Raw genomic sequence first — 1107679 nt, forward strand, 5'->3', positions numbered from 1 at the left:
TAGCTAAAACAAGCACACAGTATCAAAGCTGCTCAAGGATCACTCATTGCAAATTGACATCTTTCCATCTTGCTCAAGCACGCATTCAAGAAAAATTAAACCGAAATCGCCAAGATACGATTCGTGAAGTCCAAGAATTTCAAAGCCATATGAACATTAGTATCCGTGAAAGGAGATGTGACTCTTGTTGAAAACAGGATAGATAGGCTAATCCTGATTGTTTTGGCATCTGGCAACTTCACGTTCATTACCGCCCGACACGTTACAAAGCGATCAGCAGCCATTTCCAAAACGAAACGAGACGTCCAAAGATGGAATTAGAAGACCGTTCAGGTCCAGTAAACCACTTGTTGGATGTGAAATTTCATGTTGTTGCTCGAGAAAGGAAAATTGGGGCGTATCGGATTTTTTTTTGCCGTGTGATCCAAAGTCATTGCTCTAGAAAGAGAAGTCCAAAACTCAATACAACACATCCATTTCGTTCAAGGCACCAAAGTTTGGAAAACTGTTGCGTGGTCAACACAAAGCTTCTATATATCAAACCATCCAATAAATTATGTACTTGCAATATGGACAATATCTTTCTTGTCATCACCAACATCTTCTGCACGTTTCTCTTCACCAAACACCCTCTGCCTCACCACATCCAAGGTAATCCCAACGAGCACCATAACCCCCACCGTGGCATTCGACACAAACTTTTTAGCGCAATCTGTACCACTGTTCATATCCAGCGTCCGTATCTGCCAGATGAAGTGAGAACCTGCTCCCACAATCACAGTTAAGAAATATGGCCATCCTTGACCATTCATTACGCCGGCTAGCACTAGTAGAGAGATATTTGCTGTTGCAAATCCGGATAGCCATAGCTTCATATTGTCGTATAAGCGAATTGCTGTTGATTTTACGCCTACTAGGCGATCGTCTGGCATGTCCTAAGCACGACCAAAAAAATGGTTGATGAAGAGGCTTCATGAGCATGCGTTCTCCTTTTACATTTCGTACCTGTATAGCATATATAGTATCATAAAGCAACGTCCAAAACACACCGGCTCCATACAGAGGTAAACAGACAGACCAGTCACAGTGGCCCATCATTGCCGACCACCCCAACAGCGCACCCCAATTAAATGTCAATCCAAGTATAAATTGAGGCCAGAAAGTGATGCGTTTCATTAAAGGGTAGGAGACAACTAGCACTAGAGATGATGCGCCGAGTATGATGCTATGAATGGAGCATGTTGCGTTAGATCAAGTCTTTGTTTGCTTCCAACATTAAACGTCATGCACCAAAACACACCGAGAAAGACTTGCCTGTATGGATTTAGCTGTGTCAACACAACCAACCCCAGTGACAACTGAGCTCCCAAAAAGATGAGTGCGTTTCTAGGAGTAATAGCTCCTGACGCTAATGGTCTAGATCTCGTTCTTTCGACCTGTTACAAACAAATATGAGCCTAAAACTCAAGACCACAAGAAGCTATTCCACATAGTGCTCGTATAACATACCATCTTGTCAATATCACGATCCCACAAATCATTAATAGTACATCCAGCACCACGTAATAAAAAGGCACCAACACTGAATATTCCCAACATTTTAACAGTTTCCGTTATTGGCAAATGTCCAGCATATGAAGCCATCGTTATACTCCATGTACACGGTAAAAGTAGCAAATAAGTTCCAATGGGTCGATCTAGCCGAACTAGTTGGGCGTACGGCCGCCATAAAACAGGTAAAAAGGATAGGTTTGATGGCTGTATTGGCTGTTTGGGTGTCGCTGATTGTGTCTGAGATTGCGATGCTCTAAATTGTGTCAAATCGGTGATTATTGACGTTGGGCGATATCTAGAGGAGTGGATTGATAGTGTCTGCTTGCAATTTATAGGTAGCCGAGCACGTGAAAGATTGATTAGGACTCTCATCGCTACTGTCTTGAGCTTTTGTCACGAACGGAGATTGACGCAAAGTGAATATAAAGATGAGACCAAGGCCAGATTTCGTAGTGAAACACGTTGAAGACGATATTTTATCCAGTCCCCCACGTGAATTAACGTCCCTATTACCTCCATGGTCGCCGGCTAGAACTATCGGTAAAAGCGAGGCATCATTTGATGAAAATATTGGGCAGAAGCAAGCTAACACATCATGCTCCTATAACCAATAGAAGAGAAGAGATCTCTAACACCAACAAACCTAAAACTCCAAACAACCATCGAAACAAGACTAGATCAAGTCCAACGCCTCATCCGTCAAACCAAATCTCAATACGGTCCGGTTGACTCGCTACTATGGTCGCCAAGTGGGAATCGCACAAGACCATCAAGTCCAATGTCAAATTATTCAATGGCTATGGGGTTCGGCAGTCCCGGTAGACGATCAATGCGTGAGGGAAGTGTTGTTAGTGGAATGATGAAGGGACGATCGATGCGAGAAGGGAGTGTCGTGAGTGGAATACACGGAAATAACAAGGCGTGGAGTATTTCGAGATTGTCGTCACCAAGACCACCGACCCCGCTATCTGCTTCGTCGCCTAGGAGGCGGCGTGCAAGTTCGAGACCTTCCAGGTAAGCTATGGAGACAATGATAGTTCTTGCAGGTTGATGCCTAAGAAATATTTGAGACATTCGATACTCCTAAAACTTTCTTGCTTTGTTTCGTCAAGCCCCATAGTTTTTTCATCCCCTCACTCTCACATCCTCATTTATGTAGTCCATCGCGAGACCCATTCCAAGGTGAAGCATTCATCCCCTCCCTAATCGTCGACCACGTACAAAGGCCTGACGGCAACCCTTTCGACAATCTCCGACGTATACGTCTTGATGACAAACGTGAAGCAGCTATAACCGCAATCGCTAGATCTTACTTGTTGCCTTAACCCAACCACAATTTGCTACATAGAAAACATTGAAGTTATGCCAAAGAAAAATATGTTATTAATGAAAGAAAATAGATTGGGTATTTTTGTATACACTGTTCTTCAAAAATGCTTTGAGTGAATGTGAAAATGTTATATAGAGGAGTTTGGTAAAATGCAAGGAGGAGGTTGGATTCATCTTTCTACCGTTTTGTCGGTGATTGCGGCGGTAAACCCAACGATGATGAAGGCTCGGGCATAGGTGATAACGGTGATGTTGTTGCAGATGATGTTAACGAGCTCGTTGATGACTGAATGTGAGCGAGATTACTTGAAAATGTTGTCGTGGTGGTTACGTGTGGCAAGTTTCCGACGAAACTGGATGGAGATTTCATCTTGTCCACGTCGCGTCTTGTAGCTTCGAGATCGTGAATCCATTGATCTCTTTCGCGTTGTGATTGAGCCATAAAGTACTAGTTGTATGTGGTGAACGTTAGCAAAGTTAAAAACATTGCTCTCTGTGGTGGCAGGACAGCAACAACAAGAAAACTTGGCTGTCTATGGTGGGATGACTTACATATGGCGTCAAGTTCTTGGTGTTTGCTATATCCTGACAAGTTTGCTGCACACTATGTACACAGTGCGTATGCACAACCATTTTGCATGCTATTTGAAAACCAATAATATGTGTTAAGACATGCAAAAACAATAGATCGAGAACCTCGCAACATAATATAACCGGTATGTTTACCTGTACACTCATGACCAGTCGTCGACCCGAACTGTGGTCGATCTCCACACTGCATACAAGATATAGGCATATTATACTGCCGTAACTTGAACTTGTGGTTTTTAACCTCCTCAACACGATTCTTTTTCAAGAAAAGTTTCACTATTCTCATTTGAGCGTCCCTTGTTGCTGCCTAAGGATCGAAAAGAATGGGATATTGTTAGACATCACCCAACAAAAAAAGCCCGTCATTCAAGTCCGATCATTCAACTCACATTGTTGAGAATCCTTAAGTCCTCATTCAGTTTCTCCAACCTCTTCTCCACACTCTCAATTTGGGCTTGAGCTTCAGCAATTTGTGTTCCTGACTGCTTGTCTGTAGCACTGCTTCCAGTGCCAAAGAATCCTTGCTTTTTCGGTTTGGCGGCTGCAAGCAACGGTTGCATCATTTTGGTGTAGATTAGTTTCCTTCCCTCTTCTAATTGTATCTCCTTTTCGTATTCTCGTTTACATAATGCGAGGTCTTGTAGGAACTCATCCTCTTGCTACGAAAGCAAAAAAGATGAGATTGTTAGCAAGGCTAAAAATAGACTTCCAATTGGCGTCATAGTTGCAAACACTCGAACTTACAATGGTGGCTTCATCCAAATTGTCAGCCCCAACAAGCAATTGTTGTTGTGTTAATTCCTTTAATTCGGCTCTCAGGATTTGTAATTGGTCTTGTATGGTGATTAATTCACCTTCTACTTGTTTATGACTTGCTCCACTTGTAACAGCCAACATTTTTTCAGCAGAGGTAATCAGTTTTTCTTTTACTGTGATTTCTTGAGTCAGTTTGGATATCTTTTTGTGTAGGTCGACAGAGGTGGCAGTGTTTGATGAGGTTGCTGGGGATGGCATGGTTGCGGTGGATGCCTATGCAACAAAAGGAGAAACACAAGTCAGCCCTAATTCACATTGACGCGAGAAGCAGGGTCGGTATGAGACAATCCACATACAGAATTAGCCATGCCGTAAGCAAGTGATGAACTAGCAGGAACGCCAGACTTGTTACTGATTTGAATTTGGAAGATAAAGTCGATTAAAGCACCAGATGCATGGATGAGTTCTGTTTGTTTGACTGGTTTGACCACAAAGATTTCACCACTGCGAGCAGAGACAAAGTTAAAACCACCCTATTAGACACAAAAGGAAACGGGGATGCCTTGCACTTACGCAATATCGTAAAAGTCAACACCATCACTCATTCCAACATCCCTTTCACGATCATAGATAATCAACTTGTGGTCTTTCACGACAGCAAACTTGACTACCCAACCCTTCTTGACCTTGCCACCTTTAGGGACCTTGATGAAGCCTTTGATCTCATCGGACACATGAACTAAGAAAATGGAAATCAATATTTCAATGACTTCTAGGAGTGCTAATTTTTTCATTCACTTGCCAATTGGAGGAGCGTCAGAAAGTCGTGTGGTACTAGACTTGAGACTGCCTTGACTAGACGCAGTGCTCATGCGGCGATGACTTCCCATTTCACTAACAGTTTGACTGCCCAATGGACTTCCCTGTGATATAGTGCCACCATTGTCCTCCTCAGTCTCAAATATACGTTGCATGTCCTTGGTAGGTGATGGTCCACGTAAAAACAACTTGTTGAATCCCTTGCGACTAGATTTATCTGAAATAGTCGATATAGTGGTTTTGCCATCAGTATGTTTCAGCTTCTCAATGCTGGTTTCTGGCAATTCGACAAGTCGTGTACTGCGTTCTCGTTCACGCTGTTGAGCATTACTGTCACGTTCGTATTGCAGCATTTCTGAGAGTTGGGATACTTGCTCTTCGGTATCTATACGACCTTGGCGTTCGGTTTTGACACTTTCTTCCAATGTTGTTATGGATTTAGCCAGTCGAGCTACATCCTCTTCAAGTTTGGTTCTTAGTTTGGTTTCAGAATCATGGCGTTCTTCTAATGCTGAGTATTCTAATCGTAGTCTAGTCATGGATTCCTGGTATTCTCGTACTGATTTGCCGTGTTCTTCTTTGGTGCCAGCGTGTCGAGCTTGAAGTCTCTCAACTTCACGTTGCAATTCATCTCGTGCAGCTTCACTTCCTTGGAAGAGTGCTTCATAACCAAACTTGGCTTTTCGTTCTTTGCCAACTGCTGCTTCCACTTCTGCAAACCGAGCTTCTAATTTCTTGAGAGTTTCCTTGGTTTCCGATTCTCTCTTGGTTGCTTGTTCTAGATCGGCTTCTAACAACCTCTTGGTCTTTTCGACTTCGTCCATACGAGAAGCAGCTGCAGCAACACTATTCTTGAGTGATGTCAACTCAGATGAGTGCCGTATCGTCATTCCTTTGCTCTCTTCACTTGTAGATGACACTTGTTTGGAGAGGTGTTGGTTGGTATCATCCAATACAGCTAATTTGGTAGCCATTTCGGAAAGTTGGGTTTGTAATGAAACAGCCTTGGATTTGCTTTCGATCGTAGACTCTTCCTGAGTTCGTAATTTCTTGCGTAATTCAGCTACTTCAACTTCCAGCACTGCTTTGCGTTTGTTGACAATGGCCAATTCATCGGTTGCCTTGTTACGAGCAGCAACAGCAGCATCCAATTGTCGAGTCACGATATCGAGTTTGGCTGATGCTTGTTCGTCGGATCCAGCTTGAGCTTTACTTGACGACGCAATTAGTTGATCACGTTCAGATTCCAGAGCTTCACATTTCTTTTGTAGAGCATCTAATTCGACTTCTACTCCAGCTTTGGTTTGCTCTAATTGTAGACTACGTTGAGTGGCTTCTTCAACGGCTGCTTGTTCTTTGGTCAGTGACTCTTGCAACATTGAATTCTCGGCGGTAAGGGCTTGTACACGTTCAGATAACTGTACACGTTCTTGACCCAGTGTAGAAGCTCTTGACTGCTCATTCGATAACTCTTGGGATAGCTGAGATAGACGAGCCTCCACTGGGACCTTGGCATCAAGCTCGTCCTGCAATTTACGAGTAGCTTGCTGCAATTCTACATCTAATCCTGCCTTGGTGCGAGTCAACTCAGACAATATAGCTTCTCGAGTTTTAGAATTGGCCAGTTCTCGTTCTAAATCACTCTTGAATCCATTCAACTCGGACTCAAGTTTCGATTTGGCATCTTCTAATTCTTGAATCTCGGCTCTAGCCTTCAAATCGGCATCCAAAGATCGTTTCACTTGAGCTAGTTTAGCTTCCAGCTCAGCCTTCTCATGGCTGGCATCATTTTTCAGGAGCCGTAAATCGTTCAACTCGGATTGGGTTTTCATCTTTTCGGTTTCTAGTATGGAGTTACGTTCTTGTAGTTCTTGCCGTAATGTCACCTCCTTCGACAACTTGTTCTTGGCACTCTTGACTTCCTCTTCAGCTGCTCTAACAGCTGTCTGAGCAGCAGCGGCAGTCTTTACTTCAGCTTGTAGTCGATTCTTCAATGTTTCAATCTCTGTCTCTAGAGATTGTAGTCGAACATTATCGGCTGATCCGCCAGAAGCAACACCGTTTCCAACAGTCATGACTAGATCTCCACCGAATGAAATTATGGGGCGAGCGTTCTGAAGGTAGGTGTATCCAATGAAGTTTAAATTCTGGCCAGTAAATTCTCGATCCTTGGCCAACTTTTTCACTGCGAATTTCTTGCTTTCATCTTCTTCGTTTTCGAAATATTTGGTGTCTTCTGGGCCGTCGAGTTCGGGTACGAATGGTGGTTTGTCTGTTGATGAGAGTGTCAGCCAACTATTGTGCGAAAAAAAAGACAGACCGAAGATTGTTGTATGCGGATTTTGACATACGTGCTCGTATTTTCTCAAAATCAATGCCCTTAAACCAAGGATGAGCTTTGATTTCTGCAGGTCCATTTTTGCCCAATCTCTCTTCTTTGCTACATATCAACCTATAGTGGTAAAACAATGACATTTAAAAACATAGGATAATTGCCATGGAAATCTGCAAATCTTGTTTACTTTGATATGATATCCTTAGCATCAGCCGATATTTCACAATCCTCAGGAAAAGCGAATGTTGTCTAGAATTACATAACCACGTTACATCTGTGTCCTTTTTTGTCGGCATGTAGCCTCAAAACGTACCGCATGAGCCATGATCTTGCCGTAGGTCTCAGTCAACGATTCAGCATAGAATGGTGTTTCATCAAATAGTAATTCGAATAGGATGATACCCAATGACCACCTATTTTGAAATGAACACGTCAGCAAGAGAAAGCTAAAAATTCACCGGGGTAATGATCACCGTCTTACCAATCGCACTCCTTGCCATAACTGACACCGCCTTCTAAAGCGCGTAATATTTCAGGCGAAATGTAGTCTGAGGAAAGCCGAGGTTAATAAAGCCCAAACATCGATATTGCGCTATCACAAAATCGTACCTGGAGTCCCAACAGTTTCATGAGAGGTGATCTAAAAGCAAAGAAACTAGATGAAAATTTTGCCCAGTACCAATTTTTGCAATCAACTGTAATACCTTGTCAGCCTCATCCAACCTCATGCAGGACCCGAAATCTGCCAATTTAACATGTCCAGTCTCATCAATCAACATGTTTTCAGGTTTAACGTCCCTAGCAAAAAACAACGTGTAAGCCTCTCTGCGCAAGTCAAACAGACATCATTGACACCGTACCGATGAACGTAGTTATACGAATGCAATTCTTCCAACGACAACAGCATTTCGGCGACATAGAATTTAGCTTCTTCTTCAGGCATCGGGTCGTCTCTGCTCATTATGAGGGCTCGTAAACTCCCACCAGAGACATAATCCATCACTAGATATAGATTCTCTTCGTCTTGGAAGGCAGCGTAGAGGGTCGTCAACCAGTGAGATCGTTGAGCGAATACAAGGACGTTTCTCTCTTCCATGAAGAAGGCAGCCTAATTTGACAGAAATTGCATCAGACACCCGAAGCCGTGATGATACCAGGTTCACCTATAGATGCTTTTTGCTCACTTCACGGCGTGTCAACAAGTCCATCTTCTTCAACACCTTCATGGCATAGACTTTTCCATCTAATTTGCCCTTCACCAAGCAAACCTGTATAAAGAAAATAACCGTTTTGGCAAAAATGATTCATAATTTATAAATAAATAGGAATCTACCTTTCCAATAGCCCCGGTAGCCAACACTTTGACCACATCGAAATCCTGAGTATTTACACGCTGCTTCTGTAGTCGAGTTGCCACTTTATCATCTATCGATCAGAAAAAGCCAAAAGCATCAGCAAAGAGCATCAAATGATTCCATCGGTTCCGTTACTCCTCGTCTCCTATGTCCTCCACAACGCAATTTCATTCGACATACATTTCTGAACAAACTTGACTATATGTTCAGTCTGATTAGCAGCCCCTTTGCAGTCCGTATATAAAGCTAAAAAAGTATCCAACAATAATTCCAATGATATCGAAGTGGTGGAATTGCCATTGGAAATGTCGGATGACATCTCCAACAATCTCTTCTCAAAAACCGCGGGAGCAGTGCTGTTTGTAGCCATATTGCTCAGACAGCCCAGTCAGAATTGAGATCACTCTGGATCTAAATTGGTGACCTGTCGTCCCACTACGATACGCGGGCTTGATTTGATGGGAGGCTCGTTTGCGTGGTTTTGGGAACCTTGTTCAATGATGTGAAAAAATGTGGGGTTCACCGGTGCGAAGCAACAAAGAGTACTCAACAAAATCCATCATTATTTCTGACCTAATTCATCGCGGAAGGTTCGCCATTACACCATGGTACAGCAAAAAAGTAGAGCAGAGACAATCATTAAATGTGGCAACCTTACAACGTGTGTATACCTCTCGTTCCTTCTACCATCTCATCTAAACAAACCGGATCATACCGTGAAGCAGCGTCTTCCTTCCGTTCATATATGCCCCGAATTCAGAACCACCGTCTTGCAACAAGACACTGCTAGAATCTGCACAAGAGAAATGTAGCAAAAAACAGCGAGATAGTCGTTTCGCAAGATAGCAAAACTGCAAACAAATAGTTCCCGTACACGAAAGACAGACAGCACACAATCTCCACATATGTGTAACATTCTGTATTCTATTGGTTCTTTTTAGAATGTCTCCTCACCACACCTCCTTTTTTCATAACCATGTAAAAATCATGTATCATCATTCATCTCTAGTTCCGTTTCTTATCAACAGGAGCAACACTCGCCTTATTAACAAACTCTCTCGAGATATACTTTAATATCTCATCAACAATAATGACTGGGAATGAAATCATCAAGACCCATTGCCATTCTTCCAGGTTTAGTGGGACTATTGCGAATAGATTCTTTTGAAGGAGAATGTTAGCGGTTCGCTTAGTACATATATAATTTTTTTCGCATTGACCACGCTTACCGTGAAGAATGGAATGTACAGAATCATGAAATGCAACACCATGGACAGAGTTATAGCCAAAACGAGATAAATGTTATTCCATAGTGGGAATGTTAGGAGTGATTCATTCTCTGACAAACTATTGCAAACAACAGAGATACGTTTGTTAGCAGAAGGTCAAAATGCCTGGCTACGAAGAACTGTCAAGAATCACGGCTTCGTGTGTGTGTGTGTGTGTGTGTGTGGGGGGGGGGGTTCTGTACCTGTTGATAGCATTAAACATCTCAACAACAACCAAAATCGAGAGGGACATGGTAGTCGCCTTCTTGGACATGACATTTGTGAACATTTCACATCCAAGTTCAGGGAAGAGCGTTGAGCATTTGTGAAAGTTGGTCTAGGAGCAGAAACATGAGATGTTGAGTTGACAATTACTTTTTTGCATCCACGAAAGGGAGAGTTACAAAGACAACGTACCAATTGATGGAATGTAATATGTGGTCCACCAGAATAAAACATAAACCACCATGCATATCCGAATACTGTCGCCATTCCGACGTAGGTTCCTACTACCATGTACCTGTGACGTCGAGAGCAGAAGTTAGCAACAAAAAACACCCATATACAAGCAACATCAAGCATCAACACACCTGATAAACAGCCATGCAGTAACAATAGGCTCCTTAGAATCACGAGGTGGTCGTCTCATAATGTCATGATCAGCAGGATTAAATCCAAGTGCAGTAGCAGGTAATCCATCAGTAACTAGATTAACCCATAACAGCTGGACTGGAATCAAGGCTTCAGGCATTCCGAGAAGGACTGTTAAGAAGATACTAAACGAGAAGAAAATGTGAGCAAAAAAGTTGCTAATATCTGACAAAATCATGGACGCCTCTTTTACCTAACGACTTCACCAATATTAGAACTGATGAGATATCGAATGAACTGCTTGGTATTGGCATAAATGGAACGACCTTCTTCCACGGCAGCGACAATAGTGGCGAAGTTGTCATCGGCCAACACCATGTCTGACGCTAATTTGGCTACATCGGTACCTGATCCCATCGCTATACCGATGTCTGCCTTTTTGAGGGCAGGTGCATCTAGAGCGAAACACCGGAAGGTTAGCAAAAGAGCACACAAAAAAACCCAACAAAGGATGATAGAAAAGGACATGAATGTTACCATTAACTCCATCACCAGTCTACAAACATACACAAGGGTTAGCTTCATAATCTAACTAGATCTAACTCTAGGCACAACACATACCATAGCAACAACCCATCCCTCATTCTTCAACAAATCAACCAGCTCAGTCTTATGACTCGGCTCAGCTCTCGAAAACAGAGACGCACGTCTAATAGCCTCTCGTTTTTGATCAACAGACATCTCATCCCATTCTCGAGACGTGTATGATTTGCCTTCGAGGGATTCTCGGGCAGTGAAGATTCCAATTTGTCGACAGATAGATTCAGCAGTCTTCTTGTTATCTCCTGTGATACAGATCACTCGAATTCCTGCTGCACGACATTTAATGATGGAGGATTTTACTTCGGGACGTGGTGGATCGAGCATTCCGATTAAACCGACAAATGTTAGGTTGGTCTGGTTTAAAAGGGAGAAGTTGGTAGTCTGCATAAAAAAACTACTCGCCATATATCAAACTGCATCATGCTATCAATTACCTCAATCTTGATATACATGGAAGGATCCAGTTTGTTTGGTATGGATGGGTTTTCAGCCATTGCGAATGCCAGCACTCGAAGGGCATCCTTCTCTCCCCATTCAACCATCTATAGATAACCAAATGCGTAAGATTATAGCCCAGCAAAAGAAAATAATGTCAACGATTTATTTCAGCTATGAAGGTATCATCAACTCCAACCCAACCCAACACACCTTATTCAAAATCTTATCCCTCAAAGAATCACTCAGAGGGACTGCCTTATCCGAATTCGAAGTCAACCTAACATGACTGCACCTCTCCAAAACCTGCTCAGGAGCTCCCTTAATCATCAAAATTTTCCCTTTCTTACCACCACCATCAACCCTCTCAACAACAACAGACATACTCTTCCTCTCTCTCGAAAACTCTAACGTAGCAGTCTTGCGATATTTAGATTCGACATACTCACAAGCCTGTCCACTCCTCCACAATTTCTCACGTCCAGACAAACGCCCCAAATCAACAGGAGTGTTTATAATAGGGATTTGACGATTAAAATCAGGTGAATCTGTACCCAATTTTTCTACTAGGGCTCGTAAGGCGGCCTCAGTGGGTTCACCGACTTTTTGGAATTGGTCGAGTGATTCGTCGTATACGATTTTGGCATCGTTGCAGAGACATGCGATGTGTGCTAGTTCGTTTAGTACAGGTTGCGACGAGAGGACGTCTCGATCACATGGTTTGCCTGACTGGTAGTATACGCGACCTTCGGGACCGTAGGTGGTTCCTTCTACATCGAATTCGACGAGGTTTGAGGTGTCTACCAGCATTATCTACAAAAGAAATGTTAGATTTTCTGTAATGGATAGTACAGAGAAGGGATTACCCCATCAATCTATTTTTTTTTTTTTTTTTTTGCACTCAAACTGCACCCACTTAAGGAGCAAACCCAACCTGTTCATCAATAAGCTCTTACCTTACGAGCACTCATCTGATTCGTAGTCAGCGTCCCGGTCTTATCAGAACAAATAATACTCGTACATCCCAAAGTCTCTACACTCCTCAACTTCCTCACAATAGCACCCTGAGCAGCCATCTTCTTAGTACCCAGAGCCAGACAGGTAGTTATAACAACAGCCAGACCCTCAGGAATGGCAGCAACAGCCAAAGCAACTGCAATCTTGAAGTAGTATACTGCACCCTTCAACCAGTTACCATTAAAAGCCGCATCATTGAAATGCCTAACATTGATAATCCACACGAGAATACATATAATGGATATAATCCTAGCTAATTGATCACCGAAATCATCTAGTGCTTGTTTGAGTGGTGTCTTTTCATCAATTTGTGAACTAATAGATTTGTGAATGTCGCCAATAGCTGTTGATGTACCCGTTGCGACTACGACGGCGGTTGCTTTACCGATCGTGATTGTGGTACCGGAAAAGAGCATGTTGATTTGGTCTTGCCTTACGGCACGGGTGTCTTTTACAATGTATTCTGCTATTTTTTCGACGGATACGGATTCTCCTGTTAGGATTGCTTGGTCTATTCTGAAGGCCGAGGAGGTGACTACTAGGAGACGACAGTCAGCGGGGACTTTATCGCCGACAGAGAGGGAGACAATGTCACCGGGGACTAGATCTTTTGCGTGAATTTTATGTGGGACGCTGTCACGGATGACCACTGTGTCGTCTGGTGAGTATTCCATCAGGGCCTACAATACGTGTTTGTGAGTATGGAGACTTTGTGGTAAGGAAGGCGACAAAAAAGGCGTATGGAAGATTTTCATATTGACCACTCCTCGCATTGAGCTACACCGTCATATACCGACTTTCACTCATGGCATAACCGTACCTCAATAGCCTTCTCAGCGTTACTCTCCTGAACGACCCCAACAACAGCATTGGCAATCAGGATCAAGAGAATAACGATAGGTTCAACAAAGGCAGTTGATTTCTCCTTTTCGTCGGTTTCTAGAGCTGCCAACACAAAAGATATGACAGCGGCACCGAGTAAGATCAATACCAGCTGATCTTGGAATTGTTCTAGGATGAGTTGCCATAATGGTGTAGGTGGGTCTGATGGGAGTTCTGATTTAGGTTGTTGTGTTAGCATTTTGTTGTGTGGTGTTGGTGGAGCGGTAATGCTCAATGAATAGAGATATGGAATTCATTGCGGGCCAACAGAATAATGGGTAGGCCCGACTTCCAAACAAACATTTGACAACACGAAATGTTCATCAATTTTCAGTTCAAATGCATTACCATTCTTTCCATATTCCTCGGTTCTCGTTTCGACATCCGACTTTGAGAGGCCCTTCTTTGGATCTACAGATAACAGCTGGCAGACCTGTTCCGGAGTCTTTGTATATGTGGTTGACAATGGCGTCAACATCTTTCCATTTGATTCACTCATATCAATTTTACTGGTGGTTATCTTGTTATAAGAAGCCAGATTGGTGGAGCTCTAGACGTAAAAGAATTACGCGTATCTGTGATCTCCTTTGTTATATCCAACCAACTCAATGTTCCAGATGGAGGTGTTTTGTCTGAAATTCAAAAAATTTGATAATTCGAGGAACGAGATAGATAAAGGACAGATCGGCAGTTAAGAAGAGCATCATGTCAGGATTACGTGTATTAGGTACGTACCTGCTTTCAATCACGTCGCATTCGTCTCTCCTCACTAGCTCGCGACATTTGAAAAGTTTTGCATTTCATGTCTTATACAACCAACATGCGCTATATACTAACCACCTATGATGATAACAAATAGTGGGCGTCAAAAGAGTCGTAGACTATGCAGTCAAAATACGAGTCGTAGGAGGCAAAGTAGAAACAGCCAATGTCAAACATTCAATGAACCCATTCGACGAAATCGCTATTGAAGAAGCTGTGCGCTTAAAGGAGAAGAAGGTTGCTGACGAGGTTATTGCCGTTACCGTGGGACCCACTAAAGCTCAAGAAACTCTGAGGACTTCGTTGGCTATGGGTGTTGATAGGGCAATGCATGTCGAGGTTCCGGAGGGTACTGATGTCCAACCACTCCAAGTAAGGGTGGTGCTGATTATAGTGTATTCGGTTGATATTGGATTTTTATTGCCACATTGTGCTGTTATTCATACTCTCCCCCTATATACAGGTCGCAAAACTACTCAAAGCAATCGTCGACAAGGAAAAGGCAAACCTCGTCATCTTAGGCAAACAGGCCATTGATGACGATTCAAATCAAACTGGTCAAATGCTAGCTGGCCTACTAGGATGGCCACAAGTAATTCATATCATGTCATATGGTGTGGTATAACCCCTGACCCCTTTTTTTTGTTACTTGTAGGCCACATTCGCATCAAAGATTGAATTCTCAGAAGCCGGTAAAAAGATGACAGTTACACGTGAAGTCGACGGTGGACTGGAAACTATTTCTGTTCAGACTCCTGCTGTTGTTACTGCTGATCTGAGGTTTGTGTGGTTGATAAGATGACACTTCGGTCGGCAATAACACTCGATGTGTATGTAGGTTGAACGAACCACGATATGCCACACTACCAAACATCATGAAGGCCAAAAAGAAACCATTGGTCAAGACAACTGCCGCTGACTTGGGAGTAGATGTTACTCCTAGAATTGAAGTGTTGGAAGTATTCGAACCTGCCAAACGACAAGGTGGGAAGAAAGTGGAGACTGTTGACGAGGTGAGTGAACCTGAGACGGTTTTTAGTGGTTACTCCCATATGGTTACTCCATTTCATCTTTTTTTTTTTTAGCTCGTGGATAAGTTGAAGAATGAAGCCAAAGTGTTGTAATTCACAAATAATTAGATCTTTTCAATCTCTCTCATAATCAATATCGTGTATTTTTAGAGCGTGTTATGTTTGTCACGTCCCGGAGACTGAGTTTGAAATCTGAATTCGAACTTTGCATGCACATCCAACACCAACAAAACTCCAAACTCAACTGGCATATGATAGGAAGAGCATATCAGATCAATATCATTATATACAGAGACACCATTTGGAGCAAGGAACTACTCTCCATCTAGTCTTTATCAACTGGCATTCGCCACAACTTCAGTCTCTAAACCCTAACGAACGAACCATACGTAGCTACATAATACGGATATAACGATGACAAGAGACGACAAGGAAAACCAATTTCCATTCCTACCTGTATTGACTCCTCCACGAGACCCACTCAAAAGAACCGCATCAACACCATCATCAAATGCTAGCAAGAGAGTTCGTTCTGATCATCTTACAGAAGAAGCAGGAGTGCCATCTATATTATCAGTATTCAAGGAGAATGCATCTCCATTAAGACTGTTATTGAATGACAAGAAATCTACTGCAGTTACAACTGCTGCGACAACCAGACTTGGATCACATACACCATTATCACAAGCTCGATGGTCGAATGCATATGGACGTGATTCGAGAGTCTTGTGGGCTCTGCCTGTTAGAGAGATGACGGGACAACGTGTTGACTGTAAGTTGTATCGTGCTGTTGATGTGGATCTACATTTGGCTGATTTGGTGTACTTCACCTTTTTTTGCTACGTGTGCTCTAACAAACACGTCGCATCTTCTCACTAGTCTCATTACGAAAACTCATTAAACGATTCGTATCTACTGAACATGATCGTTATCAAATGGTGTCTCCTCAAGATCTGGTTATTCCTCCTTTTGCTTGTTCATTCTCCAATGGTGCGTATATGTAATTGAATGATCCATGTAAACATGCATATATTGTGTTGGTGTGTTCTTTTTTTGTCTAAATCTACCAATTTTTAGTTACAAATGATGGTAAACTCTTGGCTGTCGCTGACGAAGATGGTGTAGTAACGTTTCTTGATACTATGGTTGACACACGAGCACCTCTAGGTATGTCCATCACCTTGTGCAGCTTTTTTTGCTCACATCAATCATCATCTCCCTAACCATATTAGAGGAATCAATCAAAATGGAATGGACTGCACACGAAAACGCAATCTTTGAAGTAGCATGGTCGAGTGACGACACACGACTGATGACTGCTTCTGGTGATCAAACTGTCAAAGTTTGGGATGTGGCTACTCGAGCGTCGTTGGGTACTTTGGGTGTTCATCAATGTGGGATTACAGATCCGTTGAATGGACATCAGTGTAGTGTTAAGGCTGTTTCGAATCATCCTCAGAATCCAAGTGAGTGACATGCTGCTGGTGTTCTTTCTGCCTTTTTGGGTTGATGGTTGATGACGTGGAGGGATGGGTGTTATGATGATACACTAACCGCCTTTTTTTGAACATTCAGGCATGTATGTAACTGCATCACGAGATGGAAGGGTCTTGTTGTGGGACTTGAGAGTTCCAGGAAGGACGATTCATGATGGCAGTAAGTTGTCTCGACAGACAATCCTTATGTTGAATGTCTATTATTATTTTCAATTTTAAACGACAACTCTCTTGGTGTACACAAACTCATCCCATTCTACCCTATTGTAGCTACGGCATATAAGCCAGTATATATGATCAACGGAGCACATGTTCCTGAATCCACACCCAAACCCAAACGAACCAAACGAGCAACCAACAGCCTAAGCACAGCTCATGGTGTAACTGCAGCACTCTTCTTGCCAGGCACCTTACGAATAGCATCAGCCGGAGCAGCAGATGGACTAGTCAAGATATGGGACTTACGAATGGGCACTGACCATACCGATATATCACAACACTCTATTTCTCGATCACGACTTCCAGAAGGACTCAAACGACCACATGGATTGACATCATTGACTAGCGATTCCAATGGCAGCCGCCTCTTCGCATCATGTTCCGACCATTCAGTACATGTCTATAATACCATGAATCTGGGAGCTCCAGTGCAACAATTACGATCAGCAACTTTCAAAGTGACCTCGTTTTACATCAAGACTGCTATATCACCAGATGATCGATTCTTGGCTTCCGGGTCTTCGGATGGTGGATTGTATGTGTGGGATGTTGAAGAAGCGAGAAGTGACAAGAATGACTTTTATAGTAATGTTGCTGGTGGTGGTAGACCAAGAGTAGGACCAATTATATTGAAGGGACATGAATCCGAAGTTACAGCTGTATCATGGTCTCGTGGTCAAGATGTGACGCAGCAGTTTATTGCTAATGCTAGTGATGATATGACTGTGAGGGTATGGAAGTTTGATCATTCAAAAGAGGAAGATGTTGGGACTGGTAATTTGGATCGTCCTGTTCATCTATGGGGGAGAGCTGTTCAGGGAGAACCCTATGTTGGTGGAACGCCAGTGAAACCTGTTGAAGGTGAGCAGTTAATTTGTGGTTTTTTGGTTGATTCTCAAGAGACGTCACATATAAGTGTACTAATATGAATTTTATTATTACGATGATAGAAAATTCGCCTAGGCCGGTATTGAGTACTCGAACAAACCATCACTAAACTGGACACGATGTTTGTCATATATAATGTAGAATTAAAGCCCGGACATTTTTGCGATCTTCATATTAATTAGACTTGTACCGTACAATGACGCGTGGTCGCACTGTTTATGTGGGAGGCTTCGCCGATGCTTTGGTTCGATGTTCGATTGGCGTTCTTTGAGGTTGAAGGAAAGAGCCACGAGAAGGAAGCAAGTTTGAGCAGAGCACCCACTAACTCACTCTTGGCTCAAAGTTCCAACACTTCAGACTTGTCAATAAGGTAGCATAGTCCAATTAAAGGTACAGCTTCCTGAACTGAAGACATGACTTATTTTTGGTGACCAATCCAAACAAGGAGCGAGACGATTATTACTCCGTGAACCTCTAATGAAGAACACTCACTTTATAGACTTGTAGTGTACCTACTGATTCCGCTCTAGCCTCGCACTAGGCTGTTCTAGCTTTCACATATCCGCATCATTTGACCTCACCACAACATTTTACAAACTCGGGTCATCGAGGAAAGAAGAAGACTTGATGGCATCGACAAGTGTTGCTCCTCCTGCTACAAGAACTGTGAAATTGACTGGTATGTAGAGTAACCGTAGCATGGCTTGAAAGGAGACATTCGAAACTTGGCCGTCGTGGGGTTTCATTAATAACCTCGTCTTTGTTGGGAAACTATATAGTGGTCGCAGCCGATGGCCTAATGAAACGAGATCTATTACGTCTTCCGGATCCATTCGCTGTCGTTACCGTCGATGGAGAGCAGACGCATACCACGAGTGTTATTAAGAGGACGTTGAATCCGTATTGGAATGAGAGTTTTGATATGTGAGTGCTGGTTGCTGTTGGTGTGGTGTTTTAGGGCTGCATTTCGAAACAGAATCTATTCTTATGATTGTGATACTAACTTTTTTTGTTATGTAGTGATGTTCGAGCTAACAGTGTGATTACAGTCCAAATCTTTGATCAACGAAAGTTCAAAAAGACGAAAGATCAAGGTTTTTTGGGTGTTATTAATCAGCAAATGTCTGCTATTTTCGATATTTCGCATGGTGGTGATGGTACGCACGATTTAGATGTCTCTTCACGTAGCACAAACAATTGACACACTCTTATTCATAGAAATGCTGACACTCGAATTGAAGAAATCAAACAGTGGAGAAGTCGTATCCGGAAAAGTTATATTAAATGTCACCACGAACTATCAACCAGCTTCAATCCCACCTCCTCAAGCATCCCAAGACACAACCGCTACTCTAAACAGACGATTATCTACCTCATCGATTGGCTCTTCTGTAGTTGGTGGAAGCTCTGTAGCAGCAGCAGGAGCAAGTAACGCCGCATCATCATCCTCCTCATCAACAACACCAGTCAGCGCTGCTTCCAATGCCGATAATCTACGAAAAGAAGCACTACGACAAGCAACAGCTACTGGAGCAGCTAATAGTGGTACCAACGCTCAACGCCAATTGACAGCTTTTGAAGATCATTTGGGACCACTACCAGCAGGTTGGGAACGCAGAGTAGATCATTTACATCGAACATACTATGTAGATCATAATAATCGTATTACGACATGGCATCGACCACCTGTTGGTGCTACCGCTGCTTCGGTGGCTACTCAGCAAGCGAATCAGACTGAATTGGAAAGGCAACGGGCGTTTAATAGGTCGTTGCCTGGTGATAGTCAAGCACCACCTGCTATTGGATCATCTTCGATAGGATCTAACCCAGCTGCTGCTGCTTCGACTGTTAGTTTGGCTTCTACTACATTAGCGGCTGCGTCTCCAACGTCAGCTACTGCATCAACAACACCATCAGCGAATACATCTATATTGCCACTACCTCCAGGTTGGGAACAGCGTCATACACCTGAAGGGCGTCCATACTATGTCGATCATAATACTCGTACCACTACGTGGTTGGATCCTCGTCGTGTCTCCCAAGGAGGTAGAACAGGAACAACAACTGGAACTGGACCAATGACTGCAGTACAAGCCGAGCGACAATTACAGGCACATCAACAACAAACTCAACAGCAATTAGGGCCATTACCTAGTGGCTGGGAAATGAGGATGACGAATAACGGACGCATATATTTTGTTGATCATACCGCTAAAATCACCACATGGGATGATCCGCGACTACCATCGTCTGTCGATCAGAATGTGCCACAATATAAACGAGACTTTAGGAGGAAGCTCGTATATTTCCGATCTCAGCCTGCCATGAGACCACTACCGGGTCAATGTCACGTAACAGTCCGACGTAATAATATCTTTGAAGATGCATACTCTGAAATCATGAGGTATCAAGCCAATGATCTCAAGAAACGTCTAATGATTAAATTCCATGGTGAAGATGGTCTTGATTACGGAGGTCTATCACGAGAATTCTTCTTCTTACTATCCCATGAAATGTTTAATCCCTTCTACTGTCTCTTTGAATACTCTGCCCATGATAATTACACGCTACAAATCAACCCACATTCAGCAATCAACCCTGAACATTTGAATTATTTCAAATTTATAGGACGTGTAGTAGGTCTCGCCATCTTCCATCAACGATTCCTGGACGCATTCTTCATAACAGCCTTCTATAAAATGATCTTAAAAAAGAAGATTGTGCTGAAGGATATGGAATCCGTAGATGCCCAGCTATTCAACTCTTTGGAATGGATGCTTGAAAACCCAATCCAGGACGTCCTCGACCTGACCTTCTCAACCGAAGACGACAAATTCGGCGAAGTGCAAACCGTCGACCTCAAAGAAAATGGACGTAATATACCCGTAACTGATGAAAACAAGCGTGAATACGTGGATCTCATTACTGAATGGAGGATTTCTCGACGTGTTGATGAACAGTTCCGGGCATTTGCACAGGGCTTCCATGAATTGGTGCCTATTGATCTTGTGAATGTGTTTGATGAGAGGGAGTTGGAGTTGTTGATTGGTGGTATTGCGGATATTGATATTAATGATTGGAAGAAGAATACTGATTATCGTGGGTATAGTGAGACTGATGAGGTTGTGCAGTGGTTTTGGAAGGTGAGTTTTGTTGTTTGGGTTGTGTCTTGGTCAGCAGGAGTGGTCGTTGAGAAGATGAAGCTGAAACATTATTTGGACAAGTATTACGTTTGCTTTTGCCAACGACTATTTTTGCTCATATTAGTGTGTCAGCAGCTGGGATTCTGAAAAGAAGGCTCGACTCTTGCAATTCGTTACTGGAACATCTCGAATACCTGTCAATGGCTTCAAGGACTTGCAAGGATCTGATGGCCCAAGGTACGTTTAAAGCAACGGAGGAGAAAAATACTATTTATTTGAGCAATCCAACTCACCCTTTCCCTTTCTACTCCCCCGTTAGGCGCTTTACCATCGAGAAAGCAGGAGAAGTAGGAGGCTTACCGAAATCACATACGTGCTTCAATCGAATTGACTTGCCACAATACAAGACGTATGATGCTCTTGTCAGTAAATTGACACTGGCTGTTGAGGAGACGCTTGGATTTATGACGGAATAGGAGAAGAGGGGTTATCAGCGGTTGTTTATGATGATGAGGGTTGTAGTCTAGTCGTTTGTACTTTTCTCTGCTGAATGGCTTATTACTCTTTACTTTTCATTGACTGAATACAGAGTATTATATGCATTATAAAAACGAGGTGGTGTTTTGTTGGGGCTTTGATATTTTGTTTTGTAGTTTGCTCCTTTCCTACATATTTTACTCGGTTACAGTTTCACAGCACATCATCATAAATCTAATGCTAGCAGATGGGACCTTTATCCGCAACTGTCAGTTCGTTGCCTGTCACTCGCTTGTATAACGACTTCGCATCTTGACAAACCGTCTCAAAGTGTGATGTAGCGTCGTATGTGTTTGAGATGAAGAGGCCACTTGCTGTGCCATCAGCGATTGGTTGAAACATGTCTGATACTGAGACAAACCTAAAAAGAGGATGGTCACGGCGCCAATATGCTCATGAGGTACTTAGACTCGATATTACTACAAGACTATGTTCTGCTGATTTCTCTTAAAAGACTTTGGCAATGATTCACGGCTGAAGAGAGACGAAGCTCAAGCTAGAGAGTACTAGATCCACTACTATCTCACCAAAAAATCCTTTCGAATGAATCATGCGTACAGATAATTCAATTTTTTGGTTTAAAACAAGAGCTCTTGTAAACAAGAACAAAAAAGAAACGAGATGCAGGACAAGAGATATTTCAATTCAAGAATTCAAACGACTTAATCAAACACGAGTTACTTTGACATCTAGTCCATTTCGGAAGCCAAGAGTCACTCCGACCTAGTCAAAACACAAACGTTGTTGAATTTGCGTCCAGCACAACAAAAGGTGTGAAGCTCGATTCATACATTGTAACGACCAGCACGTTCAGCTACGTTTTCTGAGAAGTGGCCCCATTTGCGTGGCTCATCTAGATGTTATTGAAATGGTTTTATGGTTAGATTTAGGAAATGCATCGTTGGCAACAAGGAAGAGAGAAAAACGGCTGGACATAATCGAGGAATGGCAATTTTTCTACGCAGTACCTTCTCCAACAACTTCAAAGTGGAAGTTTCGATACATGTCAGACATTATAACCAAAGCTTCTTGAGTGGCCATGTTCATTCCAACTACAGAAAAAGCGACAATAAGCTGACAGCTTTGATGACTATGCGGATAATCAAACCCATATTGCAATTCTGTACTTACGACAGATACGAGGACCACAGTTGAACTAGAGTTCAAAACCATTGGTTAGTTTTGGGCAAACTCTGCTTCCAATTGTTAAAAAGATTCAAGGACCACACAGAAAAGCCTGCATATAAGAGCATCTCACATAGAAACACCTCGACAAGCAAAATCACTCACCACTGGCCAAGCCCATTGTGAAGCCTTCATAACAGACCCATCATCCTTCAACCATCGTTCTGGCTTGAATTCTGAAGCATCAGGACCCCATATCTTTTCTGATCTGCCCATGGCCCACGAACTCCATTGGACTGTTTCTCCCTTATAAACCTTGTAGCCAGATGGTAGTGTGATGTCTTGAGTAGCAACACGTGGAGCTTTTGAATAGAGGGCGGATTAGTTTGGGGTTTATTTCGCATGAGTGTGAGGGTGTTGAAACGTACCGGTTGGGACGTTACTGTTGATGAGTTCGAATGAGGTGATAGGCGTTAGTATCCTATTACATCAAATTCGTTCACCTTTTTTTGGCCTTACCAGTGAAGACGTAGAGTTTCATTCCAGACCTGAGTGTTCAATAAAAATAATGAGCGATTTGAAGTACCGAACGGAATCGCGATGTTCCCAGATGCTTACGCAAGTGGTGTATTTGAGGTTCTTGAGAAGCTCATAGTCAGCTAAACAACAAAAGATTGAGACATGTGCCATGGAAATATGACTTCATAATCAGCCCAAATGTTCTTGCTAACCTGGGCCGTCACCGAGGAATTGTTTCTATGCGGTTGAAGCTTTTGTCAGACCCAAAGACTCAACCAGTGGTACCTCACACAAACTATTACCATTTCTTCACGCATCTTCTTTTCGATTTCAGGGTTGCGAGCTAGTTCATATATCAACCATGAAGTAGTTTGAGCAGTTGTGCTAAAAGAGCGGGCAAGGAAGGTTAGAGGTTGGAAACGCATTCTCTTTCCTGGGATAGCTTACTCTCGCCCAGCAATAACTGATGAGAAGAAAAAGAATGCGTATTAGTATCAAAGCACGAACGCGGCGTCAATAAGAAGAACAACCCACTGTAATTCATAACGACATCACGAAGGAACTTGTCATCCGGTGGGTTTCCTAACAAAAAAAAACATCTTTCAATTAAACATCACGCTGAACACCCACAACCACAAACAACAACGTACCTTCAACTTCAACTTGCATAAAGAAATCCAACAAATCCATTCGACCCTTGTCCTTCAAGCCGCCAGATGCAACCAACTGTTGACGACGTTCGCGAATCACACTGTATGAGAAATCATCAATGACTTTTTGATGTTGCTTGATGGCCTTTCCGTTCGAGTCGCCAAAGAATTCATTCCATTTCCCTATGTTTAGATAGCGTTAGATCCCATACTTGATTCTGCGAGTTCCCGATGTTTTTGGTGAAACTGCTGAAGCCACATTTAGTCCAGACTTGTTTCTTACAGAAGGGGTTTGTAAATCGAATCACTTGATGGGCAAGAATTGCATCAAAGGATATCATGAAAGGCACATCAGGGAGCGTGTATCGGCCGTCCTTGTACACTGGCTTCATCTTCAATGCCCCGACATCGGTACCCATAGAGAGCAATCCAAAACTGTCAATAGTAGCTCTAAGCAACAAGTCTTGGATATCCAATTTGGTTCCAGTCTTAGCAACTTCGGCAAGATGATTGCACAGACGTTGACTTTCTGATATGAAGATTGGACCAAAGAAATCACCTAGACGGAATCCAAAAAAGGGTTTGAATATGAAAATGTTTAACAACAAACGCGAGAATAGGATCGTAATGCGTACGGAAATTCTTGACATTGAAGATGTTTGAAGCGGTTTTACGTTGGAGCCTCCACGGATCAGCATCAGATAAGAAGATACCGTGACCAAAGACTACGTAGAGTATGTGATATTGAGCATTTGTCGACGAGAAAAATATAATCTACTACTAATTTTCAAACATTCGAAAACTCACATTCGACAAATTGTTCCGCCTGCGCTGCTCCCTTCACAAAGATGTAAGGGTCCTTCATTACGCACTCAACGTCTTCAGGCAAGAATGTCTCGATCTGATTCTTCCATGGTATGGAAGTCATAAAGACATCGCCAAGCTGCTTTCGCATCTTTAGTGATTCTTCCAGTCGAACATTGACCCAGTTGCCGCCGAGTAATGGCAAGTGGCCTAATAAGTGACAAAGAGTGTTAAAGTATACGAGATATGTGCTCCGCACGTGGGATGTAGTCACGATTGGTGAGGAACGTGGTCGTGTGGCGGTGACCACATCCATCCCCATTGCCCTCAACAATGAAATGAACTTGAAACATGATGTAAGGGACGTACCAATAAGTGCTTTTGCACCAGCAGGTTGTGGAATTCCATCAGTGTGTCGTCGCGTGCCCTACAGATACAACATCTTCAGTGGAGTTGAACAAGCCATGCCGAATTCAGTTCTTAGGCTAGTGTAAAGTTCTTTTGCATGATAATTGGCATCCAGATGCTCCTTTTTGCAAATTTCACCGCCCCACATGTCCGCCACTTCCACGAGATCGATCTTCACGCAAACCGAGCAACGAGTTGAGCACAAAAGTTCCGCACTTACAAGAGCATGATCACTATACTCCCATCTAATAAAGTAGATCGTTGAGTCAAGGTTGCTACAAAGTTGCTTACTAGGCCAGAAACAAGAACTTACAACAAATAACCAATAGTAGCCAATCCAATCGCACTTGCTCCAGCCAAGGCAGTTAGAGCGTATTGTATTTGGACCTTTCTCTGATTGTCAGTCATTTTTTCTTCTGGTGTTTTGGAGATAAAAGAACAAGGAACTAAGAGCGTGCGTGACCTGTGTCTGTGTTGCACATAGAATTGCGGGGATTAGAGACTTGGGGAAGGTGGACAATTGATTACAGAGAAGGGACTATTAGAATCTTGGTGCATTTGGTACCGTTTGCTGGTTGCGACGACCACCGATCGTATAGGTACAACAGCGGACAATTCCGGATTAAACGCGTTCTTGGGATTTCATTCATGTTGAGGCTCAAACAACCTTGTAAAGGCTCACGAGAATAAAATCAAGGCATATCACGCCTTGATTTGAAAAGATAAAATTACTACTTGCTGACTACTGACTACGCTTGGTAATCCTGCCTCCCAAACTGTTTGCCCACGCTCCCGCATTCGACGTTGGTGCGATTTGAAATCAATCTACTGATAGTCCACCATCCAGAGAGTCTAAAAGTATCGAAAATGAGAGACGTTAACGGTCCAAACAAGGTGAGTTTGTACACGCTTTCACGCTCTCGCTGCATTCAAAGTCTTGCCGTGTCTGACCAATAAGACCTAACTTTACAGGTTGCTTTGATCTTGGGAGCAAACGGCATAACAGGCTCCTACCTCATCGAGCATCTGCTCGCTCAGCCCACCTCTTCCTGGAAGCAGATCATTGGCGTCTCGCGCAGATTTCCAAACAAGACTTGGGTATCACAATGTCAATGTTTGCAAAGTTGGTGTTGAAGTTGATCTGACAATGTATTTTTCTGCTTGAATTTGTAGCTCTCGGAGGACTTGAAGTTCATTCCAAGTCAAATCTCTGATGTCGAACAAGGCCGTGGACGCTTGACGTGGATTTCGACCGATCTTAACGAGGAAAGCTTGGACAGTATCGTTGCTAAATACCGAAAGGGTGGTGTCGAGAACGTTACCCATGTGTTTTACTGTGCATGTACGTGCTGAGGCTGACGCCTTTTTTTCGCCCTGTTTGGTTTTGTTGTGGACCAACTTCACCTATGTGATAGACGTGCTGATTGAAGGATGGCAAGGCGCTGAAGAACGAAAGGCAAACGCCAAGATATGCCATCAAGGAGTGCAAGCTGCTGATATCGTGTCAACAAGGTATTTCCGAGTGATGCCTAAAAAATCTGGTGCTCAACAGAACAATGTCAAACGTTGACGACATTCTGCCCGAATAGATTGGCTCGAGTCTTGCTCCAGACAGGTGGCAAATTCTATGGTGTACATCGAGTCAAACGAGACCAGCCTCTTATGGAATCAGACGAACCTCATCCAGCTGCTGACTTTTATCTCGATCAAATTGATTCAGTCAAGAGCTTGTCGCAGGGTAAACAATGGGATTGGGTGAGTGCAAGCACAATCCTTTGGTCAGAGGCACTACAGTGCTAACATGGCTCTTACGTCACAATCAGGCAATGACAATTCCAGGCGGAATCATGGGCTTCACACGCCAAAGTCAAATGAATCTTGCTACCACGATAATGCTGTACTGTGCTCTTAAAGCACATACTGGAGAGCCGTTGATTTGGCCCGGAAATGGGCGAGGTTAAAAAAATTGGGGAACAAAATCTCTATGATACACCTCTAAACATTCTCAACATACAGGGTTTGGTGCTCCGCGTGATGAAACAGATGTGGTGTATCTGGCAGCATTCAATGTTTGGGCTGCAACAACTCCCAAGTGTGGTGGTGAAGTACGAGAAAAAAAGGATCTATTATATCTACTTCAAGTTGCAATTGCTCAACATTTTCCAAAACCACTAGTACTTCAACGCTCTAAACTCTGACCCATTCTCGTACGAACGTCTCTGGCCCTTATTCGCCGCATACTTTGGAGCCAAACTGCCTACTGAAAAGCAAACGTACCCTGCCGAACCTGCGCATGTAATGGATTTGGAAGCTTATTATGGCAAATCTGGTCTGGCAAAAAGTATCTGGAAGGATATTGTTGCAAAGAATCCGGATGTGGATCCGACATCGATAGATTCAGCCACGTTCTGGTTTATGGATGTTTCGTTGCATGGGATGAGGATACCTCTTACCTTGTAAGTATTCATTCTTACTGTGAACTGTTTCTTTGCCTTTGGAACACCAGGGCTGAAAATAACTCAACAATTTTGGTCTCTTACAGCAACAACAGTAAGTTTTGTTCGATGTGCAAAAACACCTTGTCTTTTAACCACCTACATGGTCTTGACATGTCACACTCACACTCCGTGTCATTCCACCTATAAGACAAAGCCCGCAAGTTTGGCTGGACGGGCTACGCAGATACCACCGAGATGTTTCTACGTACATTTGAACGTGCACGAAAAGCTGGAGCAATTCAGAACGTTCCTGGGTTGAGAGCAATCAAGAACGTGCAGGCTCCAATTCGAGCTGTCATGTAAACTATTGTCGTGTACGGGATTTATACTATTTTGACCAAAACAAGGATCAACGTTGGCATTGGATAAGCTGTGACAAAGTAATTGTTTGAATGACTCGAAGGTACCAATAGAAAGTGCAGGTCTAGTGTTCTGAAATCGGGTCAATGATGGCTTCGAGAGCGATCGCATAGGTAAGACGCAGTACAATTCGTGAATGAATGGACGTGTCTTCAACTTCAATCGAGGTCAAGGCTGAGATGGGCTTGCGGAACTCAGACCTTCTACAAAGGCTCGCAACATACAGGAATTCCATACTCTGATTTTAAAAACGTTATCACGAACATTTGTCCGCGTCACGTTTCGTGTTCCAAAACTGCAAAAAGTGTACTTTGTATTCGAAATCGACCAAAGACCCTCAATAACCCTTGCGACAGCTTGGACAATGAGAGACGTTAACGGTCCGAACAAGGTAAGCATGCTATCGGGGTTCCCTGTAGCAAAATCGCTTGGATTCCCATAATTCCTGAACGTTACATTCAACATCTTACAGGTTGCTCTGATCTTGGGAGCCAACGGCATAACAGGCTCCTACCTCATCGAGCATCTTCTCGCTCAGCCCACCTCTTCCTGGAAGCAAATCATTGGGGTCTCGCGCAGATTTCCAAACAAGACTTGGGTATCACAACTTTCATTGCTCTCACAGAATTCGACCCTGACGCTATTATCTTTACAATATTTTTAAGCTCTCAGAAGACTTGAAATTCTCACCTTCTCAAATCTCTGACGTCGAACAAGGCCGCGGACGCTTAACGTGGGTTCAAGCGGATTTGAACGAGGAGAGTTTGGATAGTATTGTTGCAAAGTATAGGAAGGGTGGTGTTGAGGAGGTTACTCATGTGTTTTACTGTGCATGTACGTATCGGAGACCTTGCTTTTTTGCCAGTGCGAGCAAAACTCCAACACATTGCTTTTAGACGTCCTAATCGACGGATGGCAAGGCCCCGAAGAACGTCGAGCCAACGCCAAGATATGCCATCAAGGAGTACAGGCTGCGGATATTGTTTCAAAGAGGTTGGCTAGAGTGTTGCTGCAAACTGGAGGCAAGTACGCAAAAAAGTACCTCCTGTGTATAAAACGCTGACTAGAGCTTCAAACATCATAGCCAAGTGGTACGGCGTCCACAGAGTCGTGCGTCCAAACCCACTCATGGAATCAGACACTCCAGATCCATCCGCTGATTTCTATCTGGACCAAATGGAGTCGGTTAAGGCGTTGTCGCAGGGGAAGCAATGGGATTGGGTGAGCCAAAAATTCCTTCCACGATTATTGTATCATGAATTTTGTCTTTAAATTGCTCGTAACACATTACTGAATGGCTCTTTCTCCATCTCGATCAGACAATGACGATACCAGCCGGCATCATGGGCTTCACGCGACAAAGCCAAATGAATCTTGCTACGACGATCATGCTGTACTGTGCGTTGAAGGCACATACGGGTGAACCATTGATTTGGCCTGCGAATGGGCAAGGTAAAGCTGAAATTGATTCCTACATCATAGGGCTGTATTTTTGTGGTTGTTGCAATTTTTGCTCAAACGTATTTACATTTTCAGGATTCGATGCATCACACGATGAAACAGACGTCGTGTACCTCGCAGCGTTCAATGTATGGGCCATAACAACGCCTAAATGTGGTGGGGAAGTAAGTTGGTTGACCATATTGTTTAAGTCGGCAAAAAAACGCTTCGAGAAGAAAACCTCATTTGCCAGCGATTCGTCGACTCATATTCAAACCTTCCAACACCAAACAGTACTTTAACGTCCTAAACGCCGACCCATTCTCATACGCACGTCTATGGCCGCTCTTTGCAGCATACTTTGGAGCCAAGCTACCAACAGGCACACAGACATACCCTGCTGAACCAGCCCATGTATTGGAACTGGAGTCATACTACAACAAATCCGGACTAGGAAAGAAAATATGGACGGATGTCGTTGCAAAGAATCCTGGTGTGGATCCAACCAGTATTGATTCAGCAACGTTCTGGTTTATGGATGCATGCATACATGGGACTAATGTGCCACTTATCTTGTGAGCAATTCTTTGCTTTGATACCTAAGTTTTTGTCTGCCATTGGGGCGCAAAAAAGCACAGCACAAACTGATATAACGGCTTCATTTTAGCTCAACTGCCAAAGCACGTAAATTTGGATGGACGGGCGTTGCTGATACCACTGAGATGTTCTTGCGTACGTTTGAGCGTGCACGAAAGGCTGGAGCGATCCCCAAAAACCTTCCTGGGTTGAGTGCCCTTAAAAATGTCAAGACGCAAATTCGATCAGTCATGTAGTATGTCCGTGTAGTCTAGTAGTTTTCCAAAAACAAAGTTTAAATTGTTGTACGAAGGTACTGTGTTTTATTATCAAAAGTGACGGAACTACTATTGTAATTTGCGAGACAAGAAACGTATCCAAAATACAACCATTTGTTTCCATTTCAAAATCGTGGTATTATCTTCCCAGCATACTCTTCAACAACATCTCTAATATCATCAGACCGTTTCCACGCTACAGCAAACCCAAGACAAGTTATCGCCGAAGCAAGACCTAATCCCGCGTACCCAGCAATATTCAACCACCTTGTCTGTCTCTTCCACCTTCTCACAACATCACTATACGGTATACGCGTAAACGAGACCATGGTATATAAAGGTATAACGGTTACAGGCATGAGACGATGCAGCCACCCCTCCACCTTCTTTCTCAACAGATACGACCATTCAACTACCGATGCACTCATTTCAACAAAGTTGTGCATTGCCAGATCACATATAGCTTCAGCATCTGGTTGTCGTACGGATGTGAATTCAGCTAATGCTGCACTTAATGCTACGGGTGTTGGGTTTGTAGATCCTGATGATCCAGGTGTTCCTAGATGTTTGGACAGGATTGTATCTAGGACTAGACAGTCCTCAAATCCACAATTCAGACCCTGGCCGTAGAAGGGTACCATTGCGTGAGCTGCGTCGCCCATAATCACTACTCTATCTAGATGGTGCCATGGGTTTGCTTTTAGAGATATCAAGGAGCCTTTTGGATTACCAAAGTATTCCTGGACTAGTAATTCACGACCAATCAAGGCTAGAGCGTCAGGAAAGGTCTTTTCAAAGAAAGTCACTAGATCTAGTTCGGTTTTGATGGCGTCAAATCCAGACCATGGCATAAAGAGTGTTACTGTGAATGACTTGTCCTAATGTGTGAAGTATTTTAGTTACGTGGAGCACGAATAGCTGGATCGTTTTTGCTCACGATATTGGGAAGAGCAATCAACATGAATGTGTGTCTCGGCCATATATGAAGATGGTGTGAGTCCATCAGATATCCTCTTGGACCAGCAGGGATGGTCAATTCTACATAACCACAATCTATATATTTCTGAGCAAAGTCCACCCTACGTAAGAAAACGAGTGTTGGCATGGCAGAAAAAACCTCGTACACACTGTATAGCTTCACAGCAACATTTCATCTCTCACAATATATAACTTGCCTTGTAGCTCGCATGAGTTGAGTTCGCACACGTGAAAAAGCACCATCAGCTCCGACAACCAAATCAGCCTGTTTTGTGACCTGAGTTCCATCTCTAAGACCAAACAGGAGCGTCTTTCCATCAAAGTCGCTTTGAATTAGATTATAATGGAAGTACAGATTCACGTTTGGCATGCGCTCAACCTCATTCAACAAATGCTCGTTGATGAGTTTGCGATCCACAGAGTTGATGCACTAGTCGCATTGTACATAAAATGAGCAAAGAGAAATACGAGTTGATCAGAGATTATAGAAGCTTACTTCACCAAAGAGTCCATATGGTTGAGACATGAGCTCTCCCATGGTAGTATGTATCATTCGACCCTTCATAGGTATCATGTTTTCAAGGACTATGGAATCGACACCAGCACCCTTCAGACCAGCCAATCCTCTTACAGACAAGGCCAGATTGATGGATCGGCCTGAATAGGATGTGTCCAATCGGATATCTAGATTTTACGGGAAATGGTGTTTGGTCAATGTCATGATGTGTGGACTTTGAAGGGAGCAATTGAACCAGGAAGAATGCAAACGCTCAAATCGCCAAGTAGTAGGAATTACGACAAGAAACGTGTCTGTTCTGCTCACCTTCACGTCGTTCATAAATGTTGACATTCCAACCTCGCTTTGCAAAGTAGACTGCTGATAAGCATCCAACAAGACCTCCGCCGACTATAGCTACCGTGAAATTAGACGCAGCTACTGGCTCTTTAGTATTTCGTCGTGCCATATTAGACAAGTAAGTCTCGTGCAAAATTTATTTGTGAATGTTGAATCGTAATCGGAGATCCGACCAGTCAAGCTTCACATTCGTTTTTGATATTCTCAAATTCATTGCTTGGATTCAATTTGGACGTGTCTCGTGTCTCTATATCGCGTAACTGGCCCGGTGAACTCCATCATCATCAACCACTTCACAACTACGCGAGGCTCTGACACCGAGTCCGAACCTGACTCCGACACTGCCATCGCTGGTAAGATTCTTTCAAATCGTGACATTCTTCCTTTGGCAAAATTTGTTCACCGCCACAACGACGTAACACTTCACGATGTTTTGATCATCCTTACCATACGATGAACAATTTCTAATTGGGCGATATAATGTGGACGGACATTCGCCTGCCAAACGAAATCATGCTTAAAATCGTTGATTACCTCGCTGCAAAGGACGTCATACGAGAAGACTGTTACAGATGTTGCCTTCCCGAGTTATAGCGGCCCTGTCGGTTGGTAGTAGAGTCACCCTGAATACCGTCACATTGTATAGATGTCTTCTTGTAAACTGGACCGCTGCTGTAATGGCATCGTTTAGGTGCTTGAAGCGTGTAAAGTTGGGATATTTGGACAAGGAAGCTGACTTCATGAACGGCCATTCTCCAGGTTTGGAAGAGTTCAGTCTATGCAAAGCTGAAGATGGCGAAACAACGACAGTCGCAGCAAACGCGGAAGCCGCCTCGTGTTTACAAGACAAGAATAAAGATACATTACAAGCCATGGAGCTCTTTCAGCTGCCGGATATGGTCATGAATCAACCAGTATTGGCGAATGCTACTTCTCTAAATGAAATTGAAATTATGGGTCAATTTGCACAACCACTGGATCTTGCATCATATATAAGAACTCATGGTCGTCGTCTCGAGAAACAAATAAGGTTCCTATTAGCACAGTGAATCAACTGAACCTGCCTCTTATAAATCAGCACTGCCCAAACCTCACTAGTTTAGATCTTGTTTACTCGCAATCAAGAGCAGCCAAAGTTCCAAGGCAGATCGAACTTTCCAAGTTCCAAGTCCAAATGTAACGGAAGTCTACTACTTTGTATATCATTGGCTGAGAATCGATAGTATTGATGCCGAAGAGACTGTTTGTCAATGGAAAGGGGGTTGTGCCAACTTCCGTCAAATAGTAGCAAATGCGATACTCTGGCATAAAACCTGTACCGATCGCTCTGCGTTACAGTTCTCATTCCTTTTTATACACGCTGTTGTTACACGCTAAAGTATGTTTCAAGTCCTAGAACGTAGAAAATGTGCGAACAAGGTTGTAATCCAACACTCAAAAACTGGACGTTTGTTTTCCCACAGCATCCTTGAAATTGAGCAGATCTCCGACGCTTGTATGTCAACTAGGATATGATCGACATCGTTTAAACACGATTTCCGTTTGCGATTCAACGTCCTTCCCTCTCGGCGTGAACCATTTTCCCCGGGTCTGTAATTTTTGGCTTTTTTTGCATTTCGCTTCCGTGACCTTCACACTTCAAAACACCAATAACCCTCAACCAAAACAGAGAACCACACGAGATATCTATATCAGAATGTCTTACGCTACTCCAACTGAGACTCTCACCACTCCAGTAAGTCGGGCAATTAGTGCTGTTATGATGTAATGGTGCAGGATGGGTTCAAAGAGACAAGGCATCCCAACAACACCAATATTTTGTCTAAATTGCAATGCCTCCATAATTTGCTACTATTCCTGTGTCTATGCCCCGTTTTGAGACCCGTACACCTCCATATTAGCTTGAAAACCCACGTAATACGTGGCATGTCATTGAACCACATTTCTCTCTTGTAGTTGACCAAGATACTCGGTATCCGTCACCCAATTATCTTGGCTGGAATGAACCAAGCTGGTAAGTACATCCCCCATGTTCGATCGTTAAGAAACTGGCTGTTCTAACACCCTGAGGGTCAAGTTGACAATTTCTCACGTTTGAGCCTTCGTCCTTACACTATCGATTTTCTCCTTTCTTAGCCGGTGCTGAATTAGCCAGTGCAGTCTCCAACGCTGGAGGTTTGGGTGTTGTCGGTGGTTTATCCTTCACCCCAGAAACCTTGAAGAAGGAAATTGAAAAGCTCAAGGCTGCTTTGATCGACAAGAACCTACCATTCGGTATTGACTTGGCTCTTCCTCAAGTCGGAGGTAAGTACTACAAATACGAGGCATTTGAGCTCGAGTCTCACCCAAGTTTTGATTCAGGCAATGCACGAAAGACCAACCACGATTACACCCACGGTAAATTGCCTGAATTGATCGACGTCATTATCAACGGTGGTGCCAAGTTGTTCGTATCAGCTGTCGGTGTCCCACCCAAATGGGCTGTTGACAAGCTCCACGCTGCTGGAAGTAAGTTGAATCCATAATTTTATCGCTTCTTCAGTACTCATTTACGCTTTACTGACTTCCTATGTCCATTAGTCCACGTCATGGTTCGTTCTTTGTGTTTTTCTGACAACACCCTTGCATCCTGTACACCTCTTTTATTTCAGCTCCTTGACACGCATTGCCCCTATAGAACATGGTCGGTGCTCCAAAACACGCCCTCAAAGCCTTGGAAGTCGGTGTCGATCTCATCTGTTGTCAAGGATCCGAAGGTGGAGGACACACTGGAGAAATCGCAACCTCCATCCTTGTACCAAAGGTCGTAGATGTCGTCAAAGGCAGAAAATCACCTCTCACTGGCAACCCAATATACGTCGTTGCTGGTGGTGGAATCTACGATGGTCGTGGTTTGGCCATGGCCTTATCCATGGGTGCTCAAGCTGTCTGGGTTGGTACTCGTTTCGTTAACTCCAAGGAAGCCGGTGCACCTCCTCGTCACCAACAGGCTATCATCAAGGCTGGTGCCTCTGACACCGTAAGTTTGCTCTTGATGGCGATGACACATCTTCCATTATTTGACGATCGCCATTTTTCTGCGCTATAGATCCGTACTTTGATTGTATCTGGACGTCCTCTCCGTGTCTACAAGAGTGCCTACGTCATGGACTGGGAAAACAAGTACGAGAAGCAATGGATTCGATTATCGCAAGTGGAAGTATTGAACTAAGAATTATTCAACCTTTTCCCACCAGCCGTGCCGACGAAATCAAAAAGCTAACATCCGAAGGTATCCTACCTCTCTACCACGACATTCAAGAGAAGGAAAAGAAGGGAGACTTGGACCCCGAAGAAATGATGGAAATGTACCCATTATTGGTAAGTTTTCAAACTACAACAGGTACCTCAAAGTCAGCAGAAAACTCATTATGTACAACTCAACTAGATGGGACAAGTCGCTGGTAACATTGATGACGTACTCCCAGCTGCCGACATTGTAAACGAGATGGTTAACACTGCCGTCAAGACCATCCGTGGTCTTGCTTCTCAAGTTGCCGCTGTTTCCTCTGTCTCTGCCCGTTTGTAAGAGAGAGAGTATTAAACATTTACGTCTGAAACTACGTTGTTTTTTCATAACTTTTTCGATAAAATAAACAAAAGCCTCGATCTTGCAAATCTTTTGATGAAGATATGTTCAGAGAGTCAATGATAATAATGCTACTGGATGATATTCGAGTTTATTCTGCAGGCTTGATGGCCTTGGTATCTCTGTAAACAAAGTCAGAGAACGTGACAACCATCCCATCAGGATTTATAGGCAATGCAATGAACGGCCCAACCGCCAATGGCAGCGATTCATCAACGAACACGTTCACAGTTCGTATCATAGACCATTCAGTGTCGTTCCCAGCCCTATAATCCACTTGAATGAGTTTCCTAAGTGTCAAAGGCCGTCAGACAGTTAGAGTAACTTGAAGTCTTTAGAGTCCCATACCCTCGTCGTGCAACTTTGAGAGTCACAGGCCAATCTCCGACTGATCCACTTGGAGCGTCAAGTTTGCCGACCGACCAGTCGGAATAGTCGTTTGTCACGACACATGATATCAAGACTTTTTCGTGTACGAATTCAATGCCTGTTTTGATCCAATGTGTCGAGTCCAGTCGTACCATAAGTCCAGCTTGGTCATATTCCACTTTGTAGTCTGCTTTGAATGTGACTTCGACCTAGTTCCAAAAATGATTGGTTGACGTTGACGCATGGGGGGTTACAAAGAGCTTCGTACTTCAAAGTCACTGGCAAGATCCGTAAAATAAAAGTTTCCAGTATCCCAGTGAGTTCCAGGCTTCCTATAGGCATCAAAGGGTGTTAATTGCTGAACAAGGCAACGCAAGTTGCAAAAGTTGACAGACCTCCAAAAGTCAGTCCTTGGCGAAGCCTTCACTTCCAAAGTACCTTTCAAAAGGTCTCCAGTGAATGATTTTGGAGCATTAAACCATTCAAACTTCATCGTGTTGATTTTTGCGAGTTGAAGTCACTGAAGGTTTGTATTGGTTACGCAGGAGGGAACAGACAAAACAGGACCCGCGCAGCCAGCGAGCGAGAAGCATATACGACAACCCACAGCAAGATATATTTAGAAAAAGATTTATGTGCAAAAAATTTAGTGTGAAGATGAGGATGATGCTGCTGCCCCAGTAATGAGGTCAGCCCGACAGACAGGGCATGTTCGATTTCGTTCGAGCCAGGCTTTGGCACATTCAACATGGAACTGATGGGAACACTTCAACAGATTAACTTTGTCTCCATCCTTAAAGTCCTCCAAACTAACAAAAAAGCAAATCATGAGTACATAAGAGATCACCATCGATTCACAATCAAGCTTACCATATGGCACAGGCTTTGGCAGCATCAGCTTGACCTCCTGTAGACTTGTATGTAGTTGATGGTAGGCGACTGAGCTGCTCGGGTGTTGCACCTTGATTTCGAGCTGGCCCTACAAATATACAAGCTGTGTCAATGCTGATAACTGCAAACTTGAATCTTTTGATTTCGCACCTATACGTTCAGCCAAAGCCAACAACTCTTCATACGACATTGCTCCATGTCCTGCCTCACCAACACCACCCATTCCACCCCCAAACATTTGAGCCAACAAGCTTCCAAGTCCACCTGCCATTGCGTTTCCGTTTCCTGATGATGATCGGATTTCGATTCCATTGCCGCTTCGTATTATAGTGAATGTGCTCCCAGCTTGAGGCCGAGTTGGAGGTGCTGCTCTCAACAAGGCGAGGAAGGGATCTAGAAAACAGAGAGTCAGATTTGCGATGCATCGGAGAGCGATCGTCGAACATGTAGATCGATCGTTTGGCTAAAAACCATCAAAACGCTTACCGTCATTGGTTGGCATACTTCCAAAAAGTTGTGATTCAGCTGTTGTTCGTTGTCTTTGTTCTGCTAATGATCTAAACATTCTAGCCATGGGGTCTTCTATTGTACGGAATTCAGAGGCACTTGAGCCTGAAGACATTGGACCAGTTGGAAATCCTCCAGGCAACCTATCTACAGAGGGTCTAGGCATCCTGCTTGGTGAGAGTATGGATTCATCATCACCATCGTCCTCCATTTGCAGCTGCCTCGCGAGCTGTTCATCCAATTCCATACGAGATAGTGCAGCATGAGGAGGGGAAGCAGGCGCTACGGGCGGTGTTGGAGGTGCAGAGTATCGATCTTCTATATCTTGATTTGCATACTCTGAGGACAGTTGCCTAGCTAATCGTTCATCTTCTTCCTCCTGTTTTCGGCGAGCATCGTCTGCAGCGTGTAGCTCATTTTGTACTCGTTCGGCGTAAAGTCTGTCAGCCTCACTTTGAGTATTCTGACTGCGGGCGGGCATCGGACTTCGGGACTGGGGTGCTTGATTTGATGAAGGTTGTTGATTTGTGGCAGCTAATGATGAGAGTTGCTGGAGGCCAGACAAGACGGCAGAGGCGGTATTTCCTATGGAAGATAGACTCCATGGCATACTAGTGGAAGATGATCTAGGTGGAGGGGCGTCACTATATGATTGTGGAGATGAATTGCTACCGGATTGTGGAGTCGTCGATTGAGGAGCTGTTCCAGGTGGCGGATGTTGAGCAGCTCTCTGCATTCTATATTGACGCAGCTGGTCCTCATAATTTGCCATCTGTGTCGAGTGTTTGCCGTTTGTCGTATATTACAAAGTAGGAATTTGCTCGAAGATCTTTCTTGTTCCAGTTGGGGAAGGATCCAGCTGACGACAGGTTCTAAGTACGTGCAAATGTCTGTATACTGAGAAAGAAAACGCATAGGGAGCTCTCTGTAGCGAGAAATCACGTATACTATAACTATCACGTGTAGTTTTACATATTTACGTGATTTGAGATGAGTGTCAATATATCTTGGATCTTGAGCAGTTGGAGCAGGTTGATTTGCCTACTCACTCCTTCCTAGTTGCAACCGATATGACTGATAACTCGCTGTTTTGACTTTTATGAAGCCAACGGTCAGGCTGACTAAAGCCAAGGGTAAGGCTCATTGGAAGAATTTACATTGAAGTGTGGACGCGTATGGCTTGAAGTTTTTGTTGCTGTGACGAGCGTGGAAGCTGAGACGGAACTTTCGTTTGCAAAAGTCGTCTTATTCACCAAAAACCACGCACGAATCTACACCATCCAGCTCTTATCAAAGTTATCAAGCAGCATATCTCGTAGATACATCCCAACAACTGGTATAGATTCTCGCCTGAAGAGGCAGCTTTCGTCACTCAATACAAAAATGTCATCAACCCCGTCAAGGCTACCTACCACTACAATGTCACGTCAAAATACCCCTCCTTTTTCAAATCAAATCCCTGTTGATCCACCGGATTATGTCTTTCCAAAGAATCGGCTCAAGTCCCTCATGGAATGTAGGCCATCTTGACCCATTTGGGGGCTTTTGTTGTTTTGCTTTGCAAAGTTGCCAACCACCTCTGTTCTAGTTCCTGATCGAACGCCTGTAGTCCTGGTGGCTTGCGGCTCTTTCTCTCCTATTACATATCTCCATCTGAGGATGTTTGGTAACAAAAGTCCCACATTGTTGCACGGAAGTTTGTTTTTGCTGACAATCATAATCACAACTTAGAAATGGCAATGGACTACTTTGCTGATCAGTCGACATTTGAATTGATTGGAGGTACAATCAAACACGGATTACTCCACACAACAACCAATACTGACAACACACACAAAACACCTGTTAGGATACTTTTCACCAGTAGCTGACGGCTACGCGAAATCTGGACTGGCGAGCTGGTTTCACCGTGTCAGAATGTGTGATTTCGCTGTCATTGGCTCAAACTGGCTCATGGTCGATCCTTGGGAAGCTTCTCAGTCGTTCTACTTGCGAACTGCTCCTGTATTGGATCATTTCCACGAATGCCTGAATTTGGGGAATGAGGGTGGTATTGCTCTGCCAGATGGATCTAGAAAGAAGATTCGAATCATGTTGTTGGCTGGTGGTGATTTGATACAGTCGTTCGCATTGCCTAATGTTTGGGCTGAAAAGGATGTATGTCGTGATTGTGATGAGCTATGTTGGACAAGAGTATGAAGATTGGACTCTTATAACACAATACTTGATGCATAGCTGAATCACATTATTGGATACTATGGATGTGTCATTATAGAACGAACTGGTACTGATGTGGCAGAAGTGCTCTTGTCCAACGATCCATTACACAAACAACGGGTAATTGCGTGATACACCTTAACTAGACATTCATTGTTTGTACTAATCTCCCTTCGCCGTTACAGAAAAGCGTGTTTGTGGTCAAGCAATACATACACAACGACATTTCGTCAACCAAAATCAGGTACGCAGATTATTAAGACACCACTGTGTATTCAATGCTCATCCAAATGATCTTGATAGGCTATTTGTGAAGAGGGGCTTGTCGATAAAGTACTTGGTCCCTGACGAAGTGTTGCACTATATTCACGATCACAAATTGTATGCCAACCCTCCAGCCAACGTCGAGCCACAGGACGAATAATGAAACAATGCATTGTAATAAATGACAACAGATAGACGATATACTCTCCCTAACACAATCTGTCGATACTTCGCTTCTGCCTTTTGTCGCAACGTATGAAGCGCCGATAGATAGACACACGCGTCATAGTCTTGTTCGACGCTTACCTACAGCGTGAAGGTCCCAACGCCAACGCTACATATGGTGCAAACACCCTCATGAAATCATAAAAAAAGGATCGCTTATGTATTTAGTAGGTCATCAGAACCACAATATAGATATGCTCGAAATCATATACACTATGAGGTTGCATCATTTGCGACCCCGCTTCCAAACTTGACTTTGAGCAACTCGTAGCGCTTCAAATCCCTCTTCGAAACAGAAGCCATAGTCTTACTCAACGCCTCTTCAAAGTGCGAAGCAGTCACTTGAATGGCACCCGTACCAAACCCTTCTTCTCCATTCACCAACGTAGCACTCTCATTAACCCTCCTCAGCGTCTGTTTCAGCGCACATACAGAAGCCTCCCGCATCAGAGCAGCCAAATCAGCACCAGAGAATCCATCACACCGGTCATCAAGGCCTATAACACCTAAATCTACATCTGAGGCTATTGGTGTCTTCCCAGACACTGTTTTCAGGATTTCGACTCGTTCCGAAGGAGTCGGCAGGTCGACGTATAGGCATTTGTCTAGACGGCCGGGACGGAGCATGGCGGGGTCGATCATGTCTGGACGGTTTGTCGCTGCCAGGACGTATACTTGGCGACGTGAGTGCAAGCCGTCCAGCTCGGTTAGGAGGGTGTTTACGAGACGGGAGGCAGAGTGTGACTATTAAAGGGTTGACAGAGTGTGACAAAGATTAGACAACTAAAAAGCTCCAGCCCAAAAAAAAGCTAGCAACGCAGCGTGCATGTTGCACTTACATCAGAATCATTTGATCTCGCAGGAGTCAAGGCATCCAATTCATCAAAGAAGATTACACAAGGTGACGAGGCTTGAGCTCTAGCAAACACTTGTCTGACTGCACGTTCACTTTCACCAACGTACTACAGAAAAAACAAACATCAGGTTCGGCCAAAACAAAATCCGCCTCTACCATAGATGATACCTTGTTCAACAACTCTGGCCCTTTAACAGATATGAAATTACAACAGCTCTCATTAGCAACAGCCTTAGCCAACAGCGTCTTTCCACATCCAGGAGGACCATATAACAAGACACCCATGGGACTAGCAATACCAACTCGAGCAAACAAGTCTGGATGTCTGACAGGTTCTACTACCGCCATCCTCAATTCTTCTCGTACGTGAGTTAGAGCTCCGATATCCGCCCATGTTACATCAGGCATGGTTGCAAACCCTTCACGTTTGGACGATGGTTGGACTTTGGAGAGCGCAATGTGGAAATCATCCATTGTGATGGAGAGTGAGGCGATTGTGTCTTCGGAGAGCGTTGCGGCTGCTGAGAGGAAGGCTGTTATGGGGTTGTCGTGGTTTGCGGCATCGCTTATGGGTATGCTGGTTGTTGCTGGTGGTATGACTGTCGATTCCTATAAGAATGCGCGGGGAAAATCTCAGAAGAAGAAGCAAAAAAGTCAGAAAAGAAAGGAGCGCATATCGCTCAGCGACGTCAACTTACTGAAGTCGGTTCTGTCATGACTACATCAGCATCCACCTTTTCTTGGAGAGTGCCATCAATGTGATCACCATCATCATTCATCTGCTCTGTCCTATCTTCAATCGTAGCAGAAGCGGTCAAATTAATCTTTAGATCTCTAAAAATCCGTCTGATTGCCGACATGCCAGCCTCAGCAGTCAATGCCGACAAGTCTGCGCCAACATATCCAGGCGTCAGTTTAGCCAATGATTTCAAATCCATTTCACCAGATAGACGTAGTTTTCTAGACAACTTTTCGAGGATACGAGCTCGACCATTCTCATCTGGTACTCCCAACATGATTTCTCGATCAAAACGACCGGCACGACGTAATGCTGGGTCTAGTGAATCTGGACGGTTTGTGGCACCGATTATCATTACTGGTTTCGCGTTTGCGTCGAGCGTCAAGTCTACATTTAAGATTATTCAGTGAGTTCCAACAAATCATCCAAGCAAAAAAGACGGCTCGAAGCAATGGGGTCATGCGTAGCATTTCTACTGCCAACAGACTCACCATCCATACACGTGAGCAACTGAGCAACAATCCTCCTCTCCATTTCTCGTTGTGCTGTTTCTCGTTTAGGAGTAATAGCATCAATCTCATCAATAAACAAGAGACATGGAGCCAATTGTTTAGCTTCTTCAAAGACATCACGAATCTTCTTTTCTGATTCTCCAGACATGCCTGATACGACTGATGGAGCAGAGATGGTGATGAATGGTACACCTGCTTCACCGGCGATAGCATGAGCGAGCATAGTTTTACCGCAGCCTGGTGGACCGTGTAGGAGTATACCACGAGGAGGTTGTATGCCGAGGTGTGTATAGACTTCTGGATATTTGAGAGGCATTCCGATGAGTTGTAGTACCTCCTATTCAACGATTTAAGGGAAACGTATTTTAGAGAGCAAAAAGGCGCAAGACAGCCTACGAATGGTTGACTCTTTCGGACGTCAGATTCGCAACCATACCTCAATATGATTCTCAATCCCACCCAAATCACTCAACTTTACAGTAGGTGTTGGCCATTTATTAGTCTCGCCATGCGTCTCCTTGAGCTTCTTTTCAATGGCTGATTCAATTTCATCGCCTCTACTGCTACTTGTATGCCTCTTTCTCTTGCGTGAGCTTTTATGCTGCGACTTGTGATGCTCGTGACTGGTATGTAAAGGTTCGTCCAACATGGCTACAGGGAGAACGTGCTGAGGTTCGGATGGTGTTGTTGGTTGTGATGGTGTCTTGGATGCGAGTTCTATAGACGATTCAGGACCGAGTACTACTCCATTCTCGGCTGCCTGTTGCTGTTGCTGATTCTGTGACTGTTGTTGTTTGGCGTTATATACATTGACTAGCGACCGGTTGAGAAAGTTTGTGTCCTTGACTTCCATTAATTGAATTAAGGGATCATCTTCAAACTCAGAGTCCTCTGATGACACATCATTGTAGCTAATTCGAACGCGTGTTAGCTCGTTTGAACTGTTTGCCATTAAGAGCAAAAAAGGTCAAAATGGCTCCAGTCCATTGCACCTCACTTACAAGGCACCACCATCACCAGGTCTTCCAGCAGATTCCTTTTGTAAAGTAACAAGACAAGCCTCGATCGACTTCTTTAGTAGCCTTTGCTGCTTTCTAGCCAACGATGCATCGTTTTTTGTTACAAATGTCATGATGGCATCTACATCCGTTCTAGCGGCCTTGCCACGGGCGTCTCCGGGCAATTGAGCGTGGTATTGCGATACTAGAGTAAGCATACGTCTCTCCAATGACGCTTCTAGTGACCCTGACGACATGTTTGATCCTTTTTGTTTGCTGTCATGGCGAGCCATCCTTTCAGCCTTGAAGCGAGAATAAGCCTATTACAGGGAACAAGATCCCAGTTTCCTTCAAAATTTAGGGAGTATGTACTATTTGTTTCCTGCAATGGTTAGTGTGTTTGCAATGAAGCACCGAACTTTTCCTGTGTTGAAGAAAATGCAGCAATCACGTCAATGTCATATGCAATCGCTGGGCAAGCTAGGAGTAGATCGCGTTTTGCCAAGTATTTTCTAGTGCGAGGCCCGCTTTCAAGGTCAGATCTGCCCCATAACCGTTGCAATTCGTTGACGCTGCGAGGGCAACCAAACAATTACCACACAACTTCTACGTGTAGGGCAGTTGCGACGTGTCTACTATGCTTCCTCATCTTTGCGGCTGAATGATCGCGTGAAATCCCGCCTCAGTAGCGAGAGAGTGGGAGTTTTGTCTGTAACAACAAAACGTCGTAGATCGCGTCGAGAGTCGATGGAATTTGCGAAATGGCAACCTGTGAGTCTTGAACGTTCTCTTTTGAGAGCAGTTTTGAGCCGCGAGAACCTTGGTGGCGATTTGGTAGTGACGTGCTCGATCTTTTGACTTTAAATAAAGTTCAGTCTGCTCAACCACAGCTATTGCAACGTTTACAAACCAACAACAGCAATAACAGTAAAGAGACCAAGTGCAATGCCTACCACTGTGGTCAAGCCTAATGGCGTGCCCACTACGTCTGCTTCCGTGGCTGCTCCCTCATCGCAACAGCAAATTCCACTTCCGAAACCCAATAGGACAGTTCCTCAGTTGGTGCCAACTGTCAATCAGCAAATGGTCCCAACTTCTAGTGGTGTAGTCTCTGAAACAAGCCCTGGCTCCTCGTCCGCCGTAGCCTATATCATGCCCCAAAACTATCCACAAATGCCAACATCGCAGAACGAGTACCAGCAACAGTATGCTAGCACTCCAATGGGACCACCAATGGGAGCTGAATATCAGCAGCAGTATGCCACCACTCCAATGGGTGCTCAAATCGCTAGTAGGGCTCCAATAGGTGCACCCAGCTATCCCATGCAACCTGCTTACGCTGGAGATCCTATCGCTTACTATTCCGAGTTGCAACGGCAAGCCTCACAATACCAGTACATTCCTATACCTCTTCCCGAAGCCTACTCTGCTGATGCCGGAAATCGCTCGAGTATTCTGAGTACTGCTCCTGTTGGTGCCATTCAACCAGGTGGTGTCATCCAGCCAGGCCCAATGCCAATGTCATCATACACTCTAAGAAACGATCCGTGGAAGCTCCGAGTGGGCCAACTGGAAGCCGAGCTTCGAAGAGCACGGTATGATGACGCAAGTTGTGTGGCATTGACACCCCCCCGATTGACATCCTTTTATTCTTGTTCAAAAGGGACGAGATTGATGAAAAGACTGCCATGCTGGACTCTCTTCAAACTCATACTCACGAATCCATAGTTAGAGATGCAGATCAACAGGAAACGATAGATACCTTGAGACGGGAATTGACTACCGCGATGCTTGAATTCGCCAGAGAGAGCTCAGAAATGCGAGAAAGGACACGTGCTGCTGAAACCAATAAGGGTGATCCTGTTATAGTTAGGACATTGGAAGCCAAAGTAGTAGAGCTAGAAAGGAAATTGTCAGAGTCTCGGCGTGCTACTCTATCAAGGGCAGATCAGATTGGATTTGACACTATTGAAGATTTGCAGGCTAAAGTGGTAGATCTTGAAGGGGTCTTGTCAATCACTCAGGAAGAGGTAACGTAACTTTTGGTGAATTCCACGTCAATTCTGACATCAAACCCCCCCCCCCCCCTTAACCTAGCTCTCGAACTCGATACATCTCAAAGAAGCATATGATAGAAACGCCATGGGTCAAGCAATCCGGATACGGCAGCTCGAAGAGAGATGCAATCTTTTACAAAACCTATGCAAACAAATCGAAGACCGCGCCCAAGACGCCGATATGAATCGTATGAGAGCTAATGCACAACAAGCATTGGATGCAGCATCTCCAGCGCCTATTACCGACAAGTCGCATCTGGATTTAGACTCGGCCATTGTAGCTCTCACAGCCGCTGAAGCTCGTATTGCTGTACTTGATGAAGAAGTCAGTAAATTAACAACAAAGAGTCAAGAGCATGAATTAGCGCACTTGACTGCCAACCACGAATTGGAAGAACTACGAAACATATATGAATCCGAAAAGGTCATAAACGCCCGACACATTCAGGACCTCGAATCTACCAAATCATCAAAGGCTTATGATTTGAGAATAAAACAGCACACTGATGAAGCTGTCCGTTTGCAAGGTCGCCTAGACAGGCTCGAGAGTGATCTTAAGCGATCTGTTGATGAACTACAACGAGTACAAGATGAAAACTCTATATTGTCGAACGGATTCAATGCTACAAAATCAGAGCTTGACATGTTGAAATCGCTCATGACGAAGACTCCTGCATCAGCCCTCTCTGAAGGAGAGGTATCTCTTCTGAGATCTGATAACGCCAGACTTCGAAAGCATAAGATAGATCTCGAACAACATTCTCAGCAGGCATTCCAAGTGTACAATGAAGTGAGTGCTATTGACAGACAGGATATTGTTTTGTGTTCGCATTAATACTTTGCTCACCCGCAACATCAATTGTTTAGATGGTAGCATTGATTGAAGAACGAGATGGTCAAATAGAAAACCTCGAGTCTATATTGGATTCATATCAAAAATCGGGATTTACTCTCGAAGATGGTGGAACTATTGATGCTTCGGCAACTGAGAGAATTATATCAGTGAGTCTGAATGTATATTTTATTTTTATATCCGTTAGATCTGTCGGATTTACTGAACCTCAACTTCTAGGAACTGGCAGATTCCCGAAGCAAATTGACATCCCTCGAAGCTCAAAACTCTGTCTTGCACAGCATGTTATCGCAACAACGAACCCAAATGACAGACGAAATTCGAAAACTTCGAGTTGACCTTGATGTTGCCGAACGTGCTGCTTCAGAAGCCAATGCTCGACTATCATCACGTACCCTGAATGGATCTCAAGCTGCAGCGTCTCAGGAACAGGAGAATATAATAGCAAATCTACGAATCGCATTACAAAACAAGACGGAAGATTTCAGAGAATTGAAGCAGATGATGGATCAATTGACCGAAGAGTTATCGTCAAGAGAGAAGAGTGAGTTTTATATGGTCACATGTGCGATAATCATTACAAAAGTGACATGTTTTGGCTTTAGATATGACTGAGATGCAAAGGAGGTACAGCACATTACAGAAACGAAATATTGAATTGTTGGAACGAGGGCCTGGAGCACGTGTGGAACGAGGGCCTGGGGGTATGGCTGGGGAACGAGGCAAGTAGGTCGATCTGCTCCTGTAATCACGCTATCATCTTCGACCAAAGTATCATATTTGCTGCAAGACCAGATCTCTTATAATAAGAGATCAAGTTGATCAAGTTGTTTAGCGTCCACGTTGCGATTTTTCCTCCGTTTGGTCTGAAGTTTCGCTGCGAACCGTGAAGTGTGTTCATTCGTAACTTTCCATGAAAAACAAGCCTCTGCTTGATCTCGGACAGATCTCGCCAAAATGAGTCTGATTCTGTCTTCGTGGCTGAACGATGATGTCAAATTATCCCGTAAAGTATCTGCCACCGAGCTAGATTCGTCTTTTCGTACTGGATACCTGTTGGGTGAATTATTGTACAAGACAGGTGTCATTGTGGACTTTGCCGCAGTATATACTCCACTAGACGGTCCCGATGCCTGTATACGTAATTTCACGGTATTTAAGTAATTTTCAATTGTGCTCTCAATATACATGCTGCTTGAAAGACAACTCATCAAAATCACAAATTTCAGGCATTGGAGAGAACATTACGAGACAAGCTCGGAGTCAAACTATCATCAAAAGACGCTATTGATTTAATTAAAGCTCGACCAGGATGTGCTGCCAATTTATTACTGGCTATAAAGACTGCGTTGAACACGCAACGTACCCCTACACTTCCAAATGCACAATCATTGGGGTTGTCACAAACACGAAGTAGTTTGGGGTCGCTTGAAGGAGAGGGTTCACCGCAACAGCAGACAAGGTCGCTGGCTATTAAATTTGACTCGGATTTGAAGAGGAAATTTGCGGAAAAGGAGCATGGTTTGTGGGAGCGTGTTGTTTGGACTCTGCCAATACATTTTCTGACATGCAGCTTTTTCAGATTTTTTTGCCGAAATGCTGAGATCAAAGCTAAAACGTACTGATAGTGTACCTGCCAAACCGAAAAGCGCTGAAAGTACACCTGTAAAGCCAGTCGAGTCGCCTACCATTCGAGTCGCTAGACGGTTCTTGGACTCAACAACACCGCCATCCAAATCATCAAAACGAGATGAAGAAGATTTATTAGCTAGATCTATGCGTGGTGCTGCACCAGCTGTAGAACCGCCGCAGAAACTTGGGTTGGTGGCAACGCCTAATGATGCGGATGCTAGGAGGGCGAGACAGTCAGAGTTGGAGCAGGTTAGAAAAGTTCACCCTATGTATATTCGCTATCTACCTTTTTTCTGTCTGACAAATTTCACCCCCATACAGCGTAAACGAAAATCAGCCGCCAAAAGTTTTGAAACCCAAGTCGCTTCATTCGAAAAGCTTATCGGTGATGCACCATCCGTACCCTCTACTCTCGAACGTGGTGAATCAATGGAGATTGCACCATTCGATGACGCCAAGGAGATTAGGAGATTCATGACTGTGCGTGCGCCTATGGAAGCACAGAGTCATATCAAGATGCTCAAGAGTCAGATACCGCCTGAGCAGTTGCGGAAGGAGGAAAATCGAGAGTATTTGGAGAACTTGCGGGTATAGTGTGGGACTTTGCGTTCTATTTTGCATGGGTTGTTAACAATTGGAGTTTTAGACCAGGAAGAAGGAAGAAGATGCTGCACGTCGAGATCGTGAACTGAGACGTCGTCAGGAAGTTGTTGCTCAGAAGGTGGATATGGATAAAACGCAAGAGAATAAGCTTGATGAGGTTGTGTTGGCTAGACTTATGAGACAGTCAAAGCAGGAGCGGCGGATCGCTGAGCAGTGAGTTTTCGAACGATAGCAGTCTTTGTTTTGCGTTTCCTCACACTTTTAGAAAAATCCTAGACTGATGCAAGTACGACGTGAAAAAGAAGTCATGAGAGAAAACCGAGTGTTTCGAGAAATGCAATACGCTCAACAACGATACCGAGACAATGAAATGGAAACCAGTCGTGAATCAGAGATTGCCAGGAGAGCTCGTGAAGAATATGCTGCACTCAGTTCCTTTCAGATGCAACAACACAAGGAGATTCTGGCTCGGCGTACTTTAGAGAAACGGAAGAAGCATTCAGAGTTTTGCTCCTATCTTGTTTGGCAGTTTGTTGAGCTTGCTACGAAGGTATTGTTGTTGTGGTAGTTTGCCTTAAGGGAATTTGTTGTGAAACTGACAGTCCTTTTTTGCTTTGTAGATTTCGGAATATAGAACCCTGAATGAGGGTAAAGAAGTACCCATGAAGCTCGTTCGAGAATGGAAGACCTTGTTTTTGAATGGATATCCTTTACAAGCGAAATATGAACTTGAGTTGGAGAAGGATGCGGCCAAGAATCTTTCAGAGTTGGCCCAGCCTCAACTTCAACAACAGCCGACAGCGAGCATGCAAGTTCAACGAAGTGTCGGGCCAGACAGTTTCCGTAAACATGATGTCGTTCCGGGTATTGAGTTGCTGGATTCGACCGAGTTTAGTGATTATTTGAATGCGTCGGGAGATTGGGCTAGTGCTTCTGACTCGTAAGAATTTCTCGATGTTCTACGAGATGTGGGAGTTGCAATACTGTCTTTTTTTCTCATAAGTAGCTACTTACTAGGGATTTGGGAACCAAGAAGAATGAGCTGCTAGCAACTCTTGTAGACAATATTTTAGCTTTATCTCAACCCGCTGAGCTTGCAGAAGCTGCTAAATTACGGAATGTGAGATTACGGTTGTGTGTTGTTGGACGACGATACTCTGGCCAGCGTACTTTATGTGCTGCTCTAGCTTCAACATATGGAATTCAAGTTCTGCAAACTGAAGAGATTGTTAAAGATGCTATCAAGTAGGCCCCGACTGTGAAGTTACACATGTTAGCTCTTTGGTAATCTTTTCTTTTTGCCAGGCAAGCCAAGTCAAAGGATATAGCCAGACCAGCAACTGCTACTCAAGATGGTCTCCCATCAATAGCTGAGCTTGGAACGCGTCTAGAATTGAGCTTGTTGGAAGGATCTGCGCCTGATGATGCAACGCTGGTTGGAGCAGTTGCAACTGCCATCAAGAAATGTGAAGAAGCACGACTTGGTTGGGTGTTATGCAATTTCCCTAAATCGCGTTATGAGGCACAATTGCTCGAGCGATATCTGTCTGGGTGGGTATCATTATTTGTGGACGATGCAATTAGGTGTGCTCCAGTAACCTTTTTTGCGCTGTAGATACGAAGAGCCCAAAGCTGTCAAACCTGGCAATCTCAAACGTGGAGCAACCAATGCTGGTCCAGGGAGTGCCAGCACAGCTCCGCAATCCAAGCCCATCGTCGCTGAAATTCGCAAATCGTTAATTGCACCCATAAGCAACTCTGTAAATGATGCACCTCTCAAACCACTATGCAGTGCATTAGATGCTGTCTTCCTTTTAGATATCGACAATGACCTCGCCGTACGTCGATCAGCTGGTCGTCGGGTAGATCCCGTCACCGGAGTCATCTATCATTTAGAATTCAATCCACCCCCAACTGGACAACAGGGTGTTTTGGATCGCCTTGTTGCTCTACCCGATGTAGCGAACGAGACTGCGCAGATACAGAATCAGTTGGCGCTCTTTGATGAAGAGGAATTAGGACTGAAGGATTGGTTTGGACGATTCCAGAACCTCCATGTTGTTGACGGGAGTGCGCCACCGACAAGTGTGTTTAGTGTTGTTGAAGGGACGTTGAAGGTTATTGTTAAGAGTATTGATCAGAGTATTGAGGCTGCGAAGGCGGCTGCTTTGGCTAAGGAGGCTGAAGGTACTGTCGTTACCATAGTCCTTTTTTGCCCTTGCTAACAAAACCTGTGTTTGTTTTTTCTACTTAGCTGCAGCTAAAGCTGGAGGTCAACCTCAAGTGTCAACCACCACACATGGTGAAGAAGGAGTAGCAACAATAGCCGATGGATTACCACCCAAACCGAAAACACCAACAAGACCAGATTCTCGATCTGGAGCTCGACCTGTTTCTCCTGGCAAAGATGCAAAGCCCACGGCCAGAACGTCATCGCCTCCCAAAGATGCTAAATCTTCTGTCACCCCACCTGGAATCAATCAGACTGCAGTTCTTACCGATCCTCCACCAACAGTTCCCGGTACTAGTACGATAAACGTCCCTCCATCTGTGCCCCCCACGCTAGTTAGGTCTACTGGTCCAGATGGGAAGAAGATCCCTGATAAGGATCTTATTGATACGCTGAGTGATCGTGAGTGGTTGCGGAGTTTTCGTTGTTGTCGCACTGGATGACACTTTTTTTTGACACTTTAGAATGGACGACAGTCGAAACCTCATACACTGATGAAATCAAATTCATCCTGAGGAGTCTTCGTCGTGAGCGAGAATTCAATCTTCGACACTTTTTCGAATCCAAGGTTGCCTTCAAGCAGTTTTTGGAAAGGCCTGATCGTCGACAAGTAGTGATTGATTTGTTTCAGAAAGAGTTTAATGAAATTGAGGAAGATTTGAGGTTGGTCATTTTCATCAATCAATAGCTTCGAAGTCTGTAACTTTTTTTGCGTGTTAGATATGACAATGATGTAAAGGCCGAGCTTCATCAACGCGTAGAGGATTTACGTGAAAAGCTTTGGGACCTGTCTGATATGCGTCGAGAAGAAGCAGATGCAGAACGGGCCGGGTTGATTGAAGACCGTTGGGTTGAAGATCACATGTTAGTATTGACGAATTGTTATGTTGCTGCTGTACAGGCTGAAGTTGAGCGGTATACTGGTACTCGGCAAATAGTGTTGGATTATTATAGGGATGCTTACTCAGCTGTAAGTGTTCTTCGCTGGTCCATAGTTCTCTTTAGTCAAGACGCCTAATTTGTTCCATTTCGCCTTTTAATTAGTTACTACTTGAGCATGAAAAGATACAAGTCAGGGTACCAATCGCTACAGCGAGGCACTCAAATGCTGGTGACGTGAGCTTATCTGCTTATGATCTCCATCGAGACGCATCTACTCGCAAACGTGGAGAAACCCCATTGGATGCACCAAAACCAGCAACTGCTTCTTCACCTCCCAAGAGTGGTAGTAAAGTAAGTGCAGCTCCTACAACTCCCAGTGCCAAGGATGTCAAAAGACCAGCAACCAATGCCCGAAGTGCACCGTCTGCTCATGTAGTCGAGAATCCAACATATGCTGATTCTGAGTCTGCCATGTTGGCTGATTTACAACGCGCTATTGAAGCCGCGATTTCTATACCTGTCCCGACTGCTGAAGCTTTATGTGGTGGGAAAAAGGATGGACATGCTAAACGGGCTGAGACTGCTGGGCCTGCTGGGGAGGAGAAGATTACGTCTGGTATGTTGATGAATGGCTTGTTGAGAAAGATATCAGCAAAAAAACGAACTCCGCGATTTCCTTGCATAGAATACGATCCTGAGATTCCAATTGAATGCTTCAAGACCCTTGAACTGGAAGATCAAATGTATCGATGGCGTATTGAACGGCTACGACAGCGGGGAACTAATGATATCAAGGTGTGTAACATCCTTCTTCGTTTATTTGTGCATTTTTGTTGTTGCTAACATCAGTCCATTCAACCAGGAATTGCGAGCCAAAGCCATTGAAACCTTCTCAACTTTGTCAGATTGGACGAATCAACGCTTCCAAGCTGAAATGGATGGTGTCCGTGACATTTCCTTATACATTCGTGATAATATTGAAAACGAATCGAAATTGCCAGTGGCGCTTGTCTTGGAAGGACCAAAGTTCACCATTGAGAATGATGTTCTTACATTTGAGCCTGAGCCTGAACCGAGGCCTGGAAGTCCTGTTGAGAGGAACAGTAAGCGCTGTCCGTCATTGATGATTATGGGCAGTGGTTTGTTTTTGGTTTAAATGATGTATGATTTTCTTAGAGGCGGACCAGTTTACGATTGCTCAGATTGCTGCTCTTGCCCTGCAATATCGAGGAATTGCTCCCTCTGGAACGGTTTCTATTAAGGATTTTATTGGGGTTTTGGAACGGACTGCTCTGGTAAGAGGTCACGAACAAAAGAACACACATACATCCAGGCCCTTACAATCTAACATTGCAATAGAATGATCGAACACTCGTCCCCGAGAGTCTTGCAACTTCAGTAGTTCAAGAACAAGTGGCTGCATCCCTTGATTTGTTTGAGACTGGGTTTGTGAGCTGGAGACGGTTCTTGTTTACCGTGGCAAATGTTTTGCCTGTCGTTGGTGATGATACCTTGATCAATTTGGCTAAGCGATACAAGTCATGCCCATCGTATCAGGACGGTCAAGTGAGTTGCGAGTGAATACTGAGGATTGAATTTCCGTGAGACGCGGAGATTGACATAGCCTTGTGTGAATTAGGTCAGCCAACCCGATTTTTTGTCGGTACCACTTTGGTTTGAAAGTGGTTGGCAAGCTGATGCGCGTAAATTCAATCGACCGGCAAAGCTCAAACTTGCACTTTGTGGTATGTGTATTGATTGCTATACCAATGGATTTTTTGCTGAGCCTTCCTTTGGATAGTACTGTTTGGCGATGGTCCTCTACCAGCCTCCATTCCATTTGGTTTCGAAGTATCCGTGGATGAACTACAGGACTCTCGCTTTGTGATTAGTGGTGAAGACGAAGAGGACGGTGGAAATCCTGCTCCAGCTGATGCGAAAACTCCCGTGGGAATGGTCAATGTTCTGGAACTATTAATGTATTCTAGTGCAGACTTCTCTCCTAATGACGGACTTGTGAAGGCTTTGGGCGTCTCGAATGCTCTGACTAGCATGACTATTGATGATATCTACAAGGTACGATTGAAGTTATATTTGAAGCTGGATTCAGAGTTACTAGACTACTTTCTATTAGGTCTTCCATCTTGGACTTGAACGACTACCAGATTCTCAGCGTGTCGTTGACGATGAATTCATTTATGATCCATACCCGAAGGTATGATGAAGAACTGATGCTTCAGGCCTTTTTCGCCTTCTGACCGTTCATATATTCTTAGGCCTTGTTGTTACAGATCGCAGAGTCCATGTCGAAGGGAAATGATATGCCTAGCGCCTTCATCAAAAGTGCAAGAGGAGTTGAAACTACCGCATCTATCGTCGCTTGTCCATTATACGAACTGTCGGAAGTGATGCTGATTGCTACGAGGTCAAGACTCTCAACAGGACTTGATAAACCGTCTAAATCGCCATCTTTGTAGATATGTACGTTTAATATTTTTAAATCATTTGCCTTATGACATGTTTTAAATGTTTGCAGTGAAAGACGGACAAGATGTTGCAAGAAGATTCGTGATGCAACTATTCCATATTTCGCGTATCGATCGCCATATCGGACACTCATATACATAGAGTTAAGACTAATACAAAAGTAAATTTGGTTATCTTGTGTCCTCCTTTGCGATTTGCATGGTCACAAAGCTAAAGGGCATTTTTCTACCAATAGTACACAGCGGCAGAAATCGCATGCACGCCTTCCGTCAATACTTCGACAAGCATCCATCGACTTAGCCACGAAGGGCCTGACGATGCCGACGAGAGAGTAGGAAACCTGTCTTTGAGTGTTACTACTCCTGCCTACTAGGCAAACTTGTTGGGTGCTCGTGCCAACTCTACTCGCGTAACTCGCGTACTGAGTGGTTTCCTGGATTGACTTCTGAATCTGTCATTCCAGCAGGAAGTGGAAGAACTAGTCTTACAGTTTATTAATATGGTGCTGTCAAGCCTGAACTCCTTCCTTGCATGTGGTTCCTCAGATGTGGTTGGTCAGTTTCTGCGTTTGTTGGTTTTGAGTCTTTGTTTGCTTTCTTGCTTATGAGCATTTGGTATGTTCTCTGTTGCTGCTTGAGTAGATGATGCTCATATATCCCACTGCAATGATGTTTGCAAATGTTGGTCTGAACTTTGAGCCTTCGTCTTGAATATTTGTCTGGCTTCCGTAGCTTCGAAGAGGATGAACAGACTTGGAAATACGAATAGACGATTATTTGATTGCTCATATGCGCGTCATACACGTAAACTACCCCTGGCTTGAGGTGCGAGTAGTCGCTTACCTACACAGGTTTCCCGTCACATGTTCTGCGACACGGACTTTATCATAGAGCATACGAGCTATTGGTACATTGAGACCTCTGCAAACTAGAGCAAGCGGTGCGAGTCTGGCCAGCCGTTCTGCTCTTGCCTTGTGTGTCTCCCTTCGTGTTGATTCGATGAGTTCATCCTTTGCGGCCAGATGGTCTACGATTTTGATCATTATTTCGTTTGGCAGCCGAAGATCCTTTCATATTATATCGTCCATTCCTATTAATGCGACAGGGTGAATACATTTTGTCAAAAAAAATGCAGCAGAATATTATAGATGCGAAACGTTGGCGAATTGACCAAGTTTCTTACCGATACTACTATGCTTTGGAACCTTCATGATACTATTCGTACACCTTCTAGTGTTTATTTATCGTCCATCGCTGGAATTGCCTGCATATGTTGGTCGCGTTGCAAACAACTAACAGACCCTTGACCACTGTCCTATTGAAACACACTAAGCTCGACGAAGAAAGGAGCCTCACGCGTTTTTGTGGGATAAATGAATATTTAATTACCAATTACGCGAGACATGGTTCGCTCTTTTCTGGAAACGCATGTTGTCCGCAAGCTCTACATGTCCAAGCTCTCATTTGTTTCAACCTACTACCAACACAACTTGACTGCATCAGACCATGACTAGACTGGAATGTACTGCACTCAACTACATCAACATGATGACATTATGGAACTATGGATTCTTCATCCTATTGGCAAGCATCAGCATTGGAAATTGCCAGACCGTAGTTTCGACAAATATCTTCAAACAAGGCTTCCCGCCCATGGATGTCATTCCACCGGTGGATCCAGCTATACTCGCATTGTATGATCTCAGCAGGGTACGTCTTTGATCCTTCCCTTTGCTTTGTTGCATTTGCATCCATTGTTTCAGACATTCATTTCCGTGATGCATCATTTCACACTCAATCCTATTACACCGGATCTATCTCCGATTAGGTTCCGAACTATCCTCTCAAGACTCTCAACACTACAACAAACAACACAGTATGTTTCTGGATCTTTGAACCAAGATTTCTTAGGTGAGGTCCTGCGATTCACTCGCTGCATTCATTCACTTAGATCTGTCCTGCAAGCAATGTGTCCTGTGTATGTACACTGTCCCAAGGCTCCTACGCGTGAAAGGAAAAAGTCTCAACCTTACACGAATCTGCAGGATTTCAATTGCTTTGGATGTACCCGTTCAACAGATATAAGGATCTGTCCAAGTAGGTCTCTCAAGTTACTTTTCAAATTGACTCAGCTACTAAAGTGGATCTGACAAATAGCCAAGCGAATCTGGGGGTTGTCTTTTGGTAGAGAAACTGTGTGACTGACGATGACGTGTACAACACTACAACTGACATTGTTGAAACGTTCCTAAGATGACGGACCTGGTCCTTACACTACTGGGCTGCTCGATTTTCTAGATTCTGTGAACGTCAAGGTCAGTAATTTGACAGTTGGAAGCCGTTCCAACACGTTATCTAACATCGTCTTTTCATCTCCACAGACCATGTTTTTCGCTATCGGATCTCGTGTTAGTGAACGACCAGATATTACACTACGAGAGTTCCAAACGGGACATGTCCTAGCGTGAGTGATCCACTCACGTTAGATTGTTGGGTGTTGAAATTTGAATTTATCTGTGTTTGAACGAGATATCCTTTCAAATGTAACCTCACATGTCTAATGCGCATACCTGGTCGCTTTAGCGCACATACGTGGAGCCATCCTGGGAGTCTTTCACAACTTTCCAAAAGCACAATGGTTTGTTTTCTCATACGTGTTTCTACTTTAGATGCTCACTGGTGTACCAACTGAGCAAATTGTTATGGAGATGCATTATTCAGTGCTGGCCATTGAAAAGGTCACTGGTACACGACCAAAGTATGCTAGATTCCCTCTCGGTGATGCAGGTACTCTAGTGGTCTATTACCTATTGTCGTGGACTGTACGCAACTTTATTCAACCCCCCTCTCCTCTTTAAGACGACCGTGTCCGTGCCATCTTTATTGCTATGAATCTGACCTCGATCATGTGGGATCGTGACACATCTGACTGTCAGTATATGCCTGCAATCTTCACTCAACTGGTCCTTTTGTGCAAAACATGTAAGATCCACAGTGTTCATCAACCCCTTCAACAACAGGGACTTCCAACGATCCATCATACCATTTTCAACCTCAATGGATTCCAAACAACTTTACTGACTGGATTGCTGCCTCTGGCAATGATACCAATGGTCACATATCATTGGAACATGATTTGTAAGAATCTGCGAGAAGGAGATACTTCTGAGAAAGATTGGGCAATGGCGGATCCTGAAGTTGTCATTATACTGTTTATCACACTGCATTGCTTAGGTTTCCTATTTCAGCTACTGAGGCACCACAGTCACTCAACCTCTTGCTCAAGGCTGGTTTCCATGTTGAATCACCTGCTGAATGCATTGGTGACATGCGACCATACACCAACCAAAGCATTGTCATCCCTCAAAGTATGGTCAAGGGCTCTACGGGAGTTGGACTTGGTCAACCTGCAACAAGTGGTACTAGCAATCGTCGTTCTAGTAGTTTGGGTTCAGTGATGTCCATTATTTGTTACATCACTCTACCCTTGGCAAACCTCTGTTTTTTATTGTGATTGCATTGTATTTAAAGTCTCGTTTTATTGTACCAGAAGTACCGAAGAGAATACAGTTGTACATTTGAAAAGTTCTACAATCTTCTCTTGTGTGGACAAAGCGAAACAACGATGCACAATTCAATAGTTAGATGAAACTCCTGTTTGGTGCTGCTTGCTACAATACGTTATCACTATATGCTGTCGATTTAAAGTCTGCTTTTTCTCAAGCCTCCATCCTCTACAGCGATTGGCCACAACGATTTTCATCCAGAGACTTTTAATATTCTTCAGGAATTTGCTTGACGTATTCTATTATACATACAAGAAAATTTATGTTTTGTTGCGTTGGGAGGATTTCGCAATCAACCAAGTTATCGCCCATTAGAATCGCCGTGACAGAATAAGCAAGTATGTGGATTCGTGTGTACGTTACGCGATTCTTACGTCGATTTGCCTGGCCTATATCCTCCTATCGTGTAAATCACGGTCGTTCGAGCAGCAGTAGAAGGTGCCTTAAGCTTTGAGAATGAGATAGAAAGCATACCGAGAATGATATCCAGCTACTTGAATGTAATGTTTGACACGTGAATGGCTGTCGTTTACCTCACTCTCGGTATCAGTTTGATTTTGTTTCATCACAATCATCTGACTTTGAACTTCATTAAAACCATGGCTTCTTGACAGGTACAAGCATCCATCACGAAAAAGAAGGCGTCGTGCTCGCATATTGGATTGACCTCCATTACGTTGGGAGTCTCCCTTCTTTTGCTCTTTTATCTTCTCTATATTGGAATGGATGTTTTGTGTATGAAGAAACCGACATCAAGTAAGACCATCATCCATAGCCAAGTCTGCAGTGACACTTCAATCTCAATACGGATGTGAATCTGGTTGGATTTGAGGTACTTCATTTGCTGAATAGACGACTTTTTGATGGAACATTAAAGACCTCACAAAGGGAAATGGACTGTGGGGATTTGGATGCTGTGGAGGGTGTCTAGAGGGACGAGGGATGGATGTAGTCAGGGAAGTTTGGATGTATGCGTGGATATCGATTGGATGGTGAAGGAGAGGAGCTGTAATGTTGCAGGAAAGATTCGGATTATTTTTTTTTGCATGTGGAAATCGCTCCTTTTTTTGTGCACGATGGCATCCTATGCCTCGAAAGCAATGACATCGGTGTCTTTTGGCATACGGTGCTTGAAAGTACCCTAGGTTAGTGTATATGGAACGTTTGGCTCTGTGAACAGTGATGTATACCTGAACAGCCCATTGTTTTTATTTGGTTGTCTTCTTTGTTGTTGCTACTTTGAAAGTTAGAATGCACTCATTGCCTGGTGCTCTTCCTTCCAATGGAAGAGCTCCTTACTTAACTTAGTGCTACAGTGACTTGCTGAGGAGCTCCTGCTTGAGTTTGTCTTGAGCTCCATCTCAGAACGAAAGAGCACTTCGCAAACATTCTGTACGTATTCCAGTAATAGGATCCTGTAATAAACACTGGGTATCATCCACATCACGTCCAATACTGTTGCAAATGCGATTCTATTGACTCACTCATACTATGTAAATCATCTGTACACACGAGAATCCATGTAATGAGACAGAGGAAATGTTCCTTTTATGAAGTCCTCGATGGGAATTCAAAATGAACCACCGAGTCAGATGTAAACCATTGCAGCATTCCAACATGAGGGATGACATTGTAGTGTAATGATAGACGTGCCTTTTTGTGGCTAGATTGAGTGATGTGGTTGGTGTCAGTTCCACGTGTATCGTCAGGAATGATATTTTCAAGCGCATATGTACCTCAGTTTATTCAACATGTCGGTAACGACATACTCTCCTCGTTGTCGTTTCAATTTTATGACAGCTCGATCAGGAGTTTGTATAATGTCGTCCCATATGACAACAGCGTTCGTGTCCTAGTTGTGTATGCTGCTTAGTGAAGAACGATAGCCTCCACCGATGTTCTTAATACGTACATGTGATGGAGTCTCAAACTCTGCCAAAACATACACAAAGAGTTGCTTTGTATTCCAGTTGAATAAGGAGCTTAGATCTAATGCATGTAATATCGTTTTAGCAGTAAATAAGAGTATAATCAAGTGAGAGGATGACTTGCCAGCGTCGAGATTAAAGTCGATAAAGCCCAATTCAGACACAGGAGATGTCCTGTCATAAATTTGACCAACTCGACCCAATTTACTAGTAGAGAGGAGAGATATGATCAACAACGCGTATATATACGGTAGCCATCCTATCTGACACATCCAACAAACAAGATCAGACGACATACACGGAGACCTCTCCAACTTGAAGCGAAACAGTTGGTTTTCCATAGAGATAGAGCAGGACTGGTCCAGTGAGAGCCACGGCACTCAGCACGCACATCATCACCGATACAAACGTGGCAAAGATCGAGTTGGCTCGTTGAGAGAGTGAATACATTCTTATAGCTCTTTGGTGCGTTGAGTTTTTTGTGCTGTTTTGGAACATGAGAGATCAGAGGAACTGACCATAGAGTATATCATCATTAGACCCCAAATATGTCGACTGCACTACCGCCTACTCTAGGCCGTAGCCTATATAAACAACCAACGACGCCTGATTTGGCATCATCAACATCAACAATAAATTCAGTCGCATCCATAATACCCACTCCCAAACAACCAAACGAGGCAGCTTCTCTCAACAAGAAGAAAATGATTGCTCTCCATCTCCCAGATTCCCTCCCACCGACCAACATAACGCCAGAGCTATGGTCATGGATTCTCTCTACTGACTCGCCCAAACCGTCGTCAAGCACCCCTTCATTGGAAACTCACAGATCAACCTGCAAACTCATAGCTTCGAATGGATTCATACATGATATCCCAGACCACTTGCAGCCACAGGATGTCATGCCTTCCTTGGTCGCTCCTGCCGCTGAATTCGCCCAAATGATGGTTGCCAATGGCTATTCCAGCCTTCGAGAACCAACTACAAAGAGGAGACCTGTAGTAGGATTAGGCTTCAATGCTAGCAACAATGATACACAACAGAACGGCGCACCGTATGCTGGAAACTATGGAACGATTGGGAAGAACAATAGGTGTGTGTTGTTATTGAGAGGCATTGTTTCTCTTCGTTCTGACTAGATCTGATATGTTTTACTATGCTAGGAGGTCTATATTAACTGATGCTATACCAGCCTCTGTGCAAATGGCTCCACTCAAGGTTCCACTCATATACGTTCAACGTAAGTTTTGATCAAACGATCGTCCGCTTAAACAAACACAAGTGGCTGACGCGCCCTATTCAATTCTAGTCTTTGAGCTAAGATTGAAGGCGCCGAGTGACGTAACTCATCTATTTGCTGAAATCAAAAATGGAAGTCAATCCGTATACTCTTCCATCTTACCTGTCGAAAGAGAAAAGAAGAAGCATGACTTTGCAATCTTTAGCAGACAGAATGAGGGATTCCTGCTGTAAGTATTCGTGGTGGGTTCGTCACTAGTTTGTTTCGTCACTGGTGGCCACTTTTGAACTAACGATCATCAACATGTAGAGACCCAATGGCTAACGGCAACTGCAATCTGACAGTGACCATCTGGTCAACGGGTCAACCAACAACCAAAGCTATGCTAACCTCCCCGTCAATGGAATCAGTCGCCTCCATTTCAACCACCGCCTCAGTCCAATCCAAAAAATCACGCTTCCATCTCCCAGGTATCCTAAATCTCGGTCGTGGTAGCAACAATAGTATCAATAGCACCTTGAGTAGAATCGCCCCACATAGCAAGAAGAACAATAGCGTCAACAACTCATCCTTCAACAACACAAACACCAGTATCAACAATATCCCATACGCTCCAGTCATAAACAAACCAACAGATGCACAGTACATGGGATCCATGACGTGGGAATTAGTGCCAGATCACGTCAGTCATGGATTTCCCGTGATATCCGGTGGTTACCCAATGAGACAAGATATGACAAACGACTCACAAAATGCAAAAGCTATATTGAGTTTCGGAGCGTTTGGCAAATTTGGTGCACCACATAGTCGGGCTTGTGCTGCTATTGTTACGACTGGGATAGAGGGTGTTGAAGAGCAAGAGTTCCTAGCAGGACGTACAAGTCATGATGGTGAAGAGCTAGATGTGGCTGAACAGGAGAAAGTGGATGTTATTGAGCCCAAGGACGAAGTCTCATTGTCAGGATATCTGAATGTGCAAATGTTTGGTAATACTGGGCGACCTGTGAGTGCTTGCTGTGCTTTTGTGATGGATGCTCACACAAATCGCTGACATTTTTTTGCCTTACCATAGACCTGGAGAAAGTACTGGATTACATTGGACGGTGGCCAGATCAGCGTATATGATGTAGATAGAGAGGTATGTAGCAGGCGACGTTTGTGTTGCTCGAATCTTTGGATTCCTGCCCTGTGCAATAATGTTCGCACTTTTCAAATCATCTTTTGCTTCTGCTCAAACTTCTTAAGCTAACGAATTCTCGCTCTCTCTCTCTCTCTATAACAGACAAAAGCACCCATCACCCAATTCTCAACAAGACACATCCTACAATGTGGCCGAGCAGATGAAGAAGTAGTATACGTAAAATACGGTCTTGAACTCCACGTTGACTCTGGCTTCTCCCGTCTCGGATCATGGCAACGATCTACTCTTGGCCTGAAACCCTTGAAAGAACTCAAAACGACCGCTGCTAGAATATCAAACTACTTGGTTGAGCATTATGATGAGAGTGTCGTAACTCAAGATGAACACTACGAGGGAGACAAGGAGGAGGAAGTAGAAGAAGCTGAAGACGCGGGTGATGATGTAAATACCAAGGACGAGAGTGGTGCTATATATCTGGCGGCCGACTCGAAAGATCAGCTGAATTCATGGATGGATGCTCTCAAGGTCTGACATGGGTGTTATGATGGATAGGATAATTCAGTCTTGAAAGGGGTGTACGGTTAAATTATAATTAGGGATATCATTCTAGCAGTTTACTGGCTGGATTTTTTTATCATACTTTTTGCTTTTTGTATAACGACACACATGTTATTTAAAACGTTCTTTTTGATGCAACCTTGGCAAGGATAGCAATATATCAACCTCAAACCTGTACTTGAAGACCAAGCGTGGTTCCAGACACGACAAAGCGCAAGAAGGGACCAAGAAAAGCACACCGACGCAACAGCAGAACAACCAGCAAAAAGACAGACACCCAAGAAGATCATAGAGTGAAGATACTATATTTGCTATTCCTGTCCAACAACAATACATACAAAAAAGTAAACAAATGAATAGTAAATATCAACAAACACGAGTCCTAATCCTCTCTTCTCCTCTCTCCTATGATTTTCTACTCTTCCCCATGCACACGGATCCTATACAAACAGGTCCAATCCGTATTCCCCCAGTTGTCCACTATTCGTACAAGCACATGGCGCACTCGTAATTGGGAAGCCTTCAATGCTTCAACCATCTCTTGCGAGATTCCGAATGTCTGTGGACTGGGTTTTCGTGGTGTAAAGACTCCATTCGATAGCAATACAGCTGCTGGTGGCGATTGTTTGCTGTTGCTACTTATTAAAGATGATGGTGTTATAGAGCTTGCTTTTGCTAGATTCTTCTGGGATGGTGTAAATCCCGTTTGATATATAGCATACAGCTCGACAGATTTGGGTGCTGATTTCAAATCCGAGGCACCTGGACCAAAAGCTAGTTCTGGATGTAGATGGTCTATCGAAAAGGAGGTGGGATAGATGTCTCGTGCGAGGGCGACGCCAAGAGTACCACTACTGCCTACGTGATTAGAGGGAAAGGTTTTAGTTGCGTCTCAGGTTTCGTTGTAGTTGCAAGCAAAAAAAGACTACACTACTATGATGGAACTACCTTTGAAGGCAAAGCAAGCACCAGCATGAGTCTCTGGCATGAGAGCCATCCTCCTTGGTTTGCCTACATAGTTCTGTATTCCAAAGAGCTTTGACAAGACCCATGTAGGTACAGTACGAGGTGATAGAGCATACTCATCACTTGACAAATCTGAAATCACTCGTGCACCACTAGACAAGAGTGCATAATCAGGACGACCAATGACATCGGCGTGATGCTGAGACAACATGCGAGTGACGATTGAAGAGACAATATTCGGTATATCAGCATCATTACTTGCATCCGATGAGGTTATGGGTGTGGAAGTGATTCGACCGCTGGCTTTACTACCGCTAGCACTATTGTTGAGTCGTACATTTGATAGCTCTCGTTCAATCAAGTTCAAGACTTCGGATTTCGTTACAATGGCACCTGGTAATTTAGCATCTACTCGAGCATGAATCAATTCTTCCAATTCAGCTTGGTTGACCTTCAAAAAGTCTTCCAGAGATGGTATTACGTGTTCTACTACAATAGAGGGTGCTGTATTGATGTCCTTACTAGCAGCAGCTCGTTCTGTTTCCAATGCCGATTTCAAGGCAAACTTGGCTTCCATGGCTTGCCAGAACGCTGGAGCTATTTCGACTTGGCCCGTAGTTGGATTTATTTTAGCAGCCATCAGGGTCGGCAGATATTCGTTGATTGCTGCCAAGACCTGACTCTTGAGTTTATCGGGTACTTCTATTTGACTAGCTTCAACAGAAGATAAACGGTCCGACAAGACCTTCAAAGCTGCTTCTACGGACTTGATCCCTACGGTATACTCAGATTTAGAATCACTATTTATGGTAGACAATTGAGCTTGAATGGCAGCCAATGATGCTTCCACTCCATGCAATCGGCTGGCAGGAGGAGCACTATTTACGACATAAGACAAGTCCGCCAATGTAGTAGACAAGGCATCTACATCCTTCTTGATATCTGCAACACTTTTCTCAGAGTGTCGGACAGAATCTTTGACGAGCTGATGGAGTTGAGCAATAGAGTCCTTGTGTTGAGTAGCGAATGCATTCCAGTCAGCATTTTTGACTAGACCATCAAGTTCGACTTCGACTTTCTTCTGTAACGATTCTACATGTTGCGATACAGTAGTGACCTCTTTAGATACGGAATCCAATACACTTTCGAATTTAGATGATTTACGGGTATTGGCTTCTAGAGCTCGTTCTACTGCCGTCAACCTCTTATTGAGAGCAGCCGATGCGGCATCATTGGTATATAGCTTTGAGCTACCACCAGTGTAGCTAGATAGACTAGGAAGCCCGACCATGGTAAGGATGTTTGGTGCGGCATAGTAAAGGGCAGAACAAGACAATATGGTAGCGAGTGGAAGAATTATATAGATACGAGGTATTCTAATGGTGGATATATACGATAGTGCTGGTTTACCAAAGAAGGTTGCGGGCTTTATGAATCCCCAGTCGAGGAGAAACCAAGGTATCATGATCAATACTTTGACAAGAGCCCAAGCCTTTGATACAATTGGGGTGAGGAGTACGACCAGCCTTTGATCATGAAACCATTCAGACCATGTTGTGGTTTCTACAGAGGGAGAGCGATGTTAGAAGGACAGGTGAAGTAACACAAAACATTTGGAAGTTTAGTAATATATTTATTTATGCTTACCTATATGTCCAGTACTGTCAGCTCTCGTCTCAGCTTCCTTTTCGGCTTCCTTCTCAGGTTCATCGTCCTCTTCCTCATCCTGGATACGTCTGGATGCCCTAAGTTCTTGTGATTCATCATCTTCTTGTTGATCATCACTTGCAGCAAATCGTACACGCCGTAGTCCTTTGGCAGTACCACCATTCTGTTCTCCCTGCTGCTGTTGGCTGTCTGTTGGTGTTTGTGTACCATCTGTATCTTCCAAGTCCGTCACTCGACTAGCAGTATCATCAGCATTATCATCTGGATTATCCAAAAACTCGTCGAATGTTTTATGATTATGGTTGTGGTTTGTGATTTTGCCTAACAGTCCGCCGAGACTCCAGTCTTCACCACCAGTAGGAGTTGATGTTGCAGTTAGGTCTTCATCCTCATTACCGTCGTCATTGGCAGTAGAGGCACCTTCGTCTTCTTCACCTCCTTCTGGTAGTAGACCACCTTCATCATCTTCAAAGTCATCGGTGTCGACGAGTTTCATCATACTCTGGTCTGCAAGATTGGCATTGTTTGATCCTGAAAAGAGTTTGAAGGGCGATAGTATCAAGTCTTTTGCGCGATTATATATTGATTTTGGCTGTCCTAGATTCTCATCGTTACCATCTACATCATCATCATCGTCGCCCTGTTGGAAGTGATGTTCGCTATTGTTAAGTAGGTCTTGTTTTGTTGGATCTGGTGATGGTTGGAGAGTTTCAAAGTCGTCCGAAGCAGCCTTGCCTTGTAACCGAGCCCTGGGGTTGCGTAGAACACGTATAATTGTTAGTTCTTGTCAGTTTCGTTCGTCAACAATAAAATGATTGAAATGTTTTGATGTTGAGAAGATATGGGGCGATGTGTATACTTACGATCTCTTTTTAGCAGTAGTAGCGGGAGTGAAGAATGATTCATCATCGTTTGAAGTGCTCTTCTTCTTTTTACTAGCGGTGCTAGCCTCGCCGACATTCTTCCTTTGTTTTGGCTGTTTGGTAGGAGTTGCGTCGATGGGTAGTCCCTCATTGGCCTTCTTGTAATCGACATCTAAACGTTTCCTGTTCGACTTTCTAATGTTTGGATCATCCGACATGGTCTAGTTCTCTCGTATGTTCCAATATTGTCCAGATTGTAGGGATTTGGCACGTTGGATTGCGAGGTTAAAGCAGACTAGATGCGACACTTTGGACGTGATTAACTCGTACAAAACTATTAAATCTATTACATTCAATGAAAAAACACGCGCAAACCTACACAACTCCTTGCATGGACTGTCTAAATGTTCTCTCAAACACTTAAAGCATTCAAAGATCAACGAATAGATTAGTGGACGTGATGGCAGCAAGGCGGCTTACTACTGCCACTGAGGCATTACTACTGGTGTTACGCTCTACCAGAGCATCCTACCTCCAACACCCTTTGCAAGCCTGCTTTCAGCCAGTGAGGACTTTGATGACTACAAGGCTAGCACAAATACAGGCATCGATACCATCATCCGCACAATCTACTACTACTGCCACCACCACTGCCATAATACCGTATAATGTACCACTTCCTATATCTGATGGCATCAATCCATCACCCATCACTACCTGGACGGGAAAGAATCAACGAAGAACTGGTCTCATCGGAATCAAAATGGGAATGACCCAGATATGGGATGAATGGGGCCAACAGACCCCCGTCACTGTCATCAAAGTACGTGCTTGTTGAATTATGTGTGCCATATGTGGTAGAGTGTGTGCTGGTGCAAAAAAAGCCATACCTTGCAACCATCCATAGAGAGAGCTCTCTTCTCACCGCTCCATGCCTTCTTACTCGCTTTTCCAAATAGATCATAGACTGCCAAGTCGTCCAAAGCAGATTCGATCCACAATGTGAACGACACTTTGTACAAGTTGGAGCTGTAAACCATCCACGCCTTTACAAACTGACAAAGCCCGAACTATACCATTTCAGGCGGCATACTGTGCCTCCCAAAAGACGTATAGTAGAGTTTAGAGTGTCGCCAGATGCTTGTTTGCCTTCAGGTATGGCCAAGGAATGTCCATTTTTGGACATTCCTTTTTTGGCATCGTTCTTATCGTTCAACTCACGCCTATTGTATCTAGGAACTACATTGACTTGTGCTCATTTCGTGCCCGGACAATATATTGATTGCTCTGGTCCTTCGTACGTTTGACAAAGCTTGCGGATCCACCTACTTTTGTTTCGTTCACTATAACTGAACTCGCTAAATTCTGATAGGCTGGGTAAAGGATATCAAGGTGTCATGAAACGATGGGGATTTAAAGGAATGGGTGCATCGCATGGTGTCTCGTTGGCCCATCGATCTGGTGGTTCTACCGGTAATCGAACAGATCCAGCCAAAGTATGGAAGGGAAAGAAGATGGCTGGAAGAATGGGTGGTGAACAAATAACTGTGCAGAATCTTCATGTAAGTATCGCTGTCGCAAGATTCGTCGGAGCGACACTTGCCTTGGGGCAAATTGAACCTGCAGTTACAACCAACTTACATGTCTGTTTTTTGCTGTAGGTCGTAAAGATTGATCTGGTATACAACCTGGTTTATGTAAAAGGCGCTGTCCCCGGCCCCGATGGTGGATATATTCAATTACAGGACGCCATTCGTAAACTAGCACAAGGAAAAGTGTTTCCTCCTGGTGCTGTTGTGCCATTCCCTACATTCACTGGCTCGTTTGCTGGAATGCCTAGAGAAATCGCTGCTCCACCCGGATCGGATGGACGTGGAACTAGAGATCCATTCGAGAAGCCTCGCCGTGAGCGGGAATAGATGTTTTGATTTATAAAAGCACGCATATGATATAAGCACGAGTTTGAATACAGTTCATCAGAAATCGAGTTTGCAATATTGTCCTGAGATTCATTGTTCGTTATACTGCGAAATTCGATACTCCAACAATACGTGCAATAATGGAATGGTTTGAAGCATGTTATAGAGCGAAACTTCTGACGTCGTCCAGGCGTGGATTTAAAGATGTCAAGACAGGTACAGATTGGTCCGGGCTCTGTTATGGATAAACAAAGTAGTGAGTCCACCAAACCATCAAGTTATCAACTTTGGACGCAACTTCTGAAATCAAGCAAAAAGGCATATGAAGAGAAGCAATTAGAGTAGCCAGGTCGCTTTTTCTATCCGTTCATTGCGTTCTCGAGTATATGAGCTCACAGGGTTAGATGGATTTTGACTGCTTGTGAATAATATTACCAGTTGACATCTATCTCCGAGAAAGCCTTCAAAAGGGCAATACCAAGGTCATGTGTTCCTTTGACAAGAGCTCAAATCATTGCCTACGAAAACTTCAGTCGACTGTCGAAACAAACTCCAAATGAATTCGGTAAACACTGCACCCAAATTGTTGTTTTTTTGTAACAGTTTTAATATAACCGCTGGATAACTCCATCAGGATGAACAGTGATGAATATCGACACACTTATTGTGTTTTTTTGCTTGCTTCTTTTCTTGTCAGTTCTTTGATCTTACTCACGCACTCATTGCCCGGTGCCTTCCTCTCAATGGGAGAGCTCCTAACTTAAGTTAGTGCCAGATTGAAATTACCAAAGTGCTTCTGTTTAACTTTGTTCTGAGCTCTCAAATCAGAGTGGAAAGGCATCTTGCCAAACATTTTATGTACACATCGTTAAGAAAGTCTAGAAGTAGTATTTTCCTTTGTACAAGAAATATGAAGATCTAATTATTCACAAAGCAACAAACAAGGACTATCAAAGTTAAACTATGGTGCAATGCCCAAGTTCTGAAACAAGAAGCTCTTGAGTAATCCCATCAATTCATTATAGGCTTGTCCAGTGGACACACTATGATCCGAATCCGTAAACACTTGTGATGTGTACGTCACGACGTGTTCTTCAGTCAAGAGCCAGAGCAGTCTAAGGCTGTTTTGGAAGTGTACTAGATGGTATGCAACTTGTGTTAGATGCCGTCGCAAGCAATTTTCATTCTTGGGACACATTTAAGATTTGCAACGTTCTTTTAGCTCACCATTATCTACGTAAGAGTAACTTTAGGCACACTTTTTTCTTAAAAACATGATAGGAATGCAACTCTTACCATCAGCACTTCCATGAACCAACAAGAACTTGGCATTCTTGAACCCAGTCATATTCCTCACGGCACTCTTTTTGTATCCTACAGAAGTTTAACACAGAATATTGTATATTGTCAATTGTCAATTGTCAAGCAAAACGAAGTCTAAGAGTCGATAATACCTTCTGGGTTGATTGTCGGGGTCTTCATGTACCGTTCAGTATACACAGAATCTAATGGAATAGAAACAGATGAGTAACTACTGCCATATGCACATGGCTTTGCCATATGCAAAATCCATCTTGTGCCGTTCGTTTCAATACCATAAAGAAGCCAGTCAGTAACAGGTGCTACGGCCATTCCAACTTGGAAGACTCCTGAATTAGCTTCAATCACTTTTGAAGTCAAATAGCCGCCATATGACCATCCCCATATGGCTGTTTGATTGTCCGATATGTACGATAGATCTTTCAAGTACCTGTGAGATTTTCAAAATATTAGATTTGTTTTTGGTTACTTTTGTCCCGCTCAAAGTGATTCCTGTTACCTGCCAGCAACAATTTGATCAAAAGCTTCCAGCTCTCCAAGTTTTCCGGATACCGAATTTCGATAGTCACGACTAAAAAAGAAAAAATTGTTGCCTAACGATATTGTCTTCCAAAATCAACCGTTGCTCAAAAGCTTATTACCCCATGAAGTCAGTCCCTCGACCGTCAACAGAAGCAACAATGAAACCATGAGATGCAATCGTATTTGAAAAGTCAAGGGTGTATTTCATAGCGGCTAACTGTGATGCAGGGCCTCCATAGCATCGTACGAGGAGAGGATAGACTTGATTTGGATTGAAGTTTGGAGGGTATACCAGGACTGCGTTCATGTCTACGGAAAGCGATGGATTGGGATATTTTTGCTGAAAGTATCAAGACCAACTTTTGATGACATACCGATGCCAGCATCTTCATTCGGTATGGAAATGTAATCACGAGATGGCGTTGAATATTTTTCGTACGCTTCTCTTACGTTTTGGTTGTCTGTCAAGGCGCTGATGACCTCTACGGAAATTCTGAATGATGAGTAAAAAACGTATCCGTAGAGCACTAAATGAAATTATTTCTCACCTCCATCATTTCGCATCACTCTGGTCCAAGGCACATCAGGACCTTCATAGCTCAACACATAGTATCGACTACCAGGCGAAAACCTTGTACCATAATATCCAGCAGTGCTAGATATCGAATGTACATGTGTCATGACAGAAGCAGGCATATCGGATGGTGGATTAATCTTGACCTTTGTCTTTCCATCGATAGAAACACTATATAGGTGTCGTTGGGTTGGGCCTTCCTCTGTGCTGATAAAGTATCTAAGAGGAATTGACCAAGGGTGAGCAAAAAGGTGATCGTCAACGTTTCGAGATTGCTTCTTACACTATCCCAAGCTTCAAATCAACAGCTGAGATAGATACAACATCGAAAGATCCAGACGTCAACCAACTCTCAACAGCCCTTCCTGCACTCTTTGAGGAAACATTGTACAATCCTATATGCATCCACCCTGCATGATCTCTTAACTCTAAATAACACGAATAGTATGCAAAGGGGGTTCCATTTTTGGGGGATCCACTTTCGAGTATAGGCAACACTGTCGTAGGTTGCAATTGCGGAAACCAAGCACCATCAGGCGACTTATCGTCTCGTACAAGTGTCGCTTGCCAAGACCTTGATTTGGTGATGAATGAAGCGTTATACACTTGCATACGATCTTGTACGCGGTTCGTGACTCTGATTAGGAAGCATGAAGATGGACATGCCCAGTCGATTTCAGTAACTAGTAGATCGTCATCGGATGGTAATGAGCCTGGTTCAAAAGTCACTGGGATTGATTTGCTTAATGTTGAGTCAGCGACGTGGATTGTAACTGATGGATTTGGATATCCAGGCTAAAACCAATGGAACAAAGTTAGATTCAGCAAAACAAAGGTTCGTGCTCAGCAAGCCATTCTCAGCTTACTTTGGGATACTTCAATCTGACTTCATGTGGATAAGCACCCACTGGCTCTCCATTGTGATCTTGGACATTGTATAGCAATGGGTATTCTGGGACAAGGGTATCATTAAACTTGACATAAGCTACACGGAGTCCATCAGGAGAAAACCATATGGCATCTGCTGATCCATATACTTCCTCTAAACAACCAGAGTTGGTATCAGTGACGAGCAGGCGAATTGTAAACCGTCGAGTTTTTGTTTCGATGCTGCGGATGCTTTTTCACCTTCATACACCCAATCAGCAAAACCATTGAGGATGTTAGCTGATCCGTCAACAGTGAATCGCATTTCTTGAGTACCGTTTACCAACATGTAGATATCATTATCTCGCACGTATGCCTAGAAAGTTATGAGCTCTTGAGTATGTCATGCTTGTGCCTTCGTTTTTTGTTCTCATTACCAGATTATGACCAGTAGAGCTCCATTTGATTAATGGAACTTGACCCATTCCAGGCTCATCAGCTTGTCCTTCTTTACCAGTTTTAGATGTTGTCAATAAGAAGGTCTTGCGAGACCTTGTATTGAATAGCCAGTAATCAGCGAAAAAGGAGTGCCTCCAACCCTGAGACAACAAGGAGTTGGGTGGAAATATGAAAACCCAGTACGTTGGATTCCTCTTAATGTGCAGACAAACCTTGTGATAACGAGTTCCCAATAAGATCAGGGCCATATCAGGAGACACTGAATACGTGAAGTATGATAAGGAGGCTCCAGTTGACTACATCGAGTTAGATTAGCACAATGTCTTGTTTTGGTCAACGCCGGTCCAACCCACATCGATAAGATCTGCATTTCTTGCCAAAACGGTGGTGTTTGGAAACTCGACGTGTTTCAGCACTATATTGTTCTTTTCATCCTTTTCAATATAATTTCCATCTTCCCCTGTAACAGCAAAAATGGTGTCAGTGACTGGTGGATGGTTCTTTCCACCAGCGATGAACTACTCAACCCCCATGAAACCAGCTAATGGTAGGTGATGATGCGTAAAATAGACCCTCTGTATCTTCAGTGTAGGGTAGTCTAGAATCTGGTATCACTCCTTTATCACCTACTTCGGATCTGCGTGTAAGCTTCACAAACAGTGCCCAAGGGGTTCCAGTTACCGGTTGTCAGAGCAATTAAGCCCATAATGAAGATAACAAGACATATGAAGAATACAGCAGCTGCAGCAAACAATATTCTCCTTCTTCCTTGATTTCGAAGCCATGACTACGTGTTCAAGGAGTTTATATCGGTAAGATCTTTGCGAATTGTGAAGGTAAAAACACAGGGAGAGAGATGAGTACATCACTTACAAACCAAGTTTCATCAGATAGAATGGCAAATCCTTCTTCCTCATCGTCCAACATTTCAGGAGAATCTGGCTGCCGAAGTACAGCCTGTGACTTTGAAGGCTGTTGAAGGAAGGAAGAGGTGTCATCAGCTCCAGATATAGAGCTATAAGCTCCTGAGCGCATGACCGTTTTTGATCCCTCCATCTCTTCCTCCAGATCAAATAACAACCGTCAATACGTTGGAGTTCTTTGGAGCAATTAGATTAGAGATGACAGGTTTGGTTCCAAGACAGTTTAAGGACAGAATGACGTGTTATTACGCGTTATAGAATGATAAATGGATTTGTCGACAGTGATTGATTTGATCTTCGTTGTGGTCATCAGCACTTATCACTTGTCAACAAACAGCAGCTGGTTAAAAATTCGTCCTGCGTTTTGCAATAACCATCGGACGCAAAGGAGCTTTACGGCCCACAGTTCCATTCTTGAGGTACGAGACATACTGCGATTACATGTCTTCTGAACAAAGCGCTCCTTAATTGCAAATCATGGAGCTTACGCATTTATAAGTATTAGAGAAGTCACATCGTGGACTTGGAATTCATGATTCGAAGCAGCAGTAGTCGCTTACGTGCCATTCTATCTCAAATCGCTGCTCCTTCTACCTCTATTCAAGTCGCTGGCGTCAAAACAAACAGAATGTCATCATCTAATGTGTCAAACACTGTTGCTTGTCTAATCATTGGTGATGAGGCACGTAGTTATTTTTTCGCATTGAAGATGATCGAACAGTTATCTGCTGTCTCGCAGTGTGGAGGAACTGATAAGAACTAATCAACCTTCAACTATGTGTAGGTGTTAAACGGAAAAACTAAGGACACTAACAGTCACTACCTGGCTCAAAAGTGTTTTGAGCATGGGCTGGAGCTACGACGTATTGTTGTGGTTCCTGATATAGAAGAAGGTTGGTGCAAAGGTGGTGCAAAGACAGAACACGCAAACAGCTGTATTTACTAGAGGCTTTATTGTTTTGTCGTTTGTAGAAATCATTGAAAGCGTACGCATCCTTTCATCCAAATTCGGTCTCGTCTTCACTTCTGGTGGAATAGGTCCAACTCATGATGACATTACATACGAATCCATGGCAAAAGCATTCAACCTACAACTAGAATACCATCAAGAGACTCTAGAAAAGATGAACACTGTCGGTCTACAGACTCTAAAAGCTGCTCAAGAAGATGCTGAAAAGGCTGGCAAACCTGTAATAAAACGACCTGAACCTACTGCTGAGATGCTGGAAGCTCGAAAGAGGATGGCATTGTTGCCGCTGGGCAAAGATTGTGATTACGTGTATGCGGCACCACATTTGTGGGTGCCTATCGTCAGGTGTAACAAGAATGTGCACATACTGCCTGGTGTCCCTAGACTTTTCCAGACACTGGTGAGTTTTCAGTTTGATTGGGCCTCGTTCGAGTATATTTGAAATCGACGACAAAAAAACTCTCAGTAGCTTGATTCTCCGTGTCTCCATCGACTTGAACACTCACCGCGCTACACCTATTAACACATTTCTCCACAACTTAGCTCGACAACTTCTTCATAAATCATCTGTTACCTACTATTGATACAGTCCCATGGACTCGCAAACTAGTTGGAACATCGTTGTTTGAATCAGACATTGCACCAACCCTGACAGATGTCCAAAACAAGGTTAAGCCTCTAGGCATCAGTATAGGATCCTATCCTAAAATGAGACCCGTGGATGCTCCCATTGAAGAATGGAAGGTTAGAGTTGTGGTCTCTGTTATTGGCAAGGATTCGAAAGCCGTTCATGAGGTATGCAGCTGCGTCTTTGATTTTTTTGCTACCGTACTAACACATACTTAATTTAATGTAGTGGGCGGAAGTGCTCCGATCAAAGGTACAAGGATTCGACGTGGACAGTGAGGAAAGAGCCATCAACTAAAATATTGACAAGTGACGTGTAGCAACCACCAATCTAATATTCTTGTGAGTCAATAAAAAACCCATTGATTGAATTCATGAGCAAATCATGTTTATATATAACAGGTTTACAGGGCTTCATATCCTGACTAAAGTGTGTGTAAAATCTCTACTTTTCCAAGACAATACCCTCGAACTAGCAACAAAAAAAAGTTAGGCACTTTCACATACGATCAATGAGAGACCATCAAGTAAACGCTGAGACGACACGTACTCGCTTCTTGAACCACTTGATTGTTTCATCCTTGGTCACTCGGTGTGGGAAACCGACTCGACCAACCTTTGCCTTTTTCCTGGCAATTCGAAGACCTGGTCTTCCCATGCAAACGAAAAAGTCCATACCTAGTATGGATAGCGTGTCAGAAGCAGTTTGTGATAAGGGCTAGATCCTCGTCGAGGAGAGCAACAAAATCATAAGAAAAGCCGAGGAACGTGGTTTACATACCGTAGATACCAATGCTAGGATCGTACTTGATACCCAAATCAATGTGTTCTTGAATACCGAAACCAAAGTTGCCTACATGTTAATAGTGTGAGACCACTTTGCTAAGGCAGGCAAAAAGTATGGCATCAAATCACAAGGTAGTATTACACTCACCGGTACCAGAAAAGTTTGACTTTTTCAACTCGTATTCCTTAACCTTGAGACCCTTTTCCAAGATTTCTTCAGCCTTGGGACCTCGTACAGTGCAATGGACACTAATCTTTTCGTTTCTTCGGATACCAAAAGTACGAACAGTGTATCTTGCTTTTGAGAATACGGGGGTTTGACCAGTCAAGGATTCAAGCACTTTGGCAGCTCGAGTTAACCTATCACCAGATTCACCAACACAAATGTTGAGACATAATTTTTCCAGTTGCAGGTTTCGCATTGGGTTGTTCTTTTTCTTGTCTTCTTCGGCCTATTTGGATCAGAGAATGTGTTAGATCAGTGGATTTAGGGTGATGACGATGGTGGTGTCTTTGTAAGTCAAGTGTTTGATGTTGATGTTTCTTCAATGTTGATGCTGTGAGTTTTCCTAAGGGATTCAACGACCTGCTTCCGAATCCCGGTAGCAGCTGCAAAATGGAGCTATCAAATATATTGATCCACTATGTTCATTCATTCCTCTTGCATGACTTCCAGAGCTTTAGATTGGCAAGCATTCCAACATCTAACACCATCATAAAAGTTTCGTACGAGCAACACCAAAGTAGAGCGATAGAACAGGATTCCTGTACCACATATGTGCATACTAGACTGATTCTCTTTCTCTCATTACTTACCATCTTGAATAATTGGATGGATTGATAAGATGGGAACGTTATGTGTCGAGGTCAAAAATCAAAGTCACACATCTACAAAATCGCAATGAGATTGGGATTGCATTCAGGGGCCAAGAACAAGACAGGCTTATTCGCAGCCGATATTTTACGTGAACTTTGACTATGCGCTCCCTCTTTCGCCTGTTCTATTGGCCACAAATTCGACGCTCGCGAACCGAATCACTGAAACCGACTTTGTGCTTCGAAACGTGTATTGGTTGGTGCAGTTTCATGCAACCAAACTTAGTTTTGTATGAATCAAAGGGCGCTGATCCTTCTTATTGTGCTTTGAAGGGTCTCGTATCGTGATTTTTGAGGAAATCACGTTTCTGTAAAAGGTGACTGGATCTTCTTAGTCTAGGTACTGCTTTTTTTCTGTCTTATACGTCATACGACTATATTTCAGGAATCTAACGCTTTTCGCCCATTGGTGGTTTTCCAGGGCCTCATTCACCACTTTTCCATTACTGGCATCATTTGGGATTTGACATGTACACCCACACACGTCGCTTGAACAGGCATGTTCCTTGGTCACGCCTACGATTTCGGTGTTTTTTTTGGTTGGAGCTGAAGATAATCAAGTCAATCGCTCCTACTTCATCTTTTGAGAAGAGTCTTGTCAGCCCTGCCGTGTGGAAATGCTGTCTTGATTCGATGATCATAGCAAATGAAGGTAGACTCAAACTGACGTTCTCAATGGATAAGATACGAGGGCATCCATGATCTAGCTTGTAAGCACTTTTTCTGCTCTGGAAGTGTAACCCTTTATGCCAATGGAGTCAACGATAGCCTGATTTTGTATGACGTGGCAACTCTAGTACAATACAAGATGTCACATGAGACATGAATCTTGTTTGAGAACGGAAGAATCGTGTGCGGGGGACTCTTGTTCTTATGCTGATACTGTACTATACGGTCATTTTTTCGCTCTTGGAGCCGATTATTGTACTTGACTACAAGATCAAACCACATAGTCAGAGAGGCCAAGATTCACCATCGCTGAACTCGCGGAGCATGTCAGTTGATGCGGATCAAGAACTAGTTCTCGTACCGTACAACAAAAAAAAGGAAAAGTTTATGAAGCTAAATGCCCACACCTCAGAAACACTTTCAACTGTTCTTTTGCACATTGATATGCTTTTGCTATTTGATTTGGTCGTGAATATGAAGCATAGAACTGTTTCGATCCCATCTGCAAGCATTTTTGATCTTGGACTACCTAACTGATTTTTGGAGAACTTTTGCGATTAACGAGTAGCTTGTCGCGAAAGAATACGCGTTAAATATACAGAAATCAGAAATCTATGATCACCTTGTCTTCGCCTCACAACAGTCTGTCCTTACACATCGTCGAAACTCAATTTTTTTTTTTTGCACAAACTCAGCTTCAAAAAACAAAACATCAAATCCGAGCTTTTTAAGCAAACAGACATATAAATGGGTCAAGAGATGCTTGGCGCATCGACTGATTATACAATAGAACTAACAGAAATCCTCAAGGAGAGCTCTCAATGCATCCCACAAGCTCTTTTTGATCAACTTTCGAACCCGACATCAAACACATCCCAACGACTAGATATCCTGTCAGATCTCCTTCTCCATCCATGCCTTACACTCGTATTAACCCGAAACTGTCGTCCAATCCTCGTAGACCTGGTTGGACGAGCTAGACTACGCTTGAATCAACAAAGTGTGATTCCAGTTTGTTGCCCTTCTAGTGATGCAGTAGACGATCAGTCTGTTTCAAAAGACCCGGTCAAGTCTTTGAAACGTGATAGGAGAGGGCGCATGGTTATTCATGGTCAAAAGAGGGTGTTGGATGAGTGTGCTTGTGCAACGCCGTCAAATGAAAAGGATTGGGATTGGACACGATCTGAGCTCTTGTTGGGAGCTTTGGCTACTGTTTTGTCTGTTGCACCTCAATTATTAGGGTATGCGCGTGTCTTTTGAACTTCTTTAGTAGACACCATATGGAACTTTGGGTTGTTTGTCAAGAGTTGCCAACAAAAACGAGAGACGCTGACGCACTATGTACACAGGCACTCGGTCGGCTTCCTCATATCTTTCACGCCCGACTTTGAATCTCTGAATCCAATGTCAAATCATACCTCAAATCCTAGAAAGGCACGGTTTTTGGCTAGAGCCATGCTGAGGCTCCTAGTCCAATTACGAGGTGTTCATACTCCCAATTGGCCTATTCATCAACTTGTAAATTTGCTATCAGAAACCGATGAATACACTTGTGCATATATTGCTCATTGTATCGCCGAGCTACTCAACATGGTCCAACAAGAAAAGGATGAATTCTTGAAAAAACACGTTTTTGCTAGTTTGTTGATGCTGATGTAAGCTGTTTAGACTAATCGGGAGCGTAAGCTTTGTCAGGCGTGTTGCGCAGATCCATTTTCTTACCATATTTCTTCCTTTTCTTTGGCAGGAGCGTCGAAGAACATATAGATTCAATAGAAAGAAGTTATTTATTCCTGCCTTCGGATATAGAAAGCACACGGAATGATACTACGACTGCAGTATCTCAATCATCACCTCCAAATGGTATAATAGATCGTGGTATCACTAGTACGACCGTGATTGTCAAACCTACAGACTTGTGCTCCTGGACTGCCAATCTGGCTGGAGTCCTGTTGATGAAAGCAATACCGGAAGCTACGTCGACACCACCAAGTACATATAACCCTCTTACACCAACGTCGACTTTACAACGAAACTTGTTTCAGCTCGGTTTGGCCATATCGTTGAGAATGCCCACCTTACTCTCTGGTATAGCAGGTGCTGGCAAGACGTCACTTGTAGAAGAAGCAGCTAGGCTCATGGGTCAGAAAGGTGAATATGAGGCTTGGTGCAATCGAAATTCTCTGAATACAGTCTTTTTTCTTCCTCGCGATTCGCGAAACACTCAACAACCTTTCCTTTTTCTAATTTAGAGGTATTGAGAGTTCATTTGGGAGACCAAACAGATAGCAAGCTTCTCATAGGCACATATATATGTACAGCTCCAGGTGAATTCAAATGGCAGCCTGGAGTTCTGACTTGTGCCGTCCGCGATGGACGATGGATTGTATTCGAAGATGTCGACTTGGCACCTCTCGACGTCATATCTGTATTAAGACCTCTACTAGAAACTAGACAGCTATCTATACCATCTCGAAACGAAGTCATCAAAGCTGCTGAAACATTCCGTATATTCGGGACTAGACGAACCCATGAAACAATGAGTGGTGCATCTACGTCCAATCAGCATATAGACCAGCTATGGCATAAGGTTACAGTTGAACACATGCCAATGAATGAGATTCAAGAAGTCATCGTAGATTTATATCCTCGTCTTCAACCACTAGTCGCAGATATACTCCGAGCATTTGAAGCAGTCGCCGCGTATTCCCATAAATCATCCTTTCGAGGTCGTATATTGACTACACGAGATCTCCTCAAATGGTGCAAACGTATAAATCAAATCACGAGTAGTCGTAGGAACGAAATACCAACATTACAGTTATGGGAGGATATATTCTATGAAGGTGTTGTCTGTTTGGGTGAAATGTCTCCCAATATGGCTGTTAGATCCATCATTATGGATCTCCTTGGTGAGCAACTCAACTTGCCAGAACACCGTATCGCATTTTATCGTGATATGTATGCTCCAGAACCTATGGCCGTTAGTGAAGGAGTTGTCGTATGCGGTCGATACTCGTTGCCAATAACCATGTCCAACACTCCTTCCGTCTCACAAACCATGACGTTTGCCGAGACCACTCATGCTAGACGACTATTACAGATACTTGCTGGTGCTATAAGCCATCAAGAACCTATACTTTTAGTAGGAGAAACAGGAACTGGTAAAACCACTCTAGTCCAACACTTGGCCAACTCGATGGGTCAGAAACTCGTCAGTTTGAACTTGTCTCAACAATCGGATTCTGCTGATCTCTTGGGCGGCTTTCGTCCTGTTGAAGTCAATCAACTGATGCTGCCATTATATGATGATTTCCATGAATTGTTTGTAAAAACGTTCCCGACCAAATCCAATACTGCCTTTTTGGATTCCATTGATGGTTTACGACGCAAGAGACGATGGAAGCCATTACTCAATACTTTTGAAAGTGGTGTTACAAAGGCTCGTAGTATGTTGAATACTAGCGGTAATGGTGGTATAAATCAACCGTCGAAAAAAAGACGTTTGGATGCCACTATAGTTGAAGAGTGGGATTTGTTGAGTACGAGGATTGGCAAGCTGCGCGTAGAGCTTGAGAATGAGGTGAGAGACGTGTGTTCTGTCTGTCGTGGAAATTATTTGTGAACAGCATATGTTTTGCTCTCGTAGGGTCGCATGTCATTCACTTTTGAGGAAGGTCCGCTTGTAAAAGCCTTCAAACATGGCCATTACGTCTTGTTAGATGAAGTCAACTTGGCTCCAGCCGAAACTCTAGAGACTCTGTCTGGTCTCTTAGAAGGCAGCATCCTACTATTAGAACGTGGTGACACTCATCCCATAAAACCACATCCAAACTTTCGCATATTTGCCTGCATGAATCCATCTGGAGATGCGGGCAAACGTGAACTACCACCAGGCGTCAGGTCACGTTTCACCGAAGTATTTGTCGAATCACCCGATGTCAACCGTCGAGATCTACGTCTCATTGTCCAGAAATACTTGGTCAATGTATTAGCAATGTCTAAAAACTCTGAACAGTTGATTGAAGACGTGCTTGACTTTTATTATACTATAAAGGGTATGACAATGTATGATGGTGGAGGAGCTGTCTTGCATACTAGTATAAGGACATTGAGTCGGGCCCTGACTTTTGCACGAGATCAGGCTGTTAGTTTAGGTCTCCATAGAAGCTTGTTTGAAGGATTGGTTATGACGTTTGTTACTCAATGTGGCTCTGAAAGTGCTAAAGAGTGTTTGAGAACGATGACTTCTTTGATTACCTTTCGTCGACAAGGTATGTTGTGGTCGGTCTGGTCATCGTTTTTTGTTGCATATAAAGATGTTTTAGAGTGCTTAAGCAGAGTGCCAATTTTTCTCAAATCTGCAACATTCCATTAGGTCTCAAATATGAAGCAATCGACTCAAATGAGAATGGACCATCAATATCAGTTGGACCATTCAAAATCGACTCTGGCCCTCTGCAACATACTGTGGATCCCTACTATGTCATAACACCATCTGTATATACAAACATTGTCAATCTGATGAGATCTGTCGCTGCCCGAAAGTATCCTATTCTCATTCAAGGTCCAACGTCATCTGGAAAGACCAGTATTATAAACTACCTGGCCAAACGAACCGGTCATCAATTTGTCCGTGTAAATAACTCAGAGCATACAGATTTGCAAGAGTATATGGGTAGTTATGCTAGTGATACTACTGGTAAACTCGTCTTTCAAGATGGTGTACTGGTATCGGCATTACGACATGGTCATTGGATCGTCTTGGATGAACTGAATCTGGCACCAACGGATGTACTTGAAGCCTTGAATAGACTGCTGGATGATAATCGTGAACTACGTATTCCAGAAACCGATGAAATCATAAAGCCACATCCGAACTTTATGCTATTTGCTACTCAAAACCCGCCTGGTTTGTATGGTGGTCGTAAACCACTATCACGAGCATTCCGTAATCGATTCCTTGAACTTCATTTCGATGAAGTACCTAAAGATGAATTAGGTGTGATCTTGGAGAAAAGATGTAATATGGCTCCTAGTCATGCTAAAGCCATTGTATCAGTCTTTAACGAACTACACGCTAAGCGTGGTCGTGGACGTGTATTCGACCGTGATGGCTTCATCACTTTACGAGATCTCTTTCGTTGGGGTGATCGTGGTGGACTCAGCTATCAAGACTTGGCTGAAAACGGATATATGCTTCTAGCAGAACGTATTCGAGTCTCTGAAGATAAATTCGTAGTACAGGAAGCACTTGAGAAATGCATGAGATGTAAATTACAAGTCTCTGAAATGTATGAACGGCTCTTTGCATCCCTATTTACAGATCAAACACCAGAACAAACGACGCTACAAACGTATATAAACTGGACTGGTGAAGCTAAACGAGTCGTTGTACTCTTGTCTCGATGTATCCAACATTCAGAACCTGTCTTACTGGTTGGTGAAACTGGAACTGGTAAAACTACGCTTTGCCAATATGTAGCTAGTGCTTTGGCAAAGAAGTCTCTTGTTGTAGTCAATGCACATCAGTCTTCAGAATCATCGGATTTCTTGGGTAGTATGAGACCAGTCAGAAATGATGCCATGGAGGGAGTCGAGTCGACGAGTCATGATAAACCAGATACTGATATTGCTACAGCCACTACTACAGCAGCCAGTAATAGATTTGAATGGCGAGATGGTCCATTAACTCAAGCAGTCAAATCTGGAGACTTCTTCCTATTGGATGAATTATCACTTGCTGATGACTCAGTCCTAGAACGCCTCAATCCATTACTCGAAACGTCACGATCTATGGTATTAACAGAAAAGGGTGGTGGCAGCGGTGGTGCAGAAATGTTCCACGCACACCCGCAATTCCGATTCTTTGCAACCATGAATCCTGGTGGCGATTACGGGAAGCGTGAATTATCGCCTGCTCTCCGTAATCGATTCACTGAAATCTGGGTTTCAGTATTGAGTAATCCAGAAGAATTAAAAGAGGTTGTTAAAGCCCGGTTGACTATTATCGATGATGATAAAGAAGTTCTTGCTCAACGAATGGTGGAATTCGTACTTTGGTTTGCTAGTCTTTTGAAAAAGCCGTGGTATGAGGTTGTCAGTTTACGTGATATGGTGGGCTGGTCTGGGTTTATCAATCAAATGTCGATGGCCTTGTCTTTGGATGAAGGGTTTCTTCATGGTGCTATGATGGTGCTTGTGGATGGTATTGGTGTTAATCCATTGTATGGAATGATGTCTTCGTCGTGTAAGCCACAACAAAAAAAAAGACAGCTGCAGAGACGACTTTGCTTTTTTTGCTCGAATGAACTCACTTCTGTCCAACAACTTCTTTAGTGGCATGTAAAATTCGCCAAGAATGTATAGAAGCACTGCATTCATCCAGGGATGATTATACACTCGCAATTGATGATCCGTCACAATTGAGAATCGGTCCATTCTCACTTCCACGATATGACGCAACGTCGCCTGACAACAGGGATGCCATGAACGACTTTGATTTCTTGGCTCCAACTGTATCAAGAAACGCTCTTCGTGTAGTCAGAGCACTTCAAATCAACAAACCAGTCTTATTGGAAGGTCTTCCAGGAGTTGGCAAAACCAGTCTCATAACGGCTATGGGTCGCCTCGTAAATAAGACCGTAGTACGAATCAATCTCAGTGACCAAACCGATCTTATGGACCTGTTTGGCTCAGACTTGCCAGTAGAAGATGGCGAAGCTGGTGAATTCGCTTGGAGAGACGGTGCATTCTTGAGTGCTATGCGACTAGGTCATTGGGTATTACTAGACGAACTCAACTTGGCATCACAGTCTGTACTTGAAGGACTAAACGCATGTTTGGATTTCCGACGTACCGTATTCATACCAGAACTTAATCGAGAATTCCCATGCCATGAAGAATTCCGGGTGTTTGCAGCCCAGAATCCGCATATAGAAGGTGGCGGGCGTAAAGGTCTACCAAAGAGCTTTATGAATCGGTTCACGGCAGTGTATATGGAAGAGTTTGATAATCAGGATTTGAGATTGCTTGTCAAGTCTTTACATCCGAGTTTGTCACTGGATTTGTGTGAGAAGATGATCAAGTTGTTGTCTATATTCAAATGTGAGTTTGGAATACGACGATTCATCGTGTTTCTTTTTGCTGAGTAACTTTTTTTCGCTTATTTAGCCAAAGGACTCGATCACTTTAACCTTCGTGATATATTACGATGGGCTCAAGTGCTTCCATTTGTGTCCCTAGAAGATTCTTTGGATCTGATTTTTGTTGCTCGTCTGAGAACTGAAGACTCTAGGAATGAGGTCTGCTCAACTATTGAGAGTCTCTTTGGCTGCCAACCACATACTGATATTCATTGGAAGATGACGACCACTCATTTCCAGGTTTGTATACTACTTGTTGAATCATGTTTATTTTGTAATTATGTGAATGACTAAGCTAAAATTTTCCATTTTTTGCTGATGATTAGATTGGAAGTGCGACACTTGAACGATCCCAACATCCCGATTTCCAAGAACGGCATCTGAATTTGCCTATATTGCCATCACTATTACCAGCTCTGGCACACTTAATGATTGGAGTCAACATGAACTGGCCTGTGTTGCTCACAGGTCCAGCTGCATCTGGTAAAACCACATTGATTCGCCATATAGCTGCTGTGGCACAACAACCACTATCAGAATTCGCCATGAATCCTGGTGTGGACGCTCTTGAGCTCTTGGGTGGATTTGAACAGCAAAGTTTAGATCGACTATGGTCTCATATAGTACTCGAGCTGACTCAAGTTGACCAGAGACTCATGAGAGCCCTTGTCAAACACGATAATATAGCGGCTCTGCTAGAACGATTACAGTATTCTCAAGTCTCGGATGTCAACGTCGACAATATTATTAACGATTTGGAGGTCTTGACTAGTCAGGCTGGAATCACGAACGTCAATTTTGCTTCTATTCGTCGTAGCTTGCTGCGCTATCATCAAGCTCGTGATGGTGGTACATCAGGACGATTTGAATGGGTTGATGGAGCTCTTGTCCGAGCTGTGCAAAACGGTCATTGGCTGTTGATTGATAATGTAAACTTTTGTACAGCAAGTGTCTTGGACCGTCTGAATTCATTGTTGGAGCCTGGTGGTGTCCTTGTGTTGAATGAAAGAGGTCTAGTCAACGGAGAGGTAAGAACAAGAATCCTTTGTAGGAGTTGCGGAGATTTACCAAGTCTGTTTATTTACCATTCGTTTTTTTAGGTCATTATCGTCAACCCTCATCCAAACTTCCGCATATTCATGACAATGGATCCAGCTTATGGTGAGATTTCTCCAGCAATGAGGAATCGATCTATTGAAATTAGCCTAGCTCCGCCAGTCTGGGCTTCATCTCCCAAATCCATTGATGCTATTCGTGTTTTAAACCACAATGGTATAATTGGACGTGATATGTGTCATTCGGTAGATTGTACTCGAGACGCCAGGTCGTTGATTTCTTCTGCTCGGGTAACAATGGAATTGTTACAACGTGGCGAAAAGATTGGCACGACATTTTTCAATCTGCCATCGACTTTAAAGACCTCTACCACGACTGATATGGCATATCCAACAGTATGGCCTCACTCAATCAACCAGCATAGAGTTGTCTGGCAATCATCAGCTTTATATTATGCTTCCATAATCAACCCAGCCTCATTATCAGTCTTCGCTTCATCGGAATCTTTAGCAGACGAGATTGATAAATCCGACGTCAACCTCGCATCTTCTTGGCTTACAGGATTTGGTGCTCTAGCACAGGAGCTTTTAGAAGCAGTCGTTAACGTAAATGATGATTTTAGCTATCATGGCAGACGACGAGCCTACTTCCGACTTGTATATAGTAAGAAAGAGAATACGGAGGGAGGAAGTTCTATCATGCAACGAGCTATTGCTATGAATGAAGGAAGCATCGTTGCACAATCTTGGACTGATGAGATCTTGATGTGGTTGGGTAGAGCCAGCATTGAATTTGTGGGAGATATCTCTGACCTGCTTCCTGCGGTTCAAGTGAGGATCAATTTGTTAAATTGCATATTGCAAACAAACCAGCTAAAGACACCGATCCATCAATCTAGGATTGGAAGCAATTGCACTGCGCATGGGATTATCGAGATGACTTGGTCAATAGTCTACGTCAAGAAACTGTGGACATCATGCAACTCTATGTATTGTGCAGACGATTCCATAAAGCAGTTGGTGGAAACTTGCCAAAATCCTCGACTAGTCTATCGAGAGCCATGGCATTGTTCAGCAATCATCAATTCGGTAGTGTTAGCTCCCTATGGAAACAATGGAGAGGTAGCATGACCAGACGTCGTGACATATGGGACGTAGAATCCACGTTTCGTAAAATTGACAACACTCTTCAGCTTCCACATACATCGGAATCATGGCTGTTGCACCCACTATTGACTGTAAATGATGCATTCAAGTCGGATGTGTTACAGGCGTTGGCAACTTTGTCAAGTCTTGAATCAGTTGATAATACAGATTTGCTCACTGTGCTCCAATCAGTTGGTGAACAGCTCAGTAATCAGGATAATCAGTCGGCCTTGGCGTTGATACAAGCTGATAACCAACAGCTGATTCCACTTGGATCGCTTCAGACTTTGCATGACCGTCTGCAAGCGGTTGCTCAGTGGGTGGTAAACGACTCGGTTGCTTCCATATTCGAAGTGAACGTCTTGGCTTCTGTTTGTAACGCTCGAGATAGCACTAGTTTAGTCAAAAATGCTCTCGAATTTTGTAAAACCAAATCGTCACGAACTCCAGCAGCCATGGAGTATCTTCAACGTCTCCAGTGGATTGTTAACCAAGGAGACATAGCAGATTCACAAATGGAAGAAGTTGTGTCAGTCGGAATTTATAGATTCTTCAAAAGTCTTTGGTTCACTCCTCGTGTCGCCATTAGCGATGCAGTATTTTCTGCATCTCGATTCATGGAAGGAGTCAAGGTTGAATCATCTGCTGGAAGTGAAGTGCTCTATCAGGACTCACTTCCATTTGTTGTTTTGAATGCTTTGTAAGTTTGATGATGTTGCGCTAGTTGTCATTTGCAGGACGATCACCTTGGTCTAAACGATTTTTTTTTTGGCAGAACGAGTCTAGACAAGATAAATATTTCAGATATTGAGTCGTTCTCAAGTCAGCTTTCTAATATTGCGTTGGCTATTGAGAATCGACCGTTGCCGGACGTGAGAGAAGCCGACGATTGCATTCTGGAACGATTCACGAGCTTGGTAAATAGATTTGTTAGAATCCATTTTATCATTGCTCTTTTTTGCTCACCGGCCGTTTGGGGTTTTACAGATGTCCAAGTCTAGTCTTCAACCAATTGAAGTGCAACGAGAAGGTGTTTCGGCTGACCAAGCTAGAGGTCGAGCATACGTAGTGAACGCCATTGCTTTTATAAAGGCGTATGTACCCGAAACTCCCATGGATCCATCCATATCACCTGCAGTCAAACGTGGTGCAATAACTGAACACATACGTCTTCTTCAAGACGACATTACTGTGAGGTCAGAAATGGAATACTTGACGACCGGAAGTCGTGAGAATCCCAAAATAAATGAAAGGCAGTCAATCGTCGCTGAATATCAGAAACGCCTCGCTAAATACGAAAGACGGATGGCTTTACGACCAGAAACACCACAGCTTTCCGATATATTCCAGGATGTATTGATGCTCATGACCAATGTACTGCCTAACGTCTCTCATCTGGTCGATTTAGTGGAACCGAACACGGAGCGAGAGCATCATTTGCAAAGCATGCTATCTGCCTTCATAGTCAAGATGGAAACTAGCTACCCCATGTACCGAGACTTGTTGCAGCCAATCTGTCAAGTAGTGCTCTACATCAAACATGGTCTTCGTTTGCTTAATCTACCAAAATCACAAGAAACATCGCTAAAGGTGGTCTGTGGTCTTGATCAACCTTGTTGGCCTGTCGCAGACGCCCATACCCAGAAACTTCAATATTTGAACTTTGTCGCTTCGGTTTGTAATGATGTCGATATTTTAGATTTTGGAGATGTTGTCTCGACTTTAGCACTGAAATGGAAGGCTGACGTCCAAAAGGAATATGATGAGAAGATTGCTTCTACATCGCTTTTCAGATTTAAAATAGACTTGACGGATTATACGTTTGCTAATTATGATGAGGACTTTGCAGACATGATGGGTACGTATTGCGGCGAGTCATTTTATCGTTTTTATGCTGAAGCAACGTGGGTTTTAAACATAAATCTAACGCACTGGTTGATTAGCCAAAGACGATACAGTTATGGAGCCGCCAGTCAACGACGAGAAATCAAAATCGTCGCCAGCAGGATCTGGCCTCAGTCATCTCAACATACAGCTAGTCCGACTATTTAATTCCGTTCTGTCGCATATTCAGAAAACTTCGTCGGGATCCGTCAGTAGTATCTATATGGAGCACTTCACGTCTCTTTATATTGCTACACTAGCAAAATGTAGTAATATAACTAGAGAAGAACAGAGCAAGTTGGCATTGGGTGAAACTATGCTGATCAACGACATTCGCAAATCCCTAAAACAAACCTCAACTGACTTTTATCGAGATGCCAATCCTGATCAACTGTCACAACATTGTATGCCAGTTTTGATAAGGTTTCAACAACGAATTGTTGAACTCTTGGCACAGTGGCCTGAACATAATGGACTTCAAAGCTTGGCAATGATTTGCTCACGACTTGCAAACATGCCCATGAACACGCCGATTGCACGAGTCTTGAACGGACTGCAAGTATTGCTGATGAAGTCAAATGATTGGGAATCTTATGCTAGTCGAGAAGTCTCTCTGAAAGCTGAAATGAATGATTTGATCCAATTGATCATTCAATGGAGAAAGCTGGAATTGTCCTCTTGGATGCAGTTGCTACAAGTTGAAGAGCAACGTATGAGTGATGGAGTATCGGCTCTGTGGATACATCTTTATAGTATTTTAGTAGCCTCAAAGTCTTCAGCTAGTAATTTACTGGATGCATTGGATGAATTCTGTCTATCATCACCTTGCGGTGAATTCGAAGCTCGTCTAGGCATGATTTGGAACATTTACCAATTTCTGAAATTGTCACAGTGTGCCAGTAACCAACAGGGGCTTGACGACGAAGAAGAATCAACCATTGTCATTCATAATATTTATCGATTCTACCGTCTATTATCACCACATCTATCCAACACTATAAATCAGAAGAAAAAGCCCATCCAGTCTCAACTAGTTGACATTGTTAAGATCGCTAGCTGGAAGGACGTAAACGTATATGCCTTGGAAGCCAGTGCCAAAAAGAGTCACCATCAGTTGATGAAGTGGGTCAAAAAGTACAGAGATGTCTTGCAAGAGCCAATGCTGAATGTCCTAAAGACAGTGTCTGAGACCGGCCGACAAACCCATTTGATTCGACCTGGCACAGATAAAGCACGTGCTATAGAGCTAGATCGACAATGGGTCGCACGTCACAATCTGTATGGTTTTGGTCCAGAGTTGGTGGATATAGCTTGGGAAGCTTTGGAAAGCATCAAGGGCATTCAGGATACAAACTCTGACAGTCTAAACACAGCTGCTGACACCGATAAGAAGGATGATGATAAAAAGAAGAAGCCAAAACTAGCAATTCCAAAGGGTGTAGCAACCAAGGCTTTAGCTGATGTATTCCGTGAGCTTAAACGTCTTGGGTTGTCATCCTCACATCAGATCATGGATAAGAAAAGTTGGTTGTATGTTGATACCGAGAGAGTTGGATCTGTGCTGGAGGCCTTGCCTAGAATATCATCACAACCACAATTGCCAGAGTTTAGGTAATGGACAGTCGTTTTCCTGTTTTTACATTTAAACGGAATTTAACTGAATCATTCGTGACAATAGTGATGTCAAGTATTTCGAGGTGTTTGCTCAAGTATCAATATTGAACGAAGCTGTAGCAAATCCCATCACAACACTACCTTTAAATGATTCACAACGATGTGGGGCCCTCAGCAATCATGTTTTCCGAATAATCGTCGACGCCACCTCGTTGAATTCTACAATCGCAAGGGTCTCTCGATCTTTATTATCATTAATCCAGCCATTGGCTAAATCGACTCACCTCGTAAGAACGCAAGAGGCAACGGCCTTATTGTCTCAACATCATCATGTCGTGTGTAATATTTACGCCATGTTATGTCAAGCCGATATGATAGAGACAGCAGAGACGAAAACCAAGATTCAGCAAGCTCAGAACGACCTTACTCCCGTAAAGAACGATCTTCACCGCATCATTCAAGTATCAAAGTACCAGTCTTTCATTTCTCAAGAGGATGTAGATGAGCTTTGTAAACGAGCAGTAGATGCTGTTCAACGAGTCGAGCTACTCAATATTCCATCCGTGACTGCAAGTGCTTCCGTCTTAGTAAGTGCTATGGAAAGCAATGATAGTGTTTCCAACGAAGCAGAGAGTACGAACAAAATCATGGCATGTATCGCATCATTAGCATCGCCTTCTGCAAACATGGATAGTCCCCTAACAGAATCTTGTCGAGTATACCAACAATGGGTACCCATTATGAAACAACTCGATGAAGAGCTGATGTCGTATCTCTCATCTCATCACTCAAGTATCTCTCCAGCAACGCAACAAGGTCTGCTAGAATGTCTGCATAAACTATATCTCAAAGTAGTGGAATTCGCCATCTTTTACGACTCACTCTGTAAATTCGGTCATATTGTGACCAGTGTATTCATCAATCTTCTCACTCGTGGTTTCTGTTACGCTGAGAGTGAAAATGATGATACCGAACAGCCATCTGCTAGTGATATCGTAGATGGAACTGGTATTGGCGAAGGTGATGGGTTGAAGGATGTTACAGACGAGCTCGATAATCAAGAACAAGCTTTAGATACCAAGTAAGTCTCGTGTACACGTGCTGCAATTCCCTGGCCTGATTTAAATATGGGTCGTCAAAATAGTGATCAACCACAGCCTACCAAAAAGAACAAGGATCAAACGACAGACCAAGGAATGGAAATGGAAGATGATTTTGAAGGGGAGATGGAAGATGTTGAAGAAAGAGAGTCTGACCAGGAAGACCAAGAAGAAGACAGTGAAGAGCCTGATGAGGTATGTATTCATTCTAGAATTCTTTTTTCTTGCAGAAGCCATTTTGTCGTCAAGCCAACTAATCCTTTCAATGTAATAGGAAATGGGTGATTTGGGACACTCTGATGAAAACCGTGATAATAAAGTCAAGAACTCTGGTGATGGAGGCTCAGATCAAGATGAGCAAGAAGGTCCTCAAATCAATGACGAAAGTCAATTATCTGAGACTGTTGCCAAGAACGATCTAGACCCAACGCAACAAAACGAAAATCCAGCTACCGATAAACATGATAAAGCGCCAGAACAAGATCAAGGTGGTGACGAAAATGCTAAAGAGAATGAACCAGCCTCCATCGATCAGTCACATCCCGAAATATTAGAACACGATTTAGATCTAGAGCTACCATCAAACCCACCAGAGCCATCAGAAGCTGGTTCGGATATAGGATCGGACGCGTCAGAAATGGGATCAGAAGAAGGAGGTCTTGATGATAAGGACCACGATGATGGTACCAAAAACTCTGACGTTGAGAAATCAAACCTGGATGATCCTATGGATGTTGATGTCGACGAATTGGATATGCAAAATGAAGATCTGTCTAATGATGAGAATATGGATGAAAGTGGTGATGAGCCAGATGACGCCTCTGTTGGTGCCAAAGACGAAAATCATGTCGACGGAGAGAATGAAGAGACAAGAGATGTCGAGAAAGAAGACGGTGACGAAATTCAACCTCAGTCTTCCAAATCTCAAGGTATGATATCTGGTTTTTCTCAGCTAATTGTGGTTATTTGTTCATCGCTTTGTTGTTTGTTTAGGCGCTCAAGGGGAGTTTGGTGTCGAGTCTAAAGAAGATACCAAAGATGACAATAGAAATGATACTGGAAACAATGGTGCTAACGGCTCCAACAGTACAACCATCGAAGCTACTGATGCAGCAGGTTCCGACATGATGCAACAACAAAAGCCTACTGGGCAATCATCTCGCCCCAGACCACAAAATCGCAAACCAGATGTAAATCCACATCGTAGTCTTGGAGACGCATTAAAGAGTTGGCTTGATCGTTTGCATGAGATTCGAGAGGGCGAAATGGCTCCACAAGAATCTGGAGACTCGACTGATTTCGAGTATGTCCACGACGATCAAGATGCTTCTGATGCTCAAGCTGTTGGTGACGCAACAGCTGAACAAGCTAGTTTTGAGCTCAAAGAACTCGATAACAAAGGTGTAGATGAAAATAATGATAATAACACCATACCCCCACCCATAAAGGACTCGGATGACAGTCCTCCCACTGAATCTAAACCATTTAAATCTAACCCATTAGCTCAACGTAACGATAAATCGAACAAGAGGCAAGATGAAATGGGGATGGACGTTGAATCGGCAAATGTAGATGATGTTGATGACTCCCGTGAAGACCACGGAGACGGATTCAACAATGTAGCTGATATGATTGAAGATGAAAAAGAAGCACAAGATGATGTAAATCAAGATATGGTCAAGCTACGTGAAGAATTGGAGCAGGCGGTTGCGAATTGGATGGAGGATGGGGTAAGTGGTTGGATGTTTGACGAAGTACATGAGGACATGAATATCTAACACCTACTTTCTCATAGCACACCACATCAGCCACTCAACCCACCCAGCATGAGCTGTGGCAAAAATATACCCATCTTACTCGTCACCTTGCCATCCACCTGTACAATCAACTTCAGCTAATCTTGGCTCCAACACTACTATCCCATCTCAAGGGTGACTATAAAACTGGAAAACGACTCAATATGAGGAAAATCATACCATATATAGCCAGCAATTATAAAAAGGACAAGATTTGGTTACGTAGAACCAAACCAAACAAACGAGAATATAAAGTCTTGTTGGCTATCGACGACTCTAAATCTATGGCCGAGTCTCACTGTGTCCAATTAGCATACGAATCACTCGCTGTGGTTGCCAAAGCATTATCACAGCTTGAAGTAGGACAGCTCGCTATAGCCAGTTTTGGTGAATCAATGCAAGTTCTTCATCCATTTGAACGTGCGTTTGATGATACGAGTGGTGCCAATGTCATGAGTCGCTTCTCGTTTGCTCAAACAAGGACCAACGTTCGTGATTTGATGGTACAATCGCTGGCAATGTTTGACGCCAATAATAACAATCAATATAAGCAGAATGAGTTGTGGGGACTGCAGATTATTATCTCTGATGGTATTATGAATGATCATGAGGCAGTCAAGTCAATGGTACGGCTAGCTGCTGAGAAGCGAGTCATTTCTGTCTTTGTGATCATTGATAGTCTGAGAGGCAGTGAGTCTATAATGAAGATGACCAATGTGGTGTATGAACAAGATGCTTCTGGGACTAAGCTCAAAGTACGTTTGCGCGTATAGTCGAAATTTTTCCAGCCAGCATTCGAACTGATTTTGGTATTTTGTCAATAGTTGTCGAACTATATGGACACCTTCCCATTCGATTACTTTGTCCATGTCAAGTCTATTGACGACCTACCAAATATTCTATCTGACACTCTTCGTCAATTTTTCCAAGCTGTGAGCAGTCTCTAACTTGGAATTTGGCACCATTTGTTCAAACATGTTACAGTGATTGTATCATAATTTGAGCTTGTAAATTATTAAAAATTACATGATCGTTAAATTTTGCATTTGTGGGAAAGAAGCTCGGCTAGTCCATGGTGGCTGTTTTCGTCGAGAGTTCCGAAGACTGACTATTACGGTGAATGAGACTGAAAGGAAGCTTGGAACGGCGTCCCACTTCCTGCATAAAGTTTATATCACATGAATCGCTGTTTGAAGCACCAAAATCGATAGCTTGCGTGCCCTTGTGGCGTCCATTACTGTCATATTGGTCTGAACCCCGGCGTGATGGTTCACCGGCTTCGGCTGGTGCGTCACCCACCACAGTATACGAGAAGATTTGCTAGTCTTGGCAATTTATAAGCGAGCTTGTTTGGACGGTTGTTAGTGAGAAGTTCTAGTAGTTTCTCCTTTATGATTTGGTTTCCTAGTACGATTACATCAAATGTATGCAATACACATGTTTTAATATTTTATATTACTCTTTTGCTTTCATTGCTCATAGTACATAAAACGTTTTTATTCTCCTTTAAATTGATCTTTTGTCGAAAGGATGGTCTGGCCGTTGACTTGAAGTTTGCTATCCATGGAATGACTCGAAATTCTCTTACGGATGCTTGAAATGCTTAGAAATTTGATCCTTGACTCTCATCTTGGACCACAACCTCTATATTTCAAATAAACATTGACAATCTCAACTTTTCACGTCTTGGGTAACAGTCCAAATCAGTACACCTTTCTCAGCAGAGGTCTCATTAATCAGAGGAGAAGAATGTATATTTTGGAGTGATTCAAATACTTCGGCTGCCTCCAACATGTTTGCTCTTAATTCTCGAATTTGCGTCCAAAGTGGCACACTCGAAATATAGAGAGTGAACAAACATGATCAAGAGACACGAGTCTCAAGGACCTCCAACCACTAAGGGAAAAAAACGATCCTAATTCCACCAATCCAAAAAACCTGAGCCATTTGACGCCAAATTGTCAAAACACAAACTTCGAATTGGTTATCATGTTACTCTTTACAATACACAAGGGGGAAAATAACAAAAGACTACTAATGCTCTTAGAGAACTGCATCCTAGACTTTATCATAATCCATCTAGAAAGGATAACAGAAGTCACTAACTGATAAATCCAAACGTGTCGTAATAGTACACTTTTTAGCTGCTTTACCTTGGTCTCAAGTTTCTTGGTATCAGCAACCTTTCGAACAGCCTTCATAAAGTCTTCTTGCACTACATAGTCTCGCTCCTCTCGAATAGCATACATGCCTGCTTCTGTACAAACGTTTCTCAAATCAGCTCCGTTGAATGAGTCAGAGAGCTTGACGATGGCTTCATAATCTATACGTTGTGAGCAAATGAGGATGAGAAGGCATGTACTGGTCATGAAAAGCGTCGATGTTTTCCTTTTTTTGCCAAGACTTCCTCTTTCAGTAAGCAACACAATCACAAAGTCTTACCAATTTCACCATGCTTGGTAATTGGGCCAGCATGAATCTTGAGAATCTCCATTCGACCTTGTTCATTAGGTAATGGAATTTCAATCTTTCGATCTAATCGACCAGGTCGTAATAGTGCTGGGTCAAGAGTATCAGGACGATTTGTCGCCATAATCAATTTCGTTTGACCGAGATAATCAAATCCATCCATTTGATTCAATAACTAGGATGAGTATGAGATGTGAGCGGAGGACTTGCAACAGTTGAATAAATCTTGAAGGATAGCTTTTTTTTACCTCCATCAAAGTTCTTTGAATTTCACGATCTGCAGAGGTACCCTCTGAGAAACGTCTTCCACCAATAGCATCAATTTCATCCATAAAAATAATACATGGTTCGTGTTCCTTCGCGTATCCTAAACGAGACAACTTGGAATCAATCACTGAACAAAACGCAAAGCCCGGAGGAATGCTCATAGATTCCAGCCACGGTGTCTTACCAAACATTTCACGAATGAGACGAGCCGATTCTCCAATATACTTGTCAACAATAGCACTTGATACGACTTTTAAAAAGTTACATTCCAAGGTACTAGCCACAGCTCTAGCCAACAGAGTCTTTCCAGTGCCGGGAGGCCCATATAGCAAGACACCTTTTGGTGGTTTGATGCCAACACGAATAAAGAGTTCAGGATTCAGTAACGGCAGTTCAATGACCTATGCATTTTCGCGAGAAGGTTCTTTTAGGCAAAGCAGACCAAAAAAACGTACCCAGAAAATTAACGAATGGCTCCAAATGCCAAATGCCAAACCCCCAACACTTAACACTACTTCTATCCACAATGCATTACCTCTCTCAATTCCCGAATCTGTTCACCAAGCCCACCAATACCAGCAAACGTAATATCTCCAGGATCTTCAGTTGACATGTTGTATACAAGCGGATCAACTTCACGAGGTAGTATTCTCATAATTGTCAGTGTAGTCATGTCCAAGGCGACACGAGTACCCTGTTTGAGCTTGTCTTTGGCGACCTTGTTTCGACATCCTACTACATATCTTGGACCGCTTGATGCTTTGACAATGACTATTGGGTATAGCTGTTAGTGTTCAAGTTTGTGAAGGGTTTCGATGTTGAAGCACACGATGTTGAATAAAAGACAACGAGGGATTGTCAACCATACTATCGCACAACTGTTAAATATCACACGTACATCTCTCTTCATCCAATTGTTTGAGCACTTCGCCAATGATTTGGCCCACAGATTGCAATGCTTTAATGTCATCTTCTGTCTTGTCAAAGTCCTTTTCAAGGCTTCGTAGGCCTAATCGTACTAGATGCGATAGAGTAAATAATTTTAGACTTAATGCCTTCAATTGCTGACCCTCTCTCTTTTTGCATCAATCCATTCAGATTGAATCTATGAATGGTGACGCGTATACTTTCGTTGAATCCTAGTAATTTCTTACATTCTTTTACTTTTGCATCCAGTTCCCGATGCTCCAGTAGCCTCTTTCTGTAATTGGCAAGTGCCTGTGTCCTCCTGTCGTCCATCTTTGAGTCTGTCTCTGTTGCCAAATTTGGTAGGTGTTTTTGAGAGTGTTTGGTCAACTGAAGTGTCAAGTGCTGTGAATGAATGGAACCCTATATGGATAGTATCCTAGGATTATAATAATTATAATACGCGTAACAGGAGTTGCTCTCTTGGCATTGAAAATCACGTCCAACAAAACCAACATGCAAACCACACTTTTGATTGTAAACAAAGTTCTGTTTTTTACATTCTTGTGCTTCTTTTTCAATAGTTATACTCTCTCTCTCCTTCTCTAAGCAAAAACGTTTGGCCTGCAAGAAAATCCCCCCACTAGCATTCCCTTTTTTTTAGAATCCATATCCATTCACGTTCTGTGGTGGAGGTGCATATGCTACAGCGCTTGGAGTGAATCCTGCGGGTGGTGGTGCTCCTCCAGCATATGTAATCATTAGCGTTTGGTTGGGTAGTATGGCAGTTGTTTCTAATGTACAAAAGGAAAGTAAAAAAAAAGGTTCATAGTATGCTCAATCTTGAACTCTTTACCCTTCTCCTTCTCTTCTTCCTTGACAGTCCTCTCAGCATTAGCCTTCTCCAATACATCCACTTTGGCTGTATACTCTCGAAGCACTTGGATCAAATACGGCATGGCGAAATCTTGCCATTGATGCCTCCATGCTACTTCCAATACTACATCCGGTCGAAGCAGGTCGTAACATGTGTACAAACATGCGGCAAAGCACTCCTTCTTGTCACTCGTTATAAAGTATTGCAACAACTCTTCGGCAACTTCTACTTCTCGTGATTCGGCTGCAGTGTCCATGGCATCCTATATTATGCGTATATGTTAGAATGAGTGAGGGATTGAAGTAGCTCAGTGCATGATACTGGTGAGGGCAAGTCGGTCTTTTCTCTCTACCTTGTACAGTTGATCTGTCTTGGAAAGCGCAACAGATTGCTTCCATCGTTTGTTCCTCTAAATGAATCGAGAAAGAAGAAACTGGTAAGCACAAAAAAAAACATCATTACAACCGATGCATCTCAACACACCTTGTACAAGTGAGCAGCAATACGACGGAATTCCAACAATTCATGCTTCTCTAATCGTTGAGCCAATGCAATATTATCGAAATTGTCAAAGTGATCTATCGAATCTCTCAATGACTTGAAATCTTCTTCATCAATCAATAGTTCGTTGTATGCCATGTTCACTGCATTGTTGTTGGCCTAAAACATTGAACAAACAAAGGGAAATGGCTCAGAGTTCCAATGTACGGTAGAAATCCCATCACCTAATACAACACATTACCTGTTGTACAGCAACAAGATAAGGTCTAACCAATGGGAGATTGTTGGTCTTTTGGAAGAGTTGTACTACTCGATTGTGATCAATCTTGGGTGTCAAGACCACCAACAAGTCATTTATAAGCAGTGGGTTTTCATCAAGATAAAATCGAAGTGCCTATATATGAATTGTCTTAGTACAAGCCAAAAAATCCATGGTAAACCATTCCCACATACCTTGTAATAGATCTCCAAATTCGCAACCTTGACAATAATATCCTTGAAAGTAGCATGCTCCCACGCATCAGCAGAATGACTCATGATCGTCAATGCTGCATTATCATATTCATCATAGTGCGTGTACAAAAACACCAATTCTCCCCACAAATGTGCAGTTTCACAAGCTCGAATGGCTTTTGGTATGTTGATGCGCTGCCAGAAGAGTCGTAAATGCTCCATCAGTCGTTCTGGCTTATACTTGGAATACAGGATGGCCAATTCTGTAAACATGCCCATATGTGCTCGTTCTAATCCAAGACCGGCTTCAATCAAGGACATGAGCTCTTCAAATTTGCCTCCTCGTTCATACAGTCTGATCAAATCCTAAAAGCAAGAGTAGAGGGGTTTGTCAACGTTTTAAGACATGGCAAAAAAAAAATCAAAAGGAATGACCCATGGGTGTTTGAACACGAGACTCACTTCTAACTCCTCCGCATGAATGATTAAGTTCAATGCACAGATTTGAGCAAGACGGTACTCTCCAGATTCAATACAGGCAGCATTGACATCCTTCCAAACCCTTTTCACCACCAAAAAAAATCGTCAACGATGCTTACGGAACTCACAACCACACTTGAGAGACCACACTCACTTAGTAGAATTAGCCTTTCGAGCACAATCAACGGCAGCTTGAAATTCATTCAGATGCACCAAAGTAGGAGCCAATCGTGCCCAATTCGATACATTGTTAAACAAGATCTTGGCAGTCTCAAACATTCGTTCAGTATAACATCGTTCACCAACAGCTTGAATTTGAGCAATGTTGGGAGTAGAAATAAACTCTTCAACATCAGCCAATCGATTCACTTTGGCATATGCGAATAAGAGTTCGGATTCTACCACTGGGTCTCGAAGCTTTTTACGTGCCATTTGGAGGAATCGGACCAAGTCATCATATTTGTTGACTTTTTCTGACGCCTGGATCACTTCTCCAAAGTTGGCTGGATCGTCGGCCTTGACGTATGAATCTATTGTTGCAAAAGCAAAGACGATTAATTTGAGACGATGAATTTGCAGTTGAAACTACAACATTCAGTCAGCCAAAAAAAGGAATCTACTCCCCGAGATGTGTCTGACTCACCAATAGCTTCCTTAACCAACCCATTATCCAACTGAGCCTTGGCAAGCTTACTCCATACTTCAGGTTTATCAGCCTTATCGGCAAATTCATGTGCCCGATCGATAGAGTTGATGTTTTGGATTAGGACTTGGATAGCATTAGAATGCTGATTATACTTTTTGTATATGGTGAAGGCTTCTTCATATAATTCACTTCCAACGGCGATATTGGCAATATCAGGTGCATCGTAATTCTCTAATTTGGTCACGTAATCCATGACTCGTGTCTTGTCAGCCTATATCACAAAAGATATTGTGAGCAAGGACACACCAAAAAAGGCCTCTTCAATAAATGCAGATACCTTGATGGCAGTCAAAATCAACAAGTTCTGCAAATTACGGTTATCACTAAATGCGGATCCTTCAATAACCAACTTGTCCAACAACTCAATCAACTCGTTTGGCAAATCAGCAGCCATGAATGCTTTTACAGTAATAGATACATCTTCAGGATCTTGCGTTTCTGGTAAAGCAGTGCCTACTACTTGATCAATCAAGGCACGACGATGTGGATTATCTAGTCGAAGCACCGACATCCATAATTCAGGAGCACGGCGTTTTACCAAGTATCGAGATTGGTGTTTAAACATGGAGTTGGTGTTTGTTACATCGATTAACTCCATATCACATAATCCACGTTCGTAGGCAATGAATGCGAGGTATGGGTCTCTCTTTTCACAGTATTTGCCAACGACACGAGAGTCATAAAACTAGAAGAGTTGTGGATGGGTATCATGAGTGTCGAAGACTTAAATAAACCCAGCAATCCAGAAGTTCCGTACCTTGTTCTCTTTCAAGAAAGCCTCAGCATTCGTATTAGTATCAATGTAGATCTTGGCAATAGCATTATACACATGTGGATCGGTTGATCCTTCACGTAGTCGTGTTTCCAACCATGGCAACAGAAGCTTCAAACGGTTTCGTTTTTCAGCTTCTTCTACTAGCTGATCTACAGGCATTGCACCACGAACGGATGTAAGCAAGTTTTTGATGATGGACTCTTCACAATCTACATCTAACAAAGCACCAACTACAGCCGGTGTCCTTGCTGGGTTAACTTTTTGGACATAGATTTCAATGTACTGCGTGTTGATGAGTTGTGTGAGTTTGGTGATGGAAAAAAGTGGAGGAGTTAATGATATTATACCTTGAACAAAGCATTCTGATACAAGAACAACACCAAATCATGAACAAATCCAAATCGATCACAAACAATGATTAATGGTAGTTGATCACTGAGCTTGGCCTCCTGCAAAACACAGAGTGTTATCATCGGGCTGTATAACCGCTTCGCTTTTTTGTTTGGAGAAAATCATACCTTCAAAAAGTTCTTGACTTTCTCAGGATCATAGACATGACTCTCACGACAAATACGTTCCACTTCCTTCAATTGTCCAGTTCTACAAGCAGCTTGGATATACTTGAGATGCACTTCGGGATCTTGACTGAAGTTGACGATGGATCCAAGGAAGTAATACAACCCTGTAATGAATGGAACAAAAAACCATGGGTCATCTCCAAAATGAGCAAACCATAGGGTCTGATTTGCCCTCACCTTCAAAAGTCTTGTATGATTCAAACAAGGTAATCAAATTGCTAGCACCAAGTTGCTCAGAATATTTTGTAGCAACTTGAACAACGATTTGCAAGTTCTGACGGATATTGTTGGTCAACATTTCCTTCAAGCATTCTAGTGATTGTTCTACCGATAGTCGACCGAAAAAGTTCACAACCCATTCTTGATTGAGCAGATTAGTGTGAACAATCGTTCGTTTTATGTCATATATATCGGTGTAGTGCTCCAAGGCCTAAAAACGGGGAAAGAATGAGCTAGGATTCAAATAAAAAGAGCAAAAAAGATCCTAAAGAATCGTCAACGTACTCTCTGATACAATCCTGCCTGCTCACAAAGTTGAGCAATACGAGCTCGATCATAATGAGTAAACATCTCATTACCAAGAATAGCATCAGCAACTTGCGGAGCTTGCAACAAGTTCATTTCCAACAATCGAGTCTGTAAAGCTCCTTGCTCAGGTCGATTGCCCTTCAGAGCATCCAATAAGAATGCAGTGGCTTGTTGGACGTTATTCGTTTGAGCAAAGACATCAACAATGCCTTCAATGTTGACGAGAGGGCCTGCCTCATCATTTGCTAGTAGATTTGCGAATTCGGCACCCTTTGTTGGATCTAGTTTCATAATATATTCCATCAAGTACGCGTAATCGGGTTGATAGCCAACCTTCTTGGCATACAAGATGATTTTGTTGTATTGGCCTGTTTCAGCAAAGCAAGCAATCACCTGGTGTTGACAATCATTTTTAGCTGAATGAGCTTGGAACGATCAATGCAACAATTCCATTACCTTGCTTGGAACATTGGCACGAAGGTAAACTGACAAGGCCAAAGTCAAATCAACCTGTTTTACAATGTCACCGAGCTCTTCACTGCAGTCAAGCTACAATTTATTGAAATAATCAACAGTGAGACGTTTTTGTCCGACAGCGATGATGCGCATATCGTTTACCTTGTCTTCCTTGAGCCATTTCTCAAGCAATTGCTTTCGATTTTGTTGCAATACTGGTTTGGCCAACTCCAAGGACTCAAACTTGTTCAGACCACCCTTTTCCAACAATATTCCAAAGTATTGTAGAATAGGCGACAATTGACCCTGCGGAACTGGCACTTGCTTGAATCTTTCAATGGTAGCAGGAGTACGTAATACACCTCGAGGAGAGCTAGCAGCAATCTTTGCAGCTTCAGCAAAGTTACCAGTTTGTAGCATTACATTGAATCGATCGAATACAAGGTGGTCTGCACCGGGCAAGTTATTACGAGAAGCAAGACGGTATGCCAGTTCTGGGTTATTTAGAGTGCTTAATACGTATGGGATGATGTTTTCTTCATCTACAGAGACACTCAAGACTTGACCCTTTCGGTTGACACCAATGATACCGGACGTTGCTTCCAAGTCAGCAGTGACAAAGATGGTGTCACCAGAGATTCGATTCATATAGATGCATGTACCGGTCTCCAAGTCGTATAAATGAATGAAGCCGTATTTGGTTACCAGGTAGATTATATCGTATTTTCTGCTAACTTGCATTGCGACTGGGAAGTCATTTACTGCTTCGGGAGGGAAGAATACGTCTACTGCTCTTTTCTGGAAGGGTGGGTTTCCTTCTTTGTGATCCACTTCGACGATATGTAGCTAAATTAAGTGAGTTTCGCGGTAAGCACATAGGGAGACTCCTTCGTTGGCTTTTTTGCGTTTCAACTGACCTTGGCACCATTTGCAGACCTGACAGCAAAAGTGAATAGTTTGGTTGGAGCAGCAGCGGCATCCAACTTTAAATCAGCGAACGCAGCAGCATGACCTTCTAGAGGTTGACTAACACCTCTATCCTTGGCAAACAGTTGCATATTGCCTACAACTCGACCCTCCTATTCTCACAATCATGTTATAAACTAGTACTTTCGAGCAAAAGGGATCATTGAACACCCACCTGAGCAGAGATACCAATCAAAAGCAACCACTTTTCATCCGAGTTGACGCGATAGTTGATGATTTGAGAGCCAGCCAGAGAAGGATGTCGATCAAACACCTTGATTGGCTGAGAATCTCCTTCCATTGACCAATGATATACGGTGGATTCGGTGACAATACCTAATGCCTTTGTAGAAATCCACTTCCAAAACACTACGTCTTCATTCATGACATGGGACTTGACCTTGGACTTCATTTCCAAGTTGAAGATTTGTAGTGTACGTCCGGCTGAATATGCGAAAGAATTGGATCAACGTCAATGCTATGATCACAGAGCGAAAAGAGAGCATTGATCAAAAGAGTGTGCGGACAAGGCTTTGGTTTACCTTTCAGGGCAATGACTTTTGATACAGGATTCATGATTGCCGAGTCAGCAGTGATCGGACGTCTCATGATATCAGTGGGGTTGTTCATATCGATAATGACGACCTGGTTGACATCGCCGACTTTTTCACGCACACATATGAACTTGTCCGATTCCATAGTGAGTGTGTTAAATCCAATGTTGGCAGCATTGATGCCCAACGATTGTAACTAGAAACAGTGAAAATTAGCGATGATAGGTGGTGGTGGAATAATAAAAACGTCAAGAAGCGACTACAGCGACAAGATGAATGTGAAAAATGTTGACGAGATTTCAACGCGTTCGAGGAATGCGCAGGGTAAGAGAGAGTACCTGGACATGTTCCTGGAATCTAATTGACGAGTTTTATGAATATATATTGTTAGTTCCGTGTGCAAGATACTGAACAAGTTCTCCAATCTTTCGGTATGTTGAAAAGCAAGAATTTGAAGGGCGGTGCCTCTTTTTGGTGCCAAGGACTTACTTTATGGGCAGTCTCGCATCTGCAGCCATGATATCGCCTTTCTATTCTATTCAAGCTTACAACCTGCCTCTCTGAGTTGTACTCTGGGGGCAAGGTCCAGTGGTTTTCTGTGATAAAGCGAAGATTTGTGTCAAGACTCGCTTCTCCATGGAAGAGGCACGTGTCTTCGCTGATAAAATGCCTCTAAATTAATATTGTCTAGGGAAACACCGTGAATCTTTTGTCGTAAAAGGTCACTCAGGAACAAAGTCACGTCCATCAAGTCTGGAAACCAAAACTTGGTGAGAGAAACAGATATAAAGACTGACGACGAAGCTGCAGGAGCTGCCTCTGCGTATATTTCAGAGTGCAAAATCATATTTGGTAAGCCGTCTCTATCCTCCGTACTCTCAATTTGCAACATGGTCAACAACTGCGTCGGCTAAAGATTTCGCTTACATTTCATCCCTCATCAGACATATACGACCAATTACTTGATCCAGCTAAAGTCTCTACAATCTCGAAACCATGGAAGAAGTCAAGACTTTGAATGACCTTCCTCATGAACTACTCCTCCACATCTTGAAAAAGGTCCATGGTGTGAGAGCCAACCCAATGGTCGATGTGCTGCCCTCTGGCTGCAAATCCTTGAGCAGCATGTCGCAGACTTCCAAGAACTTTAATTCTAAAATCTTGCCGTTGCTCTATAAGGAGTGCAACATGACACAGTCTGTCAAGGGTATGCTGGGCACACAAGCCGACCAGCCCAAGATATGGAATAGGTGCCTTTTGGCCATCCGAGACCGCGATACTCCCAGTTGGGACAACAGCACATTCTACCATCAGCAAGCACTTGGACAAATTGTTACCCTCAACATCACCTCATTCCAGCTCGTCATCATCCGTGGTCTCACGCCATTTGTGAATCTGATCAGCCTCACCATCGAAGTCAACGATCCTAATGTAGTAGATTGGAGAAAGCTACCGGCAAAAGTAGAAAAGCTGACCTTGAGCTTCCGCGATTTGTTGGAACCCTATATAGAAGAAATTCCTTATGAGATCACACCACAGGTTGATATGCAGGACATGCTGTATCCATGGGAAAACACCAAATGGGAATTGATTCCTATAGTAGCCCCGAATATAAAAGCGCTAGAACTAAATTTCGCATGGGAGAAACTGACAATGCAAATGCTGGAAATGATTCGGGCCATGAAGCTCGACTCCTTCTCCTATGGAGGAATCGATGCAGATATATCTGCAGATATATTTCCCGACACGAATATAGCATGCTTAGTATATGTTATGGAGTCATTAGCAGCAGGAAGTGCCGAAACCTTGACTCGGCTCACTCTATCACATTGTGATACCCAACAATGTAACCAGGAGGATTTAAACCAATTCACCTCTCTAAGATATTTAAGTTTGTGGCAAGTATTAAATTGTGACGACTTAGTAGACGGGCTTCCATCTGGTATAGAAGAGTTTAGCATATCCGAACTGTCCCAGCACCTTTGCGAAAGCATGACGAGGTTTGTGGAGAGGAACCTTGCCACACTCCAAGTCTTAACTTACGGGTGTCAGTATGACATGCCACTGACACGCCCAGTATTGGGCAAAGCCCTCGCTCTTCGAAAACTCGTAGTATCGCCAGATCAAGCCATGGAGGGAGGTCTTCTGGACTACATAAAAGTAAAAGGTCATCTCCTAGAAGAATTAACTATCGACGGCCGAACTGAAAACCGACCACCGGACTTGTCTCTGATAGCTGACCATTGCCCAAACCTCACCAACGTTAGCATAAGCGTTGCCATAGATATGATACCACTCGATGACGAACCATACTATGAGATGCGACTCGATGATCAACCCCTCTATGATATGATCTCAACCCTAGTAAAGCTAAAGAAATTGCACTATTCAAGCACTAAAGCATCCGGTAGTAGCCTTTTGTCGGCAGTGGAAGCTAGGAAATCGTTGAACAAGGCTACTATACCTGTTATAAGTGGACCTGATGTTTACTTCTCTGGTAGTATTATAGAAGGACTTTTGTCCAAATCAGAACCGGAGCAGAAGAAAAAACAGAAGACGAAGAAAGGGAAGGGCAAGATGGCTGCCTCCACCTCGTCTAAGGTTGGAAGTCTAAAGTTTGACACAGCAGATGATTTGGGGGAAGCTCAGAAGGAGCTGGCTGCACGAGTAAAAAAGATAGTGGACGGTGTTATCATATTCAACATATTCAAATCCAATTACCACATCGAGGAATGATTGCTGGAAGGAGTCGCCTCGACCTTATAACCATGAATGCCTGCCTTGCTTGAACGAGTACCTGTGTGTAGAACGACGTACTGAGGCGCAAAATTCCAGAACCGATAAAGTAGAGACAATAAATCAATAGAATGCAATCAAGAAATCAAAATGAATTGTATGCTATGTTCGTAGAAGTTTGTGATGTTGCTTGTGATTGCTTTCAGGACGCAAAAGGGCTAAAGGAAACCGTGGGACTGGATCTTGCGTGTATCATTGGATTATATAGCATATTTTGTAAGCTTCTCGTTGATCCTCCTTGGCTGGGCTGGAATATCTCCAAACTCTGGCATTGTATCGCTCAAACATTTTACACTGTTGTCATTGAAAAGACCAGCCCAGTTTTATTCACTTTGAATCTCAATTGATTTCAACTATGGAAGTCACCGGTTTGCAGGACGTTCCGACTGAGCTCTTGCTCAACATCTTGAACTACATTTCGGGAGTTAGGCGTGTGGGGTCTGGAAAATAAGACAATGCACTGCTTCTGTGTTCCAAGTCCCTTGCTACAATCGGCCAGGCTTGCAAGTACTGGAATTCTCTAGTGGTGCCATGATTTATGAACAGGTCCACACGACTCCGATTCGAGAAACGGTCTGGGAGTCGTGTCTGTTAGCCATCAAGCATCGCACGAATCTCACGGAGCTCAGTCAGACGATGATGATCCTCAACCATATTTTCAGCTATCTCTCGAATCAATGACCTGTCTGAGCATCACCACAATCCAACTAGTATTGATAACCAGTCTCACTAGATTCGTAAATCTTCGCTACCTCAACATTGTTGTCAACGACTCCTACAAAGTAGACTGGAGGAAGATGCCGGCAGAGTTAGAAGAGCTGAATTTGAGCTTTCACCATTTGCCAACGCCTTGTCTCGAGGAGATGGACAGTGGAGCTGTACCAGCAGCCGTGACGGCGCCTTGGGAAAACGCGAACTGGAAGTTGATAACCGCTGCAGCTTTCAATATAAAAGTGCGCGAACTACAACTGATCTGGGATACTATAACTCTTTGTATGGTTGACATGATTCCACAAATGCACCTCGTCGCATTTTCATATACAGGGCTTGTGAGCAAGGTTGATGAATTACTATCCGACACGGACAACTTAAGCTTAGTAGATGCTATGGAGTCATGAATGGCCGTAAGTGCCGAAACTTTCACTGACTAAACTCACTCTTGTAAATTGCCACGCGGAGCAATGTAATCAGCCGGATTTAAACCGACTCGCCGCCCTGAAATAACTAGATTTGTCGGAAGTAAAGGGATGTGACGATTTACTAGACGGCCTTCCCACTGGCATAGAAGAAGAAGAACTCGACAGAGGCAGATGTTTGGATCGTCGAGCATCGTTGATATACTAGTCTCTCGAACCAGCTTGAGATAACTGAGCCAGATTGCATTTTGAACGGCGGGGCATTCGAGAGTGGCAGCCTCAACTGTTTCAAGATATTCGAAAAACTGTATATTTATAGACTTGACGGCAGCCTTGAGATGAAGATGGGACAGAAACGAGTGAGAAAAAGGAAGCTTGTAGGTGGTTCACTAAACATCAAGAGTTTGCAAATGTTTGAAGTATATACCCCGTCTCCATGTTCATTCACTGCCCTGTAGACCGGGCCACACGTCTTGTGAGTGCTTGAGAGTAGCAAGATTCAAAGCTTGGACTGCGCAAAAAATGCAGAAAGTCATAAGGGTCTTCTCTGTTCCACAAAATTGAGCGTCTTTTTTATTCAGCAACAGAAAGATACACATCTACAGGTTATAAGCAAAAACAAAGTAACCTAAAATAAGCATGAGACTCAAGTAGCGACATCAGCTTCAAAGGAACCACATGCAAGGAAGGAGTTCAGGCTTCACAGCACCGTACTCGTGAACAGCTTGACCATCGCCTCCTCCACTTCCTGCTGAGATGACAGACTCCGAATCCAAGAATCCAGTACGAGAGTGGAATTTGGCACGGGCTGCCAACAAGTTTGCATAGTAGGCTGGAGTAGTGACACTTACAGACTTGTTTGCTCGTGCAAATACACTTGCAAGTTGGTTTGTAGTGTTCTAAGAAGTGGAAAGAAACAGAGTGTGATGAGTAGACGTTCCAACCATAATGAAGTTCAGTACCCGCATGACTGACTTGGATGAGTTCAGCAGGAACAGCGTTCTCATCAAACAAGACAGTGTATCGACCAGGACGAGAAGTTCCTTGGAGACCAGCATGAGATTGAAGATAGAATTCAAAATCAGTTGCTATAGAACGAGGAAGATAAGGAGTAACTAATCAGAATCACAGTATAATGAAGTTTGAGAAGCTTACGATGGACGATGTCTTTGTCAACAACCGTTCCAGGAAGACAGTTTTGAGACTTGTCTGAATCACGAGATTCAACTGGGAAGAATCGAGTGTGGTGACGCTTTTGGACCACCACATAAGTAATCTATTTCATTGTGAAGATAACAGTTAGCGTGTTATCCAAGCCAGAAAGACACTTCGTGCACATATCGAGTTCGAGTAAGATGCTTGTTTTACCTTCATTTGGTATCCTTGTTCGATAGAAGTACAAGCAGTACGAATAGCGTTGAGTTCTTGTCCAAGTACTTCCGAGAATTGCCCTTCAGAGACACCATCACGATAGTAGATTACTCGAGTTGGCTTGATCTTTCCAGCATGAGCGTAGAACTACATACAAAAATAAGCATCGTTAGAATCGAATCATAAAGTGAAACGACGTACTGTTAGCTTGCATTTCGAATCAATTCAGCAATCATTTCAGACATACGACGAGTAGTCTCTTGAGCAGGTACACAAGCCAACTTGGCAGCAAACTTGCCCAACTTGGCATCAATAGAGCCAACAAGAGCGATGACAGCAGGTTTGCCCTTCTCATGAGGAGCAGCAACAGTGACATCAGCTCCAATGACGATAGTAGGCTCAGAGACTGCCCAGCCCAATTCTTCACGAGAGACGACAAAGTTGGTGCCTCCAAGCTTTACGTTGAGCTTCAAGGCAATGTTTTGGCAATATTGACGTTTCTTGGATTGGACGTGTTTGTTTTGGAGACATTGACTTGGAACACCAAGCACTGTGTCTGATACACGTTTGATCTCGGCATACAAGGGTACTCCTGGAATAATGATGAGAAGTTAGTTTATGAAGACTTTATGGTATTACATCAAGAAGATAACTTACCAACATTGGGAAGGACACACACGAGAAGTTGAGGTTGTTGTTGAACTTGATCACCTGCAGCCTTCCAAGCCCTCTTCATTGTGTCTTCGATATTACCAGATGGATTAACATGTCCAATCAAGGGTCTCTTGTTTTGGAATGTCATTCCAGTGGCTTCACAAGTAGAGTAGAGTTCATCCAAGAAGGCTCTGACCGCACTTTCAGGAGTCGTTGACTCACTGACAAATACCAATACTGCCCAAGAGTTGACTTTGCAAGGATCCAAGAAGCGTTTGTCGTGGAAACGCCATCCTCCTTGGACGACCTTTTCAGAAGCACCACGACCCGTACCTCCAAAGTGGATAGTAGGTGCATCCAAAATGCGAGCTCGAGACAAGAACAAGTCCTCCTCAACACCCAATTCAAAATGTCTGAGGTACTCGTTGTTTGCATATTCGAAGAGCTCGACACCTTCACGAATCTTTGATGCACGCTCGTGAGGTGGTTTGCACGTGAACTTGATCATTTCTGATGTTTGACGTTCGTTCAACTTGCGAATGTGACGTTGACCAGGAGTGATGTCACAGACTTCAATTGGCATCAAAGCCTTTTTTTGGTCACCGACCCATATCAGTGGACTATTTGTGTGTGACAAAAGTGTCTTAGTGATGTGCTCATACACGCACGAACACATTCAGGCACACAAAAGCACATGATACGTACAGGAGATCAAAGTGAATATCGACGTTGTATTGAGTCTTGAAGTATTCTTTGATAGAGACTTGACGACCATTTTGTTCAAATGTATATTGAACAGCATTTTGGTTGTGGACCTTAGATATCTTGAATCGTTTTTTGGATCCACGATGGGTTGTCTCGACTCGAAGACCCTTTAGTGTCTTCTCAAGTCGTTGACGATCTCGATCATTCATTTCACGGTTGTGTGCAGCGAGGGTGAGTTCGTTGACACCTGTGAAGAGGACTTTTCCAACCATCCTGAGTAGGGAACCTGCTTCATAGAAAGCAGAGGCAGTGACTACATAAGAAAATAACGATGTTGAGTATGAGGCCGAACTTAGAAAGCGCGAAGAAGGTCGAACAAAATAGAAACACGCAAAAAATTTAATAGCTCTTGAACAGCTTACCATCCACATTGATCTTGAGATTGTCAATGACAGGACGAAGAGCTTGATGATATCCAACCCTGTGTGAGGGTACGATGCACAGATATTTAGTATAAGATTCAGCACAATGGCCAAAAAAAAGGAAGCGCGAAGACCTTTGCAGAGGTATTTGAACAGAAAAACCCCTACCAGACTTCAGCCCCACCTCCAAGAGTAGATGCACCAGCACGAGTATAGAAGTTTCGACCAACAGTCACATACAAGAGTGATGGTTTGTGACGAAGGACGATATCCAAGCATTGAATGGCTTCTTGAGGAGTCGAACCATGCATATGGCCATGTGTAAAGCCATTCAAGACATTCAAAGGAATGACAGCGACTTTACGGACCTTCATCTTGAAGACTGCACGTTCTCTAGTGGTGCCACCTCGTCGAAGAATTTCTTCAGCGTCGGCATCCTAAAGAGATAGTGATATGATTGGCTTGATACTGTTTAAAATAGACCATTATTAAAAGTTGTCGAACGCTTCAAGTTTCATCATGCCAGTCTTCCATGTACATCAACTATAGGTTCATTCACATGCGAAAATCATCCAATCATCTTTTTCGATTTCGCTTTGTTCCCAATCATTATCAATAGATTGATCATGTCAACCTGTCACACCACCCTTTTTCTCGAATCCAACCAATCACTCTCCAAAACCCATCTTCATAAGATTCAAAAGCAATAAAACTTACTTCAGGTTCATTGACCATAAAAGTATGAGCAGTGGCTCCATCAGGGAATGAAAGATCACACCTGGAGTACATATTCTTTCGACCATCGAATACGACGTAGTTGCCACCCATAGCTTCACTTTGGCGATGTTGCCTTTCAAACGCGTGGAATACACGACGAATGAATGCAGGTGGGATTTCAGGTTCGAATGATACATCGTAGTGTATCATTGAGAAATTTGGAAGGTTATTGACCTTGAGATAGTTGACACGGATGGTAGTTTCTCGTGCCTTGGGAATACCACTTCCTATAACGAGAATGATAGAGGAATGAGTAACGGATGGTAATGAAAAGACTTCAAAATAAGCTTTGTAATGATTCTTATATAAGATCAGAACTTGATGTCAAATGTCCACATGCTGATAATTACCTGTCATTGGACCAGGACGACGAGCGAGTTGCATGGTATGGAGTTTCAATCCAGCTACTCCTTCACTGATATCTACCATAGTTGAAGCAGTCCTTTCTAATCAAAAGATGCATTTGAAGATGTCAGCTCAAATGATGACAGACTTGTTCAAAACAGCTTCATAATTTGAATGCAAGGCATGCAACAATCGATTCATAGCTTACCTGATATATAAGAGTACTGTATTGTTGTTTGAGACTATCGACTTTGTATGTTCTTGATATTTGGGACGATGTTCTGAGTTTGTTGGATGTTTGGAATTGAGAGTGCGCAAAAGTCTGACCATACTCTTAGTGGAGGGCGGAGCTGAATTTTTATTGGCTGTGGCTTGACAGGTCAAAAGTCACGCTAAAACCACTCGACTTGTTTTTGCTGTCGATTTTCGTAAAGTCATTCGCGATTTTCATGTGTAAAGTACCACATTGACGCGATTTAACAAGAGTAATATAAAGTATAATGTACTTCAAAATACAATATTCAATCATGTAGCACCGACCGATATTCAAAATGTTGAGCAACAGGTGTATGAACTAAAATGCCGGAACTGCGTGATTGGTTTCTACTCAAACAGACGTACGTGCTATGCCAAATGGCTGCTGATATGTAATGTATTAGTGTAGTTTCTATTTCATCATATGATAAAGTATAAGTACGGAAGTAAGCAGTCATCACCTCAAGTTATTTCAGTTGGTTGGTAAAGTTGTCAAAGTTCCAAATCCACGGGCAGGCGTCATCGTTGAATCCAGATTCATCCACCTCCGGACGTGCGATTTGAAAGTGCCCTTGGTATTCAAAAAGTTATTGTCAGACGCCAGACGTTTAGACGTTTGAGGTTTGAGAGCTTTTGGATACAATATACAATCAGGTGAGAGACAAAGGTTGCTGGACGAATCTAGGCATGCAAGGCATGAGCCATACCAAATGGAAAACGACTTTTGCTGAAGAATTTTGGCCTTGTGGCTGAAGCCAGCATGCATGACGGAAAACTCATCAGACGCTTGGATTGCAAGAACGTTAGAAAGATCCTTTTATCAAGGAATTAATGTAGCTGTAGCTCAAAAGCCGTACGATGGATGGATCGCTCGCTGAATACTCGTGATTGTAGATATCGCTCTGACAGGAGCAAGGGAGGCGTCATATTGAAAACATTGGAAACACGAAGGAAGTCGAAAGACGTAATTGCATTCACAATGAGTGACGCTTATAGCTTCTCAGCTTCGGCTCCTGTAATGGGCATTGGTGACAAAGTGGAAGGCAATTGTGAGAATGATAAACTTGTTGCTTGAGAAGGCTCGACGGCTCTATATATGTGGGCGAAGGCACGTCGTGCAAACATGTTGATTCCTTCAAAGCTGCAATTTGATTAGTGCTTCGTTGGTGCTGCTATAATCACGTTGTTTTGGATTTTGAATGGTAGCTTAGATCTTGATGGTGTTGGGTAGACAGCTCGGATGGATAAATTCGCAGGTGTTTCAGGTAGACAAACAGCTTGTAAAGTAAGTGGAATGGTGTGAAATTGGCAATTTGAAAAGTAGTGAATGTTGGTGGTTTGCGGCGACGATATGGCCAATGATATTGAAAGGCCAACGTAAAATTGGTAGGATAGTATACTATTCCCTCCCTCCTTGTTGTATTCGATGTTTTCGCGAACGACCGTTTCGCACGTTTTTGGACGAGTGGAATTTTCTCGGTTTGCAAATTTCTGATTACAAACGAGGCTGTTGAATCAAGGGAGGAGAGTGCAGATAGCGCATCAGCAGACATTGCTGCATTCGCAGAAGCAGCTGGAAGGTTATCGTCCGACGAGCACAACATATAATACCCACACATCAATTTCACCTGCACCGACCCAAAAAGCTTAATATCAACTTGTATTCCCCAACAGCTACCTAATAATGAGTACCTTTACTCCAGAACTATGGGAGCCTCAGCTTCTCAACAACCATTGCCGAGCTCCTCAGCGTCGGGCTGATTCAAGACGACCATCGGCATCAACATCAAATGCAAATGGTGGAAATACTAGTCCAACAAATCCAACCAACCCTACTAATACTACCAATGTCAACAACAGTAGCCACCAATCGTCTCGCTCCTCTTCCCCTGGTCCCGAACGTAAACCGTCAAAGAAGACTGCCTTGGGAAAAAACAATGAATTTGCATACTCAATGTCAAACATGTTTTCCGATCCAAAGTCCGTCGATGAAATGGACTTGGACGATGAACAAATAGGCTCCTTACTTGCTAAGCAGGGCTTCAAATGGACCATCCTCCATCTAGCTGATGGTATGAGTGTTTGAAACTCATGACTTGTCTGCACAACTTTTTGTTTGCTTTGATGTTTCAAACAGAATGTGGCGATTGCTGGAACATCCTGATGTTCTCAAACATCTCCTTCGTCTAAATCACTTCATTTGCAGCTCAAACACTTGAAACTAACCATTACCTTCTTCTATAGACGACGTCGAAAAGACTCAACCAATGGGACCACTCAAAGTCCACTCTGGTCGATTCTTTGCTCAAGACTCAGACGAATCAGAAGACGAAGACCATAAAGGCTCTGATGAACACGACAAGGAAGAAGCACCTCGTAGATCCACATCAACAAAGAAACCGAGCCCTCTAGTTCCAAAACCCGAATCCATCAATACTTCGTCGTCAATCCCAGTAGTAGATGAAGAACCCTACAAGGAAGTACGACGAGCGTCATCCAGTCATAGTTTATTTAGAGACTTTTTCCTACGTCACAAGGAATCAAAGCCTGATCTCGCAAACAACAACAAGGATGGCAGTGTCTCAAACAACGCCGATAAGACTAGTAGTGCCAATAGTAGCATGTACGGATCATTAGGTCGAACCAGCAAAACCTCGAAATCCACAGACCCATTAATAGAACGAGCCACCACTCCACTCAGTACTTCTCCGATCACAAACGGCAGCACGGGTGCTGTAGTTTCACCATCTGGAGTCACCATGGAACGTAAACTATCTTCAAAGGGTAGTTTACAAGATGAATATGGTGAAAAGAGACACCAATTGGGTCGTGGTGCCAACGCTGTCGTACGGTTGTGTTGTCCTGCCAATGGAGAGCCTGGTGAACGATATGCTATCAAAGAGTTTAGGAAGAGGAGAAGAGATGAGACGCCTGTAAGATTGATGACCTGACGTGCTGTAGTCATGATGCTGTTTTGGTACGACTTTTTGGTGGTACTGACAATATTTTTTTAAATCGCTTTTGTAGAAGGAGTATTTGAAGAAGGTGGTCTCTGAATTCTGTATCAGTTCCACTCTCAAGCATGAGAACATCATCAAGACCGTCGATCTCATTCAAGATGAGGTACGTTTTCGTCGTGATTCTGGTCTGTTTGCTGTGACCAGCCAACACTTCGTATTTTTTAGGGCAAGAACTGGTGCGAAGTCATGGAATACATGGAGGGTGGTGATTTGTATGCTCGTATCCACGCTGGTCTTGTAACAGACCATGCAGAAATCAACTGGTGAGTGTCAAGGTGCACATGTTGAATCTTTATTTTTTCTCTTTTTGCCTCTCCTGGTACAATCATACCTTCCTCTTTTGATGTTCTAACCTGTGTGCACTTTATTAGTTACTTCAAGCAAATTGTTAATGGAGTGAGGTATCTCCATTCAGAGATGGGTGTTGCCCATCGAGATCTCAAACCAGAAAACATCTTGTTGGACAAGTATTATCGAATAATCAAGATTACCGACTTTGGTGTCTCGGATGTGTTTAGAGCACCAATGGAGAAGAAGATTAGGAAGATGAAGGGTGTTTGTGGTTCCTCTCCTTACATTGCTCCAGAGGTATGTATACGGTTACTCGCCTTTATTGTGTTCTGTTTGAACCTGGTGTCAGTTCAACGCAACGTCAATGCCGATCAAAACTAAATCTTGATATTTGAAATAGGAATTTGGAGATGGTCCAGATAGTGAGAGTGTTGAATATGATCCAGAACCAGTGGATGTGTGGGCTACCGGTATCATTCTATACGTAATGTACTATAGTGCCATTCCATGGAAGATTGCAGTCAAAACGGATCCACGCTACAAGTACTATCTGGATCATAAGAATGGATCCTTCTGGCCCATAGATCGATTGAGGTATGTGTTGTCTGCCCATTGATAGTGTGCTAGAGCGCATTATGTACAGGAATCTTTTTTTTAGCTTAGCCTCTTCATGATCTCACAATTTTTCTTCCGTTTTTAACAGCCCTGGCCCAAGGAGGTTACTCTATCGAATGTTGGATCCAAATCCAGAAACACGAATCAAGATATCAGAGATTGTTGAGGATGATTGGTTCAAGACTGTTGAATGCTGTACCGACGCTGCTGCTGTACCTGGACAACAGGTCAAGCACAAACATGGTACTTCTCCGTCGCCACCCATTTCACAATCATAGTCAGTGGACTTTGGACTTGCTTTTGAGTATAGTTTTTCAAGTGTTAGTAGTCTTCCTTTTTACATAGAGATGCGTTTAAAATCATGCTTCAGAACGACAATCTGTCGTCTCTCATTACGAAAATGCTTAGAATTACGTGAATCATTCTTCTTTCGAGGTCTCTACAGTCCTGGTGATGATGCTCAAGTTGATATCGTGGATTTAGAGCACCTTTGGAGAAGAAGGGAAAGCGAAGGCTTCCTCTCTTTACATTGGACCAGAGGTATGGTAATATATTCGTTTATTTTTTTTGCAATTTGTTGTAACGGCAAGTTTGAACTTCACCCGTGCATCAATACTGCTGTATGTAAAACTAACTATTGCATTCAATTTAGAATTTGGTGATGTTCCAGATAGCGAGACTTGAGCATGATCCAGAACCAGTGGATGTGTGGGCTACAGGTATCGTTGCATGTGTGATCTATGTCTGTGCCATGGACGATTGCATTCCAAACGGATCCGCGCTACAGGTACCATCTGGATTTAAGAATGAATCTTTAGGCCCAATGGTCGATTGAGGCGCGTTGCTTGTTTTTTGGCCTGAATTTATCATCAACACGAAACTAATTGTCATCGCGTGGTTATAGTCCTGATCCACGGAGGCTACTTAATTGAATGTTAGATCCCAGCGGGGAGAGACAAATCAAGACAACAGAAATCCAGAGTCTGGAATGCTGTACCAAAGCTGCTGGAATGCTTTACCTCGACAACAGGTTAATCACAACACGGTACCTCCCGTTCACCACCGACAGGAGTGCTTGGGTGCATGTTTTCTAGTTCTACATACAAATGCCTACCGCACGATCACTCACTGTCGGTGTCTTGTTGAGCTTCCACTAGATCTGACGGAGGAACACGTGCGATCAGAGACTAGTTACGCGTTGAAAATTAAAAGTAAAATACAATATGTTATCAAGTTACGACTGTTTTTTTGCTGGTGGCTTTTCAACCGTTCGCTTATCGATTTGTTCAAAACCAGCATTAAGAGGATGGATGACAAGCTCAAGGCATCGCTCCAAGCGCCTGATATAGATCGTCAGAGTTCATGGGTATGTTCGCAGCTGAAATCTTTGACAGCTTTTGTCTGCTTACTTCGACCAATCCGTCAAAGAATCGTGCACATTTTTTACACATCTTTTTAACACTTTGCCCACTTGAAGCCTGGATGGGACATAGCCATGGAGAGCCAGAGCATCAAGATTCCTGCCAAAAATTCAGTCTATACTCCTGTGGATGAAAAACTGTCCCAACACGTAAGCACGTTTTTTCCAAAATTTTGAAGCTTGTTTGTTTTTTCTTGATCTGGCCTTGCACCCATTCCAAACGCTTCAACCTACTCATTTATATTATTTTATCATTCAATTAAACAGGAAGATGGCAAATTCTTTGCAATGAGACGTCCATCGCTTCCTAATCTCGAAGAAACCATCCAACAACAACAATCGCAAATGCAGACTCAAATCCAAACTCCTTTCGGGGCTCCACCACGAAAGGCAATCCTAGATCCACTTGCGAACAAACTGCCTCCTTCTCCTAATTCGATCCCTGCAGCTGTCAATGCTCCTCAGCTCCCTCTGTTAACACAAAACCCAGGTCTCAGTGCTAATGCTGGTAGTAGCAGTTCAGCAGGTCTAGTTGCTGGAAGCAGTAACATCAATAATGGATCTGTGGCAAGTTTAGGTCCTGGAGCTGGAAATGGGCCTGCAAGAGGGCGATCACTGTCAATGTCAAGATCCAATAATGCGTCTGCGTCTCTGGCTGAACAGTTGCATTCTGTTGCTAATCCTGGCAGTATGAATTTGGTTGATCAGCCTGGTGGGCAGGAGCGACCTGTTAGATCTGCTATGAGAGGTAAAGAGAGGAATTGAGGAGTTGGCAGATTAAAAGTTGCTCTTTGTCACGTTTACCGATACCTTGTTTGGTCCTCTTCAATCCACCAATTTCAGATGGCTCACAAAGGTTTTATTTCGCATAGACGACGAACTAGCATCCGAACTCCAATCCATCTTCTCATCATTACGAGAGTGTCTAGAACTACGTGAATCATTCTTACAAATGTCTTTACAAACTCCTGGTGATAACCCCAAAGATGATAACGACTGGGTCATCTATCCACCACCATTATCGCCATCCTATCCGCCTGAATATGCTGCTAATGGTGACTTTATACCACGAGAACCCGATTTGCGGGTCGAGTTTGATGCTAGTCAGGTGCCTATTCCTGAGATGCATGCTGTAAGTGATATGGCGACTGAAATCGAGCCTTTTTTGGCTTTGAGTTTGACTTTTTGTTTCATGTTTAGTTTTCGTATCAAATGGGTCCAAATGGTGTTTATGAAGTGTATGAGAGTGAAACAGGTATGTGAAATGTCAATCAAAGTTGAGATATCCTTTCATTCCTACAGTCGACATTTTTTTGTTCTTCCCGCACTCAACTATTGTTCGATCTTCATCATTAGCAAAGGCAACGCACTCAAAACGATACGTGGTACCAAGTGTCAAGGATTACTTTACGCACTTGGACTTTATCGTGAATGTGATTTCTGATGGACCAACAAAGAGTTTTGCGTTTCGCAGACTGAGATACCTAGAAGCCAAGTTTCAAATGTATACTTTGCTGAATGGATATCAAGAGTTGGCTGATACCAAGGTACGCGAAGAATTTTGGATATGGCATTATGGTAGCTCACCTTGTATATTTTTGCACGGTTTTGCTAGAGAGTTCCACATCGTGACTTCTACAATGTTCGTAAAGTCGATACCCACGTGCACCATTCGTCTTGTATGAATCAGAAACACTTGTTGAGATTCATCAAGTCCAAGTTGAGGAAGAGTGGAGATGTGAGTTGTTGAACTATACTAGCCGGTTTAATCTTTTTTTTTGGCTCACTCCGGTTCTTGTTCACCTTTTAAAGGAGGTTGTGATATTCAGAGATCAGCAGCACCTGACTCTGAAACAAGTCTTTCAAAGTTTGTCATTGACAGCTTATGATTTGAGTATTGATACTCTTGATATGCATGTGAGTGACACTGTGGAACACCATTCTCATTTTCAATTGTTCAATAATAATTTTTTTTGGCTTACTTTAGGCACATACAGATTCATTCCATCGATTCGACAAGTTCAATTTGAAGTACAATCCAATGGGCGAATCTCGATTACGTGAAATCTTTTTGAAGACGGATAACTATATTCAGGGACGCTTTTTGGCTGATTTGACAAAAGGTTTGTTGTTTATGAGTTACTAAACCGTATGATGTTACCATAATGAAGTTTTTTTGGTGTCCTTTATAGAGGTTATGTATGATTTGGAAGCTAGCAAGTATCAGATGATGGAGTACCGTATTTCGATCTATGGAAGGTATGCACTGATCTCCTTGACATTTTTTTTCTTTCGTTGTTCTCCATATGGTGCAGCTTCTTTCAACGATGAAAGTAACTTACTCCCAATGATTTGTGTGTAGGAACATGTCTGAGTGGGACAAGTTGGCTAAATGGGTGGTTGGAAGTAAACTCTTTTCCCACAATGTCCGATGGTTGATTCAAGTCCCTCGTCTTTACAATGTATATAAGGGAGCTGGTCAAGTCGCGTCCTTTGAGGATATCATCAAGAGTATGTTTGCTTTTGTGTGTTTTTTCATTGAGCTCAGGGAGCAAGAAAGTCTAACGTTGACAATTCCTGGTAGATATCTTCCAGCCCTTGTTTGAGGTCACTCAGAACCCAAGCTCTCATCCAGAATTATACATCTTTTTGCAACGAGTCATTGGATTTGATAGTGTCGACGATGAATCCAAAGCTGAGAAACGAACCTTCAAAAAGTATCCACCACCACGAGAATGGAATATCAATCTCAACCCTCCATACTCGTATTATCTGTATTATATGTTTGCTAATATGGCAGTGCTGAACTTGTGGAGGAAGGAGCGTGGATTCAGTAAGTCTTTGGCGTACTATTCTGTTGCTGCGAGGCTTTTTTTGCTAAATCCTATCTATTACAGACACGTTCGTGTTAAGACCACATGCGGGAGAGGCTGGTGATACAGATCACTTGGCATGTGCCTTCTTGACTTCACATTCCATCAGTCATGGTATCTTGTTACGAAAAGTTCCCGCATTACAATACCTCTTCTATCTTGATCAAATCGGTATTGCCATGTCGCCCCTATCCAATAATGCTCTCTTTTTGAACTATGAGAGAAACCCATTCTTGCAGTTTTTCCAACGAGGTCTTAATGTGTCATTGTCTACCGATGATCCATTACAGTTTCATTTTACAAAGGAACCACTTATTGAAGAGTATAGTGTTGCTGCTCAGGTAATAATTCCTTTTGACTGACTAGGGATCTTATTTTGGCTCGTGCGAGTATTGAAGTAACGTTTTTGTCGATGGATAGATATGGAAACTTACTGGTCCAGATATGTGTGAAATTGCTAGAAACTCTGTTATTCAGAGTGGCTGGGAAAGAAAGATCAAGAAGCACTGGCTTGGTGATCATTTTGAGCTTCCTGGACCTGCCGGAAATCGTACGTTTCCAAGAAACAAAACCCGCTTCCACAAAAGAGCTATAATGCGTGGATATCTGACTCTACAACTCACTCTGTAGATATTCAAAAGACTAATGTGCCAAATATACGTATGGCATATCGATATCAGACCTTGATGGAAGAGAGGCACATGGTCATTGGTAGTCTGACACCAGAACGTCCAAGGGATGAATCCTTAATGAATGCTTCATTCGAGAACTTGGACGTCTCACATGATGTAATGGCAAACCCAGTCGTCAACCAGCAATTCTGGAATCCAGGCATCATACCACCTCCGCCACACTCTTCAAACGCCAATCTATGGCCGCCCGGTGTCTTGACTGGAGCAATCAACCCTGTAAATGACGCAATTGCTACTAGTGTCGCTGAAGGATCATTAAAAGCTCCAATTGAACCAGATATATTTAGTGCAACCAGCCCATCACAATCAAACAGAGGAACCACAGAAGCGTCTACATCACCACATGAACTAGATCATCCAGCTATGAGTAAGAAATCATGGTCACCAGCCTTCCATAAAATGACTCGAGATCATGATGAAATGTCGGAAGAATATGACGAGCCTGTATTGGGAAGTCCTTCTGGACGAAATCAGAGTATTCCTATAGTTATGCAGAGGCGCCAAAGTAAAGTCAATCAGTGGATTGGGCAGGCCATGTCTATGCCTAACGCTGGATTGGGCTTGGGTATGGGCATCAGAGGGCATCCAGGAATGTCAAGTCCTACTTTTGCTGCTCCTGAGCCACTGTTGAGTCGATCTATAGGTGCTAGTCCTCCAATGAGCAGGGGTGAAGGATATGTGTCAGGTCCGAACTCAAGACCTATGTCACCTATTGGTATGAGTTGAGGTTCTCGTGCCTTTTTTTGTTGTTGGTTTAACAAACTCTTACTGTTCCTTTAGGAGGTGGTGATTCGGAATATGACCCATCTTTTCTTGATTTCGCGGCAGTGCCAACGATGCCGTATATACCTGTCGCAGGAAATAACACAATGTAAGACACCTGAGTCGCCGATTCGAATTTACGGCTCGCTTACAGACTCAACCTCAATACAGGTTCTCTGCCGCTCTCACAGCTGAAAAGGCTGCTAAACGTGCCAGCCAAAAGCCTGAATAATCAATCTCATCTTTCTTGTTCCAACACAGTTTTGATATATTGTAAAGATATTAGAAGCAACAATAGATCCCATTTCATCAGTCACGAAAATGTGATGGTCGGTCCGGCGTTCTGGTGTTGAACTGTCAGCATGGGCGCTTCTTCCTTCATTCAGACAAATCGCAAAACCATGACTAGGAAAAACGTTGACAGCTGCATCAATCCGCAAAGGCGAGAAAGTCATCGTTGCTAGGCATTCGAGACGATGAAATGGATAAATGTCGGCTCATGTCGTCATTCGTCCTTGTTTCTATCAAAGCAGACGCACCAATCTGTTGATTCCAAACCTAGACGCAGAGACGACAATGAAGTTTGGGCCACAAGTTTGCACGTTGCAGAATCTCCAACACACGAGCTCAAACTATTCGGATTCGCATCCAACGGAGGTCGTCTATCGCAGAAACAAGAAATCTCATCAACAGTGAAACCCAATATGACCAACAAACTACCGAAGAATTTGGCAAAACCAAAGGCGGCAATGCCCATTAGTAATGTCTCCCTCGCAACAATTACCTACGCTAGTGCCATATTGGTCGGAGCTATACTGATAGGCAAGTCACCATGTTTGTATCTTATTAGCTCCGATATCTTTGTTTGCGTGCTTTTTGTTCGAGTCATCAAAATGTTGAAACCTTGTTTTGATTTTTGAACATAGTGAATCTCGATCAAGCAGGAAAAGAACGTTTCGGAAGAGCTGTTTTGGATAAGAGAGCTGTCTCACCACCACCGATTATTCCAGCTCAGCCCGCTGCTGTAAGTTTTTCGTCGTTGGTGTTTCTTGACCATATGAACTCCGCAGCGAATCCAGCAGGATCTAATCATTTTCCTTTTATTCTAGTATCCATCTCCTGATGAAACGCTCATGATATCGGGGGCCTACTTGACTGACCCTATCGTCGCAAATTCTTTGGCATATGTTCAATCAGTTATCCCACCTGCACTTTTGAATATCACTCCTTCCACTTATATTCAATACTCAACTGTGACTTACACGGCTAATCCAGCTACTACGTGCTATTGGCCTAATAATCAGTGTATTCGAACTACAACTGGAGATTGGGGCCCGCCGGATGTTGTTTATTGTCCTCAGAATTATCAATGGGGTCTTACTGTAAGTCATTTGATTAAAAACTTTGATAGGCTGCAAATACCATGACTTGTACTGACACAAATTCCTTGCCATGTGGTTTAGTATGACGATGCACCAAGTGAAAATATCGTTAATGGCGTTCACAGCAACGACACCTTTACTCTCATGGATCAATTGGATTCTATGAACTTGAAGGCTTCATTCTTCGTTACTGGCTCACAATCATCGTATTACCCTGCCAGCTTGATAGCTATCGCCAACCGCAGCCACCATGTTGCCCATCATTCATGGTCGCATCATCCATTGACTAGTTTGACTAATGCTCAAGTAAGATGCAGTTGCATCATCTTATCTTCGCTCTCGTTGCTGACACAAATCATCGCCACTTTACTTAGATTGTCGCTGAAATGATGTATACTGCTGCCATCATTCACAAAAACACTGGTCTCAGTGTTCGTTACTTCCGTCCTCCATATGGTGATATTGATGACCGTGTTCGTGCCATTGTCAATGCATTGGGCTTCCGAATCATTATGTGGGATGGCAAGTAAGTCGCTGTGATATGTGAAAGCTCTGTAATTAAGTGTTTGTCATGTCTTTCGTACGTTTTCGTCAACGTTGGATCTGCTAGGTATGATTCTACTGATGCTGATGTCACCGCAAACGATGCAAACTTTGGAGTAGTTGAAAATCTCATAAGCTCATTTTTTAATACTGTACCAGGTGCGTAACGATACTGGTTAGCGTCTGGATTATAATGAAGACTCTCGTGTTCGAGTGACTATCCGAATTTAATTCGATGAAATTTGCCCCCCATCTTAGGTTTCATTTCTCTTCAACACACAATCTCCACCTTCACCTCGGGCACTTCTATCGCTGCTCTCAAGAAGATTCAGTCGTTGGGTGGCATCAAGAACCAGATGATGACTATTCCTCAAGTAAGACCACTTCTCGCCAAGCTTGGATCATTTTTTTGTGTACGTTTCTTTCGACATTGTCAGCCGCTAAAGAATACCAACAGTGCCTAGGCGACCCTCAGTGGTACAAGAACGCGCAAGTTACGACCATCTACAACTCTTGTACGATTCCTGGAGGTTGTGGTGCTGTTGTTTCGCCATACGCCGCTCCTTCCGCAGCTGCCATTCCATCACAATCAGTCGGCTATGCTGTCGCTTCTCCAGATGCCACTCCAACCACTTCTGCAGTCAACTTTTTGACTGTTTCAAGTGGAACTATTGTTGTTCTAAGCCAAACCATGTTGGTTTCGTTGGCCGTCCTTTATTATTTCATGTGGTAGGGAGGGTGTGTTACAAAATAGGAATTTAATTGAAGCCAGTGAGAGACAACATACAAATATATAATATCTTTGTGATTAGACACTCGAAATGTGCCACTTGGGGACTTTTCATACTATTGGAGTAACAGACATGCTAGAAAACGTACATAGGCCATCTCGCTAACAATCGCCACATTACTGGAAAATGAAATGGTACTTAAAGCGAAACTGTGGGGAAATGACCAAGGTGGGCTAGAATACTTACGCCATCACAAACGTCGTCATTTAACGTGGGACCCCAGCGTTAGTGAGCGGAGATCCGAAAGGGTTGAAAATATATCAAATAGTTTCAAGACGCGTAGAAACGCGTAAAGCTGGTCTCGCTCTCTGCTCGTAACAGTTTTTATCAACCCTTCTAAATTCACATCCCAAAAGCATGACATCCAAGCTGCTGCACCAAAAATTTCCAACAACATTGAAACCAAAGATTCAAAGGAAACTTTGAAAATATTGTATTAACTCATATCATAATTTTGTATATACACCCAGCAGCCTTCTTATTCATCACATCTAACCCTCACTAATGCCATTTACAAGCAAGATGAACGCCACCATCAAACTCTCTCTGGCTACTGTTTCATACGCTACTGTTATACTTATTGGAGCTCTTTTATTGGGCAAGTCATGTTAGTTTGTCTTGTTGATTTGAATATCTTCATCTGCGTAGTTTGCACTTTGATCAATGTGCTGACATGTCGTCTTGATTTTCTATTAGTGAATCATCAAGGACCGTGGGAACACTCTGGAAGCGCTGTATTGATCAAGAGACAAGTCTCACCACCTCCCATCATCCCGCAACAACCTATCGCTGTAAGTATCTCGACATTCCGGTTGTGTTTGCTCAATTGTTGATGATTTGGATCATTTGACTGTTCTGATGATATGCCTGATCATGTGAATGATCGTTTTGATTAGTATCCATCACCTGATGAAACTCTGTTCATTACCGACGACTTCTTGACTGATGAGATTGTCACGTCATCAATGGCATATGTTCAATCGGTGGTCCCAGCTGCCCTATTGAGTGTCACGCCTTCAAGTTATGTTCTGGAATCAAATGTCACCTATACCGCGGATCCAGCTGCCAATTGTTACTGGGCTGGCACCTTGTGCACACGAAACACATCAGGGGACTGGGGTCTTCCTGATGTCGTGTACTGCCCTCAGAACTATCAATGGGGACTCACTGTAAGGGTTTTCGGAACTATCGTGTGTCCTTCCGATTAAACTATGAAGCCATGATCTCATAATACTACTTTCGATTTCTTTAGTATGACGATGCTCCAAGTGAAAATATCGTTAATGGTGTTCATAGTAATGACACAATTGCTCTCATGGATCAATTGGACGCCATGAATATCAAGACTACATTTTTCGTCACTGGTTCACAATCATCGACTTCTCCTGCCAGTTTGGTTGCCATCGCAAACCGCAGTCATCACGTTGCTCATCACACTTGGTCTCATCACCCGCTTACAAGTTTGACAAATGAGCAAGTAAGATATTGGTTTCGTCAATCCGTTTCGTTTCTCAGCTATTTCTCAAGTGATTGGGTCTAACCAGTTTTTCATCACCTCGTATTAGGTTGTAGCTGAAATGATGTACACTGCTGCAATAATCTACAACGTAACGGGTATCAGTGTTCGTTACTTTCGTCCTCCTTATGGTGATATTGATGATCGTGTTCGTGCCATCGTCAATGCTCTTGGTTTCCGAGTCATCATGTGGGACACCATGTAAGTGACGTGTCAGATACTTTATTTCTGAAGTCAGTATTTTATAAGGAAATTTCAACTTTGCTAGATATGATGCTACTGATGCTGATGTCGTTGCGTCCCCTGAAAGCTTTGCAATAGTTGAATCCATTATTGCTTCATGGTTTAACAGTGTGCCAGGTCAGTGAAAGATTCGTTGATACTTTCATAGGCACCATTCGTTGTTGAATGAGCAGGAATAGCAATATCAACGAACGCATATCTTATTGTTTGTTCTTGTAGGCTTTATTGCACTTCAACACACCATCGATACCTTCACATCAGGCACTTCAATTGCTTCTCTCGTGAAAATTCAATCACTTGGTGGCATATTGAATCAAATGATGCCAGTTCCCCAGGTAAGACCTGATTTGACTTCGTGCTTCTTGTTCGTCGTTCGCATAGGGACGGAAAGGACCAGATAACTTAAAACAACTCTTTTAAAAATAGTGTCTTGGAGACACTCAATGGTACAAGAATGCAAATGTAACCACTATATACAATTCCTGCACAATCCCAGGAGGGTGCAATGGTGCAACTGCTTCTGCTCCAGTGACTGCTTCCGCTCCCAGTGCAACCGCAAGCTCCTGAAGGTGGTTATTCGTATATGCCAAGCTGAGGTTTGTGCTGAGAGAGGAGCTTGTTGGTTTCGTTTCGTTGTTTAAATTGCATATAGTAGTCAGTATTATATCGTTAGAGAATGTGTTTTAAATGAGAGCAAATACAGATTGTAAATTACCTTCATTTTAACAAGCGACAGGTGATGCCGCATGGGTAAGGAGTGTGAGAGTACTTAGAATTGCTGGGTATTTGGGTGCGGTGTGCCAACTGTTCTTGGGCACATTGTTTTTTGTTACATTTTCGGTCGTTGGTACTCATACCAATTACAGCAATCGGAAGAAAATGTTATGATGGGTCTCAGTTTCCTCAGTTTCCTGTGCTGGTGCCATACTGATCGGAGATACACTGATAGGCAAGCAGCAGATTTGAATCGTGTTGGTCGAGTAATCTCAGTTTGCGTGTTTTATAACTTGCACACGAATTTTTTTTGGTGAACACAGCAAATCTCGATCAAATAGGAAATTAACGACTCGGAAAAGCTGTTCTGAGTAGGAGAGGTGTCTCACCTCCACCTGCTATGCCTCAGCAACCTGCTGCCGTAAGATTTTATCTTATTTGCTTGGTGTTTGCCTTGTAATCTATATGAATGAACACATAGAGACTTCTCGAGATCATAAAAGCCATTTTGTAATAGTATCTATCTTTGAATGAGAGTCTCTTCAGCTCGAATGCCTTCTTGAAAAATCCCATCGTCACTTCAGCTCCAGCATATGTTGAATCTATCGTCTCGGCTGCACTCTTGAACGTACCAACTGCAAACCCTTGTCACGTATCAGGCAGATCCAGTCGCCAACTGCTACTGTGCCGGTGGCTCCCGCACTGGCAATACTAGTTGGAGGTCGTCCTGATATTGTCTACTGTCCTCAGAGCTATCAATGTGGTCTTACAGTATGTTTTTTGATGTGGGAGACCCTTACTAGGTATCACCCCGAAGTTCCTCTCAACTCTCAACACGACATGTTCGGCTCAAAATGGAGACTGAGACCTCAGAGGCATGCAATTATATTAAATAGTACTCAAGACGCGTAGCAACGCGTAAAACTGCTCTTTCTACTCCTTTTCAACAACTTTTCGTGATCAGGCGTTTTCACGCGCAAAAGCTAATGGGCAACCACATTTCTACTCCATTCGAGATAAAAAACCCAAAGGAAACTTTTGTATAGATTAACTTTCGAAATAATACCATACATAATAGACACTGATAAGCTTCTGATATTCTTCGAATCCAATCTCACCACCGAATTCAAAAAATGCCATTTACCAACAAGATGAACACTACCATCAAGCTCTCTATGGCAACTATCTCATATGCTACTGTGATTCTTATTGGAGCTCTATTGCTAGGCAAGTCATGGTTGCTTGTCTTGTCGTTTTGAATGTCTTCATCTGCGTAGTTTGCATCGCAACTCTGACCAATGTGCTGACTTGCCAATCCTTTTTTCTTTAGTGAATCATCAAGAACCTCTGGTACAATCAGGAAGCGCTGTATTGATCAAGAGACAAGTCTCACCACCACCCATCATCCCTCAACAACCTATCGCTGTAAGCATCGTGACATGCCGGTTGTGTTTGCTCAATTGTTGATGATTTGGAGGATGTGACTGCTCTGATCATATGTCTGATCATATAAAGGATCGTTTTGATTAGTATCCATCACCTGATGAAACTCTCTTCATTACCGACGACTTCTTGACTGATGCGATTGTCACGTCATCAATGGCATATGTTGAATCTGTTGTACCAGCAGCACTATTGAACGTCACACCTTCTACCTATATTCTTTATTCCAATGTCACTTATGTGGCTGACCCAGTTGCTAACTGTTACTGGGCTGGCACCTTGTGCACACGAAACACATCCGGGGGCTGGGGTCTTCCTGATGTCGTGTACTGCCCACAAAACTATCAATGGGGACTCACTGTAAGTTTTCTCGGAATTATTGTGTGTTCTTCCGATTAAAACTATGAAGCCATGATCTCATAATACAGTTTTCGATTTCTTTAGTATGACGATGCTCCAAGTGAGAACATCGTTAATGGTGTTCATAGTAATGACACAATTGCTCTCATGGATCAATTGGACGCCATGAATATCAAGACTACATTCTTCGTCACTGGTTCACAATCATCCTACTATCCTGCCAGTTTGATTGCCATCGCAAACCGCAGTCATCACGTTGCTCATCACACTTGGACACATCACCCTCTTACAAGTTTGACAAATGAGCAAGTAAGATATCGGTTTCGTCAGTCTGGTTTGTTTCTAAGCTATTTCTCAAGTGATTGGGTCTAACCAGTTTTTCATCATCTCATATTTAGGTTGTAGCTGAAATGATGTACACTGCCGCTATAATCTACAACGTAACGGGTATCAGTGTTCGTTACTTTCGTCCTCCTTATGGTGATATTGATGATCGTGTTCGTGCAATCGTCAATGCCCTTGGCTTCCGAGTCATCATGTGGGATACCAAGTAAGTGACGTGTCAGCATTTTGCAGCCTTGTTTTGATATACAGTCGTGAAGCTTTCGCAACTTGATTCGGCGTAATTACTCATAAACTTCATCGTTGACTAGATATGATGCTACTGATGCTGATGTCGTCGCCTCCGATGCAAGTTTCACAATAGTTGAAAACATCTTGGAATCATGGTTCAACACTGTACCAGGTGATTTGCTCGCAACGCTCACACCCTTCGGCTGCAAACCAGTGATCAAGGCCACTCAAATTCGTTTCCCGCGACGTAGGCTTCATTGCTCTTCAACACACAATCAGTACTTTCACGTCAGCCACTTCTATTGCTTCTCTGGTAAAGATCCAATCATTGGGTGGGATCAAAAACCAACTGATGGCAGTTCCTCAAGTAAGAATTGTGTTGAAATAATCCTTCCCTCATTTGTTTGTTCATTTTTCACACAAAGAGGAAAGCCCAACCTGATAGCTAACCCCCTTACAACTCTTCAAATTAGTGCCTTGGTGACACTCAATGGTACAAGAATGCAAATGTCACCACTCTATACAATACTTGCACAATTCCAGGAGGGTGCACTGGTGTAACTGCTCCTCCAGTGAAATAATACTGCTCCCAGTGCTTTTCGAAATTGATATTTCTGCCTCTGGAGAGATGATGTATATTGCATCTGGCTTTCATTGTTGGACAATACAAAAGACATGTACAAAGATGAATATAGATTGTAAAGTCAGTGAATTCTCATGTTGCTCAATGCGAAATATCATTTGCCTTGGTGAAACTTCTTGGCATCGCGGAAAATTGTTATAGAAGAACCACCATCGTCGATGAGATAAATCGTCGGTAGGATAGTTTTGGCCACCGAAATTCTCAGGGCTTCAACTAAAGCTCAGAGCAAGAAGAGATCGAACAGTCAACACTCATATCACTCCATCATTGGAACGGGTCAATTCGTTTTCGTTCCGTCGCTACTTTTTGAGATATTCGAAGTACAAAAACAGTGGGAGGTTTTGTCAGAAGCACGACCCTCGTTATCGCGAACGCTGGTAGAATATCACCATGAAGAATCATTTCACGTCACTGGTGCTTTATACCTCTACTGTTCTAATTTGAAACGAGGATCGGCCAATCTTGGTGATTTCAAAAATGCTCGAACTCAACCAAACCCAAAGAAACTGAGTTTGAGCCTTTCATCTCTTCTAAATATCGCAAGTGCTCCTCAGAATCATTTGTACTAGCATACAGTACATCTAGCTTATCAAACCAAGGCATATTCATCAACAACCCCATAATGGCTGAACCAATGTTGGCGTCACCAACAACGACAAAGCGAACTAGTAGTATCTCTTTGGCAACAATTACTTATGCTATTGCCATACTCATAGGAGCTATATTGATAAGCACGTCGACACTTTTGAGTTGTTTTGTTGGGATGTGCTCCTTTGCGTGTTTTTGCTGATTCTTGTCTTCTTTTACCTAGTGAATCTCGAAGTAGGAAAGGAACGATTTGGGCAAGCTGTATTGACTAGAAGAGACGTCTCACCACCTCCTATTATTCCTCAACAACCCGCTGCTGTAGGTTTCCAATTTCGGTTGCAGTTTTCACATGTTTGATTCAACAAGTTGGAAAATGAGTAGAACTAGGTTCTAATCAGCAACACCTCTTATCTAATAGTATCCATCACCTAATGAGAACTTCATGATTTCCGATGCTTATTTAAATGATGAGATTGTCACGTCATCATTGTCATATGTTCAATCTGTTGTCTCAGCTGCATTGTTGAACGTGGCCCCCTCTACCTATGTTCGATTGTCCAGAGTAACATATCGTGCTGATCCAGTTGCCAATTGCTACTGGGCTGCAAACCTTTGTACTCGCACTACATCTGGGAACTGGGGTCTGCCTGATATAGTTTATTGTCCTCAAAACTATCAGTGGGGGCTCACGGTAAAATTTCATTACCTTCTCAACAAATTAGCGATAGCGCTTATTTGAATTTCACCTAGTATGATGATGCTCCAAGTGAAAATTTCGTGAATGGAGTCCATTACAATGATACTGTTGCTCTCATGGATGAATTGGATGTGTTGAACTTGAAAGCCACATTCTTCATAACTGGTTCACAATCATCTTACTATCCTGTCAGTTTGATTGCTATCGCCAATCGTGGCCATCATGTTGCTCATCACAGTTGGTCACACCACCCATTTACAAGTTTGACAAACGAACAGGTAAGATGTTTGCTGTATAAATCCGGTTTGTGTCCTTCCAGGCGATTAGTGTTAACCTGCCTTTAATTGCCCTTTTCTTAGATTGTGGCTGAAATGATGTACACTGCTGCAATCATTTACAATAGCACTGGTCTAAGTCCTCGCTATTTCCGTCCGCCTTATGGTGACATTGATGATCGTGTCCGTGCCATTATCAATGCTCTGGGCTTCCGAATTGTTATGTGGGATAGCAAGTGAGTGGCCAAGCAGAGTATTTCTTTGAGCTCTCGCGTTTCTATTTCCAACAGAGACCTGATACAGCTTTCCACTAATGGTAACATTTCTAGGTATGACGCTACAGATGCTGATGTCACCGCCAATGCGGCAAATTTCGGCCTGGTCGAAAATATTATTACTTCGTGGTTCAACACCGTACCAGGTACCTGGTCCAATACCTGTATGCAAAGTGATCAATACCATCAAGAAATGTCTGTTTCGTCTAGGCTTCATTGCTCTTCAGCACACAATCAGTACCTTCACCTCCGGTACTTCGATTGCTTCTCTCAAGACGATTCAAGCTATGGGTGGTATTACAAACCAAATGATGCCAGTTCCTCAAGTGATAGATTTAGTTTTGATCTCCATTCTTTGTTGAATCCATCGCCTGATCACCGAAACTAATCAGCCACATCTCTCTCACGTAGTGCCTTGGAGACCCTCAATGGTACAAGAATGCAAGGGTCACGACCATTTACAACTCGTGCACAATTCCTACAGGTTGCAGTGCTGGTGGCATGCCACCTTCAGCGCAACCAGTCGGTTCAGGTTTTGCTTCGCCAGGTGTTTCGCCATCACCAGCAAGCCATCTTGTTAATACTTCCAGCGGTGCAAAGTTTGTATTAAGCAAGATCTTGCTGGTTTCCGTAGGACTCGTGTATTGTTGCCTATGGTAGGAATTCAAGTTATTGTAATTGAACGTTTTTAGAAACAGGCTGGGAAATGAGAACAAATACAGAAATACAGACAACATATTATCGATTACTCGTCCTGCGGAGATCCTTTGGTGATGACGTATAAGTTACGAGGGAGGTGAGCTGCACGAAGATGTATTTGGGCGGTTTCGCATACAAAGATTCTGCTCCGTATGCACACGAAGATTCCTTTTCTGGTTTTCTTGACACGAACCTCGTAGTCACAATAAATCCAACTATTGTCGCAATCTTTCATTACTTTGAAGTAGTTTCTTCGGTTTTCCCTTTCCGAACGTCCAAAGGAAGCACCAATCTGTTGAAAATCGTAGACCTGGACCTAAACACAACAATGAAGTTTAGCTCAAGCCACTTCGCTTTCGTGATTTCCTAAGAAATTCAAACAGAATTTCTTAGGATTCAAGAATTAACAGTTAGTTCATCAGTCAAACCAGGAATCCCATCAGTATCCTAACCAGCAAATGTCCCCAAAGAACACAAAGCCACCAGTGGTATCTCCTTTACAACAATTATTTAGGTTGGAGCTTTATCATTTGGAGCTGTATTGATAGGTCAGTCGGGAAGTTGATTCGTATTGGTTGAGATGTCTGTGTTTGCGTGCTTTTTGATTCAAATTGGTGAAACTTTATTTTTGGGAAACAGCGAATTTCAACTAGGGAGTCAAAGAACGATTCGGAAGAGCCGTATTGAGCAAGAGAACGGTATCTCCGCCTCCTGCAATTCCTCTTCAACCCGCTGCTGTAAGTTCAGATTTTACAGGATTAACTTGACCAGTTACAACCTTTGCGATCCAAGCAGACTGAATGTTAATAACATTATCACATTTTTCTTTTCTTTACCCAGTATGCATTGTCTGATGAGAATATCATGATATTTGGCGCCTTCGTGAATGACTCTATAGTGACATCAGCAATAGCACACGTTCAATCTATTGTTCCAGCTGCACTATTGACGCTGCTACCTACGTTTCAGTCTCGACAAGGACATATCATGCTGACCCTAATGCAAATTGTTATTAGGCTGGTAACTTATGTAATCGCATTACATCTGGGAACCGGGGTTCACCTGACCTTGTCAATTGTCCTCGGAATTATCAATGGTAAGTCGTCTCGTTTTGCAACAATGATCTAACCGAACTTTGACAGTGCCTTGGCGATACCCAATGGTACAAGAACGCACAGGTTACGACCGTCTACAATTCTTGCACGATTCCTGGAGGCTGTGGTTCCGTCCCACTGCCATATCCATCTGCGGCGCCTTCGGCTTTACATCCGCAGTCCTGTCTCCAGTTCAACAAGGCGGGTCACCTGCTGCCTCACCAAGCACTGCTTCAGAATCTGCAATCAAGATCTCAGATATCTCAAGTGGAACGATGTTTGCACTGAGCCAGACCTTGTGGGTTTTAATCGTAGGCGTTCATTATTGCATGTGGTAGACAAAAGTGGAGTCAGGGAAAAAAATAAAAGGAACGAAAACTTGCAGAAACAATATATCTTTATTCGTGATAAGTTCTGACCGAAACGAGTTTCACAGCAGCCTCGAGCACGGTAGGAAACAATCTCACTTGCCGTGTCCACATGTGGTGCAATGATAGGTAGAATTCCCGAGTCCGAAACCAGTGCTCATCAACATACTGTCTTCTGAAAGAGGGGACTGCGCCGAGAGAGGGGCTTTAACAGTTTTATTATAACCGCTGGATAACTGAAGTTCTCGTCACTTACTCCTTATTTTATTGCAATGTGATGCCTGAGAAGCATGGAATTATATAAATAGTACTCATAGCGCGTCGAAATGCGCGAAACGTCCGTGTTCCATTTTCCATTGTTGTTGACCACTTTCATGAACCGTAACATCATTTTCACATGTCAATCCCCGAACCAATGCTTTGAGAATTCTGACCTACATTCAACACAGTAATTGGAAGGAAAGATCATATAACACATAGTATACTATTGCTCTCTAGGCACAGCTATAGTATTCAATCACAACCTAGCTCCACGAATGCCATTTTCCAACAAGATGAACACCACCATCAAGGTCTCTCTGGCAACTATTTCATATGCTACTGTAATACTTATTGGAGCTCTGTTGCTAGGCAAGTCATGTTAGTTTGTCTTGTTGATTTGAATATCTTCATCTGCGTAGTTTGCACTTCGATCAATGTGCTGACATGTCGTCTTGATTTTCTATTAGTGAATCATCAAGGACCGCGGGAACACTCTGGAAGCGCTGTATTGATCAAGAGACAAGTCTCACCACCACCCATCATCCCTCAACAACCTATCGCTGTAAGAATCTCGACATTCCCGGTTGTGTTTGCTCAGTTGTGGAAGATTTGCGTGGTTTGAAGGTTACGATGGTCATATTTTGATATCTTCTATCATTGTCATTAGTATCCATCGGCTGATGAGACCCTCTTCATTGCAGATCCCTACTTGACTGATCCTATTGTCACGTCATCATGGGCATATGTTCAATCGGTGGTCCCAGCTGCTCTGTTGAATGTCACAAACTCCACTTACATTCTATTCGCCAATGTCTCGTATGTTGCTGATCCAGTTGCCAATTGTTACTGGCCAAATGATTTATGCATACGGAACACAACCGGAGTTTGGGGTCTTCCTGATATTGTCAGTTGCCCTCAAGATTATCAATGGGGACTCACTGTAAGTCTTGACAGATCGCAACGATCGTATCCTTTTCTTCCGGAGGACCAATCATGAAGTCAATATGACTTGTAAATTCCTTCCATTTTTTGCAGTATGATGATGCACCAAGTGAGAATTTTGTTAATGGGACACATTACAATGACACTGTTGCTCTCATGGATCAGTTGGAAGTGCTGAATGTGAAGACTACATTTTTCGTCACTGGTTCACAATCATCCTACTACCCTGTCAGTTTGGTTGCTATCGCGAAACGCAGTCATCACGTTGCTCATCACACCTGGACACATCACCCGCTCACAAGCTTGACAAATGAGCAAGTAAGGAACTGAATCCCATCATTTTCTTCATTTCTTGCTTCATCCTAACCAGACTTCTTTTTTATAATTGTCTAGATTGTGGCTGAAATGATGTATACTGCTGCCATAATCTACAACAAAACTGGTCTCAGTGTCCGTTACTTCCGTGCCCCTTATGGTGATATTGATGATCGTGTTCGCGCAATCGTCAATGCTTTGGGCTTCAGAATTGTAATGTGGGATAGCAAGTAAGTAACAATCAAGTTAGTACCATCCTTTCTCAGATGGTGTAGGAAGTACATTTCGTTTGTTGATGCCTTACATCTCCACATGTTACTAGGCATGATGCCACAGATGCCGATGTCGTCCCCTCCGCTGCAGGCTTCGCTGTAGTCGAAAACATCATTCAGTCATGGTTCAACACTGCACCCGGTGAGTATGAATTCTGTTCAGGTATCACCACTATACAAACTGATTAGGATTGTTGAAACACATCAATGTCTCACGTAGGCTTCATTGCTCTTCAACACACAATCAGTACATTTACCTCAGGTACTTCAATTGCTTCTCTCAAGGCGATTCAAGCAGTGGGTGGTATCAAGAACCAAATAATGCCAGTTCCTCAAGTAAGACTATATTTTGAAACTGTTTGGTTCCATCCTTGACAAAGTCACGGATACGACGAAACTAACCACTCACAACTTCTACAATTAGTGTTTCAGTGACACTCAATGGTACAAGAATGTAAATATCACCACCGTTTATAACGCTTGTACAATTCCAGGAGGATGCAATGGTGCAGCTGCTTCTGCTTCAGTGAAGGGAAATGATGCACCAAATGCATCTGCTGTAGTGCAACCACCAGCCAAGTCAGCTGTTGCTTCTCCAAACTCCTCAACAACTTCCCTGACAAATCTCGTTGCAGCTTCAAGTGGAGAGGTGTTTGTATTCAGCCAAAGTTTGTTGCCGATGTATGTCGTATTGGTACTTGTTTATTATTGTATATGATCATTTTTTATATCTTTACACGTTTCAGAAATTAGAGTTGTTTATAGATTCTTAATAAATTATCAATGTCGAATAAACAAAGTTTGCGGTTTGCGGGAGAGTAGCAGCAGACTATACACCAGTAGCAGTACGGAACGGATGGGCGTCATCACTCCGAAACTCTGTCTTTAGCTCACTGCGCCAATATAAACAAAAATTTGGATTTGGAATGAAATTAGTGGGTTTCTGTGTTTTCAACCCAAAATTCTGAAAATAACTCCTAACTGCCGCAAATTCAAACAGTGATTCTTTGACTTGAGTATTCACAAAAAGCAAGCTACATCAAGCATCGTGTAGTAGAAGATGAGTCGAAAATATTCTTTGACAAGCATCTTGTCTTCTGGAGCTGTGTTGGCAAGCACAGTCTTGCTAGCTACCTCTTTGGCTCCCAGCAATCAACGATTCGGACGGTCGGTGGTCGAAAAGAGACAAGTTGCAGCACCTCCTGCTGTTCCATTGCAGCCTGCCGCAGTAAGTCTCTTTATTCCGGCAATTCCGTGTCGCGTATTCATGTTGTTTACGGTGTTGCCTGAATGACTGACTATTGAATCACGAATAGTATCCATCCGCGGATGAGACTCTCTTCATCACTGGAAGCTATTTAAATGATCCAATCGTTACTTCGGCACTGGCTTATGTCAACTCTGTGGTTCCTGCTTCCTTGTTGAATATTCCAACGTCAACCTACATTCAGTATTCGGATGTCACTTATCACTCTGACCCGGTTGCCAATTGCTACTGGCCAAACGATCTGTGTACCCGGACGACGGCTGGAGCTTGGGGTGCCGCTGATATTGTTTATTGTCCTCAGAACTACCAATGGGGTCTCACTGTAAGTTTTTGTTTTGATCGACAACTTTTTTCAAGGCGATACAAGCTCGGACGATATTTGACACTCAGTCAATTTCTTAGTATGATGATGCGCCTAGTGAAAATATCGTCAATGGTGTTCACACCAATGACACTGTTGCACTCATGAATCAATTGGACACATTGAATCTAAAGGCCACATTTTTCATTACTGGTTCGCAATCTTCTTATTATCCTGCTAGCTTAGTTGCTATTGCTACTCGTAGCCATCACGTTGCTCATCATTCATGGTCTCACCATCCCTTCACAACTTTGACCAATGCTCAAGTATGTACAGATTTGGACTGAATTAGCATTTTGATCCCTCCGGACTTCTGTTTTGTTACTAATGTATCGAATTTTAGATTGTTGCCGAAATGATGTATACTGCTGCCATTATTTACAAGAACACTGGTCTCAATCCTCGTTATTTCCGTCCTCCCTATGGTGATATTGACGACCGAGTTCGTGCAGTTGTAAATGCTCTTGGTTATCGCATTGTTGTATGGGACTCTACGTAAGTGTCATCTCATGGCTATTCGAACACTTGCCTGACCCCTTCTTCTTGATCTAGATACGATTCTACTGATGCCGACCTTACTGGATCTGCTGCTGACTTCACCACTGTCGAAAACATTATTTCATCATGGTTTAATACTGCCAAAGGTGCGTACCGAGCATTGGTGTAAAATGCACTTCTTGTGCAACTAACTCGTGTTTTTTGCAGGTTTCATTTCACTCCAACACACCATCGATACTTTCACTTCAGGCACCTCAATTGCCGCGTTGAAGAAGATCCAGTCATTGGGTGGTATCAAAAACCAAATGATGCCTGTTCCTCAAGTGAGTTGGTGACATTTTGCTGTACTTTGAACAGATGGCAGATGACACCAAGTAGGAGGCTGACCGTATTTAAATCTTGTCAATTATAGTGTTTGGGTGATACTCAATGGTACAAAAACGCACAAGTCACAACCATTTACAATTCATGTACCATTCCGGGCGGCTGTGGTGCTGTCGCTTCTCCTGTTGCCGCATCACCAGTTGCTTCTCCAGTCCAGGCATCACCCGTTGTTGCTTCTCCTGTTGCCGCGTCACCAGTCGCTTCTCCTGTGCAACCATCTCCAGTACAAGCATCACCAGTAAAAGCCTCTCCTTCTGCTTCTGCTGTGCAAGCCTCGCCAGTACAAGCATCACCAGTAAAAGCTTCTCCATCTGCTTCTGCTGTCCAACCATCTCCTGTGCAAGCTTCTCCAGTAAAAGCCTCGCCATCAGCTTCCGCTCCGGCAGCCAGCCCATCAGCTGGTGGTCTCCCATTAACCAGTGACGGAACTTGTGGTGCTGGAATTGCTATTTGTGGAGATGGCACCAACATAGATGGTCCTTGCTGCTCCCAATATGGATGTAAGTCTCAAATCAAACACAGTTCCCAATTAGAAGCAGCAAGACAAAGACTTATCAACTGATTTCTTTTCAGGGTGTGGTACTGGAACGGCTTACTGTGGTACTGGTTGTCAAGCATCTTTCTCCAACAACGGTGTTTGTGGTACTTCAGTTGCTGCATCGCCCGTCGCTTCTCCAGTGAAGGCATCACCATCTGCTTCCGCTGTACAAGCCTCACCAGTAAAGGCTTCCCCCTCTGCTTCTGTCGTACAGGCCTCTCCAGTACAAGCCTCGCCAGTAAAAGCCTCGCCATCAGCTTCTGCTGTCCAACCATCTCCTGTGCAAGCTTCTCCAGTAAAAGCCTCGCCATCAGCTTCCGCTCCGGCAGCCAGCCCATCAGCTGGTGGTCTCCCATTAACCAGTGACGGAACTTGTGGTGCTGGAATTGCTATTTGCGGTGATGGAAACAACACTGATGGACCTTGTTGCTCCAGATATGGATGTAAGTATTGAGTACGTTTCGTCATTAGCAGCAAAACAAAAACCCATCCACTGCTTTCCTTTCAGGGTGTGGTAGCGGAAAGGCTTACTGTGGTACTGGCTGTCAAGCATCTTTCTCTAACAACGGTGTCTGTGCGTAATGAAGCGTACTTAATTTGGCTGATAGTATCAGAGTGCAGAACATTAGTCTGGGAAGCTCACTAATATGAACTAGAATGTAGTCGTTTTTTAATCAAACTCAATTGTCGTTATTTATTTCGGTCTGACTTCACTTGTAAACCGCGTATAAGACAGCTTTCAAAGGAATCGAAATGTTGTTTTTACCTCTACAAGGATTTAAAAGGTGCCTTTATTGCGATTTAGATTTAAATGATGGCTAGAAAATAGGAGAATGGTAGCTCTTTGGTCAAACACAGTACAGGTTCAAGCGTATGGTGTTCGCACAAGCCTGTTTATTACCCGAAGTGGCTCTTTAGATCTCTGAGTCTATGGAAGAAAAGACCTCACATCAGCGCAGTTTTTGTAATTTGTGCCAAAAATAGATTTTTTTGGACGCAAGTCTCGAAATCGTTACTGCAACAACTCCAATCTACGTACAAAGCCCAGTATCAGACGACAATGACTAAAATGACTCAAAAATTTTCTTTAGTCAGCATTCTATCGTCTGGTGCTGTGTTGGCTGGTACGGTCTTGCTGGCAACATCTTTTGGTCCAGCCAGTGACCGATTTGGACGATCAGTGGTTTCAAAGAGACAAGTTTCAGCACCTCCTGCTGTTCCATTGCAGCCTGCTGCTGTGAGTTTCCAAATGCTGTCGCTTGTCCATTATATGTTCGTGTTATTGTGGATGTTCATCATTGTTGGCTAACTATTTTTTGTTCTTTTCCAATAGTACCCTTCTGCAGACGAAACGCTCTTCATCAGTGGGACTTATTTGAATGATCCGATCGTTACATCAGCCTTGGCATATGTCAACTCTGTGGTTCCTGCTTCCTTGTTGAATCTTGCACCATCAACGTACATTCAGTATTCGGATGTCACTTATCACGCCAACACTGCCACCAGCTGCTATTGGCCAAACGATTTGTGCACCCGTACGACGGCTGGAGCTTGGGGTGCCGCTGATATTGTCTATTGTCCTCAAAACTACCAATGGGGTCTCACTGTAAGTGCTTTTGTTCTGAGCATTTTTTTCAAGCGGTTGTAAGATGTGTATGCTTATTAATTACTATCATTTTCTAGTACGATGATGCCCCAAGTGAAAACGTCGTCAAGAATGTTCACTCAAACGATACTGTCGCTATCATGGACCAATTGGACGCGATGAACATAAAGGCCACCTTCTTCGTGACTGGGTCACAATCAATCTACTACCCAACCAGTTTGATTGCCATCTCCAGCCGCAATCATCATGTTGCTCATCATTCATGGTCGCATCATCCATTCACTAGTTTGACCAATGCACAGGTAAAAGAATCGTTAAGACTGAGAGATGTGTTCGACGAATGAAAAAGCTGTAACTGAAATGCAAACATATCTAGATTGTCGCTGAAATGATGTACACTGCTGCCATCATTCACAAGAATACAGGCTTGAGTGTTCGGTACTTCCGCCCTCCTTATGGCGATATTGATGATCGCGTTCGTGGAATTGTCAATGCTTTGGGCTTCAGAATAGTTCTTTGGGACGGAAAGTAAGTGGCTCTTGGTGCTTCAAAAAGCTCTCATTATTTCCGATTTCCTACCAACGCAACTTATTAACTACGGTCTCCTCTACTAGGTACGATTCTACTGATGCTGACGTTACTGCCAACGCTGCCAACTTTGGAGTAGTCGAAAACATTATCAGCTCATGGTTTAACACTTTACCAGGTATGCGCGGACAGGAGTTCGTCAGCTGATTCCCAGACCTAATACGATTTTACCTATTTCTTTAGGTTTCATTTCCCTTCAACACACAATTAGTACCTTCACCTCAGGCACATCGATTGCTGCTCTCAAAAAGATTCAATCATTGGGTGGTATTAAAAACCAAATGATGCCAGTTCCTCAAGTGAGTCGATTGAAAATGACTTTGTGCATGGACTCAACCTTACCGTCCACATCAAATTTAGTGCTTGGGTGATACTCAATGGTACAAGAACGCTCAAGTCACGACCGTATGGAACTCTTGCACCATTCCAGGCGGTTGTGGTGGTGCCGTTGCATCCCCTGCTGCATCACCAGTTGCATCGCCAGTACAAGCATCTCCTGTAAAAGCTTCACCTTCGGCTTCACCAGTAAAAGCATCTCCAGTTGCTTCTCCAGTAAAGGCCTCACCTTCTGCTTCGCCAGTAAAAGCCTCTCCCGTTGCTTCCCCAGTAAAAGCCTCTCCAGCTGCATCAGCTCCAGCAGCCAGCCCATCAGCTGGTGGTCTCCCATTAACCAGTGACGGAACTTGTGGTGCTGGAATCGCTATTTGTGGTGATGGCACTAACACAGATGGTCCTTGCTGCTCTCAATATGGATGTAAGGGTCGAATCATATACGTTTTGCCATAAGTCACTTATTGCCAAAAACTCATCAATTCTTTTCATTTTGCAGGGTGTGGTACCGGCACAGCTTGGTGTGGTACTGGATGTCAACCATCGTTCTCTAACAATGGTGTCTGTGCGTAAAGACAAAGAAAATTTTGAGAAGACTCGTTTGGGTGGTAATAGTTTCCATACTTGAAGTTCATTAATATAAGTCTGGTTCCAATCTTTCAAAATCATTTTTGTAAATCGTATGCGATCGTGCATCGATCAGTGTGGTGGCGAATTACGCCAAGAACTACTGGTTAGTGTTTCTTGGAGCGAGTTTTCATTGGTCCAAGAGGCGTGCATAGTCGTAACTCTTGAAATATGCGATTTGAAAGGTCTCAGGTTAGCAACGGTAATTTCTCGTGGTTCTGTCTTCGCTTGTTGTTACGTTTTGTGTTTGCGGCAACGATAATTATAACAGAATGTAGTCGATGGTGTTCGAAGACGATGGTCGCAATTCAGTGTTTCGAAGCCAAAGGCATCTTTGAAACAGCGTATCCGAGCAGTTTCGGCTGAAGTATTCAGAAAAGAATATTCGTGATTCGCAGGATTCTGCCCCGAATTTGCCTGGCAACAAGCAACCTCAAGCCAAACCAGCCTGTCGCGCCAAGAAGAAAGGAAGCAGTGCTTACTTACGATCGCAACTAAATTATGGCGAAAAAAACTGCATCATGGAGTTACATTCTGTCGTCGGTTGCTGTCCTGGGTGCAGGTGTCCTGCTTGCAACAACTTCAACATCTCTTTCTAAAGAACGTGTAGGACGTGCGGTGCTACGAAGGCAAACTGTTGCTCCTCCACCAATAATTCCAATTCAACCTGCAGCCGTAAGCTGACAGATGTTGATTTTAATTCCACGAAAAACATTATTTTCGTGAAAAACCATTACGAGAAACCTTCTAACCCACCCGATCTTGTATAGTACCCCTCCGCTGATGAGAGTTTGATGATTACTGGTGCCTTTCTGACTGACCCCATCGTGACATCAGCACTGGCATATGTCCAATCGATTGTTCCAACTGCAATGTTGAACATTCCACCTGCGGCCTATGTTTCAGGCTCAAAAGTTAATTACACGGCTAATCCTATCGCTACGTGTTACTGGCCAGTCGGCTTGTGTACACGCACAACGGTTGGAGACTGGGGTGCCCCCGATATTGTCTATTGTCCTCAAGATTATCAATGGGGACTCACTGTAAGTTTAGTTTTGGGTATCTGATGTGTGTTTTCATCATAAATCAGTTTGATTTACCTGTACTTCGTATTCAGTATGACGACGCTCCAAGCGAAAAGAAGGTCAACGGAAGCCATTACAATGACACCATTGCGCTCATGGATCAACTGGATTCTATGAACATAAAGGCCACCTTTTTTGTTACAGGTTCACAATCCATCTACTTTCCGACTAGTGTAGCTGCTATCGCGACACGGCAGCACCATGTCGCACATCACACGTGGTCTCACCACCCGTTGACAAGCTTGACAAATGAACAAGTGAGGACCCTTTGATTTTTGTGAAACTAAACACAGTTTTTGAAACTGATACCGTGTTTTAGGTCGTTGCTGAAATGATGTATACTGCTGCCACCATCTTCAAGAATACTGGCCTCAGTGTTCGCTACTTTCGCCCAGCTTATGGTGATATTGATGATCGTGTGCGTGCCATTGCCAATGCTTTAGGCTTCCGAGTGGTTTTATGGGACGACAAGTAAGCATCTGCGTTGTCGCAATAGCATTTTTCTGGCTCTGGCTGTATTTGTAGCGACGTCCTTCTTACTAATGAGCATAATTTTGCTAGCTATGATTCTGTAGATGCCGTTAGTTCAAGTGCTGTAAATTACGGAAAAGTTCAAACCAAAATTGCCTCGTGGTTCAACACGGCCAAAGGTACGAACCGACGGCTAGTTCGAAGGCTTTCGCATCTAAAATAGTCCTGTTTCTAGGTTTTATTTCGCTTCAACACACAATCAATCCCTTCACATCGGGCACGTCCATTGCCGCACTCAAAACCATTCAATCTTTGGGTGGTATTAAGAACCGGATGATGCCTGTTCCCCAAGTAGGGCTATCTTTATAGCAACGTGGAGGTCATTCATTGAGAAGGAACTAACTCTCACATCACTCTCAAAACAGTGTCTAGGCGATATTCAATGGTATAAGAACGCACAAGTCACGACCATTTTCAACTCTTGCACAATGCCAGGTGGATATTGTGACAATGTGCCATCGCCCACTGTTTCTTCTGTGGCTAGTTCAACCACTACAACAGTTATCAATACAAGTCCCAGCCAGGCCTCATCTGTGGCCCCTTCTGCAGACCCGTCTTCAAGTGCCATGTCTCAGGCAGCAGTAACCTCCTCCGTTGTGCCTTCTGCAATCCCATCTGCAAGTTCGACCCAGGCTTCTTCGGTAGTTCCTTCGTCAGACCCATCTACAACTACTTCGAGCGCACTTTCTCAATCAACAGTGATTTCGCCCATCTCTACTGTAACAACCACCACTACAATTTATGTTATCTCGCCTGCTGTAACGCAATCCGTAGTTCCAGCTGCACCTGCATCTCCTTCTTCCACCCCTCAGACTCAGATCGGTGAAACTACAAGTGCTTTATCGACATCTGGTTCTTTAAGTGTGGCTTTGGGAAGGGTGGCAGCATTTTTTGTTGTGCCGTTGCTAGTAGTTGGGGCGCTGGTTTGTTAGTTGGACAAAGAATCATGCTACTTTAGTACAATTTTATATCGTAAACGATTCGAATAAACTTGAAAATAATAGAAGTACCTATTGCGAACCACGGGCCGAGTCGCACACGCGAGAATTTTGTTGGGACGCATGTATTTTACGAAATGCTATTTGTCCACACCATTCACTGCTTTGTAGGGAACAGCTGGCGCAAGTAACCGTAGTCAAGGTAACCATTTCGGGAAATATTGTGCTTTAAACTATTTGTGTCGCTTAGGGCTGCCTGATTCACCACAATGGAACTTCTACGCCGATTTTGCTCCTGCGGAAGAAACAACCTTAAAAAGTCAACGTAGCCAATCGATCGCTTGTAAGCAGAGAGGTGCGCCATAAGAATTTTTAATATGGAGAAAAGGGCGATCTCATGGAACTATCTCGTGTCGTCGGTTGTTCTGGGTGGGACCATTCTACTTGCAACCATTTCAACTTCCAACGAACGTTCAGGACGTTCAGTGTTAAAAAGACAAGTTGCTCCACCACCAGCAATTCCACTTCAGCCTGTAGCTGTAAGTTGTCGAAATTCATACTTAATAAGACGATTCTTTTAAGGGAAATAGCGAATACCGACAATACAAGCGAGTTTTTCTAACCCAATCGATCTTTCATAGTATCCTTCGGCAGATGAGAATCTCATGATATCTGGTGCCTTTTTGACAGATCCCATTGTCACGTCATCTCTGGCATATGTGCAATCTGTTGTTCCAGCTGCAACGTTGAACATAACGCCTGCGACCTATGTGTCAGGCTCAAAAGCAACATATCATGCTGATCCGGTCGCCACCTGTTATTGGCCAAGCAATCTATGCACGCGCACCACCACTGGAGACTGGGGTGCCCCAGATATTGTCTATTGTCCCAAAAACTATCAATGGGGTTTGACAGTGAGTGGTTTTGCGTGCTTGAGGTTTCTTTTGCGTTCTTAAGTTTTTGATTTATAACTTCTTTTTTCGTTTTGTAGTATGATGACGCTCCAAGCGAAAAGAAAGTCAACGGAAGTCATTACAATGACACCATTGCTCTCATGGACCAACTGGATTCTATGAAAATCAAAGCAACTTTTTTCGTCACAGGATCACAATCTGTCTACTATCCTGACAGTTTGGCTGCTATTGCTACTCGACAACATCATGTTGCCCATCATACATGGTCACATCACCCGATGACCAGTTTGACAAACGAGCAAGCAAGCGATTTGCTTAAAGTAGAGGGTAGTTTCTGGACATGATTTCTAACTTACAATTGTTAATTCAGGTGGTTGCTGAAATGATGTATACTGCTGCAATAATCCACAAGAATACTGGTCTCAGTGTTCGTTATTTTCGCCCTTCTTACGGTGATATTGATGATCGGGTTCGTGCCATTGTCAATGCTTTAGGCTTCCGAATTGTACTATGGGATAACAAGTGAGTGGCTACTGCGTCGTTTTTGACATGCTCTAGGCGTATTTCTTGCAATCTTTTATTGGTTCTAATGCACAAGTTTTGTCTAGATACGATTCTACAGATGCAGACGTTGGCGCCACTGCTGCGAATTTTGGAAAGGTACAAGACATCATTTCTTCTTGGTTTAACACCACCAAAGGTCAGACTTAAGAGTTTGTTTTGATGTACATGTTGAACGAAGGTTGACACAAAATGAGCCAACGGTGTTTGTAGGTTTCATTTCCCTTCAACATACGATCAGTCCTTTCACGTCGGGAACTTCCATTGCTGCACTCAAAAACATTCAATCTTTGGGTGGTATCAAAAACAGAATGATGACAGTCGCCCAAGTGAGGCATTATCGTTGTTATAAGTTTTTTCTGTGGGTGGTAACTGACGAATTCACCACACTCACACAGTGCCTAGGCGACGTTCAATGGTACAAGAACACACAAGTCACGACTATTTTCAACTCCTGCACAGTTCCAGGTGGAGACTGTGACGATGAACCATCTGCCACAATTTCATCCGTACATTCGACAAAATCCCCATCTAAATCAGCTACAGCCGCCTTACCAACCGCCTCACCGCATGTTGGTGAAGGCGTCTTTGCTTTTTCGACATCTGGCGCTGCCGGCATAACTTTGAGAAGTTATGAAACCGTACTTGCGGTACCGTTTCTACTCGCAGCTGGGTCACTCTTTTGCTAGTTCTTACCAAAGTTATTTTATCCCGATTAAATAAAAGTGATGTCGTGGATTAGCAATTAAACGATAGCAATTAAAGGATTTCCCTTTCGCGTTAAGCCAGGTCAAAATGTTGATTTCGAAAGGGATCGCAATCTTCTTTGGGGTGTTCGTATTTGGAGTTAGTGTTCCAATAGGTTTTGTAGCGAAATATCGTCAACACCATTGCAAACTATCCGCCAGGCTCAAACACGGTATTTTATGCAAAACTAACTGAACTGACGTAATGGTCTTGTCGAATTTCAGCGTGTCGCCTGAGGTGCCGAAATTTATCAACACAAATTAGCGCAGACAGTGCCAAAATAGATTTTTCGTTGCAGCTGTGAAATCCTCGAAATCGGATCTTCAAGACAATCACAGTATTGGACGTAGAAATTACTGAAATGAATCGACGAACTTCCTTAGTTAGCATTCTATCGTCTGGTGCTGTGTTGGTCGGTACAGTTTTGTTTGCAACGTCTTTGGAATCTACCAGTGAACGATTTGGACGATCAGTGATCGAAAGGAGACAATTATCAGCACCTCCTGCTATTCCGTTGCAGCCTACTGCTGTAAGCTTTGTGGTTCCGGCGATTTCGCGTCATTTCTCGCCTGTTTGGCAATGCTATTCGCTAACCAATAGCTTACTTCACTTTGTTCAATAGTACCCGTCTGCAGACGAAACGCTCTTCATCAGTGGGACTTATTTGAATGATCCGATCGTTACCTCGGCCTTGGCATATGTCAACTCTGTGGTTCCAGCTTCCTTGTTGAATCTTGCACCATCAACGTACATTCAGTATTCGGATGTCACTTATCACGCTGATCCTACCACAAGCTGTTATTGGCCAAATAATCTATGTACTCGTACTACAGACGGCCCTTGGGGAGCCGCCGATATTATCTATTGTCCTCAAAACTACCAATGGGGGCTCACTGTAAGTTGCTTCGCCTAGCGCGAGATTATGTCATGTAGAAACGTAAAATGTTTGCTCAAATTAATCGCAAAACATAGTATGATGATGCTCCTAGTGATAATATTGTCAAGACCGTACACACCAATGACACCGTTGCTATCATGGACCAATTGGACGCCATGAACATTAAAGCCACATTTTTCGTCACCGGATCGCAATCCACGTACTATCCTGCAAGCTTGGTTGCCATTGCCAACCGCAATCATCATGTTGCTCATCACACTTGGTCACATCATCCATTGACTAGTTTGACCAATGCTCAAGTAAGTGAAAGTTTTCAGGACAAGTTTGTCAACTTTTTTTTACCTATGCTTTCCTTTAGATTGTCGCTGAAATGATGTACACCGCTGCCATCATTCACAAGAACACTGGTCTTAGTGTTCGCTACTTTCGTCCTCCTTATGGTGATATGGATGATCGTGTTCGTGCTATTGTTAATGCTTTGGGCTTCCGGATAGTCATTTGGGACGGAAAGTACGTGACGTGTTGTATCTAAGCCTGCCTTTTGAGCTCCTGATTAAGTGTGTTCTATCTGCATGTGGGGTTTAATTAACATTGTTTTGCTAGGTATGATGCTACTGATGCTGATGTTACTGCCAATGCTGCTAACTACGGTGTTGTCGAAAACATCATCAGCTCATGGTTTAACACTGCACCAGGTATGCACGGACAGGAGTTCGTCACCTGATTCCCAGACCTAACACGATTTTACCTATTTCATTAGGTTTCATTTCCCTGCAACACACCATCAGTACCTTTACATCAGGCACATCCATCGCTGCGCTCAAAAAGATTCAATCGTTGGGAGGTATCAAAAATCAAATGATGCCAGTTCCTCAAGTGAGTCGCTTGGAACAAACTTGTTACTGAAATCAAGCTTACCGTAACCGTCAACTTTAGTGCTTGGGTGATACTCAATGGTACAAGAACGCACAAGTCACAACCGTTTGGAACTCTTGCACCATTCCTGGAGGATGTGGTGCCGTTGTTGCTTCACCAGCTGCATCGCCTGTGCAAGCCTCGCCGGTAGTACCATCGCCGGTACAAGCCTCGCCGGTAGTACCATCACCAGTGCAACCTTCGCCGATAGTACCATCACCGGTTGCCTCCACTGCGCAATCCCCCACAGCTCAGCTCTCTTCAGTAGTCGGTCCGACTTCTATCTCATCTGTCACAAACACGACTCCCAGCTCATCCCAAACGATAATGCCTTCCGTAATGGCATCTGTAGCCCCATCTGTGGCAGCATCTAGTGCACCTTCGAACTCGGCGGTGGTCTCTTCCGGGGCGGCCACAGCAAGCGACACCCCTCAAATTGGTGGAAACGCACTCTCGACGTCTGGTTCTGTTGGAAAAACTTTCGGAAGAGTTGAAACAGTGCTGATGGTGCCTTTGTTAGTAATAGCAGGGTCGCTTGTTTGTTAGTTAGTGTCAAAACAAAAGCAGCATAATTTTATATTAATCTAACAGTGGATGTAATAAATTTGTAATTGGGCGAGTCTTCATTTTCATATCTATTAAGCCAGTCAGAAAATGTAGGAACGAAGAACTCCTTTATGCGTGAAAATGTCTATAAAGTATTTCAAGGCATTTCGGAGTCCGTCGTGTCGGTAGTAAACTTTTTGATTCGCAACCCCCATTCCGAAAAGACAATAGAGTTTGTAAACACACACACAATCGATCACCATCAATTAACAAAATGAAGCAAGCCAAAAAGCAGACAACCAAGGCGCCAAAATCCAAATCATGGCCTTACGCCCTTGCATCGTGTGTGGTACTCGGTGGATCGATACTTTTTGCCTCAACTGACAAAAGTGAACGATTCGCGAGGGCTCTCGGACGCCGACAGACTGTGGCCGCTCCCCCAATAATTCCTGCTCAGCCAGCTGCCGTAAGTTTTCATTCTTGTCTCTCCTTTCGTCGCATTTTTGTTTTGCGTCCATTGTTTGATAATTTACCAAAAAAAAATTCTAGTACCCCAGCTCCGATGAAAGTCTTTTCATTACTGGATCTTATTTGAACGATCCTATTGTCACGTCAGCATTGGCCTACATCAACTCTGTTGTGCCAGCATCTCTTCTGAATATTGCACCTTCCAAGTATATTCAAGACTCATCAGTCACGTACTCTGCCAACGCTGCAACCAACTGCTACTGGCCAAGTGGCCTTTGTACTCGTACTGCAGCTGGAGCATGGGGTGCTGCTGATATTGTCTATTGTCCTCAAAGCTATCAATGGGGTCTTACTGTAAGTGTGTTTCTCGTCATAGTTTTTTTGAAAGTTGTAGACGCGAATTCTTGTATACATACTCCTTCAAATGTTCTAGTACGATGATGCTCCAAGTGAAAACATTGTCAACGGTGTTCACGTCAATGATACCGTCTCACTCATGAACCAACTGGACTCCATGAACATCAAGGCTACATTTTTCGTCACTGGATCCGAGTCATCCGACAGTCCAGCCAGTTTGTCCGCTATTGCTACTCGCAACCATCACGTTGCTCATCATTCTTGGTCCCACCATCCCTTCACTAGTTTGACTAACACTCAGGTACGAATTGTTTTTAGCATAATTTCGCCTCGCCATTGTGCATCCCACCAGTTATTTGACTTTCGTTATCTAATACATCTACTGTATGTGAATATTAGGTTGTCGCAGAAATGATGTATACTGCTGCCATCATTTACAAGAACACTGGCTTGAGTGTTCGCTACTTCCGCCCACCTTATGGCGACATTGATGACCGTATTCGTGGTATTGTCAATGCTCTTGGTTATCGAATTGTCATGTGGGATGGAAAGTAAGTGGTTGGGTGTCGAAACAGGCGTTGTCCTGCAACCCTTTATGCAATCCATGAGACTTAACAATCTACCAAACCCCTCAAATCTAGGTATGATTCTACTGATGCTGATGTAAGTGCAAATGCTGCGAACTTTGCAAAAGTCGAAGGCATTATTTCCGGATGGTTCAACACTATTCCAGGTGATTTGCCGTGAGTTTTCCTTATCAAGACATACTTTGAACTAACGAACATCCTCTAGGTTTTATCTCTTTACAACACACGATCGACACTTTCACCTCTGGAACGTCAATCGCTGCACTCAAGAAGATTCAGTCGTTGGGTGGAATCAAGAACCAAATGATGCCTGTGCCTCAAGTGAGTCAGCTAAAAATTGTTAAAAATTGTCTGAAAGCACGGCTTGCTGCATGGCTTGTTTGAAAAGATAAAAGAATCCGAATGAGAAACTAACAATTGTAATGAAAACAGTGTTTGGGTGATACTCAATGGTACAAGAATGCTCAAGTCACAACCGTTTGGAACTCTTGCACCATTCCTGGAGGTTGTGGTGGTGTGGTTGCATCCCCTGTTGCATCACCAGTCGCCTCGGCTGCTCCAAGTCCAGTAGCGTCCACAATTAAAGCATCTGCCGTAAGTTCGCTTGATTCTGTCAACATAACCACACGAGCAAAACTAACACTAGAATGTAATAGGCCCCAAGCCCCGTTGCTTCTACATTGACATCTGCTGCTCCAAGCCCTGTCGCTTCCACGTTGACCTCGGCTGCTCCAAGCCCTGTTGCTTCAACATTGACATCCGCTGCTCCAAGCCCAGTCGCTTCCACATTGACCTCGGCTGCTCCAAGCCCTGTTGCTTCCACATTGAAATCCGCGGCTCCAAGCCCAGTCGCTTCCACATTGACATCCGCTGCTCCAAGCCCAGTCGCTTCCACATTGACATCAGCTGCTCCTGCTAGCCCCAATCCTTCTACAGTACTTAGTTCAGCTGCTCCATCTGCTGCCCCAAGCACCGTTGTCGCTTCACCGGTATGTTGTCTTGAAAGACGAATCAGAGTTGAAGAAAGTTTGATAGCTGACCTGCTATTTTCTTACCAATAGGTTGCCTCAATCAAACCATCAACCACCGCACAATCACCAGTCGCATCAGCTGCTCCCTCAACTGCCGCTAGCCCAGTCGGTCTTCCAGTAACCAGCGATGGATCTTGTGGTGCCGGAACAGCTGTTTGTGGTAGTGGTGCTACCATTGACGGTCCTTGTTGTTCCCAATACGGATGTAAGTAGCTCAAATCTCTTAGGTTTTGTTGGCATAGGAATGAAACTAACAGATTCTTTTGCGGTTCTTCTACTAGGGTGTGGTACAGGCACTGCTTACTGTGGTAATGGTTGTCAAGCAGCCTTTTCATACCAAGGCACTTGCGGTGCTGCATCATCTCCTGTCGCTTCAGCCAAGGGATCTGCAGCTGCATCTCCAGTAAAAGCCTCGCCTTCTGCCTCTGCCGCACCAGCATCTCCATCCGCATCCACAGTTAAAGCTTCGCCAGTTGCTTCCCCAATCAAAGCTTCTCCATCGGCTTCAGCTCCCGCACCTAGCTCATCATCTGTCGGTCTGCCATTAACTAGTGATGGATCTTGCGGTGCTGGTCTAGCCATTTGTGGTGACGGCAACAACACTGACGGTCCTTGTTGCTCCAAATATGGATGTAAGTTCTTGAAAATTGAGTTATCCCTCCTACCTCCAATGAGCTTACCAATTGTTTCTCTTCAGGGTGTGGAAGCGGAACCGCTTATTGCGGTACCGGATGTCAAGCAGCTTTCTCCAACAACGGAGTTTGTGCTTAAAGATCGAGTGATATTGTGAGAATGTGGGGAGTCTGGGTGTGTTTGTTATTTCCCTTTCCTTAAATGATTGTTTTCGTAGTGAAAAAGAGAGAAAAATGAAAAGACGATTGAATTGAGATCACATTAAAGCGATTACAGTTTCATTTCATCAGCCTGTTGTATCCGTGTGTCCTTCTAAAAAACGTTCATCAGTCATGATCTACTGATTAAATTGTAGAGGGAGCTAAACGATGTTCAATAAAAGCGAAGGGCATACAAACATGAATGAGTGCCAATGGTTTAGATCGTCCGATGATCCATCTCATATGAAGATCAAGGTGAAATTGAGCAAGCTAATGGACGGAAAAGTTAATTCGACTAGTACGTGGTAGTTCTTGGAACGAAGAGGGGTCGAATGTATAGATCCTAATCTCAGATCTACTATTCAGGTCCATTATCACCGGATCGGAATACCGTTTCTATAGGGACGTTTGCTCCCATCACTGAAATCACTGTGGGATGGCAGTCAAAAGTATTCTCTCCCAGGTACATTCATTGAGAAAACAGAATGAAATTCTTATGATGGAATACTGATTTAAATTACCTTTCAATACAGTGAGATACTACAATATAGTCATTTGCGGCCCAATGCTACTCCCACAGAGCAAAGATACCATGCAGAGATTTCAAAGATGAGAACTGATGAGAACTCGGCCTACGCACGGCTTCTTGCATCAGGAACGACTGCAGATGGTGAGGAAATACTGATAAGAACCGGGATCTAGAAGTTTGTCTTAACAAAGCTCTTTTTGAATCAGCTCCAACCTGTCTCTTTACACACATTGACGAGGATCACTTTGTGGATGCAGACGATCTCGCAAAGGGCATGACTACTGCTCCTCGTGAAACCATGACTTCTATGGCTCATCATATACTAGCCAACCGGCTCAAGTCTCACGATATCGCTAGAGGTACCGTACTGACTTCTAGTACATCATTCATTGACCCAACACCTTCATGCTTGATATAGCGGCAGAACCTTCATCTGCATCGCATCCTATTGTAATGAGAAATCCCCGGGAGTCTATTGACATTCCTTACAAGGAGATGCACATTATGGCCTTCTTACGATTAGAACAGTAAACCTTTGCAATTGTGCGAACACCAACACAGACGCTAACCAAACGTTGTTTGTAATAGACCAGACATAAACAGCACGTCCAGACATATACTTTGGAACCGGCTAGGTCCAAACGGCCCACAGCCTGGTGACAATCTTCATACGGTGAAACGACTTTGCACAATTCGACTTTACAGGAACAATCTGATTAGTATACAGGTTCGGAGTTGGATTTGATGCAATTTCGAATACCCTGCTAACTGATCTCAAATAGCCCGGACTAGCATCTAAAATAACACACAAGTTTGAGGTTGATCGACGAACATACGAATACACGATAGAAAACGCATCCCAAGTGCTAACTCCTGCCGAGGAAGATGCTGAATATCGGCTGCATTACGAATATGATCGCAAGTGCGTATCCGGGTTGTGATCACCTATAGCGGTCCCCTCTTTAACTTTTTTTGCGTTAGACGATTAAAAACAAGATCAACAGTCATTGGAAATGATTTCGCGGATATTGTCAGCCCTCAAAACACACGAGTGACACTATTTGGCGAGATTGTCTCAGCTCTCGGTTTCGGGAACAAGGATTTGTTCATACAGTATCTCATCGAGTTTCCAAATCAATGGACCTGTGATGATCTGCCGGACCAAACCTTGACGGGATTCACTCAGGACTGTCGTCCAACATTTGATGCTACGAAAAAGATGTACAAGGCTGCGTTTTCGTTTCCTATGGAAGCTGTTTCGGTGTATCAAGGACTTGGTAAAACGTAATGAATCTGTAAAGTCCAATTGCTTACTAACAAGGCAATTCTTTAGAACCGTCCGATACAGCGGCACCGAGGCTGTTACTCCAAGTGACATCTACAGACTTTTGGGATCGCACAAACGTGGAAGGTTATGGTCTTGCGACGATTCCGTCTACTCCAGGCTGTTACGACATTGAGGTTCCTACATGGCGTCCAGTAGGAACATTCATAAGTGAAATGCGCCGCTTCTTTATTGGAGGTGGTGCAGAGTTTGAGGATATAGCAGATCAGTCCAAGATGACTCAGGATAAAGTACGAGACTCTTCCGAAGTGCTTGAGTTGGGTACTGATTCATTATTTACTCAATAGCGTCGAGTGAATCTGTACGGTCTACAAACACAATCTGCTGGAGTAGTTCAAGTGCGACTCAATGTCGTCTCTCAGACTAGTATTACGACGTCTCGAAGCATAGCACTTCCTCCAGAACCCGTAAGTGCTACTCGTGGAGACCTCAGAGCAATGTCTGGTAAGCACAAACCCCAAAATATTTCTTGGTTTTGTTTGGTTGGATGCAATTTTCATTGATTTATACACTATTTATACGATTCAGCCGCCCTCCAACGAGCAAGACAAAGGCTAGAGGCTTTGAGAAACAAGGAACTCTAAGCTACAACCCCTCAGGCTTTCTCTTTGCCCTTCTCGTCAGTGTCGTCATCTCCAAGTGGTTCGAAGTCAGGAATCTAATATAAGAGTTTTTAGTGTTGACCCATTGACGCATTGTAATTAAATAAAATTATGTATACTTCTATTTGTTCCCATTTCGCATCGGGTGCTAGATATGAAAGCGAGTTGTGAGCACAGTTGCATATGATTTGGTCCAAGTATTCGTTGTACCTTCCGTTCCAGAGAGAGGTAATGCCATGTACAGGACTCCATCATCAGCCTACAAAGTTCATAATAATTATCCTCTTGATCCACCTTACGCATGAAACTCATTCTCTGATAACTCACAACAGCAAGTTGATCCAATGTGGCAACATCGTCGACCAGATTGTATGTTCCAGGAGCCTTTCCAGCTACATGAAGACGAATATTTGCCACATTTGAGACGCCTATGATCTTGGCTAGCTCTTGTTTCAATTCGGCAATGGAGCTGGATGGAGCTGTTGATATAAAATATGTGGTTTTTTGACGCTTGACGCGGACAGCTGATGTTGTAGCCTACGAATATTATCATATCTGTAAGTAAAACGATAATGGGAATTTTGGTACTAGATTTTACCATTGTTTTTGAGCTGCCTGCTTCTCGACTTTGAACTTTTTTGGTCGACACAAAATGTTGGACGATTCACGTTGGAATTTATTGAAAAAATCTGAATGGTAGCAAATATCTCGAATGTCGGCAAACAGAGGCTACCCACCTAGAAAACGTGTAAGGATCGTGTTGAGTTTGCACTGACTGTGACTGGTGAAGCTGGAGGACTATTGAGTCATTGAACAGAGGAAAAGAAGTGCCCATATGTGTTTTGAATATATTATATTTGAACTGGTCGCGTCATTCTCGTCGCGGAACGACGTTCTGTTATGGCAGCATCTCGAGATACGCTATTTACTGACATGTGTTTCCTTTTGGGTCGGTTTCACGTTTCAAACGAGCATTGAAACAACGTTCTACGTTTCAACACATCAGCTTTGCTTCTGAGGGACTATATTCGAGCACAAATTATTACATTCAACTGCGTGCAGGTCTAGTAGATTAGGTTTATAAGATAGCAGGACAAATCGGTGCAGATCGCTTAACGACCAACCAATCGGAATTCAATTGGTCCTAAAGAAGCAAAAACACGAGTCAGGACACCAAACCAAGATGTTCACGATACGGTAATATGGAAACTTACGGAGGATGAAGTAGACGATAGCAGAGAATCCGAGAGCAAGTTCGAATCCAATGTCACCTCCGTACATGGGGTCGAGCTTGAGAGCCAACACACCAATGTAGTAAACCTGTGCCATACCAATGACACCTCCAATGATACCGGCAACCAAAGCGGCGTTAGCAGCCAAACCCAATGGGAGCTTGGCAACGGTGTCCCAGGCTATTTGGGTAGGTCATTGTCAGTTTCGTGATACAAGGAGTGCTAATGGAGAAGCGGGGGGAAGGCGTACCAGTCAAATCCCAGTTCGCAAAGTTGCCCTTTCGGATGTACAAGTGTTCAATGGCCATGATGACAGAGTATGGAGCCAACCAGTAGGCAATCAAGAGCAAGAATCCTTCAAGGTTGGAGTCGAACCTGAATTAAAGAAAATATCATTTAGAATTCTTGTTTCGTTGGCGATCAGCAAAAAAAAGAAGGTGTTGGCATCCATAAATGTACAATGTACTCACTTTCCGGCAATGGAAACAGCGATGACGATGTAGACAACGGCACCAACAACAGTCCATATGAATCGTGGTACTTTTTCGAAGAAGGGTCCAATAACTTGGACAGTCAAACCAAGAGTGTAGTCGTTAGGAATGTTGTTTCCGACGGTAGACAAGGCCAACAAGACCATGAGGAAGTATTTAGCGTTTCCGAGAGGGTCCAAGATGGCAGAGAAGAGTCCACCGTATGATGCAGCGTCCAAACCAGCGGCGTAGGCATCGTTAGCACCCAAAGCAGTTCCGACAGCCAAACCCAAAGTTTCAAGACACACGAGAGGGATGATCAAACCCAAGTAGGCCCACAAGAAGTTCTTTCGGGCCGAGGATTCAGCGGGCATGTTTACGTTGTAGTCGGCAGCGTATGAAGTCCAACCGGCAGCGAAACCGTAGACTGTACCACCGAACGACAAGACTAAAGTACAGTGGATGTGAGTTTGACGTAGAGGGTAGCTTGCAGTAAACACGTCATGGATTGAACTTACTTGGAGCAGGCGAGGTGGACATTGGGACGTAAGAGAAGTATGGTGCGGCTTCAGCCAACATGATGAAGAAGATAACCAAGATTGGAATCCAAGCGAATTTTTCGTATATGTGGATCCACTTGTAACCGAAGAGGGCAACAAGCTAGAATAAGAACGAGCCGTTAGTACTTGTTCCCTGGAAAGACACAGAATACCGCGTATAAATATGAAACGCACAGTGGTTATGACGGCAATGATGATGATTCCGACCCAGACTGGTACTTTGTCTGAGATAGCGTGAACTACGGTACCACCGACAACGACGTTTACAGCCGACCATCCGATACAAGCAAAGATGTTCTACATAGTTATATCGAGGTTAGTAAGGTTAAGGTTAATCGATTCAAAAATCTGGATAGAACCATCCCTAGAGACGGATTGCTGACTCACCAAAGCCAAAATAGTGTATGTACCAAAGTAACCGAAAGCGTAACGAGTCAAGACCATCTGTCTCATACCAGTCTTGGGACCCCATGTAGTGAAGTATGCTGGAGGGAGGAGAGCCAAAGCGTTGAAGAACAATATGATGCAGAATGAGTCCCAGAATCCGAGGTAGAAAATAGTTTGGGAAAGAACACCAATGACGAATGTGCTATTGAAATATGCATTTTGAGTCAACTTGTTTCGGTGGTTCAAAAACCTGAGTTGGTTCTGGAGCGATCGGTAATGCTTCGATTTTTTCTTTTACTGAGTGCCACCAAATTTTTAAACCCCACAGATAAGCGAAATTAACTTACGATATGCAACAGTTGGCACTAGATTGTGGTTTAAAAGGTCGTTAGTCTCGTAAAACGCAAGAATTACACGTTTTCACCGGTGGAACGGTTGAAAAAACCACATCGATGACATTACAACTTTAGACAAGCATTAAAGCTAGACTACAATCATGCTTACCTGAACCAGAGGGTGAATGATTCGTATGTGGCACTTTGAAAATCAAGAGAAAGTCAGTATTGTAGCTTTTCGTGCATGTTTGGATTCGTCACCCAAAGAAACATGATGACCAAAACGCAAACACAGATTGGAATGCTTACGTGTGATGTCTGGTTTCGAAAGGAACGGGTTGGATACCTAGTGCAAACGAATGTATCAGCTTCTGCTCTCTTTTCACGAATTCCAAACACTTCCACATCGTGCGTTCCCAAAACCAATTCAAACATGAGCGTACCTCGTCCTTCTATCTCTCCTACTCCAGCTTTAACATTGCTAACTTCAACGATGCCAGCGGCTTCTTCAGTCTTCTTGTCTAATTCCATCTCGATAAGCTTCTCTTCGTATGCTTGATATACTGTGGGTTTGCTGGTGGAGGGCGAAGCTTCTGAAAAAAATGGTCAAAAGACCCATCAATGGCTTTGCCTCACAATCAACTTCCGTATCGCAAAACCAGTTTTTGAAAAAGCGTTTGGCCGAATATAGCAAAACGAGTCAGTGATGCAAGGCCCACCGTCGAAGTTGAATCGTGTGGCGATCAAAGTCAAGATCTCTTTATTATAATTTATTGCTAGTAATTCTTGTACTGATTGGATTCAATCAATCTTATCTTATCTCCTTTCTGTCTTGTGGCGGCAGTTCGGATTTTGGTGGGGGTTATTTATCGTCATACAATTTTGCGAGAGAGGAAGTTCTGACGTCGGATAACGACCTCGTAGTTATCATAGCCAAGATCTGAACCATTCCTAGCATCCTGATCATTTCCTAGAAAGCGGAGCCATGCCAGCAACTGCCGATGATATCAAATATTTAAAAGTAGCCATTAGCGAAGCTCGTGTTGGTCTTAGCGAAGGTACGTTACACTTGGCGACGCCATTCTTTCTCGTACGGAAGCTCAAGTGCTTGATGCTGCTGAATATATCTGTTCCATCTGCTGCATTTGTCATCAGTGATCAGAAACCACACCTGTTGAATTTCGTTGTTCATCACATATTCTGTTATAGGAGGCGTGCCAATAGGTGCTTGTGTGGTAGATGGCAGTGGAAAGCTGCTCGGTGTAGGGCACAACAAGGTTTGTGCTCCAAAGGGCTTGCTGGCTGGAGGGTTGTCATTTACTTACACATTGCGCCCTGACAGAGAGTGCAGGAGAATTCTGCAATCAAACACGGAGAGACAGACTGTATGGAGAATATAGGGAGACTACCCGCATCGGTGTACAAGACTGTAAGTTCCTTGGACATCCACTGCGTTGATGTGAACACTTTTACTCGCTGCTTTTTACTTTGCTTCAAACTCAACACACATTCAACCACCAGTGTACCATGTACACGACCTTGTCTCCATGCGACATGTGTAGCGGCACGATCCTCCTGTACGGAATACCACGAGTCGTGATGGGAGAGAACCACACCTTCAAGGGGAATGAGGATTACCTGAGATCAAGAGGCGTGGAAGTCATCAACTTGGACGACGCAGAATGCAAACAGATCATGGCCGATTTCATAAAGGAGAAGCCTGAGCTGTGGAATGAAGACATAGGAGTCGAGAATCCTTGAAGGTTTTGGCAATGTGTTAAGTTTAAACAACACTACGAAAGAACAATAATCTGATTCCTGAATCACCAACAAATATACTCATAATTCGATATAATATTGGAGTTTGCTGCTGGGGGTTTGACACCAACTACTACTACATCCGTACTACATTTTACACTCCAGTGCCAGTAATGCTTCCTATGTTCATAAACTTGCGTTTGGCAAAGCACATCCACCATTTACTGGGCTTGTCACCATCGTAAACACGTTGTGGAAGCCGATTGGCGACTTCTTGACGTAGTTGACTCAAATATTGTCTCATGATATCTAAAGAAAGGGTGAACGTGAGTGTTGTGCGGGACACGAAATCAAATTGTGCTAAACGCAGGCCCTTAATGATCTACATTTCATATATACATGACAACATACCAGCATCAGTTCTAGAAGCAGGCTTCTCATACAATGCATTCAATGGGAAGTTTGCATCCCCAGGAATAGCAAAGTTTTGGTTCGCATGTGTAGATAGTACTCGACCAGCTTCAACGAGAGAAGGGTTTTTGGCCAGTTTACCAAGACATTCCGAGACAAACAGAATCATATAAATCAAGACCCGATCAGCGTTTCCCTTGATTTCAAAGTTACGAAAGAAGCTGTTTGCGCGGAAGAGTGAGATTGCTTCATCGACAATGTCTTCTGCTGTTGGGTCGCTGTTGGCTAATAACAGAAAGGAGAAGACGGTATAGGTCAGTTATTATGAAATACATCAAAGAAGAGGAATTTGACTCGATTGGCTAGTCTTTAGGACGTTCATTTACCCCAAGGTAGTGCTGGACCTCGAATCTTTGATTTCAGCGGCAGGACAGCCAGATTACCAACTGCCTTGTATGTTCCTTCATTATAAGAAGAGTGATAGGCCTATAATAAATTGGAAATTAACATTCAATACACAGCTCATCGCTTCCATTGTCTGATGCCTATTAGTTCCACCATTTTGAATGTTTCCAACATTATATCAAACCACTTACGGGCATTATTAGGACAAGAAGTCTTGATACCAACTCTTTCTCGCAAGGTACGTGTGCGGTTGATAAAGCGTATTCGTTTTCTTCCGTGTCTTTTGCTTCACTTGTCTACCAAACTATGAGCTTGGATTGGAAATGTTTGGATTGATTTCCTGGTATTGAAAATCACGAACAGGAGACTATTGATGTACAATTCATGCCATATGTTGATCTAAAAGCTATCTTCCATTACACTCTAGGACTTCTTTCCATCAATTGAACGCGTGCATCAACCAAAAGAGCTTGAACAACCAAATTACCACTTGTGAGTTGCGCTCTGTAACAAGTTTGCAAGGGATTCTTGGTCGTTTACTGAAGACATTCTTGGTCGCTTACTGAAGACCTAATGAAATCAATTGCTTCGTGAACAGAAACAGCTACATTCTCGTTTGGAAACGACAATCACCTCGGAAGCTAGCTCTTTGAAGATTCATCTCAGCTATGCAGACTACATCTCAACACTATATTCCACCATTGGTAAGCTTTATTGACCTATTGTTCTGGTTTTGATTCTTTTGGCGTCAACCTCTTTTGGTTCTCGTTGTTTTACCACTCAACTCTTTTTCGCAACAGAACTTTGGCATGATTGAAGAAGACTTGTATCGCTCTGGCCAACCAAATGAACTCAACTTCCCATTCTTGGAGAAACTGGGTTTACGGACTGTCGTGTTTCTTGCTCAAGAAGAACCAACCCCAAGATTGTATGGGCAAAAAACGGCGACACCAACAACGAATCATTTGTCCAGACAACCAACTAACAACGCACCATCACATAGTTTGAACTTTCTGGATGATCAAGAGATCCAACTACATCATCTTGGCCTGAATACATCGTCGAATGCATGGGATCCGATAACAGAAGAAGTGGTGTTGGAAGCTCTCGAATTGATATTGGATCCAAATAACTATCCAATGATGGTCATGTGTGGGCTTGGTCGACATCGAACAGGTAACGTCATAATTTGTAGTTCGTACGGCGTCCTTTTTCGCTCCCTCCTCAAGCCGTTCTTAATGCTTCGTATCACATAGGAACTGTTACTGGATGCCTACGCAAACTCCAAAAGTGGAATCTGACGTCTATATTTGAAGAATATCGACGATACGCTGGTCCCAAAGTCCGAGTATTGAATGAGCAATTCATTGAATTGTTTGATGCTGATCTCGTCAGGATACCGTCACCACGTCCCTCATGGCTGTAACGTTGCTTTCCCAAGTATCACACCGTTAGCTCGTTATGGATGCAACTTAGATTATTATTGAATTACATTTATACATATTGACCATCTATCTCTCTCATGTGGTATATGGTTTTTCTACGTGGCAATGCAAAGCACTTCACCACCGGCATTGAATTTCAGTGCAGCATTCAGCTCGACGATTCCAGCAGGAGTTGAGAGTATGGTAACCTGTCCAATCTGCATTGGTTTGATGAGAGTAGACGCCTTCCTCATTCCAGCCATCAGTTTGACTTCATCAGCAGTCAGCGACACCTTCCTCGATGGTTTTGATACGACTTTTAACGAGCTTAGAGCCGGTAATCCATCTCTATACTTTAAATCGAGCCATAGCCGTTGTTCAGCGACGTTATCGGGAGTTACAGATGCATTGTAAGCGTATGCGTATGGTCCTTTGGTGTTTCCAGTTGCTATTCCGGAGAGGAAGCCCTCATGGTATAGGATTTGGCAGATTGCTCGATTGGTTTTTGTTGATGGGACTGCGATTCTACGTAGTTTCCAGCGGAAGCTGTTTTCTATTTGTGAGCATAGGTAATGAAAGGGGGCCATGAACTTGACTCTTTTCTACTATCCTAGGACTGTATTGGCCTTAATGGTGATTGTTAAACTGTTTACGGGTTTGGACGAGACAGCCCATCGTTCCCATCCATCTGCTTCTGAATAAGTATATTGCAAAACAGAGAATTATTCTGGTGTATTGACGTGTATATACATTGATTAATCCTATTATATGTACGTGATTCGATACTTTACTCTCCCTATGTTCCCCTTGTGAGCAAGTTTGCAAGAGAGTGATAGTTGGAGTCAGGTTAATCAGACAGCTACTTCCAACGGGAACAAGTTTCAGTTTGGTTTCTTGCCCATCATGGTACGTGTTTGCATCTCCTTATCCTATTAGTTTGGTTACTGCGGGCGACTTTATACACGTCCAAAGCAACTTGAGCGAATGTGCGAATTCTAGCTCATAAACGCATAGGCCAACACTAACAAATTATATCACAATAGTCCATGCTAAGTAAAAACAGCAAAATGGTCACCCTACTCAACTACCGTCTCCGAATCGTCACATTGGATGGCCGAACATTAATAGGCCAAATGCTCGCATTCGACAAACACATGAACATGGTCCTAGCCGATTGTGAAGAATTCCGTAAAATCAAACAAAAGATCAAGGGCCAGCCTGAACGGGAAGAGAAACGGGTGTTGGGCCTTATTATCCTGAGGGGTGAAACTATTGTGTCTCTGAGTGTCGAGGCTCCTCCACCACCCTCTGATGAACAAAAGGCAAAGGCGGCCAGTATGCTTGCTGGGCCCGGTGTGGGAAGACCTATGGGGAGAGGATTGCCTGTTGCGCCGCCTATGGGTGCTCCTATTGGTATGTAATATAGTTGAGTGCACACCCGTTACAGCAATTACTCATGCATTCTTGAACTGCACAGGATTGGCTGGACCTGTGCGTGGTATTGGTGGACCAGGAGCTGGAATGATGGCACCACAAGCACCTTATGGACGAGGCGCACCTATGCCTGGACCACCATTCCTGGGTCGAGGAGGCCCGATGCCACCAATGGGGGCTATGCCGTTCCCTGGAATGCCGGTATGTCTGTAGCAAAGAAAGGGCCGAATTTTATCGTCGAGTGCTGGTATCAATAGCCAAAATAAAACCATATTCGCTGGTTACTGAATCTTGGTATCAAAGGCATAATCTCATCACCTCCTTCCTTGTGATTTTAGCCACCTGGTTTCCGTCCCAACATGCAGATGCCCGGCGCACCACCTGCACGTCCACCGTACGTTCGCGTGTGTTTGAATGTTGTCACGGTCCTTGTTTCTCACAGTTTTCTCTGTCCCTAGATTCCAACCACCTTCATTTAGACCGCCTCAATAGTCTGTAAGAAACCAAAAATGATCTGTACATAAGATATTATTGCTAAAAAAGAATACTAAACTCTTGCACAAACACCTTTGAACTCCGTCTTTAGTGTGATTCTGACATGACTAACGTTCGGCACTGCTTGTAGATTCATAAATTCACACAGAACTACATCTATTTGGAGCAGAACACTTCGAGCACATCCCCGTCTTACAAGAAACAGTCTACGTGGTTATTGATTGATGCGCGAAACATTCTGGCGGATTTCGACAGAGCACATCACACTATCCACACTTTCAATTCCTCTCAATGTCCTTCAAATCCACTCCTATTTGAATCGTTCCAATTTGCTTGTAAAGTACACGTACGAGTTGATTGAAGCCTTTAGAGAGTTCCTGCTTGTCTGCCTGCCAACGACCGTATTCTCACTTGACCTTTTTCACAATCTAGACGTCAATTCGCTGTTTTTGAACATCATTCTAAAAGGTGTTATCATCACGTTTCTGTAACGCAACTGACTTGTAATGCAAAAAAATTCCAGCATGTATTAAATGTCTTGATCAATATTTACATTTTACGAGGTCCGTGCCACACTCCAAAATCTTACCCTCCCTTCACCTATATATCACACAAACTTTTACTCCTCGGTCTCCCTATCCTTCTTGGCCTCATTCGGATCCGGATTCCACGCATGCCACCACTGCGGCAACCTCTTCCCCCTCGGTCCAAAATACCACTTCTTCATCCCCCTCGTCGGATCACTAACCCTCGCTCTCATCAATTCTAAATCTCGTGTGGCGATTGCTCGACACCGTGCGACGAATTCGTCCTGGTTTGGGATAGCGGCGAGGATGGATTGTGGGATTGAGGATGGGGTTAAGTATGCGAGGACAGAGTGTGTGTCTGTCCATGTGTCGATTGTTGTCTTTTTGGGTGTGGAGGGGGATATGTATGGTCTGAGCTATATTCATCAGTTAGAGTTAGTTGGATTGGTTTTTTTTTTGTTTTGGTGAAAGTTTAGGCGAACGAAGTGAAAGCAAATTACTTTAAAGTTGCCTAAATTCTCTGGCACGACGAATGTTCGTAGCCTCCATTCATCAATTACGTATTTTCCTATACAACAAAAAAACGTGAAGATGTCATTGGTAAACAGCTTCACGAGATACAAACCACTAGCAGCTATATATAGGCATTACCTCCTTTCACAAAATGACCCATACGACCACTTCCCGTGCCTACATGATTAGATGAATCGTCAGAATGCGAGTTCGTTCAAAACATTCAAAATCTACGAAAAAGCTGGTTTACGTACCCTTGTAAAAGTTCTTGTTTCCATCTTTGGGGGTCAGTACTCGCTTAGAGGCTCCTAGTAGTACGGCTGTTGCCCTCATCACTCACGTTTGTATGTGATGTCTTTTTCAACAAGAAAAAACACGACGATATTCACGTACAGGTGAAGGCTGCTAGAGCTTAAGAACGCGTCGATTACGTATGTAAGCCCCTCTCGCTGTACGTGTGGAACAAAAAAAATATCTATTGGAAATATGCAAGTGTTGCGCCCAGTTCACTGTCACCACATCAACACATCCCCCTCCGCTTCCCCCGTCTTACTAGCCTTACTCTTCATTTCTTCAGCAGTCAGCACTATAGCCTCATGTTCCTTATAAAACTCGGGTGCCTTCCTCCTGAAAAACCCTCCAATATGTCGATTCATTTGATCAAACTCGAGTAAGAAACCGTCATGGCCCTCAAACGAGTCGATAATAACGATTTCACTGTTTGGTAGGTGTTCTGCTAGTTCGTATTGTTCCGATGTTGTGAAGAGCCCGTCTGTTTCGACACCTGTTACGAGGATAGGTGAGTATTCTATGGGGGGTTATTTGGCCTTCCTTGCACACTAACACAAAACACAACCACGTTTACCTATAACAAGTGAAGGCTGCACTATAGAATTAAGAGCCTCCTCATACGACATGCCTCGATCTCTAGCCACATCATGGGTATCCATTTTACGAGTTATGGCAATATAACAGTTTGCATCAAACCGTTTCACAAACTTGTCTCCTTGATACCTCAGATAACTCTGAGCAGAGTATACTGCTGGTGGTGCAGTATCGTCCTTCTTGTTATTGCTAGTAGTACTATTATTTGTAGGTTTATCTGATGATAGTCCCGTAGCTTCGCCCTCTATGGCTTGTACGGTATCCATTCCAGCTGTACTATTGCCGTTACCGGTTGACGTTGTTGTTGCAGAAGCCGAAGAGTTGCTGGCTGAGGTTGTAGCAGGCCGACCTTTACCATTAGTATAATGCAGCCGGATCTTGTTGCCCTCATTATGATACATGGCAGCAGTTTCATACTGCGAAAGAGATTCAGCTCTCTGACCTAATTCCTCCGATAATGGTTTTGGCTGCATGGTCTTTCGGCCAAATCGAGATTCGAATGAATGCCGTGACCTATATGTTAAGAGGGCAGACATGCGAGCAGCTGCTAGGCCAGTATTCGGTGGCTTGTCATGTGAATAGTATCCATCACCTATGTAGAAAGAGAAGTTAGCCATTTATCATCACCCAGGATTGTATCTTGGTTTTTTTGCCTCTTACAGTAATTCGGATCACTGTAAATGGCTTGCCGCTGAGCTTCACCCCAACTAATACCCCAAGCAGAATGTCTTCCACATGTAGCAATGGGACAAATATTCTTCACATAGTCTGATCCAAACATTGCCCATTCTAATACAGCCATTCCACCCATGGAGCCACCTACAACAAACTGTATAGTCTTCACACCTAACGAGTCCAGTATCACTTTATGAGCCCTATGAAGGTTATTCACAATATGAGTGCTTTTCTTGGTTGCTGGATTCACATTATCTACGCACATAACATCGTCACGTATGGTAGTAGGAGGAAATGTTGGCCCGTATGGTTTTCCGACCTCGGGATTCATTGTGACTGGAGAAGCAGACCCATACGGCGATCCAAACATGTTTCCACAAAATATGAAGAATATCTCAGGATCAAAAGCCCTTCCTGGCCCTATGAGCGGGCCCCACCTAGGATAGACAAAGATGAATCAATGTCCGTATCGCGGATCCAATTGCGACGTGTATCGACCACAAAGACACTCTGTTCACAATAACATGTGTGTCATCGATATATGTGACAATCAGCACATACCAGTCTTCCACATCAGCAGAGCCCGACAGGGCATGACATATAACAAGGGCGTTATCTTTGGCTTGATTTAGTTGTCCCCAGGTCTTGTATGCGACGGGAGCCTGATGAATCTGGACACCGTTTTCGAGAGTGAATGTTGGGAGTATTGCAATCAACTGATTGTCTACGAATGCAGCGAATGGGTTCTCAGGTTGCGATTCCATATGTTCTATGAGCGAGGGCGAGATCCAAGGTTAGTGATTTGTGTGAAAAGGCCAGATGTTTGCATGTTCAACAAAAGTGGAGCTTACCAAGAGTATCTAAAGGAGAAGACATCTTGAGCCCGTAAGCGGTCGGCTACTAATTTAATGCGTCTGTTACGATGCCTAAGTTCTCCTGTACTGTTTTATAATCAAAGTTGGAATGTAGCTTCTTTCTTCACGTTTTTTGCAAACTGTCAACAATAATTGCGACATAGAAGATCGATCACAGATATATACGGACGATGAGTGGAAGAGACAATTCGAAGCATCGCCATAGGCCACATCCATACAAGGATACTCAGCACCAGTACAAGAAGAGACAACAGGCTGGAACTGGTTCAAACACAACTCCGTTGGGCAAAAACGACGAATACAAGGATTATAGAATAAGACGAGAGTATAAAAAGCTACTGGAACGTGAACCTGAGGCTGCTGGGCCCATACTGACTGAGCTGGATCACGAAGAGCCAATCACAATTCCTGCAAAGAGGTATTGACATCAACAGAGCTGTCCTTGTTTTTCGCTGTCACATACTGACATTATTTACTATAGCTCTACAACAAATAGACGAGTATCCTCATTCCAGCAAGTATTGGAAGAACGTGACCGCAGGCAAAAGGAGCGAGACGAAAAGATACTTGAATCTCAACGTGCAAGAGAAGTCAAGGAGAAGGGTAGAGCTGAATACTATGCCAAGAGAGAAAAGGAACGCCATAAGCAACTAAAGAGGACCAAAAAGACTGGACAGCCTGTTATGGCTAATGTGCTGGACAAGTTGTTGGAAAAGATCAAATGACGGAGGACCATAATGTCGGTTTTCTTGCTAACTTGCAATTGTACACACGCGCTGTTTGTAATGTAGATATTCAAGTAAACTGTTGCATAGATACGCTCATACACCCGTTTTATGTGTATTCGTGTGTTGGAACTAGGACGATCTAGTCTCAAACCCTCACTGCGTATTGCACTTCAAAAACGTTCAGAAAACTTGACCGAAGGACGCTGGGGTCTTGTTCTGGTAGAAAAAGTACGAAGAAGGATACTTTCTGGTAAATACAGGTATTTCAACTCAATGATTCGCCTTGTACTGGATGCTAACCACTTGCCGCCTTCAATCCAACAAACTTTGTACAAACTAGAAATGCTTCAACCAAGGCTTTCTCCTGCAAGGAGGTCACTTCAACTCCCGTCTCTACCAACATTACAGTCTCCAAAAGTCACTGCGCCCTCTCTATCTCCTACCAGACTTAAACCCGAGGCATTAACAGCTCGATATGCACGAGACGTGAATGATGCATCTGAACGTTTAACACGCTCATTCTTGACCCCCGCTCAACGAAGGCTGGCTATAACCGAGATCACTGCAGGTCTAGACTCGATACACGAACTGGATATCGACGAAGCACTGAAATTGGCCATTCACACTGGAGAACGTTTGCTGAAATCCAGTGACCGTGTACCAGATATCATTGTGGTTGCAAAAGAAATCTGTTTTATATGGGCTAGGGATAATGGATTGGCTTGTAGTATCGCTTCCGCTGCTGAAAAGGTTGTCACGAATCGGCCAACGTCTCCGGAATCTGTAAATTTGAGAACTGCATTGTTGCTGAGAGCACGATTAGGACTCGTCAAGTGTGATCTGTGGGGATTGTTACAGTTGGACTCAGATGGTAGAGATGTATCTAGTATAAAGGTTATTGAGGACGGGGTGCTTCCACAATTGCATTCCATGTTGCAGGATTTTTCTCAAGCGTCGTTACGCGGAGAGGCAGATATGGTGTTGGATGCTTGTGATGTGCTGTCTAGATGTGCTCTACTGTTTGAGAAAAGGCAGTTGTATCACCAGGTTTGTGTAGTTGGATGCAAAAAAAAAATTGTTGCATTCTCAGACAACAGCACCAATGCTCACAATTTGCTTCAACCTAGGCTAATAATACTTTGACCATGGCACTAAGCTATTTGGACACGACTCCTGCCCTACAAGGAGCAAGCTATGTATTACAAAGAACAGATCTGCGTCTTCGCTCCATTAAATGTCTACGCCGATTACGAGAATCGCCACCACAAGAAATCAAATCTATTACTTCCAAGGGCATTGAAGCTGCTGAACGTGCACTTCATTATGAGACATTAGCTGCTGGCGATGGGCCCATTTCAGAGGCATATAAAGCCAACATCAAAACCGCCATAAACCATCTGAAATTAGCGACATGGGCTAATGGGATTGCAGATGGCAGTAGCGGTGCTAAAGCATCAGCCGAAGAAAATAGCAATAGTAATACTTTAGGGCTGGAACATGTTGCAATACCCGTAATACCACCATCACAATTGAATCTACCTGTACTTCGAGAAGAGGAAGATGCCACAAGTTATACTGGATCTGTGTCGTCAATCCATGATTCACATGGAGCTTCCCACAAGTTGAGACAGCTGTCTGTTATGGCTTTACAGACTATTCCTGCTTCGACAATGGAAGATTCGCATACTCGAGCATCGTCAGTCCGTCACAATACCAACAACATCAAACGAATAGATGATGATAATGCATCTGTAATGTCGGGTAAATCTCGAGTCAGTTTTGATTTACGCCCGTCTGTGACTCTTAATACCAAGGACAAGGACAAGGAATCCATCCAACATCATAAATCAGTCGCTCCAGCATCACTAGCTGATTCAACCCGTCGTCATGAACGTGGCATGATCTCCATTACAACAGTGAGACGTAAAAAGGGAGAAGAAACAGAAGAGCAGAAAGAAGATCGTAAAGTCGTGTCTGAGGTAATGACGGCAATGAAATCATGCGTGACGGATTTCGAACGTATGAAGGTTATTTCGACTACCGTGCTGGCCTTTTTGGATTTAAATGAGCCAAATAGTCTTGTGCCTGATGTGTTGGATGAGAGTAAACTCATCGAGGACAATCGTGTGTTAGGACAATTATTGGATTCGGCATATGAACTTATTATATCTGAACCTGAAGCACCCTTTTCTGAAGAACGGGCGAACAGAATACTAGCTGGAGATGTGTATACTGGGACTGTAATGTCTAGAGACTCGTCTGCATCAGCAAGTGGAGAAGGAGCTGTTGCAGTCGGTACTCAAGCGCCACCGCCAACAGCCGCCCCTGGCCAAATAACCAGGTAATGACAAGTAGGCTGCCTGGTTTTTGCCATCAAGTTCTCATCAGATTCTTGCTTTACTAGATTCGATTTACCTGATATCTTGATTCTCTGTCGTGCGTTTTATTTGAAACGACAGTGGGCTAGAGTCAAGACTGTTGCTTCGTCTCTTGAAAGAGCTTTTCCATCACAGCAAAAGCTAGCTGTAGCTGGTTCTATGGAAGTAGTTGCTGAAATACGGTTACGGCAATGTGCGATATCGTTACTGGAATCTATGCATAACGAAGACCGAAGATCAGATAATGTGCATGATTCCGATGATTCGAATCTCTCGTATGGAAGTAGCAGGTCTAGTGAAATATCACCCCAAACACAAGAAGCTCTCGGCCACATAATAGCATCATGCTCTGAAGCCCTCGAAGTCCCCGGACTCAAAGAACGATATCCAGTTCTCTTCTCAGACGTGTCTCGTCTTCTATGGAAAGCAGTGGATTCACAAATCCTGGCTGGTCATCATATTGATATCACATCACCAGCAGCTATGGCGCTCCGTGCTGCATCTATTACGGCATCTGAAGCTGCCAAGACGAATCCATTGTTTGCTACTGATATGCAAATGAGACTGGCTGGTGCTTTTGAGGCGTCAGGAGAATTAGCTGCTGCTCAGGAAGCGTTAGAGAATGTTATTACGTTGGCGCAGCAGGCACGAGCTGCTACGGGGGAATCTGCTGGTGTGTTGGGTGCTTCGGTGAGTTGAGAGGATTGCTATAGATCGAGCTGGTTTAGCTTTTCTTTTCAGTTTTCCAATTTCCACATTCTTACTGTCAAATCAAAATTAACACCTCAACTCTCATAGACTATCAATCAAGATTTCATACTTGATTCATCTGTACGATCCTTGGCTGACGAGCTCGTGTTGACTTCACGTCGTGATTTGGCGGATGTACAAGTCATGGCCCACCGCAAATGGCAGAAACTACAAATCCGTAAAATTGAAACCTCGTATTTTTCACAAAAACGAGCACGAGAGGATGCTGATGCTCGTTTGAAACGTCGTACGTTGCCGATTCCGCTAAGCACAGGTAGAAAACCGACTGAAAAGGAATTGACTGATATGTGTGGTGATAATATGATTCTTCGTGCTATATTCTTGATATCACGAGCTACAGATGCTAAAGCGCCACCACCTCAAGAAAGAATAAATATGTTACGAGACGTAGTCACGTATTTAGAGTCAGCTACCGCGACTGAAAAGAGGTGGGCTGAAGAATCACAGTCTGCCATTGTCCGAAACAGGAGGGAGGATATAGCTAGATTGTCTGCACCCTTATTCGTGAGACGAACTCAAGACTCTGTGACCATTCGACCGATAATACCGCCACCAACACTTGGTGTCCCGTCGTTTTACCAAGTATTTTGTAAACCATGGCCACATTCACAACCACGCCCTCGCGTCTGTATATCAGATACAATGTATAGAGGCACCGGCGAATCTCGTAAAGCACAAGAATCTGCAACCACGTTGAGTATATGTGGTCTTGAATCCAACCGCCGATACTGTTTCAGTATCGCTGCATTCGATGATGCAGGTACCATGATTGGACGTGGTGTTAGTGATGTCAGCTGTGGAACATCTCCTGGATATAGTTTACCGATACCGCTCGTATGGTCGCAGTTGGCAGAGTCTGCTCGAGCGTTGGGTGTAACGGATGTTGCAGATCATGCTGTGAATGTGTTACGTGGGTATCTTGTCAAGAGTTTAGGAAGTGATGATTCCATGCTCGGTGCTTGGAATACGTCAACTGAGAATTTCTTTGAGTTGAGACTTGAGAACATCAAAAATGCTTCTGTACTAGTCAAGCAGGGGTTTGTGAGGGCTGATTTGGAAGCTATAGCTCGTGAATTTGATGCTTTCCCGACACTCGTGCACATACATGCAGATGCTAGAGGATATCGAGACGTGATACCTGCTCAACTGCTCAGGCTTCGATGTGCAAGACAGTGTATTGTAAGCTTGGAAATCGCTAAAGCGGCAGAAGACGGTGAACTGGTCGTACGAGTCATATCTGAATGTTTCGGATATATCGAGCCATTCATTGATGCTGGCATCGCTACACCGTTTATAACGCATGCTTTGGAGGCTTGTCAGGTCGCGCTAAATCAAATAATCAAACATCATGCTGTAGAAGACGAGGATGTCAAAGTGCTGGCAATCAAGCTATCAACTAGTGTTACGAAAAACTGGTTGTCTGGTGGACATGACCAACGAGCCAAGGCAACAGCTAAACGTGGTATCGCAATGCTGGAGGCCATATGTGATACTTCCTCACAAAACCGTATTATACTACCATCATCAGCACTCGAAACACTATGGTTTGGAGTACAGGTTGAACGACCAGTTAAAATCCGATACAGTAAACAGAAAGTTGGAGCGCTAAGTGAATTTCTCTACCACTCGTACATCGCCTCCACACACTCGGATGTCATGTTTGGGTATACGGTTGCATCGCTTGCGGAGAAAGCTTGTGAGGAGCTTGAAATTGTATTATGTAAAATGGTACCGCCTGTGACGGAGCCCGCTACGCAGCCACGACAACCGGACACGACATTGTCTGTTAGGGATTTGGTTGTCATGATACGTGACCAGGGTGCCGAGTATGCGTATAGTGACTCATCGAGGTTCCGTAAGCATCCGAGATATTTGGAATTGGTTTGTATGATTATTCAAGGTGCTATTGAGATGGGTAGTTGGGAGCTTGGTGTTCGGATTTCGAATGAGTGAGTGCCAAAAAAAAGCCCGTGGATGCCTGGCAAGTAAGGATAACTGAAATATCTCATTTCTCTACGCAGGCTGTTAGACTGGTGTGAAAAACGAGTCAAGAATATCATCGAAGTAGAACGCATGTCTGAACATACCTCTGATGAGAGGGCAAAAGACAAGAACGCAAACAAGAAGAGGAAGCGAAATGTGTTTAGTGATCGTCGACAAGCTATGGTTGCTGTGTTTCAGGATAAGACGTCCAGGTCCTCTAGAGGACGGTACGAATGACTTTGATGTGTTTTTCTTTTTTGAAAAGAGCGAATTTACAATCCAAAAAAACTCACATAAACTTGGGATGACTAAGGGCTCATGGATCACACGGCCATCTAACTACGAGAATTGTAGCTCAACTATCAGACTCTCAACCAGCCACCACATCACCTGAAGAACGAGCAGATCGTGATGACACAGCATCAATGAAAAGCAGCGCAACAAACCAACACCACAAGTCTCGCAACACATTTCTAGCTGCTCTCCCACTACAAAAACGAGAAGCATACGAGAAACTAGCTATAGCTCTTGACAAGTCACTAGTACCACTGTGGAAACAAAAGAGATGCGCAAGACGGTTACGTGGTATAGTCGCATTCGAACGACACGAGAGAGTAAAGTTATTGCTGCTAGCACAAGAATCTGCTTTACGAGCTATACAGAGCACTATGTTAGGGGTTTGCCAATGTCAGGCGTCTGTTGTTGAGGATTTGGAAATGGGTCTGAGTCCCCTTTTCGTTGAAGTTGTGTCTGTATCTGCAACTGGTGTAGTTCCTGCATCAACAGCACAAGGAACTAGTGCTAAACCGGTGACTATAATTGAAACACCAGCTCACAAACTTGCTCACGATGCTCTCGTGCCTGGCATACAAGCTGCTGTCTTAGCAGCACGGTATAAACAATGGCCCGATGTAGTCAAGGCATGTCAATCCATTATGCGTACCGGTGATTATTTAGCACAAGTAGGATCTTTATCAACCGACTTCTGGAAGACACATCTCTGGAGAGGATTATGGGTTGCCTCTGTATCAGTCTTGGAAATGTTGGAGGTTGTTAGGTTTTTACCTGCCGATGAATTTGATCCCGCCAGCACGTCAACACCCAATGACAATTTCACTACACGTCCAAACGGATCTGTACGGTCTGTCAGAACGCGAGATAGTAGTATGAGTCGGAAGAGTGTCCAACGGCAACGCTATACGGTTCCGACGGACTATAATGTTATTAGCTATGTTGCTACGTGGAGAGATGGAGACGCTGATGACGGTGTATTGCATCATGAGAGTATAGACATTTCATTCTGTGTGCAATTCTTGCTTTTGGTGTTCCATGCATGTAGAAATGCGAGGAAATTGAAGAGAATGGCCGAGTTGGTTAGGACGGCTGATATCGCTCTGGGTGGTATGCTTGATATGTGATGATTGCTTTTTTCTTAATTTCTTAACAACCCTTTTCAACACAGGCGCATTCTACCCACTAGTCGGATATACACTCTCACAAACAAGCATGCCCGATGAAATCCAGCAGATAATCCGTTTACGCGAACCAAATGATTCAGTCGAACGGCTTTCGTGGGCTCGTGATTGCCATACACTATATCTCGCATGCAAAAACAAGGCCGATGCCACCACCTATTTCGAATCAGCCATGCGCACATATCAAGCATGTATAAACGACGAAGATCCAGATGTCGAAGTCAGTTCCTCTGCAACTCAAAACCTGGGTGATTTGGCATTGAGTCGTGGAGATAAGATACTGGCTAGATCGTTATGGGCCAAGACGTTGGATACGCTTATTGGAGCTGGTGACGATATACCGGCTGGATCGTGGAGACCGTTATTAAATAGCTTGTCTGATCATCGTGCGATTGTGACGAGGCTAGGTGGTATTCGATCCGTGCTGGTTGCAGCTTGTGTTGCTGCTAAGCTGGCTTTTACGACTTATAATGGTGATTATGATCGCAAGCGAGAATTGTCGCATTTATCCGCCACCTTGCTCACCGCCGTAGTAAACATGACGACTCCGATGAATTTATGGACGATAACAGGTGTGAACCAACCGAAAATGAATAATTTGCAGCCAGGTCTAGACGTGTTTTTAGATTCTTGGAGATGTCAGCCGTCTACATTAGCTGCTGCTGTACTTTCAGTATCTGATTTACTGGTCAAGACAGATCACCTCTGGTTGGGACTTCGGATACTACCAATAGCTGACTTTGCAATGCCGAGTAGTCCGATTGTTGCTGCTAGGATGCTTGCTATTCGAGCTGTTGGAGCAGTGAAATTGGGAATGGTTGATGTGGGGATTAAGACGTTTGTCAGCCTTGGAGGAAGTGAGTTTTTGGATAGTGGTAGCGCATATAAGTGTATGGTTGAAAAGAGTAGTGCTCCGACAGTGTCGGATGAGGTTGCTCCTAGTTTTGATGACACATTACCATTGGATGATGAAGGAAACATTAAGGCGCTACAAGCTCTGGCTAATGTTACGATCAGTGATGATATTGTCAGGTTGTTGACGCCGTCAGCGATTCCGATGCTGATACTGCTTCGATGTACGGAACTGCATTTGTTTTGCTTAAAAATGACTATTCGCTAACTCATTATCACACAGGTGAAATGCTGATAGACTTGATTAATATGACAAACATCCAAGATCATCATAGTGTCAAACTTGGTGACACCTTACTACAACGACCATCATCAAAACACAAGGATTCGCATAAAATTGTACACCTCATCGTATCAAAAGTTGAATCACAATTGGCTTCTGTTGTGTCAAGTACGAGAACAACAAGTCATGCTATGTTTCCTCCCAAAACAAGAAAGGCTTCTCTGGAATTATTACTGCAAGCTCAAGATTGTCTAGCACGTCTCCGAAACAATATCTCCATCAGACTTAGCATTCCAGAAGCCATTACTGATGAAACTGGAGTTTCGACCGCTCTTTTTGCCTTATACGATACTTGGAACGAGCTATCATTACAAGGAAACGTCGTTAAAGCATCAGAAGTGTCACACCAAGGACTAGAACTAGCTCAACGTGTCTCATGTCGGATCTTTAAAGCTCTCTTCTTGGCTCAAGTCGATACGAAAAGCACAATACAACGATTGATGAGAGTTGCTGACTGGGAACAGTCGCTTGCTGCTAAAGCATGGGAGTCTTTAGGTGATTATATGACTACCACGAAAGACATTGAGCAAGCTGATCAAGCATATGGACATGCTATAGCATTGCTGATGGGACTAGCACAAACCGCCTCGCAAGCTCGAGGTGGGAAAGTTACTGGGTATTGTAGATGGAGTGCTGCTTGTACAGGTGTATATGTTAAACGGGCACAGTTGGTCAAATCTGTAGACGGCTTGGCGCTTCGTGAGGAAGCTAGAACTCTTGCTTTGACATCATATATGGTGCCTACAAGTCATTATCTTCCCATTACATTGGGTCTTGCTATGCATCAAGGGCTGACTGCACTGAACTGTAAAGAAAAAACCATGTTGCAGAAGGCTGCTACTCAATTAACGAGTCTGGTGGATACTCTTATGTCAGCTCAAGATGTGTTTGCAACTGCCGAAACACTGAAACTGTTGATTGCCATCAAGACGGCATTGCCGATAATTCCAGTCGAGATGGTTGCACTTGTATCGACCTACGTTTCTGTAAATAATAGTGTGCAAGGCTTGCTAGAACAAGATGTGTCGAAATGGCCTAGTATGAAAGTAAACGACATACCAGATACGTTTGAAGCTGAGTATTCAGTCTGGCTTAGTGACGGAACTAGTGTTAGTACATACGAAACAGTGAATCTGGTAAACCAAGATGTAGTCATTCGACACCCGAAATTCAAAAAGGATGATTTGAATGTAGCTACCCTTGTCACCTTCCTTCGACATGTTGAACGGGCAAGAAAAGTAGCTGATTTGCCTAATGATGCATCTTTACTGGAATTGTCTCGGGTATCACGGAATGTGAGAGCTTGTATAACGAAAGTGCATCCTGCTTTTGAGATCGAATGTGGTATCACGAAAGAAGTCATGGCAGGTTTCAAAGACCGTAGTAAATCAAGCAAGGTCGATACATCATGTATGCTTTACTCTGATCTAGTATCAAGCCTAATAGTATGCCAACAAAAAAAAGGGTCGACAGACGTCTTTGTCAAAGTCACACCTATAACACAAGACCAGGCTTCCAAGATCGTGACTGAAGCAACTACGCAACGAGATGGATTACTAAGTAACTTGGCTACATCGACTTTAATGTCTTCGACAATGTCACTTGTTGCTGAAGAGACTAGACCGTCTACTGCTGCGTCACAAACCACGTCAAAGGAACCAAGGAACTCGCTGGGAGCACCACCAGCTGCCCTTGGGAGACGGAAATCTACGCTGACTGGTGGTGGTAAACGAGGGTCTATTGTACCTCCGACTGCGTCGGCTGACGACACGGAAGCTAATGAGGCTCTAGATGCGAAGTACAGGGCAGTTTTCGCGCTCGTTGAAGCTGCTGTTGGATCTACACAGGTATCCAAAAAAACGCGTGTTTAAAATTGGAGGCAAGTTTGCTAACTCATTTTCACGTTCTTAGGAGGGTTTGGAACAACCTAAAAAGAAGGTCGAGACGATGAATGCCATAATTAGGGCATTCTCAGAGAATAAGGGACTGAATAATGATGACTCGTTCGTGTCTTGGATTGTCGCAATGCTTAAATTGTAGGACAAAATTGCACTAAACATAACATCAATTGTATTTAAAAGCCTCAATTACGCGCTTATTTATGAGAAAACACGTTTGCAATAATATCTGAGGCATTAAGAACCTATATGGTTTCCTCCTCTTCCAACTGCATGCATTCGTTAACAAATCAGAAATACAAAACACCATTTACGACACAAAATGTCCTTCCTAGGACGAGACAGACCGCCCCAACGGCCTCAACCGCCCAAGGCGAAACCAGTTCGATACTGGCCAGGCAAAGCTCCCGCTCCAGAAGCAGTCCAATCGGATTCAGACGACGAAAATGAAGAACAAGACAAACAACAAAGCCTCGAAGACAGAACATCCAGAACCAAGAATGCTGCTCTTATCGATCAAGTAGCTGTTACTAGTATAGGATCTGATGAGCTTGTAGATCGTCGATTACGGAGATTGCAGGCATCGAAAGCTCAGCAGGAAAACGAGGAAGTGGACGAAGACGAGGAGGAGGAAGAAATAGAGCAGCATAAAGAGGAGGAAAAAGAGGAAGATGAAGAGGCTGCTAGTAGTAGGAGGTTACAGGCGAGAGAGATTGCATTGGCTAGACGCAGGAAGGAGGAGGAAGAGGCTGAAAGGGCGCAGCAACAAGTGAGCGATGGTTCAATAGCAGTTTGGTGTATTTCAAGTAGAAAAACTCGACTTTTTTTGGATTTACTTTCACTCATTTTCTTTCTCTTTGAAAATAGGCTGACGAGGAAGAAGAATCAGGTGATGACTCGTCAGAATACACTGATGAAGAATCAGAAGAGGAGGAAGTCGCTCCTAAACCTCTCTTCAAACCTGTATTCGTGCCAAAGTGAGTGAATGACGTTCCTATAGGCAAAAAACGAGTCTAATATTGTTACATGTCTCGCTTTAGGACTTCTCGAGTCACAGTCACAGATGCAGATAAACTACTAGAAGAAGAAGAAGAGGCAGACAGGAAACGTGATCAAGAACGTGAAGATAGGAGACGAGAAGCTCATAACATGGTTGCTGAAGAGTTGAAGAGAGAGATAGCTGAAGGTATTGTTTACAACCTTCTATTATCCAGTCATGTTTGACATTTTTTTGCGCTAACAATTTTTGCCTTACAATTAGCTGCATCATCAATCAAAACCCTCATAACAGACATTGACGACACAGATGGTCTCGACGAAGAAGCCGAATTCGAATCATGGAAGCTGCGAGAACTCCTCCGCATAAAACGAGACCGTACCGAAGCCTCAGAACGTGAACTAGACGAAACAGAAAAAGAACGACGTCGTAATATGACTGATGCTGAAATCATGGCCGAAAACTCTGCCCTCAATCCAGACTCTCAAGGGAAATCAAAACAACGGTTTATGCAGAAATATTTCCATAAAGGTGTATTTTATCTCGATGAGCACAAGGACGTGCTTGAGAAACGTGATTTTGCGGAACCGACGCTGGATGATAGGTTTGATAAGAGTATATTGCCTGAGGTTATGCAGGTCAAGAATTTCGGGAGGGCTGGAAGGACGAAATGGAAGCATTTGGCTGCTGAAGATACGACGCAGTACGATGCTGGCTGGGCACAAAAAGATAATCCGGTGAATAAGAGAGGGGTGGAGAAGATGGGTGGGTTGCATCAGACGGGGTTTGATAGGCCGAATAAGAAGAGTCGTGGAGAATGAATGATACACAAAACAGCTACTTTTCTTGCTGTTGTCCAATGCATCAGATTGTATTAAGGTTGCAGAGAATTACTATTAACTTTACTGTAAATGTGCGAGTGTGATTTGTAGCATGCCCATCTCCTTGTCATTAAATTAAAATAATAAAGAAGAGAACAGCTATGAGGTTTATTATTACATTGTATATGTGCGTGTTGTATCAGTATTTAATTAAGTAACTAAGCAGCAGGAGCAACATGATCACCAAACACATCCATAAACTCTCCACCATGCGAACTCAACAGCACAATCAACCGCTCAGCAGCTCTCGTCTCTCCCCAACTAGCAGCCAACTCGTAATACTGGATACTCTTTTCAACATCCGGCATACCATGTGGCATCCCTTCACCCTTTTCACAGCATTGGCCTAATAGCAGTGCTGCAGATACTGAGCCAGCACGAGCAGCTCGTTCGAGGAGATGCACGGCTTCTGAAGCGTCCATTTGGCAGCCTTTGCCTGCAAGGAGCATGTGTGCTAGACGTAGCTGGGCTCGCGAGTGATTTGCGTCTGAGGCAAGACGAAGGAGCCGCACACATTCTTGAAGATTTTGGCGGACGCCCCGGCCTTCGGCGTGTAGAATCGACAGATTAGTAAGAGCCCTGTGAGGAAGCGAGGAGGTGGTTTAGCAAAGAATGATTGCATGGGTGAAGTGTAAGTAGGTCCTTTTTTGTTTGACATACCACACATTTCCTTGCGCGGCACTCAAATTATACCAATGAACTGCTTTACGAATGTCTTTTTTGATTCCAATTCCATCTGTTAAATCAAAACATGTCAGCAAAAAAACAAACAAACGGATCACAACCAAATCACAGCTAAATGTGCTTTCAAGCGCTCACCTTCATATAAATGCCCCAGTGTATTCTGCGCCAAATCATTACCGCCCAGTGCACTCAACCGAATCCATCGAAACGCCACCTGTTCGTCTTTGGGAACTCCAACTGCATTACGGTAGCAGCAGCCTAGTGATAGTTGAGCTGGTGCGTGGCCTAGTAGTGCTGATTCGTGGTAGAGGCGGACGGCGACTGCGTCGTCTGGTTCACAGCCAATACCATACTAGAGCGAGAGTTTTGTTTTGGGTTAGTGGATTTGGCACAAAGGCAAAAAAAGGAGCAGTCAGGAAGTGGATTGATACCTGGTAGCAATACCCAAGCGAATGCAACGCGAATGCGTTACGTGTAGCTGCACTGCGTCGATACCACTCAACAGCCATCTTCTCGTCTTTAAGAACGCCGATTCCGTATTGGTATGCATGTCCTGCAAAAAAATGGAAGTTGTGCAAGTCAGCATCGCCCATGATTTGTTTGCGTTTTTTGCGCTCAACATACCAAGGTTATGCATTGCCCTCGAATGCCCCTGCACGGCAGCCTGTTGGTACCAGTACGCGCCCAGCTCTTCATTCTTTTCAATACCGAGGCCATTCTGTAGACAGAATCCAAGATTACATGCTGCCCACGCATATCCTTGTTCTGCTGATTGTTTGTAGTGTCGGACGGATTGGACTTCGTCGCGGTCGACGCCGAGACCTTCTTCGTACATGTAGCCCAGGGAGTTTTGGGCGTAGCAGTTTCCTAGTGCGGCAGATTGTCTGTACCATCTTAACGCCTGTTGAAAACGGAAATTGTTTGAGGTTGGAGTGTCTTTAAGCAATAGTAAAAAAGCGGGATGTCGGAGATCGTCATACCTCTTTGAGATCCTTCGTAACACCCAGCCCCTCTTCGTAGCAATGCGCCGTATTATACATTGACACACTCTCCCCTAGATTCGCAGCCTTCAAATACAGCGCAAAAGCAGTCCTCTCATCTTTACCGACTCCAAACCCTTCTCCATAACAATATCCCAAAATTCCCATACTCCTCGGCTCACCAGCACCCGCACTCCTCAAATAGTATTGGAAGGCAATCGCAGGCGATTTCTCCACACCCACACCATCATGGTAGCATACACCTACAGCGTACTGTGCAGATGCGATATCGTCTGTATCTGCAATATGGCGAATCCAGTCTAGCGCGGTGGCGCCGTGCTCGTTGACGCGTTTCGTCCATGTTTCGGCTTCTAGTCTATCGATTTTGATCCCTGGGCGACCGTATCGTTTGAGAAAGGCCAGACGGGATTGTGCAAATGCGTTGTTGTCTAGTGCGGCACAGAGGTAGTAGCGTTCGGCGGATGCAAAGTCTTGGTGTGTGCCTAGACCGAATTCGTGACAGAAGCCCAGGAGTGCCTGTTTTCGTTGTGGTTGAAGATAGTTAGGTCATGTATCTACGCAAAAAACAGCGTCTAGGTTGCATGTACCTGAGCTTGCACATGTGCTTCATCAACACTCAAAATCTCCCTAACGAGTTCCACAGCATGCACCTCATCTTTCTCACACCCTCGTCCAAACAGACACGCCTCAGCCTGCACATACATCTGCTCAACAGCCACTACACTACCCGAGCTCGTCGTAACCTCACTAACTCCCCGACACTCATCACCACCATGAACAAACATCGTCTCCCGCAGCACGGATTCATGCTGATCCTTGCACTCAGACGCCACCGCGTCAGCAGATACATCGTCATCAAGCTTGAATGGCAGCGTTCCGTCCCTCCTTTTGAACCTTTTGAAGAGACGGATCATGGGCGATGAACGTGGACTGAAAGTGGGCGACACTGGTGATGATTGTTCTTCTGTTTTGCAGCTGCTGGTTGATGTAGATGAGGAAGAGGCTACTGATGTGGCAGATGGGCTCCGTGGGATGGTGTCGACGGCTGGTGGCTGCAGCGTCTGGATGGTCATCTTGGACGTCATGATATTGTTACTTTCTTGCTGGTGGGGTTTGCAACAAGTTCCCTGATTAGAGGCTTTACTTGTTAAGCGATCGTTCACGTTCTATACGGGGTGATGGTATAGACGTCAGAACGTTAACAACTTATAGGCTGCTTTTGGTGTGGTTGCTGGTGGAGATGGGATCTTCATTCATTACCACCAACAAGCGAAAAACAAAGCCCTCTCGGAGGGAATGAAAACCGGTGGATCTGCGAAAAGACGAACCCTTCCATTAGTAAAATATAGCGATCGAGGCTTACGGAACCCTCGCGAGCTATGGAACGTCCTTGACGATCTCTAGAACATATTTTAGAAAGTCACAAAAATGAAGACAATTAAACACGTCAACCGATGGGATAAGTTTGTTCTATAAAGCACATCTTGACAATTTGATTATGAAAAAACCACACATTTTGCTATTCGTGGAATGCTCAATTTATAGAGTTTCAAAGGGATCGACCACTTTCTTTGCAGCTGTTGTTGTTGTTGGTGCTGATACAGGTGCTGCTGTTGCTGCTGGCACTGATTTTGCTACAGGGGTCGGTGCTGTAGCAGCGACTACTGGTGTTGATGCGGCTGCCTTTGCGACTACTGGTGATACTGCGGCAGGTGGTGGTTTTGCTACTGCGGCAGGCACAACTGTTTGGGATGCGGCTTTGGCTGGTGCCGGAGGCGGAGGCGACGCAGATGCAGCGACAACAGGAGCAGCAGCTGGTTCGTCGTCCCGGTGGGGTAAAGCTGGAGGAGTCATATCACCCTTTCGTACTAGATAGATCATACAAGCATGTAAGCATACATGGAATGATCAACGTGATACGAAGTTATACCAAGTGGAGGTTCTTCAGCTTGAGTAGATTCACCCCATCCTTGACCAGGCCTGGATGCACCTCCAACAGCAGGCATGTTGACACCATGTTTGGAAGCTTCAGCCTTTATTTTGGTGTACAATTCCTTTCCACCTGCAAGAGCTGCCAAAAAGCCCTTTTTGACGGCATCACCAGCGACGAGTGCACCTGCTTCTATTTTATCAAGTATGGGAGTTTCTCCTTCGTCCATTGGACCTCTTTGAGGATGATGTTGTTCGCTTTCTTGTAGGTGACGAGCATAGTCTTCGTCCGCGAGGGCTCGAGCCAATCTCTCGTCCTGTGGGGAACGAGTCAAGGATGAGTTGGTGCATGTGACAGAGTAAGTTGCTGCTGCACAGCCGTTCAAGCACAATGTGTACCTCGCTAACGACACCTTGAGGAGCAGTAGGAGTTCGTACAGCTTCACGAGCTTGAGCTTCAGGATCGGTCAGTGCAAGTAACTTTTGTACAGCATTCTCTACATTGCCATGTTCATCATCTAATATTGATTGTGCTATTGCGAGTGGTTGTGTCAGAATGCTTGAATGTAGTGCAGGTACCAATGTTGGTGGTTATCAAACGTAGTGACCCAATGACTATCTTCCACCCTTGAGCAAAATGATGGAAAGTGCGTTTGATGTTGGGCACGTACCGACTTCCTCATCGACAGTTGGGAACATGGCTTTTAGTGTCTACATATAGAATGAAAAGCAATCTGTCAGATTAGGAACCTTTGGGTGTGAATCCACCAAGATTGCAAATGTTAAACTTACCTCCATTATGGGCAGTGTCTCGACTTGAAATGCGACGAAGAGAAAGTAATTATATCAGAGAGTACAAGTAATTGGAATGCTTTAGAGTGCTGTTGCTTCTTAAGTGGTTGTCTTGCTTAGTTGCCGCTTACACGTTTTCGCTGGACGAATAGCGAGGATGCCAACCAAATCGCCAAGACCTTGCATCTTAAACTCGGAGCCCCACTACGAACGTGTAGTCGATTGAAATCGACGTGATTAATGCGCTGCAGCTGCTTCGTAAAATCTGTTATCTACTTCTTTCGCTACAGAACAAACTCAACTTCCTCCATCGTATCTCGACTCTACTAGATAATCAGCGCTTCGTTCGCAGCAAAGCAAGCACTCTTATATTCTCGCAATGGAGTACGGGCAAGCGATCATATCAGTCCCATCAAGTCATCCCATATGTATATCTCATCTCCCATTAACCACATCCTTTGAATCCTTACAACTCGCCATATCAAACCATGAATCCTGGCTAGCCAATCTAGATTGGTATATATCTACCATAGGTGGCCGCATACTATCCCCTGATTCCCATATATTCACAGAATACGACAATGAAACACATCTGGCATTATGTTTTCGATTGCCTGGTGGGAAGGGTGGATTTGGTTCGCAGTTACGAGCTCAAGGTGGTCGCATGGCTTCCCAGAGATCCACAAACTTTGAGGCTTGTAGAGACTTGTCGGGGCGTAGGCTCAAAACGGTGAATGATGCTAAAAAGTAAGTTGGCGAGTGTGCAGTAGGATGAAGATCGAAGGCTGAATTGCTACATATACATTGTATTCGTTTGAACTAGCAACTAACTTCAAATTCTTTCCTCAGGCTCGCAGAGTACATGGAAAAGGAACCAGAACGTGAACGTGAAAAGCAGGACAAGATCAAGAAAAAGATTGCTGATGGCCTCAAAGTCAGAGAAGTACCCGTCAAAGGTCCTTCTCTGAGTAAGGAATATGTAGAAGCTTTGGAAAAGACTGCCGAGGATGTCAAGAGTGCTGTTGCCAAAGGTAAGAACGTTGGATTATTTCGTTTTTTGTTGTCTGTCCGTGAACCAACACATTCTCTCAAACTAGCCATGGCCAAATCATCAGATGGCAAACCGAAATCCACATCATCAGCACCAACAGTAGTGAAACCTGCTCCAGCCAAGAAAATATGGCAAGTTCCCAAACTCAGTTGAACCGCTTGGCAAAGCAACTAACCTTATTTCTATTCTTATAGGGGTATGGAAGATGATGATGAAGACAGCGACGAGGAGGAAGAGGAGCTACCACCTGTAGATCCCAAGGGGAAGGGTAAAGCTGTCCCAAAGAGAAAGGCCAAAGACGAGCATATTGATGCTCCCACAATCAAAAAGAATAAGAAATAGTAGGAATCGCATATTGTGTTGTTGGAAGATGGCTCCCAAATTCACTTTGTAATATAAAACTCAAACAATAGTATTTGATTAAGAATCGTGTTTAAAGCAAACGTTCCGCGATTTTCGTCGATATTACGCGACAAATGCGCTGGTGGAAGTGGAAGATGTTGTTCATTTGCCTCTTCTTCAAGCTCTTCTTTGACCTTCTCGACATTTACTCGTCCTTATTGAAAATCACATAATACAACATGTTAATTAGTCGACGCACTTCTTGAGGGACGAAACTCGACGGACGATATCTATAGAGGACCTAATGGATTCGGGACTTTTATGTTTCAACAGAGGTAATCAAAATAGTATTGCTACTGACACCAAGCATCTTTCTAAAATGGTTCATGGCTGTAGATCATTCTCTAGTAGGAGGCCTCTCTCTTCAATGGACATTGTCACTCTGCACACTCTATACAGACACGCACGTTTCAGCTATTCACGTGTTAAATACATACAAATATAGTCCTCACAACCCGAGTCTATTGTTTATGTTGTATTCGTTGTCTCTGTCTTGTCGATTCGCGTCAAGTGTGTTTTCCATCCACTACTTTCAAACGTTCGCTACTTTGGAGAGCTTCAGCCAGGAAGATGGCAGATGTGAGAATACTAGGAAGCGATACGGATCCACCGGTTTCAAGCAGTGATCCAGTCTGCGGCATGTAAGTGCTTTGAAAGCACTTAAGTTTAACACCGTTCCATCGAAAGCTCAATGACTTTATTTCCTTACAGTTGTGGAAAGCAAATATCTCGCTACACTTGTCCACGATGCAATCTGAGATACTGCACTTTGACCTGTTACAAGTCTGAAGTACGACTTTTCGTGGCCGACATTAAAACAGTTTTTTTGGTTTTCCACCAAAGCTCACAGATGTCGTCTTTTCTTACTATACAGAAACATGCTGATTGCACGGAAACATTCTATAAGGAATCATTTGTAGCAGAATTGGAAGGCAAACGAGCCGATGACGGTGAAAAGAAACACATGCTGGATATTTTGAAGAGATTTGAAGAAGAGCAGCAAGATCCTCTTGATCCAGGTTTGATTACGTTGCTACGCGATAATGAATTTTGCTCTGCTAAGATGCTTGATTGATAGGAATGTCACTGGAGGAGCGGCTAGCTGACGTTGACCTTGGTATGATGCCGAAATTGATCAATTTTTTTGTTTCGTTGTTAAAGCCTAGAGCTCTTTTCTCCCAATTAGATCAAGCTTCACCCGACGACATGCTGTCTCTTCTGACACCAGCAGAACGACAAGAATTCGAATTGGCGCTAAAGGCACAAGCATTGTCACATATAATACCTGTTTGGACACCATGGTGGATGGAAGCTCCTCCGAAAGTGGTTGCATTGGATACAGAGGCCCAGAAAACGGAAGTACCAGATATATTACAAGATATTAAACCATTGGAGAAGCTGACGAAACAAGTTCCTGCTGATTCTGTATTGTTGAATGTTGTGGACATTTTGTGAGTTGTCATTATTGAAGAATTAGATGCCATTTTTTTGCTGATTCTGAGTTTCGTTCTTTTTAGGTACTCGTATGTTGAAGCAAGTCGATACTTTAATGGAGATTGGTCGGTAGATCCTGAGGCCGCCTGTGCATACATTTGGGAGTCATCCGGAGTCCTCTCATCCGCAACACCTTCTGCAGTTGATACGGTTGATAGTGTTCTTGCTTCCGTGAGAAGTCATTCGTTGCAATTGGTATGTCGAAAGCATGTCATCACTTCATCGGTACACTCCATTTTTTTCGCATAGTTTGACAACACTATAAATCACTCGTTAGAGTCGCGAACGACAACCAAGCATGGAAGCCTTCCGTCTCTTTCTCAATGACATCTCGCTCATACTGACCTCGTTACGATATACGCTGGCGGCACTTTCAGACATGTATCGCCTGTTTGAATCTGTGTCTGTTGGTAAATCCAAGCTACGGAGACGTGCCTTCTTGACTTTCAAGAAGATTTACTTTTATGTTGCGTGGATACATGGTAGTCCAATGATGGAAGAAGGATTGTCACGTATTGCGCGGGGTGTTGGTCGAGAGGCTGAAGCTATACTGCAAGAATCGGAGAGACTGAGGCAGGAACTGGCTACAGTTGATAAATTGAGACGTGAAAGGAATTCGAAAGGTGCTCCTGGTCCAGGAATTGTGGAATTGTAGTAGTAATTGGGATAGTTGTGCTTTTGCAGCGTGATTTATTTTTGGCCTCACTTACAACGTAGATAGCAACTGTAAATACTGTAAAATAGCGTGATATATCATTTAAACATATATTTCAACGTCTTGCTCAACCTTGATTCGGAGCCTGTTCCTGTTATTATTCTCAGTTAATTAATCAACTCCGACACTTCGTTCAAAACCTCAAAACATTTGCAAACAACTTGTACAAGGGAGGGCTAGATTGAGTCAACGGACAAAGATCGACCGTTTGCATGGCCGAAAAACTATGTACACTCGCTGCGTCGGGGGATCTGGAAGGTTTACAAGCATATGTAGCTGCAGCAGACAAGGATGAACTCGAGTTAGAAAATGGCACATTATGGAATGCTTCACTTGGTCATGCAGCACAGGATACAGAATTTGATGATTCAGAAGATGCCTTGATCTACTATGCGGTGCCCATATGCCTTGCAGCACTGCACGGTCACATTTCAATTGTGCGATATCTAGTCGGGATGGGAGCATCTTGCAATATACGAGATGGCAGGGGAAGGTAATATTATGTCATTCATATGCATTTGCATGTCAGATCTGTGATGGAACTATGTGTTTCATCACTTGGATCTATCGGAACGGATGTCAACTTTTGACACACAATTTTCTTACACAATTGGGTTTTGGAATGTTTTTCAATAGATCACCACTAGTATGCGCTATAGTCGGACCACACGATGGAAGGAACAGGGAATCAACCAAACCGTCTCAAAAGCATGCTCAAATAGTCAGTCTGCTCTTACAAACATATGCTATGGAATCAGCCAAGAACAGTGCTGATGAGGCAAGTAGTCCCACTGGTCAAAAAAAGGATGTTTTCAGTGAATACGTCTTGGCTCCACAATTGGGACGAGAGTTACGAGGCATTACACCACTTTGTCTTGCAGCATATTACAGTCGTGTGGATTTAATTGAGGCGCTTCTTGATGCGGATGTGGATGTTGATGGGACTGATATTAAAGGATCGACACCGATTATGTTCGCTGGTATGCTCTCAGTGTTTTTGCCGATTTGGCATTAGACCCCTGGTACTGACTCGATAAGCAACTAGCTCGTGATGGACATGTGGAGACCGTTAGATGTTTACTCCGGCATGGTGCATCAACATTGCTCAAGGACAGCAATGGCTTCACGGCAGCGATGTACGCTGTGAGGTTTCCTAACTTGTGCCGTGAACTGGAAGCTGCAGCATTACGGGAATATGGAGTATTCGTAAGTCAGCAACGTCTGTTGAATTTTTTAAGCCTAAGGCGACTCATCGAAATGTGTTTAGAACCTCTTCCCATACGACGTCCTACAAGAAATCAACTCGAAATACCCAACATTTTACGATGCCTTCTCCAACTTTCTCAACGATTATAGCGTCGCAAGTTCAGAAGCATCGACACCAATCCTCACAGTCGAGGCACCATCTCAACCATCAACACCAGTGAAACGAGAACTACCATCTATTGATCTCATAACACCGGCAGAAAGTCCCAAAATGAATCAACGGAATCATCATACCTTATCGTCTGCTATTCGAAATCGGGATGTCACGACAGTGCGTGAGTTGCTGTTGATGATGACGCGAGAGGGAATCAATACTGCTGATCCAGTGAATAAGTTGACTCCGCTGCATATTGCTTGTCGGACTCGACCATTGAGTGAGGAGACCATTCGGTTGATTATTCATTCGGGTGGAGATGTGAATGCCAGGAATTCGAAAAGTGGGAGGGTAATTTGATTTGCTCCATTCATCAAGCGGCCGTGGTTGTTGTTTTGTTTGTCATTTGGCTGTTCGACTCACAACTTTTTTAATATTAGACATCCCTGCATTACGTTCTGCGTGATATGAACTCCTCCACAGCAACCGTCACACTGCTACTTTTATCATCCGGAGCAGATGCCAACCTCCCGGACTTCGACAACACGACACCACTACACCTAGCCTCACAACGAGGCGATGACTTTATAGTACGCATGCTACTAGAAGAAGGATCTGCAAACCCATACGTGACCGATGTACTCAACCGACAACCCTTGGACTTGGCAACCGACGTTAACGTACGCAACACGATAACAACATGGCAAGAACAAATCGACGCACTAGATCCAACCACCACGTCATGGATTTGGAGAGCTACAGGAGTTGAATCTGTGACTGATTCAACTAGTCCAGCTATTTCGAGGTCGAATTCTGTAGCATCGTTTGATTCAGCACGGTTGACATTGTTTGAGACTAGTTCGTTGGGGTTGTCGTTGACGGAGACGTATGCTGCTAATTTGAATGTGGTGGTGAATAATGGTGTTGCCAATAGTAGTAATAATAATGAAGTACCTCAGACAGAGAACTGGCAAGACTTTGCCATGCAGTTGCAAACGGCTTTGGATGAATCCGAAGCTCGATGTGAATCACTTAAGACTACGATAGATGAGCTATACGAACGGTTGGATGAGGTTATAGACAGGGAGGCCGAGTCAGACGATTGGTACTCTAGATATACATTGAATCTTGAATCCCAGGTATTGGATTCTCGAATGCAAAAAGATGAATTATCTGAGTTACTCGAAGCCCGCCAAGCCGATATACGCATCTTGAAGAATATCTTGAGCACCGTAACAAAATGGTCTCAGAATCTACTCAATGACCGTGACATCCACTCTCATAACCGTAATCACCTTCAATCACTCTCGGATGCTCGACAATCATATATTGCCGACGCTAGCCCTGAACACGCTCTCGTATTGAAAAAAGCGCTAGCCAACATGTGTGTTTCTGAATTGAAACAACTGCATCGCTTATCTGGATCAAAGGATTCCGATAAAGCTCGATTCGAGACTCAGATTGAGACATATGAGATGTATGCTCGTGGTCTTGAATCTTCTAAGGGTAGCGAAGAAGCTACTTTGTTTGACGGTGGATTCAGTGATTTGTTGAATTACTTGCATGTTACCATCACAAAAGAGTTTAGTGATGTTGTAATGTTGCAGCTGGGTCATGAGGACGATGAGGAAGGCACACGGGTTGTGCTGGATGATGAATTGGTGCAGTTGATTTTGGAGGCTGCTAAGGTATGCGTTTGGGTTTGACTGTGGTGCTTGATGAACAAAAAAGATCTAACGAAACGACTGGAATAGAGCTACTTGCAAACCCAAGCTCTTCACATCGACAGGCTATGTAATGAGAGAACCAAGTTACAGAGACGTCTAGAAAGCAATTCAATCCTTTTGAATGCTTGCAACTCGAAACTCGAACAAGCTGATTTACGTATCAAGTATAGTGAAGAACGTGAATGCAACACGGCCTCTCGGATAGAGAGTCTCAAACAGGAGACTTTGGAAACTCTGGCTTCATACAAGGCCACCATACTGGAACTCCAAACAGCAAGAGATAAATCCGATAGTAAACAAGCTGGTGCTGTAAACGCGCTACTCACTGACGTCGCAAGAAGTGTGCTTGAACTGTCTGAAGAGATTGGGGGAAGGAATTACGAGACTTCAAAGACGCTCTTATCGTATGGTAGTGGCGGTGCTCTTGATGCACAAGAGTATGTTACGAATCTCAAGCACTGTATCAAGAGCTTCAAGGCTGCGTTTATTGCTGAGAAGGGAGATCAGAAGGAGCTTGTGCAGCAGCTGTATTCTTTGAGAAAGGTATGTATCTTTAAGGGTCAATCTTTTGTTGTGTCAAAAATGTTTTCTCATTCTGCTCGTCATGACACAACAGATCGTGGACAATACAACCAAAGGATTGCCAATGTCGAAAGCATCCAGTGATCCAACGTCACCGGTATTCAAGTCATCTCGCCAAAACAGATCCGCACCACCTGCTGCGCTGCTAACGCCAGTCGGTATTGCACGAGAACTGTCTGTGGAGGATGTGAGATCGAAATCTGCTCCTGCCAGTATGACAGTGCCTAGTAAAACAAGTACACCAATAGTCGCAAAACCAACAATACAGACTACTGTGCCAGTCATAGACATTGCACCACGAGTATCTTCGACAAGTCCAATCACAAAGCCAATAATAGAAGCTCCTATTCCAGCCATTGCACCACGAGGATCGTCAAAGGGAGTTCTTGCTCACGTCGAAACCAATATAACAACAGAAACAATGCCCGATATTGCACCTGCACGTGAAGATCAATACGCAAACCCAAGCACGACAGCGCAGGGTTCGGATCGGTCTAGTGGTGGTAGCGGCAGCAGTAGTGAGGTGGGATCAGATGGTACGCGACAGTCTCGTCGTGAGAGGTTTGCTAATAGGAGGGTTGGAATATCATTGGAGGCCTTGTTCAAGACTTTGGATGAGGAGACGTCGAAGGTTGATATTGGTGGTGGGAAGACTGTGGTGGTTGGAGTTGATAGGGATGAAGAGTCTCCTGCGTCGCCTACATCGGCGGTTTTGTTTGATAAGCTTGATAGGGTATGTAGTGATGATGAGGATTAATCATTTTGTTGAGAAAAGGACTGATCATTTCTATTTTACATATTAGATCAATAGAAACATCTCGGACTTGAAAGCAAAGATGCGAAAGGAGGGACAACGACAAATTGATGTGTCCATGCAGTTGCCTCCAGAGCGTCATCCTCAGTTCTGAGGATGGAAGGGATGTCGATATAGTATCAGTTATATATGTTATCATTGTTCTCATTTCACACAGTTTTGGGTCACAAACCAGTAGTAAAAACCACACAAAAGTAGTTGAAAACCAGTTACAGAACCATTGTCAAATATCTTCAAAATATCAATATTTCTTATTTCGATTAAAAAGAGAGTGAAGATCGTCAAGTTACTACTTTGTGCGTGTGTGTGGGTGGTTATTACAAAGTAGATGTTTGGCGTTACCACTTCTTCTTTTTCTGCAAAAAGCTACTTGTACAGTGGCTTCTCCTTCAAGTGGATTTGTGTCTTTCCTTCAGGAGTTTCCGGTATCACCTTGGTCAAGCCCTATTGTAAAATTTTGATGAGTATGATGTTTGACTTCGTATTTCACAGTTGATGTTTGGTAAGGCATAAGGTGGTTCTAGCTTATATTCATAGCCTTCCAAATATCTTGTTATTGCATCTTGTTTTACTTTTGATGCAAAAAAACGAATGTGGTGCACCTGTATTATCAAGTCTTAACAAGACTGGTTCGACAACTTACTAGTTTTGCGAATACACAATCGTTGAATTCGCGTTCTTCCTTCCGACATTGCCAGTAATGATGATTATTGTAATCCAAGCAAGTCCAGTGTCGTTCCCACTGACTATCACAGTTCTCCTTTAGTTTGTTAATCCTATACCAGAATGAGGTTGGTTCGAATGCTTAAGCGATGAAATGTGCCAGCTGTCACTGTAAGGGTTGCATCGAGTATGCTAGAATCTGTCTCTTCGTCCAGCTGTCCAACAATGGATGCAACTGTGTCCGTCCTTCAAAGAATTGACACAAATCCAAATGTCCAACACGACGCACATATCTACACTTACAAGTCTATAGCACACCGAGTGACCTTTCTACCCTCCTTGAGACAGTGGGCCGGGTCGGTTGACTCGTTCTTGCATAGTACATAGTCCTCATTGTACACCTTGCAAAAGTTTGCAAAGTGGAAGCTCATTGATTCGAGTGGTGCTGACGTGCATCCAACTTCCTGGACTTCGGGGATGGTGGCGGGCAGTGGTGCCTTCTCCTTCCAGAGACCCTCTACAAATATGGCCTCTCTATGCGTTGCCATTGCTATAGCTGTCGAATGTCTTGAGGAAAAACAAGTCGTGTTGTGGAGTAGCAGATATGTGGTTGACAAGCCAGATACGTTTTATTACGTGTTTTGGAGCTTCTAGCGACCATTGGACACGGATAGACGCGTTGGTACTATGAGAATTGACGAGAAATGGACATTGTTGTCTTGTTTCTAAACGCGATATAATATTGCAGATAGTCATATTTCTCTCATCCTCTCATCATTCCTAGCTGATTCATACTATTCATACCTTGCTTGGAGAAGCCTTGGACGCGTCATTCCAATTCCGCTCTGCGCACACTCACAAACTTCAAAACTTGAAAGCTCCCAACTGACTTCTACTCGAGAATTAAACAGAAAGAAGAAAGCTGTGTTGACCAGCCTTGATATCATCGGAACCCTCTCAGCTCTTCCGCGCGAAAAGCTTGCAACAGTACGTGCATCGCCTAGCTATGTTTTGATGTGTTTTGATTACTTGCACTCAAAGGCTTGATCACATGATATTCACATAATTTCTCCTGTTTTCATTGATTTAGAAACGGATTATATTTATTCTCTTATCTTCTATTGGCCTGTCAATGCCAGCAGCAACATCAACCACGACAGGACCACCTCCACGTGCATCCCGTACAGTCTTCGTCCGAATACCACATAATGTCCCCTTTGCTGCCCTACGAGACTCATGGCTGCAAACTCCCTTTGAAAAACTCAACTTTAGCCGTGACACCGTATACGTTGTATTTCGTTCCCAGAAAGACGCCATTGCTGCTCAAAAGGAAATGGATGAAATGCACATCTATAACGACTGGGCCAAACATGAATATACAAGCAAGGAAGGCATTGATCATGATACGTAGGTACCGAGATGCAAGAGAGGGTCTTGGGTGAACGGTGACCTTTTTCTGTTGTTGAGGCACTGTAGCGTACGCTCTAGTCAACACACACCATTTTGTTATAGAATCGGAATCCAACCTTTCAAAGAATTATCTCTCAATGTTTTGGACTCGTTTCCAAAGTAAGCTACCAAAGCAATCGGAATGTTTCTCCCAGCGTTCGTTCCTTCTGAACACATCTCCGTTTCTTTGGTAGGAATCAATTACAAGGAATCGTAAGTGCCTACCCTGGCTTCAAGGCCTTAGAGATCGAATTACGCCGTCCAAGAGCTACATTTGGCGATGCAGTCGCAGCAATGAAGTGTAAAGATGATCTCAACTCTACCACAAACATCATTGCTTCATTCATCCCATGGGATCCTCAACCACCCATATTCTCCCAAATCGGTGGAACTCGCAAGTATCTAGATTGCAGCAAGCTATCGCCTGACGATAGTGTAGCGGATTTGAGACTACTCTTTGCTCAATACCATGGCTTTACTCGACTATACTTCAAAAGCAGAGACTCGTTATGTGTCTGGTTCCAATCGGAAAAGCAGGCACTCAATGCGGCTGCTCGAGTAGAAGCTACGACTTGCATGGTTACTGAAGTGACCGGCTATCAGCCTCCACTCGATGTACGACCACTCATAGAACCGAATCCGATCTTGTTTGTACAGACAGAACCTTGGTGTCCTCATACTGAAGTGATTAAATTGTTTAGCAGGTTCAACGGCTATACTGGAACTGGTGTCTTTGAGAGACATTGTCTTGTTGCGTTTGCAACAACTGAGCAAGCAACCATTGTAGCCAATGCTATCAGGAACACCACAAATATTGTAAGTGCTTTCCGCCTTTGCTTCTTTGCGACTCTGTCTTTAACATCTTGGTTTCTGAACTTGCTCATCTAACCTTATGATGTCTTTAGATATGCAATTATGGAAGAAACCTTATGACGATTGGAGAGTATGGTCCCACACTCGCTAATCAAGCTCGAGATGATATCAAATACCCATCCATCAAATTCGCTGAACCACTGCCCGAAGTATTAAGTTTGCGAGGAATCTTTGGTGGGGACTTTGGATTCCGCCAATTCGTCTTTCAAGAAGATGGTGCATTTGATGTCTTGTATGAAACTGAGAAAGATAGAGATAATTCCTTGATCAAATTCGAAACACTCACCACTCGACATATTCCCGCTACTGAATCTACTTGCAAACCATTTATACGCCATGAACTCGCGCTTCGTAAAATACCACCCTGCACTGTATTGTATGTTCATCATCATCCTGGCTGTACCGAAGGTCAGCTTTATGATTACGTACTCATGTATACAGGATTTACTGCAGCTGGCTTCCCTCGAAAGTCATCCGTCCGATGCTTGCTGGTCCAGTTTGACACTGAAGCACACGCCGCTGCAGCCATGGATCATCTCAATGCTACAACCTCTTGGAGCGTCAACTTCTCCAGGCACGGAAGTGACGCAGAGATGCGATTCACTGACGATCAGAAGCCAGAATCGAGTATAAGAATAGAACGAAGGAACTTTGATAATAGTCCGAGTTATGTGACTTTGAATGCAATTGGCTCTCGTCGTACTATTCTAAAGACACCAGCAAATGGAAAAGCAGTTGCTAGACCCGCTTTGAATGGTGTAGATGGACGATCTGCTATGAATGGTGGTAGTCATGCTGCTCCACGTAGCCCTACTGTAGGTGGAATGGTTGGTGACGCCAGTGTAAATAAACCCGCTGTTTCATCAACATTAGCCAATGGAAGCTCGTCTCATGCTCAAAATGGACGAACCTTAACGAACGCTGCAGCAGTAGCTTCATGGGGTCGACCATTGCAAGGAAAGACTGCGTATTTTGCTGATGATAAACTACCGACGTCCAAAGGTGGGCTTGCTATACGCCGTGGCAGCAGTAGTCCTGCTGTAAGTAGTGATAATACTCCTACCAATGGTACTCCAACTGAAACAGCTCCAGTCGTCACTGATGCAACAATTATGGTAGCATCACCTATCGTACCACCATTACCATTGATTGAGACCCATCAGTCGCCTACTCCTTCGTCAGCGTCTTCTCCAGTAGTGTCGTCTTCAGAAGTAGTCGCAGCTGATGCTATAGTTAGTACTGCCACTGGAAAGGATCCAGAAAGTGGTGACGCTGGAAAGGATAAGGTTGACACAGAAACATCTGTTTTGCCTTCAACTACTCAACCTAGTGAAGAATCCTTGACAGCAGATACTTTGTCGACAGATAGTAGCAGTGCTGTAGCAGTAATAGTTGGTAACTCTCCACGAGCTGACGAGACTATAGTTGGTGATAGTACTGGAAGAGACGCAGATGGGGCTGAACAGCAAGACAAGGTGGACAACGAATCATCTGCGTCATATTCAACCACTCAGCCAATGGAAGACGAATTATTAGAGCATGAAACGGCGAACGATGAGATTGACACTAGCAAAGATGTTGCTGCTGAATATGGTTTGCAGATTGAAGAGATGGCTACTGTATCGGAAGAAGCTGAAGAGCAGGCATCAGCATCTGAAGCTGCTTCTGCAAAAGTCAATGATAGTAAAGAAGTAGTCGAGACAGTAGAACCAGTGGAGGAAAAGGTCGCAACAGGAAAAGAAGAAGTGGAAAAAGATGTAGTCGATGATACAGAACATCACAAAAATGATGTATCAGACAATCAACAAGCACAAGAAGGCTCCGAAGACGTTACTGATGCTGCTGCCGAAAAAGGGGATGTAGTCGATAAAGTAGAAGAAGCCAAACACGATGTATCAGACAGTCACAATACACATGATGGCTCGTCGGAAGACATTGCTACTGATGCTGTTACTATATCTGCAGTTACTGAAACATCTGGCATTCAAGCTCAACATGAAACTCTTGACTCTGAATTTTTCAGAGTCAAGAGTTTCCCATTTGAATTGCCCAGTGACGCCACTCATCTTGTTGCTAATTATGCTCATATAATGAGCAGCAGTATCGTGTCGACCACAACAGCATCGGTAAATTCTACTGCATGGAATCTCTTGACTCCCAAGTTGGATGAATCAACTTCTCCCCAGTTGGTAGAGTCTCTTGCTTCAGTCAAGGTGCCAGAGACTGCTACTGAGTCAGTTGTTGACGATGCATCAGCTGGTGGATCTCATGAAGAGGTGGATGAGAGTCGTGAAGGAGTGCAGGTAACGGCAAGATCCAAATCTGATGCTGTTAATGTGTGTTGTTAGTTTTTTGCAGTTGATATTTGGTCTTATGCCTTCTTCTTCTGCCCATAGTCACCAACTCTACTTTCACCCTCTGCTGTACCTACTGAAGCGGTACAGGCAGTGTCACCATCCTTGCCAACTGGTGAAACAAAGTCTCCGTCCTTACCAGCTGATGAAATGAAGTCTCCATCTTGGCCAACGGAACAGATCAACACTGAAAACTTGCAAAACGATCAAATTGTCAGAGCCTCTGAACAGGTCGTCGTGTCTGAAGAAAATCATACAAAGAAATCATCAAAAGAAGGTAAAGGAAAGTTACTGTTTCAAGCGTGACACAAATTATTAACGTGTATTTTGGTAGAATGAATATTATTATTGTACAGATATCATTGCACAAACCTCATATGGAAAAAATGTATAAAACACTCCAAAAAAGGATTGTAGTATAAAATGGGTAGAAAGAGGAATATAGGAAGCAAGCACTCATCATAATAAATACGTAAATATGTTTCGCGCTTGTTGGATGGTTTGCTCCTCTCTGTCGCCTTACGCCTTTCATTTCCAACGTCCAGAAGCTTGACTGGCACAATAGAGAAGAAGGGCGAAGAATGACCGCCAAAGCTACAATCGCTGAAAAGGTCGTAAAGGGCATTGCATTAAAGGACAAGGGCAACGAATTCTTCAAACAAGCCTCCGTAAACCTGAATTTCAACTGTTTGGAAACCTGGCATTCAAGCTCATCTAAACTCACAATCAATCCCAAACTTTCTAGTATACTGACGCCGTAAGGTGCTATCATGAATCAATACTATATCTATCTGGTCTCGACCAGTCAAACTTCAAGATGTTTGCCAATGAATCGAACGGAAATCCCACTGAAAAGCTCAAATCCGACATCAAGTGCGTTTCTTCATGGAGACTGTTGGACGTGGGGGATTCATATGAATAATATTTCCGTCGTGTTTAGAGAGACTCTTACTGCTGTTTGGAATAACATGGCTGGTAAGACCCTAGCTTTTGGAGCTTGGAGCCTGTTAGCTTCTTGACGACGAGAATGTTTCAGGAAAAAGCACCATAATGAGACTGCAGTTTAATGCCTTTTTTGTTCTTAGCCGTACATATGAAGACTTCAAAGTTCGACAAGGCCGTGTTATATTGCAACAAAGTCTTGGCTGGTGATGAAAGCAATGTCAAGGTATGTTGTCTTTATAACCAATTGAAGATGCAAGTTGGTGATCAGACACTTCTACTTTCTCATGGAATTGTGCTCCTTCTCGCGCACACGCACATATCATTGATCTATAAAGCTGATGACCTGACACTCACCACCTTATCTCTTTCAACAACACAGGCACTATATCGTCGCGGAACATGCTATTCTGCACTAGGCGAACACGAAAAAGCCGACAAGGACCTACGGGCTGCCGCCAAGCTCAAACCAGATGATAGAGGTATTCGCGATGAACTGGCCAAGAACAAGGCTGCACAAAAGGAGCTCGCTGGTCGTTCTGACAAGGAACTTGCTGATCGGTTGGCTAAATCGTTGTGATGTGGTTGTCACTGTACATGTATATCAAAGAGGGGTGGTGGTCTTGGTGGAGATGAGTATTTTTAAGTTGTTGTGGAGGACGAGAGGAATGTGCAAATAAAGACCTGATTCATCAAATTCCACTTCGCGTTTTTTTGTTTGGAGAGATGTGTATTCATACCGAGACAAGGAATGATGAACAGGAGGGATGAGGAACCCATCGATACTTCAGGTTGTAAACACATAATGATATTCTTGTCCTCCTGAGGTCATTCCAGCCCCGCATTGCGCTTTTTTTTGTGCTCTTAGATATGGCATTTACGTATCTTTGCAGTAATATCGCTGCTATAGCAGTAGTCAGTCGTTCCCGGCACCTTGAGAATCTCTAACGATCCTCTTACTGATCGATATATGTGATTATTCGAATTTGTATTTTGCAGGGAATTCAATATTTGATTCATTGCCGGTTCCAGAGCACCCATTTGCTGAGTTGAACTCTCCAACTCCCGGCCTAGTGATCTTCAGCTGCAGTTGCCTGCTTCTAGTGTTTTCGCGTGGCGAGCATGCTGATTTTGCCTCATAAAATCGGCTCCATTTCGCAAGAACCCAGAACATACCGTATACAAGGAACGTTTCTTCGTACCTCTCGAGCTTGAGAAAAGCTTGAGACGAAAGTTGCCAAAGAGGAGATATTTGAAGGTGCAGAATAGTATGGAATCAACGTAGTCGTAATTGCGAGTAAAGGAGCGGAAATAATATGGAACACTGTTTCATGAAACACAACGGTGTGTATTTGAAAACGGTGTGGTTATGATAATGAGAAAAGAGAGGATGAGCGAAACATATTGTCCATCATGTTGGGGAAGATTGAGGAACTCGTCACGTCGATACCAGGGGTTGTGAATACTTGGTGATAGTCCAGTCCTAGTAGCTAAGCGAGACAGAAAGGATTATTGTCTATTTGGCCACTTCGGTTTTTTGCGCTACGCCAACAATATCCAATCGTTTACCTTTTCAGAAATATCCTTGGCTATCGCAGTGGTCTTATCATTCCCTGCGCCACCAAGACTACTCTCTAAAGAACCTCGAACAGATCGATTCAAGTCATTATTCGAGCAATTGTTGGCAAGAGCATTCACTGCTCGATCCATAGCACGTTCCAAAACACTCATTTGTTGAGTCGACCGCTCCAATTCTCGTTCAAGAGATCTCACTCGAGCTTCAGCTGATTTACGAGCTTCTAGTGCTGTAGCGTGGAGAGCGGGCTCAATCATGGCTGATTTTGTTTCGCGAAGTCGGCTGCATTCCTAGCGGATAACAAGACAGTCGTCAATAAATTACGCCAAACGAGCTAAGAATCCTTCATTGTACCTCTTGAGCTTCCTCAGCTCGTATCTTCCACCTATCAATCATGACCTCCTTTCTCTGAATCTCTTGTTTTAATTTCGTGACTTGATCACGTAATGCATCGTTTTCAACACCCATGTCACAAAGCTGGGTGTTTTCCATTTGAACTTTTTCAAGTTTGGATTTCATTTCTCTGCATTCTCGTTCCAGGCGGGATGCTGATGAGCTACGAGACAAAAGAAGTTGAAGTATCTACTGAGAATTCGAATCTAGACAGGCTTACGCTAGACCTTTACATCTTGTTTCCATAGCCTTCTTTGCGTCATCAACTTCTGATCTCGTCCTAGTGACTTCTTTGATGAGAGTATCCTATGTGCATTGTGTATGAGTTGGATTGTTTTGGTTGCATATTTGATACAATCAAATTGACTACCTTTCGTGACAGCTCTGCGCGACTTCGCTTGGAGGATTCTTTGAACACACAGATTTCATTCCGTTGGATTTCAATTTCATTGTTCTATGAGCCAAAAAACCAACCTACATAAGACCTAGAGGTACCACGAAATGTTCGACCTGATTGCTCACCAGATGTACGATTCTCTCATGAAGAAGGGAAATATTCTTTCCCTTTTGAGATGCCTCCTCCTTGTACTTTTTGAGCTCGTCTGCATTTATGGTAGATTGAGCCAAACTGTCAAGTGAGGGAGAACAAAGAAAATTGAGATGTGACATACGAACAAAGAATCCAACTTCACTGACTTACAGCTCACACCACTCGTTATGATCAACCATTGATTCACGAGTCAATCTTAATTGTAACTCGAGTCCTTCCTTTTCACTATTGAACGGACGAATAAATGGTTGTCACAACCAGCCAATAAACGGACTTCCTCTTGGTTTTTTTGCACTTGCATCGAAATACGTACTTTTTCAGACATGCAACTTCTTGCCTAAGCATCCCGATTTCACTGTCGATTCGATCATGATAGTAGCTAGCCTCTGCTTCCAATATTTCTTCCGCTGATGGATGGGTCGACGCGACTCGATGTGTATCTGACATTACATGGCCTGTGATCTAATAATGTGCCAAAATTTAGATTCGCAACCAATTCCGACACACAGCAAACCAAACGTCACCTTCTCAATCGCACTTCGCAAATGCTCTATATGTTTCTCATGCAGATTTGCCACAATTCGATGTGACTCCTCACCATCTTTGGCAGCTTCTCTTGCATCCCCTAAATCTGAAATGCAAATGTCCTAGTTTTACAGTCGTCAGACACACAAAATTGTCTTGCTGTATTTTTTGCCACCTACCAATTTCTGCTTTAGGTCCCAAACACGACTCAAAAGTCCCTGAGACCGTATATCTAGCACAGAATCAGATTGAATCCTCTCACGAAGCTGAGGACCATCAATAATGGTTTCTAATCGTCTGGTGAATTCTGCGAATCGTGTTTCTTGGTCTCCGAGTCTCTTTCTTGTCTTGCGATGTGCTTGTATTTCGAAACTGTGGGCGGTGCGTTCTGCTTCTAAGGTCACCTATATAATAAAAATGAGGAGGTAGGTAACTCCACAGCGAAAAAAAGGACATGTGAAACATTTGTCATTACCCGTATAGCAACAATTTCATTCTTCGTTGACGCATCGTCCGTTTGTACGGAATCTGATTTTGATTCCTTCTTCCTTAGCTGTGGTGCTCGTGAGGAAGCTATTGCCATCAGTCTAGATACACCCTCTGAATCGAGAATGAGGCGAAAAAAGTCAAACTATATGAAGAATTCTTACATGCGATGAAGCTTTTAAATTACCTGCTTCAGTGTCTGGAGTTGATTTGGCATAAGCAGCCCATGCAGAAATCAATTCCAAATCTGTCGTATGCAACATCGTCAACACCTCCAATACCAGATTAAACCCTACATCTACTCGCTTTCGAAGAATGGCATTTTCATGAAGTAATGTATTGTTCAATCGAGCTCTAAAAGGTGGGATACGTCAGACAGAATCGGCCTATGGCTCTTTTTTTTGGTGCATGTGATAAATCTTACTCGTGAAGGGATATGTCCTTATTAGACGACCTGGAAACCGTGTCTTCTAATAATTCTTCAATGCGTTTATTCTTTTCAGACAATTGATGCTTTAGCGCCTGTCCAAAACGATGGAATTGTTACTTTTTCAACTTCCTTTAATGTCTGAACGAGATCAAGAAAACGTCACATTACCTTGGCATACGAGGATGACTCGCGTAGCTGAGACTCCAGTGTTTTAATCTTGCGATCTTGGTCTTGATGCTTGGCATTGGCTTGTAAAGTGGTTTTCTCCAACTCCAATCTCAACAATTCTAGCTTTGACTCAAGATGCAGAGAGGAGGGATGCTCGTATTCTGCATAGTCGTCTCCCAAGATTACAGATTGTGCCGATTCAGATGGCATCTCAATCAAAACTATACACACAACGAGAACGACTTCACTTCTGCGGCAATTTTATCAATTGTTGGTGAACATGAACTAAAGCCTTATGACGCCAAGGGCAAGTTGACATGGAACACGCCATTAAATAATGGCGACACAAAAGATTTAATCACTATGCTAAAATAGTAGCTCGTCCAGTCGGTTGTGCCTCGCAAACCCCTCGAATTGAACAATAATAGTCTACCCACCAAGATCCGTAAAGAAACGCCCAGTCGGGACCCCCAAAAGCGTGACCCCAACGACCACAGTCCTTGAATCTCCTGAAAATCAATATTTGTGGCCTTGTTCAAGTTTAAATTTTCACCTTGTTCAAGGTGTCCCACTCCCCATTCACGTCTTTGTTTCCACAAGCTAAGACTTAACTTTTTCACGTCCGTCAACACCCCATTCCGCATCCACGTCTTTGTTACCAAAACCAGTATATACGCAAATGACTTCCCTACGAAGAGGTTCTTTGAAGAACGGCACTCTGGGCCATTCTAAAGGAGAAGATTTGACTCCGCAACAGAAACACTGTCGCTCGCTGTTGGCTTCGCTTCTAATTTTCCAAGATTGTAACTATATGGTGGATATGGTATTCGACATAAAGTGCTAACATCGCCATCGATTAGGCACGGATCCAGTCCTCGATAGAATCGCCAGAGTTTGTGAACTGTGCACCTTTGGTGATGGTATGTCAAAAGACTCGCAAAACTTCGTTGTCCTCTTGAAGGCTAACTGGATTTACCTGACTTTAGATGAGGAGCTTGTTACCGAACACGAACCTCTGATTGGACCTGCCCTTCACTTTTTGCTAAAGGGAACCTGTGAAGTCGAGTTCACAACAGACCAAGGGGTGGCGATTCAGTTCCCACGAATGACTATTGGAGAGCACTTCCCGGATCTGCCCATCAGTGCCGACGACACTCGTTCATCTGTGAAAGTTGTTACTATTGATCCAATCGACTGCCTTGCTTTTAGAAAGGTATGATCCTAGTTGACCATTGTGCTAAGATTCTCTGACTCTTCACGTTCAACACTTTTGACCTTGCCGTATACGAAAATAGACCGAATTCCTTGAGGTCTGTGGAGAGGCAGTCATATCCAAACTGCAAATGGTACAGCAACAACGAAAAGCTTTGATGGTTAACTTAAAGGAGAGAATGGATGATGCCACTCATCATAATCGTAAACAGGGCCACAGACATTCACATTCACAGGCTTTAGCAACATGAAAATCATAAACATGCCTTCCAAAGAAATCATATAAAGACTTGTATATTCTAAACGACATAAGCAACAACCCGATGAGCAATACATCAACCATCTCATCATCACAAATGGCCAGTGATTGGGTGGGGGACATATGGTTCTTCCAAGTACTTGACCTCTTCGGACGTCAATTTCAACTTTTGAGCGGCGAGCAAATCATCAAAGTATTGTGGTTTGTTTATACCAACAATAGGACTACAAACGCCATTTTTCGTGTATAGCCAGGCCAAGGCAACTTGAGAGGACGTGACCCTTTGTTCATGATTGTTAAATGAGTAAAATTTGTGACACCAGTAGAACAAGCGTCCTGTTTCAGACTCACCCCTTTTTTTCGGCAACCTCCTTGACACGGTTGATGATCTCGGTATCTCCAGCGTCCATTTTGCCAAACCATCTTTAAACAAACGAAAAAGTTGTAAGTCTAACGTCACAGATCTGGATTCCGTTCACAATCATCACCTCTTGAAAGCCACATCCGTATCTGAGCGAACTGTTTTGCCTTTACCAGTGAGCAACCCGCGTGCCAAAGGAGACCTAGAGAATATCAATTGCAGTGAGACACTCGAGGCGTTTTAGCACACTTCAGCCATTACCATGGAATGAGTCCGACAGATTGGTCAATACAAGTAGGTATCATTTCTCGTTCCTCTTCACGGTATAGTAAATTCTGAGGAAAGGAAAGGCCTAGTTAGTATCTGACATCTGTTCTCATTGGTATTCAAGAAATACTCACGTAAAAGTTCTGCATGGTAACAAACTGTGCCCAACCTCGAGATTTAGCGATGCTTTGGCACTTGGCGAACTGCCAAGCATACATTGAACTAGCTCCAATGTAACGGACTTTACCCATCCTTACGAGATCGTTTAATGCCTCCATAGTTTCTTCAACCGGAGTTGCATAATCAAATCTGTGGATTTGGTATAGATCAATGTAATCTACTCCCAATCTTCGAAGGGAATCATTGCAAGCATCAAAGATATGTTTGCGAGACAATCCAGCCTTGTTGACATAAGGAGGTTGATCAAAGGGTTTTCCTAACCATGAAATGTTTCACAGTGAGATTAAGTCAACGATAAAAACTAACTTCTATGCTTTGTTACCGATACTGTAAACCCCTGGTTGACCTTCCAAAGTCGGGGAGTAACATTTGGTAGCCAGCACAAGTTGATCCCTAGGAATGTTAAACTTCTTGATGGCCTTTCCAACCAAGATTTCACTCTCGCCGTTACTGTATACGTCCGCAGTATCCCAAACTAGCATCAAAGAGCTTGTTAAGAACAATCCACCATGGCCTTGATGCCAAAAAAAGCCATAAAACCCAAAACTCAGTTCTCACAGTTGATTCCTTTCTTCCAAGCCAGTTCAAGCAATGGAAGAGATTCATCCTCGTCTAGTACCCATGGACTCCATTTCGAGCTAGTTGGAGGCGTGTTAAGAGCAAGGCCACGATTTTCAAACCTTTGCAATCAGGATCTTTACCTTCCATATGACATGCACCCCAGACAGATACGCGAGACGAGCATACCGGTGTTTCCCAATCGAACATACTCTCCTGTCGGAGCATCAGTAGAGTTTACAGCCTACAAGACACGAAGATGAGCGATTAAAAGGAATCAAGTGAACAGTATCAAATTGTAGACGACAATCGTGCTGCATTGCTCGAGATGGTAGGATTTGGAAGGGCGAATTTTGCTTGAACAAGGTAGTTGTTCGTCGCAATATTGGGTTTGTTTTGATTTGTAAAATGTTGGTTGTTTCACAACTTTAATGTTGAGCTTAACGCAACCTTCCAGCCCTCCACAAGTCAGATGCAGCTTTACAACCGTCAGTTTCAAACACATCATCCAGATAATTTCACTTCCATGTCCACTCCACAATGCAAATTTAAAGCTTTCAGAATCCACGATCACTCAGGTCAAAGCAATCGCTCTCAAGGTTGTAGAGTGGCGATATAACAAAACTTACCATGATTTTGATCTCCTAGATTAAAGTGCTTTGGTTTGAGTGCTTCAACGGTTTGAGCTCTTCTCTCGCTTGAGTTTCAAGAATCGTGGGAGTTCGGATTTCGACGCGAAAGCAACATTGAAGCCAACGGATTACTGGATTTGAGAGCGAGAGCCCCTACTACTGTACATGTTACGCATTACCACGGACACAACATGCCAAACTATGACAGACTCAATCAAAACTGTTAAAAAAAACTTCGCGTCGCGCATCATTTCGAACAGACTAGGTTTATTAGATTTTGTGGTGACAGAGAATTATAGGTATCATCATGAGGCTAGTCACGCGGAATATTATAGTGTCTTTTCAGATGTTTCATCAGCTTCAGTTGTAGGCTTCTCGTCCACAGCGTCAGTTTCTGGAGGTTCAGCATTACTTTCCTCCGTTGCTTCTCCTTCTGCAGCCGTAGTTGTATCTCCTTCCTCGGTAGCAGCTGCCCCTCCTTCTTCAGGAGTAGCTTCTGCAGTTTCTTCTTCGGGAGCTGGAGGCGGTACAGTTCCGCCTAGAGCCAAGATCACGACTTCAACACCAGCTGCTTCAGCTTTAGACCTTGGGGTCTCTCCTGCTGTATTAGCTGCCAATGGATCAGCTCCAGCTTTCAAGAGCAGGTTGACAAGATCGATATTGGTGTTTTCCGCAGCGTAATGTAACGGCGTGTTGCCATTGACGTCCTTGGAGTCGAATTTGTTCCCGAGTGTCAGCAAGTAATCTGAAGTTCGGGTCTAGCATCCCAAAAAATACGTTTTAGCGTACAGACTCATCTACACGTAAGCGTAGACAGCTTACCATTGAAGATTGAGATGCTAAAATCAATGCAGTCTGATTATCCTTGTTTACGGAATCTACCGGTGGTGCCAGACCACGCTTGTTGATTTCATAGAGGTTGGCGATGTAACCCTTTTGAGCAGCATACAACCAAGCAGTCATTCCATTCGAATCCTTTCCATTAACATCAGCTCCAGCATCCAATAATTGCTGTAACCGACCTGCGTCACCATCACCATCAGCACACACCGCAATTAATGCAGTCTTGCCTTCCGTGTCAGCTGCATTTACATCAGCTTTATAGTTTATGATCAGTCGAGAAGTTATCTCCCATTGAGAAGGTGCGGCCATTATCAACGGGGTTTGCTCAGTTGTGCCATATCTGGCAGCCAGTAGTTCAGGGTATGTATCTGATAAGAAGCAGAAGGTCTCGACGTCACTATTTTGTATTGTCTGAGCATAGATTTCGAAGCCGCTGTTGTCCTTGGCGTGTACATTGGCACCCTTCTCCAAGAGTGTCTTGATGACGTCAAGCCTGCGAGTTACCGTACTACCACCTTTGATGACGCTCATTATTGGTGTTATTTCAGACTCAGGCTCGGCCTATGATAACGCGAAAATTAGTCGCAAACTCTCTGTAAAGAAAGCCATCTTCACATACTTGGTTGACATCGGCACCATGTTCCAAAAAGACAGGCAAAAGATCGTGTGCGTTTACAGTACCCATAACTTGATTGATCGGATAGTAATATCCATATCCAGTCGGAACCATTTGCTTGTTGATAATAGCCAAAACACGAGGATCCTTGAAGACACGCTTCACGACTGCCGGCGATGTAGCGGCAATTATATGAGTCAGCCCACTATAGACAGTTGGAGCGTCCTCGCCATCGGCTTGTATGGAGACGTCAGCAGATGGATCAGCACCGGCGTCCAATAGCCTCATCAGTACCGCCTCGTCAGGACTGGCATCTAGAAAAGACAAAAAAATTATCAGTTATCGAATAAAAGTCACGTTTGCGACACCAAAGGAATCATACCAATAGCATTGTAGAGAACTGTGCTTACAGACTTGTTCGTGACTAGCAAGGGGTCTGGAATCGTAGCACCGTGTTTTGCGAGGGTATCAATGATGTTATAGTTGCCTGCTTCGATGGCTAAAACTATTGGCGTTCGGCCCTTCAAGTCAGTCTTTGTAATCGAGGCCCCCTTTTGGATTAGCAATTCTACAGCTGTGGTGTTTCCTTTTGCTGAAGCAATCATCAATGCCGTGAATCTGTTGAGATTAAAGAGTGAGAAACTGGCGTTGAAGCAAAAAAAGGGTATCGAACACCGAAATGATGTTTTAACAAGTCGAAAACGCAGCCACACTACCCTAAGACAACTCACCCATCTTGACTTGTGGCATCAATAGCAGCACCATATTGCACAAGCACCAGAATTGCAGTTTCATTGCCGTGGAAGGCAGCCCAATGAATTGGTTGGAACCCAATAGTGGTACCTAGCGTCGTCAAGTCCCAAGTTGTCATTTCTCCAGTGATGGGCGTATCAACTTTAGCACCAGCCAAAACCAGCTGATAGACCACATCAGTTGTGTTTTCCATAGCCCTAAATATCGGTGTACAACCAAATCCATCTAGTGCGTTCACATCGGCACCAGCTTCAATCAGTTTAACGACGATATAAGGGGCGTTGGCTGCCTCTGATGTATCTCGTACAGCCAAATGAAGCGGGGTCGTGACTAGGTCTAGATCCTCAGAGACGGTCTTTATGTTTACGGTAGCTTTATGAGCGAGAAGCGTCTCGACACACTCAATGTAGCCTTGCTCGGCAGCACACATCAATGAGGTTTTGCCTTGTGGATCAGCTCCATCTACATTCGCGCCCCTGTTCAAGAGTGCGACTACAGCTAAATGACAACCAGCTTCGGCTGCTAGGTAAAGTGGTGGTTGTTTTGCTGTTCCACATGGCTTGTTGGGATCAGCATTCTTGATCAGAAGGAAGGATACTGTTTCGGCATCTCCACAAGCACTAGCTAGTCCAAGCGGCGTCTCGAGACTAGTTTCGTGTGCTTCGTCAGCTGGCACTCCTAAATCCAATAAGAACCTGGCTATGCGAGAGGTTGACAGAGATTCTCCAGACGATCCATCTTCGTTTGTTGTGTCCCTCATAGTTCGAACACACTCGAGCAGTACATCACTGTTTGCCAAAGAACGGTCTCTATATAGGATAAACCTTACCTGATCCTCCCAATCAGGCGCTGCCTTAGTCTTAACCACAGTCATTAATGCATTATCACCACTACTCTCATCGACTATAGTGACGTCTTGTCCCATATCCAATAATTTTCGCATGGCGAATGATCGGGGAGCGGCAGCAGCAGTAAACCAAGTATTGGCAGTCGGCTGCACACCATGGTCAATCAACATATTGAATATTTTACTACCGTCGTCACCTGCAAGACCGGCACTAGAGTTTAGAGCCGTAAGTCCGAAATACGAAGCAAAGTCATCTGACATTGGCCCAGCAGCTAAGCAAAAAATAGGAATTAGTTACGAAGGAAACACGGCCTAGACAAAGGAAGAAGCTACAAATTTACCAAACAAGGCATCCCATGCAGCCGGTGCATCGCTGTCACATATATTCTCCCAAGTTCGCTTGGTAGGTTTGGCTCCAACAGCAGGCGATAACAAGTACTTGAAGATTGCAACACTTGCAGCTTTTTTACCAGTATTCGTATTGCATTTCGACGCAGCTCGATCTAATGCACACTCTCCTACATATGAAAACCTGAAGTAAGCATCGTCCAATACGCCCAGACTCGGCGAGCAAATGATCATTACCATCATTATTCAGCTGCTTAATATCAGCACCAGCCTTCACAAGGGCTTGAACCACATCAAGATCAACCTGATCAATAGCAATTTCCAGAGCGCTATTGTTCAAGGAAGGCTTCATCTCCATAACCGGTTTCCAAGCTGAAGTGCTACGAGCGGTGTTGACGACAGCTGTTTCACCAGTATAGTCTCGTCGTTCAATATTTAGATCAGGAGCAGTCATGAGTGCTCGAACAGTCTTATCAGTGCCGTCGTTGGTAATGGCTGTGATCAGGGGTGTAAACCCATTTTGCGTGGCGAGCGCGGCATTCTTTGGATTCTTTTCCAATAGATATTTGATGACTTCGACGTTCGATTGACTGCAAGCGGCATGCAGTGGTGTCCTAAGAAAAGTGTTAATAATATAGCGAAATTTAAACCTCCTAAGCGCTTTTCATTTTTTTTGCAAACTTACATTCCATCAGTAGTGGTCAAGTCCACATCAGCACCACCTTCGACCAAGGCTTTAACAATATCAAAGTAACCAGCTTTTGCAGCATTCACCAGACACGTTTCACCATCATCATGTACAAGATTGATATCATCCTTCCCGCCATTCTCCAATACAGTCTTGACGGAATCTACATTTCCGCTGTTTGTAGCGATATCAATTGGCGATGACCCTCCCACTGGAATCAATTTAGCACCAGCCTTGAGCAAAACAGCAACTGTGTCGGTTCTTCCGTTGGCTAAGGCCGACATCAATGGCGTGTATCCATTAGTATTGGGCATGTTGATATCAGCTCCTGCATCAATGAGTAGTTGGACCACATCAGTATATCCATCGTCTGCTGCAGCATTTAGTGGCGACCAGCCTCCATCGGCACAGAGATCTGTACGAGCACCATTCTCTAGTAGTAGTTTGACAATCTGTACATATCCATTGTTGGAAGCCATGTAAAGAGCAGTCTGAGACGTATTCCATTCTACATAATTGACTTCGCACCGTCTTGCAACCAAAAGCTCAACAATCTAAACGCAGCAAACGACTGTTAGTAAATGATACACTTTGCAAAACACAAACTCATCATACCTCAGTATGTCCACCATAAGTTGCCCACGTGAGTGCCGTATCGCCAGTAGAATCACGGGCATTAATATTGGGTGACGGATTTTGTTCAAGAAGCTTCTCGATAATATCACGTTGTCCATAATTGGCTGCTCGTAAAAGCGGAGTAGCGCCACCGTTTGTTTGAGGGGCATCATAATCCGTATATCCATGAGACAAGAAGTAGTCGATAATGTTCTCGTGACCATCGTCAATGGCGACAAAGAATGAATCTGAACCGTCAAAGTTTCGGGCTTTGGTGTTGGCGCCCAGAGAAATGAGCCATTCGACGACGGTTAGTTGACCTGTGATTATTTGATTTGAGTGTTCAAGTGCGAGAGTGTACAAGGCCAACAAGTCTGATGTTTACCGTCTGATGCAGCGGCGAGGAGAGGCGTGAAACCACCCGTGTAGTTTCGACTTTCCAAATCAACTTGCTTCGTTGCGTACAATAATTGCGCAGTTTCCACACTGCCAGACCTGCAAGCAACCTAACCATGTATTGTTGTCAGCAAAACGAGAGTCTTCAATTCTCGAAACATTGCATTTTCTTACATAGAATGGGGTTCGTCCATCCTCATCCTTGACAGAAACATTAGCACCAGCAGTAACGAGGACTTCACAAGCAGCCAAAGATCCACGACTAGCGGCAGTAATCAGAGGTGTCTCCTTGTTATCATCCGTAGTTTTAACGTCAACAGATACACCCTTGTCGATAAGGAAGCGGCACAGATCTGCACGGTTGTATCCTGCAGCCGCATGCAAAGTAGTTGATCCAGCGGTATTTGTCGTCTCTATGTCGGCCCCGCGATCTATAAGGTATTCACACAAATCCAAATTGCCGGTTTGTGCAGCAAGGTAGAATGGAGTAGCGCCAGACGCATCTAGAGGTTTTGGGACAACGCGTTAAGAAAAACCACCCACCTCACAATAACACTCATGGCTCGTTGAAATATTTACCTTTGGTCTCGATTAGAGCTCCATTGTCTATGCACCATTTAGCGACATCAAGACGCCCATTCGCACAAGCTTCATGTAGCGGCGTTCGTGAACCGTCATTTACTTTGGCAAGCTCTTCAGTCAGATCTTTTCCATTTGTGATTCTGACTAAATCCTCAATGGAGCCATCGCCCGCCGCGTCAAAGAGGTTGCTGATAAGAGTCAAGTGCGATACAGGATCACCGGCCTTCTTGACTTTCTTGGGTACCTTGTACTTCTCAATTGCTCGTAGGATGCGCATTTGGACGTCCTTCATATCTGCCCCTTCTCGAGCGTCAATGTATAGAGTGTTTGCCTGGATCAAGATGGCGATTAGCCGTCGCTCACAAACTAGAGATATTTCAACCAGAGCTCAACAGGATCGTCATAGCGACATACCAGCTCAAACATTATCTCAGAGTACTCCCACTTAACCATCTTCGGTTTCTTATTGTCAGCACCAGCTCCTGCTTTAGCATTCTTTGGTCCCGGCGCAGCTTTGCCATCTTTAGCACCATCAGCACCTTTCACTTCTGCTGCTTTTGTAGCAGGAGGAGGAATAGATCGTTTCCCGACAATGACAGGAATCAATGGCAAGTCAAGTTGTCGAGAAAAGGCGAATTCAGCTTTACAGTTTTTACTGGTTGCGTAGGCATCAGATATGTGTGCAATGACTATAGCTGATTTCTGAGACAGAGCCTCTACTAGATCGCCATACAGGGGTTGGCCTGAAAAATCGAATAGTGTCAGTTGGTGTTGAAATCGCGGAGATCTAGAGCCTGGAAATCAAACCTTCTCCGAGTTCTTTCACGTCCTATCAAGACGCCACAAAGATACTGTCAGTATACCACAAAAACGTCGCAGTCACGGACCCAACGTCAAACACAAAACACATACCAGCCACGCTCTATAGTCGTGTTCTTCAACCCAATCTGCCACATCTCGGGGATCACATGGCCCACAGCCATCCAAAGCATCAAGCGATTTGACACCATTCTGAATATCCATATCAACTTGTTTCTTACTGTTTGCCCAACAATACGATATAAAAACCCTGGTCTTCAAATCTTCACCATCTACTTCAGAAGGTGCCTTGTCTACGGCGGTTTGAGTTGCATCACTTGTTTCAGGCTGAGCAACAACAACATCCTTGGGGGTCTGAGAAACTTGTGTGGTGGATGCGATTGTCGCAGCAGTAGCGGAGGCAATTACAATCTCGGGGAGCGATGGACCACTTCCAGCTGGCTTTATTTCTTTGGTCGAGGGGCTAATAATCGGTTCTGGTTGAGTAGCTGCAACTTTGGCGAGTAATTGTTCAAGTTGCTCTTGTTGTTTCTTCAACATGCCCAACATGTCCTGGATTTGTTGGGCATTATCCTCTGCGAACCCGCAGAGGATAAAAGGCATGCTGGAGCTGCCCTATCAAATACGAGGCTCACAAGCAGCGACTGATACGAGATGCTAGCTCGTTTGGAAGCAAGTTGGTACTACTTGTTTTCTTTTTCGAGGCTGTGGTGATCTCCGACACTACGATACTTGTCTTTGAATTAGTTCAATATTTCTTCTTTAATGTATGATAAGTGGCTGAGATGGCATAAATTGACTGTTCCAAGTCAAACCGTGTCGTAAAACGTTTTGGCGTCAAACAAAACGTTCGAAACACAAACCCCGTTTGTAGACGATCCGGGCAGCTGGAAAGACTTGTCAGCACTCATTCTTCTTGAAAGCAACGAGGAGTTCGAAGGCTTCCGGTATATTTGGGAAATGACTGAAAAGACTGAAATGCCCGAAGAATGTCTCCTTGATTTTATATCCGTTTTGAATAGGTATCCGTATTCTTAGACTGCCAATCTCCTCTTACTCAATGACTATCGACATGTTGCTAAAACTCAACACTGGGAGGACTGCATTATTCAGGAAATCCCAGTGTAGTGAATGATAAAACATCTCTCCATGCTGAAACGGAAGCTCTATTGCATAGTCTGTTCGATGATGCTTATGTCCCTGCAGTCAACCATTTAACGCAACTACAAGCATTTGTATTGAAGTCGCAGGGTCTTGATGCTGGAGTCTTTGCTCGTAATGTCCAAGAAGGTGGTAGGGCATTGGTACTCGAGTGGGCAGGGGAGAATAATCGTGTTGAGGAGATACTTGATGTCTGGAGTACAATGGACTCAAAGTCGCTTTCGAAATTACGCAGTTGGGAGGTAACTATTGGAGTAACAAAGAACTCTGAAGTCGCTAGGGTAAAGAAGGCACGATGTGTAGTAGCTTAGTTGGGGGTTGGTACAGATTGTATTCGGTAAAAGCACGTTATTATATCGCAAACATTAAAGTAGAACCTCTATTTCAATCGACTTCCTATCGAGCACCCATAGACGTCAAATGTTTAACGACGTCAGCATGACCTTCCTTCCGCGCGATAGTAAGAGGATTAGCACTGCCCCAATTCGAAAGCTTGATAGGAGCTCCCTTCTCGAGAATTGTTCAGTTCAAGCCAACGTAACGAGCCCAGAGCTTATGCTTACCTTTTCAACCAAGTATTTCACGACCTCTAAATGCCCATTTGCCGCTGCCATGTACATTGGAGTGAAGCCCTTTTTAGCCCGATTATTAATATCAGACCCCTGCTCGTCAGCTAGATGTTAGGATGCTGACAAGTCACAATGGAAGACAGGATCCTACCGTCCCAAATAAATATTTGACGACTTCCAAGTGCCCACTTTCAGCTGCCGCCTGTAGAGGAGTGCTTTTATCCCTGTTGGATATTCTGGCGTCACTTCCCTGTTTTACAGACAGATTGTGAGAAAAGGTGGGGAAAAAGAGCAGAGCAAAACCACTTAGAGTAGTTGCCTGGTCAACCAAGAATTTAATCACGTCAAGGTGGCCATTCTGTGACGCTGCCCACAAAGGCGTCCATCCATCAATATCAACTTGGTTGATGTTTCCTCCTTGTTGTTTAAGGAGTTTCAAAACTTCTAAGTGCCCATTTGCCGCAGCAACAGCAATCGGTGTCCGACCGTCCTTGGCGGCCAGTTTGACATCACCTCCCTGTTCGAGAAAGACGGAAAGTGAGATTCATGCAAGAAAGAAAGATTAAAAAATCTAACCTGTTCGATCAAGTACTTGACAATGTCTAGATGACCACCATTGGCAGCTGCCCATACTGGTGTATTCCCTTCATTATCTGCTTTCAGCACATCAGCTCCAGCCTGTTTCAGATACTTTATGACTTCCAGATGGCCACCATACGCTGCAGCCCTTAGCGGAGTCCGACCGTCTTTTGCGGCAAGTTTGACATCACCTCCCTGTTCGAGAAAGACGGAAAGTGAGATTCATGCAAGAAAGAAAGATTAAAAAATCAAACCTGTTCGATCAAGTACTTGACAATGTCTATATGGCCACCATTGGCAGCTGCCCATACTGGTGTTTCCCCTTCATTATCTGCTTTCAGCACATCAGCTCCAGCCTGTTTCAGATACTTTATGACTTCCAGATGGCCACCATACGCTGCAGCCCTTAGCGGAGTCCGACCGTCCTTTGCGGCAAGTTTGACATCACCTCCCTGTTCGAGAATAAGGTTACACAAACTTCACAAAAATACAAAAATTCGGCCTGAAAAAGCAAATCCTGACCTTCTCAACAAGATATTTAATAACTTCCAAGTGTCCATTCTGAGCTGCCATATGCAGAGGGGTGTCTCCATCGTTATCAGACTTTTTGACATCACCTCCCTGTTCGAGAATAGGTTACACAAAATGCTCAAAACGGAGACATTGGCGACATGCGCTGACCTTTTCAACCAAGAATTTGATGACTTCCAAGTGCCCATTTTGAGCTGCAACAAACACCGGTGTTCTTTCATCACTTGCGGCTCGTTTGACATCACCTCCCTGTTCGACTAGGTACTTGACAGTTTCTAAGTGTCCAGCATATGAGGCGCCCCAGACTGGACTTCTTCCTTCATTATCTGTCTGTTGAATATCGGCGTCATGCTGTTTCAGCAGTTTTACCACCTCTAAATGACCTCCAGCTGCTGCAACTCTCAGCGGAGTCCGACCGTCATTGGCGGCCTGTTTGACATCACCTCCCTGTTCGAGAAAGAAGAAAAGAGATTTTAACCAACAGAGATTTTAAGAAACAATTGCGCGAGGGAGAAAGCTTACGTTCTCAGCAATCCATTTCACTACGTTTGTATGCCCACCAAGTGCTGCAATCCAGAGTGGTGTCACCCCTGTCTGTTTGGCAATTTTGACATCACCTCCCTGTTCGAGAATGAAGAAAAGAGATTTAAACAAACAGCGATCTTATTAAACAAATGTGAGAGGGAGATAGCTTACGTTCTCAGCAATCCATTTCACTACGTTTATATGACCATTGTATGCTGCTGCAAAGAGGGGCGTCATTCCATTCTGATTGGCAATTTTGACATCACCTCCCTGTTCGAGAATGAAGGAAAGAGATTTAAACCGGACAGTCCGAAGTCAAACAGACAACAGAAGGAGATTCCTACATGCTCGAATAGATACTTGACAATATCAAGATGTCCTAATCCCGCTGCGACGAAGAGTGGTGTTTGCCCTTCGTGATTGGCAAGTTTGACGTCACCTCCCTGTTCGAGAATGGGTGATACAATGTAAACAAAAAAAGAGAAATTGGCATGAAAAAGCGCTCTGACCTTCTCAATCAAGTGTTTGACAACTTCCAGGTGTCCACTGTATGCTGCAGTCCAAATTGGAGTTCTCCCGTCGTTTGTCGGAGTTTTGACATCACCTCCCTGTTCCGGAAGGAAGAAAAGAGATTTAAACCAGGCACTCCGAAGTCAAACAGCCAGCAGAAGGAGATTCTTACATGGTCCATTAAATATTCGACGATATCACCATGTCCTTTTGCAGCAGCTGCCCAAACAGGTGTCTCGCCGTCCTGATTGGCAAATCCTACATCACCTCCTTGCTCAACCAGGCACTTGACAATATATAGACGTCCTTTGGAGGCTGCTACAAATAAAGGTGTCTCTCCACTATCATCCATCAAGTTCACAAGCACCCCTTGGTGAAGTAACCAGATTACCATCTCCATGTACCCTTGCCTCGCAGCAACGTGAAGCAACGTCCGTTTCTTGGGTGTGATTACAGCCAGGTCACCACCATCCGCCCGATACTTCTGCAGCACTGCGAGCTTATTTTCATTGCATGCCGTACCGACTGTACCCTAATAGATAGCATGTATGTCAGACTAAAGTTTTGCTTCAGAAACTGCGAAAGTAAAGTTACCAGAGCCTGGACATCAACATTGTAAGTCTCTTCTTGAATCCAATCATTCAGAATATTCCAGGTCTTCCCACTAGCCCAGCCCAGCGGTTGCTTTCGGTCTTCATCCAAGATTTTCCAGTCTGCATTGTGTTTGACCAACACCTCCACCACCTCCTGCTGATTGAAGTAGCAAGCAACATGGAGTGGCGTCCACTTATACTTGCCCATTGATCCTTTGGCATTGACTTTGGCACGACCGTAACGAAGCAACGCATCGCATACACTAGCAAAACCTCGTTTTGCAGCTTCGAAAAGTAGCGGATTTGGTAAATGCCTCCCAGTTTCAGCTTGGTTGAAGAGCTGTACCCCAATCTCAGGATTTACTGTATTCAGCAGCTGAGTACATATTCCTCCATTTCCCACGTCGATAGCAGCTAACAATGCTTCTACACCATGTACTTTCCTGAACTCATCAAGGATAGCGGAATCAACCGATACAGAGCCCAAATGGTCCATCCAATACCTGCATACATAGTCCAGATGACCGTTTGGCATGGAAATTTTCCCCAACATAGTCGCCACCTTATAATAGGGACTAGTTACAGATGTGAACACGAGTTCCTTGTTTAAAATGGTAATACAGCTTGCAGCAAGACCAATTTCAGCTCGATTGCGGTCAATGTAGAAACGCTTGTCGGTGCAGCGGTTCTCGTTGACCAAGAAGTCAGTAAAGGATTTATGAATGACCTGGATGGCGGTGTCAGAGATAACCAATAGAGAGCTGACCGAGCGCAAGAAGGTAAGGATCTGACCAGGACTGATGTTGGCCAGTTTTGCGATGGTGGTTGGACCAATCGGAGCTCGGGCTGTGACAATAGTACCAACTATTACTGGATACAGTTCAAGCGAGTTGGTGGAAATTCGTTCGAATGCTCGGCTCAAAGTGCTTTCGTAGACTTGATCCATAAGTTTATCGTGATCTAGGGTGGTCCCAGGTTTCGACATAGATTCCAGCGCCTGTAAAGGATCACTACTATCACGTATCTCGTCGCATCTAAAGGGAAAGGACATGTTTTCAGTCACTGTTTGAAACACGGCAGTACGAATGCGTGTACCTGAGCACCAGCCAAATGAACAGACCACCTGCATTCTTGGCCAAGGCAACTGCCATATCGGATACTTGAGTTGACGATGCACCCATTTGTTCTAGATGTAGGGCCGCCATTTGGTATTTGGCATACTGTTCGATATCTTCAAGGTTGTGTGCCTCTGATAATTCCAAGACTCGCGGTTCTAATGGAGTTAAAATTCTGACAATATCGGGGTCAGGTCGACTTGTAATAAAGAGCTTTATAAATGGGGGCAATTGGCTCCACTGGGCGAGCAGCTGTAGCAGTTCTCGACGGGGATCAGAATCTGCTCGTCCACATTCGTCTAATGCATCTACGACCACTACTACTGGCTGCTGCCACTCCACACTCAAAAGAGGTTTCCTGATGAGTTCATCGAAGAGTCGTGTCAGTTTGGCAGTTTTTAATACATCGGGATCTGCTTGCTGTAAAGACGCCAACGATTTGGCTATACTAGGATACGTCACAGCTAGCTGGTAGGCTAGAGTGAATAGTAATCGTTCTGGCTGGTTTCGCTGTTCGTCATTATGTTTACAAAAGAAGTAGCCGGCCAATAGATCATTATCTTCTAACTGACGTTTCATCGAGGCAGCAATCACCGATTTCCCAGCACCTGCTACCGCGGTCACCCAAAGAACCTGTTGATCGTTCCGGCCAATCCAACTAGAAATATCTTTAATCATCCAGTCACGAGTCCCTTTCAATCTCGTGGAATAAAGTGCCGTGATATCATCGTCCATTTTTCCCTGGACGGGCTGCAGCCATACGACCAGCTTCTGCAGCAACACCAAAACTGCCGAATCCGCAGTTCTACTGAGAGGGAATGGAATCTGGGGCAACGGAGTCCCTTGCGGTTGCACAAACACTGTAGCAGTTTTGAGGGCATTCATGATATCCTTCTTAAGCTCGCTGACCTTTTCATCCCAGTCATGTGCTACAGCTCGATAACTCGACAGATCGCAGTACTTGAGCCCTGCCGTAATCACTTCTGCCCATGTAAAGGGACCTGTATCAAATCGAACCGGCACGATATTCTTCCTCAAAACTTCAGCATAGGTGAGTTCATGGTTACAGTTTCGAGAACTCTGGTAGTAGATAGGTGTTTGGTCATTCGTAACTGGTTTGCAAGGGAGCATCCTGAAAGTCCTTACCACGTAAGATCTACTGAGGCAGCAGATAACCACTTTTGAGTTGCGGACCGCTTTCTCCATACTGTCAAATATAGAGCCTCTCATCCTGTCCTTGTCAATCCAAACTGTAAAACCTGCCTTCAACAGATCATCGTAGAGCCTGTCAGCTTCGGCCTTGTAATTCCATCTATATCTTTCTTTGTTAGGGTCGGCATGGCCAAAACACAATCCTGAGCTCACTCAACTGGTACGATATCATAACATCGAATTGGTCTTCAGCCAAAGCAACATTGGTGCTCTGTGACACTTGAATGAGAGGTCGTTCGGCAGCAGCAACGGGAACAGGAGTTGATTTTACTGTAGGGCATTGTTAGTCAACGAAACTCAATCTACATGAGACGTCAACGCTTACCTCCCACTGATGCTCGTTTCGTCGACGGAAAACTGGCCGGAGCAGGAGCGCTCGCTTGAGGCTTCTGGAATCGTGCCTCCTCATAGCGCCTTGGCTTGCTTTGAGATTCGCCCATCGCGCTCTGTTGTCACCATGGATTGAAAAATGTGACTGTGCTTCAAAAGTTGTGCGATGACCAGCCACAAAGTCGGCCCTTGCTTTTATAACTGACTTTAAAAGGAGTTTAATTCAAGAGTGAGCGCTCGTGAATCTTGCTGCAGATGCTAGAAATTTCAAGACATCTGTATATGTTGTGAGACAACTTGCGTCTTGGGGAAGTCTTCTCGTTGAGCGACTGTTGCGATAGTAGGTTCAGTTCATGATACACAGAATACGCTTATTGAGTCTCGAAACGTTAAGCAGCTGGCATCGGAGGTAGATCCCGACAGTTCTCATTCACGCTGTGCAATAATAATATGTAAGGCTGACTTGACCATCCGAATTCAACAAATGCTTTTTAACAGGTCATTGGATTGAAGAAACAGAAGCGTCAGGCGATTTTCACATCAAGTCACGAAAAAAAATTCGATCCGTATTTCATTCACCTGAAATTGTAAACCACTCTTTTCTCCAGTCTTTTCTATCGGTCTTTATGCCTTTCTCATCAGCGTACAAACCTGTCAAAACTCCAAAATCTCAAAAGTGTTGACGCCAAACAAACCAGCACTTATAATGTTCAGCTCTCCAGGCCCCCGCACACCACACCACACATCAGCAGACATAGCTCTCCTCCGTCTAGATTCTCAGAAGAAATTACAGTCCGCGTGGGATTCGATATTCGACAAGTACGCGCACGACTTCACTGACGAAGCTGATGAAATCGATATCAAGGAAGGAAATCTAGCTGTAGATAAAGGTCATGTAGTTTCATTAGGTGATAGAACTGTTTTCGGATGTGCTTTTTATGAAGATGATGATTTAATTGATGATGGTGAAGTGGATCGGGATGGGATAGTAGAAAGAGAAGAAGAAGAAGACGCATTGTCGACCCTTACTACGATACCGGATTTAGAACAACGTCCGTGGCTGAGACAGTTTTTGGTGGACGATGAAGACTTGGATGGTGATGATCAGCAGGATATACAGCATGAGTCTCATCAAGAGGATGGAGATGTACATGATGATACAATGGAAAATGTACATGATGATGTAATGGACAATGATGTGATACCGACATCTAATGCTACCGCAGGATCGACTACAGAGCATCAACCAACTCGTGTCGTTCGCCAGCCGACACCACCAATCTCGTACGAAGAGGATTCATTCGAAAACTTGTATTCTCTACCATCTCCTGTAGGTGCATCACGTAAAACAGCAACAGCAACACCAATAGACAATCAAAGTAATCACAACACGAGCCCATCACAACGTAAACGAGACTTAAACGCAGTCATAGCTAATCTCACAGCTACAACCACTACCCCATCAGCACCATCACCAAATAACATGTACGTTGCTCCATACTCGATAAAACGACACTATACAACCCCGAAACCACAATCCAAACCATCACTATCACGGCCACCAAGCACTGGTAAAGTACCTGACAATAAAGTATTAGAAGAACGAGCTATCCGTGATTCAACTATAAAGGGACTAGTCAATCAAGCTCATGCCAACCTATCTCGTCATAAACCGTCAACATCAGCAACAAGAGAGTCGTTAGAAGTTGTAGCATCACAACGTGTAGATGCGATATTGAAGAAACCTGCTGGAACTGGTGGGATTGAGAAACCACGTGTGCAATTACAGAGTCGGGTAGTTATGCCCGTGGCTTCTAGTAGTAGTAATACGCAGGTTGTCTTGTACAGCAAAAGGAAGCCTTTCAGTATACAAGTAGGCGATGAAGATCCTATAGTGTCTTATACGCCATCGCAGTATCGCGTAGTGCACAAACCTACGACGGATTTGAAGAAGGCAGCTAAGAGGGTGAATTTCAAGGAAGTACTAGTGGAGTTTGCTGAACCCGCTCATGATGATAGTGATGATGTGGAAGTCATTGTCTGACAATCATCAGGTATGGCGTTTTTGCTGATGGATCCTTTGGGGAGCAAAAAAGCTGAAGGCCAACCACTGTATATCGAATAGGATTTCGAACACCAAACCAGTACTCGCACTATACACAATAGTTTGGCCATATTAAAATGTATATTTAGAGAGAGAGACAATAACTTATTCAAACCTGCTGTTTTAAACGATGCAGAAGCCAAGACTTATTTAATGTGCACCTTCCACTAGATTCACCTCGGCACAGACGGCAGCATCGCCTTCACTTCCAGCGCTTTAGCCTTCTCCACCTTCCTCTTCTTTTCATTCTCACGTAAAAAGATAAATTGAGGTTTCAATGCGTATTTTTTCGGTCCCGTTGGTTTTGGTGGTTGTGGTGGTGTACTCGGTGCTGTGTCTGGTGTTTTGGTACCGCTAGCAGCAGCTGTCTTGTCGTCTTTGGAAGCTGCTTCTTTGGGAGGTGTTTCTTTCTTTTTGGAAGCTGGTTCAGGAAGTACCGGTTTAGGTGGCGGATCCAAGGGAGTGCAGAAACTAGGATATGAAGGGATTGCTTAGGTTCCACAATCATTTCAAATTATCGACTTCATCGTTTTTGTTGCGGTAAACATACCTGATATCAGATAAATGGCTCAAGCAAACAAAAAACCATTCGCCTTGCTCGTTAGTCTAATGATATTTGGGGGAAGAATATGAATATGTGAATGCGAACGTTTGGTTAAAACGGTAGATGTGCAAAAACGAAGTTATACAATGATGTTGCTGATTATAGCGTGGCACATCGAATAACACTCAAACGGCGTGATGAGGCGTAAGATTTTGCTTACAAGCACAGCATTAGAGTACTTTTGGCAGACCCAGCAACTGCCGTCTCTTCCATCGGCTAGTTGTAAAATTCAAAATGTGTGATTAGCGAAAAACGATGCTGGGGTAACAGTAGACCAAGCTACAAGGCTACAAGCTCGCCATACCTGTTTTATGGTAGTAAACGTTGTAGATCTTTGAAGCACTAGCACTCATCGTTCTGCAACAAACCTTGGTTGTAAATCAAATGTTTGGGTAGATGTTTTTGCGAATTCAAGAACGCCTTCCAAACACTTTGCAGGTATTCAACTTGCTCAAAGAGTACATAAAAAAATAAGGAAACTCTAAATTGTGCAGCAAAAATGTTACAAGACGCGCTGTACACCACCGCCAAAAAAAAAACCTGGCAATACTCCTCATACAACTCCTCGTTTACGACCTCTAACGAGGACCTATAGGCCTCCCACTCCCATCAACATCACCTCTAGATCCCTTCCTTGGTGGCAACGTCGGCGGCTCACTAACTCTCAAATCAGTGGACGACCCCGGGCGAGACATGTGCACCGGCACTCCAAATTCAGGATCATACGGATAGGTATTATGAGGTGGCAAATCAGGTCCTACATACATTCCTTGCCCCTGTTGCTGCTGCTGCATACTATTACTAAACTTTGACGGATCAAACCCCGTTCCACTATAACTTGACGGGACATGCGGCGTGCTATTTCGTTTCGGCAATGGTGATGGTGCTCTCGATGTTGATGGGCTGGTCGGTGCAATGTATTGGTTTGATGATGAGCTGCTACTGGTGCTATTTGTTGGTGATGCGGGGGCTTGTTGTTGTTGCGAGGGATACCATCCTCCCGTATAGTTTGTTGGCGGTTGATATCCATAGTTCTGCTCTCCTTCCGGTGTTGGTGCTTTTTCGATTGATACAGGTGGGATGCGATACGTCAGAGATCGTAACAGTTCGGCGGATGATCGTGATGGTTTACTACTACTACTATTGTCATTATTATAATTATTTCCACCAGACGACCCACTATTACTAGACGCAGGCCGTGGCGGTGAGTCTCTCGGCGCAGTATTCGGTTGTTGTGGTAGCGGTCTATACGGCCGTGCGACTCGGTTCGGTATTGAAGTCTGCTGCACATCGTCATAAATATCACTCATAGAATCCATACTCGAGATACTATCACGATTACCAGAATCCCTGAGAGCTTGAGCTGCTGCAACAAACGCTGGATCTCGAGGAGCTGCGACAGCAAATCCCGCATCTCGGCCCATACTATCACTCGAAAAACTAGATTGTAATGCTGACGGTCCGATATCTACAACACCACTTCGTCTATTCATCGAGTTTTCGTCTGTAGCTATCAATCCTAGAGCTGACCTAGGCGTACTGTCGGATTCCTGTTGTGTTTGGCCATTCGGTAATACGTATACGGGTTGCTTGTGATGCATCTCTACAGGGGCATCGAATTGTGCCGACATTCTTTTCTTGTTTCGATCAGGCTGATATGGTTCTGCTAGTTGTTGACTGGAAGGTTGTGGTGGTGTACTCAGCTGGGCACTAGGTTGACCAGGTGAATCGCCAGTGCTGCTTATATCATCTGCGTTTGGGAATTCTGTTCGTAGCGTGTATAGGAAGTCACGTACGATCTGACTGGTGATGGTTCCTCCTAGAATATGTAAGCAAAATGAGCATTCAGAAAATATAAGCGTGCAGCGCTCTAAACAATTCACAATTTTACCTTTGAATGGTGGCATATCATTACCCACACCGGGCGACCCTTGTGGAATCTGCTGGGCCAGATAGGATCCGCAGATACCAGCCAATTGCAGCTTTTTCCCGAGTATGGAGAAAGATTCAAAAAGAGCAGAATATGACTCTTGCATCTCCTTTCGTAGCTCCGCAACGTGGTTACTTTCTTGTTCCGCGATTAGCTGCCTCATATTCTGTAGCTCTTTGGTAGCCATGCTCTGTTGTACCACAGCCTTTAGTGGTGAATGGGTTTGTTAGTATGCAGTGAATGGGTTGACCTCTTTTCTTTAGCGTCAAACGTGAAACAGAGGTCGAAGAACACAGAATGACATTTTTTTAAACATTCATAGAAGCAAAGCATCATACCGATTGATCAGTTGGCTTTTTCTCAAGCTTTGAATTCGTGCCCTCCAATTTCCCAACAAGTTGCTGCTCACTCCTAACCAATTTAGCAAGTGCTTCATATCTAGCCCTCACAGCCTTCAAATGCGTTCTGTGCCCTTCATATGCTACTGAATACTCTCGTATAGCATGCGAGAATTGTTCAAACACATCATTGATACGTAGTGACACATCAGCGACATCGTCTCCTTCGAATTTACACCAAGCGGCATAGTTCTTTGAGGCTGATAGCTGGTCGTCTGCGACGAGTTTCCAGTCTTTGATGGCCTTCTTCTCATCGTCTATTGCGACGGCGAGGGCACGTTCTGCGTCGCCGCGACCGAGTGCGCGAGAGATGAAGTCCTTTCCGAATGACTATGTGATGGGAAGTTGAGGTCAATGCCTGTGTTTGAGATTAAAGACCACAACATTTGTGGGCTGTACACGGCGATGATGATCAGAATCATTGTATTGGAAGCCAAGCAATGTGTGTTTGAGCCCAAAGACAGCACATGGTCTCCGTTTGATGTTGCTGTCCAAATTAAACTCTCACGTACCAGCGGCTTCTTGAAGGCTGCCATTAGAGCGAGCGTCTAGTATGTGCAGACAGAGAGTATAGATTCCTTCTCTTAGTGCGAAAACAAGCGAGGAGGTCAATATTCATTAACACTGCCTTTGTTCACCACCACATAATACGTCTACGAACGCCAAGACAACTAAGAAATGCTAGCAGACCGAAACAAGCAAATAGAATTCAGCACATACTCACCACAACTCGCTGTTCTCAATGAGGCCGACGATACAAACAAGTATAATATCCACTGTCCTGTTTGCAACTCGTTTATACTTAAGAAGGGTGTAGGCGTCAAGAAGGACTCGGTTGAGGCTGTAAGTTTGGAACTATATACTCATATTTATTTATATCATGCTAATAAATCCCTTTCACGTTAGCTTCCACTTCCAGCATCACAAGCATTCAACCAAACATCAAACACACCAATAACAACAACACCATCTCTATACTTTTCCATATCAGACATGATGGCATTTGAAAACATTGGATTTACAAAGACAACTGATGGGGCGGGGCTGAGGTATCTAGCTTGTGCTGATTGTGATGTCGGGCCGTTGGGGTTTGCGCGAGATGTCCCTACTGATGTCACGCCTAATACTAGTACTAAGCAATTCATGATTGCGGCTGATCGTGTACGTTATCACATTTTATAGATATTTGAAAGGCTTAATGTATTATAAAGAAACTGTTTCTTAAAAAGATCTATATGATGCAAGTGTTGTAGCAGTTTGGTCTTAAAAATCATCATTCCATTCATCCCACCCATCAGTCTTCTTGGCGGCCGGCGCCCTACTGGGTTTGCTCGATGTCGTGCTAGGACTGTTCCTTGTACTGCCATACGACGTCGAGTTGTTATCACTAGATCGAATAGTACTAACACTAGGTTTATCATCAAAGCTGAGAAGATCAGGCTCTGGCGGCTGTTTTTGTTTCGTAATGGCTGGAGCTGGCGCTTGTGTCTGATTCCACTCGTCTTGATTGTCCCATCGACCAGCAGTAGTATTGCTGCCTCCATAGCTAGAAGAGTCATTATAGTCCTGCTGTTGTTGATATCCTTGGTCATAGTAATTGTCTGGTGAGCGTGTTGATTCTGGTGAGGTTGGTCCAAATATGCCACTCTGAGAGCAAAAATATTTACGGGAAATCAGCATACGAAATTCTCGAAACAGATCTCAAGACTCTCAAGTACACAATCACCTTCTGAGACCCAGAAACCAAGGTCTGAACATGGGAAGTGTATTTAGAACCCTCTTCAGTAACCTTCTTGGCCAATTTCGAGCCTTCAGTAAGAGCAATGTTTCCGTATTTGCTACCCTCGGTCATGGCTACCTTTGCTCCTTCTGAAACTTTAGCGCTAACAACCGTCGCTGCCACAGCAGCCGATGCGGCAAACATGGACCATCCTTTTGACAGTGTTGCTACTGGATCAGCTAACAAATCATCTACGTTCGGTGTTTTGGAGGCTGATGCTGATTGTGGTTGATCTACATTAATAATCAATTATTGCAGCTCGTTTTTTTTGGGGGGTGTTGATGACGTAGCTTTAATTGTACTCACATGCCTGACTTCCAAATCCAACATACTTGCCACCTTGACTTGGTGGCACATCATCTCGTCGCCTGTTTTTAGGAGTGGTCTGTTAATACTTTGACCGAATTGATAATCAACGAAACAAAAAAATCGATGATGGTAAAATGCCAAATGCTTACCCAGAATTAGCATTCCCCATCCTCTGGAAATAATCCTCATTCTGTTCTTTTGACGGCATCATACCACCACCACTATTATTGTTTCTAGGACTATCTCTACCTCCATTCCCACCGTAACTATTCCCACTACCACTATAACTATTCCCATTTCCATTATTCATAGAACCCTGACTGCCCGATCTACCCATCTCTCGACTGCTATTATTGTTTCGTGACAAATCATCACGCGAACGTGCCGGCGAACCAGTCCGTGCAGGGCTTGATCCAGCCATCGTTGTCCGAGGAGGCATACTCCATGGACGACCTTCACAAGCGGCTGTAAGTTTGTCCTTGTATATTTTGGCGAATTCTGTTTGGTATTTCTCCGATATGCTCATTTCGGGACGGTAATCTGATTGCGATCGAAAAAAGTCGAGGCATTTCTTGTTGCCTATGTGAAGGAAGAGTTTGTGTGATTGACGAAGACAAAAAAGAAAGTCGGTAAAGCTCAATAGGTTACCACCACTTCTCATTCTAGCAACTTGATCTTCACTCCATCGGTCCATAGTCACAGATCTGTAAAGGCCAGCCATTAGATCATAGAGTTGAGTAGCAATAGCGTTCTAGTATGGAGTGTACCTGACAAAAGATATATGTACTCCTAGACCACGATGCTGACCAGAGCAATCTAGACAGAAGAATATACCAAACGACGGAGACGCCCACTAAATGACCGTCAATAACACGAAAAACCATTGAGTTGCTTGGTTTTGATGTTGATGGTTTCCCGAAAACGCAAACCACACAGAGAGAGAGAGAAAATCCATTGCTTACAGCTGGATAATGGGCACCACAGTCGACACATGTCTAATACGAAAAAGGTAAGATTAAGTTCAGTGTAAAAATTGGCGGTTTCTCAAATCGCGAAAAGAGCGACAAGGAGGACGGATAAGGCAGTTGAGGGGTCACGTACCATGTTCCCTTCGACCTTTTGGAGGTCCAGTAAGCTTTTCTTTGACGTGTCCGTCATCGTTGGACTTTGAATGATTTGAAAGTTTGGAATCTCGAAACAGTGGAGCAAATCAAAACATTTACTCTACTTTCACATGAAACAGGTCAAGGGATATTCTCATGTATCTGACATATCTGACATTTATTCTACTCAAGCTTTTGACCTCCAGCGCAAGAAGAAACGCCGGCTGCATTCAACACATTCGGCCAACAAACAATGAAATATTCGTCAACGCGTCAAGCTTCAAGGAAATATGACCTACAAAGGGATTTACACGATTTACGTCACATTTCTCGTTCACAGCACGCCTTGCAGGCCTCGAAACTCCAAGATTCGGAGACCTCTCAATCTATACGAGCCCTTTCAAATTTCAAACCTGTCACTCCAACTCAAATTTGTTTAAATTTTCTATTTCCTCATTCGTAAAGCAATACTACCAACTCCCACACCAACTCCAGGTGTGAAAACTCAAATCCCCAACTTGTCTGTTCCTAAAATCGTACAGGATCGATTGCCGACAGAGTTCGATCGAAAACAGAATCTGACTCCAGAACAGCTTGAATTGTGTTGGAGGAACTGTGAGTAAAGACTTTGGTTTTCTTTCAGTTGGAATGTTGAAAACGAAAATTCTGCCCCTCTTTTTGGCAATCGAAGACCTCTTACAAAAAATCTCGTTCTCTGATCTAGTCGCGCTCAAGTACCAGAACTTTTGTTCTTTCGTGAACTCATTGACAATGGTGACCAGGAAGACGAGGCTATGGCTCATTTAAGTGCAGGAGAGATTGCTGAAATCAGAAAAGAAGAAGAAGAGTGGACGGATGGTGCTTGTTTATTGAGGTACTTGCGTGCTACTAAATGGCGCGGAACAGATAGAGTAGCTTGATATCTCTGTCGCGTCGCTATGAGACGATCCTGTCCGGGTGCACCTCACCCATGGTTTTATCCATCACACCTAGTTCGTGGTTGTCGTTGATTACGAAGACGTATGAGTAAGGACATCACCACCGCTCGCTTTTACGAAAACCTTGTCTAGACATTACCCTGAATGTATGGGTGTTGCATTGGTAGTGAATCCTAACTAGTATCTCTGGGTCGCGTTAGCCATTGCATCCACGTTTATGGATCCTGAAGAAGTTACCTCAGCTTCGGATTGCACTGCCGAATAAACGTTGGAATGTAGGCAAATCATGTAGGCTTTGACGTCATTGAGTAGCGATGCTGGCAGATGAGAGATGTATCCTAAGAGATTATCCGCTAGTGGTTGTCTTTCTGTGCTGTTTCCGCGCCTTTTAATGTATATGCTGAGTAGGAGTCTAGTCGTGAACCTTGTGACGTTTTGTTTGACAGTAATACGAGATGAAGGTTAGACGATCGGTGTCCTCGAAGAGCGTATGCTGAACGCTAAGTGACTATTCTTACCGCCTCAAAGAGCCGGAGGTACATTCGCATAATATGAAACTTAGAGTTACGTGTTTTCTCAAGGTTTTATAATTGTGTCGTTTACGATATAGTACGAACGGAATACGTGTACGATGAGGAAGCAGACGACTTGTTGTATGTGTTACCGTATTGTTTACTGTTGTTGTTGGTGGTTTGAGTGGTGGGTTTGCTTGCGCAGAAAACCAAGTCATCTAGACCTCGAGTCAGACGTCAGATATTAATGGCCAGAACGTTACCGCTGTTGCTGAATGATTACTGCAGACAGTAAGCCGCCTATTATTTGACGAAAAGTGACGAGTTAAACTTGTTCAAGCAGTTTGCGTACATTTGCGAGGCACTTGACAAGGCATCTTTACGCAGTCAGTGTACACGTGTACTCCCCGCTCGTTCGCACTGCGATTTCATATCAGGTGAATTAAAAATGAGCACGGTGTGCCTCAACGGACAAGCACGCGGCGTTCAACACTAATTTCCCAGGCAGCCACGCGAAACCTTGACGTGTCTGAATCTAGATAAAATCAATCGTCCATCAACACAGGTAATATATTTATACGATACATTCCAAATTCCAAGGCCTAACATCATCCTTTCAGAACTATCCTCACTGGCAGGCAATATATTGCAACAATCCACTACCCAGATCCACATGCTCTCAGAGGAGTTGCATCAAAAGATGGCCCGAGACAAACTGTCTAGCATCGTTGTATCCGTAGTCGCTACTCAATCAGACGGATCTGTAACAACCGGAACAGGGTTTCTACTCACCAAACCTCGATCACTCTTTATGACTTGCTGGCATGTAGTCAAGGATGCAACCCGTATCATTGTCTCTAACAAGAATATGCCACCTACTCTCGCAAACGTGATATCACCGTCGCCTTGGAGTGAGTCCTTTGATTTGGCGGTTATCGAGGTCAATTCGCACCACGACGTGGAGGACATACCAACGATCTCATCTGTTGAAGTTGGTCAAACCGTGTTTTCGGCAAGCGTTGACATCACGTCTGAATCTGGATTAAAACACTTTGCAAAAGGGGTCGTATCAGGATATGAGAATCCGAGCATGTAAGTAATCCTTTTTTTATGTATCAATTCATGCTTACTTCCACTCGCTATAGAATCACGATTGATATCACCACTGGTACGGGACTCTCTGGATCTCCTTTATTGGACGGAAGTCTAGGCTTCATCGTTGGTGTTGTCCGAAGGGATTCTGAAAATGTCCATCATCGAATGGAAGCTATGTCCCCAGCCTTAATCCACACCTTTCTCAATGGATGCCCAGGAGTACGTTTTGTTGCGGTAGGTCCTCCTTTGCCTACTTACTTGTGGTTTCTTTAGGTCAATTAAATGCTGTATATCTGTAAACCAAAATTTGGATGTCCGTAACGTATTTTTCACATACATTTGCTTTTATATACAAGAGTACCAACCCAATTCGTAGCAGTATTCTCCATGTATCCGAACCATCCGACGTCTTGGCTTCAGGTGCCTTACTGGGTTTACTCGATCTCATGCTGGGACTGTTTCGAGTACTGCCACACCACGCCGAACTGTTATCACTAGATAAAATAGTACTGACTCTAGGCTTATCATCAAACCTGAGTAAATCTGGTTCTGATGGTTCGTCATGGCGGAGCTGGCGCTTGTGTATGACTCCACTCGTCTTCATTATCCCATCGACCGGCAGTAGCATTGGAACCTCCGCAGCTCGACGAATCATTATAATCATATTGCTGTTGATATCCTTGTTCATAGTAATTGTCTGGCGAGCAGGTCAATTTTGATAAAGTTGGTCCAAATATACCACTCTGAGGACAAAAAAGAAAAAAGAAATCATTATACGGAGTCCCGAAACAGGTCTCAAGACTTTCAAGAACACACTCACCTTCTGAGACCCAGAAACCAAGGTCTGACCATGACAAGTGTAGTTAGAACCCTCTTCTGTAAAAAATATGGACCCTTCCGCAAGAGCAATATTTCCGTTATTGCTACCCTCGGCCATTGCTACTTTTGCTGCTTCTGCCACCTTACCGCTAACAACTTCCCCGTCCACAGCAGCTGATGCGGCAAACAACGTCCTTTCGACACTGCTGCTACTGGATCAGCTAACAAATCATCTACATTGCGTGCTTTGGCGGCTGATGCTGAATGTGGTGCTACATTTACAATCAATTGAGCAGAGTGTAAATTTCCACAAAACGAGAAAACACCAAGGACTATTCACAGCAACTCAAACATACCGTATTTGTGATGGAGACAGCTATAAAATTGATGCCGCATGGTGTGGAACAGGCAAGTGTAGCTTGACTTGTCACGAAGATCAAATGTCATGAGTTCCCATGTTACATCGGGTTTGACATCCAGTTCGTCATCGTCATTGACTATGAGGACGATTCAATAAGGACATCACCACCAGTCTCGATTACAAGACGATTCTTATAGACTATTTCTGGCCATTACCCAGAACGTATGGGTGTGGCCTTGACTGTGAATCCCAGTTGGTATCTTTGGGTTGCTCTCGCTATCGCTTCACCCTTTCTTGATCCTGTTACGAAAGCCAAGATTCATTTTATCTCGCTTTCTGACAAGGTATGTTAAGAGTGTTTGTTGCAAGTTGGGTGTCTTCTCGAGTCAAGTCGAGATACCTCTGATGTAACCGACATTTTTGCCTTTGGTTTCGACAATAGGTCAAGAAGAATGATTCGAAAGGATCTGGACATGGAACGTGGACGTCCGTCCAAAGGTACGTTGATGATGAGGTGCTTGATGCCATGTTTGGTGGAAGTTTCTGCTTTGAGTGGGATCATGCCACGTATTGGAGTTATATACGTGCGTTGAGGGAAGATGTGGTCAAGGAAGAGTAAAGGTTGGTACATGAGGAGTTATCGTGTGAAATTGGTCTGTGAATGTGAGGTGTTTGCAACATTGTGTACCTTGGTGAGAGTTAAATATAAAGGTCAGTTGAAACTTGAAAAGTTGTAAAAGTTCACAATCTTGATTCATTTCTACTGCTTGTTTTGTTGAATTTACCGATTGTCACATAACGCACATGGCACGAGGAGCCAAGTCACGGACGGTTCTGGTGCGGTTGATATCGACAGCGGGGACAGGATTTGCATATACGACGGTTCGACGACGAGCGTTGCCCAAGCTCCAGTTGAAGAAGTTTGATCCAATAGGTAAAGAGTTTGGATTTGATTGTATATAATGTATTAGCAACGGAAGTAACTCTCCTTTGTAGTGAATCAGCATGTACTCTTTACAGAAGGCAAGCTCAAATAGATAGATTCAGCGGGTTGATGGTGGACATCAAACACTGAGCGAAAAAATCAAACAGATGGCAGCTCAGCTGTTTTGGATGGATGCATTGTATAATAGTACTATAATCACGTAGTCAGTGTCACGAAATATACATATCCAGTAGTAATCCCATATTGGCATCACCTGGTTTACGTGTCAGAGCTCCTTCACAAAACTTGGAAAACTAACAAAACATAAGCTACCGACTTCATTCAATCATCCTATAAGGATATAGCTCGCTACAAAGTGCAGCTGTGCCTACAATCCATATCGTACTATTATTACTCTTATAGACCCCTTCTTCCCTGTAGAAACTCACCAAATAATTACAGACATGGCAGATGAGGACGATCCCTTTGGTCAACAGGAGGCTGCTCCTGTGCCCTCCTCCTATCCTCCTCCTGATGAAGACGATGATCCTTTCGGAATGTCATCAGCTCCTCAGCAACCACCTCCTTCTTCAACATCAACTACAGTCAATGGCAATGCTACCCCCAGTCCAAATGCAAGGCAACAAATGGTAATATTACATCATAATTTTGCACATTCTTGATATTATGTTCTATGTTGTTGTTGTTGTGGTCTATGCTGGTTGGAATCGCATGCCTTCATCATTCTTGCAGAAGTAGGCGTGTTGCAGCTTTACAAGCACGCGTTCTAACATCTTCCATTTACTCTTCAACTACTAGTCACCACAACAACAGCAACAACAGCAATCCATCAGAGTAGCCGCCCAGCTACAAGCCCAACAACAATTACAAACCCAACAGATGCAAGCTCAACGACTACTAGCAGTCCAACAAGCTGCAATCCAACAACAGCAACAACAATCCATCCAACAACAATCCATCCAACAACAGCAGCAACAAGCAATCCACCAGTTGCAGATACAGCAACAACAAGCTGCCATGCAACAAATGCATCTACAGCAATTACAGCAACGTCAAATGGGTATGGTACCATCTCCGCAACAGCAACAGCAATTGTCGCCACAGTCCGTCAGTCCTGCTTCACCTGCCACTAGTGGTGGTGACCAGCAACGATCAGGTCCAGCTTCAGAGAAATTCAAGGAGGAGTTGTCAAAGCTGCCTTCGGATAAGCAAGCAGAGTTTATGGCTTTGGCTCGGCAATATCAGGTATGTGTTTGTAAGAGTTGATTAATTGAGCTAGAAAGAGAAGGAAGGGGCTTGTGCGTGAAGTGGTTTGGAGCTGCCTACTCAGTTGTATATCCAAGAACGTTTTTTTTACTCATGCTCCCTATCTCTTTTTAAGGCAAAGACAATCTCTCCTGCTGAATTCAAGGAAGCTGCTGACAAGCTGATTTTCGAGATGCGTGCTTCTGTAAGATGTGATCGAGCACAGAATCAATGTCGATATATTTATTTTGTTTGAAAGCAAGCCCTTAAACACTTTAATATTGTTATACTTAGGCGGCTGCTGATGCTGCTCAACGACAACATCAACAACAACAGCAGCAACAGATACTTCAAGCTCCAAAGAGACCTCAGAATCCTCCTCCTCCTACCAATGCGTATGTACTTTGAATGCATTCGTCAAAGGAACTCCATTTCTGTTTGACTCAAACGTGTCGTGAACGTGTCTTAGGAAACGTGTCAAGACAGAACAATCAGTCATGTCTAGACAAGCCAGTAAGTTCGTGTCAACGACAAGTGCGGTTGTTTCGCTGCATAGAGCATTCCGGTTTTTTTTGTCGTCTCCAATACCTGGTTCTAAAGTATTATCAATCACCATATAGTCGCAAATCCATCATACGACAACCAACAGCAGCAACCCACATTCCAACCTCAGTATAATGAACCAGCTCCTCGAGCTCAACAATACATTGGCGAATCTTCTGCCTCTCGAAAGCCTTCAGCCGCTGAAAAATCAAAGAGTAATCTTGATAAAGAATTGGATGCTACTCATGCTGCTGGAATTGAAGAAGAGGTATGCTTGGAGAAGCTATGCCGTCAGCTCTATGAAGCATTTTTTTCGCCTGTTGAATTGACCATTCACGTATGAGAACATTCTTCGCTTACAATGTCGCCCTTGTATATGTATAGGAGGAGGAAGAGAGAATGAAGTCTGATATGGTAATGGGTGAAGGTCGTGGACCAGGTCATCCACTTCCAGGAGAAGATCGTATACGAAATCAAAGTTTTATGGGTACTCAGGCATTCCACAAGCTGGTTGAAGGGATTGGTAAGCTTGCATCCTTGGCATTCTGCCCATTCTCCTGTTGTTTTTGCCGAAACACATGTCATATGCTGTCAACCTCGATAAAACTTCCATTTCATTAACTCCATCCCCTTTCCAGCCAAAAACCACAAAGTGCCAAACGTGGATGAAGATTACTATGCATGGTTGGGTCTAGCTACCGAAGCTCGCGTCCGAGAATTACTAGAAGCCATGATCATTGTATCTAAGCATCGAACAGCAGGCCTTCACCAATTCCTGAAACGCCAATCCGAAGTAGAAGAAGGCAACATCAAACTCGAACCCATGGTAATAGATGAACCACAACGACTATTAGCACGAGCTGCCAAAGAAGAACGACAACGAGAAATGAAGGAACGAGAAAATCGTGGCACTGGAGTTGATGGCAAGCAGGATATTGATGATAGTATACGACCCATCGCACCTGCTCAGTCGGCCAAGAAGATGAAGAAGAAGGATTATACAGATAATTTTGTGGCTGGACAACAAAAGGTTACTCTTGCTCAAACGTTGGGGCTCAACAAATTCAGGTTGGTTTAAAAGGTTGTCTCGAAACATAGGGTTTCGATATAATGTTTTTCTGACAACGTTTTTCGATCCTAGTTGGATGAAGACAGATGCTGGCACAGTTGCACCATCAGGAGTAGGAGGATCAGCAACATCATCAGCAGCAACAACGGTAACCAGTGTCCAAAAACCAGTCATACAAGGAAGTAAGGCAGATGAAGAAAAGACGAATAGTGATTCAGTTCCACGAGATGGTCGAGGAGTACGTATATATCGACACTTCCCAGCACGAGAACGACGAATGATACATTTGCAAGACGGATTATTGGTTTTGAGTACCGAGGGAGCAAAGAACGTGAGGAAGGTGGTTCAGAAATACTCAGTCAAGGATGTAGTGAGGGGAAAGTAGAACTGGGTGGGCATCAATAGGTCATTCGACATGTGCTTTTCTACATTGTATAGAAAGTCGATTTGAAAAACACCAACAATGATTTCATTTGCAAATACGGTATTATTGGCTCGAGTGGGGTTGGTTTGTGAAACTATTAACCGTCTTCTTTTAGCTTCTTTTTTTGCATTGACGTATAGACGCAAAGAGAACTTCAAGTTGCCACAGCTGCCAAAAGAGAGCAGAATTTAGTTGCTTCATATTGAAAGTGTGTTTTGACTCGTATCTTGTCTACCTGGTAATCTCGAGCTAAAGAGTTTCGTGATGGTGTTTGACAATGTCTGACGCCTTTTCCGTAGCAGATCCTCGCAGTCCAACAAACCAAAAAAGGAGGTTAGCTAGGTGGATTAATGCAACTTCAAGAACTTGCTCTAAGGGTGCTTGATGAATTACCTGAAATGTATCCATCTGGGAGTGCTTTTCGTGAATATGGAGAAGGATACCTACTCTGTCTTCTCGGACACCTTCTTCAAACTGACAACACGAAATCATTAACAAGTACGCATCAAGGACTCAAAGACATAGGCTAGCGAACCTTACAGCTGGGTCTACTCTCATTGGAACAACTAGTTCCTTGAACGAGTCCGCCCATGCGCCATCATAAAACTCTTGTAAATCTTCCCAGTCTAAATTTACTGGCCATTCCATATTTTGATGCGCTACCATCCAATCCACTAGTACTCCGGTACTCATTACGGCTTCAGGACTAGCTAGTGTCAGGAACACATCAGTTTCACCCATGTAGTCCTTCATGTAGTCGATATAGACACGTCTCAGCCAGACTGGTCGATTTGCAGCATTTTGTCAATGAAGGTGGCTACGACATCATCCCAATCAGTTTCCACAACGTGCCTTGATAAATTTTGCTTTGGCTGCTGGGAGTGTGCTCAATTCTTCAACACTGGCTCCGCAGAGGACTCCTTGATCAGCTTCAGTCGACGGTTGGCACGGTCTGCTATAGCTGGATGAACCGAACTCTTGAGGAATTTAGTATAGTCTTGACGAGATTCCTCTCTAAGAGTCTGATGCTCGAACCGTTTCTTGGTTGTTTGAGCAGAGTACTTCAGAGCCATAGCCACATCATCAATACTGTAAAGAACCTGCCTCGTCTCATATACCCCAGGCCGAGGGGACTTTCGTGGAAGAACTCGTCTGGGACAGTGGAACGAAGATCGCATCCAGCCATTTCAGCCAACACTCCAAACTTGAGCAAATCCAGGACATGCTTTTTGTTAATAAATCTACAAAGAAATGATTGATCAAAAGTGTGAATGAATGATTCTCCAAGGAAATGTGGATTTGGTTTATGGCATACCTTTTGCTCGTGCAGCTTTTGCAAAGACGCGACAAAACCAACCAATCTCTTGACCCATTTGCCTCGCAGTCGACAGTGTCGCAGTTGCTACTCATCAAGATTCTATTTACTCGGGGGACTTCCAGACCAAACAAGACATTTTGTTGTGCAAATGAATCCGGAATTCTATTCCAAACATCAAAAGCAAGAACAGAGTCCTTGATTGTTTTGGAGCAGCGAGGCAGTTTGCCCAAGTCTGCATGATCAAGTTTACAAATTGTTGGAAATAATAGGAGGAGATTGTCAGTCAACAGATTCACAATGATGGTATTTTTCTTGTTTGAGTCATCCAACTTTTGATTTCCATGATATCATTCACAAAATAAAGAATTTCGTCAATAGAGACAATCATTAACTTCAAAAGTATGGACAATATGGTTTCAACAGGGAGAGAGGCCAAGATTCTGATGGGCTGCTCATTACAACACCATTTACACCATCACCAGCAACTTCCAATCCAGCTTCAACACCATCGCCCGTATTTTCATATCCATTCTCAGGTGGTATCAATGCCATCTAGTCAGCTCCAGTATCGTTGATTTCTTGATCGTCAGGAGTAGCATCAAATCCATTCTCTAATCCATCGACCAGTCATCGTCGAGCGTAAAGACAGCACGTAAACGGTCGTTTCCGAGCCTGAACATTATACTGAAATAATTGAAAGAGAAGTTTGTGCTTGTTTCCTCCGGCAAACTCCGTTTAATCGCTGAAAATGGTCAAAAAGTTAGAATTCTTTCAATGTGTCTAACAGGACTAATAGACCACCAACGAGAGCCAAACAATCTCTCGACATGATTTATATAAATACCTCGTAAAATTTCCTCTAAACTGCTTCCCTATTGGGTTCAAGTTGCACGCCGATTTTTAGAGTATGTTTGGAGGAAGAAAAGACAGACTTTTGGAGCGTTTCGACGTTAACAAGTGCTAATTCAGAGTCAACAGATGCTCAAGAACTGCATTTTGAAGATGAATTCAGAATTATCTTTGACGGTCTGCATCTGAAAAGGCATGTATTCTGCATCTGCGTGCTTTTTAAGAAACGAATGTTCCAACTTGTTTGACAAACCCAATGCTTGAAACAACGAGACAAGGAAACAGAAAGATGCAAAGCATAGACAGGCCTTTTTCGGCACTCTCTCCGATGTTTCGTGACCACGCAAAAAAATAAAAAAGTTCGAAAACGACATTCCATTAACACACCATCAGACCGAATTTCGAACATTAACATCGTTTAAAACCGAGCAAAATGCGAATATGTATATATACAACTAAGCTTTACAACAAACACAAATTATATTCAAATTTCCTGATCAGTACTGCTCCTGCCGCCGCCATTCTCTTTGTCTGACGGTGGTTGATCATTCTCAAGCTTCTTTTTCCTGGAGACGGCATCGACAACTTGCTGCCTGCTTGGGACAACAGGACCTATAAGTCAACAAAAATTTGTCAAAATGAATCGATTGAATAGTGCAGATGCTGAAAACCAGTGCCCAGTCCACCAAACGTACCACTGTAGATACAAAGAATCTTCATTCGCTCGTTGAATTCAAGGTCTGGCAAGAGTTTTGGTGTAATCAGAAAGTATCTAAAAGCGAAGACAAGTAGTTTGAGTATCAAACGTGGATTGAAGCAGAGAGGTATTTTTGCTCTGAACATATGAACTAACGTACTGCGCAGATCCTTCGCGGTTTGAACCTTCCACCATCAACTTGTGCATCATTCGTTCATTTAAAGCATCCATTCCTTGATTGATTTCGTCAACTACTCGGAAGGGAGCACGAGAGAATTCCTGTAGAGCAAGTAAATAGAGCATGGTTGAGACAGCTCGTTCTCCACCAGATTGTACTTTGGCTCTCAGTTCTTTGAGGTCTTGTCCGACTCTACGTGTTGTTACGTTGTGTGAGCAAGGCTTGTTTGCTGGCGACCAAAGGCAAAGGAAAGAGCAGCTATGATAAAGAGATGACGCAGTTTTTACCTGAAACACACAAGGATTTCAATTCCCCACTTGTCATAGTCTTCATTCTCAGACACTTTGACTTCTCCAGCACAGTCAATGCCTAAATACAAGATCAAACGCTCAGCTATTGCACAGTCAATCCACATTTTCCTAAAGCAGAACTCACGTTTAAACAAGAGGCTGAATTTTTCATTGATTTTAGCAGCAAGGGCAGTTATTTCCGGAACCCATAAATCCTATACCAATCCAAATTGTCAACGTACGATAAGTTGTACAGCCAAACGAAGATGAGTACCAAAACCCAAACGTCAGTACTCACACGAACAGCTTGCATCTCTTGTTTATGATTACTCAGAGCTTCTTGACTCTCTTCTAGGCGTACTTCAGCAGCTTCAATCTACCAAAGAAAAAAATGTCAGCCAACTTAACAAGCAACAAAGCAAACGGCGCAGATAGTGAAGGTAACTCACTCGAGCTTTTCGTTGCTCATATTCCTGAACCACATTGCCATCATTATTCAAATTCATTTCTACAGCTGCTCTAGCTTGCGTAACGAGATCATTGATTTCACTAGTGGGTACTTCAAGGAGTTTGGCTGACGCCTAGGGAAAACCGTAGAGAGTGTCAATGTTGCATTTAGATGCAAAACTGGAGCAACCCTCAAACGACAAACCTGAAGTCGTTCACCCAATGCGTTCTCTTCCGGACTCCATCGCGCTTGATGCTTGTCAACAAAGGCACCATCAGTACGTTTGACGTTAGCAAGAGCAGCCTTTCTCCTTTGTACCAGGTGCTGGTGCTGATTTTTCCCTGTTTTGCCGTCGAGATTTCAGTAAGATGGCGGAAAAACTCACGCTCTGTACCAAATGCATTATTGCACTGTACCTTGGTCGACAGCAATTTGCTTTTCTTGAATCGAAGCCTGAAGTTGTTGAAATTCTTCATCAGCAACCTGTCGATCAGCTTCAGCTTGATGCCAAGCTAATTGAGCAGGTATGTTCTCATTCACATGCATTTTAGTGCTGAGCGAACGCAAGTTTTGTAGTTCGATAGCGAGAGCGAAGCGCTCCTTTTCTATTGTTGAGAGATTGGTCTCCAATTTTGCGATTCGACCAGTTCGACCTTGCGCTTCTTTCTCTTTGTTCCTCAAACTGGTGTTTCCGGCATCTATTTGTTATACAGACAAAGCAAGCGTTACCCAACATATCCTAAGAAACATCAACTCACTGATACAAGCAACTTACCAAGCCTTCCATTGATAGCCCTATACTCTTTATGCTTGGCAAATATACCATTCCTCTCTTCACGAAGTGTTTGCTGAAAATGTGGTTAGAGATGTCATTCTTGTACATCGTCAACAATAAGAGCGGCAGTATTGTTGGAGCTTACCTCTTGGCCTCGTAGCTCCCGCAACTGCCCTTCAATCTGAGAAAGTCTGTCTCTAGTTGGCTGTCGTCTAGCTTGGTCATCTTTCAAGGAAGCATCGAGTCGACCAAGACTGCGTTGCAGATCAACTCGTTGATCAGCATTGACTGTACGAAAGAAAGAAAGCGTGAGAAACGTAGCGCGTCGTAATGCTAACATCAAATACAAAAGGCAATACCATCGAGAGTGAGAAACTGAGCAGGATGAATCCCAGTAGAAGTGGTATTTGATGAGCCATATGCCTTCCTGAAAATTACGGAGCTCTCAGCGGTGATCCACGAGTTGATTCCCATATTTTTAGCAATATCTGGTTTAACATCAGCATCTTTAAAAGCTATAGGCTGAAAAGGCAGTTGCATGGCATGAGAAACAGCGGAAGAAAAGCGATTCGAAACCGGTTTGAAACTTGCCTTTTGGTGGATATGGGCCTTCATGCATAGAACTCGAATTACATCTTCAGGTCCTTCAATGAAGTCTTTCGCATAGCCAATAAATCCAGCTCGTCTCAACTTTTGATGAGATGCAAATAAGAATATGTAAAATATGGCTCATACCGCTCGCAACATTCAGTCGCGCTTTACCTCTTCTTTGGTATATTGCGGCGCAAAGTTGGTTTCTCTGAGTCTCTGTGGAACATCAGAAATAGCGACTCTCAACTTTTGATTGTACACAAGTTCATTGACCAACAGATTCATATCTCCCGTATCAGTAGCCACAATTTGCTACAACAGCTCAGATAGTATGAGTATTCCTGCTCTCTCGGGTTGTTAAGCAGCAAACAAGCCAACTTCAAAGACACACTTACCATGCTAGGTAAGAATCCTATAGCAGATTCGACTTGATTTGCAACGTTAGGATCGGTAACCTTGATTTCGAGAATGGCGGGTTTATATACTCTTCCTTGGAATCGATTGGGATTATCTTGACACCATTTCATGGCACGTGCAAAAATTTGGGTATTTGGTCTATTGGATAACAGGTGTTCCTTTTGCAATTCAAGATTATCCAACTTGGCCAATTCGTCACGACATATGGCTTCTTGTTGCCTCGACTCCTGAATTCTATTGTGAATGGTGGCATCTTCTCTAGTAAGAGTATCCCGTTCCTGTTCTAAGGTATTTGTCCTGTTTCGGACAACTTCTGTTTCAGCAGATATTTGAGCTAGACGGCCACCAATCAGTTGGTTGGAGGTGACATCTAAACCCAATGCTGCCAATTCGTCACGCATTTGATCGCGTTGACGACTAGCATTGTCAATTTCTCTCTGAATCCTGGCCACCTCTGCGTCATGACGCTATCAGAAGAAATGGCCAAGTGGGAGTGAGTAAGCAATTAGACCACATGACAATGATAGTTTGGTGTGTTGGCTAAGACTACTAAAGTGGAACTTACTCGAGCGCCGTCAGCAGCAGCATTACGTTCAAGCTTCAGTTTATCTGCCTCTCCCTCCTTTCTATCAAATTCTTCACGTTTCTTATCAATATCGCCACATGCTTTCTCATACTGTTGAATGGCCTTATCTTTACTAGTTTTGGCAGCAGCGGCTTGGTTTTTGCAGAGTTCTAGTCGGAGCCTGGAAGGCTCATTACGTTCCTTGGCTTCTGCAAGTTGGGCTTTTAATATTTCCACTTCAGCGCTCTTGTCCAGTGCTTTCTGCTTTGCTTCATCATATAATATCCATTGGTAGATGAGTTCGAGCACGTCAAGTTGGCGGACTGCAGCTTCACGATTACGAAATCCTTGGACTCGAGCATATATGGCTTCGTTTCTACGTTTATCATCAGCTAGTGAATCACGTTCTCTTTGAACAGCCTAAACCACAGAAAGTTAGATGACTGCCAATGATGCATCTTGAGTTTTCAGCGTCTGATAATTTTCAGAAGAGAACCTCATTATACCTGTGCTAGGTCAGTCTCGGTACGTTTAGCTTCAATGAGTTGCTGATGCCATTTAGTCAAATCTGCTTCGCCAGCACATCGTTGAGTCTCTTTAAGTCGCTGTTGAGCATTCAACTCTGCAAACTCTCCGACCATTTCTTGTGGCAGACATTGACTAGAATATTTGATGACGATTTAGTTCCAGAGAATGAAGACATCTAATTTAGTGCTATTCAATCTAGCATACCATAAATTGTCCATTTGAATATTCATTTCAGCAACACGTCTCTTCACTTCGGCAAGAGTTGAAGGTTTGCCTACGCAAACAAATCAAGGTTTCAGATCGACGATTACCAGCAGGATACGCTTTAACTACCTTTAAAACACATACCATTGATTTTGAATTGAGAATCATTGGCTCCTTTAGTATAAATCCGATTGATGGTCAGATTGCCACGTGAATGCTTGATTTCGATTTCGACCTCGGCAGCTGTTTCGCCATTCTTGACCAAATCACCAGATCTGTCATGACGATCCAATAACTAGCAAGTATCGTGAGTAAAAAACTAGTATACCAGGTACCAAGCTCTCCAAAATTAATACCTTGAGCCTTCCACCGAGGGCAGTGACAATAGCAGCTACCACACTACTCTTTCCAGTTCCATTTGGCCCAATAATCATGTTCAAATGAGGACCAGGGAAGAACTCGGCTTGATTATAAGTCAAAAAGTCTAATCAAGGTAAAAGGGCATAAGAATGTCGAGTGTGCAAAGTGAGTGACTTGAGCTCGTCGTACTCTTCATTTTGATTCGTAGGATGGAGCCATCAGCATATCTAAAGTAGAGATCAGATCAAGTTAGAATGTATTAGATCACATTGGGTGTAGTAATGGGAAGAACCGTGCTGGTCAAGATCAAACAACAAACTCAAATGTTGATCAATGTCATGCAATAGAGGCGAAAGAAGGGGACGACAACATACCCGTCGTCATGAGCGACTCGAGTAGCATTCTTTGACTGTGCAGTTTTGGCCTTCTTCCTTGGTCGTTGAGAGTCTTCTTGCACTTCGTCGATATTTTCGATTATCGACGAGGTCATTGTCTGCCTCCGGACGCCTGGATTTACTGTGATGGGTTCCGTATCCGTATCTGTAATCCGGCGAGTCATCGATGGTTGTAGTCTCTTGTACGTCAGGTTGGATTCACCATTCTCTTTGAACAGTTTGAGGGAAGGCGTTGGTCGAGTAGTTAGTCGGAACAGTTCAAATACACGTGTCTATGATTTATTTTGTGATTATCATTCATTCTGAATTATCTTGACGCGTCGGTCGATCCAATTCTCACACAGCTTCGCCTACTCTTAGAAACTTTTCATCCAACTCAAAGCTGTTTAATGCTCCTTCCGAATCTAAGAAAACTCATGTCAGCCGCTACTGGATCTGTACCTGCAGCGGGCCCCATGTACACGTCCATCTTGCACAAGGTACGCACCAAACGTTTCTACATTTTGTCCTTCAATCGATCAAGAACGTACCAACACATTATAATATCTAGTTGACAACAGCATTGACACCAACCAACCTTGAAATCATTGACGATTCGCATCTTCATGCTTCACACGCCGCGATGAAGGCTCAAGGTGGCCTCAACAAGGAAACACATTTCAGAGTTAGTGTGGTATCGCCCTCGTTTGAAGGGAAACCCGTTGTTCAAAGGCATCGAATGATATACGATCTGCTATCTGAAGAACTCAAGGCAAGCTTCTCCCGACTTTTGGCACAGTTGGTGTCAACTGATATTATCACTATCGCTTGCTCGGATCATTTATTCGCAAGCACGTACAAGGACCATCGGCTGATTCGTAATTTCATTGTCAAAACTTTCATAGGTTGGAGGCCTGCACGCTCTAAGCTTGAATACAAAAACTCCAAAGGAAGTCGAGAAGCTTTCCAACAATCCATAGAAACATCCGTCTAAACAACCACATCCCTGCTCGCATGATCCTGTAATAAAATCTCATAGATAATGATCAAATGACATCTATTATTCTTACAAGAGTTTCATACTTGTGTGTCGGGTTGTGTATACGTGGTGGGCGGTGTCTAATGGTTGTTTAATCTATTGGGAATGTATCAAGTGTCGGGCGGGTACAGAATCAAGATTCAGCAAAAGCATCAGAGAAGGCGCTCATTGTTTGACAACATCACTTCTAAGGGCACTTATATAACTCCAGTACGTGGGATGATGCCACTCAAAGGCATAGTCTCCACCAAACATGGCATCGAGCAACTCATTATCGATGTATTTTTGAAGCGACGTCCACGATCCAGTGCCATCTGCTGTCGATTCCTTCGATTTGTTGGCCTATGCGAAAAAAGACCCCTCCAAAATTCATGAGTATTTGTATGTCAGCAAAATCTCAGGTACGGAACGACACCTTTCCAGAGAGAGAGACAAAGTTGATTTTGGCTTTAGTCACAGGATCCATAAATGGGGACGCAAGACCAAGTGCTATCCACAAGTACCAGCTCGGGTTGACTACAAAGCCAATGCCCATACGTTCGGGGTAGTGGGCTCCAATCGTATCAAGAAAGCGTCGAGTGATTGCGAGCGGTGGAGCAGTTCTCATTGAAACACCTTCATAGTCGATGGCAATAATAACCTGGGCGTAAAAGATGAGACACAATTCACTACTACTAATATCGTCTGTGATCAAGCTACGTTACCTGTTCTACGCCTTTTGACATCATTTTTATAGCGGTTTCCATCACAAACACTGTATGTTTCAGTTGCTGGTCATGGTTTTTAGTATTTTCACGTTTTGGGCAAAGATACACTGCATGGTCAAAAAACGAAAACAATATTCAGGAGCTAGAACCCATCGAGTTACAATTGGTCGACAAGCACTTACATATAGGCCTTCCAATCTGATCAAACCCATTCACGTATATCTTGCCAGTCAACGATTCCTCAACAATGTCATCTGGTGTGATCTTATGCGGTTTATATGTTCGCCGCCATTTTAGAGTTGCTTCTAGTCTGTCAACTAGAGTGTGTATGTGTGTGTGTCTTTGAGGTTAGCGAATGCCAAGCTCAACAGCAATAGCTGCATCAAAAACCATTCAAGCTCAACCACATCATGAGCACATGCCTGAATGCGTGAGCTTCCACTTAGTGGCTCTCAAGTATCGCAACAAACAGGCATCATCAGTCCACACTTCTTCCTCCTTTCTGATTTCAGCGATCTCTTCATCAGTCAATTGTGCCATATCCTCGTCGTCATCCTCAGCATTCTCGATCAGTTCACGAGATATCAACAGTTCTGGAAGCTGAGCTCGACTAGTAATAATGGGATGTGAGCTTCACTGATCGCTTGTAAAATGTGTAATGGTAGCAAAAACATCAACTGAGAAGCTCCACCAAACTTGATACGTACAATTCCTCGAGCATTGTCAGCTGTTCCGGTGTCAAATCCTTCTTTGGATCAAACTCAGTTGGTAATCGATTCTGCACGATATCAGGAACCGACAAGATTGGAATCTGAGTTTTTACTCCAGGAGTTGGTGTGGGAGTTGGTAGTGTTGCCATCATGATTCCTATACGAGCCAGATATGTACAAGCCTTCTGCCTGGTAGCCTTCAAGTATCTCTAATCGAAAAGCTTCAAAAACAAAATTTATGAAAAGTTGAAGTACGAGGATGAACAGTGCTGCAGAAACCATTTTTATTGCCGAGGCAAACCGCATGAGAATATACGCAATCAGACGATCAGTTACAATTGTTATACTGGCGCACATTCTCTGTTCTTCGTCCATTGACTGGGATCCAGCCTCGAACAGGGACTGGAACAGCAAAATACCAACCCAATACCAATAACATTTCTTCCTCATTAAATTGAAATATTTACAAACTAGTTTGCAATGCCAAAAGAGTATATACAAATCCAACCGATATTGTCCATGCGACACTACCTATTAGTAACTACAAATCGTCCTTATCATTCCAATTCCGAATCCCTCTAGTCCTCAAATCAGCTTTACGCAATGACTCCTTCTCCATAGGATCCATAGGAGATTCACCGATCCTCGTCCTTCCAGGCCGCGTTGAAATGGGAGCAGATCCAATTATCACCGCAGCAGCAGGTCTACTATTATGACTACCATTCATAGTGGCAGCAGGTGTGGTAGAAGTTACTACAACTACTCGTTTCGTACCCGTTTTGGTGGAACTTCCTAAAGGTTTCACACGAACTGCAGATCGTGTACGAGTTTTTACAGCTGCATCGTTCATATTGTTTACAGCTTCGATATCTTCATCTGTTGTTGCAGATTCTCGAAGCATTCGTAACTCGGCTCGTAGTGCATTGCTCATGTCCATGAGCTTGATGCGTTCACCAGCTAGCTTCTTGAGATCTGAAGCAGCAGATCGTAATTGAGCTCGTAGTTGAGCATTCTCGTGCTGCAAGGCATCCGGTGTTTTATTTGTAGATGATGGTTGGGTATCAGGTAGCACGGGTCTGACATTCTCCTTAAATACGAGGGAGGCACGAGTCCGCTCATGTAGGCGAGTTTGAGCCTCGAGCAAGTCATCAATCAATGCTTGCTTTTGTGCCAAAAGACGATGAAGAGGAGCCAGCTATGTGTTTTGTGTAGAATGAGAGTGCGGAGAAGGTCATTATTCCTGAGAAAATGCATTTTTTTACCTCATCTTCACTCGGTTTATGTGCGGCCATACTATTATTGTGATATAGCGAGGCCATGTCCTCCTTCATTTGATGCACGACTGTAGCAAGCTGGTCATTCTGGGAAGGAGCGATCAAATGAGCAAAATGGGCGATCAAAACGAGCACCTCACAATAGAACAAATCAGCTCATACTTGTATCATGAGCTCGTCAATACGACCCTTGAGCATTTGGTTTTCTCCCTCCATAGATTGAATCCATGCATCTGTTTCCGCTGCTAGACCTTGAGTATCAGCGTGATCCAAGCGAGATCTCAAAAGCTACAGAATAGCAAAACGTCTGAACACAAAAATCTCAGAAGTGTGCTGCAATGTCCTACTCACTTTGAGGTCGGCTTCAGCACGATCCTTAGAAGCAACTACAGAACGAATAAAGTCTTCTTGTTCCCAGTACCTCTTTCGCATCAGCTCATCATATCTCCTCTCCCATTCCATATTCTCTACAGAATTAGAGAATTGAATATTAGAAGACCAAACACCTGCGAACTCATACAGTACGCTTACGCTCAGTCATACTCCTATTCAGAGCACCCTCAACTTCCATCCTCTTGGAAATCTCCTGCTTGTACAAATTAATCTTTTGATGCAACTCTACATTCTCAGCTTCAGTACGTTGCAGCCGTTCTGTTAAATGATGTAAATCTGCATCACGTCTTGATATATGATGCTGTTGGGATGCCTGCGAGTCCTTGAGCTCCAACCTCAGCTTGGCCACTTCCGAGTCTAGAGCTTGCATTCGATCAGCTTGTTCTTCAATCGTTGCCTTCAACATTGTGATTGATGAGTGAGATTGGCTCGAGTTCGCTGTATTCAATGAGACGGCTTCATTCAGTTTGGCTGTTACATGAGACAGTCTGTCCGTCAAGACTATCTTTTCGTGCTCCAGGTTCTATGATGAGGCTGTGTAAGAATGTGATTGATTTAACATGCCAAATCAGCAAGTCACACCTTTTGACTACGATCCGACTCTGTTTGCAAACGAACACGCAACTCTTCATTCGCTCTCTTGTCATCCTCTTGCTTTGACAAGACCTAGATTTGATGAAAACAAGTCAGTCCCAAGAGTTGCTGATGAAATCGCACTCTCATGCGTACTTGATTTAAAGTCACTTCTAATTCAGCAACTTTCACAGCATGACTCTTGACTAGATCTGCCATCTCCCACTGAGACTGCCGTAATCTCTGATCTAGATTACGATTGTGTTCAAGCTGCTGTTGTAACTTGTCCTCAAGTGCATCTCGCGCCATTTTAGCAGCAGACAATTCACCCAAAGCTGTTGCGACTCCATGTTCAGCATCAAGCAACCGCTGATCTGAGTCTTGTTTGATGAGCCGTATATCTAGCTCATGGTCGCGACGTATTCTATCTAGATCGGCTGTATGTGTTTGCCTGGAAAAAAAATTGGGATCAGACGGAGAAATGCTACGAATGGCGTCTTGTGTGACTGTGATCATACTTGAGCAGATCGAAATCTTGCGCAGCTGTACGTAATTGCATGATTAGCTCTGTTTTCTCTTCGTCGGATCTATCGTCCCGAGCACGTTGAGCGTTTTCGTAACTCTGAACTGCGAGCTATACGAGAAAACCCCATCAGCAAAACATGAAATATAGATCTACAATTCCGCGAACTCACTTCATGTTCTCGGCGTAGTTTCCGGATGGCTTCAATCTCGTGCTGTTCTTGAGCCTGTACCAACGCACGTAAATTGGATATTTCTGAAGCCTTGTCGGCAATGACGATTTTGAGTTCACTGATTCGAGCCTCACTAAAATTCAAGATGCGAATATCAGTCCCGTGTGGAGAGATGCAACAGTGCGTGAAGTCTGTACCGATCATGTACATCAGTCTTGAATTGGTCCTCGGACGTCTCGAATCGTTCCAATTCTTTATCTCTTTCTTCCAATAAGTTCAAATTGTACAGAAAATCATCTTGAAGACTTTGGAATCGAGTTTTGAGTTGATTGATCTATGTATTTAATGGCAAAATTTGTATTCATTGTTTCAGCGTAGATCTTGACTTGTTCCGTTAACATACCTCAGCGTCCTTCTCATGGACGGCCTGTTCCAGCTTGGAAACATTCAGATCGTATACTTCGCGCAACTCCCTCTCCTATTATAGTTCGGCTGGGTTAGCACATCAAAACATTTGGTCAAGCGAAAACATGTCGTTTTCAAACAGCTCTAACCTTTTGACTGAGCAAGTTACGAAGTCCAGAACTCTCTAGCATAGATGAACTCGTCGGCAGCCCTGACGCTGCATCGACCGCTGCTAAGCTGAAAAGTGGTTGTAAACAGAGAATTGAGGAGGTCTTTATGTTCTTGGCGTGTTTTTAAACCTGTAGTTTACGTAATTGTAAGCATCAAAACGCGTTATCCGTATCGCAGGTGGTGGTATATATAGGAGAAATCACGAAAATTCGCTGTTGTTGTTGATTTCATGCCAGATTTGATTCATTTTAGATATGGTACGTGTTAAACGTTAGATGACGACGGAGGATGACTACAACTTTCACTTCGTAAACGAATAGCCGCGACGTGAACGTAAAAGGTATCACCCAAATTGCCGTTTAGTAGCCTCTCTTCCTTCATCTTCCTAAGAAACAAACAGACGAGAGCCAGACTCTATCAAGGCCATCAAAGCAAGTGCATAGACATCTTGTAGGGCAGCCGAATATAGATATGAGCCAGAAATATCTCGGTGTCACGCCCCCCATCTCGCTCTCCACGCCAGACAATAGAGACAAGGAACTCACAAAGTCGCTAATCAAGACATTGGCTGATTTAAACCAAATTGAAAGTCAAGATGAATCCATCAAAAGGTACCAGCTCGCTTCCATCCTCTCGCCATCATATCGCATATTACCATATCACCCACCCATCAACCCCATCAAAACATTGTATCTTGTTCGCTGACTCTTGTCCTTTCTCTTACTAGAGAAATGGTATTGGGAGAGATTTCTATATTGGTCAAGGCATTTGTCCGCAGAGTATCTTTAGAAAAGGGTCTGCCAGAGTCAATGGACGCGGGTGGCAAAATCTTCACCTTCGGTTCCTACCGATTGGGTGCTCATGCCAGTGGTAACTTGACGTCACCCTAGCATCCACTTATGACAACCAGTATTCATGTACATATCTTCGGTAGGTTCCGATATTGATACACTATGTGTGGCTCCGAAACACGTCAACAGAGATGACTTTTTCAGAGTGATGTTTGAAATGTTACAACAACGCCCAGAAGTCACAGAGTTGACGGTAAGACTTGCATCGAATCGGGCATCGCCGCATTCATATAAATGTCTCAACTGGGCCCTCAACTAGGCTGTGCATGAAGCATATGTGCCTGTAATTCAATTCGCCTTTTCTGGCATTCCTATCGATTTGCTATTTGCTCAATTGAACGTACCCGTTGTCAGGGACGATCTAGACTTGTCTAATGACGACTTGCTGAAAGGATTGGATGACCGCTGTATTAGAAGTCTGAACGGTACAATGACTTCGCGCAGGTTTTTTTTGGATCTCAACACTAACATCATTGATACAGGATCACGAGTTACGGATGAAATTCTTCGACTAGTACCCGATATCACTCAATTTCGACTCGCTCTTCGAGCTGTTAAGCTCTGGGCAAAGAAACGGCTCATATATTCAAACGTGCTGGGATTTCTTGGTGGTGTAGCATGGGCCATGTTGGTGGCTCGTGTTTGCCAGCTATATCCAAACGCCGCTGCAGGAAAAGTTTTGACTAGTTTCTTTAGGATTATGCAAAAGTGGTGAGTAGCAATCCTCGCAAGGCTCGAGTCTTAACGCATTATTTTTTCTACACACGTATTCAAACGTCTTCGTTTATAGGCCATGGCCTCAACCTGTAATGCTCAAGCAAATTGAAGATGGTCCTCTTCAAGTTCGCGTCTGGAATCCAAGGATTTATCCCTCAGACAGAGCTCACAAAATGCCTATTATAACACCGGCATATCCGTCTATGTGCTCGACCCATAACGTCACGGACTCCACGTTGAAAATCATGACAAAAGAGTTTGAACGAGCAGCTGATATTGCTGATCGTCTTGTCATTGCTAAAGCTGAATGGTCAGAGTTATTTGAACCAATGGACTTTTTCAATGAGTACAAGTATTACATACAAGTAGTAGCAGCTGCCACCTCCGAAGACCAATATCTGCTATGGTAAGCTGTGTTGCTGGCAAAAGCAGTCGACGATGACGTGCAATGGAAACTTCTCATTCTGCATTCTCGTGATCAATCTGCACCTGAAAGCTTGGCCATTCACAATGTTTTACACGTAGGGTTGGAATGGTAGAATCTAGACTTCGTCAACTACTTATGAAGATGGAAACTCTTGATACGATTGGAACGGTGCATCCTTGGGTCGACAAGGTGGAAAGCATCGTCACCTTCAATACCGAACAAGAAGCAATAGATGGCGATTACTATAAAGTCATCCCGGAAGCTCCCAATCAAACCCTTCCAAAGCCTTTTTATAAAGCAATATTCTATTTCGGATTTGTGGTCTCGCAGAAAGGTGGTCGCTTGGATATGTCATTTCCTATTGAAGCATTCAAAGACGCGACTAAAGGATGGGAGAAGTTTAATGAGTCGACTATGGGTGTTATCATTCACGTCATCAAGAGGTGGGTCCCTTGACAGGGTGTTCTTCGCCGTGGGTTTTTTTTTGGCCTTTGAACAACTGCACTCACTTCGATTCTCTTTAGTTCCAAGTTGCCCAAAGAACTTTTCAAAGGAGGGAGGAAAAATAAGAAAGATTCAAAGAAAAATACAGATCGGGTACCCCTTCATGCTGTTGAATCGCCAATGGTTATCTCACACGAATTATCAATCAAGGATTCTCTGGAAGGGAACCCAGCTTCGAAACAATTGTCAGCAACTGATGTAGTCAAGGAAGAGGTTGGTGCCAAGAGGAAGGCTTCGGAGGACTCTCCCCTTCCTCAGCCAGCTCCGCAAAGGCCCAAGTTGGAATCAGCGGCTCCTTTGCCTCAGCTTCCAGTGCCAACTAGCTCTGCTAGCAGACCTAGTCCCGTTGTAACTACTGCTCCAGTAGCTGCAGCTCTCAATGGAGATTCGGGAGGAAAGAAACGTAAAGTGTCTGATGATATGGAAAGTTTGCCCTCGTCAACTGGTATGCATCAAGACGTAATGAAGAAGGCCAAGATTGCGCATGTGGAAGAGGTCAAAGCGATCTCACGACCTGTGTCACGGCCAGTATCTCGACCAATGTCGCCAAAAATTGCTCCAGTCTCGATATTGCCGCAATCGGTCTTATCTAATGTAGTCGCTCCTGAAAGTATCAATGGGAATGCAGCCAATGCATTACTTTTATTGAACACATCCAAACCAGCAGTACCAATAATGACTCAACCTGCTGCATTCGCAATGGCACCTACAAACAATATGGTTTCTTCTATGATGTTGCCAACAATGATGGTACCGGCACCAGTATCTGATCCTTATTACCATTATGATGTAGCCATGACACTAGCTTCAGTGCCTCCATCTTTAGCGGTGGTTCCTCAACGAAGCTCGCCACATCCCGTCATCCCTCAATATGTGCCACCACCAGTGATGGTTCCAACGCAACGAAATTATTCACAGGCGCTACCAATGTCTTATACTACTTCTATTGTTGTTGCTCCGACGATACCACCACTACCAAGTAGTGCTCAAATCAATTCTCGCTTGTATGGAGCTACCACACCACCACCTGCTAGTAGAGGAGAGTCATCGAGTGTTGTCGTTAATCAAAAGGCCTCAACTCCTCCGCCTGCACGAAGTGTGTCGAATTCCCGTGCTGCAACTCCTCCACCTCCTCCTAGAGTTACAAGGAATACGAGCTACTCTGAAGTTATTGATCTGACATCAGATGATCAACATCCAGTAGCTTCTTCAAGGTGTGCATTTGCTGTATTATAAGTTTTGGTTGCTGTAACTGCTTGAATTTGTTGTGATATTGGAATTGTTTTATTAACAACTTTACTAGTCATTATAATCAATTACCGCCAGTGCAACATGTATCTTACAATGGATATGGAGCTGATTCGTATCGCGGTTCATCAATGAACAATCCCAGGGCAAGGAGTTGAGGGAGTTGGAGCCCAGAATGGATTTCTTTCAGGAATGGTATGTTTTGAATGGTGTTTTAGATGTTGTGTCGTCTGCCTTGTGGTGATTCCAAGGATTTATAGGGGCTTGCTAGAAATCTGGGGTGGTGGGTGGTATCGTCAAAGGTAAGGAAATCGGGACCCTTTTATAGAAACGAAAAGCTCAAAAACCAAACGTAGAGAGGAGAAAGGAGAGGGGGAGGAAGGAAGGGATAAACGGAAATATGGTTTTGCATTGTCGACGTATATAGATAAAGCCTCCTGTAAAATATAATATTTTTGTATTATATCAAAAACCAAAACAAGAACTGAAATTATTCTCACTGAAACTGTAATGGATGTTGGGTTTTGCTTTTGAAAAGGACAAACGGTAGAAAGTCGGTAGCAGAAAGGTCTGTTTTATTGGAGTTCATGTTGAATTGTATGCCTCTGACATGGATATTACATAATGCATGTTCAATTAGACGTCGCGACCTTTACGTTCTGGGAGGTACCTCTCTTAACATAGCAAGACACGTCTTGTCGAAGCGTAGCTACTCCAATCAACTTCTTTTCCACCCTCCTCTTGAGCTTCTCACTGGCGGACTGCTCATAAACTATTCCTTCTACTATCTCACCTGAAAACTCGACACGAGGGACGTCCGGATCAAGGATCGGTACCTTTTCAAACCTCGTCCAATCTCTTATTCTTTGAGTAGACTGTCACCGCAACTACGACGGTTGGATTATACGAGAATCTAGCTTGACCATTGCGACTATTATATCGTTTAGTATTTGACGGTTAGGATGGAGATAACACCTGATAGTTTGAGGAGTTTCAGATTGGGGAAGTTTACTATTACCGACGGCATATTAAACGGGTGTGGATAGGATATATCTGTGAATGCCAGCTTCTCCAGGCTAGATCCTCGTGATTTCAAGCTCTGTTCCACGTTAACTTGTGCCGCCAAGTCGGCGGAGAGACGTATATCTGTTAGATTCACCATTTATCAAGGACTGCTCGAGTGATTGCCATATCTTTACACAGCTGCAAATTTATCGAGTGCAGACTGGTACCATTCCTGCTAATAAAGTTGGTGATGGCCTCCCGTCCCTTTCGGAGCTCCAGTGCATCCAATAGCGCACTGCCACAAATACGTGAATCAAGTCTGTATCTCAGATCCCTGAACTTGGTCATTCTAACTGTAATATCGTGCATTGTCGGAGCGGTCAAAATGGAAGCAGTGCCTGAGAGAGTAGCATTGTAATATTCGGGCAGTTTTCGATTATATGGATTAGATTGAATGGCGTCACATCATTTAAAGAAGCGATGGCCAGCTTCTTGACACTAGACCCTCGTGATCTCAAGATACCTGCCTATTTGCATTTTCTAGGATTCCGCAATACGGAGGTCGCTTACTTTGGTTGCTTTATCAAGCGCTGATGGTGTGAGAACCACCTCTCTGGTATTCGACAAATCCAAATATTTGAGACTGGCACTATTTCGGAAGATACATTCTGAGATGGCCACATTGGTTTGCTCCGTGAGATGAGACTGTTCAACTACTAAGACGTGTTTGATGCCATTGCGTATACCATTTACGGGTGTCCGGTACCTGCCTAGTTTACGTAGATAAACCACTTGTAGAGATGCAAAGACTTGCACTTGCTCCTTTGTGCAATCGGTGATATGACAAGCTTGAATAATCTTCAGACTGTTGCTACTGCCTTGCCCAGAACCACCAAAATAGGGTGCAGCAAGGGACGTCTATCAAAGCGGCTGCCGCGCTCGTCGCAATTGATTTCAAACCGCGACGGGTGGAGAGACCTAACTAGTTCCTGAGCAATGACATTACTGAGGTCAGCCCATATGTTTCATAGCTTGAGTATTTTAATGTTTGGAGAATGCTGGGCTATCAGATCCCACCGGGCCTCTTGCCATTTCATTGTAGAAGCCTCAATGTTGCTACGTCCGTATCCCAAAGACAGCTGCCTAAAATCCAGAGTCAGGGCCTCCAAAGAGTTTGACAGTGTATTAAAGTCAAGATACACGGCGGCATTATCATCAATGTGCAATTTCAGATTGACCAGACTCGTGAAGGGAGAAAGCCCTTTACAGAATACGAGGTGCGAGGATGATATGGTGAGCTTGTTCGCGCTTTTAAGAGATGGTTGGTTATATTATATTGGTTTTGCGAAGTTCGTTGGCCTTCAATCTGCGATAGTTGATGCTGTAGTCCGTGGTATTGAGCTGCTTATATAATATAGGTATGACTGCTTCGTTGTATCCTTTGCAAACCAATCCTAGTTGAGTTAGCTCACGTCGTTTCTGTCGCTCCTCCTATGTCGTGGCGATAACAGCAAATATGAGCAGTAGAACCTCGTTGGGCAAACGGAGACCATTCCATCTTATATAATCCATGACACTAATAAGTCGCCATTGCGGTTAGATTTCAATGCGGAATGTTGCCATCCTTGAATAAATCAAACTTGCGAAGCAGAACATTGATGTCTTTGGTGATGGGCATTGCAACAGTTCGGCAAACTTACCTCTGGTGAATGAAGAGACGTCAAGTTCTCTTGTAAGTGATTCAAATTTTAACTAGATGCGTAGTGGGTCGCTCAGACTGAAGGTGTCTGAAAAAATGGTTGCTGTTAAATTATTAGTGCAAAGTACATAAAGTCCAGCACTGACGAGACGTCGAATGCGTACCTTGGCGTTATCCACAATACTGACGTGACGAAACGAGTCTGAATCTGGGCGACTGTGGCGGGATTCTTCGTTTGCGTCATCTTTCGAAAAATCAAACGATGCATGAATTGGTTAACCGAAACAAGAGCGTAGAGCGTAAATACAGAGGTGAGGTCGGACGCACTTTGAGAGATTACAGATCATTCATCAAACTGTGAGCTGTGACGATGTTGATCACCTTCGGTTTAAGCAGTATCCTGTCTCATGTCTGGTGGTAACGCTTGTGATGCCTCGGATTTAGCGACGATGGACACAGAGTATATTTGCCAACACATAGTCATATTCAAGATATTTATTTGATAGAGAAAAGCAAACCTTATATTTAGCACGTTACATGGTGTTCATACTTAAACAGATGATGATCCTAAAATACCTTAGGCAGGCTTAAAGTAGTTTGCAATTCCATTCTTTGGTATTGATTTAGACTTTGCCGGCGTGGCCTTTTTCGACGATGAGGGTGAAGGCATTACCTTCTTCGCTGGTGGTGGTGAAGATATTGTTTCAGTTTTATGTTCCTGGCTGTTGGCGGAAGGTACGCCCTTCTTTTCATGATCTACATCGTCCTCTCTCTTCCTCTTCTCTGGATGTACATCTGCAGTGACGGGTGATGTTGATGTTGGTGACGGTTGGGTACCACTGCTGGTAGATGCAGGAGCCTTGCCAAAGAAGCTTGAAAGGTTCCCTTGCTTTTTGTGATCTTTGAGCGGCGTTATACACTCGATAGAGTCGTTCCCAGTCTAGCATAGTGGTTTTTTAGCATCACATACAAGGAATGAAACCGCGTAAATCAAGAGCCGTTACCTTTGAGACAAACTTGCTAACAGCATGCCATTTCAACACATTCTCAGCAGGTCGTAACAAATCGCAAGGACCTTCCAAGAATTTTGTTCCAGGTGAAATCCATTTGTCGACTTCTGTCTCATTGTGTAGAATTACGGGCATTCGATTATGAAGCCATTCAAAGTCCTTCGAAGAGTGGGTAGTAACCTAAACAGAAATCCAACGAGGTCAGCCTCCAAGCTCCCTTGCCCAAAAAAAGCCTATTCCAGTCGGCACATACGATGCTGTACGAATAAATGGTGTTATCGTCAAGCGTACACTTGTCGTAGAGTCCTGCAAATAGAAGAGGTTGACCATCCTTGCGTGTTATATAGTATGGAGATCTTTCCTTCCCATCTTTTCCTTCCTTTAGCCATTCATAGAATCCTATTTAGTGTTGAAATAGCTGAGTTTTCGTGCTTTCGTACACAGATCTGCTTCCTAAGTGCTCCGTTACCGTCACAAATCACGACACATCGACCAGATTGCTTTGGAGCGTTCCACATTGGTTTATTCTCTATGAGCGAATCGTCCCTAGCATTGATTGTGGTCATGCTGTCGCCGTATGCAGGCATTTCCTTTGCCCAGTGAGGTATGAGTCCCCACCTCATTTCATGGACAACCTGTATAAAGTTACGGTGAGAGGATGCTTCAAAAAGCGATGGGCTTGCCTGGCATGATCAAGACCCCCCAAAGGCTTGAAAGCCCCCGACTGAACACCATCTCAGCGTTCAAAGACACGTTTCAAAGCCTCAAGTGAGGTTCGATTAACCATCATATCTTTAGAATATAATCTCCAATACAACCACATTGCGTCTCAAGTTCCAAATAGCACTCACGTATTCCTTTGCTGTTTGATCAAATCGAAGCACAGGCTGATAAGTGGTTGGGGCTACATTGTAACGCGGAGCTCTGTGTTTTTCTTGGTCGACATATCTTTGAGCTCTCGGGTAGTATCGTCTAACAGCTTGGCCATCTAGAAATGCGACGAGAGTGTGTTAAATCATCAAGTAAACAGTCTCAATGATAAAGTAAAAGTGACGATAGAATGCCTATAGCCGTTACCTAGAGTATTGACTGTTCGTCCACACATATCTGGCAGTATTGAAATTGATCTGCTTGAGTGATGATTCGATGTTTTGAACAAATAAGCTTTTGTATTTAAAGTTTTCGAGCTTCTACTGTCGTTTGGAGCAACTAGTATCGTGTCTTTACGCGTAAATGTAGCATCCCTACCCTCCAAATGTCCTCGAACATTGCAAACGTTCACGCTATCTTTGGATTTGCTTTTCAGTTCAAACCTTTTCGCAGGAAGGAGCACTTCGAACTAATTCTATATCGGTCAGCACGTAGAAATGGAGCGTCTGGATGCATTACGATCTCAAGAACTGGGTTCCAATAACTCGTTACGGAGAACTCGTCAAGATTTCATCGACAAAGGTATGATCGTGTAATGTGCTTTGCTGGTGATGGAAGTGTGATGAGGGGGATCAAAACATGAAGGAACATCATATTTCTAGTTCTATATCTGATCCGCCTCTAACATCATCTGTTCTTTTAACTCTTCAAACACATCAACATTGCAGAAAACGCGACAGATACCAAAACGAAACTACATCCTGCCGCTGCTAAAGACCCGGTCTACAAGAAGCTGGTCGTAAGCACGCTCTGGAATTTTGTACTCGCCGTTAAGGACCTGATGTTGCATGTCCAAATCAGCACTGTCATCGTCTGACGTATTGCTACCGTTATCGACCTCACGTTGCATGTTCAAATCATCACTGTCATCATCAGACGTGGTGCTAACAACGACTTCCTTGTTTTCGCTAGACAACTCTAACAGCTTGGGTCAACTCGTATGTAATCCAAGACCAGCTAGGCGTCCGAGACCTCATCTCCGACATGAGCGACGGATACATCCTCATAGCCTTCATCGAGAAACTCACAAACGAAAAGGTCCCATCTACCGTCGACGGAGCATCCGAAAAAGCTCGTCGCATAAACGTAACGGCATGTGTCAAGTTCTGTGAATACTCGCTCAACATCCCGTCAAAGGGCAGATTCACTATTGATGGGATACTAAACAAGGATTATACATCTATATTGTGTTTGCTGGTGGATTTGGTACATGCTGTCGGGTGTCCGTATGTGCTGCCATCAAATCTGAGTATCGCGGTTATGAATCCGGAGGATGTTGGTGGTGTCATCAAGAATAAGACTACGGTGCATCAGATTACGAAGGATGAGCAGCAGTATTCGCAGTCGAGGGGGATTTATGTTGAGGAGGAATTGTTTAGTATGGAAGGTAAGACTTTGCTTGTTGACCAAGACTTGCGACAGAAAGTCTTGGTCAACAAAAATCTCGCGCAGCGACTCAATGGAGCATTCAAACATTTTAGATCTCAGCCGCCCAGTCCCACTCCCAGACGCATTCGACAAACTATTCGATGATCGAAACAAGGTCACCCAAGTGACTACCCTTATACGCGGCTTTGTCAACCAGAAATTCGAGGGAATGGATATGGCAGTCGATGATCTCGCTCTTGAATTCCATGACGGTGTATATCTTATCTTGCTAGTGGGTACCATGGGCCACTTTTTCGTTCCACTCAACTTTTATCATTTGGCTCCAAAGACCGCTGCTGAGAAGGTATTAATTCCATCATGCGTCGAAAACTCCCCGGTTTTTTTGCTCCGAGTCACACAATCTATTTAACACCCCCTACCTTTGTTTTATCCTCTAGTTGGAAAATGTGAGAACGGCGTTTAAGCTGATGGGAGAAATGGGGATATCCACTACAAACTTTAATGCTGTTGATCTTGTTCGAAGGGATTTGAAAGGTACTCTAAGATGTCTGTATACAGTATTTACGCATTACTCAAACAAGAATAATGCTTGATGAGTGAGACGGAACCAACAGCTTGTATAATACGCACATATGTAAATAGTCGTATGTATCAAACCCGTGTAGTTTTTTTCGTCGTGTAATGATTAGATGTATTATAACTCAAAAACCTTCCTTGGCAAATGCAAAAAAACACAACACCCGTCCTTCAATATGGGGTCTACTTTTCTTTCAAGCAATTTACGTTTATGCAGCAATGCGATGATCTATTGGTACTATTGTACCGAGTGATGTTTCTTGGTTTCGCTGTTGATTCATTTCTTGCTCGACTGCTGCAGTCATGGACCGCACTCCCATTGGGAGACAGCAGCATACGCAGCAGAATAAGAATGATAGGACGATGAAGATGGGTATAAAGATCTATATAGATAATTTGTGAGTGGTTGTCGTTGGCAGTGAGGAAGCACAATCTGGATGAATAGGGACGATCCCTTCATAAGCATACTTACAACAGGTGTAGTAGGGAATGGATCTGGGTTCATTAACCTCTGTATCAGCAATCCAATGAACTGCAAAGAAGTTCAAGGAGTTAGCTACTAGCCTCAACATCCATACAAAAAAACACATGTGCAACAATATGATGCCAGCTTACAGTATAAAACAAGATGGCAAACACTGAAAAGAAGACAAGTTTAGCTCCTATAGCAGCTAATTTATCCTTGATGCCACCAGGAGCAGGTGCGCCATTTGGCATCATGGGTGGTGGACCTGTCATTGTGTCGTATATTATAGATCCGACTTGGAAGAAGGCGTATAAGAATGTTGGAATGAATACAGTCCTCCAGTCCATGGCTGCTACAACAGGTACTGCACTCAAGAGGTCGAATTGTACAATCAGTAATATGGCCTGTGCGACCTATAAGCGACAGTGAGTGAGTGTTAGATGAGGGATACGGACGATGATAATTGTGAATGGAGGATGTCAGACCAAATATCATTCATTAATGGAGAAATATGACTGTTGTTTTGCCGGCAAACAAAAACAGCCTCTTTGTGGGATATAACATAAAAAACCCTCGTAGACAAGGTCACCACTTACTCGTAAACCCCAAGGCCAAAACCCTTGAATAATCTGAGCAAATTTCTCACGCATCGACAAGGGCCTGGCAGTCATAGGACCCCCTTCCTCGTCCTGATTATGAGCAGCTCCGTTCGACAATGGTTCAAACATCCCAATAATAAACTTTTCCCTCACTTGTCGTAACCCTTCCAAGAAGTGTGCCGACTCCATCAAAAACCACGGTATGAATACTAACGCCCATGAGCAAGTAATAAACCCGTCCAGTCTGATGGCAATCAAGATATGAAATATCGTGAATAACAACCAGTATGATACACGAAGAGCTCTATCAGCAGCTCGTGCACGCTTCTTGCCCTTTTTAGCTTGATTTCGTTTTCGTTCTCGAGTATCTCTGTTTTCCTGGTAGGAGGCATTATCGGATTCGTGGTCGTTGTCAGAGTCTTCGTCGTCGCCGGATGACATGCCGTACAAGCAGAATAGTATTGAGGCATCGATAAAGAAGAGAGGTGTGAAGAGGGCCGTGTATGACCACGTATTTCGATTATCGGCTCGGACTGATATTAGGGCTGGGAATAGTATGAGGAGTGCTAATATAAAAGTTCCCAATGCGAAAAACCAACTATTTGAAGAAGAGGAGGCGGTAGTGTTAGTTGGCAAAACAAAACATCAAGATCAGAGTGCTCGTTTACTTTATGGCAATAAGTATGTCTGGATCCAAGAAGGGAGCCATTTCACCGAATTGATCCCACATTGTGATTCCTTGTTCGCCATACTTGTCATATATCTGCCTCTTCTTCTCATCGCTGAGTATCTCGTAAGCCTTGACTATTCGCTGAAACCTTTCAGCGGAATTGGGGTCAGAGCCCGTCTTGTCTGGATGATATCGCAATGCCATCTTTCGATAACCTAGTAGTTACCAAAGGGGACAGTCAGCCATAGCGTTGTTGTGTCTCGAGTTGTGTCAGGGTTTGTGCAGCAGCAACCCGTAGGCATCGAACTCTATCTAATGGAGCCGGAAAATATCTCCATGGCAATTTGAACCTCTCTCTAGTCTGTTTCTGCCCCTCTCTGAATAGCGATTGTCTGCCAGCAAATCAAGTCTTTTTCTTTGGAAGTGCCAGCAACAAATGTTTGGGGAGAGTTCAAGTGGACAAGACAAACAAGCAAGGTAAAGAAGGAGGCTAACCTTTCTTGATGGCATCTTGATTTGCGTCTCGTTCTATCCCGAGTATCTAGTGAATGAAAGCAACGTTAGCTGTGAAGCCTGAAAAAGATTGTGTTTGATAAACTCACAGTATAATAGTCAGCTTGAGGTGGTCCTCGTAATGGAGACGTTGGATCCGAACTTGACGATGCCATCTTTTGAGTCGTATTAGTTTCTCTATAGTGAATAATTTATTGCATTGGACATTTGGTGGTGGTGGTGATTCATGAGTCAAATTTCAAGCAAACGAACAGATGCACGGTCAAGGTTGCTAGTTTATCAAGACTGTTTATTTCCGTCAAGACTACATAAAAACGTGGCCTTTCTTTGTCGATGGTGGTGCTTTGTAAGCTTCCCCCATCTTGCCAGCTGGCGATCTGGTAGTAGTGATCGCGAAAACTCAAACGTCAGGATCGCATCACAGAGGGGCCGCTGAGAGAGCAGTTCCTAGATCCGAACATTGATGTATTTTGAGTGATCGCATAGAATGGTTGTAAGCAGAAAATAATGAGTCTTCAAGCATCAGAAATGCAAGGTGTGCGCAGAGGGTTGTAAGACATGTTGATGCGATAGATATAGTGGTATAATAGTTGAAATTCCACGTTTGCAGTACGTCATTTTGTTTACTTCGCGTGGTGAAGCATGTCCGAAGTTTTGTCGAAAATCAGGGAACTTGCCGGTTTTAAGTTCAGAAACACCACTCAATGTCCAACAAACCATACACGATCACACTCTCCAATTGCACCCAGTAAACATCGAAGAAGGTCTCGCTTTTTGCACACTGCCATCCTCTCACGCACAGCGCATTGCTTTGGTCGGCCGTCAACTCGTCAACTTCCATCTCCCACGCACAACTTGTTTGCAAAAAGTCAAGTAAATATTATAAAAACCTTCAATAATGATGAACTACCACCACTGGCAAATCCAAAGAGAGGTCTCAGCTCTATCAAAGCAGACCTCCTTCTTACAGCATGTCGACGACTTTCTGGGTGCTGAAACCTCAAACGACATCCTGAGCCTGATTCTCGAACCTGTTGACCAGCAGGACGATTCTGCATGGCTGTCAACTATAAAAGAGGCTCTGGGATCAACTGAACTATTTGAAGAGGTAAATATGCTATCACTTTGCTTGTTTCATACTGCATTTCGGTATCAAATGCGCACTGCCATCAAAAAAAGCCCAGTTTTCAAAAATGTGGAAAGCTTATGCTCCCCCGCGAGATCGCACATCTGGGAAGGATGGGTTGATGATGCATTATGATTATGTGAGCTGAATCGCCATGTCTGGCACCTGCATCTATCAGCGATCGATCATGTTGTTTCGTGGTATCTGTTGGGGTTGTGTTTTTCTGGTGGAGATGGTGTACGCTGATAGGATAAAGTGAGCAGGAGGAGTGGAGAGAGCTGTATGGGTCTCCAATGTATTATACGCTTACTTGACTTTATTTTTGGATGTACAATCATCCAATAGCGATGTTGTGTTTTGATTGTTGCGTTTTATCAAACTTAGCATTTAGTCGGTGTAGTTTATACTATTTAATCATTTCATCCTTCAACCAATGCTCACTAATCATCATTTTGATCTTTAAATCAATCTAGTTCAAGTACGCTTTTGATATACGTGATGATGATCGCCAGATCACCGAGCCAATGAGTGAAGTTGACACTGACTCCTCGGACAATCAGCCTCGTCACTCAATACGCAGAAAGGGTCATGACGACTCATCTGACGCAGGATCTCTCTCTCGCCCAATAAGACGTCGTAGGGTTACATTCAATCAAGGTGTCGTTGAAACCATCAACTTGAACAACACTGGTGATGCTGCTGCTGCTGTACCAACATTGGATGATGATGACATGTCACCATTGGATATAAAGAAGGAACGTAGTTGGAGCCCTGTACGTCCACCAACTCCAGTCGGCATTCACTTCTCTGTCATGCCCTTGATGGCATTCAAGCCCTTGAGTCCTACTACTACTGCTGGTAGTAACAATAATAAGAAAGGGTTGGACAAATCGTATCGTAGTAATTCCGATACTACTACCACTACTCCTTCAGCCACCTCCGATAGGATTGTTACGACCGCAACTAGAGCCACCGATAATCGTGTTGCAACTAGTGCTACTACAACTACCGATAAATTATCACAAGTATCTCCATATCACGATCAACCCTATAACTATAAGCCCGAAATCGCTCCGTCACCATCACCACGTCTTGATGCTCGACAATCACCAATGCAATCACCAACGCCATCAAAACCACCAACTAGTGTAGGATTGGTAGATCGTCCATCCGAAATGCAGAATCTTATGGCTACTCAACGGGATCTCTTTGCTCAAATTGATATGGTATTAGGTACGGATGGTGGTGACTCGGTCAAGGCCGAGAACTGGAAGTCTCTCTTGTTGGCTAGTCGTGAACGTCTTGATGACGATTCTTGGATGCGCGCCATCCAACACGTACTCGAAGATGAACCATCCTTGTTTGCAGCATTCAAGGATATGGTTGGGTATTTAGGTGAAGCTCACTCTCAATCTGATGATGACGATGAATATGAATTTAGCACTCGTCGACAATTCTATAATACGAAATCAGCACCAGGAGGATCTGGATTAGGAGTAGCCTCAGAAGACTTTGGATTGGGCTTGACTCAGCTTGCGTTTGAACAACCTGGTGGGTCATTCACATTGGATGATCCAGCTGTTGCTCAATCTACTCATGGACGACTTGAACGTCTTACTTTATCAACAGATACAGCATTGATTGTCGGTGCTAGACGCGACATTCAAAGTCTTATGGCTTTGGAAACCAATACTCCATTCTTCTTCAATCTCATGAGGTCGCACTTGAGCTCGCTCGCTGTATATAATGACTTTATGAGGCTCTTCCGTGCTCCAAGTGATGCACTCACTGATGCTGAATGGTATCATCTAATTGCTTCCAAGTATGCCAATACTCCTACCTTGAGGCGTATGTTTCGAGGTACGATTCTATTTGACTTTTTTGCCAATAACACATCTCATACCTGAATTTCTGACTGAATATTATTTGCATTTAGATGTATTGCAAGTGGTACAACAAGGCTCTCATGACTTGTATCTCGACAAGCAATTCTCGCCACCATCATCATCTGTGGAATCTCTACTTCCATTAGCTAGTCGTTCAACAGCACACTTTGTGGTAGAACGACGAGGCCCACAAGATTTGCTTTGTCTTGAAGAACAATGTAAGTGTTGTGTTGCTATTGAATTTTGATTGATATCAATTATCCCTTTGACTCGACGCATTGTCATAAGCTTTCCTCACACTTGTGTCTTTTGCCAACCAACTAGATCCATCACAATTCCATCTTCTCAAAGACTCTCTCAGCATCAGCCAATACGAATCCATGACTCTGGCATTGCAACAACCACGTGGTGAGCTACCAGATGACGAATGGGTCGACAACATCCTACGCCTATTATCAGACACACAGCAAGTAGACGGGATGTCTTGTATCGGAGCCATCTTCTCTATTGCCGGCGTACGGGTCGTCATGGTATCCGATCTCGCCGAAGACGATAACATAGTATCATCACCAACAGCAACAGATATTACCAACACGATGGTCACATCATCCGTCGCAGATGCAACCGATACAACGCCAGACACGTCAACGATCGTGACATCATCTACATGCCAATCTGTACGTGAAGAGCTGCCAATGCTTGTACCCACTATCAAGTTTTTGTATGATGTGAAACATGCGTTGAGTGATGAAAAGGTTTTTGGCAAGTTGTTGGGACGATATATTGTTGAAAAGCATTCTCGTCGTGGGAGTCTGTCTGGTGTTAGTTTGGTGAGTGCTTGGTTGTGAGATTTAACCTTTGTCGTCTTTTGTTTTCGGCTTCGCAGATCTAACATTTGAACTTCTTATAGTCGGAATCACCTGAATCTCCAAGCAAACTCGTCACACAACTACTTGATGAGATTGTAGGACCCAACTCTCCAGTCTTCAAAAGATTTACAAGCTTTGTCTCTTATGGTGGAATGCAAGATTATGAAGCTCGTAAGTTATTATGGCTCTTTATTTGTTGGTGTTTTTCTTTCTCTTAGGTCACGCTTTGTTCTCTTTTACTGACATCATGTTAACACACGGTAGTTGCACCACAAGCTTGATTTGGACTGGCACCAAGGACCTGATGAAATGCAACCAAAAAAAGAACCCGCACACGTACACCCAAAAAAAGATTATTTTATCACAGCTTCGTTTTTCTCACTGTTGTAGCAATATTACCCAAGTTGTTTGGAAAGTTATAGTTAAGCCTCCATTATCACATAGTTCCCATAGTTTGCTCCCAAACCAAAAAAAATACATTAGCAGTTTAGTAAACAGTATATGATTGTGTGTATGTGGGTGTTGGTTTGAGAGTTGTGTGCCTAGTCGTAGACGCTGGTTAGGTGTATTTTTACCAGTTTCGTGTAAAAGGCCTCGCTTTCTAAGTAAGTTGATTGTTGACCGATTGTATTTATTTGAAGGCCTTACACCTCGCACATTCACTTTTACCTAGGACAGCTTTTGAGCAAGGTTACCTTCGTTGGTAATGGTGACCTTCAAGATGATAGATCGTGTGAATCTGTATCAATGTCAATTTGATGTTGAATTGCTGGTGGTGAATCGTTAAACGAAAGCCAAGGATCTTTCATACCCTGCCATGATGTGCTGTTTTTTGCTGTAGAGATGGATGTGACATAGCCACCTGAGTCAAACCCAACTATAACAGACTGTAAATGCAAAGAAGCAAAGCAGTGTTGAAATGTTGAATACGTGCCGTGGTGCCTCATGAAGACCATTATTGCTTTATCGGGAGTTAATCATCGACGGCTTGTTATAAAGCAAATACTCGCAAAGTTTCGTGAAGATTGGTGATGATTCGAATGTTAAGAGTTATGCACTGGAGTACGGGTATTTGAGTTTAGCCCATGTTGATGTTGAAGAGAGCATAGGCTTTATACGGTCGTGTTGAGAGGACAGATACTCGAAGAATACTGTGCAGATTTCGTTTCTCTCTCTTTTTTGGCTCTAATGGGAAACAAGCATAAATAAATCGAGAGTTGTCTGTTTTCCTCACCTCATTCAGAGTTGCATTCAATCGAGCTCTTGTTGAAACTGGCAACTGACCCATCCGAGTGATATTCAATGCTCTGTTACGGTACCGATATTGAATGAGGATCGTGAATGTCATGATGACGATTCTGGGACGCTGGTCAATAAACAGGTACTCAATACATTTTTGGCAAGTTATTGGGACGATGTGTTGTTGAAGAGCATTCTCGTCGAGGAAGTTTGTCTGACGCCAGTTTGGTGAGTCTTGCTTTGAGATTGCTTGTCCCATACTGGACTTTTTTGGTTTGTCGAACTTCAACAAATTCAACGTGTTTAGCATATTCACAGTCACCTGCATTTCCAAACTTCCAAGAAAAAGCCTCACTCAATGCCTTGACATACTCAAACCTCTAGCCTTTCGATTCACAAACCTTACTTGTGACTGTAGAATACAAGATGGTGAAGCTCGCAAGCTATGAAGCTGTGGACGTTTTCAATTTTTTTTTGCTCCAAATTAATTGATTCTTTTTGCAAAGATGATCTTTGTAGTAATGCACCAGCATTATTTCTATTTGTTCAAGGACCTCAATGAAATCCTTCAGCAATATCGATTGCCAGTAAGATTTTGGGAAGTCTGGTAAATATCCCTATCGTCACATATTTCCCATGGTTCAAGAAAATACATTAGCAGTCAGTTAAATAAAATGTTGTATGTGGTTGTTGGTTAAAACGTCATTTGCGTCCAATCCATCGTTTTTTTCGCGTAACATAGGTTTTCGTAAAGACAGTGAGGAAGAGATGCCTTCTACGCGGGACGTTTTCAAAGTAATTTAATCGTTGAAAGAGCAATTGAACGCATTCTTTCATTGCAGCTCACCTTCTTTGCATTGGTTAGGACAATCTACTGGAAAACAAGGTCGCCTTTGTTGGTAAAGCTGACTTTCAAATTGGGAAGGTAATATTACATTTATTGATTTTACTTCCATGAATAGTCGGTGGTGGCTCTGGGATCTGTAAAGGAATAGCCAGAGCTCTTGCAGAGTAACATCAACGAAAACCGTGGATTTTCATCAGCCAGTTGAAACCGCTCTTTTTGCATTTAGACATGGATGCGACATTGTAATCTGCTCAAGACGCCAGAACCTCTTGGAGGAATCAGCCTCGGAAATCCAAGCAGCAACAGGCCGTAAATGCATTCCCATCGCCGCAGATATTCGCATCTACTCCCAAATCGAATCAGCATTGAACAAGGCTGCCTCCTTACTCGGCAAGATCGATTTCGTAATAGCAGGAGCAGCAGGAAACTTTCTATCCCCAGCCAACAAACTCTCTGCAAATGGATTTAAAGCTGTGATTGATATTGACGTGAATGGAACGTTTAATACGTGTCGAGCCGCGTTTGAGCATTTGGAGAAGAGTCGAGGTGTTATTATTGCGCTGTCAGGAGTCAACCATCGACGTGTTGCATCGAATCAAGTGCATGGCTCGGCAGGAAAGAATGGAGTTGATTCGATTGTCAAGAGTTGTGCTGTTGAGTGGGGAGAGTACGGAATTCGTGTAAATGGGATTGCACCGGGACCTATCTCGAATACGGAAGGGATGAAAAGGTGTGTTAGGATAGTGAGGAAGGGCTCGATCAAAAATCGGGAGTATGCTTATATTATCATTGTTTTTTGCCCGACTGCGACCACATCCAACGAGAAAATACGACGAAATTAAAACTACAAGAAACTTTCTTTCACAAAGGTTGGCTGGTAACAGACCTCTTGGAGACAGTGGGTTACCATTGGCTCATAATGGAGAGATACTTGATATTGAGTATGCGGCAGTCTTCTTGTGCTCTGAAGCTGCAAGGTGGATTACTGGAGCTACGTTCATTGTTGATGGAGGGTATATCATTTTGTTGTTTATTATGAGTTCATTCGACATGGATACTTATAAGACATCTTTTCCTTCCACCCAAAATCATCAAACAACAGTGCAAGTCTTTCTGGTGCAGGTAGAATCATACCTGCTGCTAAACTATGAACAACCATCAGTGAACGTACCCTGCCATCTTATATCCAACGAAAGCGGACATATCTTGAAGACATTGCTTAAGAGTAGTAAAAGAGAGTGTATTTTTTTGGACTTTAAATGTAGTGTAGTAGTACATGCAATAAAATTAAACTAGGAGTAATGTCTTTTGACGTGTGTGTGTGCGATAGGAGTGAGCCTTGAATAAACTCCCAAACCAAGGGAAAGATGAAGAAGTGAAGATGCAAATGAAGGTGTTTTTGTAGTGTTGTGTTTCTAAAACATGAGGGTCTTGGAAGATTCTTTCTAATTCTATACCACTAAGAGAGACGAGACAGAGAGATAGACCAAGCTTGAGCACTAATTTATAGACGACGTGCTGGTGCTGCAGCAATTGGCACTGCTCCGGCAGGGATGACTGGAGCTACTGGCACTAGAGTAGCTTGTGGAGCACCGGTGAGAGTAGCAGCTTGGGCAGTTATGGTGACAGTAGCGGTCATTGTTTGTGTCATTGTCTGTGTCAATGTATGAGTCAATGTTAATTGAGCAGGAGGGATGGCAGCCAGCGTAGCAGGTAGATATGTGGTGGTAGCAGTCATTCCAATAGTGGTGGTGGTAGCTTCCATGGTACGCGTCATTGGTAGACCAGTTCCGGTTACGGTAGCGACTTGAGGTAGAGTAGCGTTGACGACTGGAGCCACTGGAGCGACTGGAGCTGGGATGGGTACAGCTGGTACTGGAGCGATTATTGGGTCCACGGCTACTTGTCTCCTTGACTTTGATACAGGAGAGGCAGAAGAGAGCGCGACCAAGACGAAGATGACCAAGATGGAGAGTATAGATCGTTGCATGATTTGATTGTGTTGTGGTTGAGAGTTGACTTGAGTATGGGATTATATGTGATTTAGTCTTGACCTGATTGTAGATCTGGTGTTTTCGTGTTGGGAATGTTGTTAGGAGGACGCAGGTGGGAGTGGTCCAGTTTTATAGTCGAGATAAATCTCCTAGAGTCTTCTCGAATGTCCCGATCTACAGGTAATTTAAGCCAGTTGTTAAGCAACGCAAACTCTGCATCGCAGTAGCTTAAATCCCTAAAGCTGTTGCGAAGGACAGCTTGAAATTCCCGTCACCATGGGGAGATTGCCAAGGTAAACACGTGTCAGCCTATATGTGATAAAGATGAGAGTTTTGAAGGCTACCGACGGCCTGAAAACACGGTCAATGTTCCTTTTTAAGGCATTACATTTGATTGATGTCCAGATGTGCATGAGTCTCTATGGTTAAGGACGCGTCAGTAATAGTAACGATGTAATTTCACGTATAATAATCATTACTAACAAATCTATCACCTCATTCGACTTGGATTGTTTGATGTTCAGTCACGCTAGGAGATGAACGAGAGTTTTCTGTCACTTGCAAACAACAAGTCAGAGAGAAAACTAGCTATACATACTAGTAAAGGTAAGTACGCCAATATCACCATCGTGATCACAGGCATTCACTACATATATTCCACTATGTGGGCAGCTCTCTCTCTCTTCCAGAATGGCATTCAATTCAACATCAAATGAATTGTTTTGCAAAGACTGCAGAATGATTGCTACAAACGTCGTAGAAGACATGAAGCAAGGCGACATCATATGTGGAGACTGTGGCATGATCCTCTCCAAGGGCAGACTCATTGATGCTGGTTCGGAATGGAGGAATTTCGCTGACGACTCTGGCGATGCCGATCCATCTCGTGTCGGAGGTGCCATTGATCCAACTACGGGCCAGATGGAATCCACGACTATCTCCTTCCGTGATGGACGTACTGGTCAATCTGCCGCATTGTTGAAGTCTCACAAAATGGCTACCGACAATGATAAATCCTTGCAGGCAATCCGTGAAGGTTGGAGAAACATTCAGATATACTCGGAACGGGCTGCTCTCTCAAGAGCTATGATCGATATGGCAAAGGAACTCTACTTTTTATTATCAAAGTCATCTCCAACTAAGTCCGCTGATGAAGCTGGTGTCGCTGCTTGTATCATGGCTGCTGCAAAACTACGACAAGGTGAACGTACGTTTAAGGAAATATCGGCCCTAACTAGCATCCCCGTAAAGGCTATTGGTAAACGATATAAAGTCCTACTCAAAATCATTGAAGAACAACGTGCAAACCCCGCCAATGCATCATCCACAGTAGCAGAGGCCGCATCCGACATCACTCGTGAAGCAGTCAATGTAGCATCCATGATCCCTCGATTTGCCAATCTACTCGACTTGTCTCCAGAAGCTCGTACCTTTGCCAAACTATTGACCGAACGCGTAGAAGCTTCAGGTGTACTCGCAGCCAGACAACCAACTACTGTAGCAGGCACTTGTCTTCTCGTCGCCGTCGCTCTCTCACCAAAGGACTCTCATGTCAAGGCCAAGAAGATTGGTGACGTAGTAGGCATCCAACCATCTACATTGCAGAAATCACACAACACGGTAGTCAATAGTTGGGAGAAACTCATCAAACCTGAAGAAATGCCTGCTGGATTCAAAGCTATTGAAGCCCATCGAAGTGAAGGTCTTCATGGTATCTTGTAGAATGGTGTCGTCGCCAACCTCCAAAAGCAAGTAAGGATGGTCATAAAGACTTCGATTTTTTTGCGCACGATGTGGATTTAACTCTTCGTTTCGTTTCTAGTAGGTCCATCAATAGCTTCAAAATAGATATTATATCGTCTCTATGTACCATAGATATTTAGCATCATCTTGTATGTGTTTATAAAATAAAAGTAAACCAAAGGTTTTAGAACATAAAATTCCTGTGTCGCTTTCGTGATGAGAAGCAAGGGGTTTGAAGAGAGGAACTGACGGTGAAGGATAGCCGCACGCAAACACAAGATACAGATCTTACAACTTGAAAAGACTTTGTTTACTTGATGTTGATGTCACAAATCACACTATTCAACCACACAGATACAACCTATTTCAATTTAATCACCAAGATACAACCCCTACTTTTGACGCTATGTGTGATCGTGACAACAAAATTACTGGTTAAGCATCACACGACGTGAAACAATACAATTACGAAGTTACAGTAACGTAAGCCCGCCCAACCAGAAAAGAAGAAAAAGACACCAAGAACGAATTGCACACCAACGCAAAGGCTGTTTGGTGTTATTGATGGGTGATCAATATCGAATCCGCTGTTTCAGCCGTTGGGGTAGGTAGTGTACAACGCCTGGTTCAAGCTGCTCTGTATGTAGGCATCTTCGTCAGCGTAGAGCACACGTTGGCAGATGCCAACGGATTGGCCTATAGGAAATCGGCAAATCCTTTTGCTGAGACAGCCGTTACGGGTAAAGTTGCATTAATATACATACAGTAAGCGATGGCAGCAGAGCCAAAACCAGGCACCATGAGTTTAATAGCGAACCCTTCAGAATCCTTGGCCTCATGACCACCAACATTACGACCAAGATTGAAATATGCACCACCAAAGTACTATGCCACACCAATAGCGGCGTAGTGGACGTCTAAACAATTAGTATACTTGGACCGCCCCGGTTGCTTGTTGGAAGAAACCAAGTTTTTCCAGAAGTCAGCATCGTGTGCGTGGCAGGCGTCATAGGTGGCAATGAAACGCTGACCAGAGTGATGTCGTCAATACGATTTAAAGCTTCAGAGGATGCACGCCATGGTTCAATGAGGAAATCAGCACGAGCGGCCTGTTCATGAGCGTGAACCTCAGCTATAATAGATATCACGCGCCCAGGTTGTTCGAATAATGTTCGTGAAAACACTCATTTTCTTACCTGGGTTACCATTTACCGGAATTCCCAAGCGTTCAAAGTATGCGATGGCATCAGCTGTCTTGCCGAAATAACATGTTTTACCACCAGGACAGTAACAAAAAGGTTGTCAAATTGTGATAGGGTGGTATACGAGAATGGTGAATGGTGGCAACTACCGAGGAAATGAAGATGCAAAATCCGTATCTGATACTACTAAACAAGTTGTAATATCAAAAGCTTGAGACTTATGCAAGAAGGTTTTCGTAATTCGACGATTTCAATGACGTTTTCAATCATAGTGTTGGAATCCAAACCAGTGGTGGTTCATCCAAAAAGAGAACCGGGGCTGCTGATAGCAATTCAAAGGTTACGTTGACACGCTTTCGTTCACCAGTTGACAGACCACGGACCAGAGCGGAACCAATCCTGTTATACCCAACAGCGTTTAATCTCATGAGGGTGAGGACATCGTTGACCTAAGAGGGTTTAAGATGTTAAGAGCGTGCAAAAATTATAATGATAGACGTATCAGCACATACTCTGAATGTTTGTTCTTCGGTAGTCCATGAAGAAGGAAGATGCAATGCGGCAGGAATTCCAATGCTTGACGAGTAGAGTCAATTCGGGTGGCATAAATCATCAGACATCGGAAAAATAGGGACGTGCTGTTTTGGTAGATTTTTTTGGTACGTTTCTAGCGAGGCTATCAGCAGGACTTAAGCGATGGATCCGGCTACCTACACATACCCGACATACATTTAGAATTGTTATATCATTCATGCCCAAAAAAGATTTTATATAAACACAATTGACTGGACTATAGGCATATGCATTGTTGGGTGAACATTGATTCAAAGTTCCATTTCGGCCGAAATTTCTACACGGTCCCGTCATTAGAATTAAATCATATGAGAAGTCTACAACGGGTTGCCATCATCTCCTGCAATAGGTTTCACTTAATTTTCCTCTCCCAGTTCACGCACATCGAAACGTGTTGTAGAGCTGTGTCACCTCGACCAACGGCGACGCAAACTCGTTCTCGAAGCTAGAACACTATTAGATTAAGCATCACCAAGTAGTCTAACAGAAGCTCCATCATGCCCACTAACTTGGGAATCGTAAAGCCTTCCGCAAAAGCAGTTCAAGCACTGAAAGCTCTGTCATTCCCAATAATAGATAGTCATCATCACTTATGTGGGTAGCAAGACCATTTATTTATTACTTTACTGTATGTGATGCTAGAAATTTATTCAATAGGGGACGTTACTGGAACAACTCCCAGAATCCAGGGGGCATGGGCATCGTATGATTTCAAAAAACATGGATTTGAAGCACCAAAGACACCTCGAGTTCCCAAAGTTGCGGGAGCTGCCGAAGCCATGTCTGAAGAGGATCTGACTGCAATGACTGGTGTCATTCTCAACACCTTCGGCTCTACCCAGGTGCTTCATCACTTCGTGACTCAAGCACTCTAGCACCATCGTTTATTCATTCTGATACTTTCCTTAGGCCATTTTCAACAATTTCTTGAATGAAGACTTGATTGCTTTTGCTGAAGAGGAAGCTGGCGTCAAACTTGGAGCATCAGTCTATATTGAGTGTGGATGGGGAATTCATGAGCCAAATGCTCAAGCTCAAGAGACCAAATACATTGAAGATATGTCATACAAGACTACTGGTGGAAAGATCTCTACTGGCATTGTTGGACATACAGGTAAAACAAGTATCGAGCAATGACTTTGCCACTGAACTAAGGCTTACATCAACAGATCTGTTCAACAACACTTTGGAGGCCACTCGCGAAGAAATGAAGGCTCATGTAGCAGCATCTGCTCATTTCCGTGGTATTCGCTACCAACTTGCTCATCCTGGAGAACGACCTGGCATGATGCCATCCTGCCCGCAAGGTAGGTGTTTCGTTGTCGCACACTCTTGCTTCGTGTACAGAATCGCGGAACTAACAGCTTTGTCCTATCTAGAAAAAATTGTTCATAATGAAAACTTCTTGAAGGTATGGTCTCGAACCGTTTTTGTGGTAAACGCCGCGTAAGGTCTAATTGAAAATCTTCTCGTAGAACTTTGCCGTGCTAGAAGAATTCAATTCCACATTTGAAATCTGGTGCTACGGACATCAACTCCAAGACGCTATTTTCTTGGCCAATAAATTCCCCAAGACTCAATTTAGTAAGCAACAGGTTCTTGCATTCCTCTAGCATGTGACTCACGACAAATTTAGTTTTGGATCACTTCGGAACTCCTATCGATATCGCAACCAAGCAAGAAGTTTGGGACGCTTGGGTCAGAGATTTCACAGCCTTGTCCAAGTGCCCCAATGTTGTTGTAAAGCTCTCTGGCTTAATGGTTCAACTTGGATTTGACTTCCATAAACGATATCCATGTGGATCAAGTCCTGGACCCTCAGCACAAGAAATCGCTGCTTCGCGGTTTGGAGATATGACACGTCTTGCTGTAAGAGCCCTTCTGTTTCTAATCTTGTTAGCTGGCCAAACATGTTGACACTCGAATCTCTTAGATCAAGCTATTCAAAGCTGAGCGATGCATGTGGGGCTCCAACTTCAGTGTTGACTGGGCCTCGGCAAGGTTTGGAGAGCTACTAGCAGCGTTCGTGATATGTTGCCAAGAAGCAAACATGAGTCAAGCTGATTTGAAGAAGGTTTTCCGTGAAAATGCCATCCGAGTCTATAGGTATGTTAGAAGAGCGTTTAAGTTTTGAGTTTTCTATGGTAGAGACAACGGTTGACGCGTTTCATCCTCTTAGCCTCAAGCCAACAACGTCACCAAATCTATAAAACAATTAAGAATTGTAAGCGCAAAATTGACATATCATTCGTCCTTGGTCAAAATTGTTGGCGTTTTTCGCGTTTTTCTCCTCGTCGTTTCCAATGGTCTGTCCAGGTTTCCAAAATGACTGTTAGCTTAATGGAGACAGCCCAAGACGAGCTCCCAAAGATGGAAGTCGATTCAGTGCCCAGCAAAGTAGACAGCAGTGCCGCGACCATCCCAACCGAAGTCACTCCTCTTGCTCCGGTCGACGATCTTTTGGCCAACAACAATATGGACGTTACTACTACAGAGGTCAAAGTAGAGATAAAGGACGAACCAAATATTGAAGCCAACACTTCTGCAACAGCTCCGGACGCTGCTCCCGTTGCTACGTCTTCTTCTGGAAATGCCCTGGCTGGAACAAAACGTGAACGTGATGAAGATGGTGAAGAAGGCGACGATGCGTCGAATAAACAACAGAAGCTGGCCAAGCATCGATATGCAATCTTGTTTGGATACAATGGAAAGAAGTATCACGGTCTGCAAATGTAAGAATGATGTGTTTACCGTAGAATCATTCCTAGTTTTTTTTTGCTAAAGCGATCTGGTCCGAATTCTCGATAGGCATGATGTTTCTGCTGATGCCAAGGAGCTGAAAACTATTGAATCTGAGTTGTTGAAAGCCATGCATACTGCTCGACTTGTATCAGACGAAAACGCCGAGAGCATGAAAAAGGTATATCGGGTTTTGATCTTTGATTTTTTTGCTTGACTTAATGCCGTTTTATGCAATATCAGATTTCCATCTCTCGAAGTGCACGTACTGACAAGGGTGTTTCCGCTTGTCGAAATCTCATTGCTGTCAAGATAAGTACTCTTTGAACAAGGTCGACATGGAATGTGCTCTCTTTCTTGCGATGGAGCTAACCGTGTCCCTTTTCTTTCTTTACTTGGCTATGCCAGAGAGTGAAGAAGTTGCAATCAAGACAGTCAATGAGCTCCTACCACCGGAAATTAGAGTTTGGAGTACATACTGTTCTTTAGCAAAAAGCGACTTCAAAAGAAGTTTACACATCCTTTCCCCGTTATAGATCTGTTACGAGTAGTTGGCTCATTTGACGCTAGACGAACATGTGAACAACGATCCTATGAATACTTTATGCCTACATATGTCTTTGCAGCGCCTCATCCCTCGTCCAACTTTGAACTTCGAGGAGGACGCTGTGAGACTAAAATCGTCAATGAACTGGGCCACGTTATAGGAAAAGTAGACGGAAAGGGCAACTTTGTCGAAGATATTGTACCAGGAGCCGAAGGAATTTACAAACACCTAAACACCAAAACTCAAAAGACCCTCATGTATGAACCACTAGACATCACACCTAAAACACCCGAAGAGTTACTATTACACCGACAACGCCGTGCTGCGCCTGAAGAATTAGCTAAATTCAAGGAAATAATGAGAGCATATCTAGGAACAAGAAACTTTTGGAATTATACAGTTGGAACCAAGTTTGCGGATGCGTCAGCTACTCGTGTCATGATTGAGATTGAAGTGAACGACCCTGAGGTCATCAAGTCTCCCAAAGGAGTGGAAGTTGAATGGATTCGCATCAAGATTCATGGACAATCCTTCCAACTTCATCAAATCCGAAAGATGATGGGTAGTTGTTTCGAATTAGTTTTTTTGCTTCTGTACAGTCTGACATCATCTTTCTCATCTGTAGCTATGGCAATTCTCGCTGTGCGAACTGGTACTCCAACAGCTATAGTTTTACAGTCCTTCAGCAGGAAGCGAGTCACAATCCCCAAAGCTCCTGGTGTCGGTCTCTTGCTCAACAGTGTAAGTAACTGATTACGGTAGTGTCGTATGCTGGTTAAACTTACTCCCTCCTTTTTGAAACCTTGATAGCTCTTCTTCAATCGCTACAATGCTGATAGGGCAAACAGACGCAAACAAGGTATCGTATCCCAATAATCACCTTGCAGCGATCATGTCCGTTTACTTACTACAGTCAAATCTAGCTGGTTGGGCTGAAATCGACTATACACAATACGACGAGAAGATTGAAAGTTTCAAGAGGGAACATATTCATACAGCCATTCTTGCTGACGAGGAAGAGAAGAACACGTACGTACTACTGTTTTTAGAAATCCGACAATAGTTAGGATCTCATCGCCATTTTTATGATTAGATGGGAGGGATGGACTCGATTGATTGATCGTCATTCAGTGTGTTATCTTCACTACTTGAACAAAGAGGGAGAAGTGCTCAACAACAACACGACATGGTCTCCCCGCCATGTACGTGGGCAGGCTGATGAAGAAATGGCGGATAAAGAAGAAGATGAAGAAGACGAAAAGGTTGGTGACGGGGACGGTTGAAACTAATTGGAGCAAAACCTGTATAAAGTAAGAGCCTAGAGCCTATACAAATGTTTCTAGTTGTTTTGCATTTTCTTCAAAATATAAGGACACTCATTAGTTACATGACTGTTTGGAAAAAAGCAATAAAGTTGGTCAGTGTTTTCTCGACGAATGTTTTTGATGATCACATTATTTATTACGCTCAGCCATCCGTCTCCATAGCGTCTTTCACCATCAGCAAAGATCCAATACCAACAGCGACAAAGCTTCAGTTCAGAAAAGGAACATACCATAGAGAGTCTGGCCAATTAGTTCCTATTGTCCTTTTCCACGACACGTAAGCAAGGTAAGAAACCCCAAAAGTCCTTTACGTCTCTCTACAGTCGTAAAGTCTAGTTTCCTTCGTTTCTCTTTCCTTGTTTTTATTGCCGCTGGAAGACAAAGACTAGTTCGCAGCGTAGGAAAAGCCCAACGTTCTCGACCAGGTCAGATAGCTTGAAGCCGTAGCTGTAGGATAGCAGGACACAATTCGGACTCCATCCATTAGGGTGCCATCCATACAAGCCCAACCATCCAGCAACCTGCAAAAACACCACACACACGCAACCTCCGTTTTACGAAACAGCGATAGGTAGATAACCACGATGCTATCAAATAAACCATTACCAGCAATAGATAATGGACAAGAAACCCTCGGCAGAGGAGGAGAACGAAGTCTGAAAGTCAGAAGTGCCGTGATAATGTCTTACAGCGGTGTCGGGTACTCTGGATTTGAACGCTCTAAAGGAGATGCCACCATTGAAACTGATTTGCTGACTGCTATGGGCAGCCTGTCTGCCATCTCAAAATCCAAAAAGGTAGGTTTGCGACATTGTGTGGCTTCCATTGACACCACTACTCGCTCTTTTTTGGGTCTCTGCCAATCTTTGGAAACTAATGCGTCCATATCATGTTATTAGCATTTGAAGATTAGTCGAACTGCTAATACCGACCAAGGTGTTCATGCTGCTAGGCAGTTGATATCTCTGGAGATAAGTTACTGTTGCGTCAAAACTCAATCTAACCACGAATACTAACCGCTTCCCATTGCTATATCCACGTCAAACAAGATGCTCTCAATACTCCATACTTTTTGGAATCTGTGAATCAATTGTTGCCTGAACAGATCAGAGTCTGGGGTATGATAAGTTTGTCGAACTTTGCTTTTTTGCTCTTTGCTTTTTGGAGATAGGCTCAAATAACACCGGTTTCATATTGATATAGGCGTCATCAGGACAACCGCAGACTTCAGTGCCAGGCGAAACTGTGACTTGCAAACTTGGACATACTTACTCCCAACATACTGCTTCCAAGAACCGCCTCCTCAAACCCACTACTATAATCCTGTTCGAGAAGACGATGCAGACAGCACACTCGGCTACCAACCCGAACCTCAAACTGGTGTATTCCGATCATTGACTCGTCGCATGTCTCGTTCGGGCGTTAGCTTGGAACCTTACAACAGTAACGGATACCAACAATATAATGATGGAGACAAGAAGGCTATGAATGGTAGTTCCTATGCTCTGTCTGCACCCGTATCTCCCGTAGCTGTAGATGACGACTACCGTCCCAAACCACCACCAAAGAACCAAAACCAGGATCGTGGATTCATCTCTACATTGAAGCGAATGACTACTCGACGAGGCCGCTCAAGGTCTAATGAACGAATGAATGGTGGCGCACCCGCTGGTATCTCACGTTCTCACACACCATACGCTAATGGAGTACTAGGTGGTCAAGCAGCCGATCCACTGGACGAGATACCTGCCACTCTTCGTCGCAAGGATTCCATCGGTGGTGCTTTGGGAGGTGGTGGTGATTACGAAGATGGTATGATGGGAACATTACGTAGAACCTTATCTCGACGTGGTAGTGCATCCGGTGCTGGATCATCGTCGAATACTGGGACACGGTCACGATCTCAGCCACCTGTACGAACATACCGTGACGAAGATTATGAAAACAAATTCAATCAGACCTTGAAGAATATGATGACACCTGCTGAACCACTCATGTTGCCTGAACCTACCGAAGCTGAATTAAAGAATATTCGAACCTATCGGGCTACTGCTCAACAGTTTAGAGCTCTCAACCATATCATGGGGATATATCGTGGTACTCACAACTGGCATAGTAAGTGTTGAGTCGAGAGGGCATATGACAGCAACATTTATGGCCTTTTTGTTGGTTAACCATAACCTCCCTTTATTTATTTTTTCAGATTACACGAGAGGTGGTCAATACGATGAAATGCCATATGAACGAGTCATCAGCTGTGAAGCATCAGGTAAGCTGTCAATCGAAGAGTCATCATGATAAAAAAATCGAACACAATCACTTCATAACGTCTTGTACTGACTCGTTGCCCGCCTTATTTTCACTAGCCCCCGAATACCATCAAGGAATGGAATGGGTCCGTATCACTATATCTGCTCGATCATTTGAAAAGTATCAAATACTCAAAATGATTGCTCTCGCTGTCTTGGTCATACGAACCAACACACCTCGATCGGTGGTCGCCAACTCCTTCGGTCGTGCCAAGATTGATATCCCAGAACTACCTGGATATGGCCTCGTATTGGAAGATGCCTCGTATGAGAGCTATAACTCGGAGGTTGCTCGATTGGCTACTACTTCTCGTGCTTTTGGTGAATTGCAACCTGTTTCGTTCCGTCCCTACCAGGTACGTTACATTGTTGTCAATTGCTGGTCGTTTCATAAGACACTGTTGAAGGTTGAAGCTAACAGTGTTGAATCAAACACAGGACAACATTGAAGAATTCAAAAAGAAGCACATCTATGAAAGAATCTTCAGCAGTGAAGCTGAGCGTATGGTAAGACACAAAAAATCCCAACACATTTGAATTGATCCTGACATGCAATTTGTATGATAGGGTATGGCTGACTGGACACGAGCCATTGACCGATACTCTTTCCTCTACACCTCATATCTGAACCCACGTGGTATCATAGATTTGTCCGAGGTAAGCATCGACTAGCAAAAAAGGCTCTAAAGGCATTCGTCGCGTCAAAACCAGTGCAAAATCTGGTTTCTGAAACATTCCACGATACTCGCTTACTGACTCCTTTTTCTGATCCTAGTTCTGGGAACGTGCAGCTGAAACAGGAGCTCAATAATCCAGATTGTCATTTAGCTTGTTAATGAAGGAACCTCACAAAGTTTTGTCTCGTTGGACTTTTGTCCCTAAATTGTACCTACTCCAAATATTAAACTCGCATTATATGAGGGAAAATATAGAATAAAAGCCAGTTTTGCTACGCGTTCATATTTGCACGTACATTGTCTATGACCTCAAAAACTTGACGTTTCTGTTACATCTTTCACAAACCACCAAAAAACCATGCTTTCTACGATGAGGAGCTCGGCTGCCAGGTCGGCAAGCAAGGTAATGGCACCTACGTGTGCTATACAATCTTCAAGGAGAGGGAACGCTGCTCAGTAAGTCCAAACTTTGTTGTGCTTGACAAGAAAAAAAAGTTTGGTGGTATGGATTGTGGAGGATAGTCGATGTACGATCGGTCTGTTTGATCTGATGTTGATTGAAAATGGAAGCTACATGATCTATTGTGACTATCTTTGCTCCATTATCAGCTGTTCTAACGCAAGACATCAAATCTTCAAACCAAAAAAGGTTGTGTCATATACAATTGCAGACCCAACCATTGACCTTTTATTCTGGATTTAGTGCTCCATTGCAACAAAAGCAAGCTCCAAAAGCAGCTCCTGGAGAAGCTACAGCTGTCGATACGACTTTTGTAGGAATGACGGGAGGTGAAATCTTCCACGAAATGATGCTACGTCAAAATGTAAAAGTTGTGTTTGGATACCCAGGTGGTGCCATTCTGCCAGTATACGATGCTATATACAATTCAAAGCACTTTGATTTCGTACTGCCACGACACGAACAAGGTGGTGGACATATGGCACAAGGGTATGCCAGGGCTTGTGGGAAACCTGGTGTATTGCTAGTGACATCTGGCCCAGGTGCTACGAATACCATAACTCCCATGCAAGATGCATTGATGGACGGTACTCCCTTGGTTGTATTTACAGGTCAGGTTGCTACAGGAGCTATTGGAACAGATGCCTTCCAGGAAGCTGACACGATTGGTATCTCTCGATCATGCACGAAATGGAATGCCATGGTTATCGATATAGCAGATATGCCACGAAAAATAAATCAGGCCTTTGAGATCGCTACTACTGGACGTCCAGGTCCTGTCTTGGTCGACCTGCCAAAAGATGTCACGGCTGGTGTATTGAAGAAACCCATCACTGGTGGTATAAATGCTGCTCTACCTGGTCGACGACCACCTGCAGGAACATCATCTACTGAACCATCACCCGTTGTTATGGAAACTATACGTAGAGCTGCCAAAATGATTAATAATGCTAAGAAACCACTGTTGTATGTCGGCCAAGGTGTCTTGTCTCATCCAGATGGCCCCAAACTCTTGCGAGAGTTGGCTCATCGTGGAAACATCCCTGTCACAACAACTCTACAAGGATTAGGTGCATTCGATGAACTCGACCCACTCTCTCTATTGATGTTGGGTATGCACGGATCAGCATACGCCAATCTGGCCATGCAAACATCAGACTGTATCATCGCACTAGGAGCACGATTTGATGATCGTGTCACTGGCAACTTGCGTAAATTCGCACCAGCCGCCAAAAAAGCTGCTCGAGATGGTAAAGGTGGTATAATCCATTTCGAAATCATGCCCAAAAATATTGATAAAGTCGTCGAAGCTACTGAGGCTGTGGAAGGTGATGTCGTGACGAATATGAGACACTTGATACCACAAATCCAGATTGGTAAAGATCGAGCTGCATGGTTGGGACAGTTAAACACCTGGAAGTCGAAATACCCATTTTCGTACCGCGCTCCAGTCAATGGCGGTGCATTGAAACCGCAACGAGTAATTGAAGAATTAGATATTCAAACTCGTGATATAAAAGATAAAGTCATCATTACAACAGGTGTAGGGCAACATCAAATGTGGGCCGCTCAATACTATAGATGGAGATCACCACGAACATTTATCACTTCTGGTGGATTGGGTACTATGGGATTCGGACTACCTTCCGCTATTGGCGCCAAAGTCGCACACCCCGATAAAATAGTTATTGATATTGATGGTGATGCTTCCTTCTCCATGACTGGAATGGAATTGATGACGGCTAGACAATTTGATATCCCCGTGAAAGCCTTGATTCTCAATAACGATTTCCAGGGTATGGTCAAGCAATGGCAAGATCTCTTTTACGATCAACGATACTCTGGTACAAAGATGAGGAATCCGGACTTTGTCAAGTTTGCTGAGGTAAGAAAATGTGTCGTATATTTGGTGCCTTTGGACTTCCTGTGATAGTTCGATTTTGTGAACCCGACTGTCAAGCAACTTCATACGTCAACCGCACAACGCATGGACTAACTCTCACAACTCTCATTAGTCTATGGGCTGTGTCGGTCTACGAGTTCGTACCGAAGAAGAACTACCACGTGTCATGGCAGAGTTCTTGGCTTGTAAAGAACCCGTCCTCTTGGATGCAATGGTTGAAAAGAATGAACACGTCTTGCCTATGGTTCCAGCCGGCAAAGCTCTTCATGAAATGGTGAGCGGTGTAGCCTTGTATAAAAAATTGCTCTCTGATCAAACCTATAACACGTGTTTTTTTTGTCAATAGGAATTGGGCGATATTGTCTTGGAAGAAACCAATGTCATACCCAGTTGGTCTGAACCCATATACAGGCGGTAAAATGGATTGTGGGATGTGATGTGGTTGTGGTGGTGCTGACTTGAACGGTGTTTGGAAGAAGTTCCGCATTATTTGTTTCTTTTGATATAAGGTTCGAATATAAGAGAATTTGAGACAATGCCCGAGTGTATTGCTCAGACACCCTTTTTGGAAGTATTATTGTAGCTTGCTTTATTAGATTACGCCATGGAATTAACAGGCTGAACGAAACCAATGGCAATCAGATTTTATCTATGGCGCTTCCATCAGCGATTTCTCGGTTGGGGCAAGGGTTCCACCAATGATTATTATTTGGTGGCTGGCAGTAAAGACAACTGCCGACATTTTGCACGAGTCCTAAATTGAATGTGGGACATCCTCTTTGTTCCAGTAGACACACTCGTGGTCCTACGAACGAGCTGATGCACCATACGGTAGTTACGCTCACCAAGTTGAATCTTCTGTATTCCGATGGCAGTGAAGGTAGTTGTGGTGATACTCTACTACGGGCACTTGAAACTCGAAGGAATCTGCCAAACACGGTTCCAATACTTTATTTGAATGTCGGGAGACTTGATTTTGTAGGTGACATTGTAGGAGGAATTCTCGAAACAGATAGCCAAGTAAGTATTGTACTGAAGGAACGAGTTGAAAAGACGTAAGTGGGTGTTGCTATCTTTGAAGGAGGGGTGTGCTGCTCTGTAAGGTCATAGTGTAGGGTATACGTTGTATGGTGGGTTATGGATTGAGTCAAGGTCAAAACGTATGAAGCTAGAAGTCTAGTCTACTATAGGTGTGATGAAAAATGGACATATCCCTTGAGGGTAACATTCGTAAGAATCTGTATTAATGCATGTGATTTTCCTTACCTGCCTACTCAATCTTGTCATTTTTGGCCAAGTTCAACGAAATCACAAAAGCACACTACCAAAACGATCACTTTATCGAGTTTTTTGTTATAATTTCTTACTTTATGACAGTCGATATTTTATATGAGATCCGGCATTATGGCTGTTGTACAATCTATAGTTTGTGGTGATTTTTACACTGTTTTACATTTCTACTTTACTAGTCTCTTGCGCAAAAATGTCGAGATCCAATTCCACCTTTGTGAAGATGCTGCTGCTGGAGTAGTAGTAATATCCGTGGTAACCTTTTTACAAGCAGGTCCAGAGAAGGCGAAATATCGGGTCCTTGAAGATTTCCCTCTGGCAGATGCATTACGTTCGACTTTACGAGCGAGTAATCGCCTCCAGAGTGATTGTTCAACAGTAGATTCGAATCCAACGACTTCTTTTTCTTTTGTAGCAGTAGCTGTAGTAGATCTATCTGCAGTTCGATCGGCAGGTCGTTCCATGTCCATAATTTGACTCAATACTTCCACTTCCTCGAAGATTGACTTTCCCAAGATTTTGGCGATGAAGGTTTTGGATATGGTATGGTCGGCAGATGTAGGAGACGAGATTGGCGTGGCATCGCCAGCACACATCCAGGGGTCCTTCCATACAGCGGCGATGCTAATCCTTCGTCTACCGTATTTGCGTAGCATTTTACTAAGCAAGTCCTTCAAAGATGGGGAGGCATGTTTTGGGAAGACGACGCGACTGGATAGGATGGCTGTCACGGTGTCCTCAGGACATTTACCGTCAAATGGCAGCGTGCCAAAGTTGAGAGCATATAAACACACCTAAAAGTAAAGTAAGGATGGCGAGTGTTAGATCTTTAAGTTACTAGCCAGTGATCCAATGACCACAGATTATGACGATCCGCCTATACACTTACACCTAGCGACCACACATCTAGTTCTGGTCCGTAGTAGTATTCATCCTTGAGAACTTCGGGACTGGCGTACTTGAGACTCCCGACAGATCCACGAATCTTGATTCTTCCAGTTTGATCGTAAAATGAGGCAAACCCAAAGTCAATGAGAGTGGCGTGGCCAGTGGTTGGATTGAATCGTATATTCTCAAGTTTGAGATCTCGATGGACGACACCGTTACGGTGGGAGTAATCTATGTGTCGCGATGGACACAGTCAGGGTAAGCAAAGTGTTTTCAAATTGAAGATGATGGCAAGTTAAAACTCAAGCATACCGATGGCATCGAGTAGTTGCTTGAAGACAGCACGAGCATCATTTGGAGCAAAGCATCCTCTTTCAATGACATATTCGAGTAATTCGCATCCCGGTAGAAATTCAGAGAAGCTAAATATGACATATTAAGGTTAGAGCTATCCCCAAATATGAACCAAAGTATTGGATATGAAATGACAAGCGAGCAGAAACCAATGTGAACCACCACTCACCAATAAAGATTTTTGTCACCCCAAATAGTAGCAAATGTTCGGCAGATGTTGGGATGATCCAAGACCATTGAAATGCTAGCTTCCCGAATCATGGCAAGATAAATTGTCCAGAATTTTTTCAGTTCGGAAGGTTCTAGGACAGCATCCTCTGATTCAATAACTTCAAGATAAGGTATGGGTATAGCTTTTGCTACAACCTACATATGAAGAGAAACGAGTGAGAAAAAAGCGACCTTGATGGTTCAAAAAGAAGAAAGACCGGAGCGAATGGATATACCTCGGTCCCAGATTCGTTCTTTGCTCTGTAAACTTGGCCGAAGGCGCCCTATTGAGGATGTTGTTAGCACTGAGCACGGGTTCAACTGTGAGAAGGTTCAAGCTTTTGATTGCATCAAAGTAACGCCTTTCGATATTTACCTTTGTTATATAGTCTCGTGCTAACTTGAAAGTGCCGTTTGTTTCGGTAGTGATGCGGTTGCTTTTGGTGGGATATGGGCGACGACGGATTACGGGCAGGCGGGGAATGGATGCTGTCTCATAGCTTGATTTAGATGGTGGAAGTGCTGATGGTGCCATGGTTGATATTTGGTATGCAGTTGACTTGGTGGAGTGGTTGAGCAGTGCGAGTATTTGAGCCGAGCAGCTATAATATAAGTTGGCTAGACTAGCTAAGCCAGTATATATCAATCTATAGAGGTTATAAGGTCCTATGTGCTTGCTAGTGCTTCTTGCTATTCTCTCTTTTGCCCTTACTACTCTTGCACGTGAAAGTGTTTTGTTTGGAAATAGTGAACAGCGACAGCTCAACTCTTGACCATTTCACGTACACCATGCGTTAATTAATGGTCTTAGGAGTTTATCGCGGAGGATTTTACCGACTCTGTCGACCTGCCTTTCGTCGAAGATTTAAACCAATATGAATGCTGTAATGTCGTAATGTCTCGAAATATGTAGTGATGGGTCATAGCCATACAGACGGCGCCCGGGACAAGGGCGATGAAGAGATGTCAGAGTATTCAGAGAATACATCTACAAGGCTTGTCAGCCATTGTTTCTTTGTAGGCTAGCTAGCTAGCTAGCTTGCTCGTCAGTTCGTCCGGTTCTTCAGCATGCATGTTCTGTAGACAACGTCTAAATATGAGCTATAAAAGGCATAATAAGCGAAATAATATGTAATGTCTGTTGGTATTGGCGTCGTCTGGAAGTACTTTGGACATGATCCGTAGCTTATTGATTTTAGTGACTTTGATGGCTGTAATTACTATCATCTACTTCAAAGATCACGGTCAATACACATAATGACACGTAAAGAAATGAGTTGCCTGTTCAAACCACGTGCATGAGGTGTGCGTTTGATCTATAATAGAAACACTTCAATCAGATCGTTCCAAACATCGACCGTCGTTCAACTTGGCGTGAAGCCACGACGACGATGAATCCATTTACGCATTTGCTATTACTCTCTCTGTTAACTTTCATAGGCTCCTTCCTCGCTGGCAGCATCCCTTTGGCATTCTCTCTAACTCCTGAACGTTTACGATTTGTGTCGACATTCGGGGCTGGACTTCTAGTCGGGACGGCATTAAGTGTAATATTGCCAGAAGGTGTTGAGACGCTTTATAGTATCCAATTACAGGAAAGCAGCAAACACGATGTCAATGTTGTACCGACATCAGCCGGTGCTCACGATCAGCTAGCCGATGACAGCAGAGATCCTGCTGCTGAAGAGGATGAACATCACCATAATAAACGTGACAGATATAGTACTATCAAACCAAGGACTGTCGAACACAAGCACGGGTTTGAAGCACACAAATACATCGGACCATCGCTTTCACTCGGGTTTATCTTCATGTTTTTGCTGGAGCATCTAGGGCCTAGTCAACACCCCCATACTACTGATGCTGTTCTAGCCGATACGCCGAATCCAAACGAGAACAAACCTAAAAAAACAATGGCTGCTACAATTGGGTTGTTGGTTCATTGTGCTGCTGATGGGATTGCTCTTGGAGCCGCTGCTTCTGCTGGTAAGAGTGATTCCAAACCATTCTGAGAAATAACAGGCTGAGTGACACCGCATGTCTTGCAGATAGGTCGAATTTGGAGTTTATTGTGTTTCTAGCGATTATACTGCACAAGGCTCCGTCGGCCTTTGGATATGTCTCATTCTTGATGTCTGAAGGGTACATATCATATTCTTCGATTATTCCCCTCGCAGCCTTTCCTTCGACATTTTGAAGTGACAGCTCTGAGACAGTTTGTCATATAGGCACACACGAAGATCTGTGAGGCAACACTTACTTGCATTCTCTGCATCAGTTCCAGTATCCGCTGTATTGACTTATGGACTGTTGCACTCGGTATTCGCTGTAGACAATACATCGACACAACCGCCATCGACAACACCATCACTCGCATCCGCAACTGAAAGTAACGACATGTCGAAATGGACTGGAATATTGCTGCTCTTCTCAGCTGGAACATTCTTATATGTTGCTACTGTACATATCTTGCCCGAAATATATAGGCCTGTAGAGTTACATTCACATAGAGCTGGAGAGAATGGAATCCTGCTGACTACAAGGCCTACGGGAGATGATGATGGTGGTAGGATGCATGATCATCATTCTCATGGAGAGAAGAGCTTGTCACGAACACAAATTCTGGCATGGGTTTTGGGTGCACTGGCGCCTTTCGTGCTTGCTATCGAGGTGAGTAACCCCAGTTTCGTTAAGGTTTCGTTGCTGCCCGGACCTTGCTAACTATGTCTAATCTAGCACGCCCACTGAAAAGATGTCGACTGATGTAGCTTGGTCGAATTATGTGTATATATAATGTTGTATTAGCATGCACGTTGTACTTATTTTAGAAGTATACTATACAGTATGAGCATACTGGATGAGGGATCCCCCATCCATAATCTATTACAGGAGAGTCAAATCAACCAAATCCATCTTCCTCGTCCGATTCAGCAAGTGTTGCACAGCATTAGCCTTGACCGTCGCCTCATCCTGCTTTTTGATTTCCTCGACTTTATCCAGCACATATCGATACTTTGAAGCAGCATCCATACTCATATATTTGGGCACATTGATAGCATCTGCCAACATCTGTTTAGCTTCCTGCTGCGTCCTCATAACAACCGACAATGAATTCGACCCATCATCGATACTCACAATCCGTCGTCTACGAGCTAAATCATAGTGTATCTTGACTCTCCCTGCCACGAGAGCATGTAATGTATAGTCTTTGCTGGTAGTTACGTTGATGCCAGCATGGAATTGGTTTCCGCGTTGTCTTACGAGGATGTCGCATGGCTGGACGATGGCTCCATCACCACGTTTTATACCTAGATGCTTTGGTTGCGAGTCTCGTCCGTTTGCTGAACCTCCTGACGATTTTTTTGTAGCTGTTCTGACTTGTTGTAGGATGTAGGATGAGGATGGATTTATAGATAGAGGTTGCAGGCTAGTGCTGCATCTGGATCGGAGTGATGCTGAAGAGATGCTGGCAAACATGACGTTGATGCTTGAGTTGTGTTTGCCAAAAAAATTGTAAGAGTTTTGCGTCCAATTGGGAGCTAGCAAAGCTATGATGCAGACAGGTTTGACGTTTCAAGCGTGTGATATCTTTGAATAGTATAGCATATGCAAAGAAATTCCAGCAAGCAAACCACTTCCTCGACACGAAAAACGTGCAGCTGAATTGAAGTCGACATTTTGAGCAGTTTTGACCAGCAGTAGAACTCGTTTAAACTACACGAATATACGAATACGTGTCAACTACTCTAAATATTGCAATGATCGCGAAATCATACTCGACTTTTGCTAGGTATCGAAGCGACCGCTATGAGTGACGTAGTGCGAGGCAAAACACCGACCAAAAGCACAAACGTCTCAACACAAAGTAGCACCAACAAACTACTAAACAAGAAAAATGGTTCAACTCTCAGGATTCACTGACGTGAGTGCATATAGTTGCATGCGGTTATCCTTCGAGAGGAATTGTTACCATTTGACGTCCCAACTAAACTCCACGTTTTGCCAGGTCATCGTCACCAAAGAAGGTCCAATTGGGCAAATCAAGTAAGGAATGCTTAATTGTCCGTATCCAAATCTCATTCGCCTAACGCTTTGCTCTACTTTTAAAAAGGTTCAATCGCCCAAAGTGAGCTACAACATTGAACATCGCAAACAATCACAAACAGTGTTGTTCACACTTCCCGACCGTTTAATTTCTGACCTTTATTCGTTTTTTGCTATAAGGTCCTTGAACGCTTTCGGTGGCATGTTGGTGCTCGATACTCTGAAAGCCCTCCGTGACTTTGACAAGGATCCGTCAATCATCTTCACAGTAATCACTGGTGAAGGAAGATTCTTCAGTTCGGTACGTTACAGTCCTCAATCAAGTCTACATCCAGACCACTTTAAATTTACAGTGGTATCCTTTAGGGTGCTGATGTCCGAGGTACTGATTCAATGGACGAAGTTTGTGGAGTGACGTGGAGCCAGTTTTGACAATAACCTTTCATCTCTTTGTCAGCTTTTGGCAGCGCTCCACATACCCCTGCTGTACCAACGACCGAATTGGAAGGCAAGGTTGCCTACATCAACAACGGTGCTGTTCCAATTGAGTTGGTCCGAGCTATGGTAAGAATCTTCAGGTTGGCTAGTAAATGAGTTCACTTGTCGAATGAGCCAACGATTTGTGTGTAGATTGACCACAAGAAGGTCCTCATTATGGCTTTGAACGGTGGTGCTGTTGGTAAGTTATCTCGCTGTTGCAGGATTGTGTAATTTAATAGGCAAAACTAACCATAACCCAATCATTTTATAAGGTGGTGGATGTGCATGGTTCCTCGGAGCTGCTGACATCGTTTTGGCCACTCAGGTAATTTCTTCTTAACAGGTGTTGCTTCTCAGCGACAAAGTCGTAACTAATCTCATCCTATGGAACAGTCTGCCTACCTCCAAGTGCCATTCAGCGCATTGGCCTTGGTACCTGAAATGGGTTCCAGAATGTTTGCCGAACACGTAGGAGTTCGCAGGTAAGAACGAAGCGATTTTGCTGTCATCCTACCACGAATTCTCAAACAGAGTCTATTAGAACCACCGAATTCTTGATGTTTGGCCGAAAGATCAACACAACCGAAATGTTGGACTGGGGCATCGTCAATCAAGTCTTCCCAGATGCGACCTTCAAGTCTGACGTCGCCCAGTACTTGGCAACTCAACTCGAAGTTAACGATCACAAGTCCATGTTGGGTATGTTGATTGTGAGGTGTTCTTTGCACAGTGATTACCATTTTGACCACTTCCACCGTAGAAACCAAGCGATTGATTGTTGAACCACTCAGAGAAGGCAGAATAAACGCTCTCTTCAGAGCCCAAGATGGCCTCGCTGAAGCCATGGCAGTAAAGAGACCAATGAAGAGATTTGCTGAAAAGGCCGCCAAGATGGTTGCTAAATCCAAATCCGCTAAATTGTAAACGGTTTTTAGTATGAGTTTCCAACCAAAAAAGAGATATTAGTGTTTGAATTCTGGTTTTCTTTGCGCTTTCAAAGTTCCACGCAGTTGTCGCCTTGCTTTGCCAAAAGGCCTTGTTCACATTCTTCATGTTTTCGTCGATTCTTCAAACAATCTGAAAGCGAAGAAACTTACAATGGCTGCAGGGAGTGCGACCCCGTCCAGGCTTCATACTCTGTTAGTGACGGTCTATGAAGGTATGAAACTGCCCGCATCGGGCTGAGATCAAAAAGAAACGCCTGTGTAATATTCCAAACGGTTTTAACATTTTCACCAACATTTAATCTCGCAGGTCGTAACTTTACAAGGAAGCCCAACGCCAAATGTTACATCCAATGTCGATTCAATAATGAAATCCTTACTACGGATCCCACTGATCACGGTCCATCTCCTATCTGGGACACTGAATTAGAATGGGACATGGACATGAGAACATTAAGTCACCATCGGTCTCAACGCAACTCCCTGAAACTCATTTGCTACTCTATTGATACATCTGGAAATCGCGATAATCTTGGGTTTGTCATGCTAGAATTGAGGGCTGCTCATCAAGGATTCCCGGCACCCGAACAGTGGCATCTCTTAATCAATACAAAGACTCCTAGCGGTGCTTTCAAACCCGAAATCAAAGTCTCGTTTGGTGTAGGACCCAAGGCTGTAATAGTCCAGCCTTCTCGTATAATACAGCAATCTGCTACTGTGGCAGACACAAGCACGAATGTCGAGAACAATAGTAAACATAAAAAACCACCAGTAACAAAGTCTACAGATGGTACAGCAGTTGATGGACATGTAGGATCTCTTAGCTTTCATCTTATGGAAGGCGGATACTATCAGATCGGAGAAGGAACGACACGATGGACATTATCGTTAACAATTGCCTTTGTCGAACATCTAAATGTATTACTCGACCACGCAGCTCCTGCAGAATCTAAATTCTACTTTTATTACTCTGTGATGGGTAACGACATTGCTACCGAACCATTCTCAGACTTGTCTGCTCCATCATTCCCATACGAACGTGTAACAATGCATCTCAGCTGCACATTGCCGGATCTAGTCAAGCTGCTAGAAGAAATGGGTGTCATCGTTGTCAATTTATGTGGTGATAATCAGATATTGGGATTTGCGGACGTACCGCTGACCGGATTGTTGGATGATGACACTGGTGAAGGACGATTGATTGAACGAGTCTATAATTTATATAATCCGAAACTGGAACTGCCTATGAATGCAGAAGGAAAGATACCTAGTATTGGCCTGGCAATCAACTTGGAGCGAGATTCTGGTAATAGTAAACACACAGTCGTAGTTGGAGCACCGACCAAAGAGGCTAGTGGCATAGAAAGTAAAGAGCCGATGTCTGCACCCGCCCAACAACAGAACGAGACGCCAATGAGACAACAGACGGTATCTCCACCACCCGAAGTAGTGGTCCAGCAGCAGCAGCCGATTGCAGAAATAGTTAGACCACCTAGTCCACCAGTTCCGGCCTTACTGCACAAAATGCAACGAGTCACTCAATCCTCCCCTACTCGCACGCTGCCTTCAGCCAATTTGCCGTCTCTCTACCATAATATGAATCCAGCCCCCTCATCAAATCTTGTAGATACGTGGAATCAGTATCGCTTCTCTATAGAAGTGCGGTCGATTCGGGACTTTACTCTCAAGTCAGCAAGTATATTTTGTAGATACTCATATACACCATTTGGTACATCAGCACCGTTTGCCACACATCCACGCCTGGATTTACTCAAATCACCTGCTGAAGTATTACTACCTCACTCATTTTGTGCATATGAGTTTGTAATGGCACCGAATCGACTACAGACATATCTAGAAGCAGTGCCACTAGTGGTTGAAATGTGGAGTAAAGATCCATATGCTCGAGATGTCCTGATAGGTACAGCTAGTGTTGATATGGCTGAAGTATGGCAAGCGCATCCCCGACGCCACGATGGTGAAGTAGGTGGCGTAGTCTCTGTAAAAAGCTTTGACTCTTGGCAGGTTGTGGTTGGTACTGATGAGGATGGCCAAGTTAAACGAATATCAGATTTACGGGTGATCTTGGCTCTCGAAGACTTTGGGCCTTTAGAACAGCAAGAGTCTGGTGCTCCTCAATCGATGCCGTATAGTGACATGCTGCAACAACAGCAACAGAGTATTCCAACTCCTCGTGCACGCCCTCCACCAGCACAACCTTCAACGAATCAGCCACCAGATGTATCTATAAATTCTTCAATACACGAGACGGCCGAATACCGTGCAGCTCTAGATCTCGAAGTCTGGCGTATGGAGGAGGAACGTGACTTTAGAAATCATTTACTAGCTCGAGAACAGGACTTGATGAGGCAGCTAGCCGAAGAATGGAAGAAGCATGAACGAGAACGTGATGCTCTCTTGCAACGCCGTAGTGAAGATCTCAAGCAACTAGAATCTCAGGCTCAAAAGATGATTGCCGATCTAGAGACTCGAGAACGACGACTACTCACTGCCGAAGAAGACTTGTCGAAACGACGTGATGATATAGAACGAGAACATGAACGATTTGTAGGAGAAGTGAGAGATGCTTCTCGACGTCTGGGCGACGAACTAAACCATCGTCTCGAAGTAGAGAAGGAACGAGCTGCCCATTCCGAAGCTGGTCGTGAACGAGCAATTCGTGAACGTGATGAACTAGAATCTAGATATAAAGAATTAGAGTCTTCCGAACGTGCTCTACGGCCCGCATTGTCTGCTGGACCTGATGCACAGCTCAAGAGTGAGTTAGTAACCGCTGTAGCAGGTGTAACGAATCTCCAACGCCAAGTAGATAATTTGACTCGAGCAAAAAAACACTACAAGGCTAATTGGATGAGAGCCTTGAATGAGCTAGCCAAGGAACGTAAGGATAAACAGACCGAACTTGAAGAAAGAGTGCAACGTACTGAAGAAGGAAGAGCCAAAGAACGGGAACGAGAAGTCCTTGAACGTGATCGTCGAGATATTGAAGCTGTACGTAAAGAAGTTGAAAATCTAAGAGCTTCTATTGGCCCCAACGCTATTCATAATGTAGCCAGTGCTGCAGAGGTAGCGGAGAAACAACAGGACTTTGTTATATCTAAACGGGATTATGACGCATTAGACTCTAGACGCTTGGAGGAAGTTGATAGGCTTGCGTCTGAACGTGATCAGCTACTGGCTAGTGGTGTATATACACGAGAAGATCGACTAGTACGTGAATTGGAACGTCGTATTCGTGAAGTTCTTGCTGGACAATAGCTAAAACCTTCGTAGTGTGTTTATTGTATATACGATGACATGACGTGTGGAACTTGAGCAAATTACGTAAATTAATATATTCTTTCATGTAACTGGCTTAAAATGTCCCGTCTTGCTATGAATCAACCTCCCCAAGCGTTAATCGATCAATCGAAAGTCCAAACTTCAATAAACAGCTGCAATCACTGACAATCAGCTATTAAACACCTCTTGGAAGGACATCAGCCGCGTCAATGGACATTGTAAAACGCCATATCTCGCTCCTCGCTACGGCAATTGCTATATCATCCATCCCATTCTTTGGCCTGATATGGCTAACTCGCCCAAAAAACAAATCAGTCCCAGGCCCACAATTCTCCCTCCAATTCCTCAAGCAAGTTATGGCACACCGCAAAAACAACTCTATGCACGAGTATCTCGCCTCCGCATCCAAAGCATATGGTCCCATCGTCCGACTACCAGCTCCCATTTTCGGTTTAATGGAAGTCATCTTACTCAGTGACGCCCCCGAATCCAAAAGAATCCTAAGCTCGCAGACCGAATTTGATCGTACCACGTTAATGAAACGACTGTCATTGTCTCCTCATGCTCTGCCTGCTTTGGTTGGTGATGAACATAAACGACATCGCAAAATCTTGCAGCCTGCTTTTGCGCCAAAGACTTTTAGGCAGGTGCCTGCTGTTGTTGATAAGGCTATGCAGGAGCTGTTTGGGATTTGGGAGAGGAAACGCCTGAATGGGGATCGGATTGTTGATGCATCTGTGTATGTAGTATGAGTTCCATTCGGTGCAAGTTTTTCGCTGTACCCGTTCCCTCTCGCTCGCTAACAAATAATCGTTCCTTCAGACATATGAAGAGTCTCGTAGTCGAAGCACTTGGTGAAATTCTGTTTGGATATCGTTTCGGAGGTGTCGCGGCCTTGGAAGCAGGGACCATTGACAAGAAGTTTGAAAATGCAGTCTTCCAGTTTGGACTCTTGACTACACGAGTATGAAATTTTTCGTCTCCTTCACACCATATCAGCATCCTCTAACTGGAACCTCCAAATTTTAGAGAGCTCTCGTACCGAAGTTCTTGTGGGGAGTAGTTGGTTTGGCACCGTCACAAGTACAAAAACAAGTTGCTCCCTTATTGGACATGTTGGAATCAATGATTCAAAAGAAGAAGAAGGATCAATTGGAAGCTACCAGTGATTCAGACAAGCCAAAGGACTTTTTGGACTTTTTGTTGTCTATGAATACCGATGGTGATGGGGTATGCGAAGTTCTGTTGATTTCGATTTGCGGCAAAACGGTGGCTCAACCCCCTGTCATATCTCACTTGACTTAGAAATTCACTCACGATGAAATCATTGACGAGTGTGTCACCTTTGTAAGTTGTGCTAGTCTTGGTCAATTCTGATAGAAGTCTCGTGATGATAACACCACTGAGTATCCAGTACTTGGGAGCACAAGGAACAACACCCGGAACACTCGGCTTCTTGATCTACGAACTATCCCTCAATCCAGAACTGACTCAACGTCTCCAAGAAGAACTGGATGAAGAACTGGGTGCTGATGGAAACGGAGTTGTGACTACTGAACTCAGATCAAGGCAAACACTTACTCAGTCTAATGCATTCTTGTTCTCTTTATGTATGTTTTTGTTTCGGCCACTAACTCCGCCTTCCGATTTTTCCAGACTCTTACACAACATTGTCCAAGAATCTCTCCGTCTACATCCAAGTTTCAACCCCGCCACACGTATTGCCCTTGAAGATACAATGATTCTGGGCCACAAGATTGCCAAAGGGACAAACATACGAGTCTTTCCTATGGCGGTACACCAAAACAGTGCTTCGTGGAATGATCCAACTAGATTTGATCCTGATCGATGGAATCAGGGAGCACATATTGCGGGCAGTTTCTTGCCTTTTGGAGATGGGATTTATCATTGTGAGTGACGTTGCCTCGTCCTTCATAAATCTGATATTGTTATTTTTGCCTCTTCTTACAACGAATAATTTAGGTATCGGCAAAGGAATTGCACAATCTCTGTTAAAGACTATCGCTGCTGGATTGTTTTACAAGTACACGCCAAGACTCATGGATCCAAATATTCAAGTCAAGACCAACTTGAATTCTACATCTATTCATAACCTCATGGTTGAATTTGTGCCTCGTCGCTGATTTGCTGCTAGAGGTTGTCTTCTTCTGCTTTGCTCTTTTACTCATATGTTATCTCAAGACTGGAACTATTTTACAATATACTTGGTGTTGAGTGTCTACACAACATGAAGCATCAGCGAGCTGAACAGTCGCATGTACCACAAGGTGGACATTTTTTTGGAATCAAAACCCGACCATTCATTTTGACAACTTGGAGGAGTGGCATTTTCGGAGATCTTATATCGTGTTCATGAGGAAATTATACAATAATTCTAAACAAGTTTTATACATTCAACCATTGTGTTGAGAAACCATTCTTTCTCGTCACATTCCTACTGTCCCATTGGATATCTTACCCATAATTCAGTTTTGCAAAACCATCATGTTCCTTACTCCTTCAATACTCAACAGTTGGTTTGAAGAAATTGACGGGTAACGGCTTGAATTGGTAAATTGGTTAAGTTTTAGTCGTCTGGTTTGAGCTATTACATTCAAATGGTTGCAACAACTATTCAAGTACCTTTGATCTGCGAAACAAAGCTTTTGTGCCAACATTCCCCCAAGTTTTTGTATTCCTTGCCATTCTAACAAAGACATACAACCCAAACCCTGCCAGAGCAATAGCTACAAATGCAACAACACCATAGACGGGTACCATTGATATTGAAGGGGATGTTGCTTCCATTGACGTTCCGCTTCCATTGATTGCTGCATCACCAGCTGCTGTTGTAGTTGCTGCTGCTATGCCTCTGGAGACAGTTGCAGTGGTAGTGGTAGTTGATGATGATATAACAGTGCTATATGTTTGTGATTCAATGATGGGAGATACTTCATGTTGATCTACCTCTCCACCGACCTAATAATAGAAAGGTTATTACTCAATCAGGTATATGGTTTTTTGCCATGAGACCTTACATTCTGACTGGGTTGAGCAGCAGCAGGGCTAGGACCTTGTTGCACGACCGTGACGATTATCACTTTCGGTGAAGCCTGAACGACTGGTTTTGGAGAAGCTGCCACAACAACAGCAGATGGATTTGGCGAAGCTGCCACAACAACAACAGATGGATTTGGCGAAGCAACTACTGCCACCTGTGATGGATTTGGAGATGCGACTATAACTGCAGATGATGCAATGACTGGAGAAGCTGCCACTGCCGCGGAAGATGCTGCCACAGGTGATGGAGCTGCTGCGGATGGCTGTATGGCGGATGGCTGAACGATGACTGCAGAAGCCGCTGGAGTTTGTTTGGGTGCTGCGGAAGGTTGCACAACAGGAGCCTAGCAAATCACCAACGTTGAGATCAAGTACAAAAAACACAGTCACCCTCTAAACTCTTGAAAATTCACCTTGCTAGGTGCCTCTGCCTTTGGTGATGCTGCAGCAGCAGGCGGACCTTTGGCAGCTACGGGTGGAGCGGGTGACCTTTTCTCGACTTGGACTAGTAAATGTGTGAGTGAGTGCAAGGAGTCATTCTCGACACCTTCCATTGCCATTGTCAACTTACGAATTGCAGTAGGTTTAACTTGTTGCAACTGCGGAGACTCTTGAGCCTGAGCAACTGGTGATTCCTTGACCTGAGGAGCTGCAGACTCGTTGACCTGAGGAGCTAAAGATTCTTTGACCTGACTAACTGGGGCTTGAACTGGAGAACCAGGTGCATTTTTGCCACCTGATGGTGGTGCACGTGACCTTTTCTCGACATTGACTAATGTTGATTGCGAAATAACAAAAAGCCCATGTTTGTTCAAAAGTCATATTTGAATCTTGAGCTTACGTGACGAAGTAGGTTTCACTTCCTTCAGCTGTGGAGACTCTTGAGCCTGAGCAACTGCTACATCGTTGGGAGCCTGAGCAGGCGGAATCTCGTTGACTGGGGTCTGAGCTGCACCATACACTTGAGCACCTGGTGCTGCTGCGGAGCCAGGAGGCCTTTTGGCGGCGACTGGTGGTGTAGATGACCTTTTCTCAACATTGACTAAAGATAGTGAATCGTATTCAAAATCAAATTCGATAGTCTTCGCAAATTCTATTGAAAGCTTCAACACACGAGATGAAGTAGGTTTGACCTCTTGAGCCTGAGCAGCTGACAATTTGTTGACCTGAGGAGCAGGGGAGTTGACAACAGTTCGATTTTTAACTTGATCACCTGTTGGTCTATTCCCCTTGATGGGTGCCTCTGCTGCTAGAGAAGCAGGTGCGTTTTTGGCATCTGCAGGTGAACCCTTCTCAACAGTGCCTATAATAGCGAATGAGAGATATTTGTCAGTATGGAGTCTCTTCACAGAAGTAATGTCTATGCACCCTCAAACTTACGTGATGAAGTAGATTCGACCTCAGGGGATTTCTGAGCCTCAGCGACCTTAACCTCAGGAGCTTCAGACTGCTGGGCTTGAGCATTTTCTTTGGCCACATTTTCAAGTTTTGAAGGAGTCACTGCATTGTTATGACCTGGTGACGTGGCAGGTTTGACATCGGGTGCTTTTGCCACTTTTTGATTCTGAGGACGTCGTTTCCAGTGTTCTATGATCAAGAGACGCTCGTTTCAGTGGTGGTCTGTACGATCATTTATAGGTGGAAGCCCTTGACAAACCCTTGAATGTTTCCTTCAGGAATGGTTTGGGCAGCAAATGTCGCTTCTTATTCATCTTTTCATATTTCTAATAATCAAATGATCAGTATTATGTGCTGGAACGATCATGATGACGAATGGATTATACATTTGTTCATCGCCATTAACACGTGTGTTTGATGTTGATGAAGAACGACCCGTTCAATCAAATACAAGAAAGAATACATGACTCACTGCATCGTTGATTGTATGAGGTGATCCATCATCAGTAGCGTCATGATCTGCCTTCATTTTACTAGCCCAGCGCAGGCGAATCAAGGAGCGACCTCTAAGCTCGTCGACTTGATCATCATCATTACCGCCAGAGAGTGCCAGAATAGAAAGCAAGACGAGGATGATGCACATAAGTGCCGACCAGCTCGTTGGGTATCTCATTTTTGGTGTCAATCAGGAGTTTCAGCAATCATGAGTGTTTGAAAGAATCTAACACGAGGAAGGAGCGATTTAACGCGGTTTGCGGCGATCGCTGCGTGTTGTACGATATCGTAGTAAGACCAGAACAGGCAGCAAATGATGGATCACCAAGACAGCAAATGATGGATCACCAAGAAAGGTTGAGGACACTGGGAACATTTGTCTGTTTTTTACAATAGGAAGGACGCTACATTCCTTAAGACAACTTTTATACAAAGATCAGGCAATATTTGCAAGATAATCCTTGATTTCAGAAGCATCTAGCCTCCTGAATTCGCCAGTCTTGTACTTTTCACCCTCATGGTTGACCTTTTCGACCTGAATGGCGATACCAATTTCAATAGATGAGTCAGTCATTTGACCTTCAAAGCCTTCCTTCAATGTCAATATGGCTGTATGGACGGCATCTTCTAACTCCATTCCATCTGAAAATCTGATATGGTGTTGTGAGAGAGATGTTGTTAGTTATGACAAAACATACGGGTAGAAGACAATCTTGCTTTTTTCCGCACCTCTTTTCAAGGAATGTCTTGGCATTGATCATGTTCTTTCCAATAGCACTAGCCTTCCATGCCCAATATGAACCTGATGGATCTACTTGGTACAATGATGGTCCAGTTTCGTCGTAACCTGCAATCAGCAATGAGACTCCAAACGGCCTGACACCACTATTCAGATTGCGTACTGGAATGTGAGTAAAGTGGAAATGTTGTAATCGTTTGCTCAAACACTACACTTCGCAAGCCCATCTAAAGTATGCCAACCAATTCCTCTCAATCAACGATGTGCATACCCGCTCTGAGTAAACTCTTGCATGACAGAAGCGACTTCACGAACCAACATGACGACAGGTGGTTCTTCCATATATGTCCTCTTGTATTCCTGAGCAGATTTACGGGCCTTGTCAACCAGTACTCTTGCATCAGGACCCATTCCAGAATAGACCATTCCAATAGTTGAACAAATTTGCGATATTTTTTCGATGGTGGTATCATCAATCAAGGGTGATGTGACCTTCTTTTCTGTGCAAATGACTATTCCATTTTGACCTATGTTTGGTTTAAGTGTTTGATGAGTTTTGATGTTGCGAGTTTGTCGACCATGCAATGATATATAGATACAGGTGCTCTTTTGAAGGAATAAAATTCCAAATACATTGACGATTGTTACCTTTGATGCCAATGCTCGTCACTCCTTGAGATACAGCATTCAATGCGTATTCTATTTGCACCAACTTGCCAGACGGAGAGAAGGTTGTCAGGGAGAATGAGTATCGGTCTCCCATGGTTTACAATGTACTGGATATTACGGGATTACTATATGACACAGTTAGTCAAGCTACTACGACGAAAGGAATGTGCTATGGGTGACGCGTCAACGACAACTGACAATGAACGTAGAAGGGGAGAGCAGCCTCTAAGACGTGTTCGCCCTATTCTTTATTCGATATTTAATATTATTAATCGTAGGTAGCCGTTCCAAGCTTCTTGCTCTTCGACCAAAATCCAAACATCCGACCAAAGTGCTCCGTCTTGACAGACCGAAGCGTTTTAATCGGTTTCCGGACGTCCTTGACGCGATTTCGTCAGTATTACACGTATTAAAGACGTCAACTCTATCTCGTCATCATCAGGCAGCTCCTCTCAAATGACGCAGTTCATGTGAAAAAATCTCATACACATCGGACCACGTAGCTACTATAGAACCAGCTAGCAAAGATGTACACGCTACGATCCTTACTGACACGCGCCCTATCGCGTACATCGCCTCTGATACGATCCAATGAGCTCTCTGCAAGTACAATACAGCAACAATCGCATCCATACTCACTCATGGCTAAAAGGATTATGGGAAGACGGCCACGCCCTCAGATGACTAAGTCTGTGAGAAAACCAACCCCTCGACTTATTGCTTTGGTAACCAAAGGTGTGTGGTTTGCGGCATCATTTTTTTGGCAAAAAACATTGAAACTCAATTCGACTGCTAGACAACCTGCCGTATCTCGTCAAGAGGACAGCCATAGCTAAATGGTTGCCTGTATACAAGGATATCAAGAATCAGACCGGTATATGGACGGTCATTCGAAGGATTGAAGGAGATGTGAATGTATGTGATGTTGAGCACTACGGATTCCTTGCAAAGCGCTGACTCGCTCTTTTCAATATAGGCTCTGGCAAACGATCTGACGAGTTTCATACCCTCGCATCGAGTACACGTTAAAGAGGTCGCTCGCCATGTCAGAATTAAAGGCGACTATATCAAAGAGGTCAAGGACTGGCTAACAGCAAGACAGTTCTAAGACGCAAAAACAACTAGCGTTTTCTTCACAATCACTACATGTACATCTTTTTTGAAGCCACACTATAAACAATCACGTAATGCATTCCTCAACTATGACAAGATTTTTTTATGAGTTGTCCACGAGGACCTACGGAGTTTCAGACTTTTCGTCACCATTTTCATTGATCACGTTCCTATACTACAGGTTCACCACCTTCTTCCAGCGTCCACTGGTTCACTTGATTGATGAGTTCCCTCATCTCTGGGCAAGACTGTGAAGCAGTCTCCAAGACTTCATTTGTCGTGTTTTGTATCGTTTTGTTCTTAAATAGTATGGTTGTGATGGTGGTGAAGTGAAGGCACGGTCCCAATGCGTTCAGAGATCCATCTTTAGTGACGTTACAAGTCGATACCAAACTCAACACGGCTGTGAATGCAAGGCTGCATTGGTGATTCAGAAATCGTTAGTTTGAGTTGCTTGGTCCAGCAGGTTTAACTACTTACAAGTTCACAAAGCTCGGAAACATTTTGATAGGAACTTGATCTCTCGCTCGCAGTGCCATTGATGCCAAGTCTGCAATGTTGAGTGCCGCTCGATGATATCTAATAGCGGGAATTGCATGTTAGGTTCCAGTCGAGCTCTAAACGGCATCTTTGCTTCAACTCACTTGACAATATGCATGTTGTATCTGCAGGCTTCAAAGTCAGATCCATGCCGGCTCAATGCAGACAATGCTCCTGGTTGATGTAGCCAAAGGAGGCATAGGTGATACAGCATCAGCAGGTAACAGTTCATGGCACGGCAACCAGGATGCAGCTCGCTGGATGATATCATGTCTTCCACTGTCATTGTAACCGCATGTTGGGGTATTTGTTCCCAGTGTCTAGACACAGACGCTCGTCAGTCAAACAATCAATGAAGTTGCATGATGGTAACTCACTGTTGCCATTTCTTTTCAATCATATGAATTGATTCGATATAATCAATTCCAAGCATTGGATGAGATAACTTGATGTCTAGCACCACATCGTGAGCATCCAATAGCAGCCTACATATACCAAACAGAGAGCTGGCAGTGTCTTTACTCGTCTCTTCTTCTGTGCATATTGGTGGTTCTGGATTCAAAGGATTGCTCTTGACCCAAGTGTAGTCAGGACATGGATATTTTGTTGATACTAGCACTTCTTCATACATTCTACACATGCTTCGTAGACCAAGTAGAGCAACCTTCATTTCGCTCTCACTACAAACAGAGACTTTCTAGCAAATGAAGCTACAAAATACATCATTGAATGTGTTGACTTACAAGCAACTCCAAAAGAGCCTTCGCATACGTTCTTTCTCAAACCATGACAGAGCAGCAGGAAGTGGTGGATTACTCCCCAGTCCGAGGATGAAAGCATATGGCCGGAACAAATGTTGTTGCTGACAGTCCATTGGCGCGAGGTGCTCGTTTGCATCTTGCACCAACTCATCCGGATCTAGATACAATTTCAAACTCCAACACGCCCTTGACGTCCTCGTCACCCATCGCCATGTTTTCTCTATGACGCCTTTTTGCGCCGAGTATATCGTGCTCAGGTATAACACCTCTAAGGCGTCAACGTTGATATTATCGTATAAGGCAGGGAGTCGATTTATTATCTCTTGATGTAGCATTTCACCAGCTTCGGCACCTTTCAAGATGTAGGTCTGGTTTGAAACATCACGGAATGGCACGGGCATGGGATCTATCGTGGCTCCTAGAGCTGCGAGGGCAACCATATTCCAGTAATATGTCGGATCTTTCTCTCGAGACTTGACAATGGTTTTATGGAATGGAGAGGACTTGAATCGTGTCAAGACCTGCTGTACAGATACCATGGCTAGATATTCTAATGCAGCCTGTCTCTCTGATGTATAGGGGTTATCGGGTATCCCAGCGTTTTGTTCAGCCTCATTCTGTCCGTTTTTGGGCGATCCAGTTGACGACAACGGTGGTGTCGGAGGTAGCGCCGCTACTTTTACATCAGCAGCAGCGACAGAAGGATTGCCGTTCGAAGCAATGTATCGAGCAATCAGACTTTCAATTGTTTGGTATAATCGCTGACGTCGTTGTTTCACCGTCCTGGGCACTACCTCCTCCTTCTGGTACACTTTATATACACATTCGTGAGAGTTCTAGCGTGTTTCCAGGCGTCAGATGAGGTATCTGCCAAATGTCACCGATCAATTGAGCACTTACTTCCAAACACCGACCACATATAGGTCTCTCCTGAGAACATCGTATCTTTCTCCTTCGACATGCTTCACAGGCTTGAATCCTACGAAACCTTATGGCTCTAGCCAAACAACAGGGGGTCGGAATGGTCAATACCAAATGAACAATGCGAAAATAACCACTAGTAGCAACAACTCACTGCAGCTGTTCCCTAAACTCCAACAGTTGAGACAATACGTCTTTTTTCACTCCAGCCATTTATACATTCCAAGGACACCGTTCCAATATAGCTATTCACCAATAGAGAATTTGAGAAAAAAGACGCTGGTAGTGTTTTCACCCACTAGTACATTAGGGCGGAGGGAGGGAACAAAGAAAGATGTGACAGCCTGGAAGTCGTTTGGACGAACCTGTCGCTACTTCTCCCAGCAAATATTCTCAGCTGGGGAATTTCTTTAATTTGTTCTCTGTAATCGGTCCAGACCTCGGACGGACCCAGCAATGGACTCATCACGCTTTAGGGAGTGGTCTGTACATTCTTCCTACGCTGGTGCTGAACGCGTCTGCCAGAGCATGTCCTGAGGCTAGATCTGTAGTTAACCTGCTTCAGCAGATATACACCGACGTTTTGATTCTGTCGCCTCCGAGTCGCACATTTCAGTATGATCTCATACGGGCGACATCATACTGAAATGTGCGCACCATGTCTGCCCAGTGCATCCATTTACATTCAAGCTTCGATTTATATGGATTTACAGGAGCGATCGTCTAGAGTAGCCAAAGCTCGAAAAAACTCGACCTGAAGTATAGAAATCGAAAAAGAAGACGTAGATTAACAACTGATTCAGCACTAATTGTACCTTGAAGACACATTAATCGACGAGTGAGTCACGCATTTGACGTGTTGAAAACGCTTATCAAAATCCAGGCCACCGCTTGAATTCTGATTCAGATTTGGTTGACTACGCAACAAAGTGTCTGTAACAAAGAGCTTCATCGTAAACACGAGTAAAGATGGTTATTAAGGCATGCGTCTTTGATATCTTTGGAACGATCTCCAACTATAAGGCAACCGTACCAAATGCGTTGAGGGATAGTGCACCAGCTGCTTTGAAACATTCGGTAGATTGGGAAGAGTTTGCAACCAAGTAAGAGTTTGCTGGATCTCGAGAAAGAGCAGTTTGCTGCTTGCCTACTAGTGATATTTGTTTTCATCTCGCTCTTGTCACCAACATCAACATTCAACACAAAGCTTACATCACTGTTCTGTCTCATCACAATAGATGGCGACAAGGCTACTACAGATTCGTGCACGCCTTCGCAACAGGAAAGACAACAGAATGGATGAAAATCGACACTTACCACCGTCAAGAACTGGATAAACTGGCTGCAGAATACAACATTCCGTGGACTGAAGCGGAAAAAGATCACATTTCCAAGATCTGGCATCGTTTGATCCCTCATCCTGACTCCGCTCCAGGCATGAGTGCTCTGAGAAACGCTGGATTCATATGTACAACGCTGTCGAATGGCAACTTTAGCTTGTTGGTGAATTTGATGAAGTTCAGTGGGTCCGTAACGCTTGTTTGATCTCACTATGGAAGACACGTTACCTGAAATCAACCTTCTTTTCATAAGGGTTCAAATGGATGCAATTATCAGTGCAGAACTCTTTCAAAATTACAAAGCAAATGCCAAAGTATGGGTGTATCCGTCTCACGTTCGTGTTGTTGTTGATGTTTAACCGTTCCATCGAGTAGGTATACCTCGGTGCAGCAGCGCTCTTGGACCTTCAACCAGAGGAGGTCATGTTGGTAGCAGCTCACGTAGACGATCTCATTGGCGCAAGGAAGGCTGGTTTGAAAACTGCTTATCTTCGACGAGAAGGCGAAGATCCAGCTGAACCAAGAGCTGCTGGTGAGAGATTCGAATATTATGCTACTGACTTGGTGGAACTGGCTGCTCAGTTGGCCAAAGATCATGGTGCGAAACTATAAGAATAGAGATTCAAGTGACAAGAACACCCCTCATAACTTTGCTTATGCCCAGTATATTCATAACGAATGTGATTAAAACTAAGATTTGTTTACTGGTCACTATTATTGAGTTCGACTACAACCGAGCTGACGACGGTACGGAATTCTTTTCGACATCGGGTACTAGCAAATTGTTTACTCTCTTCACTCGCGCTCCTCTCACGGCAAGAACAACATCCTTAAATATCAAACTACCACCGTTTACAACAGAGTCCAACATCGCATCAATATCACGGCGTTGCACCTCACTGCACGACTCATACCAATCTACAGACCGTTGAATCATCCACAATTCATAGGGCATCACAGCACGTTTTCCACGAACGACTTGACCCGTCAGTGGGTCAGTTACATGATAATCTGCTATTGCTAACGATCTCGGTATCTCACCCCTGTGGTTTGGCTTTTGTTCAGACAACCATTTCTTTAAGACGTTGGCCGTCGTTATCATGAATGGCAGCATATCCTCAATTATCGGTCTAAGCAAAGGTAAGAGCGTTACTGGAATTTCGTCGTTGGGTTGTAGATTGTATTTTGCATCTGATGGTGACTCTCGTTTCCATGTTGTGATTCCATTGACGGTCGTTCCAGAGAGTATTCGATTGGGGTTGGCTTTACCATGGAGCTGGCAGACTAGAAACACCAAGTTTGTGGGAAACTGTTTGAGGAATAAACGACACTTTGTACATCACGTTTTTACCTCTTTCAATCCAATCTACAACTCGCGGATATTTAATCTTTAAAATAGGACCGGGTATCGGATCTCGCAGCAGGTGAGCATACATTCCACCAAAGAAGGAATAATCTGCTAGTGTTGGTGCATTTCCCTACAAAACAAAACAGAGCAGTTGGTTAAGAAGTCGATGCTGAGACGAAACTCATATCCTCATACCAATAAGTAAGGGTACTCATCCAAATGATTTGTCAACTTTTTCAAAAAGTCATGTAGTTGTAATTCAATCGTCTCTTTGGTTGCAGGAGTCACCCCAAGTGGAAGTGCCGCTTTCTGCAGCTTCACTGCACGTTCTCCACCCTTCTTGATTCGTTCTTCATACGACATTTTCCCAGGAAACATGCTTCCAAACTCATGATACATGTAATCTCTAGCATTCTCAAAGTTCCACCTGTAATGCATGGCCCAATTCTTCATCCACCTAACGATGCGCTTGACAGTCAGATCTTCACATTTACTTCAAGCTAATAACCCTTACTCATCGCCATAAGCTTCCAAAAAGTAGGTCAGGAATCTCTGCTTGGGATTAGACTTCGTAGGGTATGCAGGAAATGGCGTTGGAAATACTGATTCCAAGTAATCGACTATATCCGTCGTATCTTGAATAACCGTCTTGCCATCAGGCGATACCAGGACAGGTATAAACGTTGTTCCAGATCTAGGCACGATCACGTCCTGCATCAAGGTAGGATTAACGAGTACATCTTCGAATGGAATTCCTAAATTCAATGATGAGGTGAGTATTCGCAGCGAGCGTTTCGAAGGACTCGATGAAGTTTGATTGATCGTGGATTTTGATCAATGTTTGGTCAAGATCGCATTGTTTAACACTGAGCGATGCTCAGAGGGACATCGTCGGTTCAACTCTCCAAATTCTAGTTAGATGCATACCCTTCCATGTCAAATAAGCTCTGGCCTTCGCTGTGAAGTAACCTAACAATGAGAAGCAACCAGGATCAGGATCAAAGGTTTCACGAATTCCAGTGACGTTCAACGCTTACTGTTGATGTTACCAAGAAGCTTCCATGTCTTGTCGTCACTCATGTTGCTGATAACCGTGTGCTGCAAGGGTACTTCGGTTGATTGTTCAAAGCATTAGTTGTCGAGTGACGCAAAACGCAAAGACAACGGATGGAACATGATAAACACTTGGCATACAACTGCCATGTATATTTTTGACAGTCACGTATGTATTATGAATATATATGTAGCAGAGAAATCATCATGCCAAACTTTTGAAAAAGTTTTGAAGATAGAAAGCTGAGAATTTGATCATACGTTGCGACGTCGCAAAGTCAACATGCACAATACCAAATCGTTTGGAGTACCCATCAGCCCATTCTGTTACGAAAAGAGTATGGTGTCAAAAACAGAAACCATCATCCAACACAAAACAGATTTACCAAAATTGTCAAGGAATGACCAAGCCATGTATGTAGTGACTTTGACTCCATCAATACGTACAGCATCCATCATAGAGGCCAAGTATGATTGGTAAAAGTTTTGTCTGAATGTATCGTGGATGGAGACGTCCACATTGGTTTCATTGGGCACACTGACTCCATTCTCAGTGACCTGCATACCAAACTGTGAGGTGATTTGTTGAAATGAGACTTCAAATGCAATGAGGTTGTACTTACAACGATCTCAACCGATCCATATCGGTTCTTGATCCAAACCAACTGCTTGCGAAAGGCCCAAGGGACAACAAACAACCTGTCATGATTTATTTTTATGCGCAGACAAGGACACTGTGTAGTTAGTTGCGTGTCTTGATGAAAAATTGAGCTTCGAGGGTACGTACCAAGGAGAATCAGATACAGCTCCGATAGGTTGACCATCTCGATACTTCGTATTGACGGACGTGTTGTTGGGACCAGCTTGCTCATAACTGGCTGTATAAAAATTTAGTCCAAAGAAATCAGCAGAGCCCTTTAGTTGACGTTTCTGTTCATCGGTAAATATAGACAAACTAGGGTTGATTGCTTTCACTGACTCGGGGTAATCGCCAGTCAAGAAGATAGGATCAGCAAAAGTTCCTAAATGTGCAACCAAGGCATTCTCTGCAGCATTGACGTCTGCTGTAGAGTTTGAGTATGGCTCCGTCCATTCAGAATCCATTGTAATGCCAATACGGCCATTATTGAATCGAGTACGGAAAGTTTCCACCACTCGACAATGGGCCAATAGTACTAAACGGAAAATCACATCACTACTGTCAACAGACGCATTCAAACGACCTGAACGATATTGCTAAACATACTATTGTGATTGCACTGCTGTTGTTGACCCGTAACTCCAGGTGCAAAGATACCCATTTGGTATCCCATGTTGCAGAAGGTGTATGGTTCATTGATGGAAATCCAATTCTTAACACGGTCTCCAAATTTCGAGAAAGCGACTGTAGCGAATTCGTTGAAGTCGTCTACAACTTTCACACTCGTCCAGCCCCCATACTCTTCTTGGTGTGCTTGAGGCAAGTCCTAGATTGCCGTAGGGTGTCAATTCATAGTCAGGTGTCAGAATCAAAAAAAAAAAAAACGGGGAAGGTAACATACCCAATGATACAAGGTGACATAAGGAGTAATGCCATTCTGAATCAAAGCATCAATAAGACGATTATAGAAAGCAACTCCTTCTTCATTGACTTGTCCACGTTCAGGCATCATACGAGTCCATGACAAGCTGAAGCGATAAACTTGGAATCCAAGATCCTTCATAATCATAATGTCTTGTTCATACTTGTGATAGTGATCACATGCGACATCACCATTGCTTCCATCAGCAATCTTGCCAGGAATTCGAGTGAATGCTGTAATGTTGAGTGCGTCAAACATAAGAGTCCATGTAGGTTTGACATATGGAAAAAACGTCACATACCATCCCAGATTGAAGGAGTTCGACCAGAGACATTTGCAGCTCCTTCAACTTGGTATGCTGAGGTAGCAGCTCCATACAAGATCTTTGCCTTGGTGTCAGCCACAACAAGTGCGATGACCCAAACAAGGGCAAAGACGTAATTCACCATCCTTATTCCCAGAGCAGCGACTTTTTAGTTGGGAGTGATTTATGGTCGTTTACGTTTTAAGAAGCTTCCGTCGGGGAGTTGAGAGCTTATTTTTGGGAAATAGCACGACTCGACAGGATGTCACGTTCATGTAATGTCAAAAGACGGCGCAGACGTCACAGTCAGAAGACTTGAGATCACAATGACAGCAAATGGGTGACACCATTTCAGATCGAATCAGTCGAAGGCAGGCTGTTTCGAGCGATAATGTTGCAGCCCTTCTCCGCTGCCATGAACCACCGATATTTTCCATGATTCCGAGTGTAAATCCGGTCGGTAGACTGAAATCACTCCGCTTTATAGCGTCCATTCCTACACATAGGTCGAACGTCCAAAATGTGCAATAAAACAGCCATTTGAAGAATCAAAACACAACAGATGCTCTTACCAGATGTAATCATTATGAAAGTTTGATTCATACGGTGCAGCTCAATGCTTCCAATTTAAGATTTCAAAAGCACTCGTAAGTAAAGTGTTGGATGTTTGGCTGACTTTGCTTTTTTTTTCTGTGCACACGACATTACATACTTAAGAGTCCAAAGTTCACTTGGATCAGCGTGACATCTACTGAAACTCGTCAGAGACGCGTAAGAACTGTTTCTATCCAGTTGCATCGCTTTTTTCGTGGTCGTAATAAACAAAACGTTACATTTGATGACCAAGAGCGAGCAGAGGTGAGAATTTAAGGCACACTTACCAGCTGATCATTCAAACCTTTTTAAATCCGTTATTCTCACGTAGATTCTTCCGTTATGAGCACATCTCGACCACCATCTCGTTTGTTGCTAAGTGTCGAAGACCCGACTATAAAACAATGGTTACGGCAATTTCCTCCCGAGCGTCGCTCAATCATTTTAGCACGATCCGCGATCGTCGGGATAGCTGCCTTAAACGGAGACACACATGAAATCGACGACATTTGGGACGATAGAGAAAAGGAATTGTTTGGTGGAGAAAATGTACAAGAAGCTAGTCCGACGCTAGTGGAGATTCATGAAGATGATGAGAACTATGAGGAAGGGGGTCGTGCTGCTGGGATCAAGGTGGGAACAAAAAAAAAACCGAAGTCGTGTCGCTTTATACAGATAGGTACTTACAACTATCTCTGTTTACCCAGACCACCGTACGAATCGTCCCAAGACCTGGTGATCCAACGTCGTATTGGACATATCCATCGTGGTTGGGTCATCGTGAACATCTCCCTTCACAAGGACCACCACGTTCTCGCAAACCTATGCAGGCAATCACAAACAATCATCCCGTACCCACGAATGCAAACGATATTGGCCGAATCGTCAAACGAAAGAATCAGGGTACAAAGAATCTGATTGGGGATGCTGAGAGTGTCAATTGGACTTGTAAGTGAGGCAAAGTACCTTAATCGATAAGCTTTGTATACAGGCTGATTTTTCTTGTGAACTAGTTCCAAAACGCATGATTGACGAAGGAACTCAAACATTGACGGATGCGTTTACGAGACCTCGATCTCCTGTTCGAAAACCTGCCGGATGGGGCAAACAGGCATTGTGGTATGCTACAGGTGTAGAAGACGAGGTTGCTGAAACAGAAGAGGACCGGACAGCTCCTTCTACTGCAAGACCATCACATGATGATGTAAGAAGTGGTGGTGGTGTCATGTATGGATATGGAATTCCTGAGACGAGCAGGTATTGAATAATCGTGCTTGATGGGTTTGTTCGCCTACAGTTAACACCTAAAATCGCTTCAGAACGACAAATACAACTCGCCCTCCTCTTACTCGTATACCGAAAACTACAGCAACAGCAACAAGCACATATCACAACACAGAAGCAACCGCCACTACTCGAACAACCTCGCCAGAACGTAAATCTCGTATCCCAGCCATGACATCTCCAGAACGTCAATCCCGCAAACCGGCTGCGACCACAACTACTAGAGCATCATCACCACCAAGAAGGACGTCACCTGCTCGACCAGTTCTACCACCAGTTAGCTTTACCGTCACACCACCTAGACACAAGAAACGGACTGTGCGTGCTGAGAAGAGTAGTAGCGCTACTAGTAGTGGAGGTGGTCGTGCAGCGAGGACTATGAAAGATACGCCAACGTTTGTTCCACAAGTTATTAGTGCTGATGAGGACTTTGGAGGTGTGTCATCCCTTCGTATGTCGTGCAATCAGCTTTTTTTACTGTCACTGACTCTATGTACATTTATAGATGCAGAAGAAGCCTCTGCTGTAGAAATCGCTCTAAAGTTCATGGATAGCGACTTTTTAAAGTGCCTTGACATGAATCTTCTCGATGAATCTGAGGACGATGTTGAAAACGACTATCAAATGAATCAACAACACGACTCTACAGGTCTACATCCCCATTTGTGAAACATGTATCTGGCTGCATGCCTTGTATTTTTTTGTACATATGAAGATTATGTTTATGTCGTTTATATATGTATTAGTGCAACTTGTGAGGTCTCCACTTCATGTTTGTTGACGAGTTGTTGTTTGTGTTGTCATGATGGTTTGAGTGCGGCATGTTTCTAGCTTGACCTCTTCCAGCGTTTGTGTTGAGACCATACAAACTAGAAAGCTGCCATGATACCATCAATTCTTGCGAGTTTACATCGTCTGCAGAATCCGCATCAACACCTCCCTGACCGATATCATCCATATCCTCGTCAAGGTAGTTGTCATGAGTGTAACTAGGATTGCCTTGGTACGGAGCAGTAGTATCAAGCATGTCGTACTCTGGAGCATCGTTACCTGATTCATTCTGATATAGATGCTCTTCGTGACGTGGTTGCTCGTCGTACTCCTGTTCCTCAAACATGTCTTGATTGTATGCATCTGGAGCTGCATTGGCATATTCAAACATATCTTGATCCCTAAATTTGCCCATTGTTAACATTCACGAGCAAAAAAGTCGAGATTGCGATGTTTTTACATCCTGTCTCTGCTACGCTCATCCATGTCTCCTTCTTCATTATATTGGTTTACAAGACCATTCTTCTCTCGACAGCTCACAGGACGTGTTTCCTCTACAATAGCCTTCCACAAAACTTCTACATCCTGTGAGTCGTCTTGTCGTTTCCGCTTCTTTTTCACCACTTCGGGACTCGAAGTAGATGTATTGGCACGACTTGATATAGACAAGACAGCTCTCGATAATTTAGATTGGTTTCGAGGAGGAAGAGGAGGTGATGTTGTTGCGTTCCTGGGGTGAGCCTTCTTAAGACCTATATCTTAAAGGAGGTACAAATATGGCAAAAACAAATTGTTGCAGTCCCCTCAAATACTTACGATCTGTCTTTGTGGGTTCTCTCGCCGATTCACGATGCGATTTAAGTAACTGATCAATGTGAGTTACAGACACAATGTCATCACCATCATCGTCGTCGACATCATCAGCTGCTTCTTCCTTTTGAGCATGACGACGACCCTTTACGTTCTTTGACGAATCATGCCATTCGAACAAGTCCCGTTTCTTGTCTTCACACACTCTACGACGTCGACTAGCTTCACTACCATGTTCCTGTATCAACGAAGGAGATGATTGTACGGCATATTGAGAAGCAGCATTGTTATCATTGCTTCCACCGTCTACTGAGATACCAGCTTCTTTAATGGGTTTAGATTTTGATGGGAGGAAGTAGGAAGAGATCTGTGGAGGCGATTTAGAGAGTATAGCTTCTGGTTTCTTGTTGGTGGCCTTTGTATCCTTTGTAGTACGTGGCTCTGGATCTGGCTCAGATACGTCCTGATTAAAAAAGTGAAGCTCATCAAAAGCCAGATCTGGAACTATTTGTTATTAGAACGGTGAGCTTTTTGGGTGGCTGTGTGTGACGAGCAGACTCACTCTTTGACGATTTACGACCCTTGTTGAAGATGCCAGGTTGATTTGTAGTATTTGGATCTTTTTTAGTCTAAGTAAAGATGTGAGCAAAAAATAGATTTTGATCTAGACCACCACTTGCTAACCGGCACCGTGATTCTCTTGGAAGTGTTGATGTTGGATGGCTTGAATTTCTACGAATGAGCGAAATGTAAGTGTATGTCTTCAAATTGAACACGATTTCGCTTACATCCATGAGAGGCAGAGGAGGCCTACGAACTGGTTCTTGCTTCACTTTGGCAATAGGTGAGTCTAGGTTTCAGAGAGACTGTCAGAGCCTGCCACACGGCTTACATACAGACTTCAATAAGAACTACCAGGCTTGACTTTGATGGTGCTCTTCGTGGCCCTAATTGTAGACATGTGAAAGTTAGGTCACAGTAATGTAGTTCCTTCCAGATCCACTTGCCCCTTTGCTCGTTTTGGTCGAGGAGTACTTCCATCTCTCCTTTTCATAGCGTGAATTCGTCTCTCCTTCTTTGCACTGGTAGGTGGTGGAGGCATTTCTTCTTCATCGTGTTCTGCTGTTGGTTGATGTCGAGGATTTGGCTTATTTGCGACTACTTGTTTTGATTTATCTAGTAGCTCATCATCGTTATCTGGCTCGTATGTATGGAGATCTACGTCATTATCGTCTTCTTCTATCTGCGAATTGTCGACTGCTTTGACTGTTGATTGTTTTTTGGATGAAGAGGCCACTAATTGTCGTTGATCTTTTAGATATTTTTCCAGCAATGGTCCAGTAGGATTGAGTGATGCGACTTTGGCCAGATTGGCAGCTGTCAAAGGCAGTGGCTGGTCCATTCTCTAAAGCTTGTCTTACTTGCTCGTTTTTGAAAATCAACCAGTTCCAAGGTTACAAGAATTCTGGACGGAATCAAGCTCTGACGAAACCAGTATACTATCATTGACAGTAATCGACCATTTGCGCTCGCTTGGAACAACATGAAGCTTCCCTTTTTGCATAAAGTTTTGGTTTTATGTAAGGCTGGTCCAAGTTGCAGGAAAAAGGATTCCAAGGACGGATTGGCAGACAGGGTACGGCTATGTTGAAGCTATATATTGTATCGAGCTGCTTTATTTTTACTCCGACTGGTGGTTTGTGAAGCTTTGTCTCTCAACATTTTGCATCAGAACCCCTTTACACTTGCTAACACTCTCCCCAACAACGTCACAACAGGCTGACAAGAATGTATTTGTCGGTAATCTGGCTGTGTCGGCTCAGGATGATGGGAGCGACAAGTCGGCTCTGAGACGCAACGAGAGCAAGAAACGAGACAATTTGACTGGCCCTGTGCCTCTAAGGACTCAAAGTGCTGATAATAAGGTTGCCGGTACATCATCCCTGGTACCTGGCACAACGGAAGATCACCACGATTTGTCCATTCCACGTCCCATCACACAATATGTCGTCAAGACGGCATTTGTCCCTAGGAAACTTGATGAAATACCTCTAGCACTTGGTGACTTGGTGCTTGTAGATTCTGAATTTGCAGATTCGTGGGCCCGAGGATTCAATGTCAACACAGCGGTTGCCGGTGTCTTTCCCCTAACCGTGTTGCAAAAGTTGTCCTCAATCGGGAATAGTGATATACTGCGTAAGTAACCTTTGTTGCATACATGAATACGTTTCATATCTAACGCAATGTAACTTTTGCCCATGCAGTTGAGAAGTCTGAACAGTTACAACGTGAGATCAGCCCCGAGGACGGGTCGGTATTTGACGTCATGTTGAGTTACAATTGGATGAACTCTACGGAAGCAACTGCTGTCGCTGCAGGTGAGAGCAATAAGAAAATAGTTTGAAATCGTGAAAAAAAAAGACTAAATCATGTTTCTTTATAGAACTAGATTCGAAGTTGCTGAACGTATGGATTGACAAGAGTCAGCTCACATCGGACCTCTTTCACTTATTTGCCCAGGCCATCAATTCCTCAAGGGTTGTTCTTATTTACCTGTCTTCCAATTATGAGGTATGAGATGGTGCGTTTCGGCTAGAGCAACTCTCTCGTCCAGAATTTAACGTCCCAGCGCTATAGGCCTCCGAATTCTGCCTGAATCAACTACGCTACGCTGTCGCCAAGCAGAAGCGAATAATAATTGTGAAGCTCGATAATGGACCATTCTATCAATCGATGGAGATAGCCCCGGCTGCCAAATGCTTTGATTTATCGAGTGAAGGGCGTACCGATTCTATAGAACACACTCTGGACGCTATATATGTAGAGATCATAACAGAAATGGTTGGTACTTCCGCAGAACGATGGTCGGCCGCCTCCCCAGTCGCACCCGTGCCTTTGTCGGCTAGTAGTCAATTATCAACCGCAGCTGCAACACTTACCGAGGCTGATTTGGATGTGTTGTATAATCGTATTTTAAGTCCAGAGGGTGAGGCAGAACACGGCCCCCAAATGATTGCCATGTTAGCTTCTCTGAAGGAACCGTTACCTGTGCAAGGGTTAGCTAGCATGCTTCGCATTCCTCTCGCAACAGTCAAAACTATATTAATTAGCATTGCTCGAATTCTCAAAGTGACGGATGATAAAGTGGAACTCTTGCCAGAGATGTTGGAATACATAAAGTCTCACTATAACGACGACAGCCACAGTATCGATGTTGCATTCAGCAACATGAAGCTCGCAGAACAGTGTCTTGAGTTGATGAACTCCAGAGTCATGGTCTTGAATAGCACAAATGCTACTGCAGCATCCATTGCAGAACGCTTAGATGGAACTTTAGAAGGAGGTGCCTCTCACTTAAGATATTCATGCAAACATTGGTCCGATCACCTGAATGCAGTGCGTGCAATGAATGGTCATTTGGGCAGTGTCCTGTCGTCATTCTTGGGACTTTGGGGAGGGTCAACGCTAATAGCAGCTACACGCAAAGGTCATGCTTTTACTGTCAAGTATCTCTTAGACAATGGTGGTGCTGGTTTAATAGGATTTGAAGACGGAAATGGAGAAACCAGTCTTGATATTGCTTCTCGGTGTGTATTTCCCGAGGTGGTCGCTGTATTGGTTGAACGTGGTGCTACCTTCAGGAGCGTAAAAGCACGAGTAGGCTCTGGAGTAGATGCTCAACAGGCAGAATCGGCTGCTCAACAGGAAGTAGTCGCGCAAGTAGAGAGCCCAACGGAGACCTCTCGCGAAGCTGCTCAACAGGAAGTAGTCGCCCAAGTCGAGAGCCCAACAGAAACCTCTCGTGAAGCAGGTACCGAACCTTCGATTGTGACAGGAGTGTAGTAGGCAATTAGCAGCACGCACACAGGTAGAGTGACTATGCAAAAGAGACCTCAGTAAACTTTATAGCTGTAAATTCCGTTAGGCATAATGTTTGGAAGTATTTAATCAGAAAAACACTGTTTGTAAAAGACTGTCACGTTGTTTGATCTTATGTTACAATAAGGTTTTTTCAGTTTTCGGAGGCAATGTGTGTCTCGACGGATGATTTGTGAATTGCTATAGCGGCTTTACGCGTTCATTGATGACTTACTGTTTGGACGATGCAAGCCGGCAGATACTTCTAGCCACAAACAACAGTCCCACAACCATCGTGCAAACACTGACAACAGCGGCAAGTAAGTATGCAGGCCCTCAGCGCATTCAGCAGCTTCAGAAGGAAGGCCCATCATGCAGATGCCGATAGTCAGGATGACGGCGAACCTGCAGAAAGCCACCGAAATCCAAATGAGAAACAACAGCAAAGAACAACGTTCAAGGATAAGACGCTGGACAAGGCCAAACGCATGATTTCCAAGATGAAGAATGCTTTTCATCCTAATCAGGCCAAGGCCCAAGTGAATATAAAGTCTCCGGAGCCTAAAAGGAATACTCATCTGCCACCTGAACTACTTATTCAGATTGTGAAAAACATCAAGAGCACGAAGGACCTGGCCGCTGCAAGCGCTGTCAGCAGAGAATGGAATGCTGTTGCTACGGAACGAGTACGCACTCTTTGGCTTGAAACACTGCATATTTATTGAGTTATCTCCCAAACACCACATTTTTTGCTCATGAATTTTACACCTCCAACACCCAACTTAGTTATGGTCCAAAGTGAAGCCAGCGTCACTTAGAGCGCTCCATAAGCTCTATAGAACAGTTCTTGAAGAGCATCAAAAGGCCGAACAGGTGGCAAAGAAGAACGGGCGACTGCCTCCCAAAACTTCCAAATGGAACAAGGTTAGTGTGCACAACTAGATGTAAAAGTTGCATTCGTTACTCATAAAATTAATTATTACTCTTATTAAACAGGCGTTTATCTGGAGAACGCTCCGAAATCGCAAGAGTAATGACGATCTAGTATCCAACGCATCGTCTGCAACTTTACCAGATCTGGCAACGAATGTATCGTTTCCAGGATACTCTAGCCCAATATTGGAAATCCATACTATTGACATGAGTCATCTATCCATCAGACCGAAGAAACAACCCAAACCAGCTCGCCCATCGACACCTCAGGCGACACTTTTTGGTCTTCGACGACGCTTGCCACCACAGCAGCCCATAGGTCCAGCTCCCGCAGCACAAGTAGCAGCACCATTACCAATAGTAACAGCACAAGTACCAGATGAAATCATATTAATGCCATTGCGACCACCAACCAGGCCACAATCATATATCAGTATATTGGCCGAGACTATGCGCACAAATCTCCCCAAACTGGCTTCACCACCTCCGCCATCACTAGCCATGACTACATCTCGCCTCTTGGGTAAACTGCCATCATGTACATCCCTCATCTTGCCTCCTTGCACAATCACTCGGCCAAACCTTTTGCTAAAGTCGGCTCAGCACTTGAGTCATCTAGATTTGAGTCGTGCCGTCTTTAAGTCACACGTAGCATTAATAGAAGCCATGGTCGCCAACTGCACCAATCTGGAGAGCTTGTCGTTGTCATCTGTCATGTGTGCAGATCAACGTGTACAGGCTACTCACTGGGAGTCGTTGGGTGCAGCACTGGTAGCACTCAAGGAAGTCAGGATTGAGAGTAGGAAGCCATTCTTGCACTTGCATGGTAGTGAGTTGCCTAGCTTCTTTGAGGCTTGCTCTGGATCGCTCGAACGGGTCATTATTCGCCGTTTGTGTTGCCTTGAGTTCAGGTAAAGAAGAAGTCGCTTGCAAAATCAACATCTAGACTTATTTTCTGACATTCAACTTCTGTGTAGGACGATTGTACGAGCTATAGGTGGTAGCAACCCCAAGTTGCGTCGCTTGCACTTGGACTTTAAGTTCTCGGTTGGATCAACACCAGACTTAATGTTCTTGGCGGATCACTGTCCTTCTCTAAGGACACTGCATCTAGCCCCCGCAGGGTCATTCACGGATGAAGGTGTCAGTCATCTCGCCAGAAAGTGTACGAATCTACGACAACTCAGTCTATCTGGAGCTGTACATTTGACGGATTCTTCTATTGATGCTGTATGTGAAATTTGATTTTACCCGACTCTGTTTCATATGTCTAAAACATCTTCATCCCTCTTCTAGTTGGCAACACACTGTCCAAGTCTACGACGACTAGATTTGACACGCTGCAGTAGTTTAACTCCAGCTGCTCTAATCCATTTGGCTCGATTGCCCAGTCTTCATACTTTGAATATCGTGCATGCCTTTGCTGCATTGACTCCAGCTTCCGAAGTCTTAAACTATCTCAAACCTCTTATATTGGCATGTCCCCAGTTGCGATCACTCAGCTTAACACTCAACTCTGCCCGACTCTACCCTCCTCATATTGCTTCTGTAGAAAACTCTAAATTATGTGGATGTAGAAAGTATGGAGGTGGAGCTCATATAATGGCAAAGACACCGCGTGAAGTTCGAGCACTTTTATCGTTACGGGTTTTAGATGATACGGACTTTACAGATGTACTAGTCGGATCCACAGCTCATTCTATAGTAGATTTGGACTCTTCGCCCAGTGTTGATGCTATCACTCCTGTGGAAACACCCGCATTGAGTGCACTAAGTCTGATGAATGCAGAATTATTGCTCGATGAAGATTTGGGCATACCTGATGTAGAAGAAGGAGACGCCCGTGACATCAATAATACGAATATCGAAGATTATGATGAGGAGGATGAAGACTTGGAAGTCGTTATAGCATCAATGGGTGGAGTTGTGGGATATACGAAACGACAGGCTCAGCAAGCTAGCAATGAGGTGGGGGACAATCGAGTGAGTTTGTGCAGCAGTACGTCAGTTGATGAGGGTAACAGTGAAGTAGTTCAGTAGTTTAGTAGTAGTATTAGTTGCAGTATAGTAGTGGAGTTTTTTTCTTTCTTATTAGCAATATCCGCATGCAATGTACATACCAACGATAATAATAAAATATGACGTACTTATTTCAATTTTCTGGACAGTTTGTAAATCCTGACTTGTTCCTTTTCCAACGGATAAATCCATTTCTGTGCTTGATTGTCGACAGATACAAGAACAGATTGGAATTCGGATTGAGTAAGTCCATCCTCAAACACATTCCAAGTATCTTGATTGCGTATTGTTGATGCTATATATGCTTCATCTCCCATCAGCGCATCCAAGGTCGACAGCAAATGTGGAATCAACACAGGATCAAATACTATATCAGCTCCTAATACGAATGATGATGCCGGGACTTGTCCAATTGTACATTTATCCTCCCAGTCCACCACTTTGACTTTTACGTTACTGCACTGGTTTAGCTCAACGTTCTGAATCAAGTTATCCACCACCTGCGAATGACAATCCGTCGCATATACATCTCGTTTACATAATCTCGATGCTAGAATCGATACAAGTCCCGCACCAGCACCCAATTCCACAACACTACTACATTTGTCAAAGATGTTTGAATTTGCGAGTATGTATTCTGCGAGACGCAGGCTCGCCGTCCACGTTACTAGCCCCGTCGTACCACCAGATATCATTGCCATGCTTTCATGTAACTCTATCGGTTGCATGCTTGGTGGAAAATATGTTTTGACTGTCATCGTTTCTGTATTTGATGTCGAGATGCAAGCAGCGACAGCGTCATATATCGGTTCATACACTTCAAGGGCGTGTACTTCACATAAATGGATGAGATGCTTGAGGAATACGAGACGGTATGATGCATGTGGTTGGTGTCGTTTTGCTGATGTCGTCGTGTCAAGGATATGTTCTTGGAGGTCGAGAGATGGGACTATGGTATGGAAGTTGAAGAGACGGATTGGGATTTGTTGGAAGTATTGGTTTCGGATTTGACTTAGGAGGGTTTGGTCGGTGTTGGACATCTCCGATGATGGCTGGCTGCAGTTTATCGTGAAAGGAGTGTATTGTTTGTGGTAGATCGTTCCGAGTCCTCTTGAGTAATTCTCCACTCTTGGATCACGTGAATATGTGCTTATAGACGTGACTCTAACAGATGGATACTTTGTGAGAATCAGGAAAGTCAAATTCTGAGCTGCCCTACCCCAAATTGACGCAGCTGACAAAAACGAGGCCTGGACGCATAAAAACCGTGCAACGGCATCCGAATGTTCTTTCTGAGTGTTGTTTTGATTAGCTAAGCGAGTCTCTTGCACGAAAACAGCTGTCTTTTCTTCCTCCAAACATTCATAAACCATAAACCCCGATCGAACGAGGAAAGCTTAAAGAGGAAGACCTTATTAGCCTTTTCAGACAGGAAAGATTTATGCTATATATAGTTAGATCAAGCTTCCGGGTTCTTTGACCGTCTGTAATTGATCATCGTGTCTCCATCGTCACTTTCAAAAAAATTGAATCTTTTCAACGTTTCCGAGTCTTCTACACGTCGAAGCAAGTCTAGCCCGATATACAGCTCTTCTTCCGCTCTTGTATAGTCATGGATTACTCCTCAGCATGGTTGCGCACAACGGAAGATTTGGTGCGTTGTGAGTGGTTTACCTGTAATAAAATGGCTACGAAACAGTTTATAGTGCTCTGCAACGCTTACTTCATCTTTAAGTGATGACCTTAGCGTCACTGTTCAGTGAATAATCGAGTGTTGCGTCCATTAAGCAAATATCTGCAATACGATGCAAGCCAAAGTGAGTTGAAGAAGCAAGCTCTCAACAAATACAGATCTCGTTTGTTTGAAAATGGATGTTTATTTGGTACAAGAGCTTGTTCTCTTTCTGCATGTCGTCAACGCGATCGATTCATTGAATTCTGAATGACCTAATTTCAAAGTCATCAAACGCAAGAAGTGGAAGGCAACAAAATACGGGCAAATACTCATTGGAGCACACCTACTGTCGTATGATGTTCAGCAAGATTGTGTTTGGTTTGACGGAACCGTGACAAGCCAGAAGTTGATGTCACAAAAACGGACATTTGGGGCAATAGCGAGTTATGTAAATGTGGTAAGGAACTCAAGACTATGATTCTTATTACTTTTGGGCCTTACATAAGATTGGAAAGGTGGCTGTAGCGGCTCCAGTCAATGAATAATCGAATGTTGTCTCCATTTGCAGATTCAGGAACGACGATATGAAGTCAAGTTTGTGGATGAAACGTACTCTCAAACGATCCAAATATCGAATACGAGTTGATTTAAATCTGGTACATGAGCTGTGTTGTCACCCTATATTTCACTTCTTTGCGTCAACACAGCATGGACAAAAGTCATCCATCGAAAACATCCAAAGGCTTATACTGTTGACTAGAAGATCTCAAGCCGAAAACAGACAAACACGCATCGTTATGGCTTGATAGAGTCAAGATGAGAATGCCTTTGTCGAGTAGAGACACATTCCTTCACAGCACAACAACCGACAAGACGAACGATATGTAAATACACAGAAAAAGCAGCACATCTTGTATTAATACATGATACAAACCAGCGGCAACAACGTCTAAAGGAAAAAGACTTGTGGTTGGCAGTATCAACGATTTTCTTCCCAGCCTTTTGATGTCGATGCATCAAGATCAATCCCACGTCAAAGCGGTTGATGCGAGACTACCCAACAACATCCAACACTAATCGAATGACGATCCGACCCTCATTTTGAACTCTAAACCACCGCTATTCCCAAAGAACGAGAATTTAGGTCAGCGTTGAAAGTAAGAGGCTATAGTAGCCAATTCCACAAACCCTCGTCGACCTTGATTTGATCTTGGACCCTAGATAGATTCATGCTGGATAGAGTTCCATTGCTTGAATACAATATGGGTCCTTAGTGAATTTTGATACAATTTATGAAAGAAGAAAAAACTAGCATGATTCGAGCTTAACATTTCAAATTCCGTCTACACGATTTCTAGCTCTGTACAGTATATTCAACATATATACAAGCTATTGACACGTCTACGGGAAGAGATACCCAACATTCATGTGGTTGAGCGTCCGTTTTGAAGCTGGTATATGCACAGTAGCAGATTGGTCAAGAGTACTTAACAGCTCAAGACATTGAGCCGATGGGAAGGTGAGACGCTCCGCTGTCTTGGATGCCAACCATGTTGACGAAATCCTAAATGAAGAGTGGTTGGCCCTTGGCGAATCGGTACGAAGAAGAACAAACGACGACATACTTGGCACGATCTGGGTCGAGTGAGCCACGGCAGTCCATGTACAAGACTTTGAGAGCTAACGAAACGAGGATTGAAGTGAGATTCTCGGCCCTGAAGTCGCATCCTACCAACTTCACGTCCTTTCTTGTCCTTACCACGTCGAGATTTCAGGCTGGTCGATTTATCATTCGAATCGACAGAGTCATCAATTGCTTGGCTGGCTTGTGTTTCTAGACTAGCAACTCGAACGTCTGCATTCAACATCCAGAGCTAGTTGGAGAGCAAAAACATTCAACCTCCAGAGGGCACTATATGTGAGAATGCTAACTTACCAGCATGAACGGTTTAGCTTTCTCATCCTTTCCAAGTCCAAAAGACCAAACCACATAGCGATATGATGCAGTGGATGAAGCAGATTCTAGCAAGTCGTGCGCCAGATAAACGGGAAAGCTACGATATGGATCCGCCGAACTACATTTCAGAGTGCGATTAGACTCATATGATATATTCCTGAAGATCCAATGACGAGCTTACTCTGAATTCGTCCAAAAGTCTACAGAGTACTTGTAAATCTTGTATGAAACAGGAGAGTCCGGTTCATTTTCGACCTTGTTACTAACTTCTCCTAGTGGCGCTAAACACTCTTTACACAAGACCGAAGTCCAGCGCTCACGTTGAGATACCTCCTATGCAATAAACGCTGGTTAGTGTCTCTGCAAAAAAAAACGATTGAAAGGGTTGAGCAAAGTCTGTTTGTGACATATGTAGCCCTGAACACACAGAAACTCAGGCAGTTCAGAGGTGTCTTACATCCGTGATGTAGCTTTCTATTGAGTTCGTCACCACGGTGTCTCGAAAACCGAAAGCCTTCAATCTCAGACTTCCCTTGCGGTCCATCTGAAAGAGGCTTCACGATCTTCAAGCCAACAACATGGTTTCACTGCAAAAGAGAGATCATCGTTTGCTCTTGGAAGGTTGTATCGACAGTATAGCGTATTGACAACGCAACTGCCTTCTTAGATCTTCCGTAATTGAGAGCCAAAAAAAGCGGATCTGACATGCCGTGTATCCAGCGATGCGATAGTTGCTCAGTAGATTACACTAACTGCATGCATTTCGATATTGAGAAAGAAAACGGTACTCACCCCATGCAGCAGGTTTGCTATCTCCATATCCAGTGAATGCAAAACCACAAAAGCACCTCCAACCAGCAAGTCCCGAGGTTTAGGATGCAACCATCCATTTGGCGTAATCAGTTTACTATAATCCTCCATATGACACATCCAGCAATCCACCACTTCATGCCAATGCGAGGACGGCAAGTCCAAAACTCGGCGAAAAGTAGTCGTATCGTCCTCCTTTGAGTTTCTAACAATCAAGTCAGAATTACATCCATGACACGTTATTCGACTAAGTTTCTTTAGTGATGAGGCGGTATACGGTGAATCTACTGTGCAAGCCAGCTCGTCTGTGTCGGCAACGGATGCGGTGATGTCTACACCTTCGACCGAGGTTGATGTTCGTGATCTCTTGGATATAGAGACTGGGAGGAATATTTTGCATCCATCAATGGTTAATATGGTGTCTTGTATGCTTATTACGTCGGGATTTGGAGTTGATACGAAGAAGGTTGCTGTCCGCAGTCGAGGCAAGACTTCCAAATGAACATTTACAAGATTGGTAGTGGTTGGAAGGGACTTTGAGGACAGGTATACAGTCGATTTGATGACTGATGAGCTGGGTTCCGTCTCGGCTGCCACCGTCATTTATGGGAACCAAAGGCTAATACAATTTGACCAGTCCGGAATTTTGTAGTGACTGCCATCTTGGAGCCAAACATTGGAACGAAGATGATACACGCCTGCAAGCAGTCAATAATGAATTTTGTTTGATATTATTTCGCTTTCGGACGGAAGCTACGAGGATATGTAAATCGTAAAACTCCACCTCTCTTCCTCCGTTTTTTTCGTTTTCTTGCATCACGTTCGTTGCAACACCACCGTCATAAAACCTTCTTTGCCTCACGCTTAAAACTCGCAACATGGACACCGTAAAAGAAGCTTGGGCTCAGTTAAAGACCACTTGTAGAAGCGGGCCTGCCGGTGAAACCACTGCTCAACGAGGAACTCGCACTATGGATACACTAAAGTCCGTCGTTTCCAAGGTCTCGTCCTTGTCATTGACCAAGAAGGAAGCCAAGAAGGACGAAGTACAGCCTGAAGTTGCTGTTGTCGACTCTAAGATGACCGTCACTCCTCTCGCTGCTGCTGCTCCTGAAAATGCGTCGGCATCAAAAGATGTTGTAATTGCACCAGTAGCCCGACAACCCAAGATTGCTGTATGTCTGACATCGTACTACTGCTTACTGTCAACAAATTGCATGTTGACGCCCTTGCTAATGTAATAGATCGTCGGAGCCGGAATGTCTGGTATTCAATGTGGTATCGCTCTACGAAATCTTGGCTACACTGACTTTAAAATATATGAAAAGTTCAGGTATGTACAACATCTGTGACCCTTATTGTGGTTCTCCTCGATCTTTGTCAATGTGTCTATTACAAAATGACCATTCCTTCGTTTTCAGTGAAGTCGGCGGTACTTGGTATCAAAACAAGTACCCAAATCTGGCCTGTGATGTCCCCAGTTACCTCTACCAGTACTCATTTGAGCAAAACCCAGACTGGAGTTGCCCTTACCCCTTCAGAGACGAACTCTTGAAATACTGTATTGATGTCACTGGTGAGTTTAACACGGGCGTTTTTCGCCCTGAAATCTAGCTACTGTGTTTTTGCAACGACTCACCTTGTTTTTACGTTTCAGACAAGTATCACATCCGACCACACATTACCTTCAATGTTGACGTAAACAGTCTCGTTTGGAGTGACGAAAAGAACGAATGGACCCTCTCTCTCTCCAAAACCGATGGCAAGGATGGCATAGTTAGTGCTTTGCCTTCAGAAACGGCGGATATTGTATGGATGACTCGAAAGGGTGCATATCACGCCGTCTTCCCCAAGAGCATCAAAGGCGCTCGAGAGGGTGTATTCAAAGGACGCTCATGGCATTCTAGTAAGTTGGGAGCTTCGGATCTTGTAACACGTTGCTCATATCCTTGGCACCGTTTGTCTTTTAGTGGAATGGCCAGATGACGGCATGGAGTACCTTAAGAACAAAAGAGTAGCTGTCGTTGGTTGTGCCGCTGCTGCAGTACAGATTGTGCCAGCTATTGCTCCATTCGTCAAGGATTGTGAGTTTCAAGCGTGAATTTACGCAATTTACTCAATATTTGCAGCTTCTAACCGCTTTGTTTTCAGTGACGCTCTTCCACAAGACCCCTAACTGGGTGCATCCAAAGCCAAATACTCCGTGGTCTGAGGCCCAAAAGAAGGAGTGGAGAGAAAACCCACTAAAATACAAGTTGTGGTGTGCTAAGCAAGGCACTGAGTTCTTTGAAAGATGGACGGGCACTATGCTGCATCCAAACTCTCGAACTGCAGCTGAAGAAAAGGGTATGCGTCATAATATGTGTGTGCCTAGGAAAAAACCCCCTAACAGACGTTTCCCCAGCTCTGTGTCGACAACATTTGATTTCAAACATCAAAGACCCAGCCATGTTGAAGATCTTGACACCAACCTATGCACCATGGGCTCGCAGGATGTGTTACTCGGACGATTTCTACCCAGCCCTAAACCGTGAAAACGTTCATTTGGTCCAGGAAACACTTCTCCGAGTGGAGGCAGACGCTATCGTCTCCAACACCAACAACCCAATAGCACCCAAAGACCAACAGGACCCCAATGCTCCTGAAGTCCGTCGAGAAGTCGACGTAATTATCTACGCCACTGGATTCGATTACGAGAACCTGCCAGTACATACTGTTGGCTCAAAGGGAGAAAACATGTTGAACAGCATCTTGAAGAAGGGAGAGCTTATGCAGTATATGGCTGGTGTCCAAGATACTCTTCCCAACGTGAGTGCTTTACATTTATTCGGATTGTTTCATTCCACATCATTCTTACTTACAGACCCTCTTCCTTTAGTACATCAATGGATGCGCTCCTTGGTATTCTCAGTCGCCTACTAGTTTCATGTAAGTGCTTGCGCACGAAATCAAAGTCCGGTGCTTCGGGCTAACCAACGACTTTTTACATAGCATAAACATTGAAACTTGTATGAAGTGGGCCAGTCAGATTCTCAACGTGAGCAGCTGAAAATTAACTTGCTATCAAAATTGTGCTGTTGTACTAACCTTCAAATTTCCAGAAAATGGTACTTGAAAACCAGGCCAGTTTCGAAGTCAAGGAAGAAGCTGTACGAGCTTGGGACGCTCTTATGGAGGAAAATGAAATGGGAACATCGTTCCGAGAGCCTTGTCCTAACTCGTACTACAAGATATTCAGAGCTGATGGAACCTTGTAAGAATCAGATTGTAGCAGAGTTGAATGACTAGCATCTCACAAGCCATCCACTATTAGTAAGACACCAGTGTTCTTTCCTGGCACAGCTGAAGAGATGCAGAAGATGTTCGAATACATAAAATGGGACGACTTCACATTCAAGCCCAAGACTGACGGCAAATGGCGAACAGCCACATTTGAAGAGATCAAAGCAGATTGGGCAAAGTAGTGGTAAATGTATTGATCGGTCCCAGTTAGCATTTCAAATCTTTATGTCTGTCTCCTGCAACGTAATAAAAACAACATCATCATCTTGATCGTCATCATCATTCTTATTGTGGTCGTGATTTCGTTGCGACGAGGCTCTATCACGTTCTATCGACGTGGCCGAGTCGTCAATTCGATAAATAACGCGAATTGAGCTCTCGTTTGAGCGGAGCCCTTTGTCGTTTCGTCATTCTGAGCTTCCAATGACCGATTTCGTGACATATGTTGACGACATGCCGAAAAGCGACAAGTATTCCGTACTATTGCCAACATACAATGAGCGCCAGAACTTGCCTGTAATGATCTACTTGCTTCATCAAGCGTTTACCAAACAGTAAGAAACCAACTGCATTCAAAAATGTGATTTTTTGGATTTTTCAAGATTTAACATTTTGGTTTATTCAAACCTAGCGAGCTAAACTATGAAATAATTATAATCGATGATGCTTCACCGGATGGCACGCTGCAAGTCGCTAAACAGCTACAAGAAGTGTATGGAGAACAACAAATCGTGAGTTTCGTGTTCTTGTGAGATTTGTTGGGAGATCCGAGTTGTTGAATATGTTTTCCAATGTCTAGATATTACGGCCGAGGCCTGGGAAATTGGGATTAGGTATGTTGATCAGCTCAAAGTGATGGCACTGGTCAATCCTTGGTCATGATGTTGTTCTTACATCTGATTAACACAAGGGACGGCATACATTCATGGATCCAAAAGCGCTACTGGGAACTTTATCATTATCATGGATGCCGACTTCTCACATCATGTATGACATGTGTTGGACATTCGATGCCTTCAGGAAGTTGGCTCTTAACAGCAGCTTTTTCTCGCACAGCCCAAACACATACCCGAATTTGTGGAATTACAACAAATGCACAATTACGATATCGTCACTGGAACTCGATATGCTGCTGGTGGTAGCGTGTATGGTTGGGACTTGAAGCGAAAGTTGATTTCACGTGGTGCCAACTTTGTCGCTTCGCTTGTATTGGATCCACAAGTGTCTGATCTGACGGGTAGCTTCAGGTATGACCTGGACACTCTCATTGTCGTTGCTTGCAGCGTTAAACTCAACAGGTTTTGCTTCTTTCTCAGGTTATACAAACGACACGTATTCGATCGAATACTGGAATCATCTGAGCCCTCTAAAGGCTACGTGTTTCAAATGGAGATTATGGTACGCGCTAAAGCGTATGGATATCGAATTGGTGAAATTCCAATCACTTTTGTGGATCGTGTGTATGGTGCTTCGAAAATGGGAATGGACGAGTTGCCACAGTACTTATGGGGGATATGGAAACTGTGGACGAGTCTGTAAGGAACCGTATTCGAAGTGATAGGATTGCTATATTTGAACTTGCAGTGATAGGATTGATCGAGTATTGAGCCTAAGGTGTCATTGATTTGTATATTTGTCCAAAATGTATTTGAACTTGCAGTGATAGGATTGATCTAGTATTGAGTCTGTGAAGAAGTAGCCTTGAAAGGAAGAGCGAAGCGACTTGGTATTTCATGCAAGCTGTAACTGACGCTTGGTTGTCAAGCTTTTGTTTTGCGTCCAACAAAACCACAATAGATAAACAAGAGCCAGAAATGGATTTGAAGAGGGTGGCGATGTCGGATACGATCAAGCCAGAATTTGTGTCGACGTTGTTTGGTATGATCTTCACGTCGGTGTAGCAGAACGTTGCAAACAGCTAACAAACCAAAATCTAGAATGTCCTCCAAGCTACGTCCTAGTTGCGCAACTGGGCATGGTGAGAGGAATCACTGTCAGAAGTCGAAATGTCGTAGCAGCTATAGGTATTTCCATGCTCAACTTTGTCCTGCCTTGAAGAATCTCGCAACATCAACCTCAAATTGATCGACCAAAGAGTCCCTGGATTTTAACCACAGCGAATTCATTCTTGTAGGCGGAGTACTCAAAGCAGCTGTTGGAGGCTCCATAGAAACATTCAGGACGCTTTGCGAGGATGCCAGGCAAGAGGCTTATAATGTTATGGTGTAAGCAACCATGTTTTGCACGCATTTGCAACAGAATAACGTACTGAAACTTGGAATTATCGTAGGGATCACGCATTTGCCTTGGGAGCGAATGCAATACTTGGTGTCAGATACGGGAACACGGATATCTCACCTGGAATCGCGGAAAGTGAGTCAACATTGTTACGCTTGTTTGGTTCTTCAAGGATACTAAGGTGATGCTTGTGATAGTGTTATGCTACGGAACAGCGGTCCGTATCGAGCCACGCCCTACCTAACTTGTTGCATTGCATTCTATATCAATTCATTAAATCCGTATGATTTGGTGTCTTACCCTATTATATTCGACGTTTCACCTGAAAAATAATGAATGAAATGAATGTACTTGTGTATGGAATTGTCTTCCGTAGTCAAGTCCAGAAGAGGCTGTGTTATGAGTCAAGTAATCTGAAGTCACACAACCCAAAATCCAACCTTGTTCCAAACATCACCCGAATTATACCACTACGATGGATCTCAAGAGAGTCAAAGTATCGGAATCCATCCCAGTTCAATTTGTATCGACTCTGCTTGAACCTCCACCAGGTTACAAAGTCGTGAGTGAAGGAACCAAGTCAAATACGCAAACCTCAAGATTTCAATGATAGATTGCTTAAGTTCGAGGCATTCCAGCTCGTATATGAAATAATGTAACGGTGTAAACTCTTTACTAGGTTCAACAACTCGGACTGGTTCGAGGCATCACTGTCCGCTCGAGGAATGTCATCGCGAGCATTGGTGCTGGTCTCAGGTCATTGGTGGGAGGAAACATTGAGACATTCCGTGTACTGTGCGAAGACAGCAGGCAGGAAGCGTACAACATCATGGTAGACCATGCTTTTGCTTTGGGCGCCAATTGTGTGTTGTGTGCTCGATACGACAACAATGACATTGACGTCGGAATCACTGAAAGTACGCATGAAGGCATGAAGATCAAGATGCGCTTTGTCTCGTTGAATCTAACGAGCCTCTCTGAACTTCCTTCTAGTGTTGTGCTATGGCACCGCTGTTCGAATAGAACCAATAAAAGCTACTGCCTAAGCCGTGTCATGCTATTTGAAATTTCTGTTTGATCCCTTAATATAGTGTATCCATATCTCTTTATCTCATATGGGTAAATTTGTATGAGTTCGGCGCAGCGTGTTTCAAATGTGTCACACTTCTGAAATTGTTGAGCTAAATTCCAAGTGCACCGTCGAGATCCAATCTCTGCTAACCGCATAGCTACTGTCGTATATCTAAATTCAGGCATCGCTAGATCTCACTACAGAACTGTAGATTTGAAGCCATCATTTTGAAGCGTGAAACTCATTCATCGCAAATATGATGAGCTGGAAAAAGACCCCGTTGACTGATTTGATGAATTTAAAACTTCCACTGATCCAAGCTCCTATGGCTGGCGGCTCGTCGAGCGTGGAATTGGTTTCGGTAAGGTCTTCTGTTTCGTTGCATGCGCCAACATTTGTTTTTGGTCGTGTTGGGTTCGCTGTAGTTTGAAGAATTCATAATCCTTATTGTATATAACTTATTTAAACTCGCTTTGTATTAGGTTGCATCAAATGCTGGTTGTCTAGGCTCTCTCGCTGCTGGCCTCATGTCTTCACAACAACTAGCTGAATCAATAAAAGCTATAAAGGCTAAAACCAGCAACCCATTTTCAGTCAATGTCTTCCTTACTACTCCTGCACCACGTATACCTTCCACTACCCCAAATCCAACAGACGCTGAATGGACAAACTTGAAATCAAAGTATGTGACCAAGCTGGATTCGTATCGAAAACAGTTAGGGATGCCACCTAGTCCAGCAGCTGGAGCAGGTGAAGCTCCTCGAGTTGGCGCTGTCGTGTTGGATGAGATGCTGGACATATTGGTAAAGGAGAGAGTCAAGGTTGTGACGTATACGTTTGGAGTATTGGAGGCTGCTCAAGCTCATCGTCTTCGAAAGGTAGTCAATCCTGCTTATTAGTCGTGTGACTGCAAAGAGCATTAATGACTGAGGTTCTTTTCAATTAGCATGGTGGATGTTTGGCTGTATTCGGAACTGCAACATGTGCAGAGGAAGCTCGTATCCTCATTGAAGAAGGAGCTTGTGATGGAGTTGTAGCTCAAGGACTCGAAGCTGGAGGTGCGCTCGGTGTAGTGAAGGCTTTTTTGCATCGTCGCCATGAACTTACAATGCAGCAATTCTAATTTAGGTCATCGTGGCACATTCTTAGAATCCATTCCAACAGCAGCAACTCTGGTTGGCTTACAATCATTGTTGACTACAATACGTGCCTTGTTTGATGGAACTGTAGGCAGACCACCTCTACGAACTCATTCTGGAAAGAGACCATTATTGATTGCTGCAGGTGGAATCGCCGATGGTCGTGGTGTACTAGCAGCTCTTGCATTAGGTGCAGATGCCGCTGCATTAGGATCAGTTTTCATACCGACTGTTGAATCTGGAGCTTCAAAGTTCCACAAGGATGCGCTTGCAAATCCTACACAAGGTGCTCTCAGTTCGACCATGTTGAGTACCACATTTACAGGTACGTCCAGAAATCGATTTCAGCTTTTTTGTCCATAGTCATCTGCTATCTGCCTATTGCTTTTTAATCTGTTGCCAGATCGACACCTCAGCACATATTGATTTATACCCTCATTTACAGGTCGAATGGCACGAGGTTTGGCAAACGATTTCGCCAAAGACATGCAAGAGTTTGAACGGGTGCCTACTCACTTGCTCGGTATGTGCTTTGCAAGACGTTCACTGGCAATGTATGTGCAGTAATCAAAAGAAATTGACATAGGAATGGATGTCAGGAATCGTGATGCTCAATTGAATACACGAGTCATCTTTGCCGAAGCTGCGAAACTTCAAAGGCAGGATATTGCACCATTGTGGGCTGGTCAATCTGCTTCAACCTTGGCTGGCAAAGGAGGTCGAAAGGCTGTTGACATCATTAACGAAATCACTGCCGAGGTTGATGAACTTGTATCACGCTTTGCTAGCAAACTGTAAACATAAACAAACAACATCAGGATACATTGCTACGTCTCATTTGAGTCATGTTTTAAATATGATATAACGACAGATGACAATTTATAATTCATCATGTTTTGTCGCTCGGTCTACAGCATCTTCATATAACGATTCTGCCACATCCCAATCAACGATTGTAAACCATTGTTGCACGTACTCGATGCGTCGATTGTTGTACTTGAGGTAGTAGGCCTACATTAAAGACGTTTTAGTAAATCTATAGCAGGAAAAAATCTCAGAAACGAACTCTTACATGCTCCCAAACATCAAGTGCCAGAATCGCATCCAGCCGAGGTTCAGGTATAGACTGTTCAGGAATATCCTGGTTTCCCGTTTGCAGGATCTTGATAGCCGATGTAGCAGCTGAGAATGCTAAAAACACCCAACCAGATCCGAATACCGACATGGCAGCAGCTGCAAATTCGGATTTGAATGCATCAAATGTAGAATATTGCTTGATTATGGCTTCGCCCAATTTTGAGCTTGGGCTTGGGTTTTGAGGTTTGATTGGGTTTGGCGGGCGTAGTAGTTTGAAGTAGATGGCATGGTTCACTGGGTTTGAGAAGTTGAGTACATGGTTCAAGCAAAAAAAAACCTCTGTCGTTAACGAATTATACCATAGCCACCGGCGTTGTTCCTGATTGCCCATCGTGTGACTTCATCTGGCCAGCCCTACAACGATTCAAATGAGGTCAATTCAGCGATTCGTTGGTTTGGAAATGTCGTGTGTTCGTGTTGCCATGCTGACCACAGAACGTGAAACTTCTCCATTTTCTTCTCTAGCTATTCGACGAGCTAGCGATAACGCATCGAGATCCACCAAGTCATTAGAGAGCTTCTGTACCGCAGCATTCAGATTGTCTGGACGAGTGTGTGGTCGTTAGTACAAACGAGCCAACAAAGCTTGAGTCCTAGGAGATTGGGCTTGTACAAATGTGGCTGAGAGTAACATGCCTGTGTATGCTTGGAAGTGTTTGGTATGGTGTAATATCATGGTTTGGGTATCAATGACCTAGGGATGGTTGGAGCATCGTCAACAAGTACATCACGTCTTATTGCTGTCTCCAAAAAGCTTACAGGCTCGTATGAAGAATAGTTGTATGATAACGGTGGGACGGTGAACTTCTTTGCAAAGACACATGGCAGCAAGAATACAAGCAGAGCACCAACGATACAGATTTTGCCACTTGATTTCATGTTTTTCGACGTGATTTTGGAATCCAGGAGACCACTGAACTAGCAAATTAATATAGTTAGAACACGTGCGTACCTTCTCTGTACTTTTGGAGCAATCAATATTGGCCGCCAGGTCATTGCAAGACTTCGAAAACCTCAACACAGCTTATCACTTACTTTAGGCACCAGAAAAGCTAGAGGAGAGGAATTGTTCAACGTTTAAGGTATTAAATATGAAGTAAATGAGTCTGCGATTATTGCCCTTGTCGTTTTATTGTTGATTTGAGCTTGACTGACATGAAATTCCCCAAAATTCAAACTCAGAACGAGCATCATGGAATCTGATCCTTTTAACATTGATGAATTCTTGGTCCGTGTACGCTTGCCGCTCGATACAAAGTTGAGGAAGCCGGATTTGGCTCTGCTGGTATGTCATTATTCAACATCATCAAGGGTTCGCATTTGTGAGTTTGGGACCAACGGATTAACCCCTCTCTCACCCCCTCATTTCTTATTGAATGCAGGACGATATAATGTTTGCTGTGGTGCTCACAATACCATTCTCAACCATGTCGCTGCACTATCCAAAAAGGTGGCAAGTTGGCCAACCTTCTGTAACATCAGTCACACCATCAGCTGTATACAACAAGCTCATCAAACAATCGGGATTTGGATGGTGTTTTGAGCATAATTCAATTCTTTATCGAGCCCTGAAGGAGTTGGGATTTCGCGTACTTCCATATGTCGCTCGAGTCTGTTTAAATCTCGTGACTGGATATACACACATGTCGCTGCAAGTTCACCTGCCAGATGGAATCTATATCGCAGATACTGGTTTTGGTGGTTTAGGTGTGAAAGACGTCGTCTCCAATTGGTGTTTATTCAATTGGCGAACTGACCCCATTACGTTTAGGTCTGAGACATCCGCTCAAGCTGGTGCTGAATCAACCATGGACTGATCCAATTACCAAAGAGGTCTGGAGGTGAGACTTGCAAGGTCTGTTGTATCAAAATTGAAGGCTATCTCACATGACAGTACATATCAGATTTATGAAGGCTGGGGCAAGACTGAACGAGTCGTCTCTATGGGTGCCTGCAAACTTTGAGCCTGTGGTGCTCTCAAGTTCGAATGTGACTCCTGCTGAAGCAATACTCGGTATAGGTGAGTGCATCCACTAGTCATGCGCCTGTTGCTCTCAGTAGTAAACTTGCAATTCAATTTTAGGCTCGTTTTGGATGCTTCAACGGAAATCAAACGCTGACGCCGAGTTTCAAAACCTGTACTTTTTCGGTGCTACAACGCTGTGCTCTGGTGTTGATGTTGCTGTAAGTTGAACGGTTGAATGCGTTTGCAAGGGCTTGCAAGGGTTTTTAAGGCACTAATAGGGCCTTCGCTCTTAGATTGGTAATCTAGACATCTGTCAGAATCCACCTCCGCGGTTCCTGGAGGGCCCCATCATCCACCTTGGCACAAAGACGGGAATGAAGACCTTTTGGAGTAATGTGTATCGAGAGAGTTCAAATGGTGAAATGATAGTAGAGAGAAAGGTAGAGACCGAACAAGAACGCCTACGAATCTACAAAGAAGAGTTTGGGATGCAAGTGCCCGTTGAAAACGATGTTGGAATGTTGAAACCGGCATTGATTGTGGCTGGCATTGCTTTCGTTGTGATGCTACTGTCACCTCGCTCAACACGAGTCTAATAAATAGAAATAAACGGTACTGTCACGACCCTGTCGCTTTGATCAACACGAGTTAATAAGTTGAAAAAAGTATAGATCTTGACGATCTTGAAGTAGATCTGTAGAATATAACGACTCTAGAATGAATAACGCGTGAGTTTGCTTTGCTCCAGTTCTTGGTCTGAGTCTCACTTTGACAACCAAAAACTTTCCGTCTGCCGTCTGCGTTGCTTCACATTCTTCAACACACTCGACCAGAAGAGTCCTCTCACTTCACGATGGCGGCCGCACCGTCCAGCGTATGAATGCATATGCTTGAATTCTTAGCGTGCTTCCCTTACTAATCTATATCTACTTGTCTCTCAGGAAAAAGAAGCAGTGAAAGTAGTAGTTCGAGTACGTCCATTTTCAGAAAAGGAGAAGAATGCCGGCCATTCCAACATCGTATCCATCGACCATAAAGACGCGGTCGTTAGAGTCGTTGATCCTCGACCAGGGGGAGCCGCCGAACCTCCAAAATCATTCACATTTGACTCCGCTTTTGATTCAAATTGTTTGCAGATCGATGTATATAACATCACTGCTCGTCCCATCGTCGAATCTGTATTGGAGGGCTATAATGGAACCATTTTTGCGTATGGGCAAACCGGTACTGGAAAGGTGAGTACCGTCTTTCGATTAAACAATGCAATAACGACACCAGCTTCAGACCATGGTATGAGTGTCAGTCAACTCGTTTACTCAGTTTCATATGTATTCCTAGACGTTTTCCATGGAAGGTGTCCGTGACGTGCCAGAACTACGAGGAATAATCCCAAACTCCTTTGAACATATATTTAGCCACATCAAACATGCACCTCCCGGTGTGCAGTACCTAGTTCGTGCATCGTATCTAGAAATCTACAATGAGGACATTCGAGATCTGTTGAATCCCAAGGGCGACAAGTTGGATATCAAGGAGAGAACTGATACTGGAGTTTATGTCAAGGATTTATCCACCTTTGTGGTAGGGCATACCGATCTTTCTGGTAATTGTTTTTTGCTCATCACCCCTATTGTTCTAGGTCAAAGACGTGACAGAAATGGATAAACTTATGTCTGCCGGAAACAAGAACCGCTCTGTCGGAGCCACTGAAATGAATGCACATTCGTCGCGATCTCATTCAATATTCACAGTCACAGTCGAAAGATCAGAAGCAGGACAAGATGGCGATGAACACATTCGTGCTGGAAAATTACATCTAGTCGATTTAGCTGGATCTGAAAGACAAGCTAAGACAGGAGCAACCGGTGATCGATTAAAGGAAGCAACCAAAATCAACCTGTCGCTCTCAGCGTTGGGAAACGTCATATCCTCGCTGGTTGATGGCAAATCGTCACATATACCCTATCGAGATTCTAAATTGACGAGATTGTTGCAAGATTCGCTGGGTGGTAATGCTAGGACTTTGATGATTGCTACCATGTCGCCGGCATCGTATAATTATGATGAGACGGTGTCCACTTTGAGATATGCTAATCGTGCTAAGTGCATCAAGAATAAACCCAAGATCAATGAAGATCCCAAGGTATCGACATATTTCATCTATTGTCTGTTTTCTTCCACAATCAATTGTGCTAAATTCGACTGACTTAGGATGCTATGCTACGAGAGTTTCAAGATGAGATCAAACGTCTTAAAGCTCAGTTGGATAGTTTGGAGCATGGAGGAGAAGACAACATGGGAGAAGACGGAACACGAGACATGGCGCAACACGATGACAAGCACGGCAAACGTAAACAGAAGACGAAACGGAAGAAATCCTCGAACAAGGAAGACGGCCAACAACCTCACGCTGTTAATGACGAATCTCGACCACATTTGGGTATATCAGAATCTCAACTGGCAGATATGCAAGACAAGGTGGCTGCTGAGAAGAATGCCATTGTGGCAGCCAAAGATATGGAAGAATCTGAAAAGAATCGACTATTAGAAGAAGTTACAGCTCGTGCAGAAGAATTAGAACGAGAAAGGACTATACGAAACGATCTAGCTGCCAAAGTAGCTCAACTTCAAGAAAAGCTGCTAGTTGGAGGTGTCAATATTTTAGATAAGCATGAAGAACAGCAACTCTTGTTAGCCAAACGGGCCCAAGAGATTGAAGAACGTCGACGCAAGGAACGAGAACTGCAACGAGCACTGGAAAACCAGAAGGAAGCTGCTCTGCAAGTCGAAGAAGAGTATGCTACACTCAAAGAAGCAGCAGCTGGAACAACCCGTAAACTCAAACAAACATGGAATCTGCTCATGCAAACCAAGTCTGAAATCAAGGATTTACAAACTGAACACCAGCGAGAACGTGAATCCCTCCTCGAAACCATCCGTGGCCTCGCCCGAGACTTGAAACTAGAATCCCTCATTGTGGACTCGTATGTCCCTCCAGAGGAATTAGCACTCATAGAATCACACATGGAGTATGATGAACAAGCCGAGAAATGGAGGATTGCTCATGCTCAATATACTGGCAATCAAGTTAAATCACACCATCAAGAAGACGATGTCGCTTTACGACGAGACCATAATGAAGAATCGGATTCGACGTGGGATCCATATTGTATCTTTCCGGATGTGTACTTGTCGTATGAGGCTTTTGGAGTTGCTTCGCCTATTAGGAAGCCTTCACGTAAAGATGCTAGTAAGAGTGTGGTGAGGCGAATGTCGGCTGGTGGGTTGCTGAGTGGGAAAGGCAAACAAGAGAAACAGGCACCTATTGCTCGTGGGCTAGTGCAAGGAAATAAAAGATATGCGTAAAAAGTAAATATGACCTAATAGAGACGTTAACTCGTATTTAAGCTGCTCTTGCATCCATGATACGACCTTCGAGTTTTTTTTGTTCTTGAGCTTTGGTATTTACGCGAGTGTACGTGTAAAATGCACAACTTGATGGTCCGTTCGCTATTTCTCATTGAATTGACAACACTTGAATTCATGTTGCAGCTTTAACAAAATACTCATAGTACTAGCAAAAGCATCAAACATGTCGAAGAAGAAGTCAAAGACTACAGCATCATCTGCATCCGTCGTAGCCGCATCTCCAGCCTCATCAAATCCCTCAAAGGAAGCTCCTCCTACTCCAAGCTCTGAAGATGCCTCAAACGAAAAAGACGATGATGAACAAGAGGAAGTTCAGCAAGGATTTAGAGGTCAAGCTAGTAAAGATATGAAGGCTGTTACTGGATATCTTGGAGAAGAGGGGATAGGTGAATTGGACCAAAGTAAACTGAACCAGGTATAAAGCAACATCGACTACTTTTTTTGGCATTGCATGAGGAGCTTATTAGATGTTTTTGTGTAGGCTATGGCATCCATGTCTGATTTAAATCGGAAGCAAAAGGCGCAAAAGACTACAAGGTATGTCGTGTATGAGGTTGTTTGATTCGAATGATCTCTATTCAGGCTTGCTGATTTTATTTTGGTTCCTTAGAGACAAGGAGCTGGATAAAGTCGTAATCGCTGCCAAGGACGTTGAACTAATAGTATGTTGGATCGTCTCGTCGGAATTTCATCTTGTTTTGTTGTGCCAACACCATACCTCTGATCTAGATGTCTGAAATGGAAGTTACACGTCTTGTGGCTGAACGTTCATTACGTGAAAATAAAGGGAGCGTGGTGGAGACGCTGCGTAAGATGGTCAATGCATAGATCTTTTGATTGTAGATATATATAGATTGGACGGGTTTGCATTCGAACGCGTTTTTTGATATTAGAGCATGAGCAAGTGCTCCGAAGTGTGCTGTAGAAGATTATAGGTGAAGATTACACGACGAAAACAGGGTTGAACGCGTTTATTGGTGGTCTCTTAACTTTCGTGCATTAGAGGTGCATTACGTCACGAAAACCTGAGGAACTTTTTGTACTCACTCGTACTTCCCACGACCACTTTACGCTTAAAGCTTTTGAAGAAAGAGAGAAGCAAGTAAGTACTAGCATCGCTAATAGTTTCCTTGTTGGTGTCCGCCATTACTGTGGCTTCGTTCCAACGCTTCTTTACGAGCGAGCTTCACAAAACAATTCCAGTCTTGTATTCTGACAAACTGCACGCATTCCATTAGACATGAGTTCTGCACGAGACAGGAAGAAGGCTTACGTAGTCGGTGTCGGTGAGTTCCAGGGTTTGCTTTTCTTAAGGCTTTATGAAAAACGTGTGCTAACGAATGTTGCGTATGTTAGGCATGACCAAGTAAGTTTCACGACCAATACCGCTGCGAGTCTTGTTTGGATTGATATGTCAGTGGTGCTCGGCTGATGTATCGATTCATGAAATCGTGGAAACGTCGGTCTTCAAGCGAGAGTGTGGTCGTGGAAGCTGTGTACCATAGTTGGGATGACGTTGGAGATATTGTCGCCAAATTTTTCAATGGCATATGTCTTGACTGGGCAATTTGATCAGCTACCCCGGTTCCTATTGTGCTAACTCACGTACTTTCCTTGATCTACAGATTCGACAAGCCAGGTAAGATAACGCACAATTTCCAAACTCGTTCAATCGCAAACACTGACCCGTGCCATTTCCCACCAGGCAAACAAAACAAGAAGGATTACCCCGATTACGGTCTCGAAGCTGCCACCAAGGCACTCATTGATGCCGGTATCCGATTCGATGAGGTCGAGATGGCAACTGTTGGTTACGTCTTTGGTGATTCTTGCTTTGGACAACGTACTTTATACCAATTGGGTTTGACTCAAATCCCTATTCAAAACGTCAACAACAACGTACGTGGTGCAGTCATTTTAACGCCTTTCAACTGTTACGCTAATTCATCACACAAACATGCAAACAGTGCTCAACTGGTTCAACTGCCTTGTTCATGGCCCGTCAAGCCGTAGCTGGTGGAATCGTTGACTGTGCCATGGCACTTGGATTTGAAAAGATGAACACTGGAAGTCTTGGAGCTACAGTCTTCCCACATTTGAGACGTCCTGGTGAAGTTGCTGGCAAGCTCATGAACGAAATCTACCCCTTCGATCCAAAGGCCCCTGGTGCTCCACAGACGTTCGGCAAAGGCGCTATGGAGTATATGAAGGAACACCCAGACTCCCTTCCAGCACATTTGGATATGATTGCACACAAGAACCATCTTCAATCGTGAGTCACCACCTTTTCTTTTGTTTGTGGATGTATTGCAATCATCAGTTATGTTTGACAAACACTAAATATGTTTCCAAAATCTCTCCCAGCACCCTCAACCCATACTCGCAATTCCGAGACTCGTACACCATTGAACAAGTCCACGATGCCCGTAAAATCTTTGGCCCATTGACCTTGTTGCACTGCTCTCCAACATCCGATGGTGCTGGATGTGCCATTATCTGCAGCGAAGAATTCGTAAAGAAACACGGTCTTGAAGCTCAGGCTATTGAAATCGCTGCTCAAGTTATGGCTACTGATTCTGCTCTTGCTTTCGGTGTCAACAACCACCCAATTAGTGCTCAGCAACTTGCTGGTGTTGGTGAGTCTCGGGTCGTGGGGACATCTTCCAGATGTAATCGTCGGTTTTTTTCGGTTGCTTACGTTCTATATTGATTGTTTTCTAGACATGACTCGACGTGCCGCCAACGAGCTTTACAAGATTGGAAAGATCACTGCTCAAGATGTTGATATTGTTGAGCTCCATGGTATGTGTTTTGGAAAGGTAGCTTGTGAACAAAAAAAATCAAAATAGAGAAACTAACGAATGCATTCTGACCAGACTGTTTCTCTGCTAACGAGCTCATCACCTACGATGCTCTTGGAATCTGTCCTCCTGGAAAGGCTGGTCCATGGATTGCATCTGGTGCTCCATACCACCCCAAGTATGAATTCGAACGGTTTTCTCGCAGTGTTACACCTAGGAATTAGATTACCAATAAATATATTTCTTATTTGAACTTCTTTATAATTAGGTTTGCCCCACCAGGCTCCAACCCAGTTAAAAGAGTACCAGTCAACGTTTCTGGTGGATTAATCTCCAAGGTATTGTGACCTGATCCGCTCTCTTTTGTGTCAGGTTTTTCGTGCATCCGTTCAATAACATAATCTTCTTTTACATTCATCTAGGGTCATCCTCTAGGAGCTACCGGTCTCGCTCAATGCACTGAAATGACTTGGGTAAATGAACGGTTGGGACGAGCAACCCAAAAAACCCTTTATTCTGACCAGTAGTTTCGTTCTTTAGCAATTACGTGGATGGGCCGGTGAACGACAAGTCCCTGGCGTCAAATACGCCTTACAACACAATGTTGGTCTAGGTGGTGCCGTCGTGTGTACTCTGTGTAAGCAATTATTCATCTTTGATCTCTCCTTTTTTTGGCGAACACTTGCCGTGCTGCCCGTTTTTATCAACTTACGCATCATCACCGCAATATACAGACAAGAAGGGTTTCCCAGATGCCAAACCATCCGCCGTCGATGGAAGAACCAGATTGGGATACAATCCTGCTACTGAAGCTCGTCCAATCACTTTGGAACAATTCGATCAAGCCAAATCTGTCGCGGGATCTATTGGACCTCGTCCAGAATGGCCTTTGAAGAGTTCGTCTGAATCTGCTGCTCGTCTTTAAGTCTGTTGGTTGGGATAAAAAAGTGTTAACTCCAAAATTGAACAATAAACAAGATTTGAACTTACTCAAGTGGTTAGTTTGAGATTGGGACGTGTGCTGTCAATTTGTTTGGCGGCGTGGTTGAGGTACGTGATTCTGAAACTTGAAATGAGGACGTTAGGTGAACCTTGTGCGTAGTGGACAAAAGGAAGTACACCCCCAGAACAGAAAGTTCCGGTCAAAGCCCATATTCAATTTGAATTGAGAAAAACCAGGTTAACTCAGGGGTCTATGAAAAAGACAGTCTATATTTCGAAAATGCTTTGATTTATGCTTTTATAAAATGTGCGGTATGCGACAAGCTAAACAATATGACAACAAGAATTCCCATCTATGTATGCTAACGATGCCCCGAATCCACCCAGACGAAAGCCCATCAAGTACTTAATTTACTTGCTTGAGCCAATCTATCTATATAAACATAACCTATTGCTCAAAACGCACAGAAGGCCTGCAGAAGTGAGCAGAGTGACGTTTCGGGCTAATGATAAAATCATCACCTGCAATGTACTCTTCAAGCAAGAAATCATGGAAGGGCTCCAAGTTGTGAGACGGACTCAACAACATGGACCCATCATGAAGTAACCCACCACCACCATAGCTTTGACGACGAGACATGATACTTTCGCGTCTCGGGAATGACAGTACGTCACTTACACGACGAGGAAGAGCCAAGAATTCGTTGCCGTGTTGTACAGATAGGAAAGGTGTGGCATCAAATGTTGATTCACTGGTGAAGGCAAACGGGTTGAAGGAGAATGGTAGGCCGTTGCTATATGTTGATATTGGTGGGGGGAAGACCATGTTGTTGCCTTGATGGGATGGAGTGAACATGGTGTATGTTGATGGGCCACCTTGCATCATGGACGTTGGAATTATGGTGGAGAGGGGAGCCATGGGACTACCAAAGAGACCAGAAATCTCAAAGGAGGGAGATGTCTGGTAGTTTGACGAGTTTTCACGGTCCTTGGATTCATTGCTATGTTTTCTGTTTACGTGTCTAAGGGTTGATTGTTGTGCGAAAAAAAGTGAGAAAAAGTTACTAAAACGAAATTTGAAAAGTGTCAAAACTAACAGCGCCTCCGTTCGACCCAAACTTACTTTCGAAGCTCATGAGCAGACGAGAAAGACTTGGTACAACCAGTATTGTTACAATCAAACGACTCTTCATCAGAAGACTCCACGTCTTCAGAATCCTCACTATCCCAACCTCCGTTATCAGACTCATCGGAGTCCACGTCACGACTTTTGCGAGTCTTGTGAGACTTACGTAGACGTTTGTTGCTTTGCTTCTTTGATGGTGTAGGTTGTGCTGGAGAGTCTACTATACCTGGTGTGCGAACCACGAGGAGAGCTTCTTCGTGACTCGGTGGAGAGATGGCCAATAAAGCGTGAGCTCTCTTGATTGCTTCGGTAGTAGATTCATTCTTGACTTCAGTAGTGCTTGGTTGACCCATTTCAACGCGTTTCAAGTCACGACGAAGGGCCTCCAAGAAAAGTTTTTCGATTTTCACGGCTTGGAGCTTGAAGACCTAGAATTTGCGATAAAGACATTTACTTCGTGAAGGGAGAACTTGGAAATCTGTCGTTGCATAATACCTTCTGTTTCTTTTGCGTCCTTATTGCGCCTGCCTGGAATAAATATTGCAACAAACGAGACCTAGGCTGCTCTAGACTACAACCAGTAGGTACTTTGAGTTGTCTCAAGTCTGAGAAAAGCCCTACAACGGTCAAAGATTTGTGAGTCATTTCGAAACTGTCGTGCCTCTAGCAAAGGACAAGTATGCAATTCAACAGCTCACCTTCTTCCCACTTTTTCAAATGACCTTCACGAATAGGACGCCCTATGGTAAAGAAGCATTCAAACCAAACAACGAGAAACAACAATTCGAGAAAACACGACGTAAAACGTTTGCGCACAACACAGAAATACATACCCAGCTTCACAAGCAAGAACTCAACGATCTTCAAGACATCGGTACCACTGATAAAGACGTCACCATTTTCACCATTCCATAACACACAGGAGATGATATTGTCAGCTGCAAGATGATGCTGTACAACAGCTGGAGATTGTTGGTTGGCAATTAGCGAATGGATAGCAGTCTTTAAGAAGTTCTTCAAGGAGGCGACCGAAGTATCGACTTGATTGCTCTCTGCTGTAGATCCACTAGTAGGAGTCTCCAACGAGATGCTGGCTGTTGATTCAGAGGTGTGCAATGGTACTTGATTCGGCAAGGTCAGAGCGTCGTAGTACCTGCCTTGCAAGCTAGCCAAAAGCTGGCTGTTGTGATTTTCCATATCAGAAATCAGAAACTGTCTCGTGTACTTGACTTGTTTTGAAAGAAAATTTTGTGAGGTTTTGTAGCTAAAAGTTGTGCCTTTTGGTGAAATGCAAAAGTTGTGGCCTGAAGCAAAAGTTTGGAGTGAGGACGTTTCGACGACAAACGAGCGTCCTAAGAGTATCTAATTAGAGATAACAGTTAGTGAACGCGTGATATAATGTCACGTATGCCAAGTAGAGCGACCGATACAGCACCAGACTAAAAATACTAGAAACAAATCTTCAATGTTGATGTTAGGGAACTTAGCTTTGTTGGATGAAACAGAACTTGTTAATATCAAGACATCACGTCGAAAATATTGTTCAAACATGAAATAACACGCTTAAGATGTGCGTTGTTTGGTGAGTGTGCCAGTTTTCAATCTGCTGCACACTTGACAACAATTTCAGCAGAGATGGAGAGTGCTGGGTTGCCAAAGATGGCCAAGGATCCCAATGACACGCCATCGATGCCATCTACTCCAATCTACGTTAGCGATGCCGTTCAAAGCGTAAGTATAGAGCTTTTGATGTTGATGTTTTGAATTGGACAAAATACAAGTTGCTAAATCATGTTGAAGGCTGTTTACAAGAGTATGAACTGATGGGATTCATGTATTTTGTGCCGAAATTATTGGTTATTTGCTGTGTTTCATATCAGATCTACGTATCTGATCCAAACATTTGACATGTTGGATCCAACGCATCTGACCTAAACATTTGACATCCTAGGTCTTGTCAGAGGCCGTTGATGATATGGTATCAGCTCCACTGAGTCGTGTGCTCGTCATCTATGTCGGTGGAACGTAAGAATCGTCCAATACACGGAATACACCTCCTTTGAACTCTGATCTGATTCTGACTTGTACAGAATTGGAATGAAAAACACCCCAACTCACGGCTATATACCTGTACCTGGCTTTCTATCTCAAACTCTAGCAGCTATGACTCGTTTTCATGATCCAGCTGGGCTAGCTCAAGCACAAGGACTGCAGAGCTTGAATCAACCATTGACGAACGCTGTCAACATATCCCTTCGTTATCCAGATGGCGAAGTATCATCAGCTTGTCAAAAGCACGACAACCTTTCTCCTACTGGAACCATAAACGGTACTCCAGTCTTCAAGACTCGGATTCCTGCACTTGTGACGCCTGAAAGCTTGTATGGCAAGAGGACTAGATATTCGATATTGGAGTATGATCCGCTGCTAGATTCATCAAACATGACAATGACGGATTGGGTCAAGATTGCAACGGACATTGAAGTCAATTACAAGTTGTTTGACGCTTTTATCATTCTTCATGGTAGGTATCTTTGACATCTAACTGTTTGATGTGCTCAAGCTAAAGTCAATTTCGCTTATGAACTTTAGGCACTGACACTATGGCTTGTATGCACTTTTGACGTTTGACTGTTTGATGTGCCTATGCCCAAGAGAATTCGCTTCCGAACGTATCAAACAACTCTGATATTCCCGTAGATACTGCCTCGGCTTTGTCTTACATGTTGGAAGACCTAGGGAAGACAGTGATTCTCACTGGCTCTCAGATTCCATTGGCTGAAGTTCGAAACGATGCGGTTGAGAATCTCCTAGGAGCACTCACTATTGCTGGTACATAAGAAGGGTTTTTTGCCTGCTACGAAACTCATACTCACTATCCCTTAAACATAGGCCATTTCGTGATTCCCGAAGTGGGTCTTTTCTTCTCGCACAAGCTATTCCGTGGTAATAGATCATCGAAAGTCGATGCTGTAGATCTCAACGCATTCGATTCACCAAATCTACGACCTATCGTAACTGTTGGGGTCAATATTGACGTCAACTGGAATGAAGTATTTCGCCCCACCACGATTGCCAAATTCCGAGCTCACAAAGTCCTCAATCCATCAGTCGCAGCCTTGAGAATGTTTCCTGGTATTACTGTAGCCACTGTCAAGGCATTCTTGCAAGCTCCCATCGCTGGTGTGGTATTGGAAACTTATGGAGCTGGTAATGCTCCCAGCAATCGACCTGACTTGTTGGAAGCTATACGAGAAGCAATTGAGAGAAGGGTTGTCGTGGTCAACTGTACGCAGTGTCTAAGAGGGCTTGTGTCAGACATGTATGAGACTGGGAAGGCTCTTGTTCAAGTCGGTGTCGTTCCTGGATCAGATATGACTTCTGAGGTGTGAGAACTTGCGTGTTGGTGTGGTCATGCGAAGACGATCGAACGGTCCATTCGTCACCATCTTATCCGTACTTTGTTGCTCGATTATGTGCTGATTTTTTATTTTAGAGTGCCTTGACAAAGCTGTCTTACTTATTGGGTAAAGGATACGATCCAGAAACTATACGTGTCGAAATGCGTCGTAATCTAAGAGGTGAACTGACAATAACCTCTCGACGTCCACGATTCTCTTACGATCATCGTACGATTCAACTCACACAAGCTGTGCTGGGTTTGGTCGGTCAATCATACTCGTCGTCAACAAACTCGAATGGATTGTCACTCCTTCAAGCTGGAGGTAGATCTCCTTCAGAGAGTGCAGTAATTCAACCACAAATAGACAAGCAGCTATCAGTTATAGCTGATCAATTGAGTCCACCTTTGGGACCTAGGTACAATTGAAAGCCTGGCTTTGCCTCGTTTAATTTTGCCAAACAGCCAAACCCCAAACTAACACTGAAGTTTCCAGCGGTAGTTTCTTGCTGAAGGACGGTGATGATTCTGGTATGGAAAGGGCATTGATACCAATGTTGCTATGTCAAGCTGCAAGGTAAAGTAATCTTCTTGTCTTGTTCCTTCAAGAATTGGCTCTTGGTATTATCATTTTTTGGTTGCTCACTTGTTGACACCTTTGTCTTTTGCAGGATTGGCGACGCTGACGCCATTCAGACAGTCGCTCAGAACTTCCCAACTTTCATCAGCGTGGGGGATTATGATGGCAGAACACCCCTTCACATTGCTGCATCGGAGGGACAGCTGGCGGTTATTGAAACACTGCTTGTTCATGGTGCTAGTCTTCACTCTCGAGACAGATTTGGACATTGTCCACTTTTTGACAGCTGTAGATCCGGGAAGCCGGAGGCTTGCAAGCTACTGCTCAATGCGGGGGCCCACTTTTCAGAGGAGGAATTGGATGATATATCTGGAAAGCTCGTTGCGTAAGAGTCAACCGACAATCACAATGAAATGAATCTGACTTTGTTTTCCACAATAGGGCTGCCTCGAAAGGAGATCTTGAACGAATGGGTCTTTTCGTGGAGAACGGAGCTGACATTAACAGGCCTTATCTGGATGGTCGAACTCCACTTCACGCGGTATGGCCAAGAGAGCTTGAGTTGTGTGGATTATGTCTTTGCTGACTTGACAAATTGCTTTTAGGCTGTATCTCACAAACAGTTGTCGGTGCTCCAGTATTTGGTTGGGCTCTCTGCAACTAGCAGTCCATTCGTAAGGGCATCAACACCTATTGCAATCGAGAGTGCCAGAGATGGAGTGCCAATGACCAAGGGTCCATCATCAGCAACTTCCACAATCCTGGTGGTAAATCTCGAGCCAACCGATACTCTTGGCAATACTCCATTGAGTGAAGCAATCACTTCTGGATGGAGTGAAGGAGTTGTCGTATTGGAAGAAGCAATCAAACACAAAGGACTCATAAAGTAAGAATGATCGGTGGTCTATGATAATTTATCTAGCATGCATTTTTCTATACACAAACAATACAATTTTACACAGCAACATATCTCATAAGTTACCATAAATCAGGTGCCGTCCCAGATTTATCAGCGCGTTAATTCCACCAATTGTACCTCCCACAACGCCAACAGTCAGAATCGATATAGTCCATGCCCATTCCCTCCAACTTCTCCCGTCCCATCCATTAAGCTGATAATAAAACACGACTGGAAAAATAAAAACCAATGCCGTGTTTGCTATTGCACCCATAACTTCCACCCAATCCGTGAAATACGGCACTGAGACCGCCAAAGCGGATATACATGCAGCCAGCCCCATCCGCAAAGACACACGAGCTTTCAATGCACTCCATCCAACAGGCGACAACCACACCGGACACTTCCAAGACCGTTCGATATCGTTTGTTAGTGTGGATATCAGTACTGGACATGCTAGCAAGACATGTAGAGTTATGGATATGGTGGCGAGGATCTTGCCTGGTGAGTTTGGGGTTAGGTTATCAAGGATTGGCGAGCTTGAGGCTGTTCCCCATGCTGCGTATCCTGTTATGGCGATTAAGAGGTATATGGAGCAGACTATTATCATTGCTTTTCGGAGTACGGATGGGAATGTTGATGGTTCTTGCAGGGAGGCTTCGACGTCTGGGTACTAGAAGTTTATAATCTTGATTAAGGAGAAAAAAAAGAATAGAAGGATTGTATAGTGAAACCATTGTCTCATACTTGCACGCACACTTACTATGAAATTACCACCAAACGAAAAGGATACAGAAGCTAGAGCTGATGGGAAGCCGACTAGATTGACGATATTAGATTCAGCTCCACCAGTTTCTGCTATCTGTGAGATTCCAGCGAGTATGATTACGATGACTACGATAACAGATACCAGAGTTGCCAGCAAGCTGTCAGAAATGGTTGTGCTGTGAGTATAGAGTTCATGCCAAGCTAAGGAACACATGCCTCAACACCACTGACCTCACAACAGCAACCTCCTTGAGCGACTTGAGAATCAAGACGGGAACCATCACAATAATCGAAAACAAACAAATCCACACTCGTGTAGACATCCACCCGAGTCCATTGGCAGCATTAGTACCAGCTAATACTACATACAACGTCGTGATACCTCCCAGCGCAGATCTATAAAAGACGACCACCCACAATCTCCCCCTTTGCCCAAATGCAGCTTGTCCGATATCAGCATAGCTGGTGAGACGGTGGCCAGGCTGATGATATAGACATGATACGAGCATTCGACCTGTCGAGTCGTTGACGATGGCGCTAAAGAGAATTATGAAGAGGCCAATCCAGCCTGGATTTGGATTTAATTTTCAGTTTGAATCAATAAGATTTCAACTAGTTCAGGCAGTAGGGAGGATACGTACCGGATTGTCTCATTGCGTAGGGGAGAGCGAGGATTCCAGTTCCGATTATGACGCATCTGATATGCGAAAATGTGTTAGTTTCGTTGGATTTCATATATATCGTCGTGCTACATTGCCATAGAAAGCTTTACACTAGATGATAAAGTGCTTCCAGTGGAGTTGATTTGTGATGTTTTTCACCCAACTCGTCATCCAACTCCAGATCAAAGTCCTGTAAGCCGTTCTGAGTATATTCGTCATCGTCTAGGCTCGATGCTGATATCGTAGCTATCTGTGCAGGTGACTGCACAATGCCATTTTCTAGGTTTTGAATTTTGAGCAGTTAGCAACATTTACGTGACATCTAGGTATTGATCAATGCTAGATATGCAATCAACGATTACAATACCTCGACTGAGCAGAGGCTCCACACCATCCTCCTGAAGGGAGACCCTCTGGGACATACGAGATGAAGGCCTGACGATGAGGGTAGAATTCATTTTATTGCTTCCAACCAAGAAGCGACCCCTGAAGCACTACAAGCAAGTGTATTTCACGCGTTTTCCATCACGGATCTACCCTGGCAAGGCCTGTTGCAAGAGCTTCCAGAAGTTTTGAAAAACTTAAAAAAAGTTGTAGATCCACAGTTCAATTGATAGATGTAATTTGTTTAGAGCCAAAGGGACGTAAAAGCACGCTCTTTGGCACTTTGAGAACGTGCAAAATCTTTGCATTGCCGCATATCTACATGCCTACTGGTTTGAGGACAACCATTAGGCCGTGATTTCTTGGTGCGTCACTTTCGTCTAGTTTTTCGTATCGGTCGCTGCCCGCTGGCATATTCAGTAAGCTCTTTCTTTGATTCGGAACGTATCGGATGCTGATCCGTTTGTCCTTGGTGCTATAGAACGAGCATTGAACCAAGCATCAACTCGTGCATTTCCATGAAAATGGACGCTGATCATAACAATGCCATCTCAAATCCATCCAACAACAATATGGAACCAAAGTCAAGAACTCGCTCTTTTCTTCCTACAATTCCGAAGCTGATGAAGTCTCGGTGCAAGGCTGATCAAAGTGCACCACAAGTTTCTGGATTTGGAGGTCTGCAAAGATCAACCTTACCAAAGTGAAACCAGTTTTCTGACTCTCTGAAAACGTTATTAGGCATTCCTTGTCCTGAGCAAGAATCGAACTTGCTTGTGAAATTGTTTACATACTGGCTCGATCCTCTGATAAAAGTTGGCTTCAAACGCGACCTGAAACTCGAAGACTTTTGGCAACTGAATGAAAGAAATCAAGCCAAAGTGCTTGCTGCCCAAGTCAACGATGCCTGGGAACATGAAGTTGCGTCCAAAACCAAACGTGGAAAGCAACCTAGCCTCATAACAGCTGTGACACGAGCATTCGGACCTGCCATAGTGCAAAGTGCTATTTTCCGATTGATTGCAGACACGTGCACGGTTGTATCGCCACTGGTGGTTCAAAACATCATTATATACCTACAAAATGGACCGGCTACGGACTCTGGAGCACATGGCTACATACTGGCGCTCATATTGCTACTTCTACAATTGCTCAACTCTATTTGTAACAATGCAACTATGGCAAGTGGTTCTTGAGCTTGAAACCTGTGGAGTTCGTCTGACCTTTTCCCACCACTAGCAAATGTGCACAAAGACGGGCTTTCGTATGTGAGCCGCTCTTGTCACGGCACTCTTTAGCAAGAGCTTACAAATATCACCTCTTGCCAGACAACAGTTTTCCAGTGGAAAACTGGTAAATATAATGTCGTCGGATGCCAATCGAATCGACCTCATGTGCTTTAACATTCATTTGTATTGGGTGCGTGTGTGCTTTAGCACAGTTTCGATATCGAATCTAACTTGTCAAGTTGACGACAGGCTGGACCGTACATTGTCATATTAGCCATGAGTTTGTTGTTGTATTCTATTGGTCCTTCAGCCCTAGTAGGATTTGGACTGCTACTTTTATACATACCATTCCAGTCTTTCTGCTCTACCCTACTTTCCAAAAACCGCCGCAGTGCAAATTTGGTTGCAGATTCCAGAATCCGAGCTACTCAAGAGACACTGTCCGGAATTCGTGTCATCAAGGTGCGTGGCAATCCTTTTTCACCTCGCTACTTCATATTGAAACATCGCGTTTATATAGATGTACTCTTGGGAAAATCCGTACCTCAAGTCAATTGCCGACTTGAGGTTTTCCGAGACTGGATTTATAAGGAATATTCTACTTGTCAGAGCATCTGTGTCTGGAATGTCTCAAGTATGTGCATACTTGTAATAGAGGTCGTCATGTTTCTAGCATTAAGCTGTTTTTTTGTCTCTAGGCAATGCCAGTCTTCGCCACAATGCTGTCGTTTATCGTATACGTTCAGACCGGCAACACCTTGAATCCAGCCAATATCTTCACCGCGTTGGGACTATTCAATGTGTTGAGAATACCGTTGATTCAGTTACCTCTTATGTTGACTCAGGTAGGTGTCAGCTTCCTTTCTTGATAGGTTTGCCTTTTTTTGTCTAACTCACCGTCCGCATGCTCTAGACGGTGGACGGGTTCGCAGCACTTCGTCGTATAGAATCCGTATTATTATCACCTGAAATGGATTGTGCGCCGGGATTGTTGACTGATCCGAATTATGGTCTAGTGGTGAAATCATCCTCCTTCTCATGGGAGGCTACCGATGATGACGAGAGCGAACCCGATGCTGCAGTCACAGATGGTGCTGAATCATCGTCAGCTGCCATAGAAGCATCTGGAGCAGATCCTTCAACTGCTAGCAGCAACATAGACAGTGCCTTGGATCATAAAACTGTCGTAGTTGATTATCCAGTGCCACTACAGGAACCGTCGTCTCCACCAGGTTCCGATGTTTCAGAAAAGCTGTTGGCAGACGGTATTGTCTCCAAAGAACAATATAACGGAATTCGTGAACTTGGCGCTAGCCAAACCAAGCTTCAGACTGATTCTGTACCCCGACGAGTCTGTTTATCAATTAGTGCGGATGCAGGAGAGAATCGTGCTAACGACAATTTGGATGGTGCTGATGCGAACGCATTCAAGCTTCATGATATTGATGTTGCTATAGAGAAGGGATCGTTGGTTGCAATCATCGGAACTGTGGGTGCTGGCAAATCGAGTTTCTTGAATGCTATTATTGGAGAGATGAGGAAATCATCTGGCACTGGTGTATTTGTTGGAGGGACAATTTCATATTGTGCTCAACAGCCATGGATTCGAAATGATACCCTCCGAAACAATGGTAATGGTGAAATACTTGATATACTTCTTTTTGACGATTGTAATGGCAAAATCATTTATACGACTCTATTAGTCTTGTTTGGAAAGCCGATGGATGAGAAACGCTATGCCAATGTGCTGAGAGATTGCGCTCTGGAACGAGACTTGGAAATCTTGCAAGGCGGTGACATGGCCGAAATTGGAGAGAGAGGGTAATTCGATTTCGACAACAACTTTTTGGGAAGGCCCTACATTATTGAACGCTTCAATTCCCTCAAAATGCAGCATAAATCTTTCAGGAGGTCAGAAAGCTCGCGTCGGATTAGCGCGGGCTGTTTATCAAGACACTGATATCGTAAGTATAGCGCAAAAAAAAGCAGTCGACGGGCATGAATTTATAATCTTTCGCTTACTAACACATGCACCTTGTCTTAAAAGGTATTGATGGATGATGTGCTATCAGCAGTGGATAGCGGAGTTGGCAAATCCCTCTTTGACAATTGCATCCTTGGGGCATTGAAGGGCAAGACTAGAATATTGGTCACTCATGCATTACAGGTATGCCTAGGTGTTATATTACCATATCTGTGTATTAGTATTCAGTATTTTTTGGCCTTTAGTATTTGCCTCGAGTTGATAAAATCCTCGTCATGAGCGGTGGCACCATAGTCGAACAAGGTACATACAAGGAGCTAATGGCCGACAAATATTCGTATCTTTCGGCAAATCAAGATGCATGGAATAGTCCATCGCCATTGTCATCTGCTGAATCTGTTCAACGTCGAAGGTCTTCGGTAAAAGTTATTGAGACAGAGATAGCGACCAAAAAAGCCGCCGAGTCGCCAGCTGGAGAAAAGCTGATGAGCACGGAGGAAGAACATAAAGGGAAAATTACATGGTCTGCGTATGGAACGTATCTGAAAATGCTGGGTGGATTTTGGGTTACGTTTGCTGTTGTGCTTGGGTTGGTTATGGCTCAAGTGACCAGGATTGGCACTGATCAATGGTAAAGCTTTAAAAGAATTCTTTCGCCTCTTTTTGGTTCATTGTGCCATTATTTCTCACAACATACTCATGCAAAACCCTCTCTGGTCAGGCTGGTACAATGGACAAACAAGCGGTTCCCCCTTGACACTGGTTCATACGAAGGAATCTACGTTGCATTGGGCTTATCCCAGTGCCTGTTCATATTAGGACAATCTCTCGTTTTTGCATATGCGGGAGCTAATGCCTCACGACGAATCCACAATGCTGCTTTGGAAAAGATATTTAGGTCGCCAGCTACGTTTTTTGATACCACCCCATTGGGAAGGCAAGTGTATTGCTCACTACAGTACTTTTCAAAAGGGGCTTTTTTTGCTTGATTGTCAAATATGCATCTAACTTATGCTCTTGCTCTATGCAGGATTTTAAATCGCTTTTCCAAGGTATGAATATGCTGAAATTTGCGACGAAAGCATTATACTAATTTAAACTATTCCTCCACAAGGACGTTGATACGATTGACCTTCAGCTACCAGGTATGCAGTATTTATTGCTCACACTTTTCTTGCCGTCACCGAAGCTGATCAACCCCTTTTTGTAGAAAATTTTCGTACGATGCTCTACACTGCTGCCCTAACAATCGGCAACTTTGTCCTAATCTGCATCATATTCCCAATCATGCTGGCCCCACTCATTCCAGCACTTATATTCTATGGCTTTGTACAACAATACTACACGGCATCTTCTCGAGCCCTCAGACGATGGGACAGCATAACACGGTCCCCACTCCTAGCTCACTACTCTGAAGCGTTGACAGGGCTACCAACGATACGTGCATATGGCATTGAAGATCGTTTCAGGAAAGAGAATCTGAAGCTTCTTGATGACAATAATGCCGCGTATTATCTTTATGTCTGTATCCAACGGTGGTTGAATATCCGACTCGAGTTTGCGTCGAGTATGATCATATTCCTGACAGGTATATTCTGTATTACCGAGAGGTCTGTACTATCACCGGCATCTGCTGGTCTAGTGCTGTCTTATGCTTTGACTATTACCACGTCCTTAAACTGGGCGGTGAGGAATATTAGCCAAACTGAAAACAATATGGTATGCAAGTCTCTTGGATTTCAATTATAATCCTGCTCGCTAACTGTCGTTTCTTGTATCCTCATTTGTAGAATTCAATTGAACGATTAGTCCATTACTGCGAATCTCTGGAAAGTGAAAAGCCAGACATAATTCCAGAACACCGACCACCTGCATCCTGGCCATCAGAAGGAAAGATTGAGATTCGTAACTTGACGTTACGGTATCGTGATAATCTTCCAGATGTGATACATGAAATATCCTTCACAGTGGAGGCTGGACAGAAACTAGGCGTTGTGGGCCGTACAGGTGCTGGTAAATCATCCATTGTGGTTGCATTGTAAGAGAGAATATCTATGAAAACTATGTTGGAGTTGGATTGTTTTGTACAATGACACTTTTTTTCTGTTAGACTACGACTGGTTGAGAAAAAGAGTGGCGAAATCCTAATCGACAATTTAGATGTATCCATGATGGGCCTACATGATCTTCGAAAGTCAATCTCTACAATCCCACAGGGTAAAATTATCAAGACAAAGAACAAAGAATCTTGCTACTTAATTTCTCACTAATTGAATTTTTAGAGCCTGTCTTATTTTCAGGAACTATTCGCAGCAACCTTGATCCATTTGACCAATATTCTGACGAGGCCATATGGGCTGCACTAGGACAAAGTGATATGAAGGGCGTCGTGGCTAACACGCCTGGAGCACTTGAGGCCGCTGTTACAGAAAATGGCGAAAAGTGAGTGTTGTTTGAGTTTGAGTTGGTTGCTGAAAACAATTGTCGTTGACTTCGGTAATTTTTTTCCAGCTGGAGCCAGGGCCAAAGGCAGCTTCTGTGTCTTGCTCGTGCGCTTCTTCGAAAGTCCAAAATTGTCATGTATGCAATAATTTTGATTATTTCCACCATTACTTGTATTTCGTTAAATCTCTTTTTGCCCATTCTAGCCTTGATGAAGCTTCCGCCTCAGTCGATGGAGAAACAGATGAATTCATACGAGCAACCATTCGACGAGATTTCGCGGATTCAACAATTATTACTATTGCACATCGTCTCGACACAGTGTAAGACTTGATTAGCGCCAGTTGCACAGAACTGTCCTCTTTGACACGGTGTCCCATTTTTTAGTGTAGACTATGACAAGATCCTAGTCCTCTCACACGGAACCGTGTTGGAATTAGATACCCCACACAACTTGTTATCAAATCCAAACAGTGCGTTTAGTAAGATGGTGGATGAGACAGGCAAGACGAATGCACAGCATTTAAGGGATGTTGCTGCTGCCAAACATCTGAATAAAAGCTGATACGACTGTTGTGTCGTTTTGAAACCAAATGTAAAAAAAGTCAAATCTAAATACAAATTTGAATTCTCATAGTACGGTTGTTATGCAAAATTTATTTTGATATTGTGTGCAAACTACTGGTGTTGTGGACTTAAAAAAAGATGAAATATAAGATTTTTTTACAGATTAGGCATCACGTAACAGATTTCCTCTCCCAACCCCACTCTTTACAAAAGATCACGCAGCCTCCTTCTAGCCCGTAGCAACGTCCTCTCCTCCCTCCTCAATTGGGTCCCAAACTCACTCTCAAAAAAAGCTGAAATAGCTTTAATACTCTCCTCCACATCCTGCGACATACCCCAAACACGCGCCAAGAACGAATACTTAATTCCCCCCGACACATACCCACTATGTCCCCTCTCCAACAAATCCCGACATCGTTCCAACTCAGTCTCCAACCTCGCCATCCTAAACGTCTCCATTGCAGTACACAGTGTCTCGAATGCTGCGAGTGTATCGTGTATGTATGGACGTGTGCCAAGCACGATGGATTCGTCGATTATGCCGCCCGCTGTGCGGAGACATTTAGATAGGGTTGCTATATGTGAGTCGAGGTTGAAGGTGCGTGTCTTCATTATGGATTTCGAGAGGGCTGAGCCGAACTCGTCGAGCTGGACTACAGACCATGAGCTGTCTGATTTGTCGAATGTGGAGGCGCCACGGGCGCGCCGTATTAGGTTGGCGTAGTGTTCGTGGTATAGTTGCATGATGCATCCAAATAGGAAGCTAGTTGAGAAACGGGATTTAGTGATAAAACGCAATGGCGAAAAAATCGCATGACTTATGACTTCAATTGGACTCACCGTATCAGTTGCACAATACGCTGCCTTGGCATCGACGGCACCATATCTGGTCTGACCAGTTTAATCTGACTCATAGCATCAACCAAATCAGGATCCGATTCTAGCATTTTCGAAATGTTTGTGATTATCGGGTTTACACGAGACACCAGTCTCTCCAATTTCACAACTGGCGGTGATGTATCGTCAATTACTACAAGTGGTCTATCTAATGATCGACTGGCCTTCTTGGCAGGAGACTCCGTTGATTTGACACTATGTAACTCTGTCGTAGATGGCCGTACTTTTCTGCCTGGGAGTAGGCGTTGCCATGTAGATGTTTTCGTGTGGTCTACTTCGATTTCCGTGGGAAGGGACAGCATCCCGCCTGGTTTACGTGATGCGTCTGTTGGTGAGCCAACGACTACGGTGACAGGGTCGGTCAATAGTATAGAGCTGGGTTTAGAAGCTACAGATTGCGTGCCAAAATTATCTTGAGTTGGCGATGATGGCCTTCCGCCACTGCTAGCAGCACTAAATTGGCTGTTTCTATTATTGTTGTTACTGTTATGCGGAATTGCACTGGTTCCGGCGGTATTGCCATCAGTATCACTCAGCCTCTCTTCAAACACAATGTCGATTAAAGTGGCCAATTCGGTCAAGAGGGTTGCTGTCTTGTGCAAAAACTCTTGACGAGGGCGTGGTGGAAAGACGAGTAGACGGCCCAGGAAGGCTAGCACGATACCACCAACTATAGCACATGCTCGAGCGGTTGCTATTATGAATACATTGGTTTGCACGTTCAAGAGGCGATCTCGGTATGCGCATAGCATCATGATGAGGAGGGTCAACATGTTCATCTATTCGGGTTTGTTCATTTGGTTAGTCCCTTGGGAGAATTCTCTGACGCCGGGGAAGCGGATCAAGTCTCAAACATGCAACGGTGAAGAAAAGGATGAAATCTCATGGACCACGTACCCTCATGTACTTTTCAACTTCTGGATAGCGAACAGACCAATATGCCCAGAGAAACAAGGCTACGAATATGAATACGCCCACAATGTATGGCTTGTACCAGCAATATAAACATGACACTGGGTCGCTCAACACGTCCAAATACAGGATTAGACACACCGCCTGGAGTGAAAGCAAACGTCAAGTCAGTACAAACGACCTGAATCTCATACATTCTATTATTGAGCGCCAGCCTTGAAACAAGGTCTCCGTCACTGTTATGATGTCGTTCTTTTTTTTTTGCTCAAACTTACCCCGGCAGTGAGTATTGCACCCACAATCATAGCAAACAGACTCTTGAAAGTCATTTTGCTTGGCGACTGGATAGCAAACAATGTCGAAATAGGCACCCAGTAAGGCTCCAAATATCTCCACCGATACGTTATAGGCACAGCCAAAGTCAAACCACACCCCAAGAAGAGCAAGAATGCCAATCTCATAGCATCGTGATCCCAAGGCAAGACATACGCGAAAACCCCATCAGTCCACTTCCATATATCACCAAAACAGTTGTTGATTCCACTAGCTAGTTTAGCTGCCCTGTGTTTTCGAAGGGGCAGGATTACGTCGATTGTGTCGTTAGGATCAAATGTTACGGTTGGTGTACGAGACTTAGAACGGTGGAGAGTTGTTGTTCGAGGAGGTCGAATGAATGTTATTGTCGCTGGTTCCGGTTCTGATTCTTCTAGCGTAACAGTCGGGTTGCTCGCTCCAACTCCTTGTTCGGTGATCTAATTGTGGAAGAGTTAGTTTGGTTGTTCATCATTTCTGAAACAACGTATAGATCCACCTCTGCTTCATCTGGTTGTTCGGGAGTGAGAGTCGGTTCTGCTCTGAGCATTCTGTATTCCTCTTCAGATGAAAGACCCATCGCTACCTCTATTTCTTATAATGCGATTCATGTTAGATTTGTGTTCCAAGGCGTTTACATCGTGGAAGCAACCAGTAACAGTCCAATATTGCCAAATACAGCTAGATCAAAACCGTTCAATCAACCAACCTGGTGCAATGACATGTAATCTTCGTAATAACGCTAGGTGGCTGGCAGATCCATGGACGTGTCCGTCTATGAGCGTTTCCGGTGGGCTCGGGTGATCATTGGAACTAGCAGATCCATGCACACCGTCTGTGAGCGTTTCCGGTGGACTCTGGTGGTCATTTGAGTCTACTGCTTGAATGTTTCCGCCCTGCTGCGACATTGTTGAGTGGAGACGAGAGAGGCTCGGCCAGCTTTAACGACGTGGGGTACAGCCTTGTAAAATCTGGCCACTATGTAGTCTTGATCAAGGTCGTCGTAGTCAGGATTTTTTTGTTCTGTCCTCGACGGTCTTCTTTTCAACTTGGGTGAGCAAGGCAAAGAGAGAAGTTTCGGTCAGCGGAGGGGCGACTTGTCTTGCATGGAGATCGGCCTTCTACTCCGAACGAAGCTGGCCCTTACGTTTTGAAAACTTTTTGTAAAGCAATCTAAAATGAATGGAAGCATTTAAAGCCAATAGAACAATCAGCAGGGGGCTCAAACGATCACCAGCTTGAATCTATTGTTATATTGGATTTCTGCGTGATTTAGATTGGTAGCTTGCATTACTAGGGCTGAAGAGACCTACATAGCTGGCAACACGCAACACCAACAGACATGAATTTAAACTGAACAAGACGTGGCTGGTGCAGAAGTAAGTATTTGCTGCTAGCCGCAAGTAGGGATCTGTCATCATACGAGGAAAATCATCAAATTCGGCTTCTCGAAGCGATTAAGTTTTGAGTGCACGGATGAGAGCAAGGGTCTCGCAGTTCGCAACTTGAGAAGGTTGAATTTCTAGCAGTTTTCCGTAGTGATCGCTTTACCACCAATAAATCAAAGCGATCTAATGCTATCATATGAAGTGTGTTCTCCTACGGTCTTTGTTCCAAAGTCCATCATGAAACCTACCCATCGATCTCGACTTGGATACTCACTCTTGATGACGTGGAGTATAACGCGTAAAAATATTAGTTTACTGGCCACACATTTAACAAAGGCCTTACGCTCTTGAGCTGACGCCAATAGCAGAACTCAAAACCTTTTTTTTTTGCTACACTTTTCATTGAAACTCAAACCGTTCATTGGGCCGCCGACATTGGCAATAGAGTAATGAATCATACAACGAGCTTCACTCAAGCTCTATTAACGACTTCAACGTCAGATTTATCCCCTCTCGTGCCAAGACGAACTTCAACAGAATCGTCGAAAACACACCAGGCTGATAATAATGGAGACTTGTCTGGCCGTTCACAATTACCTCTGGAACAGCAACAAAAGCTACTAGATGTCATAGATCCTTCTCACTCAAGCTATCACGCTGCAATCGAACAATCATCAACATCTTCAGATATAGAATCTTTCCCAACTTCCGCCCAACAAGATCCATTATTTCTACGCAAGTCATTAAAGTCTGCTGCTGAGCTTGCTCAATTGAGAAAGACGGGGCCAAATGGTAGAAAACTATCGGCATTCTATGAAGCTCAAAACGAGCTTATTGAAGAACTCTTATCTCCCGTTGAAGACAAGAGTGATGCTGCTGTGGCTGCTGAGGAAGAGCGGTTATTGAAGGTATTAAGACAGAGTAAAGTGTCTGCATTCGAGGACACATCTCAAAGTTTTTTTTTTTTCGTCTAGCTCAAAATCGCAGTATATGGTTCACTAGGCGCAAACGTCTTCTTGTTTTGCTTACAACTTGCCGCTGCAATCCTATCCGGATCGCTCGCTCTATTCGCCACCATGGCTGATGCATTCATGGATCTGGCCAGCTCTATAGTCTTGGTATATGCAGGTCATGCTGCTGCAGGTTCAAACGAAATGAAATACCCGACTGGAAAGGCAAAGTTTGAGACTGCTGGCATCATTGTATTCTCATCCCTTATGGCTACTGTATCTGTTCAACTGATTGTGAGTGGCTTTTGTGTGTCGTTGCTATCGACGTGAGTTTCGATTACATCTCAACGCTGTTCACGATTAGGTCGAGAGTTGTAGAGCGCTTGCTTCTAATGAACATTCAGTTGATTTGAATTACCTGGCCATCGGTTGTGTTTGTATCGCCATTGGTACGTTCCACGTGTTTTACTACACCCTTTTTTTGCCACCAATCTCAAGCCCAACTTTTAATAGGAGTCAAATTCGTGTTATACCTGTATTGCCAAGCACTATCAAGCTATCCTTCCGCCAAGATCCTTGCTCAAGATCATCGGAATGACTTGGGTGTCAATTCCTTGGGTATCCTTATGGTCGTATTGGGTAGTAGGTTTGCTGCATGGCTTGATCCAGTTGGAGCCATTATCATTGCATTGATCATTCTTCGATCGTGGGTCAATACTGCTTATGGTATGTAACGTCCATTCATAACCTCGACGTGGGTGGTTTTTTTACGTACCACATCGCGGACTGACATTTTTAATGAAAACAGAGCACATACAGATGATTGTTGGAACGACAGCTTCTCCAGCCTTCCTCCAACGTCTTACATATCTCGCATTAACTCATGATCCAAGGGTCCAACAAGTCGACACATGTAGGGCTTATAATGCTGGCAGTGACTTCTGGGTCGAAGTCGACATTGTGCTTCCACCAGATATGGTATTGGCCGAAGCACATGACATAGGAGAAGCACTGCAAATGAAGTTGGAGCAGTTGCCAAATGTAGAACGTGCGTTTGTCCATTTGGATTTCGAGACCGAGCACAAACCAGAGCATCGTAAATCCAAGTAATAGTAGTAGCAGTAGTATAGTAGTAGCAGTGTCATCGCAGTGGTGTTATGTAAATTCGTATCTATATAGTTATAGGGAAGAAATAGAGTTCGTCCTCAGAAACGCAGAGAGGTATGCGCGAGTAATATGATTTGATCCATACAGTAGCCTTCCACGTGCTGTACGGTGCATCCATTCACTATTGCCTTGGAAACCCCTTAATCCACCTTCAATCACGAACGCCTTCCAAATCAAAATCATTGTTGCATTCAAACACCAAGTGAAATAACCGGAAAACTAGGAACAAAATGCACGACTTCTTACATTCACCTATCCCCGTCCGTTTGCCGGGAGCAAAAATATCACCTCCTTTGCCACGGCTGCCCGATTCACCAGAAATTCAACGTGAAGCTGCCGATTATTTTGAACGTAAACAAATTACTGCCATTCTAGAGGTACACGAAAATCCATCGAAATTGGATAATTTAATATTATATACATGCACTTGTACGCACGTGTTTCTAACACGTTTTACTACTACTAGGCAATCACGACAGGTCTCTCATTCGCAAAACCAGAAGACCCAATCACATTCATCCAAGAATGCTGTACCCAACTACGCAGCCTCCAACACGAAAAGAAAACTTTACATTGGGATTCGTTCGTACCCGGGGGGTCAGTTGCATTACCAGGAATTCGAGGTGGCAAGAAATATATTCGTAAAGTCAAGAAACCGTCTGCATGGGTTGAGAAACCGATTAGCATTATTAACTCGTCGATTCTTGTTGATGAGAGTGTTGTGTTGGAGATTCGCGGACGGGCCTCGCATGATGTTAGTGCTGCTGTGCTTCCACCTATTGGAGTTAAAGCTGTTGAGGTTAAGGAGGAGGTTAAAGAGGAGGCTACTGTGGAATCCAAGGAGGCTGTGATTAAGCCTGTGCCTACCGGCAGAGCGTGGCAGAATATTGTCTTTGTACTGGGTAAGTTTCTGGTCTTTTTGTCAACCTTTGGTTGATATGCAACATATAATTGTTGATATTACCCATCTAAAATCCCTTCTTTTTCAATGAACAGGTGGTCCAGGAAGTGGTAGGAGACATCATTATAACATGCCAAAAAAGCACAAAAAGACTCATAACCCACTGCTCTTAAAATAGGCAAAGGAACTCAATGCGATCGACTAGTAGCTGAATTCAAATATGTACACCTGTCATCTGGTGATTTGCTTAGAGCTGAAGTAGCTAGTGGATCACAGTTGGGACAACAACTGGACTCGATTATGAAGGAGGGGAAATTGGTTCCACTTGTAAGTGAACTGCGATCTTCTTTGGTTAGGTTTTTTTTTTGCTCAACCCCAAGCATTTAGGATATCACTCTACGATTGATTCGTGAGGCCATGGAACGTGCTGATCCTAACGCACCTGGATTCCTACTGTAAGCGTCATTGAAATCACTATGTGTTGAAACTATGGGCTAATTCTTCTCAATTTTTCGCTGTTACAGTGACGGATTCCCACGAGAACTAGACCAAGCTTATGCATTCGAGCAACAAATCGCTAAATGCAAACTCGCTCTAGTCTTTGAATGCCCCGAAGAAGTTCTCATTCAACGTCTACTGAAAAGAGGTGAAACATCGGGTCGTGCCGATGATAATATCGAAACCATCAAGAAACGCTTCCAAACCTTCCAAGATGCCTCCCGTCCAGCAATCGAATACTTCCAGAAGGAAAATCGATGTGTCAAGATTTCGTCTGATGTGACTCCCGACCAAGTATATGAGAAGGCTAGAGAATGTTTTATTGAAAAGCCCAAACCAAGAGGACGAGCATGGAATAATATTGTGTTTGTGCTGGGTGGTCCAGGCAGTGGTAAAGGAACTCAATGTGATCGATTGGTCGAGGAGTTCAAGTATGTACATCTGTCTTCGGGTGACTTGCTGAGGGCTGAAGTTGCTAGTGGAAGTGAGTTGGGACAGCAATTGGATGCTATTATGAAGGAGGGCAAGCTAGTTCCACTTGTAAGGAGTATTCAGACTTCCCGTAGCTTCTGTTTTGGTTCTCACTCACAATGATTTAGGATGTTACTCTACGACTGATTCGTGAAGCCATGGAACGCGCTGATCCCAATGCACCTGGATTCTTACTGTAAGCATCGTTGGCATCGCTATGTGTTGAATTCATTGTCTGATTCAAGTCAATGTTTTCGCTGTTACAGTGACGGATTCCCGCGAGAACTAGAACAAGCATATGCATTCGAACAACAAATCGCCAAATGCAAACTCGCTCTAGTCTTTGAATGCCCCGAAGAAGTCCTCGTTCAACGTCTACTCAAACGGGGTGAAACATCAGGACGTGCCGACGACAATATCGAAACCATCAAGAAGCGCTTCCAAACCTTCCAAGATGCCTCACGCCCAGCAATTGAATACTTCCAGAACGAAAACCGATGTGTCAAGATTTCGTCTGATGTAACTCCAGACCAAGTATACGAAAAGGCTAGAGAATGTTTTGTTGAGAAACCGAGAGGCCGCGCATGGAAGAACATTGTGTTTGTTTTGGGTGGTCCAGGAAGTGGTAAAGGAACTCAATGTGATCGATTGGTTGAAGAGTTCAAGTATGTTCATCTGTCGTCCGGTGACTTGTTGAGAGCTGAAGTTGCTAGTGGAAGTGAGTTGGGACAGCAGTTGGATGCTATTATGAAGGAGGGGAAGTTGGTTCCACTTGTAAGCGAATACGAAGCCATCATATTTTCTCTTTGTTTTATTGGATCCTTTGATCTTAATCACATGTTTTGCTTTAGGATGTTACACTACGATTGATTCGTGAAGCCATGGAACGTGCTGATCCTAATGCACCTGGATTCCTCCTGTAAGCATTGCTACGTAACGACGTTATGGTCAAGATTTGAATAGTGGAACGCTGACTGTGTTTTTTGGGCAATCGCAGTGATGGATTCCCACGAGAACTAGAACAGGCCTATGCCTTCGAGCAACAAATCGCCAAATGCAAACTCGCTCTAGTCTTTGAATGCCCCGAAGAAGTCCTCGTTGAACGTCTACTTAAACGAGGTGAAACATCAGGACGTGCCGACGACAATATCGAAACCATCAAGAAGCGCTTCCAAACCTTCCAAGATGCCTCCCGCCCAGCAATCGAATACTTCCAAAAGGAAAACCGATGTGTTAAGATCTCATCTGATGTTACTCCCGACCAAGTATACGAGAAGGCTCGGGAATGCTTTGTTGAAAAGTCAAGAGGCAAGGCTTGGGATAATATTGTGTTTGTTCTGGGTGGTCCTGGAAGTGGTAAAGGAACTCAGTGCGATCGACTTGTGGAAGAATTCAAGTATAATCACATCGCTGCGGGTGATTTGCTGAGAGCTGAAGTTGCTAAGGGAACTGAGCTTGGTCAGCAGTTGGATGCTATTATGAAGGAGGGCAAATTGGTTCCACAGGTAGGTGACATTGAGAACTGATTTTGAAGTTGTTCCTGCTCCTCCGCATGTTGATGTTTGCTTTCTATTTGTTCTATCCTAACAAGCATTCCCTACACCCCTATAGGAAATCACACTCCAACTCCTCCGTCTCGCAATGGAGCAAGCACCAGCTGATGCACCAGGGTTCCTTATCGATGGATTTCCAAGACAATTAGACCAAGCCCACGCATTTGAAGACCAAATCGCCAAATGCAAATTCGTGCTATGCTTTGAATGCCCTGAAGACGTCCTGGTTCAACGTCTACTGAAACGAGGAGAAACATCGGGACGTGCCGATGATAATATTGATACCATCAAGAAACGCTTCAAGACCTTCCAGGATGCTAGTAAACCTGCTATTGAGTTCTTTGAAAAGGAGAACAGATGTGTTATGATTTCATCTGATTCTAGTGTCGACGACGTGTATGAGAAGGCTCGTCAGCGATTCTTGTAGGAGAGGAGAGGTTGTAAACACTATTGTAAACATTTATTGACGTGATATAAAGCGTCAAAGTCTATTTAAATTATCAATTGTTTGTTAAACGAGAATGAAATCAGAGCGAAGGCAGTCAAACGATTGTGTTTCCAAGCTTCAAACCATAAGCCCAAGGAACCCCATAAACAGACAGACATGAGCGCATGGAGCAATTGCAAGTCTCCCTGGATACGGTTGGTTCATTTGAAAGAAGCGTACGGCTCTGTTTCTGTGAACCTTGTTTTCCAATCTTTCTTGTGCGTTTCAAAAACTGAAAACCTCGTGTTCGGACTGGTCCAAGCTCTTCATGTGCACAAGCCTCCAGTCTCCGCGCCCGTCCGCTCTCCGTGCAATAATTGTGGCCGTACCAACACACTTAGGTGCAATTATTGCGTAACTCGGTGCAGTAATGTGGCATGCCAACAAAAATGCTGCTATTATTGTGGTTACTAAACAGGCACACGAAGGCGTAAAGTAGCAAAAGTAGATTCCTAGTATAGTTGTAAGTTCAATGAGTAAATGCAAAACATCTAGTAACAAATATGCAAACCTCAAGTATATACCTGTATGCAAAACATCCAATATATTATAGCTCTGAAAGAATATTAACAAGTGCATTTTTGTCTTGGCGTACTTTACACAACAAAGTTGATGACTTTACCACCGCTAGCAACCACCACCCTTTTGACCTGCTGAGTAGGTTGAACCCATTTCTTGAATATCTCACTATCCCTTGCAGCAGCTTCCACAGCACCAGAGTTTTGAAGCAGTCCAGTGGAGATATTCATTATGCCTCGAGTCTTGCCATTGACCTAGCACGAAAGAAATTCAGAGTTGCCTTTCATTTTTCGTCAGTCTGAATCATCGAAATCTGAGACCCACCATTATGACAACATCAATAAGCTCAACTGCTTCCGATTCGGCAACTTGCATCACTTCAGGCCAATTAATTTCAGATATGCCCAATATCTGTTTCATTTCAGATCCAATACATGGTGCAAAAGGAGTCATCAGCCCGACTAGTGTGCGTATAGCAGCGTCAAATGCAGATGATGATTTCATGCCTTGCAGTTCGTGGGTAAATTTGATTAAGTTTGATATAGCAGTATGGAAGTGATATGTTTCCTTTAAACATGTGGTGACCTAACACATCGATGGCAAGCGGTAAGCACAAAAATACTCAAGATACTGATGGTATTACAGCAATGTGCAATTTACCTCTTTGATGACTTGGTTTGTCAATAGTTGTAAAGCTCGACCTTCTACCGTCTGATCACCCTGCTTTTCACTTTCAATTTGTTCATTTACAAGCGACCATACACGAACAAGCCATCTGGACATGCCTAAAACACCATTTTCCTCCCATAATAGTTCGTCAAATGGTGCAGCACGATAAAGGATATGTAGACGTGCTGCGTCAGATCCGTATTCTTTAATTATATCCTTTAGTGGCCAAACGTTAGAAGTTGTATTGTGTGGAGCGAAAAAAACGATCCTACGGATTTCGACTTCAAATGGAGATCATACCTCAGGATCAACACCATTGTGTTTAGACTTGGACATTTTTTCAAACGTAATCACGGGTTCTGCTCCAGTCGATTTTACTCGTACATTGGCAGCATCTAGTGTATGAAACGTCTCCTAAGTATCGCCAAGGATTTAGAATTAGTGAAGACTGTACCTGAAAAATCTAGCTCTTCTATTTTGAAATATCTGCCAGTCTCACGACATCGATATGTCTTGTTTTGGACCATACCCTTTGGGTTGAAAAATTCGAGTCAACTATGATGCAATAAAAAACAGCGACCGGGTTTTTGAATACCTGAACAAGAAGTTTCGTAAATGGCTCACCCTTAGCCATAGAATCGCCCAACATGCCTTGATCACGGAGAAACTTGGCCATGAATCTGGCATAAAGCAGATGCATTGTAGAATGCTCAACTCCACCCATATATAAATCAACTGGCAGGTTTTGGGATGCGAGAGATGTATCACATGCTCTATTGGCGTATTTTTAGACCTCAGTTTGTGCATATTTTGTGACGCACTTTTATTTCACTCACGTCTCAGAATTGTTGGGATCACAATATCGAAGCCAATACCACGATGAGTCGACAAATGTATCCATTGTGTCTGTTTCTCGTCGTGCAGGTTTCTTGCACCTGATGAAAGGTCGTACATCAGTTTTTTGGTTGCTCTGTGCATTCGACTAGTTTTACGTCATACTTTGGACACTTGCAATTCGACCACTCATGCGCCAATGGAGAGACACCTCGTTCAACATCATGCAAATCAGCAGGCAGCACCAGTGGAAGATTCGATTCGTTTAGAGGAACGACCTGCAAAAAAAGCCATTTACGACACTTGGATGGTCGATATCAAAAGCACAGAACTTACACCACACGAATCACAATGTACAAGCGGCATTGGTGTGCCCCAGTAACGCTGACGAGATACCAACCAGTCTCGCAATTGATACTACAGCAGCAAGCAAATGAGTAAGTAAAAAACCACACTCACTGATGTCAAATTCAAACCCAAAGCTTACACGAACTGCGACTCTACCTAGCCCACTTGCACTCAATTGATGTTCAACACTCTTCGTATCTAGCTGATCGTCAAGCGGCATGATACGATGCACTCTAGCGAACTTAGCATCAGCTGCTTCATGTGTTGGTGTTCCAATAACTGACTCCGCTGCATGGTTTGCCATGAGTGCCTCGGATACAAATATAGGAATTGGTTTGCCCGTTATTGGGTGCACTCCAAAGAGTCCAGTAAAGCAACCTAAATCATCGTCAACTGATTCAATTTTCGGTGCAGACTCTCTGGATTCACAAGACATGAAAACGTACCGTGAGAGGCTGATGGGCTATGCGGTATTTTTACCTTTATCGTTTTGGTATATTCCAACACTTGGGGCGCATTAGCTTTTGGTAGGTACCTAAAAAATCGAGGTTGAGATGCAGGAACTCAGAAAAAAATCGAAACAAGTATGTCAACATACCAATCGGAAAGGAACAAATGATCTGGTGATATAGCAAGATAATCAACGTCCATCAGTCTACTGATGTCTGGGCAAAAGACCGTCAAGTTTGGTGAAGGGGCCGGAGCTGGAGCCTACGAGAGACACGAGGACACTCAGTTCAAAAAAGGACGGGAAGGCAACGAGAAAACCTCCTCTTGCTTACAGAAGACACCCAAACTCGAAAGTCAACCTCCCATCCTTGACTCTTGCCAATCCAAGCTCTTTGTCGCTGCTTGACGTGGTTTGGCCAGTCAAGTGCATCGAGATCTGCCAATAGCTCCTACGCAGTAATATGAGCATTTCGGGTCCAGAAATCCTCGATTCAGTTTTTTTTTGCATACTTCAGCATAGTGGGTAGTTCGAAAAAACCATTGCCGAAGTTTCCTACGCTCTACAAGAGCACCTGAGCGATCTGCACGTCCTCTATCATCCACCTAGGCTAAAAAGTGTTAGTTTACGAGAAAAAAGGCTCAATGCTTGAAAACCAGACCTGTTCATTAGCCAACACAGTTTTATCAACAGGATCCCAATTCACCCATGCGTCAGCACGATAAGCTAATCCAGCTTTAAACATTTTAAGAAATATACTCTGCGTCCATCGATAATATGATGGATCTATGGTCGAAATCTCCTACGATCCAACGACTGTTAGATGGTTTATTTTCTGCACATATCAACGTGACAGAGACTTACGCGACTCCAATCAAAACTAGTGCCCATATCCTTCAACTGTATCTTCATATGCTCTATATTCTCTCGTGTCCAAGCAGCAGGATGTATCTTTCGATCGAAAGCTGCGTTTTCAGCAGGTAATCCAAACGCGTCCCAGCCCATGGGATGCAGCACCTAATCAAAATAAGATGGCATCAGTTCTTTGCAGAGTTTGAAAGCAATTCGTCACTCTGCTTTTCTGATTTGCGTACATTGTGTCCCAAAGCACGTCGAAAACGAGCAATTGTGTCTGCGATCGAGTAAATCCTGAAATGTCCCATATGTAGTCGTCCAGATGGATAGGGAAACATGGCAAGCACGTAAGATTTGGATTTGACGCGTGTATCTGATGTGATGTCTTGGGCAGCTGATTTCCAGGTTTTGATCCATTTTGCTTCAACTTTTTGGGCATCGTACTTGATGTGCTGCAGGCATCGAGCCGTGCATCTCATACTGATTCGAGCTGCAAAATGTGCAGGCTAGTGACCTTGTTACCCGTTTCACTGGTCTTGCAAGCCTTCTGTCCTGTGGTTGTCCTGTGATTTATGGCAGCAATGTCTGAGCAGAGCTTGGACGCAAGAGCCTTGAACTTTAAATAGCACATCTGCGCTAGATTTCGCGTCAAGTCTGCCAGCAATTTCTTGCGATCAGCTAGAACGCGTTAAACGCAACAGGCAACGAGTGGTTTTTGATTAAACACCTCCTTCCATCTCATTACATTCTGCATTCTACTCAATCTCTATATTGACATCACAACTTTCACAGCTTGACACCACGTTGAGTCAAGTACTTGACTACTTCAATTCCAACAGTGTCGAAGTCTTGAAGGTCAACATACACCTGCCCACTGCAGCGCAACCACCACTGTCCAGCATGTGGAAAAGGAACCGCAAACATGTTACGATCCAGCAAATAGTCCCCTAGCTTACTATAAACTTCGTCACTAGCTGGTGGCAGTCTGAGTGTTACCATGTTGGCGAATGAGCTCTCATCACCCAAGACCTCTGTTCCGAGCATCTTGGCTACTAGGGCGCCACCTTTCACGGCTAAAGCGTGTATGTGCTTTTGAATGGCAGGCAGTCCTCCTAATGACTCTATGTAGTCAAGTGCAGCGGGAAGGCACATAAAGGGGACAAAATCGTCCGTTCTAGTAATCGGCGTCAAGGTGTCAGTAATAAAATGCTCATGTTGTCACTCTCAACAGAGATACTTGCCCAACCCAATCAAATCTGGAGTGCAGAGTGCTTGTAGTCTCATAGAACGTGTATGCGAAGGTTGGAGGGAAGATGAACTCTTGTCGATCTTTGCGAACAAACAAGAAGGCAGTTCCCTTTGGCATATATAGCCATTTGTGCATCTAATCGTTAGCGGTTGCAAGTTAGCAAGGTTTCGTTCCAACATCACCATCATGACTTACGTTGCTCGTGTAATAGTCAGCACCCAGCTCCTTCAAGTCGATGTTCACCTGGCCAATTGCATGAGCAGCATCCACAAGAACCTGCACGCCTTCAGCGTGGAGAGCATCAATAATTCGCTTGACAGGTATAATTTGACCTGGAACAGAGCTGGCCAAAGAAAGGTTGAAGAAACATTAGCGCAATGCTTTTTCTCACGTTAGCTCCACTGCATTCAGCGTGAAGTTATGAGGAATCCTACCTGATATGGTCAATGACAGCAACCTTGACTTTTATACCCTTGGTTCGAGAGGCTCTCACTTTGCCAACCACCTGGGCCACATATTGATCATCACTTAATGGATATTGAATATCCACGATAACAGCATGTGGAACATGCTTTTGTTCCACTAGATGTTTTGACACTTCTGCGACCATTTTATAGGCAGTTGAAGCATGCAAGACAGCTTCATTTGGAGCAAACTTGAGAGACTTGAGGACCGAGTTCACGCCAGTACTTGCGTTTGCGACGAACACGAGGTCTTCCTCCTACAGTAGAGGTCCAAATGGTGTAAGACTCGTGCCAATTATTGGCTGAACCAAGAGTTCACAAGTCAAAAGTGTAACTGCTTAACACTTACATCAGCTCCAACGATATTGCTCAGCAATTTCCGACAATGGTTCATCTCTTCGATGACCTTCCTTCGAAAGAACTTGTCGGGATTCCTGAGCAACAAGAAGTAATGTCAAGCTTCCACTTTCATGTCAACGATCAACCACATCAATACCCTTCGCATTCACGTTCAAGCGCGAAAAGCCTTTCCAACACGACCTTAGGGACGCTGCCGAAGCTGCCATGGTTCAATGGCACATATTGGTGGTCCAAAAGAAACTGCGACCTGATTGTTTTTGCATCCATGTTTCTATTAACGAACAAGAGGAGATTAGATTGAAGTACTACCGATCTCGCAACCTCTCCATTTCGATGCATACCTGTGCTGCGAATGCAAGTCTATTTAAACAAGTTTAGCTTTGAAGGCGACAAAATGTCAATTCTGTCACGAAAAATTGTGAGCAATAAGAAACGCGTTGGCGCAGTTTGAAACAGAATGACTGCTGACTGCTTCTATAATACACGTAATAAAAGAGTAGACAAAGTATCAAGCATCAGTCTCAGAAGTCAGCGGCTGACTTCTCAGATTGATAAACGCGACTTTGACGCGAAAGCCCTAGGCTTGCACGTTTTTGGAGCTCTAAAAGTATTAGAATGTGTAAAGTATTGTGGTATAAATTCGCCACGATGGCCGTCTATTGTACACTCCAACGACGGGGTTCACTCTGCAGCTCCATACTCCATATTATAGCGATCGTGATCACCCCACAAAGCGATCAGAGGCGTATATTCGCCAGCGTTTACTTTGTCGAAGGAAACACATCCATTCCCACAATAATATGTCTTTCAACTCTCCAACTCCTCCTTCCTCTGCTCCACATGCTTGCCTGCTCTTGGATTCTTGTAGATCTGCTGATTGTTTTCACCAACCTGCTCGACCAAAAAGGCCATGTCAAAGCGAGCCAGTACTAGTATTTCAGAGGCTGAACAAGATCTGTCCTAAGATCTCTTACTTCGTATATTCAAATAGTGAGTGAGCTGAGCAAGATCAAACACACATTTTGGAACATTTACTGGCAACCACTCTGTGATGTAGTCTGGACGTCAGATCTCTAGCAAAAGTTGAAGCTTGCAATAAGAAATTCCGCAGTCTTATTGTCGAACAAAAGCTATATGATCTCGTTGGTCCACTACTCATCACAGACTCCCAAAACCTTGGATTGTCTCGTAAACGTGTCTTCTCTCTACTACTGAGATCTACGTGCATGAATTGTCACGGCCCGAATGCAAGAGTATGCTGGTCACTTGGTCGTCGCATTTGCAAGACTTGCTTTGATGCAATGTAAGTACATCCTTGGTTTGAACTTGTCTGCCTACTATGTCTCATATAATGTCTAAATAGTTGCCAGGATGAGCCATCTATCGCGAAACAAGGCGCTTCATATATAAAGGCACTTGAAGGCCTCATCCCTCACCACAACCCATACGAAACCAGAAGAGCAGCTCGATGGTTTCTCGTATCTGAAGTCGAAATACGGATTATAGCAGCTCAACAACCACAACAGCAACACTCGACTACAAGTGTACAAGTGTATTGGACCGTGACAGACGAAGAGATCCAACGTAGTGCTAATGCCACAGCCTATCGAGCCCGAGTCTTCGAACTCAACATGACACGCACAGTACGAATCACGGATTTGTATCGTGCCTTTCGAGTGGAATGCATTCGACGACATATGGTGCAACAATCGGCCAGTCTTCGTCCGAAGTGTTGCAATCGCACGAAGGAAGTCAAAATACTGCGTTCTGCAAGAAGATAAAGACGTACCAGTACCTGCTACATTGAACGGAGCTTGGTGTCAAAAATTTGAATCTATAGAAACCAAGTATGTTGACAAGATTCGACAACTACGAAAACATGTATAGAAAAGTCATGGTGTATCTGAAACGGCCGCATCAGTCATGATTTTCAGCTGTAAAATGCATCCGCAGATCATGAATCTCGAAGAAATCACAAGTCATATCGTTACAACTCATCATGGAAACTTGTGTTCTAAGAAACACAAGGGTCATGCAAACAATGTCGTTTATTATCTTGTTGTGGTAAACTTAGAAATTAGAGCGGGCGAGAATGAGTCCATGATCAAAGGCATTCTAGTATTCCAAAGTTTTCAATAGTGAAAACGAACCATCAGGCTGTTTCGTAGCCTTGAGGATATCAATAACATCGTGCACAAGACTGAATGTTCCATATATGTGAGGGAACTCGTTGCCAGCGTCTCCTTCCCATTTGACGGTAGGTTTTATGATCTCGTACGCCAACTAGTCGGTGTTCAAGGGTTAGCACCTTGGCGATAAATTCATTGGAATTGCCACATGCCTGCACAATCCAGAACTCTTCACAGTGAGAATAAAACCTCTTTGCAGTGTCAGTGACTTGTTTTGATGTCGACAAGTGGATGAACCCGTCCTTTTTGTCGTTTTCAGTTCCGGCATACCTAAAGGAAGACATTGTTAGTATGTGGATACGATGCATATGGAGCATGGAATCGTTACGGAGTTGATGGTGCACGAGCGAAAGCGAGATACTAGATCACAGTGGGTGGGTTAGCAGTTTGAGCTAGGAACGTCAAGTTTGACTGCAGGAACTTACTTCGCTCTTTTCTAGGATCTTGTATACGAATGTGGGGAGTGGGACTGGCTCGCTCATGATCGTAGATGTGGATACTGATGCACACTGTTGGAACGAGTGGTGTTGTGTTTTTGTCACGGATCGTCGCAAGTTTTATTTGACGAACGAAGCAGTTGGAAGGAGCACTCGGAGCGAGGCGTATACTATTTACAGGTACACATTCGACGCGATGCATACTGTTTCCCCTTGAAATCTAACATTGTTTTTAACATCGGCCGTTGTTTATATACTAGATTTGAAGGTAGCTCCACGACGGAAGCCGGTTGAAGTGAATAGAAACCCAAGCTCACTGTAAAGCTTCGAAAACATTACCCTTTTGAGAGTTTCAGCCATGGGAAACGAGCAGTCACGAAGTAGTGACCAAACATCACCAAGAAATTCAAGGAGAACACTAGTCACCATAACCCCTCCCACAGTTTCAGACACAAGGCCGCAACCTCCCGCAAATCAGTCTGCATCGTCGGTAGCTGTGTCTCGAAGAATGGCGCGTGGGCTTCCAACAACCACCGAACACGTATACATCAGTTCCAGTTGGGCAGACAAGTCGATCGCGACAGCCATTTCGGAGTATTTGAGTGGTAAAGGAATCAAAGTCTGGAAGAGTTCTGGCAAGAATCCCTTTGAGGATGCGAGGGCTGGAATCACGGGTGCATCGCATGTGATTTTGCTGTTGAGCAAGAATTTGGTAAAGTTTGTGTTGCAAGTTGGGAGATAACTTGATGCGGTTTATTCATGAAGTTTGTTTGTTTAGATCCGAGATACGGGTGGACGTGAAGCTGAGTACGCGTCTGCGCTGGGGAAACCGCTGATTCCTGTTAAACTGGACGACAAGATACCTGGACAGGTGTCTTTCATGCTTTCCGGACTCTTATGTACGGTAACTTGTCTAAAATCAGCGTATTCTGCTGTTTGATACTCACCTACATTGTCACCCTTAGATGTCGACTTGATCAATATATTCCCAGGCACAGAGCAATTCAAAGCTAAACTGGACCAGATATATCTTGCAATCAATCCAGCTAAACCAGAAACGACGAACAATATTGACATCTACGTCAGCTATGCATGGGTAGATCAAGCGATTGCCGTGGGCATCAACGATGCGTTAACGGCACGTGGATATTCCACGTTTATCGACGTTAAAGATCTGACACCTGGTGTGAATTGGGCTTCTGTATCCACCGAAGCGATAGAAAATGCGTCGGTGTTTTTGGCGATCATGAGTGATGAATATGAGGTAAACTGATCTGACTCGACCGACAAGGGAAACGCCAGCTAACGTTGTAACCCTTTAGACACGGGTGAACGTGATGCGAGATCTTGGTCTCGCTGTGGAGTTAAAGAAGCCGGTTGTGCCTATCAGTCTCGATGGTGCAACTTTGAAATCCTCGACACTGCTTGAAGGCGTTTCATGTAAGCTATAGTTTTAATAAGCATCTCGTGATGATGAGGCTAATGTATTCATAACGTAGATGTGAGCCTGGAAAAATCCACCTCTGGCACCCTCTTCACCACTGAAATCCAGAAACTGGTTTCAGTGATTGAATCCAAGTTAAACGTCGTCAATGCCGATCAGAATGTTGCTGACGAAGAAGAAGCAGAGACTGAGCAGGAAGATGATACATATGGCGAAGAGTCAAAGGCACAGGAAGAAGGTGAAGAGTCCAGACGACAGGGCATGATTCTACCACCACAACTCTCGGACAATGCACCATCCCACTCATCGCCGCCGCCACCACCACCGGCAGCCAGTAAGCCTCAGGCACCTCCGTCTCTCCAACCACAGGCAGCACCACCACCGCAATCAGCTGCACCACCGAGTTATGGAGCTCCATCACCTAAACCTCCAACACCGATATCAGCACCGATACCAGCACCGATACTAGCGCCACCGATATCAGAAGCTACATTTGGGCCACCTCCATTCAGAGCATCTGCTCCAGTTGCTGCTCCAGGTGCTGGTCCAAGACCCGCATTTTCTTCTCCAGCATATGCTTCTGCTGCACCATCACCGGCAGCGCCTACTGTAGCTGCGCCATCAGGCGGTCTTTCATCAACGACCAAGAAATCGAAAAAGAAACAACCGGCGTCGAAGAAACCCAAACCGCAACCTGTGCCATCTCCTGTTCTGGAAGAACCAGAGCGGGTAGTTAAAGCTGTCAAGAGATATCATTTCTTTATCTCGTATCGAAAGGTGAGAGGGTTTGATTAACATCTTCCGTCGTTCATGAGATCTAACGCTTTTTCTCTCGAAGTCTGCTTACATCAGAGAAGGAGGCATCTACACCGCAAACTCACAGTCCTTATCGTCGTTAAATGGATTCTATCACGAGTTGGCGAATAATGCCATGAGGACTGATACGCAGACAATTTCGTCAAGCGTGTTTTGGGATACGAAGGAATTGTTGGCTGGCGATGAGTGGGTGTATAGTGTGCTTGTTTTCCGCTTCAAACAAGTATGGGAGCTTACTTTCCCGTATTTTAATAGATGGGAATCCAAAATGCTTGACTCCTTAGACGAGTCTTGTGAAGTTTTGATTCTCCTGAATCAGGTAAAAAAAACAGGATATGAGTCATTGCTCAAGTTGGCTTGCAACGGACTGACAACATTTTTGTCAAAGGCTACGTTGGACACGTTGGTAGAAAGGCACACTCAAGATGGAGTGATTGACAACGTGCTCAAAGAATGGCAGAGAGCAATTGATCTCTATGAGCGTCGTGAGATCGTAAGTTGAAACTCCAACGGTTTTTTGGCCATACCAATCTCATTTCACTTCGCAATAGGTCATCGTCCCAATAATAATGGGCATACCCGACTTCGACAAAGTCAAGCTCACCCTCCCTCAATATACCCCAGCCGACTGCAAGCGAACCGTCCGAGGTCTCTTCGAAGCAGCCATCGAAGGGCAGCAAGGTCTCATAGTTCAAGACTTTTCTCAAATCCCTGTAACGCAGCTATTCGATACATTCGTGCGTAACCACTGGCATGAGTTCTCGCGGTATTGGAATGACGTTGTGCCACGTAACCGTGATGCGTTTGGTGTCGCGGCAAATATTGTATCGTCACAGATGCAGAAGGGTGTGTCGAGTGTTGGTGATACGTATGCAGTTGCATTAGCTAATTTATACGGATGGGGTGTGATTGTGAATGTAACAGAGGCCGTTAATCAGTTACGGAGGATCTCAGACAAGGGGTCTGTATCAGCACAGTATCTCCTTGGCGTGATATTCTTGAACGGGACAGGACCGATAAAGCCAGACATCGACACCGCAATCGACTGTTTTAGCAAAGGTGCATCGCAAAATCACGCTGCATCGAAATGTGGGCTCGGACATTGTATGCTACTACGAGAAAACAATGTTGATGAAGCCACGAAATGGTATGTAGAATCTGCAGCCGGAAAGAACAATACGGCGTTAGGTGTATGCTACGAGTATGGGTTTGGCAAGTTCCTGAAGGATCTAGATGTCGCATTTGATTATTACAAGAAGGGTGCTGAAGCAGATCATGATAATTTCGCACAACATCGGCTTGGAATGTTTTATCTAAATGGATGGGGGACGGATATGAGTGACAGGAAGGCTGTGGCCATGTTTTCGATGGCTATTACGCCGTTTAGGAATCCGTGGGCTCTGTTTGATTTAGGGAGATGTTACTTGAGTGGATGGTAAGTGTACTTACTTACCTTCAGTTGAAGCAAAAACACATAGTCATTCATCTCGCTTTATTAGGGGTGTATCTAGGTCGTCCTCAGTTGGTAAATCTTTGCTGAACGATTCGAGAGAAAAGGGAGTCAAAGAAGCAGAGAAGTTGTTAGCAGAGCTAATATTCTCATTACCGACCAACGTGTCGACTGGAGAAGCTGCAGAGTGAACTGTAAGACACCAAGTTCGTGTGATTGATGCGCCGTGATGTTGCAGGTCAACAAGACATGTAATATAGTAAGGATAGTGGGATGTGCTGTAGATATTGTAAATAGCACTTTCAAGTTCTTCTTGAAACGTAGCTTCTGTCCACATATCGACTTGAGCATTACAAAATAACTCGCAGAGTTAGCACCAACTATATTGCGCTACTTCGTTCCAGCTGTACTCCCACATGATTCAATCGAAGAACACAAGAAAAGCATGTAAAAGTCGGAAGATGATCTATTAGTACTGCTAAACCCCAAACTCTACTATGCTATACTCTCATGACTTTGCCGCATCCAACATCGCACGACTTATAATAAGTCGCTGCACTTGCGAGGTGCCTTCATAAATCATGAATATCTTGGCATCACGCATCAGCTTCTCCACTAAAAAACACCACATATTAGCGCATCGTATCCTTGGAATCCACCAAAGATGACATACCTGGGTATTCAGAATTAAACCCATTCCCACCAAAGATCTGAACTGCATCAGCCGCACTCTTGTTGGCGACTTCGGATGCGAGTGCCTTTGCAATGGATGCATAATACGTATTCTTTTGACCAGCATCTCGCAGCCATGCGGATTTCCACACCATCATGCGGGCTGATTCTATACCAATTGCCATGTCTGCTAGCATGAATGCGATAGCTTGGTGCTAGATGAAATGAGACGGAAAAAGTGGTTCGTTAGCGACGTATGGTAATTGAACTGTTCGTAGTGATCTCTACCTCAGCGATAGGTTTGCCCATTGTTTTGCGTTCAAGGGCGTACTTTGTGGCCTCATCCATGGCTCGACGACCCAAGCCCACCGCTGTTTATGAAGAGAATGTAAGAATCCAGAGATAAACTGATGTCACACACATTCTATATTCCAGGAAAACCAACCTGCTGCAGCGACCAACGGACGGGTCGTATCAAAAGCTCCCATAGCAATCTTGAAACCCTGGCCAACCTAAAATTCCAAAAAATATTAGCACGCCAAAAAAAACCACCAACCAAATCTAGAAGTATCACAATTCATGCCATTACTAACCTCGCCCAATCTGTTTTCATCCGGTACTTCTACATCTTCGAATGAGATTCCACGGGTATCTGATGCTCGTTGTCCCTAATTGAAAAATAAAAATATACGAGAAGTTTAGCAACGCGAAAAAGAGGTGAAATACAAATTAATGTTCTAACCATATTGAGTTCCTTCTTTCCAACAGTTATACCAGGTGAATTAGCATCAACAATAAACCCAGTAAATGCCTTTCCAGCAGATGCCTTCATATCTGTTTTGGCTAGGACGAAATACCAATTGGCTTTTCCACCCTAAGTTAATCAAGAATGATTTTTGAGAAAATGGCCTGCTGTAAACAAAAAAAACCCAATCAACAGCATCAAAATAGATGTCGAGTCCGCTTTCTCTCATCGTACATTGGTGATCCACATCTTGTTTCCCGTAATGGACCACGAGTTCCCCTTCTTCACAGCCTATATAACAAATGCTTGATGTTAGACAAACTCTTTGTTCCAGGGTAACGACATTTTTTCACCTTGGTCAGTGCACCAGCAACATCAGACCCAGCCTGTGGCTCTGTAACACAGTAAGCACACATAAGCGGCTCGTCAGTCATCCTTCCGAGATACTTCTTCTTTTGGAATTCATTGGCAGCTAGAATCACCGGTGCTTGCTACATACAACGAAAAAAAAAATCAATTGTCGCTATGCATAGCTGCACTACTTGAGCAACATACAGCAAGTCCATTAGCTTCAAAAGCAGTCTGTATAGCAGTACATCCATATGCCAACTCTTCTGAAACGAGCGAGCAATCAAATACACCAAGACCAGGTCCTCCGTATGCCTCTGGAATGTGAAGATTCAAGAGACCAACTTCGAATCCCTTTTTGATAATTTCGGTTGGGTATTCACCGGTGCGATCGTGGTGTGCTGCCTATTTGTTGGGGTGAGATCGTGTAAGAAGTGATAAAAAGACGTCGAGATTAAATTGAAAGGGATAGTTAGTATGATCCAAACTTCAAATCTAGTTCAATGCAGATACCCCACACGTTCAACACATGAAAAACATAACAAGATTGAATTTCAATGTTCACTTCGAGACTAAACCAATTGCGATTTTGTTCCAAATCGCGTGCCTCTCGAATAAAGCACAATCTCCAAATGTCCAACATTCATACTTGCCTTTGGAATGATTTCCTGAGCTGTAAACTTTCTCGCTAAATCTTGCAGTTCCTTTTGCTCTTCAGTCAGATTGAATCCGATTCCATTGACAACGGGAGCTCCTGCCTCATGTGCAAATGCTCGACGCTATGAAATGTGCATAAAATGTGAGAGTTAATTATATAGAAAGGGAATTAGAATCGCGCCCACGTACCAGTGGCTGACTAGTGATAGCCTTCTTCAACAGGGCGTTGGCAGCCCTCTTCATCTCGACTCTACGTTGTTGCGATTTGATTTTTGAAGGAATCGATCGAGATACGCAAAACACCACCACAATCCAGACCACAATCACATATACGCATTAAATTTATCTATTTTGACACATTATGCAAGTTAAATAATTATAGAGATCTTTTAACGCCGTGATCTTTTGTGACAGACACGTGTCAGCATTTTACAACAAGAATTCCACTCGGTCCGATAAAAAAATATTTAATTCTTCGGGCACAATTTTGACCACATGCTCAACAATCTTTCCTCCAGCTCGTCTCCTGATTTGCATGACTACAGGTTCACCAACTCCCAATCCAATAACTTTTAGTATTTCGCCCGAAGTCCTCACGCGAGAGCCATTGGCAGAGACGATGACATCGCCGATTCGGATGTTGGAGGTGTGGGCAGGCGAGTCTGGGTATATTGCGGTTATTAGGACACCACCTTGTCCAACAGAGTCATCGTTGAAGGGGAGCAGCTCGTTTCCACCTCGGGTCTTTAGTTGGCTCCATACAAGGGGAGTTAATGACAACATTCGAATACCTGAAAAGGTGATGGATGGTTAATCGGATGGTGACCAGAGATTATCTTAATCAATTCAAGGGTTATTCGATATCCTCATCAAACTTTTTTGGTGCCTACCTAGCCACGGCCTTATAACCCTTCCCTGATGCACCAACGCCTGAATAATCTCCATCGCATTATCAACCCTAATAGCAAACGATATCCCCTCACTCTCCGCTCTCGTAGTATTAATCCCCACAACTTCTCCATCCAAATTGATGAGGGGACCACCACTCGATCCAGAATGCACTACACAGTCAGTTTGGATGTATTCTAGTCTTGCGTCTTTGCCAGCGTTGATTTCAGAGGGTTTGCGACGGCGAGACGAGACGATTCCACAGGTGACGGTGCCTGTTAGACCGAACGGATTTCCGATGGCTACTACCCAGTCACCAGGTCTAATGAGGTGTGCGTGAGAATCCATGTGCGAGGCAGAAGCGTGATGTGTCGCATGCTTACCTCAGATCCTTGTTGGTAGCTAGAAACGTGAAAAGAATTGGCTTTAGAAAAAATACGCGAGAGCAAAAAAATTTGTTTCGTTGGATCAATTTTGGTGGCACTCACCAAACTTCACAGCAGGCCATTTCCGTGTCCCACCATGTCGAATCTTGACGACAGCCAAATCACTCAATGGATCCAGAGAATGGATTTCGCCATCCAATTCTTCACCATCTGATGTGCTGATGACCAACTAGGATTGCAAAAGAGGTCATTTCTCTATCTTATATTCGTTTCTTTTTGCTTCCAACCAAACATACAGTACCACCCTCGGCGAAATCAGACACAACGTGCGCATTCGTCAATATGGTGCCCTCGTCATCAATGAAGAATCCAGATCCAGTTGAAACCATTGATTTTCTCTGAAACAGATTCGACGTGTCTATATTTTGCTAAACATGAGTATACCACACTGTCACCTACATAGAAAGAGAAAGCACATACCGACTTCAACAGTAATATTAACAACAGAAGACAAGACATCCTGCACCGCATCGGCAATAAAATTCGTATGCAGGGTATCAAAATGTCTACCACTAGATCGTGACGAAGCTGACTTTGATACCGTAGGCTTGAATTCAGGGGTATTCCAGAACGTCGTATGCTCTGCATCATTCACCGTCCGTGTCTTCAATCGTTCATTCATCCTATTGTGAGAGGCCACATTTTCGAGGATGGCTTCTAATGTTGAGGATTCACGGCGTTTGAGGGTATAGTAGAGTGATAGCGACGCGAGGCCAGCGCCAGCTAGTCCAAATATGAAGCCATATATGAAGATGCGGCTTGTTCTCGTAGGAGCCGGTGCTAAATCTGCTGTGGTTTTGAATGTGGGCTCTGTGTGATTGTGCCGTATTCTAGATATAGGGCGACGGCTATAGTGTATCTGAAGTGGTTTCCATATCCTTGAACATTGCCTTGTTAGCATTTGATTACTTCTAGGGCCCGACCTCGATAATTCGAGAATTAGAAAACGTGAGTAAGTAAGTAGACAGTACCTGGTTGTTCAGGCAATTGGGCGCTATGATACTTCTTTTGTGCTGACTGAAGCTTCAAATAACACGTCTAGGGAGCATTGATGCGTCACAGTGGGGGCGAATGGAAGCAACATCACACATAACACGTAAAATTGACGCCATTCCAAGTTGTCATCGATGTAGTGGGAGAATGGGGCACTGGCAGCCTGCTACAATCACTTTTCGACAGAATCTACGGTTTCATTTGAATTCGCCCTCGATCTCTTTACACTTGCTAGCAATGCGATGCACCAAACACAACACACTTTTGTTGTTCAGTTAATGGTTATCTTATGTTCTCAAAAATTACAAAACAAAGGGTATGTGGCAGTTTAATATGTTTCCTAAATTGGCTGGGGCTAGTTCCTTCTTCTTTATATATCTAATTTCAATTCATTCCAATAATGAGGCTTGAGACGGGGGTGGTATAATACTAGATCATAATTGTTCGGATAGTTTCGGGGCTACACAAGTCTTTCCTGCTTGATGTCTTCGTAATGCATCTCCTGTTTAGAAGAAGGATAGTGTAAGAAAGGAGATTATACCTGGACCACATCTGTTGACACGTACCTCTATTAAAAGTCCTGTGACACGCCGGGCACGAGAATGGCTTGCCACCTTCTTCATGTAGAGCACGGATATGACGAGTGAGGTCTAGACATTCGAGGTGACTTGTTAGATTTGATTCTGAGGTGATTTTCACGAGATTCCAGTGATTTGCATCATGCGGTGAAACTTGCAAACGATCAAGTTCAGAATGCATGGATTGACACGTACCATGAGATCGTTTGAAGGTTGTTTCACACTTGGGGCATATAAACCTTTTACCATATTCCGTGTGTATCGGTTGATACATGCCTTTGCGTTTGGTCTTGGGCTTTTCAATACCGTTTAGCGATGCGCCTACATTTGGCAGTGCAAGTAATGGTCCATATATTGGTTTGATAGGGGTATTATTGGCGGTGCTAGTAGTAGTGCTTGCAATAGTAGAAGTATGTGATATAGATGATGGTGTGCGATGATGGCCCGTTGCCTTCTTGACTGGTGTAGAGTGAGTTGAAGATTCGACATATTCTTCATCACTAGTATCAATTTCTTCCTCGTCATCGCCCGATTCGTATGGAGCATCCGATTCTGATGGTTCTGATGGATCTTCACCAATTACAGTGGCTGCATCACTCATCAAGTCCTCTTCAATGGCTTCAATTATAAGTTCAGGAGGAGTGTTAGCGACTGGTGATGGCGATCTAATTACATTATTATAAGTATTGGGTTTGGAGCTGTTGGCAAACTCTCCTGGTACAGTAGCTTGTTCATCACCAGCCTGTAGGTTGCGTAGACTAGGGTAGCCGAGGATATCATTACGAGATAAGAATGGTGGATCGATACTCATGCTAGTTGGAGACGGGATGGAAGACGGTGTGTAGTCCATAGCATCGGTTTTGTCATCATAGTTGTTACTAGCCGGAGATATCGGATCCGATCCATAATCAAGAGCAGGCTGGGTATAGCTCAAGTTCTCTAGAATACTATAGAATGAGTCGTCGAATGAGTCTGTTAAGACTCCGTGTGGTGGTAAGCTTTCGTTTACAGTTTCGTTGGAAAAGACAGATGCAGCATCGTCATCAAACAGTTCCGGCCTGTCAGTGATATCTGGTATACTAGCTTCCGATACGAGTGAAGTGGACCTGGCGTGGCCACGCTTTGCTGGGGGCAATGATAAGAAGGTATTCATTATCGATAGTGGATTATAAAAATATGTGAAAGCAACAAGATCCGGGGTCGGTCTAGGGCGATTATTGGGTATAGCTCGTGGCCTTGATACAGAAGCTCCTTTCGTACAGCAGTGCTTGCAGCAATTGACTCTCTTTATCGTGTAGCTTTGGTAGTTTCGGTTGTCACGAGGAAACAGTACAGGCATTTTTTCTTGGCGCACGGATTTTAGGTGGACCAACCAGAAACGAGGGACTTTTATAGTGAGAGTTTCTGACCGCAAAAAGGAACAGCCTCAACTGCGGTTCACACGAAATTTGATGACCAGGACACCACCTTGTACAAGAACGGCGTACGTGACAAAACCAGACAATGTCCCGCTTGGCCGCATCGTTCTAGCCGGACTATCTTTTCACAATTCGCTATAATGGAGCTGATTTGTATTTTGTCTGGCCTGAGTGATGTTTCTTGATATTCCCTCACACTACCTAACACATCCTAACGGTTTTGACCCTACCATTCCAACCGGAATGTCTTGCTGCAGTATGCCATCAATTTGACGGGTCTGCACTTGTTTAGTTGAACACTGTTGTTTGATCCATTGCTGCAACGACCCAGTGATTGACAAAAACAGTTCAAACTTCGACCGATCGCTCACTTATTTGGCATTCTAGCCTCATTTCAATAATTGAACCGACGAGGCTATGGCTGTACTGTCTTACTAGTACCATTGTGTTGTAACAGTAGATGTTTTGATAACAATGGCAAACAATTTCATGAACAACTCCAATCTTGGGTCTTTTCAGGTGTTGCTTTATATTTTGTACACGCGTTTATAGGTATATGTTTGGTATGGATGCCGAGCACACAAACCCAAAAGACCAACCCCTCCCATGCATTATATACACCCTCACCCAACAATCGACCACTCGGACTCAGACTCCAGCGTCATTGCCTCCAGATGAGTCTCCACCGTCTCCATCTCTTGACCATTAGCAGCGTTCTGATCCGAGATCATCAACGATACCAACCCAAGCAGCTCGTCAAACTTGGACAAATCAGGCCTCTCCAGATCCAGCCTGAATTGTTTAGGCTCTACAATCCCCCGAAGCTGCTTGACCATGTGGCCTTGGTCGTTAGCCCTCAAGAAGGAACAGAAGAAGATCTTGGCGGATGGATTGACCTTGGCGAGATATTTTGCCATCATAGGAGCAAACATCATGCCTTGGCAAGCGGTACTAACGTGATGAGATGTGTGTTAGTTAACTGGAATTGAAAGCAATGTACAAAAGCCGAGTAGTTGGTGTACTTACTTCTCCTGCTCGTCGGTAACCATAACAAAGAGGTCGACATGAGTCTCCTTCTTGAGATATGGCCACAAGCAAGCAGCTGGAGAAGTGGCATTGGTGGCTCGGACAGCAGTAGCGACAGTCAAGACATCACTGGCAGTTTTGGGAATCATTGGCGGCAGCACAACCTTGTTGTTGAAGAACGACAATTCCGAGTTCTTCAATCTGGCAGTCAAGACAGAAGCTATGATGGTAGCCGTTTTCACAGCAACCTCCATAGAGCCCGAGCAATCACCAATCTATTTTGTAAAAGAAAACGAATAGTTTAGAATTTGTTGTGAATAAAGCCAAGGCTGAATTGAAAACTTGCGATGGCAATTTTAAGGTTATTATCTGGGAAGCGAATGGCCTGCAATCGCTCCTCAGCATAAACCAGCAAGGCCTCCTTCAGGGACGTCTTGTGCTCAACCGACAAAATGATTTCCATCAATTTGCAATAGTTGAGTCGACCACGCTCAAAGCCCAAGACTTCTCCAGATCGCAGACGAGTCTCCAAGACCTGTTGAAGAGGAAGCAAAAATGCACCTGTTAGTTTGTTTCAAAGGCATACACAACCTGAAATTGTGATATCTTGTTCAATGAGTGAAACTTACGGCATCAGCAGCAGAGCAGTGGCCAACCATCTCAGGATAAAACCACAACACATCCTCCAAAGGAGCCTTTCGAGTCAGTTCAACACGAGCAGCATCCGTCAACGTCAAGAAACCCTCGGAAATCCGTTGTCGAATGGTAGAGAAGGTTTCAGCCAAGAAGGAGTGTTCCATAACGAGTGTATGGAGGTTTTCGGTTCGCAGAGAGTGGTAGATGGTGACGGCAGAGCCTTCAGGAGCGGGCGTTCCTAAGTCAAGCGAGAGGTTGCGAATGAGTCAACGAAGCTGGCAGGCAGTCAATGTACAGCATGAGAAACAGTCTGATGCCACAAACTTACCAAAGACGAAGGGAAGGAACCATGGGACGGCAAAATCATCCTTATGTAGATGGCACAAGTCAGCAACCACCTTCCAGTTGTCGATGGGCTATAAAACTCACACGGTTAGTAATCAAGTTGGATGAATCACATTTAAAGGAACATCCAAACTCACGAAATTAACGGCATCAAACTCCAAGCCCTCCTTTGGAATGCTCTTGACGTATTTCCTCACACGTCGAGCGAACGATTCGGTCAAATTGGCACCATGAGCCTCAGCCTCCAAGTTCTTGATGGTGGATTCCAACTGAGATCTCTTTTTAGGGCGCATGGTCTGGCTCTTTTCGATCTTCTTTTTGATTTGGCGAGCCTGAGTGAGGTTCGATGTTGAGAGTCAGTTTCATCGCCACAATAAATAATGCAATCAGAAGTAGTCATTTTCATACCTTTCGAGGATTGTCAAGCAATGGAATAAGCTTGAACAGCTCCGACCGGGAAAAGAAACCAGTCACATCAAACAACAAAGTATCGACCTCATCACGGAGCCCGTTCTCCCAAAGGACAATGAGGATTCGAGCTTTCTGAGCTGGCGTTAGCGTAGCCCTCTAACGTGAAAAATGAATAGTTTTGAGTCAGTCATTTGTTTTAGATTTCATGTGAACAAAAAAAAAGTGGAGCAAAGCGACAACACGCACCTTCTCAATTAGATTATAGAGCTCAGAGACAAATACGTCTTTGGTATATTGATTGAAGCAAGCTTTGAACTGGTCAACGGTCGTACAGACCAGAATGGATTCACGGCACTCAGTAGCTATGGTCGTAACGTTTTGGCTGTCGTTAGAGGTTATCATTTTGAGTGTATCTTTGTAGAAGTCTAGCAAAGTAAGGGTTTAGCAGATTGAAAGTTAGGAATGTAAGAAACAACGGGGTTCTTCTTATAGCCTCTTCGACGTTCTGCTCAGTTTTCAAACGTGCGAAGTTTGTGGCACAGCCACTGTGAATGCAGGCGTACATAAACAAAGGTGGAGAATCTTGCTATACAATAACTGCCACATGGGAGTTATAGATGACTCTTTTTTTATGTGATTTATATATATGCATCAAGATGTCGCCACGTGATTCTACTTTTCTTACATGTGGGATTTTGCTTCCATTGGTATGTGGAAGAGTGTGCTCAATAGAAGAGCAACAAACTTTGAATTGCTGCCATCTGGACTCGATATACACACATCTCGGCCTGTACCATCACTCATGGCTCTTCCTTCAAGCACAAATGGTCGTTTGTCACATACACACATTCCTTTCGTAAACATTCCTTCTGGCTCGACCTAGTAACAGTTGATATGAATTCTGATTGAATTGAGATAAAACAATTCTGTTCTGTACCTCAAACGTCAAGGGCTTCCATGATAATATGCTCTCATCAACAATTGCTGCGATACACAATGGATCATGCACAGCAGTCCAAAGGACGAGTTCTCCGTCGTCCACAGCATTCTTATTGATTTTGGCATTCTTTTCTCTGACTCGAAAGGCATGTCCAAGTATATGTTTCAGGAATTCTGTTATGGGCGACATTGCGGTTTTGGGATAGCAGGCTTCTACATCATGTTTATACAATCTCCCAACCACCATAGTCGTATCTGTTTGCAAATATATATTAGCTTTTGAATGTATCAGAAAGCATCTGTTTAAACTCACCAAGAGGGACCAAACGCACAGGACAAGGACAGTTTGCAATCACCAAATGAGCAGCCAATGGATCAGCAAAGAAATTGAATTCGGCAAGAGCTGATACATTGCCTGGCAAATCGAATGTACCACCCATAATCACAAGAGCCTTCAACTTTGCGATTGTATGTGGATCGTGATCTATAGCCCTCCATACATTCGACAATGGCCCCACTGCAACCAATGTGATGGTGTCAGTGGCATTGTCAGATATACATTTCAATATCTCATCTTCTGCAGTACGTTGACACATTACTAGGATGTCATCGTCAGGTAATACATGTGCTGAAGCTATATCCTGAGCATTCAAGTCATCGTGGTCCGTAAATGTAGTGAGTTTGAAGTAGTTTCCAAGTCCATCGTTGCCGTGGAATGCGTGAGCATATACGGGTTCCTTGCCATCTACACGGATGCCTGTTCCAAGAGCTACTTTTGGTTTGTGGTATGGTCGTTTTATATAGTCGCAGTAGCGTTTAGCGACTGTGAGGATGGCACGCAAGTTTCGTAGTGTGTTTTGGAGATGGGTGTTGCCTGTCGGATTGTGGAGATGTTGTCAGACTGTCGGATGGTGGAATGTTACATTCTGCAAAGTATGCCCGAAACATTTTCGACACATGTCAGAGGTGTCAACATTCAGCACCTCGACCATGCAGCACCTCCACCAAGACCAACATAATGAATTCTCATGTACATGTTAGTGCTGACCTTGTACCAGTGTAATAAGCTCCACATCTACAGCTTCATTAAGAAGAGCAAATAGAATGGCTAGCGCATCATCAATTCCCTAACAGAATGGATAGTTAGTGAAATTGTGGCTATAAAATTGGCAAAGAACTCACTGGATCTGTATCTATGATTAACTTCTTTGGTGCCTCCATCTCGAACAACCTCTAGATGGTGTTGCAGGGTGCCAAACACCTTTGGACGAATTTTGGCTCGAGGGAACGCGACGATCGCTCTGCGCTGGTATCATTTTATACAATATTTTCATGAATCTACGCATCAATGGTAGGTGATAATACTATTTCAAAGCATCACTCAGTGACAGCACGACTTGTGTGACGCTGCTGGTTGGCTGACATTAAAACCAATCGAGAATATAGAACTTCCAAACTAGACGACAATGTCTACCACCATGCAGTACCGTTTCCTGGGCTCCAGTGGTCTAAAAGTCTCTGAAATATGTCTGGGTGCGTTAGCTTTGTCTTCGAACTTCTATTTCGTATTTGGTGGTTGGAAAACCGTGAGTTTCAAGACCTGGAATGATGGAGATATAGGTCAATACGATGACTTGATCTTTGAATTTGTTGTGACACGGAGATCTGACAGTGAAATTCCATTGCCAGCCGTTGAAGCACATCCCATTTCGTCGTAATGAATAATCTCTTCGCCAAACACATTATCTTACTGATCTATTCGATCTTTTGTCCCAATAGGCTCTACCTTCGTAATGCCAGCATCTTCGGATCAAGCTGCAAACATCAAGATTGCAATGACCACAATGTCTGAATTCGTCGCAGCCGGAGGTAACTTTATCGATACCGCGGATGCATACGGTAATGGTGCCGCAGAGAAGATGATTGGAGGCTGGTACGTGTTCCTTGTTGATGTGGTAGTCCTTGTGCAAGCCTCTCTCGCATTAACGCCCAACTTCCCGTAGGTTGAAAACCCAAAAGCGTGACGACATCGTGTTAGCCTCAAAAGCATTTATGGTTATGGGCAACGGTGTTAACGACCAGGGACTCTCTCGCAAGCACTTGACCAAATCCCTTGAAGGATCTCTCGCTCGTCTCGGCACAGATTATATTGATTTGTATCAGTGCCATTGTTGGGTATGCGCCTTCATGTTTTGAAGATGCCATTCCGCAACGTAAACGGCCAACAATCTATTTGTGTATTCACAGGACAAGGGAACTCCCATTCGAGAGACCCTGCTTACTCTTAATGATTTTGTCAGAGCTGGCAAAATCAGATACATTGGTGTATCCAATTTCACTGGACAACAACTACAAAAGACTGTTGATTTGGTTGCTTCCATGGGACTCGAAAAGGTCGTGTCTATTCAACAGGAATATTCGTTGTTGGAACGTAACTTTGAATACGACTTGACTGAATTGTGTGTTGAGGAAGAGGTTTCGTGTATTGCTTGGTCGCCACTTAAAGCCGGGTGGTTGAGTAAGTTCGAAATTGCGTATTTTTCGCATGGGCGGCTGATACTAAACCCCAGTGCTCTTCTCACAGGTGGAAAATACACTCGAGCAAACTCTGGCTATGCAGCAGGAAGTCGAGCTGAATCTGCTGCTTCTTACTCTCCTGAATACGCTGGGGTAATCGCCTTTGATTCAATAGCATGCAAGAATGATATCAACCGCCTCCTTTTCGTCAAATAGTTGGCAAACGAAAAGACCTTTGCTCTCATGGATGAAGTGACTGGTAAGATACCCGACCAATAGCTTTTGTAAGACATTTCACTAACTTGGGTCACTGTGTCTGTAAGCTATCGCCAAGGAAGTTGGCAAATCCGCAACAGCAGTGTCAATTAGATGGTTGCTACAAAAGCCAGGTGTAAGTTACCAAAAAAACACCATGTCAGAACTACGAACATTCTTCTGACATATGCATCTACTCTACGTTTTCAGGTTGCAGCTGCCATTATCGGTGCACGCAATCCTGAACAGTTAAAGGGCAATCTGGAAGCAACAACCTTCCAATTGACTAAAGCCCAAATGGATCGATTGGACTCCCTGTCGGCTGTGCCCCTTAACTACCCATGGAGATTCATCGATGACGCCGCACCCAATAAGACCCGTTCTAGATTCTAAATAATGTAAAATCGCTCAAGTATAGCGACAATATTACTTACAAACTACCAACATCTACTGGTGAAATTTGTGTGTTATCAAGTTGGGTTGTGAGCAACAGTGGAATGTTCAGAGATCGGCCAACGTACGCCCAGTGCCTAGAATCACCTTCTTCTTTCGTGGCGCATCTCTCTCTCTCTCTGTGCTACGTGTATTGCAAGCAAACTCCTCCAGTTCTTGATTTTTACAGGCTTCAACTGCGAAGAAACAGAGATTCACTGGACGGTCGCTCAGTGTTGGTGTTTTTTATGTATTTATATAATAGTTTTGGTGGAAAAATACGCGCCAACGTTTCGTGAACTAGTATTTCAAAGCAGTCTCGAGAACATTTGCTGCCAGCACGACCTGTGTGACACTACGGCAATACGGGTTGCGGACATTCGAATTCCTCGTCAAGTACAGAGAAGGCTCCCTAGGTGAAGAAGGAATGTCTACCACCATGCAGTACCGCTTCCTGGGCTCTAGTGGTCTAAAAGTCTCTGAGATCTGTCTTGGTGCGTCCGTGATGCACGAGCACTGGAGCCTACATGTTTCGTGTTTTTATTTTTATGAAAACCCACGAGTTTACAAAGTTGGACTTCTGGGGAGTTGATTCGATCTGTTTTGAATTCAATGTGTTATGAAGATCTGGCTGTGAAATCCCAGTTTCACCTGTTGATGCGCATCACATTTTGTCTCGATGAATAATCACACATTGACCAGCAAAACTTGTGAGACTGATCTATTTGTTTGTTTTCTCGAACTAGGCTCTACATTTGTTATGCCGGCATCTGCGGATCAAGCTGCAAACATCAAGAGCGCAATGACCACAATGTCTGAATTCGTCGCAGCTGGTGGCAACTTTATTGATACCGCGGATGCATACGGTGATGGTGCCGCAGAGAAGATGATTGGAGGCTGGTACGTGATCCCTCGCTCTTCTGGTCGTCCTTGTCCAAACGTCCTTCCGTATTGACACCCAACCTTTCTAGGTTGAAAACTCAACAACGTGACGACATTGTCTTGGCTTCCAAAGCATTCAACGTTATGGGCAAAGGTGTGAACGACAATGGACTCTCTCGCAAGCACTTGACCAAGGCTCTTGAAGGATCTCTTTCTCGTTTGGGAACAGACTATATTGATTTGTACCAGTGCCATTGCTGGGTAAACGCTTCTTGTTTTCAAAGATCTACAAGCTCCACTAATTAATTCTCGTTTTTCCATTCGCAGGATCGCGGAACACCCATCCGTGAAACCCTCCTCGCTTTAAATGATTTCGTCAGAGCTGGCAAAATTCGATACATTGGAGTCTCCAACTTCACTGGCCAACAATTACAAAAGACTGTTGATTTGGTCGCTTCCATGGGACTCGAGAAGGTCGTGTCTATTCAACAGGAATACTCGTTGTTGGAACGTAACTTTGAATATGACTTGACTGAATTGTGTGTTGAGGAAGAGGTTTCGTGTATTGCTTGGTCGCCTCTCAAAGCTGGATGGTTGAGTAAGTTGCAAAAACATGTTGTCTAAAATATATTGGATCGATGCTAACGAAACAACTATTTTCGTACAGGTGGAAAATACACACGGGCAAACTCTGGATATGCACCAGGAAGTCGAGCTGAATCCGCTGCTTCTTATTCTCCTGAATATGCTGGGGTAATTGTGATGGTTGATTAAACAACATTCAAGCAGAGATATCGACCTGCCTTTTTTTGTCAAATAGTTGGCAAACGAAAAGACGTTTGCTCTCATAGATGAAGTCACCGGTAAGATACCAATCCACTCTTTTCGGAAGATATGCACTAATTCGAGTCATTGCCTCCGTAGCTATCGCCAAGGAAGTAGGCAAATCAGCAACAGCCGTTTCAGTTCGATGGTTGCTACAAAAGCCCGGTGTAAGTTGAAGAAAACCCCAAGCATCAAAGATTTATGATATGCCAGCTAATGGCCCTTTCCTTTAGGTTGCAGCTGCTATCATCGGTGCACGAAACCCTGAACAGTTGAAGGGCAATTTGGAAGCAACAACCTTCCAATTGACTACAGCTCAAATGGAACGACTCGACTCCTTGTCGGCTGTGCCATTGAACTACCCTTGGAGATTTATAGATGACGCAACTCCTAACAAGACTCGTTCCAGACACTAGATACAAACTGCAATGCGACAGCATCACTGAAATGTACCAATATATTTGTCAGGTTACACCAATATTCCCTATGGATGTGGAATCATGTTGGTCTTGCGAAGAAACGCAAGCATTTTACTCGATGGTCGTTATGCGCTCTACGCGTCAAAGATGGCAGCTGGTATTTCGAAGCAATAATCAAAGCTAGTCTCAGTTTTGCGGACATCCATGGCTCGTCTGAACGACCTAGGCGTTTACTGGTCGTGCGTCTATTTCGTTTTTCTGGTCTCTCATAATCACTTGCATGGACAAATTGGTGTATACTTCCATTAAGGATGGCATCGCCTTACATCCGCCTAGCCACGAAACAAGATGAGCCCTTGATTCTTGATATTGCTCAACGTTGCGGCCTTTTCGATCCACCAGAGGAACTCGTCGACCTGGGCAAAATCTTGACCGCCTTCCTCAACAAGGAACTGTCTTCCGATCATAAATGGATTGTCGCCACGGCTACAGAGACTTCGGAGCCTTTAGCGGTGGCCTACTATGCACTGGACGAAAGCTGGGAGGGCATCAATGTGGCCAAAGTGAGAACAAGTACAGAGGTCGCAGAGGCCAAGACCAACGACAGCAGGAAGATGTGGAATTTATATTTTATCGCTACGGATAGTAATCATAAACGCAATGGATTTGGTAGTGCTCTCATACGTCACGTCGAGCAAGAATTAAACGGTAGTGGTGCTTTGGGATTGAATATTGACACAGAGCGAGGGATTTTGGAGGCGAGGAGATTTTATCTTAATTTGCAATATAGTGAAGTCGTGAACGGGGACGAGAAGGGCGAAGAGAGCAATTTGAACGCCAAGGTGACTTATCGTAAATTGTTTTGAAGAGGGTGTGATTGAAGTTACTCTTACTGACAGAATGGATTGTCGATGACATTGTGACTATAAAATTAGTAGAGAACTCACTGGATCTATATCCATTATTATCTTTTTTGGTGCATCCATCACCTACGAGCAACGTTCCAAAACATATTTGTTGGTCGAGTTTTGGCTCGACTGAACTCGACGATCGCTCTGCGCTGGTATCATTTTATACAATATTTTCATGAATCTACGCGTCAATGGTAGGTGATAACACTATTTCAAAGCATCACTCAGTGACAGCACGACTTGTGTGACGCTACTGGTTGGCTGACATTCAAAATCATATAGAATTCCCAAACTAGAAACAGAATGTCTACCACCATGCAGTACCGTTTTCTTGGCTCCAGTGGTCTAAAAGTCTCTGAGATCTGTCTTGGTGCGTTAGCTCTTCCTTCGATCTTCCATGTCGTTTTGGTTAGTTCTAGTTCTTTGAAAAACACGAGGTTTAAGGCTTGGACTGATGGAGATTTGGCTCAATGTGCTTTGAATTTATTGTATCGTGAAGATATGACCGTGAAATTCCAGTTTAACCAGTTGATGCACCTCACATTTTGTCGTCGTTTGGCCAAAACAAGTTGTCTGGCTGATCTAATTCTTCTTTTCTCCCAATAGGCTCTACATTTATTATACCAGCGTCTTCAGATCAGGCTGCAAATATCAAGACTGCAATGACCACAATGTCAGATTTCGTCGCAGCCGGAGGTAACTTTATCGACACTGCTGATTTCTACGGTGATGGCGCCGCAGAAAAGATTATTGGAGGCTGGTATGTGCTACCTCGTTATCTGTTAGTCCTTGTTGAAGCTGCTCTCTTACTGACGCCCACCTTTTAGGTTGAAAACCCAGAAACGAGACGACATTGTCTTGGCTTCAAAAGCATTCAACGTTATGGGCAAGGGTGTGAACGACAACGGGCTTTCTCGCAAGCACTTGACCAAGGCTCTTGAAGGATCTCTTTCGCGTCTGGGTACAGATTACATTGATTTGTATCAATGTCATTGTTGGGTATGCGCCTTGGTGTTTTAAGCTGCCACTCCAGACTGTAAAAGGTCAACAAATCCTCAATTTGTATATTCAAAGGACAAGGGAACTCCCATTCGAGAAACCCTGCTTACTCTCAATGATTTTGTCAGAGCTGGCAAAATCAGATACATTGGAGTATCCAATTTCACTGGCCAACAATTACAAAAGACTGTTGATTTGGTTGCTTCCATGGGACTCGAAAAGGTCGTGTCTATTCAACAGGAATACTCGTTGTTGGAACGTAACTTTGAATACGACTTAACTGAATTGTGTATTGAGGAAGAGGTTTCGTGTATTGCTTGGTCGCCTCTTAAAGCTGGCTGGTTGAGTAAGACGCAAAAGAAGAGTTTCCTAAAATGTTTTGGACCAATACGAAATCACGACTCTTTTCGTACAGGTGGAAAATACACTCGAGCAAAGTTTCAAATCGCGCCAGGAAGTCGTGCTGAATATGCTGCCTCTGACTCTTCTGAATATGCTGGAGTAAATAACTAACTTTGATTCAACGACGTTGTAGCGCCATATCAATCGATCTTGTTTTGTCAAATAGATTGCAAACGAAAAGACTTTTGCTCTCATAGATGAAGTCACGGGTAAGACTTTCAGCCAAACATCGCTCAAAGCAACTCACTGACAATTTAATTGTTTTTTAGCCATTGCCAAGGAAGTAGGCAAATCAGCAACAGCAGTTTCAGTTCGATGGTTACTACAAAGGCCGGGTGTAAGTTGCCAAAAACATAAATGCCAAAGCTCAGGATATTCCAGCTGATACAACCTTGCTTTAGGTTGCAGCTGCTATCATCGGTGCACGAAACCCTGAACAGTTGAAGGGCAATTTGGAAGCAACAACCTTCCAATTGACTGCAGCTCAAATGGAACGACTCGACTCCGTGTCAGCCGTGCCATTAAACTACCCATGGAGGTAATAATTCAGCTCTCAAGTTCCAGTATATTGGATGTCAAGGATGAATCACCATCTAGTCGAATCAACATCTACTCACTCCTTGAACTATACCTCATTATTAGATTTATCGGTGATGCCACGCCAAACAAGACTCGTGCCAGATACTAAATACAGAAAAATCGGTAAAACGACAATAAAATCAATAAAAGCTTATCAATTTATTTGTGGAGTTACACTAATCTAACTGGTATCATACTACAAAGTAACAGTCTTGTCCAATTCTACTACTGATATGGGCTGGTATCGCGCTTTTCGACGACTATTGATCCCCTTCAGCAAATACACTATTCCAATCCATACAATCAAGAGTCCAGCTGCTTTCAAGAACGACAATCCGAATTCGTTCAGGCTCTTGTCAGTGCTGTTGGTGTTAAAGTTCAACAACACTATGCCACGGTGTTTTTCAACATAATTCATAGCCTCTTTAACCATATTCAATCCCAAATCAGCCCTGGTGGTCTGACCAATAATGCGTTCGTATATCTCAACACTACTAATTATATACTGAGGGTCGACTTCTCCTAGTGCAGCATACGTTCGAGCCAATCCCAGCAAACTTCTCGTTCGATTCGGATGTATTGACAAGGTCTTTTCATAATAACCTAACGACAAAGCATACTCTCATTCAGCAAACAACATTCCAGCCAACGTCTCACTCGATGGGATTATTGGGTCTGCTGGCGGTCCAGCAGGAGGTGGACTAGCCTGCTCTTCAAGCGATGCAGAATCTCCTGCTAAAGAAAGGGCTAAACTTGGGTTTGGAGACTCGAATTTGGCAACAAATGCTCGGATCTGTTTAGCAGATGCCTTTAAAGTGAGCTTTGTGAATGGATTGCAGTTGACCTTTGAAGCTATTGTTGCCAACTTTTCAATTTCTTCAGCATTCGAGGCAGCTATAGTAAATCGTGATGTGTGTGCGGCAGCGATTCCACAGGCAAAATGGACTTGACTCTGATTGAATTTTGATATCAGTAAGAGCATTTCGAACGCATAAACAAGATTGCTCTCACTCCAGATAAGCAAGCAACTCACCAAATGAATCATCCTCCTCGTAACACTTCCACATGCTCGAGGCCCAGATATTGGTGGATTCTCTGTATGATTCTTTTTCGAGTCTTCAATAATATCATCAGACAATGCCACCATAGCAGACAACTCATTGCAAGTGTCTTCCTCAGCTTCACTATAAGACTCAGTTTCCAGAATGAATCTCGTCCAAGCAACTACATATGCCACTTTGGCCGTTTCTGATTGCGTAGAACCAGCTGGAGATAGATGTATCAGGTTTCCCAATGCTTCCATTTCAGACCTTTCGGAAAAAGGTTAGCCCAAAACAAAGCTTTGTCTATAACGTCAATCATCACTTGCCTAGCAAGAGACCACCTCCCAACTTGCAACAAGTAATAATGCAACCAGTCATTTTGATGGAAGTCTTTCAAATAATTTACAGGCAACACATCCAACTGAAGAGCCACAGTTTCAAGGGTTTCAGTTGAAACCCAGCTTCGAGATTCAGCTTCAGCCCATAATCCACATCGAAACAGGAGGTGAATGGGCATGTGTTGAGCGTGTGCACTAGAAGATTTGGAAACGGTGTAGAGGAAGCAACGAGTAAGAGGAATCCACCACCCGCATTCACTAGGACCAGCCGTCTTTTTTTTGTCACATACAACCAAACTGCATTTTTACCTGCTAATTGCAACAGCCTCGTATGACTTCCCGATAGTCATAGCATCACAAGCTTGTGGCAGCAAACCATCCTCATTATGCACAGTATAATGCATTGCTCCTGGATGTCGTGGGTTACGAGCCAATACGGCATCCAATAAATCCTAAAGCCCCAAAACTTGAGTGCCATGTATACCAAAAAAGAGGACAGTCGAAACCGTAAATAGCGACGTTTACCTTAGCTTCAACAGATGCCTTCTTCTTATCCGGCAAATCACGTCCACGAGACTCTGGCGTGCTTATATAAAACAGGCTTAAGGCATACATCGTCACGGCTTCATCATTCATCGAATACTGTTCAGCCACCTTCCGCATATCCTTGATATACGATATCGGATCCATGTCCATATGTTTGCCAGCTGGAAACAGAATCTGTGCAGCATCTAACAACCTCCTTTCAAAAGCAGTGACATTTGTCGGTAATGGATTTGGTAGCGCATCAAGAGCAGCTCGTCCAGCAGTATAATCAAATGACTCCCAGATTGGCTTGAAGTTGACCATTGCGAGACCCCACGTCGCTATGAAAGACACGAGTTGTGAGCATCAATGCCACGTGTCGTATCAAAAGTGATTCAGTTACCCATAACCATATTCTCATCATGCATCAGCGCACGTTCGAATTCAAGTTTGGCAAACGTGTACTCGAATGAATGCATAAACGCCAGCCCAACAATGAAATGGCCATGTGCTTTGACATTTGTGGTTGAAGTTTCAAAGAAGATGTGATTTTGGCCGAGTTCGACGTGAGGGACTTCTGGTAGATCTATTTTAAATCAATGGAAGCAAACAGTCCGGTTAGTCCTGTTATAAGTCAAACAAACTATACACAACTCCAAGCTTGAACGTCAATTCATGTGGTTTTGGCCAACTTTACCAGCTGATGCGAGAACATTTACAGACAGTAAAAGCAAAACTAGTATGGATTTGAGTAGCATGATGCAGGACAATACTATAGAGCCTTGGACCCGAGAGCTTCCCGTTTCTGCTCGTTGAACGTTTACAAGGGTGGGACGCAGGCAACAAGTGAATTCACGCCTGATATCTGGTCGGAACTTGACAAGAACTGCTGGAAATCGGATTATCAAGCCTTGGAACTATCAAATCACGTACAATCGTTTCAAACAAGGCGCATCGCGTCAACATCAAACAAAAACACACAAGAAAGCCAGTGTGAGAGCATATTGAAATGTTAGGGAACGAAATGCGCACACTTGAAAACTGAACACGAGCCAATGAAATATCTCACAGGGAGACGATCGAGCGGTAATCATACCCCATCGAAGTCAGTAAATCCAATGTCGTGTTGGATAACCCAACAGGCCTGTCAACGAAGCGTATTAGTTGAAGGTTGTTGCTATTGCATACAAAACAATGGCAAATAGCAAAGCTTACCCGCAAACGGCGATCACCATATCAATGGCTTGAACACCAGAAGGTAGGATAGAACTACTTTTCTTTCCATCATCACTTCCATCATCACTGAGATTCGAATCGTCGACCGCTTTATCTTCTACAATAAAAGCAAAGGTTTGAGAGTTTTAATACACACATGTCATCATATCATTTCAAAAATTATAGATTTCCATTGACAGAACTGCGACGCAAAAAAACCCTAGGCAATGAAGGCCAAACATACCGATATTGGCAGGAGAGCGTAAATTGGACGCTCTAGGCATAGTGCTACTATTCCGATTCACTTGTGATCCAGTGCGACGTCTGATATCCTCGCTGGTCTTTCTCCTGGGCCCGGTTACACTGTGAGTCCGTGATCTCAGCAGCAAGGTATTAGGTGGAGGAGGCATGGCAATTTTGATGATATCTGCCGAAATTCTTCCAACCAGACCTTCATATGTGCCTTCAGTAGGTGGTTGAGACAATAAATGTGTTATAGTCAACTGATCGCCGAATTGTTCTTGATAGTATGCTAGCCTGTCAAGCGCAAACATGTCGTTGGTAGTGTTGTTGCAATTGAGTAAATGGATTTTGGTGCTTGGTTGTGTTGTAAAGGGATCACGACGACCATTTCGAAGGTGAAAGTCAAGAAGCATGAGCATGGGTGTTAGACCTGAACCTCCAGCAATAAGACCCAGGACATCGAAACATCCAGACACTTGGTGCGGGTTGATCAATTCAGGATGGTATGTGATTGGTCCACGCATACGGATTGTAGAACTTGGGCCAGCCAAATAAGATGTCATCTCGCCACCATAGTTCTTGATATAAAAGTTGATCGATCCACGATTTTCTGTGTTAATGGGTGTGTACTCTCGAGACACTACGTTGCCGGTTGCATCCACGAACTGGAAAGTTATTGCTTCTCCTGGTTTACACCAAGTCACATCGTTGGCGTTCGGGAATCCCACAGTGATTTGCAATACTGGCTTTCGAGCTCCAACGTTGACAGTGGTCTTGCTTATAATACTATAAGTCTTGAAACGAGATGCCTGGATACATGTGCTTTTGGAGGCTGCAGCGTTCCCACTATCCATCATCTTTTGAGCTAGCTTGCCTGTTGGTTTCATTTCCGCAAGTGCGGTTTCAGAAACCGCTTCAAATCTGGCGAGTCTTCCGACAGCGTAACTAGCAAGCATGAAATGGGCAAGACGGGAATGCGCATGCAGCTTCTCGACACGATCCTCCATTTGCATCTTTTCAGTCTTGGTTTGTAAGCGTGCTCCAGCAACAGTTGACTTTCTGCCTTTGGGGTTGTTGTTGTCTTGACTATCGGCTCGTTCCGGTGGCGGTGGTGGTGAGATGGCGGCGCTTGCGAAAGTAGCATTTTTACCAGACACACTGTCTGTACGGTCATGTGAGGAGGTTTCGGAGTTAAGTGACATGGCATCAGATCGTTTACGACCAATTGTAGCTATATTTGGCGTGGCAGTGTTCCCAACAGTGTTTCCAGCAACACTGTTACGAACGCTCTGAGTTCTTGTGACACTGGCTCTCGTGCCTAAACAAACAACCAAAGAGATTATGAACAGCCAACCAAAAAAGTAGATTCACCAAATTACATGCCTTTCGCAACCTGTTGCAGCCTTTTCGCAACCTTTGGCGAAAAATTAGGGGCGGCGTCCATCATTGATGGGTCTCGAGATATCTCCTTGACAGAAGGTTGAGGGGATAAGGCTTTTCTCGTTGGTTGCTCCTTGTCCATTGCAGCAGTCTGTTGAATAGCTTTTGCGTTGACTTTGGTCACAATGTTGTAGTCCTTGTCCAATACTTGATTGGCACCAAGAACACCGTTGAAGTATTTAGTAGCGTCCAGACCAATCACATTCAATAGAACTTTGGATCCGCCTGGATGTCTTGGAATGAGTCCTTGAATGTCATCTAGGGAAGCCCGGGGCGTTTGAACGTTAATTGAAAGTCAAAAAGTAGAAATGGCCGCAGAGAGTGACGTACATATGATGCCAGCAATCACAGTCCACTTTGAACCACCTTCAACACGTTCGTTAATCTCTTCCCAAGTGAAAGATGGTAGGGTGTCGCCTCCCACGACACTGAGAGACCGATGAACCTTGGACTTGGCGAAACTGAACCTCTTTGATAATTCACCGTATGCCACCTAATGTTTGAAGAGATGAAAAATCCCTTGCAATCAACGGGTTGAAGCCAATGCAATGGAAATAGACATACCAGACACACAGGGACTGTGCTAACAGCCACTAAGTAGATTGTCGGGAGATACCACAAATCATCATTTCCTGCTGAGAGATCAGAGACTCCGAGATATCCTAAAGATCAATCAATGAAGCTTTTGAGCCATGGTGTCATCTCACAAACCCGAGCAAAAACTAACCATTGGCTAAGCCTAGAAGGTACGCGGTATACCCTCCGTAACGATGAAAGAAACGAAGTTGTTGAGAAAATCTCATAAAGAAGCCCCGGGCCCACGTTGATGACAAGTATCCCAACAATGCAATCAAAACAATGAGAACGACTTCACAGAGCCCAACTATGGAATGCGTCATGGATACGTCTGCGGAACTAACAGCGATAGCGACAATTGCAGTTTCGATGACGTTTGAAGTAACCATCCTATTTGCCAAAAACATGAGTCAGCGTGGTACCCTATGTCTCCCAAGACCACCGACATGCTTACATCATACAAGCTTGATGCATATCCAACCAGCGACCCAAGTTTTGATGATATCGAGCCACAAAAATACCAGTTGGGTATACAAAGGCAAATGAAACGAACATGATGGCTCCATGGAGACTGTGGAATTGAAATCGTGAATGAGTTTCCGTGGCTTGGACGGAAACCTATTCAAAACTCACTAGTGTATGTATACGATTGTGCTCGCCGACATGAAGGGTTGCTGCAGAGTAGTCGTTGTTGTCGTGTTTGTCGAGTTGGATGGACTAGTGTACAACGTGAGTGGTTGAGGAATGCGGTTGTTAGCACCATGGTATCCAAAGGAGCCCGAATCACTCCATGCGAAAATCATATTTTGTGGACCAGTGAGGGTAATGACTGCATCGTTTGGGTCACCAGTGGATAGGGCCCTTGAAAATCTAAAAGCGTGAATAGAGGTTGATAGACCGGCAGCATAGAGGTCTAAAAGCGAGGTTGTGAGTAATAAGTCAACAAAGTCAAAGCGACTCAAGAGGCGAGACTTCTTCACCTGTTACGCCAAATATATTCGTAGTGCCGTTTCTACTTGTATCCAGCGAGGGTCGTACGTGTCCGGTACCAACACAATCATTCACAGTCCAATTTCCGGTGTAGTAGGATGATACAATATAGATATCAGCCCCAGCCATACCAGTCCCAAATCCAAATGCGGTAAATTGCGTGTGGTTGGATTCAATCTAACAGAGTTAGAAAATATTGATCAGGATGCAGGTCGGTCGTGCGATTTGACGCTGTTGCAACAAAGATGAAACCCTACCTGAAATGTAGCGACATTCGTTGTAGCGTCTATATACCAAGAGAAGAGATATCCTGAGCTGATGGAGATAGAGGTGAACGTCGAGCACGTTTGAGCGAGCACATTGGAGATTGCGAGTGATGCTAATATCAGATACGATAACGTGTGACCCAGCCTCTTTGATTCCAACATGATGGTTGATTCTCCTAGACCACTTTAGGCTGGGGGATTTGAATGTTCTACAGCCAGAGTATTTTGTAAATCTAGAGAGCTCACATAGTCTGGTCGATAAAGAAACTGGTATACCCAGGGCTCCAAAGGTTGCTGTCTGTGAAAACCGTAGAAATGATGACTGTATGGGGTCGGAAATCATACCCCCGTCGTGGAATAAAGTTCCGACGAGCAGCGGTTCCAGATCAATGCGAGAACTGCGTACCTTCTTTTTGTGGTTGTCTGCTTTGTGAATTGGCCATTAAGGTGTTTACTGCATGGTAAAACACCTCCACCCCCACCATCTCATTCAAGACAAACCAGACGAAAGAAGACGAAAATCCCAGTTATTTCGTGCATCCTTCTTGACCCCCTCATGATGTCAACATTCGGAAACTTTTTTCGGGAGGGTCAGTTCCAAGTTGTGCTCTCAACGAGGTCCCTAATACTTCGCAGTTTTGCATCGGTTGTGGGCATTTTGCCTGATCGGCCGCTAGCTGCATTCACGTTGCTGGTTCTGGACAGAAATCCACCACACTGCATTGCTTCCGTTACTAGAAGAAGTTGCTCCGTGTCCACACGAGCAAGACTGAACATGAGATGGATGTTAGTTTCGCGTATTCAGCAGTAATAAAGAATACATAATACATAATAAAATAAACACGTGAATAAGCCTTACTCTGTTGCGATGATGTCGGTTTGATTGAATCACTGGTTGAGAGCAAAACGCATTAGGAGAGCAAAGGAGACAAAAGAAAGAGTTGGTGTCTCCGTTGACGGCAAATCACAGTAGCAAACCATTTCGTTCACTGGCAACAAGATATAAAAACAGACCATCCCAAACCTCGTCTCGATCAACATCATAGAATCCAATAAGCAAATGTTGGGAGGGCAGTTAAACCCAAACGGACCGCCTCCTGTTGATGGCCCACCGCAATCTCCCTCCAAATCATCCAGCATGGACGGTCTGCCCATCATTCCTCACCCCTCATCAACGTCGTCATCAAACAATCTTGACTTGATGATCAACAGACCGGTCGTCCTGCCATCTATAGGTGCCATACTACCTTCTACCGTATTGCCACCACAACAGCACATGCCTCCCAATCCCATGGCTGCTTCTCAGTCTCGACCCAGCACGAGCATCAACACAAATCCTCCAGTCATGATGAACAGACCACCTACTCTCCATATGAGCCAGCCGCCACCTGGCGGTCCTCCGCAACATATGGGTGCTGCTCAAGGACTACTCGCTCTACAAGGTCAACAACGTCCTCCTACCATGGTATGCTCTTACGCACATAGTCAAAACGCTATTCATCTCATATCCAATTCCATATCTAGAATCCTGCTGCCCTCAATGCTATCTTTGCTCAAATCAATGGTCTCTTTGCTCGTCTACATGCCTCTCCAAGCCAACAGACTGCCGGGGAGCTGGAACTGTTTGTCAAACAATCAATCATGCCTGATTTTGTAAGTTGTTGAACGCATTGTACTTGAACAAGTCTGTATTATAATTCTAATTGCCGTCTTTATAGGCTGTAGGTGATCAAGCCTCAATGGGTCGATTGGTCCAACTCGTACAACGACATCAACAGCAACAGCAGCAACAGCAACAACAACAACCTGTGATGCAACATGCAGCCCAACCACAACAATCTCCAGTGATGCTATCTCAAATGCCACCTCAACAACTTCAACAACATCAATTGCTTCAGATGGCTCAGCAACAACAACAGCAGCAGCAGCAGCAACAACAAGCTATGATGATTGCTGCTCAAAACATGCAATCTGCTGCCATCAGCAATAATACTTCCACAAGTCAGTACAAGAGTCGTACCACTGGCTCACGTGCTCAAAAGAATACTTTGAGTGCCAACGGCCATAGTAAGTTTTGCTTTTCGTCGACGGCGCATTAATTGCTTATATTCTTGTGTGTAATTGTACTCATCAACAATTCCTTGTAGGAATTGGACGACCTCCGCGTCGATCTGATGGAAGTCTGCTCAGTCAACCACCGTATGCTCAAAGTCCAGTAAACAACCAACGAAATGCATCTAACGGTGGAATGGCTCCTCCACCTCTACCAATTCAACAATCGCAAATAAACCAACAAGGGCCGACATCAGCATACATGCAAACTCAACCCAATCCCGACTTGCTAAACATGTATGCTGCTCGTATGAGGACTGGTGCTACTTCACTCATGTCTATATCATCAAGCAACATCATCTTGGGAAAACGTAAACGTACACAGACCACTATAGCTGCCGAAATCGACCAGGACCTGTCTGAAGAAGAATCTGAAGCTGATTCAGATAACGATGGTGGATATAGTAGGAGAAAGAGCAGGCGAACAGCTCAATCTACTCCTGTACCTGTTGCTCAACCTGTTCCTGTAGTCGATCCAGAAGCAGACAAGAAGAAGATATTGGAGGAAGTAGCTTTATACTTTCCACGTCCTGGTAGTCGTATGGCTGGCGAAGTTCCTGATGGTAAAAAGACTCAGCATCCTACCAAACATGGATATATCTCTCATGATGATATGAAGGATTTGGCTGATACAAAGGAAGTTTTGGTTCCAATCAAGATTGAATTCGAGTATGAAGGGTTTAAGGTTCGTGATAACTTTACCTGGAATCTTAATGGTGTGTATGTGGTGTTGGTGTAAATCGTTTTTTGTGCTTGTTAAATGGTGGTGATTATACGCAAAAACAACATTGGCCATAATACCGTATCTGAACCAAAGCTCACATCTCTCTCTTGTCCAAACAGAGAAACACACAACTCCATACAAGTTTGCCGAAATGCTATGTGAAGACTTGGATATCAAACCAGTCTCACAATATGCTTTACAGATGGCTCAAATGATCCAAAACCAATTATCAGAATATGCTGCCTTTTACAGTGATGTTGACTTGCCACCGGGAGAAGACGTCCGTGTCAAGATCCAACTCGACCTAAACTGTGGCAAACTACACTTGCAAGATCAATTCGAATGGGATTTGAATTCCGATTACTTGCCTGAAGACTTTGCACGTAATCTGGTAGCGGATTTGGGACTGGGAGGTGAATTCGTCAGTATGATTGCTTATAGTATTCGTGAGCAACTACATCGTCACCGAGTCACGCAGTTATTGGAGGATGCTGATGGTGGAGAACCACTTGTTACTATCTTGCGTGATGAACGTGAAGCTGGTGAATGGGAGCCTGTGGTTCATGTCTTGAATGATGAGGATATGGAAAAGCTTACTGCAGAACGTGAACGTGTTACTGCCAAGTAAGTTTCTTGTTTACGAGAATAGACAGATCTGGGCTCCCCTTTTTTGCTGGGGTCAACGAATAATATACTCGTATGAAATCTAATCTGATTTCTTCACTGTTTTTAGACGTCTCAAAAAGGAAGCCAAGTTCCCTCCTCGCTCACTCATCAATGCTAGGTCTCGAAGAATCGCAGCTGGTGCTGGAATCGATATACGTCACATGGATCAAGAACAAGAGGCCGTTACAAAGGTATTTTCAACATGATCTTGATTAGGAGTACATCATGATCCTTAGATTTTTTTCTCTCACCAGGGCACTGATGATACAAGTGCATTGAAATGTAATCATTGCGGTTTGACTCATGTCGTTTATCGTCGTGACGGACCTGATGGACCAAAGACTCTGTGCAACTCTTGTGGTAAGCAAATTGCATCGTTGATGATTGGCAGATTTTTTTTTGGTTTGGGAAACAGCACTTGGCTTAACTAGCATTGGCGTTACTTTCATTTTAGCTTCATACTATTACTATGATGGAACGTTGCCAGACCATCGTGATGGAATGTTCGTCGATCCAAAATCTGCTGCCAAGTTGCCCTTCGAGTAAAAAGGCTGAAAATATTAGAAATGTTGTAAAAACCCCGCAGAAGCCCTGTATTTTTTTGTTCGCTCGCTCCCTACAATATAAAAACGCAGTTTCTCCTTTTAATCCTTGTGTGATATTACTCCAAGTGTGTTGAGTTTGTTCGAAGACGGTACATACGGACGGGCAAACAACAGGTTTTAGTGTGAATACATTTGGCCACACAAAGTCAAACAAGTTTTATATAAAGACAATTAAGCGCCCAGCGCTTACAAGACAATAGTCTCAAAAGCAAGCCTCCTCAATATGAGGTCCATTTCACTGATACCCAATAGCAGAAGTCGACCCGACATTATCACCATACATCCTACCACCACTACCACTATTCCTATTACTATTACTACCAACCATAGGATACATATCACCGTCCTCACCCTCTCCAACCAAAGTCGTAACCTCACCATCTAAAATCCCCTCGGCAACCTCCTGTTTAGCAACCACTTCCTCGTCTTTTGCCAACAACAAATCATCACGGGACGCATCTCGCGCGACACGTAGACGTTTAATGTTTCGAGAATCTAGACCGGCGTCTTCTATTGTAGCCGCACCGTGAATTGATGATATCTTCTTTCGGAGGTCTAGTGAGTGTGTGAGAGAGAGGGGTGAGAAAAAAATCCAGTGTGGACCCTCGATTATGCTTCAACATCAACCACAACATGTACTTACAATCCGTAAAATCATCATACATGGCCGAATAGAACGATGCGAGATATGGCGCTTGTTTCCTATTCACCCATACGATCGGTAACGGGGCAGCCATAGCTAAAGTGCCAACAAAAATCAACGAAATCGAAATGAACGATGTACAATCCATAATATTATACCTGGATGAAACGCACGATCAGCCAGCGTAAGTTTCGTAGACGACCGTTCCAATTTATGTGAACGAGCAGCTTCTTGTTCCTCTGAGTGATGCAGTGTCATGTATTCGGATTTGGGCAGGTAGTATCGTTCTGTGATTATGTAGTAGATGATTGAGAGGAAGGGGAGGATTGCGAGCTAAAAACAAGCCATAGGAGTAAAGGGTAATGTTAGATTGGAGTAACAGCATTATTTGCAACACAACGGCCTTACGAAGATAGTACACGATCTTGCTGAATTGTTTCCAGAGTCAGCTTGTGCGGTTGTTAGCAAGTACACTGCGAATGTGAAGAATTGGAAGACTAGGTAAATTGGAGATATTAGTTTTCAAATCTATATGCACGTAGGTCCATTCTTTCTGTTAATTTAATAGAATTCTTGGGTTCATACCGAAAATTGAAATGACACATAGACGGAATATCTTGGGCCACCATGTTCCACCGGATTCGAAGCGGTTGCCGTATACCCAGTACATTTGGTATTTCATTACGATATATGCGATACCTAGCGACAAGAATGGCAACACCCAACATGAGAATCGCTGCATGCAACGGAATAAGAGAATGCGCTAATCGTACCATAGAAGATCAGGGCAAACGGCAATACTAATAGTAAAATGATAGGTGGAGCATAGAAGTTAGATCTGTGTTGCTTAAAAAAGGTGGGTAAACGAAAAATCATACCTAAGGGAGCGATAATCGAATATATCAAAGCTAGCAAGAATGTGATTAAGAGACCACCGTATTGAGTAGCTACCAAAAGATGATTAAAAAAGATGCCAATTACTAGTAGGAATCAAACCAACACAAGCATACCATATTGGAACGTTGGAGGAGAACTCAATTCAAACTCCTTCCTCGGCGTTAGCGACGCGAAAATTCTCGTATAAAGCACCTTTATCAGTTTAACTCCTTGGAAGATCTCGAATGCATATCCAGTCACACTTGCAATGATAACTGCTATGTAGAAAGTTGAGTTCTACGAGGTACAAAGAAACGACATCGGTTAGCAATTATTCGAATTTCAACGACATCGACTCGTGTTATCTCAGAAATACAACTGCTTTCGTACCGAACTCAGTCCAATAGCAGCCTGCCTCACGAGATACCCAGTTGGATCATTATTAGTAACGCTCAAGCACTCGTTATGCACCCAAGCGCTAATAATGGCCCAGAGTGCACTGAATGACACCACTGTTGTTGGTTTAAAAAAGCACTTCAGCCTTCAGCCGAGATCACTTTGATACTATTGACGTCATTTGGAACTCACCAAACACGGACTGGTACACCTGAAAAGCGAAAAACTTGTTCAGTGTAGATTTCGCTTGTCCAGACTTGGAAGCGACACCTTGAATGTTTGAGATAATGTCTAGAATGTTTGGGAGGATCCAGTTCGCGAGATAATATAGGAAGGGACTAAATTGGATAAGATTTATTCACCGAATGTGAGTTTTGCCAAACACAAAACACACCAGACGCTTACCTGAATACGGAGGTCACAAAGATAATTCCAGCTTCTGATGATCTGATAGAAGCCGCGACGGCTGGCAAGTACTTTTGGATATTATCCAGTGAAGTTATCCATGCGATGAAGACTCCAACGAAAAACCATGCGATTGTTAAGCCAAGAAGTAAAACAGTTGCTAGAATCTGACGTGAGTGCCTTATCGGTCGCGTAATACCGATGTTGTCCCTGTTTGTAAGAAACGAGAAATAAGAGTTTAATATGCTGTTGGTTTGTTCATGCCCAATAGAGATAGCAAAAAGCACCACTGACCATAAAATACTGTCAAATGATGGAGACAATGTTGCATCTGGCGGAGCAATCATTTTCGTCTTTTGTCTCACAGCGACTCCATTGCGTAAAGCTTTCGTGGCGACTTGTGCCGCATATGCGGTTTCGAATGATATGAAGCCCGATGCATTGGTAACATAACTATCATCTGATTTCGATCTCATTGCGTAGATTTCTTCTTCGAGCCTATGAGTCAGTAGTTAGGATTCCACTTTTGCCTAACAACAAAAACACTGTTCCGCTTTTGCTTGACAACCGAAAAACTGCTCCTGACTTCGAACGGTTCACAGACCTGTGCAATCGATTCCCCAAATGCGCTATAGCATCAACACGTCTTCCACCCTTTATCCTCATGGTCGGACGCGACTCAGAAGGCCGATCGGGCTGAGCAAGGTATTTAAACAAGACTTTTTCTAATTTGGCAGTTGTCTTTTGATGCAACTTGACCAGTTTAGCTAACGACGACACATTCCTGCCAACTAACGCTTGTGCTATTGGCACGCCCACATCTAAAGACTCTACATATCGTGCAAGTGCTGTGTCCGACTGCAACTTGTGTGGTATGTTGGTCAGCAATACTGTCCGGTTTGAATACGAGTCTGTAAACGTCGGTGAGTGGAAGTACAGTTGTCGGAGTGTCGTGTATCGGTGGTATTCGTAAGCGAGGGCCCCATATAATATAAATGAGAAAATCCATGCTGCAGCGGCTGGCAGCCATAAGAACGGAGAGTTTTGGTTCAGGTTGGCTAGTGTCAGCTGGTTTAGGGATGGTGGAATAAAGTTGATGCTGCCGAATGTTATGCCTCCTTGTCCGTTAACGTTCGAGTGTAGTGGTGCACCAGCAAAGTCTGGCGAGTGATAATAGCTAGCGAAAACTGCGGTTTAGAATCCGTCAGAGGCAACTTTGAATTACTAACAACTCACAAGCCCATGAGAGGTATCCCGAGAATAGTGAATGTCAAGAATACATGGGCGCAGAGTCGAACAAAACGTAAATACATGACGGCGTCCATGCCAATCTTGTTTACATCCTTGGTCTCATTATCCGTAAAGGCTCGCACTACCCATGCCAATGGAAATTTGCCCAGCTTTCGAGGTTTTTTCCTAAACAAGGCAACAATCAGAGAACTGGGTACGGCATCAATTCATAATCATGCCTTACTCATCGGGAGCAAGCAGCGCTCTGGTCTGGTAGGTGTACTTGTTGGTGAACCTCACGAACGAAAACGCAATCAAGAATCCTACAAGGAGCAAGTTAGCAAAAGCAGACATTCAATAGCAGTAGATCTGTATCATGACAGCGAAGCTCCATACACAGCCAAAAAACCGTCAATGTATAAACGATCGGTAAGAAAATGATGTTACATACCAGCACTAATAGCCAACTGCAAGAGGAATTGTACAAGGACTCCCTTAAAGTCAAGACTTGAGTTTGCGGTTACAGTTACATTGGCTACATATTGTGCACAGTAGGAATCATTTGTCGACATTCTCTTGTGGTGTTTGGTGGACCACAGCCGTTATACAACTAACGGGGTGAAGAAGAGCTAACCGCGACCGGCTCTACAGGTAGATAGGATCCCAACGAAAGTAATCCTCTGCTTTGTTCGCTATCTTTTGGCCCTGTGGAAGTTGAAATGATGACCGCTTGATAGAACTTCTTGGTGGCTTTGACATTGCACGGCACTTGATCTATGCGACCAGGCTATACAAGGTAGCGCCAAACGCATAAATCAAATCTCAGCTGCCATTTAAATAATGCAATTGCATTTCGTATTACTATAGCTCTAGCCATTTGCATTTTTTGAGAACTGTTGCAGTACAAATCAAATCAACCATACAAATCCTCATATCTCTCATAATCCTTCCCGTCATCATTGTAATACTCGTCCTCTTCGTCATCGTAAACACCTTCAGACTCATACGACTCGTAATCATGAGGAGAATTATAATCTGGTTCGCTATTCACGTCATGATCAGAAGCAATAATCGAGTGGTTGTGATCGTCTATCGAGTGTTGTTTAACTTTGCGAGCAAATCCAGGACCAGGAACTACAGAGCGTTCACGTCCAGTTCGTGTAGCTACTTGTTTGGACTTTTTGGTGGCAGCATAAGGTCTAGACAAGATAATATGTGACACTGCTTCAATCCAAGTAACACCCTTGTGATCTATAAAGAGCTTGTGTCCTGGCGACATGGTTCTGAAATGTCCGTTAGCAACCAAATCACCACTATAGATGTCATATACCCGTACCTAATGAAGGAGTGGAATGCCGATGAGACTAATCCAACAATCACAGGTCCACCTCACTTACTTTGGATGAAGGATCTTCAAATATAGCTCTTATCCAGTTTGATTGCCTTGCAGCTTGATGAAGTATTACATGCGTAGCCGTACATATCACGTCCTTCAATCGATCCTCCAAAAGATTACTCTTGATAATTTTGCGAAGGCGGAAGTGCGAAGTATAATCTGCCATGCTTCCTTCTCCAACTTGTGATGGATGCTGATGATCAAATAATATCTCCATACTGTTGTCGACACCACCAACAAATAGCAACATTCCGTTTGACTCAATACTGCCCCATGTTATATCTTGAGGCAAAAGTGAGAAAGTGACTCAGAGAATGCGAGGAAACAAGCTGCTCACCTCGAATAGTGGTCCTAGTTCGTCTTTCCTTCAAGATATTCAACGATGCATCCATATCATAAACCACAGCCTTAGAATTATGGGCTACAAGTAAAGCCAGTGATTCCAAGTCACGCTTAGCATTACGATTTACAGCAATATGGAAAAGGTATGCTTCAAAAGGCAACTCCACTTCCGCACGAGTCATTAGCGGGCGTGGATTTCCAGGCAGTGCTTCTTTAGGATTTAGATACTTGCGAATACTATGAAGGTCAAACAGCCATATGGAATGCTTCGAGTCTCCCATCTCGTCGTATTTTGCAATGATGACATCCTGGTTGATCCAAAAATGATCAATTGGCCTTGGCCGTCCGCGATCATCTACAACTGGGGCTGGGATATCCATATGCCACAATCTATGATGCGGATCTTTGCTATACACGTATATCGTATCGTCCGTCAAAGCACACACAAATGTATCTGAAATCCATACAGCCTCGAGCCCTTTTCTAGAAGGTATCTGGAATTCTAATATAGCGTCTTCCACGTTCGAATTTAATCTTGCCAGAGTAGCAAACGAAAAGCTAGGACTCAAGACGTTGCCCCATGCAAGCGAGTCGCCAGATACTGCGAGGATGTTTTGATTTTCGTAAGGAGTTGGGTCGCGCACAAGCACCTGGTCTTTAGCCTGACCTAAAGCTAGATTATTCCATTCACCAGCTTCGACAAAACACTTGTACTTGAGCAACCATTTATAAGACTTGTTCAAGTATTCGGTAGGATGCTGACTAGGCACAGTTCTATAATCAGTCAGTTGATTCCAAAGACATCTCCAGAGAGTGTGATTGTCTACATGTACAGAAAGGCATTATCAATGAATCGGATTGATAGGACCTTCTGAGGATCCAATTGATTTTGTTTATATTGGTTCCTGCAGATTGTTTTCGAGGCTTTTCGAGGCTTCCTGTTGAAGTTTTACCTTCTCTTCCAATTTGAGCAAAATGTCGACAGCAAGACACCAATCTCAACACGGTCTTGGGAGGCAAATACTCAAAAATCTGTACCAATATGTCCTATACACGTGCTATGTATCAATATTCATTTACAAACAGCCAATCATTGTGAGTTTGAAGATTCGAACAAAACCAATGACAAGACAGAAGGCCACCCGATACAACCATCATATAGGACATACCTCAACGAAAAGCGGGCTTGTTGGAGGCTCCATCTTCGGGTATCGCACTCGTTATATCGTAAATTAGTATCGAAATGTCTAAGAGCTCGTTGACGCAAATACCTATAATATCAGGTGTAAGTTGTAAGGCACAGCAATGAAGAACGACGCGTTCTGCATTCGATTGCGTATTATTTTGCATATATTAATGGAGTGTGAGTGTCAACAACAAACATAAATACACGTATTCTAAACAAAATTGACATTGTCGAGTCAGTTGGAGTACCCTCCCTCTATTTCATCCTCTATCTCCTCTTCCTGCTCATCCTGCTCATCATAGTAGTCGTCCAAGTGGTCTAATTCATCGTCATACTTTAAGCACAATTTCCTAGCCTTGCCTGAAGCCTTCGGAGACGAATAGGCACTGTTACTACTGCTAAGGCCGAGTGGCTTGTCATTGTTGCTACTGGCACGGGACCGACTATTACTGATAGCACGAGTTCTACCAGTTCCTCCAGACACGGCAGGTTGGCCAAGGGTAAGATACAAGTCTCCCAACTTGAGCTCTGTTGTTTTATGTGATATTGTGTATGGTCGAAACATAAACTTCCATGTAGCCCCATCCATTCGTACGACGCCACTATTGGTGAGGCGGAGCGCTAAGGCATATGTATGTGTTTTATAGTGTGTCGATGCGATGAGTTCCCCCTATTGAAAGAGGTCACAGTTGAGGCTCATGTATCAGTCAGTTCTTAATCTGAATCGTTTAAACTTACAGTAAAGAGATCAATAACTCGTACACGGGCATGGGGCCTATTAAATGAGCTTCCCGTACCATATTGGTGCAAGACTAGAGCAGATTCGGTAACAACACAATCTATAACCGTATCATCCAAGTAGTCAATCTTCATCTTCTTCCTGACTAGAAAATGTCCTGTACTACTATAATCGTTGGTTCGTATCGACCCAGATCCAGATCCTGAGCCCGATGAGACGGAAGCGGTCTCACTACTATCGTCCTTGACCATTTTCTTCTTCAGTTTCAATCCAAGACTTTTAGCAACCTTGTGTCTAGGTGGCGGCGGTGGTTCTATATCCCACAAAAACTCCATCTCTCGTTTATTTCGACTTATAAATAACACCAGTCCGGTTTCGTGTATGCTGCCCCAAGACAAATCTTTTAGGTTGGATTGAAGTTTGCGGAGGCCGACTACTTCCAGTTTACTGTTCAAATCTATGACCACTGACTGTCCATTCTGACCAGTGGCGAGTAATTCCATCTTTAACAACAATTCGCCTTTAGCATCACGATGGACGGCGGGATGCACGATTTGTGGATCAAAGGGTGTAGGTACTCTATAGGATGATGGGGTCAGAGAAAGAATTACACCGACAAATGGAATCTTGCTATTCACATACTCTGCAGATGTCATCAATGGCCTCAAATTTGGAATATCTCCATGGACATTTAGGTATTTAACAATGGATTTCAAGTCATATACGGAAATCGAGTTGAGCGGAATGTGGTTTGCAGACAGTTTGGCAAGCACAACGACGTCCTTGTGTACCCAATAGTTAAGCACGGGCTCAGGGCGTCCTGTAGTCTCATCTAAAAACGGGACATCCATCCTCCATCCACTAAGCTTCTGATCTTTGCTAAACACATGGAAGGCATTGGTAGTCACAGCTGTAATAAAGCTGTCCGATATCATGACTCTGACTATATGGGTTCCTTCGGGTGCGAAGAATTCAATTGGTCCATCAGGAGCATTGAGCAAGTTGTATTTTGAATACATGAACGAGTTGGTTGCTCGTTCTAGACTCCACGCGAAGGAATCCTCGTGCACATACCTTTGTTTGATGAATGTGGTCAGTTTCCCAAACATTTGACAAACCAAAAGTCTCATCTCACCAAATAAAACCATCCTTGTATGCATCAACATTCGAAGCTAAAACCGAGTCAAACTCTGGCAAATTCAACGCATTCCATGGTCCCTTCTCTTGAAAGACCTTGTACTTGCAGAGCTGCCTGTACGTCTTTCCCAGATATTGTGTAAGTCCTTGAATATCGTAGTCTTTATACAGGGTGTGATTGTTCCAAACTTGTCTCCAAAGCTGGGTATTCTCTACACAGAGTGAATTGTTGTAACGTGTCAATATTTCCTAAAGCTCGTTGCAAGATCACGGAACCACGTTCATACGACCCTCACCTTCTCTAGTCACGTATCGTAGCGTACGACATAGCTTTCCTATTGATAAATTCACGACCGTTAGCATATGACCAACGTTTGGCCGTTTGGTGGTTGATGTGCGTTGTTCTCACCAATTTGAAACAGTGTCCTCGCGGGGAGGTAGGACAGTATCTCGGTAGCTACATCCTATTTCACATGAATGAGTTATTGGTATACGCTTTGATGTGATAATGAATGAGAACGACAGCAACTTGCTCAAAAACACGAAACCATTTCAAAAAGCCTACCTCGACATATAACGGATTGCGTTGTACTGTATCATCCTGAACCGATGAATCGTCGGATTCCGACATGGAAGCTCGTAATTGTGTTTGAAAGGGCGCCTGTGAATTGTTGGAGGTGCTGACTCTAATCTGATTCGGCGCAGCCAGTCGCCAACAACATGAACTTTAAACGGTGGTACGCTATATATTGGCAATCACTACAAACAGAAATATCAATCTACTGTCTCTTGAATGACTTTCCACTACACGAAAGCAAAACGAGAAGTTAGTCTGAAGTGAACACAACCGCGTTCCCGTACAAAACTTCGTCCATTGCTCCAAACATTTACCTGGCCGTCTTCATATCACGATCTTTGGGTGCTTCTGGTTTGGCACGGTTTAGAACCTTGAGGAAGGAGTCTACTCGTGCTCTCATACGCGAATGCATATAGGCCTTTGAAGCCTTGATGTGATAGTGCAAGTAATCACGGAAGAGCTCAATTAAAGACACACACTTTTCACGGGCTTCTGGAGTAGCAAAGTGTCGTGGGAAGAGTACTAAAGGGTGATGGTGTCAAAGAAAGTCTTGGATATGAGCAAAGGTAGACAATGAATGCACTGATTCAGCGGCAATTCATAGTAATCCAACGCTACACTCACCAAAGGTAACATAACCCATCGAATCGGAATCCACTAAGCCCCTCACACCTCTCAACTCCATAGGTGGTTCACGATACGTATACAAGACTTGTGGAGCAGATTGAATAGCAGGTTGTCGTCTAGCATCTACAAATTCCTGTAAAAAGACTTTACCAAATATACGGTCCGTCTCTTCTTGAAACAGCGTCGAGAAGATGACTGTGACACGATCTGGTTGAGCTTGTACATAGATGGCTTCAGATTCACGGTAATGGACTACCATAAGACTCGATTGTTTGCCAGCCTGTTGTGAAGCGAAGGCTTGTTCGAATGGGGCAGCAAGGGCGTTTCTCTTTAGGAGAGCTGCTTTCTTGACGAGGGTATCTATGAGAGGGAGAACGGTGAGTGGTTGGCTAATAACAATAAATGTAGATTTGTAGAGAGTATAGCGAGCAGTTTCAGCTAGTTCATTCCTTATTCCACTGACTCAACAAACCAATCGACAAAACTCCAAACATCGTGAACCTACCCTTATCACTTCCCAATCTCGTCAAGTCAAACCTGAGGGACACATCATAACCAGATTCAGGCTGAGTGACATAGGAGCCATATTCGCGTTGAATGATATCGTTTGCACCATAGGCCGCTAATTCCGAATAACACTTCCATGCCATTGACAAGACCAATGTTGTCTTTGAATCCGGGGTTGATAGACGGTATGAAGCACCATCGAAATCAGATATCGTCATTAGAATTTTCTCTGGGTCTGGCCTACATGTTGTTGTTATGATTAAAAGGATTGTTTGATTAGAACTGTTTGGTGGGCCAAGAATTATCGATTAGAGTGCTTACGAGTTGAAGCATTCTTTGAGTGTTTCCTCTAATATTTTGTTGCCTGGCTCTAGTAAAATCATAATGTTCTCTTTGCTGCTCGTTGTTGGAAGTGGTTGTTGAATGTCACGAAAGTTCGATTTGACGATTTGACTCGAGTACGAATACCGGAGAGAACACAACGCGTTGTGATCATTAACGTTGAGCCTGCTACTTTTACAGCTTATTACTTACCACTTATGACTTACAATGATCGTAGAAGACGCGGAACACGAGGCTTGATTACAATCTGGCACCAACCAAGTCACGACATCTGCATTTTATTATGATTCTTATGTTTATATGATTTTCTTATTTGACTCCTTTACACCTTTACATCTTTTCATCATTCTCATGTACTTGCATCCACCAAAGCAGCTTCATCTAAGGCGTTTTCTTAGAGCAATTTCCTTTTCAGACATGTGTCTTTGCGTAGCATTCTACATTGTTGCTAAGCGTGGCAATCCCCTTCAATTGTCTTCTAACTCGTTTGTCGAGCTTCTCACCACGAGCAATTCTACAAGTTCACCTGAAAACTCTATCGACATCTTTGCCAACCATTGGCACTTTACGCTTTCCTCTTCGAGTCTCCAGTGCCTTCAAGATAGTATCTCCACAGATACGTTCACGGGTAGAGCATTCAAAATACTCGAGTTTTAGCATTCCAACGATTATATCATGGACCAACGGCGATTTTATATCCCAATAATCTTCCGCCAGTCTCAACCATGTCAGATTCGAGCAGTTGTATATCGGGTTTACAAGTTCGAATGGCCTTGAGACTTGATTTCAACTTTGATGATCTGTCAGAGTTTTCATAGGCGTCAACATCGTTATATAACTCGGGTACGACAGCAGCTTTGAATCCTTTACAGACGAGAGCTAGCTGATATAATCTGTGTAGTCTCTTCATCTCATTCTTCGTTTTCGCAATGACATCGAATATGAGAAGTAATATGTCATTGGGCAAGCGGAGACCCTTCCATTTATATCGTCCATGACTAGCAGAATAGATTGTAGTATGCTTTATTAGATAACTGAAGTGATATGCATTGAGCTTGAGACATCAAGATTTTGTCGACAGTTTACAATCTCAATTTGAAGCATGCGAGACATTTAAACACTCACCTATTGTGAATGGAATATCCTTGTATGTATCTCTATGAAGATTATTCAGTTAAGGCTCCCTTCCACTTTCAAATCTTTGATCTACTCTGTCTGATAATTTGCTGCAAGAATCAAGATCTCAGTCAGTGTCGATAAGGATCAACACTAGAGCTGGCAATTCTACGTGATTGGACGTGTATTTTACACTATTTTGAAAGAACAATGGGACTGCCAATGTCCATTCTCCATATGGGCCTGCACCAGGCAAAACCGTCGACCTTTGGCCACGTACATTGTCAACTTCGGCAGCACCTGCAAATGTTCTTTTCTTTTTCGGCCTTACAGTAATCCGAATGTAGGCTCGGCTCACAGCGTTTTAGAAATGATCGTTGGACTAACGTGGCAGACCCAGTAAAGGAGAAAAAGGAGCATTAGACAACCATCAAGCACCAGTTTCTACATCCCAAAACATCTCAAACTGTAATTACAACCCATTTCCTACCGCACAATCCCAGAAAACATGCCTGTAGAAGATGAGGCTACCACCCTAGCTCCTCTTGAGGAGAAAGGTCAAGAGCTCGCTCCAAAACAGATTGAGGAAGCACCTGCTGATGTCGCTGACGATCAAGGCGTCGTAAAAATGTCTCGTTTGTCCTTCTTCTTTGTCTTTATGGGGTACGTTGGCTACCAAACATCACAAAAATTGTGGGGGAGAGTGAGACGGAAGAACCTTCCTCTGCAAAGTGACGGTGGTTGTTGAGAAAAGGAATTTTGAAATATGATTATTCGTCCAAATGGATGTCTAACTTGCTTTCCTTGTCTTCCGATCGCAGGTTACTCTTGGGAGTTTTCTTGGTAGCTCTAGATCAACTTATTATTTCAGTTGCTGTGCCTGCAATTGCGCAGGAGTTTGACGCTTTATCGCAAATCTCCTGGTTGGGAACAGCGTAAGTATTGAATAGAGCGCCAGTTCCAACAATGCTGGTGCTATAACAACCCCATTCCACTGTTTGTACTAAACAACCCCACTACACTGTATTAGTTATATGCTTGTCGGAGCCTCCTCGACTCCACTCTACGGCAAGATCGCTGATATATTTGGTATGTATCGGAGGCAAACTGTACTTTTGAGCCTGGAGGGCATTCTCACACCTCCAACATCTGTAGGACGAAAACCTACATTCTTATTTGCAATCGTGACATTTGAGCTTGGATCGTTGGTCTGTGCATTAGCACCAAACATCATAACACTCATCCTGGGAAGAGCTATCGCTGGTCTCGGTCTTGGAGGATTGTTTACTCTCGTACTTGTACGCATTTTCTCACGATTGAGAGAGTCTTAGCCTTCGTCGTCTTGCAGGACGTCTTCGTTAAAAGCCTTCAACTATAGGTCATCATAGCCGACATCACCACTGTCAAAGAACGACCTCAGTACCAAGGAATGATTGGTGGTGTTTTCGGTTTATCTAGTGTCGTGTAAGTCTTTCGGTGCGCAATATTCAAATTTTGTGATAACTAAATCCTTCCATTTTCACAGGGGCCCGCTGGTCGGAGGAGCATTTGTAGATCATCTCACTTGGCGATGGTGTTTCTGGAGTACGCTGTTTTGGCAGTAGTTTCGCATTAAACACGATCATTGGGGTTCTAACACTTTTCTTCGCAGTCAATTTGCCATTTGGTCTCATTACCGTCCTAGTTGTCGTATTTTTACTCCACTTGCCATCCCCCACTGGTTCCATCGGTGCGAAATTGGCTAGAGTAGACTGGATTGGAGCCATTTTGACCGTCTTGGCCACCATTTGCTTGGTGTAAGTGTAGTTTTGCACGATTTTGTGAGCAAAATCAAACAAAGACGACGATTTAACATTCTGTTCCTGCGACTTGTAGAACTCCTATCATTGGAGGTGGTAGTCAGTTCGACTGGAACAGCCCTATATGTATTGCTTTATTCGTCTTGTCGGGTGTTTTCTTTGTCCTACTCGTCATCTGGGAAGCCAGAGTAGCAGAACGTAAGTGCTTTCGCCGGTTCTTCATGGGCTCCAAGTGTTCCTGCTCTATGTTTTCAACGTGCTCGAACCGAACCCAGGCGCTGAAATCGCTCGATCTCACATGCACATCTCCTTTTCATTCATATTAGCAATCATCGATGCTAAAATATTCAGCAACCGAAGTGTATTCGGTAGTTTGGGTGTCAGTGCCTTCGTTGGAATGACGTTCTTGTCTGTAATTTACTATGTCAGTACCTTCTTCATCGTTGTAAATAACGATTCGGCGGTATGTCTGTTTTGCTTACTTGTTGTTGTTCTTACCGGTTGTTGGAGGATTACACCCCTTTCAAACTTCATTTCGGGACTGGCCGGTGACTAAACTCTAATCACCCTTCTTCTACTAGACACTTTCCGGCCTTCACCAGTTGCCCGGAGTAGTCGGATTGGTTGGGTTTTCAATAATATCGGTGAGTTCTGAGACTGTCGAAGATCTGCGCATTGACCGTTCAGCAAAAACTCACACCACATTGTGTTTATAACAGGGTATTCTGATCTCTAGGACAGGATATTACATGCCCCTGAATGTTATCGGCGGCATTATTCTTACTGTGGGTGTTGGTTTAGTATCCACATGGAAGTACGATACCCCTCGTCCATATCAATACGGCACTATCTTCGTATTTGGAGTCGGAGTTGGCTGTAACATACAAACCAGGCAAGTCCTTAAGGCTGCTACTTTAGTTCATTGGTTCGTTAACCTCATTATTTTCGTTACAGAATCATCGCAATCCAAAACTCGGTTGAACCAAGGTTTATCGCCCCCGCTACAGCCTTGGCCAACTTTGCACAGATGCTGGGAGGAGCTATTGGTCTTGCTATAGAAGGTGCCCTCATCACTGGCCAACTGTCAACGAAACTTGGAGCATTCCTGCCTCCAGCCTTGGTTGATGTAGTAACGAAATACCCAACTTCGATTCGAGAGGTCGTGCCTGCTGTTTATTTAGATGAGACTTTACAAGCCTTTGCAGCGAGTATTGCATTCGCATATCAAGTAGCCATTGGATTTGCGGCACTGGTGTTTTTAAGTTCCTTGCTCATTAAGCAGCAGCCATTACGAAGTGGCCGATAATCTGGACGAGCCAGTGTATTGTAAAACATAATTTCTGTCTAGCATATAGCGTTTAACCACAAAAAAATAGTACAACTTTTGCAAAAATGTTAAGGAGTTTTTGATCGTTTCTCAATCGGGTGAACCAAAGCACGAGAGATCCCTTATTCCTCGTCGATAAAAATGCTTTTCCCGTTTGTAATGTGTCTTCCATGGCTGATCTTGAAATTCATGTGTTTGGTAATCCACCTGGCAGAACCAAACCTTGTATTTTGCCCCCTTTTTTAAAATTGACACACAGCAATCAAACAACCACTTTTCATTACACGATCGCTTCACGGTTTAGTACAAAGTCTACCATAAACCCGCATCGCAATTGAATCATGGCTCGACATCTAGATGAAGAAGCCGCAGTTGATCGAAAATTGCTTGTTGACGATGATGACCATTTTCAAATTCCTCCTCCCAAAGGACCAGCAATTACGATCATTGAGGACGGAAAGGTGGAAGAGGTGGTCAATCCTCCATTGTCCAAGTTTGGATTCTTTTTGGTCTTCATCGGGTTGTGTAAGTGCTTGTAAATGGCCTTCCGTTGTTGAAGTTTTGTGTTGTGAGTTCGTATCGGGATGCGACAGTGCATATTGAATTAGTTCATGATTTTCTTTTATTTGTTTAATATTGAGATCAAATCATCGTTCTCACCAATGACATCAAATTTCTACTTAGTGTTGGCTATCTTCCTCGCAGCACTTGACCAGTTGATTATTGGAACTGCTCTTCCTGCGCTTGCAGAAGAGTTCAATGGACTTTCTCAGATATCGTGGGTCGGTACGTCATATCTCATGACTGCCAGTGCAAGGTGTGTGGTTTGCTGATCTCAACGTTCCCCGTCGCTCGGACCAAAGTTAACACGTTTCACCATCAACAGTACACCAGTTTACGGCAAAATGAGTGATAGTGAGTTTGTGTGCTATTCTTAATATCTACCTTCATATTTGTGTGTATGGCATTCTCATCAGGTTCTACACTAGTTTTTGGCCGTAAACCTACATTCTTATTCGCTATCATTACGTTTGAAATCGGATCTCTTATTTGCGCAGTATCAGTCAATATGATAATGCTGATTGTTGGACGTGCAATCGCCGGCGTTGGGTAAAGTCAATTTTTGGTCTGTATGGATATGACCTTTCGCTCATACCGTTTTCTATTACAGCTTGGGAGGTGTCTTCACCATGGTCTTGCTCATTATTGCAGAACTTGTATCTATGCAAGAGAGATCCAAGGTAGGATCTAATTTGGAGCTTTATCTGTGATTCTTGGACCGCTTCCTAACTGTCGAACTTTCTTCAATCTAGTATCAAGGCTTGATTGGAGCCGTATATGGTCTCTCATCCGTGCTCGGCCCAATTGCTGGTGGTCTCTTTACCGAGCACGTTTCTTGGGTACGTGTCTTTTGTATACCATCACATCTACCTTCAAATGCTTATCCACTGTACTGCTCTAGAGATGGTGCTTTTATATCAACTTACCAATTGGCGCAATCACCGTCCTCGTAGTGTCTCTCTTCCTGCATCTCAAATCTCCAGAAGGATCCGTCATGGCCAAACTCAGACGTGTAGACTTTTTAGGAATCATCATCCTGATTCTAGCAGTTATAGCATTCGTAACAGCCGTGCAAGGTGGTGGAACCAGTTTCGCATGGAATTCCGCAACTTCAATTGCTCTGTTCGTGGTCTGTGGGCTACTTGTCATCCTCTTCTTCATAGTTGAGTTGAATGTTGCTCCAGAGCCTATTGTGCCAGCTGCCATGTTTTCAAACAGAAGTGTATATGCTGGACTCGCTCTTGCCTTCTTTTTGGGGTCTGCTTTCTTTGGATTGATTTACTATGTGTCTGTCTACTTCCAAGTCGTCAGGTAACCCAAGCATCAGTTATTGTGACAGGTGTAATGCACACTAATACTGTCTTGTTGCAGTGGTGATACTCCCTTAATGAGTGGTCTACATCAACTACCAGGTTCGGCTGGTGTCGTAGCATTCAGTATAATCTCTGGACTTGTCGTCTCGAAAACTGGTCAATATGTCCCCTTCTCGATCTTTGGAGGTTGTGTTGCTGTTATCGGCACCGTATTTTGTTCTCTCTGGACGCTTGATACTTCGACAACAGTCGAGTATGTGGGCCTATTTGTATTTGGTGTTGGAAGTAAGTCGAGAAAGTATGTCTTGAAATTTTCCAGATGATGCGAAGTGATTGTTTTTTTTCTCTAGTTGGATCAAACATTCAAGTAAGAGTAGTCGCAGTCCAAAATGCTGTGGAGCCAAGGTTTATTGGTGTTGCAACTGCATTGTCGACCTTCTTCCAAGTAAGTTTTTCAATGCTTCCAATTCATGCTATTGCGAAACCAATACTTACCACATCGCTCTGTTATTAGACGCTGGGAGGAGCCGTTGGTGTTGCCGTACTCGGAGCCGTATTTAACAACTCTCTGAGCTCCAACTTGGCAAACTTATTGCCATCGGCTATCGTCAGTCTGGTTATTGAACAGCCCACACTAATAAGAACGCTAGTGTCGGCTGATCTTCAGCCGGCTGCTCTACAGGCATTCAATTCTTCCATCACGCTTGCGTGGAAGGTTTCAATTGCATTTGCGTAAGTATTTTGGTTTATGTACGCAAACGTGATCTGTGACGTGACTAACTCGCTTTTGCATTGTCAATAGGGCTGGCACACTGCTATCTGCCGTCTTCATCAAGCAAACGTCTTTGAGTGCCAGACATTAATATCTCTGAGTCTTGGATCTCTTGGACTTGGGTTTGTGCACAAACAAGATGCAAATCAACTCACAAACAAGAATAACTGTAAACAACACGGAAACATGTATAACAACCTGTCTGCTTCCTCATCGTAATACTATTTTTTCTACTGGTAGTAGTACATCGTGAAATATAGAAATATAGAGCTTGCACCACGTATCTATCAACTTCATTATATTCGAATGATATTCTGAAGCGATACAGAATCGCGTCATGCTCAATATGAAGCGCTTTGAAGACACCGATCGTCCAAGCTCTAATGATGCTCGTCCTCGTCCAAAGTCCAAAAAAGCACACAATGATCATTAACAGACGCCTCCTCAGCATATACATTAAAGGACGAGGATACAGTACAATAGGAAACCCGCCATTAGATAATCTCCTCATTGATTTCACTCATCTCCCGGCATCGCTACTCAACCTGGTCAGAGCTGGCTTTACACTCATCCCAGATTTCATCAGCGAGGAAGAGCATCAGGAGCTAATAAAACAGTGTAATTCCAAATTAAGGTAGTTGCTATTCTTCTTGCTGCTGTGGTTTTGAAGTAATTTCAACATCAAACTGTCAACTTTCACGCAAAAGTGTACTCACTATACATTTTGCTGATTTTTAGACGCTTAGTAGGAAAAGATTATTCTAATCGACACTTTGATGGAGGTAAACGTCTTCTCGAGTCTTCTCCTGACAAAAAAATCTTGTTCTGCAACCCCCTCACACTATCGTCAAACATAGTAATCCATCAATACCGAGAATGCAGCGTCTCATCATGGTCACTCCCAACACCCCAAAACGACGGGCATGATGAAACACGAGGAATCTTAGCCCGAGCCCGTCACCACTTTCCACATATCACAAACTGGGACATTCCACATGTATTGGATTTGAAAGCGGGTGGTGAGAGTTACATTCGTGCGCATGTTGACAATATCCAGGTAAATGACTATTGTAACGTGTTCCCAGTTTGTTTTCTCGCTCATTGTTTTTTACTGTCCTAGGCATCAGGTAAAATAGTCGCAGGGATATGTCTCATGAGTCCAGCTACTGTAATATTCCGTCACAAGGATAACCCAGAACAGTTTTTCAAATGTTTATTGAATCCGAGGTGTCTATACGCTCAAGAAGGGGATTTGAGGTATCTTTTTACGCATGAGATACCCGAGGGGAAGATTGTGGATAAGACAGACGACTCGTATTTGGAGGGTGCTCCTCAGAGACTGGGACAGAGAATCAGTATCATGTTACGGGATAGGCCACCATCACCATTGTAAAAACTAGTACATAGCTGTTACGCGGAATATCATTATTTCGAATCTCAAATCATCAATCACTCAGATGTTTTACTTGCTGGAAACTCTTGATCTATTATCAGGAAAGAGATTTGTTCAATGCGTTTAACTATTAAAGTCACTACGTCACCACCATGTCTAGCTTCCCACCATTCACTGTCCATTCAATCCCCTACAAAGAAAATCACTAATCTCAAAATCTCAAAACATAGACATTTCTGGTATCTGTTACTTGAAAACTGTTGCTCTATTATCAAGACAAAGAAAATATTTGGTTGTTCAGCGAAAATGTCTCTCTATAAAATATCTAAAAACAGGATTTGAACTAGAAACGTCATTTGATTAGAGAGCCAAATAGAATTCGAGAGCGAGAATGGGAATCTAGAAGGGGCAAACAAACGTAAGTTCAAATTATTCTGCAAAATATTCGAGTAGTCGATAGAGACGTACCAGACAAAGAAATTGAGATAGGCTGATGACCTTTACGACCATACATCCTCTTGGTAACGCTTGGCTGATTTAAGATCCTTGACCCATTTATCAGCAGCCACTTGTTCCATCTTGCCAACCTCTGCAGCCAAGGTAGCCAGCATCTTGTTCACATCAGCAGCCATATTCTTAGCATCACTAGAAATTCAAAAGATGTTTTAGCATTGGCGTTGTGAGAAAACAAGTAAACAAAAAGAAGAGTTGAAATGACCCAGAATGTGTTCTACTCACCCACAAACATAAACATAACCACGTTTAGCACTCAACATATCCCACAACTCTGCCTTATATTCACTCATCTTGTTCTGTACATAGACTTTCGGTGCCCCCTTAACTCGTGAAAAGGCCGTAATCAATTTAAAGTTCGTCTTGCCAGACTTTTCAATCTCTTCAAATTCTTGTCGGTACAAGAAATCTTTATCCGGGTGTCGACATCCATAAAAGAGCCAAGTGGGTCCCACATCTTTACCATTCTCGGAATCTATTAGACGATCATGGACGAAACCTCGGAATGGTGCTACTCCTGTTCCTGGGCCAATCATTATGACGGGGACTCGTGAGTCCCGTGGTAACCTGAATGTAGAGGTACGGATATACAGGGGGACATGTACAGGTGGTAGTATGGTTGATTCAGTGCAGCTTTTGCCGGTTTCTTGGATTCGTTGCAACCATGATGTTGCTGATCCTTCCTTGATGACGACGGATGAAGACGTGTCTTCGGCGGCAGCAGCATGTGGCGAAGAAATGGCATATCGAACTACTACGGAAGTGACTCCAACTCGAGACGGTGACTTTTTGTTTGATGAGGATATGGAATAGTATCTGACTGCAGTCCTTGGTAATAATTCGGCCAATACGACAGCCAAGGGAACCTGTTACAAAGAAAAGGATGAGAACCAGCGGAAAAACTCAATTCATCGAGAGCAGAAGAGATAAAACAAACGGAGGACATTGCTGCTAATAAGCTTTGGAAAACACACCCTGACTGATGGGAACTCGATCAAAATCTCAGCCAATGTCTTTTGAGCTTTATCAATGACCACATTGTACTTTTCACGGTTGTCTGCAATCTCAAACAGAGCATTTCGCTCAGTTTCACTCTCAGCAAACTTGCCCAATATCTAACAATACAAAGTTTCATGGTTAGCAACTTTAAATAACAAACAATTCAAACCCATTCATCGTCACAGTCAAGCAAGAAAAAAGACATTCAGCGAACTTCGGGTTATGCTCATTGCTTTCTCACCTCAAAATAAAACTGCTTTGGCGAAGTCCTCAAATCCAAATAATACTTTAACGCAGCTCGTAGAGTACATGGCAATGGGAAGGGAGCTTTAGCCATTCCAGCAGTAGAATTCGCCGAATTTGGTTTCAAATTGACTACTTTGTCCAATTCAGCGTCCCCATTGATACCCAATACTTTGGCCAATTTCAAGACTTCTTCATCACTGTTCGCTGGGAAAACGCCAACGTGATCACCTGTTTCGTATTTGATTCCTGATCCTTCAATATCAAGTTCTAGATGGTAGCATTGTCGTTTGATGGAGACATCACCATCCTTGATGGTGGCTAATGCGGAATCTACGGATTTAGGCATCTTGTGGTTTGCGGGATCAAAGGAGAAGACATCGTCTACGTCTTTGTAGAGTGGACGACCGTTTACAAGACGACCATAGTATGGGTGTTTGATATCATAGGTAGTCCTCTTTGGCCTGGTTTGTTGAGGAGTGTGAGATCATCCTGCGGTGCCAACCAAAAGACGAAAGGTGAAAGTCATATGCCATTACTCACTTGACTTCAGAGTATTTGACTGGATCCTTAACACTTCCATTGGCATGACCATTAGCATGCCCGTTAGCGTCACCGTTAGCATGACCATTCGTTTCAGAATCAGCACTACCATTAGTGATTGCAGCTGGAGCCCATCGACGAGTAGCAGTGGCCGTAAGTTCACCCCAGTATATATGATCTGGTGAAAGACCTTCGGGTGCAGCGTCGACGGTAGCAATACCATATTCAGTTATTTCGAATAATGGGATGTGAGGATCTTCACGTTTGGTACCACTTCCACCACTACTTGTGACTCCAAAGAATTCAGCAATGGCTTCAAATGCTTTTGGTTTCCAGTTCAAAAAGTCTTCCTCGAGACTAGAATGGCACGAGATGTGTTTAAATAATAAGTCACGAAGGTTTAACAAACGTGTGATCAGTATAGCAAAAACACCCGTTTGCAGTCTGCATGTATTGACCACATACCTTCCATCATCATCGCCTTCACCACGTTCCCCAACCCTCGTAGCACCCCACCACTCAAACTTCAAATCCAATCGCCTCGCAGTAGCATTGAAATGCTCATACGTCTTATTCCCCAACCCAAACATGACATAACTCATATTAGGCAATTTCGGATCATCGCAAGTGGTATCCTCATCAACACCTAAATCCTCTCCTTTACCACGTCCTTCCAAAGCCCAATTATAGAATTCAACCGCATTATCAGTTGGCTCTCCTTCACCATATGTAGCCATGAAGAACCCTGTCAGCCATTTCTTGCCTTCCATCTCCAATTCATCCTTTGATGGTAGTTGGGAGAATTCTTCTGCATCGTATTCTTCGAGATCGCATACTATACAATTTATGCCGTATTCGGTTGTAGCTTCTTTTGCGACGCGGGTGGCGAGGTCTTCGGCGGTTCCTGTTTGTGAGCCATAGAAGAGGATGAATGTGTTTGGTGATTCTGCTCCTCGTAGTTCCTCGAGGAAGGATTTCTTTCCACTCTTCCTATTAAGGGAGTGTGGGATTAGGTCTGATGCATCGAGACGTTCATATGTTCATACTGAAGCATTGTGTGGGAAGTATGACTAAAATCATCCTTGAAATTCCCCCCACCACTCTCTCAAAACCAATTCAATATTGAAACATCCCAACGGAAAAGGATGCCATTGCAACAATCAAATCGGATGATTCCCAAATGACAATTCCAATACACATTGATCCCAAATGGACCTTTGGTTGATGATTGATTTGACAATACCAGCAACACACGTCACAAACACGTGGCGACCGAAATGGAATCGCGATGATAATAAATTTGGCAAGCAATGCAATTATTCACAATATAATGCATTAGCGACGATCACTTACTTTGCAGGGCCTTTACTCTTGTCGACTTCAGTGACAGACAGCTTTGCCGACGTTTTCGCAGTTGATTTGCTGCTACTTGACCATACGAGATAGGCTCCGGCTACAGCGACAACGACCCCGCCGAGTATGAGGAGGTCTTGCGTGTTCATGATGCTCTTCTTGGTGGCCGTCGTTGTTGATTCTGAATCACAGAGAATACCGAATCCTCCAAACTTTTGTTTAATGAATTTTCTTGATTGAGGAAGAGTTTGAGGGTTGCTTAAGAGCTACACCTTAGTTCGGACAAAGTTGAGGCCAAACCTTGCACTTTCACGATGTTCCTTTTTGGCTAAATGGTCGTGACCACACAAAAAAAAGAGTGGTCAATTATCTTCCACGAAATTGTGCCGCTTTTTTGGAACAGGACGTGTTTTCTGGCTGAACTTTGGACGAACGCGTTTCTATGTTTCTATCTATGCGACATATATAATTGCCTTATTTACATTTTACAGAGCCGTCAATGTTCTACAATCTTACTCTGCTCCCTTCTCTACATCAATTGCCCCAAACACATTACTGAACGCTTCATTCTTGAGTTGAAAGCCAGCATTCTTTTTCATTCTTTTACGTTCACGCTCTTGCTCTGCTTCTTCCTTTACTCGTTTAGATCTAGAGGTCGGTACGTGTAAGTGAGTGCACACCAAACAAGTCTCATGATCAAACTCATCAGAACACAACATCTCACGAGTAGCTATTCGCATCCAGCAACGGACTCAAATACGGTCTAATAGCCTTATTGGCTTCTGATGCAACTTTACGAAGTGCGGATATTGCATCCAGGTGTTTTGGGTGTGAGGGAGTGATGAGTGGTTCGACTTCTAGTATTTGATGTTCTGCATCCTTCATCAATTCCAAGAGCGCTTCTTGTTTCTGCGTCTGTTGTAATAGAGTTTGCTCTGGTGTCCTTTCTTCCTCTTCAATGGCCAGGCTTGCTAGTTCAATGTTTTGCATATACCTTGGGTTGCAAGAGTTGGAATCAGTATGTGTTGAGTAAACACACTCATACTTACACAGACTACCAATGACTGTTGACAAATCCATCAAATACTCACTGCTGCATAACATCCTCTAAAAAGTGACGTTTACAAGCAACTCGCAAGCAAATAAGAGCAATCTGTGCTGGCCAATGTGTAAAGTACAGATCCGTCAATGAAGAAGCCAAAACCAGGCGATGAGCTTCAGCATATGATTTCGATAGGTTTCCAAAGTGACTTGAATGAAGCATGGCTGGTGCTGTGGCTTGTATATACTCCTGTACAGGAATTATGATCAATGAGCAACCCATCGCAATTGACGTCTATACATATAACCCTACATGCAATTTGATATAAAACCCCTTCAATGGCCAGAATGGATGTCGAACACTCAATTCAAATCCGATTCCTTGCAAGATGCGTCCTTCGTAGTCGAGCAATTGTTCGGCTGAGGGTGCTGTTTTGCCTAGAGCGAGTAGGTATTCGTCACGAGCGATAGGTACATTTTCACATTTCAGAGCCAAGTATAAGCAGGTCGCCCTGTTGTGCGAGTCCAAGTTGAAATCAGCACTTTTTGTATGTAACGTCCGCACAATCCGTCAAGCTCTTACGGAAGTAGCTTCTGATCATGGTCGATCAACGAGTTGTATAGCGCCCATCGTTTGAGAAAGATGATCGCAGTGGCCTGTGATGTTGAACATGTCAGTACAACGACTGCATCAAACAACATTACACATATTAAGGCTTGCCTCGACGGTAAAGTCTACCCGGTCTGACCAATTCTTATTGGTTTCCTTGTTGAGGTTACGAAAGTGCTCACTAAAGTTGTGTGCTCCATGCTCGAAAAACTTGACGACATTGTGAATTTGCTGTGATGTGGGAGGAGATGGCAACTCATCAGCGGAAATAGAGTTCTTGTGTCTCTATTATGGTGAGAGTAAACATATTATATGTTAGTTTAAGTGATGATTTATTAAGCAAACGTCTAACATCATTGCACCTTACCAATTCATCTTTTAGCAACAATGTTACTCGCTCGACAGCTTGCAAGTGTGTATCTTGCCGGATCTGAAGTAACTCAGACGATGTCCTCCGCCAATGCCGATACTGGGTGGACTGCTCATACAGCTGCTTGTCCATTCTATTGATAGTTTGGGTGTTTGGATTGTGTGAAGTGCTGAGATATGTGAGTTACAAGCAGAATGTTTTGACAACTCGAATGATCACTAAATATTATTCATTGCAGATAGCATGACAGGGAATTTTTGTTGTCAGGGACACGTGATTTACGATATTGAAGTTTGTTGTGTCAAGGAGTGAAGCCAAGCTACGAGATCTATGGTCCATGGACATGCGCACGTTAGAGAGCTATCTATCAACGTTTACCTACTGTATCCATTATTGTCTGGAAGGAGAGAGTACAATGCATCACATGTCCGCATGCGAAGCACATCATCGAAACAAGGTATGTACGCCAACGAGGACTTCCGCATGGACGGTCTTGACTATAATACGATCATATGATTTATGGCCACATATCAGATACATTTCCTTTATTCAGACCAGGGCAAATTTACATAGATCTCCCACCGTTTTCGTTCCAGGCTTGTGTTGTGTCTTGTTTTTGGGAGTGGAAAAACATCGAAATTTCCATGTCATTTTTCAATAAAAGCGGAGCTCATCTTACAACAAATCGACTGCACCTGCTACCACTGGAGTGAATGAGCATCCAACATGTATCTGGGGGCTCTTCTTCTGCATCCACGAGGCCAAACCGTCGAAAACCACCCGTCTTCGGCAACAATTCAACGTCACTAAGAAAGGCATGCGAGAATTGTAGGAAACGAAAGGAGAAATGTGACTCCGTCAGACCATTTTGTACAAGTGAGTCCCTCTGTGGCTCACATTGATGCATCTCTCGTCGTCTTTTGATGCAAAATTAACATCAGCATTCAATTTTTTTGAAATAAAGTATAAGTTAGGCCGGTTTCGGCATATTTAAGCCCCTATAGCTAACCCCATTGCGATCTAGGATGTCTGGCCTTTGGTGAAGTCTGTGAATATAGTGGGCGCAAGCCCGGATCTGGTATAGGACGTGGAGCAAAAGCTTCTGCCTCTGCTTCGCCAACTTCGCCACGACACGAAACACCAACACCTAGCCCGGCCCTGTCGGCATCACCCACAACGACTCCAAGTCCTGTCAGAAGGAATTCATCGCAGTCTTACATACCGTTTCATCAACATCAACATTCCTCTGACAAACAATGGTTTATTTTGAAGGATGAGCCCATCCCACCAGAGTATCCATACAAGAGGGACCCATCGCCTGACGCTGTTGGTCGATCGGCTCTTGGAATAGCGGATCTCATTGATTTATTCTTCACTCACGGTATGTAGTGCGGTTTGAATTCTGTTTTGGTAGTACAATCTTGCAGTTTCCTAATTTGACAAATTGGGGTCGAGTTATGTCGGCTCACGCGGTATGTCTAACACCGCAGTTCATCCTGACGTTCCATATAACATACTACATTCTGTCGACTTTTGTGAGCCTTGGAAACCACATGCTCCTCTATTACTGGATGCAATGTGTGCTCTTGCGAAAGTCAGGTCGTCACAACCGCCTCCTCCCGGTCATCCTTCTTGGTATGCTTGGCTTACCTAAAACAACATTTGTTGAAAATAGTCACAGACGGCGCAAGTTGCGTTGCTTTGTCTGACGTGCTTGGGGCCCAATTATAGGCGAAGTGGGGACGAATACTTTATGAGAGCACAAGCAACCCTATCGCAGGCCCTTGAGGTGAACCTGACGTATGAAACGGTGCAAGGTTTATTGCTCTTGTGTATGTATGCTAGCATCAGTGATCGCCTGAATCTAGTATCCGAATACCTAGGTACCCGCGTTGTTATTGATGAAATGTCTTTGATCAAAGTCACTCATTCCACTATCAACTAGCAATGGCGGTACGGCTAGCTCAATTGCTAGGTCTAGACAAGGAACTGCCGATACCAGATATCGGTGATCAACGATTCTTGGTTGCCGAAGCAAAAAGACGGACTTGGTATGGTGTGGTGCTTTTGGACTTGTACCTGTCGTAAGTACATTTACCAGAAAAAAAAGAATGTCGATGTATCCGTATCTGTTTCCAGATAGCTAATCTTATTGTAGGTTTGTGCTCTTCCCAGGTCGGACACCGCAAATTCCCGACCATGTCAAGACCACTTTGGAACCTCCGGCTCCTGGTACGGTGTATGTGCAAGTCGCTCTCACAGCTGTACTAACGTTTCCGTCAACCAGAATTTATATGGGGATATGCCCATGGAGTCAACCCGACATTCATAAGTGATCAGTCCTGGAGACCAGCAGAAGCCCTACTAAGACTTGGATGTGTAGCACATCGCATAACACACCACTTTTATCATCTGTTTGGTCTCTCTCGAGCACCGAACGTGCCTTTACAATACCCAGAATTCTCTCCCATGCCATATCCACCAAATGCTGCATCTATACCCACCAATACTGGCAATACTAACAACACACAGCAGCTACCATCATTCGCAATTTTCCACCAAGTAACGCCACCAAATACGGCTGCGTCAGTTGCACCATCAAATGAACAGACACCATATTTTTTCGAGCTTGAAGGCCTCGACAGGGGACTCTTGCAGTGGTATTGGGACTTGCCGCAATGGGTACGAGACTCGGAGAAACGACAAGGAAGCTTTTCGTAAGTATGTTGTTTGGGCCTGTTTACATTGACATTTCCGTCACAACAGAAAAGCGACACTTTTGAACAAACACCAAAAAAGCGAAGCTCGTTTTCTTTTTTATGAACACCACCAACTTTTTCTCATCTATAAACACTATGTGTGTTTAGGTCTAGCCTGGAATCGTGTGACCCACCTACGGTACTCGCACCGTGTCTGTTGATAACCTTCCATGGACTCCGATGTGGTTTGCATGCTCCAGCGGTAGCTAAAGCTGTGCAAACACGAGAATCAACGTCATCTGTCGTTCCCACTGTGTCGTCACTTAAGGCAGCCGTGAATATTTTGGGCATATTGTTGGCTGAACGGCCAGGATATTCTGATGGTGCTTCTATCGTTACGCAGGTGTGTTTGACAATACAAAGAAACCCGTTTTTCGTTTACTCCTAACACCTTGTAATTACAAAATAGTTTGCCCTGTATCTGCTGGGTCTCAGTGCAGTAATCATCCGACGTCTCGCACCAGACTTGATTCAAGATTGTCCAGCTGAAACAATGGCACTCCGAGCACTAGATTCCATGACTCCTACCGTGCACAGTGCTGCGCATTGGAGTGATATGCTTCGAGATCTCATGTTGAGATTTCAGGCTGCAGGAGGAGGAAATCGTCAATTTGTAGGAGGTAATGGTAGTGTTGCTGCTGCAACGCTGCCGTTACCGATGCCACCGTCGTCGTCAATACCCGGGTCGAGTCTGCCACCCCTACAGCAGAGGTTTGAGCCGTTTAAATAGATAGGGTATATTTGGTGTAGTGTACAGGGTTGGAAGTTTGAAACGGAAATAGTAGCTGTAGTTGTGCTATGGTTTGTATTTCGTTTTGCTAACGGACTTTAAAGCAAAAAAAAGTCTAGTATCATCAGCATTTGTGATCTTGACAATTTGAGTTATCGATCTTTTGGAAAGCAGGTTCGCAATCTTGTTCTTTTCGCAGATTTCTGCTGTTGAGCTTAATGTCAGCCGCACCCTTCAGATACGTCCGCATTGATGCAGACAGATCTTTTCAATTACAGACGCCCTACGTGTAAAAAATCGTTATACTAACTGTGGACCAACCAACATCTCCCACACCGCGATTGGCTGTGTGTGTTCAACGTGTAAAAAAATCGTGATTAAAAGCAAGACCCGCAAAGCAAGCAATCCAACCATCAAAACCCACCAAAGAACAACTATCAACCTTCAAAGGCATGGCAGCATCAGCAGCACTACCAACCATTTTCGAGGACAAGACACCACACACGTTTTCGAACGGTGGTGGTCAAATCGTGTATGAAGACAGTGGCGAGACGGGAAACGACAAAGTCATTTTATGTCTCCCTGGAATCGGAGATATAAGGCAAAGTTACCGGTACGCACAATATGCGTTCTTTGTGTCTTGCTTTTGTGTACATCAAAACATGATTGTGACAATATTGGTCAAACTGTTAGATTCCTTGCACCAAAATTACGACAAGCTGGATACCGTGTGCTCGTTAGTGAGTTGCGAGCTAGTGGTGACTCGAAATCAGCTGGGTTTACGGATTTCAGGCCAGAGGATTCTGCGTCGTAAGTGTATTGCTCTCTGCACCACACCCCTTCTCTTACTTAATACATTCTTACTCGGCTTGCGTTTCTCTATAGTGACGCATTGGCTGTCCTGGCCGCAGCTGGCGTATCGCATGCAACCATTGTATGCAACTCGTTTACCGGTGCTTCCAGTTTTTATATTGCGGGTACTCATGCTGATAAGGTGGATGCGATCATATGTCTTGGTGGGATTGTGAGGGATCAGAGTGCTGGTATGTTAGCTGTTTCGAATGTCGTTTTTTGGTGCTTTGTGATAAAAGCAAGCCCTCACGACTCGTTTGGTTGTTAGACACATATTTCAGACCAATAAGTCACCTACTCTTCAACTCATTATGGGGAGCGTCTAGCTGGGTTGGTATGTTCGACGCTGTAGAAAAGAATCCTTACGAGCTGTGCAAACATTTTTTGTTTTTTTGCTAATTCCTGACGGCCTTTCATCCATAGGATACTGGAAGTCCCTATTCAAAAAGACTCCACCGTCAGACCTGGAAACACAAGCCAACGCCATCTTCCAAAACTTGAAAAAGGATGCAGGGCAGATTGCAGCGTTGGGCAAGATGGTGAGGGCGACAAAGAATAATTGTTTTGCGGTTGCGAGTAAGATTACCGGTATGTCTAGATTACTTCGCTTTGTGTTTGGATGGGGTCGCTCATGCTCACATATTTTGTTAATTTTAGCTCCAGTGTTGCTAGTGGTTGGCACAGCAGACCCCGATTTCGCGAATCCATTGAAAGAGATGGAAGATGTTTCTAAGTCGTTGACTTCGTCTCGGAAGGTTGAGATTAAGAGTATGGAAGGGCTAGGTAAAGAACCGTGTCTCGGGTTTAGTTGAGCTTTTTTTGATCGTCAATAACACTATATTTCAAAAAGGACATTACTGCCATGTAGAGGCTCCTGAAATAGTGGGAGAATTCATCCTCGGCTTCTTGAAAGACCTGCAGTAAAATTTATAAGGGCAATCATAATCCAATTCTTTTTGTGAAAGATTCGGAAGATCATCTGTTTTCAATATTTACCATGATTGTTTATTATTATTTACACCCAAAAAGAAGGACTCGTTCCCCATTTTGATACAACCCGTCTTACAACACCACACCAAACTCGCACCTCACATCTGCGCCTCATCAAGCGCCCGTTGCCTATTCCCCCTCTCATACTTCACATACAATGTCGTCCCAATACAAACTGACACGACGCTCGTCAGCAGTATTCGTAACCCGGGATACCACGTATTAACCAACCCTCTAGACCGTGCCCGTAAATCATATACCAATAAAGCGATAAAGCCACCCAATTGTGTAGCCAGTGTGTATTCGGGGAGCGTCATGAGCAACGACCCGAATGCGACGAGGGACGGCGCTGTTGAGAGGATGTAGCGGGATGTGTTTGATGGTGGGTTGCCATAGTTTGACATTGCGAGACCCCAGTGCACCGCGCCCATGAATGATAGGATGCATGCTCCTATAATCGGCGTAAGAGTGAGTTGGTTGTGGTGAACTGGAAATGTTCAGATGCTTGAATGCTTCAAACCTCAAAATGTCATACCGTACTGCCCCTGCACTTCAGCAAGCAGAGGACCAAGTTCCTGCATATAAACTCCTACTCCGGTTGTCGCCAGGTAGGGTATCAGTCCAGCATATCCAAGATACTTTGCAGCAGCTGGAGTCTGTTCCTTCTTGTCTGATGGGTTGTTGTCAACGACCAAGAATCGACGTGTAGATAATACGGATACTGGCTTTAAAATAGGCTGCCTTAGCGTGGTGACTGCGAGTCTAGTCAGTCTTAATGCTGCCATCCTTAGTTAAAGGGTCAAGTTGTTTGAATGGGCAAATGAAAAAGCGAGACGCTGCGACGTTCCATCTTAAAGTAGAACAAACAATCTCGCGTTTTAAAAAGCAAATTCCAGTTTTGGAAGCATTCTCCACGTCGGGATCTGACCACGTTCCCCAAATATGTACGAGGTGGTCGAGTCGAACCGTAATTTATGTTCCGTGCACAGTTTGCAGTAATTAGAACGACCTCCACCATCCCAAAAAAGGGCTCTTAATATAAATAATGTCACGTAGGATCTGCGACACATCTCTGACAAAATACGATATCGTCAAGGACGTGCTCAAATCTCGAAATTATGTTCAGTGTAAACCTGGTGCCGTTGACGCAAACTGGACTTTGCAGTGGATTGATACGAATGTATCTGTGGAGAGGATACTTGATATGACTGTTGGTCAAAAGATTAATCATTTTCCTGGAATGGAGTCCATTTGTGTGAGTCGTGGGGGGTTTTCATCAACACACATTTTGGATGCACTAGGTGTTTTATGTCTCTCAAGCACAATCTCATCTGCCGATATGATTTTAATCACATTTGTGAAGCAAGATCTGTCTCGTATTGTCTCTCAACCTCAAGCTCACAAGTTCCTTCTTCATTCTGTTAGAGAAAATCACGTCTCGCACGCAACCTCGCACGAATGCACCGCCTCTTCCCCGATGACTACTCCTTCACCCCACGCACATACCGCGTCCCATCAGATCTCGCATCTCTAACACTCGCAATCAAATCCAACACCACCAAAACCTTCATCGCCAAACCAGACGCAGGATGCCAGGGTAAAGGAATCCAACTCTTTTCAGACGAAGAAGGATTCAAACTCGCTATGGAACGTGCCAGTAGTTTCGTGTCGGCCAACATATCATTGGATGTGCCAGTGCCAAGAGGCCCTATACTCCCGAGTGAGGTTGTCGTGCAAGAGTATATTGCCAAACCGTGTTTGCTCGATGGCCACAAATTCGATCTGAGGGTGTATGCGCTCGTGCTGAGTGTGAATCCGTTGCTGATATATGTGCATAAGGATGGGCTTGCCAGGCTGGCAGCCAAGAAATACGTGCAGCCATCAAAGGAGAATTTCAGTCACGTCACGATGCACTTGACGAATTACGCAGTGAATAAAGACGACCCGACCTTTGTCGCCGCCTCAAAAGACGAGCTGGAAGGTGGCAAGAGGTCCATGTCGTCCGTCCTGGACTGGATACGCGAGCAAGATACAGACGCCAGCAGAGACGTATGGTCCCAAATCAAGAGTGTCATCGTCAAGACAATCGTAATCGCTCAACCTGCACTTGAAAAAACTATCGCAGCATGTCGCCAACGAATGGAAACATCCACAAAACAACACTCCTCCTCCCCATGTTTTGAAATCCTCGGCTTTGATATAATGCTAGACTCGAAACTCAAACCCTGGGTGCTTGAAGTAAACCACTCGCCATCATTCACGTGTGATTCGGAACTGGACACGAGAGTTAAATCTGCTGTTATTGGAGACACGCTTGATTTGCTGGACGTGCCGCTGCTTCGTCATGATTCTGGAACGGATTTATCAGCATCGTCGCCGAGTGCTTCTGGCTGGGAGGTCGCATATCCATCACACGATAAAGGAGTTTACGATACGTTTATATCTGCTGCGTCGAGTATACTGGGTAGTGATACGGAGCTGACAAAGTCAAGGAAGGCTTTTCGAGAGGCCAAGGAAATAGAACGGGTTGAGCAGGAAACAAAAGCTGCTCTCATACGGGAACGTGCGAAACTGTTAAGGGCAAGCTGTACATTGGGTGTTGCTCCAGCTAGGCTAGTCCCACTAGCACCTGTAGTTATTGTGAGAGAACCGCCTGTAAGGCAGGCTAGAGTTGCAATGAAGATGGCTTCGATTGATTTGGGTGATGCGTTCAAGTTTTGCTAAATAGTAGTTGAGGACAGCGTAGTGGACAATAATAATAGTAGCTTACAAAATAATTTGGCTTATAATTTTTGTCAATCGATATATTACTATACAATTAAAGTAAAACAAAAGACCATGCGAAAGAAACAAACCCCATATTTGTGTTGAGAAAAACATGCTACTTTATGATGTTGTGTTGTGTGTGTCTGTGTGAGTCATGAGTGAGTGCTTCCATTTAAGCGTATCTCCATTTCATTATCCCCCCACACTCGCCCCACATACCCACGTCTAATTATACGAAATCTTCAATACCACATCATACCACTACTCTTCAGACTCCAATCTCCCCACTTGAGCCTCTCTAATCTCATCCTGTTTACGTTGTTCTCGTGCTAGAGGGTGTATCTTGAATCCAAATATTCTTGGAACGTAGCGTTCAGTGGATTTCTGTGGGATGAGGTTTGGATAGACTTGTAGTAATAAATGTGGGAGAGATGTTCCAAAGTATGCACCGTCAATCATTGCGTGCCGCCGGTATGGGGGGTTGTAGACGTCTTCACAGCGTGGGCAGTATAACTATGTCAAAAGGATTGGTCGTTACAATCTATAGGTGAGAAAACATGAAGCAGTTGAGAACCACAAAATACCTTGACAGACTTTGTCCCTGGCAAATCCGACATGCCAACCGGCAAACTAGTCTGATTATGACACAGCACTCTAGGACACCTCCCAAACTCCCCCGTCCTAAACTTCTCAGCCATCTTTGCCAGCCCCCTAGCCGTAATTACATATCTGGCATGTATCAATCCATACAAGTGTCTAGCACTCTTTTCTACCTCGCTACGTAAATCTTCATCGATTTCCTCTTCGATTGAATCTGTAATCATATCGAAGGCCAGGTTGTAGTGGGATACTTCGGCATTGAGACCAGTGAGATTGAATCGATCTAGGATGTATTCTTCGTCCACCTCACAAAAGAATTCGTTGCCTTTTTGTTGCGAAAACCATTCGCTCCAGTCTGTGGAAGATTTTTTTTGAGGTTAGCTTCACATGTGGTTGATGTGGAGTTCATAATAGAGATAGGAGGTAGATGATGTGGTAGATAGCAGATCTGATACTGCCACACACATATAGCATGGATCTCACATACATTTGCCATATGACGAATCACTGCCTGAAGTGTTTTCGTTTTCGTCCAGATGGTCCATTGCGAGATCTTAAAGCATCCGATGTACGTCAATGCAAAGAAGGAGCAGCAGGAATCAAGTGCCTATTCATGTACCAAGCTATTCAAGTGACTCTCTCAGAAGACTAGCCCCAACATGCGAAGTTGAAGAGCTTTTGACCAAACGTCCTGCCAGGAGTATGATAGTTTGCATGAGGTAAGAACAGAACAACAAAGTAGAAGACGCGAGAAGAATCTGACGCATTTGGCATTTCATACGCGATTGGCACGTAAACAGTTGCGAACGAGGTGATGAATTGTTACCAAAAAACATCCTAGGCATTTAAGAGCCGCATAATCTACCGGCGATCGTTCTAAGAGGTCATCTACTACATTCACCAACCGCATCCTACTTCCTGTTAACCCTCTTCCGACTCTTACTCTTACTCTTATCAATTGATATAGCCCTTAAATCCGGCGTCGACACCAACTCAAAACTCTTCATCACTGGCGTCCCTCTAAACTTCTGTCTCAGCATACTCAATACAGCTCGTGTAGCTTTATCCTTGTCGTCCAGCTGTGGACATACTTCAAGCAACTGTTTGGCTAAATCCCAGTTGGCGTTGATTTCAGCCTCGTTACGGATGCGTTCGACTAGATTCCATACTGATTTGAAGTGGATTTGGGGCAGATAGTTGGGGACGTGTGGTCGGAAGGTTTTGGATTCTTTGAGTGTGATGAGGCCTTCTTGGAGTTCGTTAGCACTGGAAAATTTGTGTGAGTATAAAACGAGAGTACGTCCGTCTGATGCCAGAATTACGACGTTCTTTCACAACAACAGTTACATACCGAGCATAACCTTGAATCATCAACACAAAAGCCTGAAACATAGTCTCCCTTCCTCTTCCCTCCTTAACTCTAATCGCCTCCTTCTCAATCTTATCCAACACTCTCAAACTCAGCTTATCCTCTAGCACCTCATCCCACGCCATATACTGTTTCCACACATCCAAACGCTGCTCTTTGGACACTTTGGATGCTTTGGTAACGAGTCGAAGCATGGATTGGTATGTATACGAGCCAGGCGATATACCCCAGCGAGCGTATTCGGTGTTGTAGATGTCGAGAGCGTGCTCGGCGGATTTGCTATATGATGGTCGTTTGCAGAAGACACCGAGATAGGCGTCGAGGAGTGGGAGCGTGATGGGCATTGGGGTGTGTGGTGAGGCGGCGTTGGGATCTTGGGAGGATTCTGGCGTATTGGATAGTTGAAGATCGGTGCTAGAAGTGATAAAAAGGTGGTAATCCAAATCAGCATAACATCTTGTTTTTTGGCCCGAATGCAATCGCTGACATACCTCGACAAAACACCATCCTCATTCGTATCCGAGAGCGGCGATGCTGGCTCTTCAAGCAGATGTTTAACATAATTACTACTGCTGCTGCTGGTAGCCTCCGCAATATGCATATCAGCACCTTGTACGATGATGGGAGCTGGAGCTTGTGATGCAACCCACTGCCACATCTGTTTTGTATCTTCAAAACATGCGTTGGTATTCCATTCCGTACGACGGAATATGGGATATTCTGAATTGGTATCATCAAGTGGTGCTAGGGCTGTGGTTTCTGTATGGGAGTCAGTGGAGTTGGTATCAATGGTTTCACCTTCTTCATCTACAATGTCATTTAAGCCGTTCGAGTGGGTATCCGTTGATGATGAATTGTTATCTACAGAGTCAGATGCTGCTGCTTTGAGGAACTTGGCACCTGTAGCATTCCAAACCATTACACCTTGAGCAAAAGCATGCATCATACTAACTACACATGCCTCGTCAGGTCGATAAGCAGCATCTACAGCAGCTCTCGTAACCATATCATTCCATACAGATCGTGCTCGTCGTACATCACCATGCAGTGCAGCACCCTTTAGCAATATTTTATATGTAATGAGTTGTGGTATAAACCCTTCCACAATCATACGTTCTAATAACTCTAATGCTTGTGGCCAGTAATCAGCCCGTGATCCACACGCAGCGATGAGTGAATTAAAGGTATAGGCGTTTGGTCGTATTCCACGTTCAGTCATATCAGCTAATAAATCCAGCGCCCGTTCGGCGTCCTTGGTTTTCGAGCAAGCGTGAATCATTAACGAGTACGTGTATACATCCGGTGGAGCGACATTCATTCTCATATGCTCGTATGTCTTCCATGCTCGATCCATGTCCTTTGCACGTATACAGCCCTTGATAAGCGACGTGAATATCTCCTGTGTAGGCCCAATCTTATAATCCTTCATATACTCGTATACACCAAACGCCTCGGCCAATTTCCCACGATTTACATATGCGTTAATCAGAATTCCATATGCACGAACATCTGGCAGGTATCCTGCTTGTTCGGCCTTTACGATTTGGAGACGTGTGGCTTCGAGCATCCCGACTCGTGCATATGCTGATGCGAGATACAGGTGTGAATCTAGATCTGGTTTGAAACCTGCTTCTGATATGAGTTTGAAGGCTGCTTCAGCTTGCTTGACTCGTTTCTCAGATGCATTCCATCGTATGACCTTATTGAATTGATCTAGCGTCACAGGTGCGTTCTCCTCTTGTTCTGGATTCGTAGATGGTGCTGCGTCAGTGGCACTAGCTTCAGCATCGTAGAGGTGCAAGTTGAGTAGATCTGTTGAGATTTTGCTAACAAGCTGTGGCAGCGGGCCAGCCATAACAGATGATCGAACTGGTGCCTTTAATACACTATCTAGTAGATCTAATTCATCCTTGACTCCTGAAGATGATGATAGCTAATGGGTTGAAAGCTACGTCAATTTGATGTTTGGCTCATGAAAAAAAAAAGTTGATCCCAACCTGATTTGATCTACATTAAGGCCGAGATTAGTAAATGGATAGATCAATTCAGTACCAATAACACGAATAAATTCAACGCACATATCAGAATCCATGTTGTTCCTTTCTGAATTTCGACGATTTGCATTTGCGTAAAAACGAACTTGCTGATGACAGTGTCGAACTGGAGAGGTGGTTAGGTCCTGACCACGTATCAGGGCAGCTGCAATCCATAGTCTAGTGGCGGTCCAGATGCGGGCTTTACTACTAGTAGCGGCCATCTTAGCGTGACACTTGTGTTTATGGTTGAGGAATTGAATACGACCTCGTTACGTAGACAACAAAGGACATGAGCTGCCTATCTCCACTGATACTTGGAACTTTAATTTAAACGTGTTCTTCATGCCTATACGTAAAGGTTATCCCCAACATCAAAATGTTTGGATATTGAATTAACGTGAGGTACAAGACCTATTTTTTGGTAAGCCACGACACAACTGTTCCCTTCAAAATGTTTTTATGAACTCGTTTGCAATAACAATCGTTTCTATTCTTCATCTAGCTTTTGGTTGAACTTAGAACGTAGGCACTTAGCCGAAGGTGTCTACGACCAGATTGCCGAAAACACCCCTCTGGAACGTAAAACTAGACGGAAAGCATTCTGGATCATTTGGGGCTTGTCGAAGCGGCCCAACTCGTAACCAACCTTGGTGGTAGTAGTTAGCAACTTCGGACCTTTTCAATAGAATGTATGGTTCCAAGTTTGGAAATTAATGTTCCTGGCATTGACTCGACATTCTCTGTAGACATTCTTTAAATTGGTGGCCAAACTCCTACCGCCTGAAACCATCACAACTATCATTGACAATACAATTGACTTGACCCAAGATGACTAAACGGTCGAATTGTAGACGTCCATTCGCCATTAGATTTCCGACAGGCCCTCTGGTCTAAAGATGAATGGCATAAAGATATGTGTCATGCCTTGCAACACCACGAACACAAATGTAGTGACGAACGCAACCACATGGCAAGATCATACAATGTATGTATTCATCCTGACTGAATGGCCGCACTCGGTCTCAACTTAGGATTTAGAAGCAACATCTTCACGTGTCAAGGGTCTCACCATACGCATACGGTTGATCCGCTATCAGATCACGGGCTTAAAAGGAAACATTTATGTCTTAGACCAGGGGCAATTAGAGGATATCATGGTAAGTTGCAAACAGTTTGATTTTGATGATTTCTGCCAGCACCACTTTTAGAACCAACTCAAATCAACTTGCAACTAGTATCATTCTTTTATTAGATCTTGAAGGGACATGACCAGCCAGAGATCGATGTGGCCGTCTTCGAATCTCCCATCACACTAGAAGCAGGGCTTCTGAAACTAGATCGTCGGGAATTGAAGAGAATCATTGCAAAGATTGCCAGGAAAACGGCTCGTCTCCATCGTATTGGCTGTAGTATCATCAGTTAGATGGAATTGGATTGCTTGAGATATAATGAAGCTTCCGTATGTTACGAATTATTGGGCGACGCTATAAGTGCGGAAAAGTTGGCCACTAGACACCGCTGCAACTCGCAGCAGGCTTGGAAACTAAGTATAAAATGAAATACTATAAAAACGTATTTTCATTCATACTTTTGTACTTCCAGTCGGATATCAAGTTATAAAAAGTTCTATTACCCTACCTCTTGTGTTAACCATTGGTCCAAAAGCCTGTAACACGAAGCCTGCCTTGGAAAAATAGAATTGTGGATATATCTATTCGCTATTTTCACGATGGTTCATTCAACACAACGCGAGATATCACGTTATATTACGGTTCAATGCACCAACACGTCCAGCCCTGCCGTGAAGTTCCCAGTTCTTGGCCGTGTCAGAATCTAGACAGCTCGGAACTCGGAAATGTAATTATTTGATAATTAGCTGTGATTTGCCGTCCGTTATTCTGATTGTGGTTGTTGGACGCGTCACTGTTAGCCCTTCAAGCTCACACTCGACCATCTCGACGACACATCGTGATTCCGTCAGAAGATGGTGTCTCTACTTGAATTCCATCCACAGCTAGGCTTTGATTCAAAGCTGCTTGCCAACACGACGCTGCTACTTGTAATGCCTTTACTTAATTCAACTTGTTTTTGGATGTCAAAGCTTCCTTGATGTCCCTGATACTGACACCATTGTAAAATAGCCATCTTGCAATTCAATCGGAAACATTGGCCAGCTGTCTCTGGATCTGCTCATTTCGTCACTCAATGCTCAATTGGTTGGACATTTGGAGTCGCCCTTTGTTTTGCCTGTTGTTGGGAGCAATGCATTCAGTGACAAGGGTATCCATCCATTGACTACCTCATTTGAAGGTATGTCACTATTCTAATTAGATGTTGGTGGTGCTTCATCGTTTCTTATTGAATGCTAAAACAACGCACTTCGACATGATGCAACACTTGAACAAATAGTCTTCCAATCTCCCCAAACCCCAACAATAACCCTCCTCCAAATCCGCGGAACTATAATACCAAACCGATCACAACTATTCGCCTCATCAATCCACGCATGGGCTGAATCGATTCAAGTCGCTCGTGTCATTATCGTGTCTGGTGCAGACGCGACTGCACGTATAGATTCACAGATATCGAGGCCTGTTATTACGTTTTATACTCCTTTGTCGAATACCAGTACGATCAATAGTGTGTATGGCAAAGAGATGGATGTGATGCAGTGGACAAAGTTGGAGGAATTGACAGAGACTAATAGTGGTGGTGTTGGCCTAGTCAAGTTTCTGGTCAAAACGTTTGAGAAGCAGGATGCGGGGGGTATTCCATTGTTGTGCTTGTTGTGGTATACTGTTGAAGGAGGTGAGTGTGAAATTGTGACAGTGTTTGGGTTTTACTTTTCTTGGTGGTGATTTATTTGAACACGTAAAGAGATGTTCAAATTCTATGAAATCGCTCTCAGCAAAAAAACGCTCCATGACGGCCACCTCACACAGTTTTATGTTTTTTAAAGACAATATACCAGACTCTCAATATGTAGTATCAGGACTAAACCAACTCCTCAAATTAAGCATCAGTGACTACAAAATGCCTCCTTCGTGGAAGGGGTTGTTTGGTAATGCTCCACCATCATCATCCATCTTCTTGTAAAAAATCAGTATAGTAAATCATAAATATTCAAGCTCACAACCTCTTTTATTGTTTGCCTTCACGGAAAATGGAAGGAACGTTTGTATTGAATGAAGCTAATGGTGTCTGTATCGTAATTTCAAGGTTGTCTTCGAGTTTATTTTGGCCAATGGAACCAAAAAAAAAAACACTTACGGCCAAACAATCTATGCCGTCAGAAGGATGACAAGTGCATCAATTTCCTGAAATCCACTAGCCAGTGACCAATCGCATAAAGCTCGTTCTTTTCCACAAACGTCACCCGCACGTAGATTTTTGTTTGTGAGATTCGCTATGGATTCGACACCGAGTAGTTAGCAACCTTTGACCGCACAAATCATGCCATGGATGAAACACATACCAGTATCAGGTGTAATTACAGAATCATGTGTGAATTCCGTTCCAACAGTAGAGCATCGCTTGACGATATGAGGTCAGCGAATTTGAATTGGGAGGGATTCTATATTCAGCACCAAAAAGACGGGAGCCTCAAGGTGGAAAATGCCAGAGGGGACCACAACAAACATAATCACTCGATAAAGTCACCTTCTCCCTTGCCATTGTTTCAACTCGAAACTCCACCAACCGTCCTATCCAAATCAAAAGTGTCGTGTACTTGCGTCCATCTTCACGCTTCACGACCCTGTTTTAAATCACCCTTCCCTTCACCATCGTATTTCGTTCGCTTGCGTATGTGAACACACGCCTCTCCCACTACTCAGACCATTTACCCACCAACTCTCGTATCTGACCAAGAAATGCATCTGGAGATAACGTTTTGATTTGCAATGTGTCTGTGCCGAGGCCCGTTTGGTAGGCCGTCCTGTATTTTAGGGGATAAAAAATTTAAATAAATGTGTGAATTAATTCATTGGAATTCTCGATGAGCACGTCAAATTCGTTCTCGTCTAGACTAACGTATCCCATGACTGCGTGCTCTTCTTTTGCAGCAATCGTACCTGTCACGACCAGCATATCCTCTTTACAATTCAAACATTTCATTAGCTCCTCTTCGACATTTACAACCGTTCTACCATTCTCCTTGGTATATGTTTCCTTAATGGTACTTCATGGTACCGAATCCACGCCTCGACGTGTTTGTACGCCAATGTTTGAAAAAACTCTGTCTGGAAGACCAACAAAAACATAGAGACCAGAATGGTTGCTTGTATCACACCTTCCAGTCTCCTTCGAACTGACGACTGGACGACTGGTTTCAACTTCATAAAAAAAGTCATCATAATCGAGTTGGCCAATTTGTGTAAACTTGTGTCGTATTTTCTTGGAGAGTGTTGACTTGCATCGAAAACGATGCAAAAAATCCACAGCCCAATGCACTCAGTACGTGTCACTACGTCTTCCATGGGTCCGGTTACCAGAGTGTGTAGCAGGTTGATAATCAAGAATAAAGGGACGTATATATAAGCGTCCAGACGTTTCCGTCATATACACGTCCATCGGACATGTATAGTGGAATTGTGTGAATGATTTGAGACGTGAATTCAACAGCTTTCGCAGATGTTAGAGTACACATTCACGATGTGGTTTTGGTCCTTTCTTAGAAAGAGACATAAAAGCCCACAGTCAGAATCTCACCGCATGAAAATCTTACTCTTCCAATAAGGAATCTGTTTTGAGTGGCTCCACCATCATTATCCAGCATCTTGCAAAAGAACATTTCAACAATAAAAACCCCCAATGTCAAGTCACAAATTGTACAAGGTATATACAAACCTCTATTACCGTGGTGAGATGATTACAAAATTTGAACAAACCGAAACGTGCTTTACGTTACGACCCTGTCGAAAGCTCGTTCCGAATATGCTTACACCTCATATACTCTTCATGGGATTTGAAGAATGTAACGAATGCTTGTGTTATGTTCTGTCGTACCAGTGCCTTGCTTTCTTCCGGTGACTTGAATATTGGTGCTGCAAGTTGAGCTTGGAATGCTAAAATAATGAGAAGGCAGAAAAAAAGTCAACACATGTCCGTCGGGACGGTTTCACATCAACCACATCGATTTCCGCTTACCTTGACTACGACTCATAGCCACAGTAACGTCACCACGCGATCGTGTTACAGGCTCCTCTTCTCCATGAATAATCCCCTTACTACCACTCTCACCATCCTCACCCTTTACACCACCAAACAATGTCGGTCGCGACACAGACCCAGTCCTAGCTCTCATACCCTGCGATACTTTACTGGGCAAGTCCTTATTAATAGCATTGATAGCCCCGGTACTTGCTTTCACAGCACCAGCCGACTCGATTCCATTCCTTGATTTTAATTTACTTCGGTTTGCTGCATTGGCAGCAGCGGCTGCAGCAGCAACAGCCGCCGAATGATCAAGCCCATCATTCGACTGTGAATGTGATGCTCGTCGCTGTCTTGTTGCATTACCTAATGGTTTCATATGTGCGTTTGTTGCAGAAGACGAGTCCTTTGTGTTGTTTACGATACTCGAAGATGAGCGTCGTAACGTGCCTTCATCCATAGCTGTACCGGAACGATTGAATGCTTCGGTCGATGATATGGTTGGCATTGTTGTAAGACCTAGAGATCCATCGACTAGGTCCTTGTATCGTAACAGTAATGCCATCATGATTAGGTCAAAGAATTCTAATGACACAATCTAAAATCAAATATTAATTTGTTATGCGTGAGTATACGATGGCTCTTTGGGCTGCTTGTTGTGCAGGAGGGTTTTTCGTCACGAAGACATCTGAATGGATAATCTTTCCCTGGGCTCTCACCTCGTATTCAAGATTATAACTATCCCCATCATCAGTCGATATCGGAATCTTCTGACTAGCCTGCCTCAAGAATGCAGACATGAGAGCAATGCCTTCCTTCCCACATAAAATTTCATAATTCTGTGCAAAAATAGGTGTTAAGTGATAACTGTTGATTGAGACAAATAACCTCTCAAATACACTCACATTAATGGATAGCATCGCATCCCTCATCGTCATAGTTACATCACCCATCGAATTGGGCACAGAGTCTTTACGTGTTCGAGACAGGTTGCAATAGACTTTATACAAGGACTCTCGATATTTTGGTTCGTATTCCTACGAGTATACGAAAAAATCAGATAACGATACCGACAAAAAAATCAGAAGTCGCTATTGGAGCATGATCACGAATCACCTATTACCTGTGTCAGCTGCTGCAGAAACATTTCTCTCTTATCTGCCCTCCCAACACCAACAACAGCCGGAATACCAGTAAGCACACTACAGTTTGGCAAAACATCATCAACTAATAACCGATTGAGACTAGCAGCTGGTCCAGTTTCAAATGCTTCTGTTACTGGCTCTGAGCTGTTTCCATAAACCAGCCATGCGACTCTCAACAACAGTTCAATGAAATCTCGAAGGATGAAGGAAGCTGATGGTGTATGTGGATCCTACATGTCAGAAGCAGCGTTTGAGAAAAGTTTGATGAATGCAAAAAGTACGCAAGCAGTCAAAATACCGTGAAGAAGGGTGAAAACGCATCATTTCCTTGGAATCCTCTAGCCAATACACGATCTAGGTCAACTAGAAAAGTATACATGGTCAGTGTGGTGTGTGGATTTCGTCACTCAAATCGAACATTGAACAAAGAGAGACTGCACCTAATGTAACTCCCTTTGCAAGGAGTTTGCATTCTCTAAACAAGTGCCATAGTTGGACTCTTTCTAATCCACAAACGTCGTCTGCAGGTAGTGATTGTTTATCAGCAACCATGCATAGGCGATGATAGAGCTTCCTTAAAGTCGCTATATAAATTTGAACATGATCAATATATCGGTGGCAAACAAGGCGTCATGGGTACGTACCAGTATGGCGTGTAACCACCGAGTTGATCATCTTTGAATGCTGTTCTAATGATAGACCGTCATTTGCAGGTATCAAATCCGCAAATCTGAATTGGAATGGGCTCTCTATTCATAACCAAAAGCAAGTAATTGTTAGTCAAGTCCAATGAACCCACCATTCCCTGAACATGAATACGGTCATACACCTACCATTATTAAAGCTCGAGAAATCACCAACCATCCTATCCATTTCAAATGTACCCGTATACTTGCGTCCATCTTCAGAAGTAAATGTCCCACGACCGTGCTTCAAATTGTCTTTCCATTCACCATCGTATCTCGCACCACTAGCGTACGTGAAGACACCATTCCCACTACGCATACCGTTTACCCACCATCCTTCGTATCTGTTATGACCAGGGTATGTGTCTTGAGATGAGGTTTTGATGCGCCACGTGTATGCGCCGAGGCCGTTCGGTAGCCCGTCCTGTAGTCGGAAAGGTGGAATGAGTGTTAACTCATGCAAGCATGTATAACTGAGGCTCGCCGCCAGGAGCATTTTAAAAGTTTCAGATCGCGTTTTTTGGCTGTTGTAAGCACATTCACCTTCCATTCACCAACATATTCCTCGTTCCGATTCAACCATTTCATAGTCCCTCGTCCACATTTACACCCGTTACGCCATTCGCCTTCATATGAGTTTCCTGAATGGTATTTCATGGTACCGAACCCATGTCGTAGGCCGTTCTATTTTTTGAAGGAGCGTCTTAGGCAGAGCCAATACAAAACTAGAGCTCTGTGTGGTGAATGGCTGTTTCAGAACAAACCTTCCAGTCTCCTTCATACTGACATGTGTTTTCGTCATCATAAGACAAGACACCCTACGAAGAGTTAAATGGCTTCTGTAAAGTCTGTGTGTTTGGGTGTATGACCTGGGCGGAACACGTTGCAAAGAAATCGTTGAAGCCGTCCCATAAAACGATTGAATACGTACTTTTCCACTCCGTTTTCCATTAGTCCAGTTACCCGAGTATTTAGCAGGTCGATCATCAAAAGTAAGAGAACCCTTGCCGTGTCTGTAAGCGTCCTTGACATCACCGTCGTAAACACATCCACTGGGCCTGCATAGTGGAATTGTTTGAATGTATCGAGTTGTAAATGCAATATGCTTGGCTGTAATTCCATATGCATTGTAGAGTAGCAATTAATTACCATGTATATGTGCCTTTTCCAAGAATCTAGCAGAGTGATCAAATGTCAGGACACGGTACAGGAAAGGCTGGATCCAAATAATATTCCAAATTATACAACTTTTGCATCAATCTACATGCTACGCTTCACTTTCTATCGTACCTTTCCAGTGACGAAAGTGCCAGTGAATGCAGTTCCGTCCTTCCAAGTGTAGATGCCATCTCCATGTGGAAAGTTGTCCTTTAATCCACCCTCATAGTCCTGCCTCGTAGTAGTAGAACTACGTACTGACTCTATACTGTTAGACGCTTCCTTCACTTCTGCCAGCATCCTTGCCTGTTTTATGTGGTTTTCGAAAACGACGAAAATGTGGAAGAGCATAAAATAACAGTATCAACCACTAATTAATACCTGGATTTATGAGATTTGTACGCGTAAATACACGTGCTGGCCGTGTAGATCTACTCGGAACGATGCGGAACTGCCTTCTTCTTGCTTGTCATGCCAAAGTCATCTTGGGCGAATATTTCATGAACAGACACCAGCTATACGTAGAGAGACAGAAACGCAGATCCTTATTTCTTATCACTCACTGCCAATTTAGATCCCTACATTTTTATTCTACCCTGGTCTTGATACTGTTATATAATCCAAATGTTTGTTGATACTTGATCTAGACACGATGAGCACTGCTACTCCTTCTGCAAAGACTAAATCCGACGAATATCCCCTACCAGAAGGTATGACAGTCACTTGCTATATATCTGTGGTCATTGGGTCCGCATTCCATGCACACCACCAGTCATTTGACATTCCCATTGATCATCTACTCACTCTCACAATAGGCTGGCTAAAAGCTTTCTCGGACGAACACAAACGATACTACTTCATCCACAAACCAACTCGCTCGACCTCCTGGATTGACCCTCGTGAAGCAAATTGGAAACCAAAGTCATGGGAAGAATGTACCAAACCAGAAGACGTTCCCTACGGATGGGAAATCGCAACGGATCCACTAATTGGAACGTATTTTATCGACCACATAAACAAGCAGACATTGCTTGATGACCCACGTAGTGATAAACACAAACGACAGGTCGATGAGATAAAGTCGTTTGTAAAGAGTGGTGCTATTGATGCCGTGGAGAAGAATCTGACTAAGAAGCTGCAGCATTTGCAGATTGTCGAGGAGAACGTGTTGAAGAAGGAGGGGGATGGGGATGTCAGTGCGTCAGAGTTGGAGAATGGTAGGCAGAATATGCTGTAATTTGCTGATACGTGGCGGTCCTTTTTTTCTCGTTATGTCACCTCGAGTCAAGACCATTGACACTCCACTCCACATTAGCTGTAAGATTAAGAGCTGAAACAGAAGAACTGAAAACTGAAATGGAGGCGTTAAAAGCTGATATAGAATCAATGAAACGATTAGCAGAACGACTAGAAGAGACAGAGACATCCCAACTTGAAAGGCAACAGCAGATACAACGTGAAATTGAGACCGTACAGGCTGAACTTGCTAAAGAAGGTATGAACGTTTGCAGTGGGTGTACCGACAGTGTGACGCACATATTTCTGCGCCCAAGTCATTGGTTTTTTGGCTCAAGAGAAAATCTGACAATCTTAAAATCATAGTGGCTGCCAAAGAAGAACTACAAAAGGAACTCAAGACCATGCAACAAAAGTTTGATATACCTGAAGAGGCTCAAGCAGATTTTGGAACTTTCGACGATGACGTCTCTACAGTATCCTCTATCGAATCGTCACCAACAGAAAGCAGCATCAACAAGTACCTTCCATTATTTGATACTATACCAAGACGACGAACTGGTGATGAGGTGGCATCCGATTTCATATATCCGACTATTAAGGGTGAATCTGTTACGAGAGTTGAGCGTGAATTGACCTTGTTGACTTTAAAGGTAACAGCGATTGGCAGTATATATAGACCTCTTTTGCTCGGAACTTGTCCAAGCACTTTGTTTACATCTCGTCTCCTCCACTCAAAAAACAGAAAAAACTCAAGACAGAGAGAGATCTCGTCCAAGAACTAATTGACGTGAAAAAAATCGCCATTCAAGTTAATGACGAAACCTCCCTACACAGCAAACCGGAATGGATTGCACAAATAAATCAGTATGCTGCGAGATCCAAGACGATACGAGCAAAAATTAATAAGAAACGGGACAAGAATGTCGATGCGTTGACTTTCAGGGAGAAGATGCTGTTTTATACGACACAGGGTGTTGTTGATGGCGGTGGAGTTGAAGGTGGAGAGAATGGTGAGAATCAGCAACAAGGAGGTGAACGGTCGAGGAAGAGTAGTGCTGTACCGCCCGTATGAGATATAGTTTGGGTTGTAGTTGGTGCGAGACAGATTAATAGTGCAAATTAAAACAATGAATAATAATAACGTAAAGTGAAAACTTGATTGAGATTTCGTGAATGGAGTTAAGGTGTTATTAAACAAGCTGCCAAAAAACAATACCCCAAATCATCAGTCAAATTTTCAGAAAACTTTGTTTCGGAAAACACAACACTGTTAGGGTGAGGTATTCTTTTTCTAAATAGCTAGTATAAAATGGGATTCACTTGTATGTTTGAAGCCTTTGACGTACTATTCAACTGCTGCATTGAGGATTTTTTTAGTGTGTTCGAATATCTTGGCGTAACGAGCTGGCAGATGACCTTAGTCATCATGGGCGAAGACCGGCCTTTGTGGTTGATGGGTGCAACCGCCCCATCCTATTGGTAAGAGTTTCTTGAGGTGAAATGTGATGATACGTATGCCACTGCTGAAGCCACAACATGATTAAAGACGTATCCTGGGGGGTTTTTTTGGCTACATCCAATTGACTTGCTTTGTATCAAGCAGATGCGTAACGACAGCAGCACACATAGCATCATTTGGTCCAACCGAGAAGAGAGCTAGACCGTGTCTTTGCTAAGAGGAAGAAGACAGAAATTTAGCTACTTCGTTGTTTTCAATCTCAAAGTCCTCCAAAAAATGCTGATTGCCAGCTTGCATAATACATTGTCAAAAACACACAAGAAGTCTAAGTAAAATGCTCATCTTGTTATTAAAAAGGATCCCAAAAATGAAGAATATTACTAAACAAATCTATATTCTAGTGTTCCAGGCCACACATCGCAATAATTGCATTGTGTGCTCTTTTAAGATGTGTGTCTTACTATTACTGAACCAGGACGTGGAGGTATCCACTTGCTTGTTTGAGGCTCTTGATCTACTTCTCTGGATTGAATTTAAATACGAGGTCTTTGATTTTTTCGTATATTATGAATGTCACGATTGTATGGGGTCCTAACGAATTTGAAAGCGTGAGATGGTCGTTAGAGTGGAATAAATCTGTCACATAGTAAATGCTGCGAAATCGCAAACATGTAATGCATTCGTCAAATGGGCGGGCTTCTTTGCGCTACAAACCTAATCTAGCGAATGCAGGCACCCATCCTTTAAACAGAGCCATTGGACCTTCATTTTTTACAATCTTCACGAATGCGTCGGCCGTTGACTGAATTTGAGAAAGATCTTAGTTGGCATTTGTGTCGAGGCGGAGAAAATGACATAAGTAATTGACAATTACAAAGGAGAAGTCGTGTACCTTATACAATCCGGGTTTACCAGACATGACTCTGGTCTTGATAACATCTAAAATAAATTATTCGTTAAGACGAGCCCGCAAAATAGTCAAACAAGCTATTGAAGACGCAAAAAAGCTCCACATGCAAAAATTCATTCCCACTTCACAACATACCAATAGGAGACGTCACAGTCGTGGCAATCAGCCCAGCAAGCGTACTCGCCGTAAAATGCGTCACGATATTCTCCTTGAAATAAGGTGTAGCCAAGAGCCCTTGCTTTATAGCATCGTATGTAGCAACCTGTGAAGCAGTCATCAATACACCTCTCGTCACGTTAGGTCCTATACCCCTGAATAATCCTAACGGGCCTTCATCTTTGGCGATGCGGAATAGACCATCGATTGCGTTCTTGTAGTTTCGACGCTCGGCAGGTGGGAGACGACCATCGTTTTGCATCCGGACATTTGTGAGGTCTGCTGGGGAGCCTACTATTCCGCCTACGAAACCACCGGCTACGCCGGCCGTTAGCTGGGCAAGGAATGAGGAGTTGCCTATTGATGATGCATGAGTATACGGCAAAAACGGGTTTGTTCTGGAGCACCTATTACCTTTCTCGTCGGTACCCAGCATCGGCTTCAAGGTATCATATACGCCGAATCTTGCAGTACTAAAGCAACGAAGTTTGTAAGTTCAGGTCATTATTCGTTGAATGAGGTACTTGACTATGTGCGCTCTTACCTGTATGTAGCTTGACGTAACAAACTAGCGGTTAACCCAGCATATAGTGCTGTGAGTCCTTCTTGTTTGATTATTGTAGCCACCATTCTAACTAGTGATGCTTTGGTGGTTGATGTTTGTAATCGCACCTTCCTGCAACAAGTTGCGTTAGTTGACCGTTTTGTTATGACGATGATGCAGTTGCAAGTAAGGAGAGCAATACAGCTGTGGAAAGAGAGGTTCGCACTTTTTGCTGTACCTGAATACTTACATTGTGTCGAGTGGATGCGTAACTACAGCAGCACACGTAGCAGCTGCTCCTCCAACCCAAAAAGGAGCTTGTCTTGGCGTTTTCTAATACGTTGACGAGAGAGGATTCAGTTACTTTAATACTTTCGGGTTCAAATTCTCTCAAGATAAGCTGGTTGACAATCTGTCAAAATGATGGTTTGATGCATTTTGGATTTTGCTCACACAGAGCCGTCATTGAAGCTCCCCAACCCAAAAGCTTATCCGCAGCACCACCATATACACATATCCATCATATGCTACCCAATTTGAGGCTCATCACCTCAACAATCAACAATGGCAACCAAAAGAGCACAAAAATGCCCGCAAAGACGAAAACATCAAGACTCTACCTTGATAATGGGGGCAGGAGCAGCGACGATCGGCGTCACGGTGACAGGAGCTTGTATTGAAGCCATTGCGGTTGCTATCCTTTGGGCGATTGCTACAGAGAATGACGATTGTGACGAAATTGGAGCGAGCAAAAATTGAGTTCAAAAGTTTTCAGCAAGGAGAAACAGTTTGGAATTGGATGGAAGATAAGGCTGCACATGTGGAAATGAGTGTATTTCACGTTAGTGGACGCGCCATAAAGTCGTGACAACACCTTTACGTTCTGTCTTTGAATGTTGCACCAGCGATATGTGTTTCTTTTCAAAGAGTCTACCGGTTGTTTATGGAATTGTGGAATTGATCCAGAAGTAAATTGCATTGAGAGTAAGAATACGCGCTTTATGTATTGCTCTTCTTTGCCGTTCGTTGTGATCTTGCACGATTCACAATTCAACTGCCGCTCACTACGACGAGTTGCACAAGTGCCAAGCTCGAGTCTAATGAGACGTCCAACGCGATATTATTACAGGTGTATTCAGTTCATATACAGCGCGTTGCCCACAAACAGAACACGTCCTCCCTAGTTGTAACGTGATTTGTGCATAGAAAGAGGGAGACATTCGCTTCTAGATGTTGTAAGAGGACGAGACTCCATATAGACACTCATGGCAAGTAATCTCCATGCATTCACTCATATCCTCTTTAACTAACCTGATGATTCCTCTTGCACATGCATTCATAGTCCACCACCATTGTCCAGGAATTTCAACTCGTGCTAATAGGTGCTCATCGATGTGGAAAGACTGAACTCGTACGCAGCATAGACCCGGATTCCATATCTAGACCTACTCGCTCGGAATATGGTAATTGGACAACATTCGAGGACATCAACTTCAAGAATGTCTGGAAGTTTGGCCAGTACTCATACACATTATATCATATAGGACATGTGGTATACTCACTTACCTTTTCACTCAATGAAATCCCACATATCGTCACAATCACGGAAATGGATGAAGAAGCCATACAGCCGGATTCAACAAACTTCAAGTGGCCAGAGGTACAGACAGACATGTGCTTGCCGGGGATGTTACGATGAAGTGCTACCTGCGACTCATCCCATTACGAAAAGTCTCACCGTCCTTCTTTTTCTCTGCACAGGCCGTGACGAATGCACATGGAGTCCTCCTCTGCTACGACACTACAAACAGGATGACATTTATGACGATGCCTGAAATATTGGATGCCTTCGCTGAACACAAAGTGCCAATCGCTCTCGTAGGCTGTAAAGCTGAAGCGTCGAATCTACGTGATGTGGATGCCAAGCTGGGCTCAAAACTTGCACTCTTATTCGATTGTCAGTTTCGTGAGATATCTATGACTATGCCGGCTGCTACGAAGGAATTCTTTGGTGATTTCTTGAATGAGATATTGAGGAGAAGAGGTATTTGATTTGTTTGTGTGGAGCAAAAACAGGCGTCGTAGCCTATCATCCTATCATCCTACGCTTGGATGATAGCTTACATCTCTGCTCTTACACTTTATTACACTTTAGAAATCGTACAACAACGAAACGAATTACTGGGATCAAACAAGGATAAACTGGAAAGCAAATACGACTCATTAAGAATGCAACTACGACTATTAAGACAACAGAATCAAGCTGCTCTACTAGCTTCAACGGCAGCCGCAAACCCATCGAATAGTAATAACAATAATAGCAGTAGCAGTAGTAATACAGGTACTGGTAACACAACACCACCAAGATCACCAATACCAGACGAAACAGCCTCAACAACACCACCACCACTCCAAGTCCCAGTCAGACGAGAATCAACCATCGTCTACCCAATGCCGATAATGAGACACTCGTTCTCGTCACCTCCTCGTAAAACCACTTCACCGCCTACTTCACCCACTGCCACATCGTCACCCGCCATCAAACATGCTTCTGCACCTACCTTGCCTGTAGTACTCAGCAACGCCACTCGTAGTAGTGCTGTGGCACCAGAAACGCCAGAAATCAGACCAGTATCTATATCAACTTCGGATTCATTGGATGATGAATCGTCGAGTCGGGATGCATCGATTCTGGAACCTGTTGTTGAAGACGAGTCCACTCTGAAGAGTGCAGTCATTACTACTGATGATATCATGTGAGTGCTGATTTAGGCTTGTCACAAAAATGGCATATCATGAGTTGTCCTAACTTTACTTGTTTTTCTTAGGAATGCACCAGTAGATAGTGGCATTGATTCCATCTTGGACGACTATGCTGGTGAACAATCGAACCATACAACACCGCCTTCTGGTTCTGCTGTTACTGAAAATGAGAAACGAGATTCTGGTGGTGGTTCTGGGGCTGTGACCCCACCAAATGCCGAGTCGAGTGTTGTTAGGTTTGTTGAGGATATGTAGTCGACTTTCCGCCTGGTTTTTTGGCTGAGTTTCTTTCACGTTTGTTAGTAGTGCCAGGTCAACGTCATTGAGTTCAGCAAGAGGACCACATCTAGTGGCTCCAAATGGATTTACCATTGAAGAGTTGATCGATAGGTTGACCTCTCCAGAAGTGCATGGTGAGTTGTGTCACACGGAAAAGGATTTCTGTTGAAATACAGCGAATCACATGTTGAAGGTTTGGTTTCCCCTCGAGCTAACACAACGACTCATTCACCAACCAGACATGGAATTCACAAAAGTATTCCTCATGCTTTACCGTAAATTCCTCCGCCCATCCGAATTCCTAGACAAACTCATGGACCGATTCGACGCATTCGATAGTAAAGACGAAACAGTATATACTCGTGGGGCACCAATCCACCCAGTCCAACTACGAGTCTGCAATGTCCTCATCCACTGGTGTCAAGAATATTGGCCAGATTTCGCATCAGACAGAATGAGATTCACTCTCCACGTCTTTTTGGAAATCTGCTCTGTGCGCCCTGCTTTTGCTGCTGTGTGTCAAAAACTAGCTTCGCTAGCTTTTAGAGATCCACCCACACAAGCTGATCGAGAGGGCATGGATTGGGGACTTGTCGATATTGATGAGATGGAGAATGTGGTCACGTTAAAGACGAGTAGGGCTAATGGACTGAAGGCTGATAAAGCGTATTCGCAACGTAAACCGACTTTGGGTGGTATGACTGGAGTTGCTGCTTCATCATCGGATGCACACGGTGGTAAAGGACCAAGAGTAGGATCAGACGATTACAAGAGACTGAAATCGGAATCCACGTTATCACTGTCTTCTACGTCGTCTGGTGGATCAACTATAAGTAAAGAGCAGCAGAAGTTGTTGGATACTGCTAGATTGATTGAGGCGTCATTCTCACTGGGAGGGAAGGCGGCTTCTGGATTGGATGTCAGCGGTGGAGGAGATATACAGCATACATTCCTGAATGCGCCATTCCTGGATTTGGATAATGATGCTATTGCACAACAGTTGAATCTGTTGGAGTGGGAGACTTTCTCTAAGATCAAGGTATGCTCATCTTATGAGAGGGGGTTTTTCGTTCCTGGAAATTTCAAGCAAAACAAAACCGAGATTACGTTTCATCTATGGAGTAAGTCACTCACCAAACATTACATCTTCGTTATACTAGCCAAGAGATCTAGTACAACACATATGGAGCAAGAAACATAAAGGTCGTCATCCACCCACAATCACTGCCAGTATAGACCACTTCAACTTTATCTCGAAATGGGTCCAGACCAGAATCTTGTTGCAAAAGAAAATTAAGATGCGGGCCAAGACCATGATTAAATTTATGAAGATTGCTATGGTAGGTGCTCTCCGTCGCTTTGGCTTTAAAAGAAGGGCAAAACAATTCTACGGAAATGAAGCTCTACAGTCAAGGTGCTTGCATAGTCCAACTTTTGCTGATTCTTCCCAAATCTCTTTTTATTTACACAGGCCTTACGAAATGCAAACAACTTCAACAGTCTAATGGCAGTCTTGGCTGGTTTGAATTCAGCACCTATTGCTCGACTTCACAATACGAGAAAGCTACTAGTAGATCGAACAACTTTCCAAACATTCGAGGCTCTGGAGAAACTCATGTCGTCTGAGAAATCATTCTCTGCGTATCGGTTTGCCTTGAAGAGGAGTGAATTGCCTTGTATACCGTACTTGTGAGTTGTTGGGTCATGTCTGAAAAAGCAGTATTGGGAAGTGAAGTATTGATCCTATTTTCTCCTTCGTATGCTTGTAGGGGCCTATTCTTCAGAGACTTGTTATACATTGATGAGATGAACAAGGATAGGAGACCTGACGGGACTGTCAATTTGCCGAAATTTTTGTTGATGGGGGATACGATTATGATGATTCGGAACTTTCAGCAGAGGTATGAGTCCAGACTAGGTCGGATTCTTTTGTGACATCTCAGACTTACATTTTCATTTCTTGTTTTAAGGTCATATCAAGTGAGTAGAGATCCGTATATCACACGAGTCATTAGTGATACACCGCTCATGAATGATGATGTGAGTATTGGCCTTGGTTCCCTTGTCTCGTTTCGAGGTTCATGTCACTAACACGCCAAATCACTCCAAACTAGGATGCATACAACACGTCACTGGAAATGGAGCCTCGAGCTACATAAAAACATGCTTGTCTGGTTTAACGAATAAGAGTTTCTCTTGATGGGGACGACAACACCCATCTTGTACAGTCTGACAAAGAGGGTGTCTCTCCCTTTCGTCTGTCTTGTTTAATAATGTTATTTGACCGAAACCACCCACCATTTGCGAAAACCCGTTTGAACTGTGTGTAAGTATTTTTAGTAGAAGGCAAATAGTAAGATAGTATTAAGGATTTGTGGTAGGAATTTTTGTTTTACATCCTCATAAAAATCATTTATAAACCAAAAGAAATTGTTTCGTTGCGCATGGGACTGGTATGTGTGAATGCCACAACAAGTATTTTTTATGAGGATATATATTTATGCATATACAATGTTCCTCATCCAACTAGGAAAATCAGGAACGTCGCCTGGATTTGTACAGTTCTACAGCCGAATAGACCAACAAAAAAAACAAGAAGCTGCAAATAGTTTCAACATATATGTGTGAGGCAACCAACAAAATCCCTATTCTTGAAGTACATATAATACAACACCAACCACAGCGACACCCCCTCTGATTCTGAATCATTTGGCCTTCTTTTTCATAACAGCTCTCGTAGTAACTATATGAATAAACGTGAATATAAGCGTCAAAGCAACCAAAAGTATAGCAACTGGTATCCGTATCGCCCATTCTCGTGGCAGGAATAGTGATTGTGTTGGATGAGATGGATTTACGAATGGCTAGATTGATCGTGAGATTGCAGAAGAATGTAAGCATACGGTTTGACAAATGGTTGATGTTGATGGCAACCGAACAAGGTTCAATGAAAAGTACCATAATTAGAGCCCATGTCGTGTAATAAATAAAGACGAATAGGGCTACAAAGAGTAAGAGTCCTCCAACCAGTTGATCTGACACTGAAGCCTAGAAAATTCAATGTTTTGAGTCGATCTGATCATAGACGAGAAGCGAAGACAAAAGAGGAAATGAAGCAAACATATACCATTTTATGTTAGAAATTCATCCAAGCTGGCCCCTTTGCTCGCCACGGCTCCTTTGAGTAAAAGAAGTCTAGCCTGTTGTGACGCGCAGTTGAAACTTGCCAAATTAGCAGTCAAACACACGAAACTACCCAAATCACGCTCAATCTCTATAAACTGTGTTGGTGCTTTATGTTCTTGTCCTCCATTCCGTCCAGGCATTCCGTTTATTTCTCATATACACAACAAACTTTCGATATATCCAGCCCATATAATATACACGCGTTTTGCACCAGCAAACTACTATTTCTTCTTGCCCTTACTAGCACCAGACCCACCGGCTTTACTCTTTGAGGAGCCAGCTTTACCAAGACCCTTCGATAATGTGGTTTTACTAGCACCTTTACCAGTTCCTTTACCAGCAGCACTGCCTTTACCACTCTTTTGTTTAACCATCTTGTCAGCAGCTAAATCAGTAGCATCTTCATCCTCTGGACTGTCATCACTTCCTAATGTTACTCCTCCATCTGCTTCGTCACCACCATCTTCGTCATCTCCCGCGTCAACAAGATCTTCAAAGTCGGGTTGTGCTTCCTTGACTCGTTTCTTGGAGATGGGAATCTCAGCTGAGATTAATGCTGTTGGGTGGAGTCGTTTATTGTAGCTAAATGGATTGTTGAAAAGTCAATGAGAATGATTTCGGAAAAAGAAAGCAGAGTAGTGAGAGAGTAATAACCACAAGTGATCAGAAGTCTTACATTCTCGTAAAGGCTGACTTGGCTGAAGGATCAATAGATTTGAGCAGCTTGTCACCACCAATAGTTAAATCAAGAATGGTTTCCCAATCTTCCTTGTTCAGATAGTATTCGTCCATGACATCGATAACTTCATCAACACCATTCTAAGACAAAAAAAAGAATCTATCAGAAATGACAAATGTACTTCACTAGGCACTCATTCTTCGCCATACCGAACCATTATCCAGCAAGGGCTTGGTCAACCTTGGCACGAGAGCACCGAAATAAGACTGACGGATCTCCTTCTTGTCAGCAGAGACACGTGGTCTCATATGAATCTGCAACTCTTTCAATAATCTTGCATTCTTGGTTTGGGACGAGTTCTTACCCAACCATCTGTAAAAGAACAAATATTCGTTAGGGGACCCAAGAAAACCCGAGTACGAAACGCTTGAATGCCTACGAAGGAAACGAATATGAAGACCAACTGCCAGCAGCTTGAACAGCCTTCCCGTGTGTGAAAAACGCCGGTATAACACACGAATACACAGAATGAGCAGGCATTAAACTCCAATTCTGTCGTGAACGTATAGATGCACTAATGACATCTCCAAAGGCAATGGACTCGGCAGCCAGAGACATACAATCCATGGTTGCGCAGGCTCTATCATCAAAAGAGCTTCCGGCCATTTCGTTCACTAGGGCAGGCTCTTGTCGCAAGTAGTTTTCCTAAAAGGATAAAGAGTTACAATGTGTTTCTGATCGCCCACAGAAACCAGTGAGGGGAGGTGCCACAAGATCATTTGATCATATCATACCTGTACGAATAGCGGCAGCAAATCAAAGTCATTGTAATACAATTCAATCTTCTCTGGCACAGTCATACTACGGAATGCAGGACCGTGAAAATACTTGTCCATAACTTGCCATGGTCCCAAGACATAATTCTTCTCAGCACTAAATCACAAAATTGATTAAAGATTGATCAGCAAGACTTCGTTTCGCAACTAGGGCAGCCAAACCCAGCAAAACATCCGACTACAAGAAAGGATCTACACTCACAGAGTCTTGGTCTCATCATAACTCATGCTCTTATGGGACAATCTCCAAGTTTCCATTACGTTGAGAACTTGTCGAATATCACCATTGGTGCATTCCAATAACGACTTGAATGCATTTTGGTTGATGGACAGGCCTTCTGCCGTGGCAATGGCAGTAAGTCTCATCGTTGTTGGTCCATCCGCTGAAATCCTGGGGCAACCAGACAAATGGTTTAGACCTTCAATCTACTAACCTAGGTTACTGGCGATTCACAACTCACTTTCTAAATTTGAGATCCAAACAATAATTTGCCAAAGACTTGACCTTGGTCGATTGACGATCATTGCAAATGCAGACGATGGGAATCTATTCGAAAAATCAAAGTTAAAACAGCGATCTTGACTATTGGGACACACAACTTACATTCGTTGTCTTGATCAATTTGATGAGCTCTTGACTACCACCACGATCTCCACCAGACATTCCATCTACTTCGTCCATAATAATGAGTTGCTTTTGACGATTAGCCTGCTTGGACGCTCCTTTCTATGTGAATTGAATATTGATTTATATCATTTGTCCACTTTCCACGCGAATACTTCAAATACCAAACACAAGACTTACGCCCTTTCCATCGACAGTGAAGAAGTCGGTCATAGACTTGCCACCATCAGTCAACTCTGCCAGTAAATCCTAAAAATCTAGTGTTGTAAGCAAACCATGGCGAATTGTCGTTTGACCTTTTGTGCTCTTACGTGAATCTTCCTCTTGCTTCGGGTATCACTAGCATTGAATTCTAATGCTTCGTAGCCTTCCATGTTAGCAACGAGATGGGCAGCTGTGGTTTTACCTAGACCCGGAGGCCCAGACAACAACGCAGCCTTTGGTTCTTTGGCATTCTTAGTACTAGAATGCCAGTCTTTCAACCACTTGGCTAGTTTTTCGATGATGCCCTTGTTCCCGAGCACTTCAGAATATGATTTTGGCTTGTACTTGTCAGTCCATAATCCTGAAGGTGGTGGTCTACCAAGCGCGAAAAAAATCAACGACGGTAGAAGAAGTACATTCATTCGAACTCAACTTACGGTCGTGACACATTTCCTGATGCCGACGCAACAGGCGTCGAAGCTGCTTTCTGTGCTTCATTAACACTCTTGATAATCTCCTTTTCCTTCTTGATGGTAGCAGCAGATTTTTTCTTTTCAGGAGCACTACCATCCTTTCCAGGTCGAGTAGCAATCAACTCGAACAAACCATCCTCGTCAAGTATCTTGACTTTGAGCTCGGTTGCTTTTTTGGTCTTTGATTCGCCAGGCTCTTCACCGACGACCAAGTAGGTAGTTTTACCACTGACTGCTGATGTCACACGTGCACCATAACGTTCGACTAGTTGTTTGGCGTCATCTCGAGATATGGAGCTCAAATCTCCAGTAAATACAAATGTCAGGTTCTATATGATGTGTCTGTGAGCAATAGAGGTTTTTGTTTTTGCACTGCATTGGACATCTTCAACGCACTGAGATACCCACCAATAGACAATTCTCCGCACCCTCGGGTATGGGCTTTGATCCAGGTGCAGCAGGACCTTGAGCACGTCGATTTTGAATGGCCCAAAAGCTAAGAAAATAGATTAACGTCAGCAAAAAAAACGAAGTTGTGGGTAAAACAATCGACTCACTTAGCCTTCTTCTTTAGCTCCTTCTCCTCCTCATCTCCATCTTCATTATCTTCATCTTTTCCTTTACCCTTCTTGACAGATTCTTCCTTCTTGAGCGAATCTTCAGAGTTGACAACATTGTCCTTCTTGACAGCTGCTTCCTTTTTGGGAGATGCTACCTTCTTGAGAGGTGATTCAGCCTTGACCGAATCTACCTTCCTGACCGGAGATGCTTCAGCCGATGACGATGCACCAACCTGCTTATCAAGTGCTGCAGGATCTGGTTTCAACCACGGCAAAGGTCGTTTCGTTGCAGGTTTGGAATCAGCCACGGTGGCTGATTTGGAAGGACTAGATGGCAGCTTGCTACTATTACCAGCTTTAGATGGACTAGACGGTGCCTTTTGACTAGGAGGTGGACTAGATGGCAGTTTACTTTTAGCTAGTTTACTAGCGGGTTGTGAAGGTTCTTGGAAATCGTCATTGTCGTCAATGTCGTCCTTGACGGATGTAGATTGCGATTGAGATTTAGATTCGGCTTCCTTGAACATTTGTTCAATAGTCGCTTCGTCCAAGTCATCGTCTACAAAATCGTCTAAAGGTTTATCGGCTACAGGGGCTGGTTTTGGTTTGGGAGGTGCCTTCTTAACCAAAGTAGTATCGACCTGTTTGATTTCGGACTTTCCAAAGAAGGACGAAGTCGTTACTTCTTTAAGTGGGGGTGGTTCAACTTTTGGCTTCTTCACCACTAGAGCACTTTTAGATAAAGGAAAAGTGCGTCAGAAAACGCTTTAAATGACAAAAAACAACGATTCTCAGGAGATGCTTACGGAGCAGCTGTCGGTGGTTCATCGTCAGCTGGTCTCTTCTTCGGTCCCTTTGCAGCCTCTTTAGCAACCGGTTTCTTCGCTTCTTCAAAATCACTGTCATCATCTACGACGACTTTAGCGACCTTCTTCTTCTTTGATTTAGGCTTTTCAATGTCATCATCGTCATCGGAGGAGACAACAGCCTTTTTTGATTTCGAAGATCCAACAGATTTGCGCTTCTTCTTCTTGCGCCCACTATGAAATGTAGAGCTTCAGCAATTTGACATATTTCCAATGTAAAAGAATCGAATGAACGTATGCTTCAATGAGATCGTACTCGTCGCTGTCATCACTGTCGACGACTAGAATAGAAGTAAGAGTGTTAAAAGAACTGAACAAATTAGAAATGGATCATTTACTAACATACTTAATGGCTCGTCGTTCTTCTTCTTCTTGTTTGATTTTGGCTATATGCAGTACAATGAGCAAAACCAAGGTCCTCTCGAAACGTCAAATATCACTGCGCACACTCTACCTCGCTTTCCGTCATTTTAGTGCCATCACTCTTCGGAAAGAAATTAAAAATCGACTTTTGAGACTAAGTAGAATCATAAACCAAGTTAGAAAAGTCATAAAGCTCATAATGCAACAATTCAAAAGCACCCAACGATTTACAAGAATCTATACCATGATTTCGACCAAAATCAAGCTGGTCACGGCTCTAGATATGTTGAGATCGTCGAGGCCGATACGGTAATGGTGCTCCCGATGCTCCAAGCACGTTGCGTTTTCCTGGCTCGACAAGTGACTTGAGCGAAATGGATTGTTGGAATTTGACCACAGAGCTCACGACAGCCAGAAACCGAAACAGACGTGAACTGCAATGATTTGGAGCAAATGGCGCCAGAAACCTCAGGAAACACGTCGACACGTCATTGCGTGAAGGATCCGTCTATTTTTTGGTCCAATACATTCGACGCACTACAAGTTTTCATTCTTGATTATATAATTGACTGCTTCAAGTACGTCATGAACAACTGCACTGGCATTGTGGTTGTTTCCGTGTTCTTCACTTGACCAAACGCCTAAAAAACAAGTAACCGCGTTGACGATCAGCTCACAAACTCATCAAACCACGAGAGCGACACACGTTTCAACTTGCGTATTATCGTACCTGTCTCCACCAAGATGGAGTGCCACCCCATCATATTGGCACCAGCAATATCGCTAGCTGGGTTGTCGCCAATACCGTAGTACACCATTGGCTTCTTGCCAAGGCTTTCCATCACCATTTTAGCATGCTCGTAAGCTGGAAGATACGGTTTTCCAAACGAAGAGTGGATCAGATCAGTCTTGGTCAACTCCTAATGAAGTCGACAAAGAAGTATTTCAAGGGTTAAAAACGAGGGGGATGACAAACCAATACACCTGTCTTGCACCTCGAGTAAAAACCTCGATTTGTTACCTTATAGATCATCTTTAGTGTCATGGCGAATGCACCTTGAGAAAGTCGATCAGGTCCCCATTTGTTTGAAAATACAAAGTCTAGATGTTGAATTGAGTTGAGGAGGAGCACCCATTGTCCAAAGCTTGACTGCAGGTCGGCGGACGTACCTGGATTGGCAAAGTAGACTGGTATTTGCTGAGTGAAATCACTGGCAGATTGCCATGTCCCAAGCACACCATGCTTTGATCGTAAGATATCAACAATGAGTTGAATATCTCGTCCCCAGTCTTGTGAGTCATGAGCAACAAACTATCCAAACAATCACATAGAAGGTGTGTTAATGCCAAAGCCTGGCTGATCCTGGTCCGCTCCCCACAAACGACCATTTTACAACAAACGATTTGAGCCTACCACTGCACCAATACACTCCTTCGAGAAATCGATCGAACCATGAACTTCTTGAATTTGTCTGAATGGGTATATAGACTTATTCCATCGCATAATGTCATCGGAAAGAACGACACGATTGAAGCCATAGTGATGAGCGACATCTTTGATTTCATCGGGGCCGATCCACAGTACGAGATCATCTTGATATCGGGAAGCTAGTCGCTTCATCGGAGTGTGAGCCATGATGACTTGATCGCCTGAAATCTAGGTTGGATTCCGTACAAGTACAGTTAGAAAGATGTCAAAACGGCATTGCAAACGATGAGTACATATATACGTGCTAAGACAGGTTTGATGAAAGAGATAAAACATACCTCAAATCCAAGTTTCTTTGACACCTTTTTCGCTTTTTCTTCTTCAGTGACTCCTCCTCCATTGGTGAGAAGGACAAAGGGAATTTCAAGGTTCTTTATCAAGTTCAAGGCTCTAAAAATTCAAACGACATCCATCAATCTATCTCGTTCAGAAACACCTTTGTCAAATGTAAAAACACATCAATGCAATGACTCACTCTTTCGCAGACTCGACCTTGGCTTTTCCATGTAAGAGTACTCTAGATGTCGAAATGATAGGTCAACATACACGGGTCCGAATGGGTAGATTCCATCACAATGTCCAACGCCCAAAGCCAACCAGTGTCGACCATCGCTCGTACCCATCTATATCAAAAACGACTCCAACATGATGAGCATGGTTTCCTGGATGGCTTGTAATTCTAGATTGTAGGAAAGAGAAGGTTGAGAACTGAAAGGTCAGCAGTTGCAATCCGTAGTTGTACACATCTGAAGTGTGTTGGGTTGGTGACAAATACGATACTAGCAAATGAAAAGGATCAAATTAGTTCAATATCTTGAAATGATGGATGAGAACGACTATCCCTCGTTTCCTTCGGATTCGTACCTCACAGATCCTGCTTTTGAGGTAATCCAAAACATGTCAACACAGCAAATGCCGCAACGAGATACAAGAGGACTATCATCTAGGACTATTGACTTCAAAACGCTGGAAAGCTGATTGATCTCGAATCTCCAATTAATTCTGGAAGTTGTATGCTGTCACAAGTAATTGTTGCAGGTACCCTGTTTGCAAGTCTTTGACAGGTTTTTTGTGTTGGGTATTCCCGGTATGACTTTGACATCTGTCAGGATCCCACTTATTGCTCCTACGAACTAAAAAACTTTAATCGAATGACGCAAAGAAACGCGTGTTATCATGGCTTTAGGGTATACCTAATTATTCTCGTGCAATGTACAGAGTTATAACCTCCTTTTACAAATTCTCGGTTTTTATGATAAAGTGGACGGCTTCGAGTACATCATGAACCACCGTAGTAGCATTGTGATCATGTCCATGTTGTTCAGCATTCCAAACTCCTGAAAGTACAAAGCAGTGTCAATGTCAGAGTTCAAGTCCCACCATTAGTATGAAATGTAATTCTCATTTTCTTCCTACCTGTCTTGACCAAGATTGAATGCCATCCCATCATGTTGGCACCAGCAATGTCACTAGCTGGATTATCTCCAATAGCGTAGTATGTCATTGGTTTCTTTCCTAGTGTCTCCATGACTTTCGTGCAGTACTCTAATTGAAACGCCCAAAAGAATCAATCGTTAGTTTTCGGTTATTGGATCAAACGTAAATAGCACGGATTATAATATAATTGCAGGATGTGTACCATAGGCTGTAGGATTCGGTTTTCCATAGGTAGTGTGGACCAAATCAGTCTTGGTCAGCTCCTAATGAAGTTTGAGAGTATGTGAGTACATGGCAAAAGACCGTTCATGGAATAAGATTATCTTCGTATGCATCTCAACCACAGCGTGACATGTTACCTTGTAGAGCACCTTTAATGTGATTGCGAATGCACCTTGAGCAAATCGAGGGATATTCCACTTTCCAGAAAAGATAAAGTCTAACGATGATAGCTTTTAAAACATACTAAAAATCGAGACTTCATCCAGAAGTTGAGTTTTACCTGGGTTGGAGAAAAAGATTGGTATTTCTTGAATGAAATCACTTCGAGATTGTAGAGTTCCAATAACACCATCCTTTGACCGTAAGATATCAATGATGAGTTGGGAATCTCGTCCCCAGTCGTACGAGTCATGAGCAACGAACTATGAAAACAATCAACAAGGTGATTAAAGTAATGCATGTAGCTGCGTTCGTGACACAGACAAAACCAAACTAGAGCACAACTGGAATATCTTACCACCGCAGCAAAACTCTCTTTTGCAAAATCAATAGAACTGTTGACCTCTTGATGCACTTCTTTGAAAGGCCATGTAGCATTGTTCCATCTCAAAATGTCCTCGGGAACCACCACACGATTGAAGCCATAGTTTTGAGCGACGTCTTTGACTGAATCTGGACCAACCCATAAGACGAGATCGTTTTGATATCTTGAAGCCAATGCTCTGAAGGGAGTGTGAGACAAGATGACTTGGTCGCCCGAAATCTATAGAGTTAATCATTCAATACATCAAATAGAAGAAATCATTCAATACATCAAATAGAAGACTTGTCATGCAGTTACGAGTCCAAACACCAGTGCGGATTCATAATCATGCGAAAATGCAGTCATAACACAGCAAATTCATTACCTCAACTCCAAGTACTTTTGACACTTGTTCTGCTTTTTGAGATTCAAGCATAGACCCTCCATTAGTAAGAAGCACAAAAGGAATTTCATGCTTCTTTATCAAAGACATGGCTCTAAAGCAATTGGAGTATACATGAAGTAATCCATAATTCTGACAAACGCCAGTGTCATCCAGCGATACGAAACAGTCGCATCAACATTTGTCAAATCAATGTCGTACTCTTTGGCAGACTCCAGCTTGTCCTTGCCTCTAAGAAGGACGCCATCTATATCAAACACTACTCCGACATGTTGTGCATGTCCTCTTGGTGTACTTATAAATCTAGATAGTGGCAAAAACGAAGTTGAAAACTTTTGTAGAGGTCGACAGCTCCTGACAAACATGATGGCAATCGAACTAGCAAAGAAATTGGAATATAATCAGATTGATGGTTTGAAGCGTGGAAGTGCGATATCTCCCTTCTTGACGTAAATGGGTTGTTCTTACCTCACGAATCTTGCTGTTGGTGAGGTAATCCAAAACACGCTGTTAAGAAGGACGCAACTAGATACAACAGTAACATGATGCAAAACTTTGAGCTGGAACGAATTAAGAAATTAAATGATGAGCGTTTTTTGAGAGTGGTAGGTGATCAGATGAGATGCACCACGGGATTTTGACAGCTGTCAACGTCATTGACAGCTGTCAAAATCGCAAAAATTCTCCGCCAAACAAAGTCTACTTGATATGAATATGTGACAAGGTGGCCGGATTTTCAAATACATGAAACTATTCGCGTTTTTTCAGAACGCCTATCGACGACAACCTTCAGCAGCAGCACGACCAGCGACGTCATAGTCCATATCAACCAATTCAGCACGAATATATGCCATCGCTACTGGGTCTTCATCAGCTACAGCCAATGATGGTAAGCCGGCATTCGTCTTGCTAGCGCGACTACGAGGCGAGAGGTGAGACTCGTATCCAGATATTCCAGTACAATCCTAGCCATGTTCTCGCCGGCCATGACGTCCCTATGATAGTACATGTGGCAGTTGCGACAATACAGGGATCTTATTAAGATCATTTCGATATAACTATCACACCCACGACGTGGACACCTTTTAGAGGTGAAGTACTCATCCACACCCGCTCGTGAATACCCCAGTGGCTTCACCCTCTTGATGAGACGCTTCAAGAAGCTGGTATGTTGTGACTTTTTACTCTTGAATGCCCAAACCAATCGAGATAATGACAGGACGATCACTAGATATTTTATGAGTGATATTGCCATCGACCGTTTGAAGCAGAGCCTGTACAATACGGTCAAACTCTCCAGTAGACGCCTGCCTGACATTCCATGACTCTTGCGATACCTTCTCGATGCATAAAATTCTCGAGAGTGATCATAACTGTTACCAATTCTTATACAGTAGTCGATCCAGTTCTCATTGGCAGCCGTTCTATTTTAGAAACCTACTTAGCTTAATACTCCACTTCTGCATTTCATCTCGTTTCCAGCCACCAATATCGACCTCTTCATCACCATTATCATAGTGTACTTCGTCATCGCCATACGGTTCGGCATCTGGACAACCACAGACGCATCTGGAGGAGTTGCCTCTTGATCTTACAAAGCACCTCCAACTCTGACGTTGACTCATTCTCTATCGTTTGAATATCTGCCGTTGAGTTTCGCAGATGTTCCAATACGTGCTTTTCTAGCAAATCAAGCTTTCCAATGACTTGATTATAAAAATCCTTTTCCATATCCAGCGAGAGCATGTCTATGGCAGATGTCAGAGTATGATGCGGGAATTCTAGAGTTGGAAGTACATCGTGAAGAAGTTCGGAATTAGCCTCACTACTGCTCTATCTCGACTTTGCCTCATATTTTCTCTATCAACGACAGCACTAGCTCCTTCTCCATGTCTAAACAAGACATTAAAAGCTAGCTTGAAGTCTCTTGTTGTGCCCATCCCTTTACAATACTCTCGAAGCAGAAGAGCACCGTCGTAATTAACGGGCATTGTGGCTACCAGCTCTTGCAATGCTCTGCAATTAGTTTTGATGCCGACTCCTTTAATGTTGGCTTTGTAGTCGTTTCCACTTATGACTGCCAAAAGACACCATGCAGCTTCTGGCAGTTTGACTTTCTCGAGGATGTGCTCTCGGCGTTACATGTAAAACATCCTTTTCTTGACGTGCATTGCAAGAAGTCGATTGTTTTGCTGAAAGACCATATCCGAATCTCCAGAAACGACGATATCATCATCTATTGACAAAAAATGCATGAATTAGAGGAGTTTGGGTCGAGCTGCCCGATTGTACTATCAATATATATTCGGAGCATAGTATGGGTTTATTGGTTCAAGAGCCCAAAGTTCTATCGACCGTATTGCCCTCCTACAGTTTACACAACCTTACTACTTTGACACCATCTCAATACACACATACTTCATACCACCCGACATCGCGGCAGCAGCTTCAATTCCCTCATGAATGCGTTTCAACGGATACGCATCCGACACAAACAAAGATAAGTCCACTATTCCAACATTTATCAGTTTAATCAGATCCTGCATCTGTTGTGGAGTAAACATGTACTGCCCACGGATCTCAAGATTGTTTCTCATAAGGTTGCCGTAATTGATGGAGAGTGGAGCAGACAACGAGCCGTCCAATACCATGATACCACCTTTTCGCAAGACTGATAGACATGCTGTTGTGCTTTCAGGTGTTGCGTTGCCTACTACATCTAAAACCAGATCGGCTCCTACATATCATTTTGTGAATACAGTGAGCTGCAATCATTGTATTCCTAAACTTGGGAGGCACGACTTGAACTGCATTCTCTCACCTCTGTTGGCGTCAGTTTTGCCACAAGCTTCCTGTAATCTCTTGATCACTTCGTCTTGCTCACCAACGGATGATACAGTAACGAGACGTTCGGGAAGTGGGAACTTTTTAGCAAGTTCTTTAAGCGCTTCCAAAGCTGACTGTTTCCGTCCGACACAAATAACTTTTCCAGCACCTAGAGCCATTGCCAGAACCACGGCGCCAGATCTAATTGATCAATGCGGGGTTAGATTTGAAGAAGTTCTTTGCATGGTGTCTCGTTTAGACAACGCAACAGCACTACTGACCCGATTGTTCCCGTTGCACCATTAATGAGAACCGTACATCCAGCTTTGAAGTCCCCTCTCATCAGTGCTGCATAAGCGAGAAGCACAAATCTAATTGAAGACCATGTAGGAGCCGAATACAATTTGGAAGCTTGCGGACCGAGTTTTGCAACATGTGTCGCAGGAAACAGACAGTATTCAGCGAAACTGCCTTCCTTCCATAGCTTTTGGATTCTCTCACCAATAGGACCAGATGCTAAAAAGAACATTGTGTCAGCGAATATAAAACCTACCATTGTACCAAAGTTAAAGAGCTGATCAGCTTACTAGACGTCCATCCAACAAGAATATTATCGTACTGTGTATCCCTCGTAACATTTCCAACCTGCGGATCCATCAAAACCCAGTCACCGACCTCAAGATCAAAAACACCTTCCCCAATTTGTGCAATTTCACCAATACCGCCCGTTCCCAAGATAGTTGGCAATTGTGGCATTGAAAAGTTCCTTTCTCCAGAGATAACTTCTCCCGTATAGCTCCATGTATGGACTGCCAGTACCTTGATTACAAGAGCTCCAGGTCTGACTGTTGGGACTGGAACTGTGTCGAGATGCAGTTTACGATCATCGTGGACGCGTGCAGCGAGCATTTCTGTTTGTTGGACCATGGCTGGTTGTCGGTTTTGGAATTCAAAATTGAGGATGGGTTTGCTTCTGGTTTCGTTAGCTTGTTTGAAGTGACGTTTCACAATCTTTGCAAGTAGATTCCCAAGAAGTCAAGTCATGAAGCATTTTTGGAGAGAAGGAGTTACGCTTGTAGTGACATATTTTGAGCATTGAGAGTATTGATCAATTTCTTCTCATTCCTATTGTTTCATTGCTCAGGTCGAAGAAATACACGTTGACGCAATGTACCTTGCTGAATGTATCTTTGCTCATTATGAGCATTTTTGGATCAAAAAGGTTTCCAGACCATGCTATTGATGCATTTATGTCTATTTAGATTCACTTTCTTTGAACATTTCGTTTTCAATAATGGGCCTTTACAAAAACTCAACATATCACTACGCCCACCACTCCACTATCCTACTTTGACACCATCTCAACAACAACATACTTCAGCCCACCCGACAACGAAGCAGCCTCAACAGCCTCATGCACCCTCTTCAAAGGATATGGATCAGCGATAAACATACTCAAATCAACAATGCCAACATCAACGAGTTTAATCAACTGCTCCATTTCCTTTGGGGTGAACATATATTGACCCTTGATTTGCCACTGGTTTCTCAACAAGTTGCGGTAGTCGATATGGAGGGGAGCAGATAGCGAGCCTTCCATTACCATGATGCCGTTCTTGCGGAGTACGTTTATGCATGCTGCTGTGCTTTCGGGGGTAGCGTTGCCGACTACGTCGAGGACCATGTCGGCGCCTATTGACGTTATAGCAGTGAGTTAACGGTGTTTTGACATTGCAGCCAAATGGGCAAATTGTACCTCTGTTTTCGTCAGTTTTACCACAAGCCAGCTTCAATCGTTTAATAACTTCAGCTGGTTCACCAACAGACGAGACCGTAACGAGACGTTCAGGCTTTGGGAACTTTTTGGCAAGTTCTTTGAGTGTATCCAGAGCTTCTTGCTTTCTTCCAACACATACGACTTTTCCAGCGCCTAAAGCCATGGCTAGTACCGCAGCACCACATCTAAAAATGCAAGAATCAGTTTTGTTAGATACCGCAAAAAAAAGGGGTTGTGCAAAGAATTCATACCCAATGGTTCCAGTTGCACCATTAATGAGAACCGTATCACCAGCCTTGAAATCACCCCTCATCAATCCAGAGTAAGAGAGCACGACAAAACCAATGGAAGCCCATGTAGTGACTGGATACAGTTTCGGTGCATTTTTACCAAGTCTTGTAACATGAGTTGCCGGAAACAAGCAGTATTCAGCCAAGCTGCCTTCCTTCCAAACCTGCTGGATTCGTTTGCCCAATGGGCCAGAGGCTAAAGAAAGGACGATAAGGAATAAATGATCTTTGAAACAACGGCGAGATAACCAAACATCAACAAGTTCAAGCCAGCATGAGACACCTACTGGACGTCCACCCAATAAGAATATTATCATACTGCGTATCCCTCGTAATATTCCCAACCTGAGGATCCATCAAAACCCAATCTCCAACCTCCAGATCAAAGACGCCCTCCCCAATTTCAGCGATCTGGCCAATACCTCCCGTTCCCAAGATCGTAGGGAATTCCGGCAGCATATATTGTCTGGTCCCATCAATAACCTCTCCAGTATAACTCCACGTATGTACAGCCAGCGGTTTGATGATCAGAGCTCCGGCTCGAATGGTTGGAATTGGCACTGTGTCGAGGTAGAGTTTGCGATCTGCGTGAACACGGGCAGCGAGCATTTCTGATTGGACCATAGCGATGATTTAATACTTGATTTTAGGAGGAAGAAAAGGTTTTTGTTGGAAAGATGGACCCCACGTCACATCGCATTTTATAGGCTTTTTTTTGGTCAAGGGTCACACAAATATGGTGGATTTTTGTTACGCCGTGCGGGATTTCAAAGGTTGTGTCCAGGCTTGCAGGATGCGCACGTGACGCTCGTTTATGCTCAGCAATTGCAACGTCTGCTAGTTCTTGCGAGGTTCGGGGTAGTTCCGGATCGTATCCAAGGATGACAGATTTCAAGTTGCGAACTTGCATGTTATGTATTGCAAATAAACAGTTGTCTTGCTAACGTAACGACAATTTCAATCAATAATAGAGTTTTCCGTAACGACCTTGGTGCGATCTGTGTGATTTTCATCTCGTCCAAGCTTGTATTGACTCGGATCTTGACAATTTTGCTGGGATCTGCGACCAGATTAGCGAGAGTCCACCATTTCCACCATCTTACTCTACAATTCGACTACTTTGTACCTGTCAAACAGTGTTCTGAATAAACCTGTATGAACCTCTCCAACAGCTGCTTTTGATTCCTCAAAAGCGGACACGTGGACGCAAAGTCATTTCACAAGTATATCTCGGCTTCCTCTAAAGCCTTTGATGCTTGATTATTGGCCAATGACACTCCATCAATGATTTTGAATATCACTCTTGACACTTTATTGCTACTTGTGCTTCTCTTTTACAACAATCGATTTTAGGAAAGACCACACTCCTTACTTTGACACCATCTCGACACAAACGTACTTCATCCCACCCGACAACACAGCAACAGCTTCAACAGCTTCATGCACCCTCTTCAGCGGATACGAATCAGCAACAAAGAAGCTCAAATCCACAATCCCAGTGTCAACCAGTTTAATCAGCTCCTTCATTTGTTTCGGTGTAAACATATACTGGCCTTTGATTTGCCACTGGTTTCGCATGACCACGTTGTAATTGATTGGAAGTGGAGCAGACAGTGTGCCTTCCATTACGTATATACCGTCCGTTCGCAAGACAGAGAGGCATGCCAATGTGCTTTCGGGGGTTGCGTTACCGACTACGTCTAGGACCATATCGCCACCTGTTGTGTTTGATGGTAAAACGAGTCGTGTTAGAGTTTGTGATGGAGAAAGAAGGTGACAACAGTTACAAATCGTGGAACCAATATTGCCCTCCATACCTCTATTCGCATCCGTCTTCCCACAAGCTTGTTGTAATCTCTTGGCAACTTCCTCCGGTTCGCCAACCGATGACACCGTAACTAGACGTTCAGGATTTGGGAACTTTTTCGCAAGTTCCTTTAGTGAGTCCAGAGCTTCTTGTTTCCGACCAACACAAACGACTTTGCCAGCACCGAGAGCCATGGCAAGTACTACAGCACCACTTCTATGTAATCGAGCAACTGTGTTACGATGCGAAAAAAAAACAAACAGCAATCCCAGAATTATGCTTAACTAACCCGATGGATCCAGTCGCACCATTAATGAGCACAGTATTACCGGCCTTCAAGTCACCCCTCATGAGCCCAGAGTACGAGATGATAAGAAATCCAATAGAAGCCCATGTAGTGACTGGATACATTTTTGGTGCGTTTGCACCGAGTTTCGTTACATGTGTGGTAGGAAACAAGGAAACAAGCAGTATTCAGCGAGAGTGCCTTCCTTCCATAATTTCTGGATTCGTTGCCCTATTGGACCGGAAGCTGGAAGCCAAAATGCGAGTGAGCGAGTGGAGCGGAAGATCGTTGAAAAGGCAAGAAAAACAGGGTTGTTTCAAGACACAAAGTCGACTTACTCGACGACCACCCAATATTGATATTATCATACTGTGTATCCCGCGTAATATTCCCAACTTGTGGATCCATCAGAACCCAATCTCCAATCTCTAGATCAAATGCACCTTCCCCAATCTCAGCAATTTGACCAATACCTCCCGTTCCCAAGATTGTAGGAAACTCTGGCAACGCATAGTTCCTGCTCCCATCAATAACACCACTAGTATAGCTCCATGTGTGCACCGCCAACGGCTTGATGATCAGAGCCCCAGGTCGAAGGGTTGGTACTGGCACCATGTCGAGGTGTAGTTTGCGATCGGCGTGTACGCGGGCAGCGAGCATTTCTGTTTGTTGGACCATTTTGGATTGTGATCTTGAAAGTCGAAATTTGAAATATTGGAGAGATTTGAAAAGCTTAGTCCTCTTTTTATCAGCTCTTTTTCTGTGTGTGGGATTAAGTTTGGCCGTGCGGGATCAGAGAGAGTTTGTAAGAGGAGGCCTGGCGAATACCGCATTTCCATGTCTTGTTTATCCTTGTGGTCGTTCACATCTTCCATACTTCCTAATCAAGGCTATGATTCCTGATAGGTCGAATGTCTGCAAAAAAACCAAGGCTATCGTGCAAACACAGGGTTGCCTTCCTAACGTTGTGGCGCATTTGTCTTGATACTGCCATGTAATGTCACAGAGTGTTGTCAGCAAGTTGATTTGAAAGTCCTCAAAGCTTGTATTGAGTTTGATCTTAACAATTCGTGATGCTGGCGATGAAACGTCCTGAGCAGCATGTTCCCATGTTATTACATAATTGGCCTAATCAGAACGCGAAATATAGTCAGTAAATACCCGCATACTGCTGTTGTAACTTTCTCGTTCACATTCTTCTCCTTCTTCCTTAAAACCAACACAAACTTCAACAAGGAGAGATGGACGACGTACTGGACAAGCTTCGAGTCCTACGATACATACGTGATTTCTGCCGCCCATTGCAAGTACCCACTAGATCTATCCACATTTAACAAGGAACTAACGCACCTTCCGTTTCTCCAAATTTAGTGGATTTCCACCATTAAATCGCTACTACTTTCTAGTCCCAGCAGCAGACACTGAAGAACAATTCGTATATTTCGGATCTCTAGCTGCATTCCTAATCAAGAAATGCGGCAAGAGTTTCGAAGCTCCTGATCGAGATGATGATCCTAATGCTGTTTCGGCAGACATTTGTATGTGACTATACTACGGTGGTTTAAGGACGAAGGAATTCAAATGTTGATGATATTTTTTTACTAGTATCGAAATGCCGAGAACTGGACTTTGATCTCGACATTCCACCAGCACGCTTAAAACAAGGATATGGAGATGGTGTTACTGCTGTCTTGCAAGCGTTGGTGGATCGGGCGCTTGCTAAAGCCAGGTTCACGTTTCAGAAGCCTGTGTACAAGAATGAAGAGTAAGATATACTCATACGTCAATCGCTCGTCCAATTTTTTTGCTGAATTTGCATTTTGCTATAGTTATGCAGAAGAAGCTGAAGTCGACGCAGGTGCAGAAGTCACAGTCGAAGCTGCAGAGGAAGCAGCTACTCGTGATGACGACGATGATAAGGCTGTCATGATTGATAGTATGTCGCCGACACGAGAGGAAGCGGACAAGTGAGCATGTTGACTTTCACACGTACAAGTTAATTTTTCGCTATTGTCCTAAACAAAATATCTCATTGTACGATAGATCATCTCTCGTGGTATCAACCGTAGACTCTGCGGAATGGAGACTGGAAGTAGAACGAGTCACGCCCATGCTGAAGGTTCAGATTGCTAATGATAATAAGGATTGGCGTGTTCACTTGGAGCATATGGAGCAATATAAGCTGGTATGGGATTTCGTAAAGTGCTACATTGATGCAATGCATTGCAGGATTCGACTGACTTTTCTTTTGGCTCCTAGAGTATAGGAACAGGCATGACGGAAGCATCTTCGCAACTAGGAAAGATTCAAACAGAAGTTGACAAGACTCTGGAAAAGATTTCGAGTCGTGAGAAGTATATTAATGGACAATTTGAACCGCAGGTAAGATACATTCGATGCGCAAAGTCTTTTATCTGAAGCTAAAAAAGCAAGCGTTAGGCGTCTGAATGTCGAGCTCTACGTGAGCGACTATCAGAACTAAAGCACCAATACCAAGGATCTAGTGGCGCAGTAACTCAATTGACGAGTGAGTTGTTGCGAGTGTCGGAAGAGTTGGATTCAGTCAAGGTAACTGTCGTTGTGTGAAAACCGACATATATTGACTGAAGGATCTGTTTTTATTTGCCTAATATATGCAACCTCGTATGTAGTCACGAATGGATGATCTTGGGTCAGGAATGACGGATTCCAAACCACTTGCAAGCATTAACCAGGCAGTGACGCGACTCAAGTCAGAGATGCAGAATATGGACGTAAGAACTGGTTATCTGGAGCACTCCTTGTGGCATCGGAACAGTAGTGGTGTTGGTGGACTTGTTAGGTAATATATGGCATAGGAAGGTAGTGGAGTTGGTGATCTTGTTATTTAATAGATCATCAGACGTCATGGTGGTTTTGTTTTTCTTCATGTTGTTTTTAGTTTTCCTTTGCAAAACGCGTAATCCTAGTTCAAGAACACAGTGAATACGCGTAGATATGCTTGAGCTAATGATTTCCTGCCTTGATGCTCCCTTCCTCTCCATGTTATCACGGTTTGATTGCTTTTGTTTGTTCAATCACATGGTCGCCCTTGTGGCACTCGAGTTACATCTCCCTCATCTCGCACCGCAAAGAACACTTACGAACTAGCAAAATAAAGGCACAGCCGTCCTTCTCACATCTATCTCACAAGGTCCAACTTCAAGAACTATCTCACCATGACCATCGTATGTCGTAAAGTTTGGCAGTTGACTGAACAAAACAATTCGCATGCCACCCTGAGCCGTCGTCCTAACCCAATGTTATGTAGATGTCAGGACTCGCTAGGAAGGCTTACGGAAACGCTCCATTGTAAGTTATCTCATATCATGCACTGTCTCTTTCCGGGTTGTCTTCTGCAAACCTCGTACATTGTTTTGATGTAACATGTGGGCATCATTTCAAAGCACACCCTAACCAGACATATTCCATATACAGATCTATATTGGTTGTCGCAGTTGCTGCGGGGGTCGGACTGGGTGGATACATGCTAGGTACGTTACAATTTATATGTGTTGTTGAATGCTTGCCAATGGAGGTGCTTTGCATCAATATTATTATCGTTACTAAGCAACGCTACCTTTCCGTTGCGATATAGGCAACAGCTTAACAAGAGACCCAACCATCGTCTACAGCAATAAACGAGAAAACCCTCATCCGTTCGCAAAATTGCCACAAACTACCAATATCAGTAAGTTGAAACCAGTCAATTTGAGATTTGAACTGCATTGTTAGTTGATAATGCCAAAGCATTGTGGCAAAGTGGCAAAGTATTGCAGTAGATCAATCCAGAATGTTGATCATATCTTGGTTTTGCAAATAGAATTGTATGCAGTAAATCAGAAATTCGAAGGACAAGCTGCCGAGGCTCGCAAACGTCCTGAATTCTAAGGGGATTAGATAATGGATGTGGGATGGGAACATTTTATAAATGATCAGAGATTCTAGTATCAGAGATTAAAGCATTTGCCAAAGAGGCATATATAAATAAAACGAGAATTGGTTATTGAAGAACGTCCAGTTCGCGTTTTTTTGTTTACGCTCTCGCTCGCCCTTGCTCCAAACATCAAACATCGCTTTCACTCAGAGCACACTCATCACTCCATCAACCAAACAAGATGGCACACGTATACTGTCTCCGGAACATAACAAGCAGCAAGGTCATCGTCTCCCCCTCCATGAACTTGACCGTACGGCCTCCTCATTGTCTACATTTTTTTCTCCCAAACATCAAAACTAACATCAACCCCACACGACAGAACTCGCTCCTCCAACAAATAGGCCAGCACCGCCAACAGCTCAAAATCCGTCCCGACCACTGGACACCCTTCGCCGTGCTCATCGGCTTACACAGAGCATCAACAGCAACATCCCTCATCAACTATCTCTCATCACCTCGCAAAACACCGTATGGGAAACAACGATCCCCGCTGCCGCACTATAACAAGGCTAAATCGATCCAGAGGCGAGACGTGGTTAAGGCGTGGGAGGTGCCGTATGCGGTAGAGCGCAAGACGAGGGACTTGGCCAAAGCGCTGGTGGATTTGCCAGAGATTTATGAGGATGTGCATGATTTGGGTGGTAAGGAGGAGGAGGGGATACCGTCGTTGAGGATTTATTGGGAGAGGACAGAGTATCGCTTTCTCAGCGAGCTGGTCTTCCCGGACTGGGTTGAACACGATGAATTGTTGTTGAACAGGGGCAGGTATATTAAAGGCATTCCTGAGATTAATGGGAGGGAGTCTCTGCAACAGCCGCAACAATAGCAAGCACAAGTGTATTGTGATGGTGGTGGGGGTTGCCAGACTCTTTTTATTGTAAATATGAAATAAAAAACCTCTATTTGCTATACAATTTGGCAAGAGTTTATGCAGATTGGATACAGCTATAATACGATTTATGTACAAATCAGATATGCCAAAGCATATATCGTTGCCTATCAGCTTCACTTTCAAACCTAGGCACGAAATTCACATTTCGAATCTCTGTAAATCCTTCAGAGACAGTCGGGGCCTGGTACCTGGAAGCATATGATGAGAATGCGATAGTGGGTAGTAGTTTTGCGACTCCTTTGCAGGCTCGAAAGACATTGTTGTGGCTACATAGTGCTGCTGATGACACGAAATGGAAGAGCCGGATGCGGATTGTGTCCGATATACTCCTAGCTAGGTCGATATATAGTTTGCGGGTTGCTATTTCTGCGTTAGTGTTGTCTAAGATTGGAGTTTGTGGTGAACGATTCAAGGCAAAAGAGGGCAAAATACTTCAAAATGCATACCAATCACACAAGATTTTCCTTCCAACAATGCTGCTTTAGCGACCGCTAGACATTTGCTTCTTGTTCTAGTGATGATTGAGAAAAATGTTACAACCACTTGTTTAGAATGCTACCACTACTTGTTTGGACAAAAAAATTTATTCAAAGTTATTCCGCAATTCACTCACTTGAGAGTGTCCTGATTCACATGTAGATGCCCAACACTCTGAAAATGTTTCTTATAAAAACTCGTCTTGCCACATGCAGGACTGCCGCAAAACAATACCAACTCCTGTTGTCCTCCGCTTCCATCAGCAATCTCTCCATCAGGTTCAACAGCAGGTACTTTCAAATCCACTAAGAGCTTCGGGTCGAATTCAAATGGTGGGAATATCGGTGGTGGATGCTTCATAAAGAAGGATTCGGGTACATGAAATTGGATTCCTAAGTTCATTGCGAATTTTAAGTCCGAGTCTGAGAAATCCTTTTTTGAGGATGTGGATGCGGGACGGCCTGCTGCGTCGCCAACAAAGAAGGAGAGTGTTTTATCGATTTCGGTGATGTTGTGGGTTTCGATAAAGTGCTATGTGAGATGATGATCGTATTAGGAGAAAAGAAGAGATTACGGATTGACGTCTATATGCACATGACCTTTCAACATACCTCCCAGCCTCCCAATAAGGGCTTGCGATAATAATCATAGTCCTGAGCTACGATTACTGTAAGTGGCACTTGAGCAGCTTTAGCAAAATGCGTGACTCGAGATTTGAACACAGCTTCCTTGGCCCCCTTCTTGTCTGCAGCATGCGATCCCTTTAGACGACAAAAAAAAGTAAGGTCATCAATACAATTATCTCGACTAGATATAATTTTTGACGATCTTTCCGTTATGCATCTGATCTTGAGCCGACATAACATCAGAACAGCATCCTAATAAATACCTGATTTGATATAATGACAATCGCGAATCCATTCTCATGAAGTTCTTGAAGCTTGGTAGGCACGGTAGCATGAAACAGTTTCCAATCATCGCCACCCTTTGGCCATACGTGTTTTCCCTAGACAATTTGAATACATTTGAGTCCGAGAAACAACCACTTTGCCATGGATCTGCTCGTAAAACGTTAGTTTTGAAATGTCGGCCTCACATTCACAGTCACCAACGTTGAATCAAAGTCGAATGCAGCTATTTTAGAGCCTGGTTTTGTGAGACCAAATTTTCCTATTAATAATGTGTCCTTCTTCCTCCATTGGACCTCGTTGGGGTCTGAAGCTTCAGCGACTGATTGGGTGCTGATGCTTGTTTTCTTGATAAAGAACGGATGCACTTTGGTAGGGGACTCTATCTTGGCTTTTTTAGATGCTGACTCGCTCGGAGCCTCTGAATCTGCCTTGTTCTTCATGGCGGGCGCACGATCTGCTATTTCAAAACGATGGAGCTGAAGACAAACGCTACAGGTTGATCGTAGGCCTGATCTTTCAGAGCTACTTCGGGCTCACAACGGGAGACGCCAACAAGCAAACACAAAACAGACATCAAGATGATCCTGTAAAAGCACGTTTATTGATTTATACATTTTTTCCTATAGATATTTTCTATCTTCGACTACGACGAGGGTCTTCATCATCATCTCTCTTGACTTCACGCTCAGCTTTTTGGAGTTTGATGGTTTTGCGTTGGCCTTCCATCAAATCCTTTCTCAACTGTTTTGTCACCGCCTTCAAGTGCATAAAGTTACAAAATCCACCTCGTGTGCATTCAGAGTTCTCATACTGCCGACAGCAAGCTATTAGATAGGATAAAAACGTACGGTGAATTTGTAACAGGGGAAATGTTTGTAAAGAAGCTAAAATGCAATGGGGATGTACATTACCTTCTCGAAAGTCAGTGACGGGAGATAATTCAGCGTATAGTGGTTTTCCAGCATAGAATCGGTTATTTAATGTTTCGACGGCTCGACCAGCATCTTCTTCCAACCTGTATCGTACATATACATCTAGTAGGTAGAGAAAGAGGTTAGCGGTAGTGGCGATGAGAGCCCGTATGTTATTCCACTAATTTGTATCCACTGTAGCCCCCTGTCCTATTGTACTTACTTCCAACAAGATGGTCACCAATATTGTCACAAACATTCATTTCTTCAATCTCTCCATATTTAGCGAGCTCGACGAAAAAGTCCTCAAAGAAGTTGTCAAAGTGTTCTTGCAGCTGCGAGTCGGACATCTGGCAGGCAGGTTCGTGTGCCGGGTTCAAATATACATTTGGGACCAAGATGGTCTGTGAAAAGAGAGGTTTGACATGCTTTCGGGAGCATCGATCCCCGTGTCTGCAAGCTCCAATCTTGAAGTAGAAGGAACAGTTGACCTTGTCCTTTTCTGTTCCGTAGATGCTTGCCAAATGGTCTTTTTTGTTGGCGAGAATGTAAATTGTTAGCTTCTGGGGCTCCGTACATGCAGTGACAAGTAAACGGACTTACCAGCCATGTCTTGTATATAGGAGCAATAGTACGATAAGGGTCTCTCTCTCCTCTTTGCTACGAACCTAGGTTCTCTCTATTGGATGTCGGAAATTTGTAGCAAACAAGCAAGACGAAGCTTCGAGCTCAATCTAGCAAAACTGAGAGGAAGAGAGGTGGTGGTAGGCAAACCATCTATTTATTCCCTGATATTTATACGTGTTTTATTATTGACTGACGCGTTCTCCTCTTCACAACTGTGCAGCAGGTTCATCATCAACTTGGAACCAAGCTGCCCAAACAATGGCAGACAATGAGACTGCGACTGGTATTGTTTTGCTTATTTATACAATTCTGCACACATGGTGTCTGACCTCGTAACTTTTTATGTTAGACGCGTCGAGTCAAAATCAAGACACATTCACCACTTTGGGATCTACTTTGAATGCACCTGCTTCTGCTAGTATAATGGTCTTAAACAGCTCAAGCCTCAACCTACGGCCACCCTCCGTAAATATTGTAGATACTTCCTCCAACACCATTACCACTACGGCAAGCAAGGACAATATCACGACTAGCACAACCACTTCAACGCCTCATATTGCCCCAATCCCACTACCACCGCTAGAAGGACTCGAAGAAAAAGATCAACAGGATACCGCATTCACAGCCGTAGAAGAGCAATTCCGTGAATTCCTGCCAACTTTACAAGACGATGATTCACTAGCCAAATTCCGTACCGAATACGAGAAACTGCATAGAGCTCTACTACGATCACGAGCACATTCACTTAAACTGTTTGGACAATATGAAGAGCTATCTCGTGAGAAGAATGCTAATATGGCCAGTACGCAGGAAGCTACACGTGCTGTTGCCCAGGATCAAGAGACTGCAAGGCAGTTACGAGTCCAGATTAAAAAGACAGAGGAATCTGTTGCTACGATACAGAAACGAGACGAAACTGTTAAGGAGGAGTTAAAGTCTCTGCAGAATGATGTATCAATGTTGGCAGCGTCCATCAAGAAGGGTGTTACTCTGAGTGTCATGCAGGAACGAACACTAGCTGAGCTAGCCCAGGTCAAAGAAACATCCGCCCGTGAATTAGAACATGAGATGGAAACCATTGTTGCACTACGAGCACAGATAGCCACCACCACCGAATCCATTCGTACTGCCGATGGCCAGAAACGAGCGCTAGAACAAGAGATATACTCATTACGTGAACGAAACTCTCAAAAGAAGTCTGATATTGATGCTGAAACACGGACGAAGGATCGTCTGGAACGTGATTTGAGAGAGTTGAGAGCAGTCGTATCCACCAAATCGTCTGAGATAAGGAATAAACAGGATGCTGTATTACGAGCCACAGATGATGTCGCCATACTAGAACAACAGATCAAGTCACAAAAAGTCATGGCTGAAAAGCTCGTCAAGGATCAAGAGACTCTAGCTGCTCGAACATTGAAACTCAAGGAAGAATGTGATGAGCAAGTCAACATTACCAATATTTTAGTACAAGAAAACGAATTCACGGCCAAAGAAGTACGAGCTAAAGAAATGGAACAATCAAAGAATCGTGGTGAAATGAAACGAGTCAATAAGCTTCGAGAAGCTCTTGTCAAGAGGAATCGATACCTAGAGACCCAAAAGACTCATGCCGAACAAGAACGTAAATCCGTCCGAGAGCTACATGACACGACAGTTGAACAATGTGAAGTCGTGAAAAAGGATACGGATGCTAGTAAGAAAATCATTGATGATCTCGTACGAGAACGAGACATTCTATATACAAGTCTTGGCAAAACTGTCGGCGAAGTACTTAAGACCAGTGCCCTCACAGCAAGCTACCATCAAACCCGTCATAATATTGAACTCGAAATCCAAAGATACCGTCGAGACTTGGCCTTCCAACAGAAGACGCTGAAGACATTGATTTCCGAACGAGATTCCCTGATTGCAGAAGCTGCCAAGCTCCATGAGGAAGCCTCCGTATGTCTACAAGAAATCCATACCAAGGAAGTCGAAACTGCCGAACATAAACGTAAAATGGGTCAAGCAAACACCAAACTTAAGCATCAACAAAACCTATACGAAGCAGTACAAAGTGAACGTAACCTCAACTCGAAACAGCTGCTTGACCTCCAAGCCGAAATTGCAGAGCTAAGACGTAAATTGAAACTGGCTAGTTTCCAAATCAATGGTCGTAAAGAAGAAATCAATTGCAAGAGTGAGGAATTGTCTCGAGAGTCTATAGAGTCTGCTCGTCTTTCAAAGGATGTTGATGCCATACAAGATGAAATCAAGGCCTTGAAACAGCAGAATGAAGTTGCTGCTGCTTATATGAAGACACAGATTGCTGAAGAAGCCAAACTGCATCACTTTGTGAAAGAGGCTGATGTGGAACGTGCTAGACAGGAGAATGCTTTGCAAGCTTTGCAGTCTGAACAAGGGAACCTGCATGCTCGTATAGTCAGATTAAACGATGAGCTAGCTCAAGTATACGACAAGCTCAAACTGCAACGAACAACACTCTCTCGAGGAGAAGGTCACTATCGAGAACGAATCCACACATTACGAGAACTCAAATCCCAACTCCACAAGGCATCACGAGACAAGTCACTCGCACTAGCGTTCTCATCCGGAACCCAAGATTTGAAAAAGATGACTATCAAACTCGAAGAAGCACTGATCCGAGAACAAACTCGTATCAAAGCCCTCGAAGAAGAGCTCGCAAACCCCGTCAACGTACACCGCTGGAGAACTCTCGAATCCACCGACCCCAAAGCATACGAAGCAATCCAGCTGCTTCAAACTCTACAACGCAGACTCATATCCAAAGCCAAACAAGATCGTGAAAAGGAAGACGCTATCCGTGAATGTGAGGAAACATATCTACGCCTCAAATCAGTATTACAGAAACACACTGCTGTCGATTGGGATGAGCGGACTGAGGAATATGCTAAAGAAGTCAAAGATCGGAATATGAGATTGGTGGCTCTTGATGCTGAGATGGATATGTATAGAGCCAGAGCTAGAGAAGCACAGTATGAGGTCGCGAGATTGGACTTACAGCTTGATGAGCTCAAGGGACAGTATCTGGAGGCTAGGAAGCAGGCTGCCATGTTGTTGAATAAAGGAGATACGCCGCCGCTGCCCCCTTTACCGGCTATGAATAATATTAGTACGAGTGGTGCTGCTTCTGCTGTTGCTATATAAGTAAAAGTTTAGATTAGAACAACAATACATAACAGTGTTTTGAAAAGTTGGTAGTGGTGTTGTTTGGAAGATACCGTTCGGTTTCAATTACAAAGAGTTGCGTTGCCCGATGCCAATCATTCAGATATGTAGAGGTTTTACTATCAAAGATATTATTGCTTTGGTGTGGATTTGATCCGGGTTATACATACATAATCAGAGATTATGTAAAATGTCCTTGAGTGGCAGTGGATGTAGAGTTCTTGAACCCCTTCGGCGGGCCCAAAGACAAGAAGGAAAATTATACAAATCCTCGAGATCTGAAGCTGCCTTTAGTTTGGTATAGACACCCGCATGTGAACCCTCTTTCGACTGTCACGGGTAGACAAAAGTCAGCCGTTCGTCACGAGCACCGTCCGGTTAGCCGTAGAGAGTTCAAAGCAAACGCCTGCATTGCAGCTTTCCCAGGTCCCGCTGAAGGGCGTGTCCTCATCCAATTTTACGCTGTGGGCAAGCAACCACTACTACTGCTTTGCAGCCCCTCAAGTAGTAGTAGGAGTACAGATAATCTTGAAGTGTCGGTGTGTTTCTGGTGGAAGTTCCAAATTTTAATGTCGGATGTAATATGAAAACCAACCCCATCTGAAGAATGGGAGTAAGAAAGGATGTGAGTACTAGCTTAGTATCATTAAATGAATATTTGCTACTTCAGTATCGTCTTACAGCCCCGTTCCATCTTGATTTCAATTTAATTTTCCTATTTCATCGCCACTGATCTTTTTAACCACTTTCGACCGAAATTTTTCGACAGAGTCCAATCATTTGCATGACTTAATTGCCATGGATGTCGTCCTCGCCCTTCGTCTTGTCCTTGTTCGTCGTGTCCTAGTAGGCGCAGCTGATCTAGAAATTGTTGGTCAACGAGAGGCATCGAAGTTAGAGATTCGTTTTCGACTAGCCGGTCACGTCACTCCTTGGTATTGTCACAGGTCACAAGTTCAGCAAGAGCCTCGCTACTTCTTCAGAAGGCCCCTTGATTGCTATGAGTGGTCGTCAAATGTGCAAGACCTCGTAGCTGGAGGGTAGCGCTGCTGGGAATATGAAAGAGATAAAGATGTGATTAAAAGGGTATAATTGCGTTACGCGTCACGAATGCTAGTAGTGGTTCTTATCTCCAATTCCTGTCTCATTGTTCCTGTCGTCACTCTCATGTCGCTTACTAAACCTTATGTAAAGAGTGTTCAAGACATCATCAAACGCATCCGTCAAGGCAACAGTCACAAGGGACTAAAGTCTTGACAGGTAAGCATTGAAATCATCGTTATTAACAAGGAAATTGTCTCTCTGTGTCTTTCCTGGTGCTATATTGGTCGATGGGATGGATTGCTTCAAATGAGCAACACCCCTGCAATTACGGCTAGACATACAGCTGATTGAAATCGATTAAAAGATACTACACGCATCAAGCTGCTGTCTTTGAATAGTTAGATTGAATCTTGGCTCCCTCCTCATCTAACAATATCCTTAAAACAAACAATATCCTTAAAACACCCAACATCAAACTCCTTTACCCAACATCAAAAGCTAACATACTCTCTCACCAACTCAGATACAAAAGAACTCTTGTTGCAATCATGTTGATCACTAAAGAGAATCGGAAGAAGATATATCAATATCTCTTCCAGGCCGGTGTTATGGTAGCAAAGAAGGACTACAATGCTCCAAAACACAAGGATATTGATGTACCAAACCTCCAAGTCATCAAAGCTATGCAATCTATGAACTCTCGAGGCTACGTCACAACCCAATTCTCATGGCAATACTATTACTATTGTATGTTTTGTCTAGCGATTGTAGTGTGTGATTGTGGAAAGGATAGCTCCGCATCCATGCCCATCTGCTAGCTTTTTGTTAACATATATGTCATACATATTAATTAATATTCTCTTGATACAGACTTGACCGATGCCGGTATTGAATATCTGAGAGGATTCTTGCATCTCCCTCCAGAAATCATGCCTAGCACACTGATGAAATCAAAGACTACTGGTATCCGCCCAGGTGGTCGTGAGGACCGTCCTCCTCGTGAAGGCGGTGACCGAGCATACCGTCCTCGTGGTGATGGTGAAGGATACAGGCGACGTGATGACGGTGGAGCCAAACCAGAAGGCGCTGGTGGTGGTTTCAGACCCGAATTGTAAGTCATTACGGTGGTGTTATAGCTTGCTCGAAAATCAAGACAGCTAATGAATATTTTCTTATTAGTCGTGGAGGCAAGCATGTACATCCATACACCTAAATGGCAATAACCAAAACTAACCGATCACTTGCTTTATTTTGTCTTTGCTTATTAGGTATGGGCCGTGGTAGACCAGCTGCTGCTCCAGTCCAACAGTAAAAAAAATTATGAAGAACATCTCGCTCTCTCTTTTGCTCTTTAAATCCTTGTATTGTACACCCGAACCAAAGCAACAAAAATACACTATCGCTCAAAAATATATTGGGCTGTCGCTCATGTGTTGCATCCTTGGATTTATATTTCAGAGAGTCCTGTTTTCCTTACCAATTTTGAATTGACCATGCTTTCACCAAAAATACACACATCTCAGTGGAAATAACATGTGGAAGAGCAGCATTATCAGCACATGCTGTAACACGACCGTTCAATGTTTTGCAAACTTCCAAATTATATTTCAAACATTCCTTTATTAAACACATTTTGTTTTAATTCATCAAGCCTCCACAACAAAACCCGCACCCATTTCCAAACACCAACAACAAAACCCATCACACCAACTGAACAATCAAGCGATTTCACCATCCTCAAGATCAGCAGCATTCAACAAACTCTCATCAGCAAATTCTGGATGAGCAGCGTCATCAGCACATTTTGTAGTATGACCAGACAACAAGTCATTCACAATGGCTTCACGAATGCGACTACGTGATGCAGCTGCGATACGATGTTCATCTGATTCATCTTCATCGCGAGGGACGCTGTTGATTATATCTCCTTGAATTGGAATGACGTCCAACAAGGGAGCACGTTGTTTCTGTGTTGTAAAACAAAGTAGCATGTGAGAAATGATTTGAAGGATTTCAAGTTTAGGCCAAAAAAATCGAACAGTAAACCCCAAAATGGTCTTAACAAACGAACATAACATACCCATATAAGATCTCGAGCCTTCTTATCATTCTTATATAGTTCCGTCGCCTCTGCTGGTAGCAATTTCTGCATACGGTCGACAGTCAACTCCAAGTCTTCTTTCGGTACTCTTGATGGTGGTGGTTGAATGGCAGTTTGGCCTCTCATTTTCTTCAATTCACTAACATTTCATAAAGTGGACGTTAGAGGTCGTGCATTACTGACGCTGATAAAAGACTCACTGTGCACATTTTGGCACCGTTTGCATTGTTGTGCGTTCAGTGTACTTACAAGTCAACTTCTGCTAGGCGTCGACGTTCACGTTCTTCAACTTGTGCCTTTCGAATGATCTCATCATTCTGTTCACGTTCACGTCGTTTCGCGAGCTAGTTGGTAAAAACAAGACAGTCAATTGGTGCAGTCAAAGAGCAAACAAAAAAAGCCGCCAGAAACATCTGGAGGCTGAACTGGCATATGACAGAAAACGTACCCTTTCATCCGCTTCTTTACGCTGTTGTTGCTTTTCATATTCCATTAACTTGGAAGCAGCTTCTGATACTGCCAATGCCTAAGTAGGTAGAGTTGAAGATTCAGAAGGTGTCCTCGTACTGCAAAACCCCAGCCATGCAAAACGGCAAATACAACGGACATATTACCTTTTGAATAGCAGATTGGTCACCACTTCCACTTCCTGTCCCACTTGGACCTCGTTTCATAGCCGTAGTTGGAAGAATGGGTCTCTTCACTAGCGGAACATTTCCTGTTGATGCTGCTACAGGCATTGATGATGGTACAGCACTAGGCTTTACTCCTGATGCTGGTGATAGTGCAGGACTAACACTAACTTTACTAGATATTAATGGAGTTCCAGTCCTGATTGGTTGTGCATTCGGAGTAGCGACTCGAGGAGCTGACACTGATGGAGATTGTCCAACGGGTTTGCTTTTATTAGTACCACTTGCAGCATTATTGCCACTGCTAGCTGTTGCTGAAGTTGGTCTGACTTCTTCAGAGGAAGGTCGAGTAGGTGCAGCGGATGGTGTAGTCGATCTACTTTTAACTAAAGCTGGTTGAGTCTTGGGAGTTGTCGCAATTGACGTTGGTGGTACTGTGGATGGTTTTGCACTTTGTGGTTGTGGTGCTGATGGTACAGTCTTTACGGCTTCTGGTTCTGGCGAGGATGAGTCAATGCGACGTTTATTGGATCGTTGAGCTGATCTTGGTGTTTTCGATGGAGATGGTTCTGAAGCATCAGCGAGAGCATCGCCAATATCCTAGATTAAGCGAGAAAAAGAAGTGTTGGTGATGCAAAAGAGAGACGAAAAGAGAATTGCACATGTAATCACATCAGGATCATCCCACTTCCTACCACGTACCATAGCAGCTTCCTTATGAGTTGTAGCAACAGGTGCACTCTAAGAAAAAGCATCAATCGAGTTCGTCAGCGAAAGAATATACTAGTGATACATGATCATTTCGAGACATACGGAAGGAGCACCGTCACCACCACCACTAGTTCTTGTAGCTGTTGAAACTTGGGCAACACCACGTCGTGCAGGTGAACTTCCAGATGCATTACTTCCTGATGAGGTTCCTGAAGATGGTCCATCATCTATTCGCAAAGAAGCGTGTAGAAGATTCAGAACATGAACATCAACCATTAAATTGTGAACAACCCTTGTCGAGGCGGTGAAGCAAACGCATGAAGTACTGGAAGCACGACACGTAGCAAGCAATCGATGTCTTAAAAGCAAGAGAGGAGAGTTATCAAACTCGAGGGGACCATCAAGCTCCAAAGACAAGAGAGGATCGACAGAGACAGAGCGAGAGGCACCCAAACACTACTACACACTACACTACACACATACACAAAGGGTAGGTTCTACATCACCAAATGATTTTCATATAGAAGTAAAAAAATTCTAGCATTACACGTCCAAATGCATCTTTTTGAGTCCACTTTGAGGGTATCGAGATGCAAATAAAACATAAAGAAGGGGGGAGGGGAAGAGAGAGAGATAGTTTCCAACAGCAACATAGGAGAGGCACATTGCAGGAGTATAGAGAAAACCCTCGGTACACCTTTTTTAAAGTAAATCAAACAAGTCGGTATATAAAACATAAGAGTGTTGATGACCAAAGCCTTCCTCCCCACTATTCTCTCTCTTTCTCTCCTTCAATGTGCATCGTATGTGCCGTTCTCAAGTTTTCGGTTTTATAATGGTGATGATGATGTATAAACGTGTGTCGATATAGTGTGTAAAAGCCAGTGTTGAGGTGCCTCTCCCCCTCCTCCTCCTTCTTTATCTTTGTTTACTCTGATAATCTCTCGTTCGCTTAACTAAACCCTCCTCCAATATACTGCTTTTTTATCCATCCAATTACTTATGCTCTGTGTGTGCTCCAGTTCTTCCTTGCTTCACGCACCTCAAACCCTCAAAATGCATTATAGACTGTGAAAAAACGACTAGTTGCTACCTGAATCCGAGTCTCCATCGGAAGAACTCGAATCGCTACCACCATGTTTAGCTGTAGGTGGCTATTTAAAAAGGACTTGTGTGAGTTGACCTTGCGAAAGGCAATAATGCTGAACCAGGAACTAATTATTGATTACTAACCTTTGCCTTTGACTTGGATAACCGGCCCTTTACTACATAATTATACAATCGACGTAACGTTACAGGATCTAGATTGTCGATATCAAGCTCCAGCTCTTCATGGGCATTGGCCTATCGTGAAATGGCGGTTGAGCATTCAAGCGCGCAAGAAAACCAAGATTATTGCCAGGGCAACTCCGTGAATGTACACTTACATCTATACCAGGCATCCCTTCTCGAATTATAGAGAATACTTGACCCATGACTTCTTCCGACAAGCCTTGAGTGAACCGGTTTGATAACTCGAGCTTCTGTTCGTATGTCAACTCTTTGGCGTCTTCCTTCTTCACCTTCTGCTTTTTAGGTGCTGGTGGTTTAGCTCTGTTTACTGGAGTTGGTAATGCATTTGATGTCGGCGGACCCGAAAATGAAGGAGGACGTGTTGCCTTGGGTGGTTTATTTTGTGGCTTGGGCTGTTTAGATTGGTGTTGAGGCATCGGCATGGAGTTTGGTACAGGGAATGGCATGGATGGAAGACCAGAAGAGAGACTCTTACGCTTCTCTTTCTTTTCCTTCTTCTCCTTCTTGTCTCTCTTCTTTTTCTTTGGCTGTTGCTGACTTTGTACCAATAAGTTTAGCTGTGCAGTCATAAGTTGAAGATTTTGTTGCAAAAGTTCTATTTGTGAATTGGGAGCTACAGCTGAAGGAGCAGGAGCTTCTATTGCGGAAATTGCTGTCGTGTTAGTCATGAAGTTGAGCAAAGAAAGTCATTTAGTTTTTTGATCAAAATCACAACATGCACAAGCACACGACTTTAACAAACAAACAACGCTTACCATCTTCAGATGAGTCATCGTCATCATCATCCTCCTCATCTTCGCTCTCACCACCACCACCCATAGCAGCTGCGGCGCCAACAAAGTTCGGCAACTCCTTCCACCTGGCTTCGAATAGCTGTTCTAGCCTTCTAGCCATTTCATGGACGGGTTCACCGGGTTGATTGAACTTTTTAGCATTACCGACAACCAAACGAACATCATGTTCGATTTCAGCTGGATCAGTATAATGACCAGCTTCAAATCGTTTCCTTATGGTACCCAAATCCATTGGATGTTTGATGATTGTACGATAGTGTGGTATGCCGAGTGCAGTGGGATCTACTGGCTGTAAGAATGGATAGGTGAAGGATTTATATTCCTCTTTAAAAAGTTCTTTGATGACGGCACCAGAGAACTTGAGTTGAGCTGACGCCCTTTTGCCCTTCTTTCCTGGCATGGCTTCTGTGACGACTCGTGCAGGTGGATGTATATCACGTTTCGGCCTGGTTGGATCATAGTTTCTATCAGGCTCCCGTGACTGTTTTTGTGCATGAGTAAAAGTAAGCACACGCCTTTCTCGAAAATGAACGCTCCGACATATGAGGTACGTACCCCTCCTCTGCTACCACCTCCCTGACCTGACATACTAAAGCTTCCACTCTTCTTGCGGTTTTTTGAAGCTGAAGGCTTGGGCTGTAATTTCAGGAATGTGATTAAACAATTGGCCTAGTGTTATAAGCAAACGAGTAGAGACTGATGTACTCACTTGAAGAGGAGTCTTTTCCAAGTACTTTGCCAAAGTCCTATTGATAAAATGACCGTTGAGTACTTGCGCTGTGCGAAAGTTCTGGGCCGATTCCAACACTGAAACCGAACGATGACTATTCCGCGTCATCAGCAGTATATTCGGCAACATGACTGGACCTTATGGTGAAGCTATACTTACTTAGCTAGGTTCTGCCCTTGCTTGGAGACAATGTGTTCTGGACCATTGAAGCGATAACAGTTCATAAGCATTGCGTTACAATCATCGATTACAGCCATAATATTGGGATATTGGTGAGCTTCAAGCTTTCTCAATATGGTAGACGTGTCCATGGGATAGGTGACGACCGAAAAGTAGGTTGGAATACCATGCTTGACGGGATCGACTGGTTCCAAAAATGCCATACAATCCTTGTTTCTTCGCAGAGTTTTGATCATGGTGACTGCATACTTGAGCTGCTCTGCGTTTGTGGCGGGATCAGCTGAGGTGGCAACTATATGACCTGGAACCTGTGATGCAAGCAAGGGGAAAGTGAGGTCGACGATTACACACAGTAGCGAGGACGTGACTAGATAAACATACCTGAACTTCTCTGATGTGAGAAACTGAATGGCCAGGAAGGACAGGGATTGGTGCGTTGAGTGGGGTAGCATTAAAGTCTATTGGGTGTGATGTAGTGGGCATAGCAGGGCTTGCTAGTAGGCCATCGTCATTAAGATCATGAGCGCTACCACCACCTGTATAGTCATCGGCAACATCAGCATCATATCCATTCTGATCATCAACGCTGCCAGCAGGGGAATCAAAGTTTTGTTGATAACCGTGAGGATCGTCAGATATAGATCGAATATCAGGTTCAACACCATTGTTATCATGATTGTAGTCAGTGTGGTCTTCTATATGGCCATTATCATAGTGACTTTCACCGTTATCTAGTGTTTCCGTTGGTTGTTCGTCGAGTCGATAACGCTTCGACTTTGTCTCGGAGCTAACAAAAAGAAACAAACAATGAGTATGGAGAGAGAGACGGGGCAGATAGTTCATGATCAGTAGGATATGCTAGTGATGATGGGCAGATCCAGTACAGTGGACTTACTCGTCGTGAGCGTCCAAGTCCTGTTCAGCAGGTCTCTTTTGAGGATGGGATTCAGCCATCTCGACTGGTGATGGCTCTCCCTCCAGTTTGACGTCTCGGTACGGAGTAGAATATATAATATCTAGTGCTTATAAGGCGGCCCAGTGTGCTCCAATCAGCTCCACTTGCGTCTGTTTCCAGTTGACTATTATTTTGTTGATGCGAACAAATGTAGGAGTGAAAAGTTGAAGGTGCACTCACGCTGCAAAAAAATTGGGGCGACAGATGAGTGTTTAATGTTGGAACGTGGACGTGTTTTGATGCCGATTTTAGACTAAACGGACTGTAGCACTTTCAAAAGACACGTCAGATTTCATAGCAGCTTCGCATGTCTTCATCAAATCTTTGACAAAACACAAAAGAATGAGACTGCAAGATCCAATGGCTTATTATCAAGAGGAACAAGAAAGTAGAGGTGCCTTTCGATTTCGGTTATGTTTGCGTTAGACTACTACTCACATTTGTCCGCTGCATCCGCCAGATATTGATTTGTCGTCACAGATCAAAAACATCAAACGTGAACTCAAGGAATGGGAACGGTCATTTGCGGAGACAGAAGGTCGTCGACCCTATAAAGAAGACATTGCTCAAGACAAATCCGTTCAAAGGAGATATAAACTATACGCTCGCTTGAAACGCGCCGAAAAAGATCAGGCGGTTTCATCTCATCAAACACCCGCCAATGGAGGAGGGGATGACGATGAAGAGGCCCTTCAATCTCCTGATGTCGCCTTGTCACCTAGTCGAGAAGATTGGCCTTCATCATCCCCTGTCAACCGAACTGACAGTCAAGCAACCCGAACCAAAAAGTCAAAGAACTCGCAACGTTCAAGGAAAGATCCTATTGATGAACTAGACCACAAAGAAGAGAGAATGGAACGAAGCCATCGACCGGATCGTCAGCAAGAGTATTCTCAGCAACAGTGTGACGATGATGAACAACCTCGACGTGCAAAAAGTCGCAATGATGCAAATGTGGTGGATCAAGCCAAGCCAAGACGACGAGACAGGCAAGATCAAGACGACGACCGACCTAGCACAGAACGTAGTAACAGTCGACGTGAAAGAGAACGTGCCGAACCCGACCATGTGAAGCCAGAACGAAACAATAGTAGTAGGGCCCAGAGGAGGGCCAAACAATATGAAGAGCCCGAGGAGCCAGACGAAGCACCTCACCGCCATACTCCTGAAGCGAAAGAGCGTGGATCAGCATCATCGCGCTACCAGGATGGACAAGAAATGAACAGCAGACAACAGGATGAATTGAATTATGATCCAGCTAGCAGACCTTCTTTGTGCTCTCCACCCCCACCCGTAAACACCGAACCTGCACCTGCTCCATGGCGTAAACGTGATTCCTTGTCCAGAGTCAACTCGACGTCACCACCGCCGACAGCATTTGCATTACCAATGGACAATTATAATAACACAAGTAGTAACAAAAACATGTACAATCAGTCATCTTCGCCGACCTCACCAGCTTCAGCATCAAGACCATTATCACCCTCATCTCCATCTTCATCGGTTACGGCACCATCAAGCACCTCAAACAATGTTGTCAAAAAAGCTGATTTGCCAGTGCACTTCAAGTTGAAACGAACTACCATTGCACCTGGTCCCATATCTACAGCTGACATTGAAGCTGGTATTAGTCCTGCCTCGGCATTAACAGCATCATCTGACTCTCGTCCTTCGTCGGCAAATCCGGCATCACCTGCTGAGCCAGTCCCACAACAACGAGGTGTACTTATATCTGGTCCTCCAGTAGCAGGATCCGAGTACCAAGAGTTTGTGAATCGCAGAAGACAAATGGAAGCTCTGGCTGCTCAACAATATGAAAAAGAGCGTGAACGAGAGTTGGCTGCCAAGAATAACGTCGCTACTGTTACAGCTGCTAGCCCTACTATCAACAGCAACACCAATCCAATTATGCCTCTAGCCATAAAGCCAATCTCAGTCATGGCTCAAGTATCTGTTGGACCACCACCACTACCATCTGAATCACACCGTAATGCCGAACGCCATCTGCCGCAAACCTCCAATTCTTCTAATTCATCAGTTGCTTCTCGAGAAGCCTCTGCAACGTATTCGTCAGCAGGTGCATCTCGACCACCACCAGCTCAACCAATCAAAAACTCATTCGTTGGGTCGACGTCATCTGTCACTAGTCCAAAGGACGCAGTTAACACCTCACAATCGATATTTGTGAAAGCAGTGAAACGGCCCTCTATTGATCACGGAGATATCGTTACACTTGATTCACCTGGCAGCGGGGATCAAGAAGAGGAATTGGATGCGGACGATGTAGACCTGATTGTACCCATGGCAGATCCACCAAGCAACTCTTCACGAAGGGATTCCATGTCGCCTTTAGCAACGGAAGGATCTACGGTTGCTAGTATTGCTGCTAAGGGTGTGCCTATTATTAATCCTAAGTTGTTCAAGTAAGAACAAATCCTGGTCCTTTAATTGCTTGTTTTTTCTGGTTTCAACTTTCTTACACATCTACTTTTCACTAGGCGCCTGAGTGAAGAAGGAGTTTTACGATGTCGTCTCGTTCGAAAGAGTACAGGAATCTACAAGGCCCATCCAGCCTTCTTCCTCTATAATGAAGCAGATGACCGCTTCTTGTTGGCTGCTCGAAAGAGACTCAAGAGCAAAAATGTAGCGTTTTTGATTTCGAACGCTGCTGATGATATGACGAAAGATGGTCAACACTACATTGCTAAGCTCAAGTGAGTGATGTGTAAAGAAACTATAGATTGTATCTTCCGATGATGTTCAACTCCTTTCTCGTGAATTAGGGCCAATACTCAGAGAACAGTGTTTACATTGTATGATGCTAGATACTATTCCAAGGCAGCTCCAAACAAAGGATTGAAAGAGCTGTCCTGCATTACCTATGTGAGTGCGGCCAAAAAAATCATTATCAGTATGCTAAAGCATTCATCATTAGAGCAAAACAGTTCTCCCTCGTGAGATGCAGGTTGCAATTCCTGCCATGTATATAGAAGAAGGATCGGTATGTTTGAAAAGAGCCTCAAAGCATTTGCAACATCCCACTCAATCTCTGCATTCTTCCCTCAGGACGACTTTTCCAAGGACGTCCTTGCGGATACACGAGCTCAGAATACAAGCAAGCTTCACTTTTTACGAAACAAACCACCAAGATGGAATGAAGCTACTCAATCGCATTGTCTCAATTTTGGAGGACGTGTTACATTACCAAGTATCAAGAACTTTCAGCTCATTGCTGACGCTGGTGATGGTGAGTTGTTTGACAGCAGCTTTATCTTTGTCTTCATGGATTTTTGGTCTGATATCTTTTTCCAACTCTTGAATTGTAGAAGCGTACATTGTTATGCAATTTGGTCGATGTGGACAAGACCTGTTTGCTTTGGATGCTCGATATCCATTAACTCCTGTGGAAGCCTTTTCGATTGCTCTTTCGACTTTCACTGCTTATGACTCTGCCTAGTGAGAGTCAGAGACTCTATGTGGTTGTGTGTGATATTTATGTCGGTTGACATATTGATATTTAAGTTGAATGATAATAATATAGGCCTGCAATTGCATTTACTGTTAGTGAATGTCTGATAGCGAACAAGTTTCTGTGCACAGATTGTTGAATATTTTTTGTTCTGTCGTCTGAAAGAATGACTATGTATCGGTCTGAAACACGTAAGGCATTAAAATTTATACTCTCGTTCTTGTTTTGTTTTGCACAGATCTTGTTGTGTCTTGAACTTGCGTCGATCACTTGTAAAAAAACAAGAGTCAAGAATCAAGCTTTCAGCCCACAACAATAGCAAGCAATGGAAGCCATTGACGTTGTTGATACACTCAAGGAAGCTCAATCTCAATAGTAAGTTCACCTGTTCACCGTTACGGATCATTCAGAAAACTCCATTTCAACTTTTTTTTTCATGGTTGCTCACAGTCAGAAGTGTCAGAGTAATAACGCTTTTACAACATCTACCTAGTAAAACAACTCAAGTATCGAGACCGATCTCATACGAGCATGATGCGGGCAACCTAACTGCCTTTGACAACAACGCATTGGACGATACTATCTTGTTTGGAGCATCATCAACTGATATTGAACGTGAAAAATACTTGACTTCAAATGCCAGAGATGCACTCCAGTCTCTACTTAATGAGATCTTTACATTGCCGACTGTAAAGAAGAATGATGCTACGTTGGTGGAGTTGCCTCGTCCTACTACACAGTTGCCTAGAGCTAAACCTGTATGTTGGTGTTAGACGATAGACGATCGGGTTTTTTGCCTGTTGAAGGCTCTTTCTTATCAAATCCTCTTTGAATTTGAAACAACCAGGTACCAAGAGAAAAGATCATGACACGATGGGAAAAGTTTGCGAAAGCCAAGGGAATTAAAAAAGTCAAGAAATCCACCAAAGTGTTTGATGAAGCTATGGGAGAATGGATTCCCAAGTTTGGATACAAGCATGGAACTGACAAGCTTGATGATTGGCTTGTTGAAGTTCCTGAAACTTCAGGTTTGTTAGTTTGCTTAGCGAACTCTTTTCTTTTTGCGCCAACATTTTTTCTTGTAGACCCAATGGAAGATCAGTATGAGAAGGCTCGAACTGAAAAGAAGGATCGAGTTGATAAGAATAATCGTCGTGCCAAGCGTAATTCAGAAGAGAGGTCTGCTGAAGGTATGCTAGTTGTGCCAGCAGAAAATCACTGACTTGGAGTGCCAGGATTGCAAGGTCGTTGCTGACATTGTATCCTCCTTTTGTATGTTAATAGCTTCTGGACAAGATCCAAGAAAGATCAAGAAGGCACAGCTAGAAACTGCCTTAAAGCAAACCAAAACTTCGACGGCATCGTTAGGCAAGTTTGATGCCACACTCCACAATGAAGACAAGGTCAAGCTTAAGAGTGGTATCAAGAGAAAGGTATACGATTGGTTTAATATCGATGCAAAATAGGAAGGTAAAACAAACTTTGTCAAAGGGGCTGAAGCTTTTCTTGTCTTTTAGTATGAACCAACATCTGGTGATGCCGAAGCTGAAAGGAAGAAGATCTTGGCTGTTGCAGAAAAGGTTAGTTGAATAGGAACTCGTTTCTTTGATGCGGCAAAAATTTGTGTGTGCCAGCTCATCATCCTCTTCTTTGTAGGTGATCAAGGCACGCGAAGAACCAGTTTTGAATGCCAAGAAAGCGGTATCACAGGTCGCACAGTCGCGGTCAAGACCTACATTAGAAGGAGACCATAAAAAGAGCTTCAAGGGCAAGAAAACCAGAGGGGGTCGCGACAGTTTTAAGAAGGGCAAGTAAAGTGTTGGTGGGATCACACGCGAATAGTGTCTGTAAAATAGTCGTTTCTTGCATATATACACGTTTAATTTGTGACATCTTGGCAAAGTTTACTTGCAAAGCACGCTCACGTTCATCCATGTTTGTCTCGCAGTGTGATTGGCATTTAGCTCTAATTTGGTTGAGCTTACGACATCGAGGCAGGAATAAGGCCAGCGGAGGTGCAGACAGTTGAAGTGAGGCGCCTTCCAAGCTCACTTCTATATCATCAAGGTCGTTGTCAGACTTGTTTAAAAACCTGGTTTACTTCGCCACGCAACAGAAACGGCCAACAACAAGTAGTATCGAGGTAGTATCGAGGACGCTTGGAAGCATGAATGGCATATGGAGGCCGGTACTCCTATTACTGCTGGCAACCTCGGCTCTCCTCGTGCAAGCTGGTAATAATTACCAAAATCTTGGGAATCTTGGCAAATTTCGATTTTATTGACTTATACTCACGGTTTGTCTACAACAGCGGACTTGACTCTACTGCATCGAATCCGCCAGTACGACTTCTTGAGTAATATAGATGCTACCTCGGGAAACAGCGGAACCGTCTCTCTCTCATTCAATGCAAGTTCAATGGCATTTCGTGAGATGAGTGAGTATACGGCATACTAAATCCACTACAATTACTCTCCAGGCACTCCAACGGACATTCAAAATGGTGTTACAGCCTAATGAGATGCTTATACACAGTGCTGGACTTGTAACGATATATTCGGACAATGAACCACCACAACAAATCTCGCTTGCAGAATTCGCAGGTGGACGTGCATTCCATGGAAAAGTCATTGAAGAAGATGATATGGGCATATTGCAGGAAGTCGGATGGGCTCGTATCATATTTCACGATGACGAGTACGTGTGATGCTGGTCGATTTAGATGCTTCCGGTCAGACTCTCACACCTATCCATTAGTCTCTGGATGGGCAGATTGGATCCAGACTTTGAAGGAGTGTTTACTACAAGCGAGGGCATGTTCCATATCAAACATGTCGATCACTACAAGATGGCAAAGCGACCTGTATGTAGCGGGATTTTTTTTGTCTCTGGCAAAACCTTTCCAACTCAATACAATCATATTTTAGGAGGATGCACCAGTCATACCTATGCTGGATAGACCTAAAAGTCAACAGCATTCTAGACTTATTATATACGCAGACAGTCAAGAAGGCCATGTCGCTGCTACATGCCCGAATACGCCATTCTCGCCATTTACTCAAGGAGCCCAGAAAGGATGTGGTGTAGAAGAAGACATTTATACCTCATCAGGGCTAGACAAACGATCCGCTCAGTCTCCGGAACATAGTTGTGGATTCGATGCTAGCATACATAAACACGAGGACTTTGAAGTCATTACCAAACCAAGTAGATTAGCGGAACGAGCAGCGTCGGGCTGTCCGTCTTCCAGACAAATGTTGGGAGTAGGCGCTGCTGCCGATTGTACCTACGTCGCCCAGTACGGTGGTCCATCAGGTGCCTTGACTCAAATCTTGGCAGACTTTAACGCCGCTTCCAAAGTATACGAAAACACCTTCAACATATCCTTGGCTGTAGTGGAAGTAGCCATCCACACTACTTGTACCCCAAATAATTCCAGCTTGTTATGGAACCAAGCCTGTTCCGACGCATATACAATTAACAATCGATTATCAGATTTCTCTCATTGGAGAGGCCAAAAGTCAGCCGATCAAGCTGGACTTTGGCATTTATTGACTAATTGTCCTAGTGGTCCATCTGTTGGTATCGCTTGGCTGAGTACCGTATGTGAAACTACTTTTACTTCACAAGCTACTGGTGGATCCACACAGTATGTATCTGGTGCTGGTGTATCATCTATTGTTACCACTGAATGGAAGGTCGTAGCGCATGAAATCGGTCATAGTATGTATCATGAAGTTGTCGGACGTTGGTAGTTCCCACCTTTGACCTTTTTCGCACATGTTTAGACTTTGGTGCCATTCATGATTGCATATCAAGTCAATGTCCGTGCTCAAGTAGCTGCTCATGTTGTCAATGTACTGGATGTGATTGTCAAGGACAATACCGTAAGTTCTATATGGGCAAAAAAGGTCTGGTAACGACGTATACCTAAGCCAACGTTTATCCTCCTTTAGTCATGCACCCAACGGATAACAGTGTCTTGGATGCCTTCTCGCCTTGCTCACAATCCACCATTTGTGGTCAATATGCCAAACTTGGAACTTGCTTGAGATGTGAGCGTTGTCTGCATGATTAATTTTTTGGCCCTGTACTCAATTGCTTCCAACGACCTTAGCTCCTGGATCTTTCAGCACAGTAACTGCGGGAGTATGTGGTAACGGCATCAAAGAGGGCAACGAAGACTGTGATTGCGGTGCCAATTGTGCAACAGATTCATGTTGTGATGGAACAACATGTAAATTCAAGAATAGTGCTAAATGTGACGATCTGAATGATGCCTGTTGCAAGGGCTGCCAGCTCTTGTCAAACGGCACAGTCTGTCGAGCATCTATAAGTGTTTGTGATTATGCCGAGCAATGTGATGGCATCTCGTCATCATGTCCAACGGACTTGCATGTATCAGATGGAACAAGTTGTGATTCCACGAAGGGTCTAACTTGCGCGTCTGGTATATGTACATCTCGAGATGCTCAATGTAAATCCAACAGCACGTACTTTACAACTACTGGAGCATGTCCCGGCTATGATAGTGATTGCTCGTTATGGTGTGCGGCTGGATCATCAGGATGTTTGAAGGGTGCCGGATACTTCCTGGATGGTACTCCATGTGGCTATGGTGGAATGTGTAAATCTGGATCATGTAGTTCAAGTAATGTCTTCTATCAAGTCATCAATTGGTTTTCGTCAAATCCTACTATTGCTATACCCGGTAAGTTTATACTCAACGAATGATTGTCGTTTCGCAATTGAGAGTTATTGAGTTGTTTGTCAAGAAAGTTGAAGTCAGTTGCATTTAACATAACCATAGTATCTAATATCTCTTTTTTTGGATAGCGGCCGTCTTGGCTGGATTAGTGGTGTTTGGTGTAGTCATTGGTGTCTGTACTTGCTGTATACGACGTTGGCGTCGCAAAGGTCCTGCTGCTATGGTTCCTGCCGGACTCATGTCTCAGGACTCATACGCAGCACCTACATACCAATATCAAGCACCAGCGCATTATGTGGATGCTAGCAGATATAATGGCTCTGCTTATTCAAGTAAGGGATTATACATTGTGAATTACACAATCTTTTGTCCTCACACTTCCTTTACCGTCTAGCACGAGATGACTTCCTGGTGGATAGCACATATAGGTCAATGTCTCGTGCACCACTAAGATCACCACCGGTGCAAGTTCAATCACCCATGTCGTCTTCACCATCAAGATCACCAATATCGCAACCAGCGACACCCTCATCAGCCAGGCCAATGATGCCACAAGCTGCTCAAACCACTCCTATGAGAGTGCAATATTACCCTCCTCAGAGCAGATACTATGAGTCATAAAGTGCTGGATTGATCAGTCATAAAGTGCTGGATTTTTTATTAGTTCCGATTTTTATTAATTGCCAAAAGGGCATTTGTATATATATATCTACCAGGGTAGTCTGTAACTAGAAAAAGTATGGAAAATTGATAAAAAATAAACAATGTCGATGAGGTAGTAACAAAGAAACAAGTGTTTCGAAATGTGATGTGCTTTGGCTGGACGTTACGCAGCTGAACAGTTGGAAGTTACCAGTATGAATGCATGAAACATTTTCTACCCTCAGAAAAAGAACCCTCCAATATGTGAACCTTAGGGGCTCATGACTCTTTATATTATAAGCGCCTCCAATCTCTGCATTTAGTTCCTTCTGTTTCCTCCTTTTACAAGCAGCCCTCATATCATCCTTATTATATCACTAAACCAAAACTAACGAATTGGCATACGTTTGCAAACCACAAATCAAGTAGTGGCAGTGGCGAGAGTACGTACGACGTCATAAAAGTGTTGATCTTGAGAGTAAATCAAACCATAATCATTGTCCAATCCTGACCCAAAAAAAGTTGAGATCACTACAAAAGAAACCAACGTGAGAATGTTTTTGTTCGATGAGACTAGAATCCGAAGTGATGCGCACAAAAAGCAGGAAGTAGCAAAGTTATATAATCCGTTTGGAGGACGAGGCCTTTGATTTTCTGACAGGCTGCTTTACGTATGGAGGCTGATCGGACACTTCTTCATACCAACTCTCCATAATAGGTTTCGCTGCTCGATCTTGTGCAGGGATAGTAGATCTTCAAGGGAGCGTGCAATGGACTGGTCTGTTCCTTTGAGCATCAGAACAACGCCTTTGCGAGTTGGTGCTTGTGTACAGATGCCGACATCGTGGATCCATATAGATATGTATGTTTTGGTTCAAATGGTTCAAACGGGTTGTTAGGACACCAGGATAGGTTGTACGAGAAGATGCTATAACCTCTTCCAAAAAGCCAGTCAGCGCAAAGTAGGAATGCGGAATCAGGACCGTTTTAAACCGGATACTAACGAGTACCAAAACAAATAGTGGTTAGTTTCGTTCATGATTGTGGTAAACACAATCCCGTAATCTTACGCGTTTCCAATACGAGATGTTGTTCGTTCGATCTAAAACCAATCCACGTTTAGGATCAGTTCAAGTATACGTTGTTTGAGACTTGGTACTTCAGTTGGAGGGTTTTCCGTAATAATATTAAAGCTCAACATTTGCCAGTTTCTATCGCAGATGTGTCTGAAATTGCTCACAGTTTTCCCCATTCAACTTTTTATCCAAGATACCATTTTTGCAACAAGATATGAGCGTGCCTTCACACCATGGAGCAGCAACTTCCTCAAACCACGCTGCTCTCAAGGCAATGGAATTTTCACTTCCAGCATACTAGCTCCAATTTCGAGCGTGAGTGAGACAGTGTTTTGATTTAACGGTCGTTACAAACAAGAGACCCTGGCCGTAACCTTATGTGGCCTTATGAAGTGGTGGTTGAACAGGCAGCAACTGTTAAATTGATCAAAGAGCTTCCGGGAGTGCGAGAGGTGGCAGTGTATATTCCTCTTGTTGAGACGAGGATATTCAACTTTGTGATTTCTCGTAATAATTAAAGAGAGCATTATAGTGGCATATACATCGCGTTTTGGCTCTTCGCTTGGTTGCTTTTGAACTTGTTTTGAAGCTTGGACATCGCCTTCGTCAGAAGGAATCCAATCGAACACATAGATAAAGAAGCAACACAAATCCAGGAAGTCCCTCGCGTTCAGGATAATTTACGATGTCTTCAAAAGTTCAGAGCAACAAAACCCACATTTCATATTGCTTTGCTATACATGATTCAACTTTTCCAACAAGAAATGGGCTTCAGACCGTTCAGCAACTTCCTCAAACGACTCGCCCCTCAATACAATACGAGGATACGTTAACGTCGACAACCTAGCTCCACTTTCAAGCTTCATCATCCGTCGTCCTAACGATTCACGAGACACCACAATCCCATCATCTTGATTCCCACCACCAGAATCTCTAGATTCTGAAGCCAGGAAGGCTGTAAAGCTTGATTGTGCTCTACAGTAAGCTATAACGGTTCGTTTTAAAGATGGTGATTTACATATAGTCTCAATATACTCGGCATCCTTCTTGACTTTATCTCCCCATTCAGCCTTCATTGCAAACGTTTCATGGGTTTCGGAACCTAGCGTGACTGTATCTTCGTCCTGTTCTGCACTATTATTGCTATTGTTGTTGGCCTCACCCCAATCATCATTGCTCGTCGTATTAGCAAACCATGGTGGATCAAATTTAAAAGTTACATCACCATAGCGCATAGCCATACGTTCCAGCTTGTGTCGTTTATTGCTGCTGTTGGTATTATCACGACAAGACAAGAGAGCAAAAACGGTCTCTGTATCATCTATGTGGACGACAGCTTCAGCTGATCCGTCTTCAATAAAGATGCGAGCATATGATATCAGCATACCAGTTCCAGAACCATGTCCATTAGGGCATTTAGATTCTAGATACGATGCCCCACAACCAGTACATTTATATCGGAGCGTTACCAGTTGGATGTGGGTGACGTTACATCGGATGCCAGGTAATGCGGAGATATTACGTGATATCAAGGCAGTCAATTTACTGTTACTATCCTGGGAGAAGAAATCAGAAAGACGAACCCGTAGATTTGACCTTTCGATTATCTTCCTCGTCGGCAATGATGTTGCAACGTCTCCAATCGATATACTCGTCGTAGCAATAGAAGCACCATATATGTTGTTGGATTTCGATATTTTGAGTCCCAATTGTCGGATGGTGATGATGGTATTCGGAATCAAACCTAAAGGTACCACACATCGCCTCAAATCCAGATATACATCCATAGTATCACCTTCTTCTAAATCTCGAATCTTTACAAAGAGGGTACGGCCATAATCTCCAGTACCTATTCCATGTTGCACGTACAGTTCTGTAGCAGTGCAGCCTGGAATCACTAGAGGCTCCACATCTCTGTACTCTTTGGTGACTACCACACCTTTTACGTTTATCAGAGTATCAATGATTCCAGCAAACTGTGGCCGTTTACGATATATGGATATGTCCTGCAAGATACGAGACACGGTGTGTATCGTTTCGCAAGGCGGTTTCAGGTCTGACAGCATCTCAGCATTTGTACCCGATACCCTATATACTATCGGTTTACATGGTTCTGGTAGTGGCAGAGGCGACAATGTAGCAGCACTTATGTCTTCATCAGAGCAAGTAACTACGCTAAAGCTGGAAAGCTTCGATTTTCCATCAAACGCAAGGCATGGATCATCGTCGTTCATGAGCGCTGGTGGTGGTGCTGTAGACTCGGCATCATCATCGGTATCTATGGATGCTCCATCCTTCCTTTCGTCCTCATCGTCTTCCTGGAGATGATCCTCTTTTGGCTGCAATTCAGCCAGTTCAGTGAAGGAATAAGCTTCACCTCGCCGCAAGCCAACAATATTGGCAATAGACGGCCCAGTAAATAATATAAGCACTGACTTCTCAGCACCATATAGCTCTGTGATTCCTGATTCTAATTGCTTGAATTCTACTGCAACAGCTTCCACCCAGCATTGTGTGTCAATTCGACTTTCCCCAGTCAAGACTTGCTGTATAGGCCTTACGACATCAATAATAGCGAAGTAATTATGACGTTCTCTGGCTCTAGACACCACTGCTATTTGTGGAGCTGCTGATAATATACCTAAATGTGGCGCTCCAAGACACATGGCATCACGCAAAGAAAATCTGATTACCAGATTCTCAAATGGCACTTCACTCAGTGACTCCTGTTGCTTTTCAGTAGACCGAAGGAATCCTGATCCTAATACTTCCATTATGATTTGATACCTGTCAATGACCCATATTTGATTCAAGTCATGTGGTGTAATATCATTACTCGACACTAGACATTGAATAGAATGTGTAGTATCCTTTAGTACTACTTCACCACGGGCATTGGCCACAAGTACTCCCAACAGGGAAGCACTAGTCCAATTCAGTTCTTCCTGAGAAAAGACTCGATATCTTATAGACGATTTGGATACTATCATATGACGGTGCTTCCTCGCGGATGCTATACTGCTACTAGGTCGAGTACCGGATGATTTCGTTGATTGATTACGAAAGTCGGTTATCACAGGGTGGTTAAATAATTCCTTCAGTGGCGGAAAACAGGGCTGTCGATACCTAACTTTAGCAATACTACAAAGATCCTGATGCTCAAATGACACTGCTATCGGCGTGTCCTTCTCGTAATGGGTATATCCATATCGGCTCAACAAATCAGTAAAGAGCTTGGTCGGCCATTTCGTTTCCACTACTGGTACAATCGTATCTGCTTCCTTGACTTGCAGTTTACGAATCACTTCAATCCTTATGATGGTAATCAATAGCAAGTCCACAGCATTCAACTTTTGGTGTTTAATTAAATAATTATTTCGTTTGAAAACGTCAATAGATTGAAACTCGTTTGCTTCAGACGAGAATTCGGCAATCTCCAAAGTGGAATACGGGCATGCTATAAGAGCCACTGGATGAGCACCTGGTCGTACTCGATCACCAGTATTGAGGACTGCTAAATGTACATTATGTAGATTGACTCCAGCCCCGAGTCGTAACCCAAATCCAGGTCCAGCGATCTGGTGATAACTTAGTACAAGATGTAATTTGCCGTCTAGCTCGTAGAGTCCGTTATGAACATTGACGATTTTTGATATGCGACCAGAGTATGATATCATTCCTGGCTTGGGTTGTACTTTTGGGTGCATTGGTATTTGGATTGGTTGACTACGTATTGTATTGGGTTGCGGAGTACCATCAATGGTGTTTGTATCCACTGCTACTGTGTCGGGAATTATTACAGGTGGTTTGACATTAAAGAGCTTCGAGTTATTGATATCAAAGTTCAGCACCTTGCGGATTATACTACCACCCTTGACAGGTATCTTGATCTTTGATGCAGTCAAGTTACTCAACAAGTACCATTTCCCAACTTTTAAATGGTGGTAGTAGTGTATAATATCAAGTTTGGTTGCTTGAGCTGCGTCTTCATAACAAACACAAGCAGTCAAGACTGCATCACCAAACTCTTCAGTCTTTTCTTGTTTACATACGACTTCTACGACAAAGAATTTACGAATTTTGCCTTCTTTGGCCCTGTTTTGAATAAATCCTTTAGATTGAATCATGCCGTGGATGGAGAGCTGCTCCAGTCTGCGGATTTTCTCTAGCTCCTTTGTCATGGCTTTTGCGTCTATATGCGAAAAGTTCATATTGACTGGTTTATACCGTTCAATCAACTCATTATCGGATAATTGAGCATGAGGTGACGATGGATGAGGTTCTATAATGTTGGCTTGGCAGTCCACCAACAAGTCGATATGATCAAAATCATACGACGAGACTCTCGACAAGGCATACGTTTTATCAAAGAAGCGAGGCAGCGAGCATACTTCTAGATACCACTTTGTGGAGCCTGGCTTGCTCTTGTAAGGTATCAAGGCCCATTCGAGTAGATAACAACTATACGTATCATCAGACAACCAATTCACATCAAAATCCTGAGCGAATTCACAGTTTATGTAGCCAGTGCCATCCACAAAACATACAGATGGACTAGCTGCACCTAACAATCCATCTGGAAGATCATCTTCAGGAAAAAGAATAGCTGCCTGCTTCCGTGTTATGAATTGACCGACTAGGATTGGCCATGGTTGCTGCTGTTCAACATTGTGATGTTCTGGATCGGCACGTTGAGTTGCTCGATTGATTATAAGAGGCTCGGTGATGGATGTGAGCTCGACGAGCCGAGTGATGCGATACGGGCGCATTATATAGACACTATAATCATGATTTACAGCGTCTAAAGAGTGGGCATTAGTCCGTTAGGAGTGCTGTTCTGTGCCGTAGAAAACGGAGGCAGTTACTTGAGGTTTGATACACTTTGCTGCGGATGATCCAAGGGAGACTAGAGTGAAATGAGTAGTTAGTAGTCATTCAAAGTTCTTTGAATTAATATTCAGTCTACCTGGAGGTGTATGACTGTCACAGAGTTCGGACTCGTGCCAATGATGTGCTTGATGACAGTTGAATAAAACCCAAATCACAAGAGAATCTACGTCTTCAGATATGAAAGGGTTATTTACGGACAGCATCTTTATAAATGAATTGATACATCTATAATCTTCACACCTTCAACAACAAGAGCTAGATCCAAGCTGAAACATCAAAGCAAAAGATGGTGCTGCAACGAGTAGTATGCTTACCTGGCATTAATCCTCGAGTCCTGATCGCCTGTGGCAAGCAGTTCCTTGTTCTAGATACTCTGTACGTGAAGTCAGTTCTTTTTTGGACGCTTGGAGCTGTAGCAAACATGTAAACTTGACGGTAACATTTGGACGATTATATTATTTTTAGAACACAAAAAGCTATTGCTGGACCGTCCGATTTATTGAAAACACATCCTGAAAGCGTCTCAAATGGATACATTGCAATCGCAGATGAAGCCTATTCGAAAGGCGATATTCTGGACGTGGCTTGCAATTCTGATGGCACTCTCATCGCTTGTTGTGCTGATGACAAGTCCGTTACTATCTGGTCTTCAAGCACTTGGACCATTGTCACCAAAAGGTGAGATCTTCGAGCGAAAAAAAACCCTCCAACCTTGACAACCCGAACTTAATCTTACTTGAAACCCATTTCTAGAACTTCGCTAAAACGTCCCAGTGTTGCTAAATTCTCGTCGGATTCCTCCACGTTGCTAGTTGGTGACAAGTTTGGTGATATCTATCGGTTAACCACCCGTTGCACATCGAGTTTCAATATCGCCCTTTCTCATCGAGTTATAAATCTCAGATTTTCGCTCTTACCATCCGAAACCAAACCTACCCTACTATGCGGTCATGTGTCAATGCTTACAGACTTGGTACGTACATCGTCCCACCAAGTTACATTTTTTTGGCTCCTCCAATTAACTCAGTCTCTGTCTCGATATTAGCTCGTCTCACCAGACGACAAGTACCTGATATCAGCAGACCGCGATGAAAAGATCCGTGTACACCACTACCCAAACACGTATAACATCCACGGCTTTTGTCTGGGTCACAAACAATTCGTGTCTCGACTGGCAATCCCATCTTTCGCTCCAAACATCCTTGTAGCAGGTGGCGGCGATAATGATTTGATTGTTTGGGATTATATTAGTGGAGCTGCAGTACACAGGGTGGATTTACACTCGCTAGTTGCTAAAGACGTGCCAATATCACAAGATCCTGAAGCTACAGCCGAGCTGTCTGATGCCGTCTCTGTTGCTGCTATAAGTGTCTCTGATGTGAATAAGGAGGTCGCTGTTGTGTTAGAAGGGTCAGTGGAGTAGGCCGTCTCTTTTTTTTCCTCCTCAAACTCACCAAACAACGTTTTTAGTCGACCTTGTATAATAATACTCGATGCGGCTGACCTCACAACCAGTGTAAAGCTCAAACGAATTATATCTACCATGGACGAATCATCAAGGTACAATACATTTGATGCAGCATATGATTCAACTGGACGATTATGGACTGTTGGAAGTGTTGCTCCCATTTCAGACTCGAATGCTCGTGACAATGCATGTCGAGTATACGAGTCACAGGGTAGCGACACTTATCTTTCGGAAGGTAATCTCTTGACATGGTGGAAGGCATCTAATTCATCGTCGTTTGAATTATTCGGGATTGGCCAGCTGAGAAAGAGGTTTGAAGGTGCACGGATGATTTCAAAACGTAAAGGTGCCGATGCTGGTAATGATCGAGAGGATGGTGGGAATAAGGGTAGCAATAAGAAGAAACGTGAGAACTGGCAGAATAAGAAGCAACAGAACAAAGGCCCAAGGCTGCCATCTTATGCTCGGAACCAAAAGTAAAAGCACATTGCATTTAATAATTCATCTTGTACTTGTAAAAAATACACTTTTCGCATAGTCACGTGAATAACCCATGGAGCCTTGAAACGTTTTATTGCTCGCATTCACACATTGACAACATCAAGATGCCACCGAAAGCCAAAGAGAAGAAAGGCGCAGGTAAGGCCTCTCATCGCATTCATTTCCATATCAAATTTGTGTCAGATCGCCGCCATCACTGTGCCCTATGCCCTTTGTTAACAAATTCAATCTTTAATAGGAGCAAATGACCCTCTGTCAGACAAAGATCAACTAGCAAAGGCACTCCAGGACGTCGAGCTGCTGACCAAAGAACTGGGTAAACATCTTGATTCTGCAGTGGATCTATGTCAACTATTTATCAAATGCACCTTAAATTCTAGAAATCAGAAATGCGACAAACGCAACCTTGAAGGCAGACTTGTCAGATTCAAAGAAACGGATTGTATCGTTGGAAGAGCAAGTCGAGCTTAAAAATCAAGATCGGATTGATCTGTCGTCTGGTAAGATGAGAAAGCTGCTCTGGTTTGGACACAGAAATATATACTGTTTCACCACGTCCTATTTTTCGTTAGATATGAGTAGAGCATTCAGGAACATGCAACAGCAAAAGGACGAACAAATTAAATCTTTGGAGTCTCAAGTATCGGAACTATTATCCAAGCTAGGTGAGTTTCGGTGATAAACTGCACACATTTTGGGTTCTATAACAGTCATTTTTCTGCCCTTGGATTAGAAACGCTACAAAAGACATATAACGAGATGATGAAAAAACACGAGACGAGCACCTTTGAAAAGGAAACGACGATCGAAGATCAGAACGCCAAAATGTCGTACATGTCGGCTCAGTTTGAAGCCATGCTGAATGTAAGTTTCTCGACTGCTTGCTTGACTTGTGGGTAATTCAGCTTGTAGAGCATAAGATCCAGCATATTCGAGTCAGATCCTAGCGTCATATGTCGAACACCAAACACTACCTTCATACTATTAGGAGACATTGGGCAAGATCACAAAGAAGCTTGAAGTAGTTAGTGCCAGGTGGCAAGAGGGAGACAGTGTACATTTGTCTGATGTCAATGCCAGAAGACTGGCAGACTTTCATCTGACGCGTTTGAATCTTGGATCGTGAAGCAACACATCGCATATGTTTGGTGCTGTTTTCGTGAGTTTTCGGTTGGAAACAACCTGTAATGCAATGTAGTATCGGTAGCATTGATAATTTCGCTACCATTTAATATAATCTATTATTATTATTCTTCCCCAATCGTGTAAATGTTTGACGAAAAAAAATTCAACCTTGTTTCGCTCAGAGCAAGCAGTTCTTTCTTTCAGTCAAAGCAGTCGATTGCAGGCTCATTGGAAGGTACAGAGCCATTGAAATAGCATAGATCTATCTTCTTCTTGGCCCTTTTACTAACCAGTCTCTTCGTAAAGCAGAATGACAGTTACAAGGAAGCGAAGGAAATTTGTCAAAGAAGGCGAAGAACAGCCAGCTGATGCCAATGACGGTAAACAAGCAGTCGCAACAGATTATGACTTTACAAGCTACATTATCTATCTCCTGTTCTAATAAGTAACCCAACATTCAAACAAATTAGATGATTTCGGACAAAAATACCACTGCGATGTCTGTGAAAAGGACATTAGCCCAGTAGTTAGGATACGATGTGCAGCTTGTCCCGACTATGATCTTTGTGTCGAGTGTTTTGCTTCGGGCAAAGAAACTGGCACTCACCAAAACGACCATCCATATCGAGTTATTCAAGTTCTCGACTTTCCTATATTCGACAAGGACTGGACGGCTGAGGAAGAACTCTTGCTTGTCGAAGGACTCGAGATCTTTGGAATGGGTAACTGGGATCAAGTTTCTGAGCATTTGGGAAACAAGTCTGCTCCTGAATGCAAGGCACATTATATCAATACGTATATTGCAAATCCCGATTGGCCGATGCCTGTAAGTACTGATGACCTGTGTTTGGTGTATGCACATGATATACTAATAGTCTGTTTACTCGATAGGACATGAACAAGGAATTCGATCCTGCTCAAAAGAAGAAGTGGAGTTGGAGTACTGCCAGTATGTCTATTTGACGTATATAGTTTTTCCTTGCTCTAATTTTTTTCGCTCCTTCACCCTAGTTCCCAAGAAGGTCGCTCCTGGTCCAAAGAATGCCCGTCCTTTGACTAGTGGCCCTACAAACCATGATATAGCAGGATATATGCCTGGTCGATTCGAGTTTGAAACGGAATATGAGAATGAGCATGAACAGAATGTCAAGGACATGACTTTCGACGAAACAGACGATCCACACGAATCTGGTTAGTTATCTCAATTTGGTGCTGTTTGGTTTCTTTTAGTCATTGAAAGCAAACCCTACGAAGTGGAACTCACGCGTGTTTACTACAGACTTGAAAGTGGCAGTCTTGGATGCATACAACACTATACTCGATCGCAGGCAGCTGAGGAGAAAGTTTATATTTGATAGAGGGTTTCTCGATTTCAGAAAGGTGAGGTATTGTACGATGATGAACCGTTTAAAGTAGGTTCTTATGACGCTTTTTGCGCTCTACGTAGATACAAAACCAGGAGAAAAAGAGAACTAAGGATGAAAAGGATTTGCTCCAAAAGATCAGAGTATATGCAAAAATGCAAACTGCGGAGGATTTCGATAATTTTGTTGAGGGCTTGGCTGGTAAAGGAGTTCTTAGAAGAGACTTGTTTGTAAGAGGTGTTTTGTCACTGAGGCATTGTCTCTACTTTTAGCTGAACAGAAATTACGTGATCGTATACAGCTTCTTCAACGGTGGAGGCGTATGGGTATAACGTCGATGAAAGAAGCGCAAGATTATGAACGTGAAATGGAAAAGAGGGTGAGTCATGTCTTTCCAATAAATGTGGTTTTTTTTTCGCTTGGAGGTTTTTTGTATGATTCAATTTTCTTCTTCTCTTCTTTTCTTATATAGTCCAATCCAGCAACCAAGGGATGGCCAGCATATCCAGCACCAGATCGCAGCTCTAGTACAGGACGACAAACAGTTCGAACCAAGTTTGATGATGTGAGTTTGATGACAAGGACAAGGAGATAACACAAGACGGCATTGGAATTCAGTTCCTCACGATCCATCAATTTTCTCTAGTATGTCACAACTCCCATTGCTCGAGATGCTACGCCGAATGCGCCATTACGAGCAAACTCATTCGGTCCAGGCTCATCAGCACCGCTATCCGCAACTCCATACGCAGTACCCACAACATCAGGTCGTCCACCACCCGCATCACTAGATATAACAACAGCAGATGGTGTAGGTCTCTTATCGCCCGCCGAGCAATCCCTATGCTCTGCACTACGTCTCGTCCCAAGAGCATACCTGGTCATTAAGGAAACATTGTTGAAGGAACAACAGTCAAAGGGACATTTGAAGAAACGGGCCGCGAGAGAGCTTGTTCGTATTGATGTCAACAAGACTGCCAAGATTTATGATTTCTTTTATGAGATGGGATGGGTGTCGCCAGAGCAGTAATATGAGAGAGCGGAATGAAAGGGCTGTTGGGATCGTATTTTGTAAACTTCTTTTTTAACAGAATGTCTTGTAAATATTAAGATTGCGTTTGCACGAAAACGTGATTACCTCTTACCTGAAAGTTGACTTTGTTGCAGTGTGAAATAATAACGTTTATGATAACTCGTTATAAAGGACTTTCGAATGAAGTTGAAAGGCGAGTTTGCTTTGGGAACGCTGAAGAGAACACAATGTTACGAAGGCTATTCTTTTTGGTTGAGACCATCGCAACAGCAACAACCAACGCCCAATAAACGAGGAAGAATGAGGCCATTTGCTACAAAATTTCAACGCGCTCTAGCTCGCAACGTGAGCTCTTCACCACGCACTACCAAGCTTCCAATTGGTGCAATGTGCAGCATCCAAACAACCAGAGACAGCTTACCACCCAAAGTAGCTGAGATTTGTACCAATTATCCCCTCGTTATCAATCTCCCGGTCCAGTGGGGTATGTGGATTTATGTAGGACGTTGGTTTGGGTTGGCATCAGTCAGCATTTTAAGTTGTTGAATTGGTTTGACTTTACACGCACATCACGAATCAAATGAACGTCATTTGGCTGGGTATCTGATAATGCTGCATAGGGCTTGAATATTGGGGGATCTTGTTGCATGGGTGTCCCTCTCTTTCACGTACGCTGACCTTGAAACGTCTTGCTGATACTTAGGCGACCAAGATGCGTATCAACACGTTAATAACGTCACTTATCTACGTTATTTCGAGTCTGCTAGAATGGCCTATGTATGTGAAATTGCTGCCTTTGATATCGAGTGTTGAACGTTTCGGTTACTCAAATACGCAAGATTTCCAATGGAGAAGATGTCGTCCACCCACTGACAATCAATCACCTTTTTACTTTTCTAGTTTGAACACGTATTGCGGCCGCACTTGACTGAGAAGGAGGCAGATGCGTTTATAAATGCTAAAGAAGTCGGACCGATTCTGAAATCCACTGCATGTCATTACAAGATCCCGGTCGTTTATCCCGATATTTTAACTTTGGCCTGTAAGACCGATCTAAGCTCAATCACACACGACCACTTTACGCAAAGGTCGATATGTGTGTCGCATTCGTTGGAGAAGATTGTTAGTACCGCTGACGCGGTGAGTGATTCTTAACTGCTTGCCATTCTTCAGAGGTCACTGACAATGTTGGGGCATGTTGTAGGTTGCTGTTACTTATGATTACAGGATTCTCAAGAAGGTGAGCTGTCTAGAAGGAGACCAAAAATAGCGATGCAACGATAACCAATGCATACGTTGTTTTAGGCTCCAATTCCTGATCATATCAGGAAACTCATTGTGGATATCGAAACCAAGTATGGCAACTGAGGATGGATTATGATATCAATAATTGTGTACATTATATAGTTAGATCCTGAAATTCATCTTTTCTTAAGAATCACAGTCACAACCGTTTGTCCCGTTTTACCACCAAATGTAAACGTCTTGTGTTTCACTCGCTCCTTGAATTCAAAATCTAGAGAAGAATTCCAGTTACAGAAGATTCGGCGTCAGGAAAGGGCAACAACAACATAAAAAGCAGATTGAAACAAACTTGTGAAATTCACCTCGATTAAAAGCCCGTATCAGCTCCTCCTCAGTCCAATTACAGCTCGTAATCACTAGCACGCCAGTCGCAGGTTTCAGCATCTTAGCAACTGCCTCCGAGTACCCATCCACAGCGTGCCCCTTCCCCACATTGGCTTCATGACCAGCTAGCGACATGGCATCATACGTCCCCTTATCCAATGCAATTTGAAATTGGGATTCAAATCTTGCCATGGACGTTGCGTCGAGTATATCAGCAGTTTCGTAATGTATGAGGGAATCCAGCTCTTTAGATGTTGCTATTGATGTTGCTAGACAGACCGAGTTCTCAGAGTAGTCGAGACCTGTTAGGGACTTGAAGCCTAGTTCAGCCTATTGAAGTAGTAGTAGTAGTAGATCCTGGTTATTTATTTGTCTGCATCATTGTAGAGAAACAAATCCCAGGAAATGCTTGAGCGAACTTACTAGATCAAGCAGCAAATGTCCATTTCCACATCCTAAATCAACTATAGGAACATCCAAGTCGTTTTCGTAGTGCTTTTCTACCTAATGAAGGAAACAAAAAATGCGGTATTAAATTCAAATGGCACGAGACACGATCAAGTACTCTCAGCATGACTCCATGAATCCTCACCCAGGTGACCATTTTGACTGCGCTTTGCTCTCCAAACCTAATCATGTTTTTGCAATTTCTGAGCTTTTTTTCTGATGTTTGATGTCGACCTGGATCAAACACAACTCCCATACCAGATCTCTCCGATATCACCGCTTTCATTAAAATTGACAATCTCTCGCTGATATGCATTGTCCCAGCTAAGATTTGATAATGCGATGTATTAGCTTTCGTCCAAAACAAGGGTTGCCAAACATCAAAAACTTGCTATTCTCGAGTCCCAAGAACAGAAGGTCCGAATTTCGAATCATCATCAGTTGGATATTCAAGGTGAGAATCTTCGGTACTCATTCTTTTGGCTTTTTGACGTGTCGCGATGTGGGAATGTCGATTTGCGTTCAAAGTGGAAGTATACACATGGCAACAATGATAGATAAGAATCGTGTCACGACACTCAGACGAGGTCAAATAGGAATTAAGTATCGTGCTCAACGCCGGTAAAGCTAATATGCCTTCCATTTTTTGTCCTGTCGTAATGTTGAAATTATGATCTGCGTTTCAAATTCGAAACCTGCCAACACCGTCGCCAACTAACTGAAATGTAGTATCAAGTAGGACGATTCCTACGGCTCATACCATTTCAAGTCAATCCCTCGAAAAAAGCTCACGTTTACAAACCCCAATGCCAAGTATGATGGTATACCAAGTCGAACCTTTAATCAATTAAAGATTACAAAGGTACAAATGTCTCAACTCTGGATGTATCAGCTAGAATGTCCCTTATTAATGGATGTGCCTTGGACATGCCAGCCATTGATAAGGGACGTGGAGTGGTCGCTGGAGTGGTAATTGCGTATTGAATATTATGCAATTCATGAGCTTTTGGTGGCAATTTGTAAACCTGAGAATACACCACAAAAAACCGGTGTGAATTTTTGATGGTGCCCGTCGTCGCGAAGGACATACATACCCAATTTTGCTTTTCAACAAGATCAAAGAACTCATTGAATAGATCTGTAGCAGCCAAAGTACTCTTGGATCCAAATATGATGACCTTGTGCTTGGCACGAGTGAAGGCAACATTAATTCGTCGCCAATCACGTAACAAGTCACCAATCTAAAAAGAGTTTCAATTTTTCAGTCTCGGTATAAGATGATCTGAATCGTTTTAGTATGAGCTACTCCTCACTTACATTCTGATTTGGATTCGATCGAACAAGAGAGACGACGACACACTCCTTGTCCCTTCCTTGAAACTTGTCAACGGTGTGTACTTCAACACCAGGATGATTCAGTAATGTGTGTGCCATTATTTTCAATTGTGATCGATATGGTGAAATCACACCAATCGAGGTCTCCTCAACACCAGATTTGATGAGACATTCCACCGTCTACGCCAGAAAAGAGGATATGAGAAAAAGAGTTCTTGGCATTGATAGGATACAAACCTTTACCTGCTTGACCAAAACTGCCTCCGTATCATTTTGAGTCGATTCTCCGTGTTTGGAATCTAGTGCTGGCACAGCATCCGTGTCCACAAACACGACACGTCGTCTAGTAATACCAAATAGTGTCATTCAATGAAACAACAAAGGTACCAGGAACAGAAATACAAGGACTCACTTTGGATCAATAATATCCTGAATCCAACAAGATTGGCCATCACAGAGCCCATTTTCTTGCTGCATAACATTGCGTTGAGATACATGAAGCTCTTGCATACCATCCACTAGTTTTGGTACATGAAGTATCGCACTCGCAACTTCAGGTGTTCCACATCGTAGTCGATGATGGTACACAAGGGTATTGGACAGTAGTGTAATATCAGCACACATACGATATTGATGTTCGAGATATGTCACGGCTGAAGGGTGTGCTTCCGATAATCGACGGAACAACGACACGGAGAGGCCATTGTCCCTTGCCTCTTGGTGTTTGACCTACGTCAAACACATAGCGGTTGAGAAAAAATAAGATTGATGGGGTTGCGATGATAACGTACCAATGGTGGTAGTTGATAATGATCTCCAACCAATACAAATCTCTTGGCATATCTCAAAGGACCAAGACATACCGGGAGCGTCAACTGCGATGCCTCATCAACAATGCAATAATCGAATTCACGTTTGCCAAACATCCCGCTGCAGACGGAAATAGATTAGGAGCCAAAGCAAGATAGCGATTTTCTGAAGCTTCCGAACTTACTGAGAGACACCTAAACAAGTAGTTGCAACAACTAATTTCGATTCATAGAATGCATCTAGTTGCGCCACTGTTTTAATGTCACCGTGATAGTTGGGTGTGTATTCGACGACTCCCGGATGGACCTAGCGATGCAAAAGAATAAGGAAAGGATACACTGAACCAACTGTGTCTAGCACAATTATACCTTGTCAACATTTCCCAATCGTACAAAATCAACATTATCTTGCTTTAATTTCAGCAGCACATTATCGACAGCGGTATGAGTATATGACGTGAGTAACACAGACTTGCCCTCAGCAGCGAGCGTTCGAATGAGAATGGATATAGTCGTGGTCTTCCCGGTTCCTGGCATACCCAAAATCAGCGCATAGTCTTGAGCTAGAAAGCAAAAATAAAATAAAACCCCTCAGTAAGCTTACATTATATGCTGGTTGCATGTCGCATACATACCAGACTGTACTCTCTGCACTGCGTTCCGTTGATCTATGTTCAAACTTACACCCAGAGCTGCTACTTGAGAAGGCGACGGTACAGCAGAGAATCTCGGAGGCTCCAAATCTACTATAAGACTACGTCGACGAGTATCTCGGTCACCAATACCAAGCAACGTCACTAAATGTCCTCGAACCAATCCCATTGACGACGAAAACTCATCCTTGTCGATTCGAAAGAGCATGTGATCAGGAGGAGCTATTGTATTAAGCACTCCTGTATACTCCTGATTACTTTCAGGGTTAAAAGGAAAGCCCATGTCTCGTACTCGTCGAGGTGGACCAGCGAGAGGTCGATCAAGGGATACGACGATGGATTCTGGAGTCAACTCCGTTGCGAACCCGATTGCCAATCCTATATGCAGACCATCTTCAGACGAGATGACTACAGTATCACCAATAGATATTTGGGCATTTATTAGCGATAGCGAAGGTGTAGTATCGAGCGAAGGTCTTCCTTCACGAAGGAATCTGTATTGGTGTCGACCGGTGATTGAGAAGTCATGCTTCTGTGCATGTCTACTATAATGGGCCATGTCAAGTTTCATACGACCAAAAGCTCGACCAGCCTTTTGTCGATCTTCAGAAGTCATATTCCAAATCTCTGCACGGAATTTATCGGAAGTCTTCTCTTCTAGAGATATTAGACGTTCCCATTTTTCAAAGAATGCTGTGTGGTCATTTGTCAAATGGTTCGTCTTTTTCTCAAAAACTTCAGGGAATCCAAATGATGTTGAATTACCATTTTCTGTGGCCTAATAAGTTGAAAATGTCATTGAGAACCATTACTTCAATGAGTTGCATCACAATCTCACCTTGTGGTAGAGAATACAGGTATCACGGACAAAGCAATTGTTACAAGTATTTGCTTTAATGACTTCAGGAAGAGCATCACTCGAAGTCAAGAAGCTAACCATACGATTACGTTGAACCATAAGAGATCGAGTCTCTTCCCAAGCAGGTCCAACATGAATCATCTCCTCTTCTCCTTGGGCCTTATTTGCTTTGACATAATAGAGAAGGCCACACTTGACAGTAACCTCTGAGAAAAAAAATCCAAATTCAGCTGAGCCTCACAACGGATGGCATTGATCTGCTGCAGCTTACCGTATCGATCACCGAGCAGCATGGTGTAGAGACTAGTCTGCTTCAAATGAGATGGGGCAATGAATGCCCTTCCAGTTTTCACTTCGAGAGGTGCTAGTCTGGTTGATATCGGACCTGTGCCTTCTTGTATCTTGACCGTCACAGTGGCATCGACCTTGCCTTTCAGTCCAAGCTTTGGTGACCACACATTCTCTTCAATGTCCAATATTTTAGATACAGCAACAGATCTGGTGATTGGACCTTTACGATGATCGGGAAGGAGAGCTTGCGGCTACAAAATTAAACAGGATCAGAGTTTGCTAGAAACTTCCAAGCATATTCAACTCTGAAAATTACCTTCGAAACAAGAAATTTGACAGACCAATCCTTATAAAACGACAGTGCTGCAGTCAGACGTTGCTGAGCCGTCACCTCTGTCTCGTTCACAGCCCAAAGCCCATCGATGTTGCGAGATATAATTCGTGGTATATCAGCCTCCATTCTCGAGATATCGAATGATCCACGGAACAGCGCTTCTTGGAAGAGATCATGAAGCATGGTTCCAAACAGTGGTTCTGCAGAACGTACATCCGTTCCTCGAACTCGTTCTTGTAGTACCGCTCGTCGTGTACAACCAGCTTCAGATACGGTTGTGGCCGACAATAGCACGTCAGGATGTAAGACAATCATATTCTTGTCGTTGTTAACCACGTATTTGAATCCTCCGAGTAGTTCCAAGTCACCAATATAGTGAATAAAATCACCTAAGACACAGACGGTCAGAAAGACAAAAGAAAGCTGTTAAACTTGCGCCATACTCACCAACGCGTGCTTCGGTCTCCAGCCAATCTTCTCGTAAATGAATGAAAGTATCGATTTTGCGATCATCATCCCATGCTCGCAATATCTTTTCTGGTGCTTTTGAAGTTCCAGAGTAGATGTACTGACTTTCTCGTACTTCCAATACGAGATACCGTCGAAAGTTTTTGGCTGCTGCTATAGCTCGAATGGGCGATATAGATGAGAGCTTGGCTGCACTAGCTGCAGCAGATTGAGCACTGGCCACCACCTCGTCAATAGACAACGAAGCCAAGAATTCATCATCTAATTCCCCTTCAAATATCTCGTCATCACTGATTTGTTTATTAACTGCCACAGTCTCAACCACAGGCGGTGGTACTAGCCGATGATTTCTCGTTTCGGGATATGCGTATGGTGATATGTTTTCTTTGCCCCTTCCTTCAAGACGGGTCTTAGTTGATTTCTCTTTGTCGTTACTGTTATGACAATTATTATTATCTACTGCTTGGATATTGGCTTTAGACGAGGCATCCGTACCGAATCGACGAGGCTTGAGTTGGAGTCCGTTACATTTACTATCGGACAATGCGAGGTCTCCATCAGCAGACATCGGAAGTGCGGCAGGATCATCACGTTTACTTCCATTTGCTCCTTCTGAATGTCGACGATTAGTATGGTTTTTGACGTCACTTATGGCTTCTTGAACCAACTCGGCAACGTCTGACAATCCATCTGATTTGGAGCTACCAGACCATTGATCTGGCCTTGGTCGTTTATGTGCTGCCAAGGTCAAACTATCGTGACTTAGAGATCTTTTGAATCCCCTTCGACCAAAAGCACCTATCAGCCCTCTATTTGAAGGCGAAGCTGCCAAAGGGGGTGGCAATTGAGTAGCAGGTGGTAGAGGAAGTGATGTATCAGCTTTCACAATATTATCGGAAGGCGAGGTCGAGGGCTATAGAGGAAAAGAAGCTTGTAAGTACGAGTTAAGACAAGCGTTAATCATTCGCGATGTTCTTTTGCTGTGCCTTATCAGCAGGAGACTTTTTCGAGTTCAACGCATCAAACAAGTCCTTGATATCGGCATCACTGTTTGAGGCTAGTAGAGATTGATGATCAGTACTTGTTTCAGCATTTTTTCAATATAACTCCGACTCTTGCTCACCAGACCAGGATCCTTTCTTGATCTTTTCTAGTGCTGGCGACATTGCCCATACAACATGATCACCAGCAGCCACACCAGCATCACCGTAACCATTAGACCATTTACAAGCGCCATTAGGACTTTCACCATTAGGGCTTTCAGATGGTATTACGCCCACCTTGGTAGCGTTTGGAGTAGTGTATATAGATTTATCTTTGGCTGTGGGTGGATTTGCAGTCAATGATGAGGGTGCAGAAGCACGTGGAGGTGATGTAGCTTTTACAGGAGTTTTGCTCTTCTTGTTGACACTTTCAACTAGGTCGACTTCTGATGCTCGTTTCTTCGTTACGGTTGGAGTGTTTTCTGTTGACTTCACAATTGGTGGTTTTTCTATAGGTTTCGGTACTTCAAGTAACGATTTTAGCAGCCCAGCTGATGCTTTTGGCACTTGATTTAGCAGTTTCGGTGGTGCTTGGAAAGGCTTTACTGCTTGGGGTGGTTGTTTCGTAGTTTGGATGATGGATCTCGTTGACTGAGGAGGTGGCGGTTTGGGTGCTTGAAGTGCTGGTTTGGTAGATGCAGCTGAATGTAGACCTAGATTTTGGACGTAGATTAGTATTTTACTACAATTCTCAAGATTTTTGATTCCGCACCAATTTCATTCTCAGCTCTTGAGACTAGAGCATTAGAGAGAGCATTTGGTTTCTTGACAGCTGTATCGTTCTTCGGTTTGAGTGTACCGGTAGTGAGACCTGACGTGAGTATAGACTGCTTCTTTGGAACAGGAGGAGGCCACATTTGAGGAATGCTTTTTGTTGGTGATGACTGTGCAAGAGTCTTGGTTTTTAGTCCATTTGCAGGAGCAGCAATGAGTACGTTGGCTGATAGTATGCTTCGAATATCTTTACTATCTGGCTTGTTCTCCTAAAGATAGAAAAGTAGACGCCGTTAGAATCAAAAAACAACAAAAACAGATGTCGAGTTGGATAGATGTCGACTTGATCTGTAGATAAAGAAGGAAGGAACTAGCGTAACTAGCCCGTACCTTTGCAGACTGCTTTGATTTTGATTGTTTCGAGCTCATGCCTGTTGAAAGTATCGAGTTTCTTGTTGAATTCTTGAACAATGCCGTCGACGACGGGCAGCCATATACTTTGGAGCCAGGAAGAGTAATGCCAAGTAATGCCACTGTGTTTAAGGCCCAATGCAACCTGTTGGGCTATTACTGGCTGACAATATGATGATAATCTGTTGTAAAGTTCAAGTTCATGACGGGTTGAAATCCATCGACGAAAGACAGAGGATGACGAGTTGATGTTTATTAACACGTCAGAACGTATATTTTATGTATTTTGATGTGGTCCAGCGATATCCAATTCAGTTTCTTTTCGAGTGCTGATCGACGGAAGTGAAGTAATAAGCTCAGATTTTGACATTGTACGTGTTGATCGCTTCCTGCTGATGCGGCTGATATCCATTTTTCGCATTTTCTAGATCCTGGCTTCTTGTTTCTGATCCACTGGTGCTAGAGCTTCAAACATTTTCTTGAATAAGTAAACAGTCTAACCAGCTCAACTGTCAGTTTACATGTTTTTCTGTATTTGTGCCATACTGCTCTGCCTAAAATCTGCTTCACTTCACAGTATAGACTTCCTCGATACGTTTTCTTGCTTAGTCGACCCTTTTAAAGTGATCGATTGCGATAACAATTTCATTCGCCGACAACATTAACTTGACACATGATGCATCCCTTTGCACCACTAATCGCTGAAGAATTCACCCTTGGAAGTCGCCTGATACGCGATTCTCAAAGGGAACTGTTTGAAAATGGTATGTTTGCGTCGCATTGATTGCTTTCTAGGTCATCGCAGTACGCATCTGATCGTTTCGTTGACTAGGGGCCAAATTCAACTCAATCACTTTGAAGGAACCTAACAAACGAGCTTATCTGGAATGGAGAGACTCTGCTGGCTCAACGCCGCCCAGAATGGCCGAGATCGTGCTGACTTGTAAAGGAGCTACATATCATGCTATAGCTCAATTGGCACCAGAGCAACGATGTATGAGTTTTGTAAAGGTCGAGGGTATGCTGCAAGCGTCTATAGCTCCCGAAGAATACGTTTTAGCAGAACAGTTGAGTGCTTTCCAACTTCAACGTCGCAGAAGTGTTGTTAAATCGTTTGCAAAACATAGAATCGCTCTGAAAGATCCTGAAATCTTGAAGATTGTACACGACAAGGGACTGAACATTTCCCAAGTGTTTGCGGACGGCTGGACCATTGGCGGACACCGAGAAAAGTACAATGGGAAAAGAGTCGTCCAACTCTTTACGTACTACTCTCGAACGGGTCACGAAGATGAAAACTTTTACGCTCATCCTTTGGACTTTTGGCCGGTAGTTGACGTTCAAGAGAAGAAGGTCGTAGAGATACAATGGCTGCCCGAGGCAATGGTCCAACCACAACCGGTCTTGGCTACCAGATCAGCCGAATATGCAGCTAGCCTAATGCCGTCCTTCAACGCATCACTCAAACCAATTCATATTACTCAACCTGAGGGGCCTTCGTTTGTCGTGGATGGACATTCGATCTCCTGGTATAAGTTCAAGTTCAACTTCTCATTCAACTTTAGAGAAGGGCTTGCGTTTCATGATATCCGGTGGCACGAGAATGATAGCGATAAGGCAGGAAGACGGATTTTATATCGCGCATCTATTGCTGAAATGGGTAACCTTTTGACAAATCATGCAAAGCAGAGAATCATTGAAAGCCAAAATTGCCTGAACTTAATATTTTGATAGTGGTGCCCTATGGCGATCCTCGTGGCCCTTATCATACTAAGAAGTAGGAAAAATATCGTGGTTGTGTTTGTAGAAGGAACCATTGGTCACGGCATACCTGCAACATCTAACTAAACCTCTGAAAAATCTAGTGCCTTTGACGCTGGTGAAGACGGTCTAGGCAATGGCGCTACGTCTCTGACATTAGGATGTGACTGCCTCGGCGAAATTGTCTATGCCGATGGCATCTTGAACGATATGGAAGGGCAACCGCTGTTAATGAAGAATGTGATATGTATACACGAGGAAGATCAAGGTATCTTATGGAAGCATACCAACTACCGAACTCAAAAGGGCGAGACCAGAAGGAATCGACGACTGGTTGTAAGCTCATTTACTACCATCTCGAATTACGATTATGGATTCTATTGGTACTTTTACTTGGTAGGTTGGGATTGTTGTACGGCGTGGTCGATATAATAACTCAATCAACCTCACCAGGACGGAACGATTCAATGCGAGATCAAGGCTACCGGATGCCTCTCCATTGTCCCTATGACTCCCGGAAGCAGATCCGCAAACGGGATCCCGCTACACGATATATTCACAGGTCATCATCAACACATCTTCTGTGCCAGACTGGACTGGAGTGTAGACGGAGATGTGAACTGTCTATCAGAAGTAGAAGCGGTTCCAATGGGACGAGTGGCAGAAAATCCATTTGGCAATGGATTTGTAGGTCTTGAAGCGCCTCTCAAGACAGAGTTAGCCGCGAAACGAGATGCTGCTATTGGGACTGGTCGTGCTTGGAAGATTTATAATCCATCAAAGAAGAATCCTCTGAGTGGGCATCCTGTGGTATGTGACTAGATGCGTCTCCTTAATACTCTTGTAACTGACATTACTTTTCCTCAGGCTTGGAAACTCATTCCAACACACCCCATCACACTGATGTGCACGCCAGAGTCAGAAATCGCTCGGCGAGCAGCTTTCACAACGTCTACGCTATGGGCAACTCCATTCAACGAACAAGAACGATTCCCAACGGGCGAATACCCTAATCAAAACCCGGGAGGAAAGGACGGTATCCAGGTCTGGACGAAGCGAGATGCTTCACTGGAAAACACTAACATCGTCATCTGGCATACCTTCGGGCTAGTCCACCTCCCGAAACCTGAAGACTGGCCAATAATGCCAGTCGAGTTGTGTGGTTTTACAGGTATTTACAAAGCTATTGAGCGACAACGATCGTAGCTAGTAGAAACTAACTGGGAAGTCGATCATAGTCAAACCTCATGGCTTCTTCTCTGGCACTCCAACTCTTGATATTCCTCCCACTCATCTGAAACACTGCAAACTCTGATAAATTTTGCTTTGAATGGTTTTATTTGCACTGTGACCAAAACTACACTACATATGGACTTTTTAATGGCAAAACTGTAATAGAGACTGTGATAGAGAATAATAAATACTCAGACATTATAAGAAAAGACGTGATACTGTTTGTTAAAAAGAAGAAACTGGTGAAGCAACACTATGCTATCGATCAGGCCAAAATGTCCGCTGCCGTAACTGGTCCTTGTAATGTTGGAGTACGATCAAAGGATGAATATGGTGGCATGGATCTCTCCACACGAGTCAAGATAGTAAGAGGGAACATTCCTCGACATTGAGTACGTCGCACCCAACCGAATCCCCATCTAAGTAAATCGCAGCAATATTTGAGTACAAGAATTACCGACAATTTATCGCCATGGAAGAAATACATACCCATCATGGAACGTCTTTTCGACTACGACACCATCTTCAGGCCAGATTTCAACCTCGTCAGACATTATTGGGTAGTGTCCATATACTGCTCTCATTATATAAACTGGGTGAGCCATATCGGGGAAGAATGTCGGTGATGGTGGTCTAGCATCAATATTTGGGTCTTCAGAAGCAGTCATAAGAGGCCATCCTTGAATGTCGTATGTTGTCGTTGGGTTGATATCTTGTGGCATCATGACCATCATATGGCCTTCCCAAGTACCTAAGTCTTTACCACTGCCGAAATTATCTATTACATCTGTATGTGATTCGAGAGCGCCCATGTCGACCAATGGTAGTGCTCGAGGAGAGATTATATTTGCTTCTGTTTTGGCAAAGTGAGTATCCATTATTTTTGTAGTGTCTTGCTGTGCTGGTGATGCGTGCATTGACTGCCACGCAGCTACAAAGTTTCCGCCTTCTGCTGGTGATATTGTATATACAGAAGGGTGTCGATAGTTTCCGTTTGAGGTTTTGGTTGGCATGTATTCGAGTCCGGCATCTGCTATATCCTGTGTAGCATCATCCTCAGATTTACCTCGGCCAAGCGAATTATATAAGGCAGACATTTCTTCCACAAATCCAGCATATGCGAGAGCCGAATTAGTGGACTGGCGATTGATTCGAGGTAGCGATTTATCTATCTTGAGGTTTGATGGCGTATTATCGTTATTTGTTGGTGGCAGTCGCGGTAGTGTACGATCCATAGGTAATGGAGGCAGAGTGTTCAATCGGTAGGCCAGGCTTGCGTCGTTCATGGGATTGCGTCTATCAAGACGATCTGCTATATCCAGTTTGAGATCCACAGATTTCGACCACCACGATGCGTTATCGTCTGAAGCTAGATTTCGACCTGCTTGACCAGACAAGTCACCATCATTCTCGGAATCTCCTGATACACGAAGACTTTCTCTACGTTCACGAATAGATGCGATAGACGCAGACAATGGTCCAGCAGATAATGGCCCAGCAACCAGTGGTGGATCTGGTAATGGTTTGGGGTCTCGAGTCATTGCTGGACTATTTTGTTCTGAAAATGCTGATACCTTGGCATACGTAAGCTCATCAGGCTCACACCAGAATGAGCTTCCTCGTTGCACACCACCATCTTGATTCTCAGCACCACTATCTCCTCTTCCAAACGAATCCGCACGATTAAGAGGATCCCATTCATTTCCATTTACAGCCTGTATGTTTTCCATTGGTGGTGCTGGTGGAGGCAGACCGCGTCCACGCCATGATCTTGTACTCCCTTGGAAGAGATCGTTGAAATCCAACTGTTCATTGTTTCTGCGTTTTCTCTGCACTATTGAAAACATCCAGGCTACTGCAGCGACTATCAGTAGACCACCTATTACACCAGATACAGATGCGACAGCAGTAACGTTTACCCCTCCACTGCTTTCTGCGGATGGCGTTGCAGCTGCAGGTCGAAGTATTGGTGAAGCAAGTGTTGTAGCAGCAGCAGGTATTATAGGTATCAAAACTACTGCAGTTGGTGAGAATGTTGGGGAAGACTATCATTTCGATGGCATGGTTAGTTTGACTTTTTTACACCATACAAAATGAGGTCTTCTAATACTCACATCGATAGTTGCAGATGCAAGCACCAAAGGTGAAGCCACTACGGGAGATGTAAGCACTGGCGAAGGTGCCACAGATAAAACAGCAGGAGATGGACCTTGTGAAGCTTGTATCGGACTGGCAACAACTTGAGCAGCGCTTGGCTGTATAACTGGAGATGCAGCAATAACTTGAGGCGACACAGCAGCCTGAGATGGCGCAATCACTGGACTTGCAGCAACAGGTGATGCTAGTACTGGCGATTGCTGCACTTGTAATGGACTTGCTTGAACAGGACTAGCCTGTATTTGACTTGGTGCTGCCGATGGCAGAATCTGTGGAGAAGGGCCTGCTGATATTCTGGGAGACGCCATTGCAACTGGTGGTGCTGAAGATGGGCTGCTTGATGGTGTTGGAGATGGTCCCGCCAGATGTGCTGAGATCAATGGGTTTGAAGCCGTTGGGGATGACAACGGCGCACTGGAGTACAAATAGAGTAAAGGATTGGTATCTCCTCTCTTGAGATGCTGCATTCTTGACGTACCAGTAATGGTTATAATGGTTTGTTTAATCTGAGGGTGAATGAACAAAGTGAAGGTGGGCGTCAGTTTGTTTACAACCCGTGCAGAGCTGAAGGGTAGATCCAGCCTTACTTTGACTTTGATCGTCTTTCAAATATGCTCAAATATCAGATTGCATTGATTCAGCAATTGATCCTCCTCTTCCTCTGTCTATGCAGCGTTTTGCGTACAAGTTATTAAAAGAATGAAAAAGGCGGGAATCTCTATGAACAACAAAACATTTCGAATTCCTCACAAGAGGCAATAATAATCAAGAAGGAAGGAAGAACTCGTTCAAGAAGGCTTTCAAAGTGTACACCGAGGAACGTGGGACTATAATTGTCTGCTACTTGATACCCTAGCGACTTTCTTGTATCATGGATGATTTGGATCTTGTCAACTCAACGGACGACTCAAGTGGTGATGATGGAACTCTAACCGATAATCTGGATGCCGGAACTAGACTGATTATATATAATTTCGTCTTGTTCTCGCCTTTCATTGTCATTCCGGCCTGCATCATTTCTGCAAGATTATTCAAATATGTCATTCGTCTGGCCCGGGCCAAATTCTCAAACAGTGACGAGACTGAAGAAGACTTAATTCAAGATCCTCTCGGTGAACTTGGACTCTCTGTGGGTCGTGATGCCGAGACATTAAAGGAGGCAAGACGTTTGAGACAAGAAATGCGACGTTTACGAGCTTTACAACGTGAAGCCATAGTTACTGGTGAGCTGAACGAGTCTGGTGAAAAGGAGAAACTGTCTGATATAAAGAATCAGCTCGCATCGTTTGGCAAGCAAACTCAAAAAACTTGGAATGCTCGATTTACACCTGAAGCTGTACGACGATTCTTTGGTATGACACGTTGGGGACGTCTTTGGATGATGTTTCAAGTAGTAAGTCTCGTTTCATCGTCACAGTTTGATGTCTTGGAGCAGTTATGTGACTTGGTTGTTGACACTCTATTTCGTTTTTAACAGCTTTGTACTGTCATTTCCATCATCAACTACATCATTCTGACCTACAGAGTCGTACGCGAGGAGCATCGTAATATAAAGAGATTGGACTTGTTTCTCGCTATGGTGTTTCTTTCCGATTACACGATCTCCTTGTAAGTTATCTAAGCCTCGTCATGTTATAACGCTTAATCTTAACTTCTTGATCACTAGATATATGGCCGAGGACAGACTGAAATATTACTATCATCCAATGTCGCTTATAGACTTGCTATCCATTTTACCACCTATCGTTTATTACATTGTGAAGGACGTGTCTTCTTCAGTCTGGTTTTTGGGTCTAGGTAATACGTATTCCTCACTCGTTGCCGAATACCATGAATCTAACATTTCTGTTGATGCCCAGTCCGCATCTTTCGTGCCACGCGTATCTTGAGAACATACCGTCTGGTGTCGTTTTCACAGTCCGAAGAATCTCGAGAGTTAGTGATTCTGGGGCTGACCTTTGTCAACTTCTTATTCTTATCCGCATCTATCATTAACGCTTTGGAGAGCTTGGAAATTGAGCATGGGCCAGCTTCATTATCATCGTGGCATGACAGTTTGTACTATATCATGGTTACTTTCAGGTAGTCGCCTATAAAATTGGACCAAGCCTTGTTAATGTGCTGACCTAATATCCGTGTTTCGTAGTACCATTGGATTTGGAGACTTAACACCTAGCTCCACAATATCAAGAGCTGTCGTTATGGTGCTGATTGTTGTGATGATTATCTTTGTCCCAATCCAAACGTCTAGATTGAGTGAAATCTACAACTCCACTTCTTACTACCAACGTCAAAAATATGTGCCAAATATGCGCCATGCACATGTAGTAGTATCAGGACCAGGAATATCTTTTGCAGCCATAGTAGACTTTTGTCGGGAATACTTTGTAGCAGATCCACTAGGACATGTCGTTATTCTCTGTCCTCAGGAACCCGATATTGAAGTACGTCGTCTCTTAAGACATCCGAATTACCGTCACCGGCTGGTATATCTATCAGGATCTTCTCTCTCCATTGGTGATTTGAAACGAGCTGGAACGGACTTTGCAACAGCCTTGTTTTTACTTTCTGGTGATAATACAGTGGAAGCTGCAAAGGATGAATCCCGACTTCGGTGTGACGCTGAAGTCTTGATGCAAACTCTCACTGTCAAAACTGCCTTCCCAAGAGTACCAGTGTTTGCTCAAGTCCAAGAGACTAGGACTGCGGAATTGGCTGTGCATTGTGGGTGTGATAGAGTGTTGTGTCTGGATGAAATAGAAATGGCTCTTTTAGCTCGTGATTGTCTAGTACCAGGGACATTGGCCATGCTACAAAATTTGGTGCACACTTATGGAGCAAGAGAACACTCTCAACGGTCGAATGATACATGGCTCAAAGAATATGCAACTGGAGCTACCAATCAATTGAGTTCTCTTAAAGCACCTTCAGGTCTTATTGGAATTCATTTTACGGAGGCTGCTGCCATGGTGTATTCTGAAGTTGGGGCAACCTTGATTGGTGTATTACCCGCACAAAGTAATGAGGGAATAAATCTGAATCCTGGCCAGTCGTACTGTATAAAACCAGACGATGTCCTGGTCTGTATCGCCGAGGCTGAAAGTGAAGTGGTGCTGAGGATAATGCTACAATTCGAAACAAGACCAACTACCAATCCATTTAATCTGCCGCAAAAAACTGTCCGAAATCTCGACAATGATATGGCGTCTTCGCAGCTTGGCAAAGCAGATGTCTCAAATCGGTGGGGATCGATGCATTTGGTGGCACCAAAATCTGAAGATGGCACAAATGGAGTACGAGCACCACCTGATATAGACGGAGACAACACAGCACTTCCGTCGGCTTTAGCAAACCACATTATATTGTGTGGTACAGTCAGAGCAAGAGGACTACGGCACCTAGTGCATTGTATTCGATCAGCAGAAACCGATAAGTCCGAAGTTACACCTATAGTCATACTAGTTGAAGACATGCCCGATACCACACAATCTCTGTGGGCAGATATAATAAACTATCGTAAAGTCCATCTAGTCCAAGGTACACCACTGAAACGCCAGTCACTTATAACAGCAGGTATCGAGACCTGTCGACGTATTGTAATCTTCCAGAGCTCTATTGGTGAAGGGGCTAGTGACAACGCACAATCAGCATTGGCTGATGCAAACTCAATCTTTATTGTGAAACTCATTCAAGAAGAGTGGCCTGCCGCAGCATTCCTAGTAGAACTTTCGTCAGGAGCCAATACACGATACTTCTCCGTAGAGCTTTTCAAGACCTCAGTAAACCGACAGCAAACGATGCTCATGTTGAGAGACTACTCACTAGGAACTCGTGAACGACTGGCATTATACTATAGAGCGCGGGCTGAAGCTGCCAAGGAGTCAGACATGATGTTGCGTTTATGGAGGTTTATATCAGGTGTACGGCTGACTGGACCTCCATTATCACCCACTGGTGGATCGTCTACAGTGGATAAACAACACCAAGAAGTAAAACGTAGCTATATGAGACTCAACGATGAAACCGATGCTAGCGAGTCGAACGACTCACAAGAGGCTTCCTTCACCATGGCTCAATTAGCACGATTTGAAGAAGAGGCAGAACTTACAGAATCCGGATTGTCCGCCTTCCCAGCATATCAATTTGATGCACAGTTTGCAGCGGGCCGTGTCGCTACAGCAGCTCTGTCTCACTCTTTAATATGTCAGACGTATCTGAGACCGTATGCCATTGATGTAGTAGCCCATCTGACTGCCAGTGTAGACCACATGTCCGTACCAGCAACACTAGCTGGTAAAATGTACTCGGAACTTGTGTTGTACTTCTTGTATCGTGAAATTGTAGTATTAGGTCTCTTACGTGGGGGTGCAGGTTGGGAGGTGAAGCGTCAATTGGCGCATTCGTCCAAGGTAAAGGAAGAACCACAAGTATCTATAGTCGGCAGCTCTTCACGTGCATTGAACGTGCCAGCCGCTGCACTGTCGACCAAACTGGCTGAAGATCTTACAACCAAGCTACCATATGTTTATACGAACTGTCGTGGATATGAGATTGTATCTGCTGAAGATCTAGTGTTTGTCCTACCACGATCAGCGTGAAACGTAGTGTTGGTTGTCCTTCGAGTCTGCTGATAGTATCTTTACAGTAAAATTTACATTGTTTTAATTTCAATTTTCAAACCGAAGTTGAATTAATTGTCCGCACGTACTGACGCGTCCGTCACGTCGATTTACGTTGTTCATTCGTCGTTCGAAAGTACACCTCGTTATCAAACTCGGAGCATCGAATTCAACGAGAAGAACAAGGACGTATGAAGCAAATATAGTTAAGTAGTGGCTTCTCGCCTTTAAATTTATCAATGTAGGTGATCAAACAACACAGTAAAGCTCTACATCTAGTGTACATTGTCGTTAAAGCGCTAATTCTCGTTTGACTTTACAGATGTCGAAGGAATGCGCTCAAAATATCAACGCTGGAGTATTCGCTATGGGACGTGACAATATCACGCAAGCGATTGAATTCTTTGATAAGGTATGTTATTCCTTCGTTTCTTGACATCAAATCCCAACATGAACGATCGTGCGAAGTCTTACAACCTCAAACAAATCCAATTAGGCCGTAGCATTGGATCCTAGCAATTTGTTATCCTATATTCACAGAGCCGACTGCTATATGAAAATTAACCCACCAGCAATTGACTTGGCATTGGGTGAAGCAGACACCGTTGTCACGATGAAGCCAAGTGACTCTACAGTATGTTGAGTCATTCTTGTCTTTTAATGTTGAACTATTTCTAATAATTTGAATGACTATGACTTACGCCTGTTATCATATTAGGGTTACATCATCGCATGGAATGCTCTTTCCAAGTTGAAGCACTACGAGACTGCATTCAAACTCATTCGCATTGGAAAGGCCAAAGTAGTGATGACTGATCCGCAAAGAGAAGTATGTACATGATCAAATGAACCCTGAATGACTATACACTCAGAAAACCGTCTCTGATGACTCTCGTCGTTTCATCTTTTCTAGTATATTGACGAGATCTATGACCTGTTGGTCAAAAAGTTGCCTGAATCCGTCACAAAAGGAGCTCAACCAAGGAAGCCAAAACCTTCAGTTGAACCAACAGCCAAACCCGCAGCACCCGCTATAGTCACCAACGCTGAAATGTTTGGAGACAGGAACTTGCCAAACGAATTGGTCCACAATATATTTGCATATCTACCGTTCAGACAGCTCGGGAAAGTAGTACGCGTCTGCAAAGTATGGGCTACCTTCATCCATAGGGACACTATGCTTTGGACCAAAATCGACTTGACTGGACCGAAAGTAAATAATAATGTCATCGATACTGTCTCCAAACGAGCTCGCAGCCAGCTACGATCCTTAGCCCTCGAACGATCAAAGGTTAATAATACTGGCATGAAAAAGATAATAACCGCTCGCCCATCACAACTCTCTACAATTGTATTTACTGCCAACACTCACATAACTGATGTGACTGTGATTGATATATGCAAGGTCTTTGGGAAGACTCTCACCAAGCTCACGGTGTCTTCCCAGAATATAAATGATCAGTGTTCGGAGGCCATCTTCACCAAGTGTACAGCACTAGCATTCTTGGACATATCAGATAACCCTAAACTGACGGACGCAGGTCTCGCTGCATGGCCAGCAACCTCACCACTACGAGTATTAAAGGTAAACAGCTGCTATGGTCTCGCCTTCCACGCTTGGGCTGCTCCTGCATATCCAGCATTGAAGGAGCTGGATGTATCACAAACATCCTTCAATCTACGATCTTTGCAAAAGCTTACCGTATTTCCAGAGCTCAAGACGATTGACCTGTCTGGAACCGATCTTCGCCCTCTGCAAGGTGGTCTCATAACGTTAGGACGAACTATAAAGGACCTGACCAACACATCTCTACGAAACTTGACTCATTTTGCCATCCAGTATGACCCATTATTCGACGACGAAGCACTAAAGTATATTGCTGAGGCTAATACAAAGCTCAAATATGTGAAAATACTCTCGGCTTCATCAATCTCAGACGCTGGAGTCAGATCATTATCCAACTGCCAAGAACTTGAATCCCTCGCATTGCCAAACTGTGCACGAGTTACAGATAGTAGTGTCGTAGATATAGTATGTAGCTGCCAAAACCTTCAGAGTCTGGACATCGGGGGTAACTCCAGCATCACCGACAAAACCCTAGATGCTATAGTCGAACACGGCAACACTCTAACTACTCTGGTAGTGAGCAGCTGTATTGGATTGACTGGATTTGGTATCTTGAAGCTACACAAGAAGGCTGGCAATCCCATTAAAAACTTGAATCTCATGTTTCTCCCTACAGTGTCAAATGATACTATCAGGTCATTCCAAGCTAAGAACGTGAACGTGCAAGGGAACTTGTCATACTCAAAATTCAAAGTGAAAGGTTTCAAGTAAATGCACGGATATAAATTGCTTAAGCATATAGGCATAATCAGAATGGAAAGGTAGATAGATATTCATTGTATATAACAGGTTTGTGAAAGATAGAATAAGAATAGAAAGGAAGCAGAAAATTTACAAATATTGTCTGTTTTGATCTCGAAAGCTTAATGCATTGTGATGCGTTAGTTTGGGTACTGTTTACGTCAGAAGCAACGGTCAGCTCTTGACCCTTGCTTGTTTCTGACGTGTATTGGTAAATGGGGACGTTGCCTCTAACGTCACAGCGACATGCGACTTCCAAATCTTGTAAATGCATGTCGCCTAAGCAATAAATTCGTTTCGGTTCTGTGAAAGCAGCCGTTGTTAGCATTGAGTTCGTTTACTGATGCACTTGTTTGTTCACCTAAAGGAATCAAAGTTACCTCACTGGCGATAGTCACGATTCGTGAAGAAGGGTCCTTCTGCACGAGAAATAAGTATCCAGAATCGTCTTCGGCCTAAAATCGGGTTTCGGAATACATATGAGCTACAAAACAGAGACGATCACCAAGCTATATGCTGTGTTAATACAAATTACTGCTGACTTAGACATAGTCCAGGATCGATATAAACTTCTTGAATTGGAGATGCGGATAATGGTCTGAAAACTTTATCACTGTCTCGCTCACTATGTCTCAATTTGACACTGTGTAGGGTGCGTCCTGTGTTACTGCAGCAGTATACGAGCAATACCACGCCTGTAACAAGCAAAATTGGTACGTAGACAATTTGGGAATCCCAGTCTTTTTTCTTGAGAAGTATGTTGCTTTGGCACAAATGTTCAGGCTGAAAATGTCCAGGTGTCGTTTCTTTGGCTCTTGTAGCTCACCGGTGCAAACATTCCCATTGATCAGTCTGAGTCTCTCGATTATCTCGAATTTGTGATGACCATTCTGGGATCTTGGTCTCTATATTTAGCATGTACTCCATCCAATATGTGCAGTTGGTTCTAAGTGTCAAACATGCGGTCCACATTTCTGATACGGACGGAGTCGTTTCTTTGTCGCTTACCACTATGCTCCTCGTCGACAAGCAAATTCTTTCAAAACAGTTGAGCATCATATCCTTAATCGTGCGATTCCGGCCTGCAACCTGGTTGTATAAAAACTATCAAGTTAGCTCACGTGCGTTCGGGCACATCCCATTGGCTTGGTACACTTGCCGATTTCGATGCCTGTTTCTTATCAAAGATATAACTAGCTTTAGCATCGTGGAAGTCCCCATACAGTCACTCCAAGTTGCGTGACCAATCTTGTCTCTTCTGCATACTCGTGTTTTGTGTTGGACAGCGAAAAAAAGCTGAAACCCATTTGGATCAGTGTCCATGCTACGACAATAATCCATATCCATTATCGTTGCTATCATCACAAGGTAATGAAAATGAAGGAATTATGGGAGGCGCATACGTCCTTGTCAAAACAACTACACCTCGACAACCCCTCGTCCATTTGGCATGCTCTAAAATTCAATCCATAATGATTCCATCTGACAGCCGAGTCCTGTTTTCTTTTGTTCCATATGTCGCCTTTGACTCAAGAGGTGATGGAAAGAAACTCGAATTCTTTAATGTCAACCAATATCACCGAAAGCACCAAAAGAACGATCTCAGGTATTCAAGGTCCTGTTGCGTTTCAAAATTTCTAAACGTCAATCGGCACTATCAAGACATCTTTTGGTATGATTTGTAAGTTTGATACTCGCCGATATTCTGTGGCTTGACGGTGTTTGGAATCAGGATTGTAACAGAAAGAACATCGTACTTTGGCCAGATTATTATGAATCCGGTCTTAGCAGCATGTGTTGTGATGTCTTCCTCTGAATAGGTTACGTCTGCGGCGGTTTCGTCTTTTTCTTTGTTGAGAAGGTGTCATAATATCGTTCTAGTTCAAACGACAAAAACTGCAGCTTCTTTTGCATGGTCCAGCACGACCAAAACCACCACTTCGCCGGCCTTTGGTGACTTCACACACTGGCCAACCTTCACACTCAGAACTAAAAAGATGCAATCATTATTCGCTTCTGACAACATCAGCGAATGCATTTTACCAAATGATAATTTATGTTAATGCACATATATTCAATCAGGACTCATCTCATTACAAATATATTCATCGGCTTCGTAATCCATTTCAAGTTCTCCAAAGAACATCATGGCATCTTCTTGGCTCTTTCAAGTCCAATCTATTCAAGAATTGAAAAATCACTCAACTAGTCCTTGTGAGAACTTCAAGTCTGAACAAAGTAAGAGCACCTACCGTAATATCATTCTCGGTAAATGCACCCAATCTGATGAGCTGGAATGGATCCAGAGCAGTATTGTGCTTGCAGTCAACCAGTATGACGGCAGCCTCTCGTAGCTGATTGCAAATAGCCACAAATTGTGACGAGTTTGGAATGACTGTCTTTGTCATTTGACAGAGTTTGGTGTGTTCCTCCATCACCTATAAATGTTTTTGGCGTCTCGTCAGTATGCATGATTCCATAACTGAGTAAGCATTAAAAGGATACTCACCTCAGCAAAAGAAGCTTCTGGGCGACCAGACAGACGAATTCTTTTCAAGAATGCCTTCAAAAAGTTTCTCGCTTGAAGAGATGTCTTTGCTACTGTCTGAATGGTGACTGCTCCATTCATTTCTTTGATAGTACGTCGTATCATGTTCAAATCGACAGTCACTTCTTCACCCGTCTTGTTGGATTCTAACTCGGCAATCTCGAATGCTCTCCTATATGTAAGGCACGTGGCATAATGATGAGCAAAATTATCATAAATGTGACTGTATCTGCCAGCAGTTGCACGAACCTGCAGTAATCCAACATCCTACGAGCATCGCCACTAACCCCAGTAGTCCATTGAGCTGCATATCGAATCGCATCGTCATCAAATCCGTCAATGTCTTTGAGTCGAGTTGTTGCAATATTTATGAGGTCGTCTCTATCATATGGCTTGAAATGAAGACGATGCGAGCCTAGAGAGAGAAGAAACGTAAGCTCCAAATTGTAACTGATGCAACTGGCATTTTTACCCAGACGACTGGCAATTCTATTAGTAAGACGTTCAGGCAAATCCATCGTGTTAGCAATTGCTACCACTATCAAGTGAGACTGAGGACGATTTGGCCAATCAGCAAAGTTGTAAATGACTGTTTGCTTCTTGTTGATGAGTTGATCGAGCTCGTCCATGAGTACCACCCTACAAAGCAAAGAAGTTCTAAATCAGGTTCAACATAGTCTTACTTTCACAGCCAAGTATCACTTACACTGGCTGTTGGTTTGGAGAAGGACTGTTGAACTTCTTATCCAACAACGACAGAGCTTGAGCAGCTGGTACTCGATTTCCACTCAAAGCTTCCCATAATCGTACGTAGGCATGCTGAGGTTCAATTAACTTCATACCATTCAATTCCACAAAGTGGAATGGTGGAATTTCCTAGTGTTTGACCTGTGTCAAGACAAAACTACGTTTGCTATTCTATTAAAAGCTCGAGTTTCCAAATACCTCTGCTTCTAGACGTGTTTCTAGAGATCGAATCACCTCACGAACTGTAGCAGTCTTGCCAGTTCCAGGTATTCCTGCAATATCTGTTTGAAGAAATGTGTTGGTCTCGACCATGTACTCAATTGGCGTGGGAGGCTTTTTGCTGCTTACATAGACATCCTCCGGAACCATCCTCTATAGCACTTTCCAAGAATGAGTAGACTTCAGCATACTCTTTTTCACGACCAACCAAGTTCTCAGGTACATAACCAACATGAAGCATGTGCTGAGCCTTTTGGAAGTCAGTCATGGGTTCATCTGGTAGATTTGTACGTTGAGGTAGAGGCGTATCCTGAAGGAGACTCCTAGAGTAGTTCATGTTTACAGATAAGCTAAAGGTTGTATATAAACCTTGCACACACAAGAAGCTCATCGACAGACCGTCGCTCGCTGCAACCATCTTACTTTCGACTAGAACCAGGTGTGGCACGTCCACTTTTAGATGGCGTTCTGCGAAAAGTAGTGGGAGTTCGATTATTAGACTTTGAAGCTTTGCCTTTTGACGGTGTTCGATTTCCAGATCTAGGTGTCCTTGCTTTGCGTGGTGACTTCTTATACGGTGTCCTGCGTCTATCGTCGTCAGAATCCAACTCCATCGGATCATCTTCTGGATCACTAGGCAATGATTCAATATCTCCATCATCTTGGGCGTCGTCTTCTTCAACGAGCCTGGCTTCCTTGTCAATCTGTGTAGAGACGCGTTTATATTTATGACTTGAGTACATGTGAACACATTGATCTGGGCTTACTTTAAAGGTTTCATCTCCAACACTATCATCATCCGAATCTGTCGATTCACTTTCTTCAGAGTCTGCATCAATATACTTTGTAGTTGATGGTTCCTTTCCCTTCTTCTCGTTAGGTGGTGCGTCGACTACTTTCGCTTTCTTTGGTTGCCGAGAGACTGAAGGAGTGGTCACATAACTCTTTCTCTTTCTTTCGAGACGTTCACTGGGAGGAGTCATACCTCCACTCTTGGAAGATGATGCTCCATTTTGTTTTTCTTCTTTATCATTGGTCGAGTTCTTCTGACGAGGTTTTAGTATCAAGTCCTTCTTCTTATAACCCTCCCAGTCAATCTGCTGGCCAAGTTTGCAATTCTTTTGATCAACCAGCTGGCGACAAAAGAAGACCTTGCCTTCGAGGCTTTCGTCCTTGTCAGGATACTGAGCTTCCAGTTCTCGAGGAGTCATGACTTTGACTGTTTGCATGATGCGTGATATGTCGATCTGTTCTGACTTGCCACAGGCCAAGATTTCGAACTTCGTTCTGAGTGTTAGATGAATAGATCTTGTAACAAAAGCGATCAGATTAAATGATCCTTACATCAATATCCAGTTTTGTCGGCATTCTAGCGGCTATTCTACCATTCCAGACCTGGTTGGGTCGATACATGTACTAAAGAGTGTGTGCTAGCTCAGCACGAGTAAGCCAAGAGTAAGAGGCACTGAGAGCATACCGAAACAATAGCTTTATTAGCAGCGTCCTTGTCACTGAATAAAGCTAGGATCCTTGCATATCCTTCGACACGAGTGCCAGATACATCTTCCAATGACACGACATCTCCCAACTTGAACTTTCGGTCGTTGTTGATCTTGACAGATTCATGGTAGGATTCAGTTGAAATGTCATCATCGTCATCATTATGATCATCATCTCCATCATCACGATTGATTTTATAGGCTCTGCCCAACAATTCGATGCTCTTTGGTGGAGCTTCGCCAGCGTTTCTTTTGGACTTTCTGGTGTTGGGAGCCTTTTTGGCTAGTTTCTTGGCCATAATATAGGTATGTACAGGTGGTAGTTTACTATGCTTCGCCTAAACCTTGATCTGCCTTGGTATTGAACGATGCGAAGTTTTGTAATTTTGAGTTCGATGGAGAAGGACGCGATTTATCAGGCCCCAGACAGTCAGACCAGATTTTAGCCTGTTAATAATTAAAACATCAATATATATTAAATGATATTTTGAACACTTGTCCAAGCAGAACACCACGCATTATTAATGTTGTATACCAACAACATCAACGTCAAATCAAAGTGAAGCTGATTCAAGTACGTCATTGTAAAGGTCCCGATTTTTTGATTATTTCAACAACCCATGTGATACGCCACAGTGTGTTTTACTGAGATTTTTATTGTATAAACAGTGCTGCATGAGAAAGATCGATCACAAAAAAATAATGAAATTACATGCCATCATCACAACATATCCCTCTTCTTGGCAGTATTATGATATGGTCGTAGTGCCCACTCCACGTCTGCTTCTGCCAGCTCGACAGTGCCTAGTCGTATCTCGTATGCTATTTACACAAAGAGGTCAAGGTATCAGTGATCAACAAAAAAAGCTTGAACAACAAGAATGCTATGGCCCATAGTTACCTCTCATTTCGAAACGAGGACCGACTTCCATAAGTTCAACTTCTTTTCCAACGCGTGTGAATACGTGGTGTCTAAAAAATTATTGTAATCAAGTGGTCAGATGTTTTGATTCACAACTTCCGATTTGGGGAAAGACCTTTTTTTCTCACCTGAAGGAGATAAAGTCACCTTCATTAGCAAATGTCATGACACGTTGACTAGTGTCCTTTGGAACAGGAAACAGGTATTTCAGAATGTTTTGAACCTGCAAGAAAAATGTGTACATATGTATGAGCAAAAAAATTCATCGTAACCAAGTTAAATGAGTCTGTATACACGAAACTCTTAACTTACTCTCGATCCCAGTTTTGATGTAAACTTGTTGAATACCAAATGTGGGTACTGTTCAGATACTTTCCCACTATCTGGCACATCATGCCTCAGTTTGACATTGTGTAGGGTGAAGGATGCAGTTGGGCCATAAGGGAAGTGAGATATGATCATGCCATCTGTACAGAGATGTTGGTGAGTGAGTATAGGAGGAAGGCAAAAACCGGACTCGATGTAATATAACGGTGGTATAGGATACCTGGCTGACCACGATGTTCATGAAGAATGACTAGATCTGTAACTTCATTTGCTCGACAGGCTTCCACAATATCGCCCATGACATAGTTACCACGGTTGATTCGTTGGGCGTTTGGGAATACGAGTCTCATTTCCTAATGAGAAAGTGGTACTAGTTGGTACAGACGCTCATATGCCGAGATCCTTGACCGTTCGTGTTTGTTCACCTTTGCAAACATTTGCAGCCGACTGCTTGGATCTCTTGAAGTGGTGATGAGTATTTTGGGATCTTGTTCACCCGCTCTAGCGTATTCGTCATCGATATGAGTAGAGGGTCCTAAGTAGTAAAGTGATTGAGATCTACATGTCCAGATGGGCTGTTGGGTGTTTTTGCAGCCTACCACTCTGTCCTTCATCGAACTGTAAATCCTTTCGTAGTAGCTGAGCATCGTCTCTTAGATCATGCGGTATCGGCTTGCCACCTTGTTGTATAAGAGCAACATGTTAGCTCAAAAGCTCCAAAAGCACAAAAGACCCATTTGGACATACTTTCGATAGCTGATTTCAAAGTTTGTTTCCTGTCGTGGATCTGCCTAGCCTTGGCCTCCTGGGACTTTCTATACAGGTACTCCCTCCTTAATCGCACTTGTCTCCTCTGCATTCTCGTAATCGGCGTTTGCGTTTTGAAAATGACAAGAAAAAAAAAGTTCAAAGTCACGTCCATACGGCACAGACTCACCACCAATCGCTTTAAGATAATCACATGGCTGCGATAATCAAGGAGCTTTGGGGCGTGCATCCGTCCTTTCTGAAGCTAAAGACATCTAAAAACCTATTTCGATTGTGCCTCACTCTACCAAACTTGGGAACTGGAGTGCGAGTTATACCTTCATCCTGGCATAAGAACGGGTTGCATGACTCGTACTGGACTATTACCAGTGTCGAATTCAATCCGGTACGTGTATAATTGGTGTTGTCTTATACCGCTTGATGCGTATTCACCCACATCAGATGCACTTCATTTGACTTTTACGTTCGACACTCATCGCAAATGTCTTCATCAGGACTGGAGGTCGGGAACTGTCTGGGGCATCCAAACTTGGAAGAGTAGGAGCAAGAATTGATTCTCACCCCGTATTTACCTCCAAAGACTCACACGTATACATGACTTCACACTAGACTCCACTGCAGCTGGTCAAATAGCAATCCCAAGAGCCGCTATTGGAAGCTGGCATCTGTATCAGCCACCATCCATGCATAGACAACTTGCCGACAAACTAGATATCAAGATTGAACAACCAACAGCAACCTCAGAGACCTTATAAAATAGACATACGAACTCTGTCATCGCTAGAACAGTCACGAGCCCGGTAGTCTCAGTACATAGTGTCGCGTAGAGGGTGTCTTGGTGTGAGAGGACTTGGTATGTGGAATCTCGTGTGGATACTGGTGATGTTATTCGCTCAAGGAACAGGATGATATATTTATTGTACATATGGCTTGGAGGGAATAGATGAGCTAGGAGAACAATACTGACCGGAATTGCGTTGGATCTGAAAGTTAGAGAGAGAGAGTTTCGTCAGATCAACGGTACGCAATTCCACAGTCGAACAGAAAATCGAGGAACTGCCAAAATGATCGATGCCGGTTACTTTGGGCTTCCTTTCAGACAAAGTTACGCTTCTCTATCAATCAGCATGTATTGGGTCGAGGAAATACATAGCAAAGTACGTTTTTCTTAGATACAGCCAAAAGAAACATGCAAAATCTGGACTAATCTCTCTGAACAAGAATGTCTTGCTGGTGTACTCCAAATCCTAGCACCTTCTGCTTTTACCACCAAATACGTCGTGCCTCACGAAATCGCATCCGTTGGCATTCAAATTCGATCCATTCAAACAATCAGATCGACATGTTTGGAAAGGGTTGACAGGTTTCTTGTTTGTTGTCTCCAAGAAGGTTAATTAGTGTTAAGGTATTCGCTACCACCTTTTGGAGGATTACTCGTATACATGATCATTGAAAGTCTAGGAGGGATGGCTATTTTGAAGTATGGGGAGTCAGATTGTCATACAAGCCAGCAAAAAACGAGTACAGAAGATTCATCATACCTTACAGCAAGCTGTACTGTCTGCTCAAAAGTCAGCTCTGCATTCACCGTGGCTTTATTCGTCTGCGCGTGGATCTTCCATCTCGCCTTCAACAAAACAGTCAACATCAACCCCAAATCAGCAATATCCTCGAACATCCCATTCAATGGTTCATGAACCCAATAATAGTCATACTGACAAGGCCCAGTATCCTGTAAAGACCGAAATCTACTCGCCATTCAATAATGAAAGCGGTTTTGTTACGTCTAGCAGCCACAACAACACTAATACCCAACCCCCGATACAGCAACAGTCACTTCCGCAACAAGTATATTTTCGTCGACCGTATCCCCCGCTACCTCTAATGAACGCATCAGCTCCCACTGCTGTAAACTCGCATACATCGCCTCGAATTGTTGTTGCCACGAATAGTACTAGTAATAGTAATGAATCCTGGGTCGAGAGTTACGGTGACTAATCAAGGTATCAGATTGATGCTGATAACCGTATTCTTCCATCCATTCGATATGCTTCGGGTCAACGAAATGATCTCCTCAGAGTCGAGACAATAGCTCACGAGCCAGCTGCGTAAACGGTCTCGAACTGCAGATACCATTCCAATACTGAATAATCGTCCATCCATGATGCAAGGTGTCGACATCAACGAGCAACATGTCTCACGTGATGATGCTTTGGCTTCCAAATAGCATCGTTCTGCTCTAAATTCCCCTAACCCACCTCCAAGCAACCCTACATTAGATGTGAACAGTCTAAACAAAAAGGTTTGGAAGGAATACGAAAAAGACGATTGCATTTTGCGATTTGTTCGAACCGGTTCGGAATTGTGTTCTATCAAGAATTGCGACTGTATTGAGTTTCGCACGATTATAAAAATATAAAAGCAGTAAACTTATGCGTCTCGTAATCGCTCCATATTGGCCTTAGCAATATGGAGTGTTTCAATTTCAGCTTCAACATCCTTGATCTAAAGAAAAGTGATAAGCGGTTTCAGAATTGACCAAAATCAACCATGTCTACAGAATAACGAGCGAGTGCATACCTTCTGCTCTTGAGCTTCTCGAACATCGGCTCTAACTTTAGTCTCATAGTTTGGAATCTGTGTCTTTTTCTTATTACTCTCCAAGTTTTCATTGGCTTTGCCAATCTTCTTTTCAATCTTGGATATCTCGTCTGCAAAGTTCACATATCCCTACAAGAAGAGAGGAAGAGAAAAAAAGGTTAATAAAGCTTGCATGCAATTATATTGCGTTTTGAAGCACACCTTGACGAGAATCAATACAGTAATATCTTCATTCAGCACTTCTAAAGCGCATCCAGAAGGAACCGCATCTTCTTTTTTCAAAACACGTAATTCTTGGGCTGGTTTGACCAACGTCACAATAGTTTGACGTTCTAGTTCAAACTTTTCTGCCCATGAAGCTGATACCTTGACATATACTAGAAAGAGATAAAAGGTCAAAGCAAGTTGAAAGACAGACTGAAGAAAGGACATACCAACAGCATCTTTAAGTATTCCATACTCTGCTGCCAATCCTCTCAACTTGGCACAAACATCACTGACAACACCAAAGTTGTCTTCCGCTTCTTGATCGTGCCATTCAGACATGGAGGTCGGATATGAAGCTTTACATATGGTGACGGTAGTATCATCAGGCCGACGTGGTAGCCGTTGCCACAGCTCTTCAGTAACAAACGGCATGAATGGGTGCAATAATCGCAACCCAACATCTAGACATGTGTACAGTGTTGCTCTGGCTGAAGCAGCAGCAGCGGCATCTCCGGTGTCAATCACAGGTTTTGACCATTCCTATAGTTTTGGGCGAATTGAAGTGGTAAGCAAGAAAGGCAGCATTTAATGGAATCACAGGCTTCACTGACGACATACCACATATATATCACACAATTCATACAACCAAAAGTTGTACAAGACACCGGTAGCAGACATAAAGTTGTATTCTTCCAAGCTTTTGTTGATTTCTGTGATGGCGAGATTCAATCTTGACAATATCCATCGTTCTGCTAATGCTTCTTGACCAGTCAAGCCAGGAGCAGGTGATGGTGTTGGATACCAATTTCTTATCTGTCATTACAAAATGTTTGGACTGAGCGGACTGAAGGCCTGAAGGAGCAAAATGACGAAAGAGAGGTCATAAATCATACCTTGTAGCTTGGTGGTGGAGCATAATCGTCGCCCAATTTGCCCAAAGCAAACTTAATGACATTCCATAACTTGTTACAGAACTTTCGGTATCCTTCAACACGACTCACGTCCATATTTATGTCTCGATCTGTTTGACAAAAGCAACTTTAGCTTCAACGAGAAAAACACCGACAGGAAGAAACGTGAATAACGTACTGTTGGATTGATAAGCACATAAGGCGAATCTCAAAGCATCTGTTCCACACTCCGGGATACCAGATGGAAAGTCAGCCTTTTGGCCCTCCTTGGCTTTAGCGACTTCTGTTGCATCTAGATTGCCTTCATCCAGTCTCTTTTGAAGCCCTTCCAATGTAATGCCTTCCATCACGTCGATGGGATCAATGACATTTCCAAGAGACTTGGACATTTTTCGACCATGTGCGTCTCGAATCATAGCGTGACAGAATACCTAGAGGTGACATGTGGTCATGATATGATGTTCCGAAAGCGGAGCCGTGGTATCTTTTGCACTTACGTGTTTGAATGGAACTTGTCCAGTAAACTCTATACCAAACATGACCATACGAGCGACCCAGAAAAATATAATATCCCATCCAGTTTCCAACAATGCATTTGGATAAAATTGTTGAAAGTCTTTTGTCTAACAAATTTGAACGAGTGAGAAAAAAAGTCCCTATTAGAACCCTCATGGCGAGCTCACCTCTTCTGGCCAGCCCAAGATGGCGAAAGGCCATAAACCGGCAGAAAACCATGTATCCAGGACATCCTCATCTAATATTATATTTCATCAATGTGCTGCAGATTCTTTCGGACACGACAGTTTAGACCAACCTTGATGAAGGGTGATATCTGATGCCGCCACCTTGGGAAACTTGGCAACAGCTCTTGCCCTTGCTTCCTCATACGTTCGACCAGACACGTGATAATCATTATCGGTGGTCTACGTCGAGAAAGAACCGGCCAATTACCGATATGCAAAAAAAAAGCCGAGAAAGAACTTGACCATTACATACATCATTCGTCTGTCCCTTGATTTCAATAAAGTATGTTGGAATCCGATGACCCCACCATAGTTGCCGTGAGATACACCAATCTTGGATGTTTTCCATCCATCGGACGAACTCTTTGTGAGAATGCTCTGGGAATATTTGCAAGTCGCCTGACTGGCAAGCTTCTAGAGCTTTTTGAGCCATTCCTTTGCAATCCACATACCATTGTGGTTTAAGTAATGGTTCTACTACATTTCCTGATCGCCTAACAAAGGTTAAAAAGTTAGGGCCAACCAAAAATGGCGAAACAGCAAGCTACTCACTGACAAATAGGCAGCATCATCTTGTTTGGCTTGGTCTCAACATACAATCCTTTTTCTTTCAATGCTGCCAGAACCGCTTCACGAGCATCGAATCGTTGCAGTCCCTGTTTGAGAAGGACGGGGAAATTAACGAGACGCCAGCAAGCTCTCAACACATGGGATCTTACAGCAAACGGAGCTCCGTTGGCATTCACTTTGCCATCGTCATTGAAAAGATTGATGAATTCGAGGTTGTGTCTCTTTCCAATTTGGTAGTCATTAAAATCGTGAGCAGGTGTGATCTTGACCGCACCAGTTCCAAAGTCTTTTTCAACATAGGTATCTGCAATTATTGGTAGTTTGCGATTGTTGAATGGATGTATGGCATATTTTCCAATGAGATGCTAAAAACGCGGGTCAGAACTGTCTAATCAGATATGATAGATGGAACATTCTGTACCTTGTATCTGTCATCTGTAGGGTTGACAGCAACTGCAGTATCGCCCAACATGGTTTCAATACGTGTAGTAGCGACAACAATCTTTTCGTCTGCAGAGAGTATGAGTTAGCAAAATTTCCGAGCTCACAACGGCAGCCAATGCTAACGTACCCGAATTCTCGATGGGGTAAGCAAACGATATGATGACTCCAAACTCGTATCTCTTTTTCTGACTATGATCTGGCACATATAACATGGTTCGACCTTCTAGTTCCCTGTTTTCGACTTCGAGATTCGATACGGCGGTCTGTAGCTTTGTACACCAGTTGACGAGACGGTTGGCACGATAAATTAGACCTCGGTCATGCAGCGTTACAAAGGCTTCGTTTACAGCAGTGCATAATTTAGGGTCTAGTGTAAATGACACGCGTTCCCATTCGTATGTAGACCCTAAGCGACGTAACTGTTCATAGATTCGACTTCCATATCTAAAAAATCCGCGATTGAGAAATGTTGGCTGAACCGATGTGATTATTCAATGCCAGCTTACTTTTCTTTCCACTTCCAGACTTCAGCAACAAAAGCTTCACGACCCAAATCATGTCTTGAGACACCTCTATCCTTTAGCAGCTGTTTTTCGACTACTACTTGCGTCATGATACCGGCGTGATCACATCCAGGTATATAAAGAACACTCTTTCCTTTCATGCGATTCCTAAACCCATCGACAGGTCAGCGAAAAGAAAAGCAGATATAATACTCAATATTTTTCAATACCATCTAATCAGACAATCTTGAATAGCATTCGTCAAAGCATGACCAATATGAAGTGAGCCAGTTACATTTGGTGGTGGAATACTGATTACATAGGATCCTTCAGGCTTCACGTCACCGGATTCTGTGAGTTCTGGTTTGAAGACACCAGTCTTTTCCCACCATTCATACCACGATGCTTCAACAGCTCGTGGGGAGTATGAAGCTGCCATTGGTGCAGTCATATCTAGGAATTAAGAATGTCTCAGCGTCGTGCAGGTGATTCTGTCAGCTTAGCGATTATACCCTTTTTTTCGCCCTTTGGTGTCGTGTTTACAAACTCGACTTCGGGCTCTGCAGCCTCCTTCTTCGGCTTCTTTTTCTCTCCTTTTTCAGCCTTTTCAGCTAGAGCCTACATATAGATAATAGTCAACAGAGCGTCGATCAAATGGATCAAGAACAACAAATGCTGGCAAATCCAACCACAGCTACATTACCTTTTGAGCGGCTGCCTGTTTAGCAGCCACTTTCTCTTCCTTGGCCTTCCGTTTGGCATCATTCTTTTCCGAATTCTTGTTTATTGGCATTCCAGCTGGAGCTTGTTTTGATGTTTGAGCAGATGGTGCTGATGTTCCATTAACGGTGCCATTGTCTGCCATTTTGGACTTGTATGCAATGCGTGTCAATACAATTGGTCGATCGATGAATACTCGCAATGCTCTCGTTGGAAGTCTCGCCCAATATTGCATGCGAGTCACAACATTTCAAGCTTTTTTTTGTCCAGCGATGTATCAACTTGAGAGGCACAGACGAAGAATTTTAGACCAGATTAACGTGTATTTGGGTTTGAAAATATACTTTATGCAGGTTCGACACGTCCTAACCGCCCTCTTTCCAAGGTTTTGGAATTGACATCCAGCTGTAACTTTGAAATCGAAAACCCATCCATCAACATGTGACGAAGGTGCGTTCGCAATAGATCTCGGTAGGAAAGCTCATAGAATTCAATAAACTCGTCCCCACTCTTCCTTCTTTCCACATCACTAATCCTCCGAATTTCACTGAAGTCGCACTGGGATAGCTGGTACAAAAGCCACTTTTCTGTAATTGTGCAGATCCCTCTGCAAGATATGGCAGAAATAGCTATAACCACATCTCGACCTTCCTCCAATGGCCTACCGTCACTTGCTGAGCAGGAGCAAGATATTCAAGAAAATGACAAACTTGGATCACAGACGCTAGCCGTGACGATGGACACTCCAACCATAACCGACTCATTGGTAGATGCTTCGTCTGTTCCACCAACACAGAAGTCACGCCTTGCTCGTCTCAAGACTGTTTTGGATCAAAAGCTTAATATTGTTAAAATGGACGCTTCAACATCAATGAGAGAAGAAGCTAAAAATTATAGGGAAACCGCCGCCAAATTGCTTACCAAATTCCAAAGTCAAAGTGCAGCTGCTATGGACGGTGAGTTCTTTTGAAGCGATCGCCTAGTAAAAATTGGCCTCAAATTCAATATCTTACCCTATTGATATTTTAGACGTGACGCAATCCTTATCCATGCTGGTGGATGCAGACCATCTGGCTAAATTAACCTTACGAGATTTTAAATATGCGCTGGAGGGAGTCACATCGGCTTGTCGTGCTTCGAATAAGAGGATTGATGTCCTCGAACGAGATTTGGAAGCTCTGGATTCCAAGAAATGTAAAGTTGTCGGCGAGATCTTGTCCAATTATGGCAAGCAGCTTGCTTCTTTGCAGTATACAAGCCCGAGCTCCATTGTCAAACAACTGCAAGTAAGTTGTTGCTTCGAACTTGTCCAAGCAATTGGCTCGGGCCAGGCTGAGTCTTCATCTTAATTAGAACGAAACTGTCCTTCAAGATGTAACAGCTCTCGAAAACCGTGAAGTAGTAGTACAACATTGTGCTGCAGTCCGGCTAGCATGGGCAGAAGTAACAGAAAAGCTCGAATCCTGTCTCGACATTCACAAGGAACGATGGAGACACGCACGTTTCGATCACGTTCTCGGTATAATACGTGCTGAGGCAAAAGCTATTTCGCAATGGGACTTGTCTCTGTACGCCAGATTTCAGAAACAATTTGACGACATGGTCAAGGGACAAACTCAACTATTAGAATCTATAAGTGAAGCCAAATCAAAGGATTTGAATATGGAGTATATCAATATGTTTAGGAAGCGCGTATTTGGGCTGTCTTTTCGCCAAGAGAAGCTATTGCATGCATTTCAAGCAGAGCTAGTTGAACTGGAAGATAGAGGGACCAGAGATGTTGTGGCTGCTATAGCCAAATATACGCCGCTACTGTCTGAATGCCTTCCCAATGGTGCGAGCGTGGATAGGATACTTCAAGGTGAGTGTGTCTCAGCACGTGTTAGGCCTTGCTGTTATCTGATTCCCAAAAATGCCAACCACTGTCACTTAGATGAATTCGGCAAGAAGAAAACCGACATGGCAGCACTCGTTCCCGGTAAACGAGCAGCTTTGCTCCTGCCTACACAAAACGGACGAAATCGAGACATCATGTTGCTCGTCTCAGACCTTATGACGAGTCTATATCAAGCACGGCAAGAACTCAACACCCTGGTCTCATCATGCGAGGAAGGAGTCGCTATGAGTCTCCGTGATTTACATCGAGACTATGTCAACGAGTTTAGAACTATGGAAAGGACGTTACAGACGGAAATGGATTTGATGATTAAGGAAGAAGTTGCTGGTGCTTGTAACGCTCGAGCTGATAGGTGTCGTGGAATTGCTGCAAAGATGGAGCAACGTAAGTAGTTGGTTCTTGAGGTTGGTGGCATCGTTATCCCGACTAATGTCAACCTCATCATTTTAAGACCACATTGAATTCAACAATGAATCTCTCACTACTATTGGGAACTTGAAAGAGCGTCTCGAACGCGTTTTTACTGTCTACAGAGAGAATGTAAGAATCGAGCAGAGAGCATCCATCTAGGTAGACCTGCAAACTGATATTTCTTTGTTTTATTAGCTCTGCATGTTGTTGGATGCCCATATGGAAAAGATGGAGACGTCTAACGCTCCCAAGAGTGCTAGAAAAAGTATGAGTGTGGAATATATGAAACTGGTTAACTTACTCCTTTCTTCGCTGACATTGACTCCCTTTTCAAAAGCACCAACAACACGCCGCGATGGAGACAGACCAAAAACTCCCAAGCCAGCTCTAGCAGGCATTCTGACATCTCGCGGAACTCTCCAAATTATCTCAAACCCATCTTCCGGCCACGAACTCGAACGGTGGTCTCATTCAGTTGTAGCCTGGCGACAGCATCAAAAAATGGTGGTCTTGTCTCAAGTTGCTGAAGCATGTGCCGAAGCAGCTCGAGAACGTGCTTATGCTCGGGGTATAGATCTAGACCACGATTCATCGAAAGCACCGGACAGTGCCGGCAAGAAAAAACTACGAGCTACCAAAGTTCGACATCATAGCCATCACCATCATCGCCATTTAAACATTGAGAATAATCAAGGGCTTCCAGAGCATTCTGTGCATGATGTTGATGAAGCTCTGAGCTCATTACTAGTATCTATTGTGCCGAAGGAGCCCGATGAACATCACGTGGTTGAAATCAAGTGTATCGCTGTGGGTGTCTTGTCGGCTTTACGAGGTGCTTTGCAGCTACGATTTTTCGATGATGCGGATGATTTGGAAGATGTCAGGAAGAAATTGGTTACGACTCAGATTCAGGAACGGACTGATACAATGAGGAATGAACTGAGTACCGCACTATTTGGACATGAGGCAAGATTAAGGCAGTTAGAGACCGCTCACAGTCAACGGTTGAGTAAGTCTTGTCATCTTTTTCAGCCAATGTAAAGGATTACCAGCATGCACGGTTGTTAACTCATCCGACTTGCACTAGGACAAATCGAAAGACTAAATGTCGAATGCGACCAAGAAGCACGAGCACTAGCATCGTATATCTCCTCTCTCGAAACAAGCTACCGAGAAGCAGTAACCCGTCTCGAGCAAACATCAGCTTCCTTCATCGACAACGAAGTCAAATCCTTCCAAGCACGTGTAGCATCTGCATCATCAGCCTCCCAAATAGAACGTGCTAAAGACTCCTTCATATCAGGCTACAAGGCGCACACTGAACTACTTACAACAATGACATCAACAGCAGCTCGTAATTTTGCTGAAGGCCTAGCTCGAATAAAAGAATCACGAGCAAATCCATCTCACCATCGTATTTGGGAGACATTGAAAGCTATTTTTCCACGACAGGATGATGGTGGTTTGCCTAAGCTGGAAGTTTTGCCTAAAGATATGGAAGTGAGGATTGAACATGTACAAGCTGGTCTGAGGACGACTATGGAGCATGTTGCTGCTGAAGTGAGGGACTTTGCTGCTGATTTGGGTATGACGGACGGATCTTCACATGCTATTGGCTCTGTGAGGCTGATGTTGAAAGCTGAGGTTTGTTATCAAACTGATGGAGTACAGATATCGAGGAGTGTCAGAGATTTGGTAACATACTCCCTTACATAGGTCGTGAAAGTCAATCGAATGGTGGCTTTAACAGATGAGCAGAATGCCGTGTTGTTGAGCTCAATTGAAGCCAAGAAGCTATACTGGGTGCGTCCTGGATGTTTTCTGGCATTTCGTTCAAAGCGAGTCGTCAAACGTCTTCATCGAGAAAAAACGTACTAAAACGCATATCAATGAAAAGGAATCAGCACAAACACTCTTGGAAGAATGTGAACAACTCCGACAGTCCATTGTTCAAGTTGTCTTGTATCTTGATGGATTGGCAGTGGGTATACCAACACCAGCCAAAGTTGTTTTAATACCATCTATTGATGTCTGGGAGAAGCAGCAAGCTGAAAGCCGAAGGTCAGATTCCAATATAGGAGACAACCAATTGTTTTCGGTCGTCAGTGAGTGAACACGAGCTTATACATACTTTTAATAGTGTCCCAAATGCTGGAGAGAATTCCACCACAAAGAAGCCGTCCGCCAAAATCAAATCGAATGTTTCCATAACTTCTGCGACAACCACCGCAACAAAGAAATACGGTGCCAGTAGCACTCATCCAGCCGCAAACACCTCGCTAGTACGAGCAGGACCTCTAATCGATGCTATAGAAGCCACCTCAACGGGGACTCGAGTGACTATAAAGCAACTCAGTGATGCCTACTATGCCGATAGAGCAGGGCGGTCTGTTCGCCGAACAGATTTACTACCAAATACAGCATTCGCATTCATGGCAAAGATGGATCAAGAGCTGGTAGCTTTGAGGAATCAAGCTGAGCAGACTAGGATGCAATTGCTATGTGGTAAATATCCCGCCCTGATACTTTGCGTCGAGGAAATCCAACTTTTTCTCACAGATTCTCCCATAGCCTTCCACTCTAAGCTTGCAATGGGCGCATCTACATTAACAACAAGCACATGCGCAATCCTCCAAAATATCTTGACAGATACCTTAGCACGAGCCAAAACCTCATGGCAGCAGCAAACAAGGACATTTGCTAACACGTTTCAAGCATGTCGATCTGATCGTAAACTATGTGAATTGCAACTTTTGCCTTCTTTAACACCGTCTGAGTTGGATGCATTGGATTTGAATGCTAAAGACGTGTATTCAAGAGCTATGAGTTGCTTGAAGGAGTCATTGGAAGCTGGGGTTACATGTGTGTTGGAAGACGCCATCAAGATTTTCTTGTCGAGAGTGTATTGGACGTGCTCTATGTTTGGAAATATTATCAATGCTTCGATAGTGCTAGAAGATTTGGATCGACCAGGTAGTCTTGTACCCGTCAGCTGTGGTTGTTGCGCTATGTTTAAAACGATATCTTTCCTTTTAGGCGAAGGACCTCGCATAAAGACACGCCGATCTATAGAAGATGTTGTGTTGTCTGAAAAGAAGCCGCCGAAAGCTGAAGAAGTTATTCTGATAGTACCTACCACCTCGAGTCTGGAATGGCCAAGTCTCGACTTAACCAAAGTCTCTCTCCCAACTTTTGCGTCTGATGCGTCTTCATTCACCCGTAAGTACTCTTAGCTGGTCTACGTCCTGTTCGGAAAAATGTACAGTGATGAGCTCACCGTTTCTTATTCCTATTTAGCATTACCACTATCCACACGAGCATCCACATACCAAGACCAAGTCCTCCAATACCGAGACACCTTATTCGCAACTCTCTGTACCGAAACCACAAGACTCATGACAGTCCTCTCACATCATTCCCGAGAAGAGACCTTGGAATGGGAGAAATGGCATAAAGTGTGGAATGCTAATGTTGTCAGAATACGGAACTCATATCCGTGATAGTCTTTGTGTGAATCCAAAGTAATAAATATGAGTCTTATGAACACAGTGAAATTGCAGAAGCACAATTAGAACACGCTGAATTGAAGGGCGTCGATCAAGTGAAGAGATTTGAACGTTTCGATAGAAGTGTTCAATCAAGAAAATTAATCTTATATTTAGATTGCATTATGCCATTCCTTTGCTATGCTATACTAAACGAGAGGGTTTATTGCAGTACATTTGCAACGCTGAAATTATAGCACTGCGTCTAAATTCCTAAATTCGAGGTGAAGTGAGTTCAATGCATTTGTCCTGAGGCTCTAGCTCTACAGGCAACGCTATCTGATTAGCAGATGGTTTCTCACACACTAGCCAACTCAACCCAATAACCCCCTTTGTTCACTGTCCTTCCACCTTCATTTCTCATTCGTTGATAACCTATCCTAGAGATGGAGAAAAGCATAAACTGGCACCAAAGGTGCCTTGGATTTCGCCAAGTTGCTGGTCAAGGAGACTACCGGGTTATGGTGCGAGTCTCCTGAGAGTCTTTTTCTGACGTCCACCACGACATTCTTTGCCAAGGAGAGTGCAGCGTAGGGTGCAAATCTCCTGAGAGTGTTTTTCTCACGCCTATGACGACTTTTTTGCCACTAAGGACAGTGCAAGTCTCCGGACGAAGTGTATGGTCTATCCCACACCCAAAGATAGCAAGAAACGAGTCAACAGCCTCGTTTTGAGGGGATATGTGTGATGCTCCTTTGACGTTAAAAGCTTTTGAGACTTTGTCAGCATATAGAATCAAAATTGTGGCAGTATCAAGTATTTACGTCAACATATGAATCGGTCTTATGTATTTGCGTTCGTTTTTGTGATATTGTTAGATATTACAGGGTATAAGATTGTCCTCAAAGGACTTGAAACATGTAGCTGTTGAGATGCCAGTTGACTTTGTACATTTAAGCACCTTCATATCCCCTCATGAGGTCAAAGTTGAAGTAAAAGTTGTACAGCGCCAATAGAATCATTGGCACAAAGTTATACCACTCATACCCTCCCCAGATTCTCCATGCAGCACCACCCAAGATGACGAGGAGTTGCGTCGTGCACCATACAGTACACAGTCGCACGGCAGTGAGGTATCGTGTCTTGGCTGCTGATTTGCCTTGTCCAGATGGAACCCAGCCCATTTGGGTGCCGAATGTTCGATCCTTGATGGCAAACAGATGTGCGTAAAACTGGATTGTTCGTACACGGAAGGAAAGGGCTGAAGCACGGTAGACACTCCACCAGTAGACACAGATCATGGCTGAGATCATCGATGGAGCAGCGAAACAGATATTGAACCATTTAATCATTTCTGGGCGGAGAAAGATGAGTAGCATCGCTGGAAGAGGGTTCTACAGTTAACGAAGTATTGATTCTTTAGAACTAGCTGTTTTTTTGCCAAATTTCAGGTGAAAAATACCATGATGGTTTCAGCAGCAGTGCAAAAGTAGTAGAATATCCCACTGAGGAAACAAGCACGTTGTAAAAGAGTCAACTTGGTCTCCCAAAAGATTTTACTGGAGAGTAGATCAGCAGAGCCAGAGCACCATCGGTATTGTTGGTTGAAGAAAGACTTCAAGTCGTAAGGACAAATACCCATTGACAGGACAACGGGTATGTATCGAACATTGTATCCGGCGGTCATACACCTAGATGGGAATCTCAGCAAAAAAATATCGCCATCAAACTCAACCATCACTCACATGAATCCAGTTCGGACGTCCTCGCTGTGTTCTACTGCGGCAGTACCTCCAAATGGCTCAAGGGCTGTCAACGATACAATGTCAGTTATCAAAGTAGAAAAAAAAACTTGGAAAGAAATTCATACCAGCATGACGGTATAAAGCTGACGTTCCGACACAAATAGCACCTTTGTATGTATCTCGACCTACTTGTATAACACGATAAAACTGCTCTTGAACTAGCCCAGCACCACGTTCAATCCATGTTTGTTCAGGTTTGCATCGGAAGTACTATGGTGGAAAAGTATTAGATGACAAGTTATACTTGACGTACTTCTTCCCAGCATGAATTTTTTTGTCATGATTTTACCTGTGGAGTTTGCAAAATAGCAATACTGGGATCCTTGTACATGTAAGGCACAGTTTCGTAAAGGAATTCAGGCCTTGGACAGAAATCAGCATCGAAAATGGCCATGAAATCGCCCTTAAGGTACTTGAATGCGTTACGCATGTTTCCGGCCTTCTTGAGGTGTGGTCTGTCAGCACGTCTGATATACTCGAATCCATATAGATCTGAGAAGATGGTTTGTTTGTGGTTAGACTTTGCTATGTCATTCTTTAGATGATTTTGCCTTAGTTGTTGCGATGAGGCCTTACATGCAAGCTGTTTCACTTCATCCTTCCAGCCATCATCAAGCACCCAGACTTTTAATTTACCACCCCATTTGAGTCGCTTGATGTTCATATACGTATTGTTCAAGACGGCAAGTCTATAAATGAACGTCAGCAATTAGCGACTCTGTTTCGAATACTTCAATATGATGCAATCAAGCCACGACATACGATTCACCGCAGCATGGTAACAAAACATCTACTGAAGGCAGCTCGAAATCTTGTCGTTTCGAGAAATCTTCAACCAATTTACGATGTGCGGGGTAGTCAAATTTCTTTGAAAAGATCATGGGAACGACACTGAAACAATAGTAGAAAGCGACGAGGAGAATGAAAGGAGAATATAGCAAGAAAAGAGGCGTGGATGTAGCAAATAGCCACATTCCAGTCATAATGGATAAGGAGGAGCAACTAATGACGAATAACAATGGAACCTTCTTGGAATCCAAGAAACAGTGTTTCTCCATTGCGGTTGGGGCAGATGGTAGAATCAACTTGGGATCATCGTTGTCAATGTTGAGTTGAGCTTTAACGTTGGCCAAGATGGTTTCGATTTGGCCAACGTAGATGCCTTGTTCTTCTAGTCTTGCTTCAGCTTCGATTTCTTCCATAAGTGTCATGGTTTCGGCTTTCTCGTCGGCTTCGTCTTCATCGTCCATGTAGGATTCAACACCGGTTTTGGCAATTGCTTGAGCGAGTTTCTTCAAAGAATCGAATTCATCTGGAGCTAGTTTGGTGAGAACTCCTTTGAAATCATCGGCAGTGATATTGGCACCGGACGTCTAAGATCAAGAAAAATTTATTTAGTTAACTCGAAGTCATTTCAGGCAAAAATCCCCACACTCCTGCGTCAATATATAACGCTCACATTCAAGATATCCATAACATTATCAGTGTTCAATGTCTCACTAGAAGCAGCCAAACGTTCCAAAAACGCACGGCGATTAAACACCTTGGATCGCTCCTTTAATTCATCCAACAAGTCATCCTCCCAAAGATCTTCTTCCTCTTCAAGCACAGGTTCCGTAAGAGCATCACTCGTAGACACGACAGGAGATGGAAGTTTAGGCACAGGAGGTACATTGGTTGACGGAATACGAATATCGAGTCTGGTAGGTGAGACACCAGCTGAAGGGAGTCCTTTGGCGCTAGCGAGGTCGTAAACTGGAGATAAAGGTTGGGTAGAGATAATCAAACTGCTTGGTATTTGAGGTTTGACGCTAGATTGTCGTCTTTTGGAGCGAGTAGATTTGGATGTCTTTGATCTTTTGACGGATTTGGGTCGACCCATGGCCTTCATTTTGAGAGCATCAGGATCCTCAAATGATGCTTCTAGCTCCTAAAACAATTTGGAAAAGGACTTTAGGTCATGTTGCCGTAGTGTAACCATGAAATAGACAAAACAACCAACAATAATAGCAGTGCATGCAATGGGAAGTAAAAGGCTTACCAGCAAGTTATCAGAAGATTTTGAAGTCTTGTCAAAAAACGAATTTCGTTTAGTAGCAAGTTTCAGCTTGTCCACATCACTGAGTTTGCCATTTTGTGGCGCATTGCCTCCAAGCAATGAATAAATATTCGATAACAGTCCTTTGGTGGTAGGAAGAGGAGGTGGATTATCATTTAAGGTGTTGATGCTCTCGTTAGAGTTCCTTTTGATGAATACCGTAACATCTGCCATTTCTCAAATGCGGTGACCACGATGGAAAATTGGAATGTTTTGCAACAGCTTCCCGTCAACCAGAAGGGGTTTCTAGCTTGACAACGATGTTCAACCTTGTAAGTTAATGGAGGAGAAAGGAATGGATATTCCGTTACCCTCCGTAAGAGCAACTGCGCAAGCAATTATATCAACCCTAACCACATTACCAAGGAGATTAGCACTGCCACTTTTGTTGCCATAACGCTTTGATTTTCAAGATTCTGACGACATCCATATGATTCTGGCGTATGCTGGGTTGCTTGAGTTTTCACAGAAGGAATCGCAAACCAGAGATTTGCCTCGTGAATTGAGATCCAGGACAAACCAATAGGACGAATAATCTGCATTATACGCGAAGCATACCGCAGAATCTCTTCATGCAACCGAGGTCTCCGGAGAGTGCTTCAATTATTGAAGAGTTTGTTCTAAGTAGTATCGTCGGCAATCACACAAACTCAGCCACATCATTCCAATTTACGGCCTCAAATCGTCCAGCATTATGGAATTCATGCTTCATTGTTGAGACATATACAATGCTTACTATTACGAAGATTAAATAAAGTGCACCGATTCACGCACTCCTGCTGCCTCAAAGATTCAATTTGCTACTATCAACTGCAGCATTCGCAGGCAAGAAACTGGAAAAGGAACTTGTTAGACTTCATTTCAGAAAAGGTCGATCCTGCGATGACAACCCCAACTTACTCCCATATGACAATGGTACCATCGTCGTCCCCACTGATGATCTTGGTATCTGACAATGCGATGCAATTCACCGGACTACGATGCCTATTCAGAGTATGCAGTACTTGGCCAGATTCAAAGTCCCAAACCTAGAGTACATAAACTGGTTACGATAACCGTATGAGATATGGCAACCTAAAACAAAGCTCACCTTGACGGTTCCATCATGACTACCACTGGCCATTCGTAAAGAATCAAAGGTCACACACCATACACCCTCTGTATGCCCAAAGCATGTCAATACGCATTCACCAGTTCCAACATTCCATATCTTGATAGTGTTATCTAGGGAAGCAGTAACGAGTTTCCCTGCTTGGTTGGCTGATAGCGATTTCGTACCATCAGAGTAGTGGACACCGTCAGTAGCCAAGAGCGTATATCCATATCCAGGAGGCAGTCTAACTAGATCATGACCATGGGGTAGTGCAGCAACCATCCCATAAACTTGGCCAACATGTCCTGTAAATGTTCTTAGAAGCTGTTTGGTGTCTATATCCCACAATTTAACGGTTGTGTCATCCGAGCATGTAAAGAGTTGCTTCTTGTTATATATTTGGACTCGATTGACCCATTCCGAGTGGGCCTTCCATCCAAAAGCCTTATTATGGGCGGTAGACCATACACGAACATATCCATCATCTGACCCAGACACGAGCATCTTGTCGTCTACATGAAGACACAAGACACCACCTGTATGGCCTTCCAGAGTCCGTATACACTCGCCAGTCTTCCAGTTCCATAACTTTATAGTACGATCCATGGATGCAGAGAAGAGTTTGGCATCGTCAAAGTAGACCGCCCTTACAGATTGTTCGTGACCTTGTAATATTTTGATGATGCAACCTGTATCTACATTCCATACCCGAATGGTACGATCATAGCCACCTGTAACGAGTAGAGCTGATGCCTCATCGTAATGCAGACACATAACTCCATCGGTGTGGCCAAGTAGGACTCGTTGTTGGAAGGTTCCTCTCCTCCAATTACGTTCTACTACAAGCCTCTCGGCGTATATGTCCTTCCATGGTCGTTCGGGCACTGTAACACGCTGTTCTAATGCTGTTGTGATTATATCTGCTTCTAGAAGCTCTGGCGATTTACTGCTACTGCTAATACATCCACTATCAGTCTTTTGTCTCTTGACTATATCTAAATTATCATCGTCCGATAGAGTCTTTCTCTTTGGAATACTGTTGCTACTTGTTCCATTACTAGTCGTACCATTACTACTGCTAGCGGGAGCAATTCTGGGTTCAGTAGCTACAGGTTCTGGCGAATCGATTTTACGTTTCTTTGCATCCATGAGTGGCAGTCCCCATCCACACTTGGCACACTTCCTATCGATGTGCTGGACACACAAGCGATGCCATACAGCATCGTCATCAGCAATCTGCTTCCATTTTCTCGATACTTGAGCAGCATGACATAAACTCGTTGCATCCAAGTACTGCAGTATCCGCACAGACGTCTCTGTGGGCATATCGGCGATAAAGTCCATTCGTAGTAGTGTATGGAGCTCGGTTGATATATGGGATAGCTGAGGAAGACAGGATGCGAGTAGGATTCCGTCGAGAATCAATGGTCGGAGGGTCGCAGAAGCGGCAGTGAAGGCAGACCATATAGCACGGACGGCATCGTGGTCTTGTTTACTGAGTAATGCCACTTGCTATTATGATGGAGTATATGGGTTAGCCTGTCTGTAACATGAAATCATGTGGTTGACACTGACACAGAATGTTTGCGATTGAGTGATAGCGAATGTGTACCTCTGCGAGCAATTCAGCCTTCTGTTTGTCAACGAGTCTCTCCTTGCCTGGCGCATGCCGATAGCAATACGTAAGCGGATGTTGGTCTACTGTGTTGCTCATTCTCTCGTTCTTTCGAATTTGATTGATTTGTCGGAGGAGAGTGTTTGTTGCAGATTGACGAGATCTACAATGAATTGGACAAGCGATATCCAGGATTCCTGTATGCTCGACCTCCTCCTTTGCACTCTCAACGTTAATCAGGTGTATGGTTCGCCTTTCCGGGATTCGCAATCTTTGGCAATATCAAATCTGTGGCGACCTTCACAACTGTAACCGCTTATTGGGGCACGTGATTCTGTATTCGGTATCTATACATTTTATATATGCTCATTGACTCTTACGTGTCACTATCGTGACTCCTCCAAAATCAAGACGTCGCCTTGTCAGCATTTGTGTGATCTGTACCAATAATCTCCAACATGGCACTTACCTTGAGCTTCATGACCTCTATTCCTTGTCATCACCACTCACCACCAGTGATGACGTGCCATGCTTCTTCTTGACCTAGGAGTGAAAGACAAAATCCGTAGACTTGTCCTCATACCAAGGGCCATCAACATCACAAAATTATGATCTTTTGAATTGTTCAAAAATATCAATGTCTGTAGAGCCGAGGTGACGTTGCTGACGGTTCGATATATTCCAACCACACGTCCCTTGTCAGTTTTGAAGATCTCCTCAGGTCATCAGATTCAAGATAAGTAAAGTACCATTGGCCATTCCGGGATACTAGATGTTGCCCGCAACTGGACGGCAAACAATTTCAAAGACGTCGTAGCAGATCACTCGTAGAAATACGTCCGACTTGTCAACAACACGGCACTATTGAGATTGCCGTCGCTACATGGAATTGGTTGTGCAAACCATCTCTTACTACTGTCAACGAAGTAACTACAAAAAAAATTATGCTAAATCCATTCCACTACATTGTTTACGAATCTCGATTAATTTTTCCTTGATGCTGGGCATATTCTCACGTTCAAGAATGGTATCAATGCCAGTAATTAGCAATTGTCGTGTCGATTCAGCCATGTTGCCTAACGACATATGTTCTGTTGAGTATTCTGAGGACGTAAACCCAACAGCACATCAACGCGTACCTTTCACACGTTCAAACAGTGTAGAAAGAGCCTTCAAAGCAGACTCTCTGAGAGCAACATACTAAACGTTTGGAAAATGTAAGTTCAAAATCATCTCATTTGAGAAATCGACATTACCTTCATATCAGCCATTGGCTTCAATAAACCTTGAATCAATTCAACCACAATAGCTTCACTTGGTGGAGATACCAACTTTTCCAATATTTTGGTAGTGGCATCAATGGCAGCCAATCGTATATTCCAGACATTGTTGTCCATCGACTTGGCTAGAGATTGAGCCAACACTTCCACGTGTTTGGCTAAAAAAGGATCGTATCAGCGATGGATTAGAGCAGACCACGAAGAAAATAGCAACCATACCTTGAGTAGATGCCACACCGGCAGGAAAACAGCCTGCTAGAGCCTTGAAAGCATTGGCTCTAACTAACAATGCCAATGGCTTCTCTCGAGATGACCCATCCACATCCATCTTGTCCTTGTCGTCATCTTCATCATCAATGGTGGCAGTTTCAAGAAGATAATCAGCCAAATCATCAAATTTGTCAATTTTGAGAGCATCGAAAGCTTTGCCAAGTTGTTCTAATGCTACTCGTTTATACGGTTTGGCATTCTTTTTGGCCTCACGTATCAAGACCTACAAGGAAAAAATAATAAATTGGGATGAACGAACGATTCGCCAGTGCGATCACTCTCAACTCTCCACAATACCTTCGAAACTTCATCAAGATGGCTCTTGCCTTCACCGTCAAACCACTCTTTACAAGTCACTGAAACATTCGATAAAGATTCTAGCACTGACTCTTTTCCGTCCCACGTCCTGCCTGACAAGGCTTCTAGCAGAGCAGGTATCAGGACTGGCATCTGAGGTACCAATGACGTTGAAATGGAGCTCGACATGTCGGTTATTGTTACTCCAACTTGTCGTTTGGTAGGCCAGGATGGTGATGTTTTGAGCAGATTGGTCAGTAGGGCCATCAACTCGTTCAAATACAGTCGCAATGCAGAAGCGGCACCTATACCATGAGGAGAAGGTTCAAAAATAACCAACAGACAGAGATTAAGTAGACGAACAAAATGCCTACCAGCAGTGTTTTCATCCCAAACGTCTCTCCACACGGCCTTAATTGTATCATTGGCGTCCCTACCACCATAATAAGCTAGTGGTAGTATTTCACCCAAATAAGACTTGATTAAATCCTGTGCCTGTTTGGACATTTCGAGAAGCACAATGCCACTAACAGCTCGTGTTTCTTCATCTGTGGAAGCAAAGAATGATCAGGTTCGCCTCATAAAAACTTCAGAAGTCTTGATCCTACCTTCACCCTCTAAATACTGCTTCTTCAAATGCTGAATAAACTTGACCAATGATCCTTCTGATACCAGTTTGATAACATGACCAGTAGCAACAGCATATGACTTGGACACAGCGGGCGATTTGTCGAATATCGCTCCACTTAGAGCCTTGAGAAGACTATCTGCATGAGGCTTGAGTTCTTGAGGCACTCGAGCTGCCAAAGATGCAATGAATCTGGCACAACCAGCCTGTACATAAAGATTAAGATTGAGCGTCGGTTCTTTTGCAGATCAAACAGAGAAAACAACCATACCTTTGTAGGTAAGCCAACAGCCTTCCGTATCAGTTGATTCAGTTTAACTATCAACTCATCTAGGACTTTGCCATCAATCTGCTCGACACAAGTCTGTATTGCTTCCATCTAACGCCAAAAGAGGTGGAGTTAGATGTGCCGATAAATGTAGCGGATTTCCTTTTATTACCATAGGACTCATTTTGGCTGCACTTAGACGTGACGAGTCTAGTTGTTCTTGGGTAATGTTGTACTTTTCAGTATGGAAGCTCAGATAGTCTATGAACTCAAATCTTAGTAAGTACTAAAAAACCCTCATTAACCTATCAAAACTCATACTCATGACTTGAGGCTCCAAACTCGACAAACTCTCCAGTAAAGTGGTAGTGATTTCAGTCACATGAGGCTTCAACAAGACACCACCCTTTTGACACAACTTGAGTATTGTACTGAGTGCAAATTTACGCACTTCTTCAGCCATGGATCCAAGTCCCTGAATCAAGAATGGCATACAAGCGTCCATGACTTTTTGACCATCTTTTAGATTCACAACTGTAGGATCACAATATTTTATGGTGACATTGGTCAACACTTTACAAGTGCCAAATGCTGCAGTTCGAACTGATTCCTTGATGTCATCTAGGACCCGGAAGCACATCGTCCAAAGCTCTTGAAGGTACGGTTCTAGTTGCTCGATAGAACGACCTTGTAATAGATCAGACATGGCAAGACAACTACGAGAGGAGGAGTACAGTCAGACTAATATACTGGTGCCAAAAGGGAGCCCAATGTAGTCTCACCTCGCTTCACGAGTCCTCCATAACCTGTCACCAAGCGACTTGAGTAAATCCTTCATAATCAAGACGAAATATTCAGTAATAGTAGCCTTAGGATCTTTGACTAGAATCCTCCAAATATTCCTCATAGCATCAGCGACTTTTGCATTAGGATCAAATTGGAATCGGAAAAGTCGAGGAATGAGATTCGGTAGATATGGTTTGAGGTCTTCTTCAGCATGTGCCATGACCATAGCGAAACCCATGCTTGCGCCACGTCGCGAATTCCACATTGCAGAATGAGACGCAAGTGACATGAACTAAAGAGCCAAAAAAGCGAAGTTGAAAATGAAAGAGCGTTTTTGAAAGAGACGAGAGGTCAAATACCTTGTAAACCAGTTCTGGCTGATTCATATCAGACGCCAAAGATAAAATACTCTGGTACGTCGTCAAATTGCCACCATCGGGTGTGGAACCCATCGTGCCTTCAAATTTGGTGCACAGGTAAATACAATATCGTGTAAAGCACATGTTCTTGATTTCACGTACCAGCCTCAAACAACGGAGTTTCAGCAGTGACTGATTGAGCAGCAATACGTTTCCCTTCCGTAATTGTGCTAATCAGTGATCCAACCATTGATTTACGTATTTCAGGATCAGCGAGTTCATAGGCGAGACCCATTGCTTTCGATGCCACCTACAAAAACGTGTCAGGCTTCGTCTTGTAATGGAATGGTTTTCTTTCGATGCCCACCTCCTGTGTGAATTCTGACGACAGACCAAAAAAATCAGCTCCAAGTATTCGTCGACGTAAACAACAGAAAGCCACATACCATCTCGATCATTCAACAAGGACGACAAGGCTGCATGTATATCACCAAACCTGGCCTACGTACATGTAAGCAAAAAAATGGAGTGAGTAAGTAACCTCAACGGCGTAGTGAACACCATAGCATACTTTGACTCGAGAATGCTGTCCACAATGCTTAATCACACACAACAGCCATACAGAGACAGCCTTTCGATTAACAGGAGGCCGACCAGGCATAACTTCAGCAAAGCATTTAGACAAGACTTCGTCCATAGTCTCGTCACCAACAACCTCAACTTTTGATCTATCGGATGGTGGAGGTGTTGTAGGTGGGTATTCTACATCACCGATATCCAAAAAGACTGAAGTATTGGTTGATTGCCAACCAGCACCAATCATAGCTAGAGAGCCACCAACTGTAAAGTGAATTTCGGGTTGTTTGGATAGAGCAGAGCAGAGGCCGGTTAATAAGGATATTATGGTTGAGCGTATAGACGAGTCTCCTAGAGCCAAATCACCCAATGCCGCAATGGCTGCCTCTTGAACCTGTGGTTTTGAAGACGTTGTTAGGAAACCGTGTAACAAAAAAAAACGAACACATCACGATAAAGTTTCTAAAAACCTTCGTCTCCTTGCTGTTCTTGGCTAAAGAAGTCAACTTTTCAATAATTTTAGAAACACTCCAATCAACATCAGTATCCATAGCATCTTTGACTAGAGCATCGAGACAAAGAGGTGCATATCTTCCAACTTCACCAATAGCTGCACAAGCACCTGTAATAAGCAACGCAGACCCATCATTTAAAAACGATGCAAGTGTTTCAGTGCAAGTTTTGATCTGCTTGCTGGTGACGATATCAGTAGCAGTGTACGGATGGCGATACCACAGACGACCAATTATGTATCCCATAGCTAATATGGCACCATGTCGTGCTTCTACCGGATTCGTTCGTGGTGGGGTTTTGATGGCGTTGTACATTTCCGTCAAAAGAGATGGTATTCGATCCAAATTAGAGGCCGTTACAACTATTCCGAGCATATGTGCCATGGATTGTCGTGTTTCAGGTCTTATGGAGTTCAAGAATGATTTGATCCAATCGACTTTGGTGCCATATGAAGAAGACAATGTAGATGGGCCCAGTGAAATCAGTTCTAGCATACACGAAGATGCGACTGATTGTAGTAGTGCATCTAGGTTCATTTTGAATAAATGTCAGCCCGTGCGAAAAAAAGAGCGTTCAAGGCGCAAATGCACTACTATTGTACCTGACTCTTCAGCCTTGAGTGCGGTCTCAATCAAATCAATAAACAACGCGAGACCTCCTGGTCCTTCACGCCCATCTACTTCCATAGTATTCACATCGCCCCAAAATGTCTTCAAAGTATTTCGAACGGCGATTCGAGTAGATGCATCAGCAATCTCCCCCGCCTCGTCAGACACAACACCAACATCATCTATTCGTGCAGTGGGATCACTGCGTCGAACAACTAGTCGTTGCAAAAACTCTAAGGCATGACTATAGGATTCGGTACTCATGGCCCCAACGTATTTAATACCAGGAGCTCTAACCATTCCTTGACCAGAACGACCTCTCATTCGTTTCAAGAGGGATGCCATGTCAGTAAATGATGGTAACAGTTTGGAATATGTCTCGACTGTATCGTTTGGTGCGATGGCCTCAGGGAACTTCAGACCACGACGGCCTTCTTCGCGGACTTCTAGTTTCGAATCTGCTGAAGCGACTAGAGCAATATACCGAGAAAGTGGATGCGAGAATGGGAAGAGCGATACAGCATATTTAGTGGCAATATACCTGGCTTGGGGCTCGTTCTGCAATTGAACGAGAGTTTTAGTTCTCAGTTACTCAGCGACAAGAATTTCAAATTTGCAAACCTTTTCGATATTTGACAAAATGATCTCCTCCAATTCTGAGCGTTTGGTGTCGTCATGTATAATATCCTTGTACGCGTCAATCATCATAGATAGAGCATCTTGAACAGACACTCGAACATTTCTCGTTTCTAACGAGACAGCCTTGAAAAAGGACATCAGGATGGAAGTATCAGCTACAAACAGGTCAGGAGCTAAAATTTGGAGGAATTCGATGTTAGTCGCAATACCGAGAACTCCGAAGGCAAAAAGTTAGATATCAAAGTTGCACCACCTCTTTTCGACACCAAGCCCATGGCTTCATACGCAAAGCCACGTAGAGTTTCTCCTTCTTGAACTGCAGAATCCTCTTGAGCCTGCTCAATCAATTTCAACAATCCAGAGATAATGATGGGAGCCACTGGCCGAATTTTACTGGTTTCAGCCATTTTGGCCGTCCAAATCATAAAAGAGATCCCGAGCGAGCGTAATTTTGGATTTGCGTCTACTCCATATAGAGCGTCAAAAATGATTTGTATGGTGCTTGGGAATATATTAGCCGCTGACATATATAGCAGATCTTGTTAGTGACGCGTGGTGTAGCTTCAAAAGCTCCAAGACAGTTTGCTTCTCAGAATAACTCTACCTTTTGCAGATTTGAGGAAAATTGTCAATATTTTGCTTTTTACTGCTGGATTCGCTGGCATTCTAAATGATGGGTCGGGAATTACTGGCATATTTCTACCGCGTCCCGTTCCTTGGTATAGTTCGTATAGGCTTTGGACGACCTTTGAGAATTTTTGTAGTATTGATGTTAGTCTACCAGACAAAAGAAGCAGACTCAGTATCAAGGTATACCTTCTCATCTTCCAAATCAGGTTTCGCATGTCTCCTCAGTGCATCTTCACCAGCAGAAACTACCTGATGATGAGTTTCACATGATGCGACTAAATATACTCGGAAGCGTTCAGCCACGAGCAGCTTGTCTGGTACGAATACCGAAGTCAAGAATCGGACGATTTCGACCTAGTTAAGGAACGAAAATGTTTGAGTTCGAATGTAGGGAAGGTAAAAAAAGTGAAACATGATCATGACACATCCAACACCAACCTTGACAACTAACAACTCTACAACTGATTTGACATACACAGCTTTACCAGCATTTGACATAAAGTCAATCGCAGCTTTACTCAACCCAGGTGGTGGTGGAGGGACCAGAGGCGCCTCGTCACCAAGTGGTTTGGGTGGAGGACCGATATTAAACAACATGACGTCCAAGAATTTATCAATAAGGAACTTGAGATCTGCAGGATTTGTTTCGAATTCGAAAGGATCTGAAATGGGCGGAGGTGCTCCTCGTTCTGTTCTCGGTTCCTTGATCTTTGTCAATACCTATCATCAGAGTTGGGTTATTTGGGTGTCGTCTAGTAACTTTTGGGATCAAGTATTGCTTACTGGTAATGCGATATGAAAGGCAACAATCTGTTGCGATGGTAGTCGAGTCGATATTCCTCGAATAAGTTTGGGTAGTAGGAGCTGAGTCTCTTGTTCGGAAGCACGAGCAAATCCCATTTCCAGATAGATAAGAGCAAAGTTCTTTACAAAGTTGGACAATTGTGTGTTTGTCCATAGGTCACAAACAGCAGCAATTGGGATTTTGATTGCTGGGTTTGACTTTAATCGTTTGTTTACATGTCCACATATTGACGTGACCTGATCAAGACAAAGTAGCAGTCAGAAAGAGAAGAAAACGGATTGGGCGAGGGATCAAGTTCAGATCAAGCCGAGGGATCAACACCAACGAATGTTGCAACCTTTGTTTTGACAGATGCATGCGGTGAGTCGAGTTTCAGGAGCACGGGCGCCAGGTAAATTGCGAGCTGGGACTCGAATTTGGATTCCAAGTCTGCCAAGGCAAAGCGCATCTCCACATTGTCAAGAAGTTCTGCATTTACAAATACAACGTGTCAGTCAGTACTGAAGGAGCAAAGCTAGAACGAAGGAATACGGAAACATCAAAGCGTATACCGATCTCCTTGTCCGCCATGTCGTCTTCTTTGTATTCACTGGACTTTGTTGACTTCTAATTTCCAAAAGTTGCAGCGACACGTCACGAAGACTGACGAGTCCTTTGACAAGAAGGAAGGACGTGTTTTCAGGATACGTGACGCGCTCGTTTAATCGGGGAAATCGATAGATGACTCTCTACTTTTATACAGCGAGCGTCCGCCTCGTGGTTTCCCAATTGCGAAGACTATTTTGACATCAGACTTTTAGTAAAGAACGACTCATGACATTCAACTTGTCAGACTACGGCATCAGTCCCGAGACTGGATTCCTGCCTTCTGGACCGTATCCAACCTCGAAATTACCGTCACATTTCCAAATTTGGGACGACATCGCAAGCGATCTCCCGGCACTCATTCTATCCAACGCACTAAAGAAGCGTATTCTTACGGTACTTGCTTTTGCTTGCTGTAAATGGTCCTAGAAACTCACTCTATCTCTTGGACAGCTTCCACTGCTTGACGCAGATGAGCTGAAATCGGAACGTGACATACAACGAGCTTATTCGGTCATCAGCTTCGTTGCACATGGATTCATTTTCGGAGTACCCGGTGCACAAGAGCCCGAGCAGGTTCTCCCCGCACAATTGGCTGTTCCGTGGTGCATCGTCGCAAAGAAGCTTCGTTTATTGCCAGTCATATCATATGCTGGGTGAGTAAACCGTTGATCTAAGCTTGTACATTAAATAGTAGATATCACCACTACGTCACAAAAATAGTTTCGAGCTGTACAACTTTCGACTGCTTGATCCCGCGGGGCCAATCGATTTATCGAATATCGCCTTGATAAATCTGTTTACTGGGAGCTACGACGAGGTAAAGTAGTTGTTGACGTGTAATACACGAATTGTTATTCAGCTGCTCACGACATTAGGCATGGTTCTTTTTGGTCCCCATTGAAATCGAGGCTATTGGAGCGCGAGCTCTAGTCGCCATGGTTGATGCCAAACAAGCAATGGAATCTCACGATGCAGCTGCCTTCACAACATCTCTGCAAATCATTCGAAGTGCTATTGAACAATCGACTCAGATTCTGGTCTTGATTTACAAAAAGTTAGACGCACAGTACTTTTACAAGCGAATTAGGTAAGCTAGGTCATTTGCTAATCCCAAACATTCATCTCATACAATTTGACAATTAGGCCTTACGTAGGCGGTTTTGGAGCAGGATCTGACTCGCATCCAAACGGATTATTCTATGAGGGTGTCTTTCATGAAGACAAGCACACTTTGAAAATCACAGATACGGGCTCTTATAGGGAATACGCGGGCGCAAGTGCTGGACAGAGCCCCACAATTCAAAGTTTCGATGCGTTTCTCGGTATGAAGGAACCTTCGATACAATTCTTGTCCAATTCTTACCCCTTATTGAACTGTTAGGAGTCAAACATGGACCACCAAACTCGGCATCGAAATCAAATCCAATAATAGAGATGAGAGACTACATGCCTGGTCGTTTCGTTGATTTCATTAACGACATATCGAATTTCGGAGTGCGAGAATACGCTCAAAATCGTGGAGGACAGGCTTGGGAGTCCTATTCCGGATGCATAATGGCACTGAAAGCATTTCGAGATAAACACATAGGGATTGCTACTACTTATATTGTCTTGCCTGCTAAGCAAGACAAGTCGAAAGTTGTAGACGAGGAGCAATTGCTGGGTAAAGGCGGTACTGCTCTGGTGCCTTTCTTGAAGAATGCTAGAAATGAGACGGTATACACTTTAAAGACCTCATCTGAATCATAGTTGGTGTACGTCGGCTTAATTTTAATATAGTCTGCACCAGAAGGTTCCGCTCTTGTTAGTTTGGGGTTGATCGAAGACAACTTGGAACATCGTTTGAGTGGAATCTTGTCCATTCTTCCACATGGATATAATTCAGACTCAATCCAGTAAACTTACTGGCGATATGTCGCATCAGGAGTAAATCAGCGAAGTAAGTACATCGTAACTAAACCGTGACGACTAGCAAACCACTTGGCTGTCTTTATAAAATCATTGGGTACAGAACGAGCATTGGGCATATCTTTCTTTGTTCCTCCTTTCATTCCTGTACGTGATCTTTGGAAAATCGAAAGCATCCATGTCCAAGGCTTTCTCAAAACCAACGCATTTTCTTCGCAACTGTATCATCGTTGTTGCTTCTTTCAAATTCTGTAAACGGATTTTATTAGAATTCAATTAAAGGCAGGTCGTAATGACATTGCTGTCGTGATTTTTGTGCCACGAGTGGCCTTTAAAGTACCGTACATCGTTAACTGGGCTGTGAATCCACGCAAACGTATCAACCTGGGTTATTGACGTAGAAGAGTCGTCCACGTCTATTGGATGGAATGCTGCTAAATGTCTAAATCTTCAATGAGGTCTTTGCTCCTGGAGTGACCGCTTATTTGTTACTTAGCCAACCATAATTTCATTTTGAGTCGTTTTTGAAAGCCGCATCTCCACACATAAAGAGGCTTATAAGAGTCGATCGTTTGTATAAATGATACTCAAAACTATGTCCTCGTCATCTCGGGTATGTCTTAAGCCTTCAGCTCGCTCGCCTCCTCAACATGCGTCAGTTAAAGTTTGTTACTGGCTTCTTGCTGACTTGACTTTCTCATCGTAGCAAGAAGTGGTTGAAGAGACGCTGCTCCTACTACGAATAAAGGTTTGGTAAGTGTAGCGCTAAGCTTCGGTACTGGACTTGATCTGAATCGTTATACTAATGTTCTTCGTCAAAATATCAAAGCTAGCACTAACAAAAATCGTATAGGGGTACTATCAGTTTTGATATCTTGAGATTTCTTGAAATTTACATCATCAACATATGGTGTTTTTGGTAAACAATATGGTAGAGAAATGCCGCCATGACTCCTTTTTCCCTGAATCCTTTACTCACGTACACATGTTTCCTCACGTATCTGCCGACCTTGGAACAATCGTTTTTTTGGTCATCCAGACTATGTGAATCTTGACAACGAAGTGAGTACGCGCTGCATTTCGACTCATTTTATTTAACCATTGTCATTTGCAAACACAGCAATTCAGAATACTATCAAGGCTGCCCTAGTTGCAAGCGCTACATTTATAAGACAAGATGATGATGCTACGAAAGAGGTAGAAGTAGTATCGCATTAGGACGTTCCACACCAACGTGTGAGTGATGCATTGATCTACTCATGGTACAATCGTGTTTTCCCTCTTCATCTTCCCTCGTATCGTCTTGAACTGTACCGATGTGGAATCTCGCTCTCGCAGCCAGTTGCATCGTGCTGGTACATGGTTGAGTTTACAAAATTTCAGAGCATTCTCCCAAAGTCAGCATTGGGGAGCCACTACTATCGACCGAGCTGGAGCTCAGTCCACAGGACTTTGTTTGATCTGGCTGCTTCTTACAATGCCAATCTCTACACTATCACGAAACGCAACTCGTATCAAGGCCAACATGGAATGGTTTGGAACTTTGGGGCTAAACGCCAGTTTCGTGTCAACTACTCTGTTGCCCCATCCACCACCAAAGGCAAACACAATGCAGTAACGTGATGGATGAAGGACGACACAGGTGATGACAATGTGACAACAACAGCAGCAGTGACAGCTCCAGCGGTAACAACAAGAACCAGCAATTGAAACTCCATATAACTTGTAGTATGATTGAAAACTTGATGTGAATCGTTTCGTTATTTGTGGTTTCCCCACATCGACCACGTAGGATTTGACTGATCTTGGTACTCTTGACTGCGCGGCTCGTGGTTGTGGAGTTGTATCTTGTATGTAAGATCGAGAAAACTGACCCAGCTTGTTGATGAGGGAAGATGTCGATGAAACATAGATCTCGTTCTGCTTGATCCTTTATCGACAATTAGTTCTGTAATTCCTTGTTTTAAAAGGCTTGCAAATATATGTACAGTCCATTTCAATAGATGTCGATGTTTTTTTGATCGAATGGGGACCCAGTTATTAGTAGACGTGTAAATCACCCATAGTAGCGTATTAGGGTCTGAAACGCGTTTAGATGCTCGACGTTGCCTTGGTTCCGTAGTACTTGGTATGATGGCATTCGTTCGAATTATTGTCAGTCACAAAAACTGAACAATTAAGATGAGCGGATTCCAAAGGGTGCCAGCCAATCCTCTCATAGCTGATGCTGTATCGGGATGGAACAATCTGAATCAACTTGCCGTGCCTACATCTACTGCTATCTCCTTTCTTGTAAGCTGCAACAACCTCCCATTTTTTTGACAAGTTGACAACTCAACCATATATGACTGACAATTTGTTTCGTAGCAACCAAGTCTTGTATGTAACCAAGACGAGACGATCAGCACCTCTTTCACTATCACAGAGGTTACTGCTGAGGCAGGGAAAAAGGCACGATTTCGTTATGATCAAGGAGCAAAACCTCAGAATGGTACCGTTGACGTTTTGCACAGAATGAGACTTTGACACTGCCTGATTTTTTTGCTGGAATAAAGACGCAAATGACTGACTCTTACCCATACAACGTGATATAGATGCTGATATAAGATATTCTGAACTCTGCCTTGAAGCTTTTATCTGCTGTGACTGGTCTCCTGTTGACATTTCAACATCTGTGAATGGGTAAAAAACGAGAACATATCTTCAATACTAGGGCAATCCAAGCACCAACCATTTCCATTTCTTCTCTCGCCTCTTCCAACAGATGTTTGTTGGCTGCTATTACAACCTGTCAAGGTGTCGAGATCTGGGCTCCACAAGACAATCAACTCAAAGGACGATATGAAGTCGTATGTAATTCGTTTTTTCGCCCGCATATGCATCGGTCTCTTACTTCTACAAATCCCTCTAGTTGGCTGATCTGAGTACAAAGCTATTCGGACATTTTGGATTGGATCATGAGAAGGTCATGAAGGACAAGGCAAATTTGGATGCTCTAGAAGCAGTTTGTACGTGTTTTCAGCTGTTTATTGCAGCATCGGAAGCTTAAATATTGTACAATAGCTCTTGCGTGGTCTGCTGCATGTCGAACGACCAAAGATACCTACTATTCGGCCTTTCTGGCTGTTGGAACTAAAGACGGTTCAATCGTTTTTTGGCACTGGTATGCCCCATTTTTCTCGTGCGTGCCAGATCTGGTAGCTCACTTCTCTCCTTTGTGATAGGGTCGATGACCAACCTGAATTATGTGCAAGCACGAAACCACATGACAAATGGTTGACCAAGATTGTATGGACATCTTGGATTGATGGACCTGAAAATACTCAATGTGTGTCTTTTCTTTAGATTTGAACAGTTTTCGCATACAAACTCAAATTATCTTCGGCTTTCAGATGCTATGCTCATAACAGGCAGTAATGATGGAGATGTCAGAGCTTCATTACTAGAATACACCCCATCCGCTAACAAGTTTGCCATCTTGAGTAACATGGAAGTGCTCAAAGGTGATGATCGACCGATTCATCTCCTCAAATTATATTCTGAGAAGGTAAAGCAGCAAACCTCATTAAGCCAAAGCTTCTCTCATTCAACAAAGTCGCTTTTCAAATAGACTGGGTCACCAAAAAAGCTCGCTATAGCTAGAGGAAATCAAATATTTGTGTGGAATCTCCCCGACGACTTTACTCATTCATTTGCACCAGACTTTCAACCTCAGTTGGCTGGTCTGGTGATACGACTAGAGCCTGATGTAGCAGGTGAATCACCTATTCAAGTTACTATTCGAACGTCGTTTCAACTGCTAACCCTTTCCCAACAAAAAATTACTAGCTCTGACATTCTCAACCGATGCAAGTCAACTTACAGCCTACTACCCATCTGGCTCAGTATATCAAATCCAAGCAAGTGATAAACTCACACTTGGAGAAGATATGACGGAAGCAGTACAAGCACAACTATCTTATTACTCTATTCCCGGTGAGGAGCAAGATGCAGATCAACAGGCAGATGGTGAAGAGGATGGAGCCAATCGAACAGGCGCTTATGAAGAGCGTTTTGCTAGATTCTTTGGAGCTGTTCCGACTACTTGTGGTCTCTATGATGCAGTTGCTTTCTCGTAAGTCTCATATGTGTTATTGTGTTGTTTGTTTTGGATAGCGATGATGATGTCAAAACTGGACGATGCTGGTGATTTCTCGTTGACAACTTGAGCAATTACTGCGAAAGTGGATTAAAAGCCTTTGTGTCTCAATTTTTTGGTTCCATTAGATACTTTACCAAGTCCATCATTCAGTACGCCATGCCACATGCAGTTGATACAGTCATTTCCTTACTTCGACGTGACATTGATAAACCTGAAGCCCGAAAATTGATTGAATCTCACCTTTCCAACTTTGTTCAACTTGATCCATGTATGTCCAAGACATTGATGGGAATTCTGATGTCGTGGTCATTCAGTCGTGTAAGCTGATTTTTTTTCGGTCCCTCTAGTCCTCAAATCATCACCAATGCAAGCACTCGGAGATGTCGTTCAGTATTGTGCTTACGATCTCGCAGAACGTCAGGATCGTCCTCCGACTCCTCCTCCTGAAGGTCCCACTACTGAAAAGAGAGGTCATGCGATGGATGTCGATCAAGAAGTACCGTACTTTGATGAATTGTCGAAGGTGCTCAGAGCCATGTATAAGAATGAGGAATCTACCGCTCCAATTCCAGCAAGAGGGTATGTTACGCTACAGAGCGTACAGCATTGAGACTCTATTGGACTTCACTTTTTTGCTAACTATTTTCACTTTGTTTTCCGATAGAGCATCAACTGATATTACATTACGAACACTCTTGTATGGTGATGATCGCATCAATTCTTTACGAGTGCTAAATTCGCTGTATCAGAGTTTCAAGGTGAATGGGAAAGATTCACACTGAATGTTGGTCATGTTCTCACTATCCTCCTTGGCATGTTAGACTGTCCCGGCCATCAAGACCAAGAAACTCGACAAAAAGTACGATGACAATTGTATGGCTCTGTACAAGCATTACGTGGATACAGCATCACAAGTGTTGCTGCATTGCGTCGATATTGAACCTTCATTGGATGGTATGAGTCGCATTGACCCTGCTCCCTTTTCTCTCACGTTTTACTAACAACAAACCACTGCATTCGTCTCCTATTAGAACGCTCAATCCGCTTCATCGCAAGAATATGTGCTGAAATCATTCGAAATCCTCGTGCCTTCCCAAATATGTCTGAACGAGTCGCTCAAATACTCGCAGCGCTAGCTGCAAAAGTGCAACCAGATGTCATGGCTCACATGCACTTACCTACCACGCCAGAAGCTATAAATGCTATTGCTACAGGAGCTACTCCATTCCCTGCTACTGACACATGTCCTGCTTGTAATGTCACTCTGACACTTCAGAGTCCGTTTGGTTGTAAATGCCCTAATGGTCACGAGTTTGGTAAGTCTGGCTACTATATTGGTGAAGATTGGCGTTGATGCCCTTCGACGCACTGGTGCATGGGTTTGTTTTTGCTAGAGCATTCTTCATTTCTAATTTCGTTCTATTCGTCTCTTTAGATCGTTGTGCAATAACTCTAGAACTCATTTCAACGCCAAACATAAAACGATGTCTAGAATGTGTTCGAGTCATGCTAGCTCATGACAACCAAACACAAACCAATGATGGAGGAGGACAACACATGGGAAATGGTACTGCTGCTGATGTAATCATGCATCCTATACTTCCTGCCAGATCAAAAAGCATGATTGAGAAATGGATGGAAGCTTGTACTGTATGTGCATATTGCGGTAATAGGTGGTACCGAGTTGATGGTCAAATGGCACCATAGCAACATGAGAGGGAAGAGGGGAGAAGTAGAGATGTTGCGAGGGTGAAAAGACCTTTTTGGGCAAGGAATAGAGAGGAGAGTGGCGAGATTGTTGTATAGTAGGTTGGGTAACTTACACAAACATATGAGGAGTACATGTGTACAAAGCTTTGGCACCTTGTGAAAAAAAACTGAAAGCATATTCTTTGTAGAGGAGTGTAGATAGAGGTCAATATAAAACGTTGCACTGTATTACAAGTTGTATCGGTACATGACTACAAAATTATAGATACCTACCATTGCCCAGTCATCAAGTTGATACCACCGTATTTGGAAAGCCCAAGACTTGGCAAACACCATAATTGATACTTGAACCATCTCAAGGATGGCGTTTCGTTTTTCCTATCACTTGAAACATGTTCGTCATCGATCAGATACTTAAGTCCAAGTACTAGTACGTTAGGTGTTTCGTGAGTTCTGAGTCACTCTTACGGTGAGATCTACCCCGTGTTAGAGGTGCAGTGGAATAGTCCTTCGATAAGCAGCATGTTCATAGCACGAAGCAGCCAAAAAGTGTGTACTTTGGAGTCCAACGCCCTTTGAATCTGTGGCTCTTGGCTATTGCAGTTCATATAAACTGGTACCGAAGCATAGACCAAAGGCACAAGAAACCAATCTGACCTTTAAAAAATAGATTCTTGGGTAAAACCTAACTTGAAACTCCTCAAGGTTCAACAACCTGCCTGAGGCACCAATCGCAGACCAAATTCCACCGTCCAAAGCGTCTCTCATGGGTGTACAGCACTATGAATGGACAGTATGAGCATTTAAAGCAATTGACATCTCCCCGTACCGAATGATATTCGGGTCTAGATGGACAAACACAAATCTTGAAAATGATGACTTAAGTCATCATTTCCACGTACTGGTTCCAGTAAAATGGCACTTCAGGGAGGTTAAAATCAGTCAGCTACTTCAAAATCCCGTATTTGACGTTTAATCCTCCTTCCGACTTCACCAACAAATTGGTTGCCAAACGGTGCTCTCAACTCCATCATCTTAACCACCAATCCAACAAGAATTCAGCAAGGATTGGTAAAGATGGCCTATGAGACCAATCTCTGGGCATCCAGACAATTATAGGTACGTTACATCAGCATGGTAATTGCTCTGCCTACTAAAGGCGCTTATAACCTCTAAATACCAAACGTAGTACAACCGAACTCACCATTCTCGATATTTATCTCGTTTTCGTACATAGGCCACCAGCTTCAGCAAAGGAGAAAAGAGCAGAATGTTCATATCATGAAGAATTGAATACTCTTGCTGATTTCTATAGAGCCCCTGCGCCTCTTGGATCTGTCGCCTCTCTCCATCGTATCGTGAGCCAAATAAACTGCCACCGAGGTAAGTTCAAGGCAGTCTAAAGCCGCACGAAAGCAGTCTCGTCCTTATACGAGACAGCTCCGCGTAAAGAACCTAACTTCAACCCTTCAGAGTTCCGACAAGCTGCCTTTGAATTGTCAGTCTCCTACCGATTTCACCCACAGAATGGGTGCAATCATCGTTCTCTGTCGCGTTTTGTGAAAACGATAAACGATGGCTTCCATGGTCTCTGACTGTCCAACACACACTATTTCAACAAGAGTCATATAGTATCTACTCGTTAGCGAAACGAGCGCATGTCAGTTCGGTCCCAGATTTGCACAAAATTCCATGTCTTGCGCAAATGTACCTTCACACAACAGTATGCCTTCATTCGTATTCCGAGCAACACCACCCAAATTTTCACGCATTGGTGACGGTGTTCAGTATGCTTCATCAACTCTTGATAGTACAGTATGACCGTCACCTACATGCGGCCAAAAAACCACTACTGGCCGCCTTCGCATTGCCCACGAATCTTTGGCAACTAGGTCTTACTCGGAATCAAACCGCTATTCTTCTTGATGATAGATCAACCGCCTGAACACACGAGAAGAATTTGAATTAGTATAGCAGACAGAAGGAATTCACATCGGTTGCAACAAGCTCCAACTTCTTACCAAAAAACAACTTGGTGTCCCTTGGCATTGAGATACACCACAAACGATTCAATAAACGACGGGGTTGCCAACACCAGGAGATCTTAACGAAATTATAGAATACTGTTCCACCGACAAAAACAGTCGACCTCTTGATGTGTGATCCCACCTGGAGCAAATTATATGTAGTACCCAATAGATTAATACGAAAAATAGTTGGAAAAATTGACAGCGTACTGCGTCCTTTGTAGTATGACCGAAGAAAGCGAGGACAGTTTTTGAGCTCTCCTACGATGCTTTAAAAAGAAGGGGCCTTGGCAAGGTGTGACAACAGGAGAAAACATTGGGTCCTTTGCAAAGGAGAAGAGAGAGTTCAATGAGAAAAAGCTGCAGTGTTATTATGTACAGGGTGCTCTAGATTCAATTGTGTTATGTTCTTGTTTCGAAATGTCCTCCGTTTTTGTTTGGTATGTTTCCTCTCAATTGAACCCCTCCCTACTCCACCCAAAAAGACAGGCGCCGGGCTGATTCATTGAGTCAGGGCTTGATCATGTATAAAAGCTCTCACGCAATCCTCAGCGGCTTGACCCGATGTAATATCACCTCTAAACACTCCCGCCTCTAAAGACAACACCATATCCTTGACGTTGGAATCCGTCTTGAGTCGCCACAGCAACTCATCAGTAATTTGTTGCCACATCCACTTCTTCCTTTGTAGGCCTCTTTTGGTGTGCAATGACCCTGATTCCTGGTTAAAGGATAGAGAATGTGGACGTTGAGAGAAAGATCGGGATGGAGCAATCGCAAAGGATATAAAGAGACGAGCAAAATAAAGGTATCTACTCCTCAACTAATTCTGACCTGCATGATCTTGTAATACTCTTGCATAGCTTCCCACACTTTGTCAATCCCTATATTCTCGGCGCTAGACATGGCTAGAACTTTAGGACGCCAATCTGGATGTGCAGGTTGAGAAAACTTGAGTGCTGATGTGTATTCCATCTATTCGTGTTATTTCAAAAGGCGTGAGGTGCAAAAAAGACTGGACTTTAATGTTGCTGGAAACAAAAGGTTGTAGATGTACCTGAGCGGCTCTAGCAGGAATAGCCAATACACCATCAGCCTTGTTTACGAGAATCAAATCAGACATTTCGACAATTCCCTTCTTCATTCCTTGTAGTTCGTCTCCTGCACCGGGAGCTACCAGGAGTGTAAACATGTCTGTCATATCAGATACCCTGGAATACGAAACCAATTTGTTCCTGTTTTTTTGGACTCGTGTGCGCCTGAAGACTGTAAAGTTGAAAAAAGGCCTTACATCGTTTCCGATTGTCCAACACCTACTGTTTCAACAAGGATGATATCATATCCACTTGCTAAAAGCGAATGCATTTTCAGTAAATTGCGATTTTTTAGCTTGCTGCGACAAATTTACTTGTGGCAGAACATACCTTCACACAGCAGGATCGCCTCATTCGTATTCCGAGCAACACCACCCAAATTCCCGCTTGTTGGTGACGGTCTCACGTATGCTTCATCAGCTCTTGACAGTAAAGTCATACGAGTCTTGTCACCTAAATGGGGCCGAAAAAACCATGGTTGGTAGAACCCTTAAGATTTCACTCCAATCGTGCTTCTCACCTAGAATCGAGCCACCAGTTCGTGTTGATGATGGATCTACGGCCTAAAGTACAAGGCAAGAATATAAATACTCGATAGCAGAGAGATTGAATCCGGTAAGCTCATATATGAGCTTACCAAAACAGCAACTTTGTGTCCTTTGGCAATCAGAAACATGCCAAACGTTTCAATAAAGGAGGATTTCCCCACACCAGGAGATCCTAAATCAATTAAATGTAAGAACGACAAAGAAACACGATGCATTTTGTAATGATTGATGCAACTTTGCCCTAAATACGAATCTGTTACCGGATAATCCAACACGAAAAGTAGTTGGCCAATTAGCCACCGTGCTAGTTCTCTTTTTAGCATGATCCAGTACAAGCGATAACAGTTCCTGAGCTTCTTTACGATGGTCTGCTCGTGTTGATTCGACTAACAACCAAAAAGTGGTAAACATTTGATGATGATCAAAAGCAGTCCAAACATAGAACGTATAACTGACCTAGAGTAATAGACCTAGCTAATGCAGCGCGGTCTCCACTTATTAAAGCATTAAATAGCGTTGAAATACGTTCAGAAGCTACCAGTCGTGGAATTGCTCGTCGTGCTTTCTGACCATAGCCCATTGATGCGAGTCTTCGTATCGACTGATGCAGCATCTCATTTCGATGACTGCTGTTGGTATATGATGGCAGTACCCTCAGACATCTACTAACTCGATTCATCATCCTGAAAGTCTGCATACTAGCGGAGATTCAAATATTTGAAGTTTGCCCTATTCAAACTTCGAATCGCGAAGGTCGCCCTTGCAAGACACTCACGACGATATTTGCCTGAGATAGAACATCTATGTTTGACAGGAAAAAAAAACTACATAATTGCATTTTTAAAAGCTTTTACTCTCTTCCCCCCAACAACTTTAAGCCTTCCAAGCAACGCTTCCAGAAGAAGTCTTGGCCCTCTTAGCAGATCGACTACCGTCTTCAGGGGCAGCTGCTATAAATGTTTGTTGCATCAATTGCTGTTGTTGGATGGCGGATAGTTGAGCTAGACCCTGTAAGAATGGAATGGTGGATTGTGTTATGGGAGTTTGGACTCCTTCGGCCCCAGCAGCCAATATGTGGGGTTGGAAGACGAGACCACTTTCAGTATATAAATCATTAAGTTTTTTGGCACCATCACGCTCTGTGACGACACTTCTCAACCATTTGATTTCCATTTCATATTCCTTGATTTTTTGTTCCATCATCTCAGCCTGTTGAACACGAGGGTTAGGATGGGGTTTGGGACCAACAAGCGGGTTGATCTATTGCATACCCTCTGAGTCATATCCTTTGCAGTACGTTCCAAGGCCTGTTCCTTCAACTTTTTCTTTTGACGGAATCTAGCAGAAGCCAGAGTATTCCTTCGCCTCTTTTCCTGTTCATCGGGAGTCTTTTCTTCAAAGCTCTTGAATACTTTGGTTGATGGAGTACCGTTGGATGATGATGATGGAGAGCCAGTGTTGTCGTGGTCACTATTATCGATGTGATGGTTGCTGTATCGGGGAGCCGAGATGGTAGCCAATAAGTTTGCAATGGAAGGGTTTGATATCAGGGTAGCTAGAGCTAGTTGATCAGCCACGGTGGGAGCTGGATGCTGAAGAGAAGGCATAGTATTGGCCAAGGTGGAGTCATCGGGAGACGGCATGGATGGAAACAATGGAGAGTGTCTGGAGAATATGAATAATAAATTAGTATCTCATGTAAATGAAGTACCATATGCTGTTCCTCTTCTCTCCCTCTGTAACTTCTTCCAAAACATGACGATATTTTCAATGCGGTGAATTTTTCTTTTGCCAACATTTGAAATGTTGGAGGAGCATCCCAGAAGAAAGAGAGAGGGAGGCCATCCATACTGAATATTGGTGTGTAGTACTCACGAGAACATTTCCAAGGCAGGAGGAGTAGATATCGATTCCTGTCGTTGCATATCGGGGCTACCTTGACTGAAATCTGCGTTTAGCCATGAGTCCAACTCCTGGTCGTCCTTTGTGTGATGGAGACTATCTAGATATTGCTGCAAGGGATCCATATTGGCTCCCTATCCTGCTCGCTCTCTTCTCTTTGGGTGCGTTGTCGTGGATGATACTTTTTGCTGTTTGTCATCCAGAATCTCACGTAAGCAAGCAAACAAAATTGGAAATCTCAGTCTTTGCAGTTATCGACACTATGATTGAGCACAAGATCTCAACAGATCCAATGCATGGTACATTATTCAACACGCGCTCTGCTGCTCATTTGCACGTGAAGATATCGTCTTGCTGGCACTTTTTCGTCCAACGGGACGAACACGGAACTCGCCATCACATATGCTCCCACTACTTACTACACACCCCTTTTGTATATTTCATGAATACTTTTGATTCGTGAAATGCTCTCTCTAGATGGGGCTGAATGTGTGAAGATCTTCAAGCAATGAAAGACGCCAGTACACATTTTGACATATTTCGTCGTTCTTCACGTCAATTTGCTACCTTGATGCACGTGGTCTGGCTACTTTTGACATATTTGGATCTACTCCCTACAGAACATGTATCAAACTCGACAACAGTAACCCAAATTCAACAACTATTATGGACGACGTGTTTCTAACTTCAAGGCTTGGTAATCTCTTTGCCTCAAACGGATCGTTGACGTCGTGCTGCATGTAGTGCAATGGTGGTGTCTTTTGCTGAAACTTCGTCTTTAAACTTGACATCACTGTCTTGTTGTCAAAGGGTGAAGCCTGAAGTTCACGATACAAACCAACGTCAAGTTGTGGTGGATTGCAACCATCTTCAAGCAGCATCGTCTGTTTCTCTTTGGGCTGATATACGGAAAACGTGATTGAAACATCAATCAAGATCCAACAATTGCATTCATCACGTCAGACTGCTGCTAGACAAGGAGTCCTAATGATAAATACGATGTATTGATACAATTAAATACGATTTATTGATACAATGAAATTCAGTTGTCAATCTGCTGGGTCACTTATTCCTCAGAAACAGAAAGAGAAAAAGGATTGACTGCACAGTCGAACAAACGAATATTGTGTGGGAAGTGATTCAGTATTTTACTCAAATCTTGCCACGTAGCACTCTCTGGACTTTCTAGTTGCACATATTCGACGTGAATCGAGGCCTCTGGAGACTAGGAGCAAGAGTACAAAGTTCCCCATTTTTTTTGAAGAGTTTTTGAAAGGGATAAAGGCTCACTTCAAAGTCCAAATTGCATGAAATTCAATGCATTTTCGGTCTACAGACGTAGCAAATACATAGCAAAATTGATGTCGAAAAGCCTGAACTGGTTTGAATGATGAGATCTCTTAAGTGTTTTAGTGACTATGGCACAATCTGGTTCTTTAAGTGGTGTTTTACACAAGATTTGCGTACTTTTGAAAAGAAGATGATACTTTCTAACATAGTCAACCCTCCCAGCCCCATGATTTTAATTTTTACAACGATCTACAAAAAGAGCATCTTCCTTCTGCCAAACCAACTCACTAAATCTTTGCCCATGCCACATCCTACATGAAATTACGGTTACAGGCTCGAACAAACAAGTCAAAGCAACGCATTGTTCTGTTCAGAAAACAAAGGCTTACGTCAATCAATCGACTACATTTTTTTGTCACCATCACAGTCAATATCAGTGTTCCCATTCTATTCAAGATTATTATTGCTCTGATTATAACTCTTTGGTGATGCTGGTGGTGCATTGTTGGAACGAAAGACGTGCAATGTGTATTCTTTAAACCAAGCTGTGCCAGGGAGGATACGTGGGTTGTCAATATATCTAGCCACACTAATATAATTACGGTGTGACCATGTTGTTCAGAGCCGTCTGTACTGATTCGTCACCACCTCGAATCGTAACGACACCACCAATTTGAGATGAAAATATTGACGTTGGCTGGTGATATGCGAGTTAAGACCGAAGGAAAATCATTCTGGAGGTCCGTTTCGACTCGAGCAAGACGTGAGACGAGAGCTCTCAATATTGGGATTGGTACAACGACGGCTTTCTGAATCACTCTACAGACAAGTATCAAGAATGTCTTGATCAGTATCTCAGTCTTTCGTCTTTCAAGACATTTGAGACATTTGAAAGCTTTACCTAGGATAGCTGGCCTACAAACTTCGTTTGTCGGAGTGCAAACCCAGGAACAAAGAAAAGAGACGACAGCCACAACAGATTCCATCCTATAGATACCCCCACGTAGCTATACGGAAGTAACTACTTTTAGTGCCAAATAGCATGATTTTTAGGTGTGTCTTACCGTAAATAGCTGTTCAATCACAAAGAAGCCATTTGCGGCCAAAGTCTCAAAACTTACTTTTCAAACTTTAAGGAACAACAGTTCACATCGTAGCTCCCATACCATTCCATCAACTCAATAAATTTGTCGAATCCGTCTTCATTTTGATAAAGCTCAAAAGCGAAACCTTATCACCAAAAGCAAAATCCAAAATATTGAAGTTTTCGACAACAAGAGACAATAAGGGGGACAGAACCTCAGTTATTAAAGGACGTGGCTAGCACACTGTGGCTTTATTATAAATAAAAGACGGGTCAAGCGGACTGCAGAACAAGCAACCCCAGTACTTCGAGAGTCTCGCGCCTTGTGGTCCAACACCAACGGGCCGTGGGAATCGACAAAGAAAAGGATTAAAGCGAATAAGCTACAGAAGTTGTTCAGGCTTCCTTCTGCCTTTTTGCTAGACGGCTAGACGAAAAAACATTTAGCTCTTCAGAGGTTTTAGTTTTGTTCAATGTACATCTATGACTTTTATGCAATAAATTTTTGGGAAAGCAAATCAGGCGAATCCAAAGCCTAGCAATGAAATCGTTTTAGTCCTATATCACACCTTCCCACCAGGCAACGAGTAAGACATTGACAAGACTCACCTGTACCACATTCCGAGATAGCTAACAATAGATTGGAACGAAGATTTTCATAGGAATCATAAGCCGGCAAGTCAATTTGATTGAAGCTAAAGAGAATTTCAAAGACGTCAGTCAAACCTCTCGAAAAAAGCAAAACAACAAACAACATCAAATACTTACCATGTGTGTGCGGAAGGTAGACGTTTGATATTAGCAAAGTCCTTGTGGATTTGGAAGCGTTGCACACCGTTCGACCCTTGCAGCTGTGCAAATCCTTCCAAAGGCACCTTTGACGTACCAGTAACAAACTGTACCAATTTGGCTCTCTCTTCTTGTGAGAAGCTTCTGACTGCTCGCCAAAACCATTGGATTTGTGGCGACGATGCTGCATAGTTGACATATTCCGTATGAGCCTTCATATCATCAATATCAATATCGGGTAGACCTGAAATGAGCAGTTCGAGCTCCTGTTCATTAAAGATCTTGATGAGGTCTTTGGGGATTATATCATGGAAGCCAGAGAGGAACGCCTGGATTTGATCCTTGATGGCTACCGTCAACTTTTGCTCGGTGATCAACTTTACATACTCCTGCTTGTTATCTTCTGTGACGGCAATGTTTTGACCGTTGGGCTTCAAGTCGATTACTTTGGTTTTACCAAAATCATCGACTTCACTACTAAAATTCAGATCCAAGATATTGGTAATATCATTATTCAACATCCATTCCAAACTCTTGTGGAAGTCAGGATCAATGGCTTCCATATCCCTCCAATCCACAGGTACCTCCAACATACACTTATAAAAGGATCGAGTGAAGAAGCATTCGAGGAGTTTGCCGTCATATATAGCCTTACCGATAATTCTTCCAACAAACTTGAAGAGAGTCAAGTGTTCGCCGTTAATCCATGATGATCGATTAGGTTGATACGTCACCTTGTCAGCCGCGGATGGCTTGAACAAGGCATAGTTGGGGTTGAACATTTGTTTTGTCAACACTCCAAACCATTCTCGAGTAACACCCCCTGCATCAATACCCTCTTCATCTACAAATCGTACTGAGAGTTTACCATACTTGATTTCTTCACCAGAGTGACGTTGTAGCTGGTGATACGAGTCATCAAATACATATGGACGACGGACGTTGATTTCCAGTGTACCGTAATGATCCCGAGCAGTACGTTTATGTAGTTGTTGATTGAAGTATGTCCTCTTGTTATCAAACTCGAGCACGTTCGGATTGTGGATGAGAAGGGAGAAGGAGCCATTCATTAATGACGGATTATTGCGTACCATTACATTCAGTATCTGCGAAAAAATGGATAAATTAATGACTGAACGATCGATTAAAGGCACAGCAAATCAGTTCACTGCGTACTTTGCGATGCTCTCCCGTAAACTTCAAGAATGTCTCATTCTCTTCCACATTTGATAGTTCCTTTACAAGCCGTACTCCAGGAGGCATAGGCATGGCACTAGCTTTGACATTTGACGACTTCTTCAATACGTATGGTTTCGATACTACCATGAAGGCTTCAATCAGTGGAAGCAAGACTGTGGCGACTTGTACATATTCAGTGGTCTTGTCAATAATACTGAGGACCTCTCCTAGTATAGCCCACATTCGAGCAAAGCTGAGCTGATCATATATCGATATTAGAGTGTCCTTGTCTACTCTGTCGTCTTCCTTGGCCTCACTGGAAGCTTCTGCTGTTGGAGTAGTAATACCAGTGTTTAGTACAGCTGGAGTAGAAGCATCAGCCATCGTAGTATCGCCACCTGTAGCTTCCGTACTTGGTGCTGTGGTGGCGGTGGTTGTAGTAGGGGCGGCAGGAGTGGTTGATGGGACTGCAGGCTTCTCGGTTTGTTTCTTTGAGAAGACGACATCGATGGTCTTGAGCAAACGTAATAATTTGGCTTGCTGAGACGATGAAGACGAGAGCTTGCCCAAAATGGCAGCTTGGACCTGGACTACTTCAGCACCAGTCTTGAGAATCTTACAAAGTTCATCCAAATCGCCATATATAGTATCGCCAAGTGTTTGGGCTGATTGAACTGCCTGGCGTGCCATGATTTGACGATTATCACCCAATGCAGCAAGTTGTTGTATGACTTGCAACGTAGACTGGAACCTATTTTGTTTGAATTGTATAAGTTAACAGTCCTAAAGTTCAGAACGCCTAGGCAATGACACAAAACACATTCAACAATACGTACGTCTTACTACTACATTCCCCTGCTGTCAGTACATTCATAGAAGCTTGTATGTATGGCTCAGGTATAACCAGCTTTTCAAGAAGGTTGATTTGAGCTTGTCGTGGATCTGGTACTGGAGCACTACTAGTTGAAGTCGACGGTGTAGTTATAGAAAGTGTCGAAGGATCTGCTGTTGTACTAGTCGTTGTTGCCGGTGCTTCTGTTGTCGCATTTGTTGCAGCTGCACCCTCGCCACTAGCAGCTGGTGGATTTGTCTGAGTAGTAGTAGGAGGCTCTGTTACTGTAGAAAGCTTCCTATTGCCGAGTATAGCCAAAGGTCTGACAACCAATGATAACAAGTGCATCAAACTCTCCATTATGCTCGAGTCGCCCAAGAAGGTTTTCCGTTCCAAGAGACTAAAGAGAATCAAGACAGGCAGCTTGTGAGCTGCCTTCTCTTTTCCTTTGCCTTTACGATTCGACACAGCCATCCTTGAAGATTTTGTGAAGCTTTGACCAAAGGCTTCACTTTCCATCAAGAAGAGATGTGCAACTTGATTGTTGAATTGCACTAGATGCGTAAGGGCATCCAAACATCTTACTGCAACTGTCGTTGCTGAAGTCTCTGACACGGTATTATTACTACTATGATTTGGAACGGAAGGTGCTGCGAACGGAGATGCCATTGGAGTACCAGCAGTAGATGGTGGTCGTGGAGTGACTGGTGTTTTTGCCTTGACTCTACCAGATTGAGAGAAGCTCCGCTCTATACCAGTCAAGTCCCCTGTTCCATCAGCCAACAATGATAACAGCAAAGAAACTACTTCTAGACGAGTTTTGGCGTTTTCTGCCAAGTTTGCTAATATTTTATGGAGAAGAAGGTTCTTGCCATTGACGGGTTCAGGCAAAAACAGGAGGCGAACAATCATGGAGAGCTGTGACCTATCTACTACTTGCATGACATCACGACTAACCAGCTTCTTCTTTGGTGCTTCAGCTGCTATAGCTGCTGGACTACCTGCAAGAGCACGATGGGCTCTCAACGTTTGTATATGACGATTACGGTTGAGTCTTTCTCGAAGGTGTGTTGCTTCAGCCAATAATCCTGGCGGTAATCTTGACAAGAATACATCGTCTTGCTCCAATAATATATTTTGACGCAAGTCTGGGTCAAGAGTTGCGAGGAAGGTAGCTGGATCCATTTCAATTGGACCACCAGCGTTTGCGGCTGTGGCACCTTCTCTAGCACGGGTAGCTCGAGCAGCTTCTAGTTGTTCTTGCTCGAGGATTTCCTGTCTTATATCTGGAGGAAGAGCGTCCAAGAATTCTGGATTGATGGCAGCTGACATTGTAGCAGAAGCAGAAGTTCTAGCCTGTTGACGATTTTCACGCAAATGCTGAGCGACTACTTCTTGACGCATGTCGTCGGGGAGAGCTTCCAAGAATTCAGGATCAATGCCAGTTCCTAGAAAAACGAGAGGTGCTATTGATTGGGACGACGAACACCCGTTGGAAGGCAGGCAAATCAGACACTTACCAGTGATATCCACTTCACGACCATGAATGGTTACAATAGTTCTGACTATTTCTGCAGCAGGAGCTGGAGGTTCAACACTTACAGCTGCTGGTTGATCAGCATCCATGGGTACTGTAGCTGGTTCAACAACTGGTTCAACAACTGGAGCAGCAGCGGCAGCTGCTGCAGCAATAGCAGCCGCCTCCTCGGCTGCTTTAGCGGCCTTGGCAGCAGCTTCTTCTTCCTCCACTCGTCTCTTTTCAGCTTCAACACGTTCGTTTTCTTCAAGTATACGACGTAACTCGGCAGACTTTTCTTTACGTTTACGTTCCTCTTCCATAGCTTCAGGAATGAGGGCATTGAGAATATGATTTTGCAGTCTCAATGCTCGATCTGGATAACCGGCTCGATACAAGATACGTGCTTGTTGAGTCCATCGTTCCATAGTAGAGCTGACATTATAACTGCGCACTATACTATCTTGTTCTGATTCTGGTGTTCCTAAAACTGCAGCAGCAGCGCTAGTCAAAGTACCATTGGGAGATACATGAGGAGGTAGTGCACCAAGACCTGCACCAGGAGGTACAAGTAGATTGGGCAAACCGACTGCTCCGCCAATAGGCAGTTCAGCACGTAAAGCACGAGCAGCAGCAGCGGCACCTCCAGCTCCACGAGCAAATATCTGCTGTAATATTTGCAGTGCTTGTCCCCCAACGAGATCATCGAATGCTTGGAAGTCTATTTGCATATCTCCTAAGCGACCACGTGCTCGAGCAGCCAAACCTCTTGGGTCTGCTGCTCGTTCGTTCTGAGCGACTTCAGCATCGTTAAGTAATAGTGGATGAGTAAGACGATCATCGTGTCGAGGTGCAGTACGGGGAAGCGTAGGGAATGGATGACCGTATGGATTATATCCTGGATCAGGTTGATCCCGCCATTCAAATATAAATCTATCAGCGCCCATTGGACCATCAGCATCAAAGTCCAAAGGAGCACGACGACGACGACCACCAAATAATCTATGTGCTATTCGACCAGCTTGGCCTGGACGACCAGCCATACCACCTAATGGACGATTGGCTTGAAGTTCCAGAGCTTCAAAGTCTTCTTCTCCAGCTCCTTGAAGATCGAATGCGTCTAATGGTGCTAGATACGGTGGGATGGGATCGTCTTCTTCCGTTTCTTCACCATCATCATCCAATATTATACCACCTTCGTCTTCATCGTCTTCTTCGTCGTCTTCGTCACCGCCATCTCCTTCGTCATGTTCGTCTCCTTCATCTAGATTCATGGCAGCACCGTTTTCTCCGAAAGGCTCAACGATACCATGATCATGATCATGTTCAGCATCTAGGTAGGCATCTTCATCGACCCAGTCTGAAGCATCATCTGGACCACCGTCTTCACCTTCTATGACTTCGACTATAGCGTTATCATTCCCATGACCATGAGGTCCAGGAGGACCATCATCGTCTTCGTCATCTTCCTCCTCGTCTTCATCTTCCATATGATCGTGAGGTTGATGATATGGTAGAGTGATTTCCATATCGTCATCTGGATTGGAGCCCTGTGAAAACCAAAGGTGACTTTGTTAGAGAGAACGCAGAGAGCTGATGCTTCGCTCGAATGCGCGAACTTACGTTGTCGTCGTCATCATCCTCATCGTGTTCATCATGCATATCAGCATCCGAGACTTCTTCTCCTTCTCCATCAAACGAGTCATAGTCTTCTTCACCTCCATCATCTTCGTCATCTTCAGTGTCATCACTGACATCGTGCTCAGCATTGTGCTCAGCATTAAAGATACCAAGAGCTGAATTACGGTAAATGTCGGAGGTGTCGTCTACTGGCATATCTGTTGCGACACCTTCTGGCAATATAGGTATTGGTATGGCTTCTTCAGCTGCAGCTGCAGCTCCACCAAGGCCAAGTTTACCAGGTGCATCCGGTGGTTTGGGTACTCGAGTAGCAGCTTTCGTGAGTACTTCAATGGGTTTAAGCAATGCTTGCACCACTAGTTTCGACTTTGGATGATGAATATCGATTTCAGCAATCATACTTGTTAATGCTCCTACAAATCCTTTATCGAGCATAATACGAGTAAGCGAGTTTGAATTGTCGTCGTCGTTGGCACCAGCTTCATCAGGTGTATTGCGATTAGCGAGCCTTCCAGTACGATCCGTAGCAGCTACTCTCATCAATAATATGCGATCTACTAGTTCCGCCAAGAGAGCGAATAGTGCGTATCGGTCATCACGACTACCGTCTGACTGAGCTACGACATCATTTATACTACTCTTGATGGCCTCTAATGTGAGTTTACGGACAGCCACATCGAGAGCTTGAGAAACACCTTCCTTGTCAATATCAGTTATGGAGCCACCACATAGTTCTTGTAGTAGAGTGAGACCCCAACAACTTTCCATCACCTCATCGCTTAGACCAGCAACATTATCTTCTTCTGGTGACTTGACGGCATTTGGAACCAGTTCATCCAACAAGTATGACAGGAAAGCTGAACCTGCTGGAGTAGGTGAGGCCTTGATATCTGAATCCGCTACTATACCAACGGCCGCAGCACGTGCAGCTGGATATGACGATACCAACTCGGTAAGACTTTGCAATAATACTATACGTCGTCGGTAAACCTGCTTTTTAGCTTCAGGTTTGAGTGGTTCCGCATTTGGTGCTGGACGCATTGCAAGCAATTCAGAGACCATGTATCCTACTACAAGACGATCTACCACTCGAACCTCGGCTACATGAGGTTCTTTCGAAGAAGCGGATGCTGCAGCTGGAGTCGTGGTGGCAGCAAGTCCCTCAACTTCCATGGCTGTAGATGATGTTGGAGCACCGTCTTCAGCAGCGATAGCATCAGCAGGTTTGACAGTCTTTAGAGTTATTTGTTGTTGACGAGACAAAGCTTCATATCGAGGAATATGTGCAATGTTTTCGGTAGCTTTAATAAACGTTTCCGGATCACGACAAGCAATACCAGCTACAGCACGTAAGTATCCACCGATGTCTGTTGCTCGTGTTCGAGGTGTTCCAAACCATACACGAAGTTCTCGTTCCATGGCAATCAACAAGACTTCAGGATTCTCTACAATATTTCTCAAAACAATCACCGTCATTGTTGGCTGTTCTGCTACTAGAGCGATACGATCACTTTGGAAGAGAGCAGCTAGACCTCCTAATTCGACAAAGGAAACAGCTTCAGCTGCCTTCCTAGTCAATTGCACTACGAGAGGAAGAACTGCCGATAATAAAGCCTTGGGCAGGACTGTCTCGTTTCGTAAGAGACGGACCATGAGATGCAATAGATTAGCTCGTTCTTCTAAAGTCAAAGACTCGACAGGTGGAGGTGCTACATTGTTCATATCAGCATCTCTACTGCTCAAATCTGGATTTAATTTGACTTTACGAGGCTCTTCAGCTTGGGACAAGTATTGCGATACCAATAGTAGAATGGGTGGAAGCCATGCCGTCGACTGCTCATTTACAACTACATTGGATGTATGGCTGAGGAATTCTTTAACCAATGGCTTGACTGCATCCAGAACAGTTGTGTGAGGCAAACCTGCTTCATTCAGCAAGAGCGCCAATAATCTTAGCTCTCTAGCTTTAGCTGATGCTGCTTCTATACTTATCTCGGCGGATGTAAACAAGGCAGCCATTCCCTCCATAATACGTTCAATCCAACTCATATTATCGATTGCACAAAACATAAGTACGTCCTTCAATTCGAATATGGCAGAATCACGTATTTGAAGCAAGGTCAATGCTCTATCTACTGCATCCTTCATAGCTTCTGCTCTCAAAGCATCTAGTTCTGCTTTGGGAGTCAAAGAAGCTTTTGCCTTGCCATTCTCATCAGGTTGTGGAGAGTGTGATAATACTGGTGAAGCTGCGGATGGTACTGCAGGATTCTGTACGGTAACGTCCATGGCATCAGTATCGGTACGAGCCTGGACTGACATTGCTAAAGCTGCAGCTAATTGGGCAGCCTCATTATCGTCTTCTTCATCGCCTCCTTCATCATTGTCTTGAGTCATTGGATCTGATGGTGGATTGGCAACAGTTGGTGGCTCTGCAGCTGGAGCTTCAGCAGGCACTTGAGGATCAGCAGGTCCTGCAGCTGCGGCTCCTACTCCTGCAGCTGTTGCTGTAGCGGCAGTAGCTGTTGGAGTTGGTCTACTACGTTCCGCTGCAACGATTTCCGGATGAGAAATCAAGTACTCGGTGGCTCGACTTATATTATTACTATATCGAGTCAAGGCAGTCTCTGCTGCACCTCGAGGGAAGCCCATATCAGTCAATTGCTGGACTCGTTCCGGATCTGGTGCTGCTTGTGTTGGAGCACCGGCACCAAAGAAGGCATTGGAAAATGACTGCAATGCGCCAGTTCCGTTTGGCAAGGAAGCAGCAGCACCAACTACAGTTGGTGATACTTCACCGGTTGCTCTCAATATCTGCAGCAATATATTTACTACCAATCGTACTAGATTGGATGGGACTTTGGACAACAGATCACTTCTCCACAAGACTAAAATATGCGGTAGTACAGCTAGGCGATTCTGCACAAGCATTTCGTGAGCCAAGAAAGGTGTTTCGGATGAAGCGGGATATATCAGCACCAAATTGGCAGTATGTGGTGATTCAAGGAGCGCCTTATGGTTTGTCAAGAGTTTGATTATTTCCAGTACATCCTGTAAGAGCAACACTGCTGGATCTGTATTCTCTTTCGTCATGACTACTTTATCGTCGGCAGGTGGTAGCTGTTCTACTTTGTTCCAAAGATATTCGGCCACTTTTAGTAGACTTTCCATACCTCCAGTCTTTTTGAATGCAAAAGCTGCTGAGGTTTGCAACACATTGCCGGAGCGATCATCTGACAAGACATGGGTCAGACGAGCTATAGACATGGTCAAGTATTGCACAGTCTGAAGGGACTCGTCTCTCAATGCTCGTTGCCAATTGAGACCTTCAACCAGTTGCGAGACGAGCATATCTATTACTTTATAGGCTGACTTGCGGTGGTTGGCATCAGCAATTCTACGTGCCGTGACCAACTTCACAACCCCTGAAAAGGTGGAAAGATAGTCGGAATAAGTACGATGTGACAGTGTCGCAAAAAAAAACAAAGCCTCAACATTGCATGAACTGGGTCACATACCAAAGAAGATAGGTCCTAGTAGAGTTGATACACGAGACAGCAAGAACGCAAACAAGCGCACATTTCGTGCCTTCTTTTCCGTCCTTGGATCCTTGTCCTTCATGTCGACTCCATCGTCTCCACCAGCAGCAGCACCTTCAGAGCTAGTTGCAGCAGCTTGATCTGCTGCGTCACTCAAAACATTCATACTAGTTGACGACGGTAATACACCAGCCTTGTCTGCATTCTTCTTATTCTTTGGCTGGAACCATGACTTTGGCACAGACTTTCTCAACAAGGTATGCTCCCACGAGCAGACACTGAAAACAAAGTAAAAGTTTATCCAACTGGCGTACAAAACGGGGGATCTGTTGACTTACGATTGCAAGTGGACTAGAGCTTTGAGCATTCCTTCTGATTCCTTGGAAGCAAAAGTGTGTATAATGGCAACTGCACCTTTTCCTGGACCAACTGTATGTGTTCCGTATATATCAGACAAGAGCTTCATATAACCATGAATCTCTACCAATGACCTGAATATAGTCGAGGCGGTATCTACTTGCTCTGGATTTGACTCCCATAGTTCAATCAAAGACGAAACCATGGCGTCATTTCCGTCGTAAGTCAAGAAGGAGGATAATCGTTCTAGACTACGACGAATGGCTCCAAGAAGCGCTTCAATCACGGCTTTGGTATCAGCTTCAATAAGAATACGGAAAAGATAGCTCAAGGAATACGATGCTGAAGAGCTACCAAAGTCGTATGGTACGGATGGCAGAGAATAGATATCAAGTAGGATCGGGAGTGCACCAAGTTCAATCAGTTTGGCGCCATGCTCCTGAGTTGTCAATACACCTTCTACAAACTATGAACAGCAAAAAAAAAGCTGAGCGAGTATGTGCGAAAGAAATATCTGAGCATATTTTGATATTCGACCACTTACTCGGCTGACAGTCTCAACAAACTGTGAAATTTTGCTATCTCTAGGTGCATCTTTTGCTGCAACCGCTGCTTCATCTCTCTTACCATCTACTGCAGCAGCGTCCACTACAGTAGCATCCACTACAGTAGCATCCATCATCGTAACATCTCCTGAAGCATCAGCTACAGTTTCAGGAACCTCTGTTGATGACGATGCTGTGTCGGGCGACCCCTTGTTGACCATCAAATTAATATTACCGCCTTCATCTTCAATATGCATAGCTTTACCCATATCAACAATTGCTTTTAGCATTTTTACAATAGCAGTCGTGATTTGAGGTTTGAGAGCAGGGGTATGTCTCATCAATTCATCAAATGAGCTACCAACAAGATTTGGCACTTCGCCGTCATGAAGTGCACTCTGATACTGCTCCTCGGTAAAAACTGAGCAAAACCGATCGAATACTTCTGCTTCCAAGACAGCATTCAGTCCTTGTTCATTGAGACAAAGAGCTCCAAGAGCGTTTGGAATGGCAGAGACAACCTGTTGACGAGAAATTGAGCTTTGCGCAAGAAAACCACTGCGAAAAAGAATACAAAAATACCAAAAATACTAACCTCAGCCGAGACAGGAAATCCATTCTTGATGGCTTTCAAGAATGACTGAGGTAGTTTTGCTTCTTGCAATATCGACAATACTGTAGCTTCGTTATGAATAAAGGTTGCCATTATATTTGCAGCTAGCCCAAAAACACTTGGACCAAACAGCATAGCGTGATCAAATATGGTTATGAGAGAAGCTGGAAGGCTCGAATCAACCAGATTTCTCAGACCGTCTTGTCCACCTGAAGTTTGCATCATATGGAACACAAATTTGAGCATGGCACGTAATAATGATGAGCGTTCGTATGGTAGTTCGACTATTTCAGTATCGACTTCCATGCCACCTTCAACCGGTGCTCGAACACCAGATATTTCGAGTGCTAGAGCGACATCATCCTATGATATTACATTTCCAGTAAGTGCATCTTCAAAAGCGGTCTGCGATTGCTTTGCACTCCAGTTCTTACCTTGATGCGGGTCGTCAACAAGGTGAGTCCGTTTGCATTCGCGAACGAAGCAAATGAGTTTCCAAAACCATGCAAGAGGCTGTCCAAAATGCCAATGATCTTCGTGACATTCTAGACAAAAAGCACATAAAAATAAGAAAATGAAGGCCCGATGAAGGGATTTCACAAATTGTTATATACCTTGAGATGTTTTGGCTCCGTAGTATTTAGTGCTGCAACCAGAGCAGGTACAAGACCAGCAGAGATGACCATGTTACCTCCTGCTTGAGTAGTAATGACATACGATATAAAAGCGGTAATGGCATCCATAAAGTCTTGACTGGTCTCAGACACTAATGTCAGATTCGAATTATCAGTGTCCCGCTTTTTTGTCACTATCCTATATTCGAATAAAACACTTACCATCTTCACTCAATTTCGACATGAGCTTTCGCACAAGGAACATCAATACACCATGATTCGCAGATGCGTTCATGGCAGTCAAGATTTCGTTCTGCTTGTTGCGATACTTGGCAAGGCTTTCCAATGCCATCAATGAAGCGACATGCAAATCCTACGAACAAAAAATGGAGTCAGTGTCTCGTTGCAATGCTAACGGCTCGAGCAAATGGGTTTTTCGCTTATCAGTACTTACAGTGGAGCAATCTGCTGGCAATACGTCAACAAGTTTCTGCACAAGACCCGCATCTGACGAGAAGATCTTGGTGTTTGCTGATTCTTCAGATACAAGATTAGCTATAAGACAGGACGATGGAAATGTGAGCAACAAAGGCTTCTCAAAATCGTGGGATTGTTCATCTGTGATACCTAGAGTTCCAATTGCTAGTATACGGCTCAACAATATTGAATGCCTAGCATGTGCATCTTGAGCAGCAAATGCAATCCTCAAACGATGGAAGAGAGCAAACGTATGTTCTTCTGGTACATCATACTGTTTTACTAGCAGCTGTAATACAACTTTCTCCGATGGACCTAGAGCAGTTACATCTGGAATCTGGATGACTACCAATCCTTCAGTTGCGGAGATATCATCTGCCTTCTTGTCTGAAGGCGTAGCTGGTAGTTTTGTCGATAATTTACTGACTTTTATTGGTGTAGCAGCGGTCGAGACTGTTGTACCAGGCAAAGTAGTAGCTGAAGATGATGATGCGGATGGGATGGCTGTTGGTGCTGCTATACTTGAAGATGATGCTTGTGGAATAGTCGTTGTTGTTGGTGCTGCTGTTGATAATTTAGTTGTGGATTCAACAATAGAGGTATCGACTTTTTTAGGTTTTGTGGCCGTTCGGTAGAACTGAAAGGTCAGAGATGATGATTCTGAACCAGTCATTGGGGTATCGGTCTGTGATATATTTGCGAGATCGCTGGCACCACCTAGATTCTGGCTGAGTACCATCAATCGTTCGTGCGCGGATGACATTGTGGATCTTATAGAGCGTTGAGCACTGGTTCGTTGTGCAGGTCTCAACATGAGTCGTAATGTAGAAGTCAATATATCCAAGTCACGAGTGTTCAATAAATCAATCAAGTGCTAAAAATGAAATATTTAGAGATCATTCTCATCCATCTGAGATTGCATCGAGCCAACGACCATCATTAACACCAACCTCGAATGAATTATACAAGTTTCTGTTTGAAGACATTTGGTTAGGAAGAAGTCAGCTTGCGAATACATTTAATCAACCACAAGACGATCAAACACGCCATTGCGACAAATACCATACCGATTCGTACAAGTCTCCCATAAATGCCTTGTAATATTCAATACAGCCAGAATAACTTGCTTTGAAGGCGAGTCTGGCGACTCAGCAGGACCAAATCCATCAGAAGCAACATCATAACCTTTTACAGGCATAGCACTTTCTAAGATCGAGTCGAAGCGATTCAAGACAGGAATCCAATGATAGAAATCCGACTTTGGATGACACCATAAGTGTAACTGTTTGGAAATGTCTATCAATTGGACGTCTGATGCATTTGTCAAGAGGTCAATGACCTTGAGTACAGCAGCAGGCTAAAAGATATAGGAACATCATGTTAATATAGATTAAATCGGATCATTATAGTCGTTTGGTCAATGTCTCTGTCTTCTTTGGCGCAGTCAGAAAAAGCTCGTTTTGGCGTTTCTCGTTCTTTTAAATATTTCCCATCCAAAGTGGCCAGTAAATAGCAGTACTAGCATAGATTGACTGCTTACCGCTGGAGCTAACCGCCGAGGCAGTTGCTTCTTTATCTTTGCCATTGTTTGTTGTCTTCAATATTCAATCATTTGTATGAAGATTCTGAGGAAATCTAAGTTAAAACGACTCCAGGCGAAGAACAACACGGCGTGAACTTTATATAGCTTCCAGTGAATACTTACGAGACTTTTGTCATATAGACTTTCTTCTAGCCGGATGCGAACAAAGCGACCGTGACTTGACACTAGAGTCGTCATCAATCGAAGAAACTTGATCTCACCAAAGTCTCCTAAAGTAACCATTGCAATACGAGTCAAAATGTTGTATTTCATGTAAATCATATGTCTGATTATTATCAATATGCGACAATACATCCAAGATCGGCTGTGTAATCTCAGAAATCTACATGGCTTGTTGCAAAGTGTCCTTGGATGCCCATACCGTTGAATGGAACCGTGATATTAGCGTTGCCACTGTATCCTGACGCGTAGTATCGACACCTGACAGCACCGAAACAAGTTTTTCAGCCCATCGTGATACATCTTCATCACACATTCCCTTGTCTCGTCTATATCGAAGTGCTCCAATCAAACCACCTTGAGCTGTTTCTACAACCGTAAATTTGAGATCTACTAGATCATCACTGGCAGACCATAAAAGAGATGACTTGAGAGCTGCAGATGAAGGCAGTTGTAACAGTTCGGCCTCCGAGATATCCAGTCCAGCTAATTCCCTCCGTCGAATGTATTGGAAGCGAACAGGCGGTCCTTGACATGGGAGACCACCAACTTGACGTGCTACGAGCGGTGCCGGACAGTGTCGAGCATGGGCGTGAATATGTTGTAACCGGTGAATCAATTTCAACACCAAATCATGAAAGGTGGTACCAGTCTGCGGGAAGTGGATTTTCAATGGCAAGGTATTGGTATATGGTCCAATCTCATCTATATCCTTGGTTCGTAGATCCTGAGTTATACCCACTACATACTTTTCCATGCCAGCAATGTGCTATTCAAACGCGACGTGTCATCAGTATCGACATTCAGCATAAAGAAACATCATCCGATTCAACAAAATCACTGCAAAGTACCTTGAGGAGTATTGAGAATGCAGCTAGACAGACAGCGTCAGGATGAGCAACATCATCACATGAGTCCTCATCATCGTCGTCAGCACTCGAATCACTATCTACATTGTCTTGTTGCAGCTTTCGTAATCTATCAGCACTCGAGATCTTGCGGCGTCTAACTACATAATCGAATATCGACAGTGCAATTTCTCCACTAAATTGCACTGGAACAGTGCCAAATAGCCCGTCCAGATCTAAAAGTATTCCAAGTTCATCCTTGCTGTTATTCACGAGGCTAGATTTGCTAGCAGCTGCTATAGACGACGTGCTTCCAAGATTGGCTGTCGAACCAAGGCGTCGTTGAGTTCCATCGACCGATACCACTGGCACCTCTACATCTACCATAGGTGGTTTCAATACATTATTCAGTCTCATTCTCATGTCATCGGCAGACTCGAGATTGTCTTGACTCTTTCTCAATTCATCCTTCGATTGTTCTAATTGCCTCTTGATTTTTGCAAGTTGTCGTTCCAAATCAAACTTGATTTTCGTTTCTCCTTCTAAACATTCTTTGATACGATTTCGCACATAATCAGCTAGTGCCAGGACTTTACGTTTCTCTTTTGTCAAGAGGTTTAATGGGTTTAGGTTTCCTTCGGTGATGCAAGCAAAGTCGAGAATGGATATGTTCTTGGTACGCAGCTTATCTCGTGTTTCTTCCATGAGACCATGTTTGACTGTTAAAGCATTCACATCGTCTTGAGCTCCCGCATCGCCCAAGACAGTTCGGATAAGAGCCGTCCAAGCTGTCTGAGACATTCGTACAGGTGTACCTGCTATAGCAGCTGGAATAGTAACAGATACAGTATTTACACTCTCCGCTTCATCCATGGCAACTCGTTGTTCCTTCAGCTTGTTGTATTCGATTTCGAGTTGCCCCTTTCGAGTCACCATGATATTTCGTTGCTTCGAGAAGGAGGTAACTTGTTGACCTAATCGGTTGATTTCTGCTTCCAGCTTCTTCTTCTCGTGAGCGTTTACATGTTCCTGGATGGTTTCAGACACTTGGTGTTTACAAAAGGCAATGCCACGACGGATTGCATCGGGATTGGCTCTATGGTTTAGAGCTAGCCCGACATAGTCTCTGGCTTGGTTTGATTCTGGCTGATAGTCGTCATTTTTCAGAGGTAGAGACACTAGTTGTTGATGAACCTCGTCGTCTAATAATCCTTCTCGTAGCCATGCCTGACACATTCTCAATACCTTCATAAGATCTCGAACTATCAAAGATAATCCCATATCATCACATAGAGCTTGTGATATCATCATCAGCAATACATCCGAGACTGTATCCTCGAGCTTGATGTTGCGTATAAGATAGATTCGGAAGGGATACTTTTTAAAGTTGACTTTTTGAGAAATGTCAAGACAAAATCGACTAACACCAATGACATTCTTTTCAGATACAAACACCTCCTCCACAACGGGCACAGTAGTCACATTCGGCGGTATGATACCCTCAACATCAGCATCAATAATTTTTTCATTTTGAAATAACTCTGATGCGAGGATTTTATGATCTAATAGTAGCCGGGCGACGCAGGTCTTGAGAGTTCCTACTTCGGCGATCATGGGCATTTTATGACATTGGGTGATATTCCCTGGCTGATCGACCGACATTAGATTGAAGATCTCGGATTGAAGAGGAGTTAAAGGGTACACGACAGGTTTTCGTTCCTTGCGAATCGGCGATTTAGGAGCAGGGACAGGCTGCGATATCGGAACTGGAGACTGGACTTGATCCTGACGTTTCGGTTGTTCATGCTCGTCAGCATTGTTGTTGTCGTGATGCTGGTAGCTCCCTCGTTGAGAGATGATTCTGGGCGACGAAGACGTGTGTTCTACAGCCGATGCAGCCGTCATCCAAGATACATGGCCTCTGGTTCCATCATCATAGTCATTTTCTTCGTTATCGTGTTCATCACTACCATTTGACGGTGAGAAGGCCGGCCGTGAGTTCGAGACCTTCTTCTTTTGGTTGCCTGCATTGCTAATTGTCGATCTTCTTGATTGCAAATCTGATAAAGAGATGGTCGGCACCAGTGAAACTCGTTGTGATGTCGTGATGTGATTACCAGAAATGAAGACGTCCGTGTTGGATGCATGTTGAGAAGGGATACTGGCTATAGAGCTATACCTAGATATATCCGATAATGAAGCGAGACTCGCTTTGGAGCTTAATCGTGAATCCCGTAGCGACGTCGTTGACCCATAATGTTCTCCAACATTTTTGGGACGCTTCACTTCCTGGCGATGAGGTATAGTCGGTACGAGACTTGGAAGCTGGGGGAGAGCGTGGCCCGACATCGAGAGGCCGATCAGTCTCTGGATCTACTCGAATCTACGGAACTGCTTCTCAGATCTACTTCGGCGTGTTTTTACCAACTACTACTTAATCTCGCTACACGAAGGTTCGCTTGAATGAACAAAACACCATAGAATACTTCTAATAATCACTGTTATTAAGCGGCTACAATGATCTTTATACGTATATTACACACTACTACACGTGTTGAAGAACTAGATCAAAGGCCTCTACAACACCCGAACCAGTTTTTGAAGATACCGGAATAAAATCCAGACCAGTGTCTTTTGCTTCTGATGCTTTTATAACTACAGCATCGCCTTCGTCTACCTAAATGTCCACGTTGTAGAATTGTATCAGCTTCCAAGAAATGCATTAATCAAGGTTGGACTTAAGAGCTTGCCTTGGTTCCAACAAGAAGTATGAAAGCATCAGGAACAGCTCTATTGAAGACATAAAATGAGAACCTTCTTACGATACAAAAACAGCAAGAGTCTTACCCTCGTATTTCTGGCAACCAAATCTCCTTTGCTTGCTTGAAGGAGCTTAGGCTTGTCATGTCAAAGCATATTAGCACTGCCTGGATTTTCGATTGTTCTGTCAGAATTTACGTTCAACAAGAATGTAGAAACAGCACACTGCATACTCGTGAATCGACATAGAATTGTTCCATTAAAGCCTTGTATCTTGCGTGGCCAGCACACACCCAAATATTGAGAGTCCTCTGTTTACTAAAAATTCAAATTTAGAATCCAGCATTCCACAATGCTATGATGTTTCATTACTTTTCGAGGTTTGAGGTCTTGACAGTTAGATCAGCTCCAAATGAAGTCTGATATTCAGGGGAGAAAGTACTGCCAACGAGCCTAGCGGTAGTTAGATCAGCTCAGTCATGCAGGAATCCGATGATTCGGAATCCATTGGAGGCATAGAGGTTTTTGGATCAAGCACCGTCAAACAAGTTGAAAACCAAATCTCACCTGGTGACGAGAGACGTCTTCCCAGATCCAGCTGCTCCAATAACAATCACCTTAGTTCCAGCTTCCACGACCATCTCGAACGCTCAAAACTAGGAAATATCGGGTTTTCGCAAAACACACAGGAAGATGTCAGGAAGAAACCTCGACGCACCCGAAACACGTGTTGGACGTGATAAATTAATTATTATATGCACGATTATTTTGATACAAGAATCCATTTCTCTCTCGTAGACTCGTAGATCAGATTACTTAATATTCCTCCTCTTCGTCGCCCATACTGTCATCGGACCTATTCTCAGAATGATGGTAATCTGGATCATCGTTCACATCATCCTCTTCTTCATCTTCTCCTGTAATAAGCCTTTGAACACGTTCCAATCCCAAGTTTGCAGGCTCGTATTCGGAATTGATGCTAGACGGCAGGCTTGTCAGAAAATAACGATGTAACAAAGTTGAGAGCGCACTTACTGCTGTGCTTCCGTGAACAAGTCATAAGCCTTGTTCAAAGACAAATCTTCACCTCCTGGTGGCATAGGTGGGAGAGTCTGTCGTTTGGAAAGGTATAGTTGTGCTACTCGGCATAGCAGAGCTTCCTTTGGATATGCGTCCATGTGTTCTTCGAGTCTATTAAGCAAAGAAGTCCAATGTTTAGAATGAGGTGATGCAGGCATAAAGTCTTTCAGTCTTACACAGCAATCGCTCCTTGAAAATCTTGTTCCTTTTCCAATACTTCAGACAAGTTGAGGACAGCTTCCGTGCACTAGCATATTAAGATTCGTGCAAGTTTTCATATTGGATTTCATGTTTTGCAAAGAAACGTCAGATACTACCTTAGCATCCAATGATATTGCTCTCTTGAAAGCTCTCTTGGCCTTTTGGAGAATGAGCAGTCAGATACTGCTAAAATGTCATGATGCTACAGAGACTCGGACATACCATCTCACGCTTCTCGCGATCCTCATCGTCCATCTTCGTCTTTCCAAACAAAACCATGGCTTGTGGGTTGTCTGGATGTGCCTTGACAAGGCTCAATGCTGTTTGTGTAGCTTCAATTCCCTGGCCAAGAGCCAATTGACACTCAATGATTCCTGCGTAAAACCATGAGGCGTGGTAAGGATTCTTATGAATGGCTTCAAGGCTTGCTGAAAAATGTTTACCTCTCGAACAGAGCATCGAAGGAGCCAGTTCAAATGCCTTTCGGAATGACTTCAAGGCATCAAAGTAAGACGTTTTAACTTCTGGCTTATTCTGTGAGTTGTCTGCACTAGCTACTCGTTGAAGCAATATGCCTGGTGGAGTTACGTGTAAGTGATTGAAGTTTCCGACGACACTGCTGACTATACATACCTTTGAGATAATGTGCTTCAGCATACATGGGAGCCATTTCCACAGCCTTTACATCAGCAAATCAGATTCGGTTCCTTCCACAATATTAGAAAATGATACCCAAACTTACAGTGTTGACATAAAATAAGGCCTTCTCTTTATCACCCTTGAGTTCGGAATAATGTGCTAATACCAACCAGCATTCAGGTCGATCATCAGCGATACTAAACACTGTCTGTGCCAAATCGTTCACAGCAGTTGCTTTTCCTTGTTCTCTCAATAGTCCAGCATACTTGTCACAAGCTACGACATTGTCAGGATCTGAAGACCGTATACTCTCGAGCAAATATAACGCCTGTAAATCTTGTCCAGTTTCCATTTCACATTCAGCAATGTTGACACATAAGTCAACATTGTTTTTGAAGAATCTCTCCAATGTCTTGAAGCCTTCTTTTGCTTCTACAAAGTTTGAAAGCATTTAATTAGTTGAACATATGGCTGAGAACTCGGCTAGTCCCTTGATTACTTTTGTATTCCTGGCACCATCGATCTTGATGGGCAGTGACATAAAGTCTAGACCAATCTGACTGGCTTGATAACAGTTGCTCAACTTCCTCTCTGGGAACTTTAAGTCTCAGTAAGGCCAGAAATGGTTCTGTAGCTTGTGGATATTGCCTAATATGAGATGAAATCAGAAATTGTGTCCAAAAACGATGCGAAAAGGCTTACTTGATGATGGCCTTATGGCACACAATGGCAGAGCTAATCAATATAAAGTTAAAATCACAGTCCCATCCAACAAAGGACAGCAAGCACCTACCTGATCTCTCTCATCTGCTCATAGATATCAGCTAGAGCAGACCAAACCTGGGTTCGTCGACTTGTTTCTGGTATTGCCTCCAACTATCACATTGCTTTCAAAATGAGGGGCTGCGACCAAAGCAAGACTGTACAACACATACCAGACTCTTTGCCATCCTCAAATCTTGTGTTCTCATGCAACTCTGAGCATATTTTTCACGAACTTGATAATCCTTTTTCAGATACTCGGTACTCTTTTGGCCTATCGACCGTAGTCCACGTAGGACAGCCAGTGTACGATGATAATAAGTCTGCATGAATAAAGATTCGATTTCAGTATTCGAAATACTACTATGTAGCATGGCACTAACGACGGACCATGGCACGCCGATGTTCACCATTTTCTTGAAGGCAATTGGCGTAAAGGAAGAGGATTTCGAAATGGACGGGTGCATTTGATCTGTCATGTACTGGAAACTTTGATAAAATCAGTCCAACCTAATAACGAAAGATCATTTCAGTATATGGTCAACATTGCTCAATGGTGTGTTGTTACAGATCGAAGAGCTGAATCGACAAGTCCAGCATCAGCATAGCTCCTTGCATGCTGGAATTCCGTATCTAAATCGTACGCGAATGGGCACTTTTCATCGACCTTGAGCATCGTCGTCTGGGACAGTTGATATGAACTTGTTTGACAATCAAACGTGAAAGAGGACGAGAAACGTGAGTCTCAAGCGCGTCAAACAGAACAGGTTTTGATGACGAATGAAAGGAATCTATAGACTGCAATCATACACTAGGACTTGTTGGTTCTCTACAGCTGAATGACCTCCGCACCAAGCTCTCAACCATTTCACCAGACAGCTTGACTTCAATAAATAGTTATCGTGCTTTGCTCAATTCAGCTCGTGCCTTTAGCGCACCTAATAATGCATTATAAACCTTGTCTGCCGTCCAAATGGAGAAGGTCGTCAATGTCGGCATATTGGACACTCTGAGACATACAAGCTCGTTCGATACTAGGAGACCATTAAAATTGAGCTCCCTGGAGTTGATACAGTACTTTACAATCGTTGATAGCTCGAAGGGCAGCTCATCTCCTATTTCGATTTGAAAATACTCAAGTTGATCACCTCGATATTTAATAAAGTCTCGAAGAGCTCCAGCGCCATCTTGAGAGCTAGTAAGAGTCAGAGATTTGAGAGCCTCGACTTTTGCTAGCACAGGTGCTAAGGTTGTGTAGCAGGATCTCAAGTCCAAGGTCTCAATCGTACCTTAGTTTCCAGTTAGGAAGTTCTTGATATCACTATAATAAACACCAAACGGTCTAAAGGTCTTCAAACCTCGAATACCCTATAGGAACTCTATGTAATCGTCGACGTTCTCCTAGTAAATCTCGTCCAACGAATCAAACTCTATTGTTGAGCACTGATTCAGAGAGACGTTTTCGAGGCTCATATCTCTGAGGGTGGTGCTGCTATCTTCTCTGAGTGCTGTCAATACGTGGGGGATAATACGAGGTGAAGCTCGTCAAGTGCAGCTTTCCAAGTAGTTGCGAGATGCTCGTCTCGAAGCAGACAGGTACACCAACCACTGCCAGTTCTTTTATATTCGGCGCATAGTCTGGGATTGATTCCAACGCTGCTTCCTGCCACGCCAGCATGTCCAAGTCCTTGTCAACGGTAACGTCCCCATTGAGATTATGTAACGACATTGGGAGCTCACTCCATTGAAGATATTGAGAGGGTATGGCATCAACGTGGAGCCTGAGATTGACCAAATTAACGAATGGAGCGAGCCCTTTACATAAAATCAGCTGTGGTACCTTAATAGCGAGGTTGACGACGGATTCGAGGATTTGTTTCATGGACAGAAGAGGAACGAAGCGTACAAGGGGGATATTCAAGGAATGAATGCAGGTAGGGTGACATACATACCTCGACAATACAGACAATTCTACCCCGCGAACGATTTGGCTTGGGAAGCTAGAACTATTGTTCGAGTTTTTTGAGAACGAGAGAGCTCGTCACAAGACCTTCAACATTGACGCGACATCTATATGCTAGAGCATGCGAATTGATCGAAAGTCGAAAGATGAAAGATGCGAGCAAATAGACTCAGTTTAAGAACGGCAACACGCTGCTGGCTGCCTCAACCCTGAGATTCTTAATTTCGCGATACAGAGATAGAACAGGCAAAAGCGACAACAAGCTGCATCGTATCAGATCCGTAGGATCAATTGGACTAGATCAGCATGGCCGAACTACACTGCTGTTTGTGTGAAAAGGTCTTAAGTGCCGAGGACGGAAATGCCCTCTCGCTAGGAGACAACCATTACCACGTACAGTGTTTTCAATGCTCCAATTGTAGCAACGTCATCGATTTCGAAACTCAGCCGGTCTTGATCTCTTCAAACAACAAGGTAAAACATGATACATTTTGAAAGTTGATGGCGGCAATCACAACGACAAGCCATTACGTTAAACACGACTCAATCTAACTTGGATTTCTCCTCATATAGCCTCTATGTATCAACTGCTCCTATACGTGTTTTGAGTGTGGCCAACCAATTTTGGAGGAAGCAATCACCACGGGTTCTCATACCTTTCATGTCAATTGCTTCAAGTGTTCAGTGGTAGTTTGCATGAAGAATTTAAAATTTTGTCTCCGAAATAATCGCTGAATGAAATGCTCACTCTCTTAGTGTGGATCCTTCATTGAGGATTTGACGTTTGCTACTATTGACGATGTATTGACGATGTGTTTTCGCATCTTGTCATTGCCATTTCTCTAACTCTTACCGCTATCTAGAAAATACATTGCATGCCATGCACATCAAAGAGACCGTCCCAGATTGTGCCATCGATACTGGAACCACCAAGAGCTTCAACAGGTTTGACACTACAGAAAAATTGCTGAAAGCTATCAAATCCAACCAATGACACTTTCATCATAATAGCCGCTGCCCAACAACGTGACATTGAACCTCGTGTTTCAACCGTTCCTAGTGAAGCTGCTGTTTCATTTTCTGGATCCATTCCCGAGATCTTGGAAGAAGAAAACAAACATTTACAAACCAGATTATTATCCGCCGAAAGCAGTCTGCAACGAATCAAGAATATGAGTCGGAAAGCCATGGATGAATTCACCAACCTGAAAAAGGATTTAGCGGACGAAGTTGCACGAAGGCAGCAAGCCGAACTCACAACAGCAGAACTGAAATTAGAATTATCCGAGATATTTAAGGCGAACGCTAGGCTTGTCAAGGTGGACGAGACGTTAGAGGGGCTGAATCAAGATGTTACTATTGCTTTGACTCAAAAGACGGTCTTGGAGGGACAAATGAGGCAGATGACGATGCAAAAGGAGGCTTTGCAACGTGATATCAACGAAGTCGTCCATCGCCGGGATATGAGTATCTCAGAAGCGTGAGCTTTAATCTTTGTTTCACGTTGGATGTGTCTTACACCATGTTGTATCTTTCCTAGTCCAATGATGGCATCAGAACTGTCGAAAGATAGTGGCCTAAACACTGAGCTGGATTCCATAAAGTCTCGCTTCCGCGCTGAAGTAGCAGAAATACAGAAAGAACGAGACACTTTACGATCTGAAGTCTCTGAACTACGAAATGCTCGTGATGGTCTGAAAGCTGAAGTAGACAAACTGCAGTCAGAAAAGGCACAGCTACTCAAGACCACTGAAAACCTATCGGACAATCTGACACGCCAAGCAACCGTCATTGTACATAATACCAACGCACCTACCACATCTCGATTAGTTGACGACTTTACAGTGGAAGAACTACCCACACAGTCTCCTCGTGAAGAACGAGTATATCCCGATATAGATGCTCTAGTAGAATCCATTAGTAACGATGCTCTAGCTTCCATGCCAATAGGCACGAGAGCAGCAGCGACGGGAGTTGCCAATACAGCTGTCTCAGCGTCAATGGAAAGCTTGGGCTCCTCCTCACACACAGTCTCGACAAGAAAAAAGTCATTACCACAAATCCCATCGAATCCAGCATTGAGTAGTGCTGCTGCTGGTTATGACTTGACGAAACCACCCGTACATATCGAATCTTCTTCCTTGCAACCCGAGCCATCGATGCGTGGACAAGGAGCACTTGGAAATGCCAGTGGTGCAACTCTGACACCATCGCCATCATCAGCCACACAATCCGCATCTCCTACAGCCTTCAAAATGGGAAATTGGAAGGCTCATTTTGTCAAGGCTACTAAACTGAATCTCACTCCAACACCTACAAAAGCACTACCCGAATCGCCGATTTCAACTTCCGCCGATGCTACTTCTAACGGTACACCTACTGTTAATACCGTCATGCTTGGGTCTATGTGGAAGTACAAGAAAAGTCCTGGTGGAAAATCAGGTAAAATGGATTCCGAGTATGGTTATGTGACTATGAACTTACATCTTGTTTTGGCTCGATTTGTAGTTGAAGAAATTGGTGCCCTTGATCATCGACCGACAGAAAAGAGCAAACATAAGCTAATCGCTCACACATACGTACGACAAAATAAGTGTGATGTGTGTTTAGAAAAGCTATGGGGCAAGGAGATGCGTTGTGAAGGTAACGAAAACTCCTTTCATTTTAAGTTACGATTTATTTTTTTATATTTCGTCATCAATCCCCTCAAATTTTAGTTTGTGGGTATCACTCACACAGTAAATGCTCTGCGGTGGCTCCGGCTACTTGTGCTGGCACATCCCAGAAATCAAGTTTGAATCATCTTGCAGGTATGTTTAGACTTTTGATGACAAAAAAATCTCAAGCCGTGAACACCTAATTGACATCACAATGCCTTTCTAAGACACACCCACTACTCAACTCTTTGGAACCGACTTGAGCAAAGTATACAGCCAAGAAGGCCACAACATTCCAAAGTTTGTCCGACAGTGTATCAGCCATGTCGAGGAATTCGGACTTGATTTCGAAGGAATATATCGCAAGTCAGGACCATTGACTCAAGTCAACAAGCTCATTGCGGTCGCCAACAAGGGAGAGGATTTGATACTCAATGATGCTGAAAACCCAGTTGATATTATGGCCGTGACTTCAGCATTGAAGCAGTTCTTTAGAGAGTTACCTGAATCGTTACTCCCGAGTGATTTGTATGCCGAGTTTGTTGAGATGTCAAGTAAGTACCAAAGTTGACCTGCAGTTTCCTTCGAAAGTTCTTTCATGTGATATATCTGCTTTGCTTTTGTCTTATGCTGACGCTCTATTCAACGTTCAGAAACTTTTGATGATGAGAAGCGTATGAATGAGGCCATCTCCCTGCTACAACGACTGCCGCATGCTCATCAAGCTGTTTGCCAGCTCTTGTTTCCTCATCTTCACAAGTACGTTTCAACTCATGTGAAAGAAAAACTGAAACGCGATTTTCTAAATACATTCTCATATAATTAGGATTTCCCAATACAAGGAAGCCAATCTGATGACGCCTACGAATCTTGGAGTAGTGTTTGGTCCAACCTTGATGAAGAGCCCCACAGACAAGGCAGGAGCATCGACAACGTTTGATATGGCAGATTCATCAAACAAGTGCAATGTTGTCGAATTCCTTGTTATGAACTCTCCCATGCTCTTTGTTAACACCGATCTAGCACAAGATCGGCGAGAAAGTGCTCCAAGCGAGCTTGTGAGCTCCATAGCACCTGAGAGTGTACCCCAATCTTTCAAGACGTTTTTGTTATCACCGTCTCCTTGAGAGCACAATACAACTTAAATAGAAGTTTCATGAAATCTGGTATTCACGTGTTTGGGTTCTTGAACAAACGTGTGAATTTCAGGTGGCGATTGTCATCAAAGTCACTTTACATTAGAATAAATCGCGAGATGGAGTTGTTCTCGACCTTCTTTAAACCACTTTTCGTTTCTGTTTGTTTGAAGTGTGAGTCAAAAATCTTTACCAAACCCAACGAGTACATTCCACAACGAACCCGAACGTGACGGACAAAGCTTGTCTAAAAGTGCGAATACCGCATATATAACAGGCATTAGACACTACAAAGCTGGTAAATTCCATCTCTTCTAGTAGCAGCCATCGCTCATTGCTAGAACATTCTAAAAGCTGTAAAGTTAACGCTTCAAACCAACGACAACATCAACATCATCGCCCGCCATGGCCGGAAAAGATTACTATGCTATACTAAGTATGAAGATTAATCATTTCTTTCTTTCCTTTGAACAACCTCTCCTATGAAACATTCGCAAACACAAAACCACATCAAACTTCATTCCAACTAAAACTCGCTTCACCTCTTTTTAGACGTCCCAAGAACCGCTGAAGACGAAGTCATCAAAAAAGCCTATCATAAAGCAGCACTACAATATCACCCCGATCGAAACCCAGGTGCCAGAAAGGAAGAATCCGATCGCAAATTCAAGGAAGTCTCGGAAGCCTATGAAGTACTATCCGATAAAAACAAACGACAGATATATGACACATACGGTGAAGATGGCCTCAAAGGTGCTCCAAACGGTGCTGCATCTGGTCCAAGTGCTGCCGGTGGATTCCCACAATTCAGACCTTCTGCTGGTGGTCCATCACCATTTGGTCAAGCGGGATTTGGATTTCCGCCGTCTGGAGGAGCGTTCTACACGAGTACTAGTATGCCTCCTGGTGGTGGTGGTGGGTTCAGAGGGTTTACACCTTCCGCTCCTGAAGATATATTCACACAGGCAAGTTTGATGATTTTGAGCCAGTGAGTAGCAAATTACATTTCCAAGGTCCTAATCAAATATTCGCTTCTATCCTCTAGTTCTTTGGAGGACGAGACCCATTCCATACATTCGGAGGCACTGGTGGAGCTCAGTCATTCGGTCCCAATGATATGGATACAGACTTTATGCCTGGTGGGTTTGGTATGCCTGGTGGAATGGGTGGTCCTCCCAAACGACCTGGTATGCATGGAATGCCCGGGAACATCCCACCACGACCAGCACCAGTCCAAAAAGTCGTACAACGAAAACTACCACTCTCACTCGAAGACTTGTATAACGGTACCGTCAAGAGACTTAAAGTAACTAGGAAGGCTGGAGGTACTGAGACTGAAAAGATATTGGCTGTTACCGTCAAGCCTGGATGGAAGACGGGTACCAAAGTCAAATTCCCTGGTGAAGGAGATGAGTTGCCTTCTGGAGGTGCACAGGATATTGAGGTATGTTGTGTTGTCGGACTGGTTGAAATAATTGGAATACGTCGCAGTTTCAATGGTTGGAACACCTGATGTATTTTCATGCACCCCACTGTCTTCCTTTTTTTTCTCGCAGTCATCATCACTTCGTGTCTCACTCACTCTACTCTCCTTATATACCCCATAGTTCCAAGTCGAAGAAAAACCACACGACCGCTTCAAACGTGACAATGACAATCTCCGAGCCTCACTTGAAATCGAAATATGGTACGTTTTCACACCGCTCATTTAATCGTTATGGCGACCGATATTGGCGAAGATTCAGCTCCAGCAAAAACGAGGAGTTGGTGTCCATCTATTTGTTTTGGCATACACAACTAACGCAAATTTTACTCATAGGGAGTCCTTGAGTGGCTTGAACCGGACAATCCAGAGTTTGGATGGACGACCAATTACAATCTCTCATCCAGGTGTCATCATCCCCGGTCAAGAAATCAAAGTAATTGGTGAAGGCATGCCAATAAGTCGACAACCTGGTAAGAAAGGTGACTTGCTGGTCACATGCAGAGTCAACTTCCCAAAGCAATTGACTACCGAACAGAAACGAGATATAAGGAGAGTGTTTGGGAAGAATACAGAAAATCTATAAAATGTATATAGGCAGGAAACGGAAGAAAGCCAAGCGTAACACAGTATAGCATTAGCATTGATTGAATCAAAAAGGGGGATAAGGAGGGAAGAGAAAAGAAGCAGCTTAAGGGCCTCATTGGGACTTTTGTTTGTGGATTATTGTATATAGGGTGTTAGCTTGCTTTGCTCTTTTCATATGTCCCTTTGATAAATTTCTCTACAATTAGAACAAGATATTACATGCATCATATGCCTTGTGTGTGTTTGGCGTTTTGCTTTGAGGAGTGTTTGCGTATGTGCTTTGTGATCGAGTCTCGTAAACGTAGAAGTACTTCGGGTGAAGGATGTATGCAACAAAAAACTCGTTGGCTTGTAAAATTAGTATCGGAAGAGAGACTGGAACCACACCCCCTTTAGTCGACCATGATTTGTAGTAGCATGTTAAAGGGATCTTTCCAGACCAGCCGCCTATCACTTGCTTGGGGGGAGCGAGCCTATCTCCTTGTAGAGTCGTTGAATTGGGGTACCACAGTGCAACGGGAATCACCCGAAAGCTTCTACAGACCCAAGATATTTCTCTCAACATTACATTGCCCGATTTGCAACTTCAAAGAGTACACTGTGGTAACTTAACCTTTGTCGCAACGTCCATAAAGTATGGTTACGTATAAGCACCGTCTCATCCTGATGCTAACTGCCTTGTCTTTCCGCTTGCATCAGTAGCTAAACCGTGGAAAAATCTTCAGAACAAGATGGTGAGCACAACTACGGATGTGGAAGGAATTGTAAACTTTAGGGATTGTGCAGGCAGTTCCGCTAAAGGCTACAAAGCAAAGAACGGCACAATGAAGAAGGGCTACGTGTTTCGATGCGGCAATCCATCAAAAGTGAGTGATGATGGTAAAAAGACATTGAAGGAGCTCGGAGTTACGACATTCTATGGTATGCAAGAACATCACTTTTGTAGCTATAGTGCTCGCCGTGGTGAAATCCTGTCACAATTGATGCAATGTTTCGAATTTTAGATTTACGTAGTGATGTCGAAACCGCTGCCCATCCTAGTGTAGATATGGAAGAAGAGCATGGAATAGGCAGGAAACATGTTCCAGTTTACGCAAATGAGGACTGGTCGCCTGAAAAGTTGGGTTTGAGATGGAAGTTCTATGCATCCGGAAACGATGGATTCAGTGACGCTTATATGGAGATCTTACGGGCTGGTGCCAAGAGGTCGTTTGAACCATTCTTGAAGCATCTCATCTACGACGCAGGTGGTGCTGTTGTACACTGTTCTGCTGGTAAGTCTTGCAGGTCTGAAGATTATCAGACGATGCTTACACGTGTCCTTTTCGTTTAGGCAAAGACAGAACTGGAGCTATCGTAGCAATGCTTCAAGAATACATCGGCGTATCCGACGAAGACATCATATCCGACTATGCCATATCAGCAGCTGCGATGGAAGAGACCACAACCGAGGAACAATTACAGGGCATCGTAGATCGAACTGGAGGCCATTTGACCATCGATGGGGCAAGAAGGATGATGGGGGCCGAACCTGAATCTATGCGCCTCTTCTTGATAAAGATGAGGGAAAAGTATGGTGGGGCGGAGACGTACTTCAAATCGAACGTAGGACTTACGGACGAAGAGCTTGTTAAACTTAGAGAAGTGTTGGTTGTTGCTTAAAACCAGTGGCATAGAGCTTTCTGAACATATTATTAGACCAGATTTGTATGCTTTTATAGTATTATCGCCAAAGACCACTTTACTCTCATCCAGATATCAACATATTATAAAAATATCCCTCAACAAAGCTCATTGAAAAAGATGTCTCACAATCTTTTCTTGTTCCTTTTTGTGGTTGGAGGAGACTCCAGTAGCTGGTGCAGCAGCAGCATCTCGTCCAACGTAGTGGAGCTAGGGAATAGTGTAAGACGTCTTACGTTGAGGTGTGACTGTGTTCATCTTACCTCATTAGATCCAAGCAATTGCCGTAATCGAGGCTCTACAAATGAACATGCACCATTGTTTTCAGGCTCTTCCTGAATCCAGTAAAATGCTAGAAGAAGGAGTTGTAAATCAGCTAGACTCAAATGACTCAAAGCAGTCAGACACGAAACAAGATTTACATTTAGCATTCGAGAATTTGGCAATCTCTGCCTTCAAATGCTCAGCTGGGAATGGGCACAGCTCTTCTAATCGAATCACTGCGACTCGATCATTCATCTTTTTGGCTTCTCGTTCCTTGGCAAGCTCATAATACAGCTTTCCTGAAACGAATGCAACCTTTTCAACCCTACGTAGAAAAAATGAGGAGGCAAAAACAGTCAGGAGGCATATCCAGTATAATATCTAGTCACCATCGAGGTTCTTACTTCTCAGGGTTGCTGACACCAGGATCAGCCAAAACTGGCAAGAATGAAGTTCCAGGTGCCATATCAGAGAGACTGGAAACAGCAACTGCATGTTTCAACAACACTTTTGGGCCAACAACTATCAGTGGCCTTCGATATGGTCGTAACATCTAAGCGAGCGACGACACATTAGTGAACACGGGATCGCAAAGCAAGACAGCACAGAGACAGATGTACCTGACGACGAAGTAAATGGAAGTACTGCGACGGTAGTGTCGGATTGGCAACATGCATATTGACATTCGCTGGCGACGTAATGTCAATTGGTTGATCACAAAGCTTTGCAAGAACGAAAGAATCGTTAAGGAGGCGAAAAAACGCACATGACCGCACACTGGATCAACTTACTTGCAACCACCTCTCCACTCTACAGCTACTGTGCTCTGGTCCTGCTCCATCATAACCATGTGGCAAGGATATGACGATACCAGATTGTCTCAGCCATTTGGTCTCGCTTGAAGCGACATAGGTATCAATCATGACTTGAGCACCATTGCTATCAGGATCATACGGGTCAGAAAAGAAAGGAGAACAGACGTTTCCAACTCAGACTACGACGTTCAGCAACCAGAAGACAAGGGACTGAACTTACAAGAAATCACCAAACTGAGCCTCCCAGATACATAATCGATTAGGTGTTTCCCAACTTATCCCATATTCAAAGCCAAGCACAGCAAGTTCCGATAGACTAGAATTAGCAATTTCCAATTTGCCTTGCTTCTTTGCACCAGAACGCATATGGTTGAGAGGTATGACTGTCCTCTCGGTGTCTTGGTCAACCAGCATTGCATGTCGTTGGGAGAAGGTGCCTCTACCGACATCTTGACCAGAAATACGAACATTATAACCTTTTACAAGGAGAAGGGAATAATTAATTCTGGCCAAAGTTGAACTTGCAGGGTAAGCCCATGCGAAACACGTGTACTCTACCTTCAAGCATCAAGCTCCCCCACGCCAGAGCTTCAGCACTAGCCCAATCGAGTCCAACTCCTGATTCAATCTTTTGCTGTCTTGCTTCAATGTGGTGTTTGAGTAACCTTGGATGAACCACCATGTTGGTTGGTAGTGTAGTCGAGGCTTGACCGACACGCTTGAGTTGTTCAATTGCAACACCTGGAAGTTAATCAAAGCATTAGCTTTGAAAAAACATCTTCAAAAGCTCCATAACGTTGCATACCAGTATCTATGCTAGAAACTGACTCTCGAGGAATGGTCATCTTTGCCCATTTATGCTTCAGCGTATCAGCAACCGGCGTATACGTGTATGATTTTTGCAAGTGGTCATCAAGTGTAGCAAAATGATTGTCTCTAAACTCGTCAACTTGTTTTTGATCAGCAAGGACCTTTTCGGTCTATTTGAAAAGCAAGAGTCATTAGACGACAATATTACTTTTAGTACGCTTCTTTAGATATCTCACCAAGAGCTTCTCTTGATACATCTTCGGTACAGACTTGCGAGCTCTAATGTTCTTGTACATTGTAGGTTGAGTGAAAGACGGTTCATCGAGTTCATTATGTCCCATTCTCCTGTAAGCTATCAAGTCCAAAATAACATCCTTCTTAAACTTGTTTCGGTAGTCAACAGCCATCGCTACAGCTCTAGCAACATCTTCAGGGTGATCGGCGTTGACGTGTATGACGGGTGAATTTATCGATTTGGCGACATCTGACGTATATATGGTCGATCTAGCATTCATTGCTGGAGTTGTAAAGCCAACCCTAAAGGACCAGAGTTTAGACTTGAAATCCAATGATGAACGAATGACAACAGCCTGTTACTGATTGTTAACGATCAGGTGGACCGTCCCACCAGCTGAAAAATGGGGCAGATTTGACAAGCCTAAAGTTTCTTGATTTATTCCCTGCGAAGAGAAACAGAGTAAATAAGTGGGTTGATGCTGTTGGCATCACTTCGACTACCTGTCCACAGAATGCAGCGTCACCATGCAGCTGAACAGCCATTACACGATCTCCTATAGAGCAATCCTCTCCTGCTGCATCTCCTTCTTCAAATAAGTGCATTTGCCTAGCTCTAGCTTTGCCAACGGCTACCGGATTACAGGCTTCCAGGTGTGACGGGTTTGGGATCATTGAAACCTAATAACATATTAAATTATCGAGTTAGTCCATGTGAAGTCAAGTCAGTCAAGTTCGGAAACCGACATGTAGAGGATGACTAGAGCCATATGGCAAGTCCACAGCGGTACTGAGATGAGACAATACGTCGCCTGATCCAGGGACATCATCAGGAAATTCCCGGTTTCCTTTGATTTTGTGGAATAGAGCGGTTGGAGAGTACATTAAAATGTCGGTCAAAAAGTTCAATCGCCCTCGATGTGGCATACATAGAACTATGTCTCGGACGCCCGACAGATTCGCATGCTTGAAGAGAGAGTCTAGAGCAATCATCATGGATTCGGCGCCCTCCAACCCATATCTTTTCACCTGAGGAAACCTCTTTGCCATGAAGTGGTCAAACACTTCTGACTTTGTGAGGAGTGAAAAGAATCTCATCTTTTCTTCTGGTTTGAAGCGAGTCTTCTCGAATGATTCAATATACTGTGCCATCCAACGTGTCTCACTGTCGTTCTAAGCGAGCACATCAGCGAGCGTGTTGTCGTGTCAACACACACAGAAAAACTAACCGTATGTTCAAACTCGAAGCCAATTCTTGAAGTATATGACTTTCTCAAATGTCCGATAATCTCGTCGATTGTGGCCGTTTCTTTTGGAATAGAGGGATCATTTGCACTTGAGATGTGCAGGATGCCAGCAAGTTGGAAGGTCTGAGTAGACCCAGCGAGTCCATAACTTTTTGGATCCAAGGCAAGGATTTTTCTGTACATACAAATCGAGTATTGTGAGTTTGTTGTCCAAACTCCAGGATCCCTCTGTCAAAGTACCGTTCAGATTGCAAGCCCAACGGGTCAAGATCCGCATTAAGATGGCCATGCTTATGAAAAGCTTCAACTAATCTGACCAACGAGGATTGTGCATTTCGATTTTGCAGTTCAATGTCAGTATCTAGAAGAAACGCCTCAGTCAATTTGCAAGCGATGACGTTACGAAAACGATCTGTTACAATGGATTTCAACTTACAATCAGGTAGATCGACTTTCTTTGGAGATCTAAAGCCGTATATGTCTTTGTCGTATGTATACCACCGTACTTGATTCACTTTATTTAATTGTCGCGGAAGATGTTTCAACACCGACGGAGATATACGAGTCAGTATTTGGGCTGACGCCATTTCTCTTCAAAGTGACCACTACAGACTTCTCGTTTCCAAGTGGGATAGTAGCTCTGCTCAAAGACGAAAACTACAATGTCAAGGTGCAATTCAACTGTCAAACAGATCTACGCGACAAACGCGTTTCAAAAGCTACAGCCTACCATAACTTCTGTATTTGTATATTCGTGAATAAGATCTATATGTTACACGTGTATAGGAGTCAAAAAAAAGGCCGAAATCAAGCTGTTGCAGCTTCCGTCGCTATTGCAGCGTCCTTGATGCTTTGACGTAGCTTGACCAGATCCTCAAAGTTCGTCAGCTTCCTTTCAGTGGTGCCCTCGATATGAACATATTTAATATGTCCATCTCGAGCAGAATTCTCAAGCTTTTGAGGATCAGCGACAATGCCTTGCCGTGGCAGACCACGATTCAGTCCTTCTAGAAGCACACATGCTTTACAGAGACCGTGGCTTGCCATGTATCCACATCGCGTGCATTTGCCTAAATTTTTGTTTGGTAGTGAGCTGCAAAAATATAACCAAACACATAGGTAAAGGACAACCTTTACCTGGACTTGTTGGCCTAGTCTGCGATGGTAGTCCAAACGCCTCTCCTGAATGTATGATATCTATTCCAATAAGAATCTTAGCACCAAAATGATCGTTTGAGTGGTCTCAAGCGTGGTCTTACCCATAATAGCACTTGGCCTGATTGACTCCAAATCCTTCAAGAACGCTCGTGCATGACCTCGATAAGCATTAGGAGAATATATACACTCTGTTGAGAAGTAGTCCAGTTTTTTAAAGTAGGCATACCTAGTTTGACGACCAAAAAAAGTAATGAGGAGGAGCTCTTATGTTTATACTTAAGACTTAAAGTAGCAACACCTTACATGACGATCTCCTTCTCATAAGTATACTTGAATGGCTTGCTTCTAGGTATCACGTCATCTGTTGCTGTGGTGATGCTGGTACATCTTTGCAGTCTTGCAATGTCACCTCGAAAAACTATGCAGCAAAAACTGTCAGATTTCAGAATTCACTGTCAAACAAGTTCACAACGAACGACTCAACTGTTCATGAGGACTGTTTCTGCAATATCATCAGCATTATGACCAGTAACGATATGGTCAACTCCTAACATCAGAGCGCCTCGATCAAGAGCTTGTCTCCTAAATACTCCACAGAATGTACCTTGGGAAAAGCAAATGGTATTAGTCAGTGTGTGCAAAAAATCATTAATGAAAGAGAAGCTTACAGTTATTTTTTAAACCAACAGCGTTGACAATGTTATCCATTGACCACCCATACAATTCCTCATACGATATGATCTTCAGTGGTAGAGCGTATTCGTCACGATTCCTCTTTACAGACTTATGATTGAAAGAAAGTGTTATGCACGATTCATAGGCATTTAACTTCCAGCAGCACGTTATAACTCGCCTCGAGCGAATCATCCCTATAGCCTGTAATTCCTTCGTCGACCGACAGGAGGAAAAGATCTAGTCCGTACTCATGTCTTTCATTTAATAGCTTCATTACATATGCGAGTACCGTTGAATCTAACCAAAGGAAGAAGTATGTAGCACTTTTTTTGCATGATAGAAATGTCGCAAACATTCACCACCAGGCGAGGTGACACTGACTGGATAACAAGATCAGTTACATACCTTTGCCTCCAGAAGCACCTATGGCGACTCTCTCGCCCTTCTCGAATAGACGTGACTCTGTGACTGTAATGTGCACTTCGGTTTCAAAGACATAGAAAAAGCATCCGCGACATATCTGCTGTCCAGTCTTGGGCCGCTTGACTACTGCACGTTCCTTGTTACATAAGACACATATTTTCACCATCTTTTCTATCTTATGTTGGGTGTTGGGATGACTGAGTAACGCTTTGTACAGAGTTGGAAACTGAAGCGTGAGCAAAGTGGACGGCCAAACTTAAAACATCGCCAAATCAGAGGCCATATTCTCGTATTTGACGCGGATAGGTACTTATCCCCATGTTTCTTCACGTCTAATTGATGGCGTTTCGAATTCGAATCAAAAGCTCAGCGATGCAGGAAGGCGACTTGCACTTGGAAGCGCTGAGATCTCTGCAAGGGTACGATGCTAGAAGACTTGACTTCGTTATGAAACATGTCAAAATGAAAGAGCACAGTCGCTTATATTGAAAGCATCTTAATACAATGGAACCGATCTTATACTTGCCAGCATACAATCTACTCTTCTCCCTCTGCTTCATTTCGCAATTCTTGCTCATCATTAGAATCAACCCAGTGTATAACAATCAGACGTCCACGAATCCGATCGTTGTCAGCATCATGTATCAATCCAGATCCTGAAGACAATTTGACATTCTCACATTTCAAGAGATCTTCAAAGACCGACCACAAAGTTTCATAACACGAGTCATCAGTGCATCGTCGTACAGAGTCCACCAGTCCATCATGAGGCTCCAATACGGTGTCCATACTATACTTGATCTCGAGCTTTGGAAATGCTAAGTTTCGAGCTGCTGCGGCTTCGACAAGAGCGTTTCCACAGACGGTGTTACGAATGGGATTTACGATTAATGATATGAGTCGACTCATAGTTGAGATGATGGCAATCAAGATATTACAGGAAATCTCCAAATAAATCTAAAGTGAGTGTTTTCCATCTTCGAGCAGTATCGTGGTATCAAGCCAAGATCAAATGGAGCTTCAGGGAAGCCACAACGACTTATTCCTTTGAGCTGCCCTCCTCGCCTTTCCAAGAATACAGCCAATCCACCACCTACAGCATCGGATATTGGTATAATTATGTTACGTAAACGAGGGAAGTCGAGGTGGAATACGGGACGGTCAATATGAAAGCTAAGAGATTCTATTTATCATCACCTTCACCGTTCCAGCTCATTTCCAAAAGACTCTCTGTTCTAGCTCGATAGTTTCCAGCTGGAATGGTTTGCTTGCAAGTGTTGACTGACATACGTTTGACCTAAGTCACATATGTCTATCACAAAAGCAGTTTGTGGTTGCAGTTATGATTGCTGATGGATTCTTGCGTTGCATGTGGATATACTGCAACTGAAGCTGATGCAGGTTTGGCAATTTGCTGCAAATATCCAGACAAGCTTGATCCATTGTGGCCGAGCAAATAGCCAATTCTTGCCGTGTTTGGAAGCTATTGCACTCCAAAGCATTATGATAAGAGGCGGCACTATATTGGCAACGTTTTAACCTCCTATCTATACATAACGCTTCAAATGTTGTGACTGCCTAAAGGCCGCCAAAGCTGCTAGTGGCTTTGGTTGAGGCTGGCTCCCGGAAGCATGGTCCATGGGTACGAGTATCTCCTTTATATTTGGTGACTTTGTAGCGAATTCAGCAAATTCTGAGGACTCATCAGGTATATCGAGTCGTGTGAGGGTGGGCGGGGAGTATCGCATGATGTGAAGAGCCCCTATGCTGTGCGGATAGATTATAAAGGTAGCTTGGTCGCAAGCGTTTACTACTTCAGTAGCAATACTGAGAATAGTTTGATTGCGAATTTCCTTCATATCTGCATCATCGGAATCCTCCTGACCAGCGTAATGTCTGTTCAAATACGGGATCCAGCTCTGGTCGACCAGATGCGCGAGGTAAAGCGTTCGTACATATGACAGCGCCCGCTGATTGTAACGTTCTGTAGGGCCTACAAGATTTGACAGCACCAATCGTACACAATCACCCTCATCGGGCTTCTTTGGCTTCTCTTCTACAGCATTCACTTGCAGAGAAAGAAGATGATGCATTTAAGGTCTGAGGTTGAGCCAAGCGCTGCAGAGAAAAGTTGATGACTTTATTCAAGGATTGTTAAACAGAGTTAAACAAACTTGCTTACATGACCAGCTTCACAACACAAGCGTCTAACTGCGATAGGGTTCATTTCTTTGAAGCTCTTGCCATAACATTGAGTGTACGATCTGTTGCGCTGACAAGATGTTATTCCAAATTTCAATCGGCAAGTGAACCACCAATGAAAAAGCAAAATTGGGTTCAGAACGTGTTTGACAGATACTATAGATCCTCGTATGCCATGCCTTCGTTTACATCCTTATGTTCAGCAGTTGTGGTAGCAGTTGACATTTCGTTTGATGTCTTTGATGTAGACATACTACAGATGAATCGAATTGAGTAAGTGAGGGGAGAAGATTGGAGAATCACCCGTGCATATTCATTTGATTCCATCGAAGCTTTCATCTCAGAGCTCCAGCCTTGCATGTCGTCCTGTTTGTATATGATTTCAGCATTTCAGCGGCTCGAACTTGGACGCAAACAGAATTTGTCACGTCTACAGCGAAACTACTAAAGCATTATTCAAGCTTACCTGATATCAATGATGTCGCCTTACACACTTGTAGGTGTTCAACCCCTGAGCTTGTAGAAAATTGGTTAGTTGAAAGTTAGCAGTGAGACTTGTCGCCGGATGATGTTGAGAAGCACTCTCATTGACGTCGAAAGCCTTCATTAGCTTATAGAATACAACAGTACGTGTGAAAGACGTGTAATATCGTCTGTCGGGTTCAATCCTCGTCACTGCGGCAGCTTGTCACAATTGGTTGACCTTGTGCATGCAATATATTTTCTATCTCTTTTACAAATAAATCATCATTTTGAAGCCTTTACATCAATCTAGAAACAACAGCAGCTTTATAACTACCAATCAAGACATAATAGACCTGTGACTCAAGATTTACCACCATTAATAAAATCGTATGGAGAGTAAGGAGAGTCTGGTGATAGTTCCAGAGCAGTCAAATAGTGAGTTGACGAGTCTCTTCCAGCCTGAACCAGTTTGTGGTCAGGCTTTCGAGAGACGTCAGCTTTGGTGGTTGGAAATTCTGGCATGAATACGTCCGATTCCTTGGAAGGCTGTGCGCCAACCATAGGAAGTACTGGCGATACGTTTGACTCTTTGGGAACTACAGACGATACGTTCGATTCCTTGGAAGGCTGTGTGCCAACCACGGGAATCGCTTCGGCCAGAGTAGATTCGACAGTTGTTGGCTTTTCTGCAATTGATTGACTTTGCTTAACGACACGGGTGTCCTTGGGAAGCCAGTCTGATCCAAATTGTAAGTCAAAGTCTACAGCGATCATCGGATTCTAGGTAAAGGAAATATTTTTTAGCGAAGATCATTTCAAAAAAAGGTACAAATCATGACTTACTTCAATTTCCAGTTTGTCTGGTGGAGCAGCAACTGGACAAAAGGTTGGAGCGACTACTTCTTCCCTTTTCGGAGACACCTTGATTCGTTGAGCAGCTTCTTCAAACATTTTGTCGTCTTTGTATGTATCCAATAGCTCCATCACAGTCTTTTTAGTTTTGATCTCTGTTCTCGCAGCGGGGAACAATTCTACTCTGGCTGTACTGATGTTTCGAATTGGAGAAGCGTTGGTAGCAATCCTTACTCGAGTTGGTGAAATCGTGATGGGCATTCGAGGAGATGATGGGCAAGGTGAAGGACTGGCTGAGGGTGTATTTACAGGGCTGACTTGACGCCAAGGTGTTGGCATCGGTTTACGAGTTGGGACTGGCTTTTCGTAAATTACCTTTCCTGCATGTCGTTTTGGCAGTTCACCGGTTTGGAAGAAGCGACTGTTCTTGACGGGCTCATATGTGGCTAATACGTGTGGCTTGTTGGAAGTACTACTAGGATTGACAGTGCTGTCTTCGAATTTGCGTAAGATGCTCTGGACTCGTCGAGGACTTTGCCACGGATCCTTGTCAGTCCAGCGTGCGACTAAAGAGTCAAGAGTTTCTAATACGGGTTTGGAGACCATGAAGGGTTCTACAGGGCTGCGATCGGGCTTGAATAGGAATGGTTCAACTTCTACTTCTCGTTTTATGGGTGATCCTCCTACAACTTTCATCGTTGAGTTCCGTTCCATTCTTTCTATTGCGAGTGCTACTGCTGATTTTGGTAAGGTGGGTTCTATCGGTTTCCCGAGTTTTGGCACTACAGGCTTTCCTTTTGCTTTTGCTGTTGATTCTCCTACTAGACCAGCTACCGGATTTACTATAGGAGTATCTGCATTGGTATCAAATAAGACACGTTTCACACTTTCTTCGAATGGCGTTGTAGGTGTTTTCAATTCGGCAGCTGGAGCAAACATCGTAATCATCCGATCTGGAGTTCGTGGAGATCCGATTGAACTACCATTACCATCCTTTTTACGTTCTTGAGATTTTACCGACCATTGGAAGATCTCGACGGTATCCTTTTGTACGACTTCCTTTTGGTAAGCTTCAAGGGCAACATCCAAAGCGGTTTTACCCAGAGCATTCGTCAGACATGGGGATGCCCCTTTTTCCATGAGAGAGATGATGGCACCATGCAACCCAACACACGAGGCGAGATGCAGGACTGTATTCTCATGAGACCCAAACCTTGTTGAATTCAAGTGTTCTGCACATGGCAAGCTCTACAAAGACATGGGGTGGATCATGAGTTACTTCATTTTTACGGTTTTATATGATGACACACTTGTGTATAATCACTTTTGCACTAGTTTCAATTGCACATTACCTTGAGAAGGACCGTAACAACTTCCTTGTTCCTCTTTTCTTCCGTCTCAGTTTCACTCGTAGAATACATGGCCATAGCAGCAGCTAGGCCAGTCATTCGACTCCCGTCCTTGCCAATAATGTCTGCGATATGATCGGCAATTTCGAATGTATCGTCAGATTGTCGAGTGGCGAGCATCGGGTACTTTTCCAAATGACGAGATACGATAAGCGAGTTGCCTATTCTGATTGCATTGAAGAATGACCTGATGGGTTCTTCTTCGTCTAGTGAAAGAGATGCGGATGAGAGTATTAGTATATGTTGAAGTAAATGTTCGGTTGATGACGGGGAAAAACAGCATGTTACAAGCTGTTTCGCCGTGGAAGGAGACAGGAACAGGATGATGTAAGGTAGTAACATCCATCACCCTCTCTTTTAGCTCCCACCCACTCATGGAACTAGAAGCTTTCACGCTGACACAAAACACTTAAAGATTGCTTACCTGCGAGCATGGTCCAAGGATCTACAGCAAGACTATACAAAACATGAATTCGTGATATGTATAAGAAGATGCAATGATGCTCAATGCCTTTTATAGTCTTTCAAACAAATCCGTCGTCACCGTAGTCGTCTTTCATTCGATTTCACTGCGGTAGTAGGACGAGGACAACTAGCGATACGTTACCATGGCGAGATGAATACATGAAGCAAAGTCATATATACGTGACTGGCGCGTATATCCGCTAGCGGGTATCCCCTCACTTTGAAACATCATCACACAACTTGAAGATTCACTGTTGTTGCTCGACATCTTACTAGTAGTAGTTGCTCACACCTAGAGCATGTTTGCATCCAAGTGGCATTATACGTTCTTTGGTCTAGACACATTCAACAGCATCGCAACTGCAATAATATCGCAGATCTACGGTATATATTTCTTGCTACGGATTCACAAGCTGGCTAAAGCATTCTACCGTGTAAGTCATTGCAAATATTTGATCATTTAGAATGCATTCGTTCATTGTCGCGATCATGCTTTACTATTCATGTTTGCTCGCAAACCAACATTCATCAAAACATCAAACAATAGATTGCGACGGGGACCAGTGAGATATACAGGCTCATAGATGTCGCGATAGCTAATGGAGAAGCTAGAACAGAGACTTCTATACCACAATCTTCTGGAGCCTCCACTCCAACCTCCTCGAATGACACATCATCAGCAACCACTTTGATACCGTCTGACGATGGTCACTCATTACACGTGATGAATTCGGCTATAGGCAGACCGCTGGGTGTCGTGTCTCCCAAAGTCATCTTCAGAATCGGTAAGTTATTGTTGTGTTGGAACCTGTATTGGGGTTTACCCTAATTCCTTCTAGATCGAGCCATACTGTTTTCAAACAAGCTAGAGGTATTGTGAACGCGCTTCCACCGCCCTCATTCTTTATTTTAAAACCTGAGTCGACTGCAGATGGAAAGACGCCAGTTGGAACTCAAAGATGGACGATGGGATCTAGCAGTGAAGGGAATCATGGAGAAGAAACTCTTTCCCGATAGATCCAATCTTTTTACGTATGTCATCCATTTATCCTGTAATTTATTTGATTCAGTAGTTGCAAAAGACAACTTTGTCGTTTGACGTGGCACTTTTGTCATTACGATGAAATTTAAAGTTGCCGCTACATATGCTCATTTCATCCGCTTTTTGAACTGCAGCCCACACGCTACAGTTCTTAGAATTGTCGTCAACAATATCGGAGCAACTTATAATCTCTTGCATGATCTGAATGCACGAGCAGCTACAAAATACGAATCCAACATGAAGTCTTCGGAGCGCAAACTTCTGGAGGTCCGTGAGAGCAGTGGTTTTAGTTACCGCTTCCCGCCAGGCTAACTGATGTCAACGTCATAGTTATGGGAGCTGTTGATGCCAAACGAGAGATTAGAAGGTAGAATAACAAAACAGTGGCAAAAGATTGGATTCCAGGGTAGCGATCCAGCTACAGACTTTCGAGGAATGGGTATGTTTTTATCTGAATTGAGCACGGCGATCAACGACCCTGATCTAGCTCGTTTGTAGGGATGTTAGGGCTGGATGATCTACATTATTATGCCAAGAATCATCCAAAGTCGGCAGCAAGAGTCTTGTCTAGCTCGCATCACGACACGACATGGTGTGTATTACGTCTGTTAACCTTGTGGTTTGGCCTCGTCTGATTCACAAAAACTGTACCAACAGGTTCTCATTCGCCATCGTTGGCATCAACATTACCAAATTTGCATTGACTCTCGTGAGGACAAGACAAGCAAACCATTTTTTCTACAGTTATGGTATCTCGAAGGACGTGTATCAAGAGTTATATTGTAAGGCCTAAGTGTTCTCTGTAGTATACGTCCCCCGATACCACGACTGAACCACACTCCCTACCATTAGGTTATCTATTTGATGGTTTTGAACGTTTCTGGACATCTTACTCAGATACGATTACCGTCATGGATTTTTCACGTATTTTTGACAAGTACCAAGCTCGAGTCGAGCGAGAACTATGGGGTATGCAAACGCAGCTATGCTTGAACGGTTTCCATCAGTTGGGCTAACATGCCTTAAACACAGAACGACGCGAAACAGTCTTGGACCCCAACTCGACGAATTTGCTGAGGTCAAAGAAGAATCGATAGAATCGGCTGAATCGGCATTTTTGATCGTATTGATTTGTTTATATTTCCTCCAAAACATGTAAAAATCTGTTTGAAGTTTGAAGCTGTTTAACAGTTGCAAAGTTTCGAGAGCTTCGCAATGTCGAAGAAAGACCAGAACAGCAGCGTGCATATCGCTGGAGCAGTGCTCGCCTCCCTACAATTTGACATGCTGAATGAAGAACGCGAGATTGAAGGCTTCTTGATAGGACAAGTTGTCAAACGAACAATTGACGAAGTGAGCTGTTCGAGCTCAGTTAAAACAAGAGTCAAACAAAACTAACGACACATAATACCTCAACTAGATCTCTGATCATGCCCGTGACGCCTCATCACGCATAGAAACAAGAATAATAGTCACTGGCCACATTCCATCAACTCGAAAATGTTATGATATGCTAGGTCAAGTGGATTATACTTTATTGAATAGCTTGATGGCTGATAAGAAGGATTCTGTATTGGGATACTTTAAGTTTAGGAGGAATACACGTATGGACGTCTCGTTGAGGTAAAAGGAGGTTCCTGTTTCGCATGCCTTATGGATGAGGGGTTTTTTTTGCCCCTACCGCCTGAAAGCAACGACTGAACCAATAAATCACTCTCATTGACTCTTGTACAGAGAGGCAGCTGTATATGACTCGCTCCTAAAGAGGCCGGTAACGAATGTAGATCTATCGTTACTAGAATGTCAACTCTTGTGTATTGTGACAGCTCATCCTCCCGAAACATCAACTCTGACATTGGATTTCTCCTTTTACAACAAGACGGCAACATCGACGTGAGTTAATTGATTACTAAGTTGAGGATGAAGATTCTTGCAATATTTATCTCTGAGTCCTAAAAAATTCGCCGTACCTGTAGGACATTTCAGAGGCTACCTCTAGTCATTGGAAATCTGGTCGAGAGTACACAGGCGCAATATCATGCTTTTGCGTCAACGATGCCTGCACAGAGGTAAAGCGTTTGTTGTTGAGACTTCCAGGCCTCCGACAAGAAAGTAATGTAATAATCCAACAATAGTCCACTGGATGCAGCCATGGCTTCATTCTCTCTGAATTATGTACAGGATTACATCAATATCTACAAACAGTCGATTGGGATGCTGACAACAGCAGCTGATGAACTACTCGAAAGTGAAGCAGAGCTGGCCCGACTTAGGGAATTGGTTGCCAACCAGATGCAACAAAACTAGACACAAAAGTTCTTTACATAGATGTAGGAAATGTGATTTGAGAAAGAGTTCTCCCTCATAGTTGTTATATTTGTCCTTGTCACCTTGTTAAATACATTTGCTACTGTTTTTTACTCTGCTTCTACTGCACTATACTCTTGTACATTGCAACCCCAAAAAGGAATTTATTCTGAAGCAGAGTCGTTATCATCGACAGGATACACAAGTGAGAATTCAATTCTATAACTTTTAGCAAGCTGTGATATCCTCCTCACGAATCGAGATGTACCTGCTACACGATATGCCATAAACAAGGTATTATGCTTCAAAGAGACTGACGCCAACGTCTCATCACCATCAACATAATTCAACTTGCCGCTCATATTCAATGGTGATTCCTCATCTTCATCATCTTCTGCCATATCATCACCCCGCTTTTCCAGATCCGGTATAATCTGGTCATTCAAATCATATTCAAACGACAAGACTAGATCCAATCCTGCAGATTCCGGTTGGTCATCTACCAATAATGTGTAATCTCCCGGTTTGAATTTACGGCATTCACTGCTAGGTGGCGTTGTGGTACTCAGATCTAGACTAGTCATGGTTGCCAGATATTTGATAAAGTCAGGACTGACTAGCCAATCATGGATTCGTTTTACAGAGACGGACCCATCGTTACTGGCAGGCTGACTATTACTCTCACAAATACTATAACGGCGTCGATTCGGCGGTCCAACCTGCTCAAACGGACACTTTACAAGTTGGCGAGCGATGGTATTGGCAATATCAAGTTCCAAAAAATTTTGTAGCGTGATTGATGATTCGTCGAGAAAGGTTGAGATGAGTGCTTCACAGGATAATTGTTGTTGATATGCGGGATTGATTAGTAGCCACCAGTCGAAGCTGGAGAACATGTCTGGATATGATTTTTCTTCGTCGGCGCTGGTGGTGCTCATGGTTTCGTCCTTGGCTTCTTTGTCGGCTTCGGTGTCTTCTGATGGAGGGCCATGGAACCAACCGCTAAATCACGAAAAATTCAGCATCATTTTATGTACGTGCAGGTTTTTTGCGTATCACATACCTGACAGAGACACGATCACGCCTTCCCAAGACCTCTTCTACTTCATGATATGACGTTGGCGATACCTTAAAGAAGGCAATAGTATTCCATTGAGGAATTATGGATTTGATTATTTTGCTTGGTTGACTGTTGTCGTCCCTATTCGTACAGAGCGTTTAGCAAAAAACACTCCGATGCCAACTGGTAGATTGCTTACGCATCAAAGAGATTCAGACGACCACCATCTCCTTCATTCCAGTCCTTATCTACTAAATACACTATGAATGCAACACGACGATGCGTTTTGTCTGTTCCAATATCATCATCATGACACGCCAAAAAGCCCATCGGTGGATACTTGTGTCCAGATATATCGATCGTTGTTCCTAGCTCTACATTCATGAGCTTGGATATGACGGGAGCTAAAGAGTGTAGGCTCTCGCGCAGTTTGACGAGAGGTTTGACTTGTGTGATTTCAAAGTCCTACCAGAAAGAAAAAGTCAATACGAGAAATAGCAAAATTTACAAATACAAGCAAGTACTTGCATCAAACTTGTCGAAATGATACAAATCGTTGCTTTTTCTAACTAGAGGCTGTTCCAACATTGTATCCCGTACAGTGCTCAAAAATTGTTGACCAAAGACAGATTTGAGCACGCCGTGTTGGAAGGGTACTGAATAGAGGGCTCCAAAAGATAAAAGCACATCGGTATCTTCACGGATCGTTCCACTTTGAGACAAGAATTCCTCCGTCTTTTTCACGAATGATGCGTCAAAAGTGGCAGATGCTTTTGAATTCTGTTTCGGAGAAGCGTTTGTTGGAGTGGTTTTTTGCTTCTTGGAAAGTCGTAGATCGACTTCCTCGGTGTCTCGTTGCTTCCTAGTCATGGCTCTACAAGGTGATCGATCGTTTTCGTCGAGTGACTTCCAGATTCTTGCAAAAACGAAATACACACTAGTAACCAATCGGTCCTTATAAAGTAGTGAAGCACGGAATGTCACGAAGCAATTCATACATTCAAAGCATTTTAAATCATCTCGCAGACTCTAACGAGCCTGAATCGAACAACTGCACTGCAGTATCACCATGTTTGGTGCAATCTGGAATTCCACGAATACTGACTCCATTGAAGCTTGGAGGCGATCAGCCGTTAACTTTAAATCATCGCATTGGTATGTCAGAACGATGGATCTAGTTGGTTGACTCGTTGCAAACCTTTTTGGAACTTGAGCAACATCTGATTAACCCCCACGCCTTTCCTAGTAATGGCATCCATGGCCCGTCATCGTGTCGAGCTAGACGGAACGATCAAGGCTCAACACGTTGGAGACTATTACGTGCAGCGAAGCACGCCTGGAGGTCTGATCTTGTCTGAGGCAACTGCTATAAGCGCTGAAGGTGTAGTGTCCCTCCGAGCGCCAGGAATTTATACGCAAAGTCATATCGACGCATGGAGGACCGTTGTTGCTCGAGTTAAAGAAACCAATGCCGTGTTCTTCATGCAATTATGGCATGGTGGAAGAGCGTCTCATAGTGCTTTCCAACCAGACAATCAGCTGCCCGTTTCATCGTCTCCGGTAGCTATATCTGGGACCGTTATGCTGCCAAAGAAGGGGGCCATACCTTTCGAGACTCCAAGGGAGTTGACGACTGAGGAGGCATATGATCGGGCGAGAGAGTATGGAAGGGCTGCTCAAGTAAGCCAAACGTATTTTGATTAGAGGTGGACGATGTTGTATTTACTGAAAGTCCAACTTTGTGTATACTCTTAGCGTGCCAAAGATGCAGGTTTCGACGTAAGGAATGAGTTCTCTTCCATGTGTTCAACCTAATTTGCCAACAATTGTGTCAATAGGGAGTCGAGATTCACGGCGCTAATGGATATTTGGTGGATCAATTCTTGCAGTCTACCACAAACCAGCGTACTGATGAATATGTAAGTCCAGGGGTTTCAGTTTCTGGCAAAGTACTACGTAGTATTTACAAACTCACTCGACCAACAGGGTGGTTCGGTGGAAAACAGATGCAAATTTGCATTACTCTGTGTCGAGGAGTGTATAAAAGTATATGGATCATCGCGTGTTGGTATTAGACTAGCTCCGCATGGAGCTCAGGCTGGAATAGCGGATGCAAACCCGGTGGAAACATGGACTTGCTTGCTGAGAATGTTGCTTCCATACAACCTTGCCTACGGTATTTCTTGGTTGTCGCTCAAATCTGATTCATAACACCTAAATTTTGCCTTCTACACTAGTTCACTTGGTCCAACCTCCTAATTTAGTTGTCGAGCCAAAGGACTTCAATGGGCCCAATCTAGACCCGTACTTGAAAACATACCGAAACGGTGGTGGAGTTGTAATCACTTGTGGTGCTTATACACCAGCAACTGCTGTTCAACATGTCGATACGGATACAAGTGATGCCATCGCATTTGCTAGACTCTTCATCTCAAACCCAGATCTAGTCGAAAGAATCAAGACTGGAAGGCCCCTGCAACAGTACGAGAGCAGTCTCTTTTACTCGTAAGTGATGTTGCATGTGTGTAAATGATGACAACTCTTCGGTGTTCATATGAGCCGCTTCTTTTAGGGCACATTGGAATGGGTACTCGAACTATCCAACATTTAGCACGGACCCAGAAATGAAGGAATGGGGTAAATGGACGTCGTATAGAGGGACTTCAAGTCCAAGGGCTTCAATTTATAAATCGAAGTGATGACCACTAATACAAGTTTCGGTTGAGCAATATTCTTCCAAAAGCCGTTTCTTGCAATTCTTATCCTTGCTGATTGGCATGGATATGCGGACGATCCAACATTTAGAACTGACGCAAAAGTTAAGGAATGGGGCGGGCATCGTCTAGAGGGACTTCAAGTCCCTGGGCTGATGGAGGATCAGGACACGTCCGAATTCAGAACAATGCGGTATGGTACGTAGCCGTTGATAATCGACTGCTCCACAGTCTCCACAACAGTCGAAACAATGACAGAAACACCAACGTCACCGTCAATAACAGGAACAATCATTGTAGTAACAGCAATGATAACGAAAGATGAATAGGTGGAGGTGGGAGGGGTACTGAAATTGTATATTAACGGGATTGATACAAGGGGGATGAACCTGACATCCTTTTGTGAAATTGTGAGCGGGTGTGAAGTGGATAGAAGATCCCAAAAGCATAGAAAGCATCAGTAAATAAAGAAAGAATTTGCATTCATCCGTTGCGTTCACACTCTTCTCACTGAGTTATTCAGCTCTGCTCCATTTTTCAGAAAAATTCAAACAATGACATTCAAAGTTCCCAGTTTGCCACCAGGAAGGAGTCCTGCAAGAAGTGTTCCTCCGGCACCTCCAAGAGCAGATGAAATCAAAGAGGAGGCTCCAAATGCTCCTCCTCTGCCATATTCTGCGCCAGAATGGTCAAATATACCAACTCAAGGCCCTTACAGCCTAGAAGCAAGTCTTTGATCTACATCATTCCAGTTACGTCAAGCGCAATCTGACTTACAAAGTTATTCCCTCTTTAGATCTTAAAGGGGGGTGTTCTGATCGAAACGAAATTGATTGGTGAAAAAGCGTATTTGGTGGTTGGTGAGCTTTGCTTCCTGAAGCCATTTAGTGATTACGCCAAGAAATTGATGATTCATTTCAAATTTATTTCGTATTGAAACTAGGACGCCTGCCAATCTGTGATATCGAACTTGAACACGCTTCGGTGTCTCGCTACCATGCTATTATTCAGTTTAAAGGTGATGGTACTGTGTATCTCTACGATATTTCTGTGCATGGAACATTCATAAACAAGGTGATTCCCATGTTGCATCAGCTTGCGTCGATCGTACAAAGTAAGCTCACATCGTTTGCTTTTCAAAGAAACAAGTGCCAAAGCAACAGTACATCACGATTCGCAATGGAGATCAGATTCGATTTGGTCAGAGGTAATGCCATGTATGTCGATTCCCCTAGAATCATTTTCTCACGCATCTTGCTTTCTCAAGCACTCGGCTTTATGTGCTAAACGCTCCTCATGATGAGGAAGAGGAACAGCAGCAACAACAAGCACTGCAACTGCAACATCAGCAACGAGTCAAGCGTCAACTTCAGCAACAGCAGAAACAGCCAGAACCAGAACCTGATCAGGAAGTCTCGTGGGGCTTCCAAGAAGACGCATACGAACTCGAATCCCTTGCCGACGACACCCACATCAACGTGGACGACATATCCCCCGACGTGTATTACGCGCGAGACCCGAAAAAAGCACTCGTAATATGGTTTGAAACCCAAAGTAGTGAACCAACCTACGAAGTTTCTGAAGAAGGAGGTGTATCTGGTCAAGGACGTACATATACAGCTCGAGTAACAGTACCTCTAGATTCTGGCACCACATTAACAGGACTCGGCAAGTCAACACGTAAACGAGATGCAGAGAGACTAGCTGCTTTTGAAGCATGTGCCAAGTTAGACAGGGCAAAGTTGTTGCGTGCTGAAGATCGAAAAGCGGCACGTAAACGAGTTAAAGAGGATGAAGACGATGATGATACTTATTATGATCGGACGGATCGACGTGATTTGAAGAAGAGGAGGGGTGATGATGCTGGTAGAGCTGTCGAAACAGCTGAGTCGTTGTTTGAAAAGAAACGAGTGGCTCTGGAAGAAATTGAGACATTAGAAGCTCAGATATCTATTATGGGTGGTATGGGTTGTTTATGGGCTTCAATCTTATGTTGATCAAAACTGACAAGTCATTTATTTTTAGCTTCGCAAGTATCAACATCGTCAAATGACGACGACGATGACATGGATGCCGTGTTAAAACAAATGCAATCAAAAGAAACCGTCGCTCAAAAAGAGGATGAAAAGCGCCAGTTGATAGAACGTGTATCTTCGCTTCGCAAGGAAGTTGCTCGTCTTGAACGAATCATCAAGGCATCCAAAGTCAGGTTAGTTTTTGCCCAAAACAAAACTCAAAAACGTACGCTCAATTGCGACTAACACAGGAGTTTGTAGTCTCGAACCACCAAAAGCACCTACTCCAACTTCTAGCAAGTCGCAGCAGATACCAGTGCTTGATAGCAGTAAACCGAAAGATATGCTCCCTCCACCACGAAAGCCATCTGCTAAAATGGAGGTGGAACATCCAATAACGGAAACAACAGTACATCAGCAACAACATGCGTCTCAGCCAATCTCGGAATTCAAGTCTGAATCTAATGATGATGTGGATATGACTCCACAATCAGAGCAGCCGGTGTCTCAAGGTAGACGTCGATTTGGGGTCATGACTCGTGAAGCTGTCGAAGCTCAAAAAGTCTATGTCGAGCATGAAGATGTGGTGGATTCTGTAGGAAAGGCTGGTGACGAAGCCATGAAGGAGGCTAATGCCGCGTATGGTTATTGAACCTCAGCTTTATCTTTTTTTGCATTCAATGTATTATTAAATTATAATTTCAGAAGAGAAATGCAATATTACCGTTGCTCCTACATACAGTTCCGACCACAATGCAATAAAGCTCTAAATACTATAATACATTCTCAATGGCGTTTAGAAGTGCCAACTGGATTGATCGTGGTGCCTGCAATGCTCCATTCAGCATCACCATCCGTGTTGGCTAGAGTGAAACTTCGTTGTTCTCCTGTTATAGGGGACCATGGTGCAGACGGTGAGATGGGCGATGACATGCTATTTACCGATGTTCGTGGACGAGCAACTATAGGTCTTGGTGGTGACGATGTAGTTATATAGTTGGCATCAATCGAGTTCCCAATCGAGTCATTACGGTCTAGAAGTTGATCAACCTGCTTTCTCAGTTTAGCTGAGAGGGAGGCCACACTTCCTTGAAGTGCGCTGAGTTCTGATCGGTCGTTTCGAGGTGGTAATGGGTGTGGAGCTGGAGATGATATGCTAGCATGTCGATGACTTTGAAGTTGAGAAGAAGATGGTTGCTGTGATGCTGTCATCCTAGAGTTATTATCACTGCCATTTACATTATTGTTATTTATGTTGCTGGTGACTTCACTACGCCGAGAGTGACCATCTGGGACGGGTGTTGCAGCAAGCTCACGCGCACGTCGGTATTCACGGGCAATACGATCAGCATCCATTTCACGTTCTCTCAAAGCCTCTCGTAGAGAACTGACTTGTCGAGCCCACGATTGCTCAGAGGCAGATAATTCAGAGCATCGAGCTTCAAGACGGAATTTCTCTGCAGACAATTCCGATACTTCTACGCGTACTCGAGCTGCTTCATCCTGTAATTGAGATGCTCGTGATGTCTGGGTAGCTAATGCAGCTCGTAGAGATGATACGTCCTGTTCCATGGCAGCACGGGCAGCACTAAACTTCTCCTGTACCGACATGAGTTCCTCCTTTTTACGAGACCTTATGGCATCACGATCACGTTCAGCTCCATTGAGTGCACTTTGAGTGGCTGATAGTGCATCTTGGGTCTCGGCTAGTTTAGCATCACGGTCCCGTAATGCCATACGGAGTTGTTGCTCCAATTCACGGAAGGAGGATACTTGAGATTGAGTTTCTGATAGTGCTCCTTGCAAATCGTTGATACGATCTTGCACGGCAGTCAGCTTTTCTTTGGATTGCTGTCTTATATCATTACGTTCCTTTTCGACAACGTCCAGACGAGCCCCGAGACCATTTATACGGTTTTGAGCATCATTTAAATCCCTATTACGTATATTCAAGTCGGATTCCAGACGGGCTCGGACATTGCTGAGTTCGTCACGTTCTTGACGGACAAGAACCACTTCAGAGGAGAGCGTAGCTAAATCTCGATCACGTTGCGATAATTGTGCTCGTAGCTCTGAAGCAGCATTACCCAAATCAGTTAGGTCTTCACCAAGTCTGAGTAATTCACCTTGTTGACGACGGATTTGGGTACCTAGAGCTTGGTTTTCACCAGTTTGCTCAGAGCATCGGGTAGATACATCTTGCAAATCACTACGTAATCGGTGTTCTACGTTACGGAGAGTGTCTATATCGGATAACAGTTCACGTTCTCGTACTATTAGTCGTTCTACTTCGCCGTTAGCACGACGTTCACGAGATGACAGCTCTTCCACTTCGGCAAACAATTTACGTTCACGAGATGCAGCATGGTCTAGATCTTCAGTATAAGCCTTCTCACGTTTGAATGCTGTTTCTAGATCTTTCTTCGCCTGTTCTAGAGTAGGTTTGAGAGATACTAGGTCATCAATCTCGACATTCTTTTTAGATAGAGTAACATTAAGAGTCTTGATTTCTTCATCACGTTGAGCAACAAAGTGGTCTAGTTGCAGAGCTTGTACTTCAAGCTTCATACGAGACTCCTTTTCGGCCTTCCAATCAGCTTCTTTACGTTTGATTTCAGAATCGAGACGTTTGTTTTCAGATTCTCGAGACTTGAGTTCTACATCCATGGCTTTACATTCGGCTTCACGGATATGTAACTTGTCTGCTAGCTCACGGCGTTGACGACCAGTTTCAGTACATTGCTTTTCTAGAGCACTAGATCGTGCTTCGGATTCAGTCAATAATCGTGACAATTTAGAAGCCTGACTATCTAATTGTTCACTGGCATTCGTCCATGCTGCCGATTCTCGAGCATATCGTTGTTGCCAGGCGGCAGCTTCACGCATAGCAGCTGTACATTCTTCGGTCTTCAAGAGGAGAGCTTTTTGTAATGTTCGCTGGTCTGCGTCATGTCGGCGTTCGTGATTACGAGTTTCGGCTAGATGGTTTGCTTGCAGGGCCTGTACTTCGGAGAGCAGCTTGTGGTATTCAGACTCGAGGTGCAGATATTTCGACCTCTCTTCTTCCAACAAGACCAACAGAGTCTTGTCGGTGCTGTAATACTGTGTATGGACTATAGGTCTTAGTGAAGGATCTCAAAGTATAGCTTTTTAGAGCATAAAAACAAAAAAAAATTAAACCAACCTTTGCACGAGACTTGTTCTCTTTAGTAACAAGTTTACTCCACGGATCCGCACTAGTAGATCTACTAGATCCCTTCACCAGCTTTTCCCGTTCCTTTTCGCGGTCCCGTTCCCTCTCACGTTCTCGTAGTCTATCACGTTCAGCCTCCAATTCCTTTTCTTGTTGACGTTCCTTGATCAATTTCGATTTTATAGAAGCCGACTCGTTCGTGTCGAGAAAGGCGTGTTTCCCTTCACGATCTACTCTGACTTTACCACGCAAACCACCTTCAGAAGTGGCAAAGCATATATCATCGACGTTGGCGGTTGAGAGTCCAGCTTGAGGTAGGGGAGCCCATGCAGGTTCAGACGATGTGAATTTGTTATGTTGATGATTGTGAGGATGGCTCATTGTTGCTGAATCTAGTTGGCCTATAGACAGAGATCCAGATATTGCTCTTGTACGAGATGTTTTTGATGGTTTTATCTTTGACGTTGTTGTCGTGTTTGTATTATGGCTCCTATTTAAATCGTGATTATTTGTGTCGGCTGTTGTCGAGTATGTAGATGTGGCCAGACTGGAAGAGAATAAATGTCGTTCTGCTTCCAACTTGCGTAAGCGCTCCTCTCTTGAAGAAGTCGCAGCAACACCGCCTCTGGTTGCCATGTCTGACTCGATGCTGAATTGGAGGGAATCTCGAAGGTTGTCAACAAGTTTGAGGAGATCAATGCGAGTATCAAATGAACAGCAAGCTCTATAGCTTTAATTCAATTTATTTAATAAAAGAACTAATATTCTACTCGTGAGATACGTTTAAAGCCGAACAGAACTGTTTTCCAAGTAAGTTTTTACACAAAAGTCCTTGTGCAAGGAGTTCTAGTCCACATCCAGACAGTTCGAAAGGCATAATCTATTTAAAATATCTGCCAGAGCATAGCGGTACTCCTTGACCGAGTGTGCAAAAGCACACACAAAGGCTTGACAACTTGTGCCTGCAAATCCAAAACTACACAATTAAACTTAGCAATTTCACATGCCAGCAGCAAGCTGGATGAACCTTCACAGGAAATATTCCTTTGCGAAAGCATATTTGAAATGGTTGATCCAGGTAGCTATGAATGAACAACCCTTTGCGCAGTTTGGATTTTCTCCTAGATCTGTGTAATCAAGCTATACGTGTCAGTCCCTTCAGGAGAGACTATTTATTTCCCGCGTATAAATGCAACTCGATTAATGCAAGCCAACACAGATTTTGCAAAGATCTATCCAGAAGCGCCTTTAGCAACCATGGCTGATACCGGATCTCGCCCCCCTTCATACGACAGAGATGGTGTACCCGATACCAAGATTCATATTGAAGCCAAATCAGGTAACACGGCGTTCCTCCAGAGCCGAATGACTTTTTGAATCAAAGGTGTTTAACATTTGTTTCGTTTCCCCTTCTTAGCCGACCATATCGCCAAAGGGACTGAAGTCCAAATTGTCTTTCAAGATCTGTCCTACAGCATTGTAGTCCCAGCTCCAGTTCAAACGAGCAAGGGCCCATTTGCCAAAAAGGAAATGGTCACCAAGCAAATCTTGAGTAAGGGATGCTTCAATCTTGTGATGAATGACGATTAGCTGACTTTGGCGACTTCCATATTGTAGAAAACGTCAATGGAGCCTTCAATCCTGGACGCTTGACTGCAGTCATGGGTGCATCAGGTGCTGGTAAGACTTCTTTGCTCCAAGTCTTGGCTGGTGAAGCTAAGCAAGGGATGGTTGAGGGTAGAATCCTCCTCAACGGTGAAGAGATAGTAAGCAAGGAGATCAAACGTTGTTCAGGTAAGCAATTTGACAATACGAACCAACATGTCACATAGATCAACTTACTGACTGATGCCTCCTTTTCCAGGCTTTGTTTTCCAAGATGATGTCATCCTCTCGACCATGACGGTACGGGAAGCCATCACTATGAGTGCACTCCTCAGATTGCCATCAGACTGGACCCTTGAGAGGAAGCACGCGAAGGTCGACGAGACAATCCAATTGTTGGGACTTGAAAAGGCTGCTAACACTATCATTGGAGACACCGAAACCAAGGGCGTCAGTGGTGGTGAGAGGAAAAGAACTGCCATGGGTAGGTGTTGAGTCAAACAATTAAAACTTCTCCAGATGCACAAGTCATGTCAACAGAAATCGTTATAACAATCACCACTTTTTTTGTCAGCCATGGAGATGATCACAGAGCCACAAGTGTTGTTCTTGGACGAGGTAATTTGTTGAATGGTTTTGGTGGTATTTCAATGGTATCTGAGCCAACATTTCTATTTTAGCCCACATCTGGTTTGGACACCTTCACCGCTTACGCCGTGATCAAAATACTATCCGAGTTGGCCCATGCAGGGCGCACAATCATTGCCACCATTCATCAACCCAGCTCTGAAATCTTCCACTTATTTGATGACTTGGTTCTCATGGCTGACGGCAAAGTAATGTATGCTGGTAGTCAAGAACACGTGGTCGACTACTTTGGAGCACAGTGAGTGATTGACTGGTCTTTTTAGCTCTTGCAATCAAACATGTTCTCATCATCTCATCACTACCACTGTTTTTAGCGGTTACCCGTGCCCCAAGTATTCCAACCCAGCCGATTATCTCTTCATGTCTGTTCTCAACAACACTGCCCAAGAAGTCACAAGTGGGGGCCAAGTAAAAGAAAACAACAAAGACCGAATCGAAAGATTGTTGGGCGTTTTTGATAAGAGTGACGAGTTCTCCTTGATCAAAAAACAAGTCGATAATCCTGACAAAGGCGGTGTGTTGGTTGGATCCACTAAGAAGGTATATCCTTGTTGTTGTGGAATTTTATTAAGTTTGCGTCTTCATTGTGGCAACTCTAAAATATCTGCCACATTCTTCTTAAGGTCTCCACTTTCGCGATCCAGTTCCCATACCTACTTCAAAGAGCAAGTAAAAATGCTATAAGAAATCCATTGATAATCAAGGCTAGAATGGCTCAAACTGTCGTCATTTCATTGATTATCGGATTTTTGTTTCTGAATACTGGTTCGACGACCGGCCAAGCATCAGTTCAGAACCGGTGCGGTGGATACTTGTGCCTTGACAGCCAACCAATTCTAACGGCATTGTGTTTATAGTTCCGGTGTTCTCTTCTTTGCCTCAGTCAACAACGTCATGAGTTCTTGCATTGGTATTCTCTCGATTTTTGGTGGAGAGAAAACAGGTAAAGAAAACGCCAAATTACATCTGCACATAATCACAAACGACAGCACACTCATCCGTTTACACGTTTTTACAGTCTTCACTCGTGAACACGGTGCCCAATACTACTCCCTCCCATCCTACTTTATCTCCAAAACATTGGTTGAAATGCCGTACCAAATCCTCTTCCCTTGGGGTCAAGCCACAATCTTGTACTGGATGGTAGGCTTGCAAAACGTTGCAAGCAAGTACTTCATCTTCTCCTCTTTCGTCGTCCTCTCATCTGTGTGTGGTTGGGCGTTGGGAATTTTCTTTGCCTGTATGTTCAGTTCTTTGCCAGTAGCTTTAGCAGTCACTCCGTAAGTACTCAGTATTGGATTCTCAGTGACTGAATCACATTTGACGTCTAATTGTCTACACCCTGAAAATAGTGTGATCTTGATGCCTCTGATGCTCTTCTCTGGATTGTTTGCCAATCTCAATGCTATTCCCATCTGGTTGAGGTCAGTTCTCAATGACAATCATGACTTTGCCAGTCAACTGACAAGCCTCCTTCCACAAACAGATGGATTCAATACATTTCTCCCATCAAGTATGGATTCGAAGGGATGCTTAAAAACGAGTACACTGGCATTCAGCTGTGGTGTGCTGGCGCTCTTCCAGTAGATGGGTCCGTTTGTTTGACACAACAAGGAATGGATGACGGCTTGGGCATTTGGGCCTGTGCCCTTATTCTCATTGCCATGGTTCTTGCTCTACTTGGACTTGCATATCTCTCGCTCAACAGCTTGGTGTCTGCTAAGAGCAGCAGCACCGCAAGCTACAAGAAGAAGAAATGCACCCCATTTGGTAAACAATCTTCAGAGAGCAAGTTAGGATCCCCAAAGAAAAGTGAAGCCCTTTGAAAATCAAACCTCAAATCTGTAAAACCAATCATCTATATAATGTCAGAGAACAATAAATTCCGTTGTTTATCAATCGATGCTCTCAGATGGCGGCTCTTGTATTCTTCTGGTATATCTCCTGATGCTGATCCAAAGAAGCCGACCTTGGTCAATCTTGGAAGACCGAGTTCATAGAACGGCATAAACCTCGAAACGAAGTCGATGAGTTCAGAGTCTGACATTCCTGCGTCAGGTTTATTCAGCTCCTTTCTCATAGTATTTTCAGCCTGGTACAGATGAGTTTAGTGAGTGATTGAAGCACTGGATTTTTTTTTTGATTTCAATACCTCTATACGCCAATCGTAAACCCAATGTATATCCTTGCAACAGATATGCACAAAGGTATCAAACATTGGATACCATTCCCTTTCCCAAACACGCGCACCCTCGTTTAATAATTTTATATGCTCAAATGAGTGTTTCCTTGTCTCAGAGTCTGGGTCTTTTGACAATGCCTTGTATGCAGCTTCTAGTTCTGTCTCGGCTAACGATTTGAAGCCCATCGACCACCCCTCAAAGAGTATGATGTGAAATGGAGGTTGCACGGTTGTCCAGGTCGATGGTGGATTTTGGTCGCCCTTCCCGTCATTAGCAGCCTTGTTGTATGACGGTATAGGTGTTGTACCATTCTGTCTAAGTGTTTCTAGGGTTCTTCTGCCTAATGTCAACAACACGTGCGTGTGTCTCAGTAGAAGCATTTTAAATAAGGGATTCTAAGGCTTTCTACCTAATGCAACATCATGTGTGCCAGGATTTCCTCGTAGTTCAACCAACTGTGTTGTTTGACAAGAAAGGTATAGTTTAGAAACAATGCACCCTTAAGGTCAAATCAATCAGACGGTGCGAATAGAGCACGAGTATGACCTTGTTGCCAGGATTTGAAGCAGCAACTTGGGTTTGCTTTTCGAATGGCAGATACAGATCATCCAACGAAAAGGCCACAACGTTCAAACTGTGTGGGGCAGAGGAGAGGCCCGCCGATATATTCCTCACTAGAGTCGTCTTTCCAGCGCCTAAAATGTCCAAGTTAGCGGGTGGATGATGAAGCTTTTGACATTTAAAAAAAAACGGAGGGTTTCATTCAACCTTGAGGGCCGCTTATTCCAATTACCAGTGGTCTTGCAGGTAGAGATCCAGGTCTGAGCTCAGCATACCATTTGAGAATCTGGGCAGTCACCAATGAGGCAGTAGCTGACGGTCCTCCCATTTTGGTATATCCTGAGATTTTGCAGTCAGAAGTACGCAGGTTCACCTTTTGATGTCAACAGGAACCATATGGGGAAGCTGCATCTTCGTGTCAATTAACAGATATTACCAGTATTTCACGATGGCGTCCATGTATGTTCACTCATTTTCGACACAATTCCAAATCGCAGTCGCATTACTTTGTAAGGGTACTTGGTCAATGAACAGGCGATAAAGGACAAATCAAAGGGGTTCAAGCTTTAGGAACTACGATACTAGTATGTCCTGATACGCCACAAGCCGAGATCTATTCAATTGGGTAAAAAGAGACGAACTATCACTTGATGAGCAATTCGCGAAAGCGCCGACAACAAGCCCATTCTTCATAACAGTCCTCTACTCGTAAATTTTCAATATTGTAACAGTGAAACGCGTGATTGACTGTATCAGTCTAGTCTTAGCTCCCCTTCATCATCGCAGCAACCTATTCTTCTGATCTTTTGTGCAAAACGATCCTGGTTACAACTGGCAGGCCCTGATAGAAACTATGCTAGTGCCGTCGGCAGATGCTGCCATCTTCTCAACAGTCGCAGATGCTACTGACTCGGGTATACACACTCTATTCAACCATTCACGTACAAACGAATCATAGATTCTCAACATTTTCCCAATTCTAATAGCTGTTGCCAGAATCGCAGATCTCCTGACACATCCCGACGATCTAGCAAATAAATTAGGAGTGCTCCGTCGTCGTTTTGCTGCTGAAAAGGCAAACATTGATGCCCAACTAAAGACGTTGGTTGAGGGTCAATTAGATGATGCACGACGAGGGGTAGACACCCTATTCAAATCCCAGGAAGAGACCGAGGTCGTAAAATTAAATCTGGAAAGGATTGATAGCCTATGTGCTGATGCTCAAAACACCGTCAAGAACTATGCTCGTATCAAAAAGGTAATCCATGTGTCGTACTATGGTTTGTTTTTTTGCCTGATTGAAATCAACTAACAATAAATTAATATATCTATCCTGACAGATCTCCAGAACACATCAGAACTTTGTAGCCACAAAAGAAATCGTAGAGCAATTTCAACGTCTGAATGCTCAAATCACTCGTATACATAAACTGCTAGAACGTGACTCGGAAAACCTAGAAGGACCAGCCGAAAACCTATTATTGATTCACTACCAGATCTTCCAACTCGAGCAATTCAAAAACTCGACTCTGCAACGTAGTAGAGGTGGATCTGCAGATGTCGTATCCACACTTCAAAATTATTTCCGCAAAGTAGATCAACTCGTCGAAGAATTCGACTCTTATATGTGGAAACTAGCTAAATCCGTAATTGACTTGACAAAGTCAGGCCGTATATCCACAATCGTTAGAATGGTCAAGATTATAGAAACAGAGGAAAAGGCTGATGAAGCTTCAGCTATGCAAATCGTGTCTAGCCCGACAAGTGCTGGTAGATACGACACCACATATCAACGACCGCCGAAATCCTATAGGATACGATTCTTTGATGCTATACGAGATACCCTACGACGAAAGTTTGATAGCTTACATGATCAACACAAGAACGAGTTCCCGCAGCTGCTACAGGCTCTCAACTTTGTCACGGATGATTTAACTATAATACATGACGATCTAGCACCACGGCTACCGAAAAAGTATAATACCTTTCACTTTTTCGTGCTCGAGTATCACCGAAACATTTACGACGTGGTAAGATAACGCTTCATTCATTCATTCATGAGGATTTTCTTGTATTGGGAAGAGACAGTTGTGGAAAATCAGCCATCGCTCTGGTTCAGTTGCAAGAATTGGCCGTTTGATTGCATAGCTTGTGGTTTCCATGAACGACAATTTACCGTTTTCTTTGCAGATCAACAAGGTCATCCAAGGATCCATGGAAGCAGGTGCCATACTCCAGCTGCTAAAATGGGTCCGCAACTATTACGAAGATATGAGCGCCCGTCTCGGTGTCGGAGAAGAACTCTTAGAACCACGACTCCTAGACGGCAAAGAAGAACAACTCGTGGAAGAGTACGTAAAACTTATACGCAACAAGCTCGCTGAATGGATGGGCAATCTCCTACAGTCCGAAACCCGTGAATTCTTCCAACGTAACGCATACCCAGATTCCGATCCCGCCAATGGCAACTATTTAATGAATGCATCCATCATCATGTTTCAAATGGTGAATCAGCAAGTCGATATAGTAGCTGCCTCCTCACGTGGTAAATTAATGTATGATGTGGTGTGTGAATGTACGATGGCACTGGACGAGTTTCATAAAGCCTGGCTAAAGATTCTAGATTCCGAGTATCAGAAATTTGTAGAAAAGTCTCCTGAACTCGCTGAAGGCTTGCCTGAATACGTCATGGCGCTGGCCAACGATGCATTCCGAAGCAGAGAGTTCTCTGAAGCCATCATAACCCGTATTGATGCTGTAGTCGACGACGAGTATCGCCCTGCCGTGAAAACCAAACTGAATGGAACCCTAGATGGATTCATGAAACTAGCTACCAGAGCAAACACTGTGCTCATCGATATAGTACTAATCGAAGTAAAACCAGCCCTTTCGCAAATGCATACGAATGCATGGTATGACTCTGATCCCATGAGACCGATAATAGCAACACTCGAAGACTATTGCAATGATTTCCAATCCCATTTATGTGAATATCTGTTTACGAAACTCACTGCTGATTTACTGGAACGGTTTATTGTGGTGCATATTGAATCGTTCCGGAATAAGGGGGCTAAATTCAAGTTTCCTGCTGCTACGGAACGCATGAAGTGTAATTTAGAACAGGGACGAGAGTTTTTCTTAAAGTATAAGACTGCCAAAAGGGTTAATCAGTCTTTTGATCCAGTGGAGAAGCTGGTGGCGTTTGTGTGTAGTACTGGTGGTCTGGTAAGCAAGCTTCATCCTTTCATCAAGGCTCTTTTTTCGCCACTTAAAATCTTTCCGTTTCTTCTCATTTATATCTTTGTTGTACAGGCCTTCCTGGACTTTTGGTCCCTGTATAATCCATACCGTGATTTACCACTCTCGTTTGTCGAAGAGCTTATCGTCAAGCGTGATGATCTAGATAGGGTAGCCCAAAAGGAATTGATTGAGAATATTAAGAGTAAAGTCGCTGAAGAGGCTGCCAAGACCAAGCACATCACGCCCACTGTATTTAGCAAAATCACTGTTGGCAAGTAGTAAATAGTGTTTAAAGTATCCGTCTGTAGATATTTGCATTTCACATCGTAACATCGTAAAACCTTTCCAATACCGGCATCATTATTTTTCTTCAATTATGTTTGATTTGTTATTTTCTAAAAGGACCACACCCGTGTATACATATATAAAAAGAGTCATTTTGTTCAAGTGCGGGGTAATAGGGCCTAGACCACCAAATACAGAGGCAACTCATCCAATCCACCACCGCCATCTTATTTTCATATACAAGTTCCAATCCATCATTTACGTTGAGCAATCAAGTCATCAACGATATCTTCTAAAGATCGATTACGACGCCCAGCACGAACACGAATCTGTTCATCGGTAATGTTCTTAGCAGTCAGTTTTCCACCATCACCACCAACGACAACAAAGATCCCATCCTCGTCTGCTACCTGAGTTGCATTGGCAATAGCAGCAACATCACGTCGTCCACGTCCTAAGAGAGCAGGTGGTGGAGGAATACCCACAGTCTCGGCCAGCTTCTCAACTCTTATCTTCGAGGTTAGATTGCGCACCAGGAAGACATGCTGTACTTCAATAAACCACTTGGTCCACTTGACAATGTCGCGAGACTGATGTGCAAGCTTTTCACGAGCATGCTTGCGAAGCCAAAAGCCACGGTCCTGGTTGTTGTTCTTTTTGCGCATATCGGCGCCCTTCAGTTTGGCGAGACGATTCTTTTTGCCTAACATGAGAATGGGCATAGCCAATGCGTAAGCAAAAAAGATGTACCTAACTGAGAAGATTGTTTTGCATCCAACCGCAAACTCACCAAGAGCAGTGTTGTCTTCTTCCTTGACTTCCTCCTTCTTTTTGTTGTTGCCCAGGAAACCTTTCGTGCGAATGTGTGAGTACATGCGGTCTAATAACGTCAAAGAACTCAAGATCTACCTCGACAATTGGCTGCTCCACACAAACAAGGCAACATGGGACCAGGCAGGAACGGTTGGAATCGATAGTCATAGGTCAATTCAGTACCCGGTTCAATATCTTCGTCAGCAAAAAGTCCAATACAGAATTCACCACCAACAGACCTACAGATGATACTGGTGGCTAAGTCTACGGTAACGCAAAAAAAGCGAGTTCTTGTAGATAATTACCATTTCTCGATTCGGCAATTTGGATCACATGAATGGTTTACAAAACGAGCATCGGTTCCTTTAAGGGCAGCATCAACCACTTCACCATCACCATATGCCAAGATATAATAATTCGTCGAGTCGGCATAGTCATTCTCCATACGGTCATTATAAGTCTTTGCAGAGATGATTTCACCACAGTACTCAAGGACTAGCTGGTTTCTGCCAATATCTTGCATAGTTTGCAAGCCATGCCCACGACCACCAGTCTAAGCGGAGGTTGTAGGAATGTTAAACACAACCAAACAAAACTTTATGATAAGTATCAAAGATGTGCATACCCAGGCAACCTTGAGCTTCTTGACAAAGTTGCGACGCTGGAAGTTCTGATTAGTACATTTATCACCACATGGGCAGCTTTCTGGATCACATTCAATGAACATGCATCTAGGAACAAGTGTTCAGTTTGTTGAGTTTGCGATCTCATTGAAACATTTTAGCAAAAAAGAGAGACTTCCGAAATCGTTTTATACCTGTTCAGACAGTTTTCACCACATGCGGGAGTATCTTCATCTTCAGGGACTTCACATCGACAAACTGCGGGCTCGGCAGCTTTTTTCGCCTTGCGATCGACGAACTGGTCTAAGTAGGCAGATAGATGGTCAGAGATCTGGTAACCCAGCTCGAGGGCAAACAGAAACACGTACTACGTTGCAACTTGTAGAAGCCAGTGGGGCCTTCACGTCTGGCGGGTGCCTTCTTGGCCTGTAGGCAAACCAAAACAAAATCATATTAGTTGTTAATAAATAGAAGTAAAACAACACATCAACAATAGCAAGAAGGCTTTTCAGAAACAGCAATGCACTCACCAATTTGGAGCCACCTTTAGCATCAACATACATCATAATATCAAGAGGAATCTGAAACTCCTTTTCAGTATTCATCAAGGTAATACCAAAGTTTCGTGGCATAGGAAACTGGAATTTCTTGACTGTCTTGTTGTTTGGCGATCCACTCGAAGCACTACCATTGTCAGCAACCAACTCTGGTTGAGCATCACCTTGCATCTTTGCTGTATCATCTTCTTCTTCTTTTGCTGGTGATGACTGAGCAGTAGCAAAACGACTAGACCTTCTTTTCCCTTGACGACCTTCTTTTACTACACCACCACCTTCAACCACTATTTCGACAGGGGCCTCATCCTTCATTTCGTTGGGATCTTCAATGACTACTACAGCGTCGAGGATGGCTTGAGCTGCTGCTTGAGCAGCTTTGCCCTTGTAGTATGCAGAGTAGAGACCAGCGACTAGATATTCTTTACGATCCTTGAGACGTTTGACATTATCTAGATCATCACGTTCCCATTCAGCTTCAAGCTCCTTGTAGGGCTTAAATTCTACATACTTTATACCACCAACTTCTGCCTCGTCATCTATCTTGGCTTTCTTCCTGGGGCTTTCATCAGAGTCGGAGGCAGCAGACTCTTCGTCTACTGCTACTGTTGGAGTATAAGCGTCTCCCAATCTCTCTGCACGTTGTCTCATAAACTCATTATAGGCGAGATGTATGGCTTTAGGGTCATGTTTTGGTTTACGACGTCTACGAGCCCGTTCTTCAAAGTCTTCTGCCTCACGTTCAAGCTTATACTTTTGAGCAAACACCATTAGTTCATCAGGAGAATACCCAGCTACACTATAATACGCTGTGAATGGGTTGAGTGCAGGCAATGGCCCTAATCGACGCAACAATTGTTGCTTTTCCGCAAGATTCAGTTCATAAGGCTCTTCTACCAATTCAGGAGACGCTGATTCTTCCCGTTGCTGAATAATGATTTTACGAAATGCTTTAGGCGGTGCTCCAATAGTACTACAGAATTCATCCCTCGTGTTTCGTTCAAAGACACGGAACTTGACGGCATACTCGAGAGAGTCTGCGCCCAATTCCCATCCTTGGTTGACTGGAGCATCGAACACTGGAGGCGAACTAGTCAAGAACTGCAATGCTTGTTTTAAAGCAGGTGCAGGTTTCTTGACCTTGTGCCATCGCATTGCATGGCTTTTTGGGAATATTTTATGTGGTGGTGGTAGTGTCGTATATGGTCGTTGCTGTTGTTGTTCTATATAAGGTGATATAGATGTTGCTGGAGAAGGTGAATCGACGTCCATGGGAGTAGCGGAAGGTGTCGTTCTAGAGTTTGATTCATTGTCATCGTCCAAGGCAGGTTTGTATGAAACTGGGATGATGATTCTACGAGCTCGTGATATAGGTTTTGTTTTTGGCGAACGAATAATGGCTGGTATATCTCCTTCCTCTTCTGCACTATGTTGTTTGAAAAAAACGAGTCAAGAACTGCGCTCTCAACACAACATCAAATGGTGTCGTTTGATGTCAATGATCCAATGTTCAATCTGGAGATTCGACTCCATGAAGTTCGTAAAGTACTGACATTGCAGAATATAATCAATTTGAATCTACCCTTCTCACTCCAACATTTGCATCTTCATCATCGAGCTTGCATCAAACAAACAAAACAAGTGCATGCAAATACGAGACTGTTTCTTTTGGACTTACATGGTGCAATCAATAGGTTCATGAACAGTATTTTGCAATGTCAACATCCTTGAAGCTCGCGAAGATACAGAGTTAAAACTATCGACGAAGATAGACATGGAAGCAATCAAAAAGTTGACGAGCATTCAAAAAACAGAACAAAGGCTGTCTTTCGCGCATATCTCAGACATAAATAGATTCCGTACTGGAAATCACGTTAATCTCTACAAGAAACACGTCGTCTGAGTCGCAACTCTCATTCATAGCGACGAACGTCAATGTCGTTAGCCAGGGCCTATAAGGAACATCAAAATAAGCAAACAAACATTATCAAGCCAGAAAGAGGTATGTCATCATTAAGGTTATTTACTCCAGTTTACAAACATTCAACCGTCATCTTCCACAGAACACTTGAAATCAGAGACCAAACATGCTGTCTCTTACGCTGTAGACTCTTTATACGATGCAGTCAACCTTCAGTAAGCTACCTCTCCCACACCGATCTCCATGTGTTCGTCAAGCTCAACATCAAACATCAACTATCACAACAGAGTCTCAAAAGCCTTCCAGATTCAACGTGAATTGGAAGCAGAATCAAAACGATTAGAAGCTGCTGCCGTTGAATTCTCAAAGCAAACACGGTTATGGTTGGCACTGGTGAATCAGTTCAACGATGGGCTCAAGGTATTTCAGATTGCAACTTCACGCTGCTATCGAGGATTTGCGGCTTATGCAGGCTGAACGCTGCATATTGTCAGAGCCCCAAGCTTATACTCTGCCAACCTTAGGAATTGGGAGATGTCCAGAACTGGTCTGGCATTATTGAAAAGGACGTTAGATCCATTGTGGGCACTATGGAACGTGTGGCCGGAATTGCTGAAGAGGAAGCGCTGGGATCATCTTCTGTAGAGCTTGTAGAGACTAAAGCTCTAACACCACGGAGTGTCTCATGAGAGAGGCATGACTAGGGAGCGGTTAGTAGTGACAACATCTGTAACTTTTTCCATTTGTACACATGTAAACACATTGCAACCGTTGTTCAAATATCACTTGTATTATTATTTTGTTTGCAAATCCAAAAAAGAAAGAATGATTTTTGTTTTTAGACACAAGTACATACATATTACTACACTGTTTTCAACTTTTGATATAACTCCCACACTGTGATCTTGTCACTTCAGTCAGATTTTTAATTCTTTGCAACTTTTTCGTGATCCTGTCACTCCAAACTGTTTGACCCTTGCCTATTCAGAAGAACAATAGTGTCAGAAGTGATGAGATACCTGGACCCAATCTGCTGACATGATATCAACGTCTGGTATACCTCAAACAAACACAACTAAAACATCCACTTACTCATCATCCATGCCGATATCATCAAAGTCTCCCGTTTCAACGAAAGAGCTACTAGCAATACCACTACGTCGTCGGGTACTCTTCAATCCACCATCAGCATCCAGTGCATCAGAGACAGCTTGTCGGAACTTCCTACTAGACTTGCTTCGAGGTGGCTTTGAGTATGGATGTTCTGCAGCCCGTGCGATAGCTGGTAGCAACAATTCGTCGTCGGGCAATGTCACATTTCTCATTGTGTCGAATGGTTCAACGGGAGTTGATGGAGGAGCGGAAGGGAATAGATGGCTTACACTAGATAAAGATGGAGATCTACTGCTTGTTTGATGTAAATTAGTATCTGCGATCAAACTGTTTGACAGCAAGTCATAACAAAGATACATACCGCAAGACATGAAGTTCATTCATGGCACTAGGCAGAGTGTATGAAGATGCGACACTTGACGGCGGTACAGGTGGGAATACTGGTGTATCGATTGACAAGTCCAGCGAGTCTCGTTTGTTGTACAGCGGCATCTTGGGTGGCCTTCCAAGTGCCGGAGTATTAGGTGCTGAGGTCGATAATGCCTCTGATTCTAACGCATTACTCAGTGATTCGGCTCTGAAGGGATATACATGTGAGGGGAGATCCATAGATGTTCGATCCTCAGAGACGGTAGACCATGCCATAGATCTAACTGATGGCACTCGGGAGTTGTTTCGGGAATTGTATGGCGTTGGCGCGCCTTGCATTATAGATGGCGGGCCACTGCTATGTTCGTATAACTTGCTAGAGTCGTCGTCAAACCTACTATGCTCATATACTTTACTGGCATCCTCAAACCTATTGTCATATCGACTATCATAGTCATCGTCCATGGGGAACAAGTACGAGCATTCCTCTTGCAGTGATGGCATGATATCGGCGCCAGGTAGCTGCAATGGTGGGAGATCTGTATAGGCAGCCGGGACTAGAGTGGATGCATTGTCGAAGTGCATGACGTCGTTCTCTTCATGGGTAGAGGATAGGTCATCAGCTAAAAGGAGGGAATCCTCATAGTCGTTCTTTTCACTCAAAGTTTCACTTGTAGTGTCTCCACGTGCTAGATCCAGTTTCTCGGAAGCAGGTAGATGGGACTTGCCCTTCAATTTTCTGCCTAGAGTGCCTATAGCCTGACCTAGGTGGGCTACCGCTCCGGCAGCAGTGTGTGAGCTACTGCCTGCAGTATGCGTCGAGGATTCAGACGTAGTTCGCCCACGGAAAAAGCTGAAGGTTGCGCTTTTTTCTCGTTGGCGAGGGCGTTTGACGGTAGCTAGAGTTCAATGCATGACGATATATTTAGTTATAAATATGATGAATTCAAACAATTCCATTCTGGACCTACCATGTTCCTCCTCGACGATAATTGGAGCAGCCAGCACTTCAGATGATGCGCTGGGTACAATTTCAGGAGGCTCCAGGACAGTCAATGCCTTTGGGGATTCAATGTTACTACCAGGAACTTGATGGCCGAGCATTCTAGTGGTTAATGGATGTTAATGGAGTGTGATGGTTTGTGTGGACGAAGAGGAACAGTTGGGTAGCAACAAAATGAGGTAGACAAGGTTGCCTGATCCAAGCAACAGCGGCCAAAAAAGTATGCTGCGTATCGACGATATACCTTTTGATCAGAGATTTAGTGTCTTAGTAGTGCCTGATGCTGTTGTTCTCGTCTGCAATCCTTCTTTATTTTCCCTCCCTTTTTCAAAAGTCGACTTCCACGAGCAATTGGTTTCAACCACCTATGCAGTCACCACGCACCAGATCCGCAGTACAAGTAAGAAACTGAGCAAGCCATAAAAGAACACGTCACTGCTTTTATTTCGACGAGTTCTTTGAACTTTCAGACTGGCGATTGCACAAAACAAGGAAATGGGCAGCTGCTAGCTAGCACCTCTGCTGTATATTACCGCATAATGACAACTGAAGATAATCTAATAAGACGCGTTTCGATACGTGCTAAACCGTAAAACTGGGGCTGTCATTTGTTCATTGACTCGTTAACAGGAAATCAATCACGAAGCGTTCGACTCATTAACAGTAAACTCGACGACAAGCTTACCACATAAGCTCCAAGCAGGGAGCCACATGTCGGGCCAAGAGCCACCTACTTTTGCTGAAATCCCTCCCCCGGCTTTCAGTGATGGATGTGCTGAATATTATCCAAACCCAGAACGATTCATCCCATCTGACGATACAAGGTTATTTCGCTTCCTTAACAGCATCAGCCCCGAGCTTCAGCGTGCCTACATCTCGCATCCTAGAGCTTTGCCCGGCTATGACCCCAATATTCATGGAGAAATCGTCAGGTTTGCCCCAAACGCTAAATGCCGACAGCTCCCCGATGGTTATAGGATGTTTGAAACGAGGAGGCAGCAAGATAGAAGTGCAAGTGTCACTGCTGGCACTCCAGGAGGACCTTCTTCTGCTACTGTACCCGGGGTTGAGACAGCTGATATTGTAGCACCACAACTACGACCGACCACACCTATCAATTCATCACCTGCAGGACTACAGGCGCATGATACCTCATCTCCTGATGGTGTAAACGATGGCAAGTTAGATGGCACGGTACCTGGATCAGAAAATGTTGTGGATCAAACGCCATTGTCACCATCCGCGTCCAATAAAAGAACGGATTGCTATATATTTGGACACCCACAGGGTAAATTCAGGTAGAGTTATCCATTTTCTGCTCTGACAGCTGTTTCACGTCTTTGGTGGTTTGCTCATTTTGATTACCTTTTGCTTCCAACTAGGACGTTGAAGGAGTTTGGTGTTCACTATATATGGCTTATTAGCGATCCGACTCACAATCCTGTGAATTGTCAATGTCAGATATGTGCAATGTCTGTACGAGCAGCCCGTGGTTCACATAAGAAGGTCAAGGTGGAAGTAGATCCCAAAACTGACGAGGAAATGGAGGAATCAGCTGAGAGGTCTGGTCCGGGAAGTGAGACGGGCGAAATGCATCTCACGGCTCAAATGATGGCAGATCTACATCATCCGCACGTAGCCAAGAATCCGTCGTCTGGTGTCTTTAAAGGACGAGGCAAGGGTTGGAGAAAAGGAATTAAAGGAGATGTGAGGGTGGTGAGTCGCTTGGCTCACTCAACTAGTCTGTCTGTTTCGCACAGAAACACAGAATTTACACTCGTTTTTACAACCTCATAGTTTGGCGAAGAACATCTGGATATAACGCCTCCACTTCCATCAACACCGACCGGACATGAATCAACGTCTCCATCAGCACTACCGCCGCTGCCAGCACCAACATCGGCAACTAGAAAACCACGTGCTAAACTTGAACCAGTAGTAGCAGGCACGCCACTCTCCGATGAATATGTTAAAAAGTACAGAGAACTACAGACACGAGTCAAGGAAATGGAAGCTGAGAATGATGCTCTCGCTACCAAACTACAGTCAAATAATGAACGGATTTCAGCGCTCAGGTTTGAGAAGCATATATTGACGGAACGGCTAGCTACTCATGAGAGTGGACCGTCTGCACTTGGACCTGTTAGTGGTATACCATTTGCTGGTGGTCCATTTAGTAACAGTAGTAGTAGTTTCATACCTGGAATTCAGCATCGAAATGGAAAGGGTCCTTCAGTATCGGAGGGCTCGAGTGAGATTCCAGAATCACAGGATGGATATTCCCTGGATGAAGATGTGAGTTGGTGTTTATTTTTTGATATGAGTTTGTTGGATGTTGAGGTACATTGTAGGATGTTGACCTCGTCCATCCTTCGTATAGGGAGATCTGGAGCCTCATGCTAAGAAGAGACGGGTGTAACGAGAAGATGGGGCTCTATACACATATGTTAAAAAGCACATAGTTGTTTGCATGTACACACTCATAAACGAAATAGTAAACCAAAATTGTCAACAAAATCGACGCGTCATTTGCAGTCAGTGTTGGTGCTTCAAACGACAGATCCATTATGAAACTGTGACGTTTGACACCTAAGCTTCTAGTTCGTGTTTCGAATTTTCCCCAATTTTCCAACTTTGGACATGCATCTCGCACAGCCTTTCCAACATCCAAAAGCCGCAACGACAGTGCGGGGGAGGATAAGACTCTATCACAGGAGAGGGCCGCCTTGTGACTCTGGTAGCCGACCCAAGGATTGAATCGAGGATGCCGTTTTATACCGGTATATCAGGCTTATGATGTTGCCTTCCTTGATTTGGCAATCCCTGTGTACTTGGTTGCATTTAAACAGAGTCATTTGCCCTTATAGCATTGAGTCGCTGCTGGCACATTGACAAAGACAAGCATTGCTCATCCCCTGTTTCTTTGTTGATGGATTGGCAGGCGGCAGTGTCTTGATTTGGACTCGCTCAAACAACTGAATCTGATTGCATAACATATAATGGCTAATTTCGCACATATAATAACTATATAGCAGCTGCTCATACCACAGAAATATAATAAGACTCTTCAACTCTCACACTTAACATATCCTTCAAAGCAAAACTATCAGTCTATTCAACCCTACAAGTACTCCTGCAATTCACTTCATTCGACACTACAATCCTATACCGCGATGAGATAATGGAGCATCTATACTCGGGATGTACCTAGGATACGATCCCAGCACCTTGACAACACCATATTCCTCCAAATTGGCAACCGCACGGGCAACAGCCGTATCACTGGTCGACCCATCAACATCGATATACAAGACGTATTCCCAAGGTGTGGACAAGGTGATTGTCCTAGCCGATGCGCGAGACTCAATCTTGGAGATACTAGTTGAGAGGTTTACAAGATTGTAAGTTTTCTCCCATAATCTGCCCCTTTTTTGGCAACGAAACAAGCCACCCTCTTACTTCAAATCACGTAACGAGAAACACGACAATGCCCTGAAGAATGCACCTGGAATATTCTTCAACACAACAGACACGGATGTTCGAGGTGATTCATGGCGTTGCGGTTGGACTGGTTGGCGTCCAATCAAGAGGTATCGTGTGACATTTACGTCGTCTTCGATCCCGACTTTTAAGAGACTTGTCAGGCCGTATCGTTGTGCTGCGAGCTCACTGCAAATAGCAGCAGCGTTGTGGAGTGAGTTCGTTTGGATGTAGGACGCGGAGCCAGCAGTGTCTATGTCACGAAGAAACTATTAGTAAGGCAAAAAGCAACGAAAGGATTGGTAGAATGCCTTGCATGGTGCTTGCATGGTCGTTCATACTTACCAAATCCTTGAATGACGTTGACATTTGTCAAACTGCTCAGAAACTTGGAGCACTAAAGAATATAGCTGAGCTTTCATACTTCGTAATACAGCCTTTAGGTGAAGCTTTTACCTGTTGAATGACTTCAGACTGACTTCGAATTTCACGAATGTTCTGAAGAGTGGCTCCTGGTAATGCAGCTAGCACATGAGTTTCCTATACAATATTAGAGTTCAATGAGTTAGAGATGCAAAAAATCCTATTGCAAGAGTCTACAATTAAGGCTTAACTCGGGATGACCATTCACCAACAATAATTAGTCCAGAAGTCAACAGTAAATCATAATTCTTGTGAAATGTCCCATTCATAGAGTTTTCAAATGGTAGCTAAAGAGTTTGATCAGTTCAAACATATTTCATCCAAATGCCAATCAACGTGATCGTTCAAACTTACAAATGCGAGATCCACTGTGCGGCTATTGACAGCTTCAAAGCACTAAATATTGTAATTAATTGAGATTGGAACTAGCGTCTATCTGTCCTTTTGACAATGTCACGACTTTAGTACCTTTTCGAATGTTTCAAGTCCAATTGGTTCCAAAGCTCCTAGCTGACCATATTGACCACCAAGAGCGATTAACGCGGCTTCCGAGTATGAGCCAGAGATTCCTTGGAAAGCGGTTTTGGGCATTGCGTCGTGTCTGGGCGTACTAATGATCACGATCTCTAACTTCAAAGTTCGTCATGTGCTATACTTGAGGAGTGTACGCTATTCATAATTGAGGCCGCACGCGTTCTGAACGTGTAAATTTACCTGATATTCGCGTTAAACCAGTTAAAACTCTCGTCCTTCCAAATGTGTGCAATATATTTGGATCTAAACCTACATACGTTCCAAGGGCAAAAGACCTAACACAGACATCCCATTTCCTAATGCAATACGTGATGCCTTATACACCGCCAATCTAGCAATAGCTGTATCCTTGTTCTTTTCACCAATAACCACCAACTCGTTCAATGCCGACGAGACTGTATGTGACAGCTTCATCAAATACGTGACTATGGTGGATGGCTCCATATTTCGAGATGCATCTATTATGGCATCGGGTAGTTGTGAGATCATGTCTATTAAAGGTCCCATTTCCTTGTCGTTTTCGAGATTTGATAAGGAGAATTTGGCTGGGATTGTCAATCCTGATCGACGTTCAATGGAACATAAGCGGGAGTGGGCATACTAGAATGAAAGAAAGAATCAGCGGAAAGATGTGAAAACTTCAATCATTTGCTGTAGGTTGCTCGTATTTTTTGGTCTCGTATCCTTTTCCCCCTCCACTACTCAAAAATGTTATCATAAACGGCTCAACCAACCTGAAGATATGGCCCAGTGTCACCTTCAAAGGCAAGCATACGGTCCATGTTAAATTCATAATCCTTGTTTCGACGAGCAGACATATCCTGAATCATAACAGCAGACTGCCCCACAATGTCAGCCGTCCTTTCCGGATTCTCAACCTGAGCATACTTCACTTCATTGGCCTTCATCAAATCATGCATTTCATCTTTGACACTATTCAAGATATCTTCAAGGAATACAACAGTACCCTTTCGAGTACTCATATTACCATCCTTGGATTTAATCATACCAAACGATATATGGGTGCATTGTTTCGACCATGATTTACCCATGAGTGACAGTATGGTGAAGAGTTGCTTAAAGTGCAGATCTTGTTGACTGGCCACCACATAATACATGTGATCAAAGTGGTAATAGTTGTATCGATCAATAGCAGCTGCGATATCTCGAGAGAGATACAGCATACTGCCGTCAGATTTGGTAATGAGAGCTTTTGCGTGTCCATATGATTCGAGATTTACAAGTTCCGCTCCTTGGGATACTTCTAAAAGACCCATGGCTCGCAGGTCCTTCAGTACATCATTCATTTCGGCCAATGAGTATTGTGACTCTCCAGAATATACATCAAATCCAATATTTAATCGGCCATAAGCAAGCTTGTACTATGTTGAAAATCTTTTAGACTCGAATGAGATCAGCATAAAATTTGATGAACTTACGGCTTCAATACTCAAATCACGCATTTGCTGCCACACTGCCAGAGCTGATGGATCACCTAGAGAGGGCAAGAAATGTATGAGTGCATATCAGATATTTGGTCTTTTATTCTATCTAATCTCATTTCATAGTATGCGCACGTACCATCTTCCATTCTCTTGAAGTAGGCACGTGCAGCTTCATTGATTTCCTTATATTGTGGAGCTTCCTTGTCTTTCCCCATGTCATTCTACATAAACGAAAAATCGTAAGACCTGATACTGAAACAACAAACCGTTTGCCAAGCTCAGTCAATGGCAAACACTCACATTTATCTGCACATAAACATCAAACAAGTGTCGAATCGGATCTTCCTTGATCTTGGTAGCACTTCCATATCGATCAAATCCAACAGCCAGCACACCGTACTGTTTACCCCAATCACCCAAATAGTTGATCGATACAGTAGCCCATCCGTTAGCCTCCAATATGTTTTTGATAAAGTTACCAATGATGGTACTTCGTAAATGCCCTAGATGGAAGGGCTTTGCGATATTTGGACTACTAAACTCTGAGATGGCCAATTTACCAAATCCAGATGCATTTCGACCGTAAAGGGAGCCAAGTTCTAGTACTTGCGGGATGACACGGTCACGTAAGACGGTGCGGTTTGTGACAAAGTTGAGGAAGGGTCCTAATGGCTTGCATGATAGTATATACTCGTTGGGTGTTATCTGTGCGTGATTTGAATTGGGAGTAAAGAGAGCAAAAAAAGTCAGTCACACTAGCAGAAATCATATGTAACAACTGCAGCAATTACAGTTATCACAACATGTCTTACTTTTTCAGCAACCTTCTTGCATATTTCTACAGGATTACCGGGCAGCTGTAATCGAGGTATAGGCACGGCAAAGTCACCATTACGATTATCAGCAGGGACTTCGATTACAGGGCGAATAGTGCTGATTGGTAGATTGAGAGTAGCAGATATCTGTGAGGCAATAGCATGTCGAAAGATTTCCAAATGGTTGACACCCCTCAATGCTAATTCTATATCATGTAGTGCTTTTTGCGTAGATGGGGCTTCTTCGACACGGGCCAGCCATTTATCATATGCAGCGTGCTTTTTGACTCCGTTTGCAGTAGCAGGTGTTGTAGCTGTGGTTCTCTTGACAAAGTCCCAGGCCATAAAGTCAGCAACCGTGACATCTTTTACACCATCCATCAACATTCCATGTTGGGAGTCTATAGTTTGGATCAACTTGTCTATAGATATTGGAGTTTTACTGTCTGGCTTGACAGCATCCAACCAGACATCAGTTTGAGCTTGAAGTGCAGGTGACAGTTTCGTGCTTAGAGAGCCAGCATGACCGTAGAATGCTCTGGCAATGAATCTGGCGATGTTTGATTTTCCCGAGATGATTGTCTTTCCATTTGGCTGGGATGCATCACGGATTGTTAGGCTTGCAGGAGCCAAGATGTCATAAGTCAATCCAACACGCAATGATGGAGCTGTGGGTTCCTGTTCACGAGCATGATAATAGGAGGCTACTTCGGCATAAGGGATCGAATTTGGAGAGAAGGTCAGGAAGGCGACTGCCTCGTCATTGCTATTCTGGGTTTGTGGGAGAGGCATTCCAAAGCCAGTAGTAGATTGTAGTCTATATGGTAGTACTATATGAAGCGTAATAGATGTCAGTAAATGTCGTAATGGTCTTGCTTTTGTATGTACTAGTCTCATTCAATTGCTTCCATCAGTTCGTGAATAAAACTATCGAGTTAACGAAAATATGTGCACCGAATAAAACACTAGCATTATATACGGGGAGACCCGAAATTGAGTTTACTACGTGTTTTGAGACGTTGTGAAGCCCATAGAACGTGATTTCGCGTCAAATCGATCGACAAGAGAAATTTGATGTTCTGATGATCGTCGCAGCAGCGACCAGCACCGTATCGCTTCAGATCAGGAAACAGTGAGAATTGAGAAATTTCTTAGATCCCAAGCAATTCCTTTATTTTCTCAGATTCTTCCTGTTCATCAGTCGACAAAACCTTCCACTACAATAATAGAGTGCTTTCCGGGCGATTAAATTTTGGGCCGCAAACCTACTTTTGACTTTATCTGAAAGCTCGATACGGAACCTTGGGAGCACTTGAATCCTTGAATCTCAGCTACTTGTAGGAATCTTCTCGTTGTTATCTTGGTCGCAATCTGAGTTTCAAAAAAAACGTTGAACCAAACATTTGGCAAGCATTATGATCGTCAAAGTCGGCAAGGGCCGCCAAGAGATAGACATGTATTATGAGCTCTCGGGCCAAGGAAAGAGGAAGGTCCTCTTCATCATGGGTGTGTTTTGCATGTGATATTTGTCCATCCACATTTGATGATGTGGCAAAGGCACTTGTTTGACAAGCTGACGACGAGTTTCGCTTGATATTTCGACTTTCAAATTCATTTACATTCAATAATGTGCGGTCTAAAACAAAGCTGACCTTTTTTGCTTTTACTCTGAACTTTAGGCTTTACGTCAACATGCTGCCAATGGAAGAATACTGTTAGAATGCTGAATGAACGCGGAGGATACGAGTGCTGTATATTCGATAACAGAGGCGTCGGGCACTCGGGACAGCCAAGAGGATTATACACGTAAGATGAGGGATCGACATCAGCGGTCGCAACTTGTGAATAACTCACCCCTTTTCTCCTTACTGCAGAACTAAACTAATGGCAAGAGATACATACGAGCTACTCCAGCATTTGGGATGGACTGAAGATATCTGCATCGTCGCCTGTAGTATGGGAGGCTTCATTGCTCAAGAACTCTGCCTCCTTGCCCCCAAACACACATTCAAAGCCATGTCAGTACGATTGGCAATCACGTTAAATGAAATATATGCCTAATCAACCCCTTCATTCACCAGAATAATGACCTCAACAGCATCCTCACCACCCATGTCGATTCCTCCAATAACGACACTACTGAAGCTTATGATACACAAGAAAGGAACGAAGGGCGTCGATGCCAGAATAAGAGCTGAAGTTGCTGCTTCTCTACTGATACCGCCAGCATGGGGAGCACAACCTGTAGAACCTCATCTGAAGACAGCTTCTCCTGATGCAATGACAAACGTTGAAGCTATCGTCCAGATGCTCATGTATGAAGCAGCCACAAAACCACCTCAATCGCAAGCAGGATATCGCGGACAATGTGGGTGTTGTTGGATTCAAAGTTACATTGCAGTAGGCTAAACTAAATTCTTATTTTACCAGTCAATGCCGTTTTCTTTCACAATGTGTCTCCAAAGAGGTTGAGAAAGCTGGGAACTCTTTCTCATTTTCTTGTCATGGCAGGCTCGGTAGACAGGGTGGGTTTTAATTGAAGGTTTTGTTCCGCTCCAACGTTTGTTGTGTTCTACTCGGCACATGGATGAACTTTGAATTAACCTGTCCCTTTTCAAACTCCCTTGTTAGATCTTATGGCCTCGAAATGCTGCTATAATAGCCAGACACATGAAATGTAAAAGGATCTTGTTCGAAGGCAAAGGACACGCCTTACACCATGAGCTTGGGGACGAGTTTATAGATATTGTGACTTCACATTTCGATAGCGCATTCTCGGAATTATCTGAGGATAAGGTCCAAATGTAGGAAAAGTTTGGGGAAAGCTGTACATGTATTATTAAGTAAGGACGGAATGATCATGCTGCTGAAATGCTTTTAAATAATAGAGATAGATCATGATCCCCCATGGTACTTTTAAGAGTGCATCAAGGTGTCTTGCGCCACAGTTTTTAAAGAACTGAATTGACTAAACTTTATTCTCAGCCGTGAAACCCGGTCCCTACTGACTCCTTTCACATCTTAATAAACACCTCCACACCTCATTACTACTTGTTGTTCGCAAACTTAATGTAGTATAGTAGGATCAATTTGCATATATATCAGAGCAATTGCGGCTGACTCGAAAGTACCGATGAAGGTTTCCCAACTTGTGAACGATGATGATTTGGCACCACCTTCAACCAGTGACACAACACAAGACGGCAGGTTAGCCCTTCCCTAAATACGTCGTTATTTGATGAGTTTCTAGAGTATCCAGAGCTTTCTTACGGAGTTCTAACTCTTAAGCCATTTCGTCTAATCTTTAGTTGCAAGATCCAAGCTCTTGAGGACGTTGGCAGGCACCTCAAGTTCAAGAAGGAGATCTATGATAAAGCAAAAGGTAGGACGCATCCTTAGAATTTGCGGGATTTTTCTGATCTCTGAAAGAAAGGTTTTTGGCCGCAATTAGCATCAAAAAGGTTTTTGCAAGTTATTGCCATTGAAACCGCAATTCGTGCACTGGCTGCCCCTCAGCCTCAACTACCATCTAATACACTGGCAGCCATACCATTGGAATTTCTGGTTAACGCTTGCTTTGGTATGTGTTTCTCGTTCTTATGGTTAGGCTTTTTGGTAACCCAAGGCTTACTGAAGCTTGCCGCACTAGATATATACGATGGCGTGCCACCGTTGAGGATTATGCATAGGCAGAGAGCTATAGAGCTCTCACCCATGTCTTGTGCAGACGCAATGCTGTATTTCGCTATATGCGCTATTGGTGGTAAAGCCCTTCACCAACGACGGCTGCAGCATCAGGAGGCCTCGAATGATGATGATGGATCCGAAGCCTATGCTAAGGGAGTTCGCATAGCTCTACAGTCCGTCGACCAACCGTACACTCTGGACAATCTCACTGGTTTGACCTTTCTTGCTGAATACGCATACAGTAAATACGGTTTTTGGGACGACTTGGACATATTACAAGCATTTGCTGATCTTTATGTTTTATTTTCATTCTTTAGACGTTTCAGATTCTAGGATGTTCAACGTTTTTACTGATATAGCTATCAACATGCAGCTCGAACGAGAATCAGAACTCATACTATCTCAAGAACATGTCTCACCTGTGGAAAGCGAGAAGATGCGGCGCGTCTGGTAATAATCAAAAAAAAATTGGAACGTTCCACCAACCCCGTCACATACCCACCAAAAAATAATCGTTAGGTGGTGTACATACATTTCTCATGCACATGGGAGATTGTCAGAGCAAAAGTCTCCGTTATGGAGTCTGGAGCGAGCTTGTCAGATGCCGCTACCTGGAAGCTTAAAGACTCCTGGGTGCAGAGAGCTGTCAATGATTACGGTTGAGCTGTGGATTCTGTGGATTAGAGCTGGTCGGTTTTTGCATCTATATACAGTTGATGGTGAGCACTTCAATGCAGGCCGTTTTGATGCTGTGACTCCTGTGAACCAAACAGGCCTCTACTTTTAGACAAGCCGATATGGGAACTCCCGTCACAAACATGGATACCCTTCTTACAGGGCTTGGACTACTCTGAATACGAACTGGCTTTTCCAGCCATGAAGCAAGCGATTTTGAGCATGACGACGAGACTACCACCGCTGGATCTCAAGGCTCAACTTGGAGACTTTGAAGTAACACTGGTGTATGCCCATACGCTAGTGTACTATGCTTTGCTGCAGTGGTATCTCCCGATGACCATCAAAGCCTTTGCTCACCAAAGATTCGTTGACTCTTCTATTGAGGCCCGGTTTTGTGGCATACAGCTGCTGACGCTGTTGAAACTTGCAAGTCGTTTGGATCCCACCTTTTCGAAAATGTACAGGTGCCTCCTTACGGTGATCTATGGTAAATTCCCTGCCGACTTCCTGCCTTCCGGAAGAACTTTCAGCAATTAACTAGGATCGCGTTGACATAGATGCTGGTGTAGCAGTCACTCTTATGGCAACCATAGAGCCACGGCTGTTGGGTCTGGCAAAGCAGTATGTAACAATATTGGGTCAGGTGAAGGAACATAGAACCAGAATGGTAGACTCGATGTACCAGAAACTGCAGAGCCTTGTGGTGGGAGTTGGGACAACACTTTTGGCTGAGTAGGCAAAGATTAATAAGTAAATATAAAGAATAGAGTAATAGATAGTAGATAAATATATTAAGTAGACGATACCATTTGGCAACTAAACAGATTTTTAATTTGGTCTACCGTTTGGCAACTAGAGTGAACTCGTCTAAGGCCAATCGTGACATTGACAACATGAATCCAAGTCACAGCGGGAAATCGGCGGAGTCGTAGAATTAGCACCGTGGGTTGGGGTTGGCTTTATTTGACTGTCTAAATGACTACCAACCAACAGCCTGCGGTTTGAATGCGTCTCTCGTCAAGCTCGGATGCACGTGTTTGTACAAACGTCGTGGCTGGTCTGGATTCGACTTCTGTACGTATCGGCAGCCATTTAGTTTGCTTTCTGGTCAACGACAAAAGAGCAGCGGATGATGATTATGGAATTCCAAGACAGCTCCGTTTGAAGAATGACTGGGCCGATCGACTGAATCACTCCACAAACATTCACACAAGCAGAAATCCGTACCGTCGGGGCATATTTTGGAATATCTGAGGTTGGAGTAAACGGTTGCCTAGTCGTCTTGGCTCTTGCTGTAGCCCTGTTTTCAGAAACTGTAGGGGCGAAGGGGTATACCGAATATCAAGACGAACTAGTCCTCGTAATTCAACATTCTTGCCGATCTTCCCGTGACCACACCTTTCATGTTTGTTAATCCTTGATGTATGCTGATACAGCTCGTATACCAAGCTCAGAATATTGGAAGATGTTGGAGAATCTCAATTGAGGTGTTACATACCAAACATCAGCACTGCCTTAAGAAATGGAGACGAGTAGATGAGTAGATCAACTAACGTACTCTAACGTGATTCCTACCGTAAAAATGTCTCAGATGTTTGCATAGTTTGAAACACTTCAGACAACAGCTGTCGCGTAATTTTTGCTCACCACCACGGGTAGCACTGCATTCAACGCGCCGAGCGAGCATTACGATCCTATGTGCGTCTGAAACAAAAGTGTTGAGATCCCGTACTCGTTAGGTTGCGTCCAAACTAGAAACAGGCAAACACCCCATACTCCAGAGGTTTTTGCTCTCAAGCAGAATCTATTTCGTTTATACCCTCAGTGGCCCACCCGTCACAAACTACACGAACACTCATCCGAATACTTTACTGAAGAGTGCAAATGCTCTGCCACTTGCTTCAGCATAAATTCGCTTTATGCAGGCTTCCACTCGCTGGGCACTTGGAGGGTGTGCTTCGACCTCCATCATGAAGCAGTTTTGTCTCAAGAAACCAGAGCGAATGATATTATCATTGACCCATTGGCGGATGATGATGGATTAAACCTTATTTTCACATGATGCTTGGTATTTGACTACTTGACTCATGGGAGTCGACAGTTTCTTGGTTGCCAGTCTCGTCCCTCTGACCACTGCTAGACACCAAATCCATCCCGCATGCAATAAGCACCACCTGCTTGCCATCAACTCCAGCCCGTTCGAGTTTAGGTCTCCACTACAAGATATAGAAACTGTGAGGTGTATGCTGAGTTATGGGCAATACTTTTGCAAAACATACAAGAGACATTATGCGACCGAAAGCGGCACGACTGGATCCGTCGAAACACAAGACGATAGCGCCTGTGATTTGCAGACATCCCAAGTCCAGTGGATGGCAAGTTGGCACGTGTTGCCTAGCTGTGTCTTGTAAGCATACCGAGACCCGAATTCCTTCAATGTCGTATATCATTTCATTGTATGCAGTAAGTTCGTACGGATTGGGCTGTTGTTGCTGGTGGTAGAATGGAAGCCCCAATGAAAGTACCAAGTACCGCACAGGAGTTGTTTGAGCATTCCCTCACACTCTGCTATGGATTAAGCTGGTCCGATTCGACAACTGGGGTTGCTGCTTCAGTAGGTTTTAGAAAGGTCGAGAAGCTGGAGCCTGGTTGGCTATTGTAGAATTGTAAGCGGACATCAGTCCCGTCTTTGCCAAATCATCGACCTGGATTTGAGATTTGAGATCTCTAGGATCACAACAGTACACCCAAAACATATAAATCACATTTAACCATTATTTTTTGGCCGCCGTCGATTTTGTAAAGAAAAAAGGGCACTCATAACAAATAAAACAAACAATAATTCAAGCTGAAAATGCGACATGATCTTTGGGATGTTGGTCTGTTCTCGCTGACATTCTTGTTCAAACTCAGATACAATCTTGATCAATGACAGAGCAAACAATGACGATTGAAGCGGTAGCATGCCTTGAAGGTAAGCGCTAGAGTCCATACTTGTTGAAACCTTAGGAGCCCATTCTACAGCTTGCAACAAGAGCTTACCAACCTCCAACTTTTTCATCCACAACACATCGAACAGGACATACGGAAAAGTCGGTGTGGCATTGTGCCTGGCATCCTGTTGGATCTCCTCCCGTGATAGCAACATGCAGCACCGATCGGTCGATACGATTATGGAGGCCAGACCCAACATCAAACATTTGGAGAGAAGTTGCTTCAATAACAGATGCTCAGAAGCGGACTGTTCGAAGTGTCTGCTGGTCTCCAGACGGTAAATACTTGGCTTCTTCTAGCTTTGATGCTACTACTGCTATTTGGGAACGTGGTGCTGATGGAGGTATGTATCTGAAGGATTAAGTTTGGGACTTGCAACGCAAGCTGAATCAAGTTTTTATTAGAATTCGAGTGCCTTGCTACATTAGAAGGCCATGAAAATGAAGTTAAGAGTGTAGCCTGGGCATCGTCTGGAACGCTGCTGGCTACATGTAGTCGAGACAAGAGTGTTTGGATTTGGGAAGGTACATACACTTCCTTTGTCATTGTTTTTGCACAATCTGACACCAGGCAATCCTCAATAGTTGTGGGAGATTCCGATTTTGAATGTCTAAGTGTACTGCAAGAACATACGCAGGATGTCAAGATGATTTGCTGGCATCCAAATGAAGAGGTGACAAAAAGTCGCACTCTCGCATACTGGACTTGAGACTCATTTGACTCAATACACACTAGTTACTGGCATCTGCAGGATATGATGATAATATCAAAATATGGCGAGATGATGACGACGATTGGTATTGCTCAGATACATTAGAAGGTCATACATCAACAGTTTGGGGTATAGATTTTGATGGATCTGGTGATCGATTAGGTAACTTTTATTATCAGAGCGATCTCAAACTACTACGATACTGATACCTTTTGGAACTAGTCTCGGTCAGTGACGATCTTAGCTTGAAAATATGGAAGAGGTCAACCTCAGGAAGCACATTCTCAACATTTTTGAGCATGTCTGGTAAACGACGTGATTCCAAATGGAGCTGTATAGCAACATTTCCTGCACTACATAGCAGATCCATATATTCAGTGTCGTGGTCACCTCACCACGGTCGCATTGTTACGGCTGGAGGCGATAATGCCATCAAAGTATTGCAACTGACGGAATCTGTTGATGGGAGTGCACAAGTGCAAGTAGTAGCTAGTATAGAGAACGCACACGGAATTGCCGATGTGAACTGTGTGAGGTGGTGTCCTCAAGCTGAACATCAGGATTGGTTTTCGAGTACTGGGGATGATGGGTGCGCTCGTGTATGGAGTTTGAAAATATAGATTCTGTTGTAATTTTGCACGTACCTATTTCTAATATAAAACCACGTCTTGCATTCGAATGCGTATGGTCTGTGTTTCTGGATTTTTTTTGGGCACAAAATCTTCAATCTTTCAACACCATACACGGAAAACCAGTTCGCAGCCAAGAGAGGTTTAGACAGGAAGCTTCCAAACTATATATAGTCGCATCAGCAGTGTAATTATTAAAGGATCTCCGTAAGATAATGGCTTCAGATGAACCTCCACGGAAAAAGAAGCGAGTTTTCGCTGATGGCCCAAATGATGCAGGATCAGTCCAAGTATCAACTGTATCTGCACCATCGCCATTGATTGCTATATCTGGAAGTGTAGTCAACCCATATCTAGCCCATCTCCAACGCCCTGCACCAACATCAACACCATCAACCTCGGGTCTCATTCCAGGCCAAACTACAGCTGAGCAGGCTGTAGCTCTTGAAGATGGAGACATCAATCCTTATAATGCAAGGCCATTTACGAAAAAGTACAAGGACATCTTGAAGAAACGTCGTGATTTGCCAGTGAACAAACACAGAGACGAGTTCTTACGTTTGGTACATGAGAACCAAACTATAGTCTTAGTTGGTGAGACTGGATCTGGAAAGACGACTCAGTAAGTTCTACTCGCCAGTGTTAGGAAGCTTTGTTATTGTGAAAGAATCGCATGTGTCAAAATATAAGCTAATGACTTGTCTTTTTTGCTGTAGAATACCTCAGTTCTTGGTATACGACGAGCAACCTCAAAAGAAGGGCAAGATGATTGCCTGTACACAGCCTCGTCGAGTAGCTGCCATGTCTGTATGTAAACGTGTTGCTGATGAAATGGATGTCACAATGGGTGAAGAAGTCGGGTACTCGATTCGTTTCGAGGACTGCACATCTCCTAGAACAATCCTAAAATATATGACGGACGGTATGCTTCTACGAGAAGCCATGACGGATCCACTCTTGGAACGATACTCGGCAGTTATACTAGATGAAGCTCACGAAAGGACGCTAGCAACAGATATCTTGATGGGTCTCATCAAGGAAATAGCAGTCAAACGAAACGACCTTAAAGTAGTAGTAATGAGTGCTACATTAGATGCCGGTAAATTCCAAAAGTACTTTAATAACGCACCGCTGCTCTCCGTCCCTGGGCGTACCTTCCCTGTCGAAATATATTATACTCCTGAACCAGAACGGGACTACCTCGAAGCTGCTATACGGACAGTCTTGCAAATCCATACGTGTGAAGATCCTGGAGACGTCCTGCTCTTCTTGACTGGTGAAGAAGAAATTGAAGACGCTTGTCGTAAATTGAGTGCTGAAGTTCAACAACTCATAATTCAACAACCCGAGGCTATCGGAGAACTAAAAGTAGTACCACTCTACTCAAGTCTTGCACCAGCACAACAACAACGCATATTCGATGCTGCTCCACCAGCTAAAACACCAAACGGACCACCGGGTCGTAAATGTGTAGTATCAACCAATGTTGCCGAGACGTCCCTTACAATTGATGGTATAGTCTATGTCATAGATCCTGGCTTTGCAAAGCAAAAGGTATATAATCCACGTGTCAGAGTCGAATCTCTATTAGTGTCACCTATATCGAAAGCGTCTGCTCAACAACGAGCTGGTCGAGCTGGACGAACACGGCCTGGTAAATGCTTTAGGCTGTATACAGAAAAGGCCTTCCTCAAAGACTTGCAGGAACAGACATACCCAGAAATCTTAAGGTCGAATCTTGGAACTGTGGTCTTGCAACTCAAAAAGCTCGGCATAGATGATCTCGTCCACTTTGACTTTATGGATCCCCCAGCTCCAGAGACATTGATGAGAGCATTAGAACAACTCAACTATCTGGAGGCTTTGGACGATGATGGTAATATGACACTTGTAGGCAAGCAAATGGCTGAATTCCCACTAGATCCTCAATTTGCCAAAGCCCTCATCGCATCACCTAAATACCGATGCTCGAACGAAATATTATCAATAGTAGCCATGTTATCGGTACCTCAAATATTTTTACGCCCTCCCGAATCACGAAGAGCAGCCGATGAAGCAAAAGCTCAATTCATCCACGTTGATGGTGATCATTTGACACTTCTCAACGCATGGAACGCATATAAAGAAAACATTGGAGATCCTCAATATTGTTGGAATAACTTTTTGAACTCGAGGTCTCTCAAACAGGCTGATAATGTCCGAGAGCAGCTGAAACGAGTCATGGATCGTCAAAAGATTGCATTGATTTCTCCTGAAGGAGAAATAGATGATAAATACTATAGGACAGTTAGGATGGCTTTGAGTGCTGGCTTTTTTATGCAAGCAGCACACTTGGAAAATAACAAGACATACTTGACCAACAAGGATAACCAGATTGTTGCACTCCATCCGTCGTGTACTATGGATCATAAGCCAGAGTGGGTAATTTATAATGAATATGTCTTGACATCCAAAAACTATATACGAACCGTCACTGAAACCAAGGCTGAATGGCTTATTGATGCCTCGGCTTCGTATTATGAATTGAGTAATTATCCCAACTGTGAGGGAAAGAAGGTACTTGAACGTATAATGACGAAAGGAAAGGCTGGAAGTAGCATTGGTGGTGGTGGACGACAACAGCAATATGAACCACCACAGAAACAAAATGGAAGCAAGAATAAAGGCCAGCAACGTCGTTATTGAAGGATAAAAGATTATAGAGGAGGAGTTTTAGAAGAGATACGTGCAAATATATAAAGAATGTTTTTAACTTTATAATGGACCACCAAGGCGAACGTGTGGTAATGGTATTGGAAAAGCAACTGGGCGTGCTACCACAGGTCGAACGCGTTTTAATCCCTTAGATCTTAGAGTCTCATGTACAGCCTCTTGTTGCAACTTCTCGTTCTCTTCTCCTTGTTGCCTATTTATTTCGTCTTCGGGGTCCTCTCCATCACCGCCAGGGTATTCGACACTACGAGGAGTGGCTCCATCTACGTCGCTATCATGATCCAGTTCTGGAATTTCATCAATAGTATCATTTGCGTCCTGGTTTGCATGTGAGAATCCAAGTTTCTGACAAAATTCAAACACAATCGCGTACCCGCCCCAAAGTATTTCCACCAGGTATTGGTGAAGGAACAGATTTCTTTGTATATGAACGCTTGGAATCCCACTTCTTTGGTGAGACTTTGGCTCCCATTACTGCATTATTCGCATTTGCGTAGTTGAAGCAGTTTCGTATGGAGCGGGTTGATTTCACTACCCCTACTGAGAGGGCGGCCATTGCTAGGACAAAGTAGTTGATCGGTTTCATGACTATTTGTCGTGTGGTGTTGGAAATGTGTTCGAGGTGCGTTAAGTGCTGTGTTTTGTCGTTCAGATGTGTGTGATACGATAGGCCTCCAGTGCAAGATGACGGACGATTGGTACAATGAATTGTTGATGTAATGATGAAAGCAAATAGTAAGAGTGAAGCGGTTTCCATCAATGTTTCAAACCGTGTTTCGCAACCACTGTTTCACCATTGCGAGAAGGATAACTTACTTCAGACAACACAAGAGGTATATCAGCAAAATTACAAAAAGTATTTACAAGTATCAGTATATGTACATAAATGTACGTATAACCCCAAAGTTCCTTCACATTACGAGGGGGCTCCAAAATCATTGTTTCCAACAGATTCATGACGATGTGCAGCTCTCAACCATATTCCCAAACTCTACTATGGCTGGATCACCGACTTGTGCAAGGACCGGCCTCCAAACTTCCCACAATCGATCAGCCATTGGTTTTATGTAATTCGATTGTGGTGAAATTCTCACAAACATGGATAGGATTTGATGTAGAGCTTGTTTTGATGCGTCTGGTTGGTTTGTGTATACGGCTGCTAGTGTTATGCCGGCTTGTACTGCAGGCTGTGAATAAGAGGAAATCGTTAGAAGATAGTAGAGTGAACGAGAACCGAATGACATACCCAGACATTTCCAAACGAGATCTTGACTTTGGCCGGATTCATCGTCGACAGCAGTTCTATATGGTTTGCGATCATCATTGCAGCAGAAGTACAGGTGCTGAAATGAGGGTTGTGTTCCATTCCTTGGTTGTTTGAAGCCAACATGAAACTCAGCATTCTAAGAAAGAGACGAGTCATGAGAATGTGATCTTCACAATTGACAATCTCCACTACATACAGTCCTCGATGAAGCAACAGAATCGCTCCATGGTAATACGATTGAATCATGACTTTCACATATCGATCTTCGTCGTCACCCGAATAGATATCCTTAGCATCAGCCGGTATAGCTTGCATATACGTATCTAACTGATTTCGAAGTATCCTAACGACGTTCTCTCTAGCAACCATCTCCTCCCGCTGCATAGCTTCCGAATGCAGCACTGACATGCGTAATGGTGAACCCTCCCGGTGAGATCCAAACAATTCTTTTTCAAAATCCACAAATCCAAAGGACAGTTTACTATACTCTGATATCTTTTCCAGCACATACCCAAATCCAAGTATGTATGCGTAATAATCGTGCGACAGTTGTGGATCGCTAGTTAATGGGTATACTGTTCCCGGAGGATATATAGAATCCGGATCAGCAGACTCGAATATGACTTGTTTACATGGCGTTCGTGTTGTTATCGACTGACTGGCAACCGACGGAGCTCTATAATCAGACCATATGGCCAGCATACGATCGTGTATCATCACACTCCAAAACAATCTACGTATTTCCTCTCTCTCGACAAAGCTACGTGGGCGACAGTGACTTGTAGTCACATAACACGAAAAGTCCGTATCGTCCGTCTGTGAATTGACTGCCCTTGGCCATTCGTCTGGATCACGTTCAAGACTCAGCGTCTGACACATCCGTATTGCCACCATTGCAAGCATGCTGGCCGTGCTTGCGTTTCCCCTCCTAGCCGTGTATCGGGATATTAGGAGCACGGTTTGGAGCACATCGATGGTTGGTTCATCGTCGATTAACTTAGAAATCATGCCGCGTGCCCTATAACAGGTAATTATAAGTAACTAGGTAACTTGTATCCTTATGGGCGAGAGTATGTACCAGTTAATAAAGATATCTCCCAATTGATATATCGGCTCATTGTCCTTGTAATCTTGAAATCGAAGCTGTGGTACAAGTGCTGCGACTTTATCCATTGAGCAGACGGTGATAACGGTTAGCAGTGAGAAGTTGACATACATATCACTACATTATCTACCTTCTGGACTCCTGAGATACAGCGCTAACAGAGTTGATGAACGATTAGAGCGTTTGTTAGAGTCACTGCCACGTCTGTACTTTCTACATACCACCAAATCCAATAACTGCGTACAAGAGATATGGTTGTATCCTGCCTCGTTTCAGATTACTGAAAAAGTTCTTTGGTTGCAGAAACAGGTACGGCAGCGTCGAGTTTGTAAATGTAAAGAAGAAGAGACACAACTGCTGAATTGTGTAATTTGTGAGTGGCACAGTCAGAGGAGGCGTTCTATTCAAATTGTAAGGGTTAAAAATCCTTGAATGGCACATAAAGAACAAGTTTGTCTGCGTACCTTCGATTCAATTTACTGATTGTCCCTTGCGATAGTGGCAGTGAAGGCAGTGGTCTCGGAATGAGATTAGCAGTAGATAACTGCTTATAAAGCTCGTACTTTCTTCTGGCAAGCATCTCTACCTCTACGACTCGACGTTCCAATAACTGGATATACCTTGAAATCCGTCTTGAGTGTCAGTTTCTATGCCACATCCGACACGTTGTAATGAAAATCTCACATGGGTTTCTTGTGCGCCCCATTCTCTTCATCAGAGGAATCAGGCGAGAGTCTTGAATTCTGGTAGAGTGGAATTGTACTATCGTCAGTAATTGCTCGCGATCAATCGAAAACCGTAGGGCAGGTTTGTAATATGACACTCACTGAGGCACGACCAACATGTACGTTGCAATATCGGTGCCCAGAATTGTTTTGCCTTAAATAACTGCATTCTTGACATTGATCTGGAGGCGACGACGAACGTGAGATCATATCTCGCATCCAAACGATAGCGACACGACCGTTTGGATGGATTTTTTGCTAGCTTTGCAACTCGGAGTCATGGATGAAGTTGTCACAGAAATGAGTGGGTGGAGAGGGTAAAAGGCTTTGAACCGCAGTAAATTGCTGTAAATTGCTGGTGTCAGCGTGAATCACACAAACCGCTTGAAACAGGGTTAAAAGGACGTCTATTTGCTGCATTACTGATTTCTATACACCGTTTAACGACGAAATAACATCATCCAATAGATCTAAAGCCTCCATTTCTCCCCTTAATGCTGTCACGATGTTACTCTGTTTGTGGCTTGGGTGGTGCTTGGATATGTGACGTGTCGGATTTACTTTTACGTAATCCTCTGAATTAAGCTTGTTCTCCTCGAAATCACTCACACTCATCTCGGTCACGACGTCCAGCAGCCCTTTACTCATTGAGGTATCATCCTCAAACAGGTAGCTAGCATCAAATAGTCCTAAATTTGGCGGAGGCCGGATTGGTTGAGGTGCTACTATCGGATCCGAGCGACTCTGTGACTTATGCGGATGATGGCGTGATGATGGAGGCAATACTTGCGATGCTGGAGAGCAAATCGGGCAGGCTGCCATTGCGACTGGGCAGCAGATTGGACATATTATGGTAGAGCTCAAATCTGTGGGATGAAGTGTTCTTGCTGTTGGTGAGACTGGGCTCGGTAAGCTGGTTGTTTGGTGACGATGATCTTGCTGGTGGTGTATCGAGTCCGAGTGGGCGTTATTATTACTATGGTACTGTGCTTGTATTTTTGGTCGTGGGGGTATCGGTGGAGACTGTTGGTAGTATGCGTTTCGAGATGGAGAGGTGGTAGCGTCCTGTGTATATGGCATTCTATTCGGTGATGTGGCTTCATCCCTTTTACTTGGTTGTTCTTCCTTTTGATCCGTTTCATGCTGTGTATGACCGTGATGTTGCTCCTGTTTTGTTGCCCGTTGCCTTGATTTTGCGGATGGCTTGTCGGTATCCCATACTTGACGTAATCGGGTTCGTATTCCTTGCCCTGCTCTTTGCAGGCCTTCATCATACTGAGCAACATCCTCGTCGTGATGTCCTCGTGCGACTGTATCACTAGGCAGCACTGAATGCTTTCGTGATTCTGCTAACAGCTGTTCCACCATGCCGTGTACTCGTTCCGGGGATTCTCGTGAAGTTACTGGATTATCGGTTGGTTGTTTCGAAGGCGTCTGATATGCTGGAACGACAACTTGCTCTAGTTCAATCCTTGATGCTTCAGCCTTCCAATTAGACAGTGGCATTGACACTTCCTGATCGTCCTCTACATCATTTCGAGCTACAATATCTCTTAACAGCGAGTTGAGCGACTTGAAATCCGGTTTGAATGAAGAATCAGATTCTAACAGCTGTTCGGTGATTGACGATATCCAGTTCATGGAGCTAGTATCAGGACCTATCGATGTAGTATCATCCTTGGCATTGACACTGGCCGACTGATTCCTGTCTTTGGAGTGCTTTTCTGGTTGCGCGGCAGCTTGCTTGGCCTCGGCAGTGTGCGGTACTGTAGAGGTCTGTCGAGCTAATATTGGCATAGAAGAAGATACCTTTTTAGGTGGTAATCGTCTAGGTGACAGTCTATAGATAAGGAGTGGATCGTCATCGTCCACTATGACTGGACGACCTTGCGGTGATGGTGCTCTTGGAGGCCTCGCTCCATTCAACAGAATCCGCTGTGATCTAGGAGGACTTTGCTGTAGCATCGATACCTCAGACAAATCGCCAAATAGTCTGGCAGATGATGCATCCGAGTGAAGACTCTGCTCCTGTGCTTCAACCGGTTGCTGCCGCTGTATTATCGGTTCAGCTACCAGCACTGGGATATTTAAAGAAGCGGCTGATACAGCTGCAGACCGTGTCAGTCGAGAATCCATTACAAGTTGCGTCAATCTTGCAACTTCAGCCTAATATACATATAAAAATGTGAGAAAGGTTCCCAAAATCCCTAACGGTGATTGCTTGTGTACTTGAACGGCCTTCAGACGGTCCTCTGCAGAAACGGGACTTGGAGACGGGTTGGCGATATTTGCCAGAATCCTGCTCTCTGTCTCGTCAATCTCGACTTCGTATCTTTTGAGAAGGGCTTGAGCACGTTTCAGTTTTGCAGACAAGACTAAAGGTGTCAAACGTGAGATCAAGTTTGAGAGATAGTTTCAAACAGTTCTTTAGCGAAAGATCTGCTTCCAACACCCCTCACCTTCATTCTCGACCTGAACATCAAAGTCAATCTGCTGTAATTTCTTAAGTTCGCCCTCCACCCTTGTCTTTTGAGCACGTTCTGTAGCAGCGTCTTGTTGTAATTGCTGCCTCTCCGCCTCTATTACAGCCAATTGACGTACTAGTTCAGCTAATCTTGTTCGCTCCACAGTTAGGACATCGTTCGTATTCAATGTGCCAATCGAGAGTGATGAATTCAATGGTTTACGAAGGGATCTCTTAGAGCCAAACTTTGAAGATCTAGGAGGCTTCAGATCTGGTACGGACAATAATACAGCAGATGGTGCTTGCAGCGTTTGGTGAGATTCCCTCATAATTGAAAACGGTTGCGACAGGTTCCTAGGCAGATGAGTAGGCGTGTAGACCCAGCGAGGAGAGGACAGATCATTTCTTGAGCCTCTTGCTGACATTCTTGCCGGCGAACGTTCAGCTTTGCACCAGCAGGTCTAGGATTTATTGAAAACAGTGATCATGTAAACTAGAACGAAGAGGCGATGATATGGACGCGTCAAATTCACATTTTGCGGTCCATACTCCATACTACATAAATACACGTATGTGAATGATAACACAGAGCGACCGACATCAAAAACCTCAACGTTCACAATTGTGCAACTTGTCACGAGCTGAAGTTCTTGGAGGACGAGAGTTATCTCAAGTAAGGCAAGCCCGGTCAGAGCAGTTTCAAACTATTGTTTATAATTACAGAACTCTAAACGACTCTTCTGCTAATAACAGAATGGTCAAACCCACAGGAGGAATGTCGATCCTCGTAGGCTCAAAAACCACACCATTACTTGAATGTACTATTGGGGAATACTTTGATTGGGTCGCTGACAAGCACCCTGATTCCATTGCTTTTGTATCTAAACATCAGCAAGTCAAGTGGACATTTGCCAAATTCAAGACGGAAGTGAATGCTGTCGCTAGAGGGTTGTGGAGATTGGGCATAAGGAAGGGCGATCGTGTTGGAGCCTTTTTGGTACGTTTCTTTCGTTTGGAAGCTACATCTAGCACTGGATCAAGCTTTGAACAAACACATGGCCACACTTGTCTAACATATTCCAAGTAGCCTTCATTGGTTGAATACCTGCTACTACTGTACGCTGCTGGGAAGATAGGCTGTATATTGGTCACAGTCAACCCGGCGTATCGAGCAGGAGAACTTTTGGACGCCCTGAAGCTCGTTGGTGTGCGAGCTCTGATCTTTGTACCATCGCTACGAGGCTCAAACTATGTAGATATGCTCAAAAGCATCATCCCCGAACTGGCGTCTTCTGCACCTCATAATCTGTTTACTCAGGCTATACCCGAGCTTCGATCGTTAATAGTAATCGACAATGCTCCTTGGAGTGGTAGTCAGCCGTTTGACTTTGCAAGTAATCCCTGGGCTGTGAATTGGAAGGATGTTTCTGTGAACAATGCTAATGCTATAGAGGAAGCGCAATGGCGACAAGCGGCACGGTTTTTGCAATGTCGAGATATTGTCAATGTTCAGGTAAGACCGAGAATAGTAGTTCTAATATACCTTGTAGCATTACAGGTCTCTTACTAAACTCATTTCTTTCGTACCAGTTTACATCTGGAACCACAGGTCGACCAAAAGGCGTTGGACTCTCGCACCGCAATCTACTGAATAATGGGCGCCTGATTGGTGACAAAATGAAGCTCACAACTCGAGACTCCATCGTCCTTCCAGTGCCTTTATACCATTGCTTTGGCCTCGTGTTAGGAAATCTCGCGGCCATGACACACGGAGCAGGCATCATCCTCCCTTCCGAATCATTCGACGCACTCTCCGTCCTAAAAGCCATACAATCCGAAAAAGCAACTGGATGCCACGGCGTGCCAACAATGTTTATCGACTGTCTCAACCACCAGCAGTTCTCTCAATTCAACCTCTCATCGCTCCGAACGGGTATTATGGCAGGCACGTCTTGTCCAATCGAGACAATGAAGGAGTGTATGAGTAAGATGCATCTACGTGAGATTGTCATTTGTTATGGAATGACCGAGACGTCGCCTGTGTCGTTGGGGACTGCAACTGATGATCCATTGGTTAAGAGGATTGAAACTGTGGGCCGAATATATGATCATACGGAAATTAAACTGATTAATCCTGAAACGAATGAGATTGTGCCTGTTGGTCAGGACGGTGAGGTTTGCACACGCGGTTATCTCATCATGGAAGGTGGATATTTTGGAAATGAAGCTGCTACCAGAGATGCCATTGATGCCGATGGGTGGTAAGATCAATCAATCGATCGTACCGTGAGGCGTTGTTAACCGTATTCTTGACATGAGAACCTCCTTCATAGGATGCATACTGGTGATGTTGGCGTAATGGATTCCGAAGGTTATGTGAAAATCAGTGGCAGAATAAAGGTTATGATCATTCTGCTTTCTCATTCGAGCACGCACACTGGTTATGATGCTTCCTTACTGAACTTGACTTTCCATTTCACACACAGGACTTGATCCTACGAGGAGGAGAAAACGTAAGAGTCTATTGCTTTGGTGGCGTACGATTTAGCCTCAAAGCTTACAAATATCGTCTCTCAGATATCCCCTCTGGATGTTGAGAACTGCATCTTGGGAATGCATCAAGTCCTCAACTGCTCTGTGGTAGCAGTGCCAGATCCAAGATTCGGAGAAGCAGTTTGTGCAGTGAGTACAACATAAGCTGTGTTAATTTGTTGTAGTTGCCATGCGCAAAAAAGTCCCGTCGATAGTGTACACTTGTAGTGTACATTTGCCCTATTGTTTTGAGAATGATGGACTTTCCAGAAAAATCTCTGACGAAAACGAACCAAACAATAGGTGGTCATACTCAAGGAAAATGCCAAACTCACAGCAGATGACATACGAGCTTACTGCCGCCAGCATATCTCACCACACAAGATACCTGCATACATCTTGTTTGAGCAGACCTTACCTGTTACTGTAACGGGTAAGATTCAAAAGAACGTGTTGAGGGTTGATGCTGCCCAAAAGCTTGGGTTGGTGAAAGCTGAGAGCAAGCTTTAATAGACACCTATCTCGTGGTATTGCAAATCTTTCTTTTTGTGCGAAGGACTAGATAATAATAATACACGTTCTAGTAATACCGTTCGCTACGAGTCGACGATCAAGCGTCTTAAAAGTTAGGAACTGCGATTAAACGTTGCAGGTTGCATTTCAATCAACGTATTAGTATTTAAAATTACAATAAAGCTACACAGAAATTGCATGACGAGGAAAGCAAAGCAATTTCCGAAACCAGAGCAACTAAAACACTCGATAACCTAACAGTAAAGAAGCATATTAGTCACATTCTTCAACCACGTCAAAATCCAAGACATTTCACCTAACGGAAACCCTCTCGATATAGGCCACCCATCACGACCTTGACGATTGACTAATGGCTGATAGATCCTAGTAATGCCTAACAATAGTTGTTTGTGGTGTCAATGGCAAGCTCTGTCGACCCCCCCCCCCCCCCCCTTTTCCAAAAAAAAGTCAAGAGACGTTGCGGTTTTACCTCTCTGACCCAACAAGAGCAGCTCTCCTTTGTAATGCCTAGAATACGAATACTATCAGTATGCAGCGAGTAAGCAAGAATCATACAGAAACTAACCTTTGAAGACCCCAGATACTCTCAAACGACTGTGTTCCAACATCGAGTCGACCGACTTTATTGGCAGAGTAGAGTATCTGTCCAGATTCCAAGTCCAAGACTATTTGAGAGATGTGTCAATACTCAGTTCGTTATATCAAACGTCGGCTTTGTTACCTTCAAAGAGACCGTTGCGCCGTATTGAATAAATCAAGGGATGTATGGCATAGAAAGTACAAATCTGAGAATCCTGAGTTTCGAGATGTATACGTTTAAGCACCGGAAACAGTTCAGATCCATCAGCATCATCATTCAAAACTGAGAATCGCTCAATCCCAGATTTCAATGCTCCACTCAAATCCCATACTACGACTTCATTACTTCCATCGTGAGCACCACTCGATAAGGAGACGATGCTCAGCGATATGGGTGGAATCCATTCTCCAGTCTTTGTCCGATCTCGGGAGGAATCTAGGACTGCTATACCCCATACTGGCGTACTGTGCATTTGCAGTTTGATAATTGCGGCGCGGGTCCATTCCCAGGTACTCGTTTCAGCACTCCAGCTTGGAGGATCGAATCTCCATACAGCTATAGACGAATCTCCATGACATGTTATGATAAGGTCGGGGGAGTATGGGTGTGCTTCCATAATACATGTCAGCTCAGAGCCAATCTCGATTGTAGCTAGAGCTTTTGTACAAGTTGGCGAGACGAGAATGGCAAGTCCGTCACCATTTACTCTCCACCCTACTAATATTACCCAATTAGAGAAATGTCCGGGCGAATCGAGACCAGTAATGAGCTCCCATCCTTCAGCTTTACTCAATGGATACGGGAGGACTCTTTGACCACAGAATTGCTCTAAAGGTTGTTCAACAATTGAGTGAGTGACTGCGAAAACACTTATCATCCATCTCTAAGATACATTTTCCGTCGGGCAAAAAAAATTGCGACAACAATGAAGATGACAATTCTGCTACTGTGTATTCACTACCACAAGCTTCCAGATATAGTGCACTACTGCTCACTTCAATCCTCACCTTCATGCAAGTCAGTACTCCCTATTGGTTGTCCATTAACAATCGAATACCATTCAATCCTCTGAAAGCTAGAAAGCAAAGGCCAAACAACCATCAGTCGATCTTTACGAGTATCAAAGTGTTTCAGTTTCGGCTCATCCATCAACCACGGTATTGTCACTATATTCTTAACCTGGAAGGACGGCAAGCTAAAAAACATACAATCCATGCTAAACCCCTCGGCTGCATCGCCATGCAAGATGGTTGCGCAGAGGACATCACTTGGTGCTGATGATGTCTCGAAATGGTAGTCTGGGAGGATGCATGATACCATATATAGCTCGTCGCCTAGACCTCTCATCTGATTTAGTTTTGCAATCAGATTAGAGTCAGAAATTGTCTGATCCCAACTATTATTCGGTCGATGGATTTCTACGTCTCCGATTCGATCTAGAATGCGTTCATATTGCGCTATTCAAAGGAAAACAAAAAGGTTAGCAGAGCCTGAATTCCTGTCAGACCAGAGCTTTTCACTCACGTATATCAAGAGCCTCTCGAACATTGGGAGTATTAAACATTCGATTACTAGGCATCGCACTTCCAAGGATGTCCCATGACTTGTATAATCTAAAAGTATGTATATACTCCTCCTTCCAGTTGTGTGGAGGTTGACTGGGACGACGATACGGGATGCTCCTACCGATTTTCGTCCAGCGACTTTGAAATGCAGTATAATATATGGTATTCGAGTTGCCGATCTGCGCGAAGTACTTGTTTACTAGCGACAGCGACAATAGAGGCTGCAATGTCTCTCCTCTAGCGACGGTTTTAAAGATTTCAATCCACAAGTCCTCGTTCAGGCCACACGGTAGTGCCATATGGTGTTTGCTTTTGTTTTAGTCTTGTTTGATGACTGTGTTCAAGAATGAGATGAATCGAGGTGCCACTAGATAGTGCACAACAGCGATATAAAGTAGTCCAAGGACGATAATACGGATCAATGAGGCTGGGATGTCGAATATGAGATCTTCCACCACTAGAATCCCATTGAATGTGTTAAAAGGTTGATATGGAGACAACCCTCATGACTGAAAACCCGTCAGGAATGGAAGAGGCTGCGAAGCGTATATGCTGTCAACAAAACAAACCATGAAAACTCACCAAGAGTATACGGAATAAACGAGTATGGTTGAATCGACGTGACGTGTCTTGGATTTGGGACACCCGTATAACTCAATGAGATTACCACGAATCGTTCCTATAGCCATTCAGAAGCTGTTTCAATCACAAAGCGAACCTAATTCCATTGGTAAACTGATCGCAAAATCATACCCCCTTATGAGTTTGAGCGACCTCGATGGATATACTGGCAGGAGCCTAACACAGGGACTGACACGTCAACCACGAAATATTCCCTGCTGAATAAAAGTGAAGGCAACATACAGTTCCAGGAATAGATACTCGCAAGTGCAGCTTCTTCTTGTCTTGTAATCGAGATGTGTTACAGAGTCGATAGAAATGTGCAGATTTCAGACTGTATGGTAAGATGTACCTCGTCTGAAGAGGTGCGCATACAAGTGGAAGGTCTCCAATACTATACAATGTTGACGAAATTGAAATCAGTTGACTTGCAGACACACTTTTGAACTTACAAGAACTTACATATTTATCCCGATTGTGTAATTGAGCAAGAGCGATGGTCGTGTATCAGAGTCTAGAACGAATTGTTCGTTGTCTGCAATGCAAGATCGACCTAATAGCAGCAAGAGCACCGCGTACAGAATCCAATTCATATAGGACGCTGGTGTTTGGAAGGACAGAAGGAGGGATAGCAGTGTTGCAAACAAGTTGCAAGACCCAATGGTTTGGCCTGCCGCTACTCAAGATTTGCTCTGGTCTGGTTGATGACGCGTCAGGTGGCTCACGCCTCTCGTTAGTCGCGTTCTAACCTCCTAAACTGAGTCGACATTAGGTCGGCCTTCCCTTGAATACCTTGCCAATGAGATTCTCGTGTTGGAACTAAAATATATTACATGGTTTCTGCATTTCTACTATACTGACTGCTGCTCGTCACAGCAGTAGATCCCCCACCTATCTACTTTTCCTTGGACTCGATGTCGTCCTTAGCCACTCTCTCCGCTGTAGTCTTGGAAGTTGTTTCCAATGCACGATTCACAATGCTGTCCATTGACTTTCGCGCCTTTTCTTCTAATCGGGCCTTTCGAGCAGCATCCTGTATACTATTATGAGTAGCCTCTATCCTTGAATGTCGATTTCTCGTTTCATCTTCTCGTTGACGCGCAGCAGCATCACCACCTTTAGCTTCATACTGTTGCTTCCATTCTCTGACCAGCGGAGGACCTATAGCAGGAGATGCTGGCTCAAATGTTCTATCAATATATGTTTTACTAGCAACACGACCTTCCATAATCAGACCCAATGCTCGTTCCCGTTGCTCGGATGGCGTGTTGCTACTGTGCCGAGATAGTGCGGCGTCAATGCTATCGTCTGGTTGGAAGTCGACTTTGATTTCGGTAGTGCCGCGAACCACATCCATGGCGGCTGCAATTTTAGCATCTAGATTGGCATAGGTGACGAAATCTGAGGCTGTATGGTATAGATATAGGATGTCTGATAGCCTGTTCTCGGTTTCGTCTGATACCTTGTTCAAGTAGGTAGTCAATCGTCGTTGACGACGTGTTCTTAAAGCATCATGCCATGCTTGTCGTTTGGCAGCTAGTATCGGATCCTCCTGTCGTCTAGTTCCATCTATGCTATTGGATGGACTGTCACTACTACCACTAACAACATCGAATTCATCATTCGAAAACGACGAGGAAGAAGATGATGGTGATGAGTGTACAAAGGACGAGAAGTCACTTTGCTGGTCAGCGATGTACTTTCGCATCGAGTCTTCTAGTTTCTTCTTTTTTGCGAATTCAGCTTCTTTGGCTTGATGAGCTTTGAATAGTGCAGCTTTGTCGTCTTCTTTAATGTCCTGCAGCCACTGTCTCCTCAGAGCTCTCATTGACTCTCTGTACTGGCCCCTTGGACTTATTTTATGGAGGGATATCGTGTCTACATTAGGGATGGATGAAGGAGTTATAGCTGTCTGCGACGATATTTTTGCAGGTGGTTTTGCGACGGTTGCATGAGGAAGATGGTCTAAAGTTATGGTCCGTGGCGGTATCCTAGACAGTATCTTGACTGGCTTACTAGTGCTTGCCATCTCTACGTTGATGGCTTCCTATATATACTATTGAGCTTATGTGTGAACGTTTGCTTCGAAAAAAAGAACGAGTTTCAACAATTACACACGTCACCGCCATAGATGAACCGCGTTCCGGACGTGCCTCGTACGTATATTTATACAAGAATTACGTCTTGCTAGTCCCGATTGTTGGAGTTGGAGTGGTCATTGACCTCATCGACAAATCTCAACATCTAACTTCCTCTATTCATCGCTTCTGTCGTTCAAAGCTATAACGCTGTCTATAGAGGTCGTATTTGCAGTCGTATTCATACTGTATTCCATACGCTCATTTGAATCATGATCACGAGCGAGGCTAACGCAAAAAGGGTCAAAGTTCACATCACCTCAAACCACAATCATCAATATTCTTCGGATCAGGATTTATTGCCTGTTATTGACTGGTCCTATTTTCCATAACATGAATTGCAAAGCACTACACAAAGATTGGAAACAAGTCAACGTTCAAAAGCCATCCTTTCCACCATAACCACCACCATAGCCTTGTGCCTTCTTAGGTTCCTTCGTTAGCTTATGTTCCTTGTGGTGTTCCTTGATGTAGACTGGTACCTTCTCGTAAACTAGATAGAGAGTTGGCAGAGACGTGAGATCTAGCAACTACCATAACTTGGCCTGATTCTGACAAATGAATTATACACTACAACCCTTACTTGTGACGGGCACCTTGACTGGCACCCTTACTTCAACTGGCACTTCAACAGCCTTGGTTACGACAGCCTTTACAGTCTCGGTTTTGGTCTTGTATTCAGAAATCTTTTCTGTCTTGGTGATGTACTGAGGGACCATTTGGGTTGTGGTCTCTGTCTTGGTCATATATTGTGGGACCTTTTGAGTCGTAGTGACGTACTGAGGGATCTTTTCAGTTGTGGTTATGTATTGAGGGACCCTGACATATTGAGTTCTAATTGCAAAGTGAAAGCAAACGATTTAGAACCACAAAACCGGAGCATGCTCTTGAAAGAAGCAAAAGAGTCAACTGTTGTGCCCTTACTGAGTGACTAGATACTTGACAGTAGTAGTGACTACATCTGTACTGGTGATAGGAACCTTTACCGTGTGTGAGACCTTTTCAGTTTTTGTAATGTATTGTGGGACCTTTTCAGTTTTGGTAACGATCTCCTTGACGCATTGAGTTCTAATTGGGAATTGGAACGGGTAAAGGGACTAGTTAGAACTCACAAAATGATGCCACAAAATGATTATGCTATCGAAAACAACCAATCAAAGAGAACGACAATTGCGAACCCTTACTGAGTTACTGGGTACTTGACTGTAGTAGTGACCACGTCCGTAGTGGTAATAGGAACCTTTTGAGTAACTGTTGTTGTTGTTTCAGTAGCTTTCTCGGTTTTAGTGTCGTATTTGGTGATTGGTTTGGCAGTTTCGTAGACAGTTGAAACTGATGTTTTGGTTGGGATGCTCTTGTAGCTTGTTGTTGATTTGGGTTCTGTAACCACCTTCTTGTCCTCGGCAGAGACTTGAAGAGAGAATATCATAGCCAATAACAAGACGGATGTCTGCAGAAACGAAAACGGGATGTCATTGGTGTTGTTAATTCATATAGAGAGCCCGTTCCAGTGACGGTACTATACCAAGATCTTCGATTCCATTTGCCTCTAGCTTCAAGGAGAGAAAGTGAATCTTCTTGAAAAGCTTGATATGTATATTTGAACTCAGAGAAGCTTTCTGAATGTCTTAGAAGTTGAAGAGCAACTGCAAGCTTGTTTTTATACGTTCTTGGGGGTCATCGGTGGGAACAGCCAACAAGCTCCCACAATTTGACATGTGCTTGACATGTGCTGCTATGAGTCAGTACACCTCTTATATAACTGCGAAATCGCCCTTCAAGAAGTAGGGAGCTGACGTATCTCGTAAAACAACTGTTACTTTGTCTTAACATCCGATGAATACATCCTTTCTCGTCTAAATGATCCAGATTTTTATTGAGGTATCTTGCTCTTGGCCAACAACAGCACTGTTGGCCAATACACATCAACAATCTGGTCCATTGCATTTGGACCCAACTCGGTCAGAATCTTTTGTTTGATGCATTCGAGTTCGTCTGGTTGGTCTTTGTGAAGCTCTCGATAAGTCTTGTAGCCAGACCAAGTCCTACAGTATTCCAGAAGGGCACTGACAGTCATTGTTTTGGTCACTGGACTTGGAATGGTTTCGGTTCCCAACATGATTCTTTGTGCGAGAAACGGTTAAACTGATGATGGCGCTTCTTACGCAATGCAGACATTCACCTGTCAGAAAATTGAAAGTATGGTTCCAGTGGTAATCGAGCATACCAATCATCGAGAAGGTGCCGTCGCTTATCAAAATATTCGTCCTAAACCACACAAATGGAACAGTTAACAGTGGTTCAAACTTACATTTCGCAATTCACAACAATTCTCACCAGAAAAATCTCATTGAAATCATTAACGAGTCTCGTAATCTTTTCTTGATCCTTCACCACCAGCATAAAATACCCAAATACAGCCAACGTCCCATTCGGTTTTAGTATCCGTAACGCTTCGCGTATGAATAGCTGCCAATCAAACCAATGAGCTGCTTCGGCTACAGTTATAACATCCACAGAATTGCTAGGAGCAGGAATATTGGAATCTCGTCCCTCGGCATATTTGATTTTGGGGTGTGGAATCGCGGCTAACCGTGGAAATGGTGTTAGGGTCAATGACAGCAGGGAAAAACTTGAAATTTGCAAATCCAGATACCTTTCAACATGGATGCTGAGAGGTCAAATGCAAGAATCTGGTTGAACTTGGAAGTGAGATCTAAAGCAGCTTGGCCAGTACCGGTTGCCATATCCACTGCTATGTCAAAGAGAGCCGACGAATCTTGAAGCAGTTTGAGATTAAAGTCAGTGTGGAGCGTTAAGATGTTGACTTAAATCACGAGTTTTGATACCAACCGTTTTTTGAATGGAATGTGTAGATCCGTTCATAGAGTGATTGCCCATAAGTAGGCCTGGATTACCGAATGTTAAATATGTTAAATGAAGATGTCGGTGCGCCAAAGATATAAACAACAATGATGTCCTCAAACCTGAAATCACGATATCTAGCAGAATTGAAATCAGCGTCAATGAAGCTCAATGACGACATCCTGCAGATTTGAATAGCAGAAATGTGCCTGTTTAAGTGCTAGTTGACGTGCTCTGATAGTCAGCACTGAAATTAGGATGAGCCTTGTTCTGCCGTGATGAAGGAAATTTCAAAGAATGTGCGTGCGTGACGACAAGGTGACGTCAAAGTCTCATGCCAGAAGGCGCATTAATCCCGGTGGATTCGGAATCAACTACGCGCCGCGGCAACTTTTCTCGCTTCCTTATAGGACTATACTAACTGTACGTGTTTTTGAACCATGTTTCGACGCCTGTCGCCACTACCACACACACAAAAGCAGCAGTGTCTATTGACGGTCACTACAAGGTAAAGATACCGGAGGTACAAACCAACTGACGTCTGAAGTGCAAGGATATTTCGATCATGGTTTATGTGGCTCATCTAAAAAGAAGGGCAATGATATTTCGACGATGGTTTATGTAACTCATATCAATAAAGAACTTCTTGAAACGTATTATTGAACAGTCATTTATGACTACTTGCCAACCTTTGCATGCTTTCCAAGCAACAAGATTGTTGGCCAATATATATCCAACAATGTATCTTTTGTTGAGGTATCTCCAAGAGCCTTCATCACCTTAGCTTGTAGATCAATCAAAGGATCGTGATCTGGATGCTGCTCTCTGTAATTCTTCCAAGCGGACCATGTTCTCATATAAGCGAAGAAGGTCTCAACTGTCACCGTCTTTGAGATTGGCGAAGGCATGGATTCAGTTGGCAACACAATTCTATAAGTGTAGATATCAGTCACTATTGACAAATCTTGGACGTATCTAGCTACAGCAACAAGACCCGATATAGCATTTGCAGTCAACCTCATGTCAAAGGTTTTAAGGTTGTGTGTTAAAAAGATTCTTACCGCTCTGTAACAGCAAAGTAAGGTTCGAGTTTCAAGTCAGCATAATGAGCATCCAAAATGAATCTACGAGTGTCCCAGTACTTTTTCTAGTAAGTGAAGAAGAAGTTGTCAATTTCGAGACGACGATTTACGATTCGACTTTTGTCTCTTACCATCACATTGTCATTGTAGTCGTTCACCATATCTGTCAGCACCTTGTTCTTGTCGACGACAAGCAACGAATATCCCCAGACAGCAACAGTCCCATTAGGCTTTAAAACTCGCGATGCTTCTTTACAAAATCCATCCCAGTCAAACCAATGGGCAGCTTGTGCCACGGTCAGCACATCAGCTGAATGGTCTGCGACAGGTATGGTTGTATCGGAACCTTCAGCATACGTTATCTTTGGATTTGCGACAGCAGCTAACAATGACATAGCCGTTTCAGTTCACATTGCTCCACTGAAAACAATCAGCTCCCTCACATTTTAACATTGTTGCAGAGTTGTCAAAAGCGTAGACGTGCTTGAATTTGGGAGCGAGATCCAACGCAGCTTGACCCGTTCCAGTAGCTAAATCCACACATGTGTCAAAACGAGCTTCAGGCTCATGGCGCGTGTGGAAGTCATAAATCAGCTTATAGAGGCTCTGATCGTACGTGGGCCTACGTATTGGAAGTTGTGATATGCTCTTTGGTAGCGAAGAACTTCAATGTTTCAAACTCAGCGAAAGGGTTGATGCAGCACACCATGCCAAGTTACCTGTAGTCCCGATAGGCTGATGAGTTAAAGTCCTTGTCTCCGAATTTTGTAGCCATTGTAGCCAGTGACCTTTTGGCTGTTGCTGGCAGCAAAGACTTCTTGACTGGATTCAACAACTGGAGGAATTTGGACGCAACTACGACGCCCATACAGTTCAACGACGTATTCTGATATCTTAAATTGCTTGCAAGTCACAGTGTTTTGAAGAAGATCAGAGTCTGGTTATAATGAGCCGTCATCAAGAGGATTGAATGTTGGTCATCGCGTTTTCAAAAGTCGTGGATAAAAATCCAATCCATGGAACCGTGACTTGTGTGTCGAGATCAATCAAATAATCAAAGATAAATTTATATTAACAATAAAACAGTATACAAAACGATTCAAATGTGGTCATTCATACAGGTCATTGCTCTATAAAGGACAGCTACATCAACAGATTATTGATCGTGCCGGACGTTCCTGACATTGCCACACCAAGTATTTGCGTTGCAATCCTTTCCAATATTTGACGTCGTTGAGGGCTGGACAATTTTGTGAATGCATCATAGACCGATACACCTTTTGCGTCTCGCACTTTGCCTACAAGACTCTGGATGTTTGAGATTCGTGCATCACTGATACTACAAATGTTTGAGTCGTGTACCTAGTGCTCCACCAGCAGCAAAGCCAGCCACAGCGCCAACCATGTTTGCTGTGATGAACCCCAATATTGCTCCTTTTGGTTTTAGATGGTGAATTAGTCAAGTAAGTGTAAGGAGGTCAGTAAACTAGTGGCAATAAACACCAAGAGAATACAACTTTATCTCCGAAACGCTAGTTCGGAAACACTAGTAGTTTACCAGAAACAGCGCCAAGTGTGCCGTAAATATGTGAAGGATGTTCGACTTCTGGTCGTAGTAGCTCCGCGAATACGTCAGCAAAGGTTCCGTTTGCATCGACTTGCAATGGTTGAATTTGTTGTTGATCGTTTGCTCTTGCTGAATCGTAGACTCTCCTTCTCGCAGCATCACTGAGTTGAACGCAGCGATTAGCTTGTGACAGTTTGAAGTGATTGCGATCAAGCCAATACCTCAAGACGTAATAAGCATCGGCTACAAGCCTGAATCTCTCAGTTGCATTCTGATCATCAATGTTCCTGTGAATAAAGGGGTTAGGACATCATCTAGATCGTGAGAGGTAAACCTTGCCAATTAGTAGACAACAGGTCATCATTCAACTACCTTTCAGGATGCCACCTAGAAAGATGAAATCAACCAATGAGCACATCAACCTCGAGAAAACGAGGAAATCAAGCTCTCTACATGGTTGCTCCATCTGGTGAACAAACGATCGTCCTATGTGAAAAACATACCTGATTGCTTCTCGTATATACGCGCCTCGAACCTCATCGGAAGTTGCTTCGGGCAGCAGACCCAATACATGATAGTAGTCGGGAGCTTCGTCAACATGGGCCACCATTGCCATTTGATTGCACAAAAGCGGATGCACTGTTGGGCGATGCAAGCGTTTGTGGTATAATCTACAAGAAAACAGCGGTCAGAATGCGATTTATAGGGGAAAGAACGTCAGGGAGTAGTCGCGCTTACATAGATCTCTATCTAGTATGTGTTGGGAATAGTTGACCGTTCTCCAATACGAGAGTTGCAGAAAGAGGCGATGCAATCAAGTCCAAAGAGGAAAGTAAGAATATTTATACTCCTATGAGGTCAGATGAATAGGCTGTATAGACTTATGGTAGACTGAAACACGTGCAGTGTGTTCGAATCGCAACCTTGAGGTTTTTGCACTTGAAGTTTCAAGAGTTGCAACTGGGAAGAGCCAAATCAGAAGAAGGGAGTTTGACGTATTATGTAAACAGAATCCTGACACGTACATTTTGGATCCTTTATATCTCCTATTTGCTATTAACTATGAGCCAGCAATCGCAACAAGCAGCATTGGTTTTGCTGAATCAAATAGTAACATCGCCGTCTCCAAATCCAGACGCGTTGATTTCCCTACTGCAAAATCAACCAGAACTCATCCCTGGACTGGCTGCCGTCTTGGCTAGAATCCCTCTAGTTCCGACATCAAGACAAGTTCGAATGTGTTTTCTCAAGATTGTAGACGACCTTATTACCGTCCATCAGGGCGATCTATTTGCAAGAGCTGACATCATGACCGGTACATATTCATCTTTCTTTCCCACTCTTGTTTTGTATACACTCTATTGACCTTTGCTCTCAAAACACACGTACTAGTTCCCTTGACTCTGTGGATGCAAACTCTATTGGCCATGATTGAAAGAGAGGTGGATCCTCCTGTTGTAAATCGTGCTATATTGTGTCTGACAAACATTTATCCCTTCATCTTCAAACTCACGTACGTGTACAATGAAGCAAATACTCGCACGACTATCGTAACTAAGTTCACTCTAATAGATGTCAAAATGTGAATGCTCCGTGGCCTGAAGTCACTAAAATGAAGCAACGGCTGAATGTATTGTTTGCAGGAGGAAGTGATGGGACAAAGATGGCAGTCATCAAAATGTTTCAGGTTCTGGTGGTGGTTCAAACTCCTCGCGATCCTACGGTAAAGCATGTCCCCAATTAATATAATCTGAACTGTTTCTAACATCTTTAATCAGGTGACTGAGGGACAGATTGGCCTGGACTTGGTTCCACAACAGCATCACCCTCATCTCAACATTCAGGCTCTATACGCAGAAGCTGGAGACTACTTGAACATGTTGGTCGCTCTCATATCACAATCTTCTTCCGCGTAAGCAAATCTATTGCAAGTACCCTCCTCAACCGGATCTCATACCCTCACTTCCTCACAGATCGAGTGGAATTATGTCTGCGGTGGTGAACTGTTTCTTGCCTCTGCTAAGAGCAAGGCCACAGTTCTTGTCTTATATTTTAGGAGTGTTCAAAATCTGGTATACCGCGCCGCCATCTGCATTGACACCATGGGAATTACGAAATGCAGAGAGGTCAATTCGAAATGTGCTTATCGGTATATCAAAGTAAGACGCTCGCATTCCAATTCGATCTCCTGTATTCAATCGTACTGATGTTTGTCTTCATCTAGACTCGCTGCTGTGGCGCCTCACCAAGCAGTTGTACATGATGCTATAAGAACATTGACTGAACGACAAGAAACCACAAAACCTCGGCCACCAAAACGAGCAGCTCCTAGTTTGAGCTCATCAACCTCGAAGCGTGCTCGTATCGATTCGCCATCACCTGCCGTAATACCTCTGGCAGAAGCCAGGCCATCAGCTTCAACCACACCTGCCGCTATAGATGTAAATACGTTACCATTATCCCTGGTTGTTGATACCATATTTCACGTTATGAGGAATATGCTTGATGAACGGTGGCAGTCGGCGATCGCGGTAAGACATTAATTCACAGCAATATCCTCGTTTTTTTTTTTTGGCTTGCCCAATCAAGTTTGCTAAAAGTCAACACTTCAAATCTTAGGCTTATTGTCAGGCATACAATCTTCCACTACCACCAAACATGTCTCGTGGAACTGAAATGGCAAGAGCTTCATCAGGTTCAGGACAAACTGTGCCTATGAATGTGCCAATAGTAGCAGCCAAAGAGGAATCAAGGCCACGAGAGCCGTCACCTCCTCCTAGAGTACCAGATACGCCGCCACCAATTGGAGAGCCTCAAGAAATATCTGACTTGATTGTATCTAGTATAATAATGACCAAAGAAGCAAGAACAAGCGCTATCATAGAAGCATTACAACGTGTCTTGTATGCAGAACCTGTATTAGATCATGGAGCTTCTCTCTCAGAAGCCTCTGCGGCTGTTGGTGTACATTACACAAAGAATCCCAAGCAGACTTTGGGAGCTGCTCGTGATGCTTGGATGTTGATTGGTTCACGAGTCATGGCTATTGTCGATCCAGAGATTTCTCAAGCTGTTAGAAGTGAATTATTGCGGTTTTTTATGGAAGATTGTCGCGGCCGGTATGTATCGATTTCAGAGTTACAATTCTTTTGGCTGAGCGAAACTCACACGGTTGTCTTGATTTTCAATTCCTGCCCATCAGATTTGATTTCGCCATTCAATGGCTGTTTGAAGAGTTTATGAACGACCACAAACACGCAAATGACGCTGCATATGAACCTCAGTATTCTATATGGCTAGGTCGAGTGTTGACCGAGATGAAAGCACATCTCGACGTCAAGGATCGTACCATTGCTAAACTGTTATTGGATGTACCCAGTGTCGATGGTGAAGAAGTACGAGAAGCTATCAAAGGATACTGTGAGGACTCTGAACGAGTCAAGATTGGCTTGTCTACCATAGTAGACTTGATTCAAGTTAGACCTGCTGTTCGAACTTGGGCTCTTGAGGTTTTATTAGAGTATTGCATAACACAAGGTTCGAGAAAGGAATTCTGATGGCTTTCTTTGTGCGTCATAAAACTTACATAATGCGTCGCTTTTTTTCCCTACAGAAACCCAATTAAGGAAGCTCTCTATCGTATTGGTGAAGCGATGGGTCCCCGATCACCCATCATTGGCTCCAAGGATTGAAGAGTTTGCTCTTCAGACCTTGCGAGTTCTCCTGACTTTACCCAACAAGGAGGACTCACAAGTGAAAATGGAAGACGTCAAAATGGAGGAGCATGAAATAAAGAAAGAGGATGAGTGGTCTCGAGCAGATGTCGTTAGACATCTTGAATTATATTTCGCCTTATGTAGTCGAAAACAAGAATTACTGCATCAGTAAGTTCGGCAAAAAAAATTACGCTTTGATCTGCTGGAAACGGTGAGTGTGCTTTACTCACGGAGTTCCTTTGATAGAGTCTTGGTGATATACAAGTCTCTTTCACTGCCAATACGGAATGTGATTGACGAAGAGATTCCTGGCCTGATCAAATCTATGGGTCAAGGCTCTCTAAAGCTCTTAGAAATGCTAAAAGTCTTTCCTGATGGCAGTGATAATTTGGCTCTCATAATATTACAAACACTGACAAAAGATGAGAAGCCAACTCCTGCATTGGTTCATGTCATCAAACATGTACTGAATAGTGATCGTGGAGATGGACGTTGGGCGATTAGTATCTTGTCTGGACTTGATAAGGTAACGTTCGTTTTTTTGGACTACCATAAATGAGTCTGAAAGTCTAACAATCCTCCCCATTTGACAGATGGACGTGCTGAGTTACTTGCCAAAGATAGTATCACTCCTAGATGGTAGTCCTACTCGACATGCACTAGTAAAGGAAGCCTTTGCACGTCTTGTCGACGTAACAGTCGCAAAAGAAGGACTTTTAGGAGGACCAGTTACAACTCTAGTTGGAGCCGCTCCTGGTGGAAGTTCGGCTGCTGCTTCTGCTGATATGGCTGTGTTTGCACCGAATCCAAATCCTGTATTAGCTGCTGTCACTACACCTGCTGTTAAAGGAACTAGTACACAGCTCACGCCTACAGAGCTGCTGATAACTCTACATCGTCTTGAAGATCAAGTTGGGCTGAAACGAACCATGGAAGGTATGTTACACGAATCCAGTCGCTGTTTGTTTTTTGGTCCCCGTGGTTGTCTTCAACACGCTCTACTTTCTCATAGCAACGCAAATATGCTTTGAAACCGCCAATGTATTTAAGCAAGAAGTACTAGCCACCACACTACAGACCCTCGTAGAATTACCAAAAATACCCAACCTCATGATGCGTACAGCTCTCCAAGCAATCAAAACACACCGTGGTCTACAATCCTTTATGAACTCAATCCTTGTCCGTCTCATATCTCGTAAAGTATGGACTGAGCCTAAAGTCTGGCAGGGCTTTGTCCTATGCTGTGCAAGTCTCCAGCCAACATGCTATCCAGTCTTGCTCACCATGGAACCAGACCGATTACGAGATTTCTTGACCATGTGCTCCAAGAATGAGAGACGGGCTGATGGGACTAGTAGTATCAAGACTGGATTGAAGAGGTATATAGCCAGTGTTGGAGATCGGGATCGAGCTCGTACTCAGGTGCAGCGATTAGCTGAGGTGTTGAATGAGGAGGTTGTTAGTAGTAATAATAATAATAGTCAGAGCGGGAATGCGACTCAGGTCGCTGCAGAGACTCCTACAGATGGTGATGGGAGGGAAGCGACTACACCTCAAGTTGTGTCGGTATCATAGAAACACCTTTGCAACGCAAAAGGTTGATTTCGTTTGAGTTGTGGTGATATCATTAATATACACACCAACATGTACCTTCCTTTTAAAATGGGTTGAAATGCGAGTTGGCGCAACAATACTACCAACCGTTTTACTTGTGTCCAAAGAATTGTATTGTGTTTTATTGCTTATGGGTTTAGGTTCTTTTTTATGTCATGCTTTACAAATTCAGAGTTTCGAAAAAAGGCAATCTATATCTATACATACTTTCGTATATTTTGTTACTTTTTTTACTATCTGAGGCCTCAACGTTCGTCGACGATATAGCAAAGACACTAGTCAATAGTTCTTTTACCATTCTCCACCGCGAGGACTCAACTTCAGAGGGAGGGGATCCAAGCTTTGTAATATGTTGTTGAGAAGCAGCTGCCAAACCCAATTCAGCTAGGTGTCTCTCTTTCGGGCTTCAGCACCCAAACTGGTCATCAGCCTATTGCATTATAGAGTGTTAGGGAATGCTCACAACAGCAACTGTGCGATTGATTGTACTTACATTGGGGCTTCCATTCTTCTGCCAGCAGCAGACCAATCAAAATGGAGTATTTCCGTATACAGTTCCAGACACAGTGAGAGTAGCCGTGATCAGAGCCGAGCATTCAGCAGTAAATCCTCTGCTTTGCTACAGCACTATGACAGCCGTGCTGAGACTCTCCACAAACTACTTCTCGATGTGTACTACTTTGTTCCGTCTGACTGTGTATAAAAGAAACATCCACAAAGCCTTAATTTATGAAATGGGCACTGCAACATAGTGCCGATGTGGATTGGTTTGGTTGAGGTGAACAGAAACTAATGTTTTCCTGACACCAGCGCCTAGAAATAAAGAAGGAATCAATGTGTGCTCAAATAAAGATAACAAAAACATCGTAATTCGTACCATTCCAATAACTGAAAGTTAGGTGACCAACCCTTTCAACACTCTCACAGACAAACATGAAGCTACGCGACGCAAGTGTCGAATCTGTATGTCGGCTATCAAGTTGGACGACAACCTATGGTATGGAGTCGCGTGAGTGAATGTCCATACACAAATTGTAGCAGCAGCGAGATGTCCAAAAAACCCTTCCAACAAGACTTCATCAGTCAAAGCGGCAAAGAGATTGTCTATACCGCAAATACTGCCGCCATCACCAAAGTATGTACCCATCAATAAGCCTCGACTGAATTTAATTGGAGCAGACTTATTGGCCACATGTTGCATCCGTGATGACCTTTTTACAACGATGATGTGAGACTGCAATGACGTGATATGGTGAATAAAACTTGCAATATACTGTAGATGTAAAGCTTTAACGTTGGGTCGTAAATTGTAATAGCTACACTGGTGGTGGTGGTGGTAAAAAGGTAGAAAGTAACTGGCCTTTTTAAGCTTTCAAGACTTGCTTTTTGGTTCAGCTCCACTCTGCAAATTGGATCCTGCGCCTGTTCCACTCGCTTGACCGCCTTGGAAGCTAGACACGATAACGGTTTGCTCCAAATTCAACTTTTTCACAACTGGAGCTAGCTAGATTTTCTAATTGTAGGAACGTATTGCGAGGATTCGATTAGAGCGGCCGTGTAATTTATCTAATATTGGTAAGAATTCCTTCAACATCACCGTCATCATTCTCCACGTTGGCAAGGCAATAAACCAAACCTTGCACACCGAATTCACGACTTTGAGTGCATCACATGGTGGAGGATCGAATCATAATTCGAATCCGGACCTGCCCGAACACATCTTACAGGATACGCATTCGAGTTTAACGACTCTCAACCTCGTTGTTATTGTTCGGCTGCAAGGTCAAATATATGGCAATTCGTCAATTTGGACGTCAATTCTATAGCATTCTGGTTTCGGGCTCTGACTTTGGAGCGGTTACCCATGTCAGAATCGCCTCCACAAACGATTTTGTGGTTTCTTGGACAACTTCAGCTTGTAGCAGCTATGCGTCGTTAAATAATCTGATCGGCATGGAAGAATGTCGTTGCCTCGGGTCTGTGCTGATTGGAATCCCGAATATATTGAGAACCAATGACCTTTTCTTTTGTCAGCAACTCCCTTTACTCTTCGAAATGTCTCCGTCAGAGGACAAGGAATATTGCTACCACCAGAATCAACACCCAAAATCATGCTGTGTCGCCCTTCTGGTTGGATTGAGCTCTTTACGATACTCACAACATAATCGAAGATACGCAGCGAGCACAATGTATGCTCAACCGTAACTGCGTCACTCTAAAGGTTGATTTACCGAGGCTAGATGCTCTTGTGGAATAGGGCTTTGACCTTCTTGGATTTTCCGAGGCTAGATGCTCTTGTGGAATAGGACTTTGACCTTCTTGGATTTTCTGCTCTTTAAGCTCAGAAGTCAATGCTGACTCCCTTTTTTGCCTTTTCGCTTTTCCCTAGTTATCAATATGTCAAGCAAAACATCGACCAAATTGGAAATACTTATTATGATTATTATTATTATTTACAATCGGACTATCAGGCAAAAAGGATATCAGGACAGAAGGACCAGAATCGTGACGTTTAAAGCTGTGGTCACCAAGATTGTCGAAGGATGTGTAAAGGTTAAGGCGCCTAGTCAAAAGGTAAATATCATGGCTGCTTTGCTAGTTGATCCCCTTGTTGAAATTATATTCACATCAAATCACTTTGCATCTCAACCTCACACCTTGAAATGTCTCAACCTAGGTTGCCAGTTGTTTCCGATCCACATCAACGTACCTAAAGAGCAACACGAGAGCAATGGTGGTTTAACAAGATCGAAGCACGCTGTCGTGGGAGTTATGGGTGGAAAGAGTGAAGTCAACCACTTGGAGAAAGGATGGTTTCCCCACCTACAGTCGTTTTTGTGCATTGCCTGTATTGACACTGGATGTCAAAAGGTGATAAACCAACCCTGTTGAATATCATTTGCACTACCATGATTGCATCGTGGCTGGCTGCTACATGAGGAGTGGCGCCCAGACCTGCCCCGTCGTATTTCTAAGGATGTGCATTCGAGTTCACGACGGTGCGCAACTCGACTGTTGTTGTATTGGCATTCGGATCAAAGGACAACTTGAACGAAACGCTATTATGTCGTGCCGAATTATATAGCATTTTGGACTCGGGACTGTGACTCTGGGATGTTTGTCATGTCTAAATACACTCGTTACGAACGACCTGGTTGTTTCCTTGACAGATTTCTTCACGTAGCAGTCATAATTATTCAAAGATCTGCTTGACGTAAACGCGACTAGTTGATACGGGAGTGCTATTTGGGCTGCGGCTGTGCCAACTACTGGTGCAACTTTTTGGTCGGCCACTCCCGTCTTCTTCAACAAGTTGCTTCAGAAGGCAAATCAAACTGCCACCAAGAGTCAAGCAATAAATCGTGCTCTTCTGCTCCTCGGGGTGGTTTATGCTGTTTACGAGCTGCTCAAGTAGACGACCTAGAGCCAGGACAGAATGCTGCTTCCCTCTCAATTTCCGGGGGGCCGGATAGACGTAAGACAGCAAGTTTCTCAGGACTTTCGCTTGTGTTTTTATTTCTGTTTCTCTTATAAACATTGTCGATGTTGACCCTTTTTCTTAGACTTTCAGTTTTCTCTGGAACTCAATCGTTCCAGGGCACGGAAATCAAGACTCATACTATAAGTCACCAAGACGGAGAGAATTCGTGAATGCTGGACGAGAATCGAGACTCTGTAAGCTATTGTCAGGTTGTTGAAGTGCCCCAGTCTAAAGCCACAATCATGGCTGAATGTACTGTCTGATCCCTTTGTGCAAAACGGCATTTGCATTGAATCCTTTCAACGTCTCGACGACTTATATTGAACTATATCAACTTAGTGTACGCGAAGATACCAAGTCCACATCAAAGAGCATAAGGATCATAAGAAGCCTTGTTATGGTGGTAGCAGGAACGGCGAAAGCTTCCGTGGTGGTGGTGGTTACCTTGGTAATATACTGGCAGGGCAAGAAACAAGAAGGATGGGTCAGAGTTGACTTGGGACCCTTCAGTTTCTAGCAGCGCTGATTGTTTTGGTGATTCGTGGTCAAAGTGTAGAGTCAACACAGCTTGCCTGAAAGACAAACTCGTATCCTGACGGTTTTTTCGCTGCTCCCCGTTATTGGTGACGATGAAGGCGTCCTCGCAACTTGATTATCTCAAGTCTCGAAACTTGGTCAAAAAGCCGTTCACAGACTCTAATTTACAAGGTGTAGTGTTTATTGCTTCGTCCTTTCCTTGCAGAAAAGGGTGCTTCATACGTTTTCTTATACTACAAATTTGACAAATCATTTATAAACATATCGTTCCTCAACCACTCAAACCACATCATTTGCATATAACCAAAAAAGCATGAGAAAGTCCTCCTCTCAATAGTATCAGTCCTTGACCACATTCCTCTTACGACCTGCACTGACTCGTTTAGTAGTCATCTTCTTTGCCTTTGTAGCTGCAGCTGGTGCACTACTACTCTTAGTCTTCTTTGTGCTAGATTTGGCAGCACTATTAGCAGTCTTCTTCTTCCTTGTTATTGTTGGGTTTGCAGTAGCCCTGGTCTTTGCCTTCTTAACGACTGCACCGCCAGATTTTCTTGCCCTTCCTCCTCGCTTCGTCTTCAAGCCAGGACTCTTGGCGACAGCTTCCTTTAGTGTCTCGTGGAGTTCTTCACGGGCTCCAAGCAATGTTCCTTCATATGCCTTCTTGGCAGATGCATACTCTTCACTAGCCTTCTTGGCCATAACGACATATTTCTATTATATGATTGTGTGACTGGTTAGGTTTTTGCGTCAAAAATCTAGGGCAAAACCCAGAGATTTAAAATATCCTAAAAGGCCAAGCATATGTTGTCTCCAAATCTTTTATAACTCCTCTACCAATACCAATTCATTCGAAACAGACAAGTCTCCAAAGCCGCAAACAAATAACGCACACTAACCTCCTTATCAGAATCCGTCATCTTCTTCCACGTAGCACCCAACAAACTCCCAGCCTCCGACACAGGCAACCCTTCCAACGACTTTCCCAACACTCTAGTCTGTGCATCAGAACCACTAGCCCACACCTCCTTGAAGAAGCATCCATATGCCGAGAGAGGATGAGCGGGAGCATTTGGATCTTTAAATTTACGAGGTGGAGATCTCTTTGCTGGATTCAATGACTTCAAGAGACGGGTACGGTATTGTTCCACGACTAGATCGAGTGGTGATCGATTTGCGAGGTATTTTGATAGGTTGTTGTCGTATATTTTTCGTAGTTCTGATGCTTTGGCCGAGTATTTCTAGTGTTGAGATGGGATGACAGGAAAACAGGTATGTGAGTGCATGTCACAGAAATCGAGTAGAAGACGAGCGCCAAGATACAGGATCCTCGCTTCAACAATCGTAATTCCTTCTGAAGCAACCAAAAAAATCAGCCTGACCAACCTCTTTTTCAGATTCATCCGTCTCCTTCCATTTCTTGCCAATAGCGTTAGCAATCTGTACAAATGTCGGCTTGGATTCCCCAGAAGTCAAGTCATCCATAATCTGTTTACGGACTTCCTGAGCAAAGAGGATATAGGCTGTAGGAGGTCGTTCAGGTACACTGGATTTTGGCAGTGCCTTGAGCTGAACTCGAGCTACTTTGGCTTTACGAACAGCAGCTATTTAGAAAATTGAAAGTTAATGCATTGTTCATTTCTTATCGATTTAATGTTGTTGCCGTCTTGATTCGTAACAAATGAACACGTATTGAATTTTTGTTGTGATGTGGTTTGATGTACCAGACACATACCTTTCTGATGATCCTTGTCAGTGTGATCTCCACCAGCTTCATCCTTTGGCGTAGTAGTAGTTGCCATATATCTGTATTCGAGACTCCTTCCATGGCTCACGTTCTTGTAATTGCTGTGGTTGCCAACACTGACTGTTGATGATCGTGTCAATACATTTGATGACTGGGACCACCATGGAGCAGCTTGCACAGCCCGACCTGCTACTAGGCGAGACACAATCATGATCACAATCAGATCTGTGTCTGAGAATGCGTCTTTTGCTGTGTGGGGTTTTGATGCAAAGCGAATCAAGTGGGAAAGTCAAGATACGGTTCTTTCTACCAGCAAAGACAAGCTGGTAAACGTGTATTTCGAGTATAAGAGCGCGTACAAAATCTCAAAACGGCGAGAAACACGGTCGAAAAGACGCAAGGCGAAGCAGAAAACAACAAAGTCCAAACATCTGACGAAAACATCGCACAAGTATGTTAGTGTATCTCTCAACTTTATTACATTTATAAATTTTGTCATGGTCTAACAAATATACCATCATAAACCCAAAAAAATCCCCTCCTCGCAACCAACACCGTCCAGCCTCTCCCATACTATCTTGCCTCCTCCATACTACCTTGCCACGACCATCAGCACGCCATTTACCACCTGATCTTCAGTAGGATGGAGGTGTTCGGGGAGGCCATTCGTGGAGGTTGTGGCTGTGGCTGGAGTTGCACTGGTGTTTGATGTCGTTGATGCTCGCTCATGTAGATTGTCCTGACTAGCTAGCGAAATCTGAGGTTGGATAGACAAAGCTTGTTAGACGAAGAATCATCGATTTCCTGTCACCACAAACACATACCCTGTTTGCAAACAAGACAGCATCAACAACCTTCCTAAATCGAGATTTAGCATTCATCAACTTGGGTGCCAGATTAGTTCCATTCTCGGGTGAGTGTTCTCCTGCTGGCAATACAGTATTCACTGGTACATCCAGTTCCGTGACTGCACTATCAGGCGCAACGATGCCATTCCTGCCAATCATGGGCGGTAGAGATGCCAACCAGGGATGTTCTAGTGCTTGTCTGGCAGTCAATCGACCATGTGGATCAACTACAAACAGTTTTCTTATAAAGTCTTTGGCGTCCTCAGACACGTCTGCCCAATATTCGGTGGGTGTAAAGGAGAAATTGTTGGATAGGATTTTTGCCACTTCTTCGTGGTGTGATGGGGCATCAAATGGTGTATATCCGCATAACTGGAGGGTTGAAGACGAGGATTGTGTTAGATAATCTGAGCACCGTATCTCCGACACGTGAGCACTGGATGTGGCGGACTAACCAAGAAGTAGGTCAAGACACCTATACTCCACAGATCTACTGGTCTACCATGACCACTCTTCCTGATAACCTCTACACAAACCGCATGGTGTCAGATGACAATACTCTGCCAACTCTTACACCATCATGTACCTGGCGCCATGTATCCAGGAGTACCACACATGGTCTTGAGAGCTTCAAAGTTACTCTCTCCCATAATCTTTGATAGCCCGAAATCAGCCAAAACCAATTCATCCGAGTCCTTTGATCTGAATAATAGATTCTCTGCCTTTATATCCCGATGCACAATGTTGTGCTCGTGCAGATACGCGACCGCATCAGTTACAGTCCGAACCACTTGAGCAGCGTTTTGCTCATAGAAGCATCCCTAGATGAATAGTGAGAACGAGTAAATGGAGAAGGAAGCGAATTGGAAGCCTACCAATTCACATATCCTGTCAAAGAGTTCACCTCCGGTACACAAATCCATCACCAGATATACTATAGAAACAAGGAGTCAGAAACAAGCTGTTTGTGTTTGAATACGAATGGTACTTGCAATTATTGGGTGTTTCGAAATCTACAAAGGTATGATAGGGTTAGCAAAGCCGATGATATGTGCCAACAACACTCCTTGTCTTACAGTCCCATAATGTGACAATGTTGTGATGCCCTTTCGACACCTTTTTCAGAATGTCAATTTCGTTCAAGATCATATATTCCTTGCCCTGCATGAGCTTCTTTGATATGATCTTGCAAGCATACTTTTGGCCGTCCTTGATATGAGTCGCTTCCTTAACAGTAGCATATGAGCCTTGACCAAGAGTCTTTCCAGTCTAATACACGAGTAAAAACAGGGGGGTTTAGTCTCCAAAACGTCAAAACGGTTTGAGATTCCACCAATAACAACATCAGGCGATTTCAAATTCCAACAAGAGGCGAAAGAAGGCACAAATATCATGGTATTGAGTAAGATTGAGTCAACTTACTCGATACTCGCAAGGAGAGAGCGAGGCAGCAGGTGGTTGTGGTTGTGTTGGCATGTTCTATACTTTATTTGCTCGGATTCGGATGGCGGTGTTGATGCGAAAGCAGAGAAAGAGAGACCTAACAGGGAGGCCTTTAATCTACAGTGAAAATGTGCCGGCTGGCGTATCTCTCCTCCTTCTCGCCCTGTTGCGAATGTGTGTTGGCGTTGTGCGTAAATACTTGGGACGAGGAAGCACTGCCTGAATAGTAGAACTGGACGTGATTTCTTTCGAGTCCATCCTATTTTACTCGTTGTTAGATATCTTGACCGTGTCAGTTCTATTAAGGCTCTTCAGGCGACACGTCAGGGAAGAAACACGTCACCAATCGACCTTCTTGTCCTTTTCCTCAACTAGACAGCCCTTCGATAGGCAACCTAGGGGACGAGATCGTATCTTGGTGCTACAGCTGAACAATGGCGTCTTACTTTGGTGAGTTCGCATTGTGTTTTTGCGTCATGCGAGTACATTTGGAGCTCAAATTTACAATCATTAACGTTTCCTGCTGTTTAAACCTGAATCAACCGCCAATGTGCTTGCAATCTTGCTGTAGCTCGCTAGTCATCTGCAATCCACTAACACTCTCCTTCTCTCTTTTTCTGTAGATGATCATTCCATCGAAGACCCAACCAAGAAACGACAGAATCCTACTTCGTCATCAGCGCTCAATCCAGATGTATCCGACTTTATGGACCACACCAATGAAGGATCTTCTTCATCTCCTTCTTCAGCTTCCAGATCAAATCAAGATCAACTAAGCAACATTCAAGACCTCTCTAGAATGTTTGCTGGCTTACGGGACCGCGGTATAAACGAACTTATGATGGGAGATCTGCTACGAGATCTACAAGTAGACATGATGAACGGCGTTGGATCTGGTAACAAGAAACCACCTGCAAGCAAATTTTGGGTAAAAATGTTGCCGACCGTCAAAGTTGCTGCTGGTACTACTTGTGCTATATGTGTGGATACGTTTGAAAAGTCAGCGGTCGAGTTGCCGTGTAAACATCTTTTTCACCGTGATTGTGTTAATCCCTGGCTTGCTATTGTAAGTGATCTGCAAAGGTGTTGCCTTTGTGGACGATGTTCATGTTCAGGGTCTGATCTACTTCACTTGTATATTAGCATAATACGTGTCCTATGTGCCGCCGAGAGTGAGTTATGTGGGCAATTTCTTACCAATGAATCACCTTCTAACTTTTATTCGTTTTAGGTACCCTGTAAGTCGAGTACTGTAGCCAGTGTCTTCTTCTCCTATTTGTCTGTTGTTCTAACTCTCATTCCTGTTCCAATTTCAGACTGATGATAAGGTATATGAAAAGGAGCGTAAGGAGCGTGAGAAGGCTGCTGGACACGTGGAAGAGGAAGAAGAAGAGTGGGATCCATTATACGGATAGCGCAATATATATAGAGCAATAATTAAGCAAGTCTTTTGTTATATGCACAGTATTAAAGAAATAACAACCTCATACTATGTTACAAGTCTAAGGTCAATCGCTGCCTCAACAATCCTTCAATGTTTCGACCTTCATAGTCCTCCATAGCAGACATGGCTCCAACTTCATTAATGAGAAACCTGATCATTGCAATATGTCCTTCTACAGCAGCTACCAGTAGTGGAGTATGGCCACGCAAGTCTCGAATCTCGATTATAGCACCCAAGTTGATCAAAAACCTGTAATTGAGTGGTGGAATTGAAGGCTGTTGGTAATGAAACAATAACGGGGACTTTCAACAATACTGACTTTGCAGTTTCGATTCTCCCAGTAGCAGCAGCCCAATGCAATGCCGTTCGTCCATACACACGGTCAGTCAACGAGATGGCAGCCATACAAATAGACAAGGAGTTTGGACCCTTTCTGTCAGCATCAGATTCCTTCCTTTCACCATTATTTCCACCACCATCATCAGACTCTCCATTACCCAACACCTCACTACTAGGCGCGGCCTCATTATTCACGGGATGCATCAGCAAACCCGTGATAACCGATAGTGGTAGACCGAATTCACATGCTCGATGTAATGGTGTGCTGCCGATTGAATCTCGTTGCAAGATGGAGCTTCCGTTTGTGATGAGGATGTTGATTAGTTGAGTTGCGAGGTGTGGTGGGTGGTAGAGACAGCATGATATTGCAATGTGCAGTAGAGAGTCCCATTCTGAAGGATATGTGTCTTGATTGTGGTGTTGTAGTAATAGAGTAAGGATGGCGACATGGCCATTCGCGATTGTGAGTCGTAGAGGGTCGAAATGAGGTATTGATGTATCTATGGGGAAAATTTAATACTTCAATTCGATTGCGAGGATAACATTGAAAAACAAACGACACAAGTTTTCACCATCGATAGTGTATGAAACAGCACCGAGCAATACCCGAACAACCTCTTCATAACCACGGTGACAAGCGATAATAAATGGAGTACGTCCCTTCCCATCCTTCGAATTCAACGCCTTACTCAACACATCTTCTACCAATTCGGCACCTTCAAACCGAGATATTATAGCACATATAGAAGATACAGATCCCATCCAAGCAGCATAATGAGCCATAGTCCATCCACGTTCTGAATCATGCAAGACTGCTATATTGCTTCCAAGAGCGTTCATAGCGCTGGCTACGAGACGAGAATACTCATCGTTGCCATTCGAGTCGTCGAGTGTGTCCAAGTTCAAGTATTGCATTTGTAAGTCGTCAGTGCAGTACATGGATAATCCCGACATGGATAGTGAGCTTGGGATGTTGCCTATTGGTGTAGCGTTTACTGACGACGATGGTGGAGTCAATAGTGAAGCTTGAGCATCATTGATTAAGGAGCCTACTGTTCCTTGGGAACTATGATTACGACGATATTCTTCCATTTTGGTACTCTGTTTAGGTTTAGTGATTTGAGAGACTCGATGAGTTCGACGTAAACTAGGGTAGGAAGCCACTGCTGCATAGTTCAAAGACGTTGTGGTACTACGAGTATCGATGTGTAGTGCATAACCGTTGGGCTGGGCAACTACTTGGTGTTGTGGTGGTGGGTGATTCGCAGACTCCAAAAAAGCAAATTCGTTCAGATAACTCTGATCTGCATCACCAACACCTTGATTTACGGGTTCGTGTAACCAAGACATATCGGGATGCACATTCTCATTATATTGCTCCTGATAGTCGTCCAACGTGGGGCCTGCAGCATCAGTACTAATACTGGTATTATGAGTTGGTGACGTGTCATCTGCAGATGGTAGAGACCCAAAGAGAAAAGCAACTGCTTCTATTGTCGCTGAGTCTATGGGACGATCGGCCATGTTTGCTCAACGTATTCGAGAACGATGGGAGCGAGAAGATACGGATGCGATAAAGTCTCGGTGATGATCATCCACCAAGTATTGACCCGATTGGAAAGAGTCAAGTTCTCGAGGAAGAATTTGCAGTTCAGTGGTCCATAAGTGAATAGCTTACGCACGACAAGAGTCAGACTTGACTGTGGGAAGATGGTGTTCAAATCAATCCCAAGGGCGTTTTGAATGTTGGCGTGTAGACCACACAGGAGCACAGGGAGTACAGGCAACGGAAGAATACACTTATAAAATAATAGTTATCTTGCGTAAAGGGTGAGGTTCAATCTGAATTTGGCTCAAAACGCACACTCCTCCAAACACCAAAACCTTAAGTGAACATACCTCTGCGCTTCTGCGGCAAAAAAGCTCAGTCTGTAATACGTACCATGATATGTAGACTGTAGCAGCTTTATAGGACATCCATAACTAGCAGATACCTCTCTTCTACCTTTGGATCCATTTGCTCTTGTAACTTAATACAACATTATGGATGGACTTGAACGAGGCTCTCCCGAGCAAAAGTCAGTAAATGCAGAGAATATGGAGGGCCTTGATTATAGTCTACACGGCCATCGTCTATTGATTGGATCCCTCTTCCTGCCATATACCTTGGAAGAGGAGACATTAAGTTCTCCCACAAACAATACGGAAGCTTCATCACCACGATCATCACAATCAGCACTATCATATCCTGATACATCTCCTCATATTCCTCATATAACTACTCGTCGAAACACCAGAACGTCTACCTCACCTGCAACAAAACCATCAAAAGATCATCCCGATGCACCATCGCAATTCACGGTCTTCCCCTCGCCATTAGGAAACATTGGCTTGCAGAACGCTGTCAAGAGTGTCTCGGATCAGTTATTAGGAACTGTATATTGGATTGGCTTGACGGGCTGTCAGTCTGATACTTGGAGCGATCAAAAACGCGAAGTTGCTAGTGCAAAGCTTTACGAATACGACTGCCTTCCTGTTTTTGCAGGTATGCTGTCGTTGAGTAGATTCAGGACAAAACGCCGGTACACATCAACTACTTCTACTTTTAATAGGTGACGATGAGACGGAGGGGCATTATCATCAGTTTTGTAAACAGGTAAACATCCACGCTACGAATGTCTTCCTTTTTCTGGCGTAGTCAGTTACGTGTCCCGTTCACTTCTTTCAACCTATCAAAATTACAGGTGCTTTGGAAGCCATTTCATTATCAGCTACCAGAATATCCAAAGGCACAATCGTATGAAGTCAGAGCGTGGAAGCACTATGTTACTGTAAACGAGAAATTCGCTGAACGAATCGCTGAAATATGTCGAGAAGGAGACACAGGTAACACCGTCAGGCAGGTCCCTTTTTTCTCGGAGCTGTACTGATCGCGTATCTACCATCATTTGACCAGTGTGGATTAACGATTACCATCTGATGCTGGTGCCATCCATGCTTCGCAAACGATTGCCCACCGCTCGCATCGGATTCTTTCTACATATCCCATTCCCAAGTTCTGAGATCTTCAGATGTCTACATGTTAGAAAGGAGATCCTGGAAGGCTTACTAGGCGCTGGTAAAGATCAAGCTCAGATTATAAAGTTTAATGAGTTACTTTGCTTAGCTTTGTTCGCCTCGATTTAGACCTAGTTGGCTTCCAAACATATTCCTTCATGAGACACTTTCTCATGACAGCTACTCGAATACTGGGTGTTGAATCGACCCCTAGAGGCATCCTTCTGGACAAGTCCAATGTCACTGTTGGTATATTTCCAATCGGTATGTTGAGTCATTTGAGGCTGGATATCTTCAAATGTTTAGCGGTACTGAGTGTATTCGATTTAATGCGCAGGGATTGATTTGGTTACCCTCAATGAGAAGAGAGCCAATCCAGAAGTGTTTGAAAACACGGCTACGCTTGCTCAAAAATATGCCGGAATGAAAGTCTTGATTGGTCGTGACAAGAACGATTATGTAAAGGGTGTTCGGCAAAAGCTATTAGCTTACGAACGCTTCTTGCAACTACATCCTCAATGGATTGGCAAGGTACGGTCTCTGCACATGCCGTATTTTCCGTGCACCTATTTTTGGTTGTTGCTCACGTACGTCTTGATTAGGTTATCCTCATCCAAGTGGCTCTGCCAACAACGCAAGCCAATGAAACCGAAGCGCAAGTACAAGATGTTGTTGCTCGAATCAACTCCAAACATGGATCTATCGAATATATTCCAGTAGTGTACTTCCAACAGGACATATCATTCAGCCAGTACTTGGCTCTATTGACTGTAGCTGATGCATGTCTCGTCACCTCATTACGCGATGGAATGAATTTGACTTCCCATGAATACAGTATGTCTTTGTATCAGCTTGGATTTCTTCTAGACTATGCTCAAGTCACTTCTCTCCTTGTATAGTCGCCTGTCAATCCAAAAAGAAGTCTCCTCTCATAATATCAGAATTCGCTGGTACTTATGGATCCTTTGGTGCTGCCATACGTGTAAATCCATGGAATGTGACCGAGGTGGCAGAAGCAATACACGAAGCTCTGATAATGCCAGTAGAAGAAAAGTCCACCAGATGGAAGGAGTTATATGACCACGTCAGAGCCAATTCCGCCCAGAACTATGTCACAACGTTTTTAGGACAATTAGGTCGAGTCCACGAAGAAATGCTACGCACGCTCGGTGGCTCGATACCAAAGTTGCCTACTGATGTTGTGTTGGCAGAGTTGAGATTGGCTAGAAAGAGAATGTTTGTGAGTACAACATAGTTTTTCGCAATCGTGACTTTTTTTGGCGTTCAACAAGCTCACAAAGGTTCGGGAACCTAGTTCTTGGACCATGATGGAACTATAGTTCGCTCTGGAGGCTCCATCAATGACTACATACCTCCGAATCGCCTCAATGATCTTCTTCATGAGTTGACAGCAGATCCCAAAAATATTGTATATATCATGTCTGGTAGGACGAAGGACGCTCTATCAGAGTTTATGCATATACCGCATCTGGGGTTGAGGTATTACCTGGAGTTTGTAATCAAAAAGTGCTTGATCTGATTTCTTTGCCTGTTTTTAGCGCGGAGAATGGTTGCTTTGTAAAGTGGGCAGACAAGACGACTTGGGAGAATATGTTGCCGGATATCAACATTGAGTGGAAAGCAAGTGTTTTGGAGATCTTTGAGTACTATACAGAGTACGTATGCCATTTTGCGGCATTTGGTCTTATCTTCAAAAAGCTCATGTTTCAACATTTTTAGTCGAACGCCAGGAAGTACTATCGAGCAAAGGGAAGCTTCAATAAGTACGTACGCCAATTCAGGCTCAAAATGTGCATGTTTTGAAACTTCTGTCTTTAGTTTGGAACTTCTCCTTCGCAGATCCAAGTTTCGGGGCCTGGCAGGCGTCCGAATGTCAAAATCATATCGAGTCGTCTCTCTCACCAGTGTATCCCATCCACTGTTTGTTGAAACGAAAATCATTGGAAGTCGTTCCTAGATCGACTAACAAGGGCATAGTCGTAAAACGAGCCCTTGAGCATCACCAACATAGTGCCTCGACTGTTCGAAAGCTACATACTTTCCCTAACCCGTCACCAACGTCGAAACCACAGGATTCACAATCTCGAAGTCGAATCAGCGCCATGTGGCTAGATTCTGACCAGCAACAACGAGAAGAGGCACGTGGGGTTGCCGAGCCTGTAGAAACTCCGTTGTTGTCAACGTCGCCTTCACTACCAGCAATAGATCTGATACGTGGTCGACGTGATGGATCCGAGCACAGTTATACCCATAGTCACAGCACCAGCAGCAACACAAGCTCTACACGAGAGCATCATAATAATAGCAAGCATAAACATCATGTGTACCATCCCACTCAACATCAGAAACCTCAGGTAGCCTTTCCACAACCGTCCCATACTGTACCCGTCGATTTCGTGTTTGCCATAGGAGACGATAGAGCAGACGAGTACATGTTTGAGTACTTGCATGAGCTCGAACGTGAATCGTCGTCAGCGTCAACCACTACAGGAAATGCAACGCCACAATCTGAACCAGTCGACCAAACCGATATAAATAATAGTCTAGTCATGACGCCATTGCAATCACCTATATTGCAACCCACTATTCCACGATCACCGATACTAGCTCCCATACCACGATCACCACATGTAGCTGCTGGTGACGAACACTTGCCTACTACACCATCCAACGTGCATCGTAAAGGAGTACCTCATAGCGTATTGACTGTTACTGTGGGTAGTAAATCATCTAATGCTAAATGGTTTCTGCCAAATTCCCTGGATGTAGTTGCCCTGCTTGACACTATTTGTGAAGCTGTCAAGAGTGAGAAGCATGGAGCTAGTGCTGCATTGTTCAAGTCTAGGCTCAGTAGTGATGCAGAAGGTTGGGTTGATGAAGACGGAACGCCGTCATCTGCTAGTAGTAGTTCTTCTGGTGGAAAAGGATTGGGGGTTGTAAATGTCTGAAACAAGAAGAAACACAACACACATCTGGGTTTACATAGTGTAGAGAAGAACAGAAGTAACATGTGCTTTTATAAAATTATACGAGTAAACAAAAGAAGTCATCTAAAGTAATACACAAGACATTTGCTAGACCCTCCTATATTGCTGTTGTTGTGACCTCTACGTGTGCAACATCTACGTGATCTGAGATCAGGATGGTATTGTTGATATTCAGTCAGGTAATCGCGTGAATCTTTACTATTCTCGTATTGCTCTTTGGATCCTATACCTTAGAAACTTAAAACATTTTGAAAACACTTATAATATAGACTATGACAGATTGCATTTGGTAGAAACCACTATTGCTATTGTTGCTGTTGATTTGGTCAACTACTGAGGTGATATGCGACATGATGTTGTTATTGTACTATGTTGCTTCGTTGTCGTTAGATTCAGAAGCGGCACCAGAGAGTTCTTGTGGGAAGACTATTACGTGTGTTAAGGGGAAAAAGCCAGATTCAGCACGAGGAGACCATTCTGTCTGAGTCTCGTTTGCAGCTAGTAGCTTTGTGCCAAACGCCCACCTAACAAGTAATACGGTTATCAATCTGAAGAAAAGCAGGAACAGGTAACTGACGCACATATCAGGGAACCAAGACATGGGCACTATCACATCCCCAACAACCAGATTAAGCTCATCCGGTCTCCTGGCCTGATAATTTTTAAACACAATGTACCGCGGAACATCCTGCGGTGCTTCAGTCGTTGGACTCGTAGCAGTTACATCACTCACTGCACTACCCTGACTCCTTTGCGTCATTCCCATCCTCTGCCCCTCTGTTATCGCACCACTAGCACCCAGCAACTGTGCAAGCTGGCTACTACTCATGTCCTTTTCTATCGGCGTTGGAGACCGTTCACCAAGATCGTATCGTGGTGGCTGCAACTGGTTGCTGTACATGTTATGCGCCATTAGTGCGGATGGTGAATGTTGCAGTAGAGAAGCTTCTCTGCTCGTCGGTATGGTTTCTATCGCTTCGTATTCGTCGTTCTCTGGTGTTGGTGAGCGGGGTGGTATTCCGAATACTCCTCGTTCTGAATATGGTATTTCAGATAAGTTTGTTGCAGATGCGGATGGTGTGGAAGTAGGCCTGGTTCGTTGTGTGAATCTTTTGGAGATTGAGGCCGACCAGTTTTTGGGCATGCTTGCGACTTGTGATAATCTGCGACTGGCGACAAAAAAAGAATCAGCAATTGAGGAGGTTAATTGACAAATTGAGAAGAATGATTCAAAATTTTCAAGACAATTGAATACCTCATATCCGGATACCTATTCTCACTCTTCCCCTCGTTGGCCAGTCTCGACTCGTGAATATACAGGTACAGTCCAGCCAGAAACAGTGTGAGGACAATCAATACAGCCAAAACGATTCCAGCGATAGCTCCACCTGATAGTGGTGGCGATGCGGTAGACTCTGGTGGAAGACAGGCAGCACAGGTTGAATTTATACTACAGGAGGTGGTTCCGCTGCAGCACTGGAATGCCGTCGAGTCGATACACTGTCCGCTACAACATGTTTGGCCTGATGTGCACGCTAGTGATGAGTTTGCGGCTATGTTCCATGATAAAGAGGATAGTTAACAGGTTGATATCTGGTTTTTGTGTTTCGAATCACAGGATCTTGCCACAAACTTACAACAGCATGATCCTCCAGGTGGCACACATATACTTCCACACGTGGCAGATCCATAGTCACCACATGTCCCCGTAGTGCATCCCGTCGTCGTGCAGGTTTGGCCAATAAGACACGTATGATCACCACAGCACACTAGATTCGAGTCTATACATCGTGGCGGAGCACCACACCATCGGGAATTGGCTCCACATGATGGAGTTCCCGTCGATGCGACACAACTATATCCTAATGAAGCTGTATTGTCTACAGCGCATTGACCACCTTGGTAGCAAAATACTTGGCCGCTGGTATTATGGTACAGGCCTAAAACGATGGTGTAGATACATTTAGATCATGGTGTAGATACGTTTAGATCTCGGGTTTATACGACAAAGACAGAGCGATGGAGATCAAAACAAATTGTTCTAGATCTTCAAACAGCACTTCCGTGCGGCAGATATCCAGAGATGATCAGATCGTGGAATGTTGTTGATAACAAGTGCTCACCACAACAGTTGGCTGTGGAATTCATGCAGCCTTGGCCGCATGGAACGGATGTTGTCGGGCACAAGTAATAAGGATTGATACATGTGTTTTGAAGAGGCCCGCACAGTTTAGTTGCATCTATATATCCACAAAGGGGAAAAGGAGTGTGAGGTTTTGATGTTACAAAAAGGAGGCCAGTTCTTAGAGGTAGCACGACTTGATAAATGACAAGGACCGATCTCTTGATTGAGATCAGTAAACCTCCAAAAGAATTTACCACAAGTCCAACCAGCTAACAGAATGTATGGGGTATGTTAGTTCTTGCCAACTTTAACAAGCAAGAAGGAGAGCAATTAGACATACCACACTGGGTGAGTCCCGACACTACATGTACAAGACTGGTGACTGTCAGGACAATTGTCACTATCCTATTCATTTTCCACACTATGGAGCCCTTCTTCTTACAGACTTGGTTGGGTGACAAAAACGTTAACGTTGAATCTTACCTAGTCCCCGAAATGACCAGTTGCAGGTGTTCAAAGGACACCATCGCCATCTAATGCTCGAAATAATTGAATGTGCGGACTGTCTCTTTGAACGCACGCTGCTCCTGGAGGCAGTGCCGACTTGCCAACATCACAATCAATAAATAAAGTATGAATAGACGAGTCTGGCATCATCAAACATACAAGAAAGCATCAAGAAATCGAACTCTGTGTACGATTTGACCGTAATTATCACGGCGGTGCAATGATCGATAAGGAACTGCTCTGCATCGCTCATGAAACTCTTTATAGCCTTTGTGAACCTAACGTTGTCAAGCCGTGCTCAAAAGCTTGTGAAGAATTGAGTTTACTAGCCATTGAATGTAACGGTCTCAAGCTGGGCTAAAAGTGTGATACTTTGAGTATCCAAAACCGCTGACAAGGAGTGGACTACACGATGGATGCTTAATCCTGCCTGAATTCAATACTTGTCAGGCTTGCACCTCGTCAAAATACGAGGACTCAACCTGAAACATGGCAAGCTTTGGTGCCAAATTATCGAACTTTCGTCACCTACGTGCTATACCACTTTGCTCACTATGCAACCCTAGCCTTGTGTTCCCAAGAATTCGAAACAACCTACCACGGATTGATATCACAGCTGGATTGACATAGTATTTCGTCAGGATCGGTGGTTTAACTTTGCTGAATCGCTAAAGTGATGAATGCATAGACTAATGGTGTAGTAAGCAGAGCGGTAGTGGGTCCTCTTTGAGGGATGATGATGTACAGGAACCGACTACACCTCACGCTGTGGCGGTATCATAGAAGCACATTTGTCACTCAAATTTGAGATATGGTGACCTTATAAACACCAACACAGCATCAATCATCGGAATTGGTTTCAAATACAAACTGGCCCAACAATAATAATCTAACCGTTTAACTCGCAAGTAAAAGTTTGTATTGTGTTTTATTTCTTAAGACTGCAGTTTCTTTACCTGGTTTTGTTCTACAAAATTGAGAGTTTCCAAAAAGTCATTTTAAATCTATACATACTTCTGTATGCCCAATATGCAACCAGATCGCCAATGGGGTTAACATTTTGCCTGGTCTAGCCGTCAGAAATTCCCTTTGAACGTTTGTTCTCGAACCCAAACACAGTTCAACCATTATATCCAACCTCTTTCATATTCCTTCTTGTTTTTACAAATTATTTTACAACGATGTTTCTATACACAATTTCCTATTTTCAATCTCAAGGCGCAACATCTTTCCACAAACCATCCTTATAACACACTCACCAGCTATACAGGTATACACCAATTGAATGGCCCATGCTTCTAAATACGATATGCTGGATGAAAACGAGTGCTGAAGCCAAACACCACCATGTGGGCCAATAACTTTTACGAGGTTGAGCTTTGCATTCGTGCATCAAGTCGAAAACATTCTCAATACTGATGCAAAGCGCCTTCGCAGTCTTGTTGGTGGGCCCTTGTGTGTGGAATTTACTGTCTGAATAGGCCACCAGCAACATTATTCCTGCAAAGTTCCAAGCGCTCACACGAGTCTCGTCCTCGAACTCTGATAGCTGATTATATACCCAGGCCACGTATATAAACTTGTGAAGCCTTTCGGTTGACAAGTGCTTTACGAGTATGCGAGCAATGATTGAGATGATGAGGGTTTGTTCCAATGCCATACATGTCGAGTATGTCATTGTGTATCCCAACACCTCGGTGAATCGATAAAAGGCACTAGCAACCTCGATCACACAATTCACATCGCTGTTTGATGGTGGTGTGGTGACGGTGTGGAGAGCCTCATGAATGATTTCTTTCATGCTCCTGTGGATTATGTTTGGTTGAGCGACTCTACGTCGAATTTCATCTGCGAGTTCTCTATTGCCATTCAATCTGACATGGAGATGATGAGATTCAGATGAGTTCCGTTCCAGTGTGGTTGATGATGCAGCGATAACGAGTTGGTATCTGGCAGTAAACACCAACACGAGAGCTTTGGCAGGGATGCATACCGAAATATGTTTCCTGTCTCTGTGCCATTGTCAAAGATGTGCTTCGCCATCTTGACTAGCGCGACTGGAACTGATAGAATATGTCCACTGATGCCCACGTCTCGTTTGGGGAAATGTGTAATGATCTGCCAGAATGGAGGTGAAATGGAAAGTAAGCTTGATGCGACCAATATTCAGAGTAATGAAAAATTGAAATGAATCAATTTGAGGTAATGAGCAGAGGCTTGCCCGTCCAATCTCATCCTTGATTCTTGGAATATTGTCCAGACCAAGTGAATTCCAGCACCAGGTCAAGCTATTGCACGCCATAACTGCGTCTCGACATATACAATATCAAAGTATCCTATGCACGTTAAAGGAAAGAAGCAAGTTAACGCTACTCAACGTTAACCTCGAATGCTATTTTAACAAAGGTCGGTATGAAGAGCTCAATGCGGTCCGGCTGATGGTTTCCCTTATAGAAATAATTATAGATATCCAAATTTCGCGTCAGATCACTTATAAAAATATTTAAATATCCAAATCTGACCTAGTCCCCTCTTGTGACTAAGCTGTATGGAATGTAGCGACTTGAGAGCACAGGAAGCAACTTTTACGTGATTTGCGCAAGATTTAAGATTTAATCATATGACGCGTCGACGTAGGCTCCAAAGTGCTCGATCAGCTCTCAGACAACTCTTTGTCCAAACATTGCATTTCGCTGTTTATGAGCTACGGGCTTCTAGGGCATCGTCGCATAGTAATCAGTCTATTATTGCGTATCTCCAACAAGTAAGGATCTGTTCCCTTTTCTTCAGGCATCACTATGTTTAATCAGTCTCTAAGCTCAAATAAAAAAATCGGTATGAATTTCGTTTGAGTCAATCGTACTAAGAAATTCCTAAATATAGATTCAATCCTTGCATCAAAGTACATCAATCTATACGCACCATGATTGATATCAATCTGTTACGAGTCGACAAGGGAGGAAATCCGGACTTGGTTCGAGAATCTCAGCGAAAACGAGGAGGCCGTGTCGAACTCGTCGATGAAGTCATTGCTCTGGACGATGAGTGGAAGAAAGGTAAATATCTATTAGGAAATACACATCCTACTACTCTGGGACGTGCTGTTGGCTGTTTCAACAATCACTGACAATGTTAAAACACACATGCATCGATAGCTCGATTCCAGGCTGATCAGAAAAACAAGGAAATCAACGCAATCAACAAGGAAATCTCGGCATTATACAAACAAGGCAAAAAAGACGATGCTGCTACACTCATCGCAAAAAAGACGGACACGGAAGCTCAACAAATCCAACTGACGAAACTCTCTGATGAAAAGGAAGTCATCTTGAACAAGAAACTCACTCTTATTGGAAATATTGTGCATGACAGCTGTGTAGATTCATTGACTGAGGACGATAATGCTGTAATAAAGAAGTGGTGGCCTGATGGTCGAACTGAAGATGCTGAAAGGCAACGACATAAAGAGCTAGTCAAGGAAGATAAAGGTGTACCCGGTTTATTGCCACATCACGAAGTGCTGGCTGGTATTGAAGGATATGATGCTGCTAGAGGTATGATGTGCTGGTGGTCAGAAAACGCATATTCGCATCGTGCCAATATTCTGTCGTGTTTTTCTTCGCTCACAAATCAAATCTCTCTGTCAGGTGCCAATATTGCTGGTCATCGAGGCTACTTTCTAACAGGTCCAGGTGTCGACTTTAACTTGGCACTGATGCAATATGGTCTGGACTTTTTGGAAGAAAGAGGATATACAAAGCTATGGACTCCCTTCTTCATGAAGAGAGAAACTATGGCCAAGACTGCGCAGTTAGAGCAATTCGATGAAGAATTATATAAAGTCGTGGAACGAGAACCTGGAAGTATGTATCCTTTCAGGATTCTTCAACTAGACCCATGTGATTTTTTTGCTGTATGCCGCTGATGGAATCAATTCAAACCTTCATAAATTCTCATAGCCAGTGAAAGCAAGGAAGACAAGGAAGCGGAGGAGCCCAAATATTTGATTGCCACTTCTGAACAACCCATCAGTGGCTTCCATGCTGGTGAATGGTTTTCAGAGAGCGATGACTTGCCAAGAAAGTGAGTATTCTTGCCTTCTGTAATATCGCCTCTGGATAAAGGTGTCGTCTCACACATTCTTTTGTTTCTTTGAAAATTTTCTGTTTAAAAAAACAGATACGCAGGTGTCTCGACCTGTTTCAGAAAAGAGGCTGGTTCAGCTGGTCGTGACAATTGGGGAATCTTTAGAGTTCACCAATTTGAAAAGATTGAACAATTTGTATTGACTGATCCAGAAAAGTCATGGGAAATGCATGAAGAAATGTTGGAAGCAGCTGAACTATTCTACCAAAGTGTATGTGCAAGTTCCGATGTCATGATTTTTGTTCGTTGTGCTTAAGTACGTTGTATTGACAACCCCTTGTCACTCCCCATAGCTTGGAATTCCATATCATGTGATTTCAATCGTATCTGGAGCACTCAACAATGCTGCTGCCAAAAAGTATGATTTGGAAGCATGGTTCCCCTTCCAAACTACATACAAGGAGCTAGTGTCATGCTCCAATTGTACAGATTACCAATCTAGGAGGTTGGAAATTCGATATGGTGCCAAGAAGGTCAGTAGAGCAAAACATTTGTGCCTTCAACTACATATCAAGGATTGAGACTCATCGCATTTCGCTGCACATCTCATGCAAGTGATAACCTTGACTTTTCCATACTAAAGATGCTCTTTTTCTTGCTCTAGTTGAATGATACTGTCAAGAAGTATGTCCATTGTCTGAATTGTACACTTACGGCCACGGAACGTACGATATGCTGTATTTTAGAGAATTATCAGACTGAAACCGGAGTCGTTGTCCCTGAAGTCCTTCGACCGTACATGAGAGGCAAGTCCTTCTTCCCATACAAGAAAATACCTGGTGCTAGTGCTGGTAAAGAGGCTGGTGGTCATCTCAAGAAGGCAAGAGCAGAGGAAGCGATGCGAGACACCTTTTGGTATTCCATAACTCATTGAGGCTTTTTTTGCAGGGCAAGAGCAAACCATAGAGTATTGGTGTTGTGATTTGTTTACAAACGAAAATATAGATTTCGTGTCACTACTTTCTGGTCTGCGTGTCACTTAAGAAGTTCATAGGACGACATGGTCCGAGAGAAGTGTGAAAAATTGAGCAGCTCAAAGAGGGTAGTGGGAGCATCCTTCTGGATGAACGCAAGATTTTTTTGCCCGAAGCATTTCAAAAGCTGCCTCAAGGTGAAACACACGACGAGGATGGACGGGTGTTGCGGGTGCTCTTGCATCGCCGCCAAAGGTTCTGTTTGACCTTTGGATTGTCACCAATCTCAGGCAATTTGTAGGTTTGCAAGAACAGGTTTCACCACCAAACTCATCTGTCGACATTATCGTTAATCAATTCAAATTGGTAGAGTTGGCGAGATGGATGTCACTGGAATGGCTCATATATACGGGAGCGAGACGCAATGCGAGACGCAACTTTCTGAGAGTTGCCAAACTGCGAGATGCCAGAGATTTTATAACTCTAGCAACGATTTTATCTACGGCACGGTCTCCATCAGGGGGTTGGCGCACTAGCGTTTGAAGGTATGAATTAATACAAGTGGAGAGGAGAAGAAGAATCATTAAATGCATTGAGGTATATGGAGGCGCCTCCTTGCTCAAGTGAGTAGTATCTTGCATTGGAAACCTTACAAGACGGAATGGGAATGTTGGTTGAGTCAATATCTGGCAAATAAGAATACAAGAACAAGATACGAATATCAGCTATGCCAACTCACTACTGCAGTAGAAGCTTCTTACTACAGTCTTCAAGTTTTGCGCAAACTTCTAGAACATTGAACATTAATGGAGAACCTGGTCGAGAATTAACGGTCGCGAATTAACGGCCAGCAGAGAGATATGAACGTGACAGGGCCAGTTCAAAGCCGTATTACATCAAACGAAGGGCAATTTGACGTGACTGATATCGACGAACCTGACGCTGTACTGATGCTTTATTTTTTTGCTCGAAATTTATAAACAGCTGCCGCAACGATGAACAAGCAACGAGGATGGAGGACAATAACAGGAATTTTTACCTTCACAGCCGGAGTAGCTGTAGGACTGTTTGGATCATCGTCGATATCAGACATTTTCAAACGAAACAATCGAGAACAGCAACGTTCGTCTGTGGCAGTAACAACGGACGACAAGGAAGACAAGCATACAATCATAACTCCACGGGATCAATATGAAGTCACCATTCCTAATATCCCAGAGCACTTTGATAAATATGGATTGCCGAAATCAGAGAGCATCATTTCACGGTCATCGTATGTGACTTCAATTAATTACGGGAGAAGGCAGCCTAATTGGGTACTCGAAGTCATGAATAGAGAGTCGCTGGAGCATAATGTAGACGTGAGCTGAATATTCATTGGTGGCGTTCTCTCCTTTTTGTTACATCAGTAACACGATCATTGGTTCTGTTAGAGGGAGCACACCACATTCATCACAGACACAGATGTGCCTCGTTTATGGCGAGCTAGAAATCTGGATTATTTGAATTCGGGATATGCTCGAGGTCATCTTGTACCAGCTGCCGATTCAAGAACTTCGCAACAAGCTTTGAAGGACACTTTCTTACTATCGAGTAATATCATTCCACAAGATGCCAAGGTGAGTTCATGAATTCATTGTCTCGTTTCCGTCCTTTTTTCAGACAACCCAACAACGTCTTTGCTACGCGCTTGCTAATTGTTCATTTTCAAATCAACCTCTAGAACAACATGTGAGTTGTGCTGGGCTGCGGTTCCTTTCAACTGCTATCGAGACTTATGAATATGAATTTATTTGCTAGGCTATACTGGAGTCGTGTCGAAGCATTCGCCCGAAGCTTGATTTTGGAGAATGAATTCAAAGAAGCATACATCATGACAGGCCCGATATGGACATATCCAGATGCTCATATCGAGAAACCAAGCGAGGCAAACCTCATCGCCAACAACGATAATAGCAACAACCATGACAATAACAGCAACAGTAACAATGCTAATATTAAAACAAGAAATATCATCCGCCAAGTATCATACCCAGTAATTGGAGAATCGACAATCCACGTCCCAACACACATATTTAAAGCCATACTAGCCATAAGACAGAATGAGGACAAGGAGGAACCCTACTTTGCTGCTTTTGTGGTACCCAATGCTCCAATACCACCATCGAATGGGTTGTTAATGTATAAAGTATCTCGATCTAGACTAGATTCTTTGCTGGGGTTTAGAGTCTTTCCCCGGCTGGAAGGTGAAAAGGATTTATGTGTTTGGGATGTTTGTCGTTTAGGGAGGAATTTCAAGAGGAGTGCCAGAGTTGTTGAAGCTGCTGATGGTTCTACTGTGGCCAATGCATAGAGCAGGATACGTCTAGAAATATTATGGTATCGTTTATGTATATGTATGATTATGATGGTAAACAGTTTTTATACAGATCAAAAGGGAATCATTAGTATTTACGATTTTGGCTTCCACAATTTTAGGCCTTCCTTATAGCCAAAGCCTCAAGCCAACTCTGACGCCTAGGTCGGTCCGCCGTCTTGCTCAACTTTAGCATTTTGGCACGCAGTCTCTCCTGATCGGCTTCCGACACCTCAATTTGAGCACCATCAAACAAATACTTTACAAACTCTATATCGGCATCTACTTGCTCTTCCTGTGTACGTGCCAGAAATGACGTGCGACGTGGTATAGTGCTTGAATCTGGAGTTTGTGGTATGCTGGTTGTTGATCCTGTCTTAGCTGTTATTGCTGATATTGGTGTGGATGTATCTGATGATTCTGATGTTTGTCTACTGCTAGATGCTGTTATGGTTGATGTGGATGTGGTGGAATAATTCGAGTGTAGGACTTCGTCTTGTGGTATGGTCTCTAGAGTCAGTGACCTTGTGAATAGATTCATGGATGATGATGTTGATCTCGACATTCGGCCCATAATGTTTTCTGATATGCTCGATGAGTGGTGTGGGTGCTCGTTACTACCAGTTGCGGTCGGCCTGTTAGGAGGTGATAATAAATCCGACGACGATTGACTGCGGTATGATGGTGGCGGTACTGCAGCACTGATAACATTTGTTAACGGTGTTGACACTGCTATGGAACCCACGAGTGACGATCTTGGTGCAGAGTTTCGCACGCAGATTGGGTTTGCGGATGGTCGTCGAACTTTCATCACGGGACTTGGTTGTTGAGTGATGTACCGTTCATTATTGGTCTCTGTCATGCCGTTTCCTGGCTATCGTGAAATCTATTTTCTGGGGTAGTATCTCTTGATCAAAATCTACGCCTTCTTTGAGGCTTGGCTGGCGAGTTCTTTTACCAGAACATGGAAACTCCCAAACAAGACACGGTGGTTTATTTCGAGGCGATCCAGGCCACCCAAGCAAAATCCGTACTTTGCGCTAATGCAATTTCAGTGGGATTGATTTTCAGTCCTGAGTTAGGACTGGGTTTGTAGAAATAAGCCAATCAGGAGGGAGCCTTGTTTTTTTGTTAAGTTGCACGCACGCATCGAATAGTCCAGTTACGCCAGGCACAGCGTAGATTTCTCGTATCTATGCAACCGTCTTCGTCAAATGTCTCTGTCGAGATTTGCTCGAAAAGCAATATATTTTAGAGATTCTGTACAACAGGGTAACAGCCAATCTACAACTTGTTCTGCTCAACAATAACACCACTCTCACTATTCTCCATAACCCATTTATCAGTCATTGCACTAATACTTGCAATGACAAGCTCGAACTCTCCCTTCTGTTCACCAAAGTAACTCTGCATCATTATACTAAAGCTGGTAATCGATTTGTTCTCTAATGGGGGAGCATCATTCGAGATCTTGCCTCTATAATAAGCCTGAAAGGTGGAAAAGGGGAAGTAGTACATTCCGTCTGATCCATCAGTTGTGGTGAAAACGGCCTTATATTCAATCGAGCTTTCAACACGACCATCAGGACGTTTAGTGAGTTCATTGTTTTTGATATTGAGGGCGTATTTCTTGCCATCGCCTCGTAATATGCGAATTCCAAGCCCGTCATATTTGGATAGGTCGAATGATTTCCCGGCTGGAAGTGGTGTTGTTCGTTGAGAGGCAAATCCTGCTCCCCCTAGCGTTTCGATGTCGAGGAAACTAGTTGTTGAGAGAGGGGAGTCAGTCTTGAACGTTCACCACTGTGAGTTTCCTAGCACACTAACCCATGAAAAATAGCAGCTCCTCCATCTTCTAATACAGTCAAATGGCTTTCTGATTTGCCGCCTAGACGTAGAAAAGTGTTGGCCTCTGAGATAGCACAGATTGAAGCATGCTTTCTGTATGTACCTCTGACTCTATCATCCACAGTCTCCCAGTCGGCTGCATTCCACATGTTGTCGCCACCATACAAAGACTATTCATACAGGATTTGAGCATTCCCATGATAAACCAATGCTAAAACATTGTGAAATTGCCTACCAAGTCTGATTCGGTTCTCTAAATGTCAAACGTAGAAACTTGATCAGATGTTGATGACAATCGCAGTGAATAAGCAATATGGCTCAAAAAAGACCGTTGGAAATGATGGCTCTCATTGCGAAATAAGATATTCATGTCGTCTTTTACCAAGAAACGTGACGACAGACTGCAAAGTTAACCAAACTTACCTCAGATGCGATTCTAGCAGCAGCCCCTCGCATGGAGGAACCATGCCCGCTAGTAGAGGTAGCTTGGACCATTCCGCCGACGAGACACGCGACACCTATTGCCCCTAGAATGTATGGAAAGTACGAACTCGACACCATCCTTGTTGTTCTTGAAGTTTGACGTAGATCAAATCCGCGAAGGGAATCATAGACATACCTCGATAATACTGCATTCCTCTCAGACAGATGTATCTAGTGAGTATTTATGGCCCAAATCGCACCGATCGAGCATTCAAAACACGTTGGTTTGATCATAAAACACCGCACAAACACAAACTTAAAAACTTATCAACATTTATTGGGTTTTTTGAGCAATTTATAAACTTTGATTGAGTGCAGTAATAGTATAGTGTTGTCATTTGATTCTCTCTCCCTTGTGTTGTACAGAAATAAAAAAACTGGTTGTGGTTACTGTTACAAAGTACGACTCCTCTACTCCTTCCCCGGTTTCCTTTGTTTAACTTGGCTTTTCTTTTACAGTTTGTTGACGTGGTATGGTTGGTTATACTAGTAAGGTGTGTTGGTGCGGTATGGTAATCGGTGGTAAATGTTGTGGGGGTTGGTAGTGTGATGATTTACATGATTTCACAACGTGTCTTCTTTGCCTTTTTTCTACCATCTCCACCACCACTCTTTTTCAATTCATCTCGAATAGCTCGTACCAAGGCATAAAAGGCTTCATCAACGTTAATCTTATTCCTGGCAGAAGTTTCCAAGAAGCGACAGTTGTATTGTTTGGCAAGTGCTCGTCCTTCATCTTGAGACACTGATCTTTCAGATTCCAAATCACACTTGTTTCCAACAAGCACTACGGGAAACCAGTCTCGTTCCTTGACTCGCAAGATTTGTTGGTGGAAGGTTTGGATTTCTTCAAATGAAGACCTTGAAGTCATGGAATATACGAGTAAGAACCCTTCTCCTGATCTCATGTACTGCTCTCGCATGGCAGAGTATTCTTCTTGGCCGGCTGTGTCCAGGACATCCAATAGAGCAGTTTCGGAATCAATGACACATTGTTTTCGGTACGAGTCTTCAATGGTTGGGTCGTATTCATCGACGAATTGAGATTGGATGAATTGAATGGTGAGTGCAGACTGTAGAAGGTTGATTTGGGTTGATAATGAATGGTGTTGATTGAAGGATGATGATAACGGAATGAAGATACGCGTCAAATGATAATAATTGTAGAGTCAATCCAATAGAGTAGTTGAAAATAACATAGAATGAAAGGAACATGTCAATGATACGTTCATTCGACCTGCGTTCCACATTCAAATGGCAATATCGAGGAATCCAATAATTACCTTGCCGACACCTCCTCCTCCGACTACTACAATTTTGTACTCCTTGACCAAATTCATTCGGGACATGGTGTAGATATCAATAAAACACGGTCCCTTTGGATTTAAACGTTCGTGTAGAGCTTCCTTGCAGCTGGATGTGATTCAGAAGCGAGGTTAGAGCCTTGTTCAAGAGCCAAGTCCGTATCAAAGAAAGGTGGGCATTTACCTCTAAAAATATAGGTTATATAGACTGTGTCTCTCAGGCCTTGTCTCTGTCTCTCTCGACGCCCGTTTTTACGTTTACTGTTCAAAAAAACTTGAATTGTGAATTTTTAAGGGTAGCTAGATTCAATGGGTTAGAGCGCAGCTCATACACCCCGTAGCGCTCATTCCGGTCGATACATTGCAAAGTAATTGTTGCAAGCTACGAGCCATATTAAACGTTTTGGACTCTATTCTCTCCTTCTTGAGTTTCGTGATGGCATCGAGCGACTCGTAAAATTGGGTTTTATGAGGGATCTCTGCTCTGGAGATTGAGCTTGGGATAGCAATCGTCAATTCCCAATATAGGTTGATATATCTCTCCCTCCAGTTGTCGGGCCAAGAATATGTTGTTACATTCGTTAGTTGAGGAATGATTTATTCTGTGGTAAAGCGAAAGCAATGTTATCTGAGAATGGTATAAGGATTGGAGAAGTAATCTGAAGTAAATTGTCAATAGATAGGATATTCTGCTCATTTCATCTCTTCGCCTCTCGAAATACGCTGGATCAAGTTCTAATGTTGGCCGCACAATGAAAAGTTTTCTCGAACAGTCTTTCAGTTCCATACTCAACACACTCCAAGAGACAAATTAGGGAAGATACTTATAATTTGAATACATGTTCGCCTTTTCAATCTCTGCAAGCTTAAGTACAGAAAGAAAATTCATTTTGCGTCACTGGTAGAATTGTTGATGATTTTTTTCCACTTTCCACGACAATCCTCTCTTTGCGTATAGTTCCTATTGGAGGCTCCCAGAGACAGTACATTACAGAAGATCTTGTCTGGAGTTACGACTGATAACACACCGGTCACGAAATCGCCTGTCTCAAAAGTGAACCGAAATCGACAGAATACGCGGAATCCAAGACATGTTCATCAGGCGCCAACACTTCGGATTCCTATTAAAGAAAGTACGGGGGACACAGGAGCTACCGTAGGCTTAGCGGCGACTGTCCCTAACCGGGCCAAAGATTCCATCCCTGAGTTGCTACGTGAATGTAAATCATTGGGGCGAAAATGAATACGGCAATGTATTCGAAGGCTTCTTATTTGGCCATTTGGTCCCTTTATAGAATGGATCCATGGATTTAAGGGAGATATGGCCAACTGGACGACCAATTGTGCTGTGGAGCCAAAATCAAGGTGCAAAGTTTCCGTTTCACGATCGACAAGGCATGATGAAGAAGAAACCATAATAAAGCTATAATCCACTTTCATCATGGTAGTTGACGGTGGTGCATCCTGGGAAGCGTTTGTAGCAACGTGAAATAAATTGATCTTGATGCTATTGCTGACGCGTCACAGAGCTTAGAGAGCAATTCCGACTAATTCACGACAAATTTGTCTCTTCAAATCGACGTAACGATTAGGGATCGACTCAGATTGGTGATAGTCTAATGTTACGCTTCTGTTTTCAATGTTTGGACGAGGCCTTTATATCAAGATCACAGGCAAACGAATTAGATCTAGTCCCCTATGAGTTTTGCATGAAATTTGACACAAAAATCTGACGCGTCATTACCATGACTTAGTGTGTCCTCGTCTCCATTCGTTCATCAAACCGCACTGCGCTTCTTCCCTCACATCAAAAAACGATAGGATCAGTCACTCATAGAGCCATGTTAGCAGGAGACTCGAGTGACTTTGTCAGCCCTCGCAAGCAATTATCCAACAATATATCCAAGCTGGCTCTTGACGAAGACTGGGATGATGTCGGAGCAATCACGAAAAGCAAACTGGCTTCTTACAAGGAGGAAGCAATCCTAAAACATAATCCAAAGAGATTCGTATTGTTTCCAATTCAATATCATGAGGTATTGTATACAGGATGTATTGATGTGTTGTATTATTATTTGGTTGTTTCGCATTCAACATTTGCTCAAGTTGCTGCTTCTCGGTGAACATTAGTCTGACAATCTTCAATCCATCTTAGATCTGGCAAGGCTACAAGAATTGTGAAGCCAAATTCTGGAGTGCTGAAGAAATTGAATTGTCTGATGATGCTGAAGGTATGCCTCCATCACCTGAACCATTTTGAAATTTCGTTTTTGTGCTCGTGGGATTGGTGGAGTGTTCGCTTGCATGACCAACACGGAGACGAGACATGAGGATCATGAAACGACAATGATTCTGTCAAACACTTTTATATGTTCGAAGCATGGCAGATCCACCAGCTAATAAAACCCTCTCACAAATTGTGTCCCTCACAAATGACATAATAATACCATTTATTAGGATGGAACAAACTCTCTGGCAAAGAACGGACATTCGTATTACAATGTCTATCATTGCTGGGTACCGGAGATGGTGGTGACAACATCAATCGACTAAACTCGGAAATCCAAATCCCTGAAGCTCGTTGCTTTTATGGCTTCCAAATCATGCAACGACATGTACATCTAGAATTGATTGGTGTCTTGACTGACTTGTTTTCGACACGGCCTGATGATCGGGAGATTGGTCTTACTGCTATTAAAGAATGTATGTATATATGCGGCAAGAGCAATTCGTATAACCACGTTTTCCCTTTTTTGCCTACACCATTTGAAACTTAGTAACATTTTTCAAACGGGAATCATAGTGTCGGCCGTTCAAAAGCGCTCAGCTTGGCTTGCTACACATGTACTTGAATCCGATGAACACTTCTCAAACCGTAATGCTGCTGTTGCCATATTTATGAATGTGTTTATGTGCACTATCGGTGCTGCTCTACTTCACTTGACTCGTCCGGGTGAAAAGAGAACGCATTGTACACCAAACACCCCTCTGCCTGGTATGATTCGAGCTCTTGCGAAGGTAATGTAATAGTGCGTAATTTGAACGTGATTTATTGCGCTTGGCTTGTCAGAAACCACCGGATTGATCAAAGAAAAAAGAAGCATTCCATACACCGAATCGTGCTTATTTATTTAATCCCAACAGGTGCAACGAGACATTGATACATACGACGCATTCTGTAATCTAGTAGCTCGCCACATGGTGAACCGCCCGACTCAACAAATCATCCACCGTCTCACAGCCGATGCAGTAGCAATCGAAAAACAATTAATCACTGAATTGTTTGGGCTCTTTGGCGGCTCTGTCAAACTCGTCTCTACAACGCTAGACTTGGCCCGTCTGACCAAATATGTAGAAGTGGTTGCCGATCGTGCCCTTGTAAGACTAGGATTGGCCAAATTGTATAATACGGATCCTGCATCTGCATTGCCGGAGATTGATACAGTGTTGAAGGAAGAAAAGGATAAAGAGGAGCAAGCCTCGGGAGCTGTGTCTACAGGTGCAGTTACCAAGACGGATGCTTCTATGAATACGAGGCAAGAGTTTTCTATTAGTGAAGACTTTTAGTACTGTTGTGGGGACAAAAAGGCCAAATACATGCATGTATAGAGAGGCAAATAGGTTGGAGCCATTCGGGTGGTGGTTGTGAAGAGGCACATATATAGAGAGGGACAGATGCCTAAAAAGCAAAGGGCATGTACTATAGGAAGTTGTATTTACAAAATATCCATGTTCCAACAAAACGAAATACGAAAACAGTATCATCTTTAATAATACGTGCTAAGCTTAAGTTCGTCACTACAACTTCCTTGTGATGGTAACCCTGGTATGGTCATGATGACACTATGTTCTGATTTTCTGTTCCCATGACGTTCATAGCATATTCATCCATAGATCGAGAATCTTCCACGTCAGCGTAACGCTTGTAACACTAGCCTTATGCCTTCAAGTGTAAAAGTTGCGTTTGTTGATCTTGATATGTTCTTGTCGCAAAAAGTTGAATTAGTATCGATGGCGCACAGAATCAACCCAATTCGTAGAGCACCGCATGCTAGTCAACACGAATTCTATCACTAATGTAGTAAACGTTTCAACATATTCAATATTCCTGACGCTATACCTTGAAATGCATACCACATTTTCTTACAGCTTGGATGACGGTATCGTCACAATGTCTCTCCAACGTCCTAATTCGTGTTCAGTACGCCCAACAACATTCATTTCACCTTCATCCATAGATCAAGTAATGCTTCTGGCACTAGCCTCGTTCCTTCCACCTCATCTAGTCATACATACTTTTCAGACATCAACGTCTCCCTCTCCATACTCCCAAGCACCTTCGACTCCGCGCTTCAAGCTCTTCAGCCAGCTGGGTCCACGCATAATCTTGTATTACTACCTCGTCGTCTGCACCTAATCAGCAAGTATACGAGCGACATATCTCCATGCACGGTCTATTGGTGATGTGGATAGGAGGACTTGTGAGTTTTTGGAGGGTGGTGCGGAAAGAGAATACGAATCGAGGCAAGAAATGGTGCTGGTTGCCATAGGCCAATATAGCGATAGGGAGGAGGTATGCAAAAAAAAGATGAACAAGTAGAGGATTAATGGTCGTTGCGAAAGCTGATCAACGTTCAGTCGGCCGCTCTAACCACGTGGGAAAGCCAAAACAGAGAAAAATGTCATGGAAGTGGATGTGGTCCTTGGTTGAGCCATGATTACTGATGGCATTGTAGTTTTGTGATGCCTGTATGTAACTCCTCTACGAGAACCGGCTCCAGGGTACAACTGCGAAATTTCCGGATCGTCAGATTCCGATTGCGGTGGTAATGTCGGCGTGATTCCAAACTTTAGGCTAAAAGACTGCAATACACTCGCGGTCAGCCAACGCGTTTTTTGGCCACCAACTCAATATCAAAAGCTTACCTGACACTTTGCCCATCCCGCCTCCACACTCATCAAATCATCTACACATCTAGCAACACGAGTCTCCAATCTTGGCACAGCACTCTTCTGTGCTGATCAACACAGTTCCAAAACATTCATGTTCCAACATAATCCAAATACGAAAGACAGTTTCATCTCATATTACTTGTTCAAAGATCACCTTTGTTCTACAATTTCTTACAAAGAAGAAGACGGTATGGTCATGATATCGTCCAACGTCCTTATTTCGTGTTCCGTGAGCCCCACGACATTAACGGCATATTCTTCCATAGATCCAAAGGCTCCTCGTAATGCTTCTAGCACCAGCCTCATTCCTTCAAGTCTAACAGAATTTTTCACTATCAGCGACAAAAGGCCGCAAGTATTAGTGATTAGCTGCATACCTTTCAGTCATCAGCGCCTTCCTCCCCGCACTCCCAAATACCTTCCCACTCCGTTGTTCAACTTCCTCGAGCCAGCTGGGAACTACCAGAGAATCCTCCTCATCGATGGCACTTGTCAATGCATACTCTTGTGCAATTATATCATCGTCTACACCCAATAATGCGTGTATTAGTGCTACACACGCCGAAGCGCGGTCTATCGCGGATGTGGATAACAGGACTAGTGGGTTTTGGTGTTGCGCGAGGAGCGTCCGTATTGAGATTAAGAATGCAGATGGTGCGAAGCAGAATATAGCGAGGAGGAGGTAAGCTAAAACAATGGCAGTGCCATGTGAATCATGTGGTCGTGACTGCTGGCGTGTTTTCAGTTAAATGCTCTTACCATGTGGTATACCTAAATCAAGGAATTGATGAAGATGGTAGTATTGTTAGAGCCTTACAAGTCATTCCACACCAGTAGATACGTGACTCTTTTCCCCCTGTACCTTTGTTGGACCCTCTCCTTGACCCGGCTCCAAGACACACCACAGCGAAATCCTCTGGGTCTTTAGCGTCCAGTTTTGGTGGTAGTACGACATTGAACCTGAGTATTGATCTAAATAGATAGTCAACAGGTTTGAAGCCATTTTTGCAGCTTTAACTAGCAACATCAATTTACCTGACACGTTCCCCACCACCTTCCTCCACGCTCCTCAGATCACATATACATTCAACACCACGATTCTTTAACCCTCTCAACACACTCTCATCGCTCCATATTTTAGGCGTGGCACGTAAAAGCACACCATATTTCAGCCGTTTCGCTAACCGCGTCCGATACCCACCACACGTATCACGTATGTACTTGTCTGATATCCGGTACGACACGTTTTCAGAAGTCCAGAAAGACGTTAGGGAAGTCTCTTGAATATAGGTCCAAGATTTGATTTTGGAAATTAGTTGGGATTCTGTTTGTATGTGTGAGATAGTGTGGTTGGTGATTGTTGATATGAGTGGGTTCTGGGATGATGAGGAGGAGTGCTGTATGAAGAGAGATGGAAGGGACGTTGGGAGTGTGCCAGAGATCTATGTAACGAATGAGGTCATTGCCCATCACAATGTCGTTGTTTTGGTTGGCCTTACAAGAACATCAGATGGCAAATCCACAGCGACTAGGAATCGTACAGTGTATTGATGCAGCATGGCGTATTGAAGAGCAACAACGGCACCTATGTTATCAAAGATCAAAGTGTTACAGAAACGACCCGCTTGAGGCAAATAAAGGGCACTTGGGCATAGCTATACCATGACTAATTTGCAAATCTTGTACCTTCAGCATGTCCAATAAGCATGTAAACTCGCCATTTATTCTGGGTCAACACCTTGATCGCGTTGTCCAACACATTCGTGGATTCCTGGTTGCAAGAGTGACAGTCAGATAGGTGATTCAACATGAGTTGTACCACTTCACAAACCAAAAGTTCAAATATATCCAGTTTTCGTGACGATATACCTTAAAATGTAGACCATCACTACTCGTAACACCATCATTGAAATCCAGATGCAATCTCAGAGCGTGTAAACTGAGACCTCGCGTCAAGGCAGGAAAGTACCCAGAGTTCTTGGATCCTAAAGATTACATGGATTCGTAAACGTAAGCTCGTTGCACTGGTTTGAAATCGTCACAATTCGTTTGAACAAAATCCAAAACTTTCAACCACGCTCACCATGCTTCCCATGTAGGAAAATCACAATCTTTTGCTCCTTTCCATCATCATAATGTGGATCCACGTCATCATTCGGCCTCGTCTCAATAACACTTCCATCTGGCAAATCATACAATGGCATCGTTGTCTCGTTCTGGTGTCAAACCAATTGGTCGCAAATCGGTGTTGTAAACGTTTGGAAGCTAGAGGATTCGCTACTGCATCTGGATTTACACGAGGTAGTGGAGTGACACCATCATTGGATGTGACGACACCATCAGCACCGTCACCATCAACACCAAAACCCTCACCAACAGCATCAGCTGCGTCAAAAGACAAGAGTGTGGCTACTGCTACAAGGACGAAATTACCAGTGACATTCGAAGAGAGTGATCTTATTGAACGATTTGTGAAGGGCACTGGACCTGGTGGTCAAAAGATTAACAAGGTGCAGTCTTGTTGAATGGCTGTATTCTATTTGCTCGGGCTAAAGAACCTCTTTGATTCCTTTGGAATAGGTTCGTAACTGTGTCGAACTCGTCCACAAGCCAACGGGAACTATTGTGTCGGTATGTACCAAAGAAAACCGCACTTAAAATCAACGAAGATGCTGAGATAGTTGCACTCGAACTCACCACCATAACCATATCCACCCTTTCTATAGTCTCAAAGGTTTCGAGACCTAACCTCAAACAGAAAAGATGCCCGCAAACTCCTGAGTCTGAAACTGGACGACATGATTAACGGAGAGCTATCCAAAAACAATGTCCAGATTGCTAAACTGCAGAAAGCTAAAGCCAAGGCAAAGGCTAGAAGCAGTAAGAAATCAACAATGGATGATGAAGAGGAACGTGATGGTGTGAAAACATAGACTAGCTCTTGTGTCTGATAATTTAGCTATTGTAAAAAACCTATACATATGTAAAGATAATAGTAGTTACAGAATTTATAATAGCAGTGTTCAATCATCATCGTCATCAAGCAATCTCTTCTCCAGTTTCGGAGAAGGAGCCCCAACTTCCTTCTTAATCAACATTCTGGCCTTGAGTTGTTTCGGGATTATTCCAAATCGTTTATCAAGAGAGTATTTGACTGATGCATAGTCTGTTGGTGCTTTTGGCCATTTTTCTATGTGTGTAAGTGAGTGTCAATTGTCGACGAGACCAAAAAAAGGAATATGTATTAGATACTTACGCATCATATCATGCATGGTTGGTTGCTGTTCTACCTGATCAGCAGGTATAGGGCATTGTTTGAGATGAGATTGTACGAGTTCCTGTGCCAGAAACCCTATAGGGAGTTGGTGGGCGTGAGTTCAATAGCAACAAAAAAAAAGTGTCTCACGTATGCTCTCGTTCAAACCACAAACCTAAACTCAGCAATGCCTCAGGAGTATACGAATGGAATTTGGGCCGTTTGTATTCTTCAACGGCTTCGTTCTGTTCATCTTGAGCACACAACTCTGCCGCTCTTGCGTTGATAGCGTTCAGCAGGCCCTACGAGATATGAAAGTTGACGTGAGAATGCTTGCATTGATAGTAGTAGAAAAGGAATATGGTCATACACCAGTTGGAATGTCCAAATGTCTGATGTTTGGCTGATGTCGGTCATCGTCTAATAGACTTAACAGATTAGTGACTGGATGGCAATACAATCGACTACAGCACTACATACCGTCAGCATGAGGTCTCTTGCCATTGAGCCTGGTTTCAAGGACTTGTTGAAAAGAGTCTCCTCTCATTCCCAGTCCATTTCTGCCATCTCCTCTCATCGACAGTCCATTTCTGCTATTTCGTCTGAACTCGGGAGGTTTATAGGCGACTTTTCGCGTTAACGTGTCATTTGGCAGTGCGTATATACTGCCTTCCATGTTTATATGCTCTGACACGTCCTAGTCGTTAAATGTTGCTGCACTCTTTTTTTCCCCTTAGCAAGATCAAGATTTTACAAAACACAGTTACATATATAGCAATCGCTCAGTTGTAAAGAGACATCTCATACGAGAGCCCATAATCCAAGTACTTTAGCTAGCAGAGTATCGTATACATATGTCAGGCAAGTTCACAAAGCTCATCCAAACATGTCAAGTCTGAAAAAAAAAACTCGAAACTAACAGACACACGATAATAGGACGAGGAGGACGCGGTGGATTCCGTGGAGGCGATAGAGGAGGCTCACGAGGTGGTTCGAGAGGAGGCTCATCACGTGGCGGGTTTGGAGGTGGAGGAAGAGGTGGTGGATTTGGTGCTAGAGGTAAATTAAAATTCAAGCATCTAGCTATTATAGAACGCAGACGCTCGCTATTCAGGAGCTTTGGATATTTACATCGCCAGCACATCGATTGATTTAGCTCTGACTCGCAGCTGCCTAGTCTCATCTTGTGAACATTCTCCAGGTTACTCACACACACACATTATAGGAGGAGGAGTAGCTAAACGAGGAGGCGATCGTGGTGGCTCACGAGGAGGTTCACGAGGAGGTCGTGGTGCTCCACGTGGTGGCAGAGGAGGTGCTAGAGGCGGTGCAAGAGGTGGTGCAAAAGTCACAGTAGAACCTCATACTCATGCCGGTGTATTCGTTGGTCGTGGCAAAGAAGACTTGCTCTTGACTAAAAACCTCGTACCTGGTGAATCCGTTTATGGTGAAAAGAGAATCAGTATCGAGGTAATGTATGGGTTGATTATATTGGCCTGTCCTGCGTGGATCAGTCCTTTTTCGCTGTGGCTGACGAGTCTCTAATAACATCATTTTTGTCAACCCTTGTAGAATGGTGATGGTACCAAGACTGAATACAGAGTCTGGAATCCCTTCAGATCAAAGTTGGCTGCTGGTATAATGGGTGGTCTTGATAACATACACGTTAAACCGGGCGCAAAAGTCTTGTATTTGGGTGCTGCAAGTGGAACAAGTGTCAGTCATGTCGCTGATATTGTCGGACCTGTAAGTGTGCTGTCGCTGGTCAAATGGAGAAACGAGATTGCGTCTATGTTTTGTTGCAGAGCAATTAATAGCGCAAACCAGCGCAACAAAAACGGAACTGTCCCGTGAACACTAAACATATTTCGTTCCACCTATGCTCACATCTCATACATATATCTTACAGGAGGGTCTAGTCTACGCAGTCGAATTCTCACATCGATCAGGCCGAGACTTGATCAATGTTGCCAAAAAACGCACAAACGTCATCCCAATCATTGAAGATGCTCGTCATCCACAGAAATATCGTATGCTGGTTGGAATGGTTGATGTTATCTTTGCCGATGTCGCTCAACCCGATCAAGCTCGTATCGTTACAATAAATGCACACATGTTTCTGAAGCAAGGTGGTCATGTTCTTATTTCAATCAAGGTATGTATAAAGAGTCAGTAGGGTTGTGTTGAATTGATGTGGGGGAAGAAGGGCGACGAACGAGGCATATGGGATGAAATTGTTTTTGAAGGAGAAGGAGAATGCAGATGGTCGAGCCAAAAAGCGCGTCGTCCATTGTATATTATGGAGGCAACAACGATATAAACATTTCTAACAAGTATTGATACTATCAACACGCACTTACCACCTTTTCATCACTAGGCCAACTGTATTGACTCAACTGTAGAACCAACCGTCGTATTTGCCCGTGAAGTCAAAAAGTTGCAAGAAGAACGTGTCAAACCACAAGAACAATTGACTCTGGAACCATATGAACGTGATCACGCTTTGGTTGTGGGTGAATACAGGCCGCTGAAGAAGAAGAAGGAATAGATTCTAGATACATTTACACTCCCACGCTAAGGTGTCTTGAGGTGATTCATCATCACAGGACACTCTTTTATCACCAACAATATTAGTCGCTGCTTTTTTGTTCTCTCCTTTTTTTGTATTTTTGCATGAAAAATAAGAAAGTTTGCTTCATTTTAAATCTGGCTTGCGGTTGGTTGTACTTGAAGGCGAAAGCGAGAGAGCAAACGCCTGATGTATCATTTAATGCGAAAGCGAGACGAGCAAAAATAGTAAACTCTAGATTCCCTGGATGAACTTCTATTTCTTTACAGCTCGCATCACCAGGTCTTTACAGCCTCAAATCTTGTCATGTCAGATACGATTCGGCCTGGATTACCACAGGATGTTGCATACACCTTATTCAGCAATGCCGTTGAGTATTTGACTGCGTTTGGTAGATGAAGGAAGGATAAGTAGAAGTTGCGTGGACATCCTTTTTTGCTTTCTCGAGAACAGAACTTTTTGCTTACCATTGTGAGTTAATCTCGCATCAGCGAAATATCTGAGCAACGTCTCTGTTTCTGATTTTGAGAATGATGGGACCTAGTTGTCAAAAGAGCAAACGCTCAATGTTCTGTCGAGACGTGCAAAACAATAACAAAGCAGACTCTGTGATTTACCTGAACACTGGTAAATGAAAGCTTATTCACATTGTTATCATCCTCCAGTTGCTGATAATGTGACATTAGCTCGGTCTTGATGCGTGGATTTGACGAGTCTGTTGCACATACAACCACATTCTTTGTCTACACAGAGAGAGAGTTAGTAACAAATGCAGCAGGAGGTTAAATCTCATTAGGATGTGCGAAGTAAAGTTTACCTTTTTTGCAACACCAGGCCTCAACAACTCCCTAAACGCCGAAGCGAGCCTAAACTCTGAAGCAGGTATCGCTTCCCCGTTCACATCCTTGTACAGACTCGTAGCGAATAAACTGTTGACTTGGTCAATAGCGATTAAGGTTTCTGGCTTAGAATCATCTGCCAAGAAGGCTTCCAGAGCTTCGTGAGCGGATTCAGGTTGTGTTGATGCTTGTTTTAGTGATGATTCAATGTCTGGATACTGCGAAACGTAGGGATATGTCTATTAGTATGATCCAAAAAGAAAGACGGAACAGTATTCGGATTACCTCTTCTAACGTCTTGGCATTAACACGCAATATACCTCGTATGATACCGACTGCTAGATCCGGTTGCTGATATTTGGCATCCTGTTGTCGTACGTATGGGGCGGTTCCGTTAATCCATGATGATGGATTCGGGAGATATACGACCATCCAGCCTAAGGAGTATTGGTGCGAGAGGAGTTGGAAGAGTGTGGCGCTCTTTCCGACACGTGCAGGGCCATCTATTGATGAAAGACAAAAAAAGGCTTCAACATCAGAAATGAATTGACGTCTAGCTGTTCAAATACAGGACTGGTGGTTGTGCACCAAGGAATCTACGCGCTATTCGGCCAGCTTGACCTGGACGACCAGCCATACCACCTCATGGACTATTGGCTTGAAGTTCGAGTTTTACCTAATATTATAGGATCCGTATCAACAGCCATAGATTGCAGCATCTCAATCATAAAGTTCCGTGCCAGCAACGCAGGCTGAGACACGAGATTCATTTGAGTTTGTAATGGTTTTGGTAGGGTGTTGATGGGGAAGGCTCGCAATTGCTCTGGAGGTATTTGAGCGACTTCTGAATGTTCCCGGCCTTCATTCACGTATTGCTGTTACAAGCACGTGAAATATTGTCAGAAGCTGAGTAAGATGGGAATGTCGCTGGTGAAGCTTACTGGATTCCATATTGGAAGCATGAGTTGGATTTTCGAAGGCTCTTCGACTGGTGGTGGTTCCTTCAGTCGAGATTGAGAGCCTGATGAGGGAGCCCGTATAGATGATGGTCGGGCTAATAGATAGGTTTGGAAGATGCAGTCACCAATGGTGTAAACGGCGTCGCAGATTGAGAAAACCTCGTGGTTTGAATGTCTTGAATATAAACGTTGCCAATTTCTGTCGTACCTCTGGTCATAGTAGCCATCGTCTGCCTATGAAGGCACGTAAACGACTGGAAGGGTATCCTCGCTATAGTATTCCTCATGGTTGATGGGCTTGACAGTTTTCGATTTTTTTTGTGAGGCCAAAGTTTCACAGTGAGTAGATCAAAACCCGATCGCGCTTAGGTGACCATCGAGGATGTAAATTCGCGAACTTTTGTATCTATAAATAAAACTGTGCACCTCTTCCTTTCTATACAAACAGGAACAAGCCATGTACATTGCAATTTGGAATTTCGACGCGAGATTACTCAGGTTTTTACAAGCGGTCGCTTATAGAAGAGGTGCATCACTGGGAATTATAGAGTATTTAGAGAATTGGAAACGGTTTCGACATGGTCCTGGGTCTTTTACAGTTCTCATTCAATAACTGTCTATGTAGCAAATCACAGCAAGCAGCTCAAGGTCATTACAAACGGGACTAGGAAGGCGGAAATACTTCTTACTGGGTTGATATTTAGCATATATCCACATGAAATCGTCGATCGACTGTTGAGTTGGAGTTTTGAAAGCTAGCGACCTTTCTTGAAGCAACAAAAGGCCAACCATGCCAGCGGATTGGACTCTGATCTTCCCAATGATTACTGGTGAGCTACTTGTTGCATCGGCTTAGCTGTCGTTAGTCTTGTACGGTTCGAGATTGTCAAAGTCATCAACACATTTCCCATGCTTTTTTTCAAACAGGCTCCACAATGGCAATCCAGGCAGCTAGTAATGGATCTCTGGCCAAACTTGTGGGATCAGGCAAGATCTATCCGAGAAAGTCAGTCTTGTGGTTGAACAAGTGCTGATCGTCTTTCTTGTAGCTTTTGGGGCAGGCTTCTTCTCATTCGTAACGGGGCTACCAATTCTATTCATCGTTTGGATGATCATGTCGAGAGGACAGTTTGATTTCACATCCTTGACCAATGCCGAGTATGATGCGCATTTGTTACAAAACATAAACGCTTAACTCTAACCTTGGTCTCATGTTCATAGGTGGTGGTCATACATGGGTGGCTTCCTCGGAAACGTATACATGATTATGATGTGTTTCCTCATCCCACGACTTGGAGGTGCTATCGTCTTAGGAACATCAGTAGTCTCACAGCTCGTTACCGCAATCATCTTGGATAATTTTGGATTGCTTTATATACCCCAACGGCCTTGTACGCCGTTACGTGGGATTGGAATATCGCTTGCGCTGTTAGGAAATGTGGGGATTATGTTGGCGTCATTAGCATATGAACGGAGACTTGTTGCTGCTTTACCGAGAGAAGAGGAGGTTAAGATTGATTGCTCTGTTGCTGAGGAAGTTGTGGATGCTACTAATAGTATACGACCGTCGTCGGTACTGGAAACTGATGCTGAAGAAGGAGATTTGTCTATAAGGCGGCAGCAACAGTCTCCTAAACATAATGAAGCGAATGGAAGTGCGACCCCTGCATTGACGAATGGGTCTATAAGGAATAGTCAAGCTAGCCCACCGTCCAATCATGTCTTGTCAATACCCATTGCCCTGCCGTCCGTGCTGGATTGGAGGCTAGTGTTTTCAGTTGCCGGTGGAACATGCTTAGCTTTGCAGGTATGTTGCGAAAAAAAAATTCCCATAATACTGGAATGCCAAACATTTGAAGCGTGTTTGGAAAATCATTGTGGGCTTGAAGAAGATTGGAGTTGCAAAGCCTCCTTGAAGAGTCTGTAAATTTCAAGATGCCTCGCGGAATGTCATGTATCTGAATTGCAAATATCACTGATGCACATAGTTTTGCTTTTTTGCTTAGGCGGCGGCCAATGGAAGACTTGGACTGGTCACGAATAGCAGACCATTTGCTGCTCTTACATCTATATTCCTTGGATGTTTCCCACTATGCTTCTTGTATCTTTGGGATTCTAATATGACGAGGACGACTGATTTTAGACGCATTTGGAAGAGTATGTGAAGCGTCTGATCTTGTGTTTTTTTTGCACACGTCAACCAACTTTATGCGCTTTCTAGATGGGAAATGGTGGATGTTTCTTGGAGGGCAATATGGAGCACTTTATATGCTTTCAACGTCGTTTCTGGTTCAAAGGCTGGTAGGTGATTGTTTTGCCAAAAGAAACCACGATCAAACCTACTATGCGTCATTGACCTCAACTTCCACTTTAGGGGACTGCTATAATGCTAGGAGTGTCTGTAACTTGTATGCTTTTTATGGCTACTGTTTTGGATCATTTTGGAGTCCTGAATCTGCAGAGGAGACCTGCTACAATTGGTCGTATCGTTGGCGTTTTGATGATGGCTGTCGGGATTATCCTCGTTGCCATCTTCTAGAAACTGAATCTGAGCTGCTGCAATATTGGTAGGCGCGAGTATACCTGGTAGGTGGTGGTTGTGGGTGCTCTAGTTCGCATTAACGGGATCAAAACCTTGTAAAGTTCTGAAACCATGTGGATTAATATGTAGATAATCATAATCAGAACAATATAATTACTTATTAAAAAGAATTCGAAGAACAAAGTTTCATCGAGATTCATCACAGCTTTATAAGAGAATAATTGATTCGAATCTAGTACGCGTTCACGTCACAAGAACTACGATGCCTCCTTCTAAATATAAATATATCGCCAATCCCAACACCTCGTCCTAACATCTTTCCAAACCTCAGCGAATCGTTAGGAACATTAAGAATTGAGCTAGACATATTGCAAAGTTACTCGCATAAGCACTCCAGCATAAAATTACTCAGATTGAAGCTTATTGCTGCCGCTATATCTCTCTGGCAGGTCTACGATGCTTTCAGGTAAGAAACAAGGTTCGATTTCTTTTGTTTCCCAGTAGTTCCGAGAGGTTTTACGGATGAAAACGAAGTCTAGTCGATGATTTTGCACTATATCATACTGTTCCAAGATCCTTGAATATCGCGATGGCTTCTATCAGTAGCTCTTGACCAACATCAACCAAACGTTTACCAAACATTTGCTCACACATCATCCCATCTCTTTCAACATGTACAGAATCAGGCCTGACATCGTCAATCATCACGTCATTCTTCAACGCTATTCGGAATGCAAACTCCGATATCGTTTCTCGCTATTTGGAAAAGTACCCCGTGCTGGCTACGCGTCAGTGCGATGATACATTCGAAATCGCCTCTCATATTGCAGACGTTGTGGGAAATGACGGAAGTGGAATGACTGGACTAGCAGCTGCTATGGCCATGTATTCCTTGAGTGAAACCGAGAAGGAGGAAAACGCACGGTTGCGAGTTGTTGGTATCTTTGTCAAGGTATGATGTCGGCGCTCCGAGACATCTTATACTGACCAGAACATACAAATAAACTTACATGTCTTTACTGCCCTCTCTGAAGAACCTGCCATCAGCAGACTTCTTGAACTCGACTCGTTTTGGATCACAACAAAACACTGTCCTCCATCTTGCCACGGCTATTGGATTGCATGGGGCCATCATAGCACTCATGAAGAGAGGTGCTTCTTCATCGTTAACCAATGCCTCTGGCAAAACAGCTCTGGATGTGGCTCATGAAGCATTCCAAGACGATATCATACCAAAGGATACTATAGACATTATAAAATGGTTGGAAAAAGGCCAAGAACGGAGAAAAGGTGGTGATGATAGTACTACTTCGTCGGGTCCTCCACGTCTTCTCGGTAAACCGCAAATGTCGATGGTGGCTCCTGCAGCTGAAGTCAAGACGTCTACAACACCAATCGGCCAACATATGAAGGTCGAACGTGTATTGTTTGATGCTATACCAGACCCTCCTATAGCCGAATCGAAAGGAGAAGCCTTGCTGCCAAAAAAAGTGGTAGAACGACTAATACCAGAGCCCATTGAACGAGGACCTGCTGTAAATCCAATAGTAGACGTTGTAGAAAGAATGTCAGCAGCACCAGTCGTAAGTGAAATTACGGAACGAAAAAAGGCGCTGCAACCATCAGTTTTCACACCTGCTATTGGAGGCTTCGAACTCAGACATGTTGAGCCTGCCACAGTCGCCAAGCCCGCCGCTACGTCAGTCTTTCTTGCTCCTCAGCTCAGGCGTGTAGAGCCTCACGTAGACTCGAAGCCAAAATCAAATATAGTTGAAGATACCAGGGCTGCAAATACGCCGAGCGTAAGTCAGCCTTGGGCAACTCCATCTGACAAGAACTTCTGGCAGTCTCCTGGTCGAGTACGTGACATCAAACAGGCACTTGCGTTAAATGTCAGTACGTTGCAATCGTCTAAAGATAATCCATATGCCGCGGTGTCTTCAGATACGAGCCAACCCAGAAATAGTCGCTTCTTCCAAACTGGCGAATTGCCTAGGAAGCCTGGGACGTTATACGTTGATAACAAACCAGTATATGCTCGCAAACCTATGGCCACGCCATGGCGTCAGCCTGTGCCTCGTATAATCATCCCTACATCAACAACAACAACAACAAATCCAAATCGCCAACCAAGTAGTCCCACAATCTCTTCACCCCCTTGCGCTTCGGCTAGTACTCTAGCACCGTCTCCCATTGGGTATTCTGGCAGCACCGTATTACCATTGCCAAGTCGTCCGCCAACTTCAATACCCAGTCGTCAGCCAGTAGCATCGTCTACTCGTCTGCCGGGAAGTCACACACAAGCATCAAGTCGTCCACCTGACAGTCTCACAATGCCATCCGCTACAAGTACATCTGCTTTTCGAGGCACTTCCACCACTAAAGTAGAAATGGCGGTAGCCAAAAAGGAAGTACAGGATATTAAGAATGCAAAGGATCTGGTCGCCGCAAATAGGAGAGATCCCATGCTTGAAAAGCTCGCTCAACGTCCGAGTAAACTAAATGAGGTTGTCCCGAGAAAACCAGAAGTAGTGTGGCAGACATTTAGTCCATTGCCAGCTGCACCATCAAAGCTCGAAATCGATGTATGTAATGCATAATGAGATGGCCTCCTGTATATGAATTGCTGATCTCTTATTTGGATTTGATTTAGATTCCACATGTCTCCTTTGACTTGAAATTTGGATTGGACTGGGATGAAAAACGCAACAATAGTCTCATGAAAACAGATCAACCTGTTGCAGCAACATCAAAGACTGTCGAGTCTACTCGGGGCGAGAATTTGAAGTCTTTGGCCGATATTGTCAGAAGAGGATGGAACGTATCATCATTAGTTACTATGCCAGAATTGCCAATATTGAACGGTGAAGCATCTCGAAAGCCAGACCAAAATTTGGTTCAGGCTCGAGATGACGATTCAGTTGATTTGATCTCACTTTGTGCATCATACTCTAGCACAGCTGGTGGTACTCTTGGTTGATCATTGGAAGCTATAAATTGCAGTTTCATAGAAATGCTTCAAAATTAGAATCTTTGTAAAAGTTGAGGATATTTTGCATTGCCAAATATACATTAAAGATTGAGATGATTCGAATTGTGTGCTTTTTCGGCGCGTGTGGTAGTTGGTACTTTCAGAACTGAACTTGGGCTATCGCAGGGCATGAAGGAGTTTAGGTTCTGTAAAGATCTTTAATCGTAAGAGTCTGATAAATGAAACAACAGGATCAACGACACATCAACACTTCCAACACACTTCTCTCCTCCCCTCCCTATCCTCTCCTCCTCTCCCTCCTCATCAACATCTACATTCTCCAATCCTTTACCATTACCGGCCACGGACACAAGATTCGGGAACAATTTATGCAAACTTCTTTGGAGGCCTTGAGCCTTTTCGAATTCGAGGGTGGGAAAGACTGCAAGTTGTTTGAGATGGTTTGTTTTTGCCAGGGAAAATACCACCACGACTTGCATCGGCTGACGGGAGACAAAGTCGTCTGAGTTTTGGAAAGGTCGTATCGGTGAAGACATTTGATTGATCAAATTAGTCTTAGGCACTTCAGCTCCACTGATGAGCGTGAATCATACGACATCGTCTTCGAACGGACCCAGCATACTTCTTCCAGAGTTTCCGAATATGCTTTCAGAGCCCGATCAATTTACATGTTTGTCAGGTTATTGATGACGTAGAGTTTGGAAATAGGGGCAGTGCTTTACCTTCCAGAGTTTGCTGTGGTACTGAATGCCTTCCTGCAATAAAGCTCTTGCAACCGACATCTCTTCAGTGAATTCGACTCATGCGAATCTATTTGAAAAAGGAATATTAGGAGAGAACTCATAAGATACGGCTTTCACCCAAAGTACCAAACTAGCGCACAACGCGTACCTTTTAGCAGCATCACCTTTCTCATACGTGAACGAAGCACGAAGCACTTTTTATGTCTCCGTAACACTCCAATCGTCCATATATGTCGTCCAGGGAGGTAAATTCATCCATCTACGTGAGGTGCAAAAATCGGGTCAGCTTTGCACTTGCTCGTCGTCAAAACTGTTCTAAACACATACATTCAGAAGATAAAAGCAGGATTTCTTGGAACGAGCCACCTTTCACAAGTCGTTCTCTAGTTCAAAGGATGTAAAATATAACGAAATCAAGGAATGATGGACCGTAGCATGTTCAGAGGATGGATATTCGAGACGCCTACCTTTCGTACCAAGTGACCGATTGAATATCTGCTTTGACCTTTTTGTTTTCTGTGTGCCGAGATGTAAACGACTGCGTCAACTAACTGGGAGAAGGACGAAGAAACGTCTTCACTTTTTCGTGTTTTCCGGATCCTATGACTAGAGAAGCACTTTAGCCTGGACGCGTGGATATTCCAGATCGATCCATGGTTACCTCGATTTGACTTGAGTGCTCTTCTCCTCGTCACGGACAACTTGTCCAAATCCTCGAAACACAGAGCAGGCATTACATGTCATTCCGATATTCTTATGCTCGACTCTTTTGTCATTGGCTCTAACAGGATTGTCATTTCCCATATGAAGCTATGGTGGACTGGACTTTGATCTTTCCTATCCTGACTGGTAAGCATTGGCTTCTAAAAGCTTTTCACAAACTTTGGCACTGGTCGCAATGAGGTGAAGCAATCAATGTTATCGCGTGGAAACGAATCAAGCTGACGGAAATATTGCAGATCTTGGAGAACGCTGATACCTAACCTGCAACATTTCCACGATTACTGGTTTTAGGGTGACATTGACGTTTTGTTCATATAGGATGCCTGCTATCTGTTCAAGCTGCAGTCAATGGAGATCTAGCAAAGATTAGCGGATCGAAACTGTTTGCTGTATTTGTTTCATACCTATCTGGAATACCGATACTGCTCATAGTATGGCTGATAGCTTCACGAGGGGGAGGAGGACAAAATTACGACTTTGCAAATGTAGAATGGTGGGCATTTGTTGGCGGGGCACTAGGGGCTCTCTATCTGGTATCAAATGTTGATCCTTGTGTCGTTGTGTCTAAGAAACCTCACACGTTCAAGCAATAGACTGCAATGCTCCTAGTCATTCCTCACGTCGGAGCTGCTTTAACTGTGGGAATCAGTGTCGGAGCACAGCTCATATCTGCAGCTATTCTAGATGAATTTGGTTGGATGTACATACCTCAAAGGACATTTACCATGGGTCGTGGGTTTGGAATCGCGTGTGCTTTGATTGGAAACTGTTTAATAATGTTTTCAGCCTTGTCGTTTGAGGCTCGTCAAAAGGCGAGTGTTGTTGATGAGGAGGTGCATATTCCAGATGTGTTGGTGAATGAACCCGACGAGGATAAGAGGATACCAGTGATACAACGGATAGATGTCGAGGACGGAGATTTGGGAGTACAGGCAATCTGTCCAGAGGAAATCTCGATACCTAGTGGTCAAGCAGATAGCAAACCAATACTTCCAGCTGTCCCCGTGTTGGATGTTGTAAATGTATTGGATTGGAGACTTTTTTTCGCCGTAGTTGCTGGAACTGCTCTTGCTTTGCAGGTAAGTGATAACCACAGGATAGCATTAGTCCTCTGAATTTGAGCTGATTCAAAAAAACTTTAACATAGTCAGTCGCAAACGGTCGTCTAGCAAACGTGACTTCAAAACCGTTTGCAAGTTTGTACTCGTATGTATCTGCCACGATACCATTAGCCGTGGGGTTTATGTACGAATCGAGATGTCTGACCGGTACAAATTGGGCCTCAATTCGCAAAAGTAAGACGTTTGCCCAGTCAGGTTGTAATTGCGATGTTCTCGAATCTCTTATTTGTGGCATTTAGACGCCAAATATTGGCATTTCACAGGTGGATCCTGTGGGAATTTGTATATGCTATCTGCCACTTTCCTTGTACAGCAACTGGTAAGATTATCAAAACTTTTTTTTTTTTGAAAACAGTCTCCAACATATAATATCCTTAGGGGACATCAGTTATGTTTGGTTGTTCAGTCACGGCGATGTTGTTCTCCTCTCTAATTTTTGACCATTATGGATGTTTTCACCTACGGAAGCGGATAATAACGCCATTGAGAGCAGTTGGAGTGGTCGGGATGATTGTTGGTGTCGCTCTGGTTACTGTCTTTTGAAGCCATGCCCTGATACGTGATCTGCTACTTAAAAACACGTACACTCATTTGCAGACGTAGATAAACTAGTTTATGTAATTGTAAATACTAACAAGCTACTTTAATCGACACCTTCAGTTGCAGATTCATCAAGTGTTTCCGTCACGTTAGCATCCTTTTTACCTTCCTCTTCCTTCCCGAATGCTTTCCTAGCAGCATCTCGTGCAGCAGATGGATCAGGCTCTCCAAACACTGGTTCACTCAACCTCTCAGACTCAACAGCATCGTCATAATGTTTGGTCAACTCTTCAAGCGAGAACTCGCTCACATCTTTTAATTTTTCGGTTTCCCCATTCACCATCCTGAGCACACAAAACAGGCCCATATAAGTTGCAAAGGAGCAATCTGAGTCGTCTTTGGGGAAGAAACTTGCTGCTTCAAAGTATTCTTTGGTTGCTTGTAGTAGCGAGTCCCGGTCTTTAACGGTGCTGGCCGTGTCGAGGCCTTTAGCCATGTGGACTCCAGCCATGGCTAGATGCACATATGCTCTGTGATATGTTATGCATGGGGTGATGTATGATACTGGTTTGCCTGTTGTGTCTTCCTTGTCTAGAGATGATAAAACTGCGGTGCATTGCTCTTCTACTTCTGCTAATGTTTCGTCAGATTTGGTGGCGTCGACTATTTGGGAGGAGAAAAAATGAGATTCTCTACAGTAATGTTGTTCTCACTATTTCGGAAACAACGTACGAGAACGCATCATAGTGCCTATGAGACTCAACCTCATAGCTCGAATCATCCAATCCTAGAAAGAATACATCCCATCAATCGATCATGCTCTAAATGTGCTCTTCCATACACTGTATAACCAAATACCTGAACTATTTGCCCTCGCTTATCCTCATCAAAGAGCGGATCAAGCTCTTCCTGAGTCATAATCGACAGATCAATACATCGTTTAAAGTACATTTTTGCTTCTTGGAATCGTTCCATCAGTTTGAATGAGTGACCAAACATGAATGGCTAAAAACGGTTTGTATCAGTACGTAGACTCACGGAGTTACAAAGTGATAAAACTTGTACACATACTGCTCTTATAGACATGTCCATCACATCTTGAGCATTCTCCCATCCTTTCTCAGCGAGTCTCGTTTTGATTTTTGATAGAGTGTCAGCAATCGGAGTGTTTGGTGGAATAGCATCTTTCAACGACACTTCGAAGAATACGCAATGTTGTATCATCTAATGCAGCAACGCGTCAGCTTGAGTAAAATAGCGAAAAGGGAAGATACACTCAAGTTTCGGTACCTGAAGATCCGCTTTCGGTTCAATGACAAAGAATGCTTTCTCAAACATCAATACACCATCACTCAACATTTTTATCACTCCACCATTCTTCACTGACTCTGGCACCTCAAAATCCCATCTCCCATTCGTCTCTACAGCCTTAATATTGCGACCATAAGCCATACCCTTTTGAAACATGTTGCTACTATCCCATAACGTCATTGCAGCCGAATCAGGCGCCCGTTGTAGCAGATGATCGTTGGTTGCTACTAGAGCAGCAAGTCGAATAGCAGGTAACTGATCCCTCAACATCCTTATACCAAGAGTCTTGTCCAATGCACTCTTGGTTTCTTCGTGCGCTTGCTGCACTGTAGCGTCCTTGCCCTGCTCTAGAGCTTTTTCGTAGGCTGCTCCTGCTTCCTGATATCGATATAGATTGTTGAGAGCTGCACCCTTGCGATACAGAGCTTTCACGTTCAAGGGATCTAATTCTACTGCACGTTCCGCCATTTTCAGAGCTTCTTCAAACTTTTCCAACTAGAATATAGATGTTAGATCTGAAATGTACTCGAAAAGGCGAGGGATGCACTCGGATATAAAACACAAAAACTTGAGAGCAAGATGTATCAGAAACGAGCACTTTGAACTACCTTTAGGAGAGCTGCGGCATTATTTGAAAGTATCGTCACATTGTCTGGATCCAGTTCCAAAGCCTTTTGGTATGAAGAGGACGCATTCTCATAGTCGTGAGCTACAAAATGTCTACCATGTTGGAATGTTTATGTGAGCAGACCTCACAGGGAGATGAAGCACATGATAGAATGGACTACAAACTTACTGGTTCCCTTCCTTCTTGAGCGCTTCCACCCGTTCGCTCATAGTCTTCAAAGTTATTGCGTCAGTGCGAAAATGTGGTCACAAAAAAATCAACGTCAAGCATCGACGAATTACAAGCGATGGACAATAGACCAAAGATTGTACAGCAGCAAAGCCGTGTGCCAGGACCCCAACGCAGGCCACCAAGCCCATTCTCCTTCAAGATTATGATGATACCTTTCACACTCTTCTCCGTGGCCTTGTATCTGACATTTCGATTTTACAATATTGATACATTCGAGAACAGGCCAGCTGGAAGTCGTAGAAGGCCAGCTTGATTGCTTTGATGGACGCAAGCAGGTACGGGAGTAAACAAAGTTTTGCATCAACGTTGAAATCAGTCAAAAGACAAACAACATGACCTTATGTACAAATTGCTCTATTAATCCACATATCTACACAATATAACATAGTGGCACAGCTCTATATCATCAGACCAGTGAGATCCACACTTATTTGATAGAGCCTCGTCGAATTATCTGATTTGACAAAGGGTGAAGGAGTCCAGATTCTCCCTTCCGCCATGTATCTGCCACTTATGTCCTCATACTGCGGATCTAGTGCTGCCTTCAGTATGCGAGAGGCACCCTCTATCGGCTCCGGCATCAACCAAGTCAGGGGAGTCGATAGTACCATCTTGGCCCACTTTGTATGTCTATACAGTGAGGTTGCTATGACTCCTGGATGCACAGCATTCACTTAACAATTATAAGATAATAATGTCAGTTGTGATAAGATAGATTTGTAAATATTACTCGTACCTACTACACCAGATGATCTCAGTCTTAGTGCCAACTCATGAGTAAACAGCATGATTGCGAATTTGCTCATGGCGTAGTTGCCAAGTCCCGAATAAGCAGATTTGCTGGTGATGGAGTCAAACGTGATGGTGTGGGCTGCATAATGAACGCTTGACGCTACATTGACAATTCGAGATGGGGTAGATCCACGTAGGTTGTTTAGCAGCAGGTTTGTGAGATAGAAGTGGCCTGTGTGGATAGATCAGTCATGGATAGAAGAGTTGAAACTCAGGGCACTTGGGTTCCTGACATACCTAAGTAGTTCGTAGCAAACTGAGCCTCCGTTCCTCTTGCATCTCTACTGAATGGCGTATTCATAATTGCTCCATTATCTAAGTATCACAGGTATATGAGCGCTCAGGCCGTAAACTGAGAGGTTGTAGACCATTTCGAACATTTCGAGACTCACTTATGAGCAGATGCAACGGCAGTCGTTTTGCCTGAAAATCGGCAACAAACTTTCGTATTGATGCAAGATTCATCAAGTTCATGTCCAGTCCTTCCACATTCACGTTTCCTGTCAAGTTCCGTATTGATTCAGCGGCCTTTTGCGATACACCTGGCGGATGGCTGGCTATTATTACGTGGTATCCTGTTCGAGCAAGAGCGTTTGCACATTCAAAACCAATTTGGCCATTCCCTCCTGTAATGAGGCAGACTTTGCCAGCCCCATAGGTGTTTGCGATGAGACTAGAATTAGACAGCCAAGTGTTAGTTAAAACACGATCCTTCATTGATGCATCAATTTGATTTGATTTGCGTACGTTTCCATGTCAGAAAGCTCTGTTCGTGTATTGGTCAGTCGCCATAACGCGATCCATACACATTCGACTACAGCAAGAATGATTACGACGAGCCAAGTTGGCAGCCATGTCAGTCTTGTGGAGATCGCTAGTTGAGCATACTCTAGAATAGCGTGCGGTGGTGCTCTTCCACTGATCATTCCACACTCAAGACTCAAGAAATCAGAAATCACGCCGCTGGACAAGGACTGAAACAAGAGGTTGCGACGACCTGAACAAGACCCAAATTTGAACTTGTGCGGTACTGATTGAATTTATATTTCCTGGACTGCCTATTGGAGATGGATCAAGTAGAACAACTGCAATTTCAATGTTGAAGAAACGGCAAGTCCAAACATCCAAATAGCTAGTGTCGAACACAGTTTCTAGATCAGAAGCTCCATCAGAATCATTTACAAACGAGCCTACTTGATTGTTCAGTACTCGAATACGCCAGGATTAGTCTAGAACGACTTTTAGCTGGCTAGTTTTGTGGCCGAGTCAAATGTCAGGTTTTATTCTTTCTCCAGCCAGCGGTCGTCTCAGGACCCCACTCGATTTCGTCCAACCGCTACAAATCGACTAGATCAAACGTTCAACATTCAAGACAATTATGAAGGTTACCGTATCCGTGGTTGCTATTTTGGCCGCTCTGCCTGCTGCTTTCGGGCACATGGCAATGTCGATTCCAGCTGTTAGAGGTTACCCAAACAAGGTCCAACCTTACGATTACTCTATTACGAGTCCTCTGGACTCTACAGGAACGGTATGTTGACACGATGTTTCCATCCATGTCAACAAGATCAACTGAACTGCCACTCGACATTTTTCTGACCTTTATACACCAAATTAGAGGATCTATCCCTGTCAGGGGAAAGCTCAGGGGCCACCTGTAGCAACGCTTATACCAGGAAGCTACGTGTCTGTCGAAATTGCTGGTGGGTGGTCAAAGCATTTGGGAGGGTTGAGTGATCGCTCACATTGGATTTGTCTTGACTCACATTGGAATTTTCTTGTAGGCGGTGCCAGACACAATGGTGGCCATTGCCAATGGTCGATCTCCTATGACGGCGGTGCGAACTTTGTAGTTCTGGATACCATTATACGTGATTGTCTATCACCTGCTAGCTCGTCAAATACCTATGATTACCAAGTCCCACTGCCTGCTGACTTGCCTGGATCTCGTAGGTCTTTCATGCTTGGTTTTGTGCTCAAAGAAATCACTTCTGACATAATTACCCTTTAGCAAACGCAATCTTTGCATGGTCGTGGATCAACTCTATAGGGAATAGAGAGGTAAAACGAAGCCGGACAATGGTTCATGATCAAGACCATTTATAATAACACTTCGTAAATTCTACTAGTACTATATGAACTGTGCTGACGTGGCCATTAGCGGCAGCTCAACAGGCAGTCTCACAGGCCCCCGCTTGTTTGTTGCAAACCTCCCCGGCACACCAACAGTCCCCGAATTCCCAACAGCAGACTCTAACGACTCGTCACAATACTTTGCAAGCCGGGACATCATACGTGTATCACCCGCAACTCCAGGTGCTCAAGTGATAACCAGTGGAGGTAGTGGTTCCAACACAGTCCAATCAGCTGGACCAGTATCAGCACCAGCTCAATCTGCAGGACCAGTATCATCACAGGCCAGCCCCGTAGTAGCAGTAGCATCTCCACAGGCATCGGCGGCACCAGTCGCTCAACAATCGCCGGATGTGACTCAGCCACAGGCGTCAGCTGGTGCTGGAACACCAGTAGCTTCAGCAGTAACACCAGTAGCTTCAGCAGTGGTTAGCGCGCCGAGTCCGACAGTATATAGCTCAGATGGACAGTGTACAGTCGGAAACATGCAGTGTGTAGGCCTCTATCAGTTTGCTACATGTGCTCCGGCGTTTGGCGGTGGTGGGACTCTTGTTGTGAGACCTGTTGCGCCTGGAACTATATGTAAGCAGGTGGGAAGTAGTATCATTATGGACTTTGCTTAGAAAAGTCCGATAAAAAGACATCACAATGTACAACTTGTATTTGAAGAAGCCTCATTCATCAGCATGCGCAATACACATAAATATTCTACAATATTCATCAATGGCGCCATACCTTTGGGTCTTTAATGAAAACATATATTGCATGAAGGGGCGATATCAATTTACAAAAGCAGCGCTAGTTTCGTTCATACACTCTCATTTTCATGACACCCTTCATAGGCAGGGTCAATGAAGGTGTGTACGTTATTGGTTCGTTGGACTCAATGACAAACTTGAATCTCGCCAATAGTAGACAAATCACCGTAACAGCTTCCACCGTAGCTAGTTGCTGTCCCAAGCAGAGTCTCGGGCCATGATGGAAGACAGGGTATTTAGACGATGATTCCTTTTTCAAGTTGCCATTTTCATCAAACCATCTGGAAGGGTCAAACGTATGGGCGTTTTCACCCCAAATGTCTTTGGATCTTCCCATAGAGTACTGTGATGGAGTGTTTCGAGGTTAATTAAAGCACGTTGATAAGAGTCCATATCAACTCACAGGAAACCAAGACACAACAGTGCCTGCAGGCACATGTATTCCGCCAGGAAGGGTATCGGCCTTGACAGAGGTCTTTAAATTAGCAGGTACAGACGGATGTAGCCTCAAGGTCTCGTAAAATCTAAATGAATGAGATGTTTAGGCAAGCTGTAGTCAGTCTATCTCATGAGTGGCTAGTACTACTTACACTGCCGTGGTATATTTCAATTGGGGCTGATCTTCATAAGTGGGGATACCATTCTTGCCCAAAACACGTTTTACTTCCTCCACGATTCGTAGTTCCACCTCTGGGTGTTTGGAAAGCTCATAAAAGGTCCAACTCAAGACATGGCCGGTAGTGTCACGACCTGCTATAATGAAACTGCACGAAAGTTGTTGATCAGTGTCGTCACTCCGCTTAGTCACAAGAAGTACAACTCACTTCAACACCATTTCTCTCAACTCAATATCAGTCATATCAGCTTTCGTGCCGTCTTCGTTCTTGGCAAAGTTCATAAAGTAGTCGAGCAAGTCTAGATGCTTGTCATCTGCTTTCTTGCCAAACTTTTTCCTGTTGCTGATTACTTCGTCTGCATAGTCTGTCAACACTTTGGAGTGCTTTGCAATCAATTTATCACGTCCAACTAGAGGCTCCCATAAGCCAGGAAATGGAGAGTTGAATCTGATAGAACGAAGAAATGCTTGTGTGAGAGTAAGATCAACATGAAAAATACTTTCATTATGGCACGTACCTGTCATTGATGTAACCCTGAGCGACATCAAAAGATGCCGCAAATGGAATCGGATGTTGAGGATCAAGCAGGGAACCAACAGATATTCCAAAAGCGATACTAGAACGAGGCAGTCCGTCAGATAAGCTTGCAAACCGCCATCGTAAAACAAACTAGATAAAGATTACCGTCCAAACGAGTCCAATGTAAATGCGAAAAACGTCTGATTGAGAGCAACTGGCACTTCATCTTTTGCTGCACCAGCTAAAAAGTCTATAAGGACATTGGCCTCTTCCAAAAAGACTTCAGCGAAACTATATCTAAAGTTTTTTCCAGTAAAGAGGTTTGATGCAAGCTTTCTGGACCTCTTCCATTGAAATCCGTCCACGGCAAAGATTCCATGGCCAAGCAATGGCTCCATGATTTTCTGGAACCAGTCTCCCTTCACCCAATTGTCGAAATTGCCCCTCAGAATGTAGTCCACAATAACAGGATCAACTGTTTGGACAATACCAGCAGGACCCCAGTTGGCAACCCCCACAAGAGGATCACAGACAGCTATCACACAATGAAATCATCAGTGACATGATTTTCAGAGGGTTTAGGCGTCAGGGAAAAGCCTCACTCCACGTTGGACCATATTCGACCGACACTTGATATATAAAATCGTGAATATGGTCATAATGCTTGATCATATCGGCGATACCACCAAGAATCGGAGCCGGTGGAGTATATGGAATGCCTTTGACTACGGGCTTTCGACTATGGTGAAACAAGAATGTCAAATGCATGTTTTGAATGTATGATCACTGTGCAAACTTGATATTCAAAGGGCAAAGATGCCAACAAATTGAACTGTTTTCAAATGAATAATCAAATCGGATGTTAGATTACCTACCTGTTCAAGTGCATGGCCAGTGCTAGACCAGAAGCACCCGTGATTGCAATGCCAACAACAACACCCACGCCGATTGCTACATTGTAGAGCAGGGATGATTGTTTCGATTGCCTTGTCATGACGATTTGATGCTCGCGATGAACGATATCTATCCTCTTTACAGGCTTGCTTTGATCTAGTCAGTTTTTCGGCGTAATCGACTAAAACCGCCGCAAGAGGACGTGTCAGTCAGGGACAAGCACATATATTGTCGCGGGTAGCTTGCTCACTACGACTGGATTACAATCGATTGTATTGCCTTATGCCGTCTGTATCTGAATTGTAGGAGCGAACTTCAAACATCACCGTTTGGGCCCATTTTATGCAGCAAAGTCGACGCGTTTTTCGGTTCAAATCAATTGGCTGATATTCTACAAAGACAAATCTACCCTTAAGTCACCTCGTTTGTTGTGCATTTTTGTTGTGCGAACGTGAAACTTGGAAGTGCTATGTCATGGCGAAAAAAAAATCTTACTTCAAATACTGGTCAAGAAAATCAGTCTATTTAAGACGAGAAGAGAGACACTAATCGGTTATCGATGAGTGTATATAGGACCTACGGTATTTTGACCGTAGTGTTTCTTCTCATTTGTTATTGTTTCCCGACCACGGAATCAAAACACTGTAAGAAAGTTGTCGATGACCCAAGGACAGAGAACGCACCAAGCACAGATCTAACTACGATCAATTTATCTATTAGATTCTAAACACTCTAGGCCAAGTAGACGGACGGCTCCAAGCAACTCTTTTTTGCATCTAACGGATGTTCACGCCGGTAATGGTGTCATCGCCCGACGATTCGCTTGCCTTTCACAATCTAACACGAAATTCCAACGTCAGATCCATTATATATTCAAGGAGGAAGCTTCGCTTCAGCATGTCATAGGCGGCCTGAGGAATTAGACGAACACTTGATCACTGAGAACGATGACCTAAAGAAGAAGAAGAAAAAGGTCAAGAAACCATGGAATCCTCATGGTACCGGTGAGCAACGAGGCTTTCTTGGTTGGGGTTTGCGCAAGATACGGAAGCTGATCTGTTCACCATTTCTCATAGCACGGAAATTTGGATCCCCAATGTCGGGCTGTGATTCTCCAATGATATTGGTCAATGAAACATTTAATTTCCTCTCCCAATATCACGCCGAAAGTGGTGTCGATTTCGTAATTTGGACTGGTGATAACGCTCGGTAAGAGCTTGCGCGTTTTGCAACAACGATGATGTCTACATTCATGTGACAAAAGCTGCACCTTATCTGCCTAAAGTTTTCCTTAATTATTCATGCTCTTTCATATAGACACGACCTTGATCCAGCAGTGCCTCGAACAGAAGCCGAAGTATACTCCTTGAACGAACTCGTAGCCAAACTAGTATCAAACACCTTCCCAGGCATACCCCTAATCCCATCCCTTGGCAACAATGATCTGCCATTCCACAACAGCCTGCCATATCAGCCAGACGGTTCATCACCAACACTAAACTTTTATGTAAAACTATGGTCGAAATTCATCCCAGAAGACCAACACGATACATTCCGGAAAGGGGGCTATTACGTGTCGAGTGTAGCGCCTGGATTATCAGTTGTAGCTTTAAACACTTTATATTTATGGTCTTCTAATGATGTTGTGCCTGATTGTACGTCTTCAAAGACGGCTGGAGGTGTGCATCTTAAATGGCTCGAGAATGTGTTGAAAGATGCCAGGGAATCTGGAATGACTGTTTATTTAAGTGGTCATGTACCGCCTAATGAACTACAATACTATCCTACATGTTACAAGTGGTATGTCTGAGTCAAAAAAATATTTATTGTTCTCATTCACGGAATCACGTACACATTCATTCGCCTTATCTGACTCTTACTTACGCTTTATCGTTCTCTCTCTCAGGTTCAGTTCTATAGCAACCGAATACTCTGACGTGATAGCCGGACAGTTTTATGGGCACGTAAACCTCGATCACTTTTTCTTTCCCCTCGAATTGGAAGACTCAGATGATCAAAGACTAGCTATATCGTTAATCAAGAGTGATACTCCCGTATCGGATTACTTTGATATGATGCAAGGACGTCATATTCGTAAAAATGCAGTGCATGATGAGCTATTGACCAGCCTACTTCAAGTGCCAGCATGGGACGTATCTATCACAGGACGTAATTCGCCATCATGGTTGAGATTATATGCTACCTACTTGCTTCACCAGTATGATCGTGTGTGCAACATCAAGGTATGATTTGAAGATGCTAATAGCACGTTTCTTTTGCTATGCAGAGGCGAAACATTACGCTCACATACAGAGGAACTTAACAACCTTGCTTTATTCGATATCTCAATGCTTACGTCTCTCGTCGTCCACTCGTTAGGAGCCAGCTGGACATCCAGCTGTTGTGCTAGTTTCTCCTTCTGTAACACCCGCATATAATCCATCCCTCCGCATCTACTTTTACGAACCACAATCAACCTCCACATCCTCCCAACAACACGTAATGAAAACCAGCAAACCAAGCTACACCCTAATCAACTTCACGCAATACTTTGTAAACCTGACACGAGGCTTTATCGACGACGGAGACGAGGGCGGCGATGACATTCGTATTAAACCGCTATTCGAAGAGGAATACTCGTCGCACGTGTATGGTATTGTCGGTGCCGATAACAGGGATTGGATTGAACTGTCGGGAAGGCTGACTGGGAACAACAAGAAACATGATGCTGATGGAGTATCATTTGCAGAGACCAAGAGTGAAGCCAAGAAGTTACAGGATTTGTACTTTGGGTTCTTTACTGTTAGTAGTGGAGTCAATATGGATTCTGGAGGGTCGTAAACAGTGTAAATAACGTCACGTACATAAGTTAACCCAACCATACCCATTTTTATATCATCATTTTAGCGGCCCCGTCAAGTTAGACTTTGAATTGTAAAGTAAACATTAGTCACAAGTCATTCTTTATACCATCCTTTTAGAACATAGAACAGAACACATAATTATATCCCAATAATCGTGCCTTTGCGACCTTAATCAACGTGGACAGACGCATACAGGACTAGCGAACCTCAACCACCAGCGTTAGCTTCCATGCTCTTGTCTCGACATCAAGTCAGGCCAGTTGTTTAAGAGCAGTATGCAGCTATTCGACTTGCCTATTTGCCGAGAAAGAAAGACGGAAACGATAACCCGATAAGCGGCGCCTTGATCGATGATCTAAAGCTGCATGGTCAACTTCCCAATCGATCGAAATGTTCAGCACCCAGCCGTTTCGCGAAGCTTGGTTGGGAGATATGGCTTATTATTCTTTTTTTTCAGCAATACAGTTTATGGAAGAAGGGGGAATGGTTCTATAGATCGAAAGGATTTAGCTTTCATCGTCAACATCCCGAAACAAGTTTGACAATATACCTAATATCTAATCCTTTTGTTCAGCAGCAGCCAACTTGTTCTTCCAGTATGCTCCAGCAACAGGGATTTTGCCTAACAAGACCCAACCATGTCAGTAAACCTGCCCTTCCTCAACTATTTAAACAAAGGCATGTTTGATGTCTTACTGAAAATATCTGTTCGAGCCAAAGGAGTAGGCTCCAAGAAGAGCAGTGCAGTTATGCCAGCGAATGCTCCCCATGCAGCCAACGTTGGTGCCCTATATGTATGAGATTCGTTAGCGCCAATACATTGAAAAACAACAAATTAGTGCAATTTTATCCATTTCTTTACATGTTTCGAAGTTTTTGTCTGTTGAAGAGAGGAGCCATTTGGAAGAGCCATGGAGGCCTGGTGGTCCATGCTTGGGCGAGCATTTTTGATGTATTTGAGGGTGGTGATGTGTTTGTCGGAGCAGACGTAGTCGTGAGTTTCCAAGAAAATGAAGACTTGCATGCAACACTTTTGTAACGTGTAAATCACGTAGTTACTAGCTTAAAATGTGGAATGTACCGTTGAATTGGTTTCAGCCTGCACAGGAAGTTACACTCTCTATCGAAAATTGATTCCATCGCTCCTCAACTATTACATCCACGAAATCAAGTTCCTTTTACAGGGAAAGAACAGAATCATACTCATTAACACGTACATGGCTCGTGTGCGCACTCGTCATGAAACTTTGTATGTCACCTACAACTTAAGGCGTCGTGACTTAACGCTCTCAACTTCAAGTTCATTCGGCGACAACAGTTTCGCGAGAAAAGAGGAGAGAGAGAGAGAGAGAGAAGCTTGACGGACTTAGGCCCTTGTGACGTTTACTGGTGGGGAAAAGGTGAAGATTCAGCCTTCTTTAAGGGTGATGCCTGACGACTTGTCGTCGTCAATTACTTATTAGCTTCGGCAACAGTAAACGTCTTTTGCCTTGTTACTTTCAAGTTGGCTTGTGTCAGATTTGGAATCAATGGTATGTCTTGTATCGCTCACTTCATACCATGAGCTAGGACATGCTTCCAGAATCGCTGACATTGGAGTTGCGGTATTGTTGTTGACAATATTGGACATATTACATAGAGCATTGTCTCACATACACCATATATAGTCATATTTAATATAGTTCTACTATCTCCTGGTGCTGATAGACCATAAGTTTCGACTGCACCGATTGGCTTTCAAGGTTGCTTCGACGCTAACCCAATTCGATGCAGTGAAGCATAGCGTAGTTTCATTCTGCGCGAGATTCTGCGCGAGAGTTTCTCCCTTTGAAGACGAGCTGCAGTAAAGGCCTTTCCTCTTGATTCGCAAACGCAAAACCATATGAACAGTCTCTGAGGCTAAAAATAGAGAGTCAATGGAGAATCTTAAGGATACACTTTACTATTAAGTATAGAACTACAATAAATTTCAATGCACCTCACTCTATAAAAAGTCTCAACCGTTGGCCATCATTGGCTTGTCACCACCATCCTCACCATCAGGTTCACCAGCACCCTTTTCTTGATCTGCCTGGCGCATTGGCTCAACACCATGCTCCTCCTCCTCTTGCATCTCTTCACCACCACCATCGTTTTCACCATCACCATCATCTTCGCCGATACCCTTCTCTTCATCTCCCTGCTGCATTGGCTCGCCACCATCCTCTTCGTCCTCTTGCAGCTCTTCACCATCACTTTCCATTTGTACATCCTCCTCACCATCATCCCCTTCATCCATTTTCGCAAGACGCAAATCACGTATCAGCCCCTCAGCTCTAGCAGCTTCCAGCACAGCACTAGCCATAACCTTCAAATCTGCATCTGCAGAATCCATGGCTTGATCAAGATAATGAATTGCCAATGGAATATTCAATGGTGCCCCCAACGATCCCGTCAATAGACATGAAACGATGGGTATGAGACATGTTTCGTCATGTTCTGTTTCGTATGAAGATATGTATAGCAAGTATGGAGTTGGATCGTGGGGTTCATCATTGTCGTCTATCATGTCTGAGGAAGAGGCGCCTCTAGAAGATTCGATGGTTGGTAGCGGATGAGCAGACAGAAAGTCTGCCAAATCACGTAATCGTGGTGTGGATGATATTTTGGATGCTCTTAGCAAGAACTATTGGGAAACCAAAAAAAAACGTTGTTAAAAGATGCATTATGGGAAGCCCAAGAAACGGCTGTAACTTACTTGGAATGCTCTTCTCAAATCTACAGGCACACCATCACCCGTCACAAGCATATGAGCAGCAGAAAACATGCCCTTGACATCATACTTTTCACTAGCAAGTGAATAAAGTTCCAGTGCCTTAAGTTTACAATCCAGTCCTTCCTCAGAGGTGATTCTACCATCCCGATACAAGTCACCTAGAGCTATTAAAGACCCAGCATCTCCTAAAGCAGCAGCACGTTCTAAATGCTCTTTAGCTCGATCAGCCAAGATACATAAAGCGGATGGCATTGGTCGAAGTGCCATTGCCATTAACTGAGATTGAGCTTGCGAGTGTTGTTGTTGTGATGTTGGCGTTTTAGGCGATGCGCCATTCAACGGATTACGTCTAGTAGGTTGTTGTGGTGTTGTATTCGGTTTTTGCGGTGACACAAAAATTGATGAGGAAGCAATCAATACTTGCTCGTAATGAAAATTGGCGAGTTTAATCGTGGCATCAGAATCACCGAGCGAGACAGCATATTCCAATAACTCTTCAGCTTTTTTAGGATTTGCGGGTATGATTCTCTCATAGCCGTTTAAGAATATTGAGGCTGCTTGATGGGTTGATGATATGTCGCCCATGGCTGAAGCACGTAACAAGAGTTTTAGACATGTAGCGTGTCCTGGATTTCGTGATGTAATAGTATCATCATCAGGATCAGGATCATCGTCATCTTCTTCTTCTTCTGACGTGTCATCGTCGTCGCGATCAGATTCTCCTTCGTCTGTCTCGTCATCAATCTTCTTTGGAGCCTTTGAAGAGGAAGGCATTTCGCCAAACTGCCAATGCCAAGCAGCGAGTCTCTTGATACTATCTAGTTCATTGGTTGCTGCGACAACATGTGTCAGCAGCTTGATTGCTTTATGGGGATTATATCTTGCTCCCTGCATAGTAAAGAGTATCTCAGATTCCATTGGTATGCGACTGAGAGCAAGTTGAATGCCATACTTCTCCAGTCCAATAACAATTTGCCAAACTCTTGAGTGATGGCATGTGCTTTTGTCGAGCTCCTTCCTTATAGTACTATCGAATGTATGGTCGTTTAGATCAATAAATGCAATCATGATAAATCTGAATATATTTCATACCGAGAATGCCAGTTCCTTGTTGATCTTGACTTTTAAATCTTGATGACCATGAAACAAGCAATCACCAACAAATTGCTGTAGTGACGGATGCCGAGTTTCATCAGCTTTCGAGATGGCGTCCTCGAATGAAAATGGCAGGGCCTCTGATCCTGTCATATCTCTCTTGCTTCATAGGGCTTATGGAAGTCGTGTGCTTTTCAAAATGATCGAGTTTGATGATGTTGTCGCGTAAGGCCGAGCAATCAGATTTGCTTTTTTTTAAGGAAGAAATCTTGTTCCTTCGATTGCAGCAAGGACTGTTACCATATGCTTGGAAGGAAGAAATCACGTCAAAGAGTGCTCTATTCACTCACACCGCAACGGAAGGCGTCGGTTTCAACACGTATAACCGTTAATAATTTATACTTTGTATTGCATTGACCCGTGAACATCTTAGTTAGACCATAAGTATTATTCCTTTGTCAATTGCTCAACTTCCAACCAAAACACAGACTGACGTGGTAAACTACCACCAGACCTCCAACGGCCGAAGGCAGACAGCAAATCATAGCTGCCAAGCAACAATGCCCCCATCAACTGAGAACGGCGTCGAAGAAGTGGACCATCAAGCCGCAACTGAACCATGGATCTACGTCCCCAAACCAGTTAAACACGTTCGTGTGGTGAGTCATGCCAATTGTCTACTGGATTTGAGTTAGTCAAGCATATAAAAGCAGTTATATATGCTCCAACTTCGAGACTGAGCTTCATTCCCTGTGAAATGGCATGATGCGTGACTTTGTGTCGCACATCGACAATCGCACTGAAATCCAATTTGCTCTTTAACAAAATGGAGGAATTTAGCTTTTTCTTACTTGTAAATTCATGAATTTAGATTTGCATTGGTGCTGGTTGTAGTGGAAGTAAGCGTGGACGAACTGCTGAGCCTGTAAAGATTGGAACTTTAGATCTCATGCTTCGTTTTCTTCTAGTTTACATGTCATATGCTATACCTCGCAAACTCAAGAACGTGTCCCTCAAGGTGTATGAGAAGAACGCCGACCTTGGAGGTGAATCCATATTTGATCTGTTATTGGTGACTCTGGATGCTCAACTTTTTTTCAATGGTGGTTTAGGAACTTGGCTAGAAAATCGCTATCCAGGTTGTGCTTGCGACGTACCCGTAAGCTCTACCAAAACATTCACGTCACGCTATTCCCATATCGCCAAATCACAAACCAACACTCCTACTCTTTTCGTCATAGTCACACGGCTACTCATGGAGTTTCGCACTAAACCCAGAATGGAGTCGCTTCTACTCCCAAGCCGAAGAAATCTGGAAGTATCAGAAATCAGTCGCCAAGAGATTCGATTGTGAAAAGTACATGACATTCAACACGAAAATCAATGAAGCTGTCTGGGACGACAAGCGTGGTGTTTGGACTCTGTACGGGATTAATGAAGTCACATATGATCGAGTCAAGGACGAATGTGAGATCTTGATATCCGGAATGGGTGCTCTGAATACTTGGCGATGGCCTAATATAGAGGGGTTGGATTTGTTTGAGGGGAAATTGATGCATACTGCGCTATGGTAAGAAGTCTGCTTGGAGGGCACACAAGTCTTGTACGATTCCTGGGATGCGCTTTACTTTTTTGGCTTCATCAACTCAACATCCTTTATTGACTGCTTCAAACCTTCCAAAAAAAAGGGACACGAAATACTCTCTCGAAGGCAAACGTGTCATCGTCATCGGCACTGGAGCATCCTCGGTCCAAACGGTCCCCACCATTCAACCAATCGTCTCAGAACTAATCTTGTTCCAACGTCACGCTGGGTGGATTCCTCCACAAGCCGATGCCACTGGAATGGCTCAAGGCTCCAACTTGGAATATACAGAGGAGCAGAAGAAGTACTGGCGTGAAAATCCTGATAAACACAAGTGAGTATGAATGTCAATCTTGGTGTTGTTTTTGGGGATTTTTCATTGTTTCAATTACTAACGCTTATCAAATGAAAATGAATAGGGAGTTCTACGGTAAAGCGCACTGTCAACTACTGCACCAGACAAACACATTTCCCTTACTCTTTTACAACTTTCCAACCAGAAAACTTCAACGAAGGCTATGAAACCTTCTTCAAGACATTCATGATGAACTCTCCTGAAAACGTCAATTGGCAACGTGATGTGACAAACTATTACCAAACTATTATCAAGGATCCCAGTATCCGAGAAAGGTTACTGCCTTCGTATGGTGCGGTTTGTAGCCAGCTGAAGTCGGATTCTCTTCCGCGTGGGACTTACACCCTTCACACATTTTGATACCCAAACTTAGAAATCGGGTGCAGACGAATCACGCCCCACACAAAATACCTGCAAGCTCTTCAACAAAAGAACGTGAAACTAGTAACTGCCGGTATTAAAGAAATCACTGAAACCGGAGTCAGGACTGTTGATGGCAAGTTGTATGAGGCTGATGTTCTTGTAACGGCAACTGGATTCGATACGTAAGTGTTGAAATTCAAGGTCAAAATTTGACTTGTCAGTCTTGCAGCGTTTGGGGCTTTTTTTGTTGCGTCTATTGAACTAACACGACCACGATTTCAAACAGATCATTCATCCCACGAGTCAAAATCGTTGGCAAAAATGATATTTCTATTCAAGAGGCTTGGATGAATGTAGCTGAAGGCTACTTGGGGTATCAATGAACCTTTTAAACCAAAAACTCACGTATTCTCAGTCGAAATGGTTTCACTGATACGTCAACTCCACACGTTTTAACAGAACTGCAGTATGCGGCTTCCCCAATTACTACACCATCCTCGGCCCCAACACCCCTATCGGTCAAGCATCACTCCTTCCATATATGGAGTCTCAAGGAGACGTGAGCGTGCTATATATACCACAAGTTTTATTGTGCGAAATCCAACACTAACTCAAATCCTCTTACATCACACCAGTATATCATTCAAATGATTTCCAAAATGCAAGATGACGCAATCAAATCATTCGATCCCAAGAAGCAAGTCCAGAAGGAGTTCAACGAATGGACTCAGTATTTCTTGCTAAGGACTGTTTGGCAAGGTGGTTGTGCTAGTTGGTATAAGACTGATACAGGTGTGTTGAGTGTGGTCGTGGTTGACTCCTGGAGAAGAAATCCTGAGTAACTCTTTTTTTTGTAACAGGTGCAAACACTGCTATCTGGCCAGGTAGTTCGGGACATTTCAGAAACTTCATTGTGAAGCCACGATTTGAAGATTATGAAATTGTGTATGATCACAAAAATCGATTTGAGCATCTTCTTGGGTGTGGTCTCACTCGATGATGATGATGAGGTGGGGATGTGTTGGTGACATACGAGACTGTCTGTCTCTATACATGGTTTAGTGTTTGCTTTCTTTGAATACGTTTTGTAGTATTGTGTTGTCAATGAAGATTCAATAGGTCAAGTACGACTAGCACTTTCGATAAGGCGAAGTTGGTTTGATCTTACGCGAACACACAAGACAACGATGTGCTTTTTATACAAGGGGGTTTACATTTGAAATGCGACAAAGACTAATATTATATGCATGAAAGAAACAACACAACACCTCACATCTTGTTCACTAGCTGCTTTATGAAGGGCTTATGATCACTATTGATAAATTAGGATTAACAGATGAGAATTGGAAACTCATTACAACTTATAACAACACTTTACACTTACAGCATCGGCAGCCCATTCGTTCTCACGACGGATCTGTTCTTCTTCTTCAGCTGTGAAGTCGTTTTCAATGTTGAACATTTCACGGATCTAAGGGTCAAAAATATGTACATGAATAACATTGATCATCATGTCCATCATCGACTTGTAACAAGTCATCAGCTTATCATCACTTCCACGTGTGACAACTCATCATCCCCATTGATGAATCATCGCATTCCATCAAATCCAATCAAACGATTGTATGTACAATAGAACTTACTTGTTCGGGACTCTTGCCCTTGATCATATTTGCGACGGTTTTGCATCCAAGGTCCAAGAGAGGTTTGATGTCGAGATAGTTAGCGGCTAGGATGATTTCAAAGAGTTCTTCATTGTCGACTTTGATGAAGGCAGCATCCCATTCATCAATATCGTCAGTCTTTTTGCGAGCAGAGTCGAATTGGTCCTTGTCGTCTTCTGGTGGAGGTGCAGCATCATCCTTGTGATGTCCACAGTATTCAATGACCTAATTATAAATCATGATGAAATTGATTAGTGTATGTAAAGGAAAGATGTTTCGTTGTTGTTTCAAGTTGGGTGGTTTGAGTGTTTTGAAGTATGTCAAAGTGGCAAACCAATCAAGTCCAATGAAGCGCATCCAAATAATGGAATGACTTGATGGTACGATTGATAATCATATCCATTTTATCCCTCTCCACCCTTAATTAACAAACATGTCCTCGTAATCCTCCCAACGCAAAGTGAACTGTTTGATGTGCAACACTCAAGCAACCCAAGCGAAGCGATGATAACAATGAGCGTGCGTAGACAGATAGCATGATTGTTGCCTACCTTGCCAAGGATTCGACCAGATACGTTTGGTAGAGGGACAGGAGTGTCGCTCTCTCCAACATCTTCAAGCATATTCTTCAAGAGCATACTACGCTCGGCAGTAGTCTTTTCAATGGTGAAGGTTTGATTATCCTGGGAGATGAGTTTGACTTGAGCCATGTTGGAGCTAGGTGTTCCTTGTCTATGTGTTTGTTGGATGTTTGCGATCTTGATCCGTTGAGACACTAAGGTCAAGTTGGGTTTTGAGAGGCTCCTTGATTCCAGAGCGGCAACGCGACGTGCTGAAAGGCGAGTTATTATTATGCTAATAATTAAATTAAACTAGTTTGGCCGCGTTCAGTCACAAGAAAAAGTTCAAGTCACGTCGCGAGCTTGAGTGGGATTTTGATCAAGAATCGAGCATTCATGGGTAAAGGGTGATTCTGCATGGGATTCGAGCATTCGATTTCCCCATTGCATACGCTGCAAGTATAAAACGAGTCAACTAGCACTTGATAGAGCAAGCATTGAAGTACATTCGACAGATTTTATTTCGTACTACAACTAAACTTGTTGGCGGTATTTGTCAGGGCAATTTGCTTTGACGTTCTATTTCATGTGTTTCGACCACCATGCAAGCTACAGAGTAGCGAGCTTAGCACCTAACTATATCATAGACCATTCCGACCATCTCCCGCATTGTTCTCGGGTACCATAGGATCTTCAGGACTACAATATACCTCGTTCGTATCCATGTTTCTGAGCTGTGACCGGAAATCACGGGAAACAAACACAAGATATGTCTCCATCAATTTATCACATGCGTCCCAGAATGTTGACACTTTATGAGCTTCTTCAACACCGCTCAAACTCTCCACCAGACTACCAGCTTCAACAGCAGTATTCCAACTGTGCTTGATTTCGAGCCTAGCAGAGTTTCGTGGTGGTTTCAACGCACCTTGATGGAGTGCATTACCAGATATTGCACGAGTTTTTAGATCCAGATTCGTCAATTTAGTCAGAGTGGAGATGATGGCAACAAATACATCCTCTAACAGTCGCATTCATCCAGAATCAATACTTCGAGGTTGATGGTATGCTGCACTATGATACCGATCAAACGTGGCTCCAGCACATGCTGAGAGACGAAGACTTTTGAGTTGCCCTCCGCTTGAAGAGACAAAATTTGCGAATTCGCCTCGATTGGCATCTGCAGGTGACATATCTTCAGTACTTAAACTACGAAATGGCAGATGGAAGACGGACGGATCAATCTTCACGACTTCATCTTGTGGACTGTTGTGGGCCTTCTATGAATTGACCTTCTGACAGAAGATGGGGCAATACAGTCTTTGTAAACGTCACGTGATTTGATTCGAGGAGGTTACATACTTTATACGGAGCGATATCGACCTTTTCCAATAAGGAGTTATTATGTCACGTGATTTGATTCGAGGAGGTAACATACTTTATACGGAGCGATATCGACCTTTTCCAATAAGAGAGTTATTCTTTCATTGTTTCATTTGCTAAACCCGTACAAGCAGTAATTGGTATTTGATCCATCTGTTCGCCGCAGTTTCTATTCCACATGCCACTTCTATACAGCTCTCTAAGCGTCCATCGGACCCTCTGCACCCAATTGACCATTGTTAGCACCCAACTGACCATCCTCGTAGTTATCTCCCAACACACCGTCTTCAGGCCCAAACGGACCATCTTCAGGACCACGATGCACCTCGTTCGTGTCCAAGTTTCTGAGCGGTGACCCGAAATCAAAATAAACAACGACATTATATGTCTCCATCAATTTATCATATGCATCCCAGAATGTTGACACCTTTCGATCATCTTCAACACCCTTCAAACACTCTACAAGACTTCCTCCAGCTTCAAACCCAGTATTCCAACTGGGATTGATTTCGAGCCTAGACGACTTTCGTGGCCGTTCCAAACCACCTTCAGCAATAGCATTGGCAGATATTGTACGACTTTTACATACCAGTTCCAGGTTCGTCAGTTTCGTCAGAGTAGAGATGATGGCAACCAATACATCCTTTGACAAGTCAAAGTTATCCAGAGTCAAGACCTCGAGGTTGATGGCATGCTGCGCTATGAGACCGACATCAAACGTGGCTTCAGAATACGCTGAGAGACGAAGACTCCTAAGCTGCCCTCCCTTCGTAGATAAAAATCTCGTAAATTCACCTCGATTGGCATCTGCTACTGACATATCTACAACAGTCAATTTACTGAATGGCAGATTGAAGATAGATCGATCAATCTTTACAACTATATCTTGAGCAGTATGAGGGCCTTCTCCGAATGGGTCTGCGTCTTCCTGATCTTCTGATCGTGGATGAGTCAACACAATCTCTTCCAAGCTAGAGTGGTTTGCTTCGAGTATGGCACATATCTTATACGAAGGGAAATCCACTCTCGTCAATACAAGGGCTTGGAGGTGACGTCCCTGCTTCTCAAAGCAGTCAAGATGGTTGCAATTTATGAGGACGTTATTGAGCGACAGTTTACGTAGCTTACTATATATGTAAAATAAGTCAACGTGATTCCTTATATCGACTCCTCTGAGATCTAGCTTATTGATGGTATCTAGACTTTTGGCATTTAGAGCTACTATGAGAGGGTCAACAAGAGAGTGACCCTCCATTCCAGAATAGCTTCGATAAGTGAGCGACTCGAGTGGCTGTCGTTCTATAAAAGTGGCTATAGCATCCCAAGGTTCGTTCCTGTCGTATGACAACATCCTCATATCTTTGACAACAGGAGACTTCGCTGCGAATTCCTTGAAGTTCTTTGCTTCAAATAAACGTGGAGAAATGTCAAGTTTGGTAACGGTAGCAGGGAAGAGACCTATTACTGGCCCAACGGAAGGGAGATATACATGTTCTACATACGTGGCGTTGGTGCAAGAAGCGATCAACTTGATGACCGCATCTTTGCGAGATTGATCTCTGGCAGCCTTGATAAAACGATTTCTGGTAGCCAAAACAGGGGTTCGACCTTCTGCGAAGGGAGAGTACAAATGATATACCAGTGACTGCAATCTGAGAATTCGGACTTTAGAGAAGACATTCTGACTGTAAGATGTTGACTTTTGCAGATTCTCCAACATGAGAAGAATACAAGTTGCCTCAGAAGGTTCCTTGGTTTCATTTGTGGTAGTGCAACGCTAGTAAAATCGGAATAACGTTAGTATGCAGTCACAAAGTCAATACGCCGTCGTCCAGAGAGTCCATCACGCAGCCAAATGATGCTACGAGGGAAAATTTTACATACATCACCAATCTCATAATATAAGTGCTTGACAGCCATGGAATTCATATCTTTACACGTCCTTGCCATTGTATTGAGAGACGACTCTGCAGCCATTGATAGTATCATATCCCATATCTCGTTCGGCAGATGATGTTCTATACAATATTTGAAACCACATTCAAATGTCAAAACGAGAATATGAGGAGAAGACGTTGATGCGAAAAGCAAATTTGAGGTAGAAAGCACACGTAATTCGATAGAAAAGCACCAATTGACACGAATATTACAGTTGAAGAAAGAAACCATCTGCTTCTACCTTCATTCATGACCTGATTTTCAGCACTTCCCAGCATCTCAGTTTCGTTTGGCATTGATGCAGAGCTAAACGTTTATATTTGCTTAAAACAACATGCAAAAGAATAGACAATACATTGATTTAGTACGTACCGAGATAAATCTGAAGCCATCGCATCCGATTGCGAAGATTTCTGCATCTACTGCCTGGAGTGATTGACACGGTGTCTGTCAGCAAGCCTTTCCGGTATTCACGAGGGACATGCTTGATGACTTTTCTGATCGAAACGAGCTCAGAAAACAATTGGCGGATTGACGAATGAGGGGATGAAGCTGCTTCGTGACTTCTTGAAGTTGAAGGTGTGCCGAACGTGATTTTCTGAGTAGTTCGTTGACCAGCTGCGCGTCAGTTCAGGCAACATAGAAATATAAATTATATCTAATATTCTACTACTAATTGCTACTTTTTTCTGGCTTGAATGAAATAAGTCGTTCCAAAATGATAATTCTTCAGCTCCACAATTTCAAGTCCAGCCTCCCTAACCAGACCTTCAATCTCACGATTCCACCAGCAGCCCCATCGTTTAGAATGACTGTGAGCTTCTTTATCTAAAGCCTCGGCAATAAATGCATAGCTTTTACTAGTACCGTGCTCTAGCAATAGTACTCTACCATCACGCTTGACAACTCGATTCATTTCCTGAAGACATTTTACAGGATCCGGCATACTACACAGCCCAAAACAGTCGACTACTGTGTCGAACGAGTTGTCTGGGAACGGAAGTGATGAAGCGTCAGCTACAGCCAGTTTGATTTCTGGTAGTGCCTTGTTTTGTTTTGTCTCTTTCATTTTATAATATGCGACCTCCAACATGTTGGTGTTTATGTCGGTCATAGTCACGCTGTTGGTGGGAGGATGTTTGTAAAGCGACATGTTTCGGCCTGTTCCAGCTGCTAGTTCCAAAACACGACCCTACGATTCCACACTTTTGCTGATCAGCATTCAAATCCTGCTCAGCTCCATTTCAAAGCATCGTCATCAAGCGTACCTTCGCAAGTGCTGTAACTTGCTTCCTCCTCCTTCCGAGTCCCATAAAGAACTCATCCCACGAAATGGCATCATCATACCCTTTTGCAATATCGTCATATACAGACACTTGCAATTGCTGGAACTTTGGATCTCGAATAGTGGGCGGTGGTAATGGTATTGACTTGAGCTTGTTATAGTGGTAGCTGCCATACGATGCTGTGAAGAAGAGGAAGAATCCACCCGTGACGGATATTGGGAGATTCCTGAGACGTTGTAAGCGAGCGGTCATTCTACTATGTAGTGATGTGTGAGAGCGAGCGATACATGTGTTGCTAATGCATCTGCTGATGTTGTTCGCGAAAACTTGTTTGGCGACGTGTGGAAAACACAGTAAAGAGTCAAATCACGTGTATATGATGTATACGCGAGGGTGCAGTCATCATAACCATCTCTGATCGCTCAGATGAACCACATTGCGCCCCAAAAAACCAAAATTCCAAACCAACAACACGAGGACTCACGTTGCAACGAAGACACCATGAATAGCAATAGTAGCAGTAATAGCAAGCTTTCGATGACTTCTCCGTTACGTAGAAACAATTCTGGAGAGACACGGTTGACTACGACCTTCAATGTCTCAGGACAAATGTTTGAAGGTACGAATACTTGAACAGTGGACGTCAGTTGATGCGGGTTTTGTGGGTCATAATTGGTTATATGAATGCAATTTCAGTGTATTGAACTTGCTATGGAAACAATTTTGTTGCTTTGTATTGCGCCAGTTTTAACCCTGTCACAAATCAACACTGTTTCTAGTGAGCAATGCTCTCCTCAACAAATTTCCAAACTGCAAGCTCTCTATAATGGCTAACTCCACACGATCTATTGCTATTACGGCTCCTTCGTCAAAGTCTGATTTATTTGTGGACCTGAATCCTTACGCCTTTAATGTTGTTTTGGACTACATGAGGTAGATACCCTAAGCATACTCCGCTTAATGATATTCATATTCGAATATGTATCAGGAGCGCCGTTTGGGGATGCTCGTTTGCGATGCAACCTGGAACCCTACTCTGCCTGTGTTGAATCTTCACGACTGGACTGCAATCCTGTGACATTGCATATCGTTTACCAATCTCCTTTCCTGTTAGATACGGAAAACTCTACTGTCCGAGAAACGTCGCCAAAGAAGTAGTCGACTTGCAGCTCCGAGCACTCGACATTGAGATAAAAGCTGAAGTTGTCGAAATCGACGCCGACGACCTATATCCAACGACATCTTCAACAAATTTCAATATAAATGCATCAATAGAAGATCCAAACCAACCACCGCCATACACACCAAGCATATCAAACACCTATAATCGTAGCGACACAAAACAACCCATATCAACATCGTCCTCATCATCAGTACAGGCTCAGGTACAGTTATCATCAACTAGCAAACTCGAAAATCTGATAGGAGGCTGGCTATCTCCGATAGTAATCACACGGGCCAAGCGTGGGTTGAGAAAGCTGAAATTCTTGTTTGTACCAATGGGTGTAGAACTCACGAAAATAGCAGGCTTTGAATCTCTGTCGAATGATGGTGCACCTATTGAGATAGTGCATATGAATAGGAGTCATACTGAGGACTCTGAGAGTGTGGGTGATATAGTCTTTTTAACGTCATCAGGTACGCCAGAAGAGTTGGCGAGGTTGCTGGTACTTCGGACAGGGATTGTGAGGGCTGTACCAGAACTGCCAGAGATATTTACAAGGACTGAAAATCAGTTTGGAACTACCGAGTCGCAACGGCATCCTGCTCTCCTACTACATGTAACTTTGGCTTGAAATTGTACCAAAGTATGGTCAAACAGATATTGTTATAAGCATTTGTTACTGCGGTAGTACTTACAATAAAAACACACTCTCACAACTATATAAAATCCGCGTTTTAATTCAACATGTTAAAAAGAAGAACCCACGTCCAGTATGAATCATCAGATCAAAGCGTTCTCATCCCTTGATGCCATTCACTTGTTTGGTCGGTACCGGGGCTGGAGCTGGAGCAGTGGCTCCCTGCATGTTAGCCATCCAGGCTGGAGCAGTGATGCCTGTTTGTTCTACGAGAAAGGGAGCGCATCTGTTAGGATTACCTCGGGCCATAATCAATGAGAACAGCGCTATACCTTGAATTGTAGTCAAAAGAGGTGGGATGCTTTGAAACACATCTCGAATAGGTCTCATCGTGTCAGTTTCTAACGAAAAAGCAAACATTGGAAACTAGCATATCGCTGTTGAAAAGCATACAAAAGCACATACCACCATTTGAAGATCCAGTATTCCAAACGGTAATCTTGGGTTGCAGCCCCCGGATCGCTTCAGCATTCGATTTGGCCAGATCCAAGTACAATCCCTTGTCCAGCATCAAGTAATCTAAAACCGCTCGTTCACTTCCAAGAGCTTGCTTCAGACGGTTGAGACCAGATGCTTGAGCTTCATAGCTAAAAAACAGCCAGATTTCCATCACAATTTGTTCCTACAATCATCATGAAGAGATGTGCTTGAGACTTACATTGCAAGAATACCCTCTGCTTCTTTAGATTGTTGATACAGCTTTCCCTCGGCTGTTTTCGTGCGCTCATACAGCTCTCCATCGACTTGTCGTTGTTGTTTGTATAAAGCAGCATCGGCCATAGTAATCGTTCCTTCAGCATCGACCTTGGTTTTGGCCAAGACATCACTTCTCTGCTTTTCAAGCGTCATGGCAGCCAATTTGATTTCAAGTTCCTATGTGAGTATAATATAGTTAGCAAAAAAATATATGACTGAAGAGCAACGGCCTTTCGTACCTTTTGGAGATCAGCGTCCACGACTTGAGCTCTCTTATCAGCTTGAATACGTGCTAAAAGCACACTATTGTCAATTTCAATGTTCTTCGTAGCGAGACTTCCTTGAGCTTTAGCAACATCGGCCTTCTTCTCATTCTCATAGATGACCTTTTAGGAGTTCGAATTTGAGTTTACTGATACGAGGGTTTGAAAGCACGGTGGCCTGATATGGTGCATACCGTGTCTGCTTCGATTCTAGCTTGCTCTCGACGCGTAAGACCAGACCGTTCCTAATTAGATCACGAATTTTAGGCTGTGTGGGCAAAACTACAAGGCTATAGTTCTTTTTTTTTATACCTTTTCCCCAACGTCTCCTCGGTATTTGGCTTCAGCGACGTCCACTTTGGCTTGATTGACGACGCCTTGCTCTGTCTTCTGTCTCAGGAAATGGAAGTACTCGGATCCGGCTGTGTCCTAAGAACGAAGGTTTTTAGCGAGCGATGCTGGGTATGCGAGGTGTCGATGAACAATGGTCACGAGGTTAAGCTAGAGTAGCTGTGATCACTCACTTGGAGCTGCTTCACGTTGGCTATAGTGTTGAAAAGGTGGTTAGATCATGGTTTGGCACAACCATCGCATGATTCACTCTCTGGATCGAAACACTCTGGATCGAAAAACGGCTTTCTCAAATCAAGCGCTCCTACTCACCGTTATAGATGAAGAGCCCAAATTGATCTAACTGATAATTTGAGAAAGAACTGGTTAAGCAATGGGCCGAAAAGTAGGTGCGATCACACCAACATACCTCGCTTTGCACATTCTTGATAACTTGCTCCTTAAACAACTTCCTCTGCTGAAAAATCTCCTCCATAGTCAGCGAAGCAGCAATCACACGTGTTTCCCCCTCTATAACACCCCGAACGAGCTCCTCCAATTCATTGCTCTGGTTATTTTTATCAAACGATCCACTCAGGAGGCGTGCGTACTTCTTGAGCGCATCTTGGTCTTGATCTCGGGGCCCGATCGTGAAGACAGCGGGGAGTGTAAATTCTAATTTCTCAGCGCTCATAGCTTGTAGCGAGAGAGTATAGTTTACCGGGGACACACTGAATACAGTGACGCGTTGGAAGGGATACACCCAGCATTTCTTGCAGAGATAGATGTCCTCGACTCCCATTCCAGTTTTTATGAGAAATTCATTTGCCTAGGTGGTTAAGAAACAGACATTGTCAGAAATTGTGTTTTTCGTTGATGTTTGGAGATGTGATGATTACAGAGATTTAGACGATAGTTCCAACGAACGCTACTATAGATAAGTGCTCCGAGAGGTGTTATCCACACTTGCGGTGAGCAGATCTCTCCGCATGCGCCTTCCCTCGTCAACCTCAAACCTCAACAAACAACCAGAAACGCGCATCCGTCAAATTCAACCAACAACTTACTTTGGCGACTATGAAGGAGGGGAATGGAGACATTTTCAGATATTGTCACTGCCTTTCCCGAGTCTTTGGCTCTAATTGACACTTTTGTTACTGCTGAGAATTCACTGCCACACCGCGCTTTTGTTTGACTGTAACTGAAACGCTGGCTGGAATCCCGAGTCTACCAACTGAACGTGACTGACTGGCTGATTTACACAGCTTTGAAGCCTCGAGTCGTGTCCATGCAAAAGGAAAGGTGGTGTATTGTTGCGTGGTGAGTTATATAAATTACAAAATTACACGGTAGATCGTTCAAAGTTGATTTTCTCTAAAAAGTCAGCAGGAAGTTTCAGCCTGCATCGACTCTTGAATATAGACAGCGTCTGATCTCTCACAATATCCTCTACGGTCCTCTCGTTCAACATCTGGCGTCGACGAGCCTCTATCTCCCCAAGCGAATTCTCCAGCCTCAAATCACGATGACCAGAGAGCCGCACTGTCGCTAAAGACGTCTTCTTTTCATCAATCTCGTCAGAAACGACCTTGATGCATCGGTTTATGAGCCTATGTGTTGCAACGAAGTCAGTTTCGGTCATCCAAAGCAAGTTCGATCGACAAAGCGACCAAAGGCAGCTCTCTCCTGAGAGTTAGAAGCGGCTGGTAGACTCGTACCTCTCGCGAGACTCGTAAGCGGCATGAAGCTGGACTAGAAACATTTGGCAAGCTTGATGTGGATCCTTTTCCCTCATTACAGCGTTTATCCTACAATTGAAAACATAAGTTCCATGGTTCATATTACAAATGGACAGTACGTTTACTTGCTTGGGCACAATATCGTCGTCTAGTACTCTTGCATGTCGTAGAGTTTGTTTGAAAAGACTACATATAGAAGTGCCGGCCAATAAGTAAGTTAATATGAAGAAGAGCGATCGGGCAAGGTCATACCTAAAGTCATCGCATATGCTGGGATCCTCCTCCATCTTCTTTGGTCTGTTGGGCTACTTACTTGTTAACACGAAGCAATCTCGAAAAGTTCGCAGTTCACATCAGATTGTAGGTTCTTAAAACGGGCAGGAAACATTCATTTCACGTGATTTCACGCGTTCTAGATCTGAAAGTAGCCTCCATTGAGTCGACAACTTTGAGCTAGGAACTTGCATGCGTCACCATCTTTCGTTGCCATCAAAAAGTCTGTTGATACATGAAAAAGCACTAATTGTATTCTAATCTACGGCGCATCAAGAGCCTATTTATCACTTCAGAGTATCAAAATGAGTGCTTAAGGGCTGTCTGTTTGTGAATCGCCAAGTCGTCTAGTTGGGAACATCCATTCTGTGAATCCGACGGAGCAAACAAGGCTTCACATCTTCTCTCATAGCATTCTCAACAAGGTATACAACGTGACGACAGATTCTGCTTTGATTCAGAACGTGATTCTCTGCCTTACTAGAACTAATCGCCAACATCAAAATTTATCAGCTAGACGCAAAACGTCAAAAATGAAGAGGAGGACCACATCAAAGTCACTTGCAGCATCGTCTGAGCCCGATAAAAACTCTCCAGTCCATGTCACGGACAGGATCTACAAATCACTGGACCTGCTACCCGAATGGGTGTTATCACGGTCTAACCAATACATTCTCAGCCACTATCGAACAGTGACATACTCATACACCAAATGTGCCCATTCGCTATGGTACCTGCATAACGAATTTGGGAATATCTGGACGCATTTACTTGGATCTTTGGCTTTTTTGATTTTATTTCTCGTCACGTTTGGATCCACGACTTGGACTGAGAATTGGTCGACGCATCTGCCTGGATTCACGCTGCCTGTCGGCCATGTGCCATTTATACCACCAGGGTTATCTTGGAGTCAATTATCTGGTGATAGGTGGAGTGATGTCACTGTGACTTCGGTGTTCATGTTGTCGGCAATCGTCTGTTTGGTACTGTCGACTCTGTTTCATCTCTTTTGGTAAGATTGCAAAATTATGTCCTGAACTCTTGAACCTGTGCTGACAATTTTGGCCTTCACAGCAACCATTCTCCTGGAGTGTCACTTGGCTGGAACCAACTAGACTATTGTGGGATTGTGGTACTAATAATGTATGTATAGCATCATCTGGAAGCTCAATCTCAGTTCAAATTCAGTTCAAATTCAAGGATTTCAACTCTCGTTTGAAACATATAGTGGGTCTTATATTCCAGTTCTGCACTATGGATTCTACTGCCGTCCTTCATTGCAGATATTGTACATGTCTGGGATTGTCATATCTGGCATCGCTACGGTATGATGTTGCAAAACTGACCATGCTTGTTGAAATCGGTCTTGATGGACCAGAAGCACTCAATACCGGTCTTAGATTGGTGTGGTTATTCTTCCTACTTTCTATGCTAGAAAATGGCTCTGGCTGCGAACGGTACGGTGAAGCGACTCTCGTCTTCTGAGTTTCAACAACCTTTGCAAGCCAACAGTATTCGACTTACTCGCTAACATGCAAGCTTGCAGGGTCTATTTCTGGTACTGGGACTTTCAGGAATAATACCTGTTATACATGCCATTCAACTCTATGGCGTCTCATTCGGCAGTAGAAGTTTCTCGATCGGGCCACTTGTACTAATGGGATTTCAGTATGTGCTGGGAGCATTGATGTACGGCCTGAAGATCCCAGAACGTTGGTGGCCAGGAAGGTTCGACCTGTTTGTAAGTCGAACAATCGGAATGTGGCCGAAATTACATGCATCTTGTCTTGTTTGCTGAATGCTTAATTTTTGTTAGGGTCATTCACATCAAATCTTCCACGTCCTGGTTATTACTGCCGCGGCAACGCATTATATTGGTGTATTGGAAGCTTCAAGATTTTGGCATCAATTGGATCACAGGTACATATGTTTTTCGATTTCGCATTTATTAAGGTTTAACTGTTACTACTAGATGTGAGATGGTGCCGTCTCTAATAGCATATTTCGAGGGTCTGAAACAATAATAACTTAAAATGGTGGTCTAAAATCATGACTGAAATTCGCGGACTGATTGCAAGATCTACGACATGTTAAGTCCGAAGTTTTGATATTAACGTTTAGACGCTGCGTGTAGATCATCCAAACAATTAAGAACCTTCTTAGCTCATTCGGCGGCAGATCACGAGCTCAAGTCCCATGCTTCGCGCCAAGAACCTTAACACGAAAAACCTTCACATCTCGACGGCACATCTTGACCACTATTTAATCTGCGGCGAAAGCACTCAACTTCTAACATTCAAAAAACAACTTCTGCAAAATAACATAACAACCAATCTCTAATACTGTACGTATGAACTTACATCTCTTTCATCGCACCGCATTGCATTGCATCGCATTGGTCTGATAATAACTAACGCCTTCCACCAAACAGCTCTCCGGAAAGCAAAACAAGAACATCAAACATGTCTAACTACAACCAAGGAATCCCAAACACCAACGGAAACAACCTACCAGGTAAGATCTGTCGTCCTTCTGATTTTCACTTGTTGTCCCATCTGAAGAAGCCATCCTGATTTCAATAGCTGGAGGCATTCTCGGTAGCTCAAACAACGCACACACAACTGCTGGAAACTACTTGCCTCACTCAACTGCCGGAACTACACAAGGAACCACTGCTTTCGGCCAACCCTCATACGGTCAACAAAATGCCTATGCTCCCAACAACGCTGTTGGTGCTGGTGTTAATGGACAAGCACCTTCTACAATGCATGGCATGAAGGAAGAAGTTTTTGGTGCTGTAGAGGTAAGATCGTGAAAAGTCTCCTCTACAATTGTAACATGTAACCTAACCTTAAACAAATAGGCTGGTGTTGGCAAGCTCACCGGCAACCTGGACAAGCAAGCTGAAGGAGATGCACGAAAAATGGCCGGCGCACAGGAGAAGATCGCTGCCAAACAAACTCGATAAATTCATCCAGTATAAAGTCACTCTTGAAATTTCTCCACAATATGCTCATTTTGTAAAACATCATTGAATATGCACAATATAGTCCACGTAAAATCGTAAATCACTTGCATTTGAAAGCGACTCAACTTTGAAATTGTACATCAGTTGCCTTTTAAAGCGACTATGTAATGTGGGCTGTTTTTAAAGTTGCAGCTGATGATGTTTGGCAACGAGCAACAAGCTGGCCGAGTTGAAAGGTAGGATATAATGGAAATATGAGGTGATCAATGTCATCAGTAAGGCAGTCTAGAGGTCCATCCACCGATGACCATTTACAAAGTTTCGTTTTAACCTCGAAAAGCAAAAGAGTGTTTCATTGCAGAATTCTGAGGGAAACCATTGGCAACGGGTCCTGCCAAGACATCATTCGGTATGTAGCGATTATAGCCGATAGTCGGAGGAGCTATCGCTGGTCTGGTAGCAATCTAGCACTAGCAGCAGGACTTTGCAACGTTGCATTTGGACGTTTTGATTACATTGGGAATATTTGGTACGCCGTAACAAGTCATTTTAACTAATGTTTACATTGAACATGCTTTGAACTCAATACTTCCGTCAAATCATCAGCACGCAGGCACTACACAGAGCAAACCAGCTCCGACATAACTTTGTCAAAAACTCGTCTTACCAGTCGCAACAGAACAAAATCACGTCGGGCCCTCTATTCACATTTAGTGACGAATTATCCACCAGATCTAATGTCTGTACCGGGTTTCCCCTTCAAGCATCAAGACACCTTGCAACATCATAGTAAACGCAGCATTCATGCCCTTGCAGACCGCTCGGAGCTCTAGAACATCTTGGATTCAACGCTGCTGTTACGCTTCTGAGTTATTAAATGGTCTATGGAGGTCTGAAACGAAGGTAAGACAGGGAAGCCGTCTTTGCCAGAGTACAGTGCAGTAAGGTTGGAAGCTGAAGGAGGAGATGAATGTGAAGAGACTGCTCACCAAAGTGAGCGTACCTGCCCTTTTGATTTCAGAACGAGTATATCACTCTCGCGATTATCACCAAGCTCCCGTGTATGAGGTCGAAGTGACATTTGTTTCAAACTCCTGTTGCTGTCGTCTGGCTAATCTATACGAGACTAGGCACTGGCAACAAAGCATCCAAAGTCACGCAATCGTACTTGTCAGTTCCTGTTCCGATTGGTATTCGACCACTCTTTGACGCTCTAATGTGAAGCTAGCCAGTCAAACCAAACCATGGACCAACATGTGATCGCTTTTGCAGACCAGGAGCACTTAGGGCAGATATAGTCGTACGGGCTCCTGGATGTCTCTCTTCGTATCTTTTCATATCCATTTGGAAGCCAATACCATGGTTGCTTGTCGATGCTAAAGCCCCCCATCGCCTGTACAAGCACGTGTAATATCTTCTAAACATCACGCGAGGCTTCCCTGGTTTGTTTATGAAGATCGGCACGTTTTGTGTCGAAAACCTGTTGGCTTCTCGTGACAATTGGTTTTCAACAGCCCCTCACCTAGCAAACACCGATCCATTCAAATGGCGTAGCCTCTCAATGTCGATCTTTTAAAGATACCTTCAGCAGGGGAAGCTAAACCTTGAAGACGTGAAACAATTTGGAGGGGAGAATGCCAGAAGCAGAGTGGACGCATCAGATCTCAAAAGCATATGGGATTTAAGTCGTTCGAATGTACACCGCGATTGTATCAGGATTGTAGGAGGTGGTAGTTGTGCTGTACTAGTATTAGACGTGAAACTGCTTCATGGCTTGTGTTTCGGCATGTGCTCACAGCAACCATAAAACTTGATGACTTTATACAACGTGTTTGATCGACAAAACGAAGTTAAATACAGAATAGGCTGTCTCGAAATTAGATTGCGTGCTGTCTTGAGTCTTGGCGGTTGAAACACATCAGCTCGCCGAAAACCCCGAATTGAACCTTCTTTGTCGTTTACACAGATGGTATGTAAACGAGAACTCAGAAAATACACACACTAACGCTCTGACGCGTCAAAATCGAACTGGTACGTACCTGATAGCAAACACATAACCGCGTGGGTGTGTATGGCGTTTTGAGTTTCCATATAAAGCTTAAAAAGATTGTCTGCAAATCATAGACTACCAATAGGAACCTTATACCTTCCATCTTATTCTGCGGCAGAACACGTGCAAATTCATGCTTGTTGTGCCAGGAACCTTCAAAAAACCTTCACTAACTTAAGTTCTGCGGCGAAGCTTCAAAACCCCTATTTAAAGCGACCAACTTTCACATTTGCAAAAACACAATACAAGCAATCGAAGAACATTAAAACTAAGAACTACTCCAAACACTCAAACAAAACATAAAACATGTCTGCCTACAACAGTAACTCTCTTTCTGGCTCAGGATTGACCGGTGATCGTCTCGGTATGTTTGATTGCTATGATCAATATGGTTCACAGACGCATTGTCACGATGTTTGCCTTATACGCACGTTCTAACCTCTTCCACTTTCTATGTTCACAGGTAGTAACCCAACCAGCACCTCCCAAGATGCTCTCGCTGGCAACGCTGGTTACGGAATCGACAACTCTGCCACAGGCCTCAACTCTTCATCCGGAGTTAACTCGTCATCTGGTCTTACCGGTTCTACTCAATACGGCAACACTGGCACTGGCTACTCTGCCACAAGCCAAGCTGATGTGGGAAGTTACGGCAACTCTGGCCTCAACTCTGGTCTTTCTGGAACTACTGGATCTACCGGAACTGGTTACTCCACCAGTCAACCTTCTACTGGAGCCTCTGCATACTCTGGTTCCGCCACTGCTCCATCTGGTTATGGCCAAGACACTGGATATTCCACCAACGCTACTAGTGGATCCAACAACAACACTTTTGGATCTTCCAACACTTCTGGTACTGGTCCAGATGCACCTTCAGCCATGCATGGTATGAAAGAAAAAGTCTTGGGCGCAATGGAGGTCAGTCAAAGCTCTAAATTCAATCACCATGGTTTTTACCATACCATGTTTTCAATCACTGCTATCAAGATTTTAAACGTATCTCCGTCAATAATAGGCTGGTGTTGGTAAACTGACCGGCAACGTGGACAAGCAAGTTGGCGGCGAACAACGCAAACAGGCTGGAGCACAGGAACAAGAAGCTGCCAAGCAAGTCCGCAATTAAGGGTACGTCAGTTGGATACTTCGCCTGGAATTCTTCACAAGCACCAAATTAAACATCTCGGTTCATCCAATTTAGATCTTGCATCATGTAAAAACTCTCTTGATTCCTCTTGGTATCCACAAAATTGTTCAAATTGTACAATCACAATAGTTTGTGCGCAATAAAATGCCCCATAAATCATACGTCCTGTGTGTCTTCAGGCTTCATTGCGATATCTCCGAATTTCCATTCAACGGCTATACGATGTTGATTGAGAACTTTGTAGTTTTAGCAAACAGCCATTAACATATGGAGCTGTTCAATAAACCATTGGTAGTGCCACCATATTGATTTCCGAACATGTGACATCTGTGACCACCCACCACCACTACCAGTCAAGTGCAAGAAATATTACCAAGACAAGATATTTAAACGGTATGTAGCCACAATAAGCGGGTGCGGCATCGCTGGTTTAATCGCAATCAAACTCTGAACAGATGCTTTTGAAATTGCTGCACACCAACGTTTTTGATTTCATCGAGACTATTCTAGGACCCAACCAAAACAAAACTACCAGGTACATTTGAAGTAGTTAAATTCACAAGCTCACCGGCACTCATATACTCTGTACGCAGCCACCACACTGAACAAATCAGCTTTAATATGACTTGGATCAAATTCTTGAGAAGCGGACGCAACTGAACTATTTTCGTCGGCCAGTCCAGAAGACGTCTGTAATATTGTAAAACTTTCAACTCGTGATCTTTGCACAGGTTGAATGTGCTTTGGTAGAATGTTCACACGTGTGGATAGCACCTCGCTCTGGCACAAAACACCAACATACATACTCTCACAAAAGTTCACAACAAGGCGAAAGCACAAGTCAAGAAAAGAACAACTACCAAGTAAGCTCTACAGTATATCAGTATATTATGTGTCGAATCCCAACAGAGCACAACTGACTGTTGCAAAACCCTCAACACTAGCTCCCATACAAGACAACCAACAAACTTTACACCAAAATCATTGAAATCATGTCTCCTACTCCAGACTACAACCAGAGCAACGTCACTGGCATGACTGGCAAGCTTCCTGGTAAGTGCTAAATGCGCGAAAGTCAACATTTATGAAGCATCGATAAGGTCTTACACGACCGCACGAACGAGCGTACGGTCTAAGCATTTGGGTGATCGAGAAATCACAATCATCGCTTCGATGATATGCTGCCACATATGAATCATTCTGAACCTTCATCCCCACCTCGATCTCTCTGACATCGTGGTAACACTCACAATCTCCAAATAGGTGATACATCAACCGCTAGTGAAACTCTTAGTGGCACCACTGCATCTGGTCACCCCTCTTCTACTACTGCTGGATTATCTGGATACGACAACACTTCATCATCTACTACTGGATCTACATTCGTCAGCACTGGAACTGGATATTCGGCCACCAGTCACCCAACTTCAGGAACCCACGTTAGTGGACCTGGAACCACTGGAACTGGACACTCCACCAGTCACCCAGCTGCTACGACAGGAGGATACTCAACTTCCACAACAGCTCCTTCATCAATTACTTATGGTCAAGACACTGGATATTCTTCAGGCACTACTACTGGTTCAGACGCTCCTCCTTCTGCCATTCATGGAATGAAAGAAAAGATGATGGGTGGTGTCGAGGTAATGCAGATTCAGAACATCATCGACAGGGTAAATGACATCATTGACTTGATAGACCGGTATTGGCAAAATGACTGGGAATGTTGAAAAGCAAATGGAAGGCGAGCAACGTAAGCTTGGTGGGCAGGCTGAACAGGAAGCTGCCAAGGCTGAAAAGGAAGCTGCCAAGCAAACTCGCTACTGAGAGTAAGTTACTTTGGCAGCTGGTCTTTTGTTGGCAAGATGAAGCCTCAAGGATGCCAGTATCTTTCTTGGCTCTGCAAGTCTCTTACAACTTCTTCTTTGAAAACAGTCAGATCCACGATTGAATCAGCAAGTATCGCTGCTCACCATCTATTCCTTTTACTACAGCCTTCTCCTCAAAACTCTCTTGGTTCCTCCTGGTATCTATCCCAATTTGCTCAATTTTGTAAAGTAGTTCCTGCATGTACAAAGAGTCCATAAAATCACAAGAACGTGAATGGCTGACTCATTGTCATTCGATGCGTTGCAGCGAATTTGTGGACCATCTTGATGATATGGGAATAGACGAGAGCCTAGCCCAGTTGACGGAAAAGAAACACCTGAAAAGTGATGCCGTTAATGCATTGAATTAGGTAGTTTAGAGTCTCATCCACCGATCACCATTTGTGAATTTCTATTTGACTCACACCAAACATCAGTTTCGTTTTTGTAAGAGCCGACGTCACTCACCAAATATAACGAGCCAATAACGATGAATAGCGCCAAGAAGATACAGCGTGTAGCCATCGTAGGCGGAGGAGGCATCGCCGGTCTAGCTGCAATCAAGCACTTGAAAGACTCGTTCGAAATTGCTGCATTCGAACGCTTTGATTACATTGGAGGAATTTGGCACGTCGAGGAGACTCAACTATTGCTTGCATTCGCAATGTTTTGATATTTTGAACTCATTTTAATCTTTAAATTATGCTTCTGTAGGCACTACACTGAGCAAACCAGCTCCGACATAACTTCATTAAGAACACCCTTACCAGACGCAACAGAACAAATCACGTCCGCCATTTATCCAAATCTGGTAACGAATCTCCCACCAGATCTAATGTCTATACGAGGCTTTCCATTCAAACATCCCGACACGTTTCCACATCATCGTGCAGTCTTGAAGTACATTCACGAGCTTTCCGACCATTTCCAGTTAAAGAAACATATTGTATTCAATACCATTGTTACGGATGTGAGATACCAGGATGGGTTTTGGATTGTGAAAAGGATGGCAGCGAAGAATGGAGTTGTTGTTGGGAGTCAGGTTGTTGATGAGAGGTTTGATGCTGTTGTAGTTTGTAATGGCCATTATTCGGCTACGTATGCTTCTGATATACCTGTCGATTCTTTCAAAGGTGAGCAAGATGTGAAGTAAACGCTGCAGCAATAGTGAGCTTACACACATGTTTGAATTCAAGGACGAGTGATTCACTCTCACGATTATCGCCATGCTTCAGAGTTTAAGGACAAGGTAAGCACTGTCTCCTTTGATTTTCATGTGAGGAATCCGTTTCACTCAATTGCGTCTTTCTTTAGGTTGTGGTAGTGGTCGGTGCAGGTATATGGCCCTTTGAGGTGGTCGTTTTCATAGGCATCAATGACGATCAAACACAATTATTAGGACCTAGTGGACTAGACATTGCCAACGAAATATCAAAAATCACAAAATCATACTTGTCAGTTCGGAATCCAACTGCACTTCACCCACTGTTTGCCGGTTCAAACGTGAATCTAGTCCCTCAAATCAAATCTATAGACGAACATCTGATTACATTTTCAGACCGGCAGCAAGTCAGAGCAGACATCCTTTTATTAGCTACAGGGTATCTCTATTCGTATCCTTTCTTGAAATCAATACCTGATTTGATCACTGATGGTAAAACGGTACATAATCTGTACAAGTACCTGTTTTATATACCGAATCCTACGCTGGCTTTCCCTGGTTTGCCAATGAAGATTGGTGAGAGCTGTCTGTCGACAACGTCTGACTTGACATTGCTATGTTAACACTCTTCTGAAATTATAGAACCATTCACAATCGTAGACTACCAATGTCAGGCCATCAAACAAGTCTTTAGCGGAGAAGCTAAACTACCCAGTATAGAGGCCATGAGACAGTTTGAAGTAGAAAAGGCCAAAACGAGAGGTGTGGCACTAGACTCTCGAAAATACATGGGATTTGACCCGTTACGTTCACAAGTTGATTATCATATGAGTCTAGTGAAAGAATTCGGTGGGCCGCCTGTTGATGAGCCCGAAGAGAAGGTGAAGAGACGTGAGAGGATCTTTGACGAGAGACGACGAATATATAGCCATAAGCTATGAGGTGTCATAACGTGGGGTTTGAAGTAATTGGAGTTTATTAAATGTGATGAAGAATAAATGTTGAAGTTTGAAGAGCGCTGCACACAACCAAAATGGCAAGACACGATTGATATACTTTTGGTGCAAGAGATTGTTTATATTTGGGTTTACTATAATAATACTATGGAAAAATTCAGCTGGCCTATATACTATATTTAAGATCGTTCTCCTCTCAATCGGCGAGCGAGTTGAATATCTTTAGGTTGGATGGTCACACGTTTAGCGTGGATGGCAGCCAAGTTGGTGTCTTCAAAGAGACCGACGAGGTAGGCTTCAGCAGCTTCTTGGAGAGCACCGATAGCGGACGATTGGAATCGCAAATCAGTCTTGAAGTCCTGAGCGATTTCACGAACCAGACGTTGGAAGGGGAGCTTTCGGATCAAGAGTTCAGTAGACTTTTGGTATCTGGTAAGATGGAAATGGAGGAATGAGACTGGGTTCTGAGTTCGTAGTAACCATGTGATGTAAATGCATTGATGTAAGACATACCGACGAATTTCTCGAAGAGCGACAGTTCCTGGACGGTATCTGTGAGGCTTCTTGACACCACCGGTAGCAGGGGCAGATTTACGGGCAGACTTGGTGGCCAATTGTTTTCTTGGAGCCTTTCCACCAGTGGACTAGGTAGAAAAATAGTGGTTGGTTAAAAATTTAGATCTAGGTTGATCCTTGATGAAAACAGATAGTTCCATCGTACTGGTCACTTGCCTTTCTTGCTGTCTGTTTGGTACGAGCCATGTCTGATGAGTTTTTGGTATAAACGATTGAAGATTCGACTCGGTTATGACGTAGAGTGGTTTGGATAAGATTTTGTTAGGGGGCGAAATACGTTTCTTTTATACTTTCCCAGTTTGTTTACAATGAGATTTGGCACATTTGCTTCGCATATTCACTGACCAATGAGCTGCTGGTGGGCACCACAGTGCACAGTTGCCAACACAACAAAACATTGCGAAGTCCAGGGTCCACTGTGCACATGAAATCAAAACAAATCCGGCTATAAAACAAACGCACCACTACTTAACAGAACGAAATTCCCAGCTAGTGAATCCCATTAAACAACCAAAAGTTATCACCACACAACACAACAACATATAAAATATGTCTGGACGAGGAAAAGGTGGTAAAGGTCTAGGAAAGGGCGGTGCCAAACGTAAGTTACTACTGCTATGCTCAATTCATTTACGTCCTGCATCAATCACCATCAAGGTATTTATCACTGAATTATGCATACTTAGGTCACAGGAAGATTCTTCGTGACAACATCCAAGGAATCACCAAGCCTGCTATCCGTCGTCTTGCACGAAGAGGTGGTGTCAAACGTATCTCTGGTCTGATCTACGAAGAGTAAGTTGCAATCATTGGGATCTTGGATGATATTAGTCGCATACACACATTCCTAACGTATCATCGTTCAATTAGAACTCGTGGTGTCCTCAAAGTCTTTTTAGAAAACGTCATCAGGGATGCAGTAACATACACTGAACACGCCAAACGTAAAACCGTCACATCATTGGATGTTGTCTATGCACTCAAAAGACAAGGAAGAACTCTATACGGATTCGGTGGTTAAATGCCGCTTCGTGTTTGCTCCAATGTATATATATATATCCTTTGCCAACTAAAATAATATAACAAAGTTAAATCCTCTAATGCTTGATCGTGATGCGTGTGGTTTTGGATGTTTGGAGTTTCTTCTGAGCGATCACCGCGGTTATGCTTCAGAAGAATTGTGGGCAACAAGGATGTGTTGCTGAGATCTTGATGATCGCTGGTCTTGCACGTTGTACGTTTCCCGCAATGTACTCCCGGTCAAAAGGTCACAGGGAGACAATCCACCAATAACTTTTTAGATCGGGAACGAGGCTGAGAGGCAAGATTCAGTTGGTGAAGATGCTTACAAGGAGAATTATATGTCTTCTCTTCCTGTTGTCTACTCAAATCGCTCAGGTTTTTACTTGTGGTAAGTTTTTTTGAGAAGTGGAAAGCTCGCTCATCGCAATTCAGAGAGCTAGGAATGCACAGAGAAGTGTTTCTGTAATGCTTTTCTATATGGCAAAATGCCACACAATTCCATGTCTGACATTTGCTCGATGATTTTTCCTCGACACTCCAACATTGCTCACTTTGTCATTCTAGGATCGTTTGGAGCGACTAGTTGCACTGTAACGGGAAGCCGAGTGGGATGCACTTCTGTACCTGCAGATGGAGCTTGTGTCTGTGATTGTTGCGCTGGAAGCAACACTGTAAGGATTGGTTTTGGCCTCGTTTGATCAAAACACATCCATTGACGAAACCACGCTTTATATAGTGTGCTCAATTGTTTTCGGGATGCTCGAGCAATGCTACAAAAGCCGCGGGATACTCGGGGCTGACACCGTCAGGCCCATATATTTGGACATCTGGTGTTGCTATTTTCCCAATAATGATAGCCGCCCCAGGCTCGCCGACTGGTAATCTGCTTGCCAGTGCTCCGTGCATCAGTCCTGGTACATAACATATTAATATTTATCATTATTTTTAACACACAAGCTCGTTTTGACAGCATTTCTCGTGTAGATCTTCCAACTGGACTGTCATTCGTTTTCAACGCATCAGTTCAGTCTTATCAGATACAAGGGACACCACAGGCATCAGTTGCAATAGCTTCATATTCCATAATTCTCATACATACGAGCGATGTATTATCAGCCATCACAGCTCAAGCACAGGTGCTAGCTGGTACTGGTATACCTTCACCGTCAGCTTCAATTGCAGTATCACCTAGTTTAGTTGCATCGCCGTCTGGATCGCCTACAAGGAGTCAAACGCTACCGGCAGCTTCTCCTTCAGCAAGTGGTTTGCCATTACCTTCGACGTCATCATCTTCGACACCTCTGGCTAGTAGTTCTGGCAGCAATGTACCGATTGGAGCTGTCATAGGCGGTGTCTTAGCAGCAATAGTGGCGGTAATAATAGCTGGTATTTTATGTCTAGTCTTTGGCCGTCGAAATGGTCTGATGGCCGCAACAGGAAACAGACCGTCCGGAGGGGGACGAAGTGGATATCGTCCACCAGTTGGTAAAGTCATGGTACCATCAGATGTAGAGCTCGATGGATACGCCAACCCCATATATGCAATGCCGCAAACATTCCCAAACACAAATCATAATAATAATGGAAACATGTCTAGGCAACGCCCCGCGTCAGTCGTCACAGCTCCTTTATTATCAGATTCAGAGGGTGGTAGTAGCAGCGGGTATTCAACACAACCTCAACCGCTAAGACGCGTAGGACACTATTCCACTGCACCGAGAGTTGCTGGTGGGACTCAAAATGTGCAGCCTCAACCTATACAGTATGCTACACAACCACGGGTGAATACGCAGCAGCAGAATCTGGGTGTTGGATCGTCGCAACAACCGTTGTCTGCTGTATCAGATGCACCCCCACCGGCGTATCAAGCTACACAGAAAGGGCCTAGTAATACGCAAGTATTAGCGGGCGAAACTTTGATGGTGTGTGCGCTGGCTTATACGCCCAGACGTGATGATGAAATGGAACTGGCGGTGAACGATCGTGTGACGGTTGTGTAAGTTTCCAGTTCCTTGGCAATGACTGGGAACGTATTAAACTGACTAAATTATCAATCTTCCGTTTTTGTAAAATAGAGAGCAATATGGAGATGGCTGGAGCTATGGTATAAACCAACGTACAGGCAAACAAGGCTTCCTACCTATGAACGCCATGGTTCCTGGTAACGCTGGCAAGGTCTAAAAGCACCTATATGACATTAACTGGTTCGTAATAACGGTGGCAGATCTAACGACTTACAAAAACACGCACCGACACAAGAAAGAACCAACATAATTTGTAAGATATCTTTTAAAAAGCACGCATTTCACTAAATCTTGGGGACTCTCTCACGCACCACACACTTTTACAGCACCAATAAACTTAAGGCCTTTTATATGATCGAGCATTGATACTAGTCGGTGCAAGAACTTTGTACAAGAAAAATCAAAGCGTGTTAACTAACGTGCTACTTGTTAGTGCTCTGAATATTTATAAAGTGTACGGCCAGAAACACTGGTTCAAACCTATAAACGAATCGCGTTACTATGCTCTTGTTGTTCGAGACTTGTAACCTCCGAATGTGTCCGTTCCTTGCTCTCTTTCCGTTAGGGGTAGTTAACTAGCCACACTCTTTACCGTCAGCAAGGAAATCTACAAAAGATACCACTAGGACAAAAGCCTGTAATCTAGAGCTGTTACTAGCTCTCTTGCAGACATGCTTGTAAACGTTGAGCGACCGTTGGTTGCTTTGCTATGTTTTTTGGGTTTGGCAAATGGTCAAGTTTACATGGGAGCATCCAGAAGAAACGGAGCTTTGATGGTCTGGAGTGATAGTGTAGCGATACATGGAGGTCAAGACCGTAAGTTTGGATTAGTTTGCTTACTGTTCTTGATTGGAGAATGCTCCAAACATTGTTGAGCTACCACATACAATTTTTGTCGGACCCACCAACGAATCCGACAACCTATTTTTTCGTAGCTGTATCAACTGCTGCTGTGAACTCTGTACAAGGAATCACATATTCTAACAAAGCGCTGTACACAAACACTGCAACTGGAACTGCTATGCCTGATGTGAGAGATCATACCTGTGGAGTTGACCCAGACGGTGCTGGGAAGGTTGCGTACTGTTTTGGTAAGCTATATTTCACTGTTTCAATGTATACTTTCTCATGATTGATTGTTTAGGCGGTACGAGCACTGGACAACTGCCAGATAGACCAGTATACGCAGCTGGATCATTATGGGCTTTACGTTTCGATGTAGCCACTTCGCCTAGTGGTATATGGACCCAGCAAGCGTTAACGGGTGTTGCTGATGTCCTTGTCGGTCGTGGAATGCATAGTATGACGTTTTTGAGTAGCAGGATATATGTCTTCGGTGAGTGCTGAGAAACATTAGTGTAGCATCGTCACTAGTGAGACATATTTCTCATCATCATTTATAACAGGTGGCAAAGACTCCAACGGAACAGCAATAGCAGGCAACGGCCAATTCATAACCATAAACCCAACCACACTTGCAACAACAACAGTTGGAGCAAGCGGTACAGCGCCAACCGCACGATACGATCACTGTGCAGTGCGTATCGGGTCCACATCCATGATGGTGTTATTCGGTACATCGAAACTCAACGCAGCATCTGCAACAACCCCCACAAACGCCTTAAACGACGCATACATATACGACGCAACCGCGAACTCATGGTCCAAGGTCGCATATACAGGAACAACGCAGCCAAGTGTGCGATCTGGCGCACGATGTGCGTTTTTGAATAACAAGATATACGTGTTTGGAGGACAGACGGATTCCAACAACGTGTTGGGTGACACGTGGTATTTAGATCTATCTAGTAATGCATGGACGCAGGTAGTAGCTACCAATGCGCCATATGCACGGGTTGGGCATGCCGGTGCTGCTGTTGGAGTGTGGATGGCGGTTTATGGAGGGAATCCAGCTGCTACTGCTACAAACGGGGATACCAATATCCATTTCTTGGATGCTAGAACTAATGCATGGCAAGCTGTCGCGCCGAACTTTACTGTGTCTGGAGCACTTGTAACTTTCCCGTCGCTGACACCGTCACCCGGATTGTTGATTTCGTCGCCGTATGCATCTGCAACGGCTGTAGCAGCTGCAGCATCAACATCTGGTAGTGGGTTAAGCACGGCTACGATTATTGGGGCTGCTGTATCGGGTGCTGTTGTACTAGCAGCTATTGTAGCCGCCATGGCATATGCCTTCTACCGACTCCGTAAACTACGAGGATCAGATGAGGATGTTAGACGGGACTCTAAAATCGGTGGTGTAAATCAGTGGCGCGAATCCGTACGTCCATCGTTTGGTGGTACATCGACAATGTCTGAACGTGGTGGTGGAGGAGGAACATATAGTAGAGATAGTGATTTCTCCGCTTCCCTACTTGGTAAAGCAGCACCGCCATTACCACCTGCCAGATCAGCAAACCCGACTAGGACGACCGCATTGGGGAATACACCACCTTCTCTTGTAGCTATTAATCCTATGATGGGCGGCGCTGGCGCTGCACCATCATTCCAGCAGCAGCAACAGCAGAATAGGGATCAGCTATTCCAACAGAATAGAGACATGTTATTCCAGCAGCAGCAGCAAAATCAACAATACCAGCATCACGTCATGCCACCTCAACAACAGCCAGCCTTCCAGCAGCAGCAACAATTGCTGTCTCCCCAACAACAGCACGAAGCACTACGAGAGCAACAACAACGAGAACTGCAACTGCAGCAAGAAAAAGTATTACAGCAGCAACGTGAGCAGCAGCAACGTGAACAGCTCCAGCGTGAGCAACAACAACAGGTTTTCCTAGCGCACCAACAACCACCTTCCTCACACCACATCGTCCCGCAGCAACCCTTCATAATCGCCCCACCACCACAACTAATGCAACGCCCTATAGCACCCGAGCCGCCCACAAACACCAATATAAATAACACACCATTAGGTATCCCCTCATATCTCCGTCCAATCTCAACCGCAACAACAATCACATCGCTCGGTGGATCGTCTGCGACTTCGGTAGATGATCGGGGCGGTGCGTCTGCTTTGCGGCAGGAGTTGTCACATGTTTATGATATGGCTGCTTTGGACGTGAATACTAGTGGTGGTAATAATAGTAGTAAGATAATGAGACCGGATAGTCAGGCAACGTCGATCGCAACTGCATCGCGGCCGGTTAGTTTTGGAAGTACGGCTGATGAGCGGCCGACTCATAGTGCTATTGCACAGTATGCACCTACGATGGAGGACGAGCTGGCTTTGGAAGTTGGGGATTTGGTCGTTTTGACGTACGTTCGTACCAGGTTTTTTGTGTTTTGTGTCATGCTAACGGTTTTGTGTTTCCAGGGCTGTATTCGATGACGGATGGGGTGTCGCTGTAAACCAACGGACGTCGCGCGTTGGGACAGTACCCGTCAACTATCTCGCTCCGTTGCCAAAGTAGTTTAATGCACCAGTAATAGTCAATTATCTCGCTCCGTTGACCAACTAGTTTAGAAATTCAATAGTTGTTTGCATTTAGAACAATTTCTCTACTTTTAAACACCCTCTTATAATATACGTGTGGAGTCCAAAGGAAAAGCAACACCTATGTTTGCGCTAATGCTGCAAGTTCATTGCCTTTTTACTTCGTTATTTATTATTTATCTTTGCTCTTACACCCCAAATAGTAAAGAAATAATAATTTGTGTTGTTGGTTCGTGTACAGATGATGGATTGGAAAATTACTTTGTTACTTAGTTAAACTAAAACTAAGACGAGACTACCAAAAATTATTTCTCTTCAAGGCGAATTTAAAAGCTACCTACTCTTTCCCCACTTATTAGCTCCCCCAATATACCCCCAAGCACACCATGTATATACTCGCCCATTTATAAGTTCTCAATCCCCCCAATACTCCCCCAAACTTACTCTTTACCCACTTACGTGCTGATACGATTCATCGTCCTCCCACGAGCAACCGTATCAAACGACGGGAAGTCGTTCATCATATCATCGAAATCTAGCTTTATCTGATACTCCTGCTGTGGTTTCAATACGAGTGGTTCCATGACTACAGCTTCGTTGTGTTCTACAACCATAGTCAATTCAGGCGTTGGTGGTGGCCGCATCCCTTCAGCTGGCGCCACATCGTTTCTGACTGGCGTAACAGTTATCTGTGCTTGTGGTTGCGGTGCTGGTATGGCTTTCGATGAGGCCGCACGAGCAGCCTGCTCTTCAGCAAAATTATACTTGTGGTTTAGCGCCCGTTCCTTGTACTCTATACTCTCATACCCGTTCGTCATTGCTGGATCCGGGATCTCGAATGATACGCGGAGTTTGGTTGGTGATCCTGTGGCTGGTAGTGACCGTGATCTCGTCAGTCGGGTTTGCAGTGGTGTGGTTTTGAGAGCGCTAGGAGGGAGTTTGCGTTTGCTGTTGTCTCGTTTGGCTGGTGTTGGTGGCTTGGATGAGTGCAGGATGGGTGACTCTGGAGAGCTGTGTTGTTTGGCTGCTAATATCGGTGATGCTGGGATATTATGTGGTTTGGGCTGTAATATCGGCGAGTCTGGGGAATGAGGCAGCTGGTTTGGTGATGCAGGCGGAGTCACAAGTTGTGGATTGCTATTGCTGTGGAATAAATCAGCGGGCAGGACGGCTGCTCCGAGCGGTGTTGCGTTTAGTGCGTTTGCTATTGAGATCCTGCCGTATCGTTTGTTGTATCCGTCCCCATCTGCTGCGTATCTAGTAGGAGATAAGTGGCGGATTGGTGCTGTGGGGAGGACTTGTCCGTCATCGTCAAAAGCCATCACTTCGCTGGTTGTTTCCTCTGGGATTGTGTCTGATGAGACTGAGGTTGGCCTGAAGGAGCTTGAGCGTGGTGGTAGCAAGACTGGGTTTTGCTGCAAGGGATTTACGTTTACATAGTGAACTGGAGTTTGTTGGGTGTTGATGACGCTTGGGTGTAGAGAAGAGAGGGATGGTCGTGCAGCGTCATCAAATGAGTGGCTTTTGCCGATAGCACTTATGATTCTTATGACTAAAGTTGTTATAGCGTTAGAAAATAGTGACAGCAGTTGCACTTTCTTTGTTGTTGTTGTGCATAACATACCTTCAGGAGAATTGCACTCTTTAGTCAAATGTACCGCCAGCTGCTTCCTCAATCCAATCCATTCACAGGTAGCAGTAGATGCACCTGGACATCGTACATGCAGGTTGTCGACCTTGTCCTTTAAATATGGTACAGCCGCAAACCCAGAGCGATGTATGTGTTGTGTGCAAAGTGGGCTATTGAAAAGTAGTCTTAGCATCATTGTACAGATCAGATCCATGCGATTCGGCAAATACATACCACTTGCTACTCGTATATAGCGATTTACGAATACATGACGAACAACATAGCGACGAGCAGCATGACAACTGTACAGGATTGTATACCACCTAAATACAAACTGATCAGCACACATAGATCAACGAGATTCAATGAAAACGTTCCAACAACAACATATGGTTTTCCACCCACATCTTGACAGAGTGAACAAACCAGAGCACCGATCTGCTGAGAAGAGTCGAGGTATATGATTCTGGACTTGAGGAGGGCTATAATAGAGCCGCCAGTCATTTCACCATCATCCAGCGAGTTTCGACGGCCGAAATTGCCTGATTGTTTGCCGGCCATAGCAAACTTATTTCGAGAAAAGAGCTTCATCGTGTTATGCGAAGTCGAGGACTAAAGGAAACGATTGGTCAGCGGATACATAGTGTACTGGCAAGACAATTGGTGCCTCCTACCAGTCTGCTTCCTCGCCTACGCCGCCAGTACCGAAAATAAGAAAGCTGGCTGTGGTGGTGCTACCTTTTTTTCGTTAGGAGCTTGGTCAGGTGGTTCCCAAAATGACGCTATGTTACTTATGACAATACGAGCTCTGGCGCGGTATATGCTCTTGTACACGTTTGCGACATAGATAAGGAATGGTCACGTTCGCGTCCTTGGGGCTTTCTCTTTGTGACGAAAAACCCTTTGTTTAATGAATTCCTCCACTTCCTGCCCAGCGGAGTGCAGCATTCAGCCAAAACTAAGGGACCAACACGAGCCTCTCTGACAAACTGGGAGCAATCTAGTGAAAGTGGGTAATGATGCGAGATGTATTTGCGTCGAGGTCGATGCAAGCTGATGCATCTCTTATTGTTGCTGGATGATTAAAATATCAAGAGGTTGGTATCAAAGTTGTCATTATTATATTGCTGTGTTTGTACTGAGCCGTTTGGTGTGTCGCAAGCTTTCAAACCAACATCCATCCAAACACCTAGAAACACTTATGCGTTCGCTCTTTATTGGCTATTATAACCTGCTCATACGATGCCATAGATGAGATTAGCATGATATCTGCTCTTGGGTTTGACTTGCCATCGGATGTTTGTTTGTCTTGTCTTTTGGAAATGCCCGCTACGCTCACCAAATGGGTTGATGGATCTAATTGTGACGATTCCAAGACGTGTATTCTAGTGGGCTAGATGAGGGGGTGTTCTTTGCAGCTAAGAACATCTGGCTGGGCATTGTATCAATCGCGTGAAATTTCACGAGTATTGATTATACCAGCATCACGAAACAAAAGACCACACATCGAGCTAGTAACAAGGTTTTGAAACGTAATAAGACACGAAATAATCGCCGTACTTGATATTTTATCCTTTTAGTTGCAAAAGTTCAAACTCCTACCATTTGTCAAACACTGATGCAAGCTCTTGTTGAATTCGATAGCATATAGAAGGATAGAGAACACGGTAAAACACGCTGTAGAGAATGCGAGCAGGTCTACGACGCCTCACTTCCTGTATCCCCAAACACAAAACATCACACACCACAACTACACGAGCATCCTCTCTCTGGAGAAGGCTACAGCATATATCTATATTCAATCGCACTCCTCGTAATAGCAGCAGAGCAACCACCGCATCATATAGTTCTGCAGCCATGGCTCCTGGTCTCTCTTCCAAACAGGACAATCCATCCTCCTCTGATGGCAAAGCTGCTGCTGTCGACACCACCTTAAGGATCGCTAAATTAAGAGATTGTATGAAATCAGCTGGTGTCGCGGCCTATATCGTCCCTTCTGAAGATGCTCATCAGGTATGAGAGTTTAGACATTGAGATCAGTTGTTGACGATTTGACATTTGGACAAACTATCGTCATGTCGTAAAAGCAAGGACAGCCAAGTTTATCAAGTTTGAAATTTTATAGAGTGAATATATTGCCGATTGTGATGGACGACGTGCTTACATTTCTGGATTTACTGGATCTGCTGGTATGAAATATTTGACGTTTTCACCCACAAAAGGAATCATCCGACGAGTTCACCTCGATGAAGATCACTTCTCTCACACTCTCCCACATTATTGTAGGTCTTGCTGTAGTCACATCAGACGCAGCAGCATTATGGACTGATGGAAGATACTTCTTACAGGCTTCAAAACAGTTGGATTCAAACTGGACTCTGATGAAGAGCGGTCTACCTGATGTGCCAAACAAAGAAGAATGGTTGGTCAAGGTGCTTCCTCCTAAATCTAAAGTTGGTATTGATCCCAAACTCGTTACTGTCGGTATGTGTCGTGTTGTTGTCATCTATTGACGTACTACAAGGATCGCGTCTCTTTTTCTCCTCTCTCACTCTACATCTCAACTATATCCCATACCTAGTCGCATTTAAAACACTCAAAGAAGCACTCGAAACAGGCGGCCACACCCTCGTCAGCATACACGACAACCTAGTCGACAAGGTCTGGGATACCCGACCACCAGCTCCTTCAAATCCTGTCAGAATCCATCCTCTTCAATATGCTGGAAAATCAAGTGCAGACAAGATCAAGGAATTGCGCGAACAGTTTGAAAAGAAACGTGTTTGGGGGTTTATTGTTACTGCTCTTGATGAGATTGCTTGTATGTGTTGCATGATGTGATCTGTGGTTATGTTTTTATTGTTCATTGTCTAACGCCGGCTTTGAAATAGGGCTCTTCAACTTGCGTGGTTCAGATGTAAATTATAATCCTGTCTTTTTCTCATATGCCTTGATTACCAAGAATGAGATTGTGTTATATGTGGATTCTGCTAAAGTGGCAGCTGATGTACGTGTTGTTATACTTTTGCTTCAGGGATGATCTAAAAAATCGCTCAACTCACTCTTCAAATTGCTAGGTACAAACATTCCTTGGAAACGATGTCACTTTACGACCTTATGATTCAATATTCGATGATTTGAAGAGTAAAGCCCTTGCTCGTGAAGGTCTTGCTGAGGATGCAAAGAAGGAGGTAAAAAAACCAAAAGTGTTGTATTGTATGGATTGGATTGTCACGTATGTTCTCTCTAACATTTATGGAGTGTTTTAGAAACTATGGATTGACAGTCGCTGCAACCAAGCTTTATTGGATGTCATTGGTGGAGAGGTGAGCTCGCAGTGTCTTGCTTTCTTCCTCTATCATCCGCTCGTTTTTGTCAATGGACTGATGTCATAACGCTTCTACTAGAAAATGGTTGAAGAATCTCGATCACCAGTCATGACTGCTAAATCTATCAAGAATGCTGTTGAATGGGAAGGATTTAGGCAAAGTCATAAGAGAGATGCTGTTGCACTGGTAACATTTCCAGACTATCAATCACACAGGTTTTTCTATAAATAGTTTGAAATCTCAATTCAATTTATGTTTTCGTAGATCAGCTACTTTGCATGGTTGGAAAATGAGCTGGTGGCGAAGAAGAACACTAATTTATCTGAAGCAGAGGTTGCTGATGTATTGGAGAATTTCAGGAGGTGAGAACAGTTTCGCTTAACGTTGGGGAACAAAGCAGCTTGCTGTCAAGGAAGTCACGAACCTCTTATTCTTTATTCTTTAGCAAACAATCTGATTTCGTGACGCTGAGTTTTGATACTATATCTTCAACTGGTGCAAATGCTGCCATCATTCACTACAAGCCTGAAAAGGGATCTGATGCTATTGTTGATGTGGACAAGATATATTTATGTGATTCAGGAGGACAATATCTGTAAGTCCATTGTCCAATCGTTAACCCTTTTATTCGGAGGGGTTTATGGTCAAGATTTGCTCATATTCTATTCACTTGACTTCACTACCAGTGACGGCACAACAGACGTAACCAGAACTCTGCATTTCGGAACGCCCACTCAAGCAGAAAAGGAAGCCTTCACGCTCGTCCTCAAGGGCCACATTCAACTCGATATGGCCGTATTCCCTAAAGGAACTTCAGGTTATATACTGGATGTGTTGGCTCGTGCTGCTCTTTGGAAGTCTGGATTGGATTTCAGGCATGGAACCGGACATGGTGTTGGATCCTTCCTGAATGTTCATGAAGGGCCACAAGGTATTGGTACTCGTATTGGATATAATGATATTCCTTTGGAGCCTGGCATGACTGTTACCAATGGTATGCGATGTCGAATTACAGGTTTGATGTGAATGTCCAGTTTTACTGTATTTTGCTGACTTCTTCCCTTTCTCTTAACAAAGAGCCTGGATATTACGAAGACAATGCATTCGGTATCCGTATCGAGAACGTCATGCTAGTTCGTGAACAAGCAACACCACATCGTTTTGGCGATCGTCCTTATTATGGATTCGAGCATGTCACGCTTGTTCCTATTGGAGCTAAACTGATTGAAGTGTCGTTGTTGACTCCTGAGGAAGTGAAATGGGTGAATTCGTATCATGAAGAAGTGTGGAATGCGTTGAATGGGTTTATGAAGGAGGGGACGTTGGAATGGGCGTGGTTGAAGAGGGAGTGTATGCCTATTTCGTAGAAAAGAAGGAAATCAGTGACACGGGTTTTCGACGTAAACGTGTATGGATACAGTTTGGAAATAGAGATAGTGCTTTTTAAAGTGCTATTTTTTGTGATTCTGGTTGTGTGTTGTTACGTTTCGTGAAGGACGAAAAAGGCCTTTCACGCAATGCCCAATCAAGGAATCATAACTCAAACTTTTACAAATCACCATTCTTGAATAGTACTGGCCGTGTGCCTGCAGACTTGGATGCTTTCTGGATTGATGCGAACATCAATGCAAGTGCACTTAGCTTGGACGCTAATGAAGAGTAGCCTGCCTGATGTATCAAGCAAGGAAGTATGATTGATTAAAGTGCTATCTCCTACATTCCAAGTCGAGATTCGTGTTGCAACTGTCACTGCTGGTATGTTTGTGTTGCTGTTGATGTCCCCTCATTTCGAAAGACTATCAGGGTTTTTTGTTTTACTCCATCAAAATCGGACCTTTATACCTATTTCATTGATTGGTATCATTCAAAACACCTGAAGATGCACCAGACACTACACTGACGCCAGTAATGCCCGACAACCTAGTACGTGATGTCTGAGATACAACCACCAGCTTCTTGAGATCCATTCAAACAAGATGCTTACAAAAACAAGTGCTGGTAAGGTCAAGAAACTGTGTGAACAAGACCAAGAGAACCGTGGTTGAGGTTATTGTGGCTGCTCTTGATGAGATTGTTAGTATGTTCCATGATTTTATCGTACTCGTGCTGTTTTGTTGCTCATCTTTCATCGACTTAGGGCTCTTCAACCTGCATGTGTCAGTGTAAATTATAATCCTGTCTTCTTCTCATATTCACTCGTCACAAAGGATGAGATTGTCTTGTACATGGATTTCGCTCAAGTAGCAGCTGATGTACGTGTTGTAATCATTTGCTCAACGCATGACCGAAAAATGGAGATCCACACACCAAACTATTAATTCTTCATTTGTTAGACACAAACATTCCTTGGAACAGATGTCACTCTACGACCATATTTCATGATTTGAAGAGTGATACTCGTGCTCGTGAAGGTCATGCTGAGGATGCAAAAAAGGAGGTCAAACACATACGATGCTGAATGTGAAGCATTGACTGATGATTGTCAAGTTTTTTCTCTCTAACACGTATGCTGATTCTTAGAAATTATGGATTGAGGATTATTTGCCACAAAGCATTGTTGGATGTTATTGGTGGAGAGGTGAGCGCCCCTGTACTCTCAATTTGCAAGCTTTTTTTCGGCTTGGGTTTATTGCCCATTTCTGTGTCCCTTGCTTTCTAGAACAATGGTGGCAGATCGCACCCCAGTAATGACAGCCCAATCCACCGAGAATGCCGTGGTATGTGAAAGTCATAGAAGCCATTGCTTTTCCCTTTTTTCTCCACGATAGTATGAATTCTCAATTCACCTCATATCTTTGTAGATCAGCTACGTTGCATGTTTGGATAATGAGTTCGTGGTGAAGGAAGAATACTAATTTATAGGAAGCTGAGGTTGATGATATGCTGGACATCTTTAGGAGGTGAGAAGAGTGCAGCTTTCAGTCTGGCAACAACAATTCTCTATTGAATTATGACATCTTAAATATCTGCTTTGTTAATGTCATTGCGTCAACCACTGTGACCATGGAAACTTGCATGTCAATAGTTGCTATTTCATAGCTCAAGCGGTACAGGACATTATAATTTGAAATTAAGAGTAATTTTGTACGTGTTCCTCCAGTTCAAACTCTTTGCGTCAATCCAACAAAGAGCAAAAATTGTTCGCCATTCAGAACGATGTCACAACGAACATTACGTGTCGTCGTCCTGCCGACACTTAACCAGAAGACTGTCTTCCATGCGAGATTCCTCCAACCAGCAAATCCATTTGAACGTGGTGCTATAGTGGCAGCCTACGTTTTACGCAAATGGAGATATTCATGTAAGCTTGCTAGACTCCCGGAGTAGACGTGATTTCAACCCTAATAATCATTTTCTGACTGCATTCGTATGGTTTGTCTATAGTATCAGACACACTAGCATACTATTGGCACTCATTTGGCGCAACATCAGAACCAAAAACATTGTCGAGTGCCATTTATCGTGCTGGGAATTACATGACTACGAGGAGGAGTGCTGATGAGTATTTCTTAAAGATGATTCCAATGGCCACTGAACGTGTACGTTGATGCAATGTGACGATTGGTCGTGATCTCGTATTTTTCTGTTGGGGGGTTTGGAAAAAAAACACAAGAAGCTGTCGCAATCCAGTGTGTTTTGACTGATGTCTCTCTACAATTAATTAACGCATTCGAGTAATATCTAGATTCAGTTCATGTACCCAACAAGCTCAAACCTCGCACTCGTGAAAAAGAATCTCAATCTATGGCTTCAAAGTAAGTCATCTCTTGCACTCTCACATAGACAACGCGTAACCAAAAGGCCGCACTCAATTCAATTTACATAGACTCTGACCGCCACACAACAACCCTCTTCCTTTGGACCCTAATCTTTCCAGTCGATTTCTACGTCTCCAAATTTTTCGTCGTGGGCGCAAACCTCCTCTTCATATACAACTGTTTCCGTGTTGTATCATCGTTTCGTGCCGTTATGGGTGCACGACAGCTGAAGAAACTGGTTGAAGAGAATGGAGTCGAATTTGTTGCGAGTGATGAATTGCAGAAGAGTATTGAGGAGAGTGCGAATGAGAGTGGAGTACAAGTGGTAAAAGATGGGGATATAGATGATGCTGTTGTTGATGGTGTGGAGAAGAGGTTGAAATGTGTTGAATTGGGGAGGACGTACAGGAGGACGAGGTTTCAGTATTTTGTGCATGGTGGCAAAGATTGAGAAGTGAATGGGTGTATTGCATGTGGTGAGATTGTGTTGTGTATATAGACATTTGGACGTTTAATTTAACGACGAACTCGCTCCTTTTTCGTGTGATGATGGTGGTGGGAAGAACTTTTGGGCATGTTTCTCTGACACATCATCCGTGAAAATTGAAACCCTCATACTCTATTGCTTCTCTGAAGACAATTTGCGTAACAAAGGGTAAGAAATTGCACTAGCAAACACCCTCACCAAAAAAACCTGCATGGATTGGTTGATCGATTCCCATTTTAGAAATCGCAGGGACGTATACAAATTCCTACACAATGAAAACTCATAACCGGATTCACTTTTCATTCATTATCGTCTTGTTGTGGTTGTCTATCACTCGAGCATGGCCTTTTGCACCTCCTACTGTTGAATCTACTTCCGCACATCATATTGAGATCGATGGTGGTGGTGGCATTGACCATGCTGAATGTGATACTGTCGTATCATCTGGTCCGACGCGTAATCACTGTGACGTCTTTGATGATTAAATTCTAGAGCCAGGTATAACGTACTTAGAACTCGGTTTCAGTATTTTGTGCATAGGTGCTTAAGAGTGAGAGAGTGGTATAATGTTTTTGGTATGTGAGGGGTTCTATATAGAAAAGTTTAAAGTTCAAGTTGACCATTACTGACTTTTTGATCTTGGTTTTTTTTGGGGTGGTGGTGTTGAGACGTAATTTGGGCCTTTTTGAACAGGATTCCATCTCAGTTGACAGCACAATTTCATATGCTGCTCTTGGCCTCACTGACAGATCCGCGACTTTGCACGTCAACACGCACCAATCATAGCTTTTGTAAAAAGAGTTTTTATATGTCGGCAAACAAAAAACGAAATCAAAAACAAGCGTTATTTTTCTGCTTTGGCAACCCTTTTATAACTATATGGTGGTGGTGTGTGTTACCTTCTTTATGTCATCTCCTTCATATTTTCATTCTTCCTCTTTTATGATTATTCACCTTTTCCTTCCTCATCCTTCTTCTAAAAACAACCCTTCCTTCCTGCTATTTTCATCAAATTCTCTCTCTCTCCTCCTCAATGCCTTATATCCCCTCCCTCTTCATCATCCATTTATCCAAAATGAGACCTTTTCTGTGTGTTGTGTGTTTGTTCGTACTTTTGGTCACAAGAAATCCTCTTTCATTCCTCCTTGTCCTTCTTTGACAACCCAATAGCCGAGATGCCCCAGTTTATCTGATCACCAGCAAGCTTTTGCAGATCGGTAGCCTTTTGTACAGCAAAGTTCTTACCATTTTCAACACGATGGTGGACCTGTTCAGTAACTGCAGTGATGTTGGTCTTTGCGGTATCCGTGATATCCTTGGCCATACAGTAATATCGGTTGGTGACACCAGTGACTGTGTTTGATACATTATCTACAGTGTTTACGACGGGAGCTGGTAGTTGCGACCTAGTTGTACTGTACGGGTCAGCCAAGAACTTGGCACCGAGATCGTATACGGGTGTAGGCAAGTATTGTTTTGCGAGACTGGCAGCCAAGTTGCTAGCTTGAGTGGCCTTTTCATGAGCTACATTGATGGCGGAAGTGGCAATGGATTTGATGGTATTGATGCCAGAGGTGGTTGTGTCGTTGATTGTGGATTTGACGGATGATACGGTGTTTGATGCGTAGGATAGGATGGATGATGTGGTTGTGGAGACAAAGTCTACGGCTGGACCAAAGACCTATTTTATGAAAGGTTTAGAACGGCGTCAAGGACAGCATGAATCGATGCATCTGTATGAATCTGGTACAACTTTTTTTGCATTGTGATTTCTAAATTCGGCAAAAATTACCTTGTTGAAGAGGGAAGTGGCTGATTGTACTGTGGTTCGGCTAGAGTCTTCTACTCGTTTGGTTACCGTGCTGGTGGCTTCGATTGCTCCTATTCAATGAATGTATTTAGATCAAAAGCTTTATACTTTATATGTGTGTTTGATGATGATGCTCTAAAACGGCAATAATCTGATGACATGTGCGGTATGACAAGATGCAAGATCAGTTCTGATCAAGTCAAGCTCCATTCATATCTCATGTAAACCACACAATCGTCCCAATCCACTCTCCAAAACAAGGATCCGGACTCATCCACAATTCCCTTTCACGTGCTCGCCAAACACCCTTCAAAACTTAAGTCCATACCATTGACCTGGGAAGTAACAAAAGACCTAGTAGTCTTTGCCTTTTCAGCGGCGTAATCATAAGTCATGTTGATTTGGGTGGCGACCAAGTTTGATAGTCTTGTAGCGACAGCATTTGATTGCTCGAGAAGCGAGTGCTGGGCATGACCGTTTGTGTGAGGAGCAGCGTTTCCATTCATCTGTGGCTGGAAGTGATGGCCATTGACGCCATTTCCGTTGGCATGTTGCTATGTTTAGAGGATTTGGTTGATGAGATTTGATTGGAATGTCGCATGTGTCAAGATGTTTGGATATGAATGGCATCGGGAGCTTACAGTTTGAGCCATGGTAGATGGATTAAAACAATGTTCTAAATATGAATGGAATAAATCAGTTATATGAACAAATCCGATGCTTGACTCTTTGCTCGTTTTTTTCTTTTGGTAAGCTTGAGTGAAAAAAACAAGCAGCTAAAGTATGGAGGTTGCGGGCCAGACGACGGCACTAACCAGTAGATCCAATAGACAGTTCTCTTGTGTATGTCTTTATGATATTTTGGCGATATCTATCTAATCTGCTCGAGGTGTGTTGATGGTTGGGAAGAGTTGCAAAGTAACAAATTTAACAAGAAGAACAAGCAGAGACTGGACGTGTTTTCTTTATCAGGAGCTATATTGGATGAGCATTTTCTCATATAATAGAATCATATTCACGCTAGCAGCGCTTTGTACGACAATCTTTTTTACAATGACTTATCGTCAGCGCGTGCAAATGAGCGAGTCGACCAAATGTTGGCCTATCTCGCCATCACCACCCACTCCCACGTTCCAAATCACCGTATCTAAGGTTAGATCCCTGCTTACGAGTGCGTTATGCATAAATGGGACCATTAAGGTTCTATCGGTTATTTCAAAAAACGTGACTCTCACAAGAAAACCGGAATTCCCTGAATGAAATCCCCCCTGCGTGTTTATCCAATCCGCACTCTAATCAAATTGAAACGTTTCAGCAACACGTAGCTAGATCTGGTCGTCGATTGCTCATTTAGGCTGTATGACCAAACTTTTATTATTTGATTTGGCTGAGGGTTGGTTACGTCTCAACATTCCATAGAAGGGCGCTATGGTATTGCATTAAGCACTTGGACAGCACAGCAGAGTCGAGATTTAGCCTGATAACTACCAACGTTTAGGGCTGAATCACCGAGATTTACCCCATTGCTCCATTTTTGTAAAGTTGGTTGATGACTCTGAGCATAGCCAAGAAGCGGAAAAGACAGCCCATTTCTCCAACAGCCACAAGTTATATCATGTCAAGCAGCAACAGCAATTTCACCGCCAAGCAACAAGAAGACACCTCCAAGTGTGATTGTGAAAAGTGCAACGGTTTTTTTATTCTAATAAACGTGAAGATTCCTTCTCCAAACAACAAGATCAAATGTTTGATGCTGAGAGAGATACTATAAAATCTACTTTTTAAGGTTTTCAGGCTACAAGGGGAAGAACGGTGAATTAGATCTTGGAAACCTTTGCAAGTTAACGAACCCCAAGAACACTCACTCTCAATCCACGAACAGTAACACCAGCTCTCCACATTTCACTTTCACGGATGGCCTTGAGTTCCTTGTCAAGTTCAACACGGTAGTCTGATCGTGAGTTCTTGTCGAGAGTACGTTTGGTTTCAGATCCATTCTCGACGGATGCATACAAGCGCTTAAACACTGGGAGAGTTGCAGTGTAGAACTCTGGAGCCCAGTCCAAAGCACCACGCTAATATGAAGAGGAAGGGGTTTAGTGAGAATTAACATTGAATCAGGTGGATCATGTCAAGTAAGCATTGAAAGATAAGCTTTGATAGAGAGTACACAAAAAAAACCTGCTACAGAGCTTCTGATTACCTGAGCGGTTGTTGAGCAGTTGGCGTACATCCAGTCCATACCGTTCTTGGCAATGAGAGGGTACAAGGATTGCGTAGCTTCTTCTACAGTCTCGTTGAAGGCTTCCGATGGAGAGTGACCTGCGAAGAGAATGAAATCGTGAGCTCCATGAACAAGTATAAATAGACTTTGTTTCTGCATTTCTTACCCTTGGCACGCAAAACTTCGTACTGAGCCTGGAACATTCCTTGAATGGCACCCATGAGGACACCACGTTCACCAGTCAAGTCTGAGTAGACTTCCTTTTGGAAGGTGGTTCTGCGAAACAGAGCGATTGTGTCAGTCAGCGAAGAGAATCATCGCGCTTTCAGCTACCATGAGCTTACTCGTAGAGATAACCAGATCCAATAGCGACACCAGCAGCAAAAGCACGTTCACGAGCTTTACCAGTGGCATCTTGGTAGACAGCAACCGACGAGTTGATTCCTCGACCTTCCAAAAACAAGCTTCGGACGGTAGCACCTGATCCTTTAGGAGCAGCCAAGATAACATCTACGTCTTTAGGAGGCACGACACCAGTCTGGTCATGGTATACAACAGCAAACCCATGAGAAAAGTACAGAGTCTTTCCCTTTGTCACAAACTTTTTAAATTCAGGCCACATTGTCTTTTGACCGGCATCGGACAGGAGATACATCAAGATGGTACCCTTTGTAGCGGCTTCTTCGATAGACAAGAGAGTCTTTCCGGGGACCCAGCCATCGTTGATTGCCTTTTGCCATGATGGACCGGATTCACGGAGGCCGACTACGACTTTGAGACCATTGTCTCGCAAGTTGAGAGATTGGGCCATTCCTTGTGTGCCATAGCCAATGACGGCGAATGTGTCGTTGGCAAAGATTTGATGGAGCTTTTCACGAGGGTAGTCGGCTCGCTCCCATACAGTTTCCTTGGTACCTCCAAAGTCAAGAGTCTTTACTCCTCGACGTGGTATTTTCTGTAAAAGAGGTTTGTAAGATCAATACAAAAGTTCATTTGATAGTGTTTTGCCTCTTTCTTGTCTCTGTATTCTCGTTTGCGACATTCATTTCATATTGGTCACTCTCAAAGAAAAAAAAAACTCGCACAACATACAAAATGTTGCCCGACCTTTCCAGATGCACGAGAATCAACATGGGAAGACTGATTCTCGCGTCCTTATAGTTCGTAAAGCTTCTATTTCATCTTTCTTTCACTGGAACTTACCATGGCAGAAGGTGCAGCGACAATGGATGCTTTTGGCAGAGAAGTTATTGATGACATTCTAGCTGCTTGACCTGTTGGGGCCAAAGATGCAGGTGTCTTTCGCATAGTGCGAACTGCCCTGATGGCTGCTGTTTTCGTGGGGTTCATGCTTGCTGGTATCTAGCTTGAAACTTTTTTTGTTTGATGTTTGAAACAGCGACTCTTGATTTTAAAAAAGAGAGCCAACAACACAACTTGCAACACAACACGCGAGTGACGTTATTTATGTTAGCGAGCGATTTACTAATTACAAGAGTACAAGGGGCTATTTTCTATATTTCGTGCTTTCTCATATTTTTAAAATTTGCTCTTCTGTTTTAGATTCCATTTGCTACTGCAACCAAAGTACCAGCCATATGAGGCTCCGATTGGAATGCGGTCCGAACGATCCTTGTCGACATCACGAATCCAATCATTATAAGAACGGACTGCAACGTTCCCATATTTCAAAGTAATTCCACAAGGTAGCAGTCCAAGATTCGTCTAAAATATTGCAAGACGTTGAGATGAGTCGAGTTTTCCGGGATCCAGACATAATATGGCTTACTTCGCCAGCTCCATTAGAGTCGAAATATGCCAGATCTTGCCTCAAGACGGACTTGATGTATCGTTCTCGGATGATCTCAACTCGATAGCGAGGATATGTTAGACGGATTGTGAGTGTGAACTGGAAATTTCAGTGTTTTGTGAAACTTAAGTCCAAATAAGCAACAAGTGATACGGCTCCATAACTTGTCTCCAGTATAAACCCAGAAAGACAGGAAACTACATTTGAAATGTAGGTAGTCAAGAATACTCCAGCGGCAAGGTACACAAAGTACAGCATAACGAGACTTATAACAGCCTTCAAATCTTCAGGAAAACTTGTCCCATCCGTTGAACATCGTAACGTGAAATCATCGAATGCATTCACGACCTATTGAGACAATAACAGCTTAGATGAGTAACAGCGTTTGATACGCGGGTCTTGTAATAACAATCCAAAATATTTACAACTTCTACGGGGAACGAGATTGTATCACACAAAATCAAAACCCTCACATTTCCAAATAGAATGGTTGTGAGGGGGAAGGCGCTGCCAGCGATGATAGCCTTAAGAGCACCAATGATCATCAAAGCTGTCTCGGATATAGTAGCATATCTTTACAGAGTTCCAATCGAAACTAGCTTCATCTCATCTAGCCCATTCTTAATGTTTCGAGGTTCAACGTCGATTTTCTTACTGATTGTCATATCGATCGCTGCCTTGCAGTAGCTTCCACGGACTCTCATCTTGTAATCTTAGATAATTCTCCTAGCGGGTTATCTCGTAGATGCCCTAAAGTGTGCGTGAAACTGGCAATCAATTGATGTATGTTTTAGACGGTCAAAACGAGGGGGAAGCAAGGGTGTAATCATGTTCTAATTTTCGAATTTTTCCTTTATTGGGTGCGAGTAGACCTGCGGAATGCCTTCTAGACGCACCGAACAAGAGTCATTCACGAGACCTTGTCAAGTTGAATTACGACTCAACTCAGAATAGTGAGCGAATAGCTCTGATTTGATGCTCTTACGAGGAAGAGAGCTACCGCTTAGCATCTCGTTAGATCTTCTTGATTAAGTTAGAACTGATTTACCTCGCTGTGCTCACGGTCGTTCGAAATGCGTCCAAACTCTTCGTTTTCGACGTTTTTCGCAAAGTCAGGCTTCAGTCCAGAGACAGATGGATTTCAATTGAATGTTGAACGTAGTTATTCCTGTCTTTATGACCACTGATAAGCCTTTCCTGCCCGCAATTATTTTGCCAACGCTTACGACAAGCGAGCCCGTACCCAAAACAACGGTTGTTTTACCACCAGCACTACGTGCTCCCTGGAAGTAGATGACTTGTGCTGCTGAGAATACTGATTTCATGTTCGAGATTGAGAATCGCCATTGATCAAATTCATGACGAAAAGATACCAAGTTAAACAGTACAGATCATTGGATCTGTGCAGCTATTGTTTCTACATTTCTTTGGCCAACACTGACGTTACAGCAATCATTGGAATAAAGCAAGGTGAAGCCGAAATAAGTTTCCATGAGTTGGAAGACCGAAATCTAAAACACGTTTCCCAATTGTGAGAAAACATTTTCAGAGTTTCCACTTTGATGAACAGTGCGTCTAAAAATAGCGTGGTGCATCCTCATGACAAACAATCTGAGCATGTCAGGATCATAATCATTGCAAACTCAACTCATAAGGTCCTGGTCTGGCTTCAGTAAAGTCATACTAAGTCAAATCGTGACTTGATACGACGTTGACGTATCAAACTTGAATGTGATGGGTTATCTAGCGGTTCGAAGAGTTGTAACACTTGATATCAGTTGTGAAATACGTGAGACGACAAAAACACGGAGCCTGGAGTCCTCCATCATACCTATTCACCAGTATATTAAACACACACAGTCATGACACGTTCGAATAGTCAGAAACACCTCGACTTGAAATTTGGCAATGAAATCAGAAAGAGCTGACGAAATAGTTCAAGAATCTGATTCTATTCCAAAACAAGCAAACACGACACAATATTTATCTAATTTTTGGTTTAGATTAGCCTGGTGGCAATGAGGTCAAATCTACATCGGCATCGGAGCTAGCTGGTGTTTCACTTGATCCGTCGAATGCAAGAGGTGCGCGTGGCATAGCCATTGATCCTAAAAGCACAAAGGGCAATGTTGTGTCAACACTCAATCCAAAGCCCTTACCGGTTTTCTTTGCGTGCAGTATTACCTGAGCGAGCAGCTTCACTGATTCCATAAGGCTTCATCAACTGCAAGAATGCATCTATACGATCTGGTTTTGCAGTCAATTCAATTACCATGGATTCTAGAGCGACGTCTACTATGCGAGCTGAGAAGAGACGAGCTAGTTCTGAGATTGCTTGTCGCTGGAGACCGGATTGCATCAAGGGGTTTACTGCGTCCACATGATGCTAAAAACCATGAAATGACGTGAGAGGATACTCTTTGAAGGTTGTCGAGCTCCTAGCACAATATCACAAAGTGCACAGGAAAATCAACCATACAGCAACGACCACCTACTTCAAATTCCTCCGCCCTTTCTTCCACATGTGAATCAGGCACAGTCGAGACCTTGAGCAACAGCAACTCCCTCTCGACGACCCTCGAGTGCGTATAATCCAGCACAGCCCATACAGGCACCAAATCCTCCAGCTGCCTTCTAGCCTGCTCTATAACGGTATCCTGGCCATTAACCACCAGCGTCATGCGACTCAAGTCAGGCACCTCTGTTCTTGCGACAATCAATGAGTCGATATTGAATCCCCTAGCAGCTAGGACACCGGATACACGAGAGAGGACACCCGGTTCGTTTGATACAAGACAGTTTAGGATGTGTCGTGTTACAGGAGCTCGTGAGGAAGGAGGAGCATTGTATAGCATGTTTGCGACTGCTTCTTCGGCGGTTGGTGGAGCGGGGACATCGAGAGTGATTGGTACTTTTTTGAGACGACGTCGTGGACGGGCGGCGGTGGATGTGTCAGTATTTGGGGATTGAAGGGGGATGTTAGAGTGTAGTTTCCTGCATGGTATAGGAGATGCGATGGCTGGAGAAGCTCTCGACCCCTAGTAGAGAATAGATTCAATGTAAGGACGCTAGTTTGGTTGTTTCTGACATCCATTGTAGGCACATTCGTCGACTTTTTGATTTTTTTTTTTGACACTCAGCTGCAAGTACAAACACGAGGTAGTTTCAAAAAGGGTAGAACTACATACCGCGAGAGCAGCTCTCACTACTATTGGAGCTCTTGTAAACATGCGTGCTTTTTAATAAACAACCCGCTAACAGAACTTTGACTACAAACTAATTGTTGTCTTTTAATGAAAAAAAGTGAATCATTTCATTTGATGACATGTTCAAGACAAGGAACGTGTTATTCGCATTGGCAATAGGACTATTAATAGTGCTGGGAACTGCCATACTAGCTGCCTTCTTACAGGAATCTCATAATCGGTTTGATATTGACGATCCAGCACCGTCATTCTGGCAAAAGAAGCAACAGCCTGCAATATGGAAACAGAATGGAGAGCTATCTACCTCCCATGGAAATGTAATCATGGGCAAAATGAGTAATGAAACAATCAAAGTACGAGATCATGTGCTGCTGACATTTCATGTACACCGTCTAGGTGCAAACCAACCGACAATCATTTAAAATAGGCAGAACTTGGAAGAGCGACATGGAGACTGATACATACTATTGCTGGCAAGCTGCGCTCATTATTCGCCTCATACTTCAATCCAACCACTCACACTTTGTACGTACAGGCAAATTCCCACTCGATGCTAAAGATGAAGAAAGACAAGCACTTCTGGACTGGATACATCTTACTTCACGTGTCTATCCTTGTGGGGAATGTGCCGAGCACTTCCAACAACTGCTCAAAGAACATCCTCCCGACGTACGAGTTGTCGACTGGCTTCTTGAAAACTGTCAACTAATCACACAAGTTAGGTCACAAACAGAACCACAATCACTCAATGGGCTTGTAACGCCCACAACATCGTGAACGAACGTCTAGACAAACCACAGTTCAACTGCTCAAAAGTTGCAGAAACTTGGCAATGTGGATGTAACGACGAACCAAAAGAAACCCCATAAGAACAACCGTGATCTCCATATTATATATTCTGTATCATTTTGCTTTGTAGATCCTGTAGAGAAACACGTGTATTCACAGTCCTCACTTCGCATTTGCACAGTCAAAAAGGGAAATTTGGGGTGTCGTCACTATTCCTCAAAAGCAAAACGAAGTCATATAACAATATCCGGCTATAAATAGAGTTCTACATATAGATTTCGATCAGAGATCTCATCGAACCATGCCGACTCTCAGATCACGCACCACACCAAAAGGCAAAATCGCTAAAACACTACCCACTCTCCGTGTCGAGACTGAGACAAATCAGGCAAGTCCACCATACAAACTCATACACTCATCAACGAACACAGTTGCTCATTCACCTAATCCCCTTCGTTCAGACTAGAGAACCCATCTCGCGGCAGCCATGTGAATGTGCTCCAGAATCACCAGAACTAAACCATGAAAACGTGCTTGAACATCTAACGTCGACGCTTAATCTCTATCAATCTATTCCGAATACTGCTGTTTCGCAAGTGAATGACCGTCAATTGTCGATCTCGGCTAATGCTATGAGACCACTGCTTACTTGCCCCGTTTGCTTGTGTGTCTTGAGAAATACTGTGGCTGTTATGGAGTGCATGCATCGATTCTGTAGAGGTAATTGGAGAATATGATGGATTTTGCGGATTACCGGATTCTCCTACATAGCAGCACTTTCCTGTTATTCAGACTGACTACGACTTTTCGTCATCGCAGATTGCATCGTGACATCAATAAGGTTAGGAAAGAAAGAGTGTCCTTATTGTAGGGTGCCTTGTCCTAGCAAAAGGAGTGTGCGGGCAGACCCACACTTTGATGCTGTCGTTAGTTTGATTTTCCCAGAAGACGAGGATGAACAAGAGGTATGTGTGGTTTAATGAATCGTGAGGCCAACATATTTTGAATCTTGTTTATCGTATCAGGATGCCAATATGGCGCTTATTGCTCGCCGTAACAGTCAGAATCTTCAACAGCAGTATGAGGATGTGAGCAAGAAAAGACTGGTTGTAACAATCAAGAACAGCGTGATTACATTGTTTTTCTTTAACTTAGAGAATGAAGCGTCAAGCAGCTGCTACAAAGTCGCATCGACATCATAGTGCTGGTATGTGTTTTGTTAATTGGACCCGTCCAAAAACGTTGAACTAAAAATATCACGTTTTTAAGACGCAGCACCTCCCGCTCCACTTCCCCCATCTTCGTCTACAAGAGCAGGAAGCAGTAGAAATCTACGCAAACGACCAGCTGAAGACGACATCTAGCTCGGCTTGACAGCTCCTATGACGTCAACCTCGCGTCCCCTAACCAGTGTCTAGAAATTTCGAGAAATAACACACACACATAAAAAACCTGTAACAACATAAGATACAACTGTAAATCAACATTTCAATAGCAACACAATAACTCTAGCACACACCGACCGATACACACAAAGCAACAAGAATGAACTTTTTCGATTCTGAATTCTTTCCCAACCCAACTCTTGGACGACTTGTTCGTTCGCTTTTCAATCAGGAAGTTCCAGGTGAGCAAACATAATAATATGGTTATCACTTTACGAACAAATTAAACTGAATGTACTGTCATATGTTAGTGGTCACTGAAAGCAATTGGCGACGAGGATTTTCTGTCGACTTGGTCGAAACTCCCACACACTATATCTTGAAGTCTGACTTACCAGGTGAGACAACTGTACTAGCACCTTCACGATCTCGATCTGTTGCATGGCTGATTTCCCCCCATATAACTGACACACATCTTCCCACCCACTACACAGGATGCAAAACAGAAAACATATCCGTCGACGTAATCGACTCGCACATCCTGCACATCAAAGCATCTCGCCAATTCGATGCACCCAACGGTACCATCGCTCCATCTTCATCAAAAGTCAAGATGATTGAAGATGGGAAAACCAATAAGAAGGATGCCAAGTCTGCCAAGGATGTCAAGGAAGATAGTCCTGAAAGTGTTGTGCATCTCCAGGAACGAGGGTTTGGTGATTATGAGAGGTCTATTCGATTCCCTGAAGGTAGGCACAAAAAACGCAGATACACTCAACACGTTTATACTTTTACTAGTAGCCTGTCGACACAATACCAGGTATTTAATGCATGCATTCACTTTATCACTGATGTAATTTCTATTTAGGCTCTTTGGATGAAACCGCAAAAACTGAAGCTCATTATGAAAACGGAGTCTTGGAAGTCAAATTGAAGAAGGTTGCTGTCAAGCCGTTGAGTGCTCGCACTAAACGTGTTGAATTGAAGCACAAAATGTGAGAGGTCGTCGTCTGCTTCTGGGAGTTGGAAAGCAAAAACGGAGACTGCTAGTTTGTAAAAGAGTGTATTGCAAAGTAAAGGAAAAATCATAAATTTTAACAAAATAAATGCTCATTTGAAACTATATGGAAGATGTTAGTGCTGTTGTGTTCATGTGTGAGGTGGTTTTAGGATTACGAATTGCAGAACAGGCTGTTATGTGAGCGATTACGGTGCCAGCCTTGTTACGAAAGAAAGCAACACGAGAAGCTGAGATCTTTCTGAAGATGCATAGCTCACGTTTGGAAGGCCGTTCATGTTCTGTATACTCCATTTAGAGATACATTTCAACACTGCGGCAGCTTGTGAATCTTGTGAAACAAACTGTTGGTGTCCGTTCATTAGCAAAGAGATTCTTTACGAAATGCAGAAACCAGCAGTCCTAAAGATCATTTTGTTTCATGAGCCCACTCGTGATTCTCCTTTTTTGGTCTCTCCTCGGAAATATTTTACATCAAATCCTCTTTCCCCAACACCACCGTAAACTCAAGAGCAGCACCCATAGCGAAATGTCTACAATAGAAAAGCTCCCAGAACTCCCCCACAATGCAGGAACTTTCAGAGAGTCAAGACGGAAATCTCTCTTAATCAAGACGCGTAGTAGTGATGAGTCTTCGGAATCTCTGGCTGCTGCAAATGCTGCTGCCAATGCAGCTGATGGAAACAGTAGTGGTGGTGGTAGAGCTATACCGGTCTCAATTCAGGATACCACCCATGTAGCAGGTCGTGACGATGATACGTTTATTACCCAACGGGCCGGAAAACTGTATGTTTGCAGAAATTGTTGAAAATGGAGATTTGGACTGATGTATGTCTATTAATAGGGTGCAGACGACGAATCAGATATATATACCTGTGATACCGACTGAGGTATTTCCGCTTTTCATTCTACCTTTTTTTTTGCTCGTTGGATCACCATATTTTAACATGATTTTTTGTAAGCCTGGAGCTGGACTAGAGTCTCGAAACACATTGCAGGCAACACTATTACTGCAAAAGAAGCGGGAGATGATGGATGTTCAGTCACAGTTAGATCGTAAACGCCAAGAGTTTGCTAAACGGATGGAAGAGTGTCGTGAGAAGCAGGAAGAGCTACGAACTAAAGTAGGTTCATGTGTTGCATGGCTTCGCGATTTTTTTGGTCAACCAAGGGTTTGCTGTCAAGTTGCTGACATGACGTTTTCCGTTCTAGCAAAAGCAAATACGAGATCGCGTAGCCAAGTTTGAGAAATTCCTCAAGGATAATGATGCGAAACGTGTCAGAGCAAATTCGAAAGCTCTTACGGAACGGAAGATTAGAGAGCAGAAAGTGAGTCTCGTTCATCATCATGAAGCACGCCTTGTTCTTTGCTGTGACAGTTTCTGACATTTGGACTTTGAATTGATAGGAAAAGGAAATCATACAATTACATAAGCTGCTACAAGCTGAACAATTCAAGAATTCAGCCACCATGAAATTAACAAGTAATGTCCCATAAAAAAACCTCAACCCGCACTAAATGAACTCACAATTTTGTGACAACTTAGATTCATACCAGACATACGAAGCATACCTCCAACGCGTCGTCGACTGCCTCCCACCGGACTATCTCGAAATCAACGAACCTCACATAACCGACATTCTCGCGCGTCACGGCACCTTGGTCGACACTGCCGCAGATCTAGCCAAAATACTGATAAACCGTAACGAGGAAATCGAGGCTGGTCAAATCCGACTCGCAGCTCTCATGAAGGAGGGATCAGATCAAGTCCTGCTGTGCAATTCCATGCTGGGGACCAAACAAAAGAAATTGGATTCTGTGAGGCAGCAGTGTGCGATATTGGAGCAGAGGTTAGAGGAGAGAGACAGGACTGGGAAGGAGAGGGTGGGTTAATGAGATGTTTACAAAAGTGGTTGTTGCCGCATTAGAGCATAGAGTTCTCCTGTTTTTTGCTGACGTACCGTTTTTGTTTCTAGATGCGAACACTAGGTGAAGCCAAACTAGCAATCAACAATCTCTACGACCGCGTCACAATGAGATCCCGAAACACAATCAACAACACCACAACCATCATCAACAACAACAACACGACAAACCAGAACTCAATGATACCACCTGTTGCACTCGCTGCTGAAAAGAAAGAATCTGGACAAGGAAACCTGAATCCTGTTGTGTCAACAACACCGTCATCGTTTCAAACTAACGTGACGCTGGCGCAAAAGTTGGTCGCTATCATGACGAGACTGCAAGAGATGCAAGAGGTTTCTAGACGGGCTGCTGAAGCGATTAAGAATGAGGCTGCTATTAAGAGGGCTGCTGGTACAAAAGTTTGAAAACAATGTACTCGCATGCACTATGTGTCCTTTGTGTATCTGATACAACATATAACTTGTACTTAATGGACAAACCACACATCACACACATCATGTTTTGAAAGAAGAAAGTTCAAGTTATATATTTTCTTGTTTAGATGCAAATAATTTAGATTTATGAGGGTTTTAAAAGAAAGGTAGAGGCTCTTAAAGTTGTGTGTGTTTGTTAACAGCAGCAGTTGCTCTTCTAAACAGTACCAGTTTCTTGAAATACGCGAGTGACAGACAGAGCGTGACAGATTTATTTTCAATGAGTCCTAGCCGAATCAGCAACCTTGGCAGACCACTTGAACCGTGGCACTTTAGACCGTAAGCCCCATCCAGCAGCCCGACTATCCTGACTGGGAGCATGTATATCCGTACCACTAGTACTAAACAAGTCGACATCCTCCATCTTGATATCTAGTGTTGTAGCGTCACATCCGCTATTACTGCTAGCATTCTCATCTCGCTTAGATGCAGACAGCGATCTCCACGAATCAAGTATGGAGACGACACCTGTATTGCTTTGTGGTGTAGACGTAATCCTTATTCGGGGACGTAAAAAGGGACCGATTGCGCCACGTGGCTGGTTTGGGATTCGTGATGAGGATGATTTTGCGGACGAGATTGATGTCGACGACAGGTCCTTGTCCATTGACAAGAGAGAAGATTCGGACGATGGGTGGGAGAGCGATGGTGGTGTAGATGTAGGTGGGTATGTGGGACGCCACGTCGCATTGCTTTGTTGTTGTTGGAGTTTGGCCATTGGCGGTGGATTTGGCTGTTGTTGTGGTGTTGTATCGCGACCGACAACACCGTAACGTCTCGAGCTATACGATTCCTTGGCAGGATCATCAAGAGACGCTTCTTCAGACATGATAACAGCAGACGAATTTGGTCTGGTAGCAACAGGTTTGGGAGCCTGGTATCGTTCCGGTTTGGGTGGTGGAGTAGGTTTGAAATCAACTCCATGTGGACTCGATAACGGCGACTCGGCCAAACAGGAATCCAAATCGTCCAACATGGTATGCGATTTCATTGAACCCAGATATCCAGAGTCTTTGCGCTCTTCTTTGACGGACGGTTGCCGTTGCTTTTGGGTGAGAGCGAGAGATTTGCGGACTCGTAGTTCGTCGACGAGATGGTAGAGGGAAACGATTGGGTGTGGACCACCGCCTTGTGCGAGGACTCGTCGGATTTCGAGTTCGGAGATGCCGTAGGAGACGAGTTCAGCGAGAGATTCGGGATTTGGGTCGTTGACGACGGATGGTCGTGGAGGGACGTGGTTGTTTACGTAGCTTGAGAAGCCAATGTTGACCCATCTATGAAGATATTAAGGACTTTAGCAACCTTGTTTTTTGCCTTTGATCCGAAATGATGAATAGGGCACTCATAACATACCTGTGCTCCATAACTTCCTTCAAAGTAGCTCGCTTCTTGGGATCAACGGTCAGCATTCGTGATATAAGATGTGTCATATCTACAATAAATCCATCTGTCAGGATCATACCACTAATTCAGTTGACTGTTGTTTTATTCATACCTGACGTGAAATGAGACGGAATCTGGTATTCACCCTTTGAGATATGATCATACAAGTCGCTCATAGTTTGAGCATCAAATGGCAATCTTCCAGATAACAATGCGTAAAGAATGACTCCCAAAGACCATACGTCGACTTCTGGGCCGACGTATCGAACACCTTTGATCATTTCTGGTGCTGCATAGAATGGTGATCTATATGAAATGAGATAGTTGAGAACGATCACTTTTCATTCACAAGTATTCATATCGGTCTTTTTTGGCTTCTCACCCGCAATAAGTATCAAGGAAACGATCACGATGGAATGTATTCCCAAATCCGAAATCAATAATGCGAATGTTTTTGTGAGCATCCAGTAAAAGATTTTCTGGTTTTAGATCTCGATGTATAACCGAATTCTAGAAATTAAAAATCATGCATGAGTCAAAACTGCTGATGTGCAACCACCTCTCTACAGCTGTTTTGTGTGGCATACCTGATGACAATAACTAACAGCACTCAAAATCTGTCTGAAGAACTGTCGAGCCTCCTTCTCCTTTACCATGCGTTGCTGCACAATATATTCGAATAATTCACCACCGGCAAGATACTCCATGACAATAAAGATTTGCTCTTCGGTTTCAATAATGTCGAGTGTTTGCACAATGTGGGGGTGGTAGAGGAGTTTCATTAGACGGACTTCTCGTTGTACCGAGTTCTTTTGTTTCTGGGTCTTTACGCTTGCTTTGTCGATTGTTTTGATTGCGACCTAGCGTATATGGATGAGTTAATCTCATTGCAAAAATAAGAGGTAGACTTCTGCACTATACCATTTCTTTGGTAACACAATGCTCTCCAAGCTTGACTTTCCCAAATGTTCCTTGCCCTATGGTCCTCTTCAGGATATAATCACCAACACGACGTGGTGATGAATCACTATCTGGCGAGCTACTTGATGCACTAGACGATGAGCCGGCTGGTGATGCACCCTACACCACCAAAAAACGAGTTAAAACCAGCCAATGATGGAAATCATCTTCTCATCCACAGCAGCATATGCAAAAAAGTGTCACCAGTCCGGAAGAACACTCACATTGTTAACAGGCACACTCTTCTGACTCTCCAACCAAGCCTCTAAAAACCCTAACACAAAGCTCTCCTTGGACGCATCTCCCTTAACAGAAGCAAGAGAGACACCACGTTCAGCCAAATAAGCTTCAAACAGCTTCTTCTCATCGTGGCTCATCTTGGTTAGCTCTTCTCGGATGCGTGATATGACATATTGTCCTTGTGAGTCTCCAGCCATTTTGATATAATCTTGTTTCTTCGTTGGAATAGATACGAGTCTTAAGAGTGGGTATATAGACGCTGCGATGCTGATGGTAGATCAGGTATTTCGTCCGATGACGCGTAGCGATGATGAATGGTGGTGTTGGAATGGCTGGCTGATCTGGGTATAATTTGATGAATTGGTTGTAGTTGCCGGATATGAGGGGGAAAGACTAACGATCTGAAACCTGAAGTATCTTCAGCGTTGTCTAGTTGAGTGGCTCTCTCTCCCGCAGCCAAATGATGAAGAGCTGATGTGTGAGCTATAATCGTTTGCTCCAGTCAAGCAACTAGGAAAATAAAAGGGAAAAATCAGTCCTCCGAGTTTGATCTCGTGAGAAGCAAGTTTTGCTTGATGGCAGGTACCTGTCGAAAATCTTCCAAAAAGGAAGGGTGAAAATCAAACAAAAAATCTCCTGTGTCGTGAGAATGCACAGTTGCTGTGCAAGGGGTTTGATGAGTTTTTTGGATACTTTCTTTTTTCTTTTTGATGAGTGTGGAACGCAATTTGTTGAAACTTGCTGCGTCGTTTTAGCTGGCGATCGGAATTGGTGAGTTTAGCACCAGAAGTGTCGTTCGGTTTTGATGCTCCAAAGATTTGGTTGTGAATGTTGGATGATTTGCAGGACAAATTTCTTACGAAATGAACAAAGCAGATGGGTTGGTATTATTCGCGCATGGCTGTCAATGCGCCAGAGCTGTGGAATGGAGAAGGATATTAGCGTTGTATCCTGAACCCATTCATCGCGAACGATCGAGATATCCTCGATCTCGATGTAGGCGCCTTCAGTGTCCCTTATGGCGAACGATCAACCTACCCTCGATCTCGATGTGGGTGCCTTCAGTGTCCCTTCTTTTACTGAATGCGGACGGAAGGCTTCTAGGGGAACAATGCCTGACTCATGCACATCTACAACCCTGTATTTGGCACTTGGAAACAATTTCAACGACTATGCAATGTTCTCTGTTCTTGGTCTTTTACCTCCGCGCTGCTCATGGTCCGAGTCTGAATGTAATGAAGCAGGACGTTTCGTAGAAGCAATGGTTCTGTAAAGAAAGAATTCATCAATAAACTTTTGACTTGCTGAAAACTCAAACAAAAAAACTGTCGGCTTGACCTATCAAATAACTTACTCTTTGAAAGCAGCATCAAAATCATCCTCCCAGTCATCATTAGACTCATTCCCATTAGCAACAGACTGTTCCCGGCTATGTACTTCAGCACCATTACTCTCAGCCTCACTACTTTCATCTTCTGTAGTCGTCTCAGCATCCAAAGCAGCTTGTAGTTCTGCATCCATGGCTGAAATGTCAATGGCAGCTCCATCAACATCCCATAAGGCATTTTTCAAAGTGTTTGGCACTTCTAGAGCAATGTCTATTGACGAGTTGGTGTTGACGGCTCCTTGAGCAACGAGTTCGTCTTCGGATAGGTATAGAGGCTTGGAACTTGGTGATAAATCTCTTAAGGGTGCTTTTGTATCGTGTAAATAGTGTTGGATTGGTTCTCGACGCCATCGGAATGCAGATTTTGTGAGCCTGTATGAGGAAGCACGCATGAGCAAAAAAGGAGGTCAGAAGGATACATTGTATGTGCTTGTTCCATATCAGCACTGACCAGTCAACACGGACCACAGGCACTCCGGCTTTCATAGCTCGAATGACTTTGTCTGTGCCAACCTAAAGTACTAAACATTAGATGCTAAGGCGAACACATGGTCGTGCTCACTCCTTCTCTGCGCAAACATGCCTTGCCAGCGACAACATGAGTAATGCCCTTGAAACCCAAAGATGGTGGTGGGAGATCTCGCACAATGGTAGCTCCAAATTCTTCAGCCAATCTGTACATTTCATGCCTAGATAATGAGACAAAAGACAGGTGAGCGGATATCGTTGATCGCTGATCACGGTCTCTCATTGGGCACATACAGTTCAGGTTGCTTTTGAGTTATCGGTATAACAGAGCTAAACAAGATGCTACAACCAGCAAACACTGTTTTCCGCATCGCTCGCATAATGTTGGGAACGTTGGGCATATATCCTGCATCGTATAGTCGGAAATAGGTGTCGTGAACAATACTGAGAGCCTTTTGGACGTATTTGAGCTCTTGGTCGTCTTCTACCAGGATGGCTGGTTCTACAGACGGGTGTCGGCTTCCATTGGGTGTACCATTCCCATTACTGTTGCTATTGTTGCTATTGGAAGAGGACGAAGAAGAGTCCTTGGTTGATTTTTGGAGAGACATGGCAGCTCGTTTTAAAGGTTTGGCGCTTTCGAGTCGTGTTAGATTTTCATCTTCTACCGCTTCGACGGCATGTCGAATACGGCTTTCTCGTGCCTTGTCGTCATCTCCAGCTTGATCTGCAGCAGCTTCAGCTACTGTGTTTCGATCTGTATCAGTCAAGCCGGAGAGTTTCTCGGATGGGTTCTCGCCCTGCAATGCAAAGACAAAAGGCTGAATACGTGGTAACGCTGAAAACTGAAGGGCAGTGTAAGCCACCTTGTCAATGTTTTCAAGCTGCTGAGCAGCAGCTATCATGGGCGCATTCACATCTCCGACGCTCTTGAAGAAATCAACTAAGGGTAAAAAGAAATGTGAGAAGATAAATGAAGTCCGCTCTTTTTGGACGCTCTCACATGGCATCACTTTCAGAACATTATCCAGATGATTCCATACATCTGCTCTATCATCCACCACCACAACCATTTCATGGCCATAAGGAAACAGTCTATCTATGCTTTTGACCATGTTGCCTTGTTTGAACGTGAAAGTATAGATATTAAACGCACTTCACGCAATGAATAAATAAATAATACAAATCACGCACTTCCAGATGTGTCACGAGACAGGATTCGATCAGCAAAGACGACTCCAGTCGGATCCAGAAAGTGAGCAACAGCTCTGGCATAAGGCTCGGTTCCCATAGTATAAATGTGTAGTTCATATAATTTGGATACACTGTCCAAGAACTTTCGTCCACCAGGTCTATAGATACGTGAAGACAAGATCAATAGATCGTTTGCACTAGGCTTTTTTGGGTTCCGTACCGCAGTTTGACATAATATGTATGAGCTCCAGCCTCGGCCAATGTGAATGTTGTAAGAGTAAGTGGATCCTATAGTGGTAATGCATTAGAGCAATGCAAAATGCATTAGAGCAACGCAATATCGGATTTAAACAAGTCTGTAGACAAACCGAAAGAGCAGGGTAGTTTGGATTTGAAGGATCGGCCTTCCATTCTTCTATTGTATCCTTCTCAACACAAGCTTGAATGATTGTTAAATCCAAATCCAGTATTAATGGGAGTCTCTTTGTCTTGTGATAGTTGGTAGCAGCTTCCTTTTGCAGCCGTTTGGCTTCCTGCACAATAACGTTTCAACCAATTTGATGCAAGTTCATTAAGACATACAAAGAACGATCCGTAGCAAGTAGAGTGCGAAAAATGCCGCATTAATTATGATCGAAATGATTGACGTAGTCATACCTCCTCATCCACATAGACACCTTTAGTGTTGTGAGCTACATTAAACCTCTGCCTCTTGTCATCAACAACTACAGAGCCACAGACGGCACACAGGCCACGAAAGACTGTCTGATGAGTACATCCGTCCACAGCTGCCATGTGCTTGCTTTGACTGTTTACTATATATTAACTTATCGAAGAATCTACTTTGACATGTTTCTTGAAAAGATCGTGACGCTATGAACAAGAGCTTTTATGCCCGTTGAGAAGGACGCCCAACATGAGAGCACGTGGAACCAGTGACCCAGTGCTATCTTGTTATTGATGTATGTCGTGGAGATTGTCGATTCTCTGTTGATCAGCCTCCTTGAAGCACAGCACCAATTGAAAACAAGCAGCTGAAGGCGATACGGAAAAGCAGTCAAAATTTATAAGAAGTGTGAATTAATGCATTTTACACGTGACAATGCACTTCAAATGGTATGACTGAAGAGTGCCGCGCAATCAAGCAACTGCTGAAAGTAGCAAAGTTCAGACAGCAGTTTTTGAACAGAACTCGTCTGGAGTGATGTACGCGATTCCACGCTATAGTATTTAGGCTTCTCATTCATCCACGTCGAGAAACTGCGCCTGCTAGAGATTGGTAATTCAGTGAGGTGTGTCGGATGCACCATTCGAGATCAAATTAAACTATAAGACATTTGCGCGAGATCAGAACAAGTTCACGAGGTATTAGAACGTGGATCTTGTGTTGGATACGCTTCCGGAATCTGAATCTATCTTAGAACTGTCTGGACACGAAAGTCTTATAATCAAGCCCGCCACGTGAAAGAGGTAAGCACCACATCGAACGCAACTTATAATGTGGCATCGAGAGCAAGGCAATATCATATCAAAATCGTATCAAGATTCATCTTATTCCTTCATTGGGTACCGACCGATAGCACTTCTAACGTAATTTTCAACATTTTGCCAAAACACAACTAGTGATAAGCATATCAAACAGGATCATCAAAGATGTCTCACGAAGACAAAAAGATCGATGTCAATGCCGATGAGAAGAAGGGATTAGGGGCCTCAGAAGCTACTCCACTCATCAAGGAAAAGGAGGAACCACAACCTGTTGCGATGAAGGAATTATACCGATACGCAACCACATTTGACAAAGTGTTGATGGCTGTTGGATTAGCAATGTCTATTATTGCTGGTGCTGCATTTCCACTTACAACTGTAGTATTCGGAAACGTATGTTGCTTGCGGAATTCATCGTAGATCGGACAACTCGATAACCCAACACTCTTTTTTTCGCACAGGTCGTAAACGCATTCACCTCATTCATGACAAGATGTCCAACCGATCCTGGAGCTATACGTTTTCCAGGCTGTATAGTGTACACTGGTGACCAGTTGATGGAAACTATCGCTTACTACACACTCTACTTTGTCTATCTTGCTATCGCCGTCTTTTTCGCTACATACATATACATGGCTTCGTGGGTCTACACTGGAGAAAAGGTAATGATATACAAGTATTCAATGCGTAATTTTAGCGTTTTGAATTAGATATTATTTGAGCTGACTTTAAATTTGTCTTCAGATCACTCATAGAGTCAGAGAACAATACATCAAAGCAGTTTTGAGACAAGATTTGACTTATTTTGATTTCAGTGGAGCTGGTGAAGTAAGCCATCACGGAATTTTTTTGAACTATGATGTGGCGTTCTAATATCGTGTTCCGAAGGTCGCAACTCGTATCTCATCAGACACACTATTGATTCAAGACGGAATATCAGAAAAGGTTCCTCTCTTGTTTTCTCAACTGGGGACCTTCTTTTCAGCTTTCGTGATTGCCTTCTTCAAATCATGGAAACTGACTCTTGTTCTGATGTGTGTTATTCCGTTGATTGCCATCACGTAAGTAGTGACCTAAATATTGAACTCGAATCCAAGACATCGGACAGATCTAACCATACCTATTATGCTTTTGCTTTCTGTAGTGGTTTCGTCATGAACTTGATCAATGGGGGTTTCCAAACTCAAATCTTGAACCAATATTCGAAAGCTGGTACACTTGCTGAAGAGGCTTTGACGGCTGTGCGAATCATCTACAGTTTAAACGCTCAAACCAGGACTAGTTTTCGTTACAATGAACGTCTTGGGGTGTGTGGGCCCATGGAAAGCAATCAAGTGTTGATTTTGTACTAACTTATATGGTATTCTTAATAAGGGAGCACGTAATGCTGGTATCAAAAAGTCCATCGTCTTAGGTGTAGGAACAGGCTCTCTTTTTGTAAGTGCAGGGAAAAGAATACCGCAGTGAGAGCTAATTAATGACACTCGTTACCAGTTCTGGATATATTGCAGTTACGCCTTAGCTTTCTGGTTTGGATCTAGACTCTTAAACTGGGGTCTGACTGATTCTGGATCCATCACTACCGTCTTCTTTGCTGTCTTGATTGGTTCATTGTATGTCATTTGTTCCCAAATTTGCAACCTAAAAAACGCTTAACCAGTTTTGTGTCATAGCTCTCTTGGCCAGGTAGCACCAGATCTCCAAGCTATATCATTAGCAAGATCAGCCGGTGGTAAAGTCTTTTACACAATTGATCGAGTACCCAAGATTGATCCATATGACAAGTCTGGAACTAAATTGAGAGATGTCAAAGGAAAGATTGAACTCAAAAATATCAAGTTCATCTATCCAGCTCGTCCAGAATTGACTGTGTTGGCTGATTTCTCACTGATGATTGAACCTGGAACTACGGTTGCTCTTGTTGGTGCATCTGGGTACGTTTAGATCGAAAGAAAAAAAGTTGTGATTCTCCCTTTTCGTCTAACTCTTCGATAATTAGTTCTGGCAAATCTACCATCATTCAGGTACTCGAACATTCTTTAAACGAGGCGTAATTCTCATTAAAGTAACAACTGACTTTAGTTTTTTCTCCTAGCTCATCGAACGCTTCTACGACCCAATTTCAGGAACAGTCTTCGTAGACGACATCCCAATGCCCTCCATCAATCTCTCTTCTCTCCGTCACTCGATCGGATACGTCCAACAAGAACCAGTCCTCTTTGAAGGATCCATCTTTCAAAACATTGCTCATGGTCTTATTGGCTCCTCTAACGAGCATGCAACATTGGAGGAGAAACGAGAACTGGTCAAACAAGCTGCTATTAAGGCTAATGCTCATGATTTTATTATGAAGTTGCCTGGAATGTATGATAATCCGGTTGGTGAACGTGGACAGTTGCTTAGTGGTGGTCAGAAACAGCGTATTTGTGAGTGGTTGTTACATTGAGATCAGTTTATGAAACGCAGAATTATTGATTACTGTGGTGTTTTAGGTATTGCTCGTGCCATTGTCAAGGTATACAGCCCTCCTGGCTTTTCAAACTGAATGCATTTTTCTTGGATATGACTCACTCTCAATACCTTTAGAATCCCATGATCTTGTTGTTAGATGAGGTATGAATTGTGTTTGGTTGTTGATGTGAAAACTTCTTGTATCAACTTTGGCTTACTTTATATAGGCTACCAGTGCTCTTGATACAAACTCTGTGAGCTCTCCATCTCATTTGTTCAATCAAACGCCCTTCATATTCTGACTTTGTTGAATTAGGAACGAGTAGTTCAAGACGCTTTGGATCGTGCAGCTATCGGAAGAACCACTGTCGTTATTGCACACAGATTATCGTAGGTCAATTCATTTGCAACAAAAAGAACCAAAGTTAAGCGCAAAATTACTTTCTATTAGAACCATTCGTAACGCTCACAAAATCGTCGTCATGGCACGTGGAGAAATCGTCGAAACAGGAACTCACGATTCTCTCCTCTCCATTGAAAACGGTGCCTACGTTCGATTAGTCGAAGCCCAACAACTAGCTGCTGAAGAAGCCAAGAAGAAAGAAGCTGCCTTACCCAAGAAAGATCCATCTGAAGAAGATCCAGATTATATACCACCAATGGTATCACACCTAAGTCTCAGTCGCAAGAATTCTAGTGTCAAGTCTTCATTGCATAAGATTGGCGATGATGAAAAGGGCGCTGGAGACGATGGTATGACTACAGGTGCTGTCATTGCTGAGATTTATAACATCAACAAGCCTGAGCTCAAGTATGGTTGATTAGTCTTCGAGTTTTCTCCCGAAGTGATTTACTCACAACTGGAAGTGATTTTCTCACAATGTTGACATTTTAGGTATACAATTCCTGGTCTGATCGCTGCCATCGTAGCTGGTTGCGTATCGCCTGCTTTTGCTGTCATCTTCGCCAAGGTGAAAAAAGGGAGTCACGACTAATTATAAAGTATGTCCTTACAAAGGCAACCTGCAATTAGATTCTTGGAGTTTTTACAGAAACTGGCGATGCCCTATTGAATGATTCCAACTTCTGGAGTGGAATGTTTGTCGTGATTGCCGTCGTTGCTGCAGTTTCAAACGTATTGCAAAGCACAATGTTTGGGTTGGCGGCTGAATTGCTGACTGAACGTATTCGATGTCTTACATTCAAGGCCATTATGCGTCAAGATGTCGGTATGTTTCCTCTCTTTTTGGATTGGAGCAATGTCATACCAAACCAAGTTTCAATTTTTAGTGCGAAATTTGATGACATCTTTACTTTTTCACAGCCTTCTTTGATGATGAACGGCATGCAACTGGTATCCTCACTTCAAACTTGAATCTCGATGCCCAAGCTGTACAAGGTGCTTCAGGTGTTACTCTTGGTACTATCTTCCAAGTTGTTGGAACGCTTACTGGTAAAAAACCCCTCATTGGACAACCGTCATGCTCTCTTTGCTCAATTATCTTGCGACACTAGGTGGAACGGTCATCGCTTTAATCTACTCATGGAAACTAGCACTTGTCGCACTCGTCTCGCTTCCACTCCTCATCCTAGCAGGAGCCTTCCGTATTCAAGTCTTGACCTACTTCTCTGAAAAGGCCAAACGTTCTTACGAACGCTCTGCTCAACTAGCTTGTGAAGCAGTAGCAGCCATCCGAACCGTACAATCTCTAACACGAGAAAACGACGTCCATGACATTTATCTCAAAATGCTGGAGGGCCCTTTGAAAGATGGAGTCAAGAACGCCTACTTGAATACTTTACTGTATGCGCTATCTCAGAGTGTCAATTTTGCTGCTAATGCATTGGTGTTTTGGTATGGTGGTCGTTTGATTGCCTATGAAGGGTTGTCACTTTCGAGCATGTTTACAGTATTTATGGCTATTATCTTTGGATCTACCTCAGGTGAGTTGTCTGATTTGAAGCATTGGGTTCAGAAAGCGGTCTGACATGAATTTCGTTTTGTTTGTAACTACAGCTGGAAGAGTCTTTGCTACTACTCCTGATTTGAATCGTGCCAAGTCTTCTGGAGAAGCTATTATCAAGCTCTTGCGTCAAATGCCGTTTATTGATTCCGAGTCTCTCAAGGGAGATAAACCCGAATCAATACAAGGACGAGTGGAATTCCGTAAGGTATGATCAGTTTTCCGGCTGCTTTTTTGCATCGCTGAAGCTGACAAGTCGTCGGCTTTTAGGTCCATTTCAAATACCCAACTAGACCAAATGTACCTGTGTTACGAGGATTGAACTTGAAGATCGATCCAGGTCAATTTGTGGCTCTTGTTGGTGCATCTGGTAAGTTTCGGCTCAGGACGCATTGTGATTTTCCAATGATTTGACTTTTTTGGTCACTTTAAAGGTTGTGGTAAATCTACCACCATCGGCCTCTTGGAACGCTTCTATGACCCTTCATGTAAGCTATTGTTTCAAGTTGAAATTGTTAAAGGCGATTTGAAAGTATTTGTCTCAACATTATTCTCTGTGTAGCTGGAGAAGTCTTGATCGATGGCAAGAATCTCAAGGACTTGAATGTTGCTCATTATCGTTCATTCGTGGGTCTTGTTAGTCAAGAACCAATGCTGTTTGATATGACTGTCAAGTAAGGAGCTGATGATCTATCAATGCTCGCGCCTTTCAATATGGAAAAGATGCTGATTTTTTTGGTGCTGATAGGGAAAACATTATTTATGGCCTAAGCTCTGTACCGACTCAAGAACAAGTTGAAGCTGCTGCAAAAGCTGCCAACATACATGATTTCATCATGAGTCTTCCAAACACATACAACACAAGTGTTGGTTCAAAAGGATCTCAATTGTCTGGTGGACAGAAGCAGCGTATTGGTACGTGACATAGACTTGGATTGGATCCAATCAATGCGTCCTCTGACTTACCATCTTCTCATTAGCCATTGCAAGAGCCCTAATCCGTCAACCAAAGATCCTTCTACTAGACGAAGCTACTAGGTAAGTACTTTGTCCCTGTCATGTGGAGGCATGTGAGATATCAACCTCAAATCTGACATCTCGTCGATAACTAGTGCTTTGGACGCAGAATCAGAAAAGGTTGTTCAAACAGCCCTAGACAATGCCGCAAAAGGTAAGACATGCTTCTTGAGACATCAAAGAAGATCTTTCTTAGACTAACTTTGTTCTTCAATTAGGTCGAACAACAATCTCAATTGCACACAGACTATCAACCATCCAAAACGCCGACGTGATTTACGTCTTCAAAGATGGTGTCGTTGCAGAATCCGGCAGCCATCAAGAGCTACTACAACTAAAAGGTCTTTATCACGAGCTCGCTATTCAACAGAACCTCGGTCAACATTGAGAGAAATGTCTCGCGTAGATTATATTTTTAGATCACATTTGTACATAGTTTCCAAACTATTATAAAACGTCCTAGATTCGGATCATCCCACGCGACTTCCTGTGTTGGAGCATTATTCTTGGTGTTTAAGGGGTAAAACTCAGCAGGTCCAGTTCTCAAAGCTCGTTTGTTTGAAGGGCTTTCAGCTGTCGGGTGGACAGAAGCAATGCATTGGTGAGTTAATTGATGATGCAAGAGATTCAAATGGATCATAGACTTTGTTTCTCTGCAGTTGACTGTTTTTGTCCTAAGCTATTGCAAGAGCGCTAATCCGTCAACTATGGATCTTATTACTGGACGAAGCTACTAGGTGAGTTATTTGCTTTGTCAAGTTGAAGCATGTCATATACCAACCTCCTTCTAACATGTCTTCAAATATTCAACGCGCTGGACGCAAGTCTCAAAAAGTTGTTCAAGCAGCTTTAGAAAATGCTTCAAAAGGTTTCATATACTTCTTGCCTTGTGAAATAAAGCCTTTCCTCTTCTCATTGCATCCTTGAATTAGGTTGAACAACCATCTCGATCGCTCACAGGCTGTCGACAATCCAAAACGCAGACATAATTTACGTCTTGAAAGACGGTGATGTTGCAGAATCTTGCAACCATCAAGAACGTTTACGACTTATAGGGCTTTATCATGAGCTCGCTATTCAGCAGAACCTCGATCATAGTTGAACATTAGAATCAGCTTGTAGATTGTTGTGGATTATTAGACCACTTAACATAGATTCTCAGACTTATCTCCCAAAGAAATCCCGATGATGTTTGGTTCACTGTTACAAGCTAAGAATATAGCAGCACCAGCAGATCTTTCACACGGGGTTTCATGCAGAGTTGACGCGTGTCTACGCATCAATACCAAGACCTAGAGATGAATATACAGGCTTGCTCTTTCGGAACTCACCGTGTTTCTTCCCAAGCCTCCTTGTTCTGATTGAACTGAAACATCCTTCAAAAAGAGTGATTCGGCCAAGATGCAAGCTCAAACAGATGCACTAATATCGCAGCTCAAGAGGAGGCATGTAAATCGATCGTTCTTACTGATCTTGTTCTAAAAACTGACCAGCTTCTTTAATCTAGACAATTGATTGGATCATCGACAACGGCAGTCGCAACTGCCAAACTATTGACCAAAATAGTCCAAGGAGGACGATGGAGTTCAGCTGAATCGCTTATAAATATCCTGCGAGAACATGGAGACAGAATACAGAAAGCTGCTCCAATGGGTAATTCCACCAACATCTGATGTGTCCTTAGATTCCAACATTGTTGAGTATAGTTATGCATCCAGATCCTAATCCCATGTTATTGTAGAATTCGCAGTTGGCAACATTGTCAGGAGACTGATATTCGTCATCCGAGAAGAAGAAGAAAACTTTTTGAGTGAAGGTGATGGAGCTCTGGATCATAGTGAATTCAAGGGCAGCATTCTGGAGGCAATCAAGGAATTGCTAGATGAAATAATGAGCTCAAAGAACGTCGCAGAACAAGCTTTAGAGCATATACATTCGGGGTACGTGGAAGATGTGACTTGACGATCAGTCAGACAGAACTCAAATCCTATTATTCACTAGTGAAATAATAATGACTGTCGGCCATTCAGCCACAGTAGAGAGATTTCTAAAGGAAGCTGGACGTGTACGCAAGTTTCAAGTTATTGTAGCCGAGTCAGCTCCATCGTGAGTACTTCAGTAGACCAATCACTGCTCGTATCGCCAATGTACTCACTCATATCTCTTCGCCATCATCGAAGGTATAAGGGCCAAAGGATGGCGCTAGCATTATCACAAGTGGGCATAGATACCACTCTGATAACAGATTCGGCTGTGTTTGCTTTGATGCCACGAGTCAACAAGGTCATCATTGGTGCTCATGCCGGTAGGCAATAATAGCGATCTACAGCATCTTAGTAGAATCCTTGTCTCACCGTTAGATCTATAAATAGTCATGTCGAATGGTGGCCTGGTTGCCATATCAGGGACAGGAGCGGTGGCTGCTGCTGCAAGACATTACGCCAAACCTGTCGTAGTCTGTACAGGTCTATACAAGTTGAGCTACCAATATCCTTTTGATCCAGAGTCTTATTCGATCTTGGCTGCTCCCGATTCGGTGCATAGTTTCCAAGAAGGTAGGTTCGCCCAAAATCTGTTCGCTTGCAAGTGCATGGTCAATTTACTCAGAGTCCTTCCAATCTAGGCGACATCGTCGATAAGGTTGATGTGCTGAATCCAGTTTTCGAATACGTCAAGCCGGATCTGATTAGCTTATTTGTTACCAATATGTGAGTGTCACCTGACGGTTTGAGTCTAGAGGACGTTTGACTGACTAGGCCCGTGTTTTAGTGGGCCGCATCCTCCAAACTACATGTATATATTAGTTGCAGAACAATATGGAACCGATGCCTAGATTGATCGTTGCATTATTTGAACCTTGCAATTTGTGTGAAAGGGTATACGAGACCTGTTTGATATTGTGTCAGGACCATGTTAATACAAGGTGCACTCTCGTGAAGGTCCGCAGTTCCTCTCTGTCCATTGCACACGTCGAAAGGTCACGCAAGGATCCATACATCTGCACAAGTCCCTTGCGAAGATACTGTACTTCATCCGAGGCCATAACCATGTAAATTGAAGGCGAGAAACGCGTACAATTTGAGTTCAGTTGTTTCTGGGCCTGTGACAGTGCCTCCTTCACTTTTATTTCGTCCCGACATTCACTTCCACAACACGAAAAGCCAAAGTTCTATTAGGGAGGGATGAGACTTGCCAATGACGAGGCGATTCTGACTTTGGATTTTCGAGAGTGGGTCGCAGGTTCCGCCTGGTCATCCGCATATTCCTAGTTTGTGTTCACGTCATGGATAAAGGCGACAGTCATTTGCCAAACACAGTCTTTGCCTTTGAAATCTCCTAGTCGCTGTTAGCATATCTCAGAAACGAAGATCAGGCAGTGCAAGACGTACTTGTAATGAGGCGCCCGACGTTGTTAGGTTACGAAGGAGTGATGAGGAAAATTTACATAATTTGTGGTGTGTCTGCCAATCAAAGACATATGCGTTTATGTATCAATTAACCTACTGCGGCTTTCAACTGGCCAATCTCGCTCGGATGGGCCAGGACTTGACTTCACCATGAGAAAAGATGCAGGACAGTCCAATACATCACATTTATATCATGTATTCCTCATATAGATTGCGATGTAGAAGATCTAAATGTTCGATACAGACTCATTTCTGACGTGAACCTTCTGCGAAGGGTAACAAAAAGTTTGGGTGCCGCAAAAACGAAAAGTGAAGCTCACAGAATGAATGGCTCGCTCAACATCATGGCAAGAGTTTTTAGGGATGCAAATTCCCTTGCTGTCAAGAATTTACAGGCTTCGATTGACTACGTAAGTGAACTGTGTATCTGAGAATCTGTTGTGACTAAGTGACAAGGCGATAATTCAATAGATTTCTCCATACACCCTGAAAAAATGTCAGAGGACTATAGGCGGATGTATTTTGCTCATGCTGGATAATATGGAGACGCCAGCATCATACTCTCAGAATGCATTGTCGAAAGTGCGACGTCTCGGGCTATCGCATCTCGTTAACAGGACTTGGCGACCTCTATTCATAGAGGGGTACCGTGCTAGTCAGGAGGAATCTCTCGCTGAAACAGCTGATGAAGCTGAGATGAAGGAACAAGTCGATTGAAGTCTCATATAAACCATTAGGAAAGTACTGAAGGCTTCCAATCGAGCCTTGTATATAGACACCGACAGCATGGACGACTTTCAATTTATTATCAAGGACTTTCAATCGACCATCAATAAGCTGGAGGTCCCCGCTCATGTATATCAGCCTGTAGAGTTTAAATCCGTCAATATATAGTAGGGGAGTTGTGGAGTGATGATGATGTGGGATGAAGCTGCGGGTTCTGCCTCTCCTTCCATGATCTAAAAGGTCAATGATGTTGGTTCCGTTCAGGTGCGAAGAAAAAAGAACTCAGCTCGAACGTTTCCTACGGGAACTCCAAAGAAGCAAAAGCAATAAAAAACTGAGGGACCAAAATGGACCTAGGCCTCATGAGAGTTGAACTATTTTCCTTGTTCTGCCTGTCCAGAATGTATGTTTTTGTACATTGGCGTGCTTTACAAAGAATATTCAACCTCTCGAAACAACAACTTTTTCATTTTCCTCAACTTTTCTCCTCCTCCTTCTCATCATCATCTCCCTCCAACTATTGCATTTACCCTATACTGCTGGTAGAGCAACGATTGCCCACGGGTTCACTTCTACCCCCTGATGATACAAGTCGACCAAGCCAGGATTCTGGGTGGCGATATCGTCCATATTCAGCGGAATGAGTCCATGAGCCCTTTCAAATACAGGAGTATTCAAGAAACCAAGCGATTTGAGCTTTTGGTGGGATTGGAGTAGGCGGGCGAGATCTCCTCGGATGGCATCAGCAGCTGGTAGCCAGAACAGTTCGAGATTGGGCATTACCATATGAGAGAAAACTGGTTTTTTGAGGAGATTTGTTATCGCCTTTTCCTCTCTGGCTGGTACGTACAGTCGAGGATCATTTCTATCGTCGGCCATTGCACCCCAGACCAATTCCTTGAGAGTGGCTCCGTGTTTTATAATCGTTTCGTCCAGAGTCATGGCAGTAGTGTTGCTGATGACATGCAGTTTCCATAAACCTGGTACTATGTTGGACAAGAGCTTTCCCATGTCACCACGACGATATCCAACCTTTACAAAGACGACTTGTTGAAGGTGGATGAAGCTAGTGAGTGATTCGAATTCTACAGTATATTCAAGGACTATATTGTCAAGACGGAGACTTCGGAGTGATGTCAAGCATTGGTTGCGCCAGGCTTCGACTACAGTCATGTCAATATGGGGTGGTGATGTGTCTGGATTATTTGAGGCAAGACGTAATGACTCCAACTTCCATAATTTCAGAGCAGCAACTACTCGTGCCTTTTTCAATGTGGAGTATCCAAAGTGTTTGACGTTTGGTGCTGCCATAGCGATACGTTTGAATTCGTCTTGAGTATGTACAAGCTGTCCAGGGAAGTATCGTTCGCATTGGGCTATATCCAAGGTGGTCAAGCCGGCCAAGACTGCATCCCATGTTGCGGCCTTCTTCAATATGACCCTACTACTATGTGCATCTACGACCAGCTTCTTGAGGTTGATGCATTTTGTCATAATAATCTCGGTCAGCTTCAAGACAGACTGTCCGTGCCTAGTAACCGTTAGTAAACAAATCTGCTACTTTGTATCATTCAAAAACACCTTACAAGAGTGACCTAGTCTCAGCCCAATCGTACGAGTTGATGGACTCGAGCAATCCAGGGCGCAAGTTGGGTACCCGAATGAGATAATCGAGCTGACCGCCACACTTGGTCCTTCGAGCATATCGACCCAAATCCTTGCATTCAGCAGGTAGCTTCCTCCATAAGCGGAATCCCACGGCAGCACTCCAAGTGCGAGACACTCGTGCCATTTGTCCCAACGCGACGATATTGCTGTGCAGTTGGGTTTCGACGAGGTACATTAATATGTAGTATGGGAGTTCGGGAGTGATGATGATGTCGGATGCAGGTGCGGGCTCGGCTTCTCCTTCCATGATCTAAAAGGCAACCAGTTTGGTTGAGTCAGTTGCAAAGAAAAATGGATTAAGTAGTAACAATGACGAGACGTACGGGCAAATTGGAGACAGAAGTGGAGAATTTTTCTGCAGTTGCGCCTACTACGTCTAATTCTATGGCCTAGATAAGACCAAATGTTGGCGTTAGGAATGTAAATGTACAGAAACATCGATGAATACCAAAGCCAACGGCGGGATTTACGTTCGGACCGACGGTTACGGCAATCTCAGGAGTGCTTGTATCAACTACAGCTGCGTCTTGTTCTCCTTTGATAGTCTACAAAAAGGTAAATGGTTTGGTTATGTTTGGTTGTGACGAAAATATCACAATGACGACGAGACGTACGGGAAAGTTAAAGATGGGACAAGCGACTTTGTCTGCAGGTGCTTCGCCTTCCATCATGGCCTAGATCAGACCAAATGTTGGTGTTAATACCGCAATGTTCAGAAACGTTGAAACTTTGGTCGATTGCCAAAGGCCATGGCAGGACTTACGTTTAAAGTGAAGGTGAATGCATTTTCAGAAGCGGTTGTATCATCTAAAGCTGCGTCTTCGTCTCCTTTCATAATCTATATGGAAGAGTGAAGTATTAAAGCAAGATCTCAAGCAACCAAGGATCTAGAACGTACGGGCAACTCGGATCCAGCAGTAAAGTCTTCAGCGTCGGCTTCGGCTACAGGCATAGCGACGGCTTCATCGATTCCCATGATCTACAGTCGAGGTAAACGTCAAAATCAAGAAAACTGACCAAGGAAATATGGCGACTGGACATATGTGCAAGAGGTTTAAGACAAGAGCGTTATCTGGTTGCTGCGGCGACTGGTGGAGAGCTTCCGATATGCCTCGTAAACTGACCTCTCTAGTGCTGAGCAAAATACATGGATGTGAAGAAACAAAAGAGGCAACATACAATAAACCTGCATGATTTCAGAGAAACTTTGCTACAAGACGCGACGTATACGAGCCAAATCAAGCTTGAGCATGAATATTCCTTGCCCCGTCGCCTGGTAATGCCATACGACGCGCTCATACAAAGCCCAAACGCCTACTCACTCAAACCCTTGATCAGGTCATCACGACTGGCACATTCCAAAATTTAGTCTTCGGCACATCTGTATTACTATTTACAGGCATCTTATACTTTTCCTTACTAAAACTTATGATGTGTCTGCTGGTGGCCTATTCAGCAGAGCTCTAACAATGGGATACTCTACACAATACTCCTTCTCGCCCTTCCTCTTGACTTCTTCGGCATAGGCATCTAGACATCGTGATAGGAGGGTACATATATCTGAATCGGAGTGAGCATCAATCCAATCCGAGTACTGTGATTCAGACCAGTTGAATGCTACCATTGGTAATGGAAGCGTAGGGAAGCCCCGTACAAAGAGATGATGCACGATGATGTGTGTGGGTAGTGGTGAGTCTGCTGGTGATGATGGAATGACTTGTTGTAATTCCAAAAATATTAGTGACCTATAGCCAAAAAAAGATATTCAATGGTGTATCACGGCGACGACAAAACTCAATAGCTCACTGATACCCACCGAAATGTACGTAGAGATCTATACACATCAGCTCCTTCACCTTCCAAGCGCATACCAAACCGCATCAAGAATTGATCTAAATCCAATTCAATTTGCGCCATATCCTTGGTCAATTTGAGCTTCCCAACTTCAGAAAGTGGTCGTATTAGAGACGCCTGCCGTATGAAGTATTCTAATGCTCTTAAAATGACTATTCGAACCCTGAAGAAAGTCATCATATTAGGAACAAAAACGGTAATATTTATAACATGACCATGGATAGAGGCATCACACATACCACTCCTTAGTCTCGTCACCACATTGAAGACGATTATATATCTCTCGTTGTAACCATCTCAGTCTAGAAGTCAACTCGTATACATATTGACTGGCTGAAGGATCTAGAGCTTTCGACGATGATGCACCAGGTTTACTACCAGGTTTACCAAAGTCTTCCTTGTGCATCTTGATCATGACTGCTTCGATGTCTCGAGTAGTAGTTACTAGCAATGGCTCTACCATGGCCAATATCAACTTATGAATGGCCTATTGAAAACATTTTCGTGAGCAAAAAAGCAAGCAGAAGAAAGTCACCTAATAGGACCAGCGCTCACATCCAATGATTCTTCAACTGCTTGATGAGCTACTTCATCGTACTCATCAAACACCTTCCAAGCGGTCTCATGCAGATGATACAGACAGCTCATGATTTCGAGATTGAGCAATTGAGCAGGTGGTGGAGGACCAGAGCCCGCGATCTGGTACGCACTCATATCAGCCACAGCGAGATTCTCACACCGTACCGTATATGTGTTTATGGCTTTGGACACATTGCGAGCTACAGACACAAGAAGTGACTTGTCGAATTTGGCTACTTCCAATTCACTATGTGGAGCAAGACAGAGTTAGAATTCTTGAACGGATGGGTAGTACAGTTTACCAACAATCGACCACATATACCTGGAAATGATTCGGACTAATTTGTCTACATCATCACGCACAGGTGGTTGACGCGGACCAGGACCCATAGAAGATCGATCAGGAAACGCTAGATTGATGGGTTCTAACATCCGAGCCATAGAGCGTGACATATATGCCGTTTCAAAGCTAGCTAGTGTCTTGATCGCATGTGTGGAATCAAGAGTTCTTAAAAAGAACGTGTAATGCGGTGAGCAAAAAACCGACCAGAACATCTGCTAAATGCACTCACGGTGTGGAGCTTTCTAATCCATTGGTGACATTGATGCGAGTGAAAAAGTCTTGAAAGAGACGTAGGAGGCGGGGGTATCCAAGTTGCAGGCTCTGCTGAAGATAAGTAGAGCCTAGCTCAAAGGACGCCATTCAGAAGCCATCGAGTAGAAGAAAAAGATGCTATGCTTCAATACCTTTCATGGCCAACCGCATCTCCTTGTCAAGTAACAATGAAAACTGGTTCCAGAAGTGGTTTACCAAGTTTCCTTCCATATTCTGCGTACTGAATTGTTAGCCAATACGTTGACTATTGTTGAGCACAGTCGCCGCTATACCTTCATGACCTCGTCAAGAAACAGTATCTGTGTGGCTGGATCACGTTTTCGAGATAGAACTCGTTCCAAAAGGTAGACCTATGTTATTAAATGACAGTCTTAGAATCTTGATCTAACATGTAGACAGGCTGAACTCAATAGCAACCTTGACAACATGAGCATAGAGCGCATCCATGAGCTTTTCCATTCTTTCCCACAACTTTGATGACCATAAAGCTGCACTTTGCTGTGTTGTGGGAACTTCGTTTACCCGTCTCACTCCACCGCCAGCGACAGGTGATGGTGAAGAATCTACTCAGGCCGGTGAAATTTCTGGTTTATGTCATTTTTTTTTGCAGGTACCGTACCTTTCATGACCTCACGATTCAATGTACCAACATCCAAACTAGAACGTATAGCAGTCGCACAACCTTCTAATAGTCCATCAACTGTCTTTCGGATCCTGTCTTGTAAATGACCCAGATTGTGAAAGACTTGAACACTCTCAGATACAACCGTCAGATCCTAACATCAGAGATATAGTTCAGGAACTGACGAGACCAAGCTCAATTGTCCGTTCAAAGCTATACCTGAGAGGTCAATCCCGTTTGTAACAAGCTGTCAGCATCATCAATGACTCGTTTTCGTGCCTTGGAGATGAATTCCATTTCTGTTTTGACTACTACGATACCAGATAGATCTGATTCGCCCAGAATGACATCTAGTTCGTTCAAGCTCAAGGCGGCTTTAGCGAATTCAATACCACCAGTTGGTTGATTCTCTGATGGTAGTTGGGCATTTAGCCTCTTTGCGACATATAGGAATCGAATAATCTTTCTCAGCATCTCAGCCGCAGCTTGGATTCTTTCTAGCTGCATTGTCTTGTCACGTATTTGATCGTATGGATCCTTTATTCGTGTCTTGATTCTGGGTGAGTGATGGCGAATGAGCTGGTGCTTGTGACAAGAAACACGTACATTGAGGCCTTACTTGTCTAGAGAAGATGACAAGGAAGCTACACCTTCCTTCACTTTGGTGACCACATCTCCCAGTTCGTGCAAATTGGTGACCTTTCGCAACAAGTCCTCGTAATGTTCTGATATCTATGATAGCGACAGATGGGAGCAAGTGAGCCGGTGATTCCCGAGTTCCAAAGACAGTGAAATAAAATAAGCTACTTCATCACGTAGATGCTTCTCCAAGAAATCAATACTGAAGCTGAGCTTTGACAAAGATTCCGATACATCCAGTCCATGATATGCAGATCCAGCTGGAGCTTTCAGTACACGGTTTGCAAAATCACCAGGATCAAAATCAGACGTGCTGAATGGTTGATATTCTACATGTTGGATGTGATTCGATGAGGTTTTGTAAAAGTGGTTAGTTTTGAATTATGTGGACGAGTTGGCTATCAAAAGCGATGAGATTTTCTAAGGTACCTGCACTGCCGAGTACATTGTCGCTTTGCAACTTGGGAGCTGTCGACTCCCGCCTGTTGCTCATGCCCCTCGATTCCCCAAATTTCAGCAATTTTGCAAAAGTTCGAGACTTTGAGAATTACCAACAGTCTTGAATCAGAAAAGCAAGACTGTCAGTCTATAGTCCGCCATCAGTTAAACAAGTTTGCTACCGCACATTACCCAATTCCTCTGATTCTTCGTGAACATTCGCGACAAAAACTCATCGCCACTTGCAAATATATGATGGCCCAACGATCTCAACCACCACCATACTCGATCAAACTTGGGTATTTGACGCGTATTTGGGCCTTTGTCGCTTTTGTATTCCTTGTTCTTTAACAATCTCGTCGTTTAGATCCCCGTCATCAAACGGAGCTTGCTGGCCAAACGATAATGCTCAAGGTAACGTAACATTGGCCACAGAGCCAGTTTGATTTTGTTTCGGAAAGCTTAGCAATGCTCTACTCCAACGAAACCCACTCATCGTGACCAACATTGTTAGATCAAGTAGCGAACCATGACGCCCAAGGTAGTTTACGTTCCGATCCAGATACCGGCGCCGTTTCATTTTTACTTTCTACGACCCTCATATTGACTAAAGACACTCACCCTATCGCTAGTTCTCCACTTACCGAAGGAAATTTGGCATTTGATCTTATCCATAGCTCCAGAGTCAACTCTCAACACTATGGCAAGAGCTTGCAAAGATATGAATGTAATAGCAGTCAAATACTTGTATTATGAAACTGGTCACGTAAGCGAAACAAGTCGTTTGTTGGAGCACTGCCACATCAGGAGTTCGTGTTATTGTTGACGCCATTGTTAACACTCCCCCTCCCTACGTGTAGCGCTCTCCATATCGCATTAAAAAACGCTATAACAAGCCAACGGAAGGTCAATGTATACTGCTCATGCTAAAGAATCTACAAGAGCCATCAACGTATCGTCAGAACGCACTATTGAAAGTTAGAATACTTCGGCTCTCGAATCTAGTTCATGGAAGCTGGCGTCCTCTCTTTAAAGACGAATACAAACTCGGTCTTGGTGGAGCAACTGTGGATCTCGACGACAAGGCAAACGCTCTCACAGACCAACGGGAGACTGACCTAGTATGTCAACTAGTCACGGCATGCAACCAGGCCGTATTCATCCAACACCACTTTATACACTCGTTTCGGGCTGCATTGATGCACTTCCCTGCTTCCATCACACAACTGGAGATTCCCGTTGAAGTATTCGACTCGGCCGAATTTAAGCAATTCGTGTCAAAGGCACCTATCATCAAAAGTCTAAACGTCTCAGTTTATGATGACCAGGAGAACAGTACTTCCGTAACTACCTTTGTCAAGTCTCAAAGGCTAGAAAGCTTAGTCTACTCTGTCTATTCAGTGGATGGTATCAGTAAACGGAATGCTACTGGTTTAATGTGTGCTTTAGACGAGAACAGCCGAGATACTATCGAAAAGATCTCTTTGAGCTCAGTAGATATAAGGATGGCCGAATTGCCTTTCTCAAAGTATCATAGCCTCAAAGTGATTAAGCTAGTAAATGTCGTTTTACGTCCGAATCATCTAGCTGGATTTGAGAAGCATCCCGAGAGAAAGCTGTCGTCACTACAGTTAAGTGGCGCAAGTAATATCAACCCTCACGACATATATAAACTTTTGGAAGCAAGCCACTCGACATTGAACGAGGTGGAGCTCGTCAATCCTAGGAATGACACTGATTACGCCGAAAATCCGTATCACGTTGGCCCACATATTGAACAGGACATAATAGTTAACATAGACCGCCCCGTATTCCATCTTGAGTTCAATCGTCTCCATAGTGTAAACATGTCAGTAGCCGATGCAAACCGAAGTCAATTCGCGACATTCTTGACTACACGAGGATGCCAGCTCAAGAATCTTCGGCTCTCCGCTTATACAAAGGATGAATTCGATCTTGGCTTGATCGTATCCCACTGTCCGAATCTCGAAATAATAACACTGGACAATTTTGACATACCAGAAGCCATTCTCATCGCCATCATATCAACCATGACGAAAATGATGGCATTCGATATAGAACCTAAAAGTAGATCCATATCAGCCAACGCTATATTAGAAGGAGCTTCGAAACGAGAGCAAACGTCGACAGACTTGATTGTAGGGCCAAGTGAACATAGTATAGTAGAAGTCAGTGGTAAGCTTTTGGAGGGAATACAGGGTCTTGAAGGCAATATGAAGTATGAGGCCTTCTGGAGTCAGTTTGATAAGCTATTGGATACATATAAAGTTGCTGTATTTTGTGAGTCTGCTAGAGTCAGAGACATGTCCACCAACCAGGTCTTTGTGGAGGTGGGGAACGATGCTGAGGAGGAGTGATGGTGAATGGTCTGATGTATAAAACTTTGCAATATAAGAATATAGCTGGTTCATAGTCGTGGTAGCGCAACGAGTAACAATTCTGTTTGGCCAACGTAACTCCGAAATCAGATGAACGCCAGGATTACAAAGAGACTCTAACAAGCCAACATCACACACTCTGGAAGTAATACCAAACCGAAATAATATTTTTGTTTTCCTTGCGAACCAAAATATGAAGAGGAAATTACCCCCACAAATACATCATATAAACGTCGCAACTACATCCCTTTTTCCTCAACTATAAAACCCCTCTACCATGCCAAAGCCTTCTTATCACCATCAGTGGCACATTCCTCGCCACTAGCAGTCTTTGCACATGCATCTTCATCAGCTTGTGCACGGGCAATAGCCTTTCTAAACAAGGATTGACCATCGTTCTTGTACAGTGTGGTGACACCACCACCCATCACAATCTTTTCTTCCATTCGTGACAGGTCGAATGGGAAGGAGTGGCCATCTACTCGGACTACTCGGCCTGGTAAATCGACTTCGACGTGTACGCCTTCCTGGGCTAGTTGGTAGAAGTGATCGTCTTTGACGATGACTCCCAAAAGAGCCATGTTGGGCTATTTGACGAGGATTGAAAATTGTTAGAACCAGAGGCTGGCAAAACAGAGAGAAACGGCGGCTGGATTCCGGTTGCATGCAACGAATGTGATTTACCTGGTTACGACCATAAATGTAGGCATACGATTTAGCAATGACAGCCTTGATACCACAGCCCTTCAATGCACGAGGGGCTTCTTCACGAGAAGAACCAGATCCAAATCCAATACCAGCTACAACAATAGTGTATCCTTCTTTGGCCTTTGGTACGAATTCTGCTCTAAAGTATTGGAAACAATGTGTTCCCAAGTCTTCATCAGAGGTTCCAGGCATAAATTCAGCAGGGATGATGGCTAAATAGATGAGAATGAGTTAGCATTGCAGCGAAGTAGCGGCTCGTTTTTTTGCTGATTGACTTGTTTACACCAACGAAAAAACCTAAAAATTAATCGCAATGACAAGAACTCTTGCTGTCCATTCCAAAAACTTAAAACTCACCATCAGTATCAACATTATCACCAAATCGTTGAATCTTGCCAGCCAATACAGGGGTATACGAAGCAGTAGCTGCACCATCCACTTCCATGCTAGCAACAGCTTCAGCAGCAGCACCAGCTACAACAGGTGCAGGTTCGCTAATAGTGATTTTAGCACCTTTGGCAATCCACATTTCTTGCATTTCTGCATATTTCTTTTGGTCGACAGCATCCAACAAGTCTTGTGGATCTCGGACCTTCATTTCGAAGGATGAGGCGGCAACTGTAGCAGCTGATGCTAAGTTGGCGATGGAGCCTTTGCCCATACGGTTGGGGAAGTTTCGGTTTTGACTAGCGAATGAGGAAGTTTGTGAGAGGGTGAAACGAAAAAAAGGAAGAGAGTCTATAACAGCCCATCAAAGACCGACTAAACACTATCCTTCCTCTCACAATTTCCCAGACTGCTATCTACACAACCTCATTTACCTGGAGAGCCAAACTTCACCTTCGCCAGCACGATCAGCAGCAACACCAAGACAGTATGAGCATCCCGGAGCACCGATTTCAAATCCAGCCTGTTCATACACTTTAATCAGGCCTAGACGACGCAACTTGGCGACAATAGATACAGATCCAGGAGTAACTTTACGTTTACCCTTCATACTTGGCCTCATGCCCTTCTTCAATCCAGCCTCCAATACAAGACCACCCAAGATCAAATCTTCTTCACCAGTGGTACAAGCTCCAATGAAACAACCATCGAGATCCATACCAGCTACTTTGGTGGCAGGGACTACATTATCGGGTGATGGGTATAGAGCGACTAAAGAGGTGACTTGTCCCAAATCGATCACATGGGAAGTGGCGTATTCAGCACCTTCATCGGCACGGAAGTAGATGGCATCTTTTTTATGGTCTTTACGTTTGGCGATGTAAGCGGCAGTGATTTCATCTGCTTCGAATACACCAGCAATACCACCAAACTCAGTGGTCATATTGGCAATTGCGAATCGGGCATCACAAGATAGATGTTTTATACCAGGGCCAGTCCATTCTACAGCCCGTTCGAATCCAACAGTGTTTCGTTTCAATTCACCCAATACATGTAGGATGACGTCCTTTCCACCAATACCGAATGGTGGTTTACCTTCGAATCGGATTTCACAGGTTTCGGGTACTTTAAACCATGTTTCACCTGTTACTAGAGGCATCACTACATCGGCAGCACCTAAGCCAACAGCAAATGTACCAAGACCACCAGCAGAGCAAGAGTGCGAGTCAGCACCGATGATCATCATACCAGGTTGAGCACGTTCACGGTAGAACTCTGTGTGCAAGATGGTTTGATTTGGGCCCCAGAAATCTGTTATATTGGCTTCCTTGGCAAATGTTTCAGACGCTTCGATCAATTCACGGGGTTTGGGCAAGTGGTATATACTGGGATCGACGGTATGGTCAATAGCCAACCAGAATCGATCATTACGCCAGATCTTGGGACGTCCCATTTCATCAAAGGTCTTTTCCATACCCTTCCAAGTCAACTCTGATGCTATAGTCCAGTCTACAGATACACAGACCATGTCACCTGGCTTTACTTCGAATGGAGCAGGGAGACCAATAGCAGAGTGTGCGATAATCTTTTCACACAAGTTCATGGGACGACGTTTGAATGGGAGGGATGATGGGATTAGACGTCCTTCAGCGGTGGTCTTGACACGAGATGCCAAATCTACTTGGTTTAATTTGTTCAATGGTTCGGCCAATGCTGCTACTACTGCGTCACCGAATTCTGAGGTTGAATTTGTGCCTCCGATATCACGAGTACGAATGCCCGAGTCAATTACTTTGGCGACTGCTTGTTCAATGGCTTTAGCTTCCTTGTCCATTTTTAGAGAGTATCGAAGCATCATGGCGACTGATAAGATGGTACCAGTTGGGTTTGCGATTCCTACATAGGCGATTTAGTTAGAGACTTGCGACAAAGGAGGGATTTTTTTTCCAAAAACATGAAGATCAGCGTCATGCTCTCGAACTACTCCATATCCCACCTTGACCAGCAATATCAGGAGCAGAACCATGGATAGGCTCGTACATTCCAACAGCCTTGCTACCCCAACCATTCAAACTGGCACTAGGCAACAAACCCAAACTGCCAGGAATGACCGAAGCTTCATCAGTCAAGATATCACCAAACATGTTTTCAGTCAATACTATTCCATTGAGTTTCTTAGGAGCCATGACCATCATCATGGCAGCCGAGTCTACTAGATGGTGCGAGACTTTGACTTCAGGGTATTCGGCTGCCAAGGTCTCAGTGACGACTCGTCGCCACATTCGAGATGTAGCAAGGACGTTTGCCTTGTCGATAGAAGATACTTGAGCTGGCGGTGTGGACAGCATGGCCATGTTACCAGCGATACGGGCTACACGTTGCACTTCTTCTACAGTGTATTCCATAGTATCAAATGCTAAAAAACGATGGTAAATAAAACGTCAAAGTCTGATGACGTGGACTGACATCTGAACAACCAGACTAATTAGAACGTATCGAACACAACTTCATATACATACCCTTTCCATTCTTTTCCTCTTGACGAGTACCAAAGTAGATACCACCAGTCAATTCACGGATGACTGTGAATTCAGCACCCTTTACGATTTCTTCCTTTATTGGTGACTGTTTTACGAGGGAAGCGGCAGGGAAGAAGCAAGGACGAATGTTGGCAAACAAGTCCAATGCTTTTCGGAGTTCCAGGAGACCTTCTTCAGGACGAGGTTTGTTGACCGACCATTTTGGGCCTCCAACAGCACCTAGCAAGATAGCAGTAGCTCCTTTGCAAGCGTCAAGGGTCTTCTTAGGCAATGGTTGGCCTAGTTGAGTATTAGTATTAGTTTCAAGTAGGTTGATGAGGTGACATGTGTTAGAGTGTCTCCAACAAAAAACAAGTTCTCGTCAAGTTCTGACGATTTGAGGCAACTATTATACAAGCAAGCAATCGACATTACCAGTTTTGTCTATAGCTATTCCTCCAAAGTCATATTCCGTGAACTCAAAGTGTACGTTTGTAGCTTCTTTCCTTGCTTCAGCAATAGCCTGCAAAACCTTCTTTCCCTCAGCAACGACTTCGGGTCCGACTCCATCGCCGGGCAATAGGACGATTTTGTGAGTGCTTGAGGATGTCTCTCCTCTCCTTGTTCGTGTCATGATTGTGTTTGTACTTTTTGAGTGTCGCTAAAATGATGCGAAAAAAAATCAATGCTGACTTTCAATTTCTTGTGACGATCGTGGAGACTTCGGTCCATGAAGATTCAATTAAGAGGACAGACAAGGGAACAAAACGTGGATCCTTTATATCATATTTATTGACCATTCGACGTGAATAAACTCGCAAACATACCTAAATACCGCTGATCTAGGTCATCGTGGACATTGGTCCCTCTGAAAATCGATAACTTGACCAAGTAAATGTAATAAAAGACGCGCCATTTAAGAAATGTGCGCAAATCCATCGTTCCAGTTCTTGTTTGCCCACTTGATACTGGAAGCCCACTCACAGCTCCTACATTGCGTCGTCTGCTGTCTTCTGAGACAAGTGTGAATTACACGACCTCCTAAGTACGCCAAGGATTACGGTAGCACAGATGCAGGTATGAAATAAGTATCCCTTCAAACTCTGAAATTCATTGCCACCCAAAAGCTGGATGCTCTTTCTGACTCTTTGGCGAAACGTTTCTTTGGCTTGCCAACAGATTGAAGATCCGAACTCCTACGACGGATCATACAAGCTTTCAGATGCATCGTCATGAAACCAAAACTGGCTGTTGGAACTCTGATGCAATCTGTCAACTTTCAACACATCTCTGGACAGAATTGCTGATGCTCGCACCGAACCACAAGCTCTCGAAGAGAGAGCATTCTACCTCCCAAATTAAAGCATTCGATAAATTCCCGTCTGTGCAGAAATCGGTGATGAAATGTGGAGACCTCACGTCTAGTATAACCACTAACATAAATCCTGAAAGTATTTCAGTTGTCAATACAACAACTTGCTTAAGCAACAATTTACAAGTACATGTCGTCAGTACTTCTATAAATTGTTCCAATAATGTTGTTTCTAGTCTTTGTTCACTCACTTCATATCAGAAACCCGTCTACAAGTCCTAAACTGCGTCTTCACTTTAGTGAGGAGACGGTAAATTACATACCTCCCAGATACCCCGACTTGAGACAACATTCGTTCATTCAAACTGGTACGAAGCAATCTTCCAAGCTATGACTTCTTCGGCATGTATGCTCCTGCTCATATATCATCCTCTTTCACTCCATGTTATTGCTCGTAAATAGATTGAGGATTCTAGCGCAAGACAACATCTCCTACTACCTTTCGAGCCTAGTCCATGACTGTCACGAAACCAGAGCTTGCTGTCGGATCTCTGACACGATTTGTCAACACATCAATTGACAATGGTTTGATTGAAGAAGATGGACGCACAGAGCCAGAAGCTCTCAAGGAGAGAGTACTAGAGTTATTAAATTACAGTATTTTGAACATTCCTGCCTATGCTGTAAGTGCGCAGTGTATATCCATCGCTTTGTGAAACACCAAAGTGCTAAGACTGGGTCTGCATCTTCTGCATCCATCAATTTCTGGTTTTTTGTGCGTCTGACGCTTCATCGCTACTATTTAGACTGCCGTAAAAGCTCTCAACGTACCAACAATTCAAACATGGTCAGACTTCAAAGAATCCATGCCATTCTTGGACAAGAAGAATTTCATAAACGTATACCCGCTGAATGAAAGATGCGTAAATGGTGATATGAGTCGCTTCGATTTCCTGCATGTCTCATCGGGAAGTGGTGGTGTGCCTACGCTATGGGGACGATTCAGTAACGATGAGTTGGTGATTGCTGCTCGATTTGAGCAAATCATGCATGATTCATTTCTCTGTCACAAGTGAGTTGTAAGATTTAGTAGTATTTTCTAGTCTCCAGCATCATGATACCATGTTTTGTAAAAAAAAAATTCTCGCCAATGTAGGAGGAAAACACTCGCAATGATTTGTTTCCCTCTTGGTACTTGGGTCGGAGGTCTTTTCACCACGGTATGCATGCGATATCTTGCCATGAAAGGGTATCCGATAACTCTGGTCTGTCCTGGAAATGATGTTGCCGAGATACTGAGGTCAGTGGTAAAAAAACGTTGCTGTGCGTTGTATCAAAGCCACACACGCTCATCCTACCTCCACTTGTTGGTAGAGTCTCAAAGATGCTATGCCCCATGTTTGAGCAAACAGTAGTACTCGGATACCCTCCCTTCTGTAAAACATTTATCGATGCAGGACGAGGGCAAGGCATACCCTGGCAATCATATAATCTGAAGATGGTTTTTGCTGGTGAAGTATTCTCTGAAGAATGGCGCAACCTGGTGGCTACACGAGCAGGCATAAAATCACCTAAATCCGATATACACTCGATATACGGGACAGCTGATGCAGGTGTGCTAGCATGTGAATCAGTACTATCTACTCATATACGAGGATGGCTGGCTTCGAATCCAGCTATAGCCAAAGAGTTATTCCAAAGAGATAGATTACCATCGCTCATGCAATATGATCCGTTTTGTCGGTTTATGGAAATGACACATGAAAATACCATTGCTTTTACGACTGTGCCTCCGAAAGCTAGTACAGAGGAAGGTGGTTTGGAAGCTGTCATTGCTCCATTGATACGATATAGCATAGGCGACTCGGGGAACATCATGTCGTTTGATGATATGATCAAGTTTTGTATGGATCGAGGATTTGATGCGTTGAGGGCTGTTGGATCCATGTCTGCTGATCTGCAGACAATTCGGAAACTACCATTCGTATGGGTGTTTGGAAGAGCCTTCTGGACTGGTATGAGTTTGGTGTACAGTACTGGTGTTGTGTCACTCACGTTTTTCTCCCTTTCCAGTTTCTCTATACGGCGCCAACGTATACGTTGACAATGTCATGGTTGGGCTCGAACAGTCATCAGTATCAGATCACGTGACTGGTAAATTCGTCTTGTATGTAGCCAAAGACGCCAACGAGGATTCTATACTCGCGGTTATAGTCGAACTTGCTCCTAAAGCCGTCGACTCGGATACACTGAAATCTGCAATTGCAGCATCGATTCGTGACGAATTGATTAAGCTGAATTCTGAATATGGCCATTATGTGCCGAAAGAATATCAGCTCCCAATGGTGACGCTATTGCCATATGGTGACCCGACGAGATTCAAAATTGGTGTCAAGCATCAGTATATTCAAGATGATCTCATGAAGTAGTAGAATAGATAGCAGTGTGTGTCTTGGAGTATGATGCTTGTATTTGGGGTATTGAGTAAATTAAATAGATATTCTAAATACACTATTACAACTTGAAACTGCACTGAGGTTTTAAAATGACTGTGAGATGTTTACATGATTCCCGCTGAGGATTGGACTAGAATGTTGAGACTTGATTTTCATACATAGAACCGATATATGACCGCTTGTTATTGAGAACACACAGGATATGAACCCAGAGTCGAAATAAGATTCACAGAGTCCTATAATAACAAGATTGTATCAGTTAGACTACCTTCTGGTGACAAAAGTAGAACTTTCACTGCCAACACAATACCAGAATGGCATTGGCTGGGTCCATCATCAATCCCTTGTCAGCAGCGCTCGCCGCTGCCTGTATACTCTTTTGGTAAATCTGAGCACACGCGGAAGAGTCTGTCGAGCAAAAAGCACCACAAGGTTGCGGAAACTCTTGTCCTGTACATAGCTCAACACACACAGGAGATAACAAAAGCTGGTCATAACCATCTTGACACGTCCTATTAAAGAAAGACCAGCGTTCAAAATCATAAAATATCATCCACAACAAAAGCAGCTTGGAGTCGTACTATACGTACACGTTAACATTCGAAGCTTGCAGATTGATACCACGGATACACCCAGGTCCGAATCCACTTCCACCAGAGTTAAGCACACTTGCCAGATTCTTGATCTTGTCCAATGCAGACTGTAATGTGAGGGAATCGAAAGGACCAACACCATTTGGAAAGATAACATGGATGAGTGGCTGTAAAGCGCTATAGTTGTCCTGTGCACTTTGAGCTGGATCTTGAGAAGTTGCAATAGTCTTGATTACATCTATTTAGAGCTTAGTTGTTAATTGATGGAAAAAAAAAGACATGGGCAGAAGAGGAAGCATGTACCTTGAGATTGAAGCAACGTATCAATCGGTAAATCACTACCAAACAAAAGCACTGCCATGATATTTATGGAGTCCTTCATACTGCTCAATGCTCCAAAAGCGGAATCGATAACAGTTCCAACATCAAGTGTCGGTCCAATAGTTTGTGTTTGACGACGTGCCATACGACGAGATGTAGCAGCGGAAGGTAAAGCAGCAGCCTTGAGAGGTAGATCTTTGATCAAAGATTCGGATTGTGCTAGCAAATCGGATAGAGATAGCCCTCTTTCGACACGATTTGTTCGCGCGGCGGTTGAGACTGAAAAGAGGCTGATGACAGTGAGAGTCGTAAAGAAGGTGGAGATCCTCATAGCAGTTAGGTAACTGGTTGAGATTCAGAGAATTTCGAAGACGAAAATGATCTGGATCTGTAGTGATGATGGTGTTTTACTAGATCATGGCGACAAATGTGGAAACTGTTGACGGTCGTTCCTGATGACCGCGGTTTGTTTACTGCGGCGCTGTTGAAGATGCCAGCTCAATGGCAAGTAGTTGAACTACGAAGACTATGGTGCTTCTTACACCTTTGTGCATGATCCTCAATTAACGATCGATTTCAAAAATTGCACTATGAATGGGACGCGATTCACACATATGATCAGATCTCGAATACGACGAGATCATAAATTTCAAAGCTTATATAACCAAAGGATGTCAATTTGACCTGACGTAGACTGTTGGATCTGCTCTTATCTTTCGTGGTAAGACCAGAAGCAATAGTATCTGATTTGAGCTGTACCAAAGTTTCAGGTCAAGTACTCGACAAGGAAGGCCTTGCTGCTGAAGTGACAGAATTCATATTAGAAAGAGTTATCGGCCAACAAACATACGTGATTGCAAAGGATCGAACTCGTTGATTGTGATATCATTGTTTTTCAAATTGTCGTGATCGAAGCGCGACGGAAACGGTTTAATTCTCATGCTTAGCAGCAGCTAGCGCGTAGGGGATCGCTCTCCGTGGGCGATCTTTGCCATTTTGTAGCTTCTCCATTTTTTTGCCCACTTTTGAATGTGAATCATCGCCAATACAAAACGTCCAATTTAACTTATTAGCGTCAAGGAAGAAGGACGAAATCATTTGATAAGCAACGAAACTAGACAATCTACCGTCATTGTTGCTCTATTCAGTCCTAAACCAACCAACATCTTCCACAAAAAAAAAGCTTTTTTGAACGATGGAAGCCTATAAACCAACTATACCACGGATTCCTATATTCAATAAGGATGAGATTGCCAGAGGACATCATCTAACTCAAGTGCAAAAGTATCGAAGTAAGTTTGGAAGGATCAGAGCCCGTTGGGTTTTGACATTTTAACATTTTGCACATGTCAAGATATAAAATCATCACTATCACAATCACCTAATCCACATATCGAATAGATCATTTCTGTGCTGGAGCAATAGCTTTATCGTCTTCTTTTGCTGCTGTAAGCCAAAGTTTCGCATGTCAAGATCAAGCCTTGAAAAAAAGTCGAGCAGATCAAACTTGATTTATAGCTAGACTGCTGTTTATCACTTACATCTTCCTTCCAGCCCTGACTGACGCTCTATTTTATTGCCAGATGCACTTTCTAGACACATACAAGATCATAATACAGAATACAGCAGGAAAATCAACCTCCCTAAAACTAAACCTATTCTCTATAAACACTCTAAAACACCTATCCCGGGGCTTCCTAGTCTCTGTAATTGGAGCAGGCCCACAGGGAGGTCTCCGTCTAGCCACATACGAATGGACGAAATCACACATCCTACACAACCCGTCGAAAAAGCAACAAGGATCATGGATACCCACCTTTGGTCCAATAGTAGCATCCGCTCTAGCAGCCATATCAGGAGACACTGTGTCCAGTATCGTCAAAGTGCCTCGTGAGGTTATTACTACCAGACTACAGACTGAGGCTATTGGGTCAGCGAGTGGTACCAAGCCGTCGTTTACGAGGGCTGTGGCCTCGATATATAAGCAGGAAGGTGTTATGGGATTCTTTAGAGGATTTAGTAGTACTACGCTAAGGGACTGGCCCTTTATGATCATCTTGTTTACTTCGTATGAGAGTTTCAAGAAGGTTCACGAGCAAATCATGAGTAATGGATCTAGTGATGAGGATGAGGAGATTGCTATAACTACCTTGAAATCAACCTTGTTTGGTGGTATATCAGGCAAGTTCGTGTGTACTTGAGAAAACTTGTAGTGGTTACCGGGCCACTTTCGCACATTTCAATTGGATTTTTGTTTTGACCCTGGACTTTGCACTTACTTGTTTGCTTTACCAATATTTATTTCTTCTCTTACCAAGATTTCTTCTTTCTCAGGTGCCTTGGCTGGATACTTGACTACACCATTCGATGTAGTGAAAACCAAAATAATGACCGCATCACCTATAAAAACTAGTCGTAGAACAATCCGATCCGTCACTCGTGAATTGTACGAGAATCAAAAGGCGGTACTAGAGGCTGCTGGCACAGCTCCACGAGGATTGAAACTGTATAAAGCGTTCTGGACGGGGGCGGTTCCTCGGTCGACATGGTGGTTTTGTGTTTGCTCCATCTTCTTCCCTGTTTATGAATCGTAAGTGGCAAGGTTGTTGTCGTCGAAACAATTGCATTTACTTGAACTGAAACTTTAATTTTTCATAGTATGAAAGAAACTTTCCGTGATATGTCCATATAATATTGTCTCTGATTCGATATAAGAATAATAGAACTTTACAACTCCTACCACAAAAAGTCTTTGTATGACGTACTCGCCACCGTCTGAAGGCAATATCTTTCTCATTGCCTTGTTATCCCTACACTAAAGCGAAACAGGAAGTATTATAATACTTGTTGGTCATCAAGTCACTCGATCGCTTTCGCGACAATCTGACCGACCTTATACACCCGCAGGAGCTCAACATGAGTTTAAAATAGTGCACTGTTGCCTCTCAACAGCTAGAGTAAGTGCTCTCTGATGGGTACGATGTTCTCCCGTGAAGACTGGACGACTGGCAGTCGTCCACAAGATTCTTCAAATGCATATCTGGCACTTTTGAAAGTCTATTTTGATTGCACATTGTCGGTTCTTTTGGGTGTTTCAGCATCAACGATATAGGTTCAGCCTGAGAAGGCAATCGATACGAAGACTCGTCTCTCTGGAGACTACTAGCACTACGATGACAGGTCAGCACCAGTTTAATTCTAGTGGGGCTTCCTTTCAACACCTTTCTTGTTTGGTTTGAGGCGTGCTATCCAGTAGAGTCACGACGTCTTTAGATACGAAAGATTGAATTTAAATCACTGGATGTACCTTTTTTTACCCGGATGTTCAAGAACTATTCTCTTTGAAAACTTTGCTTTGCAGTAATATTCTTATAATATTTTTAAGAACTCAGTTCTGAGCCCGGAAACAGAAGATATTGACTCGGGCCTCTATACTCAAGCATTGGACAATCTTGACGCCTCGTAAACCACCTCCCTCTTCGCGATGGTCTTCAAGGTCAAGAATAGTGATGATAGTGATTAATTTGAATTGATACGCCTTCTCGAGATTCTATCAACAAGATGCACAGTTGCAAGGGGATAAAGAGCCCAGAACGAATTCTAAGCTAAATATTACACACAATAACGTCAAAATACCTCTTTTCCGAGCTGTCAGCCAGGGTGAATCTCGTGCTGCGAAGCTCTGTCAGTGAAGCACGGTCGAGGAGATAAAGAGTCAGAGATGAAGGTTACCATTGTAAACATGCTGATAAAATATAGGACTCTTTTTCAAGGCTATTATCCAAGCGAATTCGATGGTACAACGTTTAGCGACTTTGACTACTTGGATACAGAGTCAACTTGCAACAAACTTACTCGAACCTCCTTGCGAGGTGTGACAAGTCAAATACAGCCTTATCACTATCCTCTGTGCGATCTTTGCTTATATCTGGGAATCTCGTGGTGGGAAGGCATGCACCATCGTCGCATAGTAAACTTGAAGCTCAAAAACCCCGTTCAATAACATGATCAGATGTCCCGTCTCATCGCGCAAAAAAACGTCTCAGACACTTTGCAGCTTGTCCTCGACTGACTCTAGTTATGTAGGGAGGAGGATTGAACGGTACATCAGTAGGGCCTTCCTAAGTGTTCTCAAATAAAATAGGACCCAAGCATCAAACCCTTCAACGCGCTTGAAATTGTGTTTCATGCTTGGATCTTTCTATCTTTTAAAAAAACCATTACAAACATCAAATCTTTTACAACAAATCAGATACAAAGTCAACTTGCTCAAACAATTCACTCAAATCACCTTGCAAACAATCGAATTTCGATGCGACGTCTGACAGGTCATTGACAGCTTTATCACGAGCTTCTGCACGCTCTTTACCCATATCTCGTGGTGGCAAGTCAACCAATGCACCACCTTCAGCTAGTAAACTCGAAGCTCTAATACCACGTTCGACAACATGATCAGGTATTCCAGCCAATCTTGCACAGTGAGCTCCAAGACTCTTTGAAGCTTGGCCCGGAATGACTCTAAGTTAAGATCCATTAACTGAGAATCCGTCTTCAGCACGTCTAGATGTTGCTTGAGCTGCTGTACCTGTACAGAAATGTAACTCCCGGTGCTCGCTTAGCATCAGCTTCAATTATCTCCATAGCACAAGTAAACAATATAGGATCATCCAAGGACTCTAGCAATTGATGTGCGAAAATTTCATGGAAATGAGTAGCAGCAACGACTTTGGGACACAAGTCTCTTTTGGCCATAAACGAATCCAGTGCAGAGCAAAAGAGCCCAACACCGTCTTTGGAAACTGTGCCTTTGCCGAACTCGTCAATGATGAGGAGGGAGCGAGCAGTTGCGTAACGAATCATGAGAGCGACTTGTTGCAAATCAATCAAGAACGCACTTTGGATCTAATAAACGAAGCAGAGGGGTTGGGAAAATACGTCTCTAAGTTCGGATTTTTGCTCCGGGTGCAGTATATCTACCTTTGAAACACTCTCTCGTGTTTGAATTCTAGTCATAATGCGATCCGTCAGTCCAACAATGGCATCATCAGCTGGCACAAAGCTTCCGATGTGCGCCATATACGTGATAAGTGCAATCTATCGGAAACCACCATTGAGCAAATTTATCCACTTGCCCTGCAGTTAAATCTTCATTTTACCTGTTTGAGATGTATGCTCTTTCCAGAAAAGTTGGCACCAGTCAACAAGACGCATCTCGTTCCTTGACCAGGAGAGCAGAGGTGAGTAGAGTTCGGCACAAAGGCATCCACACACAATTCTTGAAGTGGATGTCTACGACAAAACAAGTATTATTAGAAGTGGAAAACGGCAATGGGTTTCATTTCCACCTCGATCCATCATACCTGCCACGAACAATATCCAATCTATTTTCTTCTGTCATGGTAGGTCTCTTGTAATTGTATCGTCTGGCTGCGTCAGACATAGCAATCAAACTAACAGAAGCAGAAAGTTTTGATCATTTGACAGGCCAAATACGCGAAGCTCAATCCTTGCCAGTCAAGTTCAGCCAGCGCAGAAGAGGCTCTCAGCATAGCCTCTGAGAAGCCGAGAGCACTCTCTTGCAATTGCTGAATGATTTCGTTCTCTCGATCTACAGCAGAAACGGCAGCAATCAGAAGTATAGCCAATCGATTTTTGTCGATGACTTTTCTACCAACGATATTAGAATGGACATCTCCGAGAGTTTCATCCAGGCCTAGAAAGAAAATTGATTTCAGTTCAATTATGCATTCACAAACACTGCAATATTGCATACCAAACATTTCTTCACTCTTGTAAAAGACGGTATTGGCAGTCGAGAACTGAATAACAAAAGCAATTAAAGGAGAATGTCAATCAATTGCAAGCGCAATACCTGGAATTCAAGCCCTTCGATCAAGAAATCATCAGGCTGTTGCATCTCAGGCCTTTTGGGAATAGTTGTGAGAAATCCAAGCTGAGGAAAGTAGACCACATTGAGAGAAGTAGCGAATTCTGTTGGGATAGTAGCAGCGACTCGTACGACAGCTTGGGTCTAAAAACGTTGAGCATTTACTATCATCTGGTCTTGTCTTCACTACATTTTTTGCTAGATTGGGAACAAGACTTACTAGTAGATGACCCATTCCAGCATATGTTCGTTTCATTTCGTCAAGTGCTTCGTCAATACCTTGCTTCACAGACACATGTCCTTCTCCTGGACTTTCGTCAAAGTCAATCTATGATAGAGATGGAAGTGTGCTCAAGGTTTGTTCAATCATGTACGAGTCATTTCATACCACATTTGTAACGAATCGTCCAGATTCTTTCAAATCTGATTCGTTGATTGCTTCTCCGACCTATTCGACTCAAATATGAGAAATAGATCTTGTCTGTCGATTTCTTTAAAGTCAACTCACTCTTTCAAATACTGGAATCGCGCGCACTCCACATTCTAACACGAGTCGTTTGATCTTGATAGAGCTCAATGAAAACTATGCAACCCGTGATGTGAGCGAAAGTGACAAAAAACCCGCATTTCATCCCTGCAGATACCTTTACGACCGATTCCCATTCCTTCAAGGATAGTCTTGACTTCATACGGTGAATGACTCTCTATTGGAAGGCCACCTCCTTGAGAATCAAACCCTCTTGAATAAGGTTGATTCCAATGAAAGACTCACGGGGATGTTGTTGATTTGTTTCAAGCATGACTTGAATGTATCGCTGATATGATACAAATCAGGTCTGACAAAGTAAGCAATGGCCTCTTGACGTTCTTCAAGAATGTGAAGATCGAGAGATGGACGTAAAAACCATGTCTTGAGTAAAGCACGGCCTACAGCAGTTCGTGTCGTGTCCATTATGTCTGCGCGACAAAGAAAACGAAGTTAAATCCAAAATTCTAAGCATGGCTTATCCTGCAAAACATACCAAATAATGAAAGTCCTTCACGAGATCTACGAGAGCGCATGGACGGATGCAACTCTTCGGAAAATATGCCGAGAGATCTAAAATCAATGAAAACGAGTTGTTGTTTACTGGATTACATCAAATTCTCAACGCAAGACATACGAGAAGGCATCAGTGTTCAAACGCATGAAGTTGTTCCTATGAGTCAGTAGACTTTTTAGTAAAGAAAGACTTTCATTTGAGACATGTATGAGATCGCGAACCTACAGTTTGAACTGCTCAATCTTCTCCACAGAGAAATCACTCATTTCATCATCACCCTCTCTCATTCCTCCTTGACTCAGCCAGGCTATCAGAGCACCAGCGGAGGAAATCATGTTCTCACAAACAGTGTCTAGCACTGATTCTAAATACAGCGCCATTTCCGCTCGTTTCGTAGACATTCCAGATATTAAATGGCGGGAGGGAGAAGCGAGAGCTCGTAGCGACAAGAGTCGATTACGAGCTGTTTTGATGGCAAAATCTGGGCCTGGGCGGAAGATGGTTTCGTGTGTGCCATCTAAAAAAGCAAGTGTTTCAGAAACCGGATCGAATAATACGTGTTCAAAAGAGTGGTGTCCACCTACCACGAACCACATCATAGAATGCCTCTTCAGTACGAGATGACATCAAAATCACAGATGGATTGACCTGTAGTTTTACTGTAGAGAAATTTGCATGTTAGCCAAACAAACAAGATGAGCATTTCACTCCAGTTTCTTACAGAGAGTCGTCATAGTAAATGCTTCGTCTTCTTCAACGTCTTCCATAACATACAGCTGGTGCGTTCTATCATCAAAGAAGGCGCAACCAACTTTACGGCCTCTACTACTAATAGCCATCACAATTCGTTGATCCTCATCCTGCCAAAAAACCGAGCGTGAAATTTAAGGATTCTCTCAAAGGACCGATCAATTAAAGGCCTTACATCATTCTCCATTTCTGACTCTGATAGTCCTAGACCATCCGTCTTTGTTGCATCATCATCACCGATGTCTTCTTCATCTTCGACATCAGGAGCTTCAAACTCGTTTGCTTGAACGTGATCATCGAAGCGAACACGTTTGATGACTGGTCTGACTACCTCCCTCCTTTTATTAGATTCTTGACTCTGTTGCAGTTGCTGCTGAGGTGATTGCCTGCGACCTACAGATGATGCTTTACTGCCACTACGAGATGAAGCAACACTTGTTTGTTTCGTTTCTTTCAACTCGTACGCTGTGAATTGTATATCGTCTTCATCAGCGATTACACGTTTATATGATTTTGGGGCAGGAGTTGGTGATGCGTGTTGTTGCTGTACATTCATATAATCATCGTTCGATGGTTTTGGTGATGAATGTACACCAACTCGAGGAAGGGAGGCTAGTGAGGCCTTCACCTGATCTTTACGTAGGCGACGCTCAATAGAAGCAGCGCTTGGCTTGGAATGGGGTGTATGGGTAGTTGATGATGGTGTCTTGATTGTGCCATCTTGCACTTGCGGATGTCCCATCGGTGATGTCGAGTATCTACGATCTGCTTCGTCTTTGGAGGCAACATCCATATTCTGCGAGTTTGTATCTCTATTTACAGAAGTGTTGAATGTCACGTCATCGCACTTCTTCGAATTAAGATTGGCGGAATCTGAATCAACAAGAGCAGCATTACTACTACTACCACCATGAGTCTCATGATTATTCTGTTGAGAAAAGTCTTCAATGTCGTCGTCAACATCAACAGCCATCATATTTATATGTGGAGCAGGAGTAGGTGGTTTGAATGGCTTTTTAATGCGTAATGTCGAAGGGCGTAATCCCAGAGTTGACTTTGGAGTAGTTACATTGTGTTTGCTAGAAGCAGGCTTTGTTGGCGATATGTAAGGAGTTGTTTGAAGGTGAGCTTGGTTTACTGGGGTTGGTGGATTTGTCTCGAGTTCGTTCCGAAGAGGTTGATGAGGTGCTTGATTGCCTGCTTTGAATACATCATCATTCAGCCAGTCGTCTTCGATGATGATTTCGTCCATCTTTGTATTGTTTTATACAAGCGGCCTAAAGCTTTGCGATATGATTGATGTCTTAATGTTCAGACTGAGTGAAATGGATTCTACGGGGAGAGAGGACGTTGTAGGCCTTTTAATTCATGAGAAATGATTTAAATATGAGGAAAGTATTTGACTGCGAGCGATCGTATCTAAACTGACCACTGCTCAATGAACAGACGCTCACCTCAGACTTGGAATCAGCAATACAAATAAAAAGATATCATCCAGCAAGCAATCAGAAAGGAGGATTTGCTTAGTTTCGATTTCGATCTAGGCCTGAATCGTGGCTCCGAATTTCAAGAACTCGACCGATTTCTAGCGAGAGAAACTCAACAGACGCGGGATATTCCAGTATTTCTTATATCCGATGTACTATATCACTAATTCATTCCGTTGTTAGACTGCTACCCATGTAAGCTCTAATCTACATCCAATGTCCCTACAAGGTTGGATCATAGAAACTATGACTCATGTGTATTCTAACGATTCCAAACATGAATATTTATAAATACACAAATCTGGCCTCTGGCCTCATGTCTGATTTCTCGCCGGTCGTTTAAGCGTGCTTTCTGGTGTCTCTGATACTAAAGGCGTGTCCATCGTTGTCAGAAGAAGTAAAAGGGCCTGCATCAATTGTCTCTCTCGAAAGTCGTCAGCCCGTACTCGTAGCATCTGCATTGATCATATTTATTCACAAGTCTCTTGGATGCTTCATCTCTTAAATTACAAACAAGAAAATAGATAGATTACGAAATGAAGAGTTGACCATTCCAATTATATCCCACCGACTTTGAAAACATCATCCTTCCGGTAAGTTGGATAAATTTCTGTGTGTTTGTGGATACATGCCACCTCTTGTCAATGCATCACCAAACGACCAAAATGACCGCTAAGGCCTTGGCAGCAGTGTTGGCGGAAGTGGTCTCACCTTTTGATCCAAAGCGAGCACCAATTGGTTACGAAAACAATATGCAGCTGTGAGGTTACGATATCATCAACATCAAAGATCTTACGGATGCTTGTAAATCAACTAGTCCATTACCAATCCCCCAAAAATCATTATGGTCTCGATTTGCAACGGGCTTCAAAATATGTTCCCAGGACCATGCGTGACTAGAGCTGGGGATAATTTTCTGAGTGACTTTGTATGTGAAGAAATGGATGTACCAGATGATAATGCAGGATCTGTTGCTACTGTGGGTGTAGGCTCTTCAAGGGGGTGGCATAGATAAACCTGCTCGTGAAGGTGATGCTTTGGAACTTTGAGAGATTTGTCTTCCATTTTCAGTTATTCCTTAGGCCCAATCTTAGTCAGTTATATGTTATACCCAATCCTATAATTCTCTAATGTCTATTCCATTTGCTACGGACGAGTGTCACTCCAAACTCCAAACGGTACCGGACCAGTGAACGTCGCAGCAGCTTTCGATCAGGCCTCGAGTCCTTGAATAAGTTCCTTTCGTAAAACATTTGTACACGTTTGTGATACAGCCAAGTAAATAGCAAATAGAAGCACTCGCCAATTAACAACTGGTTTTGCAGCGGAGAGCTTCTCCATGTATATCGATATTTTTGTGGCACAAGTTGCAAAGATGCAGGCATGCCAACATGCAAACCATCTCATTTTCGCGTAGTCATACATTCGCATACTATGTTGAACTTTCAGGTTCTGCTTCAAGCTTCAAGTTCGTTTCTATATTGACTACCAGTAACAAATATTGCAAGGAACAACCACAACCACCCAGTCACACAATTACTTCTTTACTGAATCTCACAATTGCGATTCCACCAACTGTGATCCCGCAAAACGAAAGATGTGAAGCGTAGTAGGTCAGCGGTATCTGGTGCTGGTTCGATTGTGATGCGAGTGACATATGCAATATTGTGATGACCAGCGAAAGTATTGGCCTAAACGAGAGTCCAAGCATAAAAAAACACGTCGAGGAAGTGGTAGCGTAACCTAATCTCATACTTGTGCTGGCTTCACATGTTCAGCATTGGTTTCGTTGTACTTGTCTGATTTACACCCTACAAGTACGGTTCGCTCTCCCCAGTTGGCACCGAGAGCAGCAGAGCATTCGTTGGAGAACTATGACGAGATTGATAGGATTCACTGATGGCCAATGGATTCTACTTTCAGAATGTATTGCAATCAGAAACACACTCACCTTATCGAGAAGGGCGAATGAGTCTTGGCATGTAATATCGTATAACATCAAAATACAGGCAGATTTTTTCAATTTAGTTTTACGGATAGGTTCAAACGAACGGGCACCTCCGATTTCGATCAATGATATGTTGATGCCATCACATTTTACATTCTCGACGTTCTTAAAAGTTGAAACGTATTGCTATATGTATTGGTGTGAACGCCTTGGCTTGACAGTGTTTTGGATCAAGTACTCACTGTTGAAACTTGATGCTTGTTTGCAATGTAGCGAAGTAGGGTGGTCTTCCCTGCTTGCTTAGGGCCGATTACCAACACATGGCTATATATAGTACGATTCGAGTTAGATCCGTGTTCAAAGATAGTCCATCTCGATAAGAAGCGAACATCAGCTTTTGGGGGTTTTCATGTTTTGAGACAGCAGCCCATCCCCAATATGAGAAAAGGTTGGAAAGCATGTTCCGAACCCTCCACTGATAATAAAATGATATCATCCTTCTTCTTTTATGCCCAATTACTGGTTGTCTGCACACCCAAATCACTTCCAAAAAATAACAATTTTCTTCTGCAAGATACAAAGAAGGAAGAAATCTTACCTCTCAAACATAGTGCACTATACTGGCAATATGAATTTCTATTAGTCTCTTTCAATATACTCCGATAGGCTCTCAATGTCCTCCGATTGGGATGTAACCATTCACGGTGTGTATGTTTGTCGAATTCTTCACACAACGAGAGAGTTGACTCGAGGCTGCTGACGCGGGACACATTATTATATATAATCATAGTTAGGGAATTTGATTCGCAAACGACACACTTTGGTCGTGTTTAGCATTGGAACTGATACTATGGACATGTTCACGCGTACCAACAGAGGTACTATCGCCACCGAATTTAACCTATGTTGGTGATTGCGAACATCTTATGATCGTATTTTGCGAATTTGAAACTGCCAAGCTACGAAATTCAACCAACGAATCTCGGTACAAGGCTCGAACGAATAATTCGTTGCGTTTTGTAACAGTAACAACCAAGTTTAGTCCTTTGTGCTCCACTCGACATACAATTTGAACATCCTTGTAGCTTTATGTCATTTAAGCGTGTTTCTGATCCTCTTTAGTACCAAAGGCGTTTTGCAACATCTCGGCAAGATGTATCCAAGCCGTCGCAGCATGATGAAAACTCCCAGTAAAACGTTCACCAAGTAGCTACGCCTCAAGACTCTGGTTCTGAGGCTCCTCGAGGTGAGATAGAGACTGATATCTGCTTGTTTGTCCTTGTTTTTGTATAGAGTCAAGACAGACTGATAATAGGGATACTTTGACAGAATTCAGTAGGTAGTGGTGTCACATCTATAGCTGGTCAGAGCTAGCGTCCACCCAAAATGCTCCTTCTGGTCGATAGGAAACGTCGCGAGAGTCCAAGTCTTTTTATGTTGATTATGTGGATTTCCCTTGGACACGTCCATTCATAGACCAATTGAAGTGGAGAGGTCAATAAATACCTTCTAAAGCACTATCATGCAATATGCGACCTGGAGGCGATTGATACAGACGGGTTGTTCTTCCTATTGGTGCTGGAAAGTCTGAAACCTCGGTGCACCCAGTTTACAACATATAGACAGCGTCTACCGCACCATAGCCAAATATACACGGGGACAAAACTACTTGCAGACGCACTATATAATCATATCTATCGCTCAAAATGCGTTTCAGTCGCTCCTATATCAACAGCGCCAATCGTAGCAAACCAAAATCATCAACACATTCAAACGGAATCAACCCGGTCCCATCAGGCCCTGGCAAGGTAAGCGATTGCTTTATATACCACCATGGAAGCTTTTACTGTTCTCTTTTTCCTCTTTCTTACTAATTTCATCTCACATTCTTAGGACATCAAACACATCCCTCGACAATCCATCACCAATGGCCAGCACACCCTTAACGTGCCTGTTGCTCTTATCAAGATGGCAGAATACATCTTAGAGTATGGAACTGAAACCAAACAGATCTTTAGGTAAGCAAATGTTTGTTGTTTTTGTCATCGTCGATTATGTTCTCATTCTTTCCCGGGATTCCTGCCAACACCACAGGCAGTCGTGTCTTACTGACAAGGCTATCGCAGATGCTCTCGCTGATGTCGACTTGGGCGCTGACTATACCATCCAAAGTCTCGTCAAACTAGTATTTGGACATCAATCTGAGAAACCTGAACCCAAGGCAGTAGCATCTGCATTCACCATCTTCATTGATGAGACTCTTGGAGGTTTCATGACGTATCGTGTAAACCAGAAACTAGATCAGCTTCGAAATGAGGAGATGACTATACCCATCATATCCCACATACTACGAAAAAACCTGACTTCACATCAATTGGATGTGTTTCTTTTCGCTATGTCAACATGCAGGAGGTTTGCCTGGTATCAAAAGACAACAGAAATGACTGCCAAAGCCTTGGCTGCCGTCATGGCCGAAATCATCGTATCACTCAACGCAAAGCAAAAGCTACTTTGCCAAGAAAACAACATACAACTCTTGACCTTTTGTATCATCAACATCAACGACATCATGGACGCATGTAAATCCACCACTCCATTAGTCACTCCCAGAAAATCATTTTGGTCGCGCTTTGTCAAGGGTGTAAAGAATGTATTCGCAGGACCTTCTGTTGCTAGAGGCGGTGCTGATTATACGACTGACTTCGCACCGCAAGATATGAGTGTGCCATATGATCATGCAGGATCTGTTACTAGTGTGGATATAGTCTCTTCAATTGGTCAAATCGACAAACCAGCTCGAAAAGGTGATTGAAGTTTTGGAATTTTTGAGAGCTTTGTCTTGCGTTTTCAATTTGTTTACATCTCCAAACGTATAAGAATCTAATATTTATTCCATCGACTATATAGGTTTCGCTGGTACTCTCTTATTCGTAGCCGTATTGATTCGTAAATCTCTTAAAATGGAACAGGAAGCTCGGACACTTGAACGTGCTGTTGCACAAGTAATTGCATTGAGTCATGGGAACTCTCGTGTAGTGCCATTCTCTGAAGGTCGCCGCATTGCATTGTCACTGCCACCCAATCGTCAACTTGTAGAGTTATGCTACCAACTGCTCGCATGCTCTGGTATGAGTCTACCTGCTCCAGTGAACGTAAAGTTGGATGGCTGCTTTGGTCTCTCTTTGGTCAGCCGGCCTGCAGTCAAGAAAGAACTCGTCAAGATTGCTAAATTCACTATTGGTACTATGGTGGTAGCCACTCGATCATCCCCAGAATTCTCCATCGACAAGACAAACGGTGCACCTGGTCCAGTGTGGCCACCAGTCTTCTCTGAACCCATAATTGAATACCGTCAAATGAACGTATCACATCGTTTAGTAACACCGGCTGCTTCTGTGATGAGAGCTACTCCTAAAGAACTTAATGGAACGGTAGTCTGGACTCAAAATATGTTTGGTGGCTTTTGCAATTACAAACCCTCGGTCATATCTGCTTGGGGTTTATTGGATGGTGCTGGCTCGAATGCCTGGAATAGCTTTATGGTTAGAATAGTTAGAAAGGCAAGATTGATATGTGGGAGCGATGCTTCTATTTCTGGTCCAGGTAAGAGTTTGGATTGATTCATTGAAAATCGCCTCGTTGTGTCTCTATTAGTATAGCTCGCTAATCTATCAAATCGTTGTATCTTAGGTGCTCACTCGTCTACCAGTTTGTCGGTCCGCCAACCTTGTCTTGCCGTCAGCGATTATAGCCCACTCGCCGTCAATAAGAAAGTTACCATACTCTTTGGCTCGCATGAGGTACATTCTCCTTATAGCCTAATTAAAGAATTGTCCAACGCCGCTTATATGGAAGGTGGTGCAAGTGGTAATCTCGAAGTCGTAAGCTGGAATTGCTTTATCGCCACCAAACCTCATGATGAAGAAGGTCTCTTGGAATTGGAAAAAACATTGGGCTTCTGTGTCAACACTCGTGCTTGCTTGTTTCCCACTACCTCTATCATCGAACAATCAGGAATTACGACAGAAATCGTCAAGGATGCTGTATACTCGCAAGTCAATGGAGTTCATTTACCAGGATATGCTGGTCTGATGAAGGTCAAGGTCTCCCAAAACGTTTATAGAAAAGTCTTGTCTGAAACTGCATCTGCTACCTTGTCTGCTCTCTCCGATGCTAGCAGTGGTGGTTTATTGACCAGTGTAGGATTTAAAGCTATGAACAGTTTGGTAGTCGGAAGTGTAGGAATGGTCGGTGAAGTGTTGTTTTGTCGAGTCGGCCAAGGTGAGAGCTCAAGACTCATTCAGAGAATGAGCTGCGTAAGCTACTGTATCTGATGCCTGTTGTGTTATATCTTTCGCATAAATGTAACGACCCTCACTAACCAACGCAAAATCGGTTCACTTTTAGGTGCTGAATCACTTGCCGTCTTCTCACTCGTGTATGGTGGTATCGAAGCTACATCTGCTCTCCAAGCTCTATTTACAGGCAGGATCTGTGTTAAAGTATCCGATACTTGTTTTATCTGGTTCGATTGTCGTCCAGTCGGGGTAGATGACCAAGGTGCCGCACTCCAAGGAAAATCACCTCGTAGTAGTCATGGTCGTGTCTCTGCTGCTCTGGTAGCTTTTGCTCGTGGTGAGGCGGTCTTGGGTTTGGATTGTAGTTTGGGATTCCAAGATGCTGTGAAAATGGGGATGAGACCCATGATTCCTAGACGTAACGGGTGTGTCTCTGGTGTCACCTGGGCTTGAAGGTGGTTAGAATATACAAGAAAAAGAAATAATTCATAGTCGTGTCTTGGTTTGGTAGTGGACTAAATTATAAAAGAAAAAAAAAAGGTGATAGATGTAGGTGTGATGAACTGTACAAGAGGAGGTGCCCTTATACGTAGAAAAAAATATTCAATAAAGTAGACAATTTTGTAAACCCCTAACTCGCTTCATTTCTCCTGCTCATGTGGTTTATGTTTTAATCGTTCCATCTTACAAACAACAAATCTATGTATCCGCCTTTTTTTACTCCATATACACAACAAACCTCATAAGCCTTGAGTACGCATCAGCAGCCATTCTAAACTGCAATACACCAGTGAAGAGTGCAATAGCTTTTGATCGGGCCTTGAATTCTCGAATTCGTTCTTCTCGTGCAGCATCTACATACATTTGTGACACAGCAGCAGTGTATAGCAAGTAGAGACATCCCATTGTATGCAAAATAATATATGCAAAGGATTTCATAATGGATGCATCAAGTGCTTTGGCTTGTTCGGCCTTTTGTTGGGTTGAGGTTACGTCGGGTGTTGTTGGGAGGATGCCTATGGATTCGATGATTTTCATGGCGGCCTATATTATGGATTGAACACGATGATCAGATTAGGGAAAGCGAAAAAATTCGAAACGCAGAGGGTGGTATTGATCGCTTGCCTCTGGTTGAGCGGCCTCATAGGCTCTATAGAACTTGTGCAAGTCCAACAAGATCCTGAGTGTAGATTGTCGAGCATCTGATATCTTGGATGCAGTATTGGGTCTCTTTTTATAGTAATCTGCCAACTAGTTGTTGAAAGATTGTTAGTAATGGGGCGTTTGTTTTTACGATTTGCGGGGAAAAAAACGTATCAAGCGCCCACACATTACTTACACTTTCAGCATTCTTGACTGCCTCTTCGACCTCCTTGGGCGCCGTTACAACCGTAAGAGGAGACGCAGCTCCACCTTCTTGCAACATCACGAAAGGAGCCGTAGAAGCCCTCATCATCAACCCATCACCCAATTTCGAAATCAATAATCCAACTACATCATCATAATCACCAGCCAAATCACGTAGCTTTAGTGCATCTTCCCATCTTCCTTCCTTCTCAGCTCTTTCAGCAGCAGGGCGAACGAGACGGGCCGAGAATTCTTCTTGGGATTTTATGTGGATTACGGATAGGGATTTGGAAATAACACTATCGGATCGTGTACCATCTGGTCGTGATTCGCCGATTAGAGTCTTGAAGTCTCGAGTTGCAAGGATCAAATCTATGAGTATATTATATAGTGCTCGTGCGTAATCTCGTGATGATGGGATTGATGTGTTTGTTGTTTGGCGGGAGCCTGGTGTTGCACCTGAGCCTGGGCCTCGTGGGGTTGGGTAGAGAGTGGCCTCTCCTAACGGTGCTGCATATAGTCCAATGAGGTTGTAATAGTTGACGGCATCTGCTGGATCACTCTTTGCAAAGAATTTCACGTATGATTGTAAGAGCCTACATTTGAAGTGTGATGATGATGTTATAGACGGCTCAGGTATAGTTTGCTCATCGATGTCGACAGAAATAAGGAAGAGTGCCTTCAGGGGCAGCAAAGAAAAAACCGCAACAACCGAGCGGAGTATACCTGACGAAGTTCAAGTACACGACTTCATAGTGTGCTCCTTGACGAATGACACACATCTCCAACCCAACATCCGCAGCATAAGGAGATTCTGGAACTCTAAAATAGAAAAGTTAAACCAAAACAAGCAGATGATTGCCGCAAAGAATGGTTTTTCGACTCAACCACAAACCTGAGTGCCTGATGATATGCCAAAGCAATAGCAAAATGAATTCCTTCAACACCGTAATCAGGATGAGCAGCCAAATGCTCTACAGCTCGCTCGAATTCACCACACAACAAGAGTATCTGGAACCATATAGTCGGTGGTTTACCAGGAGGAGCGAAATGTTGAGATCCAAAGCCCATCAAATGTTTGGCAACGTCTCTTATAGTGTACTTTTCAGGTGGTGCCAAGTCTGTAGTGTCTTCTTGCACTAGACATAGTTGATACCATAGATAGTCTTCAGCGTTTGAAGCGACTTCTTGACCTGGGTTCTTTTTCGATAATTCACACCGACCTAGTAGTTTGAATAGAGCTACTTTATATGGGTCTTCGGGTACAGCTGGCTTTGCGAATCGTGTGCTCCAAACAGATGTGATGAGGTCTCTCATAGGACGTGATATGCGACGATCTGGAGATTCAACCCATGCTTTGAATGCCGTTACAAATTCATTTTCGAATTCGTTTTGGCGAGTTTCTACAAATGCGAGGGCTTGAGCTGTATGCCCTGTTCGTACCAAGTAGAAAACTTGCGCCCAGATTGGAGTATCGTTGACTACTACGAGTGGAGGTGATGCAGTCCATTTGTTGAATCTATATAATATGCTCTTAACCCATGCAGCTACTACTTTTTCTGGAGGTGGCAATGCGCCGAGTGGTGCTCTCATACGTTGTACATCTAGTTGTACATGAGCCCACATTTGTTCCTGTAAATATTCTCTACCTTTACGTACAAGCCATGCTCTAAATATAAGACTAGATTCTGGTTTGATTTGTTCTTCTTGTCGTGTGATGGCACTAGGTCCTCCAGATTCGAATACTTTGATCAAGTAGCTCCAACAGTCTCCCAGTTGTTTTTGAGCGATATCGTTTGTTACGTTTACTTTGGAGGCGACTTCTCTAAATGTGGTCATGGCTTTGTATGGGTCGTCTTTGATTCGTGAGTTGTTTATGGATGCTACTACATTCGCGTATTGTCGTAGTTTCGCTTGTTGGTTGAGGTTTAGTTGAGGAGGGAGGGGTGTATTATTTATGTTCATCATATTGCCTGTTGTTGCCATTCCACCCATAGCACCGGCAGGAGTCATGGACATGGAAGCAGGAGTCTTTCCGGCAGCCATTCCACCAGCCCAACTCTTGACTGGAGTAGCACCACCAGCCATGATTCCTGTCATGTCGGTACCATTACTAGATATGTCTTCGAGAATGAGTCTCTTTTGTTCGGCCCATACACGTTGGAACGTAGCATCCATGCGGGCATCAAAGTCCTTTTGAGTCTTTATGCGAGTTCTTTCTACAGTTCGATAGATGCTCTTTTCCAATTGATCCGCCAGATAGCCTTCTACATCGGTATCACCTACTATGCTTGCAGGTTCTACTATTTGGGCAGCAGCGGATATTTGGGAGAGGGCATGTTGGACTCGTTCCGAGTTGAAGCTGACGCCGGTTTCGGCGAATAGCCTTGTGACTTTGACATCCTGTGGGGCCGCAGCATTTGTGCGTTGAGAAGCACGAGTCTTTTCACGTAATGTCTTTGATTGCGTATGAATCTGGTTGAGATTGAGATTGATTTGTGGGATGCCAGGAGCAATGTGGGTGGTGAGGTTTGTGGACGACTGCAATATAGATGAGAAATCGGATTTACGCGCTTCCATCCTAGACAGATAGTAGTACGTTGCGTAAGTATTGAGAGCTTTATGTGTTTGAATGTTTTAAAGTGCAAGTTGAGAACAGGGAGAGAGCAGATGCAGACATCCTAAGCAACAAGAACCTCTTTATAATTGGCTAGCATCTTACCTTGCTAATGACTTGTCGTTCCTCCTGTGCAAGCTAAGACAAATCGAGTTTTCTTGGGAGGGTCGAATACTAAGAGTTTGGACGAGGTTCAAAATGGAGAGAGGCAAAAGCGGATTTACGTGTCATATGTAAAAATACAATAAAATATCGTACTTTACTCACGTGATTGCTACTCCTCGCCGTATGGAAAGCGCAAAGAGTTGACAGCAGTTTCACTTCAAGCCGAACAGCAAGAGAGAGCTAGAAGAGCATACACTATAGGCCAAAGAGGAGGCACATCGCACTAGCTGTGCAAGCCGTCTTATAGGATACAGGATTCGCATCGATAACATGATGGCTTCCCCAAATAGGCTGCCAAAAGCGTTCTGCTATATTTCGCCTTGGAGCATCACTCCGACAGAAGCCCTCCATGTAACCCAACATGATATTTCTTATTCGTTCTTCGTACTTTCGGTTCTACTACATATGCTTACAAACACTCGACTGTCTAGTTATCGGCCTTGCTAGAGGAATTGCAATTGGCTCAATGTCAGGTCGTTGACCCGGCTGCCCTCACTTACATTATAACTCGCTCAATCGATATTCCTGAGCGACCTCAAGCTCCTGGAGATCTCCGCAAGCTGGTCACTGTATGTCATGCATGCCTTCACTGTCCCGTCAACTTGCAGCACCCCTATCGCTTTTAATTCGTCGTCTCTCGCATAGCCCGACTGGATCTATGCTTGCAAACGAAATGTTTTGCCACACGAGTATGTCCGAGATTGCCCTTGCCTTGCTTTCTGCCAGTTTGTGCTCGACTAACTGACTGATCATCCTCTCTTTCCAAACATCATCAACAGCCAAAAGCAACACTTGTTGCACGAGTAAGCGTTTTCCATTCTTGCCTTGATGACGCACGATTTGACTTGAACTGACTTGTTTATTATAAACAGGCCGACATTTTATTCACCAGACCCAAAGATGTTCTTCTCAGGGATGGTGATATTCTGTAATCAAATGCACGAAAGCCAAGTCATATACAATGGAGTCGCTGCACACGGAGGTCAATATAGAGTGCATCCGGATCCAGATGTCACTCATGTAGTACAATCACAAATGCCAGATCACGTACAGTTCCTCGAGTTGCGGTCTGATCACACCAATTTTCCAACCCGTTGCTTCCTTCTTAATAGACAAGGCTTCTTCAAGCACAGAACGGAGACGTAATACTACTACATCCGGCCTTCTTCATCGATACTTTTAGGTTGGGCAGAAAACTTCCTGAACATTTGTATTATTATCCGCAGCTAGCTATACTTCAAGACCCAGCATTACCTCTCCCGCCAGCTCCGCCTGTACGTCCCAAACTACCCGACGATGACAAGTGGCTCCGCAATCATGTATTTTACTTTGATCCAAACATCAACGAATTCGACCTTCGTAATCAAATTATACTGGCTGGTGGTCTCGTTGTCTCTGAATACGATAGGAATAAAGTGACTTGTGTCGTTACTCCCAAAAGGACTGGCCAAACCTATGTTAGAGTAAGTTTGCGTTTCGAAGGACGGACACTGCTTTAGTCATCCTTGACGGTTTTTTTTGCGATCACTTGTTCGCAATATTCGTTTTCTGTCGCTTTATCTTCTTTCGAATACGTTTGCGATGGCTCATTCGAACATGACTATCGCTTAGGGTGAACAACACGGAAAATGGGTTGGGACGGCAAGATGGGTTCGAGATGCATTGCTGAATCAAGATATTCAGTCACCAAAGTTAAGGCTTCTACACTATGTAAGGCTAATGCTGCGCTGTTCGTATTGATAGAACACCAAGTAACGCCCTTGTCCCTACATCCTTCAGCCTAGGCCACATCCACCACTCTTCAAAGACGGTGATCGCGGTAATCAGACAAGACCAGTAATTGTATTCCGCAATTTCTCGAACGTAGCAGATGTAGCTGAAATGGCTGGTCATCTTGGATTCAAAGTCACAAACACATTCGACAGGCAGAATACAGCATTGATATGTTGTCTGACTGCAAGTAGAGAAGACTTGAACAAGGCATTCGACCTCGATGTTCCTGTTTTGAATCATTTCTGGTTGGAAGGTAAACTGGAAGTGTTCAAGATCTTGCGCCAGTTTCGGTTACTCATTCGTGTCGCTACTTCATTGTGTAGACTCGTACGCCAAAGGGGCCATGCTTGAGAGGGCTAGAGCACCGTACATATATTTCCCTTTATGCATACAAGCTCTTGTCGGAAACACAATGGTCGATGAGCAAGTCATTGCCAGAACTATACGACAGGAAGGCAAAGCTTTGAGTATCGTCAGTCCATTAGCTCATGCACCACCCAACTCGATTCTCACAAATAGTCATAAATCTGTAACAATGAATCGCACCAAAAATGTGGAACTCATAGATCTAGAAGATGATGAAACACCAGCGACACCAACTAGACCTCAAGCAGTACGAACTGCTAGCACGAAGACCAATGGCACTGGTGAACCTCTACCAGGATTTAGGACTTCGTATGATGTCAACCAACACAGGAATCTCCTCGAAATGATTACGGGAACTCCTGAATTTTTTGAAACAATTCGATCATCAGATGATACAGGTCCCGATACGGATCGTGGTGCCAGCTCAGGTACTCACATCCCATCGACTTCACCACACGTTTCAGCGAATGGTGCTCCTATAAATGGTAGTGCTGCCCCTAGGAATGGTGTGATGACCACCGCTACATCTACTGTTAGTATCCCAGCTTCGATAATTAATGAGCTCGACATGAGAAGTAGCCTCGCTGCTGGTACATCTGCTCCGATGAGTAATAGTACCACTACAGCAACGAGCAGTCCTGCTGCACCAGCTGTAAGCAGTACTTCTCATAGTAGTCCTTATACTGGCGGTGGGCCTACCAGTAGTAACGGAGCTTCCACAAACAAGGCAACAGTAAATATCTCTGCTCCTGCTGTAAGCAGTGGTGTGGTCAGTCTCCCAGCGGAGCCACAGTTCAGGTTCCCGATGGTGGCCCCAACGCCAACAGCAACAACAAGGTTACCCGTGACTACTTTTGGGTTTCCATTGGTCACTGCTGCAGGTTCGAAATCCGTTGTTCGAGTAGCGAGATGGAAAATATCAACTAATCGCCCTTTCTTTACCTAGTTGTAAGCACAGGCTTCTCGTTTTCAACGCCACTTCCAGCAGCCTCGGGCAACATCGGCTTCAGCTTTACTGCTGCTGCCGCTCCATCACAACCATTAGTTCCAGCAACATCACAGCCCATATCAACATCTCCACAATCAGAACAGGCGTTTGCTGAAAAATATGGTCCTATTCCTGACAATGTCTTGTCAAGAATAGCCTCTGGCGCGCCTGTTCCACAAGGAGCAGGAATCTCGGATCCGCTATTATCTAACGTGAATCAATCTAAGAATGAAGCACGACAGTCTCCTGATCATAATATAACATCACGAAAGTCTCCCGGTCACAGTACAACAACAAAGTCAACAGCACCAAAGGCAACATTACCTCCATCTCATAAAGATACAGCGCAGGGCCAAGCAGCAAAACCCATATCGTCTCCATCTCATAATTCTACAGCACAGCCAACAACACTAAAACAAGTATCATCTCCACGTGCATCCATTGCAAATATTGTCAATGCATTAGATAAAGATCCGATTAGTAGAAGTGTTAGTGAGAATCAACTAATTGTAGAGAATGGATCGTCAACTCTCAGAGTGCCAGCTACTACTCAGGTTGCAATGGACACCTTGAAAAAATCTTCAGTTCCATCTCGTGGTTTCCAGAACGTAGTGAAGGATTCTGGCAGATCACAGTCTCCTCATCAACAAACGAACGCCACATCTTCTGCAGAGAAGACAAAAGATGCATCACCAGCTCCATCGCTTGGTCTATCGGTATTGAAGGATACTGGTATAACACAGTCACCTCAACCACCAACGCCAAGTAAAACAGTTAATGTTGCTGTGAAACAGACTGAGAAGAGGACGGAAGTACCATCCGTTAGCAATGGTAGTGGTAGCAGCAACGTGGAGGCGACTCGACCTGCTACATCCAAACAGCCCGAAGTTGTCAAGGCTGCAGTCAAGAAGCCCGAAGGTGCTGAAGTAGCCAAGGGTCCAGCTAAATTGCTTGACGCAGCAGACGCTGCGGTAGTGTCAGCAGCGACAGAAGCAGGTCCAAAGGTTGTTGCAGCAGCTCCCAACCTTACGAGGCCGACTTTCGATCGTAACAGGAGTGCCACACCAAATCCACCTGCAGCATCTAAAGAAAGTTCCATTGCATCAACAAGCGGTACCCTCGCTAGCTCATCTAAACCTGTGTCATCAGCGAGTAAACCTGTGGCATCAGCAATTAGTATTACTCAACCATCAGCTCAACCCATGACTCCATCTAAATCTTCAGCCACAAACGAAACAGTGAACCCATCTACTCCACCAGCATCTTCTAAAAGACTCGCATCGAATAACAACAATTATGTAAAATCTTCACCACTCCCAAAAGTCCCAACAATGCTCACAGATCCACCAATATTTCCACCTCCGACTCCTCCTAAAGCTAAACCCACCGTGATTCGCAAACCAGCAGGACAGGTGCCAATCACACCCTTATATCAACCCCCGAAAGTCAAGACACCACCAATAACGCGTCCAGAAGAAGCTCCTGCTAATCAAAATCATACTTCGAATGTGGTTGCAGAGTTAGCATCAGCGATTGCTGCTGTTGTTGCTCCTACTAGTAATAACGTAGCATCTAGTAGTAGTGCAGCACGAGCATCATCAATTCCAGCTGCATCTGTGGGCAAGGGAGCGGCTGTAGCTGCACCAATAGTAGCTGATGGAAGATCGACTAGTAGTCCTGCTGAAGATCATGCTAAAAAAGCAAACAGGGAATCATCTGTTGCCGCATCTAGTGGCGATGGTGGTAAAAAAGCTGCTAGAGAGTCATCTGTTGCATCAAATGGTAGTGGTGTTGGTAAACAGAAGGTCAGCAGGGAAACATTAGGCCCTTCATCTGATGTTGATGGTGGTAAAAAGCAAGTACATCGCGCATCCTCGGTCGCTTCAACTGGCGTCTCCTCCGGATCTAAACAACCAGAAGCCAGTGTGAACGAGGTTGCTAGAGGCAAATCTGCTGATGTATCATCGAATGACAGTACACCAGTAAAGGCGACTCCAGCGGCTAATTCACCATCAGCTCCAACTACTAGTAATAAACCACTCCCTCAACAAACAGTTAAGCCTACTACTGCCACACCCTCGTCATCTAATAAACCTTCCACGACAGTAAAGAACGTACTACCAGCTATATCAGTCACGATTATTGATGACGATGAGGTCGAAGAAGTGCACGATTTTCGTACAGAAGTCGTCAAGAACACACCGCAAAAGGAGACGAGTGTACATCAACAACGACGACAGTTTGTTGTTTACAACAAGGACAACAATGATGACGAGTTTGACGAACTTGAAGAAGAAGTGCCTGAACCGAGAGCCCCAACTCCCTCTCAATCCAAAAAGCGAAGCCGAGAAAGGGAGGAACAGCAGTCGAGTCCTGAATTTGATTATGATGGGCCTTCTGATGTAGAAAATAGTGAGTTTTCTGCACGTAAAAAGGCAAAAGGAGACCATGCCACTACTCCTTCAAGTAGCAGCTCAAACAAGAGGAAACGGGATGTTGCAGAAAAGGTGCCTGTAGTTGTGCGATTCATGTTGACTGGTATGATTGGTGAGGAGATTGAACCTGCGTCATCGGTAAGTCGGTGAAGATTCCGTAACATTTCGCCATGTTTTTGTTGGATTAACGTTGGCGCTGGTGCGTTGGTTCTAGGCCTTGATCGAATTAGGTGGAGTTGAAGTGGACCAAATCAAGGACTGTACTCATTTAATAGCCAGCAAGTTTACGAGATCACAGAAGTTGTTGGTTGCATTATCGACTAGGAATGTCAAGTACATTCTGGACTTGAAATGGATTAAGGAATGTAAAAAGAAGCATTCTCTTGTTGGTAAGAATCCGTTGCTTAGAGATGTCTGCATTAGTGATATGGGAATGCTCTGATTGACTATTTTTTTGTTCCACTAGATCCACAGCCGTTTATTTTACGAGATGCAAAGAGAGAGAAAGAGTTCAAATTCAATTTTGAGGTGTCTCTAAAAAGCAACCTTCGAGGACACGTATTTGATAATGTCACGATATTGGTTGATCAGTGTGGTGGTTCGCAACAGATGGTCGAAGTATGGAAAACGGCAGTGGAAGCTGGAGGAGGAGAGGTAAGCTCGAACCAAACAAAAACACGAGAAGCCATTCAGCATGTTTTAGCAACTGGCTCACACTACTTTGCTTCTTTAGCTTATTTTAATACCCTCCATACAAGGCTGGAAGGACCGCTTAATTAAAGGCCCTACGAATAATCGCGAGGCCTTGGTAGTCGAGTCGCCGAAAAAGTCGAGCATTGAATTGAAAAACTTGCTCAGACGATTAAAAGTACCTGCCTATGATGTCGGTGTTATAATGTCTCAAATTCTTCGACAGGCTAAGCTAGCGCCTGAAGAGTTATCACAGTTCGTTGTCAAATAAATGTGTATACATTGTGGATGGTGGTTGCGTTTGATTTAAAATGTATGTCAATGAGTTGGATTTTTCGATATTCTTTGTAAGCTAAGACAAAAGCATATACAATACACACAAATATACAACAATGATAGTTCAGTATTTCTGTTGTTTGGAGCGAATGAAACTATGTTTGCATACAGAACAAATTTATTCTTAAACAGAGTATTAAATTTATGATTTAGCTGAAGGGGAAGTCCTTGCACGTAGCGAGGCAGCTCTGGAGGGCGTCTCCGGATTTGGATTAACCCCAGTTGTAATCGATTCCACCATCATCTTCCAAACAGGTGTTGGCACCGTCTCAATCTCATCAATCTGGCTTTGACTATAACTCGGTATCGTTAACGGATGCAAGTTTCGTGGTGTCATCTCATCATCCTCATCATCTAACGTTGGACTTGCTAGCTCTCCTGGTGATCGTGGAAGTCTCTTGTTGCTTCCCGGGTATGTAGGCTTCAAAGACCGTGATCTGGCAGGTGGTATAGGCGGATGCTCTGATATTGGTGTGCTTGTTATCGATGCGTTGAAAGGTGGTTTGGAATCAACTTGGAAACGGACACTGTCTATTGTCTTGTGGATTGGTGATTTGATGTCCATTGTTGGTGTTATTGCCCCTGATAGGACATCGTTGTGGCGGTTGTGGGGGTTGAACGAGGCGTGGAGCTCTGTTTCATTGTTCTTGAGAGCTACACGCGCGTTGATGTAGCGTCTCATTAGCACGACGGTTTCGAACAGTTGTTGGGATTTGTAGCCGAATAAGATTGCTTTGAAACCAAAGTTTAGGATGAGGACTTGGTTGAATGAGACTGATTGAGCTAATAAAACCAACCAGTTTTTAAGATTATTGCAGATCTGAGTTGCAGCGCAGCAATTTTACTTACTAACGATTATGACTGACAGGATCAAGACTGGTGTATCTCTCACTAATAAAGCACTTCGTTACAATATTCTTTTGCCTCTCAAGCGAAACGAATACTTACACATTAGAGGAACAGCTCTAGCAACAGATACAACAACAATCTGTTGGAGCATCTTGAATGCGACTTGAATTCCAAGCTCACTGAGTCCAGTGGACTTCATCTTGAAGTAGTGAACGAAGGGTTGGCAGGACACAATAGCAACGTCCACCTCCTTCCAAATTGTAGGGAAGGATATCTGTAAGAAGGCGAGATATCCATCCAGGACAGTTGAAATTGTGGCGCAGACTGTTGACGAAATTTTCAAGTTAGTTGAGCTTCGATTCGGAAATTCGCTTAGTCCACGAGTTCTGTTTCTTCTTTCAAGTTACCTGCGCCTATTATGATGACACCCATGTAAGCGCTTGATAACATAGCTCCGGCTGGCAAGGTTTGAAATGACACAAAGTCCTATATTGCGAGGCCTAGTCAGTTTCAATGTTGTTTTGCTTGAAATCACAACGCTGTTCAATACCAAAGCGACCTAAAAGTTTGCGAAAAGAAATCAGATTACATTTTCGATTATGCAAAACCAATCGTAGTTTCTTACACCAGCTACACTCATTATCACACTCCCCATATACTTGAGAATGATCAGATTCGTCTCGTGCCTAGTGAAAAGCAGTCCCAGAATCAATTTGCGTTGTGAGGATCCTCCGTTTGACGGCCTTCTCCTCAAAGTGATATCTCCTTGGTTTATCGCAGAAACACTTTTCGCCAATCTCCTCCAGTAAATCACAAGTCCCAATATCGTAATGAGGATAAGACAGCCGGCTGTGATTGTGCCTGCTGTGAAGAGGCTTCCCAAAGTGTTCTAATAGCCAAAAACGATTGAGTCCACTACACGATACCTTCTCACAGAGGTATTGACATACGTTCTTCTCATTGGAAACGTCTCGCTGCACTGCATCCCAAAGTATAAGTCCCGTGCTGCATGAAAGTGTGCCCAAAATTGGATTGACAAAGTTGGTAATGTATGAGGAAGCAAGTGGCTCAAAATTATATGAGCGAGCAACTGATGCTGATAATGGATCCCAGTAGCACCAATACATGTCTGTTTTAAGTTAAGGTTAAAATTCAATCATCCTGAAGCTTTTGATGTAATTCGTGCAGGCCAAGACTCACATCTGAGTAATTCATATGCTATTTCACAATTTGAAGGGAATCCTTTCTGTATAGCAAAATACGTGAGATATGATAAGGGATAGCTTTGATTCCCAGAACCATCCACAATCGAGAGGAAAAATGGAGCCGAGGTATTGACCACAGCCGATGAATAATCGTTCATAGCAGATTGTAGGGATAGAGAAGAAGGCGCAACGGCAACACCAGCCTTGTTGATAATATTGGCACTAGTCCCCAAATACTGTGAAACGTACTCCCACTCAATATACCCAATGCTGTATGGCGTCCTCAGAATTGTGAGTGCCATCATTGGCGAAGATGTTACAGCAGCTAACGCTCTTCTGAATATCAGCTTGTTGGTTGTGTTTGATGGTCTTATCGAGTTCAATGCTCGTATGATCGTGTCGGTAGGTGAGCCTTGATCAGCTCTCACAAAGAAATTGATTGTCCTTCCACTGAGTTGATCGGCGAGATTAGGATTTGTGGCTACGATTGTTGGATCGTCCCATTGAGTGATGTTGCCGGTAAATATGTTATAGAAGGCATCTCGAGTCAGGTTTAAAGGGTAACTCGAGTTAGGAATGTAGTACATCAATGCGACTGCGTTTGCCAGCATTGGTATCGTGTAAATGACCTCATTCAATTGACTTGCTGTACTCAATTCAGATGTCGAGAGTGGAACATCACTTGCAGAGTAGTAAATTGGGTAGTTGTTGGGATTGTTTGGGTAAATGAGCGACTGGTCAATTAGTTGAGTATTGATCCCTCCGCTCAAATAAGAAGTCGACAATTGAACGGAACGACTTGTCTGCGTGGCCGGATACAGATCTGACCTGGTGTACGTGATTGAGTTAGTAAACATTAAATTAATTGGCTTACAGGACGAAAATTCGAAAATTCTTACCATCTTTGATACACTTGCGATGCTAACGTTGACCCAGTGCCAGTTATCTGTATAGTGCAAGCAGAACTAACAATTAAAGCAAAGAGGCACGTAAGGCAACGTAGCACTCTCATTTCGGAAGCATTGGTGGCCAAAGAAGGTTGAGTTTGACATGCCAATCGCTTTTTCTGCGCAGCATTTTAGACCTGTCTGTAGATTGGTCATCCAAGTCCTCTTTGCTTGATGACAAAATACATGGTTCACTTCATCCCGCATCAATAAGGCTTACGACGCGTGCGGTTGGGCCCTATTTTCTGAGTCCCATGCAAATCAATGGTTTTGGACGCAACTGTGAAGATCGAAGAGATTGCGTCGTAAAGGAGGTGATAAAATTACTTACATAACCACGATCTTATTTTAGTCTTGATTTGAGGTATATATTGCTCATGACTACAGCATGAAGTTTGAGATCATATTTGAATAATGCGGTGAAGGAACGACCACGAGGAAAAGTGTTTGCAAAGTTCGACGTCCCTTAATATTACGAGCGGAAAATCTATCCCAGAGCTGAACAATACGACTTACAAAGATTGGTTCAGAACTCTTGTGTTCTGACACCGCCTTCCCATTCTTCAGCCCAAATCATCAGCAGCTTTCGCAATTCGTAGAGAGAACTACGTCAACCGTGTTTCCTCTAAATAAAAGTGTAGCTACGAGGCTTTTAAGAGCCAATATGACTACTGCCATAAAGAAAGAAAGTGGTAAGTTCTGGCAACACTCTGTATCCATTTAATTTGTTCGGACGACACTGATCTTACCATTCAAATTAGTATGGGACTATCCTCGGTAAGGTCGTTTGGGACATTTACATCACAGTGGCTGACCTCGATTCGCTTTCTCTAGTCCGCCGGCTATCGAACCGACAAGACATCACTTGAAAGTGCTGCTTGATGGAATCGTACTAGCTGATACAACCCATGCTTACCGTATATTGGAAACCTCTCATCCACCAAGTAAATATGTGTTCCCGCTTGTCTGTTTACTGGACGCTTCTATTGCCTCGACGACTTACAAACACATTCACCGACACTGTAGCCTACTACATTCCACCTTCTGACGTTAAAATGGAATATTTCAAACAGAACGCACGATCAACGTTTTGCGAATGGAAGGGAGCAGCTCGATACTATGATGTTGTGGTGAATGGCAAGACAATCAATTCACGTGTGTGGTTTTACCCACAACCAAGCTCAAAGTATGCTGCTCTGAAGGATCACCTTTCATTTTATGCCACCCCATTTGATTGTTATGTGGACGATGAACGTGTTCAAGCTCAAGACGGAGATTTCTACGGTACGTCGGTTTGAAAGTCAGGAGATTATGTACCGGCAGAACTTGACGTTTGTTGACTAGGTGGGTGGGTTACTTCCTGGATTGATGGTGGCAAGAAGGGAATGAAGGTATGTCACATTTCCCTACTTGGCTGCTAGTTGGAACTTGTCCTAGATCAACAGCTATTCCAATGCTTGGTTTTGGAGCTAGTTCTGCAGGTCTTGTAAGAAACTGAATCATCACTATATAGGGAGGGCCAGGTACCTGGGGATGGTAATAAATAAAGTGACCGACCGCAGGGGTGATCTTGTCGAAATTGCGTATGCCAAGTGGTTGAATTTTTTGATCTCTGTAAAGTTGTGGTAGATCCATAGTTTTAAATTTTTAAAAATCATCATATGTTCGTCCAGAAATCATCAGGTTGCTCCATTCTCGTTCCGCTCGCTGTTTCTGTCATTAGTCATCGATTATCGATTGCAAAAAAAACGCTTCCGGTTCAACAATCCGCAATTACATTGTTTTAACAAAGATGAGCTCCAAGAAGCTGGAGGCTGCTGATGGAAAGATGGCAGAGGCACCCATGACATTCAAGGAGGCTGTCACAGTTACCTTGTTCATGCTCACTCTTTGCGGAGTGAGTTTAAATAGTGGACATTTTCTTGACAATTTCAACACCGGACTGATGTGATTTTGTCAATTTTTAGGCCATGTATCAGAATGTCAACAATGCTAGCGGTATGAAGCAAACGATCTTCTTGATCGCTGGCTCTTTCAATCGCAATATATCGAACCGAAACATCGTGCAAAAGACTAAACTAGTTTGATCATTAGGTCCAAACATTGCTTTGCCTGCTATCCAAGCTGCTTTAAACATTCCAGATGCCAATCTCCAATGGGTTGTGACGGCGTATCAACTAGCCTTCTCTGGAACGTTGCTTTTCTTTGGTAGATTGTCAGATCAAGTACGCTAAACCCATATTGTTTCTATGAAAGCCACGTATTTTTTAACAAGTTTGTGTGTCTCTAGGTCGGTAGAAAACGTGTCTTTGTAACTGGATTCGTTTGGATGTTGATATGGTCCATCGTGTGTGCAGTCGCTCCAAACTCAATAGTGCTCTTCGTTGCTCGAGCAATGCAAGGAGTCGCTACCGCTGCAACAGTTCCTGCAGCAAACGGAATATTGGGGGCTTACTTTGTGACTCCGAAGGCTAGGAATATTGCCATATCGATTTATGGATGCACTGCCCCAGCTTCTTTTGCTGTTGCTATATTTCTAGGAGGTATTCTGGTGGTCTCCTCTGTTGGATGGAGATTTGTATTTTACGTGCAGGCCATACTATCTGGCATTTTGCTCCTTCTTGGAATATTTGTATTGCCTGCAGATAAGGCAGGCATGACCTTTGACATGAAGTCATTTGATTCTGTTGGTGCTGCCTTGATAACAGTTACTGTGATTCTCTTCAACTTTGCTCTAACGTAAGTGCTAGTTTGGCCTTGACGTTTTGTCAGTTCTGCATCATAAGCATAGCCATTCAAGTCAAATCAAAATAGGTCTGCCCCCGGTTCTGGCTGGCTTACTCCATCAGTCATTGCCTGTCTGATACTCGCAATCTTACTGTTAGTCGGTTTTATCTTATGGGAGAAACGAGTCTCGAATCCTTTGGTTCCAGTCGAAGTCTGGCAAGCCATGGATGTAATAGTAATCATCGTCGCCGCATTTTTGGTCGGAATGGGCTTCCAGTGTTATGTGTATTATGTGAATCTATACTTCCAGAATATCACAATGAGAACAGCTCTTCAAGCAGCTATTGGCTTCATACCCATGGCCATGTAAGTAAATGGCTGTCACTTTTTGTATAGCGTGTCCTAATTTTCCTTTTTTTTAGATCTGGATTTGTTACAGCTCTTGCAACCGGGTTTATCGCAAACCAGCTCAGAAACTTTAGAAAGTTTATGATGATGTCGATACTGTTTATGACTACAGCGTGTCTCTTGTTTGCTGTAACTGGTGGAGACACTAACTATTGGACATTGCCTCTTCCATCGCTTATCCTGGTGTGGACACTTGGTTACATTCAATTTACTGCAGCTGCAACTGATCAAACTCTCCCCTAGATTGTTGGTGGTTATGACGTCTTCTTCAACATTTCTTCCATCATTTGCATATCAGCTGTAGCACCGAAATCGAGGTCTATTGCTGGTGGAGTCTTCAATACGGCGATATCGCTTGGCAATGCTGTTGGTTTGGCCATAGAATCAGCCATAGCCGACTCAAGACCCAGCTTGATACTTGGATATCAAGGTGCCTTCTGGTGCTCTGTAGCTTCAATGGTACTAGCTGCTATTGTCTTACTCTTCAAGTTTAATGGGGAGAATCCAGAGCTGCGACATCATCCACAAGATGAGGACGTTAGTTTCCATGGAGATGTGAAGGTTAACGAAGTAGAGCTGCAACATGATCAGAGTGGTGATGAGGCTGAAACACGAGATACGAGTATGGATATCACTGATACTACACTACCAAAACTTTAGAGCTTAATAATTAAGACCTTTAGAACAACTAAACCCATATAGAAAGCTTGTGAACCCAAATGTACATAAAGCATTTGCCAACCACTAAATATATATCGGTTCTACAACACTTAGAGAATTATTTGCATTATCAACACTTTTGACTAGGTGCTTTAGCTGAGAACAGAATAAATATGTGGTGTTTTGCCGACACTCAAACACGAGTTGATCTCCCATAGTTCGAAGTTGATCCGGGCAAAATGATGATATCTTACCATACAAGCGCGTTCCGGTCTCAGACCCCACACAATTCTGGTACTGGCTGTACGTCAACCTTCAACGGCAACATTGCAAAAACCGAAAAGTTACATCTGTAAGGGCAATCACACCGATTAGGGAAGAAGATGGCCCGCAAGAGAGGCCTGTTATCAGCCCTCATACTTCTTAGCTACATTACCTTGTCATATTCACTTCCGGCAGCTCACCCAAAACTGCAAACCACAGCAGGACTGTACGCTTATACAGCATGCGTAGGAGCAGGAGTCAGGAAGATAATAGAGGATCCCTATACTGGAGATATACTGTTTCTAGCGAGGGACGCTCAGCAGATCCTAGTATGTTATCCTGATACAGCGGAATCTCCGGATTCTGGCATGTACATGTCGACTGTCTTGATAGATGCTGGCAATGCCGGCCTTGGACTGTCTCATGGCATGCAAATAAGAGGAAACTACTTGTATGCTTCTTCTCCGACCACAGGTATGATCGCCAAGACTGCTGCTCTGGACTTAAACCGCTAGACCGTTAGTACTTTCAAGGTTCTGGACTCAACCGCTAACGCTTGCATCAATAGTGTATCGCTGGCCGTATATACCCGGAGCAAGATCCTTAATATCATCTATAGCCGGCACAGTCGTCGTATTCAACATCCCAAACTTGGTAGAGAACGGCGTCAACATGGGCCACTTTACTCGAGAACTAGCATTCGGCAACGACGGCTTCCTCTACATTAACGTAGGAGCTCTAAATAATATTGATCCAGATACCACAACACGAGATAAAGTGCGTCGATTCAACATGACTACCGACAACAACTTCCCAGCTGGTGGATATGATTTCTCACAGGGAGAAGTGTGGGCTGATGGATTAAGAAACTCGATTGGACTGTTTTTCGACCATATGAATCGGTTATGGGAGATTGATATTGGTCCGGATAATCTACTCAGGACGGATTTGAATGGAGGTGTTGATATTCATGAGACGAGTCCCGCCGAAGAATTGAATCTGTTGACTGGGCCTGCTGGGACTGCTGTAAGTGGATCAGCTGTTATTTTGTTTAGCCCTCTTAGCTCATCATTCGTTTCTTAGTATGGATATCCGTATTGTTTCACAGCTGGCAACATTACAGGCAGTTGGCAAAACTCTACCACTCGAGGAGTGCAATACGCCCAGGACGACTTTTATAATTGGAGGTAACTCATGGATGGTTAATCCATTATATACATGCCTAACGGTGCCTCTTTCTTCTTAATTTGGGTTTATTTACATAGTGGCCTTTACGGTTAGTCTTGCTTGAATACGTTGTTGGCTCTTGCAGACAGAAAAAACCCTAAAATCCCTGCATTCCGTTTTACCAGATGTGGTTCAGAAGCAGTCAGACCCAGATGGTTGGTGTCGAAACACTGCCAACAATAAACCGCCAGCCTACACTTTTGTATGTGTCTGTGCTACTTGGATTCGATCGTTCAACGCGAAATTCCTAAATATTCTTGTTTACAATAGGAGGGACATGCTACCCCAATAGGCGGCCTATTCGTCTCATCCACAGCAAATGGATGTGGAACAACCGCATACTCTATACCCTGTGAATGGGTACACGATTTAATTGTCTCCTTCCACGGAAGGTAACAAAAAAAACTGTGACTTGTTGCTACAGTACAGTTGAAGCACCGGTTGCTAACCTTCCACCCCTCTTCACCCTACAGTTGGGACCGCACAATACCAGTTGGCTACTCTGTCAGAAAATACAAGATGTCGAACGATACCCATTATCTTCCAACAGGAGTAGAAGACCAGCTCGTAGCACAGATAAACTATCAGACGCTATGTGTTGGTAGTGGTTCTTCGTCATGCTTCAGACCAACTGGTGTAGTGGTTGATCGATATGGTGCCATGTGGGTTGGAAGTGATACCACGAATGAAGTGGTTCGAGTTATTGTTAATGGGAATGTGAATGTGAACTGAAAAGTTTGAAAAGCCACAAAAACACACCTTTGCACCTTTGGGATTCCTCATACATAAAATTCTGTTACATAGTCTTTTTGATACTTCTCTGTCTTGGTCTTTATTTTGCTTGATACGTTTAATAGAAGTCTTATACGCCTCAAATCAGCTCAATTGTGGCGAACTCAAAACAATCAGAAATCAAGGGTTGCAAATATAAAGTTATAGTTTTGAGGTTGTTTCAAACATGAGGGACCATTTCCTATGGTACATTTTTTTATACTAGTAGCATTTTTTTGTAAGAGCTTTATACCTTCTTTCCTCTCTTTTGATAAAAGATCATATGCGAATCTTCGAATGGCCGTGACAGCACATAGAGATGTTTGCGCTGTCGTGAAGTGATCCGCGACTACTTATGATAATCAAGGCTTAAATTAAAGCTTTGAGTGTATCTCCTTCTACTTCGGGTCTGAAGAGATTGTTAACGTGAAACTTAAGGTGACCTTTGACTACCAAATTAACTACAAATTACGTCCTTTACGGTCATCACGAAGTACTTGAAACAGACTTGAGCTCTTTGAGTTCCAAAATCCAAAATCATATATATGTACATTTGCCAACGTACAAATTACTAGTACCGGACCACCCAATATTTGTCCTCCCCCCTCCACTCCGGCACTCCTCTTCTACCATTCAGACAAAGTCCTCTTATTAAACACATTCACATGCTGATTCGAATTCCACGCCGACCCATCAACAACCAGAGCCTGTTCCTTCATCGTGATTCGTTCCTGTCTCCACGTATCAGATGCCCCGTCATCTATTGTAGCAAGAGCAGGCACAGGCGTACTATTATCAACATCAAAGTCCATTCCATGACTCTCAGCACAACTTGACGATGTGTCGGGCCGTAAGCTATGAAACCTGAGCTGCTGATACGCAGTTCTCAGGTCCACGTTTTCACATCTAGCTACACTGGCAATCATTTCATCTACGAGGGTATCGTCTATGGCTTGGAGGAGATGCCACCACTGTTGAAAACGGGGAGTTAGGTATGGTCCACTCGCTTGTTTGAATTGAGAGAGACATACCTCCGAAACATCCTTTTGAGCGTATTCCCATAGGGCCTCGCCGAGCACGCCGGGTGATATACCAGATTGTAAGAGAATGGAGAGGACTCGTGGTGAGTAGTCACAGTAATACGAGTGTGACGATGCAGTGAGCACTGGATACAGGCCTCGTGGATCTAGCTGCAGCAAAAGTGCGAATACGTGCGACGACCGCCACATCCTGGAAGAAGTAGTATGAGGGTGAGTGGATCGAGCTGGAGCAGAGTCGTTGCTGACGTTTTCGGACTGCGCAGTCGACTCTGAGTTTGCAACAAGCACCAACAAGCAGGGTAAAAAGCATCGTTTACAGCGTTCAAATCTAATGCAAACATACTTTATATTCTCCAGATGCTTCATCTCCACCTCGATACAGTTCAATGCATTGCTCAGCGTCCTGAACTCGTCCATGTCAACTTTCAACGGGTGATGTATGATGATGCCAGTGGATGGACCAAGTCCAAGGCCAAGATTCTGGGCATATCCATCAAATGTCCCACTAATAAATACAGTTGCAAAACAGATTGGTTGGAGTTTGCAAAGTAATGTTTAGAACTTTTTTGTTTTGTTTACATGAGAGACTTACTTGTGGTTGGAGCCTGGTGAGGGCGAGCGATTGGAATCGGAAGACGAACAGGTCCTTGCCCATGCAGCGATTATGCTGGCGAGAGAAGCAGATGCTGATTTGCCAGGATGCATGTCCTTCTCGTTCAGCAAGAGGGTGGTTTCACGAGTGTCAAGTCGGAGAGGACGACTTAAACGACAGTTTACATTTGAGATCTTGTTGAAATCCTTTGAAATCTACTAGAACCGTCGTATAGCATCGTCAGGATGAAGACTGAACGTGAAATCCGCACTATAACTTGTCTGTTGTAGCAGTCACGGCCTTTTCTGGACTCAATTGAACGATTGGCGAGCTAGGAGATCAATGATACGAATGGGATTATTGGTTTCATTCGAATCTGCCGCTTACTCTTGGTAACTTTGCTGTGTGATGTGGGCGTTTCTTCATTACTGCTGGATCAGACTTTCGCCTTAAACCAAGAGGGATGGGGGACTAAAGCCATTTTGAGGGATGATTTCATACTAAAATGCCCTATAAATTCATCCTGGCGCCTGTAGTCAAGCGACCGCTTAATAACCGTTCCCCACTCTCACCAAACAGCAACACGATGATTGATGGCCAACAAAGATTTTACTACTTTTGACAAAAAGGTAATAATGCACAACTAGTAACAAAATAAATACAAAACAGGTGCGGAGCTTTGTGCTTTCTACATTGAGAAAGCGCTGGCAGTGCTACTAGCACCAGTTCCTAATTGCTGACGAGCCTTACGTATAGCTCTAATAGCCAAAAGACTCAGTCCAAGACGATCCCAGTCTTCTTCTTCTAGATAATCCAAATCACCAGCAGTCATTATATCATGGCTCTTGAGCACATTAGCCCATTCACCAGCCTTCGTATCAGGTCTACGTAAATTACGAGCAGCCAGTAATACCAGTTCGTCAATTGAGAGGGTGATGGCTTCCTCACTACTCATAATACCAGGACTACTATTAATAGATGATGGATTTGTGATTTCATTCTTAGCCGGAATGTTGGCTTGTGGGCCAGCAGCAACCGTGTTTTTAGTGGCACCCGCATCCAACAAGGATGGAGTCATAACTATGCTTTTAGGCATAACATCATCATTCGGGCCCCAGAGTGACATTAAATCAATGGCTGATGCGGGCAGCATCTTTGGTGATGCTACGATGGAGTTCGGGCTGCTTGTTACAGGTGATATGGCGGATGACGACATGTTCATGGTGCCGACGGGGCTAGTGTTGTTATTTACAGCACTGTGAGTGCTAGAGGCGATACTACCAGATTGTGGCGATTCTACAGCTTCTTCTACAGTTACATATGGTCTGAGTTCGGGCGATCCTTCAGATAGCGCTACAGCTGAATCAGTTAATGACTGTGACGACACTTTAGAAGTGAGACTGTTGGGTGTATGTTCTTCAATAGCTGGCATTTGGATTATGGAGCTACGAGGTGATGATTGTGGAGAAGAAGTGGGTGATGTCTTCTTCTTGGGTTTAGATACTAGCACTATTTCCTCACTCATGATTCGATGCATGGCTGGTACATGAGCGGCAGCAGCACTAGATCGTAGTTCGTCATAACTGACTGATTTGTCCAGTCCTTTTCTAGCATCTAAACTTGATCTACTGCGTGACTCGACCGGTGGAGTGGGCGAATGACTACGTTTCATAGCCGAAGGAGCAGAAGCGACAGAGAAACTACTTGATCGTCGCATCTTCTTTTCTAGATAGTCTGAAGGCAGAGCTGGTACATCCGGGATTATGTCAAAGTCCATGTCGGCAGTGGATCGACGGACTCGTAAAGCTGGAGCACTTCCCGTCAATGGCGTATTGCGTTTCAGGGTGTGCATATCGGATATAGTACTCATAATAGAAGCACCAGTAGCAGTAGAGTCAATAGACAAACGACGCGAATCCCTCCTTTCGAATTCATCAGCCACGACTGGTGATGTCGGAGCCAATCCTTTCAGTGTAGAGATGTGGCTGGCGAGAGAATCGTCGTGCAAGTCCTGTCATAATACTGAATGTGAGCTGTATGCAAAGTCATGAGATGTAGGTCAAGATAACTTACAAGCTGCAAGAACCACACAATGACGGATCTAATTAGCAGCCTTACAGACTGAGCGGTATGACGAGCAGATTGGGCAATAATTTGCATATACTCTCGATCAACATGTTCGGGATATTCGTGTAAAGCACCCATAAAGTTGAGATAGTTGCTTACAAACTCTTTTACCAAGTGGCGTGAGCTCTCGTATTCTGGCGAAAAATGGTGGACGTGTCAGCTATTTTTGATGACTCTTAGAAAGGCAGCAATGTCTCACCAGAGAAATAAGCAGCCAAATCAGTCTCATTTCCCATCTCGTCCAAGAGTTTAAACAGCCGATCTAGACGTCTTACTAGCCGAGTACCGTATCTCTCAGCTTGATCCAAGATACTGCGATCCAAGAATCGAGACAGCCGCGAGCAAGTCTTGAACACACTCGCTTCAAATGAATCGACTGCGGTAAAGACTTCACCCAATCGTTCCTCCCACAGAATGGCATCATCACCTTTACGCCAGTTTACACCACGAGGCACTGGCACATATGTAATAGATCGAATTTCCCAAGCATTAGCAAGCTTGACACAGTATCCATGCCAGCATCCAATCGTCTTTGACCCTTCCTCTTCGACTTCTACAGGATCACTAGTAATAGGTCTTCGACATCCTTCACAAAAGACCAAATCCTTTTCTCTTGTCAAGACATTACTGGTTTTACTAGGGCTTTTAGCAGCTGTGATTGCTTTCAGACGGTTCTGGTAGTCGGTTTCACAGAGCAAGATTGGAGTTCCATCTGGTCCTTCCACGAATTGGTTTGGATGGACTGGTACTTTACAGTCTTTACAGACGACACAAAAGGCATGGTATGCGCTGCCAGCAGTTTGTACCAAGTCTTCGATATTGTCTATAGGGAGAGCACAGATGGTGCAGTCTCTGTGTTTACCATAAGGAGTTTTGGGGCTTTTGGGAGATTCTTCCTTCCGTTTCGAGAAGGCTTTAAGCCAGTTCTGAGAATTGAATAGTATGAGTTTCCATTCAACACCTTGAGTTGCTCAATAAAACGACCAAAAACAAACCGAATGCAACTGACCTTGCTAGCCTGAGCAGTCTGAGTGATGGTTTCTTTTCTCTTGGTTCCGACATCCTCCAACCATTTCATAACATCTCCTTTACGTTCTTGCAGCTCATCCAGCCAATGAGTTCTTCCTTGCGAAGGTTGTTTGGAATCCAGTACATCAAATCTAACCTGTTTACGACCAGATGGCGTGGTAGGTTCCTGTTCAAATTGAAGCGACATTCGTTTCAGCTCTTTAGAGGATAGTCGGAGCGAGCCCCCAGAGAAAGCCTGCTGCTGTTGTTGTTGGCCTGAACTACGTCTTGATGTTGCTGGAGCGCTGCTTGAACTCCCTAGCGAGTTTCGACGAGAGAGGCGACTGTCCTGGGAAGATCGCGACATAGCTCGATTGCTCGTATGACTCTTTCAAAGATCTTAAGCAGCTATCCCTGCCCCCAACTACTGTCTTGTATGCCTAGCGGTGAGGTTAACAAACAATCCAACACTCTTTTCTTCAACCAATTTGACCTGATTGGAGGAAAAACAGTCAAAAGATTGAAGAGTTAAATAAGAGCAAGCGAGGCAAACTGTATCCATTGACTCGGGAGCGTACCTTGTCAGGGCGATCGCATATAAACGTCCTTCAAAATGGACATGTTTCAATAAAATACACGCCAACTTGAAAAAGTTGTTTTCATTCAACAAATCAAAGAGTGACAGCAGTGCCTTAATAATTCTCTATGCTAAATGCACCAAAGATACAGTTGGTTTTAGGAACGTGATCGACGTGATCGACGTGATTTGCTGTCTACCAGATCAGCCAAATGCATTACTATAACAACCGTCAGTCGAAACCCTTTCTTTTCTCGATATTCGATCAAAGAGCATTATCCTTCTTGCCATTATTCTTGTCAGGAACTACTTTGATCCTGTACAGAATGTTGCTACGCAATTGAACACCGTAAACGAAAAGAGATGCCAAGAAGTTCAAAAGAAGCAGAATCCGACACATTTGAGGGATGTTTTCCATTTGCTTCACCTTTCTTCCAGACCCGCTTATTGACACACGTTTTCACTGAAAAGCAAGAAATCAACAGACAAGTCAACGACGTGGTCAAAGTAACTGATACAGTGCAAACCGTATATGTGGGTAACACTGAAAACCTGTTGCAATTTTGAAATGGCAGTCTCCTTTTCGAAGGTCTCTGTCCTCATTGTCACACCATGTGTAGAGAGCATTTCCTCAAGCATTTTGTATCGTGAATTACAGAAATGTTATTATAGATGAAACTTCCTTGAAAAAGCAAAGATCTTGATATTCATTTCTAACACAGTTACAAGGTTTGCTTCAAAGAGTTACGTTTCACCACCCAAGAGTTCAGGCTTTGAGGAAATAGAGGCATACCCTCAGTTACCAGATATGGATCATGTGCAATCAATATAGTGACATTGGGCTCCAAGTGGAGTCGATTGACTTTGAGTAGTGTTTGCCAAGCGTCTTCAATGTTATGATGCACACCAAGTTCTCGACCGTTCAAAAGAAGCGATCCAAACTGGTTGAGCTGGGTGGAGAAATGTCATATGAGCTCGTATTGCTAAAATTACCGAACGCGCTTCAACGGCTACCTTCATAAACACGTCCCGGTGATGGCAACAGTCTAATTCGAACACTTAGATGAGATACGTTACATTCATATAGAGACTGAGAAACACTCTCACCTCCTCCCAAAAAGATGAATTGGTTGGCAGCCACTCTCACAACCCCACATAAATGTCCTGGACAATGTCCACGAGCGTCCACAAGATAGAAGCTTCCGTCGCCAAAGAAATCATAGCTAGTTTCAAATGGTCCAAACGGCACTGGCTGCATCTTGACTTCAATTGAGTCGCGGCCATCAGTCAGGTTGATACCATCAGCTCTATGAAATCCATTTGGATTGTTTGGCCAGGCCTCTGCTGTATGTGCTTTACTCCCAACGCCGACATATAATTTTGATTTTGGGAATTTGTATATATCTCCAGTATGATCAAAGTGGGAGTGGCTATGTTTGGAATGAGGATCAGTCATCATCGCCCTTACAGTGTAAGAGTCGTTAACCAAGACAAATACCCGCCTGTACACAATGGAGTCAATGTCATCAGGACTGATACCACCTCCTTGTAGTATTTCAGGAGCATCCTTCTCGATTGTGATTCTATACAGCGGCATAACAATCTTTTTGCAAAATGGTGGGTAGCTTTCGAGGTCCTGCAAAGATATAAGTGTCAGCGAGCGGTGTTTACACGCACGTTGAGACAAAGAGCATGGACATAGACACTCGATCAAGCCAAAATTGTAAAAATACATGCCTTCCTGAGTCCCAAGTCAAATAAAACCTCCTTGCCATTTGGATGTCGCAAGAGGAAAACAAATGAAGGCATGTTCACAAGTTCCTCAGGATTCACGGTGGTTTTCACGACATTTCTCTTTGGATTTTCAAGCTAAGAATGTGACGAATCAGCGAAAACGTACTGGTGCTCCTTCCTTCCAAAAGGCAAAAACTCAGACTCACATATCCTGCCGCAAATACTGAAACATCAATGTAGGCCTGATTATACTGGTCTTTTACTAGCTTATGGAATGGTAGGGACGCAACAGCAGCCTTGTCTTGCTCCAAAGTATTATTCATGATGGGCTCAAATCCAAGATTTCTTGTTGGTAATAGTTCAAGTGTCACAAGAAACTGAGGCTGACACACACGCTTTCAACTCACGACCAGCACATAGAGGATATATCAGGTGAAAACACTCTGAGAAATGTCGCTACCCGACTACTCGAAAGCAAGTTATGATTTGGCTCTTCTGCTTTAGTTGTGCTATTTAAACCAATTGGTTTTTGACCACAGATTCCAAAAAGCGCATCTGGAACTGCACCGGGTCTTAATCGTCTGGCTAAAAAAGTCATTCTGGTGGTCGGAGGTGGTCAAGCTCCCTTTCCTGTAAGTCCTTTGGCTGCAAGGATGCGAACATCAAACATCAATCTTGAACAATTCAACTTGACAACACAGAACGTGGATAATCCACCATCCGGCAATGGAAGAGCGTGCAGCATGCTTCTAGCTCGTGAAGGAGCATTTGTTGGAGTATCAGATCTATCCATCGAGTATGCTCAAGACACGGTAAACTCTATACTGCAAGAAGGTGGCGAAGCAGTTGCTATCCAAGCTGATGCTACCAAGGAACAAGACGTCATTCGAATGCTGAAGGAATGCATGGCCAAAGCTGGTGGACGGAAATTGGATGGGATCGTTCTCAATATTGGTATTGATGCTGGGCATAATGGATTGAAGGGTACTTCAGTAGACCAATGGGACAGAGTGAGGATCTCGCATACTGACATTCATGCTTGAAATACCGATGCTTAATAATATGAATATGTCTGTAGAACTTTTCAGTAAACGTCAAGAGCCATTTCTTGACTCTCAAACATGGAATGGAATGCATGAACGAGCACGGTTCTATTGTGCATATCTCGTCAATAGCTGCTAAAAGGCCAGGAAGTAATATGCCGGGCTACGATTCGTCAAAGAGTGCTATTCGCAGGTATATGTTCACAAATGAAGGTCTTTTTTGATCCAAACCTTTCAACTCACATTGAGCTTTTCAGTTTGGCGTTTCACGCTGGAAGGGAAGGATCTGCTAAATCAATACGTGTAAACGTTGTCTATCTCGGCATGATGGATACGGCCAATGGCCGTAATGCAACAAATCTACGACCATCTAGAGTCAAGGCCCGTGTGCCATTGGGGCGACAAGGTACTGCCTGGGAAGGTGCTTATGCTGTGCTATTCTTGCTGAGCGATGAGAGCTCCTACGTCAATGGTATCGAGATACTTGTTGATGGGGGTGTCAGTAACCTATAGGGCATGTAAAAACTAACTTTTAAATAATTTGAAGCGATGACATTCTTGCTTGTATGACAGGTGGCGACGTGTTCTACACAGCAGGCTCGGTTTGCTTCGAGACGGAAATTCGCAGTTATGGAAGCCTTGCCTTGGCAAGTTTTTAGCTTCAGGACGTCTAGCAGCGAATTTGTCTGAATTCGTCTGCTCTCAAGCCATCCGATGGTGTATCTCGTTCGTAGTACTCATCGACAAGGCGTACCAGCTTGAACGACTTGCGGTTGTTCACTACCATCACTAGTCAAGAGTATGAGGACAACCATGGTACAAAGTGACGCGGTTTACGTCTTTCATAGACGAATAAGCTCTCTCTGCTTAAAGCACCGGCTTACTTTCGACCTGCACTTTAGATCTCATAGTCCTCATTGCCTCATCTTCGCGCTTCAAAGCAAAGTCTCTTCAGAGAACAATTCTTCACCTCCAGAGTAGAAAACATACCTCCAATCATTCAGATTCACACCTTAACGGCCGAAGTTCTACTCGACATCACGTCACAAGCGAGAAGCGTAAGATCATCAAATCAAGATCTATGGCAAGGGATGGCAAGCCCTGCAAAGGGGAATCCAATGGAGGAATCTCGGAATTTTTTATTGGGTTCAGCCGAGAGTCCTTGCTGTGGATTGTTTGCTATCTCTCGTTGGGTCAGATCAATTGAGCCATCTGTCGAGAGTCGAGAGACGAGAGACGACCCGTTCAAGAAGATAGTAAGGGAATCGGTACCTGTCAATCAGTTCGATGAATCTTTGCTGCCGATTTTTCTCTCATTGGTGATGATTTTCCATACGGGATCTGGGACAACGGACGACGAACAACATGTTGTCAAGACGTGTTGAACCTTCACTCAACACTAAGACAAGAGCAGGCAAAGTCCTCAATCCTCTAGCTTCCATGACTTGTAATCTGACATTCGAGGTGTCAGCGAGTCATATTCTGTGGTTTTTGAAGTCGTAAAGAATACGGACTTCATCCTCCTGTCGGCAGGTGTTTGGCTGCGAAAGGGTCGGGCTCAGGAGATCAGCCAATGCGTCTTGGAATATAGATTAACTATAGATTCCAACGGTCGTTTCAGGTTGTTTTATGGTGTATTTTATACCAAAGGCGGTTTGCTTGTTGGAGAGCAGAGCGCTTTAAGCAGGTCCAGCACAGTGAATGCTTCAGAATGGAGCAAAATTACGTACGCTCATGGTAGTCCGTCTGTAATCTAGTCTATCGCTTATCAGAAAACGGGCGTGTGTAATTACGACTGAACGATGGTGTATACCCACTAGTGGAGTTTTGGATTCTTCCCTATCGTGCTCTCTGCCTTCATCATCCATTAGGAACGTGTAGATCCTCCTTCTCACCTAAAACAAATACGCAAACGAAGTATATCTAACAAAGCAGTAAAATAAAGTGTAGCCTCATGAAGAAAAACACCTCTCAGAAGAGAATGAAACCTTTATGACTCTCTTGCTATACTCTCTTAACGGTGTTTGCATGTGTGGATGTACAGCATTCGCAGTATTAGTCTTCCAGCTCTCTCGACGCGTATTGCTGAGTCCAGAAAGGAGTGCCAAGTACCAGCTTCGATATCAAAGCACGTATCTAAATTGAAAAGCTGCTTGCCTCTCACTTTATATCATTTTCGTTCACTCCGTTCACTCACTATCACAACTAACACTTTCACGACATAGTAGCTAGCAATGGCACGTAAACAAGCCACTCCAGGCAAAGAGAAGAAGGAGCCAAAGGTAAGTTCATACTTGGAATGCGGTGAATGTTTGGCTTACACCGTCGTTGCTTTGGTCGTCGTTTCATTATTGTGGTTTTGGGAAATCGAAACATCTCTGCACTATCAGCTCGAGTACTGATCATACTTCTTCTAATTATTTTAGGCAGGTACGTCTCCATTCGAACTCTCTTTGGATCAGCTCATTCGTTCGTTCTCATTCAACATTAACACTGCCAAACATTTGCAACCAAATCCTCACTTCCACCCACTTCATTAGTCAAAGAAGCTCGAGCTCTAAAGCAGGCCAAAATAAATGAACAGGCGTTTAAATGGATACTGCCCGGTATAGGTGTTGCTTTCTTTATCTTTTCAATGAGTAAGTGTTGCAATTTGATGAATGAAGGTTTACACGAATGTCTTAACAACAATTTTATGTACTTAGTCATGTTCTGGTTGTATGGATTTGGTGAGAGGACGGGCCGAAGGATAGTGATGCCCCCAGCTCCGTTTCCTGAGGGTGGTTAGGTTCCATTTGAGCCAGAAAGTAGTTCGTTTTTTTGGCCTTTTGGACTATGGGCACCTTGCCTCTACTTGAAAACGTGCTATATATCATGCAAGACCTAAAGCATACAGCAGACACGCACATGCTGCTTTATAAAACAAATCTTGGTATATTATTATGTCGAAAATACAAAAACACATTGTAACAAAGACCAAAAAACGCCCCTTGTTACACTACCCTACACTTTCTTTACCACCCGTATCTCTCTCTCTCTCTTTCTCTCTCTCTCTTTCATCATCCCTGCATAATAACCAAATCGTTCAATGACTCCTGTCCTTCAATCTTGAGATGATTCTCATTGGCAAGATGCAAGACACATATAAAGCAAAAAGCCACGGAAATGTCTTTGAATTTACGTTCTGGGTAGACTGATGATAGTTCATGTACTACATCAGAGAATTTTCGTGTATCGGGTACTAGCTCTGTTGGGTTTGCTGTTGATTCACGGCCTAATGGTGTAATCATTGGAGGGTCCGTAAAGATGTTGGATGAGCGACGCTATAGAAGTGTTATTGGAGGTGGAGTGTTAGAATTGGTTCTCACGTTCCTGTCCCCTGACCACTTTCTTTTCGCTTTCCAGACACTGCTGTTCAACCAAACGCAAACATACCTTTGTAGGATTCCTCACAAGCTCCATCCAAATATTTTGCTTCAAGGCTCGTACATCAACCCGTTTAGCAGCTCGTGCATAGTTCAAAGGTACAATTTTGACCTTCTTTGGCTGCTCAATCAACTGAGACGCATAATCTCCAGCAGTAGATCCAGCCATAGAGTAGCGGCGCATATTGTCGTCTGATGGCATCATGTGATTGATTTGAGTCATGGGTTCCATACCGTCATCAATGTCATCATCGTCGTCATCGAATCCAAATGGATCGTCTGGGAATGGTCCTAAGGAATAAGTGGTGAGCCAAAAAGTCGCCGAGTTAGATATATAATAGCAGTAGCTTGATGTACCTAGCTGCTCTGGTTGATGACCAGCACCATTCTCGACATTGTTCTCTGCTCGAGCGTCTGCCCAGAATTGAGCTTCAGCATCGTCTGCATTGACATTTTCTAGAAATGGAGACAGGCTTTGAGTAAAAAAGGACCTGACCGTCTTTAAATCTAGCGAAAACTTACTATTTTGCGTAACGACCTTGGCTGAACCGTCCTTTCTTCTAAATTTGATCTATTGTATTCACAAAAAAGGTCCGTTAGCAAATCGCATTTTTTGCACTCTTTCTGTATCCTTTGTTTTACCGTGCAATCTGGTTTGAGAAATAGTTTCAACAAGTCCTTTGACGAGTAATGTAAATCATCAGGAAGAAGATTCTTTGTCTTTGTCGTCACTGCCCAAGCAGTTTTAGACAAGGTCGTAGAAGTAGGCCCAGGTGCAAACAATTCATCAAGATTAGGTCTTGTTCCAGTTGCAAACTTGATAACAAAAGGTTCCTTGGCTTTGCGTCCCCTTTTCTTTGTTGCTGCTGCACCCAAACCTTCTGTTTTGGCTATTGTGAGATGGAAGGGGATGAAAAACATACAATTCTGACGACCAAAACAACAAGCCCTGTCTCGACGAAGGTACCTCTTGAAGCGGACTTGAACTTCCAATGTTCAGGACCAGCCCAACCACGTCTTGTAGTAGAATCAAAGTATGAGAAGAGGCCATCATCTTCAGTCTCATTGGAAATCACATAATGTTTCTCTCCCAATGTCCCTTGCACATACTCTTCCTTATCACCACCTGCGTTGCCATTATCATTCCTTTTACCGTTACCATTGGCTTGTTGATGCTGGTCTTCATTATTATTCTGATTATTCATTCCATCATCAGAACCCATTGGCATATCATCGTCCATATAATCGTCGCCGGCACCACCTCTATCACCATAACCGACTTGTTGAGTATCATCGAATGCAGCAAACGGATCATCATCGTCGTCGTCATCGTTCGGTTTGGCACGCTGTGATGATAGTTCGTCGTCTTTTGGACGTTCGGGAAGGAGTTTCGAGGGATCAAAGGGTAGAGCAGCATTGTCGGATGAGAATTCGAATGTCTTTAATGAGGGACATATGTCACGAGTCCACATGGTGGTTAGAACCACATCGAATTTCACTGAAAGAGAACAAGAAAGGTCAGCTTGAGGTCCATGCTTGATTCCGTCCATATAGTATTTTTCTCCACATACACTTCAGTTTCGTCAAATTCACCATTGTAGATTCCGTTATAGTAGCATTAGGATCCACAACGTCCTTGACAGTAGCATCCGAAGCATCGAATATCATGTGTCCCGTATTCGAGATACACAGATGATTCAACAAGAGACCACGAGCACCACCTTCATCGAAATCGGCTGAAGTCTTTTTGAAGAGTGGGTCTACCATGAACTCTGAGTCAAACTTTTTGACATTGAGCTGGTTGATGTCTGTTTCTAGAGTTCGCCCTGCTCGATTTGCCTGTTCATTTAAGGGGAAGAAAAAGCTCAGCGAAGACGAGGTCATTCGTCCTGTCGACAATTGGCTTACTCTCTTCCTGGTCTTCTTCTGCTGACCATTTCCATCTTCGTTCTCGTTTTCATCATCACCGTCGACCTCTCCATCAGCTCGTCTACGAGAGCCTACAACACAACCAAGGGATGATTGAGCTAAAAAATATTACGCAAAACAGACTATAATAACTTACTCAATTCAGTAGCGGAATCGACCAGTCCACTGAGCAACTTGCGGGTCTCGGCATCTACAGAATCTACACGGGAGGTATAGATCTTGACACAACCGTCCAGTGTACAGGAAGCCTTTGTGAAGTTGATTGAGTCTCCATCACGCAAGAGAGTCAAATCATGAAAGTAGTCAATCAATGCGAGATTCCATGAATTGTTTGCATTGATTTTCTATAAACAGAGTGTGTTTGATTAGTAAAATGCGCAAACCAAAAAAGGGCGAGCAACTAAGGGCGTACATTGTCAGCAGCAATCTTCATCCACTCTTCAAATCTCTTGTTGACTTCTTCAGGAGATAGACCAGTAGAAAGAGGACCAGAAGGTTGATCATCGTAATCGGTGTTGTTTCTGCTTGATGGAGGCAATGGTGGTCTTGGACCAAATGATTTACGTCTTCGAGATTCCTCCACGAGAGACTGTCTACGCTGTCTCTTTTCAGCTTCATCGTTATTCTTCTGAGGCCTATTAGTACTGCTCGTAGCAGAGCTGCTCGCATTGCCTCTGCCTTGTTGTGGAGTGTCTGGCGTTGTCGGCGTTTCCGAGACAATGACTCGTTTCGTTCTTGCCTTCTTGGGAGTTCCTGCTAGCATGATGATGCTCTCTACTATGCTCTATAGGGTGCCCTTGTCTACTTGTCTGATCCTCTTGATTTGATATACTTTCTTATATGGCGATTTTGCGAAGTTTTGCTGATTTTGCTGCGAATGATTGACGAATGAGAATGAGGGAATGAGACCAAACTAGACCATTTGGACACGTCAGACGCGAGGAAATATTATATAAATTTATATACAGTTTTATTCATGTACTATATTGTCTATCATTGGGATGAGAGCAATGCTGGTTGCGAAAACTCGACCGAATCCACTGGTGTTGTTTGTAGTTGCTGATGATTACTAGCACTGGCCTGTCTTAGTGCCCTAATATAATCCTTATGGGCTTGCAGGACTGCTTCGTTCTTGACCTGAACTCCTCCAACACTCTTGATTATAGTCGCTGTTGTTGGGAGCGTGTACGATGGGATTGACTCGTATGGATTCGGGATTGCTTTAGCTTGTTCAGGTATGCTTCTTCCTGTCAGCATACTGTAAACATTGCACAGAAACATAATTGCAGCTTCTTGATGACAGTTCAAAACCTGTGATTTCAAGTTTTTAGCGAGTAATAGTGAAGACCACATTCTAACCGTCAGATACTAACCGCATGCATAGCTTCTTGGGGCACTTGGATACCCTTTCGCTGGAAAACTATCAAATCACATCAGTCTCTACCCTTCTTCGTATATCATCAACATCAACGCGGCCTTACATTTGGACAATTGTTGCTACAAAAAGAACGTGTTAAACCATATCATCACACTGCAGCTGGATTTTGAACCACCAAACTTACCCAATTATCTTCTCTCCTCTCTCGAGAATCCCCCGTGTAAAGCAGATTCACCTGCAACTCTCCGACGAAATATCTCGACAATATTTCTGCTATCAAGACTCCATTGGCAAAGTCCCTATTGATTCGAAGACGCGTCAAGACGTGATTCAAGAATTTTCCTTCTCCCGATCTTTCTCACCTCTTGGGATTATGAAAGGAATGGGACAAATCAAGCGATTGCAGCCACCTCAATACTTCACGTGGAAAACTCATTTTTCTGCCAATTCAAAGGATTTAAAATTGCAATGTCGTCGTGGTGTCGAAGAAGCCGGCCGCTTAGAGCAAAAACATAATTCCAAGATTGGAGGGATACCCTACCTGAGAAAAATCCTCCACCTGGCAATCGTGATTGGGTACCGAAAGGACCCTTTGTTACACGCTGCCCATATCTGAATAACACCAGTCGTTGTTTCAGCTTCCGTAAGACAACCTTGAGGGCGTCTCCCTGCAGGAAAGAGCGCGATCGCCAATCCCCCACCTTGTGACCATCCGTTGGAAGGAACCACCTGTGCGGCTTTCTTCTCCAGTATCAGCAAGCTTGACTCAAGCCTTCGCCGCCATCTGGAGCTATAAAACAAATCATCTCGCCAAACCGATCTTGAAACCCGTATTTCTTGACTCAGTAATTTTTTTTCGACTCAGGCCTATTTCAAGAGAAACTTATTGCGACAACCGGCACAAGCAGATCACGATAAAATCTTACTGGTGCTTGCCGAAAATATAATATGGATTTCGGATTAGCTGAAGCAAAAAGCTGGCAACCATACAAAGTCACACTCACCCAACATTGCTCTGATGAGACCATTAGTAGTGCCGTACACGAAAAAAGTGTAGATCACGTCAGTACTATAACAGTACCTACTCTATGTGTTGAAGACCCTGACGGTCAAAAGCAACAGAAGGGATATGCTCCTGTATTGAGTATACCACGTCTAGGTATTTGGCCAGATTTCCTCGATTCTTTTGCTCCTGCTGATTCTGATACCGTCTCGCCTACTGTAGAACGAAGATTGTCTGGATACATTGGAGACGACACAAAATCTAGACGTGCGTCAATCTCATCACCAGATTCAGACGGAACAGCCCATTCTTCGCCAGCAACGTTGCAAGAGGCAGCTGCTACAAGAGCACAACTCTTTAATCCGACATTCTTCAATGAATTGGTGTTGGCTAGTCCTGAAATTGCTAGTCTTTTCCAAAAGTATGTTTGGCATTCATTTAGTTCAGCTCGGCTTGTCTCACCTCTCTGCTAACGATCATTTGTAGTTTCTTGTCTTGTAAAGAAGACGAACTTGAATCCGTTTATGACTTTTATAACAAAGTTTGGCAAGTCGAGTAGGTGAAAGCTATACGTTGAGGCACAGACCTTTTTGGTATCCTTGAGTATACCCTATTCAATCTAACATATTTATTACTTATTTTCAGACAAAAACACCTCGAAATCGAAAACCTAGTTCGCAAAGTGTGGGCCGACAATATCGCATCTGACAGCAGCCAAGACATTGGAATACCAGCTGACATTCGAATGCAAGCCAGTGCACAATTACGACCGTTCTACGACAAACTACAAGAATCAAGTCGGCACAATCCACTTGCTGCTGCTCAGAATCACGCTTTCGAGGTATCTTATAATTTGGAAGTACAATCTAGTCATGTAGAGTTATATGTTTATTTTTGCCGTTGACTTTTTTAGACATGGCTTAAACCCGTGTTTGAAGACTTTCTTGCCAAAATCATACTTTATGATGCAACTCGAACTATAAATACACCACTAAGTGACGAGACAGTTGTGGTGGAGCAATCCCGTGGCCATGGTGTTTCGTATTATCTGATTGACGCTACGCCACAAGAGCCTGAAATCTCAATGGTGACTGATTTGCTGGTTGCGTCAACTGGTTATGTAAGTTATTTTGCAAGGTTTGGTCTGTGGTTTTGGTGAGTGTCGTAATAATAACGCGGACAAAATGTTACTGTTAGAAACCTATTGATCTGTGTGGACGTCCATGTGAGTGTTGAGAAACTTGTTTCGTTCTGCCATTGTGTGTTTTTCTGCTGACTTTATTTGTTAGTTTTGGACACTCTTCTGGACAACCAATCGCGTGACGAGAATCTAGTATCACGGTTGTGTAATACTTTGTGCTATTCGATATCGTCTGGCGAGGTAAGCTCGATACAGTTTGTCGATCTGGACAACTTTGGAAACAATCACCCAATGTTTTCTGTTCATTATTAGCTGGTGTACACAACTCATGCAGACAACACACAAAGTAATACGCGAAGAAGTAGTCATATTCCTTTTGTTTCATACATATTGCTGACATTCGTTAACTAGGATGGTCTCTGATTACTCACTCTCCGTTATATGACGCACAATGTAACACGCCCTTCATCCTCTCGGGACAGTAAGCGTCTATTTCTTGCTAGTCTGAATGCAATTGATGTGACATGTCTGAGCAACAATTGCTTCCATTTAGAATCAACGTCTCACCACGCCTAGACTCTGTCTCCAAACTCCACTCCCTATTAACCGACTTAAAAGAATCCATCTCAGCAACAACACAACCACCATCCTTCACAACCCACGAACTCCCCACATCCAATCGAAGTCGAAACCCCTCCATCTCCGGCACACTACCACATTCATCTAGAGAAACATCATCAACCCCAAAATCTGAATTGGTCGTTCCACATGTAAGGACGAGACGGGCCTCCATATCTGCCAAAGTAAGCGCTGTATTGACTGGAACGGCCAGAATTGACAGCGGGACTCCACCACGTTCATTGCTTCATTGGATGACTGGACATCATGCTGCGCTTGTGGCGGAGAAATCGTTGTCGCCAGTAGAGATATTGAATGAGCAGAGGATGCAGATTGAAGATTCTGTAAGTGCATCTTGTTTGGTAATCTTTTTTGATGGCTTTTTCCCCGACGTCATACGAATACGGTTATATTTTTCACTTCACAGCATCCCGATCGGCAAGTAATGGTCCTAGACTGCTCATCATCTGCTGAACCCCGTATCCTATATACAACCTCCGATCTCCGCTGGGTCTTCAAAGAGGGAACCAAACCACGTCTCTTCGAGAGCATCTTGCAACGAACTCCAGAAGCTGAGTTGGGGTTACGACATTCGCTCTTCTCACTCAAGACTACGCAAAGTCATGTATACCTGGTTGATTCTGGACAGCATAGATTGTTGAGCTTGTCGCCCTTGAAGGATCATGATGGTTTTGGAGGGTTGTTTGTTGCTGTGCTGTCAGGTTGATCATGTGGAGGTTTCTTGTGCTATTTGTATCTAGCCTTGTAGTTATGGATTTGTGCCTCCATCATTAGTTAGTAAAGCTGTTTCTTCTCTCGGTACAAGAGTTTCATCATGTGCGTGACCTGGACGTTTTTGTCGTAAGGGCAGATTTTGAGAGTTTGATCATGACAGTTTGACTCAGTTCCAGCCAGTTCTGGGCCGTAATACACCTTTTCAAAACCGGTATTGAGCCTGCCAAAACTGAGGATTCGATCCGCCAGTTGAAATTTTTCTTGGTTCCAAACGTAACGCATCCGCACGATAAGATTCACGGCCGGGAACCATGGGAATGGTATGGTCTGGAAGTGGTGTGGACTAGAACCTTGGGCGGCGTCTTCGAAACCCTCATCAACCGGGACCCCGTAAAGACTTCGTCCAATCACGGATTGGAACAACCCCCAAAATGTCTCCGCTTGGAACAACCGCGACCTGTTTTGTGTTATTTTAAAGACCCACACATATTTTCTGTTCTATCATTTTACGTCAATTGTTTCATCATGTCAACTTAGGAGGCCTTGTCCGTTCTATTGTTGAACCTTTCACATTTACACTATTGACCGACTTGCCAGTCGACCCGTGATTCCAAAAGCCTATCTCTCTCCGTCTTTCGTCGAATTCCCCAACCGCCACACTACGAGATTTCAATCGTTCCTTCAAATCCAACAAAGATATGGATTTTGGATTTACAGAAGCCAAACGTTGGCAGCCATGTACATGCTCTGACGAAACAGTCAGTTCAAAATACGATGAAGAAAAGCAACTGTCAGTTCACACCATGGCAAAGGAGACCGTTACGTCATTGGAAAGCTTCAAAGATCAGAAAGCTGGGCATGGGAATGGTAAGTTTTACAGTTTTCAGGCTTCGACCAGGAGCTTCGTTTTCTTAACAGTTTTCCTTTTTCTCCTTCGTCTCTGCCTGCTTAGGACGCGGAGTGTACACGTATTTAGGATTGGATCTTCGAAAGTCTCGATCTCCTCCAAGACTGTCGCCAGATTCAGATGTTACTGCTTTATCCTCTGCTACAACACCAAGTGTATCTCCCACCCATGTGCGAGTATTTGATCAAAAATATTTTAACGAACTGGTGCTCTGTAATGCAGAAGTCTCAAGACTTTTTCAAAAGTAAGCCGTAACATACATGTTCTCTCTTGTTGCAATGCTCGTCTCTCAATGCATAGAATTCCATTTGCCTTCCTAGTTCCTTGTCTTGCAAAGGAGAAAAGCTTGAATCCGCTTATGACTTTTACAACAAAGTTTATCATGTTGGGTAAGCCAAACCCGTTATGTTTTCAGCGGACAATCTTTTTTATTTCTTGCTGGGTAGATTAGGATCTGTTTAACACACCTAGTCCTTTTTCTTATCAGACAAAGACATCTTGAACTCGCAACGCTAGTTCGGAAAGTCTGGGCTGATAGTATGGGATCTGACTGCAGTCACGATATGGGTATACCAGCTGATATTCGAATACAAGCACGCAAGGAATTACAACCCTTTTGCGATAAACTGCAAGAATCAAGTCATCAAAATCCATTGGTTGCTGCTCAGAATCATACTTTCGAGGTAATGGATACATTTGAAAGTACAACATTACACGTACTGATGTTTCGTTATTGACTGTTGTAGCAATGGCTGAAACCAATGTTTGAAGACTTTCTCGCCAAAGTCATACTTTACGATGCAACTCGAACTGTTAGTACACCACTAAGTGACGACACAGTCGTAGTGGAACAGTCTCGTGGACATGGTGTTGCTTATTATTTGATTAATGCTACATCGCAAGACCCTGAAATATCCATGGTTACTGATTTGCTGGTTGCGTCAACTGGTCATGTAAGCTGGTTGTGTGTGATATTTTTGATATCGAATATTGCTGACTTACTGTTATCCCAGGAACCTGGTGATTTGTGTGGAAGATCATGTGAGTGTTGAGAAATTTATCTCGTTGCAAAACTCTAGAGTAATTTCTTTTGGCTGACCTCTTTCCTTAGTCTTGGACGCTCTACTAGAAAGCCAGTCGCGCAAAGAGAATCAAGTATCACGGCTGTGTAATACGCTGTGCTATGCCATATCGTCTGGAGAGGTAAGCCAAGAATACGTCATCTACGGAAACATGACACAAGCCCATATAACTTTTGCCCCTGACCTTAGCTGGTGTATACAACTCAGGCGGACAAAACACAAAGTTAGTCTCAGAAAATACTTTATCACTTTGTACCTTTGATTGAGCAGCTATATTCATATTCTTTCACTCATTAGGATGGTCGCTTATAACTCATTCGCCGTTGTATGATGCTCACGGAAACACACCTTTCATACTTTCAGGACAGTATGTACTTAATCCATTTCCAGCATGAATGCAAAAAAATTGCCGGGAGCGCTCAAAGAATTCTCTTTATTAGAATCAACGTCTCACCACGACTGGACTGTGTTTCCAAACTCTCATCAATTGTAGCCGATCTCATGGAATCCATACCAATCTCATCATCACCTACCAAGACGTCTGAAGGGATTTTGTCTTATGGAGTCAAAGAGTCGCCACAAACAAGTCGAGGCTCAACTCCATCACCACCAATAACAATCGAACCAGTTATAGAACACCCAAGACTTTCAATATCTGAGTCAACGACTACAAGACGCCGAAACCGACAGATATCCATAACTGCCAAAGTCGCTACAGTCATAAGAAGTGCTACAAAATACGATGCTAGTGATTCACCACGGTCGTATTTCCAGTCGATGGCTGGACGTCGTCTTTCTACTATTTCGATGAAACCGTCCTTGTCTGCAGACGAGATATTAACGGCGCAGAGGATGCAGGTTGAAGATGCAGTAAGTGCTGTGTAGATCGCTAGTAACGAGGTGTCTGCAGATGTCTGATTCGGCTTTTCTTTCGCTTCTCAGCATCCAGATCGTCACGTAATGGTATTGGACTGCTCGTCATCCGCCGAACCTCGAATATTATATACTACAGCAGATCTCCGATGGGTGTTCAAAACAAACGAGAAACCTGGTCTATTTGAAACCCTGTTACAAAGAGCACCTGAAGCTGAATTGGGCTTACGACATTCGCTATTCTCGCTCAAGACGACGCAGAGTCACGTTTATCTGGCTGACTCTGGGCAACATCGCTTGCTGAGTTTGTCACCTTTGAAGGATCACGACGGGTTTGGAGGGTTGTTTGTTGCTGTGCTTTCTGGCTGAACGTGTGGGCGTCTCTATCTGTTTAGCCTTTTTTAATGTTTCCTTATTAAACGCCTTTCTTATCCTGATACTTGAGTTTTGCATCCGACTGAGTGTGATGGATTGTGTTGATTTTCAAAGAGCTTATGACAGTTTGGTCAGCAGAGTTTGACTCAGCTCTGGCCAGCTCCCAGCTGAGTTCATATTTCAGGATTGGACGTCTGGCCTACCAAAAGTCGGGATTCGATCGGCAGTCGAAATGTTCTAACATCCGCTCAACCCCTGTTCGTATCCACAGAGCAACGATGGAGCTTAACAAAGTATCTCGGTCCTTTGAATGGCCGGACATCCGTCGAAGATCTGGCCCAATCACGGTTGAACAGACCTGGTTCTTTGATTCGAGGGTGACCCTTAACGTCTCCGTTTCGAACAACCACACTCCTTTAAGTCCCATCACGACCCGCATATTTCTTGAAGTCGATCGCCAGATCTTCAAGGAGCAGACTTGGTCTTGTTTCTTAATATTGTGCTTTGCTACAACTTTTAACCTTAACAATTCGACCAACCTTGCCAATAACTGTAAATCAAACTTCATTTATATCCCTCAATACTCGCACATCAGCACTACAATATTACATCGGTACAAAACTCACCTAATAATGGATTTTGGATTTACCGAGGCTAAGCGATGGCAACCATGTACTGGCTCCCACGAGACAGTCAATTCCAAGAACGCTGAAGATGGTACGCGTTGAACATGCTTTTCGGTGTCGGTTGGATGATCTCTCTCTAACTCATTTTTCTCATCTTGTTTGAAATTAGAACGTGGTGTATACACATACCTAGGACTCGATATCCCAAAGTCCAGGTCTCCCCGACGACTGTCAACGGATTCAGATATAACTGCTCAGTCCTCTCCAGCAACACCAACACCAAGTGTATCTTCAAAACACATCCGACTGCTTGATCAAACCTACTTCAACCAACTGGTACTCTCCAATCCAGAAGTTTTGAGACTGTTTCAAAAGTAAGGGTACAAGGCTGTTTTCTTGAAAACCATTGTACTCATTGAAACGTTCCTCTTAGTTTCGTGTCTTGCAGAGGAGAGGAGCTTGAATCCGTGTATGACTTTTACACCAAAGTCTATCACATTGGGTAAGTTGCCACGACCACTTGGTGTCCTTAAAGATCATTTTCTTTTCATAGTATTTGACGTTGTCTAACATAACTCCACCTTGATTAACAGACAACAGCACTCCGAAATCGCTATGCAAGTTCGAAAAGTCTGGGCTGACATTGTCGGATCCCACAGTAGTCACGATATCGGCCTCCCAGATGATATTCGGATCCTGGTACGTCCAGAACTACAGCCTCTTTACGCCAAACTGCAAGAATTAAGTCGTCACAATCCACTTGCTGCGGCTCAAAATCATGCTTTCGAGGTAATTTGTGGTTTTGGTACAATCCATGGATCCTCTGTATCGATGTGGCTGACTGTCTTGTCTCAACCGTTTTAGGCATGGCTCAAACCCGTATTTGAAGACTTTCTCGCCAAAGTCATCCTCTATGATGCCACGCAAACAGTCAATATACCGCTAAGTGACGAAACGACTGTAGTGGAACAATCTCGTGGACATGGTGTTGCTTATTACTTGGTCGATGCTACATCTCAAGAACCTGAGATTTCAATGGTTACTGACTTACTCGCTGCCTCAACTGGTCATGTAAGTGTTGTGATGAGATTTAGTATTGCGCTTTAGTGTATCCCTCACACAAATTACTTTTAGGCACCGAGAAGTATGTGTGGAAGACCATGTAAGTGCTTGAGAGCTTGTCTCCTTCAACTGCAGAGACGAATTCGTTTTGCTCATATGTCTTTCTCAGTCTTAGACACGGTTCTGCAAGGCCAGTCGCGCGAGGGCAATCTATTTTCAGGGTTGTGTGATACTCTGTACCATGGGGTATCATCTGGAGAGGTAAGCGCAACATCTTTGATCATCTCGGCAACATCAGTAATAACTCTGCTGTGTTTTGCTTAGCTGGTCTACACAACTCAGGAAGACGAGACACAACGTATGCCTTGTACAATTTATCATTTATTCTATAGTAGTTGTCGAGCTGACGTTTTCTCAATAGGATGGTCGCTGATTACTCACTCTCCTCTATATGACGCTAATGGAAACACCCCGTTTATCCTCTCAGGGCAGTAAGCATATCACTTCATTTGTATGAATGCATGAAATGAAATAGAAACAAATCTTTGCATTGCTCCTGTAGGATCAACGTTTCACCTCGACTGGACTATATCTCCAAACTGCAATCAATTGTAACCGATCTCATGGAATCTAAAGCAACAACGGACGAACCAGTCAAGAACCACCCAATTCTATCAACATCCGCGTCAACGCCTTCTAGAGGGCCTGCCAGGAAATCGATAACTGCTAAAGTCTCGGCAGCCTTAAGAGGTGCTGTATCCGGCCATCGTCCTTCTACTCCTTCGATGAAGCAGTCACTGTCTGCAGAAGAGATGCTAAAGGCGCAGAGGGTGCCAATTGAGCAAGTAGTAAGTGCAGTAGTTCGCCTGTACCGATGGTTTGATGTCTAAGCAGACTTTCTTGTTTCACAGCATCCAGATCGTCACGTAATGGTCTTAGACTGCTCATGTTCCGCTGAACCTCGAATCCTATATGCCACCAGTGATCTAGGCTGGGTTTTTAAAACGAACGAGAAGCCTGGTCTGTTTGAAATCTTGCTACAACGGACTCCCGAAGCTGAATTGGGTTTACGACATTCGCTGTTTTCGCTCAAGACTACACAAAGTCATGTCTACTTGGCTGATGCTGGACATCATCGATTACTGAGTTTGTCACCTTTGAGGGATTCTGATGGGTTTGGAGGCCTGTTTGTTGCGGTGTTGTCTGGTTGAGCGGGTATGGGTCTCGTGATCTAGTTGTGCTTATCTTGTAGTTATGTTTCAGTGATAAAATCCTTCCCTCCTCTCGATACTTGAGTTTCATCTCACTGTCTGTGAATGAATGTTTGTGCTGCTTTCAAGATGACTCGCCTCAGTTACCGTCCGCTCTTGTTTGCTGAGCATCGTTTCAGTGCCAAACAAGCCTACCAAAGGCACCCGTTGGATCGACAGTTACAGTTTGCCGACTCGATCGTCAGTTTAAATGATCTGGCTAGCAAAAGACCCCCATTCGGACATGAATATCCTATCTTAATGGGGTCTAGACCGTTTGAAAGGGCTGAATCATTTGACGATCCAGACCTCCGTAAACGATCTAGTCCAATCATGGTTGTGGCGAGTTGGTTTTTCGATCGAGGACGACCCTGAATGTCTCCGTTTCGAACAAACACCCTCTGTTTAATCTTATCAAGACCCACTTTTAAGGGGCCGGTGTCTGTCAAAGCGGTAGACATTTTCTTTACCTTTTGATATTGTGTTTCACTACAACAATTGATCTTTACCCAATTTACCAAAGCTATAAAAGCAAATTAAATACGCCTTTTCTTTCTCCTGCTCTCATCAACGTCGACACTACAAGATTTTAATTCATGCAAACCTCACTGAATAAATGGATTTTGGATTTACAGAAGCTAAACGTTGGCAACCATGTACTGGCTCCGACGAGACAGTCAGTGCGAAGCACGCTGAATATGGTAAGTTGTACACTGTTATTTTTCTCAGCTAGACACTGAATGCCGCTGTTGTTCTTGGGTTGAAAACTCTATCTACTTCACCTTACACTTATTCGTATTCTTGTTTGCTATTAGAACGTGGAGTGTACACATACGCCTTGAATATTTCAAAGTCTAGATCTCCACGCCGAATGTCCACAGACTCCGACGTCACTGCTCAATCCTCTCCTCTAAGACCAAGTGCTTCTCCAAAGCGCATCCGGCCATTTGATCAAGCTTATTTTAACGAACTGGTGCTCGGCAATCCCGACACTGCGAAACTCTTTCAAAGGTATGCCTGCCAATCTGCTTTGGTGCAAATGTTGTATATTCATGCATTTCATTTTCCCCTAGTTTCTTGTCTTGCAAAAGATTAGAGCTTGAATCCGTATATAGCTTTTATACTAAAGTCTACCAAATCGGGTAAGGATGGTATTCTTCATGTACTTTTTGTTTTTGTTTTCACTCAAGGTATTTGACTTAACTTATCTCCACCTTTTGTTTAGACAACAGCACCTAGAAACCGCCTTGCAAGTTCGCAAAGTGTAGGCCGACATTATCGGATCTCCCAACAGTGACGATGTTGGTCTCCCAGATGAAATTCGGATCTTAGTACATCCCGAAATAAGACCTTTCTACGCAAAATTGCAAGACTTGAATCGTCAGAATCCACTTGCGGCTGCTCAGGATCATGCTTTCGAAGTAACTTGTGACTTTAGATGTACATTCCAGTGACACCCTGTATCAAGCTGACGTTTTACTTGCTCATGAACGAATAGACGTGGCTCAAACCTGTATTTGAAGACTTTCTCGTCAAAGTCCTACTTTATGACGCAACTCAAACAATCAATACGCCTTTAAGTGATGAGACCGTTGTAGTGGAGCAATCTCGTGGACATGGCGTTGCATATTACTTGGTTGATGCTCCGTCTGAAGAGATTGCGATGGTCACTGATCTACTGGTTGGATCAACAGGTTATGTAAGTGATCTAAAAATTAGTATTGCGCTCCGGTGGATTTCTAACATGAATTACTTTAAGACACCAAACTATCTGTGCGGAAGACCATGTGAGCGTCTGAGAAATTTGATCCCTTCAGAAGTCGAAACCAATTGTGTTTACTCATCTCGCCTGTTTAGTCTTGAACACTCTTCTTGAAGGCCCATCTCGTGACCAGAATCTAGTGGCGCGGCTGTGTGATACTTTCTGCTATTCGATATCGTCTGGAGAGGTATGCATAGAAAGTTTGGAAATCTTGAAAACAATACCTTCAGTAACCTGCGTTTGTTTTAGCTGATCGACACAACTCAGGCAGACGGGACACAACGTAAGTCTTTAATTCTCTACACTCTGTTCCCGTCGTTCAATGCCAGTTACTAGGCTGACTTTATCGCTTTAGCATGGTCTCTGATTACTCATTCTCCTCTCTACGACGCACATGGCAACACACCCTTCATACTTTCAGGACAGTACGTGCCTTGTCCCAGTCTAACTAAATGATCATGAAAGGAACTAAAACCAAACTTTATCATTGCTCTTGTAGAATCAACGTCTCACCACGACTTGACTGTGTTTCCAAACTCCAATCGATTGTTGCCGATCTCATGGAGACTAGTCCGCTGTCGTCATCATCAACCAAAAGTTTTTACAGGATCTCCTCCAATCCTGTCAACGAGTGGCCACAACCAAGCCGAAACCCAAATTCACTGGCACCAAAAACAACAGAGCCAGTCGAAGAACACCCAAGAATGTCAACATCAGAGTCGACTACTTCAAAACGTCGTACCAGGATATCCGTTACTGCTCAAGTCTCGGCAGTCTTAAGGGGTGCTCTGAAACACGATGGTGCTGATTCACTACGTTCATTGTTTCAGTCGATTACTCGGAAATGTACCGCTCTTTCGATGAAACCGTCACTGTCTGCCGAAGAGATATTGGAATTCCAGAGGATGCAGATGGAAGACGCAGTAAGATTGTTATGTGCCTCGTATCTCTGCTTTGTAGTTTCTTCTAACCACCATTATTTCCGCCTTCTAGCATCCGGATCGTCAAGTAGTGGTTCTAGACTGCTCGTCGTCCGCAGAGCCTCGAATCCTATATACCACATCAGATCTCCGATGGGTGTTTAAGACACACAACAAGCCTAGTTTGTTTGAAACGTTGCTGCAACGAACATCTGAAGCTGAACTTGGATTACGACATTCCCTCTTCTCACTCAAGACGACACAGAGCCATGTCTGCTTAGCGGATTCTGGACAGCATCAATTGTTGAGTTTGTCGCCTTTGAAAGATCATGATGGGTTCGGAGGGCTGTTTATTGGTGTGTTGTCGCGTTGAAACGTGTTTGTGCTATTTATCTAGCTTGTAGTTGTGTATCTGGAATGGTTCGTCTGGTTCAGCAATGAAACCTTCCGTTGCTTGACTCGTGCGGAATTGGCGTGTAAAGGCTTGTTCTGGTATTCTCGTTTGCGGCGCACCATAAAAAATTCGGTCATTCTTGATGAATCGCCTTGGCATACGCTCGTGATTCTATGGAAGATGGAAGGATCGTCATATCGCTCCGGGTGAAGCTTGCGTCGCCGAACAAACAATAGACCAAACACTCCAACAATCACAAACATACCAACTACTCTGCATCAAACCACATAATAAAGGATGGGGCCTCTAAAGCAGCCTCAGCAGCAGACTGCAGCATTGCCTTTGAGCTTTGTACGATACTTTGGAGCTAATAATCAACAACCAAGCACATCGTCAACATCAACACCATCAACATCATCTTCAACATCAACCATAAGCAATAGTGGAAGGAAGCAGCAACAACTGCAAACGAGTCCTCCAATCGCATCCAACTTCTCATTTCGACCGCCTACACCTTCTCGAGTTCGTAAATCATCAACTGTAACGGGACATCCCACGTACATCACCTAGCAAGGAGATTGAAGAAAAAGAAGAAGAAGAGGATGATGATACAAAACAACAGATACAAGTGAGCCAACCTAATAGTGGTGTGAACAACAACAAGAAGGAGAAGACGATGATGATGAAGAAGGCAATAAAAATATGTTAAATGTTAAATGAAGATGGGTTGATACAACAACAGGATCATGCTGGTCAAGATGGAGAAAAAGATCCTTTGTGGATTTGAGGATGTCCCCGAGGTTATGCAATCGTTAGCTCATGGTAGTCTGGACTCGTTACAAAACCTTCCATTCAAATGGGGCAGGTTGAGTGAGCCGCCACCGATTCCACTCAAAAGCCTTAGAGAGCTGCAATTGAGTCCTATCATGATAAACTCACAGTGTCTCGGTGAATGGAAGTTGTCGAAATGAGACTCATCCATCTGACTGTCGCGAAAACCGATTATCGAGGTCCACATCCTTCCAATGTTTGTAATTTGATTGCAGGTAGCTCATCGACTTACAGGAATTTTACTTGAATGGAGTTGGACTAATAAATCGACCCATCTTTCTCCTGCCCTTCCGTAAACTAAACATCTCGAGATGACCGTGCCATGTGCTAAACGAGGTGATCTTCTTATATTTATAGAAAGTAGCGGATCACAACTTGAACGACTGCATTTAGATAACCATGATCCTGAAAACGTCTTCGAGTATAATATGATACCAATATGATGTCGTATCGGGGTTACTTTAGCAATACGGAACCTTGATGTAGACCGTGATTTATTATATGCCGTAGTGTCGAATCTCTACAAGTACAAAAGATCACGCTCTCGCTGCCTAGTCAGACCTTGTCTGCTACCGCAATAGCAGAAGCTGCGAAGAGAGAACATTCAAAGGGGCTCCATCATGTAAAATATTATTAAGAGGCCAGAATTTGGACATCCTGACTACGTTAGAAATAAGTGGTCCGTTAGCACGTGGTCTCACGGCATATTCATCTGTAAAAAACTTTCGTGCTCGTTTTGATAAGGCTATCAAGGGGAGGATTGTTATGGTGAACATGTTTCATCCAAGATTTGGGGTGTAAAATAGAGATACAGAGACAACTATTGGTCTTCTTGGTGGTGTAAGGAGGAGGAGACGATGGAGGCTACGATGAAGGGTGAGGAGTTGAATTTAAATGGAGTACTCGGGATGAGAGGAGGGTGGGTTTGCTAGTTAGATTGTGAGGGTGGTAATAAAGCTGTGTAAAAAGGCACTCATAAATCCAAACCCTTGTAGCAAATCATTATGTATCAACATTGTAGCATGCCAATTATATTGAACATTCAGCAAATAGACAAATTTGTACAGAGAGGAACTTGAAATTCATGAACAACAATTGCAGCTTCCGCACAACACAAGACCTTGGGTTCGCAGACAACCTAGGATGTCCATGGGTGTGTTGCTGTCCCCCAGAGCTCCAGCGCTGTACAGGCTAACTTGTATAACGCCTTCCCAGCAAAGTTATAACCTCCCTTTGACCTAGGACAACGTTTGACCACTCTTGCCGGGTATGTTGAAAATGTCAAAGCTTTCGTGAACAACCAGTAACCCGAAGGTTGAGATGCAAGAATAGGGGTGCGAGGACTGAGCATTTCTAAACCCAAATGAACGTTTTGGGTTTTGCTCGGTTACCTTTGCCACTCAACAGAGTAGGTTTAGAATCTCGATGTCAGATTTGGAGGCAGTGGTAAAGAGACGAGTGTCGAGCAAATGGCACACCTTTCCAGCTGTATAAATGAAAAAAACGCAATTCTTACATGCATCTGAGACCACCTGCGCCTCTTGATTTGACTTGATGTTGAGATAGCATGACTATGCTTAGTACAGAAGAAGGCGTCAGATTATCAGATACAGACGGGTGTAAATTGTTTCAAAAAGTTTGCATTCAAAAAGAAGATATTCGGAGCTTCACCTTTGTCCTCCCACTCACGTTACCTCGGTCTAAATCTCAATCTACAACTCAGGCCCACAGTTTTCAATAAAAGCACTGGTATGGCCCTCGAATAGACAATCTCAGCACGGCCCGAGGCTTGCTATGCGCTCTCGACACCTGGAAACACCCGCAGCTCTCCAATCTGTATAGCACCCTTGTGAAGGAAGGCGTTGTGACTCTGGTTTTCGTGTTTCAAGGAAGCATGTTCCAAAGAGATCAGATCGTCGACGCATCTCCTATATCAAAGCTGTAGGCGCTACAAAGAATTCAGCTTCATGAGCGGAGTGGCTCGTAGTATTAAGAAGTCTGCTTCATACCCAAACACGATGGTTGTGGTTTGTTTTCAATCTTTGACAATACTGGACGCGTTCACGTATCAAACGTCCACTATTAGTACCATTGTAGCGTAGTTAAATCACGTGTTCGTTGACGTGTCAAGTTATATGTTGACACGACAAAAATTTGAATTCCCACTTTTGCAACTGTTTCAGCCCAAGCTTCAACAGCAATTAATTTTGAGATCATGTCGAGAACTCTCCATTATGTACGTTGCATATTCACTTGTTGTTAATCGCTACTCAGGCTTGATGACTCAAGGTCTAACTACCTGAAACCACCACCTTTTTAGGTTTTTGAAGCTGTCTTGCTAAGTGTCGCTTTTTCTGGAATACGCAAAGCTGGAGGATTTGGTAAGCTCGCATATTCTATCATCGTTAGAGCGATTCAAGCCATTGTCTTGTTGCAAGTCAATCTCACATACTCAAACATTTGAAACAATTCAGAATTCCAAACTCGCAAGATTGTCGAGAATGAAACAGCTCGTGGAATCATAGATAACTATTTCGCAATTGGGGACTACGTTGTTGACAAAGGAATTGATTCGATGAAGAACCATCCAGGTTGGTACTTTGATACCCATGTGTTGTTATCAAGTGACCCAAAAACCTCATACTTGTCCATGTCTTGTTAGACTACTTTAAGAAAAAGTGGTGATTTGATACCTCAAGCGGCAGCATTCTGGAAGACTATTACTACTACTGCTTCCAAAGTGTTTAATATCTCATAGTTACGGGATTCGTTGTGTTGTACAAGACCGTCTCAGTTGTTTATATACATGGTTCTGAATACGAGTTTCTTTATTAGTTGCTTAAAAGTGATTATTGCTATTGGTATCAGTTTGTTTTACAACATGCTCTTGCGAGCATCTTCAGTTTTCTGGACATACACTAGGAACTTGTCGGCCCAGTTTGTTGCATCTTTTCGGCCCAGGATCAGATTCACACATTCGGTAGCTGCTCCCCATGACGATTGGTAACCGTATCCGCCTACATTGAGAGTATTTATTTCTGAGCAAGGTATTGTGCTAGACGACTAGGCTACCAAAAAATAGCAAATACGACATGTTGGAGCAACCAGTCAACTAGTACACGTACCATGACCATAATTATTTGCAAATATTACTTCCACCACGGTATCATCAACCTCCAGCTTGGCCTTTTCCACAGATACCTTCACTTCTCCCTTTCGCGTAGGCCGTAATCCCACACTATGCGCTACAATCCGCAGTGGCTTTTGCGTCGTTACGAGTGGTGGGTATATAGCTTTACACCGGTTAACAATAGCACTAGCTATGGAGTCCAACGGACTCAGGTTCGAATCATGAGAATAATACGTCCCTCCCAAGACACAGATTCCGTCGTTTCTCGGTATGATGTATGTCATATCCCGTTCATTATGGCCCGCTGAGATGGTGGTTTTTACATGTGGTGCGAATATTAGCACTGTTTGTCCTCGTGTCGGGTACAGAGCTGTATCGTTTACCAGTGTTACCGATCCTAAGCCGGTACAATTCACCATTACATCACACGGTGCAATCATGTATGCTTCAGCAAACGAGCTGATGCTAGCATGATGCAATCTCCCACCGTTATAGTGGAAGTGGTATAACAAGAATTGCAGATATATGGGCGTGTTGAGAGTTATTGTATCAAACTTGTATCCGAACGTATGTCCTGCTGGGAGTTCGGAAGCGTCTAGCACCTTATAGTTGGGTGTGAGGTTATGAAACCAAGGTTGTTCCTGCTTTGTCAGGAAGTAGTGAAGACATGGTACTCTCATGATCCCCGATGAAGCAATGTTTGCCAGGTTCCATAGGATTGGGAATGTGAGACCCTCCATTCGGGTCACAGCATCTTCAATGTGCCCTTCGCTGCACCAGTTTGCACCTGCTTTCTATCGGGAGGAGATGACGATGAGTGTTATGAGGTGTATATAAGCGATTTATAAGCAAGACACAAAAGCAACGTGCGATACAATTCACACAGCATGCCAGTCGACATCTGAGCTTACAGGTGACGTGTACCGCAGATCCGAATCGAGCTTGAGCGGCGATGATTTAGACACGATAGTGACGTGATATCCAGAGATTTGGAGTAATCTGTCGGTGTGTGCGTCAGGAAATGACCAAACATTGGGATTCGACCAAACTGTTTACATTGCCGTCGTCAGTCCAGAGACTCCAGCTCCAACGACAACAGCTCTCTTTTCGCTCATGATTTTCAGTTCCGCAAAAGACTCTCTTCTCTTGGAATAAGGTGACTTGATTCACTTTCTACAATGTTGAAAACAGTGAGCAAACATTCCACACTCCGTCCACTACGACGTTTACAATAACTTGACCAATTTAAGCAAATAGACCGATGTGTATAATGCTCTAGTACCTGGCTTCAGGCTATTCAGCTCGATTCACCGTCGTCAAAGATTGTAACAATGCAAAGTAAGGCAAATACGAATTGTGAAATTGCTTTCGACGCATTGTAGATTCATTTGACTAACACGTATATATTAGTACTGTAAATTAGATTGAAATAATTTATAACGCGCCTTTATATTACCATTCCTCGAGGATCCATCCCACACGCACATCCACATCAACATCAAACATGCCTATACTACCATCCCAAATACCAAACCCCCTTCTTAAAGTGGGACACGTCCCGAATAAAGGTCGCTCATTCATTGCATCACGCGCTCTCGCACCTGGATCCATCCTCCTCAAAGTGCTTCCGTACGCAGCTGTCCCTGATACAAACCATAAAACCCGTGTATGTGCATACTGTCTGACTCTAAACACACCGCACGCATTCATACCATGCACGTCCTGTAATATCGCCCACTACTGCTCAGATACATGTAAATCGCGAGATTGGACGTCGCAGCATGAACTCGAATGTAGTCTTGTACATAGCTTGCATCACGAGGATGTGCTTGATGTGCTGAAAGAGGACGGTGGTGATTATATATTGGACTTTACGTGGTTGCTGATTAGAGTCTTGATTCGACATTGTCGAGAGCTTCAGGGTGGGATGAAACAATCAACAGATAGCAACCATCATATGGGGACGTTTGCAGACGTATGGGATATGATTTCTAATACGGAGAGTTTTCCAGCTGCTAGATTAAAACAGTTTGCACGGGTTGCCCAAGTCTTGGCAACCTTTACAGAAGCCAAGTTATGGCCATTGCTGGATGGACACCAGAGGGCTGGATTCTTGCCTGCCGTAAAAGTAGATAACCGTATAGATCTGAATGATATAGTAAAGGAAACCGCTGGAAGTAATGGCCAAAAGATTGGTCTTGTAAATCAATCATCACCACCAACAGCCAGTCTAGTAGCCTCATTACGTGAACTTGTATGCAAAGAGGAATGCAACTCGTTTGGACTATACACGTATGCCTTTGAAAGTGGTCAATCTCCCCGCCAACCATATGGACTAGCTCTATACCCAACCGTCGTATACTTTAATCATTCATGTCAGCCTGCTGTAGGACACGTTACAAAACCACATCAGTCGCAGAATAGTCACAACAATGGTAGCAATAATCACTCTATGCCATTCGCAGGCTCACATGCCGAAATGATTTTCTTCAACTATGCGCAACTGAGTGAAGGTGATGAAGCTACTATATCTTATGTCGATGTGGCTGATGAAGAAGCCGTTGTATCAAATGCAGGTGTTGGTAATAGAGGAGATGCCAGGAGAGAGCTGTTGAAGGGATACTTTTTCTTTGATTGTGATTGTGAGAGGTGTGAAGAAGATGGACTTGTGAATAGTAAGACAGGCAGTGTAGCTGCTGCTACTGATGAGGACAATGCTAGGACGAATAATAGTGCTATAACAGTGGGACATATAGTATGTGGAAACAAGAACGGGTGTCGGGGCTTTTACATTCCTAAATCACTGGTAGTCAAGGACGACAGTAGCAGTGATTGGGTTTGTGAAGCGTGTGGATATGTATATACGCATAAGGACGAATATATAAGTGAAAAACGTGTAATGAAGTCTGACCTTGAGTGATAAATCGAATACAAACTATCTATGCATGTACCATAACTCATGAACTTGCCAGAACGTATCCACACGACGCACATGATTTCACATCTGGGAATGTCATTTATATAGAATTGAAATTACATAAAAATACAGAATGCAACAATTAGCACGAGGGGAGGCAGTGTGCCCATTCATACAAAGAAACCATAGCTATATGCCTCTGCTTGATCATTAAAGAATCGTTCCGCAGATGCCAGTAACTTTTTCCTCCACCTTCCCTTCTCTCGTGACTGCTTGGACTGTTCAGAGTCCCGAGATTTGGTTGACGGTGTCTAAGTAATAAAAGGTTGGACATATCAGCATATTTGTACGTTGTGACTGACTTGCCCAAAATTTAAACAAGACAGCATCTCTTTACCTGTTCCAACAGGACAACAGTCTGAGGCTCAACACTCTCGTCGTCATGTTCAGATAGAATGATGGAGGGATTCATGGTCGGCTAGTGAATTGTAAAGATATTTAACGGTCTGTTTTGCATCATTTACATAACGGCATACTGCTCATACCTGAGTTGCCAGAATTGTTGCCGTGGTGGGCGAGTCCTTGGTATTCACCGTGGCTTTAGACCCTCGACGCTTTATGCTGATGAAGACATCGGCCAGAGACCTCTTGCGCTTGTTGCTGTATGCCATGTTGCGTACTTTTAACTGCTCTCGATATATTTAGAGTTGGTCCAGATGTGTTGAGCCTTTGGTAACTGTTTGTTGACTTGGCTTGTGACCTGACCAGAGGCCTGAGCTGGCGCAGAGGCTATGGGCAAAGGCAGTGCAATGAAGCAGAGCATTCACATGTGAGCGGCAACCTGTCCTATACCACATTCCAAACGCGACATCCTTTAAAAAACTAGGTGCTTCGTGTCATCGTGTCATCACGTGTTTATGTAAAAGTATTGACTTGGTAGCATAATTGCGAAAAACTACAAAACTATGATAATGTGCAAACTGAATTTTTCAAGGAAACTCCCTCCCTTCTTTGCTTTAAACACCCAAAAAAACTTGCACCACTCCTCCCCGCTCATGACATTCTGTAACCATAGGCTATGGCATTATTCAAAAGATCTTTTTCAAGAAATGCCAGAATGATTGAGCGACGGTATTTGACTTTTTTGAGTTGGCCTATGTTGAATGTATGAGTGTACGGTTGAGTATATGCAAGATCAATGCATCACACAAAACACAACAAGAAGCAAATCACAATTATGCAAACTTACGGTGCTGTTTGTCATTGTTCTTGGATACTTCATTTCAGGCAATTGAGAGTATTCATCATCATCGGATGCCGACAAGTAGTGGAGTTGTTGATGAGTGTATTCTGGCACGACCGTGTCCTCGTTCATGGCGGATTCACACGGCAAGGGATACTTGTGAATCATATTCTTGTCGAGATGGAGTGCAGCGACTGTTTGTGGCGATTTCATGGTTGTTTTTTATATGTTCTGGTCTCTTATGTTCTGTTTTTTGTGGTGTGTGGAACGATAGAAATCAGTGTGGCTGAGTATAATCACTGATGAGAATCACATGGGCACGAACAAAGCACATGGCATGTACAAGGCCTCATGATGCGAAGTATAGATCATAGAAGAAGTATTTAATGTTCTTGTTGTTTCTCTTGGAGCTTGGTTGAGCTTTGCTGAAGCGATCGAGCTCGCCACGTCGTTTATGTGCTGTTTGCTTGGTCACGATCAATAATTTCCAACCCAACTTTTCAGATCAAATACAATTGATCTCTAGCTCTTTTATTAATGTAGTGAAATTGATGGGGTCAAACTCGCAGAGTATCAACCCGAGGTACTAGGAAAGGGACTTGGGGTTGAGACGCCTACACTCAAGATATATCACCATAACAAATCATTCTATTTGTTGCTACATCTCCACTGTGAATATACATATACATTGCCTCCATACTACCCAAATGCAAAGAAATCCCCCTCAACCATCTCGTCCACCACCATTTCATCATATCAGCCCCAAATCCTCAATCCTATTCACACGAGGCGACGAAAACAATTGCGCTATAGGATACAATTTGCCCGGTCCTCCAAAGTTGGCCGGTACACGTCCTGTAGACACTTGATCCACAAATTTCACTACAAATGGCTTGCGATCAGATTCTTCTTTGAATGCTTTATACAATGGTGAATCCGATGGTGGTGCTCGTGTTGGGAAGCCGGGATGTGGCTGTTGTTGAAGTGCGCCGTTATAATCGGATAATACAGGGTCATTGTCTCGCCAGACTGTCAAAAGACCCGTGTTTTGAGGTAACGTCGTGTCTGTTGCTCCATACCAATATGAGAGTGGCACGTATGCTGTTCCAGAGATATTCCAGAACTTGAACTAGACAAGTGCGACCCATGTTTCGTGAGCTTCTTGGTTAAAGGCTGCAAAAAAAGGTTTGTGGTGAAGACGGATTACTCACTAAGCACCTCAACACTTGCTTCTCCAAATCAATCTGTACAGCACACTCTCCAACTGCACCGACATGAGCTGGAGCTCCCTCAGGAACAGTAAAGCACCATTCAACATTGGCCACTTTGATTTTTTGAGGACTACCACTAAACTCCATTGCACTGTCCAATGGCACCTTTTCTAGTTTCAACAACCAGAAAATGTCCTTGATGACATATGCTGGAGTACACAATAGTTTGGCAACCACTTCCAAATATCCGCGAACTCGTGAATCTCCTCTTGGGACTGCTTGAAGCTAAATTTTGGAAGAATAGAATGTCAGAATTCTATTGATCACCGTAGACGATATCTGGCGTAACGTGTACGAAGGCAAAAATAATACACCTACGGTATATTATGATACATACCTTGTTGGTAAGGTTGCCACCAAGCTCGTTTTCATCCAGCTCTTCAGCACGTACTCCATCCATATTCACTACAGAGATTGCCAAGAAAAAAGGTCAAAGCGAGTCACTTGCAGCGCTCGATGTGGTCTGTTGGATTCGTCTTTTGTTGCTCAAGTCACTTACATGTATTAGCTATAAACTTTGGCTGCACAGTCCAGCTCATATCAGGTCGTTTCAAACCTATTTGAGCTCTAGTTCCAGTCTTCCTTGTAGCAAAGAGGGCAGAGGACGACCTCGGAGCACCAAATTGTAGTTGCAGAATGGGGCTGGTGTCTGCAGAAGGTAACTATCACATTGGCGAAAAAGAACTCGATCAGTCGCTGCATAGCACAAAAGGTAAACATAACACACATACCCTCATCATCTTAGTCAATGCATGATACAACCACGTCAAAGAAGCATAAGCTTCCAAAGTCACCTCCGCCTTCCTCAGCGCATGCAGCAGCAAGCCATTCGAAGCAATGATACCCCCAGGCACAGGTAACGCCCAACTATTTTCAGGCACATCGACCCCATTTACAACCCATGAATGATCTTGCAAATCAATTGCAAAGATGTGTATAGGTTGAAAAGCCATATGTTGAACGGCCAATCCCGCAACGGTAGTCAAATCTGGTTTGGGGATTATTGGTGGTCCACTGCTCGGTTCGTGAGTGGTGGGCGAATACGATACAGCAGCATCAACTATACGGTATTCTTTTGATGGTAACATCATGGTTATCTCAACACAATAGTTGGGCTGATAAACTATTCGGAATTGGAAGGCTGAGCGAGCTATTATATTTACATTTCGTCGAGCGGGTTGGAATTGATACGGACTGGGCTGGTTGCGACGCGTTTCAAAGTCTGACAGCCAACTTAGTAGTTGTGTAGTGGACGTTACTACGGCAAGAAGATATCGAATATCTTGCTTCTGGTTTAGTATAGATTCGAGGAAGACTCGTGTTATCGAATGAGGATTGGGTGAGCCATCGACAGTTGACAGGGTAGTCTTGTATCGTGGTTTTGTGTCACTGCTTCGTTCCCAATGTATAGCCAATAGTAGATTCTGCAAGGTGAAGGAGGTCATGATTAGTCTCGACATTAATCACTACTTCAGGGGGATGGCTCCGTGATAGATACCTCATGATAGCGTATATGCAGCGTCAACAAATCATAACGGACAACAGCAACACCATAGGCATTCAGAAATCTCCGGTATGTGTGAGCTAAAGTTAAGCAATGTAAGGCGCCCTAGATCAACAACAAACGAAGAACATCAAGCTGAATACCTTGGGCAGCAAGTCTAGCCATGATAGCAATATGCTTCCACTCCTCCAACAACAAGGCAACCGTCCCATCAACACGATCAAACAAAAACTTGACCATCCCTTCATTTGCATCATACTCCCATCCATCAACCGAATTCACAGGTGGAGCTATAGAAGGCAAAAACCCTCGTTTCATTCGTCCAACAGCACATACTCGTGATCCTCTACCTCGAGAACCAGATGAAGGTGCAGCTTCAACCCATATAAAGACACTTCCAATACCACATTCATCAGGTGGTGTCGTGTCGTCCATCGTATCATCTAACGGATCCCAATCATAATATAACGCAGCAAAGTAGTCTCCGTCTATACATATTCGTGGTCTGTGATTGCCCACTTTTGATTCTTCATATGGTAATTCAGAAGGTGATAATAGTACGGGTGGTGAGGCATGTGGCAAGTAATATTTGAAGGGAATACTTCGGGATTGAAGTTGACTTCTTACAGAAGATAAGGAGATTCGACGGTGACATGCTGATGCTAAACGTGATATGGTGTCTGTGGTCATGGATTTCCATAGCAAGTCTTCGGGCAAGACAGTGGCATCTGCGGGTGGGGTGGGTGGTGGCAAGACTTCAATAAAGTCAAGCTCTGCAGTTCCAACAAGTTGTCCAGGTCTTGATGAGCAGTGAATATGTAAGTTTTTTTCGATCCTCCAAACATGTGATGATGCGAAAAAAGCAGTGTGAAACAAAAATTCGATACTTACTTGGTAGATATCATCCAAACTTTATACCCTGGACCTCCTTCATCAACTTTATCTCTACTACCACTAGCACCACTGCCCCCTTCCCCACTTCCATCCATTAACACATCTCCAGAATCCAATATTCTCTTACGAGCATAATCCGTTTCATCACTTCCATCAACAAGTCCAGTCAAGACACCAATAGCCATCCACCATATATCAAATCCATCAACTTTGAGAAATACAACATGACGAGTTCCTAATGATTCCAAATTGGCAGAATTCAGGTCTCGGCGTGTTTCTAAAGACAAATATCCTGCAGATGCCTCAACAGCATCAATCAAAGTGGCATATCCTAAATCACGTAATGCTACGACGGCATCGTCTATGTTTTGATTGAGACGTTCTTCGACATGCCGTATTCGATCTGGATTTGATGAGGCTGCTGATAATGACGTGTCGTCCGATAGAGAGAGGTAGGCATCTGCTGAGCATACTACGATTCGTCCTGTTTTTGTATCGACTCCTACTCGCACTGCATGATTTGATTTGAAGCGAACAACAAGCCCAGGCGGCGTGGCAGTCCATGGGAGTATCGTCACATCAGACGGGCTATAATATGACAGAGCTTCTACAATCGATCTTTTACGTTTACGATGCTCATATTGAGCCGCCACATTACTGTGACTACTGCTACGGTTACTGGCGGGAGATAGTGCCAATGCAAACGTATCAGGTCCAACCAATATCTCATAAATCCTTTTGATGACGGCCCGAGCTTGATATTCTGTTGCCTTGGTCAATAAGCTTTCTACATCCAGTTTCGACGAGTCGATATCCAATATGACTGGTTGATGGCCATTCAAGACATCAACCAATTCAATCTCGGGAGTCTCTATCGGTGCGTCGGCTTTCGAAAAGCATCTGACTCGCATCAGCTTCTTTTTAGACGATGTGTCGTCACCATATGTTATACATTTCAGCACATCTGGATGCACTGAATCGTCGAATGGACCAGTGGATGTCGGAGGCACTGTGATTATATGAGAATTAGGTACTTGCGAGAGACTTGGTGTATCGGCGATCGATATTTCGAGATAATGCAATAAAGTGGATGATCGTGTTAGTGCGAGCGAAGTGGTACTGGCACCTGCCCAATATGGTATCTTGAGCCGTCGCTTGTCATCTATTATTACTCGTAGATGATCCTTCCACCTAGTTTTGGCGAGGAAGAGAGCCTGTTGATGCAGTATCTCTAACTGATACCCCAGACACACTGCATGGAGATACTCGTATGCGGCAACTAGAGGCCATCGAGTTCCTGCTTCGACTGTTGCAGCTGCTGTAGCAGGAGGCCATCCAGACCTTACGGCAGCATCGTACAACATTTTTTGAGTGATTTCTCCAATTTTGGTCATTTGATGCTCCTTCCATGTAGGCCGGACATTCTCATATGTATCTGAGACGGCCTGAGCCAAAAATTTCAAGTCTAGTAATCGCCATGGAGTATTCGTTTCTGATCCTGGTAAAGACAAGGTGATTTCAAACTCATCCTTGACTCTGAATATCACAGATCCCTTCTCTGGAATCAGTGATTGCGGACTATTAGTTTTCTGGTCTACCCTTCAAACACACATTCCTGGAAATGCACTTGCCTATTCTCGAGAGTACTCTCATGGGAACAGGCACCACCTCATCACACAAGAGGCGCATTCGAATCACGTCTTCTAATTGCGCGATGGTGTCTTGTATTTCCGACTGTGATAAAGGCGGGAGAGGGATTACCGACTGTTTGTTGAGAAAGTGTAGGTGAATTGCTCCAACAGATGTTATTGAGTTCCTGCCACTTTGACGCAACACAACGATTCTTCATGCTGAAATACACCAAGAGGATTACCTTGATGATCGAAGGAAGACGCCTGTACTCTCCAGTGGTCAACACATCGACCGCAGTGTGTACATCAAAAGCAGGTGTTCTAAAATTTGTTGAGAATACATGAATACAGGTTGTAAAGGAAAATCATATCAACCCAGTCGTACGTAGTTTGAGCCAATATAGAGTGTCGTAGATGATACAACTCATCAGCAGCTGCAGTAAAGCAGGCATCTTGCTCTTGGATGAATCGAATTGCTTCCTACATAGTGCAAACATCCGATTCAGCAAGATCACGACCATTACCATAACAAAATCTCCTTGTTTACCAGAGCTCTGTTGACATCTTGAGCCTCTTTAGCACCCCAATTCAGCAAGACGAGTAGGCGAATGAATTGTTCACGCGTTGACTTGCAGTACTCTAGTATCTTTTGCTTTTTCTCGTCAGATGACCTTGTTGGTAGCCTAATAATAATGCAATTTGTTAGAACCAATAGGGAAGCTAAACAGGTTCAAGTGTCGATGATTACGAAGTAGTTAATGTTGTCAGTTCCGAGTAAGCTTCCTGAATCATGCGACCCAGTAGCAGCTTGTAAGGAATGGTAGGAGGTCCCGCTACCTCATTAGAGCCATGCATCCCTCGTTCATTGACTCCATTCACTTCAGTCATCATCATTGCCTTGAAATTATCGGAATCATCAAGTTTTCGACCATTCAAGCAAGGGAAGTCACAAGGAGGTCAAGATTCCCAGCTTCTTGATGCTCTAATGATCAAGCTACTTTGATTAACTCAATGCTTTTAACAGGTTTGGACGCTCAGATCTGGGAGCGTCTATTTTTTATTGAATCAAAATCACGCAAGGAGCTCGTGGTTGAAGCACTTGATACAGCATAGGAGTACATCGTTACGTGTATTTAAATTCAAAAGATTCGAACTATCTCCATTGCTCGTTTTTGAATCAGATGCTTGGATTGCAGGAGGTCGAACGCGTTTCAACGACAAACTATGTTTACAGGCCAACGAGTTCGAATCCTTGAATTCTTTACTACTTATGACACGTAAATACACGTTTCCGATTCCTATCAGCCTCTCAAATCCACATCGAACTCAAAACATTTGCACACTATAAGAACTCGTTGCAGTTTGAATCTCTAAGACTTGGAAGCTGTGATCCGTCATTCTGAATTGGATTTGGATACCTTTACCGTGTATCTTTTGTAACATGTACTTGACTCAGGAACAGATTGCAACGGTAACGTCTTTATTTCATGTTTATCGACATTCATTCCTAATTTGCTAATCTACTCTACCACTTTCTATCTAGTATGAAAGAGATGGCTATCTCGTCCTTAAAGACTTCTTTTCTCTTGAGGAAGCCAATGCTCTGAAATCCAGAGCATCGGAGCTGTTGGACGAGTTTGATCTCAGCACACATCCAAAGACCAAGTTCATAACGGTAAGAATGGCCGAATCCCCTTTTACGACAATCGCTGAACGAATGCTTCGCCTTCCAGGGTGCTCACAACCATGTCGGCGACGATTACTTTCTATCAAGTGGTGACAAGATAAGATTCTTCTTTGAAGAGGACGCTTTTGACTCGAAAGGTAGCTTTCATGCTCTGACTTATCGCTATGCTTGGTTTCTGACTATCAAGAACTTTGCTTTAGGCGATCTGGTTGTTACAAAGGCACGAGCTGTAAACAAGGTACTTGCATGTCGTGAGCTTGGAACTTGCAGACCGAAATCCCGTTTGGATACGTATTCTTTAGATATGACTGACACGTTTCACCCCTTACCGTTACATTTCACAGATCGGACACAACCTCCACGTCATTGAACCACTGTTTCACCGATTCACCTTCCAAAAGAACGTTCAAGGCATCGCAAAGTCTTTGAAATACAAGGTTGGTTACTTGCAGTAAGGATCCTTCTTCAGACGTGTTTGAATAAGTGACTTACCATATGAAACACAGGACCCACGAGCATTGCAGTCAATGGTGATATGCAAGCAACCAAAGATTGGCGGAGAAGTGCCTCCGCATATCGACTCGACCTTCCTATATACATCACCGCCGTCCGCAGTTGGTTTTTGGTTTGCTTTAGAGAACTGCACTCCGGAGAACGGTTGTATGTATTTCGTGCCAGGTTCTCACAAAGGTAGTAAATTGTCTGCTGCCATATCGTGCTTCCAGTCTGATTTACTAACTGCTCTTAATAGGAAATCGGGTGCAGAAACGTTTTGTACGTGATCCATCAACAAATGGCCAGACAACTACATTTGTTGAGCTGTTGCCTCAGCAAAGAGATCCAATGGAATCCGAATATGTTTGTGAACCGACACCAGCTGGTAACACCTCGAGTTGAATGTGATCTTTAGAAGTTCGTAGGCTCACTCACTCCTTGGTCGTTTATAGGAACGCTGGTTCTCATTCACGGTTCAGTCATGCACAAGTCCACATACAACAGGAGTGACAAGAGCAGATTTATATATACCTTCCATATGATTGAAGGACCAGGGGCAAACTTCAAGTATCCGGAAGACAATTGGCTGCAAATTCCCGGGGGATATGAAGCTTTTCCTAAAGTGTTTGATCCGCCACGATCAGCTTTGTAATTATATAAAATGTATTCTTGCTCTCTTGCTCTATCTAGTCGAAAAGTGTATGCGATGTTGCCGTAAAGGTGAGGTTGGAAATCAATGCTAAGGATATTCACAGAAACTGCGTACGAGACCCGAGCACTTGCATAGGATCTGAGAAGCGATATATTTTTTGAATGATATCTATTTCATTTTAGTTTGACAACAACTTCGTTGCTTTTGACAAGACACACCCTTCAAAGCTTTCCAAGTACTGCATCAGCACCAGAGAGAGCCAAACCTTGAGCATCGACTCCAAGGTATTCGACCTTGTTGTCGTTCAAAATCAATGCATATCGCTTGGTTCTTACGGAGCCCAACACTTTTCCAACGTGATGTGTTAGTTATTATAAACGATTAGTCTCTCAAACAACAACAAAACACTTCCTACTTTTGGTCAAGTCCAAATCCAAGCCCATGGCCTTGGACCATTCAGCGCCAACATCGGCATACATATGGACTGCTGAACCAGCACCCATTGACTTGCCCCAAGCGTCCATGACGAAGACATCGTTGGCGGCCTAAAAAAGTGTACTGTTGAGTCCAAGTATGGTGGGTTTAACAGTTGAAGAGGCGAACTACGTACGATACATCCGACAATATCAACGCCTTTAGCCTTGAAGTCGTCAATGTGTTGAACGTATCCAGGGAGATGTTGAATGTGACATGTGGGCTAGCGAAACGATATAGTGAGTGTGATGCTTGCAACAAATGCTCGCTCAACGTTATTGCAAGTCAGACAAGCAAAGGTATAGTAAATGTGATGGATGCAACAACTCGCTCAACATTCCAAGTCCGACAACCCACAACCAGAGTGAAAGCAGCAAGATACTTACAGTGAATGCACCAGGAACAGCAAACAAGACGACCTTCTTGCCCTTGAATACTATTTTCACGGAAGAGGGGATTTAGGTTTTCAAGCTTTGTAATGTCAAATGTTTGATGTATGGTCCTACATGCAGTTGGATCACCCTTTTGCGGGACGGCGCAAGCACTCTTATCTTCCTAGAGAAAAATACCGATTAAGACATGAATAATATCGATTAAAATAGCTGCGGCCACGTCAAATTCAAACCCATGTTTTGTTTGGCTGGTTTTAAGCTTACTGGATTTTCAGAGTAGACGAGAGTTCCAGAGGGAATTGTCTGTCCTACAGCTATAGTCATCTTGTTGCGTATAAACGATGAGAGTGGGCGGGAGATGCTTCTGCTGAGTTGTCGTGGTAGTAGTAAGGCTGCCAGGGTTGCTGCTGTTTATTGTTTATGCGGCTACGAGAGAGTGTCTGGAATCGGGTGTTTTGAAAGTACTCATTACTTGGCATATCGAGGCTGTAGGCGGTTTTACGTTCTATCCGATGCGAATTCAGTCCATGCAGCTTCGTTGACGCGTCAAAAGCCAACAAACTGTTTGGATCGCGCTGCACATAGACCATATTCCAAAGCTCTTGCATCTTGCAATCTTCTTGCACCTTAGAAATATCATTAAAGACGCGTCCTCCTTCCGTTCCCGCTGCCAAGATCCTACGTGATAAAGAGCGTTCTTCTTCTCGCTTTACAATTTGACTGATTTGAAGGATCGGACGATTGGCGCACTTGAATTGCCACCAGCTGTGTTCTCGCGTCCTCGCAAACTAAATATAAGTAACATCAAGTAAGCATCGAATCCCCTTTACTTTGTCCATTATTCTTGACCTTGTATTTGATCAACATTCAGCCAAGACCGGACAACATGGCAGACTCAAGCTCTGAACTGAGAGCTCCAACCTTCTCGCACTTAGCATGATAAGATGAGTTACTGATCTCCTACCTTTCTTACCTCGTTTCGTCTGTGGCTTGTCGACATCAATCAAAATGGCAACAAACCTCGTTCGATGATCCCACCCAAGGTACTCTATAAACTATATACTATCAGACCATGAATCACTCTCTGAATTCTCGATCTATGTCCTGTCCAATTTAGATCTTCACTTGCCAGTCGAGATATGGGAAAAGATTTTGTCAAAAGCTTCAGACCGTGTGCTCAATGTCATGATTAGAGCTTGCAAAGACATGCATTCTATTGCTGCAACACAACACAACACAACACAACACAACACAACACAACATAACACAACACAGACGCGTTATTTATTGGATATTTTCTCAGTTGAAGCGTCATGCATCATGTATCATGTATTACGTTGTTCATCGTTTCGCTTATGTAGTGGTTGGTGGTAGTGGTGTTGCTTGAAAGTAGGTCGAGAAGCTCCAAACAGGACAGTGATCACATATGTCCTACTATCGTTGCATAGAGGCCAGCTTGATAATCGCGTTACGCTCGAATATTCCCTACGATCAACGAATAATACTGTTACAATGACAAGTAGTCCCTTTTCCTCGCTACGGTTACAAGCCATCACTGTTTGAGCTGCCCGTTCCACATGTCCATATGTCTCCAAGCGAGCTGTTTGCAGCAGTCTCGAAACGCAAGTGGTTAAAAACATGTCAGAGCTTTCAGTCCTCTTCACAGTAGGCTCGACTCGTTTCGACGCTCTAGTATCCGCAGCCCTATCACAAAACGTGCTCGATGCACTCTATATCTCAGGCTTCCGTCATATCTACTTGCAACATGGTCACTCTCCAACACCCAACAACGACATAAATAAGACGCAATTCAACATTACAACATTCCCATTCCAGCCATCCATGTCCGAATTCATTAATCGAGCAGATCTAGTCATATCTCATGCAGGTTCAGGCACTATCTTGGAAGTATTATATTCGCATCGCAAACTAATTGTCATTGCAAACGACGCTTTGATGGACAATCATCAGGTAGAGCTGGGGAAAGTGCTTGATCGGGAACAGTATTTGGTGCTGGGAAGTGTGGATACGCTTCCTGGTTGTATAGATAGAGTCATGAAGGCCAAACTGAATGTCTTGAAACCACCGAATCCGGATTCGTTTGTAAATGTGCTCAAGGACGCTGTTGGATTCTGATAGTTGGGTCGAACGAAAGGACTCGGGCTACTCTGATAGTAGTGTTAGAACGAAAAGATGTGGTCATCGGAACTCGGGGTGTATCTCTTTCTTATTTTTTGACTTTCCTTCAACCTGAAGCACTTCACCAAGTTATCCACCAAGCATCCAATACCAAAGATACCGATATACAAATATTGTTTACATATAATAGCCCAAAGATACACCCGTGATCTAGAGCTCCGAAGCACAATGAGGACTGTAACCGTAATTCTGGTCTTGCTGGTCGCATTCTTGGCCGTATTCACGCACGGAGCACCCGCCGAAGTCAAGATCATATCAAACGAACTCCAACAACAGAGCTCACCTTACAGAAATCTAGTACCACCACAATCCGAGAGTAGTGTCAAAGTCAAACGCTCCACCAGGATGTGTCTCGGATCCGCAAGCACATTTAACAGCACCTCCGGAAGCACTGTAGGAAGTGAATCCAACAATAGCACGGCCAACAAAGTAACTACCTCTGGATCTACTTCCGTAACAGCCTTGGCATTATGGTCGTCAACAGCAGCTGTTTTCGGCTTGATCTATGCCACCATGTAAACCATCAACCATATACTCACACGATATCACTGCACACACGTAAATACATGTAAATCAAACATAGTTTTGACCTTAAATATAGAACAACTTTTTCACACCTGAGTCGGGCAAAGTGGGTTTTGCCCCTGAGTAGCTTTTTCCAAAACGTGGTTTGTATCAGTAGCGAGAACAAGGACATTAGCCGCACGATGGCATCTCTTTTAAGATCTATCATAACTGCACCATACGACGTCCTCAAGGAGGTCGACAACAGGCTGGGTCTGAGTCATGGTACTTTTCTATCGAAAGTTTGACCGACGCAGAATTGTGGAAGAAACCCAACCCTTGATTTCCTTGTTTTGTTAGATATTGGACTAGTTCTCAAGTTTGGCAAGATCCAGCAAAAGTAGGCAGTCTAGTTTGGCCTTGTTTTCGTCAACTTTGGTCAACATTTGGAGTTAATTCAAATGTTTTGTTGACAGAATGGACCAAGCTAAAACAGAAGGAAGGGCGACGTATATTGATTTCTTTATGAAGTCGGTAGCTGATAACCCCAACAAGGTGTGCATCCTTTGGCAGTTTTCCTTGACGTCGCTTGTCCAGTATAGGCAGAATACCAACACGCTCTTACTTTCATCCATGCAGGAAGCTCTAGTCTGCGAAGGCCGAAGCTACACATACTCTGAACTAAACCGAGACTCGAACCGAGTCGCAAACTACCTCATCAACCTCGGTGTCAAACCCAACGACATGGTGCCCGTCTTTTTCGAAAACAGCCCTGAATTCATCCTCGTCTTTCTCGGGCTCATGAAATGTGGTGCTGCTGGTGCGCTCATCAACAACTCTTTAACTGGACGCTCACTAGCACATTGTGTCAACGTTGCAAACGGATCGGTTTTCATATTCTCGAGTGATTTGAGTGGGGCTGTTAAAGAGGTTATCCCCGAGTTGAATAATTCGCCAAGGCTCGTTTCGTTTGGGAATACGAGAGTTGAGTTTGCTACGTGTTTTGGAGATACTGAGATGGGGATGTCGTCGCCTGAGGATGTTGATCCCAAGATTTATGAGGCGCCTGGTGCTGATGGTGCCGCTTGTTTGATTTATACGAGGTATATATACCAGTTGTGCAGTTGAGACGGTGATTTCGTGGTCGAATTGTGTCGTCTCCATTTTGGTTTCGATTTGAGACCATCCATACTGACGTATCGTCGTTTTTTTGGTGACAGTGGAACAACTGGTCTACCCAAAGGTGCAATATACAAGCACTCGAGACTCGTTGGAGCCTCCTTCATCTTCTACAATGCATTCAACATGAATGCTAATGATCGATTCTACACCGCTCAGGTACTTTTGCTCAGTTCTGAAGTCTCACACTCAATCTGATCTCTGACTCTTTGTTTCTGGACTGCAGCCACTTTATCATTCTGCTGCTCTTGTGATATGTTTCAGTACTTGTAAGTTGTCAATTCAGCAAAAGACACATAGAGTCTATATTCATCGGATTTTTTGCCGATTTCTTCGTCAGGCATGATGAACGGATTGACATGTATTGTCGCCAAAAAGTTCTCTGCTTCTCGTTTCTTTGATGACTGTAAAAGGTGTGTTGGACGTTTTGGATGGCAGCTTGGAGTTCAAAATGGTAATCCTCGTCCGATTGTTAGGTATAACGCAACCATATTTCAATATATTGGAGAGCTGTGCCGGTAAGCGAAAAAAAATATCTTTCGCCGTCAAATTCGCACCAATCTATTTGCTAACACATCAGACGATTTCTCAGATACTTGCTCAACACGCCTGCTGATGCTACGAAAGATCGCAACCACAACATCCGATTGTGTGTTGGTAATGGACTCAGACCAGACAGTATGTGTTATCCGACAATTCCATTACTGTTTTTTTCTCACGAGTATTCTGACACTTATTCAATAGTGTATGTGCACTCAACTTTGTTGCTTCTCTTCGTTTAAGAACTGTTTGGCCCGAATAATTAATTCTAACTGGTTTACCCTTTTATCTGAAACCAAGATGGCAAGCCTTCAAAGGTAAATCGTCTAGAGTTGCCCACTGCGTTTTTTCGTCGCTCGATACTTTCGATTTCTAAAGCACATTAACGCCTTTAGATCGATTCGGTATTGCTCAAATTGGTGAATTCTGTAAGAATCTGAGATCAAACTGTTTGATCATTAGTTCCCATGTATTCTCGTCTTGTTTTCGCAACGTCTGCTTACCCCCCAACTTTTTCAGACGCTGCAACAGAAGGTGTCGGTGGGCTGTTCAATTTCTCTGTTGATGCCTCAACTCTTGGAGGTGTGTTATTAGACGAAGTCGAAATTAGACGAAGTCGAAATTCGACTCCTTTCAATGACACCTAATTCCTTTTCTTAGCTGTTGGTCGCATGGGTCCCATATTACGGTAGCTTGGAAGAGTTTCATACCCAAATGAGTCAAAGAGATACTAATTCCATCTTAATAGATCGTTGACGCGTACCAAGATTGTGAAATTTGATATTGAAAAGGAAATTCCTGTTCGAGGACCTGATGGACGTTGTATCGAAGTCAAGGTTGATGAAGCTGGTGAAATGATTACTGAGATTGATCCAGCAAAGAATCGGGAGTTTGCTGGGTAAGTTTACGCATGTGGATGTCGTGATGTAGATATGATGTTGTAGCTGTCTTTTGAAGCATGTTAAGCCCGTTGGTATAAGTTTGTTTTTGTTGACTCTTTTGTCAACATTTGATACAGATACTATCGAAATGCAGAAGGCACAAGCAAGAAACTATTGACAAATGTATTCAAGGAAGGCGACCAGTGGTATCGATCTGGTGACTTGCTCAAATATGATAGCCATGGGAAGTTTTACTTTGTAGATAGAATTGGGGATACGTGAGTTTTAATCTTGCCGCAATTGCATACAAGTTTTTTGTTGGACCTCAGTGCTAACCCCCTTTTTCTCGGGACATTTTAGGTTTAGATGGAAGGGAGGTATGTACACACATTGCTTCATACTGTGAAGGACAAGGATTCTGACAACCAGGTCTCGCTTATAGAGAATGTTTCTACGAACGAGGTCGCTGAACTGATCAACCTCTATCCTGGCATCGAAGAGGGTAAAGGATTGGCGAGATTGTATCAGCTCTGATTGAACAGCCTTAATGCAACTCTTACCTCATTTAGCGAATGTGTATGGAGTTGCTATTCCAGGCAAGGATGGAAGGTAAAGAAAGCCAGTACCAAATAGTGCTGTAGCTTATTGAGTTACATCTTGTCTAACACATGCATCCCCTTTTCATTGTAGGGCCGGTATGGGAGCCCTTGTAACAAACAGCAAATTCAAGCTGGAAGGATTTGGTAAATTCGTAGCTTCCAAGCTGCCCAAGTATGCTGTACCACTCTTCATTAGGATGCTGCCACAGTATGAACCTGTCTCCTCGTTGTTGTTTTTTTTTTGCGTCGTTGCAACGCTTTAACACATGAACTTTCTCTCTTTAGGATGCAAATCACCCAGACCTTCAAGCACCAGAAAGTTGCATTACGTTCCGAGGGTATTGACTTGGGTAAAGTGACTGATGCCTTATACATGTTTGATGAGAAGAATAAGGTCTATGTACCCTTTGGGGCCGAAGAGTACAAGCAAGTTATTGATATTCGTGCTAAGTTGTAAAGAAAGCTTTGCACGGGTATCCTTATATAGGACCAGTTGGTATTTTGGAAGTCTCACTTTTTTAATCACAGTAAAACTGATACACCTGTATTTCTGAAGAAGGAATATGGAACATAGTTACTAAAGTAGCTCCGTTTTGTGTTGTTGAGATGGTAGATCAAGAGGGTTAAGTTCTGATTTAGATCCACCGTTGCCGTTGTTGAGGAGACAACCCGCACCGATCGCGATTATTGCAAGCTCCTGCCACTCGTCAACACGTACTTACGCTCCCACAACACCTGGTTATCCCTTTCGTTCAACTCTCTCACTTCTTCGGAGCGTTGCGATGATGTTTTTCTGTTTTTCGTCGAACACCGAAACTGCACCTCCTAACCCAGCAAACCACAATTCGTTGAAAAGCAGGCCGAGAAGAATAAGCAATCGCTCTACTTTAACGAGTCAAGCCACATCATGTCTGAACGTGGCACTACAACCGTAGGCCGAGTCTACTTGGTATGTCCCTTCATATAGCTTCATCCCTGCAATCCTACATTTGGTGGCACACAACAGACTTTGCTGCTAGTGCCTATCAAGTGCAATTGTTAACCGGTAAATCATGTTCCATATAGGTCATAATCAACATCTTGCTGCTAGTTCTGGCCATCATTGCCATTGTCGGTGGTTCTATTGCTCTCGCTAACCCAGGTTTATTGACTTATAACGGAAACAGTTTGAACGGAATCAACCCAAGTTGGGCTATAGGTATGCATCGGGGTACCATCATAACAGTGTGGAAAAGCATAAACTGACTGTGCTTTCATCATCGCTGCTAGTATGGGTGTGTGTTGGTTGTGTCGGTGTCTTGACTGCCTTCTTGGGTTGTTGGGGTGCTTCATTCCATAACAGAGGCTTCCTTATCTTTTGTAAGTGCTTGATGCATTCGGATGCGGTTAACTTTGAACCGTCTAAGCTGACCTAACCTCATCTCGCAGACACCACCATCATCATGGTGGAGATCTTACTCATTACGTAAGTTGCAACAAAACCGTTCGGTGGTTGTAAAGACAACTGGCCCCACAGTTTAATAACCACAATCTGTATTTAGAACTGCTGGAGGCTGGGCCGTCCACGAAATCAACACTCTCCGAAAATCAGACAATACTACTCTGAGAAATCAATGGATTGCTCTTACAAATGATACTCGTGCTAGTCTTCAAATTGCTGTAAGCCCAATGTAGCTGATTCTTTGCTTTCTGTGTTGACTGATCTGATCATGGTGTCGCTTATAGGGATTCTGTTGCGGTTTCCTTACCGACGTTGATTACTACCAACCCAGTAGCAAATGCACGGGTGCCACCACCAACACTACACAATTCCCTCCTTGCTACACGTCTCTGAGAGACAATTTGAATGCTTTGGCTTTGGCTGTGTAAGTTCTTCATGCCAAAAAACTCGCAGTCACGACAAAACATTGTCACTCGAAACACATGCGATTTAAACAACGTACGACTTGATACAATGGTCGAATCTCACACTTCCGACTTTTAGGTACATTGTCTTCTCTGTAGCTCTCGGATTATTATTGATTGCTCTCTTCTCTTCGGCCGTCACTGTTCGTACCTTGAACCGTGATCTGCGAATGGAGGAGTAAACCAACACCACACACTGATTAATTTACACATTTTTGAGGCTGATTTTTGAATTTTTTGTTGGAAGAGGGAGTTTTGGTTGGCAGATCTTTTTTCAAACACACACAAACATACACAACGTAATTTTATGGCATCTGCGGTTGGTAGGGGAGGTGTTAGCATTGTTTCATACTCATAAAAGAACGACTTTTCCTTGGTTGACCCAATATACTTATTCGCAAACGAAGCCAGTTATATTTGTCGGCGCATCGTTGGTGGTGGGCTGTAAGAAGGAGTTGTGCTTTCAATTAAGCAAGAAGGACAGATACGATACACACGAACTTGTTAAGCGCTTCGAGCCAAGCAACTCCGAGCATAGTTTTCTGCAACCCACCCACAAGTTCACAGGGTCTACGGTTTTTCTTCCAATCATGACCAAGTCAGATTTTTTAACTTTTTTCAAAGTCGAACGCGTTGAAAGCTCGACGCAAAAGATTTCATTCCAAACCACGTTGGAAGAAAAAAATCTTAGCCCATTATGGAGACGGCAACGTCGCCTACAGAGCCTCCTAAAGCTCGATATGCGAAGGCTCTCTACGACTTCGTATCTAACCAAAACGAGGAACTATCACTCGAGGAAGAAGACGTAGTGACTCTTTCTGTCGGCGTGCACGTACGTGGAGGGTGGATGTATGGTGAATGCAGTGGCCAAACAGGGTGGTTCCCTGCTACATATGTGAAAGTCCTTTCTGACGAAGAAGCCAGAGCCGAGGGACTTATATCTGGTGGTGAAGACGCCGTCCTCGTATCTGCATCGGACTCTATACATCGTACGCAACAGGCTAGTCAGGCTTTAGCTGCTTCACTGGCTGGTACTGGAGGACAGTGTGCTGTTGCGTCCAATGTGTCGGCATCGTCGACGCCCACTACGACAAATCCTTCTACACCTACGATCCCTAAGCAGCAATTACCGTCGCAGTCGCCAGAGACTGTGGTTAGAACGTCAAGTTTTAATTTGAATAATTCGCCTGAATCTGGTAGTAGTAGCAGCAGTACGGGCGAACAAGTCAAATCATGGTATTCAAGATACAAGAAATCAGCCCGCGGTAAATCAAACAGTGAATCCTCTAACGGCCCCGATACACTACGAAATATGCCATCCGCCATCTCATTACAAGACAGCAGCGACAATTTGGAATCCGATGGCAGCAACTCACCCCAACAATTATCATCCCCATCCACTGCCACCACACAACCACTAAGCACATCATCAACCACAATCAGTGAGCCCAAACCTGAATGGCTGCGAGTAACATCCATGGCCCGAGCTACATCCATCCGGAAGTCAAACACGGATTTATCATCCAAACCAACACGAGTCGTGTCTTCCCCCACATCAAACACGACGATCTCAATAGTGGGTGCTCCCGCTGCTTCGAAAATGAGATGGGCGGAATGGATGGGTGGTGAAGAAGTCATTGCGAAATTAAACTTGTCGAAATCGGAACGCCAGCGGCAGGAGGTTATTTATGAGGTTATTCAGACTGAGAAGGATTATGTGGAAGATTTAGATATTGTTGCTGAAGTAAGTACATCATACTAGTGATTTTGGCCTTTTTTTCGTTGGGTTCTGACGATTTGTATTATTTAGATTTATATCAAAGCATTGAGGAAGAATAAGCTTTTAAGGCCTAAAGATCTCGCTGTGATATTTTCGAATATTGAAATGTTGTTGCCGATGAATCAGGTAACATAAGTGCAGAAGCTGACACGTACAACAATTGTATTGGAGCTGATTTTTTGCTGCTTCTTTATTACAGGAATTACTAAAATTACTAGAAGAACGTCAAGCTCAAAACCACGTAGTCGATCGAGTCGGTGACATCTTTATTCGAGTTGTAAGTTAATATTCTCCATTGGTTGCAGTTTTTTTTCGCTCGGCCGGGCGAACGTCAATGATTTTCCTAACGCTTTCTCTATTTTCAAGTGCGATTACATGAAAATGTACACGATGTATTGCAGTAACTACCCTTACGCTTTGGTCAAGTTGCAAGCTTTGAGGCATTCAAAGGCTGTCCAGAAATTTCTCGATGTGAGCATACACTCGCTGCAACGTTGCGCTTTTTTTGATCTTTTTAACACTGTCTTTTAAACTATTTCAGCAATGTCAAGCAATGCCTGAGAGTCGGCATCTGAACTTGGCTACTTACTTGTGAGTTTTCAAACCCATCACCGTCAGATTTTTTGGCCATTCTAACATGCCATGCACATTTATAGAATCAAGCCTGTTCAGAGAATCTGTAAATATCCATTATTACTACGAGTAAGAGAAACCAGTTTCAAAATTTCAAAAATCACGATAAAAAAACACTACGGCACTCATCATATCCTCACCAAACAGGAACTAATCAAAAGCACAGACCCAGAAAACCCAGATTACGAAATATGTCAGCAAGCACTCATAAAAGTCGAAACTGTTGTCACAATCGTAAACGAAGGAGCCCGACAAGCCGAAGGAGTGCACAAGATGCTCGAACTCCAAAACAGATTCACAACAAAACAAAACATAGTAGCACCAAACCGTACACTCGTCAGAACAGGCATGCTAGACATGGTATCCGCCTCAGGCGAACGTAAACAACGCAACATTTACCTCTTCACTGACATGCTGATGGTGGCCAAGGGAGTTGGATCCGACGGCGAGAAGCTGAAACTCGTAGCTGCCGTTCCATATGATATGATTCTCGTCACCGATTTACCTGACGAGACAAGCACGTCATCGGCAATCACCCGAATCAATTTGATTGAGATTGTACATATTGGGATTTCGAAATTCATTATGGCTGGAACGTCGTTACAGGACAAGCAAATGTGGATTCGAGCATTAAAAGAGGCTATTGATGTTTATCTGAATGGTCGCAAGAATGCTAGTGGAATGATTACAAAGGGAATCACGGATCGTCGATTGTTGAATGTTTTGGTACCGATCCAGCCACCCTCTGAAGAACCTCCATCAGCTCCTACTGATGCGCCAAAAACTCCCAAGAATGGAAGTGTTATGGAGCTTAGTGGTAGCAGTAATAGTCCACGGTCCCCTGGAGCTGCATCACTGCCTAAACTACCTGCTCTGCCACAACTACGAACAACCGATTTCGTTAATGATGTTGCTTGTGCCACTGGTGTTGAAATGAGTCCCAGGAACCGTAAATCACAAGAAAATGTCAGTGATGATAGAGCTGGACAAGGAGAACTTAAAGTCACACATATGAATCAAGCTCGACGAGCGTCAGCTGAATTACTTACGATATCGAATGCTGGATTGCCTTCCGCACGAATGCCAATTGAATTTGTGCAAAAGACTGTTTCAACGGGCAACATGTCTATAAATATGGATTTGCCGGATGAGACATCGTCGGTACTTCAACCTGCTGAAAAGAGCGGTGTTCAGCACTCCATGTCGACTTCGAGGATTGTCACAGCAGCAGCATCATTCTCCGAATCGGATTCGGATGCTTCACCCAGCAGACCGATTTCGTATATCGATACTCCACGAGCGAGTACTGGACGACGATCCGTGCCTGCTCGAACAACTATGGGAGATGATTCTATTGCTAGTGGTGCAACAAAACAGATGCAAGCACCACGTAAACCACCACCAGCACGTCCCGAATTCGATTCCACACCTTCGATACCTGCTAATCAAACATCTGCCAACAATAACACCACCAACTCAACGACATTGATAGGAAGCGCATCATCCCTCGAATCCAACAAACGAATCTCATCAAACCCCTTCATTGTGCAAGACTCTGTCTCCCGCATGGCCAAACACAACCGCTCGTCAACTGAAAACATGGTATCGCTACGCACAAGTAATGAAGGATTCAATAAGCAGTCTGGTGGAGACATTGCCCAATCCAACAGCAAGAGTAGCTTAAAAGCAAGTGCAAGTAAAGGTAGTCTACGAATCAGTGGCAGCAAGAGCAGTCTACATGCCGTTGCAAGTCCAAGTACATCCATGGAAGGCATTTCGCAAGTTGCAGGCAGCATGCCCGCCTCTGTTTCTGAACAAGATGAAACTCGTACTTCAACAACACAACCACCTGCCACGAGATCAAGCACGACATCTCGATCAGCAACAGCCACAATGCGAGGCCGATTGATTGAAGAACGTACTCGATCCGTAACTACACCTACACCAATCCCACTCCAACGATCTCAGACCATATCACCCGCAGTACGAGAATGGCAATCCCAAATCGCTACCCAAATAACTCGAAATGGATCTGGCACTTCAGGACCTACACCGGCACCACGTCCAGTATCATCTAACACCACGGTTCTACCACGAGGTGTAGCTGGATACGTGGCAGCTCTTGAGTCTCAGTATGCAGACAAGATGACTGCTGTACTGAGTGAGGTCAAGAATGTCAATCGAAGTGGTCTGGGGTTGAACCATACCAACAACAGCATGAACAACAACAGTGGTAGTAATAATAGTAATAACAGTATTAATCGAGTCAGTGTGACGAGCAGGACTGCTGCTACCGGTGCTGATAAATTAGCTAGAGGAGCTGGAACCAAGTCTAGTGTTAGTAAACCAGTGAAATCCGTTGCCATTATGGATATTATTCAGATGTCTGTTGGTGGGAAGTCCAAGAAAGAATACGTAAGTGTTTTTATCATCCAATTTGTTTCGAGGTGTTTTCATTGTGATCTTGGCTAAACTCTCACACAATATACATATAGATATACGTCCTACAGGTGAACAGAGGCGTAGGCCCCGCAGACACAACAACCGACACAATCCACCACACTTTCGAGGACTTTTTCGACTTCCATCTCCATCTCTTGGGACACTTCCCTGAAGAAGCCGGTGTTGTCGCTGGTAGTGACGGTACTTCAAAGTTCAAGATCATACCTGATCTACCTTGCCAAAAGATTTTCGTGTCGCTGGATACTGCTAAGCAACGTGTGCCTCAGCTGCAGACCTATATGGAGGTAAGAGAGTGGCAGTGAGAGAACGCACATTCATTGAGTCCTGCTATGATTTTGCTTGTTTGGTAAACTCGAAGCTAAAAAACCTGCAAATACGTTTCACATCATAGGCTATCATCGCTCTACCTCCAAAAGTCTCAAGGTCACCACTAGTGCTCAACTTTTTCAAAGGTGATGGGAAGGTGTCGTCGTCCCTTATGTAAATTATCCAAAAAAACAAAACCGTTCTTGTATACAGTCTAGTTGTAATTTTGTGAGAGGCAATTGTATATTTGTTTTGCTTATTGAACAAAAAGTGAAGTAGATCATACACCAATAGTGTTAAACGTTTTGTTTTTTTGGCTGTAGAAGGTGCCAAAAAACCGCTTGGATACATGGTCGCCATGATGTGTCGATCATTTTCTGAAGCTAAGCGTCTTGCTCTGACATGTTGATGCTTTACTTGAAACCATCACAATTAACCAAAACAAGCAAACCAGTCAGTATGCCCAATAACCGAGAACAGGAATTCAGCACGACACGTTTGGAATTCATAAGGTGTTTCGAGCGATGCGTCTTGCGGTGATGGATGGTATACAAGTTTGAAACACTCAAAAGTAGAGGGTAGTTATTTGATATAGCGCAAGTAACAGCTTCCATGTAAGGCTTCTACACCGACAAATGTATCAAGGGCTGAGGTTTTTTTGGCGTCCAAAGCGTGACAACAAATGTTCAGAAAAGAACTCATGTATATTGAGTACTTTTTGACAACAGCTCAACAAAATCTGCAGATTCCATAATGATATATTCAACCTTCCTCCTCCATCTAGACTCCCTCCTCTTTTCATGTTGATGCTTTACCAGTTACCATAGCACCCAACAATCCAAAAATACCTCTCAGCTTGCCCGACAATCCAGCACCATACAAGAATTCAACAAGACCCTTTTGGAATTCATCCGAAGTCTTGGATAATGGGTACTGGAGTAATGGTGGTATACCAGTGCGAACACCGAAATATCGATAGTAGTCACTTGTTATAGCACGAATGTGACAGTTTCCACGTAATCCCTCTACACCTGCGAATCTATCTATACCTGATATTCCGACTCCACCGAATGGTAGTGACTATTCGAGAAGCACAAAAATTTCAGTACGACGCAAAACAAGCCCAAAAAACAACAAGGAGTCATTAACGTATACCTGACAAAGATAGTTAATTCCAAAGTCATTAACATTGGCCATTCCAGTACGTAATGCAGCTGCGATCTTTTCACCGCGAGAATAATTCAACGTGAATACAGATGATCCCAATCCAAATGGACAAGCATTGACTATCCGTATAGCATCTGCATCGTTTTTGAATTTCATGACTACTGCGACGGGACCAAAGACTTCTTCTTTGGCAATCTTCATGTCAGGAGTAACGTCTACTAGTAGTGTTGGAGTGAAGTATTGACCCTGCAATTGAGAAACAAAAAAAACCGTAGTGTCAATATTCTGTTGTGGAAGATAAGTCTTTTTGTGTCTGGCTGGACTCACTGAAGGATAAGAAGGGCACTTGTAAGGTTTACCTCCCACAAGTAGCCTAGCTCCAGATTTGACGGCATCGTCGACCAAATGCTGAATGTTTTTGGACTGCAAAAGAGAGAGTAAAAACCCAATCAAAGCAACTGCGAAATGAACTCTCGACCTCTTTGATGGTAAGTTTCCATCCAATTCATGAATAAGCGAACTTACAGCTTGAGACATAGTCATGGCACCACAATCAACAGCCTTCGTGCTACTCAACGGTGGCCCCTGTATCAATCCACTAATCCGTCTCTCCATCTCATTCACGAATTTATCATAAATCTTTGCATGAACGACAAGGCGTTCCAACCCAATACAATTCTGACCACAATTTTGAAATGTTCCACGCATAGCGATTTGCACGACTTGGTCGAAATCACAGTCTTCACAAATCACTGCTGCATCTTTGCCACCTAGTTCTAGAACCACGGGTGTGATGGTTTCTGACGCTTTACGCATGACAAGTTTTCCAACACCTGGTGAGCCGATGAATGTGATCTATACGGAATGAGATCACGGAAGGTTAAAGTAAGAAAGACGCACATGTGTAAACTGTATGGCCTTCTGATCTCTTTGTTTTAGCTGTGGTTGACCAGAAGGATGCCAAAAAAAAACCGTCTCACAAGTACCATGCATACCTTATCAGCACATCCAATCAACGCCTCACCAGCATCCGACCACCCATTCACAATAGCGACAAGAGCATCATCAATACCATGCTTCCTCAGCACAGTCCGCACAATGCTCTGCCAGTAAGCACTAGACCAAGCAACATGTTCAGAGGCCTTGACGACACAAGCATTTCCAGCCATGAGTGCAGAGATGATAGGACCTAGGACATTATGACATGGATAATTCCAAGATACAATACACCCCATGACACCGATGGGTGTGTATTCGACTCGGGCTGATTTGTGGGCTACGACGAGACCACCACCGCCTCTGTATTCTGGAGCGAGAACGGTTTCGCCGTTTGCGATAGTCCAACGGAGCTTTTCACACGTTGTTAAGAGTTCTCCAAAGCTTGCGTCCACGACTATGGAGTCAAGTTGGAGTGTGCGATTAGTATCGGGTGTCAACCGAGCAAAAAAAGGAACATCTAATCTCTCTATCTGAATCAACATTCAGTTTCACTACAATACGTACTAGTTTTGCCAGAATCCCTCGCAGTCACTCGACACACAAGCTCCTGATTCTCAACAACCCAATCCAACAGCGTAGTCAATATAGCCCTTCGTTTCTTGAATGTGGTTTTAGCATATTCACGTTGAGCTTGACGAGCCCTTGCAACCGTTTCGAGTATTTCAGTAGGTGTCATTGCTCTACGTTCACCTAATTTTTGACCAGTAGCAGGATCATAGCATATTATGATTTGTTTGTCTGTAGGGTGATGAATGGATGGGTTTGACAGTGGTTGTCCAGACCATTCTAAGTCGGCCTCTGTGTAGGAGTGATGGGGTGTGAGTTACGAAAAGGTAGGTGAGGTTCCAGTCAAGATGACAGGAACGACAAAGTCATTTCAAACGCATCTTCCAATCCCAAATCCTGCATCAAATCCACATTCAAAACCCAAATTACCAGGAGGAGCAGGTACATCCACATTCGAGAACCGACCACCAATAGCACCCGAAACGAATCCCAATCCCAAGAATATAGCAAGAGACACGACCAGCGTGACGATTGCAATGAATGTGATTCCTGTTTGGTTACCAATATACTCGTGAATCCAGACATGAAGTATGTCCATCCATCTTGTTATATTCGTCTTGACTAAATGTTCAAATTCGGCTGAGTGTTGTTGAAGCCAGTCAGGCAGATGAGTCTTTATGGATGCCAGGAGATGATCCATTCTCTATATATCTATGGTATAAAAAGAAATCAAGTAGCTTCGTGGCTTTACAACACGACTTTTACAGTCCAATCTCCGATGTTAAATTCTCATTGGTTGAGGTTTGGAGCAAGCACTCATAGACAACGACAGATTGACAGGTTAGCTTGTTATCGGAAGAAAGACGTCACTGGACGCGTAATATCATATTTGGAAAACGGTGCGCGAGCAAGCGTATCCTATATCTTATGACGCTTTATAACTTTGACAGAAGAACAGAACTTTACAGTTTTACACAACAAGAAGAATACAATTTCGGTCAAGCTTTCGCTTTATACAATATTAACCGTATCGGAAACCGAGCCCTATCATCACACAGGTAAACATTTGAGTATACTCCATACTTCATCAAGCTTAATGCAGATCTGTCCCCGGTTTCTCGTCAATGGAAGTTCTCTACCAGACGATACAGTATCGACAAACACACATCATCATAGTACTTACAGAAAGAAGCAGCAAAAGCACCAGACGAGGGTAAATCCGAGCTCAACAAATGAATGAATCTTCCAGCAGCTAACTGTACATCTCTGGAAGTGAGCTTGCCGTCTCCGTCCTGATCTACTCGAGCAACCATGTATTTCTCAATTTGGTTCCAGTTTATTTGAATGACTCCAGTGTGTGAGAGTGCTTGCTACATGTCGAAGGTGTTGGCGTGTAAGTGTACGATAGTATGGATATGAGGTGTGGCTATAGAGAGGATCGATGCGAGAATAATTCAAGTAGTGGGAGTAAGCTCCCTTGTTTCCAAGGAAGCATGCATTTTGCTGTGCTGTGAACAAGGTTTCGGTGTTTTGGCAATCGTAGAACTTACAAATCCAATGAAAGTCAATCCAAGCACCAGGGCAGACCTGAAAGAACATTATTATATCATTAGTTTGACACTCCAAGGCTCTCTCCGATTCCTCTCTCTCTCCCTCTCGTCTGCATCTCTCACAAATGAAAAAGCGGCCAACATTTGATGATGCTCTCACTTACCCTTTAGCAATCTTCTTGGTAGCATATCCAGATGACACTCCCTGATATTGGATATATGTCAGTATGATTCGATGCCGTCCACTCAATCGCACAACTGCTCCAACCGACCATGACAGCTGCAAGACCAATCTCTTGACCAGTGGCTGGTGATTTGTTGATATGAATTTGCTCGACCGGGGGTTCCTGTGGCTTCTTGTCCATTATGGGAATTTGCTTACAGCTGGCGTTCTTGATTTATTGTGCTGTTCGCTCGGTTATGAGTGTTTTGAGGAGGTTGTCAATTGAGCGAGAAAATGAAAAAGAGAACCGTAAAACTCCCAGGCCTAACTTGATGCTTATTATATCGATTATGTATATTTAAAACTTTGAATTTCTAACTTTATATCTCCATTGCACATCACAAGAATGAACTAATCTTTATCAAGACACGATTGCTACAACCACAACACAAACGTCGTGTTTTCTCTCTGGCATTGGAATCTAAAATTTGGTTTTCGAGATTGCCTAGATGGACCTAGTACCTGCTAAATAGCAATACACCCAAGGTCATCCTCCAAATCGGACCTGGTAAAAGGCGTGTTGCAAGGCGTAGTTCGCGTAGGTTGTGAATGCAACTAAGCATCAACGTATATAGTGCTAGAAGGGACGAATGCGATTGTCGATATTTTGCAAGTTCCTTGTCTGGCTGCAATGGTCTATTTCGGCTGGAAGGACTGAAACTGTGCTCTCCACCAAAGGGACGCACGAATGAAAGAGGAGCCTCGATATATATAAGGGCTGGTGTATCAGAGCCGGGACGTGCATCCGACTAACTCCATTTCGTCCTCCCATCCACATGCTGGTAAACTGCGGTGTGTAAAGGCTAACTGCAATGACATCAACACGAGCCACTTGAAACAAGTTCTCCAAACTCCTGCATAAAGACAGAATCCAGACAGGTACCGTGATATAAGCCGGTGCAAAAGTCATGATGCTTGAGACTCCCTCCGCAGTAACCGTTATGGGGCTCGTCAAGCTCTTGCCGACCCAGTGACGTTCTTCGCGAGCCACCCCTCTTGCTCCCTTTCTGTGGCGGAGCCATGAGGACAATCCAGACTTTCAAGGCATTGCTCCGAGCTCTGAATCGTGGGAGATTGTGCGAACGATACAAATGCTAAAAGGTTCCGACGCTACATACCACGACACGACCAACAGGGTTGACACAGCTTGATCCAAGAGCAAAGTAAGAGTCTATTTGGGACATTGTTGTTATCAAGTGGTTGGTGCCACTCCAAACTTCTGACGCAAAAATAAAACTTGCATCGCCCACAGTTTAAGCAGTGGATGCATCAGGCCCGCATACTAACCACCCGCTCTATCTCAACTATATTTAATAGATGGCCGACACCACATACACCCCACATCACCACTCCTGTTACGACCCATTCACGCTTACCCAGATACCAAATATTGATCCCGATTTTCTCGCATCAGCATTCACATGGTCCCAATACACCCATATACCACTAATCGACACATCGCAAATCCCGCCTCCACCATTTAGAATGCCTGAAACATACCTGGAATACCTTCACATATCCAGCCACTTCTTACACCTTGATACCATGCCAAGCACACGAGACCACGACGCACAGTGCTTACAACAGCAGGAATATACTATCGATGTGCACCCGACCGATCCGCCATCTTCATTCCCATATCGCCAGAATAGGCATCCATTCCACCCGGATGTGGTAATAGAACGACATGCGGATGAAATGTTTTGTGCGTCGCTTTTTAGTAGTGCTAGTAGTGATACCGGGTCGTGTACTAGCCCGAATTCGATCATGGACGAGTATATGTCGCTGCTGCCGTCTCCTCCTATATCGCCTGAAGGGGCTGGTGAATGTGAGGAACATACTACACGAGTTACAAGCAGGAAGGCAGCTGTTATCACGCCAAGAAGATCAAAGAGACCTGCTAGAACATCCAAAAAGGTGCAAGACATAAAACAGGAGGAGATCGATACCGTTGCTCCCTGCCACGTCACTGGCAAACAACCAGCCAGTGATACCGAATCTGAAGCAGAGGAACATAGCGATGACGATTATAAAGACAGTCGTCGTCGTACCTCCAATAATCTCTCATCTCCACCTGCCACACCACGCCCCATCAACACCACTGCTAAAACGACATTCACAAGATTCAAACGCTCAAAAGTCAAACAGGAACATCATTATGATGATGATATTATAGTGGCAAAGGTGATTGTCGATGACGAAGCAGCAAACGAAGCAATAGCAGACCTGATGAAGAATATCGGCAAACCACGAAACTTCAAGATACCACAATTCAAGTGTGCTTTTAAGGGATGTGAAAAGGTGTTTACAAGGCAGTATAACTTGAGGAGTCATATGAAGTTGCATACTGGTGAGGCCGACAGATGGTGTTCTTATCTTTGTGATTTTTTTGTGGGTGATTGGTGACAACGTATCAACTAACACTGAAACTTGTGTGTAATTAGGAGAATTACTATTCAACTGCCAATACTGCTCTTCCAAATTCGTTCGCGGACATGATGTTCGTCGACACGAGAGACTACATACAAATGAACGACCGTTTGTGTGTCCGAGATGCGGGAAGGGGTTTTCGAGATCTGATGGTGAGCAGGCAAAAAAGAGTCTTCAGGTCCTATGAGATCAGATGATTCCGAATCCAACTTCTAACACTGTTGATCTTTAGCGTTGAAGAGGCACATCAAGGTTGAAGAATCGTAGCAAGGAGAATACGTTGGGAGGTGTGATGATTTTTGCCAAATCAGCCAAAATGAACGTGTATAGAAAAAGAGTGTGATGGTCAGTTTGTTTGGTTGGTTAGGAAGGAATCGTTTGTTTGGGGAGTAATGCTGATACCAATTAAGTGGTTTAAGAGTAATTAATGGGAGTTAATGTAGCTGGAGCCATTTTAATATACCTAGACAATATCTGTTCCTTGTCGCCCAACCTGAACGAGTCAGTTTGTTCTGGTTCTACATTAGTATTTATGTTTGTGCACTTGGTTGCAAATTACAAGTTAATGCGATTATAGAGTTTAAACCAATATATACTCTTCACCAAAACAGGGCACTACTCAAAAATCCGAGTTGTGAGACGGCCCACACCCACCATGTTCACCACACCATGCTGGGAAGAGCGGTGAAGCAGATATACCTCTCTTTAACAACAAGTCACGGAATCGGCTTAATCTAGGAGAAGCTTCAGCCGTATCCTTTGTGAGGTATTCGGGTGACCATAATACTTCAGCCACAGCTGCAGCTCTTGGCCATACGACTGTTTCTAGGCTGTTGATGTCGACCTAGTAAAAGATGTAGATGCAGTATTGTTTGTTAGGACTTATTGAGCAATGTTTCAGGACCAAAAACCATTGCTCGGTAAGCACAAGGATTGCTGAAGGAGCACAACTTACACTTTCAGTCCACATAGCAACCTCTCCACCAACCACCTTCTCAGCCTGTACATCTTTCAATTGATTGATCGGATCAAAGACATACATAGTCTTCCAAGTCTTGAATGGATCACACCAACTCTTGCCCCCACTAATGAAATTCCCCAACCCACAATCCAAATACCACGCCGTATTATCCGTCACAACAACATTAAACCCCGATTTCGTCATGGAAGCAGTCGACCTCTGACCTCTCCATGTCTGGAAAACCGTTGATGGATGAAACGGGATTTTAAAATCTAGTGCTATGTCTTCCCATAGATGGACTGTCTTGTTTAAGGTTTTCGTATGTTCTATTATGGAGGTCATGAAGGCACCGATTAGGGAGTCGATACTTGAGTGCTTGTTTTGGATCATGTAGTGGGCGGTTTCGGGTGTTTGGTAGCAGTTCTTGTTTATTTCGTCTGCCCCGAGATGGATTACAGTGTCGGGGAAGAGCTGAGAGATTTCGGTTAGGAGGGCTTTGATTGTTTCGGTTGTTGATGGGTTTGTTAGATCTAATTGTCCACAAGGCGGCTAAAAAACGAAGTGTTGGGATATCTAAATGACATTCAATCGTGCGTCTTTCACGCTTGTTATACCTCTGCACAAAAGTCTTGCCAATTCGGTTGCACATTATTGCAAACTGTTAAATTTGGCATTCCGAGACCCCATGCGTATGCATGTCCAGGCATATCAAATTCAGGTATGATACGAATTCCTCGGTCCATTGCGTAATCCACCAAGTGTTTAACGGTGCCTACAAGAATCAGAGTTTGAATGTTGTGGTATCTCACGAAACGCAAAAAAGGTGTCACGGAAGGAATCCAATGCTCACTGTGAGTATAGACTTCATCCTATATGAAGCGAGTATTAGTGCTTGCTTGAGATACATGATGTTGCTGTAAGCCTTACCTGCGAATAAGCACCATTGGCTGATAATTCAGGGAAGGACGTACTTACAAAAGGAAAGCTCTAACGATGCGAAAAAATAGTCAAGACACACTACGAAATGAGACAACTCCCTTGTTTTAACATCACAAAACACGAAAAACATACCTGTGAATCAACAATATGCCAATGCAACACATTCATCTTGGTATACGACATCCCATCCAAAATCCTTTCAATATACTCGACGGGGAAATAATGTCTAGCAGTATCCAACAATAGACCACGATGCTTGTACCTCGGGCTATCAGCTATAAACCACGGCACATTCCTGATGACATACGTCACTTGCGTATCTGGTTTTACATATCTACATGACGTTGGTATAGATTCATCAACTCGTACCAGTTGCGCCAGAGTCTCGAGAGCTCGAATAGCCCCATAGACAGTAGTCGCATTAATACTAGCCTGCGTTGACAGTGCTGGTACATCCATTGTATACATCTCATCGGCCAGCTCTAGTATCGGCCCATCGTCGTCTCCTAGCTCTATATATACATGCACTTGCTGTAAGAATGTGGTGTATGTTGGATGTGATTTCTGACCAACAAGGCCACATCCCGATGCAAATGTTAGGTTCTTGTATCTTGCAAACGCTCGTTCTAGACGTGGTGATGGAGGACCAATGAGGAAGAATTCCAGGTCTGGATGTACACCTATCGATTGATATCCATGTGTGTAGTCGTTCGGGCGTGGCCACAATACGTCACCGGGTATAGGTATTGGGTGTTTGCGTATTCGGTCTGGGATGCGGCCTGGATAGTAATCTTCGACGTAATCTTTTGGGTCTATAGAGTGTCAACGTGTTGCTGATGAGTTGACTGAGATGACAGATCACACGGTAAAGCAGCAAAGACATGTAAACACGATCGATATTGAATTTTACCGTTAGCAAAGAGCCAAACCAGAAGCATCATGCCCAGAAACAGCCCAAAAATAACAGCAACCTCTTTGTAGAAGGGTGCTAGACGAGACAAGAAGGACCTGCGAGCAAATCCATGATACTTGACACTATCAGGCGAGTTACTCCTCCTCTGCCTTCGTACAGATCTAGATCCCATTGTCGGCAACGAGTTGCTCCTCGAGACTCCAGCACTTGATGACGATGATTCACCAAACCCAAAGGTCTTTGAAAATTCCTGACCATCGAATCCAATGTTATCAAGCGCAATGGCCAGATAATTATGTCCAAACTTTGGATCTGGCGGAATTGTCTGCAACCACTTAGGTTCCTTCTTCATAGCGTCCTTGAACTTTTGACCTGTACTGCCCATCCTACGCAGGAGAAGGAGAGTTAGTTTGATGGAATGCCCGTACTGCATGCTATGTGGACTACGGACTTACTTGTTTCTATGGGGCGATTGCCTACAGTCGTTATCTCGCTTTGAGCTATCGGAGTGGTTTTGAGAATGGTGAAGGACAAGAATCTGCTGAAGCTTTTGCACGGAACGCTCCAAGTCAAATCTCCTCTATGTGCCAAATGGAATGAATTGCCTCTGATTACACAATTCCAATACTATCTTGTTTCTTGACACAACATTCGACATTCTGCGATGTGTTTCTGATCGTGTGGTACGATTACGCGCTGTGTAGACGATATCATAAAGTTCGTTCCTGAGATGGAAGAAGCTTTGTTGCTTTGTATCTGAACGATATCAACGGTGTTTGTATTATATTGAAGGTGCTTTTATACGGGAATACATCTGACTGAGCGATGAATACAGGTGGACGTACTATGGCTGAAAAGGAAGGAGGAACGTCATACTAACGGTACATATGACGCTTTTTGAACTTAGCAAGTTCGCGGAGAGTTCGACGCACGAGAAGGTACAACCTAGCTTTAGATAATAAAAGCGTTGTTATGATAATATCGACTTGGGCAGTGTTAGAAGCTATGGTTTACAACATTTTTGTATATATCTATCTCGGCCAAAGTGTTAGCGACAATCTACTTTTACCTACAGAAACTGCCCAAACCGCCCATGGTGAGGGGACACGTGCCTTGATAACAAGAAATATCCATAATATAAACGTGCATCAAGACATCATGACATCCCAAGCAGCATTTTCAGTAATGCGCATTGCGCATATTGGAAATTGAACCTGATGGACGGGATCAAATATTTTAACACTTGCAAACACTTCTTTAACTGAAAACGGCACCTTCATTCTGCATCACAACTCTTTCTTTACAAAGTAGTCAAACTTATATTGTCGTAGGACTTCACTATCACAACTCTCACTCACCAGCAAGTTTTAAAACAGAGGAGCAGTACGTTCTCGTATAGCTCTCTTCCTTGCTTGCAATGCAGCTTCACGTTCTTCAATACTTTGACGACGTAGAATCAGTTCTCCTTTGAAGTTGTCTTCAATTTGAGTCATCCTAGATTGAAGATGTGGTTCAAGTGTCATCACAGTGGTGAGAGTGTGTGAGCTCACATTGCAATTCCTTCAAATAATGAACGACAGATAGTTGTAGCCTTGTTTGCAAACTCTAGAATAACGTACGATTGATGAGTTCAACATGAAAGATTCTTGAAACGAAGTGACAGGTCATCATCATATACCTTCAATTTTGGCTTGAGCATCGCCAGAAGTTTGAGGTGCTTGATCCCCATCATCAGTTTTACCAGCTTCTTCTTCTCCTTCTTGACCAGTATGATCCTGTTGTTGTGTCAACCCATCTTCATTTCCGATATTTTCATTGTCTTCTTCATGATCATCGTCTTCTCCTTCTTGTTGTTGTTCACCACCACTATTAGGTTGGCTCACTTGTAAATGTTGTTCTGTATCATCGTCCTCTTCTACTTCTTCTTCTTCTTCAATCTCCTTGCTAGGCGATGTGCGTGGTCTCTTGACAGTTGGATGTTCAGATATAGTTGATGATTTACGAACTCGAGAAGGTGTAGAAGGTTGAAAAGAGAAATTGGATGTGATTGGAGGATTATTTTGCAGTTGTTGATGCTTCCTTCCATTATTGCTTATGATTGATGTTGAAGATGATGTTGATGGTGTTGGTGTTGATGTTGACGATGTGCTTGGTTGTTGATTATTAGCTCCAAAGTATCGTACAAAGTTTAATGGCGATGCTGCTGTCTGCTGCTGAGGCTGCTTTGGAGGCCCATTTGGAGGCACCATCCTTGCTATGTCATTTGATACAATCGTTGTGAGTTGAGCGAGTACTGAATTCTTCAGCGATGCGAGCTTCAACTGAGATATTGACGGGCGAAATATGAGATGCTTTGAAGAGTTATAGAGATGCGATGCGACGTTAACACCTTTAAGTGAGAGAAAGAGAGGACATGTTTGATGATAGTTGGGTTTGGAATGCGAGAATCGCGTCTACTCGGTCGGCGTATAATGAGGTATCAAAGTATATTAATTTACACAACAAATATACCTATGACATCTACTTTGCATTGTTGTATGACACGAGTGTTCGAGCGAGAATAGTCGTCGAAGATCGATTGTCTAATTTAAAGGTGGAATTCATCCGTAGTAGAATGAGGCATTTTACGGTCGAAACTGAACCTAAAATCTAAAATCCCTAGAAACTTGTCGAAGGCCCCAGACTCTGGCGGCCTGCTGCTTTGAAAGCAAGTCAGCTGTTTTTGGCACATGTGCGTACAGCCACTTTGGCGACACTACTTAAAGCATCACTTGATGCGTGACACTGCTAACATTCTTAAAACTCAAAACATCTTCAACAAGCTCAAAGCATCTTCAACAAGCTCGAAACTACTCAATCTACGATGTCTACCAAATCTGTAGAAGCATTCGCTCAGCTACGCAACAAGAAGCAGCAATCAATCCTCTCTGCTCCATCTCCCAAAGTCAAAGTGCCTACTCATCAGGATCAGCAACTGCACTATCTCTCTGGTGAATTCGAGCAACCAATTACATACTATCCAGCATCTATGGTGGCCAACAGTAATGTGGCAGTAGAAGTGCCTAGTTGGCAAGAACCAGACCAACTGCACTCGTTAGGTGAAGAGTATTCATATCCAACTACATACTTTCCAAGAACATACTCCAACTCTGTACGTAATTCAAAATTAGTTTGCATTTCTCACTTACTTACACATCCCATCCTTTAGAGTGCCAAGTCTGGTAGTTCTGCAAAGTCAAAATCGTCTGTGATCTTTGACAAGATAAAGAAGTTCTTCTAAGTCCAACGAACTATACCATATAAATCCATAAATGTAAATCCAGTCTTGTTTGTCGTTGCCACTTAGTAGTATTCACTTGAAAGACACCAAAATATAAATTTCAATTGCCACATAACCTCTTTCAACTTGCAACCTTGTTCCTCGGTTTCCTATTCACAATTCACGTCTTGACCAAACACCTACAAGGCATTCTCTCCATTTAAAACGACGGAGATGAATATAGTTACTATACCAATAAGCAGTATCCTGCTACTGCTATTAATATGTCTTGGCCTTGCAAGTGCCAAATCCGATAGGATACCTCTCATCAATGAAAACGTCGAACGAACAATTGATTTGACGAGTGCCATTACAAGAGAGACAACCAAAGTCACATTCAGGGTAGAAGAGGATGGGAAATCAACCGATGAATATATATTCGCACTTCCTCTCTCCTGCTCAGGTCGTCTGGCTTCTCTGGATATGCTCAATGATGCTGGCATCAGACTCGACTTTGCGGCTACTTGGGGAAATCAGACAAGGTATGCATATTCGATTGATGGTTTACGCGTTATATTTTATGTATATTATTTAATTACTCATCCTTTCTCTTCCTGCCCCTATACAGTCAAATGCACATGTATCGAGCAAAACTGAAAAGTTCAATGTCGAGTGGAACAGTCACAATCAAGGCTGCATTCACAAAACGATCTCGCCCGTATCCTATCGAAATACCACAATCCGATAAACAGTATCTAGAGTTCTTTGGAAGTGCCAACTATGTCAGTGGTTACCCTACAACAACTCAAAAGACTACCATCAGGTAATTGAACTTGTAGAGGTGCCGGTTTCTTTGCGGTTTTGAAAACTCACACTCAACACATATAGACTACCAAACTCGAACGTAATCACATTCTCTGCAAATCCATCACCAGCTGCCAAATCTGGCAACGCTATTACGTATGGACCATACAAGGATGTTGCTGCAAACACAATAAACGAGATAAACGTACACTATGAAGACTCAAAGCCTGTACTGGTGGCAAAGAGCTTGTTTAGAGATGTATGGGTCAGTCATTGGGGTGGACAATTGTCTGTCGAAGAGCATTACGAGTTGGCTAATGAAGGTGCCAAGTAAGTTGACGTTGAAAATTTATTTTGACCCTATTCTCGAGAGCGCTTGCTTTTTTTGCTTCTCACTCACTCCTCTACAAAACACATAGATTGAAGGGCCAATTCTCGCGGATTGACTACGCCTTCTCAGCAGCAACACACGATCGTCAAAACGTGCTCCGTCAATTGACTCTGACATTCCCTCCCAAAGCCAACAATGCCTTTTATAGAGATACAGTGGGAAATGTATCCACTTCCAAATATCGTAACGAACGAACGAAATCCGTCATGGAAATCAAACCACGTTATCCTGTATGGGGTGGATGGAAGTATACTTGGTATCACGGATATAGCGTTCCGTTGTCGGATTTCCTGAGACATCGTGGTTCGAAATATGCATTGGCCATACCGTTTATTGCTAGCACTACTAATGTGACGCATGATAAGGTTACGCTTCGTGTCGTTTTGCCTGAAGGAGCCGAGTGAGTGCTTCTGCATATCCGAGCTTGGCAAGATTTTTTCTTGTTCTGAAAGCGTCACCTTCATCTGCCGCGACAATTTTTTTAACCTTTCAAATTGCAATTTCTATATAGCAATGTCCGAGTAGCAGCACCATTCTTAGTAGACCATGAAAGTCAAAGTATCGTTTACTGGTATTTGGATACTGTGGGACGTCCAGCTGTTACATTGGAGAAGAACAATGTAGTGGATGAGCACAATGGTATCGTCTATGTAAGCTTCTTGTATCTGTTTGCTTTGGCACAAAAGAAACATGCACGAATCCTTTGATTTCGTGAAGATTCTCACAACTGCTTGTAGGTTTCATATGATTATGCCGATTACAACTTGTATCGCAAACCATTATTGGCTACAGGTGTATTCTTTGCTTTGTTTGTACTCTCCATGATTGTGTTGAGGCTGGACTTTTCCATCATACCTGTAAATCCTTATTGGATGACGACCATTTTTTTGGCAATCACTACTGACATCTCGTCTTTTTACTCAATAGGATGAGAAATCAAGACAGGACGACATCATCGCAACATTCCGAATCTCAATCATTCAAGCCGCCTCAGGTGCCACCGTCCTCTTCAAGAACATGCAATACGACTTTGAAAAAGCCAAAGACGCCAAAAGCAAGACTTCGTATACATCAACATTTAAAGCGGTCGATATAACAATGGGAGGTCTACAATCCACCATATTGGAAGGCAGTACTGCCGTCGAGGATCTAGCACCGAAACTTGCATCTGGAGCACTACAATTGAGTAAAGCGTATAGTGATAAGCTTTCTGCATTCAAAAAGTTTCATGGAGAAGTGTTGGATGTGTTGACTGAAAGTGGGGGTGGGGAAGTTGATGAGGGTAAGAAAAAGATGTTGAGTAGTTCTTTCGCTAGCTTTGAAGAGAAGCAGGCTCAACTCGATGATACTATAAGGGGGCTAGTGAAAGAGTTGGGAATGTTTTAAGAAGCATCCTTGTATAAAATCAAAATATAAGAAATAAGAATATAGGAGGATGTATACGCATTGCTTGTCATGGGTACTCTCTGTTTTTTTGCCCTCTGGCTTGTGAGCTTCAAATTAGGTTCAAAACTCCTCACTTTACACTTCCACGTTGAAACCAAGGAAAACAAGATGGCACCTCAGAGTCCAGAGCCAAAGAGTCAAGAGTCCAAATATTTAGAAGCTTACAGTAAGTTTATTGCGTTGTTTTGACTTCAAGTTGGTTGTTCTAACTCAATATTTCAAGCAGAATCAAATCCCGTCCAAATCAATCAATATAATCTAGCAGAATTGAAACATACCATAGACGATGGTGTTCGAAAGGTATTTACCCGTCTGGAAAAATCGCATATTGACTGTATTGAAGTCTAGTCTCAAATCGCGAATAGGACATCAAACATCTCATCACATCAAACGTATTAGATCTTGACACTAGACCAAAAATACAGTGAAAACCACACACATACAGATACGAAACTCGTATTGGGATATATCGCTGCCATAGCAGCTGGCTCGTCTTCTCTGTACTCGTACATGATGCCTTGGGATGCTCAGACGAAATTGGTGCTCGCTGTTGGGCTGGTCGTGTATGTGAAACTGAAAGAAGCCTTTTTTTGGTGTATTGTTTGCTGATCGTTGGGTTTATGTAGGTTTGTGATATTCAACACATGGTCAACGATATACGTGCAATATGTCGAAAAGGATGTGATTTTTGTTGGTGTGAAAAAAGATCCTCTTGGATTGGTAAACCTTGCTCTTACTGGATGATATAGCTAAAAAATCGAAAATAACATGTTGCAAAATAGGACCCAGCGTTACACCTAACACTCACATCATCCATCAAAAAGGAATCAACAGATTATGTCCTTGGCTTGTCATCATCTACCACCAAATCCAACTCAAAATCATCTTCTTCAGAAAAGAAACCAATTACAGCAACCATGAAGAAATCATTCGCATCGTACTTTCATGAAGATGGAGTATTTGCTGCTGAGCCATTGTTGCATGATGTGGTTGATGTCTTAAAGTCTGTGTCTTTGCATCGTGATTGAGAGACAAAGCTGAAGATTTATACTGTAATATTGTCTTGACTGATACTTTATATATAGAAATTTCGTACATTATCAATTATAGTAACTTGCCGCTCCAGATGAAGACCACCACCACTTCCATAATCTATTCCCCCAACTTGATCCGGATTCAGCAGTCGTCTTGCTTTGGGACGGTCGTGGTGACTCTTCACCAACAGGTATATCATCCAGTGCTAGTGCATCTGTACATAGTAATGGCTGTCGATCATCGAAATCCTGCCATTCGACTTTTGAGAATGCCGATGTGTCTGTGTCTTCTGCTGCAAGTGCAGTAAATGATTTGTCTGTGACTGCTGGTGATGGTATTGGTTGTGGTTGTGATGCTGGCTGTGGTAGAGGTTGGTGTAATGCTGGTGATGGTGAGGATGTTGTAATATCAATCCCTTCAGAAAATGGCTTTGGAGTGGTTGCAGCTGGAGTATCAACGTATCCTGAATCTCGTCGAACGTCGAATTCACATGGTAGGGTGGACGAGATTTTGGATTCTGGATTGATGACTTCGATACAGTCTGGATCGTCTGGTACTGGCTCGACCGATATCGTTGGTGGTTTTGGTGCTGGCACGACCGATGGCGGTGGTAGTGCTTGTATTGCTACTATCGTACTGATAATGATACTGACTTGCTCTCCTACAATTTCATCGACTTCATCATCATCTTCTTCTGCTTCCAAAGTCCACGAATTCCGTAACGGCGAAGACCCCAATTTCAATCCCGTCTCCTTCCATTTAGCGAATTTGAGTTTCCGTGGTATTATTTTGGATTTGACGAGATGCCATTCTGGTGAATAGGATCTTGCTGATGATGGTTTGGTTAATTGTTTATGGGCGATTAGTTTACGTTCGAGGTGTTCGGGTTCTCGTTTGCGGATTTTCGAGTCCTTTTTCGGTGGATAACTAATTTGAAAAAGTATCAGAGTTAGTTGGAACTTCTTAATGGTTGACACACGTCGTGGTTGGATGATGGGCTTACTGCTTTCGGAGAGCTGCTAGAGAAACCCTGTCTAATTGATAGAAGGCATCTTTTAAGAAGATAGAGTGTCGCAGTAGCTCCTATTTCATAAAAGGCGTGAGTGGTTTGGTCTGCCTAAAAACCATGAACTCGACTTACTGCCGCATCCATCAATATCGACACAGGCACACCCAGCGTGACACCTTCACTAGACTCATTCGCTCTCCTCGTCAGAGCACTCTTGTAATTCGGTATCGTCCCATTAGCAATAAGTCTCTTGGTCTCTCGCAAATAGTTTCTGAAATGTAGGATTGCTGATGACTGAATCGTTAGGATTTGGTGAGCTAGAAGAAACAGGCAGAGAAATTAGTATTAAATTCAGACGAAAATGAAACATCTTAGTAATACCTTGAAAGCATCTACAGAATTTTAGATGTGTCTGCACATCGATATTTTGTTTTGCGTGGTTTTGGTGTTGTTGCGCGGTTGGGTTTCGTGCAGATGGACCTACCACAGGCATTCGCGAGTATGGATATTTCAGGTATATCACGTACAAGTTAAAACAGAGTCGCGTAGCTTTTTTGCGGTGACAAAATTGTTGCACTCGCAAAACTGAAAACAAAAAACCCTTTGGTGATTGGAAGGATATGTATGGTCCAATACGGGCCTTGTTTGTTCCAACAAGCCGAATGTTGGAAAGTGGGGGCATGACGGTTCCAAAACGTGGTGAATCATCCTGTGGTGATATAATTTATTATTTAGATGAGATGGGATTGTAGCAGCGTGTTTTTAACATTATGTCATGTGTGGTCTCTATTTTCCTTCACCACCACTTCTCATTGGCAATAACCTGGGGATTGACTCCAAGCTCCTCTAGACCCTGCATCACATCCTGTTCTAGTGAAGGAGGTCCACATAAATATATACTGTGAGTTGTTGCTGCCTTATCAATCTCAGCACATTCAAGAGCACTAGCCAAATCCTCTTTTCCTAGCCTTCTATTCTCTATCACCAGTCCATCGGCTTCATCTAGCGTAGCAGTTTGCTGTGACAGGTATACAGTAGCAGATACGGTTCCCTCTGAATTAGCTACGAGCTCTCTAATCCGATCTCTAAATAGACACTCGTCCAATGATTTGATTGCATACATGATATGGCATTTCTTCCATGGACATTTCTCGAGTACGTCCGTCATGATGGATATTATCGGGTTTATGCCAACACCACCTGCTATCAGGAGGAATCCAGCGTGTTCATTGTGTTTGGTTTCACTGTAGAAGTTACCACCGACTCGTACTTGGATTGTATCTCCCGGCAGGGCCTTCTGGTGCAGGTATTCAGCGACTGGGTTCTTTGGAGCTCGTTTTATAGCCAACTCAAATCGTCCTGTTGTTGATAACATGGTTGGAGTCGACACCAGAGAGAATCCACCGACAGAAGAAGTGGTTGGGATGAATGTATCAACCCATTGTCCAGCTTTGAAGGTAAACTTTTCGTTATTGGTGGTGTTGGCCGATTCATCTTCTCCTATTCCTGATAACTGCAGCCATGATTTTTTGAGGTTTGTGTCTGGTACTGTGGCAGATACTTTTAGAGTCAGGACTTTTACGGTCGGTGTTGCAGATACGATGCTTTCGATTGTAGCTATTGCTCGAATCTGGGAAAAAAAATAGAAATCGTGAGCTTCAAATGTTTTGATGTAAATGTCAACAGCAACGTACACGAGCCCTTTGCAAGTTTTTCGTTACTTGAACATGATTTCCAAGCTGTTTTGCGATAGGCATCCTAAAGATACAAGGTATGGTCAGCGACCGGTATATACGATTTTTTGGGATTTGGTTTGAAACAATCACCACACTGAAAACCCTCAAAGAGTTACGGGAAAATAGCCAGCTTACGACTTACGTTGGATCTTCTTCTTCTTCGTCACTCATCAAAGTGCAAACAATTCCATTCTACCCACACAGAAGTTCTACTAACCTATCTTCAGCTGTGAAGTGTGATTTTTGAAAAATATCGCCGCATCAAAAAACTACGAACGGAATGAGAATTGTATTCTGAATTTTTTTACGTGTATTGCAGCGTATCTACAATATGAAATCATAGAATGCAAATAGCTGAAATGTTTTCCAACACAACAAACACAAAGCTCGTCGAGTTCCTTAGTCGGTCGTATATCAGCCAGGCGAATCACGCAAAGATCTCAAAGGCGCAGCTCTCTTCCACTGCTGTCTAGTTTCCCTCCTCCCTAACGCCGTCACGTTGAATCGATTCACGAGGTTAGTCCATATGGAGTGAATGAATCTTGTTGCTGAGGATACTTCTGCTTGGCAGACTTAATCTGAAGATCACCATACTGGCACTCTGGTCGTAGATCTGCGTGTTAGGTGACTTTGCTTGGGAAGAGGCCTGCGTGAGCTAGGGGAACGGTGTCACTGGAAGGCGAAAAAGGAGACATGATAACCGAGATATATCACCATCGTCATCAGGGTAATACAGCGGCCGCCAATGAACCAATGGATACATAAAATGTTCTTGTTCTTCCATCCATAGGGCCTGAGTGAGGCAATATCTGAAAATCTCGAAATAATTCAAACGGAATCTTGATTTGTATAAGCGGGAGTTCACCAACAGACAAAAGAGAGAGCAAAACGGAAATATTTTAAGGTGTTGCTTGATATTGAGTAGAGTGACCTTGCAATCCGAGTAGTAGTTCCGGAAAGTAAATTAAAATGATTATGCCATGGAATGCGTCTATACTTGGGCGTTGGGGGCCATTCACATCCTTAAATTCTTGCTTCCATCCAAACGACGATAGAACCTTGGTGCGTACTGAAAGGTCCATATAGAAGATCAAAGAGGCTAGTTTTGAAAGAAAAGTAAGACACAAGTGACAGTTTTTTCAGAAATCAGTGCTTTTCCTTACAGTCTACTAAAGGTTGCATAATAGTCTGTCAGAAAATAATCATGTGTGGTTAGAGTGCTATGTTTCGAAGGACGAGCAATGGCAACACCGCCATATAAAAATCAACACTGCTCACCATTGTTTCGGCTACACCAGCAAAATCAGCATTTACCATTCTACCTGCAATCAGTTCATAAAACAGCCATATTACTAGAGACAGTCCCATTGTAAGTGAAACGCCAGTCAAGAGCCAGAATTTCCTACAAATGGCAACTTCCGGATCTAATTTCTTGCTCTTGAAGGCAGTGCTTTCCCTCCTTGCATCTTGACTTTGGGATTTTCTTACGAATTGTTGTTCAGCTGCAGAATGGACGTCGAGCATTTTTGGATTATCGCGAGGTTAGATTATCGCGAGATTTTGAAATGATTTTAATCTTACAAACCAAGGCCGGAATCGCAGGATTCCCAACACAATCGTCCAGTGTGGATACTGAAAAATTCAGTACTTCAATCATTGGGATCAAGGAGTTTTTTGAGCACAAATCCAGAATGTCAATACATCGAGTTCGAAAATTAATCTGAGCTCATAGGTCCACGAATCCAGCGCAAGATCAGCCTCCTGAAACACTAGCCATAGCACGAGATTTGAACGACAACCTCGGCAATTTCCAACGAATCTGGCGATGCGAGGGAATCCAGTCCAAACCAAGAGCAATCTGAATCACGGCAGCAGCGGTACGTCCAATGATGTCGCAACTAGCGACGACTGTCAAATGGCAAGGCAATTGAGAAAATCAGGAGAGCCAGCCAAAGTTGATTACTTCGAATGTCCATTCCAGTAATTCCAGTGTCTTTAATGATCCATATTAAGAAGATCAAGGTGTGGTAAGGCAACGCATATCTAACATTCAAAGGTTGTGTTGGCAGTTTCGTCCCTTCTTGAACAACGAACGCAATGCGAGAAAACGGATACTTTACCCAACATTAGGGCAGTCACGGCTATCACGGATGTGACTTTTAGCAGTAATCTATGACATGATCTAGATACGATTAGCAACAGATGCGTCCTTGTATGGTGTATTCAACCCCAAAACCTAAACACCATAAATACAGCACGCGCATTTCAAGAAACAAGAACGAATGACTACCTCTACTTATCAGTATGTCCTCTCACACTCAACAAAATCTTCAAATCTCTCTCTGTGTGGTATATAAACAACACAGGTTGCATCTTGTTATAGCAAAGGACGAATAGCTCAGTGGCATTGGAAGGAGGACTCTTGGGGCGCGTAGCGCCAGGAATTGATTCGGTGATTACTCTCGCTACTGACCACTATATGATACGTAGCGGCTACCGACTTCGCTGGTCAAGACCAGCTCCTTTGATGTGTAGGACGTTGAAACTGCCAGGGCACGCCATGATCTTTTTGGATTTGTTGAAAAATACGCTGATTGATCAATGTTGATTTATTGATCTTTGATCTGCTTTTGTCAATTGAAGTATCAGAATTCATTGGACGTCAATCTTCGAACAAGATTAGCACTCGATTGAGCCACATCATCACAGCAGATGAGGCTTGTTTTGCTATGAGAACGACTTTGATCTACTATTGAGATGCGTGATCTACGATCACGGCTGCTTCAGCATTCGGCTGACACTCATTTTTCTTGCTGGCATAATAAGGAGGTGATCGAAAGTAAAGCGGTCGGCATCACAACCCAATAATAACATAAACAACCACGTTCCACTGTCTGAAAGTGTATCGTATACATATCTACGACAAACAACACAAACCATCTACATATCGTGCAACGCATCACAAAGCTCATCAAGTTCCAACTCTGTCGGCCGTAAATCAGCGGGTGAATCAGCCGGCAACGTTCTCAACGGCGCTACTCTCTTCCTCTGCTGCTTCGTCTTTCTCCTCTTTAACGTCGTCGCATGGAATCGATTTACCAGACTAGTCCATATCGAATGAATGAATCTTGTGGCAGAGGATATCCCTGCTTGGTCGATTTGACCTGTTGAGCACCAGACTGGGTAGCCTAGTGGTGGATCTGCGGCTTGGGTTATGATGTTGCGGAAGAGGCCTTCGTGGGCTTGTAAGCTGTTTCGTTCTGTAACAGAAAAATAGTGTCAACAGGAGAGCGAAAAAAATCGGATACATGGAGCGCAGCCATACCGTCATCGTCGTTGGTCATATATAACAGTTCGAAAGATAGATTAGCCCATATTCCCTATCAACACAGATGTTTAGGTTTTGGAGTCAATCTCGAACATTCAGCTTTCAGAACGTATGCAAAATATCCAACGGTCAATCAACGTATTTCCAATGACTTACTCTAACAACCTCAGAATTCAATTCACCCAAAGCCACGCGCTGCATCCCAAGATGCATGACTCGAGCATACAAGCTCCCACCATTCTTGTCTTTGGAAACTCCAAACAATGTCTTCCTCTTATGTCGCACAGCTTTATCCCACTCTGCGGAACTGTTGACATCCACACTTGGATCCAAACCAACGAAATCATTCTTGTGCCACTGGTCCAGTTGTTTCTGTAATAATTTTTGGGTTGATTTGTTAGTTTTCAGAAATGGCAGAAAGAGAGCATCGGATGGTGAGGACAAATGAACTCACTTCCAGTTCATCAAATGCACCAGTCGAAGGTATAGCTGCATTTTCAAACACTGCACGAACAGCGTATCGTCCAGCCAACTGACAATAGGATAACAAGGGCTTTTGTTCTGCATTCATCATCCATTGACGATGTTGAGATGTGGTTGATGTTTTGCCTTGCATGAGTCGGTAGGGCAGGTCCGGAAGTGTCACGCTTTCATTGTACTCTTCTATAAAAAACGACACCAAGTTCATAAAACTGGTGAGCAGAGAAAAACTCTAACAGAAGATGCATTGCAACAGGAGCATTTACCAAATCCCAGATATACACAAAAGCAAGCAGCAGCTGTCGCCATAAACAGTGTGTCTGCTGGCCGAATGACGAGATCCGGTATGGACGATACACCTGGTTCAGATGTTACGTCGTTGCGTCCTTTGAGATACTGCCACCACAATACAGGAAATTGACGTTGGGATAATTGTATGGCGTCCCGAGATACGGGTAGATTCTTCCATCTATTCAACGACGTGTTGTGTCAATCATATCAAATTCCATTTTTTTGCTGAATGACTTACGTATCCAGCGCAAGATCGGCATCTCGAAACATGAGCCATACAAGAGCCTTGAAAAACAAACTTGGCAGTTTCTTGAGATTATCAGGCGAATCCATAATTCCAACCATTGAAAATCTTGAATCCGAATAAGTCTCAACATCCAGTGATGCCAATGGTTGTAGCGCACTTAGCCAGTCTTGATTTAGCACAACCTTCGGTTTGGTGTCCTTACTATCCAAACACCCACTCTCAAACACACGATCAAGTTGTCTGCCTTCAACAGCATGACAGCTTGTGCCTTGTAGTTCTAGGCCTCGTAATGAAACTGTGATACCTTCGAAACTGGTTGATACGATTCGGATCAATAAGATGCGGGATTCTTGACGGGCGAGGTATGTGGTTCCGATTCGTGCTGGAGATAGTCTTGATTGGCATTTTCGTGATATTTCTTTGAGGAGAGGTGGTGCTAGTGATGAGTAGAGAGTCGAGTCTGCAGAGTGTGGTGCTTCTGAGCCTGAGGAAAGAGTACAATTAGTCAAGGGTTTCCGCTGTTACTTAAACGTTTGAATACCTGTATTGGGCCAAAATCGAGCAATGCGAGGAAACCCAATCCAAACAAAGGGCAAACCGAATAGTGGCACTAGTGGTGCGTCCAATATTGTGGCAATTGCGATGATTGCCAAGGTGATTGGTAACGTCACGATGCCAATTGAAAGCATGATGGGCCATGAGTTCCTTCTTTGCTTTTTACTGAACTGAGGAGTCAGATCAGGAGAATTAATGTAAGTTATTTCCCTCGGTTTGAGCGGTAAGGTACGAGAGCTGAGTCATACCAGAAACCACACCCAAGAATTTCCAACCAGCCATAACTGATTTACGAAAGTCCTGACACGATCCCATAACAGTCCAACTATAAAGCATCGACTAACAAAGCTAATATTGTTCCAGTCGCTTAAGCTGGAGTTTAACGAGATCAAAAACACAACAGCCACTTCAACTGCCGAATCAGTAACGTTCACCCAAGCACGTCTCATGATACGAAACGTCATAATCCAGATCCAGATCTCGGGTTCAGTGCTTGCACTCGTAAAAGCACTGGTTGATATAAGACACTGTATCAAGAATGGTGTGGCATGATGCACCACGATTTGCGACACTTGTATACTACGCCATTGTGTGATCTTTGCCAAAGGGTTTGCGAGTATCGAAAATACGTATGGCTGACTTGCCACATATGAAACGTATTGAGCGGCACCACATCCTACTATAATCCATCCAGCAGCAGAACTAACTGCAGTCAACTGACCAACCAAAACACCAGCTATGATCGTCCTCACAAGCGTCCATCCCAATTCAACGGCTATGAACGGTCCCGATATAGAATACGGGTTGTTGAATCCTCGGGATCCAGTTAACGTGCATATTATGGCCATCCACACGAACGGTGCTGTTGCTGATGATGAATTGCGGGCTAGAGCCCATGTTATAGCGATACATGCTGATGCAAAACAGACTTGGAAGGTTAAGAGTATGAAGGTTGACATGGTTGTTCCTCCAAGTAGACACATGTTGACTACTTCGAGTGTCCATTCAGTCAAGTTTCGTAGAGATGGTATTATGCCTAGGACCCATAGTAGTGGCAGGGTGCAAAGTATTATCATAGATGCGCTTGCTAGTGTGGAAGAGTATGTAGCCTATTTGATGGGTATTTTAGCGATAAGGCTAAAAAAAGCCTAACGCAATCCGTTTACGGAGCAACAACTTACCCCAATAGTATTCAATGCTAGTAACACAACCACATGAGTAATACGCGAAAATGTGTCAATTCCCCAATCGTCGGTGGAATAGGTCGTGCTAGGTTCAGGTGGTGCAGAGCTGCGATGAAGTGGAGGTGTGAGGTGATGAGATTGGGATTCATCTCAAACACAACGGCCGAGCATACCTTGTTATACTCCACTGCGCTATGGATACACTCAGCCATCCAAATGTGTGTGCAATAACAGAAAGATTGCCGAATCTATATCATAAGTGTGTGTTGGGCCAAACTGTTTGTTACGATTTGTCAAAGACTCTCGACTTACGGCAGTAGACCTATACTCAGTCTGCTCATTGCAAACGGCAATGCGAGCACAGAAACGACTACTTTACATAGAGCCTGGAGTAGCGACTTTGGTAGCTGAAAAAGGAATCTAAACGAATCTCCCAGCGACATGAGATCCGCATCTTCATCAGCGTGATCGATCGGCGACGATAATCCAAAATCTCGTCGTTGTAGCAGAAGCCCGACCGTCCATAAGCTGACTAGACATATCCCAACGAGAACTAGACGTTTGCGTAAAAAACACACAATGTTATTGAATTTGATGAAGGGCACACTTTGGTGGTAGAAGCCAACCGCACCTCCGAAAATGAGACTTGTGATGCTAACGAAATAGACTGATCTGTCGATTCCGTCGTCTTCAATGGTCGCGGTTAACAGTTCAGCAAGTGCCCAAAAGATGAAGAGTGCGAGCAGCCAGATCAAGTAATGAAAGGGAGGAGTTCCTTGATATGGGACTCTAAATCCACCTAAGAATGTTGATAGATATCTATGTAAGACTAGTTTTGCCTTATATTTGCCCAACAAAGGAGCGACCATTATTTGTTGAATTGGCGGAGTGAGAGTATTGGATTTGATGTTGGTTATTGGTGAGATATAGAACATCAGTCACGCATAGTACGTCGAATTTAGAATTTATACATGAGATGTCTAGTAGAGTCTGTCAAAATCTGTAAAATGTCGTAAGTTTCTGTATAGAGTATCTGACATGACGAGTGACGTGTTTCACGCGAGGAAAAGAGAGAGTCTGGCGAATTTGGTCTCATTAACCTCGATACACATTATTTATCTCATATTAGATAGACCCGGTTGTTGGCATTAGCTCCCCTTTTAGCAATTTTGTATTTCCTCCAAACACAGCGACAAGAGTCATAAGTAAAGTCGACGAGTAAAGGCAGCCATGAACCGCTTAAGCATAGCTACCAGACTAGCACCATCAGCTCATCGTCTACGAGTATTATCATTAGCTCAGCGTACGTCAAAAAGTTGCTTTTTTCACTCTTTTTCGGTTTATTACATTTCGTGAGAGCATCTCTGACATGCCATATAAACAAATCAATAGGCACTCGATTCGCACTCCCAACAACCATCATCCGCTCCTACTCTGCTGAGCTCGCTCCCGAAACAGACTACAACGGATATGTCACTAAATGGCGAACTCACTTCTCATCCGCAGACTTGGACGACTTTGAACTAGAAAGAGGTCTCAATCTCATCTTTGCCGCTGACTGGGTCCCTTCATTGGAAGTCATCCAGGATGCTCTCACGGCCTGTCGTCGACTTAACACATTCCCAACTGCAGTCCGTATCCTCGAAGCCTTGGAAAACAAGGTCGAAAAGAAGGAACAATATCAACAATACCTTAAAGCTCTCAAGCCAATGATTGATGACTTGGGTATTGTAGAACGAAAGGAGTTGGGAACCTATAATGTAGTCCGTGATTCGAAATGGTGGTATTAAAACAGGGGGTTTATTTGGGTTGATACCATAAAAACAATTCTAAAGAAGTGCCAGTAAGGGGAGAAATGGTATTTGATGGTGTAAAGCTGCAAAATATAACTTTGCTTCAACTAAAGGAACAAGGTGTTTGTGCTATAAGAATATTGGGGTTCATGATAACTAACAGCAGTAGTATTGGCACCTTGAACTTTCTTTAGATTCTTCCCAACCAATGAACAATCTAGTGGTCAGCAACAACAAGAAGATGACGATGAAAATATGGAGCTTGATAATGGGTCGCAACAAGTAGGAGCTGAAGATTCTGGTAAAGATGATGAAGGAGATCAAGCACCTGAAGCTGCTGTTGATGTACATGTCAAAGGCGAAGGAAGAGCCTGCCTTCCCTGAACGTACTCCTTCCGCTTGTGTTCACTTGTTGGGGAATGAAGTGATGGAGGCACAAGGGGTCATCTTCCCTCATTGTCTTGTAAGGGAGAGCCAAGATCTGGAATAAGAGCTGTGCTTGCGTAAGAAGAGCTAGTTGGCGGATATAACTAACTAGTGACACTCTTTCGATTTCGTTCAAGTCGTTCCAAGGTTGCGGCGAGACAAAACGTACTGAATGCCCTTTCAAAGATTTATACGCCAGTTTGCCAGAAACCATATTTCACTCCGTTTCGTTTGCTTCCAGATTTCTTTATGTGATAGATTGGTGGAGTATAGTAGAACAGAAGAAATGTGCCTCGATCATAGGTCACGATAGTTGTTTAGCAAAATTACAGAAACCTGTAGCGTTTTGTACTGTCCGAATAGAATAGTGCCATTTTACTAGTAAATTGGGGGTGCTTTCTTGGCAATGTTCATCCGCGTCACTCACTTCACCAATTGACTTGAAAGTCAACATTCTAAATTGTCGAAACAAACAAGGAGGTAACGCCGTTCCTTTCTATGAGTGACAATGTCTATAGGATTTAGTGAGGCTACTAGCAGTGATTTGTGGGGTCGCTTTGGCCACGAAGTCTTTTCCAAACATCAACATTCATCGCAGGAAGACTGTTTGACATGTTCACTACCGGCTCTAGTGAATAAAATAGTCAAGAAACGCAATGATAAACGTAAATTAGCAGCAATTCTAGGTCGTGGTCCAAAAGACAAGGTCATTGTCACGGATCATCAACTCGATGATTACATCTGGATTTACATAGATCGTTTTGGAGGAGCATTTAGGGACATCGAAGGAAACGAATCTCTTTATTTATGGATGGATTTCGAGAATATGGAAGCTCTGAAGTGTATACCCGATGGACTGTTTGATTTGATTGTCGTTGATTACTCGACATTCCGGTATTTGACTCCTATGAAGAGTGACATTGTAGAACAGTGGTATAGAATAATTGCTAGAAATGGTTTATTAGTATTTGAATGCTCTATAGCTAGCTGGAGCCACGTAAATGATACTTGGGACGTCGAACAAGAAGGACCGCAATTCAAATACGATAATCCAGTACATGTAGCGATACCAACGTCATTTGCTAAGGCTGCGAATGGTAATTCTTATACTGGATCGGCTATTGGCTCGTCTACCCTCAAGTCGCGGTTGGCACAAATAACAGCAACAGAATCGCTTCTTCCCAGTGGGCGTAAAGTATTAGCTGCAGATCTAGGCAAGCTGGATTCTCTGGATTTACATATAGTTTCAAAAATGCAGCCATTTGTGGACGAGCAGTTCAAGAGACTGTTTGCTTCTTGGGGAGTTGTAACACTCTACGATGGAAATTCGACGCCGTTTCTTATTGAAACCCGGTCAACCATTCCGAGATGGGGTAAGGTTACTCAGATCGTGTAGAATTCCGTAAGTGCACTTCTGGAGTGGACTGTTTTGGGCACATCAGACTCAAATGACTTCCTTCTCCAAGGTTTGGTGGGGTTGATGCTGTCGAGAGACATGGTCGGGCCCGACTTCGTATACCATACCCATTCTCAGGTCTGTCTCCCGTCTGGTGTGATGTTTTTGATAGACTGATCCTCCCTTTGGCTGGGAACTAAAGACAGACTGTATTAATAGTTTGCAGACCGAGACCTCATAAAATATATTTGTACATTCTGCATCGCCTCTAACATGAGGTAATGGGATCATGAATTCTGCAGCCGGTGATGGTATCAGACACACGCAGCAGTTTCGATATGCTGTAAGATCAACTCTCGTCTCGGTTTGAGAAACTTTTCTATTATAAGTTAACCAGACGCGGGGATGATACATCTTCCAAGCTAGATTCAAGATCTTGTTTGTCCAACTGCAAATATTGACGAAGCTGTCGACAACAGTGCGTCTGCATCTTCAGATATAATGGTGCAGCGATGCTGTATGAATATGCTCACACAAACGCTCGTCTCGAACCACTCGCAGTAGCTAATCTTGACTTGTCATGGGAGGCTCTTATTAGGAAGGCTTACTTTGATCGCGTAGTTTTGACGGCTCGTGGATTCTTCAAGACTCTAGATCCTACATGTGACTTTGCTGCAAACATTGGACCGATGGACCGATGCTCCCCTACTTTACATGTGGTGCTGGCTGCTGTGAAGTAAAAGTCGATACTCTTACAAGTGATTATGTCGTGCTACAAGCTGTCGCCGGAATGGATATTGACCGATGTATGAACCCAGGAATAGATATGGGTCAACGCGAAGGTGCTTTTGCTCAAGGACATGGTTGTCCCAGCCTTGTTTATTGACCCCATTTTCTACGACGACGACGACGGAGTAAGTTACACCTTGAGTAAGACTTGTCATGATTTTTTGCTTCAAGACCCAAAGCAATTGTGATTTCTGACTTTCATTCACTTCACTTTAACGTCAAGTGCATTGCACCGAAAGGGGAAAGGAGGTACTCGGAATGCTGCGCTGCTGTCGCCTCCAAGTAAAACGTAATAGGATCACATTTCGTTGGGTTGAATGAAAGCGTGTACTGACATTTCTTTTATAGGACCTACCTGGGCTGAATCCTAGGCTAGGTTGTTGTTTTTTGGACCTCTACTTTTGTAACATTTGATTTTGCAAGCACGTCTCTCGGATATTTTATCATGGCCTCTCATATAAGAAATGAGCACCGTATAGTTTGCTTGAATTCTGTCTAGTACGGAAGTTTGTCGTTTTGCTGTACTCCTGATGTTCAAAGGTGGGAGATCAAGGACACAACGCTCAAAAGAAACAGGTATTGAAATGATGACCATGGAGGTGTATTCTGATAGCACTCAATATTTTTACATTCTACAAGATATGTGAGAAACACCACAATCTATAGCGACGAGCTTGAAATATAGATGCCTTACTTTGGTTTCCTCCTCTCTTTGAACGTTTCAGCCATTGACCGTCCACCTGTATTTAAACAAGGCGTCAAACCACACTCTAAAATGAAACTCCTGGATGAACTCCATACATACCTTTGATATCCTGCATACACAGCGCATCCACTTCCTCCATCTCTGCAACCAAAGTCAACACCTCTTCCACCCGCTCAGCAGGCACTCGCACCACGCCATCAATATCAGCTACAATCCAGTCCTTCGAGTTCACAGTAACAGGGTACTTTGTATGTGCAGCGAGCGTGATTGCACTGCCGACAGTCGCGACACGACAGTAGCCATTGACGCCAAGAGTAGAAGTTCCAGAAGCCCATAGCGGATAGTTGAATGCGTATTGTTCGTTCAAGTCTCTGCATCTGCCTTCGATGATTGTTCCCGCTACGTTGAGGTGTTGTGCTCGTGCTGACATCTATGAGTGAACGACGTAAGCTTAGTCCAGTTCATAGAGTTGAGCAACTACGACATACCAAACCACCCCAAACAGCATTTATAGCGCCATGCGGTGTCTTGATTACCACAATCGAGCCAGATGGTGCCGAGTCGACTTGATTGACACCACTCTTTGGTGATGTAGTATCATTTGCATCGACAAACTCGACGGTATGAGCAGGACCAGCAATCCTGGTTGATGATCCAGTAGCGGTAGGTAGTGGCGACCTCATAGTCACGTCAGGAATGAAGCTGTTTATGCCTAGCTTTGTCAATGAGTCTGCTAAATCACATGTGCTGAATCGTGTTAATCTAGCAGCTATAGAAGTCATCGTGGTCAATTGTATACGAGGAATATAATGGAATGTATGAGGGTGGGTTGAGGTTGACTGGACTATCCAACAAGGCGACAGTTAATGTTTTTGTCGAGTGCGATTGCAGAAAGTTCAAGACAGAGAAAGAGTGCAAAGTCAGAGGTGATAAATCGTGATCGGAACGTGATGGCATGCGTCTGTGAGCGCTGGTTCTGGATTGAGCGTGATTGTCACGTTTTGAAGTTGTGATTCGAAGCAGCAGCTCTGTCCACATGAACATCGCTAGTCTGATCCTTCCAGAGCCAGATACATACTATATATGCGATAATACACGTAGAGAATGCCTCTACTACTCTCTATACTCTCCTTCCACCACAGCATCTCTCCTTCCAAACTCTGCAATCTGATTGTCCAGAAACAGCACCAAATCCAGCGCGATGAAGGTATCTGCATCGACATGAGCACATTCGACTTTGATCGCTTCCTCAGTGACCTACGCCAGAATGACTGCTCGCCATTGGTCCAGAAGCTCAAGTCCTTCCTATCTGCATTCAATGCCACTCAGAGACCCATCTTGCAGCAGAGGAGGCTGGTCCTCAAGTTCATAGACTCCATTTATACAGAGTCATTACAGGTATATCATAGTCGCTTTGATCGCAAAAGTTTGTTGCTTGGGGTCATCTGGGGTAATCTGACACACATTGGAACATTTGGTTAGAATCCAATCTTGAACAAGGACAAGAAGGACGAGGCTGCTCAGGACAAGGACTCTGATGAAGACGAACAGTCTACGTGGATTCGTGAAGGATGGGAAAAGGTGGCAGTTTGTGGCTGAATGAGCGTGTGAACAGAGTTACGTGTTTATATGTAGCTAACACTCTTTATCCTAGTTGGTCATGACAAAGATATACGAATCAGTCTTTTGTCCCGCCAATTCAGAAGAACCCAAAATGGCTACTCATTTGACAAAGAAGATCCAGGAGTTTAGTTGGATTCAAGTAAGTCACGATACTATATGGACTTTTGTGCTGAAAGACGGATTGTTATTGATACTCAATATATTTCAGGAACGCCATCTTGATCTACCATTCAGTCTGGAATCGGCAATTGAAGTCGCTCAAGCCGAGCTACTCAAAGTGAATGGCTTCAAAAGTCCACGAGACAAGCTCGTCATTATACAAAATACAGTGCAGCTAGCTGTTGGTAAGTTTGATCCCAATGCTTGTCTCAATGATCGACTTGCTGAACATGCCGTATTGATCTAGATCTAATCAAAAAGACAACCGAGAATGCTGGAAGTGATCACCTACTTCCTGTTTTGATCCTCATCATAATACGTGCAAATCCTCCAAATATCATTGCAAACATCAAGTAAGACATTTGGATTGTTGGCAACATCTGTTGCAATGACTAAACCAAGCCCATTGTAGGTACATTATGAGGTTTAGACATCAGTCTGAGCTAGATAAGGGTCAAAACCAATATTACTTGACTACCATGGTACAGCCCTTCTTAATTTATCTTTTTTTGCTCAAGTGAACTAATCAGCTGATCATGGTTAGATGGGCGCTGTGTCATTCATATATAACTTGAGCATCAAATCGTTGACTATACCGCCTGAGGATTTCCTTACCTAGTAAGGCAAAAAACCAAATTCAGAACTTGAAGGAAGTCAATTAATCAACCTCTATTTAGCAACATTCAAATATCACCCGTCGAAACTGGTCAAAAACCAGACCTACTACCGCTCTCGCCAACGCCGCAATCGCCTGGAGAACCTGCTGACCGCGATCTCACAAAACGGCCAAGACTCACCTCCCAACCAAGTAATCCCGATCTTAATAAAGTCATTACGAATACCACGGGATTCTTCAATAGCTTATTCAAGGACGTAGCTGTGACGATGGATCACTTTGTAGATGGAGTTCGCGGTAGACCTAGTAATGCTGCTTTGGGAGCTACCGCTGCATCTCAACATGCTGGTGTAGATGGCAATGGTGTAGAGGCCATAGTAGATGAAAATGGGAATAGTATTGTTGGCTCAGATAAATCAACAGGACCAGATTACGGTGGTGTAGGTGGTCGACGAATACCGTCTAATCCAAAACTGGATTCTAGTACAGCAGCCAATGGTAGTAATAGTAATATTAGTACTGGTGCATCGAGTGCTAGTGCTGCTGTAACTCGATTACGATCCTTTTCAGAAGGTCTTGGACGGACATTTACGAGTTTGCTGGCCGGTGACGGACCAACAGCAGAAAGTCCTTCAACAGCAAGAAGGAAGACATCAATGGATCCGCAGCGTATGATAGATCCCGCCACACGTAGAGCTATAGAGCAAGCGGAACGAGAATTCGATCGTGAATTCTCTGCAGATGATTATACTACGAGTCAACGACCTCCTCAACGGCTGCTATCTGCATTCCCTGGTCGAGCCGGTCAGTATCCCGGTAATCCGAACGTGTATTACGGAGAAGACGAGACGGATAACAACTCTCCACACCAACAATTACGACAATCACCAACCAATAATGGTAATAACACTATCCCCCATTCAGACTTCCATGATCCGGCAATGATTAATCGTATTGGATTGACGTCACCTGAACGGGCTGAAATCGAAGAGTATGAATTGCAGTTGGCACTTGCATTGAGTTTGTCTGCTCAGGAAGCTGGTGGTGGTAGTGTTGAGGGTCCCGCTAGCACTGAGTTGGGGCAAGAGCCAAGCAGTGATGCAAGTAATCTTATAACTTTGGACGAGCCTGTAGTAGCATCACCACAATCGACTGCAGATGTAATACCAGATGCTATACCGAGTGCTGCTGTAGTGAGTGATTCTGAAGAGAGGCATGAACCAGGAGCACTACTTAACGATCCTGAAGTCTCAACAACAGAGAATCAAACATCGTCAGATATAACAAAGGGAGAGGAAGTACAAGAAGAAGAGAATCATCATAGTAGTGATGATGGTGTGGTTGGTCCGATAGTAGAAAAGCTGGAAGATACGGTGTTGGAACAGGGGTCGCATCACACTGAAACTGTTGCATAGAAGGAGGGGAAATAAACATCATGTTATTTTTTGTAGTTCATAAGAAGCATCGGATGACATGTTTCAAGAGTCGAAAGGATTGCTGTTCTACTAATTGGGCAACCATGTTTGAGAGCACTGTTTCTACAGCATAGAATCGTTCACTTAAGAAGTGTAGAATAGGAGTTTTCTTGCGTAAGTATTTCAAAAGTGTGTTTCATTAGGAGTGGGATTTTGGAATTGATTCCATCCGATGTGTCATCGAAAGGTTTTTTGTTCGGGTGTGTTCCCAGTAAAAAGAAACCAGAATTACGCAAACGTGGAAAACAATAGCGACAAGCAACAACACACTATTAGACACGCTCCACAGGCTTCAAAAGCGCTATGAACATCGCGAGTGACCCTCTCGATGGTGTCAAGGGTACGAAATTCCAGCCGCTTCTTTAGCTTCCACAACCCTCAACCCTCAAGAAAGAAGACATTGTTATCACACACTCATATCCATCATCCCACTAAAATAACCAAGGAAACTTCAATATTTGGATTCGGACCCGATATCGTATGAAGCTGCTTTCATATACCACGATCTTTACTGCTGCCACATTGCTGGCAGCATGTGTTTCCCATGTGCGAGCTGGATACCATAACTTGACAATGATTATCGCTGTTGACAATTATTTCCAGCTTTTTGTTAATAATCAGGTATGTGTGTATGTATGCTTGTAGTTTGTTTGAGTTTGGTGTATAGTGTAGCTGTACAGAACTGTGTTTTGCACTCAACTTGCTGAACTTTTTCACTAACTTAACATTACACTTTTTCAAAAGTCTATATACGCAGGACCATCAGATGGTGATAATGGATTCCAATACGCGTGGCAAAACATTAAGACTTTGACGTTTAATATATCTGGTGATGGACCATGGTAAGTCATCAACGTTTGAGTTTCGGATTCAGCAAAGGCAGTCGAAATAACATGTAATATTTTGATCTTGTAGGTTGGTCGCCATTGATGCTTTGGATACCGGTACAATTGCTGGTGTTGATGCTATTATATGGATTGACGGAAAAGTGTATGCTGCCACTGGCTCCATGGGGTACGTACTCATGCATTTTCCGTTCTTGCATATGAACTCTTTGCAAATCTATCCACAGCATAACAACAAACCAATCCCAACTAACATCTTCCTTTCATTTTACCAACAGATCACCATGGAAGCTTCAAATCGCCCCCTCCACAACCCACACCGTTAACCTCAAACCCAACCAAACATCCAACAATGCCCAGTCTCCCTGGACGAGCTGGATCACCCCGGACGCCAACGTCACCGACTACTGGCAAATGATGACCCAAGTCAACTATAACGACGCATCATGGACCAACGGGCAGAACATGGCATCAGTCCAAACCTGTTATGCCGATTTACCTACTTGGGGAAACATACCAGTTACGCTACAGAATTTGGCTGGGTCCCAGTATACGACTAGCATGCAATGGCCTGGTGATTGTAACAGTAATATCAACAAAAGGGTGTACTTTAGGGTTGTTATTACGCCGGACGTTACGCAGACTAATTTCGCTATTGCACCAACTGCTAGTCCTGTAAGTATTTGTTGCGGAGTGATTGGGGGGGTTTTGTGAGGAGATCCTGAAACGTGTTTTGCTAACGTGCTTTTTACTGGATTTAGGCCGCAAGCCCAGTAGCTTCCACGATCCGTGCCTCTGCTGTAATTTTATTTGATTCTGTGAAAACTTCACCCCACACAATATCTGACATCACAATTTTTCAATAGGCACCAAGCCCCGTTGCCTCAACCGTAACTTCAGCTGCTCCAAGCCCAGTTGCTTCAACCTTGACTTCTGCCGCTCCAAGCCCAGTCGCCTCTACCATCCGTGCTTCTGCTGTAAGTCTGAACATACGATTTCGAACGGTTGACAGAAACTAACAGTTCACCGTTTTCCGTAGGCTCCAAGCCCCGTCGCCTCAACCCTAACTTCAGCTGCTCCAAGCCCAGTTGCTTCAACCTTGACTTCTGCCGCTCCAAGCCCAGTTGCTTCAACCTTGACTTCTGTCGTTCCAAGCCCAGTCGCCTCTACCGTCCGTGCTTCTGCTGTAAGTCCGAACATACGATTTCGTTTTTGAACGATCAACAGAAACTAACAGTTCACCGTTTTCCGTAGGCTCCAAGCCCCATCGCCTCGACCGTAACTTCCGCTGCTCCAAGTCCGGTTGCTTCAACCATCCGTGCCTCTGCCGTAAGTCTGAAAGTACCTCATTCGCTCGAAACTCGTAATTAAAGCTGATCATGATGCATTTTTAACAGGCTCCAAGCCCAGTTGCTTCTGCATTGACATCAGCTGCTCCTAGTCCCGTCGCTTCTACTTTAACTTCTGCCGCTCCAAGCCCAGTCGCTTCAACTCTGACTTCTGTCGCTGCAAGCCCTAACCCATCAGCTGCTCCATCTGCCGCCCCAAGTACCGTCGTTGCCTCACCTGTAAGTAATTGACAGGAAGGACGTCCATCTTAAAAAGCCATCTAACATGTTCATTTGGGAATATAGGTGGCCTCGATTAAACCATCCACCATCGCTTCACCAGTTGCATCAGCTGCACCCTCAGCTGCTCCATCAACCATCGTCGCATCAGCCCAAGTTTCCAGTGCCCCACAATCAACATCTGGCGCCATCGCCGGTGAATCAACCCCCTCAACCACCACTCCATCAGCAGCTCCTTCTCCATCCCCATCTGATGCCCCTGCCGGTACATCCAACACTGTAATCTACGCCTCCATTGGTGCTACCGGTGCCGGTGCAGCCGCCGTCGCAGCTGGAATGTTTATGCGCAAGAGAAGGATTAATGAAAACACGGTTTCACCATCTGAAGCTGACTTGTTTTCAAGTGTTAACTTGTCGTCGAACCCAATGTACGAGGCTGGTGCTCGTCAGAATGAAAATCCATTGTATGAGCCTCAGGCTTCGGAGGGTAATGGTAATTGGTTGGGATCGTTTGGTGAAAGTCATCTTTCTTTAGCTTAAGTTTAGTGTTTATGTTTAAGACGTGGTGGATTTTTTTGTGTCCATCACATACCCAAGTAGATTTTTACTGTCATCATTTCAGCTCTGAAATATATTTAAAGGATTCCCAAGTCTGTAATTGGAAGACTATGTTTGAGAAAAACTTTGGTGTTGTTGTGAAATGTAGTTGCCGCAATGCGATATATCGATATATAATTAGAGGTATAAGGGAGATGCAATAGCACCGATATCCATGTATTGCGCTATATAAGCGTCAAATCACCTCTTAAGAGCTCCTTGCCGAAAGCAACGACTCTTGTCGCTCGAGAACCCAAACCTATTCCTACTCAATAACAAACAAAACTTGCTCTCACAACCAAACACACAGACTGACTCTGTTATAGACTTCTTACGATGTCGACCGTCACGTACAGCCCTCCGCTATCTATGACATATTATGCTGCGGCTGGTACCGCTACACCAACACCTACCGTAACTCCCAACATTTACTATTATGTTGCTGAGACGACTCCAACACCCACTGCGACAGCTACGCCTGTTTTTGAAGTATATCCAACTGTAAGACTAATTTAATAAGGTACCGAACTTTGGAGACTGACGGTCAATCCTGTATTATAATAGTTGGGAGCTTCATCATCATCAGGCCTATTATCATCCGGATCCTCTTCGTCACCTACATCGGACTCTTTAGCAGCTAATCCTCTTCTCATTGGTGGTAAGAGCATCATCCGAGTCATTGGATATCAGGAATTTTTGAAATTACACACAGTTGCTAAAACTGAGACTCTCATCTTTGCTTGTAGGGGTGTGTGCAGGTGCCGTAGCACTAGTTGGAGCAGGCCTCTTACTACGCCGAAAGATGATGAATGGAGGATTTGGTCGTGGTGCAGCAGCTGCTGGAACTAGCAGTTCCATTGTCAACAATCCAATCTATCAAGGAACAGCAAACGAAATTGAAAACAAGGCTTATGAGCCCATGTCTAGGTCTGGGTCGAGAGCAGGACTTGGCAGTGTGAATTGGGATAGTAGTACCAGCTTAGATAGTTTGGCTTGATGGAAGAGAATTGTTAATTGGTTTCAAAGCGAGTAATATGATAATATACAATCGTTATAAACGTTTTAATTATTGCAATGTTGTGTTTCTTGAAACTTATAATATAAGCCAACCACTTGTGCCGCAATTTCGATTACATGAATGGAAGCTAAGCGAAGTATGGCTAAAGAAGGGCCATTGAAGTGGTCCATTAAAGCTCTTACGGCCACTTCCAGAGCATGGCAAAGCGTGGGTTCCTTGGGGTATCCGTTTGCGGCAATCAGCAATTCACACACAATGTGGAGACGCGACAAGGGACAAACTTCAAGTATTCAATGAAAGAAAAAAGCTTCAAATATGATGTTCATGTGATCATAGATCAATATTTTCTGCATGCCCTTTGTGTTTAACTCTCCGATTCGATCTCTCCCCATGATCTTCAATGAAGGAGGAGAAACAAAGGATTTACTTGGGGGTACAAAAAAGTTGCAGATTATCACCAATTTCATTTCACACTTATACGCCCTAGATATAGTTCTTGTTATCGCAGGAACAGCTACTACATCATCTTTACATAGTGTCGCTGCACTGATTCTTACTTGGACAACAGAAAACAGCAGGAACGGATGTCATCGAATCTAACCTCGCTCCTTGAACCTTCCCCGTTCGCCACTGCAGTTTCATCGCCCATAATTAAGGCCCATAATCAAGGGCAAGAAGTCTTCCTCAAGCAATGGGTGGATTCAAAACTCTCTCACATGGAACGCAACGTTGTTGAAACTCGACAACAACCATCCATGTTGCAGGATCGGCCACTACCACCGTATGTACAGCACGCTGATAAATGACTTTGATTATCCCGGTTCTCATCCGCGATCTGTCTGTAGACCACCAAAACGCCAAAAGACAATGTCATCAACTCCTGCCGATATGAGGAGCTCAGCTTTTCCTGCTATGCAAATGACGGCTACAAACCCGATGGAATCTTACTGTACGAACTCAATACTAGTCGTATCTAGTTTCTCCGTCATTGAAAAATCCAGCATTGGATGAAGCTCTCGTCGCATGGCACTTAACACGTTTCCTTTTTCAAACAGTCTTGAGACCTCCAGGACAACAGCCAATGGCATTTCCGACTTCTGGATTGTATTCTTCGTCGGGAATCGACATGATCGGAATACTCTCTCGAGTTGCTCATCGCCCGAATCCAGTGATTGATCTAGGGCCAGTTGATTTATCGTCGTCTTTTCTCGTTGTGGACGCCAAAAAGGCCGATATGCCGATTGTATACGCTTCTGAATCATTCGAGCGACTGACGGGCTACTCTGGGCAAGAAATTATGGGCAAGAACTGCAGATTTTTGCAATGTAAGCACATCTTTTAGATTTAAATCATAGTTTTTTTAAACCTTAAAACAAATTAACTCTTCATAATCATGTATCTAGCTCCCGATGGTCTCGTTGAGAAGGGCAGCATACGTCGATTCGTCGATAACTCTGTCGTCCAGCAACTCAAATCATCAATTGAAAACAGACAGGAATGTCAATATATCAACATCAATTATAAAAAGTCTGGAGAGCCATTCGTCAATCTCATAACAGTCGTGCCGATTGATCTTGGATCGGGTGAAACCTCGTATTTTGTTGGCTTTCAAGTTGACATGATGCAGCAGTCACGAGCCATTCTTAGGAGGCTTGAAGGTTAGTTGTGACCTATCGATTGTGAAAATTTTCATCATTCAGTGATGTGTGTCATTATCGAATCGTACCGCAGATGTCGATTATGAGAGTTTCATTCCGTAACACATGTCGTTAACAAAAACATCGATCTCTTATTTAGACGGCTCGTATGTTATAGACTTCAACAGCAAAGAACAACACGAGTCCGCACATCCGATACCATCTGCCTCATCAACAACAGCACCGATGCCATCAATACCACAACCGCCACAAATGATGAGGAATGTGCAACAGCAGGCTCCACTACAAACTATGCCAGATCTTGGCAAATCAACCGGTATGCGCCCGTATTCAAGCAACCCATTCCAAATACCGACAAGTCCTGATGATATACCCGATCTCTTTGGACAATCATCGCCGTCGTTCATAGGTGGATCTACTACATCAGGACGAACGCCTAGCGTCGATGAGAATATGACTTCTGGGGCTACAATTGCTGCTGCATCGTCAGGAATGGGGCAACAAGAAGAGGATGAACAACAACAACCACCAGACTTTGACTTTGATGTAGAGTCTATTGCAGAGCATGAGCCATCTGCATATCCAGAGGGTACCATAGATCCAGAAACTCTGAGCCACTATAACTTGGTACAGAATGGGCCCGACTTTATACATATCTTGTCGTCACGAGGCATCATCTTGTTTGCTTCGCCAGCATCATGTAAAGACATGTTTGATTTCGAAGCTGGTGAGCTTATCGGCAGGAATATTGATAAATTCTGTCATCCGGGAGACTTGATTTCTCTAATGAGAGAACTCAAGTTTTCTACATTGAATGGAAACATATCTGCTATATATCGATTCCGAAAACGTATTGGTGGATATGTATGGGTCGAAATCACTGGCCACAAGTATGAGATGAAGAATCGTAAAAAGACTAAATGCTTTGTCTTGTCTGGCCGTCAAAGAACAACGGGTGAGCTGTCACAACGGGAACTAGCTCTAGACTGGACTCCATCATCAGTACTAACAGGTGACTTGCCTCTATCCGACCGTGGTAGTTTACCAATAAAATCCGATATATGGGCCAAAATGTCTGTAGAAGGCTTCTTCCTGTATATTTCATCTACATCCGATTCGCAAATCCTCAAGGGTGCTACACCAAGTCAACTATACGGTACACGCCTCGTAGATCTAGTAGATCCAACTGAACGGGATATGGTGTCTGAATACCTCGAATCAACATCAACACAATCAGTAGGTTGTGAATTCACAGCACACATAATCCCATGCGAAATATCTTCCGCCATAAAAGTCACCGAAGCTGTAGCCGTGTCTATAGGGCTATATCCAGCTTGTATAACAGATGATCCAGCATTTATATTCTGTCGTATTTCGGGATACTCGTCTGTTGATGAACGACCATCGTGGGGAATGATGGTTTCAAATACGAATATCTTTGATGACGTTGCTCTGGATCAGTCTAGCTCGCTACAATTCGAGCTCAATCAACTCAAGATGAGCAACAAAAGGATTGTGGAAGAGTTGAACAAGTTTGGGGTTCATGTCGAAACTGGAATAACTCAATCCAAATCGGTATAAAGTTTGCCAAGTTGATGCTGATGAAGCATTCTATTGGGATGATAATAATTCTGACATGGTAAATCTCGATATTTAGAAACGATCCAATGCTTCTGCCTCCCATTGAAAACACATTAGAAAACTTTTTCCATTGCAAGGTATGTTTTGTACCTGTCTTCATGTCACAGTAGCAAATGTGCCGGACCATATCTAACCGCGTCTATTTCCTATTAGATTCTAGTCATTTTCATATCTTCCATAGTCCACTCTCGGCACTAACTCATATAAACTCTGTACAGCACAATACATTTTCTTCTCTTGAAAACAAGTTTTTCGTCATTGGTCAAGGGCGCGTCTAGTAGCTAGTTGCCATAGATTAGAATGCGGATCTCGACAGCCAACACGTAAAAATGAATGCTGGCACTCAAAAGCTTGGCGGTCGTTTGTCTTGAAAAAGTGTCTATTTTGAAAAATGTATTTTTTGCAGATGGCGAGAAATCGATCGCTTCCTTATGATAGAGCGCGATGCTTTAGGCAGGAATTGACAACATAATGCCACTGCATAAGTGGAGGACTCTACAATGGGAGTCATACTAGCAAAAATGTATGCAGTCGTCCGATATGCTGAAACAGACTAATCTAAACAAGGGGGGAAATTTTTCAAGCGGTCGGAATGGAATGGAAGCTTGGCCGTGTTTCAGACTGCTCTTCGGGTGAGCCATGGACAATGGTGTAATGGTGTCCGGTTGTCTCAAACAAAAAAAAGGTTGACACAATTCGTCCAAGAATCTCTCAGCTAGAAAAACCATTCATTTCTCTACCAAAAACTAGAAAAATTTCTTCAACACTACCATACCTCACAGCATCACGTATCAAAGTATCACAATGGACGCCATCACTTATGGAACTGCTTCTCTTCGAGTCATGTCTGAAGTGCCTGAAGGACGATTGAGCAAACGTGGACGCGCTTCTTGGTATGTGTTTTGGTTATTTGCTTTTCATGCACTGATTCGTGGTGGATCCAAGTATTTGATCATGGATTTTTAACGATTTGCTTCACTTTTGTTCAGGTATGTTGGCGACCAAGTTGGTTCGTGCAATGGTGTATGGATCTCTGCGAATGATATGGTCTGTGCTATGGTGAGCTATATACTTCAAGACTTTGGGTGCCCTTTCAGTGCGAACTCCTGCATCCGCTTTGGAGAGCTCGTACACATAGCATATCGAACTTACACCAGTTTCTTTTGCTTAGTCAGAAGCAGACTACAAATCAAGCTCTTGTGGAAGATGCCTAACCGTTACTGGACCTCACGGCTCTGCCAACTGCGTCGTCAAGGACGAGTGTCCAGGATGTCCATCAGGCAAGTTCGATTCCTAGTTTTTTTGTCGCTTGGGCTTCGTTGCCTTCTTGTCCACTAATCTAACACTCACCATCATATCTTAGGCGGGCTTGATCTTACCCCTGCCATGTTCAAAAAAATCAACAATGGTGACTTGAACGCCGGCATCGTCAGCATCTCATACACATCTTGTGGCGGCAAGCTTGCCGAAATAAACTCTACCTCATCTGCCGCTGCAGCTGGTGGCTCGGTGGTCTACTCGTCGTCAACAATCCCTGCTCAACAGCTGTCTCCTCCTGCTTTGGCTGGAATTGTCGTCGCTGGGCTGTTGTGTCTGTTGGCTGTTGTTGGATTGATTATTCGAAGGCAGACGAGAGGGGCTTCTAGGAAAATAAAGTGAGTCCTTGAAAAAGCTACGTATCTTAACGCCCAAGTTGCTAACAATCATTATCACTTGTAGTGAATTCAATGCCAAAGAAACATCCGTAAACACGTTCGGCCTGCCAATGAAGGAAGCCAAGATGGATGTAGAGAGCTACCCAGTATACACGGCACCCGCTGTAGCTCCAGCTCCAGCACCATCACCCGCTGTACCAAACGTCTTGAAGAATGCTGGCATTCTCTCAGACGAGCAGTACAAACAGATGCTAAGGATCTGATCAAAAAAATTGCCACCCACCAGTCTTATAAATCGACAGGGATACTGGTCTTAAAAGAGTCATTAATTTATGGGGATTAGTTTTGTTTTTTTCATTATATTCGGTTTTGCCAAGTTTTGGTATAGAAACACCTTAGATACCCAAGTAGATACCCAAGTAGATACCCAAATGATGCACATTTCCAAATGATGCACATTTGTATAGAGTCGCTTTACTTTTTCATATATATACCCCAACAGTCAACACAGTAACCTTTTGAGTGTTGAAGTGTAGCGAAATGTTTGGATGATTGCGAAGGTGTGCATTGTAGCTGCGACCTTTTCTTATCCCTCGTGAACAATTCCCATCATGAAGCAGTATCTTCAATAAAGACTTGTGAAAGTTTTTGTGTTCCGAAAAAAACCATGGAGGCGAGTGTATGCATCAGAGAGAATCTATTCACGGATGCTGCACATAATCAAAAACCAACATATAAGCATACTGCATTTCATTACGCACGACTGCAGATACAGAAGGCGGATGATGTAAACATCATTGTCGACGTCCTTGAGCAGTGTACTTTCATCCAACCACCCCATGACATTAATGGTCTCCAACCGCTTCTGGACCACACCCGTAAACTTTTAAAATTGTAGACCGCGTGATCAATCACTTCTATCTTCCATTAGCTCACAGAGTGTGTATGTGGTCCAAAGTGACCGAAGTCAAGTCAGAAATTTTGAGGACTGTCGACTTGGATTCCTTGCTGGCTCTTCTACAAGATTGAGCGAAATCCCTCCACTCGTTGGGAATTTAAGTAGAAATTCCAGCTTCACCATCCTGGATATCAGATGAATCACGATATGCTTGCCCTGGTCAAAGTTATCCACAGTCAAGTCTTCCAGATAACCAGATTGCTGAACAATGAGTCCAATATCAAACTCGGCCTCTGTATATTTGAGCAGGCCCAGCACTTTGAACTGAGAGCCCCTTCCTGTCAAGAATCGTATAATGTGACCACTCCAGGCGCAGCTGCAGTCGTAGTTAAGTAATTTAGGTGCGGTGGTTCGAGTCCACATACGGGTAGACTGATATGCACAACGAGATCTCGTGGAATGTTGGGCTGGGTGTTGAATTCGACATGGAAAAAGGACATTCGAAATTATTCGTCACAAGCAAATGACGCTCTAATTCGATAAAGGCAACGAGTGAATATTCGAGATCTTCAATGCAATAACTAGTATGAGACGCACAATTGGTACTTTCCTTAAAAGCGTCGGATTCTTGGACGGCTGGATACTTCAACACCAGATGTTGATGACAGACTAGAACTTTTGCCTTGTTCTTAGGCAAATCCATCCGTCAGCGAGTCCGCAGTAAGTAGTGAAATACCGACACAGATTTACGGATTTTTCACTTCCGAAATCCAGCAAACACCGATCTATGAAACGATGTTTGCAACATTATTTGCTCAATATTCTGCAGTACCAAGCCCCAACAAGAACAGGAAGCTTCTCACAGCAAATTACTTGCTCCGAAGAGACATAAGTCAGGCTATTCACTATGACCTTTCGCCACACAGCGACCGTGTTTGAACTCAAATGACATTTTGTTGCATCAAAGAGGACGCCCAGCAACTAAACTGTGGTAACTGCAATGTTCGTACAGCAATTTGACACGTCAAACGAACGTCGTGCACACAAGTTTGATGTGTTATAGCTCTCAAATTTTTGAAATTGTGTATTGCGAAAAATGCTTTTTTGCATAGAGATGATGGATGATGGGGCTTCTCTGAATCAATTGATCAGGTGGATCGAATTGTTGTTGAGTGGTATGAGATGCAAGATGTGTCGCTCCTTGCTACCCTAGTCTGAAGATGGTGTCATTGTCTGTAAAAGGGTGTTCGAAAGATGCGGATGTGTTTAAGCCTCGCTCGGAATGCTCGGATTTCCAGGTTTTTGAAAGCCTAAATGGGCACGCTCGGATTGAGTGTCCAGTGCTCTAAACTTCCTGCTCGAACAAGAATTTCAAACCTATATCCAACACGCATTTCACTACCACCAAAAATCTGAGACAATCTCTGCAACTCTTAAATCCCTCACGCAATCACGTATTAAGTCGCAATGGACGCTGTTACTTACGGAACTGCTTCTCTTCGAGTCGTGCCTGCTGAAGGGCGACTGAACAAACGCGGACGCGCTTCTTGGTACGTGTTTCAATAGTGCTTTTGATGCTTTGACCTGTGTTACATCACTGTCATTGCAATGAAATTTTAATCATTTCGTTCCTCGCCTTGTAGGTATGTTGGCGACCAAGTTGGTTCTTGCAATGGTGTCTGGATCTCTGCAAATGACATGGTCTGTGCTATGGTGAGTAGAATCCTTCCAGACTTTGTGCTTTCTTTTTAATGCCAGCGGTTGTTTCCCTTGTGGAATGCACACGCACGCGATGTCGAAACTCACAGCGCACTCCTCGTTTTCTTGGTTAGTCAGAAGCAGACTACAAATCCAGCTCTTGTGGACGATGTCTGACCGTCAAAGGACCTCACGGCTCTGCCAACTGTGTCGTCAAGGATGAATGTCCAGGATGTCCATCAGGCAAGTTGATCTGGTCTGACTACTCGCTGGTTTTATGTCGTTTGTCATCGACGCCTTTTCTCCACAAATCTAACACATATCTTCACATATTAGGCGGGCTTGATCTTACTCCAGCCATGTTCAAGAAAATTAACAATGGTGACTTGAATGCTGGCATTGTCGCCATCTCATACACATCTTGTGGCGGCAAGCTTGCCGAAATAAACTCTACCTCATCTGCCGCGGCTGCTGGTGGCTCGGTGGTCTACTCATCATCAACAATCCCAACTCAACATCTGTCTCCTCCTGCCTTGGCTGGAATTGTAGTTGCTGGTCTATTGTGTCTGTTGGCTATTATTGGATTGGTTATCCGAAGGCAAACGAGAGGACAATCGAAGCAAATCAGGTATGTCTTATCTCAATGGTGCTGTGTGAAATGGCCCATCACCAAATCACCACTGACACAAAGTTGCTAACCAAAATCTCTTGTAGTGCTTTCAATGCTAACGAAACATCCATCAACACATTCGGAGTACCAATGAAGGAATCTAAGATGGATGTAGTGAGCTACCCGGTATACATCAAGCCGACTGTAGCTCCAGCACCAGCTCCATCACCAGCAGTACCAAACGTGTTGAAGAATGCTGGAATCCTCTCTGACGAGCAGTACAAACAAATGCTGAGGATTTAAAAAAATGCTGAACCCTGTCTTCTATATGACGGGACTGGCCAAAAGAGTTTTTAATGTTTGGGGATTTTAAAGTTTGTTATTTTCGTATTCGTTTTCCAAGTGCTGGTTCAGATACCCAGATACCCAAATGTACCCACTTGTAGTATTTAGTTGGCTTATTCATATATATACCCCACAGTTTACACAGTACCTTTAATGAAGTGTTGCGAAGCGGTTGTCTGCTTCTTGAAAGCTCACCAAGAAGTGGGTTACCAACGAGCAGTCTTACTCTTTTTAGCTGTTTCGCGATCGTTCCGCATCTAGTGCGCCAAATTCCTTTGTATCTAACAATAGTGATTGACGCCTGCAAAGTTTGCAATCACCAGGAAACACGTAACGCAAGGGGCGCTTCGAGCAAAGCAAAGGGAGCCCTACGGTCAGGGCACACAGCTGGTTATAAAAGAGCTGCAGGGTAATTTATAGTCTGACTTGTTCTGAGATCTCCTCTCCGCCAAACCTCGACGCAACATTTGTTGGAACCTTGGAGATCATGCTATCTAGCATTGAGAGTGGTTTAGATGCATCCAAGTAACTATTCCAATGATGTTTTCATTTGGACTAGTTCCTTCTCTAACTTGCTCCTTCGTTGCTAGTCTGCCATCAACTTCATCAAAACGTTCATCTGATGACAAAGCAGGAATCGGTGAAGGTACCTAGAATTTTGCCTAATAGTTTTCAATGCTATGCTGAAGATACTAGTGGAAATTCACCGTCTCGCCCGTCCTTCACTCCTTCAAATAGAGCCAAATCTTCCCATTGAATTATGGCACTTAATTGTCTCAAATTTGGCCTGTGACCGATCTCTTGGAACGCTGGCAAGGACTTGCAAGGATATGAATTCCATTGCAGTCAAATGTTTATATCACACTCTCGGTCGTGTATGTCTTCGCCGTCCTTAATTGTGAAAATGAATGAAAGTTGTTCTTTGGACTGACAGACTCTTCGTAGGGAGCTGAATACGATGCATACCTTCCGCCTACATCTCTGAAGCCCTCTGAAGCAGAGTGTCTTCTATTAATGCTGAGAAATAGAAAACGGCCAACAAACAATATGTACACTCAAGCCGTCTTCCTAAACGTAAAGTCCTACCGCTTTGCATCTCTGTCACACTGGTGGCGCTCTCTATTCAAGAAAGAATTCCTTAAAGGCCGAGACGAGTGGTCGCTGACTGCAGATGAGGGAATGCGATTAAGGGAAATGGCCAATGAATATGTTGTTAATGTGGCTACCCAATTGGTTAGAGCATGTAGCCTGGCTGCAGATATCCCGTTGAAGGATTCCCTCTTACAACCTCTTGTGCGCTGGCTGCCTAGTACCGTGACTAGGCTCGAACTAGAAGCCGACACCTTTGGATGCGAGAATTCGAGGAATTTGCCGCAAAGTCAGCAGTCATAAAAGATCTAGTCATTCTAGCTGGGAAAGATTCTCAAATCGAAGCTGCTATAAGCTTCACACGGTCTCAGCGTCTCCAGAGTCTGACATTTGGGATTCCATATTATGGTTACAGAATCGAACGAGCTCATCCACTTTTAGAGGCATTGAAGTATAGTAGCTCAGATAGTATCACAGAGCTGAAACTAGATAATGTCGACCTGTACCAAGCAGCTGATATCCGTTTAGTAACATACGTCAACCTGAAGACGTTATCACTAGTCAATGTAATCCTTTATCCCAATCATCATTTGACCGAGTATGACGGGACGAAAGGCAAGCTTAAATCGCTTGTCATGTCTAGTGTGAAGCATGCAAACCCAACTGACATTTGTAGTATAATTGAAGCGAATCACTGTACCATGCAGGAGATTGCCCTGACGAATCGTCGCTCAATGGCCGAGGAAGACGAAGATATAAACAGTGATGGCCTGCACATTCCACACGATCTCATCACCACAATCAATCGACCAGTATTCCAACTCGAATTCCCTCATCTAAACACTGTAATTATGTCGGTAGCAGATGCCAACCGTGGCCAGTTTATAAGATACTTGACTACGAGGGGTAGTCAACTTAACAAGCTACGACTATCTCAGTATACAGAGGATGAGTTTGACCTCATCCTTATTATTGAACATGGAAGTAATGTCACAGACCTGACTTTGGATAATTTTGAGATTCCCCATAATATAATGATTGCCCTGATATCCGAAATGCCAAACTTGAGCAGTTTGAGTATAGATCCCAGAAGCAGAACCGTCTCGCTCAATACTGTCGCTGAAGCAGCAAAGAATCGAAACCAACCTGCTTCAAAGCTCAAGCTATCCTTTGGCAATAACACGATTCGTGAAGCAAGTGGTGAACTCGTCGAGTTTCTGAGTGATAGTCCAGAAGGTCAACAGTGGGAAATCTTTGTGGGCGCATTTGAGAAGCGAATGACTCTGAACGGGGTGTCTTCTGATTGGGAGGACCACATGGAAATCAAGGACGTAGATAATGACGATTTCCTTGCGTGATGTGGCTTTGGTTGCGCTCAAACTGCATCGTGTAATGGTCAGTGTGGTGTACATTACGCGTAGTATTAAAATAGAGATATTCTTCTGAAAGCTGGCTCTCTGAAATTCAAACTAAGGACTGTTACAATCGATGCCCAACTACATCGCACACGATTTCATACTCAGGACACTTTGACAATCTGTGCAGTGACCCCCACCATCATAGACCCCAAGATTCGCAACAAGACATTATTCAATATTCCGCATTTGAATGAAGATTCACGAGCAAGATGAGCTCCTAGAGTCGAGTAGAACATCGCTTCTAAAAAGACTACGAGGAATTAAACACGACTCGGACAAGACACCCATTATTCTACTTAAAAGGTTTTTTATTCTTATAGATGAGGGCGTATATACAGTAACAATACGAGTTTGTTTGGTGTTGTGGTGTTTGGGTGGGAAAAAATGTCGGGCTTCCATATGTAAGTTAATGTAAGCCGCACCCATCTATAAAAGTTTCCTGAGCGAATTTTTCACATATATTCTAGCAATAATACCTTCCCTTCATATGAAGAAAAGGGGGGATTTGTTGTTTTCGTGTGCTGTGTGGTTTTGTTGATTTAGCTAATTGGCTGTATCAATGTTGTTGATAATAAAAGGGGCTTGGTGGTTTGGCTTTGGCAGTTCATCCTAAATAGGTTCCTATTTTGCTTAAAACCAAGAACCTCCTCCATTTCCACCTGAGGAGCCTGACCACATGTCTTGTTGGCCACCTTGACCTCCACCACCTCGTCCACCGCCATATCCACCGCCACCTGAATTGGGGCGATATCCAGGTTCCCTAATCACGCAGAGTGGAGTTAGATGTTGTTTTCGAGAAACGTGCTAAACAAAAACAAAAACACTGGAGGGTTCAGCCATACTCACTTTCGAGCATCAGTAGCTCCGAATCGAGATCCGCCACCACGTCCACGACCACGTCCTCCACCGCCACGTCCAGAAGAGTATGCACGATTGAAGAAATCTCCTTCCAATCGTCGTCGACATTGTTCAAGCCAGTCAGGCACGTCCTGGTTTGCTTCACGCAAGATATCCATCAAATCCTTGATGATACCTTTATCGCGAGAAGGATCGAAGAAGGCAGTGGCCCTTCCAGTATTTCCGGCACGACCTGTACGTCCAATTCGATGAACATAATCATCGATATCGGATGGCAAGTCGTAGTTGACTACGTGAGTCACGTTGGGGATATCAAGACCTCTAGCAGCTACAGCTGTTGCTACCAATACTGGGGTATAACCTGTTCGGAAAGATTTCAGTGCTGCTTCACGTTCACCTTGTGTGCGATCACCGTGAATGGATGTGGCTGGGAAATTATTGGATTGTAGGTAATTACACAATATATCGGCTGCTCGTTTCGTTTCTACAAACACCAATGTGAGGTTGAGTGTAGCGGTGTTTTGGGATGCGAGTTGGGCATCGGTATGCAAGATGTCGAGCAACACGGATCGTTTATCTGGATCTTCTACATATTCGATTCTTTGAGTGATGTTTTCTGATGTTGATCCTACACGACCTACAGTCAAGAATATATAGTCGTGAAGGAAATCACGAGCCAAGATTTGGATGTTGCGAGGGAATGTTGCTGAGAACATTAGAGTTTGACGCTGTTGTGGCATGTCTTCCTTTTCTACAATACGACGGATTTGAGGTTCAAAACCCATATCCAACATTCTAAATTGGGATTGACAAGAGTGTAAGAAAAACTGTAGGCAAAAAAAGGTTTGGAAAAACTACTCCACGAAGCGTTTTCACCCCAACCATATCTACACTGCAACCATAAACTCAAAGATCACAGCAACCTAGTACTTACCGATCAGCTTCGTCAAGCACCAGGTACTTGACACAACGTAGAGAGAGTTTGCCACGTTCAAACAAGTCCAATAATCGGCCTGGAGTAGCAACAAGCAATTCGCAGCCTCGTTCAATATCTCGTAACTGTTCTACTATAGGGACACCACCATATACGACACAAGGGCGGACCCAAGATCGATACGAGAATTTCTTGGCTTCTTCATAGATTTGAAGAGCCAATTCACGAGTAGGAGCCAATACAAGTGATACGGGAAACACTTGACGAGTGTTGCTGGGACGAGGAGGTGGACCGTCCTTAAAGTTTTGAGACAAGATTGGGAGCAAGAAGGCAGCTGTCTTTCCCGATCCAGTTTGAGCACAAGCCATCAAGTCTCGACCTGCAGTGACGATTGATACGGCGTGACGTTGGACGGGTGTAGGATGATTATACCCGGCTAGAGATACATTGGATTTACATAGTGGATGCATTTCCGATTCGATGAAGTTTGTGATGGGGTTTGGCACTTGTGAGCCTGACGCTTCTACAGGAATGTCATCATACTTTTCAAAGTTGATACCAGACGACATTTGGGCACCATATAATTGTTGCTCGATACGGGCATCTCTAGGTTTTATTTCAGGGAAGTCGTAGAATTCGTCACTTGGATCTTTTTTATAAGTCATGGGAGGACGAGCACTCAAGTTTGGAGTACTGCCATAGTCGCCTCCACCACCACGATTGGGAGCACCATATGATCCAGTAGAAGATCTTGGAGTCCAACCACCTGGTCGTCCACCACTATTGAATGATTCCATAGATTGAGAACGAGCGTTTTGCATGCCATTTCCAGACCATTCTCGGCCGTGTTCCTGAGGTCTACAATATATGATGATGGGTTAGCTCACAGCGATTGATGTATGTCTTCAATCGAGCAATGTTTTTCTGCTGCTTGGCCGTGACTAAACACTCTCCTTGGGAGTGGTTGTTCAAACATTGAAAGGCGATCAAAGAGGTATTGATCATATCGACATCATGAACGAGCGATAGATAACTACTAATTCATTCAATACCCATTCTGATACCATCATCAAAACATGCCGAAAAAAATTTACTCCTTTACAGCGTTTCTCCACACACTCGCTTGTCATTGTGGCAGAGGCAGTACAGACCAGATTGCAAGATGTATAATAGACAATCAAATACCTTGTTTCAGAGTAGCGACCCTGAGGAGGAGGACCTCGTTGATCGACAAAGGGAGCAGCATTTGAATTGAGGGAAGATTGTGATGCCGACCTCATTCCAGGAGGGACATATCTGCCTCTAGTTGGAGTACCGCCACCAGCACTGGACCTGTCTATATTGGCATTAGATGGAGGATATTGTTGTGCTCCATTGATATGCCCGTTGCTTCCATTGACTGCTGCTTGTTGTTGTTTGGCATCGCCCAGACTCAATGACCCAGTTTTAGCTACAAGGTCATTAGAAGTATTGTCATCCCAACCGCTCATACTATAATAATATATACTTTTTGATAGAGTTGTCTCTGTTTGTTATCCTTCCTTATTTGATTCTCAACTCTCAAGCGCAAAAAGTTGGGCTGAAAAAAAAGAGGGCAGAGACTAGACAAAACATGATTTGGTTGGTGAAAAGGTCGAGATTTGAATTTATTACGCGTTACAATTTATATCTACGCCATTATATCATGAGTCGGCAGCGTGTCCAAGTAAGTCAAAGCATCGTTCATAAGCGCCTTGCTCGTTTCTCGAGTTTCTTACTAGTTTCAAATCTTAAAAGTACGTGTGTTACGCAAATAAAGCTCCAATAACGATATTGATCCTTGTTCTCTCCTCCTTTTGCTATGCTACGGGACGTGATTCCTGACCAAACACTCCAAAACAATCGTTCTGTTCGGCAAAAGTAGATTAGAACAGAGAGTTACCAGCAGCTCAACAAAGCAAAATACTTCATTGAATGGCCATGAATAGGTTCTTTGGCACTAGCAAGCCCAAACCAAAAGTAACTTTGAACGATGCTATCTCCTCGGTATGTTAAATTATGTGAATTCGATGTGGTGTTGTGATGTTATTTTCATAATTTAACATATTCTACGCATAAGACTGATGGCCGTGTTGACTCGGTGGAGGTCAAGATGAGGAAATTGGATGCTGAATTGATCAAGTACAAGGAACAAATGTCCAAAATGAGAGAGGGACCTGCAAAGAATGCCGTCAAACAGAAAGCATTGAGGATACTAAAACAAAAGAAAATGTATGAAGGCCAACGTGATCAGCTCATGAATCAATCTTTCAATATGGAACAAGGTAATCATTGTGTGGCGGCAAGTGCTTGGTTGATTGTATGGGAGAAGGAAGAGATAGGCTATTGCAGAAGGAGAGAACGTACATTGATTGCTTCCTACTATACACGCTGATATGACAACTCTCATAGCGAATATGGCCACGGAGAATCTCAAGAATACACTGGTGACAGTGGACGCCATGAAGGTCGCAAACAAGGAATTGAAGAATCAATACAAGAAGATAAATATTGACAAAGTCGAGGTAAAGCAGTATTCAAAAGTGTACCTGTATCAAGGAGCACTTGACAAAGTGATCGGACTGACACTTCATCAACTCACACAGCGAATACAAGACGATATGGAAGACTTGTTGGATCAAGCCAACGAAGTGCAAGAAGCTCTAGGAAGGACATATGGTCTACCTGATGATCTCGATGAGGCTGATTTAGAAGCAGGTGAGAAATAAGTTGATCAGACACGGTTTTCAACGTGTACACTGACATGCCAAACACTAGAATTGGATGCATTGGGAGATGAGCTGGCTGTAGAAGAAGAGGGAGAACCTAGTTATTTACAAGAAGCCACTGCAGAACCAGAACTACCAAATGTTGGATCCACCAAGCTGCCGTCTAGTAATAGTAAAGTTGACGAGTTTGGTATGTAAAGTGTCAAGGATTTGACTCTTCTCTGCTATTGTGTGACTTCTAACGCGCTTCGTCGTACTAAGGTCTCCCGGAGCCGCCAATTAAATTAACATCATAATGATCTGAAAAACTGCGAGTTGTTGTTGCATATAAAAAGGTACATAAATATAATTAGTTTCACTAGACAGATAGACAGATCAAAAATCAAAGCTGAACAGTCTAGTTGTTGAAGTGTCGTGTCAGTTGGTATTTTTTGCCGTTATTTTAAAAAGTCCAAAACGTGATTGTGACTGGTTTGCATAATCAGGCCGGACGACGCGAAGAATGCATCCCAGAATACAATTGTTCCGCCTCGTGATGGCCGTTTGAGAGGCCCCTACGAAAAGCGCATGCTTTGTCCGAACCTTGTCAGATAAGCTCAAAAACCTTACTCACACCGCATTTCTCCATTCAAAGTATTGTAGACAGACCGTAGAGGGGTAAAGATCAAGCAATAATCATGATGGTGGGCTCCACTAATTCATCAGCATCATGGGGAGCTACACAAGGCACTACAACGGCGGCTGAACAGGCACAAATCAGACAAGATGCTGCCTCGTTCCGAGAAGACGTCAAAAATTATCGTCGTCCAAGTACAATGCTGCTTTCTGACTATAATTTCCTGCAATTACGAGCTGGTCGTATCGTATGTGTCACTCATCATCTGCCATATACATGCCATGTTGCTCCAGAATCAACATCAGGAACCAATCAATCCCGCACATCGAGCTCAAATGGCAGCCATGTGCTTGTAAATCCAAATACTGTGCCTTCTAGCCAGTCTATCGCTCAACTGTCTTTGCTCAACAGAACCGTCTCATCGTCTTCTCTGCACAGGATGGTGCCCTATGCTCCAATCGCTACTGTCGCTACTCTGCCGTCACAGACTTCTGCTGCTGTTACGGGAGTTGGTCCACCACGACCTCATCCACTTAATATCATCGTAAGTGGGAGCAGCCCAACTCCCTCTCGAAACGGATCTGCATCGCCATCAGCTTCTTCCGCAAACATATATAAACAAGTCCTGGCACAACAATACGCAAATATGAATAGATCATACTCTAGCAGTGCTCCAAACGTCAATGCTTCCGCCGTCACGTATAACGCTGATAGCTCAGACTCGGATGAAGGTGGTCTCCTCGTCGACGATGATGACGCAGATATTGACAGCGATGATGACGGTAGAGGAGCTGTATCTCGAAGCATGTTGTCTGCAACTGCATCACCACGTACCACTACAGCTGCATCATACTCTAGCACTACAACTCGATCCATCCAAAACCCGGCTTCAGTAGCTTATGGACAGCCATCGCCAAACCCGTCACCACCTTCATCACCTCTAGTCCAATCGCCCAAAACGATGCCTGCACTAATATCTACATCGCTACCACCATCAATGATGCTTCCAAGCCCAAACCGTACCAGCAACAATAGTAATGGTGCTAGTAACAATAGTAGCAACACTACCAGTGATGTGCAATGGAACCTGAAATCACGTCGTGGGCATTCGGCTCTGTACTCTGGTATTCGATCTCTGACTGATCGTGGTGATGAGGTTGTGCATATTGGATGGGTTGGTGTCATGACTGATGCTCGAGGTAATGAATTGCCGTCGAGTAAAGTCACTAGTGAGCAACAAGCTCAGTTGAGTGATATATTATGGGATTCGAAAAAGTGCTTACCAGTGTTTCTGGATGATAAGGCTGCTACAAATCATTATGAAGGATATTGCAAGACTGGTAAGAGAAATGGATGTGGTTGCAATCCTGTGTAATCTAGGATTTTTTTTGCACACTCAAAACTAACTTTATGTTTCCACCAACCTGTTTAGAACTATGGCCTCTATTTCACTATATATTATGGGAAACTGTAGTGAATGGAAACGCTACTCAAGAATCAAAACATTGGGCTGACTATGTCATTGTAAACCAGAAGTTTGCTGATGCTGTCATTGCTGCATATGAGCCAAATGATATCAGTAAGTTCCTACAAGTAAAAATGATCATTGATTCAGCTAAATGACCTAAATGGGATTGAGTCTTTAAATCTTTGCCTGTTTCTTCCAGTTTGGGTTCACGATTATCACTTGCTATTGGTACCCGCCATGCTTCGAAAGGCACTACCACAAGCTACCATCGGCTTCTTCCTACATACGCCATTCCCCAGTTCAGAGATCTTCAGGTGTTTACCTCGTAAGTGCACATCCTTCTCTGTCTACTTGTATTTGTTCCAACTTTTGCAACGTACTCAAACTAGGTCGCAAGGAAATGTTACAAGGCGTATTAGGTGCCAATCTAATTGGCTTTCAAACATACTCATACGCTCGTCACTTTATAAGTACTTGCACTCGAGTGCTTGGATTAGAGTCATCTCCAAAAGGTGTTGAATATAAGGGAATGCTTGTAACTGTCGCTACATTCCCAATCGGTATTGATATCCATCGTGTCGAAGCTCGTCGTAAGATGGCTTCTGTTCAAGACAAGATGGCTATTATTCGAGATATGTATGCTGGCAAAAAGATTATCATTGGTCGTGACAAGTTGGATCATATCAAGGGTATTCAGCACAAGTTGAATGCTTTTGAGAGGTTTATGATTATGTATCCTGAATTCCTTGGAAAGGTCAGTTCTGATATGGCTTTTAATCATGTTTTCCTTTTTTCCCTCGTTTGCTCAAATATCTCGCTCTCGTCGTCAAATAGGTTGTCTTGATTCAAGTGACTACACCACCACAACGCGAACAACCAAAACTGGAAGCCAAAGTGTCTGAACTAGTGTCTCGCATAAACGGAACTTTTGGATCCCTAGAATTCTCACCTGTACATCACTTCCACCAGCATCTCGACCAAGATGAATACTTTGCTCTCTTGTCTGTAGCTGATACTGCTCTCATCACATCTGTACGTGATGGTATGAACACCACCAGTCACGAATTTGTTGCTTGCCAACAAGAGAATCTGGGACCATTGATTCTCAGTGAGTTTACTGGTACCGCTGGAAGTTTGAGTGCTGCCATGTTGGTGAACCCATGGGATTACGTTGGTGTTGCAAATGCTATCCATGAGGCGCTGACCATGTCGCAGGAGGAGAAGTTCAACAAACAGCAGGTATGCAGGTTGTTACCGCCAGATTTTTTCCTTCTGGGAGAATAATTTTTTCTAATATCCCCTTCGTATAACGATAGCAACTATACGATCATGTCGTCAATCATACAGCATTATTCTGGGCAGCGTCTTTTGTTTCTCAGTTACGAGAAGTCACTAGGATCCCTATGCAAAGCAAATCGACTCCCATATTGGATGAAGCCAAATTGCTCAGCAAATGTCAAGCAGCTACTCAGCGATTGCTTATGTTTGATTATGATGTGAGTTTTATTTTATTTTGAAATCAGTTGCTGTTGGCTCCTAAAAAAGCAGTTGCTGATATGGTCACGATGTAGGGTACTTTGACTCCTATCGTCAAATTACCAACTGCGGCCTTCCCACCTCCTGAAATGTTGCAATCTTTGGAAACTTTGGCACGAGATCCCAATAATGTGGTCTACATTATTTCAGGACGTGATCAAGCTACTATGGATCAGTGGTTGGGACATATACCAGGACTGGGTTTGAGGTGAGATCTTTCTCCTGTTTTTGCAATCTTTATGACTTTGTTTTCAATGATCTAAATCATTAAACATGCTGTATAGTGCCGAGCATGGTTGTTTCATCAAGCATCCAGCCACCAGTACTGAATCCACTAATTGGATCAATGTTGCGGCTGACATTGATATGGGATGGATGACTGATGTTCAAGATATCTTTGAATATTATACCGAACGTACTCCTGCATCATTTGTTGAACGTAAACGAGCTGCTATTACGTGGCATTATCGTATGGCCGATCCTGAGTTTGGGTAAGTCACTAAAAAGCTGTAAATTTCGGCGTTTTTTGTTCGGTGTTCTCATCCCACTTGTTTTCCCATTAGTACGTTCCAATGTAACGAATGTCGCAATCACCTGGAGAATGCTATATTGTCAAAACTCCCTGTCGAAATCTTAGTGGGAAAGAAGACTCTGGAAGTGAGCATAGATCATCAATATATCTTGCCTTTTTCCGCAGCTTTCTCACCTATTGCATATTTTTCATTCTCAAAGGTCCGTCCTATCTCAATCAACAAGGGTGAAATAGTCAAACGTCTAGTCTTGGCCAACCCAAATGTAGACTTTATCTTATGTGTTGGAGATGACAAGACAGACGAAGACATGTTTAAAGTCTTGCGTCGTCAATCAACAGCCAACATCCTTCAACCACCACGACCATCAACCAGTAGTTCCTATTCAACAACAATATCACCAACTACTGGATTGGGTGTAACAAACCCTAAAATAAGTCCGACAATGACAGCAGCAGACCAAAATAATAGTGACATGAACATGACTCAATCACCAGTAACTCTACCAGCAGATTCGCCACCAACAGGACCTGTATACCAGCCATCACCTGCTGTACCAACAATGTCATCACCACCATATACACATAGTATCAGCAACCCAGGCTTCAACATCAATGAAGACTCGTCACCAACATCACTGAATTCTGCACCAACACCAGCATGGATTGGAGCTACAGCAGCAATAGAAAATGAAGGCTTGTTTACGGTTACTATTGGTCATGGAAGTAAATTGACTGCTGCTGATTGGCATGTTGCTGCACCTGAAAATGTTATTACATTGTTGGGAAAGATGGCGGCTTTGGATACGCATGTTGATGAGGATGAACATATTGTGTTTTGAAGTTAGAGACGGGGGAGAGAGATGAAGGAGAGAGGGGACTTGTATATCATGAAACAAAACAAAAAAGATTGTAGATTTGCTTCTCCTTTTCGCACATTTTTCAAACCTTTTGTAGTTATTATCATGTCTCCGAACAGTTATCATATAAAGAGTAGTCAACAGTTAAGTTTGTAAGCTTGAATGGTTGTCATTTTCTCTTTATTGGACGCTGGACGATGAAGTACCCAAGCTGTGTGCCTCTGTTTTGTGACCTGTGTACAAGTCACAATCAACCGCCACGTTGTACTGATCCAGCAACTGATTCAAGTTGCCCCAGAAAGCCCTCCGCTTTGCACCGTCGTCCTGCCCTCGCAACAATCCTACAAGATCACCACCAACCTCTAATGTCTCAAGTACTGGCGAGATATTTCAAGTGACGAGAGTTTCGATCTCGAAGTTTCGCTCCTTCTTCAATAATATTGGCTGACATGACTCTACGGTGTGGACACATTACGAAGCCCTTCAGCTTTGTGATAGTAGGAGATATCGACGTTGAGCAATACGAAGGATTCGCAGGGATTCGAAGTTTGGACAGTATCTCAATTCCATCGATTCGAGTCCATCGATTCGCCTGCACACGCGTGTAGGTGAAGGTATCGTACTTGGTGACTTTGGCTTGAGGAACCACCACGACCGTGAATATTCGAAAACAAATTAGCCGGCCCTTGGATTGGACGTAATAACAACCAAGATGTGTCTGAATCACAGAGATTGTTATTACCTTTTTGGGCAAGTTGGCAGCTTCATCGCCAATTCGCTCTTGTTGAAGAGAATGAATACACAGCGTTTGGAACAGAGAGCAAAGATTTGGAGAGGAAAGAGAAAGCTTGTACATCATGAAACAAAAATAGGACCAGCGCTTCTTTTGCTCATATTTCGCCCTTTTGTACTTACTGGACCGGCTCCCAGACGTTTTTGGAGCGGAAACTCGGAAAGTGAATGTTCCTTGATCGTTCTATCACCTCCAACTTTGCCCTACGCGATATTGCTTTGAAAGTCGAAGGCGTGGCATTTTCGCTTGCTGCGTATACAAAAAGTCGCCTGCTCTCTACATATCCTACTGATCAGGTGATATACATCTAAACATCGTATTTTTGGGTCCTAATCGATCTTGATACTGGCATACATCTTGCGAACAAAGAGATATGTAGTAATAAAGCCTATGGTTCCTGTCGCCAGCCTAGACAATTAATTTAATACGAGCAGTGTAAATTAGTCAACAAGGCAAGCAGAGTGAAAATAAATGACACTGGGTCTTACCAGAAAGCGAAACCACATAGAGCACAGTACGTAAAGTACACCATTGACGATACAAAGTCCGTTATTTCCTATTTACAGGTGTAAGATGGAGATTCAGTAAAGAGTCTGTGTTGTTCTGTGGCAAACGGACATTCAGCAGCAAACTCACTAATCGAGTATAGTAATAATACACAGAGTACATGAAGATGTAGACTGCGCTGGCACTTGATACCAGCCAGGCTCTCCAATGCCACGTATAGTCTTCCGATGATAATTGGAAGTACACAATCACAATGGTGATTTCTATGCAAGTTATCACGAGCAGCAAAAACACCTATATCCAGGGGGAAACGCGGTATCAGGATTTGCAACTTAGACAGAGCTCAAAAGCGACGTGATAATAACACCAACAAACGTACCACACCAAGGAATCCAAACATATAGTAGAACTGTTCGGCTTGCCAAACAGATTTTAGAATGAAGAAGAGCTCCAAAAAGATTACAGCAAATGGTATCAGTCCAGCAATCATGACACTACCAGCCCAAATTAGAGTTTAGACGTGAGGGGAGGATCGACGAGTGCAAAACCACACTTGCCTAATGAATGGCTGCAAATACCACACTTGATCTGGAATTTGTCTTGGTATTTGATTTGTTCGAACAGGATGCTAAACAATACAATGTATTGGAGCGTTAAATGTGACTTGAGTTCTCTTTTTGGCAGAACCTCACCTCAATGGCTTGCTTCCTGTTTCCAAAGTAGGCTCCGATGTAGACTAGGGGCAAAGAAATTCCAAACCACATAGCAGTAAGAGCAAAGAATGTCCCGAAGGGAATAGCTGTTGAGGCATGTCGTGACCATATGAGTAGATTCATCAAGAACACTACGACAAACACAATTCCAGGGCACAGCAAAGCCGTCTAAAAGACCAAAAAGTAATGAGAGGCTTCCAGGTTGGGTTAAAAGCGTTGGTGCATTGACTCACCAACATAGCGTTTTTCTGCCAAGAAGTACCCTTGAACGCTTTGAACATCCGAGCCGAAAAGTATCCAGCAAAGGTGCTAAAGTCAAGTGTCAAATCATCAGCATTGATGATTGATGTTACGCCCAAGACTTCTGAATAGAAGATTGATCACTGACCCCATGAAGGTGAAGAAGAAGAGTGCAAACGACACCAGTCCTCCACGGAATGCTGGATTCAGGATACCGAGCATCGACAGTCCCACTACAGCAGCCATCGCCAACAGAAGCTGCATTCCCGTCCCAAGCAAAGGAGCCAGAAGACCAGCTATTTTTGAAATGTGTTGGCTAACCGGCGCGAGTTCATTTAAGACGAACTCATACCAAGTCTGGGAGGTCTGAATACATCTCCGTGAAGCAGCTTCCATCCAGTGGTATCTTCAGGCTCTTCCTATTGATGCGTTTGTTTGAGCCCGTGTCTTAGCCAAAGTTTCATTTCCGTTCAAATCACCTTCAAATCTTCTTCATTGTAAATGGCAATGTCTCGATTCAGCGTTCGCAACAGAATAATGGCTACCATAGCAGTCAGGAATAGCAAGATAATAATGGAATCTGCATTTCAACAAAGTTTGAGTCACAGATTGTCAAACACAGCAATTCACAGGATGCCCTAGGCGGAAAGCAGGACAAACTCACTGATGATGGAATACCAATGAATCTGCGGATCATTGGTAGACATGTACAGACTCCATCTATCGCCCCATTTGACTTCAGTTTCCTACATGTGACACGTGTGTAAGGTTTTCGGCTCCCAACTCTCTGCCAACCTCAATTTCACCTCTTCCCAAGTGACTGAGTAGGTATATGTGATTTCAGTCAATGAATCATTCAGATCTACTGTTTCTGACACGGTTCTGATATCTTGAGGGCATTTTTTGTCACTCAACTTAACACTATGAATCAAGATATGTTGCTTCAGAGACAGGCGAATGCGTAATTTCGATTCCTTTGATTGCGATTTGAGAGCTACCTTCTGGGTGAGACTTCAAATCCCACAATCAGCTTGTCGTCCGACTTCTTCTTTCGCTCGTACAAGATTTTAAAGTCGAAATGGGTGTTCAATTCGGCTTTGCCAGACTAGTCATTAAAAGGAGCTAGTCAGAATGGTTTACGAAATTGACTGACAACACCTTCCTGAGAACCTTGTCATCGAAGAAGCCAAGGGGGAAGCCAATATCATAGGTCTTTCGACTCGTCGAATCTATCACTTTGGTTGCACCTGGCAAATCATCCAAAATCCTAATGTCACAAGGAAACTGGCTTAGTTTCAGAATCCCAGATGCAAACGCGTGGTGAATCGTACCATTCGACATTGTAAAAGTTTGTAACCAGATCTTTAGCCTGATCAGCGGCTTCCTTGTTGACTGATTGAGTGCAGAGCACTTTGCACGGACTTGGTACGTTGGATTCGATCTAACATTGGCAACATCAAAGGTTTGAGGGATTCAAATGGGACGTTGGCAAAGAAAGATGATGAGCGGCTGGTTTACAATAAAGTCCGAGTTCATGATTCGATCTCCGCGTAGCACTTCACCCTAGATTAAGCATGGTATCAGTCTACTCGTCAATCCTCAAAACTTCAATATGTTGACCAACCAGATTCAGAAGTTTGTGCTTCCACCCAGATGAAGGAGTGCAAACAAATGGAAGCTCTGAATACGCTTGCGGCTATGTTTGAATGTTTAATAACGATAAGAAGGTGTTTCCTTTAAAACTGTCCATTTTGCAGGGATGTTTTGCGCTAATGAAATGTCCATACCAGCTGAGTCTTTTCCGAGAAGATCTTGTTGACATAGAGCGGAATAGGCTACAGCAAGGAATGAAACAACAATTTTAGCATCTGGCAATCATCGTCTACACTATTCAACGATCAAACTCCAACTTGCCTCGGAATCGTGATAGGCATGATGCGAAAATGACACATAGAAGGCATCGCACGGGGACAGGAAATTCAATACCAACGCTACCAGTACTAATACTGCAGTGGGACTCGAGGACTTGACACCCATGCTTGTTTCTGGGAATGGGACACACGGTTTTGGGTGAAGCTATGGAACTTGTATGGAACCCAACTCTCTATAGCGGCTCTGTACGAGACCTCTAATTTTTGGAATGATTGTAAGCTGGTTACGGAGGTTGCCGAGGAGACCTCATGTTCATGCCCGGAACCATTTAACGCAATGACGGAGCTATACACTGATATTGCTACTACTTTCATTCCTGGAAATCTACCTGTAATGAGATATGATGCGTGCGGTGGATGTACCTCTGTCGGTTGCCGTATTGGTTTGTGTTTCTGCTCACTGGTTGCAAACGACGTGTATGGGTGGCCGTTTCATTCTATTCATTGAGAGGAGTTCTTGTCGGTCGCCCATGGTTTCTTCAGAGCATTTGCAGAGTCACAAGTGCAGACATATTTCGACATATTTTGACATATTTCAAACCTCATTTATCATGCAAGTTGCTATATTAAAAATGAAGGTTTACGTATGTAGTTTAATAGTTGTATGGGATTCCGTTCTGCAAATTTTGGAACTGGTCGTATAGTATAGTTCGACTGTTTCCGTGTGATTCCCTTATCCGAGCAATCATGAATTCAGCAGCTTGTCTTTCAGTCTTATTCAACTGAAAGCGCTCTCGAAGATTTTTGATTGTGCTAGGACCTAAGAGAAAGAGTGTTAGTATCGTGAACAGGTAAAAACATGTAGCTCTTAACGTCGACGAGTACCTTTGAAACAAGGCAGGCTCGATTCGAGCATGAGCGTCACCATCTGAATAATTTCTTCGGCATATGGCCTACAATTAGAGAGAACCAAAGGTTTCAGATCTCGAGTCTAAACAACAAACCAATGTAAACTCAATAAAGATAATACCTCGAGGCAAGGTATGCCTTCACTACCAGTTCTGAAAACAATCGATATGAGGGTGTGTTATCACCACCCAATACAGCAATCATTTCTTGTGTGAGCTTGAAAGGAGCAGATTCAAACTTGATTCCACCGGGAGCTATCTCAAGAATGAACCCAAAGTCTATCAAAGAAATGGATTGCTTAAACTTTAGGCTTTGATTTTTTTGCTCGACATAGCAAACCAACCAATATGAAGAATATGCCCCTCCTCGTCAAACATGATATTGCCGTTGTGCCTATCCTTAATTTGCAAGATATACAAGATCAAGGATGAAGCTGCCAGGCTTCTGACAAAAGCGTCCCGAGCCTGAATGGAGAAACAAGAAAAAATGTCAGAGAATTCCACCAGTGATGGAGAGGACACTACCTACCTTTTGAAATCTGACAGCATCGACAGTTCCAAACCTGGCTATGAAATAACTGAAAAGTTCAAGAAAAGTGTCAAAAAATTCCTAGTTTCGCACTCAACTGTGGGAAGAAAACTTACTCAAAGGTGCTATTGACTTTCTCTCTTCCCATCATGTCTCGTGAAATCGAGTTCGGAATTATCTCGATGACACCACACTAGCAACGAAGAAAGGAGATAAGCTCAGTGCAATTACTAGTTACCGACATCGTCAACATACGCCAGGTTCTGTTGCAACGACTCTATAAGGGAAGAGGTACAGGTCCAAGCCGACAGAAGTAAATATTCCCTTGAATATGCTCATCAGCTGAAGCGCCAAGACATCCTGGCGACTAGTCACGAAGAGTTTACAAAGTGAGACATTTGATAGAAAAAAAGAGCCCTTTCTAATTACTCGTATCGTACCAGTCATCTCCAACTTTGAACATACAGGACTGCCACTTGCTTGGACCGTCCTTATTAAGTGCTTCTTCACTGCCGGATACAGAATTCGAAACAGCAGGCTTGATCAAGAATGTTGCCATGAAAGGCGCCTATAAACGAGTGCTTTGTGAGTTTTGGAGAATCAATTCTTTCACGCTCCTGTTTTACCTTGGCATGTGACTGCAACGGTCGTCCAGAGTCGTAATCCAAGTTGACCACAATGCTTTCTGGATTACTTGGTAAGTATACACCAGGATCGACTTTGATTAGCCTCATTTCTTCGTCAATTTTTTTCTACGAATTGAACAAAAAAATCGTTCAGAGACAGCGGAAGGTCAACCATACCCTCAATACCACCCACCTTCTTCTCTTGTTTTGTCTTTTTAATGAATGGCTTCAACTTGCCAGATATATCGGTGACAGCCTTGAAGAAAGTAAATTCACGCTCATAGAACTCCTTGTCGGTACCAGACAAGCTCGTTACGATCTTGGCGATGATTCGATCCAGGATTGGTTTGATAACGACATCGTCCTAAACCCTTCATGTTAACCAAAATGATAGTTTTCACCCGCTGTACTAACACTCACCACTAAAGAGTGTTCCTTATCCTTCAACTCTTTCTTCATGTTTGCCTGCATGTTCCATATAATCTGATGGGCAAACAGTTGGGAAGATTTGGCGGCTAAGAGCACGAAATGCTCAATGTATCCTGTTTTTACAAGACCAACAGAGTTTCAGAGGAGATTCAGAAAGGGTAGAAGCTCGAGACGTCCATGATACCTGAATGGTCATTCCGTAATCCCTGAACCATTTGAGGTATATAGAAAAACACCTCCTCGACTGGAAAGCTCTCCAGCACACGAACGGCATATTGAAGCACCCATGGATGATGTTGAAAGTCGACCAACATTGATACAGCTGTAATAGGAGCCACTGATGCCCAGTATAGCAACGCCTATCAAAATGTGATAGAACAATTAGACATAGGACAACAAATCCACATTTTTTGATAATGACGTACTCTCAAGTTGCCATCATCGTTTTTTGGTGCAAGAGACGCTGGAGTTAGTATCCAGCTCAGAGCTGCCGGTGCATCCATGATAGTGATGGCGGCAGACGACACCAATACCATTAGTTCAGCTTCGATTGACTCGGCTGCTGCTGCAAATCGTGCTGGGAGCTGAAGAGCAACATGTGGACTGATGCTCCAGGCAATCCTGACTTGATGGTTCCACTTGATCTATAATCGAAGATGCATTAGCTCCTTTGATTGTAGCAGGGAATTCATGTAGTTTGTAGCATACTGTTCTGTCTGCTCCCATAGCTGAAATTGGTGCCAAAGACGCTGGCCGTGAATCAAGAGGATCCCACCATGCCAATAGTCGACTGATCTCATTTTCAAGCAGAAGAACTGCCAGTAATTGTGCATCCAAAGAGGAGACTAAGAAAGCGAAAGAGGTGAGATTCGCAACAACAATACCCCTGTTTCTGTAAAGAGACATACCCTTGCACGCACGGTACGAAGTATTGAATGCAGTCTTTACGGAACGAGGAGACGTCAGGACAATCACGTCCGACTTTGATGGACTGCTGCCCTTCACGAGAGCATGCAAGTCTTTGAGTAGATCCAGTTCAGCTGATGAGACTCCACCCCACCTAATGGTTTAGCAAGTTCAAAGATGTCCAACATATCACAAAACCTCATTGCACAGGTTTCTTACATCGGTTGCACTGAAAACCACGAGAATAAGTCTTCAAACAGGAAATTACGTACAAAGGGTGCACTTTGATCCTCTGTTGCTTCCAAGACTTCTAATACTTTGGCAGCTAAAATCATGAGTTGAAGTCGAACTTCTCGTATCCGTGGATGAGCCCTGTGGTGACAGTATATATTAATGAGCGAGCGCAAATTTACTGAATGCTGTCGCTGCTCACTCACCGAATGGTATCAAGATGCAGATTAGCAATTTGCAACAACTTGACATAAAGTCTCACATGAACTTCATCTTGCAACGAAGCCACACGAAACCTTTCAGTCAAGAAGCGGAACCAATACAAATGTGCTACGGCGTCATCTTGCACATCAGCTACTTTGACGGATGGCGTATATGTCATCTTGTCATAGAATGGATTCAGAGGCCTATTGTTCGCGAAGATCATCGTGTCAGCGTTTGCTTGTTTCCTTGGTCAGACAGCAACTGCACTCCAGACGTACTTTTCATCAACCAAGTAGAGACCCTTCTTGTTCAAAATGGAAGTCTCCCATCCAATAACTAGCAGAGACAGGAGAGGTCCACTCAAATCTGGCCTCCATGACATAATCCACCTCCAAACTGATACAGCTAGCTCTAATACTGGCGGACTGAATACAAGGATCGGATACCAACTGATTCCGTATAATAAACCCTCGTCGACCTAACGGAAAGTAACAAATTCAGCTCAAGACAAAAAAGACAATTTGACGCAATCTGTGGTTCTGACCGTATTAGACATGACTAACAATGCTCCAGCCATGAACAGTTTGGCATGTAATTCCTTCAATGGCGCGGCGTCTTTTGATCGCGTAAGCGTAGCTAGATCACCTAAAATGTTCTTGGACGCATGCTTTTCTGCAGCATCTCTTGTCAATCCTATAGCGAAAAAATGACCGTTAGTTCGCGTTTCACGGAGCGCAGAAGCGAAACATCTTACCATTCTCTTCTAATTGAGAAATCATGCCCTTCATGATCCCAATATAGTGAGCTTGTTTGCCCATCGATCGAATAATGGCATATGAGATTTCTAACATACGAACCAGTTAGTTGATTAGCAACTTTGTTCATTTTTTATTCCATTTCTTTGCACCTTACCTTCATGAGACATGAATCGACTCAACAGAGTCTCCAGAGCAGATCCTTCACCAAGAGTAAACCCAGGAAAGTCTTGATTCAGACTTACAACATACCCTTGAATCAACCCAATACTTTGACTACTACATCTCTTGACAGAATCTTGCATCCAAGTTGCACATAGCTCCATAAAGTGTTTGAATGCTGCATCTCGATCTGCACGATCTACAAAACTAAGCTCAAAGCCCAGCTTGCTGGCTACTTCCATCTAAAAAATCGCAGGAAGGGCAAAAAGGCTGAGATGCAAAAGAGACCTAAGACTGACGAGAACATACCTTCTTGTCGTAAGACCCAGTAGCATCAAAGTCCAAAGCTTGCAAGATATCCAACATTAAAAACACCAGCTCTCGATTCCATAAGAGACCGGGTTGAAGAGAAATGACTTTATCAATGGTCTGTGAGCTAAACTTTCTAACTTTGCCAAGTCTATGAGCAGCATTGATAATCAAGTCTCGGGCATGAGCCGATGTTGGTTTCTGCGGACGTTTCGTTCTTTCGTTCACATAAGAACGAGTCACCTATGCATTGACAATACAAAGATGAGCGGTCGCCACCCTGACCTGATTCGAAAGATCAGCACTCACATCATCAGCCAGCACTTCCAAAATGGGAAACACTTCAGAATCATATAATCGATCATCCACTAGATACATCAGTATGTATTCAAATGACGTTTTGCGTATCCTCATGCACTCTAGTTGATGTACAGCCAAGAGATAGACGACATGTGATGGATTAGCCACTCGTATTTCTGATATACGAGATGGCAATAGTGTAGCTAAGGCAGTTCGTGCTTTTGAAATGGCCTAAGAATACACATGAGTGTTTGAGAATGCGACAGTAAAACAAATCCAAAAGGGAAGCAAAAACACCAAGATTTATTACTAAACGAACTTACCCATTCAGGTAACTTGGCTCTCAGTATAGAATTAGATCCCAAGTCAGCTAATAAATTGCTCTCACGAGGTCTCATGAGCAAAGGTGGTGTCTTTGTAGCGACCACCAGAAGTGACGCAAACCAATCTCTTGGCCAGCTACCATTAGAATTGAGCACGAATACGACGAGATAGAACCAAAAGTTTCTAAACAGTTCTGAGACCTCTTCAGTGTTGATTGCTTCAGATTTGAGATCGACTTGATCACAAATGATGCGCAAAATGGAGACTAAATCTCGTAATTCTTGGACTAAACCGGTATCTTGGACCTATTTGGAGACAGAATTCAGCCGATGAAGCCTTCCATAGAGTCGCGACACCGAAAGAAATCAGCGCAGAGTGCTTACAGGCTTAGATTGTAGAGCAGCAGCCTTGTCATTGAAAACAGTCAGAATGCAATTCAAATACATTTCAGCAAACTCTGGCGGTCGCCCCGTCACTCTAGCGAGGGTGTGGCTGACTCGAGATATCTAACACCGGTGAAGTCAATAAGCAAACGAAGGCAAAAAAGAAGTCAAGCAACGATAGCTTACCTTGCTGACAGTCTTTCTACTATCCTCCAGCAAAAGCGACACCACCTCTTTGAATACACCCAGATTACAAGTCAATCCAATATTGGCTAGATTCTCCCATATCAAATCTTGATATGGTTCACAATCTTCCAAGCGTCGAGTCAACGCCGGTATCGAGAATCGTATTGCCTGAAGCATTCCAGGTTAGTATATGATATCAACCAATCCAATTTCTCTTCAACGTTACTTCATCTGGAGGCAAAACCGAAGACAAACTGGAAAGGACTGTCAAAGCATTCAAAAAAGCTCGATTTTGAAGGGAGATGACTCCAGGATCAGGTAAGTTGGCGTGTGTCGATTGAGCCATGTTGATGAAAGAGAAGAGAGTTGTCTTAGTCAGAGGTGGGTTGTGTGCGATCTAGGGTGAAGATATTTTGGTTATCCTATGGGCGTTTTAGTTTCTTGCTAGCAGGATTTACCTTCAGGACCAAAGCCAACATAGCACCAGCACATTGTCGTAAGGCAGCGGCAGTAAAATCATCAGTTCCATTGACAAAGACATTGGAAGGTTCCAGCAAAAAGTCGGTCAGAATCTTCACAATTTCTGGATGAAAGTGTGGATACCTGGATGCGATGTTGTTAGACGAAGTTAGCGTGAGTCAGAGCACTCTTGTGTGCACTTACTGTCGTCCAATAACTCCTAATCCTTCGAGACACTCCAAATAGATTTCTGTACGAATTTGACCTGGTGACAAAGCTTCAGCATCTTCCATGACGTGGTGCACATTACGAATACAGTCTTCTGCTAAAGATTCTACGTGGACAGCACACAAGACTCCCGTTTGCTAACAATCAAGCGAGAAAATATGTGGGATTCTCGAATGCAAAAAAGCAGACATTACAAGGGAATAGCTTACAATGGTTGTTGGCAATACAGTCTCTACACCTTCCACGTCAGCTCCAGGAGCATTCTGTATACATAATCTCCATTCGGGATCCCAACATGAAGCATATATACTCTTAACAACATCTTGTCCTCGAGTATCACCAGCCGTCAAAACCTCTGCGGGCTTTTGTTCCAGGAGGGCCTCCCATACTTTACCAGCTCCTCCCAATACCTCTGGTCGGAAGACAGCCCAACCAGACAAGAGCTCATGGGCGAACATAAACATATTGCTAACAAGAGTTATGGGATTATAAGATGGGTCGAGTGTAGTTAGGTGTATAGATATATTGACGTCGTTGTTATCGTTGTCGTTGCCATTCGTGGCAGGAACGACCGGATCGGGAGTAGAGAGTGTTTGATAGACTTTGAGGATATTTTTGGATGACACTATAGATTGGAACGCTGATGATAACGTGCTTATAAACGGAAGGTGGAGCATTGCTGATGAATCTGCTGCTCCACATAATGTCCCACCCATTGCGGCCATCGCTACATACAGAGTTTGTTTTTCTAGCGTCATAAGAGAATCAGCATCGTGACATTTGAGTGCGAGAGATGTGTCTTTACAAACCAGATGGTGATTCAAACACTGCTCGACAAGTTTCAATCCAGTCCCATACAGCAGTCAGTGCTTGTTCTCTGACATTCTCATATTTGTTTGCGATAGCAAGTAGCCTGAAGGTGAATTCGTAAAAGAAGTCTTCCAAGAGAGCACAGTTGACTGAACATAGTTGGAAAGGTGTGTGACTATCTAGGTCCTCTGCAACGAACAGGAGCTTCAAATACCTTCAGTTGACGCATGAGGCACGTTCACAAGATCGTGAGATGGCCTTGTAGCTTCCAGACACAGGGAAAGGAGCTCCGTGCGATACAAGCCTTTGCCCTCAAGCTTTATAAACTCGAGTATTCCAAGTATGCCGATCTGATGCAAGTGGTCCTAAAGATGCATGGTTTTAGCGTTCGAAAAGACACAAGATTCAAATGAAAGTATGCCGAGACAGTCGGTCTCCCTTACTCTGTAGAAATCGACGACAAGGGGAGGTGATTTTGCGACTGATGTTGTCGTAGGGGTTTTGATTGATGTCTCAAATTTGTCTGCGATTGGTGGACAGCACAAGTAGACCCATTCTGTAATAATTTCAGCAGTTAATTCCGGAGAATTTGCAACCGAATGTGCTGTTTCGCATAGTAGAGCTAGGGCGTCTCCATCAAATCTACAAAAGTTGGGAATTTAGTTCACTGTAGTTGCGATGCAAGAAGGCAGAATTGATTTATAGGCCTTATCATACCTGTAAAACATATCTTTCTACAAGAGGATCTTCCTCTTTCGTTCTGATCTACCTGGATTATGTGCTTGTCGACTTGAATAGTCTATTATCAAACGGCAATCGATGCGGATCGGTGACGCTCTAAGATCTACAAGCTGAAGACAATATGTCATAAGTTTTGACGCGTCAAATGTCTTTATTCCGAGGTTCAATGCTATTCCCAGTATGAAAAACACGTCCAGGATCATGAACACTCAAAAACAAGAAACTTGGAACGTGACTGATGACGCGGATACGCCAAGTCAAGCTTTGAGCGCGTGGTATGCACAACTGTTTATCAAATATCTACAACATCGCCGTCTTTCTTTCGCTGGCCTTTCGCCACAAGCCTTCACTAACCTCATTCGAAAAACGTCAAGCACAATGATGGGCAATAAGGAAGAGACCAGGCCACCAGTACAGCTAAGCTTGATCGCTGCTGCCACTCCAGCAGGAGGTATAGGAATCAATGGCAAACTGCCCTGGAAGCTGCCAACAGATATGGCCCATTTTGAGCTGCTTACAACACACTTGGAATGTGACTCTGTCGATGACGCTCCCAACGTAGTAATCATGGGACGAAAGACTTGGGATTCAGTTCCTCTTAAATATAAACCATTTAAAAATCGTATATCTGTCATCTTGTCTCATAATGAGGAGTTCAGAAGGTAACATCTCAAACACTTGTTGATGAATCGTTTCGAGTCTCTGAGTCTGTTAAAACTCCATTTAAAATGCTCATTACAACTACGTTTACATGCTAGATTCACGCACAATCCAACATCAAACGTATACTGCTTCCCATCACTGGACGATTGTGTGGACTTCTTTGGTTCAGACACGACTGCTACTCCGCATTCTTCATTATGGATTATAGGTGGAACTGCTCTCTACTCGGAGGCTATGAGACACCGAACTTCATATCGCATCTTCTTGACTCGCGTATATCTGGACAATATTGAATGCGATGCATTCTTTGAAAATCCAAGCCCGCAGATGTGGGAATTAGCCAGTAATCATGAACTGCGGGATCTAGTAGGGCATTTGGAGGATGTGCCGGAAGGCAGAACCACTGAAAATGGCATAGAATACGAGTTCTTCCTATATACTCGTAGAACCAATGAAGTACAAAGATAAATCGATGTAATCCATGTTACTTTGAGTCTCGCTCGTGAGTGAGCATCTGTATTATATCACTTTTGCCCATAAAACCCATCTCGTAGAATTGTGTATTGTTCAAAGTCAACAGTCTAAATAATGATATACATGCAATGTTTTACTTTGGCGTTGGTTTCATTCTCTTACCAACTCGAGGTTGCTTTGGTTCATTGCTCTTGCGCTTGACTGAAGCAACAAGAGATTTCAAGTCAACGTCCATGCCACCACTGATAGACTCAGGCCCTTTTATAGCAGGTTCCTCTATTACCGGCTTCTCTTCACGTCGTGATTGCAACAGCTTTTTCATTGCGGGCGTCTTTTTGAAACTAGAGGCAAAAAATAAATCAGCAAGGCAGGACACAAGCAGTACCACAGCGACATCTTACTGTGGATTCGAAGGATCAATAGCAAAGTGATGACTACTTGTAACAGCACTGAATCGAGGATCTTCAAGATTCAGTTCAAAGTCATCTTGAAGAGCCTCAAACTGGCGCCCCTCAAGCTTCTTCTTAGCTTTCCCCTTGAGCTTTATAGTCTTGAGCTTCTCTGCCTTGATAATTTCCTTCATATCAAAGTGTCGGGACGACTTCACAGGCGGTTGTTGGGACGTTTCCGAAGGTGATGAGTTCGAGACTAATCCAGGTGTTGAAAAGTCATCATCCAATAGCAGCTGCAGAGAATTTGCACTTTGTGGTTGCACTGCAGGTGAAGTCTGATGAGTGATCAGGACATCTCAAGAACTAGCGGCGAAGGACCTACATGAGGATGGGACTTCGTCTTCTTCGGACTGCTCTTCTTTTTGAGAAGTAGCGGCTTTACGAGCATCCTTCTTCGCCTTTCGTTTCTCTTTTTGCTTTCGGAGATATTGCTCGAATGGACTCTCGTTGTCCTAACCAAACAAAAATTAGTAACTTGCGGCAACAACCACAAGGCAATATCACAAGCTACCTGAGGTTCATCTCCCTTGGACGATGTCAAACCAGGCGTGAATGTGATTTCCATATCGCCCATACCATCAGCATCTGCCTTCATTCCACTCTTACGACTACGTCCAAATGGATTACTTTCTTCATCACCACCTTCCAACAAGGCTTTATATCGATTCCTTCGTTCTTCAACATCACTATCGTCTTCATTGTCATCCGGTCCTTCTCCATCAGAAGATTCAGACGCAATGTAGGTTTTGAAGTCCATTTCCATTAGATCCTGTTTGCTAAACTTTTTGCGGGTGACTCTTGACCGATCTGGGTCATCTTCATCCCATGTTAACTTGACTTTGGAGTTTTGAAGAGCCTATTGAAATAGTGTCGAGGTCAGAAAGGAGTGCTGCAAGTGCTTCATATGCGGGTTGATAGGTGATAATTGCAACAGGCGTCGTCGTAGCTTACAGAGGTGGTGAATGTAGCCGGTCGATGAAGGCGAGGCACCTCAAGAGCTTCATCTCGTATTTCCCGATCCGTAAAATCCATATCATCCGGTATGTATCGCAAATCGAAATAATTGGCCGTCTTTTCATACTCGACACCATCACATGAGACATAGATTGATTTGGCTGTTTCGGCTGAATCGGCTTCCACCACCGCATAATAGTACCTGAATAAGGGACAGAAACATATCAGATGCCTAGAGACTATCACGAGCCAACGGTAAGATGTCGTACCTCATACGTTCCATTTGATACTTTCGTAGATTCTCATTCTCAAACTCTTGGCCTTCGTCACCCTGTATCAGAGGCTTTGACAGCTCCTCTTCCTCTTCATCATCAACCATCGTTTGTCCCTTCTTAAAGATATCTGAGGGTGGACCTTCTGTATACTCCTTAGCTAGTCGCTCCAATCCAAAATCTGAAGGATAGATCTTGACAGACAAGAGTCGGCCTTCTTTGGGTACGAATCCATCAAATACTTTATACAAATCAGCAGCTTTGACATGATCCCAATCTAGATTCACGGCTGCGAACCGTCTGCTTTCGTCACCAGTCGGGACGTTTTCCTAGCAGGACAGTGTGGTGAGTTGAGAGCAAGCTCTACAGCAGTTGCGTGCGGTAGAGAGCCTTACAAGTGCATATGGTCCTATTGCCATAGAAGAAGCATCAACTTCAATGTCTGCTTCAGGTTCATCTTCGGAATCAGACGACGACGAAGATGATTCAGAGTCGTCAAGTATCCCAATGCCACGAGCACGGTCAACCATTTCAGATTTAGCTTTTAACCGAATTTCATCAGTTTCCTCGTCGTCCTTGTCAGACTCTTCGTCGTCAGAGTCTGGAAGAGCTTTTTCACTGGTTTTGCTACTTCCATCGTCACTAGCTTGATCTTTGTCGTCCGCTTCATCAGCAGCTTTTGGATCTTTGGCATCATGATCTTCCTGATCCTCTTCATCGTGATCCTTGTCCAGGCGATAGTATCGTTTGAGCTCGTCGACTCGATTTGATGTTTTTCTTCTCCGACCATATTGATCGACTCGAGCTAGGGTCAATAAAAGAGCAGAATTGATATAGATCCGATGCGTTAATAGATTCAACAGAAAGCAGAATTACTTACGAGCATGTATAAATTCATCACTTTCCAGCATGGACTTGAATCTGTCGTCTACCACAATTTTAGCATCTTGCTTCCGTGGACGAGAGAAGCGAGGATCATTATGTACTCGAGCAAATCGAGGATCTTGAATGACTGGAAGGGGACTGTCGTACTCGACAGCCGGTTTACGTTGGCTAGGCTTCATATTTGCAAGATTGCTTGGTTTTTTATTTTTTTTGCAAAAGTGTGAGGAGCTTCACGCAATTCGACATTCGCGCATGAAGCGAGCGCGAACGACAGAGAGCTACTGCTCGATTCATAGCACGACAAAGCACGACGTATTACTATGTAGAGATCTGTCAGGGAACTAAAAGTTTACAATACCTGAACTTCACAGTAGCTTGCCTTCAGCACGGGGCTGATTTGTCCTATCGATCGCAAAGAGGGCACCAGTGATTTACCAAATCGAAATTGCCCGCATAGTGCTCTTAGCGCTTGATATTCGAATTATCAACAATTACAACACCAGCTGGCCAAACCAGCCAGAAATACCAACCATGAATGCCATATTAAGTATATTTCAAAACCGAAAGCGTTGGAATAAATGCCACGTGAGTAGGTATATCACACCATCATCTTAATAAATAACTTGAACAACCCCGCAACACAAAAGTCACGTCTTTGCGACCTGTTCAAGTTCTTTCGTTTCGAGTTGACAACATTTACACCACCTTCAACGTCACTTTACCAATGGTGGCGCTTGTTTCCATTTGGACATGTGCCTTTCGCAAGTTCTCTGCAGTCAAGTCCAAAGACACTTGCTGGACAGGCTCGAAAACTCCATCATCAATCAGTTTACTGAATTCATCCAAGATATCTCCTTGCTTCTGCTGTTCAACCTGGAAGATTGGCCTAGTGAACATCATGCCGTAACTGACAGTCAGTCGTTTCGCCTAACAGGATGAAGGCATTAGTACTAAGTTTTCGCTCTTATTTGACGTCGCTTCATATACCATGTAGAGTGCAATATTAACTGGAGTTTTGGCAACATTAATCAAGACAATGACTATTGAAAACACAGTCAGGTTCAGAAGCTCCTAGTTCTCAACAGCCCAAAACAATCACAGCAGATACCTCCAAGTGGCTTCATGAGATCGTTCAGTTGATCCCAATACTCTTCGACGCTCTGAGTGTTGAACACATACTCAACACCAGCTGAGAAACCAATTGCAGCCAACTGTGTTTGCATCTTCTCAGAATGAGTAATGACATGATCCGCACCCAATGTTTTACACCATGCGGCAGATTCAGGACGTGATGCAGTAGCGATAACGGTCAAGCCAGCAATCTTTTTGGCTAGCTGAATTACGAGTGAGCCGACACCACCTTGTTTGAGTTATGAGTGAGAGTGAGCTGAAAAGTGATCATGATAGCGGGTTGCTCATGACACAGCAACATGTCTTCCTAATGATACTTCATACACTTTTCCCTTTTCGCTGTAGCTTACCTGCACCTCCGATGACCAATACAGCTTTTCCAGTAGGTTTATCTGACTTCGGAATATTCAAAGATTCGAATAGGCCTTCCCAAGCTTACCAAATTGTTTTCAGCTTGCAGTGGTAGCCTCTCAAAAACACAACGGAGTCTCTCACCTGTAATTGCACATAATGGGTATGCAGCAGCTTGAGCATGAGAAATGCTCTTTGGCTTGAATCCAACGATACGAGAATCAACGGCTTGGAATTCGGCATTGCTATGCAGCGTGAGACGTGTCAAAATATGCTTCAAGGTTTCGAAACTGACATTTGTAGATCAAGTACCTTCCATTTCGGTTTCTGTCACCAGCATAAAAAACTTCGTCGCCGACTTTGAAGCGGGTGACTACGAAAATTGCAATGCGTTGAGCAAACAAAAAAGATGGTCTTAGAAAAGGTAGAGAACGAGTGGTTTGTTTTTTGTTGAGCTCACCATTTGAGCCGATAGTTTCGACAACACCGGATGCATCATATCCCAAAATCCTGTATCCGGCATCAGGAACACCGCCGGGTGGGCCAGGACTCTTCCGGACCTTGGTATCGACTGGGTTGATCCTAAGGTTTGAACAATGTGTTTGATGTCAGTTAATGTTCAGCCGTTCAAATACATATTCTCGTCATAATAAGTACCTAAAGTCTTCTATATGAGCATACCAAAGCATTCGATGACTTACGCGACGGCAAAGACCTTGACAATGATATCATTCTCGTCTCGTAAAGTTGGTTTTGGAACTTCTAATTTCTTGATGACTTCTGGACCACCGTTTACATTGATTGCATATGCCCACATTGTTGACATTGCTGTATGCAGTGACTTGTATGTGTTGGAATCTGTATGTGCGTGAGTGTCGGAGGGACGTTTTGAACAAGGCTTTCAAATCACGGTTGCACATGTCTAAAAAAAGCATAATCTTCTTATCAACAATCGAGCTGCCTAGCTCCTTTACGCTGAGATGGTCACGACGATATTATGACATTTGAGCTGGCTAGTTAAACTGTTACATTGAGGTGGTCAAGATACCCAATATCCTTGTTTAACACAGTACAGCAGCTGTCTGAGACATATGTTGTTCCAACACCATACAATGTGTACAATCGCTCTAAACAAGGTGAAACCCGTTCTCGTTATAAGAGATTTAACATTTGAAAAGGGAGGAAGCCTCGAGTGCCCACATTTCTCAATATGCTGCAAAGTCTGACAACAGGCACAACAACACTTCACTACAACCTGCTTTGCCACCAATCCTGTGCAGGCAATACGATATACTTCGTGCTGCTTGAATTGTCTAACAGCTTTTGCTCTGAGAGTGCTGGGTTCGTTGGTTGTCAGACTCAATGATGCTTGGATGTGACGGTGGAACGTGAAGCGTAATGACAAAAGAAGCACGGTTTAGATTGAACCAGTCTATTGAAATCTTTTGGTGCTGAAAGTGGTCTCCTCTCATCCGACTGCCATGATTTCTCCCTAAATATTTCCCTGATAGTGAGCGACCTTTTGCAGGCGCTCCTCTGTCCAGCACCAAAAACCATACCAGAACGAACAGGACAGTGTCAGAAGTGATTTGTTTGTAGACCCATTCACTGACTACTGTGGTCTAAGAGTGAAGCTGCCGCAATGACTGACTATACAGTCGAACATGGAAAGGCGACTCCCTCGCTCGTCAGGTAAGAGGTCCTGCCTCTTTTGTATATCTTGGTTTTTGTCAGGTTGGTAAAAGTTCCGGATTATGCAAAACTGCAATTAGAACATTGTATGTAAAACATTATGTAGAAACAGGGGTGCTGAGGTAACGGCCGCACTCACCGATACGTTATCTTTATATGGGCTTTGCGTGGGTTATATGGGTTATAACATTGGTTATAAATAACTTGAACCCATCCGCACAAAACTATATCTTTTTGAGATCTTATAAATGTTGGCTTGCTCGTTTTGAGTTGAAGGCTTTAAAGCTTCAAAGTCACTTTGCCAATGGTTGTGGTTGTATCGATTTGGGCATGGGCCTTTCGGAGATTCTCTTCAGTCAAATCCAGAGACACTTGCTCGACAGCCTGGAGAGTTCCATCGTCAATCAGTCTACTGCACTCATCCAAAAGGTCGCCTTGCATTTGCTGTTCGGCCTGAAACATGGGCCTAGTGAACATCATGCCGTGACTGACGGTCAGACGTTTCACCTAACAAGAAGATTAAATTAATCCTGCAATTTCGTTCCTCTTTGAGTTCACTTGATATACCATGTACAGTGCAATGTTGACTGGAGTTTTGGCATCATTGATCAAGACGATGGCTATGAAGAAAACAACCAAACTCAGAAACTTCAGGTATCAGCAGCCCAAAACCATCACAACAGATACCTCCAAGTGGTTTCATAACATCGTTCAATTCATCCCAGTATTGCTCTACACTTTGAGTGTTGAACACATACTCAACACCAGCCGGGAAACCAATCGCAGCCAACTGTGGTTGCATCTTCGCAGTGTGAGTAATAACATGATCCGCACCCAATGATTTACACCATGCGACAGATTCGGGACGTGATGCGGTGGCAATGACAGTCAAGCCTGCAATCTTTTTGGCAAGTTGGATTGCGACTGAGCCGACACCACCTTATTGTAGTTACGAGTGGGACGTCGTTAGAGAGCTGATACTGAAAGAGGTCTGAACATCATGTGGAAACACGTCTTCCTAATGATCTCCCTTATGATCATGATACTGTATACATGGTTTCCTCTTTTGTTGTAGCTTACCTGCACCTCCAATCACCAATACAGCCTTTCCAGTAGGTTTGTCTGATTTTGGAATATTCAAAGATTCGAATAGACCTTCCCAAGCTGAAAAAGGGGGTCAGATTGCACTGGTAGCCTTTTAAAATCTCAGCGTAGCCTCTCACCTGTAATTGCGCATAACGGGTATGCGGCAGCTTGAGCATGGGAAATGCTTTTGGGCTTGATTCCGACGATACGAGAATCAACAGCTTGGAATTCGGCATTGCTACGCAACACATGAACTGTCAAAACATGGTTGAATGTTTCCAAACTGACGTTTGTTGAGCAAATACCTTCCAGCTCGAGTGATATCACCAGAATAGTAAACTTCGTCGCCGACTTTGAAACGATTCACTACAAGAATTGCAATGCGATCAGCGAACAAAGTCTCACAGAAAGAAAGTTACGATGGTGTCGGTTTTCGGAGCTCACCATTTGAGCCAACAGTTTCTACGATACCAGAGGCATCATATCCCAAGATCTTGGAGCCGCCATCAGGAACACCGCCGGGATTCTTTCGGACCTTGGTATCAACTGGGTTGACTCTAAGAATTGGAAAATGAGTTCGATGTCAGTTAATGTTCAGCCGTTAAAGTACATATTCACATCATTACAAGGAGCTAAAATCTTCTATATGAGCATTCCAAAGCATTTGCAGACTTACGAGACTGCAAGGACCTTGACAATGATATCATTCTCGTCTCGTAGAGTTGGTTTTGGAACTTGTACTTTCTTGATGACTTCTGGACCACCGTTTACATTGATTGCGTAAGCCCACATTGCTGAGAATGCTTTTACGAAGTGACTTATATGTCTTGGAATCTGGATGTGCTTGAGCGGTGGATGATAGTCCAAAATGAGGTTGATTCAAAAAATGTTTGACGCAGGGCAGCTGTATGGAGACACGTCTATCAACACGTTACAATATTTTCAATCGCTCTAAGTCAGATGATGCCCGCTTTCATTGTAAGACCCTCGACATACGAAAAAAGAAGAAACCTTGATTGCGTCCACTTTCCCCAATGCGCTGAAAGACTGAGAACAAGCCCAACAATGCTATACTAGGAGGTACTATATCACCAACCTCGTACAATCAGTACGATATACTTTATGTTGTTTCAATTGTCTTACAGCTTTAAAGTAACCTTTCCGATCGTCCTACCAGACTCTACTTGCGAGTGAGCCTTTCGTAGATTCTCTTCATTCAGATCAAAAGACACTTGTTGCACAGCTTTGAGTGTTCCGTTATCAATCAGCTTGCTGCACGCATCCAAAATGTCTCCTTGCATCTGTGCGTCAGCATGGAACATTGGTCTGGTGAACATGAGTTCATAACTGACTGTGATTCTTTTGACCTATGAAGCGAAAGGCTCAAATTAGGACATGGATGGGTTTGAGAGAGAGTCTACTACCAACACAAGTCAAGTATTGAGTTGTCTCGACGAGCATACCATTAGGGAAGCAATGTTCACGGGGGTGGTAGTCTCGTTAATCAGCACGACACCTATTGTAGCGCAGGTCAGTCAATCCAAAACAAGCGGTATCTACGATCGATGAAAGCTGAAAATACCTCCAAGTGGCTTCAAAATATCAGCCAACTGATCCCAGTAGTCGGGAGTTCCCTGAGTATTGTATACATAATCCACACCACCTGGGAATCCAGCTGCCTTCAATTGTGGCATCAATTTTTCTGAATGAGAAATGACATGATCCGCTCCCAGAGATTTACACCATGAAACTGATTCGGGACGTGAAGCAGTGGCTACTACTGTCAATCCGGCGACCTTTTTAGCTAGTTGGATTACGAGTGATCCAACTCCGCCTTTTGAAAAGATGCGAGCAGTTTGAGTGGTTTGTTACAAAAGGACAGGTGTAATATTTTTGTTAGCGTACCGGCACCACCAATGACCAATAGACTCTTTGCAGAAGGCGAGCTCGACTTTGGAATTCGAAGAGATTCGAATATTCCTTCCCAGGCTGATAAGACAGAGACAATTGAAACAGTGTAAATGAGCAACTTATTATTGTTGTGTTTTTACCTGTTAAAGCAACCAATGGGTATGCAGCAGCTTGAGCATGTGTTATGCTTTTTGGCTTGAATCCAACAATTCGTGAATCGACGGCATGGAATTCAGAGTTGCTAAATATTGTGCGTTTGTCGTTAAACCCAGTATTGAGTTTTGGCAGCTCGACAAGAAGTCTTACCTTCCAGCTCGAGTGACGTCACCAGCATAGTAGACTTCATCACCAACTTTGAAACGAGTCACTATATTGAAGAGTGTGTTTAGCGAAAGACTACATTTTAAGGGTGAAGCACAATCCCGAGTTTTCACCATTTGCACCAACTGCAGTGACCACCCCGGAAGCGTCATATCCTAATACACGTGGAGCATCAGGGATGGCAGTAGGAACACCAGGATGACTCTTTCGTCTCTTGGTATCCACTGGGTTGACTCTGGTGGTTCGGAATGACAAAAAAGGTCAGTAAAAGTGTTGATGTTGATGGCCAAACTTGTTCCAAAGCGAACCGCGATGCAAATTGCATGATTTAAGCTGCTTAAAGAAGGAACCACTTACGAAACAGCGAGAACTTTGACGATAATATCATTTTCGTCCCGTAAGCTTGGTTGAGCAACTTCAATCTTTTTCAGGACTTCTGGAGCACCAAGTTCTTTCAGTGCATAGGCCCACATTGCTCGGAAACTTAGATATATCAAGTCGGGAGCGCTTTTGGCTGGTTGTGCTTTTGGCTGGTTGTTTGTGGAGCTTATTTATGTTGCGAACAGACTAAGTAAACGAATACTTCGCGAGCCATAGTGTGAGTCACAAGATGAAGCGAGAGATGCACACGCAATTTGAGCAGCCTTGTGCTCGAATGATTGGCCAAAGTTTGCAATCCCGTATACTTTGCTTAAGTTGCAACTCAAGCGACACATCGACACCGGCCGTATATCACTGTTAGATCCAGCTTATCATTCGTATGAAGATGGGAGACGTGCTCTAATACTACTAGACCAGATTGCTGATTTTATACTGTACTGGACGTTAGTTGTCTTTTATAAAACATGTCTGCTTACTAGCCGCCAGACTTTTACTCTAGTACTTCAGTACTTCAGAACCTCACGTACTTCTTGGCTGAACACAAGCCGAAGCTGTGCGTTGAGAGTCGGCGGCTGAATACTCGGCTATTGAAGCGTCACACTATCGACCATCGAAACGATCGCCCTTAATGACCCTCGCAACATACCCAACTGAGCGAGAACATATGAGGTGGAATATAGATTTCCAAATTCCAAACCACAGGCAAATCACACGCCGTGTAAACTTGGAACTATTTCGAATTTTATGTAACTGTGTCTCTCTCTTTTGTCTGACTCTTCGACGTACCGACTCTCAAAAACGTCTGAACTTTTTCAATACGGACGCAAACACTCAAATCCATATAAATCCATACAAGAGCCGAGAAGGAAACGGGAAATGGCGTGGGAGAACGTCAAGAAACACGCTAGAAGACTGTCTGACTCCTTCAATCTGGGTAATCAATCACCAAGATTGCGCCAATTTGAACCAGAGAATGTCGCTCCACCAGTCAAACTGAAATTGGGCGAGACGGTTCTTGTCTATGAAGATCATCAATGGAAACGAGGTAAATACGGGGCTGCATCAAGCAAGTTTGATGATGGCAAGTGGACCACTCCCTCCACATTTGTTGTTCAAACAAATCGCATGACCATGAAGGGTTTTGAGGGATCTTTGTTCTGACGATGTTACCGGAACAATTAAAAAATCGATACTCGTCATTACAATATCCTAGTGACAGATGATAGATCGACTTGTACTCATGCTATTTAAACTTTGTTAGGTGACGGATCATCTGAAAAGTCAGCCAAGATGGTAGATCAACTTGCGGAAAGGAATCGTGTCTTGGAGGCCGAGAATCAGCTACTCAAGTTCAAGGTCAATGTACTGCTAGATATGGTGAGAAAGGGGTGCTGTTTGAAGCAGGAATTCAAAAACGTTGCTGACTGCTCTTTTGTTGCTTGATCATAGTTGGCAGGCACGAAGCTCGATTTATTAGAAATACAGAAAGAAATATCGGCATAGTTCATATAGTAACCCTTAGTCATTTGTAGATCATCGTCGCTTCACAACATACATCTGTAATTTTGCAATCAACGTGCGGCACTTTGGCGAGGGCATCGTTTGAGCGACGAGAACAGATTGCATCTGCATTACAAAAATCACTCTTCTTCGACGCGATTGAACCGCTCGAAGGCTCGAAGGTTCTTCTTACTAATAACCCTAATCCTCGCTTGCCAAGCGACGTGTCGTTGAAGTCACTACTCACACAGCATATTCTGAAACAGAAGGAGACCTCGGTAATTAGTGTAGCTCCCTAGGCAACCATCATAGCACTGTCTTCCACCCGTCCTATAGCAATGAGCCAACAATATACCGCAGTGGGTGCTCTGGTTCATATGGTTGAAATATGCAAAGATAGCTAATGCCTAATATTCAAACTAGGTTGCTTCCACAGAGCAGTCTCTTGAGAACGAATCCAACGATGAAACTACCGTCTTATTTCGCACCTCTACTGAAGAAGCCTCCACTTCATCAGCCCCACATCAACGAATAACAGAAAACGATGGTGTTTTTGGTATGTTTCAGATTACATAAAGAGCAGATTTTAGGGGTACCACAAGTATATCCCGTATCCTGACAGATCCTCCGCACTGTTGTTGTTGTCATAAGCCTTCAAAAGTCAATTTCTTCTCACACAACCCAACAAACTCTTCATAGCAAATCTCGCTGCAAAGCCAGATGCACCATCGAAAGCATTCCAAGAATTCGAACCTCCAAGCTACGCCGAAGCTACATTCGATCCTGCTCCAGCATATCTCGACACTACTGTCATGAGCCATGAATATGGTGACGATGGTATCATGGTCGAAGGTAAGCTTTGCAGAATCTCATCATTATGCAAGTTTCCTTTGCTTACATGAACTCTTGCTGAACAGGAATGCCTGTCGGCAACTTCTTTGCCTTCTTCATCAACCTTGTAAGTATTCGTTATTCGTTGGCATGCAATGCCGAACGTGCACAACTTTGGAAGATTCCGAATGCATTATATTCGCTTTAAAGCCCACACACATACATGTTTCCGTGGCAACGTTCAAAGCCATAACTCAATTTTCTCAATGTACAGATGGTCTCAATGAGCTTTGACTTTATTGGATTCCTCTTGACCTCGCTGATGTCTACTTCACACGCCGCAAAGTGCGGATCTCGCAGTGGTCTTGGAATAACGCTGATCCGATATGGATTCTTGTTGAAGAATAAGGCTATGCAGGATGAATCTGATTTCTACGATCCCTCCTCTCTTGACGACATGGATGAGGAAGAAATCGCTCGCCAAAATGAATTCTTATCGTATATATTGATTGTCGTAGGCTTCTTTGTATTGCTTCGGGCAAATGGAGAGTACGTCCGCATCAGACGCATGGAAGCTGCCATCCTCTCTTCCTCGGCTTCTATCCTTGTCTGAATATAGTTTGTATCATATAAATCACATTCTTTCCTATAAAAGCTTGCTAGTTCGAAAGTATGAGCCTTGCGCGTACGCCGTTTCAGCGACAATGGGAACGCGTATTCTAAGAAAGCGGATTCGTTTTGTTCGTCGGATCGGTGCTCGTCTATCTCTGAAACGGTTCAAAAACTGCTCCACACCCAGAAACACAAAACAGGTTGAGGGAAGATTTACAGAAAAGCCTGAAATATGATTCGGTTATGAAGTCAGAGCCTTTTGTAAACGTAAGAAAATAATGCATCGTTGTTGCTTAGTGTTGTAGAACTGACTCCTTCTCCATTTCCAATATCACTGTAGCTTTCATTTGCATCTTCTTTGCACGTTTGGCTATAACAGGCCCCGCATCAGTCTTCTATATATAAATTCAAAGTACATCTGATACATTTGAATATCAGGTCACGTCTCTTTCCCCTTGAATCAGTCAACTCAGAAGTCATCAACATTTCATAGATGTTGAATCCATTCGCAACTCCAAGTGCTGCTGCCAAAGGAAAGGCAACTGCTATTCATAATGTGCATCAGCATGCCAAACCACGCTTTGCAAGGTAGTGCTTGCAACAGCTCTAACAGAAAGTGATTGTCGGTCAGAAGGGATTCTTGGCTTGAATTTAACGACTGCTCTTTTAGAACATGGAGAGATCTGCATGCTGCACTGGAATCAATAGATTTAGCCAGTCAACAGGAGATGGCGAATTTCTTGGATGCAGAATACGAACACTACAAACTATTGCTCGATATGTTTACACCACCAAACCCAGCCTCCAAAGCACAGATACTAGCTGCTGTAGCTTCCGATGCGACTCCCATTATACTAGATGGAGCCACAGCCAAAGTCATACAAGAAGAGGCTCAATTCGCATTTGGTGTGTCTGCCCTCCTCAAATTAGACGAAATATCAGCCTTGGCCATGGTCAGGTCCTACGTCCGCTCTGAAATAGATGGTGCACATGGCAGTATACGGCCTGGTGTAAAAACGAGCACCGTAAAGTATAACGACGAGCTGATGGAAAAAGTAGCTGAACTCTACTTTGACGAACGTCTCGAAGTGTTGGCCGTCGTAGCTGGTTTGGTTAAGGCTAGTCAAAACGATTCACACGTGCACCATGCAACTGCTCTGGAAACAGTTGAACGACTCGTCGATGATAAAATCTTAGGTCGAGTCTTGACTCAATTCAAGATGAGTACCGAAGCCAAACTATCTGAACAAGTAGAATCAATACCGAAACGAACGGCCATGTGGACTAGACAGGCCCTCAAAGAGCAAAAAGGGTTGTTACATATACTCGTATACTTGTTTTATAACCCACCAGAACCGCAAGATGCTGTCAAAACCATTGAAGTCTTTACAGACCTTCATTTTGGTCGTAAACAGGCCTGTAGCCAACTATTCGATGATGCAGGAAGTAAGCTGCTCCATCAAGTATGCGAGTTATGTGTCGTAATATCTATAGAGGTCATGGACCTGGAAGAAGTCTTGAATTTGGGAGTCACTGGAGAAGACGTATTTGCCGCACCACAAAACGATACACTTATATCAACACCAGCAGCGCTTGTACAAATCACCAGGCTGCTACAAAATGCAGCTAATCCATTGGCTCGAGAATCTCAATCGAAAATGTTTGCTAATGATGCTGCACCAGTCTTACTAGCTTGGGCAGCGTACGGCTTCCATATAGCAGAACCTATAAAAGCATCGGCATCGTATCAAACTCTTGTAGATGTCATGACTGCCAAACGACCCAATGGACCCAATGAAGACACCACTCTTGTACCCAGTATATTCTTCAATATCGCCACACACGCCAATGCTCTTCAATATCTGGTTGATTTACTGAAAGGTCCTTTGTGTCAAGATGAAGGGTTGGAATATAGATGTGTCATTAAGGGTATGCTGATGTTATTGCTGGTAGCGGTCCCAGATTCGATTAGGCCTCATCTTGAAATCATGCTGGAAGCGATGTCTGCGATTGTCGCTGGTATACCAGACCTGTGTAAACAATTCTGGGAAGAAGACTACCGATTCGAGGATCGTCGTGATATGATTGATTGGCCTCGATCACGCTTCCCGTTTACAGCTTCGCCTGTTATCAAATTCTTGACGGCATTAGCTTCATCTAATCTCACCGCTACATATGTATACCGATATTTTAGAACACTTCCTACATTCACTGCATCTGTTGATGATCGGGTGCTTGTATATGATCCATTCATGACCAATCAACGAGGTTTCAATCAAGTCAAACTTGGTCAACCATTACCAACAACACCTTTTGCTTCCTCCGCTCTCAATATAGTAATACCAGCTGGCACGATGGGTTATCGTTTATCGGTCACTTCAGATTTACAGGTGCAATTCCAGTATGAATTATCTGGATGGCATTGGTGTATCTCGGTGATAGACTCATATCTCCACACACCGGATCGTGACTTAGATAGTGAAACGATTGAACTAGTGCGTAGTATTATAGATTTGATGTCTGCCATGTTTGCTGCAGGAAATGGCGGATCCTTGAGTGATAAGCTTATGGAACATCTCTGCCAGTTTCCAGCTCAAGGACCATCATTGACACCAAACGATCTAGTCACTTTTGTATGCCGAATATTATCACGATCATGCGTTTCAAACAAACCATCACCAGATCTCATCACATCATCACTAAAATGTATAGTACAACTCTTGCCTCATTATCCAGACGCAGTATGGAATCACTTACGACAGGATCCTTTCATGCCACGGTATTCAAGTGTTGGATCCATGCCCTCTAGCGGCTTTGTACAAGCTGTAGTACTACCGCAAGAAAAGCAGGAAGGCAAATACTCTACAACCATTGCCTTCTTGGATTTAGTGTCGGAATTAACATCACATTCTCGTAAACTCAACGGAATGACGACTCGACAAGTAGAGTTGGTCACTGCATGTGTCCACTTTATACGTACCGATATATATTCGACTTATGCGAGTTGGAGGTATGCCAAGGCACTCCACAAGTATGAGATCGGAGCACGGGTAGTGTCTATCTTCTCACTCATCCTGAGAGATGTGACGTATGTACGAGGTTATGCTACCAAGACCAGTAATAATGGCAATTGTGACTTGTCTCGCATCTATCAACAGCTTGCAGATACGTTTTTGAATGACGGTGAGGGCCGAGTGACACGCCCATTGCTAAATATTATACAGGGAGGCCATCAGCTTGTATTCAACATATATCATCGTATGCGTCTGCGGGAGGGAAACGCCGTCCGAATCTTGATTCGAGAGTCGCTGAACCTCCTAGTAACATTATTGAGACTTCGAGTCAATGTCTCTCAGCAACGACAAGTGACCGCATTGTCACCTCTCGAACTATATTTACTTGATAAAACAGGTCGTGGAACGTCTACCGACACTGTACGCCAACTTGGTCTATATTCTCGATACTTTATTGACTCTGAATTACCCAGCCTGGCTATCCAGGCCCTGACGCTGCTTTGCGTGGCAACAAAGTCTATAGAATCAGGGCAGTCGTCATTTTTGGGATATTTCGGAATGGATGCTCCACATATATCAGCTGCGCTGGTACAGTTTCTAGGAGACGATTTTTATGGACCAGAAATACAAGTTCCAATATGGGACTTTATAACAGCTGTGGTACAATCTCAGCCAGCCTTAAGCTCCTTATTGCTAAAAGCTGAAGCCAGTAAATTCGAACCGTCCCCAAATCAAGTTTTAGATGGGACTTCGTCAGTCTTTGGAAGTAGTAGAAGGGCCGAACCAACTACAGATGAGTTTACCGTCAAGGAAAACACAGCAATATTTGCCTTGCTGTTTGTGCTTCAGAACTGGAAGTCGTTTTTGAAGAGACGTCCTCTAGTTGTTGTGGCAGCGTCGGCATTCATGGAAAGCTTGTGGCAAGACGGAGCCAAATATAAAGGACTTCTCAACAAGCTACGACAGAGACAATTTGATGAATTCTGGCATCCACTGACGGAATTGCTCAAGCATCGACCAACTCCAATGGTGGAAGGCGTTCAAATAGCCACTTTGCAACGAGTCGGTAGTCGATGGGTATCAGCTGAAGATGCATCTGTAAAACGTCATGCTGCCAGTATATTGGTGAAGAGCTACATAGTTAGGACACTATCTCGAGACTTGCAGTTAACTCCCTTAAACATCCCACAACAAGTCTCGGCTATATTGATAAGCACCTATGGAGCTCGTCCTTTAGTTACTCCACATCACCCTATAAATAGAGGTTCCGATAAGGAAGAACGACCACCAATACTTCAACCACCTGCTGCACCTGTAAATTTAACCATACCGCTGCCATTCGAGACGTTTGCATTTGATCCAGAACTACAGTCACAGCTACTACACGAAGCAAACCATTACCCAAATCATTCTATAAACCTAACCGCCGTTCGATTCTTGACGTGGCATCCCGAACTGGATGCACAATGGCAACCAGGAGACTCGTATATGTTTGATTTAGATCTACTAGATGCAAAATTGACAGCATCTGAAGCCAAAAATGACTTTTTAGGTCGATTATGTGTAGCGAATCATAATTGGTCTGTAACGGATGCTCAGCTGACATTGTTGAAGTCATGGTCTAATCTTATAAAGCTGGCCACCATTCGTTTACCAGCTCTGTTTGGTGAAACAGACGAGTCGCGTATGCAGGTCTTGAGTCGCAGTGTATATGACATGTCACGCAAAACACTCGAGTATTCTGGATCCGAGTACCCGTACGTTATATATAGAACCATCATGTCACAAACGATGCTGGCCTTGGTCGATTCATGGTCTGAGCTTACGTATACGAAACTCTCTTCCATGAAGTCACCACTGCCAGGCGCCGATGCCAAACTCATTAGATCAATGCATCAGCAAATGGTTGAAATTCTCGATCAGTTAAGTCAAGTATGGGCCAGTGTTGAGAATGGTGCTGGCAGTGTACTAGATGTCGAGGATGGATATGGGTTGAGATTGCAAACCATCTTACTATCTTCTATATTGCGAGCCGTCCAAGCTTTGACTGATGTGACGAGACTTATAAAATTGGATGCTCGACATGCTAGTCGTGCTGAAGTCATTCTGAATGGATTGATGACGATGGCTTGTAATAATTCGAGTGCCTTGCTTGCAGGTCTGGTGGCTGAAAAAGGTATGCCGATGATTGCGTTGATGTAATCAGGACCCTCTTTTTATGGATGTAAAGCTTTCCAGGACTAATCCCAGATTTATTAGATACTGGGAAAGATCTCGACGCATCTCATACAAAGGAATTAAATCTGACGCTATCTCTAGTCTCGGAATTAGTACGACACCTGCAAAATAATCCAACCGTAATGGTTACTATATTAGAACGATGCCAAGTCATACCTAAATTGTTGCAAGCTCTGGTTGTGATATTGTCATGTCCGGCAGACCAGCAACCAGTGGGTATAGAAACCATATTATGCTGTCTATCGACATTGTCCCAATGCCCACCAGCAGCTGAAAGATTAGCAGGACATGGTGTTTTGGCGGCTTTCACCAATAATGCCTTCACTCCTCGTTTGGAGGAAGGGTCAGTGCGTCCGTATACAGGTGCTCGACTCAACTTGTGGCATCAAACTTGGTTGTCGATGTTGACTATAATGGCTGAATGTGTTATGCATTTGTCTGAAAGTCTGGACTTTGTACAAAGTGTGGCAGTCTTTGCCAATCACTATAGGGCTCAATTTGCTCATGCTTTGGCTCCTGGCGGGCCAAATGATCAGATCACGTTGGCTAATGTCCAAGAAACACGACATGTAGTGCGCTTCTTTTGGGCTTTGACTGTATACTCTGTAGATTTACGTCGAGTTGCCACTGAAGCCATGCAAGCCAGGTCTCGTGATGCTCAATCGCTTGCTATGGTAAAAACTATAGTAGACCAATATCAGCAAGCGGTTTTAGAGCTACTACCAACAGTATTATGGCGATTCAATCATCGTAAACTAGTAGCCTCACATACAGTTGCCATCTCAGTAGAAGAATCTGAGAAGGATGCTCAAGATGCTGCCATACCAAATCTCCCGATCCGGCAACTTGTAAACGACGTCTATAACGAATATGTCCTAATATCCTACTATGCCATATCTGCTCTAGCAGCCTCAACAGACACCACATCCGTCCTGTATAGTATTGACTCGCAAGCTGAATGGGACTACTCAAAGCAAGTAATCCCTCCAGACTTGATTGATGGTAGCAACGGTGTAGGAATAGGAACCTTCATGGAAATCTTAGCAGTATTGATGGAATATAAAGTAAATGAAGGCAACCTTGGAGGTGAATGTCAACGGGCTGGTGTCTTGACTCAAGGTCTGGCCTTGATTGCTACACAGCTTGCCCTCTTCATGTATAGTCCTGATTACCCACCTGATTTGAAACGACACACCCAGTCTCTGATCTTCACTGATTTGGGAAGGTGTATTGATACTGTCAAGAATCGTATTAGGCTTTCGTATCAGGTATGCAATGCTCCATGAATGTGGCTTGTTTCGGATGTTAAATCTGAAACCTTCTTTGTCTACAGGCCGCCGTCAGTGAAGATGTCCGCAAAGAACTTAAGGGCGAAACAGCAATAGTAGAGGCAGTTGAGAGGTTTGTCAAGGAACGTGTCTTCTTGACTGAATGAAAAGGGTTTGCATCACATCCATAGAAGGGCCTATAATCTTTCAAATAAAGCAGGAGATGTATATTATGACTTTGTCGTCCAGTGGAAGGTCTTTGTTTGCTCGAATTGTTAACCTTCAAAATATCGAGAGAGGATGTATATTCTCATCGGAATATATACAACTTGAATCAATTCGCCATTCAACGTGTACTGAAGGGCAGTCTCGGGTCTTGCAAGTCAGCAACAAAGTTGGTACTTTCTCACAGTCTGTTTTGGCGCAATGCTTTGCAACCCGTTCATCTGATCTACGTTTGTGAATCATTTCAAAAGCCAATACCATAGCATGTTGTGCAAAGAAGAGAAGCAAGCCTTTTGAAATCAATTTGGAAGTAAGGATCATATTTTTGTGCGATTTCAGCTTGTAAAAGGTATTTCTGTGCAAAAAATTTCAAACTGCCGCCAAAGTGCCGCCAGCTTTATGACTCTCTCGAATCAAATACCAGCAAAAATTGGATTTCTACCAGTTCCGGGTCTCTGGTAGGCATAAGAGGCTTGGAAAATACTACTGCAAGTGCACACTTGTTGGCCGTCCAACATGCAATTTCGATTTGGTTCTGCCAATCGTATAGTGTACCCAGTCTTGCGGTTTGAGCTTGAGTGTGACTTCGTACAAAAGGCTGCCGTGTTATTGAAACAAAATAACTGAAGTCCATCGAAGGTGTACGGAGGAAACGAGAGAATCCCTCTTGAAACTGACGTCCAGGAGGGGAGATCTTTGAATTGTCTGCCTTATATTTGGTAAAAATAATAATAAAATAGCCACCATTATTACACCCTTCAACCTGTTTGCTGCATCATTTCAGTGATCAAAGTAACAGGCCATTTGAGATCCCTTCATAGAAAACCCACATTTCTCATAAAAGGCAACATTGTGTTCAGCGCAATCCAGAATGACTTTGTAGCACCCTGATTCTTTTGAGATATTTTTGAGAGTCTCGATGATATGCTTTCCGAGTGATTTCCCACGCATGCTTGAGCTGACTACGACGTCTATAGATGATGATTGTGATGGTATGAATGAGTATTCCGCTTCTTCAAATTTCTTAGAATGAATGTATGATCTCATGATGACCTGTCATGATGATCATTTCACACGCACCTTCAATGTGAGCAGCTTTGCCACATCCATGAAGAAACTTTCGTTCAATGAATACAGTTCCAGATCTAGGAATCAAATTGATCAGTAAAAGGGGATACATCCAAACTGAGCAACAAGTTTCACACACCCAACGATATTTCCTGTAGCAAGTTCTTCAACCACCATAGGATAGTAGGTATCACTGTGTGCTTGCATGTAGTTAAACATTTCTACGAATTCAGTGTTAGATATGGCCGACCACTTAAGAAAACACAGCCAGAAACCATCAAATTCGAAGATGGAAATGTCTGATACTCGTACCTTCAAAGGCAGCTTTTGACGCATCACCGACAGTAGAGAGTTGAGCCAAATTACTCAAGAGTCCTTTATCGTAATCCTCGAGCTGTAATTTTCTGATCGAGTACCCATCTGGAAGCTGAGATTGAATTGCGTCTGAAATCAACGATGACTTTGCTGGCATGATCATGCTTTCAGCTTTGTTTGATACAGTCCTGACAATGGGCATTCTCTTACAATGTCTCTGTACTTTATCTTCTTCGTTCTCTCGATGTGTCAAATGCGTTTGAGAAAGAGTGTTTGTTGCTATGATTCAAGTTATTTTTGGACGTGAATCCGAGCATGGCTATTTTTGACAAACCGTTGACAAACAAGACATGATTCATCGCATCCGGATGATAGAGCGATACGAATCTTACGTGTGTCTCGGCTTAATTAACGCGTTCGAGGAACTCAAACTACTCAAACCGTCTGTTTTGAAAATGTCGATATTTAACACGTGTCGTCACTATGAATGTCTACAAATTTACAGACTAGCTTCGCCAAGAAGCGAACGTTCCTCCGAGCTAACGACAGAAACGCAGCTTTGAAGCAATGTATCGAATGCATTCCTTATGACGTTTGGGTCCTCAAGTGATGTTGCAACAAATGGTGCCTTTGACAATGGTTTATCTAGTTCAGAGATGAATTAATATAGCTCTTGTATGTAAAGCCAACATTGTTTACTTAGTCTTGGTTTGGTGGCGGCCGCAACCCCTGAATTTCGGTGTCCCATTACCAGCATTTGAGTTTCCTTAAGTCCAAGCATCTTCGACCTGTTTTAAAGATGATGTAGCACTTTCGATCAAATTGAATTCAAATTTCTTGGTTCCAGATGATTACCATTTTTCTAATTCCCTTTCATTCCTCGACTCTGAAGAATATACGAATATAGCTCCGTGAGCTGATGATGAGAGAGCCGCCCAGTGTTTCAAGAACCTGCCAATCAAAATAAATGCACTTGTAAGTTTAGGATCCAGTACTTTAGTAGTGAAGGCCGTCCTCTCCGACAATGGATCTTTACAAAAATTGAAAATCGTCACAGGTTCACAAGGATGATGCAACTAGATCTAGACGGTACTAACTTTTCATCACTGCTCGTATCCCACAATTCAACTAATAATTCAGAAAGGAGAATCAACAATCAGGTCCTTGTCGTTTCTTCGAGATGTCCAACAATCAACAAAATACCTTGAATGTTTTCTTCTCTCGCCCTTCCCTTCTTGCCATCAAGAACGGTTATGGATTTCTCGATTTCCAGTATTCTAGAGTAGAGATCGAAAGCAAATTTAGTACTTCCTCTGTGATGTAAACAAATGTTGTCACTTCAATCTACCTCACTCCTTGTGTCGGATAGTACTGAGCCGATGTCGATTCGAGTAAATCTGCGAGTATATTCGCGATGGCCGTCTTGCCGCTTTGCGTCGGTCCAACGACAAATATTGTAAGCTTCATGGTATCGATGTGAATTTGAAGATCTGAAAACTTCGTATTTCGAGAAGTTTCAAATCACAACCAGCCCAAACTTGAACACGATCACATCAATTCAATATGAATCATTTATAAAATGAGAAGAGAGATTCCTTATTTGTTATACAAAGTTTTTTGATTTGTGTATGTCTACTTTTCCTTAAATCCACTTCCTTCTTTACCACACGACATTATATGATGCAAACCACAACTCTACCAATATCCATTTAATCAAAGCAACCACAACTACTACTCTCACTGCTTAGGCAACAACTCCCCACTTTACTTTGGTGTCGATGCGAGATTCGTCTACACCACCAATAGCATTACATATACGTTCCGCAGTTGCAGGAACAGGAAGATGGAACCAGTCATCGGAAAGACCATTCTCCTTGCGTGCAGCTTTGATGGCTTCACGTATAGCAAAGTAGACACTAGAACCCAAGAATAGAGGTGGTTCACCCACAGCCTTGGAAGAGTGTACTGCACGGACGTTTCGAGATCCTTTGACTATACGGATACGGAAGTCTGCTGGAATATCACGTAAAGATGGGATCTTATAAGCTCCTGGACCTCGAGTCAATAATACACCTGTAGAGGGGTTTACGAGTGGTTCTTCGAGTGTGCTCCAGCCCTGTCCTTGAGCAAAAGCACCTTCGATTTGACCTATATCTATAGCTGGATTCATAGATCGGCCAATATCCATTACGACGTCAGCTCGTAGGACTACGTGATCACCTGTAAGAGTATCGACTTCTACTTCACAACAGGCAGCACCATATGTAAAGTAGGAGAACATACGTCCAGTGTTTGTGGCAAAGTCATATGTAAGATCTGGAGTCTTGAAGAATCCACGAGCCGACAAATCCACACGATCAAAGTAAGCCTTCTTAATTAGAGCCTCCCATGACAAGTCAGGACTAGCTTCTTGAAGTGGTTTAAGACGAGCATTTATCTGATTACATGCATCCAACAACGCTGCACCATTCATATCTGAAGATACAGACGCTGCGGTTGCCGAAGTGTTTGGTACGGTTTCAGTGCTGGTTTCTCGTAGATGGACCTTGTCAACGCCGACACCAAAGGCAGAGCAGACAATTTGTACCATCTTGGTGTGTAGACCTTGACCCATCTCGGTACCACCATGTGTAGCCAATACAGAGCCGTCATTATAGATGTGTACGAGTGCACCTGCTTGGTTGAGATGTCGAGCTGTAAAGGATATACCAAACTTGGTTGGCAACAGGATTATGCCACGTTTTTTGTACTTGTTGGCTGCGTTGAAGGATTGGACGAGAGCATATCGGTGGTAAAAGTTGGATGTGGCAATCAACTCATACCAGACTCGATCAATGAAGAAGTCTTCGAGTTGTTGTCGGAAGTGAGTCAATTCCAAGTTGTGGTAGAAGTTGATTTGCTAATACAGAAAGAAAAAAATGATGTCAAAATTCTGATTGTCATTGCATAAATGCAAAAAACAAGGAATAGCGATATCTTCTTACCCTGATTTCTTCAGGAGGTTTGTTGAGCGCATGTGCCACATGAGTAATATACGTTTCGGCCATCATCAGCCCTTGTGGACCACCAAATCCTCGGAAGGCAGTATTTGTTGGCAAGTTGGTTTTGCATACCAATCCTTTAATGTTTACGTTCGGAAGCTTATATGTAGAATCTGAGTGGGTGATAGCTCGTTCCAATATGGCCAACGACAAGTCCAACGAGTAACCTCCATTAGAGTACATGTCCAATTCAAGAGATACCAATTTACCAGTCTCTGTAAAGCCTACTTTATACTTGCCCAAGAAGGGATGTCGCATACCAGAGAGAGACATGTCTTCTTCTCGAGTCAACATACACCTTACAGGCCTACGAAGTTTACGAGCAGCTACAGCCAGAGCAGCAGAGAGGAATACTGATCGAGACTCCTTTCCACCAAATCCTCCACCCATTCGTTTCACTCGTACAATGACCTTGTTGGATTGAACACCCATCACATGAGCTACGATATGTTGGGTTTCAGATGGATTTTGAGTAGATGCAAACACTTCCATTTCACCGTCTTCCCGTCCAGGAACGACAAGTGAAGCTTGTGTTTCAAGATAAAAGTGCTCTTGTGCTGCAATACGGACTGTTCCTTCAACATGACGAGTGGCTGCTGATAGTGGGATTATCACATCGTTTTCACTAGCATAAGCACCTAATTTCAGACCTTTTGGATGTGGGAAGAAGGATTTGGCTTCCATGGCTTGCTCGATGGTGATGATTGCTGGTAAAGGCCTATATGTTATCTTTACAAGACGAGCTGCTTGACGAGCTTGTGATTCTGTGTCGGCACAAATCAGACCAATCAATTGTCCAACATGCAATACTTTGCGAGTAGCGAATAGTTCCTCATCTAGACGAGCGCAAACAAAAAAAACACTGAGTTCAAACCATTCTAATGCGATGTTTGAGAAACAAACCTTTGAAGACAGGACCAATAACATTTGGATTGTGTGAATGGAATTTGGTCGAGTCTGGAGGATGGGAGTCATACATCTCGTCGGAATAGCCTGGTATATCATTGGCATCGATGTATCCACGAACGCCCTCGCATTCGAGTGCTGCTGCTACATCGACGTGTTCTATGGTGGCATGTGCTTGTGTCGAGCAAACTACAGCACCATAGCACTCGTTGGCAAAGAATGGCATATCGTCAATATATACTGCTTCACCAACAACTTGTTTGAGAGCAGATAAATGCATAGTGGAGGCCCCAATAATTTCGTTTTCTGGAGGTTCCTCATATTCCTGAAAGTTGGAAACGGGAATTGGGAGTTAGCATTTAATTTAACAACAAGTAAAATCAAAGTCTCATCCAAGAAACGGGGACAGCTCAGCGAAAAATAAGGCATCGGCTTATGATTGATTCGGTTATTAATAAGCGGTTGTAAACTTTCAATTGCTCTCTTCAATAGGCATCATCCTACACATTCTCATCACGCATACTTACTTGTTTGCCGGTAGAAGCTGGACGATGGGTATCTTCAATGGCACTTGCTTCACGAGCATCCAATATATGCAGACCAGCAGTCTTTTCAAGCTCTCGATTTATGTGAAGGCACCACTTCTTCATGAAGCCAGCACATAATGACTTTCGGTAGTCAACCATACCACCAGGTGCATTATCAGGAAGATTGAATTCCGCTTCAGCGCGTTTTACTAGTTCTTTTATGGTTGCTTCAGACCACTCTGCTCCATTCGCAAAAGCGGCTGTGTTTGCTGCAACTGAGGTTATTGGGCCCACACCACCATATACGAAGAGAGGTTTTGATATTATATATCGGGAGTCTCGTGAGGTGCGGGACACAGTAGCACGTAAACAAGCCGTAACGATTGCAATATCATCATCCTTTCGTTTGGCTTGTTTATATGCTCGAATATAATCCGTGGCGGTGCTAAATGGTACGAATACTGCTACGACGACTTCACCAGGTTTCATGGCAGTTTTACGGTAGCTAAGGAAGAATTCCGTCATTGGAATTTCTCGTAACCCTTCCTTCAAACTCTTTACACGCAATACAGCACCAACAGCCACCAATACAGGGTTGAGATCAGATATTGGTGATGCGGTGACGATATTTCCAGCTAAAGCAGCAACATTACGAATCTGAGTACCAGCAAAAAATTTCAAGTTATCATACATAGCCTTGAAGGCTTTTGACTTTTCAGCTGGCAAACGTGATATTAACGATTTCAGGTGCTTGTTGAGAGTAGCCAAGGTCATGCATCCTCCGAATGCTACACCCCTATCCGTTTCTGTTACTTGCTTCAATTCCGAGATATCAGCAGGATACACCATGACTGGATATTGCAAGTTCTTGAAGCGAGTCTCAATTCCTATTTCAGTATTACCATTTACGATTTTGGCGTTTGGGAATTCGTCCATTACGGCCAGCATTTCGTTCAAGCTAGATGGATGGTACCACTGTAGTTTGCCGTTATCAAACATGAATGATTGTGGATGAGGATCTGCTGCATATGTTTGTGCTAATAATGGTGGGAATGGGATTTCTCCAGAGGAGACAGATGCAAGTGATGATGCAGACGATGAAGTCATATGATCTTCAATGTCTGCAGGTTCATGGTCATGATCTGGGCATTCAGCATCATCACCTCGTGGACATTGACCGTCTACAGCACACGAGCTGGAGCACGATTTACGAGTGGAGAAGGTTTTAGCGGCATCTAATATAGGACGATAACCTGTGCATCGGCACAAGTTACCATCGAAGCTATGTTCTATGTCCTCGTCTGATGGATTTGGGTTGTTTTGAAGTGTTGAATATAAAGACATGACGAATCCTGGAGTACAGAAACCACATTGTGACCCATGTGAGGTGGCAATGCGTTCTTGTACTGGATGTGGTTGTTTTGAAGTTCCAAGTCCTTCTACAGTCACAACATGCTTTCCTTCCATAGCTACTGCGGGAGTCAAGCAGGAATTTACTGCATAAGTACTAATCAAGCGATGTTATTGGTTAGCACAAACATCTCAGGTACACACACTATGTTTTGCGGAGAACAATGCCGTGCTGACCAGTAAACACGTACTTGACTGAACGTGTCGCATGATCGAATGCAGATACGACTACTGTACATGAGCCGCAGCCACCTAGTTGAATTGATGATGTCTCAGCACGTGCTTACTCAAGACAGCACAGTGGAATCGATCACTAACAAAAACACACACCTTCAGCACAGCCCAACTTGGTTCCAGTAAATCCCATGCGTCTGACGTACTCGATCAGCTTTTCATCAGGATTTGGATTGGGTTGTATAGTCAATGTCCCGTTGAGATAAAACCTGAGTTCCTTCCTGACTTCAGTAGACAATACCAACCGTTTATTATTCAATGCGATGGCAGCAGCCATTTGCATTGGAGCCAGACCAACAGATCGATATGACGGTGGTGGAGCGACATCGCTCGAGTATGAAGGAGCATACGACACATCCTGATCATCATCCAAGTTTTCCGATGAGAAGGAAGTTTGGGACTGGAATGATGGCGGTAGACTATCGAAGGTTCGTTGCTGTGTTCTATAGTGGGATAGCAAGCTTCCGTCGATACGAGATCGTGGTATGGCGATTGCTCCCTTTTCAGAGTTGGACCCACTAATGTTGATATTTGAGCTCGATGGCACTCGGATGGGTACTGGCACTAGTGGCGACGATGAGCTTGATGCCGAGGTCGAATAACGACCAGTACTGTCCCTTGGGAGAGACATGTTCGACGTTGAGATTTGATGATGAGAAAACTATTTTATGGAGCTGATGGAGGCAAAAAAACGGATCCAGTTGGAAGTATACACTATAGAATCGACTAAAATCGTTCTACAGGGTCAAGTTATAGTGAAAGACTCTTGCATGGCCACCTTGCACATCGAAAAACTTGTAACTCCATTTTAATCAACTCTTGAGCTTTACCTGCTAAAGAACTAATGTCCTGCGAGCTAACTAAGCTTTCCTACAATGCAGCAAAATGGCCTTTTTGCCGCAAAGTTCTGTCCTGATGAACGAATGTTGAACTTCCGTGTGTTTTTTTCGGTTGCAGAAGCGGAGACAGGAATGACGATTTTGTGAGAAACAACACCAGCTGATGGCGACAAGGTTCATACGCGATGAGAAGGTTATGAGTTAAGAACGACGCCCGGAGTATCGCCAACAAGACGAGCTACACACAAGTTACGTTTTCCTGCCACGTGTCGGTCAGGACATATGAAGTCCGACTTACGACGTTTGCCGATGAACTGCAGGAAGGACAAACCTTCATCTCAACGGTATGTATTCAAAGAACCTCTATTCAGCTAAAACCAACCAAACAAAAAGAAACAACAAAAGATACCTCGAGAAACAGGAGGCCATTAGCCTCACAAACCTCGAATGCCTCCATTATGGAGCAAATCTCATGGCGGTATGATGTCTTGACCTATAGAGACTGATACAGGAGTCAGACGGTGCTGCGGATAAAACAACTTGATGAAACTTGTTCAGACGACGAGTTCAGAAGGTATGGCGCAGAGTGCACTCAGATATAAACGTTACCACATAAATTGGGTTCAGATAAGCCATGCATTGACTGTAAACGTTTCTCATCATCGTGCATCTCTGCCGTCTTGTGGTTTCCAAACATCTTTCTTGCGACAATCACTCACCAGAAAAAAAATCGTGCATCAATCGAATTAGCCTTTATCAATCCAGATGCTTCGTGCATCCATTTCTGATTGATAGCATCGCCTTTGAGCATTCTAGATGGACGCGTAGTGCGAAGTTAGCTGATGTCAGTGATGTCAGTTAAACCTTTTCAAAATTTCTCATGTCAGGCCGTGCAACGTTCTAGACTGATGGTAACGTCAGCTGAGTGGCATAAAAGCATGTTTAAATACGTCAATTTTGCCCTCCAAAGTCTTGAATCCTCGTCCAATTCGAGATACCCCCCAACGAAAGGCGAAAGAGCACGAATTGAAAAAAAAAATTGTGAATTGAGAATCACGTTTGATGAGACGTGACGTCGCATTAGCAAAGGTGGAGAAGAGCAAACAAAACATGCAATGTATTGCCTAGATGAATCTGGACGTGTTGCGCTGCTGGCATCGGTTCCATATTGAATTCTACAATGGATTATTTCGCGTCAGCACTCTGGCAAATAACATTATAGAACACGATCAAAATGATCTATCAAGGAACTCACTATATAATGGAAGCTTCTTCTCCGCAAGCTTTTCTTCAAGTCATTTACAAAACGCCAAGCGAGATTATGAGTTGCTGGTAAAATCACCAATGGCAGTCTTGCGCCGCGCTGGCGTCGCGTGCCAACATAGGCCTTTCCAACATAGGCCTTTCTCGGACCTTACTGGAACTGACTCAGATCGCGATGATGAAAACTCACGATCACAGTTACAGCTAACAACGCTTCTGTAATTATTTACAACACAACTCCAAGCAAAGCTCAACCACAACAAGCCATTACGGTATATCACGGTTCTCTGCTCTCAACTGTTTTGATCGTTCTTTGAAGAACTTTTCCAACCTACCGAGACAAATCGGTTAAACGACATCTTCTAGACTCCGCATACCCAAGTTTTTTGTTGATCCAAGCCCTTACTTTGTAGCACATTTCACATAATTTGACCCTTCTTCGTTGTACTTTCTGCAATTATCAAAGATTCTTTGCACATCGTTTGAAAAAGCATCAAAGGTCTGATATGTATCGTCTTCGACATTCTCGCCCAATGTTCTCAAGTCTACCAATGTTCCAAATGTTAAGCATGCAGATGCTTGAAAAGTGTTCATTGAGTAGGCAACGTACCCATAGGTTCAGTAATGATTTTGTAATAATCAGGAACACCCTAAAGAGGGGAGAAAAAAAGACTTCAATGCATGCTAAATAAATAAGTTAAATGATCAACAAGGTGGATTGATAACTCACAGTAACGGGCTCATGGAATGGCCAAGACTGTGAATTATCAACCATCTCTGCTACTAGCTTTCTCATGAGGGGGTACAATGGACCTCGTGTTCTAGCAGGAGGTTTTGAAGGCATTTGTGCCATTTCTGGCACCCACCCTGCTTCCACTAAATTAACAGAGAGAAATCCCTGTGAACATATTATCTACAAAGTCACAAACCACCATTATATTGAAGAACCAAACTCACACAATCCTGGTATTGACTCTGGTGCAACTTGCTTTACACCCTTCTTGAATATATTCAGACCAGGATGGATGGTGTACGAGCCTTTGGCAATCTGTTGAATCTTTTGCAAAACTGCTCGTCGTTGGGTTGACAGTATGTCATGTGCAGCAAGATACCGGACCTTTGGTAGCATCGTGCACTACAGAACGATGTAGAGAGGTCGATTCAGTACATGCGAAAAAAATTTGAACATATGATGACGTACAATACAACACTCTGTCGTAAGATACACACCTGCATGATGGTTCCTCCTTCATAGTCCTTGATATAACCAACCCATATCGACTTATCCAAAGTAATATCGGTCGTAAATCCTTGTTTTTTAAAGTAGCCGATAGCGTAATTGTCTGCATATGTCAAGAAGTGCTGAATATTGCTATTTTCTGCGACATAGTCCTTCAAATGGCTCATTAGACGTGAACCATAACCCTATTGTTGATATTGATGTAATGAGATGTACAGATTTCCTCTTAAGAATCGAATCCAAAAAAGGCTCTAATTGTTGGTCAATTCACCACGATGAGTGTGTACCTTGACTTGTTCATTCGAAGCAATAGCACAAAACACAATTTCACCAAAGCGACGAGCTTCGAATGGCCGATACGTGATGCCACCGACTACTATAAGCTGATCTCTTACTACGGCCATGGATACGTGTGTTCGATCATACACTAGTCGAGCAATATACTCTTTTGGCATTTTGGGCAATTGCTTTTGAAAGATATTCTTAAGCCCCGTCAGTAATATCATGGATTCTGCAGTTCCGTCATTAACGACAACTCGAAATTGGATAGATCCAGCTTGTTCTTCTTGTATTGCTCTGGAAGGTGGTTTTTTTGCTTCCTCCTCCTAGATTGTTGAAAGAGTAAGTTTAAGACTAACATGTGCGGGCAACAGGGCGTAAGCTAATTTGTTTACCTCGTTCTCAGCTTCACCATCTACTATTGAAGCTTCTGGGACTGTTGACTCGCCTCCTCCGCCTACGTAAAATACAAAAAAGTTTAGATTTTTTGATGTCGCTGATCTCTGTCTCGACAAAGCTCATCGTCGAAAGCGTGAATATGTACCTGAATCTTCATCGGCTGCAGGAGGAAACATTGAATCTGATTTTGCCTTCTTCACTATGGGACTGCCAGGAAGGGATTCTGGCTTTCGTTTGGAATCCATTGTCTGCAAGCTCAAAATACAGTTGAATGAAGCGGTATATGTTTAGATCGTTAGCGAAATGATCAGATCTGTATAGTGATTGTAAGTTTCCTTGTTGGCTGGCAAAAGCTGAAGTTTTGAACGAAAAGATCAAACGTGTGAAGGTTTGAAGAGCGAAGATGTGTGACCAAATTAATTCTCAATTCAAGCTAGTTCGTGGTGGCTAGACCCAGGTATTGCAGCGTTGAGTATTGAGATAATGAATTCTGAAATCAAGAAATCAAGTTTCTGAAAATCGCCAGAGCTGCCTAAGAGATGCTGCGGAACGCGTTGATCACGGCAGGTGGGTTAAATAACACGATCAAGACATTGAAATGGTACTCTCGCCGTCTGGTTTCATTCTCTGTTTCATTGATTTGTGTGCAGTGCAACACTCTGAAAATCCACGATCATACCTCCTTGCTGAATTGGAACGGTGCTTCCCTGGCCTTGCGTGACTTTTTTGCTTTCCAACGTCAAGACTAAATGATGGCTACTCCAAAGAGCTTCCCCATCAAGGTAGTGAGGTGTGAACCTGGATTTGCAAAAGTAGCAGCGGCCTTCAAGGCCAACTTTGATGATGGAGACGAAATCGGAAGCTCCCTAGTCATATATTATCAAGGTATGGACACTGAAAATGCGAATCGTTGGTAGCTAGTTTCGAATTCTTGCCATTGAAATCGTCGTTTGCGTAAACATTTGGAATTGTGATTTGGTCGGACACTAGAATTCACTAGGCCGAAGGGTCTTGGAGCTTATAATTTGGAATTATGATCTGGTCTGACTCTTGAATTCGCTAGGTCGAAAGGTGGTCGAGCTTTACGGAGGCTATACTGATGTCACCTACACGCAGAATGCACGTACTTGAACAGTTTCTGTTGATGATTGCAACCTGCCAGCTCACGTGAATCTTCACAATTAGTACGACGAGTCAACACTCAACGTTGTTTTCTCAAGTGGCAAGACCGTCGAGTCGATCGTCGCAGCATATCTAGTATCTACAGGAAAACTCGACTATGAAGCGTTGGTCTCCGCTTACTGGCCCGAGTTTGGCCGATACGACAAGGAGAACGTCAAGGTTAAGGATGTTTTAGGTCATCGAGGCGGCCTAAGTTGGTTTGATGCCAGACATCGTCCCAGAGTGTGAGCCTGTTTGAGTGCATGAGTCGTCTTCACGCATATATCTTGACGGTTGGTTTATGTTGATTAGAGAAGACTGGCAAGACTTGGAACTGATGGCTCATTTAATTGCCGAACAACCTCACAACTTTGCTGGAATCACCACGTACAGTTATCACGCTGCAACCCGAGGCTGGGTGTTAAATGAAATCTTTCGACGCGTATCTGGCAACAAGTCTTTTGGAGTTCTGGTCAACGAACTTTTTACACCTTATGGGGTTGAGTTTTATTGTGGAACTCCAGACTCGGTCGAGTCATCTAAAAGGGTATGCAAGCTTACAACGCTTTCCTCGCTAGATCTCACAATTAATAAAACCTGTAGATATGTGATATCGTGCCCTGGCCTTACGGAAGGGAAGGATTAAAGCCGCAACCAGCAGCAAAGGTACTGTTATAGATTTGGAATCCAAGCAATACATGGAACTCACAATCTGATACAGGAGCTCCCGGCATCAACAGTTGCGATATCGGCAAATGTGGGCCGCGTCACCGTGGGAGTTACAGAAATGATTCCAGTGGTGAATACTCGAGTTGGAAGAAAAGGACAAGCTCCATCTTTCAATTGCGTCACCAATGCGAACGGATTAGCTACCATCGCTGCGATTATGGCCGGTGGTGGCTCCTTGAACGGAGAAAGATTGATCTCTGTTGAAGCAATGAAGAAGGCTGATGTGGAGCAAGAGTTAATGACTGATGTTAACTCCAACTTTGAAATTCGGTTAACGAACGCCGGCTATGCACACTGGGTGAGTACAGGAAGTTTGCGTTTTATGTGCTGGTGTCTTGGTGTGTTTGTTGGAGTTTTTGCAGAATCACTAACGAGGCCATCAAAACATTCCACCACAGCCTGAGCAGACTCAACCATGGTTCCCAAATGGCAAAGGATCCAACAGAAGAGCCAATTGGTGCTGGAGTGGTTGGATGGGATTAGGTGCGAGTCAATTTTACGTTCTCTTGGTGATATAACAACTGTACACTTGCCAATAATCAATGGGATTAGGTGGATCTGTCTGCCAATGGGATCAAAACCACAACGTCTCCATGGGCTTTGTCATGAACGGTGCACACCCATCCGCGGCAGGAGATCGTCGTACTCAAAGAATCAGAGCTGCACTATGTGATGCGGTTGATGCTTTGACGGTTAGTCCTAGTCAAAAGTTGTAAGAGCTGGACTGGATCATAATACACGTAAAATTCGATTTGCTGCCCCACAATGTTCCACACGTTATGAATAGTTTTTTAAAATTTGGAATTGATTAATTTGATCTTTCCGAGCTCTCTCTTACCGCGAATAAAAATGGTCGTGTTGAGCTGTCTCCCTCTGCAATCCCGTGCATTGACAAAACCTCACTCATGCAGCAAAGGACATGTCTGCAAGAAAGAAGTCAAAGGTAGATTCCGAGATGCTCGCACAGGGTGATTCCGATGAAGAGTTTGCTGATTTCGATGAATCGCAACTGGATTCTGATGATGACGACGAAACGGCATTCGAGGCACTGGACGAAGAGGAAGAAGTGAATGGGCTTTCTCACAAGGGGAAGATGCCATTGAACAAGGTAGATTGCTCTTTCGCTTTATAGTCGTTCATGCTGTAATAAAGGAGCTAATGTGCAAACATCACAACATCAAACAATATTAGGCGCTTTACGAATCTCGATACATGGTGCATACGCCTTCAGGCATCAATAATAACATGATAAAGAAGGAAATCACCCCATTGGTTGAGACCTTATGCTTGAGTCGAGATGTTGTCGCTTGCCTCTTTCGAAATGCTGGATGGAAGACTGAACGTGTGCTTGATGCCTATGTATGTATTCTCATTTGCAAGCCCATGCATTTGGCATAAACCAATCATCTAGATACTGATTCATGTGCTATAGGCTGATCAAGGAAATGCTTGGGATGCACTGCTCAAAAAGTCGGGATTATCTACTCTTTGTGACCTGTCGTCAACATCTTCGCTTCAAATCCAGAAAGATGATTGGGAGCCTGGATGTATGTGTGGTATATGCGGTGATGATGAGCCTTCCAAAACAAATGCTCATGTACTGTCGTTGGTTGGGTGTGGTCACAAATTCTGTGAAGATTGTTACAAGTACGTGCCTGTAACATCCTCGCAGAATGAAGTACACTCTCTTGCAGATCGCTGACGCTCGTACATGGCTACATTTTAGGGAATACGTGACACGAAAGGTCACTGAACGAGAGCTACAATTTGGATGTCCAGGGTGCAAAATCGTTCTTTGTGACTCTGCCATTCAGCAGATCGCACCTGAATGTGCTGAAAAGCTACAACAATGGCATATCAGAAGCTTCGTCGATTCCAAGAAGAAGCTGAAATGCTGTCCTGCACCTGATTGTGCATATGTCATTGAATTCCAAAATATGGTTGCTGAGATTTCCGACCCAGTACTTCAAGTAAGTCTGAGACTATTTCGAACCCTCTTTTTTTGCTTGCTAATCATTTTCACCTTGCTTAGATGCCGCGTGTCGTTTGTGACTGTGGTAAATCTTTCTGCTTTGGCTGTGACCATGATACCGACCACCAGCCTTTGTGTTGTACGCTATTGGCAAAATGGATCAAAAGATGTGCTGATGATTCAGAGACTGCCAAATGGCTTACTGCCAACACCAAGAACTGCTTGAAATGCCACACAGCTATTGAAAAGAATGGTGGTTGTCATCGTATGGTAGGTTTTGCTTGTTCCTCGCCCTATTCTATGATTAACTTTTGCTTTCTCGTATTCTTTAGCAATGCTGGAAATGTCGTTCACAGTTCTGTTGGAATTGTTACAAGGACTGGCATGGTATTATACTACTAGCAATTCCTGGAACTTTTTTTGCTGCGACTTCTGACACGTACTTATCTCTTCACTAATTTAGGCTATGACAAGCAATGCAACAAGTTTGATCTCGATCAGCATGCAGCCGGACAAAGTGCAGCTGATCTAACCAGGGCTGCTCTGAAACGTTTTGTTCACTACTTTACTCGATACGCCAATGATATGGCTGTAAGTGCGAAATCACCTTTGCTGACTTAAGAATTTGAATCCATTGAACAAGTGTTTTTGTAGGCCGTGAAATTGACTGAGCAAGCATACGAAAAGGTTGAAAGCAAAATGGTCCAACTTCAAAACGAAACTAGCCTCTCATACATCCAAGTCCAATTCCTTCGTACTGCTGTACGTATCTCTAAAGCTTTTACTCGTTTATTTAGCTGATTCTGGCATCTATCCATTTAGGCCGAGCTCCTCTTAAAGTGTCGTCGTACCCTTGCTTATACATATGTTGCTGCCTTCTTTATGAAACGCGAAAAGCCCATCCAAACCAACCAAGCACAATTATTCGAGGATCGACAAGCTGATTTGGCTTCAGCTGTCGACAAACTCTCTGACTTGGTTGAAAACGCTGGTGGTGATGAATGGCTTGGTCCAAATCTAGAAAAGAAGAAAATTGAAGTGTTGGATTTGACTTCTTATGTGAAGAGCCGTCAAGAAATTCTGTTGGTTGACTTTATGGAAGCTTTGGTGAGTGGGGCTTCAAGGCCATCTTTCAGTTTTCCCAGCTCCTTCTCGTTTTTTGCTAACACTCCCGTTTTCTTTAAGGTCGAGAATCGCTACGAGTTCGATGAGCTCTAGATATGCAGAGTGCTTGTACAAATATGTATTTATCCTTTCCGCATGTATATCGATTGTTAACTCATAGAACTTCGCTTTGCTCATTTTCTTCACGTAGCTCCCGAACGAATTATCACGTTCCCTAAAGCATCCCAAACAGCTCACCATTCTAACTTGAAAACGATGCACAGCGTTCATCGCACTCCATAGTTAGCACGCGGCTAGGTTCGATGACTTGAGATCTTCTCTTTAGGTTCTTTACCCTACGACGACACAAAGTTTCTACGCGTTTTGAAGACTCAAGCAGCTCGCAAATTGCTATTGGCACGTAAAATAGGTGCCCTTTCCTATGACCAAACTTTGGTTCAGTCGAAAGAACGCCAATCACGTGTATTTCGCGTTTGAAGACTTAGCAAAAACCAACGTTTGTACATCCTCCAGAAATGCAAGCGAAGAAGAAAGCCAAGGTAGAAGTACCTAAAGAGATGATTGGAATAGACTCTGACGAAGAAGAAGAGTTTGCCGACTTTGACGAAGATCTTGATTTTGATGATGAAGACCAAACATTTGAAGCTCTTGACGAGGAGGAAGAAGCGAATGGGCTTGCTCATAAAAAGAAGATGCCATTGAACAAGGTAGATTGCCCTTTCGCTTTATAGTCGTTCATGCTGTAATAAAGGAGCTAACGTGCAAACATCACAACATCAAACAATATTAGGCGCTTTACGAATCTCGATACATGGTGCATACGCCTTCAGGCATCAATAATAACATGATCAAGAAGGAAATCAATCAATTGGTCGAGACTCTATGCTTGAGTCTAGATGTTGTCGCTTGCCTCTTTCGAAATGCTGGATGGAAGACTGAACGTGTGCTTGATGCCTACGTGAGTTCAGTTTCTTCATCCTGACGTTGAGTAGAACATTGCAACTGATATTCTGAATCGTGTGTTGTAGGCTGATCAAGGCAAAGCTTGGGATGCACTGCTCATAAAGTCTGGACTGTCATCTCTTCCTGATCTGTCAGTATCATCCCTTCAGATCCAGGAGGGTGATTGGAGGCGTGGATTCGTGTGTGGTATTTGTGGTGACGATGAGCCTCCAAAACCAAATGCTCGTGTTTTGTCGCTGGTTGGGTGTGGGCACAAGTTCTGTCAAGATTGTTACAAGTATGTTCATGTACTTTTACAACCCCTCCTTGACCAAATACATGGCTCCCACACTTAAATTTACTTAGAGAATACGTGACACGAAAAATCGCCGATCGAGAACTCCAATTTGGATGTCCAGGGTGCAAAGTCGTACTTTGTGACTCTGCCATTCAACAAATCGCTCCAGAATGCCTCGACAAGCTTCAACAATGGCAAATACGAAGCTTTGTTGATTCCAAGAAGAAATTGAAATGCTGTCCTGCCCCCGACTGTACATATGTCATTGAATTCCAGAATATGGTTGCTGAGATTTCCGACCCAGTACTTCAAGTAAGTTTGAGTATTCTTCCCACCTCGATATTTTTGTTTGCTGAAAATTTTCGCCTTACGTAGATGCCACGCGTGGTTTGTGACTGTGGTCAATCATTCTGCTTTGCTTGCGACCATGAGACTGATCACTAGCCGATTTGCTGCACGCTGTTGGTAAAATGGATCAAACGATGTGCTGATGATTCAGAGACTGCGAAGTGGATTACGGGAAAGTAAGTTACGAGCAATCGCTGTCAATATTTTTTTCTTCCATCCAGTTATTGAGGTTTGACTTGTTGCATCTATGTTAGTCTGTCAATATTTTTTTTGTTTCATCCAGTTATTGAGGTTTGACTTGTTGTATCTAAATTAGCACCAAGGACTGCTTGAAATGCCACACCGCTATTGAAAAGAATGGTGGTTGTCATCACATGGTAAGCACTTTGTTGTGTGCACGGAGTGGACAATAGACAGATCTTGACGACACCTTTTTTTAGTCATGTTGGAAATGTGGTTCACACTTTTGTTGGAATTGTTACAAGGACTGGCATGGTATGCTTACGATTTTCCCGCTTGTTTCGCTTCCATGTCTGATCCTTTCGCTTGCATGTCTAGGCTATGACAAGCAATGTAACAAGTTTGATATCGATCAGCATAAAGCAGGGCAAGGTGTTGCTGATGCATCACGGGCTTCTCTCCAACGCTACCTTCACTACTTTACCCGATACACCAATGATATTGCTGTGAGCGTCAACGGCGTCTTTCGCAAATCATGTTGTATCCCTTGTAACACTTTGTCTTTTTTAGGCCGTGAATTTGACTGCTCAAGCATACGAAAAAATTGAAACCAAAATGACCCAGCTTCAAATTGAAACCAGTCTCTCATACATCCAAGTCCAATTCCTCCGTACTGCTGTAAGTGTTTCGTTCACTTATATTTGCATTCCTTTCGTGCAGATGTTTACGTCTTCCATTTAGGTTGATCTGCTCTTAAAATGCCGCCGAACACTCGCTTATTCATATGTGGCTGCCTTCTACATGAAACGTGAAAAGCCCATCCAAACAAACCAAGCCCAATTATTTGAAGATCGACAAGCGGATTTGGCCTCGGCTGTCGACAAGCTCTCAGAATTGGTTGAAAATGCCGGTGGTGAAGAATGGCTTGGTACCAGTCTCGAGAAGAAGAAGATTGAAGTCTTGGATTTGACTTCTTATGTGAAGACTCGGCAAGAAGTCCTCCTGATTGACTTTATGGAAGCTTTAGTAAGTGCGCGAAGTGATCTTCCTGCTGTCTGAGTCGTTTTTCTGACACTTACAGCTACCTCAAGGTCGAAAATCGCTTCGAGTTCCACGAGCTCTAAAAGCCCTCCATATAAAAACTGCTGTACAAATGTGTATTTATGCTTTGCGCGTGTATATCAATAACCTTTACTCATAAAACTCCGTTCTCTCATCTACTTTATAACTGTTGAATGACCGAATTTTTCGTTTTGAAGTCCAAGAAATTTCCGAGTCAGAAATCTTCATCCGAATCAGTTAAAAACAAAACACAGTTTTAAAAGTCAAGATGGAGGACCATAGCAGAGTGCAGTTTAAACGGTCGAGTACTTTGTTGAGGTCTCTTCCTCGATTGTCGACGTCCCGCGTCACTCCGATCGACAACCAAACAATATCGACGCAGACAACAATTAATGACGTTCCGAATGAGATTTTGGAAAAGATCATTATTCAATCATCTTCAACACAGTTGCCCCTCGCATCGAGAAGATTCAAAGCTCTATCCAGCTCACTCCTCATCCGCTCAAGATTCTTGATTTATCGGGATGGCAGAAATGCGTTGCAAAACTGCTGGACTTTGGGATTTATGAAATCACCTACATGCATATGTCATCGTACGCAACAAATTAGCTCTACAGATATGGAATCGCCCGCCGTTATAAACTGCCCCTTGGAGAATTATCAAGTGCAAATCTGTAAAATGTTGATTGATGCAGGATGTGATGTCCAGGCTGGCGGAGGAGCTGCTTTAAGAGCGGCTGTGTCGTTTTCTCATTTCAATTTGGCTGATTTGCTTCTCGAGAAGGGGGCTACTCCAGATGTAAGCTGAAATCGTTTGTTACACCTCAGGCATTGTCATTTTAGCACTGACGATTTTTTTGCCGATCATTGGATTAGGTCAGAGTAATGAAGAATCGCGGACTCCGAGTGTTCCGCAAGCTGAGTCGAGCTCTTCGTGTTGATTCTGGAGTCTCGTTCCGGTTACCAAATCTGCCTGGCAACAATACACCACTCAATGATACACCTGCCGCCACTACACCACCACCACAAACGCCAGTCGAAGAGAATGTTGCTCCTCCAGCTGCTATTCAAACGCCGCCTCCACAACCCCTTATCGTCATCGCACCTCCTAGACCAAGACGGAGAACGTTAGCTGAATCTGGTCGTGGTACCCTCTTACTCACAGCTGTGAAATCGAAAAACCTTCGGGTCGCTTCCCTTTTACTGGCTCCACGTCCACTCCCAGTCATATCGATACCATCACGAACCTCATCTCTCACCCAGACATCAAATTTGATTTCCCCTCCACCGCCACCATCAGCCGAGATTCGTGCTGTGAGACTTCCACTCGCAACCTTACAAAACGCCCTGAAACTCTCATTAACCAATAACGACCACGAAATGGCGGCGCTACTTCTCACGAGTGGTGCACTCCCGACAGCCGGAATGGTTCACGAACTGCTGGCCCGAGCTCAAACATGGAGAATTTCAATGGGATATACAGAACGCTTTACAGAACTCTTGACTCGCCTCATTCCTGAAATGCCAGATCGTGAATGGCAACGCATTGAATTACCTGCCGTCAGAACTGTTTGCGAAATTGGTAGTGTGCCTGTGATCAAGACGATTTTTGAGGATCGACATATTGACGTTGACATGCACAGTGGGATATGCTTGTACGCTAGTGTGTACTCTGGAAACAGTCAAGCAACGGCATATCTGGTTCACGAAGCTGGAGCCAACGTGGACTACTTTACTTGGAGCAGAATCCTGTTTTGTGTTGGTCTTGCATTCATTGAGACCCTCGCTATGGGAATGTTTGGTATACTCGCTGGAATATGGGCTGCTGGTCTCATTGCTGGAATACGAGGCACTGGAAGTAGTCTTTTAGGCTTTGCAGATGCACCTAGTGCCTCTGATGGAGCGGCCGACGTAACAACACCCGCAACCAGTATTGGAACAACCATCTTGGAGCTGACTGCTATGACCATTCCTTCTCTAATCGCACTTATTGTGTAAGTATTTGCAAACCGTCTTTATGTGATTTCCTTTGCGAACGACTAACTCTTCCACATTCTGCATCCAGAATGTACCGGCTTGTTCCTTTGCATAGCCTGTTGAGCTGCATGAACATCATCACCAAAGCTAAAGTGAAGAGAGCTTGGAGTGCTCGTCAACGTCGTCTCAACCAAGACATTCCAATGGAAAACGTATAATTACACCAGTCAGACGGCAAATTGGACACTTCAGGACTGCCCTTAGGACTCACTTTTGTTGGACAAGTTTCAATGTGGTCGCCGCAATCCAAATTATAGCCAGAATCACGTATAAGTTTAGTATTCGAATTAATGTTTCAATGAACATAGAATGCCATAATTGCTTCAATGAACATAGAATGCCATAATTGCTCAGCGAACTATCTCTACGCGATATTTAGTGTGTCTTCATCTTCTCGATTTTTCAAACCTTCTTGAAGTTTTGATTGAGTTTCATCAGCATACCAGTTCGAGCCAGTTTGACCAAAAGGGGAGAGTGCCAAAAAATCTGATATCACGATAAAAAATGCCCAAGTTCACTAATGCAAACTTTCCCATGACAGGTGGGTATGAAGCGAAACATCCACACATTTATTATCATTGACGGGTTTTAATCGTAGAGAATGGCGAGACATACCACGTCGGAACGAAACGTCATGATGTCGCCAGTAGAATACTCTGCGTTGGAGATCCCAATCGGGCAAAGACTCTCTCCACGTTATTTGACAAGCCAGGTCCATTGTTTGAGAAAGCAACCAAACGAGGTTTGAAAGAATGACACGCTATGCTGTCTATGTTGACTGATTGATTCAATGCAACATATTTTATTTTGTAGGATTTACGACATTTACTGGCTACTACAAGGGGAAACCGTTAAGCATTGTTGCTACTGGTATGCCAAAAACGTGATATACTTAGCAGGACGTATTTTCCTCTGACTTGGTCGCTATCTTTTCAGGAATGGGCTTCCCTATGACAGATTTCTTTGTTCGTGAATGTAGGGCTGTTGTTGATGGACCAATGCTCATATGCAGGTATACTTCAGACCCAAATAGTCTCTGTTCTCGTGCTCAACACTCTTCTTTCTACCAGATTCGGCTCCTGTGGAGGCATATCGGACAGAACGCATGTTGGGAATATGGCAGTCGCTACTAAGGGATCCATCAACATTATACGGAATGTGGATTATTTCAGTGCTCTTGCTAAAGGGCTGAAACATGCAGGCCCACCGTATATTATATCGTCGCCCGAACAGGCTGATCCAGAATTGTCGCAGTGTCTAATCAAATCGCTCAGTACGAAACTACGAACTCCGGTTATTCCGTGTATGAATGCTACGGCGTGCTCGTTTTATTCTTCTCAAGGTGGGTCTGGATGCTTCATTACTATCAGTTTTCTTGTTGAAAGACATAAATACTGATGTTGGTTCTCGTTTGTCTCGTACGAGAATGGAAGCACTGACAGGCTTGTTTTCTGCTCTCAAAGGTCGTCACGATCCATCCTTCTTGGACGAGAATGAAACATTAATTGAAGATATTCGCAAATCGCATCCTGAATGTGAGACTCTCGAAATGGAAAGCTATCAATTGCTACATCTAGCTGCTTGCTCTACGGGGAAGAGCATTCGGGCCTCAGCCTGTACCATGATCTTCGCTGGTCGCAAGGAGAATGAGTTTATTACGCCTGAACAAGTAGATGAGTTAGAGATTACTGCTGGGAGAGCAATTCTTGATGCTCTGATTACTTGCTCGCTGCCTGGCGAAGTAAGTTCGGTGTGTGTTTAATACAAAAGTTGGTACTTACGCAAAATCGTAGGTCGATATGCTGAAAGGGTCTCCCATTCTGAAGAAGGCAAAGATGTAATAATGGTATTTGCGTTATGAAGCTCTGTATATATAGAAGAGTATTGAAAAGGAAGGCTTTTTGGATGAAATATGATTGGTCTATAAACTATCTATCACTACGGTGTAAATCATTGGATGTGGGATCATGTCATGACTTCTTGAGAAAAGATGCAACGACAGTTGGCTGCGATTGGTTTCCCACCTGGTATTGAGACGTGTTCAATACGAAACTGTTGGGGAGTACTGGGATCAGTTGAACGGCGTTATAAAGCCAATCGAAATTACTGAGTTATAGATTGCTTGCACGTCGAATTCTCTGAAACCGATTGTTTCCTGATACAGCCATCGTCGAGATCAATGTTGCCAAGACTCCAGTCAGCATTGGTCTCTCCAAGGTTTACGTTTACAAAGGAGAACTTTTGTATCAATGCAGCAAGATCAACAATGCAGGCTGTACAGCCAGTGTCTTTGGATGTAACTGTAGAGAATCTACGCAAGGTCCATACCCAACAACCACTCTTGGGAAAGTGACTTTAAAGATTTGAAGACAGTCGGCTTCTTGAGATTTCAAAATAATATGTATTTTCTTTTAAGCGATTATTCCAGGGTTTTTATAAAGATTGAGGTAAAATATTCCTAGCTATGAGGCATTTATTCCAAACACTTCAGCTCCAGTGTTGAACCCAGGCGGCTCAGTGGTAGTGGTGCTGTTTGTTTCACTTTTACCACCTGCCCACAGACCACTAACTTTTCTAACGAGTTTCTTCCACCCGCTGACGAGTGAGTGGGTTTCCTTTGGTGATGGTGATGCTTGGCATGCAACAAGAGGTGCAGTCACATTATCTATACAGTCGCTGAAGGCATCACCAGTGCAAGTTCTTGGTAAGAAACTCAAGAATGCCAAATGCAAATGAAACTCATGTAGGCGCAGTGACATACCTGTATACGCCCTTGATTTGCGTGCCATGTTGCAGCACATACTCTGACATTAATACCAAAGCTCTCGGGACAGTGAGAGTATAGGTTTCAACATTTACTAATGGAGTCGGGATGTTGCTATAGTGTTTGATGTGCTAGAGTTGTGATAGCATTGTTAGTCTAGAAGAGAGAGACAATTAAGTAAGGTGTATCTTCATAAAGTGCGGAAATGCCATAATGCTTACCGTTCTTGACTTGTCGACCTTTGTAGCGACGCTAATGGTAGTAGCGGCTTCGTCACTTTCAGTAGCGACAGCTTTACGAAGCGACGAGTCCTTTATCCACACTTCAAATAATACTTGGTTATTCTTGTAATGTCTGGCTAGCTGATCGTGGCCTTCTCATGCTCTGAACTTGCTTGCTTCAGGAGCTTACTGGTTCGTAGTTGTGATTTCTGAGCGAGAATGAAGAACGGTTAAGACTCAACGCAAGTAACAATGTCTGATCTCTGAATCTCTGGACACTGTTCACGTCTAAAGGGTGCTTTACTCGCGGCTATAAGTCAAAGGACGCGTTTCAAGGGGGTTGAGCTTAAACTTGGCGACCAGGACGTGCGTGATAAAAGAGTAAAGGCCGGTATTAAAGGGATCCCAAAGATCAATATTGACCATTGACGCAGATATCTCGTCCCATCCATTTGCACCGTTCAGCAACAACCAAGCCGTCGCCCATCAGATCCGTTTTTTTACCAAGAACCGGGACATAACCACTTTTCGCATTCTCAGTCCCCCAACACGGCTCTATTGATTTGATTTAATTCCTGAATGGATATTACGCTCCGCTCTCCAGTCAGTCAACGTTCGCTCAATCCACTGTGTTGGCGCCTACATGCCGCCTTTAGTCGTACCAATAGGAGTAGTGATAGGAGCAGTAGCATTCTCTAATTCTGGGGGTGGTTGCTACTGATGTTCTTGTGATGCGATGACTGATGCTGATATAGATGCACTATTATAGGCTGTCACTCAGTCTGCACTATTGCTGAGATTCTGAAAAGTTCAGACACCCTGAAACAGTAAAGGTGTCGCAATGCGATACACGACTCAGTGAAAGGACCATTCGGATATACGTTTCAGTAAGCCGACACCACAATGAGACCAGCCCATCTCAATGCTACATATAGTCTTCCGATACTGATACAAAGTCGACAATCACAGTCGTGATTTTGGTGCAGGCCAAAACAAGCAGCTAGAGCCTCTATATCCAGAAGAATGTGTAAAATTGAATTTCCGGTGTACAGAAATCAAGCAGATTTGCTTGCCACTAAGAGTAAATATCCGAGTTTCGAAGAATGAGGGAGGGTGAAAGGGGAGCAAACCTGATACCAGACTTCATCACGACTCTGCCGCCGCATTTTTCCCCTACGAAAGCGTTGTCAAAGATTGACTGGTCAGAATTGATAGTTTCCATCTCTGAACAGTGCTCGCAAAATAAAATATAGAGAAAACTTGCCTCATTGGCATGCTTCATTATTTCCAAACTGTCTTCCAATTCAAACCACGGGCAACAAAACTCTAAACCAGGTAGCGGAGAGCAAAGGAGTATACCAGACGAGATATGACTCGGCGCATGTCGTGACGTCGTGACAATTAGCTGATGTTACCATGAAAACCATCATAAACACAATTACAGGAGATCTTTGGCCTAAGAAGCATCTCACTTGTTGCGGTAAGAGTACTTTGCACAAGCTTGGCTTGGTTGGGTTGCATCCAGTTTGCAATGATCATTCAGGAAGTGTCATACCAGCAGTAGCAAGCTATGTTGCAGTCAAATGCAGCAAAAGTATCAAAGCAAGCTTCTCGTGTCACTAGTCTGGTATGTGGTTCGTAATAAGCTGCATAAGAACCAAAAACCGGAATGTCAATAGACCAGCCATCCAAGACCAGTCCGTCAGCTGCACAGTGCAAAGCTAAAACATCACGCACATTTCATGGAAAAGGTAGAGATTCACCGTGTCTGCATCACTTGAAATTCACCTCCAACACGCACGTCGAAATACACTAAAATGGCCTGACCGATAATCTGCGCCAGTAGCAGTATGCTTGAGACCACCACCTAAAATTGTAGGTGATGCACGTATACTGTCACGTATCGTTGCTCTCTTCGTAGTCGACACGGTTAGAAACACATTCAACACTTGACGCCTGTCAAATGTTGCGGCATTAAGCGGATGGAGTAGACTTGGACGCAACGGGTCCCACGAATCACTACTTATGGTAATATTCGATGCTATACTAGTCATCATAAGTACGTGACAAGTATGGCATTTACATTCCTATTGCTCTCGACGTTGAGAATAGGGGTTCTGTTGTTTGTTGGTGAAATGGGAAAGCAGCAGCAAATACAGTTGTATGACGAAAATAAACGATGTGATTTTGACAAGATGCGTAATAAAACGTCGAAACTCTATCAGTAGTCCTTGCTTGAACGAAAAGATTCTAATGGTTTGAGAACCAGCATCTACCAGGCCTTAGAGAGCTTGGTAGTCGTCCAAGGTTAGGTATTTAAAATGGAGGAGGCTCTTGGTCTTGGATGAAACAAGGATTTATATTATATCAGCAACCCAATCGCATGTCAAGACCATCAGAGCAAACAAACAACCAAAGAACACCCAAAGCATTGTCGTTAGAATACAACTTGCTCCTGTAAATATACTCGCTCTCTGTATAATAAAAGCCTTGTATGTGAAGCAACGCATTGTCTTGTGTGATTATTGCTTCTTTGGTTCTCACGAGTCGGAGGAAGAAATGATCTGTGGGCCTGTTTCAAGTGTATTGCTTGGGACTTGTCCAATAAATCTATCACTTGAAAACGACTGCTCTATAGTGCGACGTGACATGACCATCTACTTTATACAGCCTCCTCCTTTCTATCAATCACTGCAACTGAAGTTTCTTCAGGATGGCCAAACACAGCAGCCATATCTTCCAGTTCAACCCCTTTCGTTTCAGGGATGAAGAAGATGGCAAACACTGTCATCATTACACCCATGCCAGCATATATAAGATACTGGTAGGCTCCAAGACTTGTTGCGATGATTGGTGAGATCTTCGCAATAATGGCATTAGACACCCAGTTTGCTACGGTGCCAAGACCAGTTCCCTAAAGTTGCAAAATCTGTAAACAACAGTATACATTCAAACCTAAAAGAATCAAAGTACGTACTTTGGATCGCACTCGTAAAGGCAATATCTCGGATTGATAAACCCACGCTACAGGGCCCTACAAGCAATGGGGTTGAAGAGCTGAGGCAAAAAAGGTCTGAAAAGGTTTATTTATTGCATGGGCGACAAAGCAAGCGCTAAAAGTCTCGCAACTTACCCAAGTGATGGCAAAGAAGAAGATAAACAAGTAAACGAATATGATTGCACCCCAAGCTACAGAAGGATTTCCGTTCTGACTGATTTTAAGACATATGGTGACCATAGTATGTGAGAAGGCGATACCAGCACCTCCCACAATCAATAGAGTCTTTCGTCCAACTCGTTCAACAAGATACAACGCAGGGAAGCTGTAAGAGGATACTTTATAAGCATTGTCGTTGAGTGGTTCTCTGAAATGCAGGGGGACAAGCTTACGTAGCCAAAAAGTTGATCCCGGCGTTGGCAATAACAAAGGATGTTGAAGACTCGGCATGACTGAAACCCATGTCTTGGAAGAGAGTCCCAGCATAGTCTAAAATGGAAGGTGCCAAAAAAGAAGTCAAGACACATTGGTGAAAGTCTGTCCAGAAGAACCCTCACAAAGGATGACGTTGATTCCAGTCCATTGCTGAAGCGTTTGCAAGACAAGGACTAGGAATATTCTGGGACGAATACTTCGTTGGAAGATTTCACTCCATTTAGCTTCTCCCAGCACTCGATCACGTTCCACGATGATTTCGATTTCTCGGAATTCAGCTTGTACTTCTGGAGCGTTTACAACCTATCACGAAAAGTGGATCTTCAAGTCAGGATTAAGGTGAAGGAAAAAACTCCCATCAAAGGAAGCGAATTGCTTAGGAGTCGACAATAATGGTTGAGTCACCCAACGTGAAGAACCACGAAAACATACTTGTCCAAGTATACGGGCCAAGACGCTTAGACATTCGGCCATCTTTCCCTTCATGGCGAGGAAACGAGGACTTTCGGGCAAGAACAAGATCGACAATAAGAGAAGAGCACCAGGAACCAATTGCAACCCGAAAGCGGTCCTCCATTCAGCTTCTTGTCCATCGAGACCCTTGATGATTCCAGTGTTGACACAAGATGCGACCAGAATACCGAAGGTGATCAGGAGTTGCTAGGTCGTGTCGAAAGAGACAGATTTAGTTTTTCAACCTCGCCATTCGTTTACACATGTTAAGACGTTGATGAGGCTTACGAAAACTGAAGTCAAAGTTCCTCGGAGTTTTGCAGATGATGATTCGGCGATATACACTGGTACGACCGTCGAGAGTACACCGACTGAGATACCTAGATTTACGAAACTTAGTGAGAATCTTCAAATCTAAGACTTTCAGTGAGTCATGCAGTTGCACCTCTAACTACTTACCACTGATTACTCTACCACCGTATAGCATTCCGAGACTTTGAGCAGCGGTTTGAATAACAGCACCAACCTATACAATGTTGCGAGTTTAGCACTGTCGTTTATGGCATCGTTAAGAGTTTCCATTACGTATGTATAACTTACAGAGAAGACACAACCACCAGCAAAGATAGCACGTTTGCGTCCTAGGACATCCCCGACGAAAGCGACGGCGAGAGCTCCAGCAACACAACCAACCAGAAACAAGGCTGTAATGTTGCCGTTGATGACCGATAGGTCGCTGGGAGTGTTGAAGTAGGCCTTAAAGCTGTCCATGACGAGGATTTGGTCCTATACCACATTGAGTTGGGACAATTGACAATGTTGTTTGAAACAGCGAAACAGGAGGCCATACGATAATTCCGATTTCATATCCGAAAAGGAAGCCACCTAGTAGATGTAAGCAATTAAATGAGTGATATGATGAGTTTTACATGATAGCAATACATGATAGCAAGTATGCATCAGCGTTGAAACATGTTTAGCGCTTCTTTTTGATGTTTTGATGTGACAGTGGCAGTGACGACCGAGCTATAGAAGAGACTCCATACCATTCAAGGAATACGACGGTCGATTGAGGATTATCGATAATGTGTGCTCTCCTTCATCAGACTCCTCTTCCAACTCGTGCCAAAAGAAACAGACCCTCTCCGAAGATCGTAATGCAAAAGAAACTTACCCATTCCGCCTCCTATGGCAATCAGCACACTGAATAAGCTCGACATCTTGCCTTAAAAGGTCTTGCAGGTGACGAGTCTAGTAGTGACGAGTCTAGTAGTGTTGATGATACTTGTTGGGTTTTCGGGCGAAGAGTTGTTGTGTCTGTCCCTTTCACCCTCTGATTTTAGAAAATCGAAACGCCTCTAACAGACTACAGGTCAACTTGCAGCATATGCTTCATTTTCACTTGTTTTAGCTTCTATATCAACTGGAACTATGATCGTGATGAAATGCCATTAGTCGTCCTTCCACATAACTTGAAAACAGCACCATGAAGAAGCTCACCATAAGCAATGATGACCCCACCAGGCATTCATCATTCTAAACACTTCTAATCCACTTGTAGCCGACGTGACAACGTAGGTATCCCACCAGGCTCGCAAACAAAGCAAACTTGTCGGCCGGTTTTGTGGTGAATCTGACTTTGTATTCTCAAATTTTGTTATCCATTATAGCTGAAATGACAATGAAAACCCCATTTCTCGACTTTGGTTCTATTTGGATAGTGGTGGACGTGTGTTCATGATGTTAGTTGGGATGCAAACAATCAATTGTAACAAACATAGAGAAGAAGATCACAATCATACCATCAGTCTCTTTAAATCTCTTTTAAAGGAACGTCAAAGCCTTGTGCGTTGTAAGAATTGGTGAAATACTCGAAAAAACTTTCAATCGTCCAAAATGCCGCGAAAGCACAGAACCGGGAAAGCACAGTACATTAACAGATAGTGATACTTACAAACACTTTCCATAACATATCTAGATCTGGCTACAGAGTCGCCAAGGGTAGTCGATAGTAGTCTGTTGTGGTGTTGCGCTACAAACAAAAAACCACCTTTCACAGTTTTGATATGAAAAGGCACGCGACTCCGTCAGCGTGATTCGTCTTGTATTTATGCTATTGGGACATACAAAGAAACTTTATTCTTTAATCGTTTCGACCATTTCAGGCTTGGCGCATGTGACGGCAGTAATGCTTCCAGCCTTGACTGAATGATCACCGCCTTCAATCATTGGTGCTTGTCCCCAGCAGACCCTAACATTACCAAGACCGTTTGCACCAAAGAAAGGCTCGAAAAATGTCGACTACACACAAACTCACTTGACATCAAAGTACTGAATGACTGACCAAGTACCATTCATTTCGAACTTAGCTGCAAAGTCTCCTGAGAAGCGGCGATTGTAAGAAATTTTGAAGCTTACGCCATCTAGGATTCCTTGTTGAGCAGTGACCCAAGCACTGACGGCCGAGAATGGAGGTACAGCGACTTGGTTGGCAACAGTCATGGCTGTAGCATTTGTATGTCCATTTCCATTACCATACGTCCATTTTCTTTCATGTTTGGCGCCAATGCCTAGGGGACAAAGAAAGAATAGTACGCGAGACTGTTATGGGAGAAATTATCCAAGTGGCGTTTTTCGGTTTGCTGACCTGCAGTGGCTGACTGTAAACCAGGAACTCCCATCTTGAACTCAAGACCACCTCCAACTAGCTTGTCCCGAGCAGTTGTCCTATTAAGCGAGATCATTATCCTTATCCACTGCTCGATTCAAGTCGCCAAATGGTGCTGCAAACTCGTACCACGTAGCAGAATCAGTAATGGTTCTTGACCAAGTTAGTGAGACAGTTTGTTTCTAAAGAGAAAACGACTTCATTAGTGAAGCTAATGACAAGAAACAGGATAAATAACAAGAATTACCTCTGCAGACTGATTTTCAGCATATGCAGACATGACGACTTCAGGTGTTTTGAGTTCACGTCGTCCGGATGTGACACTATTTCAAATAAAGTCATATATTCTTGTATTTGACAGTGTTGTTGTGTATTGTAGTGTCGTGTTGTGTTGTGTTGTGTTGCGAATGAGAAACGAAACTTACTCGAGGTAGTAATCAGTGAAGCTTTCCTCGTAATTTGGTTTTGGGACTGATAAAGAAGTGAAATGCAAGAGGGCCATATTGATCTTGTCACTGGTTGGCATGTCTAGACAAAAAAACCCAACAGTCCTGATCGTTTAATGGTTCTTTCTGACGTAGTTACACCCATCAGCAGACGCGAACTCACATGGTCTATCAAACAGGAAAAGCTCTCCAACCGTGTCATCTCCAAATTGCCAGAAGAGACTGCCATCAGTACGAAGCAAGTAGAAGGCATCTAGCATCAAGTCTGGCTTGACTAATATGAACTTTTCAGCAGTTGGGAAAGCTGCTGACTGGTACTTGTAGGCTCTAGATTTCAAATTAAGAAATGTCAACCTTATAACAGTCAGGTCCTACTTTGTCTTACTCTCCGAAGAAAAAAAACGAAAGAATAGGAGATTGCAATTGACAGGTATCGTTACACTCACCCCATGTAGTTGAAGTACTGATCTTTGGCTTTCTTGAATGGAGAGACGGTCTGAATGTAAAAGATTGCAATACATTATCATATAAGCAAACCATGCTGTCATATTTTGCCTTTGAAACTCACTTGAGGACCAGTTTGCAACCACTTTCCAGTCTTGTCTCGCAACAAGACAAAGTACGAGTTTCCACTATACCAGAACACGGGAGATTGGGGTACCGGCGGTAAGTCATTCATTCCAATAGGAAAGATCTATATTGATAAATGTCAGGTCAATCCGTTTGGCACCAAAAAGCCATATCAAAATAACTGGGAATTGACTCAAAGTACCTGAAACATCATTGAGTCCTCAATCTTCGCAGGATCTCGCACAGCACGAACTTGATTGTAGCAATCGTTGTCTACATCGACGTCCAAAAGTAAGTTTGACATGTTTGACGTCTTTGATCTCCTTGAACATCATCACACTATCACAACGCAAACATACAGTCATTATCAAAACACTTTTGAACTTCCCCATACAATTTTTCACCATCCCTCTCAGCGAAAAAGTTAACATAGTCCCCAGCACAAATGTCGTGTCCCTCAATCATAGGAATACATGGTGGATCTTCTAGAATCCAAGGCTTTGGCATCACTTCAAGATCGAATACAGAGTCTCCTGATGGAGGAGGCTTGTAGAAGTTTGTGACGGCTGCATTAACTCCACATGCAATGGAGATCACGGTAATCAATAATTTGACAGGTGATTTTTTTGTCATTTTTTGAGAGTTCATTGTGAGGGGCTGGATGGATGGGACAGAGTCAGGCCGTCACTAGAGAACGAATGCGTCTCTGGCTTGTTGTGTTGTGTGAGGTTTTGTGGAGTGAAAAGTTGTGTGAGGTCTAATCAGACATTTGACAGTTCACGTCAAAATTTGACCGAACTTCCAAAAGGGCACCAACAAAACTCATTCACGAGTTCTTGAAGAAGTTCAATACTGTCTCCGGTGCGCTTGCTTGTGATCATGTGCTAATGAAACGTTGAGCAAAAGCATCCCCAATTTTGTTGCTCAAAGCACACTCACTAACACATGGTTGATGGTATGTCACACTCAGTACTCACTGTAGAAAGTAGAAGATCTGGATAATGTCATTTATGTACGTGCAAAACATTGACTATATAACAAGAGAATTGGTTGACATATAACTTAAAAATCGAGGCAGTTCCCATAGTCTCTTGAGTCTCATTAACCGGCAATCACTTCACGGGCCTCATCATTGACATCCACCAGCAGTCCCAACAGACGAGGAGCCATGGTAGCAACTCGAGCATGCGTAGCAATGGCAGTTACAATCGTCCCTACTATAACCAGCCCAAACCACAGTATATCCACCGCCAGAGCAGCAGGATGTGACTTTTGAGCAAACCAGGACAGAGCATTATAGAGTATGATGACCATAGTGAAGAGAGAATCCGAGACTGGTTTATATCCTCGCAGGAAGAAGAGACATGGGATCAAGTGTTCTCGTAGACGGCGTGTTATGACTCCAGGTGGTATTATTACTGTTGGTGGTACGGCCGGGAATGGGATGAATGACGAGAAGAGGGCTGTTATGTTGACGACTGCGTAAAAGCAAAGAGTGTAGTAGGCTAACAACAGGAGCCAGCAGACGATTCTAGTTGTAGCTAATGCGCATGATGGGGAGGAAGCATTAGACGTCTTGATGTTCATTGCGAAGCTGTGGCCAAGCCTGTTTTGCCATTCAACTTACTGAGCGTGACTTTTTCACCAAAGAGCTTTTCACCAGTGCCACCCTTAAACTTGTAGTATGATTTACATATATCGCATTGGAAGCGAGATAATGGCGTAGGAGACATACGCCTCCACCTATTCAAGCAATCTAAATGTACCAGTCTTTGACTACCATCACACCTACACGGCCTAAACAGATTCTGTGGACGATCATCTCCTAGACATATTCTACAGGTAGGTACCTGCTGACTCGTAGTAGATCCTCCAAACATGGATGAATTCGATACATTCTCGGAGCGAGAGCGAGAAAAGCGGTCTTCTACATGTGTCTTCCCGGCTAGTTTCGTCTTGTAGGCAAATTGCTGAGGAGTCAATAGATTACGTGTTGAGGTGCGGATAGACGATATAGATGATTGCGCGGAGTACAATGAGGGGAGCTGCCCGTGTGGCATTGGAGTATTACTTAGTGAGGATAGCATGTATAGTTCGGGATTTGAATATGATCGTTTATGATGAGGTCGGTGTGAGACATTCCGGATTCGGTTGGGAGTTGTTGACTGAGATTCGGCATCTGTATCGAGGAACTGACGTGTGATGTATGCTAATTCCCCTGTTTCTTTCTCTTCATCGACGATTGCTGGCGTTGTTATGCTGTTTGGAGTTGGCACTTCAGATGTCTGCGCTACAGAAGCAGGTGTCTGTTCGGTGATGAGACGGAGGATGGTATCTATGGTGCTATCCGATAGCTGCTGTGTCGAAGCTATTGGCAGCAGAGCCTCCTTCAGCAAGTCCCGCTTGGTAGCTCGTGTTGCAGTTGCATCCTCTTCACTTTCTGATTCACTCTCTGTATAAAAGAAGGGTGTCTTGGATCCCATGTTTATGAAGCCTCTTATCTATGCTTTCTCTATGCTCCTTAGTGGATAAAACCTCATGAGTGACGTGTCTCGCTTTTTGGCATGTGCCGAAATCTGGAGTTTGGACCAATGGGAAAGAAGCTGCTGCACAATGTCACGACCAGGTAACAGAGGCGAGATATATACGAACGTGAAAGATCTACAGATTTACAAGTATCTACAGATTATAGAACAAGTACTGGAACGTGCGTACAGCAACATGCGAGAAAACGATTACAACCCTGCAGCTATCGCCATTAGCTCATCCCATTTAGAATCGTCCACCTTTTTGACAATTGATGCTGGCGGCGGTGAGATTTTAGCGGCTGGCTCGACAGGAGCTTCGACTTTTGATGAAGCAGCTGGTTCTACATGAGGAGTACCCATTGGGTCCTCCATAGACCATGTCAATCTCGATATAGGCACGTTGAATGCATTTCCATAGAGCTTTTGCGATTTGCGTTTGGTTACCTGTGAAAGAAGAAGAGAACGTAAGCGATAGCTAGCCACGGTCTGACGATGCAACCTACATAAAGTTTCGACGGTTTAGACAACATGGCAACCTCCTTGTTCTTCTTGTTGATGGTCTTCTGTTTTTGTTGACTCGCGTCTTGTCGGCTGTCGTGGCGAAGTCTAGCCATGTAGTTTGGTTTCGCGAGCTCGATTTGCATCGTCTGTCCCTTCCACTTGGTTCCATTATACGCCAAGAGACCTAGTAATTAGTAGAGTATAAGTTTACCGCAAATGCATTTCCAAATTCTAGTTGAAGGCATCCAAGAGTATCAAAAAACACAGATGTTGACGCACATTTGGAGAACCTTTTCATGTCCGATACTAGCTCGACATATCCAAATCCACGGCTTTCTGGCGCTGAAATGTAAATTGGTGTTAATACACAAGCAGCACATACAACTTTGTATGCGAAAACTTACGATCTAGTGCCGACTTGCAAATTTCAACAGAATTCACTTGACCAAACGCTGCAAACCGACCACGCAATTCCTCCTCTGTTATGTCGGGCGTCAGGCCTTTGATATGTAGACGCCTCGGCGTGACTGATACGACCTCCATCGTGCTCATAATGTTAGTGTATGTGATTATTTGCTGTGCAAAAAAAAAGCGGAAAGCAAGGCTTGCAGCTTTAGAGAGGGATTCTTACAACGATGGAGACTGGTATTTAGTCTATATAATGCATTCAAAGCTATAAACGTTAACTGATCGTCTATATCTTTACTCAGATTTGACAAAGCTAAACACTGTTGGACAGGACTTTTCTGTAAAGACGAATTTACGGTCGCTTGTATACGATACTGAACGTAAGAAGCACAAATTGTTGATCCGTTTACACGATACTAACACTAAATACACCCTTGCAGCTGCATCTTTTTCATTTGGCAAAGCTTTGGACAGCGGATCTGAAAAAAGTGATCAAGAGTCTTCTGATGACGAAGACGAGGAAGATACCAAGCAGAAGAGTGCTAAAGACGATGATGATAGCGATACAGAGAGCTCAGGAAGCTCTCCTATATACTCGGACGATGACATTCCCGTCAGGCTTGGAAAGAAGAGAAGGGTATTTTTCGCACGGGTCGTTGTGAAGTTGTGGACGTTTCGTCTCAAAACAACCTTATTTGACCTAGTTTATTACTGCTGACAAGCCGGACGATGTCACAGTCGCAGCCACTGAGCTCACTGTGTCGAAAATGTTCTTTTTGGGATCGAAACGACAGCAGACTCGACCAAGGTGCAAAACTAATTGTTGAGATATGCCGGATCACTTCATATCGAAGGTCTCGTTCTAACATTCGTACGTGTATAGATTCGATCCGACACTTGTGTTTGCCAGAACCAAAACTCAGTGAGCACCCTCAGCCTTGGTCCAATGTCAATGTCAAAACACTTTACTCACTTTGCGTTCTAACTGATCTTAGAGAAGAGCTAGTCCAAGAATGGGAATCCAAACGAAAAGAACTGACTTCTGAATACAAACGAATACATAAAGAAGCTAAAAGGCAATGGGTGAGACGATCAAAGAAAACAACGTCTCGCACCAGACCGTAGAATATTGAATCCTCTCACCATGATAATTCCATAAACCCGACGATGATGACAACCGTACAGGTACTTCTGAAAAAAGCTAGTGATGGAAAAGGGACGTGATTGCTGTCGAGTTTACGAATTCCACTCATGTCTCTTTCCTTGAATCTGGTAATATGAAGAACCTTACACTTGAGCTGACGGTCGGTGAAAGGGGGTTATCGTGGTGCATTGTACTCATACTTGTAATATAAACCTCCTTAAATTACGTTTGTATGAATAAGTTTGTGCGGGTTGTTTGCTCTTGGAATTTGGTAAACCCCAGTGCATGTTTCTTGCAATCTGATGATATGATCACTCACATTCGAAGAAACAAACCATCGGCTAGATCATCCATTTCAAAGTGATTAATCACCATGCTGCCGCGTCAAACACGTCAAGTGGCACTATTCGCTAAATTCTGACCTCTCAATCAACTTTCTTCCTCGACGACGCAATGCCGAGTCTGGAGTACCGAGTTTAGACATCTCGCATCATACAAACGGTTTATAATTTAAAGCGATTGATTTAGTGCTGTGAAACGGCTTTTTATATAATGTTGTCTACATTGTGAATACTCGCGAACTCATCCCAGTCACAAGAAATATCATAGAGCGACAATCTCCTATCAATTTCAGTCACACATACCTTCGACTGCTCATAATTAGGAACGCCCTTAAAGCACTCGACGAGTTAACCGCCAGCTTGAGGGGCGAACTTATCAACTCAGATATAAGGGAAATAATGATATTGTTGGGAATGTCGAAGTTATCCAAGTCAACATGAGGAGATTTTGACAGTTTTCGATAATGAGGCCGATATCAAACTCGTCGTCGGTGTAATGAGACAGACGTAGCTCTTTAAGTTGATTGCCTCGTGCTCTCAAGAATCGTATAAATTGGCCACGGCTAGCATCTGCAACTGACATATTTACAGAATCTAAACGAGAAATTCGAGTTCGAATATAGGTCCTTGGAGGAGATCATGATGATTCGCTCTCGATCTCCAACATTACATATATCGGTTGGGTCTGCGTTCTTGACGCCTGTCAATAATAGAGATTTCAGCTTTCACTTGGTGTTTTCAAATCCAGAGATAATAAGGATTCAGCAGAACACCTTCCAGAGACAAAGCGGCACTGGATGCCTGGGTTATATCGAGGTATCTCGGCTGCAACTCCTTCATACTCTCTATACTACCCATATCCAGAGCCATCATTATTGATGTACCGGAATCTGCAGGTGGGCCCCAAGCCCTCCGAATGATAGACTCTGGAGTTGCTGTAATCGGATACAATCAGCGATAGGTTCATTTCGAGTAATCTCAGAGGCGTATATTACTGTATCTGTTATTTTAGGGACTTGGCCATAACCTCTGCGAATTCTGGCAACTCGAACGTATCTGCATGGATGGCAAGTTTGGTAACGGTACTTGGAAGGCAGGGTATCATAGGTTGTAGGACAGGGCTGACCTCGATATTTGCCTCAATATAGGTAGCGAGACCGCAGGCTGTGACTACGTCGGTGGCGACCTCAGAGCTCCGTTGACATGCATGCTCATTCATCTGCTTATACAAAGAATTGGTTGAAGAGCCACTACGGGAAATGTAGTATTGGTCCCGGAAGATTCGGCGCCAAGCGCTCAAAAGGATTACTAGGTCACGCTTGTGAGTTGATGAATACGGTTTGCTGAAATGTTGCTTTGACTGTTAACGATTTTCCAGCATCAGCAAAATATATTGGCTTTGCGTTGTGTTTGTCGACTCATACTGGTCATCTTGTTGGGATCTTGTGCCCTATTCGACCAGCGCAGTCGTATAAGGAGTGGACTCGACTTTCAGCATGCAGCAACTTGAAACGTACATGACCGTGTGTATGGTACAAATGCTTCAGAGTTCATGTCCTTGCAAGACCTTGCCAGAACGCTGAGATTGATGTTTAACGAGAAGGAGCAGCTATATCCCAAATTCGAACGGTGGCCAAGGCTCTATTTCGAAAGTACCACGGGTAACTGACCATGCGAGACGGAATACAAGAGAGTAAATTCGATTTTACCGTCTTCGTCGGCTTGTTCTACATGGTATTGTTCAGCTCGTGGTGTTGTTATTGATGTCAAACTAGAAACCAAGAATTGTCAGCAAACAGCGGATCAGGAACATCCAATAATTAAATATGCATCATACCCGGATTTGTCGACTGGCGTGCCATTATTAGAATCCATCATCAACCTGAAATCTTATATGACGACAGGATGTTTGGAAAGATTAGCTCACGGTTAGACAAGACGAACGATACTAGTTGTATGACAGTATACTTACTTATTTGATTCCTATTATCCTCACTTCTCTGCTTCTGATTTCCGCCTCGGTCGTTGATCATTCGTTATGGTAAATGGGGTTCGTTCAGGATGAAAACCGCATTATTCGAATGATGCTTTCGGTTAAGGAAATTGACAAGAAAATCGAATAGATTAGAATTGATCAATTGCATCTTGGATCTTGGACGCACCAAACATGTCAACCAGGTTTTGATTCAGTTTGGGTAATTTTTTCAACTCTTTCTGTTGGACGCAACATTCAATGTTCAAGGTTGCAGAGCATCAACAAGAGCCATCTTTTGACCTCTCAGCAGTTATTCTCATTTGTTCTATTTTCTGTGCTCCTTCTCGAACTAACGCTTCATACATAAAGCAGGCAATCAAACCTGTAGTGGAATGTGCATCAACGTTCCAGCTTCTTGCCACAGAGTGGGCGAGAGACTCACCGGACGCCCCCATCAGCAATGTTTTCACCGTGCCGTATTGCTGGGAATTCAGCATCGAAGGCTATCTACAATTTTCTGATTTTCCAAGCACCAAGCTTAAGAGGAGGGTGGTTGCTCATTTCATGGCAGAACTTTCCACACACCATCACGCGGTGTAGACGCAATTCATCGGTGTGCAACCGCAATTTTGGTCCACAAATCGTCTGCTATGTGTCTCTTTTAACTGTACACACCCAACGACCAAAGCAAGTCAACAACAAGCCCTCCAAGTACCGCAACTACATCCAGGTGTGTACAGTCTCTTGACACATATTCATGTACCCAAAGTGATCTAACTCGTCTTTCTACTCCTTCTTTAGCAATTCGTACAACTTTTGTTAAAACTATGCATTCAATCAAGAATCTCCTTTACGTTACTCTGGCCTCTTTTTCTGTCTTCAATGGTGCCAACGCTGCAGCTGTAAGTACTTGCTTCATGAATGAATGGCTAAGAAGCGGTAGTACGTTGTTTACTGACTTTACCCCTGCACACCAAACCGCCAGTCGAACTCGCTCACTATAGCGGTCGCAAATTTGGTTGCCGTCGGTCAGCAACTGGATAACTCTACGCAACAAATCAGGCTCGGTGATCCTGCTTTTGCCTCACAATGCTATAACTCTATCTCACTCTTCGTAAGTTTGATTGTAAGCTGCAACAGTGTTTTCTTCAAGACCACAACTCACTTAAGACTTTTCAATTAGAATCAATTCGTCTGGGCCTATAACGTGACAACATTCGTAGTGGGTAGTTGCCACAATGACGCCCTGCTTGGTCTGGTCAATGCCACTTTGCCCGCTCATATCGCCTATGGGCACAGTGCAAGCAACTTTGAGCAATTGGGCTTTGTCGCAGGTGGAGGCCATGCCAATAGCACTGGTGCTGATTCTATTGCTCGCGTGGTAGACAGTGCCGGTGATCTGGCGAAAATATCTGTTCAAATCTCAAACCGACTTCAGTTTTGTTAAGAACGAGGTCTGAAAGGCGTCTAGAGTGGTTGAAGTTGATTTGAAGGGTCTGACATGCTTTTACTTTCAGTTATTGCTGCTCGGTGGTAGTTCCTCTTGCTGTGGATCTTTGTGAGCCTCTTCTACTTCTTACTTTGCAAATAAAAGATCGTTCCAACTTATTGCAAAATTCTGTGCTGGCTGAGGTCCCAGAGCGAGTCTTCATACCCTGATCTGGGTAGAGGCGTTCAACGCGGTAAAACGACACATAGGTTCATCAAGTCTCGTTCGTGCGACACTTGAAAACGTGAGGCGACGCAACACCAAACTCAGAGACCAAACAGAAACAAGAGAGCAATGTCCCAAGTAAGTCGCTCTCTACCCTTTATTCCGCTTGCTTCCTTGGGCCCACTTTCCTCGTCGCTGACACCCTTATTTGGGTTATAGAAAAACACAAAATTCCAACGATTCCCATTAAGTGCCGAGGCAGCTCGAGCAAACAAGAAACTTGACTTTGGTATTGTAGACGGTCATCATCATCTGTAAGTGGCGATGTGTTTCGTCCTGTCTGACTTCAAACCCCACGACATGTTTGACGTCTAAAGCCACAACATATATTAAATCCATGAACATTTAGATGGTAAAACCTTAGGCTTGCTTCCTCATGGGTGTTGGCGGAATCGTGTTGTAACAATAACGGATTGAATTAGGGATTTGAATACCTTACCACGTCCATCAGCAGTGTATCTGCACTTTCCTTTTGAAAAGTTTGGATTCGAGCCGTTGGTGAAGCCTTTGCCACCAGCACCTGCTGGTTATGAACCACGTACGTTTTAATATTTAAGTTGGAGCTTTGTTATGCTCGAAGGGTGCCTAGTAGCATCGTTTGCGTCGCTTTACCTCGTTAATCTCACAAAAATTCCATAGCCGTCCCATTCGAGCTGTTGGCTGAAAATCTTCGCCACATGCTCTCTTTCTTCGGTACTCAGCAAGCTACAATGAACACATTCCTCCCTTCTGATTTGCTCGACATGGTCGAAGAAGCTGTATGTTCCACTTGGTCCAGTTTGCAAACACCACGAAGTTCTCTGACTGGAGCTATTCTCTGAACACTAGGGTGTCAAATTAGCTGGATCCGTCCATCTACAAGCTGGTTGGGAACACGGACCAATGGGAGAACTAGGGGAGACCAAATGGCTCCAAGAAGAAGTCAACGCACCTACCAAAGGACAGGTTGCGACCGGAATTGTAGGAACAGTGGATCTGCTCAACAATACCCCCGAAACTGTACGAGCTCAACTAAAGGCTCATTTCCAGTACTCTGGTATGTTTGGTGCTCGTGTATCAATTAACGCGTTTGACGTGAGACTCTTGTTGTACATAGCTTTCAGAGGAATCCGATACACATTATCTCACACCAGGCCTGGCATGAACGACTTGACCTTCAATCCACAAGACAACTTGGTAGAAAATCCAAAGTTTTTGGCAAACTATGCCGTATTGGAGGAATTCGGTGCCGAGTTTGATTTGTAAGTTTCACTTCACATGCAAGTAATCAATTTGGGCTCTTACCTGACTCTTTACAGGTGGTGCTATGGTCATCAGTTGCATCAGGGTGTCGTTCTAGCTAAGAAGTTCCCAAATATTCGTATCGGTACGAACAGAGCTTTTGATACCGCATTCGTCACAAGTCTCAAAATTTTAACTTTTTGTAGCTCTCAACCACTTTGGCACACCAATCAACATTGGTAATGACAAGAAAGTATACCAGAAGTGGCTCAATGATATGACCGAACTATCTAAATGCCCCAACGTTTACTGCAAACTCTCTGGATTAATGAAACCACTAGGACTTGAAAAGTTCTTGTACCAAAAGCCATGGAGAACTGCAGGCCCAACTGCCCGAGATATCGCTGACAGTATCTTTGGCGATATGATAAAAACCACTGTAAAGCTCTTTGGTGTTGATCGATGCTTCTTTGGATCCAATTTCCTTGTAGATTGGGCTTGTGCCAGATACGGCGAACTTCTAGCTAGTTTCGTCCTCGCACTGGAGGATATCGGTATCACTTCAAAGGCCGATTTGCGCAAGATCTTTAGGGAGAATTGTGCTAAATTCTATAAACTCAAGTTGAGCGATGAAGCTAAACTTTGAAAAAGTACTAGAAAAGCTGTAGTCTCATATATTTGTAACTGTGAGGCAGAAGAAAAGATATTTTACAACTATGAATCTACCCAGTCACAGATTGGTGCAAGCAGATGTTTAGGAGTTCATCGGGTATAATGAAGATTCAGAGAGAGTAACAGACCATCAAGAAGCACCAATTCCCACCATGACCCATGCCGTTATGATGCCACCAGTAAACATAGCAGGTACGGCGACTATCGAATTCGTGCCAAGCAATGCGAACCCACTGATTCCATGGCCAGATGTGCAGCCGCCACCGTATCTATGTGATAAAGGTCAATCAGTCATGATAGGTCAATCAGTCATGAAAGTATAACGTTCCAAATGCACCATCTGAAAACTATTTACCTGGCTCCAAACAATAAGAACAACCCTCCAATAAGCGCCTGTACCACTCCAGGCAATCCATTAAGTACATGTGGACTAGCAGGTCCAGCGGCACTAGTCAATCCTGGAGCAATTCCAAACATTCCTGACAAGGCCGCCGATGCGAAACCTCCTAAAATACTCGAGGCGACATAGACAATCTTTAGGATCGCCACAACGGTTGGCCACGAGCTCATCTCATTATTATCCGGAAGCATCGGTACGATTCGTCGAAGAGCAATATAAATCGGGCTTAGTACAGCGACTAGTGCTGACGAGTTTCCTAACGGGGCTCCCAAAAACAGTATAGACGGTACTTGGAGTAGTCCAATCATGATTCCAGATACTGGTGCGCTCCAATACGTTTCTGTGAATGGGTTTCCTGTTGATGAGACTTGAAGCGGTGTCGAGTTTGGTGCGAATTTGAAGAAGATGAGAGAAGCTGCGTAGAACATGACGGCTGCCACCAAAGCCAAAACTGTGTATGAATATTTTGGAAACTAGATTTCAACAATGCAGATTTGTCAGTGTTGGTTTTTCTCAAAACTATCTAAAACACAAAGGACGCACCAAGTCATCAACGTTGGGACCTTTCTCGAACTTTATACGGTTGAAGGTCAATCGTTTCAGAGTCTTTTCAAATACCAGGGCATAGAGGATTACGCCAGCGAAAGAACCAATGAGGACAAACCACGAGCCTGGTGTTCCACTGCCCAATTCTAGATTTGGAGAGAATGATAAGTAAACGAGAATGACACTAGAGATAGTTTGCAAACACGTACGAGCATAGATGGTTCCAGGGCAAGCTCCCGCAATACTCATGCCCGCGCCAAGTAAACCAGCACTATTTGAAACGTCAATACCTTAGCCTCAACCTTACATATTAGGGTCTGATACACTTTCATATGGCTCAGCAAACTCACCCGACTGCACTAGCAAAGATGCCACGATCATATTCTCTGATTTGGTATTCACGGCGAACTGTTACGAATCTTGTCTTAATATAATGCACTGGAAACAGTGATCCCAACGCAATTACTGTGGCCGATGTGGCAGCAGCCGCTAAAAACATTTGCAGCATTGTAAAGTCTCGAAACTAGAGTGAATTGAAATGTTGATTAGGAACTGCCGATATGCTTTCTGGGGCTTGGAAAACACGAAACGTTGCAACAGGTCCAAGTCTCGATAGAAAACTGACGATCTGAGGGCACCACCCATGTAAAAATGTTTACAGCGACATTTCAGTCGAGATAATGATCACATCCGAACAAAGTTGCTTACCAGCATCTGATCTTGAATAAGTCTAGGTTCGTAAACTCGTCCCTTTTGCAAAAAGAATCCAAACGCCAACCCAATGAGGATATGAAACACTAATTGTGTACCCAATTCCGATGCAGATGAAGGTACAGGTGGCAATGGAAACGATGGAGGTTCCTTTTCGTCCGCTATTTTCATGGATGCAATAGCTATTGGTAATGCGGTTGAAACAGGCTTAACATCTTTACGGTCGCTGTCCGATGCTGGTATGGTAACAGTATGTGCTTCAGCCATGTCAGGATGCAGTACTTTGCTACCAACCATGTGTATTTGGGTTTTCTGGAAGCCTGTTTTGTATGAAGCGATTTTCAAATTGCGTATTTCTTTGGGAGGCTCGGCAAAGTCTGACACTATAACTGTCCGGCCGAATAATCTGTATTGAACGGTCTGATGGTTGAAGACATGGATGTGCTAGATTCTATAGCGAAGTGTACATCTACCTGTTCACGTTTGCCTGACAGTCAAGTCAATTATGTGTTGCGACAGAACGTTAATCGAGCAAAGGCGTGTTAGGCAAGATCAACCAACCAGATGGCCATTTCGTTCGAGAGCACTGGAATTGACGATTTAAGCCTTTAATCTTGGAGCAAGAGTTTCTAGCAGGAAGTATCCAGTTATAGGGTGGGATATTGTACGCTTACATTGGTCATGAAATGAAGAGTCCCAGTCAAACGTTCTCGTATACCAGAGAAGTAATATTGAGGTTGAGGTTGAGCACTCGCGAAATCACAGCAAAGGACTCACAATTCAGTTGTAAACCCCCCTCACGTCTCGTCTATCTTTTGGTGCAACAAACGAAAACGTGAGGTTGACGCAACACGAAACCCAACAGCGACAGTGAGGCAAGGGAGCAATGTCGCAAGTGAGCTATCTTCTATAATGAAATTCTATTTGTCTGCTGACCATGTTTCCAAGTTGCTGATCTCTTTGATTCCCTTGAACAGAAAAACACGAGTTTTCCTAGATTTCCGTTGAGTGCAGAGGCTGCTAGAGCCAACAAGAAGCTTGATTTTGGTATCGTAGATGGTCATCATCACTTGTAACTCTTGATAAAGTCTTCTGCGTTGACCTTGAAAGCACCGACATTAACTAAACCCATGAACATTTAGATGGTAAACCTTTCACATCTTTTGTACATTTTGGTGGATTTATCTGGTTACAATCAACAATTGCTAGGGACTTGAAAACCTTGCCACGCCCATCAAATGTCCACCTGCACTTCCCATTTGAAAAGTTCGGTTTCGAGGCCTTGGTCAAGCCACTACCTCCTGCCCCTCCTGGTTATCAACCACGTACGTTGGGACTTTATACCTTACTCTCCCTATATGGTCGCTAAGCGGACAATGGACGTACTCTTGAACATAGCCGTCCCATTCGAAGTGTTGGCCGAAAACCTTCGCCACGATCTCATTTTCTTTGGTACCCCACAAGCTATTATGAACACGTTCCTTCCCTCCGATTTGTTGTCGATGGTCGAAGAAGCTGTATGTCGCATATATCCGTGGAACTAACCCAAACGACGTTGCTCAACTTGTTTATTCGCAGGGCGTCAGATTAGCTGGATCAGTTCATCTACAAGCTGGTTGGGAGCAAGGACCACTTGGCGAAGTGGGAGAGACCAAATGGCTTCAGGAAGAAGTAAATGCTCCTAGTAAAGGACAGGTTGCGACTGGGATTGTTGGAATGGTCGATTTGCTCAACAATACGCCTGAAACTGTACGGGCGCAACTGAAGGCTCATTTCCAGTATTCGGGTATGTTTGGGTCTAAATCACATATGTGGAGCAAGGTCGCACTGATGCAACTCTCTTAGCCTTCAGAGGAATTCGATACATCCTAGCTCATCCGCGAGCTGGCATGAACGACTTTACATTCAATCCTAGAGACAATTTAGTAGATGACCCTACATTCCTAAAAAACTTTGCTGTCTTGGAGGAATTCGGTGCCGAGTTTGATTTGTAAGTGGGCAAATGTCGACATTCAGACAATCATTTTTGAGCTTAATTTGTTTTAATTTGTTCACTATTGTAAAAGGTATTGCTACGGTCATCAGTTACATCAGGCAATCAAATTAGCTAAAAAGTTCCCGAATATTCGTATGGGTATGCCATTAGTAGCAGCACGATATTTTTCTCTGCCCAATTTTTCTTACGGTCTAAATCGCTGCCTTTGATATAGCGCTCAACCACTTTGGCACACCAATCGATGTTGCCAATGACAAGAAAGTATACAATAAATGGGTGGAAGACATGAGAGAACTATCTAAATGCCCAAACGTGTACTGCAAACTGTCTGGGTTGATGGTACCACTAGGATTCCGCGAATTCTTGTATAAGAAACCATGGAATACTGCTGGTCCCACGGCACGTGAAATTGCTGACTCGGTATATGGCGATATGATCAAAACGACTGTGAAGCTGTTTGGTGTTGAGCGATGCTTCTTTGGATCCAACTTCCTCGTGGACTGGGCCTCTGCTAGATATGGCGAGTTGCTAGCTAGCTATGTCCTTTCATTGGAGGATATGGGTGTTACATCAAAAGCAGATTTGCGCAAGATCTTTAGAGAGAATTGCGCCAGGTTCTACAAGTTGACTTTAACCGATGAAGCTAAGCTTTAAAATTGAAGGCTCATGTATTTGTTAACTATTGAGGTTATAATAAAAAAGGCCATACCAACTATACACATAGAGGTGTGAAAAACAAGGTTCGAGACACTATGTTATATTTTCATTGAAACATGCGCTCAATCTAATGTGAACAGAGATATAATGAGTAAACGTGTCAAACAAGCAAAAACTCTAATTCTGCTTACATTGAGGAGTGGTAATAAGATACACATTCGGTCCGAAATGAATCTGATTACCACACTCCTTCAACCACTTCTTGACAGACTGCTTATGCGAATCACCACCATTCCCATCATCACAGTGATCGATCTGCACTGTAACTCCATGAGGAAAAGCACAATCTAGAGTTACTGGTGTAGCCCATGCGTCATATCGTACCAAGGCAGCTGAATATAGTGCATCTGCAGAGTATTCCGCATATCCCATATTGTTTTCCAACAATTGTAGCTTAGGCATCGAGGTCAATATACCGGTAATGAAGGTATTTACACATTCCGGATCATCCTTCAAGTTTCGTTTGTGGTGTTCGTCGTAGCTGTAATATGCTGGTTCGGTTCCTACTTCGACCGTCTTGATGAGATGGAGTTTCAAGACGCGGAGATTCGTACAGTGTAATAGGTTTATCGGGTCTCGTGTGTATGGAGCCGTGGCATATGCAGTGGGGTAGTAGAGTTCCAGTTCTTTAAGTTGGGATCCGTGTTCACTGACGAAGTGACCAAGTCCAGCCTTCTTTGCATCTTCGTGGGATATGCTGAGAGATTTTAGTTTGGGCCATTCACAAGTCGTCAATATGGATTTGTTTATGAGGGATGCGGTTGGGTGGACTAGTGTTAATGATTCGAGTGTTGGAGCAAGAGATTCCAAGCATGTGGAGATCTCTGCGACTTGCGGACCTTTGACATTGGTGAGTTCCAAAGTCTTCAAGCTGGTGAGCGGTTCTGTGCATCTATAGCCTATATGAGCGACTTGGTTTGGACTGCGATTTGTTGAGTAAGGTAAATAAGAATCAAAGACACTACATGATTCCGCAATTGTTTTAGCTGTTACCTTCCAAAATAGCAATCTCTGTATCGTAGCTCTTCCAAATTGGGTAGTTTTCGTACAATGTTTTCCTGGTCCAGGAATATTGATGCTCCTACTAATTTAATACTCTTGAGGCCCGTAGACGCTTCTACAGCATCAATCATATATTTCTCCATCATTGTAACTGGCTTTGAGAGTCCTTTTAGCTCTGTACCCTAAAGTCAAACATCTGGGTCAGTATATAAAATGTTTGTGTACTCAATATGAGAGACACTCACATCTTTCGAACGCATATCGAAACCATATTCAAAGTACTCCAAATTCCACTTTTCAAGAGCAAATGGGAGATTTCGAGGCATTCTACGTGGCTGAAACTTTTTTTCCTTGTCATACTTCCACGTCAGAGTCTTGTAGAATTCCAAGGTCTCTCGAATCGTGAGCGATGTGACTCCTTTACACCGTTCAGCAAGACGAGACCACGCTTCTTCCCATAAGAGTAGTGGACGAGTCATGGTTATTGTAAGCGATGTCACGGTTGACGGTACACTTGCACGAACATCATAACAGTCAAGGAAATGCTCGGCCGACAAGCGTTTCAGAGATGTGCAGTGTTTGAGGACGTATTTGCATATGGATTTGATGCTCTCGTCACTCAGACGTCTACGAGATGATGCAGTTCGTCATTACGTTTTTTGTGGACAGCTCACTTGAAACAAACTTACCCAGTAGGAGGCGGAAGAGGTGAAAACGGTTCATCACGCTGTTGATATTCCAGCATATTCGATGTAGCACTAGTCTCTGCCGCCATCTGATCCACAAATGCCCGTTCTTTCTCAGCTTGGGTTTTGAATACTGTTTGCGTGCTTCCATATGGGTTGTCTTCATCCTCGTCTTCATATATGTCTCGCCATCCGAATGCCTTTATAATGATTTGCAAATCCAGTCCATGGACGTATGATAGTGCGTTTTGGGCGTATGCAGTTCGGGGCTGTCCATCATACATTGCTCGAATGGAGCGTGCGAGTGGTCTCAAACGGTCTCGTAGACTAGAAAAATGAATGATTTAAGCTACTGTTTCTCCGAGAGATAGGTCCAGTATCCAAACTCAACTCGTTGACTGAATCAATGCCATTGTTTGGATTGTGTGAAGCAATAACCTTGTCCCAGTCCTTGTAGAGTACTGATAACACAACGGCATTGAACTAGATCAAGATATGTGCGTGTCAGTCAATCAAATTCAGAAGATGAAGGCTCATCAAAATCACGTACAGCCTTGGAAACTCGTGAAACGACGACCAAAGTTTGTCGTTCATCAGCAGGGTGAAGCCATCGAATCCAGCATTTTAGACCCTGCAGAGAAAATTACGATAGAATATTGTAAATAAATTAATGTTTCTCAAAAGTAGCTTCGATGTGAAGGATGAATCAAAGAAGACCTTATGTATCACATTCCCACCAATGTCATCAGTCTTGTCTGGAGCTGGTGCCTTGGCCACTAACGGCGTCTTCCATGCCACAGGAGATGTAGATTGCGATGGCTTGACTGGAGTAGGAGGTGACTGTGCTTGATGTCTAACATTGTTTTTGGGTGCAGCACTTTGTTTGGGCGATTTTGCTAGACTTGCTGATGGAGTTGGACCTATATTATTGACTACATTCTCTTGTCCAGGCGATTTCTTGCCTGCTGCTATCGCTGCCCACGACATGCTCACTGTCTCTTCATTTGGTCTGGTTGAGAGTGTTGCGCAGATAGCAAGACACGTGTAACGAGGAAGAAGCTATGGAATTATAAGTTGGATTATTTAAATTAATATTACTATGCCGTGTATCCTGCTATATAAACGACGAGCCACCGATCTCATTATTCAATCGACTAGACTGCCTCGACAAACCAAAAGCTGATCCTAAAAAGTGTACCACTGGAGTAGATATTGGCGTCTTGGCCTGATTCGCTCGTGCGCTAAACGATCCCACAGCCCATTTCGTGCCATACGACTTTTTACTAGAAGATTTACTTGAGTCGAATGATAATTTTGGATGCTGTGTCTTGCCAGGGACGAATCTCTGACGCTTTTCAAGGTGATTTCGTATGATCCTGTAGCCTAGTATCAGCGTTCCAGCTACGAGCATCACTACAAAGAGGGGATTGTTAGTTGGGGTCGTTTGCGTCCATTTTTTTGTTGGAAGCAATCAATGGGAAGAGAGCGAGAGACGCGTTACCTCCAACAATTACCAGTGCCGTTAGAGCTCCGTTGGAGAATGAAGTGCTATTATCCATGGTGGCCATGGGGCAGCGTCTGTGTTTCTCTAGCGTGTAGTAAGTTGTGACCAATGTAACAGGATGGCAGTGTCGTTGTCGTTTTGCTTTGCCACCTGGGATTGAGAGTGGCTGGCTGAGATTATGACGAGGCAGGCCAAGAATTGATGTTGCAGCTAGCCTATTAAAATCATGCCACAAACGAGCTTACTTGAGATGACGCAGAAAAATGGCAACCTTGTTTCCGGTGATTCGGTTTCATGGAAGAACGCCTGCTGTAGACTCCTAGACATGACTAAAACGGCAGAGAATACTCCTGGGTACAAGGATTAATGCTCGACTGTTCAGTAGATCATCAATAGATCTGGAAGGAAAAAACGATATTTCGACGCGACTGAAACTAGTGGGCACCGCTTGGACGCGTTGTACCTTGACAGAATGATCAAACTCAACATTAATTCACTACAATTACATCTATTCATCTTGAACTCTTCTATCAACAAATGGATATACAAATAACAGATACAGAAAATTAAACACAAACAGCAAAACGAATTAAAAAGTGTCAGATTTGCCTATTTTAAGCGCAGTGGTCTTACCATCGTTTGAACATTCTCAAAACAACAAGCTTAAAAATGCAACTCACCAAATAAGAAAATATCTATCACCCAATAGCAGCAAACAACCCGAAACCACCACCCACTCCCTGCTGCTCAAACCTCAATGAAATAGGCATCTGACTCCCATTCAAGAAACTAGCCACGAATGCCGCATCCGTGATCAAACCAGTTGCAGACGTGTTTTGGGATGCTGCAGGTGCTATTGATGTAGTCAAGACACCAACTTTCGCTTGAGTGGTTGTTATCACGAGTGCCAATGTGAGTTGAGTTATACCGACTTTGAAGTTTGAGGTTTGTTGTGTCTACTCAAATGAAGAGTGTCGTCAGTCGAGGGTCAATCCAATACGGTAAAAAACATCTGAGTAGAGTTACGGATGCTCACCAACACAACAGCCTGAACTACAAGAGCGTTACTAGTCATACTAACAACTTGCAAACTAGCCAAACTTAGATTTACATTGATGGGTTGCAGCGATATTTTGAACGAGAAGGGCAATTGCATCAAGTTTAGAGTTCCAATGGGGATATGCACTATTGCATTCGCCACACCATGAATCTGTAGCGTGGTGCTATTTGCAGTTGCGAGTTGGAGGAAAGATTGGAATTGGGTTGGTGACGTTAAAATTAAACGTTGAGCCAATCCAGGCACCTTTGAAAACGAAGGGAAAAATGAAGGCTTAACAATGCAAAATGCGTTATAATCTTCCACAAACCCAAATTACATACCATAAATGATGAATTCCCAGCACTCTTGGTAGAATTCAACACAACCTGATTCATACCCACTCTTCCAAATGAAAAGTCTGGCTGTATTGCCAACTCAAAAGTAGACGATATAGACATGACTTGGGTCGAAAACCCAAAGTTGGTATTTACAGACGTATCAGCCAGAGTCAGATTCACTGAATCTGTTATTGCTGATGCGGCTGACCTGGAAGGAATAACCAAAGACAGTCCAGGCATCACAATCGAGTACACGATATTAGGTTTAGCAACACCAGGTATCAAGACGTTGATTATAGTGCCATTCAGCAGGGCGTTGATATACGTGTTATTCAACGATGAGCTTGCTGTAGCGAGGAATCGTGTGCTGCCACCAATCAGACATTGATTGATTTGGGATGTGAGCAAGTTGGCAGTGTTTGGTAGTAGCGTTCCTTGGATGGCTACTGTTGCGTTGACAGTGCTGAGTAGCTGGACAGGGAAGATTGCTGATAATGTTGCGACTTGGTCCATGCTCTGTGTTAATACAGAAATATTCAGTGCTCCCAGGTCTAGCGATATGCCAAGAGGATTCCAAAGCGATACAGTTGTAGTAATGGCGATACTACTGTTGCTGTTTGTATCTCGAGGTAGATTCAATGATGTTACAGTTGCCATATCTTTCCCTTGGAATCCTAGACGCGAAAAAATCGTGGCAGCAAATTCAAGATCGTGGTTTATGCACACAAATCACTGGATCCGACACACACCTGGCAGAGCAATAATCCTATGAAATCCAACCTCTACATTCTGCGATGCAGCCGAAACAATCACCGTCGCATCAAAATCCAACGATACATTGCTCTGGCTCCCAACCAACTTAAAAAGCATTCTTGTATCATAGTGATTACGTATAAAGACTGACGTATTAACTATATCGACCTGTGCAAATCCCGATCCAGAGACTGCAATCTCGTTCGTTACAGGTATCATGAAAAGAAGGCCACCATTCAGCGACACATTTACGGGATACGGCAGCGTGATGGTAGAAGGGAAAGCTGAGATTGTGGAGATGTTGAAGTGGAGGTCCAGATTGAATGATGTGAGCGATAGCGAGGTGACGCTAGCGTTAACCATTGAGAAGGATGCAGAAGCTACAGCCGATCCTTTGAAATGAAGAAATGTTACAAACGTGATTGCAGAAAAACGACCTGAACTAAGCTCTTACTGGCTAGTGACGGTATGCCAAGGACAACCCCCAAAGTGACGCCCAAAATAATCACGATTAGAGTCACCAAGAGAATCCACGTCAGTCTCCATCTAGTAACAGATTGATGCGCATGAATACGAGAGCTTGGAGCATGTCGCTTTGCAAACTACAGGACCTCTTCCAACAAGAAAGACGCCGTTCTCTGGTATCAGAAGCAGTAGAAGGTGTTGCAACCGCTTCATCCAGTTGATCAGGATAACGTGGCGTTCTGCGTCTTGAGTAGCGTCTTGCAGTACTGGGCAATCCAAAGGCTCGAACAGGTCTTGCGAGGCTCTCTTGGTGCTCAAATGTATAGAGTGTATCAGCTAAGGTTCCAGGCGACAAGCCTCCATCAGCTTCTGGTAGATCAGATGGACCTTGTACTTCAATGAAATTTTGGTCCTCCTCTTCAGCCAAGACTTCCATAAACGTTAGAAGCCTTTGAAAGGGTTGAAGTCAATGTTATATAATGTAATATAATACTGTATAGCATGATCAAAGCGTATCGATGAGCTTCAAATATTCCTTGGATGCGATGCACACACACAGCAACAGAAAAACTGATTTCTTACCTGTCGTGACTCCGTTCTGTAGTAGGAAATTGATACGCATCTGCCATTGCAATGCCTTGCCATCCCTTAATCAGATCACTGAGCGAGCTGTGTCTATTTTTTCGAATTTTCGGACGAGAACTAGTGAAAGAGTGCATTTCGACGCGCCTTGAAAGGTTGGTCTACCAAATAGACGTATGTCCAATCTCTAGAAGTAGCTCAAACACGTTTTCGCCGCCTGCATTCCTCCTTGATATCGCCAACCCACTCTGCCGTTCGTTTTTTTTTTGCTGGACTTTGAACTACACGTCCAGTTCAGAAGTGTGTGCCACTGTAAAAAAGCTCTTAGTATAGACCATGGCCCAAGTGGCACGACGCAACTCTGTCCCATTACTTGAGGTCGCCTATTACGCTGCTGAGGAACTCACAAATCGACTGAGTGTTGCTCGAGGATTATTAAGGAGACTCAGTCTAGATTTACCATATTTAAACACATCCAACGTAAGCATCCTGGTTTGATTTCGAAGTTCACTTATCGGCCCTCCTTGAACTCCTATTCAACTTGGTTCTCAAACTTACAAAAACCCAAAATTGATGTCCACCCACAACATGTGATGCATCCCATTATTTTCAGACAGCTAACCGCATCTCGTCCTCACTTAGCCCATCACTGAAAATGGTCCATTGGTCAACTTACCTACTGAGATACTCACCCACATCTTCGTCCATGTCGAACATCCTCACCACTTGGTGTCGACGTGCACTCGCTTGCACGAGCTATCCGAAACCCAATTTGTAAAGACATCTTGGTTTCTGCATAACTTTCGCGTAAGTACCTACCGATTTACTTTGTGCAAAGTCTGGCTGGCTCTTGATTGACCAAGAACCTTCACCTTAGTTGGCTACTTTACCAGACAAGTTCATGTACTCGCCACGGTCTCATCCAGATCAGCTAGTCTTCAAGCTATCCAGTGATCATAGGTCCTTTCCGCTCAACATGCTAGTGGAAGATGTCGCTATTGCCATTATAGATAGACTAGAAGCTAAATTGGATGTAAAGAAGGGACGTAGAAGGTGCCACCCGATCCTTAGATTGATATGGCATCTAGCTCTGCACAATGGCGACTCAGAGGTCGCTCAATATCTTGCTCGACGGTCCTTTTTTAACAATGACGCCGAGCTAGTCGACATGTCACTCTGTGCACACGTGTTTGGAAACGCCTTACTGGGTAGATGTCTTTTGGAATTCACGACACGTAAGATATACCATTGCATACTTGTTCCAGTGTCGATTAGAGGCTAACCTTTAGTAACTGCTAGCACACGGATTACTCGCTCGAGCAGACAATCTGGCTTTTTGCAATGATGGTGATTTGATCTCTTGGATGCTGGAACGATATGCTCGTCAAGAGAACGCATTCGCTGATACTGCATCGCTGCAACTCTTTTGGGCTCGAGTTGTGTACGCAGTAGGAGCCTTCGATGTGTGTGTCAGTGTAGGAATAGCATATGCTCGTGCGATCCTTGAATTCATACCCTCGCCTGAAAAAGAGAGTATGAAAGACCGCTTACTTGTGTATGTTAGAGAGAAAGGTAAGAGCTTGTTTTGTATTTTGAGTTACACGAGGAAATGAAACTAACCTTCCATCATGTACTTAGGCAGTAGAGAGATGACTACAGCTATCGAAGAAACATTCTTCGCTCCTGACGCCATCATGTAGTAAAAGTCACAAAGTCATGATACCCAAGCGATGATACCATCAGCACGTACAACCAACACAACACCAAACTTGTCCAACAAAAACTATATTTATGTATTTTTTTCTTGTCATGCTCGTTATATAATAATATATACTCTTTTCTATTTAACAAATGCAAATACAGGTCGTTCATCGTGCGCATATCTTCGTCCTCAAATCCCATCAGTACCTCGTTCATCGTGCGCATATCTTCGTCCTCAAATCCCATCAGTACCTCGTTCAGAACTACCGCCTTGTATTGAGTCGCCATGAGGAGGAGCATCAGAAACAGAACCAGAAGCATCAGCAGGAGCCCCACCATTTTCAGCCGCCTTCTCACGTTGCAAGTCAGCCAATTCAGCCGATTCACGCTTCTGATAATCTAAAGCAGCAACTTCACTGGCAGTCAAGAATCGTCCTCCGGCACCTCGTGGCCTCCTCACAGCATGTTTGTGACGTGATTCGTGTAGGTATGGCTATGTGAGATGTGTGTAAGATCGAAACTTGTGGCATCTTTCTTGTTTTGGCTGTACCTTTTTGGCTTTTGCATGTTTGATTTCAGCTTCAAGTTTTGCTCGTGCTTCTCGTCTCTTTAGTATTCGATGATATTGCTATAACGTTGGAAGACAGATCAGCTATGTAAGTTCGTGATCGTTGGATGTTGATCTACTCCAAAAGCACTTACTTTGGCATTGACGTATAGTGGTTCTTCAGCTACAGGCTGTTGCTCTTCTTCTTGTTCTTGTTGTTGTTCATGTAATTCCTCATCATCAGGTTGTTGTTCTTGGGGTTGTTGGTGTTGCTGATGTTCGTTATTATTGGGTTGAGTAGGGACACGGAAACTATTCATATTGTTCAAATTGTTGAATGCAGCTTGCATTTGTGGTTGATTCTATGAAACAATAGCGTATTGTGGTGTTAGTCAAATGCTCGTCGTTCATTGGTTAAAACTTCCCAAAACATTGGTGATTTTGTTTGTTAGGTACCTGGATTGAATTCTGATGCTGAGTACCATAATACTCGACCAGGCTCTGACTCTGAGGCCCCTCTATGCCCTCCATGCTGTAAGAGCTTAGGCCTTTCAATTGTGATGGGTCGTCAACCAATAAGATCGTGGTGATTTGCGAAAAGTGGTGACAAGTGCCTAAAGGACGTGAATGGTATTGAATGGGGGGACTTAAACATGATTATTACTTGATGCGACATGGTATGCATTGGCAACAACAAGGAAGCGCGAAACAGATGAGATTTTTTGCATCAAAGTGTTTGGCATGTTTTACGGCTCACCATCCTTTCATTTTACATAGGTCAATCAGAGGCCAACGTGCAGAAAATCATATGTAGTAATCCATCAATTGGTGTGGCTTCGTTTGGGCTGACGAACCTCGGGAGAAAGCAAGCCATGCAATCATCAACACATTTTATCACGTCAACAATACCACCGTCAAACACCAAAGACATTATCATATACACTTCTGATTTCTTACGGGCATACCAAACAGCCCAAATACTGGGATCTGTCTGCAAATGCCACGTAATCAAAACGGAGGCTCTAAGGGAACGTTTCTTTGGTGACCACGACCTCAAATCTGATACAAACTACCAGATAACATGGGGAAACGACGCCAAAAGACAGCTAGAACATAATGAAGAGTCTCCTGTATCGGTTGCTGCACGTGTAAAACGGCTGATTGAGAAAATAGAACAGGATGTTGCGAAACCGTCAATTGTGGTTCTTGTCGCACACGGGGATACGTGCCAAATGACGCAAGCCCTTTTTGCCCGACTGCCACCGTGGGATCATAGGAAGTTGAAGCATTTAGAGACTGCTGAAGTTAGATTTATTGGAAGACCACTTCTAAAGTTATAAATTATAGAATAAAGTGCTTATATCTACTTGTTGGGTGCAGTAGAGAGGCTTCGAATTGAAGTAGCTGTCAACTTGCTGGCTTTGGGATTTGACGTGTGTGTTGTCAACAAAGGTGCTGTCATTATTGGTTTGATGTTTGGTGAGCATTGAAACACACGGACGTTCACGAGGTTATAGAAAGAGGACAGCGTCTCCCAAATGATCAATATTTGTTAAATCGTACATATTTATGTTGTTTTGAAGATAAGACGCGTGTCGTGTTCGCCAAACTTCCTTCATTCCAAAAAACATAACTGACTCATTTTCTAGCACAAAGCTTTCCCCATTCAAAAGTAGAAAATGGCGTGAAGAGTCAGCCCAAATCTATTGCATAGTAAGTCTTTGAATATTGGCTTCCTTATTTAACCAGCTTTCACTGCACAATCAGAAACAAATCGCAATCAACATTTGAACCTTTTATGATCATTACATCAACTACTTCGTACTAACCGATCGCTCTATTCTGTGTATCTATTACAGGCACTCCAATCGCATTTGCATCAGATAGTCGCATATCTCATCGTCTCCTGCACTTCATCTCCGTTGCATTCCCAATCCTACAGTCATGACACACTCACCATCACCATCATCCACCAAACGTCATACGGATCGTGACAAACCACAACCATCTGTATCAACATCAACACAAACAGATCCAACTACGATCGTATCATCTGTTGAATCTCCCATACCCACCGAACAACAACGACCTCAAATCCCAGCCCGATCACTCTCACCATCCCATTCCAGAATGTTTGATCGCTTGCCCCATCCACTAGTCCGATCATCATCGTCTACTGTCGTGCTCCATACACCGCCTGCATCATCGAGTTCGGGGCGTTCGACTCCAACGGCCATTCTTGAATTGACGAAAGCTGTGGATGGACTGCATATTGAGACTAGGGTGCCTGGGAGATCGTATAGTGCCCCTGCTAGTCCGGTAGAAAAGGTGGGAATGGATGATGAAGCTGGTGCTGGAGGTGCCAAAACTGGAGAAGAGAGTAGGACGGGGTATGCGACTGATAATGAGGGTAGTGTTGTTGAGGAGAATCAAGGGCGTAATGAAAATGTGGGTGCTGCTGCAAATGAAGCTGCTGAGAGTAATTCTCAGCATGTTCGCACTCCTGAAGGTATGTAGTGTTCTTGCGAAACAAAAAAAAACACTGATGGATCGACAATGACCTCATCTTGTCTTCCTAGTCCCTCCAGCTCCATCTGAAGAAGAGGTACTTGAACCAGAACATCCAAAAGGGCTGCCTGCTGCTTGTCTCTTTGTCGCCAGGTTTGTAACGCAGTGGTGGTGGGGTTGAGGGCAAACCCCAGATAGAAATGGAATCAGTTCAGGTAATCTCATTCCTTGCTTAGTCTCTCATCATCTCGAACAGACGAACAACTTCAAGAGTCTGTATCAAAGCATTTTGAACAATGGGGCACGTTGTTGCACGTGAAGGTTCTCAAAGATGTCATGTCGAGACCTTATTCGTTTGTTCAATTCGAGGTGAGTAAACCAAAAAAAGTGATTTCCCTACTTGCATCTGGAATTGACCAACATTGACCGTTTGCAACATTGTTTAGAACCCAGATGATGCAAAACGAGCATTGGCTGCAGCACACAGTACAACGGTCGATGGACGACGTATTCGTGTGGAACAAGCAAGAGTCAATCGTACATTGTTTATTGCTCGTTTTGCTCGTCATGCTGCTGATACGGTACGAACAGGAGTGTTGTCTCATCTCAACGTTCAAAGCTAACCATGGTCGTTCATAACTGCTTCTTTTTTTAGTCGGTTCAATCACACGAGCGATTCTTGATGGATTGCTTAACTCGATTTGGTCCAGTTGAAGATCTCACTGTTGTGAATGATGACTTTGGTCGATCACGAAACTGTGCTTATGTCAAGTTTGCTTTTCGTGATGATGCCATTCGTGCCTTCATTGTAGGCTAATTCGTCGACTTCTCTGGTACTTTTTATGTTGAAGCTCAACATTGCTTTCCTATAGGGCGTACGACGAAACCATCGCTGGATATGCGAATGGTGTGAGTCCAACTTGAATATGTCTATTTCTACCGAATATCCAGAGAGGGCCGACACAGGTCGAAATGGACAATATGTGGATTACAATTCCATATTTGTTGGGAATCTCACTCCAAAAGTCACGTATCAGTTACTTGAGCAACGATTTGGAGAGTATGGATCTATCACTGGAATGAGGTTGCATGATGCTGTGAAGAATGGTGCCACAAGTAGGTGAATGTACTGCAGTAGTCGGTTTTTGGGGGGTACTGATTGAAACCATCCATGGCTCTCTAGATACAAAACCAGCACATGCCTTTGTGACATACAAAGAAGAAGAGAGTGCATACAGGGCTGTCGAAGATACGGTAAGTGATGCCGATGCAAGGTAGTTGATATGAAAGAAAAACCTGGCAGCCAAAGTCAATGCATTTCAAATTTAGAATGGCCAAACATGGATTGACAGACCTCTCAAAGTCCAATTGAAAGAATCGCCAGGCAACAGACCACAACCATATATGAATCAACAACATCTACAAACGAGTGCGCAAGCAGCTCCACTTGCACCTCTTCCACCTCATATGATGCCACCAATCTACATGAATCAACAATATCAAAATTATCCTCCTCCTCCCCCTCCATTTCCGCAAGGTAATGCTGTAATGGAAGGTGGGGGATTTGTGCCTGTCACTCCTCCAATGGTGAGTGAGAATACAATAGTCCTTGCTGGGGATTTTGGCTTCCAAATCTAACAGACCGCACTATTCAAACAGAGTCCAGTACACATGAGAGTATTATCAGGCGACAGTGGTCCACTCTGGATGCCTACATATGATTATGAGGGTATGCCAATGGGTGAACCTGAGTCGCCAATGATGGTATCAAACATGATACCCACAATGATGAATATTATACCACCTGGCGCACCATCACCATCCTCACAAGGAATGATGCCAGCGCCACCATCATTTACTCCTCAGATGCCTGTTACGCCTGTACAACCTCAAATGATGCCTCAAACTCCTCTTCCACCGTTCTTTATTCAAGGTAAGAGGGGAAAAAGGAGACAGCAGCGCTTGAGTAATAGATCAATGAACTAAGCATACATTTCCTTCTCTATTATAGGAGGCTGTGATGCTCTGCCATCACCGTCCCAACCATTCCAAACTCCACAATTCCCATACATGCTTCAATATCCACCAGGACTCCCATACCACGGAGGTCCAAATCCAACAAACATATCACCGTACGGTCCTGGTCCAGGTCCAGCAGCTGCACAATACATGAGGCCTCAAAGAGCTAGATCCGGAATGCAGGCTGGTTTGAGGTCTCCAACAATAGGAATAATGCATGGAAGACCTGGAAATCAAGATCGATCTGCATTTACAGGTGGTGGTGCGAATGCTGTTGCGTCTACTACTAGTAGTAATGCTGGTACAGCTGGAGCATTCCAATAAGTGATGACGGTTGCAGTAGTAGATACAAGAAAGTTGGAGTTTGTACATATAACGAGGGCTTTGCGTGTGTGACTCAGTAGCTAAATTTTCTGTATAAACGTAGCAGCAAACGGAAGAATTTTTGTTAGATCTCGCTCTTTTTCCATGGCAGGGAAATGATTAGGGGTGTGGTGTCAGCCAGAGAGAGCCCTTTCCGAAAAAAAGCCAAAATCAATTTCTGCCTCAAAACTTTTCCATCACCCACAACAACAAGAACAACATCGATCTGTTTAAAACTGAGCTGAATAAATTGCCAAGATGTCGAGCATATTCAGTGTGCTGATTGCAATAGGAGGCGGAATGGGTAAGTTTCAAATTCCAAACGCAAACACATCAAACATGTTTTCTTGTTTTTGCAATGCATTTGAAAAGACGGTCGCTCGCCCGTCAAGATCAATATTGATTTGAAATAAGTCATATCGTCGAATGGCATCACTATCATATACGGATCTTGGTCTTCACAACATCAAGATGTTCAAGTTGCCAAAGTCACGCGCAAACTTAATCATCAGTGAAACTGGAGTTCTACTAAGTAAAAGAGAGCCAATCCATCTAATTAAATCATTTCTTTTCATCTTAGGTGGTTTTCTTTTTGGATATGAAATCGGAATCATCGTATGTTTATGTTTCATGATGTTTCAGTTCATCATGTCACCTGCTCTTGACACCTGTACCATGGTTTGTTGTAGGATCAAATCCTCATTATGGATAGCTTCAAAAGCTATTTCAACACCGCTGTTGATCAGACAAACATCAATGGAAACATTGCTTCTCTATTTTTGGTTGGGTGTGTTATCGGAGCGCTTGCTATTGCTCTTTTTGGTGATGTTCTTGGACGTAAACGTGCTATATTCATTGGTGGTTGTCTTTTCTGTGTAAGTTCTGATTGCAGTGTCATTCGCGATACAAAAATACTCAACGAGCCCTGGATCTAGATTGGTGCTGCAATTCAAACAGGTTCATCAAGTCTCGGCATGCTATACGGTGGAAGAATAGTCGGTGGTGAGTACTTAGTGGAACAACTGGACGAGTCACTGAAAGTCTTGGATTTAATACGAAATTCTCAAACATGAGGCTCTGGAATCGGTGTATTATCAACCGTCGTACCTGTGTTTATCGCTGAATCATCACCTGCCAAAATTCGAGGAACTTTGACAGCTGTTTTCGTACGTTTTCGTCATTTTCGTCCGAACTGTCAACTTCAACCTAATGTTCATACTCACGCATACTAAATGATATTTTTACCTGTAGCAACTCATGATCACTTTTGGTATCTTGGTCGCATCATGCGTCAACACTGGAATCATCAAAGGTCTCGATGGACAAGAAGCCGAATGGAGAACCGCTTTTGGGTTACAGATGGCTCCTGGTGCTCTCTTACTTCTATCAATCTTGCTCTTGCCTGAAACTCCTCGTTTCCTCGCAATGAAAGGCAAAATGGATGAATGTCTCAAAGTTTTGGCTCGTATTCGTGGACGTGTACGTCATCTTGTTGCATTTCTGCTTTTGCCAGTATAAATTAGCTGAATCTCAAATTGGAGTTTTTTTTCATAGGCTGTAAATTCTTCAGACGTACAAGCAGAATACCGAGAAATCCAAGTTGCTGTTGAACGTGATCAAGCTATCGGTGAAGCTAGATGGAGTGAAATCCTTCACAAAAGCATTCGTCCTCGTGTGCTCATGTGTATCATTCTGCAAATCCTCCAACAATGGACCGGTATCAACGTCATCCTTTGTAAGTGACTTTTGCCACTGAATTCTGATTGTGAACTCCGGCAGCCTTTCTCATCGGTATATTTTTTACGCTCACGATTTAGACTATGCGGGCTCTCTCTTCCAAGACATGGGTTTTAGCCACGCTGAGTCTTCGACATCCTTTATTATTGCTAACGCTGCCATCAATTTTTTGGCTACGTAAGTTTCCTTGGCCACCTTCGTCCGCTCAGACATACAAAACTCACACAACCCAATATGTGTTGTAGATTCCCAGCTTTATACCTCGTTGAACGAGCTGGACGAAAAACTCTCCTGGTTGTTGGTGGTATTGGCATCGCAATCTCTCACACCATGGTCACCATCTGTCTCAAGATCAGTCAAAACGGAAACCCATCAGTTGCATGGGGAGCAATCGTCTTTGTTTACATGTTTGTCTTCTTCTTTGCTATAACTTGGGTACGTTGCGTCCTCGCTACGGATTTTGTTCCGTGCGTGTTCCTCCTTTTTGGTCTCAACTCTTCCGACAACATCTGTACTTGTAGGGCCCAGTAGTCTGGGTAGTTCAATCTGAAGTGCTACCTTTACGAGTCCGATCAAAGGTATTGATTATTTTTCTGCTTGGTTGGACTTCAACGAAGGTTCTCACCGATACCGAAACTTTAGGGAACTGGTCTGGGAACACTTTCGAACTGGGTGATGAACGCTATCATTGCCAAAGTCGCACCAGTCATTTCAACAAACCTTGGTGCATACCAATATCTCGTGTACGCTGGATTTGGAGCTATCATGACGGTTTACGCTATCTTCTTTGTTCCGGAAACCAAGGGTGTTGAACTAGAGGATATGGGCACTGTCTTCGGTCATCCCGAAGAAGCTGCCATGTCTATGATTGATAGGAAGGAAGCTATCTGAAGGATGGCAGCTGGATTTTACAAATTGCATCAACAAAGAAAAACATCTTTATTCCTGAGTCTCCATATGTAGTGAATATATATGCCCATTGTACTCAGCAAGATCAACAAATAAAGTAGTGAGTACTTCCACAGCGACGTCACGACCAAGTGCATAGTCAACAGAGAGAGAGAGCGGGGCGTATCCTCTGAGATAGACCAAAAAGTGTATATCTTTACAGATGATAGGTTGACAGCCCATCGAGTCAACACTCGAGTAAAATAAGATTATAGGCGCTGAGATCGAAGAATTGGAGCTAGATCATCGTCCTGTTTCCCGTACTGACCGATGTGTGATTCGGGTGTTTTTTCTGCAAACTGTTCTTCCCTGCTATCAACACGTCAAAAACTCTGATCTATTTTGAGGGTAGTTTAACACCGAGATGTCGAACATATTCTCGGTATTGATCGCCGTAGGCGGTGGAAAGGGTAAGTTTGGAGTTTTAATAAGTTTTAAATTGAAAATTCCAAAAGCAAAGTCATCGAAATTGTTTTTGGTTTTGTAACGGATTTCTGAGGACGGTCAGTCTTCAACCAGAATGCATATTGTCATTACCAAAGACTCATCGTTGAATGGCACCCCCTGATTATACGAATCTTGATATTCAAACCTCATGACATTTCAGATGCGCCAAAGCACGCAGAGTCTTCAACATCAATGAACCCTGATCTCTACTATGTGAAGAGAGATCTTGCTTCTAACAAAGACATTTCTTTCTATTCTGTGTGGTTTCGTTTTTGGATATGACATCGGAATTATCGCAAGTTCTACTGTTTCAGCATGATGTTTCAACATTCTTTGTCGTTAAGCCACCTGCTCTTGACACCCATGATGGTTTATCATAAGACCAAATTCTCATGGTGTGTTTGAAGAGTATCCACCAAATTGGTCTCACATAGTCACAGGGCCCCGTAGTTTGGATAGTTCAATCGGAAGTTTTGCCATTACGAAGAGTTACGGTGAATTGCACTTGTGTTGCATTCACCTTTCACGTAATTCAAGCTATGTTGGTTCATAGTTTTGTCTTTTGATTGTCAATAAACACAAAATCTTATTACTTCTAGAAAAGTACTACAAATATTTGGAGGTTCCCCACCATGCTGCTGTGGACAATCGACTAAAGCTAGATACACCAGTTTGATACTATGCATCTTCGTCACTAGTGATGAGTAAATCCTCATCAACATCACGAATCCTCATCCACTCCTCCCAATGACAATACATCATTCCTTCTCCATCGTTCCTGAAAAATAATAATAAACACATGCCTCTTTTCGTGCACTGGCACGCCTTTCAAGGACTCAAGTAGTTTGGATCTTACTACCACGGATCTTACAACCACCAAGGTTGTCCATTTTTCGGCCACGGTGCTGGAAAGTCAGTTTGCAGCAATACTGATTTCAGAGGCCCCGTGAAGTCTGGTTGAATACTCAATGCAGCACAGCAGGTGGAATTCGTCATACGGCATACGGACGTGATTCTCTAGTGTGCAACAGCAAATCAGGCAGATCGTCAGTTTTCCACAAAATCTACAATCAAGGCAAGGAACTCCAACCCAACTGCTCGCAAACCTGTTTAGCCTAACAAATCTAAAGTATGCACAATCGCTTGAAACTTTAAGGCCAAAGGAACTCAAGATGGTCTAACATGCTCTTTCAATCATCTCTTTAGCTGTTCTGTACAGACTCTGTGCAACAATGCATTCAGTCAAGGCCTTCTTTTACATGACTCTGGCTACATTTGCTGTTCTCCATGGCGCGGATTCTGCGGCTGTGAGTACCTGCTTGCTTGCTCTGATGATTCCAGTGTAGGAGATGCGGTCGATGCTGACCGCGCACTTTGCACACCACCACCTCTTTAGACGCAAGCTCTAACTACAGCAGTCAACGATATGGTCACAATTGGAAACCTTCTGAAAGCTTCTACCTTGCAAATCAATGCTTGTGATCCAACATTTGCGTCGGCGTGCCAGACATCCATCAAGCTTTTCGTAAGTATTGATCCCTAGTGGGCTTCTTTTAAGCCAAGAAAACTAATGTAAACATGATATTTCATACTCTAGAACGACTTTGTTGCGGCTTACAACCAGACAATGACTGTTGTCCAGACGTGCCAAAACGATTCTCTTCTCTCCTTGATGAACAGTACTCTGCCAGCTCATCTAGCCGCTGGGCATAGTCTAACCAACTTCGAAACTTTGGCCGTTGTTGCTGGTGGAGGCCATCCTGACAATACCGTCGAGAAGGCAATCGCTCGTGTACAAGACTCTAGTGGAGACTTGGCCCAACAGGCTCAACAGGTTCAGAACCGACTCAAGTTTTGTTAGTGAAGAGAAGGTGTGTTATATGATTTTGAATTCCTGGAGCATTGAAGTGTGTTTGAGGTATCTGATTTGTGTTTCATACAGTTTAAAGATTTAGAGATCTTATTCTTCCTATTGCTTTTTATCTGTGTGTTGTCCTGCATTGTCTTTTCTTTCTTTCGCAAATAAGAAATCAATTTGGATAACCTTTTTTATTGTGCGTCTATATTTCGCGGGGGGGGGGGGGGGTTTTGAGCTCTTTCAAACAGATTTTTCGTACTTTTGGGTAAGCGAAAGGAGAAGCGAACTTAGCTTTCAGCCCAAGAGTTTCCATGCACCCAGAAAATTGCTCCTTTCTCGAATTACTAGGTTTTTCTCTCATTGATTTCCCCTGTCGTTGATCTCCGGTTTTGGTTGGGTTATAAAACAGACTGGTTTTCGGGCAACAAGGCGAGGACGCACATGCCAACCAGAAGTTTGCTCATAATGAATTTAGTGACTGGAGGTTTCCTATTCATGCCCTTTCCGTGCCTACATTCTCAATCTTGAAAAAATTGGCTGGCTCACTTTGGACGCAAATCATTTTCACCGACCGTCCAGCAAATTTACGGACGTGGTTCACGAAGACCCTACCTGAAAATATCTTGAAAATGATATTGAAGCCTTCACTAGACTATCTTCTAGTCTCATGGTCACAGTTCTTGGCATCAAATGACAAGAACCGACAAAAAATAATTGAATTTGACAGCTTTTCCGACGGTCACCTGTCAACTTGAAAACCTCATGAACTCACTGATTCTCAGCTTTCCATCTACTTTGGTACTTTTGAAATGATGAATGTGATAATTTCGTCCCATATCGCAAAGTCAAAATCACGCGATTCAAACCATCATTCCAACAGTACATCATCATCTCGCTCACCGACTGCCAAAGATATATTACACGAACATTTACCTAAATGGATTCCCTCCTCTGAAAACCGTATCCCTATTCGAGGCCTCGTTGGTGGCCACGACAATGATTCGCAGCCCTTGTATGTTTGTCGCTCGTATATGTTTGGAGGTGTTCATTGTGGAAAAGCAGGACTTTTGATGCAGCCTCCGGGGGCTCATATTCCGTATGCTGGAAAGCAGAATCTTGTTAATGATTATGAAGTGTTGGTTATACCTGATGGGTCCCAGATGTTTTATACCTGGATTCCTGTGATGAATGGTGTTGCCGGTTTGGAAGAGATCAGGGTGCAAGGACGATTCTTGCCTGTTATTGGAGGTGAGCATAATGAGAATGCGAATAATTGAACTAGGATCAAGTGCCTCGTGTGAGGATATAGCTAACACCTCGGATCTCACGCAGGATATGAGAAGGATGGTCGTATTTTCTATATCGCTCAAACAGTCCACGATGAGGGTACCCGTCGCTCTACTCATCCTGGCAAAGTCGGTTCTCATACTCCAGGTAGGACACTTTTTTTGACGCCTTTGACTGTTCCTTCACACTCTTTATTGAGAATAGGAGCTTATTATGCTTATGGCGGTCGTGAGCGTGAAACCAACAATTTCAGGATGTTGGTATTCGATACTTCAAAACTCGATAATCATCAAGACCACAATTCATCAACAACGTCAGTTTAAGCAGTCATGGATGCAGACAGTACTAATATCACCGAATACACCATTATCTGTATAGAAATACACACAAGCCAATATGTCCTTATCCAGATGAAGCAGGATATACAACAATGTTGGGTTTATTGCTTACTTGGTTGAGGTGTGTCTTTGCTGTCTTGGCGCTTTTGCACCGACAGTTTCTCCGCGATCGGTGTTGAAAGAGATCAAAATCCGAATCATCTGATATGTTGTATGGACCAGCCCTCGTCAGATGTGGTGTCATGGTAATGGTTGTCTGTGCTTTCTAGTCGTTTTAGGAATTCACGTGAAGTTGGCAAAGATCAAATGAAGGATCCAAAACGATACGACGCGCCAGCGAGAAGGAAACGAATACGACTAAATTGGGACTTGATTTCTACCATTTATTCGATTGAATTGCACCAATCCGCCACATGAGCGACTTTTGAATTTTTACCGGGATTTGAGGGTGTGTGCTGTTATTCGCTCATTGCCAGTCAATATTGAAAAGGAGCATTTCGTTCAACTATTTCTACAGTATCTGCATCATACAAGGTTTCCCCATAAGGGTATGCGGTCCTTATCGCTTGTCTGCATTATTTTTGCAAGATCAGTTTGACAGCGTGAAACATTTGCATCCCTGAAGCTCGATAATCGCGACATTAAATCCTGATATTATTTCGTCATCCTAGATCACATCCAAGCTATACGAAACATGGTTGCTCAAAGAACTCTCGTTACTCTCGTTGGACGTCAACATTTGAGGGTGGCATCTGCCACAATGCACCTCATCAACCCAACAAGAATGGTCGTGCAGCAACCACTATTCATGCTCACCAACTCATACACTCTTGGCCGTATCCTTCCTTCTTCGTCCGGAAGACAAATGTCAACATCCAGAAAGTGAGTTTTGTGTGTTTCGGCACAGCCATCCGAAAATCGTGTTTAATTGAGCTAACAGATGAGCCCAACTTCTATTTTATCTTGCTGTGTTAGGAATGAAGATGAGACCCCTCATCCAACTCATAAACTTCACGAAGTCCATCCAGTTCCAGTACGATCAGAATTCATCTCGTACTCTCTCAACTCTAAGCAACTTGAAGACTTGGACATTGGAATTGGATCTCATCGCAAAATGGTGACTGTTGGCGATTATGTCGCTTGGGGCGCTGTTCGAACTCTCAGTAAGTTGTTACAGATATGTCCCAGCTTTGTTTTTGCAACCTGTTAAATTGTCGCTATTTCTGTCCTTCACTTTCTTCAGTCTTTTCTCGCTGACCTTGGATCACTAACACGTTCTGGCTTCCAACTTGTGTAGGGCCACTATCAGACCTCTTCTTCAGAAACAAATACGTCCATCGAGCAGTTACCCTCGAAACAGTTGCTGCAGTACCCGGATTCGTTGCTGGAATGTGGAGGCACTTGACTTCTCTACGAAAGATGAAACATGATGGAGGTTGGATCAGTCATCTACTCCACGAAGCTGATAATGAGAGAATGCATCTCATGATATGGATGGTTAGTGCTATTCTGTTTCATCTTTTTGCCTGTTTATTTCGTATCGGTCGTATTCTTTGACTAACGCCTTGGCACCGTTTGTGATGGTCTTTTAGAAGGTCTGTCAACCCTCATTCACAGAAAGGATGCTTGTAGGAGTCACTCAATACGCATTCACAGCCATATTCTCAATCCTCTACATTCTATGGCCAAGCTGCGCTCATCGATTTACTGGTTACTTGGAAGAAGAAGCTGTGATTTCTTACACTCACTTCTTGAAGGCCATTGACAATGGTGACATGTAAGTAGCTGGCAAGAGTCAACATATACTGTTGGATAGACTGGCTTCCTTTTTTGTTGTTGCCTCTGAAATTTCATGTTAGCGAAAAGCTCATGACCTAACCCAACTTCTCATCACGTCAATCTCTGTATTACAGTCCCAACACACCAGGTATGTTAACCTTTCCAGCTGTTTCAGAAGATTAAAGACCAACCCAAATCTTACCAACTTACCATCTTACCAACAGCGCCAGACATTGCTCTCGACTACTACAATCTCCCCAGGGATGCCCGTATCAGGGACGTGGTTTTAGCGGTTCGTGCTGACGAAGGTAAGGCGAAACCCCTACGATTGCATACCAGCTATCTACTGTCTGTCGCTTCTTGACCATCCTGTCTTCCATTATTGAACTCAAAATTCAACTTATTGACTTGTAGCCAACCACCGCGACGTCAACCACACATTCGCAGATCGTATCCTTGCTCACAATGAAGATTTACGCAAACCTTACACTCCTCGAAAGGTGGCAACTATCACCAACAAGGCCATAGGTGACTTGGACGTAAAGAATATTGATGTCACTGTACACCCTCATCCTGCCAAATAGTTGGAAGGTGTCGTCATCACCATTACATATGTCATTTGTACACACATCGTAGAAACATATTTAGAGATGCAGGTTGTTGAACAAAATATATTTCATAAGCTAACTAACACTTAAAAAAGCTCCATAT

The 1107679-nt window shown here is 43.6% G+C and overlaps 275 protein-coding genes across 275 annotated transcripts; 148 read left to right on the top strand and 127 right to left on the bottom strand.

Annotated features, from left to right (window-relative positions):
• Positions 1 to 554: 554 nt before the first annotated feature.
• SmJEL517_g00072 (uncharacterized protein) lies at positions 555 to 1644 on the bottom strand (the record flags this gene model as incomplete). Its single annotated transcript, XM_031166002.1, has 4 exons — positions 555 to 935; positions 1006 to 1225; positions 1348 to 1436; positions 1510 to 1644. The coding sequence occupies 4 exons, from the start codon at positions 1642 to 1644 to the stop codon at positions 555 to 557; spliced, it is 825 nt and encodes a 274-aa protein (XP_031027998.1).
• Positions 1645 to 3061: 1417 nt separating this feature from the next.
• Positions 3062 to 9109, bottom strand: SmJEL517_g00073 (uncharacterized protein; the record flags this gene model as incomplete). Its single annotated transcript, XM_031166003.1, has 18 exons — positions 3062 to 3331; positions 3436 to 3524; positions 3610 to 3781; positions 3864 to 4133; positions 4219 to 4503; positions 4587 to 4734; positions 4804 to 4969; positions 5066 to 7321; positions 7401 to 7501; positions 7572 to 7633; positions 7698 to 7797; positions 7866 to 7932; positions 7994 to 8024; positions 8089 to 8182; positions 8245 to 8492; positions 8569 to 8652; positions 8718 to 8809; positions 8920 to 9109. The coding sequence occupies 18 exons, from the start codon at positions 9107 to 9109 to the stop codon at positions 3062 to 3064; spliced, it is 4725 nt and encodes a 1574-aa protein (XP_031027999.1).
• A 635-nt stretch (positions 9110 to 9744) lies between these two features.
• Positions 9745 to 14013, bottom strand: SmJEL517_g00074 (uncharacterized protein; the record flags this gene model as incomplete). Its single annotated transcript, XM_031166004.1, has 13 exons — positions 9745 to 9900; positions 9969 to 10086; positions 10211 to 10344; positions 10425 to 10527; positions 10598 to 10783; positions 10852 to 11053; positions 11136 to 11154; positions 11220 to 11555; positions 11636 to 11743; positions 11850 to 12449; positions 12593 to 13333; positions 13474 to 13709; positions 13884 to 14013. 13 exons carry the CDS (start codon positions 14011 to 14013, stop codon positions 9745 to 9747), a joined length of 3069 nt encoding a protein of 1022 aa, XP_031028004.1.
• A 227-nt stretch (positions 14014 to 14240) lies between these two features.
• Positions 14241 to 15421, top strand: SmJEL517_g00075 (uncharacterized protein; the record flags this gene model as incomplete). Its single annotated transcript, XM_031166005.1, has 6 exons — positions 14241 to 14262; positions 14395 to 14669; positions 14761 to 14889; positions 14953 to 15077; positions 15136 to 15310; positions 15383 to 15421. The coding sequence occupies 6 exons, from the start codon at positions 14241 to 14243 to the stop codon at positions 15419 to 15421; spliced, it is 765 nt and encodes a 254-aa protein (XP_031028005.1).
• Positions 15422 to 15742: 321 nt separating this feature from the next.
• On the top strand, positions 15743 to 21550 carry SmJEL517_g00076 (uncharacterized protein; the record flags this gene model as incomplete). Its single annotated transcript, XM_031166006.1, has 12 exons — positions 15743 to 16100; positions 16208 to 16318; positions 16406 to 16495; positions 16561 to 16794; positions 16904 to 16984; positions 17095 to 17904; positions 18473 to 18610; positions 18711 to 18855; positions 18952 to 19088; positions 19150 to 21074; positions 21199 to 21311; positions 21394 to 21550. The coding sequence occupies 12 exons, from the start codon at positions 15743 to 15745 to the stop codon at positions 21548 to 21550; spliced, it is 4299 nt and encodes a 1432-aa protein (XP_031028002.1).
• Positions 21551 to 22277: 727 nt separating this feature from the next.
• SmJEL517_g00077 (uncharacterized protein) lies at positions 22278 to 25525 on the bottom strand (the record flags this gene model as incomplete). Its single annotated transcript, XM_031166007.1, has 19 exons — positions 22278 to 22334; positions 22403 to 22464; positions 22580 to 22663; positions 22743 to 22767; positions 22902 to 23098; positions 23165 to 23178; positions 23256 to 23284; positions 23355 to 23395; positions 23468 to 23492; positions 23558 to 23639; positions 23703 to 23718; positions 23790 to 23837; positions 23906 to 24088; positions 24189 to 24464; positions 24541 to 24630; positions 24713 to 24919; positions 25079 to 25136; positions 25338 to 25362; positions 25431 to 25525. 19 exons carry the CDS (start codon positions 25523 to 25525, stop codon positions 22278 to 22280), a joined length of 1614 nt encoding a protein of 537 aa, XP_031028003.1.
• Positions 25526 to 25984: 459 nt separating this feature from the next.
• Positions 25985 to 27918, top strand: SmJEL517_g00078 (uncharacterized protein; the record flags this gene model as incomplete). The annotated part of the gene is made up of 10 exons (XM_031166008.1): positions 25985 to 26011; positions 26090 to 26215; positions 26291 to 26459; positions 26533 to 26629; positions 26707 to 26872; positions 26941 to 27073; positions 27134 to 27222; positions 27293 to 27573; positions 27660 to 27667; positions 27764 to 27918. The coding sequence occupies 10 exons, from the start codon at positions 25985 to 25987 to the stop codon at positions 27916 to 27918; spliced, it is 1251 nt and encodes a 416-aa protein (XP_031027996.1).
• A 421-nt stretch (positions 27919 to 28339) lies between these two features.
• SmJEL517_g00079 (uncharacterized protein) lies at positions 28340 to 30248 on the top strand (the record flags this gene model as incomplete). Its single annotated transcript, XM_031166009.1, has 9 exons — positions 28340 to 28366; positions 28448 to 28573; positions 28641 to 28809; positions 28872 to 29001; positions 29043 to 29196; positions 29295 to 29427; positions 29512 to 29600; positions 29710 to 29990; positions 30083 to 30248. The coding sequence occupies 9 exons, from the start codon at positions 28340 to 28342 to the stop codon at positions 30246 to 30248; spliced, it is 1275 nt and encodes a 424-aa protein (XP_031027997.1).
• A 146-nt stretch (positions 30249 to 30394) lies between these two features.
• Positions 30395 to 32212, bottom strand: BNA4 (kynurenine 3-monooxygenase; the record flags this gene model as incomplete). The annotated part of the gene is made up of 5 exons (XM_031166010.1): positions 30395 to 31147; positions 31207 to 31322; positions 31431 to 31677; positions 31744 to 31931; positions 32071 to 32212. The coding sequence occupies 5 exons, from the start codon at positions 32210 to 32212 to the stop codon at positions 30395 to 30397; spliced, it is 1446 nt and encodes a 481-aa protein (XP_031027786.1).
• A 1587-nt stretch (positions 32213 to 33799) lies between these two features.
• SMI81 (nitronate monooxygenase) lies at positions 33800 to 35671 on the top strand (the record flags this gene model as incomplete). Its single annotated transcript, XM_031166011.1, has 9 exons — positions 33800 to 33838; positions 34060 to 34117; positions 34240 to 34407; positions 34465 to 34611; positions 34684 to 34694; positions 34781 to 35122; positions 35192 to 35265; positions 35340 to 35463; positions 35531 to 35671. The coding sequence occupies 9 exons, from the start codon at positions 33800 to 33802 to the stop codon at positions 35669 to 35671; spliced, it is 1104 nt and encodes a 367-aa protein (XP_031027785.1).
• A 3210-nt stretch (positions 35672 to 38881) lies between these two features.
• SMI82 (nicotinate-nucleotide adenylyltransferase) lies at positions 38882 to 40139 on the top strand (the record flags this gene model as incomplete). The annotated part of the gene is made up of 7 exons (XM_031166012.1): positions 38882 to 39014; positions 39087 to 39164; positions 39230 to 39280; positions 39348 to 39655; positions 39734 to 39835; positions 39901 to 39959; positions 40019 to 40139. The coding sequence occupies 7 exons, from the start codon at positions 38882 to 38884 to the stop codon at positions 40137 to 40139; spliced, it is 852 nt and encodes a 283-aa protein (XP_031027784.1).
• Positions 40140 to 40417: 278 nt separating this feature from the next.
• Positions 40418 to 43566, bottom strand: SmJEL517_g00083 (uncharacterized protein; the record flags this gene model as incomplete). Its single annotated transcript, XM_031166013.1, has 7 exons — positions 40418 to 40948; positions 41044 to 41166; positions 41229 to 41669; positions 41759 to 42186; positions 42291 to 42648; positions 42748 to 43222; positions 43313 to 43566. 7 exons carry the CDS (start codon positions 43564 to 43566, stop codon positions 40418 to 40420), a joined length of 2610 nt encoding a protein of 869 aa, XP_031027783.1.
• A 688-nt stretch (positions 43567 to 44254) lies between these two features.
• On the top strand, positions 44255 to 46949 carry SmJEL517_g00084 (uncharacterized protein; the record flags this gene model as incomplete). Its single annotated transcript, XM_031166014.1, has 6 exons — positions 44255 to 44904; positions 44973 to 45339; positions 45407 to 46156; positions 46234 to 46368; positions 46439 to 46763; positions 46825 to 46949. The coding sequence occupies 6 exons, from the start codon at positions 44255 to 44257 to the stop codon at positions 46947 to 46949; spliced, it is 2352 nt and encodes a 783-aa protein (XP_031027782.1).
• Positions 46950 to 47176: 227 nt separating this feature from the next.
• SMI85 (adenylate kinase) lies at positions 47177 to 54043 on the top strand (the record flags this gene model as incomplete). The annotated part of the gene is made up of 22 exons (XM_031166015.1): positions 47177 to 47371; positions 47449 to 47740; positions 47802 to 48100; positions 48173 to 48439; positions 48498 to 48667; positions 48731 to 49004; positions 49075 to 49394; positions 49472 to 49699; positions 49760 to 50005; positions 50070 to 50641; positions 50709 to 51086; positions 51149 to 51347; positions 51405 to 51654; positions 51729 to 52182; positions 52252 to 52361; positions 52429 to 52669; positions 52743 to 52861; positions 52926 to 53132; positions 53206 to 53311; positions 53368 to 53642; positions 53701 to 53781; positions 53843 to 54043. The coding sequence occupies 22 exons, from the start codon at positions 47177 to 47179 to the stop codon at positions 54041 to 54043; spliced, it is 5484 nt and encodes a 1827-aa protein (XP_031027781.1).
• Positions 54044 to 55558: 1515 nt separating this feature from the next.
• Positions 55559 to 57566, top strand: SmJEL517_g00086 (uncharacterized protein; the record flags this gene model as incomplete). The annotated part of the gene is made up of 11 exons (XM_031166016.1): positions 55559 to 55762; positions 55881 to 55928; positions 56004 to 56030; positions 56098 to 56149; positions 56306 to 56367; positions 56434 to 56516; positions 56636 to 56690; positions 56722 to 56839; positions 56912 to 56983; positions 57073 to 57190; positions 57287 to 57566. 11 exons carry the CDS (start codon positions 55559 to 55561, stop codon positions 57564 to 57566), a joined length of 1119 nt encoding a protein of 372 aa, XP_031027780.1.
• Positions 57567 to 59166: 1600 nt separating this feature from the next.
• SmJEL517_g00087 (uncharacterized protein) lies at positions 59167 to 59996 on the bottom strand (the record flags this gene model as incomplete). Its single annotated transcript, XM_031166017.1, has 4 exons — positions 59167 to 59281; positions 59355 to 59470; positions 59531 to 59753; positions 59845 to 59996. 4 exons carry the CDS (start codon positions 59994 to 59996, stop codon positions 59167 to 59169), a joined length of 606 nt encoding a protein of 201 aa, XP_031027779.1.
• A 2904-nt stretch (positions 59997 to 62900) lies between these two features.
• On the bottom strand, positions 62901 to 66200 carry SmJEL517_g00088 (uncharacterized protein; the record flags this gene model as incomplete). Its single annotated transcript, XM_031166018.1, has 4 exons — positions 62901 to 63343; positions 63434 to 65014; positions 65099 to 65868; positions 65983 to 66200. 4 exons carry the CDS (start codon positions 66198 to 66200, stop codon positions 62901 to 62903), a joined length of 3012 nt encoding a protein of 1003 aa, XP_031027788.1.
• A 242-nt stretch (positions 66201 to 66442) lies between these two features.
• Positions 66443 to 67901, top strand: SmJEL517_g00089 (uncharacterized protein; the record flags this gene model as incomplete). Its single annotated transcript, XM_031166019.1, has 5 exons — positions 66443 to 66805; positions 66942 to 67137; positions 67219 to 67279; positions 67355 to 67544; positions 67644 to 67901. 5 exons carry the CDS (start codon positions 66443 to 66445, stop codon positions 67899 to 67901), a joined length of 1068 nt encoding a protein of 355 aa, XP_031027787.1.
• A 961-nt stretch (positions 67902 to 68862) lies between these two features.
• SmJEL517_g00090 (uncharacterized protein) lies at positions 68863 to 72678 on the bottom strand (the record flags this gene model as incomplete). The annotated part of the gene is made up of 18 exons (XM_031166020.1): positions 68863 to 69038; positions 69129 to 69134; positions 69198 to 69275; positions 69356 to 69406; positions 69497 to 69651; positions 69721 to 69792; positions 69863 to 70052; positions 70118 to 70225; positions 70292 to 70536; positions 70601 to 71112; positions 71184 to 71359; positions 71446 to 71560; positions 71622 to 71783; positions 71856 to 71939; positions 71997 to 72103; positions 72171 to 72269; positions 72325 to 72430; positions 72517 to 72678. 18 exons carry the CDS (start codon positions 72676 to 72678, stop codon positions 68863 to 68865), a joined length of 2604 nt encoding a protein of 867 aa, XP_031028010.1.
• A 420-nt stretch (positions 72679 to 73098) lies between these two features.
• SmJEL517_g00091 (uncharacterized protein) lies at positions 73099 to 74461 on the top strand (the record flags this gene model as incomplete). Its single annotated transcript, XM_031166021.1, has 5 exons — positions 73099 to 73304; positions 73383 to 73459; positions 73539 to 73936; positions 74080 to 74331; positions 74393 to 74461. 5 exons carry the CDS (start codon positions 73099 to 73101, stop codon positions 74459 to 74461), a joined length of 1002 nt encoding a protein of 333 aa, XP_031028011.1.
• Positions 74462 to 74608: 147 nt separating this feature from the next.
• Positions 74609 to 75768, bottom strand: SmJEL517_g00092 (uncharacterized protein; the record flags this gene model as incomplete). The annotated part of the gene is made up of 5 exons (XM_031166022.1): positions 74609 to 74635; positions 74714 to 74841; positions 74945 to 75016; positions 75098 to 75401; positions 75766 to 75768. 5 exons carry the CDS (start codon positions 75766 to 75768, stop codon positions 74609 to 74611), a joined length of 534 nt encoding a protein of 177 aa, XP_031028012.1.
• Positions 75769 to 77253: 1485 nt separating this feature from the next.
• Positions 77254 to 93181, top strand: SmJEL517_g00093 (uncharacterized protein; the record flags this gene model as incomplete). Its single annotated transcript, XM_031166023.1, has 20 exons — positions 77254 to 77735; positions 77844 to 78149; positions 78242 to 78645; positions 78747 to 80077; positions 80144 to 80768; positions 80873 to 82744; positions 82834 to 83601; positions 83668 to 83879; positions 83966 to 84667; positions 84740 to 85525; positions 85594 to 86540; positions 86616 to 86757; positions 86828 to 87698; positions 87784 to 89335; positions 89403 to 90419; positions 90483 to 90633; positions 90713 to 91367; positions 91432 to 92168; positions 92234 to 92989; positions 93059 to 93181. The coding sequence occupies 20 exons, from the start codon at positions 77254 to 77256 to the stop codon at positions 93179 to 93181; spliced, it is 14439 nt and encodes a 4812-aa protein (XP_031028013.1).
• Positions 93182 to 94292: 1111 nt separating this feature from the next.
• SmJEL517_g00094 (uncharacterized protein) lies at positions 94293 to 96209 on the bottom strand (the record flags this gene model as incomplete). Its single annotated transcript, XM_031166024.1, has 8 exons — positions 94293 to 94313; positions 94388 to 94557; positions 94677 to 94878; positions 94952 to 95070; positions 95155 to 95371; positions 95506 to 95741; positions 95869 to 95988; positions 96125 to 96209. 8 exons carry the CDS (start codon positions 96207 to 96209, stop codon positions 94293 to 94295), a joined length of 1170 nt encoding a protein of 389 aa, XP_031028006.1.
• A 327-nt stretch (positions 96210 to 96536) lies between these two features.
• Positions 96537 to 103268, bottom strand: SmJEL517_g00095 (uncharacterized protein; the record flags this gene model as incomplete). The annotated part of the gene is made up of 22 exons (XM_031166025.1): positions 96537 to 96670; positions 96733 to 97015; positions 97106 to 97162; positions 97237 to 97413; positions 97496 to 97648; positions 97708 to 98073; positions 98170 to 98269; positions 98342 to 98717; positions 98831 to 99104; positions 99171 to 99578; positions 99651 to 99950; positions 100016 to 100117; positions 100187 to 100350; positions 100424 to 100676; positions 100751 to 101167; positions 101231 to 101323; positions 101393 to 102076; positions 102148 to 102309; positions 102372 to 102640; positions 102739 to 102946; positions 103089 to 103107; positions 103240 to 103268. 22 exons carry the CDS (start codon positions 103266 to 103268, stop codon positions 96537 to 96539), a joined length of 5028 nt encoding a protein of 1675 aa, XP_031028007.1.
• A 4079-nt stretch (positions 103269 to 107347) lies between these two features.
• Positions 107348 to 111040, bottom strand: SmJEL517_g00096 (uncharacterized protein; the record flags this gene model as incomplete). Its single annotated transcript, XM_031166026.1, has 11 exons — positions 107348 to 107581; positions 107658 to 107770; positions 107838 to 107958; positions 108051 to 108200; positions 108326 to 108645; positions 108711 to 109327; positions 109413 to 109725; positions 109835 to 109893; positions 110003 to 110271; positions 110552 to 110838; positions 110962 to 111040. The coding sequence occupies 11 exons, from the start codon at positions 111038 to 111040 to the stop codon at positions 107348 to 107350; spliced, it is 2562 nt and encodes an 853-aa protein (XP_031028008.1).
• Positions 111041 to 112895: 1855 nt separating this feature from the next.
• SmJEL517_g00097 (uncharacterized protein) lies at positions 112896 to 115972 on the top strand (the record flags this gene model as incomplete). The annotated part of the gene is made up of 9 exons (XM_031166027.1): positions 112896 to 113283; positions 113456 to 114144; positions 114239 to 114334; positions 114397 to 114494; positions 114603 to 114819; positions 114923 to 115116; positions 115226 to 115380; positions 115546 to 115682; positions 115790 to 115972. The coding sequence occupies 9 exons, from the start codon at positions 112896 to 112898 to the stop codon at positions 115970 to 115972; spliced, it is 2157 nt and encodes a 718-aa protein (XP_031028009.1).
• A 471-nt stretch (positions 115973 to 116443) lies between these two features.
• AMD1 (AMP deaminase) lies at positions 116444 to 121116 on the top strand (the record flags this gene model as incomplete). The annotated part of the gene is made up of 17 exons (XM_031166028.1): positions 116444 to 116503; positions 116615 to 116707; positions 116825 to 117305; positions 117430 to 117689; positions 117758 to 117812; positions 117914 to 118104; positions 118173 to 118295; positions 118370 to 118474; positions 118545 to 118680; positions 118750 to 118816; positions 118920 to 119068; positions 119142 to 119390; positions 119455 to 119771; positions 119851 to 119980; positions 120061 to 120837; positions 120903 to 120993; positions 121056 to 121116. 17 exons carry the CDS (start codon positions 116444 to 116446, stop codon positions 121114 to 121116), a joined length of 3345 nt encoding a protein of 1114 aa, XP_031028014.1.
• Positions 121117 to 121360: 244 nt separating this feature from the next.
• SmJEL517_g00099 (uncharacterized protein) lies at positions 121361 to 123542 on the top strand (the record flags this gene model as incomplete). Its single annotated transcript, XM_031166029.1, has 8 exons — positions 121361 to 121718; positions 121811 to 121908; positions 121994 to 122266; positions 122348 to 122572; positions 122641 to 122792; positions 122877 to 122968; positions 123068 to 123183; positions 123267 to 123542. The coding sequence occupies 8 exons, from the start codon at positions 121361 to 121363 to the stop codon at positions 123540 to 123542; spliced, it is 1590 nt and encodes a 529-aa protein (XP_031028015.1).
• Positions 123543 to 124122: 580 nt separating this feature from the next.
• Positions 124123 to 125926, top strand: SmJEL517_g00100 (uncharacterized protein; the record flags this gene model as incomplete). Its single annotated transcript, XM_031166030.1, has 8 exons — positions 124123 to 124207; positions 124297 to 124391; positions 124497 to 124769; positions 124853 to 125077; positions 125166 to 125317; positions 125385 to 125476; positions 125579 to 125694; positions 125786 to 125926. The coding sequence occupies 8 exons, from the start codon at positions 124123 to 124125 to the stop codon at positions 125924 to 125926; spliced, it is 1179 nt and encodes a 392-aa protein (XP_031027825.1).
• Positions 125927 to 126473: 547 nt separating this feature from the next.
• Positions 126474 to 129030, top strand: SmJEL517_g00101 (uncharacterized protein; the record flags this gene model as incomplete). Its single annotated transcript, XM_031166031.1, has 9 exons — positions 126474 to 126494; positions 126591 to 126720; positions 127404 to 127498; positions 127604 to 127876; positions 127961 to 128185; positions 128275 to 128426; positions 128530 to 128621; positions 128701 to 128816; positions 128923 to 129030. 9 exons carry the CDS (start codon positions 126474 to 126476, stop codon positions 129028 to 129030), a joined length of 1212 nt encoding a protein of 403 aa, XP_031027826.1.
• Positions 129031 to 129714: 684 nt separating this feature from the next.
• SmJEL517_g00102 (uncharacterized protein) lies at positions 129715 to 133058 on the top strand (the record flags this gene model as incomplete). The annotated part of the gene is made up of 11 exons (XM_031166032.1): positions 129715 to 129841; positions 129904 to 129998; positions 130099 to 130371; positions 130431 to 130655; positions 130737 to 130888; positions 130982 to 131073; positions 131138 to 131253; positions 131339 to 131557; positions 132280 to 132363; positions 132467 to 132722; positions 132769 to 133058. 11 exons carry the CDS (start codon positions 129715 to 129717, stop codon positions 133056 to 133058), a joined length of 1929 nt encoding a protein of 642 aa, XP_031027823.1.
• Positions 133059 to 133642: 584 nt separating this feature from the next.
• Positions 133643 to 141023, top strand: SmJEL517_g00103 (uncharacterized protein; the record flags this gene model as incomplete). The annotated part of the gene is made up of 24 exons (XM_031166033.1): positions 133643 to 133727; positions 133817 to 133911; positions 134017 to 134289; positions 134385 to 134609; positions 134685 to 134836; positions 134929 to 135020; positions 135099 to 135214; positions 135303 to 135559; positions 135965 to 136106; positions 136195 to 136467; positions 136548 to 136772; positions 136850 to 137001; positions 137059 to 137150; positions 137212 to 137327; positions 137417 to 137888; positions 137962 to 138369; positions 139018 to 139163; positions 139260 to 139532; positions 139610 to 139834; positions 139909 to 140060; positions 140147 to 140238; positions 140304 to 140419; positions 140481 to 140874; positions 140950 to 141023. 24 exons carry the CDS (start codon positions 133643 to 133645, stop codon positions 141021 to 141023), a joined length of 4647 nt encoding a protein of 1548 aa, XP_031027824.1.
• A 555-nt stretch (positions 141024 to 141578) lies between these two features.
• Positions 141579 to 148212, top strand: SmJEL517_g00104 (uncharacterized protein; the record flags this gene model as incomplete). The annotated part of the gene is made up of 22 exons (XM_031166034.1): positions 141579 to 141752; positions 141848 to 142120; positions 142168 to 142419; positions 142482 to 142633; positions 142724 to 142812; positions 142869 to 142984; positions 143059 to 143616; positions 143803 to 143833; positions 143882 to 143986; positions 144109 to 144170; positions 144273 to 144545; positions 144623 to 144865; positions 144916 to 145067; positions 145154 to 145205; positions 145505 to 145682; positions 146237 to 146382; positions 146476 to 146748; positions 146826 to 147050; positions 147110 to 147261; positions 147355 to 147446; positions 147512 to 147627; positions 147688 to 148212. The coding sequence occupies 22 exons, from the start codon at positions 141579 to 141581 to the stop codon at positions 148210 to 148212; spliced, it is 4239 nt and encodes a 1412-aa protein (XP_031027821.1).
• Positions 148213 to 148486: 274 nt separating this feature from the next.
• On the top strand, positions 148487 to 151426 carry SmJEL517_g00105 (uncharacterized protein; the record flags this gene model as incomplete). Its single annotated transcript, XM_031166035.1, has 11 exons — positions 148487 to 148678; positions 148762 to 149034; positions 149114 to 149338; positions 149437 to 149588; positions 149679 to 149770; positions 149830 to 149945; positions 150057 to 150218; positions 150281 to 150613; positions 150686 to 150860; positions 150937 to 151287; positions 151353 to 151426. The coding sequence occupies 11 exons, from the start codon at positions 148487 to 148489 to the stop codon at positions 151424 to 151426; spliced, it is 2145 nt and encodes a 714-aa protein (XP_031027822.1).
• A 260-nt stretch (positions 151427 to 151686) lies between these two features.
• SmJEL517_g00106 (uncharacterized protein) lies at positions 151687 to 153946 on the top strand (the record flags this gene model as incomplete). Its single annotated transcript, XM_031166036.1, has 11 exons — positions 151687 to 151786; positions 151855 to 151951; positions 152022 to 152158; positions 152224 to 152376; positions 152436 to 152544; positions 152606 to 152690; positions 152800 to 152939; positions 152999 to 153294; positions 153351 to 153592; positions 153650 to 153806; positions 153891 to 153946. The coding sequence occupies 11 exons, from the start codon at positions 151687 to 151689 to the stop codon at positions 153944 to 153946; spliced, it is 1572 nt and encodes a 523-aa protein (XP_031027819.1).
• An 89-nt stretch (positions 153947 to 154035) lies between these two features.
• SmJEL517_g00107 (uncharacterized protein) lies at positions 154036 to 157479 on the bottom strand (the record flags this gene model as incomplete). The annotated part of the gene is made up of 14 exons (XM_031166037.1): positions 154036 to 154112; positions 154175 to 154223; positions 154292 to 154501; positions 155089 to 155108; positions 155179 to 155376; positions 155447 to 155571; positions 155667 to 156114; positions 156185 to 156326; positions 156401 to 156523; positions 156614 to 156815; positions 156961 to 156978; positions 157118 to 157150; positions 157258 to 157294; positions 157392 to 157479. The coding sequence occupies 14 exons, from the start codon at positions 157477 to 157479 to the stop codon at positions 154036 to 154038; spliced, it is 1770 nt and encodes a 589-aa protein (XP_031027820.1).
• A 454-nt stretch (positions 157480 to 157933) lies between these two features.
• On the top strand, positions 157934 to 158709 carry SmJEL517_g00108 (uncharacterized protein; the record flags this gene model as incomplete). The annotated part of the gene is made up of 4 exons (XM_031166038.1): positions 157934 to 158006; positions 158158 to 158225; positions 158291 to 158377; positions 158470 to 158709. 4 exons carry the CDS (start codon positions 157934 to 157936, stop codon positions 158707 to 158709), a joined length of 468 nt encoding a protein of 155 aa, XP_031027827.1.
• Positions 158710 to 158860: 151 nt separating this feature from the next.
• SmJEL517_g00109 (uncharacterized protein) lies at positions 158861 to 159719 on the bottom strand (the record flags this gene model as incomplete). The annotated part of the gene is made up of 4 exons (XM_031166039.1): positions 158861 to 159015; positions 159118 to 159402; positions 159504 to 159603; positions 159714 to 159719. The coding sequence occupies 4 exons, from the start codon at positions 159717 to 159719 to the stop codon at positions 158861 to 158863; spliced, it is 546 nt and encodes a 181-aa protein (XP_031027828.1).
• A 471-nt stretch (positions 159720 to 160190) lies between these two features.
• Positions 160191 to 160948, top strand: SmJEL517_g00110 (uncharacterized protein; the record flags this gene model as incomplete). Its single annotated transcript, XM_031166040.1, has 4 exons — positions 160191 to 160226; positions 160323 to 160450; positions 160526 to 160698; positions 160779 to 160948. 4 exons carry the CDS (start codon positions 160191 to 160193, stop codon positions 160946 to 160948), a joined length of 507 nt encoding a protein of 168 aa, XP_031028039.1.
• Positions 160949 to 161062: 114 nt separating this feature from the next.
• Positions 161063 to 161533, bottom strand: SmJEL517_g00111 (uncharacterized protein; the record flags this gene model as incomplete). Its single annotated transcript, XM_031166041.1, has 1 exon — positions 161063 to 161533. One exon carries the CDS (start codon positions 161531 to 161533, stop codon positions 161063 to 161065), a length of 471 nt encoding a protein of 156 aa, XP_031028038.1.
• A 480-nt stretch (positions 161534 to 162013) lies between these two features.
• SmJEL517_g00112 (uncharacterized protein) lies at positions 162014 to 162872 on the top strand (the record flags this gene model as incomplete). The annotated part of the gene is made up of 4 exons (XM_031166042.1): positions 162014 to 162359; positions 162424 to 162581; positions 162719 to 162774; positions 162839 to 162872. The coding sequence occupies 4 exons, from the start codon at positions 162014 to 162016 to the stop codon at positions 162870 to 162872; spliced, it is 594 nt and encodes a 197-aa protein (XP_031028041.1).
• A 622-nt stretch (positions 162873 to 163494) lies between these two features.
• On the bottom strand, positions 163495 to 164248 carry SmJEL517_g00113 (uncharacterized protein; the record flags this gene model as incomplete). Its single annotated transcript, XM_031166043.1, has 4 exons — positions 163495 to 163818; positions 163903 to 163970; positions 164054 to 164092; positions 164170 to 164248. The coding sequence occupies 4 exons, from the start codon at positions 164246 to 164248 to the stop codon at positions 163495 to 163497; spliced, it is 510 nt and encodes a 169-aa protein (XP_031028040.1).
• Positions 164249 to 164427: 179 nt separating this feature from the next.
• Positions 164428 to 166351, bottom strand: MET2 (homoserine O-acetyltransferase; the record flags this gene model as incomplete). Its single annotated transcript, XM_031166044.1, has 6 exons — positions 164428 to 164699; positions 164781 to 165392; positions 165461 to 165675; positions 165739 to 165912; positions 166037 to 166244; positions 166327 to 166351. The coding sequence occupies 6 exons, from the start codon at positions 166349 to 166351 to the stop codon at positions 164428 to 164430; spliced, it is 1506 nt and encodes a 501-aa protein (XP_031028043.1).
• Positions 166352 to 177100: 10749 nt separating this feature from the next.
• On the top strand, positions 177101 to 178596 carry SmJEL517_g00115 (uncharacterized protein; the record flags this gene model as incomplete). Its single annotated transcript, XM_031166045.1, has 4 exons — positions 177101 to 177547; positions 177646 to 177755; positions 177819 to 177964; positions 178040 to 178596. The coding sequence occupies 4 exons, from the start codon at positions 177101 to 177103 to the stop codon at positions 178594 to 178596; spliced, it is 1260 nt and encodes a 419-aa protein (XP_031028042.1).
• A 218-nt stretch (positions 178597 to 178814) lies between these two features.
• Positions 178815 to 181414, bottom strand: SmJEL517_g00116 (uncharacterized protein; the record flags this gene model as incomplete). The annotated part of the gene is made up of 7 exons (XM_031166046.1): positions 178815 to 179235; positions 179317 to 179392; positions 179476 to 179692; positions 179772 to 179893; positions 179965 to 180241; positions 180321 to 180857; positions 180929 to 181414. 7 exons carry the CDS (start codon positions 181412 to 181414, stop codon positions 178815 to 178817), a joined length of 2136 nt encoding a protein of 711 aa, XP_031028045.1.
• Positions 181415 to 181880: 466 nt separating this feature from the next.
• On the bottom strand, positions 181881 to 183068 carry SmJEL517_g00117 (uncharacterized protein; the record flags this gene model as incomplete). The annotated part of the gene is made up of 5 exons (XM_031166047.1): positions 181881 to 182209; positions 182272 to 182587; positions 182670 to 182803; positions 182942 to 182981; positions 183063 to 183068. The coding sequence occupies 5 exons, from the start codon at positions 183066 to 183068 to the stop codon at positions 181881 to 181883; spliced, it is 825 nt and encodes a 274-aa protein (XP_031028044.1).
• A 373-nt stretch (positions 183069 to 183441) lies between these two features.
• On the top strand, positions 183442 to 184455 carry SmJEL517_g00118 (uncharacterized protein; the record flags this gene model as incomplete). The annotated part of the gene is made up of 4 exons (XM_031166048.1): positions 183442 to 183809; positions 183912 to 184093; positions 184160 to 184261; positions 184319 to 184455. 4 exons carry the CDS (start codon positions 183442 to 183444, stop codon positions 184453 to 184455), a joined length of 789 nt encoding a protein of 262 aa, XP_031028037.1.
• A 630-nt stretch (positions 184456 to 185085) lies between these two features.
• On the top strand, positions 185086 to 186664 carry SmJEL517_g00119 (uncharacterized protein; the record flags this gene model as incomplete). The annotated part of the gene is made up of 7 exons (XM_031166049.1): positions 185086 to 185156; positions 185227 to 185305; positions 185390 to 185534; positions 185594 to 185632; positions 185702 to 185966; positions 186033 to 186204; positions 186287 to 186664. The coding sequence occupies 7 exons, from the start codon at positions 185086 to 185088 to the stop codon at positions 186662 to 186664; spliced, it is 1149 nt and encodes a 382-aa protein (XP_031028036.1).
• Positions 186665 to 191573: 4909 nt separating this feature from the next.
• Positions 191574 to 192418, bottom strand: SmJEL517_g00120 (uncharacterized protein; the record flags this gene model as incomplete). The annotated part of the gene is made up of 3 exons (XM_031166050.1): positions 191574 to 191651; positions 191851 to 191983; positions 192174 to 192418. 3 exons carry the CDS (start codon positions 192416 to 192418, stop codon positions 191574 to 191576), a joined length of 456 nt encoding a protein of 151 aa, XP_031027805.1.
• Positions 192419 to 198855: 6437 nt separating this feature from the next.
• SmJEL517_g00121 (uncharacterized protein) lies at positions 198856 to 201826 on the bottom strand (the record flags this gene model as incomplete). The annotated part of the gene is made up of 14 exons (XM_031166051.1): positions 198856 to 198978; positions 199058 to 199354; positions 199419 to 199620; positions 199678 to 199763; positions 199828 to 199911; positions 199980 to 200085; positions 200158 to 200232; positions 200321 to 200469; positions 200532 to 200654; positions 200712 to 200936; positions 201008 to 201132; positions 201206 to 201372; positions 201443 to 201540; positions 201617 to 201826. 14 exons carry the CDS (start codon positions 201824 to 201826, stop codon positions 198856 to 198858), a joined length of 2070 nt encoding a protein of 689 aa, XP_031027806.1.
• Positions 201827 to 203178: 1352 nt separating this feature from the next.
• On the bottom strand, positions 203179 to 205085 carry SmJEL517_g00122 (uncharacterized protein; the record flags this gene model as incomplete). The annotated part of the gene is made up of 9 exons (XM_031166052.1): positions 203179 to 203368; positions 203439 to 203510; positions 203576 to 203650; positions 203710 to 203783; positions 203850 to 204151; positions 204218 to 204370; positions 204454 to 204533; positions 204597 to 204697; positions 205083 to 205085. The coding sequence occupies 9 exons, from the start codon at positions 205083 to 205085 to the stop codon at positions 203179 to 203181; spliced, it is 1050 nt and encodes a 349-aa protein (XP_031027807.1).
• A 329-nt stretch (positions 205086 to 205414) lies between these two features.
• On the bottom strand, positions 205415 to 212195 carry SmJEL517_g00123 (uncharacterized protein; the record flags this gene model as incomplete). The annotated part of the gene is made up of 15 exons (XM_031166053.1): positions 205415 to 205843; positions 205908 to 206489; positions 206548 to 206858; positions 206927 to 207162; positions 207276 to 208416; positions 208486 to 208662; positions 208730 to 209106; positions 209178 to 209734; positions 209796 to 210115; positions 210181 to 210301; positions 210366 to 210694; positions 210771 to 211104; positions 211188 to 211516; positions 211581 to 211602; positions 211686 to 212195. The coding sequence occupies 15 exons, from the start codon at positions 212193 to 212195 to the stop codon at positions 205415 to 205417; spliced, it is 5775 nt and encodes a 1924-aa protein (XP_031027808.1).
• A 954-nt stretch (positions 212196 to 213149) lies between these two features.
• SmJEL517_g00124 (uncharacterized protein) lies at positions 213150 to 218827 on the bottom strand (the record flags this gene model as incomplete). The annotated part of the gene is made up of 18 exons (XM_031166054.1): positions 213150 to 213260; positions 213317 to 213415; positions 213474 to 213572; positions 213651 to 213839; positions 213899 to 214096; positions 214156 to 214353; positions 214424 to 214522; positions 214583 to 214879; positions 214955 to 215053; positions 215129 to 215227; positions 215302 to 215400; positions 215467 to 215565; positions 215640 to 215999; positions 216062 to 217094; positions 217156 to 218255; positions 218322 to 218487; positions 218552 to 218657; positions 218713 to 218827. 18 exons carry the CDS (start codon positions 218825 to 218827, stop codon positions 213150 to 213152), a joined length of 4566 nt encoding a protein of 1521 aa, XP_031027801.1.
• A 596-nt stretch (positions 218828 to 219423) lies between these two features.
• SmJEL517_g00125 (uncharacterized protein) lies at positions 219424 to 220761 on the top strand (the record flags this gene model as incomplete). The annotated part of the gene is made up of 1 exon (XM_031166055.1): positions 219424 to 220761. The coding sequence occupies one exon, from the start codon at positions 219424 to 219426 to the stop codon at positions 220759 to 220761; it is 1338 nt and encodes a 445-aa protein (XP_031027802.1).
• A 1242-nt stretch (positions 220762 to 222003) lies between these two features.
• SmJEL517_g00126 (uncharacterized protein) lies at positions 222004 to 224289 on the bottom strand (the record flags this gene model as incomplete). The annotated part of the gene is made up of 4 exons (XM_031166056.1): positions 222004 to 223244; positions 223317 to 223560; positions 223694 to 224083; positions 224266 to 224289. The coding sequence occupies 4 exons, from the start codon at positions 224287 to 224289 to the stop codon at positions 222004 to 222006; spliced, it is 1899 nt and encodes a 632-aa protein (XP_031027803.1).
• Positions 224290 to 225016: 727 nt separating this feature from the next.
• On the bottom strand, positions 225017 to 227000 carry SmJEL517_g00127 (uncharacterized protein; the record flags this gene model as incomplete). The annotated part of the gene is made up of 8 exons (XM_031166057.1): positions 225017 to 225400; positions 225480 to 225766; positions 225840 to 225901; positions 225992 to 226421; positions 226491 to 226546; positions 226610 to 226695; positions 226805 to 226837; positions 226944 to 227000. 8 exons carry the CDS (start codon positions 226998 to 227000, stop codon positions 225017 to 225019), a joined length of 1395 nt encoding a protein of 464 aa, XP_031027804.1.
• Positions 227001 to 231474: 4474 nt separating this feature from the next.
• SmJEL517_g00128 (uncharacterized protein) lies at positions 231475 to 231707 on the top strand (the record flags this gene model as incomplete). Its single annotated transcript, XM_031166058.1, has 2 exons — positions 231475 to 231604; positions 231667 to 231707. The coding sequence occupies 2 exons, from the start codon at positions 231475 to 231477 to the stop codon at positions 231705 to 231707; spliced, it is 171 nt and encodes a 56-aa protein (XP_031027799.1).
• Positions 231708 to 237548: 5841 nt separating this feature from the next.
• Positions 237549 to 242676, bottom strand: SmJEL517_g00129 (uncharacterized protein; the record flags this gene model as incomplete). Its single annotated transcript, XM_031166059.1, has 22 exons — positions 237549 to 237676; positions 237760 to 237836; positions 237922 to 238131; positions 238227 to 238308; positions 238375 to 238444; positions 238528 to 238605; positions 238679 to 238810; positions 238882 to 239018; positions 239094 to 239375; positions 239453 to 239525; positions 239598 to 239740; positions 239812 to 239974; positions 240086 to 240142; positions 240215 to 240355; positions 240439 to 240927; positions 241026 to 241445; positions 241532 to 241685; positions 241758 to 241827; positions 241902 to 242052; positions 242114 to 242241; positions 242307 to 242344; positions 242492 to 242676. The coding sequence occupies 22 exons, from the start codon at positions 242674 to 242676 to the stop codon at positions 237549 to 237551; spliced, it is 3408 nt and encodes a 1135-aa protein (XP_031027800.1).
• A 252-nt stretch (positions 242677 to 242928) lies between these two features.
• SmJEL517_g00130 (uncharacterized protein) lies at positions 242929 to 243471 on the top strand (the record flags this gene model as incomplete). The annotated part of the gene is made up of 3 exons (XM_031166060.1): positions 242929 to 242991; positions 243063 to 243293; positions 243397 to 243471. 3 exons carry the CDS (start codon positions 242929 to 242931, stop codon positions 243469 to 243471), a joined length of 369 nt encoding a protein of 122 aa, XP_031028025.1.
• Positions 243472 to 243695: 224 nt separating this feature from the next.
• Positions 243696 to 245386, bottom strand: SmJEL517_g00131 (uncharacterized protein; the record flags this gene model as incomplete). The annotated part of the gene is made up of 7 exons (XM_031166061.1): positions 243696 to 243872; positions 243946 to 244170; positions 244235 to 244344; positions 244420 to 244554; positions 244708 to 244847; positions 244945 to 245156; positions 245303 to 245386. The coding sequence occupies 7 exons, from the start codon at positions 245384 to 245386 to the stop codon at positions 243696 to 243698; spliced, it is 1083 nt and encodes a 360-aa protein (XP_031028024.1).
• A 102-nt stretch (positions 245387 to 245488) lies between these two features.
• SmJEL517_g00132 (uncharacterized protein) lies at positions 245489 to 248478 on the bottom strand (the record flags this gene model as incomplete). The annotated part of the gene is made up of 12 exons (XM_031166062.1): positions 245489 to 246142; positions 246210 to 246308; positions 246384 to 246509; positions 246573 to 246688; positions 246753 to 247137; positions 247197 to 247280; positions 247344 to 247638; positions 247706 to 247821; positions 247883 to 248015; positions 248080 to 248216; positions 248286 to 248360; positions 248437 to 248478. The coding sequence occupies 12 exons, from the start codon at positions 248476 to 248478 to the stop codon at positions 245489 to 245491; spliced, it is 2262 nt and encodes a 753-aa protein (XP_031028023.1).
• A 451-nt stretch (positions 248479 to 248929) lies between these two features.
• SmJEL517_g00133 (uncharacterized protein) lies at positions 248930 to 252193 on the top strand (the record flags this gene model as incomplete). Its single annotated transcript, XM_031166063.1, has 8 exons — positions 248930 to 249069; positions 249186 to 249328; positions 249393 to 249502; positions 249569 to 249734; positions 249792 to 250020; positions 250100 to 250432; positions 250552 to 250896; positions 250978 to 252193. The coding sequence occupies 8 exons, from the start codon at positions 248930 to 248932 to the stop codon at positions 252191 to 252193; spliced, it is 2682 nt and encodes an 893-aa protein (XP_031028022.1).
• Positions 252194 to 255486: 3293 nt separating this feature from the next.
• On the bottom strand, positions 255487 to 257024 carry SmJEL517_g00134 (uncharacterized protein; the record flags this gene model as incomplete). Its single annotated transcript, XM_031166064.1, has 6 exons — positions 255487 to 255849; positions 255914 to 256099; positions 256173 to 256318; positions 256389 to 256554; positions 256771 to 256907; positions 256997 to 257024. The coding sequence occupies 6 exons, from the start codon at positions 257022 to 257024 to the stop codon at positions 255487 to 255489; spliced, it is 1026 nt and encodes a 341-aa protein (XP_031028021.1).
• Positions 257025 to 257286: 262 nt separating this feature from the next.
• Positions 257287 to 258831, top strand: SmJEL517_g00135 (uncharacterized protein; the record flags this gene model as incomplete). The annotated part of the gene is made up of 5 exons (XM_031166065.1): positions 257287 to 257371; positions 257518 to 257588; positions 257762 to 258236; positions 258331 to 258581; positions 258676 to 258831. The coding sequence occupies 5 exons, from the start codon at positions 257287 to 257289 to the stop codon at positions 258829 to 258831; spliced, it is 1038 nt and encodes a 345-aa protein (XP_031028020.1).
• A 192-nt stretch (positions 258832 to 259023) lies between these two features.
• Positions 259024 to 261217, bottom strand: SmJEL517_g00136 (uncharacterized protein; the record flags this gene model as incomplete). The annotated part of the gene is made up of 7 exons (XM_031166066.1): positions 259024 to 259197; positions 259287 to 259346; positions 259430 to 259693; positions 259877 to 260477; positions 260548 to 260764; positions 261045 to 261090; positions 261152 to 261217. 7 exons carry the CDS (start codon positions 261215 to 261217, stop codon positions 259024 to 259026), a joined length of 1428 nt encoding a protein of 475 aa, XP_031028019.1.
• A 743-nt stretch (positions 261218 to 261960) lies between these two features.
• On the top strand, positions 261961 to 265224 carry SmJEL517_g00137 (uncharacterized protein; the record flags this gene model as incomplete). The annotated part of the gene is made up of 6 exons (XM_031166067.1): positions 261961 to 262170; positions 262662 to 264048; positions 264125 to 264292; positions 264399 to 264904; positions 264985 to 265114; positions 265208 to 265224. The coding sequence occupies 6 exons, from the start codon at positions 261961 to 261963 to the stop codon at positions 265222 to 265224; spliced, it is 2418 nt and encodes an 805-aa protein (XP_031028018.1).
• A 1726-nt stretch (positions 265225 to 266950) lies between these two features.
• Positions 266951 to 268180, top strand: SmJEL517_g00138 (uncharacterized protein; the record flags this gene model as incomplete). The annotated part of the gene is made up of 6 exons (XM_031166068.1): positions 266951 to 266977; positions 267048 to 267081; positions 267145 to 267193; positions 267256 to 267759; positions 267899 to 268042; positions 268132 to 268180. 6 exons carry the CDS (start codon positions 266951 to 266953, stop codon positions 268178 to 268180), a joined length of 807 nt encoding a protein of 268 aa, XP_031028017.1.
• A 1533-nt stretch (positions 268181 to 269713) lies between these two features.
• SmJEL517_g00139 (uncharacterized protein) lies at positions 269714 to 270745 on the top strand (the record flags this gene model as incomplete). Its single annotated transcript, XM_031166069.1, has 1 exon — positions 269714 to 270745. The coding sequence occupies one exon, from the start codon at positions 269714 to 269716 to the stop codon at positions 270743 to 270745; it is 1032 nt and encodes a 343-aa protein (XP_031028016.1).
• A 2293-nt stretch (positions 270746 to 273038) lies between these two features.
• Positions 273039 to 274751, top strand: SmJEL517_g00140 (uncharacterized protein; the record flags this gene model as incomplete). The annotated part of the gene is made up of 9 exons (XM_031166070.1): positions 273039 to 273135; positions 273199 to 273383; positions 273451 to 273655; positions 273711 to 273848; positions 273921 to 273952; positions 274017 to 274125; positions 274178 to 274410; positions 274475 to 274647; positions 274721 to 274751. The coding sequence occupies 9 exons, from the start codon at positions 273039 to 273041 to the stop codon at positions 274749 to 274751; spliced, it is 1203 nt and encodes a 400-aa protein (XP_031027858.1).
• Positions 274752 to 274866: 115 nt separating this feature from the next.
• SmJEL517_g00141 (uncharacterized protein) lies at positions 274867 to 277110 on the top strand (the record flags this gene model as incomplete). The annotated part of the gene is made up of 9 exons (XM_031166071.1): positions 274867 to 275273; positions 275350 to 275461; positions 275524 to 275596; positions 275689 to 275751; positions 275817 to 276389; positions 276453 to 276568; positions 276638 to 276686; positions 276751 to 276856; positions 276921 to 277110. 9 exons carry the CDS (start codon positions 274867 to 274869, stop codon positions 277108 to 277110), a joined length of 1689 nt encoding a protein of 562 aa, XP_031027859.1.
• A 626-nt stretch (positions 277111 to 277736) lies between these two features.
• SmJEL517_g00142 (uncharacterized protein) lies at positions 277737 to 280272 on the top strand (the record flags this gene model as incomplete). The annotated part of the gene is made up of 9 exons (XM_031166072.1): positions 277737 to 277949; positions 278052 to 278127; positions 278202 to 278270; positions 278356 to 279267; positions 279356 to 279421; positions 279519 to 279817; positions 279900 to 279968; positions 280029 to 280118; positions 280237 to 280272. The coding sequence occupies 9 exons, from the start codon at positions 277737 to 277739 to the stop codon at positions 280270 to 280272; spliced, it is 1830 nt and encodes a 609-aa protein (XP_031027856.1).
• Positions 280273 to 280544: 272 nt separating this feature from the next.
• SMI143 (acetolactate synthase) lies at positions 280545 to 282919 on the top strand (the record flags this gene model as incomplete). Its single annotated transcript, XM_031166073.1, has 4 exons — positions 280545 to 280594; positions 280842 to 282483; positions 282614 to 282775; positions 282848 to 282919. The coding sequence occupies 4 exons, from the start codon at positions 280545 to 280547 to the stop codon at positions 282917 to 282919; spliced, it is 1926 nt and encodes a 641-aa protein (XP_031027857.1).
• Positions 282920 to 286634: 3715 nt separating this feature from the next.
• On the top strand, positions 286635 to 287991 carry SmJEL517_g00144 (uncharacterized protein; the record flags this gene model as incomplete). The annotated part of the gene is made up of 4 exons (XM_031166074.1): positions 286635 to 287229; positions 287292 to 287385; positions 287472 to 287913; positions 287980 to 287991. 4 exons carry the CDS (start codon positions 286635 to 286637, stop codon positions 287989 to 287991), a joined length of 1143 nt encoding a protein of 380 aa, XP_031027862.1.
• A 135-nt stretch (positions 287992 to 288126) lies between these two features.
• On the bottom strand, positions 288127 to 288720 carry SmJEL517_g00145 (uncharacterized protein; the record flags this gene model as incomplete). The annotated part of the gene is made up of 1 exon (XM_031166075.1): positions 288127 to 288720. The coding sequence occupies one exon, from the start codon at positions 288718 to 288720 to the stop codon at positions 288127 to 288129; it is 594 nt and encodes a 197-aa protein (XP_031027863.1).
• Positions 288721 to 289138: 418 nt separating this feature from the next.
• SmJEL517_g00146 (uncharacterized protein) lies at positions 289139 to 290691 on the top strand (the record flags this gene model as incomplete). Its single annotated transcript, XM_031166076.1, has 11 exons — positions 289139 to 289165; positions 289250 to 289287; positions 289355 to 289369; positions 289468 to 289588; positions 289654 to 289669; positions 289745 to 289851; positions 289918 to 289966; positions 290040 to 290092; positions 290161 to 290249; positions 290309 to 290466; positions 290528 to 290691. The coding sequence occupies 11 exons, from the start codon at positions 289139 to 289141 to the stop codon at positions 290689 to 290691; spliced, it is 837 nt and encodes a 278-aa protein (XP_031027860.1).
• A 174-nt stretch (positions 290692 to 290865) lies between these two features.
• Positions 290866 to 293990, top strand: SmJEL517_g00147 (uncharacterized protein; the record flags this gene model as incomplete). The annotated part of the gene is made up of 2 exons (XM_031166077.1): positions 290866 to 290926; positions 291022 to 293990. The coding sequence occupies 2 exons, from the start codon at positions 290866 to 290868 to the stop codon at positions 293988 to 293990; spliced, it is 3030 nt and encodes a 1009-aa protein (XP_031027861.1).
• A 233-nt stretch (positions 293991 to 294223) lies between these two features.
• SmJEL517_g00148 (uncharacterized protein) lies at positions 294224 to 296158 on the top strand (the record flags this gene model as incomplete). The annotated part of the gene is made up of 6 exons (XM_031166078.1): positions 294224 to 294753; positions 294837 to 294978; positions 295044 to 295244; positions 295320 to 295361; positions 295429 to 295924; positions 295998 to 296158. The coding sequence occupies 6 exons, from the start codon at positions 294224 to 294226 to the stop codon at positions 296156 to 296158; spliced, it is 1572 nt and encodes a 523-aa protein (XP_031027854.1).
• Positions 296159 to 299403: 3245 nt separating this feature from the next.
• On the bottom strand, positions 299404 to 300469 carry SmJEL517_g00149 (uncharacterized protein; the record flags this gene model as incomplete). Its single annotated transcript, XM_031166079.1, has 4 exons — positions 299404 to 299617; positions 299697 to 299852; positions 299978 to 300233; positions 300355 to 300469. 4 exons carry the CDS (start codon positions 300467 to 300469, stop codon positions 299404 to 299406), a joined length of 741 nt encoding a protein of 246 aa, XP_031027855.1.
• A 433-nt stretch (positions 300470 to 300902) lies between these two features.
• SmJEL517_g00150 (uncharacterized protein) lies at positions 300903 to 301483 on the top strand (the record flags this gene model as incomplete). The annotated part of the gene is made up of 3 exons (XM_031166080.1): positions 300903 to 301110; positions 301172 to 301290; positions 301352 to 301483. The coding sequence occupies 3 exons, from the start codon at positions 300903 to 300905 to the stop codon at positions 301481 to 301483; spliced, it is 459 nt and encodes a 152-aa protein (XP_031027878.1).
• Positions 301484 to 305777: 4294 nt separating this feature from the next.
• Positions 305778 to 309462, bottom strand: SmJEL517_g00151 (uncharacterized protein; the record flags this gene model as incomplete). The annotated part of the gene is made up of 11 exons (XM_031166081.1): positions 305778 to 306334; positions 306402 to 306528; positions 306594 to 306855; positions 306913 to 307153; positions 307713 to 307775; positions 307838 to 308009; positions 308075 to 308150; positions 308239 to 308626; positions 308698 to 308917; positions 308993 to 309246; positions 309315 to 309462. 11 exons carry the CDS (start codon positions 309460 to 309462, stop codon positions 305778 to 305780), a joined length of 2508 nt encoding a protein of 835 aa, XP_031027877.1.
• Positions 309463 to 310253: 791 nt separating this feature from the next.
• SmJEL517_g00152 (uncharacterized protein) lies at positions 310254 to 311864 on the top strand (the record flags this gene model as incomplete). Its single annotated transcript, XM_031166082.1, has 5 exons — positions 310254 to 310544; positions 310619 to 310859; positions 310925 to 311168; positions 311231 to 311631; positions 311701 to 311864. The coding sequence occupies 5 exons, from the start codon at positions 310254 to 310256 to the stop codon at positions 311862 to 311864; spliced, it is 1341 nt and encodes a 446-aa protein (XP_031027880.1).
• Positions 311865 to 319714: 7850 nt separating this feature from the next.
• SmJEL517_g00153 (uncharacterized protein) lies at positions 319715 to 320626 on the bottom strand (the record flags this gene model as incomplete). Its single annotated transcript, XM_031166083.1, has 1 exon — positions 319715 to 320626. The coding sequence occupies one exon, from the start codon at positions 320624 to 320626 to the stop codon at positions 319715 to 319717; it is 912 nt and encodes a 303-aa protein (XP_031027879.1).
• Positions 320627 to 322662: 2036 nt separating this feature from the next.
• Positions 322663 to 324631, bottom strand: SmJEL517_g00154 (uncharacterized protein; the record flags this gene model as incomplete). The annotated part of the gene is made up of 6 exons (XM_031166084.1): positions 322663 to 322825; positions 322887 to 322941; positions 323021 to 323135; positions 323198 to 323336; positions 323400 to 323551; positions 324011 to 324631. The coding sequence occupies 6 exons, from the start codon at positions 324629 to 324631 to the stop codon at positions 322663 to 322665; spliced, it is 1245 nt and encodes a 414-aa protein (XP_031028079.1).
• A 3102-nt stretch (positions 324632 to 327733) lies between these two features.
• On the top strand, positions 327734 to 328849 carry SmJEL517_g00155 (uncharacterized protein; the record flags this gene model as incomplete). Its single annotated transcript, XM_031166085.1, has 6 exons — positions 327734 to 327864; positions 327942 to 328041; positions 328110 to 328143; positions 328221 to 328297; positions 328367 to 328557; positions 328627 to 328849. 6 exons carry the CDS (start codon positions 327734 to 327736, stop codon positions 328847 to 328849), a joined length of 756 nt encoding a protein of 251 aa, XP_031028078.1.
• A 275-nt stretch (positions 328850 to 329124) lies between these two features.
• SmJEL517_g00156 (uncharacterized protein) lies at positions 329125 to 329792 on the top strand (the record flags this gene model as incomplete). The annotated part of the gene is made up of 5 exons (XM_031166086.1): positions 329125 to 329188; positions 329248 to 329334; positions 329445 to 329535; positions 329601 to 329683; positions 329746 to 329792. 5 exons carry the CDS (start codon positions 329125 to 329127, stop codon positions 329790 to 329792), a joined length of 372 nt encoding a protein of 123 aa, XP_031028081.1.
• Positions 329793 to 330023: 231 nt separating this feature from the next.
• On the top strand, positions 330024 to 330594 carry SmJEL517_g00157 (uncharacterized protein; the record flags this gene model as incomplete). Its single annotated transcript, XM_031166087.1, has 3 exons — positions 330024 to 330110; positions 330228 to 330465; positions 330542 to 330594. 3 exons carry the CDS (start codon positions 330024 to 330026, stop codon positions 330592 to 330594), a joined length of 378 nt encoding a protein of 125 aa, XP_031028080.1.
• Positions 330595 to 330879: 285 nt separating this feature from the next.
• On the top strand, positions 330880 to 332557 carry SMI158 (nitronate monooxygenase; the record flags this gene model as incomplete). Its single annotated transcript, XM_031166088.1, has 6 exons — positions 330880 to 330981; positions 331103 to 331498; positions 331567 to 331678; positions 331749 to 332084; positions 332205 to 332282; positions 332346 to 332557. The coding sequence occupies 6 exons, from the start codon at positions 330880 to 330882 to the stop codon at positions 332555 to 332557; spliced, it is 1236 nt and encodes a 411-aa protein (XP_031028077.1).
• Positions 332558 to 332638: 81 nt separating this feature from the next.
• SmJEL517_g00159 (uncharacterized protein) lies at positions 332639 to 333775 on the bottom strand (the record flags this gene model as incomplete). Its single annotated transcript, XM_031166089.1, has 6 exons — positions 332639 to 332770; positions 332832 to 333130; positions 333196 to 333250; positions 333327 to 333439; positions 333470 to 333590; positions 333656 to 333775. The coding sequence occupies 6 exons, from the start codon at positions 333773 to 333775 to the stop codon at positions 332639 to 332641; spliced, it is 840 nt and encodes a 279-aa protein (XP_031028076.1).
• A 1940-nt stretch (positions 333776 to 335715) lies between these two features.
• Positions 335716 to 338228, top strand: SmJEL517_g00160 (uncharacterized protein; the record flags this gene model as incomplete). The annotated part of the gene is made up of 5 exons (XM_031166090.1): positions 335716 to 335736; positions 335804 to 336097; positions 336201 to 336443; positions 336502 to 337005; positions 337074 to 338228. 5 exons carry the CDS (start codon positions 335716 to 335718, stop codon positions 338226 to 338228), a joined length of 2217 nt encoding a protein of 738 aa, XP_031027839.1.
• A 226-nt stretch (positions 338229 to 338454) lies between these two features.
• On the top strand, positions 338455 to 342017 carry SmJEL517_g00161 (uncharacterized protein; the record flags this gene model as incomplete). The annotated part of the gene is made up of 16 exons (XM_031166091.1): positions 338455 to 338706; positions 338773 to 338828; positions 338902 to 338953; positions 339021 to 339099; positions 339530 to 339577; positions 339648 to 339657; positions 339917 to 339930; positions 339997 to 340190; positions 340259 to 340563; positions 340656 to 340927; positions 341013 to 341093; positions 341168 to 341270; positions 341361 to 341430; positions 341515 to 341565; positions 341633 to 341729; positions 341827 to 342017. The coding sequence occupies 16 exons, from the start codon at positions 338455 to 338457 to the stop codon at positions 342015 to 342017; spliced, it is 1875 nt and encodes a 624-aa protein (XP_031027840.1).
• A 428-nt stretch (positions 342018 to 342445) lies between these two features.
• SmJEL517_g00162 (uncharacterized protein) lies at positions 342446 to 344357 on the bottom strand (the record flags this gene model as incomplete). The annotated part of the gene is made up of 6 exons (XM_031166092.1): positions 342446 to 342448; positions 342501 to 343056; positions 343158 to 343588; positions 343656 to 343777; positions 343859 to 343900; positions 343994 to 344357. 6 exons carry the CDS (start codon positions 344355 to 344357, stop codon positions 342446 to 342448), a joined length of 1518 nt encoding a protein of 505 aa, XP_031027841.1.
• A 438-nt stretch (positions 344358 to 344795) lies between these two features.
• Positions 344796 to 348030, top strand: SmJEL517_g00163 (uncharacterized protein; the record flags this gene model as incomplete). The annotated part of the gene is made up of 11 exons (XM_031166093.1): positions 344796 to 344891; positions 345112 to 345185; positions 345251 to 345684; positions 345753 to 345770; positions 345861 to 345992; positions 346053 to 346546; positions 346657 to 346979; positions 347057 to 347137; positions 347232 to 347525; positions 347582 to 347681; positions 347746 to 348030. 11 exons carry the CDS (start codon positions 344796 to 344798, stop codon positions 348028 to 348030), a joined length of 2331 nt encoding a protein of 776 aa, XP_031027716.1.
• An 81-nt stretch (positions 348031 to 348111) lies between these two features.
• Positions 348112 to 349926, bottom strand: SmJEL517_g00164 (uncharacterized protein; the record flags this gene model as incomplete). Its single annotated transcript, XM_031166094.1, has 6 exons — positions 348112 to 348711; positions 348802 to 348964; positions 349038 to 349374; positions 349448 to 349503; positions 349579 to 349747; positions 349836 to 349926. 6 exons carry the CDS (start codon positions 349924 to 349926, stop codon positions 348112 to 348114), a joined length of 1416 nt encoding a protein of 471 aa, XP_031027842.1.
• Positions 349927 to 350376: 450 nt separating this feature from the next.
• Positions 350377 to 356072, top strand: SmJEL517_g00165 (uncharacterized protein; the record flags this gene model as incomplete). Its single annotated transcript, XM_031166095.1, has 21 exons — positions 350377 to 350530; positions 350594 to 351016; positions 351092 to 351116; positions 351181 to 351271; positions 351331 to 351543; positions 351602 to 351715; positions 351780 to 351926; positions 351995 to 352902; positions 352976 to 353045; positions 353129 to 353248; positions 353311 to 353696; positions 353787 to 354023; positions 354096 to 354117; positions 354180 to 354210; positions 354276 to 354784; positions 354856 to 355103; positions 355176 to 355282; positions 355348 to 355507; positions 355577 to 355645; positions 355714 to 355830; positions 355895 to 356072. The coding sequence occupies 21 exons, from the start codon at positions 350377 to 350379 to the stop codon at positions 356070 to 356072; spliced, it is 4329 nt and encodes a 1442-aa protein (XP_031027843.1).
• Positions 356073 to 360032: 3960 nt separating this feature from the next.
• SmJEL517_g00166 (uncharacterized protein) lies at positions 360033 to 361643 on the top strand (the record flags this gene model as incomplete). Its single annotated transcript, XM_031166096.1, has 5 exons — positions 360033 to 360491; positions 360558 to 360827; positions 360898 to 360982; positions 361047 to 361259; positions 361342 to 361643. The coding sequence occupies 5 exons, from the start codon at positions 360033 to 360035 to the stop codon at positions 361641 to 361643; spliced, it is 1329 nt and encodes a 442-aa protein (XP_031027844.1).
• Positions 361644 to 361930: 287 nt separating this feature from the next.
• Positions 361931 to 365550, top strand: SmJEL517_g00167 (uncharacterized protein; the record flags this gene model as incomplete). Its single annotated transcript, XM_031166097.1, has 11 exons — positions 361931 to 362077; positions 362167 to 362602; positions 362697 to 362711; positions 362780 to 362928; positions 362989 to 363056; positions 363126 to 363639; positions 363699 to 363766; positions 363837 to 364344; positions 364422 to 364489; positions 364568 to 365075; positions 365182 to 365550. The coding sequence occupies 11 exons, from the start codon at positions 361931 to 361933 to the stop codon at positions 365548 to 365550; spliced, it is 2850 nt and encodes a 949-aa protein (XP_031027845.1).
• A 656-nt stretch (positions 365551 to 366206) lies between these two features.
• SMI168 (leucine---tRNA ligase) lies at positions 366207 to 369621 on the bottom strand (the record flags this gene model as incomplete). Its single annotated transcript, XM_031166098.1, has 17 exons — positions 366207 to 366383; positions 366454 to 366714; positions 366790 to 367014; positions 367099 to 367212; positions 367328 to 367353; positions 367423 to 367571; positions 367635 to 367733; positions 367798 to 367910; positions 367969 to 368049; positions 368120 to 368358; positions 368427 to 368515; positions 368579 to 368691; positions 368763 to 368879; positions 368941 to 369033; positions 369090 to 369230; positions 369293 to 369445; positions 369523 to 369621. 17 exons carry the CDS (start codon positions 369619 to 369621, stop codon positions 366207 to 366209), a joined length of 2289 nt encoding a protein of 762 aa, XP_031027846.1.
• An 8579-nt stretch (positions 369622 to 378200) lies between these two features.
• Positions 378201 to 380357, bottom strand: SmJEL517_g00169 (uncharacterized protein; the record flags this gene model as incomplete). Its single annotated transcript, XM_031166099.1, has 11 exons — positions 378201 to 378307; positions 378366 to 378579; positions 378653 to 378735; positions 378810 to 378876; positions 378958 to 379032; positions 379107 to 379238; positions 379344 to 379400; positions 379463 to 379600; positions 379665 to 379862; positions 380081 to 380236; positions 380304 to 380357. 11 exons carry the CDS (start codon positions 380355 to 380357, stop codon positions 378201 to 378203), a joined length of 1281 nt encoding a protein of 426 aa, XP_031027847.1.
• Positions 380358 to 380543: 186 nt separating this feature from the next.
• SmJEL517_g00170 (uncharacterized protein) lies at positions 380544 to 382349 on the bottom strand (the record flags this gene model as incomplete). The annotated part of the gene is made up of 6 exons (XM_031166100.1): positions 380544 to 380905; positions 381005 to 381324; positions 381386 to 381404; positions 381491 to 381617; positions 381685 to 381806; positions 381869 to 382349. 6 exons carry the CDS (start codon positions 382347 to 382349, stop codon positions 380544 to 380546), a joined length of 1431 nt encoding a protein of 476 aa, XP_031028058.1.
• A 2711-nt stretch (positions 382350 to 385060) lies between these two features.
• On the bottom strand, positions 385061 to 389015 carry SmJEL517_g00171 (uncharacterized protein; the record flags this gene model as incomplete). The annotated part of the gene is made up of 13 exons (XM_031166101.1): positions 385061 to 385388; positions 385464 to 385738; positions 385873 to 385998; positions 386093 to 386337; positions 386428 to 386515; positions 386582 to 386776; positions 386853 to 387011; positions 387102 to 387237; positions 387541 to 387734; positions 387793 to 388049; positions 388108 to 388668; positions 388843 to 388921; positions 388977 to 389015. The coding sequence occupies 13 exons, from the start codon at positions 389013 to 389015 to the stop codon at positions 385061 to 385063; spliced, it is 2682 nt and encodes an 893-aa protein (XP_031028057.1).
• Positions 389016 to 389260: 245 nt separating this feature from the next.
• SmJEL517_g00172 (uncharacterized protein) lies at positions 389261 to 390959 on the top strand (the record flags this gene model as incomplete). Its single annotated transcript, XM_031166102.1, has 8 exons — positions 389261 to 389327; positions 389574 to 389727; positions 389798 to 389969; positions 390042 to 390312; positions 390379 to 390464; positions 390528 to 390570; positions 390635 to 390702; positions 390777 to 390959. 8 exons carry the CDS (start codon positions 389261 to 389263, stop codon positions 390957 to 390959), a joined length of 1044 nt encoding a protein of 347 aa, XP_031028056.1.
• A 466-nt stretch (positions 390960 to 391425) lies between these two features.
• SmJEL517_g00173 (uncharacterized protein) lies at positions 391426 to 393121 on the top strand (the record flags this gene model as incomplete). The annotated part of the gene is made up of 8 exons (XM_031166103.1): positions 391426 to 391492; positions 391745 to 391898; positions 391970 to 392141; positions 392208 to 392478; positions 392548 to 392633; positions 392701 to 392743; positions 392805 to 392872; positions 392939 to 393121. 8 exons carry the CDS (start codon positions 391426 to 391428, stop codon positions 393119 to 393121), a joined length of 1044 nt encoding a protein of 347 aa, XP_031028055.1.
• Positions 393122 to 393435: 314 nt separating this feature from the next.
• Positions 393436 to 396124, top strand: SmJEL517_g00174 (uncharacterized protein; the record flags this gene model as incomplete). The annotated part of the gene is made up of 9 exons (XM_031166104.1): positions 393436 to 393976; positions 394642 to 394795; positions 394863 to 395034; positions 395110 to 395380; positions 395450 to 395535; positions 395603 to 395645; positions 395706 to 395773; positions 395838 to 395974; positions 396079 to 396124. 9 exons carry the CDS (start codon positions 393436 to 393438, stop codon positions 396122 to 396124), a joined length of 1518 nt encoding a protein of 505 aa, XP_031028062.1.
• A 7587-nt stretch (positions 396125 to 403711) lies between these two features.
• Positions 403712 to 406699, top strand: SmJEL517_g00175 (uncharacterized protein; the record flags this gene model as incomplete). The annotated part of the gene is made up of 8 exons (XM_031166105.1): positions 403712 to 404116; positions 404176 to 404304; positions 404370 to 404718; positions 404799 to 405479; positions 405607 to 406111; positions 406221 to 406344; positions 406408 to 406513; positions 406608 to 406699. The coding sequence occupies 8 exons, from the start codon at positions 403712 to 403714 to the stop codon at positions 406697 to 406699; spliced, it is 2391 nt and encodes a 796-aa protein (XP_031028061.1).
• Positions 406700 to 406993: 294 nt separating this feature from the next.
• On the bottom strand, positions 406994 to 410880 carry SmJEL517_g00176 (uncharacterized protein; the record flags this gene model as incomplete). The annotated part of the gene is made up of 16 exons (XM_031166106.1): positions 406994 to 407313; positions 407402 to 407497; positions 407560 to 407734; positions 407810 to 407898; positions 407987 to 408100; positions 408175 to 408201; positions 408280 to 408348; positions 408412 to 408574; positions 408668 to 408789; positions 408866 to 409011; positions 409079 to 409288; positions 409373 to 409576; positions 409683 to 410255; positions 410315 to 410494; positions 410553 to 410631; positions 410760 to 410880. 16 exons carry the CDS (start codon positions 410878 to 410880, stop codon positions 406994 to 406996), a joined length of 2688 nt encoding a protein of 895 aa, XP_031028060.1.
• A 341-nt stretch (positions 410881 to 411221) lies between these two features.
• Positions 411222 to 415739, bottom strand: SmJEL517_g00177 (uncharacterized protein; the record flags this gene model as incomplete). The annotated part of the gene is made up of 10 exons (XM_031166107.1): positions 411222 to 411644; positions 411706 to 411986; positions 412042 to 412820; positions 413481 to 413902; positions 413971 to 414550; positions 414614 to 415045; positions 415107 to 415320; positions 415405 to 415443; positions 415518 to 415572; positions 415674 to 415739. 10 exons carry the CDS (start codon positions 415737 to 415739, stop codon positions 411222 to 411224), a joined length of 3291 nt encoding a protein of 1096 aa, XP_031028059.1.
• A 148-nt stretch (positions 415740 to 415887) lies between these two features.
• On the bottom strand, positions 415888 to 417037 carry SmJEL517_g00178 (uncharacterized protein; the record flags this gene model as incomplete). The annotated part of the gene is made up of 4 exons (XM_031166108.1): positions 415888 to 415912; positions 416000 to 416207; positions 416310 to 416672; positions 416818 to 417037. The coding sequence occupies 4 exons, from the start codon at positions 417035 to 417037 to the stop codon at positions 415888 to 415890; spliced, it is 816 nt and encodes a 271-aa protein (XP_031028064.1).
• Positions 417038 to 418785: 1748 nt separating this feature from the next.
• Positions 418786 to 421382, top strand: SmJEL517_g00179 (uncharacterized protein; the record flags this gene model as incomplete). The annotated part of the gene is made up of 12 exons (XM_031166109.1): positions 418786 to 418940; positions 419099 to 419212; positions 419308 to 419366; positions 419433 to 419575; positions 419656 to 419741; positions 419803 to 419861; positions 419929 to 420073; positions 420153 to 420274; positions 420403 to 420539; positions 420658 to 420720; positions 420796 to 420890; positions 421031 to 421382. 12 exons carry the CDS (start codon positions 418786 to 418788, stop codon positions 421380 to 421382), a joined length of 1530 nt encoding a protein of 509 aa, XP_031028063.1.
• A 362-nt stretch (positions 421383 to 421744) lies between these two features.
• Positions 421745 to 424268, top strand: SmJEL517_g00180 (uncharacterized protein; the record flags this gene model as incomplete). Its single annotated transcript, XM_031166110.1, has 11 exons — positions 421745 to 421928; positions 422088 to 422220; positions 422290 to 422318; positions 422393 to 422513; positions 422575 to 422644; positions 422717 to 422803; positions 422866 to 423275; positions 423336 to 423562; positions 423628 to 423722; positions 423792 to 423992; positions 424080 to 424268. The coding sequence occupies 11 exons, from the start codon at positions 421745 to 421747 to the stop codon at positions 424266 to 424268; spliced, it is 1746 nt and encodes a 581-aa protein (XP_031027889.1).
• Positions 424269 to 424471: 203 nt separating this feature from the next.
• SmJEL517_g00181 (uncharacterized protein) lies at positions 424472 to 425442 on the top strand (the record flags this gene model as incomplete). Its single annotated transcript, XM_031166111.1, has 4 exons — positions 424472 to 424683; positions 424788 to 424831; positions 424907 to 425106; positions 425170 to 425442. 4 exons carry the CDS (start codon positions 424472 to 424474, stop codon positions 425440 to 425442), a joined length of 729 nt encoding a protein of 242 aa, XP_031027890.1.
• A 500-nt stretch (positions 425443 to 425942) lies between these two features.
• Positions 425943 to 429242, bottom strand: SmJEL517_g00182 (uncharacterized protein; the record flags this gene model as incomplete). The annotated part of the gene is made up of 7 exons (XM_031166112.1): positions 425943 to 426087; positions 426181 to 426821; positions 426930 to 427070; positions 427196 to 427661; positions 427741 to 428097; positions 428206 to 428730; positions 429094 to 429242. 7 exons carry the CDS (start codon positions 429240 to 429242, stop codon positions 425943 to 425945), a joined length of 2424 nt encoding a protein of 807 aa, XP_031027887.1.
• A 363-nt stretch (positions 429243 to 429605) lies between these two features.
• SmJEL517_g00183 (uncharacterized protein) lies at positions 429606 to 431246 on the bottom strand (the record flags this gene model as incomplete). Its single annotated transcript, XM_031166113.1, has 7 exons — positions 429606 to 429741; positions 429818 to 430087; positions 430185 to 430384; positions 430448 to 430646; positions 430718 to 430791; positions 430874 to 431029; positions 431112 to 431246. 7 exons carry the CDS (start codon positions 431244 to 431246, stop codon positions 429606 to 429608), a joined length of 1170 nt encoding a protein of 389 aa, XP_031027888.1.
• Positions 431247 to 431444: 198 nt separating this feature from the next.
• On the top strand, positions 431445 to 434603 carry SmJEL517_g00184 (uncharacterized protein; the record flags this gene model as incomplete). The annotated part of the gene is made up of 9 exons (XM_031166114.1): positions 431445 to 431571; positions 432139 to 432495; positions 432605 to 432749; positions 432846 to 432997; positions 433060 to 433198; positions 433273 to 433346; positions 433402 to 433831; positions 433982 to 434216; positions 434283 to 434603. 9 exons carry the CDS (start codon positions 431445 to 431447, stop codon positions 434601 to 434603), a joined length of 1980 nt encoding a protein of 659 aa, XP_031027885.1.
• Positions 434604 to 435055: 452 nt separating this feature from the next.
• SmJEL517_g00185 (uncharacterized protein) lies at positions 435056 to 436379 on the top strand (the record flags this gene model as incomplete). The annotated part of the gene is made up of 7 exons (XM_031166115.1): positions 435056 to 435216; positions 435297 to 435413; positions 435489 to 435646; positions 435724 to 435789; positions 435879 to 436043; positions 436113 to 436238; positions 436306 to 436379. 7 exons carry the CDS (start codon positions 435056 to 435058, stop codon positions 436377 to 436379), a joined length of 867 nt encoding a protein of 288 aa, XP_031027886.1.
• A 164-nt stretch (positions 436380 to 436543) lies between these two features.
• On the bottom strand, positions 436544 to 437230 carry SmJEL517_g00186 (uncharacterized protein; the record flags this gene model as incomplete). The annotated part of the gene is made up of 2 exons (XM_031166116.1): positions 436544 to 436896; positions 436981 to 437230. The coding sequence occupies 2 exons, from the start codon at positions 437228 to 437230 to the stop codon at positions 436544 to 436546; spliced, it is 603 nt and encodes a 200-aa protein (XP_031027883.1).
• Positions 437231 to 437490: 260 nt separating this feature from the next.
• Positions 437491 to 439169, top strand: SmJEL517_g00187 (uncharacterized protein; the record flags this gene model as incomplete). Its single annotated transcript, XM_031166117.1, has 2 exons — positions 437491 to 437700; positions 437871 to 439169. 2 exons carry the CDS (start codon positions 437491 to 437493, stop codon positions 439167 to 439169), a joined length of 1509 nt encoding a protein of 502 aa, XP_031027884.1.
• A 303-nt stretch (positions 439170 to 439472) lies between these two features.
• Positions 439473 to 440356, bottom strand: SmJEL517_g00188 (uncharacterized protein; the record flags this gene model as incomplete). The annotated part of the gene is made up of 3 exons (XM_031166118.1): positions 439473 to 439724; positions 439796 to 440166; positions 440299 to 440356. The coding sequence occupies 3 exons, from the start codon at positions 440354 to 440356 to the stop codon at positions 439473 to 439475; spliced, it is 681 nt and encodes a 226-aa protein (XP_031027881.1).
• Positions 440357 to 440722: 366 nt separating this feature from the next.
• Positions 440723 to 443437, bottom strand: SmJEL517_g00189 (uncharacterized protein; the record flags this gene model as incomplete). The annotated part of the gene is made up of 4 exons (XM_031166119.1): positions 440723 to 441077; positions 441163 to 441594; positions 441672 to 443113; positions 443321 to 443437. The coding sequence occupies 4 exons, from the start codon at positions 443435 to 443437 to the stop codon at positions 440723 to 440725; spliced, it is 2346 nt and encodes a 781-aa protein (XP_031027882.1).
• Positions 443438 to 445200: 1763 nt separating this feature from the next.
• Positions 445201 to 446312, top strand: SmJEL517_g00190 (uncharacterized protein; the record flags this gene model as incomplete). The annotated part of the gene is made up of 4 exons (XM_031166120.1): positions 445201 to 445275; positions 445358 to 445526; positions 445626 to 446024; positions 446176 to 446312. 4 exons carry the CDS (start codon positions 445201 to 445203, stop codon positions 446310 to 446312), a joined length of 780 nt encoding a protein of 259 aa, XP_031028087.1.
• A 1843-nt stretch (positions 446313 to 448155) lies between these two features.
• Positions 448156 to 451659, bottom strand: SmJEL517_g00191 (uncharacterized protein; the record flags this gene model as incomplete). Its single annotated transcript, XM_031166121.1, has 15 exons — positions 448156 to 448161; positions 448224 to 448282; positions 448365 to 448968; positions 449090 to 449209; positions 449276 to 449407; positions 449494 to 449745; positions 449814 to 449878; positions 449956 to 450099; positions 450160 to 450264; positions 450349 to 450625; positions 450745 to 450885; positions 450966 to 451019; positions 451133 to 451259; positions 451351 to 451376; positions 451492 to 451659. 15 exons carry the CDS (start codon positions 451657 to 451659, stop codon positions 448156 to 448158), a joined length of 2280 nt encoding a protein of 759 aa, XP_031028086.1.
• A 352-nt stretch (positions 451660 to 452011) lies between these two features.
• SmJEL517_g00192 (uncharacterized protein) lies at positions 452012 to 453670 on the top strand (the record flags this gene model as incomplete). The annotated part of the gene is made up of 5 exons (XM_031166122.1): positions 452012 to 452069; positions 452175 to 452576; positions 452675 to 452854; positions 452962 to 453248; positions 453341 to 453670. The coding sequence occupies 5 exons, from the start codon at positions 452012 to 452014 to the stop codon at positions 453668 to 453670; spliced, it is 1257 nt and encodes a 418-aa protein (XP_031028075.1).
• Positions 453671 to 454571: 901 nt separating this feature from the next.
• SmJEL517_g00193 (uncharacterized protein) lies at positions 454572 to 456353 on the bottom strand (the record flags this gene model as incomplete). The annotated part of the gene is made up of 8 exons (XM_031166123.1): positions 454572 to 454648; positions 454772 to 454859; positions 454950 to 454996; positions 455103 to 455480; positions 455538 to 455596; positions 455668 to 455799; positions 455918 to 456000; positions 456288 to 456353. The coding sequence occupies 8 exons, from the start codon at positions 456351 to 456353 to the stop codon at positions 454572 to 454574; spliced, it is 930 nt and encodes a 309-aa protein (XP_031028088.1).
• Positions 456354 to 456932: 579 nt separating this feature from the next.
• SmJEL517_g00194 (uncharacterized protein) lies at positions 456933 to 460868 on the top strand (the record flags this gene model as incomplete). The annotated part of the gene is made up of 13 exons (XM_031166124.1): positions 456933 to 456939; positions 457050 to 457130; positions 457212 to 457327; positions 457429 to 457711; positions 457823 to 458423; positions 458496 to 458666; positions 458734 to 458843; positions 458949 to 459748; positions 459870 to 460049; positions 460181 to 460398; positions 460479 to 460610; positions 460680 to 460749; positions 460824 to 460868. 13 exons carry the CDS (start codon positions 456933 to 456935, stop codon positions 460866 to 460868), a joined length of 2814 nt encoding a protein of 937 aa, XP_031028090.1.
• A 546-nt stretch (positions 460869 to 461414) lies between these two features.
• Positions 461415 to 461839, bottom strand: SmJEL517_g00195 (uncharacterized protein; the record flags this gene model as incomplete). Its single annotated transcript, XM_031166125.1, has 3 exons — positions 461415 to 461573; positions 461668 to 461757; positions 461837 to 461839. 3 exons carry the CDS (start codon positions 461837 to 461839, stop codon positions 461415 to 461417), a joined length of 252 nt encoding a protein of 83 aa, XP_031028089.1.
• A 277-nt stretch (positions 461840 to 462116) lies between these two features.
• SmJEL517_g00196 (uncharacterized protein) lies at positions 462117 to 470940 on the bottom strand (the record flags this gene model as incomplete). Its single annotated transcript, XM_031166126.1, has 34 exons — positions 462117 to 462477; positions 462572 to 462714; positions 462784 to 462946; positions 463014 to 463279; positions 463369 to 463507; positions 463613 to 463801; positions 463872 to 463957; positions 464015 to 464137; positions 464216 to 464284; positions 464347 to 464614; positions 464677 to 465041; positions 465109 to 465208; positions 465270 to 466004; positions 466079 to 466312; positions 466395 to 466419; positions 466485 to 466524; positions 466593 to 466655; positions 466745 to 466865; positions 467040 to 467142; positions 467232 to 467421; positions 467523 to 467602; positions 467672 to 467813; positions 467916 to 468158; positions 468269 to 468380; positions 468466 to 468507; positions 468610 to 468669; positions 469228 to 469327; positions 469407 to 469535; positions 469630 to 469690; positions 469787 to 469866; positions 469930 to 470071; positions 470167 to 470412; positions 470558 to 470669; positions 470777 to 470940. The coding sequence occupies 34 exons, from the start codon at positions 470938 to 470940 to the stop codon at positions 462117 to 462119; spliced, it is 5496 nt and encodes a 1831-aa protein (XP_031028092.1).
• A 408-nt stretch (positions 470941 to 471348) lies between these two features.
• SmJEL517_g00197 (uncharacterized protein) lies at positions 471349 to 474328 on the bottom strand (the record flags this gene model as incomplete). Its single annotated transcript, XM_031166127.1, has 8 exons — positions 471349 to 471493; positions 471643 to 471802; positions 472017 to 472124; positions 472171 to 472356; positions 473001 to 473312; positions 473397 to 473602; positions 473683 to 473917; positions 473989 to 474328. The coding sequence occupies 8 exons, from the start codon at positions 474326 to 474328 to the stop codon at positions 471349 to 471351; spliced, it is 1692 nt and encodes a 563-aa protein (XP_031028091.1).
• A 4474-nt stretch (positions 474329 to 478802) lies between these two features.
• SmJEL517_g00198 (uncharacterized protein) lies at positions 478803 to 480386 on the top strand (the record flags this gene model as incomplete). Its single annotated transcript, XM_031166128.1, has 8 exons — positions 478803 to 478845; positions 478968 to 479099; positions 479167 to 479326; positions 479391 to 479528; positions 479605 to 479746; positions 479821 to 479943; positions 480001 to 480129; positions 480213 to 480386. 8 exons carry the CDS (start codon positions 478803 to 478805, stop codon positions 480384 to 480386), a joined length of 1041 nt encoding a protein of 346 aa, XP_031028094.1.
• Positions 480387 to 480758: 372 nt separating this feature from the next.
• On the top strand, positions 480759 to 481470 carry SmJEL517_g00199 (uncharacterized protein; the record flags this gene model as incomplete). Its single annotated transcript, XM_031166129.1, has 5 exons — positions 480759 to 480767; positions 480851 to 480891; positions 481018 to 481073; positions 481178 to 481270; positions 481403 to 481470. 5 exons carry the CDS (start codon positions 480759 to 480761, stop codon positions 481468 to 481470), a joined length of 267 nt encoding a protein of 88 aa, XP_031028093.1.
• Positions 481471 to 482487: 1017 nt separating this feature from the next.
• On the bottom strand, positions 482488 to 484239 carry SmJEL517_g00200 (uncharacterized protein; the record flags this gene model as incomplete). The annotated part of the gene is made up of 6 exons (XM_031166130.1): positions 482488 to 482792; positions 482858 to 482922; positions 483025 to 483419; positions 483500 to 483649; positions 483778 to 483894; positions 483985 to 484239. The coding sequence occupies 6 exons, from the start codon at positions 484237 to 484239 to the stop codon at positions 482488 to 482490; spliced, it is 1287 nt and encodes a 428-aa protein (XP_031027936.1).
• A 193-nt stretch (positions 484240 to 484432) lies between these two features.
• Positions 484433 to 485060, bottom strand: SmJEL517_g00201 (uncharacterized protein; the record flags this gene model as incomplete). The annotated part of the gene is made up of 3 exons (XM_031166131.1): positions 484433 to 484623; positions 484711 to 484833; positions 484934 to 485060. 3 exons carry the CDS (start codon positions 485058 to 485060, stop codon positions 484433 to 484435), a joined length of 441 nt encoding a protein of 146 aa, XP_031027907.1.
• Positions 485061 to 485595: 535 nt separating this feature from the next.
• SmJEL517_g00202 (uncharacterized protein) lies at positions 485596 to 488508 on the top strand (the record flags this gene model as incomplete). The annotated part of the gene is made up of 2 exons (XM_031166132.1): positions 485596 to 485620; positions 485687 to 488508. The coding sequence occupies 2 exons, from the start codon at positions 485596 to 485598 to the stop codon at positions 488506 to 488508; spliced, it is 2847 nt and encodes a 948-aa protein (XP_031027975.1).
• A 1613-nt stretch (positions 488509 to 490121) lies between these two features.
• On the top strand, positions 490122 to 490885 carry SmJEL517_g00203 (uncharacterized protein; the record flags this gene model as incomplete). The annotated part of the gene is made up of 4 exons (XM_031166133.1): positions 490122 to 490320; positions 490444 to 490684; positions 490761 to 490768; positions 490842 to 490885. 4 exons carry the CDS (start codon positions 490122 to 490124, stop codon positions 490883 to 490885), a joined length of 492 nt encoding a protein of 163 aa, XP_031027937.1.
• A 406-nt stretch (positions 490886 to 491291) lies between these two features.
• Positions 491292 to 496968, bottom strand: SmJEL517_g00204 (uncharacterized protein; the record flags this gene model as incomplete). Its single annotated transcript, XM_031166134.1, has 16 exons — positions 491292 to 491540; positions 491654 to 491813; positions 491924 to 492018; positions 492123 to 492200; positions 492289 to 492906; positions 492979 to 493047; positions 493120 to 493244; positions 494111 to 494171; positions 494251 to 494361; positions 494445 to 494962; positions 495066 to 495585; positions 495660 to 495740; positions 495814 to 495850; positions 495994 to 496322; positions 496396 to 496801; positions 496910 to 496968. 16 exons carry the CDS (start codon positions 496966 to 496968, stop codon positions 491292 to 491294), a joined length of 3516 nt encoding a protein of 1171 aa, XP_031027904.1.
• A 343-nt stretch (positions 496969 to 497311) lies between these two features.
• On the top strand, positions 497312 to 500426 carry SmJEL517_g00205 (uncharacterized protein; the record flags this gene model as incomplete). The annotated part of the gene is made up of 7 exons (XM_031166135.1): positions 497312 to 497357; positions 497430 to 499392; positions 499468 to 499683; positions 499753 to 499852; positions 499905 to 499970; positions 500036 to 500216; positions 500296 to 500426. 7 exons carry the CDS (start codon positions 497312 to 497314, stop codon positions 500424 to 500426), a joined length of 2703 nt encoding a protein of 900 aa, XP_031027903.1.
• Positions 500427 to 500763: 337 nt separating this feature from the next.
• On the top strand, positions 500764 to 505767 carry SmJEL517_g00206 (uncharacterized protein; the record flags this gene model as incomplete). Its single annotated transcript, XM_031166136.1, has 17 exons — positions 500764 to 500813; positions 500932 to 501196; positions 501286 to 501466; positions 501524 to 501628; positions 501723 to 501871; positions 501956 to 502018; positions 502095 to 502249; positions 502506 to 502672; positions 502750 to 502829; positions 502918 to 503135; positions 503196 to 503301; positions 503366 to 504139; positions 504227 to 504329; positions 504395 to 504493; positions 504556 to 505149; positions 505275 to 505478; positions 505541 to 505767. 17 exons carry the CDS (start codon positions 500764 to 500766, stop codon positions 505765 to 505767), a joined length of 3540 nt encoding a protein of 1179 aa, XP_031027906.1.
• A 1831-nt stretch (positions 505768 to 507598) lies between these two features.
• SmJEL517_g00207 (uncharacterized protein) lies at positions 507599 to 511957 on the bottom strand (the record flags this gene model as incomplete). The annotated part of the gene is made up of 3 exons (XM_031166137.1): positions 507599 to 511665; positions 511744 to 511770; positions 511831 to 511957. The coding sequence occupies 3 exons, from the start codon at positions 511955 to 511957 to the stop codon at positions 507599 to 507601; spliced, it is 4221 nt and encodes a 1406-aa protein (XP_031027905.1).
• An 83-nt stretch (positions 511958 to 512040) lies between these two features.
• Positions 512041 to 513702, top strand: SmJEL517_g00208 (uncharacterized protein; the record flags this gene model as incomplete). Its single annotated transcript, XM_031166138.1, has 5 exons — positions 512041 to 512129; positions 512220 to 512432; positions 512508 to 512727; positions 512800 to 513164; positions 513225 to 513702. The coding sequence occupies 5 exons, from the start codon at positions 512041 to 512043 to the stop codon at positions 513700 to 513702; spliced, it is 1365 nt and encodes a 454-aa protein (XP_031027935.1).
• A 125-nt stretch (positions 513703 to 513827) lies between these two features.
• SmJEL517_g00209 (uncharacterized protein) lies at positions 513828 to 514849 on the top strand (the record flags this gene model as incomplete). The annotated part of the gene is made up of 6 exons (XM_031166139.1): positions 513828 to 513861; positions 513962 to 514039; positions 514104 to 514223; positions 514296 to 514388; positions 514457 to 514587; positions 514712 to 514849. The coding sequence occupies 6 exons, from the start codon at positions 513828 to 513830 to the stop codon at positions 514847 to 514849; spliced, it is 594 nt and encodes a 197-aa protein (XP_031027934.1).
• Positions 514850 to 515158: 309 nt separating this feature from the next.
• SmJEL517_g00210 (uncharacterized protein) lies at positions 515159 to 517242 on the top strand (the record flags this gene model as incomplete). Its single annotated transcript, XM_031166140.1, has 9 exons — positions 515159 to 515228; positions 515319 to 515674; positions 515740 to 515797; positions 515860 to 516039; positions 516128 to 516228; positions 516296 to 516413; positions 516485 to 516591; positions 516685 to 516777; positions 516859 to 517242. 9 exons carry the CDS (start codon positions 515159 to 515161, stop codon positions 517240 to 517242), a joined length of 1467 nt encoding a protein of 488 aa, XP_031027950.1.
• A 771-nt stretch (positions 517243 to 518013) lies between these two features.
• Positions 518014 to 518613, top strand: SmJEL517_g00211 (uncharacterized protein; the record flags this gene model as incomplete). The annotated part of the gene is made up of 4 exons (XM_031166141.1): positions 518014 to 518022; positions 518146 to 518385; positions 518450 to 518485; positions 518551 to 518613. The coding sequence occupies 4 exons, from the start codon at positions 518014 to 518016 to the stop codon at positions 518611 to 518613; spliced, it is 348 nt and encodes a 115-aa protein (XP_031027951.1).
• Positions 518614 to 520175: 1562 nt separating this feature from the next.
• On the bottom strand, positions 520176 to 526256 carry SmJEL517_g00212 (uncharacterized protein; the record flags this gene model as incomplete). The annotated part of the gene is made up of 16 exons (XM_031166142.1): positions 520176 to 520346; positions 520416 to 520562; positions 520639 to 520836; positions 520900 to 520999; positions 521069 to 521385; positions 521448 to 521586; positions 521651 to 521772; positions 521835 to 522028; positions 522101 to 522896; positions 522957 to 523183; positions 523249 to 523519; positions 523585 to 523991; positions 524050 to 524949; positions 525194 to 525766; positions 525826 to 526096; positions 526218 to 526256. The coding sequence occupies 16 exons, from the start codon at positions 526254 to 526256 to the stop codon at positions 520176 to 520178; spliced, it is 4872 nt and encodes a 1623-aa protein (XP_031027948.1).
• A 658-nt stretch (positions 526257 to 526914) lies between these two features.
• Positions 526915 to 529314, top strand: SMI213 (primary-amine oxidase; the record flags this gene model as incomplete). Its single annotated transcript, XM_031166143.1, has 7 exons — positions 526915 to 527002; positions 527071 to 527898; positions 527973 to 528015; positions 528104 to 528395; positions 528453 to 528809; positions 528867 to 529170; positions 529238 to 529314. 7 exons carry the CDS (start codon positions 526915 to 526917, stop codon positions 529312 to 529314), a joined length of 1989 nt encoding a protein of 662 aa, XP_031027949.1.
• A 2946-nt stretch (positions 529315 to 532260) lies between these two features.
• Positions 532261 to 535987, top strand: SmJEL517_g00214 (uncharacterized protein; the record flags this gene model as incomplete). Its single annotated transcript, XM_031166144.1, has 5 exons — positions 532261 to 532782; positions 532867 to 532997; positions 533056 to 533186; positions 533249 to 533471; positions 533536 to 535987. The coding sequence occupies 5 exons, from the start codon at positions 532261 to 532263 to the stop codon at positions 535985 to 535987; spliced, it is 3459 nt and encodes a 1152-aa protein (XP_031027954.1).
• Positions 535988 to 536330: 343 nt separating this feature from the next.
• On the top strand, positions 536331 to 538346 carry SmJEL517_g00215 (uncharacterized protein; the record flags this gene model as incomplete). The annotated part of the gene is made up of 4 exons (XM_031166145.1): positions 536331 to 536420; positions 536505 to 536642; positions 536727 to 536837; positions 536922 to 538346. The coding sequence occupies 4 exons, from the start codon at positions 536331 to 536333 to the stop codon at positions 538344 to 538346; spliced, it is 1764 nt and encodes a 587-aa protein (XP_031027955.1).
• A 2175-nt stretch (positions 538347 to 540521) lies between these two features.
• Positions 540522 to 543688, bottom strand: SmJEL517_g00216 (uncharacterized protein; the record flags this gene model as incomplete). Its single annotated transcript, XM_031166146.1, has 12 exons — positions 540522 to 540554; positions 540629 to 540814; positions 540886 to 541096; positions 541174 to 541339; positions 541397 to 541563; positions 541631 to 541800; positions 541870 to 541952; positions 542020 to 542240; positions 542314 to 542594; positions 542658 to 543170; positions 543235 to 543306; positions 543368 to 543688. The coding sequence occupies 12 exons, from the start codon at positions 543686 to 543688 to the stop codon at positions 540522 to 540524; spliced, it is 2424 nt and encodes an 807-aa protein (XP_031027952.1).
• A 422-nt stretch (positions 543689 to 544110) lies between these two features.
• Positions 544111 to 545497, bottom strand: SmJEL517_g00217 (uncharacterized protein; the record flags this gene model as incomplete). Its single annotated transcript, XM_031166147.1, has 8 exons — positions 544111 to 544211; positions 544291 to 544361; positions 544440 to 544534; positions 544624 to 544778; positions 544859 to 544991; positions 545064 to 545173; positions 545238 to 545318; positions 545386 to 545497. The coding sequence occupies 8 exons, from the start codon at positions 545495 to 545497 to the stop codon at positions 544111 to 544113; spliced, it is 858 nt and encodes a 285-aa protein (XP_031027953.1).
• Positions 545498 to 545599: 102 nt separating this feature from the next.
• On the top strand, positions 545600 to 546161 carry SmJEL517_g00218 (uncharacterized protein; the record flags this gene model as incomplete). The annotated part of the gene is made up of 3 exons (XM_031166148.1): positions 545600 to 545791; positions 545901 to 545943; positions 546016 to 546161. The coding sequence occupies 3 exons, from the start codon at positions 545600 to 545602 to the stop codon at positions 546159 to 546161; spliced, it is 381 nt and encodes a 126-aa protein (XP_031027717.1).
• Positions 546162 to 547836: 1675 nt separating this feature from the next.
• VAS1 (valine---tRNA ligase) lies at positions 547837 to 552250 on the bottom strand (the record flags this gene model as incomplete). The annotated part of the gene is made up of 19 exons (XM_031166149.1): positions 547837 to 547911; positions 547987 to 548136; positions 548209 to 548384; positions 548442 to 548754; positions 548833 to 549027; positions 549108 to 549235; positions 549304 to 549556; positions 549623 to 549748; positions 549809 to 549879; positions 549940 to 550048; positions 550122 to 550362; positions 550421 to 550524; positions 550588 to 550803; positions 550860 to 550948; positions 551010 to 551326; positions 551389 to 551553; positions 551616 to 551838; positions 551898 to 552003; positions 552089 to 552250. The coding sequence occupies 19 exons, from the start codon at positions 552248 to 552250 to the stop codon at positions 547837 to 547839; spliced, it is 3219 nt and encodes a 1072-aa protein (XP_031027718.1).
• A 471-nt stretch (positions 552251 to 552721) lies between these two features.
• On the top strand, positions 552722 to 557913 carry SmJEL517_g00220 (uncharacterized protein; the record flags this gene model as incomplete). Its single annotated transcript, XM_031166150.1, has 14 exons — positions 552722 to 553061; positions 553135 to 553391; positions 553459 to 553966; positions 554039 to 554386; positions 554454 to 554542; positions 554609 to 554678; positions 554751 to 555422; positions 555501 to 556057; positions 556130 to 556216; positions 556311 to 556474; positions 556554 to 556918; positions 556985 to 557386; positions 557450 to 557632; positions 557711 to 557913. 14 exons carry the CDS (start codon positions 552722 to 552724, stop codon positions 557911 to 557913), a joined length of 4245 nt encoding a protein of 1414 aa, XP_031027911.1.
• Positions 557914 to 558851: 938 nt separating this feature from the next.
• On the bottom strand, positions 558852 to 561975 carry SmJEL517_g00221 (uncharacterized protein; the record flags this gene model as incomplete). The annotated part of the gene is made up of 9 exons (XM_031166151.1): positions 558852 to 559292; positions 559361 to 559589; positions 559644 to 559707; positions 559769 to 559913; positions 559993 to 560195; positions 560280 to 560392; positions 560466 to 561076; positions 561163 to 561633; positions 561745 to 561975. 9 exons carry the CDS (start codon positions 561973 to 561975, stop codon positions 558852 to 558854), a joined length of 2508 nt encoding a protein of 835 aa, XP_031027910.1.
• Positions 561976 to 562585: 610 nt separating this feature from the next.
• Positions 562586 to 564608, bottom strand: SmJEL517_g00222 (uncharacterized protein; the record flags this gene model as incomplete). Its single annotated transcript, XM_031166152.1, has 4 exons — positions 562586 to 562634; positions 562702 to 562829; positions 562892 to 564406; positions 564507 to 564608. The coding sequence occupies 4 exons, from the start codon at positions 564606 to 564608 to the stop codon at positions 562586 to 562588; spliced, it is 1794 nt and encodes a 597-aa protein (XP_031027909.1).
• Positions 564609 to 565451: 843 nt separating this feature from the next.
• SmJEL517_g00223 (uncharacterized protein) lies at positions 565452 to 572738 on the bottom strand (the record flags this gene model as incomplete). Its single annotated transcript, XM_031166153.1, has 26 exons — positions 565452 to 565585; positions 565649 to 565709; positions 565766 to 565947; positions 566009 to 566282; positions 566357 to 566661; positions 566731 to 566904; positions 566965 to 567190; positions 567256 to 567363; positions 567425 to 567513; positions 567574 to 567968; positions 568035 to 568330; positions 568398 to 568495; positions 568560 to 568707; positions 568765 to 568778; positions 568844 to 568898; positions 568969 to 569367; positions 569444 to 570012; positions 570088 to 570652; positions 570716 to 570906; positions 570984 to 571253; positions 571338 to 571479; positions 571550 to 571717; positions 571802 to 572083; positions 572147 to 572404; positions 572506 to 572636; positions 572720 to 572738. The coding sequence occupies 26 exons, from the start codon at positions 572736 to 572738 to the stop codon at positions 565452 to 565454; spliced, it is 5553 nt and encodes a 1850-aa protein (XP_031027908.1).
• Positions 572739 to 583044: 10306 nt separating this feature from the next.
• Positions 583045 to 584764, bottom strand: SmJEL517_g00224 (uncharacterized protein; the record flags this gene model as incomplete). Its single annotated transcript, XM_031166154.1, has 9 exons — positions 583045 to 583263; positions 583377 to 583517; positions 583600 to 583753; positions 583834 to 583891; positions 583967 to 584089; positions 584157 to 584199; positions 584274 to 584356; positions 584445 to 584570; positions 584641 to 584764. The coding sequence occupies 9 exons, from the start codon at positions 584762 to 584764 to the stop codon at positions 583045 to 583047; spliced, it is 1071 nt and encodes a 356-aa protein (XP_031027915.1).
• Positions 584765 to 585057: 293 nt separating this feature from the next.
• On the bottom strand, positions 585058 to 586211 carry SmJEL517_g00225 (uncharacterized protein; the record flags this gene model as incomplete). The annotated part of the gene is made up of 3 exons (XM_031166155.1): positions 585058 to 585393; positions 585456 to 585849; positions 586060 to 586211. 3 exons carry the CDS (start codon positions 586209 to 586211, stop codon positions 585058 to 585060), a joined length of 882 nt encoding a protein of 293 aa, XP_031027914.1.
• Positions 586212 to 588978: 2767 nt separating this feature from the next.
• Positions 588979 to 602147, bottom strand: SmJEL517_g00226 (uncharacterized protein; the record flags this gene model as incomplete). Its single annotated transcript, XM_031166156.1, has 19 exons — positions 588979 to 588995; positions 589070 to 589155; positions 589229 to 590355; positions 590426 to 591179; positions 591265 to 592708; positions 592781 to 594326; positions 594400 to 597842; positions 597936 to 598234; positions 598295 to 598779; positions 598858 to 599379; positions 599454 to 599834; positions 599906 to 600016; positions 600086 to 600237; positions 600308 to 600458; positions 600540 to 600640; positions 600713 to 601436; positions 601513 to 601534; positions 601630 to 601919; positions 602103 to 602147. The coding sequence occupies 19 exons, from the start codon at positions 602145 to 602147 to the stop codon at positions 588979 to 588981; spliced, it is 11700 nt and encodes a 3899-aa protein (XP_031027913.1).
• Positions 602148 to 602487: 340 nt separating this feature from the next.
• On the bottom strand, positions 602488 to 605521 carry SmJEL517_g00227 (uncharacterized protein; the record flags this gene model as incomplete). The annotated part of the gene is made up of 2 exons (XM_031166157.1): positions 602488 to 603093; positions 603176 to 605521. 2 exons carry the CDS (start codon positions 605519 to 605521, stop codon positions 602488 to 602490), a joined length of 2952 nt encoding a protein of 983 aa, XP_031027912.1.
• A 389-nt stretch (positions 605522 to 605910) lies between these two features.
• SmJEL517_g00228 (uncharacterized protein) lies at positions 605911 to 606573 on the bottom strand (the record flags this gene model as incomplete). Its single annotated transcript, XM_031166158.1, has 5 exons — positions 605911 to 605962; positions 606020 to 606099; positions 606166 to 606250; positions 606305 to 606385; positions 606500 to 606573. 5 exons carry the CDS (start codon positions 606571 to 606573, stop codon positions 605911 to 605913), a joined length of 372 nt encoding a protein of 123 aa, XP_031027917.1.
• Positions 606574 to 606748: 175 nt separating this feature from the next.
• On the bottom strand, positions 606749 to 609290 carry SmJEL517_g00229 (uncharacterized protein; the record flags this gene model as incomplete). Its single annotated transcript, XM_031166159.1, has 14 exons — positions 606749 to 606911; positions 606968 to 607123; positions 607189 to 607259; positions 607330 to 607371; positions 607436 to 607587; positions 607657 to 607788; positions 607847 to 607892; positions 607956 to 608284; positions 608352 to 608500; positions 608555 to 608587; positions 608646 to 608728; positions 608788 to 608937; positions 609005 to 609124; positions 609183 to 609290. 14 exons carry the CDS (start codon positions 609288 to 609290, stop codon positions 606749 to 606751), a joined length of 1734 nt encoding a protein of 577 aa, XP_031027916.1.
• Positions 609291 to 610883: 1593 nt separating this feature from the next.
• Positions 610884 to 614361, top strand: SmJEL517_g00230 (uncharacterized protein; the record flags this gene model as incomplete). The annotated part of the gene is made up of 9 exons (XM_031166160.1): positions 610884 to 611051; positions 611334 to 611378; positions 611441 to 611522; positions 611589 to 612057; positions 612118 to 613220; positions 613295 to 613387; positions 613462 to 613788; positions 613888 to 613993; positions 614061 to 614361. 9 exons carry the CDS (start codon positions 610884 to 610886, stop codon positions 614359 to 614361), a joined length of 2694 nt encoding a protein of 897 aa, XP_031027701.1.
• A 414-nt stretch (positions 614362 to 614775) lies between these two features.
• On the top strand, positions 614776 to 616439 carry SmJEL517_g00231 (uncharacterized protein; the record flags this gene model as incomplete). Its single annotated transcript, XM_031166161.1, has 6 exons — positions 614776 to 614806; positions 614923 to 615285; positions 615336 to 615358; positions 615416 to 615814; positions 615978 to 616057; positions 616190 to 616439. 6 exons carry the CDS (start codon positions 614776 to 614778, stop codon positions 616437 to 616439), a joined length of 1146 nt encoding a protein of 381 aa, XP_031027702.1.
• A 1743-nt stretch (positions 616440 to 618182) lies between these two features.
• Positions 618183 to 622081, bottom strand: KGD1 (oxoglutarate dehydrogenase (succinyl-transferring); the record flags this gene model as incomplete). The annotated part of the gene is made up of 17 exons (XM_031166162.1): positions 618183 to 618185; positions 618254 to 618334; positions 618388 to 618476; positions 618547 to 618713; positions 618793 to 618941; positions 619009 to 619110; positions 619180 to 619327; positions 619424 to 619679; positions 619762 to 619944; positions 620009 to 620183; positions 620250 to 620550; positions 620611 to 620693; positions 620752 to 620928; positions 620995 to 621420; positions 621477 to 621669; positions 621735 to 621855; positions 621931 to 622081. 17 exons carry the CDS (start codon positions 622079 to 622081, stop codon positions 618183 to 618185), a joined length of 2805 nt encoding a protein of 934 aa, XP_031027703.1.
• Positions 622082 to 622301: 220 nt separating this feature from the next.
• SmJEL517_g00233 (uncharacterized protein) lies at positions 622302 to 623916 on the bottom strand (the record flags this gene model as incomplete). Its single annotated transcript, XM_031166163.1, has 8 exons — positions 622302 to 622564; positions 622632 to 622691; positions 622754 to 622878; positions 622956 to 623070; positions 623137 to 623256; positions 623321 to 623435; positions 623494 to 623624; positions 623733 to 623916. 8 exons carry the CDS (start codon positions 623914 to 623916, stop codon positions 622302 to 622304), a joined length of 1113 nt encoding a protein of 370 aa, XP_031027704.1.
• A 5526-nt stretch (positions 623917 to 629442) lies between these two features.
• Positions 629443 to 631282, top strand: SmJEL517_g00234 (uncharacterized protein; the record flags this gene model as incomplete). The annotated part of the gene is made up of 10 exons (XM_031166164.1): positions 629443 to 629577; positions 629691 to 629928; positions 629983 to 630014; positions 630075 to 630175; positions 630320 to 630452; positions 630516 to 630624; positions 630684 to 630777; positions 630843 to 630967; positions 631038 to 631154; positions 631218 to 631282. The coding sequence occupies 10 exons, from the start codon at positions 629443 to 629445 to the stop codon at positions 631280 to 631282; spliced, it is 1149 nt and encodes a 382-aa protein (XP_031027705.1).
• A 118-nt stretch (positions 631283 to 631400) lies between these two features.
• Positions 631401 to 632492, top strand: SmJEL517_g00235 (uncharacterized protein; the record flags this gene model as incomplete). Its single annotated transcript, XM_031166165.1, has 5 exons — positions 631401 to 631538; positions 631606 to 631808; positions 631920 to 632078; positions 632162 to 632254; positions 632321 to 632492. The coding sequence occupies 5 exons, from the start codon at positions 631401 to 631403 to the stop codon at positions 632490 to 632492; spliced, it is 765 nt and encodes a 254-aa protein (XP_031027706.1).
• Positions 632493 to 632656: 164 nt separating this feature from the next.
• Positions 632657 to 634422, bottom strand: SmJEL517_g00236 (uncharacterized protein; the record flags this gene model as incomplete). The annotated part of the gene is made up of 4 exons (XM_031166166.1): positions 632657 to 633494; positions 633556 to 633693; positions 633752 to 634017; positions 634153 to 634422. 4 exons carry the CDS (start codon positions 634420 to 634422, stop codon positions 632657 to 632659), a joined length of 1512 nt encoding a protein of 503 aa, XP_031027707.1.
• Positions 634423 to 634529: 107 nt separating this feature from the next.
• On the top strand, positions 634530 to 636251 carry SmJEL517_g00237 (uncharacterized protein; the record flags this gene model as incomplete). Its single annotated transcript, XM_031166167.1, has 7 exons — positions 634530 to 634707; positions 634799 to 635232; positions 635308 to 635331; positions 635391 to 635471; positions 635539 to 635728; positions 635817 to 636057; positions 636125 to 636251. The coding sequence occupies 7 exons, from the start codon at positions 634530 to 634532 to the stop codon at positions 636249 to 636251; spliced, it is 1275 nt and encodes a 424-aa protein (XP_031027708.1).
• Positions 636252 to 636820: 569 nt separating this feature from the next.
• Positions 636821 to 638933, top strand: SmJEL517_g00238 (uncharacterized protein; the record flags this gene model as incomplete). Its single annotated transcript, XM_031166168.1, has 6 exons — positions 636821 to 636995; positions 637210 to 637340; positions 637409 to 637473; positions 637534 to 638228; positions 638292 to 638475; positions 638543 to 638933. The coding sequence occupies 6 exons, from the start codon at positions 636821 to 636823 to the stop codon at positions 638931 to 638933; spliced, it is 1641 nt and encodes a 546-aa protein (XP_031027709.1).
• Positions 638934 to 642731: 3798 nt separating this feature from the next.
• On the top strand, positions 642732 to 645553 carry SmJEL517_g00239 (uncharacterized protein; the record flags this gene model as incomplete). The annotated part of the gene is made up of 12 exons (XM_031166169.1): positions 642732 to 642813; positions 642892 to 643026; positions 643092 to 643268; positions 643339 to 643563; positions 643654 to 643697; positions 643760 to 643965; positions 644042 to 644267; positions 644372 to 644526; positions 644585 to 644670; positions 644746 to 645007; positions 645080 to 645151; positions 645214 to 645553. The coding sequence occupies 12 exons, from the start codon at positions 642732 to 642734 to the stop codon at positions 645551 to 645553; spliced, it is 2010 nt and encodes a 669-aa protein (XP_031027710.1).
• Positions 645554 to 645585: 32 nt separating this feature from the next.
• Positions 645586 to 646799, bottom strand: SmJEL517_g00240 (uncharacterized protein; the record flags this gene model as incomplete). The annotated part of the gene is made up of 5 exons (XM_031166170.1): positions 645586 to 645819; positions 645880 to 646250; positions 646320 to 646365; positions 646457 to 646605; positions 646679 to 646799. 5 exons carry the CDS (start codon positions 646797 to 646799, stop codon positions 645586 to 645588), a joined length of 921 nt encoding a protein of 306 aa, XP_031027894.1.
• Positions 646800 to 647324: 525 nt separating this feature from the next.
• SmJEL517_g00241 (uncharacterized protein) lies at positions 647325 to 649990 on the top strand (the record flags this gene model as incomplete). The annotated part of the gene is made up of 5 exons (XM_031166171.1): positions 647325 to 647385; positions 647458 to 647729; positions 647812 to 648501; positions 648662 to 649696; positions 649784 to 649990. The coding sequence occupies 5 exons, from the start codon at positions 647325 to 647327 to the stop codon at positions 649988 to 649990; spliced, it is 2265 nt and encodes a 754-aa protein (XP_031027893.1).
• Positions 649991 to 650250: 260 nt separating this feature from the next.
• Positions 650251 to 653711, bottom strand: SMI242 (histone-lysine N-methyltransferase; the record flags this gene model as incomplete). Its single annotated transcript, XM_031166172.1, has 9 exons — positions 650251 to 650699; positions 650787 to 650846; positions 650906 to 651048; positions 651115 to 651362; positions 651435 to 651540; positions 651627 to 651735; positions 651801 to 651858; positions 651963 to 653412; positions 653665 to 653711. The coding sequence occupies 9 exons, from the start codon at positions 653709 to 653711 to the stop codon at positions 650251 to 650253; spliced, it is 2670 nt and encodes an 889-aa protein (XP_031027896.1).
• A 210-nt stretch (positions 653712 to 653921) lies between these two features.
• On the top strand, positions 653922 to 654596 carry SmJEL517_g00243 (uncharacterized protein; the record flags this gene model as incomplete). Its single annotated transcript, XM_031166173.1, has 4 exons — positions 653922 to 653988; positions 654050 to 654122; positions 654195 to 654327; positions 654432 to 654596. 4 exons carry the CDS (start codon positions 653922 to 653924, stop codon positions 654594 to 654596), a joined length of 438 nt encoding a protein of 145 aa, XP_031027895.1.
• Positions 654597 to 659547: 4951 nt separating this feature from the next.
• On the bottom strand, positions 659548 to 660886 carry PHA2 (prephenate dehydratase; the record flags this gene model as incomplete). The annotated part of the gene is made up of 7 exons (XM_031166174.1): positions 659548 to 659770; positions 659852 to 660125; positions 660218 to 660269; positions 660329 to 660412; positions 660487 to 660582; positions 660650 to 660691; positions 660764 to 660886. The coding sequence occupies 7 exons, from the start codon at positions 660884 to 660886 to the stop codon at positions 659548 to 659550; spliced, it is 894 nt and encodes a 297-aa protein (XP_031027898.1).
• A 192-nt stretch (positions 660887 to 661078) lies between these two features.
• On the bottom strand, positions 661079 to 663986 carry SMI245 (arginine---tRNA ligase; the record flags this gene model as incomplete). Its single annotated transcript, XM_031166175.1, has 6 exons — positions 661079 to 661429; positions 661564 to 662211; positions 662269 to 662324; positions 662411 to 662495; positions 662575 to 662979; positions 663087 to 663986. 6 exons carry the CDS (start codon positions 663984 to 663986, stop codon positions 661079 to 661081), a joined length of 2445 nt encoding a protein of 814 aa, XP_031027897.1.
• A 518-nt stretch (positions 663987 to 664504) lies between these two features.
• On the top strand, positions 664505 to 665897 carry SmJEL517_g00246 (uncharacterized protein; the record flags this gene model as incomplete). Its single annotated transcript, XM_031166176.1, has 6 exons — positions 664505 to 664595; positions 664769 to 664895; positions 664964 to 665107; positions 665171 to 665457; positions 665520 to 665614; positions 665721 to 665897. 6 exons carry the CDS (start codon positions 664505 to 664507, stop codon positions 665895 to 665897), a joined length of 921 nt encoding a protein of 306 aa, XP_031027900.1.
• A 4500-nt stretch (positions 665898 to 670397) lies between these two features.
• On the top strand, positions 670398 to 671780 carry SmJEL517_g00247 (uncharacterized protein; the record flags this gene model as incomplete). Its single annotated transcript, XM_031166177.1, has 6 exons — positions 670398 to 670428; positions 670534 to 670791; positions 670853 to 670972; positions 671033 to 671121; positions 671184 to 671322; positions 671383 to 671780. 6 exons carry the CDS (start codon positions 670398 to 670400, stop codon positions 671778 to 671780), a joined length of 1035 nt encoding a protein of 344 aa, XP_031027899.1.
• Positions 671781 to 672004: 224 nt separating this feature from the next.
• On the top strand, positions 672005 to 674474 carry SmJEL517_g00248 (uncharacterized protein; the record flags this gene model as incomplete). The annotated part of the gene is made up of 2 exons (XM_031166178.1): positions 672005 to 672411; positions 672506 to 674474. 2 exons carry the CDS (start codon positions 672005 to 672007, stop codon positions 674472 to 674474), a joined length of 2376 nt encoding a protein of 791 aa, XP_031027892.1.
• A 6342-nt stretch (positions 674475 to 680816) lies between these two features.
• SmJEL517_g00249 (uncharacterized protein) lies at positions 680817 to 683104 on the top strand (the record flags this gene model as incomplete). The annotated part of the gene is made up of 7 exons (XM_031166179.1): positions 680817 to 681059; positions 681150 to 681575; positions 681653 to 682323; positions 682396 to 682462; positions 682549 to 682575; positions 682640 to 682744; positions 682898 to 683104. 7 exons carry the CDS (start codon positions 680817 to 680819, stop codon positions 683102 to 683104), a joined length of 1746 nt encoding a protein of 581 aa, XP_031027891.1.
• A 3685-nt stretch (positions 683105 to 686789) lies between these two features.
• SmJEL517_g00250 (uncharacterized protein) lies at positions 686790 to 687923 on the bottom strand (the record flags this gene model as incomplete). The annotated part of the gene is made up of 1 exon (XM_031166180.1): positions 686790 to 687923. The coding sequence occupies one exon, from the start codon at positions 687921 to 687923 to the stop codon at positions 686790 to 686792; it is 1134 nt and encodes a 377-aa protein (XP_031027687.1).
• Positions 687924 to 689905: 1982 nt separating this feature from the next.
• Positions 689906 to 692754, bottom strand: SmJEL517_g00251 (uncharacterized protein; the record flags this gene model as incomplete). The annotated part of the gene is made up of 10 exons (XM_031166181.1): positions 689906 to 690155; positions 690215 to 690300; positions 690370 to 690620; positions 690689 to 690811; positions 691429 to 691480; positions 691587 to 691827; positions 691959 to 692044; positions 692111 to 692361; positions 692423 to 692601; positions 692699 to 692754. The coding sequence occupies 10 exons, from the start codon at positions 692752 to 692754 to the stop codon at positions 689906 to 689908; spliced, it is 1575 nt and encodes a 524-aa protein (XP_031027688.1).
• Positions 692755 to 693122: 368 nt separating this feature from the next.
• SmJEL517_g00252 (uncharacterized protein) lies at positions 693123 to 694162 on the bottom strand (the record flags this gene model as incomplete). The annotated part of the gene is made up of 6 exons (XM_031166182.1): positions 693123 to 693277; positions 693342 to 693413; positions 693538 to 693707; positions 693768 to 693833; positions 693919 to 693933; positions 694050 to 694162. The coding sequence occupies 6 exons, from the start codon at positions 694160 to 694162 to the stop codon at positions 693123 to 693125; spliced, it is 591 nt and encodes a 196-aa protein (XP_031027685.1).
• A 446-nt stretch (positions 694163 to 694608) lies between these two features.
• SmJEL517_g00253 (uncharacterized protein) lies at positions 694609 to 698837 on the top strand (the record flags this gene model as incomplete). The annotated part of the gene is made up of 12 exons (XM_031166183.1): positions 694609 to 694861; positions 694939 to 695059; positions 695119 to 695269; positions 695325 to 695458; positions 695520 to 695705; positions 695771 to 696077; positions 696166 to 696665; positions 696749 to 697083; positions 697160 to 697430; positions 697509 to 697788; positions 697856 to 698198; positions 698275 to 698837. 12 exons carry the CDS (start codon positions 694609 to 694611, stop codon positions 698835 to 698837), a joined length of 3444 nt encoding a protein of 1147 aa, XP_031027686.1.
• Positions 698838 to 703233: 4396 nt separating this feature from the next.
• SmJEL517_g00254 (uncharacterized protein) lies at positions 703234 to 704849 on the bottom strand (the record flags this gene model as incomplete). Its single annotated transcript, XM_031166184.1, has 4 exons — positions 703234 to 703605; positions 703791 to 704132; positions 704278 to 704495; positions 704627 to 704849. The coding sequence occupies 4 exons, from the start codon at positions 704847 to 704849 to the stop codon at positions 703234 to 703236; spliced, it is 1155 nt and encodes a 384-aa protein (XP_031027683.1).
• Positions 704850 to 705230: 381 nt separating this feature from the next.
• On the bottom strand, positions 705231 to 706962 carry SmJEL517_g00255 (uncharacterized protein; the record flags this gene model as incomplete). Its single annotated transcript, XM_031166185.1, has 7 exons — positions 705231 to 705395; positions 705463 to 705858; positions 705942 to 706012; positions 706073 to 706307; positions 706362 to 706420; positions 706563 to 706755; positions 706909 to 706962. The coding sequence occupies 7 exons, from the start codon at positions 706960 to 706962 to the stop codon at positions 705231 to 705233; spliced, it is 1173 nt and encodes a 390-aa protein (XP_031027684.1).
• A 401-nt stretch (positions 706963 to 707363) lies between these two features.
• Positions 707364 to 708344, top strand: SmJEL517_g00256 (uncharacterized protein; the record flags this gene model as incomplete). Its single annotated transcript, XM_031166186.1, has 5 exons — positions 707364 to 707379; positions 707553 to 707995; positions 708073 to 708101; positions 708161 to 708167; positions 708246 to 708344. The coding sequence occupies 5 exons, from the start codon at positions 707364 to 707366 to the stop codon at positions 708342 to 708344; spliced, it is 594 nt and encodes a 197-aa protein (XP_031027681.1).
• Positions 708345 to 708423: 79 nt separating this feature from the next.
• SmJEL517_g00257 (uncharacterized protein) lies at positions 708424 to 710236 on the bottom strand (the record flags this gene model as incomplete). Its single annotated transcript, XM_031166187.1, has 3 exons — positions 708424 to 708622; positions 708693 to 709212; positions 709285 to 710236. 3 exons carry the CDS (start codon positions 710234 to 710236, stop codon positions 708424 to 708426), a joined length of 1671 nt encoding a protein of 556 aa, XP_031027682.1.
• Positions 710237 to 710755: 519 nt separating this feature from the next.
• On the top strand, positions 710756 to 714738 carry SmJEL517_g00258 (uncharacterized protein; the record flags this gene model as incomplete). Its single annotated transcript, XM_031166188.1, has 12 exons — positions 710756 to 711257; positions 711325 to 711368; positions 711457 to 711598; positions 711669 to 711830; positions 711899 to 712033; positions 712107 to 712300; positions 712372 to 712603; positions 712669 to 713009; positions 713085 to 713269; positions 713329 to 713445; positions 713510 to 713553; positions 713630 to 714738. The coding sequence occupies 12 exons, from the start codon at positions 710756 to 710758 to the stop codon at positions 714736 to 714738; spliced, it is 3207 nt and encodes a 1068-aa protein (XP_031027689.1).
• Positions 714739 to 720332: 5594 nt separating this feature from the next.
• SMI259 (serine---tRNA ligase) lies at positions 720333 to 722429 on the top strand (the record flags this gene model as incomplete). Its single annotated transcript, XM_031166189.1, has 7 exons — positions 720333 to 720465; positions 720565 to 720963; positions 721057 to 721272; positions 721369 to 721492; positions 721589 to 721766; positions 721849 to 722028; positions 722160 to 722429. The coding sequence occupies 7 exons, from the start codon at positions 720333 to 720335 to the stop codon at positions 722427 to 722429; spliced, it is 1500 nt and encodes a 499-aa protein (XP_031027690.1).
• A 1035-nt stretch (positions 722430 to 723464) lies between these two features.
• SmJEL517_g00260 (uncharacterized protein) lies at positions 723465 to 724822 on the top strand (the record flags this gene model as incomplete). The annotated part of the gene is made up of 4 exons (XM_031166190.1): positions 723465 to 723830; positions 723903 to 724088; positions 724193 to 724200; positions 724270 to 724822. The coding sequence occupies 4 exons, from the start codon at positions 723465 to 723467 to the stop codon at positions 724820 to 724822; spliced, it is 1113 nt and encodes a 370-aa protein (XP_031027876.1).
• A 1287-nt stretch (positions 724823 to 726109) lies between these two features.
• On the bottom strand, positions 726110 to 727308 carry SmJEL517_g00261 (uncharacterized protein; the record flags this gene model as incomplete). The annotated part of the gene is made up of 6 exons (XM_031166191.1): positions 726110 to 726587; positions 726653 to 726713; positions 726777 to 726843; positions 726909 to 726926; positions 727097 to 727200; positions 727293 to 727308. The coding sequence occupies 6 exons, from the start codon at positions 727306 to 727308 to the stop codon at positions 726110 to 726112; spliced, it is 744 nt and encodes a 247-aa protein (XP_031027875.1).
• Positions 727309 to 727710: 402 nt separating this feature from the next.
• On the bottom strand, positions 727711 to 728505 carry SmJEL517_g00262 (uncharacterized protein; the record flags this gene model as incomplete). The annotated part of the gene is made up of 2 exons (XM_031166192.1): positions 727711 to 728229; positions 728440 to 728505. The coding sequence occupies 2 exons, from the start codon at positions 728503 to 728505 to the stop codon at positions 727711 to 727713; spliced, it is 585 nt and encodes a 194-aa protein (XP_031027874.1).
• Positions 728506 to 730301: 1796 nt separating this feature from the next.
• On the top strand, positions 730302 to 732027 carry SMI263 (ribonucleoside-diphosphate reductase; the record flags this gene model as incomplete). The annotated part of the gene is made up of 5 exons (XM_031166193.1): positions 730302 to 730496; positions 730616 to 730691; positions 730918 to 731163; positions 731264 to 731478; positions 731605 to 732027. The coding sequence occupies 5 exons, from the start codon at positions 730302 to 730304 to the stop codon at positions 732025 to 732027; spliced, it is 1155 nt and encodes a 384-aa protein (XP_031027873.1).
• Positions 732028 to 737555: 5528 nt separating this feature from the next.
• Positions 737556 to 739217, top strand: SmJEL517_g00264 (uncharacterized protein; the record flags this gene model as incomplete). Its single annotated transcript, XM_031166194.1, has 6 exons — positions 737556 to 737562; positions 737606 to 737728; positions 737895 to 738139; positions 738242 to 738415; positions 738579 to 738824; positions 739047 to 739217. 6 exons carry the CDS (start codon positions 737556 to 737558, stop codon positions 739215 to 739217), a joined length of 966 nt encoding a protein of 321 aa, XP_031027872.1.
• Positions 739218 to 739513: 296 nt separating this feature from the next.
• SmJEL517_g00265 (uncharacterized protein) lies at positions 739514 to 741323 on the bottom strand (the record flags this gene model as incomplete). Its single annotated transcript, XM_031166195.1, has 8 exons — positions 739514 to 739620; positions 739706 to 739778; positions 739856 to 739981; positions 740056 to 740295; positions 740363 to 740580; positions 740754 to 740952; positions 741019 to 741131; positions 741245 to 741323. The coding sequence occupies 8 exons, from the start codon at positions 741321 to 741323 to the stop codon at positions 739514 to 739516; spliced, it is 1155 nt and encodes a 384-aa protein (XP_031027871.1).
• A 503-nt stretch (positions 741324 to 741826) lies between these two features.
• Positions 741827 to 743575, top strand: SmJEL517_g00266 (uncharacterized protein; the record flags this gene model as incomplete). The annotated part of the gene is made up of 7 exons (XM_031166196.1): positions 741827 to 741866; positions 741964 to 741990; positions 742086 to 742194; positions 742258 to 742843; positions 743043 to 743193; positions 743258 to 743337; positions 743411 to 743575. 7 exons carry the CDS (start codon positions 741827 to 741829, stop codon positions 743573 to 743575), a joined length of 1158 nt encoding a protein of 385 aa, XP_031027870.1.
• Positions 743576 to 748125: 4550 nt separating this feature from the next.
• Positions 748126 to 749700, top strand: SmJEL517_g00267 (uncharacterized protein; the record flags this gene model as incomplete). The annotated part of the gene is made up of 6 exons (XM_031166197.1): positions 748126 to 748162; positions 748355 to 748569; positions 748630 to 749115; positions 749184 to 749331; positions 749397 to 749476; positions 749626 to 749700. The coding sequence occupies 6 exons, from the start codon at positions 748126 to 748128 to the stop codon at positions 749698 to 749700; spliced, it is 1041 nt and encodes a 346-aa protein (XP_031027869.1).
• A 2565-nt stretch (positions 749701 to 752265) lies between these two features.
• Positions 752266 to 753414, bottom strand: SmJEL517_g00268 (uncharacterized protein; the record flags this gene model as incomplete). Its single annotated transcript, XM_031166198.1, has 5 exons — positions 752266 to 752540; positions 752604 to 752831; positions 752897 to 752974; positions 753052 to 753332; positions 753407 to 753414. The coding sequence occupies 5 exons, from the start codon at positions 753412 to 753414 to the stop codon at positions 752266 to 752268; spliced, it is 870 nt and encodes a 289-aa protein (XP_031027868.1).
• A 623-nt stretch (positions 753415 to 754037) lies between these two features.
• On the top strand, positions 754038 to 755415 carry SmJEL517_g00269 (uncharacterized protein; the record flags this gene model as incomplete). Its single annotated transcript, XM_031166199.1, has 5 exons — positions 754038 to 754190; positions 754278 to 754362; positions 754444 to 754608; positions 754671 to 754720; positions 754789 to 755415. The coding sequence occupies 5 exons, from the start codon at positions 754038 to 754040 to the stop codon at positions 755413 to 755415; spliced, it is 1080 nt and encodes a 359-aa protein (XP_031027867.1).
• Positions 755416 to 758378: 2963 nt separating this feature from the next.
• Positions 758379 to 760421, top strand: SmJEL517_g00270 (uncharacterized protein; the record flags this gene model as incomplete). The annotated part of the gene is made up of 6 exons (XM_031166200.1): positions 758379 to 758383; positions 758487 to 758584; positions 758657 to 758789; positions 758898 to 759380; positions 759487 to 759823; positions 759960 to 760421. 6 exons carry the CDS (start codon positions 758379 to 758381, stop codon positions 760419 to 760421), a joined length of 1518 nt encoding a protein of 505 aa, XP_031027677.1.
• A 580-nt stretch (positions 760422 to 761001) lies between these two features.
• SmJEL517_g00271 (uncharacterized protein) lies at positions 761002 to 761389 on the bottom strand (the record flags this gene model as incomplete). The annotated part of the gene is made up of 3 exons (XM_031166201.1): positions 761002 to 761066; positions 761141 to 761232; positions 761307 to 761389. The coding sequence occupies 3 exons, from the start codon at positions 761387 to 761389 to the stop codon at positions 761002 to 761004; spliced, it is 240 nt and encodes a 79-aa protein (XP_031027678.1).
• A 1051-nt stretch (positions 761390 to 762440) lies between these two features.
• Positions 762441 to 764447, bottom strand: SmJEL517_g00272 (uncharacterized protein; the record flags this gene model as incomplete). Its single annotated transcript, XM_031166202.1, has 4 exons — positions 762441 to 763109; positions 763182 to 764087; positions 764152 to 764226; positions 764292 to 764447. 4 exons carry the CDS (start codon positions 764445 to 764447, stop codon positions 762441 to 762443), a joined length of 1806 nt encoding a protein of 601 aa, XP_031027679.1.
• A 407-nt stretch (positions 764448 to 764854) lies between these two features.
• On the top strand, positions 764855 to 767597 carry SmJEL517_g00273 (uncharacterized protein; the record flags this gene model as incomplete). Its single annotated transcript, XM_031166203.1, has 13 exons — positions 764855 to 764953; positions 765166 to 765193; positions 765263 to 765340; positions 765407 to 765453; positions 765536 to 765864; positions 765983 to 766213; positions 766299 to 766309; positions 766380 to 766526; positions 766608 to 766779; positions 766884 to 766970; positions 767057 to 767156; positions 767233 to 767389; positions 767458 to 767597. The coding sequence occupies 13 exons, from the start codon at positions 764855 to 764857 to the stop codon at positions 767595 to 767597; spliced, it is 1626 nt and encodes a 541-aa protein (XP_031027680.1).
• Positions 767598 to 767906: 309 nt separating this feature from the next.
• Positions 767907 to 768971, bottom strand: SmJEL517_g00274 (uncharacterized protein; the record flags this gene model as incomplete). The annotated part of the gene is made up of 4 exons (XM_031166204.1): positions 767907 to 767909; positions 767982 to 768068; positions 768241 to 768486; positions 768813 to 768971. 4 exons carry the CDS (start codon positions 768969 to 768971, stop codon positions 767907 to 767909), a joined length of 495 nt encoding a protein of 164 aa, XP_031027673.1.
• A 3850-nt stretch (positions 768972 to 772821) lies between these two features.
• On the bottom strand, positions 772822 to 773680 carry SmJEL517_g00275 (uncharacterized protein; the record flags this gene model as incomplete). The annotated part of the gene is made up of 2 exons (XM_031166205.1): positions 772822 to 773334; positions 773411 to 773680. 2 exons carry the CDS (start codon positions 773678 to 773680, stop codon positions 772822 to 772824), a joined length of 783 nt encoding a protein of 260 aa, XP_031027674.1.
• A 249-nt stretch (positions 773681 to 773929) lies between these two features.
• SmJEL517_g00276 (uncharacterized protein) lies at positions 773930 to 775224 on the top strand (the record flags this gene model as incomplete). The annotated part of the gene is made up of 3 exons (XM_031166206.1): positions 773930 to 774047; positions 774208 to 774361; positions 774543 to 775224. The coding sequence occupies 3 exons, from the start codon at positions 773930 to 773932 to the stop codon at positions 775222 to 775224; spliced, it is 954 nt and encodes a 317-aa protein (XP_031027675.1).
• Positions 775225 to 775389: 165 nt separating this feature from the next.
• Positions 775390 to 777679, bottom strand: SmJEL517_g00277 (uncharacterized protein; the record flags this gene model as incomplete). Its single annotated transcript, XM_031166207.1, has 11 exons — positions 775390 to 775496; positions 775563 to 775631; positions 775696 to 775877; positions 775949 to 776163; positions 776226 to 776372; positions 776444 to 776494; positions 776562 to 776678; positions 776774 to 776793; positions 776913 to 776943; positions 777010 to 777408; positions 777647 to 777679. 11 exons carry the CDS (start codon positions 777677 to 777679, stop codon positions 775390 to 775392), a joined length of 1371 nt encoding a protein of 456 aa, XP_031027676.1.
• A 9432-nt stretch (positions 777680 to 787111) lies between these two features.
• On the top strand, positions 787112 to 788724 carry SmJEL517_g00278 (uncharacterized protein; the record flags this gene model as incomplete). Its single annotated transcript, XM_031166208.1, has 6 exons — positions 787112 to 787287; positions 787336 to 787754; positions 787818 to 787870; positions 787936 to 787957; positions 788021 to 788359; positions 788426 to 788724. The coding sequence occupies 6 exons, from the start codon at positions 787112 to 787114 to the stop codon at positions 788722 to 788724; spliced, it is 1308 nt and encodes a 435-aa protein (XP_031027671.1).
• A 194-nt stretch (positions 788725 to 788918) lies between these two features.
• On the bottom strand, positions 788919 to 789455 carry SmJEL517_g00279 (uncharacterized protein; the record flags this gene model as incomplete). Its single annotated transcript, XM_031166209.1, has 3 exons — positions 788919 to 789168; positions 789253 to 789383; positions 789444 to 789455. 3 exons carry the CDS (start codon positions 789453 to 789455, stop codon positions 788919 to 788921), a joined length of 393 nt encoding a protein of 130 aa, XP_031027672.1.
• A 409-nt stretch (positions 789456 to 789864) lies between these two features.
• Positions 789865 to 795796, top strand: SmJEL517_g00280 (uncharacterized protein; the record flags this gene model as incomplete). Its single annotated transcript, XM_031166210.1, has 11 exons — positions 789865 to 789916; positions 790002 to 790110; positions 790186 to 790331; positions 790903 to 791009; positions 791075 to 791252; positions 791323 to 792334; positions 792414 to 792499; positions 793298 to 793453; positions 793507 to 793698; positions 793769 to 795641; positions 795700 to 795796. 11 exons carry the CDS (start codon positions 789865 to 789867, stop codon positions 795794 to 795796), a joined length of 4008 nt encoding a protein of 1335 aa, XP_031027991.1.
• A 3510-nt stretch (positions 795797 to 799306) lies between these two features.
• Positions 799307 to 803165, top strand: SmJEL517_g00281 (uncharacterized protein; the record flags this gene model as incomplete). The annotated part of the gene is made up of 14 exons (XM_031166211.1): positions 799307 to 799462; positions 799575 to 799638; positions 799736 to 799933; positions 800031 to 800270; positions 800341 to 800456; positions 800527 to 800640; positions 800719 to 800775; positions 800857 to 800964; positions 801043 to 801140; positions 801224 to 801373; positions 801465 to 801772; positions 801856 to 802141; positions 802916 to 803030; positions 803112 to 803165. 14 exons carry the CDS (start codon positions 799307 to 799309, stop codon positions 803163 to 803165), a joined length of 2064 nt encoding a protein of 687 aa, XP_031027990.1.
• A 769-nt stretch (positions 803166 to 803934) lies between these two features.
• SmJEL517_g00282 (uncharacterized protein) lies at positions 803935 to 804987 on the top strand (the record flags this gene model as incomplete). Its single annotated transcript, XM_031166212.1, has 4 exons — positions 803935 to 804079; positions 804163 to 804317; positions 804464 to 804533; positions 804605 to 804987. 4 exons carry the CDS (start codon positions 803935 to 803937, stop codon positions 804985 to 804987), a joined length of 753 nt encoding a protein of 250 aa, XP_031027993.1.
• A 3620-nt stretch (positions 804988 to 808607) lies between these two features.
• On the bottom strand, positions 808608 to 810407 carry ILV5 (ketol-acid reductoisomerase (NADP+); the record flags this gene model as incomplete). The annotated part of the gene is made up of 6 exons (XM_031166213.1): positions 808608 to 808628; positions 808699 to 808908; positions 809037 to 809155; positions 809224 to 809333; positions 809402 to 810012; positions 810261 to 810407. The coding sequence occupies 6 exons, from the start codon at positions 810405 to 810407 to the stop codon at positions 808608 to 808610; spliced, it is 1218 nt and encodes a 405-aa protein (XP_031027992.1).
• Positions 810408 to 812871: 2464 nt separating this feature from the next.
• SMI284 (acetolactate synthase) lies at positions 812872 to 814097 on the bottom strand (the record flags this gene model as incomplete). Its single annotated transcript, XM_031166214.1, has 4 exons — positions 812872 to 812975; positions 813052 to 813253; positions 813363 to 813905; positions 814056 to 814097. 4 exons carry the CDS (start codon positions 814095 to 814097, stop codon positions 812872 to 812874), a joined length of 891 nt encoding a protein of 296 aa, XP_031027987.1.
• Positions 814098 to 814192: 95 nt separating this feature from the next.
• On the top strand, positions 814193 to 816226 carry SmJEL517_g00285 (uncharacterized protein; the record flags this gene model as incomplete). The annotated part of the gene is made up of 7 exons (XM_031166215.1): positions 814193 to 814426; positions 814470 to 814742; positions 815324 to 815582; positions 815682 to 815827; positions 815888 to 815950; positions 816018 to 816069; positions 816132 to 816226. The coding sequence occupies 7 exons, from the start codon at positions 814193 to 814195 to the stop codon at positions 816224 to 816226; spliced, it is 1122 nt and encodes a 373-aa protein (XP_031027986.1).
• Positions 816227 to 817794: 1568 nt separating this feature from the next.
• Positions 817795 to 819599, top strand: SmJEL517_g00286 (uncharacterized protein; the record flags this gene model as incomplete). Its single annotated transcript, XM_031166216.1, has 7 exons — positions 817795 to 818051; positions 818110 to 818155; positions 818228 to 818389; positions 818478 to 818594; positions 818674 to 818749; positions 818813 to 819150; positions 819243 to 819599. 7 exons carry the CDS (start codon positions 817795 to 817797, stop codon positions 819597 to 819599), a joined length of 1353 nt encoding a protein of 450 aa, XP_031027989.1.
• A 286-nt stretch (positions 819600 to 819885) lies between these two features.
• SmJEL517_g00287 (uncharacterized protein) lies at positions 819886 to 822448 on the bottom strand (the record flags this gene model as incomplete). Its single annotated transcript, XM_031166217.1, has 7 exons — positions 819886 to 820942; positions 821022 to 821100; positions 821164 to 821357; positions 821434 to 821561; positions 821639 to 821911; positions 821973 to 822131; positions 822236 to 822448. 7 exons carry the CDS (start codon positions 822446 to 822448, stop codon positions 819886 to 819888), a joined length of 2103 nt encoding a protein of 700 aa, XP_031027988.1.
• Positions 822449 to 823381: 933 nt separating this feature from the next.
• On the bottom strand, positions 823382 to 826095 carry SmJEL517_g00288 (uncharacterized protein; the record flags this gene model as incomplete). The annotated part of the gene is made up of 11 exons (XM_031166218.1): positions 823382 to 823389; positions 823454 to 823518; positions 823606 to 824010; positions 824090 to 824151; positions 824201 to 824327; positions 824401 to 825049; positions 825110 to 825226; positions 825301 to 825458; positions 825521 to 825588; positions 825669 to 825833; positions 825958 to 826095. 11 exons carry the CDS (start codon positions 826093 to 826095, stop codon positions 823382 to 823384), a joined length of 1962 nt encoding a protein of 653 aa, XP_031027995.1.
• Positions 826096 to 826953: 858 nt separating this feature from the next.
• Positions 826954 to 835053, top strand: MRI1 (S-methyl-5-thioribose-1-phosphate isomerase; the record flags this gene model as incomplete). The annotated part of the gene is made up of 36 exons (XM_031166219.1): positions 826954 to 827181; positions 827250 to 827450; positions 827533 to 827616; positions 827677 to 827849; positions 827933 to 828095; positions 828163 to 828225; positions 828283 to 828401; positions 828462 to 828722; positions 828788 to 828812; positions 828884 to 829214; positions 829281 to 829303; positions 829375 to 829401; positions 829467 to 829493; positions 829556 to 829629; positions 829691 to 830050; positions 830135 to 830210; positions 830273 to 830468; positions 830564 to 830692; positions 830755 to 831183; positions 831257 to 831411; positions 831474 to 831573; positions 831638 to 831691; positions 831766 to 831877; positions 831952 to 832118; positions 832184 to 832241; positions 832316 to 832374; positions 832439 to 832597; positions 832684 to 832821; positions 832900 to 832957; positions 833728 to 833873; positions 833962 to 834160; positions 834222 to 834326; positions 834401 to 834525; positions 834593 to 834775; positions 834844 to 834928; positions 834990 to 835053. The coding sequence occupies 36 exons, from the start codon at positions 826954 to 826956 to the stop codon at positions 835051 to 835053; spliced, it is 4956 nt and encodes a 1651-aa protein (XP_031027994.1).
• A 4394-nt stretch (positions 835054 to 839447) lies between these two features.
• On the bottom strand, positions 839448 to 842824 carry SmJEL517_g00290 (uncharacterized protein; the record flags this gene model as incomplete). Its single annotated transcript, XM_031166220.1, has 14 exons — positions 839448 to 839766; positions 839838 to 840038; positions 840115 to 840362; positions 840431 to 840701; positions 840777 to 840962; positions 841027 to 841138; positions 841202 to 841283; positions 841343 to 841420; positions 841488 to 841633; positions 841690 to 841846; positions 841912 to 842248; positions 842312 to 842424; positions 842500 to 842660; positions 842761 to 842824. 14 exons carry the CDS (start codon positions 842822 to 842824, stop codon positions 839448 to 839450), a joined length of 2475 nt encoding a protein of 824 aa, XP_031027771.1.
• Positions 842825 to 845440: 2616 nt separating this feature from the next.
• Positions 845441 to 849416, bottom strand: SmJEL517_g00291 (uncharacterized protein; the record flags this gene model as incomplete). The annotated part of the gene is made up of 7 exons (XM_031166221.1): positions 845441 to 845755; positions 845853 to 846088; positions 846234 to 846562; positions 846698 to 848159; positions 848260 to 848679; positions 848783 to 849082; positions 849218 to 849416. 7 exons carry the CDS (start codon positions 849414 to 849416, stop codon positions 845441 to 845443), a joined length of 3261 nt encoding a protein of 1086 aa, XP_031027772.1.
• Positions 849417 to 850609: 1193 nt separating this feature from the next.
• SmJEL517_g00292 (uncharacterized protein) lies at positions 850610 to 852523 on the top strand (the record flags this gene model as incomplete). The annotated part of the gene is made up of 5 exons (XM_031166222.1): positions 850610 to 850777; positions 850901 to 851166; positions 851251 to 851394; positions 851469 to 852109; positions 852168 to 852523. The coding sequence occupies 5 exons, from the start codon at positions 850610 to 850612 to the stop codon at positions 852521 to 852523; spliced, it is 1575 nt and encodes a 524-aa protein (XP_031027769.1).
• Positions 852524 to 854659: 2136 nt separating this feature from the next.
• On the top strand, positions 854660 to 856156 carry SmJEL517_g00293 (uncharacterized protein; the record flags this gene model as incomplete). Its single annotated transcript, XM_031166223.1, has 5 exons — positions 854660 to 854756; positions 854866 to 854912; positions 855048 to 855657; positions 855799 to 856054; positions 856123 to 856156. The coding sequence occupies 5 exons, from the start codon at positions 854660 to 854662 to the stop codon at positions 856154 to 856156; spliced, it is 1044 nt and encodes a 347-aa protein (XP_031027770.1).
• Positions 856157 to 857702: 1546 nt separating this feature from the next.
• Positions 857703 to 862396, bottom strand: SmJEL517_g00294 (uncharacterized protein; the record flags this gene model as incomplete). Its single annotated transcript, XM_031166224.1, has 19 exons — positions 857703 to 857982; positions 858050 to 858366; positions 858442 to 858558; positions 858621 to 858753; positions 858825 to 858914; positions 858958 to 859177; positions 859238 to 859283; positions 859337 to 859495; positions 859572 to 859679; positions 859740 to 859799; positions 859860 to 859934; positions 859996 to 860055; positions 860124 to 860308; positions 860374 to 860450; positions 860515 to 860550; positions 860620 to 860911; positions 860979 to 861053; positions 861116 to 861254; positions 861320 to 862396. 19 exons carry the CDS (start codon positions 862394 to 862396, stop codon positions 857703 to 857705), a joined length of 3546 nt encoding a protein of 1181 aa, XP_031027775.1.
• Positions 862397 to 869594: 7198 nt separating this feature from the next.
• On the bottom strand, positions 869595 to 872804 carry SmJEL517_g00295 (uncharacterized protein; the record flags this gene model as incomplete). Its single annotated transcript, XM_031166225.1, has 5 exons — positions 869595 to 869893; positions 869978 to 870128; positions 870217 to 870820; positions 870951 to 871046; positions 871120 to 872804. 5 exons carry the CDS (start codon positions 872802 to 872804, stop codon positions 869595 to 869597), a joined length of 2835 nt encoding a protein of 944 aa, XP_031027776.1.
• Positions 872805 to 883259: 10455 nt separating this feature from the next.
• Positions 883260 to 884135, top strand: SmJEL517_g00296 (uncharacterized protein; the record flags this gene model as incomplete). The annotated part of the gene is made up of 6 exons (XM_031166226.1): positions 883260 to 883287; positions 883357 to 883372; positions 883430 to 883539; positions 883622 to 883879; positions 883940 to 883986; positions 884109 to 884135. 6 exons carry the CDS (start codon positions 883260 to 883262, stop codon positions 884133 to 884135), a joined length of 486 nt encoding a protein of 161 aa, XP_031027773.1.
• A 252-nt stretch (positions 884136 to 884387) lies between these two features.
• Positions 884388 to 886390, top strand: SmJEL517_g00297 (uncharacterized protein; the record flags this gene model as incomplete). The annotated part of the gene is made up of 7 exons (XM_031166227.1): positions 884388 to 884492; positions 884563 to 884593; positions 884690 to 884820; positions 884886 to 885334; positions 885410 to 885688; positions 885745 to 885913; positions 885974 to 886390. The coding sequence occupies 7 exons, from the start codon at positions 884388 to 884390 to the stop codon at positions 886388 to 886390; spliced, it is 1581 nt and encodes a 526-aa protein (XP_031027774.1).
• Positions 886391 to 890972: 4582 nt separating this feature from the next.
• Positions 890973 to 896053, bottom strand: SmJEL517_g00298 (uncharacterized protein; the record flags this gene model as incomplete). The annotated part of the gene is made up of 9 exons (XM_031166228.1): positions 890973 to 892295; positions 892358 to 892545; positions 892611 to 893337; positions 893421 to 893737; positions 894790 to 894946; positions 895011 to 895042; positions 895104 to 895632; positions 895761 to 895865; positions 895937 to 896053. 9 exons carry the CDS (start codon positions 896051 to 896053, stop codon positions 890973 to 890975), a joined length of 3495 nt encoding a protein of 1164 aa, XP_031027777.1.
• Positions 896054 to 899832: 3779 nt separating this feature from the next.
• SmJEL517_g00299 (uncharacterized protein) lies at positions 899833 to 902890 on the bottom strand (the record flags this gene model as incomplete). The annotated part of the gene is made up of 10 exons (XM_031166229.1): positions 899833 to 900096; positions 900209 to 900489; positions 900556 to 900654; positions 900721 to 900769; positions 900841 to 901088; positions 901166 to 901696; positions 901770 to 902037; positions 902107 to 902198; positions 902264 to 902471; positions 902540 to 902890. The coding sequence occupies 10 exons, from the start codon at positions 902888 to 902890 to the stop codon at positions 899833 to 899835; spliced, it is 2391 nt and encodes a 796-aa protein (XP_031027778.1).
• A 230-nt stretch (positions 902891 to 903120) lies between these two features.
• Positions 903121 to 903941, bottom strand: SmJEL517_g00300 (uncharacterized protein; the record flags this gene model as incomplete). Its single annotated transcript, XM_031166230.1, has 5 exons — positions 903121 to 903438; positions 903501 to 903547; positions 903609 to 903624; positions 903690 to 903804; positions 903868 to 903941. 5 exons carry the CDS (start codon positions 903939 to 903941, stop codon positions 903121 to 903123), a joined length of 570 nt encoding a protein of 189 aa, XP_031028030.1.
• A 17777-nt stretch (positions 903942 to 921718) lies between these two features.
• On the top strand, positions 921719 to 923134 carry SmJEL517_g00301 (uncharacterized protein; the record flags this gene model as incomplete). The annotated part of the gene is made up of 1 exon (XM_031166231.1): positions 921719 to 923134. The coding sequence occupies one exon, from the start codon at positions 921719 to 921721 to the stop codon at positions 923132 to 923134; it is 1416 nt and encodes a 471-aa protein (XP_031028031.1).
• Positions 923135 to 925125: 1991 nt separating this feature from the next.
• SmJEL517_g00302 (uncharacterized protein) lies at positions 925126 to 930568 on the bottom strand (the record flags this gene model as incomplete). The annotated part of the gene is made up of 13 exons (XM_031166232.1): positions 925126 to 925503; positions 925586 to 925870; positions 925983 to 926050; positions 926145 to 926307; positions 926377 to 927069; positions 927144 to 927229; positions 927293 to 927948; positions 928041 to 929621; positions 929671 to 929807; positions 929917 to 929995; positions 930060 to 930154; positions 930222 to 930357; positions 930423 to 930568. 13 exons carry the CDS (start codon positions 930566 to 930568, stop codon positions 925126 to 925128), a joined length of 4503 nt encoding a protein of 1500 aa, XP_031028032.1.
• Positions 930569 to 931115: 547 nt separating this feature from the next.
• SmJEL517_g00303 (uncharacterized protein) lies at positions 931116 to 932508 on the top strand (the record flags this gene model as incomplete). Its single annotated transcript, XM_031166233.1, has 8 exons — positions 931116 to 931145; positions 931218 to 931349; positions 931408 to 931498; positions 931562 to 931599; positions 931706 to 931798; positions 931868 to 932051; positions 932113 to 932241; positions 932309 to 932508. 8 exons carry the CDS (start codon positions 931116 to 931118, stop codon positions 932506 to 932508), a joined length of 897 nt encoding a protein of 298 aa, XP_031028033.1.
• A 221-nt stretch (positions 932509 to 932729) lies between these two features.
• SmJEL517_g00304 (uncharacterized protein) lies at positions 932730 to 933698 on the bottom strand (the record flags this gene model as incomplete). The annotated part of the gene is made up of 6 exons (XM_031166234.1): positions 932730 to 932854; positions 932924 to 933053; positions 933119 to 933205; positions 933369 to 933418; positions 933489 to 933537; positions 933639 to 933698. The coding sequence occupies 6 exons, from the start codon at positions 933696 to 933698 to the stop codon at positions 932730 to 932732; spliced, it is 501 nt and encodes a 166-aa protein (XP_031028026.1).
• Positions 933699 to 935012: 1314 nt separating this feature from the next.
• SMI305 (undecaprenyldiphospho-muramoylpentapeptide beta-N-acetylglucosaminyltransferase) lies at positions 935013 to 935510 on the top strand (the record flags this gene model as incomplete). Its single annotated transcript, XM_031166235.1, has 1 exon — positions 935013 to 935510. The coding sequence occupies one exon, from the start codon at positions 935013 to 935015 to the stop codon at positions 935508 to 935510; it is 498 nt and encodes a 165-aa protein (XP_031028027.1).
• A 770-nt stretch (positions 935511 to 936280) lies between these two features.
• SmJEL517_g00306 (uncharacterized protein) lies at positions 936281 to 939850 on the top strand (the record flags this gene model as incomplete). Its single annotated transcript, XM_031166236.1, has 20 exons — positions 936281 to 936362; positions 936438 to 936477; positions 936554 to 936632; positions 936717 to 937180; positions 937298 to 937415; positions 937483 to 937525; positions 937597 to 937669; positions 937733 to 937774; positions 937849 to 937934; positions 938192 to 938224; positions 938316 to 938378; positions 938457 to 938484; positions 938545 to 938694; positions 938815 to 938955; positions 939038 to 939054; positions 939120 to 939179; positions 939247 to 939286; positions 939368 to 939484; positions 939562 to 939729; positions 939805 to 939850. 20 exons carry the CDS (start codon positions 936281 to 936283, stop codon positions 939848 to 939850), a joined length of 1890 nt encoding a protein of 629 aa, XP_031028028.1.
• Positions 939851 to 941878: 2028 nt separating this feature from the next.
• SmJEL517_g00307 (uncharacterized protein) lies at positions 941879 to 946541 on the top strand (the record flags this gene model as incomplete). The annotated part of the gene is made up of 9 exons (XM_031166237.1): positions 941879 to 942925; positions 942992 to 943087; positions 943161 to 943238; positions 943328 to 943432; positions 943503 to 943552; positions 943618 to 943663; positions 943742 to 946009; positions 946090 to 946341; positions 946449 to 946541. The coding sequence occupies 9 exons, from the start codon at positions 941879 to 941881 to the stop codon at positions 946539 to 946541; spliced, it is 4035 nt and encodes a 1344-aa protein (XP_031028029.1).
• A 620-nt stretch (positions 946542 to 947161) lies between these two features.
• On the bottom strand, positions 947162 to 949736 carry SmJEL517_g00308 (uncharacterized protein; the record flags this gene model as incomplete). Its single annotated transcript, XM_031166238.1, has 7 exons — positions 947162 to 947443; positions 947519 to 947776; positions 947858 to 947953; positions 948056 to 948385; positions 948526 to 948923; positions 949034 to 949327; positions 949466 to 949736. The coding sequence occupies 7 exons, from the start codon at positions 949734 to 949736 to the stop codon at positions 947162 to 947164; spliced, it is 1929 nt and encodes a 642-aa protein (XP_031028034.1).
• Positions 949737 to 950057: 321 nt separating this feature from the next.
• On the bottom strand, positions 950058 to 950951 carry SmJEL517_g00309 (uncharacterized protein; the record flags this gene model as incomplete). Its single annotated transcript, XM_031166239.1, has 5 exons — positions 950058 to 950080; positions 950220 to 950406; positions 950587 to 950623; positions 950751 to 950791; positions 950859 to 950951. 5 exons carry the CDS (start codon positions 950949 to 950951, stop codon positions 950058 to 950060), a joined length of 381 nt encoding a protein of 126 aa, XP_031028035.1.
• A 1175-nt stretch (positions 950952 to 952126) lies between these two features.
• Positions 952127 to 953506, top strand: SmJEL517_g00310 (uncharacterized protein; the record flags this gene model as incomplete). Its single annotated transcript, XM_031166240.1, has 3 exons — positions 952127 to 953159; positions 953254 to 953391; positions 953472 to 953506. The coding sequence occupies 3 exons, from the start codon at positions 952127 to 952129 to the stop codon at positions 953504 to 953506; spliced, it is 1206 nt and encodes a 401-aa protein (XP_031027796.1).
• Positions 953507 to 953858: 352 nt separating this feature from the next.
• SMI311 (beta-N-acetylhexosaminidase) lies at positions 953859 to 956437 on the bottom strand (the record flags this gene model as incomplete). The annotated part of the gene is made up of 7 exons (XM_031166241.1): positions 953859 to 954083; positions 954195 to 954749; positions 954815 to 954972; positions 955051 to 955069; positions 955128 to 955187; positions 955272 to 955951; positions 956050 to 956437. The coding sequence occupies 7 exons, from the start codon at positions 956435 to 956437 to the stop codon at positions 953859 to 953861; spliced, it is 2085 nt and encodes a 694-aa protein (XP_031027795.1).
• Positions 956438 to 959545: 3108 nt separating this feature from the next.
• On the top strand, positions 959546 to 961892 carry STT3 (dolichyl-diphosphooligosaccharide---protein glycotransferase; the record flags this gene model as incomplete). Its single annotated transcript, XM_031166242.1, has 7 exons — positions 959546 to 959853; positions 959940 to 960134; positions 960200 to 960445; positions 960535 to 960906; positions 961018 to 961156; positions 961244 to 961363; positions 961434 to 961892. 7 exons carry the CDS (start codon positions 959546 to 959548, stop codon positions 961890 to 961892), a joined length of 1839 nt encoding a protein of 612 aa, XP_031027794.1.
• A 6780-nt stretch (positions 961893 to 968672) lies between these two features.
• Positions 968673 to 972686, bottom strand: SmJEL517_g00313 (uncharacterized protein; the record flags this gene model as incomplete). The annotated part of the gene is made up of 12 exons (XM_031166243.1): positions 968673 to 968992; positions 969058 to 969112; positions 969217 to 969432; positions 969515 to 969723; positions 969807 to 970009; positions 970070 to 970562; positions 970620 to 970803; positions 970882 to 971742; positions 971815 to 971923; positions 971991 to 972065; positions 972130 to 972370; positions 972449 to 972686. 12 exons carry the CDS (start codon positions 972684 to 972686, stop codon positions 968673 to 968675), a joined length of 3204 nt encoding a protein of 1067 aa, XP_031027793.1.
• A 361-nt stretch (positions 972687 to 973047) lies between these two features.
• SmJEL517_g00314 (uncharacterized protein) lies at positions 973048 to 973994 on the top strand (the record flags this gene model as incomplete). The annotated part of the gene is made up of 3 exons (XM_031166244.1): positions 973048 to 973120; positions 973210 to 973600; positions 973832 to 973994. The coding sequence occupies 3 exons, from the start codon at positions 973048 to 973050 to the stop codon at positions 973992 to 973994; spliced, it is 627 nt and encodes a 208-aa protein (XP_031027792.1).
• Positions 973995 to 976846: 2852 nt separating this feature from the next.
• Positions 976847 to 977709, bottom strand: SmJEL517_g00315 (uncharacterized protein; the record flags this gene model as incomplete). Its single annotated transcript, XM_031166245.1, has 4 exons — positions 976847 to 976853; positions 976916 to 976961; positions 977027 to 977357; positions 977416 to 977709. The coding sequence occupies 4 exons, from the start codon at positions 977707 to 977709 to the stop codon at positions 976847 to 976849; spliced, it is 678 nt and encodes a 225-aa protein (XP_031027791.1).
• A 439-nt stretch (positions 977710 to 978148) lies between these two features.
• SmJEL517_g00316 (uncharacterized protein) lies at positions 978149 to 980740 on the top strand (the record flags this gene model as incomplete). The annotated part of the gene is made up of 8 exons (XM_031166246.1): positions 978149 to 978325; positions 978410 to 978508; positions 978582 to 978689; positions 978759 to 978894; positions 978957 to 979062; positions 979122 to 979191; positions 979254 to 979327; positions 979387 to 980740. The coding sequence occupies 8 exons, from the start codon at positions 978149 to 978151 to the stop codon at positions 980738 to 980740; spliced, it is 2124 nt and encodes a 707-aa protein (XP_031027790.1).
• A 4672-nt stretch (positions 980741 to 985412) lies between these two features.
• On the top strand, positions 985413 to 988067 carry SmJEL517_g00317 (uncharacterized protein; the record flags this gene model as incomplete). Its single annotated transcript, XM_031166247.1, has 5 exons — positions 985413 to 985609; positions 985674 to 985777; positions 985884 to 986153; positions 986232 to 986486; positions 986626 to 988067. 5 exons carry the CDS (start codon positions 985413 to 985415, stop codon positions 988065 to 988067), a joined length of 2268 nt encoding a protein of 755 aa, XP_031027789.1.
• Positions 988068 to 996470: 8403 nt separating this feature from the next.
• On the bottom strand, positions 996471 to 999122 carry SmJEL517_g00318 (uncharacterized protein; the record flags this gene model as incomplete). The annotated part of the gene is made up of 4 exons (XM_031166248.1): positions 996471 to 996600; positions 996687 to 997493; positions 997633 to 998490; positions 998818 to 999122. The coding sequence occupies 4 exons, from the start codon at positions 999120 to 999122 to the stop codon at positions 996471 to 996473; spliced, it is 2100 nt and encodes a 699-aa protein (XP_031027798.1).
• A 463-nt stretch (positions 999123 to 999585) lies between these two features.
• Positions 999586 to 1000675, top strand: SmJEL517_g00319 (uncharacterized protein; the record flags this gene model as incomplete). The annotated part of the gene is made up of 6 exons (XM_031166249.1): positions 999586 to 999657; positions 999731 to 999935; positions 1000063 to 1000175; positions 1000257 to 1000368; positions 1000429 to 1000569; positions 1000641 to 1000675. 6 exons carry the CDS (start codon positions 999586 to 999588, stop codon positions 1000673 to 1000675), a joined length of 678 nt encoding a protein of 225 aa, XP_031027797.1.
• A 381-nt stretch (positions 1000676 to 1001056) lies between these two features.
• Positions 1001057 to 1005370, top strand: SmJEL517_g00320 (uncharacterized protein; the record flags this gene model as incomplete). The annotated part of the gene is made up of 10 exons (XM_031166250.1): positions 1001057 to 1002335; positions 1002428 to 1002574; positions 1002663 to 1002788; positions 1002853 to 1003217; positions 1003298 to 1003702; positions 1003780 to 1003959; positions 1004035 to 1004207; positions 1004284 to 1004490; positions 1004563 to 1004656; positions 1004732 to 1005370. 10 exons carry the CDS (start codon positions 1001057 to 1001059, stop codon positions 1005368 to 1005370), a joined length of 3615 nt encoding a protein of 1204 aa, XP_031028053.1.
• A 1140-nt stretch (positions 1005371 to 1006510) lies between these two features.
• On the bottom strand, positions 1006511 to 1009678 carry SmJEL517_g00321 (uncharacterized protein; the record flags this gene model as incomplete). The annotated part of the gene is made up of 19 exons (XM_031166251.1): positions 1006511 to 1006589; positions 1006670 to 1006737; positions 1006818 to 1006982; positions 1007068 to 1007182; positions 1007267 to 1007316; positions 1007381 to 1007569; positions 1007635 to 1007710; positions 1007790 to 1007937; positions 1007994 to 1008060; positions 1008121 to 1008221; positions 1008306 to 1008387; positions 1008448 to 1008562; positions 1008640 to 1008746; positions 1008812 to 1008908; positions 1008973 to 1009082; positions 1009160 to 1009204; positions 1009266 to 1009337; positions 1009429 to 1009476; positions 1009628 to 1009678. 19 exons carry the CDS (start codon positions 1009676 to 1009678, stop codon positions 1006511 to 1006513), a joined length of 1785 nt encoding a protein of 594 aa, XP_031028054.1.
• Positions 1009679 to 1010165: 487 nt separating this feature from the next.
• Positions 1010166 to 1017989, bottom strand: SmJEL517_g00322 (uncharacterized protein; the record flags this gene model as incomplete). The annotated part of the gene is made up of 34 exons (XM_031166252.1): positions 1010166 to 1010332; positions 1010398 to 1010465; positions 1010543 to 1010699; positions 1010765 to 1010885; positions 1010950 to 1010983; positions 1011066 to 1011142; positions 1011205 to 1011316; positions 1011390 to 1011517; positions 1011576 to 1011701; positions 1011769 to 1011939; positions 1011996 to 1012117; positions 1012189 to 1012363; positions 1012430 to 1012648; positions 1012713 to 1012849; positions 1012913 to 1013064; positions 1013130 to 1013282; positions 1013348 to 1013548; positions 1013624 to 1013823; positions 1013890 to 1014038; positions 1014100 to 1014189; positions 1014258 to 1014504; positions 1014572 to 1014814; positions 1014881 to 1015102; positions 1015195 to 1015500; positions 1015579 to 1015701; positions 1015765 to 1015932; positions 1015991 to 1016161; positions 1016223 to 1016367; positions 1016428 to 1016588; positions 1016661 to 1017199; positions 1017261 to 1017410; positions 1017476 to 1017626; positions 1017705 to 1017903; positions 1017979 to 1017989. The coding sequence occupies 34 exons, from the start codon at positions 1017987 to 1017989 to the stop codon at positions 1010166 to 1010168; spliced, it is 5595 nt and encodes a 1864-aa protein (XP_031028051.1).
• A 394-nt stretch (positions 1017990 to 1018383) lies between these two features.
• DFR1 (dihydrofolate reductase) lies at positions 1018384 to 1019133 on the top strand (the record flags this gene model as incomplete). The annotated part of the gene is made up of 2 exons (XM_031166253.1): positions 1018384 to 1018664; positions 1018761 to 1019133. The coding sequence occupies 2 exons, from the start codon at positions 1018384 to 1018386 to the stop codon at positions 1019131 to 1019133; spliced, it is 654 nt and encodes a 217-aa protein (XP_031028052.1).
• Positions 1019134 to 1019272: 139 nt separating this feature from the next.
• SmJEL517_g00324 (uncharacterized protein) lies at positions 1019273 to 1021881 on the bottom strand (the record flags this gene model as incomplete). Its single annotated transcript, XM_031166254.1, has 8 exons — positions 1019273 to 1019480; positions 1019541 to 1019853; positions 1019914 to 1020043; positions 1020103 to 1020447; positions 1020543 to 1020747; positions 1020815 to 1021146; positions 1021213 to 1021622; positions 1021698 to 1021881. The coding sequence occupies 8 exons, from the start codon at positions 1021879 to 1021881 to the stop codon at positions 1019273 to 1019275; spliced, it is 2127 nt and encodes a 708-aa protein (XP_031028049.1).
• A 7570-nt stretch (positions 1021882 to 1029451) lies between these two features.
• SmJEL517_g00325 (uncharacterized protein) lies at positions 1029452 to 1030078 on the top strand (the record flags this gene model as incomplete). Its single annotated transcript, XM_031166255.1, has 3 exons — positions 1029452 to 1029620; positions 1029837 to 1029952; positions 1030025 to 1030078. The coding sequence occupies 3 exons, from the start codon at positions 1029452 to 1029454 to the stop codon at positions 1030076 to 1030078; spliced, it is 339 nt and encodes a 112-aa protein (XP_031028050.1).
• Positions 1030079 to 1030413: 335 nt separating this feature from the next.
• SmJEL517_g00326 (uncharacterized protein) lies at positions 1030414 to 1031519 on the top strand (the record flags this gene model as incomplete). Its single annotated transcript, XM_031166256.1, has 5 exons — positions 1030414 to 1030434; positions 1030499 to 1030631; positions 1030775 to 1030927; positions 1030993 to 1031033; positions 1031181 to 1031519. 5 exons carry the CDS (start codon positions 1030414 to 1030416, stop codon positions 1031517 to 1031519), a joined length of 687 nt encoding a protein of 228 aa, XP_031027728.1.
• Positions 1031520 to 1032011: 492 nt separating this feature from the next.
• SmJEL517_g00327 (uncharacterized protein) lies at positions 1032012 to 1038205 on the top strand (the record flags this gene model as incomplete). Its single annotated transcript, XM_031166257.1, has 4 exons — positions 1032012 to 1032106; positions 1032189 to 1036708; positions 1036792 to 1038038; positions 1038104 to 1038205. The coding sequence occupies 4 exons, from the start codon at positions 1032012 to 1032014 to the stop codon at positions 1038203 to 1038205; spliced, it is 5964 nt and encodes a 1987-aa protein (XP_031028048.1).
• An 838-nt stretch (positions 1038206 to 1039043) lies between these two features.
• Positions 1039044 to 1039848, bottom strand: SmJEL517_g00328 (uncharacterized protein; the record flags this gene model as incomplete). Its single annotated transcript, XM_031166258.1, has 4 exons — positions 1039044 to 1039234; positions 1039344 to 1039408; positions 1039471 to 1039552; positions 1039644 to 1039848. 4 exons carry the CDS (start codon positions 1039846 to 1039848, stop codon positions 1039044 to 1039046), a joined length of 543 nt encoding a protein of 180 aa, XP_031028046.1.
• Positions 1039849 to 1040697: 849 nt separating this feature from the next.
• Positions 1040698 to 1041113, bottom strand: SmJEL517_g00329 (uncharacterized protein; the record flags this gene model as incomplete). The annotated part of the gene is made up of 3 exons (XM_031166259.1): positions 1040698 to 1040774; positions 1040850 to 1040923; positions 1040995 to 1041113. The coding sequence occupies 3 exons, from the start codon at positions 1041111 to 1041113 to the stop codon at positions 1040698 to 1040700; spliced, it is 270 nt and encodes an 89-aa protein (XP_031028047.1).
• A 277-nt stretch (positions 1041114 to 1041390) lies between these two features.
• SmJEL517_g00330 (uncharacterized protein) lies at positions 1041391 to 1046395 on the bottom strand (the record flags this gene model as incomplete). The annotated part of the gene is made up of 6 exons (XM_031166260.1): positions 1041391 to 1042545; positions 1042631 to 1043523; positions 1043591 to 1043918; positions 1044121 to 1045627; positions 1045722 to 1045782; positions 1045861 to 1046395. 6 exons carry the CDS (start codon positions 1046393 to 1046395, stop codon positions 1041391 to 1041393), a joined length of 4479 nt encoding a protein of 1492 aa, XP_031027810.1.
• A 1738-nt stretch (positions 1046396 to 1048133) lies between these two features.
• Positions 1048134 to 1050029, bottom strand: SmJEL517_g00331 (uncharacterized protein; the record flags this gene model as incomplete). Its single annotated transcript, XM_031166261.1, has 9 exons — positions 1048134 to 1048197; positions 1048273 to 1048411; positions 1048477 to 1048516; positions 1048597 to 1048742; positions 1048824 to 1049001; positions 1049097 to 1049291; positions 1049394 to 1049711; positions 1049781 to 1049842; positions 1049930 to 1050029. 9 exons carry the CDS (start codon positions 1050027 to 1050029, stop codon positions 1048134 to 1048136), a joined length of 1242 nt encoding a protein of 413 aa, XP_031027809.1.
• Positions 1050030 to 1050536: 507 nt separating this feature from the next.
• On the top strand, positions 1050537 to 1052390 carry SmJEL517_g00332 (uncharacterized protein; the record flags this gene model as incomplete). The annotated part of the gene is made up of 8 exons (XM_031166262.1): positions 1050537 to 1050669; positions 1050848 to 1050885; positions 1050970 to 1051190; positions 1051258 to 1051492; positions 1051549 to 1051611; positions 1051667 to 1051972; positions 1052073 to 1052157; positions 1052227 to 1052390. The coding sequence occupies 8 exons, from the start codon at positions 1050537 to 1050539 to the stop codon at positions 1052388 to 1052390; spliced, it is 1245 nt and encodes a 414-aa protein (XP_031027812.1).
• A 239-nt stretch (positions 1052391 to 1052629) lies between these two features.
• Positions 1052630 to 1054864, top strand: SmJEL517_g00333 (uncharacterized protein; the record flags this gene model as incomplete). The annotated part of the gene is made up of 10 exons (XM_031166263.1): positions 1052630 to 1052782; positions 1052866 to 1053033; positions 1053107 to 1053321; positions 1053401 to 1053644; positions 1053707 to 1053916; positions 1053979 to 1054033; positions 1054110 to 1054237; positions 1054301 to 1054408; positions 1054469 to 1054753; positions 1054832 to 1054864. The coding sequence occupies 10 exons, from the start codon at positions 1052630 to 1052632 to the stop codon at positions 1054862 to 1054864; spliced, it is 1599 nt and encodes a 532-aa protein (XP_031027811.1).
• Positions 1054865 to 1055286: 422 nt separating this feature from the next.
• On the top strand, positions 1055287 to 1059599 carry SmJEL517_g00334 (uncharacterized protein; the record flags this gene model as incomplete). The annotated part of the gene is made up of 14 exons (XM_031166264.1): positions 1055287 to 1055478; positions 1055562 to 1055729; positions 1055800 to 1056011; positions 1056080 to 1056323; positions 1056387 to 1056398; positions 1056456 to 1056535; positions 1056676 to 1056736; positions 1056800 to 1056854; positions 1056918 to 1057045; positions 1057110 to 1057217; positions 1057281 to 1057565; positions 1057621 to 1057686; positions 1058050 to 1058400; positions 1058478 to 1059599. The coding sequence occupies 14 exons, from the start codon at positions 1055287 to 1055289 to the stop codon at positions 1059597 to 1059599; spliced, it is 3084 nt and encodes a 1027-aa protein (XP_031027814.1).
• A 543-nt stretch (positions 1059600 to 1060142) lies between these two features.
• Positions 1060143 to 1061479, top strand: SmJEL517_g00335 (uncharacterized protein; the record flags this gene model as incomplete). Its single annotated transcript, XM_031166265.1, has 7 exons — positions 1060143 to 1060179; positions 1060237 to 1060380; positions 1060452 to 1060508; positions 1060575 to 1060650; positions 1060709 to 1060980; positions 1061102 to 1061379; positions 1061432 to 1061479. The coding sequence occupies 7 exons, from the start codon at positions 1060143 to 1060145 to the stop codon at positions 1061477 to 1061479; spliced, it is 912 nt and encodes a 303-aa protein (XP_031027813.1).
• Positions 1061480 to 1065285: 3806 nt separating this feature from the next.
• Positions 1065286 to 1067729, bottom strand: SmJEL517_g00336 (uncharacterized protein; the record flags this gene model as incomplete). Its single annotated transcript, XM_031166266.1, has 11 exons — positions 1065286 to 1065537; positions 1065601 to 1065657; positions 1065757 to 1065946; positions 1066014 to 1066110; positions 1066179 to 1066359; positions 1066489 to 1066716; positions 1066798 to 1066889; positions 1066969 to 1067035; positions 1067110 to 1067295; positions 1067360 to 1067394; positions 1067684 to 1067729. The coding sequence occupies 11 exons, from the start codon at positions 1067727 to 1067729 to the stop codon at positions 1065286 to 1065288; spliced, it is 1431 nt and encodes a 476-aa protein (XP_031027816.1).
• Positions 1067730 to 1068645: 916 nt separating this feature from the next.
• On the bottom strand, positions 1068646 to 1070826 carry SmJEL517_g00337 (uncharacterized protein; the record flags this gene model as incomplete). Its single annotated transcript, XM_031166267.1, has 11 exons — positions 1068646 to 1068760; positions 1068827 to 1069079; positions 1069157 to 1069236; positions 1069307 to 1069359; positions 1069425 to 1069500; positions 1069603 to 1069705; positions 1069787 to 1069950; positions 1070070 to 1070119; positions 1070192 to 1070317; positions 1070396 to 1070466; positions 1070553 to 1070826. 11 exons carry the CDS (start codon positions 1070824 to 1070826, stop codon positions 1068646 to 1068648), a joined length of 1365 nt encoding a protein of 454 aa, XP_031027815.1.
• Positions 1070827 to 1071294: 468 nt separating this feature from the next.
• On the bottom strand, positions 1071295 to 1072676 carry SmJEL517_g00338 (uncharacterized protein; the record flags this gene model as incomplete). Its single annotated transcript, XM_031166268.1, has 2 exons — positions 1071295 to 1071671; positions 1071821 to 1072676. The coding sequence occupies 2 exons, from the start codon at positions 1072674 to 1072676 to the stop codon at positions 1071295 to 1071297; spliced, it is 1233 nt and encodes a 410-aa protein (XP_031027818.1).
• A 6197-nt stretch (positions 1072677 to 1078873) lies between these two features.
• SmJEL517_g00339 (uncharacterized protein) lies at positions 1078874 to 1080671 on the top strand (the record flags this gene model as incomplete). Its single annotated transcript, XM_031166269.1, has 8 exons — positions 1078874 to 1078882; positions 1078964 to 1079058; positions 1079227 to 1079342; positions 1079444 to 1079562; positions 1079633 to 1079840; positions 1079901 to 1080045; positions 1080103 to 1080170; positions 1080232 to 1080671. The coding sequence occupies 8 exons, from the start codon at positions 1078874 to 1078876 to the stop codon at positions 1080669 to 1080671; spliced, it is 1200 nt and encodes a 399-aa protein (XP_031027817.1).
• Positions 1080672 to 1083240: 2569 nt separating this feature from the next.
• On the top strand, positions 1083241 to 1085004 carry SmJEL517_g00340 (uncharacterized protein; the record flags this gene model as incomplete). Its single annotated transcript, XM_031166270.1, has 8 exons — positions 1083241 to 1083249; positions 1083332 to 1083401; positions 1083497 to 1083679; positions 1083753 to 1083871; positions 1083933 to 1084140; positions 1084200 to 1084344; positions 1084421 to 1084488; positions 1084565 to 1085004. 8 exons carry the CDS (start codon positions 1083241 to 1083243, stop codon positions 1085002 to 1085004), a joined length of 1242 nt encoding a protein of 413 aa, XP_031028067.1.
• Positions 1085005 to 1091772: 6768 nt separating this feature from the next.
• On the top strand, positions 1091773 to 1093136 carry SmJEL517_g00341 (uncharacterized protein; the record flags this gene model as incomplete). The annotated part of the gene is made up of 5 exons (XM_031166271.1): positions 1091773 to 1091916; positions 1092079 to 1092243; positions 1092314 to 1092671; positions 1092736 to 1093008; positions 1093075 to 1093136. 5 exons carry the CDS (start codon positions 1091773 to 1091775, stop codon positions 1093134 to 1093136), a joined length of 1002 nt encoding a protein of 333 aa, XP_031028068.1.
• A 236-nt stretch (positions 1093137 to 1093372) lies between these two features.
• Positions 1093373 to 1094215, bottom strand: SmJEL517_g00342 (uncharacterized protein; the record flags this gene model as incomplete). Its single annotated transcript, XM_031166272.1, has 4 exons — positions 1093373 to 1093630; positions 1093688 to 1093765; positions 1093840 to 1094046; positions 1094141 to 1094215. 4 exons carry the CDS (start codon positions 1094213 to 1094215, stop codon positions 1093373 to 1093375), a joined length of 618 nt encoding a protein of 205 aa, XP_031028069.1.
• Positions 1094216 to 1094321: 106 nt separating this feature from the next.
• SmJEL517_g00343 (uncharacterized protein) lies at positions 1094322 to 1095024 on the top strand (the record flags this gene model as incomplete). Its single annotated transcript, XM_031166273.1, has 2 exons — positions 1094322 to 1094361; positions 1094462 to 1095024. The coding sequence occupies 2 exons, from the start codon at positions 1094322 to 1094324 to the stop codon at positions 1095022 to 1095024; spliced, it is 603 nt and encodes a 200-aa protein (XP_031028070.1).
• A 604-nt stretch (positions 1095025 to 1095628) lies between these two features.
• On the top strand, positions 1095629 to 1098535 carry SmJEL517_g00344 (uncharacterized protein; the record flags this gene model as incomplete). The annotated part of the gene is made up of 10 exons (XM_031166274.1): positions 1095629 to 1096193; positions 1096264 to 1096345; positions 1096429 to 1096561; positions 1096639 to 1096773; positions 1096848 to 1097000; positions 1097065 to 1097308; positions 1097376 to 1097446; positions 1097522 to 1097779; positions 1097852 to 1098125; positions 1098204 to 1098535. 10 exons carry the CDS (start codon positions 1095629 to 1095631, stop codon positions 1098533 to 1098535), a joined length of 2247 nt encoding a protein of 748 aa, XP_031028071.1.
• Positions 1098536 to 1098832: 297 nt separating this feature from the next.
• SmJEL517_g00345 (uncharacterized protein) lies at positions 1098833 to 1101202 on the top strand (the record flags this gene model as incomplete). The annotated part of the gene is made up of 11 exons (XM_031166275.1): positions 1098833 to 1098878; positions 1099155 to 1099189; positions 1099264 to 1099449; positions 1099510 to 1099576; positions 1099649 to 1099740; positions 1099826 to 1100053; positions 1100129 to 1100309; positions 1100392 to 1100488; positions 1100557 to 1100746; positions 1100833 to 1100889; positions 1100954 to 1101202. The coding sequence occupies 11 exons, from the start codon at positions 1098833 to 1098835 to the stop codon at positions 1101200 to 1101202; spliced, it is 1428 nt and encodes a 475-aa protein (XP_031028072.1).
• Positions 1101203 to 1104376: 3174 nt separating this feature from the next.
• On the top strand, positions 1104377 to 1107552 carry SmJEL517_g00346 (uncharacterized protein; the record flags this gene model as incomplete). Its single annotated transcript, XM_031166276.1, has 9 exons — positions 1104377 to 1104812; positions 1104897 to 1104998; positions 1105861 to 1106071; positions 1106165 to 1106352; positions 1106487 to 1106686; positions 1106782 to 1106966; positions 1107103 to 1107116; positions 1107193 to 1107276; positions 1107383 to 1107552. 9 exons carry the CDS (start codon positions 1104377 to 1104379, stop codon positions 1107550 to 1107552), a joined length of 1590 nt encoding a protein of 529 aa, XP_031028073.1.
• Between the last annotated feature and the right edge of the window lie 127 nt (positions 1107553 to 1107679).

This window comes from Synchytrium microbalum (genome assembly GCF_006535985.1).
Source record: "Synchytrium microbalum strain JEL517 chromosome Unknown SmJEL517_scf0001, whole genome shotgun sequence".
In the NCBI taxonomy this organism is placed as follows: domain Eukaryota; kingdom Fungi; phylum Chytridiomycota; class Chytridiomycetes; order Synchytriales; family Synchytriaceae; genus Synchytrium; species Synchytrium microbalum.